This window comes from Prenolepis imparis, unplaced genomic scaffold, assembly GCF_030444845.1.
Source record: "Prenolepis imparis isolate NDT839.2.m4 unplaced genomic scaffold, iyPreImpa1.0 SCAF_12, whole genome shotgun sequence".
Classification (NCBI taxonomy): domain Eukaryota; kingdom Metazoa; phylum Arthropoda; class Insecta; order Hymenoptera; family Formicidae; genus Prenolepis; species Prenolepis imparis.
This window is the reverse complement of record NW_028141170.1, coordinates 2,617,247-3,729,106: the sequence shown is the minus strand read 5'-3', so window position 1 is coordinate 3,729,106 and position 1,111,860 is coordinate 2,617,247. Positions and strand designations below refer to the sequence as shown.

Here is a 1,111,860-nt window from a genome sequence, read left to right as displayed (position 1 = left end):
TAGTTATATAAATATTTAAATGGGACCAATATCGTAAAAATGAAATTACTACATAATGAAGCACGAGTCAAATGCTTAATGAAAATGCATTCAATGTCTTTCAAATAAGTAATTAAAATGATTGAAATAAACTTAAATCTCAGTTATTTAAATTGTATAAATATATAAATGGAACCAATATCATAAAAATTCAATTATTACATAATGAAGCAATAGTCTAATTCTTGATGAAAATGCATTCAATGTATTTCAAATAAGTAATTAGAATGATTAAACTTATCACACATCTAATTTAATTTAATTATATAAATATTTAAATGGGACCACTATCTTAAAAAGGAAATTATTACATAATGAAGCACGAGTCAAATTCTTGATGAAAATGCATTCAATGAATTCAAATAAATAATTTAAATAATTATACTTATCACACATCTAATTTAATTTAATTATATAAATATTTAAAATGGACCAATATCGTAAAAATGAAATTATTACATAATGAAACAATAGTCTAATTCTTGATGAAAATGCATTCAATGTATTTCAAATAAGTAATTAGAATGATTAAACTTATCACACATCTAATTTAATTAAATTATAGAAATATTCAGATGGGACCAATATCGTAAAAAAGAAATTATTACATAATGAAGCAAGAGTCAAATTCTTAATGAAAATGCATTCAATGTCTTTCAAATAAGTAATTAAGATGATTGAAATAATCTTAGATCTCAGTTCATTAAATTATATAAATATTCAGATGGGACCAATATCTCAAATATGAAATTATTACATAATGAAGCAAGAGTCAAATTCTTAATGAAAATGCATTCAATGTCTTTCAATAAGTAATTAGAATGATTAAACTTATCACTCATCTAATTTAATTTAATTATATAAATATTTAAAAGGGACCAATATCGTAAAAAAGAAATTATTACATAAGGAAGCAATAGTTTTATTCCTACTGAAAATGCATTCAATGTCTTTCAAATAAGTAATTAGAATGATTAAATTTATCACTCATCTAATTTAATTTAATTAAATAAATATTTAAATGGGACCACTATCGTAAAAAGGAAATTATTACATAATGAAGCACGAGTCAAATACTTGATGAAAATGCATTCAATAACTTTCAAATAAATAATTTAAATGATTATACTTATCACACATCTAATTTAATTTAATTATATAAATATTTAAATGGGACCAATATCGTAAAAATGAAATTATTACATAATGAAGCACGAGTCAAATTCTTGATGAAAATGCATTCAATGACTTTCAAATAAATAATTAAAATGATTAAATTTATCACACATCTAATTTAATTAAATTATAGAAATATTTAAATGGGACCAATATCGTAAGAATAAAATTATTACATAATGAAGCACGAGTCAAATTCTTGCTGAAAAGGCATTCAATGTCTTTCAAATAAGTATTTAGAATGATTAATCTTATCATACCTCTAATTTAATTTAGTTATATAAATATTTAAATGGGACCAATATCGTAAAAATGAAATTACTACATAATGAAGCACGAGTCAAATGCTTAATGAAAATGCATTCAATGTCTTTCAAATAAGTAATTAAAATGATTGAAATAAACTTGAATCTCAGTTATTTAAATTGTATAAATATATAAATGGAACCAATATCATAAAAATTCAATTATTACATAATGAAGCAATAGTCTAATTCTTGATGAAAATGCATTCAATGTCTTTCAAATTAGTAATTAGAATGATTAAACTTATCACACATCTAATTTAATTTAATTATATAAATATTTAAATGGGACCACTATCTTAAAAAGGAAATTATTACATAATGAAGCACGAGTCAAATTCTTGATGAAAATGCATTCAATGAATTCAAATAAATAATTTAAATAATTATACTTATCACACATCTAATTTAATTTAATTATATAAATATTTAAAATGGACCAATATCGTAAAAATGAAATTATTACATAAGGAAGCAATAGTTTTATTCCTACTGAAAATGCATTCAATGTCTTTCAAATAAGTAATTAGAATTATTAAATTTATCACTCATCTAATTTAATTTAATTAAATAAATATTTAAATGGGACCACTATCGTAAAAAGGAAATTATTACATAATGAAGCACGAGTCAAATACTTGATGAAAATGCATTCAATGACTTTCAAATAAATAATTTAAATGATTATACTTATCACACATCTAATTTAATTTAATTATATAAATATTTAAATGGGACCAATATCGTAAAAATGAAATTATTACATAATGAAGCACGAGTCAAATTCTTGATGAAAATGCATTCAATGACTTTCAAATAAATAATTAAAATGATTAAACTTATCACACATCTAATTTAATTAAATTATAGAAATATTTAAATGGGACCAATATCGTAAGAATAAAATTATTACATAATGAAGCACGAGTCAAATTCTTGCTGAAAAGGCATTCAATGTCTTTCAAATAAGTATTTAGAATGATTAATCTTATCATACCTCTAATTTAATTTAGTTATATAAATATTTAAATGGGACCAATATCGTAAAAATGAAATTACTACATAATGAAGCACGAGTCAAATGCTTAATGAAAATGCATTCAATGTCTTTCAAATAAGTAATTAAAATGATTGAAATAAACTTCAATCTCAGTTATTTAAATTGTATAAATATATAAATGGAACCAATATCATAAAAATTCAATTATTACATAATGAAGCAATAGTCTAATTCTTGATGAAAATGCATTCAATGTATTTCAAATAAGTAATTAGAATGATTAAACTTATCACACATCTAATTTAATTTAATTATATAAATATTTAAATGGGACCACTATCTTAAAAAGGAAATTATTACATAATGAAGCACGAGTCAAATTCTTGATGAAAATGCATTCAATGAATTCAAATAAATAATTTAAATAATTATACTTATCACACATCTAATTTAATTTAATTATATAAATATTTAAAATGGACCAATATCATAAAAATGAAATTATTACATAATGAAACAATAGTCTAATTCTTGATGAAAATGCATTCAATGTATTTCAAATAAGTAATTAGAATGATTAAACTTATCACACATCTAATTTAATTAAATTATAGAAATATTCAGATGGGACCAATATCGTAAAAAAGAAATTATTACATAATGAAGCAAGAGTCAAATTCTTAATGAAAATGCATTCAATGTCTTTCAAATAAGTAATTAAGATGATTGAAATAATCTTAGATCTCAGTTCATTAAATTATATAAATATTCAGATGGGACCAATATCTCAAATATGAAATTATTACATAATGAAGCAAGAGTCAAATTCTTAATGAAAATGCATTCAATGTCTTTCAATAAGTAATTAGAATGATTAAACTTATCACTCATTTAATTTAATTTAATTATATAAATATTTAAATGGGACCAATATCGTAAAAAAGAAATTATTACATAAGGAAGCAATAGTTTTATTCCTACTGAAAATGCATTCAATGTCTTTCAAATAAGTAATTAGAATGATTAAATTTATCACTCATCTAATTTAATTTAATTAAATAAATATTTAAATGGGACCACTATCGTAAAAAGGAAATTATTACATAATGAAGCACGAGTCAAATACTTGATGAAAATGCATTCAATGACTTTTAAATAAATAATTTAAATGATTATACTTATCACACATCTAATTTAATTTAATTATATAAATATTTAAATGGGACCAATATCGTAAAAATGAAATTATTACATAATGAAGCACGAGTCAAATTCTTGATGAAAATGCATTCAATGACTTTCAAATAAATAATTAAAATGATTAAACTTATCACTCATCTAATTTAATTAAATTATAGAAATATTTAAATGGGACCAATATCGTAAGAATAAAATTATTACATAATGAAGCACGAGTCAAATTCTTGCTGAAAAGGCATTCAATGTCTTTCAAATAAGTATTTAGAATGATTAATCTTATCATACCTCTAATTTAATTTAGTTATATAAATATTTAAATGGGACCAATATCGTAAAAATGAAATTACTACATAATGAAGCACGAGTCAAATGCTTAATGAAAATGCATTCAATGTCTTTCAAATAAGTAATTAAAATGATTGAAATAAACTTAAATCTCAGTTATTTAAATTGTATAAATATATGAATGGAACCAATATCATAAAAATTCAATTATTACATAATGAAGCAATAGTCTAATTCTTGATGAAAATGCATTCAATGTATTTCAAATAAGTAATTAGAATGATTAAACTTATCACACATCTAATTTAATTAAATTATATAAATATTCAGATGGGACCACTATCGTAAAAATGAAATTATTATATAATAAAGGAAGAGTCAAATTCTTGATGAAAATGCATTCAATGTCTTTCAAATTAGTAATTAGAATGATTAAACTTATCACACATCTAATTTAATTTAATTATATAAATATTTAAATGGGACCACTATCTTAAAAAGGAAATTATTACATAATGAAGCACGAGTCAAATACTTGATGAAAATGCATTCAATGACTTTCAAATAAATAATTTAAATGATTATACTTATCACACATCTAATTTAATTTAATTATATAAATATTTAAATGGGACCAATATCGTAAAAATGAAATTATTACATAATGAAGCACGAGTCAAATTCTTGATGAAAATGCATTCAATGACTTTCAAATAAATAATTAAAATGATTAAACTTATCACACATCTAATTTAATTAAATTATAGAAATATTTAAATGGGACCAATATCGTAAGAATAAAATTATTACATAATGAAGCACGAGTCAAATTCTTGCTGAAAAGGCATTCAATGTCTTTCAAATAAGTATTTAGAATGATTAATCTTATCATACCTCTAATTTAATTTAGTTATATAAATATTTAAATGGGACCAATATCGTAAAAATGAAATTACTACATAATGAAGCACGAGTCAAATGCTTAATGAAAATGCATTCAATGTCTTTCAAATAAGTAATTCAAATGATTGAAATAAACTTAAATCTCAGTTATTTAAATTGTATAAATATATGAATGGAACCAATATCATAAAAATTCAATTATTACATAATGAAGCAATAGTCTAATTCTTGATGAAAATGCATTCAATGTATTTCAAATAAGTAATTAGAATGATTAAACTTATCACACATCTAATTTAATTAAATTATATAAATATTCAGATGGGACCACTATCGTAAAAATGAAATTATTATATAATAAAGGAAGAGTCAAATTCTTGATGAAAATGCATTCAATGTCTTTCAAATTAGTAATTAGAATGATTAAACTTATCACACATCTAATTTAATTTAATTATATAAATATTTAAATGGGACCACTATCTTAAAAAGGAAATTATTACATAATGAAGCACGAGTCAAATTCTTGATGAAAATGCATTCAATGAATTCAAATAAATAATTTAAATAATTATACTTATCACACATCTAATTTAATTTAATTATATAAATATTTAAAATGGACCAATATCGTAAAAATGAAATTATTACATAATGAAACAATAGTCTAATTCTTGATGAAAATGCATTCAATGTATTTCAAATAAGTAATTAGAATGATTAAACTTATCACACATCTAATTTAATTAAATTATAGAAATATTCAGATGGGACCAATATCGTAAAAAAGAAATTATTACATAATGAAGCAAGAGTCAAATTCTTAATGAAAATGCATTCAATGTCTTTCAAATAAGTAATTAAGATGATTGAAATATTCTTAGATCTCAGTTATTTAAATTATATAAATATTTAAATAGAACCAATATCGTAAAAATAAATTTATTACATAATAAAGCACGAGACAAATTCTAAATGAAAATGCATTCAATGTCTGTCAAATAAGTAATTAAGATGATTGAAATAATCTTAGATCTCAGTTAATTAAATTATATAAATATTCAGATGGGACCAATATCTCAAATATGAAATTATTACATAATGAAGCAAGAGTCAAATTCTTAATGAAAATGCATTCAATGTCTTTCAATAAGTAATTAGAATGATTAAACTTATCACTCATCTAATTTAATATAATTATATAAATATTTAAAAGGGACCAATATCGTAAAAAAGAAATTATTACATAAGGAAGCAATAGTTTTATTCCTACTGAAAATGCATTCAATGTCTTTCAAATAAGTAATTAGAATGATTAAATTTATCACTCATCTAATTTAATTTAATTAAATAAATATTTAAATGGGTCCACTATCGTAAAAAGGAAATTATTACATAATGAAGCACGAGTCAAATACTTGATGAAAATGCATTCAATGACTTTCAAATAAATAATTTAAATGATTATACTTATCACACATCTAATTTAATTTAGTTATATAAATATTTAAATGGGACCAATATCGTAAAAATGAAATTACTACATAATGAAGCACGAGTCAAATGCTTAATGAAAATGCATTCAATGTATTTCAAATTAGTAATTAAAATGATTAAACTTATCACACATCTAATTTAATTAAATTATATAAATATTCAGATGGGACCATTATCGTAAAAATGAAATTATTATATAATAAAGGAAGAGTCAAATTCTTGATGAAAATGCATTCAATGTCTTTCAAATTAGTAATTAGAATGATTAAACTTATCACACATCTAATTTAATTTAATTATATAAATATTTAAATGGGACCACTATCTTAAAAAGGAAATTATTACATAATGAAGCACGAGTCAAATTCTTGATGAAAATGCATTCAATGAATTCAAATAAATAATTTAAATAATTATACTTATCACACATCTAATTTAATTTAATTATATAAATATTTAAAATATCGTAAAAATGAATTTATTACATAATGAAGCAAGAGTCAAATTCTTAATGAAAATGCATTCAATGTCTTTCAAATAAGTAATTAAAATGATTGAAATAATCTTAAATCTCAGTTATTTCAATTGTATAAATATATGAATGGAACCAATATCGTAAAAATGAAATTATTACATAATGAAGCAATAGTCTAATTCTTAATGAAAATGCATTCAATGTATTTCAAATAAGTAATTAGAATGATTAAACTTATCAAACATCTAATTTAATTAAGTTATATAAATATTTAAATGGGACCACTATCGTAAAAATGAAATTATTATATAATAAAAGAAGAGTCAAATTCTTGATGAAAATGCATTCAATGTCTTTCAAATAAGTAATTAAAATGATTGAAATAAACTTAGATCTCAGTTATTTAAATTGTATAAATATATAAATGAAACCAATATCGTAAAGTGAATTTCTTACATAATAAAGCAATAGTCAAATTCTTAATAAAAATGCATTCAATGTCTTTCAAATAAGTAATTAAGATGATTGAAATAATCTTAGATCTCAGTTATTTAAATTATATAAATATTTAAATAGAACCAATATCGTAAGAATAAATTTATTACATAATAAAGCAAGAGTTAAATTCTTAATGAAAATGCATTCAATGTCTTTCAAATATATAATTAAAATGATTAAATTTATCAAACATCTAATTTAATTAAATTATATAAATATTTGAATGGGACCAATATCGTAAAAATGAAATTATTACATAATAAAGGAAAAGTCTAATTTTTAATGAAAATGCATTCAATGTCTTTCAAATAATTAATTAAAATAATTGAGATGATCTTATATCTCAGTTATTTAAAATGTATAATTATATAAATGGAACCAATATCGTAAAAATAAATTTATTACATAATGAAGCACGAGTCAAATTCAAAATGAAAATGCATTCAATGTTTTTCAAATAAGTAATTAAAATGATCTGAACATCTGCTCTTAAAAATGCGATTATATATATATTTGAATAATTTTAATTCATAATTTTTGTTTTATATATAGTTATACAAATATAGTATAATAATTATATATATTGTTATCATTAAGTATACATTAATCTATTTTACTTTGTGTTACATCGAAAAAAAATTTATTATAATTTCTTTGAATATTATTGTTGAATTTAATGTGAATAAATTATCATTATAAAAAAAAATGTACAAAATTTTTTTTAAAATATTTATATCAGATAAAATTAATTTCATAAAAATGTGATAATATGATGTAAATAATATGTTATAATATTTTAAACTCGAATATTTTATGACAGAAATCAGCTGATAACTGTCAAAAAGAATTATGACATTATTTAAAACATATATTATTATTTTAATTTTTATAACATATTATTAGTTTAAAATTTAAATAAATCGTTAATTTGCTAATTAAAATTTAAAATAATAATAGATTATAAAAATTAAAATAGTAATATATGTTGTAAATAATATGTTATAATGCCTTAGCTGCGATTAATATTTTTTGACAGAAATCAGCTGATAGTTTTCAAAAATAACAATCGAATTTTAAGTATTATATTATATTATTTAATACATATTATTATTTTAATTTTTATAACATATTATTATTTTAATATTTAATTAACAAATTTTCGCTTAATTAATATTTTTTGACAGAAATCAGCTGATTAAAGTGTTAATTTGCTTATTAATTTTTTAAATAATATGTTTTAAATAATATGTTATAATATTTTTGACAGTTATCAGCTGATTTCTATCAAAAAATATTATTCAAGAAGAAGGTATTATAACATATTATTTACAACATAATACTATTTTAATTATATTACTATTAAATATATTACTATTTTTACCATATTATTATTTTAAAATTTAATTATCAAATTAATGCTTTAATCTGCTGATTTCTGTGAATAAATATTAATCAAGTTTATACAAACTTTATTTTATTTTTTTTTAAATATTCTTTTTAACAAAAAATCGAAGAATGGCGCGCGCGTAGCGTGCGATTGTGTTGTTCTAGTAACTAGTATATAAAATCGAAGAATGCGCGTAGCGCGCACTTGTTTTTTTCCGGTGTTTAAAAAAAGACGTGTCATAACTTGAAGTTATGATAATTAAATCGCGACATTAAACAATCAAAAAAATTAATCATTGCACCTAATAATTAAAACTTGTTAAAAAAGATGAAGAAAGAAAGAGCGCATTTAAATATATGAGAAAACATGAATAAAATAATTCTCACTTCGATAATAGAAAATATTTAAAAAAGACTATATAAATTATCTTTTTTTTTTTAAATTGAAATATTCATCCTAATTAATTGTGTGTTTATTCATTTTGAGGTAACGGATAGTAACTATCTACAATCTACAGTCTACAATCTACAGTCTAAATCTACATCTCTACAATCAAATATTTATGAAACCGTTACCTCGTAATAAAATAATAGTTTATCACTTACCAATCGATGTTCAACAGCAGAGGAGATAACTGCATCGAAGCTACGTTGATCTGTAACATACAAATAGAATATAAATTATAACAGCGTTTTAAATAATTATTATCTAATTAGTATTTTACACATTAAATTTTAATATCTAATTAGTATTTTACACATTAAATTTTATATTCGACGCGTACAATAATCAGTAGATAGGTATATATAATTGAATAATTTTATAAATTTTGTAAAGATTATTTTTTTAAATATAAAAAACTTATAATATTTAAGAAAATAACAGGTAGACAATTATTTCGACCAAAAACTGGCATCAGTATCTTTATTAATTAAATTAAAACACTACGTTTCGACTATAAATTTTAGTCCTTTTCAAGTGTTGTTAATATAAATCGAATAAAAATCAAGAGAACGAATACAATACATGTCATTATGACATTCTGTCAATTACTGTCTCTCAACAATATTGTACTCGTTCTCTTGATTTTTATTCGATTTATATTAACAACACTTGAAAAGGACTAAAATTTATAGTCGAAACGTAGTGTTTTAATTTAATTAATAAAGATACTGATGCCAGTTTTTGGTCGAAATAATTGTCTACCTGTTATTTTCTTAAATTCTCACTGGCGAATAACAATTACTTAGAATTTATTATAATATTTATATATATAGAGTTATTTCTCTCTAATTTTCCTTTATTTAAATTATTCAATATATAAATAGAATTATATAATATCTATGCGTAAAAAAATACATGATTTATAACAAGTCAAATATTATACATATACATCATATTATATAAATATTATATAAATAATAAACACTCACCACAAAGTTGCTCCGCCGGTGCCTGATGCCTCCTAGTCCTGCTCCTCCTCTCAGGTCAGATTGATCAGGATTGTCCAATAATTCAAGTCAAAGTCTGCTGATTGATGATAACGCGCGATACTTTGAACGACACTCCCGCACTTAAACGCGCGATACTTTGAACGACACTCCCGCACTTGAACGCGCGACACTACCGTCCGATTGTGTCTTATTGTTAGACCGTCGTGTTGCCGATCATATCGCTCAATTTTATGGCGATGTCAAGCACACCATATGTGCTTCATTAGTAATAACTGTCATTTCTTAATAATTACTATTCTATAATATCGATAACACCCCCCTTTAATGAAAATTATAATAAATTAATATTATATATAAAAGGAATTTTGTACGTTCTTTGTTATGAATCCGCGAAAATTCGATCAATTTTAATATATTCGCGGTTTGCAGTTTATTTCCGAATTACACGATAGCGCAATCGATGAATCACAAAAGTAAAAAAAAATAAAATAAAATAACATAATTCGTACTAAAAATTTTAAGATATTATCATGAATTTTTCTGCAAATTTTATATCACTATTACTTTTTCTTTTAGTCCAAAATTATTATATATTCTCAAAATATCCGCAAAATATCTGATATGTTATATATTTTAAAATATAACTTTATTTTAACTAATGTAAACTCAAATGATCAATCAACATAAATGAATGGATTACAAAATATATAATATAAAATCTGTACATTATAATAATAAGTAATTATAATTATTTAATCATTTAAAATTTATAATCACACATACAATTAATATAATTGTTAGTATGTTCTTTTAAAATAAATTAGATTAAATATATTATGTATTACTATATAAAATGTTTCTTTTCCTTTTCTTAAACTGTAATTCTTAAACTGTATTCATAATCTTTATTATACTTTTAATCTTTAATAACCCATTCATTTTAAGGTAACGGAACTATCTACAAAATCTACAGTCTATACACAAGCTACAATCTAGATCTACACATTTCCACACAATCTAATCTCTACAAAACCGTTACCTTTTGTAATAAAATAATTTTTCACTCACCGGTCGATGCACAATAGCGGAGTTAACTGCATTGAAGCTACGTTGATCTGTAACATATAAATAAAATTCAAATTATAGAACTGCTCAAAATAATTAATACTTAAAAAAATTATTATTTTGTATGCATTAAATTTTATATTCGATGCATACAAATAATAAACAGCAATATAATTAAAAAATTTTATAAATTTTTATTTAATAATAATTGAATTAATAATAAATACTTACACAATAGTTGCTCCGCTGGTGCCCGACGTCTCTCCCAGACCTCCTCCTCCTCTCAGATTGTCAAGATCATCAGTCGTCAGTTACGTTGATCTGTAACATACAATTAAAATTCAAATTGTAGTAGCGCCAAAAATAATTAATATTTTAGAAAATTATTATTGTACGCATTGGATTTTATTTTCCATGCCTACAATAGAGAGCAAGTATAAATATAGTTGAATAATTTTATAAATTTTTATTTAATTTATAATTTTTATTTAATTTACAATTATTAAATTTTTATTTAATTTATAATTATTTTTTATTTGATTTATAATAATTTTATTATTTTATTTTATTTTATTTTATAAATTTTTATTTAGTAATTGAACTAAATAAAGTCAATAAATACTCACTCCATGATTGTTCGACTGGTGCCCAATGTCTCCCAGATCTCCTCCTCTCAGATTATCAAGACAGTCAGTTATATTGATCTGTAACATATAAATAAAATTCAAATTGTAGCAGCACACAAAATATATAAATATTCAGATGGGACCAATATCGTAAATATGATTTTATTACATAATGAAGCAAGAGTCAAATTCTGAATGAAAATGCATTCAATGTTATTCAAATAAGTAATTAAAATGATTAACCTTATCACACATCTAATTTAATTAAATTATATAAATATTCAGATGGGACCAATATCGTAAAAATGAAATTATTACATAACGAAGCAAGAGTCAAATTCTTAATGAAAATGCATTCAATGTCTTTCAAATAAGTAATTAAGATGATTGAAATAATCTTAGATCTCAGTTATTTAAATTATATAAATATTTAAATAGAACCAATATCGTAAAAATAAATTTATTACATAATAAAGCACGAGTCAAATTCTAAATGAAAATGCATTCAATGTCTTTCAAATAAGTAATTAAGATGATTGAAATAATCTTAGATCTCAGTTATTTAAATTATATAAATATTTAAATAGAACCAATATCGTAAAAATAAATTTATTACATAATGAAGCAAGAGTCAAATTCTTAATGAAAATGCATTCAATGTCTTTCAAATATATAATTAAAATGATTAAATTTATCAAACATCTAATTTAATTAAATTATATAAATATTCAGATGGGACCAATATCGTAAAAATGAAATTATTACATAAAGAAGCAAGAGTCAAATTCTTAATGAAAATGCATTCAATGTCTTTCAAATAAGTAATTAAGATGATTGAAATAATCATAGATCTCAGTTATTTAAATTATATAAATATTTAAATAGAACTAATATCGTAAAATTAAATTTATTACATAATGAAGCACGAGTCAAATTCGTAATGAAAATGCATTCAACGTCTTTCAAATATATAATTAAAATGATTAAATTTATCAAACATCTAATTTAATTAAATTATATAAATATTCAGATGGGACCAATATCGTAAAAATGAAATTATTACATAATGAAGCAAGAGTCAAATTCTTAATGAAAATGCATTCAAAGTCTTTCAAATAAGTAATTAAGATGATTGAAATAATCTTAGATCTCAGTTATTTAAATTATATAAATATTTAAATAGAACCAATTTCGTAAAAATAAATTTATTACATAATAAAGCACGAGTCAAATTCTAAATGAAAATGCATTCAATGTCTTTTAAATAAGTAATTAAGATGATTGAAATAATCTTAGATCTCAGTTAATTAAATTATATAAATATTCAGATGGGACCAATATAGTAATATGGGACCAATACATCATAATGTGTAGACAATGTACTGAAATTATTATATAATTAAAGAAGAGTCAAATTCTTGATGAAAATGCATTCAATGTCTTTCAAATAAGTAATTAGAATGATTAATCTTATCACACCTCTAATTTAATTTAATTATATAAATATTCAGATGGAACCAATATAGTAAATATGAAATTATTACATAATAAAGCAAGAGTCAAATTCTTAATGAAAACGCATTCAATGTCTTTCAAATAAGTAATTAAAATGATTAAACTTTTCACACATCTCATTTAATTAAATTCCATAGAATCGTTTTCATTAGAGACTTTTTAGAAGTCATTAAAATATTCATGAGATTGTTAATACGAATGCTTATTGAAAATATATATAATGTATAATTTAAATTTCTTTCTGAGCTAATTTAAAAAATAGATTTTTTTTACCAATGTTATATTATTGCGTTTTTTGAAAAAAAAAAAAAAAAAAAAAGAATAACTTTAAGATATTTATGAAATTTTTAATGCGAGTGCTTATCGAAAATATTATAAATTTAAATATATGTATATATGTATAATGTAAATTTATTTCTGAGCTAATCTCAAAAATCAATTTATATCCTAAACAATATTATGTTATTATTATATTAGCGGTTTTTATGTGCTGGCTAATATATATTTCAAATAAATGGCGATGATATAAATTCGATGATAGGTATAATTAGTTAAATAAAATCAATTTACTCACCGGTCGTTGAAACGCGGTTATATTTTCGTTGATTGTTGCGTCGCTTCGGAAAGTCGTTCCTATAAATAATATAATATTATTATTATATGAGCGATTTTCATATGCTAGCTATATATTTCAGGTAAATGACAATGATATAATCAGGTAAATAAAGTCAATTTGCTCACCAGTCGTTGAAACGCTGTCATATTCTCGTTGATTGTTGCGTCGTTTCGGAAATCGTTCGCCGAGATGCATTTCCATCGACCAGGCATTACAGATTTCGATCCCCGATTAAATAATACGATAGAACGATCACCCGTTACTTTGTACGGCATTCTCGACACCGATTGCACACACTACGCACCGGATTGCATAAATAACAACGGATAAATAACGACGATATATAACCATCCGCCACTTTCGATATTCGCGATATGTAGTGAAGTAGTACGCTGTGACGTAGTACATCGTGACGTAATGCAACACTTTATGCGGCGCGAACTTCGCGCGGTTCGCGCGCGACACAATCATCTGAAAACGATAAATTATGTATTGATTAAATATCTCACATACAAAATATAGTTTTCCCAAAGCACAAAAGCTTGAACGCGATGCGATTCGTACAAATAAATGACGCCAAATGATACATACCTCTTAAAAAATAGAATGTTCAATGAGATCGATCGATTCGGAGAAAAAGCGGCTAAGCGGCGTAGCCCGGCGGATGCAGACTGTCGTAGGTTGATTAACCGTGATCGCACGAGTTAATTAATACTTCCTGCTAATTGCCCGTGGCACGATTCAATACTCCCAACATTCGTTTGTACGCGGAATTCATTCTTAACGGGAAAAACACGTGAAAAATGCGGAGCCAATTGAGCACGATACTATGACAAGCGCGAGGACGCGAGGGACGAAGGACGTGACGTAGTAACTACGTAAGTCGACACTCAGCGCGCCGCGCGCCAAATTCAAAAACAATTATAGGCTGTAACTTTTGTACTTGAACCATCGTCTAAATTATTACTGTGTATTTAAATTTATATTATATACGATTCAATATTTCGATTTCGTAATCACTGTGATTGTAATTTCAAGTATGTCATTTATACGTGTGTGTACGGAACCTGACATATATACATATTAATTTCAAATTTCGAAGACTGATTAAAGATTAAACGCGATTGCATGTATTAAGTAATATTTCGATGATCGTCCATCAATATTTCTTGCAAGTATGAATATCGCTTATTCAAGTTTAACATCGCGTAATAAAATAACATAATGTGTTATGCTCGTTAGCAATGAAACAGATTGTACTTATACTTAATATCTAATTTGTAGGCTGGTATTCAGATGGTACCATCATAATACCAGCCTCCACACTTTTTGATACGATATATGTAATATAATTGTGCGCCGTATGAGATTCGCGGCTTAAAAGTCTTAATTTTCAATATTTCAAGACGCAAAAATTATTCTTTTATATATTTTAACAGCACATTGTCTACACATTATGATGGTACCATCAGAATACCAGCCTACAAACTTTTTGATACGATACTTAATATAATTGTGCGCCGTGTGGGGTCCGCGGTTTAAACATTTTAATTTTCAATATTTTAAAACGAGCCAAAAATTAATCTTTTATATATTTCAACAGTACATTATCGGCACATTATGATGGTACCATCAGCATACCAGCGTACAAACTTTTTGATACTAGAATACTACAAAGCGCTATTTATTTCCTTCAACTATACAATATAAGCTGCGGTCGAGAATGTGCTACTAATATGGTACAAAGATAGAATGATGTTTCGAATTATTCGTAGCGCATTCTCGATCCACAGCTTGTACGTTAATTACATATTATACAACAATTATAATATTTATCTTTTCATCTTTTGGTACCATGCAGACACCAGCGTACAAATTTTTTAATACGATAAACATAAAATAAGAATACGTCGCACAGGGTCCGCGTCAAAAAAGTATCAATTTCTAATATTTTAAGACGAGCCAAAAATTCATCGATTATACATTTTAATAGTACATTGATTACAGAATCTTTTCGTACCATGCAGACACCAGCGTACAAATTTTTTAATATGATAAACATAAATTAAGGATGCGTCGCATAGGGTCCGCGTCAAAAAAGTATCAATATCTAATATTTTAAGACGAGCCAAAAATTCATCGATTATACATTTTAATAGTACATTTATTACAGAATCATTTGGTACCAAACAGACACAAGCGTACAAATTTTTTAACTTGATAAACATAAAATAAGGATGCGTCGCACAGGGTCCGCGTCAAAAAAGTATCAATTTCTAATATTTTAAGACGAGCCAAAAATTCATCGATTATACATTTTAATAATACATTGATTACAGAATCTTTTGGTACCATGCAGACACCAGCGTACAAATTTTTTAACTTGATATACATAAAATAATGTTGCGTCGCATAGGGTCAGCGGTAAAAAAGTATCGATTTCTAATATTTTAAGACGAGCCAAAAATTCATCGATTATGCATTTTAATAATACATTGATTACAGAATCATTTGGTACCAAACAGACACCAGCGTACAAATTTTTTAATACGATAAACATAAAATAAGGATGCGTCGCACAGGGTCCGCTTCAAAAAAGTATCAATATCTAATATTTTAAGACGAGCCAAAAATTCATCGATTATACATTTTAATAGTACATTTATTACAGAATCATTTGGTACCAAACAGACACAAGCGTACAAATTTTTTAACTTGATAAACATAAAATAAGGATGCGTCGCACAGGGTCCGCGTCAAAAAAGTATCAATTTCTCATATTTTAAGACGAGCCAAAAATTCATCGATTATACATTTTAATAATACATTGATTACAGAATCTTTTGGTACCATGCAGACACCAGCGTACAAATTTTTTAACTTGATATACATAAAATAATGTTGCGTCGCATAGGGTCAGCGGTAAAAAAGTATCGATTTCTAATATTTTAAGACGAGCCAAAAATTCATCGATTATGCATTTTAATAATACATTGATTACAGAATCATTTGGTACCAAACAGACACCAGCGTACAAATTTTTTAATACGATAAACATAAAATAAGGATGCGTCGCACAGGGTCCGCTTCAAAAAAGTATCAATTTCTAATATTTTAAGACGAGCCAAAAATTCATCGATTATACATTTTAATAATACATTGATTACAGAATCTTTTGGTACCATGCAGACACCAGCGTACAAATTTTTTAACTTGATATACATAAAATAATGTTGCGTCGCATAGGGTCAGCGGTAAAAAGTATTGATTTCCAATATTTTAAGACGAGCCAAAAATTCATCGATTATACATTTTAATAATACATTGATTACAGAATCTTTTGGTACCATGCAGACACCAGCGTACAAATTTTTTAACTTGATATACATAAAATAATGTTGCGTCGCATAGGGTCAGCGGTAAAAAGTATTGATTTCCAATATTTTAAGACGAGCCAAAAATTCATCGATTATACATTTTAATAGTACATTGATTACAGAATCTTTTGGTACCAAGCAGACAACAGCGTACAAACTTTTTCATTTGCTATACATAAATTAAGGTTGCGTCGCATAGGGTCAGCGGTAAAAGAGTATCGATTTCTAATATTTTAAGACGAGCCAAAAATTCATCGATTATACATTTTAATAATACATTGATTACAGAATCTTTTGGTACCATGCAGACACCAGCGTACAAATTTTTTAACTTGATATACATAAAATAATGTTGCGTCGCATAGGGTCAGCGGTAAAAAAGTATCGATTTCTAATATTTTAAGACGAGCCAAAAATTCATCGATTATACATTTTAATAGTACATTGATTACAGAATCTTTTGGTACCAAGCAGACAACAGCGTACAAACTTTTTCATTTGCTATACATAAATTAAGGTTGCGTCGCATAGGGTCAGCGGTAAAAGAGTATCGATTTCTAATATTTTAAGACGAGCCAAAAATTCATCGATTATACATTTTAATAATACATTGATTGCAGAATCTTTTGGTACCATGCAGACACCAGCGTACAAATTTTTTAACTTGATATACATAAAATAATGTTGCGTCGCATAGGGTCAGCGGTAAAAAAGTATCGATTTCTAATATTTTAAGACGAGCCAAAAATTCATCGATTATACATTTTAATAGTACATTGATTACAGAATCTTTTGGTACCAAGCAGACACCAGCGTACAAACATTTTCATTTGCTATACATAAATTAAGGATGCGTCGCATAGGGTCAGCGGCATAAATGTATGGATTTCTAATATTTAAAGACGAGCCAAAAATTCATCGATAATATATTTTAATAGTACATTGATTACAGAATCTTTTGGTACCAAGCAGACAACAGCGTACAAACTTTTTCATTTGCTATACATATATTAAGGATGCGTCCCATAGGGTCAGCGGTAAAAAAGTATCGATTTCCAATATTTTAAGTCGAGCCAAAAATTCATCGATATTACATTTTAATAGTACATTGATTACCGAATCTTTTGGTACCAAGCAGACAACAGCGTACAAACTTTTTCATTTGCTATACATAAATTAAGGTTGCGTCGCATAGGGTCAGCGGTAAAAGAGTATCGATTTCTAATATTTTAAGACGAGCCAAAAATTCATCGATTATACATTTTAATAATACATTGATTACAGAATCTTTTGGTACCATGCAGACACCAGCGTACAAATTTTTTAACTTGATATACATAAAATAATGTTGCGTCGCATAGGGTCAGCGGTAAAAAGTATTGATTTCCAATAATTTAAGACGAGCCAAAAATTCATCGATTATACATTTTAATAGTACATTGATTACAGAATCTTTTGGTACCAAGCAGACAACAGCGTACAAACTTTTTCATTTGCTATACATAAATTAAGGTTGCGTCGCATAGGGTCAGCAGTAAAAGAGTATCGATTTCTAATATTTTAAGACGAGCCAAAAATTCATCGATTATACATTTTAATAATACATTGATTACAGAATCTTTTGGTACCATGCAGACACCAGCGAACAAATTTTTTAACTTGATATACATAAAATAATGTTGCGTCGCATAGGGTCAGCGGTAAAAAAGTATCGATTTCTAATATTTTAAGACGAGCCAAAAATTCATCGATTATGCATTTTAATAATACATTGATTACAGAATCATTTGGTACCAAACAGACACCAGCGTACAAATTTTTTAATACGATAAACATAAAATAAGGATGCGTCGCACAGGGTCCGCTTCAAAAAAGTATCAATTTCTAATATTTTAAGACGAGCCAAAAATTCATCGATTATACATTTTAATAATACATTGATTACAGAATCTTTTGGTACCATGCAGACACCAGCGTACAAATTTTTTAACTTGATATACATAAAATAATGTTGCGTCGCATAGGGTCAGCGGTAAAAAGTATTGATTTCCAATATTTTAAGACGAGCCAAAAATTCATCGATTATACATTTTAATAGTACATTGATTACAGAATCTTTTGGTACCAAGCAGACAACAGCGTACAAACTTTTTCATTTGCTATACATAAATTAAGGTTGCGTCGCATAGGGTCAGCGGTAAAAGAGTATCGATTTCTAATATTTTAAGACGAGCCAAAAATTCATCGATTATACATTTTAATAATACATTGATTGCAGAATCTTTTGGTACCATGCAGACACCAGCGTACAAATTTTTTAACTTGATATACATAAAATAATGTTGCGTCGCATAGGGTCAGCGGTAAAAAAGTATCGATTTCTAATATTTTAAGACGAGCCAAAAATTCATCGATTATACATTTTAATAGTACATTGATTACAGAATCTTTTGGTACCAAGCAGACACCAGCGTACAAACATTTTCATTTGCTATACATAAATTAAGGATGCGTCGCATAGGGTCAGCGGCATAAATGTATGGATTTCTAATATTTAAAGACGAGCCAAAAATTCATCGATAATATATTTTAATAGTACATTGATTACAGAATCTTTTGGTACCAAGCAGACAACAGCGTACAAACTTTTTCATTTGCTATACATATATTAAGGATGCGTCCCATAGGGTCAGCGGTAAAAAAGTATCGATTTCCAATATTTTAAGTCGAGCCAAAAATTCATCGATATTACATTTTAATAGTACATTGATTACCGAATCTTTTGGTACCATGCAGACACCAGCGTACAAACTTTTTCATTTGCTATACATAAATTAAGGATGCGTCGCATAGGGTCAGCGGTAAAAAAGTATCGATTTCTAATATTTTAAGACGAGCCAAAAATTCATCGATTATACATTTTAATAGTACATTGATTACAGAATCTTTTCGTACCAAACAGACACCAGCGTACAAATTTTTTAATACGATAAACATAAAATAAGGATGCGTCGCACAGGGTCCGCTTCAAAAAAGTATCAATTTCTAATATTTTAAGACGAGCCAAAAATTCATCGATTATACATTTTAATAATACATTGATTACAGAATCTTTTGGTACCATGCAGACACCAGCGTACAAATTTTTTAACTTGATATACATAAAATAATGTTGCGTCGCATAGGGTCAGCGGTAAAAAAGTATCGATTTCTAATATTTTAAGACGAGCCAAAAATTCATCGATTATACATTTTAATAGTACATTGATTACAGAATCTTTTGGTACCAAGCAGACAACAGCGTACAAACTTTTTCATTTGCTATACATAAATTAAGGTTGCGTCGCATAGGGTCAGCGGTAAAAGAGTATCGATTTCTAATATTTTAAGACGAGCCAAAAATTCATCGATTATACATTTTAATAATACATTGATTGCAGAATCTTTTGGTACCATGCAGACACCAGCGTACAAATTTTTTAACTTGATATACATAAAATAATGTTGCGTCGCATAGGGTCAGCGGTAAAAAAGTATCGATTTCTAATATTTTAAGACGAGCCAAAAATTCATCGATTATACATTTTAATAGTACATTGATTACAGAATCTTTTGGTACCAAGCAGACACCAGCGTACAAACATTTTCATTTGCTATACATAAATTAAGGATGCGTCGCATAGGGTCAGCGGCATAAATGTATGGATTTCTAATATTTAAAGACGAGCCAAAAATTCATCGATAATATATTTTAATAGTACATTGATTACAGAATCTTTTGGTACCAAGCAGACAACAGCGTACAAACTTTTTCATTTGCTATACATATATTAAGGATGCGTCCCATAGGGTCAGCGGTAAAAAAGTATCGATTTCCAATATTTTAAGTCGAGCCAAAAATTCATCGATATTACATTTTAATAGTACATTGATTACCGAATCTTTTGGTACCATGCAGACACCAGCGTACAAACTTTTTCATTTGCTATACATAAATTAAGGATGCGTCGCATAGGGTCAGCGGTAAAAAAGTATCGATTTCTAATATTTTAAGAAGAGCCAAAAATTCATCGATTATACATTTTAATAGTACATTGATTACAGAATCTTTTCGTACCATGCAGACACCTGCGTACAAATTTTTTAATATGATAAACATAAAATAAGGATGCGTCGCACAGGGTCCGCGTCAAAAAAGTATCGATTTCCAATATTTTAAGACGAGCCAAAATTTCATCGATTATACATTTTAATAGTACATTGATTACAGAATCTTTTGGTACCAAGCAGACAACAGCGTACAAACTTTTTCATTTGCTATACATATATTAATGATGCGTCCCATAGGGTCAGCGGTAAAAAAGTATCGATTTCTAATATTTTAAGAAGAGCCAAAAATTCATCGATTATACATTTTAATAATACATTGATTACAGAATCATTTGGTACCAAACAGACACCAGCGTACAAATTTTTTAACTTGATATACATAAAATAATGTTGCGTCGCATAGAGTCAGCGGTAAAAAGTATTGATTTCCAATATTTTAAGACGAGCCAAAAATTCATCGATTATACATTTTAATAGTACATTGATTACAGAATCTTTTGGTACCAAGCAGACAACAGCGTACAAACTTTTTCATTTGCTATACATATATTAAGGATGCGTCCCATAGGGTCAGCGGTAAAAAAGTATCGATTTCTAATATTTTAAGAAGAGCCAAAAATTCATCGATTATACATTTTAATAGTACATTGATTACAGAATCTTTTCGTACCATGCAGACACCAGCGTACAAATTTTTTAACTTTATAAACATAAAATAAGGATGCGTCGCACATGGTCCGCGTCAAAAAAGTATCGATTTCTAATATTTTAAGAAGAGCCAAAAATTCATCGATTATACATTTTAATAGTACATTCATTACAGAATCTTTTGGTACCAAGCAGACAACAGCATACAAACTTTTTCATTTGCTATACATAAATTAAGGTTGCGTCGCATAGGGTCAGCGGTAAAAAAGTATCGATTTCTAATATTTTAAGACAAGCCAAAAATTCATCGATTATACATTTTAATAATACATTGATTACAGAATCTTTTGGTACCATGCAGACACCAGCGTACAAATTTTTTAACTTGATATACATAAAATAATGTTGCGTCGCATAGGGTCAGCGGTAAAAAAGTATCGATTTCTAATATTTTAAGACGAGCCAAAAATTCATCGATTATACATTTTAATAGTACATTGATTACAGAATCTTTTCGTACCAAACAGACACCAGCGTACAAATTTTTTAACTTGATATACATAAAATAATGTTGCGTCGCATAGGGTCAGCGGTTAAAAAGTATCGATTTCTAATATTTTAAGACGAGCCAAAAATTCATCGATTATGCATTTTAATAATACATTGATTACAGAATCATTTGGTACCAAACAGACACCAGCGTACAAATTTTTTAACTTGATATACTTAAAATAAGATTGCGTCGCATAGGGTCAGCGGTAAAAAGTATCGATTTCCAATATTTTAAGACGAGCCAAAAATTCATCGATTATACATTTTAATAGTACATTGATTACAGAATCTTTTCGTACCATGCTGACACCAGCGTACAAATTTTTTAATATGATAGACATAAATTAAGGATGCGTCGCACAGGGTCCGCGTCAAAAAAGAATCAATATCTAATATTTTAAGACGAGCCAAAAATTCATCGATTATACATTTTAATAGTACATTGATTACAGAATCTTTCGGTACCATGCAGACACCAGCGTACAAATTTTTTAATACGATAAACATAAAATAAGGATGCGTCGCACAGAGTCCGCTTCAAAAAAATATCAATTTCTAATATTTTAAGACGAGCCAAAAATTCATCGATTATACATTTTAATAATACATTGATTACAGAATCTTTTGGTACCATGCAGATACCAGCGTACAAATTTTTTAACTTGATATACATAAAATAATGTTGCGTCGCATAGGGTCAGCGGTAAAAAGTATTGATTTCCAATATTTTAAGACGAGCCAAAAATTCATCGATTATACATTTTAATAGTACATTGATTACAGAATCTTTTGGTACCAAGCAGACAACAGCGTACAAACTTTTTCATTTGCTATACATAAATTAAGGTTGCGTCGCATAGGGTCAGCAGTAAAAGAGTATCGATTTCTAATATTTTAAGACGAGCCAAAAATTGATCGATTATACATTTTAATAATACATTGATTACAGAATCTTTTGGTACCATGCAGACACCAGCGTACAAATTTTTTAACTTGATATACATAAAATAATGTTGCGTCGCATAGGGTCAGCGGTAAAAAAGTATCGATTTCTAATATTTTAAGACGAGCCAAAAATTCATCGATTATACATTTTAATAGTACATTGATTACAGAATCTTTTCGTACCAAACAGACACCAGCGTACAAATTTTTTAACTTGATATACATAAAATAATGTTGCGTCGCATAGGGTCAGCGGTAAAAAAGTATCGATTTCTAATATTTTAAGACGAGCCAAAAATTCATCGATTATGCATTTTAATAATACATTGATTACAGAATCATTTGGTACCAAACAGACACCAGCGTACAAATTTTTTAACTTTATAAACATAAAATAAGGATGCGTCGCACATGGTCCGCGTCAAAAAAGTATCGATTTCTAATATTTTAAGAAGAGCCAAAAATTCATCGATTATACATTTTAATAGTACATTGATTACAGAATCTTTTGGTACCAAGCAGACAACAGCGTACAAATTTTTTAATATGATAGACATAAATTAAGGATGCGTCGCACAGGGTCCGCGTCAAAAAAGAATCAATATCTAATATTTTAAGACGAGCCAAAAATTCATCGATTATACATTTTAATAATACATTGATTACAGAATCTTTTGGTACCATGCTGACACCAGCGTACAAATTTTTTAATATGATAGACATAAATTAAGGATGCGTCGCACAGGGTCCGCGTCAAAAAAGAATCAATATCTAATATTTTAAGACGAGCCAAAAATTCATCGATTATACATTTTAATAGTACATTGATTACAGAATCTTTCGGTACCATGCAGACACCAGCGTACAAATTTTTTAATACGATAAACATAAAATAAGGATGCGTCGCACATGGTCCGCGTCAAAAAAGTATCAATTTCCAATATTTTAAGACGAGCCAAAAATTCTTCGATTATACATTTTATTAGTACATTGATTACATAATCTTTTCGTACCAAACAGACACCAGCGTACAAATTTTTTAAGTTGATATACATAAAATAATGTTGCGTCGCATAGGGTCAGCGGTAAAAAAGTATCGATTTCTAATATTTTAAGACGAGCCAAAAATTCATCGATTATGCATTTTAATAATACATTGATTACAGAATCATTTGGTACCAAACAGACACCAGCGTACAAATTTTTTAACTTGATATACTTAAAATAAGATTGCGTCGCATAGGGTCAGCGGTAAAAAGTATCGATTTCTAATATTTTAAGACGAGCCAAAAATTCATCGATTATACATTTTAATAGTACATTGATTACAGAATCTTTCGGTACCATGCAGACACCAGCGTACAAATTTTTTAATACGATAAACATAAAATAAGGATGAGTCGCACAGGGTCCGCTTCAAAAAAGTATCAATTTCTAATATTTTAAGACGAGCCAAAAATTCATCGATTATACATTTTAATAATACATTGATTACAGAATCTTTTGGTACCAAGCAGACAACAGCGTACAAACTTTTTCATTTGCTATACATATATTAAGGATGCGTCCCATAGGGTCAGCGGTAAAAAGTATCGATTTCTAATATTTTAAGAAGAGCCAAAAATTCATCGATTATACATTTTAATAGTACATTGATTACAGAATCTTTTCGTACCATGCAGACACCAGCGTACAAATTTTTTAACTTTATAAACATAAAATAAGGATGCGTCGCACATGGTCCGCGTCAAAAAAGTATCGATTTCTAATATTTTAAGAAGAGCCAAAAATTCATCGATTATACATTTTAATAGTACATTCATTACAGAATCTTTTGATACCATGCAGACACCAGCGTACAAACATTTTCATTTGCTATACATAAATTAAGGATGCGTCTCATAGGATCAGCGGCATAAATGTATCGATTTCTAATATTTAAAGACGAGCCAAAAATTCATCGATTATACATTTTAATAGTACATTGATTACAGAATCTTTTGGTACCAAGCAGACAACAGCATACAAACTTTTTCATTTGCTATACATAAATTAAGGTTGCGTCGCATAGGGTCAGCGGTAAAAAAGTATCGATTTCTAATATTTTAATACAAGCCAAAAATTCATCGATTATACTTTTTACTAGTACATTGATTACAGAATCTTTTCGTACCAAACAGACACCAGCGTACAAATTTTTTAACTTGATATACATAAAATAATGTTGCGTCGCATAGGGTCAGCGGTAAAAAAGTATCGATTTCTAATATTTTAAGACGAGCCAAAAATTCATCGATTATGCATTTTAATAATACATTGATTACAGAATCATTTGGTACCAAACAGACACCAGCGTACAAATTTTTTAATACGATAAACATAAAATAAGGATGCGTCGCACAGGGTCCGCTTCAAAAAAGTATCAATTTCTAATATTTTAAGACGAGCCAAAAATTCATCGATTATACATTTTAATAATACATTGATTACAGAATCTTTTGGTACCATGCAGACACCAGCGTACAAATTTTTTAACTTGATATACATAAAATAATGTTGCGTCGCATAGGGTCAGCGGTAAAAAGTATTGATTTCCAATATTTTAAGACGAGCCAAAAATTCATCGATTATACATTTTAATAGTACATTGATTACAGAATCTTTTGGTACCAAGCAGACAACAGCGTACAAACTTTTTCATTTGCTATACATAAATTAAGGTTGCGTCGCATAGGGTCAGCGGTAAAAGAGTATCGATTTCTAATATTTTAAGACGAGCCAAAAATTCATCGATTATACATTTTAATAATACATTGATTACAGAATCTTTTGGTACCATGCAGACACCAGCGTACAAATTTTTTAACTTGATATACATAAAATAATGTTGCGTCGCATGGGGTCAGCGGTAAAAAAGTATCGATTTCTAATATTTTAAGACGAGCCAAAAATTCATCGATTATACATTTTAATAGTACATTGATTACAGAATCTTTTGGTACCAAGCAGACACCAGCGTACAAACATTTTCATTTGCTATACATAAATTAAGGATGCGTCGCATAGGGTCAGCGGCATAAATGTATGGATTTCTAATATTTAAAGACGAGCCAAAAATTCATCGATTATATATTTTAATAGTACATTGATTACAGAATCTTTTGGTACCAAGCAGACAACAGCGTACAAACTTTTTCATTTGCTATACATATATTAAGGATGCGTCCCATAGGGTCAGCGGTAAAAAAGTATCGATTTCTAATATTTTAAGAAGAGCCAAAAATTCATCGATTATACATTTTAATAATACATTGATTACAGAATCATTTGGTACCAAACAGACACCAGCGTACAAATTTTTTAACTTGATATACTTAAAATAAGATTGCGTCGCATAGGGTCAGCGGTAAAAAGTATCGATTTCCAATATTTTAAGAGGAGCCAAAAATTCATCGATTATACATTATAATAGTACATTGATTACAGAATCTTTTCGTACCATGCAGACACCAGCGTACAAATTTTTTAATATGATAAACATAAAATAAGGATGCGTAGCACATGGTCCGCGTCAAAAAAGTATCAATTTCTAATATTTTAAGACGAGCCAAAAATTCATCGATTATACATTTTAATAATACATTGATTACAGAATCATTTGGTACCATGCAGACACCAGCGTACAAATTTTTTAACCTGATATTCTTAAAATAATGTTGCGTCGCATAGGGTCAGCGGTAAAAAAGTATCGATTTCTAATATTTTAAGACGAGCCAAAAATTCATCGATTATACATTTTAATAGTATATTGATTACAGAATCTTTTGGTACCAAGCAGACACCAGCGTACAAACATTTTTATTTGCTATACATAAATTAAGGATGCGTCGCATAGGGTCAGCGGTAAAAAAGTATCGATTTCCAATATTTTAAGACGAGCCAAAAATTCTTCGATTATACATTTTATTAGTACATTGATTACATAATCTTTTCGTACCAAACAGACACCAGCGTACAAATTTTTTAAGTTGATATACATAAAATAATGTTGCGTCGCATAGGGTCAGCGGTAAAAAAGTATCGATTTCTAATATTTTAAGACGAGCCAAAAATTCATCGATTATGCATTTTAATAATACATTGATTACAGAATCTTTTGGTACCATGCAGACACCAGCGAACAAATTTTTTAACTTGATATACATAAAATAATGTTGCGTCGCATAGGGTCAGCGGTAAAAAAGTATCGATTTCTAATATTTTAAGACGAGCCAAAAATTCATCGATTATGCATTTTAATAATACATTGATTACAGAATCATTTGGTACCAAACAGACACCAGCGTACAAATTTTTTAATACGATAAACATAAAATAAGGATGCGTCGCACAGGGTCCGCTTCAAAAAAGTATCAATTTCTAATATTTTAAGACGAGCCAAAAATTCATCGATTATACATTTTAATAATACATTGATTACAGAATCTTTTGGTACCATGCAGACACCAGCGTACAAATTTTTTAACTTGATATACATAAAATAATGTTGCGTCGCATAGGGTCAGCGGTAAAAAGTATTAATTTCCAATATTTTAAGACGAGCCAAAAATTCATCGATTATACATTTTAATAGTACATTGATTACAGAATCTTTTGGTACCAAGCAGACAACAGCGTACAAACTTTTTCATTTGCTATACATAAATTAAGGTTGCGTCGCATAGGGTCAGCGGTAAAAGAATATCGATTTCTAATATTTTAAGACGAGCCAAAAATTCATCGATTATACATTTTAATAATACATTGATTGCAGAATCTTTTGGTACCATGCAGACACCAGCGTACAAATTTTTTAACTTGATATACATAAAATAATGTTGCGTCGCATAGGGTCAGCGGTAAAAAAGTATCGATTTCTAATATTTTAAGACGAGCCAAAAATTCATCGATTATACATTTTAATAGTACATTGATTACAGAATCTTTTGGTACCAAGCAGACACCAGCGTACAAACATTTTCATTTGCTATACATAAATTAAGGATGCGTCGCATAGGGTCAGCGGCATAAATGTATGGATTTCTAATATTTAAAGACGAGCCAAAAATTCATCGATAATATATTTTAATAGTACATTGATTACAGAATCTTTTGGTACCAAGCAGACAACAGCGTACAAACTTTTTCATTTGCTATACATATATTAAGGATGCGTCCCATAGGGTCAGCGGTAAAAAAGTATCGATTTCCAATATTTTAAGTCGAGCCAAAAATTCATCGATATTACATTTTAATAGTACATTGATTACCGAATCTTTTGGTACCATGCAGACACCAGCGTACAAACTTTTTCATTTGCTATACATAAATTAAGGATGCGTCGCATAGGGTCAGCGGTAAAAAAGTATCGATTTCTAATATTTTAAGACGAGCCAAAAATTCATCGATTATACATTTTAATAGTACATTGATTACAGAATCTTTTCGTACCAAACAGACACCAGCGTACAAATTTTTTAATACGATAAACATAAAATAAGGATGCGTCGCACAGGGTCCGCTTCAAAAAAGTATCAATTTCTAATATTTTAAGACGAGCCAAAAATTCATCGATTATACATTTTAATAATACATTGATTACAGAATCTTTTGGTACCATGCAGACACCAGCGTACAAATTTTTTAACTTGATATACATAAAATAATGTTGCGTCGCATAGGGTCAGCGGTAAAAAGTATTGATTTCCAATATTTTAAGACGAGCCAAAAATTCATCGATTATACATTTTAATAGTACATTGATTACAGAATCTTTTGGTACCAAGCAGACAACAGCGTACAAACTTTTTCATTTGCTATACATAAATTAAGGTTGCGTCGCATAGGGTCAGCGGTAAAAGAGTATCGATTTCTAATATTTTAAGACGAGCCAAAAATTCATCGATTATACATTTTAATAATACATTGATTGCAGAATCTTTTGGTACCATGCAGACACCAGCGTACAAATTTTTTAACTTGATATAAATAAAATAATGTTGCGTCGCATAGGGTCAGCGGTAAAAAAGTATCGATTTCTAATATTTTAAGACGAGCCAAAAATTCATCGATTATACATTTTAATAGTACATTGATTACAGAATCTTTTGGTACCAAGCAGACACCAGCGTACAAACATTTTCATTTGCTATACATAAATTAAGGATGCGTCGCATAGGGTCAGCGGCATAAATGTATGGATTTCTAATATTTAAAGACGAGCCAAAAATTCATCGATAATATATTTTAATAGTACATTGATTACAGAATCTTTTGGTACCAAGCAGACAACAGCGTACAAACTTTTTCATTTGCTATACATATATTAAGGATGCGTCCCATAGGGTCAGCGGTAAAAAAGTATCGATTTCCAATATTTTAAGTCGAGCCAAAAATTCATCGATATTACATTTTAATAGTACATTGATTACCGAATCTTTTGGTACCATGCAGACACCAGCGTACAAACTTTTTCATTTGCTATACATAAATTAAGGATGCGTCGCATTGGGTCAGCGGTAAAAAAGTATCGATTTCTAATATTTTAAGACGAGCCAAAAATTCATCGATTATACATTTTAATAGTACATTGATTACAGAATCTTTTCGTACCAAACAGACACCAGCGTACAAATTTTTTAATACGATAAACATAAAATAAGGATGCGTCGCACAGGGTCCGCTTCAAAAAAGTATCAATTTCTAATATTTTAAGACGAGCCAAAAATTCATCGATTATACATTTTAATAATACATTGATTACAGAATCTTTTGGTACCATGCAGACACCAGCGTACAAATTTTTTAACTTGATATACATAAAATAATGTTGCGTCGCATGGGGTCAGCGGTAAAAAAGTATCGATTTCTAATATTTTAAGACGAGCCAAAAATTCATCGATTATACATTTTAATAGTACATTGATTACAGAATCTTTTGGTACCAAGCAGACACCAGCGTACAAACATTTTCATTTGCTATACATAAATTAAGGATGCGTCGCATAGGGTCAGCGGCATAAATGTATGGATTTCTAATATTTAAAGACGAGCCAAAAATTCATCGATTATATATTTTAATAGTACATTGATTACAGAATCTTTTGGTACCAAGCAGACAACAGCGTACAAACTTTTTCATTTGCTATACATATATTAAGGATGCGTCCCATAGGGTCAGCGGTAAAAAAGTATCGATTTCTAATATTTTAAGAAGAGCCAAAAATTCATCGATTATACATTTTAATAATACATTGATTACAGAATCATTTGGTACCAAACAGACACCAGCGTACAAATTTTTTAACTTGATATACTTAAAATAAGATTGCGTCGCATAGGGTCAGCGGTAAAAAGTATCGATTTCTAATATTTTAAGACGAGCCAAAAATTCATCGATTATACATTTTAATAGTACATTGATTACAGAATCTTTCGGTACCATGCAGACACCAGCGTACAAATTTTTTAATACGATAAACATAAAATAAGGATGCGTCGCACAGGGTCCGCTTCAAAAAAGTATCAATTTCTAATATTTTAAGACGAGCCAAAAATTCATCGATTATACATTTTAATAATACATTGATTACAGAATCTTTTGGTACCATGCTGACACCAGCGTACAAATTTTTTAACTTGATATACATAAAATAATGTTGCGTCGCATAGAGTCAGCGGTAAAAAGTATTGATTTCCAATATTTTAAGACGAGCCAAAAATTCATCGATTATACATTTTAATAGTACATTGATTACAGAATCTTTTGGTACCAAGCAGACAACAGCGTACAAACTTTTTCATTTGCTATACATATATTAAGGATGCGTCCCATAGGGTCAGCGGTAAAAAGTATCGATTTCTAATATTTTAAGAAGAGCCAAAAATTCATCGATTATACATTTTAATAGTACATTGATTACAGAATCTTTTCGTACCATGCAGACACCAGCGTACAAATTTTTTAACTTTATAAACATAAAATAAGGATGCGTCGCACATGGTCCGCGTCAAAAAAGTATCGATTTCTAATATTTTAAGAAGAGCCAAAAATTCATCGATTATACATTTTAATAGTACATTCATTACAGAATCTTTTGATACCATGCAGACACCAGCGTACAAACATTTTCATTTGCTATACATAAATTAAGGATGCGTCTCATAGGATCAGCGGCATAAATGTATCGATTTCTAATATTTAAAGACGAGCCAAAAATTCATCGATTATACATTTTAATAGTACATTGATTACAGAATCTTTTGGTACCAAGCAGACAACAGCATACAAACTTTTTCATTTGCTATACATAAATTAAGGTTGCGTCGCATAGGGTCAGCGGTAAAAAAGTATCGATTTCTAATATTTTAATACAAGCCAAAAATTCATCGATTATACTTTTTACTAGTACATTGATTACAGAATCTTTTCGTACCAAACAGACACCAGCGTACAAATTTTTTAACTTGATATACATAAAATAATGTTGCGTCGCATAGGGTCAGCGGTTAAAAAGTATCGATTTCTAATATTTTAAGACGAGCCAAAAATTCATCGATTATGCATTTTAATAATACATTGATTACAGAATCATTTGGTACCAAACAGACACCAGCGTACAAATTTTTTAACTTGATATACTTAAAATAAGATTGCGTCGCATAGGGTCAGCGGTAAAAAGTATCGATTTCCAATATTTTAAGACGAGCCAAAAATTCATCGATTATACATTTTAATAGTACATTGATTACAGAATCTTTTCGTACCATGCTGACACCAGCGTACAAATTTTTTAATATGATAGACATAAATTAAGGATGCGTCGCACAGGGTCCGCGTCAAAAAAGAATCAATATCTAATATTTTAAGACGAGCCAAAAATTAATCGATTATACATTTTAATAGTACATTGATTACAGAATCTTTCGGTACCATGCAGACACCAGCGTACAAATTTTTTAATACGATAAACATAAAATAAGGATGCGTCGCACAGAGTCCGCTTCAAAAAAATATCAATTTCTAATATTTTAAGACGAGCCAAAAATTCATCGATTATACATTTTAATAATACATTGATTACAGAATCTTTTGGTACCATGCAGATACCAGCGTACAAATTTTTTAACTTGATATACATAAAATAATGTTGCGTCGCATAGGGTCAGCGGTAAAAAGTATTGATTTCCAATATTTTAAGACGAGCCAAAAATTCATCGATTATACATTTTAATAGTACATTGATTACAGAATCTTTTGGTACCAAGCAGACAACAGCGTACAAACTTTTTCATTTGCTATACATAAATTAAGGTTGCGTCGCATAGAGTCAGCAGTAAAAGAGTATCGATTTCTAATATTTTAAGACGAGCCAAAAATTCATCGATTATACATTTTAATAATACATTGATTACAGAATCTTTTGGTACCATGCAGACACCAGCGTACAAATTTTTTAACTTGATATACATATAATAATGTTGCGTCGCATAGGGTCAGCGGTAAAAAAGTATCGATTTCTAATATTTTGAGACGAGCCAAAAATTCATCGATTATACATTTTAATAGTACATTGATTACAGAATCTTTTAGTACCAAATAGACACCAGCGTACAAATTTTTTAATACGATAAACATAAAATAAGGATGCGTCGCACAGGGTCCGCTTCAAAAAAGTATCAATTTCTAATATTTTAAGACGAGCCAAAAATTCATCGATTATACATTTTAATAATACATTGATTACAGAATCTTTTGGTACCATGCAGACACCAGCGTACAAATTTTTTAACTTGATATACATAAAATAATGTTGCGTCGCATAGGGTCAGCGGTAAAAAGTATTGATTTCCAATATTTTAAGACGAGCCAAAAATTCATCGATTATACATTTTAATAGTACATTGATTACAGAATCTTTTCGTACCAAGCAGACAACAGCGTACAAACTTTTTCATTTGCTATACATAAATTAAGGTTGCGTCGCATAGGGTCAGCGGTAAAAGAGTATCGATTTCTAATATTTTAAGACGAGCCAAAAATTCATCGATTATACATTTTAATAATACATTGATTGCAGAATCTTTTGGTACCATGCAGACACCAGCGTACAAATTTTTTAACTTGATATACATAAAATAATGTTGCGTCGCATAGGGTCAGCGGTAAAAAAGTATCGATTTCTAATATTTTAAGACGAGCCAAAAATTCATCGATTATACATTTTAATAGTACATTGATTACAGAATCTTTTAGTACCAAGCAGACACCAGCGTACAAACATTTTCATTTGCTATACATTAATTAAGGATGCGTCGCATAGGGTCAGCGGCATAAATGTATGGATTTCTAATATTTAAAGACGAGCCAAAAATTCATCGATAATATATTTTAATAGTACATTGATTACAGAATCTTTTGGTACCAAGCAGACAACAGCGTACAAACTTTTTCATTTGCTATACATATATTAAGGATGCGTCCCATAGGGTCAGCGGTAAAAAAGTATCGATTTCCAATATTTTAAGTCGAGCCAAAAATTCATCAATATTACATTTTAATAGTACATTGATTACCGAATCTTTTGGTACCATGCAGACACCAGCGTACAAACTTTTTCATTTGCTATACATAAATTAAGGATGCGTCGCATAGGGTCAGCGGTAAAAAAGTATCGATTTCTAATATTTTAAGAAGAGCCAAAAATTCATCGATTATACATTTTAATAGTACATTGATTACAGAATCTTTTCGTACCATGCAGACACCTGCGTACAAATTTTTTAATATGATAAACATAAAATAAGGATGCGTCGCACAGGGTCCGCGTCAAAAAAGTATCGATTTCCAATATTTTAAGACGAGCCAAAAATTCATCGATTATACATTTTAATAGTACATTGATTACAGAATCTTTTGGTACCAAGCAGACAACAGCGTACAAACTTTTTCATTTGCTATACATATATTAATGATGCGTCCCATAGGGTCAGCGGTAAAAAAGTATCGATTTCTAATATTTTAAGAAGAGCCAAAAATTCATCGATTATACATTTTAATAATACATTGATTACAGAATCATTTGGTACCAAACAGACACCAGCGTACAAATTTTTTAACTTGATATACATAAAATAATGTTGCGTCGCATAGAGTCAGCGGTAAAAAGTATTGATTTCCAATATTTTAAGACGAGCCAAAAATTCATCGATTATACATTTTAATAGTACATTGATTACAGAATCTTTTGGTACCAAGCAGACAACAGCGTACAAACTTTTTCATTTGCTATACATATATTAAGGATGCGTCCCATAGGGTCAGCGGTAAAAAAGTATCGATTTCTAATATTTTAAGAAGAGCCAAAAATTCATCGATTATACATTTTAATAGTACATTGATTACAGAATCTTTTCGTACCATGCAGACACCAGCGTACAAATTTTTTAACTTTATAAACATAAAATAAGGATGCGTCGCACATGGTCCGCGTCAAAAAAGTATCGATTTCTAATATTTTAAGAAGAGCCAAAAATTCATCGATTATACATTTTAATAGTACATTCATTACAGAATCTTTTGATACCATGCAGACACCAGCGTACAAACATTTTCATTTGCTATACATAAATTAAGGATGCGTCTCATAGGATCAGCGGCATAAATGTATCGATTTCTAATATTTAAAGACGAGCCAAAAATTCATCGATTATACATTTTAATAGTACATTGATTACAGAATCTTTTGGTACCAAGCAGACAACAGCATACAAACTTTTTCATTTGCTATACATAAATTAAGGTTGCGTCGCATAGGGTCAGCGGTAAAAAAGTATCGATTTCTAATATTTTAAGACAAGCCAAAAATTCATCGATTATACATTTTAATAATACATTGATTACAGAATCTTTTGGTACCATGCAGACACCAGCGTACAAATTTTTTAACTTGATATACATAAAATAATGTTGCGTCGAATAGGGTCAGCGGTAAAAAAGTATCGATTTCTAATATTTTAAGACGAGCCAAAAATTCATCGATTATACATTTTAATAGTACATTGATTACAGAATCTTTTCGTACCAAACAGACACCAGCGTACAAATTTTTTAACTTGATATACATAAAATAATGTTGCGTCGCATAGGGTCAGCGGTTAAAAAGTATCGATTTCTAATATTTTAAGACGAGCCAAAAATTCATCGATTATGCATTTTAATAATACATTGATTACAGAATCATTTGGTACCAAACAGACACCAGCGTACAAATTTTTTAACTTGATATACTTAAAATAAGATTGCGTCGCATAGGGTCAGCGGTAAAAAGTATCGATTTCCAATATTTTAAGACGAGCCAAAAATTCATCGATTATACATTTTAATAGTACATTGATTACAGAATCTTTTCGTACCATGCTGACACCAGCGTACAAATTTTTTAATATGATAGACATAAATTAAGGATGCGTCGCACAGGGTCCGCGTCAAAAAAGAATCAATATCTAATATTTTAAGACGAGCCAAAAATTCATCGATTATACATTTTAATAGTACATTGATTACAGAATCTTTCGGTACCATGCAGACACCAGCGTACAAATTTTTTAATACGATAAACATAAAATAAGGATGCGTCGCACAGAGTCCGCTTCAAAAAAATATCAATTTCTAATATTTTAAGACGAGCCAAAAATTCATCGATTATATATTTTAATAATACATTGATTACAGAATCTTTTGGTACCATGCAGATACCAGCGTACAAATTTTTTAACTTGATATACATAAAATAATGTTGCGTCGCATAGGGTCAGCGGTAAAAAGTATTGATTTCCAATATTTTAAGACGAGCCAAAAATTCATCGATTATACATTTTAATAGTACATTGATTACAGAATCTTCTGGTACCAAGCAGACAACAGCGTACAAACTTTTTCATTTGCTATACATAAATTAAGGTTGCGTCGCATAGGGTCAGCAGTAAAAGAGTATCGATTTCTAATATTTTAAGACGAGCCAAAAATTCATCGATTATACATTTTAATAATACATTGATTACAGAATCTTTTGGTACCATGCAGACACCAGCGTACAAATTTTTTAACTTGATATACATAAAATAATGTTGCGTCGCATAGGGTCAGCGGTAAAAAAGTATCGATTTCTAATATTTTAAGACGAGCCAAAAATTCATCGATTATACATTTTAATAGTACATTGATTACAGAATCTTTTCGTACCAAACAGACACCAGCGTACAAATTTTTTAACTTGATATACATAAAATAATGTTGCGTCGCATAGGGTCAGCGGTAAAAAAGTATCGATTTCTAATATTTTAAGACGAGCCAAAAATTCATCGATTATGCATTTTAATAATACATTGATTACAGAATCATTTGGTACCAAACAGACACCAGCGTACAAATTTTTTAATACGATAAACATAAAATAAGGATGCGTCGCACAGGGTCCGCTTCAAAAAAGTATCAATTTCTAATATTTTAAGACGAGCCAAAAATTCATCGATTATACATTTTAATAATACATTGATTACAGAATCTTTTGGTACCATGCAGACACCAGCGTACAAATTTTTTAACTTGATATACATAAAATAATGTTGCGTCGCATAGGGTCAGCGGTAAAAAGTATTGATTTCCAATATTTTAAGACGAGCCAAAAATTCATCGATTATACATTTTAATAGTACATTGATTACAGAATCTTTTGGTACCAAGCAGACAACAGCGTACAAACTTTTTCATTTGCTATACATAAATTAAGGTTGCGTCGCATAGGGTCAGCGGTAAAAGAGTATCGATTTCTAATATTTTAAGACGAGCCAAAAATTCATCGATTATACATTTTAATAATACATTGATTACAGAATCTTTTGGTACCATGCAGACACCAGCGTACAAATTTTTTAACTTGATATACATAAAATAATGTTGCGTCGCATGGGGTCAGCGGTAAAAAAGTATCGATTTCTAATATTTTAAGACGAGCCAAAAATTCATCGATTATACATTTTAATAGTACATTGATTACAGAATCTTTTGGTACCAAGCAGACACCAGCGTACAAACATTTTCATTTGCTATACATAAATTAAGGATGCGTCGCATAGGGTCAGCGGCATAAATGTATGGATTTCTAATATTTAAAGACGAGCCAAAAATTCATCGATTATATATTTTAATAGTACATTGATTACAGAATCTTTTGGTACCAAGCAGACAACAGCGTACAAACTTTTTCATTTGCTATACATATATTAAGGATGCGTCCCATAGGGTCAGCGGTAAAAAAGTATCGATTTCTAATATTTTAAGAAGAGCCAAAAATTCATCGATTATACATTTTAATAATACATTGATTACAGAATCATTTGGTACCAAACAGACACCAGCGTACAAATTTTTTAACTTGATATACTTAAAATAAGATTGCGTCGCATAGGGTCAGCGGTAAAAAGTATCGATTTCCAATATTTTAAGAGGAGCCAAAAATTCATCGATTATACATTATAATAGTACATTGATTACAGAATCTTTTCGTACCATGCAGACACCAGCGTACAAATTTTTTAATATGATAAACATAAAATAAGGATGCGTCGCACATGGTCCGCGTCAAAAAAGTATCAATTTCTAATATTTTAAGACGAGCCAAAAATTCATCGATTATACATTTTAATAATACATTGATTACAGAATCATTTGGTACCATGCAGACACCAGCGTACAAATTTTTTAACTTGATATTCTTAAAATAATGTTGCGTCGCATAGGGTCAGCGGTAAAAAAGTATCGATTTCTAATATTTTAAGACGAGCCAAAAATTCATCGATTATACATTTTAATAGTATATTGATTACAGAATCTTTTGGTACCAAGCAGACACCAGCGTACAAACATTTTTATTTGCTATACATAAATTAAGGATGCGTCGCATAGGGTCAGCGGTAAAAAAGTATCGATTTCCAATATTTTAAGACGAGCCAAAAATTCTTCGATTATACATTTTATTAGTACATTGATTACATAATCTTTTCGTACCAAACAGACACCAGCGTACAAATTTTTTAAGTTGATATACATAAAATAATGTTGCGTCGCATAGGGTCAGCGGTAAAAAAGTATCGATTTCTAATATTTTAAGACGAGCCAAAAATTCATCGATTATGCATTTTAATAATACATTGATTACAGAATCATTTGGTACCAAACAGACACCAGCGTACAAATTTTTTAACTTGATATACTTAAAATAAGATTGCGTCGCATAGGGTCAGCGGTAAAAAGTATCGATTTCTAATATTTTAAGACGAGCCAAAAATTCATCGATTATACATTTTAATAGTACATTGATTACAGAATCTTTCGGTACCATGCAGACACCAGCGTACAAATTTTTTAATACGATAAACATAAAATAAGGATGAGTCGCACAGGGTCCGCTTCAAAAAAGTATCAATTTCTAATATTTTAAGACGAGCCAAAAATTCATCGATTATACATTTTAATAATACATTGATTACAGAATCTTTTGGTACCATGCAGACACCAGCGTACAAATTTTTTAACTTGATATACATAAAATAATGTTGCGTCGCATAGGGTCAGCGGTAAAAAGTATTGATTTCCAATATTTTAAGACGAGCCAAAAATTCATCGATTATACATTTTAATAGTACATTGATTACAGAATCTTTTGGTACCAAGCAGACAACAGCGTACAAACTTTTTCATTTGCTATACATAAATTAAGGTTGCGTCGCATAGGGTCAGCAGTAAAAGAGTATCGATTTCTAATATTTTAAGACGAGCCAAAAATTCATCGATTATACATTTTAATAATACATTGATTACAGAATCTTTTGGTACCATGCAGACACCAGCGAACAAATTTTTTAACTTGATATACATAAAATAATGTTGCGTCGCATAGGGTCAGCGGTAAAAAAGTATCGATTTCTAATATTTTAAGACGAGCCAAAAATTCATCGATTATGCATTTTAATAATACATTGATTACAGAATCATTTGGTACCAAACAGACACCAGCGTACAAATTTTTTAATACGATAAACATAAAATAAGGATGCGTCGCACAGGGTCCGCTTCAAAAAAGTATCAATTTCTAATATTTTAAGACGAGCCAAAAATTCATCGATTATACATTTTAATAATACATTGATTACAGAATCTTTTGGTACCATGCAGACACCAGCGTACAAATTTTTTAACTTGATATACATAAAATAATGTTGCGTCGCATAGGGTCAGCGGTAAAAAGTATTGATTTCCAATATTTTAAGACGAGCCAAAAATTCATCGATTATACATTTTAATAGTACATTGATTACAGAATCTTTTGGTACCAAGCAGACAACAGCGTACAAACTTTTTCATTTGCTATACATAAATTAAGGTTGCGTCGCATAGGGTCAGCGGTAAAAGAGTATCGATTTCTAATATTTTAAGACGAGCCAAAAATTCATCGATTATACATTTTAATAATACATTGATTGCAGAATCTTTTGGTACCATGCAGACACCAGCGTACAAATTTTTTAACTTGATATACATAAAATAATGTTGCGTCGCATAGGGTCAGCGGTAAAAAAGTATCGATTTCTAATATTTTAAGACGAGCCAAAAATTCATCGATTATACATTTTAATAGTACATTGATTACAGAATCTTTTGGTACCAAGCAGACACCAGCGTACAAACATTTTCATTTGCTATACATAAATTAAGGATGCGTCGCATAGGGTCAGCGGCATAAATGTATGGATTTCTAATATTTAAAGACGAGCCAAAAATTCATCGATAATATATTTTAATAGTACATTGATTACAGAATCTTTTGGTACCAAGCAGACAACAGCGTACAAACTTTTTCATTTGCTATACATATATTAAGGATGCGTCCCATAGGGTCAGCGGTAAAAAAGTATCGATTTCCAATATTTTAAGTCGAGCCAAAAATTCATCGATATTACATTTTAATAGTACATTGATTACCGAATCTTTTGGTACCATGCAGACACCAGCGTACAAACTTTTTCATTTGCTATACATAAATTAAGGATGCGTCGCATAGGGTCAGCGGTAAAAAAGTATCGATTTCTAATATTTTAAGAAGAGCCAAAAATTCATCGATTATACATTTTAATAGTACATTGATTACAGAATCTTTTCGTACCATGCAGACACCTGCGTACAAATTTTTTAATATGATAAACATAAAATAAGGATGCGTCGCACAGGGTCCGCGTCAAAAAAGTATCGATTTCCAATATTTTAAGACGAGCCAAAAATTCATCGATTATACATTTTAATAGTACATTGATTACAGAATCTTTTGGTACCAAGCAGACAACAGCGTACAAACTTTTTCATTTGCTATACATATATTAATGATGCGTCCCATAGGGTCAGCGGTAAAAAAGTATCGATTTCTAATATTTTAAGAAGAGCCAAAAATTCATCGATTATACATTTTAATAATACATTGATTACAGAATCATTTGGTACCAAACAGACACCAGCGTACAAATTTTTTAACTTGATATACATAAAATAATGTTGCGTCGCATAGAGTCAGCGGTAAAAAGTATTGATTTCCAATATTTTAAGACGAGCCAAAAATTCATCGATTATACATTTTAATAGTACATTGATTACAGAATCTTTTGGTACCAAGCAGACAACAGCGTACAAACTTTTTCATTTGCTATACATATATTAAGGATGCGTCCCATAGGGTCAGCGGTAAAAAAGTATCGATTTCTAATATTTTAAGAAGAGCCAAAAATTCATCGATTATACATTTTAATAGTACATTGATTACAGAATCTTTTCGTACCATGCAGACACCAGCGTACAAATTTTTTAACTTTATAAACATAAAATAAGGATGCGTCGCACATGGTCCGCGTCAAAAAAGTATCGATTTCTAATATTTTAAGAAGAGCCAAAAATTCATCGATTATACATTTTAATAGTACATTCATTACAGAATCTTTTGATACCATGCAGACACCAGCGTACAAACATTTTCATTTGCTATACATAAATTAAGGATGCGTCTCATAGGATCAGCGGCATAAATGTATCGATTTCTAATATTTAAAGACGAGCCAAAAATTCATCGATTATACATTTTAATAGTACATTGATTACAGAATCTTTTGGTACCAAGCAGACAACAGCATACAAACTTTTTCATTTGCTATACATAAATTAAGGTTGCGTCGCATAGGGTCAGCGGTAAAAAAGTATCGATTTCTAATATTTTAAGACAAGCCAAAAATTCATCGATTATACATTTTAATAATACATTCATTACAGAATCTTTTGGTACCATGCAGACACCAGCGTACAAATTTTTTAACTTGATATACATAAAATAATGTTGCGTCGCATAGGGTCAGCGGTAAAAAAGTATCGATTTCTAATATTTTAAGACGAGCCAAAAATTCATCGATTATACATTTTAATAGTACATTGATTACAGAATCTTTTCGTACCAAACAGACACCAGCGTACAAATTTTTTAACTTGATATACATAATATAATGTTGCGTCGCATAGGGTCAGCGGTTAAAAAGTATCGATTTCTAATATTTTAAGACGAGCCAAAAATTCATCGATTATGCATTTTAATAATACATTGATTACAGAATCATTTGGTACCAAACAGACACCAGCGTACAAATTTTTTAACTTGATATACTTAAAATAAGATTGCGTCGCATAGGGTCAGCGGTAAAAAGTATCGATTTCCAATATTTTAAGACGAGCCAAAAATTCATCGATTATACATTTTAATAGTACATTGATTACAGAATCTTTTCGTACCAAACAGACACCAGCGTACAAATTTTTTAACTTGATATACATAATATAATGTTGCGTCGCATAGGGTCAGCGGTTAAAAAGTATCGATTTCTAATATTTTAAGACGAGCCAAAAATTCATCGATTATGCATTTTAATAATCATTGATTACAGAATCATTTGGTACCAAACAGACACCAGAGTACAAATTTTTTAACTTGATATACTTAAAATAATATTGCGTCGCATAGGGTCAGCGGTAAAAAGTATCGATTTCCAATATTTTAAGACGAGCCAAAAATTCATCGATTATACATTTTAATAGTACATTGATTACAGAATCTTTTCGTACCATGCTGACACCAGCGTACAAATTTTTTAATATGATAGACATAAATTAAGGATGCGTCGCACAGGGTCCGCGTCAAAAAAGAATCAATATCTAATATTTTAAGACGAGCCAAAAATTCATCGATTATACATTTTAATAGTACATTGATTACAGAATCTTTCGGTACCATGCAGACACCAGCGTACAAATTTTTTAATACGATAAACATAAAATAAGGATGCGTCGCACAGAGTCCGCTTCAAAAAAATATCAATTTCTAATATTTTAAGACGAGCCAAAAATTCATCGATTATACATTTTAATAATACATTGATTACAGAATCTTTTGGTACCATGCAGATACCAGCGTACAAATTTTTTAACTTGATATACATAAAATAATGTTGCGTCGCATAGGGTCAGCGGTAAAAAGTATTGATTTCCAATATTTTAAGACGAGCCAAAAATTCATCGATTATACATTTTAATAGTACATTGATTACAGAATCTTTTGGTACCAAGCAGACAACAGCGTACAAACTTTTTCATTTGCTATACATAAATTAAGGTTGCGTCGCATAGAGTCAGCAGTAAAAGAGTATCGATTTCTAATATTTTAAGACGAGCCAAAAATTCATCGATTATACATTTTAATAATACATTGATTACAGAATCTTTTGGTACCATGCAGACACCAGCGTACAAATTTTTTAACTTGATATACATAAAATAATGTTGCGTCGCATAGGGTCAGCGGTAAAAAAGTATCGATTTCTAATATTTTAAGACGAGCCAAAAATTCATCGATTATGCATTTTAATAATACATTGATTACAGAATCATTTGGTACCAAACAGACACCAGCGTACAAATTTTTTAATACGATAAACATAAAATAAGGATGCGTCGCACAGGGTCCGCTTCAAAAAAGTATTAATTTCTAATATTTTAAGACGAGCCAAAAATTCATCGATTATACATTTTAATAATACATTGATTACAGAATCTTTTGGTACCATGCAGACACCAGCGTACAAATTTTTTAACTTGATATACATAAAATAATGTTGCGTCGCATAGGGTCAGCGGTAAAAAGTATTGATTTCCAATATTTTAAGACGAGCCAAAAATTCATCGATTATACATTTTAATAGTACATTGATTACAGAATCTTTTGGTACCAAGCAGACAACAGCGTACAAACTTTTTCATTTGCTATACATAAATTAAGGTTGCGTCGCATAGGGTCAGCGGTAAAAGAGTATCGATTTCTAATATTTTAAGACGAGCCAAAAATTCATCGATTATACATTTTAATAATACATTGATTACAGAATCTTTTGGTACCATGCAGACACCAGCGTACAAATTTTTTAACTTGATATACATAAAATAATGTTGCGTCGCATGGGGTCAGCGGTAAAAAAGTATCGATTTCTAATATTTTAAGACGAGCCAAAAATTCATCGATTATACATTTTAATAGTACATTGATTACAGAATCTTTTGGTACCAAGCAGACACCAGCGTACAAACATTTTCATTTGCTATACATAAATTAAGGATGCGTCGCATAGGGTCAGCGGCATAAATGTATGGATTTCTAATATTTAAAGACGAGCCAAAAATTCATCGATTATATATTTTAATAGTACATTGATTACAGAATCTTTTGGTACCAAGCAGACAACAGCGTACAAACTTTTTCATTTGCTATACATATATTAAGGATGCGTCCCATAGGGTCAGCGGTAAAAAAGTATCGATTTCTAATATTTTAAGAAGAGCCAAAAATTCATCGATTATACATTTTAATAATACATTGATTACAGAATCATTTGGTACCAAACAGACACCAGCGTACAAATTTTTTAACTTGATATACTTAAAATAAGATTGCGTCGCATAGGGTCAGCGGTAAAAAGTATCGATTTCTAATATTTTAAGACGAGCCAAAAATTCATCGATTATACATTTTAATAGTACATTGATTACAGAATCTTTCGGTACCATGCAGACACCAGCGTACAAATTTTTTAATACGATAAACATAAAATAAGGATGCGTCGCACAGGGTCCGCTTCAAAAAAGTATCAATTTCTAATATTTTAAGACGAGCCAAAAATTCATCGATTATACATTTTAATAATACATTGATTACAGAATCTTTTGGTACCATGCTGACACCAGCGTACAAATTTTTTAACTTGATATACATAAAATAATGTTGCGTCGCATAGAGTCAGCGGTAAAAAGTATTGATTTCCAATATTTTAAGACGAGCCAAAAATTCATCGATTATACATTTTAATAGTACATTGATTACAGAATCTTTTGGTACCAAGCAGACAACAGCGTACAAACTTTTTCATTTGCTATACATATATTAAGGATGCGTCCCATAGGGTCAGCGGTAAAAAGTATCGATTTCTAATATTTTAAGAAGAGCCAAAAATTCATCGATTATACATTTTAATAGTACATTGATTACAGAATCTTTTCGTACCATGCAGACACCAGCGTACAAATTTTTTAACTTTATAAACATAAAATAAGGATGCGTCGCACATGGTCCGCGTCAAAATAGTATCGATTTCTAATATTTTAAGAAGAGCCAAAAATTCATCGATTATACATTTTAATAGTACATTCATTACAGAATCTTTTGATACCATGCAGACACCAGCGTACAAACATTTTCATTTGCTATACATAAATTAAGGATGCGTCTCATAGGATCAGCGGCATAAATGTATCGATTTCTAATATTTAAAGACGAGCCAAAAATTCATCGATTATACATTTTAATAGTACATTGATTACAGAATCTTTTGGTACCAAGCAGACAACAGCATACAAACTTTTTCATTTGCTATACATAAATTAAGGTTGCGTCGCATAGGGTCAGCGGTAAAAAAGTATCGATTTCTAATATTTTAATACAAGCCAAAAATTCATCGATTATACTTTTTACTAGTACATTGATTACAGAATCTTTTCGTACCAAACAGACACCAGCGTACAAATTTTTTAACTTGATATACATAAAATAATGTTGCGTCGCATAGGGTCAGCGGTAAAAAAGTATCGATTTCTAATATTTTAAGACGAGCCAAAAATTCATCGATTATGCATTTTAATAATACATTGATTACAGAATCATTTGGTACCAAACAGACACCAGCGTACAAATTTTTTAATACGATAAACATAAAATAAGGATGCGTCGCACAGGGTCCGCTTCAAAAAAGTATCAATTTCTAATATTTTAAGACGAGCCAAAAATTCATCGATTATACATTTTAATAATACATTGATTACAGAATCTTTTGGTACCATGCAGACACCAGCGTACAAATTTTTTAACTTGATATACATAAAATAATGTTGCGTCGCATAGGGTCAGCGGTAAAAAGTATTGATTTCCAATATTTTAAGACGAGCCAAAAATTCATCGATTATACATTTTAATAGTACATTGATTACAGAATCTTTTGGTACCAAGCAGACAACAGCGTACAAACTTTTTCATTTGCTATACATAAATTAAGGTTGCGTCGCATAGGGTCAGCGGTAAAAGAGTATCGATTTCTAATATTTTAAGACGAGCCAAAAATTCATCGATTATACATTTTAATAATACATTGATTACAGAATCTTTTGGTACCATGCAGACACCAGCGTACAAATTTTTTAACTTGATATACATAAAATAATGTTGCGTCGCATGGGGTCAGCGGTAAAAAAGTATCGATTTCTAATATTTTAAGACGAGCCAAAAATTCATCGATTATACATTTTAATAGTACATTGATTACAGAATCTTTTGGTACCAAGCAGACACCAGCGTACAAACATTTTCATTTGCTATACATAAATTAAGGATGCGTCGCATAGGGTCAGCGGCATAAATGTATGGATTTCTAATATTTAAAGACGAGCCAAAAATTCATCGATTATATATTTTAATAGTACATTGATTACAGAATCTTTTGGTACCAAGCAGACAACAGCGTACAAACTTTTTCATTTGCTATACATATATTAAGGATGCGTCCCATAGGGTCAGCGGTAAAAAAGTATCGATTTCTAATATTTTAAGAAGAGCCAAAAATTCATCGATTATACATTTTAATAATACATTGATTACAGAATCATTTGGTACCAAACAGACACCAGCGTACAAATTTTTTAACTTGATATACTTAAAATAAGATTGCGTCGCATAGGGTCAGCGGTAAAAAGTATCGATTTCCAATATTTTAAGAGGAGCCAAAAATTCATCGATTATACATTATAATAGTACATTGATTACAGAATCTTTTCGTACCATGCAGACACCAGCGTACAAATTTTTTAATATGATAAACATAAAATAAGGATGCGTCGCACATGGTCCGCGTCAAAAAAGTATCAATTTCTAATATTTTAAGACGAGCCAAAAATTCATCGATTATACATTTTAATAATACATTGATTACAGAATCATTTGGTACCATGCAGACACCAGCGTACAAATTTTTTAACCTGATATTCTTAAAATAATGTTGCGTCGCATAGGGTCAGCGGTAAAAAAGTATCGATTTCTAATATTTTAAGACGAGCCAAAAATTCATCGATTATGCATTTTAATAATACATTGATTACAGAATCTTTTGGTACCATGCAGACACCAGCGAACAAATTTTTTAACTTGATATACATAAAATAATGTTGCGTCGCATAGGGTCAGCGGTAAAAAAGTATCGATTTCTAATATTTTAAGACGAGCCAAAAATTCATCGATTATGCATTTTAATAATACATTGATTACAGAATCATTTGGTACCAAACAGACACCAGCGTACAAATTTTTTAATACGATAAACATAAAATAAGGATGCGTCGCACAGGGTCCGCTTCAAAAAAGTATCAATTTCTAATATTTTAAGACGAGCCAAAAATTCATCGATTATACATTTTAATAATACATTGATTACAGAATCTTTTGGTACCATGCAGACACCAGCGTACAAATTTTTTAACTTGATATACATAAAATAATGTTGCGTCGCATAGGGTCAGCGGTAAAAAGTATTGATTTCCAATATTTTAAGACGAGCCAAAAATTCATCGATTATACATTTTAATAGTACATTGATTACAGAATCTTTTGGTACCAAGCAGACAACAGCGTACAAACTTTTTCATTTGCTATACATAAATTAAGGTTGCGTCGCATAGGGTCAGCGGTAAAAGAATATCGATTTCTAATATTTTAAGACGAGCCAAAAATTCATCGATTATACATTTTAATAATACATTGATTGCAGAATCTTTTGGTACCATGCAGACACCAGCGTACAAATTTTTTAACTTGATATACATAAAATAATGTTGCGTCGCATAGGGTCAGCGGTAAAAAAGTATCGATTTCTAATATTTTAAGACGAGCCAAAAATTCATCGATTATACATTTTAATAGTACATTGATTACAGAATCTTTTGGTACCAAGCAGACACCAGCGTACAAACATTTTCATTTGCTATACATAAATTAAGGATGCGTCGCATAGGGTCAGCGGCATAAATGTATGGATTTCTAATATTTAAAGACGAGCCAAAAATTCATCGATAATATATTTTAATAGTACATTGATTACAGAATCTTTTGGTACCAAGCAGACAACAGCGTACAAACTTTTTCATTTGCTATACATATATTAAGGATGCGTCCCATAGGGTCAGCGGTAAAAAAGTATCGATTTCCAATATTTTAAGTCGAGCCAAAAATTCATCGATATTACATTTTAATAGTACATTGATTACCGAATCTTTTGGTACCATGCAGACACCAGCGTACAAACTTTTTCATTTGCTATACATAAATTAAGGATGCGTCGCATAGGGTCAGCGGTAAAAAAGTATCGATTTCTAATATTTTAAGACGAGCCAAAAATTCATCGATTATACATTTTAATAGTACATTGATTACAGAATCTTTTCGTACCAAACAGACACCAGCGTACAAATTTTTTAATACGATAAACATAAAATAAGGATGCGTCGCACAGGGTCCGCTTCAAAAAAGTATCAATTTCTAATATTTTAAGACGAGCCAAAAATTCATCGATTATACATTTTAATAATACATTGATTACAGAATCTTTTGGTACCATGCAGACACCAGCGTACAAATTTTTTAACTTGATATACATAAAATAATGTTGCGTCGCATAGGGTCAGCGGTAAAAAGTATTGATTTCCAATATTTTAAGACGAGCCAAAAATTCATCGATTATACATTTTAATAGTACATTGATTACAGAATCTTTTGGTACCAAGCAGACAACAGCGTACAAACTTTTTCATTTGCTATACATAAATTAAAGTTGCGTCGCATAGGGTCAGCGGTAAAAGAGTATCGATTTCTAATATTTTAAGACGAGCCAAAAATTCATCGATTATACATTTTAATAATACATTGATTGCAGAATCTTTTGGTACCATGCAGACACCAGCGTACAAATTTTTTAACTTGATATACATAAAATAATGTTGCGTCGCATAGGGTCAGCGGTAAAAAAGTATCGATTTCTAATATTTTAAGACGAGCCAAAAATTCATCGATTATACATTTTAATAGTACATTGATTACAGAATCTTTTGGTACCAAGCAGACACCAGCGTACAAACATTTTCATTTGCTATACATAAATTAAGGATGCGTCGCATAGGGTCAGCGGCATAAATGTATGGATTTCTAATATTTAAAGACGAGCCAAAAATTCATCGATAATATATTTTAATAGTACATTGATTACAGAATCCTTTGGTACCAAGCAGACAACAGCGTACAAACTTTTTCATTTGCTATACATATATTAAGGATGCGTCCCATAGGGTCAGCGGTAAAAAAGTATCGATTTCCAATATTTTAAGTCGAGCCAAAAATTCATCGATATTACATTTTAATAGTACATTGATTACCGAATCTTTTGGTACCATGCAGACACCAGCGTACAAACTTTTTCATTTGCTATACATAAATTAAGGATGCGTCGCATTGGGTCAGCGGTAAAAAAGTATCGATTTCTAATATTTTAAGACGAGCCAAAAATTCATCGATTATACATTTTAATAGTACATTGATTACAGAATCTTTTCGTACCAAACAGACACCAGCGTACAAATTTTTTAATACGATAAACATAAAATAAGGATGCGTCGCACAGGGTCCGCTTCAAAAAAGTATCAATTTCTAATATTTTAAGACGAGCCAAAAATTCATCGATTATACATTTTAATAATACATTGATTACAGAATCTTTTGGTACCATGCAGACACCAGCGTACAAATTTTTTAACTTGATATACATAAAATAATGTTGCGTCGCATAGGGTCAGCGGTAAAAAAGTATCGATTTCTAATATTTTAAGACGAGCCAAAAATTCATCGATTATACATTTTAATAGTACATTGATTACAGAATCTTTTGGTACCAAGCAGACAACAGCGTACAAACTTTTTCATTTGCTATACATAAATTAAGGTTGCGTCGCATAGGGTCAGCGGTAAAAGAGTATCGATTTCTAATATTTTAAGACGAGCCAAAAATTCATCGATTATACATTTTAATAATACATTGATTGCAGAATCTTTTGGTACCATGCAGACACCAGCGTACAAATTTTTTAACTTGATATACATAAAATAATGTTGCGTCGCATAGGGTCAGCGGTAAAAAAGTATCGATTTCTAATATTTTAAGACGAGCCAAAAATTCATCGATTATACATTTTAATAGTACATTGATTACAGAATCTTTTGGTACCAAGCAGACACCAGCGTACAAACATTTTCATTTGCTATACATAAATTAAGGATGCGTCGCATAGGGTCAGCGGCATAAATGTATGGATTTCTAATATTTAAAGACGAGCCAAAAATTCATCGATAATATATTTTAATAGTACATTGATTACAGAATCTTTTGGTACCAAGCAGACAACAGCGTACAAACTTTTTCATTTGCTATACATATATTAAGGATGCGTCCCATAGGGTCAGCGGTAAAAAAGTATCGATTTCCAATATTTTAAGTCGAGCCAAAAATTCATCGATATTACATTTTAATAGTACATTGATTACCGAATCTTTTGGTACCATGCAGACACCAGCGTACAAACTTTTTCATTTGCTATACATAAATTAAGGATGCGTCGCATAGGGTCAGCGGTAAAAAAGTATCGATTTCTAATATTTTAAGAAGAGCCAAAAATTCATCGATTATACATTTTAATAGTACATTGATTACAGAATCTTTTCGTACCATGCAGACACCTGCGTACAAATTTTTTAATATGATAAACATAAAATAAGGATGCGTCGCACAGGGTCCGCGTCAAAAAAGTATCGATTTCCAATATTTTAAGACGAGCCAAAATTTCATCGATTATACATTTTAATAGTACATTGATTACAGAATCTTTTGGTACCAAGCAGACAACAGCGTACAAACTTTTTCATTTGCTATACATATATTAATGATGCGTCCCATAGGGTCAGCGGTAAAAAAGTATCGATTTCTAATATTTTAAGAAGAGCCAAAAATTCATCGATTATACATTTTAATAATACATTGATTACAGAATCATTTGGTACCAAACAGACACCAGCGTACAAATTTTTTAACTTGATATACATAAAATAATGTTGCGTCGCATAGAGTCAGCGGTAAAAAGTATTGATTTCCAATATTTTAAGACGAGCCAAAAATTCATCGATTATACATTTTAATAGTACATTGATTACAGAATCTTTTGGTACCAAGCAGACAACAGCGTACAAACTTTTTCATTTGCTATACATATATTAAGGATGCGTCCCATAGGGTCAGCGGTAAAAAAGTATCGATTTCTAATATTTTAAGAAGAGCCAAAAATTCATCGATTATACATTTTAATAGTACATTGATTACAGAATCTTTTCGTACCATGCAGACACCAGCGTACAAATTTTTTAACTTTATAAACATAAAATAAGGATGCGTCGCACATGGTCCGCGTCAAAAAAGTATCGATTTCTAATATTTTAAGAAGAGCCAAAAATTCATCGATTATACATTTTAATAGTACATTCATTACAGAATCTTTTGGTACCAAGCAGACAACAGCATACAAACTTTTTCATTTGCTATACATAAATTAAGGTTGCGTCGCATAGGGTCAGCGGTAAAAAAGTATCGATTTCTAATATTTTAAGACAAGCCAAAAATTCATCGATTATACATTTTAATAATACATTGATTACAGAATCTTTTGGTACCATGCAGACACCAGCGTACAAATTTTTTAACTTGATATACATAAAATAATGTTGCGTCGCATAGGGTCAGCGGTAAAAAAGTATCGATTTCTAATATTTTAAGACGAGCCAAAAATTCATCGATTATACATTTTAATAGTACATTGATTACAGAATCTTTTCGTACCAAACAGACACCAGCGTACAAATTTTTTAACTTGATATACATAAAATAATGTTGCGTCGCATAGGGTCAGCGGTTAAAAAGTATCGATTTCTAATATTTTAAGACGAGCCAAAAATTCATCGATTATGCATTTTAATAATACATTGATTACAGAATCATTTGGTACCAAACAGACACCAGCGTACAAATTTTTTAACTTGATATACTTAAAATAAGATTGCGTCGCATAGGGTCAGCGGTAAAAAGTATCGATTTCCAATATTTTAAGACGAGCCAAAAATTCATCGATTATACATTTTAATAGTACATTGATTACAGAATCTTTTCGTACCATGCTGACACCAGCGTACAAATTTTTTAATATGATAGACATAAATTAAGGATGCGTCGCACAGGGTCCGCGTCAAAAAAGAATCAATATCTAATATTTTAAGACGAGCCAAAAATTCATCGATTATACATTTTAATAGTACATTGATTACAGAATCTTTCGGTACCATGCAGACACCAGCGTACAAATTTTTTAATACGATAAACATAAAATAAGGATGCGTCGCACAGAGTCCGCTTCAAAAAAATATCAATTTCTAATATTTTAAGACGAGCCAAAAATTCATCGATTATACATTTTAATAATACATTGATTACAGAATCTTTTGGTACCATGCAGATACCAGCGTACAAATTTTTTAACTTGATATACATAAAATAATGTTGCGTCGCATAGGGTCAGCGGTAAAAAGTATTGATTTCCAATATTTTAAGACGAGCCAAAAATTCATCGATTATACATTTTAATAGTACATTGATTACAGAATCTTTTGGTACCAAGCAGACAACAGCGTACAAACTTTTTCATTTGCTATACATAAATTAAGGTTGCGTCGCATAGGGTCAGCAGTAAAAGAGTATCGATTTCTAATATTTTAAGACGAGCCAAAAATTCATCGATTATACATTTTAATAATACATTGATTACAGAATCTTTTGGTACCATGCAGACACCAGCGTACAAATTTTTTAACTTGATATACATAAAATAATGTTGCGTCGCATAGGGTCAGCGGTAAAAAAGTATCGATTTCTAATATTTTAAGACGAGCCAAAAATTCATCGATTATACATTTTAATAGTACATTGATTACAGAATCTTTTCGTACCAAACAGACACCAGCGTACAAATTTTTTAACTTGATATACATAAAATAATGTTGCGTCGCATAGGGTCAGCGGTAAAAAAGTATCGATTTCTAATATTTTAAGACGAGCCAAAAATTCATCGATTATGCATTTTAATAATACATTGATTACAGAATCATTTGGTACCAAACAGACACCAGCGTACAAATTTTTTAACTTTATAAACATAAAATAAGGATGCGTCGCACATGGTCCGCGTCAAAAAAGTATCGATTTCTAATATTTTAAGAAGAGCCAAAAATTCATCGATTATACATTTTAATAGTACATTGATTACAGAATCTTTTGGTACCAAGCAGACAACAGCGTACAAATTTTTTAATATGATAGACATAAATTAAGGATGCGTCGCACAGGGTCCGCGTCAAAAAAGAATCAATATCTAATATTTTAAGACGAGCCAAAAATTCATCGATTATACATTTTAATAATACATTGATTACAGAATCTTTTGGTACCATGCTGACACCAGCGTACAAATTTTTTAATATGATAGACATAAATTAAGGATGCGTCGCACAGGGTCCGCGTCAAAAAAGAATCAATATCTAATATTTTAAGACGAGCCAAAAATTCATCGATTATACATTTTAATAGTACATTGATTACAGAATCTTTCGGTACCATGCAGACACCAGCGTACAAATTTTTTAATACGATAAACATAAAATAAGGATGCGTCGCACATGGTCCGCGTCAAAAAAGTATCAATTTCCAATATTTTAAGACGAGCCAAAAATTCTTCGATTATACATTTTATTAGTACATTGATTACATAATCTTTTCGTACCAAACAGACACCAGCGTACAAATTTTTTAAGTTGATATACATAAAATAATGTTGCGTCGCATAGGGTCAGCGGTAAAAAAGTATCGATTTCTAATATTTTAAGACGAGCCAAAAATTCATCGATTATGCATTTTAATAATACATTGATTACAGAATCATTTGGTACCAAACAGACACCAGCGTACAAATTTTTTAACTTGATATACTTAAAATAAGATTGCGTCGCATAGGGTCAGCGGTAAAAAGTATCGATTTCTAATATTTTAAGACGAGCCAAAAATTCATCGATTATACATTTTAATAGTACATTGATTACAGAATCTTTCGGTACCATGCAGACACCAGCGTACAAATTTTTTAATACGATAAACATAAAATAAGGATGAGTCGCACAGGGTCCGCTTCAAAAAAGTATCAATTTCTAATATTTTAAGACGAGCCAAAAATTCATCGATTATACATTTTAATAATACATTGATTACAGAATCTTTTGGTACCAAGCAGACAACAGCGTACAAACTTTTTCATTTGCTATACATATATTAAGGATGCGTCCCATAGGGTCAGCGGTAAAAAGTATCGATTTCTAATATTTTAAGAAGAGCCAAAAATTCATCGATTATACATTTTAATAGTACATTGATTACAGAATCTTTTCGTACCATGCAGACACCAGCGTACAAATTTTTTAACTTTATAAACATAAAATAAGGATGCGTCGCACATGGTCCGCGTCAAAAAAGTATCGATTTCTAATATTTTAAGAAGAGCCAAAAATTCATCGATTATACATTTTAATAGTACATTCATTACAGAATCTTTTGATACCATGCAGACACCAGCGTACAAACATTTTCATTTGCTATACATAAATTAAGGATGCGTCTCATAGGATCAGCGGCATAAATGTATCGATTTCTAATATTTAAAGACGAGCCAAAAATTCATCGATTATACATTTTAATAGTACATTGATTACAGAATCTTTTGGTACCAAGCAGACAACAGCATACAAACTTTTTCATTTGCTATACATAAATTAAGGTTGCGTCGCATAGGGTCAGCGGTAAAAAAGTATCGATTTCTAATATTTTAATACAAGCCAAAAATTCATCGATTATACTTTTTACTAGTACATTGATTACAGAATCTTTTCGTACCAAACAGACACCAGCGTACAAATTTTTTAACTTGATATACATAAAATAATGTTGCGTCGCATAGGGTCAGCGGTAAAAAAGTATCGATTTCTAATATTTTAAGACGAGCCAAAAATTCATCGATTATGCATTTTAATAATACATTGATTACAGAATCATTTGGTACCAAACAGACACCAGCGTACAAATTTTTTAATACGATAAACATAAAATAAGGATGCGTCGCACAGGGTCCGCTTCAAAAAAGTATCAATTTCTAATATTTTAAGACGAGCCAAAAATTCATCGATTATACATTTTAATAATACATTGATTACAGAATCTTTTGGTACCATGCAGACACCAGCGTACAAATTTTTTAACGTGATATACATAAAATAATGTTGCGTCGCATAGGGTCAGCGGTAAAAAGTATTGATTTCCAATATTTTAAGACGAGCCAAAAATTCATCGATTATACATTTTAATAGTACATTGATTACAGAATCTTTTGGTACCAAGCAGACAACAGCGTACAAACTTTTTCATTTGCTATACATAAATTAAGGTTGCGTCGCATAGGGTCAGCGGTAAAAGAGTATCGATTTCTAATATTTTAAGACGAGCCAAAAATTCATCGATTATACATTTTAATAATACATTGATTACAGAATCTTTTGGTACCATGCAGACACCAGCGTACAAATTTTTTAACTTGATATACATAAAATAATGTTGCGTCGCATGGGGTCAGCGGTAAAAAAGTATCGATTTCTAATATTTTAAGACGAGCCAAAAATTCATCGATTATACATTTTAATAGTACATTGATTACAGAATCTTTTGGTACCAAGCAGACACCAGCGTACAAACATTTTCATTTGCTATACATAAATTAAGGATGCGTCGCATAGGGTCAGCGGCATAAATGTATGGATTTCTAATATTTAAAGACGAGCCAAAAATTCATCGATTATATATTTTAATAGTACATTGATTACAGAATCTTTTGGTACCAAGCAGACAACAGCGTACAAACTTTTTCATTTGCTATACATATATTAAGGATGCGTCCCATAGGGTCAGCGGTAAAAAAGTATCGATTTCTAATATTTTAAGAAGAGCCAAAAATTCATCGATTATACATTTTAATAATACATTGATTACAGAATCATTTGGTACCAAACAGACACCAGCGTACAAATTTTTTAACTTGATATACTTAAAATAAGATTGCGTCGCATAGGGTCAGCGGTAAAAAGTATCGATTTCCAATATTTTAAGAGGAGCCAAAAATTCATCGATTATACATTATAATAGTACATTGATTACAGAATCTTTTCGTACCATGCAGACACCAGCGTACAAATTTTTTAATATGATAAACATAAAATAAGGATGCGTCGCACATGGTCCGCGTCAAAAAAGTATCAATTTCTAATATTTTAAGACGAGCCAAAAATTCATCGATTATACATTTTAATAATACATTGATTACAGAATCATTTGGTACCATGCAGACACCAGCGTACAAATTTTTTAACCTGATATTCTTAAAATAATGTTGCGTCGCATAGGGTCAGCGGTAAAAAAGTATCGATTTCTAATATTTTAAGACGAGCCAAAAATTCATCGATTATACATTTTAATAGTATATTGATTACAGAATCTTTTGGTACCAAGCAGACACCAGCGTACAAACATTTTTATTTGCTATACATAAATTAAGGATGCGTCGCATAGGGTCAGCGGTAAAAAAGTATCGATTTCCAATATTTTAAGACGAGCCAAAAATTCTTCGATTATACATTTTATTAGTACATTGATTACATAATCTTTTCGTACCAAACAGACACCAGCGTACAAATTTTTTAAGTTGATATACATAAAATAATGTTGCGTCGCATAGGGTCAGCGGTAAAAAAGTATCGATTTCTAATATTTTAAGACGAGCCAAAAATTCATCGATTATGCATTTTAATAATACATTGATTACAGAATCTTTTGGTACCATGCAGACACCAGCGAACAAATTTTTTAACTTGATATACATAAAATAATGTTGCGTCGCATAGGGTCAGCGGTAAAAAAGTATCGATTTCTAATATTTTAAGACGAGCCAAAAATTCATCGATTATGCATTTTAATAATACATTGATTACAGAATCATTTGGTACCAAACAGACACCAGCGTACAAATTTTTTAATACGATAAACATAAAATAAGGATGCGTCGCACAGGGTCCGCTTCAAAAAAGTATCAATTTCTAATATTTTAAGACGAGCCAAAAATTCATCGATTATACATTTTAATAATACATTGATTACAGAATCTTTTGGTACCATGCAGACACCAGCGTACAAATTTTTTAACTTGATATACATAAAATAATGTTGCGTCGCATAGGGTCAGCGGTAAAAAGTATTGATTTCCAATATTTTAAGACGAGCCAAAAATTCATCGATTATACATTTTAATAGTACATTGATTACAGAATCTTTTGGTACCAAGCAGACAACAGCGTACAAACTTTTTCATTTGCTATACATAAATTAAGGTTGCGTCGCATAGGGTCAGCGGTAAAAGAGTATCGATTTCTAATATTTTAAGACGAGCCAAAAATTCATCGATTATACATTTTAATAATACATTGATTACAGAATCTTTTGGTACCATGCAGACACCAGCGTACAAATTTTTTAACTTGATATACATAAAATAATGTTGCGTCGCATGGGGTCAGCGGTAAAAAAGTATCGATTTCTAATATTTTAAGACGAGCCAAAAATTCATCGATTATACATTTTAATAGTACATTGATTACAGAATCTTTTGGTACCAAGCAGACACCAGCGTACAAACATTTTCATTTGCTATACATAAATTAAGGATGCGTCGCATAGGGTCAGCGGCATAAATGTATGGATTTCTAATATTTAAAGACGAGCCAAAAATTCATCGATTATATATTTTAATAGTACATTGATTACAGAATCTTTTGGTACCAAGCAGACAACAGCGTACAAACTTTTTCATTTGCTATACATATATTAAGGATGCGTCCCATAGGGTCAGCGGTAAAAAAGTATCGATTTCTAATATTTTAAGAAGAGCCAAAAATTCATCGATTATACATTTTAATAATACATTGATTACAGAATCATTTGGTACCAAACAGACACCAGCGTACAAATTTTTTAACTTGATATACTTAAAATAAGATTGCGTCGCATAGGGTCAGCGGTAAAAAGTATCGATTTCCAATATTTTAAGAGGAGCCAAAAATTCATCGATTATACATTATAATAGTACATTGATTACAGAATCTTTTCGTACCATGCAGACACCAGCGTACAAATTTTTTAATATGATAAACATAAAATAAGGATGCGTCGCACATGGTCCGCGTCAAAAAAGTATCAATTTCTAATATTTTAAGACGAGCCAAAAATTCATCGATTATACATTTTAATAATACATTGATTACAGAATCATTTGGTACCATGCAGACACCAGCGTACAAATTTTTTAACTTGATATTCTTAAAATAATGTTGCGTCGCATAGGGTCAGCGGTAAAAAAGTATCGATTTCTAATATTTTAAGACGAGCCAAAAATTCATCGATTATACATTTTAATAGTATATTGATTACAGAATCTTTTGGTACCAAGCAGACACCAGCGTACAAACATTTTTATTTGCTATACATAAATTAAGGATGCGTCGCATAGGGTCAGCGGTAAAAAAGTATCGATTTCCAATATTTTAAGACGAGCCAAAAATTCTTCGATTATACATTTTATTAGTACATTGATTACATAATCTTTTCGTACCAAACAGACACCAGCGTACAAATTTTTTAAGTTGATATACATAAAATAATGTTGCGTCGCATAGGGTCAGCGGTAAAAAAGTATCGATTTCTAATATTTTAAGACGAGCCAAAAATTCATCGATTATGCATTTTAATAATACATTGATTACAGAATCATTTGGTACCAAACAGACACCAGCGTACAAATTTTTTAACTTGATATACTTAAAATAAGATTGCGTCGCATAGGGTCAGCGGTAAAAAGTATCGATTTCTAATATTTTAAGACGAGCCAAAAATTCATCGATTATACATTTTAATAGTACATTGATTACAGAATCTTTCGGTACCATGCAGACACCAGCGTACAAATTTTTTAATACGATAAACATAAAATAAGGATGAGTCGCACAGGGTCCGCTTCAAAAAAGTATCAATTTCTAATATTTTAAGACGAGCCAAAAATTCATCGATTATACATTTTAATAATACATTGATTACAGAATCTTTTGGTACCATGCAGACACCAGCGTACAAATTTTTTAACTTGATATACATAAAATAATGTTGCGTCGCATAGGGTCAGCGGTAAAAAGTATTGATTTCCAATATTTTAAGACGAGCCAAAAATTCATCGATTATACATTTTAATAGTACATTGATTACAGAATCTTTTGGTACCAAGCAGACAACAGCGTACAAACTTTTTCATTTGCTATACATAAATTAAGGTTGCGTCGCATAGGGTCAGCAGTAAAAGAGTATCGATTTCTAATATTTTAAGACGAGCCAAAAATTCATCGATTATACATTTTAATAATACATTGATTACAGAATCTTTTGGTACCATGCAGACACCAGCGAACAAATTTTTTAACTTGATATACATAAAATAATGTTGCGTCGCATAGGGTCAGCGGTAAAAAAGTATCGATTTCTAATATTTTAAGACGAGCCAAAAATTCATCGATTATGCATTTTAATAATACATTGATTACAGAATCATTTGGTACCAAACAGACACCAGCGTACAAATTTTTTAATACGATAAACATAAAATAAGGATGCGTCGCACAGGGTCCGCTTCAAAAAAGTATCAATTTCTAATATTTTAAGACGAGCCAAAAATTCATCGATTATACATTTTAATAATACATTGATTACAGAATCTTTTGGTACCATGCAGACACCAGCGTACAAATTTTTTAACTTGATATACATAAAATAATGTTGCGTCGCATAGGGTCAGCGGTAAAAAGTATTGATTTCCAATATTTTAAGACGAGCCAAAAATTCATCGATTATACATTTTAATAGTACATTGATTACAGAATCTTTTGGTACCAAGCAGACAACAGCGTACAAACTTTTTCATTTGCTATACATAAATTAAGGTTGCGTCGCATAGGGTCAGCGGTAAAAGAGTATCGATTTCTAATATTTTAAGACGAGCCAAAAATTCATCGATTATACATTTTAATAATACATTGATTGCAGAATCTTTTGGTACCATGCAGACACCAGCGTACAAATTTTTTAACTTGATATACATAAAATAATGTTGCGTCGCATAGGGTCAGCGGTAAAAAAGTATCGATTTCTAATATTTTAAGACGAGCCAAAAATTCATCGATTATACATTTTAATAGTACATTGATTACAGAATCTTTTGGTACCAAGCAGACACCAGCGTACAAACATTTTCATTTGCTATACATAAATTAAGGATGCGTCGCATAGGGTCAGCGGCATAAATGTATGGATTTCTAATATTTAAAGACGAGCCAAAAATTCATCGATTATATATTTTAATAGTACATTGATTACAGAATCTTTTGGTACCAAGCAGACAACAGCGTACAAACTTTTTCATTTGCTATACATATATTAAGGATGCGTCCCATAGGGTCAGCGGTAAAAAAGTATCGATTTCTAATATTTTAAGAAGAGCCAAAAATTCATCGATTATACATTTTAATAATACATTGATTACAGAATCATTTGGTACCAAACAGACACCAGCGTACAAATTTTTTAACTTGATATACTTAAAATAAGATTGCGTCGCATAGGGTCAGCGGTAAAAAGTATCGATTTCCAATATTTTAAGAGGAGCCAAAAATTCATCGATTATACATTATAATAGTACATTGATTACAGAATCTTTTCGTACCATGCAGACACCAGCGTACAAATTTTTTAATATGATAAACATAAAATAAGGATGCGTCGCACATGGTCCGCGTCAAAAAAGTATCAATTTCTAATATTTTAAGACGAGCCAAAAATTCATCGATTATACATTTTAATAATACATTGATTACAGAATCATTTGGTACCATGCAGACACCAGCGTACAAATTTTTTAACTTGATATTCTTAAAATAATGTTGCGTCGCATAGGGTCAGCGGTAAAAAAGTATCGATTTCTAATATTTTAAGACGAGCCAAAAATTCATCGATTATACATTTTAATAGTATATTGATTACAGAATCTTTTGGTACCAAGCAGACACCAGCGTACAAACATTTTTATTTGCTATACATAAATTAAGGATGCGTCGCATAGGGTCAGCGGTAAAAAAGTATCGATTTCCAATATTTTAAGACGAGCCAAAAATTCTTCGATTATACATTTTATTAGTACATTGATTACATAATCTTTTCGTACCAAACAGACACCAGCGTACAAATTTTTTAAGTTGATATACATAAAATAACGTTGCGTCGCATAGGGTCAGCGGTAAAAAAGTATCGATTTCTAATATTTTAAGACGAGCCAAAAATTCATCGATTATGCATTTTAATAATACATTGATTACAGAATCATTTGGTACCAAACAGACACCAGCGTACAAATTTTTTAACTTGATATACTTAAAATAAGATTGCGTCGCATAGGGTCAGCGGTAAAAAGTATCGATTTCTAATATTTTAAGACGAGCCAAAAATTCATCGATTATACATTTTAATAGTACATTGATTACAGAATCTTTCGGTACCATGCAGACACCAGCGTACAAATTTTTTAATACGATAAACATAAAATAAGGATGAGTCGCACAGGGTCCGCTTCAAAAAAGTATCAATTTCTAATATTTTAAGACGAGCCAAAAATTCATCGATTATACATTTTAATAATACATTGATTACAGAATCTTTTGGTACCATGCAGACACCAGCGTACAAATTTTTTAACTTGATATACATAAAATAATGTTGCGTCGCATAGGGTCAGCGGTAAAAAGTATTGATTTCCAATATTTTAAGACGAGCCAAAAATTCATCGATTATACATTTTAATAGTACATTGATTACAGAATCTTTTGGTACCAAGCAGACAACAGCGTACAAACTTTTTCATTTGCTATACATAAATTAAGGTTGCGTCGCATAGGGTCAGCAGTAAAAGAGTATCGATTTCTAATATTTTAAGACGAGCCAAAAATTCATCGATTATACATTTTAATAATACATTGATTACAGAATCTTTTGGTACCATGCAGACACCAGCGAACAAATTTTTTAACTTGATATACATAAAATAATGTTGCGTCGCATAGGGTCAGCGGTAAAAAAGTATCGATTTCTAATATTTTAAGACGAGCCAAAAATTCATCGATTATGCATTTTAATAATACATTGATTACAGAATCATTTGGTACCAAACAGACACCAGCGTACAAATTTTTTAATACGATAAACATAAAATAAGGATGCGTCGCACAGGGTCCGCTTCAAAAAAGTATCAATTTCTAATATTTTAAGACGAGCCAAAAATTCATCGATTATACATTTTAATAATACATTGATTACAGAATCTTTTGGTACCATGCAGACACCAGCGTACAAATTTTTTAACTTGATATACATAAAATAATGTTGCGTCGCATAGGGTCAGCGGTAAAAAGTATTGATTTCCAATATTTTAAGACGAGCCAAAAATTCATCGATTATACATTTTAATAGTACATTGATTACAGAATCTTTTGGTACCAAGCAGACAACAGCGTACAAACTTTTTCATTTGCTATACATAAATTAAGGTTGCGTCGCATAGGGTCAGCGGTAAAAGAGTATCGATTTCTAATATTTTAAGACGAGCCAAAAATTCATCGATTATACATTTTAATAATACATTGATTGCAGAATCTTTTGGTACCATGCAGACACCAGCGTACAAATTTTTTAACTTGATATACATAAAATAATGTTGCGTCGCATAGGGTCAGCGGTAAAAAAGTATCGATTTCTAATATTTTAAGACGAGCCAAAAATTCATCGATTATACATTTTAATAGTACATTGATTACAGAATCTTTTGGTACCAAGCAGACACCAGCGTACAAACATTTTCATTTGCTATACATAAATTAAGGATGCGTCGCATAGGGTCAGCGGCATAAATGTATGGATTTCTAATATTTAAAGACGAGCCAAAAATTCATCGATAATATATTTTAATAGTACATTGATTACAGAATCTTTTGGTACCAAGCAGACAACAGCGTACAAACTTTTTCATTTGCTATACATATATTAAGGATGCGTCCCATAGGGTCAGCGGTAAAAAAGTATCGATTTCCAATATTTTAAGTCGAGCCAAAAATTCATCGATATTACATTTTAATAGTACATTGATTACCGAATCTTTTGGTACCATGCAGACACCAGCGTACAAACTTTTTCATTTGCTATACATAAATTAAGGATGCGTCGCATAGGGTCAGCGGTAAAAAAGTATCGATTTCTAATATTTTAAGAAGAGCCAAAAATTCATCGATTATACATTTTAATAGTACATTGATTACAGAATCTTTTCGTACCATGCAGACACCTGCGTACAAATTTTTTAATATGATAAACATAAAATAAGGATGCGTCGCACAGGGTCCGCGTCAAAAAAGTATCGATTTCCAATATTTTAAGACGAGCCAAAAATTCATCGATTATACATTTTAATAGTACATTGATTACAGAATCTTTTGGTACCAAGCAGACAACAGCGTACAAACTTTTTCATTTGCTATACATATATTAATGATGCGTCCCATAGGGTCAGCGGTAAAAAAGTATCGATTTCTAATATTTTAAGAAGAGCCAAAAATTCATCGATTATACATTTTAATAATACATTGATTACAGAATCATTTGGTACCAAACAGACACCAGCGTACAAATTTTTTAACTTGATATACATAAAATAATGTTGCGTCGCATAGAGTCAGCGGTAAAAAGTATTGATTTCCAATATTTTAAGACGAGCCAAAAATTCATCGATTATACATTTTAATAGTACATTGATTACAGAATCTTTTGGTACCAAGCAGACAACAGCGTACAAACTTTTTCATTTGCTATACATATATTAAGGATGCGTCCCATAGGGTCAGCGGTAAAAAAGTATCGATTTCTAATATTTTAAGAAGAGCCAAAAATTCATCGATTATACATTTTAATAGTACATTGATTACAGAATCTTTTCGTACCATGCAGACACCAGCGTACAAATTTTTTAACTTTATAAACATAAAATAAGGATGCGTCGCACATGGTCCGCGTCAAAAAAGTATCGATTTCTAATATTTTAAGAAGAGCCAAAAATTCATCGATTATACATTTTAATAGTACATTCATTACAGAATCTTTTGATACCATGCAGACACCAGCGTACAAACATTTTCATTTGCTATACATAAATTAAGGATGCGTCTCATAGGATCAGCGGCATAAATGTATCGATTTCTAATATTTAAAGAAGAGCCAAAAATTCATCGATTATACATTTTAATAGTACATTGATTACAGAATCTTTTGGTACCAAGCAGACAACAGCATACAAACTTTTTCATTTGCTATACATAAATTAAGGTTGCGTCGCATAGGGTCAGCGGTAAAAAAGTATCGATTTCTAATATTTTAAGACAAGCCAAAAATTCATCGATTATACATTTTAATAATACATTCATTACAGAATCTTTTGGTACCATGCAGACACCAGCGTACAAATTTTTTAACTTGATATACATAAAATAATGTTGCGTCGCATAGGGTCAGCGGTAAAAAAGTATCGATTTCTAATATTTTAAGACGAGCCAAAAATTCATCGATTATACATTTTAATAGTACATTGATTACAGAATCTTTTCGTACCAAACAGACACCAGCGTACAAATTTTTTAACTTGATATACATAATATAATGTTGCGTCGCATAGGGTCAGCGGTTAAAAAGTATCGATTTCTAATATTTTAAGACGAGCCAAAAATTCATCGATTATGCATTTTAATAATACATTGATTACAGAATCATTTGGTACCAAACAGACACCAGCGTACAAATTTTTTAACTTGATATACTTAAAATAAGATTGCGTCGCATAGGGTCAGCGGTAAAAAGTATCGATTTCCAATATTTTAAGACGAGCCAAAAATTCATCGATTATACATTTTAATAGTACATTGATTACAGAATCTTTTCGTACCATGCTGACACCAGCGTACAAATTTTTTAATATGATAGACATAAATTAAGGATGCGTCGCACAGGGTCCGCGTCAAAAAAGAATCAATATCTAATATTTTAAGACGAGCCAAAAATTCATCGATTATACATTTTAATAGTACATTGATTACAGAATCTTTCGGTACCATGCAGACACCAGCGTACAAATTTTTTAATACGATAAACATAAAATAAGGATGCGTCGCACAGAGTCCGCTTCAAAAAAATATCAATTTCTAATATTTTAAGACGAGCCAAAAATTCATCGATTATACATTTTAATAATACATTGATTACAGAATCTTTTGGTACCATGCAGATACCAGCGTACAAATTTTTTAACTTGATATACATAAAATAATGTTGCGTCGCATAGGGTCAGCGGTAAAAAGTATTGATTTCCAATATTTTAAGACGAGCCAAAAATTCATCGATTATACATTTTAATAGTACATTGATTACAGAATCTTTTGGTACCAAGCAGACAACAGCGTACAAACTTTTTCATTTGCTATACATAAATTAAGGTTGCGTCGCATAGAGTCAGCAGTAAAAGAGTATCGATTTCTAATATTTTAAGACGAGCCAAAAATTCATCGATTATACATTTTAATAATACATTGATTACAGAATCTTTTGGTACCATGCAGACACCAGCGTACAAATTTTTTAACTTGATATACATAATATAATGTTGCGTCGCATAGGGTCAGCGGTAAAAAAGTATCGATTTCTAATATTTTAAGACGAGCCAAAAATTCATCGATTATACATTTTAATAGTACATTGATTACAGAATCTTTTCGTACCAAACAGACACCAGCGTACAAATTTTTTAACTTGATATACATAAAATAATGTTGCGTCGCATAGGGTCAGCGGTAAAAAAGTATCGATTTCTAATATTTTAAGACGAGCCAAAAATTCATCGATTATGCATTTTAATAATACATTGATTACAGAATCATTTGGTACCAAACAGACACCAGCGTACAAATTTTTTAATACGATAAACATAAAATAAGGATGCGTCGCACAGGGTCCGCTTCAAAAAAGTATCAATTTCTAATATTTTAAGACGAGCCAAAAATTCATCGATTATACATTTTAATAATACATTGATTACAGAATCTTTTGGTACCATGCAGACACCAGCGTACAAATTTTTTAACTTGATATACATAAAATAATGTTGCGTCGCATAGGGTCAGCGGTAAAAAGTATTGATTTCCAATATTTTAAGACGAGCCAAAAATTCATCGATTATACATTTTAATAGTACATTGATTACAGAATCTTTTGGTACCAAGCAGACAACAGCGTACAAACTTTTTCATTTGCTATACATAAATTAAGGTTGCGTCGCATAGGGTCAGCGGTAAAAGAGTATCGATTTCTAATATTTTAAGACGAGCCAAAAATTCATCGATTATACATTTTAATAATACATTGATTACAGAATCTTTTGGTACCATGCAGACACCAGCGTACAAATTTTTTAACTTGATATACATAAAATAATGTTGCGTCGCATGGGGTCAGCGGTAAAAAAGTATCGATTTCTAATATTTTAAGACGAGCCAAAAATTCATCGATTATACATTTTAATAGTACATTGATTACAGAATCTTTTGGTACCAAGCAGACACCAGCGTACAAACATTTTCATTTGCTATACATAAATTAAGGATGCGTCGCATAGGGTCAGCGGCATAAATGTATGGATTTCTAATATTTAAAGACGAGCCAAAAATTCATCGATTATATATTTTAATAGTACATTGATTACAGAATCTTTTGGTACCAAGCAGACAACAGCGTACAAACTTTTTCATTTGCTATACATATATTAAGGATGCGTCCCATAGGGTCAGCGGTAAAAAAGTATCGATTTCTAATATTTTAAGAAGAGCCAAAAATTCATCGATTATACATTTTAATAATACATTGATTACAGAATCATTTGGTACCAAACAGACACCAGCGTACAAATTTTTTAACTTGATATACTTAAAATAAGATTGCGTCGCATAGGGTCAGCGGTAAAAAGTATCGATTTCTAATATTTTAAGACGAGCCAAAAATTCATCGATTATACATTTTAATAGTACATTGATTACAGAATCTTTCGGTACCATGCAGACACCAGCGTACAAATTTTTTAATACGATAAACATAAAATAAGGATGCGTCGCACAGGGTCCGCTTCAAAAAAGTATCAATTTCTAATATTTTAAGACGAGCCAAAAATTCATCGATTATACATTTTAATAATACATTGATTACAGAATCTTTTGGTACCATGCTGACACCAGCGTACAAATTTTTTAACTTGATATACATAAAATAATGTTGCGTCGCACAGGGTCCGCGTCAAAAAAGTATCGATTTCCAATATTTTAAGACGAGCCAAAAATTCATCGATTATACATTTTAATAGTACATTGATTACAGAATCTTTTGGTACCAAGCAGACAACAGCGTACAAACTTTTTCATTTGCTATACATATATTAATGATGCGTCCCATAGGGTCAGCGGTAAAAAAGTATCGATTTCTAATATTTTAAGAAGAGCCAAAAATTCATCGATTATACATTTTAATAATACATTGATTACAGAATCATTTGGTACCAAACAGACACCAGCGTACAAATTTTTTAACTTGATATACATAAAATAATGTTGCGTCGCATAGAGTCAGCGGTAAAAAGTATTGATTTCCAATATTTTAAGACGAGCCAAAAATTCATCGATTATACATTTTAATAGTACATTGATTACAGAATCTTTTGGTACCAAGCAGACAACAGCGTACAAACTTTTTCATTTGCTATACATATATTAAGGATGCGTCCCATAGGGTCAGCGGTAAAAAAGTATCGATTTCTAATATTTTAAGAAGAGCCAAAAATTCATCGATTATACATTTTAATAGTACATTGATTACAGAATCTTTTCGTACCATGCAGACACCAGCGTACAAATTTTTTAACTTTATAAACATAAAATAAGGATGCGTCGCACATGGTCCGCGTCAAAAAAGTATCGATTTCTAATATTTTAAGAAGAGCCAAAAATTCATCGATTATACATTTTAATAGTACATTCATTACAGAATCTTTTGATACCATGCAGACACCAGCGTACAAACATTTTCATTTGCTATACATAAATTAAGGATGCGTCTCATAGGATCAGCGGCATAAATGTATCGATTTCTAATATTTAAAGACGAGCCAAAAATTCATCGATTATACATTTTAATAGTACATTGATTACAGAATCTTTTGGTACCAAGCAGACAACAGCAGACAAATTTTTTAACTTGATATACATAAAATAATGTTGCGTCGCATAGGGTCAGCGGTAAAAAAGTATCGATTTCTAATATTTTAAGACGAGCCAAAAATTCATCGATTATACATTTTAATAGTACATTGATTACAGAATCTTTTCGTACCAAACAGACACCAGCGTACAAATTTTTTAACTTGATATACATAATATAATGTTGCGTCGCATAGGGTCAGCGGTTAAAAAGTATCGATTTCTAATATTTTAAGACGAGCCAAAAATTCATCGATTATGCATTTTAATAATCATTGATTACAGAATCATTTGGTACCAAACAGACACCAGAGTACAAATTTTTTAACTTGATATACTTAAAATAATATTGCGTCGCATAGGGTCAGCGGTAAAAAGTATCGATTTCCAATATTTTAAGACGAGCCAAAAATTCATCGATTATACATTTTAATAGTACATTGATTACAGAATCTTTTCGTACCATGCTGACACCAGCGTACAAATTTTTTAATATGATAGACATAAATTAAGGATGCGTCGCACAGGGTCCGCGTCAAAAAAGAATCAATATCTAATATTTTAAGACGAGCCAAAAATTCATCGATTATACATTTTAATAGTACATTGATTACAGAATCTTTCGGTACCATGCAGACACCAGCGTACAAATTTTTTAATACGATAAACATAAAATAAGGATGCGTCGCACAGAGTCCGCTTCAAAAAAATATCAATTTCTAATATTTTAAGACGAGCCAAAAATTCATCGATTATACATTTTAATAATACATTGATTACAGAATCTTTTGGTACCATGCAGATACCAGCGTACAAATTTTTTAACTTGATATACATAAAATAATGTTGCGTCGCATAGGGTCAGCGGTAAAAAGTATTGATTTCCAATATTTTAAGACGAGCCAAAAATTCATCGATTATACATTTTAATAGTACATTGATTACAGAATCTTTTGGTACCAAGCAGACAACAGCGTACAAACTTTTTCATTTGCTATACATAAATTAAGGTTGCGTCGCATAGAGTCAGCAGTAAAAGAGTATCGATTTCTAATATTTTAAGACGAGCCAAAAATTCATCGATTATACATTTTAATAATACATTGATTACAGAATCTTTTGGTACCATGCAGACACCAGCGTACAAATTTTTTAACTTGATATACATAAAATAATGTTGCGTCGCATAGGGTCAGCGGTAAAAAAGTATCGATTTCTAATATTTTAAGACGAGCCAAAAATTCATCGATTATACATTTTAATAGTACATTGATTACAGAATCTTTTCGTACCAAACAGACACCAGCGTACAAATTTTTTAACTTGATATACATAAAATAATGTTGCGTCGCATAGGGTCAGCGGTAAAAAAGTATCGATTTCTAATATTTTAAGACGAGCCAAAAATTCATCGATTATGCATTTTAATAATACATTGATTACAGAATCATTTGGTACCAAACAGACACCAGCGTACAAATTTTTTAATACGATAAACATAAAATAAGGATGCGTCGCACAGGGTCCGCTTCAAAAAAGTATTAATTTCTAATATTTTAAGACGAGCCAAAAATTCATCGATTATACATTTTAATAATACATTGATTACAGAATCTTTTGGTACCATGCAGACACCAGCGTACAAATTTTTTAACTTGATATACATAAAATAATGTTGCGTCGCATAGGGTCAGCGGTAAAAAGTATTGATTTCCAATATTTTAAGACGAGCCAAAAATTCATCGATTATACATTTTAATAGTACATTGATTACAGAATCTTTTGGTACCAAGCAGACAACAGCGTACAAACTTTTTCATTTGCTATACATAAATTAAGGTTGCGTCGCATAGGGTCAGCGGTAAAAGAGTATCGATTTCTAATATTTTAAGACGAGCCAAAAATTCATCGATTATACATTTTAATAATACATTGATTACAGAATCTTTTGGTACCATGCAGACACCAGCGTACAAATTTTTTAACTTGATATACATAAAATAATGTTGCGTCGCATGGGGTCAGCGGTAAAAAAGTATCGATTTCTAATATTTTAAGACGAGCCAAAAATTCATCGATTATACATTTTAATAGTACATTGATTACAGAATCTTTTGGTACCAAGCAGACACCAGCGTACAAACATTTTCATTTGCTATACATAAATTAAGGATGCGTCGCATAGGGTCAGCGGCATAAATGTATGGATTTCTAATATTTAAAGACGAGCCAAAAATTCATCGATTATATATTTTAATAGTACATTGATTACAGAATCTTTTGGTACCAAGCAGACAACAGCGTACAAACTTTTTCATTTGCTATACATATATTAAGGATGCGTCCCATAGGGTCAGCGGTAAAAAAGTATCGATTTCTAATATTTTAAGAAGAGCCAAAAATTCATCGATTATACATTTTAATAATACATTGATTACAGAATCATTTGGTACCAAACAGACACCAGCGTACAAATTTTTTAACTTGATATACTTAAAATAAGATTGCGTCGCATAGGGTCAGCGGTAAAAAGTATCGATTTCTAATATTTTAAGACGAGCCAAAAATTCATCGATTATACATTTTAATAGTACATTGATTACAGAATCTTTCGGTACCATGCAGACACCAGCGTACAAATTTTTTAATACGATAAACATAAAATAAGGATGCGTCGCACAGGGTCCGCTTCAAAAAAGTATCAATTTCTAATATTTTAAGACGAGCCAAAAATTCATCGATTATACATTTTAATAATACATTGATTACAGAATCTTTTGGTACCATGCTGACACCAGCGTACAAATTTTTTAACTTGATATACATAAAATAATGTTGCGTCGCATAGAGTCAGCGGTAAAAAGTATTGATTTCCAATATTTTAAGACGAGCCAAAAATTCATCGATTATACATTTTAATAGTACATTGATTACAGAATCTTTTGGTACCAAGCAGACAACAGCGTACAAACTTTTTCATTTGCTATACATATATTAAGGATGCGTCCCATAGGGTCAGCGGTAAAAAGTATCGATTTCTAATATTTTAAGAAGAGCCAAAAATTCATCGATTATACATTTTAATAGTACATTGATTACAGAATCTTTTCGTACCATGCAGACACCATCGTACAAATTTTTTAACTTTATAAACATAAAATAAGGATGCGTCGCACATGGTCCGCGTCAAAATAGTATCGATTTCTAATATTTAAAGAAGAGCCAAAAATTCATCGATTATACATTTTAATAGTACATTGATTACAGAATCTTTTGGTACCAAGCAGACAACAGCATACAAACTTTTTCATTTGCTATACATAAATTAAGGTTGCGTCGCATAGGGTCAGCGGTAAAAAAGTATCGATTTCTAATATTTTAAGACAAGCCAAAAATTCATCGATTATACATTTTAATAATACATTCATTACAGAATCTTTTGGTACCATGCAGACACCAGCGTACAAATTTTTTAACTTGATATACATAAAATAATGTTGCGTCGCATAGGGTCAGCGGTAAAAAAGTATCGATTTCTAATATTTTAAGACGAGCCAAAAATTCATCGATTATACATTTTAATAGTACATTGATTACAGAATCTTTTCGTACCAAACAGACACCAGCGTACAAATTTTTTAACTTGATATACATAATATAATGTTGCGTCGCATAGGGTCAGCGGTTAAAAAGTATCGATTTCTAATATTTTAAGACGAGCCAAAAATTCATCGATTATGCATTTTAATAATACATTGATTACAGAATCATTTGGTACCAAACAGACACCAGCGTACAAATTTTTTAACTTGATATACTTAAAATAAGATTGCGTCGCATAGGGTCAGCGGTAAAAAGTATCGATTTCCAATATTTTAAGACGAGCCAAAAATTCATCGATTATACATTTTAATAGTACATTGATTACAGAATCTTTTCGTACCATGCTGACACCAGCGTACAAATTTTTTAATATGATAGACATAAATTAAGGATGCGTCGCACAGGGTCCGCGTCAAAAAAGAATCAATATCTAATATTTTAAGACGAGCCAAAAATTCATCGATTATACATTTTAATAGTACATTGATTACAGAATCTTTCGGTACCATGCAGACACCAGCGTACAAATTTTTTAATACGATAAACATAAAATAAGGATGCGTCGCACAGAGTCCGCTTCAAAAAAATATCAATTTCTAATATTTTAAGACGAGCCAAAAATTCATCGATTATACATTTTAATAATACATTGATTACAGAATCTTTTGGTACCATGCAGATACCAGCGTACAAATTTTTTAACTTGATATACATAAAATAATGTTGCGTCGCATAGGGTCAGCGGTAAAAAGTATTGATTTCCAATATTTTAAGACGAGCCAAAAATTCATCGATTATACATTTTAATAGTACATTGATTACAGAATCTTTTGGTACCAAGCAGACAACAGCGTACAAACTTTTTCATTTGCTATACATAAATTAAGGTTGCGTCGCATAGAGTCAGCAGTAAAAGAGTATCGATTTCTAATATTTTAAGACGAGCCAAAAATTCATCGATTATACATTTTAATAATACATTGATTACAGAATCTTTTGGTACCATGCAGACACCAGCGTACAAATTTTTTAACTTGATATACATAATATAATGTTGCGTCGCATAGGGTCAGCGGTAAAAAAGTATCGATTTCTAATATTTTAAGACGAGCCAAAAATTCATCGATTATACATTTTAATAGTACATTGATTACAGAATCTTTTCGTACCAAACAGACACCAGCGTACAAATTTTTTAACTTGATATACATAAAATAATGTTGCGTCGCATAGGGTCAGCGGTAAAAAAGTATCGATTTCTAATATTTTAAGACGAGCCAAAAATTCATCGATTATGCATTTTAATAATACATTGATTACAGAATCATTTGGTACCAAACAGACACCAGCGTACAAATTTTTTAATACGATAAACATAAAATAAGGATGCGTCGCACAGGGTCCGCTTCAAAAAAGTATCAATTTCTAATATTTTAAGACGAGCCAAAAATTCATCGATTATACATTTTAATAATACATTGATTACAGAATCTTTTGGTACCATGCAGACACCAGCGTACAAATTTTTTAACTTGATATACATAAAATAATGTTGCGTCGCATAGGGTCAGCGGTAAAAAGTATTGATTTCCAATATTTTAAGACGAGCCAAAAATTCATCGATTATACATTTTAATAGTACATTGATTACAGAATCTTTTGGTACCAAGCAGACAACAGCGTACAAACTTTTTCATTTGCTATACATAAATTAAGGTTGCGTCGCATAGGGTCAGCGGTAAAAGAGTATCGATTTCTAATATTTTAAGACGAGCCAAAAATTCATCGATTATACATTTTAATAATACATTGATTACAGAATCTTTTGGTACCATGCAGACACCAGCGTACAAATTTTTTAACTTGATATACATAAAATAATGTTGCGTCGCATGGGGTCAGCGGTAAAAAAGTATCGATTTCTAATATTTTAAGACGAGCCAAAAATTCATCGATTATACATTTTAATAGTACATTGATTACAGAATCTTTTGGTACCAAGCAGACACCAGCGTACAAACATTTTCATTTGCTATACATAAATTAAGGATGCGTCGCATAGGGTCAGCGGCATAAATGTATGGATTTCTAATATTTAAAGACGAGCCAAAAATTCATCGATTATATATTTTAATAGTACATTGATTACAGAATCTTTTGGTACCAAGCAGACAACAGCGTACAAACTTTTTCATTTGCTATACATATATTAAGGATGCGTCCCATAGGGTCAGCGGTAAAAAAGTATCGATTTCTAATATTTTAAGAAGAGCCAAAAATTCATCGATTATACATTTTAATAATACATTGAATACAGAATCATTTGGTACCAAACAGACACCAGCGTACAAATTTTTTAACTTGATATACTTAAAATAAGATTGCGTCGCATAGGGTCAGCGGTAAAAAGTATCGATTTCTAATATTTTAAGACGAGCCAAAAATTCATCGATTATACATTTTAATAGTACATTGATTACAGAATCTTTCGGTACCATGCAGACACCAGCGTACAAATTTTTTAATACGATAAACATAAAATAAGGATGCGTCGCACAGGGTCCGCTTCAAAAAAGTATCAATTTCTAATATTTTAAGACGAGCCAAAAATTCATCGATTATACATTTTAATAATACATTGATTACAGAATCTTTTGGTACCATGCTGACACCAGCGTACAAATTTTTTAACTTGATATACATAAAATAATGTTGCGTCGCACAGGGTCCGCGTCAAAAAAGTATCGATTTCCAATATTTTAAGACGAGCCAAAAATTCATCGATTATACATTTTAATAGTACATTGATTACAGAATCTTTTGGTACCAAGCAGACAACAGCGTACAAACTTTTTCATTTGCTATACATATATTAATGATGCGTCCCATAGGGTCAGCGGTAAAAAAGTATCGATTTCTAATATTTTAAGAAGAGCCAAAAATTCATCGATTATACATTTTAATAATACATTGATTACAGAATCATTTGGTACCAAACAGACTCCAGCGTACAAATTTTTTAACTTGATATACATAAAATAATGTTGCGTCGCATAGAGTCAGCGGTAAAAAGTATTGATTTCCAATATTTTAAGACGAGCCAAAAATTCATCGATTATACATTTTAATAGTACATTGATTACAGAATCTTTTGGTACCAAGCAGACAACAGCGTACAAACTTTTTCATTTGCTATACATATATTAAGGATGCGTCCCATAGGGTCAGCGGTAAAAAAGTATCGATTTCTAATATTTTAAGAAGAGCCAAAAATTCATCGATTATACATTTTAATAGTACATTGATTACAGAATCTTTTCGTACCATGCAGACACCAGCGTACAAATTTTTTAACTTTATAAACATAAAATAAGGATGCGTCGCACATGGTCCGCGTCAAAAAAGTATCGATTTCTAATATTTTAAGAAGAGCCAAAAATTCATCGATTATACATTTTAATAGTACATTCATTACAGAATCTTTTGATACCATGCAGACACCAGCGTACAAACATTTTCATTTGCTATACATAAATTAAGGATGCGTCTCATAGGATCAGCGGCATAAATGTATCGATTTCTAATATTTAAAGACGAGCCAAAAATTCATCGATTATACATTTTAATAGTACATTGATTACAGAATCTTTTGGTACCAAGCAGACAACAGCAGACAAATTTTTTAACTTGATATACATAAAATAATGTTGCGTCGCATAGGGTCAGCGGTAAAAAAGTATCGATTTCTAATATTTTAAGACGAGCCAAAAATTCATCGATTATACATTTTAATAGTACATTGATTACAGAATCTTTTCGTACCAAACAGACACCAGCGTACAAATTTTTTAACTTGATATACATAATATAATGTTGCGTCGCATAGGGTCAGCGGTTAAAAAGTATCGATTTCTAATATTTTAAGACGAGCCAAAAATTCATCGATTATGCATTTTAATAATCATTGATTACAGAATCATTTGGTACCAAACAGACACCAGAGTACAAATTTTTTAACTTGATATACTTAAAATAATATTGCGTCGCATAGGGTCAGCGGTAAAAAGTATCGATTTCCAATATTTTAAGACGAGCCAAAAATTCATCGATTATACATTTTAATAGTACATTGATTACAGAATCTTTTCGTACCATGCTGACACCAGCGTACAAATTTTTTAATATGATAGACATAAATTAAGGATGCGTCGCACAGGGTCCGCGTCAAAAAAGAATCAATATCTAATATTTTAAGACGAGCCAAAAATTCATCGATTATACATTTTAATAGTACATTGATTACAGAATCTTTCGGTACCATGCAGACACCAGCGTACAAATTTTTTAATACGATAAACATAAAATAAGGATGCGTCGCACAGAGTCCGCTTCAAAAAAATATCAATTTCTAATATTTTAAGACGAGCCAAAAATTCATCGATTATACATTTTAATAATACATTGATTACAGAATCTTTTGGTACCATGCAGATACCAGCGTACAAATTTTTTAACTTGATATACATAAAATAATGTTGCGTCGCATAGGGTCAGCGGTAAAAAGTATTGATTTCCAATATTTTAAGACGAGCCAAAAATTCATCGATTATACATTTTAATAGTACATTGATTACAGAATCTTTTGGTACCAAGCAGACAACAGCGTACAAACTTTTTCATTTGCTATACATAAATTAAGGTTGCGTCGCATAGAGTCAGCAGTAAAAGAGTATCGATTTCTAATATTTTAAGACGAGCCAAAAATTCATCGATTATACATTTTAATAATACATTGATTACAGAATCTTTTGGTACCATGCAGACACCAGCGTACAAATTTTTTAACTTGATATACATAAAATAATGTTGCGTCGCATAGGGTCAGCGGTAAAAAAGTATCGATTTCTAATATTTTAAGACGAGCCAAAAATTCATCGATTATACATTTTAATAGTACATTGATTACAGAATCTTTTCGTACCAAACAGACACCAGCGTACAAATTTTTTAACTTGATATACATAAAATAATGTTGCGTCGCATAGGGTCAGCGGTAAAAAAGTATCGATTTCTAATATTTTAAGACGAGCCAAAAATTCATCGATTATGCATTTTAATAATACATTGATTACAGAATCATTTGGTACCAAACAGACACCAGCGTACAAATTTTTTAATACGATAAACATAAAATAAGGATGCGTCGCACAGGGTCCGCTTCAAAAAAGTATTAATTTCTAATATTTTAAGACGAGCCAAAAATTCATCGATTATACATTTTAATAATACATTGATTACAGAATCTTTTGGTACCATGCAGACACCAGCGTACAAATTTTTTAACTTGATATACATAAAATAATGTTGCGTCGCATAGGGTCAGCGGTAAAAAGTATTGATTTCCAATATTTTAAGACGAGCCAAAAATTCATCGATTATACATTTTAATAGTACATTGATTACAGAATCTTTTGGTACCAAGCAGACAACAGCGTACAAACTTTTTCATTTGCTATACATAAATTAAGGTTGCGTCGCATAGGGTCAGCGGTAAAAGAGTATCGATTTCTAATATTTTAAGACGAGCCAAAAATTCATCGATTATACATTTTAATAATACATTGATTACAGAATCTTTTGGTACCATGCAGACACCAGCGTACAAATTTTTTAACTTGATATACATAAAATAATGTTGCGTCGCATGGGGTCAGCGGTAAAAAAGTATCGATTTCTAATATTTTAAGACGAGCCAAAAATTCATCGATTATACATTTTAATAGTACATTGATTACAGAATCTTTTGGTACCAAGCAGACACCAGCGTACAAACATTTTCATTTGCTATACATAAATTAAGGATGCGTCGCATAGGGTCAGCGGCATAAATGTATGGATTTCTAATATTTAAAGACGAGCCAAAAATTCATCGATTATATATTTTAATAGTACATTGATTACAGAATCTTTTGGTACCAAGCAGACAACAGCGTACAAACTTTTTCATTTGCTATACATATATTAAGGATGCGTCCCATAGGGTCAGCGGTAAAAAAGTATCGATTTCTAATATTTTAAGAAGAGCCAAAAATTCATCGATTATACATTTTAATAATACATTGATTACAGAATCATTTGGTACCAAACAGACACCAGCGTACAAATTTTTTAACTTGATATACTTAAAATAAGATTGCGTCGCATAGGGTCAGCGGTAAAAAGTATCGATTTCTAATATTTTAAGACGAGCCAAAAATTCATCGATTATACATTTTAATAGTACATTGATTACAGAATCTTTCGGTACCATGCAGACACCAGCGTACAAATTTTTTAATACGATAAACATAAAATAAGGATGCGTCGCACAGGGTCCGCTTCAAAAAAGTATCAATTTCTAATATTTTAAGACGAGCCAAAAATTCATCGATTATACATTTTAATAATACATTGATTACAGAATCTTTTGGTACCATGCTGACACCAGCGTACAAATTTTTTAACTTGATATACATAAAATAATGTTGCGTCGCATAGAGTCAGCGGTAAAAAGTATTGATTTCCAATATTTTAAGACGAGCCAAAAATTCATCGATTATACATTTTAATAGTACATTGATTACAGAATCTTTTGGTACCAAGCAGACAACAGCGTACAAACTTTTTCATTTGCTATACATATATTAAGGATGCGTCCCATAGGGTCAGCGGTAAAAAGTATCGATTTCTAATATTTTAAGAAGAGCCAAAAATTCATCGATTATACATTTTAATAGTACATTGATTACAGAATCTTTTCGTACCATGCAGACACCATCGTACAAATTTTTTAACTTTATAAACATAAAATAAGGATGCGTCGCACATGGTCCGCGTCAAAATAGTATCGATTTCTAATATTTTAAGAAGAGCCAAAAATTCATCGATTATACATTTTAATAGTACATTCATTACAGAATCTTTTGATACCATGCAGACACCAGCGTACAAACATTTTCATTTGCTATACATAAATTAAGGATGCGTCTCATAGGATCAGCGGCATAAATGTATCGATTTCTAATATTTAAAGACGAGCCAAAAATTCATCGATTATACATTTTAATAGTACATTGATTACAGAATCTTTTGGTACCAAGCAGACAACAGCATACAAACTTTTTCATTTGCTATACATAAATTAAGGTTGCGTCGCATAGGGTCAGCGGTAAAAAAGTATCGATTTCTAATATTTTAATACAAGCCAAAAATTCATCGATTATACTTTTTACTAGTACATTGATTACAGAATCTTTTCGTACCAAACAGACACCAGCGTACAAATTTTTTAACTTGATATACATAAAATAATGTTGCGTCGCATAGGGTCAGCGGTTAAAAAGTATCGATTTCTAATATTTTAAGACGAGCCAAAAATTCATCGATTATGCATTTTAATAATACATTGATTACAGAATCATTTGGTACCAAACAGACACCAGCGTACAAATTTTTTAACTTGATATACTTAAAATAAGATTGCGTCGCATAGGGTCAGCGGTAAAAAGTATCGATTTCCAATATTTTAAGACGAGCCAAAAATTCATCGATTATACATTTTAATAGTACATTGATTACAGAATCTTTTCGTACCATGCTGACACCAGCGTACAAATTTTTTAATATGATAGACATAAATTAAGGATGCGTCGCACAGGGTCCGCGTCAAAAAAGAATCAATATCTAATATTTTAAGACGAGCCAAAAATTCATCGATTATACATTTTAATAGTACATTGATTACAGAATCTTTCGGTACCATGCAGACACCAGCTTACAAATTTTTTAACACGATAAACATAAAATAAGGATGCGTCGCACAGGGTCCGCTTCAAAAAAGTATTAATTTCTAATATTTTAAGACGTACTATTAATAAAGTTTCAATTGTTTTTTATTTATTACTGGGAACATTGAACGTTAATATACTAATACAATAGTTTAAAAACATATTATTTTAGAATTATATTATTTAATATATTATATTAATGAAATAGTTATATAATTTGAATATTTTAATTCTTAATCTCTAGATATGTTTTAAGTTTGATTATTTTTTCGTGTAAAATTAAAAAAAAAATTATATTTTATTTTAGTTGTTTATTTGTAAATGCACGTCGATGATCATCAGCTGCCCCTTCGGGGAAGGCCGCCCGGGTGCATTGTACCCATTGCATCCCGGTTTGAAACGGCCCTGATCACACTACACACCCACAGAACACATGGACAGTTAGTGCCGAGATGGCGGCCACGAAGCGCGCCACTTTTTTGCGAGCATAACTAGGTGAGTTTATAGAAGATTTCCAACATGAAAACATAGATAGATACAATGTCACGCAATTGGCTATCATCGATAGAGAATTTTTTAAGTCCCGAAAATTTTTCTACTTGATAGTCAATCACGTGATATTCTATTAAATATGTATGTTTCTCGCTGGACAGCATCGTTTCGCCGATCGATTCGCGAAGTACTGTATGCTGAATGATCATTTAACGAGATTCTAGAGTCATCGCATTTAAAAGAGTCATTTAGAATTAATTTCGATTAATTAAATTTGCTTGATCTCTTTTCATAAGATGGTCGATTGATAATAAGCTTGGCAATTTCGGGCGAAATTTTTCTATAGGATAGTACAGGGCTAACCATACTATAGAGCTCAATGGAATGAACATAGCCACGAGTGGCGCCCTCGAACGGCCACTTCTGCTGTCACAGTCGGCCATATTTAATCGCAGCGGTCGTAGATGGCTACGTAAAAGTCAACAGCCGGTTTCACGGAGGAATAAAATCGCTATCATTGGGCTCATCGGCGATTTTTACGTTTTCTTTTTTTTCGGCACGACTGTCCTCTCCTCTTCGATCTGTCGCGCTTCCTTCAGCTGCCAGCTCTCTTGTCTGTGACGTATCCAACGACTGCCGACTTGCTGCCGAAGATGAGCGCAAACAATATGCAAGCGCTCTCTGCATGCTCTCGATGCTTCTCCAGGCATCCTTTCGAAGATCTCTCACCCGGACAACAATTGTGCAAGGTACAAACAAACCGCAACTTATTTTTCTTCGTGGGCGTTATACGAATTTTTCGCGATTCTTGCAGTCGTTTTTACAATGTACCTTCCACGACAAATGTGTTTTATCGCATCGAGAGGCTAACGAAGAGAATTTTCTGCTGTAACGTCGATCGCGAAAAATCGCTGTGAAATATAATAAATAGAATATTAACAATTCATATTATATATTAGGAGTAAGATATTTTTTCTAGAAGCGTTAATAAATTTTTCGTAACGTAACGAAGATGTAACATAAACATGTTGCTCGCGATGATGTAAATGTTGATTATCATTAGAAAAATATGAAAAATTAAAATTTAAATATTTTCAACTTTTTTCTGTTAATATTTAAGAAAATTTGTTGTTATTTAGGAATGCAGAGGAGCGTTTCCTGTGGTAAAATGTACATATTGCAGATCAGAATTCCAACAAACCATGTAAGTTTAATATTAAAAAAATCACTTGTTAAATGGAATAAATAAAACTGTATAATACTCTAATCTGTTTGACTTTGCAGAAAAGGCAATACAAGCACTATATGTAAAAAGTGCGAGCAAAATGTAAAGTCCTATGGGAAGCCGTCAGCTTGCGAGTACTGCAATACTATAGCTGCATTTATTGGTAGCAAATGCCAACGGTGTACAAACTCGGAGAAACGCTATGGACCACCGGTTACATGCGAACAATGCAAGCAGAAGTGTGCCTTTGATAGACAGGACGAAGATAAAAAGGTAATATAATAACATGTTTGTCGCTCTCAATATTGCTAGAGAAGGAGATGATCTCTAGCTGTGATATGATTATATTAAAAATGAAATTTTGTACTGAGATTTATGTATTATTTTCTTTCTGGTTATTTTTTTCACATTTATTGACACAACTTTTGTTTCTCTAAGGATACAGATAAATACTTGAATTTTATTCTACAGAATGTTTCAGATGTAGATAGCCAACATTAAAAACATATTCTACTCATCATAAAGATAAAAAAAAGACATTTTTTTATTCTTACAAGTAGAATATGCTTTTAAATTTAGCAATTTCTTTCTGAAACACTTTATAAGTGTTAACGCTATGGCTTTATTGTAATTATATAATATATATTCTTTCGAATTTTTTTTGATACTTAAAAAATATTCCTTTCATAATAAATATTTTGTTTATTATAAGAAATTTTTGTATGGAAAAAGTTAATATTTAAAGTTTATACATACATTTCTTTGTTTACTTTATAAATACATACTTTACAATTTGATTTATTATTCTGAATAATCGAAAGTAGCTATATATGCAATTGTACTATAATAATTATATTTTTTCAATTTATACATTGACTTTCTGTCACAGTTTCTTTTCTTTTTTTAGAGAGCGAATAAACATCAAGTGTAATTTCTACAGCTAAGACATCTTTCTCTTTTTCTCTCACTCTATCTTGTTGGTATATGGTAATAAATCTCTACCCTCTCATAATGTTACTAAATCGGTTATGGTGATATTTCGGTTTTTAGGTAGATGGCAAGTTATTATGTTGGCTCTGTACGTTGTCATATAAACGAGCATTAGCAAAAACAAAGCAATCGGATGCAGACAGAAGAGCGCATATGAAATTGGCACAACAGCGGGCTGCAAAACACAAAGAACTAAAGTAAATATCCAAATATGTAATATCATAAAGTAACCTTGTGCTTGGTAGCTTTTAATATTGCATGGACATTACAATTTTTCGAATCCATGCAAGATGTATGTTTGGTAGTAACTTTGTAGATTACGTTAACAAAACTTTTGTTTATATTTCACATTTGTTCTTTTTTCTTTTTTAGATTAAAAAGTCACAATAAAAGACCGCACAGAGTCGATGTGACGAAACTGCCGCCGCAATCTGAGGGTGGAGACACGAATGGTCCTACTCCCGCGAAAGCGGCGCGGATGGCTGGTGTGCACGATCCGCATGATCCAAACAGTTCCGATCATGTTGTGGCGGTTACGCAGCTCAAAGAAAAGATAGCGCATCTCCAAAAGCAAATCAGTATAAAAGACAGCCAGTTATTAGCAAAAGATAGACAAGTGCGTAAAAAGAATTTCCGGAAGTTTACCGGAACAGATAAGAGCGATAAAATAAATAACCGACATTTTGATTGCAGATTACCGAACTCAAGGCGAAAAATTTCACATCCGAAACGGAGATGCGCAATAAAATGAAAGCGTCGGACAAAGAATATGAGGCGAAAATTTCTAATATGCAGCACAAAATATCTAGTTTGCTGAAGGAAGTAGCATCGTTGTCGAAAACGTCCAAGCGAGGTGATCGGGTGGCCGCTACCAAAACAGAAGCTGGGACCAACAGTGGGAGTGGAACAGACAGTCCTGTACCTTGATAAGGTAAGTGTATTTTTGCTAATTTTAACGGCACTGCGCAATGAACATCGAAAACGCAATGGTGACATACAAATTAGCGCATCAGCCGATTATTCTGCCACAGCAGATGTGAAGTCCCGTTTCTTGTATTGTTTTTAGGAAATTGTGATTAACTGTGACAACGTACTATCGATACGAATGTCCATACCCACATAAATCACACATGTGGTACATTACGCATATAGTTAATTATTTCCATTAACAGGACGAAATCGTATTATTTTTCTAATTACTATAGGAGTGTATATTATATTCTCTCACAATATGTGTACCGGTAAAAGGACTTATTCGCATCTCCATCTAGGGGAGATCAATGATGCAAGTGCAAAATTTATATGTAACAATTTAGATAATCTCCTCCCTTTTTATTTTTCTGCAACTGTCAACTTTGCGCGGTTGCAGTTTGCCAACAGTACCAATTTTTATCAAATTAGCAAAAGATTAGAAAAATTTAAATCATAACAAATCAAATATAAATCTTATTTTATGGCACGAAGTTATATAAAAGATTTCGGACTCGTATTGGACAAACTTGAATCGATGGATTTCATGTATGTATGTACATACATACATGTATGTGGATATAATAAGTGACGCGCACGTGCTGATAGCGTTGCTATGGCATTTTATTATTTATAATAATAATGTAAGCAGCGATGAATCAGGATAATGGTGATTGTAGATCAATTTACAATAAAAACTTGGAAACCAATTGCCCTGGTGTTCCACTCCTGTGGTTGCAATCCTTGGTTATCCAAGTCACGTCCATATCCACGTTTTTTCTTCTCGCATGTAATCATTATAATTGAACATAATTTCGTTTTCGTTATTCGATCATTAACAACACAATAAATAATATTAGGTTATAACAACATATGGAGATGTGATAGTGATATAGTGCATATAAATATCCAACAGCCATATATTTATTCTTTATTTTAAGAAACAAATGCTAATTGAGCATTACCTATTCAATAATTGTAATGATAATAAATGCGTAACAATTTCACTGTGTGTGTGTATGTATATGTATAAATATATATACATATATATATATATATATTCGTGTGTGTATATGTATATATAAAACATACATATATACATACATACACAAAGTGTAAGGATAATTAACATTTAATTTATAGTCGCGTTTAAATACGTACGAGCGCGTGCACGCGCACGTGCACGGTACAGTTGGAGCGTTATCGTTTAATTATTACGAGATGATAATAACTAAATATTGCTTGTTTTGTTCTCGAGGCGATTAGTAATCCTCGGTTGTCCGGTTCCTCTCGATATTTCACTACTTTCAACATATGTATTTACATGGTCTTTACTTCCATCTGTCCCTCTACGCGCTTCTTCTCTCTCCCGTCCTTTTTCGCTCTATTAGCTTTCGCGATTCTAAAGCGCCTAAATTTCTCCTCTAGCTCTGTTTTACTTCGTTATTCATTTATAATGCTTTCAAAATGCAGATAGGGCAGGAAATCGAGGCAAAATATACAGAATGACGTTCGGATTATATAAGAAACTTCACTAGGAATCACGATCATCGCCAAAGAAAATTGTTATAACGCGATATTATTACATAATAAGTCTTAAGATGTTTTTTTCTAGGTCACTATTTTTTCTTGTTTATTTTATATTACTCGTGTTTCCCAGTGTCGGTCCTTATTACGTGAAACATGCGCGCTGACTTCTCATATAACACGAATGCTGAAAGTGCATAACGCGCTGATTCTGAGGAGTGCATAGAGCTTGATCACGGTAGGATCTTGAGCATTAGGGGGATCAATCGCTGATGTAGCATATGCTACATTGTATAGAATTCGACATCCCATAAAATGCCCGCGCATATAGTCGTTGCCTGATTTATTAAAGAGGGTATATTAGCAAATTATAAGAGTATAAAGGCCCTGCGGATCTATACGGTATATCGTCTCGCATTTATCTCGCGAATCGAGTTCGCTTAAACTTATGGAATAATTGTCGAGGAGAATTTTTTCATTCGAATGTGTTTGACATTTGTCCGGCGGGCAGAGACAGGTGATGAATAGTATAATAAGTATTCGGGAATGGAGAAATAAAGTTCATCAGTTTCGCAAAAATTTTAAGTGAGCGTCGCGATTTTAGCAGAGAGATTGTGCGTTTTCTTGCTACATCGGCCGAAGATGAAAGATTCAGCTAAGAATAAATTTCTTTGGAATTTCAATTGTTAACATTGAACGCGAGAGGAAAATTTTTGCGAAACTGAAGTCTTGGAGGATCTTGCGAAGGAAGCCAAAATTTAGAATAATTCCCTAACATACTCTGCGCTCCTATATTCTTAAAAATCACTTAAATTCTTTAAATATCACACACACTCACATACACACACATTATCTCTCTCTCTCTCTTTCTCTATTGCTCATTCTCTCGCACAGAATCGTATCGCGAGTACGTGGCTTTTTAGAATCTCACAAACGCTCGATAGCCATGTATATGTCAGTCTGCGATACGCCCTTTAGATCGATATTGTTACGGAACGGCATTTCGAGAATATCAACTTTAAAACTCAACATTTAAAATTTTTGTTTTTTTAAAAAATCTTATTCTGGCTTTTTACGAAGCGTCAGAACAAATCGCCGTTCAGTAAAAAGGATTTGTCACGCATTACACACGGTAAGCTGCGCTCAAAGTTAACTCGTTTGACTCAGCTTAGCATTAATGGAAGTACAAATTTATAAAATATATATATAAAATCAATGACAAAAAAGATAATATAGCACCGTGCCCAAAGAATCGATTATTTATGCGCACAAAAAGATCCCTTGATAAATGATACGTGGGAATTTTTCAATTTTTTCAAATATATACTACACAATATGCCCATCAAGTTTCCAAATTATTATTTTTTTTTATAACAATAGCAGCAGACTGAAAAAATTTTGTTTAATATTTGACATTGTTGCTTTGATGTTTTAGACGATTTATTTTTTAACATGTCGATAAAATATTAATAAACGAAAACTTCTTGGGATTCTTCCTTGGAAATCTTTTTTTTTATCACACCTTTTTGAATGAGACTTTTAAATATTCATCGACAATTTCTTTCTAATGGTCAGATTGTTTCTTAAAAACGAGAACTTGATAGCGATAAACATATTGTGTAAATGTGCGCTAAATCTTTTTGAAATGTTTTGACTAGATTTTCTACCAATTTCACCGATTCTACCAATTAATATTTGATTCTACGAATGATTCCCTCTGGATATTTAAGTTTTAATCAGTTAAAACTATAGGAATATTTTTCATTGAAATGCACACAAAAAAATATATTTTAGACGATCAAAACTATGCAAAAGTTTGCAAAATGTGTTATTTTCTAATTAATGAGCATTTTGTGAAAACTAATTTTAAAAAACTGTAGTAGAAACACATTCGAGCATGAAAATTAATTGGATAGCGATATTAGAAATACGTATCGAGGAATAAATGTTAACAATAATATACAATAGGAGCGATTAAAAAATTGCGGTACATGATTTGATTGTACGATTATCTTTATCGCTTCAGTCTGCAATTAAAGTCTGAAAAGAGAAAAAAAAAAGATCGCGTCATCTTATCCTGATGAGAAAACTCGACGAAATTTCGATAAATATTAATACGACATCATAAATATAAAATCTCGTTTAGAGATTTAAAAATAAAAAAAGCACCTAAAAAAGGAGAGTTACACGCGTTAATCGTGTATAAAAAGTAACATGAGTATATGATAAAAATGAGTATAAAAGAAATTCATATCGATGATCTTAACATTTTGTTTTTTTTATACGCACATCAATAAATCACTCTATTTTTAATAATGCATCGCGGAAAGTTACCGTAAAGCGCAGTCTACCGTCTGCTAACCGGTAATGAACACGCGCACATACGTGCGCGTATACATGCAAGTATATATACTTAATGCATGTGCACACACGGATGTGTATATATACACGTAGATACACACACACACACACGCATGTATGTTTATTATATATACACGGGTATTCATAAATTAGAACTTCTTATATTATCTTTTTTAAATTATTGAATAATTAATAGAGTAATATTAGTATATACAGGTACAGGTCTCGTATAGTTGCAGTCGTGTCGTCTCTGGTTGTTCGTTTTTTTTTTATTACTCTTTGCTTGCGCATTATGCGAACATCTTTATGACGGGTGCCGACAAAATCCGTCATTTTACACACCGACCTAAACACGTCGAAGATTGCGTGACATTTTGTTTTGTAAAAATTATTCGTGCGATATGTGAAACGTGTTTGACTTTCTTCTTTTAAATACATTTAATGCCGTGATGATTATTGCGATTTTTTGATGATATCTCAAATTGATCCACTTTTCTCATACTACTATTACTCAGATTGGAAAGTAATGCATTATAATGCTGTTACCGTTACATTTTTTTTTTTTTTTTTTTTTTTTTTTTTTTTTTTTTTTTTTTTTTAATAATTAATAAACGAATTGATGGCAATACTTTTTTCCATCCATAATGAAAACAGTAGCATTGCTACATTTTTTCTAGAACAAATAATGAGAAAAAGTTTGTGTTTTTATCGTTATTTTATTATTATTTCAGTATTTAATTTGTATTAGAAATAGTAATTGTATTAGAATTTGAAACTCTTATTAAAAAATTTTTTTTGGTCCTTTAACATTAAGACTCGTTACTTTAAAATTTGCTGTTGAAATTATTATACTTTATATCAATAGTAATATCGATATCAAAAGTTATTGTATATTGCTTTTGTCAATTTAAAAAAAAGTCGTTTATATAAAAATATAAAGGAGTATGTTAAAAAACAGCTGATTTTTGCCCCCAAGCCCCGGCATGTAAAATTTACATGGTTTCTTATAGTTTTTTAGCCGTAGAATAACGTTATGACATTCGTTTGCTGTCAAAGTGTGGAAAAAATAGGTAAAAACCTCAAAAATGGGCCATTTATGATCTCTATTCTTCTCTTTAATACAACATAACTTATCAAAAACTGAATACGAGGATGTGTTGTTAAAATCGCTGAATATGAATCTGGCTAATCTGGCATCAGGATTACAAAATTAAAAATGATCCAATATGGCGGCCATTAATTAGCTAAAAAGTAGGGTAAAAAGTGGTCGAAGTAGAGATTATTCTATATATAAAGTCACATAATAATTCTACTTTTTACTATTTTGTATTTGAGATTGTAAATTTAATACTAAATAAATTAAAAATAATTATAAATAATATACATTATATATTTTATTATATATAATAATAAATATATGTATATTAATGAAAATATGTATATATATATTATAAAATATGCATATTTAATTTATTATATATATATAGTATAATATTTATTAATATATATTAATTATATTAATATTATATATTTTATTATATATAATAATAAATATATATTAATGATATATTAATAATATATTATTTATAATTATTATTTATCTTTGAGGTTTTCACCCATTTTACCTACACTTTGAAATAAATATCACCACGTCATTCTATAGCCAAAAAATTATAAGAAATCAGACGAATTTTATTTCTCGACTGCGAAAATTGCCCTATTTCTTAGCTGATTAACGTTATATTGGATCCATATTAGAGCCATCATTTTTAATTTTATAATCATGACGGTAAATTAGCTAGATTCGTATTCAGCAATCTTAACAACACACCCCTGTATTCAGTTTTTTACGAGTTTATGTTGTATTAGAAGAGATAGGGGTCATATATAAATGGCCTATTTTTTAGATTTTTACCTAATTTCCCTACACTTTGACAGCAAACGAATGTCACCACGTTATTCTATGGCTAAAAAACTATAAGAAACCATATAAATTTTACATGCCGACTTAGGGGCAAAAATTAGCTATTTTTTAATATACTCCTTTAAATATTTAATTAAGTTTTATATTAGCATTCCAAAAGTAATAAAAATTATATAATGATTTGTTGATGATTTTTATTGCACGATGATAATGAGTTATTTTATAAGATTGGCAAAAAATAAAAAGTATTTACTTTTTATTAGAAAAAGAAAAAAAAACAGTAATTGTAACGAATTACTTTCCCAATCTTATTGCTGCTGGTAATTAAAAATTTTAGATTTATGCAAAATTAATTAAAAATTAAAAATGCAGCATTAAAGAAAAGTATTAAGAAATAATGATACATATGAATTATTCTAAAAAAAAAAAAAAAAAAAAAAATTGTAATGGATATTTAAAAGATTAGACTGCTTTATAAGATTCTTAGTGGAATCAATTCAACATATTTTAGATGATTAAAGGCTATTTATTAAAGTCGTTTGCGCGATTTTTGCATCATTACCATCTTCGACATGCAATCCTAAGATGCATCGTGGAAAAGTAATCGAGAAAATTTCTCGGAGAAACCCGAGCGACTTTGGTACTCTATTATGCATATGTTTATATACTTTTTCTCATTTCTCTTGGAATGGTAGCATTACGATCTTGTCATACATTGATCAAATTCAATTTTTAAGATTGCTTCTTGCATTGATAATGTTAGTAAAAATTTAGAAAAAAAGAAATGAATATATATGAGGTGTCCAGTAAAATTCGTATTACTTAAATACTTTCGATTTAATTCGCTCTATCTGCACACGAGAGGTAATACGATTATTATCGGACATCCATTTACTAAAAAAGAACTTTATGCACTCTAGGAAAAACTTCGTTTCTAAGAAAAATTCATTTTTTTCTTTTTTTTTAATCTTTTTGAATATCTCGTTTTGATGAAGCAATAACATTTTAAATAATATCTGCTAAAAAATTGTTTTAGACTGGCGATTACATTGATCAATGGATTAAATGATTTTTTTATTATGCAACTAATGATGATTTATATCTCTCTACAGAGATTCTCGTGTATATTGCGATCTATTCTTGTATTTTCTCATTATTTTCAGAAAATGTTGACAAATTTTCTCTTTCTTATTTTTTAATGAAATATAATTGATTTTTAGAGTAAGTGTGTTAAGTAAATAGAATTTTTTCTTTATTTCTGTCAATTTTTTTAAAATTTGAATTTATTAATAATTCAATTAGAAGATTATTGATTCAAAAATGATAAAAAATGAAAAATAATGACTTAAACAAAAATATTAAATTAAATTATTTTCTTGAAATAATTTAATATTGTATGGTGTAAAACCTGAAAAAAGATAATAGCCGATACTTGGAAAGATAAAATTTATTTTTTTTTAAATAATTTAATATTGTTATTTAAAACCATCAAATCTTTAAAAAAGTTATTTTTCACTACGTAATTTAAAACGTATGACTTCGAACAATAATTTCAATTCTTAAATGAAAGTATTAAAAGAAATATATTAAAAAGTTATCTTATCGCTTTAAATCTATCATATTTCATCAAAATTAGAAAGGAGTTTGCGAAAAAGTTTTTTTTATACGATATTACTTACGAGAACTCTTTGCGCTCTTGCTGCCATTCCAGAGAAAAGAAGAGCTCTCTTTTCCATTCCCTGGTCGATCGCGAGTAACTCGCTTACATTTCCACGGTTACATTTTATGCCGGAGCGGCATAAGCGAGAGAAAAGGGTTGATACCCCACCATGCGACTTATGTACATTCGATAATATGCGGCTGGGACGTTTCTATGACGCTCGGTCGCCCCACGGAGTTTTCCAGATTATGGAGAGACGTGGAGTGCGGACCATGCGCTGAGCCATGCCTGTCGTAATTATCGATGTGCTCCAGTTCGCATTCCTTGGGCATATTTCCTACAAAGATAATAAGTCCGTTTAGCTTTATCTTTACACCCTTAGCTATTGCGTTATTCTTTGTTTTTGGATAATTTAATAATTTTGACGAATAATTTTCCGAACACTTTGTATTGACAAATTTGTCGATATCTGTGATAAGAATTGTTCTCATCACAATGAATTCTTTAACAACGTATAACAAGGAAGCTGTATATTGAGAGAATTTTCTCTTAGAATTTACTCTGAAAATCATGGTAATCGTGGGACAATATGGTATAAAAAGAATTTTATGAGAATTTCTCTGATTAATATTTATCACAATAAAAATAATAATATCTATCAGAATAAAACATAAAACATGTTTGATTAATTTTACTATGCAGTTTAGTAGTAAAAATTAATCAAACATTTTTATGTTTTATTCTGATAGATATTATTATTTTTATTGTGATAAATATTAATCAGAGAAATTCTCATAAAATTCTTTTTATACCATATTGTCCCACGATTATCATGATTTTCAGGGCTAAATTCTAAGAGAAAATTATCTCTGTGAGTTAAACTATTATTATATTTAGTTATTTTACTTGGATTGTATCTAATCGAGAGTTTGTACTTACCAACATTCATGTCGGGACCATATTCGTAATACGTCGGTGAACCTACGGCCGCGGCGAGTGCGAGCTCGTCCTCGATGTTGTTCGGTCTGCAGCTTGTTGTCTTCCAATGAGTCCTGAGGCCGCTCGCGCTAATGTACTTTTTGTCGCATCCCTGACAGGTATAGGGGCGTTCGTTCGTGTGCAGCCTCTTGTGCAATTTTAAATGAACAAACTGGGTAAACTTGGCAGGACAAAGATCGCAGGCGTATGGCTTTTGGCCAGAGTGTAGTCTTAGGTGGGTCTTCAGGTTCGAGGTCGAGCTGAATCTCTTCTTGCATATCTCGCATTGATGCGGCTTTTCACCTAAGAACAAACGAATTGACGGTGTACTATTATATTAAGACAAGGGTATAAATACAAGAATACTGGTACGCGTATTAGGCAATTCTTCTCTAAAATAATTCTTTATAATTATTATATGTAATTTTAAGAATTTTTATATATATATAAATTTAAAATTATAATATAAATGAAAAATACTATCAAAAGAAAATATAAAATTTACAAATGCGCGACAAAGAAATTTGAAAAATATATGTATTTTGTTATTTTTTATTATTTTTGATTCGTATTTGATTATTTTGATTCGTTTTCATAAAATCTTTTTAATGTTTCTCTCGGGATATATCTTTACATAAAATAGAAATAATAAACGATAATAATATTTAAGTACAATAATTTAAATAGAGAAAATAAGACTTTTTTATACAAATAAACTAGATACTGAAAAACAAACATCTTATGAAATATATACATTAATATAATTAATGTTAAAAAGATTTAAATATTACACGCGTTCATATATTGCTGCTGTGGATTGATACGCTTACCAGTATGCACGAGATGATGTTTTTGGAGATGTGCGAGCTGCGTGAAACTCTTGGTGCAGACGTTACACTTGAAAGGCCTCTCGCCGGAATGTGTTCTGAGATGCACCTTGAGGTTCGACAGCTGACCGAAGGTTTTGCAGCAGACGTTGCATTCATAGTGCATCTTGCCATCCTTTTTCTTGAGCGGGTAAGGCAGCGATCTGTATCCCCTCGAACCCTGAGAATTGGGGCTGAGTGAGCCGCTCTGGGAACAACCGTGATCGTCCGGCGACAAAGAACTCACCGGCGAATATCTATTTAGGAACGACGAAGAGTTAGGGTGAATAGTGAGACTTGGATGATGGCTCAAGTGGAGATTGTGCGTTCCTGCAATCAATGCTTGGTTACTGTCAATTTGCATAGTCGACGAGGTGGGTAATTGGTGACTGTTGCTGCTGGTGGCCGCCTCCAGCCGTCTGCCATCCGTAGACCTCTCGTAGACGCCGACGTTGCCGCTCGGTGTGGGCGAATAGGCGGTGCAGTTGATGGATAACGGCGCTTCCACGTTATGATGTAGCGAGCCGTTTTGATGTCCATACAAACTGCCGTACGGACCGTAGGACGAGGGCGATTGGATCGGCGAGATCGGCGAGACGCTCTGATTACTACTGTTGCCGCTACTACTACTGCCGGCGGAATTTGGATAGATCGGACTGGCAGATTCAATTTGGCAGTTTCCCGAGCCGGTACCGCCCGAGTTGCCGGAATAAAGAATTGTCGTCGGAGTGGAAACACCGTTCTGACTCGATGACGGCGACGGCGATTTGGTCTTTCGTTTTGGCGGGCAACCGTTTATCGTCGTGGACGTCGAGTGCAGATTACTGGTAGACGTTAGCATCGCGTTAGATGAGAGTACGTTTGTGCTGGAATGAATGTTGCCGGCGTTGCTGGGCGAGTGCAAGCTTCCGGGATGCATCGGCAGGCTACCGTTGTTTCCTCCGGTGCTTGAATGCGGTCCTCCCGTGCTGGAGTGCATGTTGCCGGTGGGACTCTGCATGCTGGGCAACGCACCGCCGTTAGTGGTCGAGTTTACGCACGTGTCCGCTTGCAGGGGCAGATTCGAGCTGGAGTCCGGACTGCAGGGCAGAATGTTTCCGTAACGATGAGATTTTTTGTAAGAATACGCCATTTCGGTGGGGCTGGAGGGTGGCGGCGTCACCGAGTCGACATGAGTCTGATGATGCATCTGATGCTGCTGATGGTGTTGTTGCGAGCCGCTATTATGATGGTGGCTATGACTGTTATTGTTATTGTTATCCGTATTGTTGCGCAGTAGAATATTCTCCAAGATAGAACTGCTAGGTGGGTTGACCAGGTAGGCGGTTCTGCCAGACATGGATAGATTGCCGTTCTTGACCTCCGGTTCGTAGAAAGATTTCGAATTCTTTTCGGATATCTCATCCTCGTTCACAGTTGATAATATCGTACTCTTCTGCAGGATGATGGGCGATACCGGTTTCTGAAGTTCCGGAGTAACTGCTCTATTGGAGCTCAGTTCCTGGTCCTTGTCCTTCGTCGGGCTGTCAGTTATGCTTTTTGTTGTCTGGAAGTTGCCATAGGTCTTGGAGATCTTGATCTTGACTTTCCTGTATTCGTTCTTCGCTGCGGTATTATCTTGCTTCAAAATTTCATTGCCGCATACCGACGACTTACTAAAATCCAGCACATAATTGTTCTCACTATCAGATTCGCTGCTCTCCTCAGGCGGCGTCAGAATCTCGTCGTGGTAGCCGTTTGAATGGTAACCTTCATCTGATCTCACGGAACCATCCGTTGGCGTCATTTGACGCCTTTCATAAATCGATGCGTCTTTCAAGGGCATTACATCGACAGTAGGTGAGATTTCCGTTGGTAGCGCCGATTGTTGTACTTGTTGTCCTAAGAGATTATATTTAACATGTTGAGTGCTATGATAATTAAATTAATTAATCCAACAATTAATTAAAATGCTTGAAATAATATTTGGAAACTTCTGAATAACGTTAATATTATAATAGTGACCCATATTATTATTTTACTAATTTTTTGTTGAATAATATTCGTCGAATATATCGATCAGTAGGAAATATACAAGTAGAGATAATTGCAGTACGCATAATATATAGCTCATATAATATAATCATATATTTTATATGCTCATATTATATATTTCTAATACTGAAAATTTTATTTTAGTATGTCTAGATATCAAGACATACGAAATTCACCCGACATTTAATGTGTTAATAATATAAATATATCAATTATGTTTATATTATATTGATTTATTAATTATTATTTGAAGGAAAATGTACCATTTTGTTTTGAGCTTTGATTCCTAGTTGAAACTCAAAATGAAAATTTATATTTACAGATATTTATTAGAAAGAGAGATTATAATATACATTTTTTATTATATTTTATAGAAACAATTATTTGTGTATATCTATTCTTTTGTTTAAAAGTGGTGGCCACTTTTATTGCAATATTTTTTTCGGTTCTAAATTCAGTATCAGCTGACAGTATAATACACATGCATATATGATTTTGCATAATTTAAACATTTGAAATAGCTTAGTAGTACAATATTTTCTCTTTCCTATATAGTCTTTTTTGTTTAATACAAGAAAGTTTTTCCGTTTTGTTATAAGATGCAGAATAGTGAGAGAGTAGCGCAAAAGGGGAAGTGGTTTGATAAGGAGAATCCGGTAGTAATTAATATGGAAACCCGACTATAAACATATATTAATTCTCAAGATAAACATCTACTTACGTATTCTCTGAAGCATTAACTCGCCAGTGAACGGATAATTGAGCCTTTCCGCGAATTCCCTGCAGTACCAAACCAATAATTCTTGATTTGGTAATATCGGCTTAATTGTGTAAAAATAAATGTTCATCTGAAAGATGAAAGAGTATGACTGCAATGATTGTCAATTTTCTCCTGCTTATAATCTAGACGAAGTTTGAAATATATGCCCCTTCGCGTGAGATATGCACTCCGTAAAATTATTTTACCTTATACTGGCATGCTATTAGGTTTTGCGATTCGGACGAATAGGCGGGATTCACGTAACGCATCCAATTCGATTTTTGAACATCATAACCATCGATGTAGTAGAACAGCTCGTTGTTCTTGTACACCTAGCAATGTTAAAATCTTTTATTATGACGATTAAAATGTATCTTTAAAATGACTCTACGAAAATTTTATTCTATTTTATTATATTATATTTTAGCTGATTTTTTAAATCATAAATATGTAATAATCGTTATTTATAAATGTCTTAATCATAACAATTCAAGACAGCATGTCTAAAATGTCTAAAAAATGTGGAATATCTAAACGTGGAATATCTAGACGTAAAATATTTAAATATCTTTCTTTTAGATATTTTAAGGATATATCGATAATTTTTGTAATTGCTGAAGTCAAACAGCAATTGCTTATAATTATATTATTAGAATTGTGCAGGATATTATTGATGATCAACAATTTTGATTTATATTTGCTCAATAGCCATAATTAAAACCAAAGGTATTTACATTTTGCTTAACCAGGATTGTTGAAAAAGTGTTATCTATTTACCAAATTTTTATAATTACTTTATATTTTTTTATGATAGATTCATATATATTTTTATATTGTGATTATTATAAGAAAATACTGAAAAGGCGCTATTTTAATTTTCGTGTTTCTCATCTCGATTTATATATATTATGTGTTTTGCACAAAGATAATGGAAAAACTAAGTAATTATAACGAATTAATGAACGAATTAAGACATCCATGGTTTCTCATGCTTTAAGGTTCACTGCATCGATTAAAATTAATTTTAATATTTCTTGATTTTTGATAACTTCTCTCTCTTTTTCTTTTTTTTTTTTTAATGTTATATCGCATCTATTTTATGTTGATCAGTATTTCGGAGGAAAGTTACTTGTCATGTAATCATAAATCGAGTTGAATAACAGATGCAAAATTAGTTCTTACCCGCCAGAAGTACTTTCGGTTCGCGTCTGCTGGTACCGAATCCTTCGTATACACCTGACCGACCAAAGGGCCGAAACGTGTCCCTTTAGGGATGTAACTGGTGCTCCATACGCCCAGCACCTGCCACATATATAATTTTCGATTAATTGAATCGATAGAAAGTGGGGGATGATGCATTTAATTGTTTATTTAATTTCTTGATGATTTTCATCTCTTATTTTGAATATTTATATCCAGTATTATGGATTATTTTTGCAATTTCTAATGGACTCGATATAAAGGGTTCAGAGAAATTTTAAAAAATTCTGTTTTTAATTTCTGTTCGAGAAATCCATTTGGTAATAAAACGCTATCAAAACGTACAAATGATGATTGGCAAAAGTGCATTGTTTGTTCCCTTCGATACTCTCATTGTCCATTTTTTACCAACATTGTTAAAATAGCAGAATATAGAATCTATTTTCATTCTGACTCGCGTTAGAGTAGAAATCCGCCTATTGCATAGAAATGTCTGTTCGTCCAAAATTAATTTAACTCTTCGGCGCTTTCAATTCGGCGCGCGTTTCCGATGCTTCTGTTTCTTTTTTGACAAACGGAAGCCCGAATGACGATTAGCCCATGCGATTCTCGTTTTCAATATATTACATCGTTGTGCAATTCAGCTTGAATATTTCCCCTCTTTCGTAGAAAAATTTTAAATTTTGTAATCGGTAAAAAAAAACTTCGAGCGCGAATTTTGCAATATACAATTGCATTCAAGGTTCTCATTTTTCGCATTGAGAAAAGTATAACGATTCGATTTTGTCTCTAAGTCATACCTAAGTCAGACTTCGTAAATTAATTAACTTCGTTACTCGGTTAGGTTTGATTTCATGTCATCATCCAGTCAACTTCTCATGTTCGTATTCTATATCATGATATCTAAAAACCGTCTCCTTGTCATAAACTTGAGTTGTGCATTCATCTTTTTTAATGCACAAATTTTAGATTAAAAATTTTGAACAAAATAAAAGAAAAAATAATTAGTAAAAATTAGTAATAATTAATAAAAATTATATAGTGTTGAAAAGAGCGAGAGATAACTCTGAAATCAAAGTTACGTTATATGGGAGCTGTAATTGAAAACATAGATTGATGGAAAAATATTAATGAAAAAGCTCTAATGGACAAGAGAGAAAGAGAATAAAAAATTTTAATTATTACTAAATTTTTACTAGTAGTAATAGTTGTGAAAGATGCAATATAATAATTTACAATCTATCGTGTTGCTCTCACGTGTATTATATAATATGATATCTGTCCAAATTTTAGAATTTCTGTATCTCGATTAATGTTACTACTTTAGGAGATTGTGATTGTTTTTAAAAGTCATAATTTTTCACCGTTAGCTGAGCTCGCACATGACTTAAAAATTAATAAGTCGACATGACAATTAAATGCTCACAGTTAAACTTATAACTCTCATCGAGGAGTATTGAAATAAGACTTTTTTTATAAGAAAAAACGTACATCGTTGAGAGCTTGAGAAGGCTTGAGGACCAGATTCCGCGGCAAAGATGCTTCCGCACGATTGGTATCGCCCGGCGATGTCGCCACATCCGGTACCAAATATACGGCATGTTGCTCGAATTCTTCCTCCCTCAAGGTCGCATGATCCCACTCGCTGGCCTCCATCCTTCGCTGTAAATTGAACCGAACATTCTTAATTACATTTAATTTAATGTCGGAAAGATTTTGTGGAAATATTATTTTCTAATTTACTAAAATTTTTCAATTTAATATAATATTTTTCTTAATCTATTTTTTTATGATTTAACTGATCCATTTTGCAAAACATAAGAACGCATAAATTCGAATAATACAATTATTATATGAGATGTAATTTTTGCGAAGAGTAATTTTAATTTAATTTTTTTATTAAACTCACTATATATGTATATATATTTTTATCGTGAAATGTTTTTAGTAAGATTTTCATCACTATTGACGCAAAAGCTACAAAATATTTTAATTACAAATTATATTTTTTTATAATTAGATACTTTTAAATATTATTACATATTTTTATATAATTAGACATTCTTTCATAATTTCAACTGATAGAAATTCTTGCGGCAATCTCCCTCGAAAAACTGTACAATGAAACGGCAGATTAGATCTTTTTTTATGTCTTTTTTAAGCAGGTTGTACGTTACGAATTTTGAATCTTTATGATACATTTTGCGAATATTATTAATAATTCTATAATATGTAACATCGCTGTCATATCAGTATTATTTTTTATTCATAGAATTAGGAATTTGCTAACCATTTTTAGGAGGATCGTGAACTGTATGCTTCATTCTTATCTGTTCAGTAGCGCTCGAATGAATAATTGAAGTCTTGTCATTGATGTCTCACTATTTTTTACCCATACGGTTTTTTATAGGTCTACGTTTTTTTATTTTTATCATTGAGCAAACGCTCAGTTAAGCTCAGTCTTGCGAAACTTAACCGCGATCATTGTCGAAGGAATAATTAAAAGCCTCAGCATTGCATTTCTATTTTTTGTTGCACGTATTTCGTATAGCGAACCTTTCGGAAACTTCAGGAAATAATAAATTTGCAATAAGCTCGAATCGGGCTATTCGGAACTGACTAGATTGATATACATGCGTAAATAAATAGCCAATACTTGAAAATAGTCATGGCTTTTCGACGACACTTTTTTGCAATGCTTTTGGCTTAAATGCATTGTTTAAGAATCATGAGAGATAATTTATAATTGATGATCGTATAAACTCGAGATAAATAATTGCATGTATATATACATGAGTAGAGTGATTATTTGGAACATTAATTATTATCAAGATTTTTTTCCACGAATATTAAATAGTCATCCGTACAGAAAATCGTGATCGAATTGAATAAATCGTGATTCGCGATTTGGTTTTCTCGTCGACTCTTCAATTTGCGGTGGTGCAACACTTTAACACCGCGAAAGTGAAACCCGTCCACGCATTGATCGACTGCAGGGGTAAGAGGAAGGGAGAGGAGAGAAGGAAGGGCGCGGGAGCATAAACTCTGAAGTCCTCCCCGCCCGCTACCACTCGTCGGGGGTTTTCGCTACCCGGTGAATTTCGATTTCCATGAAAATCGCACTGTCGTCGTCGTAAACTATTCGCTCGCATATACTTTTGACGCGATTTTCCGGCAAAGAGCATTTTATCGCGTTTGTGAAAACTCGAAAAACGAATTTTTAACAAAACAAATATCACAATTCCGAAAGAGAGAGAGAGAGAGAGAGAGAGAGAGAGAGAGAGAAAATAGTTTTTTTTTTCAAAAATATAATTAGCATAATTTTACACTCTAGAAGCTTCATAATTTTAGGCAAAATTTTCCCTGTCTATCTTCACAATTCTCTATAAATTAATTTTTTTATAAATGCTTGAAAGCTTTCTTGATTTTTATTATTGTGTAATTTTACAAACAATTTCAACTTATTTCTTTTTCCTTGCAATGACTCTTTCAAAATTGATTTATTATGTAAAATTCTTTGTATAGCTTTCTTGAAAAAGCTTTTTTTCTGTTCTCTTCGTTTCAAAGATTATTGAGAACACGGATATTGCGTAACGCAGTTTTCTTGATAGAGAGATATTATCCATGTTTTATGCAACATTTATTTATTTAAATCAATTATAAATTATTTCATTTTTAATTATATATATATTTTATTTTTCAATTTTTAATTATGTACTTACATCGTCTTTCTTCTCTAATTAAAGAATTATTTTTTATAATAAAGTCAACTGAGATTGGCTCAATATAATTATTTTGATTTACTTTTAATTAATATTTCCTCGATATATTGGCTTATTATGTGTTTTAAATGCGAATTATTCTAATAAAGGTCTCATCTAAGTTTTTTATCATGCAATGAGATTTCTAAACAGAAATCCGAAAGATCGTGCACATAACACATTGGTCATCGTACGTATTTTATAGTTCCCTGCATTCGCAAAAATGCAGCCGCTACAGAATCGATTTCTGGCGAAAGGGCATGTACGATTTTCTGGCCGGTTGTGTTACGAATTTTTTATATGTTACATATATAATCACTGTTTTTTTAATGGAAATATTTTATGCTGATTTCTTCTTTTTACTCCATTTAAATTTGAAATGTCTATTTTTTATAAAGTATTTGTTACAATAATACATAAAAAATGTCAGAGAATTAATTTTTTTTACCATTTCAAACTTTAAAATTTAAAAAATATATTTAATAAGAATTATACAGAACTGTTTGTTTATCTCATTGCCATTAGTTTTAGAACAACAAGCATATACTCGCATTTTTCATTATTTTAAAATCTAATATAATAAAGAGGGAAAACCTACTATACTCTTTTTTATCATTTTGGCTTTAAAGCGACACAAAAGAATACACTTTTAATTAGTAGGACAGTAATTTGACAAATGTACATATTAAATTTTGTCTTTGTAACTTTTTTTTCTACTTGATACTAACCGCGTGATATCTCTCGATCCGGATTTACGATATTCACAGCTTCAATTCAGAGCATCGGACGTCGTTAGACAATATCCACGATGGCAAACGTTATTCCTCGAGGTGTAGATAGGCAGCTAGGTTCACCACCCTGAATCACCCCGAGGATATCTCTTCTGTCGCGATCCTTTCACCGTTGCGCGACCGTGCGTGCGCGCTGCAAAAGGCTTTAAACCATTGCCGGGCCGCCCTTTATGTTATTCTGTGGTTCCTCAGAGAGACCGGCATTTCGCCGGTCATATTCAAGACTCGATCCACTTGGCCTCGCGCTGGCGGGCGACGCAGGGCGCCGTTTACCCTCAACATTTATCTTGCCCGATCTGATCGCACTGAGGATCGCACGGAGGGCGAGGGCGAGAAATTACGTCGATAAGGCCGATCGCTGTCCCGACTTTTGCTGACTAGGCGGTCCCTACACGGCCACCTACGCGGCGACGACGCTTATCGATTATCAGGACATCGGGAAATGCGATCGATTCTCAGATTCGGTTGGCCGATCGGTTACCTCGCTCGAATCGCCTTAGCTTGTTTGTCAACAACGCTAATTCACCCCGCCGAACGAATCGGCGATCGGAATCTCCCCCGCGTCTTCCCTTATATTCCACCCTTTTCGATGGGGTCGAATGGGATTGATCCTGGATCGAGACGCACGCGTGTATACACTCGTGATTATTCACAATGCCGATCGCGACATCTCCTCGTGTCACCCCCCTCGAAGCGTCGTCCGACAACGCGCGCACTGTTGCCGGCTTTCGCGAAACAATTGCACTCTTCGGCACCGATCAGCGTTGATTCGTTATTAGGACGCCCGCTTGGCGAACGCCGATTCCTCTTTTCGAAAAATCGCGAGCGTTTTGGCGAAGCCACTCGCGAGAATCCGAAATTCGCGACGACCCTCTTTTCGCGTAGGGGTTGCGCCTCCGCCTTCGCGTACTTCTCCTCGGCGGGATGACACACGCAAGAGAGCGCGTTGTGTGTGGAACTCGGGTAGACCTGACCTAGCCCAACGCGACTCGGCTTGACTCTCCTCTCTCGTCCTCCTCCCCTTGCGTCGGTATTGGTCGGCGGATATACGTCGATCTCCCTTCCGCTTCTGTCAGTACCTTTCTCTCTCCTTCTCTCTCCCGTCTCTCCCTCTTCCTCGCACTCGTTTTCTTTCTCTCTTTCTGACGCACGCGGACGTGGTGGTGCGCCCGCAAAGCTGCCAGACCAGAGCCAGAGGTGGTGCATTTCTCTGCGCTGCGCTTTCGATCGACCCGTTGCCAGAGGTTTCCTCCCCCTCCTCCTCTCTCTCGGTTCTCGCCCTTCCTCGCCAACCCCTCGAATCCTCCCGTTCCTCCCTCTGTGCGTCTCGCTTTATCGTATACCACTTTTGTATCCCCGGTCTATCATTCCCGGTTCATCCCCCGCTCATTCCTTTTCGTTCGCCGCTGCCACCCTCCTCCCCTTCCCCGCTTCTTTTCCTCTCGTGCATTTCCCTCTTGCGTCCTTGTCTTGTCGTTTATCGCGTCTCACCCTCCTCGTCTCTCTCTCCGCGCGTTACCCCTTTCAGCCGCCCGTTTCGACGCGCGTGCAACCAACCCCTTCGGCGCACTACCCCTGTTTTATGCGCCGCTTTCTCCCTTTCTCTTCGCCGTCGCAGTGCTTGTTTGTTCGTTCCTCGTTGTTGTTGATGACGATAGAAGACATGCGCTGATCATTCCCCAAGTTTAATTCCTCGGATAACTTCTTTGCGATTTTAAAGCGCCATCCATACTGAGGAACGTTCTAGCGAAAGTTGGGTGATGTACTTTGAAATTTTAAGTTCGAAAATGTTACTACACATAATATGGAGCTACGTAAATTTTGATAAAATATAATTTAATATATAAAATAAAATTGATTAATCATTCATTTTTATTAATAATAATTTAAACTTTGTAAGGGTTGATTATGTTTTACTGTATATGTGGTACGCATCTCGTATTTTATGGTCAATGTAATAATTGACATTTATATGTCATTTATACATTTTCCATAGTTTTTATATAAATAACGAGAATTGTATATTAACTCGGAAATTATGGTTTGTTTTTAAAAAAATGTCTTTTTATCGCATCTCATTGTCACGTTACATTATTTTTATTTTGCCTTTTTCATGTTTCTTTGCGGTACATCCCTCTATTGCACAGTTCAAACCTTTCTGTGTGCACCATATCTTTTCTTGTCTGCCGCCCTCTCAGAATCCCTTTACAAGAACATGCGTTTAAGCTCTCCGACTACTTCGGGCTTGTACTACTTGCCCCTCCAACTATCTATTCTCATTCACAACTTAGGGAAGGTGCAACGAGATGATGCACAATCACGTAATGCACAAAATCGATGGGGGTAGGGAACTTACTATTATATTTAAAAATACTCTCCCTCTCCCTCTCTCTCTCTTCCTCTCCCTCACACACACAAACATACATGTATATATAAAATTTCAAATTAATTTATTTGTAAGAAAGATAATGATAATCTTCGAATTACATACGTCAGTCATCTTGCGAAAATGAAATACGCGTATTATTTAATTGATAAAGATAGCATTATAGGTCGATAGATCGACTGCAACTCGATTGTTGCATATACTAGATTAGTCAATCGTCTCATGTACGAAATGTCACAATTTAGTAACGAATTATAATAGAGATAGCAATGGTATACATATAATGTTCGCGGCATATAACTCCTCGGTCGGTTTTTTGCGTGTCGACTTCATGATCACCGAGTATGTGGAATCCAACTGGCCCAGACCCTGGCCCAGAGTCACGGCCATTTGAGATCGGTAACCCCGTTCACTCCGTTCACTACATACGAGAACGCGCGCGCGCGCAACGAGTCTTTCGAATCATCGCGAGATTAGTCGACGGGACCGCCGACACATCGCGGCGCGAGAAGGAAGGTCATCGAACCCTCGAAATTCTCGGACCCTAATCCGAAAGACCGGTCTCGATCCTACCGCACAAGGTTACGTGAGCAATCATTGAAGTCTATTCGCGTTTCAAAAAAATTAAGTCGTTAATGAGAAAGCAGACAAATCGAAGTTACTGTGAACTTTTGAGGCCGTAGATACATTGTATTTAGAACTTAAATGTCTCGAAGTTATCTTATATATCGAAGCATTTTTTACACAATACTCAGACGAAAATTTTTCTTTCAATTTCTACTTTAGAAATTTTTATGTTGATTATTAAATTTTTTATAATCCTGTATCATAATAGCGGATCTTCTGATTTGCAAGTTTATCCGATTCGCTTCTGATCGAGATTATAAAAATTAGAAAAATTATGATTTGTTATCTTTTACATTAAGATATTTTTTTAGAAAATTTGAGCTTTTTAGGATCTTATCGAAATCCGCCTGTGATAATAAGATTTTGAATAACATAATATATATTTGTTTTTTATAATGTTATTTGTGTGAATATTACACACACATTTATGCGTTACGAAATAAATTTATATCGAGAAAGAATGGGAGTTTCCAACAATAAGAGCAACAAAATGCATATTTACCGCAAGATGATTTAGCATTACAATTTATTGATTCGCTATAATTCACTTGGCGCTGTTCCCGATATTAATAGAATATTTGGATTGTGATATTGGATTGTGCGAGATTTATTCGTAATTTTATCGAAATCGCGCATACGGTATAGTGTCATTTACGGGCAAGGTTTTCTTTTTTTGCCAATGCTGTTTTGTTCATGCATATTGTCTCCCGACCTTTCATTACAAAATTTATATTTGACTGATCGTTAAATTATGGCGATTAATTATCGCTTACGATTCATTGAGAAAATTAATTAATTCACGGGCGTAGGAAAACGAACCCTCCATAATTCTTCTTTCACATGTGTATGGGGGAAGAAAACCGCTATTGCAAATAAATAAATAAAGAGCTTCGGAACTAGGTGCAAAATTAAAATGTATTGTTCGTATATACCGTTCGTAAATCTGTGTCTTTACGACAAACCGTGTTTTATGCTACGATTATGGCTGGCGAAGCCATGCCATTGACCTCCTCCTCTGCTGTGACGAAATTTCGGCATGTGGGCATACGCGACGGCTGGCTCATGTTGAATTTCACTTTTCGATGGGACAACATATGCGATTCACCTCTCGGTTGCGATTTTCACGATAGCGAGCCAGCCGGCGGCGGTCCTACGCCTAGCGAAAGAAGTTTCCGCGTGAATCGCCGACGACTACTAACCTAGATATGTTCCTCGGGGTCGTCGATCTTTTCCCTCCTCGGCAGGAGAACGCGACTGTGTACCAGATATATTAATTTCCTACGGTACGACCGCTTCTTGCACACGAATCGAACGTCGACGCGCGTTTGCGAACTTTCCGAGTTTGTCTTCTGTAGGCCAATACTCTCTCGGATACGGAAGCTTAACGTTAACCGATGATATGACTTTGTCGCAATCGAAATAAAAATTTGTTACAATCCATTATTATTACGATTTTATATTCTAAACGTTCATTCTTGTAAAAATCGTTTAGATAAAAGGAACTGACAAATTAATACTTCTAATATCAATTTAATGCAATAATTTGTCCTTTGATTGAATTGATATTTGTGTGAAAAAATACTTGCTAGCAAATTTAATTTCTTAATAACTTTTAAATTAAATGTTTGTAGAGGAAACACAAATATTGGCAAATTCATAGTTAGTTTAATAATCTTTGAAATTAAATCATAAAATTTGTTTACAACAAGATTATCGGAATGTTTAGTTAAAAATGTGGTTTTAAAAAAAATACAAAAATGTGATAAATTTAATTTTTCTTGATTTCGAAATTTTTAATTTATTTCGACTCGCGATGAAACAAAAATGTGTTTAATTTCAGAGTTACTCGTGTCAAGTATAATTTATATCTGTATTTTTATTATTTTATTCAAGCATTTGATAGATTTTCGATCGAGAAAGAAATCGGGATGTCGCGCGCGCAAAAAAAACTAGAAAAATTCGTAGCGGCATGTCGCGCGTCACTTGTAAGTTTCTAATCAGACACGTAATAGCGGTCACCACGGATAGAAAACCGAATGTGAACCGGAAACGTCGTTTCCATGGAACCCATTTGGATCGAAGCAAGGTGTTTTGCCTCCCGCGCGCGCCGTTCCGCGCACTTGTAACTGTTACTTTAGAAGTATATAACGGGCCGTCCAGCGTACGTATGTATATACCCGTGTTTATCAAGTGGATTGCGTGTGCGTAAAGATTGCGGCGAATAACGGGGAGAAATTTGTTTGCCGCGCGAGAACCCGAAATCGTGCGTACCATCGTACACACGATTCATTTTGAACGAAACTATATCCCCGATTCGATAATTTGCGCGATATAATTACACTCGTTTGCGTAATGATTGAAAGAATTACGATTAAGTAAACAAGTCTAATTAAGTAGTATACGTGAGATATTTATCTTTTCTATTTATTTCTTTGGACATATTTTTCGGTTTTTCATATACATTATCTCGCATTTTAGAATTATTTTAATTCGATAATTCTATTATTTTTATTAAACGTAGTTAGATCTCGATTTCAAGTTTTGTAGGAGAAAGAAAATTCTGGAAATTCTAAAATATTATATTATCATATATTTTTATTACATATTTTTGCGTGAGGACGCTGTATATAAGGATATAATTTTTAAAAAGTGCATTTAGTAATTTTAGATGATATATTGAAAGAACAAGATATATGTGTGTGTCTGCATATACAAGTCACACGTTAAAAAAACGTAGTTTTTAAGGAATAAAAGATAATAGATATTTAAATTGAAGGATGAGATGATTAAAACTGCGATGCAGAGCGGTTGCACATACGGTTACAAAAAGACATAAATTCCTTCCGTGGCAAGCCAGTGAGGATTTACTTTAATACAAAAGTAACGCGAAGTAACAGCACTTTCTACAAAAAGCTTAAACGCAATATGTCCCGGTTCAAAGCCTTACGGGTCATTGACCTCTCGCGCAGTCGGCGAAGCATCGACCTTCTTACAAACGTCCAGACCTTTCTTAACCGCGGAAGACACAGAACTAATATTTCATGCGCTTGCTTAACTATAGTTGTCTAATTTTGCGAATACTGAACATCGGGTTTTTTTCGTCATATTTATAGATGATACTAGCAATTAGCAGACATTAATTGAAATGTTGGCCAGAGAACAAATGATGCAAATAGGTTTCCCCGTTTTAAGAAACAGAAGGGAAGTTTATGAAACTTGAATAAAATTCGACTTTACATTTATCTAACAAAGAATTCAATTACCATATGTGTCAATCTCTGCTTTTAATTTGACGTTTAAATATTATGTTTGGCGAAGATTTTTTGTAAATGCAAAAGTTGCCTATTTAACTGGCGAAACCAATTTAACATCAAATTTGGCTTTTGTTCGTATACTCTCTGTTTATCGATAACGGTGTTCAAACAGGAAACTCGCTGAAATATTTAGCATCCTGAGCATTGGGTAATTACCGGTTTGTTGCTGCTTCCTGTCGCTTGAAAAGTTTTTTATATGAAAGTGCGATGCTGCTCGTGACACTTGCAATCCCGTCTAAAGAGCCTCGTCTTTAAAATATTATATTTTGCGAAAATAATTGCCATTTTGTACCTTCATAGATTTTACGTAATACGATCTAAAAATATTTTTATGTAAAAGATTCTATATATTAAGCTTCTCTTTTTCTTTCCTTTTTCTCATCTAATTTAGATATTAAATATTTATTTTTCAAGTCATTACTACACTTTTAGATTTTTAATCGTAATTCGGAAACTGATAGTGATTCAACATTTTGATAAGACCTATCGTAAAATGCAAATATAAAAAATGCTAAATATATCCAATTATTAGAGATATTTAAATTTACGGAAATTTCTTTTTAATTTGTGAAACATAAAATAAGAGCTACGGTTTCACAAATTTTAATAGATACAAAGCCTAATAGAGACACATATGTATTAAAGGTTTTAATGCGAAGATGGCGTGTTTCTGGCTGATTGTTCTATATTTTCCCCTTACCAATCATTTGAGGTAGCGAGTGAAACATCCCCGCGCGGCTTCGATTTCAGCGAGTTTCCATTCATCGCGCGTAACATTGAAAATCTCGTTTTCCAGTCGGCCGAGCGCGGCTTTAGAGGCCGTTGTACCCGGCTGGTAGCAAAATGTAAACCGGAAAAGCAACGAGCAAGTGAATTAGCAAAGTGAGTTCGCGATTGCCTCCATCTTCTCTCTCGTCCCTCTCGCTCGTCCAACCTCACTCTCTCCCCACACCCCACACCCCACTCCCTCGAGCAAGCGAGCAAGCGAGCAAGCTTCGTCCTTCTTTCTTCTCGTTCGCCATGGCATCTTCTCCATTCTCTCTTCGCCACGGATCTGAAAGAAGGTCTCTACCGGTCGTTGTCCCACTTAGAGATCTACTTAAACTTGGACCACACCATAGGCATGGTGCACTGAGTAACGAGGTTCCGATACCCCCATAGGGGATCTTTAGCTGCATAGCGTATACGGGGTGTCCTCGAACTATCGGTGCTACTTTCGTCTACACGCGTATTTTTTCGATGCATTTCTTTCTTTAACTCCTGTTTCCTCTCTGTAGGAATATATTGAATTATGACGTTTGAAGCGAGAAATCGTGCGAATCTCTTTGCCTTGTGAAATATATTGAAATCAATTATTTTTTGTGTGTGCTACTACTTGCATTTGATAGCATAAATTTATAAAGTATGACAAAAACTTTTTTTTTTATTTATAACTTCGAAAATTTTATATAATTAATAAACCTTATAAAATCTCTTAATTTTTTTATTATCTTGCATTCTAATAAATATATATATAATTATACATGTGCTCTATATTTCTAATGAAAATAGATCTTGTTACATTTACTCAAAATTTTCATTAATTTACGAACAGAAAAGAAAATCTTCGATATATTTTACCAATCTATCGAACGCGAATGGAGTGATATATACAAAAAAAATTAATTTATTTTAACATATTTCAAGAAAGAAATTCATGATTTCTCGTTTTTAATACTATAATTTGATATGATGTCAGCGAAGGATTAAGAGTTTAATAAAAACGATAAAATACATCTAAATTTCTTTAAATACTAGAAATTATGAGGCCTTATTTTTCAATGAATCAAGGATTTATTTGACAGGGGCTTAAAACATTACCAAAAAATCAACTTGTTATTAAAGATTAAAGAGTTATATAAAGATTATATACCTATATATAATTTTAAATAAAATTAAATAAAATGAAAATCATAATTTTAGATTTTAGAACATATTGTGTGGCCGCTATGTATGGCTACATATTTTTCTCGTAGGAGACAGTATCGCGCGGTGAACTAACTTTAACTCGTGCAAATTTTCGTAATCTGTCATCTGATTTTATCGGACAATGTTTTTTCTCATATGGCCCCGCACTAATTTATTTTGATTAATCTTCTTCAAAACGATTAGATGTAAAAATTACAAATCATAATTACATGCTGCTATTTGTATGTATGCTATAATATTTTAATATTAAAAAAAATAATCATTTGTATTTTACACAATAGCAATAATTAATAGTCTAATTTTGTAATTTTAAAATTTATGATTAAGTGATTAAAACGCGAAACGAAAATCATAATTTAGATATTATATAGTATCTAAATAAACGCTATCAGTTTCAAATCACTTATTGGAGAATCTTAATAAAAAGTGTATTTTAAAGAGTTAAGAGATTCATGATCCTGCAATGGTTAAAACCATTTGCTTTTTATATTTTTTTTTCTCTCTTATTTTTTTACTTATCTATATCTCTCTTTGTATTTATATGTCTCTTATTAATTATTTAAATTATTTTTATATCACTTTCGAAAATCACTATCGATGAAGTAAGATAACATACAAAGAATTGATCTCTTCAAATTGCAATTTTAATTAAAAATTAAAACAGAACTAGAAGATTCATTATGAAGCGCGTAAGAATACAAAATATTTTTTTGCAATGAAAGAGAGAAAGAGAGACTCTCACACACACACTCAACAATTTTCTTTAATTACACTTGGTTTAATGATATCGCTGTAAAAGCTATAATTTGTAATTCAACTCTTCGTTTCTTTGAAGATGATATGAGGTATATATTTAAATGCAAAAAGCCGATGCACGTCGTTATAGAGGATTCGTGTCGATCGAAGAAAATCGGGCGCACAAACGGTACCGCTGTATTTACTCGTAACGACGGCAGATAAAATTATGCAGTGTGCATATGCGTGTGTGTGTTTGTATGTGTATGTGTGTGGTGGGCGCGTGTGTGTATACATATATGTATGTGTGAAAAGATTTTTCAGCGTAAGCGTGTCTCACCGATCCGCCCTTGCCCCTGTCCTGTTTACGGCCATCGAAACCGAAGCGACGGATGTCGCGCGTCACTCGCCTAACTGTACATATACCCGCGTCTTGTGTATATACGAAAAGTACCGTACAGGTACATACAACATCGAGTGCCGCGGCCAAACGGTCGTAAAACGCGTGAATACGTGAGGACGATAGGTATATATGTGGGCTCACTATGCACGCGCGTCTATGCGTGTACAGGTGCGTAAAAGCACCGTTGCACGATGAAGAGAAAAAGAAGAGAGAGAGAGAGAGAAAGAGAGAGAGAGAGAGAGAGAGAGGAGGAAAAAGAGGAAGAGCACACAGCCAAAAGTAAAACCGAATTCGTTTTCGGTAAGGCTTGAGGCAGCCGAATGTGCGCTTATCTGCGGCTTCTTATCACGAGTCTCTTTTTTCAGGGTCTTCCTCATTCGGATGTCTGCGTTTTCTCTTTATGCATATTATATAAGTGCACACGAGATGCGTTCTTTTGCAATTTTACTCCGAATAGCGTACGCATCTTTTTAGCTTCCTCTCTCTGGAGATTGTGCAAATCTTGTATTTATAATTTTAATCTCTTACATTATTATTTTGATCTTTTATTTTCTACGCGTTTCAAATGTGGCACTTTATGAAAGTGCTATCCTAAATTCTTTAAACCTTTATTCCTTATATATATATATATTTATTTATTTATTCCACACAAGTAAATTTAAATATAAGATCATAAATTATTTATTATTTTATATTATTTTTACAGACAAAATTTTATTTGCGAAATATATTTGTATTTAGTTTTTCGCGATAATAGTGCTAATATTTTTTTAATTAATTTAATTATTTTCATCGAACTAATGTCGCTTGTGAATGTAATATAGCCAAATCTACTTGTGCAAATTAAATTGACCCGTTGTGCCATTTATTCTTTTTCATAATTACTTGTTTAAAAAACGGAACTTGTTTTACCATGTGTAATATATCGCGCAGTAATTTTGATAATCGTACGTAATGTACAACTTCTGTATGCTTACGCAAATATGCATACCTTAAGAGGCAACGCAGACATCTACTGGTTCTTATGTAATACAAAGAGAAATGAATCAGGATAGCAGATCAGAGGCTCTCATTGTACAGGGAATATTTAAATATATTTGAGATAGTTTTGGATGATTCGCGTGCGTGTGCACTAATTTCTCGTATCTCGTTTTAAAACTTTTAATATTGGTCACGAGGAGAAAAATTAATTAATACTTTAGACAGCTTTTATAACACATATATAAGCATAAGCACATATCAGTCATTGATATAAAGGTTTGGATTAAAGTGAAACAATCTCAATATACTATATGTATATTAAACAATTTTTATCAAAAACATTTTGATTTGTATGAAAATATTGTTTAATTAAGTATTAATTTATATCTTTAAATTATATTTTTTTTTAAATTTAATTTTTGATAAAACAAGCACAGCTTATATTTAAGCTTATATTGTTTTTTAATATAATTTAAATTTTATTTATTTGTGATTATTTATTTTTGTGCCCTATGGATAAAACAATTTATAGAAAATATATGAAATGAGTTTTCAGTTTTATTTTAAAGGGGTCTTTTTAAACGTTGAATTACTCGCATTGTTTGAATACATTAGGAAAATAGAAAATGTTGTTCACAAAGGGCAACATGCTTGTAATTTATATCTGCATCGCTTTTACTGCATTTTGCTTTCACAAAAGCACAACTCTGGTAAAAGGCAAACATCGTTTGATCAGTGGATGATGAAAATGGAACAAGATGTAGTTCACTGATCTCAATGCAATGTCTTTTTTGAGTACAAATTATAGCCGTATCGTATAATAATAATCAATAATCGTTATTCTACTAAATTTATTTTACTAAATTCCTCGCAGCACTTGTGAATAATCTAAAATTGACCTTAAAATTTTAATTAATTATTATATTTTAAGCATGTAATATTTAGGCATGTAATAGATAACAAAATCTAAAAAACAATTTATTAAAAATTTACAATACATATTGCAAGTCTATTATATATTTTGAATATTATTATTTATTTTAATAATTTATTTTAATAAATATTAATACTAACTATACACATATATTTCTTTTGCCAGTTTAATTTATATACAATTATATATTATAAATATATTAACTTATTTATTTTATGACATCGATAAAATATCGCATTTCTATAATTTTTAAAACGCGAGGGCAATTTTATCTCGCGAAAAGAATCCAAAGACATAACAGCTTAAGGACATGCTCGCATGCTACCTCTCTCCAGCGTCGATTCCTACGAGAGAGCACCGAAACTGATCTCCTTCGGCCGCGAGTACATCGATCCTCGTGGCCGCTGCGCCGTTTCGCAAAAGTACAAGTGGAAACGACGTCGCGTCGGCCGGCCGCGCGGCAGCCTGTGAGTAGTGCGGCTGGACGTCGGGCCGGCCGCCGGGCCGGCCGCTTTCAATGGGGACACGTGATCGTGCGTACTCGCGGTCAGACGGCGGCCGACCAAAGCGCGCTCTCCCTACTTGCGCTGGAGCCGAGTGAGCGAGCGAGCGCACAGTACGGACGACCGCTATATCATTTTCGCTACCGGATTGCTCGCCTCACGGTTCACCGTTCTCGCCGGTTGTTGAACCCGACTCTCTTTGCGCGCTACATAACCTATTTTGTAATAGCACACTTCGTGCCGCGCTAACCGGCACACCAACTCGGCATCCTCATTCCGAAATGGAGGTTCGTACTACTCATCGTGGCATGCTGCCAATTGAACGCGTTGTCTTTTCTTCTTCTCATCTTCCATGGATTGAACAATTTTTTTAATACAAAAAGAGAGAGAGAAAGAGGGAGAGAGGGAGGGAGAGAAAAAGAGTAAGTTACATCATGAAAGAAACAATATATATATAATAAACTTGCAATATATATATATATATATATATATATATATATATAATATTTAATAAATTATATTCGCAAATATATTACAGTCGAATTATATTCGTGAATATATTATAATCGCGAAAATTAACTGTTTGATTAGAATAAAGCTAGTAGGTCGAGTGCATGCACACACACAACACACACATGTGACCGGTATCGATGCATTTCCTCTTTAGTTAAAGTAGAATATTTGACTTTCGCGGTTAGCAAAGTGGCACAAATGCTGGAAATGGAGAAGATCAATTTTTCAGTATTTAATTTATTGATCTGAAAAGTTACGTCATTAAAAATATATTTATTTTAATTTTTATTTGTGTACAGACAAGGTATTCTCTATATGCTGTTAAATTTAGAAATATTTTATAATTATATTCTCTACCATTTTGCTCAAAAAATACGAAATATATTTAAATATTTTTATTTTTAAAAATATCAACTTGAATATCGTAGCAATTCTATAAAATAAATAATTCAAAATTTTTGTCATTATATTTAATGAAAAATGGACTGAAACATACCTTGTATTTTTTTTTTCTATTAAACTTTACAATTATATTTTTTCAATTGTAACATTTTTTATATTGAAAAAAAAAACAGACGCAAGAAATTGTGCGTGGAAACGTTGCGCTATAAATTATATTGAAATAGAATATTAGTAAAAAAATTAAATAATATCGAAGATTTTATATAAAAATGTAAACATTATACATATTTGTAAGCGTATTGCACATATATATTTGAACTTTCTTGGGTTATAAAACGTTCCAGACAACGCTGTGATAACTGATAACCGATGGCACGTGGTCGCAATGGAGAAATTATTGCGACAGATAAGAACGTCGGTTATTCGGGTATTGTGCTCATGGCGTGAGAGAGTGAGGCAGGTCAAGCATTTCTATATTTCGCGTACACTTTTCTCGCTTTCAGGATAGCATTGTCGAATATGCGCGCGATATCACTGTGAGAAAATTGAGGTTATCAAAAAAAATTCACGTTGCGCGGCATTTTTTAGTAACATGAATTATAGGATTTCTTGAATAATAAAATACATCCTCTCGATGTATTTTTGATCGTAAAGATTTGATTATTGAACGCACTGAAAAATATCACGAAACATTTTACTGCGCTGCATAAGTAAAAAAGTCAAAAAAAACTATTTTTTTTAGTCTGTATATAAAGGTCAATCAATTAGTCTAATTTTCCCTCACTCAACAGTGTTAAAATGTTAATAGTAGCTTTCTAGTTATAGATATAATGAGATTATATCGAGAAAGTAAAAGATTGTGGTGCTTTTAAAATATCATTAAATAAATGCCATTATTTTTACTTAAATTCAAATATACTTTACATATACTTCTTTGAAGTTTAAATGCATTAAATAAACTATTTGCAATTGCAAAGATATTTAATGCATTCAAGATTAGAAAATTACATCATGTGAATGATAATGTCCCTTAAAATTTCTTTCTAAGAAAATCTGCTGTTAATTGTTGTCAACTATTAAAATTATCGTATTAGTATTTTCATATACCTTGTATAACGCACTTTCTTAATTGTTGATAAGGTGAGAAATGTCCGTATAATCAATTTCGTTACACTGATAGAGCGATATATCTCGTAATTGTTGCGAAAGAGATTAAATAACGGAGTTTATGCGTTTCCGCATCGAACGGCTCGGAACTTCAATGTCAATGTCAGTCGCCCTTTCACCTTATATAACGAATGAGCGCGTCGGCTCGCTGCCTCGTTGCTCGGGCATATTATCCGCTTAATGCGATTTGTATTTGAATGCACGTGTAGAAAACGGCGAAATAATTCTGTCGTCTGTTTTGTCGCTCGCTGAAGAATCAGGAAATGCGAATATTACATGCTCTTGCGCGTCTAGTTCTTCCTAATCCTGAAATCTTCCCGTGTCTCTGTCTCTCTTGCTTTCTTTTTCTTTTTCTATTTCTCTTCTGCTCTCTGCTGCATCGTGTTTCAGTTGGCAGCTCTGGCTAATTGTCTAGCAGTGCAACATTATACGACAGTTAACCGAAGCAATCTACAATTATCTCCAGTTTTTACCTCAGAAGCTTGAGAGAACTTTTTTTAACCTCTTCCATTTTAACAATTTCGTCGAATCTTTATTATAAATCTGAAAATTGTACTCTTGAGTAAAAAAATATATTTTTTAATTTTTTTAAAATAAATATTTCTTTTCTTAGAATTTTCATACTACAAAATATTTTATTTATTGGAATTAAGAAACTACTTAATATCATAAATAACGATTCTCGAAATAAATCTTCGATAATTGAAAGTGTGTATCAATTAGGATTGTAGATATAGTCCAGATTGAATATTTGAATATTCGCTTGATCAATCTTTTCAATTATTAAATTTCTTACATTTGAATATTCAATTTATCTAAATACTCTAGATTTAAATTTAAAAAATTTCGGATAATATTTGGATATTAAATTATCCAAATATTGACAGCTTTAATATCGATTAAGATTTCTTTAAAGAATTTTTTTTCTTAAAGAATCTTTAAGAATCTTTCAATCTTACTGAAAAATTCAGATAAAGCTGACTATTGAGATGGCGTTGCCTTATTCGTTTGTGAAATTAAAAAAGAATATTCTTTGAAATTGTTTCCCGCGATTAATCTGAGCTTTTTTGAATTGCTAATCGATCAAGATTCACTTCTTTCGTCCACCCGCTTATATTCCATCAGCAACATTTATTGGTACTTGAGAAAATGGAAATTCTAAGAGATATCTTTCTAGGTAAGTGTACCTCTTTCGGTGCATCGTGGCGATAGTAAAATGCGTTTATGGCCGTGGTAATAGTAAAGGATACGTTTGCGGTGCGAGCTACGTATTGAGTGACAAGGTAAATTTAACGCTGCTTGAAAGATGGATGATTAATTTTTCAACATTGACATTGTGAAAAAGTCAGCAGCCAAACGAGAAAAGTAGGTAAATTTGTGCCGCGAAAAATTCTCTTCTTATTTGGCACGAATTCTCACGGATCATTTCTCGCGACATATTTTGCACTAAACGCGTCATCATCTGTCTTGTTTATTCAATTCTCTAATCATATTCATCAGGTATGTCATTATAAACAGAGAAACGAGTTTTTAGCGAATCCGCGACTTGTTCTTGTTCTCGCTCGAGCGTCGTTTGTGTACCTTCTTACAGAATCACTTCCTGCTTCACTGTCTTCTGGTTTTGTGTATCTCTGCCGGTTGTGCAGCGGAATCATGCAGGTATTTCATCTGCTTTATTGCGAGCGTACGTCGACTTTAATTATCGTTGCATTTTAGCGCAGAATTTTCTCTCGCGAAAAGGACGAAATAGTTTTGGAATTACACGTTAGTAAAGTTTGGAAAATTAACTTGTCCCCGTGAAATAAATCGTCCATAATACTTTGGCAAGACGTATGACGAAATTCGTTTTATTTTCGTGTTGACGTATAATGAATAATAGCATTATCACTAAAAACGCGAATAAAACGAATATATATACTATGTTGAATAGCGATCGAAAAAGTATTTTTCTTTCGTTCGGCTTAGGATATAAAGGAATAGGAAGAATGATTATAATGGAAGAATGATTATACAATCCAAAATTTCATAAGAAAAGCACGCGCGCGCGTCTTTTCACCAGTAATTCATTGTTAAATCAAAACGCAATGAATTCTTGTGGCTTTCGCATTACTGAATTTCTCATCCCACGGTAAAGTTGCTAGTAACAATCTATAGTCGTCTCTCATTGTCGCATGCGCTCGTGCACGACCTTGATACATCGATAATGCCAATTTAATTGTGCTCGCGGAATATAGGATATACTTTGAACTTATACTAATTGAAATCTTGACATGTACAAGATTTCGAGCTATCTCTGAAAAATAATCACCGAATAAGATTCTATACACTGAAGTAATAGCATTATACATAATGTTGCAGATGAGAAAGTTCATATATTAAATATTTTTTTCATAATTTTATTTCACGTTCTCTTAAGATGTTCCTTTTTTTCGATTAATCCCGTTGAATTTTCGTCAGATTTATTTCTATAATTTCGTGACTATATTTTACATATCGTGAAAATTTATTTATTAAATTTTTGCGCAGAATTTTTTTTTTATTAAAGCAGACTCGTGCGCGGTTCGTCGCCGCCACTAGGCCAGCTAGCAAGGCTAAAGCGAAGCGAAGTGAAGCGAAGGGAGGGAATCTCACGGCTGACGGCTGGCCGTGACTTTACTCAACTCAGCCGGCGCTCGGGCCGGCGCAACGCGTCAATGTAGAACGGTCATTGACTCCTCGCTTCGCGAGCCTCCTGTATATACGTGAGCGTCCGAACTTTCCTTCCCATTCGCGGACGTTATCCTCTCGTCAAGGAACACCCGGTATATAAATACATGCCGCGCGTCTCGTGATACTTCGATGCTTGATACACGTTTTCATATTCGCAATTCCATTTTCTGTTCATTTGCACATTATTTTTTATCTAATTTGCCCCAAATCCAATACACCAAATAGTTTAGAGTCTCTCCCTTTTTTTTATTTTCATTATCTTTCATAAGGGTTTCATAACATTTCTTTGAAGTAAAATAAAATACATTAAATTGTAATCTTTTTTGAATACTTTGAGATTTCTAAATTTTGTCTACTGAAAATTTTCTGACTTAAATTTTGTTAAATTATATCTTTTTTTGTCATGTGAACGTGATTCTTGTATATTATGGAGTTTTTCAGAATCAATACATTGGTAATTGTTATTATTTATAATTAATATACACATCACAGACGGAAATTTATTATCAAGCGCAAGTGCATCTGCGAAATATACAGTGTTATTTAAATATATTGCTCGCAACAATCTCCGCCCCTTGAGAAACGAAACTATAGTTTTGACCCTTAGAGGCTCTCTCTTTAACCAAAAGTTGACCACTAAGTGCGACCACAAAGCTAATCAATTCCGTTATATACTGAAGGCGAGAAAACTATTACGAGGAATATATTTCAAATGAAATATATATCGTATGGATACATTTGTGCTTACCGGCTCGTATATCCTCGTGAACAAATGTTGATGTTTCAACAAAATTATTTCTTCCGTTGTTCGTCAAATATTTATTTGCTTTACAACTCTGTTATTAAATTGACGTTGTGTGCGGCGAAGCTAATGTAATAAGCTTAAAAAGACTGTCCATAAACAAGCGAGAATTTAATGATACCTTCCCTAACGATAAACACGCGTATAAGTCAGTTCGCTGGCGATCTAAAGTGCGATGCTTCGCACGGACCGCGATGGGAACTTCATCGTTGATGAATTCCGCGAGTCGCGGGATAAGTGAGAGAATGAGAAAACGACGCGCATACAATGACTGCACACGATCACGTTGCAACAACACCCGGATCATTATAATCAAATCAATCGACGCGTGCTTTTATTTATGGAAATGGACTTTCAGAATTCTAATAAAAATTTTCGCTGCGTCACCCTATAAATATTACTATTAATTAATTGAGAAAGCTATTATTAATTAATTAAGCTTTTTATCTTTACTTTGTAATTGTCGCAGCATTTTCGACGCACTCATCAAATTTTTATCTTATGAAAAAAGAAAACAGTTTTAAAATCTTCAAGAATGAAAATAATGAAGTGAAATAAAATATTTAATTTAACATACACATTCGTCAAAGATGTCTGTGCATTTCAAGATTAATTTGCATTGAGGATAAAGATGATAACAGAAAAATCTCAATTATTTTTTGGAAAATAATGCCAGTGGTAATTTTTTTCCTTTATTTGATGAACGATAATTTTTCTCGGATGTACTACATAATTATCGACATAGGACATCGCACTGTCTCGTTTTATTTATTACGAGTTATGTCACATTACATTAGTACGACACAGCTGACACAAATTCAACTTAATTTCCATTGTTCCTTAATTTATCTCGACACATTGATCGTGTGCATTAGGGCCGCGCGGGTTCACCAGTAATCTAGCGGTACCCGGACACAAATGTAACACTTCCGAGTTCAGTGCATAGAGAAACATAGAGAAAGAGGGGAAGAGAAAGGGGGGAAGAGGGAGTGGGTGGCGGGGAGAGAAAGATTGATTGTGAATATTTTTTCATACATTTTATTTTACCGTAATTTCGTAGATTAAAACTTACGACATTTCATAGTCATCCTATAGATAGTATAATCGGGGTTATGGTACCGCGTAATACTTCGGAGAGTCTAGTCTGCACGCTGCAGAAAATGCAGGCCGAGTTTATTGCACTCTGGTCGTCGGGAGAAAATTTGCACTAATTCGGCGTGTCTGTCCGTTAGATCTTATGTTGCAAAAGAGAAAACCTTCTTTCGCGCGAAATAAATATTTCTTTTCTAATATAATAATAATAACAAATATGCAGGATACCTACACTTTTCTCAATTTGCCATTTAATATTATTTTCGCGAATAGAACACGAAAATAATAAAGTTTAAATAAACGTTTGTATAGATCCTTTGTGTGTGCAATATTATGAACAATTAAAATTAAATATAATTTTAATATGACACATGGACATTCTATCTAGCTACACTATCTATTAGCTATTATTCTGAAATATCACTCAGTAATATAATTTAATAAATCTTAAAATACAATTTAAAAACTCTCATAGCGAAGTAAATGTGTGTCTCATCAAAATGCAATAATAGTGTTAAATTAATTATATTTCAGGAATTTAATTTATTTTGTCATCGAGATACGATATAGTACGACAATTATGAGAATTGTATTACGAGAGGTGTATTGTTAAATAATAACGACACACACACACACGATAATATCGCGCCGAACGGGACACCTTGTATATAACGCGGCTGACGGTCATCGTTACGGTAGCGCGTAATACTTTACGGTTCGGCGTGTGTATTATCGCGGAATCGCGCAGGACAAGCGCAATTTTTGCATGGAAAATGGCACTACGGTACTTTCAGCCTCGCTGCTCGTCCGCGGCGGACGACGAATCTAGGCTAGGCCTAAGAACGACACGGTCATCGACCACCCTTGATTTTTTTTTCTAAAGATGGAGAAAGCCGCGCGCTGTGCAGTCCGATTTCCCGTTGATTAGATTATGGCACCGTTGCGAAACGTGGCGCCGGAAGAAAGGTATTCATTATTAAAACTCGCATGAATTAACTGTCCAAAAATAATCGTGAACAGTTGCGAAACACATTTTCTGTGTATACCTAACTGAATCTCGTTTGTGTGATAATCAGGTGCCGCAAAACATTAAATAATATAAATTTATTTAAATTTATATCATGATTAAAAAGTGATAAAGATTGCGTTCTCTCTCTCTCTCTCTCTCTCTCTCTCTCTCTCTCTCTCTCTCTCTCTCTTTTTCTCGGATGTCTTTTTTCATTTCTATTTTTGACGATAAAATAATGTGTGATCGTAAAAGTAATATTAATTGATAATATTATTTTTATTGTTGTTTAATTGATGATCGACAATATGTATATATTAATAATTAAAACATCGGATTAGATCGAGTGACACGACATTGAAAATATTTCCTGGTCTTTGATCGCTTTGCGGACACGCAGGGAAATACGGATCTTTTCGATCAGTGCCCCCCGTACGAAAAGTGCAACGACCGTTCCAATAAATCGACCGTCCCCTTCTGTTCTTTCCTTCCTCTCTCTTTTTCTCTTTCTCTTTCTCTCTCTCTTTTACTCTCTCACTCACTCACTCACAAACCATCATCTCTCCTTCCCTCTGTCCCATCTCCCACCCCAAAATGATTACATATACGCAAGTTCGCAGTGACCGCGGCTACGAACCGCGGTCTGTGGATACCGTTATGTCACATTAGTAGGCACCTGCAAGCGCCATTATCCTCTCCCACAGCGTGCCATTCTCAAAATCGAAAAGCACTTATCCTGTAACACGCGAGGAAACGGTATCGTAACGGCATCGGCATCGGTATCTGAAAATATCCTAGCGTGACCTCAGATGTCAGACGGATCTTGGACAGCGTTACTTTACACATTACGACTTACTTAGTAAAGTACATTGAATCTATAAAAAATATTAAAATCGATACAATTTTGGCGAACTTCAATCTTTGATGCTGAAAATAAATATGCGAAAAAGCTCTTAATTATGTGAATTTTCGTGTTTACATAACCGGTAAATATAGGAATTATTTTTTCTCGAAAAAAATGAATAAACAAATAAATTTATATATAAGAGAAATTGCAAAAATAGATGCAATAACGTAGCAATTTCTTATACGTGTTTAAATCATATACGTATATTTCATATAACGTTTAAATCATATAAGTTTTTTTTAAATATGAAATATTTTATTCTCTTAAATCTTAATATCTTAATTCCAATGGTAAGAAAATGTATTATATTTAATAGTAAAAATTTTGATAAGCGCTCATAACAAGAAATTTGCTTGGCATTTTCAATATATTCAATGTATATTCAATGTGCTAAGTAACGCTTAGTAAGACACGTAAACCGTAAATGTAAAGTACAAAGGACTTATTTTTTTCTCTCAATTTTTTTTTTAATTGTTTGATTTCTTTAAACATTTACGCTTTTTCTTTCTTTATTATAATTTCGCTTCTCTGATTTGTCGTATGATAGGCTTCATTCTATGTAAACGTATTTCAAGGCCAGACTGTTTTTATAAAAATTTATAAAAAAAAGCAAAAGATCGTCATCAACAAGGCCATCAACCGTTATGTCATATTAGGAAATATGTACAACGGTATATTCCGTTGGACCTCTCTTGTTTTTATAAGTCTTGATCTCTAGCTTATACGATTGCGAGTCGGTATATATTAAGTTTAAGTATTGAGCAAATGAAAACAAACATAAATGTTCGAATATTCATATTTATATTCGTTGTTTTTTGTTGTGCATTCGCACCGAATATTCGCATTTGATTTTCTCTGTATACGGTGAATATAAAAATATGACTTATCTTCTTTATAGCTACACTGTTATAATGGTACACTGTTTAAAATAGAAGAAAGATATATATAATTGAAACATTAGAAAAGAAGAAAGATGAAAAGCAGAAATATATTGTAGAATATATAGTTGGAAAGAACCGAATTAATGATTGTAATGATTTTCGCAAGTGCGAGTTTCATTAAAATTGCGAAAAAATGATATTTATAGATTTATATTAAATTACTTAAATTATTTGATGGAAAAGAAGAGGTTGATAACATTTCTAATAACACAACGATAATGTCACGTGTATTTATGCAAGTCAGGTGTCGATTCTGAGGGAACAATGATGGAAAAAAAATGCGTGATATTTACGCACGAATTTTCTTTGATATCTGTTGATTCATTTCATGAACGAATTAATCTGAATGCAAATTGAATGCGCTGTCCAACGTTTTGTTCGCATTAGTTACAGTATACTTCTTTCGAATTTTAACAGCAAAAATTCACATTCGCTTGTATATATACATACATATATATATCCAGCTGTATCCTTGCTCGGCTAATGACTGAGCAGATGTCAAGATACAATGGCGTGTCGTGAACGCCATAAAAATAAAATCATAAAAATCGGTCATTTATTCTTTTAAAAAGAAAAGGAAAACATAATCACCAAATTTTGGCATTTAGATTATATTGACGAAAGATTCCGCTCGAAATTCTGGATGCTATTTATTTTTGACACAATGGATCTTGTGAGTTTTTCAAAGAGTTTTTTAAGAATTTTTTATTTTGTCTTCGAAAAACAAACATATATTAAACGTTAATTACTGCGTAGATATATACATAATTTTAATTATTTACTTATTTTATTGTGTGTAGTAAATCTTGCAATAATCTTTCTTATATTTGTGGAAACTAATTATTGAGATATATATTTGATATAAATATAATTTCAGTGAATTGAAGTTTTGATGCTATAAATACAGAAAAATGAAGTTTATATTTTATACATAAAATAAATGTTCATTCTTTTCCATTTACGTGTTACATCGCAAATAGAACCCGTTAAATAGAATCAATTTTACATTCGATCCAAACAGATGCAATATAATATTCATATAATATAAAAAAATTGTATCGACTATATATATATATATATATATATATATATATATATATATTGCGATACATTCTGCGAGATACATCAGTTATTTTATTTTACGCACGTTATTATTTTTACTATTATTTTTTTCCCATACTTTCGATTTGGTCCTGGTACCGTTAAAGACTCTGAGCTTCTCGAGAAACGAGTGTGAAGAAACACTTTCTGTATTCGAAGAGCATCTCCTGCGTGATGTAACGCATATATCGAAGGGTTCAAAGTACTCGAGACTGCCTCGTATATATTCATTTTCGTTCCGCGCGATTATGCTCGCCGTTTTATACAACTTACTTTGTCGATGCCGTCTTGATGGACCGTTACATAAAATTGCATAATTGTTAGATGCCGTTGCATTGTTTGCTTATTTTATTCGTAATATTTTCCGCTCACTCAATATTCGCGTTATTAATTGCGCGAAATCGCACGGAGAATTAAAAAATAATTAAGCTAATATTTGTTTCATCTAATTATCTGAGCTTTGATTTAAACTTTTGATTTATTTATGACAATCTGGTTATCAAATGGTTTGTCGATAAACATTAATAACAAGCGAGAACAAATTTGCATGCTAATTTGATAATGTGTGAGAGAAATACTTTGGCTAGTTTTTTAACAATTTTAATGATATTTTCGATTGTTTTTCATTATGCCTTTTAAACTAATTTAAATCATTAAATGCATTTATATTTTATAGCTATTTTAATACGAATTTGATATTTATCAAATATTTATGAAATTATCTTAAATTACTTAAGACTGTAAAAATGCTCGAGATATCGAAGAAAGAAATTAAAATTTGATTTAAAAACATCAATTAATTTAACGAATTAAATGAACTTAATTTAATGAATTGTTATGATGTCTCGAGCTTGCTTATACGTTGTGTGATTATAATTAAATTATTTATTATAATCCATTTTAAGAGAGTAACCATTTTTTTGAGAAAATAGTCAGGAAAATTGTCAGAATAATATTGATCAAAAATAGTGGAATCATTGAATAACATATTCTACTGTCATACGTCTCAGAATCTGCCAATTTAAATTCGTCTTTGAGAAGTAAATAGCTTAATTTTGTTATATTCACAACACCCACATACATATTAAATCTACAAGTTTTTCATCATTTAATTCTAAAATCTTCGATTGTTAAGATAGATGTACATGAGCCAAACGAATGCAAATATACGCATTTGAATTCGTTATTTGTTTATTTCCTTTTGCGTTTACATTGAACATTCGCATTTGATTATATTCATTTATTCATTACATGCGATGAACATATAATAATAACTGTCAGATGAGATGTAATTATTATTACAAGTGCAAGTTTTATCATAATTGCTAATTTAACGAAAAAAAAAGAAAACAAGATAGAATACCGATAATGAATGACATTGCTGATAATGCAAAGATGTTATCGCGTGTGTGAATGAAAGAGTAAAACATGCCGATTCAGAACGAACAATGGTGAAAAACAAATGCATGGTATTCTTATCCATATCACGCACGAACTTTCTTTGGCGTACATAGTTCGATTTGCCTCGTGAGCGAATCGATCTTAACACGAATCGAACGCTGACAAATGCTACTGTTTGCATTCGTTACGCCGTACACGTCTCTCGAACTTTAACAGCGGAAAATTGATATTGTATCACTGCACAGACTCACCTTTGCGATATGTCTGCCTGGAAGCCTAGATGGATCCTCTCACGACAAACTGTCAAAGCTCACACTTTGTTAAAGTCACTGACAACGTTTATCTGATAATCCATCGTCGATATGCGCCAATCGATCGTCTTGCCGTGATCAGATCTCGCGCGAAAAATGTTTCTATAAATTCTTTTACACTAAAGTGTCAGTACACGAACTGATTAGGATGATTTCGCAGGATAGTATCACAATATCTTGCTCTCGCGTAGCACTATCCGAAAAAGAAACCCTCTCGACTCGATGTTGCGTTATTGATAAAATGAATTTGTTGCTCCGAGGATTGCTTTCGCACCCTTTCGCGCGTGCCGGCCGGTTACGAGGTGGTCGACCACGAGGTGGTCGAACTGGGAGTGCGACTCTCGTAATCGCGTCAGGACCACTTTCCTCTCTCTCTCTCTCTCTCTCTTTCTCTCTCCCTCTCTCTTGATCCGCGCCAACAGTCGACGAGGACCGTCACACGTCCTTGGCATACGATCGTGTGTACACCGTATAGAGTCGCGTGGTTTCAACTGACAAGCACGAAGCGGTTAAAGTGAGTCTAGGTGTCTCCTTGCCCGTGCTTCTTCGCTCTTACACGTGTGCGTGAACCATGTAGACGGAGCGCGAACGGACGTATACATGTGTAAGAGACCTGACAAGGGGACCGTCGAGGGGACTAAGGAAGGAAGAGGAGGCACAGGCAGAGCCACGCTGATAGCTACGCTGCCGGCTCTCTAGCAAGCTTGTTTTCTCTCTATATGACTCTTGCGCTGAACACCTTTCGTAATCCTTCATTGATTTGTTCATTCGTTGCTTATCGTTCCCTTCCCTTTTCCTCCGTATCGTGTACTTTCTTTCTCCAAGTTTTTTATTAAATTTCTCTTCTTTATGGGGCCCAGTATCGCGCTTTTTTTCGAGTTTGTTCTCCGTGGCGCTGCTGTGGCAGTTTGTTCCGTTCGTACTCGCGGGCATTCCCCATCGACAGAAGCAACGGTATTCTTCCCCACCCCCGTTTTAGCATGCTCGGCATCAAATTCTTCTCTCCCGTGTGTACGCTATCATCCACCTCCTTCATCTCTTCCTGCACCTCTTCCTCCTTCTCCTTCTCCTCGTCACCCTTTCTCCTGATGGACCCCTCTCTCATCCTCCTTATCATTGCGCTCTGTGTCTCTCCGATTGTCGATCCTTCTTCTTTTGCGTTCATCGCCGGTTCGCTCTGTTTCATTCCCCGCTCTGGCTTCTCTTCGGCCACCATGTTGTTTCCCTCTCCTGATGTAAGACCTCGCGTTCCCTTCTCTCTTTTTCCTTGTCTTTTATCTTGTCTTTCCTTTTCTCTCTCTCTTACTTCTTTCTCCCCTCTCTCATTCTATCTTTCCCCTTCTGTTTGCCTCTGTCTCCCACTCTTTCTTTATCCTATTCTCTTTTCCATACGCGTTTTACTCTGTCTCTCCTTGTCATTTTGTTTCCTTTTATCCATCTTCTACTCTGTGCATTCTCTCTTTTCTATCCTTTTCTGTTTTTTTTACTCTTTCTTTCAATGATTATTACAATAAGCAATAATAATTTAAAAACATTTAAATGCTAAGAAGCAAGATATAATCTCCAATATTGAATGAATGAATTTTGTTATAAAAATTTATAATAAAAAAATGAAAAATTACACACACACACACACAAACGTGGAATATAAAATTTTATGAATAAAAGAGAAATATAAAATAATGAAATAAATGATTGTATCCCTATTCTTTTTTACAAATAATAGTCATTTTTTATTTCTTTTTTTTTTTGCAACTTTTCTAATTTATATATTTGTGCATTGAGTGTTATATTAGGATAGGATAAAATATGTCATTTATTTCATATATCTTTTATCTTGTTCTTCTATCTATTTTTTCTATATCTCTTAATTTATTCATTAATTTTTTCTCTTTTTTCTATATCTTTTTCTCGTTTTATCCCCTCCATTCGAGCATTTTTTCTGTCTTCGTTGGAATCTTTTTTCAAGCGTATATATGTGTAGGTTTCTTTTTCCGTCTCTTTTCTTGTGAACGGTGAACGAACATGTCTTTTATGTTCTCTGGTTACTGACCTCCGAAAATACGAGCTAGCTCACGATCATCATCATTATATTCGCATTTTATTTATGAAATCCTATCTTGGCGAATTTACTTCGATGTTGCAATGTTGCTGCAACCTTGATAATCTGCAATCCGATGTCTCTATAATATTACATCGCAATTTGTAAGATTTCAAGGTTGCCGCAATGTGCCTGAAGATTCTGTATGGTCTTCATGATCACGATAGAGCAGCCTGCCATTCATTTTTTGCGACAACACAAAACCATCAACCTTACCGTGTACATACGGATATAGAGATACGGCTATGGCTTTATCGGCATCTCGCAAGCTTCGCGCTCGCGAAATCTCATATCTGGCATTGAAGTCTCCGCAGTCGACACCTACGTAATTCTTCGCGCGGCTAACAAAATCGACTCTATCCGATTTATAAATCTATACGGCTGTTTTTCGCAAGTTACGTAATACGTATGAAGCAGTGAGATCATTGTACTATAACGATACCGGTCGTTTATTTAGCAAATGGCATAAATCTAACATAATGAATTTCAATTAGTATCTGAATAATTGTGAATTGAATTTTTAATAAATAATTTATTATATTACAAAATATAGATTATGGAAGAATTTGGAATAAATTATGGCAATATCAAATTAATAATTGCAACAATATATTAGATATTTCGGATTAGTTTTTTAAAACTATAAATAAAAAGGCACACAAATTAATTGTTATTTATTTATTAGATTTATTATATAATATAAATATTTTTACAAAATAATTTTGTGTGCGTTTTATATATTTAAGAGTATAAATTTTTTTGAAATTGCCTGTATTGTTGCGCTTAAAGAGGTTTAATGTTATAATTTAAGATAATCCGCGGTCATCGAAATTTCGCATCAATCACTATCCGGCGGTACTTTGAATGGCAAGAATGAGATGGATACTTATGGAAGGAGAATGCAATCAGAACAGGAAATCGCGACGGTAACGGAATATCATTGAACGTTATACTCGTGGAAGGAATGTCGTTGCAACGAGGCGTAAGTCTTTGATATTTCTTTGTTTATTCTTCAATTATATAATTTTTTACGTTTGATGATTGAACACTAGATTATATTTTTATTAATATAAACTTGAAGTATGTGAATTTGTTTGAAAAATGAGATTATGCGCGCGATTGAAACATTTTTCTGTATAGTCATGTTGACTGAATGGGATCGAAGGGTGAATTTAATTAAAATTAAAATATTATTGGAGCCTTAGAGCCTTAAGAATGATGATGAATTTTTCTTGGAAAAAAGATTATGGTTATTAATAACTGGATTTCTATGTATAAACCTCATTTAAAACAGAAGAAGAATTGATTAGTTAACTATAACAGATAGTTGACAAGTGAGGCATTATATGTTAACATCATTTTTTAAAGGAAGGATCGATTATTTGATGATTGAAAAATATCGTTTATTTCAATTCAATTTTTTTTCTCAATACAATTTAGATCTATATTTAATCTATAGCGAAATTAAATTTATCCGTTTATAAAACATAAAACCGCGCTTTTCGTTTTTCTGGCGGGGGAGACTTCCTCGCGGAAGAACTACATAAATGGGAACTCAGATACTTATCGTATCCGAATAACGGTGCCGTAAGAAAACTCTCTAACGTCATTATACGGCGTAAGGCGAACTTCTATAACGCAAAAAGAATTAGACGGAATGGGATCCTCGTTTGCCTCGAATGCGAAAACGCTAATAAGTAAGTTCTAAGCAGAAGGTGGAAGCGAGCGATCGCCCGTGTAGTGCCGGGGAGCGGGTAACCGGAACGGAACGGAACGATCGCAAGTGGTTACTGACCTCTAGAGCCGAGCACTCTCTTACGCTTGCACTACTTAGCTAACTTGTCGTTACCGCGTGTGTTGCGTATGGCGCGACGGCCTATCACGATGGTCACGTTGAATCGCCACTTTTCATCTACGCGATCTTACCTTAACCTTGAATCTTACGGCTTCAGGCTTCTTCGCGTGCGTTTCGAACACATTTCGATTAGCAAATTTTGGATGCGTTTGGTATGAATCGAATACCATTGAAATAATCACAGTCTTTTAATCGTTCAAAATAGATTAACCGATGCAATTTATCTAAGTTGAAATTATTCGATGCATCCTTACAAGTCATTTATTTAGTTAATCGCTATTTCGGGAAGAAAGCAGCTTTTGCTAGACACCTTTTTTGCATTTCGATACGCAAAGCGATACCACCTTGTCATAGCGTTCGCGCGTACAAATGAGTTCGGTGTAGCTTCTTCGTTCCCCGTGGAGATCGACTTTCGAATGGAACTCAAATTAAAACCATGTTCGCGGAATCGGGAGAAAAATGACCGATTTCCCTTGTCGATGCTGTTGTGATCGTCCCGTGCTAAGGTAGGCAGGCAGACAGGCAGGCAGGCAGGTAGGTAGGCAGACAGACAAGCCCGCGAGGAGCCGAAGAGGCACAAAGTAAGACATGACCGGCGGAGATGGTCGGCGCGGCGCGCGTCTCGGGTTCGTTAACCCTTTTGAAAATACTCTCCTTGCAACACGTCGTTACGTGCTGCACGCGTCTCGTGCGATTCTCCAGCTCCGGGATGCACTAGTTTACTTCGCGCATCACCGCCATCCGCCGCTCCTCCCTGGTCTTCTTCCTCGTGCGCCACACCGTGGAGGCGGATTCCCTCCCGCGTGATTCCCGCGGCCACGTGTAGGACGCGTGAGATACTTTGATGCGCGTTTCGGCCGGCTCGCACGACTTGGTGCACGTATCATTAGAAATTACCACTTCACCTACATCGAGACATAGAGGAGAGGAATCTCGCTCTCTCGCGAGATTGCGTCTCGCTTTTAGATCGACGCGGAAGAACGATTACGGCCGCGGTCGCGCGCGGCCATCATTCTCGAAGGCGATCTCTCCTCGGAGGCGCTCAGCAATTGAATATTCTTCGAAGGAGAGAATGCCCTTGATGCGACTTGCAAACATGATTTTTTTAAACCCTTTTAGAGATGCAAAAATTTATTACTTCTTGATCAAAAGTTTAAAGTGCAATTCCATGGTATATTGGATATAATTTCAATAATCTCTTAAAACGCGGATCTTTTGTCTAAAAATTCTAAATATTTTTTTCTCTTCGCATAATTGGTACTTGCAATACAGCAAAAATTAAAATTATATTAATTACATATTAAAATTATAAATTTATTAGATATAAAAAATTTTATTAATTAAATATATTAAATATATTACAAATTTAATAATTAAAAAATAATTTTCGATGATAAGCTCCGCGCTTCGATCGATGGCGTAAAGTTTATCTTATCCAAAGAGGATGATTCGAGATCAAGTCTCGCCGTAGCGGAACGCTTAGAGTAGATGCAGCAGCTACCGTTGTCGAAGAGATGACTAGCGCGATCTTGCTCCTTTCGAGATGCTGACTTGCATCATATATTTACAGCGATATCCGTAACGGAGTGATACGAATTGTCGTCTAATCGTTATCTTGATTCAACAAAGACCTTTGAAAATTAAAATTAAAATATTGGCAGAACTGTACCAAAAAAAAATCACAAAAATGTCGTTTCTCTAATTAAAATTACTGAGTTTGATTTTTATTAAGTCTTGAAAACACACATATATATTATTATTAAATATTATTAATAGCCAACTTGTTTTTGAACACTGGACATAGTAATTTCTGGAACGCGCCAATTCCGAAATATCTATGTGTTTAGTTAGTTAAATTAAGATTTTTGTTTAAAGTTACTATTTTAATCATCGATTCGTAGCCACGTCTGAGACGATCTAAAATATATGTCTATAGTTTGTCATAAATATGACGAAATGCAAAAATAATGATATCAACTTGTCATCTTTTATAATAGGAAATAATAAAAGTTTTTTTTTATTATTGAAATGGGGACCAGCAGTTTTTGATATCCAATATTAAATATCTCAACAAAATCAGCTTTAAATAAAAATTCGGGAGGGAGATAAACTGCAATTCAAATAAAAAAATAAAACTACTATTCCGTTAATTTTTGTCTTCAAGGATTTAGAATAAATTATCTCTAGACTTTTATTTACTTTCAATGTTAATTAGCTTCACAAGCGTTGATTAAAGCAAATACATTTTTAGTCTACGTTCTATAATCTATGATAAAAAAATATCCGTATTCTTTTGACATTCCTTATAAAACATTTATATTTGAAATCTGTCTTTCGTGACTAATCCCGTAATCTTATGAGAAGACGATTCTCGCATCTCCAGTGCCACATCCGGAGCATTTATTGTACGATCGGTAGGATATTGACAGTCGAAGGGTCCCGTTCTTCGAAAGCCGATACCGCGGGCCCATCTGCGGTCCTTTCGGAGCTCGGTCTCGAGTTTGTTTGCCCGCGAAGGACAGAACAACGGAAGGTGGGCCCTGAAATTCGAGCGGTACGTTCCTGACGGTCTCAACGTCTGACTAGCCTAGCCGGCAGAGTACAGTTAGTTTTACGGGTGCCCAATCAACGATGGCGGTCGATACATATGAGAGGGAATATCTCAAGGGCTTGAAAGATCGGGAGCCAATGGGGCACCGGGAGATAGCTCGCTATCGGAATGCCATACTGCATGTATGCACCATAAGTAACATCGAACAAATCTTGGTGAACACTCTGATCTGAGGCTTGTTCTCGCTGACTCGCCGAGCGAGGATGAGAGCGGGGCCCGTTCGTTCGCTTCGAGATTGCTCACAAGTGAAGTGGCACACAATGCGTAAGAGTATTTTCAGGGGTCAACGACCGCTCTGCTTCCTCGAGGTTGCCACCGTCCCTTCTTCTCTCTTTTTCTTTCTCCTTGATATTTCTCGCGTCCCCTCTATAACCAATTCGCCGCGTCATCGCGTCATGGGACCCCATCGGCGAATCGTTCTTGTGCGAAAGACAACCATTGGACGATGCGCGAAACCGCCCTTTAAATGTCCATTACTTGGATCTTTTTTTCTCACGAATTTTGCGCATTTCTTCGTTTTTTTTTTTTCGTTCAAGCATTGAACTCTGCGTAAATAAAATATAATGTATAAATAAATGTATTTCTTGTTCTTTTGCTGCAGAACGAGAGTTGAGTTTGAAACATCGAAATACATATTATACTTTCTTTTAATATAGACAAGATATGCAATATTTATTGAAAAGTGTTTTAATATCCGAAAATGTGTAGACTAGTCTACAACAATATTAGAAAATATTTTAATAAAAATATAACATGTGGGGGGGGGGGGATATAAGTGTAGCAGCAGAAGTTGCAGCTCACATTTTGGTAAAATATATTATAATTAATTTAAAACAATATTTTTTTATCTGAAAGTATTTTGGATTATATTCAACAAGTACAAACTAGGGATAATGCTTATTTTAATATAAAGATAGACATTTTTAGACAATACTTCAAGTTTTCAGTTTACATAAATTTACGACAAGTTTCAAGCTTACAAAATTCGAATGAAGAGAATATAATAAGGGAATTTGAAATTACAACATTTTGACAATGACTTAATATATCGCCTGTATATAATCTACGTCGCGGTACAACTTCTTTTCAACTTTCGCAGTTGATTTATGTCGGAACGATTCGTCGGTCCAAGAAAAGGAACGAGAAGATAAAATCAAGATATATCGCGAAAATATTACAGTTAAAAATGACTCTTTTCGCCCTTTTTGGCAATCTCGTTTTATTACATGTCGTTGCCACGCGTGTGCGCAATTTGGTCAAACGGCATTTCGTTTTGCCATTACACGCAAGGTATATAATACGATGCGTAACACATATCTAATTTTTCTTTACTTTTTGGAAAATAAACTTGTAAATCGCTTTAGTTATACTGCCAATTTACATTGCTCCACGTCATGTGCGACCTCGTTCGATAAACTATGCGATTCTCGCGCGAGCTTTTCGTCAAGAATTCAACGAGGTAAAAGTTACGCCTTCGCTGCCTTCGGAAGACTCGATTGTATTTTTTTTCTAATGGATTTTTATGTCCTTGACTTTTATATTTTATGAAATAAGCTTACATATTTTATGAAAAAATGCGTATAAGCAGAATATGGCGAAAATATGACATTTTTTTTCTAAAAAAAATTGATATCGAGCAATTATTCATTTCTATCGTTTTATATGGTGTTTCTCTCACATTTGTGCATCATCAAACGGCATAAATAAGTAGATGATTATATTTTATGTCGTTGACGTGTGTCGTGCGAACGGCAGCGGTAGATCTCAATGTCTGAATCGACGGTACCGATTACGCTTTGAAAAGGAAATTCTCGTAACACATTCGTTTTTATCGCCATCTAGTCTCGGATATGAATCTCGGGTGAGGTGAGGTTTCTGCCGTTTCTGGGCATACCTTTACGGAAAGTCGGCGAAGTATACTGCTCCGTATAGGAGGCATTGACCCCGTTGGTGTTTCGTCGCGAGTCCGCGACGTTAATACGTATTCCGCTACGGACACACATGTGTCGCTCTATACATAGTATAATACATGAGTGAACGTAAGCAAAATTCTAACGGTGTCGCCCTAATGGTCACTAACATATATTACCGTTGACCCGCCTTGCGTAATCGTCCGTTTCGATATTCCGGTTGACGCGAATTTTATCTTTGCGTGGAGGGATACGACAATACACTTTTTTTTTTTATGTAAAACGTCGTGTGTGAGGAAAAACAAATAATTAATATATTTTTAATAAAATATAAATTAATGAAAATAGTATAGGAAAAGGAGTCTGTCGATGAGCTTTGTATGATACAGTTTGTATTAATTTTTTTGCTGCAATCTTTTAGTAGATTGTATGGATCTAGAATCGAGAATGAAACGTTCGAATGTTTTTTTTTCTTTTGCATGAGACGCTTAAAATCGTGAAAATCACTGCTAATTCAGAAGACATTTTCTCCCAGCCTATTAATTAAATGTGAATGCACGAACGCGTTATTGCGGGGTTGCGGACAAAATTAACCCGCGATAGCGTCGATTACGAATTATCCGCCGAAATATCGCAAATGCTTCTGATTTTATCCGATCAAATTTATTATAACACATGGCGAAAATATAATAAAAATTCTGCTGCATACAATATTAGCTTCTGACATGCGCGTACAATTAAATATTTTTTTTTCTTGCAATTATTTGCAGTCGCGTGCAATTTTAATATATATAAAATATTTTCAAAATCTTGCGATTATTATTGTAATCATCGCAATGGCCGAAAGTTCCCCAACTATAAATCACCATCGTCACATGCGTAGTCCGTATCTACGTGACCTAGAACTGCGCGTGTAATGTGTTTTGCAACGGCTCTAAGCCGCGACGGGGTCACACATCCAAGTGAGGAGCCGGGAGTTTGCATTGTCTCTTCAAGAGTTGCTCACAGACTCGGATGAGCACGCTAGATGCACTATAGCGAGAAGTGGCCGGCCACTTTATCGTATGGTGCATTCTCGCCGGCCTTCTACGCTCGTTCGCCACCGCGAGCGGATTTAGTTGGCAACACGAGGAAGACCTAGTTCGAAGGTAGAACGCCGTCGCAACGGCACTAGGTCACGCATCGCAGTTCCTGAACAGCTTGGCCATGCGCGCGCGATGGTGCATGAGCGTGCATGTGCAGCACGCGACACGCATACCCGAGCATCCGCGAGCGATTATTCTCTTCGGCATTTTGTCTATCGTATAGAACCTTCTCGTCCCTCTCTACAGACGTTTCTCATGCCATCGAGGCATATATGTACTTTGATTATTTATTCAAGGCTTCATTGTATGGGTATGCGCTAGAGAATTTTCCTAAAGAAACGATCTAATCCCTTTAGCTCTGAAGAAGGGAGATATAAGATTAATTGCACTCTTTCTCAGAAAAATGTATATTTTCTATTTTTTTTTTTTTCTTGTATTTTCTTTTTCTCTATTATGAGGATTTTTTTCCATTATATCGTAGTTCTGAAAATTTTTATTAATATAATATATTATATTATATAACTCTTGCACGCATCATATGTATATTATTGATTTAACTAAATCTTATTCTATCGTTGCGTATTATTCAAAGTTTCCCATTCACATTTTTCATGAAATTAATTTAGATTTTACTATATCATAAAAAATGGCAATTGGGTCGAGTAAAATTTAATGCGAGAGGGGGGAAACAAAATATATCAAGTTATATATGTATGTATATAGTTAAAATATTACGAAAAAAATAGAATCGATTCTTTGGGCTAAATATAAATAGAACGAAATTAATTGCACATATCAAATTAAGAATAAAGAGAGGATTAGTCGAGATAGTCATTCGAGGCGTCGTTCTCAGTTCAATGATCTTATATATCTTTTAGAATCGACCACACGTATGAGAGATGTCCAAGTCTCTATGTAAGAGGCGTGTCTCGTGACCGAGACGATTGTCAAACGTGTATCTATGATGCATTCTGTGCAGGAAAAAATATCAATTCGATATCTTGCGCAATGGAAAGCAATTTTGCATTCGGATACACTCGCTATACTTATTATGCTGCGATACTTTACGTCTCTCTTGCCATTATATTTTTTTCTGGGCAACAACTGATACACTATTCGAAATGTAGGCGATTATTTCTGCAGGCATTTGATATTTGTGACGCTTTAAAACTTTCTCGTAACATATTAGAGTTTAAATTCACAATTTGATAAATTAGATTATAGATATATACACATTCAATTTACTAAATATATATCTTTATGTAAATGTAATATCTTAACTTTATTTTCAGTTATTGTAATTTTAAAATTTATACGATTTTTTCTTAACAACAATTCTGATTCTCTGCAAGTTTTTAATTTTGAGCATTTGAATATCTTAATGTTAATTAAATCTTTTTTACGATAATATATTAACTCAAAATTTAATTAAAGTATATATAAGATTTTATTGTTTATCTCATTTTTCACATCGTTAATTTTTAAATCACTTACTGATACTGTAAACAAATTAATTTTTATTTACGTTTCAACACAAAATTATCATTTTGTTTCGTTTTCTTTAAAACTCGTAATCCTAATAGAATCTCAAACATTCTTCGAAACATACGTGTTCCAACGGTATCGAAATAATTAGTAAAATATTTTTCACAGCTGAAAGATAAAGATATCGAGAGAGAGATTAACGTTGACAAAGGTAGCCTCCCAGGATCACGACGCGTGTTTCTCGCGCCCTCGTCCGCCCTCGTCCGCCCTCGCGCAGTATGATTTCTATCAAAGCGGCGATAACGATAATAACGGTGTCTGCCGGTCCATTCATGTCGAACGCGTTTCTCATGGCGTTTCCTACTTCGCCTTCCGTTCTCTTCCACCACGAGTGCGAGTAACTCCTCCTGGATACTCGGCAAGGTACCGAGCCGGAGATCACCTTGAGGTCTAACGGTATAACGCGCGCGCCGCGTTTGTTTCCTCCCGATCGCGTTTAGGGTACTTTTCTGCGCTCGGCGTCAACGAAAGTACACGCAATCGGGATGTAACTGTATAGGGATGAGAGTGAATTTCGTCACGACGACGGCGACAACGATGGCGACGAGGCGGAAGTCTTTCAGACTTGCTGCAGCAGCAGCAGCAGCAGCAGCGTTTCGCTTGACTCGTTTCTTATCGCGCTGACCTTTTGTGCCAGAAACTTATCGCCGACGTAGGAGTACGATCACTTTTAAACGGATATAAATTAGTTTTATATTTATTTTTGCGAACTCGAACGGGACTCGAAAAGTTGCCAATTTTAGTTTGAGACCATTAGTTTTTCGCCAATCAAAATGTATTATATATATTTGCAATTAACTAAATTAAAAACTAATAGCTACATAAATAAATCCTATATTTTATATATATATTTTCCATCTAATCTTGTATACTATTTTCGCAAATCTCACGTTATAAAACCGAATGTCTGCACCAAACTGCATCTTAGAAATTAATTTAATTATTTCGTTCGTATCACGTTAATTTGAAGAAAGAGGCAGAGTATGAAGCAGAAACTTAATCGCGTGGCGATTAAAAGTGAAGCTTCTTGACCATGTGTTCACAGGTTGTAGTAGCATAGGTAAATGCGCGCGTCTGCCTTTCTTCGTCTGATCCGTGAAAGGTGGAAGGAAGCAAAGCGTACACTAACGTTGCCATTGGCCTCGTGCAGTATGGTAAGTGTGTTAACAACGTAAGCGGGGTGAACGCCCTCGGTAGACCTAGACCCAAAAAGCGTTCTTGTAGTAAGCCACTGATACTGGGTTAAGACAAAGTCATGTAACGCGATGCATAAGTCGTGCACTCGCAATGCATATACACAACACACGCACACAACACGTACACACGTGCATTTACATTTACTTTCAAATGGTGGGGATATGCTTGAGTATGTGTAAATGGCATCGTTCGAAATAGCATCCTTTCCCAAACAAAGTTTTGTGAGGTGAGACATTCGGCGATAATTTCGACCGTAAGAGCGTCATAAATTTGTCGATAATCTCGACGTTGATTTATAGCATTCTTTCACTCTAGAAATTCTTACACTTACAAGAATTCAGCATTGTTCAAAAACATTCCCTCTTTCGAAAGATGATAATCCCTTGAATCATTTTGATAGGCTTTTGGCAAATATAATTTTTTACATTTTTTTCGAAAATCAAGAAAAATTGTATATTTGCTCAGAGAGTTAAATAAGGATTTTAATTTTAATAAGAGATAATTTAATCTAAAAAATATTAAAATTGGAAAATTAAAGCTGAATAAGATATTATTATATAAGAAAATCTGAAAAATATTTTCTGACAATATTTGTACAACGAGATGCAACGTTTGTACAATACTGAGATTTAAAATAAGAAAAGAGCTTATCTGCAATCCTACAAATATTACCGTAATGGAACAATTTTTAATTCGTTACAATCGAATCCTCAATCATTACCGTTAATTAGCGAAAGTATAATGTGTGATTAAAACAGATTTTTGGTCGGCCGTTACAACGTCCGTGAATCGTTAGTGCTCCAGTTATTACAACACTTTCTTCCAAAGCTCGCTCGAGTTCTTGTCGTCTCTTCGAAAATTTTGTGGTCACGCATATATAAATCTCATTGTAGAGCGTCATGGCAATCTCGGCAGCGATGACGTTTCCTGGAATAACTTTCGAGGAATTGCTAATTTGATTATTATCAGCTTTAGAAAATCGACGATATCAATGAAATCGATAATCACACTTTTCCTAGTCACTAAACTTAGAATCGAAGTTATCGTATGTTTGGAGGAAATTATATAATTTCTTGCGTGCGCGAGAACATACCTATAAAAATTAAATTGTAATTAAATAGTAAGTTATAATTAAATGATGTGTTTAAGAGACAGTTACGCGTTAATAAACGCGTGCTACATTTTTGCGCTTCTGTTTACTTGAACATCTATCGTTAGCAAGCATTGACCTCACTTCTCGTTTCGTGCGTTCGCTGAAGGGAAACACCGGAAATGCCAATTTACATTACACGCGTGTAATTCGCGTACGAACTCGTGAGTAGCAGTGCTCTCTCGAGGGTGAGAAGCTCATAACGCGGGGGAAAAGTAGCTCATCTTCCTCCCTAGAAAAAATAATTGCAATCCTATTTACGCGCGTGTAATTACTCGTTAATATCGAAAGATTATTAATATTTTTACAAATTTGCTTGTATTTTAGTGCAAGAAAAAAAAAATTAAGTAACAAAATTAAAAGAGAAAAAAATTAAAATATCACATTTCTTGAAAAATAAAAAAGGAAATAAGCTACTTTCATTTTTTCTCTTTCTTAATTTTTGTTATTTAATTTTTTTCTTGCATTAAAATACTAGTAAATTATATGATATATATCATACATAAATTCAACACTATCAAAATTTCTCTTTCATTTCCCTTTTTTCGATATTATTTAAATGATCAATGTATGAATAATTTCTTACGTTATAATTTCGCTTCGTCATTAAATATATAATAAATATAGCATTTATTATGTCATATAACATTAAGTTAAGTAATGTTAATTAAATTAAAAAATATATAAATTAAATAATACACTTACATAATAAAATACATATATTATATATCTCATATTAATAACGAAAAGACAAGTAATGCAACACTAAAATTAAAAATTTAAAGAATCTTCTAGCTAAAAGAAAAGTACGAATTTTGAGACGTCCTATATAAAACTTTCTTACAAGCTAGAGTTTCGATTGGTTCTTCTTTGGCATTCGTCGAGGTGACCGAGCACCGCGGGCAAAGCACTTTTCTCCGCGAGGAGAACTCGCTTTTCCGCGCCGTAACGCAGTTTCGTCTTCTCGCGGATCGGGGCCGTTCGCTGTTATACAGTGACGGATTTAGCAAATGTTGGGCCCAAAGTGCAAAAATATAATAAAGCAAGAAAAATGCAATTTTAATCGCTACATGAAAAACTATATAATATTTATCAATACTGTGGAAGCATTGTGCGCAAGGCTTAATTAAGAAAAATTTATCTCTGCTGTACAAAATGTTGTAAAATAATTATAAAATATTTTTGTACGCAGAGAATTCCTTTAGGAGAGGCTAAATATTTTATTTCTCATTTTTATTCAACTTTTTTTCTCGCGGATTTTAATTGAGAAATCCATCAAATCTGTTGTTACAAGATGATTATGTAGGCGTTTGTATATCGCGGCTTGTCAGAGGAAGGTGAACAGCGTGGATGTGTAGTGTCTCCCGGGACCGTCGTCAGTGGATGGTGTAAGTTCATCCTTGATGGAGGTTACTCGGGGGCATCGTCCCACATCTCCTTGGATATGAACTTGCGTCTTCGTTCGACTTGCTGGTCGTCTCCCTTTGGTTTCTCCTTCCTCGTCTCCTTCGTCCTTCTTCCTGCCACCTCCATCTCTGTCGGTTGGCAACACCTTTCTGCCTCCCTCCATCTTAACTCGTCTTTCTCTCCCTTTGCCGTAGCCAGACTCCTCCATTTCATTTCGTCTCGCTCTCTCCCTTGCTTATCCTTTTCATGCTTTTTATTTTTCATAGAAGGCCATTAAATGCCGCGTGTATTTTTTTAATTTTTGGAAGTTTTTATTTTCTGTTTGTTATATACAATTACTCGCAATTGTGATAGTGGAATCTTTGATAAGATATAGTATTGTAATTAATAAGTTGCTTTTTTTGCGTCTTCGTCGTTTGCATCTCTTTCCAGTCTCTCTTTTCTTGAAAGTTTCATCTAAAAAAAAAAGATTTTACAGTAAGAACTATCAAGAAATTTTGAATTAAATTGCTTGTTTCTTCGATAATTTTGTCTGAATCTTAATAAAAGGATGTAGCAAATGTGTGATTGCTTCTAAAAAATTGCGAGAAGTATCTTTAACACAATATCCTTTTGATGGTATTATACCTTTAGTTTGCGCCATTTGCACGAGGGATCCTGGACCCAAGCGTTACATCACTAGGTCTCCCTCTGCTTTTTTTCGGATGGCAATGGATTCCCTCTTGAATTCTCTGCGAGTACTATAGAAAGTCAACGGACAAGGTAACGCGACCCGGATTACACTCTGAGGCATCGGTTCCTTCGCACTTTTCTTCTTCGTCCCGAAGAGACTCCGTCGCGTTCAGCTCAGGGTCAAGGCACTCTCTCGGAGGTAACCAGCGGAGAGACTATCCTCTTCCTCCTCCTTGCCTTTCATGTCCTTCCACGAAGCCGAAAAGAGAAGCCGAGAGTTCCTGCTTTAATCCTTCTCTCGCTTCTCTCTTCCGTCATTCCAACGCCGGTCGAAGACGATGGAAGAGATGTCGGAAAGATCATCTCTTTCAATTTCACGATCGTTTCATCCAAGGACGAAACAGCAAACGGGTTATAAAAATTCTTTAACGAAAGATTTTTCAATTAATAAAGCCAAAAATAGAATATATACGAACAACATTATTCCAGCAAAACTATACGTATTATAGTTTGTGCAATCGAATTTAAAAGAGATTTATAAAGCGTAAGGTAAAAAAATTAAGCGTTATTTACTAAATGTGAATATTTTGAAATATGAATTTTTTTATTATCACTTTCACTATTTTACCGCTGCATTTTTATTGATTATGAATACTTCGGAATTTTTACTTTTCGACATTTACTTTCTGATACAAGCTTTTTATCGAAACAAGCCGTTTTCTTCGTTTTATATTGCTAATATAATCCCTCATGATTTACACAATCGATATGTTCTTCTGTTCGCCTGAATTACGAAACGATATCGATCTCTCTCGAAGGCGTTGAAATAGTCGCCCGCAAACGGGATGCTAATGTCGCTCTCCGCAATGTCAGCGGCCAAGGATTCGAGTTGGCGGACAGGTAAATGGCCCGAGCGTTGAACCGACGAATGACCTCCGACAACAACGGCCCTCATTTTCGATGTCGAAATCATCTCGTACCGATTATAGCTTCGCTACAATGGCGATTTTTTACAATTCGTGAGCCAATGCTTCTTTATTCGGGCCAATCTGTAAAAATTTAAAGTAATACGCTGGTCGATCTAACTATATATGTACGTATATATTGTGGCATCAAAAGCGGGGAAATTTTTAATGGGATGCTTTCGTAAAACTACACTATATGGACAACCATGGAAAGCGATTAAAAATAAAAATAAAATCTTGGAAATAGACTTGCTTGTGCGTCATAGCTTTGCCACATTGACCTCTCGGAGAAAATGAGTGTTTTTTTCTGAAAGAGATCAGTTTTAATTTCTACAATTTAAATAGACGATATAGGCACAATAATAGTATGAGGTTTTTCATATTCAAACTTTTTTAAATCTTTCTATGTTCTCGTTTTTAACATCATAATATATATATATGATTAAATCTATATTAAAATGCTGTTTATTTGGTCTATATTATAAATAATCAAAAAACAAATTTGACTTTTTTCCTATTTCCTATTTTTTACTTTTAATTTATCTCATGACATTGTAATTGCCAATTTATAGCAGTTATTTGTTTTATGTAATATATAAAATTTCATATAATCAAAATTTGTATAACACGTGATACAAACTTCGAAAAGCGAAGTGTATTTTTAATTTGGATAACAGAATATCAATGAGACTCATAATTAACATGTGCGATGTATGGCATGAATGAATAATTAATGAAAATCGATAATATGCTCGAGATATATTGGTTGCATTGATTTGCAGCAAATTTCTGTGGATAATCAAATCAATGAATAATTTGATAATGTTATGAAAGGGCGATATAAAGCACATTTTAAGATCGTCATTAGTTCTCTAACATTTTGATCTCACGAGAAAGAAATTTTACGAAACATGATAGAGATCAGTGAACTAAATAAAAATATTTTTTACATTTTTTGCTTCTGTCAATATTAAATCTTGACGATGAAAAATCATCGTTGGAACATCTTTGTAAAATCATGTACACGTTACATAGATAATTATCAGTGAATAATAAAGAAAAGTCTTTTAAAAAAATGTTATTGCTTCAAACGCACTAACAAAGATTCTTACATATGAAAAGTATTTCAAGTGGCATCGAACGAATTTGAAACATGGCTTTTAGATTTGTGAAAGGAAAAATATATTAAATTAATTTTGTTTTTGCTCCACAAACCTATCAAGTTTCTTGGAAGTCGAACGGATTTGATTTGGGAACGCGAAAACGAACGATTTTTATTTCTATCGTGGAAGTCGGAGGCTCTTACAGCACAAGGCCACGCTAGTCATTGACCCCGGGAGATCGAATACTTAACAATCATTCTTCGGCGTGATTCCGACATCGAATAGGTTTGAGAAAGATAGACGAGGGACACAGGAATTAAACGAAAAAAAGGGGCAATGAAGAAGGGACAGACCCAAGCCAAGACCCTCGGCAGTACAAACTGGCCCGCCGAGGATGTAACGTTATGTCTGTTAGATTCCAAAGAGGGCCGAGAGAGAGGAGTATCATGACCGATGTCCACATAGACACAAACGATTGGGAATCAAGCATTCGAAGCTCTTTCATCCTCTTTGATACAGATATAATTCTTATGGCAGAATTTCTCTATAAAATGAAAAATAAGAGCAAAACATCTTGTTGTCAAATGCTATTATATATTATTTAAACAATAAATATTATAATAAATAAATTAACTCTTTAACCAATAAAAGAAGCAAATAAATTGCATAATTTCTTTTACCAACATTTTCTTTTACTTATTTTTTATTTATTTAATTCGTTGTGCAATTTAATACGCAGTTCGCAACAAATATCCCCTTGCTTCGTCTGCTCGATAATAATTACAATTACGGATGAACGCCTATTAATCTCGCGCTTGCGTGAACGAGTCCCATGGAGCAATTTTCAGGGACAGTGTCGAGCAGAGTGTGCGCGGGACAGAGTCAAGGCGAATGACGTTTGTCGGAGACGAGGAGAAGTGGTGGTGAACGAGCAGCCTCTCCGGAGAGAGAGGCACAGCTCTCGCTCTCCCTCTATACGGGACGCGGTCGAAGACACGAGACACCACCACGGTCGCTCGTTACATAAGTAAGGTAAAGGATCTCCTCTTCTCTGCTCTCCTTCAGCCGATCCACATTCGCGATTATATCACTTTCCATCGACCTCTCTTTACCTCGGCTCTTTAACGCGACGCTCGCTCGCACGTGTATAAGTGCGTGCGATTCTGTGTGCGTGGTGTGCATATAACGTTATTAACAGTATAACAAATATCGTACGGACAGAATTTTTTAATATAGTCATGCATTCGCTAAATTATGACATATACGAGCGACTTTGCATCGAAACGTTTTATTAACAGATTTAAGCGCGATCAAGTTTATAATTTTGAAAAAGAGATAGTTTCTATTATACATATATGTATAGAGACTCTTATCATCTCAGAAATGCTATCGTCAGTATCGCTTTTGTGTGAACGCTGATATTAATTTCTTCTTTTCATATTTTGTATAAAATTGAAGAAAGGGAAATGTTTATAAAAAAGTTTTTTGGGAAAAAAGTGCAGAGATGCATAGAGATGTTCAAACTGTTTATCTCCTACATTTTATTCCAAGTCAGCTTTATTTTAAATTAGAAGAATTCTAATTTTAATAGCCTTTAAAAAATACAAATTATTGATTTTTTTATACAGATTTCTTTGTTGATTGTTCTGATGAATAATAAAGATAAACGTACAAAAGTTTCGTGTGTGTGAAACTTATAAGAAATTTTTCACTGATGGTCTTTGAAAATCTCTGTTGGAGAACGGGGAAATATATATATTTTCTCAATTTTTCACGTGAATCTTAAAATTCTATGGCATTTAAAGACTCTATGACGTAAACGAACCATTGCAAAATAGATTTCGATAAATTGAAACCGACGAAATAAATTGCAATTTGGAGATTGTCCCACCCAATGGATAACTTGCTGTCACGCAGGAGAACGTGAGGCCGAGCGTACATTGACCTATTGTGTGACCTCCGACAACACGACCTTAATGTCAATGATGAACTCGACGCGGATTTACGTATGGTGACCCCGTATGTACATATCCAGTTGTGCATTCCGAAATAAATTCACACTTTTGTTATACGTATCTTTGCGTTTAAAATTAATTTCTTTAATCTTTAAATTGCTGAAATGGAATTAAATATAGGAGAGAAAAAAAATTAATAAAACCGAAAATTCTAAACATTAATTTGATGAGAAGATAATCATGCTTTATTATACATTATTTTCGTATAGGTTTTTTCATTCGTTTTTTCACATTTCTTAAGATAATTTGATTTAATTCAACTTAATAGAAATTTTGAAATTTAATTAATTTCTCTTTCATTTTCTCTTTCTCATTGAATTTTATTGATTTCTTAGTTCTATTTATTTCTTAAATTTAAACTCGAAATTAGTGATTTATGTTAAAAAAGATATGATATTACCTTATAAATTATTATAGTTTGTTTAAGAATAGGTTAAATAAAAAAATATATATAAATTAATTGGAAATATAATTTTCTTTTTTATTAAATATAATTTTTTTTTATTATAAATAATTATTTTTCTTATTATATCAAGGAAATAATATACGAAATACTATAGACATCTAAAGCTGAAATGTAGAACTAAATTTTACATTTGTGGATAAATTATCAGTAGCAAACAGATTTTACACAATTTTTTGCTCGATGGTAACAAAATGTTATTTTTTTTTATCGGATGTTCTTGTTTTAAGTAATTAATTCGATTTAATTAATTTTATATATGAGACGACTTCATATAAACAAATTTTATATATGCAAAGCAATATTTGATCACGTCATAATTCTAAAAGTATAAATTATAACATCTTGTAAATGAATAAAATTTACAACTCTTCTATTAATTTATACGGCTTTTTATGACACTAGAACACTACAAAGCGCGCGCTCCGCGCTTATTTCCTTCAACTATACAATATAAGCTGCGGTCGAGAATGTGCTACTAATATGGAACAAAGATAGAATGATGTTTCGAATTATTCGTAGCGCATTCTCGATCCACAGCTTGTACGTTAATTACATATTATACAACAATTATAATATTTATCTTTTCATCTTTTGGTACCATGCAGACACCAGCGTACAAATTTTTTAAATATGATAAACATAAAATAAGGATGCGTCGACAGGGTCCGCGTCAAAAAAGTATCAATTTCTAATATTTTAAGACGAGCCAAAAATTCATCGATTATACATTTTAATAGTACATTGATTACAAAATCTTTTGGTACCAAGCAGACAACAGCGTACAAACTTTTTCATTTGCTATACATAAATTAAGGATGCGTCGCATAGGGTCAGCGGCATAAATGTATCAATTTCTAATATCTTAAGACGAGCCAAAAATTCATCGATTATACATTTTAATAGTACATTGATTACAGAATCATTTGGTACCAAATAGACACCAGCGTACAAATTTTTTAACTTGATATACATAAAATAATGTTGCGTCGCATAGGGTCAGCGGTAAAAAAGTATCGATTTCTAATATTTTAAGACGAGCCAAAAATTCATCGATTATACATTTTAATAGTACATTGATTACAGAATCATTTGGTACCAAACAGACACCAGCGTACAAATTTTTTAACTTGATATACGTAAAATAAGGTTGCGTCGCATAGGGTCAGCGGTAAAAAAGTATCGATTTCTAATATTTTCAGACGAGCCAAAAATTCATCGATTATACATTTTAATAGTACATTGATTACAGAATCTTTTGGTACCATGCAGACACCAGCGTACAAATTTTTTAATACGATAAACATAAAATAAGGATGCGTCGCACAGGGTCCGCGTCAAAAAAGTATCAAATTCTAATATTTTAAGACGAGCCAAAAATTCATCGATTATACATTTTAATAGTACATTGATTACAGAATCTTATGGTACCATGCAGACATCAGCGTACAAATTTTTTAATACGATAAACATAAAATAAGGATGCGTCGCACAGGGTCCGCGTCAAAAAAGTATCGATTTCTAATATTTTAAGACGAGCCAAAAATTCATCGATTATACATTTTAATAGTACATTGATTACAGAATCTTTTGGTACCATGCAGACACCAGCGTACAAATTTTTTAACTTGATATACGTAAAATAAGGTTGCGTCGCATAGGGTCCGCGTCAAAAAAATATCGATTTCTAATATTTTAAGACGAGCCAAAAATTCATCGATTATACATTTTAATAGTACATTGATTACAGAATCTTTTGGTACCATCCAGACACCAGCGTACACATTTTTTAATACGATAAACATAAAATAATAATGCGTCGCACAGGGTCCGCGTCAAAAAAGTATCGATTTCTAATATTTTAAGACGAGCCAAAAATTCATCGATTATACATTTTAATAGTACATTGATTACAGAATCATTTAGTACCAAACAGACACCAGCGTACAAATTTTTTAACTTGATATACATAAAATAAGGTTGCGTCGCATAGGGTCAGCGACAAAAATGTATCAATTTCTAATATTTTAAGACGAGCCAAAATTTCATCGATTATACATTTTAATAGTACATTGATTACAGAATCATTTGGTACCAAACAGACACCAGCGTACAAATGTTTTAACTTGATATACATAGAATAAGATTGCGTCGCATAGGGTCAACTGTAAAAAAGTATCGATTTCTAATATTTTAAGGCGAGCAAAAAATTCATCGTATATATATTTCAATAGTGTATTGTTTGCAGATTATCTTTGTACCATAAGCATACCAGCGTACTACCTTTTTGGTCTAATATACGTTATATAAATCTGCGCCGTATGGGATTTGCGGCTTAAAAATTTTAATTTTCGATATTTTAAAACGTGCAAAAAATTAATCTTATATACATTTTAACAGTACATTGTCTGCACATTATTACGAGTTATGCGTGACTGCATGCATATATCGCGGTAATATATGTCGAAACTCATTTCTACTGCGCATTTCTGTCAAAAAATATTAATCGAGTTTAAGGAATTATATATTATTTTAATTTTTATAACATATTTTTATTTTAAAATTTAATTGGCAATGTAATGCTTTAATCATCTGATTTTTGTAAAAAAATATTAATGAAGTTTAAACAAACTTTATATAAATACATCATACTTTTTTTAATAAAATCAAGGAATGGCATAACGCGCGCTTGTGTTATTCTAGTCTTTTTCTAAAAAAGACATATTAATTCGATTCTCGCAAATATTGTTGCTTCTTTTCCGCAAAAATATTAATCAAAATTTAAAGTATTATAACATATTATTTAAAACATGTCATTATTTTTTTTAATTTTATTTTGGACTAACTGTCAAACTGCTAACTGCTAACCCTCACGATGACAGCCTCTTCATGCTACAAATATAACACATAAGGCGAATGTCAAAAATATTAATCAAGTTTAAAGTATTATAACATATTATTTAAAACATATTATTATTTTATTTTATTTTATTTTGGACTAACTGTCAAACTGCTAACTGCTAACCCTCGTGATGACAGCCTTTCGATGCTACGAATATAACACAACGCGAATCGACAGAGAGCCAATCAGCATCGCGGAAAAGCGACAACAATGTCAATAACATGCCTTTTTTAGAAAGGGGATTTAAAATCCATACTTTATTGCCGCGGACGCTATATAACGCAGACTTTCATTATGTGTATTAAACAAAAAAATTTGTAGGCTCAAATCTATTAGATATAAAAGTAATCTGTATATAATATATTAATTAAAAAAACACACGATTAATTTTTGGCTCTGTTTATAATATATAAAATCGATACTTTATTGCCGCGGACGCTATATAACGCAGACTTTTATTATGTGTATTAAACGAAAAAATTTGTACGCTGTAATCTGTTTGATATAAAAGTAATCTGTATATAGTATACTATTACAAAAAACAAACGATTAATTTTTGGCTCTGTTTATAATATTTAAAATCAATACTTTATTGCAGCGGACGCTTTATAACGCAGAATTTTCTTATGTGTATTAAACGATAAAATTTGTACGCCGTAATCTGTTTGATACGAAAGTTATCTGTATATAATATACTATTTAAAAAAACACACGATTAATTTTTGGCTCTGTTTATAATATATAAAATCGATACTTTATTGCCGCGGACGCTACATAACGCAGACTTTCATTATGTGTATTAAACAAAAAAATTTGTAGGCTCAAATCTATTAGATGTAAAAGTAATCTGTATATAATATATTATTTAAAAAAACACACGATTAATTTTTGGCTTAGTTTAGAGTATTAAAAATCGATACTTTATTGCCGCTGACCCAATATAGCGCAGATTTATATTATGCGAATTAAACGAAAAAAGTTGTACGCTGTAATCTGTTTGATATAAAAGTAATCTGTATATAGTATACTATTACAAAAAACAAACGATTAATTTTTGGCTCTGTTTATAATATTTAAAATCAATACTTTATTGCAGCGGACGCTTTATAACGCAGAATTTTCTTATGTGTATTAAACGATAAAATTTGTACGCCGTAATCTGTTTGATACGAAAGTTATCTGTATATAATATACTATTTAAAAAAACACACGATTAATTTTTGGCTCTGTTTATAATATATAAAATCGATACTTTATTGCCGCGGACGCTATATAACGCAGACTTTTATTATGTGTATTAAACGAAAAAATTTGTACGCTGTAATCTGTTTGATAGGAAAGTAATCTGTATATAATATACTATTCAAAAAAACACACGATTAATTTTTGGCTCTGTTTATAATATTTAAAATCGATACTTTATTGCCGCGGACGCTATATAACGCAGACGTGCATTATGTGTATTAAACAAAAAAATTTGTAGGCTCAAATCTATTAGATATAAAAGTAATCTGTATATAATATATTATTTAAAAAAACACACGATTAATTTTTGGCTTAGTTTAGAGTATTAAAAATCGATACTTTATTGCCGCGGACCCAATATAGCGCAGACTTATATTATGTGTATTAAACGAAAAAATTTGTACGCTGGAATCTGTTATATATGAAAGTAATCTGTATATAGTATACTATTACAAAAAACAAACGATTAATTTTTGGCTCTGTTTATAATATTTAAAATCAATACTTTATTGCAGCGGACGCTTTATAACGCAGAATTTTCTTATGTGTATTAAACGATAAAATTTGTACGCCGTAATCTGTTTGATACGAAAGTTATCTGTATATAATATACTATTTAAAAAAACACACGATTAATTTTTGGCTCTGTTTATAATATATAAAATCGATACTTTATTGCCGCGGACGCTACATAACGCAGACTTTCATTATGTGTATTAAACAAAAAAATTTGTAGGCTCAAATCTATTAGATGTAAAAGTAATCTGTATATAATATATTATTTAAAAAAACACACGATTAATTTTTGGCTTAGTTTAGAGTATTAAAAATCGATACTTTATTGCCGCTGACCCAATATAGCGCAGATTTATATTATGCGAATTAAACGAAAAAAGTTGTACGCTGTAATCTGTTTGATATAAAAGTAATCTGTATATAGTATACTATTACAAAAAACAAACGATTAATTTTTGGCTCTGTTTATAATATTTAAAATCAATACTTTATTGCAGCGGACGCTTTATAACGCAGAATTTTCTTATGTGTATTAAACGATAAAATTTGTACGCCGTAATCTGTTTGATACGAAAGTTATCTGTATATAATATACTATTTAAAAAAACACACGATTAATTTTTGGCTCTGTTTATAATATATAAAATCGATACTTTATTGCCGCGGACGCTATATAACGCAGACTTTTATTATGTGTATTAAACGAAAAAATTTGTACGCTGTAATCTGTTTGATAGGAAAGTAATCTGTATATAATATACTATTCAAAAAAACACACGATTAATTTTTGGCTCTGTTTATAATATTTAAAATCGATACTTTATTGCCGCGGACGCTATATAACGCAGACGTGCATTATGTGTATTAAACAAAAAAATTTGTAGGCTCAAATCTATTAGATATAAAAGTAATCTGTATATAATATATTATTTAAAAAAACACACGATTAATTTTTGGCTTAGTTTAGAGTATTAAAAATCGATACTTTATTGCCGCGGACCCAATATAGCGCAGACTTATATTATGTGTATTAAACGAAAAAATTTGTACGCTGGAATCTGTTATATATGAAAGTAATCTGTATATAACATATTATTTAAAAAAACACGATTAATTTTTGGCTTAGTTTATAATATTTAAAATCGATACTTTATTGCCGTGGACGCTATATGTATAACGCAGACTTTTATTATGTGTATTAAACGAAAAAATTTGTAGGTTCGAATTTGTTTGGTGTATAAAAGTAATCTGCATACAATGTAGTATTAAAAAAAAACGGACGATAAATTTTTAGCTCAGTTACATATATTAAAAATCGATAGTTTGTAGCCGCAAACCCCACACGGCGCAGACTTATATTATGTATATGATATGAAGGAATTTGCTGGCTCATATTTATTTAATATAAAGAACCAATAATTCATCGCTTGTTTTTTTCGATAGTACATTGTTCGCAGATTATTTTAATACCAATCATATACAAGCGTGCAAATATTTTTATTTAATAGACATAATAAAAGTCTGCGCCTTTAACGCTTTAATTTGCTGATTTATGACAAAAAATGTTAAACAAACTTTATATAAAAATATCATTCTTTTTATATAAAATCTAGGAAATGGCGCGCGCATATCGCGCACTTGTGTTGTTTTAAATTATATATTTTAATATGTTAAACTCGATTAAAATATCTTTGACAGTTATCAGCTGATATCTGTCAAAAAACATTAATTGCAGATAATGCATTATAACATATTATTTACACCATTTTATTATTATTTTAATTTTTATAACATATATTATTACTTTGAAATTTAATTAGCAAATTAACGCTTTAGTAATATTTTATACAGAAATCAGCTGATTAAAGCGTCAATCTGCTAACTACATTTTTTAATTATAATATATATAAGTATATATATGTTATAAAAATTAAAATAATAATATGTTATGCCGAAAAAGTTCGCACGTACGCCGAGATTTCTACCACTACGACCTTGGCCTTGGCGTGCTGCGCGTTTCGTAACTGGCACAAGCCTATTTGTTGTTAGATGCATTTTCGGTTGTTCGTGATCAACGTTTTAATTTTATTAATGACATTTCATTATTTTTGCAGAATGCAATAAAATGGCGAAAACTATGATAAAACGCTCGAATGATACTTGTATTGAGAAAAATTCTAAATTTATTTAAAAAATAATATTTTAATTTTACCCGCTCTTGAACGGGTAATAAAAAAATAATAAATTAGTAATTTACTCTTATTTATATTTCTCTTTTCTATTTTTTAATATATCGAGATATTTATTATATATTAGAACAACACAACTCGCGCTTGCCATTCTTCGGTTTTATGTTTAAAAAAATGGTATATTAAAATAATAATTATAAAGTTTGTTTAAATACGATTAATATTTTCTCACAAGAAATTAGCTGATTAAAGCGTTAATTTGCTAAATAAATTTTAAAATAATAATATACCGCCGAACGCCGAGCCGAGCCGAGCTCCGAGCGCGCACGCCATTCTTACGCTGGACCCCCACCACTACGATTTGGGACTCGGCCATCTTGTCGCACGTGTCACGTGTTGCGCGCCATACTTACGGTGGACCCCCACCACTACGATTTGGGACTCGGCCATCTTGTCGCACGTGTCACGTGTTGCGCGCCATACTTACGGTGGACCCCCACCACTACGATTTGGGACTCGGCCATCTTGTCGCACGTATCACGTGTTGCGCGCCATACTTACGCTGGACCCCCACCACTACGACTCGGCCATCTTGTCGCAACGTGTGACGTGTGCGCGTTGCGCGTCCCGTAACTGGCAGTGCCAGTCCGGCAGTCCGACACTCGACGTCAGTATTGCTGTTGCTAGGTACACTTTCGATTGTTCGCACGCGCGATCGACGTTTGCGCGCTCATCGCCGATCCGTGACAGTACGAGCGTGAATTTAGTGTTTTTAAGTGCTTAATTATCATATAAATCCGATCGCGTCGCGAAATCGTGTACCAACATCGTGGTCGCGATCGCACGAGCGAGTCTATTACATGGGCGAGTTTACTACACGGGCGGATCGAATTATCAGCTGCGACGCTTTCGACGCGAATTTCCCGAGTTTTTCGGCGTTGGCGATCCGCGATTTCTACATCGTTGAATTGTGAAATATAAAACTCTTGGAATATCGACGACTCCTGACCTAACCTAACCTAACCTAAGTGCGTCGCGGGGAAGTCGCCGCATCATCGTCGTTCGATGAGGCCCTCCGATAAGTGGGCCTAGAAAAAAGCGGCGACACGAAAACAGAGCATCGGTTCTATTCGCGCGCGAATAAGCTCTCGCGATTCTCGCGTTTTACCGAAACGCGTCGCGAACGAAAAAAATAACGCGAGTCCAAGTGTTTAGAGTGAGTGCCATAAAGGAACGGTGCGGAGAGAGAGAGAGAGAGAGAGAGAGTGAGAGAGAGAGAGAGAGAGAGGTGGCCCGGGGAGGCATCGTGCAACTGCGGAGCAACGATAGGGTAAATATAATTTATAATTTATTTAACTTTTCATTTTTTATTTGTGAGATTAAGTATCTATTTATCTTCGCGATAATGATTCAAATTTTACATTGTTGTATAATAATGAATATAAAATATCCTGGATTTTATATTTTGAAATACTTAGAATATTTAATAATAATAATAAATATAATAATTTTTAATAATTTAATAATAATAAATATTTGTATATGTATAAAATACAATTTCTACATTGTATTATATTTAAGAGATATGTAGATATAATTATTTATATGTAATGCGTACCTAGATTCTTTCACTATTAAATATTTTAATTTAAATATTTTTTATAATTATTTCTATCTTTCTTTAAAAAATATTTCTTTGCAAATTATGTAGTTTTTTAATATCTTAAAGCAAATAACAAAAGTTAACTATGCGCATAATATAATCATTTTTTGAAACATTGAAATTAATATTTAAATTTTCAAATTAATTTTAATATTTCAAAAAATGATTTAAAATATTATAAATAATTTAAATATTTTAATAATTGTTTTATATAATATTTATACGTTTATATTTTACAGATTAACATTGTCTACAACTCCGCACATCAAATTGGTGAGTATTGAATTATTTAAAAAAATTTTATTATTATTGCGGTTAATATCTATGAATGTTGCCGAGAGTCTCTCTTACTAACTTAGACAAATTTTCAAGCGTATCAAAAGATACAAACATATATTTTTGATGGTGAACAATATATCTTACATTATCTATTCCGAGTGCATTTTCTATGCACAATAGCTTACAAATTAAGCGACTGTCAATTAGCTCACAATTATAATTTGTTATTTTTTATAATCTAAAATTATCTTTAAGTTCTAATACTTAAATATTTAAGAAGTCATTTATTAATAATATAAAAAAAAATCTTTATTTTTATAGTAATATCTTATTTTATCAACTGTAGTAATAAATATGTAGATAATTCCATTAAAAAGTAACTCAATAAGCTTCTTAGAATTATTTTCATGCTATAATTTATTCAAATAATTTATTTAAATAATTTATTCAAATAAATTATGTCATGAATATAATTCTAAGAAGCTTATTGAGTTACTTTTTAATGGAATTATCTACCTACATGTTTATTACTACAGTTGATAAAATAAGATATTACTATAAAAATAACGATTTTTTTTTATATTGTTAATCTCAATCTTAAATATTCAAGTATTAAAAATTAAAAATAATTTTACATTCTTGAGAATTAAAACAAATTTATATCTAAATATCTATTTAAATACATTTTTTTCTAAAATAAAGGCATGTTCAGTCGATTCTCGAAAGTCTCGAAATATTATTGCCTCTTTTCCGCGATGCTGATCAACTATCTCGATACGTGTTATGCATTATATTCATAGTATCAAGAGGCTGTCATCGCTCATCGCGAGGGTTAGCAGTTTAACAGTTAGTCCACAATAAAATTAAATAAAATAATATTAATATGTTTTTAATTTGTTATAATACCTACTTTAAACTTGATTAATATTCTTGACAGTTATCAGCTGATAACTGTCAAAAATTATTAATCGCGGAAAAAGTATATATTATAAGTACATATTATAACATATTATATTATTTACAACATATTATAATTAAAATAATAATATTTTGTAAGTAATATAATGTGTTATAATACTTTATCTGCGATTAATATTTTTGACAAACATCAGCTGATAACTGTCAAAAATATTAATCGAATTTAAAGTATTAAAATATATTTTTTTAAACATATTATTTAATTTAATTTTATTTTATTTAAACTGTCAAACTGCTAACTCTCCCAATGACAGCTTCTCGATGCTAGGAATATAACGCACAACGCGAATCGAGACAGCCAATCAGCCTCGCGGAAAAGAGGCAACAATACTCGCGAGAATCGACTTAACATACCTTTTTTAGAAAGGGATAACTAAATTGGAAAATTGCTTATGTATGAATTGCTCTCTATTAAGTTTAAAATCTAATTTTATATGCGAATAAGAAAAAAGATTAGCTATTTTTATTGTTCTTTCTTCAATTTATTAAGTTAATAAAATTACTCGCGTAAATTAATTTATATTGAATAAATTTATTATTTGATATATGATATAAATGAATTAAAAGTGGATAAAGTTTGTTGATTATGAGCTGAAATGACAATTTCATCATTGTTGCATTTATAACACTGTTAATTTAGAAAATTGTTGATGATATCGTGAATTAGAAAAGATGAAGGGTCACAAAACTCAACATGTAAATAATTACATTTATTTATTTATCAATTTTACAATGTAACAGTGTGTATAGGATACGCTGAATATAGAATAATCTCTTCTTATCGTTTATTAATTAAGGCGATTAGTGTGTAAGTGACTTCGTCGGAACATACATGTATATTATAGCACGTGTGTGACTTATATTGGTCGCGATTAAAAATTCGAACTTTTGCGATTCAAATTTGTCTCGTAGTTCCGCGTTTTATAGACTTGATCGCGCGCAGCGTTACACTTACTTTCATTTGCGTTATATAACAATAGATTTGATATTAAGTATCCTGTAACGAAGTAAATTATTGTAAGACGTTAGTTTCTTTTTTTTTTTTTACTTCTATGGTACTCGATGCGGATAAGGCCACAATTAGTGTTTCCGCGAGTGCGTCCGCCGCACACTCGTACGCGTATGTGTTATGTATGTACGTCGTATGCGTGTACATGTGTATGTGTACGTGTGCGCGTTTTCTACCGTTTTTGCTTCTTTTTTTTATAAAATAATATGCTATTGCGAAAAATTTCGAGTATTGTCTGATGTATGTGTATATGTGTGCTTGTATGTGTGTATGTATGTGTTTTTATGTGTGTGTGGTGTTTTTGCGCGCGCGCGTGTGTGTGTGTGTGTTTTGCGTGTGTATGTGTGTGTGGGTGTGCGCGTGTACGATTTATACAGAACAATGATGAATCTCTACGATATGCGCTTGTTTTTTTTTTTCGATGAAAAGGGGAAAATAGAGAAGAAAAGAAAAGAAAGTCAGAGAAGAGAAGAGAGCTAGAATATTATTGAGCGATAATATAAAATACGTACACTTAATAAATTAACAAATTTTTTTGAAAAGATCTACGCGATTCTTCGAACGCGATTCGTCAAATAATTTTTTTACTCAAATCTTAAAATAGCTAAATTTTTTAAAAAATATTATTTTTAACAGATAATTGATCATTAGGCCATGTTTTCAGAAACTCATTTTTTGAGTTTTGTTCACAAATTAATAATGAGTACACTATAATATTTAGATGTTATTTTTTTTCTATTTGATAGATCTATACTAGTATTGTACAGAAAGGAAAAGAGAGAAAAAGACGTGATCATCAATTAGGTAGATTCGTGTGTGAATGTGTAGTGTGTATGTACGTGTATGTATTAAACCGTTGTGTTTTTCGCACACAAAATGTAAATTACACACACATACACGCACACGCTATATAAGACTCTCTTTTTGTGCGCACATGCGCATATCTCTCTACAATTGTACAAAGCAAAAATGATATTAGTAACATCACGAGAGCACGTATGCGGAACGATTAGGTTTATTTGTCATCCTAATCGTTTATATCGATAATCATTTTATTACAGTAAAGCGATTTGATTTCTCTTCATTCGCGAGCTCGCTGGTTGTGTATTCCTTTTTCTTTTCGATTCTTATTTCTTTCGCTCTTCGATATTTCAACGGGATGATCAAGCAAATCATCTCAAACATAGAAAGACACACCTGTCAGTCTTCTTTCCACAAACACACGTAGAACGAAATAACGAAGACTAATGTCGCTATAACTACGAAGCTAGAAATGATTCTCGTGTTCTCTCGCGCCGTCTTTTTTTCCGATAAATCGGCGCCATTCGTAAAATCACTATGCTGACCAAGACGAGAACTTGGTCAGAGGATTTCTGACTTTTCTAAAGAAAAGAAAAAAAAAAAAAAAAAAAAAAAGCGCGAAAAGTTTCGTCAAAGTACGTCGGTTTGTAATAAAACTTATCGCGACTCTGTTAATATATGCGAGCTTTCTTTTTATTATTCATAATTTTTATTATATTTTTCCGCAATCTTCGTCCTTTGATATGATTTTATAACATTTTTTTATCGTCTGCTGCGTTCGTTTCGAGTCCGAATTGTCAACTAATAAAATCGCGACGACGGTTTTTTCATTATGGCATATAATAGAATCCACTTGATTGTATATGGATTCTACGTTCCGGAAGTCCCGCTCCCCGTTCTTTCTTTCTTTTTGTTTCTTTCCGTCGATCCCGTTGTCATCCTCGTCGTCGTGAAGCCGCGCTTTACATCAATTTCAATTTGGCGCATTCAGGACAGATAATGTCGTCGCCATCGGTAATAAAACCACGTCCGACCAACGAGGTTTTGCAGCCCGCACAGATGAAACAATCATTATGCCAGTGTCTATCCTCGAATGAGATGAAACGAGTGCCGCCGATACCTGAATCAATCATCGAGTAGCGCTTAGATTAAATCAACTCCAAGTTTTAACGTTAATTCATAATGAATAAAAAACGTAATAAAAAAATTTCTAAGAATAAAGATGCATACGTTTACTGAAAAATCGATTATTATCATCGCGAAAGATAACATTAAATCTTTAACTTAAGAAATATTTTTTAATCGGCTCTCAATATTAATAAATAATAAATAAATAAATGTGTTCTGATGTTATAGAAGTCGGCTAATAGAGCCAAGCGCGAAAATTAATTTTTAATTTATCAGAACAGTATCTCTTGGTTTGAGATCACTGAGTTCCATTTGATTAATTATCAATTAACCTCGTACTTACAATGGAAAAATAGGCGAGAAAAATATAGGACCTATATTTTTCTCGCCTATTTTTCCATTGTAAGTACGAGGTTAATTGATAATTAATCAAATGGAACTCAGTGATCTCAAACCAAGAGATACTGTTCTGAAAAATTAAAAATTAATTTTCGCGCTTGGCTCTATTAGCCGACTTCTATAACATCAGAACACATTTATTTATTTATTATTTATTAAATCTTTAATTCTCGCGTAGGGATTTTTAGAGTTTTTTAAATATATAATATATTTTCATATTAAATAGAAATTTTAAATAAAAATTTTATATTAAATAGAATATTTTTATAATAAAATATTAATTATATGTAATATAATAGAATATTTTTTTAAATTAAAATTAGAGGTTGTTAATACGCTGTAAAATAATACATACCGGTAATTGGTTTGGAGCAAGCGGTGCACCTTTTGGCGAAAAGCTCGCCGAAGCATTCGGCACAATAGGGTTTGTCATCGCGCGACGTGAATCGCTGTCCCGCCAGGGAGTTGTTGCAGTTGCTGCAAGTGAAGCAGTCTCTGTGCCACGGCTCGTTCTTATATGTCACGCCGCCGCTAGTGATAATCTGTGTGACAAGAAGAAATTTTTACAGATTTTTCTACAGTTGATCCGTCGAGAGTTGAATCTGCTCAATACAAAATATTTTGAAAAATTAATACAATAGAAATTAAATAACTGACACACAGAATTGAAGAAAAGACAATGTTTGGCATATAAAAGATAAATTAATATGTTATACGAAAATAAATGTATATATATATATAAGCCTCGAAATTAAAAGAAAGAGTCTGTGATATAATGATCGATATATTTATATTGTCAATATTTCTACGTAATCATAAAATATCTATATTTACTTATAACAATTATATCTCATCAATTTATCAGACTGAAATTTAAGGATCTTATAGGGAGATCTCACTTTTAATTCATCTGTTACATTCGCTTTTTGGACGATATATGTAATAAACGAATGCGGGACAAGAATGCAAAGTAATCGTCGATACAGTGAAAGGAGTAACCCACCTTGTTACACTTAACACACCGGGTGGCGAATTTATCCTCATAACATCCGGCACAGTAAATCTCCTGTTCGCGCGGGATGAAACTCTTTGTACCAATCGGATTCTTGCAGACCACGCAGCAGAAACACTTCTCGTGCCATTGTCTGGTCTTATATTCCATCTTCTTAGTACCTGTAAATTGATATAAGAATAATGCATAAATATTGTTTAAAATAACGTATCTCTTTTGTGTAATTAAACAAAATTTAAATTTAATTTATATCGATCGAATTATTTAAAATACAATATAAGACTTTTTATTAATTTTTCTTTTTCAATTTTTTCTATATTCATAAATCCATCTTTTTATTACTAAAATTGTTCCTGCATGTTTGCCGAATTTATCGTGTCTTAATTAGCCACGAGAATACGGTAATCGCTGATTGCATGTCGGAAAGACTCACCATGAAAAATGCAAATTAGAATTTCAATAATTTAATGCAACGGAGGTCGTAGTCCGCATTTTACCGTCTAAACGAATGGTTGCATGCGGCGACTGGCAGGCTGCAAGTTCGCAATCGCGTGTACCGTCATCGTATTTTGCTCAAACGCTCCGCTAATAGCGCAATTCTTCACCGATTTTTTCGTGAATTTGCTATTAAACGCCCTTCGTTAAATTTAAATCGATTCGCGAAATTTCTTCGCCCTTGTCTCGCGCAAATTCCGTGCATTGCGACCCCATTACATTCTCGTATTGACGACTGTTTTTTTCGCAATCTACAATTAGCACACGCAGGCGATCGCATGGGAACAAGAACGATTGGACCAAAATTAATTAATATATTATATTAATAATATTATATTAATAAACTCTTTCGAGATTTGAATTACGCGATTGCTGATCAGCAATTGGAAAACTTTAATTGTTCACATATATAAGATTTTTTTTTTAGAAAGGAAAATACACTAATATGAATATAACCAGATAACTTGGAAGTTTTTATGAAAAAAATATTTTACATAGACCCCAGAAAGATTTAATTTTAATGTTATATATTTTAAGCATATCCTTTGTTGTAGATATAGATATTTAATTAAGAGAATTAATCTCATAGTTTTAAATATATTATATATGATAAATCATTGGGGATGATAAAGTTATCTTTATTGAAACTTTATCTAGAATATCATCCACTGAGATTATTTATCAACAATATCTCAGTATCATAATTCTTTTCATCAAGTCGTTGACTGATATCTAGCGGACATTTTAAAGAGACATCTTTGTTGATTCGGTCTTCGGTGATATGATTCCAATTTAAAAATATATTCCGATGAATCATATAGAAATAAAAGTCTCTCTAGGTGCACACAACGTATGTAAAATTGAAACTAATCACGCGGTGATCTTTTTAAAGTTATTTTGCTTGCTGCAAAATTACCATAATCTAGAGCTGGAAAAGGTCTCGGTTACTTCGTGTTCTCTTTAAGATTAGGAACATTATGCGAAGAACGTGACTTGATGCTGTCTAGCTGATGAGTATTGTCAGCTCGTTATCGTTGTCACGTTCTGGCCTGTGATTTGAGAAATGGGAAGATAATACCCAAAATCAATGACTAGGAAACGCGAACGTATTGTTTGCGCTAATGTCACATGAATTGCGTGCTTCAAAATTAAAATTGTTGCATCAATTTAATATAATAGTGCGAATATAAATATTATATATAAATGCTATTTATAATACATAAAATAATTATGAAATGTGTAAGATGTCCGTCGAAATTTTTTATAGATACTTATAAATAGCAATAAAATCCAATTCACATGACCAATCAATCAATGAATTAAATTTATTCATGCGGACTTAGATTGAGGCACAATAACGTGGGCGATTGCCTTGTCTCTTTTTCGCGTTTCTCATTAGTCATTCTCATTTTCTCACTACGTCCGAGGGACAAGAAGACGAATTAATAACTCTATTTCGAAAGGTGAGCTAAGACCCGGGCAAACGACACACTTAAATGCGACATTAAATATAATAACGTGTCTCTCATGAATCATCAGCTCAATTCTAAATGTTTACAACGTAGGATCACGTCTGTGAACGATGACAGTCTCGTGTGATGATTGAAGAGCTTGTTTTAATTAAAAAATGCTCGAATCTCTTTTTCCTTTCTTTTAAGGGTAGGCACACTGAGAGAATTTTCTCTTACAATTTACCCTGATTAATTTTACTAAATTGCATAGTAAAATTAAACATATTTTATATTTTATTGTGATAGATATTATTATTTTTATTGTGATAAATATTAATCAGAGAAATTCACATAAAATTCTTTCCGTACCATATTGTCCCACGATTACTACGATTTTCGGGGTAAATTCTAAGAGAAAATTCTCTCTGTGCAGAAACATAATGCGTCATGTATCAAAATGAGAGAAGTTTGTCGAAGTTTTAAGTTCTCGAAATATCTGAAGAACACTTACCGTATCGAGAGTCTCATTATTATGTATCGATGAGTACGTAATAAGTGTGATAATCGTCCTCGTCGATAGTAGATGTTGATTAATTGAACAGCGCAAGTGTTTATTCGATACTTACTGGCTCATTAATCATTGCGGATCGATTCGTTAAATTATTCATTCGTCGTCGAACATTCCGACGAGAGATTAAATCGAATTAGTTGCAACTATATTGTTGACTGATATAATTAACCATATGTAGATAGCTGTATAATTGTTCATTGTCATCATATTGTTAAGTAGGTAATTATATCCCTCTTACATTATATCCCTATCGCAATTTGACACTAACGTTATAATTAATCATGATTGATTTAAGATTATAATGTGCAAACCGATAGTATTAACATAAGATCTAACTTGTCATTCATTTGAGACCTAACTTATTATAATTCGTATCACGGTTAATAGCACTTTGCGATTAAATGAAGATTTTACTAAAAACAAAATATGAAATTAAATTAAGATTAAGCATAAAAAATCAGCTGTAAATATCATATGAGTATTATTATTATGAAAGCTTTCGCGTTAAGCTTGAAATATTCTAAACCAATTTAGATAAATAAATTTATCGCATCTATAATATTTAAAATAAATATAAGATGTGTATTCTTTCTGAAAAATTTTTATTTATATAATTTATGATTTTTTCCCCTTTTAAATAAATAAATAAATATTTTTTGAAAAATTTTATTCATGTATACCTGAGATGTTAATATTTGCAGTTATTTTGTTTTAATATATAACGACGCGAAGAACGCGCTAAAGATGGACATTCCGGTGTGTCCACGTATCTTTCGTATATGATACGTTGCCTTGTGGACCACTATGACTCAAGCGAAGATTCGTGACGTCACGTCAGGCAGGCAATACCACCGTATATGTATAAAGCTGATGGTCCAAGGTCGATGTGGTAATCTTACGCACGTCGTGTTAATCCATGAGTTATTCGCGCTACGAACGATGCGCTTATATGTAAAAATGGATATCTGTATAAAATTATACACCTTCATCAAAACTCATCAACATAAAACATTTATATGTAATTTACATATAAAACATTCTTATATACAGGGTGTCCCGAAACTACCGCGAGATATTTTAAAGGCAGATTCTCTGGCCAATTTAAAAACGATTTTTCCTCAGCGAAAATGTCGAGGGAGACCATCATTTTTTGCATGTTCCCAATTTTTGTCATCATGTATCTTTGTAACTAAGCCTTAAATTAAAATTCTATTAAAAGAAACTTTACTTAAAATTAATTGAAGAATGTGGTTTTGTTAATATTATATTTCTAGAGGGCTTAGTTTACGAGAAACCCTTTATTTTTAATCGCTTGTAACTCGAAAATTATTGGTGCCTCGACATTTTCTCTGAGGAAAAATCGTTTTTAAATTGGATAGAGAATCTGCCTTTAAAATATCTCGCGGTAGTTTCGGGACACCCTGTATATATATTATCTTAGCCACGTCATTTTAATCTTTTAGAATATAGAGATAATTTTAAATACAATAATATTTTATAAATACATATTTAAAGACATAACAATTTAAAACAACAATTTAATATAATATTTTAAACTCCTTAATTAACCACACGTTAATCGCACATATAAACCACACATATAAAGTTGCATGTTTTTAATAGAAAAAAAGTTATGAAATTTACTTGAAAAGTGTCTTTTACGCTCTAAATTGATTCTGTTTGTCACAATAATAAAATATTTTTTTCGGCAGTGTTATAAGATCTTTCGATTGCCGGAAATATTCTCAAATGCTACTTAAAAATCATCTGATATTAAGATATTTATTTATATAATATTGCGATTTTTAATAATATAAGGTATACAGAATATCTCTCAAAGTGCCAGTTGTTTCTTTAACCGCATTTTGCCTTTAGCAGTAATCTATTTATGCTTATTCTCTCTGGCTTATTTCTAGTCGGATGAGTAATAAGTGCAATAGAGACACTATCCATTTCCGTGAATATCACCATTAATTATCATAATCTTTCTTTCTGCTCGCCAATCGTTAATGCAATCGTTGAAACGGATTTTATGATTATCATTCAGCAAATTAATAACATGCTCTCATAAACCGACTCTCATACATATGTATACTGTGAGAGGTGGAAGTTGCTTTCCCTACGTCAAGTCTATATATAATTCAATGAGAGGGAGAAGCTACATCGGTCATAAAATTTCTTGACCCAGGCAAATTCTGTTTTACATCAAATGGAAAGTTATAAACTGCTCATCTCATACTTTTAATTTGTTTGCAAGTGATAGTTTAATTTTTTATTTTACTTTTTTAGCGTGTCTTTTAGTAAAAATTAAAATTTGACTAAACTAATAAATTATATATTATATACATATATATATAGAGCAATTTAATATATTAAAATAGAGAAATCAATATAGATTAGCCAATCGGATTCGTTGATTCGATTATTTTTTCCTTTTACATATTTGTCGAAAAGGTGCACAGTGAGATCTTCTCATATATGTATATATATTATATTTTTCTCAATTTGATTGATGGAAAATATATTTTTTAAATATAAAATTAAATGTCAAATTTAATCTTAAATATTTACGTCAAATATTGTTGTATAAATAAAATCTAAATTTTATTTAGAGATTGCGAATTCGCGGAAGAGATCGCAACTCGATAACGATATATTTGTTTGATTCGTTTATATCATCGATATTCAAACGTAAACAACATATATATCGATTTGCCATTACGTCTGATGATATCACTGATATTAATACACTAATATCAGGACTTCAAATAGAGTCATGTTTTCGATAATACGATTTCAATAATCTCGCACGTGTAATTGCATCCATCTTTTTTGACCATTTCAGCAATATAGCATGTACACACAAGATCATTACAAACACAAGTCCATTACAAATAACTGTCTATTTATTTGTCTCAGAATATGCGCAGTAATGCGTATTTAAACTTACAAAACACGTTATTGTAGATTTTTTATCACACTAAAGCGAATTCCAATGTATTTTGTAATGATTTATGTCGAACATTGTATAAGATCGCGCTGACAATATCTGCTTAGATATTTGCACGAACAAAAATTTACACAAATTACATTCACACATCAGAACAAGTGCGTATTAAATTTTTAAAGAAAATGTATCTTTTTGATAACGTCATTGTACAACTTCAGTAGATATTTTTTCAATTTTATGCTAAAGTACTTAATAACAATAATTATAATTAATAATTATAATCAGTATTTGCTAATTATTTTTTCCACATTTTTTTGTAAATTAATCCCAAATTTCTTTTCTTTGTTTAGATTCCGTTAAAAATCTTAATAGAATGTTTGTGTAGTATTTAGTATTTTTAATCACAGCTTTAATACACACACACACGCTATCAGACTCGACGTTTACGATATCGTGAGTCACATTTGCAATAAAATCAATCAGAGATACGCGAACTTGTCACGCAAATCTACTTGTTTATACGTTCGGGATTTTCTTGCACTTCTTTTTAATTGATTCAGAGTTTTTGAATTATAAACAGTTTTTAAAAAGTTCAAAAATTTTATATTTTAATTTAAATAAAGCTTGAAAGGTAAGCAAAGAACAAAAAAATTATGTTTTTTAATTTAATTTGGGCTTTATTTTGAGAAAATTTGAACTAATTTATGATTGTCACAAAGATGTGTTTAAAGTTTCATTTTATAATAAAACTTGAGAGGTGTTTGAATAAATGTTAAAGTATTTTATAAAAATTATATTAAACTTTTTTTTATACAAAATAAAAAAGTATATTTAATATGAAATGTAAACGTATTTCTTAAGTATTATTAAATTGTAAAGAAAAAAAATATTTAAACAATTTTTGAATATTTCTTCATTGAGGAAAAATTGATTTCACTTTTGTAAAGTAATAAGACAAGATATATCAACGTCAGAAACATATTGTAATTTTTTTTAGCTATCAAGATAAGTCATTTTTAATCACATAACTATTTTAGACTTGTCATTAAACAATAGACGTGCACATTCGTAAGAGTACAATGAGATCGCGTTAGTTTTCATACAGAAAAGATAAAATGTAAATTGATTGAATGTCATTATCATGTTTTAGTTTTGATTTAGTAAATGCTGTTATAATTAATATTTAATCGTGTCTTTTTTTCATTTATATACTTATTATTTTCACCTAATGATTATATCTATTTATATCAAATATGTAAAATTTGTCGAGAAAAAACATGATTTAATATATTTAACAAATAAAACTAGCATCATTAATTTTATGCTTATCTGCTAAGCGAATTATCTATGTAAAAACAAAAATAATATTTTATGTAAAAATGATGATAAAATTCTCTTTTCATTCTCATAAAAATCCTATTATGCTTATCGGATTAAATTATTCTCTCTTAACGGTTTCTCGAGATTAATGCGATTTACGGGCTCATTCGTCTTGAAAAATCAAAGTTATTTTTACGGATGATTCTCTCTCTACGGATGATGCCTCTCGTTGATGATATATTATGGAGCGGCTGATTTGAATAACCATATTTACCAATTACATCTTTGTTCGTATCGCGCGTGAGATTAAATTTAGAGAATAAAAATGTGTATAATGCAGTATTTGTGCGTCGCAAAATGACGTGGTTTTCTCGATCTTTGCCTGCTCTTTTGTGCAAATATTTGAATCAGATTTAAATGCAACCATTTTAAATGCAAGCCAGACGCAGACACTCGTGGCGGGGATATTCGCTGGTAATCTTCCACGCGAGCATTATCATTGATGATGATAAAAGGGACAAAACCGATAATTGCAAAACAAATGCATTAGCGTCAGGCTAAAGTAAATGCTACGAGAAAGTCAAGCGTTCATCATCATCGATCGGTTATCGATTCATTCGAGAATTGAAACTTTGCATCGGGTGATCCTCTCTCTCTCATCTCTCTCTCATTTTTTTTCGCTACACACATTACTCAACTGATTTCTGATTTAGCATCAGCTGGTTTTGTTAAGAGAATTTTGACAGAACATATTAGATGAAAAATCTTTAAACAGATCATATCAAATGCATCGTAATTTTAACAGTGTATGTTATCCTGCTTAATTCTCGATGTTTGATCAGTCTCTATTTGATCGCACATATTACCAAATAATTCTTTAAGTCATGTTAAATATTAAATGCAATCCTCGTCAAGTCAAGTAAAAGTTATTAAATTTAATGATTCTATACACGATATATTTTCAAAATGTATATATTTAAAAATATTTTCCATAATACTTGTATATACTTGTGCATTATAATTGTATATGTAGTTTACAACTGCATTATGATAGAATGTGAATCCTGCAGCATGTTTAATAACATAGTATAAAATTCTAATGTAAAACTGCTTTCATTTCGAGCAAAGTTTTCAAGAAAATATTGCAACTATATTAACAATAAAACAAATTAATATGTCGCGTCTTCTTTCTTATATCTGTGTGATCGATATAAGAAATTATATCTCGTGTAAAGAAATCATCTTATAATTCTTTCCCATGATTTTTCGCCGTCATTACAAAGTCCGAGCAAAAGTATGTACACCAAATATGGTCATGATATTTATATCATATTAATTAAAATATTAATTGTCATTAACATTGCGGCATAATTCACATTTGAAATAAACGCGATCGTCGCGATCACCTGGGTCTGCTTTCTTCGGGTCTCCGACCAGGCAATCCTTGGCCAAACAGCATCTGAATTTAGGGTCGCCCTCCATAGGAAACATGCTAAAGATCGCGACATCCTCGTCTTTTTCCTTTGCCCGCCTGATCCTTTCCTCGCCCACCGTTTTCGTCTGCAGGTGCAGCTTGCTCGATAGCCGTTCACTCAACGCGTCGGTGGCCATATTTTCTCTCGCGATTGAATCTCTCTTTCAAAGTGTTTATGCAAACAAACACGCTTGCATTCACCGGCTGTTGCAAAGTTTACACGAAACTCTCAGAAACAGCACTTTCTTTATTCGGTGCTTTGCATCGAACGCGATTGAGTCTGATTTGCAATCATGGTACAATTTTGAGATGAGAATTTGCGCGGGTAAATTATGATTATTTTTTTAATTAAAGTTTTTTTTTGCTCAATTGTTTTATCGAAGATTTATTCGAATTTTCATTTTAATTCTGAATTATAAATTAAATTATTTATTTCGTAGAGTTAGTATGGTCATAGAATCGAATTAACGAAACAGCGAAATGAATCGCGAGGAAAGAAAGGAGAGCCGAATAATCAAACGTGGCGAATCGAGCGTGCGATTGGGTCGAGGTCTTGCGAGCCACTGAAGGCAGACCGCTCTTCGGGTCTCGCTGGAGTCACCGTTGCGAGCAGGCGCAACGTGTGTTACCGTGTGATAACTTGATCGCTATACAATCAACGAGAGAGGCATTCTATATATCACATCCCTGTTTATATTACATATTTTTAATCTGCGGATTATATCTGGATACGTATCTCTAGATGTTAGCTGTGGAGTCACACTAATTTAAAAAAAGTGCGCCTTGTGTAGAGATTTGATTCTGCGATCGATTCATTTTTTCGAAAAAAATTTATTCTTTCGACATCTTTTTAAAAATTACACTAAATGTACAAAATTTTTAATACGATAAAATCTTCATTTACACGCAGATCAATGGAAGAGAAGATAGTAGTAGATTTTAGAGTAATTAAAATTTTCTAACGCATTAATGGCTAATATTATTAACTATAAAACATTTTTTGTTCTCGATTATATCGCAGTCAGTTGCAAATTTTTCAAGGATTTCGCATATTGTCAACTTCGATCATCGATTAAACTATGAATTGGGATTATATTCACTTAATGTGTTACTATATACAGAATTGTGCAGAATCATAATCTCTCAAATTTAACAATGGATTTTTTACCCGATCTTATAAATCTGTTTTTTACTACTCAATTAAGATATTAATGCGATGCTGAAAGTCTTGCAATTATAAAGGATTAAATGTGTGTGAAGAAGCTTTTCGTGAATTAAGCTATATATAATAAGAATAGCAAATAATGATTTAAATTTATTTTAAAAGAAAATACATTTATTTTGTTATACACTGATTTTTATATATAATATTGCCTTACTTTTAATTCTATTAAAATTAGTTTGAGGCAAAAATCATGCGGACAAGAAAGTTATGAAATCTTTAATTCATATTTGTTGGCAATTTTTACTCTTTTATGAATTATGAATTATATTAATAGACAGTTACTCACATTTTAAAAAGTATCCAAAGATTTTTCTTGAAAAGTAATTTTCGTAGTTACACTAAATGATTAACGAATCTTTTTTTTTTTGTTATTTCTTCTGTAATTTTTTTGTAATTGATAATTTGAAAACTTTGTGATCATGTAAGTGTTCTTAATTTTTCAATTTTATTCTTTAATCAGCATCGTAAGAAGAAGCTATGATAGAAACAGAGATAGAGAGCAAAAAAAATCTCGGGCAAATTGCATGTTCGCGATATCACGAATCTGATCCCATTTTACTAGTGATTTCAAAGATTGATATGTAGTTTGCAATATGTCGAGTTCCGGACACGCGCTGGCACCAAATTATTCGCGCCGACGATTCCTCGATCGTCGTTCTAATAACAGCACCTTTTTATCTGCCAACGGTGAAATTGAGATTAGCTTCGACTCCCACCCTATTTGACCTTCCTCAATATGATGTCACGCAAATTATTCCTAACGAGCGGATATGAACGCAAGAGTAGCGCTAGCTGAATCTTGATAATTAATGATTCCTTTTGATCGCGTATTTTATTTCTTTAATAATTTACACAAGTAATAATTTAATGTATATATAATAATAATTTGTATTTAATAATTTAGGTAAAGAAGAATTTATCAGTGAAAAAAAATTATTGTTTGCGATTTATTAATTGATTAATCTTCTCTGCAAAATCTCTTGGTATCAAAAGCATAGCCTTCCGCGTTTCCTAAAAGAACTAAATCTTCTTCCTAAATTCAAGACGAATTTCTCTCACCTCTCTTATATTTCATCTTTAAGTTCACATCTCTTTGAGTGCTTAAATATTCAAATTGCGTCATATATATTTAGAGAAGGAATTTCTCTCATCTTTTATCTTATCAAGATGTGCAAGTTTACATACTCTTTTGAGCGCTTAAATATTGAAATTATGTCATATTAATCTTGAATAGAAATTACATTTACGTTTCTTAATCGTCTTAAAGATAACCAGAGCTCCCGATTCCCTTTTCTAGCAGTTTTTAAGCATCTTGTAATCTTTCGAATGCTACATTATAATATAAACCAACGATTACGCATTCTAAATTAAACAAAATCGCTAAGAATAAAAGAAAGGTAGCTGCAATTTAATTAAGATGTTTATGCAGAATAATTTTACATCGCTAATAAAGAACTGGCGAATTAGACGTAAAAAGATGTGTTCTCAATTTCAAAATGGCTTACAATAATTGGTCTGTGTCTGGAGTCTCACGGAGCCTTGACTCAGTTACCTTAATAAGAAACACCAAATGCAAGATCTATATTGCTTTTCTCTTTCTCGATCGTCCGTGCTCCGTGCCTGACACCATGAATCACTGTCTGGGAACGGATTCGCCAATGATCGATCAAAAACAGGTGTTAATGTGATTGTAGGTGGAAATTACTAGATTAGTTTCCAACTTGACTTTTCATTCTTCATCGTGATTATTATACTCTCCATATCTCTGTCTTACTTTACAAATTATATTATTCTCTCGCGTTTATTTGCATTTTATAATATAATTAATTATTCAGTGATTATTCAGTGAGACAGCTAGATAACCGAAGTATTTATCGTTTGTATGTTTCATTATATAGGTATAATATAAATATATAAATATGCCATTTATATGAAGCGAGCAATGTAATCGATGTGTATGTATATAATATTATATATATCGATTACACTGGTTGCGTATTAGATGGCATATTTATATTTATATTTTTACGTTCACATTTATTTTCGCATTTATTGCTTTTTGGAAGGCATGTTCATCTTATTAGAATTTAATGACGCTATATAAATTTTTTACAATGCAATAAACTGCAAAGATTATTAACGAGTCATAAAATCCGTAACCATTTTCAGATTTCTGGAACACGCGCATTTCAACTTTCTATTTTTCCTATTTTGCTTAAGAAATGAAAAAATGAGAGACAAGAATGATATATGTTTTTATACGTTGCACAAACTGTTATTACAACAGTTATAAATAGTTATAGCATATATTATCCACAGGACTAGAGAATCTTTTTCGCGAATAATTAAATTTTATACGGCAAATACAATTTTCTTCAAGTTTTGTGAAATTTTTATGTCCTTTTTGTTTTTAACAAAATTAAATAGAAATGACATATTTTTATATTTCCATTATTTATATGAATATTATAAACAGCTGTATATAACAAGCAGATGTAATATCCGCGTCGGATATAAATATCCGATAAACATATTCATACTTGGAAAAGCAGGTACAAAGTCTTGTGATATGTTAAGAACTTTCTTTATATTGGAAAATTGGTTACATATATAATGTTAACGAGATTACATACCAGCACGGAAGATCTCGCCGCATCCATCGCAACGGCTGGCGAACTGAGCGTCGTAGCAGTTGCCGCAATAGATCTTGTCCACCTTGCTACCAAACTGTTTGTCCACCAAAGACACTCTGCACCTGTTGCAGAGGAAGCAGGCTTCATGCCAGTGCTTGTCCTTGTACGACAAATCCTGAAAACGACATTTCATCACGTCAATCTTTTTCTTCCAATTTATATTTATTGCCAAATTTTTATTTCACATAATTTCCGTAATTATTAAAAATCAGCTACTATTATTATGCACTGTTTCATCAAATATATTTCGTTTCAAAAAATTGTCTGTTAAAATCGTAGAAAATTTCTTTGCAATTAACGGTGCAGAAAATTATAATCTTTCTCAAGTATGTAAAATCACGCGTATCTCGATAAAATTAATCACTTCAACGGAATTGTTGCGGATGCTGCAATCGCTAAAAATTATTAATCGTGTAAATTACATGATTGCATAATACGCGGTGATGACAGTCGCGAGGAAAATAACGTGTTCTAACTTGCCCATAACTATGGGTCGATTTTTGTGCGCGTAGGAACGAACGAAATTTTTTATTATATTATAATAATAGCGATCGCACGTGCGAGAGAGCGAAAATCGGTGCTTGGAACCGATACACGGATACCCGGCACCTGCATCATCGCTTCTATTTCTAGAAATGAGTAAGTCAACGCCCATGCCTCTCCATCTATTGACACCTGGTCTCGTAATCATTCGACGGCCGCTAATTGCGTCTTTGGACTGTACAACGAAGTAATTTATCGTTCGCGTACGCGTCAAAGCGTATAACTTAGGAAGGACACCATTTTACGAGCGATTCTGAATTTAACCGCGTCCGTTGCAATAAACGTTTTTTTTTTCATATATAATATAAATATAGTTTTTAAATTATTCATTATGCTATTATATTAGACATGACTGAAATTTAATATCAAATTATAAGAAGAAATTATAGGAATTATAAGAAGATCTTGAATGGTTTATATATACTTGGGTCTTACAAAAGTTCAGATTTTTAAAAAAATTAATGTAGACCCGAGTTTCAACAAATTACATATAATATACTTTTCATGTGAAAAATATTTACCTTGGAGTCAATGCCGATGATTTTGCTACATTCTTCGCAGCCATTGGCGAATACACTCTCGTAGCACTTAATGCAGTAAGGATGCTCGTCTCTGAGAACATAACGCTGTCCTGTTAGGGATTCGTCGCACTGCCAGCAACAGAAATGGCCGCTATGCCAGTCCTTGTTCATCGCCTTTGTGTATTCGCCACTGAAAATCAACTGCAATGCGAATACCAAGCGTTTAGAATTTTCGATACACAAGTATTTGTAAAAAAATTAATCTCAGAACATTTACATTGATCGATTGTTCGATTATTTTATAAAAATCTAATTCTCTAATTTTCTAATTCTCTAATTCTCTAATCTAATCACACATAAATCTTATGTTCTTCAAATTTGAGTAGTGTGTGATGCTTTGCACGTATATTTTTATGTGAATCATTCCACCCTGTTTTAATAAAAAGAATACTCAATGTTCGGTAACTTTATTGCTACTAATTCTGATGCTAAAAATATATGCAATGTTGATATCAATAATTGTGCTTATCACAATATTTGTCAAATTTTTATTTTTAATAATTTGCTTTAATATTAGATTTATGTACTAATTATATTTCTCCTAGAAAAAATATAAATTTTAATCATGGGTTAAACACTGTAAATATATTGCAAGTTAGTTTGCTCATAAAAAAATTTGTGAAGTCTAATCGTAAGAATTATGTCTAAATTAAATTTTTTATATACATTTTTAGCAGGGATTTCCACACCTAATTGTGGAAATTTAATACATCGAGAGGAAAAGTCACACACGTTATAATCGCGTCTCAAGACGTTTTTTTTTCACAATTTTAAAGGGAACGACGTAAAAAATCCAAGAGTTCTGGAGATAGCGCGGTAAGGAAATCGCATGCTCCTCTCATCGTGTTTTTCTATCTCGTGTTTTGCTGTCTCGTCGAGAGTCTCTTCGATCGGCTTTCTCGATTGTGCGTGATTATGGCGAAACGGAATCGTTGGTTCGTGCTGGTAATATGTACCTTGGATGAGTGCTGTTGTATGTGCTGGCTGAGTATTTCTGTACAAAGTCATATCTATCGTGACATGCGTATGACTGTACAATCTTGTCTCGATCGCGCAAGTCAAACGAGTGTTCTTTTTTGCTTTCTTAAGGGCACCTATATGTTTTATCGGTCTTCGTAGAACCATTGTAATTTTTGCAAAAAAAAAAAAAAAAACGAGTTATTTCTATTATGAATAAGTACAAGCAATAAAGAATGATTTTTTAAAGACTGATAAAAAAATAATAATATGTATATATAGTATCATTTTATGAAAATCGTCTTTCTTTTATGAAGAGCGTCTTTCATCTATTCGAGTTTTCCTGAAGTAGTTCCTGGGTTTGGCAAAGTACGTACATCGAGATTGTGGTTTGAAGTCACGAAATGTCAGAGGACATCCGGAGAAAATTATTTCCGGCGAGTGATATCGTTTTAGATATGGGTAACGTGATCCTTGCGTGACGAGATCGCGGTGTCTAAAGTTAATCTTTCCTCATTCACGGTTATATTTGGCTGCTCCTAAATCGCTTCGAGTTTGTTACGAGCGAGCAGAGTAAGGAAGAGTGTTCATGAGGTTAAACTGCGTTTCCGGACATAATCCAATCGCGAAAGTAAAACCGCAAAAATATATTGGTTATTTCAATTCCCACGTAATACGAAATTAACTCTAAAGAGCGCAAGAGAGCGAGAGAGAAAAAAGAGAGAACTGACAGTAATTAATTTACATTAAATTAAGTTGATTTAGATCGAATTAAATTAAGCTTGATATAATTTTTATAAGATCATATCTCGATATTTTTTGAAAATACTCTCTACATTTATTCTCATCAAAATTAAAATGCAACGATTAAATTTCGCGTTTTAATATCGAACATTGAAATGATCAAGATTATACCGATTTCAAGTAAAATTATTTCCCAAATAAACATCTGAAAAACATCCAAAAATGCAATAGATAATGCAATATTAGAAATTTTAAAAATATCTTTTGAATATTTTATTTTAAATTAGTTGTACTGACAATCTTCGTTAAATTTGCTTCCCTTAGTCCTTCTTCATTACTGATCCGTTACCTCTTTTTAGACCGTAATCTTACTTATCGGAGAAAAAATTCACTCAATTAAGATCAGCTTCAAGCTTGAAGCGCAACCGCGAGTATTTATATTATTTGGGCTGCTACCACTATATTGTTATCGCGATGTTTTGAAGGATATTCGCTCTCGAGATTCTATTCTTGAAGGATTTGGATGGCGAGCGGATCGATAGTAATGACAACGACGACGACGGACCGCCATTAAGAGGAGCAAGAAAGAAAGAAGAATAAATGATAAAGAGGCTATGCGGGTCTGCCGGATTATATCGTCAGCCAGCACATACTCTTCGATGGCGTGGTGATTGTTCTGCGTGCTGTCGACCTCCGTGATCGTGACCTCCGACGCGTTCTGATCGTTGCTCTCCCGGCGCTTGGTCGTCTTCTTCACTTTGCGCACCTTGCGCTCGGTGGTCGTGTACACTACACTGTCTACGTCCGCCATCTCTGTGTTTGACCCTTTTCCGTCTACTCCGTCACGACGTGCTCTCTCGTCTAAGCGATAAAATCGACTGAGGACTGTCTTGTCTTTTGGCAGCTCTCTCGAAAAGAGGAAACGGATGCAAGAGAGAAAGGAAAGGAAGATAGAGAGAGAGAAAGATGAAAAAAGATTAAGAGAGTCCGCGAGTTTTTCGACGTCGGTTTGGAAAAAGAAATCGGAGCAGCGAGACCACTGGTGCGGGGCTACTACTGCTCGGCGGCTTTCGAGCTTGCGAACTGACTGACTGAAATCTAGGATCGGTCCCGCTCTCCGGGCGTCATCATATCGGATACGCTATTTTCGGCGTCGCGACGACTCCAGAAACGTGCCGCGCGCGCCCGCCGTCTTCCCGTCACCACCCTTCCTCCCCCGTTGTCCTTCCGCACCCTCCTCCCTGTCCTCCGACCGCTCTTTTCCCTCCTTCTCCTTCTCTTGAATTCTCGATGCAGTGTGCCGGGTGCAACTTTTCTACGGTACGCCCGTCTACTCTTTCTCCTCGTCTTTCTTTCACTCTTCCTCGAATTTCTTCATCCCTGCCCTCTTCGTCTCTCTCGCTCAGGATACGATTATATATTTTCATCAGTCGCCGATCTTCTCGATGACATCCCCGCCTCTTCAACATTTCTTTCTCGCGCCGTCTTCCTTGTACGAGTATATGTCTGGAGTATCCTGCAGAGAGCTCCGATTGCGCGCGGGGAAGTGAAACAGAGTCGACATAGTCAGCCGCGAATGCTGGACGAGCTTTGCTTCGCGGCGCGGTTAGAATTTTTCGAGGAGCGGGAAAACTGCAATGCGGGCAGATACTTGGTTAAAGCCAGCTATCCTTTCAGCTTTATTCTCCGTGTTAAATTGTTGATGTCGTCGTCGCCGCCCCCACCGTCGCCATTGCGGGCGACGGTCCCGAAAATATGCGACGAGAATTCATTTTTCATAGACACGACCGAGTCGCATATTTTTATATGTAATCGGCAATTTATTTTTACTGCGAATTATTATCAATCTCAATCGATTTAGTCAGAGACTATATCGTTTTTATTAAAATCAAAGGAAGAGAAGGAGAAATTTTTAACGTTACCTTAATAACGTTTTCAAGATGAGAAAAATATTGTTTTAACAGTATAGGTAATGTATTAAAGTTAAGAGAATTAAATATTGTTTTAACAGTATAGGTAATGCATTAAAGTTACGAGAATTAAATTTGAAAGCTCATAACTTTTTTTTTTAATTGGATTAATCAAATAAATCGCTTTGTTTGTTCAGATATTATTTACATCTTTTTGTATAAAACTTATTAAAGTTAAAGCTCTTGCTTGAATTTAGTATAGGTGTATAAATTTGAAGAGATTCATGAACGTACTATATAAATAGTGTTTACGAGTGACAGCTAGCGATCATAAAACAGCCCGTTTACAATCAGACATGAGAGTGTCACTCTCGTTCGAACTTTTGATGATTTTGCCGTAACACGTTTATGTGACATGTTTTTAGAGTTAGTGTATTCTATCTATTTCTTAATTTTATATCTAGTACCGAAATAAAGTCATCATCCCTTCAACGCGTTAGCCGAGTGTGTCGTTTTGGGAAAAGTATCAGATTGCCGGTCCATACGACGCTACGATAAAAACGGGAATACGCGATCGGCACACACACACACACACACACAGTGACTCAGAATCCCCTGTCGATTTTTTTCTCTTCGGATCTGTCGAAAAAAAGTGTCGCTGCGACGCCTTGATCTCCTGCCAAACAGGTGGTTCCGGGCCGCGTGCGTGGGAGTGCGAAAAAATAGAATTTGAACGAAAAATAGAGAGATAGAGAGAGCAATCGGCGAAGTAATTGGGTCGGAATGTTTCACACATCACCAATATCTCTCCTATCCACCCACGCATGGAGAAAAACTCGCGTGGACATTAAATCCACGTGTAAGCCAGAAGAATGCAAACTGATCGGTGAGAATGTTAAATTCAATTGTGTGTGTGAAAATAATAAGGATATATTATATGTTATATGTGGGTATATCTCTTTATTCATTAATCATTTAAAGCCAAAAGCTATGAATTGAAATTATCTCCCGTAATAAATTCTCTCTTCGCAATCAATAAAATGTAGCATTAAAAAAAATAGGCAGAATTGATTTATCAATCAATCGTGATAAACTTTCAATATTTTGATATTTTGATATTTATATTTAAATGATTATCTATTTTTGGTTCACAACTTTCAAAATTATTATTTAAGATAACAAGTGCAATAAATCAATATAATTTTTTTCATTATAATTCCAATAATAAAAAATTAGTTATACGAGATTATTACTATCATTGTTGCAAGCGACGTTTCACTAAAAAAATAATCGTTTATAAATAGAATACTAAAATATCAAAATGTCACAGAATACATAGAGTACAATTATAAAAGAGGCAACCAGTCGGTAATATAATATTATGGGGCTTGAAGAGAGGGAATTAAAAATATTCGGCGTTTCGTTTGAAAAAGTAGGCGACGTCGCCGATGATTCTCGGCGTCGACAGCGAATTTCGTCGTGTAAATGTCGTGTTGGATGCGCGCGCGCCATGTATACGTATATTATTTACAGACGAGTATGAGATTGATATTTTAGGAAACCCCACGCGTGAAGCACACGGCACCAATAAACGCCACGGCACCGCCGAGAGCTTCGTGCAAATATCAAGTATGCGTTTTGTTGCGGTGTTTGCGTTCTGTACCGATGTAAAATCGATCCCCCCGCATGCTTGAAAAATTATTGATATGAGATGGGTAGCATTAATTATCTTTAATCCCAATTGCTTCTGTGAAAAAAAAGCCTCCTTGGATATAATTATTTTACAAGACATTTCTGTATGACTTTTAATTTCGATAAATGTTTTTATATGTTGTTTATCCGAGAAATATCAACTTAGAAAATGATTTGATATTGTTGAAATAGTTGATTATTTATTTGGCTCTACTTTCAGAAAATTTTGATCACTGACAAGCAGATTTTGTTTAAATATCTTATATTACAAGTAATTTATTGTATTTATGTAATTTGAGATAATTGAGATATTTAGCTTTATATACAATTGTGTGTGTGTTCAATAGTTTATTATTAACAACATTCTCAGTATGTTAGAATTTCATATATTGGAATTTTATAATATATAATGCCAATATACTTGAGTATTAATTTCTCGAAAATGGATAAATATATTTAACGATGGAGAATCGCGTGGGATTCTTTAGTAACGAATGGTTACTTGCGTAGCCAGATATTCGAAATATTTTGGGAACAAGTATTACGAAAGAGATCGGAAGTAACTTGTTTCACGCGACAGTTGAGCTCTGAACGACATTTTTTCCTCACGATAATATGAAAAATAAAGTTAGTAAATTGACTTCCCCGATTTATATCCAATGTGCCTTGTTAAATAACGTTTATTGACACACTGGACCTCACGAAATAAAGAAAACCAACCAACGATCAACGGTGATTATTTTTACTTGCCAAATCTTCAAATATACTAGGTATTAAAAGACTCCATTCGTCATGAAGCCTATTCATGGCTATAAATATACGATTTTCTGTGGACATAGGAAATCGTAAATGTTTTAACTGTAAGCGTAAATCGCCTTCTTTATCCCACTTTTTTAAATTCAACTCGGATAGATTAGGATGAAGAGACCACAATAGCTACACCAGCTGTCATCGATTACAACGTCATAAATGAAAAAATTCAGACAGCTTTTTTATAGCTTGTCATTTTCTAAGGAAATTTTTTGTTTTTATTTTCTATATATATTTGATGAATAAAAAAAAGATTTGTTTTATCATTTTGTCGACTTGATTTCGTCGAGGAAAAATGATTTACCTAAATATATAACTGCGAGCATTATTTATATAAATTTCTCATGCACTTTTATAACAAAACTGATAAAGTTTACACAAGTCAGAGATTTATTTATTATATAGAAGAGAATCTGTGAAGAATCGAGAACTATGAAAAATTTTCAAAATTTTATAATAAACGACGAAAGGAGTAGAATGATAGGCTAAATCGAATAAAATTATAATTACTGGTCACTTGAGTATACTGTATTTTTTAGCAATTGTTAGAAGGCAATCTAATCTCTCGCGCATTGTTCATAATTTCCTTATCTTAATTATGCATGGAAGAGTGTCAATGTAAAGGAAAACGACATTGCAAACAATTCTTACATTTGTGTGTTTGCTGAAGTGCTGTAAATGATTTTCTTGTTATTGTGTTTCAAGATCGACATTCTGTATTGTGTTGTAATAGAAGCTGCAAATTTCATAATTGCACGAGTCCAATTGATTTACTTTTCGAAGATATAATAAACATAATGAAAAACTTTTTAAATTCTTTTTAAAAAATTATCTAAATAATTATTCTTTATAATTATAACATTATAAAAATATTAGAGTTCTTAAATCGGAAAATTTAAATTTCCCATATAATATTATATAGAAATTAATATTTTCTTCTGTAAAATTAATTTATATATATTCGATATATATTCATGGATTATATATAACAAATTAATTACGACTTTTTATATACTCTTCTCTCTCTTTCAAGAGAAAAGTTTATGTATATAATATATATATATAATATCAATGAAGTAATATGTATATATATATATATATATATATATATTTCAATATTATTATAATTAATAAATTATAAACTTTTAAATTATGTACCGACTTATTTCCTTTAATATATATCACTCTGAAAAATGTATGCATCTTATAACATGGAATAAGAATTTGAATTACATTATTTTAAATATCATTAGAATCTTTCAGGATTAGTTTAAACAGTTATAAGAGAATATATAATTGATTTAGTTTACAAACTGGAAAAAGGATTTGTGCAGTTATGAAGCTCATGGCTTCGATTGTCAATTACCCAGAATGCTTTATTCTGATCGGTGTCAGGTGTTGTGTACTGTATAGGTAGCCTTCCGGAACTCACATCCTCCGCGTCCTCAAACTCGTCATCGTCTGCCTCGAACGATGACATTGATCTCGAATCCTCCCTCCTCTTCCCACGCAAGCAACCATTTGATTCTTTCGAGGAATCGAAAATAACGCTCCTGATTCTCTCGTAGTCCTCCTCGCTGGCATCTTCGAAGCTGGACACTTTCAACGTCTTCGTCTTGTCCCTTCGCAATTTCTCCACGAAGGTGACAGCATTGGTCGCCATATAAGCCTGTCTATCCTGATCGTCCGACTTGTCTCTCGAGTTAGATCGAAATCTTTTGCTCTTGAAGGATTTTCTGGCGGAGCCGCCGCGAAAGGATAGGTCTTTTCTGCTTTCGGAGAGCCCGACGACGTTGTTCTCCAATTCTTCCAAGACTTCTTCCTCCGACAGCATGTCCTCCAATGTGGTCTGTACTTCCACTGAAACGCTCTTCTTGCTCTCCGACCTTGACAGCTGTGGACTGTTGGTCGGTGACGTATTCGTCGACATATCCCTCAACAAGTCTCGCGCCGTTTGCACGGATATGTCAGATTTGCGACGTTCGGGATCGCGACTTCTCCTCGATTTCTTCGTGCTCAAATTCTCCGCTGACTTACTGATCTCCGCATTCCTGGACTTCAGTCTAGTGGGTTTTCTCAGAATCGTTGTCGAGGATTTGCCGGACTTGGGTTTCTTCTGGCTGACGAAAGTCTTCTCCTCGACAGCTGGACCGACAGCTGAGTCGGCTTTCGGAAGTTCGTTGAAGAGCTTGGGCATATTCTTGGAAACGTCGGCGCTCTTTGGCCTTTTCGAAGGATCCGGAGACCTCGAAGGGGATTTTCGCGGGATTCTTCGCCTGACCTCCCTCTCCTCGTGATCGGATTCGTCGACCGACGAAGCCGACTGCGAGTCCTTGTACTTCTTAATAACCGGCAGACCGTCGAAGGACCTCATGGTGGGCGCTTCGTTGCCCGAGTCCTGGTCGAAGGATGTGTCCACCTCGCTCGAGGAGACGGACAGTTCTTTTCCATCGTGGGCGAACGGGATCGGCGTCGGTACTCTGACATACTTTTCCGGCTCCGGCGGGACCAATGATTGCGCGACTTGCTGCAAACTTTCTCTGATCTCATCATTGATCTCCTCCAAAGATCTCTTCGTTTCGATATAATCGTCATCGTTATAATCGTGTCGATCGACGTGGACAGGCCACGCTTCGTCGCTCTCTTCAATGAGATAATTCAAATCTGGGCTGAGTCTCGAGTCCGGCTTCGAGCCGAACAAATACTTCGTGCTGCACTCCGAAAGCGTGCTTCGGCCGTCGAAATTTCTGTCCAAAGACCGGAGCTCCCTTCGCACTCTCAGACTGTACTCGTGCAGATTCTCGAGCTTGTGCTTCGCGCTGCGAGGAAACCGCACGTCGGTTGAGTGGCTGAAGCTGCAGAAGGAGTCGTGGATGCTCTGAACGTTGTTTGCCGGCTCATGATATGAGAGGCATGGTGTTGGCGGATTGATACTGATCACTGCGCCATCGGACGCGTGTCGTAGACAGGCCAGGAGTTCTAAAACGCCGACACAGCCGACTAGCACCGATAACAATAAGCCCATCTTCGATCGAGGTAATTAATGATTGAGAATGATTCGAATTATCTTATGAATTCAGCTTGTTCGCACGTGAATTCATCGTCAAGAAATTTTATCGTAAATTGAAAGTGCAAGTAAAGGTTTAAGACATTTTTTTTTTTTTTTTCTTAAGAAATTGTATCGGTTGGCGAGATTATAGTCTTGTTTATATTGTTTATTGGTTATAAATATCTTGGTTATATATATTGATATATCTATTACAGTCTTGTTGCCTAATCCGAATTATTGCCTCGTACTTTCAATTAGCTATAAATAATTACGCTCTGGCAGCATTTCAAATCTAATTCTTCACTTTTCATCAGATCACACATGTCACTAATTTTACTGACTAAAATTCAACATCGGAGAAAATTCTTATATAACAAACTGAATTATTTTCAGAAAAATTTGTTAAGTTGTACGGAAAAGAATTTGCAAAGATCGCGCGATAATTCTTATCACGACGATTCATTAACTTTTTTCTATCTCGATGATAATTTCTGATGAATGATGTCACGTATAGAGAGAAAGAGAAAGAGTCGAGTCAGCAGAAATTATGTGAGCTTTTCAAATTATTCCTATGTCTTTTTTTAATTTATTACGATTTCACTCGAATTTGACTCGAGGAGACGCGTCTTGTCATCAATTTTCTCGAGAACTTTTGTAGAGCTTCTCTCTCGAGAATAGTTACAATTTGAAACGCACAAGATTAGCTCTGTATTCCGCTCGATGCAGAACAACTTGGCAGACGACATGTGAATGCGAAAACCCGATTGCAACACTTGTCTTCTATTTCGTCCATGATTCCCAGGAGTTCTTGCTATCGGTGTCGACGTTTTCCCGAAGGAATGTATGATGTTAGACGAATTCGAAATATGTTCAGTCGCGTTTAAATAATGGAAGATAGAGATTTGCGAGGAATTTTACCTCAGGTAACTCTCTCCTGGATATTTCCTTGCATCTTATCAGGGATCCGTCAGTACTCCGGTACTCTTTTCTGAAAGCATCGTCCGGACGGACCATTCGCACGAGGCAATTTCGTGGCTTTAGCAGCGTGAGCACCAGTCTCTTGTAAGCACGGTAATGATTCTTGGTGTCGGTGACGTCACCGAGGGAAGACAGACGACGATTACGTGATCTTGAGAGGGGGCTGGGCCACCCACGCGTCACTCTATTCCACTACTGAGAGATGTAGTAAACGTTCTCTTCACACGTCAATGCGACATCTCTCTATCTCTCCCTCTCTCTCTCTTTCCTTCCTTCTTTCTATCTCTCTTTCTTTCTCTCCTTTTCGATTTTTGATATAAAAATGATCGAGTGTACGACAGCAATCGGAACGCGAAGATTACGCGTCCAATCACGCGATTATCGGCTTATCCATGCGGCCGGATGGCGGCCAGAGCACTGTTTTATTTTTCGCGGGCAAAAGCGGCTGGCCAGGCTGGTAGCCATCGGCTCGTTATGTCTCGACGTCGCGAGACATCGGTATACGATGCGCGGAACCCGGCTAAAGGCTAAAGTTAGCCCGAATGTCCCTGGACCTGAGTTCCTGTCCTTAATGGATGGATGAACGTGAACGATAATTAACGATGCCGATTCGCAGTCGTCGCACCACGCGGATTGATGAGAGTACCGTCACCGATCATACTGGTGAGCGATCGATCGACCCTCTATCCGGTTCAATAACGTGACTTATTCGCGAGAGAAGCAAGCTCGCCGATGTTTTAATGCGACTCTGCATCAGCTGCGGCTCTGCATTCGTTAAAACGACTCGAATATTTTGACCATGTGATGACGCCGGTGATCTCATGCTCTCTGGCTGCCAGAAGCGTAGAGATCTGATATATTTGAAGAGTAAACAAAATTTTTAAGCTTCGATAATTGCACACTGTAATGGATTAATTGGGCGATTAGCCACGATGCTTGGCTGATTCAGGCGCAATTGCAATGTTTGGTTGTTGTTTCGCTTCACTTTTACTGTGTGTGTATAGTGTTATATATATAAAATCCTACATTTATAATGCTGTACCTTTTAATGTATTATAAACATCAGAGATAGAGGCTTGTTATTGGATCATGAAATATAAGAATTAATTCTATAATGCTCTCAATCAAATGCGTATAGTTATGAATACTAATTCTCTACTATCATTCTCTATTGCAAATAATAATCATTCAAAGTCTTCGATTTTTCCTTTATTTTTATACTGTTGCAAGATATCTTAAGAGTGTGTATACACATTCGAATAAGTAAAATACATCTTGTTTAGAACATACATACATCTACTTCAAAGAATTTTGAATTTATTACGAATCTGAGAAAATGAAGAATATATGTGCGCGCGTGCGAATCCCCAAATAACAGTGGATGCCAAATTTTGCGCGACTGCTCTAACAGGGTCAAGAATATGATTCGCGTTGCAATTCTAAATTAACTCCGCATTCGATTCCCCAAATATTCCGCCTGCTCCACATACATGATGATGATTGCCGGCGCGTCGCGTCGCACGATCAGCAACGGATTGCTTCGAGGAGCTTCTGGCGTCACACTCGATAAATTTTATTTCGGTTACCTCAGTTCGGTTACCTCAGTTTGCGAATCAACGTCAGGATGCGCGATCCCTGATACGCGTATTTTGCGCGCGGTACGTCGGTTTCTGGCGCGCCTCCAACGAGAAGATATCGGAGCATCCGCAGACTTATTAAATCTCGATGATCCATATTTGCGTAATGCGATGCCGAACGAGTGACGGAATTCGAATTTCAATGAAAGCAATGAAATGATGCTTCTCCGGGGCTGACTTTATCGCGTTATGTCACGACGTACAAGTGAGAAAACAAGATAGCGATGTGACAAAAATGATGATACAACGAGCGCGTGTTAAATTGTTGAACACGCGTTATCTCGTTGATGATTGTATTGCACAAGTCCAACACGTGCGGAACATTTTACTCGATAGTTGTATAGTAGATATAGAATTCCTTTCCAAGTATTTGCAAAAATCTTGAAAATTCAACGGAGAGAGAATATACCGTAAACGAAAAAGAAAATCGTAAAATTAAATTTATTTCTCTAATAATGTATTAAGGCTACATTGGTCCCCAGCGCAATATCCATTGAAATTTTTTATATAAATAAAGAAAACTCAATGTATCTTACAACAAATTATTTTAATAAATTTTAATCTGTTTAATAAGATATACATAATATAAGCCTGATAAAAGATTTAAAAAATTGCTTTGCTTGCATCACACTAATAATTTATTGCATGCCAGAGGTTCAATATTGTGCCGACATAAATTAATTGAAAATGAATAAGAGACCTGCATCAGAATTTTTCCAAGATTGACTCACAAGTATGTACTGCAGTTGCATTATTTCCGAATAAGAGCCCAATATGCAATATGTCGAATATGTCGATAATGCAATTGATATTATCTTTGTATAATATTGGTGTACTTGTGCAATTTTAAAGAAATTTTATGATATTAGTGCCAAGTATATTGCATAAAATATATGATTCAATTATTTCTCGGTACAGTCTCGGTATTATCTCTAATTGGTATGAATCCTATCAAGAGTTTTCGAGATAAAGCGTCTGACATTTATTTTTTTTTCATAAATTCAGAAAATTGCAAATGCACACGTTTAATAAAAAAAAATATTAAGAAAAAATTTTGAAAATTACAATGAATAAAGAAGATAAAAAATTATTTGGTAGAAAAATGATATCAATAAATTTTAGTATCTAATAATGGGTCAAATCGAAAGATCGATTATAGATACAGATTACGATCATCTTTAACTCGTTTAATCCTTCTTTTAAAGTTAAATGATTGATTTATTGTTGTCTTATTGAATTTTTTTAGAGACGCTTCATTAAAATTCCATAAAGACACGCGTTGGAATCGCGGGCTAAAGAATCGCGAAATATGCCGTCACGAGTGGGTGAGCATCGAGTGGCTGCGCAATCCACCGGTCCGGACCACTTCCCCGACTGGCGACGAAAATAAACGTATATGTCGACAGCGTATCGGGATGCAAACCAAAATAAATCGATGCTACGTCTTGCAGGGTCTCGCATCGCGAATTTACTCGTCAGATTATTCAATACGTCAAAGTTCCACGTTCAGTGACACACGTTCGTCATTAATCCAAGACCTAAAAGTTTTTCATTCGAATGAGATCTACAATGTAAGAAAGCTCATATACACCCTCATTAATCTCTAAGCAGTTTAAACGTTTAGACAAAAATTAATATTAAATAAAATTAATATTAAATAATTTTTCTCTTACACGCACATAAATGCGAACTCTGTTTTTCTCGTATGTTTTTTCATATATTTAATTTGATGAAAGAATAAATTTAAAAAATAGCATAAGAAAACAAAAATATGAGAAAATATTGAAATAATATTAATTTAACATAAATAACGGTACAATTTTTTAGTGAATGATGAATCGTACATTAAATATATAATATAGGACTACATTTGATTGAAAAGTAAAAATGAGACTGTTTGGGTGGAGGACTTTGACTCTATCTAAAAAAGCTAAGAGCAGACTCGGAGCCTGGCTCTCCCTATATGTTGTTTGTAGATAATGGCTAATCGATGAATTGTAAAAATAATATCATTCCGAGCATCTTGAGAGAGAGAAAGATAAAGAGAGAGAGAGAAAGAGAGAGGCTGATCGGTGTAGTAATTCCGACGTAGAAGGAGCGCGTTCGTGTATCCCATCGACGGCGGAGGCGAAGGGATCGAAATTAGTCGACCTCCTTGTCTGCGCCCGGTTCTTCTGGAGAGAAACGGAACAATGCCAATGCTATTTCGGTCGATGATCGAATGGCGAGGAACAAGCGTGGCCACGGCCGAAGAAAAGCGTGCCACTGAATCTGAAAACTCCCATTCGCCACTCGTTCACTGACTGAATTAGATTAAAGTGCTTTTGCCTAGTCTGCTACGGCACCGAAAATATTCTCTCATGGTCGGAAGAACCCTTGTCTCTTTAATCAACGTTACTTCTACTTGACATCGGGTGTACCGGCATTGAACCGACCATGATCTCGTTTCGCAATTTACATAGTCTTTAATATCTCTCTTTCTCTCTCTCTTTCTACTTCATAATTTCTTTTATTTGTACTAACTTTAACGCACGATTCAAATTACAATATATATTCTCGTTGTTTCATTTATATCACTCATTTTTGTCGACAAGTATTTATTATTATTGTATAATCCATTTATCGTTGTCGGATTGTTTTTGGTTTTTTGCAAAGCAACTTTATCTAAAAAATTTTTTAATTATATTATTTACCGCGCGAAATAAATAAGCTATTTGCAACAAACATACAATTTAGCCTATATGAAATCGTGATTAAAAATCTTAAAATAAACGTGCCAAGTAACTTAAAAAAATTGTGATTAAAAAATATTTCTCGAGAGCTACAGACTATTTGTTTCAGTCAATAGACAGAAGTGTCAGGAATAATTAATGAAGCGGGAGACCTGATCGGTTGAGACGGGACGTAGTTCTGACAACTAGGAAATGGTCAAGTGCAAAGACCTAGCTAGAATGTTTGGCGTTCGAAGCGCGCAACCCTTCGCCATCGCGTGGCGTTCTTTACTAGGGTGTCACTGGCTTTCTAATTGTTTTGTTAGACACTATTCATCTGCAGTTTGTATAATGTTGGCTGTCATTACAATGTAATCGTAGAATATTATTTATATAATTCTATGCAGTCCGTTTATCGTCTATTTAAATATAAAATGTTTATATACATATAAGCAAATAATTTATGCGTTCACTAAACCTTTAAACGTTTATTAATAGCCTTTATCAATAAATTAGTAGATTCAAGAAATAATAAATCACTGTTCGCGATAAATCACTTGAAGTCTTCTTGAAGTACAAATATCTTTGCAAACTCGCAAATTTAAAATGAGAGATGCCGCTTTCAATTTAAGAAATGTAAAAACAATTTACACGGTTTACACTATTATCTTACTTTTAATTATTTTTCGAAAGCGTACTCTATCTATAAGATTGAAAATCACAAAATATATATTTAACATGTATTTATCACTAACGTCTTCAGAAACACCTTCTTTTAAAGCAAATTTAAAAGAATAAATTAAAACTTAATTGTGTCTTAACTAATTTATGATAAATTAGTTACATAAAAAATGCGATATCGTTAAATGGATATTAATAAAATTGTAGTATTACTGTCGTAAGTTCATATATTGATTTCTGCGCAGCGGTTAGACGCTCGCAAAAATGCTGCTCTCGACCGAAATAGACAATGTGCCAGAATTTTACGGCGATGCTATTACGACAGGTTGCGTCATTGTTACGCCATGCTTTTGTATAAATTCCGCTACTTGCTTGTCCGAAGCTCAGAACATTCGTAAAGTCTCGACAGGAAACGTCAACTGTCGAAAAATCGCGTGCCTCTTCGCGTAAAAATCGAATCAGAGCTCTGCTTATACAACTCTGCTTATACATCTACACATTCAATAAATACTCTGTAAATCATATTGATTTCGTATCTCCGCGATCTTTCGGACAGAAGTGTTTATTAGAATAATATTAAATTAATTTTTTCCCAATAATTTATATATTAATTATCGCGCTATATTCCATTATTCAATCATGTTTTCGTTAGACGATCAGGGATAATTTTTAATTCATATTGTCGCAACATTGGAAGCATACTGTGACGTGAATAGTCTTTATGTAAATGATTCTGTATCTCTTTAAGACGCGTCGTAAACGAATGGAAGAGGAAAATATATGTATGTTTTTCTGGGGGATGTGTGTTTGCGTATATTTTATTATCAGACATGCAGACATAAATCGATTAGCAAGTGGGTCATCTCGTCGAATTTTTACCGTCTCTCGCGCGATTTTTACGCGGTGATTTTTCTTTCCGATTGTTCCGTACTTGCGGACATCTCTTGGCAGCTGACCTGTAAACACTTCTTTGCGCGATTATCGCGCAATCGTGTCTACCTACGCGCTGGCGCACTTCACTTACCGAAATTCGAAACCACCTTTCTCGAATGAACGCAGGTCGTGGTCAGTCACGAAGGATTTTGTCTTTCGAGGAAAGACACGGTCACTTTCTTTTTCGTTTTTTTTTTTTTTTTTAATCGATTAAAATTAAAACGAAAAGAGAAGATCGCTCGATTGATCTTTTATGGATCGAAAGTATTAATTCTACTATCGCAATAGGGATATTACGGCGATTTATTCTCGCACTTTCGTCGTCTTTCGTTCCCTTCCTGAAACTCTCTGACTAGCTCTAATAAAAGATCTGAACGGGTCAGTCTCTGGATAGAAGCTCTCATCGTGGTGGGAGCTTCGACAAGAAATCAAAATAGATTACCGACTAGCCGGAGGATTAAAACGCGAGGTTTCCGGTTGGATTAAAACCAATTTGAAAACAACACTTCTTGAGAAAATATTCATATTTCGTGGATGCATCCAAATTCTGCGCTCTCGAAGAGCCAAACAATATATTGAGATTTGATCATCACATCTCAAATCATTCTTATGTAATTCTTCGAGACTACATATTACAGCGAAAATCGTAATTTTTAATATTAAAGTAAAATAGAATTACATCGTAATAATCTAATAAATATTTAGGAAGAAATATCTAAGGACTATATGTTATCAGTACTGTATGATTTTATTTTATAGGGAATTCCAAAATTCTTCATTATAAATTATATATTTTGTAATCAATCTCTATGGAGTCGTCTTTCTTAAATTAAAATATCGAGACGTCAATAATTTTTATATTTTAAATGACAGAAAATCTCTATTTGCAGACTCGAAAATCTTTTGCGTGCATTCGAGCAAACAAAATAATTAAATGTCGATATAGTTGTCTTTCTAAATAAAATGTTGAATTAAAATGCTCCGTTCTCTGCGAATTTTATATTTTTATATGTAACTATCAACTTTTTAAACGTAATATTTTATTTTATGTAAATTATTGTAACCAGCCAATTGACTTGGTAGATCGCAATAAAAAAACTGAGAATCAGAAAATCGAGGCGATCTGCGTTGTAATATAATTTGCATTGCACAATTTCTGAGAGTGACGAACAGCCGACTATGATGTATCTTTGCTATCCTCCTCGATCTCTATTTTGGTTCATCTAAATAAAGCCGAAAGTGGCCCAGTTTCTGCGCAACAAGCGAGACAACAGCGATCTCGCGCAATATTTATTATTCTTTAGATATTTTAAGAAGGAGCTAACATCTTTTTTTTTATGTCTATGCTGCACCATTTCACGTAATATTTCGTAGTATATAATAGTATATAATGTGTCCAAACAAGACCGCAATAAACAAATTATATATATATTATATTTATGTGTTTGTGTGTGTCTGTGTATTAACATATTAGTTAAATAAGAATTTACGTTAAAAAGATTAATTGTTAATGCTGTATTTTCAAATTTATTTTATCATTTAAAAAGGATGTGTCAAGACCAATAATATTATGATCAAATATGGAAATGTCTATGTATGTCATTTATGCAATGTCATTTGTATAAAAAATATGCTAATAAATTTTTTTCAAATAAAAAATCATATTATTTCAAAAAGGAGATATTTTTCACAGCTTTTTTATTTCAATATTTATTAATTTGTTACTTTTTAAATATTCTTTTATATTATCATTCTTGTATAATATTATATAATACGTAGAGATATATTATAAAATTTAATCAAACATATAATATTCTAATCCGCGTTTATTTTGAATACTTTTGTGCAATGTAAAAAAAGATATGCATCTCTGGAGAACCGGTTATACCTTAATAAATCGTGATCATTGAAAACCAAATTGCTGGTACATTGAACACTTACCTTGACAACAACGCTTATATTTGGGTCATCGAGATTTCAAGTTTTCTTAATGTAAAAGCAATGCCATCGGCGTAATAAAATACCTAACGAGATGATGTAGGGTATCTTTACATGAGACATAGCCTCTTACACCATCGCGACAATACCTTAAATGGACAAGACGACTCTTTTAAAACATTCCGGGAATAAATGCATTCAGGTATAAATCGGATTGCGTATAATTCTATGTGTACGCGATATTACAATTTTAAATTACAAAACTAGCAAACATGCTAGTTTGTGATTCTTTCTTTTTGCATTTTAAATCTTTATAGAATATTTTTACTTTTTTTATATAATAATATAGAAGAGAGATCTCGAACTAAAAAAATTTATTTATCGAACTTTATGCAATTATTTTTGCTTTCATAATTATTTCGCGAATATTGGTATCTGTTGCCAATGTAAGAGTTTTGCAGGATATATTGCATATTAAGTAGATACAAACTGTCGCCGGTAAGGCAGACGGTTGCGGATAAACTTACTCCACTGCGGTCTGACGATTACCTGCTTCTACTACTTCGAGACTTTTCTTCATTGACTCCTAACGATAATTTTGTTCTTAGCAGATTTTATCTACTACTTTATAAAAAATAGATTTGTTAAATATAAATACTTGATCTACATCAAGAGAGAGTTTTTGATTTTATATTTTGTTTAAATATATTATATATTCTATAGAATAATTAATACTAAATATAATGTTTTAAAAACTGTTCTCTGCGACTTTCAAGCATGAATTGAAAATTGTCTATTTATGTTTATATAAAATATTATATTAAATTAAGATTTATATGTGAGAAATATATATAATTAATACGTTTTTCTTTTGAATCAAAAAAGAACCAAAATTTTGATATTTTATATCATAAACATTTTTTATAATTTTCTCTTTAATTGACATTCTGGAGTATAATCAAAATAAAAAAATATATACTTGAAATAAACGGGTTATAAGAACCGAACGCGGACCTTTGTGCGTCAAATAGCGAAAAAAATTAATTTTTCCTATCTGACACACAAAGATTCGCGTTCGCTCTTATAGCCTGTTTATTTCAAGTATATAAGTATTTATCAAAGAGCCTTTAAATTCTTAATAAAAAATATATATATATTCTTTCTCAATTTTATTCAATTTTTAAGTGTTAACTCTTGGTATTAAGTCTTTCTTGATATTCAAGTTACACAAATAAAATAATTGAAAAATCATAGCTTGGTCTTACCTTCAATGTATAATATTAAAATTTCACTTTATAATGATAGAATGATAGAATACTTTATATAGATTATTTTTTAACTAATATAGGATTTTTCTTATTACACAATAAAATTACTAGTCAAGATAGTACAAATGTACTACACAAGAGTTCTATACAATAACAAATCCTAAGAAAATTAAATCTCAAGTCAGCTATAGTTATATTATATGTATTATACGTGTATGTGTACTATATGTATTATATGTATATATGTTTAATATACAATGGAAAACGGCTTTATAAATATGGTCACTCACCTCGTCGCATGCGGCACATCTCGGTTTAAGCTGTTCCGCATAATGCCTCTCGCAGAAAAGCGTGTCATCGTGCACGCAATAAGCAAGATCGACCAGAAGTTCTTTGCAATCCGCGCAGCTGAAACACGCCGGATGATAAAGGAGACCCAGTTTGCTGGCTGACACAGCGAGGCTACCGTACTTCAGGGACAATCCGCACACGCCGCACTCCTGAAAAACAAAAGCGAATATTAGAAATCTCGATGCTGTCAATACCCACACATACATACACACACCCACAGATTTATTTTACATCTTGAAATTAATCTCACAATCAGAAGCGTTGTATAATATTGTCAGCTACCTTTAATAATTTGAATCAATTCTTAAAATTGTTGATCTCTGTGTGATAAATTATGAAATTGAATCGAAAGAATATATTGTTTGATAATTGATGAATTTTTAAACTTTTAGTTTATATAAAATATAAAATATTTATAATATTTCTTTGTACTTTTTTCGCTTAAAACTGAAGCTATACGTACGAGATCTCTTTCGAAAACTTCCTGCACGCTACCGATGTCCAGGGCGATCTCGTTTCTGGCAGCCATAAAATCGTCAGCGCTGCTGGCATGTTTGGGGTCCAAGTGTCGACAGTAGGCCCTTGCTAGGTCCTGTTTAGGCAACTGAATCGCCAATTGACGATCTCTGTGTCGTTCGCCAGGTGTGCCGAGTCTCGGTATAGCGATCTCTGGTAGCATCGAGAAATATTCATCTATCTGCGAAAAACATTTTATTAGTCTCTTGTGTATAATAAATTGCAAGTATATTTGCTCCTGAGTGCTGATAACTTTTTTTTTTGTTACTAATATATGCAAACGCAGCAAACAAGTAAATAATTTTTCTTTGGTTAATTAAAAAGTATCAATTTGATTTTTAATTTCTCATATTTTATATTGAATATAAATAAAAAAAAAGAGATCTTAATTTATATAGAATTAATAAATTATTTTATTTTATAAAACGGTAATGATTAATACGGTAGATTGTTTTATAAAATTGATTTTATATAAAATTACATTGAGTATATATTTGCTTTTTGAATCATATATAAAAAAATATTTACTCTATGACATAAACACACAAAAATAATAAAACAAGCAATTTACGAGAAAAATTCGAAAAGATCTGTTCTTTTAAATATATTTACTTGAGATCTTTTTCTCTAATTATATAAAAATAAAACTACAAATTAACGGTTGTAAAATCTTATACGCTATATAATTGTGAAGTTATATAATACACAGAAAGTGACGATTTTTAATCTTTTCCTCCATGACAAATATTATATTTATGATAACGGTATCTGATTATGGTATCTCTTCACAATATCTCTCTCCAAGTATCGGTATTATTGCGATTGTGTTTTTCTCCGACTGTGTTGCATGAGAACTATGATTTCTTTCGTTCGCCCATGAAGAACGTGGTAACAAGCTAATACACGATGCGGTTTCAATATCCCGCACGAGTATCGAAAACATCATAAATGCATCCATCACAGTGCTGATTGGGCGCGAGTGGCCCGGGCTCGTAAAAAGCGCGAGGAGCCCTCGGTAATATAGCACACCGACGTGATAAAGACCAGCTCTAAGTCATAAAGTTTTGCACGTCGGAACTTTTCGAAAAATATTGAAGACTGGCGGCACGCCAGGCAAGATTCTCGCCGGCCGTCAAACGTCTTGCGCATCTATTTTACTGAGCACGGTTTCGCTCCTCCACCTTTCCCCTTCGCCCACAATCACCCGTTATTATCCTATTCGCTTCGCGATATAAACCGCAAATGACTGTTTAGGGGAACCACCCTGCACTTCGTGCACGAACAGCGACAGACGCGTAAAGATTTTTCAAAGATTAGAATGCGATATAGCCATTATTGTATAAGATTAAAAAATTAAAAAATTAAAAAATGAAGATACTTCTGTAAGAGATAAAGACAAAAGATGATTTAATTTGATATAAATAAATTGAATCGAATCGATACCGAACAGCTTTTATTGAATATTTATGAGAATTCTCGTTTGATAGGAACGTATTTTGTATCTTTAATTTTTTTATTGATTAGATACATATAAATAGATAGTATCATAAAATATTTTTCATTTTGTATAATATTACATCTTTAATTTTCTTAATGCATTTATTATACACTATGTCGTTAATATCTAGGTCTTGCAATAAGCAAATGAAATTTAAATTACGTAGGATACAGCAATCTCTTGATATCTCTTCGTACACATAATTTGTATGGAATGCAGTTTAATTAATGTTTTATTTTTATATTATACATATTAATACACATACAAATAAGAAGAAATAGAAAAAAAGATATTTACTTTATGCGATGGAAGTCCAGGAGGTGCCCAAGCGAGGCCTTTTTCTCTAGGATCCACACCGATGGGTCCGCTTGACTCGTCGCCTTTAAGTCCCAAACGTGACCTGACAGATACCCATTCTTCGTGACAGACATCGTGGGCCTCTCGTGGGCACTTGCAGCTGGTGCAGTTCTTTCTGAAAGAAAAATAGGTCCTCAGTATGAATAACAAAACCTTTATATCATTTATGCATCGATAACCGATATAAACTTTTTTTTAATTATAACAAGATTAATTAAGAATTTTATATTAAAGCTTCTCGGTTAAATTTTCTATCTAGGGTTAAGGAAATTCTCTGATAAATATTTGCTGTTGTTCATTAACTCTGGACGCGTGATATATGAGGTATCCAATAAACTTTTATTATCTTTGTACGCGCTTGTGTGTCGATAATCGCATCTAATTATATTGAGGAGTAATAATCTTTTTTTTTTTTGCATTTAGACTTTTCTTTTATTATAAAGATGCAATGTAATTGCTATCAATTCTAAACGTTCATGGCTTTACGACTGTCATTTATTAATTACTATTTTATTCGCGTTATTATGCTAAATATTATTATCGCGTTAATTAATACAGTCAAACAATAAATAAAATATTAATAAAAAGGCGTTGAATAGATCATCGCTATATGTATCAAAACTTGCAAGAATGCAAACAACAGAGACGTACAAAACAAGAAGATAAAAAACTTTGAAAAAAATTATTTCTTTATTTTTCATAAAAATAGAAGTACGAGGAATTTCGTTTGTAGTGTTCGTATCATTTTGCACATTTATACTTTACAATCTCTCATCAGGGACAATTGATAAATCGTAAGATAGAATAGCTATGCAACAAACGGGCGAGATTAACGCGACAGGTAAAATATGACATTTAGTCCACCGTGAAAAGATATTGATATGCACGTGACACATGGGTGCGACAGGAAATTTTTACTCGCGAAAAAAGCGTATGTGGAATCCACCGGATCGATACTAGGACTATCGTATCGAACAGCGATCGTATAATCAAGGGGATGCATTTGCGGCGTACATTTATGGCGGCTCGCTACCGCACCCTTCCGGATGTCGATTCGAAGGCCACCGAGACCCTTAGCATTAATGCGAGGGAGACCTTTTCCCTCGTGGCTATATCTACGTTTTTATATATGTGATTGCCGGATAAGAACTCGAATACATGTATATATATCGCGCGCGCAGTAAGAATTTATTCTTTTCCTTCTTATCCGCATATTTTTACTTTGAAGTCAATTTACGCAAAATTGATTTGCAGACGTCAGTGTCGTAAAATCAACGTTTAGCATTTAATAATAATTTATTCCTCACTTTGGATCTTCAGAATACAAGTTTTTGAAACTTTAATTTTCATCACAACTATATATTTAAAAAATATATATATGTTAACCCTTCTTTAAATATGATATATTTTGATCTGTATACACATTGATATATATTATATAGGTTTGAATTGTATATAAAATTTATATAAATTATTAATATGAGAGTAATAATATTTGTATATATTTTATTTTCTTCTTGATTATTATATTGTATTCTCTGATGTGTAACGAGTTACACGATTTTGCATTTCCTTGTCTCTATACAATATTCTTAATTAAATTTTATCTAAAATTTTATAATCAATATAGCGACATAAAAATAATAACACATAAACATTCAAATAAAGATATCAAAGATGATATATTATTCCTTACTATATTTCTTTTCTTTTTAAGAAGTGTCTCCGAAGGCGTATAATGTCACATAGATAATGTCAGTCGTACAATTATCATATTTACCAACAAACTCGGTCTCGCGAGGAATTCTGTGCTTTAAAGGTCATCGTAAATCTTGGAAGAAATCTTTTATTTATTTTTTTTTCTGATTACTCTCATTACAATCTTACATGCCTTATCGAATGCATTTCGATATTTTACCCGGGAGTGGATGCAAATTAATGTTGGCGCCTCGTTAATTTAACGAACATATATATTACATTCGCATGTGAATTATAATTCGTCCGAATTGACATTGATAATCGTGTGCATTTATCGCCATCGATTTGAGAACGCAACATTCAAAATTTTTTTTATTTTTATCTTTTGCCTAATTATAACAGAAAGGTCAGACACGTTCAATGAATCACGAATATAATTAAAAGATATATATTAAATAGTAAATAGAGAAAACAGATTAGAAATTCATTTAGAATTTTTTAACCATTTGTGTGGAATTTATTAATATATTGTATATGGAGCATCTATACTTTTTTATCACGTAACAACTCTTTTTGAAAGCATCATGAACTTAATAATAAATTTTAATAAATTCAGGTCAAACGTCAATATACATTAATTTTTAATCATAAAAATTCATATAGAATTATTTCTACAAGATTTTCTCAAGATTTCATTATTTGCTCGTGTTAATATATCTTATGTCACATATCTCTCTTTAGTTTATTTTATGATTCAATCGAGACTTAAAAACATCAAATTTAATTTCGGGGTCGTATCAGATACCCGGGGTATCGATATGATAAATTAATTTATAATATTAAGTGGGAAATATGTAACATGTGGAATAGCGCGATAAATTGCACGATAATTTTTTTTTACAAAAGCATAAGGGACGTTAAAAACATGTACGAAAAAAGAAAAGCATGCAAGATTTAATGAATAAAAGAAGTAAAAATAATGCGATACTGTCATCTTATATTAATATGGAGCTGAGCGTAAAGAAGAGGGAGAGAAATATACCTTGTCTTATAAAAGGATTAGGCTTGACAATTATAATTAATACTGTGATGCGCTGGAAAGAAATTATTTCCGAAATATTGATCACAGAAAATCGTATGTAGAGAACTTGCAACAATCTCTTGTGCATTTTATATACAATATAATAAGACAAAAATAATGCTAATAAAAAAAACTGCGTACTTAATAAAATCTGATTCGCGGGCAGACGCGAAAAATCAACTTCATTAACCTACAAACATAGCTCGACATAAATCATTCTGGTGGGTTTGGCTTGGCGTTGCTTTCTCGCCGTTTTCCATCGTAAAGCAATCACTGGGAAACTATTACAGGCCTTCGTCTAATTGACACTAACGGCAACTAATTGCGGTCGCACTGTGTTCACTGGCCGTCCGAACGTTAGCGGCTTCTTAAAAGCTTGATGATTGATAAGACTGTAACATGTTTCGCGCGTAAACAAGTTTGGTCAACGAGTCAATTAAATTAAAGATGACTTGATTAGAATGTGGAGTAACTTGAAAAAGTATTTTTTCTTTCTTTCTAAAAAATATCGACATATAGGAAAATGAGAGAGAATCTTTATTCGTAGAATTTATTTTTAAAAGAAAATTTTCAAATTTAAATTTAAAAATGTACATTTTTAACACACATTTTTAATTCGAAATGCTTTGAATGATTAATACAATAATTACACATATAAGAAGCTTTTAAAGTTTCCCGGTAGTGCGCAACGATTCTCTAAGGATTATTTCAAGCGTAACAGATCTAAAAGCTAATATGCAATAGATAAGATATTGATAAAATATATATGTCTTTTGAACATATATTAGTAACAAGAATTCCCAGATTCATACACAATTGTGCATTCGTAAGTTTTCGCACACTGAATCGATATCGCGTACATCATTAATCGTCATATACACACGTAATTACCTAACAATCAGCTCAAACAACTCGAACTGGTCGAACACCTTGCAATAGAGGTGCAGTACCCGGACGCAGGTCCACTTCATGCCGGGCCACGGAGCCAAACTGAGATCCAGACCGTCTTCGAGAGGACACTTGCCGATCGCCATACTTCGTCGGAGTTCGGCGCCGGTGATGGTCGGATATCGGTTCCTCCGGTCCAGCATCGGATTCCGCCTGCGTGTCTGCGGCGCATCCGCGGGATCGGCGATAAGGCTCCGCTTGATCTCCGCGCCCGATAAAGTGGAGTACCGATCTCGCCGGTCCAGGGACGAGGTCTTCCGGTAAAAGTCCTTCTCCGGGACGGACGGACACCTGGACCGCGTCGCGACGGATTCGTGAAGAGGTGGGCTCATGGGCCGCTTCTTCGGCTCCGGTATACGGACGCGGATGCCCTGGGGCTCGGCGCCCGGTATCGGCACGCAAGACACCCGCACCTCCATCTTCGGGCAGTCCTGGTTGCCGGGCCCTTTCGGGCTCATCCTCGCCGGACTCGACAGCAGGGTCGGCGTCGTGTGACGCCGTTGCAATCGCTCATTCAGGGTGACGACTCGGTGTTCGGCATCATGCTTCCTCCATTTCTCGCTTCGTCGCCTTCGTTCTTGTTATCCTCGTCTTCGAAGATGTACTTATTTATTTTGAAATTCGATTTCTTCGATCTTCTGGTTCGTTGCAATCGATCAATTCACAAACCTCGAAGTAGTGGCAAGAAAGTTTATTCTCTGATGAAGGGTGTGCCTATATACGGTTATTTCTAATTTTAATTAAAGATTGTTAGAGACACCGAGACGCGATTATTAAAACGCTGAGAACGAGTTCATAGCTAAAGAATAGCAGAGTTTATTCTTTAATTTTAAACTTGGCAATATGTTCTATGATTTGTTAATATTTACAATCGTGCTGCTAAATTATGTCTCATATAGAAATGACATTAAAACTCCGAGAGAAATTTTTTCAAAACTGTATATAAATTATGTGTGTATAATATATCACAAGTCGAGTAAGTCGGACACCCTCTTGTCAAACATGTTTCGAGATAATCTAGTTTATCTCGTCACATTAAGCGAGAAGCGCAGACATTATTACGCAAACATCGTGTCGGCGTGGTAGGTATATCGTGCGTGAGCGTGGTTTATAATTTAGGCAAATCGATATTCACGGTTTATTTTATGATCAGCTGCGAGTGGGTGCCGGCTATCTTCGCGAAAATAATTGCAGCCCGAGCGTTCTGCCACGAGATGCACGACGGGTGAGCAAAACTCGCTCGCTCGCGCACGCACGTACATATCGTCGAATTTATTTTCATTGCGGAAATCGCCATACGATTCACAGTCGTCCGGTTATTTATAGTGGGGAAAGATCGTCGGCCCCTCGTCCCGCCCGAACACACAACGAAAAAGGATCTGGGAGAGGAGAGAGAGAGAGAGATCGAATCACCCTCGACATCATCAAAGATGAATATCGTTAGTCGCTCGCGAAGCTGACTACTGGCCAAGTTAATAACTAGCCGTTTATTTGACATATCGAGGGTAGTCTCGTTTGATCAATTTAATCCTTTTGCTCTTTCTTGATCTCTCCCTTCCTGCCTCTCTCTTTCTCTCTCTCGAGCAGTAATGTCAGATCACTTTGAGTAAATCTCAATGGCGTCAGCTCACGAAGCTAATCTTTTAATCGACATGTCCGATCAGCTTGTCGAGGCGGAGTTTGGAGGACATGTCCATGATCTTACGTGGCTTTCCATATATGTATGCGTTAAACGAATAATATGGAAGTGCTGTACGTTGTCCCATCGATAGATTATCCTGATAAATCTGACATTAAAGATAGCGGAATGAAAAAACGTAGTCTGCTTTTCATATTGCTTTGAGATTCGAAAGTAGTGATAAAAATTTTTAGATGTTATGTAATAATAAAATTTCTTGAACCGTTAGAGTAGAAGCGCAATAATTGTTCACTTTTTACAATCTCATATTAAAATAAATTTAATATAATGAAGCTTGATAATTAAAAATTTTTTTTAATCTCTGGAAATAATAGATAATATTATAAAATCAGTAAAAATTACATCTTCTTCAAATTTTTATAACAATATCGATATGTAAAATATTTACACGTTTAAAAAAAATAGATTGAATTAATATTATATATCTTGGAACTTTTAAATATTTATGAAAGATTAATATTTATATTAATTTATATATATACATGTATATGTGAAATATATTATTCTTAAAACTTTTCACAAAAAAAAAAAAATAAGTTCACACGATTAATTGTTAGAGTCCACATGTAATTTACCGGCGTTCACAGAAGTGTAACCAAAAGAATGTGATGCGAATTGAATGTTGACATTTTACGTAATTCACGGAAATGCATTGACTCGAATTGTTATTTTTGCACAATTCTGCACGCACTGAATAAAACATGCCGACTGGCGTCGATGAAAGTTGTTAAAGTGGATTGACGTAAGCAACAGAAAGCGGTAGCTCTACGCGGGGCGCAGCGACTATAAATTAATGGATTATTGTAATCGAGAGTAATAATGATAATAATTTAATAGCGCATGCACGCTTTCCTATCTCGGAAATGGTTTTACCTGGAAAGCAGCTATTTTGCCCGCAGGTGAATCATCGCGGTAGAGAAGATGCCCGTTAGTCAGTTACAGATTTGGTCTGCCAAGAGAGAGCAAGATCTAAAACTAGGATTTCCCTAACACTAGGATTTGGATCTTGACAAATGCATGGAACAATAATCATCATTGTGCTTATCCGCGAAATGTGCGCATGGCTACCGAAACTGATGCATGATCGTCAGAGAAAGAGTCATATCTTTCGCAGATGAAAATTATATTCAATGTGTAAAATATAATATTTAATAACCATGCGTAGAAAAAAAATAAGCTCTGACATAGAGTTGAATGAAATGAATATTTCGAGATGAATAAAACCAAAGGAAATGAAAGAAGCTCTCGCAGCACGATAGGTGTTTGTAAATTATAAAGTCATAGATATAGGTCATAGTAGCGTAAATCGTTTAGTCGATCTACTGACAGGTGTCGCGAAAGAAAGTAGACGTCCGGAAGCTTTCGGCTTAGCACAACATTTTGCCGACAAGCTGACCGGGCATCGAATGCCGCTTGGCTAATAGCTATTAATTAGATAAATGTACGCTATATTAAGCGCTGGTAATAGTCGTCGTCGAAAATAGACGCAATAACGCACGATACAACGCAGCCTCTTGCGCCTCGCACGAAATCTTTTGGGTGCCCTCGTAAATAAAATGCAACGAGGAAAACGTGCAACCCGCGCTGTCTGACCAAATGCGTCTTTCTTCACTCGTGTTATATATGTCACACAAACTGTGACTAATTGTCAGATAAATGCGACTCTATTTTTCAATGTTTTTTTTTATAATGTGCTTCATTATTTAAGTTCTGTAATTATAAAATATCATATAGCATCGCATTTATCCAATTGTCACAATTATTTAAATTGATTTTATTTTTTACTTATCTCTGATATTTCACATGTTTTTATTGAAATATTTTTACATTCAGATATCACCCTTTTTATATACATCTGCGCACTTTTTTAAATTCACAGATGTCACATTATGAATAATGAATACAGAATTTGTTGTGTAGCATTTTATAATAAAAAAATAACGTATTCTATACGTACCAAATAGAGGAGTCAAGAAAACATAAATTTCTTATAGCGCGTTTGTTTAAATTCAATGATTAGACTTTCCATCATTATCGGAATAAATTTTAAATAATTCTGAAATATTTTTATCAATTCAAATTGATTAGCATCAATGCTGCAGTCGTCTCAAGTCATACTAAACAATGCATAACTCAAGTCGATGAGTACACGCACATATTGTCGCAGATGTCTTTCAAGACACATTTGCAGTTGTGTCGTCGAATATATAATGCAGTTTCTGCAATTACATGTTTGTCGACCATCTGTCACTATAAATCACGTAGATAGATATCCCCGCGTAAAATAATGGCTTCAACTGTCACTGTCATTTTCCTCGTAATCGTGAGATGTAATTTTTTTCCGACACTACGAAACCGGGAAAATTGGATCTAGCTCATTATTAGCGTGAAAGAGCGAGAAACGCAACGATATGCGACACGCGCCACGCAAGAGTGCATCCGCAGGAGAAGCGTACTTCAAACTGGCGCCATGCGCTTCGACGACGACGACGATGACGGTAGGTGTGTACCTATAGTATAGTTAATACCGGGTGGCTGTCAGAGAAACGATGTTCTGTCCTCAGCGCAAGCGCGACTCTGCTCTCGAGTCTGTTGCTCGTAGTCGCAAGCTCGGCCAAAGCTCTCATTATGCTCGGCCGAGCTTCAAAGTAGCTTGCGCGCCTCAATCGGGTGTTTCCGAATGACTCGGAACATTTGGCGCAAATGTAACTAATCGTTTGTCCGATGCGACGACACGTCCAGCAGAAGGAAATTTCGCGGAAATGACACGAAACTCGCAACATTTGTTGCATTCTGCATTTTTTTTTTTTTTTTTTTTTTTCGTAATCCAAAAACAATCTACACAGCTCCGATAATTTAAACAATCGGTAAATGTTTAATGTTTAATGCGATAAACAGACCGACAATTAAAAAAAAATATTTTAGTTTGCTTCCTTTTCAACCCTTAAGAAATAATTGATTCTTCAGAAGATATCGATTGCTACTTGTTAAATTAATTTTACTGAAAAAAGTTTAATTATCGTAATTCAAATTAATCTTAGAATTTTACAAACACACTTTGCGAATTCAAATAATTTTTACATGTTCAATCTAACATAAACTATTCAGTCAGATGTTACAAGATTGAATGCACATATTTGCGGATTGTAACTTTATCATTTTCTGCTCACGACGAAAAATTCTAAATCTCGCAGATGAAAAAGCACGGTGGCACGAGCAATTTGTGTTCCAATAAAGATCACGTTGTAAGACCGGCGTTTAGCTCCGATTCCGACCAGTGTCGAGCGTGTAAGTTGCCGTGTAAAATGACACTGTGGCATTTCGCTTCGCTCGTTAAAGAAGACGCGCGTTCGATTTATGCATGCGCCAGACCATAAGGCGAACACTCAGCACTTCTAATGACAAGAAATGTTGTGTTCTTCCTATATGTATAACGCGAGAAAAATCGCTTTCGTCATAACGTTTAGATATTCGAGAATAAATAAGTTCCGGTTACCTTTCTACGTGGTAGGAGATATATTTAATGAAAAGCTCTTTTGCATTGCACGCTCTTCGTATGTAATAAAATATTATATATTGCCTGTCAGCGTTTAACTCCAAATTATGCTCGTGAAACACATTATTCGTAATACTTTTGTAAAAAGACCAAGTGATTCTTTTACGATTCAGAAAACGGTGAAAACGAAAACTGAAAATATGATAGCACATGTCCATCGTTATTTAGGCGATTCTGCGTCAAATCGTCTTATTCATAGTAACTTTAATTATTAAGGTTGTCTCGCTAATTCGCTATAAATCATTTCGCGAGCCTTATAATTGACTATATTTTCTTTATAAATGACAACCGTGTGGCGGACCACGTGTTGAAAAATTTACATCAGAGAATATGTCGAGAGGATGGTTCGAGCATTTAATTCGTTCGGCTTTACGTAAGGAAAACCGTTGATGAGTAACCCGGTGCAATCGCATTAGCCAAGCTCGATGTGGCAGCGTAGTTGCGTAGTTCCGTTACACAAACCCGACATAAGTTTTGACAAGGTTTTGGCAGACTTGGCTCTTCGGCCAACGAAGGCCCTCTCTCTCGCGAGATGGACCGTAAACGTTGCGTCTCCTTTTCGAACTTGCACACCGTTGCGTTGGCCGATGCATGAGATTTACGAGACACGCCACACATACTGCTATAATCCGAGTACCATTAACAATGATTAACAACAACATTAACGACTAAATTATAATAATCAATCTTTGCATCTCGAAAAGGAGCGCAGGCTTATTTTCATTTAAATTTTATTTCAGATTTTCTGAATTTTTCATCTTTATTTGAAATATTGTATTTGTAGTATCGTTTCGCTTTTATTATTTTGATAATATTTTATTGTAGCTTTATCCTACTTTTTTCAGATAAAAAGAATACTAAATATAAAATATGTTAAATATTTTATATAGAAAAATGTATTTGTGTGCGACATTTTTTGATGTCACACATTTTGAGATATCTGCTTTATTATAAAATAATAATTAATTATAATTGAAAAAAATGATTGAAATTTATAGATACTGTATCGAAAATCGTGTGTGTGTATATTAAAGAAGAATGCAACTCTAAAAGTTATGTCAGTTTACTGATAATATATTTCAACATATCTCTTCGTTTTGTTTTTTTAGAAAGTCGAAGAATAAGTCTCAACTCAGAACTCAGTACGACATTTTAAAATTTATTTGTAATGTCTGTGAATTTAAATTATCGGTATAGTATTCGTTCGCTTGATTTATGTCACTTCATTCGCTTGCTTGATTTATGTCACTATAATTTAGTAAGCGCTCGATCCGAGATTGAGCCACCCTGAAAATTTTCTGTTGTTGTTTGTTATCTTTTCGAACGATACCTCGGCAGAGAGAATAATGATCTTCGACAATGTCGAATCGCGATCTACAGAGAGCCGGGTTTGCCGAACGGATCACCTTGGCAATGAATCCGCAACTTATTCTGGTTCACACGAACGCACGAAGATTAATCTTCCGAGAGTTTGACGTCGCGCTGCGTGTGCTGGGTTGAACGACGACCAAGACTTCTCTACTAAGACTTGAAACGCACGGCGCGTGCGACTTTGTTATAGCTGGCCCCCCTTCAAACGGCAACTTAATTAGTAATTAACCACTTTATTTAGTCGCAACTGCGCTGTAACCGCATAATCCTTTGTTATTTTCACCCGTGACACATGGAAATGTATTTATAATTTTATGTTCGGCCTGTTTATTGTATAGTTAAAATTCCAAGAACATATGAAATTTTTAAGATGACTTTAGCATACGCGTATAAAGTTGTAGAATTTACGATAAAAAGGCAACGTACTAATTCTATAAAAATATTAATTATATATTATTTTTCACTTGCTACTTAATTTTTTTTTGCAAGCAAATCATTTTCCAAGAGCAACACATTTTCACCTAAGATTGAATTTTCAAGCTCTCATGATTGCATATGTGTATATTCGATTTTTGTATGAATAACAAGATATTGCATACGCGCGTTGCGCAACTTTAATGACGATTAGGCACATTTATCAATTGCAATGCAATACAAAGTTAAGACCATCTTATAAGACTATCGACTGATCTTGTTATCAATCACGAACACGTTGATCCCGCGGGCATAGCGTATCGTAGCGTCTATCTATGTGAGAGATCGCTGAATTTGTACGCCTTTGAAACATGCTCCTACAATAAAACCATGTCCGCACGACTTGTATTACATAAATATATATGCCCGAAAGGCTTAACGCAAAGAGAAAGATTATTTACGCGCTGGTTTAAGACATTTCGGAGTTTGTCGCGAAAGAAGATTTAATAGATCCATGAAACAGATAATTAACATGTAAATATGTTAATTATGAAACACATAAGAAGTTTCATAAAAGCAACTTTTTGTTTAATTTTTTGTTTTATATTGTTGTATCTACTTATTGTTTTTCTACTCTATTACCGTTCAATTTCTTCAGTTTATTCAACAATAACTATCTCGGCAAATACATCGTTTTCTTGGCAATCTATATTTACATATATGATATTATCTAAATGATAAGTTAGTCAGTGTAATCCAAAACGTTTGCTTCGCGTCCTGATTTTACTCCCAGCATTTATCACCGAGCGAATGAAATCATTCGGAGTAAACTTTGAAGCGTGCCAACTCCATAAGATCAAATATAACATACGATTCAACCGTATTTTTCGTTAATTAAAAATTCACAAATTTGTGGTTTTAGCTCGATTAACATGACGATATTTCGCCTGTCATATCTAAGTACAAACCTTGGAAGTGGTTTTTTGTAATTTAATTTTCTTTAATATAACACATGTGTGAATTTATAATCGCTCGTGCAGGGAAGAAGCTCAGCTTCCGCGCTATCACTGTCGCCGTTTATCGATAAATCACGGCGTGATTATGACCCGTGAAAAGCAAACAGGGGCAGGTTACCGTCTCCCTTGGGTTTTTACTGAGGTACGCCAAGTATAACGAGGATGTTTCGTTAATGACCTCGTTAAATGAAAGGACGGCTGTTGACCTCTATGCGCGCACGATATGTCGTTTCCTTTCACAACGATAACTCATTCCGACAGTCGCCATCGTCGTCAACCGGTCCAAATTGTTAGGGAACGTGGATAATTTGTTGCACGTTTCTCCTCGTATTAATCATATAATTTGCACGAGATCGCAGCATCTAATTTATGTCTACTAATTGTGCATTACCTATATGTTGCATTGCTACACAATTGCAACATAAATTTTTTTAAATAACTTTTATGATCTTTTTTTATAGAGTATAATATTTAATATATAATTAATTATACTTTATATACTTAATTATAATTAATTATATACATGTATGTGTGTGTATATGTGTAAATATTTTATGTATATCAAAAGAAGTTTCGCATTACCCCTATCAATTAATTATAATAAACTTAAAAATTAATAAAATCAGTCTTTTTAGATATTTTTCAAAAATTGAAATTAAAATCTACATGAATCGTCATGCATGTCTCGTAATAAAAAAAAATTTTAATAATATTTTATTGTATAAAAAATATGCACATTTTTCGTATTATTAGTGCACACAAGCTCTCTCTCCCTCTCTCCTATTTGTATTCCAATGCATCTTCATTAGCATGCACCTTTTTTATTTATACGATAGATTAATTCAAGAAGCAAGAGACAAATTATGCACCTTTGCACTCGTGATGCGATATTATGCATCGATAAAAGAAAATAAATTCTTACACGTTGCAATCTCTGTTGCAATCTCTGTCGCTCTGTGGATCCTTGTACGTGTGACGATCAGGTTCCGCGGCGTCTTGTGGCTTGATCGAAGGGATCGGCGATGCCCCTCCGAGAATCAGGGAGGAGGATCTGCGAGGACCGCGTCTTCTCATCGCGAAATTCCGCTCGCGCGACGGAAACCGCGGCGTTTTCTTCTTCATTTCCGTCACTTCTTTCACCGAGAGCCCGTCGTCCCAAACCATTTTTCGAACGATCCTCTATCGTTCCGTCAGGACGCGACTTTAATCCCGGTTGACGAAAACTGGAAATTTGGTACGAAGCGTTTCTTTAAAGAAGCATATTATCGCGTCGATAAAATGATAAGAGAAAACCGTGCGCGTGCGATAATAATGATTTTAAGAAAAGAGAGTGCGACGATGCGTGTCGATGCCCCGACCTTTGATTAGATAAAACTGTGAAACCAAACCAAACGCGGGATTGTCTAAGGCTGCGATATGATTTTACTGAAACACACACGTGACTTGATAAATCAAATTAAGTTAACGCGATTACGAATCGTCTCTACGCTTGTCTGTATCGTTAAATCCGCCAGTTTGCGAGAGACTTTGAAAAGTTTATTAAATCTATAAAATAACTTTGAAATAATATTTTGCCATTTAATCGTTCTCTTTTTTAAAGCATAATTTTCCAAAATCTTTCAATTTTTTATATTAAATTCACACAAACAGGTTTCTCATATAAATTTTAACTAACCTTTTTGCTAAGAAACAGTCTATTCTAAATTTGTCTATAATAATGACTGAAACGATGAAAACTAAATGCTCTTATATACATTACATTATTAATATTCATGCACTTACGTAAAATATCGAGAAAAGAACTTGTGAATTTTTTCGTGCTGATTCATAAAACGCGTATTATTCATACATGCAGCTGTCTCTCCGATATTATCGTATTGATTCGACGCAATCGATGAATCATATTTCTTTCTCAATCATGACTTGCAAAATATAATATTGAAAAATGTCACTTCTATTTATATATTGGCTTGTCAATTATCTTTATTTATATGATTCCGAGAGTTTGCGCACTAATTATTAAAATGTTAAAAATAAAAGATTTGTTTTCTAGAGGAAAATTGCATTACTAATTGCATTCAGAAAGTTTCGGAAATACGCTGCAGTATAATCTCATTTTTTATATTCAATTCTACGTAATGAAAGATTATTTTCCGCGCGTAATAAATTTCTCAAAATATTTTTCTGTTTTCCTATGTCATCTGTCATTATTACACACCATTAAGCAAATTGTATGACGCACATAGCTGATGCCAGACGATTTTTACTATTCCCTCCGTGATGTCACAAATTTCTTAGACAGCGAGAAAATCTGCTTTGTATGCATTTTTTATGCATTTTTAATTAATTGGTGCAACACATCATGCAATGTTTCACGCGTTCCATGACGTATAATATGATGTATCACTGTATCCTTGCAATTTCGCATCATTTAAATGCAATATTTTTTTCAAGCTTCATCACTTTTAATCAAAATTTTTGCATTATAATATATTTTTGTAATTTGCGAACAATTTTATAACGAGAACGTGTGTATAGTATTTTTATCAATATTTTCTTCTCGTATCGCGAGGTTACTTTTAGCAGATTCTTCACTCAATTCCGATCGTGATGTGTGATCTTGACAATCTCTCGACAAGGGTATATCCCCGATTTTAATGTAGAATTTTCCAGAGATCGCGCGAGCTCTACCGATTATGCCAAATCGCCTTCCGTGCCGATTCGCACGCGAGTTTCGACTGACTCGTCGTCTTCTGCGAGGCGAGGCAAGGCGACACGTTCTGCTCGTTGAAGAAGGCACGACGATGACCTTCGGACGTTGGTTTGCATTACAAACCATTGTCCTGGAGAGCGCTCGTTCGCTTTATGTCACCGTCTTCCGTTCTGGTTCTCAATAGCGAAGCAAAATAAGCCGACATTTTCAACGTGCATCTAATGATCGCGTGAATAAGGAGAATAATTTACTTCCTCAAAAACACACGCAAATATCAAATATATATAAAACACGTGAATATAAAAAGATCAAACCTAAGATTGCATGTGAAGCTTTTAGCTGGTGCAATTTGAAAAAATTACCTATGATAAAAACAACAACTCATGTAATTGACATGATTAAAAGAAAGTAAATAACTACGTTCTTCTCTATACGTTAGAGTATAATAAAAAAGATACAAACGCTCGACAGATTCGTTCAACAATATGCAATATGCACGTTTGTCATTTCGATCGTAAATCATTTTTTAGATGATTCGAAGATACCCGTTTGTTCGCAACTGTTTCGCATTACGGCCACATTAGCCTCGTCTGCGTTTATCTTTATAGTTTGTGTGTTTCTTCAGCGTATACGTCGGAATAACCTTCCATGAATTGCAATTTCAAACGGACCCGCTGTGCACCACACTGCATGCACCGATTATAGCATTCGAGTAGTAAAACCAGACGCTTTCTATTAAGCAACTGAAAAGGAAAATCTTATTTCCCTGAGACACGTTAAATTAAACTTTGACAGGTGAAACAGATAGTGCTTAAAAGCATTGACATCGATCTTATCGAGACTTTGAGAGTATCTCAGACCGTAAAAAGAAATCTATGCATCAAGATATTTTGCTGAGAAATTATATTTAATTAATATCCTTGATATATATGTATATCCCACATATGATATTTGAGAAATATTTTTATTTATTTTATTGATTTACTAGATTAAAAATTCGTGTGAGTATATATGTATGTTGTGTGCGTACATGTGTGCAACAGATATATATAATAAATTTATATTCTTTGTTAAATTTAATGAGAAAAAAGACTATATAGATTGTTATATAGTTATATAGATCTTATAACACAAATATTTAAAATATTCATACGTGATAAGATTTGTGAAAATAATGTTACTACATATAAATATTCGCTATTAACATTAAGAAAAGTACCAATATTAATATTTATATAGTAACAGCTATTCTGCGAGACTTCATCCGACGCAGTCGCTTCTGACCTCGATCTTTATTGAGAATGACAATTTCGAATTATTTACGGCTAATCTCTAGTCTTTGCAAACGCATCTCCGAACATTTCCGACGAGTGTAACTGCCAAATAAAGAAGAGAAATATAATGAAAACTACCTGCATTGCGTGACAGCTCGACTCGTCATCATTACCTCTGACGTCTCGATGACGTTATGCACGCTATCGTCGTCTTTATGTGAATTTAATGACGATGAGAAAAGTCTTGACTAATTCACTTAACGAAAATTATGTTTCTTCCAGTAGAAAAATCAATTCTTTTATATATTCTTTATAGCCTCAATTTCTTTCCAAAAAGAGATTATTAATCTAAATTAAGATTAGAGTGACAGAAACAATTGGTTCCTCTCTTTTACATTTTTAGAATGATTTTTCAACAACAATATTTAATTAAAAAATTAAAAATTAAGATTGAAAAAATTAATAAAAATGCGATATATGTACCTGGAAGATATAATTTCTACCATTGATCAAATGATAAATTTTTAAGTGCATCTACCGATTTAAATTTGCGAGTATACGAATTTATGTGGACGACACGTACCTTAAAATATTCACGGAAATTAATTGTAATAATTGAAGACGCGAAATATATTCTCAGCCACGTGGAATGTATGGACGACAACGATCGGGACGCACGTTTCTTTCAGCACTAAATGTGACTGTTGCGACCGGAGTTTCAGTCAGTGGCATCCCAGTATAGTCGATAAGGATTATCACAAAGGAATGACCTCATTATCTCGACGAGAGTGCTGGCGGCAATCTGACAGTGCGATTGCGCTAATCGTAAAGCAAATGTTACAAATAGCCTGCTTAGTGTTATACCTCCCGCGCGAATCTTTATCGTCGCGCCGTCTTCCTGTCTGGCGTCTGATTGCGCTTACATACGCGTTATTTAAACCCGCGAATAAATTAAAGTGCAAATTACATCTCAATTAGATGTTCATTATTTAGATGAAAATATATTACGGCTATTTCTTAGTTAATGTAAAGAGACAAATCATTTCCATTCCTGCCATCTAGAGAGGTATCTTATGAAAACTTTCCAACAATATTTTTATTCACATTGGAGAACGGCGTAAATAAAATATGTTGTCCGTATATAATGTTATTTTTTTTTATATATAAAATACATGATTTAAATTCTGTATATTTCAATATTGATCTCGAATTGATTGAGTTAGATTAGTTTAATCTCTCGATCTATAATATAGGAATTATATCGTTCCAGCCATTTCGTGTTCGAACACACCAAATGCATTTCAAAGTGCTATATATGACGATACAATCTCGCCAGCAGGCTTCCTAGACGGAGAATCCTTAGCGAGACTGCTAACGGACTTATCGTTTTACTACACAGGGGGAACGTTTAGTGCGGACCTTTTCCCGTCTCGGAGTAATAACTTAAGACGATTTATGCAAGGTGGAGAACTCATAGCGTTTCTTAATCTGGTTGTCCGCAGGACTATGGTCGTTTTATCCACTGAATATTGTAGACTATAGAATCAATGTGCCTGGAGCTTATAAATTTTTCACAAAAAAAAACGAAAATTTTTAATTATAAAAAAGGGATCCAATTATATATATGTTTGTCATATTTTTCAATTAAAATCATATTATTTCTGTATTTTTAAAATAACTGGAGAAAAAATGTATGAAAACTATTTTTTTCTTCAAGATGAGTAGCATAATTATAAATGTGTATATATAATATTTATAGACCCATCGTAGAACAGAATAAACAAATTCGTCACATCGAAACGTCATGTTTTACATGAGATAGCATCAAAAGTATTGTCCAGACCTCTATGTTTCGAAATGCAATTTTGGACAATGATGTGCGTTTGTCACAACAAGCACGATGCATTTATTTATCCTCATCGTAAAGACACGCGCTCTATCACGAGTGTGGCGCGATGCCAAAAACCACGTGACTTCGAACGTGATGTATGGCGTACATATGACTGTCACAAAATTATTTTGCGAGTTTTTGCTGTTTTCCAAAAATTAAAGATTTACAATAAAATCAGGAGGAAACGGAGAAGTTTGCTTATATCTTTTTCATTAAGATAAGATAAATATTATTTCTTGAATAAATACGATAAATATTATTTAAATAAATAGTATTGTATATTAAAATCGCGCTACAATTTTTTTAGTATTTATATATATGTAAAACGTTTATCCTTTATGAATTAATTTTTGGTAAACATCGCATTTTTAAGTACAGAACATTTTAATCAAATATCAAATTTATCAAGAAAAGAAATTACAGTACAATTATATTATTGCGACGAATATCTGTTGGTTTTATGCTACTACGTTACAATACAGCTGTAGTATAATGTTATAGCATGTTATACATTTGTGAAAAGACCTTAAAACGACCCGCTGACAGATATACACATAAATCCTTTTGCATCTGAATGCGCGTAATGACACGTGTAGAAATCAAGCGTCCAAGAATAACCGCTACCAAAACGCTTTTCGAATTACCTTCGGGCAATATCCGCGAGATGTATTCCGACGAAAATACATAAGCAGACCTAAATAGTTTCATGCAAACTATCTATATTCAAGAGATGTCAGATCTACCACATCAGATATACCTAATAATAAATACTTTAAATTTGAGAAGAATTTTTTAAATGAAAATTTACTGTAGGCCATTTTATTCTAACATTTTGTTTCTTAACTTTAATTATTTAACAGCTTTCAATTTTTACTTTTGTTGAATTTTACAACGCTAAAATAATAATATAATATTGAAATAGCCTCATTTCTTAAATTTAAACTGAAATATATGTATAAATGATTAGATGATTATTTTGGAACATTTTGTGTATATTTCTCTCTCACAAAGATAAGGAATGAAAAAAGAAATGAGACGAAAAAATCATAACAGATGTATAATTTGTAAAGTGCTTTTTCGGGAAATTTGCATGTCTTCCTTAACAGTAGCATAAAAATTTATAGACTCGAATATTTTTGTTTTTATTTTCGAGTAACACTCACCGCTCGTCGTGGCAAATCTTATCCTCTTGATGCACTTTATTCTCGAAAATATCACTCGCGTATTTCGAATTCTCCCATTTGGCTCCCATCTCGAATGTATCGATCCAGTAGCCTACACGTGCTGATCATATGGAGAAACGCGATGGAAAGCACGAACGAGTTCACCGACCAAGCAGCGATTCACGCAGTCAGCCAATTGATTAAATCAATACACTAGCGATCACTAGCGATCACGGATTAAAGAAGAAGCAGAAACAAGATATCTCTATTCGAAAGCAACTATGCCTTCATTCACGAAAATGACTTAAAGATGTAAAGAGGCGTCACCAAAGATTCGATCCTTTACGTTTCCTCTCATCGACTCTTATTCTGTACTCGAACGCTTGTCGAATGACTTTATCGCCGGACTATTTGTCCCGATAACATGATACAACATACCATCGACCAGTCGATCATAGTCTAAATTTAGCAGTTGCACACGAGCGAGAAAGAGAAGAACGATGATATCAAAGAAGAAAGAGCAATGTAAATACATACGCACACATTCGAAAGAGAAGGCGCGATCGTACGCATTGAAGGAATATTCAAAATCCGAGATGATGATTCGTCGGCAATTCACCGCCATACTTTCGCGCTGTCAATGTCAGCTGATCGAGCTGACAACCAGACTTTCGCGCCGATAATTTATCGATTTGTATGGTAATAACCTTGTTATATCTCGACACGTAAGCGGATCCGTTTACTTAGCCTAGCAATAAAATTCAAATGACGAATTTTGATTGAATTTTAATTATTCTTCATGAATTCTTCCTCAATGATTTGGTTATTCATTGTTATTATGTGAGACATTGTTTAATCAATATTTAGTAGAATTTTTCTATCAAATATATAATTTTTATATATTTTATCCCACGAATTATTATGTACTAATTATTAGTACATGTATTAATCAAAGATACACACACATGCTTTTGCAATATATATGCTATAATTATACATAATTTAATAAATGATAAAGTAGCAATGTATTTTAAAATGAACATGTTTTCAGTCGTAAAATTCGAATATATTGGAGAATTCGAGAGGATTAACATGTAAAATCAACTGCAAGATATGTTATTGTAAAGGAAAATATTTGCGATGAAATGCCGACGTAAAGCAACATGTTTTCTGTCATGGTTCGTGTATGGATTGCGCATTACAAATTTCTGCGGCGACATATGTATGCGCGCGAATGTCTGTCGCGAATGAATGGACACCCACGCGCGCGCGTCTATCTGCCTTTCAATTTATATAATAAAAGAAATTTATCGACGTCTGTCATGAATATTACCTAACATTAGTTATCCGATAATTTCAGATTTATCAAATGCAAATAATCGATGTTGTCATTAAATATTTGCGATACTTTTAATTAAAATAATTTACGAAAAATCATCTAAACTAAATGTACTTCGTTTAAGAAAAATTTGAATAATAAATTAAATAGTATTTAAATTGATAATTTATGTAAAAGAATATATAATGTATGCGCATTTCAATTAAAAATTTTTATTAATCAATTTCACACAAATTCCCAATTATATAGCAACAAAAATTGTCAATTAATTCAGAATTTAATAATTTTTGACAATATTTCGATAGAATTCAGAATATGTAAAATTAGAATGTGCTAAAATAGTGTTACTTGTGTGTCAGAGAAGATTTTAAAGCAGAATATCCCCGAATAAGTCGAAAAAGAGCACGTCAGAGAGATCGTCAGAATATGTTAAGATCAGAATATAGTTGAATAAATCAGGATAATACAAATTGCGATCCGAAGTACGTTTAAGTACTATTCATTTTCAAAGCCAATATGCACATCCTTTTCAATCATGTCACGTCATGATCATCTCGCTGAGCATCACGAAGGTCATATATAAGGTCTTCCGTCATTTTTAATTTTCGCTTTGCCTTTTATAGCGTTATGACATCCGTCAAACTTACGTTTTATTTCAGCGTTTCTGACGCATCTGTCATAAATTATACACGTTCTATACATTATATAAAAAAATGTTTAATAAATTTCAAATAAAGTTAGTCCGATATAAAACTGCAAGTAAAAATGTTTTGAGAAATGTTTTATAACGAATGTTTTACAATATTTTTCTACTCAAGTAAAAAACATGTGGCAAGCTTCTTATAAACTGAGGACGACACATTTTTTTTTTTTTTTTTACAGAGAATTCTAAACTCCATGCTTCATTCACCCACGCATTACATTCCCGTATGATGGCAACGAAACGAGGGGCGACGACGACGTGATTATGCGTATGCACTTGGCCAGGCAACATGCATGTATACACAACGTATTGCATGTCTACGCGCTGGATACCAGCACGATGAAGTGCATAATGCGATACAGTGAAAATGTGCACTTTGTATCGAAGCAAGTAACGGCGAGGCCTCGAAATAATCGTGTGATCGGCGAGTTCAACGTATTCTCCTTGTTACGTGAGTAATACTTAATTTTATAATTGTACACAATTTTTTTACTGAAGATTTGCCATTTAGTTCTCCTATATATTATATTATATTAAATTTGACATTATTAAAATATTATGCACATTACATATAAAATTATATAAAAAAAGAATCTATAGAGAGAGGAAGAGAAAATAAATATTTTGTTTTTTGTGATGTTGGATTTGACGACATGATGTAATACCGATAAATTCTCTGATGTATTTTCTCACAAAATTCATTTTTTATTTTATTTTTTATCCAAGAGTGCGTATTATGCATGCGTATAAGCATTATTATAAATAAATAGTTGCATGACGTAAAAAAATACATTTTTTTGAAAGCAATATTGGATTAGTTTGCTTTTGGAAAACTTATTTAATATTTAATTTTCAAAACGACACCTACATATTTGTAAAATGTTTCAAATAATAAAAGAGTTTAATTTTAATTTTTCCATGTTATTTAATTTTATTACTTTCTATATCATTTTATACGAGGAACATCATCACGATGGACCATCATTGTTTAAAGCAGCATGAAAGCTATTGTCAAAAATTGTCATTATTGTTCCTGAAATCGCGTTCAATGTCTATCCTTCATTCATCGGACATCGTTCAAACGTTTAAGAATTATTCTATTTATTCTACATCTCCAAGTTGCCATTTAGCGAAACTATTTTGAGCATAAGCCGCAATCTAAATTCGATATACGATGCAGTTCCGCCGAAACGGTCGTGAGGAAAATTGTAAATACAATCGCGCGCGGGGATCAAAGATCCGCGCAGCGATTATTTCGGATCGTGATATTAAGAGGCGATCGAGCGAGCAAGCCGAGCTTGCAGAGTAAAGTTAAGTCGATTATGTCTCTATTACGCGACGCGCTGCGCACTCGGTATTCGTGACGAGGCTATTAACGCCGAATATTAGACGCATTAAATGAGCCGGCTCGTCGTGCCATGATCTCCAGAAATAGTTCTCAGAGCGCGCGAGCAATCGGCTGATTATATCGTCAAGCGATTGATAAACGGGATCTCGATGGTCGCGATACGAGGTATTGCGCCATTTTTTCGCCAATCGATAATGTCATCAACGTTAATTGCATCAGGTGTGCGTCATAGTTTGTTCAGATTCGTATGATTTTTGCGACTTTTTAAAAGTGCGTAACCATAAGATTGAATTTATTGGCACACCGTCAATCTTATAAAATTGGTAATAAAAAATATGTTGGATACACAAGTTTAATCATAAATCAAGTGCTCCGAAATTACACGTTATTTTTTATGACTCCTTCGTTTTTGTAGTTAAATATTATGATAACTAAATGTTTCTCCCACATATCTATAATTTAAATTATAAAATTAAAATATAATTTAATTTATAATTTAAAAAAGAATAAGATAGTTTTACCTCTATTTGCATTCACGAAATTTAATGTACGAAAAATATTTTGATATTTTTCTTAAAGAGAAGTCAGTTTAAAAAATTGGTCAGAGTATATATTTTTTGAAAATGTAAATATCGTAAAGTCTAGTTATATCCTACACAGAGTATTTTCGTCCAAATTGTTGAATCGAGTCACGGCAATGTTTATTCCTTATATTATGACATTCTCACAAGTTTTATAGATGCTGTATCTGAATCGGCAGAGTTTCGAGGTTCGAGTATACTCCTTTATGCTACTTTTCTTACGCGCAAAGCAAATATTATTTATTTCGATAAATGCGAGCGGTTAGAACGAGAGAGAGAGAGAGAGAGAGGAATGTTTTCTATACAAACGATTCACACGCATGAATCTTTCGTAGGAAGATGAAAGAACATATTTCTTGCGTGGCGCGAAAATACCGCGCGATCCTTGGAAAGGTTTCTCGCGTTTCGGTTTGTTTGGCAAGTGCTTATGGTTTCATCGTTAAACGACTCAACCCCCTTTCCTGCAGCAGCGGCCAGTAATGTGGTGAACATGATATTTACCAGAAATGTCGCTGCCTACCCTTTCCCTGAAGCTCTCAAATTACACGGGCCAAGAACCGGCCTGCGATATTACAAACGGCCGCGCCCAGATTGCCTGTAAATCCCCGAGGACGGCGCTTTTAATTGCTATTTCATCCTTGAATTAACATTAATATAGCTGCCGCAATATAGTCTTGAAAGCAATTAACATCATGATATTCAATTTTTGTAATTTCTCAATGATTGAGAAAACGACCGAGAATACGTTACATTTTTTATGTCTATATTATTAATTATTACGCAAGCAAAAGAAGAAAGATATCTAAACACACATAGGGTCAATATTCTTAAGCTTTTTCGAGATTCATCCATCGACGTTCCGCGTCGATGTTCTCAAATTAAAACATCTTGCATGATGATGCGTGCGCGGACATAAATCCAAAGTGATCGAATCGAAATAATTTGTTTAATTTTCAACCTGGTATACGTTCGCAGGAGAGCGAAGAGCGACGTCGAATCCAGCCCTTATAAAGCTCGTCCTTGGCATTTTTAATGTGGGAAATATGTGCAGTTAAAGGTCGAATGTGGCCGCGAAACTGCGATTGTCAATAATCGAATTAATATTAATTCTTCTTTCGAATGAAAAATATATAAAAAAATGCATTCATGTTTTTTATGCAAAACTCAATTTTTGTATTTATATATTAAAGCCTTTTCGTTTTTTTATTATTATTAAATTTTTCAATTATTATATCCCCCAAATTGTATAATTATATATACATTTATACGATTTTATTACTATTTATTGGCTATTGCTAATTATTTATGGGCACACTTCTGCCATGTTAACAATTTTCTTTGTTTAATTGCATGTCACTTATGCATCGTAAAGCTAACAATTATTTCGTAGCAAAATAAAATTTTTTACTGAAAAAATTTTACTAAGAAAATTTAACTGAGAAAAAAGAATTAATTTTCCAATCTAATTCGAATCTCGAAGAATATACCTATATGTCGTGTGCATTATATATAACGTTTTCGGAGATATCATTCGACGAAAGTGTGATGTCAGAGTGCGTGGGGGTACATTTTCGTAGGTGAGTCCTGCGGGTCCATTTCGCAAAAGCATTATTTTTTGCTCCACGATACGACAGACCGACACGGCCATGACTAAGGAGTTAAAGTATAAAGGTGATCTCACTGCACACGTCGCGTGGGTGAACGGTATCCGAGACCCACACGCACCACACAGCACACCTGCGCGTGTGACCGCCTCGTAATAATTCCAACGTGTAATTATTTCTTGGACGAGTAGCACAGCCACGTTTCTCAAGAGATATACGCGAAAAATCTACGAAAAATCTGCAGAAAATTGACTCAAAAATGGACGAATTATTTGTGAAAAATTTTCCTGTGTCATATTACAGATCTTTTCTCTCTCCTCCCTTGTCAATTTATTCCCATAATATAATAATAGCTAATTATGAGATATATTTCATTTCTGATTTCATGGTGTGTCACATTTGGAGACGCTATCAGTTTATAAAAGTTATATAGAGTAATTGTCTTATTATTATATTATATAATTTTTGTTTGTAATTCTCTTATTTCGTATTACAACCATATTCAATATACAACAGCTACAGAGTATAACAGCTGAAAGTTGCATTTCTTATGATGCATGCGGGAATATACAAATCAACCTTCACCATACTTAGCCTTAAGTTTCGGCGAAGAGTGCAGGGAAGTATAGTTATTGGTCCAAGACCGAGAATAATCTTTTATCGTGCCTTCGGAAGAGAAGACCAAGTATCGTAAATCAACGTTTAGTGCGTTTAAAAACGCGATAGGTGGCCGGATTTAAGAATAGCACACATGGATCGAGAGTGTGCGAGAGGCGCACATATGCGCGCCGAACGAGAGATGCTCTCTCGCCTTTTAAATCGCGCGGAACGCAAAGAAACGTCCATCTGCATCCTGCTGCTCGTTATGGGCGGATCCCAATATCATCTTGTATACTCGAGAATTGTATATACAATATTGACGAAGGCAAAGTGAATGCAAATCCATTCCTTTCTCAAAATGTGTACGCAATATTTGTAAAAGCATGACAATTTTAAGATTTTGTGCTTTGCTATTATACAACAAACGAAAAAAAATTAATAAAATTTTTTCTTGGTTAGCAACAAGGCTAAACATATAAAAAAATTTTTTAATATTAATTAAAATTAATTTAATCGCTCTGTGAAAACTTTTAAACGATTATTAATGCAACGAGAAACTTTTGTAATGTGATTTTTCTAGAGTTGTTTCGTACTCGAATTTAATGCAATCTATATGCAAGTATACAGAGATGAATTTTAAGATGTATTGCCAATTTTAGAAACAAAAATTAATAAATCAGTTTTGAAAGAACATGTTAAAAAAATTATCATTCAATCCCCCGTCCTCTCTCTTTAATTAATCCGCTTGGATTCGTATAAAAGTTCATTGACATAAAAGCGCATTGAATCTGGACTTTTTCCGGAAAGGAACAGGCATGTGAGCAAATGGATCTTAACGGTACGCGGTTGAGTTAACATAGATAATAGTGGATTCACAGATTGCCTGGCGAGGCGTGTACGGGAACACACATGCAAAAAGACCCAAGCAGAGATGAAAAGAGCTGGAACAGTCTTTTCAAGTAGTTTGATGGATGCGAGATTATTTTTTTCTTTCAGATTTTTAACAGTTCCATTTGTTTTCGTAACATTTATATACGAAACGTTCAGTAAAAAGCTGTTGTACAATCAGCTGGATAGGAATTTCTTGTGAGAACGCAAATCAAAAAATAGAATATATCCTCTGATTGATTGCATAATTTTAAAGAAAAATCATTTTGGATATGATGCTTTATACTGCCATAAGTTTCTAATGATAAAAAAACGTTTTGACATATTCGCAAAAACTGATATGATATGATGAATGCCTATAAATATGTAATATCTTATCACTAAATTCTAAGATTGTATGTAAATAAAAGCATGTTAATAAACAAATTTTAATACACACTTAATTATCAATGTTATATCATTATTTATTAGATATCCTGCAATTCCTTCTTTGTTTTTTAATTATGTCTTTTTTTGTATTTCTATCTAATTTTAATTTTCAAGTCTTATCATTTCTATTATAAAAAAATATTGAATTATATTATAAATGCGTACTCTGAATGTCCTCAATCTTTAAAATGATGAAATTCAGAGAGAGGAGAGAGAAAGAGAGAGATTTTTTCTTAATTACATTTGAAATATATTACATAATATTCTTTAAAGTATATCAATTCAAATAGCAGATAGAACATTGCCACGAATCTGTTAAGTTACATATTTACATGTGTAACTTTTACCGCGTTTGGTAGGATAAGAGTTCACCAAACATATAAGTTGATAGCGACGATTGTGTCGCCAGCTGATCTCACCTGTTGCATTCTATGCGTAAGAAATCCGCATACATTCTCGCACGCGTTGATCTTCCGATCTTTCTCTTTGTTTAAAAATTACAGTTTTCTCTTTATACAATATCAGTAATTAATTTGCGGAAACTTTACGAGATAAAGAAAGAAAGAAAAAGATATATAGAGAATTTGCAATAGAAAAGACAAGTTATCTTTTATGTATTAAATAAATTTTTCATTAATATATTATATGTTTCACGTACACGCACACATACACATATACATATATAATACAAAGAGAAGATTATTATTTCACAAATTAAATTATTATAATTCTTTCTGTATTCTCTATTGTGTGTGACAGGTCAAGTTAAATAAGAGATCTTTGAGATCTTCTAAGAGATAAATTATTTTATTAGAAAAGGAGAAAAAAAAATAATTCTCCAAACGCCAAAAAAAAAAGAAGTAAACGAAAGAGATAAACGACTTGTCAAAATTTGAGATAAAATAAAATAAATCGGAACGCTTAGATTTGAAACGCGCTTTCATCTTTTAGATATCGATAAGATTATATGAAAACTGCATTTCGTGCAATCGCAATTTGTCTCTGATCGAAACAATTTTCTCAATAATAAATAATTATCTCTCTCTCACTCATTAGACGCGAATTATTTTGAATTTCTTTATATTTTTTTTCTTACATTACTCAAAGTAAAAAAATACACGTTCACCTCACATCTCGAATCGTTTAACAATCACTTATGAACCACTATACACAACTTTCTCTTTCGATATATTATAATCGTCAAACTTTAGTATATCGTCCTCGTGTATCGTTCACTCCGAAAAATCATCAAATTTCGATGAAATGACAATTTACTCCGAAATTCGCCTAGACTCGGCGCGAAGCGGCGTCTCTGTTATTCACTCTAATTTCAAATCGAAATCGAAAGAGATATCGCTCATATCGAGAAATATCGTTCACACTCGCGAAGACAGACAACACGGGCGCAGTTTCGAAAAGCGGCCAGCCGGCGGATCCGAAAGCGGACTCGATCGGACGGGAATTTGGAGCAAGCGCGATCGGAACGTCGGCGTCGCGTCTGTGCGGTGGAGGAGGAGGACGAGGACGAGGAGCTATCGCGACAGCGACGACAGGTGCCGAGGAAGCGTGTCGTCGATCCGTGTATACCGAGTATACGAATCCGGAACACGGCCGTATTGCCAACGCGCCCGCCAACCGACCCTGCACTGGACCGCCGCCGCATATATCGCTGTCGGAGCACGTGCGCGCCGAGATCACCGAGAGGAACCGCGGATGCAGGCGAGAGCGAGCCGTGGCCCGCACGAGAGTGACTCACGGTTCGCCGCCGCGTTTCGCGCGGATTACGACACGTACATAAGTACATATACATGCACGTCGAGTAACGTGGTACACGCAGTTTGCGTGAGATGGTATAATTATTATGTAAGTATAGGGACATACCGAGATGCTATAGTTGTGCGAATCCTTTACTCCGAAAATAACGCGAAGATGGTAGCGTAAAAGTTATCGGTTTTAATTCCGCAACATTAAATGTGTATTAGAGAGAATAACAATATCTTATGGAAGAAAATTTTTATATCGAAGTTTTTAAATATATGCTTCTCTCTCATTTTTATAGATTAATCAATCGTTTTAATATGCTTATGAATGTGTAAGCGGCTAAACTGCACCTATTACTGCAATATTTAATTTCGTTACTGCGGTGCTCGTATAGAAAAAAGTATATATTTGTGCAGATTTTTATACCAATAAGCAAAACGTAATACACGCATGCTAATAAACGATTTGGCAACCAATACGCAACGCACTGTGGTTCATAAATGAGGAAAGTCTCTACTCTGATTTCTTATTTCCGGAAAAAAGCATTAACTATCTTTTTTATTAGGTAGTGTAAAATAGTTCCGAGATCGTCGTTCACTGCGATAATCATGAGTATATAAATTTAGGAACATGTTGTAAATAAGCGATGTAAACGCATGTATCACTTTGAGGAATGATTGTTTACGAATTTTCAAAGGAAACACGTCACCATTGCCGGCGGATCGCTGTCAGTTGCGTCCGACAATCGCGCGCAAAGAGTTCGAAATAAACTGAACCGAGAATTTTCGGCTTGGAGTTCCTTTGACGCAACGCTAAAAACAAAAATAGAGATAGATACGCGAAAGATTTGTTTAAAATTTCGCTACGCTTAAAAAAATTGTCAAATAAGGCACGAATGAGAAAATAAAACTGTAGCGTAAAAATCTCCTTCATCCAAGATCAGATTGAAAAAGTTAATGTTCGTGTATCAATTTCAGATCTTTCTTGTATGCGAAGCTATAACAATATCTATCACTGCTATACATCGTGATTTTTTAAGTGTTTCTTGGAAAACATTTCAATAGCAATTTTTAAATAAAATTAAAAAAAAAATATTGTTGAAATAAATATTATTTTATCTAAGAAGAGTCTTCAGAATTTATCGTTTCTAATCATTGACTGCTATGGATATAAATTTAAGTAACACATGTTGTACATCTTACGATATTTTATAAAATATTTATGTTAACTCCTTGTGTACGTATCAACTCCTTTGAAAGCACCTGGTCTTAATAAAGACTTTTCCTATAACGCATAAAATATGCTCGCGCATTAGAACGCATTTTAAGTTATGACGTCTTGACAGAATCGTGAAATTAGCTGCCGCATTTGCGTTTGATCGGGCTTGATACGCCATAAATCTATAAATATCAGCTCATGGTTATATTCGAGAGAAGGCGCTGATTATCGATACTCAAAACTCACCGAACCAGAGTCATATAATAGATCTGTGTGGGAGCTTTATTTCGAATCGGTACAGCGACCGTAAATCAATCAAGTTTTATGTTGCGAACACAGATCACACTAGAGAGGACACTCGTAATTTTACGCATATATAATAAACGACAGTTTAAGATACATGCAAAGAAATTCTGTCTATACATAACTTTATTATTGATACTTATTTACATAAAATCTGTCACTTGTTTTAGGACGCGACAACGATGAATTATTGGCATATCTCTAACGATTTACGAATCCCTGACACATGATAACAGAACAGTAAATGCAGAAAAAAAAGAGTGATGGTAATTGCATGCTTTTGCCTTTTATGTCTTATGTGATGTATTTTAAAACGCGACAGTATATATCATATGACTTTGTATAAAATAAATTTTAAATATAAATAAAGTTTTTTATCAAATAAAATTTTTTATCAAATTAATAAATGAATAGCTCAATTAAAATCTGGATGTAGTAAGTAGTGCGTAATGAAACTGACATTTAACATACATAGAATTCTAATAATGCCAGTAGTACCAATTTTATGTATGTTAAATAGTTTCATTACGTATCACTTATCGTGTTCAAGCTCTTGACCTTTCCTTTTATCTTTTTGATTGATATTATTTGAGTTTTTTTTTTAATTATTTTAATATTTTGAAATTAATAAAAAAGATTCAAAAAAATTAAATTTTGATATCTAAGGAATAAATATACATATATTTTTTTCTTTGTAACTATTTATATTAAGTGTGTCTATCCTATCATTATGTTTACATAATGCAACCTTCGAGATGCACATGGGTTTATTTCACGCCGATTACCGGAGAAAATAATTATGAACGGTTTGTACGAGCCAGCGATTCATGTAACGGTTGCTTACTCTAAGTTAACAACGATCGGCAGTTATATTAATCATTCGATGCCAAAACGCGAGGAAGATAGACGTCTCCAAAAGAGTATGACGCCGCCCGTAAATGTCAACGATTTATTTTTACAGCGCGCGTTTCGTCGTATTACGACTTCGGAGATAATCGCGCTCATGTTTCTCGCTTATATTCGGGGATTGTTGTTTTTTTCACCTCTAACGAGATTAATTTCCAACAAACATTGGAAACGATGTGTCGAGGATACAACGGCAACGATTCGTCATCGATTTTATGTTCTCGGCCGCGTGTATTCGTTCTTTTTCCACTTCGAGTGACATTAATTTCCGTATTAAACAACTCTGATTATAAATTCTTAGAAACTCTCTTTGTCAGATACTCAAGAGAAATGTACTAAAGAAGGTGCTTTATAATTCTTTAGTCGTAAAATAGAATTTAGCATGGATTTATGTCTTGGTGTTAAACATTCAATTGTATTAATCGAACTTGTTCTACTCCCATTCGTGATTTTCCACGAAAAAATAAACATTTTTGTATTAAATTCTAGGCAATAATTTTTCACCGCATTTAAATCATCTTATAAACGATTATTTATTTAATATTTAATATATTTTTATAGATATTTAATTATTTTTCGATATTAATTTAAAGATTTAACAAAAATTAATTTTTTTATTTTTCTCAGATGTCAAATCATTATAGAAATCAGAATTATTATCTTCTTTTTGTTATAATATAAAATAGAAATTATATTTTCAATGTTCACCTTAGGTTAAAATTATGTGAGTGATAAGAAGATATATAATTAATTTTTCGCGAGTCTGTGCAATGTATTTTTCTCAATTATTTTCCAATCACAATTGCCCTGGTGCACGATCCTCATGCTATCTCCTTAGGCGGAATATAACTGTGAATCCATCTCCATGCCATAAATGTATTACACGACGCGATGCGGGCCCGCCTTTCTCCTTGCAGCAAAGAGATGCTGGAAGGCGGCCTCGCCTCCGTCCTCTGAAGCCCCGGACAATTAATTCGCTATTACCGCATTGCTGGACCGTAAGTCACGGAGGGTAATTACCGAGTGGTAATTTCATCGCTGCTGAGTTACGCTACCGGGGTAACGAATACAGTCTTCGAAACCTAACAATTTCAGCATGTGATTCGATAATCCGACTTCACGATCCGATCCATGCCAATTTTCAACTTTATTTCTAGCTCTCTCTCTCTGTCCATTTCTCGCGAATAACAAAATTACATACTTCTACTGAAGGCGTCGCAGAATGCCTTATCGCAGAAGATTTATTTCCGTTTGAAATAATATAATTTTGATGATTGCATATTTTGACGTGAAGTATTAATCTTTCACCGTATTATACTTTCGCGTCTTGACATTTATATCATTAAAAAAGACTCACCTCCAAATGTGTGGTGAAAATCCGGAACATATTTCTCCGCACTCCAAACAAGGTTGCCCTTCTTCTATGTCTGTGATGAGGGCGCCCTGAAAAGTAAGTAAATTTTAGTGTTCATAAATAATAAACTATAAATGAACTTAATAAATAATAATAAAATAATATATTAGTTCAAATAATCCTTTATGGTTTTTTATGTCATGTTTTTTTATCTTTAAATTTAGCTTTCGTCCACACACACACAATTAAGCGTATTAAGAAATAGTTGTTAAACTCATCTAGAATAATTTGAAGAATTATTACTGAATTATTATTTTAACATATATTTTTAATCTACAGAAGGCAGACTATATTGGCTAGATAAAAATAAATATGCGCAAAAATTATCTGAATAATTTCCTTCATAAAATAATAAAAACATCAAAAATGATAATAATGGATATTAAAAATTATATTCAGCATAGATCAAGAAATCTACATGCAGCAATTAATTTTTTAGCATAAACATTAAAACATATTGTGCAAATGCCGATAAACTCCTTAAATCGATACAATTCAACCGATAAAATTAAATAAATTAAATTAATTTAAATTAAATAACATTAAATGGAAGAATATCATTGAAAGAATCTATTTAAAATATGCAAAGAGAAAAAGAAAAAGACATTCTAGGATCGTTTAATTTAGAGCATTACATTATTTTTATTCATCATTTTTTAAATATTAATAACTAAAGCAATCCTATGTTAATATTTAATTGTAAAGGAGAATATCAGGTGTCAAATATTGAGAGATAAAGCGAGATATTAACACTTCAGTAACATTATAATTTGCGAGTTCTTTTTCTTTGTGATGAGGAGAGACAACGAAAAAGTACATCGTCGTTTCGTACATGCCTACATGTTCGCTCGCTGGCACGTGCGAACGGGGACAAGGTCCCGACGAGACGATGAGCCACGTGTAATTGGGAAAAGTTTTTAATTGCGCGAGCCTCTCTTGTTATGTCACGACACATCGCGGTTGTCTTGTTCGTAAACGGACGATGAACCGCTAATGAGCACACGTCGCTAATAATAGCCCGCAATAATAATCGTTTCGTTGATGTGTCGACGAATCTGACACGAAACACACGTTAACTGCAATTTAATAAGCTAATCGAACACGTTTAAAAATAATATTTATACAAAATCTCTTAATATATACATATGTGTGTGCATATGTGTTATATAATCCTCTTTATAGTGTTTAATACAATAGAGCAAAAGAATTCTCTTTCTCTAGTTTCAATTTTATTAAGTTGAGCGTTTTTAGGGTTCTATCATTAATTTATAAAAGGAGAGACCTGAAAAATTGCTTTCACTATGACATAAAGCCATAGATTTTATTAATTTTTTACATCAATTTTAATTGCGTTAAAAAATAATAAAAAGGTTAATTATAAAAGATTTGTAAAAAGATTGTTGAAAAAGAATATCACTATTATAAATAAATATTTCATGCTCAATTATTTATTTGCAAAAAATATTAATTAAACATTTAAGATAGAAAATCTAAAGTCTATAGGAAACAAATTTCTCTGGGGAAGAAATATGTGACTGGCGAGTAATTAAAGAAAGATCGATGTTGATCCGCGAGGCTGTAGATCACTACTATTAAAAGAACCGCCGTATGTCTGGATACTGTTTGCACCAGCCGGGTCTACGAACGATCCCAGTCTCTCGGTCTACAGTCACCGTGTGTCTACGAGCGGAGAGGAGAAAAGGAAGATGGGAAGAAAGCTCGAGGAACGCGTTGGATGCGTTCAAGAACCTTTCGGCCGGCATATATGGTCGGTCCGCCCACATGGGCCCCTCGTTGCCGGCATCATCATCGTCGCCAAACATCGAATAGACGCGCTTTGAAAAATGTGCCGATAGCCGTCAATCTGTCCCTAGATGTCCATATATAGCGATCCCGAATAATGATGCCCGTACGAGCTTTGTTGTCTAATTAACATATTTTCCCCCTGACTCATCTCGCGGTGAAGGGTTTTTTTTCTTCCTCGTGATATCAAGGCGAATCGCATCAAAATATGCAGACGCACGACAATATTAAGACAAAAGAAACACAGTGCTTAATTATTTCAAATCTGTAGGGAGACTTTGATATCAAGTATGTTAGTTTAAAGATTGTTTTATTCAAGTATATTGAAAATGGTGCAAACGACATATAAAGTGTGTTTGAAAATGGCTAAGAACTTTACTATTTCTATTATAATTAATGTGTAATTTTATGTTGAAAATTTCAAAAGTTGTAGCATTTACTTTGTATTTCGCATGATTCTGATTAATTATACTTCTGCGCATTAAAAGACCTGTCACTCAGTCTATGCGTAAAAGTAACTCTTGAAATGATGAAACGATTTGATTACAAGTGTTGCTCAAAAAGACAGATTACTCGTGATTAGAATTAACATACCATACAAATGTCATGAAAAATTATTCTGATCATTTGCGGTCGGAAATGATTGATACTATAAATGCAGAATTGTAGCGAGAATGCAGTTTGGCAATTCTAGTTCGATTTAACACACAGCTGTAGCTTTCGCCTGATCACTATTTTAACGGATTAACGCAGCCGCCGTTAAGACGCCAGCATGTTTGCGTTCCATTTAGAATTTCTTATCGATTGCATTAAGCTTTGTCCTTAATTTAAGAATACATACATATGTATATACATATAGTTAAAATAACTATTATTTTTCCATACACATATATCTTCAATCATATAATAATTAATATCTATAAATTCATAGATTTATTCTTAGAAGATTGATTAGAAGGGGTCGCGAAAAACACTTCCCTCTTAATGACCCGATCATTCAATTATCCCGCGAACAAAGACCGCGTTCTTAACGCGATGACTCGTTTGAGCAGAGATGTTATCCGTAACGACGTGTCCTACGCGCGAATACTGGCCATTCAGCTCGTAGGCGGTTCACTGACATTTGCATGACACGTTAACCAATAGACAAGGCGATTGCGAAAGTCTGTTGAAAACCTGTGCACGCGGCAAACCCGATGACAAATTGATAAGTATTCTCCCCGTCCGCGCGTCATTGGAAAATCGTTCGGTTTGCTTCACGAAACGAAATCGAATTGCATAATCAAATCGATTACCTTCCATTTCTTTAGTCACAGCTCTGCACAACTTAATATATTTTTTCAACTATATTTATAAAATACTTAATTGCTCTTTTATATAGAGAACGTAAAATATTTTCTTATAATAAATAGATTAAGTAGATAAAGCTTCCTCTATGAGAAAACAAAATTCACGAATTTTTTAAGTAAATAAATTATTATTTTGTCCATCATAGATTACAACACAAGAAAGTTCGTACTTTTTAAATCTTAATGTTTTTGATTGCCTTTTTTGCAAATTATAATCTCGATGTTAAATTATTTCTATTTTTGTTAAATTTATTACTGATAAATTATTTGATAATGCAATAGCGTGTAATGCGATAAAACTAATTTTACGAAATTTTACAATTAAAGTCCAAACGAGTCATTACGTCATTGCCATTTAAAGGATTAGCAACGGTGGCGGTTGGGCTACCGGTATTTAGCTTTCACTTAATCGGATTGAACCGCGGTGAAGCGTAATTTGTGCGCTTCGTGGACGTAAATAGGCGTGGATGATAAATGGAGATTATAAATTGCTTGTTCTGGATGAGTCTAAAATGATTACGAAGTTTGTTAAGAAATTTGAACGACGTTCGGGCATCAATAAAGTTGCATTCAATCTATCCTGTTCAATCTCGAAAGAAAATCATTATTTACAAATCGCATAGCACGTGTTTACGATTATAAAACAAATAAAGATTTAAATAATGTTAGAGTACAAAAATAAATCACAAAATCGAATTAATAACGTTTGCACAAGAGCAGATAAAAATAAAGATATGTGAAAATAAAAACAATAAAGTACAGTATATAAATAAAATGCATTTATATGCATTTACAAAACTTATAATTTATACGGCTTCTGAAATAATTTTGCAAAGTAAAATATAACGCGTTGCAAAGGTTGGAGAAAAAAAATGAAGAGATCGATGATTTAGGAGAATTTTAATAAAATTCTGCTATGTATACAATTCGCTGTTGCGTTTATCTTTACGCAAATTACGAAACTTATCATCTCCAATCATAGCCACTTAATTTTAAGGTACCGCGCTCTCTCGACCGTAAAACGGCCATCGCCAGATTCCAGGTAAATTGCAATTTTAGTGCACGAGGTCGTGCAATATTGCGCAAAGTTTCCATGGCTACTCGATCGCTCGTATTCGATCGAGAGGTAACAATGCCGATCCTCGCTCGCCGTGGAAAATCATCGAAAAGCCAAATCAAGCAAATGAAATGCATACGAATCGCAACCAGTTGAACATATATTTTATCGATTAAATGGTATTGCACAAACATTTAAATATTCTCTCCTCGAGAAAATTGATACTAAAATCACTATTACCAGTAAATAACTACCGAGTTTTATTCTTACTTCTGTGACAATTAATTGAAGTATTATATTTGTATTTTTTTTTTAAATGAGATGATTATAATTTTCAATCATTATATATTTTAAAAAATCAAAAGTAAACTTTTTTCTCTTTTTTACTCCAACAATACTTGCACGTTTAAAATCCTGTGTATAATATCCAAGTATTAAATGGTAATTCCTACCATAAATATACTTATTAGCTATTAAGAACTAATAGTAATATATGTAATATTAAATAATTTTCATAATCTACTTATTTAAGATAATAATTAATTATATATCTTAATATTTTTTAAATCTTTCCTATGTTCTCATATCCTAAATGCGAATTCATACGCTAAAAAAAATGTACAAAAATGTATAAATGTATTTCATTAAAATTGATTCTCTAATTCTATTCTCTTTCAAATACTTATGCATCAAAATATATCAATATTTTATTTTTCAGTTATAAATTATAAAGAAGTTAGTAATTATAATTTTATAATTTTGATATTTTTTTCGTTTTATTTGTTTTATTACACTCCTGTCATCCCTTAATCGACCAATCACTGATACTATACAAGATAAAGGCAAAACGAGAATTCTCACAGCGATCACACGCAACATCACAAAATTTATATCTTTACACAAACTTGAAATAAACTCGCTCGAATATGGGATATCAAGAACAGCGGAAAATGGACCAATCACCTTGACTATCACCTCGATTGTTTCTACAACAAAGTTTGAAAGCATGAGAGAGCCAAACTTTCTTTCACGGGAATTATCCTCGACAATAAACGCCGTTTTCGACGTTTTTATCGTTTTCAATTCAACCATTGTCATCTATCTTTCTCTCTTCCTCTCTCTTTCTTATCTCCTCCAACGATTTATGAAAATTGCCTCGCGCCTCTGAACCATAAAGGACCGATCGAACGCAATTGACTCATGAAAGTGCCATACCCCTTCGCGATAATTCCAGATCGTTCTCGAGGGTGTCGCGCTGCCGGCGTCACCGCCATCTCTGCCCGGCAAGATTCCGCCGTCCCTTCGAGTCCTCCGCCAACGATTCTCCTCCTCTTGGTCCTCGTCGCTATCCTCGTCGTTGTCATTGTATCTCCTACGCCTCGCCACGCATATCTCCTGGACGGGACGACGCCGGCGGCGAACTCTCTCACCACCAGGATCCTCCGACGATCGGATCCTGATGATCGTGGCGCCGTTATGGTCGCGAGACGAGGAGACTTGGGAGGATCCGCCGTCGCCGGTCTCGAAACGATCGTCCTCTTCATGATCATCGGATGCCTCGATCGCGCCGGTTCTTGTATTCTGCAGATTCGAAGATCCTCGCTCAGGCGAGACGTCGACGTCCAGTCGTCCTTCCAGAGTGCTCCGCAGCTTACTGTGGTTTTGCAGATATTTGGCGGAAAACATCCGGTTGCTCTCGTGCCAGAATTTCGGGCAAAAGTTTTTTAATTCCTTGCCGTTATCCTCCGGATCGTCCTTCTTTGGTGGCGTCAACGGTTCTGAGTGTCTGTCTGATTTTCTCGCCTCGCGATCTCTGTTTCTCAAGGACGCGCGTCTCTTCGAGGAGGCGTCGCGTTCCTTGAAGGAACTCGTTCGAACGACTGCTTCATCATCTTCTTCCTTGAAAGAATTCGAAGCGCGTAATTCGTCGTCTTGTTGCGTCTTGAAGGATATCTTGCCGAATTCGATGTATCGATCGTTTGCGGTTTTCCTATCAATCATATCGTTCTCGTAATCGTGATAAGATGTTTCTCCAAATTCTTCGTCATAATCCTTGAAAGTGTTCTTCTTCCTCTCTGAGTCACTCTCGCGATCCTTGGAAGAAATCTTGCCAAACTCAACGTTCTTTTCCTTAAATGCGTTCTTCTTCTCAGAATCCTTGCTTGTATTTTTAAACGAATTGTTCCTGTTCAAATCATCATCAAAATTCCTCAGAATAATTTTACTGACACCACTTGTGTGTTCTTTGGAAGAGATTTTTCTTTCCGTACTATCGTGCTGATTTTTTAGAAAAGTTTTGCCAAACTCTTGCACTTTATAGATACCTTTTCTATCTGCATCTATGTTTTTATCTTTGAAGGAATTCTTGTGAGATAAATCTTCTTGATCCTTGCCAAAGTATCTGATGGAAGCGTCGTGTTGTCTATTCAAAATGTGATTTTTGTGTACATCGTTATCTTGATCCTTGAATGATGTTTTTCTAATTAAGCTAGACTCGCCGCAGTCCTTGCTGATCGCCTTCCTGGATTCCGTCCTAAAAGAATTCTTCTTGACTATCGGTTCTTGATCGAATTCCTTTAAAGATTCCTTCTTAACTAGATTCGATTCTCTGGGCGAATTTCGTCTTGGCGAACTTATGTCCAGGTCCCTTCGTGGCTCAAGAAGAACTCGGTCGTATCTCTGTATCCTTACGTCGAAATCCTCCGGCGAACCTTCGTAAGTATAACTTCTCCTCTTCGAACTATCTCTCGATCGAGCCTCCTCGTCTTCTTTCGCTTTCCTACGATAATTTCTTTCGGTATTATAAGTATCGCTTCTTTTTCGGAAAGTGTCATCTCCTCGAGGTTCGCGATCTTCATTCTGTCTCTCGATGCTTCTCGATCTTCGATCGATTGATCGATCGCGTCGACCCGAGTCCACCTCTCGATCGGATTTTCCCTCTAAGTTATATTCGCTTGATCTGCGTTCGTCTTCGCGATCATCTTTCAGCTTCCTATTTTGATCGTTAGATCGATTATCGAGCGAATGATCGATGATCGGCGATCGTAGATCACTCCTATTGCCGCTTTTCGCTCTATCGTACGCTTCCTTGTCAGGACTTATTTCAGATCTCTGCTCTCTTCTGGACCGTAATTTGTTCTCCACTCGCGATTTCAATCGCTCGATCATCGCCTGGATCCTGCGATCCGGCGACTGACTGCCATCAGTGGCTAAACTCTCAATCTCCTTAAGCAGGATATCCCTCTCGTCAACGGGCTGTATGGTGTCATTATTGCTATCGTTGTTTCTGCTAATCTTGCACATCTTCCCTCGATTCCTCGATTCTACGCTTTCCTCCCAGCATTCTTTCCTCCTCGATCTATGAGAACCATTGAGTTCTCGCTCGACGGACTCACCTTTCTGTCGATTCTCCCTTGGCAAAGAGCCTACGTATCCTTCGTCTCCGTACTCCAAACGATCTTGAGTTTTATCCAAGAATTTCGCACTCACGGGTTCGCTTCTAAACTTTCCATTCGTCAGTTGCGTATCCTCGAGATCCGGTCTTCTCGATTTTCTCGTGTCGTCCTTGATGTCCCAAGATCCAAAGTGTTCTCTACTCTTTTTGTACAAGAGGTCGGCGTCTTCCATCTCTTCCTGGTTATATTCCCGTCCGTTCCGCTCTGTCTTGCTGTCATGCTGCTTCGACATACCGAAATGATAACGGTTGCCGCGCCCGCCATTCTTGCACGATCGGTCGGAGTATTCTTCCGGTTCGCTTCGATGAATATGGTCCTTGGCGAACGAGGCAGTCCTTGGCGTGTCCTTTACCGTCGAAGGACCGCGCAGGCGAGACGTCATCTTTGCGAGAAACGAAATTTTGAAGACGATGATTGTCGTATCTCGCCGAAATGTATCGCTCGTGTGTATATATTATATATATGATTTTTAAAGTAGTTTCCGATATCTTGATTGATGTGCAATAATTGGTGTCATCAAGTAGTAGCGGTTAGTATAGCAGTAGTTTTTTGTTGGAAAAAATTTATTTAAAATTTAATTCAATCTTCCCTTCGATGAGAACGATATCGTTACTTCTTCTCGTGATATGATATCTTCAGACTTGAAAGAGGAACGTAGGAGAGCTGAGACACGCACGGTTAAGTGTACGAGCACTAACCTATTATTATTCGCATACATCGAACCAGCTCAACGGCTACCGTCGATCTCGATCGATTCCTGATCCTCCGTCATACGCCGTGCATATGTATTTGTAACTCGCGCGATCAACGTCAGTACACGAGCACTGCTTAAATTTCACTGGGATTTAAAAAAAAAAAATCAACACTGCAAAAGCATTTAGATCGATTGAGAATATAAGATATATTGTATCATATTAAAGTATATTTTTCCACTAATAATCTTACACAGGCAGCTAAGAGTTTTTCTCAATAGAAGAAAAAGCGAGTGTTCTGATGCAATAGTATAGGTTTAAGTTTAGCAATGATACAAAAATGAGTCACTGATCAATTTTTTTTCCTGGTTGATAAAATGATCAAGCTACCTATATCGATTAATCTCATAGATTCTTCGAAGATTTAAAAATCAATCGATTTATCATCCGAATAGAAGCGATTTCTACAGATTTTTGCGGTTTCTCCAATTAATTCGGTATTTTTTTCGAATCACTGTAATCAGAGCGTCACATCAAGATAAACAATCACAACATAGACGATAATTGCAACTGAATGATTGCACATCAACGGAATCTCTGCTGCCTCGTCACGCAAGGGCACAACTTCTGAAGCTCACGATCATCTCGTTTCAGGAACTCTCTCTTATCTTCTTTAACGTTTCGAGAGAGAGAAGATGATCATTGTGGATCCTTATGCCTCGCCGAAACTTGTAAGAGTGCGAGAAGAGCGTCGGTCACCTCTTTTCTCTCGTGGTGGTTCCTTCTCGGCGAGAAGCGAGCCGGCTTCGGGACAGAACGACGACGACGAGCGCACGGAGCAGACGACCCTGAAAGTCGTCTGTGGACTTTCACGAACGCGAGCACTTTGCTGGTCGGAGTCACCACGAGAGTGTGCACCAGAGGAGAGAGAGCGTGTTCCTCCCGCTCTCCCGCCCCTATCCTGCCGGTATCCCCCTCGCTTCCTGCCGTCCGCGAGCTGTCCCCTTCCTCCGCGATGTATCCTCTCCCTCCCCCCCTTCTCTCCCTCTTATTGCGTATCGTCCCACCTTTTCGTCCTCTTTCGTGCCGTCACCGGCTCCTTTGCCTCTTATCCACGGTCCTGCGATCCTCCTTGGGCCCTGGAGGTGAGGCAAGGTATGGCTCTCCATTTTCCCGTTAATCCGATGGACCGCAGATGCTTTGGCCACAAGATATGTCAAGCACGTAAAGCTTGATCTCATTCAAATTTATTTAAAGCTCTAGAGCAGAATTTGCGTTCTTAAAAAATATCTGCTAATTGAGAAAAAACTCGAATCTCCTTGAAAGTTAGTTTAGTTTTTGAGTAATTTAAAATAAATGTAATATGTGACAAATTGCGTGACATAAAGAGTGTGATATTAATTTAGAATTCGCTGCAGGACACTAGGACAAATGGCAAAAAGATATTCTTATCAACATCGTTATGATAACTAGCACGGGAAATAACTGGCGATACATTTTTTGGATGATAGTGACAGAACGAGAACGGAAGCATCGTCTTTCACTTTCGAGGCGTCGGCGCAAAAATTAATGACACACTTCGAATGTGAAAGGAAAGCTAAATTCGAAAAAATGTATTAAAAAAAAGATGTCTGAAATTTTCTCTCTACATACTATGAAATTCTACAAGTTCGAAATTGTCCGGATTATACACTTTATTAAAACTTTCCTTTTAAATTCTCATTTACAGTATTACAGTATTAACTTTTGATATTAAATTCAAAAATTTAACTAAGAAATTCCTAGGAATTACGCCGAAGATTAGCAAATTCCTAGAAATTAATAAATTTCTGGAAATATTGATATGGCCGCAATAATGAATCAAAAACCTTAACGTTCAAGCATGTCATAAAATGACTCTTCTCATGCGCATTGCTTGTGGAGACATAGCTCGCGCATAAAACTCGGAATATTCAGGCGGAGGCGGACATTCGCGGATATTCTTACAAGAACTTCGGGAATGTCGGCGCTAAAGACGCCGCTGTCGGCCATAGTTCGCGGCTTAATGAGACCTTAGCAATCCCTTAATGGGTCTGGTTGAATAAAAAAAAAGACTAATACCCCGCGAAAACGGTACTTAGCGCGTGTTTATGTTCGCGCCGAGAAAAGTCAGGTGACAAAATCACTGACAGGGAGAAAAATCAGGAAGGAGGATAAACTTAGGGAGGAGATGCATTTTGAAACTGTATGATACAGTTTAGCTCGTATATAAAACTGTTTTTCCCTTTTATCTTGTAGAAAGTTACAAGAGATTCGATGAAATTGCATGCTGACACGGATATGGCGATATGCCAGAAATGGAAAGTTGAAGCTACCACCGATTATCGGCAGAGCCGTTTTAAGAACTCTTTGGTCTTCGGTGTATTTCGAATTATATATATATAAATTATGAATATAATATAAATGTGCAAAAGAGCGTGGAATATAATGATATATATTATATAGATCTTCGTAATAAAATAATGTTTCCAACTATGTATGAATAAGAGGTTTATATTTAGTTTATTTTATATTAACATAGTAAAATTTTCAAAACGTCGCAGAAATTAGCATCCAAGAGCAACAAAGAGACATTACTAAGAGAAATTTATTTTTCATAAAAATAAAAAAAAGTTAACATATTCCTGAAATGACAGAAGAGAGGACAAACCGGCTCGTGAATCACCGCCGACTAAATGCTGATCCATGACACGAAAACACGCGATATAAAGAGAGAAAAAAAAGATATTTTCTTTATACAATCGAGCCGTTCGTGCGAGCCTAATCGCTTCTCGACCTGCGGGGCGAGAATTTTACTGCTGCGTGTTTCAACACATGCACGCATGTTGCTCTTTCAACTTCGCTGAATGTCCCATACAAATTTCTTTTCGTGCATTTTGATGCGCAAAAAATAATCTCGTTGTGCATCAAGGAAATAGATAGAATAATAATTAATAAATGCATATACATAGTATATACTATTTATAGCATTTTTATGCATATTAAAATTAATGGGACGCAATCATCCGTGAAATTTCCACGTAAACGGCATGTAATGATTTTTCCATTATACGGAAGACAATGAGAGCCCCATCGGGGCAGCGAAATATCACCGTTCTCTGTTGCAGCGTGGATAATCGCTAAATTAACTGAATCGTTGCTCGCACGTATCAATGATTAGCTATCGCAGAATAATTTATATCGCGCGGCGGGCAGTATTTACGGCGATTAAGAGCTATTGCGGCTTGATGGCTCGCGATCGGATGCATTTCTTCGCTCGGTGTCCGATTTTTCGAGTCCGGTCGACGCGCGAACGCATATTGTATGTTATTAATCACGCGTGTCTCCCAAGCGGGGCTTTCACTCTTGCGTCACAGCGTATAAAGCCAGACAATCGGTCCATGCTTCATATATCACGTCTCCCGTTTCGAGTATCACATCAGATGAGCGCAGCAATAATACGATAATATCTTGATCAATTGCACGAGACTCGCGGCACGAATAATCCATCCAAACAATACGGGCATCCAATAGTTGACGAGAGCCGCCGCGACGATCTGACAATAAAAAAATCTCGGCATGTCATGCTGCAATAATTATCGCGGCTTTCGAGATGATTAATTTCCTGGGGTCGATGTAATTAATTTATTATCGCGCACTTCCATGCAGCATCGCGTGGCGTTTCGCGAGAAATCGAGATGAGCGCTAATAGCCGCGATCGCTCAACTTCCATTCACCCTTTCTTATCCTGCACGTGGATTCGTCGACGATTATGAAGTTTCTTCTTCAATATTCTTAGTTGCAACGCGTTAAAACGAAAAAAATGTTGCATTTGTAGGTTTAGAAATCTCTCGCCTTCGCGATATCTCATTTTTCATTTTTGATTCGTCCTCTCAGGAATATTCCTGTCATTCTGAAACGATCGCTCGCTCCATCGATCGGATGATTGAGAGCGCAATCGAATTCGAGGATTTCTCGTTTGCTGAAGAAAAAAAAAATAATAATCGAACGGAATACCGTTTCCCGTTCTGATTGTGGACATCGCCAAGTATTGGCCTGCAATTTTACGATTGCGACCGCGAGATAGAAGGGACCTGGTTATCCATAACCGGAGAGGACGAACCGTTTCCAGGTAACATGCGCTGGCTGTTCAATGGGTCCCAGCGCCGCGAATGCACAATTAAGTTCCGCTTTGCGCTTCGTTCACCTCTAATTGCCCGATGAATTTCCAGTCGCGCGAATCCAGTCGCGATTCTTTATTAAAGAGAACGAAAAGGAGCGAGAAAGAGAGAAGCGGTGAGATTAAACCGAGAAGGAATAATCGAGTCTGAATGTCGTTTTATAGATGACGTAAATAATAAGCGGTCTCACGAGTCGAGAGAATTTTTATTCGGACGAATTCGTATGCGTGGTAAGATTAATTCCGGCGAGACTCCTACACGAAATCGTAAAATCCTCCGATTGCTCATGTGTAAGCGTCATTAGCAGCCAAATTGAGAAGATATTATCATTATTATTATTATATAGTATATTATTATGTATGATGTATACGTGATTGTTCTTGTTTATTAATATAAAATAATTTTATAGATTGACAAACAAAATATAAACTGAAATGAGAAATTGATAAAAAGTTGTTCGAAAAGATATAAAATTAAATGATTGATATATACAGCATAAAAAAGTAATTATTATTTTAAAAATATAATAATCATATTTTAAAAATATGATCATATTTATCAGTTAATTATATTAAAATATATTTATATACAAAAAAATAATATTTCTTGAAAAATTCTTTCATATACATACATTAAGGATATATATTTCATATTTCGCATATTATATCTTTAAGCACAGGAAGCACAATCATAAAATGTCATTTTAAAGATATATTGCTACCGATATCGATATTACTACACCGGATACTCATAAAAACGTTTTTATCTGTCGAAAAACTGACTATATTTGGGACACAGAAAGTTAATGCAAGCTGAAATCTAGAAAGTAAATGGAAAATAAAAGAAAATGTGTCGTGCAAAGAAACTTCGCAAAGAATGCAATATAAAAATGAATTTAATAGTGGCGTGCCACGGTTATCTGTTCAGATGGTGTAAGACACGTATCAAATAAGAAGCTGCCTAAATCACTTCTCACTTCGTTCCGCGATACGAAGTGACATAGTAAACATGCTGCTGGTGGTACCAAAAGTCATGATTGAAATGAAACAAGAAGGAACATTTTATTCGCACGAACGCTTGAGAAGGATTATTGCTGTTTAGATACTATCTTTGATATCAGAGATTTAAATAGTTTTAATTACACGCTACATATTAGAGATTTATTTTGCACAATTTTTTAAATTAAAAGGTAGAATAAGCATTAATCTCTGTGGAGCACCATTAAAAATTTTATATTAGAGTTTTTTTAACGTTAGAAATTAAAGTAAAGTATTTATATATGTTTTCTTGTGTAATATATGCGAGAAAACAAACTATGTAAGATTAAAAAAACAATTCTCTATTTTGACTAAATAATTTGAAGCCAATAATTTCGTATTTCGATAATCGCAGCCGGCGAGTGCCTTTCTTCGCTTAAAATCGCTTTTCGTAAAAACTTCGGATCCTTCCCTGCGTGTGGGTCGCGACAAGGCCCTCGTCTCAACGCCCCCGCGTTTTTACACGTCGAGCAATACGGTGAACGGGGTCCCTTACTCGCGTATCGATCTTTTCGCCCGAAATGGCAAGACCAAGGTGCACTTTGAATCAGATTGATTAGCACTTTGACTATTCAATGTTAAAAAAACGGCTCTGCCGAGATCCATCGGTTATCAAAAAAACTCGTCAAGTTGGAGAGAGCCACAAAATTAATCTATATATATATATATATATATATATATATATATATATTTATTATTATATATATATATATATATATATTTATTTTTTATACTTAATGATAAAATATTATACATCTTTTAATCATAACGATAAAAAAATTTACCGAGAGTTTCTCTTATAGAGCTAATTGTAAGCCTTTATTTATTAAAAAAATGTTAATGTCACTTTTCCGAAATTGTTGATTCGCCATTTGATTCGCCATTTGCGAAAAAGTAGATAAATTAAAGTAGATAAATAAAAATTATCCGATATAAAGACGCGCATCTTATACTCGAGGCTCTTTAAGCATGTTTCCTTCGAGAAAGCGTATTAAAAAGAGAGCTCGTTCCAAGCAAGTAGATACAGACGTATATAGTTGTCCGTAACGCAAGACAGACGTTGCCCACATATTTCTCAGGATTCAAGGGCGCTATCACATGCGCTGCAACGGTTTTAAAGCATCATTCACATCGGCAAAATCTTCCCAGATAATAATCGCAAAAGTTAATGAACGCGTGTCAATTTCCATTTTGCCTCTAGTTGTGACCAATATTCCCTGACTCTACGATTCTCTCTCCGCATAGATAAAATTGATTATTTTATTTTTCTTATAGAACTGTCACACTCAATCTTTATATTATAGACACGATCGTCGAAGTTTCGAATAAATTTATTTTAAATAAAAATTTTATATACAGGATCACACATTAATTAAATTAAAGAGCGATGATTAAATTAAAAGAGTGTGTTTAGAATGAGCAAATATTTTTAAATTACTTTTATAAAATTTTAAATTAATTTTATGAGACCAGATCTTTTAATTCAAACGTAATAAATTTACAATCAAAAGAAAGAATTTAATAAAATTTCGAAATATTTTGTGGATTGTATGTAATTTATAACAGACTTTTTCGTTGTATTTAAAATTACAATTAATATATTGCACAGATTAAGCATTAGAATTATATTGCAAAGTTTAATTTTCCTTAAAAGCCAAAAGTTGTTTTTTTATAATGTCATCGCTCAATGCGATGTTCACAATATTCATATTTATTTACCACTTGCATTTGGCATACTTGCATTTATCTACATTTATCGCGTAACACCTACGTGTAACACAGAAAAATATCAATAGGAAGGCCGTCTTCTCTCTCTCAAATACGTTATACAAACAAAAAACAGTGTTTCAATATGCAAAGAGTAGCTTAAAGCACAGACAGTATCGGCGAAAGATCTTGCACGTCGTGTTTACCTTGATTTACAAGTCAAACGTTCGACAATATATATTGGCGAAACCGGGACAGATTGTGAATCGTTTTCATTTTTCATTGTATCATCCTGTTATACGCGCTATCATCGCGTATATTATTTATACGAGCAGTCTTGAATCATATCTGACAAATCGTGTCCATTCCGGATGCGCGATTTATTCTAGGTCATGCAATGAAGAAATGCTCTAATTAGATTCATTACGGGCGACCCGTTAAGCATTTAGCGGTGCATGTCACAATTGTTACATGTCCCCGACTCCCGTAACATAGTGATGACTCACTTGTGTTGAATTTCTCGTTCTATTCAGATATTAGTAGCCTTTGCTCGCATAAAAAAACTCCATTTACTGTTATATATATATATATATATATATATATATATATATATATATAATAATATAACACTACGTAATTAGAAAAAGAGAAAGAGAGAGAAAATGTGTGTATACACGTATAACATTTGTATATACTAGATATATACTAGACAACACAATACAAAGTATCGGAATTTAATATTATAAAAGAAGCCAAAAATTCGTCTCTTTTATATTTCGATAATACATATAATATTTTAAGACGAGCCAAAAATTCATATCTTGAAAATTTCGACAATACATTGTTTGCAGAATATTTTGGTACCAAGCAGACACCAGCGTACAAATTTTTTCATATAATATACATAATAAAAGAATGCACCGCACAGGGTCCGCGGCGACATAGGCCCATATTTTGGATCTTCTTTTATCGATAAAAGAAGATCCAGAATATGAGCCATTATGTCGCCATTTAATATTTTAAGAGAAACCAAAAATCCATCGAAATATACGAATGATGAATTTTTGGTTAGCCTTTAAATATTAAATATCGACACTTGGTCGCCGCGGACACTATGCGGCGCATTCTTATATTATGTATATTAAATAAAAGAATTTGTACGCTGGTATCTGCTTGGTACCAAAATTTTCTGCAAACAATGTACTGTCAAAATATACAAGATATGAATTTTTGGCTTGTGTTAAAATATTAAAAATCGACACTATGTCGACGCAGACCTTATGCTGCGCATTCTTTTATTATGTATATTAAATAAAAGAATTTGTACGCTGGTGTCTGCTTGGTACCAAAATATTCTGCAAACAGTGTACTATCGAAATATATAAACAATTAATTTTTGGCTCGTTTTAAAATATTAAAAATCGATACTTTGTTGCCGCGGACCCTATACTGAGCATACATAAATTATGTATATTAAATTAAAAAATGTGTAGGCTCGTATCTGTTTGGTATAAAAATAATCTTTTTACAATATACTATCGAAATATACAAACGATGAATTTTTGGCTTCTCTAAATATAGTAATATACGTAATATAAAAATGCGCCTCATAGTATCCGCGCGGACATAGTGCCAATTTTTAATATTTTAAGACGAGTCAAAAATTCATCTTTTGTATATTTCGATAGTACATTATTTGCAAAATATTTTAGTACCGTGCAGACACCAGCGTACCATTTTTTTTATTAAATATACATAATATAAGAATGCGCCGCATAGGCTCCGCGGCGACATAGTGTCGACTTTTAATATTTTAAGACGAGCCAAAAATTCATCTTTTGTATATTTCGACACTACAGTTTTTGTAGAATTTTGTCGTACCAGATACCAGCGTACAAAAAATAGATTTTGTGTGTGTAATAATTTATTTACTGATGATATAAGCTAATCACCAAAACTTAACAATATATTACGTTGGAATATTTCATAGTCTGCCAAAAGAAAAGAGATGATATTAAATTAATATCTTATAAGAAACTCTCTTATAACTGCAATTCCGGTCGAGCAAAAATATAGTCTTAAACTACCGTTTAACCGGCAACTGCTTTTTATTAGCAGTGCCGTTATGTCGCTTTTTAAGCGAAAAACTTGGCGGCTGTCCGAGAAACATAATGGATGTATCTATTAGAGACATAACGCGCGCAGTCTCGAAAATCATCAAAATGGAATATCTTGGCGCGTGTTCGAGAATTCAGGTTTATCTTTATCCATTATTTATTATTTTTAAAATAAAAAAGATTATTAGTTTTATATCCTTTCCATTAAATTAATGAGCCATGTATCACATAAATTGATTAATAATCATCAATCTTATTTTACTATTTTTTTAAAATTAATTTACTTGAGAAGCATAGAGATAGGTCAAATTAAAATCTTATATTTTATAAGATAATTTATAAGATAATTCATAAAAATATATCACATTAATTAATTTTTTATACGAATATCTATAAATCTATATCACAGATGCGGCTTTAATCTTACGGCGACATCGCAAAGTATTGACGCGAATCTTTGTGTAAAATGTGTAATGCCGACTATTATCCAAAGCCGGCATTACAGTATTCTGCAGACCAAAACATGTAACAATTCAATAATTCCCTAACATTAGTATTTATTTCTAAATACGATATTGAGTTATATAAAAAGATATAGAGAAAAACTATTTTTTGCAAAGAATAATTTATGCGGCAGAATAATTTAATCCTATTATAATTCGTAGAACTAAATATTTAAATTCAAAATTGAATATAAAATCTCGAATAGTATCTGTTCATTGAAAAAAAAGAGATAACAATATATTTTTATATTCTTTCATTTTCATAATCTTTTATTTCAAGTGTCTTATGAATGGCAAACAATTATACCACGTTACCTATAACCTTTTATAAAAGCTGTCCTGTCGTAATAATAGTATTATATTCTCGAATACTCAAACTTGGAAACTAGATCATAATTCCTCTGTAATATCGAAATCCGATGACGACCTCAATCGTGCATAATGTTCGATGTTTGAGCCACATATGTATACGCGGTCCTCAATGAAAATTGATCGCTGCATGCGAGTAATGTCGGCTCATAATAAAAAGTTATTAAACTGATAAGAGAGAAGAACACACACACATACACACATTTCTCAATAATCAATATAAGACAAAATTAAATAATTGGTATTAAAATACATAAAATCAAAATCGATATTAATTAGTATTAAAATATTATATTTGAAAGAGTTCGTGTGTCTTTATTTAATTGAATTTTATAAAATCTTTCAAAGTTTCCTCTTGTGTTGTATTCTCCCTTCTAAAATCAATTAGTTTATATATGTATATATCATCCTTTACTTCTACAAGGGAATACATAAGTGTACCGGAAGTTTCTGATCATCATAATCTTGCGACTTATGACAGCTACAAACCCGAGAAAGGACGAACTCTCCGGTGGCCGACAGCCATCACCAGTGCAAAGATAAACATTGACATTGAGTCGAGACATAATGATGTCACTCTCACGGAAGTGACATCACTCGTCGGCTCCTTGGTCAGACCCACAAATAATTTATAGCTCCGTGCGTCCAGACTGACCTTTATTTCAATCGTATGTGTTCAATGCATGACGACTTTAATGCATACACTTCTAGATTTCGAATAAAAATATGCAATAGGCATATACGCAGTTTCTCTTGATTTATTATTATAATTATTTTCATTTATAAGTAATTTTTTTATATATATAAAAACGATGCTATAAATTTATTTAGTATTATTTTACAGATTTAAATTATTAAAAATAATTTTTTTTGTTTTTTTAAAGCAAATGTTCAATATTCTAGATGCATATACATATAGAAATACATGTGACATAATAAATTAGCTGTAAACTTATCCCTGAAGATATATTATAAATTCAAAAAATTAAAGACAATTAGCGATTTGAAAAGGATGAAATTTCATTCCGTGACAAAATACGCAAAAGCACATGTGATGTCACTCGCGATAAATAAGCCTACAATCGGCGTTATAAATTTGCATGGCGTCATTTTACGGGCCCATCCTTGAACCACGCGACGGAGATTAGAGCTTTCAAAGATAAAAATCTTCTTTCCTCCGCAATGCGATTGCGATTTTTCGATGCGACTTTTCAAGCTACTGACTTTCGAGGGCAGATTCTATCCTAAATGGCAAATCGCCAAGCGCACAACAGCTTCCAGTTTTCTTATATTCTCGATTATATGTTTCCCTTTCTCCCCTCCCCCCCGGCCTGTCGACATATTTTACTGTTTCTCGAGATTTATTCTTAACAATCTGCAATATAACTCATTGCTAATGTAACAAGCTTATTACCTTTTCAACTTGGATTCTTAAAAATCGTATTATCACGAGATAAGAATTTATTAATTCGCCGACACGGCGAATTATTAATGCACTTAAATTAAATATAACGTGTTTACGATCGCGCCTACGTTCTGGTACCAGACGTTTTATTTGTCATGTTGTCCCCTTTTTTATTCTTAATTGACAGTTTAATTTTTCCTCGGTTTGCCTGTGAATTATAAATCGTTTTACGAGAATATGGTTGCGCGCTATTTATGATTCATTAAAAATCGTTCGTCAGATATAAGATAAAATAAACACAGAAAGCAAATTGTAACAGCAAAGAAAGAAACAAGAAAAACGCAATTTCATGGATGATTCGTTTCGATTTCGGGTAAATAGATTCGATTTAGCGATGCTTTGATGTTGGAGAAATCCTTGATTCGACGTGAGAGCAATTTCTATCGATTCCCCCTTCCCTTCTCTCTCTGACTGAAAGATTTTCATCTTTATATATTCATTATAATTAATCAAATTAAAATCCAATGAGACATATATCGTTACACCTTAAGTGGAGTATTGTTATGATTAATTTCATTGTATATCGCAAAATTAATAATAAAAAATTGTTATTTGTTAGTTTTTAATTTATTGGTGCAATCTTATACTTATTCTATATACATCAATTTTTTCATACTTAAAAATATTGTATTATATTAATATCTTTGCTTGCAACTTAGAAAAATAATGTTCTATTATCTAATTTAATTATCGTTAAATTAATTTTATTCTTTTCAACATAATTTTGAAAAATTAGCAAAAAATTGCCTTCGCCCGCCTAAATTGACAAATTGAATAAATATCAACTTCAATAACATGTACAAACAAAACTCGCGAGGACCTTCGATCCTCCGACACTGGCATTCTCGAACGATTGTGTCATGCGTACTGATAGACTCTCGCATTTCGATCCACCCTGTATGCACTGACTGTCAGACTGTCAGATCGTAGCCGCGCGCTACTCGTTACGTGTCAGAATGCGTCCAAAACGATCGTGTTAAATTCGCGGCACGTGATATACGCGATCCAATGAAGGCCAAACAATCGCGCAAAGAGATTATTACGTGTTAGCGCGATATCGTTGTTCCGCTGCAAGTCATGTCATCTGATATTTACACATGTAGAGATGCGAAAATGTAATGCGCTTTTCAGTTATGCACTCAAGTATAATTTGCGGATGATGATCTCTTTCGGAGATTATAATTTTCTGATTAAACAGATCATCCTACGTAGAGGGAGGGTTTATATTTAATAATTCTAATTTTACACTGCATAGGAATCAAATGTCCAATTTTCAGTATTTTATTAATGTTAATATTAAAATAATCTCTTCCAAAGAAAACAATTATTTTTTTGGAATTTCTAGCAAGGTCACAAATAAACAGATATAAAAGGAATACATATAAAAGATTTTTTTATATATATTTTACATATGCTTAATGTCTCAAAATATTGTATATAATCATTTTGCATCGATATAACTTTTAAAATTTTATGATTTCTGAACAAAACTAATTTTTTCTAGGCTAGAAATAAACAAATAAAACTTTTGATAGGTTTTAATTTTCCAGAAAACTTTGAAAATTATCATTTGGATTGACGAAGATGTGTATTGGTCCGCGGATACGCATAAATATTGCGTTCAGTCGACCAATGTTCATGATCGGAATGTCGTGCCACTTGGTTGCTATATTTAGATCCGCGAGTTTTAATTAAGTACGCGACAACTTATGTATACGAGGTGGGCGACACAACGGGGGGTTGAGGAACGATCGATATTCTCGATAGCTAATAATTCTGATGATTTGTGCGGGATATCGAATTAGGATATACTGAAAATTGGACATTTGATTCCTATGCAGTGTAAAATTCGAATTATTAAATATAAACGAGCCCCTCCCTCTACGATGATCTGTTTAACCAGAAAATTTATTGATGTTAATATTAAAATAAACTCGATTATAAAATTAAATACGAATACTCATACATTTTTTATATATTTTATGTGTATATATATATATATATATGTCAGTGGAAATTTATTTACGTTTTTTTATATAAAAATTAAATTAATTAAATATATCCGTTTTTACACATTATTTACATTATGTTATTTTGATTAACTCACAGCATTAATCAAAATTTTATTAAGAGTTATTTTCAAATATATATGTATACTTGTATGTATAGAGTCATCGGGTTAATCAGTACTTTGTGATTATCCTGGCATATTAAACAGATTACATAAAATTACGTACAGTGTAAAGTTAGAAGGCCAACCTCGTTTAATAGAGTTTAACGTCATACTCAAAATCGTTTGACATTGATACTATTATAATGGCATGCGATTCTACAAATTTCGCGATTACGGTTTTCCGTAATAAACATAGTGCATAGTGCAAATAATTCCTAGAAATCCTAATGTCATATTGCCGCATCACTGTTTACCGACTTACTTCTATATAATCTGTCTTTAAAATTTGGTTCCGAATCAACATAATAAATACTCTTTCGAGATGTAAAATTACTTGTAAGAAGAACAACTTTTATATATAAAAATAAATTCAATATTATATTAGATAAAATTTCAGCATATCGTAAATAGACTTGAATTAAAAATAAAATTTCTTTCTTCTTTCACTGATTATCAACACATTTATCTTCCGAAATATTATCTCTCGTTATACATATTGTTACGTATATTGAAAATATTATATATATTTTATTCTTTATTTTTTCTATCCAATTATTGAATATTTTATTTCGTCTCTTTTCTCTTTTTCTCTCTCTACATTTAATTTATTCCCTCGTAATAATAATAATATTTAAAGAACATACATCTTCTACCATAATTATAAAAAATGATATAGAAATCGCGTAGAGTGTGTAAAAATGAGGTATCAAACACGCAAATTCCAGCGTATTAATTAGCCGGGCGTCACGGATTTATTGCAACGGAAACAACGCGCGAGAGGATTAACTTTTAAAGCTACGACACTCGACGAGAAATATATTCAAGGGCGATGAGAGCGGGCAGCCGCTCGAGAGAGGATAGACAGAGTCATAATTCGTAAATTATGCAATAACAGCTAACGTGCTTGCCCACGGGACAATTGATCTTTATTATGTTAAACGACATGACCCTAACACAACCCACAAAATAACGCGGTCATGCTTGTCATAAAATAATTCGTTCCTTTACGATTTGCGAAATCAAATGGCGCAGCAACTGTGTTCCAATAAACTGTGTTATTGTTTTATTTCATGTTATCATCACGATCGGAGATTAAGTTATTTTGCTGTCGTGTCAATTGATACTACTCGTTTAATTTGCACACACATTAAAAAAAAAAATGTGTATAAAAAATGTCTCATACATTATTAATCATATCTCTAAAATTTTAAATTGCATGAAGCGACTATTATTGAATCGATTTTGAAAAATCTTCCTTTTTTTTCAATAACATATACATAATTTTAACAAGTCTTATGTAAAAACGAAATAACCCTTTAAATAATTAAAAATATATATAATAACTTTTTCCTTTTTAAAAATATTTTATCAATTTTCAAAAGCAGCAAGCAGATGCGCTGTTTCTTTACCACGTAACACGTACTTATAAAATAAATTTGTGCTACAATAAAAATATGACTTACCACATATATACGCACAATTGTTCTATTAGCTGCCTCTTTGTAGATAATTTCGACCTACCTGTAACATAAATAGAGAAAAACAAATTAATTTAATGTGGATGCAATTCGTTTGTAATATCTATTAACATCTGTTAATATTAATGTATAATAAATAATATTAACTCACAAATTATGGTTATATATTAAATGCAAAGAGGGAATGTCTGAACCAAGAAATACGAACAGTTTAAAATTCACAACGTCACTATTGACAAAAATCTTTTTAATTCTAATTAAAAGTATCTAACAATGTATATATATGTATAGTTTAACTATATAGTATCTAATTATATAATCTAACAATGATTTAATCCATTTTCTATAATAACATAAAACAGATCTGAGAATACTATGCTATCTGCTTTGAAATCAAATTACTGCGCTTTGTGTTACATGAGAAAGAGAGTTCTCAAAATATCCATGATGAATTCGCGAGAATTTCACGCTGCTTGATCAAGCCGAATTTAAACATGGCGCATTCTCCCATGTCTCAAAACGACATACAGGAAGATAGATAATCAGTCGTTAACATAGCGGCAGTTTCCGGCAAACAGCGCAGCTGTAATTAAACGCGATATGCGAATAATGCACAAAGCTAAGTTAACTTAAACGCGACACGGTGTCGCGTTCTTTTGATTGCTAAGAAGAAAAGCTAGCAATATGAGCTGTATGTGTATCGTCATAAGTCATAACAGGTAATCAAATCGTGCCCCAAATTGTATTGTATATTCCATACGGGCAAAGCGTTTTTAAAATAATTTTTATCGGTATATCTTTTGTGTGTTCTTTAAAAAACTTTTTTTTTAAATAACTAGCAACTAAATATTATCATCAGAAAAATAAGAATTAAAACTGAGATCAGGAAAGAGATCTGTAATTTTCATTTTAGAAGAAAATTTTCTTATTTTACAAAGAAAAAAGAAAAAAGCATGATTGGTTCACGAATTACACGTATTAGAAAAAATATGTTTACGTTTATAATGATGCGATTTACGTGCAAATTTTTTCAGAAGAAACGCAAGTATATTTTACCGTGTGATTGGTTCATTAAGAAGTACAATAGCTGATTAATTCACGAACCGTCAATCTCTATTACGCCGCGAGTGTAAAACATGTTGTTTGAAGCGTCACGTGAATAGCAGCAGATAGGAAGACAAATTCCTTTCTTGCCTCACTGTTCAGCTGAAACAATGTGCGCGTAGGTTAAACTTATCAAGCTGTCTTGGCAATGCTGAGAAAAAGGATCTTCCTCCATAGCGATTGTCTGTGGGATGCGTGCTCCAAGATTTTCAATTTTAAAATCTGTCACTAAACGCGAATCACATCATATTATGCTATTCGTTTGCACACTTTAATGTTTTCATCTAATATTATTTTAAGATGTAATTTTAATGATGAAAATTACATGTATTCATTTATTTAATATCTTTAGAATTTTATTTTTACTTCTTTTAAAATTAATTCTTAACTCTCAGTTCTAAATTAATTCTTAGCTCTGAATTTTCAATATCTCAGCGAGAAATGATTGGTCGAATCGACGTCAATTCGACATCAATTCGATCAAATCGACGTTGATTCGACCACCATTTCTCACTGGGATATCTCTTTAAAAATAAGATATATATATAAATCACTGGTTGATAAATGTTACATATATGACATAATTAAGAAATAGTATTTTTCAGTCTATCACACATATAATTTATCGTCTTGTCTATTAAATGCCACATTTATTGAAGGGCGATCTTCAAGGATACTTTCGGCGGTTATTTCTAATTTCCACCCTAGCTAGAAACCTGATCTTCTCCGGGACAGTTTCTGCACGAAACCATGTCTGCTTTCAGGGCCACAAATAAAATGAAGAGGGATGAGGAGGAAGGGAATAGATTTACGAAGGGTGCAGCCTAGATAAAAGCCGAAGGGTGCGGTTGATTATACCTATGTCCAGGCTACTACGGCAAAGTATAAGCTTACCTTTTTATAGTTGGCACTCCATTCCGAAAGTTCGAACGTATTTAATCTAATAGCTAACGGAATGCACGAGCAAATTTAGAATCCTTATCAGACTATCGCTTTTAGTTTATGAGATATCTCACGAAAATAGTATATTTCTTATCATAAATTCTTAATTAGTTAGACTTTCTTGTTCAAAAAATTTTAGAAATATTATTATTAGCTACAACATGCTAATATTTCGATAATTGATTATTTTTCATATTTTAATTTGCAGTAAATATGAAATGCAATATTATGGAATTTGCAATTTTTTTTGCAAATATAAAATATATTTTGTTTAATTTTTTCTTTTTAATTAAAATAAAATTCTTAAACTGCTCACATGCTCCATAAGAACAATTTGACACGTCTGATATATGATGTCGTAAAAAAGAAGCTCGTTCGTGATAATCTCATGAAGATACGCGACGCGACGTTTTCAAAGCCACTTAGCTTACCGTTACGCGTCTGAGAAACGTTTCACGGTTGTTTGCTTCATTCGGATATTCGTTACAAGTGTCGTTACAATTTCGAAATGATCGCAGTCTTCTGTGCAGAGATTCACATTATTATTTCGGCGAGGAATCCTGCTCTTTTCTTGCATATAATAACTCACGATAAGCTACTGATCTTGTACAAGTTCGATCGAACAAAGTCTAATATGTAATACAATTATCAAATAAAGAATGATTTTTTTGATATTTATAAATGGAGTGTATGTTGTACAAATTCTCATATAAATATCTACAAAATATTTTATAAACTATAAAATAAATAGAATATTTATATAAGAAATTAATATTCTTTATAATATCTCTTTTTTTATTAATAACTGCTTGTACGATGTTTTTGTTTCATGTCAAATACGAAATTCAATGCTGAAATGCGCGAAAGCTAAAACATGTACTTTTTATACCAAACTGTAAGATTTGCCCCATTTGAATCCAGCGTCAACATTTAGATTACTCCATATCGATTTTGCCGTTTCCTATATATTACTGCTATCCGTAGTACGATTGACTGCGTTTAACAGTCGAAATGATAATATTGTTTTTCGTATAAAATATTTTGATGAATTATAACTTCTAGCAATCGTACATTGAGATAACTATTGACGTAATAGTTTTGATATTGGTTTACACACATATAACGATTTACAGTATGTATGTTGCTATGTAAATATATAGTTTTATCAATTAATAAGTAGAGCCGTTAATTATATTATATCTTAATACTTATCAATGTGTACTATAAATTTGATACTTGTAATTTATTAAAAATATGTATTTTAACGTATAATTTATTCGATCGAAATCAATTGCGCAGGTTAGTTAACGAACGACGTATTCTTAGATATTTATTTTTAACGGCGTATTTTTAGATATTTATTATATACATTCTGCAGTATTCTATATTTATTTATCTTTCAATTCAATTTAATTATTTTTAAATTAATTTAATTTAACTTGTAGTCTATTCATTTGTAAATAATAAAATTAAAATTGTGTGAACTTGGTCACACATGTGATTTTTCTATGCCGTAGCTTCTTCTACCGTGAATTTCACGTTATTTGATCGCAAAATAAAAAGCGCATTGTGTGCGATTAACGTTGGGAATGTTACATATTTAAAATGCTACGGGAGTGTCGTATTCTAGTGATTAGTGTGCGCAAGATCATAATTAATCGAGTTTGTGTGAATGAGTGTTGTGAGTGACATGAAGGAGTAGTAAAAGATAAACAAGAGAAGAGTCGGAGACTCAAGAAGATATTATATATCGAATATATCGAACGATATCGATGCAATGAAATAAGCAATTTATATTTTGTTCATTTATTATTATTTTTGTTCATTTATTATTAAAATTAATTACTCGCTTATCTTCATAGTCACAAAGTGTTTAAATACCAAAATCAAAAAGTACTTAATTAATTGTTTTAATATACTTCATTTTTGTATTTTTTCAGGAATAAAAATAATATTAAGAGAGTCAAAAGATTTTTAATATTAATTCTCTGTTAATTAATGGGAAGAATAAATTCAAGGTTCACGTTCAAAGCAGCAAATTAGCATTTATAACATACATTCCAACTTAATTTCTCGTAGTAGAAGTATATAATTAATAAAGTCGCAAACCTCCAAGGAAAAAAAGTTAGATTTATCGCAATAATCAGAATAATCACTGTTTAATCATGGAGTATGAGTCATATCATTTGCGCACTTTGTTCTGTTTACACTTTTTATGCAAATTACGAGTTATGTATGTTTTTTGCTGCCTGTCATTGTGTGATTATATCTCAATATAATCAAAAAGGTCTATGTAGAATTATTATTAAACTACAAGATGCAAAAAATACTGATAAATTTTCTGATTTATTTCTGCAACCGATATAGGAAAGCCGAGATTGTTTGAATTTTCATTATATATTTTACTTCATTTAATTAACAAAGTATAATATATAATGAAAATGTACAATGAAGATACTGTATTTTGATATACTAAGTTTTAAAGATATCATGAAAATTAATTAGAGAAAATTATAAACTGATGCGTTATCGATTTTAGCAAAGTGGTTTCAAAATTGAAATTACATCATCAAAATAAACAGCTCCAGATATTTTCGTACTTAGAAAACTTCTCAAATATATCTTTTCAAATATAAATCAATATATATAATCAATATATATAATCTTTTCAAATATAAATCAATATATTGTATGGGTACAAATGAATTTTTGTGAATGTATAAGTAAAAACACAGTTCGGCTACTTATTAAGTGCATCTTCTCTCTAGAATCTTTTAATATTACACTACTAAATACATTTTAAAATATGAGGTTTTCCAATTTCAATACAATAGATAATTCTTTATTATAATATTTATTTTATAAAATTCATTTATTTTATAAAATCAAGATTGAACCACAAGATTGCCTTAATTACGGTATCATCTTGGCATTAGGCGTCCCTCGGGAATTTCGCATAAGTCCCAAAGATTATAAACTGCCGACAGACGCGATCTCGTCGACTGATCGTGTTTCGCGCGATAAGAGCTCTACTGTCTTGCAAAATAATTTCGTGCATTAAGAGCACGAAAAATTTGAAAAAGTCAATATTTTATATGTGCAATATATATAAAAGCGAAAAGCAATTTGGACGAACCTAAAAAATTCGGAATTCTATGCAAAATCAGGCGTGGTCTTCGCGCAAGGATAAATCTCGTTAGGTGGGACTGTCACTCCCTGTTTCCTGTTTATAGCGTTACGTATATCGCGCAAACTCGCTTTAGGTGCCGATCGTGATCTATCTCGAATGAGAAAATAACACCACGAAATGACGCAGTGTGCAAGAATCGTGGTGTACAAACGTTTTGTGGAAAAAACATATTAATTTATTATCGCAAGTGCCAGTATAAAATTTGCCTATAATAATATACGATAATATACGTAGATAAGTATAGCCATCCAGTAAAAAATATTTTATACCGTTTAAGATGTATGATTACCTTCGACATTTATGTGACAAATGATGCGTAACAATAAATGGCATAAAAAATGAAACGGCACTGCCGCGAAACCGCAAACTCGTGCTATTGATAAGTGACGTCTAACCGCTTTATAAAAATCTGATTTCTGAGCAGATGATGTTCTGTCTTGCGTAACAAACTAATTACCAATTCCTGTATATTTCCCTTAAAGTAAAAAAAAAGAATTTCTTCAACTTATTCACACTTTTTTACATAAATTCCGGGCTATCGTAATATAATGTATGTAAAAAGAACTTATAATCTCATACTTAACATAGAAATGAATATTTTATATGGTGCTCGAATTTAAAAGAATGCAATAACGTGCAGCGTGGGATACTAATTATCCCAGTTTCTCCCTCTTACGATTATGTACATACAATATTATAAGGTCATATCACTGTCAAAATTCGTCTCGCGATTCACGATATGTCATCATTCGCGACCGAGTGCACTCGATTTCTTTTCCAGATACATCACGAAATGCAGCCTCAATAACCGATCGGCTGTTGTACAGATTAGTACACGCGAGTAGAAAACGATGCGATAATATTGAAATTTATTGCATTTAACATCTGTGTTTGAATAATATATTTAAAAAATAGATATTAATTTATATTTCAAAAAATGAAAGAAGTGCAAATGAAAAAATGCATATTCCTTCTTTTCATAAAAATTATAATAAATAGAATAAAATACTAACAAAAGAAAAAAATTCGAACAATTAATATCAAAGTGCGAAAAAATGCAAATAAATATAAATCTGTAATTTTTTTTTAATGTGTAAATTATACTAAAATTTGTTTTATTTATTTTTAAGATGTTACCGATAATCTTGTTTTATTTTAAATATACATATACATAATCCAAATAAATTATTATTTTTTTATGAAGTGTGACGATTTAATAATAAAAATATATTACAAACGAGCTCCATTGCTAAAATTAAAGAAGCAGTGATTATCGCGTCGGTTTTTTTTCATGAGAGAAATATGAGAAAAATGTTGCGCCACGTGCCGGAGTCGCGTGTATCTATGTTGCGAAATATAGACGTCACTTTACAGTAAGCTCGAGTAAACGATAACAATTGTTCTAATTGTAACGGTATGTGCATTGCTTCGACACGAGATATGATTTGCGATATTTCGTGCTTTACTGTAAATAGTATAACTTTCGACGAGACTTACGCAATCATGATGCTCGCAAAAAGATTAAGAAAAAATCCAAGTCGAAAAAGACATTTTCAATAATTAAAGACTCAACATAAAAAAGCTTATAAAAGTCAACTTAATTTATTTTATTTAACACCTCCCACGTATTTCAAAGTTCGTAATAAATAATAATGTATTCGTCAACGTTAATTGTTTTTAACTAAAAAAAGTATTTAGTCTCTTAAGTGTTTAAAATCTGCAATCTCTAATATTTTATTTATTTATTCAATGAAAATGTGAATTTGATTCTCTTTCTATACGCGAGAAAATTATACTTTTAAAATACAATGAAGAGGCGATGATATATCTTTTCCTTCGCATTCTCATTCTTGTTACACGATTCAATTGCAAACCGACTTTATAATCATACATTGTATCGATTAATATAATCCTGGATCCATGTCATTCGTCAACTGTCATTCTATCGTTCGAAAGCAAGAACGGATTTTACGATCCGGATGATCGACGATTGCGGCGCGCTCATTTTTCGACATACGCGTCGCCGGTCGTGAAAGTTCAACATAGTAATACAAAAGTGAAAAAATCGCCAACGCTTTTAAAAAAAGGGCCGTACACAAATGAGTTCTCCGTTACTTTCACTCGGGTCCGAAATAAAGACGAACGATCTTTAACGCAGATTGAATTAGTTAATCGCGTTTTAATAATGCAAAATGGCTATTTAAAAAATAAAAAATAATTATTATATTAATTAATTGTAAGTTAACAGTATTTTTATTTTTTTCAAAAATATTATCAATGCAGCGGAGAGAGAAAATTCGATAATTTATTATTATTATAATTAGATGGATATCCTTAAGTACGTGCAGAAATTTATAAGAGTTAGAAATTGAAAATAGTGCACGCGATTGTATTTTCAAAACTATTAATTACATCTCAAAATATAGAATTTAATGACGTGAACATTGTGCCAATAGAGTGCTTAATAATGTGCTAATATTTTTAAGTATTGAATAAGTACTGACGTTTTCTAAATATACTGACAATGAGAGAGAAAATAATCACATACAAAAACACATTTATAATTATGGTATCGGCCTAAGAAAACTGATGAGGAAAGAGATTATATGTGATACGAAGTTAATTAGAACTAATTTAATATCATGAAATTCTGAGAAAGGAATGATGGAGGACGATTACGAAACAGGACGAATCCGTTGAAACTACTGCGTATTTGTTACCAATTAATTACGGTCGACAGCCTTGACGTGGCAAGAAATATCTTATGGAAATATCGAAATAGTGATACGTCGCGCAAAATTTTAACAAAATAAAAAGTTATAAAAATTTATAGAAAAGAATGTTTAGAATTACATATAGAAGCTAGACTAAAATACAAGTCTAATTGGAATTGATTGTTAGTAATACTTTTTAATATACTTTTGTTCTGTAGAAAGAAAAATAATATTCGATACGTATAATCAATGTATGAGAGTGTATAATATAATGAATCACGACACAGTTTTTACCGAATTATTCGCATCGCAGATAGCGTAGAAACATGTCGATCGAATACAACGAGGCGTCGAAAAATCGCGTGAGGAATGCTAATGAACTGCACGAATCGATGTGCTCTTTCGAAGGAAAAAAAGTCCCTTTCCAATTAGCACAATCCCATAACGGGGAAACTGGATCCCCCCTTATAGGGGTAGAGTAGGCATATATGATCGACATGTGGAACTGGGCTGGCCCGACGATGTCGCTCATGCGGCCATCGCCATCTCTCTAAAGAAGGCCAAAAAATGCCGAGGACAATAAACCTGTCTTGTTTAGCTTCGCTCGTATATATCAGGGATAAAATTCGAAGAACGAAAAGCAAGTTCTGCGATCTGTTGACGCACCATATAAGATGTTTTAGACATAATATTTTGATGCATACACAATAAAAAACTTATCTATAGACATATTATTTCTTATTACATATGCATAAAAATTTTATTACCTTTATTAAAGAATGTCATTTTGATTGATCAAAGTGCTCTTGATATCTGCATGTTGCAAATATGTACATATGATGACGCTATATATTTCCACAAAACACAATAGAAACAATAGAACACAATAGAAAATTCTAGATTAATTATAAAATGATTAAAATCGGTCACGATAAATTTAACGTGAGAAAAAATAGTGAAAGCTCCAAGAAGACAATTATAGCCCCAAAAAAATTTATTGTTTTAAGAAAATTAGCATAATCCTTCCCCGTGAGAATACATCCTCTGTTGCCATCCGGTTAAGATTGAGTACGTTCAGAATTAATAAATTCGCACGTACAATATTAAAATTGATTTATGTGATATATCTTTCTGTCTAACATAAATTTTTAAACAGCCGCGATGACCGCAAAGCGCGAAGAAGTTGTTATTTTACGGCGTCATGTTTTATTGTACAATAAATAATGCGAGCGTACGATTTGATTCGATTAAAATTAATACGCTCCGCTACTCGATGTGCATTCGATGCAGGATACATTTTTTTTATTATAGCGCTTGTTGCACGTTTTATGCGTTGATTAATGTTAAAACTGTGTATCTGCTAGTATAGAGATTTATTGTAAATTTTATCGTGTATTATAAATGCGTATTCAATGCCTCGCAAATATAGTACGCGACTAATACATGAGAAAATGTAATACTTGATATAGAGAGCTTGTGTGATTACATTATTAACATTGACATATTTCAACGTTGCAAACACATAATTCATGTGTTTTATATTACACAAATTCAACAGCATTTTACTCGTACGTATATATGCGTATATGTGTATATCTCTGTACGAATCAAAGAGCAAAATTTAATATAATTTAGTATATAATTTTGATATTGTAAGTTTTTATTTTATATTGATTGTAATTTTACGCTCTTGTTGATTATTTTTCTAGATACTGAATGGATTAAAAAAAATTTTTTTATGTATTTGCCTCTCATATGTAGTAACAAAGTATTTTATGTATAAAGTGTCCCATTTCTGTTAAGCATTCTAAATATTTGTTTTTGAAGAAAAATGTTTTAGAATAAAGTTTTGTAATTAAAAAGAATATTTATAATAAAATCACCTAAATTATAATTGTATCGTAAGAAAATTATTTTCTTCACAATTCTTTGCAAAGATATATCAAATATTTGTATTACTGAACTATCATTCGATTATCATTCCTAATTCAACAGAAAGATGGATCATGTCCAGGATCCAGAAAAAGTTAACGACGTGGCAATTCTGAACGAACCTTTATTCCTATCTCGCCATAGATATCGCGTTATATCAGTGCGTGGTCTCGACGCGCGTTAAGACACTTAATTACACATTATGTTCGACCCACACGCACGCATTCACGAGCAATTTACCGAATGGTAATGCTCTTCACCGCTGACCACCTTGAGGGAGAGACTGAAGGAAAGTGAGTAAACTCGACTCGATTTTGTGGCGAGAAACCGGCGCACACTATTCATTCCACCTGTTTCAGTTTTTCCTTTCCTGCCTGCGACTAGATATTGGCTCGAAATTAATAGAAATGCATATTGTATTCTAACTTATTCTCATACAAAAAGCTAAAGTTATATCGTACTTTTGCGAACAATAAATATACAATATTTTCAAGAATTATATTAAAATATAATGCGATGAAAAATAGTCTTATTATTTATTTTCAATTATTTTGCTAAAATAATTACGTCAAAAATAGTTACGCGATTTATAAAAATAAATAAGTGAAATGCAATTACGAATCATAAATATATAATTATTTTTCCATTTTCATGACTAAACATTATTTTCTTTAACATCGATTTAAGGAAAGTCTATAAATGCGGTTTCTTAATCGCGACGCACAAATAGATGAACATGTAATAAAGAGATAAAAACACTCGACAGTAACGATATGATAATGACATTTTAGCAAACACAAACGATTCAAAACCTCGTAAAGACATCGTCCACGATGAAAATGAGGTTTCGTTTGCCGTACTATACGAAGTTATACATGGCACGCGAGGTCGCGGATATAATCTAAGCGCGGTCGATATTCCGGTGGAAAAGAGCGTCGTGCCATTTTGCTGAATGAGTCAACCGAAATTAGAAATTCTTGCATAATATGCTGTTCGCGTAAGTCTAAAAAACTAAACAGGATATAATCACGCGAACAAAATTTTCTATAATTTATGAATATTTACGTGAAATGACATAAATAAGTAGTAATAAGGTATGAAAAAATGCACGAATGCATGCGAATGTAAGAGACAGCACATTGTTAAAATACAATGTAAGTAGTCTAGACAGAAAGTTATTTGTTAAATAATATATCTAGCTTTGAATAAAAAAGATAAAAAGCAGGCTGTATGTATAAGTTCAGCTATAAATTAAAAAAATATATATATTGTAATATATAGTGTTTATATAAAATTTACCAAATATATTTAAGTGTTATTAAAGAAAGAAGCACATTTGCAATAATTATAATTTTCTGCTATCAAAGAGAGAAAATTGCTCTAAGCAATCTTTCTATCAAATATATTCTTTTTTTGTATCTGTCTCGATGTAAACATAAAATCTCTGAAAATTATTCGCTTTGTATAGAATATATATAAAAATAGAAAAATTTGCATTTATGTTGCAATAACACGCAGTTATTAGAAAGATATCAAGAACTTAGCTACACGAAAAAATGCGTGTGAAAAGGATGTGATGGAGCATTACCTCGATATTTATAATCGACATTGACAATCATATTAATGTTTATACTTGGATAGCGTGAAACAATTCGGTTCAAGGACATTATAGGTACTAGGTTACACAGGCCACGGTCATCACGATCGTCATTGCACACATGTGACATGATTGTACCTTGTACAAACTCAAATCGCATCGATTCGATCCATTAGACACGAGCCTTTAGTGAATAGCATAACGCCAAGAAAAAGTACATTTCGAATTGTTTGATTAAATATGTATACCGATAGTTCTAAGTATTTTTATATTTTTAAAGGTATATATAAACCTTTAATAGGAAGATTTATTTCAATTGCAAAAACATGATTTCGTATCTCAAAGTGAATATATATTTAAATTTCCCATATCTCTCTTTCCCCTTCCTCTCTCTATCTCTCTTTCTCTCTCTTTCTACGAGTTTCTTTCTTTAACATTGTAGTAAATTGCTTCATTCAGTAATTTCTATTTTTAAAATGCATTAGATTCATTAAATTATAATTTCAAAAATGATGTAATTTAAGTAATTTGTGGCAATACTGAAATAAATACGCGGATGTAGAGAGCTAAATATACTCGTACAATTGCGTGCAAACAAAAAGCGCGTCTCGATCAATGAAAGTAATATGCTAAAGCATACAATTAACGAATTAACAAGTTGCAAAAGGCAATGAAATGTTTTAATAGAATGTTATTTACTGTCGGATATATTTTTAGCAGAATTTATTATACAAACTGTAATAAAATATTTTGAAACGGTTTTATTAAAAAATAAACTTGTACTCTACATTGAGCATATCAAATGTTTTAAATACTTGGCTTTTTGATTTAAAAGATCAATGAGATTCGGATAATGTGGAATTTCGTAGACTCCATAAGAGATTTTAAATATTTGGCTTTTTTATTTTAAAAGATCAATGAGATTCGGATAATGTGGGATTTCATAGACTCCATAAGAGATGTCGAGAATAAAGTAAAATACAGCTCACCTTAACATCGAAAGCCTCAACATGAGTCCGTGGTACACCGTTCATTTTCCAATCGATTAATGCTCTCGATTTTCAATTCACAATTTTTTTACGTAGTCCTATTCACAGGCACTTCCTTGTAAAAAGTCTCTTGCGAGCAGGATCGACAACGAGAGAGTACATTTAATGTTACTTTTTACTTCGCGACCGAGAATCTGCGTTCTACGCTATTAATAAGCACTCTATCGATTTTTGTCTCACACATGTCAAAATTTAAAAATTTATTTACATAATTACGCGCGAGTTTACGGAACACCCAAATTTTATATGAACACTTGAATATCCGTGATCGGCAAATGACAATTTGCTCAAATTAATTGAACGAAGTACTAATTTATATTCTAAGTACTATACACGTATTTGCATTAGTATTTAAATTGTTTTATCGTCGTATTAGTAATATTATAAAAGTCAAAATGGCTTTTTGTAGAAAACAATTTACAATTTATTCGGTCGTTTCTTTACGAAAAAATACCGTGCGACATTTAAGCGAGGAATGCGCGTTTCTATCTGCGAGACGCAAGATTTAAAATGCGACATCTCGAAGATGCACGCATGCGCATCGTAATTACGAGCACGTGCTATCCGAGCACGCGCTCGTTCATACCGAAGAAATTGTCCTAGAAACTAGACTAGACTAAAAAAGGCATAAGAAAAATGCGTCTGTGTGTTATTAAAATAAATATTATTAATATATATATATGCCTTATGTAAATATATATAAATATTTTATTGCGTCTTTCTCAAAAAATAAAAAATCTGATTAATTTATATATAATCTCTTTAATATAAAATAGATTTTTTTTATTCTATACAATTTTTAATGTGTGACTTTAATATTTAAATTTAATATTTGTCTGTTTTAATATTTAAAATTTCAACATATATATTCCTTTAAAAATATAATTATATAAATTTAATGCTCAATATAAGAAGAAAGGAATATTTCAAAAAGACTGATTATAACATAATGAATTATACGTATTATGACAACTTGAATAGCGATATTTAAAGCAATTTTTTCACGTAATAATATATTAATATGTTTTATGTTATTTAATAAAAACGTATTATTGGAAGAAATAGAATTTAAATCTATTAATGCGCCACTGTATATCGTGCAACGTTATGGCAAATGTATTAGCCATATTTTTCTGTTAATCTTTTTATGGTATTCTCTCTCATCAATATTTTCTAGAAATATTTTATCTTTATTGTAGAATGGGCTTGTACGCGCAAAGATCTATAGTCTTTAGCTATCTGCAAACCGCGATGTGTCATCGTTGACGTTTCGGACTAATTAAAATTTTGATTAATTAACGTGTCAGTTTTAAATCCAAAAAAATATTTTTATTGTTATGTTCGTATTTTATCTTCATCAATCTACAATCAGTATACATATAAATAAATTATTAATATAACTTTTTTAATAAAATCGAGAATTAACGTAATTCTCGTTATTGTCATTGTAAACAGAATGTGGATAATATGAATAAAAGTAAATATAACAAGAAAAAGAAATGATTGAGTGAACAATCTCTAAAATAAAATTGTCGAAATTTCTTTGAAACGTATGCAAAATATTTTTTAAACACCGTTTAAGCATCAAGATTATATATTCGTGTAAGAAAAACGCGAGATATCACATCCGAAGAAGATAAAGATTCGAAGGTGCGAAATTTTCTGTAGGAAAAAATTAAGGATTCTGAAAGAAAAGATTCTCGGCGTGCGCGCGAAAGATTTTCAGGAAGACGTTCTCTCAGATGCATCGGTTGCTCGAAAACTCGTCGATGTATCCGATGTCTGAGGGGGAGTACAGAACAGGTTTAAGAACGGCCAACCAAACTTCAAATCCGCTCTTCTACGGCCGAGAAACGGAAACGGTGCTTTAAAATCAATTCGACGCTTTTGCAATATCATTTATTTACGAAAACTATATTGCAATTTCGATGAGAGATCGCGCGATATTATGCATAAGAGAAAGATTGATGTTAAATTCTGTGTTGATGCAAATACTAACGAATAGAAGATAATCATTGATTGAATTATACAATATATATATGTTATAATTTATAAATTATATATCATATATTAATATATAATAAAAACGATATAATTTCGACATTTTGATATTATGGAGATAAATTCGATGTTATACAAGATAAGATAAAAAATATATATAGATAAGATAGAGGAAAAATATATCTTATGCCAATATTTGCAGACAAATATAGAGATTACTTTCATATCTCGATAGTATAGAAACATAAACTCACTGAAATTGTACCGGTTTTAATTCCCCGTTTCTGACACGCATACGATCGTAACGCGAATACGATTATCATGCGCGACGACCTGTAACTCTCTTGCGACAACTGTGCATTATGAAAATAATCGTATGAATTTATAGAAGAAACTGTCATCATGAAGAAAGTCTTCATGCAAATTATACTTGTTGAGGGATCTAAATATCTCTAAAGTACCCTAAACACATAGCTCTTTGTCAAGGCATATTTCTTGCAAAAGCAATGATTAGCAAATTATGAAAATAATGAGAGAGAGAGAGAGTGTGTGTGTGTGAATGAATGATAAAAATAATCCGATAATTGACTGAATCTGAAAGTGCTCGTTTCTTGTCAGAAATTTAAATCGATTAATAAACAATCAACAAGCGGACAGCAGTTATCCTCGCGAAACACCTCATTCTCCGTGACAGGATTCACTCACTTTTCCATGGTACCAATTAAAACAAACATCTTGCATATAAAAAAAAAGACAAATCAAATTTCCCCTTCGCCTTAGTCTCCTTTCTCACATTGTCGATCAAAATCGCGATTCACTCCGATGAATAATTCCGATGAGGGGATTCGCGGTATCCTCTCTCGACTGTAAACGTAATAAATGGGGAAAAGGGAGCGAATATCAGGGCGATTTCACCTCCTGCTGGAGGACGACGATCTGGTGCACTCGCGACTGGAGCACGGCTGACATGCACGGCGCCGTGGCACGTGGCACGTCGTCGCATGTCCTGGCTCTTTCTTTCTCTCTATCTCTCTGTCTTTCTCTTTCTCTCTCTCGCTTCGCAGGACCACCGCTCGCTCGCGTGTGGCAGCGGGAAGCGGAAAGCGGGAACGCGTGCAGCGGCACCAGCAGCAGCCGGCGTTCGGGCGCTCCGCGTCGCGACTGCCGGCGTGCGCGGCGCAGCTAAAAAACCATACGATGACCTCATCCACACCGGCTATGCTCTCCTCCTGCCCATGTCACTATGCTACTAGTCATCCTGAAAACGTCGCCCCTCGTCTGCGCCGCGATACCGCTTATCTACTGCGCGGTACGAGAGAGAGAGAGAGAGGGGGGGGGATATGCATATAATAACACGATTTTGGTGATCAAGTTTCCTTGAAAGCTCCAAAAATATTTTTCAGATTAATACAAGCTAAGACTGTTCTCTTAATGAGTTTATGTTATTAAAATGAAGATAATTGTGGTTCAATCAAGATTCTTACATTACAATTACGGTTATATATCAAGAATGCTCCATCAATGTGCGCGCCATTTTCTGCGCACGATCCTCGTTCATTCTTATTACGAGACATATATTACGAGAAAGACATAATTGATATACATAGCTAATTAGAACACATACCTCTGTTCAAAGAACATTGATGAATTCATTACACCTTCGATGTATGTCGCAGAGAGAGAGAGAGAGAGAGAGAGAGAGATGCTGATGTACCGCGAAGATGTTGTCGGTCGGTTGCACGCACACAAACATCGATACTGTTGATACTCCGAAGTAACGATAATCGGCGTATAACGGGGATAAATTTTGCTACACGACGTTCAACACACGTTACGCGACCAACATTCGATACTTTACGACACACTCGCGATCATTTTTCGCACATAAAAGTAAAGTTTTTAACACTCGCGGACACCGGCGACTCCGAGATCCGTCACGACACGAACAGAAATGGCTGCGATTCGAAACCTATCGAAGAGAAGGTGGCGCTGCGAGTGTCGATTCTCGCGAGTATCGATACTCGCGAGAATCGATACTCGCAGCGCGTCATCACCTAACTTTCTTCACACGAGGTTATAATATACTTTTGTCTCTCCTCGCCATTACACGAGGTTAAGAACTGCAATCACATAAACATAAAAAAGATATAATCAATCGTATAAAGATAAAATAATATATAAACCGAGCATCAGTGTCGAGTGGTGTTAAATATAAAAATGGAGCCAGGTACGCAGAGGCTAACATCCTACAGACTGCCACGAGATCTGACACTAGGTGGAAACATTAAGCCTGAAAAGCCTAAGAAGGTGTATATACCAAATGTTAATGTGCAGAGGACCAAGAAAAAAGAGTAGGCATTGTATTAAATAATGGATTATTTTCTATATGACATATTATATAAATGATAAAAATAAATTCATTTTCAGCGAAGTAACACCAGTCAAGGTTGACGCTCCAAGACCAAAGGACAGAGATTGCGGCAGAGGACGAGCAAGAGAAAATAGCAGGCATAGAAAAGGAAACAAGATAATACAAGTACATCCCATATATATTAAATATCTTTCAACAATATTTATCATAAATCATATTGTTTCACATACATATATATTTTAGACAGAGGGATTATTTGCAGCACAACCTGCTGTTAGTAGAAAATTCAGTGGTTCCAGCAGTCGTAGTTCAGGTACTGAAAAATGTCTAGAAAGATCAAAGCCAAATATGAAAATTTTCAATAAAATGGAAGAAGAAGACAAATTCAAGAACATATTAAGGGATGATTTCGACGATGGTACAAATACCAATGACAAGATAGATCCTATTTTACTGCCAAGGGTAGAAAAAGAAGAGTATAGCGATGAAGAAATTGATAAGAAACCAATAATCTTAGAAAATGGTGAAGGTAAGAAAATAATTTTTCCAATAATTTCATCAAATTCTTACATACTTGTCTCTTTCACAGTTCTCAATATAAAAGAAGAAACTTTAAGCGAGCAAAATAAAAAGGAAGTTACCATTCACCAAATAATTGAAAACAAAACTAATCCTTATATATTAATGCAGGTAAGATATATACTGTTACAATTATCGGTATAATATTATTGCTTGATTTAAGAATTGATTAATAGTTTCCAGACTGTTGGCAAGATATGGAATCTAGTAAAGAAGAATCAAAGCCGAAAGGACCAAATGATTCCAATACTTGTAATAAAAATGACACTAAAACAAAAATCGAGCATTGTGGTTTGAATAGCTTAAAAAGTGGTCTATTAGGCAAACTCGAGATTTTAAAGTCGGGTAAAGCAAGATTATGTATTGGCGAAAAGTGTTTTTCTATTGATATTAATATACAGCAAGATTTCCAACAGGTAAATCATGTTTTAATAACTCGTAATTTTCGCGATATACACTATTTTATATCGCAATTCTTTATAAAATTATTATGTTATAGGAGCTTTTAGCTGCAAAAGTTGATACTGTATCATTAACTGGTGATCTTGTCAATCTTGGTCCAGTAAACAGTCAGTTATTTTGCTCACCAGACTTGGGAACTATGTTGGAAAATTCGTAAATCTTCAAATGTAATCTTTAATAAAGTAAACAAGTGTATATAAAAGGAGAATATCAGGCTTGTAGGAAATTTGTGAGAAATATATAATTCCGATTATAATTTGTGTGAGTACTTCTATATTTTCTTTTCCCGTGTACTAAACAATTATGTAAGTTATTAAATAAATTACATTACACATTCTGTAAAGTCGGTATGGCGATTCTGATGTCTAGAAGAAATTAGAGGAGTCACTGTAAAATAGAAATGACTGTATCATTCGGGGGTATATTCTGAGGTTTCTGCAAAGTAGGGTTTTTTTTCATAGTCTTGTGAGTTGTGTGCTGTAACATTATTCGTATACTATTTATTGTATTTTCTAAACATTGCATTAAAGACAACTTTATACAAATAAACACAAATTAATCGCTGTATACAAGCCTTATTTTTTTTAAAACGTGCTTAGGAACTGAAGTCTGAAGAAATGTGTAACTGATACTATCATGTCAGATTCAAAAACAAATCTTTATATTAGTCTAAAAGAGTATCTGTATCGGCATGAGTAAGTACACTTTACTATTACAAGAAAATGATAATCTTTATAAATTTGAATGGAGTGTAAAAACTAGAAAATCTCAATTATATTTTTCCCCAATGTGGTTATGTGAAAACTATTTCACAATCTCTTCGCCAATATTATTTGATCTTGTTCCGAAGGGATTGAGTGTGATTATTTATAATTTATATATATATATATATATAATATATATATATATATATAATACAGAAAGTAATAATCCAATTGTATGTACTGTTATAAAACAGAAGTTATCATATTTGTAATAAAATTAGAATGTTATGCGATACAGAGATATATTCATGATACATCATCAATATTATTCTCAATCACTTCGTTCAATGCTATGTCCTTTTTTCATACTTTTTAGAGCTTTTTCCCGTAGTTTCTTTTCCAGTTCCTCCGTATTACCTTCACTTACATCAGACTCATCTGATTCCGCTACCTTCTTCTTCTTATGCTTTCTATGTTTCTTATGCTTCTTGTGTTTCTTGTGCTTCTTCTCCTTCTTTTTCTTCTTCTCTTCTATTTCACTTTCCTGAAAAATATCAAAATTTAATAATAAAAATGTTTTAAAGAAAACAAATGTGTCAAATTCTCATGAAATCGTTACCTCCGATTCACTGGTGCTGGTTTTTGCCTTTTTCTTACGCTTCTTTTTCACTTTTTCATCGTCTGAGCTATCATCAATTTTCCTTTTCTTTTTCATGTCTTTATCTCCGAGATCGTCGTCTTCTGAACTGGAATCTCGTTTGGATTTCTTTGATTTTGATTTGGATTCATCTTCACTTGTCGAATCTTTTCTGGATTTTCGTGATCTAGATTTTTCTTCGTCTGATGAAGTGTCTCTCTTTTTTTTTATTTTCTTGGGCTCTTCGTCAGAACTCGAATCTTTCTTCGATTTTCGAGATCTTGATTTATCGTCTTCGTTTTTGCCTCTTTTAGATTTCTGTTCTTCTTCCGAGGAAGAATCTCTCCGCGATCTTTTTGATTTTTTCAATTCTTCTTCTATCTCCTTTTTTGAACGCTTTCGTGAATCATTTTCGGCAATTTCGCGTTTTCTACTATCCTTTCTATCTTTGCTGCGATCATCTGTTGAATCTATCGTAAAATATTACAAATTATGTTTATAAATCATATTAACATATTATATATAATTATACATATGTCCTTTACACACCAGTCACATACACAATTGAAAGAAGAAAAAACTTACCAGTTCGATTAGTATCTCTAGTTTTTTTATTTTTATCTGAATGCTTTTTATCATCTTCAGAGTCTGAACTAGATCCAGCTTTGCTTTTATCAGATTTATCTTCATCTGGCGATGCTTTCCTCGATCTCTTCGGTTTCTCTAGCTTCTTCGATTTTCTCTTGCCTGTAAAATACATACCTTAAAAGAAACTGAATACTGATATTTACTACATGTACTACAGTTAATTAAAATGTATATTTTACTTTCGCCATCGCTATCTTCGCTGTCTGTAGAACCATCACGCTTTTCTCTCTTCGTTTTTTTAGTTATTTCTGTAGGTTTCTTGGATGAAGATTCTAACGATTTCTGAGCAGATTTTTTATCTTCTATTGACAATTTCGTTGCTTTCAAAGATTTCTCATCTTTTTTTAGAGGAAAAGCATCTCCAGCGGCAAAATTTGTTTCTCCAATCTTCGGTGATTCGTCCTTGGTATCTTCCCTGAAAATAAAGTACACATAATCAGCATCAATAACAATAGTACATCGAGAATACTATTCATGAAATAAATATTTTGCGACATACTTAATAGTTTGTTTAATTTTAATTGCTGCTGCCACGATGTCTTCGGTCTTCTTAAACGGCGAGGGTGTACGCGACAAGCTCTTTGAAAACTAAAAAAAAAAATGTATTTTAAAAAAGAATTTTTATAAATATATACTTCTATATATGTATTATTTACTTGATAGTTAATGTAGAATTAATTAAACTTACTCTATGTCTGGTAACAGGAAGAGAAGCAGCTTGAAGTTTCTTAGGAGAAACACTGGGTTCCGATTTTTTCACGGCAACTGGTTCTATCTTCTTGATCTCTTTTTCTGGTCGCTTAGATTGTTCCTCCTTCACCGTCTTCTCCTTCTCCTTTTTCTTAGAATCGTCCACGTGTTCGCGTTCTCTTTCCCGCTTCTCCTGAGACGTTTTGCGCTCAATCGATTTCCTGCAGACACAAAGTGTACATATACGTACAATCTATAAAAAGTTATTCAACGAATGATAAACGAATACATCACACTGAGTATCCGCAGATTTTTTATTATTATTATTATTATCATCATCCACCAATCGCAGAGTCCGTAAAAGTATCGTTCAAAGTGGAAATTTCACTCACCTAAGTGACTCGTCCTCATTGCTAGAGGAACTACTCTCGCTACTTTCCGAGCTACTCGATTTAGACCGGCCATTTCGCAATTCTTTTCGCGATCCTGTATCAGGTGGTCTTTTAGTTTTCTCATCCACTTTTCTGTCCCTTGCCTTATCCTTGACCTCCTTTGAACGATCGGGAGATCGCTTTCCGTCTCTCGAACGATCCACCGATGACATCTGATCCTTAGACCTCGATCTACGGTCTTTGGATCTAGATCGACGATCCTTATCCCGTCGTTCTCTCGAGCGGTCCCGCCTACTTGATCTGTCGCGTGAGGAAGATCTATCGTACCTGCTCGATCGATCCCGTCCGTCCGGCGAATGACGTCGGCTACCGCGACGATCGGGTGATCGACGTCTGTCACGTCTCTCCGATGATCGCCTTCGACGATCCAACGACGATCTCCTACGACGTCTATCTTCGGGGCTCGGTGATCTACGACGATATCTTGTCGGACTTCTGCGCGGAGGACTGTTGGAACAATTTTTCATGTATGTAAAAGTATATAAGATTCGTTTATATGTGCGTGTGTGTGTATACTAACCTACGCCTATTAGGTGGTCTGCGCACAGAAGGTGGCCGCATGCCACGACTGCCGCTGTACCGATCCAATCTATCTCTGTCTCTTTCCCTTTCACGCTCTCGCTCCCGTCTTCTGTCGCGATCTCGATCCAATGATCTCCTATAAAATAAAATCGAAACATGTTAAAAAATCAAATGGTTATCAGCGTGCAATTTAATATAATTTCAACATATGTCGAATTTATAAATATATCTCTTAGACACAGCTTTATATACATATAATTTTTGTAAATCTTACCTCCGGTTCCTGTCTCGCGATCTATCGCGTGATCTGTCTCGCGATCTATCTCGTGATCTGTCTCGCGATCTATCCCGTGATCTATTTCTGTCTCTGTCCTTGGACCGAGCTCTGTCTTTACGTGGCGAAGGACTTCTTCTTTTAGGAGCCGATTTTCTCTCCCGACTAGAATCACTATCGCTACCACTGTCGTCCTTGTTAGTTTTCCGGTAAGATCTCTTAGCTTGCACGCCATCCTTTTTCTTTCGTATCTCGAAATCATTCTTATCTTTCGCGTCTTTTTCTTCCTCGGATTCTGAACTGCTGCTCGTAGTACCGACGCGTTTCCTGTTAGAGTCTCCATTGTCTTTTCGTTTATCCGGAGACTTCGAGCGAGATTTAGAAGATTTTGAGTCGCTCGAGTCGGATCTCAATTTCCTCAACTTGCTCCTATCGTCACTCTTGGATCGCGATTTCTTAGATCGCGATCGCGATCGCGATCTCGGCGATTTGGATTTGCTTCGCTTTGACTTGATGCGATCTTGCGAGCGCGACTTGGTTCTTCTGGATTTAGATCGGGATCTCCGAGATCTTGACTTGGAGCGGGATCGTCTCGACTTCGAAGCAGGCGATCGTGATCGATGGGTTTTCGAATCCCGACTAGGTGACTTGGACTTGGATTTTTTTGAACGATTCACCGGCGATTTAGATCCAGATCGTGATTTTCTTGCTGATTTGTCCAGCGATTCTGGCGAAGGCGTGCGATTATTCTTTTTCTTTCCATCAGCAATGCTCATCAATTTGGCTTGCAATCTTGATATTGCTACCGCGGCTTCCCTGCGAATATATAAGATTTCGATTTGTTTTAAGTCAATAATGTATTCCTATTGTATGTAAATACGTGATTTATGTTGCTTACGGCTTGGTTTTAACTGGCATCAAAGGTATGGCGTTTTCCGGTTGCGGCGAGTCTTCTCGTTCGATTTTAACTTCCGGCATATCTTTTCCGTTATCTTTCAGCGAATTTTTACTTGGTGATCTTGAGACAGATCTTCTTTTGCGACTCGATCGATCGCGATCTCTGTGTCGATCCCGCGATCTACTCCTTCTGCTTCTACGTAAAAAAATATAAAATATATAATTATATAATTATATATACTTTCGAAAACTATGTTTTCCTCAATGTACCTGTCTCTATCACGATCTCTGCTTCGATCTCTTCTACGCTCCTTCGATGAGCTGCTATCCTTCTCGTCCTTTTTCACTTTACTCTCCGCGTCATCCTTTTCCTTTTCGCGCTCCTTCTCTTTTTCTTTCTCCGCTAATGATGCTTGAAGCTTCTCTTGTTCTTCCTAATATTTGATATATTACAACATAATGTAAGTCTTCGTTTATTTACAAGATATTGTTTTTTTACAACTAAATATAACTAAACTGAAATTGATGTCATCCATTTTATTACATTCAATTAAACATTTCATTGAATGTCAACAAAAAAATATAGTAATTCAATTGTTTATGTATTTTAGAAAACTTCATAGAATACACGATAAAGATATAATGAATCAACATATTGGAATACTTATAAAAATAGAAGCAGTAAACAAGTTGACTCATCACTATCAAGTATTCTCATGGATTAATTGTGTGTGATAAAAAATGTCAATTTGCTTACTCTTCACAGTTTTTTTTATGTGCCATAATCTTTCAAATTGTGCATAATGTATTATGCATTATGCAAATGTTAAATGTGGTTAACTGTGCTAGTAGTCTTAAATTATACCTATCTAAAAGCAGCGATAATATAGTAAAATTTATCATGTAAATGCATCATACGTGTTTGTTGAATGAAAATCACAATATTAAAATGCAAAATCACGCAATTATTATTAAATGTATATAAATATATTCTTCAAATAGCCACATTTAACAATAATTATACTGCATTTACGAATACAAATCTAAAAATAAAAATTGATAATTACCAAACGCTTTTTAATCTGATCTTTTTTTTGTTGCAAGAAAGCCTCGGGAATGCCCGTAACACTTTCTTGAGCGGAGACCAGAAGGTCCCATAATTCACCCATGAAAGAACGGGCATTCCTGCCGTTCAGGAAACCTGTCAGGTTGATCTGCATTTTTCGGGGGTCGGGAAACTGTAAAATATATAGCATACAAATTTAATTCCTTGTATGCAAGAGCAACAAAAAATAGTGCAAATCTAAACAAAATTTAATTATAAAAAAGATACTGCGTTAAGTTTTAATTGAAATTTGACAAAGAATACTTGTATTTTTATTCTGTTATCTGAACTGCTTTTCCCCCTCGAAAAAGCAGATATTTATTATCTAAGTGTGCCTTACCACCTTGGTGTCGCTGATTACCCTTTGATACCTGTATTAAAAAATTATATGCTGGAGGAAAAAAAAGAATTATGATAGATTAAACGCAAGTAGCACAAAATAGATCGATACCTCATCACTCTTCATTAATCTTAATATTTACACCATTATAGTGTGTGTATGTGTGCACGTGCTGAAACGAGAGGAAAGCATATATCTCGAATATCCGGCGAAAATGTCCGCCTGAAAATCGTAGAGATAATGTCGTATAAAAGGATCACCTTTTCACCAACCTGTGACAGTGACAAAGAGTCAAACGTCATGTGTAGGGATACCACCGGGCGCTGTTTTCGCCTGAATCATGCCGATACGTGACCGACAGTATGTCCGGAAGAATATCGAAGTCCTTTGCGAACTGATGTTTCGAAGTAGTGGTGGGCGCTCGATTTCGCTCTTTGGACTTCGACACCAGCAGTTCCAACGAAGAAACCATAGCTCGCGGTACGAGATGAAGCATCCAAAAGTCCCAAAATGACATGCCAGGAGAAGGCTGACGCCATCGGGAAACTGAAGATCCTTGGGCGAAAGCTGCAAGGCTTTCGAAATCCCGTAGCTCACGATGATAAACTACCTCGGTCGAGGTAGCTGCACGAACCGAAGTGACATCTGCTGCAACAGGCGGTGATGGTCCTGCAGGCGATGCTGATACTGCACGGCAAGACATCGCGCGCAGCTCTGGGAAGGGACGCGAGAAGCAGGAATCAGGAGCGTGACGTGATGAAAGTATCGCTGATGGTCCTGCGACGTTGACGACGTTGTCGATGTGTAGTAGCTGCGGCGATGACGTAGCTGCTGAAGTTGAAGATTTGCGGCAGTTCTAAGGTGACGTTGAGATACCAACTGCCACCACAGCTGACATTAGGGCTGACGGCTGATAGAAAGGCAGCCAATCGGATGTAGAGAGGAGCACATCCGAATGCCATTTGGACAAAAGGGTTGAGCCCCACCAACGGTCTCTACTTATACTAACGGGGAATTCAAACATATATGAAAGATTGACTTTATATAGTTTGATGTGGCAGGATCAGCTACAGATAAATTTTTTTTTTTTTTTTTTTAAATGGATATGCTTGGAAGGAGATATATGGACCGATTAATAACGAGGAATACTGAGGGACGATGAAATTTATGGAAGTCAAATTAAAAAATTTAAAAAAAAACAATGCGGCATGTAAAATAGAAGAGAACATCTGCCTCATTGCTTTGTGTTATCCAAACTCAGCACGTCATGCAAAGTTTGAATAATGAATGCTTGCGATTTGTACGAAAACATCGTGCTGAAATAATGTATATTTAACGGTTTCCTATAATGATGAGGGGAAAAAGCCAAGTGAACGCATTACTGACATTATTGCTTTTTCATAAGCTAAATTGCATTAAAAACTTTACTTGTAATCAATTTTTGCTCGATTAAATGCAATATATCTCTTACCTTCTCCTCGAGCTGATTATTCACAAATTCTATTACAACGTCGTCTTCCATTCCCAGAATCTGCGTAATCTTTGTTGTGATCCATGGTTTAATTACATCAAGTTTTACTTTGCTCATATCCACCTATGACACACGCATTAAAGCCTTATAGTATCTCTCATAATTTTAAATCAGTAACATTTATATACAACCCATATATATACATTTTATTCAAAAGAATTTATTTAGAAAAATTGTATTTGATATATTCATACACTAAAATACTCAATTTGTAAAAATATAAAAAAATTTATAAAAATGAAAATTTTAATAAAGTTCAAGTGTATGTGTATATAATAAACATAAAATATATATATAATAAGATTTGATTTCCCACATAACTGCAAAATTTACTTTTACAAAAATTTGATTCGTATTTTAGATACATAATTGTTAGAAATTTGAAATAACACAATCTATCTGTAATTTACAGCAAATGCACAATAGATATAAACATATTAAAATAGTACATTTCGTTTAAAATATAAAAAACATTAATTACTTTCTGTGTCAATGAATCTCCAAATTTCATTTGCTTAAGAAGCTTCTTCTCCTTGTCACTGAACCTTGTATCCTGCGAAGCAGTTGTTCCCTGAAACATAGACAAAAGAATAAGATTTCATAAAAAAAGATCTTACGATTTAGATTAAAAATTGCAAATAATTAATGTTGTTTGAAAATGTTCAATACTGACAATGAGAATTGATTACTTCTTATCGTTAGCAAAATTATAGATGATAATAATGATCAAATTTTTCATCTAATCTTCAAATTTATAATCTGTTAAAGTAACATTTCTCTCTTCTTAAAATTAAATAAAAAAATTATTTATTTATACTTTTAAAACTACTTTGCAAAGAGTCTATTTTTAGTCATTCGAGTGAAAATTGTTAATGGCCTTGAATTAAAATAATCGAGAAAGTCAATTTCAGATTCATCAGAAGATTATGTCGGAAAATAAGATACAAAATATCAATGCTGTTTCCCTTACTGTGTACATCATCTTGGCAACGTGCAGTAGCAGCCCAAAACTCGGCGAGGAAATGAGCACCTAATCGGTGAGACGCCGATCGACGACTTTCCTTCTCTCTGTAGTAAAGCAAATAAACGAATTAAATTGGAGCAATCGCACTGATTGTTGGCAAAAGTTCGAGCGCAGATTCTACAGAGTACGATACCTGAAAATCATCCACAGACGACAGACGCGAAAACAATCGGAAACGATTCAGTTCACTAATATGGCGACCGTGCCACCGTGCCGTTAGCACGTTAGGTCACAAAAGAAGTTGCGCGCGCAACAGTCATGATGCATGAATATCTAGAGCTCCGACCTTTCACTACATATCGGAGTCAAAGGCTCCGATATATATACTGAAAATCTATAATTCAACGCGTGTATTATAGAATTTCTGTACTCTGTGCTGGCAGTATCGAAACGTAGCCCTAAATAGATCTAAAAATATATCTAAACCAACGACATTTATGACGCTGAGCATATATTGTTAAGTAATTTAGGAATTTGGATCTTTTGCTAATATACAAGACACGTGACGCGAGAAACGACGCGCTAGCCAATCAACTTTTCGCTCTTATGGACAAGCTGTAAATCGATTCGCTCTCGAGACTTGCTTCTTGTCACAAACGCATCCTGTAAGTTTTTAAAATTTCAAAGAACATTACTTTTCAAAATCAGGGAAAATAAATTAGTATGGAATTTATAATATAGAATATTTCAAAAGTGTGTTTATTAAAGAAATACAATTTATATCATATATATTTAGAAATATATAATTTGCAAAGCAGAATTACATGTTTTTTAAAACTTTGTTATCACAGGTAAACTTGAAATAAAACAGATCGTATACTATACATATTTAAAAACAAAAAGATTAATGTACGCAAAAAATATGTAATTTAGATCTTTATAATGTTGCTATTGTTCTGATAACAAAAGCAGCTTTATAACTGAAGAATAGAGATTCTTGCTATCGGGGTTTATACAAGTTTCTGTAATATCAATGTAATATCAGTATACTAGACTATGTGTAATATTTGGTACAAGAAAAATTGCATATTTATCGCACCCATTTACACAGATCAATATTATTCGAAGTCTCCGATACAGCAGAGATTAATATAAAGATCATATATATTATAACACGAAATAGGCTATTTCCTATATGGCTAAATAAATTTCTGGAAACCACCAATCGAGAAGAATACCGCATCATTCTTCATTGATTTTCTGTTATTAGATTATGTTTCCAGCTTGTAATTGTCATCTGTAATTGATATGATTTACAAAACTTCATCATTTTTTCGGTGATTTTCACGTTACTTTTTAACCTAATTCAAAACAAATAAAGTTTTGTTATTAATTTTTAATTAAGTCTCATGCATTTATATACTTACATTGAAAAGTTTAGCTACTTCCTCATTTCCACACTCAAACGCTTTGCCCCATGTGCATTTTTGAGCTCGTTAATCGCTCGCGACACACGTGAATTTTTAAATGACATGGCGAAATAATCATTGGAAGAGCACAAAGCCATTTTGTTGCACATTTTTTCGCTATCCACGTGGTCTCTTAGCATATTTATTATACTTGGCCCATAAATTTCTATCATCGCATCACACTGCGTAAATTTAAATTTTATTTTATTTTTTATTAAACTTCATGTAATTTACTTTTATGTGATTTCTTGAAAAATCATAAAATAATACCTTATCTTGTTTATTCGCAGGTAAATATTTGCACACTTTTTTAACAACTTCTTCAATTTCAGCGTCAACTTTTGGATTACCCAACAATTTGTCAATTTGTGATATAATTGCTCGACATAAGGCACATTCCACTACAGATTCTGTGAAAATAAATTTGATTAAAATATATATTTTCACATATATTGTTTGAGATTGTACAATTAGTATTTCCTTGTTTGAATTATCATACCTTGAATTTGCATCATGTTGACTTTGCAAAGGTCAAGCAAAGTACATGCCTCTTTGGGACTGACATCCTCTGATAAGATACTTATCACAGCATCAGCATATTCATCCACAAATTGATTACACTCCTTGGCAACTGTTTTCGGTAAATGATTGCATACACTGTGTACCGCTTTTTCAATTTCATCTCGCGTCTTTTTATTACCAATCACTTTATCAATATATTGCATTGCAAATTCACAAATTGTACACACTCCGTCGTTTAAAGTATTCTCTGCCTGAATTGTGTGTAATGGATAATTAGGTATCTCGTTGGTTACTGAAATGTTCAAAGAACAAGATATAGCAATTTCTCAGAAATATTTTTGTCACAAATTAACCAATTAAGCAACGAGTTTTTCTACATATCATGTATGTAAATTTTGTAAAAAAAACTTACGTATTTCTGTATCCTTTTGAATAATATAATCATGCTTTGGACCAAGATCTTTAGTCTCGTCACACAATCTCAGATAAGTACATACTTCTGTGGGTGACAAATCTGCGAGCAGCATCTCTACGAGCTCTTTGCTGTATGTCTTTACAAAATCAGTGCATTGGTCAGTCAAGCTATGTGGCAAGTGGTTGCATAATTTATCTAATTCAACTTCAATATTAGCCTGTAATGTATATAAGTTGCATGGAATAAATCAATTGTATATTAAGAATCATAATTATTACAAACACACGATAAGTGGCAAACTAGTACCTCAGTTTTGTTATCTTTGATAACTTCATAAATTTGCCTCACTGCAAGCAGACAGAGCGGACAACTTGGTTTATCCTTTACCTCCGTAAGAGTGAAACTTTTAGGAATTTCTTTCAATTTCTCAAAGAATGCTTCCGATGGGCAAATACGTATCATAGGACACACCTTAAATGATTGAATGTTAAATTATACTTTACAGATTTTGTGCTCAAAAATATAAGAGTATATTTACCTGTGATGGATCAATTTCCTGGACAAGTATGGCCACAACTGCATCTCCATAAATATCCACAAATTCTTGGCATTTACCTTCAATGGAAGGCACCTGTTTACATATTTTTCCGAGGACTTGTTTCACTTCCTCCTTAAATTTTAATATGTTTTCAATTTCTATATAAATTTATGTGTCACATTGCTATTATATAAAAATTAATATTTTAATATTAATTACCTCATTTGCAGGATTTGTAAGAGTATCTTGTATATAATGTAACACATATTCACACAGTGCACATGCTTCCTGTCCATGAATACTTTCCTCTTGCAGCAAAGGCAAAGGCATTAATCTTTCAATTGGTAATTGCATTTCTTCAGCTTCTGATTTTGGATAATCCTTGCCAATAGTGACTTCAATTTCTTTTTGATCTTGTTTATTATTCATTATATTTAATCCTACTTTTATTAGTTTTTTTGGAATTAAAGGCCAAATTGGTCCCTGTTTTGGTGCAAAATACAAAATAAGATATAGCCAGTTCTACTTTATTCTAAAAGATATATTACTAATAAAATTCAAAAACATATTTATATTATATATTATTACTTACTTGTATTGTTTTGCCAGGACTGGGGCAAATACCAGATAATTGACAAACAACATTGCTATTCAGCCCTTTTGTGAGATATTCATAAATCTGAGGGTAGTATTCATTAACTATAGCTTTACACTGGAAAAATTGTATGTTAAAAAAAGTATTATTATATGTACACAAAAATGTAAAAATATAAATCTTTGTTTATTTAAACAACAAACCTCGTCGGCAAAAGATTTCGTTTGCTTGCAAAGACCCAAAAGAACTTGTTTAAATTCTATTTCTGTAGTATTTGCAACTAAAAGATCTTTCAAATGGCCCACAAGTTGCTCACATAGCTTGCATGGAAGATCATCCCCGACTTCTACCATGCCAACACTTGATAGCGGTGTTATCTCTACTTTTGGAACCTAATCATTGCAGGATATATATTTTAACAAACAATTCTTAAGTCACATAAAATATGATTAATATACTTACTGCATCAACAGTGTCTTCATGTTTGTGATAATTATTACTGCATTGTCCTGATAAGTGACATATGTTATCTGCATTGAAATTATTTTGTAAATGATCATAAATGGCATTAAAATGAGTCATAATAATAGCCGAACAGGAATCCGAAAAAGAATCAAATTTGCCGCAAATATTCAAAAATTGCAAAAGCATCGCGTCTCGCGATGTATGATGTAATTTATTTTCCATATACTTTGCTATTGTGTAGCATTTAGTGCATTCATCAGGCTCGAGTTCGTCATTCTTCAATAAAACTGACTTTGTTTCGTCCTTCTAAAAATAACATTCTTTGTCAACGATTATTTTGCCGATCATATTTATGCATGACTAAATAAATAGCAATCTTTAATGATAAGCAATCTTTATCAGCTGTTATTTATAAATATGCAGATAAAATTTAACACATTATTTATCAACTTTATTGGAATAATTAATCAAATGAAACAATCATATAGAAATATTGTTGTTTATGACAGAATAAGTTCCACAGTAATCTAATCTTGTAAATTATGCAAAATACTTCTGAGAGAATGATAGATACAATACACATATGTATGTGTCAATAGGTCATTTGATTAACAATTGAGCTCATTTTGCAGAGGAATTGACTAATCTTTATTCAATAGAGACAGGAAAACAAATTTAAATAATACACAGAATTGAAATTATGCAATTTTTACCTTTGTTGATGTTTGATATTGTGAAAGCAATTTGTCGATGTGAATATTATTGCAGAGTCCTGCGACAGAGCAAACTACAGATGGATTCATTTGAGATGCCAATGTTTCTACAAGTTCAGGAACAAATTGATCCACAATATTGATGCATTCCTTGACAATTGGTTTAATGTGAATTAATTTACAGCTGCCTTCAAAAACATCTTTCAAATCCTGTTGAGTCTGATTACTCTCCAATTGATCCCGTGCCTGTTGCACCATATCTTTGCAAATTCCACATACATTGTCGTTATCATCTGGCACTTCCATTTGTTCCCAATATCGATGAATACAATGTTTAACAGCATTGCATCCTTTAGCTGTCCTATTATTAGAATTAATACAATCAACATATGTCACAATAATATCAAGTACAATACAGTAATACTAATGTGCCAAAAATCCAATTAAAATATTTTTAAGATATTTTTATCTCTTTATCTCTTACAATTAGATATTTATTCAGAAAAATTAAATTTTATATTTTAATGTACATACAATCATTATTATCTACTTCATATATTATAAATATGTAACAAGTGTGCAATACATGTTTTAAAAATGCTTTTTAAATCAATTTTTCACTGTCTATTCTATTTATATAAAATTTCTATTAGATAATATTCAATTATCACTGACACTTACTTCAGATTCTCACACCAATAACTCGGACCCCATGAACATTCATCTGAACCTAAAAGGTGGGAATTATCTTTTGATTCAGCAGTTATGACCACTCCAGCTGTGGATACTGCAAATGAAAAAAATATATTTGTATAATTTTCTGTAATCTTATTTCTGATCTAAATAACATTGAATTTTTGTATTAAGCTGAATCGCTAAAGTCAAATTATGCCAGATTCAAGAAACAGAACAGGCATGATAGTATAATATCATTAGCTGAGTAATCTATAAGAGGAAGCACTAAAAGTCTCTTTTGCGAACTCATTTCTGATACAGTCATTGTATTCATAGAAATCATGAGCGTATAGCTCAAGGAATTTTAAAACAGAATCATCTTACATGAAAATATAATTATCATATAGTTGATAGATACAAAAGGCAATATTATTATGACATTATTATCATGAAACGCACTTACGACACAGAGTGGCGTACTTATCAAAATCTAAATAAACTAAGTTTAAATCAGCTGAGTCATTTTAGTCATCCTAGTAAAGAATGCCTTTGTAATGAGTAATGCAAAACGCAATTACCCGGCGATGCAAAAAGAACAGAGAGCGAGATGAAAAGCGCAAATTCACAAAAGAGAAAGAAAAGCAGTCTGTAGCAGAGAAGGAAAAAAAAAAGAAAATATTCCGATACGCGTATTAAATAAAATTAAATGATACACTCGTGCAGCTAAAACGAAACATCGCAATGTTTACAAAATCAAAGTATAAATATAGAATATGTGTGGGGACTGCCAAACGGAAAACATTTCAAAAGGAAGTGCGCACATCGGAAAAAAACACTGCTGCGAAAAAAGCGATAACACGAGGCATCTTTCGCTGAGAAAAATGCTGTCGCGCAGGACAAAAGAAAAGGCAGAATGAGATATCAGTCTTGCTGTAAGCAAAACTCACCAGCTAGAATCGCGCTGAACGCGATCAGGAACTCCTTCATGCTTCCAATAAGGCTCGACTTTTGACTGCCAGTCGGAAGTCGCTGACACGTACTAACACAAGACGAAACGATGCGCAATTGAATTCCGTGCGTATCGATTGTCCGCGGACAGTCAATGATATATATGTAAAAGCAATCTCATCCGCACGAAAAATGACGCGCTACTCGACTAATCTGAACTGCTCCGATCGCTATAGATGCTGAACACTTAATTATGATGAATCGCATGTAACCACACTCTTCCTCGCGAACGAGAACACACTTTCCGGCGCAGCTCGGCGAGACTCGGCGACACTCGGCGCTCGGCGCTCGGCGGCGCTCGGCGAGACTCGGCGACACTCGGCGCTCGGCGGCGCTCGGCGAGACTCGGCGACACTCGGCGCTCGGCGGCGCTCGGCGACACTCGGCGATACTCGGCAACATTCAGTAGTGTACAACCGCCAATTTATACCGGAACAATAATGGACCAGTTTCTTTCTCCGATTATTTTAATCGATCGATTCAATTTAAGAATTGCTAACTGAAAAACGCACAGACATTCTATTATAAATGTGGGTGAAGATAATGTTTTAAGTTTTGCAGTTGGCAATCCTTAAATTTAATCGGCCGATTAAATTAACCGAAGATGGTGAAACTGGCTCGCGACGATTAATTTAATGTTTTGTTCTCGATGTGCATCGCAACGTATATTTTTAGTGTGAAACTACAATAGATACCATAGATGATATTAGACAAATGTAAAAGCGCAATAATTTGGAAAATAATAATTTCGGTAAGTTACATTTTTTGTTGCTGTAAAGAACTATTTAAAAAAATACAACTACCGTTGCGTTTCTTCATTTGCATTTGCGCGAGGGTAGGTTAGTTTGTAAATAACATGACCGCGATAACGAAATTATTAGTGAATGGATAGTATAAAGTATTTTTCCCTCCATCATCTGTCGAAAACATGTAAAATGACTCGTAATGTTTTGACGCGGAATATACAATCATGATATAACTATAATCTCTTGATATCAAGTTTTCTATCGAGTTTAATCAAACTGATACAAGATCAGCTGATTGAAAAATACGCATCGCTTGATTGATTGTTTACAATGTTTGCACAATAATTCTTATCATCAAAAAAGATAAGAACTATGATACTTTGATATATTCAATATTTATTGTCAACATTTACTTCCGCAAAAAATTCATGTAATATTTTATAACTCTATACATTTTTATTCTAGCTATTAGGACTTACATTTAGACACGAGAAAAATAAGGAATTAAATATAAAAAATTGTAAAAAAAATTAAACCCATATCACACTATATATGTACTGAAATTGAAAATTGAAATATAATCAATCAGCTGATCGACAAAGAAAATTTAGCTTCTTTTGTTCTGATTAGTTTCATTCTAATCTCCAATTTTCAATCTTCAATCTTCTGTGTGCGTAATTTTTCTGGTATATTAATTATTATTAATGCCTTACAATTTCTTATGTTCAACTAATATGTATTTCTTATTTCTCTTATATGTCTCTGAGATTTTATACTGCTTCATACTTAAAAAATCTTTATATTAAGATTCTCAAATACATATAAAAAATGTTTACAGTTATAAATAGAAAATGATTATATCGATAGTTTAATAAATAATGATGACACAGAATATTACATGTTATAATTTAAATAAAGATACATTTCAAGCAGCAAAATTTTTCTTAAAATTAGCCACGTCGAATAATATCATACAAAATAAATATGCATGTATATATCAGATAATTTAGAAATATTATCCTCTTGAAAACACACACGGTACGAATTTACTTTCAACAAGTTTCCGTGGTGTAGTGGTTATCACATCCGCCTAACACGCGGAAGGTCCCCGGTTCGATCCCGGGCGGAAACATTTTTTGGTTATTGTTAATTACATTTGAAATTGAAAAGCAGATATTTTTAAAAACAGTGAAAATAGAGAATCTTACAAAAAAATAATAATTTTTTTTACAGTATTATCCCTTGTATCTGAACGTCGAAAGCATGACATGGCTTAAACCTTGGAATCTTATCACACAAAGAAGTTAAACATGACTCAATCCTACTGTGAGTATTAGTTTGAGTAAATGATAAAATAAAAACAAATGTTCATTGCTTACATTTAAAAAATAGAACACAAAAACTTTTAAGGATAAATAATGAATATTAGTTCAACATGGCATTAATCTCTGTCAATCATTAAACAGATACGACTAAAAAATAAATCACGTACCTACATTTTTACAAATTTCAAATGTAATAATGATGAAATAGAATTTTTGTAAAATATCTTGTACGAATGTATTTCGATTTAAATCTGCAAATCTGTTTTTTTATATTATTTATATTTCTTTTATATCAGCTCATTTCTGTAATCCTGAAATTTTCACATAAAAATAGTATCACTGGCAACAAGAAAATGATACGAATATTTGAGCTCTTATTTGCTTTTGTTAAATTTATCATTATGATATGTTCGTAACTAACCTGTATTAATTTACATAGACTAGAACAATACAAGCGCGCGCCATTCTTCGATTTTTTGTTAAAAAGAATATTTTAAAAAAAATAAAATAAAGTTTGTATAAACTTGATTAATATTTTTTCACAGAAATCAGCTGATTAAAGCATTAATTTGATAATTAAATTTTAAAATAATAATATGGTAAAAATAGTAATATATTTAATAGTAATATAATTAAAATAGTATTATGTTGTAAATAATATTGTTATAATACCTTCTTCTTGATTAATATTTTTTTATAGAAATCAGCTGATAACTGTCAAAAATATAACATATTAGCAAATTAACGCTTTAATCAGCTGATTTCTGTCAAAAAAAATATTAATAAAGCGAAAATACAACCAGTTATTTTTATTTAATAAAATTTGGTGAATAAAAACGATTTTAAGACATGAACGAATAATTTATCCATTTCTAAAATAATTAAAAAATTTATGAAAAAGTAAATTTATTCCTTCCCGCTTAAATAATGTGATATATTATTCGATTTTTTAAATCTCTTTCTTTTCTTGTGGTATTGTTTATGAATATATGAAAATTGCATATATGAAAATCATATACATATATGAATATAAGAAAGTATGAAATAACACATAAATGGTATATTGAATTTAGAGATAAAAACGGATTATTTTTTCGGGCAAGATAATTACTCATTAGAGCCTTTTATTTTATCTTATCTTTCGTGCTAATACATTTAAAGTTGATTTTTTAAATAAATTTATAGTCTATTTATTTATTATAATTAAATGCCGTTTTCATTAAAGTTTTAAAAATCGCACATAAGAATCGATTCCACTTAACGCTACAAATACTTCATTTGTTTAACCAATCAGAATGCAGGAAGTTTTGGCGTCTTTATTCTGATTGGTCGAACATGTTACGCGCGCTTCTGCAGCAACTTCATGTTCCTTTTTCGCGCGGGACCACCATGGCGTAAAGACGCAGAAACTTCGAGCTCCGATAATAATCCATTCAGGTACGCCGACAAAGAGATAATCGAACCAAATTAACGCAATTATTCGCAATAGTATCGTCTTCTGAATAAATTGTGAGATTATTTCGTAATTTTATTGCATATTAGACCGAAATTTCAAGTGACAAAAATCAAGTAATTTTCGGTAAAGATAATCGAGTTATTAGAGCCTCTCAGTGCTTGTACATACATTTAGAGGCGAGTTTACATATAGATTTATATATGTATGAATTATATCGCATTTATTATTATATCTACGTGTTGTTTCTTATTAAAATTTTGCTCGAAAATTCTGCTTAAGAATCGATTGTTATTATAATAATGCATAAGTTATTCGCCGACAAAGAAATAATCGAGCCAAACAGAAAACAGATTATTCGTAATAACATTGTTTATGAGAAAATGTAAAATTATTTAACAATTTATAGCATATTCATTTGTCGATGTTATATCGCGCGCGGCGCAACAATATAATTCACAGTGCTACCGGTAGCGAGTATATATATGTAATAAGATAAGCGTCTCGCATTTGCAAGAGTAACGTGAAGTGTGTGCGCATATCGGAAATAAAATAAATACAGAAAAATCGGACCTTAAAACAAGTTGTTCCAGATTGATAAATCATCCTCGTGAGCATTTTTTCTTTTTATTATTCACGAAACGTAGAAAAGTCTAATTTTCTTAAAAATCGCGATTACACAGCGCGTTGAAACAGCGAACGATATGAGTGCACTCTATCTAAAATTATAAATGCTTCAAAGCATTTAATTGACCAATTAAAAAAAAAAATCCACGTCTTTTTTATTTTGATTAATCAAATATATCAAAACATTGTAATTTTAGTGGAGTGTAATATTTATCACAATGCCTATTGTTTTAATTCATACGATCGCGGTCTAGATGCGATTATTATATATTTATTTATGTAATAATTTTTTTAAGATTTTTAAAACTGGATTTGTATGTTATTATTAGCCTAAGTAATTTATTGATATAATTTAATAAATAAATACATTTTGATTGACATTTTTGATGATATTTTTGGAATTTTGTACTCTGATTTTTATATTATAACTTATATTATATTATTTTCTTATAGATACGTGAGCTAACATTTGGACACTTAATGGCTATCTCTGAAATTCAACGAAATTCATAGAAATTTGACAAGATTTGCAAAAATTCAGCACCGGTGAGCCGGTGAGTAATAAATATTGATATTCTCAAAATCTTTTGTTGCAAAAAACTACAACGGCCTATTTAGTTGGCTATAACTATAAAGTATTTATGTTTTTTGGGAGTTGAGGAGAATAGAAAATACAGTAACTTTGTATTTTTAGGAGACATTTAAAATAATTTATATATGTAACACTTACATTTAAATTAGTAAGAGATTTCAAAATACATCACAATATTTTTTCTCTCTCTCTCGATATATGAATAAATTAATTTTATTAGATATCATATATCATTAATTAATTAATTAATTATTCTTGTTGATTAAATTTATTCTAATTATTCTTGTTTCTTAAGTTCATTAAATCAATATGGATAAAATAAATTATATATTGTCATAATAAATAAGAAACATATACAAAAATTATATTATTTATCAATTTTATATGTATATTTTTATATATATTAAGTGTATAAATATTTGAATAACAAATTCACCAAATATCAATTCGCCAAATTATGTGATTTTTCTTTTAAAATATCTGGTAAATAGATAATTAGCATTGTTGTGCAAATAAGAATATAAAAATTTTTATTTAAAAAAGAAATATAAAATAAATTAATATAAATTAGAAAAATATTTTTGAATATATGGCAATTTTTGAGAAAGCGTTTTATTTAATATTAAATCTAATTTAGCTCTTAACTTCTTTAATGATATCGAACAGAATCTTGCATTATAAATGAGAAGCTCAGTAATTTTTATTTCAGACTAGAACAATCGCGCGCCATTCTTCGATTTTTTGTTAAAAAGAATATTTTTTAAAAAATAAAATAAAGTTTGTATAAACTTGATTAATATTTTTTCACAGAAATCAGTTGATTCTGTCAAAAAATATTAATAAAGCGAAAATTTGCTAATTAAATATTCTAGCTTACATATTTATAATGTGTATGTTATAATGCGAAATAATAAGATTATTCTAATATATGTATGTATTTTATTTGTTACAGGCATTGCGATACACAGTGCGATTCACGCGTCGTGTCGGGAGTGCCGTGTAAAGTTTCGCGTGTCGAGAGTGCCACGTAAAGTGTCGGACAATCGTAATTATTCGTGTTTTCGACGTTTTCGCGAGTGTCGTGAGTGCTACGAGTAGCAATAACGGTCGACCAAGAGAGGAGGAGGAGGCCCGGGGAGGCATCGGGCGACAACGGAGCAACTGTGAGGTATGCAATAGAAAAACATTTTTTCTAAACTACATTGTTTATAAGATATTCTACTCACACATATATGTATATATATAATTGGAATATTTTATTTTCAGATCAATGTGTGCTGTGTACTACAACTCCGCTATTGTACGTATTGGTGAGTAAGAAATTGTTTATTTTATAACATTTCTATAACGGTAATGGGAGTGTATATAATATGTTGAAAATATTAAAATATAATAATATGTTTCAAATAATATGTTATAAGTCTTATCTGCGATTAATATTTTTTACAGAAATCAGCTGATAACTGTCAAAAATGTTTATCAAGTTTAAAGAATTATAACATATTTTATTTAAAACATATTAATTATTATTTTAATTTTTATAACGTATTATTATTTTAAAAATTAATTAGCAAATTAACTCTTTATTCAGCTGATTTCTCTCAAAAAATATTAATAAGGTGTTGATTTGCTAATTAATTTTTAAAATAATATTATGTTATGAAAATTAAAATAATATATGTTTTAAATAAAATGTTATAATTCCTTAAACTCGATTAATATTTTTGACAGTTATCAGCTGATTTCTGTCAAAAAATAATAATCGCGGACAAATAAGTATATATTATAACATATTATAATTATTTACAACATATTATTATAATTAAAATAATAATATTTTGTAAGTAATATAATATGTTATATACTTATTTATATATACTTAATACTTTATCGCGATTAATATTTTGTGACAGAAATCAGCTGATAACTATCAAAAATATTAATAATTAAGTTTAAAGTATTATAACATATTATTTAAAAAACATAATTGAGGCAAAATAAAAATCAATTCTTGAACCTTCGCCGATAACGCAACCTTATTACTTATGAAAATGTATTTTTTATATATTACTATATTTTTATTAGTTATAAAGTTTAGCAACATTTTTCAATGTTTTACTATTTTGTACATTTATCATACATTGATAACAATATTGAGTTTGTTCTCAACTGATTCATTTTCATTACCTGCTGGAACTAGCAGATGAACTTGTTAATTTCATCAATGGCTTATAGAGAGCGACTTTAGTATCATAAATAGATATCTCATATTTAATTATAAGACTACGTTAATGAAGTGTATTTTAGAATGTTTGATTAGAATCTCAATTATATTAAAGAAAAAATTTGATTAAATATATTTTAAAATATTATCAAATTAATATATCTGAAAAATTTTGACGCATAAAATTTTAGTGCTAGCAATATTTGCAAGTATTTTTTTATATAAAGTTTTCATATGCATATTTCTAATATTCTACTCATATATAAATTGTATGCCAAACAGAGATTGAAATCTATTAAAATAATTCTATTAATCTATGAAATCTATTAAAAATGATGCATATCTTTTTCAAAGTAAAAATGTCTTATTACTTTGTTGTATATTGTTTAAAATGACAGGCGAAAGAAATAATTTCAATAAAGAATCAAATATATAAGAGAGATACATACATTCTAAGATATATCTACATATTCTATAACAAAATCTGGAGATATCGCATTACGATATATATCTCTCCGTTTTATCCATCAGTTATATCAATCCTAGGATTTCAAAGAGATTCTCGAAAATATATTTCTCAAGATCATCCTTGAGATCATATTTAGTTATGAGTTCTATGATTGTGCAATTCCCATCTACCATGAATGTTCGTAGACAATATCTGGCAGTGCGAGAACGATAAATCAAGAAACTTAACACGGTTATGTGTTATTAGCATTATTTTGCAAAGTAACGTGCACCACGTGCTTCGGCATCCACGTACTCGTGTGCACAAACTCTCCGCGCACATACGCTCGCACAGCTCTATGTATATCCCCATCATTACGTAAATTTATTCGGAACCCTTCGCGACCGGCGTTGTTGAGATGTTGTCGCGATATACAATGCAATTCGCGGGACACTCGGACGGTGAGAATGTCCCGTTCCGTGTGCTAGGAAAGGGAAACGCGGTCTCTTCGCTTCGAGAAGCACGCTCGTATTTTCCTAACATTATTCCGGAGTTTGAGCTTCGATTCTCTCATGAACGGTACGACGATTTTGCATTTGGCGCGACGCGACGCGTCCGTGTTCAAACAATGTTGTATAATATTCTTCTCGAATGTTTCACCGCGTTTGTTTATCTCACTCTATCTTTCTCAATATCGAATATATTTTTGTTCATATTAAAAGAGTAATTTCAGCTTAATTTAATTTGCAGACAACCTGCTGTAAATATTGAATGTAAAACGATTTTTGGAATATTTAAATCCCCAATTATAAATTAATAAATTGAAAATTTTATACTTTTCAATTATATTTGAAAACAATTAGAAAATCATTTCTTGGACTATTTCTGTGGCATAAATTATGCTAAACGATGAAAAACGAAAATGATATTTTAAACAATGAATATTTTACATAGGATTATTAAAAAGTCTTATTAAATATAAAATTTAAAAAGAAACTGATTTATGAAAAGGGTGCTATTTAAATTTATCGACAAAGTTAGTCGCACGTGGACATTTGCGCCGAGTTTCGCCCAAGAAGAGTATTCCATTTCGCTCTTCGCGATTCATAGATAAACGATTCCATTCCTCTGCCTCCCATCAAGTATGCGAGAGCGTTCGGATTACATTTTGTTCGAGTTGCATACGTATGTATGTAAGCGGGTGTGTTTCTTGGCCCACGCACGTGTACACGACGAGGCCTACGCGTTTTCTTAATACGAGGCGCGTCAGCTGCGTAAAGAGCCGTAAGCTAAATGAATATATATGTACATTTACCGGATAGATGTATGCACACCCCCGCGCACACAGCCTTTGTCCAGGACGATAATTGTCCATACGCGCGCGGACGGCCATCGGCATGATATTGGTGTCGGATTCTGCCACACCTTCGGCTATTGTAAATCAATCGGTGCGCACCGGACCCTTCCCGATCATTCGGCGTGTACGATTCGTGTTCGTGTCTCACGCGTGTGGAATTGCATCTCGTTGCATGCTCTGTTTCACACAGAGAGATTCGCGCGGATATTATACGCACAAATTAAAGGTACCGTAATCTCGAAAGAGTCTGTCATCTGTCTTACGCGGTTACACGTCGTTTTAACGCCAAGTATAAGATGAGCAAGAGATCTGACAGCAATTTTTTTGACAGAATAGAGCAGATATAAATATGCTAAGCGTGACTTACAAAAACAACTCGTATACGTAAATACATGGATGTAAATATTAAACGCGAAGCCCCCGCGCGGTTTCCGGTCCGATATGCAATCCCCGATAGTAATCTCAACGACGAGAATGTCTTCGCGCGGTCCCGAGACGTCCTCGGGGCGATACGCATATGTAATTAATTTTTCATGTTAAGTTTTCTCTCTCTCTCCTTCTCTCTCGCAATATCGCACGCAATTGCGACGATACATGTACACCGGGTGCATCTCTTCTCTCTCGCCGATCTCGTGGAGACTCGTGGCCGTTTCACTTCCCCAGTATCCCTTCCTCCCGCACGGATCCCTGCCTATCGAGAGCGCTCGCGTTCATCGTAGAAACTCGAAATTGGAAAACGGTCGGCCCAGAACCAGCGAAATTAATTGAAGTCTGAGTGGCGAGCGATGAAGGGGCTGAGGCTACAGCGACCGCGTGCAGAAAGAGGAAAACTCGAATGTAGGCTTGACCAGGGGGCAGAAAAGGGGTAGGAGGGGGAGGAGAAAGGGGTAAGAGGAGAAAGAGGGGAAACAGAATATCGGGGAGAAAAAGAACCATCAGTTGGGCAGGAGGGAGAATGGGTTGCGGAGGGAAGGACCGGGGGAATTGGACCGATTGCGGAACTTGGCGCAACTTCGCGCAGGCAGACTGGACGCGATGCACGACCAACCAACCGGGCCTTCCTGATAGCCAATACGAGGTCTCTAGACGAATTTCCTGTACATCCGCGAGCGAGCATACATCCCGGACCAGTCATCCCTTCCTCCCTTTATCTCCCTCTTCCTCCCCCCCCCCGCCATTTATTGCGAGGAATTTAGGTTTCTCTCCGTTGTTTTTCCGCCGACGCGACGCGACCATTTGCAGATTGGTGGCGGATAAGCAATAATCTATATAACGGATGCTGGCATGGCTTCAGTCCGCACGCGAGTCCAAATCGCGGAACATTAACATAGTTTATTATGTTTTCACTTTCCGCTCTGTGTTCTTAATTTAATTTAATTAAGAACAACGCGAGCTAATTAACTTGCGATGATGTATTTGAATTATCGCGTTGTTTCAATCTAATTTTGAATATATATTCCAAGTATATGATATATAATATTATTCATCATAATAAGATCATTAAAACAGAATAATAGATGTTATCATTTTGATTTAAAAACAGAAATAAATTTTTTTCGATAAAAATCGACATTAATAGAAATTCCTAATGTTTTAAATAAATTTATATTTATCACCGTTATCATTTTTACTCTCACAGATGGATATCTTCTTAATTTTTACGAAACATAAATGAAAGATAGCAAAGATTGCAAAGCTGAAACTTAGGGTCGAAAAATCTTCAAATTAATTCTCAAATATTTTTTTTTAACATCAGATTATGTTGTGAGAAACTGTTTGTTTGTATCAATTATAACTCTCAGTTACATCCTGTATAATAGATTCTCTTGGAAAGATAATCTCTGGAAATAGCAAACAAGTAGCAGTTGAACGCTTCGATAGCCGAATGGCAAATACTGATAACCAATTCGCGAAGGATACGACAGGAGGAAGTGGAGAATCGCACGAATGGGGTGTGGGTGAACGATGCGCAGATATGACGTCGCACATCTTCCATTCGCGGAACTGTATTTCCTATAATCTGCGAGCAATCACTTGATAATTGGCTAGCCTGGCCTTACGTATATATACACACGCGCCGATCTATCTGGACATGTCCTCAGATGCTCATTCGTAAAATGGAAATCCGACGAATGAAAGTCACACACATCCACGGGCACGTGATTATCGTCTCGCTTTTTATATACGCGACAAGCTCGCGGATTTTGCAACAAGAAAGTTGCTGATAAAATTTCATTTTTATCTCCGATATTCTTACCAATTCTTAAAAATTTCTAGATACATTGCGAGAGATATACTTAGTGTGTGAAAAATTGCGAGCTTTCTTTTTAGAAATAAAAAAATTCGTTATTGAAAATTTAATAAGTATATATATATTTTTTTTAATAAAAAAGTGTATTTTGCCAATCTTATAGTTATATTGGAATCAATGCTTGTTGCACCATTCGTAAATCAGGGAAATCGGTGGCGAAGGTTGCTCGCGAATGTTGCGCGAACATCGTAGAGGCTTTCTACGCGCGAGGCGGCATTGTGCGCCGAATTTATAGCACTTTCTTCCGTTCCTGATGCCAACAGAAAGCGAATTGCGCGAGTTGCATCATCCGCTGCTGCAATCCACGGCTACGAGCGTTGCTGCACTCACGCATTCGAACGTACAAATGTATCTGCGCGAACGAAATATCGTATGTGAATGCGCGTGTTGGTAAATTTCTGCTCCTGCCACGGACAGAGTTTATTCCAGTAACACAGTTTCGGCTGCTCGCGAGCGAGTCTGTTTGGGTCCATCTCGCTTAAGAATGGGTGGTTCCGCAAAGGATGCAGGAATGCCGCTTTGGCATTGCTTAAATTGCCAGGAGATGGAAGTTCATTGGCGTGGAAATACAAGTCCTTTTGGATACTTTTGGGAATCGGTTACTTAACTTGATTATAAATTGATAGAGAACGCGATACGCAACACACATAATATGTATAAAACACGCCTTGAGAAAAAGATCATTGCAACTCGAAAAAAAAATCGATTTTTGAAAAACATACAGTTTTTTTTAAATTTCTGAGAACACTGTGTTAACAAACAAAATTTGCCTCAATAATATTGTATAGTAGAAACTTTACTAGATAAAAAAATTCTCAATAAGAGTTTATAATGTTAAATTTCTTATTACGAGCAATCTTCTTAAAACTTGTCGAGTAGCAAAATTTTCTTTTTCAAGATACGAAACGCATCATTTCGCGTAGACGATGAAATAAAAATCTCGTCGTGATGCGAGATACGAAAGAAATACACATTCTTTTTTCCTCGCTCCATCTCTGTCAGATTGGCTCGTAACAATTATCGTCGTTGAAAAAAATCATAATAGGCTTAGGCAATTCTGAAGAATATATCACGGGGTAAAATTCTACGCGCACACACGAGCGAACGAATCTCGGGAAAGGGCATCGCTATTAAATTCCTCGGCAACTCGGTGGATTTGTATAACGGGCTGCAAAGCAATTATGCTTTTGTAGCTCTCTAAAGTTGGCCCGGCGCGCGATCATCAGGAGAAGTAGCGGCGCACTCCGACGACTATCGCGCGCAGTGGACATTTTCATTCAGAAGTTGCAACTGCGGTCGTAGCGATAAATAAATTCGTTTACGCAATAGCGCGGCCCCGACGACGCCATTGACGAAAACTGTTTATCGCGGGAGTTATGCGTCGGTTTGTAATACTGATAAAATACGCGTGAAAATTCGCCGGGTCGCAATAACGAATTTTGAAAAGTTTGCTGCTCTAAACAGCTGCTCGTGAGATTTTTCATTTCGCAATTATCTGTATTCGCAAGACGAAGATATAATTTTCGCGGATAAAATTTAACACTAATTAAACTCTCTCGTATTATTATTTCAAATATCGATAAACAGCTGTTTACATGATTTTTCATTTTCGTATAATTGTTCACGTCCTCTGTGAAACGAAATGTTATTTATAGGAATGATATTTTGGAAAATGCATCGTCCCACGTTCGCTGGCACGAACGAAACTTTAGCATATTTTTCAAGAGTGCATACCCATTGTGAGCAGCGAGGCATTTATCTTTTAAGTTACACAGAAGAGAGGCTAGGAATTACAGCCAGCTATCCACTCCTGGCTCCTCTCCGCTTTCCACCTTAATCTTGTTTAACTTTTTATAAGCGCGCCTCGGTGTGGTCTCTGTAACAGCCCGATACTTACAACCACTATTTAATTCTGCTGTTACTTGTCTAAATTCCGTTAGCGTGCGTTTATAGCGGAAAACGTTGGGTCAGCGTGACGAAAATTATCAATTTTTTAACGATCTCAGATCTTTTTCGGATTATATTCATTCCTTCAATTTCTCAAAAGCAGCCGTCCGGCTTAAGAATACATATCGCGATAAAACAAAAATAATAACGTCGCGCGAGTCTGAAATGGTAAAATTGGTTCTCTCATACAGTGGCACTCGCTTAATTCAGCGTCGACCATAATTCACTCGCTATTTACCCACGTAAAGGACCGGAAGAACAAGCTCTTCGCAACAAAGTTTAACGGCACACAGCTGTGTATAAGACCGATTCATATTGAAAAAAAAAAAAAAAAAAAAAAGAATTAAATTATTATTTTTCTCAAAATGTCTCTCTCGAAAAAGAAAAAGAAGAAAAGAAAATAAGAACGATGGATCCGTGAACAGGCTGTCTCGAAAGCTCATCCTGGATCTGGTGGCGATTGTAGATAGGTTGCGTTTTCGTCGACATACGGCGATCCTACACCATTGCCGAGGGGATTGTTGGTTCGTCGAAGGGGGTAGGTTAAGGGTTGGAAGGCGGAAGTGCGGCAAGACGGTGCCGGCAGCGGTGGAAGGTAGCGGACGACGACGACGATGACGACGACGATGTAGGGGCGCGGGTGGGCCGAACGGCCACGAAGAGAGGCAGAGGCAGGCTCGTCGAGGGGTTGAAACGCAGAGAGCGGCCAGGGGAAGGGAAACCGTCGTGCGCGGGGGCGGGGACGGGTGCGAGGAGGACGCGGCGGTGGTCGGGGGAGGCCGGATGGCGGTGAGGTGGGCGCAGGGGAGACTCGGGCGAAAGGGCGAGGGTTGAAACCGGCGGCTGAGGGGGATGAGAAGGCAAGCAAGACCACTACCTACCGCCTCACCTCGCCTCTTTGCTACGCCACGCCTCGCCTCACAATGCACCGGATTAGCGATTGTATTGATCCGCCCTCGCGCTAGTCCCTACAGAACATTTCCTCTCCTTCCCCCTTTCTCCCCATCCCCCGTCACCCCCGTCGTCCTCATCCTCGTCGCCGTCGTCCTCGTCCTCGTCCTCGTCCTTGTCCTCGGCGTCCTGCCTGCGAGAAGGAGCCACATTTTGGACCGCGTGTAGCCGCCCAACCACCCACCCTGCTTGGCCACCCCGTCGCTCGCTGCCTTGTCACGACACCACCGACGCCACGGTTCGTGCGAAAGAGGATACTAAGAAATTGCACTTGCCTTTCTTGATAAATTATGCGGATCTATCGTCGTGCGTTATCGGGACGAAATTCCGTTTATTGACATGTATTGATCCTACGTAGATCATTTCGTTATTTATTTCTATCCGTACGCCTCTTACTTTAAGTCAACTTAATCAGTTAAGAATCACTCTAGATAAATTAATCTATAAACATATTTATTATCATTTTTTCGTTCAATCAATCAATGAGAAACGAAATGTCTTCAAGTAAAATCTAATATCTATATAACGAGCTGCTATTTTTATCATTGTTATTATATCGTAAAAAGTTATATAAAAAGTTTTTACGATATATTATTTTATTTTTTATTTTATTATATTTTTCGGCGACGATAATTTAAATACGATTAGCATTTTTTAATTCGAATTTATAAATTTGCACGGTTTAATTCGCTCGAAAGCTATCATCGTCATATTTTTGCCTCTGTTGGTATATACAAGAGCCACGTTCATCCTATTTTCGGTTCGTTACCCAGTGCCTGACGCAAGGAAAAGTGCAAAGCAAGATGCCATCGTGGAGGCGTGTTGCTGACGCGCGTACGACATGTCAGGAACTTGGAATGATCGTGGGAGTTCCCGGTGCTATGCCGACTGAATTTATCCGTGCGCTCACGTTACTCTCGAAAAAAACCTTCCAGCTGCATCTCCGTCGCTCTCGTCGCGGAATTTTCTACGTGTCGTAGCCGTCTTCTATCTCGCCGTTTCGGACTGCGTCCCGAGACCGGAGAAGGGTCGTAGTAGATGCCGAGTAAAAGCGTATGCAGGGCAAACAGTTGCTGACACTCGCACGGACCGCGCAGTTCGCCGAGTTTACGCAAATCTTTTTTTTCTTCTCGTCCCTCGTGAAAATTACCTCCCGTAAACGTTTCCCGCGCGTTTCTCTTTTCTCATTTCTCTCCTCTCTCGGCGCGCAAGACTTGCCGATTTTCGATCCTCGTGCTGATGCTGATGGGGAAAATTCGGCGTATGTGTGTGTATATATATATATACATATGTATATACACATATATCTGCACGTGCGTTGTACATGTGCGGAAAAATTGAAGAGACAGATAGGGGAAAAGAAAGAGCGCGCTCATATACATGACTGAACGAAAGTATATCGGAATCCCCAAAGATTTCGTCTCGTGTCTCGATTTTACCTATGCCATCCGAGAATATTGACTCTCGGCAAGCGCCGGCTTTTGGTCCACATCGCGTCCCCGATTCATCCACTTCTATCGCGTCGGGCTAACATCGCCACAGGGAGGAAAGCTGTGTGAAAAGCGAGGGGCGCGGAAAGGCGAAGCGGGGGGAAGAGGGGCACTGCTGACATTCGCTCGTCGCGCCCAGAAATCCGAAATTCTCGCAGAAATCCCTTTTTCATAGCACGTAGCGTCAGCGCGACCGTTCTCGAAAAGCCGTCGACGACGACGACGACGAGGACGACGACTACGACAACCAGGCACGGTTGAATCGAGGTCGCGCGTCAGGAGTCATCGCAACAGCGGGTACTTTCGGGCGTACCCATCTATCCTGAGATTTCGCCAATATTCGCGACCAAAAAAGCAGCTTTCCGCTAAACAAATGAGCTAGATCTGAATTTATTAGTTTAATGGTGAAACGGATTCTAGGACATATGTATATTGTAAATTTTTATGTAAAAAAATGAATGAACAAGAGCCAGTTGGATTGTTGGATCGATATTTGCGAGCGATCCGTGCAAAATTTTCCCAAGATAGAACTTTCTATATATAGATCAGTGGAAATCAATAATTTCTATATCGCTCTAATTGCATATATATTTTTTCATACAATAATATGTTAAAATTATAGAAATTACAAGATAGTTAAACAAAACAGGCTTGACAAAAATAGACGTCGCGAAAAAGAAGAGTCAGTAATTAAATTACGAAAGATTTTAGTTATTTTATAAAATTTCGAGAGAAACTATGAAACTATGAAACAGATAGAGACACTATACGGACAATTCTTACAATATTTTTGGGCAACGCCGTGACAATAGTGTGACGAATAGCTGTCAGATCTCGGGACCCCAGGGTATACATCACCCAGTTACTAGAACTGGGTTGAAGTCACAGATAGCGGAAGGTCGGGTGGCCATTTTGCCGTGGAGATACTATGGCAGAACGGTTGCCAATGGGGTTTCAGGGAGAAAACGACGGGGGCGTACGGGCGAAGGCAAGGGGGTCATGAAGTAGCGCGTAGCGAGCGTTAAGCGTTAACGTCCGGCGCGAGGGGTTGTGCATCACACACGAAGAAGGGCTCCTTTGCGCCTTGGCGAGGCAATGCCCTTTCGCTTCGTGGGCAGGAGCCTGCAGCGGAGGGTGTCACATGCCTATAGGTCCTAGCGAAACGGTGGGGAAGTCAAGGGAGAGCTGAACTGTAGGAAGAGGTGGAGGGGTTGATGTGCCTTGACGTAGGATCGGAGATGGAAGAGGAGCGGGGCGCGGGGGGCTGATGGTCGCAGCGCACTTACCATCCTTCCTACGGACGCCATGTCTCCGTGTCTCGTTTAGTCAATGTCGAAAACCGACTTACGTAGCCCTCTCACTCTCCCTCGCTCCATCGCTCTTTCCCGTCCCTCTCGCGTTCTTCTTCTCTACCATCCCTCTCTCCTCGCGCCACAGCTATGTAAGACGGTGCGCTGCTTCTCTGCCCCTTTTATCGGTCTCTCTATTTGCTCTCTTTTTCGCGTCCGCGGCGCGGCGCCGCTACTTTGAACCCCGAAACTTTTTGGTCGTAGACTGCTGATAAGTTGGTCTCGTTTATCATCTTCCGGGCTGTGGTATTAACGAGACGCTACTCGAGCCGCAGAATCCACCGGATTCGAATCGTGAGAGATGTCCCAAACACTTTTTCGCGCGAGAGGAAAACAATTTATGCGATCAGGCATGTATGCACGACAAATCTCAATGTTCGTGAATAAATCTATACTTGTTGCAAACCGATGGACGCGAACGAGTTACTTCTCTACGTCGGCAATTCCTATAAAATCGAAACGATTTATCGAAACCGATTTATCAAACGCGGTGTGTATGCGTTCGCGAGACAAATAATGGAAATAAACTCATACAGATTAAAATATTCTTTATGTGTTTAAAATTCTATCGCAGTTTGTCATAATAAATGAATTTAAATGTATAATATTATGCATACGAGAACTTTGCTCCAAAAAGCTATAAATGTGTTCAAAATAAGATTAATTTTGATTTGTTACTTTAAGATTATTTCACTTGTGTGAAATCAAGATTAAAGTAATTATTGTTTAACAATGTCAGTCTCAGTGACAACAGCGATATACAGAGACGAGGCGTGTATTCGTCAGAATAAAAGCTCTAATATGCAAATGAAAAAAAAAAATATATATATATGGCAGAATCTTTTGCGATACGCCAAGTGGTTGAACGGGCACATCATTAAATCTACCCTTCTCGTGTCAAAGAGGAAAAGTTCGGGAACTATATTTTCTTTCGCCGTTGATTTTGCCCTCCCTCCCCCTCTCTCTCTCGCTCTCTTTAGACTTTCCCAGATAAAATCGCCCGAAATTGGACGAAATATATGTAAAAAAAGACAGACTAGACGTCTACCGAATTTTTACTCTTAATGGAACGGGTCAGGTTCCTTTTATCAATTTATAGTTAACCTCGTCTCGTGACCCATTAATGGCCCGAGGCGAGACAGCACTGTCCCTGGCCATTTCGCCCGCTTTACTGCCGTCTGGATGTAGTTTATGGTCGCAAAGCTAAACTCTGTATTAATTCCATGAAAACACACCTAAAATCCTGCCATAAACTCAACTGCGCCACTGTTAGCTAAATTCTATTCGCTGTTGTATTCTCCTCGTTTGGTGCGCCACGAGAGAACGAGTTCTTAGCGAGGGAGGTAAATGTTGATAACATCAAATTATTTTTTTCTCGTTGCAAATTGTCATTTATGCGAGATAAATTGAAAGAAACTGATTAACGTTTATTTATTCATACTGTTACCGAAAGTAATAATACGGAATGTCTATTTTGATATCCTTGCAAAAATTGTACTTAAATATTGAAGATTGCTATTATTTCCTATAATTGAAAAACTTATAAATTTTTTAATAAAATTAAATGTTTTCAATAAGATTATTTTAGAATAGAATCACAGAGAGAACGCAACAGAGATCAGAATATAATATTTCTTCATTTGTACGCGCGAATATCTTTTACCATATATAAATTCGTCTCTCATCAGTCATACATTTCTTGATAAATTAATTTTTGTATTCAAAAATTTGATTAAGAAGTATGTCGCATTTATTTCAATATTAAATATCTGAATAATTTGAACGAATTTTCATTAATATATTTTATTAATTTTTTTAATTTCATTTATTTTTATTAATTTATATTGAAAAGTTGGCATAAAAATTTATTATATGACTTAAAAATTACTTTTATTATTGAAATATGATTACATCATTTGTATGATTGTATTAAAAGTAACGGAAAACATTACTGTATTTTTCGACGGTCGAGTAAATTTATCAGAATTTGTTAACACACATTTTAGCTGTCCATTGTTATAAAATATGAGTGAGATGTTCTCGGGAAAAGCAATAATTATTTAATTGAGCAATCGAGCATTTTTTTATAGTATTGTCGCGATCCGAATAATATCTCGCGCGCGTTTTATCCACGTGTCATTGACTTCGTCATAAGAGGTATTTAATTACTACCGAAAAGTTCGGAAACGAGCATTCTTATAACGATTCGTCTGAAAGAGTTTGGACAAAGGCTGATAGGCAAAGCAACTCGTCTTCTCCGACCTCATTCACTCTCTCGTCGGGCCTCCCTCTCCGCCCTCTCCGTGGAAGGGGTTAACCGCTCGAACCTCGATAATTCTCAACGTGGACTCGAACAATTTTGCCGAAACGAATTCGTGATCTTGCCGCGCGCGGTGGAGTGCGCAGGGGAGAGAAGAGGGAAAACGAGAGTCGGGGATCGCGAGGGATCGCGGGGGGGAAATGTGTCGGTTGGCGTGGTACCACCGTCGGTGCCGATGGAATTACGTTCTTCCCCACACCTCTTACGAAAGATCGTATATACTCACATCTAGACGCGTACATACATATACACGCGCTTGTAAGCGCGCGTGGACGAGCGCGTTTGTACGCATACACAGTCGCACGTCTGTGTATATCGATGGATATGAATGTGTGTGTGTGTGTGTGTGTGTATGTGTGTGTAATACGTGCTCGCATCCCAGCGGTAGCGGTGGCGTGCGTGCGTGTCAGACAGACGATGAGAAAGAGCTGGTGCATTCGAGGTATCCGTGCGAGCTTGAAGGGACGAGGGTGGGTCGGGTCGAGGGTGGTCGAACGAGGGCGAGGATAGAACGAGCGAAAGGACGGAAGATGGGAGAAAGAGAGGGAGAGGGAGAGAGAACGAGAGAGAATGAGAGAGAGCGAAAACGAGACAGAGAGGGCGGGAGAGAAGGGTGCAGGTTTACGACTTTGGTGTGTGCTAGTCTGGCCGAAGGGGGTGGAAGGTCGTATAAGCGGGTGGGCCACCCCCATGGGAGGGCGAAGGGTGGTCGTCGGGTGGATGGTGGGACTTCGGTAGTGCCGGAAAGGGGGTGGATAGCCTGGGGGCGGCTAGACTTCCGAAACAGTAAAACCACGTCGGTGTGTGCGTCCTCGTAACCACCACCGTCCTACTCCACCGACCTGTCCTCTCATACCCTTACCCGGAGGCCTCTGTCCTTCTCTCCCTATGCTGCATCTCCCGTCGTCTCACTGCTTCTCGCTCTTCTTCTCTCTCCCATTCTCTTTCTCTCTCTCTCTTTCTCCATCGAGCCGCCATCCCTCGCCGTGCCTGCAGCAACCCTATAAACCCTGGTCGTCCGCTGGCGCTAGCTCGTTCACTCGAGCGATGTATCCAGACGTAAGCGAAGGCCGTAATTTCACGAGTGTCTGCGTGAACCGTCCCCTTTCTCGCTCTCTCTCTCCCTCTCCTCTCTTTTTCCGCTTTTCTCTCTTTCGCTCTTTCCCGTCTCTTTCACCCGAGTCTTCTCTATCTTCTTCCTTCGCGCGACTCCGTTCTTGTAAGGTTTCACGAATGTGTATATACATTGTATATACATGCGACACGAAAACATCGCGGCGCGTACGCGTATGCGAAAACGCGTACACTCGGGTCTCATATCGCGCATACACGGAAAGAGATGCGCGCACGCACATGGGAAAATTTGATCTGTCGGGATGTCAGAGAGAGAGAGAGACTACGTGTCCGAAAGATAACTCGAATGACGCTGTACCTGATCAATTGAAAGAGGAATAGAATCCTATGAGCGCGCTTATGTTTGTCCGGATCTATGAGGATCGATATATCCGCGTGCGAGATTCCTTGCAAGAGTTTCGTTGTTATTTTCGACGCGAAAACAAAATGACTCGAGGAGAAGGGATTCGGAGAGTTAAGGAGATTGTCTCGATATGATGTCTCCGTCTTAATTCTATTCAGTGGCTCTATATATTCGCCAGGGAGATCCCCACAAGGGTTAAACTACGTTTACTCATTCAGATAAATATTCATCGGACGAAACTTTGTCGGCGAACGCGGCTCGCGCGGTGTTAGATTATTATCCCGGCTTGATTTTATTTCGCCGGCCGATTCACGCCGTTCCCCGATATATCTCCTCGAATATGTACATATATATATACGTTTTTTATATATCGAACTTATGACGCGCGACGAAGCCTTTACCAACGAAGCGAGGACCCTCAATCTCTTTTTTCGCGGCGGCTTTGCTCTTTTACAGATTTTATGGCACCGTTCATAGGTGAGAGAGCGAGCGGGCGGGTCCGGTAGACCCGCGATATTTCGCATATCAATAGCGGATGGCAGAGCTGCACTCGATTTGAATTTCAAAACCTTAAATAGGAGGCCGTGGCTATAAGATAGAACAGGCGATATACCAGTTTTAATAAAGCCCGGGAGCCGCTCACAGTGTCGGCTGCGTTGATGCAACGGGGAACCTTCTCCAGAGATATATGAACGTAATGTAGCTAACGTAGCGCTTGACAATCAACCATTGCTCTTCAGCCCCTCTTTCTATGACCGCTCACGATTTATATCTCTAGCCCAACTATTTTTCTTCGATTATCGTACGCAGGATTGGACGGAATTTAATCCTTTAAACCACATACTTTCATACATAAAAAATTTCAACGCATTAATTGTCCAAGTCTACCAATTTCTTGGCCAATATTGAATCGTGTAAAGAGAGAGAAAGAAAGAGAGATTATCATTTTTTTTATCGAGGCGCCTATTAGTTTTGCAACATTATACGTATTACAGTTACGTTGGCGAAATCCATTTTTAATTAATGCTCGTAGTAGTTTTATCGTCTTGTCTCATCTCCCCCATTACTTGAATAGCATGAATAGCTAACGTAATTAGCGTGACCTCTTTCGGTCATTTCTGCATCCTCATTCTCTTTCATTCATCAAATCGATCCGCGACATGACGTTAAGCAAGGACGCTTTATCGTCGATCTGACAATTTTAACGAGTTAATCTCCTCCATGAATGGAAATTAATACCTCTTTGATAAATAAAAAAGAAGACGAATATATTATTTCGCTGATTATAATTATAAAAATGACGTGAAATTGCAAATATTATAAATGTCAATTAAATGTACATACGTATAAATTAACGTATTCATATTTTAACAAAAATTTCGAAGACTGAATTACATCGCGGTTGTTAAAATAAAATTCGCTTTTTAAAGTCACGTCAAGCACATTAGTCGGTTAATAAACCGTACAATTAACGTCCTTTCCGGAAATTATAATTTTTAGACCGTTGAACTTTCTTCGTCTAAATTCTTGATTATCGTTGTCGTCATCGCGGCAGCGGCATTGTACATCGTAAAACCGACCTACCCCAACTCAATAATTCATACCTCCTTGCTGTACCCTGTATTTTTCCGACGTCTCGAGGGAACGGCAGAGGTGGACCCGTATACCGGAAGCTTCGTGGCTTCATCCTCCAATCGTTTCGCGTTGTTCTTGATTACCCCTCGATAAAAGTTTTTAATCTGCTTTTCATTATGAAAGATGTAGCAGCGTCCCTCTATCTCTACCCTCCACCGTCAGCTTGGCGTTATCATGCGTCGGTGGCGGATCGTCAGGCATACAAATACGCACACGTATACGCATGCACACGACAGAATGCACGTCTTCGCGCTTGTTGGGGTTTACGGTCCGTATCTTTATGTGCATGTACGTGTTCGAGAGTACGTGGCGCGGCATTAACAGTGCGGAGGGTGAGCGGCGAGGGAGGCTGAGAACGGCGGTGGTGGCGGGTGTTACGGCAGTAAATCCACGTCTGTGTGAGTGAGGAGAAATGGCTATGGATGGGTGTCGATGAGATACGGTTCTGCGAGGGAGCGCGAGGACGTGTGAGAGGGTGAGTGCGTCTAGACCAGGGTGAGACTGCGTCACAACCCTGGCCTCGTATCGCGAGGGGGTTCTGTTTAACGACAGACGATCGAGGGATGGGGATTCACCTGCCGGCGCTTTCTCTCCCCTCCTGCTTTATCATCTCTCTCTCTCCCTTGCTCTCTACTTTCTCTCTCTACCTTTCCTCTCCGCCGTCCACGCTCTTTACGACAGTCGGCGGCGGTGTGTTAACTGCCCTGTTGCCGCCGACATTTCGCTCCCTTTAAACTCGCACCATCAAGGACCAAAGAGCGGGAACAAGAGGGGACACAATGCGTTCCTCTAAACTTCATCGGTTAAGGGTTATCCCGCGCACATCGCGATACGTCGAGATACTACTCAAAACTGTCGTTAAGCATCGATTAAGTAAGCATGGTCGAGGGATGCGTTACGAATGTGCAGTTTTTAAATTAATTTTTTAATCATTATATTTGTTTTAATATTTTGCAAGAATTCTCCTATCAATTATCAAAATAATATGCAATATAAATATTTTTCTTACAAAGTATAATGCAGCATATTATAATTGTGTTATAAATTATAGTTTTGTCTTACGTGCATTTTATGTGTTCATATCTTTTATTTTCAAATGTTTCGGTCGGTGTTTATATATTTTCGCTATTTACTTTAATATTTTTCTCTCAAGTTTCTTTCCGATTTTATAAAAGTGTTTATATCTATGCATATATCTACGTTTACGTTTTAAATATTGATTGTATTCTAAAGAAATTTTTTAGGCATAAATCGACGATTTAAAGTGTCAATTTTTCTAGTCAAAACTAATTTCAACAGAATAAATAATAATACTTTATATTAATAGAGGCCGCGTACGCGAAGATAAATGATGCCGCGGTCGCGAATGAGATTTTACGACGCCGTTCTCGACTCTCGAAATTGACGTCCCTCTACGAGTGTTCCTTATAAACTTACTTTACTCTTCCGTCGTCGTTTTAAATAATTACGCTCTTAATGGGGAAGCTGCGTCTAGACTAGGGAGAGACTGCATCATAAACCTGGCCCCGTATCGCGCGCGGAGGCTCTGCTTAACACACTATCGAGGGGTGGCAGACTCATCCGCCGTCCCGACTACTCTTCCGTCCCTCCGCCCCATTTTCCTCATCCCGTTTTCGCCACCCCTCGCTCTTTGTCCTACTCTTTACGACTACCGGCGCGCGGCATTAACTGCCTTCTTCCCGCCAATATTACGTTCCCTTTAAAGCCATTTCGGGGATGGTGGTCAAGTACTCTCGGATATCGCGTTTCAAGGTTTAACGTAACCTGCATATATCGCATCTTTAAAGCCGTCTAGGGACGACGTTCCGTGATGCACTTAACGGCATTAACTCCGTCAACGTTCGCTGTCGTCCCGTTCAATTACTGATTATCCTGTATATTCGCTAATTTACCTTTGCAATCGCATTAGAAAACTCTTATTTTCGCAGACTCTTCGTAGAGTTTGCCGATTCAAAATCGGATAAATTTTAATTCCGAAACACCGAAATCTGTTATATCCTCTTGCAATTTTACCAACAATTTTTAATAACTCTTAATTATGGCGAATAAGTTTATGTCAATTATATTTCACGTTCAAATACTCGAGAATAATCGTTAATCCTATCGTAACAAACAACAACTTTGTCGCGTAATGTTATAGATTATAGATAAGTAAATATAACATTAATTATTTATATTATTTATTTAATCTTAACGCAGAGTGCGTTTGAACTGATAACAAACCACAGAATTACGATTTGCACCCAACGAGAAAGAGAATCGACAAATGATTAACGATAGATTATCAAGGGATGAGAATTTACTTGGCGATCTCGCAGTCTCTATCTCACATCCATTTCCGTCTCGCTCTTTATTGCAGTCAGCAGGGTGTTAACTGTCTCGTTTCCGGTGATATTCCATACCCTTTAAAGTTATGCCGAGGATGCCGATGGGGGAGTAGGATAGATCGTAACTACACTCCGAAACGGCACACTTGAAAAGTCACATGGATCGTATATCTATTTGTGAACAATTGTCGCCTCACGTAAATATTGCCTACTTATATTAGTTACGCTATGAAATATAGTCTTTGTTTTCTCGCATCTTCGATTTGATAGTAATATCGATCGTTATCATATTTTAATGATACAACAATGTACAATCCCGCATTATCTCTCAACAGACATGATACGATAATAGACGTGAAATTTAATACATTCTAACGATACCGTTCTGAAATAAACGCCGACAGAGACGCTTCGAAAAGGTATTAATATTTTGGTCGATCTTTGAGAGCTTCTATATGATACCCTAACGTGTGCGTTATCCCGTAATTCATGATGGCATTGTAGAAATAGCTATTAAATCGGTCTATGTCGTAAACCAAATCAAGATCAAAAGATAATCCCTTTAATTTAATTTACAATTAATCGATACTAATTATATTTTAATTATGTTTTTTAATTAGAATACTTTATTAATAATTATAATATATTTTAATAATAATTTAATGACGATCTCCACCTTGAGACACATTTCGCATCATCTTGGCGGCGATCTAACTTTTTGGTCGGTCATTGAGCTTTTATTTGACGTGTACGTTATCCCGTCATTCATATGTCATTGTAAAATAATACAATTTAACTATTAGTCGTAGATGTCGTAGATAAGCAATCCCTTTGGTTTAATTTGCAATCCAATTAATTGACAAAAATTATATAATTATTTTATTTCTAATTAGAACATTTTAATAGCAACTGAATGGCCAGTCTCCACCTTGAAACGCATTTCGCATCGTCTTGGCGGTCGGCGATCTAACGCGCGTCTTTGCGCCCGCTCGCCCCGGTGTGCGAGAGCGTGTGAACGAAAGGCAAGACGGTGCAGTGTGATAGTGGGGCAACACGACGGCGGTGGCGGCGGGTGGCGATGTGGTGGCGTTGTTAGAGAGCGGCGTGGGGCAGGTCCGGAGCGTCGGTCGATACCGCCGTCTGTGCGCGCCTCCTTCCACGGACTTCCACTTCTCTTCCGTTACGCCACCTAGGTCCGGGTCCGGCTAGCGTCATCAGAGCCTCCCCAGCCTCCCGATTCCGTATCTTAAACGCAAGACGTAAGATGCCTGGGCGCCCGTCAGACGCGCGCGATGTATCTCTCTTGCTCCGTCCCTTCCTTCCTTTCTCTCAGGCTCCGTTTTCTTGTCTTTCTATCTTCTTCTCTTTTCTTGTCCATCCGGATCATTCTGGATGCCCTTCTCATCGACATCTCTCATCGCGCGAGAGATTCTGTTCTCGCAAAATACGCGAGGATTTTTACACGAATCGTGCACCATAAATACCACTCATCTGCAATTCCGATCAGCGTACAATCGATCGCTATTGATCTCTCTTCGTCGGCTTACGACATACCCGACTGACTATTTTTGTCTCTCCGTTCGTTCGTTTCTTCATCGTATGCTTCATTCGCTGACCGAATGCATCGGTGATTCTTCAAAATATGAGAAGAAAGCTATAAAACTTCAACCTCAAATATTTAGAGACATCTTGTAATTATGCGCGTTTTAAGAAAAAAAGATGTCGATTCGGTTTTTCTCGCCAAATATCCGATATTTTTTTATGCATGTGACGTATGTCATCGTTTATATATTTGTTTGTATTATCTGGGTATCATTTATAGAATTTCTCCAATAAATTCTCGGGTTTCATCGATTTACGCTGGTCCTTTATCTCGTGTGATACGCGCAGTTGGCTCCGATTCCCGACATCGGTATGCTCTGATTCCTTTCAGTTTATGTGTCGCAAAACTTTCGAGGCAATCCGTAAAAATATTATATTATTTCTATATATATATATATATATATATATATATATATATATATATATATTCTACATTTCTCAAATCTTGCTAAAATTTACATTTTTCAAATATTTTTCAAATCGATATCGTAAGATAGTCTTAATTCATTTTAATCAACATTATTAAATGAAAACAAAATAATAGTAATAAATATTATCGTTCTTATTTTTTCACGCATTTCAAATCCTCGATAACTATATCGCAAGTATTTATATTCGTAAAAAAATGATAAAAATGTCTCTATCCAGGTATATAACTCTTAATACTTGCACTATCAAAATTCAATAATGATATCGCGCGTACACAGGTTTCTCTCACTTTGTATCGTGAGATGCGATGTACCAACATTGGAGAAAAACGATTCTGTACTCTTCTCCGACGCACATTCTCTCTTTCACGGAGCGCTTCAATCTTCGCACCATCGATACGACCTCATCTCCTCTCGCGAGAAGCGGATGCGTGAGAGACGATTTATCAGACCGACGCGTCGGCCTCGTCCTTTTTGCGTTTCTTGCACTCCGCCGACAGGCAAGGCAGGTAGATTCCGCGCAGGCATGAGAAACGCACGCAGGATACACGTGTCGAAAGGCTACGAACGCACTTGAGCGGATCGGCCGATCGCGAGAAAAGCGGGACCAATCGATTCCGTCCTGGACTCCTCTCGTCCTGAGCGGCGTCATTCTTTGTCCGCCGTCCTTGAAGTGTATTGACCGATCTAGATGTCTCGCGATCGAGCACAATCTCGATTGTCGTGTTTCCTTTGTGTGTAACAACAGACCGGTCCAACAATAAGTTTTATCAAGGTGTCCCTTTGCTCTCTCGCACGCGCTGTATTACTTTATACTTTGAAAATACTTATCGAAAATGATAAGTTATGCAAGTTTCGAAGATTCCTGCCATTCATTCTTCGGTTATCCCGCGTCATCATGTTCTCACGCCAATCACAGATCCATCAGCGTGCGTCGAACTTCGTAGAGTTTGCAATAATTACTCGCAACGGGGTAAGGCGCGATAAATCCGCTTCCCACTTTGCGGAGCGTGAGGTGAGCTGCTGCGTGCATATAACGCGTAGCTATGCGAGCCGGCTGATGCGTGTAAACCGCGTGCACCGCGGCCGATGCATGCACGCGGATGAAAGAGGAAAGAAGAAATGAGAGAGAGAGAGAGAGAGAGAGAGAGAGAGAGAGAGAGAGAGAGAGAGAGAGAGAGAGAGAGAGAGAGAGAGAGAGATCCGCGGGATAGCGTTTGCGGGGGGTTGATTGTGTGCATGAGTAGATTACGCAATTATCTTATGAACGCGGCGCGCGTACGAGTGCTCGCGTCGTTTCTTCACGTGAGGAAGGATGATAGCTCCTGGCCCACGAACACACGTACACGCCCGTGCATCGCGGCTCACGCGAAAAGAAGTTTTCCTCAAATTGGCGGCATTATTACGCAATTACCCCCCCCCCCCGTCCTACGATCTAATCCCGCGTAACCCCGGCTTTATAAATAGATGTTTTTCAACGGCGCGTATCATATGTACGCACGTTCGCTCCGCAAATTACCTGTTCGTTCGGCTAACACGCCTACAGCACACACTCTCGATGTATTGAAACTAACACCTACCTAGCTTACGCCACGGGGCGATCTCACGTCACTCTTAATTCAGATTTTTGAGTCGAGGGAACGTTCATTCAGCGAAATGTCTCGCGATAATGATCGAGGGGCTACAATTGCACGCAACGTTGTCCCTTAACTTTGGGCAAATCGCGCTTCGCGAAGCGCGTTTTAATGATGGCTAAAAGCAAATGAGCACGTCAAGCCGACATATCCAAACGGTTTTATATCTCCTTTGAGAGTTTCCTCATTATGATCGTTTTTTATACTTGCGGTAACTCTCAGATTCCGATATATTATGAATCGCTTCGTCTTTGCTTATTATATTAATTCGATCGAAGCATTTTAATGGAGACGTAATCTCTATTGCGTCGTATAAATTCTATATTATCTCGAATGCTTAATTATTCGTGAATTTAAGTAGTCGTGGAAAATCAGCTACATTAAAACGGCTTGTTCGGATACTAATTAAAAATCGATGCGGACTTGTTTTTTGATTTCAAGCGAGAATCTCGCTGACAATCGAGAGCAGAGAAGCTAAGTATATCTTTTCACGTTGATCGCCGCTGCTTGTCAAATTGAATAAAACGCTATCGCGCTTCTGACGCGATTAAATAATCATTATTGGATTATCCTCTCTCCATTGTTAGAATCACATCGAACTCTGCTTAAATATGTCAGTGATATCGATCGCTTTAATGAATTTTATTAGTAATCCTCACAGATATATATCTCGACACAATAGAAAAAATTAAACATAGTATGCTATACTCGATTATAACTATCGTGCAACACACATCATAATCATAAACGAAGACGATTAAATGAAGGGATAGTCGCTTCTTCAATCAGCTTATTTCGACGAGACAGATTATTCGAGACAATCTTGTTTCACTCGTGTGTATCTCGAGTGTGTCGCGCGATTGATTCACCCGGAGCGAGTTATTCACCCCTTTCCTACGTTTACGCACTCACACCACATTACGCACGCACCCAGACATATACGCGACACTGAAAGGTGGCGTGCATCGTCGTTCGACCCACCCTCCCTTTTGCCTACACACCGGCACCGTCCACCCTCTCTTCTCCTCGCATTCTAATAGAATTGTCTCCATTATTAATGAGACTGCGCTCGGTTTCAGTGGAGAGCCTCGCTTCCGAGTTACAGTCTTCCGCGAAGGTGTATGTGTCCGTGCGTGCGACCGGACACGCGGCTGCGTCCGAGACGCTCCTTATTTATTCACGCACACGGTAGAGTATACAACTGTTACCGCGATACGACGCGCAGAGGATAGTTTCCTTGCGACAAGAGAGAAACACGTATATATTGTGTGTACTCTCTTTTGTAAATGCAGCACGCGTATGCGATCGTTCAAAAATGACGAAGCGACATTATAATTCGAAAATAATAATGATGAACTTGTCATATCGCGAAACGCGACAGCAAAACTTTTTGCAAAGATACTCGTACAGCTTTTGACGAAGAAATTAATTCTTTTGCCAGCGCAATCATTTCAGAATATAATTATCTACAAAGATGCTCTTTGCAAAATTAATATATCACACAGATTTTTTGTAGCATGTGTTCTTAAATCTTTTAAAGAATATTTTTAACAAATTATATCCTAATATATTCGATTGCATTGATTTCTATATAATATTTATTCAATAATATTTTTACCAGAATAGAATAAATTAAGCTTTCTTTCTTTTTGTCTGTCTGCACTTTTATCGGAGCAAGATAGAAGTCAATATTAAAGTAAACCAACATGATCTCAGTTATTGGTTTCTTTTTAACGAAACAGCCTCACATGTGTATCCCACTGCCTACTGTCAATCCCTCTCCTTCCGTAGTGCTGAGCCTGGCAATTTCGTAACCTCCGCGTGCATCGCATCGACGATGCGGAACGTCGTATTGCACGTAAGCACGCCGTTAACTTAGAAATCGATACACCTGCCGAAAGTCCAGCGGGCTGTAAATCGCGATATATCGACGCGAAAGCTCCCCTTGTTTTCCGCGATTACGTGTCTACGTCGGTGTAAAGATGGGATTAGCATGAACGTATAAATGCAAGCGTGAAAAGGTGGTTAAAAATGAAATGAAATAGCGCTCTGTTTCATCGATGTTTCAAGTCAGTCATTGCAGTTTGATGCATCATTCGATATATAATTGATCTCTGTAAAATTTTCTAATTTTTTGCTTGCCAAAGATTTTTAATCGAAATTTTGAGAATTTAAAAAATTATTTTAGCTACTAAATAGCTAAATAATAAAATACAGATTTCTTATAAAATCTCTCTCTTGTTAAGTACAAGGATTAAGAAAAATTCTGACGGCGTTCATGCTTCCGTAAGTAACAAAGAGTCGGATCGGACGAAAGCGGAGGAATATAAGATAGACAATATAGATTCCTTCACTAGAGACTGTAATTGTCTTTAATATCACGGGCTTTGTCGGACATAATCAAAGATCGACCGACATACCGTAACGCTTTCCTCCCTACCCTTACTTATATTCTTTTACTGTCCCAATTACATCTGCACAAATTGATATATAAGTTGCTCTCAATCCATACTCATCACTATTATATGTGAAACTATCGTAAATTAATTTTTCAAAAGTAGGATTTCTCAATTTCACGAATAATTAAAGAAAATAGTCCTATAAAATAAATGTCCCTTAAAAGATAGTATAAGTTGGATTTAAATGTAAAAGTTGTTCATGAATTGCTGAGGAGATAAAATTCGATCAAAATACATGTATTTTAGTTCTATATATTCAGAAAAGGTCAAACACACATACATATATACATCCGGTTCTTTGTAACACCAGAGGAATCGCATAGAAGCGGAATAGAGCGTGTACCCGGTTGCCGCCGATCCGGAACAATCGAAGCCGAGACGATAATGAGAACGACGGGACCCGGGTTCGTCGACTTCCCTTTTATCCCGAGCTGCGCTCGTCGTAATTTTTTTTCCACCTCCTTCTCTCTTCCCTTCGTCATCCACGTTCCTCACCAAGGAACCTCATCTCTGTCGGTCGGAGATAAAGACGTCCTTTTTCCTAAGGACACGAGAGGAAAGACGCGACGCGGACGAAAAGCTCCTTGTCGTATTTCCCTCCCTGTGTAAAAGACCGGCCCCCGCATACGATCGCATGGATTATACTTGTGTCGGTGAGCACAATGACGTAACGCAGAGAACATTTCGTTCGTTCTTACGACGCTGCTGCAGCGTTGACGAATATAAAGAATAGAGCTTTTCTTCCGATCGAAATTTTCGAGCGTTTTAATTCACGGCGTCGCAGCCGAGAGATTATCGAAGAAAATTCGAAATATTCCATTAGATTGATATTTTTATAATTTTATTGACAGAACAATTTTCAAAATAATTGATAGCATAAAAATTTGTAAAATAAAGTACTGATGTAAAATTATAAAATATATCACTATCATATAAATGATACCCCATATAGCAATATGGTAGTTTCCGATTGAATAGTTGAACATTTTATTTGCTAATACTTTTTTTAAATTTATAAAATAGAATATTATTATTATTATGCATAGAATATTATTATTATTAAATCGATATTTTTCGAATTATTTAAGAATACATTAAGAGTCTTATACACATAAGACCATTTTAGTGAAACAATATTAATAATAATATCAATCCAGCAAGAATATTCATAATCAACTTATGTAAAAATGTTGCGAGAAGAAGTGTTTCCGATAACAATTTCATCATCTAATCCAAACACATTTGCGAAATCGTCATTCGAATATCGTAATAGTACCGGCATGTAACTCTTCCAGAAAATTAAATAATATATAGCTGGACATAGTCAACTTTGCGGATACTGAATTTAAGCTTGCAAATTACTTTCTAAAATATTAAGCAATCTCTCCATGTCTTACATCGTAACCCGCACTTTGCCTGACTTAATATAATCTCGCTACACCTTACGTCATCTCGAAATTCGTGCGCCAACTAGACCACTATGCACACGAGCTCATCGCGTGTGCGTGTACGCATGATGCAGAAAGAGAGAACTACTGGCTTACAAAACCACCGCGCGTCCCGTGAGATTAGACCTAGCCACTTCTATCACGGGGGTCTTTCGCTACCACCGACGAAAGCCGCACCGGTGGAACGAATATAAGCGAGAAGAGGGAGGGACAAAAAAGGACACAGAACGCGTCGTGTCGAGTCCCTCTTGCGGTGTCTCGCCCTTCCTTCGCCGCCCTAGCTAGCGGGCGGCTTTGAGCTTGCGAGCAGCTTTTTGCGAGGGTTCAATCACCTCGCGATTCAGAGCGACGCACGCAGAGGCCTCGCGTCGGACTCACACGCAACCCCGTCGTCTCCGGCGGTTGCCGAAAGCAGCGGTGCCTATAACGTCGTGGCCCGCCGTCATCCCCCGCGCGCCACTAACCACCCCGTCGGCGTGTCCTGCCGTCTCACAATCAGTCGAGGGAGGTTCAACCACCCTCGCCAGCACTTGGCCGCGGCCTGCACGAAAGACGACGAGAGAGCCTCGCGCCTGCATCGACCACGCGAGAAAATTGCATCGTTGCGCTTTAAGCGTTACAAATGGCAAGCGTGGCCAATTGCCCGGTGGTTGCTTTCGCGGAGCTCGCGCGAGGTCGACGGCTAGCAGCAATGTATTCGTTACGTAGCAGATGCGATATACTGTTGCGATCGCGATCAAGAGGCACGATAAGCTGATTGCTAAAAAGATTTTCGAACGTAATAAAGTCGACTAAAGTTATCGGATGGCGAAAGTACAAATGTGTTATAGTCAGTAAAAAAATTGCTCATATATGTATATACGAGGGTAGTCTTATCAACAAATTTTTTCTGACTAATTAAAATGTTTTCTTAAAAATGTCAGTAAATTAATAATATTTTAGTCGTAAAAAACGTCTGGTTCATTTTCATCTTTCTATCTTATTTACAATCTCTAATCATAGTCTTTTATCATTGTTGCAAAAAATGTGTAAATGAATCATAAGATAATTGCAATCCTTGAGAAATATTTGCAATCAGTTTCATCTCGAAATACTTATTACACGTAAATGAGAATGACGAAATCGATATAAAGAGCGGAACGACGAGGTTTCGTAGCAAGGCGAGATATAGAGAAAGGGGACCAGGGGGGGGGGGGAGGTGCGTGGTGCAAATGGAGTGTGCACACGTGCGTCGCGCATCGCATCGCTTTTCATGAGAGGGTGGAAAAGGAGAGCGAAGGACGAGAGTACTACGTGAATCGTGATGGTGAAAAAGAGAGAGAGAGAGAGAGAACACGAGATATATATATATATAGATGGGGAGGAGGGAGAGAAGTAGAACAGGGGGAGAGGAACCGAGAGTAAACAGAATTTGCATGGAAACAGTGTGCCAGTGGGTCGCGTCGAGCTGCGGGTATTTAACGCTGTTCACTTTGCCCCCCTTTCCTCCCCCTCATTGAACCCCTTCCTCATCGCCATCCTCTTGAACCTCTGCCCCTCTGTATCCTCTCCCTCACTCTTTCTTTTCATCTGCTTTCCCCGCTTCAATCTGCCTCTTCGTTCTCCTCTCTTTCCCTCTCTCTTTCTTTTCCATCCCCCTCCCTTTCACTCTCTTTTCAACAGTCTTTTCTCACTTTAATGTAGCCACGAGAAAATTGCTCTTTTTAACCGGTAGCATAATTCTTCCACGGCCGACGTGGTAAACGCATTACGGCGGCGACATTATGCATGTAAACGCGGCATTCACGGGGATGAATGGGCGCGCGCTCGTCCGATTCGCACCGGTTTCCGAGGGGAGGATGCGACGCCACGCGCGCGCGATTTCGAGGGACGTCATGTGATTCTATTTTCGAGATCACACACCCATGGACCGAAAGAATGAAGCTATCGGGTTGGAAGAGAGGGGGGGGGGAAAGAATTTTTCGATATCTCTGTCGCTCGGCGATGATTTAGTTTAGGAAACTACTGCGAAACTTTACGAGAGAATGATCACACTTTCCAAGTGGGATCCTTAACATACGTATAGAGACCTGCCGCGTAAAGTGTCGCGAAATAAGGGAATTAGGCTTCAACGAGGCTAAATGATCCGGCGATATATATATATATATATCGGAACAAGTTTTACGTGTGTCTTAAGAGAATTTACGATCACGGGTGATCGGCGAGACAGTCTGAAATTTCCGAGGCATCGTCATTAAAGACGAAGGATTTTTTTTTCTCATTTCATGGACGAAAACGTATAGCAAGCAGGACGGAAGAGTCTCCGCGACATAACAGACGATTACAACGCCTAATAACCTTGCTACTTGACTGGTATACTACTACTTACTAGGAAAGTGGAAAGTTTCGAGTTTGAAAGCTACTTTGACTAGCGGCAGCTAGTCGGCGAAGGAGCCAGAAACGACGGAGGCGGCGACGCGGGCACGGTGTAACGAAGTTCCTTAACGAGGCTACCCATTTTGTCGACTTAACTTGATCGATAACTGTTCGTCTACAACGTGTTTTTCAGACACGACGGTGGGAACGTCGCGCGAGCTCGGCATTATGCGGATTTCAAATGCGAATTAATCTGCTTACCGTGCGCAGTGAAGGATAAGAGGAGCGCTCGATCGTGTAAATTAATAAAAGGATGAGAGAGAGAGCTTTTTGCGAGAGCATTTTTCTTCTAATTGCACCGTCATTTGAAGCACACAATGATTATTGTAGCACGATTACGACGAGATTGATTACAAAGTATCTTTTTCGCGGATATACTATTATTACATATTTGCACGATTCTTCGTCCTATCATTAACTATCAAAATATTCAACAAAATGATAATAATAGAGTTTGTTTTATAATTGATCAACGTACAGTACCTATTCGTAGTCGAAATGTTTATTTAATAATAAAAGTGACAATATGTAAAATAATCAATCAATAAGAAAATATCGTTATGTTCGCTATAACAATTTAAAAGACGAAAACAACACTCACCGATAAATGCTAAAAAACAAAGTTACTAGTTGAAACTCTATCTAAAGTTTCTCGCGAATCCTTGCTTGCCAACACAACATTGTGCATACGACGAATTCGTGTTTCTCTTTTTTTTATCTCCGTTCAATGCATTCTAGTTAACAGTGCAAATCGTTTAAAAAAAATAATATTTTATAAGTAGTATAAATAAATTTTAAAAAGACCCAGCATCATAAGATTTTTTTTGAAGATTTGTGGATCACTCTTCTACATCAAAATATTGTCGCGATAAATGCATATCTCTCGCGCTTAATTCATTGAAATATTTTCTCCTTCTTTTATCTTTTATTTTTTAATTAAAAAAAAATTTTTTTATTGATTTTTTTTCATTTATTTGTAGTTGAACATTATCAACATTGTTCCTGAATGCTACACAATGACTTAATTAAGCTTAGTTAATACACAATTAATCAATTTCCCTCTGGTTTACACACCTGTTCAGTATACCAGTATACGCTCTTTACTCGAAAGCATAAATAAATCCGAGCGACAAAAATTTAAAAGTCAAAAAGTATCTAGGATGGCGTATCATCACAAGTGCCATCCTCGGATTAACGCATGCAACGTATCTCGAGTTTCTGTCCTACACCCACGATACCCTCCCGATCTCGCCGTATCCCGAAGAGAAGGCGCAGGCGGCGGCGGCAACGTGCGCGACGGCGGCGGACACATCAATAATTACCCATGGCGGCGCGGGGTGGGCAAGACGCGGCGCAGGGCATCGGACGGGCGAGAGGAGAAGAGGGAGGGTGGACGACGGAACAGAGAAAGAGAGAGAGAGAGAGACAGACAGACAGATAGAAAAGGGCATGAGGCTAGAGAGAACGGCGCAGGGAGGCGCGGGAAGTTGGGGTGGAAGAAGTGGAGGGACGGAGAAGGTGGAGAAGGAGGAAAGAGGAGTCTCGGGTCAACCGGGGTCAAGTCGCGCCACCAGACGCAAGCCGCGCTCCCACCCTCCTTCGACCCCTCGCCTCCTCTCATCCAAACGACCCTGCCACATTTCCTCCCTTTCCTCCCATTCACCCCCGTTTCCTCTTCTGCCTCCTCGCTTACCTCCCACGCCACCCTATCCAAACCTCCGCCGCGCTTCTACCTTCGCTTCCTTCTGGCCGCAAGGGCCGCGAGGGGTGGGTGGTAGTTCGTTGGGTGGGTGGTCAACCACCCCCGCGCGACGTTCGGCTCTCATGCACGCACCACAGTCCCCGCGTACAACGACATCTCCGCTGGTGCGCTGTTTGTAAGGGCGGTTTTACGACGGCCTTACGCCGTATATAAATTCGGCCGAGCGATTCGACGGGGGTGTCGGGTCTCTTTCTGCTGTCCGATGAGATTTTCTTCGACGACTGTCGAAGATACACAATGTATATACGTACTTTTATACCGCAAATAATTCTGCCACACTGGCGCAAAAACGAAGGAATGCTAATATTTTTCTTCGACAAATGACAATCTCTACAAAGACTATAAACCGAATGACGTTATCTTTTCGTGTTTTTCTTGAATCTTACGCGTATAACGGAGACTGCAAATTATCTGAAAATTTTAAATCAATCTAATGTAACTTGATTGAGAATAATCTGCTATCAATTTCCGCAGAAAGAGATAAAAAGAATCAAAATATTGAGACCGATTAATTTCAAAAATATTATTTTATTTATATAGATCGATATAGATTATTTTATTTATAGTAGATTTATATGATCCTCCCCCCATAGAAAGCTAGTGAATGAAATAAAGACGAAAAAAGAGAGATGTCAGTTGTTCCCTCCCTCTTGTTCCGCGTTATCTCACAGTATGGCAAAAAAGAAGTGCTCTCGAAATAATTGTGTCAAGCGTTTTCGCTGAATTTTCTCGATGCGAGGATGCTATCGTTTTTCATTTCGTTAGGTAGACGTGGCGAGTCTCCCTCTTCGTTATTCTATCAAAATCCCCGGACGGTTCATCCTCCCTCTCATCCTCCCGGCCAGCGCTCTAGATAGACGATACGTACCGTATATATATACGCGTGCACACAAGGGGATCGGGTTGATCTGTGTGCCAGTCTCGCTCACGCACAACGGATATGCGTCCACCGGGGTTCTCCATTTTGCTCGCGAGGCACGTCGCCCGTAAACGGAATCTTCTCGGAGCTTTCACGAAGCTCTGCGTACGCGGACAGCGCACTATATACCGGGGGCGAGAAATAAAATGCCCCACGTTTCTCGCTTTTTATCGTTCGTCCACTGTGGCCGGCTAAGCGTGTCCAGAATTCCTTCCTAGCAACGTATAAGTCAGTGATACCGTCGAGAATCGGACGATCTTCGCGTCTTCGCGTCTGCTTCCTCGGCGCATCGAAATTTCATCGTCGTGTTTTTCCTCTTTTTTCTCCCCCCCCCTTGTCTTTTCCTCTTTCTTTCGAAAAGCATTAAACGTGAACGTCGTACGTCTATATGTTTTGCAATGTTACAGTTCGCAAGCTCAATTCGCTCATAATTGAATGATTTAAAGAAGTAAAAAAATTAATTTCGACTTTTGTCTTCGAATGATTACAAAGTGAAATTTAAAATGTTAATTTTATATTTAATTTTCTTAAATAAATCTTAAACTCATAATATACACGGATATGTTTCAATTTTCGGAAAGGATTCTGTCAGAAACATATAACTAAGGCGAAAGATTTTTATTCGCATTCAACGATTTGCAAACACAAACAATCTACTTATCCCATCGATATACCCCGGTGGGGTTTCCAGGAGAATCATACACGTCCGGTCAATTACTCTTCGAATCATCAAAGGCTCGAGCGCGCGTAGACTTTGTGGAAGAGAAATGACATAATTACGATAATTGATCCAGAGCACTCGGCCTTTGTCAACCTCCGGCGCGAGGTCGAATTCCGTCGACAAACGTGAATCGCGCACTCTCGCAATCCCGCTTGATCCGCGCAAACCCGCCATCAACCTTTTCCTCCTTCTCCCCTTCGCCTCCTTGGGGACAGCGGGCACGCACGACGTCGAATATCCGTCTGGCCGCCCAACTTTACTACTGCGAGGGGGCCGACTAGAGGGAGAGGGCAGTCGACCGGTGCGCAAGAGGGAGGGAATTTGAGGGACAGACCCGAACCAGAGTTCGTTCACACCGGGCTTGCTCGTCAGACAACGGGCCGGAGAGACGATAATATTCGGGATCGGGGCGTAAAACTTTGCCCCGAGAAAAGAGATAATCGGTCCCTCAGAAATTGCCCGCCGAAGTCGTTGTCGTCGTCGTCGTCGTCGTCATCGTCGGCGTCGTCGGCGTCGCCAACTCCTCGTCGTCACGATTTCACAATTCGTCGGCGACGAGCGAGACGGTCGGACGCGTCCTGCAATAAATCGCCGTCCGTCCCGCGTCTTGCCGATTTGCACGCTAAAGTGCCGTCTACGCTCGTCGTCACTTTTCGCCGACATTATTCTTCGGGGAAAAGAAGAAGGAAAGAAGCAAAAGTAACAGACACGTAAGTCTATCGTAAGAGACGTCCCGAGTATGCTACAGTCTCAATTTTTTCTAACAAATTCTTAGAGCTCTTCCAAGTTCACATTCTCCGCGAAAAAATTCCATATGAGATTCTCATTCCTCCTCCCAGTAATTGAATTTTAATTAATTATTCTGTTAAAATTCATTAACAATTAATAGAAAAAAATACTATTTTATTGTACTGTTTATATTCTCTTAAAAATTTTTTCAAAGCTTTTCTCTCTTTTTCTCTCTCTTCATTAAAAAGTCGTCCCTAATACTTTATGCGGTAGTGACAAGACTTTTTAAGTAAAAAGTATGTCTTTTTATTCCTAATTTTTTGCTTATCTAAAATAATTCTGCCCATACATAGATGGATTGTTTCCTATCATTATTTCCTACCATCACTCTTTGCAAGTCTCTTTTTACGGAAGAAACGTGCTTTACATTACTTATCTTTTTCACTCGAATAACTTGAATATTTGAAGTATATAATTCTTACTTTGCATCGGTATACGTGAATGTGATGGAATATAATTATCGCGACTTTGTACGTGTTCCATAGCCGAAAACGACTGCGTGTACAGAGCAATAACCGACGCGTTCGCGCGTCAACGCCACTTGTCTCTCGAGGGACGCGTTGGGACCCTCGAATTTTCGAGTGCTCCCGTCCGAGGATAAACGCGAGGGTTCTACACCGCATCGGTTCTCGCTCCTTCCCCTCCGTCGCACCGCCCTCGCATCACGCTATTTTCGGTTGTTCCATGCACGTTACAGCGCGCAAATTAAAGCAGAGAAAGTGATTTGGCAGTCGGACGTGCATCGTTGCGTGGCAAGTGCTCGTTCGTCAATCGCCTCTAACGATCGTTCCTTTTTTTATAGACATTTAATAGACTATATTCCTTCATTCAAAAAGATTCCCTTCAAAGCACTCCTTTTAACATATTTAACGATTCGATTTTTACACGAGATTTGAATTTTATTTATTTTATCATTATAATTATTAATCTTTCGATTAAAATTTATCTAAATAAAAATCGCTTTAATTAAACTAGTATATCATCATAAAGCTCTTTAATAATCAATTTTTTCCAGCGCACATTGAAGAAAAGTCAATATATTGTTCTCTAATACCTATAGCTATGAGAATGTCTTTAGAACCCAAGACGCGATAATATAGAGAAAGATGCACTATATCGTTGCGTACATCAAGTCCCAATGTGATAATTGACGTAAGCCGATATCTCTCACAAATAGCGCTTTTACTATTCCCATCTTCCTTCTTTCGCTGATGCAATAAAACTATCGATTCGCTTGATATCCTCTCTTTTCGCGACGAGAGCGCGGGTTACCATCTCGACAGGTGAAAGACGAGATAGAGAGGAAAAAAAACGTAGATAAGAATACGTGGCGAACATCGAAGGGCGAGGAGAGAGCAAGAGTTGAAGGGGAAGGGGGGATGAGAGAGAGACCAGTGGGGTATATCGCCGGTTGGTTTAGAACATGGCATCGGGGATGAAGGTTGAAGGGATGGCGACGGGTCGTTGCCCGAAAACGCGGCACTGTTATTGTTCCTCCCTTCATCCCTCTTTCTCTCTATTGCCCCTAACTCCGACTTCGGAGTTATACACACGCGCATGCATACATACACACCCATGCACGCACGCGTGCACGTGTGGAGGGACCATCGAACGCGTGAACAAGCGCCGGCTGCGGCTACGACGCAGCACACGCATCGCTCGCCTAACGATGCGTGCGAAATATTCGTGTGTGCGTGTGTATGTGTACTTGTAGCTTTACAATAGTGGTGGAGAATGTATGTTTCCCGTATATACGTGCGCGCACTCGCGAGAGTTCCTCGCACAGAGAGAGAATTCCGATGGAAATCATCGTGTTAAATAAATGCGACATTTTCGCACCAACTACCCTTCAAATGTTTTTGTTAATCATTAATCGAGATGATATATATAAAAAGCTACACGCATTATTTAAATTTCCGATTTTTGGAAAAAGGATTGCTAGCTGAGTGTTTTAATTAAATAAATAAAAATAGACTAAAGCAAGATCTAAAATAAAATCTAGAGAACAGGACAGCACTAGGAGGAATAGTTATCGATTTCTCTCCAAGTTTGCGACAAGTTGCGGTAATCAACTCACAGATATACATCCAGTTGCGATACGAGGAATAAATTTGCAATGAATTTACGCGCGGCGTCGAGAAAACGTATTTCGCGAAACTGCGTGTACGCGCGCGATCATCGAATATTCCTGAGCGCATTCGATATGTAAAGAGAGAGAGAGAGAAAGAGAGAGAGAGAGAGTCAGTAACGCGGGAACGGAAATTAAAGAACGAATTCGCCGTGAGAGACGCGACATGAAAAAAGATAGGAGAAAAAAAAAGTAATCCTCGCGCGAGCACGTACACTTGTATTTCCGGAAAACTTGCACACCGAGTCCAATCCGACCGACTCCCACGGAGAGATGGGAATATTTCACGTGCGCGGATGTATAATCGGAATTTCCGCGCCGGGCCGCATAAAATCTGACCGTCGCGATCAATGGTTAACCAGGATCGTCGGCGCGGTGCGTAAAATTCCGTATCTGCATACTAAAATACGCGAGCGTTCGCTCGCTCGCTCGCTCAGCCGATGTTTTCCACTTTTTTCTTTCTTTCTCCTTTTTTTTTTTCCTTTTCGGTCCAATCTGCTGAAGCGCCAGCTTACCGCGCTCTCGCTCTGCCTCTCTTCGTTACTTTCCGTTATTTCGCGTAAAATGCGCCGCTCGTCTTAATCAGATCGCGAAATTAGGTAGCCCTGCTAACCCGCGAATAATATCACGCGCGACATCGCGCACGTGAGAGCTCCTTCGTTACGTTCGCCGATGCAAATGTTATTCGCGGAGGTTTGCCAAAGGTGAGATAAGCGAGGGAAAAGTCTTAAAGTGTCCCTTCCGACCGAAGAAGACAACGTACGGAATACAGAATTAATTAAAAGTCGCGCTCTTTCTTCTATCTACTATATTGACACATAAGTGCAGCAAGACTTCGTCGTCGAAAAATAGATTAAAATTAATTTTCAGAAGAATTAAATTTTACGATGGGGTGTAGATAATATAGAGAGAATTTCTGAAACACTAGCATAACTTTGAGAGTAGACTCCCTAGGAGAGAACAAAGAGGAAAGTTCATATGAATACATGTCCGCAAACACGCTTAGAGTTTACAAAGTATAAAGCTCAACGTGTTGCTTCATTCATTTAATGTTATTAGCATAAACATCAAAAATACAATTTAAGGCAATGTCAATGTTTGCGAAACCCTCTTAAGAGAATGAGGGCACGATGATACGTCATTTTAATCAATAATAAAAAAGTAACGTTACAATTGTATTCGCATTGCGGGTGTCTCCAGATTTTTTCCAGATCTCTCGCGAGAGGAGATGCAGAAGATCGCGAGTTCATCGCGAACAGATATACAAAAAATGTAAAACGAGTGAGAAAAAATGATATACACGCGACTCGTAAGGACATATATAGAGGGGATTCTATGTAAATTCGTCGTGAATGCCACCGGCCGGCATAATTATACGGTGCACAGCCGTTTGAACCGCACGCACTCGTCCAGTGCAACAACGCGGCAAAATACAGATTTTGCATTGTTGGCAAAGTTTACTGCCGGCGCGACGTGTCAATCCATATCGGGTTTTACGAGCGACTGCGTGAATTCCGTCCTGCCTCGACTACGTCTCGTCGAGTTGTCGTCATCGTCATCGTCGTCGTCGTCGTGGTACTCGCAGACCGTCTGCGCCGAGCTGAACCCGGTGCATCGTCGACGATAACAAATGCATTAGACTTTATGACCGCTGGCTCGTTAACCTCCTCCGCGCCACCCTGTCTCGACCACCGTGCCCTCCTTCTGCCCCCCGCGTCACGCCGCTCTAGAAATGTCCAGACTTTGGGCAGACGACTGCACCTGGATCCGATCGTATATACGCGCCCGCCACCGCGGCTTTCTCTCTTTCTAGTATACCGTTTCAACTTGCCGACCAGTCACCCCTCCTTGGGCGGAAACTCGCGGTATGACGAGCTAGATGCGCGCCAGCGTCAGGATGTTCTCTCGGGAGACGAAACTTTACGATGTATTACTTTAGCCGGATTACAAACAAACCCCCCTCTTATCCATCTGCATTTCCGAAAACGCATTTCTGATTATCCTGATATTTCGTGTTATCGATTGTTACTTTCTAATGAACCTTCTATAAAACCTTCTATGAACCTTCTATGAAAAGGTATCCTAGAAAAATTTGCAACAAAAAATTTAAATCTATAAGCTTACAAAGATATTCACGGTAGTTGTCAAACTTATTAGCATTATAGTTAAAATTATAAAGTTATATAAAAAAAATAAAAATATTATAAAAAAGAAAAAAAATCGGTTTAATATACAAATCATTTGTATTTAAAATTCAATTATAATATTGTAGATAAATATAGATTATTGAGAATTTAATTCTATACATATACTACTATAAGAATCTATAATAATCATCACACAATATTGTCTTATATTGTCTCTTTCTCTAATTGCTGTGCAACTGTTTAAATTTTATTGTATGGAAATAGTCAGTGCATTGATCAGTCAATGTTTATATGGTTAATCCTCTTTTATCGGATTCTTTAAAGTCAACAACTTTAAAATATTATGTCTTCAGTCATTCAGTTTTTTATTTATAATTACATGAAGCGATAGTACAATATACAAATCTGCTATTGCATTCGTTCCATTGCATTCGTATGGTATGCTCACATGCTGTTATGAAATGTAGCGCCACAAGCAGGAAGCAAGTGAAAAGCGGCGCGTAATAAATGTGCTTTATAATGAAGCGTAATATATACGTGATGCGAAAAAACATATTATTTCGGTTAAAATATTTTTATGCGGATAACAATACGGATAACTATACAAAGATATCTATCCACCTTCCGTTACCATTTCGTATTGTATGGGCACATTATATACACACGCATTGTACGCACAGTTATAAAATATATATAAGCAAAACGCATGGCGAGAGATAAAACTGCTTTACTCAAGCATGAATAAACGAGTGCTAATAATGTGCATTAAAAATAATTGCGGCGTTATATTTTGTTCGTTTATACTACATATATTTCTTGAAAACCAATAATGTAAATACGATTAAAAAAATAGGAAACATGATTATTAAAAGAATATTCAAAAAAATAATTATAACAAAGTGAGTATATGTTAACAGCTTTTTTGAAACATTTTATTATTTTAGCACATTTAGCACTTTATTACTTTAGCACATTTACGCGTATTATTTTTCAAACATGAAAACTTTAGATTAGCCACATTTGAATAGTCAAGAAAGTAACTCACCAAAAATGAGCTTTTAATAAATTTGCAAAAATATATACTAATTTATTTTCTTGCAAGATTAATATTTTTCTATAATATTTATCTACATATACATATGTATATGCAATAGCGGATTTATATATTGTACTATCATATTTCATATAATTACAAGTAAATGACTTTGAATGACTAAAGACATAATTTCAAAATTGTTGACTTTAAAAAGCCTAATAAAACATGATTAACCGTCGATACATACTTTTCACAAATATAATATAATGATCTACTAACGCCAAATTAGATTATATGATACTATTAAGTGTCAAGATTAAGACAAACAAAATCAAAGATTAGCAAAAAGGTATGCTCCGGTTTGAGTGCAAAAGGAGCAACGAAGATGAACGGTTTCGTCGCGCCCGGAAATTATTCGAGTCGCTCAAAGTAGCGGAAATGCCGCGAAAAACCTCGGCGGGAGATGGGAAGATGGGATGGACATCGACCGATCCCTCAGGAACCCTGTGATTAGGCGGCCGGAAAAATGCGACCGACATTAATAGACCCCCTTTAAGGGGCACGACCCGGGGATAGCCGGCGCGTCTGTTTTTCCTCCGTCTTCCTGACTTCTAACAAATGCCAGGCTACCTCCGTCACGTTCTCTCCGACCCCGGATAGATTATCGTCTCTGTCCCTCCATCGTTCTATCGATCGGCAATGTGAATACAAAATACAATCGAATAGATTTCGAATTTAATTTGCCCCCGATGGTTAATGCTAAAATTTGATAATTTATTATGTAAAATATATCTTCGTTTTTTCTGGAGCCTACACTTGTAATTTCCTATTAGAGCGCGGTTAAAATGTTTAAAGTAACTTTGTCACATATTCCTAATTTATTATTGTATATAGCTAATAATAATTTTATATACACAATTTATTTGTATGTATTTATTAATGTCAATCATTAAAATGCAATTTTAAAAGAAAGAGAGCAGTTTATATCATATATACGTTTTTAATTTTAGTATAATAATAATCAGGTTAGCGCAATTAACTTGAAGTATGGGTGAGAGAGAATCGCATTAAATTAACTTAAATTACATTATGTTAAACTGAATCATACAGAGTTAAGTTAAATCAAATAAAATTAAATTATAATATCGTATATTTGCGCGCGGCAAAAATAATTCAAATATCACTTTCCACTCGATTAAGAAATCCGATATCTCTCCTTGTTGATTCGATGATATCGCATATACATCAGAGAATGTGACATCGATTCTACCGGGAATAAACCTGAAATACAGCCTGCGATTATTAAAATGCTTCTGCCGATAAATCGCGGGACCGGACGCGTTGCAAAGCGTATAGCTTCTATTTCCGAACGTTTTGACCCAAATTTTCATCCTCGTGAATGTATATGAGCTCAAACGAATATCGGGTAACGACGAGAGACCCGTTCTCATCGCGGATACGGTGAGTAATTAAATTTTCTCGGCGCGTATATTAATCCAGTTACATCGCGGCGGACCGACGCGATGTAGACGCGATGTAGTCGCGACGCTCGCGCGAATCATGCGCGAGCATCAAAACGATAACGATCTCTTTCGCCGAATCCTCTCTATTACGGCGATTAGCGATTATATTCGCGACTCCTCGCCGATCGCTCGAATTCTCCTATATACCTCGACTAGAAACTTGTCCGACGCTCTGTCAACGAACTGTATTCGGTTAATGACATTTATCTGTTTAGCGATATCGCGCGATACACTCCGATAAATTTATTTTCAAGTATATATATATATCGTCCAAATTTATAAATTTATGAGATTTCGACTGGCTTAGCATTATGCCGTTGCATCTAATTTTCTTCTCGTAAATTTCTCTACATCTCGATTTCAAATGTATTTATTATCATTTGGTGCATTTTGACCATCTGATTATAAACCTAATAAAGAGGACAATATTTTACTGTTTAAAATAGAAATATTTTATCTATCTCGATTGTATTATTTTTTGAAAGCTTACTTCATTCAAAGTATAGATAAAAATTTAATAAAAATGTGTAAATATTTTAATTTTAAGATATCTCGAGTTATTTAAGATCTCGTGAACTAAATTGACTCAAACATTTCAGAAAGGCCATTTCAGGAAGGACACATATTTTTATCTCAATTATATTATTTTTTTCCATATTTGCGAAAGTGAAACGCAAGATATATATAATATTATTCTATAGACAATCTCCTTACATAATGCTCGTGAATAAAATATGAAAATGAATGGCGTATTCAAGGCGTAATCGTAAGGGGAACGGAAGCACGTTGTCGTCGTCGTCGTCGTCGTCGTCGTTGAGAGAGCGCAAAGATAAGACGTTTGATCGTACGGCGATCAGTTTTGTTTGTTACACGGCATACGTAAGATCTGGCGCAGTTCCGGAGGTGCACGTACGGGAATTAAAGCCGAGCGATATTCCAGGGTTAAGGTTACCCTTGTCTTAACTAACACCGGTTACGATTCCTCACTCGCTCGCTCACTCGGGGTTGCCGACCTCCACCGACTCTGCTCTCTTTCTCTTTCTCTCTCTCTCTCTCTCTTCTTCTCTTTCTCTTTGCTCTCGAGCTAGCCGGGAGAGAGCCGGTTGTTTACAGTCTTCGGGTATATCGCGTACCTCCGCGCACGCAAATTACAGTCAATTAAAGGCCCGCTCGCTATACTGCGGTACCCTCGTGATATCGACCTCGCGAACCGGCAGCATCGTGCCCTCTTCGCAGCGCACGAGATACGGACGACCATGCGTATATACCGGAGAGAGAGAACATTGTGTGTTCGCGCAAAGAGGACAAATAAATTATCGCGATGTACTTTCGAACAACAGAGTTATATAAAGATCGAGACGATAAGAGATTCCGAGACTTATACCGCAACCCTCACCGCGAGGATTGCGATTTGTTTATTAGAATTCGTTCAGTCTCTCAGCGACGAACGCGCGGAAATGACTTTGTCATTCGCATATTTCAGTCGCTTCCCTCCGAGAACTTCCATCGAGACTTTGAGACAAATCTGGATCGTCGAATTAAATTCGCGGGAGAATGTTACATCGAATCTGGAAGAGGCGCGCTTTGTTCATCGGAATCCTCCTGTTCGATCTCGAAAACGAAACGAAACGACGAATGTATCTCGCAGAGAGAGCATATACATTTGCGCGAGGTAACTCACGTCCGCGTACTCCTCTCTCGCATCCACCACGTATATGTAGAGAGGACGTACTATCTACTACGTATATAGAGAGACGTACTTACGTGCGGCGCGTGAGATAAGATAGCACGGTACGGTCGCGCGCGAGCGACGGGGGTGGTAAGGGGAATATAATTGCGGAGGGCAAACGCGCGGAGGGAGAGAAACACGCACACGTGCCTGCCGTGCGCGCGACGAAGAAGGAAGATGCGCGCGGAGAGATGTTCTCGCCGGGTCAGCGCGGGGTCATGCTTGGAATCCAGAGCAAACTATCCCCTCCTTCCTTTTCCCTGCATCCTTTCCCTTCTTCCCCCTCTCTCTCTTTCTTTCTCTCTCGTTCTCGCACCTTCTCGTACGTCTTCGTGTTCTTCCTCTCGCTCAACCCGACCCGCTCGCCTACCTATCTATCTACCTGCCTTTCTTCCCGGTCTCCTCTTTCTCTTCCTGCTCTTTTTGCTCTCCTTTTTTTTTTGGTCGACGCCAAGTAAGAAGCCTATATATACCATCGGACCTTCGTATAACCCTTCGTCTCCTTTTCCTTCGCTCCCTGTAACTTCACCATCCCCCTTGGCGATCCCGCTTCGCCTCATGCAGCAATGAGCTGGACATGGTTCCATCTCCCTCTCTTCCTCGGTATAACTGCTATACATAAAGTTCACGTCTTCCGCGTCATTGCCGCGCGATTTTTCGTCGACATCTATACGAACGACCTGAACCGTAAATCGAACTCAGTAACGGAGAGAATCAGACAATGTAGAGATACTTATAAATCCGTATTGCCAATTTTCCGTGCTCGCTTCTTTAATTGTGAAAGATATTGTTGCTAAAGAGCATTTATCCTTTAATCGTTTTCGAAACTTAAAAAAAAAATACTAGAGAATAGCTGGCGTTGCAGTACTAGATTAATTACATCATCTCATTAAAACTTATTGTCAAGGCAAATCTTTAGCTAGGCAAAAATTAATTTGACAGAATCTAAATTTTTTATACTACTTGCAGTTTACGATACTCGATCGCGTTTAATCATCACTCGCGATGAAACTTAATCGTGGATTCGTGAGGCATGCAAGAATGCATCCTTCGTACCTTACGAGAGAGAAACTTCACTGTTGTGCGATGCGCACGCTCGTTCGATCTGTTGCGCGCGCGCGGATTGTGACCTTTGTAATTTTTAACCAAAGACGATATGTCAAATAAGGGAGATTAATAGCCGGCACGCTAAGAGGCAAAAGTTCGACGCGGTCGCCGTCCTGCCATATGCTCGTTTGGCGCGTATCGAGAAGAGCGAAGCGTGTCGTATAACGCGCTCTCGAAAGGTGCAGCATCAGAGAAACGCATTTACGCGCCATCACTTATACGGCAAATCGTTTCGTCTCGGCAGATACCTCTACTTACGGACACGATCTCTCTCTGCAGCTTCGCTTCGGGGTATCCGCGATAGTCGCTCGTAGTCCCGTCAAAAAGGATGTAGAGAAACAAAAAGAAGACGCATCGCCATATATCAAAAATACATTGTCAAATTTTCAGTAAGTTTTACACATATATATTGAATAAAAAAAAGTGACTCCGGATCAAAAAATATCGAGATACCTAAGTTCATAATAATATTAATTATGCTAATAGAAGATTCGTAATAGAATCACTTTGTAATAGATTTTCCGATTCGATAGAGATTCGGCTAAAATAATTCGCGCCGCAAATAAAGTTTTGTATTCCCTTGTTCTCGCTATTTAAACGAAAAGGCTTACGTATGCATGTGTTTTTTCAGTATATACGCTAGCGGAAATGGCTGGAGAGTTCGATCTTTAAATTGCTGATGAAAGCAAATCTCCCTTTAGTCGTGTTCGATTGGATATTCTCGGGATCAATAATTCTTCCGTGCATAATTTCTGTTGCAATAAATTGGAGTACTCCAAGATTAGAAATGACTGAATGTTGAATAACATGAATAAAATGAGGTCTATGCAAAAATATCCTTCTATTCTTTCCTATTTTAATATCGCTGCATATTAAAAATACATCGGAGCAAAAATTATTAATTTTTTTTTTATTTGCATGAGTGCATTAACAATGACACTTTCTCGATGCTAAATAGAATCGTATAAATAATATCAAATTAGAAAATAATTTTAGAATTAAAAAAATATATTTAAAGAGAGAGAGAGAGACAGAGAGACAGAGAAAGAGAAAGAGAAATAGTACACGAGATATATATAATTAATATAAAACTAATATTTTAGGTATAGAAAGATTATTGGAAAATTGAAGCGAATATTTCTTTATGAAATATTTTAATTAACTGTACTCGTGTTATAAAAACGCAATCGATATTAAAAATATCAAAAGTTCCGTATACATCGATTCGTAACGTAAAACAAAGGATGAAATTTCTCGATCATTTTCGTTCATAATGAGATAATAATCATACCTCGGAGAGCCCGCATTGATCGATCATTTAGGAAGCCGAAAGTTTCCCGGGTTCATTCTATTTGATACAGTACAGAACTCTTATCGAACGATCTCAAATGAATAGAGTCTCGCGGCGATAGGACATAACGATCGCACGCGCGAAGCAATATCCGCCAACCGTTAATTATCGCGACACATTCGCGTAGCGCGCGGCTCTACACGCGTATGAAGTATTTCCATTTCCATGATTGGACCAACGACGACATGAAATCGGCGACAGCCAATGCAACCAGCATCGCGCGCGAGACAGATGTGAGTCCGTCTGTAGAGAGGGGAAAAAAAGAAAAATCAACAGAAAAAAAGGAAAAGAGAGAAAAAGAGAAAGAGAGACAGAAAGATACTAAATGGGGGGTCGCAACGTGTTAGGGACCCGCCGCGTGTCAATTAAGTGGCTCTGACCGGTGAGATACGGAGGCTCCTTTCCATGCGGGATATGCATACGCTCGACACATCGTGTTGACCACACGTATGCGAGCCGCGTGCACTTTCACGCACGCGTCGCAAGAGTATGTAAAGGTGGATATACGGATTCGCGGCCACGGTGTGTTTTGTCATATATGCTGCTATATTCGAGAAAGAAAAGTTGGAAAATTTATGCACTCTATATAAATCACTTCCTTGACTTGTACATTATCGATTTTTATTTCTTAGTTCTAAGAATTTGTTTTTTTGTTATTAGTATTTTTTAATTATATTTTCGTAACGTTATTAGTATTGTCTGTAGAGTTTCCCCCCCCCCCTCTCTCTCTTAATGCACTTGTGAAAGCTTCAATCTAAAAGATTGCCAAAGATCAAGATCTTTTGTTAAGTCTTATAATTCCTGTAAGTAAACAGATTGCTTCTCAATCGGAAAATATTTTTATTCGCAATTCTGTTTAACAATAGATTGGAAACATTGATTGAACGATTGATAACACATGCAAATGATTTTTTTCTTTTCATATTAACATAGAATTAAGAGCACGCACGCATATATATATTTTATTTGTTTGTTGCGATAAAAATACCCAGTAGGGGCAGCGAGATATACGATGAAAAGTACATGCCATGCTTATCTTCTTCTTGCTCCTCTTTGTTTTCTTGCGTCCCATTACGAAAGCACGTCCTCCTCGACGACCGCCTCTCCCTTTCTCACCCTTTCTCTTTCTCTCCTTCCTGACCCGGCACCCTTCCCTTCTCCACGCGTGACATGAGACCTCGTTATGATGATCCCGGCACGAAACGTTCATGGCGGCCCTATCTATCGCGATCGAGAGTCGATCCCTGTTTACCTTCGGTCTCAATGACCGAGCCCGTACGCGCGCATTATCCACCCTCTCCCCGAAGTTATTCGCTATTTTTTCATGTTCCAGCTTTATACGAGCTCGTTGCAGGAACGCTTTCTTCCGTGCGGACAATACTTAACGAATATCGATTTCGGGATTCGCTTCTCCTCATTCTTCGATTCGTCTCTGTATATTTTTCAATGACTCTTCGTATACAAAAAAAAATATTTTCGTTGAAAAAAAATTTATATCTATAAATTATATATGTTTATATAAATCCTTCTACTACAAAATATCTTTCCTTTATATATTTCTTTTACAAAAATGTCAATCCAGAGATAAAACCTTAACATTAACTTAATATTATATAAATGTTAATAAATCGTAATAATCGACAATAAAAATGAAAAAAATTCAAGTTAAGAGCTTTATTATAGAGAAAATATCATTGTATTGATATATTTTTTTGTTACATCAATTTTTGTTCTATTATTTGAAATAAAAAAGCTCATAATATAGAAACAAGAAAATGAATACAGTAGGTAATAATCATAAAATTATTTCGTCGTCCAACGAATGCAATCAAAAGTGTGAGTATAGACTCTCGTTAAGAAATCTTTTTAACAATTGCCGCGATTTGTCGATCGCGTCATGTGTACGTAATAATATGTAAATATGGATGTTTGCGTTATTTAAATGCGTGCGCGCTCGTCGACGCGCCATAACGAGATTAAGATTTACGACGTTACACCGGTACGAACTTATGAAACATCGGTGTGTTCTCGTAATGCGGCAGCCAACTATACGCAAACTTGCTACCTTTGATATTTCATGCCCTGTTATTACGCACGCAAGGTTGCGCACATTGTAGGTAACATGCAAATTCACATACATCCGGGGACCGAAGGAAACGAATAAGCCCCAGCTCGGTAATCGGCATTCCCTATTTAGAGATAAGGTCACGATTTCATTCCGAACTGTTTTCGCCAAGGAGAAAACAGTTCGCGGATAATCGACCGATATATCATTCCTCGTCATCTCACGCGATCGCTTATCTCTCGCGATAAATTGCAACGACTATCTCGGTCGTCTCCGTATGCAAAAGATGCCATAAGCCTCATAAAAATCATATTTCTTAAATCTTTACATTCGATCGTATCTTAATCGAAAGGGGTTAAGTGCAAGTAGTAGGTTTTTTTTCAGTGCGCCTTTTACGTCAACATGTATATGTATATGTATATGCATTATACTTTGTATTATTTCTCTTCGAGCGGTTGCAATTGTCGTATGTCGTATCAATCGCGTTTATTAACAACATTCGCGCGAAACGATATTAACAACTATTTGTCCAAATTGATAAACCATCCCTACGGATTTATTTTTTCCACACAGCGCGTACAGCCGGCAAATATAATGTAATATTCAAATATTTGTTTTCGCCGCGTTTGCTGCCGGTATTACGTACCATTATCCAATTTCGAACTTCCCCGCGGATTTCGCGTAATACCCGTTGTTTTCGTAACCAACAATTTTTAATTCGAACACCGCGATCGTTACAACAATCGTCATACGTCGTGTTAAAAAATCGAGGTCGCGGAGATTTCCAAATTTTCCAATGAATAAGACAAGAATTCACCCCCTCACCCCCTACCCCCGCGCGTATCGTCCCCCGTTCGATTTCTAACTTTTATTAAATTCCCCTATATTAACCATTCGCCGCGGCGATTATATTTGAGCGAAAAAAAGCCCCCGTCTAATTAAGCGCGCTAATGGACCGTTCGTTCCAGGTGGAAGCTTCGGTCGCGTCTCTCTCGTAGCGTCAAAGTGCAAACATTAAATATGCCGTGGAAGATTTTTAAGGACGCGATACGGCGCCGGGCTTACGCTGTTAATGGAAGGATAAGAGGACGAAGCGAGCCGGCGCGGCGGCGCAACCGTAGAGGATACGACAGGGGGAGGGTCGGGGGTGGCGTTGAAGGATGCGAGAGGACACGAGTATGAAAAGGGCGAAAGGGTCGAGGACCGGAAGTGCACGAGTGTAGGGCTGATGCGCGCGCGAGGGAGGGCGGGGGAAGGTATAGGGGGTGAGGGGGTGAATCGGGTGGTGAGGGTTGAAGAGCGGTTTAACGCGTTTCCGCGGTAGAGCGGTTTAACGCGCACATACTGTGTCATAGTGCACATATATAAGCGCGTGTGTGGCTGCGTGTACGGATGCGTGACATCACGCTTGTGGGTGTTAATGCATACGTATGGTATATATACGCGCGCGCGGTGCACGGCATCGTGTGTTACACGGTAAAATCGTTGCAGCCTCTCTATCGTGTTTCAAACTGCGCTCATATTATTTTCAACGAACTGTCGACGATCCGGTTAGAAAAGAGCGAGATTAATCGTTGTATTGTTGATTTATCAGCTTCATAGTCGAGGAGATAATTTTATGACTAGCGTGTATAAATAATTGCAAATTCGGGATACGCGCGGGAAATTTTCATCGCGGCCTCGAAGATCGTCAATTGCGTTGTTAAATTGTGTAATTCACGGCTTTGCGCGCTTTTGTATCGGTATATATCGAAAATCGAAACAAATTATTTATCGCGATATAAATTACGCCCGATGGATTTTCTCACAGTTTCTCTCGTTTTCTCCCCTTGTAATATATTTTAATCCCCTTTCTGCATCAATGTGTTAACAATGTCCGAATCATCTGTGCAACAAGCTTTAATAAAATCGAGAGGAGAGATTCTCTTGTTGCATACTCGTTTGTTACATATGCGAAAGGTGCGCTCGCGCATAGCTGCAAATTTGCCGGCGGGATTAGAGGACCTAATAAGTTCCCGCACGGACAGGAACACGTGTAACCCCCTAACGAAGAAAGCTTTCTTGATTATGCATCCTACGCAGCTTTTCTTAGTTATACAGAGAGGAAGAGAGAGAGAGAGAGAGAGAGAGAGAGAGAGAGAGAGAGAGAGAGAGAGAGAGAGAAAGAGCTTTCTCGATTATACATTGTAACCAACCTTTCTTGGTTATGCAAAAAGCCCGCCTTGATTACGCGTCGTAATCAAGAAACCTCTTCTGATTGTGCCGGTGAACGTGTTTGCGTCTTCCTACGTTGTTCCTCCTACGTTATTTCTCTCGACATGGGGTCTCGACGTTATCTCGCAGATATTTTCCGAAAGTGAAAATATCACCACGTCGCTGTGATAACAATCTCTTAATTGAACTAGAAATCTTCCAATCGCGAGTAAAAGCTTTCATTCGCACAGAGATCTACGTTTGCTTTCGACATGATTTTCAAACACGTATATGAATGACGGAATGAAAAAAATTTATCATTCTACGTCTATCAAGATCACACGTAGGATAGTAGATTGTAGGCTGCATAATGAAATGCTAAATGCCCAGCGCGAGGGTGTGGCAGCAGTAGCGTAAAAAAATGATCGTGTAAAACTTTCGTGACGAATGAGTCTCGCGCGCATGCCGCTATTATCAGCGACACGATTGTAATGAGCTGATTCTCAAACACCGGCGAGGACTAAGAAATCGCTTGGTATGTGTAAGATATGTCCTTGCAACAAAGCTCATACATATTTCTTTTTTTTCTCTCTCTCTTTAGAAACAAGAAAGAAAGAAAAAAGTACTTTGCATGTTTTCTACACTTTACGCGGTATTATAAAAGTATCCCCACCTGTACTTATATATGTACATTATATATTAACAGAGTTCCCACTACAATGCAGGGGACACACTAATCTTCTCGAAAAGTATAACTCTCTCTAAAAAGAAAACTTGCACTCCACAATTTACGTAAATTATTTTTAATATTATATATTAAGTAAACACACGGCTATATGCGGTGCTCGAGAAACTCGATACTGTTCGGTGTTAAAGAGTCAGTTTGGAGTTTATGAAATAAAGCGGTGCACGAAACGGAAGCAATCAATGAGAGGGAGGATGGCGGAGGGGGTGGGGGGCTGCTATTACGTATATATATATAGTAAATGCATAAGAGAAGGAGAAAGATGAAAAGACAGAGACAGAGAGAGAGAGAGAGAGAGAGAGAGAGAGAGAGAGGGGGCTAATGCCAATTTCGTTTAAAACCGCCTGATCTACGAGGCCCGATGCACATGCAGCGAGTGCATATTATCGAGTTGGCCGTTCCGCCCGCCGCCGAGGGAGGTTACGCTGTCCATGAACGAATGCACGATCACGGAGTAGCATAGGCAGGCAACGGCACGAATACGGCCCGGTTCGGGTATAATGTCGAACGCAGGGGCGGATTAGGGCTAGCCTTAGCGCGCGCGATTATCCGTAGCAACGAGCGCGAAGAAACGGCCGAGCTCTCGCGGCCGCGAATGTATACTTAAGCACTCGGCGCTCCGGCGTAACGTTAGAATTAAGTATTTATTCGGCCGTCGGCGGTCGCGCACGCGATATTCGCAGCGACAGACGTTGCTATTCGACGTTAAATGTGCGGTAAACATGAAAGCCGCGGCGCGCGAAACCGGGAAAACGCTCGCTCCCGCGCGAGCGCGATTAGATGGACCGCTTAATTGCGCCGCTTAAGTGCGTCAACTAACGACGAGTTATTCAGAGGAAATGCAACGTTTCAAAGAAAATTAGTTTCTTCCGTAATTGAAAAAAATGACGTTTATACCTATATATGAAAAATAATATGTTTGTAAAATATACGTGAAAAATTGTAATAGCGATGCTTATAAAAAAAGATTGCAAATTGAAATTTAATTATTGATGTGCAATTAATTGTACAATTCGATATATTATTAATTGAAGCTAAAACGCACTGTTGAAGCAATTTTTTCTATTTAAATAGAAAACGCTTCTCATCAAGATGCAAATATAAAGAAATGTACTAAGGTAAAATATCCTGAATATGAATTATCTTGAATTCGTAGCTATTAAAATAGACTATTTTTTTTTACTAATATCAAATGTAAAATAATAACATTAGACTATAAATCAATTGAGACTGTCCATATTTAATTGATCGCGGCGCTTGAATATTCATTCAAACATTCTTGTTACGAAATGCGGATAAGGAACGTAGGTTGCTCTTATTGACCCGCGGTTATCGAGAGAATGGCGTTGGAGAACGATAAGAGCGATAACGCGGGGCGGGGCGGGATAAAAGAGCCACGCACAAACGCTGCGATGGTAATCCACGTGCAAGGAGAACGAGCGAGAGCAAAACGATCATCCGCCCCTGAAGGTGGGCCGGGTTAGTCAGGATTAAGCTTGGCACGATCTATCCGCGGTCATGCGTGTTCGTGACTTGGGTCAGACTGGCCTAGCCTGGGCCAGGTTACGTGGGTCCGGGGTCGTTCTCTCTGCCCCCACTACAACGACATACACAGACATTACGTACATACACTAAGGTATTACCGCCGTATCGTCGGCGTCGCGTTGCCACCGCCAGCATCTCCTCCTATTCCTTCTGCCTTCGATCCTGTGGACCTAAGGAGCAGTCACGGAGCAACCCTTGCCGTGGCGGGCGTTAGAATGCCCAAGGGGGACGGGCGAGACCATGATGCAGCAAGCGGTGGGCGAAGGACGAGGTGGTGGTACGGGAAGCAAGAGAAGGAGGTAAAGGAGACGGTGGGCAAGAGGGCCGACTTGGTTTGGAAAGAGGAGGGCTAGGGAGGAAGCAAAGACTCTCCGCAGGTCGATACCATCGCTAAGAGCCACCAGGTTCAGGTCTCCCGCTGCCTTCATGCACCAAGAAAGGAGACAGAGGGGAGGAGGGTAAGAGCAAGAGATAGCGGAGAGCGAGAGAGACGCAGGGCTTCCCCGTAATTATTCAGCAAGGAGGACCCGCGGGTCAAGTCAGGTTATCTTAGCACTAGGATGCAGGGTTATCTACCCTGTCTTACTCCCGTTCCTCCCTCGGCTGTTTGGTTTGAGAGCAAACGAGACAGAACGAAGGACAGAGAGAACCAAAGTGAGAGAGTGAGAGAGTGAGAGAGTGAGAGAGAGAGAGAGAGAGAGAGAGAGAGAGAGAGATGAGAGAAAGAGACTTTTCTTCGTGTACCGTAAACGTCTCCTACCTCTCCGCTTTCACGTTCGTAGAACGTAAACGTAGATGCATGTAATCACTCGCGATACCGGGTCGCAATATTCACCGCGACGTGCCGAATGATGCGAGAGAGAGAGAGAGACGGTCCCAATTTTCGAAATAAGAAGAAAGCATCGTCGAGAGATTTACGGTACACCGCAGTAATATCGTGCGGCGCAACACGTGGACTCGCGCGCAACACATTACACATTGTGCACGTAACACACGTGGTAATATTTCGATAAGACACAAAGAAATGAGAGATAGGAAAAGAACAATAAAATCGTCGCGTAATAATTTTCAGCTTTCGGCGGGAATGACTCGAAATCGCCGACCGTCTCTTCCGGGGTTTCCTTGCCTCGAAGGCGCAGTATGTCCTATACGGATGCACGCACGTGCGCGCTCCCACGTCTCGGTACGTGCGACGCATCTCTACATCAGCACAGAGAGAGAGAGAGGGTAGATAGAGACTGTCTCGGTTAGCTGCCTCGTACAGCCGCGACAATTGCGAGCTACGCGTCCGCGGACGTGTCCCATTCGCCCGTTCGGCGATTCCCCAGGATCCGAAGAGTATTACGTGGCTTTACGGCGCGAGCGTGAGGGATGCAACGCGGCGATGCCAGCCGGAGAAGGGAAACAGGAGACGCAACGCATATGGCGCGATAGGGCGTAGCGCACGTAGGGTCTCTATGCGGAGACTCCAGCTGCGCCATGCGCGTCGTTTGCCGCAAACGTGACGCTTGCTCGTCATACGACTAGCGGCTTGGGGGCCCCGAGAAGACTCGGCGATGCCTTTTTATGAAGCCTGTCGCTCGAGAGATACAGGGAGAAAGAGAACGAGAGAAAGAGAGAAAGAGAAGTGAAACGTCGCGTCGTCGGTGCTCTCCTCTCTTCATCCTCGGGCGGCAACGTACCCGGAATAATTTTTCCGAGGGTACACCGCACGCTCCGGTACACGTGGGAATCGAATTACCGCTGGCTTTCCGATATCCGGTTAGTCGCGCCTCGAGCGCGATTCGCGAGAGTCCCCCGCTCTCTCCCTCTTCCTCTCGCGTCCGCCTCTTGTTCGACGCGCGAATGAATCTCGGCAAATATTGATTCGACTTGACGCCCGAGACGCCGGAGGCGGTGGTGGTGTACCGGTATCGAAGCATTTAAATCGTCAAGAAATCCCACTGATGGTATTCCATCACCATCGTATACATCGTGAAATTCTCCATGTCTCTGGCGAGAGAGCTAACTCAATAATCCTTGCCTCGATTGCGATTCATTTTTATTTCTCTTCAAATTTATTTTTCATTTAAGTAATTTCAAATAGAATTATACAAAAAATATTCAGCGCGTTTCATTTTTAAAATTTGTAAAAAAAATGGATGTTCAGTATTTATCAAATAAATATACGATTAAATAAGATGCAAAAAACATAAGAGACCAAACCTATCTATAATTTCATATAATTTAGCATAATTTACACGTTAAGGCTCCTGGGTGCTCACCGCGGCCATATTGGATTGTGACGTCAGAGGCGAGAAAGCACACGCTGAAAATTCTTAGATGCCATTTTTTAATGAAAAGATATTTCGATTAAACAGCACTTCAGATGGCTTTAGCACACTCTTAAAAACCCCCGAAAACTATCCTTTTCCCTTTATAATCAATCAACATCTGTAAAATGATCGAAATATCAGACTTTGACATGCGGAATGACTGCGCATGTGTAAAGACCAGACGGACTGGGCTTCATAATATTACATTTTACAGCTGTTGATTGATTATAAAGGGGAAAGGATAGTTTTCGGGGTTTTTTAAGAATGTACTAAAGCCATCTAAAGTGCTGTTTCATCGAAATATTTTTTTATTTCGAAATGGCATCTAAGAAATTTTAGCGTGTGTTTTCTCGCCTCTGACGTCACGATTTCGACATGGTCGGCAAGGAGCCAGGAGCCTTAAGCATCATCGGCAATATCAAAAAAATTTGTTTTATTCCATTGCCGCAAACTCCATTTTCTCTCCGTGGAAACTGACCCCCGAAATGCGATTTTCGACGAGCGCCCAGAATCTTCTCGGTACAGATAATGGCGTTCGGGGTTTTCAGTGAAAATTAAAGAGCAAGAGAAGAAAAGAGGTAGAGAAGGAAGAAAGAAACAGCTTACGAGGCAAGAGAGAAAGAGAGAGAGAGAGAGAGAGAGAGAGAGAGAGAGAGAGAAAGGAACGAAGAAAGAGAGAAAGATGAGGCGAGCGGGGAGATTGCTGGTCTGATTTCACGCTCGGGCTGTTTAGCGATGGACGTAGATACGAGACACCTTCTCGAGCGTGCAGCAACAGCGGGATACCAATCCTCCGGTTCGCCGAGATCGTGACCTTCCATCCAGCGAGAGGGTTTTCGCGAAAAAGTGACGAAGACGGAGCGAGACCGAATCCAAACCTTCGGGGAGTCGACCTTACTACAATTATTCCCACGCATTTGCATCATCGTTGCATCATATACATATATATATATGTTTATATCATCCAATCTCTTTTCGAATTTATTTTTCGATCGTAAAGTATTTTTCACAATCGCGGCTTTTCGCGAATCCGAACATGATTTATTTTGCTCTTCATAGAAGATGGTACCTCGCATCATTTTCAGCGTCAGTTTCGGCTCGTTTGATTATGCGCTCTAATGAGGTCCGCGAGAATCTTTGCGACGATAATCCTTGCTCGCGCACCAGGGTCCCCGTCGATGCGGGGCACGTTTAATCGTGAGGCCGAACGATTCTCGCGGTACACGAGTGGCATAATGTATCTATATATTTCGAGTCGGGATGCTGTAGATAATCCACGCGCGCACTGCCGGCAGAATCAGGCCGGAGAAATTACCAACCGCCCGCGATTTCCCACGCAGCTCGTCCCGGTTAGGGAAGAAGTGTTTTCAGAGAACACGTCGGTTGGAAGAAGGACGAAGGATGAAGGAAGGGGAGAGAGAGGGAGAAAGAAAGAGAGAGAAAATTTCCGATCGAGATTAAAGATCAATCCTATCCCCGCGCAAATGTGTAAAGTGTTTGATGTTCCTATCATCACGATATCAATCGCGCGCGAAATATTCGCAGAATGCTTCACCTTCGATTAGTTTTCTAAGTCGGCTATTTTAATTTTCTTGTATCTCGATCTGCTGAATGCATAATTGAAGTCTCGAATAAATAGAATCAGACGACTGCATTTTTCGACGATGTTTAAAAAATTCCGAAAAAAGATCAGCTTGAGAAATATTTTAAAACTTATGTTAATTTTGTCTTATATTATTATGAGATATTTTTTCTTCTTTAATTATTGTGATAAATATTTTTATTAACAAAAATTAAATTAAGCTCACGATGCATAATATAAGAAAAATCTTTGCAAATTTGCAATATTTGGTTCTTTTTCCTAATATTGTGTGTATCTTGATCGAATTTTTTTATTCTTGTAAAGATAAATTTTAAATTAACTTGCACACTATCCTCTTTTTATATATTTTTATATTTTCTAATTAATTTAGATTTCTCGAAATAAATTTTATGTTATTTCAACACATTTTTCAACTCACAACGAGCCTATGGATTCTAGATTCTCTCTAAGAATGAATCTGCGTGCAACAATTTGACAGACACAAAATATTTATAGCTGCAAATATAATTGATCACTTTTCTCGACATATGTACAATATACCGCAGACATCTAACATATTTGTTCCGATTGCGTCGCAACGTAACGATCGGACCTCCTCCTTTCCTTTCTCCTCCTTCGAAGAGGAAAGCGGCGCGTTTCCGCAACGTTATCCGCGGTGAATGAAATTAATCTCTCTCGCAGACGGCGGGATTGTTGCGGGAATAGGTAACGCTGTGCGTCACTCGTGAGTTATTATCGCGCGAAAGACGCGTCTGTGCATCCTCACATCCGTGAGGAAGACGTCACGGAGCTATAACCACCGTCTGCGACTGACATTGCCCATGGAAACCGCCCGCGAGAACTGTCGGAAGCGCGTTTCGCGGGCGCGGTTAAGGCGATCGTGCTCGCGGTTGCATCCAGGCTGCGGTTAACTATGGCCGATATGTCTACGCGAGTCGCCTCGAAAATCCATAAAAGTCTCATGAATCCATCTTTTCCTACCTAGGCCTTCATGATAACGCGATATAAAAAAATATTTTTTAAACTATAATTTTATTATTTGCAACTAATTTCTGGCATCTTCAATTTTCTAAAGTACCTGAAGTTATTTATTTCGACTCGAATCGCGCGTGATAAGATATATGAAAATTAAAACGAAATGAATGTATGTATACGAGTTTCTCAAGCGTCAGCAGCGTATTCGGTTACCTTTGCACGGATTGGCTTTCTGAGAAGCTCAAAGACTTCCGCGAGTCGTCGTCTTGCAGGTCGCGCAACCATCGGAAGCTGCAAAAGGGCTGGCGAAGACGCGGGGGGTTATACGCGGAACAATGGCCGGAATAATGGAAACTAATGCAATGTCGGGAGCCAGGCCCGCGCGCCATGGTCTTTGCTATTGAAGGAATACCGGTCGTTCCGAGTATCGTCTCATTGTTTGACGGATTCTGCGAAACCGAGGTAGGCGGTGACGGTCCTCGTTCTTGCTGCTCGCGCATTTCGCGGCTCAAATTTCGCAGACGCGTTTGCGCTGCGGGCATCTTTCTTGCCTTCTTGCCTTTATAGCTCGCGACTACCGAGTAACGCAAGAAGCGCATCTGAAAGAGAATCAGCTAGCGAGGCATGTCCGTGTACTAAATGTCGTACTAAATTATCTTTCTGTTAAATGCATTCTATTATACATATTCTTACTCGATATTAAAAAAATATATACGCTAGAAATAATGGAATGTGTTGATAATCATCTTAATGTATTTAAAGTACTATCATCTCGTAGCTCTAGCTTATCAATTCTATCGTTCTTTCGTCGCCGCGCGATTGAAGGATCAGAGATGACGTGTAAAGATAGAAAATATGTATAATAAAAGTATAAATATTAGCACAAGTTCTTTATTGAAAGTAATCGACGTGCGAACAGGTAAGTTTCGACGGTACCTCAACATCGTCGATTTAAACTGTTTACCGCGTAAATCGAGCAACTATTACGCGATCCTCGAGAGTGTTCACGGTCGATCGTCGTAAACCATATACGGAGCGCGGCGATGATCGCGATGCGGCGGCGCGGCCGAGTTAAGAAATAAATCAGAGCAACGGTTTGGCATTAATTGAGCCGCATTGTATAACAGCGCGCCGGTGAAATACGCCGTTCCATCGATTTACGATAGATAAAACATACTTTATGGGGATGTTTCCAGGAGGGCAGGCAAGTTGTTTACAACTCTCGCTCGGCGCTTCACCAAGGATGAAAGAGAAAAGAGGAAGAAAAAGTCGCGCGAACGAAGCGGCAGATCGAGGGAGGGAATCGCAGTAGAGAAAGGGGCCAAAGACGCGGACGTGAAAAATGTCTCGCGTGCGAACGAACGAAAGAGAGGAAGAAAACGTGCGCGAGGGTTTTCTCGCGGTTTCCTTTTTAATTTGCTTCCTTTCATACAAACATGTTTCACATGTATACGTACGTATTTTCTTCAACTTTATATAGTTAAATTATGTATGTAATTGGCAAAGAAAGCACACGCGTACTTTTACGAAAATAGCACGTCTTTTTAATTACAATTTTCTGTGTTTCTATTGTTTATTACATCATAAAAATGTTTATTTTTATACATTTTAAGTAAACGCGATTTAAAAAAAATACACAAACCACAAAAAAAAGATATGGTTTTTAATCTTATCATATTCGCGATGTAAAAAAAGCCTTGCTCGATAGCGTGTGTAACTGAAAGAATCTCGATATTCCTAAAGTTAAGTTCGATTTAACTCCGCGAACTGCCCCACACCGACGTAAATTTCCGTAACTTTATCCGTGCACACTCATACACACATTCGCACTTCAGACATACACATTACAAACAATTGTGACGGTATCGCATATTACGGGTTACACGATAGACGCGCATGAATACAGCTATGGCGATACGTAATGTACATGCATTTAATGATCCATATGCCGCGGGCCCTCTTCCCCTTCTTCGCTTCCTCCGCCACGTTAAAGCTACATATCAAACGGCTAATTAATGCCGCACGTAATTACTACCTATCATAGCGCGAGCAAGAGAATCTTCGATGTGACGGTAATGTAAGTACTTCTTCGATGAAGCAATGAGAGATATCCTTACGCGAAAAAAAAAACCGTTTTTTTGTATATGTTCCTATAACTACTCCACACTATTTTCCAGCTACACAATTGAGTAATGTATATCATGAATTTATGGCAAAATATTGCATGCAAAAATATAAATATTGCAAAATAATCAAGAACGTATTTATATCAATCAGAAAAAAATATATTTTAATTATTTTATATTGTTTTATATTATATTATATTGTTTTGATTATATTATTGATATACTTTATATTAATAAATTGCTTCTTGTACATTTTTCAACAACTTTTTAAAAAAATATGAGTACTCGTTTATATAAGTTATTCACAAATCTCATATATTGAAGGGGCTCTCGAAATTAATCCTCAAAGATCCATATTCCTCACCCCTAAACATGTTGCAGATGTTACTACTACACACTAGATTGTGGAATTTGTTCGCAACCGTTATCGCACCACTACGTCATCTTCGTTTTATTCGCCGAAATTCTTAAGCGTTCTTGAACGGTTTTCCAATAATCTATTTTCGCGTAAATATCTGCGCGACTTTTCTGCTTTGGTTTCTGGGCGACTGCTGGCATTGCGCAGTATACTAGGTAGAAGTAATGCCGGAAACAAAAATCAATGGTCAAATAAAATTGATTATAGAAAAATACCCATTATTTATAATCCATTATTTAAAAGTATCTCTCTTGGTAAACCATCGATTAGGATCAATTATAAAGGTATATTTGGAACGCCTAGTTTATATCCGGATTTCGACATTAAAGATTATTAAAATTTTATCACAACGTATTTCGGAATCGAATAGATTTTACACCGGAAAAATTGTATTCTTGAATTAAGAGGATATGTATCCTATAAAATCCCTTTTAATAGATATTCTTAAGCGTGTCTTTAGAATATCCTCTTAATTAATAATAAATTATAATAAATTATGATAATTAATGATAGTAAGAATTATTATATTATAATAAATGAAAAAATTATAATGTTAATAATAAACGTAATAATGTTAATAATAAATATTTTTTTTTTTTATGTGGACCGTTTGACGGATCATTTGGCGTTATATGATCATATTGTTGCAGCAACGTTATATATAGTGTTGCAATTTACAGTGCAATGCAGTGCAGTATTTGTCACTGAATGGCTTTAATTTATTAGAAGACTGAATGAAGTAAAATTAATAAGTGGCTCGAAAAAGAAAACTTGAGCGACTTAGAGAAGTGTTCGCGAGTAAGTAATTGTAACGTAACATAATTTAATTCGTTCAAGACCTCGTGCTTCATGTTCGATCCATACGAACTATTGCCTATATATACTGTAAAGTAATATACTTTTTTGTCAATGTAAAAATAAACTCGTCTACATTTTTATAAATTAGAAATATCTACTAAACTTTATAGGATTCCTCTCTCTTAGGATAAGATACTTTTGGCGTCTATTTTAAATCAGAGTATTCTAAAAACAAGGAAAATTCTTAAAATGAGAATACAATTTTTTCAATGGCACCCGCTTTAAAGTCTACGAATTAAATGTCCTAATAAAACGCATCCGTGTCGTATTTCTCCCTTTCCTCCCCGTTCTTTCGGTTTCCGCCGTATCCGCTACGACACGCACGTGCGTCTGGTACACGTGCAACGTCGGCAGACGCGGTTTACTGCTCCTGCACCGTCGGGACTCGTTTACGACGCCGTATAGTTTGTACGCTACCGCCGTATCGTTTCGTATACGCCGCCGTCGCGTATCAGTTTAACGCGTTACGTATCCCACCCTCTCGAGCGGCGCGTAAACATTTGCCGTGTCTGGCCGGCGAGGAGCGTGACCTAGACTAAGCGAATAAAGGGTTGGCGCAGGACGATGCGACGTCGCTGATACGCTTTCCCGACCTTATCGGTGGCTCGACGTTATCGGCAATTTGCGTCTCCACTCCTCGTGCACGCGTTATATGACATAATAAACGTAAAAAAAAATTAACATAAAAAGCCAACCTTTAAACTTTAAACGTCGCTTTTCTGCGATTACAGGGCAAGCAGCTTAATGCCTAACAGGCTCTCTGCGATCGACACGCGAGTCGTTTCGCGACCGAATATTCCACGTGGGGTTTTATTCGCGACGAGACTCTAAAAAATTTTTTTACATCTATCCGATACTTTTACTGCAGCGTATAATATATGTTATCTGTAATTCAGCAAATACATTATTATTAAGACTTTTCCTGCGATGAAAAGATTCAGAATTTCGTAAAGATCGTAAAAGTTATCAAATTTTTACTTTATAAAAATCCGACTAATCGGCTAATAGAAATAAACAGACGCGTTAATGAAATACTATTAATATAAGCGATGATTGCGCAAGCAAAGTATATGTATACGGCACACTAACGCGCGTTATCAGTAAGCAGATTTCCGGAGTCCAGCATCTAACGGTGCTTATCTCAGGCGATTAATGCCGACTTTTCCGTGACCTCTCCCGGACGTGACTAATCGAGCGCGAATATCGAGCGAGCGTAAAACATCGCGACGTATATTCGATTAATTATGCATTCCAGCATGCGTGCGCGCGCGAGTTTGCGGAATGGTCAGCGAGTATGTCACTATTCGCTTGTTCTCCCGTACATTTTATTATATGAAGTTGCACAATATGCGCGTGTAGTACAATGTAAATGTGCATACACGCGACCCGCGTAAAGACCAGTAAAAATATTTACGCAAATTGCGCAGTTTCGCGCTTGAAAGCAAGAGAGCAGCAAGAGAGAGAGGGAAAAGGGCAAGAGGAGATCCGTCCCCTATTAACCCATTTTGCATCCTCTATGCCTATCCTTCCATTAACTTTTCCACCCCTTCATCCCCCTCCCCCGAGGGGAAGTAAACCCTCTCCGACCGCTGGACAACTGTTGCTGCTAGTGCATCTATTATTACCGTATTACGATTTGTCGTCGTGCCACGTATGGGCAGTCTTTATGCATGTATGCAGAAGATTCTGTACATGTATGCTCTCTCTGGCGTGTCTTCGGATTCTCCTTTGACGTGTGCATATATACATGTCGGGGTCCGCGGTGTGTACAGGTTAATATTTGTAAATTTTACGTCAACTATACGTCAATTAGCAATCAAACATCCCTAGTATATCAAACCTTACAATATGCGTGTTATAATTTTTCGGTTATATATATATATTAATTGTGAGATCGCATATTTTTCGCAAAGGAGCGAACGTCTGCGCGCGTCGTAGAAGGTGTCATTAAAGATACGCATCTGCGTGCGCGACGGTATACCTTTATTCACCCGCACGAGAGAATGACAAATGCGTGTATATGCACTGTGCACACACCGTGGACGTACCATCGTCGGGTGGCCTTATGCAAGCGATCGAAACGACCGACCGACCAACCACCAGCTAACCAACCAGCCGGCTTTATTATTACGCGGTGGCACCGTGCAATTCGCGCGGGCCGGAGCTTAACGTTCGTAAAGCACGTTAGGCATTATCGCGCGGAACAAGGGGTTCCTTTAATATTTCGATCAGCGCGCCCGCGAGTTATTATCCTCGCAAATCCCACCGCAGGCTGGCCCGCATGAAGACATTACACGAAAGGTACCAACCCGCCGAAACGTCCGAACCCCGTAATTACGGCCGCGAGAGACGAGAATCACGCGTGACACAAATAATTGCTGCCGTGTTAATTCTTATCGCGAAATTTCAACGGCACGTCGTAATTCAATGAATTAGCCTCGTGAAAAAAAGTTATTAATCTTACCAATCACCATCCGTATCAATAGACGACCGTTTTCGTATTTCTTTCTTCTTTTTCATTTACAATTTACACAGTGATTCATTTTTAACTCTTTAATATCTTCTAGAATGTTAATATTTTAAAGAGATGTTCGTGTTATAAATATATAAGTTTTTTACACATATATTGTAAATCTTAATGTAACAATTCTTTGTCCGCTTAATGTTTTTATTTTTATTTAAATATCTCGGTATCTGTCGATGAGTCTTATCGGAGAGTTCGCGAAACAAAATCTAGAAAATGGAGAATAGGAAAATGTAGGAGAGGAGAACAGAATCCATGTCGTCGATACCGCCTCGAGCGATCAATCATCCCTCTCTGAAGCGGTAGCGACAACTAGAGATGCGTCGAAGACGCATTGCTATTTAAGACATAGATTTTTCTGCAACATAAGTTTGGCATCCACTAATAATTCATCGAGGAATTAATTTTAACAGTAAAGACGCCAATCTTAATTATTACTTTCGTGTTTCTTTTATGGTAAAGCCGGTCTCACCCAAACCAGTCCTATCAAAGACACGATCAGTCGACGAAGATTATCTAATTAGACATTCAGAAAAAAACTCTTATTGTCGCCTATGCATTAAATATCATGTATAATATAGATATGAATATTTTTAATTATTATATATAATATATTATAAAATATAAAATAGATAAGAATATTTTTAATTGCACTTGTATACGGTAAATTATGAGTCAGAAGATTTGGAAATTTTTGCACAAACTTTTCCCTGATATCTGATTCTCTACAAAAAAAAAAAAATAATTAATATGTGTCTTTATATTTAAATCTACTTTTTCTTGAACTATCCTTGCTTTCGATCCTCAAGATATCCGTAGGTCACAGCGGCCCGTCGCTTGTATACGAACGTATTAAATCACCCAGTCCGCGGAGAGTTTCGATTCTCTCTACGACGGAACAAGAACATTTCAGCCTCGATTCAGCCACCATTCATCAGCACCGATCAAAAAATGCGTATCGCGCGCACGCGTATAATAGATCGCACCCGCGTGAGCGCTCGTGTTCATGAAAGATCTTTGGGGCGGTTTCTGCGATCATTAATAATGCCGAGACGGCGAGGTGAGCGAGAAAAACGTAAAAGAGAGCTGATGGGATAGAAAAAGGTTTTTATCAACCCACGAGTCGTAACCAGAAACGACTTGGTTACGATGTCGAACTGTCCATAATGCTTGCTACTGATATGCCATGTTAAAAGAAATGCGGTACCGCAAATATCTCGATGTTAACGAGAAAGTATCTCGACACGAGTATGCAAAGTTATACAAAATTCACTTGCTATAAAACTTCAATAAGATCTGTAAAGTCAATCTTAGGATGTATGAGGTTGTAAAAAAATTACGAAAAGTAAAATAAACGGTAAATTTCTTCGTGAAATTAAGTTAGATGCTGCAGAAAGATAAATCAAAGGATTCTGTAGAAGATAAAAGTTGGCAGGACAAAAAGCAATAGCGTGAAAAATAAGAATCTTTAAATTTCGCGGATTTGAAAAATTGTATTTATGTCGCACATTCTTAGAGTTTTTACTGAAGGTTAATGTAAGTGCTTTCTATTTTTATTACTATCCATTATGCAGTGAAAAATATATGCCGCAAATATGAATTAAGGGATTTCTTGACGAGGCACAGCCCATGATGGAGAATTGATTTATTCAATCGCTTTATCGCGTGATCTATGACGGATTTCATGGTGATCGACGCGATATTCGTAAAGTCGACACGATAAACACACATACATACACGGTAGCCATGTGAAAAGGACATTGTTCCACCTACTGTGCGCGAGGAAACTACCGGTTCTCCGTGATTTATGAAGAAGAGAGGGTGCCCGCTGCTCTCTCGTGCAGCAGCACCGCATCTTCAGGGTTCTCCTCCTCTTCAACGTCGTCTTCGTCTTCGTACTCTGTCCTCGTCGCAGTTTCACCGTGAAGTATTCTCCGTATGCAGCGAGTGCTCCAGTTCCCACGCGCGAGGGTTATGCGCTCTCTCTCTTTCTCTCTCTCTCTCTCTCTCTCGCTTTCTGTTTGCTTCTCTGACGAGAGCGTTCGCTCGCCCGCCCGTCCGCCGATGCGAATCATACCGCGCGCTACGCGCGGTTATCTATGCACCGTGCTGCACATGCATCCCGACTACGCACACCGGTACCCCCTGATGCTGCACGCGGTGCATTAACATCGCCGGCTGCAACTCGGAAATCCGGACGTAACACGGGCTCGATGAAGCCCCTCGTCCCGCGCGTTGATCTCGAGGAAAGCTCGACGATGCAAGACGCCGCAGGATCCTTGGATCCTCTCGAAATTAACAATGCGATAGTTATACGAATCGCATTACGCTCGAATGTGACGCGAAGTTGCAATATTAGAGTAGAGAAACTAAAAATATATGTATACAGAGAGAGTCTCCCGGAAAAGCTCGAATATTCTTTTTAGTCATAGTTTCTTTTAGCCGGTTCCGGTCAAATTTCTGTTTAACGAAAATCATTTTGAATCATTTTACAGAAACTATATAAGAATATATTGTATATATGTATATAACATAAATGGCGTAAGATGAAAATATTTTCTATTTCGTTTCGCAAATTTGCCTGCATCACAGCATACGATCATTTCCTCAGCGTCTCAATGCATTTTAATGCTAAGCCGGAACTGAGCTTTTCAAGCTTTGTTCCGTCGAGATGGCGATACAGCCATCGGAAGCATCGTCAAATCACACACCGGTGTACGGAAAAGAACGTAAAAATAAAAGAGAATCCAGGAGTGGCACGTCATCAATATACTACGGCTCACCTGTCCGCTGTGCTTCGCTAAGTACAACGCCCCTTTGTTCGACAAATAGAAAAAAAAGGAGAGGAGGGAAAAGGAGGGTAGTTGTGCCTAAGATGAAAGCACCGAGGCGAGCCTCGCGGCCGGCTGGAGCCCCGCCAAATAATATACCGGCGCCCTATCCACCCCCTTGCATTGCCCGTTCTCCCACCTCCCTCTTCCCTCCCTTTCCATGACGAGACAGCAGCCGCATTACTATCGGCTATACGAACACCGTTGGCTCTCGCCAGGGTACTTTTTATATTTATTACGACGAGGACATGAGAGAGAACACGGAAGAGAGGCAAGATTGCCAACCGACAGAAACGAAGATAGAGAGATGGAAAGAGAGAGAAGCTGCCGTTGTTATGCGGTGCATAGTGCAGTGAGAAGGAAAGAGTCGGATGATTCAACCTATATTTCGGCTTTTGTCATATCGCGAAACGGTAAACTTCTTCATCATCGTCCTATTCGCGAGGAAGGGTACACGGGGCCTTTTCCACCTGTCGCCGTTCCCCAGATTCTCCGCGGGCGATACTTGCACCTCTATTCGTAACTGTCACCGGCGAATATCCGTTGAAAAAACGGCGCAAACATCGAAAGACTTACGACTCGACGTTGAGATTACGACGCCACGATTTTTTTTTATGCTTACGGTTTATGACAGTCGATAGTCGTGAAAGAGATATTATCCATTCAGTATTCAGTCAGTATACTATTTAGCGATATTTGTATATCAGTATTTTAATTATTAAGAAAACATTATGTGTAATAATAAACATGACAAATTATCTAAAATATACAACAAAAAATATTTTCGATTTTCGATTTTCGATTTTAAACAACACATAAGTATTGAGCATATATTCTGCATAATACAGAAGAAATAAGACTACATTTTGACGTTATTTATAGATTCAGTTTTTTAAGATCTATGTACCACAATCAATATTTCTTATGTGAATCTCATAATAAATAATTAATTTTCTTTCCCATATCCTTCTGTAATACATATAGGTACACACGTGTTTAATGTCATATGTGTAATGATAATAATTTTTGTGCATATGAACGGATATAAAATATAATGACAACAATAAACGACAATTAAACAATGCAAAGAGAGAATAAACAACGACGCTAATTATTATTTTAAAAAATTTTAGAACGACGATTGCAGCTTTTTTCGCAATTTTTCGTCTCTTTTTCGCGCTTTTTTTGCCTTCGTGTAACGAAATGTAAAAAGAAAAAAAAAAGAACGAGGAAGAAAGTAGTTCGCGGCGTGCACGAGCCGGCTCTCTCGCGTGTAGCCGAGTTAAACCGACGCGGCGGTGATTGATGACGCTTCGTTGTAACGATCGCCTCTGCACCCGCGAACGTGGCGCCAAGTTAGGTTCCACCGGGAGACACGAATGAGAGAGAAAGAGAGCCAAAGTAAAAAAGGAAAACGAGGAAAAGAGGGAGAGAAGGCGAGGCGAGGCAAGGCGAGCGAGACAGATGGACATTGGAATGGACGGGGCCTCGTTATCCTCGATTTTACAGGAATTAAAGGGCCGATTACGCGCGACCACCCGCCACACCCGCGATTAAAAGACGGGCGCGGATTAAAACCATGCCGCGCTTGGCGAGTTTCGAGTCCGACCGGACGTCCTTCGCCAAACCTATTTCAATTAAGTAGGGATTTTTATCTAATTCAAAATGATTGGCAATTAAACGTTCGATTATGCTAATGATCGATGATTAGCGTACCTTGCTATCTATTCATCTCTTATTATTTGTTTTATATCGCGCCAATGCGAAAAGAGAAAGCGAGTAAAGGAAAATAGAAATGTAATATCGCTTTTTCAATTGGGTAATATAAATTTCCTCATAAACGTCACGCATTATATCGAAATTTTATTACGATATGCATATCGAAATGCAGCCGATTCGATTCTTATCTTCTCCGTAAAATTGTAAGACATTGGAAAAAATAATTATTATCTTTAAATGTCAATTTAAAACGAATGAAAGATGGATCGTATTACGGTTCATTATATATTACATTATAAAGAAAGAAGATTTTATGCGCAACTAAAATCTGCACATCTCTCGCAATTCGTATGACGGTGGTAAATTTATGGCGAAATTGAAAAATTTATCGCGTCGAACGCGCAAAGAGAGGAGAAAGGCCGGGGGGGGGGGGAGGACAAGAATTTCGACGGGCGAGAAATTTATCGCCCATTCCACCGAATTCGCCGTCATTCGGGCTGTTAACTGTCCCGCTGATAATGGAAATGTCTGAAGACAGTCTGGTAGATACCTATATACATATATATATATATATATATATATACATATATAAGGCAAGACAGTGACGGCTTCTCAAGAGAGGACACGACCAGGTCGCCAGTAACTAAAGCCATTAATCGCCCGCCATACTGCCTACTACCTCGTCCAGTCATCCCTCCTTAGCGGTTCCGCCACCCTGAGCATCCACTTGCAGTACCCTCATCCCTCTAACTTCCTCCCCCAATTCTCTCCCATTCCTCCCCCTCCTCCTTCTCGTTCTCGTTCTCAACCACCTTTCCGTGCTCCATTCTCCATCTCGCATTGAGTAGCAGCCACCGTGGGCCTTGAGCTCGTCAAGTCGCCAGCTTGGAAATTGCTTTCCTCATTTATAACCAGGCCACTGTCCGACCCTTGTTCGTCTTGCCCCCTTTCTCCACAATCTTATCCCCTTCCCTCCAATCTCCTCCCCCAATGTTCCTGCTTTCGCCTTTGCTATCTCTCTTCGTTTTCGTATATCGCTCGCTTTCTCGCTATCTCACTCATTCCCTCATCGATCCTGTATAATCTATTGTAGTTCTTCAATACCTTTGCCTACCTCTTGCGAGACGGCCGATTTTTTTATTTGTCTCAAATCTTTGACAGGTAATGGTATGCGCCATAAGGTATTGCGCCACGCTTTGATGGAAGAAAAATTATGAGTCATGACAGATCACGGAAAATAAAGCCGTCTGCTTTAATATAGATACTTTTTTGTATGATTTCTCACAGATATATATTACGTAACTTTCTCTCGTTATTATTATGCGATTTTGCTGATTTAAATCAAGTTTCAAAAGCATGATAAAAGTAATTAGAAAGCGACTTATGCTGAGATTAATTATAGTTTATTATTGTCATGTAATCTGATTCTTACAGAATGACTGTAAAAATTTGATAATTATTTTGAACGAAAAACACAATCAGTATCGAAACGAGAAAAAATCGTTTAAGAATCGAAATATATATGCCTGTAAAATATTCCCAGCCCTTCCGCTTTCATGTGCTCGATCCAAAAATGAATTTAACTTTAGATTACATTCTGTCCGTGTGCAGTCGCGATTATCCAAAGCCTCGTGTCTATCTAATGGACTTAAGTTAACTTAGTAAACAGGATTAAGATTTCAAGCGGGCCTCGATATGATCTTTCCTTAAGAACTCAATTACATCGTACTCCCGGCTAAGGGCCAGACATAAACGGGAGAAAGCTCACATGCAACGCGACACAGGCAACCCGATTATAGAACGTTATGTTAGATGGCGGATTAAACGTGCGCACCGCGCTGCAATCAGCCGCATCAGAATTACAGAAGACCTACGGGCCGATCCCGATAAAAGCGTTCCGCGTCGTCCTCTTTCACTGCATCATTCATTTGCATCTCTCCATTTGCATCGGGGATCGTGAGGCTCGCGAGTAAACATCCGCATCAAAGTCCCACGATCCCTTTCCCTAAATCCTATTGTACCCTTGGAATATCATTTTAGAGCAGTCAGTTGTCGGCGAAGAATATTAGGTCGTCGCGCTTGAAACGTTCGATTTATATATAAAATCTATATGTGTTCCGTGAAATATTTTTATAAAAGCAAAACTCGGGTGCTTAATTTTTTTTCTATAAGAAAAGAATATTGATAAAATTATAAAATAAAATGAATAAATAAATACGATATCACAGAATATCGTGTAATATTTAAATTCTTACTTTTTTACATGTAAATGTAACATATTAATTCTCTCTTTTTAAAATCATTTAATAATCATTGAAAATACCGGAGTAAAACACTCTCGAATTTTAATTTATAAATGTATTATCTGAGCATTGGCGAACCAAGCACCCCAAAACATACGCGGTTACTCAGGTACGAACGAAAGAAGGAACGAGGAAATTCTCGGCATTACATCGCGTTACGTGCCACGGCCTCGAACGGAGAGCGGACCAAAGGCGGATGCTGTCAGAGGAACTTATGGCAGAAAGCACAGAGAGCGAGAAAGGAAGAAGAATCGAGTTGCGAGTTGTGAACAATTATGCGCGCTCTCTTGGTATCCGCAATTACGCGGTAGCAACGTGTAAAAATCGACAACCCCAGCGAGGCACAGTTCTTAAGTCGACTGCAAAGAGGGGACTCCAGAAGGGGACTCATTTGCGAGGCGCGAAAGAAAGATGTTTTGCTCGAGTGGAGTCATTCGTACGGCAGATAAAGCACTATATCGAGCGTACTAAACCGTCATATTATACACATAGTCGACACGAACAGCACTTATATCGATTATCGACTTATATAATAAAACGTATAAAACAAACTATTAAAATATCTTACATAATAATCAATAATGATTATTTTACAAATCGTAAAAAAAGAAAAAATTATATAATCATAATTTTTATAAAATGGTAAACTATCGAATATTTAATTCCCTCCCCCCCCCCTTCTCTCTCTCTCTCTCTCTCTCTCTCTTTGGGAGACGTATCGTGCTTTAATATATAAGACCAAAAAAATTCGAGAGAACGGACGAACGATCGTGCTATCCAGGAGGAAAATGAAGAGCGACAGACGAGCGACAAAGTAGCAAAGGCGAGTCGACGGAATCGTGCGCATCGCCGAGAAAGAAGTCAAATCAGCCCTGGAAAAAGAGAACGACACGGCCGGTATGCCAAGGAAGATACTATCTGCGTTCTCTTCGGAAATTGACGATTCGAGAGACGCAAGTTGCAAAGACAGGAGAAAGAGTAAAGAGAGATGAAGGGAGAAGGGGAAAGAGAAAAATGAGAGAAAGACGGATTGACCGGGTAGTGTCTGTCAAGCGATCAAAGGAAGAGAGAGAGAGAGAGAAAACGGACGAAGCAGAGGTCTGCTATTTATGCCGTTCGGAAATCGAAGGCGCGAACCGAAGCTGTTCCGGTGCGTCATCGATCGAGCGTAGACGAGGAGCCGACGCTTTTTGAATCGAGAGGGGAGGAACGAATCGAACGAACAGCCGCGACGACCGTCGGCTACGAGAGCGCGAAGTCAAGCGAAGGTAGACAAAGGATCGCCGAGTCGCACGGTTAGGCCGGGGAGGGTGAAGATGGGAAAAGGTTGGTAGAGAAGAAGAACGAAGAAGATACTATCGACGCCTCTCGGAAATCGACGTGCCATGGAACTGAAGGCGTGAAGAGGATGAGGACTAGGGATGAGCGAGCTGAAAGAGGAAGACAAATTGACGGAACGAACGGCTAGCTCGAATGGAATAGACGAGGAAGAAGGATGAAGGAAGTTGCTATTTACGCTCTGCAGAAGTCGCCGACTAAGAGGGCTCGTTCTCCCAACGAAGGACAACAGGAGGGAGAGACAGAGAGAAGATGAAGAGAAAAGGATAGAACTAATCGCGTATCATGGGTGAGAGCGAAATCAATCGGAAGGAAAGTGCTATCAATGCTCTGCAGAAAACGATATAAAATAGACGTAAAACGCAGTGAAGCTTAAGTAATCTACAAATAGATCTCGGAGATAAGAGATTATGACAAAACTACCGTGCGTCTCTGAAAAGAAGGAAACATGAAGAGTCATCAAATGCTCTCCAAAAATATCTACGAAAAAAAATTGCTCGATAATCAAGAAATTGTGTGAAAAAAATGATTGTTGAAATTTCGCAGTAGAGATGAGAGAATTGCATATCAGATCATCGAAAAGGAGAAAGTATTACGAGAGTTAAATACTCGACAATTATGTAACCAAACACTCTTTGAGCAGGTAGGATATAAGCAAACACAGTGACAAAAATCGGAGAGGTATAAAGATAGGCTAAGTTACGCATGAGAATTTGAGACTCAGGCACTTGATTAAACGCGGGAACGGCGCGTGATAAACGAGCCAGCGGGGAGGCTGAACGGAGAGATAGAGGGAGAGGAGGAAAGAGAGAAGAGAAAGACACGTCGAGATGGTACCATACTTTGTAAAGAGCAACAGAGTCTGAGTGAAGACTGCTAGAGATAAAGATAAAGAGAAAAGCGTTTGTAGAGAAAAAGGGAGACGGAAGCAACGCTACTATCTACGAGAACGAATACGTATTCCATCGCGCGCCTTCGAGGCATAGATTACAGCTTATGAGAAAGAGCGCGGAAAATGATGAAGAAGAGGAAAGAGAAAGGCGGGACGGGGGAAGAAGGGAGAATGGAGAAAGAGGAAAATGTGCAAAAGATGCGCGCAAAAGAAAGAAAGAAAAAAAACGGAGAGAAAGACTAAACGCGGGGTAATGGCGAAAAAAAAGAGATTCCAGTCCGATAGAACATACTGCGGCCGAGCGTCCCTTCTCTCCTCAACCCCGCTCTCCCGTTATGGCACACACATTCCGGAATGAACCAGATTATTGGCTGAACCCTGACCGTGGAATTACGCATTCGGTAAAAAGTTTTCTCCCGCGAGGTTAGCCGAGAAAATAAGAGAGAGAAAGAGAATGCGTGCCCTGCCAAGGACCTCCGCCTCTGTCCCCTCTCGCACCCTTTGTATGCCTTCTCCCTCCTCCCCCTCCTCTTCTGCCCCCCTTCAGTACATGTGCCTCGTGAAGATTCCTCGTGGATGTACGTGAGCGTCCGTGGATGTGGGTGAGCGTCCTGAGAGCTGAGGTGAAATCCGTAGCCAGGGTTAGGCTGAGGTAGGGAGGATCCGGGTCACAGATCAGCGGGCCCCGCGTGAGGCAGCGTCGAGAACCCACCGCAACGGCGGCAGCGGAGGGGCCCTGGATCTCATCGAGAGCGCGTATCGCGAGCAAAACTCCGCGCTCGGTCTACCCGATTATCTGCTTGCCTTCCTCCTTCATTGGCTCTTCGTACGCGCGCCTTTCTCTCTCACTCTTTCTCTCTTTTAGAGACCATCGAGTTTTTCTATCTTTCTCTTTCGTGATCATCCTGGTCTTTCCCTTCGCGTCGTGCTATCCTATGTGGTTATCGTGCGTGCAAAACTTCCATCTTCTTTCCTTGCTCATGCTTTCTACTACATTCCGCTTTGTCCTCTCTTCTAGTATGCTCCCTCCCCGTCACTTCTTTATCCCTTCTTTCTATTTCCCTCTCGTATCGCAGTTCGTTCTTCTCGCTAGTTTGTTCCTTGTTCTCTCATCGGCGGAGCAATACCACCCTGAGGCCGCGTTCGTTTCCTTCGTTCTTATTCGTCTCCTCCTCCATTGCCTGGTTAGGAGATCCTCCGTCTCTTCGTCTCGGTTTCTAGAGGAAGAAGTGCATCGAACCGAGACGCATCGTGAGCTCACGCACTTCATCTCCTCTCTCTTTCTCTTTCTCTTCTATTTTTCTTCTTCTCCTGCTTCTCTTCCACACATCTTTTGCTGCTTCTTCTTCTTCTTCGTCTTCGTCTTCGTCTTCGTCTTCGTCTTCGTCTTCGTGCTCGTAACCTCGTTACGTAGAATCCTTTTCTTCGTATCCATCCATTCGTCGCATCTTCATAAATGGACGCGCCTCTTTGTCTGGAAGACGTGATGATCTTTCATGCTCTCGTCAACGTTACTCGGGATTACCAAGGGGGATGATGACACCCTTGATTGCCAAGGAAGAGGAGGAGGGAGGAATTTTGAACTTGTTGTTTGCATTTGATTGTCCTCAAATTCTCATCATATATATATTTTTGGTAATTATTATATATATTAAACTATACTATACGAATCAGCTCTCTTTTTCTCTCTCTTCGCTTATGGATCTTTAAAAAATATTTATTTTTCTTTAAAATATTATAAAAGTGACATATTATCTATTTTTCAATCTTAACTTTTCACTTTTGACGATATATAAAAATCTAATCGTTAGATTAAAAATAAAAGTACAGAAAAATTATTAACTAATTATTAATTTTATCTCGAAATTGCGTAACTCCTTTGTGTTTTGCGAATCCTGCGATTGTAAACTGTATCGGATGCATCTAATCGCAATGTCTATTTTCCCACGGATTGTGGCCGGATAGAAGCGGCCGCAAGAGGCGAACACGGCATCACACGAAGATTTTTGATCGTAACGTATAGTATGCATGGCGCGTTAATTGGATTGCTATATTAAAAGATTCGCACAAGTACATACGCATATTAATTCCACGGCGAGCGCGAACGTTCTCCGCCGACTCGACTCCGGTTGGAAATGCGAGCGGACCCCTGACCTTTCGCGAATATACCCGTTACGCCATGCCTTCACTACGCATTGCGCTCTTTTTTATTGCCGATCGGCGAGCGGTAATAACGTAAATTCAATGCCCCGCTGCCGTACGTAGGAGAGACGTATAAGAACCCCTATCTCCTCCCACCTTCTCCCTTGACCGGTGAATACGCTTAAATGACGCGCACGACTAGAACTCGCGGCTCGGATTCCATCGGGACCCTAGCGTGTCGATAACGGGAAATCTTCTAGGAGTTTACCCCAGGAATGCTCATGACATTATCTATTTCAACGGATGAGATATGTAGGATATCTTGCTAATTGTGCTTCATTTTAATGCTGAATGTTCCGGAGATCAATAAATTAATTATTATTCAATGCAAAACGATTTTAGAATGCATTGCATTATTTATCTTCCTACTTTTATATTTTTAGAAAATATTAAATAAGGAAAACAATTATCCTTTCACAGAACAATATATACGTATATATAAATAAATATATATATAGTAATATATTAGAAATATATAATAATTAAATATAGAAAATATAATATATATCATTCAAAGAAATGTCAGCATCGATGGTTATTTCGTGCAATAGATTTAAAAGGAAATAGATACACACACACACTCTCTCTCTCTCTCTTTTGTAAAAAGAAAACAAGTAGAAAAAGGCGAGTCAAAAACAAAGATAAAACAAAAGATGATAATTTTTTAATTATCGAGAATTATCTGTCATTGACGTTGCTCAATATTAAAATACTAGGATTCTTTGAATTTTTTGATTTAAATTTTAATTTAAACTAAATTTGGATTTTAAGAGATTACAATAAAATAAGGAATATTTACTAAATTCTTATTGATATATAAATTCAAGTAATATTTCAATATTTACAATTATATAACTCACGAGAGAAAAAATAATTATATTAATATATTTTATTGTATATAATATATTATTAAATACCTATATCTCTATATTATATTTTATGATATTTTATTGTAATATATAATATGCTAAGTATTTCTATTTTTTTTCAATGAACATTATAGAACGTCCAACAAATATAATTATTGCAATCAAATAATTCGCGATAATATAGTTATGTCACTATCATCGACATGTAATAAGTAAAATCAATGTATAGACTCATCACCAGCCACGAATGCGTAGTTATTACGTCTCACGTACCTATCTATTTTTCTTATCGTCATTCTGCTCCTTTTTGCTCCTTGTTATTCCTTTGAAATGCCGCTTACAAATGTTGAAAGACACGTTGTAATCGCGATTACGCATACTAGTAAGTGCATTGAGACGATCGTCCGTTATTCGCTTCGACACACCCAACACTCGATCATACGCAATTCATTTTTGACTGATAAGAATACACGAGAAATACGGAGCGAGCTTAATTCGTCCTTATACTCATGCTACCATGACGAGACTGACATATTTACGGAAAATTTAGGAAGGTTAAGTAGAGGTGGGGAGAAGGCACGCGTCACCGAATTCTTAATGCGAGCGCGTAAAAAAGTTGCGCACAACATTGGTTTGAAATATAAACAAAGATATGAAAATAAGAGCAAGGATTTCAAGATTTTGATTAATTTTTAAGAATATAAGAAGAGAAAAGAATCACTTTAGTAAAAAGAAATGTGGATGAATTGAAACATGGAACATTTTTTTTTACAAGTTTTCTGATTTACGGAAATATCAATATCGATATCATCTCACACAATGAAATTAAAAGAGAACATTCTTCTACTCTCTTTCTTTCTCTCTTTTCTTAATTTCACAGATGCATCTTCACGTGCTCTAACAATGACAGGCTTTATATCAGCCTAATACAAATAGACGAGAAATATAATAGAAATAATCGAATAGCATCGGGTCCCGTTCCCATTGTCAGAAGACAGAGATACACAGATAAATAATTAAATGCAGTATAGTCGCGTGCGGATTAAGCCAGCTTCCGCAACACCCAACTCGAACCGCATTCTTTGCACTTTTGCTCGCTCGTCTCGCGATCGGCTGAGCGCCGGAACTCTTTGATGCGATATCTTCGCATCTGCAACGTAAAAGGGATAAGGGAACTATTCAGTGTATATCAACGCGATAAGAGCGCCTCGGGTTATTTGATAATGTCGATTGAACGTATGATTATATCTACTTATAAATATCTTATACATATCTGCCTTTAACTTTACATTGTAAAAGTACCCCTTTAAATGCACATTGCTTTTCACTTGTATGATGTAATGATTGTAGATAAAATTTATTTACACGTTATTTATCACTATAATAAATGTTTTATATTTTATTTGCTATTCTATTTTTACATAGAATAGTGGGAGGACGAGCGAGGGGAAGAGAAGTAAAATTTTATGCAAGAGAATTTATCTACTTTTAGAATGTTTTTACTTCTTTATTGAATTTTCCTCACTTCTTTTTAAAACTTATTCTTCTGAATGTTCTAAATATTGTATTTATAATCCGTCGAGACATATAAAGTTATTCTTTCATTACACGTTAACATTAAAATAACTCATTCTCAGCAAAAGTGTATTTCTGACGCATAAATTCAACAGCGATAATATATATATATTTAATTGTAGAAGTAGAATAAAAACTGCAATTTTTCAAATATGTGCTTTTAGTGTATCTACACGCACACGTATACAGAAGAGATTTCTCTCTTTCTCTTTTACGTTATCAAAAAGTTCAATACTTTTAGAGTAAACGTGCCGCTTCTGTTCATGAGAAAGAGAGCATGCTACATACTATGGAAAATCCGGCCAAATCGCGGGAAACACGCACCGTCAATCACAATCCTAAAGCTTTTTCTCCGAGATATTTTTACAACGACAAAGCAACATTTTTGCTACGAGTTTCTAATTCTACAAATAATTAGAAGCGTGCTTTTACAAGCGCCAACATAAGTTTGCTAGCAATATTACAATATATCAATAATCGTCTTTTCGCTTCAATACGTTAGATATTCTTTACTTGATTTTTTTTAGCATATAGACAATTTTTTAAATATCAATCAGATATTTTTATATTATAGGAAATAAAAATAAACACTACAGAAAAGTACTTGTAAGGGACAAAATATTAATATTTCCAATAGTTGAAATTATTTCTCTCTCTCCACAAACCCTCTTAACTTTTTAACATTTTACTAATAATCAAAATTTTTTATTTTTTAATGCAATGAAAATATAAGTTGAAAAAGAGTTCTTATTAAAAATTTATATTTTAGACTTGTTCAATATATTTATTATTGATATCAACAAATTTTTTTACCATTGCATGAGCATAATATGTTGATATCCTTTCATACCAATATATCGATATCAATATTTCATTTAATATAACAACTTCGCGTATACATTGACACCAAATATATCGCAGTATATCGCGGTATCGAGTATACAGAAGTGACACAATGTGCTGAAATCCGCTCGAAACGTTCGTATGCTCGTCGCACGCGGCACGTTATAGTCGGCGGATCGAGACACGAAGAAGTCGATAGTTATAGGCATACGAGATCATCGAGCGCGGGGAATCTCGACACGCCCAGAGTTCACGCTCCAGCCGACGGGGTCATTGAGCAGCCTACTCGACAACAAATCATTGCTAATGATCTACCCGTACTTTTGCAGTTACCGTGCCTTATACCGACCTAAGGCATCCTTCGCTGGACCGCCCTCCACCCTTCCCCATCCCACATACTTGTCATGGGACGAAGCATGACATGTCTATGAAATGTAGGGAAAAAAATGCTCGAACCGATACAATATTAAGAGAAAATGAGAACACGTCACGCTTAATAGAATAACCAGTATATATTCAACAAAGTATAATATAACATTATAACAGTATTTAAAAAAAATATAGACTGTGTAATTTTGTAAATTATCTGTTCAATTGTAAATAACTCTCTACGCGAACGAACTATATATAAATCAATTTTATTTTTCCTTTGTAAAGTCTATTTCAAGTTTGGAGATACACATAACTCAATAGTCAACACATCTAAACTATGGAATAAATCTTGAGAAAAAGAAGATTTAAAATAACAGACAATTGTGTATACTATTAACAGAATTCCTTTTTTATGATGCATATTCTTCTTGAGATAATCTATATCTATTATATTCTATTATATTTCCATCAGCAAAGTTTGCGCGATACTGAAACTATCATCGACAAATCTCGAATCTGTCACTTACTCGTAAATTGTCATTTAAATTACACGCTATAGCGCGGAGGCGAAAAAACCAGGCGACAATTATGAACGGCCGTGAACTAAGAAAAAAATAGTTGTAATTATTATAATTTATAGTTATGCCAACTATATAAGAGTATTACTTATTACTACGTATAAGGTTATTATTGTATAGTAATAATCTATAAAAATAGAAACCATAACTATAATTATTTTACTATGCAATTATAGTGGCAAATGTCACATGCTTTTCTTTCAGTGTGAAGGCAACGAATGAGAATTACGAACTAGCTAGCTACCTACCTACTAACATCTCGCGCAAGAACGAAGGCGGAAACGATGTGGACGACAACGACGACGACGACGACGGATCGCCTCGGTGCGCAAATACGGATCTTCGTACGCGGGCGTCCCTGGGGGTCAACCCGGGTCAAAGAGAACTTCGCGGCAATATATATCGGTGCCGCGATACCCGCGCTCCGGTCCGCTGAGGGACCGTCGTGTTCTTAAGGAAACAGATCACGGGCGTCGATCAGCGTCGAGGGAACGACTCGCCAGCTTATAGACGTGAGGAATAGATCTTTCGTTTTCTGCGAGCGATATAAAATATATATCTTACTTTCAGTACCTAAGTAAGTACTTGGAATAACATGCGTCTAAGAATGTTTGAATGTTTCTTTTGTTTTTATGAATGCTTTTTGCATTATCTAAATATATAGATAATCGGACATTTTATTTTTATATACGATTTTGAGATATATATATATAAAGAAGTGCTTATCGTAACACTGAACAGTGTTACAATATAAGTTATGAAATGTATTACAGAAATTTGGTGCTTGGAAATGAGATCGAGAAATTTGTTATCCTTTACGCGAAAGAAAATATCTTACAACTTTAAAATAAATATACCAATAACATATGTTAAGATCTTTTTCTATGTTCCGATGGATATTTCATAATTTTAGGATTTTTGGTATCGCTTTTCATTTCAGTTTTATGTACAATAGCATTCAGAATCTGATTTATTATTTTTAAGAATTGAGAAATACTATTGTGTACACACAGAAAAAAAGATTAGCTACCATAATTAAATTCTAGGTGTCCCTATATTACACCCATATACCAAATTTAGGGAGACCTGGGAGAACAGAGAATTCACCGTTAAACTATAGCTAAAAAATATTAATTACCACAGCTAAAATTTAGGTATGGTAACTAAATTTCAGGTATAATACAGGGATACTTAAAAAAATATCGCTGTGGTAGTTAATATTTTTTTTCGTGCACATTTTAGCGCGGAAACGCGTTAAGAGATCCACAGAAAGTAATACTGTTTAGCGGTTGTTAATCGAGCATTTCGCATCGCGATCCGGGATATCGGCAGCAGCGGTCGGCCCCGAGGTTACGGCGGGTCACGGCGACGTTCGAGCAATTCCACCTACGCGCCATTCGCTCTCTCGGCGAACGAGAGAGAGGAGGAGAACGGAATCGAAAAATGTCCACAGGCACCGTTAGTCGTGCGCGAGAAGCGTGCCCGCGGTCACGCGTGCGTACGCGCTTACGTGTAAAGCACGTATGTGGGTGCAACGGCGGCCCGAGCGAGTAATGTCCTTTGTGTTGCGTGGCAATAACGTTCTCTTTATTACGTTCGCCAGTTCGCGTTAATAACGATCGTGGTACTCCCGTATAGATAGCCGGGACCGATATACCACTGATCGTGCCCATTTTTGTCGCCGAGCGTAATGTAATCGGGGGGCCAGTTGCAACAGGCGGTTGATTTGTAAATTGGACTCTGAATTATAATGTAGGAATGCATATATAATATTGTATAATATAAAGGGATACGAAATATATGTGCTAAATCGCCGCAATAAAAAATATCCAACAATATCCGTTGGAAAAGAAAGAATGATACAGGATGTAAGTGCATATTTATATTTATATATATATATATGCGCTACGCAATATATTAATATCCGAAGGAGAATAGCGATATCCGCGATAAGCGGATTTACGCGTCGCAGCCTCTCTCGCGGAATTATTTCCCTATCCAAAGCGCGCACGCACGTGCGTTCGCGCTTGGAAAGAGTAGTCGGAACTCTCTCGGGGTGAAGGGCTTTTAGAGAAAGGGGGGACACACAGAGCAGAGAGAAGAGAGGAAAAGAGAGAGAGGGTACAGTGGGGGGACGCAGTGGGCGGTTCGGCGTGCGTGCGTGATCGTGATCAGGATCGTGAGGTAAGATAGCGAGGTCGCCATCATAAGGTTCTCGTGTACTATACGGGGTGATCCAAATCTCACGGTCGGAATCGTTCGGCGAAATCCCGTGCCGGGGAGAGAGAGAGAGAGAACGTGCCGCCGTATTTTTTTTTTTTTCGAGAGAGAGAGCGTACTTTACCGTAGCGCACAGCGTGCCGCGGAATTATCGATCTTCAACGCGACCGACCGCGCGTCGATCCCTCGTGCTCTCGCGGTGCTCGTCGAGAGGATGAATTCAAAATGCCATAGGCACGAACGGTATAACTGGCAATTGGTTATCATCCAATATTCGCTCATTCTCCTAACGATAATGCGATTGCAGACACCCGGCCTGTGACCGGTGATATAACTTTTCATCACCGAGTTTGGAGAACGCAAATGTAATAGCTATGAAAATATTTGAAAGAACTCGGTTTCAAAAAATAATTTAGAATAAATTTTAGATTTTAGTACGATTAAAATTATACCAACTATACTCATTCTTAATTCTCAAAAAGAATTATTTTCATCGCTGATCCTGCGTATACGCATCAAAACAGCTGATCTTTACATGCTACTCTCGATCGTAATAACAGAGGAATTACATAAAATAAGAAAATAAGAAAATTATATTGCTTGAGAATATCCTTGACAATTAAAAAAAATATTAATATAATGTTTTTAATTTATTTCGTATTTAATTTTAAATTAATAATTTACTCGTTTTATAATAATCGAGTAATAATTGTTAAGAAATTATCACTGCTTAAGAACTGATATCGCTAAAACGTTGTTTACGCTCGCTACGTACGTATACGTTTACGTGAATTGGCTAGTGATAAATACAGACTGGGCAAGGAAGGAGAGAGGAGCAGTAAGACAGGACGATACCGATGGTATCCTGCGCGAATCCTGTCAATCAGTCTCCGCGGCGTTTAATAACGTCGGCGGCTCCTTTTACGCGGCCATTCGGCGCCGATTTATAACTCCGAACCGTCACGGCACAACCGTGGAAAGCAGAGAATTGGACGTCGCGTTAACGGATTCCGGTTCTCCTTGGTGCCGCGAGTCGCCACTGAAATGTCTTCGGAGATCATTTCGCGGGGAGTAAAGATCGCGCGGGTGAGGTCGGGATGAAGAGCGGTAGGCAACGAATGGAGAGTAGATGAAGGTAGAAGGAAGATGAGATTAAGAGAGAAGAGAAGAAAAGGAGGAAGAGAAGGAAGAGTAGGAGGTGGAGCTGTGCGCGGTGTAAAGAAGGTAGACGGGAAAGAAGAAGCGGCGGCAGAAGAGACGAAGAAGGTATTGTTAGGAGGGCGGACGAAGGGGCGGGTGGGTTCTGTCACGTTTCGCATTGCACGCACCAGAACTTTGTGCGGAGGTTGAGCCGGGCAAGAGAGAAGAAGCGGATCCTCTCTTCTGCGAGAGAGCTTGCCTTCTGTGAGAGAGGAGCTGATCACAAGCGCGATCTCGCCGTCCCTGGACGCCGCGGAGGATCACGACTTTCGACGTGATCCGTCGTGACGACTATATACCCCACCCGCATTCGCGTTCGCGTTCGTGCCGATATTATTATTATATCCTTCGCGAGCCACGTACAGAGGAACGAACATTCCTGCCGCGTGTATATCTGATATTGCTTGTCCTTTTTACCGCGGCTGTCCGTCCCTTCGTCGATTCGTCGTTTTGAATTTAATCGGTAAAAATAGATGAGATCGGATCAGTTTCGATGCATCCGGGGCACATTCAAAGGATATTTATAGTATTTCCGGAAAAAAACATTGCGAGCGCAGTTTTGATGGAAATAGCTTTACTTCGTCTTAATTATTTTTATAACAATAAAAAAGGCTTTTTACTTTGTCTTTTTTCAGTTTATATAAACAGATTATTTTTGGATCATTTTAGAAGCTTAATGTAAAAACTATTATATTGTCGCATAATAATTTAGCTATAAAAATCTTCATTAAGTTTATTTTATTCTACTCTAATATATAATAATGAGAGAGAAAAGTATTTAATAATATCGATTTGCCTAATGCCGGTCTCTTAAATCGCATCTCATTAATTTCTTGCTTATTATAGAATATGATATTTTACAATTATTTTAAAAAAATTATAACGATATTTTTATAAAACTTATACTTCCTAATTGGTATTACTATAAAGTCTTTTAAATCATATTGATACAACTTGAAAGCTCGTGCCTAACATATTCGTTACCACACGCTGCTAGCTTTTATCATATATAGATTAAAGCTACATTTATTACTGATAAAATATATTAATATTATAATATAAATATGTTATTTACTAATTATTTTATATTGAATATTTTTTAATTTATTAATATGTGATTTAAATTCGATTATTAATATACATAAAAATAAAAAGCGGGCTAATAAGAAAACAAGGCGCATAAATAATTATCTTCAAAAAATATTTATTAGTTAGTTATTAATTAATCATTAATTATTAATCAATAATAAATCTTTTTTGAAGACAATTATTAATCCGTCTTATTTTCTGCGTCAGGCTTTTATTAACCCGTTTTTTATTCATGTACATTTATAATCAAATACAAATTACATATTAATAGAATCAAAAAAAATATTTAACATAAAGTAATTAGTAAATAACATATTCGTGTATATTGTATATCAGAGAATTTTTCGTTTGTTAATATGTTTCTTCATATGTATAAACATGTATTAATAAATAATTTCTTTTCTTCAAATTGCATGTATTTAGAATTAATTGATTTAATTGATTGCCACTTCGAGTTTGTCTTCGTTCACAGAAAAATGTGCATGTCTAGTCGACGTGCCAGTTTTCACACTTGCGAAATCAATCTCGGTCAGCAGATTTTTAATAGCATACGTCATAAAATAAGACGTAATAGAGAGAACGTAGAAAAAAAATGAGGTTTCTCGAAATGTAATTTTTGAAAAACGTGTCAAAGCTTTGCACGCCGTTCTGCCGGAGAGCCTGAAGTTTTAACAAGCTCGGTTCATAGAATCCTCGTATTTCTACTGCGAAACGAAGTGGGGTGGAAAGCGGATTCGTGATCTCGGTAATAATTCATGCCCGCCGCTCGATTTCCAGAAAAATGAAAAAAGATCCCGCCATCCCTTCATCGCCCGCGATTACCAAGGGTGGGTTGGTGACCCCGCGGTTAAACCATCTCTGATTTAGGCACAGAATCGCCACCGATCTCGCACATGTGATTCTTTATTAATTGAGAATTTATTTCTTGATCAATTTTGCTCTTAACAAAAAACTCATTAAATATTTGGGTAAATAAAGAAAGGGTTTTCAGGTCAGTTTTTTCGCGTTTTTTACGTTCAACTTTGTAATTGAGCCTTTAATGTAAATGTTCTAAAAGGGAGCCATATCATATTTTTAAATTCATTAATTTGCATTATTTGCAAGAACCTATGCATTTTTAATTATTAAAAAAATACAAACTATATCCCAACTGTAGATATTGATAAGTAAACCAAGAAAAGAGTGCTGAATTTATGCGACATCTTGTACCTGCTGGATGTAACGAAGCAGAGAAACTGGGGCGAGATAAAGGGGTGGAGTTTACACCCATAATTCACGCTACTCTCTGTTATTCGGTCGCGATCACAAAGTTGTTATTAAGAGGACACCAATAACGTTACCGATACAGCTTTATTACGGAGCTCGCTTAATGGGCTCCGGTAAGTTGAGCTATCGATTTATAGCCCTGATTTATAGGGATTCAGTCATTTGCAAGCGTGCTTTCGCACCGGGGCTCTCGGAGCCGTCAATGCGCGCGCGTGCGAGCGAAACGCCAAGAATTATTCGCGATACTCTCAAAGGCGTGCAAGGGTTAATCAAGCTCAGCCGTTATGAGCCTTCGAGATCGATCGTGGCGGATGAAGACGTGACGCGAAATGATCGACTCGTCTTGGATAATATGAACGTGTACTTACATTTCGCCATTACGCAAGTGCAGATGCGATGTGTGACTATGATGACAGCGAATAGTGACGAAATGCTTCTCTATGGACCGCCTGACGAAATTCACACTCGTCTGTAAACAAAATTTACAAACACATTAGATGTATAAAATTGCATAAATAACTCTGTAAATATTTATATATTTTTTGGAGAGCGGTGTAAAATAATTTTTCTTTAAAAAATATCCTTTCGTTTGATATAAAATAATTTCTGCTCCAACCCCAACGCAAAATAGAACGATTTTCTCGCAGACTTATACCCGATATAATTCTGTCACGAATTCTCTCGCGAATTGTAGATCGCGCAGAACGAGCTATAGGCCGGAACGTTTTTTTGCCCACGAGAGGCAACGACCTTCCGTTAGGAGATCCCTCGACGGCTACGCCATTTCTCGGCATCAGATCGTGAGTCAGCTCTAGTACGGTTCGCGGCTCGATTGCGGCCCGCGCGCAGATCTTCGCTCGATTTTAAATTAGCCGACTTTTAATACGCGTGCTATTGCATGTTCCATGGATAAGCTTCGTGCACGCCTGCCTTCTTTCTCTCTCTTTCTCTCTCCTCGGCCTCGGCGCGCAAAGTGCGCCGATTCATTTACCCCCTTTCTCGCCGCACGTACTATTATACGTGTGCACGTTACACGACAGCGTGTATATAGCGGTGCACCGTAACTCGCGCTCATCTCTTTACACGGCGATATTTAAAGGACTATTTATCGATCGACCGATAATATCGATGCTGCGATACTGTAAATCCTCGGTCGCCAGCGATCAACCTGCATCGGATGCATTATACGTCTTAAAGCATGGAAAAGCTTCCATTAATCTTAAGAATTGTTGAATCTCCTATAACGCAGGGTCTCCGTCATGTTAAGTTTATTTAACATTCATTTCTTTTGCTCAGCCAAAGTATTGAAAATGTTTAGCCTACGATAGTTTATCATTAGCTAGTAGCATTTTCAACATAAACGACAATATTTCTTTGCCCACTGAAATTGTTTGGGAAAAGCGTGATGTTTATATTATTTTGATAATTGCATTATATATTTTATAACATCTATAATTTTATATCGTAATTAAAGCACGATTCTGTCGGAGGAATATCAAGCCAAGGAATGGAACCTGTCGCGATCCGGTCGACTTCCAGAGGATAAAATTAAGGATTAAATTCGTCAACGCGTAGTCTCTGTCCTTTAATTACGCGAAACGAGATAGTCGCCGGCTCATTACGCGACTGATGAGAAACGCAAGAAAATCCCCCGCGATGGATAAAAGAGAAAGGGTATCTATAGAGAGTACAGCAGCACCATACTCTCCGATATTTGCGCGGCGAACGCGAGCACGCGATTACGACGCGACGGCGGGATCTTTCTTGCGATCGAGCGCTCCAAGGCACTCGCCGTCTCGCGGTGCGCTCGCACTTGGCGAAATAATAGCTCGCGGGCAGACTCGGGCTCTCGTGCTGTATTTGATTGTGGCGAACTTGTGGCCGCACAGCTCGCAAAGCACCCGCCGAGGAGCAACACGACGCACGAGCCGCGTTATGTGCAAAAGTTGGCCGCCGATAATAATCTCTCATCGTTGCCGCTTGCTCTTTTCTGCACGGTTCTTTCTACTTCGCGCCTTGGACGAGAGAGATGCGATTCGCATGTGAATTATGTGGCGAGGCGTGTGGAATTAAAAATGCACGCACTAGTTCGCCTCAATTAATCAGAGTAATTTACGCGCGCAAGAGCCTGGAAGCAATTAGGATGATATCGTGTCGTGCGCATCGCACTTTTTTTCTCATTCTCTCCTCCAGCATAACGCTCTCTGAATTTTCGTTAACATAATATATCGCGTTACCGAACATAAATCGTCACTTGCAAATTTCGGCTCTCCATTATGTCGGAAAATTCGTACGGGATATTTAAATCTCTATGGTATGTCAAAAAATTTTATATGTATATACCATGTAAATGACATAAGTGATATGTATGTACAGACAAAAGGAAAACTTTTTTGAAGTATGGAGAAAAAATATCTATGTTTAAAAAATATATACACATACATTTTTTGTCATAATTTCAAATCTTTTTTATTTGCTCTCAATCTGATCGGAAAAATTACGGAATCGCTACCGAATGAGATGTTTTGTCTGTACTAAATAACGATCTCTTGGTGAAAGCAACTAAATTGTACTGGTGCATATATTAGCCACGCAACAAGCTGCATCATGCATCGATATTCACTGATGCATCGAGCTGCACTGCGATAAATGTTGTAGATTTATGCGGCGCGATTAGAAAATCAATTCAAGTCAGCGAAAAAATGAACAACGTAATGCAATTACGGATATAACGTGTAACGCAAAATCTTCATTAGAAATCTTATATTTTATTTACCAAAAATCTAAATCTATTTCTGGATTGAAGATAATTCAGGCAGAATCATTTTTGTAAAATTAGGCATATACAAAAAAAAAGAAAAAATCAAGCAACACACTTTGAGATTTAAAAACGTGATTTTTTTCAACCTTTTATAGAATAAAGAAGAATAAGATTAATTTGCAAATAAGCATTACAAAAAACAAAAAATTAAAATTAAAAAGGAAAATAAAAAATAGAATAAAATGGAAAAAAATCAATAAAATAAGTGTTTTTTTAACTTCTGTTGAAATTCATGTATATAATATCGATTTCAAAAATGTTGAATTTTTACTAACGCGGTTTTCATTTACGACGAATACAAAAAGTACGTATGAATGGCCATACATCTTTTGAAGCCCGGATTTACGCATCCCCGGAGCGATAGGTAACGCACGATCCTTCGTAGCATGTACTACCGTCGACCTATGACACGCACGCTATAAACAATCCTCGAAAGCAGTAAATGGATATGTGCTGTCACGCGGCGCCGAGTTGAAAACTGACCCTGCCCGAGTGTCCCCCTCGCGAAAACGCTTATTGGATGCACGTCATGCTCCTGTGCCAACAGGACCCGCAGGATTGTCGGTTAAATATTTTCCGCTTCATCGAAATAGATTTTCCACAACGTGATGACCAGCGTAAGTCGATCTCCCTGACATTTGTACAAGCGCGTAATATCGCGAGGAAATCTTAGAGTGGTTCGTATCGTTACATCACATTTGCATTACGTATATGACGAAGAAATGGCTAAATCAGAGAGAGAAACGAGAATAAGCGATGATCGAATGAGTCATGAAATGCCTAGAATCTTGCGAATCGTTGAAATTTTCGCAAATCTGGTATGTCGGAATTAAACGCGACATTTTAACGACGTCCAAGTTGCTTGGCGCGGCAACGCCACCGTCTTAAGCAGCATAATTCCGCATTTATCTAGATTTTATTACGGAAATTCGTACTCTCTCTCCGCCGAGTTCCCCCTGTGAAGCGAAAATCATATCTGCCTTGACTTAATAGTTTTAAAAGATAGTCGGTATGCAACTTTAAGAAGACTTCCCTCAATTTAATCCTTGCCTCGTCGAGTTTGTAGACGTCTCCTTACGCTTTCGAGAAGAGCAACCCCGCAAAGTTTCTTTCGAGAAACGGACATGAAAGGCGTAATGCTATGCCACTTTGCGGGATGGTATGTAGCGGTAGCTTCCGCCAGTTGGTTCGTTTATAACTATGTTTCGCAAATTCTTAATTCCAGATAGGCCAGGAATTTGTCCTCGCGAAATCATATTGCCTTTCCTCTGATATTTCATTTATACTAGTTATATTAAAGTCATGCTAACCAAGAACGAAAGTGTTTTTCCACTGTCTAATTGTAAGTATAATTTATTATATTGATTTATATATTATTTTATTTAGAAGTTTAGCAAATTGATTGCGATGAAAATAAAACGATTTCTCAGTAAATATATTATATTTTATCTGATATTCCGTTTATTACTCTCGCTAATAATGCGCGACGATTTAGTAATCATTTTAAATTTACAGCATGCAATTCGATATAATCATTCTCAACTTAAATTTCATTAAACTATTAGCGGAGCATCACTGACCCAATTTATACAAAGTACGAAATTACAGGCATTTTAATGCATCGGTCCTAATTTCGTCCGCTTTCCTCTCTTCGCACTATTCGCTTCCCTCGAAGTTCGCCTTTGAGAAACGGACGCGAGAAGAGAAGCGTAATGCTATGCGACTTCGCGAGATAGTTGGTGCACGTGGGGGCGGGTAGTTGCTTTACGGGAGCGAGTTACAAGCGAGATCTTCGTAAGCTGTAAGATGATACTCTCCCCGTATAGCATGGGCCTGTGAGACGAAGGTCGTATGAGAAGGAGGCAGCCAACACGGTGAAACTTTTGTTATTAAGACTCTCTTAAGAGAAGGAGAGCGAAAGAGAAAGATAGAGGGAGAGTCGAATACTGGGGACGATCGCGTGTATTAGGAAACGAAGTCGCCGAGTTTCGTCGCAACTCAACATCTCTTATGTACCAGGTTAGCCAAGCAGTTAGCGTTTCAGAAACGTGACGCGATAACGTACGCATGATGCAAATGTGCGCTCCGCATCAAGACGAAAATATAGGCGGAGAATAATAATTTGAACCCCATTAATGCGATAACATATTTTTACAAGTTCTTAATTTGGTATTTTTTCAGTGTATATATTGTATATATCACAATAATTTAATTTAAAATATACTTGGAAAAATATAAAGAAATAAAAAAATAATTCTTCAAATTAGTCCAAAGTTTCATGGACGAGGCAAATAGCGACAGCCTATATAAGTACGTACATCATCTCTAGCAACAGAAAAGGCTTCCATTTTTCCTCATTTTCTTATCATTAAAAGGACTGCATTTGTGTACGCACATTATTGTCACAGGTGATTATTACACACAGTCGTATGTTCTCTCAGTGCCACCACAAAACTCGCCATCGCGTCCGCGACGAATCGGCGAGAAAATTACGACGCGCATGGTCGCGGAAATCGGCGAGACCGAAAGGAAATTAATAGTTCGTCCCGGATGCCGCGTACTCCTGCCGTGGGACACGCCGCATACGTTGATGTTACCGTTTCTCGTTGCTCTTCCTCACAGGAGAATCGAACGAATCTCATACGCGACTAGCGTTATATTTTTTCTCATATTCGTATGTCATGTATATTTTTTTAAACTAAAAAAAAAAGAATAATTAAATGGCGATCGATCTGCTTGCATCAGAAATTTAATTTGTAACAATTAAATCTCAGCAAGCTCTCTTCAGCATCAAAGTTCATATTCGCATGTTTTACTTAGCGCTAAATGAACGATGTCATGCGAGAAGTTAACATATCAAGTGAATAATTATACCTAAATTAAGAGAGATTTAAAACAGAGTTTTATATTACGGATGCAATTATATAAATACATTATATGCACGTATCTTTCTCTGTTAATTTATTTTTAGATAAACATAGCCTAATTTTATAATTGCGTAAAAACATTTCTACACGATTTATCGGGCTACGAGTTAATTAAGATTAAAAAACAGTCGCGTTTATTATTATATATAGAACACGAATATTTTACATCAAATTTTCTCCGTCATTTTTATTTTTACATATTTTTGTCGAGTTCCGAAAAAATACTTGGAACAATTTGCTCGAGTGATGTCTAGAGCGGATGCTGAAGAAGATTAGAAGCGCGTTCCCCGACAAAGGTAATTTCAAAATTGAGGAGCCGTCAAAGCCGAATCGCTTCCAAAAACCGGTCGAGAAGCGGAGCGTGTGTATTCGCGCCCGTCGTGCGTTCTCGCGTGCGTGCGTTGCGTGCGTGCGCGACCGATCCGTCCATCCATTCGTTCGTTCGTTCCGTCGTTCGTTCGTTCGTGCGTGCATACGTGCGTGCGTGCATACGTGCGTGCGTGCATGCGTCTGTGCGTGCATGCGTGCGAAGAGGATTCGGTTGGGATGAGTTCCTAGAAATGGCGTGCGGTATCGTCCTGCACCATCCCGTCAGCTGCGTAGGTGATGTAGTAGACACGCACGCGGCGAAGAAGATATACCTACATATCGGAGCTTGCATATATACACAAATACGATTCCATCTCTGCGCATAGACCTAACCGATCCAATGCGAAGCCACGAGAAAGGCCACCAGGTAGGTAGATAGATTTCGCCGTGGTGATGCGAACGACAGGACGGACTCTGGGAACGACTCTCGATGCTGATGGTGGTGGACGAAGAGAAGCTCCGAGGAGGTCGAAGAAGCAGGGAACGAGCGCGGGAGGGGACCGGAGACGAGCATCGAGAAGGAGGAAAGAGGGAGAGGGACACAAGAGGGAAGAGTAGAAGGGCAGCAATCTCGCGGTAATCTAATTTCAGCGTGCGGAGGGTTCTAGGAACGCGGCGTGACATTAGCGAACCACCTTCAGCATCGTCCGTTCTCCTCTCGTTCTCTCTACACGTCTCCCTCTTCATCTTCTCTTTTCCTCTTCCTCTCTCTTTCTCTCTATCTTTCTCGTTTCACCTACCATGCCATCTCCACCACCTCCATCGGCTCTTACGCCAAGGGAAGCTATCTCCTCGTCTGGTTACCGACGCCGAATAAAGCGGTTCGACGTTTACGCCGACTCGGCCTAACGAGTAATCCCACTACTCTCGACCCCCTTCATGCGCATCCCTTACGCTCGATACTCTTCTCCCAGAAACGCCGTACTTTGGTACTGTTGCTACTTGTACTTTGTAATATCGAGATATTTTCTAAAAAGTATCAGGCAGCATCGACATTTGCGATATTTAAAATGTGAAGAGTGTATGAGAGAAATTGAAATATATTGCTACAATTAATTACAAATGATTTAGAATTAAATATAGACGGTAATTGTATGCAACAAATTGAGTTAACACTACAACTTCATTGCTTTAATAAGATACCAATTTTATACACTTTAACATAGTATTAAATTCTATTTCATTTTTCATTTTCATCATTTAACGTGATAAAAAATACAAGATTACATGTGTAAATAATTTTTGTATTCTCTCTCATTAAAATAATTAATCTCTTGAAAATTAAAAAAAAATACAACGATAAACTTAATATTGTGTAATTTCGATTAAATATCCTTATTATTGGCGACGCTGTACGAGATTTTCGTTGCAATTTCCGCGAACGAACGGTCTCATCGGCGATCACTAAGAGAATTGCCAGACAGGTGCACGCATGGACAATTCACGCCAATTCCGGAATCGTCGTGAGGAATGGCGGTACGCGTGGGAGATAAGTCGGACGGCTATGCTACCATTAGAGGCAGTAATAGCCAGTGTAACGTCAACCCGAGCATGTCGATTCCCGGGGTTGCTCTCTAACAAGACGATTTTCGCCGCATGTTTAGCGCTACATACGGCCGTCCGATTCCCATCTCACGTTGTCACTTCGCACTGATATCAAACAGATAAGCTCTTCGTGCAGAATTTTATATTATATAAATTATATATATTATGTATATATATGTTTAATAAAAATAAAATAAATATATTATATAAATATCAGTACGCTTCAACAATCATTTTTGACGCTATAAAATGTGCTCTATAAAATTAAATTAAATAAATTGATAATAATTTTGAAAAAGAGTGATATCAAAAATTAAGGATCCGTATATACAGAGTGTGGAATTGGAAAATAAAATCTTCAATCTTCTTAAAAATTCCGAATATCTTTTCATCAAGTTTGTACTTTCAAAATTCATTTTTTAAACGTGGTTTTTTCAAATGCAGTTTCTATCGGATAATGTACGAGAGAGAGCATAAAAAAATTTCAACATTTAGCAGATTTCTATTGACATATGTTGTATATAATAAATGAAAAATAACAGAATTCATAGAAACTCTTCATCCGTCGCGATAGTTTGATCGATTCTGAATCTAACTTTGGAAAAGAACCGAAAATTTTGTTCGTGCAGCTTTTCGATACGATGCATACCACCGCAAACAAAGCGGATTTTTCACTCACTTTTATCTTCCGTCTACACGATTTTAAAAATCTCTGCGGTTTTCCTCTCTCCTCCTCCCCTCCTCACCAGTCTTTCTATAGTCCCCGAAACGCCAATGTGCGTTCACACGTCTGAAGATCTACGACCGTCTATAAATCTAGATCTAGCGGCCGTTAAGTGACAAGCGTATTACATCCATACATATGGTATCGTGACATTCGAACCCGCGAGAAGGATCCATAAATCGCACGTAGCGGCCGGTCGCCGGCCGCGCGTTCTTCCACAAATCCATAAATCCGAAAATCCATAATTCGTTTTGCACACCGTTATGCGCGCTCTCTATAGAAGGTATGTAAAAAAATTTTCACGACAGCATTTACAGCAATATTTTACGATTGTCTTGACCACGCAGCTGTCATATGCGTGTCCGCGTATTTCCTGCATTTCTCTTCCCCAAGAGTCATCGTTCCTCATTTCATCAGTACACCGGTTCATAGGTATAATTCATCCCCCTTCTCCCTCAAAATGCTTATAAAACTTATTTATAATTTGCAAATTTATATTATAATGTACAATTAAGTGTATCGATCCTGATATGTACGAAATATTTAAGACATTTTTCGTCACTTTTAATATTTTATAATTGATAGAAATTTTTGTAATCTTATTGTACAGACAGACAATTCTTTCTTTCTCTTTCTCTCCTTATTAAACGCGGAACAATAGATGCGCGGATGGAAAATGCGTTCGGGAACGACTGTTTTCCGTAACACTCGCGATCGATGAGAGGAAAGAGAACGCGCGCGCGAAAGAGCATTCGGGCTCGTAAAAGTGATAGGCGATCACGTAAATCATTGCGGCGAGAAGTTAGGTAACGCCGATTATAGGTGGATGCGCTTTGAGACTCCTTATATACACCGTCGAATAGTCGGATATGTGGATATGTGGGCGCTGAAACACGTTTCCTGATCATACACGCTGGTCTCTTATCTCTCTGGCATTGCAAGAACCCCATGGATTCAGCAGTGACTAATATTTAGCGACAAATTATTCTATTCGCTGAAAACAATGAAATAAGACACATTTGTGTTTGATATTAACATGAAAATCACAAAATGTTAATTTATTATATATGACACTTTACTCTTATAAAAGTAAACTTTTTCTATACTCTTTCAAAATTCCAAAACTCCATATAATTAACAGCAAGAATTTTACATAATATTAGTAAGGCTCTCATTGTGAAATACAAATTTAAATTACAACAGGCTAGAAATAGCCAAACGCGGATGATAGTACGTCAGTTTGAAGAAAAATTATTTTTCATTGAAACAGATTAGTTGCACAGGGCACACACACATTTTTCTTAATTCAATAACAAATAATTAAATTAAATCTCAATTCGAGATTTATTTTAAATCCTCTAACCCCTTTAAGGAAATAAAAATCTCAAATTGAAATTTAATTTAATTATTTAGTGTCAGATTAAGAAAAATTTGTGGTTTATGCACAACTAATCAATTTGAATGAAAAATAATTTTCCTTCAAATTGATGGCAATGTTCGCGTCTAAATCTTTTTGGCTCGTAATTTAAATTTGCATTCCGTATATAATGCTTGACATTACAAAAATATCTATTATCTTTTCTTATTAAAAAAAAGTCTATTCATTAATTATATTTCCTTTATGTAAAGATTATAAAATTATTGTCGTGTCTCGTTTTTGAATTCTAATTTCTCAAATGTTCCACGTACAAACTTATTCCGATATTTAATACTTGTTTTCCACAAGGAATTCAATCGATGAATAATAACTTTCATATATGCGTGAAATTATGAAATCGCGATAAACATCATCAACATCGGAGTGATAATTCCGCGTCTCGTGGCTAAAGCGCTTTTGATTTTCAAACTGTAAAGTGTAATGTAGACATAGCTGTGCAATGATGAGCAAGGAAAACAGTGCCAAATATAGCCACTCGTCGCTCTCTCAACTTCATATTATTCCGTCACTGATTAATTAAGGTACCTCGCTTGAACGATCGCTATCACTCGGCAGTAATGCTTATTGATCGATTCTCCGAGTTTCGTATTATTACTCATAATTTCGCGAACGTTGACGCCGATTCGCGCGTTTGCCGATCACTCGGACCGATGGTTTCAATCACCGCATATGTAGCGCAGTCGCTTTTTTGTTAATTAATCACCGCGACTCTCTGTCATCTCTTTCGAGCCGTCGTGCTATTTGGAGAACGGTAATGCTCGTTCAGCGTGACGACCATTTTATTTGCCCCGCTTTTTGTATTACCTCGGATTCCATAAATATTGACGCTTTCACCCTTAACGTTAACTCCCCTCCCACCCTCTCCCTTGTTACTCATACACTGCATTCTCTGGTTACTCTCTCGCTGATTGACAACGCGATCGCGCCACGGATTTATTTTCTCATTGTATATTGTTTAGTTTATCGATTCAATGTAAGATAAATCTTTGTGTTTTTGTTTATATTTTTGTCAATAATCCAATTGTAATTGTACATATTAATATATAATATCAAATTTGATACAATATATATGTATAATAACAATGTATAAAGGTATATATATACATATATATAAGTATGTAAAGAATCCTCTTCGAGTTCAAACAGCAAGACGAGAAAAAGTAATACAAATAAAGCAAATTTTTTAAGTTTAAAAAATGATATTCTTGAATCTTCTCACGTACTTTACTCCGCAAATACTGCGGTTCCCCGCGTCGTTTGGTAAAGCGAACACGCGATAACGATCTCTTGCGTAACCCGCGTAAACGCGTAAATCGCCAATTCTGCGCCGTGTAAAGTACAAGAGGACTCGCGAGTAGTACCCGCGAGGCGAGGAAGTATCGGTATACTACTGCAGAAGAGGAGATCAGGGATGGGGAGGGCGACGAGAGAAAGGGAGAGGACAGAGGCGGCGGCCGCACATCCCTAAGGATTATTAATGCAGAGTTAAGGGGGCTACGCGACTTATCGTTAGAGCCGCGTGTCTCCCGGGTGCCTCTCGACCGTTTCTGCCGGTACCGGAGGTTCACGATTCTCGCGTGACCCGTGAACTCTCGCACGTAACGAGATCTGCGCGTCCCTCCGTACCCCCCGACCACCAACACGACGACGATGCCGGGGCTGCTTGCTTGCATCGTATCGAGGCGGCGGCCCCGCTCGCGGTGCGGCTCGTCGTGTACACCGGCTTGTTCCGTAGAAGCACGCCTCGGCCGCCTCCGGGCCTAATAAATTATCCCTCTTATATATCTCCCTGGACCTCGGCCCGACCATTTCAACTCCCGCGCGCCTTCACGAGAGTACGTGCGAGAGGGACCTCTTCCCCGCCTACTTACTTACTATACACCGGCCTGATCTGGCGCCGATTGAATTGCTGCGACGATACGCCACGCGCGTATTCTCTTTATGTTACCAACTCGTTCCTCTAACACGTGTCATATTACAGCCTCCGGTCATTGATCTCTTAACTCGATGTAAAACATGAATCTCTATGAGCTCCTTTTATTTTATTTATTTATTTATTAAACATTTTTATGTTTAAAAAGAATAAAAAGAAGCTTTAGACTGCGCGCGCGCTCCAGAAATGCTAAAAAAAATATTTCGCACCTCGAACGTGCGCGATAACTCTGGAGGAGAGAATGCTTCGCGATTAGTTAAAACGCGCTCCCGCCCGAGATGCGTCGATCGGATAGCACATCTTGATAGAGAGCTTGATCTACCCACCCCGTTTGCATTAATGTCTACTACCGGCGATTTTCCAGCGTCGAGAGAGTTTCCATTTTTCATACCCGCGCACGGAGTTTTGCGTACACACCTCTCCTTCGCTTAAGTATTTGTCTGGACCAAAAAAGAGAGGGGGGAGGAGGAAAAAAGGGAAGGAACGTTACGCTTTTCGCGAACGCTTTTCTTGCGTTTTCTCCCGAGTGCCTCTTCCCGCGGCTCCGTTTTCCTTTCCGTTTTCGCATATCCGCTTGCGGCTCTGCTCTTTTCTACCTTCAAGAGAGAAGCGCGTTTTCTTTCAAGACTCGCAAATCCCATTCCCTGCAGCCTCCCTCTCTCTCTCTCTCTCTCTCTCCTCTTTTTTCACCGCCCGACGAAACGAATCTCCGTTCCTTGGCTTTTCCATTCTTCATATTTCTTTCTTGCGCCTCCGCTCTCTATCTCGCAATTCCGAAGTCTCTTTCCTCCAGCCTCATCTTTTGTTTATGCATTTGCCTGTCTTGGAACCGAGCCTGCACCGTTTCCTTGGCCAAGCGAAGCGATATATCAACAACGGGATCGTCGTAAAAGATAAATTTTCGAAATCGACCTAGCATGTCAATGGTAGAATCCCGCTAATAATAATAATCGCGTAATACATCATTTTTCAAGAAATAAATAAATATTCATCGATGAACAAGCAAAAAAAGAGCGACGTCACAAGAAATTACAAGTCATCGGAAACAAGAGGCGAGACTTGATTTATTCGCACCTGTGATCGTAACATTCGAACCGGAAGTTCGCGCAGAACCATTCGGTATTCGAGGTTCGTTAACTGTCGAATGAGTAGTTCTAGAAGAAGCGGTTCGACGAAAGTAGCGAGTTTGCTCGAGAGTCCCTTGTTCCTCGAGAGAAACGTTCGAAGCTAGCTGTAAAGGCGCAAAGTTTTCAACCCCCCACGGCTCGCCTCTTCTCCCCTTCTCACTTGACTTTTAATAATCCGGTCGCACGTCCCAGCTCCTGACCCGGAAACATCGAGTCGTTACGCCTACTTCTCTCGCGCGTTAAGAAATTGATGAGCTTTCAAAGTGTCGCGGGGGTTTAAGAATTTTTCGCTGCTTTCATTTTAAGATTAATTATTCTCGACGAGACATTTTCTCTCTAGCAATTGTGGAAGATTTTTGTCCAATGAGATAACAGTAAATTCAATATTAAAGTGTTCAGTACGATACAATTTTTTTGAATAAATGTATGCTCTCCTCGGGAAACCAGTGAAACACGTGTCAAAGCACCATTTTACATAATATATACTTTAGTCATTTTACTAAATATTTTCTTGAATAGATAATGTCGCCAATATTCGTTTATACAATGATCGGATAATGGCGTTTCCGTCCCGAAAAGCCCTTCAATTAAGGGCTCTTCGGCATCGTCTCGGCGTGCCGTGCCGATGCTTGATCCGCGTTCCATCGAATTGATTTCCATTCCCAGGATTTTATCGCCCCGATCTCTCTTTCTCGCTCTCTCTTTCTTGTTTTCATTCTCCCTCCCGTCTTCTCTCTGAATATACGGAACCGCGCACAGTCAAGTATCGAGGAATACGTGTATATAAATGAGACATATATATATATATATATCGACGCCATTGTTCTAAAGTCGTGACAGCGGCGGGTCAGGAACGCGTGTTGTTCGAAGTCATGAAGGTCGGAGGGGATTGCGGGAAGGGCGGAAAGGGTTCTCTCTCGCATTAGCATATCCCCCGTTCTACCTTCACGATCTACCTCTCCTCCTTCTCCCTCCTCCTATCGGCAACTTAATCTTCCTCGATAACGTCCGGCTAACGTAACAGCGAAAATATTTTGACGAGGAAAAGTGGGCCAATAAAAAAAATAATCGCCGCTCATTGTATCATGTATGAATTAATTCGTTTCTCTGCAAGATTAAGTATGACATTTCAAAGGATGCGAATTTAATACGAAGTATTTAATACGACTTTGACGCTTGCTGAAGCGCAAAGTTTCATAAGTTTCGATAGATAAGCAAAATCTTGTTAATGTTCAGTGAGTATTGAATGTTAACAGAAAATTAATAAATTTATCATTAACATATTTAATGTATTGAGAATTAAAGAGTTGTGCAACGCGCGAATGAGTACATTATGTTACAAAATATTTTTTCACATTTCAAACATTAAATAGAAAGAATAAGAATGACATGCATTTGTTAAATAATTTATCAATCAAATATTTCTTGATAATTATAAATCACGTTTTATCCGAATGAGCTTGAGAATATTCTTCTACTTATCGCAATTATTTGATACTTATTTGCTGACTTTGGTCCGAACGCGATTCATATATCGATTTTCCCGTCACGGGGAGAAAATCGCTCGTTATAAAAGATATGATTGATCGATATCACCGCAATTGCATATATCGTTCGTTCGAAGCTGCCATTTTTAAAATGGCGTTTGCGGGCCAGCACATATGGGGTAGTCTCCATATAGCGCATCATGGAACTTAAAAGCGAGGGGAAAGCTTACGACCACGTGGGATCGCTTTACTCCGCCCCTTCCTCTATTAATAATACACGAAAGACTACGCAAATATATACGTACATAAACGAGTTTCTCGGTCGGCCAGCGACTCGAGAGATATCAATCTTTCTCATATTCATATAAATTTACAACTGCTCGCAACAACTACTATTTAACCCGTTTTGGCGTAATATTTCCTTCGTTAATGTACGTTAATGTAATGTTTCTCATATATTAATTAAAATAGCTAATTAATTCAATTATATATCATCGAGACCAAGACGATAGTAAATAAAGTGAGAAAACTTTGAATCACATACGGAGTGCATATAGAATGCGTCAGTTTTCGTAGACGTAGACGATGCGAAATCGCGGCGAAACGCATTATCGAGGAGACGGCACGACGCGACGAAAGAGAAATGAAAATGGAACGTGGCGAAAGCGAATGTGTGTATGTGTATATGTACGTGTGTACGTGCATGTGCACGTATGTATGTACCGAGGACGGGTGCCGAAGGTTCGCGAGGGTTGGAAGCGCAATTTTGCAGCGTAAACCCCTGGCGTCGGGCCAGAGGCGTGTATCACTCCGCATCGGAATTCGTTGTTCCACGCCTGGTTACCAACAAGAGTGTTTTCCGCACTCAGCTTCGTGCGCTTTTATCTCATCCTGCAACCCACTCTATCCCCCCCCCCTTTCTCTTCCCTTCCACCCCATTCTCGGCTATTTACCTGCATAACATTTGCGGAGGACACACGAAAAACGTTAACGCGCCTCTGTGCATTCAAGGTCGTGTCCTAGAAACCTGACACAATCAGAGAAGATTTTGCAAAATTCAATCCTTTCCCGCATTTTCCGCAAAAATAAATTTAGCCAATGTATAAAAATTTGTTCTCGCTAATATAAAAATTGCCATATCAAAATATATTACATAAAAGAAGATAGATATTATTTATTTAAATTTTTATTTAAAGTCGATTATGTGCTTTTACGTGCGAAAAGAAATAATATTACGATTATATATTGTAATCTTTATACATAGTCTTTTGTTGAGATAGATCGCAATATAAATTATATAAAGATATATTTAATGTAATATTTACGAAAAGTTTATGTAAATACACATACATATAAAAGATGTTTGATAGTGAGTTTATAACGTTTTAGAGTTAGAGAGTCATGATTATTTCATCATTCTACAAGAAGGATCTCCTTGATAATAATCACCCATAATCGACGTAAACTGCAGAGCTGATCGTGCGCATTTTCAGCATATATGAGTGACACTAGTGAGTCGTGAAGTGTCCCGCGAGCTGACCGCTATTCGCGTCATCATTGAGTGGTCTTCGCGTTCGTTTTGGAACGAGGTTTACCGCACCTCTCGTGACAGATGAATGATGTAATAATGCCAATATGCCTCGTTTAAAGAAGACAAGCATATTCAAATTTCAGAATATATCTATAATCTGTTCTTGTTAAAAAAATATATTTAAAAGTACACCTCGAAAACATATGTTAAATTAATATCTCGTAAATTTTAAAAGCAAAATGAGATCAGTCTTTTGGACAAGTCTGAGAACTGAAAGTGTAATTTCTAAAAGTGTAATTTCTAAAAGTGTAATAAGATGACTATTAAATATACATATATATTCAAATAACCATGTATTCTGAATCATTTTTAAATACTCGAGACATTTCTGTCACACAGAGCTAGTAAGACATTACGTTATTTCATTCTAAAAATTTACACGATGAGATTAAATTTATTTTCAGATTAAATAAAATATAGTAAATCACAAATCGCTCATGTATGATTAATTAATTGAAAATTTTATTATTTTACGTAAAATGAAGTGTAAATTTTCGCGCAATATTAAAAAGAGGAATTTGATTAATATTAAAATTCGCGTCGCTGAAATTTTCGTTGGCGTAATATATCGGACGAACGAAAGTTACCAAACGAAAATTCGGTGCGCAGTGTGCTAATATTTTTCGATAACTTCTCGCGCGGCAATGCGTGTACCCTACTGCAGCAGTCTCCATTTTCTCCCCCTGGCCATTGCCCGTTTTATCGCGCCCACGTGGCAGCCGCGTAATGTAATAACGGGGTCGACGTAACCTACCTCAATAATATGGCAGCGAAGTCGAGGGAGAAAGAAGGGTGGGTGGTTACGAAACACAGAGAACCGGGAACTGACACGGAGAGCTGTAAGACGATTTTCTCGATTATCTTTTCAGCGAGAGTCGAATTATTGTGCTCGAGTCACGTTTTACCTGTCGCTTAATCTTTTCGCAAAATGTTTGCAACGGATAGAAAATAATCAGTAATTCATTAATGCGTCAATAACGAAAATAGATAGTGAAGCCAAACTTGGCTGTAATATAATTAATTAATAATGAAATATAAGTCTCATCACATCTTCTTAATAATAAATATTGTAAATTTTTATCTCTCTGAGAGAGAGAGAAAGAGAGCAACAAGAAAATAAAAATGGTATAAACAATTATGACATCTACAATTAAAAATTTGTGACTATCATCTGCTAACGTTCTTCTACGTGAAGTGAATATTTTTCGGATGTCATTGGAATGTCTTTAAAGGGTGAAATGGAATTTGCAGATAACGAAAGTATCGTCTCTTCAAGCGAATCGTCCGCGAAATGCGCGATCGGCTGTGATCGCTACTTCGAGTCCTTCTTATGCTTTCCAGCTCTTCTTACTCGCGTCATGTACTAGTCTTCAACTTCCCTTTCTCCACAGCGATTTACATCAACCGCGCGTATAATACGTCGCGCATATAATAATGGAGACCGACATGATCTACCTCAACGGAACACGCGGTACTGAGTTGGATCGAGGGAGGAGGGAGCCAGTCAAAGGGGGTCACCCCATCCACCTCGACGCGAGAGTCGAGGGTCGTAAAACCCCCTATACTCCAACTCAGACTCGTCCCAGCGCCCTACCAGACAGAGACCCTAACCTGCCTCACTGGCTGACGTTGGGCGGGCTAAAGGGGCGACGAAATGTCGCCCCTCGTGCCACAGAAACACACTTTTGTCGCGACCCAACCTCTCGTTCACCCTCCTTCTCCTGCTTCTTCCCTTTCTTCCTTTAGCGTCCCATCAAAATGCTACGTTACTGTTTATTGTTGTGAAAGTTGATATTCATCTGTAGAATCGCGATCTTTACCGTTTTAAATTCCTTATATTTAAATACATATTTACATATATATAATTAAATAAAACATTTATTTCTAGCAATCACTTCCGCCTGAATAACGAGTAAAAATTTATATTCGTAGAGAAGATCCAGATCAATAATTACGATGAAAAAATATATCGAGAATTATTTTCTGCTAATGCCAAAAAAGAATTGAGAATAAACATTATTTTAATGTATTGCATTATTAATATATTTTTAAAATATATTTTTATATTAATATATTATTAGTTTAATATATTATATTAATATAAAAAATCTCGATGTTGTATAACTATTCACATAAAGCTTTTCAAAATAGAATTTTCAATATAGAAACCGATAAGAACGTAAATTAAGAGGGAATGTGAGAATTTATGCTCTCATCCCTTGCTCTAGATGATGTAATTAAAAAAAATCATACAATTTTTTTTTATGGAAAACCGAGCCGCAAATAACTCCATTTACGGTTTAAATACTAAGCGATCGGACCGATGCTGATCCGATCGACCTGATCCGATAGACGCAAACAACCGCGAAAAATCTTTCGCTATAATTCGGGACAATTAATCGAGCGGAGGTTGAACCGACCAGTAGATATTTGATGCCGAGAGGAATTCGTTAACTTTAATTAGACGCGGCAACTCTATGGCGCGCCACAACGTGGTCGATTATCGGACTTATTAAAGATCGTTATCGAGGAATCTGTGACGTACAAATACTTCCGCGAATGCGCCGACGATCAAGCTAGAAGAATATAAATAGGGGGAAGCGCGGAATGGCGGCCAGGGAAAAGCTCGGTTGAAAAAGAAGAAAAAAAAACGTATTCGAGAGAGAGAGAGAGAGAGGCCGTTCTTCGCGCGAACTAATTTATCGGGCTTCGCCTTCGTATTCGCCCCTTCGGCGCTCCGAGACAAAGTTTCCGCTCGACAGGCGGGGAAGGCAGGCAGGAAGGAGGTCACGACAGCGCTTTAACCCTTCCGAAGCCATCCGAGACGATAGCGGGCGTCTTGACCCGTCCTATCTCCACTTTGCCGTGCCCTATCCTCCAACGTAGCGTGACGTAATTCCACTCCGTGAGCCCAAGTTCGACCTACCTACCTAGCCGAGAGAGCGACATATATGTGTGTATATAAGTGCATGTTCACACATATATATACAGAAACACGCACGCGCGCGTATCCAGAGCGGCGTATCCGAGATTCGAGCGCGCAGAGAGAAGATTCGCTCGACCAAAGAGAGAAGAGAGAAGAGAGAAGAGAGAAGAGAGAAGAGAGAAGAGAGAAGAGAGAAGAGAGAAGGGAGAAGGGAGAAGGGACATCGTCGTCGTCGTCATCTTGCTTGGCTGTGTGTTGGCCGCGTAGCTGCAGCTGTCAATACACTTTGCCGAAGGTAGACGCGTTCCGTCGTGTGGTAGTTGCCAACTACCCCCCGCAGAATCCTGCGGCCTGAGCGACTCTCATATCCTTCGGGCCTCTGGGCATTCAGCGTCGTCGTCGTCGTCTTCATCGTCGGCGGGAAAGGGTGCGAGGGAAAGGAGGTTTCTCTCTGGCTGCTCGCTCATCCGGCAACGTCACTAACGACGACGGACATATTGGTATCGTGTCTCCTTAAAGAGAATTTCCTTCGAATGATGTCGCATAAATATGAAGGGACGATCGAATGAAGGAAAGCGCATACTATTCGTAATTTATAAAATTGATGACGTTGATAATATCAAATAGTTGAAAATCATTTCTCAATTCGATAAAATAAAAATTGATTTTTATATCGCACACATAATGCATTGAGAGATAAATTTTATATCATATTATACATTTAATTTTTGAGAGAATTAGCTAAGAATCTTAAAAAAAAACAGTTTTTAAATTCTTTTTGATTGTAAATAAATAATGTATGTAATAAATGCGATAAAAATTTTCATAAATCTCTTGCGACTTGCTTTTAATATTATGTTTTTTTTTTTTGTTGCCTACATCTTTTACTACCCATCCTCGTTATATAGAAAAGAAATCAAGCGGGGATAATCCGCGCTTAAGTATCGGAAATAATTAACGCTTCGAGAGAAAGCACAATCATAAATATGCTTCGCGGCTCATTACAGTATTTTTCACCGAAAGTAGAACAATTCGCCTTTAACGTAATACCTTAATGAAGTTTTAATTACTCGGACGCTTAGAAATTCGCTCGCGTGGCACGATGATCCGGCGATAAATTGATGCATCGACAATGTATCTATCGCGTTAATGGCGCTTGTAATTTTTGTCTTTATTTTTCGGCGAAATCTCCGCGCAGTTAGTAGTAGTAGTAGTTGAACAAGAATTCCGCGGCTGACAAAACTATCGGAAAAGCGGAGGAAGGCAGGGAAAGGCGCCGATAGTTGTTCGTCACTCGTCAATTTAATATCTCACCTGCGTTACGGATATTCGATTCAAACTTTCGTGCACTCCATATACTACATCGTCACTCTTGCGCGCCCCCCTTTCCGTGCATACAACATCGGCGGCAGTTACTCTAGCGCACCTCTCCACCACCTCAAGAAAGTTTCCTCGCTGTTCTGCATAAACATTACGAGCAAAAGTGAAAGTACTCGGCGTCACCGTGGCAAAGTTTCGCCGCGAGGTGGGACAGCACTTGCACCCTCGATATCGTTAGAAATATCCCATTCGCGCGCAGCGGCACGCCGTCGTCCCATTTACCATCCAGCCATTAAGTCAACCCATTACCATATACAACGTTGTACAACCCGTCGCCGTGAACTTCCATTACCATACGTTCTTTCCAATTGATCACCGATTGCCACTAATTAATCGAAAATCAAGCTACACGTTGTAATTGAAATGATGCGCGCGTTCCAGAAAAAAAATTATATATTTATAATATATAATTTGTGTGTATATAGTAAAGTATTATATATACACATATATAAACATACTTTTATTTGTATTTTTATTATTATTATTCAAAAAATTATTTCAAAAAAATAAATACATATACGGGCATTTGTTTTATATAAATATTTAGTCTATACAGACATGCGCACGCACATGTACATATATGTATATACATATATACATAATTTTTTTTTCCTGCAGAAAAATATGAATATAAATACGGCGTTAAACAAAATGCGATAAATCATAACCGGAAAGTGTTCTGGCTCGACTCGCAAGAGTATACGTTTCCAAGTTCGCTTGGAAATTATCCGGCTGGCCCGAGTACTCCGCAGGGAAGATTCAGCGCGTTTTTCACGGGGCTCATCTTCCTAATCTTCCTCAAGAGCCGTCGATACGCCGGGACCATCCGGCGGAAGTTGCAATCCAACATCGACGAACTAAGCACGGGATGTTCGGGCTACGCGATAGGGCGGGGTGGAAAGAGAGGAGGAAAGCGTTTGCAACGGAGCCGACTGCAGTTTTTCCACGGTGAGAAATAGGGTCTTGGGGTGTGTAAACCCGGTTACTTATGGAGGCCATTCCGGTCTGCGGGCTCGCCGGCCTCCGGCTGAGGGGTTTTAAGGACTTAGCTCGACATTAGCGTCCCTGGGGGAGGTGGGCGGCGGGCGGCAAGCAGCAGCGGTGGATGTGGACGTCGACGATGTGGATGTGGATGTGGAAGCGCCAGTTGTCGGAGGAAAAAGGAAGGAAGCCGAAGTTAAACCGACGAGAAGGAGTGAGAGAGAAAGAGAGACAGCAGGAGAGCTGAAGAGAGTTGGAGAAAACGAGAGAGACAGAGATCGAGAGAGACTCGTTCTCTCTGAGGGAGTAAGCTCTGGATAGGGTTGCGAAGGCCGAGAGTAAGGGTGAATGGTTAGCGGCCGGGGGATTCCCGGGGGGCGGGGTGGTGGAGAATCGCGGAAGCGAAGGGTGAGGCAGCGGCAGCGGTAGCATGAGAAGGGGGATGGATGTGCGGCGATTTGGTTTCCAATCATGGGACGACGGGACGCGCCTCTATCGAGCGAGCAGAGGCCCGGCCATCCTACCCCATCCTCTCCTTCGCTTGGAACCATGTCGGTGCTGGTGTGGTGCTGGTGCAAACCAACCCAACCCAACCCACCGGACTCACTCTCCTTCGCCTGCACCTCCGCGTCTCAACCAACTGCCCTTCTCCTCCTGCTCCTTCGCTCTCCACTTCCTCCTTCTCCTTCTCTTTCTCCACCGCCTCATGTTCGTCCTCTTCCTTCTCCACCTCTTACTACTACTACTACTACTACTACTACTACTGCTACTTACTACTACTACTACTACTACTACTACTACTACTACTACTACTACTACTACTACTACTACTACTGCCGCTGCTGCCGTTACTCCTTTGCCACCCTCGACCTGCCACCCACTGCTACCTACCGCCGTCCTTTGCCTCCACCTACTGTTTCTCGTCTTCTTGCCTCTATCCTTTGGCCTCCCAAACCACCCTTTCCCTCCCCCTCCGCGCATCCAACCTTCTCTGAAGCGACGCATACACACGCGTACATCTCATCCTCCTCATTGATGTCGTCCACATTTCCCGCAGCAGTCCCCAACCCAGACCAATCCGCGCAAAATCTTAATGCTTTCTTCGACTATCGGATGTGAAAGCAGAATCTATATTCAATGCCTCGAACGGTTATTACGATCGCAAAACATTCCAATACAGAAATTATCACTTCTAATTTGTAAATTATATAATTTCTCATTCCAATGTAATTTTTATAAAGTCTCAAAGTTAAAGTTTAAAATATAGTTTTAGACGCAATTATAAAAGCGATATAAATATAAATGTAAAAATATTTAATTCTCTTTCAAAATCATTAGTTTTTATTTTTGTATCTCTTATATTTTATATAAATTCCACAAAGTATATTAATAAGAATAAAATAGCCAACTGTTGAATATTAATTTTACAATATACACCAGAAAAATAAATATTAAATTTCAAAATCTTGATTAGTTGTTCAAGTCGCTAGTAGATAAATAATACGAGTTTAGAATAATTGACCAAACTAGCTTGAAAATGATTTATTAACAATTCACGACGTTTCGATCATGTGGTTGTGGTCCCTTTCTCCTTCCGTCGTAAGTAAACACAGATCGGACCTCGGGCATGATTTCGATTGGAAAACATATAATATTTTATATAGCGAGAAATATGTAAGAAAGAGAGAAATAGCAGAGATGTTCTTCATTAAAAAATTCGACAACACGATCAACTCACAAAAGGACACAGAGAGTTTAAATAATATTTATGACAAAATAATAAAGGTCGTTTAGCTATTCTTATCTGATACTTTAACAGAAATTGACGATCGTTCGTCATGACATGTTGCTTGCTTCTTTTTAAACTTTTTAACTTTGTGATTTCTACCATTTTAACGTACATAAATGTGACATTGTGAGATACAATTTAATCAACGTCTATTTGTGAGTTACTGCTTTTCTTCTTATGGATTTGTTCATGATTTTGTATAAATAATTTAATCTAACCATATATATGTAAAATTTCAGTATATTCACTCGAAAAGGACCACAACCACATGGTCGAAACGTCGTGAATTGTTAATAAATCATTTTCAAGCTAGTTTTGGTCAATTATTCTAAACTCGTATTATTAAATTTCAATTTTAATTAATCTCTAAGCGAAAATAAATCAATTTCAACAAAAGTAAAACTATATAATGATATAGTTATTAACATCGATCGTTCGCGAAGCTCGCCTATGTTTGAACAAATTTCCATGGTATACCGGCTAAAAAATATAATTCCGACCGACATCTCTCCACGGTGTCGTTTATTTATAAACGCCGGTGAGCCGGCGTTTCGGATGTGTTTCGCCATCAAAATAACGCGTAGATTCATAGCAGCGGAATGAATGCGACGCTTCCAGCGACAGTTGTGATTAGTACGAGAGCAACGGGAATTTTTCCCATATGCCCTGACGCGGATGCTATCCCGTGCGGATCAACGATTACTATCCTCCGGTGGCACCTTCCAAACTAGTTAGAAGCAAGTTTCCGCGAGGCAAACAGATGCCCGTAAGCATATCGTTCCTAATAACCTAACTCGGTATTTGCCGCAGGTGACAATGCGATTAGAGAACAGGATCATTAAGGAATTAAAATATTCGCTCTAAGATGCTCGACTTCGCATACACGACACATCATCTAGTTAATCCGTTGACAAAAAAAATCGGCGAAATTAAATACAACATTTTGCGCATCAATGTCATCGAGAACGATAGCAATCAGATAAGTGGATTTAAAAGTTGTAACTTTTAGATCTAATTGTAAGTTATTCCTCCTATTGCATTCCTTAATTTAATTATTCAACTAATTATTAAATATTTTTTTAATTAATATAGATAAACTAATTTAATAATTAAAATAAACTGATTAAATAATTAAGAAAGTATAAAGCAGAATGCAATAAAATTTTTAATTAATGTTATTTTATAGCAATATTTATTAACATATCACGATCATTTATCTGTGTGTATAATTTATTTTTTACGTTACTAAATGATATCAAGGAGCAAAGATGTGTAAATTATCCAATACTTTTCCCGCGAATGCTTAAATACATTTCCGCCGCAGTTTACGTCGTTTTTGTTTACGAAATGATGCTTTACAAGCATCTCTCGCGTCTCAGTGGGGCGCTCCTGACCAACCGCTTCCACCAACCTGCTCTTTGCTCCCGCCAGGAATGTTTAATTAACACACTTCGACCCGCTTTTTCTTGGCTTTCATTACTGAAATTTTTCTGCCGGAAACACCGCGGTCCTTCCCACGAGGGACCATCCAACTTCCTTAATCGCGTGCCCGGTAGCGTGCTCTTTAAGCATTATCAGTATGCACAGAGTGCAAAGTTTCGCGGCGGAAGCCGCGGTTGGGAAAAATAAAAAAAAAGCGAAGACGAGTCTCTCCGCCATATTTCCTGCAGAAATTTTCTCAGCCGCCGATAATAATGGTTGAGCTGCTACCGTAACTCACTCAAACGGGCACTCACTTCCACGTGGATTCCACGCGTGTTGAGAACTTAGATCGATCCGCTATGACGAGCGAGTATATAATTGAATACGTACACTTTTATAAAATAAGCGAGCAAAATGCAAACAGAATATATACACGGGATGATTAGCGGCGATAAAATATTGCGAAGGATCGAGGGTGGCCTCCGTGTAATTGATCTAGCTCTTCAGCGGTTCTCAGCGAGTAACTTGGTCGAAAGTTTTATCTTTGCCAACTACGTGCGGAAGAAGATTAATCGCCGCGCAAACTCGCGAGAACTGCATCTGCTATGTTAATCACGGAACTTGCTCGATGAAAAGAAGAACCGCAGCGTCGTGTCATGGACATTACGATCGCAAAGATAACTCTCGATCTTCAATCATTCAGCTAATCAATTGCGCACTAAAAGTTATCTACGAGTTTTCTCTCTCCCTCTTTTTTTTCTACTTAATTAGGGATTAAAAACACTTATATATAATTAATATATGTATTTAATTATATGTATTAATTATGAAAATGTACCTACTTAATTATAAACTAAAAAATAATTTGATATATAGTTTTATATACTATTTTTTTATATAGTTATGCATATATATATGACTATTTTTAGGTAAATATTTTCATAATTAAGTACATATATTAAGTAGATACTATTGTAGAGTAATAAGAGCAAATAAATTTATAAAATATATTAATATTAAAATTTTTAAACGACAGATTAACCTAGCTATAGTTTATACCCAGATAGACTGTTTAATTTTGACATATAAATAGAATTTTATATAATTTATTTTATAAAAATTTCAATATTTAATATATTTGATAAAAAGCCTCGTTTCTTTTTTCACATTTTCTAGATTTGCACTTCTTTTAAAACTGTCGTATAAAGTCAGTTTTACGTGACTTAGATCTATATTATTTTCGCGACGTCCCTCGCTTACGCGTGTTTAGAAAGTTCAAGAGAAAGATCTCTATCGGAGCGGACGCGAAATGCCGAAGGACGCGTCCGGCTTAAAGCGGGAGAGAAGTGCAGTAAAAGACATCTTATTGCAGGGGTGACCTTTCCATTTGATAATTTCCTCCCACGGGAAATATGCGGGAGCTGCTGTGTTACTGCTGCTTCACCAGAATGCTCAACTTTGACGTCTCTCGTGACGTCACATACCGGGCTTATCTACTATTATCATCGGTAATCGACATGCACGTTCGATGGCAGCCAACGATGAGGGCAAGAGGCGGACAGATCGGGAGAGCGCGCGGAGGGATGTTGGGAGGGAGTTGTAAGAGCCAGCTCGTCGTTCTTGTACAAGACGCTCTCCCGGAGTGCGTAGGGGTTGAGCACCCATTTGATGCCCTACATAGCGGAGAGTCTCGGAGGCCAGGGAGTTGGTCGGGGGTGGTCTGGGCAGAGAGACGAGGAAAGTGGCGTGAGGATGGTCGGGCGACGTAGGAGGCGAGTTTCGTGGAAGGAGGTAGACGAGGATCGAGGGCGGAGGTGGTGTGAGCAGAGGGCGGGGATGGAAAGTGGTGTAGGACGTTGGAGCTCTTTGGGGTTCTGAAAATGCAGCGTAATTTGTCTTTGTCTGGCGGGGGCGAGCGCGTAGTAACGGCGAGAAGGGCACACGGGGGAGAGGGTTCGGGAAGGGTGGATGAGGAAGAAGGCGGTGGGCCGCAGTTCTCGGTGGCGAGAAGAGTGCAGCGGGGTGAAGGGGGGCGGCCCATGGAGAGTGATGAGGAGAGGGCTGTGTGCGCGCGGGGGCGAAAGAGAAATAGGAAGAGCGGCTGCGACGCGCGAGACGCGCGGAGGCGTGGGCGAAGATCGAAAGAGAAAGAGGGAGACAGAGACAGATTCCGTGCTTGACCCGCCTGGGATCGATGCGTTCGTCTGCCAGAACGCCGAGACGCCCGCGTCCTTCCTTCCTTCCTTCCTTCTCTCTTCTCTTCTCTGCTCTTCTCTTCCGCCGCCGTCCTATCTTACTCGTTCGGTAGTCTCTCTGTCTCTATCCCTCTCCCTCTCTGTCTTACTGTCCTCTTCTCTGTCTCTCTTTCTCCGTGTCCCTCTTTTCCTGTCCCTCTCTCAGTCGCTCCTTCTCGCGAGTTTCGTCCTCCGTGCTTTCACGTCGTGCTGCTGACGCTGACGCTGGTGCTTCTGGTATAGCTGCTACCGTTGGTGCTGCCACCCACACCCTCCACCTTTTCCCGTTTCACCCTTCGCCCTTCAGCCTCTCCACCCTCTCTACCCTTTTCGAAAAGCAGCGTCGTTGGCCGTCGGCGCAACGCACACGCCGTTAACCGCACTGCACAACGCGTGCAATCCGCCTCATCCACCCACTCCAACCACCTACCGACCGACCGACTCTGCCACCCGCCTTCCACCCGTCGCTCTTCGCTGCTTCGTCCTCCGCCCCACGGTCCTCTCTTGCCACGCTGCCTCTTCGACCCTCTTCCACTGGTTACGACATACCGCATACACGCACGCACGCACGTACACACACACATACACACATACACACATGTCTCTCTCTCTGCACGCACGTATATCTAGCGTACCAAGTAACACGCACGTATCTACTCTTTCCAACGGTCGCCTCGTCGCCTCTCCTCTCTCCCCTCCTCCCTCGTTTCCTGTTCTCTTTTCCTATCTTGCTCCCCTCTACCCTCTTTTGGTCCCTTCACTATTCCTCGTTTCTCTCTTGGCCGCTTCGCTGTGTTCTCTCTTTCTCTCTTACTCTCTGCCCATGCTTTACTCCCTTGCTCACGCAAACCCAGGACCTACGGACCTAGGAACCGCACCCCGAATATCGAGCCGCTCTCTCCGACGTCGCCAAATGCTTTTCGGGAATGCGGCCCAGTCCGATATTCCCCTCGCTGCCTGCCTACCTACCTACCTGCCTGCGGGCTTGCATTTTCGAGAGACATCACGCACACGTCCGACGAACCAAGTGGGAAATCGTAAATTCGCTTCTCGTCGACAGGCATGGTTTCGAAGTCGGGATTAACGCGGTCGTCCTCATTTTTGCAAACGACTAAAGACTAAGCCGAATGTATTCCCGTTTTCTATTTTCTCTTACTTGATTGAGCGAATTTATAAAGATGTTTGCATTTATTACATTTATAAAAATATCTTTTTATTATAGAGATGTAAAACTTTATCATATTCATTATCATTAAAATAGTGAATAAACGTCCACTCAATTATATATCGACAGTATTTAATGCTGAGAGAGATTATAATTTATTAAATTTTCTTTCATTATAGGTAACTATAATTCAAAAAATAGATGACACATGTCATAATTTCAAACTTATATCTTTGGAAATGTTAGATATAGATATAAGTGTTTTCTACACACGCTTAAATAAAGTTACCGGTATGCGCGAGATTTTCCGCTGTCAAATTTTCGCGTGAAACAACGTGGCAGCAAACGCATTATCGTGATTCGAAGCGAAATGTTGCGACGCGCCTGTGGCGAAAAGCATCAAGTTTCGATCGGTCGCGCTAAATTTCGAATGCGCTGAAAGATTTACGCGGAGTTGTCCGCGAGTTGGACAACTGAGAGTTGGAGAGTCAAAAAATGGCAGATATTCCCGTCGTCTGGTGTCGTCAGTTACGTGGTCGCGCGAATTACGTAATCAAATGGCTAATCGAACGCTTCGCGTTCTCGAGCGTCCCGCGGGTGCATACATTGCGATTTCCATCCACCCCGCCAACGAACTCATCCTCATCGCAATCGCGTTACATATTCCAGTCCGTCCGATCCTCCGGCGCTTTCGCGAATCCTGTCATCGATCCGCGGCGTTTTATTCCCACCGATAATTGTATTTCCGTTCATTGCTATCAACGTGAACCGTGGACGCTCGTATACGAGGATATATTTACAATCCGTAGGTATGGGAAGGATAGAACGTATAATGGACATAGGAGAGAGGAAACGCGCGTCTCGGGGTTACTGTTTTTATTATTGCGGGTGACCGACCCCTATTAGAAATCTAGTCTGTATCCATTTAATTTTATATAAAAAATATAAAAAATAGCGAAACGTAACAATATGGCGTGATAAGAGAGCAGAAAACTTACTAATAAATCTTATATTAATTATCTCGAATCATAATATTTAATGTGTTTAACACAAAACTTAACTTTTAGTAATAAATTAATAATATAGTGATTTAAAAAAATTTCAAATTATTGCCCCCGAATAAAAGAGAAGCATCGATAAGAGAACACAAGAAATCGACATATTCGCTACCCTTTACACGACTCTGATCGGGTAAAGTAATCCAACTATTTCGATTCACTTAACGGGTAATATTAAGCCGCGTAACGTATTACACTGGATGTAAATATACAGTAAAGTATCTTTACGACCACCGTCTACGAGTCCGCTCTTATCCAGGCGATAAAATTTACAGCGCCTGGAAGCAGCCTCGCGCACCGTATAGACACGAGAGTCCATGCGCATATGTATGCGTGTATAAAATATCCATGCATATTTCACTTGGCACTCGCAACTTCACTGGCCCGTCTCGTCCACTGTCTGCGCTTCTAACTCTCCCCATGATTTTACATGCGTCGGATGCGACCTACCTTAACGCTTCTCGATATAATTTACCGACTCGCTCGTTTTATACACGAACTTTAACAGACGAATCGTGCATTTCGTCGGACAATCTTCAACGGCTCGGATATAGTGACTTTTCGAGAAATTCAAGCATTATACGTAGCAAGAGAAGAACTAATGTCGAATATTATACAGTCGATAATTTTTAATATCGCAGTTTATTTTTATCTAAGATTATAGAATATCATAAGTAGTGTAAAAAAAATCTTTACTTGTACTACTTAGTTTGTCTTTTTCATAATACATATTAATAATCTTATCTTTCTTTATTTTTAACTTATTACGTATTTGTCACGACTTGCACATACAATTACTTAGCATTATTAGCGTTTTATTTATAACATCCAATTACGTTATAAATAAAATGCCAAAAGTGCTAAGTAAAAAGTATAACAAGCAAATTGCAGACACGTGGAGAAAACAAACTTGCAGTACCTCTATAAGGAAATTGAATTTTCTGCTCTAATATACAAATAAATCGTGTCTCTCAAATTATTCATATTTAATTGTATGTGCTCTTGTGTATACATATATGCGGTCATATATGTACGCATGCGTGAATGAACTTCAACTACCGCAAAGAAATGTTCCACGACGTTTTTATTGCTTCTAATAAAAGAAATTAAAAAATTTACAAAAATGTTTATTTTACTTGCGCATATAATACATATAAATATATTGCAGGCAAAGTTTTAACTCTGTCAAAAATCAAACAATGAAAAATAACGTTTCTCAACAAGAGAAAAAACTTTTCTTTTTTCGCTTAAATAGATCAATTTCTACAATTTCTATTTAATTTTTCAATTTTAAGAGATCAATTTTTTTTTAATTCTTGAAAAATATTTGAAGATTCTTAAACCTTCAAATTCACATTTTGAGAACTTGAGAACAATTTGAATTGTAATTATTTCAAATTTTCAAAGATACCTTAAATTTGAGAATTTATTTTTCAAAAACAACCTAATTTTTTCTCGACGTAAAAACGTAATTAAAAAAAAATTTTTTTTTAAAGAATTGTATAACTGTTCGCGAAACAGATAGGCCCTAAGTTGAAAGCGTGCGATCAACACTATCGGACGTATGAGGACAGGCGAAGAGGACAGGCGAAGAGGACAGGCACGAAAAGCGAAACGGGAGGATGAATGAGGGCAAGGGAGGAAGAGGGCCCACAGGCATCGCGTTATTAGATACCCGATCTCCGGTCGAGCGTGCTCCCAAGCAAACCGCGCTGCCAGCAGAACGAAGCCGGTTAAGTTCCGAGAAGAGGCGCGAGTTCCGGCTACGCAAGTATGTATAAGATATGAATATACAGACCGGGTACCTGCGAATGCAGGCCGGGTCTCAGGTTGGTCCCGCTGACGACTAAAACCGCCGTTCCAAGAGACCCGCGGCATAATGCGCTGCCGGCTGGAATGCACCCGGCTAGATAGATAAAGCAGACGATGATAGTTTACGTATCGCGTGTCGCTACGACACAAATAATACGGACAACTGTGCCAGCTGTTATGTCCATACAAATTGCTAATCCGTACACTGCAGTTTCTCCCCCCGCACATAAATCTGTTTCGCAATTTTTATTCGTCATTTTTATGTTATGAGAAATATATTGCTTTTCGTTAAACGTGACAAATGGACAAATTGCTGAATATTTTTTATATAACATCTAGGTTCGGTAATCGAAATTTACGTTTGTTTATATATAAATATTTAAGAAATGATGAGACTGCATGACAGTTTGGTCTGATTAATGAGAACGGTGTATAGTGCTTAAGCTAGCGTTGCGTACGTAGCCGCTCGCATCTCTCTACGTATGTAAGGGGATGCACAAGAGGCGGAGAAATTCTCGCGACGTAAATGGAGACGAAGAATCCGATCGAAGGAGTGCGTCTCCCTGGCGCCGTTGCGTCTCTGCGTAGTCGAGACGATAGTCTCAGACGTTCTCAACGTGCCATCGCAGAGCGTCCGTTTACTTAAGAGTTCGCTTCCAGAACGGATAGAGGGGAAGCGAATAGATAGAATGGACGGATAGATGGAGAATAAACGCGCAGTCTTACGAAAATGCACTTGTTTTCAGCGACTGCCGGACCCCGGGATAATCGATAGCGTTGTTGTTACAAATGGACGACGAACCCTTCTTCCTGCGAACGCGCCCTGCCTTCAATCCGAATGATCGATAATTTTTTGCAAATGTCAATGATATCTTATTTTTATAAATTCAAAAGCACATCACGGAGTGAAAACGAAAGATTAATATTTTTCGCAAATCGCGATAATATCTCTGAAGAATATTTAACATAAATATTACTCAACATATTCAAAAGATGACGTATAGGCAGTAATTCTGCATCATGTATATGAAATGAAAAATATATACATGTATAAATGTATAAAATGTATAATTTGATTGTGTGTATAATTTTATGGTAATATATTGTATTTAATTAATTAAAAATTGAAACCCCCTATGATTCATACCCTACGTTACGTAACTTTTACGGATTTGAAAACCGCACGATATATAAGGCATCTTAACTTGCAACGTATCTGCCGCTCCGGATCAGGCACCACCGGGACTCGCCGACTGGCGACGTCGACGAGCGGCTACGCTCTGCGCGAGAAGCAGAGTTTTCACGATCGAGATAATATCAAGCATTCGAGTCATGGATTTCCCGAGAGGAAGAGCCGCGTTGCGCGGCTAAAAGGTACGCGCAACGCGATCGGTTCATGGATTCGACGTCTTTTCCCCGGGGAGACAAACGCCGAGGCGAAGAAGCAGCGCACGCGGCTAGAGGAGAGAGATGGACGGGAAGCGACAGATAAAAGGAGAAAAATAAAGAAAGACGAAAAAGTCGGTGGGGAACGATGGAAGAGGATCGAGGAGCGCACGATACACGGACGAGAGAGAAAGAGGAGTAAAGGACACTATTCGGACCAAAGAAGAGAGAAAGAAGACGAGAGAGACAGAGATCGGCAGCGAGAGTCCGAAAGGAATTAGATTTGCTCGACGCTAGCCAAGCGCGACGGACAGAATGCAACGCAATCCGCTGGTAATTCGAAACGCGTTCCTCGGAAACACGGGGAATTATTCCTTTGGCGCTGCTGCTGCTGGTGCTGCTACTATTACTGCCTCGACGATCCTACCTCCGTTACCTCACAGCCCGTTCCTCTCTACCTAGGGAAGATGACCGGACAAATCGCTCGTCCTCGCGTTTCGCTCCGCGTCTCGACGCGTATCGATCCAATCCGAGGTGGATATTCACAACGAATATCCAATGACATGCCAATGAAACAATTAATCAAATGTACCGTAAGTAGCTAGCCCTCACTTTTAATATACGCGAGCGATTTCACGGCTCTATACTCGTTCGACGCACATTTTCGTTGGTTAAATCATTAATTAGAAGTAATTGAATTATATCGTATTTAATTACTCGACATGGACAATTGCCATATGCGATGTCTGTACGCGCGATTGAATATATACACATAATGATTCGTTAAATAATACGGATGATAGAAATAATAATTGTTATTCATGGATATTATTTCTACTTTCATATTATGCTTTTCTTTCAGTAAACAATCCTATCTATATATATTAGATTTTCTGACAACGTTTTGGCAAGACTTTCGGCAAGACCGGGTAGGCGAAACAACTCAAGTCGAGAGATAACCGATTTCCTCGTACAAATTGATCGAACGAACAATGCAATCTGGTTAACCGCCTTGCTCTTCATTTGCGAGTTCTTGCAGGCATTCGCGAAGGATGCGTTGAAGTTTCCTTGTCGCTATACGGCATGTTCGCGTGTAACTCGAGAGATCGAGAGATCTTCGCCAGAAGCGTCGGGGTCAAGTAAGCATAAGTGCTTAGAGTCTAAACAACCGAGCGCTCGTTAATTGTCTGGCGAAATCGATTCTAATTAAGTTCTAGTCTATACGCGACGAACAAATCCGATCGTTGTTGTGTTTCTTAATGCATTTATATGGTAATGATTCAATTTTTACCATCTATCGAAACGATCAAATATTTTATTTACGCTATGTATAAGATAGAATCGCGAATCCTTTACAATCAGTCTTCCTTTCTTGATTTTATAAATCTGACAATGAAAATAGATTTTCATGAATATGCGAGAATTTCGCGAATACACCAAAAGTGGTAAATCGTAAAAGAACTGATAATCGGCGTATAATCATGTTACACCGCATAGTTGCGTAACCGCGATGCTGCGCGAATAAGATCAGCCGGTTCATTAGCTCAAGGGACAATATTATATATACTTCCGACTTTGTCGCCTGTCCCGCAAACTTGAGAAATTCCCTCGAGTGCTAAGCGGAAGACATCGAAAAACAGGTTTCGTGTCTATTGCAGAGAGATCGCGCGAGTCTCTTCTCTTCGCGTTGATTAAGTAATTACCGCAAATTAGATTGAACGCGTGCGCTTGCACGTTACAAGATAATATTAATTAGCATTCAATTAATTACAGTTAATCGATTCGGATCACGCCGCGCCGGTTCCCTCGCGTTTATCTCTGAGCGATACCGATCTCTCTTTCTCTCTCGTGTGACATTTATCTCTCGAATCCTCTTCGTCGGCGATAAAGTCGCTTCTCTTCGCGACTGCTCTTTCCCTCGGTAACGGACTCCCCCAGAATTCCTATATGCCGGGTATACTTATACGCGCGGCGGCATACTAAGCGCTAATGACGGCGTAAATGTTACCGATGTATCGCGCACGATATTCGATCGCTCCGTCGAAACCACCCATAAATTAAGACACGGTAACGGGAGACGGTTTAGCCGTACTGTAACTGGAGATCTTGCGGCGCGCGCGTTACGCGCACATTAAGTCCATCCAAATCAGACGATGGCCAATGACTCGCTTTAATGAGTAGAATAGAATAGATATGTCCGATATTAATAATATCAGGCTCGAAGATCCGCGACCTAATTGATAGAAATAGATTCTGCCAAGTGGACTCGCTACTTTTAAAAGCACCGACTCTGTTTTTCATCGTTATAGTCTCTTCAAGACCCCAATTGCTCTGACCATACAAAGATGGAATTTTGATAGAAGAGAGATAATTCGTATCATCCGTGTTTTTATAGAAATGGCTAAACTCATATATCTTTAGTTTTTAGATAATCTGGTTTCTGCATGTTTTTCTCGGTGTATGTTAAAAATATTCTTTAATGATTTATTAAAATATATTATATAAAATTCTTATATGTATATTTAAAATAAAAAATTAAGAATTTTATATACTATGCGTTAATCTCTGATACATTGTATTATAATTTGTAAAATATTCTAATATGAATTTCTTGTATAAAACAATATAAAACAAATGTGTATAAATATAGAGTATATTAATTTAACTCTCTCATATTCGTTTATACATATATAAAATCACATTTCTCAGTTTTCAACGAATATCGCGCCGCGCAACAAAAGAAGTCGACGCGAGTGAGCACTTTATGTACATCTAATATCATTGTGTAATAGCGCGGTGGGGCAAACCGCCGCAAAGAAACCAACTGAAATTTAACTTCATCACCGGCTTCTGCCATATCCCCCTGTACGTACATACATACGTCAAACCATGGCCGTGGCAGACTAGACGGAATAGTGTGTGGCTGCCACATTTAGTGTATTTTTACACCGTGGCCGCACGCTCTCGTTACGCCACGATGTCCCTTCGACCCTCTCTCTCTCTCTATCTCTCGTTTCCTTTCCTTCGCCGACGCTTCTCTCCCGTTTCCTCCTGTGTGTGTATGTGTATCCCAGGTAATTGGGTGTGAAATGAAATCTAACGAAAACCCTTTTAGGCGTGTGCACAGTCGCTCGACTGTCGGCAGAGTAGCCCAGCAGCCCCATCCTCCGCTCGCACCATCATCCTCCTCTTCCTCTTCCACCCGCTCTCGATACTGCACACCTACGCTTTTCCTCCTGTTCTCCATCCGCTACCAGAAGCGATAAACGTCCTGTGTGTATCACGATCGCAGCCAGGTGAGTGTATCACGTCAGAGGATGTAGAGGAAGCGCCGGCGAGGGGAGAGTGTAAACGCTCAGGAGAGAGAAAGAGAGAGAGGAAGAGGGAGAGAGAGTGCACAGACGGTTCACGATCAAATAGTTTCCATTTTTTGTCAGCACCGACACCCGCCCTTTCTCATCTACCCATGCCGCCACCGCCGCCGTCCGAGCAACAGAATATTACGGGACGATGGTTAAATCCTCTCTCGCGCCCATCTCTCTCCACCTCGTCGTCCCTCGCTCTCCCCCGCCTCCCTCTCTTTGTCCGCACTTCTCTTTCGCTGTCTATTCGCGTAATACGTACCGTTCTTGCTGGTCTCTTGCGCGACGCGACGCGACGCGACGGACGCGGTAAAGTCGGGGGCTACGTGAAACGCATCCCGAAAACATCGCCGGATTAATTCCCGTCCACGACACCCGACCAACGACGCCGGCAAGTTACATCGGGAGAATCGTATATAAGAACGCACCAGCGACTTGACCACCGTTTTCTCGAATGAAACGCAAGACGGAGAAAAACGAAGAGGCGAGAGACAAAAGAATCGCATTTTTCGTTCGCGAAAAATTTATGTTCCTAATTTAATGTTTTAAATCGAGTTTTTCGCATTTTCTTCCAAACTGTTTGAAAAAAAGTAAACAATCTGTATGCTAACACAATGGCGCCGCAAAATTGAAAAATTTTATATTTTATTAAGAACACACGAAATATACTTTATAAGTCAAAGAACTCGGCCAATTATTTTCGGCGAACTAAGGTAAAGCTTTTGGGTTTTTGATCTCCCTGTCGTGTGGGCTAATTGCGAAATGTTCCATGCTGCCAGAGCATTTTCCTCTCCTATTTTCTCTCTGCGAAAAGCGCACCGTGAATTATACCTCCCCGTCTTATATACCTTCGACACCGTTGCCTAAAATAGGTCACACATACACATTTTATACGCGCGCGCAAGAAACGCGTAAAAGTTTATACGACGATGCACCGTTCAATATGTTTCGCCATTTTTGGAAAAATCTTCGATAAGCTTTGTGGCGCAAAATGCACGCCAAAAATTACGCCTGTAAAGAACAAAGAACTCCGCTTCGCACTGGCCATTACTATATTATATAGCATATTGTAAGATCTCTTATGCCTATATATGAAATAAAATCTGAATCTCTCTCTATCAATATCGCAATAATATCAATAAATATCGCACATTAAAATAATTTGCTTTGGAAGTTTCATATACATTTGCAACTGCACGTAATAATTTTAATTATCCCAAAATTATGTATTTAAAAAATGTTATGTGAAACGTTAGGTGTAAAATGCATACTTATTAATATCGACGTAGAATGTATTATTGTAGCATTTATAAATAAAAAGAAAATATGATAAAAAATTAATATATTATATTCTTTTTATTATATACATATAATAAGAAGAAAAGTTCAAGTTTGTTTAGTTTGGTATTTCGAAGCACGGAGAGAAACGCTGTTATGAAGAAGATCAATTCTCAATAAAGTGAACTTTTATCCTGTTAATGTCACATTTATATCGTAAAGAATATTGAAAGACTTCTCGGGGAAGAATGGACAAGAAGCATCGGAGAGCGAGCGCAAGTTTTATGCGTGTCGACCCGCAACGGCTTTTAACGCAATCGTGAACATGTCTCGAGCAGAGATGCGACGACGACCGAGAACGAGAAGTCGAGAACGGACGGGAGAGAGAATGAGACCTCTGGTCAACCCTGGGTTTGCTTTATTGGCTCGTAAACGACGAGAGCCACGTCGGAGCGGAAGTCAGCAGCCTTTCCAGAGTATATGTACAGATACGCTTTTATGCGTATTTGTTTGCGACTCCAATTACGTTCGGGTTTCAGAGACGCGTGTAAGAATGGGCAACGTTGCATAATCACACATCTACCGGGACGGGCAAGTGGGACATGAATCATTGAGAGCGGAGTGCATCGCTCGTCCAGAAGCTAAATCCGCCGTTCAATTTCAGCGCTGCTATATGGACGTGGCTATAAATTTGCATAACCATCGCTGTCGCTTACGTCGTTCGCATTGCTCGAGTGTATGTGCGACTACTGTATATATAGATCGCTTATATTTTCAATCGAGCGATTTAAACATACGCGGATTAAGTGTAACAGATGAATCACGTGTTTATTTGTATACCAATAACAATACGTAATAATAATATTCATGTGAAAAAGTTGGTGTCTGAAATGTTGGATTAAATAGAATTGTGATAAACATATATCATAGGAGCTCACAATAATTATATAATTATTTTGAGCCCCTGTGATTTATCTTTATCACAATTCTATTTAATCCAATATTTTAGGACCAGCTTTTCACAGATATATCACAGCTATAACTGTCAAAGCGTCGAGATAAACGAAAGGATCTTTTGGGGAAGAAAGGGAGAGATGTGAAAAATAAGTTGCCAATCGTCACGCGATGCGCAGTCTCCTTTCTTATCCGACATAAGAACATTCGTGAATCTTTGTCTCAGAGATCGCGCGTTCATGAAATTCCACCGTTTTTGTCAACGTCGAGAGTAGCAGTATCCGTCGTGAATTTCGAGGCCAAATTTCACCATTTTTCGCTAACGTGCGTTGCACGTTCGAATTTATCATGCAAAAAAAAAGTCTGAGTTTGAGTCTCTTTCTCACTTTCTATCCGGTGATGCGTAACGATTTTACGTCGTATTAATCCGTGTAATGATTGTCGAGAACTAGAGATCTGACGGTACTAAATGGCCACGTCTTGGCATGAAATATACATATATTCTAATTTAGAACTATAAGCGTCATTTCAATCAATGTCGATATTGCAATAAATTTTGTATAAAAATTTCAAAGTTACAAATTGGAATATGACAGCATAAAATGCATAGCTTCATCTTCGTGGTCCTGAATTATAATCGTCACGTAGCGAGATCGCAGACTCGCGGTGGATATCTATTCAGAATGAAGCCCCCGGATGAATGGAAAATTTCAGCCAAGACTAGACGGTTCGCCATAACTCGGCGATTCTAGGAGCGCGGAGGATATTCTTTATCACTCTCGTCGCTGTTATCTTACTACCGGTGTCGGTAATAAACTCGAAACCTCCATCAAATATCTCTATCGCTCTCTCCCTCTCTACCTCTAGTCCGTCTTCTTCACTATTCTTCCCTCATCGAGCCGAGTGCTTGCACCTGTGCAGCAGCCTTTTTTCGAGAGCATCGCCGAGCCGGCGTGATTGCGCTCGTCATAACAGCAAAAAATAAAAAAAATGGCTAACAGTAATGAGCTGCGTGAGACGCACAGAAACGGATGATTCGATAATATCCAAATTAAAATACTAGATCTTTCTTGTCTTCTTTTCTTTTTGCCGATAGGTATACGCTCGAGTGCATTATTTCGTTTCAGACGTTCTAACGTATGTTGCTTTATTAAAACTATCTATAAAAAAAACAGCTAAGGCACTACCCATATATTCTATGTATGAAATTTAGATAATTTATTAAATATATACTAGCGATATATTTCACGGATGTCATTTAATCAAAGAGAGAAAGAGAGTGAGAAATGATGTCATTTTCAATAAATAATTAAATTTAAAATTTGAAAAATCTTTATCGTGATTATTTCTATATTATATTTTAAGGATTTACAATAGCGTGTTCAAGAGTTTGTAATATTTTTAATTTTTCAAAGAAGATAGAATTTTCATCAACTTTTTGGTTGATAATGCATAAATTATCGTCATTTCCTTTCTTTTCGCAAAATAATACATTATAAATCTCATACATTTTTATTGCAAATAACAAGTAATAAATTATTTCATCATGAGAGAATATGTTCAAAAAAAATATCAATAAATATTATATATTTATTCCCCCCCCCCCAAACTTCTCAATTGTCGTTATACGTTGCGACTATTTCCGTTCTGCATTTATTAGCAAGCGATAATCAGTCTTGCTCATATACTATGCTAAGCGATAACATCATTTTCGAGAGAGAATTTCAAACAAAAATACCAGGTTTAGTAATTCAATCGGTCGCCCGAATCGACCTGCCGGATATTTATCTCGCTGTCGTTTAGCGCATAACCTCGTTTTCAGTCGTATTAATTGGGTCGGACCGCCGCGTTAATCTTCGCGCGATGATTCGACAATCAGCCCGCGCCGCCGATCGTCATTAAATCCGCCAGCCACCGGTTCGTCGCGCTCAACGACCGATTCAGAAATAGGTCCTTCGCAGTCGGGGATTGGTCGGGCCGGGGCTGCCATTATTGATAGCAGCGTATATAAACAGCTAAACGCGAAATGAACGATAAAATCGATACCTTCAGACATCGCGACAAATAATGAAAACCGAGCCATTGGATGCCAACCGCCAGCCCTGGAGCTTTGAAGCGACGCTGGCCCAGAACGAAAGAATTGCATTAAAGCCCGGCGCTCTTCTCTGTTTAATGCTCGTTACGCTAAAACGCTCAAAGTGCTCTCTCATAAAGTGATGGGAGAATCTGACATTTTGCTCGTTACAGCTCGAACAACGTTACGTTGCGCGACGTTTTCCGAAAACGATACGAGCCAATGCGAGAACGGACCGACCAGACGAAAGAACTCATCGGCGAGTTTTAATCCGATTTCGGAGCTCCATTGCCGTAGTTGTACGTCGTATTTTCAGCGCGTGTGTGTGTATATCGCTTGCTCCATATGTATATCATCGCGATCCAATTGCCGATTCCGAGACGATTCTGTCCGACTTGTCGCGAAAATCGATCTCAATATAGCCAGATATCGACTAATAACGCACTATTCCTCGCACGTGTTTCCGGCCGCTTTAATGTCAACACGTCAGTCTAAAATTCAAAACTATGTATCTATTATGCGTGTATATATATATGTATATATATGTAACGGTGCGTCTTCAGCTGTGCCACCGTTGCTATCGCCGTTTCCGCATTGCGCGCCTATACCGCCTATGGTTATACGCGTTTCTGCACTTGGTAATCGCATCCGTTTCTCCACGTTCCCCGAAAGCTCTCCCTGCGTGCCTTTTGCCGTCTCATTCGCGCTCGCTCTTGGATCGCCATGGAACCGTGAAAGAGAAACGGAAGGTGGCGGAAAAGGTAAGACGCGAGGAAGGAAGAGCGACGACGAAGGAAAAAGCGTCACCGAGGGTAAGTCACCGAGCACCGCGATAGATTCCGTCTTACTTTATGTAGGACAAAGCGAGAGGCGCGCGAAATCAATGAACAGAAATGTCGTTTCGAGAGTTCATTGGAAACAGCTATGTATAATTCAATTATCTCTCTTTCTGGTGTTCTCTCTGTCTTTTCGATCTTCCTTCTCGCGATAGCTAAAATTACTTAGACAGAAAATCTTAATTGTTTTCAGAGAACTCTACGATTCTTCTGAAAAGAATCGCTATTTGCACACTGAAAAACTTGACATTCTTGTTGCTATAGGTAAGAATGTTGTTATATTCAACGTCAAAAATTCATATATTTGTCTTATAAAGTGAAAAAAATAGAATGATACAATAGTTTAGAATAATTAATTTTCTATTATATTTCTGTCGAATAACTCGCTATTTTTACTTTTGTCAAAATAGGGAAATAAAGGAAGAATCATTACTGTTACATACTCTTGCATTACAGACGAGGAGAGCGAGTGAAAAGAAATATGCAATCGAATTTATCTGTCCTATAAACAACATAAAATATGGCGCTTATTATAGTACACAAGAGAGGTCAACTAAAGTTAGTCGAGTAATGCCTAACAGTCGCCAATTATCCGACGCGCGATGGAATATTCTCTCTTACAATAGACTTGCTGCAAGCAAACGAATAAGACGGTGTCCATGGCGACGTTTACCTTCGAATCAGCAGATGGACTCGATGTTCGTCCCTATGTAACGCTCCTATAATAGCGGAATGTTGTCTCAAGCGAGAGGTAACATTTCAATTACGCAATTCCCCATCGTTAACGATTGCAAAGCGAAACGCGGCATGGAAACGCACGAAGCGGCATCGGTTTGTCGTGTTTGAGAGAGAGAGAGAGTAGGAGTTGAGAAAAGCGCGACGCTGCGTTCAAGGATCGCGCGAAGGGAATTTATAACGAATTGGCGCATTCGTAATAAATTTTCCCCAAGAATCTTCTTTCGGTGACGATGCTGTCAATGCCAATCGACACTGAGAGGCGTGCGAGAAGGCGAATCCGATCGGCAACAGTCTGTTTCTCGCACACCTGTGCTCCTGGGTTACGGATAATGGCTGGTTGTCCGACCCTACGGACAAGACCGGTAGCCTCTCTCTTTCCCTCTCCCTCTCTCACCCATCTCCACGTGCACGCCCATCTCGCCCATCGCCCATCTCGCAAAGCTACTCCCCAGCGAGATACACAACGTGTACACACACGTGGCGTCGCGTCGCAAGACGCGGGAGGTTAGTGGCTCGGGATCGCTCTCGCACTCGCTTATGTATGCTCGCAGCATCTGTTGGTACAAGACGGACGTTTCCCGCATCGCGTTACGACGCTACGCCGAGTATTTAGGCTATAGCGATCCTAAAGTGGTGGTCTCTCGATGACCAATGCTATGTGTGAGAATTTACGTTTCTTTAATTGCACTTCTCTCCCTCCCGTATAATATTGATCCGCCGCGAATAATTAGTCGCAATTTCGTGATTAGCTATTATTCGTAATTAGCTTATAATTAAATAACTTTGATTATGTTCTTTCATCTATTTATATTTTTAAAGAACTTTCCTGACTGTTGTATATAAAAATTTTAAAAACTATATGTTCTAAAAAATTTGCTCCGCGCGCGTTTTTACATATATTTTAAACTATTTTTTTAAAGAATTCCACGTAAAAAATATTGATTAAAATTTATTATCAAAAAAAATGTAAGAAACGCTGTATCCAATTAAAATGTATTTGACATAAATGTGGTTTTATTTTTAATTTTATAAAAGTAAATCCACGAGCTGTATAACCACATATTGAAGACGATAAATATTTTCTGCAGTGGTTGCAAAGACATGCGAGATATATGTCGACAATTTTTATTATTTTTATGAAAATGCGAATGTACCGCTGTAATCATCATTACTCCGTAGAACATTTCTCTTATCATCATCCCTGAAGGATCGATCATAAGTCTTACGACTTTGATTATTTTTGACGCGCATGGAATTTCTAATAAAAAGAAAGGCAAAAATCAATTTACCAATGATGCATTCCTAAATTAAACTTTTTTTTGAAACATTTTTAACCATATTTCTAAAAAAAAATGAAAACATTTCGTACTGTCGAAAAATTGATGAAAAGTTTTATATAACACAATTTTCATTCTTTTAAACATGCATTTAAACCAGTTTGGATAGACGCTCTCCAATTATCGTGTAATAAAGTATTACGCAAACCAGAATGGAAAAGAGAGATAACTTTGCTTTATAACGTAATTTGTACTTATTGAAAGATAAATTTTGTATTTTGTGTAGCCGTATTATGTACTTCGCAATGAAAGCAACAGCAATTTATTTACATGACACGTTCAATGTGTTCCTATTTTAACGATCAACGATGAGATGATACGGAAGAAAAGTTTCACTTTCGAACTCAATTAATTCACTCATTTCCAATAATTATTATTTGATGATACGTTAGCGCAAACATTATTGGAAAATGACTGAACGACATCATAAAGTACTCTCAATCGCCGGACGCTCACACGCAACTCTGTTAACTAGTTCAGAGTGCTTTTCTCAGAACATATCGATTCATGGATGTAGGGTCAACATTTATCCGCACTACGGATACTCTTATTAAGAAATTATCGATCATTGCGCTGTTAGATTCTTGAGGCCACGTTCTTGAGAATTTTTTCGCAAGATTAATTCGACTTATTTTTTTATTAATTTCATTACATTGATAAATGTAATGAAATTAATGCAAGAAGAAAAGAAGAATAATAAAGTTTTTATTAAATACAGTAAATGTTTTCCTTTGTAAAAAAATTAATATTTCTTTTATTATACTTAAAAAATTTTTAAATAATGATTTTGCGCACCAATATCTATTTTTTAATACTTCAAAAAATTTGCTTCAAATTCCAGCAGAGAAAAAATCTTATCGAGAAACAGCAAAATTACTATAATATTCTATATAATACTCGAGATTGAGTTTTGAGATATGATCTCTAAAAATGTAAAAGTTTAATAAATTGTAAATCCAATTAAATGTATGTATATTCTCTTATTTTAGCATGTGACATATTTAAGCTGTATTTAAAAAATTCAATCGCTTAACGTTAATTTCGCGATAAATGATATTCTTATACGGTTAAGAAAATGATTTCTGCGATATAAAAATTTAAAAGGGAAGAAAAAAAGGAGAACGAGAACAGGCATATGACCGGTCGAAGTTTTGTGGCATTCGTGATACAATTCCGCACAACTTTGTGACCCAACTTTTATTCCCAACGAAGTTCACCTTCGTTTCGCCGTTTACTAGAAGGAAACAGAGAGGATCGAGGAAGGAGAGAGGAAGAATATATCTTGAAAAATGCGCAACAGAGATCTCGTGTCTTTGTCTCTCAGGTTTAAATACAAAACTAGTCTCTTTTAACTTGGGATAAAATTATCGGTATAATTATTCTTATCTCGTTATACAAGATGTATAACGAAACAGAAGTGACAAAGTTACTTTTGAATATAAAGGGTTCTCGGAGAAATTAGAGAGTTGACTTCTCTTAAGATATATATTTCACGAGACTTTATCTTACTCACATCTTCAATTTTCTATATAGAATATATTGTATTAATTAAGTATTAAATTCGTTAAATTAAAATTCACGAAAGATTAAATAAATAATCGTATTTTATTATCTATTTACGTCTCAGCAAAGTTTTGACTCATTTACACCAGATCTCATTTCAATATCCTAAACCAATCGAAATTAATAATATTTTCCTCTCTTAATCATTAACAATTTTGCTTACAAAAGTATATATGTGCGACGCATAAAAAACATTTTGCAACTTTAACCAGCAACCTCTTATCTTTGACGAAGTTTATCCGGCGAGATTCGCATTGCATAATCGCGGGGGAGAAGGAGAGGCACCCGATGGAGGAGGTGAGATAGGGACCCATGGCAGAAGGAACCCGGTATTTCTGAAATCGCTGTGCCTATGTAATGAACGTATAGCGCGCGTATGCGCGGCGTGCCGTGGCGCGAAGTTAATACACAGGTGCATTCTTCTTCTTTTCTCTCTCTATTTCTCTTTCTCTCTTTCTATCTATCTACTCTCTGCGCGTCCCTTCTCCGTCTCTCGCCATGCACCGCTCTCTCGCTTCTTCTTGCCTCACAATAAGGAAGCAGTGGCGCGGGTCGACCTTCAAAGATTGCCGGTGCTGGGCAGTGCATGATAATTATCATCGTGCGCGCGCGCACGCGGGCACGAGCGCGACCAGCGCGCACGTTGATCCTCGCTGCACGCCGTTGCATCGCGCAATAGGCCTGTCCTTTTCCGTGTGCGCAAGGAGTACGATGCAATGCGGATTTATAAACCAAAAATTCTCACGCACTCCTACTTGCGAACTTTCGCGAAGAAACTAACTGCAATTTGTTAGTGTCCTAACTTGTGTCAATTTCATGGTAAATAATATAATTTCTTTTTTATATAAATATACTTTTTCTGAGATGTTCATTTTGTTTTATTCTTCTTAAAAACTTGCCAATATTTACTCGATGTATAACCTGAATGGGATTCTTCCTATTTGATTCGTATGCTAAATAAAATTTAGCTTCATTGGTACTAATTTCTCAAGTGTCCCCATCAATTTATTCCCAAATGATTTCGACTACGATTAAAGCACAAAATTATTTGGAGAATTATAGAGTTTACAAATATATTTTATTTTTATTCTTTGGTCTATCTAAATAAGTAACGCGCGTGATACATTTTACAAAAAGTTTGTGTGTGTGTTGTATCAAGAATTCGCGCCAAGAACACGGCGTTGCACCGGTTGCAAAGACGGTTACGGTTCGCAACGCATATACGTTCTCACATGTGAACGCACGCGTGCGTCGAACCGCTCTCTCGCCGTTCCTATTATCGCACTGCACAGACGCGATCCGAATCGAAGATCCGCCGAAACATCCGTTAGATTGGATCCGCGCGATCTCGGAACGATATTCTGACTGGCACGCTCATTTGTATTAATCGCGCCCGATTTATCTTGCCCCCGACGCGACCTCCGATATTCGCTTTAAATAAATATAACTTTCAACTGTCGGTAAGTTTCGAATAGCGAAGCGGACGAATGGAAATTCTCCGAAATGTGTCATTTATAACATGTTTTATATGGAAAAAAAAAAATTGTAATGCAACCGTACACAGTTGAAAAATTTGTGTTAAATTTAACAAATATCACATGTCCCAAACAGTCCACAGAAATTTTTGTGTTAATTTAACATAATACGGATATGTTAAATGATGACACGAATATTGTGTTAATATTTTAACATAAAATAAATGCAAACTTCGAGTAAACTTGAAATAAATTTTGTGTTAAATTAACATAATTTTAATGTGAAAATTAACTTAAAAAAATTGTTGATTTTACATTTTATCATCCCCACTTATATTATAAAGTAAAATTAACATTTTTTTTCTATAAATTTTAACAGATAAATCTTGTCACTAATAATATCGAACATATTTATTGTGTAAAATTAAAAGTAAATACACATTGTGTTATTTTTACACTTTTTTTCAGTTATTTTAATAATTTAACATTTGAGTTCAATTAACACAACAGCAATATGTTAATTTAACACAAAAATTTTAACGGGGACCGTTTCTAACAAGAAAACACAAATTTTCCAACTGTGTATACTAATTAAAGGAAATATAAAAGTGTCAGACATAAAGTCGAATAAAGTGAAAAGAATCTGCTCCCTTTAGCGCAGTAAAATAGAATAGAATAAAATAGATATCAGTATTTTATGAATTTATATTGCGCGATGTAAATCTATATCGCGATAGATAAACGGGATGCAAGGTTTGCTCGATGATGCAAGATTTGTGTCGATATTAGTAAAGGCAGATGATCAAATATTACAGGCAGTGCGCGGTTGAGCACAAGGGGTCGAGGAATCTCCGGGAATCTCAAACACAGAAGCGGCAGAGTCGACCGTTGCAATTTCGTCCGGGATTTACTGGCGGGTGCATATTACTTTTCGCGGAGAAAATTCCAGAGTCTAACGCCCCGCTCCTGACGTGCATACCATAATGATCGCCTCGGTTTTTGCTCGAACGTAGGATCTAAGCCGGTGTCGATGGTATACGACACCGCACGGAATTTTCTCGGCTCCTTCGCGCAGCAACTCTTTACCAACCGTTAAATCGTTTATAACCTTCGTACCTTGTAAATGAAGGCTGCGCGTCTTAACCGACTCTCTCCCTTGTCCGCATCTCTTTACTCTAGGTTAAATGACGGGCGGCCGAAAAGGAAACAAAAGGAAACGATATTCCGCACGATCTACATCTAGTAAAGGATTCGCAAAATCGCAGAAATTACGCTTGCTGCGAGAAATATTTGCATTGCGTTTAAAATCGTCCCGTCTTGTATACAGATTAGCTAGCGACTGCATATTCTGCATTACGATACTAATGAGTCCTACTGACATAAAAAAGGAGTTTTGCAGAAAATAAAATAAAAGACAAAGCTCATAATCGAAAATATATGATAATTGAAAAATTCGCGAACGGCATTTTACGTATAAATGAACGAGAATCTGATTTCTTTTTTGGCAATTAAATACAAGGTCTATATAAGACTAATTTGCTCGATATGCTGAAGTAATGTTTGACGAGTATGTATTAAATGTTGTTTCCCATATCCCATGTATGATAATCAATTTGCAGGCAAGTTTACGGTTTATGGTTTCATCTTTCTATCTTCCGGTCGTGACAGCGGAAGTCAATCTGGATCTATCGCGTGAAGTTAGCAGAAGGTGGCTGCGGACCTCGGTTGCTAAGTCCGAGGAATTACGGTCTTCCTGTACTTCGCGAGCGATCCGTATCTACTTCACCCATCTCATAATTTCCAGGGAGGCTAATTGCTCACGCACTGCAAAATGCGCGGATACGTGGGAGGAAGTTAGTTCGAAGCATCGGCTTGAAATTAATTTTTCAAGATGGTGGATCGCACACGCACACATATATACATTTTGCATCACGTCCGCGATGCGCATAATTATGAAAAGGGGCAGCTGCGCAACACACTTGTCCCGACAAAAAAATTATACGTCTACTCGATAATTGTCGAAAAGATCTCTAATTACTTTCGGTTGGCGTACAGCGGCGTTTGATCCATTTAATTATGCGAGTTTGCGCATATATTTTTTTATTATTCATCTTGCGATGAATCCCGCAACGAAAATCGCTCGCCTTGTTACACTTCGCGCGCGTCAGTGTATGTATATTCCACTTTATCCGCTGAAAATACTTAATCTTGTCAACGCCAATCACTGTATCTTTTTGTTAATAATTTTTTAGCGCGAGTTGTTGCTCCAGATTCTCCAGCTAAATTTACTACTATTACTACCACTACTACTACTATTATTATTAGTATATATTGCTAGTATTATCAACAAACACACACACACGAACATATCCGTCCGGGCAAGATGCATTGCGCGCATCTGCGAAACTACCGACGGACAGATATTGGCATTTGAGAATCCGTTACGAGAGAGCCGCGTGCGGAGGGCAAGGAAGGAGGGAAATAATTATTCCATGACCGAGTGCGCGTATCGAACGCGAGCCGAGGTCGCCAAGCGGTTATCAGGCCACAGGTCCAATCAATTACAATGTTGTGCAAAATGTAGCCTACCTGCGGATGGCGACGGGCCGGCACATCAGCGCAACTCTATCGGAAATCAATGAAATTCGCCAAAAACTACTGCTTTATTGATATCGAGTGGTTTAAATAGCATCGCCGTCGCCTCTTCATCGTCGGCACGTTCAATATCATTCGAGAGAAACGCAAGTTTCACTTCGAGTGCGTCAACTCTTATTGTTAGCGAAATAAAATGATATGCTATCTGAATACCGCGCGAAATACACTTCGATAAAACAAATTGATCAACAGTTAAATAAAAATGAAATATAAAATATAAATATATTAAACGTAATATTTTTATTAAAGAGTATATAAAATATCAAAGAATATGTCAAATATATCTCTTTAATATTCCAAACTATTCGTCAACATTTTTATTAATTGAAACGTCTAAGAATATTTATATATATATATATATATACATATATGTCAAGCGTAAAGGCAATTGGGGGATTTCTATTCGCAAAAATAAATCGAAATAAACGTAAATGGAAAAAGCCGAATATTGGACAAATATCAACGGCGCATACATACATAGGTGAAAGAGAATCGTCTCCTATCAACACCAACACTCGATCTCAAGCGCGCGCGACACGATATTACATTTTTTTGTTTTCCCTCGCAAGTCGCCTAGCGTCTTTGTTCTCGGATTTTCAGCCAAATGATAACCGAGGGAAAAGGACGAGTTCTGGCCGGCACGGCGTACGCTTCGGCGAGCTTCTTCCTCGTCGTGTATGCTCATTGAACGACGCTCGCGCAACGAAATTCAGCAGAAAACCGTGCAGCGGTCCGCGCGAATCCCCATTTTTTGCCACAGAGACCGAAAGAGCGAGGGAGAGAAAGAGGAAAAAAGAGAGAAGGCGCACACCACACACTCTGACCGCTGAAAATAATCTAAAATAAGTCGCCGGTATATCGATCGGCGGTAGCCAGAAGGAAGGAGAAGTCAGCCACGCGGTAGCGTGTGTTTTGCAGCGCACGCTAACCACGCGCTATAAGCGTTGGATGTGCACGTTGATGTTCACCGCCGCCCACCCTCTCGATGGTAGAACCCAACCCTCCGCTCACCCTTCTGCACTTTTCTCCTTGTCCCTTCGCACCCTCTCGACAAACCTTATAGCTTTCTTCTCTCTCTCTGTCTATCTTTCTCTCTTTCTTTCTTCTCTACCACCGTTTCGCTTTTGTATTTCGTTTATCAGGCTTAACATGCGACTTTTACCTAGCTCTTTACATATAGCCGTTCGTATATATATGTAGGTATATGTACGTTGCGAATAAGGATTATGACGAAAATAAATAGCTAGTAATCATACGAAATAAGGCTCGCGTCACAATGACGATGTAGCTTTAATTAGCAACTTAATAATGCGATAGAATCACGCGTACAGAAAGAAAGAACGTAGAGGATACGTATATAGGACCAAAGATAAATATAGAATCAAAATTAGCATATTTCCATCAATGCTTTTCAAGACTTTCAAATCAAAATATATTACAATATAGCTAATTGATATTTCTACTTTAATGTTGAAAGAAATAATCCGAAATTAAATTTTTTTATAAACAAATTTTGAAAAGTAGAGAAAATACAAGTTTTCAAAGGCAAATTTAATAAACAACAAATTTAAGGATCTATGAAAACTATAGAAATTTTATTTCTAATCATATCACAGAACGATATTATTTCAGATTGAGTTCGAATTTATTATCCCTTCTCGGAGTACATTTTGTTCAGTGCGTGTGAATGAAAAACGACCCCCCTTGCCGTGTATAAGTATAAAAGACGGAGTTCGCGTCCGGTATTTTCTGTTACCGCGTAATCTGTTTCAATGAATTTGGCGTTAAAGAATGCACGGGTGATTGTTTCGTCAAAACATGCGCACCGGGGGGAGGCTTTGTGCCGTTAAAAGCGAGTATCCGCTTTTACCTCATAATCGTTACGCTCTCTCTCTCTTTTTCCCTCACCCTCTCTTCCGTCATCATCCGCCCATCGAAACGCCCGCGAGCATCGAAACGGGTAATCGTACTATTTCGTGGAGAGCACGGTCGGTCAAAGTACGTAATTCGGTTACCCGCCACCGACCCAGGGCCAGCACACCGGAGAACGGGTGTGCATTAAAAATTAACGAACTGTAAAGCGACGTACCGCCGAGTTTCAGAGAGCGTGAGCGACGCGCGCAGAAGGGGAAAGAAAAAGAAAAGAAGAATATCGTAACGCGCAATTCGATGGAAAATCTATTAGCCTCATCGCGGCGCAACACAATTATTTGACCCAAAAATATAAACCGATGATCAACCCATACTCTCTCACAGTTGCGATCGTATAAAGGTCTCCCTTGTGGGCGCATCGCGTCTTGACACGTTTTCTTCCGCTCTTTCATTTCGACCGACAATATACTTCTGAGGATTGCGTGCGAACGAGATCAGCCGCATGTAAATTTGATGATATGGCGCATGAAAAACGAGCGCCCAGCTCGACGCTTCATGCACGAAGAGTGACAAATACGCCAGTCACCATCTGTCTTAGCCTGATAGAATTAACGCCGGGGCGCACCTCTGGGAAATCTAGCCTGGGAAAACCGGGAAGGGGGAGGGTGCCGCCGCCTAACGCGGACGTAAATTACGCGGTTCCTTAAAAGACACGGCATAAATCACGCTAACGGGGCATCAATTCCGGGCGTGGGCGCGAGCGCGGAAAAAGTCATCGCGCAGAACGAACTATACGTTACAATTAAACCGTAGAGAGAATCCCGAGGTAGTCCCCGGCAATTAATAATCCGGCCGGACACTTAATCACCATTTACCATGACAAATGTGCGGTGAAATGCATCCGTGCGCGGCCTTTCCGCGGGATGCAAGCGCAAGCGCGTATCGTAAGACGACGGATAAGGACCTTAGGATTTGCGATTCAATCTATATGTATACTAAAAAAAAATCGATATTCTATATAGTTTCATAAGGAATAATGGACTGCAATATTACATAAAAAGTTCTTTCCGCTTTCGCGTATGTTCAGGAATGGCAGGGTTATCCTTGACGAATTCAAAGGGTAACACGTGCTACCCCTCACTCTGTGATTTCGTCGAACGAGCTCGAGGACGACCTTACGCGTCACCTCGACGCGCACGTGCGAGCTTCATGTACGTGTGTACGTGTGTATGTGTGTGATTATGTACGTGCGTGTGTGCCCTATGTACCAAGAGAGCGTAAGAGAGGTACGAGTGGTTAGAGGCGAGGGGAAAAGCGTAGAGGGCGGATCGATATTAAAATAGTGACCGAATTCCGGCATGTGCCGCAACCTACCCTAACGCCCTCGGCTCGCCCTTAAACTACCCGCTCTCCTCCCGCATCCTATCCATCCCTTCCCCCCTTTATCCCCGCGACGCTCCACGAAACCGCGTTCCCATTTTACGCCCCTTTCCGGACTCTTCTCCGAGACGTGTGCGCGTTCCGCGTTATAGGTATTCCGGAAAACTTTACCTCCCAGCGGGCGAGAAGGAAAACACCGTCGTAAAACGTCGGTCGAAATTTCCAGTCATGGTGCAAAAGCTCGCCGTGAAGGATAATACCGAAGAAGCCGGCGTAAGCGAATACGTGTGGCGTAAAAACACATGGCGGACCTTCATGAGAACCTTCGGCGAGCGTATATCTTGATGTACGATGTACGCGAAGCGGAAAATCTTTTCGGCGAGAGAGTATGGGCCTTGGACCTCGAGACTCTAAAATTTTCGTCGTCTCTGTACATTTCATCGAATTTTTTACGTTTTGCCAACATGGTAACGACGATAGCCGACCGTTTTCGTTTCTGTCGCGTGTGAATATTTGAACTTGTAAAACTTATCGTTCGTGTTTGAACGATCATTCTATGTATACATGCACATATAAATGCTATATAAAATCTTATTTTTAGAAAAAAAAAATTGTGTTATTATTAAAAATTGATTATAAATTTCAAACATAATTATTTCATTTATTTGAGAAATATTAAATTTTGCATTGCTAAGACGTTACTTTGCGAACGAGGGTGACCTGTCGATGCGTAAAGATACGATGATGAGTTGCGCAATATTTTGAGACAGGGTCATATGCCTATAGGCCTACATCTATCTATCATACGCAAGAGCGCACGAAACGCGAGAAGCGAGAAAACGCCAAGCCGAGAGATAAGTATTGGCTTCTTGCCGGCGTATTTCCCACGTCATTAGTATATCGCCGGTATGAACTTTCGAGCGGATCGACGGGAGAACGTGATTGCCGCTGGTAGAAGCAGAGCCGCGTGTTGCCGCATTCCGCGGACGCATCCGCAGTCTCTCGAATTCCATAATTCTGTGTCACGATACTCTGCGAAAATCGCCGTTGCGGCGCCATTGCAATTTTGCGCACGCATGATCCTTCGATGATCCGCCACGCGATTAAAGTCATCATTTTGTCAGCTGGTAAGCGGCTGAGAAAATTTGAAACTTTACTTTGCATAGAGAACTCTAATTGACTTCTAATTGAATAACAAGCGACAATATAAAAAAAAACAATCATATCGAATCGATATCAATTTTTATTATTTGTAATTTCGTCGTCGAAAAATTCAGCGGTATCTTCGCCCTTAAGACAAGCGTATATATTCGATATGCACAGTGAAATTCGCATTTATATCGCGTCGCAATGGACTGTGCGTTCGATGAAACTGCGCACATTACGTTCGGGAATGGCATCTCTTCCCTTTAAAAAAGGGCAGAAGAGAGGAAACGAGATATCGCGCGAATCGATCGAAGCCGCGGACACGACTGTTTGATAACGACGACGGCCGCGCGACGTGCTTTCCCGACTATAGAAAGGTCTCTAGCAGGTCTCTTCTGGGTGTGCGTTAAAGAGCCCGTTTAACCTTTTACAAGGTGTAAGCGGGTCGCATGCCGCGAGTTCCCACGCGGCGGATCTTCCGCTCTGTTGAGGACTATGCATGTACAGCGCTCTGAGAGAGCGCGAAATGTGACGTAACACCGTCGTCGCCTGTGCAAAGCACTATCGAGCAAAACAAATCGCCATATTATATCTCATTGTTATTTGCTAAACGTGCCATATAATTGGCAACTGTTTCTCTCTCTCTCTCTCTCTCTTTCTCTTCTTTTCGGCGACAGAACTTGAATATATGACGTCAATAATAAATAGCTCCATTGTCATTAAATTTTCATTGATTTTATAATTCTTACAATTTTCATCGATGAAAAATAATTGTCCCGATCTATATTCTACTTCCAATTCTCATTAATGTTAATGTAATATCTATCTTTCTTTTGATCATTAAAAATAGCAGACGTTATAAAAAATCAACGCGTGATTTGGTAATTCAAGTCGAAATTTTGCTTTTATTTTCAATCTCTATTTTTTCATGTTTATGGAGGATTTTGATAGATTTTATTTACATAAGAATTCTATTGAGAAATAAAACTAATATGGATGTGTTAAATTAAACATGAAGATCGAAAGTAGGAGAAAATTTTGACTCGAAATGCACAATTTCGTTATCGATCAATATCTTTACGCATTTTGTAGACACGTACAACGATCGTTTCAGACATAAGAACGCGTAGGTTTGCTTTTACAGTCGCAATTTGCATTATACCATTGCCATTTGTTCGCAAGACGCAGCGGTTAAACTCCGGTCCAAAAGGTTAAAGGCCGCTTCTGCACGTTATGCTAACATAAAGAGAAGCCCGCGATTAGGAGTTAAAATACTGATCTATAAAAATTATTTTTCGAATACAAATGGAAATGGATACGCTATTGTGCAAGGACTGATGCGAGAATATAAAATTATCAGCCATCTATATACTTCAATTATTTATACATATATTGTCGTCTATATACAGCACTATAATCAACCTTTATTATTTTGCATAATTTTGCTAGTACCTCGAAAGTGACAGGAAATTTAGTCTTTTCCATAATTTTTGCCGTAATATAAAATCTGTAAGTTTTAATGAGTAAAAAAAATTATTTTTAATTAATTTTTTTAATTGATATATAAATAAAAATTTAGATTTAGAGTGAATGAAAGAGAGAAGAGATAAAGTTCTGGATTTAAAATTTTTCACTAAAAAAAACATTCATCAAATTAATTGTCAAATTTTTTTGAAAACACAGATTGGAAAGATGTTAATGCATCTGTCTATCCATAGTATTAAATGCATCGATAATAGAATAAGATATCTATAACGTGAAAGGTTCTTTATGAATACAGGGTTTAATTATCGGCTATACGGCCCAATTATTTATCCCTCATGAATTTTGATCAAAAGCTATTATAGTATTGTGCGTTGCAATCGAAATTAAACGCGCCATGCATGATTAACACGCCCGCATGTGCATCGAGTATAACGAGAGTGTAATTTTGAAAAACCCGCTCATACTTTTTTCCACAATGGCGCGCCAATTTAGCATATTTTCTTGACTCGGTTCCAACGTAGTGCGTCGTTTTTAGAATGATAATCGCGTTGGCGATCAATCAACTTTGTTCGCGATAGAAAGAAGAACGCAAATAAAACAACTTCCGACGAAGTGGAATAAAGCGAATAGAGAATAAAAGAGATGGATAAAGTGCAACGAAGAGGCGTATTTGCGCTTTCGAGACGTGGGGGATGACTATGAGCCAGCCGCATTTTTTGATCATAATCTTTTGTAATTTTCTAGAATGATGTGTAACATTTAATCTGATGACAAATATGTGTGATTACGAAAATGTCCTAGGATGCAAATATGAGAAAATTGAGTTAATCATATACTTTTGTTTCATCCCACATACAAAATTTTCGCAAAATACTTGATCAAAAAAGATTTCCGAGATTAAATTTCGCTCCCATTTTAAATCTCTATTTTTTCATATTTATTCTGGAAAATTTTGATTTTTATTTATTTAGAAATTGTATTTTGGACTCGTATTTTCTCAAATAGGCAGTAAAGAAACAGTTCCTCACTTAAAAAAAGCTTTCAACAAAAAATTAAATATAGTTTCAAAATACAAGATGATCTGACTATAATGTATGAAAATAGTTGTTAGATTGAACATTGAGATCTCAAAAGTAAAAGAAAAATTTAGACTCGAGGACTAACGGTGAAAAAGTTAAAAAATGTTTCAATAAAGCAAATATATATCTTATTATTTCAAAACAAAATGTGCCATTTTTTCTATCTCGGTAATCATTCAAGCATAAATAAGAATATAGAATGTTTTAAAGATCTCGCATTATTATTTGTATAAATATATGATGATATAAGAGAAAAAAATAAACACATTGCTACGAGTAGAGGCGCGCTTTTACGTACGCATTTTAAATTTGCGTTAAATGCATGTTACTCGAACAGGGGATGCGCGAAAAGTCGGCGCTATGAAAGGAAGAGGAGGAGAGAAAGAGAGAATCTCGCCGACGGGAAGAAAGCGCGAGGAACTAAAGATAAGTCATCCCGTTGTATATACAGAGAGGCCGGCTGACGGCCGGCTTCGGCTTGTCGAACGGGTTGTAACTTGCCGCCCTGTTACTCACGCGCTCGCGCGAAATTAATCAACGGTAAAGTAGAGGCTTTAAACGCGCCGCGTATATATCTGCACGTGCCCTCCCCTCGCCGTTTATTCGTTTCCTCTCGACATGAAAGTTATGAGAGTAATAGAGAGATGACCATTCTCGAGAAAAAGTACATATTCGTGTACAGTAAAATGTGTCATTGCAACATACATGAGAAACAATGTTTTCCTCTCTTCAATATCGTATGTATAATTTTTGCATTTAATTAATTTTTAAAAAAATTAAAGAATTACATGTAAATATCTTTCGGACAATGGAATCAAAATTTAATTCATTAAAACTCATCCGAGAATTTAATTAATGATTCGATACTTGCTTACAAATAGCGTGTTAAGATCATAAGTATGTCTTACACATTTCTCGCGTATACTATATGTCTATTAGACAGGCTGACTACCATTGCGGTTGACTGACAAGTAGTAAGGTCGGATTGTTACTCATGCATTCGCACGAAATTAATCAGAGGCAAAGTAGGCGTGCATTCAGCTAAAAGGTTTAAACTCGATCTTCTCTTCTCTCGTGTCGCTCTTTTTGTAGTTCTACACTACTTGATCTTTGACTTTGCAGACTCGAGTCTGGGAAATCTAAATTAGATGGTACCGCTAGATTAGCCTTACTTATTTCTGTTATATCATGCAATACCAATAATATATGTGGGTAGCAGTATCATGATGTGTGTAATTGCACATCGATTTTCTCTTTATTTTATTATTCTTTAAAAGAAAGCGCTTATATTTACATTTTTTTAACTACTATATTCAAAATTATTATTTAATAATAATAGAATAAAAAATATATATGTATATATAATATAAAATTGCTTTTCTATCTTAAAAGTTTCTAAAAAAATTATTTATTGAAAAATCTTAATGAAAATATTTTGTAAAAGCCATGTTAAAAATATATATTTTTTTTATTAATTGTAAGATTTATCAAAAAAAAAATTTTTTTTTAGAAACTTAAGAAAGCAAGCACTCTCATAATACGATGCAATGTTATATAGGTATATGTGTATCCCATCTTTTTACGCCACTTTCTCTCACCTCTCGTTCTTCTCAACCACGCCACTCACATCTATCTCCCGCTTTGAATTAATCAAGGACAAGAGGCATACTTAGCGTCGCAAATAGATACATCGCCGTAGCGATTGCTCTCATTTTCCTTTCTGAGCTTTCCCTCCCCTTCTCTCTTTCTCTCTCTCTCTCTCTCTCTCTCAAGCAATAGTAGTAACGATCTTTCAACAGCTGTCGCACGTAAAGCTTCCATCGAAGAAGTCTATAAGAACGAGAGTGCCGCGTGCATAAAACTGTTCGCCCATTCGAGATTAACATCAAACGCCGCTTGTAAAACTTGCGGTGAGCTTTTTGCAATTGGCTTGTAAAGATCTAACATTTCGTAATCACGCGTTACATATTCAACGCAAAATTAACTTTAATGAGTAATTTTTTGTTATCGAGAATCCTTCTAGCTAACCAGATAAAGTCGGCAATTTCCAATCTGAAGATCGACAGATATATCTCTGCGTCAATGTTAATTACTGTCATTTTCGCAGCGTCATTTTATCCCTCCTCCTTCCCTGCCTTCCTGCTTCTCGTAAAATCGTTTCGAATTAAATAACAGCCGCTCCGTGTCCGGCGATTATCGTCTTGAAAGAAAGGGATTTGCTTTCCTTCCACCGGTGAGTTAGTTAATATCGGTTAATGTAATTTTGTGTATGAAACAACGCGCGGATGCGAGTTAGCGGTCCGATAATGTTAGCTGTATATAAACAGCGGCAATTTCAAACATTTCAGAGGCATAGTATAATGTAAAATATTGATTACTGTATGTTTTACTTCGTCTGTAAATTCTTTGAGCTATAGACCTTTCATATTGTATAGTTAAAAAAAATGCATAAAGATATTAATAATTTTAAAATTGTTTGAATTAATCCAATAATTAATCTGACAAAATATTTTCCCCCAGTTATACAATGCAAATATTAATAAACTGATAAAATTGATCGCTTGAGTACGACGCATTTGCGATACAGCTCCCACTTATGGACACTGTGAGTTACGATCACCTAATGCGGTTAAACGTATCATTATAATGTTACGCTACCTCGTTAAGAGTGCGCGTAATTTCTGCGAAATACGGGGCGTCGCGACTCTTTTTCTCCCTCTTTTTCTCCCTCTTGATGAGATCCCATTACGAGACGTATTATCGCAAAAATAGCTCTAATCGCGGATAGTAGGCGCGCTGTATCGGCGGACGCGCGCGATATTTTATACGCTTTAAAGAGCCGGCGAGATACGTGAGGCCCGCTTTATCCGTGCCGTACCGTGTAATAGCCTCGGACTTCCTGTTCGTGTAAAGAGCGACGTACACCCGCGCGCGAGCGCACCACTATATATATACATATATATATACGCGGTCGCTGCTCGCCGTGGATAAAAGTGAATCGATAATGATACGCGGCCGACAAAAATGCCGCCACACTCCGGCATTGCCGCTCTTTCTCTCTCTCTCTCGGCAATCGTTCCCCCCTCCTCGTGGGAATGCACGCGGGCCACGTCGAACGTTCTGCCTGATAACCGTGTTACAATTTAACACCGGTAGAGCCGGTGTCAGTTTCGTCGGTGCATAATGGCCCCCGGTGTGTAGATCGCGCGGGGTGGTAACGCCGTGGTCCCGAATCGAATTCGACATGGTTGTACAAAGCAACGGCACCATAGGTATGAGGGTAGCGAGAAGGGTATCCCCTAAAAACGTTTTGCGCTCTCTCTCTCTCTATCTATCTCTTTCTCCCTCCTAAATATCGTAATTTACTTCATTTATAATTTACTTAATTTAATCTCTTTATCGATATTATGCCCTGAGAATGCATGCTTTAAAATTACCCGACTTTACGTTTGAAGATCCAATGTGTCTCGTACAATTTCTCATTTTTTGTATTAATATATCTGAAAAATGTTACGTTTTGCGGAAGAGTCCCCAAAGTTCTCTAAATTCATCGTTGTTTATTGTTGATAAAAGAAAAACTCGCTCATGCCTCTACTGGACGCGCGGACGGTTCATCCGGTTCACGATCATCAAGAACGGAGCGTGTAAATTCTCTTTTACATACGCGCTCGCGCATACGCAAGAAGAAACGCAGCAACCGCGATCTTGCAACAAATCTATTTTCACGGCGCGCAAAAACAGAAGACACGCCGTGCCGGATAATGAACTAATCTAGCGAGCTTCGCCGTGGACACGGCGGAGGCTGGTCGGCTGAGAAAAAGGGAGGGGGCAGAGGAAGAAGGACGAGAGGGACGCGGAGGACTTTTGTGCCGCGGCTTAATAACATGAGTTTTTCCCGGCCGGGAGTAAACGCTTCGCGAGAGAACGAAAGATCGTGAGAGCGAGAGCATATTCCATCATCGTCGGTGATCCCGCGATCGTTCGACAATTGAAGGGTCGCGCGGAGAAAAATCGCGGGTTAAATCTGTAAATTTTACATCTGTTTTAAAGATTAGTGACTTTTCCCGATCGATGAAACATTTAGTTCGACAGTTTCATATTTTTACTGGAATTTAAACTAGTTGTTTTTTATTTTCCTTTTCTTTTTATATTAAGAGATATATAAAGTGTCGATAAGGTTTAATCGTAAACTTTGATATACAAGATTTCCCGAGATTTTAGATTTGCTCTCGATGAAAAGGAAACTTTCTTTTTTATTTTTACAAGGTTGTATTTATGCAAAATAATTTTTATAAAAATTATATGTATTCTTTCTCTCTATATCTTTTAATTATCGAAATCGAAAAATATTTAATTTATATAGAATAATTATGCATTTTCTTGATAAAGTTAATCGCGTCTTTAGGTAAGCATATTATTAGCATATTTTTTCTCTTTCGAAATATATAGAGAGAATTTTCTCTTAGTAAGATAAAAATAATAATATCTATTACAATAAAATATAAAATATGTTTAATTTTACCATGCAGTATGCAGTTTAGTAAAATATATTAATGAAACATGTTTTATATTTTATTGTGACAGATATTATTATTTTGATTGTGATAAATATTAATCAGAGAAATTCTCATAAAATTCTTTCCATACCATATTGTCTTACGATTACCATGATTTTGAGGGTAAATTCTAAGAGAAAATTCTCTCAGTGTATGGAAATAGAATATTCTTTTGCTAAAAGTGATCAACTGCTCTTCACAAGTAATGTGCCGATGTAAATCTCCTTGCGACCTTTAAATCTATATATTCATCGAGTGTACGGCGGCGTTCATAGAGATATATATATATATATATACATATATAAACGAGTGGATCAACATTTCTATTTGCGCTTCCAAAGCGCGATGTCGCCATTAAATGTATAATAGAAAGCGCTTCGCCGCCGTCGCTGTGTGCGCCAAGTAATTAGAGGTATTTCGTTGACTAATTCTCGGATATCACGACCGTGTATAGCACCGGAGAAATATATAATCTGTATGTTGCTTCTACGCTCACCCCACGCCGCGTAGAATAAGTTTAATAACCACGCCGTGGCTTCACAGTCACCAGAGCACTGTCCGTCTGTCGGACTGTCATTATCCCGGCGGCAGACTAACTTTCGCGCTTGCCATAAGAGTTCTCCTCTCTGTCTCTCTTTCTCTCACTCTTTCTCGATTTTCGAGATAATGACGGTCGCGAGGGTGGCCGAGATGCGGTATAATGCGTGACTGCTGCGTGGCACCGCGCTCGGAATTGCGCGACTCGGAATTGCAGAGAGTTACGCACGGAAAAATCTGTCGAGACAAATCTAGATCCGCGACCGATTGGACGCAATCTGCGACGAGCGCGATTTTAGATTACGTGCCATAATTTGCGAGTCGCGTGAAATAATCTTCGAGTTTGCATCCGCGTTAAACGACATTTGTACGATAAATGAAATTTGTAATTTTTATAACAGTAATTAAACCATTGCAACTTTGTGTACCTTGGGAAGATTTGCATTGTATACATAGGGTAAAACTTTTCAACTTTGCTATATACAAATTAATGCCGCGGCATTATCTACGTTATAGGGATCTAAAAGTACCTTTGAAAATGAACACAAGGTGACGATTGTCTTGATCTCAATATTATAAAATCTCTATAATTCCTCTATCTCCGTGCATCTGGCCTCGACGACGAGCGCGGTTGATCGAACGCATATATGCCCGGGTGTATTAATGTACGTTCACATATAGTCACGATATGCGAGGGAAAGAAACACACGGCGTACTTGCTTACCAACTATTCAAGTATTGATACTTTGCGGCAGATACTCTGTATCGTATTGACATTGGTACTTAGCTGAGCTATATACATAGTAAGGAATAAAAATATCGATATATGAATAAAACAAGTCAATTCCATAGTATATTTCAAGTAAATAGCATATTTTTCTATTTTTATGATATATATTTAATTTTTTAAATTACTATTAGCTTGAATTTATTTCAGAATTTTTTAATACTTTGCAAAATAGATTTTTTATCGATTCTCACAAACAATATCCATATTGCGAAATATCAATGATGAATAAAAGTGCCGATTAAATTGAAGTAAGTATTTCTAATACGCAGCAGGAATGATCAAGGCGAGGAAAATCGTATGATTTCCGAATGAATTTCGCCCTTAATTTAAGCACGTCGTTAAATAACGTTGCAATTAGCCACGATGCAGAAACGCGGCGCAAGAGCCATGTGCGTGTGAGGGATATACGCGAATGATAACGTTTTATAGAACGCGCCGGCTGAAAGTAAGTTTGCGCGTAAGAAGAGCGCCCGTCGTAAAATCTCTCGCGATTCTCTCGAGCGGACCTGTCCTAAGAGAAGAGCACGTAGCCGGTGCGTGTATTTCTGGACGACGTGTGCATTACACCTAAGCTCACGGTACGTGTTTACACGACGATGGTGTACGGGTTCCTCGGCAACCGCGGCGGGCTTTGGTACCCGCATGACTCCGATCCCACGTAAATCAAGTCCTCGTGAGCGAACGCTTTTCCCGCGCGCGCTATCGTTATAATACCGCCTTTCTCAACGTTATTTAAAAATAAATTGTTCTTATCATTATTATTATATCTATTATTTATTACACGGATTTGCGTGCGATCGTTCGCGTTTCAGAATATTATCCAAATATTTTGATCTTCCCGATGATCAATAATAAAATGGAAAAATGACGGATACATTACATAAATATATATCTGTGTTGTAAATTATTTTCGTTATCTTCGTATATATAAAATAAATAATGAGACGCTTCACACATACCCCTATAATCGCTATAGAGAAATATTATAAATTAAATAATTTCTCACTCACCAAAGACGTGCAATAGCAGAGTTGTACATTGATCTGAAAACAAAAAATATTCAAATTATGTTTATACATGTGTGTGTGTATATATATATATATAAATTTTTATTTTTTTTTTTTATTTTAACTTTTTATTTTATTTTGCATACCTCACAGTTGCCCCGCTGTTGCCCGATGCCTCCCCGGGCCTCCTCCTCCTCTCTTGGTCCTTTGTAGCACTCGCGACACTCGCGACACTCGCGAAACTTTACACGGCACTCCCGACGCGACGCGTGAGACACACGCGTATTTCGCGTACATTGCACTTGCAATGAGAAAAAAAACGATGCGAAAACTATTATCGCGCGAAGCAACAATTCGTTCGGCACTCGAGAATCTCGCAGTCTGTAATGCTGCCTGTAACAAATAAAATACAGACATATATTAGAGCAATCTTATTATACATATAACATCGGCAACTTCAGTCTAAAAGCACGCGCAATACTATACACACATGACTTAATATTAATAACTAATTAAAACTCGAAGAAGATTCGTTCGAAAAGATATATTTAGAATAAGTATAATTCTCGAAAAATCTGGCGTTTTACCTCGATATCTAATATATAAAGATCCGGTTGTCTTTATTTCAGCTAAATTAATATTTTTTTGCTTTTAAAAGGCAGAAGTCTTCTTAGAAGTTATGTAGAACTATGTATAAATCTTTTTAATCCTGATAATTACTGATAAAGAAAATGCCGTGAGACACTGTGTAAAGTTGGCGTTTCAGTTTGTACTAAGGCATTTTCGTTGCTTTAATGACCAAAATTATTTGTTCAAACTATTAAGAACTCTAGAACTATTGAAAAAAAAGCCAAACCTCTTAATTATTTATGAGTTTCCACGAAATGAAACGTCAGCTTCACACACACAAATTTTCGAGATTCGAGATGTCTCACAAAAAAGAGAGAGCGAGCTATTCTGCTCTGCAAGGAAGTCATTAGTTTCTTAAATATAAAACCGTGGCCCATAAGGTAAGTTGCGTCAATTTGTACCCTTCTCGAGACGCATGAAATCCGTCGGTTTATCTCAGAATAATCGTAGAGTTCGATGACATCGCGTGATTACTTCACGGTCACCTGTTTTAATGACTACTGTTGCTCGGCCGTGCTATATCGCGGCTCCTATGAATGCAGTCGGTATTCTCCTATAGAACTTGTTTACAATCTTGCGAAAAATAAAATAATAATAAGAGATAAAATACTATGTTAATTGATGAAATCGTAAAAAAATAATTATTATTACATCGAGAAATTAGATATTATTATACAAGCAAAACATTTTTATAAAATGTCGAACATTGTATTATTTTTATGTATAATACCTTTCACATTTTTAAGAGTATACTATATAAGTTATAGATTTCTTCAAAGTTGATAAAATACAGTAAAAAAAAAAAAAAAAAATTATTGGCTTTTGTATATCAAAAATATATTATTAAAAAACTAAAAAATATTATCGCACGTATTTGCTACTAATTCTAGATATCATTATGATATTTTTGATAGTGCTACTACATTATATGCACGCCTATTCCCGAGATAATTAAAGTCATCTATCTATCTGTCTCTATAGCATTTTTACATTGTCGTCAGAAAATTGAACGCCAGATTAAATCCAACGCTAATGACTTCGTCGACTGAGCAAGCGAGCGATCGATCGATCTCCGCGCGAGAAACGCAAATCGGATCAAACTTAATTGACCGCTTAGCTAGACTAGGTCTTCACCGTATAATATCTTCCGCCAATACGATGCGATGGTCCACGAAATTTCGATGCCGCCCAAGTCGTTTCGTCTCGCGCGCGAGAATCCGAGAGCACTTTGCTGCGTTTCGCGTTGCGCAACAAGCGTGAGCGCAAAGCTTGCGCAACGTTCTAATTGCGTGCCGCGGGCAAGAGGAATATAGGAATCATGACATAATTAATACCTCACGCCGCACCGCGCCGTGTATGTGTGTATATATGCGCGAGTTTACGTTATACGCCGCCGCTTCAGTTATGACAAATCACGCGCGCGTGTATTTTATTTTCATCGCGGATTCTAAATAAATCGCGCGAAACCGCTCCTCAGCGAGGAAGGATCAAACGATCACGATCCTGCTGCAGCTTTATATTATAAGAGTAGACCTGGCGTGTGTGAGGGATTTCTGACGTTAACTTCGACTTGGAGTTCCGCGATTTCGTGCGTGCGTGCGTGAGCCCATTCGCAGTCACGCACATTACTAAAGGTGGGCGGGAGAGCGAAAGGTAGCGGAGATTCTATCTCTGCCCGAAGTGGCCTCGCCATTAATGCCGCCAGACTCAGAAAGCCTCGTATCCACAACAGAGTCTCAATTATGTGTCTGAATATCCTAATATTTTTTTATACGATTTGTGAAGCTATCCATATGTGTAAAATGTAATATTTTAAGATTCAGAATCGCTAATTTTATTCTTTTCAAATAAAACATTTTTCGTACATTATTACATAATTGGAATTTATATTATTATTGTATAAATAGCAATTTTTATACAAGTTGTACACGTACTAAAAAAATCTGAAACTTTTACAGCACTATCTTTTTATTTTATTTTATAATAATATCAGAGATCAGTCAAAAATATTGGAAAAAGATGTAAACGAAATTATTTTGTGTATAGTGCAACAATCAGTTTCTTCACAGTGTTAAAAATTATTTAATATATAGCAAGGTCAAAAATATTAAATTTTACATTTTAAACTCAAAATTATGTACTACTTTTAATGAATTAATAGGTTTTCAATAACAACATCGACTTGCAAGTTACAAAAAAAAAAAATAAATAAATAAAAAATGATTTTTCAGGTAAGATGTTATCTAATTGTAAGATAGATTATGGTATATATTTGACCCTTCTTTTTGATAATTTAACTGCATCGAAGGCGACGTGCACAACAATATAATATAGATCTAACCGATGATAGCCAACGGCTAGTAGCGTCCACCGAGATATTCGAAAATTGTACGATTAAACCTCTGAAAGTGCCTGCAGGCAAGACTCAAAATACCACGGCGGACGTTATATTCCGCGAATGCGCATTCCTTCTGCTTCTGCAGCTGCTTCTCTCACGATGCTCCTGTGGAAAACTCCGGGGCACAATTGCGGAATTCGCGTCTCTCCCCCCCCCCTCTCCTCCCGTATGTCTACCGAAAATGGGATTAAATGCTAATCGCAGTTACAGCTGTAACAATGGCCCAGTCAGCTATTCCGCGCTGTCTTGCCATTGTTTCGCAGTATGTGTAAACGTGCGAAACGCAACCAACAAGCTCGTGCTATCTATGTACATATATACTTTTGCCATGTAAAAACGGATGAGCGTGCACGATCGATTTCCGCTCTAAAAATCGTTCTCAAAATTTCCTCACACTCGACAAAGATACTACACGACTGACTGAAAAAGTACATCAACAATATCTGTTTTTATTAGAGCTGCTGCTTTTTTTACAATAATGCGGAATAAAATCTCTCTCGCGAACAAAAAATATCGAAATCCCAGTCACACATTTTTTCACATCACACATGAATAATTTAAAATTTTATTCAAATCATCATCCTACTCGTTGCTGCTCGCTCGCGCTTTCGACAAAATATCGTTAAAAAAAAAACGTGTCAAGAAAATATAGGTAGAAAAAGAGAACTTGTCATTATCTTATAATAAAATGCACATGCAAGGCACATTATTGTCATATATGAATGTAATCGATAGCCGTCCAGGGCTATGATAATATGTCAAGTGTACGCGTATTATGAGCGATAAAAAAAAGCGCGGTTAAGCAGCGAGAGAGGTCTAATGACGCTCATCGTCCTTCGCGAAAATTGTCGAAATTTAGCGTGACGATACTCGTCGCAGAGACGAAATTGTGCCGATCGTACAATATCACGACGCACTTTAACGGGTTTAATTCGAGGTACGATATCGTCGCGGCTTACGCCTCGTGCATCGTGTATGCGTGATGTGTGTACATGTGTGCGCTTTCGAGCTCTCAATGTGCGTGTGTGTGTATATATGTGCGAGCGCGCATGCAACCACGTAAGGCCTTCTTGTTCCGTGACGAGCTACGTCGACGATGTCGCGTTTCCGACAAGCACGAGCAACATGCGTGCCTACGCAAGATTAGCGGAATAAGCCTGCACACACCACGGTAATGTCGTAATGCTCGGGCTTCGACGACGGTCCGAAGACTTTCCGAAGAAACGCGCGGACTTTATTTTAGCTGGAAGCTAATTATTATCTTTGGCCGCAGGCGGAACAAAAAAAAAAGAATAAAAAAGTTGTCTGACAACACAACGATATAGGAATAAAACCGTCGAGAAAGGAAAATTTAATAGTTATTTTAACATGTAACTTGATAATGATTATTTAAGGTTAAAACTAGAAACCAAATTAACGGAATAATTGCTATACAACATAGTTTATAAAAGATATTTCGACTTGCTTGGGTTTACTCGGAAATATTTAATTTTATTTTACTGTGAAGAGAATGAACAATTTATCTAAAATCTATAATATAAATGGACAGAATTATATAAAAATAAACTTTAACTAAAAAAAATATTTAGAATAACTGTATAGCTAGATGTATATAAATACGTCGATAAACAAAAATTTTGTATTTCGAATTTTTTATTTATTTTTAACAACTCTGCTTGATAAATTAATCATTTTTCATAACACATTGTTAAAAAACTTTATTATTATTAAAATTTTATTAATTTATTATTATTAAAAACTTCTCGATTATTTTACTATGTCTCGTTAAACTATTCGATAATCAAAAGAAAAAAAAATACGTATGTCAAGTCGAAAAATTTCTATGTTCCGACACCAGCTTCACACACACACACACACACACACACACACACACACACACACACACACACACACACACACACACACACACACACACACACGCACACACACACACGTATTAATTAAGTAATATAATTTTTTCGAAATGGGGAAAAAGCGACTTAATATGGGACCAGAGAGCAAAGATTAGAAATCATAGATCAGAGAACATGGGCCAGAAAAAAATTATGTTATTAAATTATAAATTAAAATATGAATTAAAAAATAAAATAAGACGCCAACTTCGCACACGAATTAAGTAAATAATATAATTTTTGTCAAAATCTGAAGAGCCAGTTTAATATAGGACGAGAGACGAAAGATTAGAAATCATAAATCAGAGATCACAGAACAGAGATGATAGATAGATGTACTCACCAAAAATCGATGAAGAAAAAGAAGATGAAAAAAACGCTGTCCTTTGTCTCGTACTCCATAGTAATCCATTACCTCTCGATGCTTCTCGATGTTCCTCCATTTTCTTCGATGCATTCAATCACTCGCGAATAATCATTCAGTCACACAGAATGTGCATATCTGTAAACGAATCATTCAATAGACGTGATCAACAACGAAATGCGATCGATCTGTCGATGTCGAAAAGTCTATTTGATTAACGTATCATCGCTCGTACTTATTCGACACTCCCGACACACGATTGCATTCGCGAATAAACAATGTGTCATAAATAAAGTCTCGACGAACAGCGTTTTGACGGAACGTGATCTATATTGTCGTTATTTCACTCGCGGTCGCGACTTTTCACTTTTCATGGCGTACTGACCGTTGACCGTTACAGACTGTTACCAGTTTCGAAACGCGCAACACGCCACGTTACGTCATGCCACGTCACGTAATGGAGGGGATGCGCAAGCGCCGGCGCTTATGCTTTCGTCGAACGTTCCCCCCGGTTATAGACTTACATACTGATATATTGAAAAAATAATCGATGAATACGCTCGTAGACTTATTCGGCACTCCCGACCTTAGAATATATATATCAATAGAAAGGGAATTGCCTAATATTTTCCTGGAATGAGCCTGAGCCTGTTGCGCGTGTCGAGTTTCGAGTTTCGACACGCGCAACACGTCGACGCTACGTCACGCCACGTCACGTAATGGAGGGGATGCACAAGCGCCGTCTTGGCGTGCTGCGCGTCTCGAACGTGGTATCAAATTTCACGTCTCGTCCCGTCGTATTATATTATATTTCGTATTATATTTCGTATTATATTTCGCAGCTCGCTTAATGCCGAACGTTTCCCCGATTATAAACTCACGTAGATAGCGATTCTCCATTAAATTACAGCTGCACAAGGGCATTTTCATTGCGCCTCTTTTCTTAACATACTCCCGCCGACTTGTTGCTATATTCCGACTGAAATAGATTTGCACGAGAAGATTAGCATACGTCACAAACACGGCGAACAAAATGCGCGTGAAATCATTTACGTTAATTAACTTATTGACGATGATACCTCGATGCTTCCCCATGCTCCTTTCGTTTCGGATGCTGACACTTGTAACGCTCGACGACGAATAAGGCCAATATTACATTTGTCGTACGACAAACTTTTCAAGCTCATTGATTGGCTACGAAATAGAGACTTCAGAAGTTGCAGCCAATCAGTGCGCTTGAAAAGTTTGTCGTACGTCGTACGACAAATGTAATATTAGCCTAAATGTTACATTAACGTAAAATGAGAATGTTAACGTCATTTAATATTTATATTAAAATATTCTTAGTATTTATATAATACATATTTATATTAAAGTTACATTTACATTACAATATACATTTTTTCAAACTTGAGATTGGTAACACTTGACGTTTCTCGTATGTTTTGCATAGTTAATGTTGCGAACTTGAGGTTGGTATCACTTGACGATTATCGCACGCTTAAATGTATGCATAGATAATTTTGCAAACTTGAGGTTGGTACCATTTGATGTTTCTCGCGCGTTTAATATGTTGCAACCGTTGTTCTTGCGTGTCTCATGAAAAGACTATTGTTAACGATAATGGTAAGAAATTTTTCGACGTATGTCAAGTCGAAAAATTTATGTTTCGATAAATAAAAATTTTTTAACAGTTTCGATAATCAGGCTTGGAGCATTAATAGTTATTGATAGAATAAGTAAAATCGTGGAAACCGCATGGCTCTATTTATTATATTTTCCGAGATATCGATTTTTTTTCACTTTTTCCCGACGTAAAAGTGGGAAAAAGTGAAAAAAATCGATATCTCGGAAACTATAATAAATAGAACCATGCGGTTTCCACGTTTTTTCTAGTTCTATCAATAACTATTAATGCTCCAAGCCTGATTATCAGAACTGTTAAAAAATTTTTATTCAGCGGGACATAGACAAATTTCTGGCCCGACGTAAAAGTGGGAAAAAGTGGGAAAAAAAACAACCAACTTCATACATCCCAAATACATTAGGGGACAGAGAAATATATTTTAAAACCCGAGTTTTAAAAAATATAAATTATGCAAAATATCTGACGTATAAAAGCCTTACGGCACTAAAGGACAAATACTTGGTCTAAAAAAATAATTTTCAATTAAAATATTTCTAACTATATATATTTGAAATTTATTATTTCATATTGAAGACGCGTGGAAAAGAGAGATTGAAAAATCTCTTATTAGTAGCTCAGGACTAACAAATTTAAATCTGCGCTGTGCTTCTTTGTAGATGCAAACAAGCGAACATTAAAGTGATTGGAACGAGACACAACTACGTGTGTTATTCCTCTTACAATAATCGCACGTACGCGATGTGCGCGCGTTAAGTGCGTCTTCGCGAACGCAGACTTTTCGCTGAAACATTGCATAATTTTTGCCGTTGCGTAAGAGGCACCGAGAAACACCGGCTGTTACGCAATCATTAACGTTCGTCTCTCCTGAAAAGCACCTTTGCTCGTCGTCATCGTCGCGGATAAATCGCGTACAGCGCGCGTATTATGATCTTTATATACATTCCGGCTTTTTTAAATTCCGCTCTGTATCTACATATACGCGACATCGATAGCGACATTATCGCGGCTTGCGGATACCGGGCGCGATAACTGAATCTGTCACGCGTGCGCGCACGCGAATGTAAATATATCGTAAATATGCAAATGTATTTATGCATGCGTATCCGCCATGCAAATACACTTAATGCCTTTTGTTCGCGCGTCGATGTAATTTAAGCTTTAAAAGCGCATTAATTTCACTGTTTCTTTCTCGCGTCTTTTTCGAAACGAAATGCATGTTGTTGATTTTGCTAAAGTTAAATATTCGCTAATTTTTATCATCTGTAAGAATGACGCGCGTCAAAGATATATACGTGAAGAATATATCTTAAGGATATAGAGTGATCAGAGTTAAATTAATTGTAAATGTAATTAGAGAGATTAATAATCTAGTTAGAATGTTAATAAAGTAGTAAAGTTAATGCGCTCGACGATATAATTACAAAGTCATTAATACTCATCAATAATGAATAACAGAAATCAAAATTAATAGTCGGACATAATTATAAATAATTATGCATCAGATTATGCATCAGATTATAAATCATTGATCGAAAGATAATTAGATTTTTTTATATCATTGTTTTCATAAATTAGAAATAAATTGTGCGTGTGTGACAATTATAAATTTAATAATAATTAATAATAATAAATTTTATAATTAATAATAAATTTTACTCACCAACCGATGCGTTTATTGCACATCTCGCTCCTGTCTGCATCTGATTACCGAGAGAGATCCCTTCCACTTCCGGTTCCGGTTGCTTCCTTTGCAAGGAGAGACAAACGATGAGACAATCTATTGCACAATTTTCCACACTAATACATTTCTCATTAATTTACTAATACAGTAATTCACTCGCGTTCCGAAATTTGTCATATGTAATGACACGACAGATTATATCGACACCGGTTATATGAACATCGAAGGATTCGTTATAATCGTAACTACGCGAAACCGTTAATGTACTGACAATGAAACGATTTCCCGTGATTAGAATCGGAACTCCCGATACTCTCGTTTTCGCACAGAATATACTTGTGACGAACATAAAGACACGAGAAACACGGAAAAAGTAATTCAAGCTCGCACACATAATATAAACGTAACGGTTACGGAAAAATTAGGTTAGAAACAGATGCAAAAAGAACGAAGAAATCATGTCGTTTACAAATATCGACGCATGCATCAATATACGTACTCGGATAATAAAATTCTCCGCTTGTTGTTCGATTCGACAGTCTCGAAACTTGTATGCACACGAAATTCACTTTCGAAGAAAAAAAAAACGCGAGAAATGCCGAGCGCGCATATAACTCGTCTTCATACTCGCGTCTATGTGAAGGGACTGAGACGATGGATGAGGAGAGGGAGGGGGGGGGGGGCATCGTCAACGGCTCGCGAGAAGCGCACAAAAAACTTTGAAACATAAACAGAGATAAAAAAGCGAGGCTCGAGCAACGATTTTATAAAATTCGATCCTTTTTCACGGCAATACGAACGAGAATTATTGTCGAGTGTAGAAAATATGAAAATACAATAAATATTAAATTTGAACCGCGACGCCATTTAGAGCACTAACTACCTGTCAGGTGCGCCACCACGACAGCACGAAATTATTATTGTATTTGGCGGAAAATTATTTCGACTTATAAATATTAATTAGAAAACGTTAATCTATCATGGTATAATGCATCGAAACTATATATATAAGTTGTCCCCAGAACTATTCCGAATACTCGATTACACGTGAAATTAATTTTCAACGGTACAAAGATATGACAAAATTATATCGTTTACGAATATGGAAAGATGTTTTAATCACGTTCACAGATTAAGAGACGCACCTAGATAATCACCCGTAGTTCAAGTCGACACTCCCGATATACGTACACACACGGAATTCACTTTAGACGAAAAAAAAACTCGAGAAACATGGAGCGAAAATATAATTCGTCTTCATACGCGCGTTTATGCGAAGGGACTGAGACGATTACGGAAAATTTAGGCTAGGTATCGAGTTTCGAGAGGTGAGGAGAGGGAACAAGACGCGTCCCGAACGGCTCGGTGAAGCGTACAAAAAACTTCGAAACATAAACAGAGATAAGAAAGGGAGACACGTGCGATGCTTCGATTCTTTTTCACGGCAAAACGAATGAGTATTATTTAGTGTAGAAAGTATGAGAATACGATAAATTATGTTAAACACGACGCCGTCGCAGAGCACGAACTACACCACAGGGGTGCCAACTTCATAGCGCGAAATAATTATTGCATTTGGCGTAAAATTATTTTAATACTTATAAATATGTATATTAAAAACGTGAATACCTCTATGATATAACCAATGCATCGAAACTATAAACTGCCCCTTGTATTATTTCGAATCGTTAGCACGTAAATTCATTTTCGACGAGTAAAAAGATACGAAAAAATTAAGTCGTTTACGAATATCGCAAGATGCTTTAATAACGTTCACAAGTTAATAGACGCATCTAAATAATCGCCCGTTATTCGATTCGACACTTCCGGTACTCGTACACACGGAATTCACTTTCCAATAAAAAAAAATGCGAGAAACTCGGAGCGCGAATATAATTCGTCTTCGTACGCGCGTTTATGCGAAGGGACTGAGACGATTACGGAAAATTTAGGCTAGGTATCGAGTTTCAAGAGGTGAGGAGAGGGGGCAAGACGCGTCGCGAACGGCTCGGTGAAGCGCACAAAAAACTTCCAGACATAAACAGAGATAAGAAAGTGAGACACGTGCGATGCTTTAATTCTTTTTCAGGGCAAAACGAATAAGAATTATTGTCGATTGTAGAAAGTATGAGAATACGATAAATTATATTAAACGCGACGCCGTAGAGCACTTAACTACACCACAGGGATGCCAACGTCGTAGCGCGAAATAATTATTGTATCTTGCGGAAAATTAATTTAGCACTTGTAAATATATGAAAAAACGTTAATTTGCGATTGTATAATCAATGCATCGTAATTATAAGCTGCCCCTAAAATTATTTCGAATATTCGTTAGCACGTAAATTCATTTTCGACGAATAAAACGATACGAAAAAATCAAGTCGTTCACGAATATCGCAAGATGCTTTAATAACGTTCACAAGTTAGTAGACGCATCTAGATAATCGCCCGTTATTCGATTCGACACTTCCGGTACTCGTACACACGGAATTCATTTTAGACGAATAAAAAACCCGAGAAACATGGAGCGAAAATATAATTCGTCTTCATACGCGCGTTTATGTGAAAGGACTGAGACGAGAGACGATTACGGAAAATTTAGGCTAGGTTACGAGAGGTGGGGAGAGGGGGGTGGACGCGTTGCGACCGGCTCGGTGAAGCGCACAAAAAACTTCCAGACATAAACAGAGATAGGAATGCGAGGCTCGAGCGATGCTTTCGAAAATCTCAATCCTTTTTCACAGCAAAACGAATGAGAATTATTGTCGAGCTTAGAATATATGAGAATACAATAAATTTATTTTGTAACGCGATGCCATTTAGAGCACTATTTACCTCTCAGATGTGCCACCATGACAGCCTGAAATTATTGTATTTGGTGAGATATTATTTCGGCACCTATAAATATATTCAAAAATGTATTAATCGATTATTGTATAGTTGTTGCATCAAAACTACAAGTTACCCGATTTTAAATACTCTGCAAAATTCACTTTTTTATGGATAAAATGACGCGAGAAGTACGAACAAATTATGTCACTTATGAATATCTAAAAAAATGCGTTAATTATTATGCACGGATGAATAAACGTACCTGTCAAACAATTGTTCGTCATTGGTCTTTGGATCCTCGACATTAATTTATAATGCATTTCATCTTCGATAGATAAAAAGAGAAACTTGGAAAGATCGTAATTCGTCCTTTGTTCTAATGTTAATGTGAGAAGATCGACATGATAACGGAAATTTTAGACTGATTGAATATAGATATAGATGTACATAGAGAGGAAACGTATAGTCGAGGTTTCATCCAGGAAAAGATGCGAGCGCCTCACTTCTAAGAAAAGTCGAACGAAATAATCGCTCCTCGACATCGATTCCAATATAATCGAGATTAACTCTTTCGATATATATTTATATTTACAAATGAAACATATTTGTCATCATTTAATAATAATTTATCATATATCGCCGTGTGTCTCTTCACCTGTCGAAAAGTAATTTTATATGTTAATGAGTATTAAAAATATTGATTCGAGTGGTAGCTTATAATTTCGATATATCGATTATAGATAAATATTTTTTAATATATTTATAAGTGTCGAAATAATTTCGCGCTGTCGTGTTGGCAGCCCTGAAGTGTAAGTAGTGGACTAAATAACGTCGCGTCATTTTTAAATTTATCGTGTTCTCATACTTTCTGCGCTAGACAATAATTTTCATTCGTTTTGCCGTGAAAAAGAATTAAAGCATCGCACGTGTCTCGCTTTCTTATCTCTATTTATATCTCGAAGTTTTTTGTACGCTTCACCGAGCCGGTCGCGACGCGTCCACCCCCCTCTCCAAACCTCTCGAAACCTAGCCTAAATTTTCCGTAATCGTCTCAGTCCCTTCGCATAAACGCGCGTATGAAGACGAAATTATATTCGTGCTCCGAGTTTCTCGCACTTTTTTTATTGGAAAGTGAATTCCGTGTGTACGAGTACCGGAAGTGTCGAATCAAATAACGGGCGATTATCTAGATGCGTCTATTAATTTGTGGACGTTATTAAAGCATCTTGGGATATTCGTAAACGACTTGATTTTTTCGTATCGTTTTATTCGTCGAAAATGAATTTACGTGCTAACGAATATTCGAAATAATTCAAAGGGCAACTTGTAGTTTCGATGCATTGGTTATATCATCGTATAGGTATTAACGTTTTTAATATACATATTTACAAGTGTTAAAATAATTTTACGCCAAATGCAATAATTATTTCGCGCTACGACGTTGGCATCCCTGTGGTGTCGTTAGTGCTCTACGGCGTCGCGTTTAATATAATTTATCGTATTCTCATACTTTCTACACTCGACAATAATTCTCATTCGTTTTGCCGTGGAAAAGAATCAAAGCATCGCACGTGTCTCACTTTCTTATCTCTATTTATAACTCGAAGTTTTTTGTACGCTTCACCGAGTCGGTTACAACGCGTCCACCCCCTCTCCTCACCTCTCGTAACTCGAAACCTAGCCTAAATTTTCCGTAATCGTCTCAGTCCCTTCGCATAAACGCGCGTACGAAGACGAATTATATTCGCGCTCCGAGTTTCTCGCATATTTTTTTATTCGAAAGTGAATTCCGTATGTACGAGTACCGGAAGTGTCGAATCGAATAACGGGCGATTATCTAGATGCGTCTATTAACTTGTGAACGTGATTAAAACATCTTAATTGCGATATTCGTAAACGACTTAATTTTTTCATATCTTTTTACATGTCGAAAATGATTTTACGTGCTAACGAGTATTCGAAATAATTTAAAAGGCAGCTTATAATGTCGATGCATTTATTATACCATCGCAAATTAACGTTTTTTCATATATTTACAAGTGTTAAAATAATTTTCCGCCAAATGCAATAATTATTTCGCGCAATGAAGTTGGCACCCCTGTGGTGTAGTTAGTGCTCTACGGCGTCGCGTTTAATATAATTTATCGTATTCTCATACTTTCTACACTCGACAATAATTCTCATTCGTTTTGCCGTGAAAAAGAATCAAAGCATCATACTTGTCTCGCTTTCTTATCTTTATTTATGTTTCAAAGTTTTTTGTACGCTTCACCGAGCCGGTCGCGACGCGTCTTGCCCCCCTCCCCACCTCTCGAAACTCGATACCTAGCCTAAATTTTCCGTAATCGTCTCACAGTCCCTTCGTATAAACGCGCGTACGAAGACGAATTATATTCGCGCTCCGAGTTTCTCGCATTTTTTTTTATTCGAAAGTGAATTCCGTGTGTACGAGTACCGGAAGTGTCGAATCGAATAACGGGCGATTATCTAGATGCGTCTATTAACTTGTGAACGTGATTAAAACATCTTAATTGCGATATTCGTAAACGACTTAATTTTCTCATATCTTTTTACCCGTCGAAAATGATTTTACGTGCTAACGAGTATTCGAAATAATTCAAAAGGCAGCTTATAATGTCGATGCATTTATTATACCATCGTAAATTAACGTTTTTTAATATATTTACAAGTGTTAAAATAATTCCCGCCAAATGCAATAATTATTTCGCGCAATGAAGTTGGCACCCCTGTGGTGTAGTTCGTGCTCTGCGACGACGTCGCGTTTAATATAATTTATCGTATTCTCATACTTTCTACACTCGACAATAATTCTCATTCGTTTTGCCGTGGAAAAGAATCAAAGCATCGCACGTGTCTCACTTTCTTATCTCTGTTTATGTCTGGAAGTTTTTTGTGCGCTTCACCGAGCGGTTGCGACGCGTCCACCCCCTCTCTCCCCACCTCTCGAAACTCGATACCTAGCCTAAATTTTCCGTAATCGTCTCACAGTCCCTTCGTATGAACGCGTATATGAAGACGAATTATATTCGCGCTTCTTATTTCTCGTGTCTTGTTATTTGTCGAAAGTGAATTCCGCATACGTACGAGTTTCGGGAGTGTCAAATCGAATAACGGCCGATTATCTAAAAGTGCGTCTATTAACCTGTGAATGTGACTAGAGTCTTTCGATATTTGTATATACGACAATATTTTTTCGTGTTTCTTTAACTGTCGAGAATGAATTTAAATGCTAACGAATATTCGAAATAATTCGAGAGACGTTTTATAGAGTTTCGATGCATTGATTATATCATAATAGATCGACGCCTTTTAATGCATTTATATGTGCCGAAATAATTTTCCGCCAAATACAATAATAATTTTGCGCTTTTATGATGGCGCACCTGTAGTGTTATTAGTAGTACGCTCTGAATGCGTCGCGTATATTATCATTTATTCTCACACATTGTGCGCTCAACAAAGATTCACATTTTACGATTGTTTTGTCATGAATAATCGGTCGAGATTTTAATAAAAGTACTCTTCGTTTTCTTACGTTCCGAAGAATTGGTTATGTTTACGCGCTCGCATTGTGATATTCGGTGATGCATTCCCCTTCCTTAACCCTACTTAACCTGCCTAAATTCATCGTAATCGTATCAGTCTCTACGGTAGCGTGAGTATGAAGACGAATTATATGTTTGCTCTGTATTTCTCGCGACTTCTTTTCCATTCGAAAGTGAGTTTCATGTATGCATGTATCGGAAGTATCGGAAGTATCGGGAGTATCGGGAGTATCGGGAGTGTCGGGAGTATCGGGAGTGTCGGGAGTGTTGGAAATGTCTAATCGAATAACGAACTTGTGTGATTTCATAAACTGCACTGATATAATAAAAACTTGCGTAATTACTGAAGGAATTGCTGAACCGGAGCGGCCAAAGGGGAGCAGAATGATGACGAGAAATAAAGAGTGACGTTTGCGACACATCCAGTAGTAAGTCAATTTATTTATTCTATTTATATGATTGTCTATTTATTGATGGTGCGTGCGTATTATTTTGAGGATTATTTGGTTACAATAATTACATTTGCCAGATGTTTCGTAATATTCATTACAAAATGCGTTACGTTGAGTACTCTCTCACATTTTAAAATCCTTCGATGAATAAAATATGAATGCTGAAATTTCTCAATAGAAATGTGTAATAGAAAATCGCTATTTCAGTCTTTGGAATCGAAATGGCTGAAATTAAAATTTAAATCGAAAAAAATGTGTGCGATTCCGGTGTTCGATGATAGATAATTTATAATCTGACAATTACTATTTTTTCCATCCCCCGTTCGCTTTCTAATCCATCTCGCTGTCTGTTTTCTTTTTACGAAAAATAGAAAGGAAAAGAGAGAGAGAGAGAGAGAGAGAGAGAGAGAGAGAGAGAGAGAGAGAGAGAGAGAGAGAGAGAGAGAGAGAGAGAGAGAGAGAGAGAGAGAGAGAGAGAGAGAGAGGGAGTTGCATTACTATTTTGTTCTTTATATTCCTTCTTTATTTATTTCGTCTTTCTTTTTCCCTGTTCGCGGCGCCGCGGCGCCGACGAATCGTCGAATAAATTTTTTATCGCCCTCGTCGGACGAGAGAGTCGGCTCTCTAACCCTTTGTATCCCCCTCGCTTCCTCCTCGTCCGCGCTTGCCTCCGCGGGGTCATTTTCGAACGCGTTAAACGCTCCCGTGGGATAGTTCGTATTACGTTCGACGCATCGAGATTCGTCGATTCACCTCTTGGTGGTCGCTTTTCGACGTGTAACTGGCATTTACATCGCCGCGAGCGTCGCGGGGGTAACTACTTCTCATTCTCATTTTTGCGTCGGGAGTAAATGCGCGGCCCTTTACACTTTTCTCATATCTGCGTAGCGAAAACTCGCGTTTTATTCGTGGTTGAAAAGCTGATCGCGCGAGGAGATATTGAAATACACCGAATGCAAATTAATGATTTTCAGATCAATTACTCAATCCTCATTTAATAATCCAATAAATGTCAAGATCGCAAAATAATTTTTCAGCGAGAAAATCGTGGGTCGCTCTTTATCTCTGCGTGTATGTTTACTTAATAATCCACGGATACTTGAATATCGATGCTCTCAGATAATCAGCGAACTCGTGCATCAACAATTTCCCTAATTTCGTCTTAGGCCGAGATTCGCACGGTCTTCGGGCGCGATAATCTCTGGAAATTGGCGAGATGCATGCCGGCATTTCCCCACGGAAAAATCGAGCTTGCCGAGCCATGCACATACAATGTGTACACTGTAGTTACGCATCGTTTTCTTCCGTCCATAAACTTCTTTTTCGATCATCAACCTTATTTTTACAATTTATAATCATGTCTCTATTCAATTATTACAATTAATTTATAAACGACTATTTTAATTTATATAAATCTTTGCAAAAGTTTTTTTGACATTAGCAATATAATTAAAATTTTTAGATCTGAAAGCAAAGTTTTTCAGGCCCGTAATAAAAAAATATTTTCCTTTATATATTATTATATTTTTTTATTACAATATTATGTACTAGCTTTTATAAGATATCTCTTTTTGGTAATAAAAAGATTATTAAAGACAATTAAAGCTGCGATATTGAAGCAAACGTCATCTTTTAAATTAACTTTATTGACTTTGCGGAACGTGCGTAATTCTTGGGACACCTTGTATACACATGACGTACAAGGAATACAGTGTGTACGTACACTAGAGACCTGCCGAAGTCGTTCTGCAGGCAGATATTTACAGAGGCGAGCAAATAGTTCCCGATCTCCCCATGCTTTTCTCGTGACTACTGTTTTCAGTTCGTGGTCGACTTCGATCGACCTTTGATCGATCGTGAATGCACGTTTAATCGAGCGTGCACAGAGTCACGCGAGAATGCACGCTTCCCCCCTTTCCCCTCCTCTCTCTCTCTACTTATCTGCGAGAATTTTTTATTGTCTTTGAGAGACACTTTTATTTATTCTTTTAGAAAAAAAGTATACATATACGTATACATACACACACACATTTATTTATATGTATACGTACACGCATATACGATGCATTACGAGAGCAAGCGCATATAGTAAGATACATATACCTATATATAACATCTATGATCACGAATTTAGAAATCAGTTTTTTATTAAATTGTGGCATGAATTATTTTAAAAAGCGTCATGCAGTTAAAATATTTCTTTATTTAAAATTCTCGAACACAGTTAAAATTTGACATAGTTTTAAAACTGTTCTGCTAAAATTATCTTTATAATATTATAATATGCGTTAAACTTATTCCAAGAATTATTTCAGTTATATATGCAGTCGAATAAATTAAAAGATATAATTAATTGGTTTCTCTCTCTTTCATGTGATGTCATATATTTATGTTATGTATAAAAAAATTCAGACGCATCTTGTATAACATTATAATTTAATGTTGCACGATATATATATATATATATATATATATATATATATATATATATATATATATTCCAAGCTTAGAGATTCTCGTGCTTGAAGAGTTTGCTCCCGAATTGCCTAAGGCGAAGCAATCAGACGCGTTTAAGGACAATCTGCAGATCTGCAGAGTTAGAGGCGATCGCTAGGTAGGCGGCAGGTCTGTCTGTCTGTCTGTCTGTTCCGACTTAAAGACGGCGAGACTTTTGAGTTGCGTTTGAATAGCTATTGCGTGCGTGCGTGTGATGCTGTGCAGCGTGCAACATCCTGCGTTCTCGCAGAAAATGTATGCATTTGTACATCTCGTCCGTTTCGCGGCGCACAAGCTATTTATACAGAGATAAAAACATTTCTTTCCGCTTTGTTTCGCTGAAACATCATACGCGAATTAACTTTTTTGCAAATGCGCGACCTTGGAACTTGAAATTAACATATTGTATACAAAAGGTATTTTTGTTAATTTATTATTAGCTCTTGTGTGTGTTTTAATAAAACTTTGAAATTTTCTGCAATTTAACCAAAAGGGCAAAAAAGATCATATATTATTATATGAATCTTTCGAAATAATACAGTTTTTAAAAAACTTGTACTCTTCAAAATTGCATGAAAAATATTCTATAGTGATATATTAGACAGATTACTCTGCAATATGTATAAATTATGTTTTCAAGTCAAAAACAAAGTTTATTTAATAACAATAAATGTTTGCCTTTTAAAAATTTACTTCACATTTGATATATATAATTCTTTTCATTTTATCATGAGCATTAAAGCTTGAAGAAAAAAACAGAGTTCTCAAGAGGGAATAAAAATATATGTATAATCCATTTTCTCAGAAATTATGTTTTTTTTTTTTTTTTCAAGTCAAAAACCCGTTTCTACTCGTCATCGTGAATTAATTGGTACCTCGATGTTATTGCCAAATTACCCAAGACACTTTATATTCTTGATTACATTGTAGATGTAACTGCTTTTTTCTTTTTGACTCATATTATTTGTGTTGGAATCTTGATAATAGAATCAATGGAATCCTTTCGTCAGGACTCGTTCTCTTTTCGCAAACTCGTGCGTTCCGACAAACGCACGCGATCCGCGTGTTTTTGAAAAATTATCGCTCTCGGAATGGGCCCGACAGGACGAACTGCCGGTTTGCGGTCCGTTTCGCATAACGGCGATAAACATCATCGTAAAAGGATCTGCGTGGCGTCCGCGCGTAAATGCGGAAAAAACCGCCAGAATGACGCGACGTCGATTCCCCGACGCGGGAAATGACTTCCGGTCGAGGACAGAAGAGAGACTATCTTCTGTTTTTGCGAATTCGCGACGATCTGACGAGTTCAATTGAGTGAATTTAGAAAACATTTTTCAAACGTCAATTGATAAAATAGACATCGCAAACTATTAAGATTCTACTTAAAATACTAGTTACAGAAAAGGTACAGAGATTCTATGTATAATAAAATTGCTTAATAAGGAATTATTATTTAATAATTTAATGTTTTAATTATATACCAGGTGTCCCATTTTAAAGGACCCACTCAAATATCTCATTGTCAGAAACATTGCGTTAAATCGAAAAATGTTTCCTACAAAAGTTGTAGGGTTTCGAGGGGGACATAACATAGTAATATTCATTTGACCTTGGGCGGCGTCTCCAAGGTTAGTGAAGGTTAACCTTAAGTGAAAGTGAGAATGAATTTTGAAGAAAATAAAAAAATGCTTCAGATAAAAGTTGTTCAAATTAATTAGTAGAAAAAGATGTTATAATAAAAAATATGGGTTTCCATTTAAAAAATTTATTCTCACCTTCACTTGACCATGGAGACGCCGCCCAAGGTCATATGAATATTACTATGTTATGTTCCCCTCGAAACCCTACAACTTTTGTAGGAAACATTTTTTGATTTAACGCAGTGTTTCTGAGATATTTGAGTGGGTCCTTTAAAATGGGACACCCGGTATATTTTTATATATATATAAATATTTTATAAAAAAATTTTATATAAAAATGTATTACATATTATATATAAAATATAATATAAAAGATATATATAAAATTATATGAAATTATATAAAAATTAATAATACATTCTTTCACGTCAAATCAAATATTACTCAATAAATGCATTTCTTGTAGTCAAACTTCTACATTAATTTCAGACAAAGGACGGCAGATTTGAAATGATTCTAAATCTCTTGACAGAATGTGCTACTTTCTTACATGAATAATACGTTTCGAGAGATGAAATTACGATTGCTAATGTCGTTAGACGTGACCTTAATTGGTTGTTGTCACTTGATAGAACTCGAGGGATTCGTATATCTCCGATGGACCTTACAATTTAACACGTCAAAATTAACCATTTTATATACTAAAACAGCAACAACAGAATCTCTCTTGTGTCCTCTTTTTCTATCCCTTTTATCCGTGATTCCAGCCACGGGCAAAGATTCCGTCTCCCTGACGAGTCTGTAGCCTTTTCTCCGCGCGCGGTACGTAAGATGATGATAATTATTAACCGGACAAAAAGACTACACGGCGGTCGGGCATCCTGCGTATAGGTCAACATAACGTTATTTTTACGTTCTAAAACGCAGTAAAAACTGGATAGTCTTTGGCGAAACCGCCTATAGCCCCCGCCGTTTTTCCATTATTTCTTCTCATCTTGTTCTCTCACGCTTCCTCTGAAATATCTTCACCTGATTTCCGCTCGTCACACGCGTAATATCATCTTGCATAAAATAGATGAATTAAAAAGAATGGATTATGTTTGCTCTTCCCGATAGAAACCTTTTTTTTAATACTGATATATTATCTTGCAGTTATTTTATGCAGTTGATACAATGATAGGATATCAGCTTGGGGATAGCGATATTAATATTTTATCATTAAAGAAAAGATGTGACAGAGAGAGAAAGAGAGAGAAAGCTCTTTTTCAATAGAAACTTTACGTTTTATATATTATTTTTTGTTAATTACCTCCTTCAAATTGTCATTTATTTTAATATCTGAAATTTTTTAGAAAATTCTATATAATGCAACGAAATTAACATACAAACAAATAAAATGTTATGCACATATAAATGTGCACTGAGATATTAAGATATTCAGAAAGGAAGAAAAATTAATAATATTTTAGAAAATATTAGTCAAATTATTCAATATACTAAATTGCATAGATATTATAAGATAGTGATTTATGAATACTAATTCTAGAAATTAAAAATTTTTAATTTTGATTGAAACCTTTTAATAATACATTCCATCTTTATTTTTATAAATAATATATACTTGGAAAATTATCAAATTTTACCAAAGGATATTGTAAATTATGACAATCAAATGAGATGGTAAAATCGGTTCGAATTCCCTATTAATAGGTTAATTATGATAGAATGGCGCGATCATTGTCAGCAAATTTTCGTGCTTGCCATCTCAATGAGACTATAAAAAATGTATTTGTGCCGCTCTCGCGAAACTAGGACTCCGTCGTGCGTCAAATTATTCAAGGTGCTCCGCATGAGGACCGACAGTGGAGAAACTATTTTCATACTCCAATAGCTGCGTAATTGTATCCGTTCAAGTGTGCGATTCGGTGTCGGTTCAAGAACTGACTTGATTTAAAATTAGGAATAACAATGGATATCGATGCTTATCGGATACTTATACTTCGCTTTTGATACTAAATATTTTCGACATTAGTCAAAGTATCAGCACAAGAATTCAATATCGGCTTAAAACAATTGCCAATTAATTATTATGCAAGCATTTTAATTAATGATTATTAAATATTGTAAAAGTTCTTTCATTATCATAAATATTGATGTTGATAATGTCAAGTATACTCTCTTGATAATCGAAAAGAATGTTTCTGGTGGTTCTTTTGCATTTTCCATGGAGGATTGAAATTGTGTGATTGATTTTCCATTTTCTAATTAAGTTTTTATGAATTATGCTAACAAAATCGATGGATTGTTAGAGAATAAATTAAATAGAAAATTTTTATGCGATTTGTGCGACTTTACGTCATTGATCATTATCCGTGCTGATTGATTTCGTACCGTGCTTCGTGAGGAAGATTCGAATCGGTTTACGACGAATCGGTTAGTTGCTTGGAAAATGGGCCGATTCACTTGAAGGTTACCGAATCGCGAGCGCCTGTGACGAATCGATTGCGAAAAAGCCGACCGGACCGGTTTCGCGGTTCCGCAAAGTTAAGAAAATTGCGAGACAGATCGGCTACACACAATGAAATGTCTCGCAGATGGTACGAATCCAGAACTCGAAATTTGATTGTAAACGATGGAAACACGTTCTGTTGTGTAAAAAATATGTCCCAAAAATTATTCAAATATATATACGTTTTTTATTTGCATTTATGTGACCAATTAATTTTTAATTTTATATTTAATCGAGCTTCTGGGACCAGTTAAAAATAATTTTTAGGCAGTTTCAGTAGTCGAATAATTTTTGTTTACAAAGATGACGCTATATAAATCCGTTGCGAATCGTGATGAACAACTTGGTCCACAAATGGATGCGCGATCGCGTAAATCGCGTAAATCGCGAACGAGAGAGAGAATGTAATTGTCTGGAGCTAGGATAAAGACGTCGTCGCCAATGCACGATACGAGAAAACGACGACCACCCATGGTCGAGCAAATCTTGCGTAACGATTCCGATCTGTCTTCGGTCTTTCTCGAAGGATAATCGAAAGCGCAATCCGTCGTTACTGCGCCATGGAAGTCCGTCGAAATATAGATTTATCACTACACAGTATTTCGTTTCCAATAAGAAAGACTACCAAAGACAATATTCACTGACATTTTAATATATTTGGGGAAAATATTATTTTAAAGTAGATAAATTTATAAGAACACATTTTTTCGGAGATATTTTTTTCTCGCTTTCTTATATAATATATACTTACTAATACACACTATTACTGTGTTTAGTGATAGTTGAGAACTATTGAAATTTATATTTAAACGTGTCACAAAAATCGTTGTTGCCAATTAAAAAAATTATTATAATTGTAAACATAAAATTAAATTAATTATATCCATTACATTTTTTCAATTGACACGATGTTTATCGAAACAAGGACATTTGCTGATTTTATGTCTGTGGAAGCAATTTTATTTTCTTCAATGTACAATGAATCATAGATCGCTAAACGGTCTAAAGATAAAGCGAGCGGGACATAAATTCACTCGATTTGTCGACGTAAGTATCGCCCGTCACCATCAACGAGACATTTCATATGACACGGCAACGCGTGTTAGATAATCGTACGTATGGACGGCTTTGCACTACATAGTTGATCACGTACAGTCAGTCCGTGCCGGTTCAATGGCGCACAGCGAGACCATTTTTACCATTTTCGATCGTTTCCCTTTTATTTGTCAAGGATTCGTGTTGTTCAAGTACAAACGTAACTGTACGATCGGAAACTTTTTATACTTATTACACATTAACTACAATAACCGGTTTGAAAAAATATTTCTATTATAAATGAAGAACGCGCATTGAAAAGTGTATGACGAAAGAGAGATACTTGAACAAGAAAAATAAACTTGAAAAACAATTATACTACGAATATATTGTATCAACATAGAAATTAGCGCATCTCTTTGTGTAATTCACAATTTAAATTAAAAAACAAAATTTATTTCCTTTACTTTTACTTTCGGAACTTTAATTTTAATCCAATAAGCATTATACGTGAAGATTAGCGAGACAACAATCATCCGAGAGATTAACAAGGAAATAAAAGGAATAAACGAAATATAATAAATGACATGCATTTATGCGGAAAAGATTCGCACGCTGTCGACGAAGAAAAACGATGCGTCTCTTTCTCTCTCTCCTTTTTTTTCACCCGCTCAAAACTACCTGCGAGCTTGCGGCAGCTCGGGTATTTAACGGCGCGTTAAAAAAGTAATGCGGAAATATAATGGGAAACACAAAGGAAAGAAAGTTTCCGCGCTCGCTCGCTCGGGCTTCCAACAGCAGCGTGCCACAGTTTTACTCCCCCGCTATTTGGTTTGGATAAAGAGCTACCTGTTTGTTTACGTTTCGCTTTCAGCCGTTTGTACTCTCTCTCGACAGTGCACCACGATGCAGCGAATGTGTATGTGTGCGCACGTGTTCGGTACATATATGTCCCTCTCTCTCCCTCTCCCTCTCTTTCTCTCTCCCACCCCAGATCTTGCTGTCTCTATCTCTCTTTCGGTCGCAGCAACATAGTTGTATTGTAAGCGATAAGCAACCGCATATGCATACAATCACCGCGAGCGAGCGGATCCGTTTCGCAGACACTCGACGCGGTCTCGCATCGTAATCACTGCACAAAAAAAAACATCAAAAAACCAAGTTATCGGGAAAGCTTTATTATTCTTGATGAAACTAGCGTAAAAAAAGGAATGAATGAGTACGCTCTTTATTCTAGAAAAACTAAAACCCGTTATATTGCGCACGAGTTGTATGGCGATTAAAGTGGGACACAAATGCGATCGTAGATATTAAATTATCTTTATCATCTACGTACCCTATTGAATAAATCATTTCTTATTACAGAAAAATTACGATTTTTCAATTTATGGAGTAATGTAATTTTTCAACAATCGTATACATAAATGCTAGTTCGTATACGCTTGTGATTTTATATTTACAGAATAATTGTCTTACGCGCGCGACACATAAGAACAGATTTTAATATTCAATATAATGCCATTTTATATCGAGACGAATATTTATACAAAGATATATTAAACGCATAGTGAGAATGAGCAAACTTCATTGATCAAATCTAAAGAAAATCTAACAAAAGGAAAACTCTACGTGCGTTTTCAATGAATGAGATAATAAAACGTGAAACTGGATGAAAAAAAAAACGCAAATTATCGAATCGCATGACGTTATCCAAAGAATAGAACAAGTTACAAGAATTAACGGGTGAAACGTATATGTGTATGTATCTGTGTGTCGTTAAAGAGAATCGTAACTGTGTGGAGATCTATGGGAAATATGGGAATACGGGATGAATAGTTTGGCTTCGTTTATCATCGGGGGGCATACAGTGTCATTTCACTGCAATGTAACGCAGAATCTTGACACGTGTCGTGATGGGGAGCATCGTTAGGAAATGTGGCGACAAAGTCAAATGTCGTCGTATGATGACAGTTAAAAATACATGTGTGCACGTATTTTTTTAATCGATACAAAGATTTTTAATGTCTTTAATTGCTAATTCTAGCTGCACAATGATTAGTATAATAATAAATATAAAATAATAAAAGATGATAATTATTATTTTTTTTTTTTTCGCGAGAATGGATTTTATATATTTGAGATTTAGAGCGTAATTTGTGTCGATTACAGAAAATTCATTGCAGACTTTATTGCCACGTTTCTGGAAGACGATAGCGTTCATTAAATCATTTATAATTAACACGGGAAATTCTGATGAAGTAAAGACAGTTTTTTATAGTTACTTTCTTTTTGCAACCGTGAATATTTAAAAACGTCTCACGCTTCGCGAGAAACGGAAGAGTCGAGAAGACGGATGCGTGTCAGGCGAGTTTTGCTCTATCGAATCGATTTCGCGCGCTTCGGCACATAACATGTAGATACGTTAAAACAGGCTAACGAGTAGAGAATATTCTATCGTGTTGTTAGAATTCTAAAGGGAGTCATTTCAGTCGCGAAGACGAAAATGTAGCCTAATTAGATGAATAATGTAGCCTAATTAGATGAATAATGAAAAATCTTTCGCTGCTATTGTGACAGCGTAACTTTCGATTTTTATTTGATCCGATTTTTTTTTATAAAAAATATCTCGAAATACGAAAAAAGGGTAAAAGTTGGACGCTGGGCCTGAATCACCACGCCTGTAGGAGACTGACAAGAATTATTAGTAGGTGAAGGTAGCCAGTAGCTGAGCCGAGGATCAATACTAGGCAGACGTTCGTGCGATGTGGTGGAGTGCACTTCTACACGACTCTAGGCTAGGCTAGAGCTAGGAAAGGTTGGGACGAAGGGAGGTTGGGTAAGGTTGGATCGTGGGACGTCTACGTAGACTTCGGTCCCCATAAACCAAGCGCCGGCTGACTTGACGGTATCGCCATGGACGTTTTAGCTAGGAAGAAAAAAAAAAAAAGAGAAATACGTTCGCCGCGCCAAGAGACGCATTCGATTTCAATTTTTATGAAAGAAACCATTCGCTTTAAATTTAGTTTTCGATTACGTAATATAAGCGTGTTATAATTTTTACAAATGCAATCGAACATTTACATGTTCGATATATTTGCACGTGATTCCAAAGTGTACGCGTGTATAAAAGACAAATTAAATTTCCTAAAATTGGAATAAAATATGATAATCATTTGAAGTTTTTTTTTCGCATTTCTTTATATTTATAAATTCTTAAACTTTAAATTTTTTTTATTCTAAATTGCTCGTTCTTTTTCCTAAATGAAAATTTGTATGGGAAATTGCGCGAGTACTGTTTTAAAAGAATATCTAGAATCTACTCCGAACTCAATTTTCAAGGTATAAACATATATTTAATTCCTGCATTTATCATAAAGTATTCTTATGTAACGACCGGCGTAACTGCATCGAGAGAACGATTTTTTTGCGCTTGTCGCGACCGAAACTAATGCGATCTTGCCATTGCGAATTAGCAGCGGAAGGCCGTGCGTTCACGATGTATTTTGTAATCAGTAAACGGACATACGCAGCAGCAAGATAGCAAAAATAATCCTCGCAAAGCGGAAGCGGAGCAAGAAGTTGCGAAAACTAGTTAAACCGCTTCAAGGTCGGGACCGTGAAACTCGTTCAATTCGCGGTGCAATTCCGTGCACACATCTTTTGCTCGAATACGTCATGCCGCGTGTTAAATAATAACGCGGTAAGAACTATCAAAATTTTACATCCTACATCTTTTTCAACTTTTCAAGATATCCAATATCGAAGTAATATTATGGATAATACGCAGTTTTTAACAACGTTAAAAACTCCAGAATTATCTTTTAGCAAAAAAATTTACAAGATTCTGATATCTTCAATGAAAATTTGAAAAGATTAAAAATACAAACGAAAGTTATTATATAGTAAAAATAAACATTTATCGAAATCTCGTCTTAATGCAAGCTGCGTAATTTGAAAGCGGGGAGGAATTCTAGAAACATTCGGGCGTGGGCGCATTAATGTAGTACTTGATGAAAATCGAGTATCCCTATAGTTTTATCGTAATTTGAAATTCGTGGAACCACCAACGTATCAAATTGAGGAAGCGGATATGCGTGGGTGCAAAATCATTTAAATGTTTAAGGAGAAATTCCATTTTGTGATAGTAGCTAATTTTTGAATAATACATCTTAATAAAACGAGTTCAAAATTAGCGAAATCACATGTTATTAAAAACTGCTATATATTTTTTTTAACATAAAATTAGATTATTCTAATAATTAGACAATTTATAAAAATTTTGTCTTTACCCGTTAATTAGAACATCCGAAAAACTGTCAACGTAGGCTCGCAAACTTAATCGGAGAACGTCGTCAATAAAAAAACGTCATTTTACAGGGGAGATGCTTTTTATTTTTATTTATCAAACATTTGAGGCTAGAAATTCTAAACGTTTGATGCGTTACGCGCATTCTCTAGTAAATTAAACAAAAATAAAAATAAAAGAAAATCACAAATCTTGTCTCAAACGTTCTCGGGAAGTCTTGGCAATGTAATCGTCAAAGTTGCGTAAGCGCAAACGAGATTCACATAGGGGCGTGAATATACGTCGGAGGGTGCGAATGTCGCGTCGGTTGCGTATACAGACAAATGAGCGCACACATACACATACGTATATGCGCGAATGTGCGCGCGCTCGTTCCTCCCGTTCGCGCAAATGCTGATGATCATTCACGCCACTGACCTACTCTGCTCCTCGAGCTTCGCCCTCCGATGCCACGACGTAGCGGTTAGGAAAGCGGCAAAGAGACAGAAAGAGAGAGAGAAAGAAAGAGAGAGGGCGAAAACGCATCGTACGGATAAAAGGGGAGCGAGATGAGTTGCAGAGATGAACGTGGGTAAAGAAAGGAGAGAGAGTCTGGTCGGTGGGTCTGGGCCTGCGTAACGACGCGTACACGTCGACGATGCAAGTGCGCGACGACGGTCGAGGGCTTCGTGCAAGTCGCGGGATTGCGCGGGAGGGTGGAAGGAGGATAAGGGCAACCGAGGGATAACGGGAGGCAGAGATGGTAGAGGGCACGAAAGGAGGAGGCGAGAGTTGCAAGGGGTGCAAGTCGGCTGTAGTAGTTGAAGAGGTCGAACGATGAGGACGGCGAGGGGTTGGGAGGGGACGAGACGAAAGTCGACCGAGGGGCGGCAGGGAATACGGAAGGCTACGATTGATCCGTGGTCACCCCCCTCATCCTTCTCTCTATCCTACTCTCTCCATTCACCTTCTCTCCTTCTTGCTCCGGGTGTCCGTTCCGCGCCCTTTCGTCCTCGGCGCTCTCGCGCCTTCTCTTCCTCCTCGCTCTACGTCGCCACGACCTCACGAATTCATTGTGCGCTTCCGGCTCTCGTCCTTTTTCTCTCAGGCGGCCATTAGCTGTCCGTTCGGGTCGCCTCTTATTAGCATAGTTGCAAATTCTATGCCACGACGTCCGGACAGCGGCGGCGGCCTCCTGTTAACGCTTGATTGGAGGCCAACGCGACGTTTTACGCCGTTTTACACACACAGACATACACATACATACACGCGCGCGTTGCTTGGAAACTGGATGCAGACGAAGAAACATCGAGCATAGATATCCATTTTCGGTAGCGCCGTTACTGTATGAAATTTGCGACTCCGAGTTTAATGCTTTTAATTATTTCGCACGCGCAATGAGAGATCTTCTCTAATCGGTTTGCAACGGTAAAGTCTCCTGCGCGACTCACAATTAATTATCCATGTCGGTACGACGTTTTAGCGATAACAGTTTGAACGATAAAGCACGCATGGAAAATTTCTATTTCCGGCCACTTTATGATAAATGCAAATTTTGTACATAATTAATTGCGTCCTATCTTTTACGCTACTTCGTTAATAGTTTTTTTCCTTTCCAAGCAAGTTTACAAAAGGCACTTTAATTTTTCCTTTGCACATATAAAAAAACGTGTCTTCTATACATACATTTCGAGCTATATTTTATAATATACTAGAACAACACAAGCGCGTGCTACGCGCGCACCATTCTTCGTTTTTTGACAGTTATCAGCTGATTTCTGTCAAAAAATATTAATAAAGTGAAAATTAGCTAATTGTATATTTTAGCTTACATATTTATATTTATATTGTGTATGTTATAATGCGAAATAATAAGATTATTCTAATATATGTATGTATTTTATTTGTTCCAGGTAGCATTGCGATTTACGCGTCGCGTCGAGAGTGTCGTGTAAAGTTTCGCGTGCCGGGAGTGCCGTACAAAGTGTCGGACAATCGTAATTATTCGTGTAATTTTCGCGAGTGTCGTGAGTGCTACGAAGGAGCAATGACGACCAAGAGAGGAGGTGGAGGTCCGGGGAGGCATCGGGTGACAACGGAGCAACTGTAAGGTATGCAAAATAAAAACATTTTTTCTAAACTGCATTGTTTATAAGATATTCGACACACATGTATATACATAATTTGAATATTTTGTTTTCAGATCAACGTGCTGTGTACTCCAACTCCGCTACGTATCGGTGAGTCAGAAATTGTTTATTTTGTAACATTTTTATAGCGGTAATGGAGTTTTGCAATATGTTGGTGTATATAATATGTTGAAAATATTAAAATTGTAACATATTTCAAATATGTTATAATATCTTATCCGCGGTTAATATTTTTTGACAAAAATCAGCTGATAATTGTCAAAGATATTAATCGAATTTAAAATATTATAACATTCCTTTCTAAAAAAAGGCATGTTAAGTCCATTCTCGCAAGTATTGTTACCTCTTTTCCGCGATGCTGATTGACTGTCTCGATTCGCATTGTGCGTTATATTCGTAGCATCGAGAGACTGTTATCGCGAGGGTTAGTATATAGTTTAACAGTTTGTTCAAAATAAAATAAAATAAAATAATATGTTTTAAATAATATGTTATAAAACTTTATCCGCGATTAATATTTTTTGACAGAAATCAGCTGATAACTGTCAAAAATATTAATCGACTTTAAAATATTATAACATATTTTATTTTATTTTATTTTGAGAGCAAACTGTCAAACTGCTAACCCTTGAGATGAGAGCCTCTCGATGCTATGAATATAACGCACAACGCGAATCGAGACAGTCAATCAGCATCGCGGAAAAGAGGCAACAATACTTGCGAGAATCGACTTAACTTCTTTAGAATAGAAAGGATATAAAACTCGCCAAGATCACAGCAGTACGATCGTTTCATCGCGAGAGATATTAATAATCATCACAGTAAAGGCGTAAAACAATGCGTATTCTCGAGTTTGACCGCGCAATTAATATTCCGTTCGGTATTGCTGATTGATGATAGCGCGTTTATCTGGCGACGAGCGGCGACAAGACCAGATTATTCGTCGCATTAAAAAGCATTTTCGACGCTCGCGCGCATTCATTCGGGTGTTACATTCCGATAAATGGAACTTAAACAATCGGTCCGTAGAAATTGATGTTAGCGACAAAATATATATATACATAAATATATATGTATATGGATTTGCGTGTGTATATACGTGCGCATAGCCTCCCTCGTTCACCGTAAACAGAATTATACAATACCGAATGCGCTACCATTAATTAGCGTGACTTCGTGTCGACGAGATGGTTGCGCATGCGCGTGCTTTTATTTTAGCGTTTCCCAACAAAATGTTTTCGCACCTCCAAAAACAAATTGCGGACTTTTAATTGAGATCCATGATTCGGCTTGCTCGAAAAACACTTTCCTCTTTCCCCTTCGCCCTTATCCACTGGATTTTCATCGTTTGTATTTTCGGCGTAATATTGTCTGATAAATCAGCAAGAGTGCGATTTGATGTCAATATTTAAAATCTTTCTCATCCTGTTTAGTCGATCTCGAATATGTCAAAAAATACTTTTATGAGTACATACTGATTTTTTTCTTCTCTTAATTTGTCTACAAGTCTATGCAATATTTAATTTGCTCAACATATTGCTTTCTTTCTCTTCTGTACAGTACAAATTAAATATGTTGAAGAAAAATTTGTACAGTAATATAAAACATAAAAGAATATCGTTTATATATTATTGGCATAATTGTATTGTGTTCAGTAATGTTAATGCGATTAACTTTACGCTATTTTCGAAGATCGTACGGCACTTTGAGAATGGAAAAATGTGGCAGAGATGGTAGATCATAATGAGTTTGCCCCACCGATGCGTATTACTGAGAAAAGAAAAAGGATTTCTATATACGGCGAGATGTATTACTTATGTATGTAGCGTGTCGAGCTCTGATTACACGGCTTGTAAAGCGGAAAAGTTCCTGCTGTTTCTTGAAATCCAGTATCGATCGAGCGCATCGAAACGCTACCACGCGACGAAAAAACTTGGACACGACCGGCTCGGGCAAAACCATCTCGACTGTATACTTTGTAACGTAATGAAAGATGCGAACACGCAGGAATAATCGGTTACATCGACAAAGTTGCATTCCATGAAGCGGCTATTATTCACAGTGTAATGAATATCGTTACGCAATGCGTCTATTATTGTTGAGTATTATAGATAATTTATGATGATTGAACAACGAGGAAAATGATGTATCTTTGTTGTGCTAGTACAGAACAATTCGATATTTTTATAAATATTTTGTGAGAGGCTTTTATATTTATACAAAATTATACATATCTGAGAAATGTTTTAGAAATATTGACAAACATGATATTTTTTCGATCGTTTAGCTTAGATAACTAGATTGAATTATATTTCAAAGTAAATCGAAATATATAATGCTTTGCCACATTAATAAATTAATTAAGTTTTTTTATAGCGAAGAATAAATTACGTAAAAAGAAAGAGAGAAAAAGACGGAGACACTAGTTAATAAAACTGTTATTTATCGGTATATAAATTCTTCACTCCGATTGCAATAAATTTTTTAAAATAAAAACAACATGTAAAGAGAGGACGAAAAATACCACAAACCATTAAAAAAATTAAATATTTTTAATTTTCAGATAAATACATTTCGTCCAGCACGAAATATTTGTTTAAGTATGCACTGCATTTATTTGATTGAACATGTACTTGATTCGTTGTAGTTCTCGTTAAACTTTTATATTGTCAAATTACACAGTGATATGAGCGATTATTCAAGTCGCAATCTAATTTGCTTCGACGATAAATTGAATTTTGTTCAATAATATATATCGTCAATTTTATTATGATACAAAGAGATATATATAAATTATATTATAAAAATATCACAAGGTGCTCATTACACAATCTTTTCGGCAGGTTATCTGAGGTCTCAGATTAATGTTCTATTTTTTAATTCTCATAACAACAGAATGATTACTCCCTCCGCGCTCTTAAAAGTTGTTTGTTTGATTACTCAATAAAAACAAACACATGTAACACGTAATATACGTGTCAATACCTATTTAATGGATATATTCTATCCGTTTTCTTCAACGATTTTATATATAGCCCCTTTAATAATATATATTCAAGAAAGTATTCTTGAGTCGCGTGCTTTCTCATTTACAATTTCTTTGGCTTTCATCATTTACATTTTCATAGATTCCTATTTAATAAAAAAATAGAAGTTTTTTTCACAATTTTTTTTTTTTTTACATTTTTGATATTTCGATATTTGCTAAAATTCGTGATTGTTTACATTAAAAAAATTTTTTTCGCGCAATATGTATATTGAAACAATTATTACTTTTTAAAATTATTTTTTTAGTTTATAAAGAAAAAAAAAAAGAATTTCTAACATATTTTTCAGGAATTATTAACGATATTAAAGATTTATCAGGGTAATTAAGCATATATAAAATTATTACTTTTGTATATATGTATATAGGAACTTAAAGGTTATAAGCACACCCTTATTATCGTGCGTTCAGGCAGCAGTATATTAAGCGAGACATTTATTCGGATCCAAAAAAGAGAACAATCTTTACAAATACCGTTTCGTATCAGTACACACTCATACATGTGAATCCCAATTTTATCGCCCCAATATGGTCACAATATCAATTCAGAGCATTATAAATAGGTTACTGGGATATTCCTGAGATCGACGAACTTATTAAAGTGCATGATCGATGCGATTCGCCGCGAATTGTACGCAGTCGCTAATCCAAAGATTTCCTCTTTTTTTTTTTTTAAGTAAAGATCCACAAATAATTAAATATATAATTATATTGTCTTGATTATATATGCATTTATATAAGCAAATTCAAAATTCACAGTGGGAAGTACTTTTTAGCAATTTTTTTTCTTTATAGATGTAGCTAATGTTAAAATATATAGCGTTGCGATAAATAAATAATGGAAAATGTGAAATTAAAGAACTTTATAAATCTTCGATTTATAAATTGTTTTTTGAGATTTTTTCCAAGTTTTTCTCGTGCTTGAGATTTGTAACTTTCAATGGGTTCGGTTAATGAAGCAACAACGAAGATTTCTTTGCGAGAGACGGACGCACGCGTAAATACGACGCGCGGCGTAAACGAAGCGATACGTAACGTTTTTATGAAAACGACGAGATAAGGAATTTCCGCATTGCGACAAGTTGCAAGACTAAAATCGCGATCATAAAAAGCAAAATTGCGAAATTCGGCTCGAGGGTTCGCGACAAAACATTTTCCACGAGCATTTTTAGATCTGTATTCACTCCGTGCATATTTAATAATACAGTTGCAATATACATATGTATACTTATCTCATATGTTCGCGATATTTATATATAAGCAAACAAAATTTCAAATTGATTACATATCTAATTGAGCAAATCGCAATGTTTACACACATTTCAGTCTCTTGTAATGATTTCTCTTATTAAATTCTTCTATTTTTTTCCCAATATGCATAATGATATCGTTTGGTTATCATTTTGCTATTAATTCTAGTTCTTTCTTTCTATACAATTCACGCTGCAGAAGATAATAATGATTATGAAGATTTGATATTGAAGATTTTTAATTTTTAATTAAGCTCCAGATAATAAATGCAAGGTGTGAGAATACAAGTCTAGATCGCGACCCAACAATTGCGTTCTGCAATCGCGCGTCACCGTAACGAGAAGATCTGTCTGAGATGCGCTATCTCAGGGTTACCTAACAGAGCACGCGCGCGCGCGAGGATGCACTTTCGGGCGACGTCACGAGCGTCCGATATGCTGGTCTTGCAGCTCGCACAGTTGTGCGAAGTAAAAATAAAACGGCGGACTCTATACTCTATAGCAATTCTCTACGTTCACGCAACACACGCGCGCCATGCGTTACCTAAGAACGCGTAGACGCGCAATTCAGCGTAACCGCATGGTTATAAAAAAATGATGCAAGAAAAAACAACGGACGCGTGGTCACGTTGGATCGATGCATATATATGTACGCGATGACGGACCATAATCGCGTTTGACACGCAGGACCACAGATGTCCGAAAGCAGGCGCAACCGCTAACTTTCTGATGTATATGATTCTCTAAAGTGTCGTCTTGTTTTTTTTTGCTCTCCAAAAGATCGATCTTTCAAAGGAATCAAAAGTATAGTTTGATTAATAATAAATTTTGTTATTAGCAATTTTAATTATTTTCTTTTTCTTTTACTTCGAATTAATAAGATATAATTTAAACCATATATTTGTGAGTGTCGATAAATATTATTTCTGTAAAAGTTTATTAGCGCTATTTTTATTTTCTAAATTTATAAAAACCTTGATATTATTGAAAATATTTTATTTAGTCTCGTCAATGCATTTTATACTTATTTTTTTTCAAATTATTGGGGTTGAGCTATTTTGCGAAATAATACGCGGCAAATATACGTGAAAAATATACGAAAACGAAATTATGAAAGGTATTAACAATTTCAGTATGAAATTATTAATTACGAGTTGCACATAAGTCGGAAAACATCGACGGACTCTGCTTTTCTCAACTAGATTACGCATCCTATATCTGTACATCAATAGTAAATCATCGATTTACGAGTATAATTTATGAGCGACGATCGTTCGATAAAAATCACAGAGTTTCTTCGTAAATATGCTCACCAGCACGCGCCAATGTATCAGTGCTCTTTAGCTATTTTTGATAGATATTTTAATCCGTAAAAATTTCGTTAAAATTTTACGTAGCATATTTGTCGTGAAAACTGCATTCATCATTTAAATTTATAAGCTAACCATCAGCCATATCTGAAATGTCTTTCTAAAATAAATTTACGAATAGTATAAATTATTATTAAATATAATATATACGCTTTCTTCTTATTATTAAATAAAAATTAAAAAAGATAGATGAAATAATAAATATAAAAATATATACAAATATTTTTTGTTAGTTGTCTTTCGAATTAACTAGTGCGAGATGAAAATGCATCAAATGCAGGTTGAAAAACACTGGTCCGATCACACACGCATTGCTTATTATGTCTCTCTGTCTCCCTCTCTCTTTCTCACGCGGATGTAAACGAGGATCGGACGCAATTTGCGTTACCTAAGAATCTATATAAAAGCAGAGTGCATCACCGCGAGACTTGCGCGCGATAGACGAATACATGTATATACATTCCTTCGCGAAGTTTAATAAAACTTAGACAAGCGCATGTACATGTATAGCTGCAAGAATAAGATACGAAGAATAAGAAATATATAGTGTTAGTAACACACAACACTCACACAATACAAGAAGTAATTATTTATTTTTTATATGGAAATAATAATATCATCGAGAAATACATAGAATAAATGTGAGGAGTCTTCTGCGACATATGTAGAATCTTAGGTATTTTTGTTAAACATCGACGTTTATATAAAAGCTGCATTATGCAGTGACAAAACCCAAGTTTTATTAAGAGAAAAAGCAAAAATTTTATAAAATAACGTAAACTTGTTTACGTTATTGATAAAACTATGCCTGTAAAACCATAGTTTTCTCATTTACTCACATATACGCGTAAAATACAATACGCAAGTAATATATGCGTGCATGGAGATTGCAAATAAAAATATCAGTTATACGATATTGGGTTTCTTAAATGACGATATGTCTAGGAATTATAAACATCAATAAGATCATTATAGAACCGTAGAAATCTCTTGCAAAAAATTTAAAAGCATTTAATTTATTCTTAAAAAAATATAATAGTCAATTAGAAATTATTGGCTACGTTGATAGTTTAAAATACAAGATTTATCGTGTACTTTTTTTATCGTGTATTTGTATTTCATCCTGTCTATTTCATAAAGTCTCGCACCGATTTCATCATAAAGTTCTCTCGATCGACATCGAACTTATGAAGGAGTCGATCCGTCATCGTCAGACAGGCGAAGGAACATGCAGCTATGTTCCACACTCCACGTCGAAAATAATAATTAGCTTCCACGCGCGCAGCGTAACACTCAATGCGTGAGATACTTTTACGCGTCTTCCCCCTCCTTTTCATTCCATTTCTCTCTCGCAGTACCTATCTACCCTTCCCTCTCCCTCCGCCCCCTCTCTCTCTCTGGCAAACATGCATTTTTTTTTGGTCCAACGACGTCTATGCCGCGCTACGAATCGCGAGATTCGCGAGGGAAACGTGCGCGACGTTGTATCGATACGTGTGTGTGTATATCGGTGGCGCGCGAATGTGTGCGCGCACGCGCACACCGCGTTGCAGCTGCGAGTGTGTGGGAAATCGCGCGCGTGCGTGTGTACGCGGCGGTGCGCGCGTGAGCGTTTCACACCTGACTATGTACTACGCGAGTCGCGCGAGCGACTGTACGAACTGTCGTGAGATGATCGCGAAAGGAGCGCGTGGAGGAGCGCGGGCTACGCCGAAAATCGCTTCGACGAACGCGCGGATTTATCGCGCGGCGCTCACGGCGTTCGACCGCGCAGAATCGATTTATTTTGTCCGTACAGTCTGCGCGGCGAACACGGTAGGTTAGTTGACCGCGGGGCCGAGCGAGCGCTGAGCTGACAGTAGGCCGGCGACGTCACAGTGGGCCGGTTCGAGCCTTCCTTCATTTGATTCAGGCAGGCTCCTCTATTCGTTTTACATGTAGCAAGGTAAATATTCAGACGCGGTGTTTTTTTCACGTTTTACGTTTTCACGAAAGAACGTGGGCCCAGTGCGCGAATAATTATTTTTATCGTTATGGCCGCGTCGGTGTCGTCTTCGCTGTTATCGTTGTCATCGTCGTCATCGTCGTCGTCGTCGTCGTCGACGACGACGTCCTCGCGGGGGCGGACAATCGTCCCGACGGTTTTTGTGACGCGTGACGATTTCATCGTGACGAATGTTTGATTTTGCCATTTGATTAAGAGAGAAAGAAAGAAAGAGAGCGGGAGAGAAAATGTATTTATTTACATCGGAGAGGGTGCGAGCACAACAATTTTCTCCTTTCGTCTACGTTACTTGACGTGTTGTTTGTTAACCACCGCTGTCACTGACATTCCGTTGCCACCAATCGCTGTCATCGCCGCCTGTCATTTATCTAATGAGTTTGTGGTCAGGTATAGATGGACAGATAGAAAAGAAAAAAAAGAGAGGATAAAAGAAACACGAAAAAAGTGAGAGAGAGAGAACGATAGCGAGCGAAGGGATCACGGAGAGAACGAGAAAAACCGTGACCTCGCGTCACGCGAAAACCGCATCGCGAGAGAGAGACACGCGCCAAGTTTCGCGCTAAGCGCACTCTCGGAGTTTCTCGGATGATGTTTCAATTCGTGCGATTCGCGGGTTCGATGTCGATCTGTCAATCCGGTGCATCCGCGCGCGTCGTTCGATGTAGCTGTCACAGAGTGATGAGGTAACGAAGGATTTTCCTGTGTATCTCCCTCGCACGTCTCTTCGGAACACCGGTTTCCGATCGGAAGAACGACGGAGAGACACGTGAAAACACGCGCACACTTTGACAGCTCACATTGACGGGCGGCGCGTGCACGTCACGTTCAAGAGCGCGGCTCGCGTTTTCGGCCAAGCGCGAAACTTATAAATCAGACACACTCGTGCGACCTTGCACGGCCCCGAAAAGTCTTGGCAGCCAGCCGCTTTCGAATCTCGCGGCCGATCTCGTGCGTTCGTGACGTGGACGCGCGTTCGAAATAGTTTGCTTTTCCTCCTCGCGGCAGCGGAAAATCCTGGCCAGAAACAGAGAGAAAAGAGCGGGAGAGAGAGAGAGAGAGAGAGAGAGAGAGAGAGAGAGAGAGAGAGAGAGAAAGAAAAAGCGATCTCGTACGCTCTTGGCACCGTGGCCATCGCGCGTGCCGCGACGCGACGCGACTCGACGCGCCGCGACGTGCCGCGACACACGTGACAGTGAACAGTGCAACGCGTACCGCGCGAGCGACGCACCTGGGGCCGTCGCGCGAGCAGACGTCGAGGAACAGCGAACGTCGTCTCGCGCGCGACGTCCGTCGTCGCGACGCACGTCTTGAATCGCCGATGTTTCTTAAAAGCGCGAAGACAAAGTCTCTCTCTCTCTCTCGAAACAGGAAGAGAGAACACGCGGCATATTTATCGGCGTTCGATATATTGATCCAACGTGGATTTGCGACAAAAAGAAAAAAAAAGAAAAAAAGAACACTAAAAAAACATAGGAGGATGTCACGCGAGAAAGGTGCGATAAAAAGCGCGCGCGTGAATATGCAAGAAAGAGCGCATGTTGCGAGAGTGCGTGAGCCACGGGCGGACGAAAATACCTCACGTGCGTCGAGAAATTGATGAGAAAGAGGGAGGAAAACGTGTAGGGGGAGGTAAGCGGAAGGTCGAGTTTTCGAGCACGATGAGGGAGAGTCGAGGAGATGATGCGGTGAGGAGCGTCGTGTGCGAGTAAAAGTAAAGTATGACGGTTCCGAGGAAATCTGGAGCGATCGAACGGCCCGCTCCTACGAGAGCGGCGCCGAGGAGGCTTTAGCTATCCGAGAGCATCGAGGTATTCTTTCGCGGATTTCACTTCAGCAGCAGCAGAAACGGCAGGCGTAGTGACGTAGTTTCGAGGTGGGCTCATTCCAAATTCGTGCCAATTTGATTGAAAACAATAATAATTAATTGGATGATGTTATGCGAAAATGAGTTAAGAAAATCGGCATCTCTTTTTCTTTCTTTTTCCTCTTTTAAAATTTATCATTTTTCATATGAACAAACTTATTAAAATATTTACGTTTAACGATGTCTCTTGATCGACAATATATTACGAAAAAAGTGAGAGTATTGTCATGAATCAAGGGATAACTGGCAAGATTTAGGAAAATAGACTATATATACATAGCTGGCTCTCGAAAGCACTTTGCAGTTCAAAGTTAATTTATTTAAGACCTGTGATGTGTGATTAATTTGTTTTCGCTTAACACGGTTAAAGTAGAAATGAGAATTTTGAACGGATGTTGGCACGAGAGAAATTTTTTTCTAAGCGTTATTTGTTCTTTACGCATTTTTTTTATAAATCCGTCTCATTTGACAATGTGTGCAAACTCTTTTTGTCTGTTATTCAAGTTTCTTGACTGACAATGATCCAATAATAGGTTCTAAGCGCGCTCGCTTCTGCGTGGAATTTTCTTCCGTGCCAACATCCACTTTTGCCCTTGGCGGCTCTCTCTGACTCTGCCCTATCGCTTTAATTAGTCGAATTCGCCTTAAAGGGGCTTTAACAACCATTGTTAAATCCGATCGTACACGTTGAAGTAAAGTGCAAGTGGTAACGGTGGCACGCGCTCTGTGATCAAATCCCGATTTCCGCAACTGGTCTCAGCGTACTTCACAATTCGAATCTCTTTCGATTAGAATCAGTTTCTATTTTAAACTATATAATTCTATTAACTCCGATATTTCGTATGGATTCGTTCAAATAATTTTTCACATCAAAACATACGCATCCATCATAATATCAAAATAACGAATTGTGCATGCTTGTAGTGAAAATGGAATGCAAATTTAATCTGTAAATTATAGCACAAAAAAATTTCTCGTCAAAAGTATACATTTGATAATTATTGCATAGATCTTTTTTATAATTGATGAAATAGTTATGAGATGATTTTGTTATAACTAATATAATCATATTTAAAAGAAATTGGAACAAAAATGTTATCGATTGTCGAAATGAAACTATTTTATTCTCTAATATAATTATAGAGAACCAGTTGGAACAGTTTTGACTATCTATGATACGCTTGATATCTTTCTGGAAAATTTTTATTTTATTTTTTATCAAATTATCAGAGTTTGCGTTGTCTTTCCCGGACATTTTTTCGCGCATTTAAACCCGAGATAGTTAATCCGTTCCGTGTTACACAACACCCCAATCATTTCCCACTTTCCTTTTATTTTTACATTTTATTACGCCCCGCGATCCTCACGCGTGTAACGATGACGATAATAGCATTTCCGCGATCGACTCTTGCCTTGACAGAGACAGACCGCGTGACGTATCGCCCGCGGCGCGAGAGGACGAGAATACCGAAGACGACGAGGAGCTCCGTCCTCGTTTCTCGCGCCGCGCAGTCTGTCTTCGTCTGAGAACTGCATCCGATATTCGGAGCGCGCGTGTTGTCACGTTGTACGTACGTCAAAGAGACGTCGGATTTTACAGAAACTTCAATAAGAAGCCGTTGCAATACCGTACTTCGAATACGGTAAACGCTAAAGTCTTACACTCATCGCAAATACGAGTTATTGTAATAATTTTCATCTTAGTTAGAGACTCGCATTATTATTCACTGAAATTTGACGCAACGTTAAATTTACATATTCCATTTACATATTCCGTAAACGCGGATTGATTGCAAACAGTCATACACAATACAAGAGACAAGAATACCGCAACGGAATCATTATCAGAATTGATTTTCGATTATCACTCAAGAAAGAACAAAAAATGTAAAGATAAATATAATAAATAATCAATAAGTTTTAACAATAACGCAGAGATCAATTCGAAGTAAAATAAATGTAAATTATATTAAAAAATAACATTAATGCTTATCGCGGGCGCGACTCTTTCGGCAATACGGTCCTGCGCTGCGAGTAGCATAGATTGACGTTTCGCGAAGGTCGCGTGTTCCAGCTCTCCCTCTCTCCCTCTCTCCCTCTCTCTCTCGCTCTCTCACGCACACACATACAAACACCGCCCGCGTCTTTTTCTACTTTGTTCTCCGTCTGCTTTCCGCGCAACGCGTATGTACGCACACACCGTACACACGTTCCGACATTTAACGATCGTTACGCGTTCAATTGTTCACCGTCGCCGTCGTCGACAAGAGGCCACGCACGACTTTCCGAACGAGAGAGCCGGGATCCGACGCGACGCGACGATATTTTCCGCGGCGCGTTATCGGCGAACATGACATTGAGGATCGCCCCCGAGAGAGAGAGAATTGCAACGTAACGCACCGCGGTGTGAGCCGCCGCTATCGTAGATACCGCGACATCGCGATGCGCCGCGCCGCACCGCGCCGCGGCGTCGATCAGCTGGCGTCGCTCCGTCTCTCTGTCTCGCTCTGTCTTTTTCTCTGTCTCTGCCTCTGCCTCTCTCTCTCTCTCTCTCTCTCTCTTTCTTTCTCTTTTCCTCTTTGCACGACGTGCACGCATGTCTATACGCCGTATCGTATACGTAAAATGCACTGTTAATAGGATGTGCAGACGCGCGTTAGACATTTGTTTGCCGCGTAGATATATTGGATGTTCCTTGGAAATTCGTTGAGAGATCTGCACCTGAGAGGCAACTCAATGTAAGTTGAGAAAGTCACATTTTCAGAATATAAATCTGGAAAATACGCATAAAAATGCGAACTCTCAAAATAAATTAAATAAATGAGTATGTTTACAGATAAAATTAGCTAGATCGAAATTTGTGCATAAAATAATAGTTATTTAATGTATGTTCAAAGAGTTTTTATCTGGAAAATATAAATTGTTTAGTTAAATTATTTATTCTGTATTTGTATTGTAAAAATTCTCTCAGATAATCGCGCCTCTGACAAACTTATTTTCCTCACTATACGATAGATAAATACATAATTAAAACGACGTATTAAAACCAAATAAAATTAAATTTTACATCATATTGCTTCGCAGGTGCAGAAATAGGGATGTTATATATTGTTAAAATATTTTACAAGGTATTATTTTTTACTTATCGCTTTCACGAAAGTTACAATGATCGAAAAAATAATTATTATGATTATTTTTTAATTAAATATATTTATTTCCATCGTTCTCTTTTTTTTATATGTATAAACTTCTAATATCATATTTCTAGAAAGAAGATTACAACAATTAGTATGTGTTTAAAGCGGTAGTTAAAACGGTGTTATTTCAAGGTATAATTATTTTCATCTCTTCCTCTTTCTTTTCTGTTTCCATCGCGAATTAGACGAAATTTAAAAAATCGCCCGGTTCAAGCATCAAGGCAGCGTAAAAACAGCCTCATCTGACTGTGGCAAAAGAGAGAGACCACGGTATTTTGTACATTTTCTGCACTGATTAACGCATTCTCGCGCCATGAGGTCGTTAACATTGATAAATCAAAAGAAAGCGATGCGTCCGAGATACTTGCTCTGTCGAAGCATCGATCGAACCATTTTTATTACACCGCGGTAAAATAGATGTACGAAGATATACGGGAATGTCCTATAAAATTATTTTATTAAAAGGAATGATTTCAGAGAATAAGTGATGTGTTCCATGAATATTTAGGTTAAAAGTAGCTCAAGCAATTGTTCGCGATATGAAAATGAAAGAATGAAAAATGAATAGAATATACTCTAAATGTCAACAAGATAATTGACAAATTTGTTTGTTTTTTTTTTATATTTTAGCATATAATTCTCTTAGATATATTTTATCGTCAATTTTTATGGATTTAATATTGAATAAATATTGTATATTCTCTTTATCTCTTATTTCATTCGCAAACGTCTTTGCGAATCAAAGAAAAATCAATGCGTCCCGATGATTTTATCGACGGATTAATTCAGCCGTTTTAAGCAAGAATAAACTACTAGATCCATAACTTGCTAACTTTGCTTTTATATATAGGTCACGTTTTAAATTTAATCTTTTATATTTAATCTTTATATTCATTTTTATATTTAATCTTTATATTAATTATATTCAAGCTATTTTTTTCTACGAACACGAATTCGTATTTAGTTATTTAGTTATTTATATGAGACAGAAACATTATTTAATAGCGAAAAAAGTATTCGAAATTTTTTCTCAGAAATACATATTATCGTTTCTAAGTATTTCTCTTTTCTCAAAGAGCTAAAATGGATTTTATAAATATTAAAAAGCACTCTGGCGATTTTTTTCTTTAAATTTTCATTTATTTATACGCGTACATATCAAAAATAAAAAATGGCGAGTGATAAACACGAGCCGCTCCGTATATCAGAAACTCGTCACGCATCTATATAAAAAAAAATTGCGTAACAGCTATCTATTTCATTGTCATATCGAGCGGGACGACTTAAATCGGTTTCCACTGGTTCACGATCTTTTGATTGGCGGCATTCTACAGAGTGATTTTCGATGGGCACCGCCGATGGGCGGTTTTGCCAACAATTCCGACGTACATACCGTGTATACCTATGTATGTATATATACATATCGTGATCATTTTTAAAACGTGACGGAGACAGACGGGCGAGGCACTCTCGGGCAAAGAGATAGAGGCGTAATGATTGCAATATTCCGCCAGTAATTGCTGCAGTCGGCCGCACTATTGAAACATCATTCGCGCGCGCAAGTCGTAGATTTGTTTTTCCCTCTCTCATCTCTCTCCGCGCGTGTCGCGTCGTCATGCCGAAATGTCATTCTCTCGCGGGGGATTCGTTTTCTCTTTCCCCGACCGCCCCGATCTCTCTATCCGATATGCAATGGCGCGATCATCCCTATCCCTACCTATGACTACCGCTATATTCTCCATGCCATTCATCGCGGTTCGAAATCGATACGTGCCATTAAATGCTGGCGATGCATTTAAAACGGCGGATCGGAGTCGGGCGGGGGACATGTGCTTCATTAGATCCCGGATCCTCGTTAACGCCACGTTTTAATCGGCAACTACTTTCGACTTGCCGCGAAAATGTAAGGAACAGCGAAAGTGACATATAAGTCAGGTGTGCTAACGTGAAACACATGAGATAATTATAGCCTCTGGTATACATATCTCGATGTCGCTTAAAACTTTTATCTAACTGTAGTTTAACTAATTCTTTATCGTGGCCGGCGCTATTAAAAATATAAAATATCGATATTTTTTTTTGCACAGCCTCGATACTTGTAACGCGATGGAACTTTCACGACTCGTATGAAAAAAAAGGTGGATTTCAAACATCCTTGCATTTTTTTGCGACGTAAATATCTTTAAATATCGTTTGTCGATGTCCTCCTATTTCACGATTGTAATGACAGTACTTTGTCTCGACACAGCGAGACCCTATACGCGCTGTCGTTCTTTTTACGCGAAGAGAGAGAGAGAGAGAGAGAGAAAGAGACCGATAAGAGGGAGTGAGCGAGCGTGTCGCGCGCGTGAAAGGAAGCCCTCGGCAAAAAGCTCACCGCGGGGTATTAGTCATTGGTAACCGACCGGAGCTTTTTCGCCGCTCGTCGTGCCGTGCGATTCCTGCAGTCGTGACCGTCGCTTCGGCTGATTTATGGCGAGCCATCGTTATTTTCGCCTAGCCTAGCCCGGCTAGGAGACTAATCTAGCCTCGCGCTTCTTCTGAACGTGCCTCTCCCTCGGTGCTCTTTCTTTCATCTTCCAAGTTCTTTCTTCCGCGATCTCTTTCGTGTTCTCGTGCTATTTTTCTCTCTCTTTTGTTTTTCCTTTCTCTTTCTCTCTTTATATGTATATCTTCGCGTGTCTGTGTTTCTTCTTCCCTCTTTCTCCTCTAAATTTTCTACCTGCTCCTATTCGATTCGCGTTTAAATGTGAGAGGGAGAAAGACCGATCATTATTACCAGTTAACGACGGTTAAGTATTACTACCAGACACCTCTTATCCCCCGTCGGAACCTCGTAACCGAGTGAAACTTGGGTGAAAAATACTCGGCGGGAGTGGAATGCCTCCTCGTCGCCGGAAGTCCGGCCGTTACGCGTCAATTTCGCCGAGTAATTAAGTCGAACATTCAGATAATATCATTATCTTTGATAGATCGCACATAACTACTCTACTTTGCTCGCTGCAGCCTTAAACTCATTGATTCTTGCCGATAGATCGGCGAATCTACAAATCTTTTTGTTTACAAATAGTTACACAGATTCTTATACCTACACGAATCTTTACATCATATATTTTTATATATATATTTCTATTGATCTCTAAATATTTCTAAATTTTTAAATACTTTTTAGACTTACAATTTCTTTAATCAGCGAATTTCTAATATTTTGTACGTTTTTATATAAAACAGTAAATTTAAAATTTGCAAATTTGCAATTTAGAGAATATTTCTCATACTAAAATCGATCGCGTTACAAAAATCCTGTGTAAACAGAAGTCTCGGTTCACTATCAACCATATACAGGTCGATCGCGGCATAATAGCAATATAATTCTCTCTTCATTATATTATATTGCCTATGTTGAGCCATTCGATTATTCCTCGCCATTAATTTAACAAAATTTGCGTTACACCGCGCAGAAACAAAGCGTAAATTATTACCACGATCAAAATTACCGCGCCGTCATTGCGGTCTGGTTCGTTACGAGCGAACGATTTGCTCATTCTAAAATTCATCATTTAATTATAATGCGTTACAACCGCTGTCACTCCAACGATAATCCCGGCTCGCCGAATCGGATTCTGGATTTCGTGTCGATCGCGCCAATTCGCATCGATCCATGTCACAACCGACTTGTAAATTTCGAGACATGTAATATATAAAGTATTAGATACCTCTCTAGTCGCAAATCCTATGTGACTCCAGTCGCCTTTTCCACAACGAGAACTTTGCTGGAAATTTGCATGTTAGAAAAGTTTTAATCTTTAATTTGTAATATCTTGACAACTAAACTTAACTTTGAGTTTTTATTTTTCTATTTTAAACATAATCCATTTTAAAATTGACTAATTTCAAATTAATTGCGAGAAAAAAATTTATTTATGCTTCCTCAAAATTTAAAGTTAGAAACTATTGGAAGCTATTAATTTTCAATGTTGAAAAATATTTTGCCAACTATCCACGCTTTTGTAGCAAAAGCAAAATTTTTCTTAGCATAGTTCTCTAGTAATTATAGTTGAAATTGTAGAAAAGGAAACACATGTATATCCGATGGTTGCAAGACACCTCGTATATCACTTTATTGCATATATACTATTACTCTACCGCATCTTTTTGCCTTCGTTTTCCCTCTCAAATGGATACACTGACGTCCTTTTTCTCACAGGCGACAGTCGATAAACTGTTTGGAATGTCGTCGAAGTTGTAATGAAGCACCCATAAAGTTACGACTGCGTTGCCGGCGCAAAACTCCGACAAACTTTCGAATATCGCTATCCAGATAAAAGTTTAAAGAGCTTTTGAGCAGTATACGCGCTCGCTCGCATGCGTTTAATGCGGCGACAAAAACGTGAATAATCCGATGCATATTCTCTCTTTAACGAATTCGATATTTTCTCAGCGAACAATTTGAGGAAAAGTACATGCAAATACTTTATATCAAAAATTTGTTCGAAATTTCAAAAGTGTAATTGATAAAATTCTTCAATTATAAGATCAATTAACTTTTACTTTAGCAAAAATTTAATTAGACGTTTTGACACATAACATCGAATTCTATTTTATGGTTTGCAAATTTTTTGCAATATTAATTTGCATTAATTTCTTTTAGTTTTACTTTTTTCAAATTATTAATTTCTACTTTTATATATAGTTTATATACATATGTATAGACTTATATATTATATATAGACTTTTTTAAGAAAAGCGTAAAAGTCTCCATTTAGATTTACACTGAATAAAGCATAGCTCCATCAATTATTATTTTCCCTTCAATTTAACTAATCACATTTACATAAATTCTACAAATTTATAAGTAACACTAAAAACACAAGTGGAAGCTAGAAAAAATTAAATAAATTTAATGTTTTAATTCTTCTTATAATAAATAATGACATTACACTGATAATTATTTCAATAGATTTGGCATTATTCTGTATATTGTTAACGAAAATACTTGTCACATAATCTTTTAATTTGTGAGATATTCCTGATTTCATTTTCCTAAAAAAAACGTCGGAATAGGGGGGGGGGGGGGCAAAAATAGCCTTAATTACGTACTGTTATTTTCTGTTGTTAAACCAATAAGCAATTACTTCGCTCGCTATTACTGTAAGATTCAGATGGGGATATATTTCTTCTGTTTAACCCTGTACTTTCGTTATCTTTACGATTTCGACCACGATATATCGTCATTAGCCTTCACGCATCTTCTCACAATACGCATACGCTCATTAATTAACGTAAGCCTTACGTTTCTTCCAAATAAATTTGCCCACAACTTTTAATTAACTCGAACGAAATTCGGCCAAAATAAATTTACTATCTTCCTCGACTCCAATAATCTCGGAATGTATGACAATCGCTCGGTAGTTATATGTCCTGCGTGTTTATAACATAAGCGCGTGTAAAAGTCGACCCATGGAAACAGGATGTCGGGAAATAGGGTACTGGATCCGGTATAACGCGATCGTGAAATCTCCCACGCAGTCGCTTTATTTTAAAATAATCGATTATAAATAACGAGCTGCCATTTTCATAATGTCAGTGTTTCTTTAATATCACTGAAATGCCACACATCAAAATTTAAATGCGTTGGTATATTATCTCTCCCGAAAAAAAATTGCTATTAAAATATTACTTTATGAAATCTTTCTCAAGTTTCCCTACAAACGCGTTATTGATTTATGCAATTTACTTTTCATGGAATGCGCTTCTTTATTATTACTCGATTATAGAAGGTTTTTCAAGAGGTGCGTTTTATTGCGTATATCGAGTCGTAGCGGCTTACGCTTTAAATGACATTGCTATAGATAAAAAAAATTCTTATCAAGCTCTTTAATATGGCGTGCATTATATATAATCGTAGCTGTTTTTCTCTTCGACGTGAATTCGTAAAGATTGTCGATATTTTCCGAGACTGTTTTCTAGCAGCAGTTGATCGCGATAACTCATACTTGCTTTCTAATAATCGATTTAGCTATTACTATTTTGATACTTATTGTTAGATAGAGATTTGTGGAATCGATATTTATGTAAACATATAGAAATTATTAAACTTTTTTCTCACTTTATTTTTCTCCAAATAAAACAATTTTTCGGATAATAAATTAATAGGACAATATTCTTAACGAATGTAAAATACATATAGAAACGCCCAAAAGTATGGCTCTCTACAGATGTAATAATTATTTCGGATTTCATTGACATAAAGAAGAAAAAAAAAAAATAACGAGAAACAAAATTTTCAACTTTGCATTATCTCTGCATTCCTAAGAAGAATTTCTTAACAAGTTTTACAATATATACGGATTTAAGTTTTTTCCCGATTAAGTGCTCCGACATTGAGGTACATTATGGTATATAACAATCTGTAAAAACGTGCGCGTCGTTGCATATCGCCAAGAGAAGCGTCGCTGGTATTGTACTCTTAATGACTTCGCAGAATTAAAAAAAGAAGGAAAAAAAAGAAAATAATCCTCTCACGCCTCTGCGAGCGCGATGCGCGCGTGTTTCACCCGGCATGTGCATATTCGTGCTGTTTGCGGAAAATCTGCGCGTGTCGATCGTGACGCGCATCTGCGAGTCGCGCGTGCGTGCGGCCGCGGTGATACGGAACGCGCGATTTCGTAAGACGCACTTGACGTAAACCAGGGACGGATCTAAAGAGTTTTCAACGTGGCGCGCGACAACACACAGTTTCATTTCCGACGCGAAATCAACTTTATCCGCTTCGCGCGAGACGATATGTACTTTTATTCCCTTGAAAAGAGAGGATAGAGAGAAACGCAATATCTTATTCAAACATTTCAACTAAATCGTCAAAAAGACATGACCGTATTTTTCAGCTTCTCTTTTTACATCTCTCTCTTTGATACATATATTTATGTATATTATAAATACTTGTTGCTTACATATACATCTGTAACTCGATTTGTATTATGTAATGTTTTATTGATTCTTTCCTGATTAATTTTCTTATATAGACACAAAAATATTTATCAGCTATATTTAAAATTTATAAAAAAAGTCTCTCTTTAATGTATATTCGAAATATATAAAAGCTATGTGAATTTAAACGAATAATAATGTTTCGTTATTTAATTATACTAGGAATTATACTAGGAAGTTGTCAAAATTCTATTCAAAATCTCTTAATTAGTTGCGATGCGAAAATTATTCGTGCTTTCATATTTTTATTCGAAAGAAATTATTTTCTTCTTTCACAAGAAACATTGTGTCACATGGACATATATGTTTATTACAAGAAACACGTCACAAAGACATAACGCGCAACAGAAGAACGTGCCAAATGGGAGAAGAAAATTCGAATCGCTCATTCTTCCTAATCAGAGGGTTAAACCGACCGATATCGCCGAACGTGGCCGTCCCACGCTCTCTCGCATACACACACACACGTACGCAAACGCGTATCAATTAACACGCGCCACGGATCGTGCGTGCGACGTGTGCAATCGCGGATAGCGAAACGGCTATGCTAAGTATGCAACAAATACGCGCGTCACCCACGCGTACTCACACACGCGCGCGCGCTAACGCACAGCCGCGAACTTTTTCCGCACCGCACCGGTAGCACCGGCTAATTTTACCGCGCGAATCGCGCATGCAAGTGGAACGCCGTAATCCCGCAATTTATGCGATGATTTATGCGCCGAAATGGACCTCCCATCGATCGACTTCTCTTATCGTGCTTTCTCTCGCGACTTTTTCCAAAGTTTTATCTCATACAGTGACAGCAACTCTTGCATAGATTTTAAGAAATAAATCTTTCAAATTTTTTCTAAATTTGAACAAAGTTAAGGATATGAATTTAGAATTAGCTTGAGTAATTTCGAGAATATCAAGTGCAGAAAAAAATGTGCTGGAAAATGTAACTCTTTCTTTTTTCATGAAATGCACTATTTCTATATATATATATAAAATGAATATATGATAATAATTATAATATTATATTTATATGCGCGTATATTAGAGATACTATATATGCGTAAATATAATTTAAACCTGACAGTTTAACATGACGTCAACATTTTGATTGTAAACAAGAATTTAAGCCAAGATAGCCAACAAAGAGATATATCTCACGATGAGGTACATTGTGCCAAGATTACGATTGAGAAAAATCGCGCGGAGAAACTGTTCTATTATATTTTTACCATTATTAATTTTAAATATTACCGTAGATTAACAACTGATTAATTACAATACAAAATTTATTCCGATAAATTGCTTTTACATCATCAAAGATATAATCGTTCAATAAATATAAACAATCCCAAATTTCACGAGATATATTTGCCTTGATATTCTTGCATTGTTACATTTCTATCTTTATTGAAAAATAAATATCGATCCCATCTTCTCGTTCGTTCACAGTTGGTTAAATCTTAACTTTACGCGATAAAGACGAAACGGTTCTTATAATTCCATTGTCGACGATTTACTACTTCTAAGGCAGTTTGCATGGATTTGCGCGGGACATTATGCGAAGAGTAACTCGAATGAAACACTGGCGAAAACTTCGCGAGTCGCAAACCGCGCGTGCATATCGTACATAAACGGATTGACCCAAAGAAAACCTCTGAAATGACATAAATAACGGCTTGTGGCCGTATCGACTTATGTAATAATGCACCGCCGTCGTTGCCGCTATAAATCGTCACAGAAAAATCACGCAGTAAAATTAAGTACACGCACAGTGAGAAGGGGAAACGATCGCATCCGTAATACGTCTTACAAACTTGGAAATAGCGAAAAGGAAAAAAAACATTTTTTAATATTCGTAGCCTGTCTATGTGACGGTAGTTATTGTAGTGAATTTTTTTTTACTATTAAGAAATTCATAAATAAAAAGGAATGCAGAGATATAGACACATTCTGTGTATTTCTCTAATATATAACTTGCTACTCTTCTTTTTAAAAACAAATCTTCGTAAAATATATTTATTTTAGATGTTTCCAATATATACTAGTGTTATTACACTTTTTATTTTTAAAACATTTAACGAGTCTTTAAGAAACGTCTATTTAAAAGACAGAGAATTCTCTTAAGAAAATATTCACGCGATACAAACGTCGACATCGGTGACGATACGGTTGCCACTGGCAGGCTGCCGAACTCCTGTGAAATCTGAGAAAGAAACATCATCCAACATCTTCGTTTTTATCGATTTTATATCAGTAAATAGAAATTATAGATACAGATTATCAGACAGGAAATTCTTTTCGGACAAGCCGCCGATTCGCAATCGTTCGCGGAAAAAAATCACGCTTTGATTCATATCTTTCAATCACTTTTGAGATCACAAGAATGATTTCTTAGATATGTACTGCAATAAAGAAAATTGCTATAGTGTCAATAGATTAGTAGAGCATGAGATTTCATAAAGTGACTACTGATACCAAATCGGATTAAAAAAGAGATTATATTTCGACATTGAATTAGAGTCGCTAATGGGAACTAATAGAATAGAAAATAATATAATAGGGAGAATTATAATGTATATATAAAGATAAATAGAGATGCTGAGAGATGCGAACGTAACAATTTAAATGAGTGCAAACAGTTGACAATGTACTCGGTATTGTGTGCCGATGTGTATATACGGCTTCGTCGTTCACTCCGCGAGCATTCATAGATATGTACACCCACTTTGGGTTCTTAACTTTCGCTATTAAGCGATTTCGCTGAAACCGGTACTTGTGAGTAAAGTTTGTAAAGCGCGGCGAGAGAAGAGAGAGAGAGAAACAAACTGCACCAAACTGCAGTGTTTATTGCGCGAAAAAGAGCGGCAAACCACAGCGTTTCTTCCTCGGATTAATCGGCCGATTTCTGTGCATTCGCGAATGATAAACTTGCACATACGCGCGCGCGGATAACGCATGTGTGGTTCGTTTTTCCTTTTTATATATTTAATACGGCAATATATCCAACGATCGATGCGACGTGCTCTATACTCGGCATTTACGTGCTTGAAAGCAGCTATATTGGATGCGTGACGCGTGATTGTTACAGGAAAGTGTTAACTGAAGTTCTAGGCTCAACGAAAAATTATTTAACATTGTCCGTTTGTATTGTTTTTTGTGTGTTTTTAATTATGTATCTCTTGAATATTTTATTACACGAACAAATAATATATATATTTTATATCTCATACATTTAACACCTATTTTATCATGTTATTGTTATATATTTTTACTCTATTACAAAATAATATATATATGTGTATATATATAAATTATTATTATGTTACATGTATTCGAATACTTAATTTTTTTATGCATGTCTCTATAATTATTGTTACAAATTTATAAATTACACATTAATTATCGACTTGCAAATTGTAAGCACGGAGTGTGTTATTTCAAAAATTCGTCATAAATAAATTTACACTCGAGATCGTACGCGAAATACGCGAGTATAGAAAGCGTTAAATTCATACAAACATATTATACAATCGATATTCTATGACAAGGCTATTGTTACATCTTTAATGAAAATAACTTGACGCGTGTTGGCCAATATAGTTTACCTCTTAACGGACCTAGCGCTTCCGGCGAAAAAAAAAAAGTTTCGAAGATTCCGGTAACAACCGACGTTATAGCCGTAAAACGATGAAATCAATGCGTAACATGCCGTGCCGACGCTATATTTAACCGGCGAGAGTACAGGTAATTCCTATAACCTTCCTGGCACAATTGACAGGTGCAATTTATCTGAAGCTTGAATGCGCGCTACGCGTGCGAGCCTCTCTGTTTTAAAACGCTTGAAAACTGATAATTCGCGCTTCGACATTGCTTTTCTCGAATTCGCGATCGTAGTATACCATCGCATAGACTGCAACGTAATTGGCCGAGCGATATAAAGCGGTGTCAAAGGAGATATCAGCTTGAGCTCCCAGTTGTCGATTTTTCACTATTGAAAGTATTCAATCTTTCCATCGTTACGATAAATAAATCTCTTTGATTTTACGTGTATTTTAATCTCGAAATAAAAATCCTGAAAAGAAAAAATCTTTTTGCGGAATTTCCCAAATTCCCGGCCGATAAAATTTCGTTATTTAACTCATTCACAAAAGATTCAGCGTTTCGCGTGTCATCCTTTTTTTTCCCAGTCGTTTAAAAACGACGAGCGAAAAACTATCAATCGATCTCGATAAGATTTTAATGAAGGAGAAAAATATTGTTCGTGAAATTTTCGGTAAAATGAACAGAGCCACACAGAGTTTCGGACACCGTATATATGAGGCAGGTTCCGTCATGCATCACCGTAATATCGCGGGGGCCAAGCGAATCACGCGAATATCGTGCAGCAGTAACATACACGCCATCGCGCATACAGCCGCGGATATATCACGCGAATGCACGTTTACGCGAATAACGCTTTGGCATAATTATATGTGTGCGTGTCGGGCTCCGGCACATGTCCGCGACACGTGCGTGCGCGCCGTTTCACGCATTAGGCAGCGGCAATAAATACAGTCGAATGGAGTCGGGAAAAGGAATAATAAAAGATAAGCCTGTATGTATCGTCAGCTGATATCGGCCGCGCATCTCCGGATGCGTTCGGATACGTCGGCGACGCGTCACAAAAGTATTCGTCGCAAAAGTGCGTCGGTGTAACGCGCGCTTGCTGGCGGAATCGATACGGCTGCAAAATAAACACACTCTTTGGATAATAAATTGCAGTTACGCGTCAAAGAATCGCATCGCTCCCGTCGCTCGCACCTTCCACCGAATGGTTTCGTAATAGATACGTTCGACACGATTATAATCATTTTTCGCTGACAAGAATATTGAGAATCATGAATGGTTCTTAAATGGATTATTTTAATGAAAGCTTGACTATGGCATTAGCAAGATGTCAAATAAAAGTCCAAAAGCTACAAGATTATAATATTGCTCATTTTTTAATTTTGTCAAGGAAGAAATTGTTTCACTTTTCTACGAGATACCGCTCTTCAAATGCGTGTTTCTCGAATTCGCTAATGGATATGTTATATAACAACCGTGAAGAATTCGTGATACCTGGGCCACGTGACGCGGTACATTCTTAGGAGAACGTTACTCGGCGCGAGTGTCGGAGGGTACAGGTCTTTCTTATACAGCAGGGTTGCGGGGTGCAGTTCAGACATGGGAAGTGAGCATTACTGCCTGAGGTGGAACAATCATCAGAGCAACTTGCTGGGTGTGTTCAGTCAACTACTGGAGTCGGAATCGCTGGTGGACGTGACACTGGCGTGCACGGAGGGACCGTCGATACGCGCACACAAGGTAGTCCTCTCCGCGTGCTCCAGCTACTTCCAGGCCCTGTTCCTCGACCATCCGAACCGTCACCCCATCGTCATCCTAAAGGACGTACGTTTCGCCGAGCTACGTACCCTCGTCGACTTCATGTACAAGGGCGAGGTAAACGTCGAGTACTGCCAGCTATCGGCCCTCCTCAAGACAGCGGAGAGCCTCAAGGTTAAGGGTCTAGCGGACATGACGAATATCAACGCAGCGGTAGCATCTAGGGAAGAGCAACAGCAGCAGCAACAGCAACCACAACAGCAACAACAACAACAACACACAAGCACATCTGACACGTCGCGGGAACATCATCGAGAACGAGAACGAGAACGAGATCGAGATCGAGATCGAGATCGAGAGAGCATAAAAGAGACGAGCGGAAAGGACAGGGAGCGAGAATCGAACGTCACCGCCGGAGCGTCGGCTGGTACTAAGGAATGCGAGCAACAGCAACAATCGAGCAACATTGCTCAGAACACCCCGAGCGAGCCCGCGGAGGCGGTGGACATGACGGATTGTTCACCGTCGCCGGCGGTGCCCGGTAGCCCGTGTCCGGGACCGCTGGCCCTCGACCGGCCCAGGAGGGACTCGGAGGACGCGGCCAGCCTCGAGGAGACAAGGGCAGGCTCCCTTAGCCCGATCTCGGTGCACAGTGGACCATCCGACATGAGTCTCAGCAACAACACTGGCGGCGGCACGCCCGGTGGCGTGCTGCCGTTGAATCTGCCGCAGAACCGACTTCCGTCCCCGCACAGTACCGAACCCCTCGCCGGTCCGTCAGGCTTACCCCCGGTCCAGCAAGTTCCGTTGGTGAGTAGCGATAACATCATTCTTGTACAGGAAACTCGAGCCTGCTTCCGGGCAAGCGGAATCCGGAGACTACTGCGCAGCTGATATATAGTAATATTTACTTCTCTTGATATCTCCCAAGGGGGATAAGAAATGAATTTTTAAAAAGTACAGAATCTTTTTTATATGTATTAGTCTAAAATTTTACGCTTAAAAATTTTAATATAGCTGCCAATTTATGAATTCTGCTTGCCCGGTAATAGGCTACTTAGAATTAGATAAGGATTGATACAAACTACGAAGTAAGCTTCGAGTATAGATAAAATGCCAATCTATGTATTAGATGGACGTATAATTAAATCTATATTTTAAATTTGCAAAAAAATTGACGTCGGAGATTTTGAGATACATTCCTAGAAAGATGATATGTTATTATAGAGTTTGAAATTCGATAATGATTTTTAATGTCGATTTTTTCCCGTATATATAAAATTTCAATTTTCTAACGTAAAAAATAGCGTTATATTACGAATGTTCTTTTCGTGCTTTCGCAAACTTCGTCAACAATTTGATCTCTGCGAGAGACATTCTTGTGCGTGATCGATTCAGCTTGAAACATCGATAACTATTCGCAATTATTATGTAAAAAAAAAAAAAAAAAAATCGACAATAATTCTACGCTCTCTGTCGCTGCATGATATCGCGCACTTATTTATTACTTGAATATAAACCCGATGCGCTCTCTCTTTTGTTGCAGTCCCTGAAAAAAGAGATGGACTGGGAAAGGTCGACCGAGGAGCGTAGCGCGAGCAGCGAGATATCCGCAGACTACAGACTCCCGCCAGATCCGGTGAGTTTTCCCTTTTTCCGGCGAGTCGTCTATATATATATATATACATATATATTTCCAATTTATTATTAACTACTTTTTATTCTCGTATCCTCTCTTTGCTCTGCATTTCTATACATATATATATATACCTATATATACATATATTATTGATAACCGTTATCGTCTCGCTCATCCGCAAACGTCGCCAGGAGTGGCACGTTGCGGATGAGACGACGATGTACTGCTGCGCCAAGTCCCTCCAAGTTGCAACTGCAATTACGCATCGCGATGCAGTATGTATCGTGTGTATTACGTCATTATTATTATTATTATAATAATTAGATCACGGCAGATCGTTCGTTACGTGCTACCCGGTGAGAATGGAGTTTATGACGTACCGCGTCGATACGTACTTGATAAACGTACTTCGCTTCACCCTCCGAAAGACCGATGATAATCGCATACGCATGACACGCGCGCACGCACGCGCGTACGTGTGTGTGCGCCGAATTCACTTTGCATGTGGGTCTCTTGCATGTGCCCAAGTGCTTTGCTGTTTGCTGCTCTCCCCCGCTAATTTGATAGAATTGTCGCGTCATTAACGAAATTGCCGCCCGTGTCTGGAGGATCGATGATCTCGCAGGATTCTCGCTCGTTCCATTGAGCTTGATACTAGTATCAGCTGTAATAAATTAGGCTTCCACCTACAGTAGCCAACCCTGATATGATCGAGTTCTTTTGTGACACGCGAGACACGTTTTCATATTCTTTACCAGTAACGTTGATGCTCTTGTCAACTGTCATTGACAAAATATTAGTGAAGTGTTCTTAATCTTTCGTTCGCTAAATTACGAAATGTACGGCCATGACTTTTCGCGGAGTATAATGTAAATATCGTTTTTAATTATGAAAGGAGAGAGAGAGAGAACGAGAGAGAGAGAGAGAGAAAGAAAGGAAGAAGAATAGTGAAGATTAGTTTTATCGCGGCGAAGATTTTGACAGATAAAGATTTGAAGACTTTGCAAAAAGACTGTGTATACTCGTGAAAAATGATGTTGAACTTTATTGAGTTTTCTTTATAAAAGGCTGAAGAATTTATATAGTTAGTTTACCGGAGTTTACATTTTTTTGAGATGCAATACAAACGCGAAGACGATTCTTCACGTTCGTGTCTTAATTGTTAATATTACTCAAAAGGTCTTCTTTTCTAGAAACTTATTTGTGATAATTGTAGCCTTCTTCGATATATCGACTTTGTATTCGTGTGTCATATTCGACGCTAATTTTCCTTCGAGAAGCCATTTTCATCGAGACGTAATAAATGCAAAGAAACGTGCATGCCCATCTATTGTGGCAAATACATATATTGTCTTTTTTTCCAAACTATTTTACTGTTTTACACTCCTTATGCATAACTTTTCTCTTGTCTTTTCTCTGCCTTTTTCTCTCGACGTGCAGACACATACACACTTTGTGTGTGTGTCTGTCTCTCTCTCTCTCTCTCTCTCTTTCTTTTTCTCTCTTTTTCTTCTTTTCTTTCTCTTCTTTTCTTTCTTTTTCTCTCTCTCTCTCCTCTCTCTCTCTTTCATTCCTATTTATTCATTTTCCAGTTTTTATTTATTTTACTTTATCCATCTATTCTGATTTCTAAATGTAACTACAGAGGTGCGAACGTTATTAGATCAAAGTAGATTATTTCTCATTTGTCAATTTTATTACTATTCAATTTGGATAATTTGCCAGGGTGATATTCGAAAGAGGCATAAAATACAGCGATGCAAAAAAATTAATTTAAAACTATTTAACAATTAAGAATATATTAAAAGTCTCTAATTAATTAAATTGATGCTTTTATGTTTATTTAGTTATACATATATTTCGCACTTCTGTATTACTTCCTTTTCTATCCCTCTTGCGCAGCATTCTTCTTGTTACGCGTGCAGCTCGCGATCCAAGTGTGTAAAGCTGATCGTAAAAAGATGGATCCCTTTCGTCCGTGAATTCAATCTCCACGTGCTTTGAGGGAACCGAAAAAAAAGAGTGCGCTCAAAATCTACCACTTGAGAAAGACGAAAAAAATTGACAAGCGAAAGAGATTACAAAAAGCCAAACAAATCCTTTCCCGTCCTGCCAGCCTGTCTTGCTAGCTCACTGTCAAGAAGTTGACCTTCGTTTTTGGCCATGGTTGTTTTTTACTACATTTATATATATATACATAAATATATATACATATATATACACATACGTTATGTATACATCGCATATCGTTTATACACACTGTGGTATAAATATTTATATATATTTACACATATATTTGTTTGCAAAATATATACATATATATAAATATATATATGTATATATATATTGGCAAATATTATTGACATATTCATTATACCATTTGTTACTTTGTAATATCTGTATTTCGATTTGTCGTTTTGGTTGAGTGCAATGCCTTTTGCTACGGCGAATAAATTTTGCGGCGCGGCTGCGAGTACAATAAAAGGGAAGAGAGACGAGAGGGTCGGGTTGAGAACGAGGCTGTGGGGATTGTTGTGGGCCCGTATACATATATATCTATATATATACAAGATGTCTCTCCCGAAAACTATCGCCGCTTGTTTTATTTATGGATTTCTTGACCAATTTAAAGTCAATCTTTTCTTAAAATAAATCTGGTGATATATTTTCTCTTATTTTTTGGCATTATTAGTACTTAAATATCACCGATATAAAATATCTTAATGTATATCAGCTTCACGGTAAGATTTCGCTAACAAGTCTGTTTGAAATTATCTAGCGAATTAGAGTTTACGTTACTTCTGAATTTACTTGGCTGACATTTCTCTTCATTTCTGTTTATAAATCAGCAGCTATATTAAAATTATTTATTCATCTACACACTTATGATTACCACATTTTTAATTCATCTTTTCAAATTGGTCAAAAAAATTCATAAGTGAGAAAAATTCAAAAGGCGGTAGAAGCTCGGGAACACATATCTGTATACATATATACATCGTAACACACTCAAATAGTTTGTTCATATACATGTGCCTGGGGTGCGCGACGCGCCAAACAAAAATGAGCGTCAACTTCTTGTGAATACCGTCTTGTGTGCTGCCGAGAAGCGTCAACTTCTCGCCACGCCGGAGACACTTTCTCCTCCGAACGAATGAAACTTGTGAATTAGACACGAAAGAAAACTAAAAAATAAATAGATAGATAGATAGATAAATAGATAGATATATAAATAGAGAATGAGAGAGAGAGAGAGAAAACCTTGTTTAGTCGTAACACGTGCTTATAGTAGTGTCGAGAGAACGAGCTTGCCTGTCCTTTTTTTATTTTTATTTTTACCGAAAACTTAGATGCATTAGAAAGAATTAGTCATAATAGAGAAAGAGAGAGAGAGAGGGAGGGAAGAAGAGGAAGGAAGGAAGGAAGGAAGGAAGGAAGGAAGAGAAAGCGAAAGAGAGAAGGGAGCACAACGCGAGGCGGAAAGACATGTTATCTTTTTCTTATCCGTTCAAAGTAGCCACAGCGCTCATGCATTTTAGAAATAATAATGCGCTGCGGTATATATATATATACATACATATATCTATATAATATGCATATATACATATATGTAATATATGTGTGCATCTGTGTATATTCTGCGGGTAGTATCGGGGCGAACGATTTGTTACGCGTTATTGCAGTATGTAGCATAATTAGTATTAAAATATATGCCGTTAGGATACTTACGGGACTAGGTCAAAGAGAGATAAAGAAAAGAGAGAAAAAATATAGAGCAGAGTCAACTCAAAATAGATTAAAAGATAAAGAGAGAAAGAGAGAGAGAGAGAGAGAAAGAGAGAGAGAGAGATTGAGAAAGAGAAAGAGAAAGAGAAAGAGAGGAGAGAGAAAGAGTCGGAGACAAGTCTTTCCCGCGGGGGTACAGAGCGCCGGAGGGAAGACAAGAAGTTGATGTTCTTGTTTGTTTGGTTGCAGGAGTTGATGGGTGTGGATGAGCGGGTGTTTGCGTGCATGTACTGCGGTGCCTCGTTCCTCCACCAGAGCAAGCTGACGCGGCACATCCTCTCGCACAGCCTCGAGTCGCTCAAGTACCGCGAGCAGGCGGCCCACCTGCAGCTGCAGGCACAGCTGGGCCTCGAGCCCGGCATGCACCTGCCGCCTGAGGCCCACTATCCCACCGCGGGTACGATCGAGCCGATGGACTTTGAACTCGCGGCCCACTCGGACCCGACCTCCGGCGTCGTCCTCTGCAAGTTTTGCGGCAAGTCCTTCCCGGACGTCGGCTCGCTGATCGCCCACCTACCGGCGCACACCGGCGATCGGCCGTTCAAGTGCGAGTTCTGCGGCAAGGCGTTCAAGCTGCGCCACCACATGAAGGACCACTGTCGTGTGCACACCGGCGAGCGGCCGTTCCGGTGTACGCTGTGCGGCAAGACCTTTTCGAGGTCGACGATACTCAAGGCCCACGAAAAGACACATTATCCGAAATATGTGCGCAAGTTCCTGTCCCCGAGTCCCGTGGATCCCTCCGAGGAAGAGGCCCCGCCGCCGCCACCGCCGCATCATTGAGTTCGCCTTAGTCTCAGCAGCAAAGAAAGCCGCCGTCACGCCGATGACGACGACGACGACGACGATCATCGTACGGGACACCCTGTTGACGGACGACACCTACGCATCGTCGTCGTCGCCGATCGCGCCAAGGCATCCACGACAACGACGACGGTGTCGTTCCCGCTTCCGGTACCGCCGCTGCCGCCGCCGCCGCAACGCGTCCCTCCGACCTCACGACCTCTGCACGTTTCGTCCCGCTCCCGCCCGACACGTTTCCCGATTCTTTCCCGACACCACTCATCTCCTCTCGTCCACCTGATCGCGCGTGTCATGACGCATTGCACCCACCGCGGGCCGCGCGACGCGCGACTCCCCGCGTCGTCGTCACCCGGTCCCGATCGGCCCCCCAACAATCGAGCGACGGGGCAAGAAGCTGGCGGTGTTTCTAGTTAGTCCTGTGATTTTGGTTAGGATGGTTGGTAAACGCGTGTTCAGGGGGAGGGACACGTTAATAACGAGCTCCCTCGTTTAATCAGTGCTTTAAGACGAAACGTTTAGCTTATTATATACATATAAATATATAAATATATATATATAGATATATATATTATAAATTATACGTATATATATATCGATAAATTATTGAAGGTATATATATACATATATATATATTTACACACAAATACATACACATACATATACACATATACACACACACATGAGCGAGATGAGGTTCGTTAAAAAAAAAAAAAAAGAAAAGAAAGAGGGGGAAACGGACAAAGCGACAAGAATAAACGAGGAGTGGACGAGGAGAGGGAAAGGAGGGAATTTGAGCCGCCACGGTTGGTGCTTTTAAGAGATTTTGATAAAATGCTGTGAATATTATATTGATTACGATTAACTATAAACTATTGTAATAATGTACTAACGTTGTACGATGTACGATGCGACTGTTGTTGATACGATTGAGAATATTTTATACAGTTGACGGGGGGGTTGGAAATGTTGAAAACGCGCTTGGGAAGGAGAAGAAAGGGGGGAAAGGAAAGAAAGGTAAGCAGGAAACGTCCACTTAGCGAAATTCTACGCGGTGCAATTCGATTCGGTGTGGACACGCAGTTTATAAATTTATAATAGGAAAAAAATTCAGAGGGGCAGCGGGGGAAAGAAAGAGAGAGAATTTGTTACGAGTGCGCTGGCATTAGTGGCTTCTTCGATTGACTTTCGTTTCTCTTTTTTATTTATTTTTTTTTTTTTTCAAGCCGACCGATCATCTACCTTCGCGCTCTCGTCGTCGCGAGTCGATGATCATCATGGACGCAATTTTGACGCACGAACGACCCGCATCGCGCCGAAAATATAGATCAATTTCGTCTCTCGTGCATCGAAAAGTGCGAAATGCACTGCAGAGAGATTCGAAAAAAGATCGAGCACGTGATTCCCGCGAACACCGCGAAGCTTCTCAGATATGTTTTCCGATGCAACTTTTTCCACAGAGTTGCAACGAATACGCGATGGCCATTGAAGACAGTGCAATACCTGACTACGCGATTCACACCATTCTACGTTACTATTTTTATTCATATAATATATATATATATATATATGTATAGTCTAATTTTTATTTAACAATTTCTTTTCAAGTAAGATAGTTAGATAGTTTAATAGCGGTGAGACTCGGTTTCCGTGTGATACCGTCTTTTATTCCATACTCGCGAATTCATCTTTATTTATTTATAGTCCTCGAGAGACACTCGGACGTGCGTGCTCTTGGAGAAAATACGGTATAAATAGGTTCCCACGTGGATTTCATTTCCACAGTTCACCGCTCAATAGTGAACAGCACATCGACCATTAATCCCAGATTAATGCCTCGAAGTTAAATATGAATGAATCAAACGCGGCGTCGTATATCCGCAACAAAGATCTGTTTGACAGGATGTTTGAGATAATAGATGTGTTTTCCGTACATTCCTGATGCACAGCATCAAAATATTATCTTTGTTTTTTCGTATTTTTTTTTCTAAATTTTATGAGAAATATCTTGATAAAATCAAGACAAAATTAATCATTAATTTACAGGAATCCCTTACTTTAATCATTTATAACTTAAAATAATAAATATAGCACAATAATAGAATAACATAACAAAAGCTTTCCCCAAAGGAAGAATTATTTGGATTTTTATCCAATTTAAATCTCGTCTCGCACGTCTGTTAAAATACATCCTGCGTATTTTCCGCGTGATATATACACTGACGACCCTAACGTTCGAGTGATACGAGAACCAGTATTCGAGTATACATACTTTTGTTTTCCTATTAGGTAAAGTAAGGTAATTAACGCGTACGCAAATGTGAGCCTGTGCGAGCACAGACTCGCGGCTTTTTTGTTCCGAAAATTATCAGAGACGATCATCGTCGACAGTCGGCCGGTCCAATTCCTCAAAGGCGAAGGTACAAATGTATAAACCCCCAACACTTGATTTCCTCGCGGGAGTTAATTTAATTCGATGCGACACGCGAAAAAACAGGCGCGCGTCTTCGCGGATCCTCGAAAGCGATAAACATATACTATCGCGCAGGTCGCAGGCGATTACACGCGAATGCAGCGAAACGAGCTCTTTTCCCGTCTCTTCCTTTTAAGCGATTCGATGAGCGCATTGTATATTTAGCAGCCACTTTCCGTCGTCCTCCTCGCAAGGGCCTCCCCCTCCCGCCGAGCGAGCCGAGTCGCTCGAAGTCGATCGATCTCTGAAATATTCATCGCATTTCGTGCGCGGAGGCCTGCAAAACGGCACCGAGAAGGAAGGAATCGCCTCGCGGAGAATAGGGAGGTATCGCCGATACGAGCTAATTTCGATCCGAACTCGCGCCGCGAATAGATATAATCTCTTAAAAGTTGACCCTAGAATACTGAATTGTGTCGAACTCATGATTTTTAAACATTGTTTTTGAAATAAATTTTGCACTAGAGAACGGGTTGTTTTCATAATAATAAATTTTAATAATTAAATTTAAGAAATTATAAATTTTTATAATATAATTAATTTTAATAGCGTTAAACTCTTCAATCGTAGTATTCCAGGATATACGAGAGAATTGGAACTTACAATTAGAGCACGTATATCTTCTTAATTTAATATATTTTGATGACGTTTTATTTGGTATTCTAGAGTTAGCAGAGTGATTTTATTTAGAGCTGTGATGATTATACGAATTGTTCTTACTCGAATTTTTGTGTTCTTTTCAGTCGATTCGTGAGTATCATACTTATTTTCTCTTTTTCAAAGAAAGTCGACGCGTCTACGTCTCGGTCGGATAATCGTCACTCCTGTGCGACTTCTGTGATATTTCACGAACGTATGCCGACCACTTTATTAACACGCAATGCACTTGTCACGTATCGTCATTACATTCCATCGGTTATCTTAGTTTTTAATCGGCGGCGATATAAAATGCTCCGTCTTTCGCGACGTTCGATTCGAGAACGCGGATTCTTCTCAACGTGTGTGATTTTAATTATGATCTCTCGGGCGGCGTTAAACTTAATGCAACACATTCGGTCTCGGCCTTCGATTCCGAGTTATTAGAAAATTATTCGCTTTTAGAAAAATATGCGCACTTTTACTTTTGGAGATCTGCGCGCGCTTGGTTTACTTAATTAAATCCTTTAAACGCACAGCACACGATACTTCCTTGAGAGACGTAGATGCGCGAATTGAAGATATTTGAGATAAAACGGAGAATATCGAAAATCGTCTCCGAAAAAGAAATTTTATTCTATTGTATAAAATGATATAAATCTTTGACTTTTGATTTGAAATCGAACAGAAGCGTGATTTATTTTACACCCGTGTGAAAAAAGAAAAAGATGTCCAAAGTATTGCGCGTATCAATCCATTCACGACAGGACAGAAGGACGAGAAATTTCGTCCTACACCACCATATACGTTCTACCGCCCCGATTCCGCTTCGCGTAGATTTAATTAGAATATTCGCTCGACAAATCGGTATTCCTCTGAAAATGGGATTTTAATTAATATTTACGCGTGACGATGCCGTTAATGACTGGCGACCGTGAGAGGGTACATTGAAATGAGAGTTCCGCCGCGATTCTGAAACGCGAGTCTGATTAGAGAGTTGGCGTTTGGCAAATGGATCATAAAGTTTCCAAATACCATATCAAAAATGTTGTCAGCAGGTTATAAATTCTGGAATACGATTAATTAAATTCGCGCGGCGTTACACAGCGTCCGTCCATCCGTCCGCGCGGTATTAAAATGATATCGCAAATTAAATTCGACTCTCTCTCTTGTCCATTAAATTCTATACTCGAAGCTCAAACATAATACCTATTTCTATCGCCGCGCGCAATTCTTCAGATTTAGATTTTCTATCATCATTATTCTGCGTTCGCGTATCTATTTATTAGCTTATTCAATTAATCATTTATTTCAGGTAATAACATACATGTAAATTGAATCTGAAGAGAGACAGAACGGAAAATTTTTACCTACAACTATTGAGCGATAAAGAACGGCGAGTAAAATCGAAATTATTCGCCGAATCGATAAATTCTTGCATTACGCGTAAATAAGAAAAAATGTGAAAATTATTTATTTAGCAAAAATAAAAAAAAATTGCACGCGCGGCAGAGATTAAAGACCAAATCGATATTTCGTACTTACGAGCATCTATCTGCGTTGTTTTCCCTTAAAACGATTGCTTTTGTCCCCGAACGCGCTCATTTACGTCCTTCTCTTTTTCCTTTCTACTCGCGCTTATCTTGATACTCTCGTCGACAATAATATCGTGTAAAATATTAGTTTTGCGACAATATACCGTCGCCGATTTGCATATGATCGCGGCGGAGATATTGCAGAAAGAAAAAAAAAAGGAAAAGATGAGAGGAAAAACTAGTATATGAATCACAGCTGCTTGAAATTCATATCGCAGTTCGGTCGCAACTCTTCGCGAGTTTATATACGCGTTAATTTTCCGCGTAATCGCGCGAAGCTACGCACTTTTTATCGGTTCCGATCGTGGTAAACAGCCGTGGGGTTTTTTCCGCCAAGACTTATCGTCGACGACGCGTTCTTTTCGCGTCGCGTCTGTGTTATCCGCTCTCGAGTCGGTCGAATCGATCGACAAGGAAAACGCTGATGCCAATCGGAGGATTCCGCGCCGGGTATAACCTTGTAATCGTAAAAATATAATGAACGCGGAGAACACTGCATAATGTGCGTCGGATACCGCCCTGCGTTATCGCATCATTTACGAACACGTATATATACACGTGTGTGTATATATATACGTGTGCGCGCGCGCACATTTTATGACAGATAAATCATAAATTGGGCAGTGACGCTCAAACGATTCTCGCGGTCTTGTTTCCGCCCCCTTGTCCAAAGTTAATAATAAGTTTTAAAGAGAAATAAATAAATTTAAGAAACAGAGAGAGGGGTAAAAATCTCAAAACGCTCTTTTCGTCTCGCGCGAGATAACAAAAAAAAATCATTAGACACACGCGTGCGTGACTCCGCATTCGCGAAGCGAAGAGGAACGATGGAGGACGACCTACTTCGCGATCTAGTAACAGCATTTCGGCGTCGGACATGATTTCGTTCTTCGTGTCGGATAAAATCGGGCTGTCATCTCGCCTCGCCTTACCTCGCCTTGTCTGTTTTCATCACGTTATAAAGCCAACTCCGCGAGGTTTTTCTTCGACGATATCCAGTAGTTTGGCCGCCGTCGATTTTTTTACGGGATGTCCCGTTTACGCAACGATACGTCGTTGCTACGCGTCGCGGAAGTGCATGTATATAGTTGCAATTATTCACGCCGCGAACACAGAACGCAAGATACAGATGGGCGATCTCGCCGTTAAGTGCAATCGAGAGGAGAATTAATGAGCGGCACGACGCGATGTGCATCGCTGGCGTAAGGTACAATCAGCAAAGTTCCAATTATCTTAGGTTTTAAGTTATCCAATGGCTCGTGTACGCGCAAGATGGAAAAAAAGAGAAAAAGAGAGAGAGAAAGAGAGAGAGAGAAAGGGAGAAGGAGAGCGAGATTTGACATTTAGCCTCCTAGCTACATGTCTTTTATTTTAAAGGGAATCTTCTTTTCCACTCTGTAAAATTCGTTCTGGGTCTCACGAATATTTTGTGTGCGATAGATGTGGATGTGCACTAGTGAATGATCTTTTCTCATCTCTAGGTAAAATAATTGTATATAAGTATCATTCTTTTTTTTTCGAAATTAAAAGACAATGACGTGTGATTATATGACGAAATCATGTTTTTATTTAGCAAAGAATTGAAATTGTGTATTTCTTTAACGATCGTCACTGGTGCATCTGTCGCGTATCGACTTAATTATTTGCAAGGACAAAAGAAGTTCTTGTAGCTTGTTTTTAATTAACAATAAGTCGAACGCTTCGTACATTTTGTTTAACACCTATCATCCTTCTCGCTCGCTCCTCTGCCTCCTTCCTTCATTGCGATTCCTTTTCGATCTCATCTCCTCGCCGTGGATCCTCGCGAGAAACTGCACGTGTCTCGTATATTATTGTACGTCGGACTGTATTATACATAGGGAGAATTTGTATGTATATTTTCCACAAGTATTCGTTGTGTACACACATACACACACCTTTAGGCTTTCGTTCCATTTAAGAGCGACTTTAGCCAAAAATACTGAAGGGATCGTTTAAGATCGTACGAAGCTCCTGTGTCGCCTGTTTTAGGGATTGCTTTTAATTTATTTTTACTTATTTATTACCATCGATGAACCGGAAATTAGAGGACAATTAGAGATAATTCTTGGATTCAATTTTTGAAGATTCTAAAAAAAATGCACCCTATTCGACCCCGTTGTCGTCAAGGGCCCCTAGCTTAGTTTCATAGTAGCTTTTGCGTGTAAGTTTCTGTTCTCTAAAGTTCCTAAAAAACCCGTTCTATCTATTAATTCAATTGTACATAGCCTAGATATAGTTTGTACTTATATTAGATAAACGTGAAAACGTAATATCGTAATAATGACGATATGTTGTTGTGTAGAGCGAAACTACGGCGAGAACAATTTGGTCAAGAAAACCTGATGCAGGCCAGTCTTGAGCGTAATATTTCTTGAAGTAATCCGTGGAGCTCGATCGATTGCGTTTCCGCCGATATACCCACTTCCGTCCGCGTGCGTTGTGAGATTTTTCGTTGATATATATAGAGCGTAATTCTCTCTTAAGTTTTCGCGCTAATCCCGCGCGTCAGTATGTTTGGCGAAAAGTCTGCTGGATAGAATCGCGGACGTACGAACGTAACAGGACGGAGCGTATATATAATAATCTAATGTGTTACGTGTTCGGTCTATGAAAAACATCGCTCCAAATCTCTCATCGAATCACAAGCATGTTAACTCATTTTTAATATATCATCGATTTTATTTAAAAATATTTTACATAATATAATATAAATTTTCATTGTATATATTTATACATGTATATATACACACACAATGTGTATGTATATATATTTATATAGTCATATTACATTATGAAAATTTATAATATATGTATATATTATGTAAAATATTTTTATAATTAAATCAAACCGGTGATATACATGTGTACAACGTGCTATATATATAAAGAACAGTTACAAAATAAACATGAAGATTTTTAGTTATTATGATCAGATCATTATTATATAAAGTTGTAATAAAAGGGTCGCGAGAAAGAGAATAATGCAAGTATACAAAGTGCGAACGGATGTCACACTTTACAATTTCAAACTCGCGCGCAACGCACTGATTAAGTATATAATATATATATACATATATGTATATACATATATATGTGTGCATATATATATACATACATACATACATATACTCTATTCTGTTACACTCTTGTGTCTCTAGCGTGTATCTTGAGTAGAGCGACGCGATGCGACATAGAGAAGCGTCTGTAAATACAAAGCGCGATTTATTCTCTTGCCAGGTGTCATGATGCAATACATACACACATATCGAGTAGTAGACTAATTCCTCTAGTAAGAGTTCCTGTGCAGGGAAGGCAGCTTACCGACAAGTGGACTTTCTCGCCCTCTCTTTCGGCGTTAGCAGACAAAATAGGCACATCGATGTGCAAATTTCGTGACACAATGAATTCATTTCCATATCGTAGTCATTTTTTTTTTCGATCATTCTTCGCGCCTGTCTCTTTCTTGCTACTCGTATCTGGAGTGTTAAGCTGAGAATAGAGGCAAGAGATCGAAATAAGATCGTTAATATGTGAAGAAAAAAATTGTCAGATGCATTATCGCTCGAAAATCTTATATGGCAAAGCTCAAAAATCATTTAAGAAGGAGAAAAGCATAAGTTTATCGTACAATTTAATTTAATAGTGTACAAGAAAATTGATCAATTTTAGTGCACTGCCGGGAATATGTCTCATATGACAGATAAGAATGAATAATTTTTATCTTAGAATTTACGCAGACGTGTAGTGTCTTATATTAATTCTAATTATATATACATGAATCTCAAAATTATTTTAAAATGTATGTGTCGTAATTTAGAAAAACGTGGATATTTTCATTTCTAAGTTTATTTAAATGAAATGCATGTGTACGATATATTATACAATAGGCTTTAATGGAATTTTAATTGAGAACAACTTGGTGAAATTCTTCAAAAGTATATTCAAAGCAAAATCCTCAATATAATCCTTATTTATTATATATGCATTTCGACATTAAAAGCATAATATTGCTTACGCATAATATTTACTTGCATCGATAGCATAACGTATTTATAGAGAATGGCGAGATCGTTCCTCGTTGCATAACGTTGGACGAAGCGATAGTGTTCTAAATACGATTAGCAATAAAAGATAGAGGACGCACGAGCAATAATCGAGTGTGAAGATTCCAGCAGCTAACGCACGAATGTAGACGTAATAAAATGCTCTATGTTTCTATTTTAGAAGCCGAGTTGAGAGTTTTCGATCAATTTTCCCGCGCGAGAGAGATGTATTCCTTTTGTCTTTTCTCTCATTTAGTAGAAAAAAAAAAAAAACACACATGTTGACAGTATTAAAAGAGTTACAAAGAGATAAGTAATCCTGTCGAGGTTGTTCCGAGCATATATATACAATATTTTATCCGTCGTTAATTTTATATAATATATACACATATGTATATATAAATATCTCCGTTTACGGACACGACATACCTATATGCAATTGGCAAAGCACTTGACAAAAAGTATATAAGATATTAGGGTAATTATCGTTCCGATTGAATGTAATATGCGGGTGAATGTGAGTGCGTGCACGTGTATGAATGCGTGCGTGGATTTTTCGCGCAGATGTTTTGCGCGAGAGTACGAATGGCGAAAAGAGCGCGTGTAAGGAAACAACCGGGAGCAAACAAAAAAAAAAAATAATGTCAGATGTACAATAATTATTTAGATACATATTACGCCAAGCCGTGTGTCGCTGTATTGTTTCCGGACTAAAGTTCCTTAGGGGCACGCGAATTTGCTCCGAATTCGAACGCCGCCCCGATGTGTGATGACGGTGCTTTGTTTCTCTTTTAATTGTACTATTAATTTTTATCACACCATCTCTCCTTACGCAGTATACTTAAGTTACGTTAGGGTTTATTTTGTTATTCTAACATACATACATTATATTATATAAATATTATTATTAATTATTAATATTATTATCGAGACTATTCGGTATATACTATTACGTTTACTTAAGCATATATTATTAAAATATATGGATACCTATTTTCAAATACAAATTTCCGTTCGCAATATTTTTTATTTTCTTTTCCTCGTACGCATAACCGAAAACCCTTTAAACCATCGATACCCTGTGTCCTTTTTTTTATGTTTGTGCGTAATCTTTTCCAGTCTTGATGAATATTCAGTATTACTCTATCTCTCTCTCTCTCTCTCTTTCTTCTCCCTCAATCACCGCTAATTATATTACGATGTATAGTCGTTATGTTTATAAGTTCCTCTGCACATATCTATAGTATACTCTACTTTTCAATAGCTTCGAGAAACGGTTTCGATTGAGCATCTCTGCTACGCATCGGCGATTATTAATTCCAGCTCGAATGCGGCTCATGCCAGGAAATTCATACATCGCGGGCATAATATTACGCACGTAACACCCATCGGCGAATTAAATATTTTTCACGTTGGTCGTAAAATTTGGCACAATATCGAAACGTTGCGAGAAACACCCCAAAACTTAGGCATGCAAGTTTCTCGACGCGCGTTATCGAGTTCCTATATATTGCGGAAATAAATATATTTATTTATTTATAATTTATTTATAATTTATTTATAATTATATATATATAATTTCTTATAATGTGTCCATGATCATATTGACGAGCGACGAACTGTCGCGCAGGTAACTGTACGATCATCCAGTTGATAGAGAATCACACACATAGAAAGAATGCAATGGACGAAAAAATTTATTCGAAACGGAAATTCGATCGCATTTGACTATCATTATAAAACGAAAAAAGAAAAAAACGATATCGATAAGGCCGCCGGCGCACTCGATCGGTTGTAATATAAGTAGACATTAACAATTAACGAGTTAAAAATGGGGAGAGAAAGCACACACAATAAAAATGGCATAAGTATATACCTATGTATAGTATTTTATCGCAAGGCATAGGCGAAACAGTATGTGTAGACTTATACGATTTACACGTAGGCGAGATAGCCTTACTATACACACGCATATTATTGGCAGGCACGTCAGCGCAAACGTACGTGTGCGTGCGTACGTGTTCTATTTTCTGTAGGACAGCGCGTAAGCCGGTGGGTCTCCAATACGCATTACATTTTACGTTCGATTATTCCAAATCGAAAAAAAATATATGGTATGAAAATCCAACATAATCTTTTCTATAGAATTGTTTTCGACAAATCTGCGAATTATATTATTATTGCTATTCGTCTCTCAATTTCATTTGCGTTCTCGCAAATGCAGATCCGAGATTGAGTTGCAGAAGGTATATCTTCTGAAGAGCATTGGAGACGACGACTGACCCAAGCGAATTCACCTATGTGCAAAAAAAAAAAAAAAAGAAAAAGGTTCGTGCTGTCCCTTCGCGACAGCTATGTGCACGTGCGCTCGTGAAGGCGTATCACGGCGTGATGGATTAATAAAACAGTGCGCGTGAACGAAAACATTCGCATATCAATTTCTACTTCATATCAAGGTGCATCAACGACGGTGAACCATCCACCAAACCACTTGATCGTAGGCTATTGTAATACGCGTAATTTCGCGCGCGAGAAAAATCCGCGGATCCGACGACGCGGCGGCTCTCCAAAATTAAATTCATTCGTTTTCTCTCGCGCAGTTCAGAGTTTCCGGATTGCACAAAGGGGAAAGAAATGCAAAGGAAAAAAAAAAAAGAACAAAGGGAGACGCCGCGACTTGGACCTCGCGGAGAAACGCGGAGCGCGATGCAGCGCTCTTTATTCGTTGAATACTCAGGAATAGACGTTAACGCATTCGCCGATTCGCAGATTCGCGATTTCGAACTGATATTTTTTATTCGGCCTTTTCGGTCGCGCGCACCCTCCTCCTCTCCCGAGAAGGGGAGAAGGGAGGGGGAGTCGTAAAAAAAATCGTTTAACAGTAAACGATCTCCCATCACCGCGTGTTTTTTAGACAGACATATATAAAGATGCGTTAATCACTCTTGTACATATAGAAGAAGTTGCGTGTCCAGTATAGAGGCGCTCATACTCGTTGATGCCTTCCTTTATATGTTTCGAACGACTGTATTGTTACGCGAATGCACTCACACGGCGACGACAAGCGGGCAGTCTGCACGAACCTGAAAACCAGGTCAGGGGATGAGAGCTTATGCTTAACGCGTAAAATTGAAATTATCGATTAATCTCGCTAGCCGGATGTTCGAGTATCCAATGCGAAAGGCAAACGCGGCCGCCCGAAGCTCTTTATCGGTTATATCGATGAAACACTGTAATAAATTTGTACATCTAAGTGAAAATTTACAAACTATTTCCCCGGCGAGAGTCGCCGCTTTAATTTCGCTCAATGTTTATCCGTTTAATTATGTCGATCTGATTATCGAGTAACTTCCCGATTAAAAATCTTCGCTAATTGCGATCAAATTTTCATAAAAATTATACGAATACATACTTGAGGATATTAACTGGCAAAAAGTGAATATGCAGGGGAAAAAAATCGTAGATCTCAAAACGCTTCGAGATACAGAATTAGGAATTTATTAAGAAAGAATATTGAAAAAGACGCCCTCTCAACCTTTGACCCGAGCCGATAATTATTGCTGTTAAAAAATGGGGAGAGAAGTGCGCGAGACAGAACAATAGTAATAAATATTTAAGGTTAATATAATTGAAAGAGCGGAGATGGATAAGGGATGCAAATAGCTTGTTGCAGTAGTTGCTCATGGAAGAGAAGATCGAGTGATCGAACGACAAGATAATGCAGTTTAGCGCGATCGAGATAAAAAAATTGGCACATTTTAATTCTAGATCTAATATATAAACGCGCTCGATATATATTTTAGATTCTAATTACTAGGAGACTGACTGAATTGGGGGAAAAAGGGGGTCAACACACGGGTACTTCTTACATGTTGCCGGTGTCGCGCAAGAAAGACTGTCGCGATTTATATCTGCACGATCTACTCTATTGGTGTTTCGGGATCGCAAATTTAAATTTTATTAGAATACAAAAAAATTCACTGTTAATTAGTGAGAAGTTGTTATTTAATGCTTTTTATGAAATTCGATCCGATCGAGTAATAATTGTAAATCCGATAATATATTTGATCTCTCGCGAATATACAGAGGGATGAGAGAGAAAGAGGAGAGAGAAAAAATGTTATACGCGAGTTTCGAAATTTCGGAGAAAAAAAAAATGATATTCCAACAACGAGATTTGTAGAGGGAGCGTGCAGATGAGGGTATCGTTATTCTCGGACTGATATAATTTTAAGCTTCTAAGCCTCTCTCACAAATTTCCAAGGTTACACGCTTGATCGCACAAAAGGCATATACATATACTATATATACCGCGGATCGTCCGGTGCTTCACGCGTTCCCTCGTTCTTATAGGATCCTTACTCTCTAATTAATATCGCGATTTTAATTACCTTAAGCAAATTCGAAACTGTTGCGCACTTTTGTCGGAGAAGCGTGAAACGATAATGCGATCGCGAGCGGCTAATTTTTCGACCATATATTCGCGCTCTCTTCGCTCAACATCTTCTCTTCTATAAATCGCCGCGCCGTGAGCGAGTAAGGAGAAAGAGAAAAAAAGGAACGTAGGTGAATATATACAATGAAAAATGAATATATCAGTTTACACACACACACACACAGGAGAAACTTACTACGCAATGAATCTGATAGCAATAAAATGTAAAAAGATGAGGCAAAGAGGAGAAGGAGAGGAGAGGCAATCACGCGGAGACGTCGAAACGTATGTAATCTCGATGCTATGTATATCGTTTTCAACTAATATCTATTCGTTTCCGCGTCTCCGCCGCGCGATCACTCTCTCTCTTTACACTATACATATATAAATAAATAAATAAATAAATGAATGAATAAATGAATACATATATATATATATGGAAAAAATATATATTATATATATATGTCGAGAGATATTTATACTAGTATTTTAATAGTTTAGTACATAATATACACAATATATAAATACATATATATATATTATAAAAAAGTAAAAGGGCGAATATGTAATATATAATAATGATACAAAGATCAGAGCGAGAGTGAGTGAGAGAAAGTGAAATAGACTAAAACACTCCGCAAACACTTTGTAAATATATAAAACACACATATAGAAAAAATATTATATATTCTACGATATATTATACACACATACACAAACATACATATATATATACATATATATATGTATGTATATATATATATATATATTGAATATGACTAGTGATACAAATATATAGAGTTATTGTATACACCAGCATATAGAGACAAATATGTGAATAGGAATTAATCTAAACTGAAATTAACTATAGGCAATGAATATTTAGAGATTAAGAGACAAAGTTTATTATGTAAAGATGCATAGGCATTATTACTACGGGGACACCTAATCATAATTATTGACATTATGATAAAAATTAGGCAGAAAAAAGAACCTAGAGCGCGATGAGAACATGTTGATAAAGTTTCTTAGGTAGGACTACATATATTATATATATACATATACATATGTATATATATGTATATGTATATATATACTTTATTGTTTGTACATTGGGCACGAGTGCTCTCTTATTTTACTGTGATCCATGTTTTGTACAATTTTCGAAGGTCGCATCGCATATCCATGAGCTAGCATTAGGCAAGCATTGCTTTTTCGCCATTTTTATCCCTCGACTCGTCGTTCTGGGTAAAACAATCGCGTTTTCGACAAAAAAATTCACCTACATATAGAATCCTCGCAAACATTACTCACATTGGAATAACGCGGAACGCGTACTAAAATTTACATTCACACAAGCAGCGAAACTGCAAATATTTGATTACCGTTCATCGAGATTTAGATTCAAGTTGATCAATTTTTTGCTAAATCATTAATTTTGCTTGACAACCACAGCTCTGCGATAACTGACATCAAAATCAAGATTACTTTTATCCGGTTAAAAAAATTTGACAAATTCGACAAAAGACAAATTGTTCTTCCGGTCGTGATGAGCGGTACAGAATCACCTTGCAAACGTGAGAAACGACGAAAGACGTCATTTGGACAATTTTTGATTCATTTATTTCGTTGTAATTTTCCTGTCAAAAATAGAACTGCGTCGTGATAAATTTAAATAACGTCAGTTTCATATTCTTCCACATCCAAATTTGTGATTGTATTTTTCTTTCCCAAGACGCGAAAGCTCAATGAAAGGATGTAATCGATCCTCGCGGACTGACTGAACTCGAAAAACACATTTGAAAGATGCATTCATATCAATGTAATATTTATAAAAGAGCAACAAACATGTGTGCGGACAAAAAAATGACAACGAAAATATTAGGTTGGTACAAAAAGTTTATCGTATTTGTCGAATAAACTAAAAAATAAAATTTGATACACAGTTTTGAAATATAATCTTTATTGATAAATAAAAATAAATTTTTTTATTGTTTAATTATCGGGATATTTTTTGTTTAAATACACAAAAACAGTTCTCTGTGTTCTCTATTTTAAAAAATTGAAACTTTCAACTTTATTTAAAAAAGGATCTTATAAAAAAAAAATAATAATCCCTTTTTCATTCTGACCTAATATCTTCGTATATTCCACTTTTTCTTCTCTTCAAATTATAAAATAAAAGTGTGAAATGATGATCTGTGATCGAAGCATTCGTGGATCGGCTTGCGAAATGTGTGATAGAACAATCATTGAAAATATAAAGAATCGCCGAACAGATTCGTGAGCATCGCGAAATCACGTTAGACGAAAACTTGTCGGGGTGCGAAATGCATCTCTTAATCGCGACGAGGATGCGTAGGGGAGAGAGAAGCGCGGTAAAAGAGTGAATAGGAGATAGGGGTAGTTTTTGCAGCTTACAGTATACGTCTGCACACACGCACGTACGCACATACTCTCGAGAACAGTGGAGAGTAAAAGAAAAGAAAAAAGGCAAAAAAAGAGGATGTAACGGGGGTGGAAAGAGGGTTGCCTCTGGGGCATTACCAACGGTTACAGCAGTTCGATCTCTCGCGACTCGGCCGAGCGTACACGCACCCCGGCGACGTGGTGGACAGAGAAAATCGGTATATAAATTCGGAGACACGTGTGTCCCGAGAGCGTGAGAGAAGGGTAGCTAAGGAGAGAGAGAGAGAGAGAGAGAGGGTGAGAACAAAAATGGGTAAACGAGAGAGGGAAGGAAACATAGGTCAGGGGTTGTTTTCACCTGGCGCCGCCCCAAGTCACGCCTACCTGCGCGATTCTGAACGTAGGGTAGCTAGGTACGCCTACGCGTGCGATACCAACACGCGACACATATACACGCGTGCTCTGTATCTACATCGTTTCCAATGTATACAGATGCGTGTGTATGTATGTATGTGTCGCCGATCGCGCAGATGTGCGAGCTCTCGGTCTGACTGAGCACGCCAAGCCTACGCCTACTACTTCCGCATACACAAGGACGGTACACGATCGACTACTACTATACCGAGCCGTGTCTGACTCCTATCGCGAGCGCCGACTGTCACTACTAGCCCAGTTCGAGGCATCGCGAGGGGTGCGCGTTTCGCGAGTTTGCGGATCGGGTCACCCGGTGACACGTTCCCGCGTTGCTGCTACGTGTTACAAGCGGTACGATTCCGATTTTCGGATGGCTGATGGCGAGCACGCGATTAAAAAAAAATCTATGCCGCTAGGAAGTAATTGCTAGGACCGGTCCTTGTACGGGATGACGCGAACTGCGATGATTATATTTTGATGGACAGAAGACGTACGCTTTCTATTGAACATTGAAACGATTTCATGTTAACGCGATATGCTGAGAATCAATCTTTCAATCGGAAGAATTAATAACCGGTTAGGATTTGTTGTATTAAATTGTATGTGTAGATATATTGTTATTTTTGCGAATAGATGATATGAAACTTATAGAAGAGAAATTTTATATAAAAGCGTTTAATTGTTCATATGATAAAATTTTCCAATTACATCTTGACTAGAGTTATGGATATGGATTGGATACGGATTAAAAAAAGTTTATCGTTCTTTTCAAATACCAGATTATAAGATTATAAGATTAATGTACGATTAATGATTCTATCGGTATCTCGAATATAATATTGATTGCACGGTGATCACAAAATGATTTAAATTAACGAAAAAGAAATAATCTCTCAAACATCTCGAATATTTGCTGATAAAACGAGACAAGAGAGAATAAAAGTTGACTTATCGTATTAAAAAATTGTTACGCTCAACATCATTACAAGTACTTTAAGCATCAGCAATATTGTTGACCATATTATAATCTCGTAATGGACGATTTAAACTGCTGAAGAGAAAAAGGAGTTGAACCTTGAAAACATTGTTTTTCATAACAGTTTATTACGTTGAAAAAAATATTACGACGCGTTTTTAACGCTACTGTTAATACTTTTGACATATAATTGTTAATACTATATCGAATTGAATATAAATGCAGAATTATATCGATTGGTTTTTAAATCCATCTTGCGACTGTATATATTTTTTTCTTCTTTTTTTCACGAAGCTCGCAATTTTTCTTTCGTAATGCAAAGAACAGACACGGCTCCGCTCGCGTCGACGTCGACGTCGACGTCGTCGTCGTCGGGTTCACATCCGCGCGCACGTGTGTCCCACATCTACGGGATAGAGACAGAGACACGCGCGTGTATGCACAACGCGGGGGGATGAGATGCAGAGTGATGTACATATACCTATACCGCGACTCGTGAAGCACGCGGATCCCCCTCGCACCCCTTTTCCGCCCCCTCGCGCGTCCGCGCGACGGGCCGCGGGTACGTGCCTGCTTGTCGCTCCGTTATTAATGGGATCTCTTCCGCGGGAATTCCGCCAATAAGGTCGACGCGCAGGATCACGGCCTCTCTCTTTCTCTCTGTCGCTACCCCCGCGTTCTTCCCTTCCCATCCGCACCCCCGACATCTCGACGCTCAGTCTTGTCGAGCCGCTCTTTCTCCCTCTCTGGCCGAGCTGTTCAAAGTATACCGCGTACATGTAAAAAAAACGTAGAAAAAAATTGTACGCCCGACACGTCATATCTTACGGGGCGTGCAGCTCGCCGACGCGCTCGATAACCGCGTTTGATGAATACCGATTTATCGCATCTCGTGTGTGCGTACAACGTACGTGCGTGTTGCCACTATCGGTGTGCGTGCGGCTGCTATCTTGCCTGCAACGCGTGGTATTTTTCATCTCGCACGTCCGCGTGCGAAAGTGTTCGCAAAACAATTTGATATCTCGGAGTTAAGCGAAGGACGTGCGATCTTGTAGCAGAAAAGATTGAAATCAGAATGGGACGATAAAAAAATATACGAAAAATGCTAAATCCTCACAACATAAAAGTAATCTTTCACATGCTAAGTACATAAAGTATGGAAATATATAATATTTAGCGCGTTGAAAAATATATGAATTTAAAATAAAAAGAAAAATAGAAATAATATATTAAAAATATGATTTTAGAGAAGCGCACACGAAGCTTTTGCATAGACTTTCCGATGTCGACAAAATACCTGTGCTAAAGGATATCTGTATAATGAAGGCTAAGAGTACTGAGAATTATCAGCATTGTCGAACGTCGATCATATTGTGCATCCGTTGCATATTTCGCGCCCAAGACACATACGTTTCTGTCATTGTCCTGCGAAGCAATATTGTATAACCGCGATACTTAGTAATCGTTCGAGATCCACGAATGCACATTTCCATCATTTCCGCGTCCGTTTTTTCCGCGAGCGCATTTTAACAGTTTACGAAAAAAATGCATGTCCAAAAGGGAAAAGAGCTTAGTCCTTTAATCTCTTCAGAGATATATTGACACATATGTGTATATTTAGTTTTAATGTATGAAATTCTTTCACGCGTAGAGTGTACCTTGATAGTTAATCTCAACGCACAATAGTCACATATGTGTGCATACATAATTTTTTTCTCAGAGATTTCAAAATATTTTTCAATTTTTTCTGTTTTGTTTAATAATTATAAATATATTTTGAATAAATATAATTGTGAAAAAAAAAAGATAAAACAATTTTTCCAATTTCAATAAACCGTCCCTGAAGAGATTGAATTATTACTTTATTAAATTAATAAATTTTTTACATTCTCATATCGTAATTTGCAACATGAATACGTATGTCACTTACAATGTGAATACGTATTTTTTTTTCTGGTATTACAAACTAAATATCATGACATTTTTCGAAACGCTGACGAAAATAAATGTCCGTCCGTCGAGGCTCGATTGCAGCACACACGATCGAGTTTTATAAATATTCCTTTTCTGAATTCTCCGGTAATCAACTGATGAAACAGAGAATAAAGTAGAGCACAAAAGAAAAAAAGAAAGAAAGAGAGGGAGAGCGCGTAATATACTCGTACACGGAGGTAAAAAAAAACACACACACACGCGGAGACAACGCAGTGTTCAATATTTTCAGAGTCACCCTGTAGATCGAAATCTCGCATATAGTACTAACAGATTGTATAACACTCTTAACTAAGCTTTCCGTATAACGATACGAGAGACATACGAATTGTTATGTTTTCTACAGTAACGTTTGTACTACCGACTTACAACAATATTTGTATAATATAACGATACAAGAGAGAAACGTACCTATACAACATAGGTGTTATACCCAGATGCAATAACTTTTTTAAAACGGTGTTACCGGAATATTTTTCATACTTGTAACGACTCGTTGCGGCGTCCGCGTCGTCCGTCCGTGTAACGACGCGACGCGACCACCGGTACCGCGGCAACCACTACTCATTTCGTTTCTTGTGCCAACCAGATCTTAGATTTTGCTTTTCCAGGATTTCAAATAACGTGCTGTTAAAGCGTAACAACACAGTGTAATCCGATTTTTAAGGAACCGACATGCCCACATGCCATTCCACCTTAGCACATCTCGACACCAAGCACCCACGCCCATTCGCTTGATTATCGAATATTGAATGAAGGGGGAAAAGAAAAGTGTATGTATGTGTGTGTATGTGAGAGATAGAAAAAGAGAGGAATTTGAAAGACACAGGGGAAAATGTGTGCAGTGTACGCTCACATAGTTTGTCAATAAAAAAAAAAGAAAAGAAAAGAAAAGCGAACACGTTGTTCTTCAAACGAACGAGAGAGAAAGAGACGGAATCTGGACATTGGAGAGAAAATGTTTGTTTGCGACCGGGACTCTTGAAACTATCTCGCGGCGTTAGTAATTCGATTATCGGACTTTGCGAGAGCAAGGATACAGGAGGAGAGAGAGAGAAAGCTATAAACGAAACGCAAACGCCAATGGTGCCGTTACGATTTCCCCGCGATGCATTCGGTCAGGATGCACCGGGATGCACCGAGAAGCATCGCGGGAAACTTAAGAGCAATATAACTCGCGTTTTTTTCTTACACAGCTCAAGATAAAAATAGAGAACTCAAAAATTTCGATACTTATATACGTAATTTTGACAGCGTCATTAATAATTCCTACTTATATACGTTTGGATGTCATATATTTAAGTGAAAATCCAAAAATCTCTTCAATTTTTTCACAAAGACGACGCGATCAGACGTTAATGCCTCGACCGTTTGTTTCGAGATTCTCTTGGTCGCATTCTAGAGATTACGAAATTTTTATAGCGACGAATTATGATTCAAGTAAAGGATCTCGGAGCTTGAAAAGAGAAAAAGCGAGTTGGAAACGATACTTTCGAAATAATAGCGCGATTGTTATAAAACGGAAATCATATGACGTGCTGTTCGTTAAGTATGCAGTAAATCACGCGATTATTTGTAACATTATTCTGGATTAAATTGGCTAATTTTTTTACTTCAATATAAACGTAGATTTTACTCATGATTGTACGTATTACTTCGAAATCATTTCAATCATATATATATATATATATATATATTCGGAAATATAATAAAAAATGGAATAATAAACGCGCAATTTCAGCAAATTGCAAATTAAATAATTTTTTTCCATCACATTAATTAAAAATGTTGAATTACTTTTAGATGCAAAAAAAGCAAAGTTCAATTTTTTTCTTTTCCAGCGAAAAGAGTATTCTTATTAAAAAATCTCAAATATGATTCTCTTTAATTATCTGTCGTGCCGAAATATCTTCATTTGGCTGCGCTTTTCGCTTCTCTACTTTTCAAACACCTTGTATGTGTATGATATCGCGTGATACTGGGAACTCCCGAGTGCGACCTTGCTGATCTTAGATATTATGGGCTGCGATAGGACACGTATGTGAGTTATCGAAGCACGATCTTCGCTGCGGTGGAATAAAAAAAGAAACCACCGACCGACAGACCAGCTAACCGATGGGTCTCACATTTTTGGATATCCTAATTTATTTCCACGAGCCGTTCGCGATATCGCAGCGATTGATGTCTTAACTTGCTACATAATTGAAGACGATCGAATCAGAGTCTATTCATATCGCGAATCTTTTAGAAAACAATCTTACACTCGTTGCCGTATCATTTAAGTTGTTACATTTGGATATAAATAAAGGATTTAGAATCAGAATATCATCATATAAATGCATAATTTATATAAGATTCACTATAGTTAGATCTTCATACAACTTTGATGGAAATTTGTATTAATTATCTTCTCTATATTAATTATCTTCTCCCTTTTTTGACAATTAAGAAAGTAAACTACAATGTTATTTTAAAACTTGAAGTATTTGTTTTGACATATTTATCTCCGACATCAATTAAGTATACATATGATATAGAAATAGAATATAATCTCGTGCGTTTGTCATCGCGAACGACTCGTGGAAATAAAGGAGAAATTTATTGTCAAAAATCATCACGTCCCCGAGTTCATTGTAATCGAGCGTATCGCTAACATATTCAACTCGCGATGCACAAGCGTTCACTTAGAGCAGCGAGACGTGTAAGATGGATGTGACTGATTGTAAAAATTACAACTGTACTGAATAATCCGACAATGAGAGCATATCCGTCCATCCGATACGTTTCGATCTGTGCTGCGTTTCAGATCGTTGCTGGGTGTCGTCTAGTTTAAAGTGTTTTTAATCCGGGATTTTTTAATATCGAATGAAAAATTGAGTGAACCAAAGCTCTGAGATCGCAACCGTATGATTCGATTGTGTGCGAATGCGTCCTGAATTTATGAGCTGACTGATGAGAGTCTCGATTTAATACAGAGAACGTTTATATATTATAACATACATACACGCGCGCGAACGTTTGTGTGTACACGTATACATTTCAGCTGTATCGAGAATCGGAAGACATTTCGACAAAATCGGCAAAAATTCGATATCTCGCGGAGAAGTTTGACGAAGGAAAAGATCCACACCTCTTGTCCGTAAAACTCCATCAACATCGATAACGCGTTCTGAACATTCCGGAAATCATTGCGGAATAGCCACAACTGATTTGGCTTGGCGTATTTAAAAAAAAAAGAAAAAAAGAATAAAAAAGTATAAAAACTGGTTTGTTTCGGTTCTTAGACGAACGAATGCATATCATAGTTGTAAATTAACAATTTGTGAAATAAAAGCTGCAAACTGTTTGTGTTAACAATACGTCACGTGCGTACAACGTGTACCATATATGTATATCCTTACGCCTATCTTTATATATACGTACCGGCAATTCCCGCCCGTGTATCCAATCTCGCGTGAAACCCAGAGCGACATTATGCCGTAGGGATTGTTTATCGCTATCACAAGCTGCGTCCGTGCGCTACAAAGGGTAAGTGCATAGTTCATAATCTTCTATTCGAGCGTGAAACAATTCCCGAGATACCTGCCGCCAGGTATCGAGCTGCATTCGACGAGACGAATGGCGAGACGTTTACGAAAACAATCTTTTTCAATAAAATTTGGTTGAAATTATATGAATAACTCAGGATCTGTCGGATCATTGAGCATATTTTATTTGGATAATTAATTCACAGACTTGGTCTCTTACCTTATTGCGATTATTCATCTTAATTGGGGGAGGGAATTAATGAAAGCGCGCTTATGAATGGTCGCGACATTGAAATCCGAAGATTCTAAACACTTGACGTATCCCTGGAGCGTCAGGCTGACAAGCTGTCGTCGCACGGTAGAACTTAATTTGTCTCCCTTGTTTCAGGTCTCGCTCGCCCTCGGTCTGGAAGCGGGCGGATGGGGTGCTTTGGTGGAGCGGACGAGCGGCAGCGGCGGCGGTGGCGGCACCACCATCCTCGGCGGCTTCACCGGTCTGGCTGGGCTGGCGCGTCGCTGCGGCGTCTGCCTGGCGACGTTCCCGTCGCCGTGGCTGCTGGAGCGTCACGCGTTGCTGCAGCACGCCGGCCAGACCAGCGACGACAAGCCGTTCACGTGCGAGCAGTGCGGCCAGCGTTACCGCTACCGGTCCGCCTACGTCAAGCACCGGGAGCAGAATCATCGCGCGCGACTACCGGCCGACAAGCTCTTCACCTGCGACGTATGCGGCATGCAGTTCAGGTATCTAAAGTCCTTTAAGAAGCACCGTCTCAATCACGCGCTCGAGCGGTTGCAGCGCGCCCCCGAACCGCAAAGCACCTCTGTCGCGGTCGTCTCGGCGTCGGCCGAGCGTAGCGACCAGGTCTCGAGCACCGGTGAACCGAGCCAGGTGGAGACCGGTAGCGACACCACGAATCCAGGCGACGTCGAGGAGATGCGCGGCGTGTTCTCCGAAAGCGTTCGCGGGGATGAGACCAGCGTCTCGGAGACCGCGAGCGTTCACGAGAATCCCGGCGACGCGGTCGAGGTGCAGCTGACGGAGACCACCGCGGCTCCCGGGACCGGTGGCTGCGGTAGCGGCGGTGGTCGCGACGCTGGTGGTACCAGCAGCGAGATCGGCGACATCGACGATAACAACGTCGATGACGATCGGTCGCACGAGCCCGAGGCGATCATCAGCCTCGCGCGTACCGGGACTCGCGAGGCCGATCGGCGCGAGCGTCGCTTCGCCTGTCCCTTCTGCGGCAAATGCGTCAGGTCCAAGGAGAATCTGAAGTTACACGTGCGCAAGCATACCGGCGAACGGCCGTTCGTCTGCCTGTTCTGCGGACGTGCCTTCGGCGGCAAGAGCGATCTCACGAGGCACCTGCGCATCCATACCGGCGAACGGCCGTATCACTGCGAGATGTGCGGCAAGTGCTTCGCCCGGGCCGACTATCTCTCCAAGCACCTCACCACGCATATCCATCAGCGCTAACGCGATCGCAGCTCGGCTTACTAGCTAACATCGGTGTCCTCGAAGCCGAGCAGCGAGCAACAACGTCCTTCTTTCTCTCCGGCGCGCGACACCATCGCCGGCCGACTCTCGAGGGTTGATATCGCGAAATGTTACGCGGAAATATATGAAATATTAAAACGTAGGAGGGATTAAACGACACTTGCAAGGTGTATCGAGCGGATAATGAGTATATATCTAGTCAATTTACGCGCTCAACTGTGTAACTTTTCTCTATGGTACTTGAAAAGATGGAAATGTCTCTCGTGTCGTTTACTTCTCTCCGACGAAAGCTCCGGTGTTGGAAGCTACCGCAAAATGGTAGCGGCAATAACCTTTGGTGCTGTTCAACCCAGAGGGACGCTTCTCAAGTGCCGCCTTCTCTTCGGAGCTTCGATAACGCACATTAAAATTCAAATCGTCGAGTATTTGATTATTCACCATTGTGAGATTATCCCTCGAGTCTCGGTCCGCGATCAGTCACAAACGGCGCTCCATATTCGCGGCAAAATCGAACGAAAATCGTTTCGCGAACAAAATACGGAGCATCGGATAAAATTACTAAAGGACTCCTACTAAAGAGGAAATAGAGGTATTAAATGAGAGAAGGAGAAAAAGAAACACGGTCCATCCATCTCAACCACTGGCCGAACAAGACGCGTCAATTACGGAGAGAATAGAACAAAAATATGTAAAGCAACGCGATTAAGCCGCGATCTCTCATCGCTGACGATGACTTGTGGAATACGACAGTGAGACTAATTTGTGATAGGGAATAACCAAAAGAGGAGAAGAAAAAAAAAAGAAAAAACCAAAGAACGCAACGACGCGGCGGGCGAAAGCCGACGGTCAATGGCTTCCTTTTGTTGTCTTCTTCGTCTTCGTGCTTTCCATCGACAAAGTGATATATTTGTAATGTAATAGCTTAACCTCGATATACTCGGTGTGTACTCGATATGTAATATAATTCGCGATGATAATGCCGCGTGTGCGATAACGATAATTTCTCTCTACGCGAGCTTCGTGCAAACGCGAACACGTCGGTGGATTTTTTTCCTCTTTACACGGATGATATTTTCAATTCAGTATAATATCGAGAGATTCAATAATAATAAATTAATAATAAATTCAATTTTTTCGAGATTAATTTCGAAGGAATCGCGAGAAAATAAGATATTAAATTACATTTTTTATTTAAAATTCTCTAAATTAAATTTCTTAAATTAAATATTCCTAGCTCTCTCTCTTTTTCTTCAAGATTAATTTTCTCAAGTTGTTGGAAGAGCGGGTTAAAACCTCCAGAACTCTCTTCAACTCTCGAGGAACCCTTTCACCGCGAAAAATACACTTTTGACAATTGGCGTATACGCGTGCACGGCATGTTCGTGTCTATGGAAACCGAGACAAGTTATTAAAGTCCCGCAATACCTACTCCAGACATCTTTGATTATGTTGTCAGAAGCAAGATGAGGCACGCAAACGACTTTTCGTAATCAACTTTTTCAAAGCTGGGAAGTTTCTGGCCTATTTTATTAATCTACTTTTTTTTTGTCGCGAGCAAACATAAGAAAGAGGAATAAAATTCAATCGAATTATATCGCGGCTAAAGGATTAAAGTATCGATATGCAATGTCGGAAGATGTAAAAATTTCTTCAGTTTTCGATTATTGTTTTTTATTGTTTTTCCCCCCAAAAAATATTATTTATTTAAATTAACAAAACACACACACATAGATATATAATATCATATACTCATCATTGATTTCGAGGAAATGAATAGAATATCTTTCTGAAATTCTACTAAATTAAAATATAGAATTTTCTTTTGCATTGTATGTAATCTAAATAAAAATGGGATACTGTTTCTTTTGAGATTCTTCCATAAAGAATTAAATTATTCGTTGAACACATACAACGACACAGCTATGGCGTTCATCATCCGTGTAAAACGACATGTTCGACGTTGGCACCGATCGGGAGGGTAAAAACCTCCCGGAAAGCGTTGCCGGTGCCTTTGAATTCTCGAATGAACGAATGAATAATACTTTCCTTGATGATGCGGATAGCAATAATATATAATATCTATATATCTTTCGTTTCTCCCGCGTCAGAAGACACCAGCGCGATTTAGGTTTGTCGTCGGGAGCCGCGAAGTAGCGTCTTGTTGCACGGTCTATATTCGGTCCTTCCAAAAGTCCTCTCCACTTACAGTCGCTATCCACTCTCCTAGATATTGGATATATGTGTATATATGCGATATATACCTATACATACATATACAATAACGACACGCTGTCCAGTTATGCGCGAGCGCAGAACGAGAGTGGCCGGCTCATTCTCTCGGGATCGGTCTCGTAAGTAGCTTTAACTTCCGACCACTTCATAAACCAAGTCCGATCTCATTGCGAGAGGGATAGGAAGAGAGAGAGAAGCGATGAAAGACGTTTCTTGGAGAAACTTGAGCAAAACTCGAAGGATCATTTACGAGGCCGGATCCCTTTACTTGGTCAGAACACTTACTTAGCCCTTAAGTGATATACCTATAGTGTACTTGCTACTCTGTGTACTCTCGCGCACTCTCGAAAGTACGCGAAACGAAGTTGAATAACGAAGGTGCTATCTAACGAATAGGGTTGATCGCTAGATGCCGGCCGGCCGGTACCTCGAGAGACGACGAAACGTGAAGACGAAACACGGCGAGGAAAAAAAAAAAAGAGTAAAAAAAGCTCTACATTGCCAGCTAATATCTACCGTGCCAAAAGAAGGAACTGTTTAGCCAAGAAAGAGAGAAATAGAGAGTAAGGAAGAATGAAAGAGAGAGGAGAACCTATTCCGTCGGGCGAAAATTCAATTTCCCTCCAAGACCGGCCCGGTGCTGCGATAGGCCAATTTAGTCCGTAATTACCGTATTATTATACCGTCTCTTAATAAGGATGTAATTTAACGATTAAATAATATGTCGATACTCTCGTCCGTGGTCGGTGGTGCGACTATCGCGTCGAGATTTTATTAAGAGAAACGTGTCCAACGAATGTCAACGAGAAACTTGCGGCGAGACACAACTCGCTCGCATTCGCACCGTTTTAATTTCCCACCTTCTTGGTCGATTCACCATATATATGTATATACAATACATACTTGTCCGCCCTAATAAGCCGGACATATATATATGTGGTCCTCGCATATTCGAGCTCGAGGAGCGTGGATTAGAAGATTAAAGAAAACAGTTCCATGACGCCTGACGCCCCGATCGTTAGTCCAATTGCCCGATGTCCGCCCACTAGCGTCCCATTTCTACTGTCCATGTCGGATTTGCCGTAGGGTAACCGAAGGAATCGCCTCGTCGGAGATTTTTTCACCTTAAAATCGAATTATCGAAAGATTTTTCGAAACAACTAAATATAATTGTATATCGATATTATTACATTAATTTAATTTTGAAATCAATTATAATTTTCTCAAAGATTAATACTAACCGTGCGTACGATTGATAGATGTGTTTCAGAAATCTATTAATATAATAATTTGACTTTAATAATATTAAAAATTTGTAGAAAAATTTATCACAGCACAGGAGAAGGCTAAGTATTATTGGAATATTTTTTTAACATTAACATTTTATTGATGTATATTATGTATCATTTTACTTTTTAATATACTATAGGGTGAAGTTTGATTCTCAATTCTCCGAGATTCAGATTTTAAGATCCATGAGTCTTCGCGATTTTTGAGTCCTCTGATTCTTGGACTTTGCGATCTTCAGAGTCTTACAATTAGTTGCTTTCGCGATTTCATCACGTTAAGAATTTGTGATTTTATCGCAAAGAATCGCGTAATTTTCATTTCACTTATACGACTTGAATCGCGACAGACTATGGTAGGACGATAGCGACAGTGCCAAACGATTATTCTGTACCAAAGTAGAGTATAGCAGGGCGAGAAAGCACAGCTGTATCCTGAAACGCAGGATGCAATTTCGGAAATGTTTGCCGCTTTCCGAATTCGGTTGTCCATTCGTAGCGGAAGATGGGAACGAATGAAAGTACGTCCCGAATTAAACCCACCACCAACCGGACGTAGTGTTGTTTGCGTTCGAGCGTAATAACGCTAAATAGTAATAGTACGCGGACAATTTAATCTCGTTTACAACGGAACGTTTACAACGGAATGCGTTGTTACTCCTAGTTACCGTATTAATTGTATTTTGTAGACGATAGTACGACTCTCTTCGGATCGGCTAACCGCCGCTTTGTTGAATTAACTGACGCAGAAGAGAGAAAGAGGCGCGTATTCTCGAGACAGTCGATACAAAACCGTCGCGATTCTTCCCTATCTTTCTTGATAAACATCGGGAACGAGGAACGTATATTCTTTTAAGATAACACGATCGCGTAAATACAAAGATACCTTAAAGTAACGATTATACAATGTGATATTTTAGTAATGTGTGCCAGTCATTTGTAATACAGATTAATTGTAATATTGTAGAGAGAGACTATATATTATTAGAGACTGCTAGTCACTTTTTTTTCACAATTAATTGAAATCCGGGACTTGAGCCGTAATTGTGTGATAAAGCCGATTAAATTTTTTTTTATCGTGTACATGCATCATAAATGCGAACGCGGAAGAGTATTTTCTACAATACGCGATTTATAATTTGAATTCTGTATGTAATAAAATCGAAACCGCAACGTTTCGTTATCATCAAATATTTTAGCCATTCGCGAGATGCATAGCTATATTTATTTTCAACTGCGAAATCGCTTTGAGATAGTTTAATGTGCCACAATAATGTTCTGTATTATACCAATGTCATTTGTCACGGGATATATTGATTATTTAATCCATCACGTTGCAAATTATTCAATCAATTTTATCTAAAATTTTCAGTAATGTCATACATGGCATATTATTATTGATAGTATACAAAAAAAATCAATGAAAACATTGATAGAATTAACATCGCGAAAATCTCTCAGCATACAAAATATAATAATTTTTTAATTTTAATTAATTTTTAAATTCTCAAATAATTAAAAGGATTAAAAACGATGTTTATAAATATCGACAGTTTTCGATTTATACAAAATTACGTCGCTTTGCCGCTATCTTTTATTAGTTCTATCGACAAATGTCATAAACACATGACAGAACGTTGTCGAGGTAGAATCGGAGCTAGAAGAGTCGATAGAGAACAACACGGCGAGGCTCGGACAAATCGACACGGTCGGAAGATATACGTATGTATAATATATACATCGCGGATATATCGAGTCTCTCGTGTGGACTCGTTTTACAGTCTCGCTCGAACTTACATCGAATTCCGGGAATCAATTAATCGCGACGCGCGCGGCGTGTGCGCGGACTCTCCGCATCGCACGTTAGCTCGCGTGATAGCCAGTCGTCTTTCAATCGAACTCCAGTAAAACGTGTAGCAGGCTACCTACCTACCGAATATGTGTGGCGGGATAATATATTTATCGCCGCGCCCCCCAGGCATCGTGCGAGACGATCGCGGATAGTTTTTGACTCGCATCGCTACGGCTCGTACTTTCAGACTGGCGGTATCAGCACCGCGATATCAGGGCGTACGAAAATGTCTACATGCATGGCTTCGAATTCCGGGTTAATCCTGGAAATACCAACCCTTTTCTCGTCCATTACAACAACAAAAGTAAAAAAAGAATTACTTTATACGCGTTACACATGTATCGAGTATTCCAGATTCATCAGATATGTCTTCATTACAGAGATTTTTTGGAGAATCAAAATTATTTTGAACATTTTAGGCCACTATGATTATATTTTATATGAGTGTACATTTATATCTTTTCTCTTCTTTCTCTCTGTTAAAAAAAAATATTTATATATAAATTGTATAATTATATCTCTTGGGGAGGACACAATAATTTCATAATTTTAATCCATATAAAAAAGAATTTTAAAATTCTTAAAATATATATTACGATTGGTATTTCAAGGATAAACCAACATCTCGCATATTTTACAGAGTACCAGAGTGATAGTAATGCCAATTACGGTATCGCAATTGCAACGTGATGCACGCGGAAGTTTCAAATCTTGCGGCTCGATCACGTATTACAATTCTCTGATTCAGACTTCAATGCATTTCTAAAATCTGTGGGATAAATTAGATTACCACAATTTCATTATTATACGCAGGCTGGCAAGCTTCTGTTTTCCGCGATTATCCTTTACACTCATCGATCGTATAAATCGAGGATTGCACTTTGCAGCTGCCAATATATCTCGTTCGATATAGAACTTTGAAGTGCAGGGGGAATGAATTCAGGGATATAATCTTCTACTTCAACTATAATTTTTTCAACATGAAAAAAATTGTATCTTGTATGCCTATTGTTATGAATGAGATATCACATTTTCGGATTTGTATATCGTCAATATTTCAATTAATTTAATTGAAATCGTTTTCACACTCACGATTCTTTCAAGCAAACCTCTTAAAAACTTAATCTTGAGAAACATGGGGAAGATTTAAAGATCTAAATTAATAAGTTTGAATTTTTGAAAAAGTTAGTCGCGAATCACCGAATTTTTCAAAAATCGTCGAAAACGTCGGGGGGTCGGACAATCGAACGCTCGATATATCACACACAAGCGATATTTTGTATAATTTAATTAAGGAATAATACTTATATATATATATACATATATATTTACAAACGTATTTATATACACACAGGCACCGCGATCCATTAAAATCCGTCTCTTTTATGGCCTATATATATAGATAATGTCAAAGAAAGCGTGTGTCGAGCATTTGAGGTTCAACCTGACGCGACGTTAAAAGGTCCTTATAAAAGCAGCCTTGAAAAAAATTTCTCAAAAAATAATATGCAATATCGTCTATCTATTGACTCGCACGATTTTCTTTTAGTTCGTGTTTAGTTAGTTTGGAGATGTGCTTGGTTTTAATCGCGTCGACTTTCCCCCGAAAATGATGGACTAACTTAAATGGTTCAGGCGTTATGGAATATATTGGGCATTTTAAACCACGTTTAAAGTTATATAGCTACAACACCAAGTAATATATATAAATATATACAAATATGTATATATACGCACATATATATTTGTATATATGCAGATTCTATATGAAATATATATATAGATAAATTAATACATAAATATATATATATATGACGCGATAATATTATATATATATATATGAAAATATATTTAATGAATGTTCCTATATTTATACTATAAGTACATAATAAGTGTATTATATTGATATTCGATGGCGATTTCAGGTTTTTACCAAAACTTAATGTCTGTTTAGATAGTAGCTATTATGGGATACTAGCTTAATATGTTGGAAGAACGAGAAAAAAAAGAGGCCATGAGGAGGGAGAGGGAAAGAGAGAATGGAAAAGAGATTGTTTGTAGCGAGGCGACAAATTTCAGAATCCTTAGAAAGAGATGAAGCGTTAAAAGGAAAGAAGACACATTATAGGACACGTATATTAAACGGGTTTTTGCGTGTGTCGATGGTGAGGCGAGGGTCTTCCTATACTGACTGAACGATCAGATGTGATATACGCATAAGGATTAATTATTTACTCTAATCGTATATATATATATATGTAATTAATATTATATTAATATGGTTACGATATACAAACATTATATCTATATATTGTATATATATAGGTAGATAGGAACATATACAATGTTTTTAATGGTTTATCTATATGTTCCGAGGATATATGCTAAGTGTATTTAGATAGGAAGCTGTAAGAAGGTCTCTCGCCGTTAATGTTTGATCGATAGAGACCTCCGGTTAGGGAGTGATCCAATTCACGCCAGAAAATCCTTCATTGCGTATTTTCGCGTAAACGTCACAAGAGAGCGTCTCTCTCTCTTGCCAGTTCGGAAGATATCGATGTCCCGATTGTCCTAACGAAATGAATGATTCACGTGTTTTGCAGCGAGAAAACGACCTCGCGATACCGTCTTTAAATGCGTTCATCTCGCGTGAATCATTAAAGAGACATCGACAAGTAGGAGAAATATCCGATACCTTAAAGTTAAAATGCCTGTATTGGTTATTATTTTATACCGCAATATTTTCGCCGATAATTTCCACAATTTTGAAATTATTACAATTTCCTCGAGAGAGATTCAACAAATTTAAAACCTTATAATATATATGTGCTCCTTTATAATCTCTTATTCTTTAAAACTTTTTCTCAGGGAAAATTTTAGCAGACCCCTTATATTACGTAGTTATTTAATACAAAGAGTCAAAATATTTTTTTGACAGAAATTATATAAATTTTAAATATATATAACTAGATGAAAAACAAACAAATTTCATTTTTCTCAGTCAATTCTAACTGTACTTTGCTCAAAACGAAAAGTCTTATATATGAGATTATTTAAAACTTTATCGAGACATTTCAGAAAATCCGATTTCTCGGAGATATTCGGAATTCGACTTGTAAGTAGAAAAAAATTTCAAACGTCGTAAAAAAGGTGCGAAATTAGGCAATGCAGGCTCTTCTCTCGCGAATCCACGGCTAGCTCGTAGAATGCAGAAAAAGGGAAGGGGGAAATTTTCGGGAGTGTTTCGATTTTCACGCGTTCCGTGCAATAACAGTTTGCTCAATCCTCGGCGTCCGTCGGTCCGTCCGTACGGAATGACTAGGTAGGTTATAGAAAAAAAAAAAATATAAAAAAAGAAAAAACAGAAAAAGAAGAGAAGACGAAAGCGTTAACATTAACACGTGTGTTAGGGCGCAAAGCGATAGTAGACAGTAGTATAGCTCGACTCGTTATAATAGTCAGACATTTTCGAACCTAATTAGCCGAACGGACTTTATCTCCTTTTTCGAAACTTCCTTCGAGTCTTTCTCGGTGTCTTCGGTGTCTATTCTAAAGAGATTTAAAGCGAAAAAAAATACATAAAAAAAAATAAAAAGGAAAAAGTTAAACGTCTAGAGCCTCGATCTGTGTAATAGCGAGCCTAAAAAACTTGGAACCTTTCTTTCATCGACGTGATTGCAAAGAGGAAGATTAAAAGTAAAAGTAGGTATTCCAATACTATATTCAACGTGATTGCACTTGGAAACAAAAATTTTCAGCAAACTTAGTCGCAAATATATTAAATTTACAATATCTACCCTGTAGCGCGATTTGCTGTTTCAGCAGTAATAAATGGCAAAAAATCACTGTTATTTTCTCTTCAAATATGTATCAATTCATTTAACAAAATGTCAATCAGGTAATTAGAAAGGCTCTTAGAATAATAACATATATACATTTTTATGCATATTAAGTTTTTCACATATTTTCTTACTCTCACTGTATTATCGAGAAAATTATAATTTATAATATTGTTTTACTTGTATTTTTTTATCTTATATAAAAGTTAAGTTGAAAATATAAAATTTATATTTTCCAAAAAATTGCTAATATGCAGAAATATATCGTGTCATTATTTCATCTTCGTCTTCGTAAGTGACGTGAATTTTGAGACAATCTTATCTGAATTTTGCCCGTTTGTCGAGTAACTTTGCTGAAATAATTACGTACAATCCGCCCCAGATATTCCCCGAGAAATCGGCGATAAAGGAAAGGTTCCGTGAGATATATATATATAATGGAGGATTCCGCGTTTAACTTTAATAACGAAAGTCGATTTTGCAATCACTTTGCCGTCGCGCAGAAAACTAATAAGTCTTGGCCGTACTATCATAATTGTTTGTCGTACCTACCTACCGTTAGATAATTAATTGTAATTTAATAATTAGTATATAATTAACGATAACCATTATACAAAGCGGCGTCGCGAACGCGCGACTCGTCCAAAGAAACGAGTTCGCGTCGCCGCGCGTGGATGTTAGAAATATTTTTCAACTTGTACTAAATGTGATAAACCGATGAATTGACAATGAGCAATCTGACTGTAATATATATATATGAATATTATATATTACGTATATACATATATATATACATACATACACACAAATATTCTATATATATAATATTTATGAGCGCGCGACACACATGCACACACACACACACACACAAATATTATATATATATTATATACATAAATGTCTGTCGTACAAGCCGTAATTAGAATTTACTGTAGCTAGTACGTACATGTTAGCTTATTAACCGAACACATTCGTGTAAATGGCAGACGGCGGAATGATGCGCGTTTACGCGGTCGAGATAAGAGAAAGAAAGATAGAGAGAGAGAGAAGAGATACAGAGAATACGATACAGCAAGGGGAATCAAGAGTAATATTGCCGTCTCGAAATCTGTCCACGAATTTCCCCATTGACGCTGGGCGCTGTCGCGCATAAGCGAAGAACACGAATCCGCAAGACCCTACGGCTCTTCGGCTAACTAATTAATTAATTAAGAGAACTTGGAGAGCAACGCGTGAAAACAATGTCTCGCGCGAATCTTTGGTACACGCGCGTATATAACAGAATTTATAATCGTGTCTCGATTTAAACGAGCGAGTCCGTAATGACGATAAAATTGAAAGTGAGGAAAAAGAAGATGAATTATTTCGGAGAAAAAAAAAACTTGTTACGCTATATAGATCTTACAAAAAAAAAATTAATTTCGTTATTATAATGTCATCATTTTATAACGTAAGAAAATTATAAGAAACTGTTATGATATTTTATTATCGATTCTTCCAAGTATAGCCACTGAGGGATATCTATAAGATATCTCATAAAATAAAATAATTCTCAGAAGAGTTTTATAATTATAAGGTAAATAATGAATAAGAAAATACGAAATTCTCTTTCTTTTGTAAATCTCTCTTGTTTCAAGCCATTTGCGCGTATGCTGAAAACGAAAATGGGCATCAAGTCGATATCGGCTACGGGATGATATCGTCTTAGGCATCCATTATAAAATCGATCGTATGATATTGCCTGCAATTGCGACGCGCATAAATCGCGTAGCCGCTTTCTCGAAAAGTGCGTTCGATATATATATTACGTGTATTATATAAACGGCCGTTGGTACAAAAAAAAAGCGTGAATCTCCCATCTGAATCCGATCCCCATCGATCGCGAGCGCCGATCCGTGATCGACGATCGATCGACCAAGTTAAACAGACGACGATTATGAGACGACGAATTAATTGTAGTGTTTTACGAGCCATTTAGCGCGGCGCCCCACGTCATTGGCACGCTTTAAATAACGGGGGATATAAAAAAGTATTGTGTGAAAAAAAAAATAAGCACACCACTATTACCGGTATATATATTATATACATTGTAACCAATTGTTGTCTACGATATAATGTTATTTTTCTAATTCATATTCGATTGTTATTGTTGAGAGCGAGCGTTGTAAGAGAATGAATGGGGATGAATGACAGAGAGAGAACAAGAAACGATGGGAGAAGTATGTGAGGTGTAGACAAGAAGAACGAAAAAAAAAGATAGAGAAACGAAAGATTCTGGAATAAGAGAGGAGAGGAAGGTACTGAAAGATTGGGGACGAAATGAGAGCGAAAGATGCGTGGAAGATGAAAAAAAAAAAAAAAAAAAGCACATCGAATACTTAAGCGCGAATAATGTGTATTCGACCAGGATAGAATCTCTTGTGCTTTCCACATTTCCATTTGCTTCCCTTTTGAAACACATTATCATACGTCATCACATACAACGAGTTCTATGTCTTTCCCAAGCGTTGGCAGCTCGAGTCTTATACGGATAAAATCGTATTTACGATATACAATTATAAATTAATATTCATTATCAACGATCGATCGAAGTCGAGGAGTGTCAAACGTGCCAAAAAAATTTTTTTTGACAAAATTATATATTATATATAAAAGAATATTCTACATTTTGATTCGTGATTTGTGATTCTTAGTGCATAAAATTTGCAACACATGTTTCTCCAATTATCGCCGTCAATTAAACTCACGTTTCTAGTCTAAAAAAAAAAATAAGGAACAAAATCTGTTAACATCTCAAGACCGATAATTTCTCGAAAAGAGCTTCTCGGAAGAGCTGCAAGATATATATATATTGCGACGCGATTAAAAAATTCTTCAACTTGGCACTTTGAAACTTTGCGACTTGAACTTTAGTGATAGTATATTTATAATGTAAATGTTTTCGTGCGAGGCCGTCGAATCGAACTTCCGTCGTCCCAGTTTCATATTCGTCCCGTGCGCGCAGTTTATATATCGTGTGTCCCCCTTTTTAATTCTCTCTCTCGCCTTTAATTTTCCGCGAAAATCGCGCGACGCGGCGGGACGAAAGTGCAAGTAGTAGCGGTGCACGTTTAGCGCGACGAAGCCGCGACGACGGTGCGCCGGTCGTCTGTGATATACATACAAAAGTCGCGAGCGCACAAGTATTGTATTTTTTGTAAGGCTCATGTACGCCACACGCAGATTGTGATAAGCGAGTTCGCGGCGTCGTCTCAAAGATATATGGACGACGGAGACCGGCGTACCACATCGCATTCGATCGATTTGGCGGGCCTTCTCCTTTTTATTTCCCTTCATTTCCCTCTCTGCAAAGAGCGAACAAGAGAAACTTCGTTATCGTTTTTTTTTTAACTACACACGAAGAGAGAAGACGCGTTCTTCTCAAACTCTTTTAAACTCTAGAGAAATTTGAACTGATTATTATTACCCCTTCTTGTCTCATATCGAAAAACTTAAAAGCTCCTTAAAATGCCATTGAGAACTTGAAGTACATACTTTAGATCGCTTTGGGATATGTTGTTGCTTTTTTTAATAAATATTGGAAAATATAATTTTATATAGTGTACTAAAGAGATTAGATTGATAAATGTGCACAAAGCGGCACATACTTTTTATATAGGGAAGCACAGAGTTGTGAAACGATTTTATTTCATTTTATGAGAACAAAATAATAATCGTACCGTGTTCAGACAGTACGAAAGAGACGAATGCTGCCTTGTATTCTCATTTGTACGTTAAAACAGTCAGGAATATACTTGTCAATAGACTATTGCTCGCACTATATATTGTCTCGATTAATTATTGTTATCTAATCGAAACGAATCATCGCCGAGTCTCGAAAAAAGAGATACATTAATTAACATATTAATGAATAATTAATTCGAGCTTTTATCATTTTTTGCTCAAAACGCTTATTTTTTCCAAAAAAACTTATTGAATTGCTCAAACACTAGATTCAATAGCTCTTAAAAAAAAATGAAAAAACACAAGAACCAATATTAGATTATGTATAAAATTATTTATGATAAATCACACCTAATTAAATAATTACCTAAAAATTTCTTAATTGTGTATTCATATATATTACAAGACGCTTATTTTTTTCAAAACACTTATTCAATTGCTCAATATGTTTATTATTTTTCCAAAACACTGATTCAATTGCTCAAACACCGATTCAACAGTTCTTTAAAAAAAAATTGAGAGAAACACAGGAACCAACATCAGATTATATATATAATAATTTGTAAAGACTCTTTTGCAAGAATCCTACAAAAAAATCGCGAGTCTCCACATGAGTTTCGTGTTCGCCAATCATTAATCGTGTAATCTAACCATCGACCTGCCTTATATAAACTGCAAGTTTTATTCCGGCTGTATACAAACGTGAATTTTCTACGACATTAAATGCGCGCAATCATGCCGGATATTCGGATAAAAAAAAAGTTTTTTTTTTCTAATAAATAACGCGCGCTTGAAACGAAATCGTGTCAGATTGGCACTCGTAGACGCCCTCGATTCTATGTAAAAATTTTACAAATTCGAAAACACACTGCAAAAATGTTCGACGCAAACCGGACGATCGCAATAACTATCGCTGTCGACGCGAACGATCGTTATAAATTCGTAACTTCCGCCGGATACATATAAAAGCTCGATTTACATTCGATATATATTCGTATATAGAAAAAAAAAGAAGAAAGAAATACAAAATAATGTCCGCGCGTTTTGACTCGGCGAATGATTCAATTCGCGAAACATAATTAATTCTACAAATCTCAACGGGACTACGTTAGTTGTGTAATTACGCGCATCGCGTTTTTGTGATACTTTCTGATAATCTGCGAAAAGGTGCGAGCGTCTGTGTGCATGTAGTACATTGTTGTTGAAAATTCGGCGTCAACTACCACGATGCCGAAAGATTCATAAATCGTGTAATAAAGTGTTGTGAGACTGTAAGGTAATTATGATAACGATGATGATAATGATGATGATGATGATGATGATGGAACGTCTGGCGCGGTGATAATCGTTATTGCTATCTTGTAACGTTTAATGTATATCAGTGTCGTGAAAAAAAAATAAGAAAAAAAAATGAGCGGCTGAAGCTCCTCGGTGTTGTGGGTATGCATACTCGTTCCTAGCAACTCGTATGAACAATTACTCTATTCGATACTACTCATAACAATTGCATTGATCTACTTTACTCTACGTACACTTTAAAGATAAATAAATACATTCTGTCCAATCTCACATTTACGCCTATGTCGATGTCTTTGTTCTTTCCCCATCAACATATCTTCCGTTAATTATCCTTATCAGTACGTGGGATTTCAGGAGATAGGTAAATAGATAATTTCTCACACGAGAGAATTATCAATCACTCGTGGTTAATTAATGCCTCAAGAATGATTATATATATATCTGTTCATACGCCTCTTCAACAATTTTTTTTGTTTCAGATCGAGAAAGCGGAAAGTTTGCGTATAAAAGAAGCAACTATACCATTTTATTATTCTGTCAACGATGTTACATGATTTATTCCTCAATATCTTCACAATTATTTTTTTTATATTTAATATTTAGATATATAGTATATTTTCAGTATATAAACTTTCAGATATATATTTTCGTACTTTATTCTTCCAGCGCAAAATGCGCTCAATACGTCACGATTATCGAGTATATATCTTCATCTATAATTGGCGTACAGAAAAATATATACGCCTATATCTATATATCTATCCATTTATATCAGTAAATAGAAAATCAACGCGCGCGCGAATTGAGGAACTTATTCTAGCGTTGCAATCGTATCATCTGTTCTGTTAATCGATATGCATAAGGATTACATTTTTCTCTTACTAGTAAAAGCTGTTCACTAATCTAGGAGATTATTATATCCTTTAATACACCTATTTTCGTAAATATAAAGATATATATTTTAAATGTTATTAATATTTATATCTATTCATTTAACGCGTCGCGTGGCGCGTTATTCGTCATTTATTGTTCTAAACTGGCAGATCGAGAGAGAGAGCGTATACAATATATTTTGCAATATACATAAATGTGGTTCAGTATACGATGCTCTTTTGGCTTCTGAAAATGGGATGGATGCAATCGATATCGGTGACTAAGCGTGAAATATGACTAGCTTGAAACGGCGATTTTCATGGATCCGCGCGACGCGTTACAATTATTATGACGATTAATTGCTGTACACGGCATTTTGCTTTGCGCCCTGCAATTTGTTTCGCACAACAATAGTCTCGGATTGCGATATCAGAGTATCTGGCAGTAATTGTGCCCGGTTGAATATATAATAATGTGTACGTTCACTTATATTTGGGCCACGTAACGAAATGCAAAGGATAGAAGACTTTAAATTCCTAACAATTATCATCGACTTTTATATCGATAATAATAATTTCTCGTTTCGATGTTTCGATAAAGGGATCTTCTTTAAATACCGATAGAAAAATACGTTTTTATTATTATTTCTTTTTATCATACTATATCTGGAATGAAAAATTGCTATAAAACGCAACGTTTTATTTTATCCATTGTGACGAATTTTGCATGATTCGCGCGAAATAGAAACGTCGACTATAATTCTTTATTATTATTATATATAATTTTATAAGCAATAACTACTTTATCTTAACATTGTTTGAATTTCTAATTGCCTTGTCTATATTGTAAGACAAAGTAAAAATATTCTTGTGCAGTTTTCATTAATTTTACTCGAGAAAAGTTGTACCGGAACTATAGGAATAACATTTCACATACATTTATCACATGATATTATTTCGATTTTATAGATGAAAATTTAATATAGAATTATGAGAGATTTCAACTCCTTATTCAATTATAGCATATTATTTATAATAGCATTTCCATATATATATATCTGTTGCATTTAGTAAAGTCTTTATACAGTCATTATATATATATATATATATATATATATATATATATATATATATAAAATGACTGTAAAGACTTTACTAAATGCAACAGACTCAAAAAAATTCGAAAAGAAAACGTAACAACGAAAATTGTTAAGCTACAAATAAAGCTTAAATGTCATAGGTTGTGTCATGTTGTTGCAATATATATTGCATGACATATGGATCCTTAATACATAAATACTTTTTATAAAGAAATTTCTTAAGCGTTTATATAAAAATAATTGCATACCTTGATTTTTATCATTCTATCTACAATCGAACTTTTAGCTCCTCCATTCTCTGCTTTATTCTTTTCCGCATCTCTTTGTATCTAAAATATTGAATTTATGTAATATAGCACTTTTATGTAGTTACTCTCACACATGCAAATTGCTAATTACAATGTACTCACTTCTCTTTCAAAATAAGAATCTGACGTTCCTCTTCGTAATGATAACGTTGCAGTATACCGTGGCATTCCGCTACAGATAAGTTAAGAAATTGCGCAACGTCGGAACTGATCTCAGGCGTGGATAACTTGTCAACCAGAAAGAGTCGTGCAACGTTCTCGTGCGGACCCAAGACTACCCTGACTTCTAAAGGATATTCATCGTCCCTCAATCTTCTTTGCTCTAGGGATAACAATACAAACCGCGCATAGTGAAAAAAAATTATAATCGCGTGTGTAAATCGATTTTAATTTTCCAGAAAATCATGCAGCTCTCTTACCACCATTGTCGCGCACTACGAATAACGCAAAGTTATCGGACTTGGCGTCAACTTTGTACTTGTCCAGCATAAGATTGATGACTTCTTGGGTGTTCACTAGACTCGTCACCCAAACGGACATTTGCGAACCGTGAGGTGGCGTGAAGAAACTGGTCTCTCGATTATAAAAGTGGCCGTTAATTGAACAACGACGTCGTAATCGATTACGCGATTGACGCCTGCCGCCCGGACGTCGTCTGATCGCGGTGGAGCCCTGCTTACGGCGCAAAACGACACCGTCCAGCTGTAACCAGAATAAATTGATGCACATATATAAAAGAAAAAGAGAGAGAGAAGACTAATAGAATTAAATATAGCGTTGCGATACCTCTAATCCGCTGTCCGTAGACATAGTCATATTGTCGTCCTCTCTGAACTGTAAGGAATTCACCGAATCCGTGTCGCTATCCGTTCTGTGTCTCTGTAGGCAGTCGGGACCGGACAACGATCGATTCAAACCCTTTTCAATCCAGCTGTCATCGGTGCTGATCGATCTATTGCTAGCATTCTTCTCCAAGTTGTCAAAGTACTCTACTCTTCGAAGCGTACCGTTTCGATTAGAAGCTCCTAAATTACAGACAGGTGTGTCTGTACTAGATGAACTACCTATGCTATGCGTTGGCGTGCTATTTACGCTGCTATCATCCCGACTAGTAGTTTGATGATTAGGACTGCTCGTTTCCGAGTTCTCGCGAGAGTCTGACCGATCGAGACTCGACTGAGACGAGAGCGGTGGCGTATCCACGCTGGACTGCGAGCTTATCGAAGGGAGATTCTCAGGCATCGTCTGATACAATTTATTGCCATCCTCGACTTTTCGTTCAACCTGCAATCTCGACGTTTACACTTGTGTTTGAAAATCTAAACAATGGACATTAAAAGAACAAACCTGTAAAAGCTCATCTAACTCATCCCATTCCATGTTCTTGACATCCAGCTTCATCGGCAGAGTGAGACTCTTTAAATGATCAGGAGACGTTGGAACAGACTTTGCATTATTCTCTGTATTACTATCTGATGTACTCTTAGACTCTAGCTCATCTACATCTTTATCTTCGTCTTCAATATCCTATTGCAATTAAAGACAACAAATAGATTATGTCATTATATGTATCATGTGTAACTCTGAAATAGGAATAACAAATTAGAAATAACAAACCTCAGAAACGCTATGTCTGCATGAATTTCTATTTCTTGCAGTAACTACTGTGCGTTGATCATCATCTTCCTTCAAATGAATCACGCCACGAACTCCCCAATAAATCCTTAATGCACCTTCTAATATCAATCTTCCATTGACCTATTTTTAATCATTATACATATTTATACAGAATTTCAGAGTTTTATATCAATAAGATTATAATGCAAATAATTTAAGAAATCTTTTTACCTCGCGGCTTCGAATTCCTCCACTTTTGCCTTCATAATACTGGTTAAAAACTTTTAGCTTAGATTCTAAGTGTGACCTAAAACAAATATATATCTTTAGAAAATTATTTGAATAATTACCTAAATAAATAAATAAATAAAATAAATATTAATTTTTTTTCAAAAGAGAGAGAAAAACTGTTATATCTTTACATATGCTTGCATAAAATAAGAATTGATTCAAAATATAATTCTTTAAAAATCTGTCTAGATTTACTATATTAATATAGCAACAAATCATACAAAATTATACAGTGAATTAGTTTCTCAATGCGAATAATCAAGTTATTTTCCATTATATTATTTATACAAAATCTCTAAACTCTATATTTACCTTGGTAATGATGGTCGACTTTCTTTCTTTCCAAAACTCGTATGTGATTCCACTCTCGTGCCATGACCAAATAACTGAGGTCCAAAAAGTGCTCCATAACAAGGAACATGGCAATAAGGTACACCTTTGTGCTAATTAACATAATACATCATACATTATAGTTATAATATACGATCTATATACATATAAAACTGTATGTATTAATTTATAATTCATAAAATAATTGATTTGCTTGCATTACCTCTGCGTGTTGCCCAGGATTTAATCGCTTTCCACATTCCTCACATCGTAAACATTCTGGATGCCAATCATATCCCAGAGACTGTTTACGTTCAGCTAAAATTTAATCCATACATATATTTAAACCATATCCAAACCTAAATTATTTCTCAGACATACAATGAACAGTACTTTTATACAAAAACGACACAAATATTAATAATCAAAATAATGCAACAGTTGACCGATTCTTTTATAAATGTACATTCTTCATTCGATATTAGCTATTATTATGAAGTGGACCGAAACTGCTTATATATCTACATATATAGATGTTTTTTGAAGATACAATATAGCGAAATAAATCGACGACTTCGCTAAACTGATAATAGCGTGATACTTGTCAAAATGAACAGATCGCCATCAACGAATGTAAATTGCGAAAACTCACCAAAATAAACGGGTTTTCCGCATTTGTGACACTTCCACATGATGATAGATACACGATACACCGAAGATATAACGACGGGTGTGTTTTCGTCAAAAGCCTCGGACAGTTTCAAAGCATTTTGTTTATATTAGCGGAGCATTCCGTTCTCATCGAAAATGACATGCGGGTTAATTACAGATGTTACTAGCATAGTAACTTTGTTGTAGAAGACTTGAGGAAGGGAGGTTCCATGTCGCCATTTTCTATTATTTGCATACATTACGCCATCTAGATTTACTCTTGCTTTTAAAATTTTGTACAATAATTTCATAAATTCACACTTGATAAAATGTATTTATTAGAAAGATATTGAAATATATGTATATATATATATATATATATATATATATATATATATGTATATTGTCCAAACATTTAAAATATTTTTACATAATTAAGAAGATTCTATATGCGCTTTTCTAACGCATATTACAAACTATTTTGAAATATTTTCAAAAAAGGAAATATTAAAGTTAACTGTCTTGAAAATTAATACAGATTTACAAATAATTACAAGCTCTACACTTTCTCTTTTAGATACGAAAAAAAAATATCAGGATTAGAAATAGTTCGCCAATATTTTTATTTCTTATTATTAAGTCTATTAAGGTATTCCCTTCTATACACAATATGATATATAATTAAAAACATTACATACAACAATATTTTTTTTTCATCTGTTTGCATATTGCCTTTCCATAGCCTCCAAACGTTCCTTTTCTACGTTAATATTGAAATGGTGAATAAAGTTATCCATTTCCTCATGTGCTTTTTTACTCTCAGGTGGGTAATGTTCTTTCTTAGCCTTTACCACCCATTCATCATAATAAGCTGGCTGATTGACATAGTAAAATATTCCAACAGGGAACGATATGTACAAACCCATCTTAGCTATCTCTAACATCCAACCCATCTTTCAAGTGTATCTATGATTGAAAAAAACAATATATATTATTATTACAACTACTTGCTTTAATTTTTAATCAATCACATCTGTTTTGTAGGTTAAAATTATTTGTTGTATATGATCAAATTTAGTAATATGATCAATATGACCAATAATTATTCGCATTTATTTAACTCAATTGTAACATTTTTTATTTGGACTTTTTCTTAATTATATATATAAAACAGAATGACAAGATGTTTCAACATCAGTCAATCTGCCAGCATTTTTGTGATTTTTTTCCTTTTTATATATTGACGTTTATATATATATATATATATATATATATATATATATATATATATATATATAAAATTGTAGAAAATTAATATAAAGGTTGATTGAAACCGGAAAGCTCTTTTCCTGTTTATTTACATTCAGCAGACATAAATATATTACTTGCAATAAAAAAATCGAAAATATGACAGCAATAATGTAGAGAAATATAATCTATATAAATAATTTTGCAAAAATTATAACAAATGTACCTTAAACAGATGTTAAAGAAAGAAAATTACAACATTAAAAGAATCCTCTTGACAGACTTTAGGTTAATTTCTGATATATCCTCCAGTCTCCAGCTTGTGTACATATGTAATATATGAAGACTTGGTTTTCTCACAAACTACATAAACTATATAGTAAAGATATTATACTATACATTTGTGGAGCCCCAGGGACTCGATTCTTGAATTCATTCGCAAGAGAAACGTATACGCAAATTCGGCTCTTACAGAAAAGTTGCAAGTTGATTGGTTATCGCATGGCTTTTAGCCAATCAACTTGCAACTTTTCTGTAAGAACCGAATTTGCGCATACGTTTCTCTTGCGAATGAATTCAAGAATCAAGCCCCTGGTATTCTTACGTCCATGGCTAAGAATAATTCAAATAGAAGATACGCGAAATGATAGAGCTCCACAAGCTCTAGTTACTTTTGTCCTGATTGGCTAATCACTAATTCCACTGAACCAATAGATTTTCAGACATTACATATCGCGGATCGGAGCACCAATAAAAAATTATCACGCTAAAATGAACATCAGGCACAGAATGAAGAGAGAGATATCTTCACTTGAATAATACTTGGTTCTATGCGCAACGCGCAACACGGGACGAGAGAGAGAGAGAGAGAGAGAGCGCGTGTCGATGTCGATGTGCGCGGTGCGTTCGACTTTTAACCTTCAAGTGGCGCCGCATCACGCGGTCGGAATTCGGCGCGCGGAGTGGGGGGCTGTGGTGGGGGGTGAGAGTGGGGGGGACGCGCGCGCCGGTGCGCCGCGCGGAGTGGGGGGCTGTGGTGGGGGGTGAGAGTGGGGGGACGCGCAACCCCCCCACTCTCACCCCCCACCACAGCCCCCCACTCCGCGCGCCGAATTCCGACCGCGTGACACGGCGCCACTTGAAGATTAAAAGTCGAACGCACCGCGCACATCGACACGCGCTCCAATATTATATATTATATATTCTATGGTTGCGCGATTTGAAATTGGCAACACTGTTCATGCTATAAACTATAAACTTTGTGACCATGGACGTAAGAATACCTGGACGGAACGCAATACTGCGGGGGTGAAGCACAAAGGGTGAAGGGAATGAAATGTCTATTGACACGGATATGAGGCATCTAAGATGGCGGCGGCGGATAATTTCACGGAATGTTATCGTTGTGAATGTGTATAAATGTCTCAACACAGATGTCTATACAAATCTGTGTGTCTCGATTAACGTCGTGCGACGTGAAAATAGACGCTAAATCTGAGGCATCTAAAATGGACGCAACCGTAGACCTCTCACCCCTCAGGAACTACTCCCCGCGTCTAAAAGGGTACTTTACGTTCCGTCCAGGTATTCTTACGTCCATGCTCGACGCTCATTTTTAGCGGCAAAAGACGTCACGTGACCAAAATTGACGAATTGGTATCTTTATTTTTGGTCACGTGACATCTTTTGACGCTAAAAATGAGCGTCGAGCGTCAGCATGAAAAGGCACCTTTATTTTACTTGATATTTCTCGAGAGGGGGCGCGTAACGATTTTAAGCTATGCGGACGTCCATCTGTAATTTACGTTTTTCATGGTAATCCGTAGATGCCAATTGTAAAATGGCGACGTTGTTGGCAGAAAATTCGAATATAACCGCGAAATGTAAGTTTAAAAAGCGGGAGGTTATTTTTCTCGAATTTTAGTTATCGAGCTTCCTTGCATTTCCATTCAATCCTCGTCTCTTCTGCGATGACGCGAAATAAACCTCCAGCGCGAACGCGATAAAAAAAAAGCACGAGTGCGAAATTCACAAACGTATGTATATAATTAATAAATAGGAAATAATTGCTAAAACATCGCGATAACGATGGTTTCGTTCCGTTTCAGGTTTACTGAAGGAGCGAAGGGGCAAAGCTAAATCTTGCGAAATCTGTCCAAGTCGAATTGGAGACAAGCAAAATTATAGACCGTTGGTAGCAGTGCACTACAAATGTTTGCCATTTATTGCTCACTGTCTTGAGACGCAATAGACGCCTTCGAAACATCCGTCTCGAGCTGCGATCAACGAGTATTTCGATGCGGTTTTCTCGTAATTACCGAGTACTTCGAAGCGATTATGGAAGCACTATTGCCGTCTGAGATAGCTCGATTGGTTCTTGGTAAGATCTCACTCTCGTTAATTAAAATTGAGACTCGTAACCTTTTTTCCGCGGGAACGCCATAATCTTTTTTCTACAAGGCTTTGTGACAAAGCTTTGCGACCTCTTTGTCGATAATGTATACATATACGTGTATCGCACGATAATTCACACAACTATTTCATATATACTGTATAAAAAATATTTTGTTATAATTGATAACTTTTTATACTTATTTCTACAACAAAGCATTTTTTACTCTAGTATAACGTTGCTATACTTTAAGCATAAATTATATAATTATATAAATAAAGCTGTCTTTCAATAGTGAGTCAGTAAATATATTTCTTTAGATTTATATTTGTTTCAGTTAATATTTTCTTATAAATGTTTCTTATCTAGGTTTTGAGTAGAAAAAGATGTAAACAAAATATAGAAAATACAAAATTAATGGAAACTTCTTGTCGTCTATATGTCTTATAGATATTTTTATACATTTGATTCTTATATCGTTCTATTAGTGCACTTGATTAGTACCATTAGATTCAATTCAGTTAAAAATTAATTTGTCATATTTTCTGTTTCTAGGTTATTTGGAAGATCAAAAATGTACTGAAGCAGCCAAGATGTTTTTAGAAACGTCACCACATTTACAAGAATGTCGTACAGTACTTTCTTGTGGAAGAAGATTTAGCACTAGAGTTAATGGTTTAACATTTGTGGATGTTGTTGAAAAGTTTTCTGCCATTAACACCATGAGTAAGTCTCTGTTAATTATTTATCTTAATTTATATTAAAATAGCAATTACATAAATAGATTTAACAAAATTTAAATTATACAGATATTATGTAGATATATTATGGATTGATTTTATCTAAATATATGCTATTTGTTACAGTTCAAGAGCGCTTGAATAAAGTCACAGATTGCGAGCAGTTGAAGCATTGTGGAGATCTGATAGAGCAGCTCAAGTTTCTTGTGGAAGAGACACGTGGCCAACGATTTGTTGTAAATATAAATGTACCTTCACAGGTAACTTATTATTATCTTGAGTCTATCAATATCTGTTTATATTCTAGATATAGAAGAACCTTTAAAATAAATAAGATACTTATTTGACATAATAGACTCAATCTTAATTATTTTTGTTCTACTAACTAGAAAAATTATATAGAGAAATTGTCATTGTACATATAATTTGTAATCGAACATATATTAAGAGAGACACTTAAATTTATATAAAATAATGCTTTCTTCAATAGAGTAACACACAAACATCAAATGGTTTACCTATTACTGCAAGCCATATGCGTAAAAGGCATAATAGCGAAAGGCATAGTAACGAACGGATTAAACGCATTCTTAAATCCCAGTTAAATTCAGTACAACAATCTGACATAATGAGCCCACGTATGTTTATCTTTTTTATTTATTTATAATGCTTATGCTAACATAAAACATTGATTACAATATCTTGATCCAGCAGCAAGTTGCCACAATATTGACACAATTCCGTTGGAGAGTTTGCCTGGGAATGATCTATTAAAGCAGGCAGAATGCAATAGTATTCGTACAATCGAGAAAAGGGATGATAATATTACACAGGAATCTCAACGTCAAGATAAAAATACTAGTGTAAATAATATTCCCATGTGTAATAGAAACAATAGTATTCGTCTAAGTTCAGGTACTTGTAATAATAACAAACTGGTATGTAAATCGATAGATGAAGCTAATATTTATTTGTTTTCTTTCTTATAAGACGATGTCTCAAGTATACGAAGTTGCGAAATGATTGACATTGATGATAAGAAAAAGGAAGAAAGTACCACAATTAATATGGCACCTAAACAATATACTACAGCCACAAGTACAGAAGAATTGTTGAGTTTCTCTAGTACAGAGGTCCAAACTATTCCTTACGAGATGTCAGAGTCCGAATCTAATGATGGGCCTATTGAGAATCTCAGTGTAAGTCTCTAAATGATATTCAATTTTTATTGTTTTATATGTTTATGCTTTTTATTCACACGTGAATGCCGCAAAATAAAAATGTATTTTCCAAATCAGGCACTTATATAAAGATATAAGGCGCGTTATATTATTAAATGTATATTCCACTCATGTATATTCCAGATATTAACAAAAGAACTCTTGAATCGTACAGAATTACAAGAATGTATTGCGGAGAATATCAACAAAGCAATCATTCCTACAGATTTATCTTTGAGGGATGAGATCTTGAATGAATCGATAGTTGGCGAGGGAAACACTTCTATATATTCCGAGCTAGATCATGCTATTAAATCGATTGTTGAAGCAACAGAAGCCGATCCTGTGTTTGAAAAATTTCTCGACGAATACATTGGACCGTACGGATCGAAACAGAATGAGACTGATACATGTCCAGAGGATGATGGCGAAGGAGAGCCAAGTCCAAGGCCTCTTAATGAGTATGCATATCTATTTTATTCTCGTCTTAATCTATCATTACAAATCATAAATACTCATGACATATTTCAACATTTTCAGAGTGCAAGAGAAACAAATGGAAGTAGCTTTGGACAATGTTAGTTCACCAGAGCAAATAATAGTAGACACTAGAATATCTGCAGAAACCGATATGGTAGATGTGCCTTTGAAACACAGACTTCGCAGTTCTTCTAGACAGCAATATAACAGAATTGAGGATGAAGTCGACAAAGTAAAAGATCAAGAGAAGGAACAGAGTGCTTTGGAGGATCAAAATGCAGCCGCAGTGTTGAGTATTATGAATATTATTAATAACACATCTGATGATGATAAAAAGATTGTTGATGCGAAAGAACCGATGGTCACGAATGATAATAATGGACAGAAGACGCAAATTGTATCTACGATAAATAAAAACGACGCAGTTCTAAAGCATCCTCCAACATCAACAGATGTTCAAAAGACAAACAATGTTACATTATCGAACAATAATGTACAACCTAAAATTAAAAAGTCCACAGTAAAACGATCAAGATCAACAATAAAACATAAACATGATCAAACAACGATCAGCGGTAATCAGTTCATAACGGAACGCGAGATTATGACGATGCCGACATTGATAGTATGCTCGAAAGACGAAGTGGATAATCTTTTGATAAATCGCTCGTCGACCATTAAATCGACTTCAACCTCACGGTTTCTTCCGATCGCTCCGAAAGATTCAAACAAAATTGAGAAATCCGAAACTCTATACTTGAAGACAGTAAATGTAGAGCAGCAAGTACCAATCAAAACGCTACCGACCGTGATGGAAAAACCAGATAAACCCGCAAATCAAGCGGAATTATTACGATCGGCTAGAAAAAACAGCAAAGTGAAGAAACGATTGAAAACGATACATGAAGCTGACGCTGCTAAACAACAGATATTAGATCATCCGGTAGAACCGGCACAAACTGGTAAGATTGTTGGTGGTGAATCGATAACGCTTTATGGCAACGAAACCAACGCGAAAACATCATTGGACGCCGCTAATCTATCTACGATCAATCTAGAGGAAAATATCAGCCTGTCGGAGAGTGGACTCTCTCCGTATTTGAAATTCAATTGTAGCAAAGCGAACCAGAGTCACAATCTTTCGGATATCGATATAGCACCCATGATGGAAGACATGAGGAACATGAAGACAGCGAGTAATAGAACCAACGTCGAACAACACTTGCCTAAAAGCACCGATATTATTACCAAACGAACGCCAAAGTCTCTGTTACAAAGTAGATCTAAGAATCATAGATTAAGCTTGTCCACCCCGCGCAAACGAAACGGTCACGTAAGAGCGCTTGATTTTAGTACACCTGCGAAAACGATAGGTTCCGATAGGAAGGCAAACGGAGACAGAAATGTTCAGCTTTCGTCTGCGTCGGCAAAGCGTTTGAAATCCGTTTGCAGAACTTCGTTATTTAGATCGCCGTCGCTCTCCAATACTCCTACTCAGAAGCAGAAGAGTCCGATAAAGGTCTGTCAGTCTTCTTACAGGATTCCCATAGCCACCAGAAGTCCCGCGCCCAAGCTCATGGGCGGTTGGGATAAGTGTAACGGTGTTGGTGTCATCATAGGCGAAGTATCTCCGCACGGAAGCACCAGCGCGTCCTGCTCGTCCTTTGAGGATAGGACAACCGTTCAGCACAAGCCGTCTAAAGCGCTAGTAGCGGAAAGTTGGGATGCCGATTTACGTAAAAGTGTACAATTGAAGGACGAGACTGAGATTAAAAAGACCGCGAAGAAGAAACGAGATTCCATCAATAAGAAGGATAATGCGATACGTAAAAGGACCAAGTTTAAATCACGATCGCCGAAGAGCAAAAACAAGAAGAAGACCCGCAGTAAACCGGAAGTAAACGAAAAGTCTAATTGCGACCCCAGAGATATCGATGAACCGGAAGAAGAGGAAAATTTTCTTCGAGAAAACGTGAAAATTGCAGTAACAGAGGCACGAAATAACGAGAAAGAAAATACAGCGAGAGTTACTATCAGCGCCGCAGATTCCGTTACGAATAAGCCCGACAAAATTTCTCGATCGGCAGATATTCAGGACACATTGATAAAAGTGGATTCTAGTACAACAGCGTCCAACAGCGATACGACAACTGAGAAGAAACCGGTGAAAAAATACGCACAATTGAAGACGATAACAACTAATTTAAGAAAGTCCGATAATGAAAATGAAAGGAACGCTCAAAACATTTCGCAGGTATCCGAAATGTCGAGAATTTTATCCGCGGACAGTACGCAGCATATCCTACAGATCCCGCTTGACATGATCAGCCTGGAGACGCCGAGAAAATTCGACAATATATCCGGTCCTCCGCCGACACCGAGAGTGCTAAGTCCCAGTAGCAATGTCATCACGCCGTTCATCAAGATCAGCGAGGACTCTACCAAAATACGTAGCAGTTTTATCACCACACCAGAATTCCCAATAACTCCAAGGGGGATAGCTATAACTCCGAAAGAGGAGACGACCAGGGATCTCATAAAGAGGGGAGAGTACAATTCTCCGTACTACAAACCCACTTCGGAGCAAACTGAGCAAGATTCCGATCTGTTAAAATCTAAAAGTATACAAGAGTCACCCATTCTATCTTCGTCGCACATAACGTTACATTCGACGCACAATAGTCTGACTTCCGGTAATACTTATCAGACGTGTACTACTACCTCTAAACTGGAGATAACGCAATTCGAAGTGATCAAAGAAAATTTGCCGAGAGAGGAAGCTATCAAGGAACTGAAAATCGCATCCAAGGATCTAGCGAGCATGAGTGAATATCGCGAAACAATAATCGATAATTATGTCGCGGATTCTCACATTGATTCCGTGGGGAATCACAGTTCGTCTTCTAATACTTCATCATCATCGTCCTCGTCGTCCTCGTCGTCGTCGTCCTCATCTTCGTCATCTACGTCCACTACGGATACATCGGCAACGTGTTCGCTAAACGAAAAATGCGAGAAAGCGCCAAATATAATGAGTCTGGACACAAGTAGTAATTCAGCAGCGGAGAAGGACATCGTATTGAAAGATGCGAATCATGATGTAATCATGGCGAATCTACCAAGCGATGCGACGTGTAAAAGATCGGATGATGCCTTATTCGAGGAGGAGTCCTCGCCGAAGAAAGTGTTCGCGATCGCGAAAACTGACGATCAGATAGAGGCTACGTTGAAGGAGACCCCAGCTAAGGACGAGACCCTCTTAAACGAGGCCGATATTTCGGAGACGCCCAGCAGCTCGAAATGCGGAATAGAGTCTCTCACTAACTTGTCGACAAAGATATCGGCGATTATGACGGAAGACGAGAAACAATCGAGGTCCAACAATCTCAAGTCAAAGAGTAGTAATAAAATTAAAATTTTAAACAAATCGAAACTAAAGCCAAAGATAACGAATATACAATATCTTCAGCCAGGCTCATCTGTCATTGAGAAACCGGATAAATACCGATTCGAACATGAACAAAACGTGTCTGTAAATGCCAAGCTTATGAATAGGCAGCAACTGGAAGAAAAACGACAACGTATGATCGCAAAGATTAAAGATAATCCAAAATTGAATCTTAATAAAGCGAAGCATAAGCGCATTTTGATCTCTGTAAATGGTTTAAAGAAGAGTACTCAATTTGGTAGAGGACAACGAGGTACAAGACCAACAGTAAAATATTCTCATAAAAAGTGCGAAAATGTTAGTAAGAATTCCAAACCTCCGGATGATCTACAGAAAAATTCGATAATAAATACGAATTGCATGCCGAAGAATCTCGTAAATAAATGCTGCGATAATGAAGAAGAGATGAAGGACCACCGAGTTGCTGTATCGAAAAATACAAATCCTACTGTAACGAATATTAATTACGAGAATAATAGTAACGAACTATTATTCAATAATGACACGACGATACAATCGCACAGAAATAATATCTGTGACTCGACGTTATTAGAAAATTGTAATAAAAAAGAACCCGTACATAAAAATTTGTCCTCGAAAGATCAAGAGTATACGAAGGAAGAATCAGATGCGGAGGTAAAAAGCTGCGATATTAAGGATAATATTATTAAAGAAGAAGAGATATTCAAAGACAATAATAACATGCATGCAAAAATGTCGGAGAAAGAAGAAAATCCTAACGAGAAACATATCACTGTACGAGAAATTCCGGATAAAGTAAAACCGGAAATATCTGATCAAACGGAAGATAAGGTGAAATTGCCGAGACAATCTTCAAATCATGTTGACAAGTCCGAAAGTAACAAGATATTAAGATACAAAGTGGATCAAGTGAAACGTGATTTATTTAGCGACGAGGAGAATGATCATAGAACGTCTTTGGTCACAAGCGCGAAAAATAACAAAACTAAGAAGATCGCTGAAGCTCCAAACCCTGTTGAAGTTTCGAATAAGAGAGCAAATGCCGAGAATCCTAAACAGGAATTATCGACCGTTCTTCAATGTCTGCAATTAGTGCCGGCATGCAAGAATGAACACAATGATGAAGACCAAACTGAAAGGCAGCACGAAGAATTGAATGAATCTGAAAACCGAGCTAATAATGAATCACAGGCAGCCGATACTAATAATTATAAAGCCGAGTATCACTTTGTTTATGACGACAGTATGCCGGTGAGAAAAAGAAGAAGAAGATACAGCAGCCACGAGTTACAGATCGAGATCAATTACGCCGATCTTTCGGATCCGAATCCCGTTGAATGTATTAAAATACTGAAAGTCACAGAGTTTGAGGAAATATTTAATCTATCGCCGAAATCTAGGAAAGGAAGGCCAGTGAATAAGAAATTATCCGACAAGAATGTAAAAGATTGCAAGTCAATCAAGGACGAGCGTCTAACTTTAAAAAATAGTACCACAAAACCTTTGGCTACATCATCCCCTGTGGAGGAGTTATCGAGAAGTAAAGTGAAGAAAGTAATTATTAAGACTGTCGTACCAAATAAAAATGATAATGATGCGCAGTCTGATTCAAAGAAAAAACAGCAAAAGCATCAGGAAAAAGGTAAGATTGCAAAAATATTGTTATACTAGAAATAAGATAAATGTAATTCTTCGTTAGAGAAATTAATATTAAATAAATATTTTACTATTTTTTCAGATATTGCCAAAGGCCGAAAAAGAAAACTGTCAGAAACAAGAGAAACGAAACAGGTATATATTAATTTGTACAAATATTTATGTCAAACTATTGTATAATACAATCGCATAGATTAAAACAAAAAAATTTTTTTTTCTTAAGATTGAGAAGAAGCCATGCACAACTGATCCGCAAATATTACTTAATCATTTGGACGATGTTCATCTGAATGAACTTCTATGTGCAGTTCATGGACCTGAATAAATGCTCTCTTTTAGTATACTTTGAAACTGATCAGTGATTCGTTCTTTTGAGGTAAGAAGGGAATATATTCGGCAGTAGTTGACTGATGGCGTGGACGTCTTGACTCGATTCGATCGCCAAAATTACTACATTGAGTCGATAAAAAACTATATATGCAACAAAAGAAAAAAGTACATAAAACTCAAGATAATATTTTGATAAAGTACAATATTTTCTAATTCAAGATTATTTGAATGTTCTTTCTTGTCCTTTGTGATAAATCTCACGCGATCGATCCAATGTAGTATATTTCGACGATCAGTGTTAATAAGTTCACACCATTAGGTGACCGCTTCTATGTTCCCTCCTTTTCCTTGAAGGAAACAAATTAGTGTCCGTAAGTGTATAATATGTATATTACGAGAAATGTAAATATTGTCCTCTTTATGTAATACTATTGCTAATTATTTTCTATTTTTATACATCTGTACATAATAGAGTATTTTATTACACTGACAGTTACTATTAGATTTAATATTTTTATAATCTTTTAATTTTAACATAATGTTTTTGTACATGATTATATGAAGACAAGTATTATAGTATTAATAATTAATCACACATTTGTTTCTGTAATCAATTAAAGATTTGCACGTGCGATAAATATTTTCTTTTTTAATACCAAGTTTTTTAATTTGCATTATAAATAAATATTTTAATTTTTTTAATTTTAAAGTACATAGATTTGAATTATATTATTAATAAGTGCAAAAATGTAAATATATAATGCACAATACAAATGCATTGTATAATATCATATATATATATATATATATATAGATATATATTATATAGAGAGAAATTATTATAGATAATAAAAAATATATATATAATAAAACACTCTATGACACGCTCAAGACAGCTTGATATTTAGATTATATTTCTAATTGGCAATATTGATTGAATTTTATTTTATTTATTTTATGTACTAGTTATGACACTATAAAACTTACTATGGTAGTAATTTATACTATTTCTATTTATGTGTATGTATACACAAACACATACACAATATTAATAATTAAAGAAAAGAAAGAGCGAGCGGTTTTTGATATCTAGCAGAAATATAATTCTGTGTACATACACATATTTCTATTGTAAAAAGTACATCGTATTATATAAAATTGAAAAATTTTTATATCAAAATGTTATAAAAATTAAATATTATAATTTCAGAAAGTTTATGGAACTTTTCAGATGATATGTTACTAAATAAATCTTTACATCTTGGCATTTCTTTCATAGATGCATATAAAAGAATATAAGAGAGAGAGAATATAAAATCTGAATATAAAGGAAAATATTTTATTTCTTACAAACCAGCAATAAATGTTTTTTTAAACACAGATACATTTTTAACTAGTGTATTACATTTTATGTAGTTTCATTTTATAATCTATGTGTAATTTAACTTAAAAGAATGTACAATAATTATTTACCTTTTTGAAAATTCTAACACATCTTGGATAGAAAAATCATGAATATAAAAGAAACACTTTACACATAAATAAGAAACAGAATTCTACTTTGATTTTGCCACTTTATCTACCTCTTCCACGACAGACATAAATTTGCGCCATTGTTGCAAATTTAAGCATATTCCTATAAAAAAAATCAAGATAGAAATTGGATATTTTAATATTTTAATTTTTTAAATTGATAACAAAACTATCAGTATGATTTTATTAAGTTTGTAAAGAAACTTTATATTACCTTTTTTGCCAGGTTTCAAATCGCCTTCTTTGTCATAATACATTTCTCGGATATCTACGTAATATTTGCCTTTAAAATCCCTCACTGTCACTTGTCGATTGTTGCCCAAATCCCAGGCAGTATTTTCCTCCTCCTTTTTCGGCTTTTTCGGTGCTGGTTTCTCCTCTTCGGCCTTTTGTTTCCTTTTACTTGACTTTACTTCCTGCAAAAAGAAAGATAAAATATAAGCACGAAACAAGAATTACAACATTTTTATTAAGTGATATTTTTGAAAATAATGTACCTCCTCGCTGCTGTCATCGGTATCAGACAGGTATTCCCTTGATTTTGGCATCTTCGACTCAAAAGATGTAACAGCACCTTAAAAAAAAATTCAAATTTATTGTATTATCAAGGTCATTAATTTAAATACACTTTGAAAAATAGATTCTAAAAACACCGATTTTCATCCTCGACGTATTTTACATTGTTACTTAATTGGATGTTTCACAATAAATAATTTGCTCAAAAAAATAAAGAAATTTAATATTTTTATAAGAAATAAGAATGCTTCATATACATTTATGATACAGAGATATATAACCTAAACTTTGCCATTGCGTTTTCTCAAGACGAATTAATCAATACTTTTAAAAGATCCACATGTTATGATTACAAAGAAGTGCAATTAAATACTTCGTTATCGCATATATTAAATTATAAGTAATGTTATAAAATCAGAGATATATAATTTGATAAATAATATACCAGCTTTTTCAGGCAAAGTCCGCAAAGTTCAGAGGGTCCAGAGTCCAGATCTTTTTTTTTGTGTCAACGAGAAACGGGAAACGGGAAAATAAATGTCGCGCATGCGCAGTTCGATCGCGTTAGCAGACGCTGCTTTAGGGCCACCGCACAAGCTTTTCCGTAACGCGTTACGTTATGTTAAGTACTGACTTGAAACTTAAATTCGTACGTAATCTTAAACTTTAGTCAACGCACAAAGAAAAATCGTAACGTAATTACGGTCACGTTTTTCTTTGTGCGTTGACTAAAGTTTAAGATTACGTATGAATTTAAATTTTAAGGCCCGATTGCACCAACGTCAATTTGGTTTTAAGCGAGACTTAAATATATGTTTGTCTTTATTTATTTAGAAAAAAAGATAAAGATAGATAGATATTTAAGTCTCACTTAAAGCTAAAATAATGTTGGTGCAATCGGGCCTTAGTCACATAACGTAACGCGTTATGGAAAAGCTTGTGCGGTGGCCCTTAGGGTACAAAAGTACAATATCATACGATAAAATATTTATACCAATTTGTATTTAAATTTATTATAAAATCCAAATTTTATAATTATTATTTACTGTAATTATTAATTATAATTAATAATTTATTTATTTTAAAATTATTTAAATTAATTTAAATTTTTACTCCAACTTTTTCAAAATTAAAATCCAATTGAGTTATCATGCCTTACTAATTGTAGTCTTGATGCTGACAAAATATAAAGATTTATCGGAAAAAGATATCTCTTTATTATAATTATAGTCCTTACTTCTCTCTCGGAGATTACACAAGAATTCGAGTGCAAAAATACAATAAGAAAATAAAAAATATTTTACCTTTCTATATAAAACGAAGCGTAAGAATCTCGATCTTCTTGATCTGCAAATTTTTAATCTACAAATCCAATACACTTTTATTGTTTCTATTAATAACTTAAAAATTATCATTTGCAACATTTCTGCGAGCATTAGTACATATTTTTGAATGTGTATCTTATAATTAGCTTCGCACAATTGTATTAATGCGCAATTAATGCGTATTAATGCGCACAATTGTATTAATGCATGTATTTTTTGGGACAATAGTCGGTATATTATCTGCTTTTATGACAAATGATCATTTAATTCTAGTGCAATGCATCCTGTATAGTGATACAAGACACACTGTAAATTAACATGATAAGATTACACATATACACACATTTATTCGCTCTCTTCTTTAGAACGTTCTCTATCCGAGCGTCTGGATTTCTTCTTACGTCGGCTCGGACTTCGTGATCTAGATTTGTGTCTACGAGATCGCGATCGCGATCGATGCCGATGCCTGAAAATCGATATATATTAACATATTAATATAATATTAATATAACAATATAAATTAGATATTAATATAAGATATTAGATAATAAGATATTAGATATTAATATAATAATATAAATATATATAATATATATATAATATTAGAATTATAGAGAAAAAAAAGAGTTTTACCGATCTTTATGACGATACTGGGATCTGGACCTATCACGCTCTCGATCCTCATCTCGTGTCATCGAGTCTCTGTCTCTATCACGATCTCTCATCATAGAATCTTTCTCTCTGTCGCGATCACGATCTCTATCCTTGTCCCTGTCTCTGCCCATAGAATCCAGTTCTCGATCTCTATCCCTATCCCTGTCTCGTTCCCGATCTCTGCCGTCCCGTTGATCGCGCTGTTGTAATAAGGGTGGAATGGATGTTGGTGGAACCATGGTAGGTATTGTCTTAGGTCCCATGTCTTTGTCGTCCTCACCTTCGGTCATCGGGATTGCCAGATTTGTCGGCTGCCATGTCTAAAAAGAGGTAAAAAAGTGAGCTATATTTTTAAATAATTTTTCATACAATTTACATAACGCTACTCTCTTACCGGATCATTACCCCACTGATTGTCCTGCGTAGGCTCATAGCTCTGATAATATGGATCAGCTTCTGGCATGTAAAACGGCGCTGGTTCTCCAGTGTATCCTGGCGGAGGCATATCGAACGGTGGTGGCATTCCTGCTCCAGGAGGTGGTACAGTCATGTCGGGAAAACCTGGCTTTCTAGAGTACTCCCTCCTATCGGCGGTCATGACTTGTATGACATTTCCTTTCGGCGGAGATTTATCCAGATTTCTTCGGGAAGCTAAACCAGAACTTCCGATTACATCTATAGTCCCTGCCATCTTTCGTCCTGGCGGTGGACCTGCCCTCTTAGGGCCCATAATACCAGAGTATTTACTGTTATCGTTGGTTATCGCCACTTGAGGTACCCTTATGCTGCCAGGATTACCACCGCCACCTCCCGCATTTAAGATCAATCCCACTCCTGATTCGCTTCGCATTCGTTTCTGACGTTCACAATACGCTCTCCAAGTCTCCTCGTTGAAACCATAGTTGAAATAATCCGTGATATCCGCGCCAGGTTGTCTCCAAGGTTTATCCTCCAATTGATCCAAATTATATTCGTGAGCTGGTATTCCATTGATAACTCCAATAGTTTCAAATTCATCTATACTGAACTTTCCTGGCTGTTTGCTCAATTTATCTGGTACACCAGATGCATTGGTCAGAAGTCCTCCTCTCTTGATATTTAAGCTGCCATATGCTGGGGTCGATTTAATATCCCCAATCACAACATGTACATCATCATCAGAGTCGGAGTCGCTGGCTGCTTCACCATCCTCTTGACTAGAAGCTTCTCTAGTCCCATTTTTACTTGCATCGCCATTATTCTCTTCCTGTACATTGTTCAATGAAGAGGATTCTTCGATATCACCAACAGGAGAACCAACATCCTCTTGCATCTGTAGAAATAAAATGTATGTAAGTATTTTAAGAACACATTATCAAAGTGTATACAAAAGATAGTTTATCAATCAATTTATTGTGTAACTGTGATCTTTCTTTTATTTATATATCTATATAATTCTTTAATTGTTTACTGCACTAAATGTTAGGGTTATATTACTTCGTTGAAGTGTGTAGATTATAAAAAAAAGAGAATGTATAGAAAATATTGTAGATCTTCAAGATTAAAATAAACAGAACTATAAAATAAATATAAAATATCTTTCTAAAGTGTTAAACATCTTCTTCAAGTGTTTTACGAGAAAAATTAAATTATAACGAAGAATTGAGAGAGGTTATGTCACGCGTACCTCGGGCGGCGTTTCATTAGTTCCCTCGATTTTATGATCCTCTTCAGTTTGAGATTTCTCTTGAATTTTAATCGAATCATTTTGCTGACTGTCCGATTGTATATTAGCGTACTCCTTCCCATCGGCGGAATCTCCGTACAACCACTGATCCTCGTTTTCGTCCGCCATTTTTCATTTTTTTTGTATTTGACAAGCATGTCGCACTGTCGCACGCCTTTTTGAACACGGAGCGTATAATCATGATAGCGAATCGTCTACCGTACATATTTATTCTTCCTAGAAAAGCAAGAAGCTGATTGGCTACCGCGTTTCATTTCGCAGAAAGTCCTAGGGAGGAGAAAATCCTGGAATTGGCAACACTGATTAAATGGCAGCCGAAGGAGAGACACTTTCTCTCGATTATACATATCAATGGTTTTGACGGTTTCGATTGACGGACCGATCTCAAATTAGTCAATTTAAAATGACGTCTGTCAAGTGAAGAGAAATCGAATCTTTCTCTTTCTTTTATATATTTATATTGCATTTACAGCGATATTAATACTTTCCACAGAAGCTATCATGGTAAAGAAATTGTAGTAATCTTTCTCGCGAGACAAAATCGGTCCACGATCTGACGGAGGCTGCATCTTGACGTTTTGTCTCCTTGCGCTAAACTCGTCATGTATAAAAAGTGAAAAAAATTGATAAAAAATGTGAGTAAAATATACATGAAATGTATCTCAAATTTTCAGGACGATGATGCAGCTGCGTTGCAGAATCTGGAACAACTCATGACGGAATTTTTCTCTCCGGAAACGACCAACGAAAGAAAACGTACGATCGAACGTAGTTTTCAAGAATTCGCTGCACAAATTGACTCCTGGAAACCGTGTCTGCATTTCTTGTCCTCTACAAGCAATCATTATGTCAGCATGTTTGCCCTGTCCACTCTGGAGGTAACTGTGTAATATCATTTTGTATATAACAGTGTGACTTTCTGCGATCTTTAATCTGTGAATTATTTTTATAGACAACTATAGGAAGACGATGGCCCATTCTCCCATGGGAGGATAGGGCTCTTACAAGATCTACTTTGTATACATTATCATTAGAAAGAGATGTAGCGCCTTTCGTAAGGAATAAAGTAGTGAAATTGGTAGTGGATATAGCGAGACACGACTGGCCACATTTCTATCCCGATTTTTACTCCAACATTTTACAGGTTTATATGAACACAATATTTTTTTCTTCCTTTTCACATGAATGATTTGCAGTTCATGGATTTGGCTGTGTAATATTGTCTAATTTTTATCATAGCTATTAGGTCACAAACATACAAGATTGTTGGGACTTGTATATTTGAGAACAGCGTCAGAGGAATTAGCCACGCCGAGGGAACATTTGCCGATGCACAGAAAAAGTGAGCTGTTCAGATTATTGAGTTCACAAGTGCCTCTGACTTTGGATACACTTACAGGTATAATTGATATTGTTGGAATCTAGAATGTATGTTACAGCATTGTGCATTAATAATTTTATCTTTTTTTTTTGTTATGCTAGTTCTTTTAAAAGAAACCACAAAATTACAAAGTCGTTCTGGAACTGTTACACCACCTCCATCACCTACCAGTGGACAAAGTATCGCACCTGCGCGTACAGTATTAGATGTCGAGGGATTGGCAACCGGCACCAGTGAAGTTTGCACAGCCACCCTTGAAGTTTTAGCACATCTGTTTAGTTGGATAGATCTATCAAGCAATATCTCTACTAATTTATTGGATGCTATTTTTTCTTGTGCTAAATATTACGATGCAATGGTAAGAATTTCAAGATTGCATCTAGGATATGTATTAGCAGGAAGAAAATAATAAATTTGGCCATGTTTTGATAGAATGGCAAACAAATAGAAATGGCTGTTCAAGCTTTGACAACGATTAATGAGCTTTTATATAGACCACTCTGCTCGCCTGATGCAACCGACACATTGTTATTGGAAATATTTCAAAATGGTGTTGGTTTATTTCAATTAATGGAACGTCTAGATTCTATAGAAGAGAGGTATGTGCGCTTAAGAAGAATTTGTGATATTTTCAAGATGATATTTGCAAGATAAAATATATGTTCTTTCAGTTACATGGAGAAAATGACAGAGTTTTTACAATTGTTTGTAATAAATCATCTGAAGAGAATGGAAGCAAGCTTAAAATTTCCAGTAAATACGTTATTAGAAGTACTGTGCCATCACACATTCCAGCAAGCTTCTACCGTGAATAGCTATTTGCGTTGTTTAGACGTTTGGATTATACTTTTGGAAAGTACACAGTCGCGATATTCTGCCGTTGCATTAGCTCTCGCCGAACGGATCTTGCAAAAAATGAGTTTTAAATTTAATGCTCGAGTATTAAGGGATCTCGATACGGAAAGTTTGGATGAGAATGTAAGTGTAAACCTTTATATATATATAAAATTTAAATCGGAGATAATATTAAGTGTTTCATTAAATCTTACAATTTTTATTTTTGCAGGAAGAAACAGAATGGCAGCATTTTCTGAGGTGCAATGTAGAATGTTTAGCAAAAATCGCCGACATCTCTCCTGTCCCAGTATTTACACTATTGGTAATTTATAATGTACTGTGTTGTAATATAAATTATAATGTGCTATATATATATATATATATATATACACTGGCTGATCCGGGAAGGGGGGTGGGGTTACCCCCCCCCCCCCCATTATCGACGTCAAGATCCGCTAGTGTGAATATGTATATATATGATTATGTATACATATGAATATCATATCTATATATATCTATATATATCTATGCTGTAATATAATTCAGAAGGTGCTGTAATATATCTTATGAGTACTTTTATATATGATAATATTATTAATATTATTAATATTGAATATATTTTTTAGTATCGTTCATGGAGAGAAGGATTAATTATTTTCGGAGAATTAGGCGCTGCCATTGCCAATGGCCAAGTTATTTTATTAAATGATACAGAAGCATCAAATGTACATGCGCATTTGAGAGATCTTGCATCGACTACACAAGCTTTGACCAGGCTATATTCTCTTTTCATTGGTAAACTATTGGAAATATTGCGAATTAATTTTATTAATTTCTATTTTGTGCGAATATTACAATTATTTATATCGATAGGAGATCAAACAAATGTTGATCAAGCTTTAGCTGAGGAAGTTGTATCGCAAACTCTAGACGCATGTATATTCGCGAGAGATAATCAATTATATAAAGCGGCACTTCAACCAGCCGCCATCGTAATAGATCTTGTAGAAGTGTAAGTTTTTAGCTACATTTTACATGTTTTTTTAAGTACAAGAACGATTGACAATATTATATTATAATCATATGTAGGCACTTATACCTTTATTTGCGCTATTAGACATTCACAGCTTTTGGCTTCTCTTCAAGCGTGGTGTCATTGGATAGTCAGAAAGCCGGAAAAGACAAAGGAAACGCTCTGTCAGCGTTGCATCGATTCGTGTATTTGGGCAACAACGTATACTGCGTCCTGTGATCATTCACCTCCTATAAATCTTGTCCATTCCGCTGTTCATCTTTTTCAAAGTATTACCGCCATTTTAAAACCAATCCTGTGGGACCAACCGATTTTTAGGAATTTAATTTCCACGGGCACATATCCGTACTTGAAGCCAGATACAATCAAAGTTCTGCGAAGGGCACTGATAAACGGAATTATATTACCACCCGGTGATGCAGCAATAAGGCAAAGATTATTGGGTGAGTTGTTAGATTATAAAATCAATAATTATCTATGTAAAACCTCTACTAGAGTTTTTTTATGAAAAAATATATTTAAATAAATATATCTTATCTAGGTACTATGATATTAGCCTTGTCTACACCTCTGGGTATGCAAGGACAACCAATGCCTTTAGAATCGACAATTTCGATTACGGTAATACCATTGACTCAATTATTAGAAGATTGCGCGTCTTCGTCTACGACTATAAAAAAAATGTTACACTCGTGTTTGGAATCGATTATAAATAGGACATTGGAGTTATTAACTTATGTTATAAGATGTCAGATTATATGTGAAGTGTTACTTGGCTTTCTACACTCGACATTTTCAGTATTACAACAACAATTAGGTCCCGAATTTATGCAAAATGCTGTTCAAGGCATGCTGCAACTTTACACCAGGTTTGTATAAGATATTATAGAGGTAGAAATATTTAATCAAGTTGTAAGCAGATTATATCAGAAGTAATATTTAAAAATACTTTTATTTTCTTTATATATATATTTTAATAAATAATCTATTTTTATTTATTAAAATTTTTCCCAACAATTTTTAGAATTAAAGTCAAGCTTTCTTATCATTTTTCCGTAAACAATAGAGGAAAAACTTATATTTATTATTATATCAATTATATATACATATATTTTTTATGTAGAAAAAATTATATCTTAGAGAGTTAAAGTGTTTTAACAGAACATTAATTTCATTTACAGGGAAAACATTTCTGCCGGTCCTGCATTGGATCAGTTGTTGGAAATTTTGATACTCGTCGTATCAGCACCCAGCAATGCATTTAAAGCATTTGTCCCTTCTGTAACGAGTCTGTGTTTAGGTCAGGTATGGCCTGCTGTTGGAAACAACTTAAGTGCTCATCCAGATACAACATTAGTTTTATTGAAACTCTTCCATAGGTAATATTAGTAGCATATATTTTTATTCCTATTTTATTCCCATTTTAGAAGACTACAAAATTATTAATTTTCAGTATTCTTATGCATCGGTGGCAATATTTCTATAATACGTCGATATTGCGTACTCTTGGGCATCCTGATGAAGACGAACCTGTCGAGCATAAAGAGGAATTAGTGGCAATTTTAGAGACATTTGGTCAAGCTCTACTTCAGTCGGACGTCAATATATTCCGACAGAGTTTGCAGAGCCTCGAGCAGTTAAATATCAGGTGGCGACTTTATCAACGAGTTATATTCAAGGTTCATCTTCTCGAGAGATTTTTGATGGCATTGTTCACAGTTTTATTTCAACAGTAAGTATTATATTATAATATAATATAGTATAATAAGTATTATAGTATAGTTAGTTAGTATAGTATTATCTATTAATATAAATATTTCTTATTATTTATATATTTATACTTAGAAAATCTATATTTATAGTGTATTTTAATTGATAATATTTTTTAATTTTTATAGATCTCACAATTTGCTAGCGGATGAAATAGCTGTTGCTATTCATAGTTTAGCATCTGTCAACATAGGATGGTTCTTTGGTCATTTTTTGCCAACGTTCTTGGCAACTTGCGAAAACGTAGACGATATGCAGAGAGCCACATTATTGGGAAACTTTGATAAATCCATAGTGTGTTTAATCTTTAGCATTTTTTAAAATATAAAAGTACAAATGTAATATGCGCGATAAGAATAAGAAGTCATTTAAAACAAATTGTTCTTTTTTAGGATCAACCAACTCTGACAAGATCAGTTCTTCAGCTTATTTCGGACTTAAGATGTTACCAATTGTGCAGACCGGGCTGAAACGCAAATTAGGATGAAATTTATGATTTGAAATTATTCAAGAATTTTACAGTGGCATTCAAAATGACATGAAAGCATTTTTACTAAATCTCTTCTGTGTGCGAGTGCCTCTCAGAGATACAGATACGAAAGACATTAACCGTAATGGAACCAAAAAAGACAAAAGATCTTTTATAAACATTTACTGTTCTGTATATATCACTGCCATACCATCCTTTTGTGATGTTGTAAATGCCATTATATTGCAAGTAAAACATGCCTTTTTATATGTCTATAATTACTTATATTTTTCAGATTTATGTCTTTTATAGAGGTTTTTTTATAGAGGTATATAGGTCTAATATACATATCGACAAAAATTGCAGCGAAAAATAATACTATTTATTACAAATTGTGAGTAAATTGTTAAAAATATGCCATTCATTAGATATATTGATTATTACATTCATATATTGTGAAATGGTCACGTGGTCCATTGTATGACAGTCAGGTAAAGTTAGGATTCTAGCATTTATTACAAGAACTGCAACCAACTTGTAGGTTTGATCTTATCTAGGCGTCTTATCTATCTGTGTGCAAAAATAGCATTCAATTGACCAATCAAAACAAAGGAATTCTTTTATCCTGATTGATCAACGTCACTTTACGGGTGAATTTCCGAACTCATTCTAAGGTTACATTACATTTGACGTGTACGAGTTTGTTAGGACTCCAATATGACACAAATTGTCAAATGATCATCCGTCAAATGTCAAAATTATATCAAGTGTAAATTCGTGAATCACATAATACGATTTATTATAATGGCAGCGATTGATAAAGTTAAAATTATCGTCGTGGGCGATTCAGGTAAATATAAGAAAAATTTATATTATTATTTAGACTTTTAGACTATACTACTTTTTTTTTTTTACAGAATATCGATATTTGTACAATACTTTATTTGAATAAAATGAAACAAACTAATGCCCTAATTATTATAATAAAATTCTCTTGTTATTGATATCGTATAATAACACTATTAAATATTAAAATTATTTATAATATTCAAGTTTTGGTTATATATAACCGATTTATATCATATTGCACTATAAACATTAGTTATCATTGATATCATTTTTGTAAAAGAATATATGATTTCACTAATGAGAGATGTTTGCATTATTGCAGGTGTCGGTAAAACATCATTGACGCATTTAATATGCCAACAGCAACCCATTGGCAATCCTTCCTGGACTGTGGGTTGTTCAGTGGAAGTAAAGCTGCACGAATATAAAGAAGGGACACCCAATCAGAGAAGATACTTTATCGAGCTATGGGACATTGGTGGTAGTCAAAATCACAAAAATACAAGATCTGTATTTTATAATCCCACAAATGGTACATATATATTTTACAGCAATTAAATACAATGTTACATCTAATTTGGACATGTAATTGTGACAAAATGTGACAGTGATTGCAAATATATGTCGTTCACAACTAGGCATAATATTAGTCCACGATTTAACAAATCGTAAATCACAGCAGAATCTTCAGAAATGGCTGGAGGAAGTTTTAAGTAAAGATGGGACTTCGTCAAAGTCCAAGTTTGAGGATTTTGATCCAGAGAAATTTGTGGGCTCAACACAGGTGATAAAAACTTTCCAAATTATGATATTATATAATTTACTCTGTGTGTATTTATGGTAAATATATAGATGATATTTATTTTCAGATTCCAATTCTAGTTATTGGTACAAAGTTTGACCTAATCTCAGAATCCAATTTCATAAAATCCAATGTACACAGACGATCTGCAACCATTGCAGAAGAATGTGGTGCCGATGAAATATTTTTGGTAAATATATTATTTGATAAATTCACACGAACATGCTTGACTTATTTATTTTAACAGGACTGTCGCCAGATAAGGTCTTTAGCAGCAGGCTCCAGTTCATCTGTGAAGCTCAGCAGATTCTTTGATAAAGTTATTGAAAGACGTTACTATTCCTCCAGAGAAGCCACCAGTCCTGACAAGCGAAGGCCGCCACTCTACACTTCCTCGTATCCAAAGTTTTATCATAATGACTAAAATATGCTAAGAATATAGTGTCTCAAGGAAAATATTATTTCATGTTACACAGAATAATCGATTCTTGTAACATGAAAAAATTGTAGGATTGCCTGGATTAAGTATTGCAAGGCTGTTGATCTCGCACTTCTTATCCACATTCCTAATCTTCCTATGGAAGCATTTTACCAGATGTGCTCAAAGATGACTGTGAACAGCATAGATAAAAATATATTAAGCTCGTAATATTTTTTATCTATATTGTAAAAATATTATATTATAATCATTTTATAATGTAACAATAAATTAATATAATCTGTTTAATATATGAAATTAATGATTGGTATTAGATTAATTACTTTGTGTTAACAATATCCAAGAAAATTATTTCTTTGAAAAATATGTATGCTATCCCCTCTCTCTCTTAAATTTATATCACGAGTCTATATAAATTATTTTTAATAAATAATAAATAAAATATTCGTGAGAGAATTGAGATTAAAATAATTGAGAAAATAAAAATTCGCGCTTAGCTGTCAATGAATTAGCAAGATTATGATTAGAGCTTATCTAGTTATTTTGTGGTAACTTTTTGAAGTTGTATGTTGCGCGCGGTGAGCGAATCTTTCAAAAAGCAGGTCCCCACCGAGCAGATGAGATAGAGATGCGTATGTTTGAATGACAGACAGGTGCGACGAGAAAAGCAGGTCTTTTCGTCTGTATATATACCTTGTGAATCAAAACGAAATCTTGTCACACGATCCTTGTCGTAAAATCGAGACGTACCTTTCTTCACGTGTGTGAGTTTAATTTGGAGCATGCATTTTGCCATTTTTTTTTACATATGTTTAATGTCAAGGTTATCATTATCGCACCTGTATATCATTAATGGCATGTTGGATATGATTGATTATATGTTAATTTTTTTAATCTAGTGTTCTAATTCGATTTTTGCGATTAAACGATCAATATTAGATCATAAATGTGATAGATGAGTCATAGTTTTAATAGAGATGGGCTTTTGCTTTTCAGGTAATATATTCTGCAGTCATGACTCACTATCTTGTAAAGAAGTGTATTAGCATGAATTATCTCTCCCACATGCTGACTCGCATTCAACCAGTATTTTGTATCCAAAGATGTGGCTATGCTCACAATATAGACATAAACTTGAATGATGAACCAGTCAGTATTTTAAAGCAAAAAATAGTGAGAGGAGAGTTGATGAACGATGCGCATCAGATGAAAGTAGCCCAGATTTTGCAGAGAATTTACCAGGAGGTACACGATTACAAACCACAACAATTAAATTTGTTGGAAAAATGGTTTGGTGGCAGCAAGAAAGACGTGCCAAAAGGATTGTATATTCATGGAGCAGTAGGTGGAGGTAAAACAATGTTGATGGATCTATTTTACAATTGCTGCCAGGTATCTTTCAGAGAGGTTGCTGTCTCATACAAATATTGCACATGAGAAGCTAGATAACATGTTTTAATCATTTGATAATAATATATGTTTTTTCCATATAAAGTATATACTTTAATATACTTTAATATAAAGTATAGACATGTAAAATAATGAAAGGAAATAATATAATAAATATACATAAATAACAGATGTCAAAACAAAATATCACCAGAACTTTTAAAACGAAAATAAATAAAGAAATAAAAAAAGATTATAATATACAATATATAATAAACAACTAATAATTAGAATCATAAATGAAAAATAATGGCTTTCCATGTGCATTATAGAACAAAAGGAATATTTTGTAGTTTTAATATATATAATGTATTTCTAAATAAAAACATTTTATTCCAGATTGAGAATAAGAAAAGAGTTCATTTTCACTCTTTCATGTTGGATGTACATAGTAAAGTGCATAAAGTGAAAAAGATGATTGTACGAGATACCACTAGTACCAAACTGCAACCTTTCGATCCGATACCTCCTGTTGCATCCAGTATCGCCGAAGAGACTTGGCTATTATGCTTCGATGAATTTCAGGTTGATATTCACATATCATTTTGGAAAAAAGAAGCACTATCCGTGAAATGCATCAATAAAAACAATTATATTACAGGTGACGGACATCGCGGATGCTATGATATTGAAACGGCTATTTACGGAGCTTTTTGATAATGGTATTATAGTAGTCGCGACTAGTAATAGATCGCCCGATGATTTGTACAAGAACGGACTACAGCGAGGAAACTTCGCACCGTTTATAAAAGTGCTAAAGGATCATTGCTATGTATGTAACTTGGATTCTGGAATAGATTACAGATTGAGATCAGGGACTGGAAACAAGAAAATATACTTCATGTATGTGAAAATCGATAAATTGTCATTATATAATAATCATCTATATCATCTATATCGTCGCTGTTTAACGAGCCGTGTAAATTATAAGAAAAGGCAAGGACGCGACAAACGACGTGGACAAAGTTTTCAAATATTTATGCTCTATGGAGAATGATGTGATACGACCACGAACGATTTCTATAAGAGGACGCAACGTCAGTTTCCGAAAAACCTGCGGGCAGGTGCTGGATTCCACGTTTGAAGAATTATGTGACAGAGTAAGAATGGATGTCTTCTGCTCAAGCCAATAATAATGAAATACTAATGAAATGTATTGCAAAAATTGATAAAAATTATATAACACGGTTATTATCTCTGCACAGCCTCTCGGAGCAAGCGATTATTTGGAATTGAGTCAAGTGTTTCATACAATCATAATAAGGGATGTACCTCAATTGAATCTACGACTTAAGTCTCAAGCCAGACGATTTATTACTCTTATCGATACGCTGTACGATAATAGGGTAAAGCACATTTTTATGTATAAATTACAATATCTAATATTCTAATATTTGACTTAATCTGACAGTTTACATTTAATCTATCTAATTAATATTGGAGAAGATAAAGGACAAATCAGTGTTTTAATAGATTAATACAAAATTAATGGAAATTTATAATAACTCATAGGTACGGGTAGTTATGTCGGCAGCTGTGCCACATACGCAACTATTTTTACCAGAAAATGAGTCCCAATATACTGACGAGAAAAGAATGCTGATGGATGACTTGAAGATTTCACATGGCTCGGTAAATATTCTAATTCAACGAAAACAGCGAATTTTTATTAGATTTGCTAATTATGTTAATTTCACATACAGGAAGATCACAAAGCAAATATCTTTACTGGCGAAGAAGAACTCTTTGCATTTGACCGCACTGTATCACGTTTAGCTGAGATGCAGACTTCGCAGTATTGGGAACAGTGGGAACATCATAGATAATGATAATTTTAACTAGTGCAAGTAGATTTATATAGTTCTATATAAATTTATACTTACAGCACACATATATTAACAATAAAATTTTGAGGAGATAATTTCACAAATAAAATTACATAAGCTTTTGTCAAATGTGTGCAATTTCCTTAGAGTGTAATTTTCACACTTTGTCAGTATTTTATTTTATGGAAAATAAAGGTAAATTATTTTTTGTAAAGAAAAAGTTTTCGAAATCTAATATTAAATTATTTATATAGTTATTTATGAATATTAAAATCTTAGTTTTAACACTAAAATACAAGTGTATGTTTCTGTATCTATGTATGTACATATATGTAAAGCATGATGCAAGTAAACTACTTGCATCATGATATAAAGTATCAATTACATGAAATTTTACAATTGGCTCATGTGTTAATTATTAATTACTCACTTCTTTGTAATATCGATAGCATATCTCGAGAAGACTACCGATGTTATATAGCTTTTGTAGTTTAAACAAATTTTCTATCACAACACATATATATTTAGACATCACAATCAGTCATATCAGAATTTAATTATATATATATATACGGACCCACTCACTTGATAGCGTACACAACGAAAGAAAAAAATTATATTTTTATATATGTATATATATTTTTTTTTAGATAATTTCGAATATTATTTCCTGGAATAAAAATACAAGATAAAATTTTTCTTTGAAATTCAACAGATATAACAAGATATTAATTAAATTAAAAAGTTTTATATATACTGTTTTGAGGCCCCATTATCTCTAACCCTAAATATAACACGTGATAGCCAAGTGACAAGTTGTTTTGTATACTTTACTGCAAATGGCTTCATCTTGTTCTTATAATTCTTATCATCTCATATAATTATATAATACATAGCTGTTTTATTAATTTGAAAAATAAGTTCTGGCAGGAAATAGATTGTTTTTTATGTTGGTTTACGAATTTGTGTTTAATTTTAAGTAAACAGACAGTGTTAAGTAAACACAGGGCAAACAGAGGTGACAAGTATAAAATCACACAGCTTACAGTAATTGCTTTGCACACTTAATCTCTGATATATCTTGAATTTTTCTTTTGAAATTATGGATAACCCTCCAATACTTCCTGAAGTGATCAAATCAATTAAACGTAAGTAACGCAATAATTTTAACACTACATTATATTATCTCAATACATATCTTTTTATGTATAAAATTAGATATATATAATTGTATATGTATATAGGTATATATATATATATATATATATATATATATATATATATATATTATATACATATATTTTATTTATTATATTTATATTTACACACTCTTTTAGCTTGGCTAAAATTCTTGGATGTGAACATTAATGAGCCAGCAATAAACAAATGTGTGCGACAGATACGTTACTTAGCTACCACATTAAGTGGTGACAATAAGATAGCTTGGTTATTAAAAGTGATAAGCTTCATCGATTTGACCGCTTTGGGTGGTGATGATACAAGTACCAACATGGAGAGTTTGTGTAACAAGGTATGTAAGGAATGTGAAATTATTTTTTAATATAAATAATTGATAACAATTAATATTGCAGGCTACAACAATTGTAGAGCAGCTTACAACACTGGCATGGAATAAACCACTTCATCCAGCGGGCATTTGCGTTTATCCTTCCAGAATAAAGGATGTAGTAGCTTCTTTAAAGAAAGCAAAAAATTCAAGTCTAATTAAGATTGTTAGCGGTAAGAAAATTAATTTTTTTTTGAGAGATATAAATGTAACAATATTGTCTAATTGTAATTTTTATACAAGTGGCTGGTGGGTTTCCTTCTGGACAATATCCTTTAGAGACTCGGTTGCAAGAAGTGCGTTGTGCCATAGAATATGGAGCACAGGAAATAGATGTTGTGATCGACCGATCATTAGTCTTGAATCATGAATGGATAGAACTGTACAATGAGCTGGTAGCTATTCGTAATGTTTGTAACGAGAAAGAAAAAGTATGTTTGAAAGTTATACTATCAACAGGAGAACTATGTAGCTTGAAAAATATCTACAAAACGTCTATGATAGCTATGTTTGCTGGCGCTAATTTTATCAAGACATCTACGGGAAAAGAGGAAGTTAATGCAACTTTGCCTGTGGGTATTGTCATGTGTAGAGCGATAAAGGATTATGAAAGATTTACCTCTACAAAGGTAATGCAATTTGAATGCAATTTCTTTTAGGAAGCTCATAGTTCTATAACACATCTTTTGTTTATAGGTTGGCTTTAAACCTGCTGGAGGTATACAAACCGTGCAAGATGCTCTCGAATGGATGGTTTTAATCAAGGAAGAATTAGGACAAGATTGGTTGACAAACAGCCGTTTCAGAATTGGTGCATCCAAATTGCTGGATAATATTATCAAAGAAATTAATCAAAGCTGCAACATAAATGTGATACCAAATAGTACAGGAGATTCTAAAAATGAAAGTAATGTACTAAAAACTGAAAAAAAGACTAAGTCTAAAAAAGAGAAATGAATAATGAATAATAACAAATGAATAAAAAGTTTTTATGTTATTTTTATACACGATGAAATAATTCTTGGAATATTTGTGTTAATCTGTGTTTTAATAAATTTAAATTGGTTTCATCTCAAACTATTGTAAGAACTGATCTATATAACAATAACAACAATAACGGTAATAAAAGCAAAATAATAAACTAATTGTTTATTTAGTACCTTTTGTCAACAGTATGGCAGAATTAATTAGTTTTGTTACTTTTGTTCTTTTCGTTTAATCATAATTTCTCTTGCTTAGATACATTATAGTTGATCCAATTATTTCTTAGTCCATGTATCTGAAAATGAGATAATTTATTGTTTTAATTAACTTGAGAGATTGTAAAATGAAATTTAATCAGTATTGTGTATGTTAAAAATACTTTCAACAAAAAATGCAAGAAAATTTATGTAGAAAATTATCTACAAAAACCACGGATCTTATATATATCTTATGAGTTTAACATTTATTATACATATAAATAATAAAAATAAGTTTTTTAGTTTTTTGAAAAACAATTATGTTTAATACGAATATATAAAAGGTAATTAAAACAGATTCAAAAATAGCAAGATAAAACGTTACATATCAGAACAATTGATATCGCGACGCCCATGTGTCTAAATATATCATCAGTAAATAGATTCCGCATAATCAACATACTTATTGTTAGTACACCGTTGCGGACACAAGTACAAGAATCTGTCTCAAATGTCTCTTTATAATCATCTAAAATTTATTCATTTATTTGTTTCTTTGTTTTAATAAACGATCATAATAATAGTCAATGTAGTAAAGTCAAAGTGCAAAATGCGACTTGCACATCACAAAGCGCTTAGATTTAAAAAAAATTAACTATTTGCTTGAATGTCTCATAAGTTTATACATATTATAAAAAAAGTATTTTATAATAAGACTTACATCTAATTGTATATAATGCAGTTATAATTTAATTCTGCAGAAAAAGTAAGACGAAGAGATACAAAATAATTCTCTAGCTCATCCTAAAGTTTCATCATAACGTTTCATAATCATAATTATGAATGATGAATGCATTCATCATTTAAAAGTCTCGAAAAAATCAATAATCGAGAAGGACATTTGAATAATGTAGAACTTTGTTGAACAATGTAAAACTTTTCTCTCTCCACGACATTATTGTCGGTTTAGGATTCAACTTGCGATTTTGCCTCTGCTGGGGGGACGAAGGCGGGGATTCGCAACCGGAAATTGAGGCTCAAATCCAATATAGATCGATCAATAAATAGATCCCGAGCCGGCGCGAGAATCGCGTCACAGAGTCGCCTGCTCTGTAGTATTTACAGCTTACAAGCTCGTCGCATCTTGCCTCCTGGCAAAGCCTATCGTGACACCGTTTCGGTCGCATTTACGCCGGGCAACGGCCGGGTACTCCGGGCCCCGGTTGTGTCCGTTTCTTCCGTCGTCAGGGCTTTATTCCGCTTTAGTCGTCGCTCGGCTCGTCGATTCTAGTAGCTGTTTTCGCGGATTCCAGCCGCAAGCCACGTAGCAGCGGATGCAGTGAGTCCTCCGCATCCTCTCTGCGCCACGCGCAGCAGATTAATCAACCGCCACCCCGCCGACTCGCTTGGGAAATTTATACCCTCGCTAAGCTTGGCTCGGCAAGTAATACACGATACTACCACCTCCCTTGTCCTATACTGGTGTATCTCGTCACTTCCGGGTATATAACGCAGATTCGTGGGCCTGTGAGATGCTGTCGAAAATAGAGCGAAAGGGAGAAATCCCGGTTCACCCCCTATCTTCTCTCTCCCATCTTACACAAGCAAACTTCTCCTAAATTTGCAAAAAATATAATTGATTAAAAAATGAATTTGTTATATGTGTAAGTTAAATGTCTATTACAAATATATGTGGCAAAGAAATCGCGTTTTATACTCGATAAGCATGAGACTGTCTAATTTCGATTTTACTTTAAAGAGATGTTCTCTTCTCTAATTTATTTTATAAATAAAGAAAGTTAATTAAAAAATGCAGATATATTATATATTCGCAATTTTTTAGCTTTACTTATTTCATATTTCAATAGTATTATCGTTAAAATAAAAAATATAAATAACGCTAATTACTTGATGACAATGTGTTCGATTCATTATACTTTGCTTGTTTATTTGTCGACTTGAAAATTGTATTTATGAGTAATTATTTTTAGATATAAATTATCTTGGCATTTAGTCGCATAACGAATCGTTGACCTGTCTTTCTAAATTACGCATGTTTTCATCGAAATGATATATGTGTTTATGTTCCTTTTGTAAACAACATTATTTGCATTTCATTCGTAACATCATTCGTAAACAACATGAAAATAGCATTAGGAATTATAAAAATCCTGTATTCGACATTCGTGTTGTCGTATTATGTTGCCAAAATCTTGTTCCGGATCTTACGTAATTATACCTAACAAAGTTTAAAATATTTAAATATTGCGTCGATTAAGAATATCTACAATAAATAAAAAGAATAAGAAGAGACAAACAATGCAAAATAAAATAAATAATTAGCAATTAGTTTGTTTAATTATATAAAAAAAAGGTGATAGATTTTCAAGAATGATTCATGACGGGCTGATATAATTAATCCTAATTACAAATAGGTATAAACTTGAATTAAAAATATTTATTTAAACGTAATAAAAGTTTTCTAAATTAATATTGCACATATATTATATTAGTACTGGTTAATTTTATTAATATAATTTCTGGATTTGGTAAGAAGAAAAAATCTTGTTTATATACGAAAGTAATAAACGATTAGTATAAATATAAATTTTTCAAGCAATTGCAAAATATTATGAAGTGTAACTTTACATAATTTCAGATGTAGAACGTCATGGCAATTAGCATAAAATTCACAAAATTTAACAACACACCATGGGGCTTTCGACTAACAGGTGGCAGCGATTTTCCGCAGCCACTTACTGTTATCAGAGTGAGTTCTTACAATTAGTTAGCAGAATGAGTTTCTCTTATTGTTTGATAATGATATCGTTAAGATTTTCCAAAAAAAGTAGAATATAAAAAAATATATAAATAATCTACAGATCACGGAGGGCAGTCTGGCCGAATGTATGGGTTTAAAGGTTGGCGATGTCATAGTAAGATTAAATGATCAGCCGATTAGCAATTTAACTCATGGACAAGCACACGAGGCACTTGTGCAAGCTGGCAACAACTTTGTTCTAGCTGTACAAAGGTAAGTCTGTTGCGAGGGTCAATTATAAACTAATCAAGACGGATTTAAAGATTTACTTTTTAAGCTGCAAATCTTTTTTTTGGAAGAGTCGTAACTGATAAAATACTGTAACTCATAAAAGAAAAATTGAGACATATATATTTCTAGTTTGTTGAATTATATTAAATTTTTTTAAAATAAATGATATTTTCTCAACAATTAAATAAATAATATTATAAACTTTGTGTCTTTTTCACAAACAATTTTATATTTGTGTTTAAAATTATTAAGCAAAAAAATATCATGTAGCATTATTTTATATTACTCAGTTTCTTAATATAAGTTTATATATAATTAGAGATGTACTGCGTATATAATTAATATCCAGAAAATAGAAAATGGAGATAAATGACGCTCGTGTCGGTTGCATCGCAGCCAAAGTGAATAAACGAGTACGTAAATATGCGCAATAGCTAAAAGTCGACCATGTCTCTTCGCATAAATTAAGCTCTTGTCCTATTTGGTCCCGGGAGAAATCATTATTCAATATTAGTCTTTCCGAATTTATTGACACTGAAATTGCGTTACGTTGGAGCTATAAATAATAAATGCTTTCTATATTAAATCTTTATATAGAATTGTTGTAATAAAAGATGCAATTATCTATTTTTTCTTGCTGTTGCAAAATATCATATCTAGTGCTAAAGTATCTTAAAATAAAATATAATAAAATAGAGAGAAAAAAATAAAATATTTATAAATATATTATAGAAAACATAAACTTTTGGAACTCATATAATAAAATGATTCGTTATGCGAATAATAACTCTATGTTATGTTGAAAAGCAACTATTAACGTGACTATTCCATTACTCATGTTCATTATAACTGAAGAAACTGATCGCAAAGGTACGGAAGAACTGTCGAGACAAATTTTTTCGACCATCTTATATCTTTATATCAAGATCAAGTTTAATTTTGGAACGTCTATAATCAAATTTAATGAGTCTTCAAGGATCTTGCAGTGCGTCAGGCGGTCGCCGCACGTCATTCATCATCAACATACTCTTCGATAATAATTTCGGCTACGGCAAGAATATCCCGGAGCGCGTATGAGCTATGTGCCAATGTATTGCGACACCTATAAATAGGTGACCCAGAATGAGAGATCTGTTTATCATTGGTCGACGATTTTATTGCTGGTCCCTGTCGCGCCCCGTTTTCTTGCCGTTTGTCGCATTCGCGGGATTCGCTGCATAGAGAGTAGAGAGCGAGAGGGTAAAACTTACCAGACACTCACATCGGAATCTTTGCCTTCGGTGCATTCGGTGCATATTCGCGTCCGCGAGCCGGTCGCTCGACCGGCGCATCCACCACGAGCGGGAGAAAGTCTATTTTCTTGGTTGCTGTGTTTGTTGTTTGCGCAGAGAGGAAGAGGCACGAAAGGCAGTCGAGGCGATATCGGAAGAGAACATCGTCCCATATAAGATCGCCGTGAGTATATATCCGTGAGATGAAAGGTAAACAGCATCCCTGACTCTTAACTGGCGATGAGGTATCTACGTGAATTCCCTTTCTCAACGATCCGCTCTTATTTTCTTTTTGAAACATTCGGCTCTGCTTCGTTGATTTCTAAAAACAGAGATTATTTTTCTATTCCCTGGAATACATTTTAAAAAATATTAGGGAGAGAAAAGATGATTATTTATGTCACCAAGTAAGATATTTAAAATATTTAAAAACTTGATTTAAAATTCTTAGAATATGTGTGGGACTTATTATAGACTCAAGTATACTAATTTGAATGCAAATGCTTGTAACAAGAATAAGTAGTTCTTATAAGTTCCTTATAATTCAAATAATTTCAGAAAATTAAGAATTTTTTTTACCGGAAATTAATCTCATTCTTTCGTCAGGGAAAATCTTTGATCTTTACTTGACATTTAGAGAGCTATGGTTTACTAGAGAAAGTGCGAGATGATGACGTCGAGTTTGCTTATTAGCTTGCAGACTTACCGCCGGTCTTCCCAGAACAGATCTTAAAGGAGGAGACAGTGATCGAGCAGTACGAGGAAGAGAAGCCCGTCGTCGAACCGTTGTCCGCCGAAGAAGAGGTCAGGCAAGAAGAGGAAAAGCTCGCGGAGGAGAAACCAGTGGACGCCAACAGCGAAATCGTGCCCAACAAAAATCTCACGGATGACGAGATCGCACAGCTGATTCTCGAAGAGGAAGAGCTCTTGTCCGATAAAGGATTATTGGGGTATATTTTCACGATTGTCGAGTTGATCGATCCATTCTGCGCATATTATTAAAGATTATTAATATCCATCCCCTTGTCTCATCCTTTTCATTTATAAAAAACAATGTTATAAAAATATTAATGTTAATAATAATATTAATTAATTGAAATAGGTTTTAAAATAAGAAAATGTGAGTTTTTTTACGATAATAATTTCCATTTTTTTTCCATGTTTTTGACAGAGTGAACTTTAAAAAGCTACGGCCGCGCGCCTCGATTTTGAAAGATTCGAAGGTCTTGGAGGAACTGCAGAACATTGCAATAGCCGAGCCCGAACGGATACTGGAGTTGAAGCGCACTTCCACTTTCTTGCAGAAACCACAGCGACCGGTACCAAAATCTAAGGACGAGCAGAAGGAGGTCGACTACGAGAGCTACAAGGTCGTGATCAAGAAACAGGATAAAAAGACGGTGATCGCGCGTCTTGTAGAAAAGGGTTTGCTTCCACCAGGATCAGAGGCGAGCATCGCCGGGACACCGGAACCACCGGAACCGTCCGAGGTAAAGATGCATGAAATGGAGAACCAGCTCGAGGAAGATCGTCCCCTCGTCGTGTTTGACCCGAATTCCTCGTGTTCGATTTCCCCCTTCGATACCACCGATAATCCACTGTCGTCCTCGCGTTCTCCACAACTTGATTCGAACGAAACTCATCCTTCCGAGGATCAGCTAGGATGTCCCGCGATATATAATTGCGAGTCAAAGCTGTTGAACGACAAGCCAAGTCATTATCGAAGATACAGTTCCGCCGAAGCCAGAAGAAGATCGTCCTTCAAGGGTTATTATCTAGAGAACATTCTCTGCGATTATGCTGACTCTTGCGTTTCCCGTGATCGACAGATCGACGATCAGTTCGAGCTTCCAAAGATGAAATCTGGAAGCTTTTACTTTAAAAAATGCTGGTTGGGAAGCAGGCTTGGTTTCGCATCAAGCGGGACCACTTTCAGAAGAAGGACGAGCAGATGCCCGCGAGCGCATTACGCAGAGAGGATTCTTCTACGAAACGTCAGCGTTATCGCTCAACACTTTCGTTCGAAGCCGAAGACAACTCGCGTCGTTGCTTCTAGGATGAAACGTATCAGAATGAAGGGAAGATACTTGGCGACGTATCTGAAGCGCGAGAGCACTCGTCTGGTATCCTTGATGACGACGTTGTTCCAGTTTTTGTTGCAGAGATCAAGTGTCTCCGAGTCATCGAATATGTCAGAGATTCGCAAGCGACGTTTGAGTTTCAAAGGTCGCTATCTTAATCACGTTCTCCAGAAAAATGTCACTCCTGTTCTTCAACGCGTCAAGGAGACTTATCCGGGCATAATCGAAGAGAAGAAAGATGAGCCAAAATCTACAAGGACAAAGAGAATGAAACGCACAATGAGAGGTCGATATTTTGAGCGTTTCGTCCGCAGAAATCTGGAAATTCTCGAACTGTTCACGGAATACATTTGTATCAAGATCTCCGAATGGCTCGAGGAAGGTTCTTCGTGCATATCGCAAAAGGAATTTCCTGACGTCATTTCAAACTATATTGCTGATGATTCAGTTTTAGATGAGCAAAAAATTGATGTAGATGTCCGCGGTATAAAAATCTCCGGATGGCATGAAGACGGTCCGTTATGTTCATTACAAGAAGAATTTGCCGTTATCGTTAATACTTCCGATAATCTGGATTCGAACAAGGAGGAAACCGATGAAAGCAATGTTCCCGAGTGCAACGACAATCCGATTTTGTCTGAAGAAGTCGACGAGTGCTCCGTCTTATCTGAAATCCCAGAGAAAGAGGACACTCTTTCGAAATTTTTGCAGTCGACTGAGAATTATATTTCTACTGAGGTCTTCCATCGCGGCAGTAGAAGACTTTCGAAATCGCGTAAATCCATAGATATCATCCCCGAGCAAGATGATACATTCTCGAAATTGTTGCAGTCTGCTGAGAATTACGTTTCCACCGAGGTTTTTCATCGCGGTAGCCGAAGACTCTCAAGATCATCTCTTAAGGACGCGGAACAGGAACCGGGTGCTCTGTCGAATCTCCTCCAATCAACCGGAGATTACGTTTCCACCGAGGTTTTTCATCGCGGTAACCGAAGACTTTCAAGATCATCTCTTAAGGACGCGGAACAGGAACCGGATGCTCTGTCGAATCTCCTCCAATCAACCGGAGATTACGTCTCCACCGAGGTTTTTCATCGCGGTAGCCGAAGACTCTCAAGATCATCTCTTAAGGACGCGGAACAGGAACCGGGTGCTCTGTCAAATCTCCTCCAATCAACCGGAGATTACGTTTCCACCGAGGTTTTTCATCGCGGTAACCGAAGACTCTCAAGATCATCTCTTAAGGACGCGGAACAGGAACCGGGTGCTCTGTCGAATCTCCTCCAATCAACCGGAGATTACGTTTCCACCGAGGTTTTTCATCGCGGTAACCGAAGACTCTCAAGATCATCTCTTAAGGACGCGGAACAGGAACCGGGTGCTCTGTCGAATCTCCTCCAATCAACCGGAGATTACGTTTCCACCGAGGTTTTTCATCGCGGTAGCCGAAGACTCTCAAGATCATCTCTTAAGGACACGGAACAGGAACCGGGTGTTCTGTCGAATCTCCTCCAATCAACCGGAGATTACGTTTCCAGCGAGGTGTTCCATCGCCGTAGCAGGAGATTGTCAAAGTCGTCCAGAAGGGAATCGGTTTCTCTCATGACTCCCGAATCGAAAAGCATGTACTTCAATCTGCCTTGGTTCTCGCTCAGACTCAGCAATAAAAGCCGCGGGGATTACGAGGAGAAGATCGATTCCGAAATCGAACTAGACAATCGAAGGTTGTCATTCGTGCCAACGATCCTCTATCAAAGTATCACGAATCGTATCGGTGTTGATTTCACGAAGCTGGCGGCTTACGCCTTTGTGCCTTGCACCTCGATCATCCTTCTGTACATGTATAAATAATCATCTTTATCTTATGATGTTTGTATTCTGTTTCGATACGGTTGATATAATAGCAAATGATTGTAATCGATCCAAAGTTCCAAATTAAGTATCGAGAATGAGGCAAACTTATTAATTTAGATCATTGCAATTACGCGCATGTCTATCCTCTATGCTCTATGTTTGTATTTACAATTAAATTTAAACAGATATCATTGTTCCTAGAATGATTCTAACTGTTTTACTAGGTGTATACTTGTTTTAGAAATTCTCTTACTAGATTATCGTGAATAATATATGTTGATTCATATAAAAATATTTCGTAAATGCGCTCGAATTTTATTATAATTATAGTATGTTCTTGTTTTTCTTCTCTCTTCATTCACTAGAATGTGTGTTATTAAACTGATTTTATTATATAGAATAAATAACCGGAATGCAAAGATATTTTATGTGAAAATCGATCCAAATTGTGTATGAACAAAGATATAATTGATTTTTTCCCCTTATTTATGTGAAATAATTTCTACGTAATTAAACTGTGAAAATCTGTCGTTTGTATTTAAACCTTTTTATATATCGATATATCAATAGCTCATTTTCTATAATTATAATGTGAGTAATAATAAGAAGAAATTGAAATTTTATATTTATTATATATGCATTATTACTATCGTTATTTATTTTTTATTGTTATTCCAATTATTTAAAATTATTTAAATTTTTATCACTTAATTGATTATAAAACGTAATTAAATCACATATTATAATTCAATTCGATACTTTATAAGAGATATTCAATTTGATTATTTATAGAAAGGTAAGTAAGTATATATTCAATATCAATTTTTTAAACAGCTTCTTCTGATATTTTTTGCATTAAAAGTTTATCATAATTCTTAAATATTCTGCAACTTCATCGACGAAAAAATTTGTTAGTTGAAGCTATTTATTTTAGGAAATTAATAATTAATAATTATTTAATAGTTTCTAACATTGTCCAAGCAAAAAAATGATTAATTTTCCCAAACTATTTTTTTGTCTTTTAAACGTAATATAAATGTGTAACATGCATGTTATTTTTTACAAGCTAAAAATTATTGGTATGTTATAACAAGCGAAACTTTTGATAAAAATTTTGCTTTGCAATGAATCATTCCTAGAAAAATCTATAAGATATCTAATAATCTTCTGAAAAAAATTCGAATTGTTTGGTGCATCCTTACAATTTTAATCCTTTTTTATTTAGACAATAACACCAGCGGCAACACTCACATGTAGACCGGAGCAAGAAGAAAGCCCTGAATCACGTTCCGCGTCGAAGGCAGAAGAAGAAGAAAAAAGCGACGAAACCGACGAATTCAAGACGCAGGAGAGATCCGAATCTCGGAAGGAGGAAAATCATCATCGTTCTGAGTCTCGCGCAGCCGGATCCAGCCAGGACGAGACAACAGTACTCGAGGAAGATTCTAGCGTCTCGACGACGGATCGAGCGGCGATGAAAGCCGACAGTGAGAAAATCAAGGAACTAGTGTCCACGGAGTTCAATCTCGAGCAGCAGCTAGAGAACGTGCAGCGACAATTGCTCGCTTTGAAACAGCTACCGAGCGAGATTGAGAATCACCTGAGGATCGTATCCGAGCAACTGTACAAGATCATGGAGCTGAGCGGTGTGCAGAGGTCTTTCGGCACCGGAAGCGGCGGCCATCGCGGGTCACCAGGTGACCGAGATTCGTAGTTATGGTCGAAAGCCAAAGCCCAACTATCGATGATCTCTTAGTATATTTTCGAATTTCGTCGTGATTTCAATTTTGAACGGGTGCCAATTTGCGCTCGTTAATATTAAATTGGAAAAATGTGAAAAAAATTGCTAAACAATATAGTTTATAAGTTGGATCACTAGATTTTTTTAAAATTTTATATTTAGATTTAAGATTCTTTTTCGAATAGCACGCTAATTATGATTCGTTGTCATTCAGAAGAGAATATCGTACAGCGAAAGGACGAAGAGAAGTTGAAGGAACAGGAAGAGGACACTGATGAAGAGGATGAAGAGTTTACGGAAACTTACGATTACATCGAGGAGATCGCATGCTTGGAGCGAAAGACGTCATCGAGGTCAACGCCACAAGTGATCGAGCCCAGTGATGACGAGGGAGAAATGGAGGAAGAGGAAGCAGAGATGAAGGAACTAGACGGTACGATTTCCGTGAAGAGCGCAAACGAGGAAGGAAATAGAGTAAAGAAGTTCATCGTTTCTTACGAGACTAAGCTTCTGAAATCACCCAGTCCGGCACCATCATACGGTAAGCATCGACATTATTTTGAATCTATTAATCACGAATTTATTTGTTTTACAAAAGAAAATAATGGATTATAATATTATATGAATTCGATCTGATAATATTGTGTGGATGTAAAATTTTCTCTTTATAATATTAAAATATATTATTATTTTTGAGTATGTTTTTATTAAATAGAAGAGACAGTGATTTAAAATATAATAATGCTACTATATAGGAAGTTTCGAACCAGACCCTAAACTATCGGCAAAAGATCAAGTTATACAGGAACTGCAGGTATCTCGATAGATGGAATGAACAGTATTGTGTTTTACCTAGAAAATGATTATTGTTTCATTCTTCCTCCCTTTCCATTATTCAAAAATTACATACTGTTTAAATGTTAACAGATGAAATTAATTTTCTGTCAAAATCCTTAATTATATAAATTAATTACATGCACAATGAATCAAATCATAAATATATTTTTTTTGTAATTAATATTCAAATTTATTTGCGAATCCAATGTTTCTACCTCGTTATTTCAATCCTATCTTATTGATATGAACAAAAATTTTACATCTATCCGTGAACTCCGTAAATTTGATGCAATTGATGCATGATGAGCGTTCGAATTTAAATAGAAAGTCAATAACTCTTCACGTTTTATTTTTCAGCAAAGAGTGCACAATCAAGGCAAAAAATATTCGCAAGACCTCTGGCCCCAGGCTAAGCAGCTCGAACTTACGCAAGGTCGTAGATGGAGATGCCCGAATGACTTTTTCAATGACGAGATGATTGCTGAGGTATTGTCTTGTCAGGCGGAAGTCATTCGCGGTAGAACGATGGGGTAAGAATAGAATATATAACGATTATAATAAAAAGAGAATACATTTCAAAGCAAATTAATTATAAATTCAATGTGTAAAAATCCTGTAAAGAGCTTTAAAATTATTATAATTCTGATTTTTCAAAGATTTTCTAATCTTTGATGAATATTAATCGATTATTACAGAGTGAACTTTAAGAAGTACGAAAAAACAAATTTACCAAACTACGACTACCTGATGAGTTCGAGCGTCTATAAGATGATTCATAAAATGGAACGAGAACCGAAAAAGGGCATCCCCGTGAGACCTGCTAAAGTCAATGCAGCTGAAGACATAATAGAGAGAGTTGTAAGCTTCTCTTTGTAATCTTTCACGATTGTCAATACAAATCGTTTAGAGAAAATGATGGTGATGATAATTAATTGTGAATCGACAAGTAAAAAATTTACTTTTAAATAGTTTTATATACATTATAAAACAATTTTATTAAAAATATTTTAGATTAAAATGTTTTTAATAAAATTGTTTTATAATGTATATTATATATTACCAATTAATTATCATCATCCTTATACAATTGTATTATATTATATTAATATTATTATATTATATAATATAATATACAATTGTATAAGAATGATGATAATTAATATATTATATTCTCATAAATAAAAAATAAACGTCATTTTTTTAACTTGAAACTTAGCTAACTTTAAACTTAAAGTTAAAATTAAACAAATAACATAATTTATTTAAATATATATTTTTTAATAAAATAAAAATAAAAAAAATGATTAGATTAAAAATTAAATTGAAAATTTGTAATTTAATCAAGTTATCATCGTCATGCTTTAACTTTATTATTATATGCTTTAGAATAAAAAGCATTTCTCTTAACGATGTTTTTTTTTCAGAAATCGCCAGCATTGAGCGTTGCAGATGAGAGAAGCACTCGAAGCATCAGTCACTAATGCAACAGCGATCATAGATGACTATAATATCATAGTTTATAGGCAAAAAATTTATGTACTTAAAAAATGTACTACAAATTGAACTCTGATATATCTGAGCAATTCAAGAAAATTGCTCAAAATTATTAAGAACACAATTATCTGATTGAGCTGAAAAATGTTATCGTACGATTATCGAGATACAACATAATTATAATAATTCTAAGCATGTGTACATATCTCTATGTATAATCATATTTAAATCGTCCCGAGAAAAATTTTTCTCAATAATATATTACATGTATTAACAAAAGAAAACCCACATCCGTAATTCTTCTTTGTATAAATTTACATGTGGAATAATTAATACATTATATATAAACTGCATAAAAATTTTACATTTGAGGAGTATAGAAAATATCTAATTGTTTCGCGTATTTTTATATGCAATTACTTGATTAACTGCATTTAAAAATGTGCACTTTGCTATAATTGTGTAAACTGTAAAATAGAAAAAAAAATGTATGTCAGAACACAATAATTAGGCATTGTGCTCCTCAAAATGTACTTTATTATTATATCTTTTACCAATATATCCTGCTAAATTTATCGATATAAATCTCTCTAAGATATTCATAAGCCAAGTGCAATTATAGACAGATGCGTAATTTTTAGATGTCTAATTAATAATTGGTTAGAGTAATGCATAATAATTAGTTGCATAGTTTTAGAGGAAAGTGATTTAGAAAGTAAATATGTAAAAGTAGTTCACATTTTACTATATATTGGCATTTGCATTCATCTCTGTTCGGGATCGTAAGAATATTTGTTATTAGTGGATTTTTAATTTATCTGGCATATTATCTTTCATTAACATCAGATACTAATAATGTCGGTTTGACTTTTTTTTTGAAATAGCAATAGTGTTTTTGGGACAATCGTGTACGTATATGTATGCGTGCTATCATTCCCCTCAATGACGTTTAACCGGAGGAGACTCTCTAAATACGCGATGATTGAAATTGACCTAGAAAGAAAGGTTTCTGAGTAAACGACCGCGATTATATACCATTCGCTCGGAAATCCGCACAGCTGGTTCCGCCGATGATGAGTCGCGGGGATATACTTTCTCCTTTCCAGGGTTTCCCGAGGAGACCCCTTGTATCCGCGTCTCGCATATGCGTACGACGGACTGAGTCACGTCTGCCTTCTTGGCCGATGAACCTCTTTTTCGTCTTCACCATCTCCCTCTCTCTCTCTTTCTTTCTCTCCTCTCTATCTCGTTCTCTCACTCTTGCTCGTTTAGGGTCCACGATCGTGACGTCGGCTTCGAGCAATTTATGTAAAGCATTCTAGGCATGATTCACGAACTAGTTCGCGCCCTCGTGACCGCCACCGGCGCAGAATGCAACCGCCGAGCTCGGGTACAGCGTCGAAAACACTGGTGCATCCATCGAAATGTTCCTTCCGCGAATTTTATTTCGTATATCCGTTATATATAATTAATATTAATTTAAAAAAACGAAGTTACGATTAATTGTAACATAATTGCAAAATTGGAGCGAACCCTTTGTCAGATATTAAAAATAATCTAAAGTTATCTGGAGAGATAAGTATCTTAATTTTTTTTAATTAAAATGTGAGTTTTGCATAGTTAAAGATTTTTGACGAAGAGCTTGATAATTTTCCTACATGCTTCCCCATGCGAAGGAATTCTCGTAATATTTTTACATTTACACGTGCGCAGGAAGATCAAAGAGACAAGATTCTTCTCTCTGACATAATTCACGCGTGTCTTCGCCGCTGTAATGCACGTCAATTTCGGTAAATTCATGTCTGATTGCTGAGAGACTTAATGGCTAAGGTACACGACAATGCAATAGAATTTATTTAATAAATTTTCATTCACGATCTCTTATGCGCGACGATGATTAAACTTACACTGCTATCATAAGAAAATTTTCAATTCAGGGAGAAAAGATATGATCGTGTTTCTTTAAGAGATTCAATAAGAAATTCAATTCATCTCTTTATGCGCTAACATTTTAATATACACGACAACGAAATTAACATTGAAAATTGCCTTCTTTTTGAGAGTCATAAATGATAAAAAAAGCATATCAATAAAAAAAAAAAAATAACTAAGAAAAAAATAATTAAAAAAAATAATTTTTGCTATATTTACATTTATAAAATTCTTAAATATCGTTAATTTATAATTAATGTGATATATTAAATCTTTATACGTAAGATAAAATAAAATTCTTTGTGACAGAAAAAACTTTTCCTTAAAATAATTAATAATTTATTATAATTGTATTCATAACACATGTAATCATATCTTTATTAATAAAAAAAAAATCTGACTAGATTTAGAAACACTAGATAAACCTAAACTGAAAGGAAAAGGGAGACATAATTAGAAGCGGAGAGGAACAGAAGAGATGTAAACGTGCACGCGCTATTCTGTCATGGTCACCGAGATGGCAACTCGACATTCCCGACATTTCGCCCCGTCCTTTTTCCACCCCGACGTTATATTGTATATATTTTATTGCTCTTCTACCATCCGTCTCTTAACTCCCACCGCCACGGTATAAGAGCACCTTGCACGATGCACCGGATGTTCATGGACATGCTCGATGATATAGGTCCTTGAGAGGACACGATAATTTCGTTCGGGAATTTAATTAATTAAGAGCACGCTCGATTTAATCCTTCATTTTGCTTCCCTTAATCTTTTGGTCTGTATTCATAGCGCTATAATTATTCGATCGATTCTATTACATTCAGTCGTGAATTTATTCCTTCATCTTTATTTCAAATTATTTTCACTTTGTAGTTTTATGACAAAGGCAGTTCAAAGAGTTCCAACTGTTAGTTTAGAATGGAAAAATTTCGAAAATAGTATTCATTGCAAAGAGGGATGACCGGTGTTTGTTTGTTCCTTTTCTACAAGACATCTGTTTTGCTATTATACCTGAAGTCAGGTTCTGACATATCCCATCAGGCATTAAATTATTCGAAAAATTCGAATAATTTAAATATTGACCTGAAACTCCAGAGAGAAAAAGATAGAGAAAGAGAGAGATTTAAAATGAACATATTCGTGTAACTTAATACACTTTTAATGAAACGTCACATTTATTTCGTCATATGTTGCTATTTGAAGAGATCCTGTTAGAGCAGAATAAATTTGTCTCTTTTCCTTTCTATGTCCCCGCCACCTGTCTCCTACCACAGCTTCTTCCTCCTTCTTGTCTCCCTCCTGCTGTGTATGTTCCTTCCCTTTCCTTCCACACTCTCGTACTCCTCCTCTTCGTCCCGAATCGCGTGGCGAGGAGGCTCTGCTGCCCGACTGACCGTCCTCGGCGCCTCTTATACCTTTACTCCGGTCTGCGCGTTCTTGAGGAACGTACGTGTCCGTTCCACGTTCCATTCGAGAGAGCGCGATTCATACCCCTCTTTTAAAGAGTTACTTACGTATTATACGTAAATAGCCAGCAAACAGACTTAGTCGTCGGTGGTGCACCTCGAAAATAGCCAAGTCGAGTTAAGAGCTCGTTCATCAATAATCATCGTAGTTTTCTGAGATCGTTCTCGGTTCATTTGTTAAAACGTTTTATTTGCTCCGATTTGATACGCTCGATAGTTCAGGCAGACAGTGATATGGCACAGCTGATCAGCGTCAAGCTATCTAGGTTCGATGGATCCCCCTGGGGTTTTCGTCTGCAAGGCGGCAAGGATTTTGGCACGCCGCTTGTTGTGCAGAAGGTGAGTCCATCTCAAATCTATTTGGTTCTCTATCCGGTTTCTGTATCCGGATCTTTCATTTAATGACAGTTGTTTTCAAGAACTTCATTAAATTTAATATATTCCTCGTATTAAATATTAGAGCTACAGAATTTGCAAATTGTTAATTGAATATAAAACTTTTTCATCGTTCTCTCTTTCTCGCGTTTAACATTATTATACCTACATAATATTATATTAATATAAAATAAAAAAATTAGTTTCCATATATAATCTATAATATTAGATAATATTAAATAATATTACGCGATGCACAGAAATGATAGATAAAAAAACGCATTTTACATTTTATAAATGTAAACTCTACTAAGAAATATAATTTCTATTCCATTTATGGTTTGATTTACGTTCTATTTTTTCATGCATTGTTTATCATACAGCATTTCTTAAGTTAATAATAAATATTGGAAGACTATGTTTCTTTCTCTCTTTCTCTGCCTTTCTCACTCGGTTTTCGGATTACGAAGGTATATTTTTAAAGGCCCGAATCTAAAGTTGACTGAGGCAGAAGTAGTAGAAGTAGCCATAGTAAAAATATTTCTTGTCATATTTATATATAGCGATGTTTTATATAGCTATTTTCATTTACGGTCCCTTGTCGTTCGCTTCCACAAAACTTTTCGATAGCAAAACAGTTCGACAGAGAAAATTACTTTGATATCACGCCCTAAAATGCCGAATATATGATTGAATATAAAATTAAGAGAAACTATACAACGCTTGTATGTACTCTCTTCTATATAATGTAGACTTGTTTGCATCTTTCCTTCAATCATAAGATCTCAATTGTCACAACTCGAGTAGAATAGAATTTTCATTGAGCACAAGGATCAATCAATTTTCCTATTTGGCAATTGAAATCATCGATCCAAATGTTTCGCGTTTGCGAATAACAGCGTTTTTATTATGCCATAATTTCTTTTCTCTTGAGATGTTGGCATTGTTATCAATTTTTATTATAATTTAAAAAAATATTTCATTGTATTTTTATACATAATCCAGGTCGAATTATAGTATTATGATTGATAAATAATTATTATTTCTAAAACTTTATATTGTTCCAATTTTTATTGCAAATTTAAATAGTCGATATAAATTTGTCCACGTTGTATAAATAAAAATTCTCGAATCTTCGGTACGCGGAAGCGGATAACGATAATGAACTCCGAGAGCAAGAGCGAGACGAAAGTGAAAAGCAAACGGCATCTCGTGCGATTCGTCCTCGGAAATGAAATCTATATCAAAGACTGAAGTTGACACTCGACAGGTAGACATGTGTTGATGCTCCGTAACGCGAGCCTCTCGTTCGCGATTTAAATATGCAATTTAAAATACCGGAATTAATAGCTATGGAGATTAGAACGTAACAATCGCTTCTTATTTTACGCGACAAAATATATATTAGATTCAAATAACTGTGCTATTAAAAAAAATATAATTAAAAATCAATTAAAAATATCAAAATAAAAACATAATTAAATATTTTAAAAAATTTTTATCAACACAAAATTCAGATACAAAACATTTATCTAAAATTTTCAGAACTTTCTGGAACTTTAAATGTATTTGCTCAGAAAAAAATTAATTCCATAATTAATGAATAATCCCTTGTTAAAATATGCTAATTATTTTTTTAATGAATGTGTGTTACAAATTTTCCTTCATCTATACAAAATATTTAATTTAAATATTAAAATTACTAAATTAGTTTAATAAAATGAATAAGAAGGGTGGGTAAATCCGATTCGAGAAAATTCGGCGCGAGCTTTTCCCTTTCCCTTTTGCTTTTCGCGGCCGTGAGACGCGATTGAGTGTGTTTTGATATTACGATCTAGAAAAAGCGTTATGTAACGTGACGGCGAACGCTAAATTATTTCACGCGCATCGACAGAAATCGTTGCCAAGTACGTGCGAAACGTCGAGCTCGCCTTCGCCACCACCGCCCTGACGTGTTTTGGCGATGCTCGACGCTGTAACACGAGAAGCTTTTGGCGAACGTGTAGAGACGCGGGGCGTTCCGTGATTTTTTTCTGTATCTTTTTTTTTCAGGAGATTATGTAGCGTTATACTGCCATAAGCGCTATTATTAAGACGCGTTGTCAGCGAGTGCCAATGTCGAGCGACGACAATCATCGCAGATTTTGCAGTTCGCGCGCAACTGTCAGAAATTTGACGTTTGTTGTGCATTGACGTAGTTCAATAATTTTTTTGAATGTTTGTTGATAGGAATATTTTTCGCATTGTTTCGTCTATACCAGTCGTATTTCGCGCGAGAGCTCGAATTATTGTATTTTATTTCGATCTTCAAAGATAATTTTCCAATTAATGTTTCAGATCATAATTATTATACAATATGTAGTATATATTTTGTAATAATTATAATTATACAAAGAGATCACTTTTCTCACTATTGTACAGACGATAATTTTTATATATGTTTGATTTGTCATGTTGTTGAAAGAGGAACACATAAAGAGTTTTTACGTTTTTCGTAAAATTATTCCAACAAAAAATCGTTGTAATTTGAGTCTCTCAAGGGCGGCAAGTTCCTCGGGTTTCCTCGGATTCTTGCTACATGCTTAGGTCGTTTCGCGGATCTTCGCGAATCGTTTTGGCAAAAGATACGTCGAGTTATCGCGGTATCGCAATTGGGTTCAAGTATATATTCCGAAGTGCAAAGTAGAAATCGGATCGGGGATCGCCTCTCGGCGAAAACCCGCATGCAAAACGTCTTTGACACACCACTGAACTCATATTTCTCTCCTTTCTGAGAAAACCAAGGGTGGCCGGCCGTATTTGCGGCCTCGTAAAATAAACGTACCACGTGGTGTGTGCTACGAAAAGAAGGCCAAGTTCGAAGCGCCGATTGCACAGATAAAACCGTTCAACGCAGTCGCGATTAAGTCACAGCCTTTTAATTCTGCGGATTTTTAATTTTAATAAATTATGCGTTTTCTAGCAGAAGTTTGTACATTTTGCAGAACGTTTGAAACGTGTGCAAAATGTTCGCATACTGCCGTCGAAATTTCTCTGATTTATATAATTTTTCTTCGACAATGAACATTTGTATGATAAAAATGAAAATATTTTTGTTTTTAATTTAATTTTACTAATTTTATCTGAATACCTCGCTAGCCGAAAAAATGTATAGTGTCAATTGCAATAAATAAAAAAATGGCAATTTTTTTCGATATTTTCGTGAAATAAAAACTGAGATGCAGCCATGGATTAAATAAATTATTCTATTTGAAATTAAATACACTATGCGACTTCTAAATTCGATAAATTCTCAGATTATTGATGTTTGTGTAATAGCTTTGTTTTAAAGATTCGTTTTAAGAAAAATTCGCCCACGAGATTAGCTGATAGCGAGGAAGAGAAGAAGAGAGAATGGCGCATGTCGCTGGCAATTCGAGGCAAATTATTTGGGCGTTCTATTTCTAGAAGGTGCCTTTGCGAAACCCGCGCGCGCCAGATCGAACCTCGCTCGCGACGAAGACAGCAGGCGCCGATCTCGACGACGACGACAACGGCAACGACATCGATGTCGTCTTCATGACGCCGACGTTTTTCTGAGACAGATAAATAATGCGGCCGCGCGAGTATCCGGTCACGATCCGGCACCGAAACGTAATCAAACGATTTCTGTCCAACGAGCAGAAAAATATTTGAACGCGCATTTTTAGAAGCTGTGGAAAAAGAACGTTAACGCGTGTTTAACAGAGTTTATATCGTTAAATACAGCGCATGCGAGTCTTTTCGTCGATCATCGCGATGATAAATATTTCTACCAACAGATCGCCCAAACTCGCGTAAAATCGACAAAATATTTTTCTCTTCTCTTACTTATGAGATAAAAACATATATGATAAACAAAAATAAATTTCCGATTTTACAGTAATCTCAAATATAAAGAATTGCACATAATTCATCAATTGTCCTCTTGCATATCTGTTACATGATATGCATAATATATATCTCGAGTAAACATTAAAAATTATGATGTAACAAAATTCTAATATAATAAATACTAAAAAATCGATATTTAGAGAGATTTAAAAACTCTAGTTTAATTTAAATTAATTTTAATTTCATTTAACGGTTCATTATTTATATATCAATAAACTGCCTAAAATTCATTTAGATTATGTTCCATATAACATTATATTCCCAATTTTTTCATCACGTTTATCTAATCGCATTAAATTTTAATGCCGTGGTCACGTTTCAAAGATCAAGATCACGCCATGGCAAATTTTTTAATCATAATTAATTTTTTTCTTGCGTTCTATCTACATGCACTTCCCGCGATTCCAAGGCAAGTGCATCGAAGCGTAGGCGTTCGCGTTAAGCGATAATACTCGCTGGAAAACGCGTTATCCCGACGTGAAAGAACTCGGATAGAATTGCGAGTATCGTTATCCGATTAGAATATCACACCGATGATAAGAATTTTTTTCAGGCACGAGAGAAAACTGTCACAGGTGAAAGAAAGATATGACGAGAAAAATATTTCAAAGGAATTTTTCGATAGTCATTAAAACGTAATTCACGCACGTGGCGTTGCCCTAATAATGGCGTATCGTTCTGCTAATTAAACTGAAAACTTCCTCAGGCGTTATGCGCGTAACGGAATTTTAACGAGGCCGCGAAAGAAAACAGTTCGGCTAGCGATAGCGTTGCTTGATCATATTATTTCACGTTCATCCAATAAATAAAAAAAATATCAGTATTTTATTATGTTTGACACGAAATAATTGTTAGAATGATAAAATAAATTCCAATTAATATAATGGAATAGTAATATATAATTAAAAAGAAACATGCACGTAAGTTTCGCGAACTGAAAAAATACCGAGAAAATTATAACTGAAGTTACATATAAACAACTAACATAAGAGTTTTTATACGTAACTTCTTATCTAAATTCTTTAGATAAAATTCACTTTTGACTGATTGAAGAATCTATAAATAAAACGATCACTCCCTGATCAAGGTGAATATACGATATAATAACGATGATTGGTGTTCTGCCAAAGACGTGGGTGATTTACGCTTCATCGTATGAAAAGAAGACAGCGCGTAACAATGTGTCATCTTCATCTATAGCGCAACAAAATAGTTTACGGAATCCTGTTACACAGGAATTGCTATTTGTTATGAGAACGATTGTTTTCTGTAACGTTATATTCAACTATGGTGAAAATGCGCAATTACTTTTGTTGTTTGTAACTTGTAATCAGCATGCATGCCTGCGTCGAAAAGTCAATTGCTTTTCTATAATATCTTTTCTAATTTAATATTTGATTATCGTTAATTGTGATGTATAGAAATAAATTTATTTTATAGTTTTTCCTTTCGTGTGAACGGTTTTTGTTACAATAAAGTCAAATTATTAAAAAAATGGAAGAAAAATTAGAAGACATATATATATACAATTATTTAATAAAACATGTAAAATTATTAAACTTATTCAGGTATTTAGGTATTATTATTTATTTAGGTATTACTATATTTAGGTATTATTAGATTAATTAATTATATAAATTAATTAATATATTCTTTAAAAATACACGTGGATTAAACTGTAAATTCTGTGAATGTATTTTATATTCAAAGTCTCATTTGACGATATATTATTATATGGTTAATATTAATAGCTATTACAAAATTAATTGTTAAGTAAATTCACTCAACTGTAAAATCACTCAACAATTAATTTTGTAATAGCTATTAATATTAACCACATAATAATATCGTCAAATGAGACTTTACATATAAGATACATTCACATCGAATACGTCTCAAATCTAATCGGGCGATTTATCAGACAGGAAGTGTGATTCGGTTTTTATCAAAAAGATAAATATTTGGCCTTTTATCGATTATCTAAAATTATCCCTTCGGGAGACCATGGCTGCTTTAGTAATTGAGAATTCTGTTTATGCGTACGCACATCGTGTGCACGGCTGCATTTGCGTCGTTGCACACGATGCAACCGGGAAATTGCAGCGCGATTTGTTTGCGGACCGTGAGAAGCGAGGGTGAATCGAATTTCGCACACACAAGATGTTCACGGCTGCCATGGTGCACCAAATAGACTGCACGTCCTAATTCGGACGACGTCGAAGAGAGGAGACGAACATCCAATCTGGATTTCCGCGAAGTGCATTCACACGGGGTTTGTCGCGTTTAAATGAGGACGAAAACCGAGAAAATCGTCGGCCAACGATCTCAGAAAGACAAATATTTGCGTATCAATTTGCTTTTTCTTGCTGACGTTTTGAAAAGCATAATTTTGCAGCAATTTTCGACGATCCTAGTTAAATAATACTAATTGTGAAGCATAAAAACCATATTTTCTATATAAGCCAAGAGATTATAAATTAATGTATATATGTAAATGTTTCAGAATTATTGTAGTCAAAAAATAATTCATATACATAAGTATTAATCTTAATTTTGTACTTCATATATACCTATATTATATATAACATATAAAAAATAGAATAATTAAGTATTCATATTGTATAATTAAATTTAATTGCTATTAGATAGTTAAACTGATCAGTTGTAGTATAAATTATATTGTATTAATTTTTTTTATGAATTATAATTCTACATATAGAATCATATGTATTTAAAGTTCTCAAGAGAGGTAAATAGAAAGCAACGAGCAAGCTATGTTATTTTGGCAAGAGCTATGCACATTTTCGAGTAATGAGTTCAAATTCCTATAAGATGAATATTGAGTTGAGATTTTTGGCTGCAATGCAAACTAGAGAAAAATGATATTCGGAAGAACGGATTAAAAAAAAAAAAAAAAAAAAAACACAGAAAGAGACAAGCAGGGAAGAAACTGATTTGAGAGATATGAGTTATGTGAGTCTTTTGGCTCAACTTTTTTGGGAAGCATTGCAAAAGGACAATATTGCGCACGGTACAACAATACTCGAAATGTGAAACACAAATGTTAGCAAACATATAATTAAGTATACTCTAAAAATAAATATAGTAAATTTTTTAAATATATGTATATTGCAGCTATGACATATGAAGTTATATCTTAAATTCGAATAAACGTCTATTTATTATACGGATTTTTTTATTTAGCACATGATGATCGCTGATTCCTTTCGCGACCTCGAAAATGCAAAATTACAAATAGCTAAACAATCGCTCAAAAATTGTATTAATTTGCATCAAAAGTCAAAATTTGTGACATTCTTGAAAGATTAATACGTGGATATGCAGCTTTGATATCACTTATCGCGGAATACGTGATTTCACACGAAATTGATACTTTATAATACGGATACTACGGATAATACGGATACTTTATAAAAGACCGAGACACGCGTGTAACGAACGATGGCGAAAGGATCAAGGAGAAAAAAAGTCACGGCGAGAAGCCGCGATGAGAAATAAAAGCGATATTTTTATATTCACGAGAGTAAGCTCGGTGGCGCGTCCGCCACCGGGTCTCAGCCTCTATTAATATCCACGGACCGGGCTTCCTCTTAAGCGTTCGTAGCGAACTCCCTTTGCACGAACAGCCCGAGATGTGCAATCGGCCGCGAGAAAAAATTAGGTTTTCTCGAAAAAAAATTTGTCAATTGTACTTTGGAAGGAAAATTGTTGTCACAATAGATATTCCTTATAAAACGCAAATATAACTGTAAACATGTGTAAAATTGTAACGATATATTTAAGAAAAATAAACAGCAATTATTATAGAAATTTTGAGAGATAATTAAATGAAACTTAAGAAATAAATAAAAAAGAGTTTGAAAAAATTGATAAAATAAATACTAAATTAATTTATTGTAAATTAAATTGAATAAGATAATTAAAAAATTATTTTAATTTTTGATAGAAACTATGTTAGAAGCAACAAATTCGCTATAAGTGAAATTATATCTCGACGATGGAGCCGAAAATTTTAGTGCAACGTCGTCGCAAATGTCGATTCGATTTCGAGAATGAGAATAAGATAGTGGGAGGCCGTCGTGGGAAATTTGCCAAAAGTCGACGCAGAAATGAGTCTTCTCCCGTTTGTTTGTCGTGGCTACCACCACGTGAATCCATTCGTAACGTGACATCCTGACATCTCCGTATCACGGCGGTTGTGTCACGATTACGATGGCGAATAGTCGAACTGTATGCGGTGATCTATATATTCGCGAATTCACATCATAGGGAAGCAAAATGCAAGTTGGAATTAAGCATATTTTTGTCATGCTTATAAACATTCATTTGATTTTGCCAATATTGCCGTAAGAATATGAACTTTTAAGATTAACTTTTTTAGATTCTTATAAATATCTAATATAATATTAAACTAATGTAAAATACTTCAAGTTTAATTAAAGGAATAATGAGCAGAAAAATTCAGATTTAAATTCAACGATGTAAAACTCAGGATGAAATCATCTTGCTATTTATGCTGAATTCGCACTTGAATATATGCTAAATGCGCGTGATAAGCGCATTACCATTCGTCATTTTTTACGGTCAGTTTTTTATATGGACTCATCACGATGTGCTGCTATTTTTTTTCTGCTGTTATCAAAATTCATTCATCAAGAATGATTCATTCGGGTATCGGTACGTGCCTTCGCCTCCACATATTCTTTCTTTCGAGGTCTTAGCAGCGCGTATACAAATATTAGCTTAAATGTATCCAAAGGAAATTTCAACATCCTGATGAATCAGAACAGTGACTGAAAGTCTTTTCAGTATTTTCCCCCTTATCGTCGTCGAGTAATTTACAACACTCGCACCGTGTTTGCGAAAACCGATTGTTCTTTGCCTCGCAAAATAGCTGGAAGCGTCCGTTTAGTTTACGGCGGAGATATAGATTTTTAAAAATTGTTCTTCGATTATTTCCAAGCGCTTTTATCTTCAAAAAGAAATCCGAAAATTTGCAATTATTAATAAATAAAAATAGCAGAACTTTTTCTTGATTAAATCAGGAAGAAAATTAGATGGAAAAAATTAAATAAAAATAATCTAATTTAATATTAATTTCCTCCTAATCTCTCAAGTGTCATTTTATACTGGAATGCATTTTGGCAGTGTGGTCCTTTGTGATTCTTTCAACCGTCTTCCGGTATGCGTGTCATCGTACCGACTCATATGAATCTCCGAGAATCGATCCCACTTTCACGCACTCGTTGACCTCCGTTTTCTCGGTTTCGTTTCCTGGCACTCGATATACTGTGCAAGATCACGACGATTCCGGGATCGTTCTCAAAAATACTGAATACTTTCTATATCGATATGCCATCGTATTCGAGAATAAACTTCAAATAAAAATGAAAATTTTAAAAAACATTTATAGTAATATATATTTATTTTAAATACCTCTAAAAGGAGAGGATAAATATAATAGATATTAATAATTTCAATTAAAAATCGAATGACTCCACGCTGATGTCATCGATATTCAGTGCTCTGCGGATGGAATTTTACGATATATGTATGCCTTCGTCCACGTATTCCTATTGTTATTATACGTAGTTGCAGTAATAGAAACGAGGCAGTTTGTTTAAAGAGATAAGAACTGGTTGACTGTGCGCCGATAATTTTGGTCTGACGTTACTGTCTATTTCTCCTACTAACAAGAACGACGAAGGCATTTAGCCTGGTTTCGCTTCAATATTTATTTCGTCATCGCCACATCGATGTATCCGACCTCGAAGTTGAATAACTCAAACACAATAACGAAATGCGTTAAAAATTACTCATTACGCGCGTTTTAAAAATTAATTATATTTTTTATAATATAAAAATAATAATAATATATTTAAAAAATAATTTCCGCAATTATATAATTCTGAAATATCTCCACGACTTAATTGCGTCTTTTAGTTTTGTCTTTAATCTCTCATTTTGACTAAATTATACGTGTGCATTTTTTAGCATAATTAAAATATTGAACAAATTTATTACATGAATATTTATATCATTTTCACCATAGTTATTGTATCAATGTATCAATCTTGCATTACGAGGAATCAAAATTTTGCAAAATAATTTAAAGTAAAGCCAAGAAAAAATTAAAATATAATAACAGTTAAACATTTCTTAATACATTCAGTTTATATATGTTAAAATTAAACTTGTCCGAAGTCTTAAAATCTTTAAAATAATAGCGACTCAGAAGTGAATTACTATAGTAATCAAGCGTTCTCTCGACTCATCGACAAAGCTACAAAGGAAATTACCGCGCGCAGAAAAATGCGAAACGCGTCTCTCGTTTCTGTGCGTTTTGCCGATGTAAAATGCAACTGGTTCGCACGAATGCGTTCTCCAGCGGCGCGGCATTTTTGAGGGGTATTGCACGTATGAATGAGCCTTAAGAATCCTCGTCCTAAGTTTAAGTGAGACAGAGAGAAAAAGGGGGAAAGAGAGAGATAGAGAAAAACGAACAGATGCATTCCAACATGGAAGGTGGGATGGATTCGTCTCTGATAACCCGCCCATTGGAATGCGTACCTCGTACACCTTGGTGTATTCTCTCTCTCGGTTTCACTGCACACGGAGTGCATACCTACACACACGCATGCATAGGCGCGAACACGTATACGTTGCGCATATTCGGCAGTTATTTTTAGAATAATTCTGACAGGCGGACATGTGGCAGCATTTCGGATGCAATAACTGCCATCCGGGGATTTATACGTCACGCAAATCGCGAGATAGGATTTGCTCAAGTTTATAGCATCGCTTATAGCACTTTGATCTAATTGTTCATTTACTTAATTGCCACGTGGTATTTTGATATCAAAATAGAATAGATGCAGAATACGCTACGCGTATAAAGCGCACGCGACAACAAATCGAAAACAAATTTAATTCGCTGTATCTCTCGCACCTGCGTCTATTGTAAATTAGAGTTGAGATTAAAGACATGCTGTAATTTATTTTCTCTCAAAGAATAAATTTCTATTTCAATAAGTAAGCACATTCCAGAGCGATTAAATGTCGATTAAATAGAGCGATCAAAATTCTAGGTAGATGGTCGAATTTCAAATAAAATTTCCTAAGGATTCCTTTTAATTTGCCAAAAGTGTTTAAATGAAGAAAGCAAGGAGTGGCGAATAATTTTCCTTCGATGACCTATGTACCGCGATAATGGTTATCGCATCTTCAGAACTATATGCATTTGTTCGCGCATTCGTTAACCGGCTTTTGCATTGACGCTGCAATTATTCGCTGAATGAAAGCGATTGTAGTGGCGGATGACGGACGTGTCGCGTGCATCGGAACGAACCTGATATACCTTGATGCACTCTACCTTTCGGCCGTTGCTTGTGACCCGAGTGTACATAACGATTGTAACGTGTTCGGGGATCTATTTTTAGACCGGTCCATGATTATTTTTAGAAGCGGCCTGCCCACCGGCATCTTAACCCTGACTTACGTTCATGTCCCTACGTTTTCATGAATCGGGACGATAGGGACATCGCGAAGAAAGGTGGACCATTAAAAGGTGCGTCAAAAAATGTGCAACGTGCGAAACATGCGAGATGTTTTCTATATGGCCTCTGGCCATCTATACGTAAATTTTTTACATTTGATTCATTAGTAATATATATATATATATAATTTGTAAAAAAATAAGACAATACAAAGATAATTTTTAAATTATTCGCAGACTTTTTAACAATATAAACTTGTTTCATCTTACGTTGCTTTACTTCAATTAGATACTTGTCATATGATAAGAAATTCAATGACGTTTGAAAAATACGCATTGACTGAATAGCACAATCATAAATTCAACCGTGAAGATTACTCCAAAGTTTGTGCTCTAGACTGTTGGAGTTTATCGGAATCGAAGACGAAGCTGAACAGTAAACTAGGTATTACACTCAGGACGATGACGCAAGCTTGCGAGCTTCTATTTGCGGCGTAACTACACGCGCAGATCAAACTGCTCTCAAGCTCACGTTTCAATTTCGTGCTGATTGTGTGACATTTCGCGCGAATGGTTGTTGAAAAGAGCGAAAATTAGGAGATTAAATTGTTGAAAAATCTGCGAATAATATAGCAAAAAATTAGTTTTTTGTTTTAATTTTTAGATATTATTATTAATGAATCATAATTTATAATAATCACACAATATAATAAGTATATTTCAATAGTAAAACGATTAAATTTAAAAATTCAGCAGATTTTCAGATAAAGAGAATCTACAAAAGTCACTTATAATAGAGGATTAGTGGGGATTCGAAAAAGTAATAGACACCATTTTCAACCATAGCACTTAGAGACCAATATATTCTTGAAAGCGACATTTTTATGGTTGTAGGCTCTTCCATTTTTTCTCTCCACCCAAAACTAAGTGAGAGCAGAAAGAAAAGAGAACAGAAACTTTCTTAATAACTTTCGAAACTCGCGCGATGAAGATTAAAGCAATGGTTTTTATATGCAACATTAAAATCATGACATCTATAGAAAAAAGATACAAAATGCAATTTTTCAATATTATCTATAAATTTATAAAATGCTATAATAATATTTTAATTGCTATTAATCATTTTCTCCCTTTCTTTCCTATCACAAAAAAATTTAAAAAGAATACAATTCTTTCTCTCTTTGTTTTTATTTCTCTCTCATATATTCTTGATCTTAATCTAATTTTTAAGAAAGCACGGAATTGCATAATCCCTTCCGTAATTAACAGCACATTTTTATAGCTACACAATTGCTCTTTCAACCATTAAACTGTTCCTCAAAGTAATGACTCTAGGATATACTCGAATAAGTATAATAATGAAAAATTATCAACATAATTTTTTTCGTTTGTAAAAATCATAAAAATAATCGTTACATTTTCGATTAATGGAATGCAAATTATATCATGTTATATTTTCAACTGCTAAAATGACCCACTTTTCGGAAAGAAGACGAACAAAATAATATCTATTCTGTCTAGATATTTTATGGTGAGACGGCTGTCGCGCGACTCGTAATAAAAATAACGGCGATATATTACGAGATGTATTTATAGAGAAAGAGAGAGAAAGAGAAAGAGGTCCTGGCCCTCTTGCTTGAATATGTGTGTGTGTGTTCGCAGATAAGTTAAAGCTCATTAATTATTTTCTCTGCCAAAATGTCAAAGAAATTACGGCTGACTCAATAAGTCGCTCACAGAGTATTTTGCCCCGTTATTCCATTATTGTATTTGTTACTCATCAGATGATAACGAAATAGTGCGTTTGTTTTACCCAATAATTAATTTTTTGCAATAATTTGTTGCATTTAATGTCAAAATAATTGTTTGCGAAAGCAATGAAAGTATAACGATGCATTTTAATTTTGTTAATATCAGAGAATTAAATCTGATTGCCTCTTTTTATCTTGAATCATTTTCATATTTTTAAAATTTGTATTTTATTTTTTTAATTACAGACAATAATTCAAACTTTAGGTTTATCTTCAATTATCCTATACATGAAATATTAAAATTATATTACTCTCGTGCAAAGAAATCAAATTAAATAAAGTTGAAATTAAATAATTACAGGAGTTTCTTTTTTTCCTATATATTTAAATCAGTATAATATTTAGTTAGCTCTTGATTAATTCTTCGTTAATTTTATTCCCTTGAATTATATTACATTGATACGACACACAGAAGCCTTTGTTAATCCGGCCTTCATCATCATCATCATCGTCGCAATCGAGCTCGTAATTAGCATGTTCGATAAGAAGAACGCCAGCGAGATCGCTCGCAAGAAGGAGCGTTTGATTTTTTAAAATTTGAATACTTCTGTTTCTCTTTAACATTTTTTACCACCCTCTTTTCGTCTCTTCACATTGCCAACAACGAGTCTCTAACGTGAATGGATGCACAGTGTCCGACATTCGAGGCGTAATGACGCGCGTGCACTTAAATATAGTGGCTCTGGAGTCTGGATATAAGGGAGAAGAAGAGAGATCCGATCTCCGACGGCATGTCTCATAAAAATAGACCCGAGATTCGAGACGAGAGTTTCAAACATCGCCGCTAATCAATCCTTTAATTTTGCTATAATCTGATTATAGTACATTTATACTATATATAGATTATAGTAGATTTGATTAATTTAAAAACAATTAAAAACCGCTTCTTTTCATAAAGCGTATAGAAATGCGTTAATTTTAGAGAAAATATAAAACGATAAATTTTTGAATCTTATGAGTCCTTAATTCAGTTCATTCAATCTATGAGTAATATAAAATCCGCGAACATAAACTTATCTGCAAATTTCTGCAATATTCGAAAAAATGACTTACTAATTGTTCGTATGATATGATTGTTCGTGTAAGATTTGAATCAAATAAATTTCACCAAATGCATTTTATCAAATTACAACGATATACAAATGCCGAATTTACTTTCTTACGTGGGTGTATTATATTTAAATAGGCAAAAGGATTTAAAAAAAAACAAATATATTCGAATCTAAGCATTAAATTAATAATTATCACCCTAAATAGTGGAATAAAATAATAATTTATATTTGTAATATCGAGACGTTCACGAATTGTTAATTATATAAGTTAATCAATCGCATAAATTGATAATTTCTAATTGCAGTAACTGTAAGAAATGATCGCGTTTGGCATCTTCTAGTACCTGTTACGATCATATTTCGAGACAGCTCGGACTGCTATTTTTCAGCTCGAATTGCGCCGCACGAATAACAACAAGGTGACCGAGTGTAAACAATAACGCTATATGAAGGCCAAATACACATTATAATATTTATTGTCGGCATGAAATTAACGCGTTTAATGCAAAGTAAGTTTATGCAAAAGAAATTCTATTTCTTGTATTTCAAATTTATTATTAATTAGTAATTGACGACTTTCGATTTATTTGATCATTTATTTCTGTAATTTATATTACGTGCTCTCACTCCGAAGATGATTAGTGAGTAAAATTGATGAAAAGTTCAAAGCGCAATGTAAAATATATTCGAATCTAAGCATATTTAAAAAAATAATTATTACTTATAATATGTTTCGATAATCGTTGTCTCAGTACGATTGCAACAAATATCACGAGATGCCAAATATGATTATTTTTTAACTTTAAGTCAATTAGAAATTATCAGTTCGTGCGAATAATTAATTTTTACGATTGACGATTCGTAAGAGTTTTGATAGTTGCAAGGTACATCAAAGTATTCCTTGCAATATATTCATTTGAAGTAAGAATCGAAGTGTCAGAAAATAAACTGATTTACTCTTTTTTAAAAATAAGAGAAAATGCAAAATTGAACAAATCGGGGATTCTTTAAGTAAATTATTTTTAATTGCAAAATAAAAATAAACTTAATAATTGAAGATGTCCATGATTTCAACCAAGTCTCTTTTTAACCTAATTTAATTAAAAATTTTAATTACATGCTGCTGCTCTATCTAAATTTTACTGTCAATTATACTTATATTATATATTAAAATAATATATAATAATATTAGTGAATCTTAATAATATTAATATTGGTGAAATTATAATTATAATGTATGATTGCAGAATCAAATTGTATAATTATTTAGTGTATTAATTAATTTGTCTCGACATAAATCTAAGTCAGTTTGCTTTTATTGCAGGTTAATAGTGGTTCCCCTGCGGAAGCTGCTGGTCTTAAAGCTGGCGATGCGGTTATTAAAGTCAACACCACTGATACGTATAATTTAAGGCATAAAGACGCGCAGGATGTCATAGTCAAGGCCGGAAATAATTTCGAACTGACTGTTCAAAGGTGAGGCGATAAGCATAATAAAGTTTGCGATAAACGAATGATTCAATATGTAAAAATATTGCTACGTCGAAGGTTACCTCAAGCAGCAACAGTCTCGACTTTATCGTTTAATCAATTGTCAGCAAAAATATTATCGTGCGGCCATTACTGACCGATTATTGTAAAGATAGTCATTAATGACATGTACTTACCACATAAAATTTCTATTTGTAGAAAATTTCTATTCTTTTCGGCAAATTTATTTGCTTTTTCAATTTTTAGATAACTTTATATTATTTTCGCGATATTAAAATATATTATTAATTATATAAATATATTTATCAAAAGACTGCTTTAATAATATAAAACTGCAACAAGTGTATAATTGGAAGCCCACCAACGTCTCCTAACGAACGATATAAATTATTATTATAGAGGTGGCAGTACCTGGAAACCGCATGTGACGCCCGCAACCGCAAACCTGCCGTCTCCGATACATACTGCCCCCGCGGCTAATATTGCGCCAGTCACGAAGACCTCTTTGGCAGCGAAGAAACAGGACGGACCCCACATCGGTGGCGGACACAACTTTAGCCCCAAGCCATTCGTTAGTATCGACCGTTAATCCGCGTCTGTTCCCGCCGCACCAATTCTGCAACAAAAACATGAGAGGCGGTTAGTTATTTATTTCTCTACACTATGTAGGACATAATAATTTTCAGCTGAACGGCACCGGCGACGGTCCAATTAAATCCATCGTGAACAAACAGTACAACAGCCCCGTAGCAATCTACAGCGAAGAAACCATCGCGGAGACACTATCGGCTCAAGCGGAAGTTCTTGCCGGAGGTGTCCTTGGGTAAAATTGCGATATCAGATATAACGAAGAGAAAGATAGTGGGACTAAAATTGTTTCACTTTAAAATCATTTTCAAATCAGAATTACACAATCAAAAACGTAAGAAAATTAATAATCGATGCTGCAAATATTAATGCCAAAAGAATTTATAAAGGAAATCTGTAGAATTTAATTCGAGAATAACTTTTATGTTACCTATATATTTAATTAGTTAGTCCCGCCAACTATTAAATTTGTCAATTGGATATAAAAATAAATGATTTATGACGCAAATATATTGCAGGGTAAATTTCAAGAAGAACGAGAAAAACTACAATGCCGAGAACAGCGAAGTTTTCAAAATGGTCCAGGAAGCCGACAAAGAACCAAAGACCCCGGAACCTGGTTAGTATCATTCATTTTACTTCGATGATATATGACGTATCAGTTTTTTAAGAAGTTGAAGATTAAGAATTATTAGTGCATATTAATTGATATATAATTGTTCTTACTATACATAGCATAGCTAAACACACAAGTTATACTCTGAAGATCACTGAAGAGCGTACATTGCATACAACTCATGATTGTTTATATATTTTTAATGTTAATTGTAAAAATTATTAGTCTGATGATATTTAAAAATGATGTTTAAAAATTCTTAAAAACATTGATAATTCTAAAATCTCGCAGTGTATATCAAATTTTTCTCTCGACTAGAGATTATTGCAGATAAAATAGTTCGTTATTTATTATTACGACCATATATTATTGCAGTTTTTTTTTATTTTTATTTTATGCCAATTATAATCTGCGTATAAAACAATTATGTGAAAAATTGACCAAATAAATTGCAGATTTTTAAAATTTAGCATAAGAGAATCAAATGCGGTAATTATCTGCTATTAAAGCAGCGATAATCTATTCTATTCAAAATCTATCTAAATCTATTAAAAATTGCGTTCTTCGGCGATCGATCGGCTGGACCAGAATCGGCTCTAGCCGACCCATTGCATGCCCATACGATAACTTGTTTGCGAAATAGCGGAGCCAAATATCGTGAGCGGCGTGATAACGCCGTCCTCGCCCGCCCTGACAGGACTGAGGCCAGTCCAGGCACCGGAAACGAAGCCGCAACCGTCGACGCCGCAGACAAGCTTACCACCAGGACAGAACATTTGCGCTGAGTGCGAGAGGCTCATCGTGTAAGTTTACATGATCCGGGACGCGTTTCTTTTATTTTCAGAAAATATATATCAGCGAGAGGAAGGTAGTAGTGCCGGTGGTCTCCATTGCGTTCCACGACGATAACCACTTCCGACTTCCGGATGTATCAAATGTTTTGCGGATTTCTACTTCTCAGATTAGGGTTTACGTTATCTACGATTTGTAATACTAATACTGGTTCGTTTAATTTATATATTTTCACAGTATTATTGTTAAATTTTTCCAAATGCCTTTTAATCTGAGAATTCAGGAACTCTCGCACGCGATAAATTGGCGAACGCGATTGCCGAAGGGCTTCACCGAGTGATCGCTTCCGATCCGACATTTTCCCGGCTACTGCCTAGTTGTCATGGCGTTTTTTCTCTACTTCCATGTCGTAGTTTCTTCAAGGACAGAATTTTACTCCTCCGTGAGCCACGCGGTTGGCGGAAGGGCCACTTCACCGAGATCACCCACGCCTCTGTTTCATGCTATGGGCGGGGGTGGTGGTGCAACTGACGATAGCAGGCACCTCGTATCGCCGGATGAATCGAGGAATCAGACATCGCAACAGCAAAAGCAGGAATCTTCCGCCGGCTCGGGGTCATCGACGCCGGGCGGTGTCGTTTGTAGCAACTGCGACCGATTGATCGTGTAACTATTTACGAGCAAGACTCTTGCCACCCTTGTGTGCACGAGACGGCCGCGGCGGGTTTTTCATTTTGACGTCTTCGAGGTGTTTTCATTCTTATATTGAAAACGATACGATATGATTATAATTTTGAGAAACTATTAAATCTCGCAATGCGAGATTTTAGCCATCGATATAAACATTCAAAGATGAATAATATTAATCAGAGAAACTCTTCAAATTATAAAATTTTTAAGATACAGAGCTAATCTTAATCAGAAATCTACAGAATTATATAATTACAATATTATTTTATCGAGTTGTTAATAAAATTATCAATAATGATTATAAATATTTCAACTAACTAAATATTATATTAATAAAAATTTAAATTAAGATTAATGAGATATATACATATATTGGTTCGATTGACATATTTTTTTTAATTAGTCTCCTTAGAATATCAATAATATATGCATAGATTATAATTTGTAATTTAATAAAAAAATGAAAGAATGTGACAAATAATAGTTAAATGCTGTCGTTGAAATAGAGAAACTCTTCAAATTATAAAATTTTTAAGATACAGAGCTAATCTTAATCAGAAATCTACAGAAATATATAATTATTATTTTACCGAGTTAATAAAATTATCAATAATGACGATTATAAATTTCAACTAACTAAATATTATATTAATAAAAATTTAAATTAAGATTAATGAGATATATATATTGGTTCAATTAACATATTTTTTTAAATTAGTCTCTTTATAATATCAACAATATATGCATAGATTATATAATTTGTAATTTAATATAAAAAAATGAAAGAATGTGACAAATAATAGTTAAATGCTGTCGTTGAAATATAATCTAATTTAGCTCTTATTTACCAATGGTTTATCATTAATTGATTTATATTATATTTAAAAGCTTTTTCGTTAATATATATTTATAATTTAATACATATAAGTCGTAATCGTTCTCAGTTAGAATTATACACCTCGTGTCAAAAATTTCCAAAAACGGTGCCGTTTGAATTGCTCGATTATCGTACGCTATGGTATCATCTGAAAGACTCCACGCTTCTAAGAAAAGTATGCACTGTTTCTTCTAATTTTAATATAATCGAAATTAGATAAAACTATTCGTAAAAATTCAAAGAGAGTTTATTAATATCTTTAATTAATTATTATCTTTAAAAATAGATAAATACACACATATATACACACACATACACATGTATGTATACATATATACATATATATGTATATATACATATATAAAACTCCAAAATATATGAAATAGTAAATTAACTAAAAAATAAAATAAATTATAAAAATTACATGAAAAAGTGCACATTTTTCCTTTGATGGATTCGGAGCACGTCTTTCTCTGCCGTTTCTTTTCGTCAACATCGCTTCTTTAAAAAAAGCGAATATGTCAATCGTTGTGCATTTTTGTCGCTGTTGTGTCAGGACAAATTTCGATCATTTGTGATCATTCAAGCTTACAGCTTACAATCTACTGGAAGTCGTATCTGGGCGAGACAAAAATTTCTCATTTGCTCGCAGCTTGAATGCAGCCCTATCTAAATGTCTTTTCACTCTCTGCATTCTTAATGGCACCTTTCCAACGCATTTACAGCACACTGAATGATTATAGCAACATAGAAATGCTTTCGATGTTGTGAACATTTTTGTGGATTTTTATTTTTGTCGTATTTTTATATACAAAGTGAAATCTTTTTGTTATATTTTTTTGATTATTTTGCATTCGGATAGTAAAAAGCGTAATTTTTTTACTCGAAAATTTGCAGACAATATTTTACAATCTCTCGACGAGAGGATATCTAAAACTATATACTTATATTTTACCAATTTTTTGGATATATATAAAAATTATATTTAAAAAAATGTTTTCCTAAAAAATACAATTTCTTCATTACTACGAAAAAATATACTATAAATATTATATTATTACAACATTTTACACTATACGTCAAAATATTTACATCTTTTAGAATTAATTTAGATTAGTTATTTTTATCAATATTATTTTAAAACTATTCACTGCTACAGAGATCAATTTTAAACATATTCTTTGTAGCTTTACTCGTTTCATCGTTCTCATCCGTCGAACATAAATTTCATGGAGATCATAATACAGATAGTTATTTTCGGCCTCCTTCGTCGAGGTATCGAATTTCCTCTATCTTTCTCTCGTTTTAAACTCGAGTGAATAGTAATAAAATATCAAACTCGTGGCACATCCGATGCGCCATTACCTCGCCCTTTATTGTTGTTATATTAAAGAAGATAAATTACTGTAATGAGATGGAAAAAAAACGGATTGCATTATTAATTTGCTATTTTTTTTAGAGGTGTCTTCGTCAGGATCAAGGATAAAAACCTACACGTGGAATGTTTCAAGTGCTCGACTTGCGGCACATCCTTGAAGAATGTCGGTTATTACAATATCAATAATAAATTGTACTGTGACATTCACGCGAAACTCGTCGCTAGGCAAAATGCAGCAGCTGGTCTCGTACCCCTCACTATTCCTCCACCGTAAGTATTACAATGTAATATAATTATCTTACGTGTTACATATTTCGAAAAAAGATATAATTTTATTAAGATTTTTAATTTACTGAGAAATAAAAATAAAATGATAGATTCTTATAGAAAAGAAATAATATACAAGTAAAATAAAAAAAGAAATTTAAATGTATAAGCAAAAAGATAAACTTTGATAATTAAATTTAAAAAATAAATAATAAGATGTCCTTTGCATTTTCGACAGAGGTGGCAAAGCACCAGCTAGCACTATTAGCGCGGCATTGGCAAATGCACCTTTATCGCCGCCTCTTAGCAATCACGGATCGTCGCCTCAGCCATTCTCCGTAAGTTGCTTCATCATAATTTGATTCTCTTTACGAGGCATGATCACGGGCGAATTTTTTCGCGCACGCATTTTCTTGCCTGTTTTGGTATGGCTTATAAAGCGAGTATTTTGCATTAAGCGTGTGGCTTTGCTACACTCGAATGTGATTTTATGGCGCTTTTTATGACCGCGAGTCGAGCAAAGGTTAAAATTTCTCGCGCATTAACATTGTTTTCTCAAATCATTCTGAGGAAGTAATGGACATATAATGCAAAATTTTTATTTTCTTAAAAGACTTTAAATTCGTAAAAAGTTAATAATCCGTCATAATAATCATTCTGCTCAAAAGTTCAATTATTTATTTATTATTAAAGTTAATTATTAAATCTGTGAAAACTATTCTATAAAATTATTTTTATGATTAATCAAAGGATATGCTAGAATATTTAATATGTCAAAAATATCTTAACGCGCGTGATATATTTCAAACATTAAAATCGTATTTTTACAAAATCGATAAAAATATCTGGTCATTAACTATATTTGACATTTTAATAAAATATCAATTCGTTATATATTTGTAAAGATTGATCATTAAATTTAGAATAATCGCGTATATATCGCAATTGATCTAATTTCGACGACACATGCTTTTAAGAATTTAACAAGTGTGGTTTTTGCTTGGCACTAATCGCTTTTCTAGGTGTGCAATCGTACGAGCCCCGATTCTGGATCTCCGTGTACCTGGCGATCGACCTCGAATATGAACGGATGCGTCAGGAACGGCGAATGCAACGGCGAATCAAAAACGTTTACAAGCACGATCACCATCCAAACAGGTGGCACAGAGGTTGGCAACGTGCTCAAAAATTCGATTTCTGTATTTGCTCATGCTAAGTACCTCTAACATCCTTTCATCATAACTACCTTACATAAGACTACATCCTGTAGAAATCAACGAAGTAAAAACTGACTGATATAATAATATATAGAGTAAAAATTCTCATGTTAGAAATTTTGTTTAAAAGTTTCAATATTCTGTCAATTTTATGTAATATCATTTATTATAGTATAAAATTAAGAAATAATAATTGTGATTCTCTCAATTTTTAGCGTAGCGAGAACGTATCGATTTATTTTTTAAATATATTATCGATATATTAACGATCATACAGAAATTATTTACTGAATCAGATGTTAGTTACGAAACCGATTAATTAGTCATCGACGCGTCATTTCACCGGAATATCCTTGCGAACATTAGCTTCCTCGGCAACTACTCTAGTTCTAGTTCGACCATCCAGTTATATTAATCTTTATCTTGCGACTGGTTATTTCGATCTAATTAGTCTGTCGTAATCGGCAGCATTCCTAATGAGGTTTCTTTTCTCTCTTTTTACCCTCTCTCCTATTCATTTTTAATTGTTCGCCCCACGTGACATCGATGTATTGTTTTATCGCATTGCAGCCTACCACCCGCCTTGGCACCTCGCCCGTTGATCCACCCAGCTTACGATCAGTTCAGGTAAAGTCCTAGTACGATTCGTAACGCTCTCGTCAATCTCCCCGATCGCCCTTCAAGATCGTCAGTATTTCGCGACGATTCCGCAAAAATCGAAATGCTGTGCGAAACGTTGTTGCCTTGATGTAATGTCGCGAAATTAATTTGACAATGAGTTTTTGTCATTGAGAATTGAATTAAGATAAACTTTAAAGTGATGCCTTGTTTGTGCGATTAGAAATTGTTAATCTTGAAGCTTTTTCACATCCCGATCACAGTGTACCCTCTTCTCCCTTATTGTCGTAAAAGCATGAAAAGTTACAATTTGAAATTGCTAAATTATTCTTCTTTTATTACGCATGTTGCGCATGCGTATAGAGAATACTTTAATTTATATTTCAATCTAAATTCATAAATTGATATTTGAAAATGAAATTTTATATTACTTTAGATTATATACTTTAATTTTATATATATTTTATTTTTGTAGAAAAATAATTTTTTTCTAAATCTAATATATGTACGCATGCTTTTTTATAGTTTTATGATTCTAAAATAAAGTTTTTAAAGGGATAACTATCATTATATTATCAACATTTTTTTTCAGAAACGTCATGCGTTGATAATCAAAATGTATGCAGTTGCTTACAAGTAATTTTTTAACAGAAATAAAATACTTTTTAGGGCAGAAGGAAAGTACGAAGTTTCTTTACGCGCGATATGGGTCACTGATTAACTTATCGCACTTTTGCATTAGTATTAGGCGGTATCAAGGTACCGAAATCTCGCACATTATTCGGTACTGAAAAACTTTTGCAATCTATTATATGGATTAATTATGGATAATTATATATGGATATAATTTCTACTTCTCCTATTAGACAAGTGTTATTTTATTTTATTTATTTGATATAAATAAGATAATTGATTTATCCTATATAGATTTATCTAAAATAAAAGAAGATAATAATTTTTTTCTTATTTAATAAATGATTAAAATATCTCTTTGAAACTGTTACGCAAAGAAAACATTTCATTTCTCGTATAAAAAATTGCATTAAATGTATATTACAATGCATGTAATTAAGAGAATGTTTGTGAATTTATAGGCACCAACGAGCAACAATCTCATTGGTCCTAAACCCTTCGGTGGATCGAGCGGTTTTTCATCAAATCTGTCCCCGACTCCAACATCAAATATCGGTACTTTGCCACGTCCTCAGAGCCAGACTGTGACAGGTAAAAGTCAATTCTACTATTAATATACAAAGATTCGGTAATAAATTTTAAAAAATTAGTGCAAAGGCACGAGAGTGAAGGAAAATTTACCGCATAAAATTGATGTTGGGTAACATCAAATCACACAAAATCCATGCGTAAATCTATTTCTAATTCAGATTACATAACATCACGTGCAAAAGTATTTATTACAATTACAAAGACAGGAATTATAAACGAATGTGATGAAGTATTCAAGGTATTTAAATATGTATTAAAATCCCAAATTTTTGCGATAAGTCGAAATATTCGAATCGCGAACAACAATGAGTAGAGAAAAGATAGCCTTCCTCTATCGTCTTCTTCCTTAATTTCTTTTTTTATTTGAGAAATTTGCGTCGTTCTCATTTCGAAAAATTCGAAGGAGTGATCTTGTAATCGGTCCAAGTTAATCACGATTTCATCTCGTGCGTCCTTGGCCTAACTCTGCCTTCGATTCTTGCAAATAGGTCGATACTCTACCCTGCCAAAGCCAAAAAGTTCGCCTTTCAGAGGTACGACGAATAGATTAGAGCCGCCGGTTGACCGAGTTTCGAGCTTTGGCTGATACGCCTCCCTTGGCTTACATCCTCACATTTTATATCACTCTTTCACCTTGCACGCAGCTCGTATATCGATCGATCGATCAATCGTTGGTTCTTGGTGGTTCGTATAATATCTCTTTAAGTAGAAAGAATAGGAGATTCTCTCCCAAATTCAATCATCGGATAATTTTTCGGCTCCTTATCGTTCGTCGTTATCTCGACGACGACGGCGAACTCTGAGAGCTATGACAGTTTGTAGCGACCTTCCGATATGCACTTTGATTCCCTTTTCACATTTTATAAATTTTCGCGATGCACTCAGAAAATTGTTTTAGATAATTATATCTTAATTATTTTAGATTCATAACATGAGAGAAAAATTTAAATTAAAAATTGTTTAAAATTAATAATTTAATATTTAATCATAATATTTATACACAGGCATGATAAGAAAATGATAAAAGTTCTCTATTGTAATTTTTCTCGACTTTTAATTATTTGTGTATATTATTTATGTATATGATTCTTTTTTTTTAAATTTTTTTATATTATAAAAAAAAAAATTTATATTATTAATCTTATCGACAGAATTTTTATTTTATTATTATATTTGAGAAAATGTTAGGCTCGTCAGCAACTTTTTCGGATAATAATCAATCGTCATGTTCCTTCGTCAGGTTTCGTCGCGCGTTATCATACCTCTCTTTCCGTGCATAATCTTTCTTTTATCTTTTTTCAGCCGGTCCGTCTTTCAACCCGAAACCCAGACCCTTCTCCCTTACATTCGCATGAATCAATAGCTCTCGATGCCGTCGTCGTCGTCGTCATGCTGGCAACCGAAACGCAAACACGATCCAGATGATAAAAGTGCCAGGCTTTAAAAATTGATTTCGCTGCTCATGATTTTTCTTTCGAATCTTATAGAAAATTTTTAATACTTTTCAATAATTAAGAAATGAAGAAGAGAAGAATTTTCTTTAGCCATTTAATATATATTAGTTTATCATCGTAATATTACAATGCTAATGAAATATGCTCTTTTATGCTCGGAATTATTTCGTTTATTTCTTCCGAGATACGAAAAAGAAAATTGTGAGTCAGCACATACACTTAATGATACTTTTAAAATTGCGCTTGATGACAATTCATATTGTCATCAATCCAGAATATTGAATGAATAAATGCAGATGCGAAATAAAGTACACGGTTTTTTCGTTGAACGAATGCACGTTTTTGATATTTTTATTGTGCCATCGTTTCTTCAATATTCAGTTACGCGAATTGATATATCTAATAGCGTTTTTCTTCTTCGCTTCACATCGATGCTCTCAAAATGCATTCGAAAAGTATCGATGTTAATACGCATTATCTTCGCAGAATATTTTTACTACTTATACGATCGAAAAAATCGATGCTTAACATTCGCAGGCTCGCAGCTTTCACGCTGCTCTATTTTCGAGTGTCAAGTGACTATTAAGAATGCACAGTTACTGATTTAGACACTAACATAATTAAAGATCTTCAAAAATTGAATTTTTATAATATCTTATAGTATCGCTTCTTGTTTTTAATTTAGCATCGGGCTGTGCTCGTGGTTTCATTCCACCGAAAATAGCCAGACTAAAATGAAATTTTTTTCAGACACGTAAACATGTAATAAAACATGTATAGTAAATATATTTTTTAAATTATATATGTATATATATAAAATATTAAAACATTTGTTTATATCTATATATATATATAAACAAGTATTTTTAATAATGTATTATTGAGTGTTATTATCTGAGAATTATTTGGCGAGTTTTTAAATCGCGTTTGTATATTTAAAATACACATTTTCACGGATTTGGCAGAAAAGTCGAAGAGACCACGGGCGCGCACGATTTATCGTGCTTTTTACTTACGGCAGATTTCTCTGTTTTTTTTTTTGTTTTGTTTGTTCTATCTAACGTGTCACGACGAATCTAATCCATTACTCATCCTCACAAACGCATGCATCCATACATTTTTCGTGTCGTGTACATCTGTTTTTACTCTCCTGCGTTTTCGAACCCTCTCTGTCGTCCCTCGCATATTTCTCCCTATTTATCACTTCAGAAATTCCCAGTGAAATTTACGAAAGGTCCTGCTATTACGAGATCGCGGAGAGTACGAGAGACCAGTTTTCTCGTCCTGGCTCTGCAAAATCCCGTCGAAATCTTATTTGGCCACCCCCAAAACCTATCGAAGATATCACGTATCCTACTGCCAGTCCCCTCTATATCAATCCAAATTCTGTCCTCGACAAAAAGTGCCATCAGGCGATTAAAGAGAAACGTGCCAGCATTGAAGCTTGTGAGCGAGCTTTGAACTATAGAACGGAAAGACATCGAAATACAATCGATCGAGAGATCGAAAGAACGTCGATAGAACACAGTCATCGACACGAGATTGATGCAATGGACCGAGTTAGTTGTCCCGGACAACCGATGTACCAACGCGTCGAGCTGGTGGATATCAACAGCAGAACCTCTCGAGCAGATGCGACGACGTCGAGGCCAAGCTCGACCGACAGCGTCCGAAGATCGTTGACGCCTACCAGAATCGTCCAACCGATTCCTAAACCATGGACTGCGACCGTCAGCGGTGGCGGTACCAATCTCTACGAACAGAGTTACGCGATACAGCGGGAACAACCTGCGGGACAGGTCTGCAGTAAGAAGTTTATGCAACGGGAGATCTGTCGAGAACGTATATCGGGCGGCAAGGAACATCGGGAAGAACAGCGAGCATATAAAACGGAAATCTGTCGACAAACAATCTGTTCGAAACCACCCTTACCGATATCTAAACAGGAACCAGCGGAGGTGGTCAAGGAAGTCGATACCGAGATTATTGATCTGAGGGGCGATGAGACGGATGATGCGGAAATCTCGAAGGGAATTCAGGGCGCACACAACCTCATCACCGAGACAGCTGAAGAGACCGTGAACGGTATGCATGTGAAACAGTCGGCGACTTTCGAAAAAACCATGGAAAGAGTGTCCTCACCGGAGAGATCTAACACGCCGATGATTGAGAAAATGGAAGACGCGACAGAATCTCAATGCATCGCGAAAAGAACCGAGACACATATTAATCGAAAAGTAGAGAACACGACGGAAGAACGAACAATTGAAGAATCCGCTGAGACTGTTACATCAGTCATCGATGCTCAACAGATGTTGGAGAAAGCCAAACAGGAGGAAGAGGAAAGAAAAAAAGAAGAGGAAGAAGAGGAAAAGAAAAGGCGCGAAGAAGAAGAGCGAAGACGTCAAGAGGAAGAAGAGAGAAAGAAGCGAGAAGAAGAGGAAAAGGTCAAGAAGCATGTGACCTTCAACGAAGAAGATGAAGAAGTTGAACAAGTGGGAGAACAACCGCTGGGCAGGACTGTCGTACGAGAGGCACGAATTACGGAATCGGACGGATCTACTCCGGGACGTTGCAAGATCACGAAGGAAACCTATGAAGAGATCACCGAGGAGGTGCTGGTCCATGAACGCGTGAGAAGAAAAAAAGCCGTAGAGGACGAGCGCAGAAAGAATTTGCGAGAACAAGTGGAGGTTCATCAGAGTCTTCGAGATCAACAGGCGCCGGAGAGACGGAATGTTGTTGCGAGGTATAGCCAGCAGCCTCAGGAGACCATGGAGACGTGCAAGAAAAGAGTGCAGTTCCTAAAGGAGACGGATACGGGACCAAAACCTTTGCCGGACTCGTCCGTGAAAAATTCCACGCCGAAGGAATGGAAATCCGAGATGGTGAACGCTTTGACAACCGCGCCTGATCGATCTTACACATCGTTAAATCCCACTTCTAGCGTAAAAGAACTTTATACCGAGGAAATTATTTATCTGAACCGTAAATGTCGGCCTAAGCCACCCAAAGAAGAGATTCGACCAATTTCGCCCTTCCAGCAAGCATTGACAATAGCGCCCGAACGATCTTATACTCCTTTGAGTCGCGAAATTGGACCGGAAGATCAGCAAATCGCCGGTAGATCGCAGACTCCGAGTCTTCAAGTTCAAAATGGTAATTGCCCGCCGTTGAATATTCTGTATGGTAAAGAGGACATAACGAAAGAATTTTATTTTGCGCGAGAACAATGTGTCAAAAAGAAAGTTAAAGAGTCCGGACCACGACCTTTGCCTACACCGCCGCCCGATCATCGTCTGAGAGATTCTTCAGCATCACCTGCCACGAGATCTCGACCGGAAACGCCAAAATCGATTACGGCTGGTCTGAAGAAACCGGATGCTATACCGGTTTATCAGAGAAATCTAGTAGCAATGAAGAAGGAACCGGTGGAAGGTCAACCATACGTTCCTAGCAGAACACCTACTCCGACGCCTGCTAGATCTAAATCACCTGCTCAAGGATCGTCCGAGCCGCCGGCTTGTTACGTGAAAACTGAAGCCCCGAAGGTCCGAGAGGATCCACCACCGTCGAAACGTGGCGGATCGGTTCATTTTCCGTCGCGCAAGACTATCTCTTATCACGTGGAGGAGGATACCGACAGCGGACACAAAAAGGAAGAATATTCCGCATCAAGAACTGTCAATTACGACGAGAAGGATACAAGCAGTCTTGATGCGGGTCCGACGGACGCACTCTACGCTCAGTTCCAGGAAACAAGATGCATGACTAGCGAAGAAACTAACGAGCAACAGAACACCCACGTGAAGAGAGCGCTTCAAGTAGTCGAGGATTATGAGAAATGCGAGCGAAAGGATGTATTGCCACCGGCATCGCCGCCGCAGAATACGAAACCAAGCATCTGCGCCATCAGCAAAGTGAGTCACACGAAGCCTACCTTGGTGTGCCCTATGATATCGCAAACCAGTTCTGTGTCAAACAGACAGCCGACATATAGCAGTTCGACGGAAGTGCGTCACGTGCAATACGAGACTCCTTCGAAATCTTGTTCGGAGACCGGGGTGACCGTTCTACCTTGCAAAGCGCATTCGGATCGTGGTACTAAGGCCGGCGTCGTCGTGGTACCCTGCGAGGATTCCCAGACCGCCTGTTCTAAATCCGGAATCTACGTGACGTCTACGAACGACCGGTCGGGCGTGTGCGTGTCGCCTTGTTTCGGTATGCGTCCTGGTACCTGCGGTCAACCTTCGGGCACCTGCGGTCGCGAATCAAGCTGCGACTACAACATCTCCGGTTGTCCTGATACGGATATCTGCGTTACTCCTTGCGCAGGCGGTTCCGTCTGCGTGGCACCTTGCAAGAAGCCTGGTCCGAATCAGTCGAGGACGAATCTCCCCTTCCCTCAAATTCCGCTTCCTTACGACGAAACTCCCCCGCCAGCTCCTCAACATTCAACCCCGAACTACAAACCTCGCACTAACCTGAGTGGACAACTTGCGCGACTGACCACCAAGAACGGCCAACAAAACGTGCCGACGATACAGCTTTACAAGCCGATCGAGCCCCAAACGCAAAATCAGCTTCCTCAGACTCCGAACTACAACGAGAGTACTTACTGCCACGCTCAAAGCTACCGCGAGATCCACTGCGAATCCGGCAATCATTGTCAAAATAACCGAAACCACTGCCGAGACCAGATCCGTTGTGATCCTCTTAGTAAGACCCAGAATTTAGTAGACCCACCAAATTTGTCGTCCCATCCGAATATAGGTACCGGAGTCGGCGGCCTCGGCGGCGCGAGCTCCAAGAGCGGATCGTTTGCCGGTAGCAGCGCGCCTAAACGCGGATGTGGCATTCTGAATCAGGCTGTCGGAGCAGGATCGCGTATACCACTGTGCGCTCACTGCAGTTCATACGTCAGGTACTCGGGACTATGATTGTCCAGATCGATAATTATGATGCCTGCTGTTTTCATTGTTGTTTTTCGTATCTGTTTTGCTTCCAATATTTTTTTCCTTCATTCATATTTATTTTCGCATTGATATGCGTCTGTGTGTACGTGTATGTTCTCCCCTGTTTTTTAGGTGCTGTGTTTATTGTTGCTGAAGAGTCTTTTCGTTTTAAATTGTTCGAAAAATTTATTTCAAATAAAATGCCCATATATTTTTAGCACTGCCGCTAATGCGTTTAAATATGTTTTTCAGATTATGTTTTATATTTCTAAGTGCTGAATTATATCTAACCACTTTGAGTGATTAAAAGACGCGATAAATATATTGTAACTATAAAAAATTTGTTATGTTAAATGCGATGTTCTCTCGAAACTTTTTCTTGTTTAATTTTATAAAGCAAAACTTCAGATTTTCAGAATATCAAGCTAATTTATATTATATATTGTAAACTCTGTGCTATGATTTAAATTCATCAATAATTACGAAATCATTTCAATAATCTATATACTGATATTAATTAATATGATTTATGTTTAAATATATAAGCTTACGCAAAACTTTTTTGTCGTATTTAAATAAACGCTTGAAAATTTATATTTTTGCTTATCCGAGTGATACATGAGAGTTTATTGTTTGTACTATATATTATCCAACTGCAACCTAAATAACAATTGATTTCCATTGCACGTTGTTGACAGCTAACGAAGAAAATACTAATCACAAGTCGAGTAATCACAATGGCTTCACCCTAAAGCCAGTGTGCTGTAAAGGCGACAAAGAGTGCATAAGGTTCGTATAAAAAGTCTGCTTTACGCGCAAATGTCCATTAACACTGATATTTTCAAAATACAATATAACCCTTATTCAGCTTTATTATTATTGTAAAATATTGACATTATAAAATATCAGCTTATTATGCTTTGCTCATAGCTAAGAAACGACACCTAATATTGTCTCATGATAATTATAAAATTAATTTAAATTAATATAATAAAATTTTATATTAATTTTATATCAATTACTGCATTAATTATAATATCACAGAGGGCCCTTCATCACCGCTTTGGGCCAAATCTGGTGCCCCGATCACTTTGTCTGCGTCAACGCTCAATGCCGTCGTCCTCTTCAGGACATCGGTTTTGTCGAGGAAAAAGGACAACTCTACTGCGAATACTGCTTTGAAAGATTTATCGCGCCTTCGTGTAACAAATGCAACAACAAAATCAGGGGCGTAAGTATATCGCAATTTATTTAATGACGCGCGGTTGTCAAGTGATGATAATTCGATTAATGATTTCTTTTAATATTTTCAGGATTGTTTGAACGCAATTGGAAAGCACTTCCACCCTGAATGTTTCAATTGTGCCTATTGTGGCAAGCTTTTTGGCAACAGTCCATTCTTCCTGGAAGAAGGATTGCCCTACTGCGAAGCTGGTTAATATTTTTAATTATCAATCATAATCTCATATACTTAATAATAATTAATCTTAAAAGAGATAATTATCCATTGATATAAATTAATTATACATCTCTCTCATTATAAGTAGTATTATATTTTGAAATTTTATCAAATATGTACGTCGTCATTATATAAATTCAATACGTTTTTTTCCATTTTTTTTGTAATTTTTATTTATTTTACTATTTAATTAAATATCAAAATTAAGAATGCTAACAGAGAATTAATTAATAATCTCTTCTTTAATACAGATTGGAATGAGCTGTTTACCACGAAATGCTTCGCATGTGGATTTCCAGTCGAGGCTGGCGATCGTTGGGTGGAGGCCCTAAATAACAACTATCACAGCCAGTGCTTCAACTGCACAGTACGTAATAATTTACAAGAAACTTCATCTGTCAAGATTTGTATTATTTTTTATTTTACTCTATTTCAATTTTCAAAATTTTGTCTACTTTCTAATGTATCAAGAAACAGTTTTAAAAAGCAATATGTAGCTTTTTACGGTTTGTATTAAATGTATATCTCTTTATTAACTTATCAGATGTGCAAGAAGAATCTTGAGGGTCAAAGCTTTTATGCGAAAGGCGGTCGCCCGTTCTGCAAAAATCACGCGCGTTAAGATCATATGCTCTCGACCATCGCAAATGATCGATGGGATGATGAGAGGAGAAGAACGGGAAGAGCAAAATAATGAAGAGGAGAATCTAACGAAAATAAGAAACGTACAGTGTTAATGCACGAATTACATTATCGTGATTACTTTCTTTTTTTGTGTCTTGATCGAAATCATTTCACTAACCCTTTGTCAAATCCGCGAGGAATCTTTCATATAGCTACAAAAATAATCAGGATCAATTAGGGTGATTTTGACAAAAAATATCTTTATCATTGTGAGCCTGATAACAAATTATAATATTATAGAAGTAATAGTTATTTATATAGAATTAGATATATCATATAAAACGATATTTATATTATTCAGGAAGATAAACGCAATAAAAACAAAATCTTTAAAAAAGTGACGAATATATTATTAATATGAAATAATATATATATATATTATTTTTTTTTCCAAAGTGTCACCAATCACCCTGATTAATTCTACACAATGCACATTTTCACGAGATACTAGTAATGCCTCGCGTCGTCCGGCTACGAGAGAGTTATTAAATATTTATTATCTATAGCTTAATTAGGAATGCGACGCAGGAGGACCAACAATTATTTCAATCCTAAAGAGATCAACGGAGACACAATCTCCGTTTTCAATTTATGAAGTTTATTAATTTATTATTATTTTTTTAATTTATAAGCACATAATACGACACAACATACATACATACAAGTTATACAACACACATTCAAACGGTATATAGTTTCTTTTACTCAAATATTCCTTGAAAGACATTCGTCATTATATAACTCTATAGACATCGCAGCTTGCGCTAAAAATTCATTCGTGCTTTGTAAAGGTAAACGATCTTGTGTCTATAAAAACGTGTCTGATTTTCATTTACAATTTTATTTAAAACCATTGTATTTAATATATCAAACGTCGCGATGTCAACATCGGTCGCGAGCAAGCGGCGTAATTAATTATGTTTGATTACATATCCTTGCACTTTGCGGTTCCCATTTAATAACAGAAGATCTAATCACGATCCTCGCAGAGCTAGTGAAATACCTCGTAAAATCGTTCGGTAGGAAACACTGGAACGATACTACACATAACGGATACACCGCGAGTAAAGTCGTCGTTTGCTGATCATGGATCACGCAAAGGTCACCCGAGCAATTAGTATTACGTGAGCTATCGCATAATTTTGTACTTCCAAGGTGCATCGAGATGCAGCGAACGTTAGCAAATGTCTCGGGTGGCATTCCATTTCTCAATGATCTACGACGACGGTGCTCCGTGACAAGAGAAAGAGAGAGAGAACACGATCAAGAGAGAATAGATGAATGATTCACGAAGAAGATTGAAAGGAAGGTATGAATGATGAATAAATGCGTATAAAGAGAGAAATCACACAGTTTTTGATTAATTAAAATTGTGAACGATTACAAACGTATTAGATTTGTATTGAGAGATAGGTAACTTCGATGATTAACGATAATAATCAAAATAAGTTCAAGCAATTTCACTTCGCTGATGCATTCGCGTTTGCTATTTCTTTGAGAGATTTAATCCTTTTACTATTGTGAAGTTTATTATCGCTATTTTCAGAACAATCATCATTAAACATAAATTATATTTCAAATTTATTTTAATAAGCAATCAAGCATGTTTATTATTATTAAATATATATAATTATAAATAATAACTATTAATATAAAATATTATTTCTTTGATAAAGTAAAAGGATTACTCTTTAATCATACTCCAAAAATATTATTAATGAAAATGTCATAATAACAATGTGGATCATTAAAACCTCCCTCGACAAATTAAAAAAAAATATGCTCGAAGATATGCTCTCTCTAGTCAAATGTTTAAAATTTTGTTCTTAAAATCATTACAAATATTATTTGAATTAATAGCGATAAATTGTTCTTAATTCATAGACGAAAAAAAATGTACATGAAAAAAATAACAAGTAATATGTATATTAATTTATGAGAATCACAGCCCGGCATATTGTGCATGTAGATTGTTAACGAGTAACCGAAGATACTTAATAGCTTTACTAAATCGACGACGAGCAGATATATATTCTCAGTGCATGCAAACTTTACCATAAGTCATCCGCCGTACCCTGGAATCGGCCGATTAAATCTAAGACTGATAACAGGTTCAACATGCATTCGGGCTTTCATTTAATCAGACGATCGATCAGTTGAAAAAACGAAAGGCTGAAATTCGCACGGTAGGAACGACCTGCCTTAGCTCTTTAAACTCTTAGCTATTGTGATTTGTGACATCAATTCTTCATAAGGAAAAAAATTCTTTAAAATTATTATTAAAACTCTTAAATTTAAATTTACGTCTACAAATTTTTGAAAACTTATATTTTCAGTTGATTTATTTTCAATATAATTTACTTATGTTTCAACTTTATATTCTTCAAATTCTGAAATCTTTGGGAGAAAAAAAGATGTTTCTTAATATTTCTAAAAATATCTAAGATTTTTTTAGACTTTCAAGATTTTAGACGTATACAACATACATCTAAGTTTACGATTTCTTTGTGGAGACAACGATAATTAAATGTCTAATTTAATCCTGCAATCAATTATTTATTATCTGTAATCAGCGAAGAAAACATTTTACGCTTTGACGAGCTTTTTCTCAGGGTATGAAAATGCGTGAGAACGATATGTTGTTAATCTTCGCGCCGTTTTACGAAATTAGGGACTCAAACGAAATGATTGCCGTATTAATTATGTTACTTCTAAACGAAGTTACCGATTTATTTGTGCCATCTGCGCGAGCTTCTGTTATTGTGTAGTCGTAGTTTCTGTGAATGAGAATGAGCAAGAAAGAGAGAAAAAGAGAGAAAGAACATTGCGCGAGAGATTTCGACAGAACTCGTCTACTTGTGGTAATATATAGTATAATCCTATAATAATTATATAGTGCGCATAAATGTGTTTTAAGCTGTGTTCGCGGCAATTCTGCAAAAAAATAAAAAAGAAAGTATATTGTGCGGAGGGACTTGATTTTCCTGTACTTTTAATTCGCGAATAATTTTCAACGACTATTGCCGAATACTGACAACGGCATGGACCATGAAATTTCAACGTTCTAATACTCGGCCAACTATTAGCTGAGCATTGTACAAGCCTCTGTATGCGCGTTATGTGTTGCTTATAAAATAAAATAAAGTATATTTACTCAAAACTTACTCTCTATCTTTCCTATCCTGTCAACATGAAGTATTTAAAGAAATCGACCAGCATAATTATCTTAAAGTTTCATAATAAATATGAAATATGAAATATGTTATACATTTTTGTACATTATAAAACTTCGTTATTAAATGTAATGAGTGTAACTCGATCTAACAATTAAATTAAAATTTAGGAGATGTTTTATGCAATATATCAAGAGCTTGTTTTAAAAAATAATTTTAATCTACCAAACTCGTAATAATATGCGGACAAATATAATTGTTATTCAGTTTTGAGTTATTTTACGAAATCTCCGAGGCTCATCGAAATTATGTGAAAAGAGTTTCCAAGGTTCTCTTATCAGTCAAAAACGAGTTTTATGGGAGATTCGCGTGTTACACTGAGGTGTATAATAAAAATCCAGTAAAGTAGTTCATGATAAAACGTACAAAAATGTCGTACGATTATTTACGAGTGTTATTTACAACTTGACATTAGATACTTCAATGAATAGAAGAATCGATTGTATTCTGAATTTTATTTTGAGACAAATAAGGCCACGAAACTACCATATACATTCCATCGGGCGTTATTTTTATTTATCGAAAGAGATCAATGCACAATCGGAATATCGATGTTCAATATAAACGACTAGACTAATTTTTGAGTATTTAACAGAAGCAGCCACTTTCTGCAAAACGTCTTATCGATTTGTCATTAGTATTGCCTTGCGGTACCTGGCTGCTTCTGAAGAAGATAGATATGAAAAAAAATTCTGCCTCTTCAGACATCTAACAATATTTTATAAATAAAATTAACATAAGACGTTTACGAGTTAGATCAAAACCAAAATCTTATTAAAAAAATGTTAAAAGATAAAGATTTTTTTTTCAGAAAGCGATTTCCTTTTCTAAAAAAGATATGTAAAATCGATACTCGCATATATCGAAGTTTATTATTGTCGCTTTTCCGCGATGCTCATTAGCTATCAAGATTCGCGTTGTGCGTTATATTCGTAGCATCGAGAGGCTATCATCGCGAGGGTTAGCAATTTGACAGTTTGTTCAAAATAAAATAAAATAAAATAATAATATTAATTTTAAATAATATGTTATAATATACCTTATCCGCGATTAATATTTTTTGACAGAAATCAGCTGATAACTATCAAAAATATTAATCGAGTTTAAAGTATTATAACATATTATTTAAAACATATTATTTTATTTAATTTTATTTTGAACAAATTGTTAAACTATTAACCCTCGCGATGACAGCCTGTCGATGCTACAAATATAACGCCAATCGAAACAGTCAATCAGCATCGCGGAAAAGATGCAACAATACTTGCGAGAGAGAGAGAGAATCGACTTACAATTAACATGCCTTTTTTAGAACAAATGAATAACTTTATATAGTAATATTGAAAACAAATATTGATATTTTTTTATTCATGCTGAGATCTCTTTAAACTGCCACAACGAGATATTTAACCTTGAGCTCAATGTCAGTGAACCGTAATAATATAGATTACGGTTTATTTATCGTTTTGTGGTTAACAGCCGCAGATTGTTAGCGAAAGTTTCACTGCTGCTTTCTAAACAGCTGTTCTGTTGCTGGTAGAAAATGATCGAGACAATTGCTATACTACTGTTTAATAAATGACTACGTTATCTCTACAATCATATGCAACCTCTGTGTTTTATGAAAATTCATAAGCCATTCTACGCAACTACGTAAATAGTACTCTACTTAATATTTTTCTCACTCACCGATATCTGCAACAGCAGAGTTGTAGTACACAGCACACATTGATCTAAAAACAAAATATTCAAATTATGTATATACATATATGTGTGTCGAATATCTCTTAAACAATGTAGTTAGAAAAAATGTTTTTATATTGCATACCTCACAGTTGCCCCGCTGTCGCCTGATGCCTCCCCGGGCCTCCTCCTCCTCTCTTGGTCCTCCGTAGCACTCACGACACTCGCGAAAACGCCGAAAACACGAATAATTACGATTGTCCGATACTTTACACGGCACTCCCGACACGCGAAACTTTACATGGCACTCCCGACACGACGCGTGAATCGCACTGTGTATCGCAATGCTACCTGTAACAAATAAAATACATACATATATTAGAATAATCTTATTATTTCGCATTATAACACAATATAAATATGTAAGCTAGAATATTTAATTAGGAAATTTTCGCTTTATTAATATTTTTTGACAGAAATCAGCTGATTAAAGCGTTAATTTGCTAATTAATTTTTAGAATAATAATATGTTAAAAAATTAAAATAGTAATATGTTTTAAATAATATGTTATAATACTTTATTTTTTATTGATATTTTTTAACAGAAATCAGCTGATAACTGTCAAAAATATTAATCAAGTTTAAAGTATTATATAACATATTTTATTTAAAACATATTTTATTTAAATAAACTTTATATGCTCGTGTGTTGTTGTCTTTTACAAAAACAAGATTTTATATAACAGCAGAAAATAATCATCTGTAAAAAAATGGTATCTAATCTTAAGAAAAAATATTTCAAATTTTACATTCGTAAATAAAAATTTCATTTAAAATTTAATTTGAAATTACTTCACTTTATTGTATGATCTTAAAATTATATACAAATCCTTACAATTTACAGAAAATTAATTATTCTCATAGTATTACATTTGTCATCAAAAACTATAGCTATCTATAGCTTTCTTTCTCTTTCTCTCTCTCTTTCTTTGCTCATCTACTTCGATTCTAAATATAATATTGAATATTCTAGTGTGTCCTATTACTCCTTTGCACGGATCCTCGCGACAAAAAGGTATATACGGCGAGGAATTTAATTTATATAAAGCGAGACATTTGACATTTGACATCAAGTTGTTGTGACGTCGGTATTACGTTCGCCCTTTCTTGCGTCGATTTTTCTATTTCCTGATATATGTATTATACGTTTTATAGTCTTCTCTTCTTTACGTATTTAATCTGTAGTTTAACTTCGAACATTCGTTAATTGTCAGAATTTTAACTGATTATTAAGCATGCCGCATATCGTTTCGCGGTGATAAAAATGTTTCCACGAAATCAAAATAATCAGACATCCTAATTAGACATAATTGCTGAAGCTTAAACATTTTTCAAGAACGCTAATTATTCTTGTATCTATCTATCGTCGCGTGACATCTGACGAATGCCTTCTCTCTCATTCGGAGTCTCCTTAAATATCAATTATAATTATCCCCCATTAAAAGTGCTTCACATTGGTCTTTAAAAGCATACAGTTGCTAGAGAAAGATTCAATGTCACGCTCGAATTTGAAACTACTGTTAGAAGTTGATATATAATATGACAATGGTGGATTAATAATTTTTATAGATATTTTTAATTAATTAGAAATGTTAATCATAATCATTTTACGCATTATTTAATTTTGAAAAGTTGACAAATATTTTTTTTTTAATTATTTAATTTCTTGAAATTTTAATTGTAATATACTATTATGTTATTTTGATATTTTATTGTAATATGTTCACTTTATTCTAAATTTTCGAGTTATAAATCGAAACCAATTTTAAGAAATGGATATAAGAGAAAAAAAATAATACTAATATAATATAATTGCATTGTATTATTCTGATATCAGTGTATTATGTTTCAAATTGAGGTCTAAAGTCTCATTAGCTGCCATTTCTGGCTAGAGAAAACAATAATGCGCGTCGCGTGCTTCTAATAACCTTCCATAAATTCGTATTATCTAAAGTCTCTCGGGGATCTTTTCACAATAAACTACTTCTGACCGCCTACTATCCGGCACTCTCTTCCGGCGTCCTTGCCGACCTTTGCGGCAATCGCGGCGGAAAGCACATAAAAGCTGCAAGCGACTCACAGGTAACCTGCGCACTTGCGAACCAGTCGAAAGCGATTGCGTAGATCAGAACGTGGTTGTGCATCAGTGAGAGTCGAAATCCCGCCTTGTCCACACACGTTATCTTAACGAGAAACGTCGCGGACAAAAAGCTTCGATATATCGAAATCACAAATGGCTCTCGACTTGTCGAATCGAAATGGCAGCACAATTATCAGTGAAATTATTATCTTTACCGATTACTACTGCGTAAGTTCTTGATAAGAGTTTATAAATAAGATTATAATTTATACGCATATAAGATATTTTTTAATTTATGAGATTTTTATTCCAAATATATAATTTTTGTTGTTATTTCTTTATCTCTCATAAATATATATATATATATATATTTTAATAAATAATATATTTTTAACATTTAAAATTAATTTCTATAAATTTGTAATTAATGTAATATAATATATTTATTTGCAGATAACTTTCTAAGGATTAAATATTATCGATAGATGTACATTATTTGCAAAGGTAAGTTTGTATATCTCCTACTTTCTATGCTAATATCGAGAACCAAAATAAAGAATGCAATACACGTGGCATCGTTCGTGACTTACGCGTACTTTATGTGTTTCAAAATGTAACAAACTTGTCCCTGATATTGAGTTCTACTTGCACAACGCGCATTAACATGCAAACATCACTAACGTATCAAGAGATATATGTATAATGCAATGTGCTTTATTATTCATATCAATTAATTATCTCACGTTTGATTCTTTAACTAATTTAATTCATCACTTATGTCAAGTACTAAAGACGAATCTACAACTCGTTATTGCTATCTTTATCTAGAAAATTTAAATTATCTGCAGACACATAAAATATCTATACATTAAGAATTTAAAGGCTCCTTTTATATTAAATATAAATTAAGTATTACATAGGCTATAGGAGCACGTACGCGGATTTCGGTGCGTTGATTCCAACGAAAATTAAGTTTTCGTTGGAATCAACCCACCGAAATCCGCGTACGTGCTCCTATAGCCTATGTAATACTTAATAAAATATCTATGTTTATCTATTTCGCGCCGCTTAGTAAAATTATATTTATTAAACTTTAAATAAGGATAGTTATTTGCTTTCATTGATATTTATAGTTTTTCATAATTTACAGTGAAAAAGATCTGAAATTATATTCTTTCATTTTTCGAAAAAATTCAATTTTGATTTATTAATAAAAAGCTTAATTATCATGAGACAATAGAAAGTTGAGAAAATCTTGTAACTAACTTATCATTGCGCTTCCTAATATAAAGATATATATCTATATTAATTATTTAATTAATTTAATCTTTTCTAGACCACATGTCGTTAATACATTTCTATGAATGTATTATGTATAATGTAACATTGATGTAACATGTATTATGTGTAATGTAACATTGATATAAGCCAGCCAGAAAGAGATTTGTCGTATTTATTATATACATTAAAAAATATGGTGCTTCGGCATGGCAGTAAAATGCATGGAAGGACCTTTTGTGTTCAGATTAAATGAAAACGGTACCGGACCGCATCTACTTGTGCAGGTACAGTTAATTGCATTTTCCACAATTCTCTACAGAATTCTACAAATGATCGTTGATAAGATTTTCGATAAAACACAAACGAAATCATAGACCAAGTACTCGGATCTACACGTAGAATCTCTACACGTCATTCGTTAGTTTTTGCACGAGCGTTAAAATTTGCATGAGCGTTGGCGCGCGATGCATCGCGAACAATCGATTCGATTCGACGCGAAAGGTCGTCAACTCCGACGGAAAACGTATGTAGTACACACGATACGTAAACGCGGAGGTAGGTGCCTCCTAATTCAGCTTTTATATCCCTTGGAATTCCTTCGCGATACGATTACAAACTTAGACCTTAGTGCCCTTGAACCAAATACTTTTCAAGGTACACGATACATATATGCATACCTGCAACGCGTCTCTGCGTGCATGTGCCGTTTTTAGACGCGACGATTAGATAATTGCGACATGCAACGATAAAAAAAGCAGAAATCGGAAGATTTGGTTGAATTTTGCAGAAATCTTCGGCATAAGGTTTCTCATTTTCGTGCTATTTAATTGTATTTTATATCAGCGCGTTATAATATTTTTTTACTCTTCATTAAGCTTCAAAAAGCTATTATTATATAAACAATATCGCAAATTTTTAATTCTCAATACTAAATTTGTAATTAAATCAAATTTAAGAAAAGATTTATTTAAGAAGAAAATTTAAAATCCAATTCAAACAAATAATAAGACTTTGTAAATTAATTGTAATTAAATATTTAATCGTTTATGCAAAAACTATGTTTTCTCTTTATTTTAAATAAATTCTAAATTCATAAAAAATGGATCAGGGAATACATTCTATATAAACAATATAAGTTATAATCAGAAAAAAATCCTAAAATTTCAAGAAAATTTTCATTTTTAATCATTAACTCCATAATAATACTTTATTTCAAATATTATAATATTATATTCAAGTCCGAAAATAAGACGATTCAAAAAGATTAAATGCTCGCTTCGCGATAATTAAGAGCTATTCAGGAGTTTGTAGGTTTTCATCTGCAAGTGATCAAAAAGCTTACTACGAATATTAAACGTCACATAAGTACGCAGTGCTATACGAAATTACCTCGCTCAACGAACTTGGTTTAAAATTAGGCCAATTGCTCGTTTGCCTTGGACGGTTAATAGCGGTCGAGCAAAATAGAGCAAAAAAAATTGGGTTATCCGTGAAAGGACATAACTTAAAAAATGGAAGATTGCCAGTGACAGCAGTCTCTCGTATAATTCGCGAGTCATTCGGAGTTTGCATAAATGTGTTTAAAATAAGCGTTCGTTCAAAGCTCAGAAAATAGCTCAATCGTTTCGTACAACGTACGATTAATCAAAATTAAATAATAGTATATCTTGTGTCAAATACTATAGAATTTCAAATTCCATTGCATGTTGCAAGAAAATCAAAATAAGTACCGCATCTAAGAAATTATATTTCAAATCTGAAGACAAATTAAATTAATACGTTAAATAAACAAATCTAATTTAAAATGTATACATGAAACTGGTCATTCTCGAATTATTTAACTATATCACTAATCTCTCTTCTCCCAATTAATCTTCGCATAAATAAAGAATTTTCAAACTATTCTAAAGCCATATTTTTTTTTACAAAAATATATTGGTATATATAATCTTATAAATACAAAATATTTAAAACAATTTAATTTTAATTCGAGAATAAGCTCTTCAATTAAAGTGGTGCATGTATAGTCGTCTTTGATGATTTAATTGTAATCACAGACCTTGGTTCATTTTTAATACTGAGAGCAGTCATTCCTAATGTTCTAATAACACGACAATAAATCAAGGGCGGTCGTCACTATTTTCGTACCTCACTCTACTTAAAAGGTTTCGCGGAACTTCGAAATGCGTGGTTTAATATCTGGAATTAATGAATTTACTTTCGCGCGGTTGCGGAACTGTAAGTGGTTCCGCCTATCAATTTAGTCAATTGTAGAAACCAATGCAACATGTATATCTATATATAGAATATAAATTAAATAGATATCGATTATGGTATTTAGGTTGTAACTGATATATATAAGCGCATATTTCGCGAGACACTAAAATAAGTTGAATGCATTTAGAATTTATTTATAAGAATATTTATATCCAAGAATCGATTGTGTGTGCATCGATAAAACTGCTATTTTTATCCAATATAGTCTATATGAGTAGCTTACTTTAAAAAAATAGCATGCTTCAATTTAAAAAAAAATGTGAAACGTGTAAACTAACACATATAAATGTATAAACATGTAACATATAAACGTATAACATATCGATGATTGCAAGACTGACAAAATTGCGCTTATTGCAAATTTCAAAAGAATAACAGCTGCATTCTACCATAGCATTCTTTTACATCGTAGAAGCGTATTTTATATTTTACTGTTGCAAATAATGTAGATAAGATTCACTTCCAATCTGGCAACGAAAAAATATGAGCTCGAGCACGCGTATCGACATCCGACAGATTATAAATAATATCTGGCTCTTGGAATAACCGTCAAGCCAATATCACCCTTTTGCTCTATTCGCGAATTTTCTTCTACAGGTTTGCACGGAACGGGGATGGCGGGAGTATGCCGGCGAAAATAATGTATTCAAAGATCGATGGAATTTATGGTGGCGGTCCGGTGGTTTCCCCACGTCGCATTATAGGCCATTACTTCCCTGGCAGGTAATAGTGCAATATCTCTATCCCCATTTTAAAATCTTCATCCAAAATATTAACAATAAACACGTATTTCGCGTAAAATTGCAAAAAAGTAGCAAAAAAAAAATTTCTTTCAAATTTCTTGCAACTCTTTATTATACACTGAGAGAATTTTTTCTTAGAATTTACCCTCAAAATCATGGTAATCGTGGGACAATATGGTATGGAAAAAATTTTGAGAATTTCTCTGATTAATATTTATCACAATAAAATATAAAACATGTTTAATTAATTTTACTAAACTGCATAGTAAAATTAATCAAACATATTTTATTGCAATAGATATTATTATTTATATCATGATAAATATTAATCAGAGAAATTCTTATAAAATTTTCATATTGTTACCATGATTTTCAGGGTAAATTGTAAGAGAAAATTCTTTCTGTGTAACAAATAAATTTTTTGAGTAAATAAAAATAGAATTCAAAAATCTATAAAATGTCAACTATTCGTTCCAACTGTCTTTTAATTATATATTGAGTTTAGATAATTTAGAACAGTTAGAACTTTAGTTAAATTATTTTTCGAGCAGTTTGTCAATCGGATTCCAAAAGGAAATTCCATCTGCCGAAAGGATAAACTGATCCGTCACTTGAAATGTATGAAAAAAGTCCACGGTTCAATTTATGACTTCAGGTATTATGAATGATATACTTTCATTGTTTATTTGTGATTTTTCTATTATATTTAAAATATAATTATCTCTTTCTAATGATATTATTTTGTCGCATTAGTCCCACAGGATATAACTTGCCTTCCGAATACACGAAATTAGCCGAAGAATGTAGTCGTTATGAGAAAGATTACAAAGTTTGGATCTGTAAACCAGTTGGGCAAAGTCAAGGAAAAGGAATTTTTTTGTTTCGTGTAAAGCTTCTCTTTAAAAATGTATCAGTGCAAATCAAAATACAAATTGCATAAATTAAATACAAATATATCTTTCCAGAAATTAAGCGATCTCTCATACGACAATGCCGCAGTTGCGCAAAGATATATCGAGAATCCTCTGCTAATCGGCGGATACAAATTCGATCTTCGTCTATATGTATGCGTGACGTCGTATCGTCCATTAACGATTTATTTATATAAAGAAGGTTTGGCCCGTTTCGCTACTGAAAAATTTTCTTTGGAACGATTGGACGATCCATTTCGACATCTTACAAATTTTTCCCTAAACAAATTGGGACCAGGCTATTCAGAGAAGAAGGAACGCATCGGTGCTGGTATTTGATGCTAATTTTATTCATATTAGACATATTTTATATAAATCGCAATTAACTAGCACGCTACACATGTATAAGACATTATACATATTGTGTATACATATATTCAGAGTATCTAAAAATATAATTATATTTAAAAAAATTTTTTTGTTTGATAATTTTATAATTTATTTTTGAAATGTATTTATATATTATTTATATATTATTTGATTGTGTTTTATTTGTAATAAGAAAATAATATTATTTAATTTATTCGCGAAGCATTAACTTTTTTCTGTGTTAGATAATTAATTTTAATAATTAAAAAAATTTCAATAAAAATTTTATTACTTTTATAATATATATATATATATATATATATATATATATATATATATATAATTAATATCAAATAAAAAACGTTTTAAAATATAATTCACATTTTTAGATACTCATATATACAATATGTATAATGTCTTACATGTCTTAATTTTATTTTTCATTAATGCTTTGATCTATAATTATGTAAAAGTTAAAAAAAAAAGTTGAATTAGTATATAACTTTTTCATCCTTACATAGGATGCAAATGGACGTTTAGACAATTAAGAAGGTATTTCGAGCAATCAGGACATTTCGATTGGATTCTATGGCAAAGAATCTCTTGTTTAGTGACTTTAACAATTCTAAGTCAAGCGGCAGGTATTCCTAAATCCTCGAATTGTTTCGAATTTTTTGGTTTTGATGTGTTAATCGATGAAAATTTAAAACCATGGCTCTTAGAGGTAAATATAAATAGAAACAATTCAATAAATTTAATGAATAATTAAATCCAGACATCGCAATATAAAGCAGAATTTATGCAACAAATTAAATTACAGGTGAACTTAAGTCCGGCTTTGAGTAATGACTGTGAAGTCGATTCGGAAGTGAAAAAACCCCTATTGCATGATCTATTTGATTTATTGGGTCTTCCAGTGTGTAATACCGGACTCTCCTTGTTCACAATCTGGTCCTCCTCTGATCACGTCGAAGAGGACGAGAGAGAAATGTCTTCCAAATTTTGCCGTTCCACAAAAAAAAAGTCAAAACTCGGACGAGAAACCGCTGCTTTTCTAAACTTTTCTCCGGATACCCGAGCCACAGTAATAATAATAAAATTACAAAAATAATATTTTTAATTTAATAAACGAGAGACATGAAAAAGATTAGTTTTAAAAAATATTAAAATAAAAATTAATGATATTATCAAAAAGATTCATGTTTGCAAGCGTATTGTTGATTCGAAAAAAATGTACTGCTTAATCTTAATTTTTTCTCAGTTAAGACAATCAACGCCGGAAATTTGTTCAACTGCCTGGTCTCATTACAACCCGCTATTAATGGACAAATATATACGTCGAGGATATAAAGGAAATATGATCGAGAATTACGCTTCCAAAACGATTTGGGATAACGGTAGAGATTGGAGGGTTTCCTGCGTAAAAGAAGGTGGATGGATTCGTATTTGTCCATTTACTCGGATAAAACATATTGAAGATACGAAAAATGCGAAACCGTCACCAAGAACTGTTGAGAACGAGATCAAGAATATGGTTGTTTCTATACAAAAGTAATTTTACTTTATTGAAATCTTTACTTTAAAAATCGAAATCTTTATTATTTTATTTTATATGAGTTATCAAACGTGTCGTATTTCAGATTTAACTTTTTTCGATAAATTAAAAATTTTGTCATACACGGAGAGAATTTTCTCTTAGAATTTACCCTGAAATCATTGTAATCATGGGACAATATGATATGGAAAGAATTTTATGAGAATTTCTCTGATTAATATTTATCACAATAAAAATAATATCTATCACAATAAAATATAAAACATGTTTGATTAATTTTACTAAACTGCATGGTAAAATTACTCAAACATGTTTTATATTTTAACGTGTAGATATTATTATGTTTATTGTGATAAATATTGATCAGAGAAATTTTCATAAAATTCTTTCCATACTATATTGTCCCACGATTACCATAATTTTCAGGGTAAATTCTAAGAGAAAATTCTCTCTGTGTATAAAATACAGTGTTAACAATGCAAAATATTATTCTCTATGTGTCTAAGTGCAAAAAATATGTGCAACAATCAATATATATTTTATCCCATAGGTACTTAAAAGCCGCAAAAGAAGTGCAACAAAGAAACGAAAAACTCACAGATGAGCAATGCAATGCTCTTCTGCAAAATGCGCTTGAATTAAATACAGAAGTTTGGCTGCCAGAAAAGTAAAAACCTAGAAGTCTGCATTTTTTGCTCACGCCCACTATTTTCACATCTATTTACTGTGTGTCTACGCTTGTTAATTATAGCATTATTTTAAAAAATATTTTGTACAACTATGTACAATTTAGATTATAATGAACGCGCATCTTTATTCCATCGATCTTTATATATATTATACATTGCATTTAATATATTTCAAAATAATTAATTGCGGAATGTTGTGCAACAAACAACCGGACATTTAGTACTTACATTTAGCATTAAATGTAGCTATTTCATGCTCAACTCACAAATAAAATTATTTTATTACAACATATTATTGTTTTGTAATTTAATAATAATGAGAATGTATTATACTCCACACCAAAAAATTTTAGTTTTAATCTAGCTTTAAATTAATAGAATTATTCATATTTTTATAATTATTAGCTATTAGATATATCACATAAAATTTAAACTTTATTATGATATCAAATTATTATAATTATTTCAATGTTATTATATAGTTATATAATACTTTTCATATAATAATATTTCTATTATTTAAATTTCTGTTATATAAATTTCTATTATATTATTATATATAATCAAATTTATTTTATATATATATACAAATTTATAATTATTATTACAGATAGCCACATTTAGTGCCAAATGCAATATGCACACATATATATATATACGGCCTTCAGCCGACAATAACAAATCAAATTACTCACCAAATCTCGTAGCATTTCGCCATGTAATAACCTCTCTTTCAATCTCCAATTTTCGGCTCTTTTCCCGCTTCATCGTAGAACACATTTATGGATAAAATTCCTGAAAATACGAATAAATTATTGTTACTATCACGCAATCGATCATATCTAAATGTAAGATTTCATGTGATCATTAATCAACAATAGATAATTAAACAAATTTACTCACCGAAATTCACAGTGCTATTTCGTATTGCATGTATGATTCCTTGCAACTAGTTGTCCGTGCGATCACTCGTGTGGCCCCCGAATTTCGGCGGACTTTTCTCGCTTTGCGCCACACGAATTTCCTCTCAAAATACGCGATAATATATGCTCGCGGATGCAAACGAATACGATACGACGATAATATGTAACTTTATTTGCCATTCTCGACGTAAATTAACCCGCCCATCCGATATTTGATGATTAAAATCTGCGAAAAATCTTCCGCGACTTAGCACCGACTCCGCAGCCGCCGCGACGCCGAGAGAAATGACCGCCGATGCGCATGCGTCATGCGCCCGCAGCGCCCGCGCTGCTCACACTTCACACTGCTCGCGCTACAAAAATAATGCATGAATATTTTAAAATATATAATATGTATGTGTCGAGAGAGATAAATATTAAATTAAATTAAATTATTAAATTAAATTAAATTTTGCTATATATTATACATATATATATTATATATATAATATATTATATATATATATATATATATATAATTATATATAATTATATATAGAATATATTATATGAATAGAACATTGATAGAATATATTAAAATATATATATATATATATATTATATGCATCTTTTTATATAAATACAGTAAATTTCTAAATAAAAAATTAATTATTAGTTTTAATTATTATAACAGATGTGTAATATATGTACAAAGTTATTTAGAACGCACAATAAAATTTCAAGAGATGAAATGAGAATCATATGTATTATATAAAACTATCGTATAGTTAGATTAGTACATACTAATCGTATGTATTCATGAAACTTGGACACTGTTACTGTATTATACGATTGTATTAATCTTATAATACAGTAACATTGTCCAAGTTTCATGAAATATTAGTATAATAAAAAAAAATGTACAAAATCTTTTTTGAAAGTGACAAATTAATAAAATTTACATATAAATTGAATGTTTTAGTATGTTACGAGTTGTATGTGCTTCATATATACATAGATTATATATATGTAAATATATTAGAGTATATTCGTGGAGAACATATATATTATGTCTATTCGTTCGTGTTTATTAAAACATTCTTAACTATATTTTTATTAATTTAATATTGTATATAATGTATTTTATTTTTAAACGTTGTTTTTAACTTTCTACATATATTACACTTACAGATGCTAAACTATCATAGTTTTAAATTTTAATGCACAGAAATCTAAATGTGTGTTCATTGCGTTCGATATAGCTTTGTAATTAATTGTATCTAATTTTATTCTAGCCTCCTTCTCTATATGCTAACAAAAAAATGAAAAAAATAAAAATACTTTCGATAACATTGCATTATCATTTAACAATTTAACAATTTTTAATAATAAAGATAATATGATTACAAAGTTTGTCGAAGTAGGAAAATGGATTAATATTGTATGACGGATTAATAATTTGTGAAAAATGACAAAGTATTACTAAAAATTACCAAGCCATACTCGGTTTATTGGATATTTTCTTGAAAATTTACAGATATTAGTTTACGCCTTTCGCCGCTAATCTCTTGTCACGTTCTTCGGCGATTGACAGCTTCACACCTTTGTCTCTTGGTAAACTCACATAAGCTTTCGTGCCTTTGCCAATGATGAAAACATTGTTCAATCTGGATAAAATTACATTGCATATTGAAAACAATTACTACTATTGTTAAAAATAAACTACGTTGTTTATAACATGTGTTGTTTCCTTCTTGGGTAATACGGAAAATCTATAACGATAATCAGTGACCATTATGAAGGAATTTATTCTTGGCCATATTTTGACTATAACACGTAATATACACGTATCATAGCTTCGATATGGCCCAAATTATAAAGCTAATCCTTTGAAAAATAAATAAAACCTGAAGTATTTGTTAAAACGTAATGTAATTAATGATATCATAAAGCAAGTTTTTTTTAAAAATAAAATCTGTACTGTAGCAAGAGAGATTATATAACTCCAGCATCAATATACTTATAATTGGAAATAGATTAAAATACTTAATAGACATTAAAATTTATAAAAGTAAAATACATTTCATGTACCTTGTGGCAAAGGTATGTCCTTGCGCATCTTTTATGTGGCAAATGTCGAAAGAGCCAGGATGACGTTCACGACTGACGACAGTACCAACACGACCCAAATTTCTTCCACCAGTAATCATGCACAGGTTACCTGATAAACAAAAGAGAATTGTGTTCAATATATATATATATATATATATATATTTTAATATATGTGTACTTGTGTGTGTGTATATATATATATATATATATATATATATATATATATATATGTATTTCTATTAACATAATATTTAATTATTATATATTGTCATTCTTTTATAATAATTAGTTAATTTATTTATCATTTTAACATTAGAGAAAATTAGAACAGAAAGAGGAATAATTACCAGAATCAAATCTGATGGAATCCAAAATCTTGCTAGTAGCAATATCAAGATGAATAGTGTCATTGACTTTTATGACAGGGTCAGGATATCGGATTGTTCTACCATCATGTGTTACCAGAAATGGTATCCCTTTGGGACCAGTCTGAACACGCTTTACCTTGCACAATTTGTACTGTAAAACACAATGTTATATGTAAATGTAGAATATAATACTTTATTTAATACAAATAGTTGCATATGATATTAAACAATTACCTTGGCTTCTTCAGCAGTAATACGATGAGTAGTGAAACGTCCCTTGACGTCATAGATCAAACGGAAAAATTCACCTGTCTTCTCGATTGTAATGACATCTGTAATATTTAAATTATGATACAATTAATGAGTTTATATTCATATCAATGTACAAGTTAAATATTTTTGTGCATATTCCTGGGTGATACAGAATATGTGCAATATGTGCAACATCTGTGACCAAAGTGAAAAACTTATCTTACTATTGGTCACCTCTTGACTATGACACTTTTGCAATTATATCATAGTTTCAATATGACCCATTTACATTTCTTTTATACAAAATAATGTAAAAAATAATAAAAGCACATACCCATAAAACCAGCAGGATAGTTGGGGTCGGTGCGAATCTTTCCATCAACCTTAATCAAGCGTTGCATGACGATCTTAGTAACTTCGCAATTAGTCAAGGCATACTTCAATCTATTACGAAGGAAGATAACCAAAGGGAGTGATTCCCTAAGTTTGTGTGGACCGGTGGATGGCCGGGGGGCATATACACCCCCAAGTTTGTCCAACATCCATGCTTTAGGTGCATTGAGACGCTTGAGATGCTTCTTTGGACCACGAGCCTAAAAGAAAAATTCCATAACAATGATAAGATTAGTATGTAAATTTTTCCATAAAAAAATATAGATTTCTAAAAACTAAATAATATAGATTTGATAAATCAAAATATTTTACATTTTAACATCTTGCAATCAAGAAAAATTAATATTAGCACATAATTTTCTTTTATAACTTTTTTATATGTTTGAACCAATAATTTTGTAATTATAATAACTTATAATTATAGTTTTTCTAAAATTTTGTTATTTTAACTAAAAAACTTTTACTGAAGAGAATCGTTTCATAAATTTACACGGAACATAAATATTTAAAACAGTTATTGCATTTGATATTGCATTGCTGATAGTGCAATGCACTAATATAAAGTTTTTAATATTATTCATGCAATGAGTATAAAATAATTAAAAGCGTAGGTAGGTTATGTACAAATTTAAGTTAAATAACATTTCATTCCCAGTTGAATAAATTAATTTTAACGCGAGCAAAACTATAGTTTTTTCGAAAAATCAATGAAAAAATATTAAAAAACAATAATGCAATGAAAAGCATCAGAAGAGATGAAGAATTTATCAAAAAGCGGAGCGACATAGCGCGTCGAAATATAACTATTATTTTCCTAATAAGACGGATATAACAATTCATAAACGTCTCATCGATCATACGAAAATGTGCACAACGATTTTCTCTCGTGCATCGAAAGGATTCACGTCGCATACGCGTGATGAAGATAGATTTCACGACCTACAACAATCTTACCATCTTGGACTCCTAAACGGAAAAGGCACGAGGACCCACGTCGCGCACTCGCGTTAGGAAATAGATCGCGACGCCATTGAAATCGAAGACGACCCGAAACTACGTCGTGCGATAGAGAACGGAAACCGAGCATCATGGAGGTAAGAAATAACAGGAGGGAGGATATACCTCCCTTGCTTGGCAAGCAGACGTAAGGGGGGAACACTAAGCGCCATTTGATGTTGTTACCCCCCCTACTTAAAAGGCTTTACGCTGGGTCCACAATAGGTGATTTAAGCCCTAAGCCTTAAGAAATTGACCAATCACAGTCGAGTTTTCTCCTCATATTTGATTGCGATTGATCAATTTCTTAAGGCTTAGGGTGCCGTCACATGGGACGTAACTTGCGTAAGCGTAACCAGCGGATCGCCAATCACCGAGTTATTCCGATAGAGCTCGATGAAGGGCTCTATCGGAATAACTCGGTGATTGGCGATCCGCTGGTTACGCTTACGCAAGTTACGCCCCATGTGACGGCACCCTTAGGGCTTAAATCACCTATTGTGGACCCAGCGTTAAGCCTAGTCTACAATAGAGTCGTAAGGTCGTAAACGTAAGAAATTGACCAATCACAGTCGATTATTCTCCTCGAATTTAACTGTGATTGGTCAATTTTTTACGTTTACGACCTTACGACTCTATTGTAGACTAGGCCTTACGCTGGGTCCACAATAGCTGATTTAAGCCCTAAGCCTTAAGAAATTGATCAATCGCAGTCAAGTATGAGGAGAAAACTCGACTGTGATTGGTCAATTTCTTAAGGCTTAGGACTTAAATCACCTATTGTGGACCCAGCGTAAGGCCTAGTCTACAATAGAGTCGTAAGGTCGTAAACGTAAGAAATTGACCAATCACAGTCGATTATTCTCCTCGAATTCAACTGTGATTGGTCAATTTCTTACGTTTACGACCTTACGACTCTATTGTAGACTAGGCTTTAGGGTGCCGTCACATGGGGCGTAACTTGCGTAAGCGTAACCAGCGGATCGCCAATCACCGAGTTATTCCGATAGAGCCCTTCGTCGAGCTCTATCGGAATAACTCGGTGATTGGCGATCCGCTGGTTACGCTTACGCAAGTTACGCCCCATGTGACGGCACCCTTACACTCCCTCCTGTTATTTCTTACCACCATGCCGAGCATAAATCGAAACCTCGCAAAGTCACTAGAAATGCGAGCGCCTGATTGGCTGTCGCTCCTGATTGGCTGTCGCTTCTGATTGGCTGTCGCTCCTGATTGGCTATCGCGCGATTCTCTGTACACGAGCCTTTAACGGTTTCGGCGGTTGCAACGGCAGGACGCATTTCGGCACGAGCAAATTTAATTTTCGTTATTCTTTAATGTAAGTTGCATTAAATATTATAATAGACAGCCGTACAGCCGATTTTCTCGTGCATATACGTCGAACGTTGCTCCAGCGAAGCGTTCGAGATGAAGTTCGAAGTAAAAAAGGTATAATTTATTAACCTTCTATTTTAACGAAATTTCAACAAAAAAATTATCAGAAGTATCAAAGGAAAATGGGCATAAAAACAGGGATTCAACGGTTATATCTTGTCGATCGACAAAATTTATACTATTAATACGATAATATATATATATTAAAAATATATCATGATATAATACAATAATTATATATTAAAATAGGAAATTTTTTTCAAGGTGGGAAGACGGAAAAGATTCAACGGCGCGATTAAATTGCAGAAATAAAATTCGCGACATACAAAAGAATAAACATTCGCATGAAAAAAAAAAAAAAAAAGAAGAGAGAAACAGGCAGAATGATCGGTCGAGAGTTTTCCGGCGGGGTCGATAAAAAAGCCGGACGGCCGGCCACTCTCTCTCTCGCGAGTCTCGCGGCTGAAAAGGGTCGATCCCCTTTAATTGCGCGAAACAACATGGCGGAACGGGCTCCCGTGCCGGTACGACTCCGTCTCTCGCTTTGATTTGCGATACGGTATTCGGAGGTGCGGAAACGCGTGCGGAACGTACGCGGGTACGCAACAAGTCGCGTATACGTGTGCGCTTTGAATACGGTGCGTAGTTCTCTTCTCTGCTACCCGTCCAAGGTATATATATACACGGCAAAGTAAGGATTTTCGCGCGTATTATTACGGCCGACTTTGGCGTTCTCGCGGAGCAACGTTCACGTCGTTCCTCGTCGTCGTCCGCGATCGTCTCCTCGCCGTTGTCTTGATATCGATCAGCATTCGTGTCGGCGGCGATGTGCCGCCGCGGATGATGGAGCTAAAGCTGACGCGCGACATCTTCGTCGTCGGCCAGATCGCCTCGTCCCCGTGACATGCTCGCTGCTTGAGGAAAGAGGCTGCGTATCACCTGTCTCGCCAAGGACCAACGACGACGTTTATTCGTGTCCGATCACTCCGATCGTCCGGCAACTCTCCGGTGACGAGGTAAGTGTCGACGCGGCAAATATTATTATTATACGACGTGTGTTGATGGAAAGTATATTGTATAACTGCGATCTCTCTCTCAGATAAATTCCTTGTACAATTGCTTCTACTCCGACACATCTTTTCTACTCTTCTTTATATTTTATATATATATATATATATATATATATATTATTAAATATAATATATATATTATTATATTATAACATTATTATAATATATATATATTAATATATATATAACATTATTATATATATATTATTAAATATAATATATATATATATATATATATATATATAATAGGAGAAAAATATTTAAATAAATACGCAAAGCTACATTATACACACATATGGATTAGCATTGCAATGTTTTTTTTTTAGCTACCGTTAAAGATAGCGTTGAGAAATGATTGTGCGTAATTGAATATGCACAAGGTTGCAAGTGTACGATACTTTTCATCGGTGCCGTTAATTTATACATTTCAATTGCGATTTATGTACTTGCTTATCTGAAATGAGAAAGAAAATGTTACAAAGAATGTTTCAAAGGCCTTTTAATCATTTCTGTGGTCAATTTCGAGATGATTTTTCTTTAACAATGATGTCGAGAAAAATTGGTTTATTTTATCATACAAATTTTGAATATAATATGATATATCTTTAATCTAAAAATATATAACTATGCTTTAAATTATCTTTCTCTTCCCTTCTCTTATTGCTTGAATGTTAATATTACAATATATATTATTTTAAAATTATTTTTAAACTGTCTACACAATTGTTTTATAATATATATTTTTTAATATTATTTTATAATATTTTATAATTATTGTATATTTTTTAAAATATTATTTTATAATATTGTTTTATAATATATATTTTTTGGTTTACTATATATATATATATTAAAATAGAGTTAAATATATATACACACATAATAAAAGAGAAACCATCTGGCAATCGCGGTAATAAATGAGAGAGATAATTGTATTTAAAAAAAATAAACAGAACAATATATTTATATTATACAGAAATATATATTTTTTGGTTTACTATATATATATATATATATAGTATGGTTTACTATATATATATATATATATATATTAAAATAGAGTTAAGTATATATACACACATAATAAAAGAGAAACCATCTGGCAATCGCGGTAATAAATGAGAGAGATAATTGTATTAAAAAAAATAAACAGAACAAATCTTTCGATGCATTCTTCTAATGCATTTGCATCTTACGAAACCAATATAAAAACGATGTTATATATTAAATTTTAAATGGCAATGAATTTTAAATATTATCTCGATACGAGCCACCATATATCGATCGAACTTGTATATGCACGGCATGTCAAAGACGCGACATAGGCAATGTAATTGCATATTGCCTATGCAACCGGGAAATTCCGCACCGCGTGCGCTTTTCCGGAGATATCTCTCGTCGCGAGCGTGGTTCGCTCTCCGGGAGATGTGAAATCGATCCGGATTACATCTTCGACCTGGATGCAATTCGTGTGCCTCTGTAGAAGTCCGCGGCATTCCTTTCACTTGGCTGACACTGCGCGCCAACGATTGACAATCCGCGTGCGACAATGAGGCGTGCAAATTATTACATATACGCGACTTTTCTCCGATCCCTTTCTCGCTATGTACACAGAGAGAATTTTCTCTTAGAATTTACCCTGAAAATCATGACAATCGTGGGACAATATGGTATATGGAAAGAATTTTATGATAATTTCTTTGATTAATATTTGTCACAATAAAAATAATAACATCTATTACAATAAGATATAAAATATGTTTGATTAATTTTACTATGCAGTTTAGTAAAATTAATCAAACATGTTTTATATTTTATTGTGAAAAAGATATTATTTTTATTATGATAAATATTAATCTAAGAAATTCTCATAAAATTCTTTCCATATCATATTGTCCCACGATTACAATGATTTTCAGGGTAAATTCTAAGAGAACATTATTCTCTCAGTGTTCTATGTATATATGCTCTCTACTTATATATATGTATATCTCTCCGCACAAGAAAAAACTTTTATCTCGACTTTCCAGGCATTGATCCTTTGATTAATAATATTATTTTATAATACAATATATTTTTTTGTTTACTATTAAATTAATATACACATAATAAAAGAGAAACCATCTGGCGATCGCGGTATATAATAAATCAGAGAGATAATTGTATTAAAAAAAATAAACACAGAAAAAATCTGAGAATGTATCGAATTCAATGGAACTTTAACAATATGTAGAGATTTGCTTTCTGCAAATGTTTATATTTGGATGGCAACAATATTTTTATATCGTGCAAATATAATATCTGTAATATTAAAATATATAACAGATCGAACGATTTCTATATGAATGTTGATTCATGTTTGGAGAATCATTTTATAATAATAATTTACGAACAATTTTGCGTGATTTTGAATGTCGAGGAAATGAAATGAAATATGATTGTAACTATAAACATAAATTTCCGCAAATGTATTATATTATATAACATGTAATGATTCTATAATTTTATTCAATCAACGAAAATTTGAGAAATAAGGGACGATTATATTATATATTATCTCATATAAAATTTGTTATCATATTGCAGTTTTCACACTTTTCTAACAACAGTTAGTATAGCTATATTACTTATACATCGAGAGAATGTTCTCTTAGAATTTACCCTGAAAAAATCATGGTAATCGTGGGATAATATGGTATGGAAAGAATTTTATGAGAATTTTTCTGATTAATATCTAATTTATCACAATAAAAACAATAATATCAATCACAATAAAATATGTTTGATTAATTTTACTAAACTGCATAGTAAAATATTAATCAAACATATTTTATATTCTATTGTAATAGATATTATTATTTTTATTGTGATAAATATTAATCAGAGAAATTCTCATAAAATTCTTTCCATATCATATTGTCCCACGATTACTGTGATTTTCAGGATAAGAGAAAATTCTCTCTGTGTAGCTTATATTAGCTTATATTATAAGGGAAAAGTAATAGCATATTTGAAAGAGATCGCCCGGCAAATATTAATGTTGATTAATCTCACGTTTGAGTCGCATTCCTCATTAATTTGCATCGCGAAGCGTCATATACATTTAATCGATACATGCACGTAGTACGAAAAGCTCGCTATCCAAGTGACGGCATATGCATGTATATATGCATGCACTCGCTAGTTACGTGCATATGCGCAACGCTGCATACGGGGTCATTGTCCGCACGTGTTCTATTCCCATCACTAATACATTCGCTGACAACGAACGGCAAAACGTGCTTGAGGGTGAAACGAAATTTTTCGCGAATTTGTAAGAGATAAGATAGGAGATTTGCAAAAAATCGCTCGAAATTTAAATATGCTCGCGTGTCATATTTTATTTTATTCATATTATTTTATTTTATTTGATTATTAATCCTGAAATCACATTACTTTTAAGAAAACGCGAGAAAACGCGTAAAATTAATTTTAAAAGAATATTCGTTGTCACGTCTTTTGCAAGTTATGAAATTCTGCGTTTCGGTGAAGTTATGATAAATATTATTTATTTTCTATATAATAAAGTATATTTTGATATAAATATTTTCATACATATAATATAATACTCATACACAATATACTCGTACATAATATTGTAGTTAAAAAAAGTACGTACAACTTGTTTTATTTATTTATTAGGTCCAATTAAATTTCAACACATTGCATATGTCAAATTATTTTCATTCAACAATTACTCGATAATAATTTTTTATTAATAGTTTTTTTATTATTGATAAATAATTATTTATAAATAGTAAATTTTTTTTTAGTTTGAGCGAGGAATTATTTAAATAGGAGGGACATTTTGATCAAATGTGTTCGATATCTAGATAATTAATTATATACATATAATAATAAATCACCGATCAGTTAATTAGTGAAATCGATAATTTTAATATGTAAATAAGTTGATTCGTCAAAATTAAAAATAAAGGCAAGAGTATAAAAAAAACGATAAAAAAGTCTGGGAAATATTACGTAACGCGTTGCTGCGTAGATTCCCAGAATGACGAGAGGAATGAAGTCACTATTCCATTCATGGGATTCGTTGGCTTTAATGGGGTCTCGAGGACGAACAGGGAGGGCCGGATCCCTTCCTGCAGAAAAGGATTTGAAGTTGAAGGTCACGCATCCCCTCGTGAAAATTACGCAGTTTGAACGCAATCGATGCCACGCGTTGCACAAAGGTTTAGGCTCAAAAAATTTATATTTTAATTCCGTAAAACGCCATGCAGTTATTCATAGCGAATGACAAAGCAAAATTTTAGTGAGCTCTATCTTCAATTTAAAATACGTTAAATTTTAATATCATTTTAGTTTAAACATTAATTGATAAAAAAAATTTGAAAATCATCAAGAAAATTTATAAAAAGATATCAATTTAAATTTTGACAAAAAAACAATTCAATCAGAAAAACACAGTTCTTTTAAGCCTCTTTATCTATATGCATTTATACAAATTTAACCGTCATAATGTGAGGAAGTTGTGAACTGTTTAAATGAATAAATAATTGTATTTGTCAGCTAATTAAATCATACGTCTCTCGAGTAAGCGGAATGTTATATGATCAGGTGATCAAGCTAGTGGATTAATTCCCCGATGCACGATTTAATCTTTGATTTAATCTTCGTCTTGTTAAATGTAATTAAATTTAATTAAATTTAATTTAATCATGCATAATTTTAATTAAAGAGATGTAAAAGTAAATGTAGAAAATCTAAAAATGCCGAAACAAGAATCTTAAAATCTATTTTCTTGAGATTTTTGTAAAAGTAATATTTTATTTATCAAAAAGAGAAAGGGGGAGAAAATTCTTCTTCCATTAAAACATAATGTTTAATTTCTTACTCCATACATATTTATACAAAGTAATCGCGTATGTATGCATGTAAATATTTCAAACGTAAAAAAATACGAGATATTATCAAAAATATGCTTAAAATATGCTTTAAAACGTAAATATATTAATTATTCATAGGAATAATTAGAGACAGAAAAGAACGATAAATAAAAGAAAAAAAAACCGTTGATCATAGAAACGCGAAATACTATAATTTCAGACATTTACGTCAACTGTGTGCGTCTCTCCGAAATTGTAATGACGGTTAGACTCGACGCGCATTTCAACCCCTAGTCAGTGCATCCGTAGGAGAAGGGAGGGAGGGTTAAGATAGACGCCGCGTCTCGATCGTTTGTGCGTCCGAGGTATCTCGTCGCGGAGATGGTGCGCAATAACCATCATTCCATTGCCCATCTATCCCCCCGCGCGTGCCCTTTTCGTCCACTCGGCAATGAGCAGGGGATGCTTACATTATGCATTTCCATCGGACGGACTCGTGTCGCTGTTTACCCACATACGCGCGCTGTATAATCGTCAACAAACCCTCGGGCGACCCTCCGCGACCAGCCGCCGTTTCCTCCCTTCCCCTTTCTCGGTTCTCGTCCTCAATCCCTCCTAGACTCGCTTAGATCCTCGATCCCTCTCTTGCTCTCCCCCTTCGTCTGCCCTCCTCCAGCTCGCGATTCACGTGACCGGGACAGTCTATTGATTCCTCGAGGGTAGTGCATGCGCCCTCGTGCACGCGATCTCTGCTGTCAAGGGGGTTTGTATACGATGGAGGGGATAAGTTTGGAGGAAGTTTCCATGGAGGGGATGCTGGTGACGGGGAAAACGAGACGAGAGAGAGAACATATACGATACCGAAAAAAAGACAGAGAAAATGAGAGAAAGAGACAGAAGAGGAAGGGGGAGGAAAGACAGAGATAGCGATGGAAATTGCACGTCGTTTTTTCCAGTAGATTTTTTTGTATATTTTTATGGTGATGGTACACATTTTTGCATGATAGAATGAAATGGATAATTGTCGGGATTAAAACGAGAATTGAGAGTGTAAAAAAAAACTAATAAGTGACACTGCAGTTTAACTATATATATATATATATATATATATATATATATATATATATATATATATTGTAAGCAGTTTTAGCTAAAGCATCACAAATATTATTTTATTGTTTTGTCATTTTATAGAAGAAAGTTGATTATTCATTTACTAACTAATTGGAGTATTAATGGCGAAACTAAATCATCATTAGAATCTCAAAAATTTCTTTCGTCAAATATAACATCTAATAGCAAAAAACAGTCAACAATTGAATGATAGTATTTCACCGATTTTTTGTATTAATATCTATGCTTAATTATTATCAGTATCCAAAAATTATATTTATTGGTTAAATTATTATTTTAAATATAGAAATTCCCAACTCTTGTAATTAACAAGCTATTTTCTGAATCTGTTTTGAAAGAGTTTCTTCGACGTAAATATTAAAAGCTTTCAAACTTATATATATCTATCAATGCATTATTCGTATTGCTATCATTTCTTTGATTTCACGAAGCTTGATTAATTTATGTCCCATTAACTTTAAAGCTTTTTAATCTCGATTTTGGTTACCAAAATTCTGGACCAATTTCCATCCCACACACTCTCTCTTTCCCTCTCGAAAGTTTTCCGACGTTTGTAAAAAGGGTTAATACGAGTGCGTTAAAAAAGGGTCCATCCGGTGATCGATTACGAATTTGTAGAATCCAGAAAATTCGGTCGGACTCGTTTAGGATCCTACGCGAAATTCGAGAGTTCCCTCAATTCCCGTTGTCAGCCGGGGGAGGCGGCGTGTTCGAGCGCTAGTGAGGCGGTCAGGGGTTGCGAAGCGGAGGGTCGCGAGGAGAAGGGTTGCGAAGAGGAGGGCGATGATGAAGGACGACGGACGGAAAGAGAGGGCTTACCGAGAATCGCGGCGGAGATTCAGTCTCACTTGTGTAGCGTCTGTGTCGCGATCAGCCTCTTCTTCTTCCGGTCACTCGTCATGATTTCCCTCGTCTCATACATTATCAGGTATGATTGACATTGACATAACTCACGCGTTGACATCTGCCGCGAGTGCATCTCCGTCGAAACGCATCCTCGAGATTCGACACTTTCTCTGCGAATTATTTTAGACCGTTTATTGCACCATCGCTCGTTTAAAATTAATTGTGCGTAGAGGGTCCCATCAGGAAAGATCGATATTTCGATAGGTAATCGGCCGTGTCTTGCAAATGAGCAAAAATTTCTGTGAATGATTTTGCGATTAAATGTTGCGGAATTTTTAGAAATTTCTAAATTTAAGGAATTGTTTCTGTAACTATATACATTATATATATATATATATATATATATATATATATATATATAAATAGTGAATTTTAAAACTGTAACTAGTAAACGGTGTTACATTTATTTATTTATTTTTTTTTTTTTTATCATTTACAGTGCTTACGAATTTTCAAATCTATTGCTGCCAAATTATTTGGAAAATATTGTTACCCCCTAAAATATTTTCCTCTGGGGATACCCTATATTCGCCGAAATGACACATTCTATCATCGAATTTGTTAATTTTTATCTTTTTGAAATATCTAAATATTCCAAAATTAATCTGCAAAATTCTTCAAATAAACCAGACGCTTCATTCTAGGGCTATACTCTCAGTGTTTCTAGAACGCAATTTCTGTTTACTACGCCGATCGAACGTCGCGCAGCGTTTTGTGAAATTGTCAGCATCAGTTAGCTTTAATCACAATTAATGATTTTTTTTTCACTGTCGATTGTGAATCATTTAGCATTAGTTTGCAATTTTAGCGTTAGTTTACATAAATGTAATTTCGGCGAAAATTAACCCATCATTACGATACAAATTTGATATCGATAACTGCGCAAAACGTCGAAATTGATGTTAAATGCAGAAAAGCTACTGTGATTGCGCAAACTATGCAGATTTAAAATTGGATCAATGACATTTAGCATATTTTTGTACTATTTTTACAATATTATGAATAGAACTCTTTCCATAATTTATAAATAAACTGTAAAGTTATAGCATACATGTGTACATACGCATATAGAAAGTTATAATCTATAAAAAAAATTTTTTATTTAAAAAACTTTTTTTTTTATAGAAATAAAATCAACTATCTATATTGAAAATTATATATATATATATATATATATATATATATAAAAATCTAATTATATATATATATATATATATATATATATATATATATATATATAATTCAAATAAATCCTCTAGATACATTTTTTTCTATGAAAGTATTCATAATTAGATCTTGATAGTTGATGAATTATCAAATGATATCATCTTTGTAAACCGAAAATAAACCAATCTGCACATTAGTAATCCTCGAGTTCGCGAGATTGTAGAATGCAGAAGAAACTTTTTCTGCACATTGTTATCATGTTGCGTAAAACGAGCCGAATAAAACGCGCGTGCGGATATAGTCGCGGATCGTTATTTCGCACTTGTCGATGCATCAAAATTATGTTTTATAGTTTTATAGCTACAAGTAACCTCGATATAACGTCCATTAACCCCGAGTCGCATAAGAGCTACAGGATATCATTTAGAGAGATAGATATCAAATAGTATACTTTATATAACGTGAAAGAGAGCACAAACAAAACTCTGATCTTTCGTCTGACATTAATTTTTACGAACAAAAAAATTGCATTAAAAAAACTTGTAAATGAGCGACAACGGACACGTTGTCGACATTTTGTCGGAATTCGATTTCTTTCCGATGGTTACATAAAAACGTGCGGTTGTTGCTAAGCGCAACGCGCTCTCCTACACCCTGTACATCGAGGCGCAGGTGCAAGGGTCGAGGCACAATGAACTATAAAAACGAGATATGAGGATATAAGATATAAAAAAAGCGCAGAGAAAAAATAGAAATATAAAATATATATTATATATAGAAATGAAAGTTTAAATAGAAATAAAACGAGAGACAAAAGATACCATACTTAATATACGAGATATTCAGAATATTAAATTGCAACGTGTCTCTATTTAGTCTATAATTAGCAAAGTCTACTTAAAAGATTTCTTTCATTTTCCATATTTAACAAGGTTCACTTTACATTTTATGTCTGATATTTGCAAAATGTGCTTGAAATATTTATTACTTGCCAAGTCTTTTTTTAAGTTTTTTTTTTCCATTTTTTATAACGTGCAAGATTCGTCTCGTAAAATAGCTCTTGATAAATCATTCCAACTCTTTATAATATGCTATACACAAAACACGATATAGATGAGAGTTGTCCTTCTCTAATATTTTATTTCTTACTTTTTGCCTTTTACATTATTTTGGTATTTTCCGTAAAGAAATAAACGCGAGGTAGATTATATTTATACTACTGCCTTTCGAATCACAAATGCGTGGGCCATGTCTAGAATTGCATCGCGAGTTTCGTGAACAGATATTTCGTTTGATCGGTACATCATTAGACGGGAGATCGGCAGGTTCTTCCGCTATATGAAATTAAACGCTCATTTCATTTACTCTCACGGGAAATATCGATCGCAGACATTGCACGAGCACTGCACCGAGTTGCACGCATCACAATATCTTACAAGCGAGCAAATCGATTGACTGCGAGCGAATCTTTCCATTGCACTATAAATTTAAGTGCATTAGGTCAGTATTCTCGAGCAGGTCTCAAGAATGAACGTTTCGATTATTTATCGACGATATTTGTTTAAAAAATATGAAAATACAGAGGATTACTCTTTTTCGATTAATTTTAATTTTTATTTAAAAGATGAATGAAAGTTATTTTGAAAATCAGGGGTATTCTCAGATTTCAACGTCTTAAAGTAAAGTTAGCTAAAAGTTTAAATTTAATTTTCTTAAAATTTTTTACTTAAAATTTTTTACTTAAAATTAATTGCGAGTCAACCTTCACGTTCTTTTTATATTTACTGAGTTACTTTCTGCGGTTCTTTGACTGTGCAACTTGATTATTTGCGGAGATGTAGTTATTCATTTTCGCTGCGTCTGTGAATTAGGAGACTTATTTGTCTTGTTTTGATTGTCGAAGATATTCGATTTTTAATGTAAGTGTGGAAACAAACAATCGCGTTTTGTTAGCTCTGCACTATTATAGAGTGTAATATTGCTGCACACATTAAATGAAAAAGTATACATATTCGTACACATTCTATGGATTTCCGCATGGACAATGCAGTTTGATGAATACGTTAAGAGTGATGTAACCCTTTTCGTGTTTTCGTATCTTTCTTGCAATTTGTGAATACTGTGTATGTTATATGCCAATTAATTATGTAAGATTCGCAGATTGGGGGATATCAATGTTTTTTGTTTAAAACATTGATCTTGAGGATTATTCAAATGGGCCATTAAATGATCTAATAATGCTAATAATTCTGAATCCATCCGCGTAATACACGAATATTATATCTCGTTTTGTGTGTAACACGATTCAAAGCGCCAAGCGGTTTAGAAAAGTCTTTTATGAAAAAATCAAGCGGATTATGCGAATTTCCTTTCTACTTGACTGAGCGCTGTAAAATTTGTCGCATCATTTCATCAGCATCGCAGAAAAAGAAATGAGAGATAATGTCATAATATGAGTAATATATTTCGAGAATCATGTAAATTAGTTTTTTTTGAAAATTTTGACAAAAGAGGAGAAATTTTAGATTCCTTTGAAGCAGTTATGAATGATTTAATTTAAAAATGCAATAATTCAAAGTTTCGAGAAAAGTTCGTTCTGATTTAAGAACTTTTCAGACTTAATTTTTCTTTTAAATGTTTAATATCATATATATGTGTTATATACGCGCTATATTTTAATAAAATCATCATTAATTATATATAATAATAATAATTTAATTTTTTATACTTTTTATAAATGATATAACTTAAATTAATAGTGTATTTTAATAGAATTAGAAAAAATATTAGATATAAACGTTTCTTTCGTAATATATTTTATTTATATGTATTAAGTTGCAATTTTGCGAATTAAATATGTGTCGCGTAAAACTCATTGTACCTATTCAGTGAAATGTACACAGAAATAAGCAGTGTCTTAAAGAGTGCACACAGTTGTTACCAGACTGCATGCAATGACAAGTGTTGCAAATAGACGAATGATGGATATTAATTAACGGGATTAAATTTGAGAATGAGCATTAATTAATTCATAAGCTGTCGCATGTGTCGCAAAGCCTGATAGCCACGATTAATTATACACTCTTCTGTCGTATAATACATTAACGTCAACTCATCGCCGTGTAATATCTCTATAAAATCGATATGCTCACAATTCTCACTTTGGAAGTATTAATAAATAAAAAATATAAATTTTAAAGCTTTTTATGATATATAAATGCATTTATAATTATTTAAAAAACTTTTTAATATTAAATTTATTAAAGCACAGTAATAGACTTATAATAATCTCTCCGGACACGTTGCGTTGTAGCCAAATATTTACAATAGAAATCGATGAGACGCGTTTTTCGAATTTGTTTTCGATTGCGATAATATTTTTTAAATGCAGTCGCACTTCGCGAAAAATGGACAGATTAAATGGAATGTTAAATGAATCAATGATTATAATTAAATAGAACCGTATTACGTATCCGGTTTAGGATTAGATGCGCGATTTTATGGCTTCTCGTCGCATACGAAGAATTGTATAATTCTTACAATATGTAGCATTTTACTAATTTAAGATTAAATAATAATTTGTAAGACACAAAATAGTTAAAAAAAAATATATATACAAGTTTATTTTTTCATGTGAAATAATCTTTTCTATAGAAATAGATATCGACTTGTATCATACTTGAGAAAAAGATTATTCAATGAAATATTGCATTTTATAAATTAAATTTTTGTTGTAAAAAATCTGTAATTATTTATGCTTGTTTACAAAATGATGGCTTATTATATATAATGTAATGCAAATAATGTATGCATAATGTAATTATGCATATGCTATATATTGCGCGCGCAAAAAGCACGGAAGCTTTATATAGACAAATGATTTTAAATATATATCACGTCACGAACTATTATTATAGCACGTACACGTAAATGCGTGGATATCAAGCTAACACACGCACAAAAATCAAATCAAAATCAGGTTTAATGCTTTCTACGGGTTATAAAATTAAAAGATATTGTACTTTATTTTTTGTGTGCTCGAATTAAATAAATAAATAAATTATATAATACGAAAATTGTGCGAAAAATATCTCGAATTGAATCTAAAAGGAGTATTTAGATACTTGCTTCACATCAGCTCTTGAAGTATCTTTCCTCAGCGGTTAATGTCGAATCCCTAAGAATCTATTTTGTGTTTTCAGAGTGCAGTAAGGGCCCGTGCAGGAGCTACGTACATCATGTCAGGGCCAGGGGCGGAGTGGTGACCTAGACCTCATCCCTCGGCTCCGACCCTCGATGCTTACGCTACGGCTGGTGTCGACTCACTTCCTGAAGCAGCCATAGGCAGTGCCCTTCGCCTTAGAGAAAGGGCTCCGTGCGATGTGCCGTGATAGGGACATGAACCCAGAACTACTAGTCGCGTCGCACGATCTCCGCTCAACGGCGTTATCGTCGCCGTCGCCATCGTCGTAAAAATAAAATTAAAAAGAAAAAAAAACAGACAACACGGTCGTTCGAAATTTTCACGCGTACGCAAGAAGGACTTTTTCGACGGCCCTTCTATCTCTCTCTCTCTCTCTCTCTCTCTCTCTCTCTCTCTGCTGCGAGAATCTTTCTCGCCCTGGCGCACGTACTCACATACGCATACACACCACACGCATCCCCACGAATCGTTCCTTGCCCTTCAACTACATAGACGAACAAGTACGATTCCTCTCTTTTATGATCTCGAGGTAGATTAAAATCCCGACAGACGAAGTAGACGAATCTTTTAAACGAGCAAGTGTGTATATATATACAGTATCGCGTTCGGTACTCGCGGTTACTCACGGTATATAAATCCGTGATCCGGCTCGCGCAATCGGCCGGATCGAAAGAACACGATCAGAAGAGACGACTTCACTAATATATACGACGAATCAAGAAAAAGGACGAAGCAAAGGAGGAAGGGAGGGGCAGGACGAGGCAGCTGCCACGCTGAACTCGGTATACATCAACCTGTGGAGAGCCGCGAGAGAGTGTATTGTGAGTGTTTCTCTTTAAAGATTTTTTTATAATAACATGCATGTCTCCGGCGTGCCTGATAAAAGCGATATGAATTACAAACACGATTATTAATAAATTATTATTAATAACTTTAATTTACTTATTATATAAATCAATATATAAAAAACACAAGAAAATGCGGTTTTAGTTGACTTGCAATTAGACATATACATTTGTATAGTCTTATTGATTTTATTATTTTTTTGTTATTTAACTTATTTACTTTTTTTAAACAAAAATATCTTACATTTATTTAAAATATGACACAAAGTACTATTATTAAATTTTTGAATATTTCCTTTTATTAAGCACTCTGAAGTTATTCAATATATTGTATTTGCAATGATAAAATTATGATCGTGTTTAATTAACAGATAACACAATATAATTTCTTGTTATTAGTTAATTATATTATCTAACGGCATAATTTATTAAATATAAATAAATGTTCCCGATAATCTCGATTCAAGCGTAGATTATCTCACGATTTTAATTTTATCAAAAAATTCTGTATAAAAGCATTATTATCCGTTAATGGGAAATATCCAAAACTTGGCGATTTAAAGAACGAAACAGTTTAATTTGTGTACTGCACAGTAATTTTCCAATTTTCATCGTAAATTCGGCATGTCGGCGATTAATGCATTAAAGTCGCATATTTATATTAAGCGCACTTAAGAATCTTGCACCTGGCCCCTCGATTATGTAACTACAAAATTTTGGCACAATTTTGGTACATGAATAATCTCGTTGGCGTGAAATTTTCCTGTCCGCTGCGATCGCAGTCGTGAACGAGCACATCATCGGTAATCATTAACCGTCTCATAATAGTTCCTTGAAATTGCGTATCTTTCTCTCTCGCAAGAATGGGTGACAAGGTAAATTGATCGACCGTATATCGGTTATCGGTGCAATGGTCGGCGAGTTATTTTTGATAACGCTTTGTGTCGCTTAAGTGAAATTTACGTCGCAAAATAATTGCATTTATTGTACCTGTGTTTAAAAGAATCGATAGAGTCGTTAATTATCTGTTCATTTGCGATGAACAATTTCTTCGCGAATTTTAATAAATAAAATAAAACTCAAAGAAATTGTATTAAAATATAATAATATCGCTTCGCAATAATGTGGAATAATTAAATAAAACGGAGGCTACATCAAAGCTATTTTTTCACAAAGTTTCAAGATATTATTTCTGAGGAATATACTAAAACTTTGCACACACGCGCGATTAATATACATTTTCCATGTTAGCGGCGCAAAAGTTTGCCGACGCGTCTCTTATTTTTAACATAATAAAAGATATTGACGAAGCGAGGACGACGACATTTCACGGTTCATCGATCTATTCGAACCAAGCTTTTCCTATGTTATGAAATGCGAGTTTCTCATTGTGCGTCGCTCATCGATCGTACGCTTGCGAAAATATTGAAATTACCTTACGATTGTTCTGTCAATGCTGGTACACTGACATGCTATTCTCCACCATAATCGTGCAAATGACACGACAGTTACCTCGCGTGATACCAATATGAAGCATCATCCAATTCTTTATCGAAGGAAACTGGTAAATCTTTCTTCATTTTTTTGTCTTATATTTCTATATTTGAAAAGATATATATATCTATTTATTAAATTATATTTAAATATACTTATATATTTTTTTTTAATTAATATTTATTATTTATTTATGTTTTCACTTCTTCAGTATACCGCAAAATAGTTTTCTAAAAAAATTATGTCGCTTGATTCGTTTCTAAAATTTTTTAAACTTCTCATTTGTTCTATAAAATTGATGTTTTTTTTCTATTATAAAAAATTTTATTTCTTTTTCTTTAATATAAGAAAGTTTAGCGTTTCTATTATTTTTATCAGTATTTTTTTTTATTTAACCGCGATATAAACCACGAGCGGAGTTTTTACTCGGAGGCAAGAATGATTATAAAGTGAATGACGAACTTTTGAATGGTTGTCGTCTTTGCACGTTAGCGTATATCCTCTGCGACTTAAAACAAGTGTACTCGTCGCTTTTGTCAGTGCGGCAGTGGGTCGCAGTGCAGACAAAGTGGGATGAGACGTCCTCAGCAAGAACATCTCCATCATCATCATCATCACCACCACCATCACCACCATCATCATGGATCCTCAACAAGCCCCACGCGCTCTCGTCAAGCACACGATAAGGTAATCTTCCTTTGACACTTTTGCAATTCCACGCAAAATATCTCAATTTTATATGTTTTAATATTAATTATTTTTATTTCGATTTGTGTCTAGAAAACATTGAATTTATATTGTTTTACACGTACACGCACACATACTATATATTTTTTAATAAATAATAAATTAATAATATATATAATTTTTCATTCGATAATAATCTCCTCGACTTTTTAGTCTCATGCTTATATATTAATCAATTTATGTATAAACGATAAGAAGAACTACTCAAGTTTCTATCTATAATAATTATTGCTTATCTTAATAGATAGAAACAATAGCGTACAGTAGTTGCCGTTCCACATTCTATATAAATACGGTTATAGAAACTTTCTGGTTCTTCTACGTCGAGTGAGAATGCAAAATCTATATCTACTCGTTACTCCACTTTGTCGATGCACTACCTTTCCAGTTGTTAAATCCAGACTGATCGTCAATTACGCTTTCTCGTTCTCATCACTCCACTAATTATTTATACAACCCATATATAAATGTCATGCGAATATCGGAAATATCAATTATCGCTCTATACTCGAAATAAATCATGCAGCCCTTAAATAAATAGATAAAGAGTGATAATAAATATACAAAGAATGAAATATTACAAAGGATATATTGAAAATATTTTAAGAAAAATTTTTTTACAAGAAATAATAAGCAAAATTTATCATAAAATTTTTACACTCTTAAAACATTGTACATATATCTTCTACAATTTGTCCTATAATTTATTTTTGCTATATAGAAGTATTTTTTCTCTACGAAATTTTAGATTCTCAATAATATTTTTTATACTTCAAATATATAATTATACTTTACAATTATTTAAAATTTTTTAGAGCGTTGCTTCTACATTTGTGCGATTTTAATGATCAAAAACATCGTTTTTGCATTTTATTTACATAGCATTCGTTTAATTATAAGAGATAATAGTTTTAGAGTTGAAATATTTTTGTTTCGATTATGTATATACTTGAAAACCCGCTAGGCCCAGGCGGCCTAACGAATCCCACCTCTCCCGTTTCAGGATGAGTCTCGTCTCGCACGCGTGAAGCGCGTCCTGGCTGGCTCGCTGCTCGGCCGCGGCGCCGGATCCAGCAGGATCTTCGGCACCCGGCTGGAGCTGGTCGAGTCGTACCTCGACACGGGCGTACCGTACGTGGTGCATCGGCTATGCAGCTACATCGAGGTGCACGGCTTCCAGAGCGCGGCGATTTTCCGCCTGTCGGGCGGCAGTCCCCGACTGGCAGAACGGCTGAGAGCTGCCTTCGAACGACGGGGCGACGCCGATCTGGAAGCAGCTGGGTGTCCGCCAACCGCTGCGACTCTTCTACGTCAGTATCTGAAGGAGCTGCCGCAGCCAGTCGTGCCGTCTACCCTCGTCGGCAGACTGCTCAACGTACACGCTCGTAAGCACCGTAATCCTATTTCTTTTTCGTGATAAGGCCTTTGGAGATCAGATGATTATGGAGACAAGATGCCTATGTACCGTCTTGGATATATTTTATGCGATTTTAATTATTATTTGAAGGAAAACAATTTTTAGAGCACAATTCTGAACGTGCGTCTCATTCTTGACGTTTCTAATAAATTCTGTAAAAATGTTTTGTGATGCAGAGAGTTACTCGAACGATCACGACTCGTGGATCGCCTCGACGAAGGAGTTGTTGTCGACTCTACCGTCCTCGCATTATCATCTGCTCGGCTATCTGACGATCTACCTTAGCCGCTACGAGGCTCGACACGGACGCAGCGCCGGTGTTTGTGGCGTTTTCGCGCCAGTCATTCTACCGCACGTGCCACCGGCGACCACTCTGCTGCGGGACATTCTTGCCGAGGCGCTGGTGCTATTCCCCGACTGGTGAGTGATATTTAATGATTCTCTTAGCATGATGACATGAGCCAATTCGCAAAAACACGTAAGGAAGTCGCGCGAGAAGCTTGCGTAAACTCGTCGGCAGCAAATCATGTCTATTTGTCTGGCTTATTTCGATCGACGGATTCGCTTTTCCTATTTTTAGACCCATTAGATCACGTTCAGTGTGTTATGGAAACAAGAAACGATAGTTGTCGGACCATAAAAGAAAAACAAATTATAAACTTATTAGGTAATAAAATAGTAAATAATAAAATTCTTATTTTTTATAAAGTTTTAATAAAAATAAAATAAATTTTAAATTATTATTTTAATATTTTTTTAAATTCATATCTTTTCTAAGAAATATTATTTTTTAATTGAACTTATTTTTAATTGAAAACTATTGAGATATGTGGAAAAAACGACTACACAAAAAAAATGATATGGTAAATACTGACTTGCATTAAATATGTAATTAATTTTGTATATCTTAATTTGGTCTCCACTGCGAGAAATTAAATCAAATATTGTTAATTTGCTGCTTTAATTCCGAATTTATTACTTTTCTTAATTAGCTGAAAATTGATTTAAAAATAGTGATGTTAATTTAACACACATTAGAATTTATTTCTGAATAACATACTTGTAGCCAATCATAAACAATAAATAAATACATAAAATGAGTAATTGCTAATTAATTGTTCAAGAAGGTTGCAAATAGATTTAAACAATATTATATATTTTTATGCATCAACACTGACTATTATAATTATATAGCAGTAAAGTGATCAAAAGTCATAAATTAATCATGTCGTTTTGATATCATATTGTTTCGCAAATCTAACTTTTATCGAAATAAAATAAGATTAAAAAGTAATCGAAAACTCTCTAACGAGCAATTATTTATGTCTAAACGTAATCCATGATTGACTAACTTTAAATTTTTATAAAAGTCAAAATAATATAAAGTAGGTCATTACCGCAAAGATTTTACAGAAAATTAATTTTACAAATAACAAATAAATTAAAAAACTTACAAATTATTTATCCCCTAATTGCTCCACCATCGTTTGACTGTTTTTTCCTTCTCTCTTGTTTGATTTTTCCTGTTTTTTCGTGGAATTCATACTCGAAAATACGGTTAATTACACATGATTGCGCGCACACTAATCGCCAGATTACAAACGCCGAGTTTATAGTACGCAGTTTGTTAAATATTAAAATAGAATCGATCATTAATGACTATAATTATTAAATGCTTCGCAATAATGTCCAAGTTAATCCGTTTTGTATCTTATTTTATATCCATTATATTAATGAAAAATTTGAAAATAATGTTATTTTATCCCAATACTACACGAAACAATGACTAATTGAGACGCAATAAGTTAATAATATGGGTTGGCAATATCTTTAATTATTTATGATCGCGTTTGGCATCTTTCATTACTTGCCGCGATCATTAATCGCTATTTATCAAATTAAATATTTAGAGCAATTTATACGTTTCACAAGGGGAAATCCAAACGATAAAAGATAGGAGAGAGAATTATAAATTATCGTTTTATTATAGGCAGTAATTGTTTCTTTAACGGCATTGTTGTATTTCAACATAATTCTCGTATCACGTTTTGAATTTTTCACCGATTTAAATGTAATGTACGCACATTACTTTCATATTGAGATCAATAATACATATGGAATAATAATATATAAACCGTAAAATTGAGTGATTCACAAGTAATGAAAAGACGTGATATATATTAATAATTTAATTTTAATTAATTAAAAGGCAAGAAACCGAATATTATGTGTATTTATGTATATTTATTTTATAATACATTAAATTATATTTCGTGGCAACAACGAATATACATACTTATGCATGTATGTATTAAATGTTATTAAGTTCAACTTTCGCATACCGCGCTATTGTTTATATACGTATGTATGTCGTACAGACGATCGAATTGTTGTCATTCGCGCGGCGACACTCTAGTGAGAAAGTATAGCAGCGCGAAGCGCTCCGTGTGTTGTCATATTATTTTCCGAAATGCGATTACGTAACAAGGAGATTTAAACGCGATTGAACAATTAGAGAGATTGTTAATCCGCGTAATAACTTTCGCGATTATCGCGTTTCAAGTAGCCATTAATTCGCATAATATTGTAACAATATCGCGCAGTATCAGAATAAAATTGCCGAATTAGTTAAAAATTTTTCAGTTATCAAACAAAACATTGAATTGAACATTATTATTATTTTGCAGCGCGTTTAATAATTAGAAAGTCTGTTATTAAAATATTTATTTTAATATTTACCAAATCGCGTATTATAAATTAAGCGCTTGCATTTTAAGTATTATTATGGGCGCGATCGTAATTAACTATGTTTTCGCGAGTGAGTATTTTGTAAGTGCCACGAAGGTGCAGCAAAGGACAAATAAGATAAAGCTCGGGAAGCTCGGGAAGACATCGACTAATGATGGAGCAACGAAGTGCGTCATTTATACTTTTGTTAATTTATTATTTGTTATTTGTTAAATTAATTGCTTGCTAAACTTTTACTTGATAGCTCGCATAATTTTAAGATATATAAGAGCTGATTAATCAGGGATTACATTTAGATTTATTGTAACATTTTCGATTATTTCTTAAATTTATTTCGCGAACATTAAATTTTCGGGGAGCTATGATATTTTCATAGCAATTCTGAGAAATAATTTGATATATGTCAAACTGATATTGTCGATTTTTCACTTTTGATTACTTTTATTCTCTTATATTATTCTCTTATTTTTTTATATTTTTTAAGCAATTAATTTAATGTTATTTGTAAATAGTGGTGTTAAATTAGCATTCTCATTTTTAATATAAATTTTTTATTAATTGATGGTATACTAATTAAGCATCAATAAATTTGAAATTAGAGTAACAAATTAATAATAAATAAACTTTTAATTATACATCTAAATTTGATTTGGCTCCAAGGTTTTGTGGATATTCTTGAAATCGTGAAAAAACATTATTGATGTGAAATCACGATAAATTACGGCTTAACTATGCTCACATGCCTAACTATTCACGCATCATTAGATAACATGCTGCTCATTATCCTTCAGTTAGTTGTTCGCGGTTTTTGCAAATACAGGTTTTTGCAATGAAATTTATCAACATAAAAATCTCACATAAGTTTTTGTCTGTTCGGTAAAAGGCGGAAGGACTATTATAATCGAAGGATTAAAGCGCCTTAATTTTAGAATATAAAAATAAATCAATCTTACCAGAGAATTTTTCATATTAGATATCAGTTTGCATTTACTTGCAAAAAATAAATATTTAAGTCCTAAATAATTTTGAAATAAAAATACTTAAATATTTATTGCTTATATAATTTTATTTAATCTTGTAATTATTTTGATTTAAAACAAAAATTTACGTACGTTTCGAATCTGAATAATTCTAACACTTTAAATTTGAATAAAACGGTAATCTAAAATTGAAAATAAATTTGATATCGTTGCATAAATACAGAGAATTGTTTTAAATCTTCGTTATTTTTTCAACAAGATTTGTCGTCAACAATTTACGGTTAACATTCCCCTAAGCCGAATAAACCTCGGCCAAAGTGCCGGACTTTGTTAATTAATCTGGAAATCCGATCCAGTCGCCCTGCTGTACATTAACCGCATTGTGAATTACAAGAGTAACGTATTTGAATGCACTCGACCACCAACTACACTGCGAAATAAATTATAAAGCACGCTTTGCAGAAAATGCTCTGCAACTGCGTCGAGCTTATATGTCTAACTGAACAGTTGTTCGCGTTTCAATTTTCTCGCACCGTCTCATCTCGTAATATCATTTGCATTTCCAACAATTATTCGACCACAACCGACAGATCTATATTATCTTAATAAACTGTTTCTCGTCGAAATCACAAACGAAGCAAATTTTCCGCGAATGTCTGTCCCTCGACAATCAACCGTCTAATTGGACTTTTCTACTTACATTCAAGAAAATCTCTTCTTCGATGGAAGAGAATCGACCTTGCTTATTATTTCTTAACCCGGGGCAATCTCTTTGCCCGTTTTTTTTTTCCCCTCGATTGCGTTTCGAGTACCGCTTGGACGAGTCTCGATGAAGGGATCTCTAATGCACTTGCAATTTCATCTTTGCTGCATTCTCAGTAGCATTTCGAGCGGGCTAAAAGTGGGAAAAAACAATTTTGTCATCAAATCTAATGTCGAATATTTTTTTATATATTTCATATTATAAAATTCCATTTTATCAACACATTTTTTTCTTATAAAAGAGTTATATAAAGGAGTTCTTCGTTAAAAAATAATTATGATAAATTAAATTGATGGTATAAATTGGTAATTGAATAAATAAATTAAATAAACGTTATCGCGTTCTGCTTCGTACGTATACTTGGATCGATAGATTCGGTAAATTTCTGTGCACGTACAGCGTATGCGAGAGAACTAGTCATTTCCCGGATTCGCGTGCATATATGAAGGATTTTTCTCCTGGTTCCACGTACAAGCGGGTACGATTTCATCGCGCGTAAAAGCTTCCAAATCACGCAAAAAGGATATTAAACCGCATCGATGATCGATTCGGATCACGTGGAACGCGATACGAATGCAGACATCCGAATACAAACGAATATCGCCAAGTCTTTCGCGTTCGAAATTATTTACATACCTACATATACGATTTCAATGCCAGTATTTAGTTTTCTTTTTTTAGCTACAAGTGGTTAATGACATATTGAAAATCGAATTGTAAACGACTATAATAATGAAATAAATAATGCGTAATAATATAAATATATTTATAAATATAATAATAATAATGAATAATAAATACGCGTTCTTTCTCTTAATATTCATTTTAATTGTCTGTGTTAAAACAACGACAAGTTAATGATATTCAAATTTATTCTCATTTCAGTCAAATTTCCCGCGAATTTTGTTCGAATTTCACACACGAATTATTTCGGCGAAAACTAAACGAACGCTGCTTCGGACCGAGTTATTTTCGCGTGCGTGCGAATTAGCTTTTAACCGGAAAAGTCACAGACGAAATTTGTAAATTGCCGGCGTCAGATTGCAGGCGTAGGCGGAAACTGCGAGAATATTCGCGACCTTCTCTACGATTAATTTCGTTGGTTACGCCGTACCATTGAGGCAATGAAATACTCAGACACTAATAAAAATCGCGGTCCTTGGCCTTGTCGCGAAATTGCTTGTCATTGACGCGTATACTTGAATGCACGCTTGATGCACTTCCTTTTTCTCTCTCTCTCTCTTTCTCTTTTTTATCCAATTGCATTTTGCGATGAGAATGTAGCCTTTCTTATTTGCATTAATTTAAACGTATCTGTACGTGTTTCTTTATAATTTATGCTTCACTGCATTTTCGTAAAAAAAACTTTTTACTCTTAACTTTCGTGGTAATGAGACAATTTAGATATCTTTCGAAGGCTGACAAAAAATTAGGAGATAAATTGATATACATAATGATCAGTTCTTAATAAAAATATATACTTTCTTATCGTGTTATGTAATATTGATTATCGACTCTGTATGTGTGTGTATCATGCTCTATAAATTATTTTTAATTATATTAAGAAATTTATCGAGAATATTTGAGTACTCTCAAAATTATTATTTGAAATTTGAATAGCGTGAAAATTTTACATGTTAAGATATTTATGGGAGAGTCAAATAAATTAATATTATATAAAAAAATTGTTATAAGAAAATAAAATTATAAAATAAATTATAAAATTTAAATTTTGACATAGGACGAGAGATATACGTGATGCGCAAAGTCAATTTAATTCTCGAAATGCATTAGGTATTAAGTGATTAGGAAGTCGTGAGCCTTTGAGAAAAATTGGAACAATCCACCTTCTTGAGAGTTGTTAAGCCGGGGAATTTCTCTCTCCCTTAATCTTACGCGCGTAATGAATTATTAATGCGTGTCTCCTGTCTGATATATATATATACATATAATAGCCGTTATATTTTTCTCGCTATATATCGATTGCGGCTTTCTGCGTATCTAACTAAAAATAAAATCAAGAGCGACGTAAAATTATTCATTGCTGGATATTAATATGCTTCTACGCAAAAAAGTTTTTAAAATAACAGAACCGTGCGATGTAAATTTTTGATTCAGAGGAAAAAATATCTTCTGTTCTTAATATTTTATCTCATTATATTTGATTGATTAGGACATTTTCGTCTTATAAAAAATTAACTTTACTAAACACAATTAAGAATTTAAATTTAAATTACATCAGATAAAGATTTAAGTAAATTGATTAAAAGATTTTCTAATTTTATATTGGATGATTGCAAAAGTTCGTGCCCGATTTGCATAGATGGTGGTAATAACTTCAAATCGGGCACGAACTTTTGCAATCATCCAATATATAAAATTACTATTATTAGATATATATTTCTTACATAATATAATCGTTGCTCAGTATCATGTATTGTTTTTGTCAACTTTTTATAAAAGAGATGATAGAGATGATTTTTATTAAGGAAATAACTTGCAGAATTAATAGTAATATTTAACTTTTTGCATTTCACACATACATACAAGCGGTGCATTAAAAATCCCCCATCATAGTTAGATGAGACTGCGGAAGCGAGCGATTAATCTTAGCTCGTAAAATATCTAAGCGTATCGTGCTGGAAAAAAAAGATCGCCGCTTTACTCACATGAACGGCACGTGACGGTTAAAGCGTGATGCGATAATCGTTTTTAAGGGAGGACGGTGCTCTTTTTCCTGGAAAAACCAGCATCCACAAAAGATTGATCGCTCTTGCCGAGATCACCGCGGTCACGCGAGATTGGCGAACTATATACCGCGTTTATGCAAGATACAATAGCGGTGTAGAATAATAAAATGAAGGTACGCGTACCTCTTTTGCAAGTTCAGGACTATATGTGTGTATTTTTTTATAAAACTATATGTATATGAGTATGTTTTATATTTAAAAATTTCAAAAAGGCCTTGATAAGATTCTGCGATCGTTAGCTTTATTAATGATTCAAGAATTTATTCAAGTGATTATAATTAAACAAATTTTTATTGGTGTAAATTATCATTGAAACTTTATATTATAACATTTATTAATCACAATTATTATTTAGGGTTCTAAATTATTTGAATACTTTTTTATGATAATATATGAGCATATTGAAGATGATTGAAGTAAAGAGAGAAATTTTAGAAGCATAATGGAAATTTGCAAAGTTATATGTATGTATCATATAGGTAGAGGAGAGCAATGAATTTTGAATTTATTATTGAATTTTATTATACAAATTAAATCTGGTAATACATGACAGAAATAGAAATTAACGTTAATTATTTTGTTTTCTGCGGCCAAGTGTGAAAATCCGCTAGGAAATTAATTCACTTGTAAAAAATTTTGTCACACGCATCGCATAAATTACGCTACATTAAATCGACTAAACACTGAGTGAAAAAAATTGTAAGAACTTAACATAATACACTTATATTAAAATTGATATCAATCATATAATAAAATCAAAAGATATAATAAAGTTTAACATTTTTTTATACGTACTTACACATTATTTTCCTACATTTTTATTATGATATATAGTAATAGAAATTTTTTTTTTTGCTTTATTAAAATTTACTCTTTGCTTCAATCATTTTCAAATATGCTCGTACGTGACTATAAAAAAACATTCGAATAATTTATACCCTAAATAATAAATGCAGAGAAAAATATGTTAATAATATCCAAGTTAAATTAATATTTAACTCGCGTTCGAGTTTCGACTTAACTCAATCATCAATGGTCAATAATAGAACTGCTCTATATATATATAAACAATAGTTGTTTGCGACGTGCTACATCTTATACTAAAGATAGCACTGATAAAGTAAATATTGATAAATAAGTAAATTGCTGAGGAAAGAGAGATAAGAGATTGCGCTGTGCGTTCTCAATCGATCAAGACTCGTTTTAGGGTATTGGCTTAAGGTAATCGACGTTATGCACGGTCATGTGTTTTCATAGATCTTGCGTCATCGCCGCCGACACTGAGACGAGCAGCGTCCGTGAATATTGCATCGTATGCATGAATATTTCACGCTGTCTCCGCTGTCTGCGTTTGGTCTGCGTCCAAAAATCTCTTTGACTTTTTCGAAAACGGTAGATACGTTATATAAAACTTCAATTAAGTAGTTGGCGCGAAATCCGCGGATATAATGCAAAATAATATTATATGTGAAAAATCGATTTAGAAATGTCGCAATTACATTTTATCGCGATTTTAACTGTATTACATTCCATGAAGCTCAATTTTATGATGCAAGAAAAAATTTAAAAATTTAGAATGTATTTTGCTTACTCAAAAAAATGTTAAGCAACATGTATGTATATATGTGCAGTAATATCGAATAACTTTCAGCAGTTTCACGGCTACACAAAATTTAATTAACACTTTATAAAGCTGAGAGAAGTTTAACATATTACATTTATTTTAAAAAGAAAATCCTTGTAGTTAACATGTGCCAGTAATATGAAGAAATTTTACGATTTCCATCAAAAACTCCAATTACTGTTTTAAAGTAAACGATGGAAGCACACGTACAGCTACAAACCGGTTAAAACAGGTTCCTTCAATGAGACTCTGATAAAAGATTTCACCCGGTTTGGAGTTTCTTCTAGAGATTTACGGACTAGTATATGCAAACACAATCGAGCTGCTGGATATCTCGTGAATATTCATAATGCAATGGGTTCTTCTCTGTGTGTTCGCTTTATCTATCTCAGTCGATCGCTTTGAACGAGCCAAGCCGAGACCAAAACCATTCTCCCAATCGCATCTAATCGATAACGCAATACGCATTGATTATATAGCCGATGCAATATGAATACATTGTTCGTATCTCGATCGGCAGCGAGACGACGAGACAATCGAATTTCTCGGCGATGTAAACTAAGCGCTGTTAATAATCTCGAGCTGTAAAAGAAATAAGAATATAATAAGCCTTTCGCGCGCGAATAAAAATTTCCGCTACGTCAACATATTTTAACGACATATTGCGACAGTCGCAAATTTTTGTTCAATTTTTTAAACGAGACAAGTAAATATTGCGAACGCGACTTTAAACGAAAAAAATTTTCATTAGCATCTAAATAAGTTTTTTGTTGTAAAATCTAAAGGGCTATTAATAATTTGCGATAATTCTTGCATCGATCACGCGTACAGTTTCATGTTAGCTGCGTATCAATTAAAAGTCTGCAAAAATTTCTAGAATTTATGTGACACGGGATGATAAATGTGTTGATTTGTAAGAGAAATTGCGCGTTCGTCGGTTCGTAACGTCGTACGTAGCGCATTAATTAGGCAGGGTTCGATTAATAAGTTCATGTCTGCTATTCTGAAATGACGACAAATCACATGCGCACATACGTTGATGTATAAGTAGGTGCGATGCAAGTTGCATCATTGAACATTTCGATCACACGTGTTAGCTCATGACGGAAGGCATGCAATTACATTCCGTTCACGTGTTGCTCAAATGACCTTTTCTTACCATTATTGTCCCTGGCACGCTGCTGAAAAATTAAGCCAAAAATACAGGCAACTTCTTCAATCTCAGTTTGGCAAGTAGTATAAAAGAAAACGCGTATATCATAGAGAAGAAGCTTTGACAGATTTATGTCTCGGATTATATAACATATTCTTTTTTTTTTTTTAATACGCGTACTTATATGAAATTAGCATTATAATGATACAAAGATATTATTATACGTAAAGAATATAGCAAGTGTATTTTTGTTTTTTTATGCAGATGTAAAGCATGTAGGAAAAATAAATATAGCATAAGTATATTTCTGAGTTAATCTCATATTTATCGCGTTTTTTTTAAATTAATTCGAAGCATAAATAGATGCGTGATGAAATAATATACAAGAAAATATGTACGCATATTATATATCTTGAGAGAAATCAATATGCAATTCTGCAAACCGCTGCATAAAATAATCGCCAAAGGATTATTAAGGAAATAGATTTGTTGCACTCATAAATCATTCTCAAAACAGATATTACAGATCTTTATTATCTTTAATTTTCAATTTTCCTATACGTGATAATTTTTAGTCTGTCTAAAAATTTCTTGCAATGAAATATAGAGCGCGAATTAAATTTTCATCCCGATGGCGCAGTGCAGTCTAGATAAGGAATAGGATGAATAATCACAACGAATCAGTCTTTTCATTATTACACGATAAGATAAAAAGAAAATTTATACGCAGAATGATTCGAACGGATCGTGGGACGATTTACCGCGATGGGGAGGGTAAAAATTCGACAAAAAATTTTTTTTACGCACTCAATACGCCCGATCGTTTTTTTTTAGCTTTTACAATCGGAGTTGGCTTTGCGTTCGACGCGTGAACAAAAGGCAGCAATAAAAAATCGTTAGTGCAGCGCCTCACGGCCGAAATGATCTTGTTCGCGGGATTCGCGGCGCGTTTTATTACAATACCTGCGAGCGTGTGATCGAAATATGACGCACTCCGATTTCTCTCTCAGATTCGATCGCTAACAATGACGTGATACACGATACATGGGAGTCGGGTAGTGTCGTCGATTAATTGGAAGCCGCGAATCGATTACGTGTATCATCAATCTGACAATGAGAGAGAAAGAGAGGAGGGAGGGAGAGAGAGAGAGAAAGGGCGAATGTAACGAGCTCATCGATGACACGCGATATTATGAATTTTCCGCGTATTGCTCGCAATAATCATCAGCTAATTAAAGCAGATGTAACGAACGACGCTTGTGTGAATGTTCCAAAATCATGCGTAATATTTCACACGCACATGGTGATGAGACATATTTTCGTTATTATGCGAAACTATGTAATTGCACAATAAAGTTTAAATTAAAATTATATACCTAATAATAAGTAAGATTTAAATTATTTCGCTATTCTTTTAACTGTTTCTAATATCTCTTCGCTAAACTCTATTTTATAAAGATATTATTGTGGTATAATAAAATACAAATTTTATTAAAAAATTATAATTTATGCTTTTCGAATGATCGCGGTTACTGGAAAAACGATCAGGTCCGGTGGATGTTGCAGGACGAAAATAAATATTGGCATAAAAATCCCAACATTGTATCGGCTCGCAGTATAAAGGCTATTATTATTGACAACAGTGTTGATAGCAGAGTTATTTATAACGGAGTCGTAACCTCATAAAACGAACATCGTGCGACTTTTAAAAATATTTTCCTTTTCGATCGCGGTTAGAATTGCTTTTGTTCGCGGCAACAAATTTCTTTGTTGCACGATTACGCGCGTCAAGAGAATTACCGGTGAGATTTAGTTTTAATAAAGCTTACAAAGTTAAATGTAATATGCAGTTAACAACACATCGCGAAAGGGATGATATTAATGACAAATAGCTGTTGGAAGCTTTTGCACGCGAGAAAGATTTACGATTCATCTGATATAACGAAGTGATATCAGATCTAATCTAATTGTGTACCTGGAATTTAAATAGCTTAAAATAGCGTTTATCGATCTTATGTGATAACAAGAAATATGCACAAGCGTATTAGTAATAAGAGAAATAAATTTAAAAGAAAACTATTTTTCTTTTTTACTTAAAATTTATTTTTAAGATTCTTCGAAATTTTAAAATAAAAAAGTAAAAGAAAACAAACCGTAAAATATTTTTAATATACGAAACATATTGTGGGAGGAGGAGTTTTTTCTCCGAAGAATGAAAATTTGAACGGTCGCAAGCTGGGGTCCATTTGTCGATATGACCGCGATACTCTAAGATTACCTTGGTGAAGAGAGAACTGCGCAGTTTTCTTCGGTTCGATGTATGAGAGGAGTCGACAGGAATCTCTCTCTCTCTTTCTCGCACAACTCTGTGAATATGATCCTGGCAGCTGACCAGGATTTCATTTTAAGCATCGACGGTCTCCGGTCACATTCCATAGCGTATTTCCGCAGCTCCTTCACAAAGACACGCGGTGTCTTCCTATTGCGCGCCATCGTGATGAAAGAAATTTTTTTTATCCTTTTTATTTTGTCACTTAAAAATAATTCTTTTGGCGCGAAAAAGGCGATTTTCTGCAAGAGCATTCGAGTACTCGCAATCGCGAAAAGACAAATTGATTTGGAAATATAATCGTAAACGAAAAGTTAATATTTTAATTTAATTTAACTTCTTTTAATATTAGGAATAACTGTAGACGACCCAACTGGCTTAATTGATTTTTATTAATTCGATGTCAATACTTAGTTCGTTCTTCACCATCTCTACGAAGCGTTAGTTGACACATCATATGTATTTAGAGAAGTTTAACTTGTTGAAATTTTATTAAATGTTACGTAAGACTTGATAAGGACCTGAACCAAAGGTCGAAACGTAGTCTGTATTTTTATATGACATCGAATTAATAAAAATCAATTAAGCCAGTTGGGTCGTCTACAGTTATTCCTAATTTTATTCTTCACTGGCGATACAAAAATACTTGCTATATTCTTTTAATATGTGTGTCCATTAATTTGTAAATTTATAGAACTTACAATTAGTACTTTGGATAGATTATTCTAAACAAGTCATTGTTATTTTCAAAGGAGAAGACAATGATCTTTTCTTGCAAATTGCTATTAATACTTGGATAAAAGTATCATAACGGCGCATTGTGTTTTTGACGTAAGCGCAAATCTATCAAACCCATGGTCGCCGTGAACTAGACGATCGTGTATAAACTCCGATAGAAATAACTGCTACGGTCCGGAAATAGAGCCGAGTTTGCAGGGGCGAGACCCTGATTCCGTGTTGACACGAGTCGATAAGACGTCGACTGATACGAAGGAAAATAAAGCGAGAGACACGCAGGCGGGGAGTCTGTCAGGGAACCTTCACCTGTAACTGCTCCTTTCCGGTTTTGACGAGCTGAAAACAAGCGTGTGTTACCTTGTTGTTAACATGACATTTTACGCATATCTCGTCTTTTGTCGCAGTACTCGAAATATCTGATTCTCACCGAATATAGTGTAAATAATAAGACGCACACGAAATGTGTTGACAGTAAAATTTTCACGCGGCGCTTCGCACATTTCTTAATTTTTTTATTTCGACTGCTTAAAAGAAATTATTTTTACAAAGATCTATAAAAAGGGATGTTTTTTTTTTATTACGACATTAATATCTGACATCTATCTCTGTATTTCGTTTTATACAGTTATATATGTTATATATACTTTATATTACTTCTCGTATCTATATTTAATATTTTTTATTTAATTCTCTCTTTCTTGACAGTATTCAAAATTTTTTTATATAACTAATTTTTTTTATTTTTAAATCTTTTGAAGATACGTATTCTTGAAACTCGTGATGTAATATTTAATATGGAAATAACATGTTTCTTTGATATTATATGCTAAATAAAAAAGATTTATCACATATTTAAAAGAGAATAAAATACAGAAGAGATCAAAGATTTTTTAAGATTGTACAAAAGAAATAATTTCAAAGGCTTCTTGTCAGAGTGTCGTGTTCATTGTTTGATGAATGTAAGATGAATACATAACTATAGAGAGGAGAAAAAAGCGAGACAAAATATTATAGAGAAAGAGAGAGAGCGCACACATTGTACAACCGGTTCACCGATCCATGATGATAAAGAATATAATAAATAATCTATACCGCTGATAAGACAACATCTTTAGGAACGCGAATGTTTTTATTGCGCGATTACTAATCGCAAAATTATCGCGCGGAATATATTACTGCTACGATATTAATTACATCATTTACGTGATATGTCTCTGCAACTTATCTGACAGAACGATAACGACTTTATCTTGTGATTGTCATTATATATATTGTCTATATATAAAATCAGCTTCTAAGTGATATTAAGATTTTCGAGAAGTAAACTGCAGTGCTAAAATAGATCACTAATCTCTCTAATAATAGTAATCGCATGAATACTCTCATCGTTGTTATTCTATGAATTTTTACGAGGTTTAGCAGCTATTACATTGGCGATAATTGCCGTGACAAAATTTTCAACAAAGTCTTCAAGTAAAAGACGATAATAGACAGGTGGTTGTATAAGTGAGTTAATAATAGATGATTCAACAGAGTTTTTTCTGCAAAATTTACATTTTGACGTAAACGTGTATTTTGGTCTAAAGATGGGATTTAAAATTTTCGAATTTTTTCTTGACTGATAATGTTTAGAAATATCTTACAATTTTATAATAACTACATACATATATTTACACATTAGGTTCTATATAATTATATATTTTAATATTTCTATCTTTTATAAATTATGTGCGTTTTGTACATATAATTATATACTATATAATATAATGTTATATTATACGCGCACATGCACACATATACATACATAATATTACTTACATTATTGCATTATATATATTTGTTATACTCATAATTTTTAAGAGATTTTGACGGTATATTTTAGACTAATAAATCGGGGGGTATAATTATCGGGGGGTAATCTTACGCAGAAACTTAAGATCTTTTTTTATTGTTTTTGATACCACTCAAAACAAATTTTTTTGTATGGTATCCCTTATCAAATTCCTGTCATCCTATCCTTAGTTCAAGATTACTTCACAGGCGGAATGAATATCTAATCTTTGTATTGTAGCCTGAAAATTATACAATAAACTGTTACTTTATAACAAATTTCAAAATAATATCACTTTCGATTCCACGATATTATTTACATATATTAAAATCATTTGAAATAGAGACATAAATTATTGATCAGAAATTTTCTAGACACTAATTTTTATTAATCTTTATTATTATCTCGACCCATTGAAATTTTTCATTCGAGATATGCGATTAAGCTCATTCAGTTTGATCTCATTCGAGTCTATTTCCGTGAAAGGTTCGCGAGAAAGGAGCCAGAAAATACGGCGAAACATTATTAATTATCTCCGATTATATCGAGCGTTATATCGACAAACAATTAAGGAGATAGGCTACCGATCGTCCCCTTTTCTCTCACGTTCGTAATATTTTTTAGATGTTATGTGTTATTTCTTTCGTTTTTACGGACGAATGAGTCACAATGGACCTACGCGCGTGTACATACATTCCCTCGACCTTGAATGTGCGCCTACACCCTAAACTGGATGATGAGGTGTTCCCTGAAAAAGTAAAAAAAAAGCTCTCACGCCTTCACTTAATCCAATCATAAAAAAAAAATTCCGATTCAATCGTCGCAAGTATACAAAATATCCCGAACTTATCAAATATTGCTTTAATATTATCAGAAAATAGATTGAAAAAATAATGATATCGATATTCGTTGCAGAAGTATACATTCATCGATAAAAATCGAAATTAATTTAAATCTTGAAAATATAAGTTAATACTGAGCGATTTTTGTTTCTCATTTAATTTCATAATTGAATTTTAATTTCTAATTTAATATATTTTGATTTTCCATTGTGAAAAAATATTTGATGCTAGAGAATTGAATTTTGCGACAAATATCAAAACTAACTAACGAGTAACTTTGATGACTTTTGAATATTCTGAAAAATAACATTTTTCGAAAGATGATACTTTACATTAAGTATTCAGTGAATAAATCTCTTTTAACGTTATAACGTGTTTTTAGCGTAGTTTAATCACAGCATTTATAATTATTATAGCCGGTAATGTATTAATGTTCATCGCGTATTACATTTCATCAATCATCTCTGCCAAGATGCCCATTTAATCTTCACAATTAAATTTGATGTCGTTGCTAATTAAGGATGATTTCCCATTCATTCCCGCTAAATATTTACTCTAAGTCTATTGTTCTTTTAATATTTTTTATTTATTAATTTGTTGATAGTATTATTAGTATTATGTGTATGTGTGTGTAATATGTATTTTATGTGTGTGTATAATTAAATAATTTAGCAATAAGGTTTTAAGTAAAGTTTAGAAAAGAAATCAAACGTAAATTATAATTAATGATCGAGGTTAAAAACTCGATAATCGTGAGATTTTTTCCTTTAGAGAAACAGTTTTTTTTCTGTAGAAAACAGAAAACGACAAGTCAGTGTATATGATTGTGCATCTTTGTCTGTCGGTTATTCTCTTTCGTCTTAGGCAGAAATCCAAGAATGACGTAACGTTTCTTAATAGATTTCGTCGAACTTTAACAACCTGGTACGAGTGGCCAGAAGAAACATCTGTTTAGAAAAAACTGGTTTTGATGCGAGACACGCGTTTGGCAACAAAGTAGTTTAACTGCTTTTCCGACTCTATAGAGGCTGAAAAATCGACAAAGCACAAATCAGGCATAGAATTTATGTATTTCGGTTTTGACGTTGTGCTACAATAACTGTAATCACACATACAAGAATAGTATATTTATTCGTGACAAGCGGTATAACATTGGCTGCGTTCAGCAGAAAAAGCAGCTTTGCAACTGTTGTAAAATTCGTGAATCTGATTGGTGTATTCTCTTCATCTTAGCTGAACCTAAGAGAATACACCAATCAGATTCACGAATTTTACAACAGTTGCAAAGCTGCTTTTTCTGCTGAACGCGGCCAATGATTTCTAAAGAAAAAGTTTTTACATTTTTAGGAGAAATATGTATAATTTTAATTACTATTATAAAGAAAAAAATTAATTATTACTCTAAAGAAAAATATATAATCTTATATATTCTTTTAAATTATATATTTATGAAATTATATAATTTACTATGCTCTATATATAGTTTTTTAAATATTATAATATTAATATATTATACATGTATAAAAAATTAAACTTTATAGAATTCAGTTTTTGAATTTTCTCGAAAAACTAAGGCTATTGGATTTGAGAAAAACAATTATTCGCAAATTTCCGCGCGGAAGTTGAGCATAAATCGAATATGTTAACCATCTTGTAACGCGTTCTTAAACTCCGGAATTTTGATTGTAATTTTTTATCGCCGATAATAACTGTGTTGCACAATGAAGTGGAAATTCCCCAGTCGTTTCGTTCGTGATCGTGATTCGAGATATAGAGAGAAGTCGAGAGACTACGGGGTGAGATCAGAACATAAGTACCATTGGGATCTGCTGCACTCGTTCCATTTCCTTTGAAAATGTCAGGAATTAACTTATTACAGGGTTCGAAGTATGCGATCGTAAATCACGCAATCAAAACACAGATTTCTTTTCTATTCGTTGAAGTATGCTGATTTTTCAAACGCGCCCCCTGTAAAAATAATTCATATTTGATATGCACACATGATGACGCGCCTTTTGAAGTTTCGCTGCAACAAATACGGCATGTTTCTTCTTTTTCATCGACGGCGTTTCCTTTTCATTAGCCGCAAATTTACGATTATTTCTTGTGTCCTTGCAGGCGATACAAAAATCATTAAATTCTTTCAACTTTCGTCTTGCAATTAGCGTATTATCGCTTTCATATATAAATAAGAGGACACTGTTCTTGCAGCATATTTCTTGCAGCAAAACAGAGCATTTATTTTATTAACATTGTGCATAATTTTGTATGTTAAATATATGAAGGACAATGTAAACTGTTTTATTATACAGATAGAGTTTAAAACAAACAAAAATTATTAAATCAACGTTTTTATTATATATTATATAACAAATAATTTTTTTTAATTACAATCTATCTAAAAAATATCAATCTCATTCATATCTGATCTCAGCCGAAGGATTAATTAGTTTAATTACTCTCAACGTAGCTAGAATTAATTTTATAGTTTAAGGAGATTTTCTTATAGAACGAAGAAAGCTCCATGAAAAAAAAAAGTGCAATTTAATTACGAATACACAGCTCGTTCACATTCAATCGTCGTTGTAGATTTTACGATGTACACTGAGCGCTCTAAACTCTAAATGTACGCCGACGACAACCGAAAATAGAGCCGTTGACGTCAAAGACACCGAGTGCGCCCGCGATCGCGAAACATACAGACATAATGATCGCATTCGGCACGACGAGCACTAATACGGTTACGAATTATGCGCAAACCGTGTACATGTCGCATAAACGTACTAAAATGAGCGCTGCATCGTTAAGTTGAATCGTCCTTCCGGCAACTCTTGCGACATATCGATCGCAAATTAATCTTGTACGTCTTTGAGACATAACAAAAGATAGTATATTCATAATAAGCATGTTTATTATTGTAATGGAGAAAAAACAAGCTCTGCAAAAGTTAATAAGTAAAATGAAATAATAATTCGATGAGAATTTTTCTCTATATAAAATCTTGACATTTAAAATATTCAATTTGCCGGAAAAGTGTTTATGTGTGTGTGTGTGTGTGTATGTCGTGTTAATCGGATGAAGGAGATTGCACGCGCGAGGTATTTTATCTATTTAATTTGCAAGGGCAATAAATTAGTTTTTTATAGTCTTTAATCATTGTTTAAACGATTTATCAACATTTGTGATTAACACATCTTAGATCAAAATAAATATTTAGAATCATAAAATCATTGAATAATGTTAACATACGATTGTAAAAATTGGGATTCTTAGGAAATACAATTATTATTTAATTTCTAATTAAATTAACTTCTTGATATGTCACAATTTGTGTCATAATTTCTTGTTTGATAGATTTTTAATAATTTCAATTTCTTAAGAATTTTTTTTCAACATTTTACGCTATTATTATAATCGCGTTATTATAAATTTTTATCGCGGAAAGTAAGAGAAGATTATTTGGAAATTAATTTTCTAGTCATAAAATGAATTATTCGTATAACTTTTGTTAAATCGGAGCACTCTTAAATTTTTTTTCACACTTTATCATCGTAATTGGTATCTCTGAAAATTTCTAAAGATATTGCCAGGTGGTATAACAAATGTTTGGTTGTGTAATTATTTTGTCGTAAACTGATAATTATACACAATCGAATATACATACTTATTCACATCGCAGATGATTGACGCAAACGAGCTTTTGCTCTCCTTTTGAACTATCAGACTCGCAACGACGAGCTTGCGTACCTGCATCGCTCTTTTCTTCGTTCGAGTGTTTCTTCAAATGACGTAATTTTGCAACATAATTTCACAGAAGGAAATAATCCAGTCGCTTCGCGACATGCGATCTATTTTTCATTCCCCTTTGATAAAACACAAGCGCATTATATCTGAATTGAGAATTCTTGATTGATTGACTGTGGATAAATAATAGCTAGTACATTGTTACGAATGATTGATTGACGTGAAATAGTCTGATTTATAATTCTCTTGTGCAATACGGAATCAATATCCTAATTTTTACCTGTCAAATAAATCTCTTTTCATTTAAACGATATCAGTTTAAGTAGAGATAATTTATTTAAAGGAGCTATATATACAAATCTTTCGTGCACATTTTACAGGAAAATAACATGATGATATACTTAATATTTTATGTCTTAATAAATATTATTTATCCACTAGCAATGACAATAATTCCAATAATATAATTTAATGTTATTTGTAAAATTGATTTTACAATTTTTTGGTCATACCAATACAAAGAGTTGATAATTATTTTTTTTAAAGAATATATTCGATATTTTGGGAAAATTAAAAAAATGCATTTACGTCAACACCCAAGCTTCGAGCTTCTCGAGTGCAGTATATCGAAGGTGGTGCATTGAGATTCTCGAGACTTACTTTCGTTCAGCCATAAAGCTTACGGCAACCGGGGACGAGCTTCGAAAACCGGTTTTGATACATTTGTGTTTCTCTCGATGCATACACATCGCACGCGTATAGATATAAACTACTACAACTCGGTCCGTCAACTGGCCATAAAAAGAAGAAGGACATCGGTTTTCTTCGCGATTTACAATCCATTGTCAAAATTCATTACGATTGCATCTCGCAACCGAAAAAATCCCGTGCACGATTCTGCAACATGATTTCCGAAAAGAGCGCCGCATATTTTTTCGCGCAATTTCTATCAGACTTATCACCGTTTTCTTCGGTCAGCTCGACTCGAAAATCGTTAGTGATAAAACCGAACCTATAATCTTCGCGACAAACAATTTTTTATATCGCGACAAACAATTTTTTATATTTATATTTTATATTTATTTTCTTATACTTCATAAATAATAAATCCATAAAATTTTAATTCCAAAGAAAAAAGAAGAAAAAAACTATGATGTATGCATATAACACGCAATATATGTTACACAATATGAATGCCATGCTGATGTAATATTTATTCATCTTTTATTTCCGGAGCTGATTGGTCCAATTAATCTAAGATTGGTCCCGAATTCATTTCCGATTGAGAGAGTGTTGTAACACAGAGAAAGGATCCGCGTGCACGGAACGCATCTGTCACGTGCACGCACAGGGCGACGGCGCGCACACGCGCGGGTTATAGACGCGGGATATAGACGAGGATTCGAGCGACGAAGCGGCGCAGTCGGTTCTCCGCCAGCATCGCGTGTACACACATTACACGAGAGAAAGAGCGAGAGGTAGACATCGACAGCGTGTCCGTGAACGTGAAAGCTAAACGCGAAAATCGTCCCTGACGTATAGCTCTTTTCTTCTCTTCGGGGGGATAAGGAGCAGCTGCTCTGAAAAACGTAAACAGTATAAAAATCTGCGTGACGTGAGGATTTTCTGATCTGTTTTTAATCGATCGCGCTCGTGGTGATTAGGAAGATCGTCAATTAAGGAACCGGCGAAGTTTATTCGCGGTTACGAGAACACTAACTCTGGTTGACCGAATTTTCTCTGTCCGGCTTTGTTGCGGGTAAGATTGTATTTCGAATAATTGGATTTAAAAGCTTCAATCTATCGTTAGTTATTGCGAGTTTGATCGATTTGATCACGTATCGACCCATGAATGTTAATTTGCTTAAAAATTAAAATGACGGAAGTCTTAATAAATATTCGTGTGCATAAGTATTTTTATATGTTATACATTAGAATTCAAAATTGGCTTAAAATTATTTAAGTTTTAAATCGAAATCGAAGTCGATCCTAAAATTGGAGCTTCCATGACATTTTGTACATTTTGGAGCAATGCTTTCTAGTTCACGATTCTTTCTGGGATTTCAGGATTAATTTGATAATAATATAATTTATTACGTTTGTTACCAGTAAGGGTTTAAAAAACGACGAAAGATTTTATCCTTGAATTTTTAAAAGAAAGCAGTTTTGAACATAACATTCATAGCTCGACACTCGCAGCTGCAACATCTATACAATCAATATTATTGCAATGTCATTAGCTATCGTTGATGACGGACAATCTGCATTCTACAAAGTGTTGTCTATTTTTTATCTAATTTTTTATTATGCACAAGTAAATAATTTTCTATGGTTATTATTAAATAAATGTTGTAAGAATAGAAATCTAGAGCAAAAAAGCTACCTCGTCTTAAATAATAATTACGCCCGTATGGAAATAAAATATAAAATATTCTATTTGCATTTAATATAAATTTTCCAATACTATCAATCTTGATAGAGAAACAGAGTTCCTTTCAATTCAAAGAAAACTTACTTCGGGTCGTCATGTTTATACATCAAAACTTCAATTAAGTTCTGTGTCATTGTACTATTGATGCTTCAATTAAGTCATCTAGTTGTAAGCATTCGAAAGTTAGTGTCAATTGGCGAGTTAGTTGGGCTATAGGCAAATCACTTTGTATTGACAGCTGCGGACGTCATCGGCGGAATGTCAGTGACTAAATAATCGCGCAGCGATATCGATCGGCGTGTAAAGACGATGCTTTACCGTCTCTTTCTGTGTTACTATGCAGTTGCTGTCGACAAGCGGAAAAAGGCACGAGAGCCGCTATTCTCTATAAGAGAGTGCGTTCCTCCAAGGGAAAGCGCCGAAGTAAAGATATAGGGGCATTACATCGTCAATCAAGGCGCACATCGTTCATCGTCCTTCTTCCTGATCGTACATACTCACGATCGGATTATCATCATCATCACCATCATCATCATTGCTCGTGCTCGCATCTCTGTCTATCCGGTCTGTCTTTTCACCTGTGTATAGTCCCACGTGCGGGCGAACATAAATGTTTCATCGAATCGCCGAGAGACTCGTCTTCGTTGTGCTCTGTCGTTGGAAAAGAAAGCTGGTGCTCGCGATTATATGAGCGCAACGCGCGACAGCGGGGGACCCGCTGAGTATCCGTGAGTTGCACATTTAGCATAATTTTGCGCAGCGATGTTGGCTCGTTCGCGATCCGCTCCGATTTATCTTACGCGATCGAGAATCAATCGGAAGCAAAGCGATCGCGAGCCGCGAGGGATTTGAAATCGTTATTATTTCGGTGTGTTCTCTCTCAATTCTCGATATATTACGAATGCAGAGAAGTTATGCATCTATTGCGCGCTTTCATCGTTAGAAATGAACGTAGTATATTGAGATTACTCCGGCTTGAAATCTTTTGAATAAAAGAGACTTTCTAACAGCCTTTATCGCGAGTTTCTCTATCAAGATCAAGAAGTGGAAATATACTCTATAAAAAAGTAATAGATTTGAATTATGTAAAATCTGTCTTTGAATCAATGAACATTATTCATTCCTATTACAATAAATGTTGAAAGATACCAATTTTATGCTACATTTAAAGCAGAAGTAAGAAAATTGGTTTTATAATATTTTACGAATGCTATAGTTTCAAGTCACAACGTTCTTTACAAAGTATCTAATTCTAGGATATTCGTATTGATAACTACTTGCAAAAAGCATGCGATTAACTTATCACGCATTAAATGAACGGCATAATAGTATTTAATTGTAAGTAAAATAAAAATTGCAGAAAATTTTAATAGCTTTAATAGCATTCAAAGGATAAATTATCGTAGCATCTAGTAATGATAAAAATAAAAAGAAAAATAAATACACACATCCCATTAAAAATAGTAACTATATTTTATGACGAAATCTCAATAATTTTTACACTTTGTGCGTGAATTGATACATTTCATAAAATTTTTAATATCTAATATTTATCTCTAATATTATCTCTAATTTTAATATAGCATAAGAATGATTTGAATTTTGAAATTCTTAATATTATTTCATAACTTGATTTTATTTTATTATTTTTTATGTAAGAATAGTTTCCATGATATTTTTATGTCATGATCGTATATATCAGATTTTAGATTAAATTATTAATAATTTAAACTGCAAGATAATTAAAATTCTAAAAATATTTCCCGAGGACCAATATAGTTCTGTGAAATAAATAGTTCTATTTTCTACGAGATCACAATGTCAAGTAAAGGAAATTAGTTATTTCTTGTTCGCATCACGATGCGTTAAAGTGCAATTGATCGCGCGATGCATCATCTCGTCACGCGGTACCGTAAATCCGCGGTAATTCGTGAAAAAGTCTCATTAAAAGTCAAGTCTCGTTAGAATGTGCGGAGAGTAGCTTCCACGTCTCCCCTAATCGAAATTTATTAACCATGATGCAAGTATAAGCGCCACTCGGAATTGTATCGGATTGGATGACGTTCGCGCTTATTATGCACCTTAATGTCGCTTACGCCGAGAAATTCTTATGTAAGAGATAGACGGCAGTAATCGCATTAACGCGATAAATGATCGATTATTTTTAGAAGCCGTGTTACGGACAAGTTTGCAAACAATGTGCGTGCGTGTGTGTGTGTGTGTGTGTGTGTGTGTTTGATGTTTGCAATCTTTTCTGGATAATATATTATAATTCGATGCTTATAATAGCTTTACTTTAATGCAATAATAAATGTGCGAAAAATTTAATGTCTTTTTAAAATATAATACAATGTTATATTAGCAAAAGAATCGTAAATATTTCGAAATTTTAATATCTCTATAGTTATGCAACGAATTTACATACTACTATTTTCATTTTTCACTTAATTTTTCAATACTTTTTTACAAATAAACGATTTTTATTTTAATACGCGCATTAATTTGGAGATTGCGCGGATTTGTTCTCTTTCGAGGTAAACTAGTCGTATGGAAATTATTTCAGAAGATACATTGGTTCATAGTAAACACTGTCACGAGCCCCCGTTTATGTTAATTGACATTAATCTGCGCGGAACAAAGTTGACAGACGCACAAGTCGCTCTAGTCGCCCGCTGGCGAATTAATCGAATTATCTCGTGCGAGTCTGCCCGGCAATTTATTAGATCTATTCACATGACAATGCATCATCATCATCATCCTCGTGTCACCTCGATTGCCCCTCAATGCACTTCGCGAGCGACGTGCTCCGCTTTGTCACGTACTTTCGTTCATGCTCTCGTGATCGGAAGAGTACCGCATGCAAATCGTGACGCGATCTACTGATCGATCATCAATCGTGTATTTATTTCGAAGGAAAATAAAGAACTCGTTTTTTGCCGCGATCGCGAAAGGATCGAGATACTTATTGTTAGCGAAATAAAGAGAGTTGTCATCAGGATTTTTTGCGCGGATGCTGTCACCGAGAAGAATACGACTTATAATTGGCCTAAATTATTACAACGACTTATAATTGGTCTAAATTATTTTTGATATTCTGTAGAGAGAGTAAGAAGAGAAAGAGAGAAAAATATGTATATCTATTATATATTAATACACTAATTATTTAAATAATATCAATTTCTCGATCGCAATGATGCAACTGCATAAAGTTTATACATATGTGTGCTCGCAAGTTATCAGTATTCGTGTAAGATTGCTATCGCTTTCCACTGACATTATCTATTCGTATTTGCATAAATGTCCAAGCTAACGACGGCGTTTGCGAGTATCGACCAAATTAAGTGTGCCTCATTAAAGATTAATAATCCAGCAATTAACGACCTGTTACCGGCGAGGACGACGATGTAATTGGCTCGCCTCGCATTGATATTTCTGCGATTAACTTTCCGCACGGTCCGCAGTCACAGAAAGCTCGATGCAATGGCCAGCGGTGTAACAGCATCGTCGGAATTTTCCAAAGGTTCGAAAGATCTCGCGTATAAATAGCATACATATACATACACAAAGTGTACACACGTTATATATATTTATAGAGTCTAATGGAAAAAGCGAGGCGCAATGAATCTCGTCTCGGCGTTTCTAATTGAGGAAATTAAGTCTGATTGATGTTTGATCAAGATTTTCTATTCCCGTTGAATCATTGTAGCTTCATAATAGATTTTATCTCGACATTTACATATTATTATTAATATTTCTTTAATACTTCTAAGCATATTACATAAATGTTGTCTATTGAGAAGACAATTACATTTATGGATTCTAAAAATCTTTCAATTATTATAGTAATTAATTAAATATTATTTTTTTACATTATCTGTTTTCTATTGTACTGTTTTTTCTACTTTTCATAATGTCGTAAATTAATACAAATATTTGTAAATATATGAAAGATTTATTATTTTTGTAATTTTTTTTAACATTATTTTTGAAAATTTTTAGAAAAATTAATTGAGAATAAATTAATAAATGATGGAATTGAATAAATTAATTTTTTAAAGCTATTAAATCATTAATGTAAAAATGAAAGAAATTTTTAAAGAATTACGTAAAATTTTATAAAATAATTAAATTTTGTTTTGTGTTTCCATCGAGATCATACGAGCGTTTCATTACCGAAAGGACCGACGAAGATTGAAGCATACACCATTGCGTCACGTCTTTATTTCCGCAAGTTTCGTTTCTACGCGAAGTGAAGCGCTATCACGCGGTCTGATGACTCATGATGAAAGTATTTACGTCTCGCGATTTATTTATGCGCCACTACTCGTGACATAAGATCAAATCAGGCGTCGAGGACAACCTGAATTAGCCAGGGCAGGGGAAAAAATCCTTTATAACAAAATTGAAGTACTATCGTGTAATAAAGCCCAACATTTTTATCGTTGATTGCCATTTATATAATGAAAGAAAATGATTGCAAACTAAGGCGAACAAATTTAATTTTGCACGTAAGGAAGAAAGAATAATGCATGGCAGGATTAGATTCACGAGATATGAACTTAAATCCTGACTATACCTCCAAGTTAATAATGTGATTTTCCTGACAACGATAATACTTTTTGCGCGCATAGAAACCTTTATAGAACATGAGAGGCTTTTGCCTCTGGGAAAAGAATTTCTGAATTAAAGTGCAATAAAGCAAGCATATTCTCTATAGTTTCCTATCACAGAGAATAAATATATATACATAAAAAGGAAGAAGAAAATTAATTGCGTTAAAGCAAATATATTTTATATATGTATATGTTTTTCACACAATTAATATCAGAGACGAAATGTTTTTTTTTTTTTTTTTAATTTTAAATATAGAATTAATTACAAGGAGAATAAATATCATAAAGGTTTTCAAATCACGCGACTTGTATTCACCTAATTAGAACCATTTAATAACTCTGTGTCACACATATTTTATAGAGCGAGAAATAAATATTTCATGACTCTTATTGGCGACATTATGATTTAATAGCTTACAATTAGTCGCGCGCGTCCCTTTTCCTATATCGAAAAGGTTATTTCTAAGGAAACTACCCTTCGCACACTCGAAACTGTAATTAGGCGCATTGCGCGATACGTTATTACAGCGATAATATCGTAAGAGCAAATCCAACATTTTTTTTACGCACGCGAATAAACTATTTATAATCCGGTTGAAACCGATTGAAGTTCATAAATTTCAGAGTGATAAGAAAACGCGCGATAATAGCTCGTCTCCATTGAAGCTCGATAGTTGAGCCGTTTCGCAATTACTATGTTCATTCTTGTTCGAATGCAAAACAAACGCGCTCCACCTGTCGCATCATCTTAATTACCATACGTGCCTCGCATTATTCTCTGTGTTTTGTTGATGATCATCTTGTTACGACGCATTTTTCGAGTTTTGTACGTCTTCTTACGATAGACGTGATAAGTTGCTTCATCCGGTTAACGGAAGGCATCTCTGAAGGAAAAACAGAAAAGTGTTATGCAGTATCTTAGTCATGGTGGAAAAGTCACAGCGCATACTGATAATCGCAAACAAATTTGATTCGTTATGTCATCTTAATCGCCATGAAAAATTGAATTCGCGAATCTTTTCCGCATTCGTGATGTTATTGCATGTTAATCGCTCAACGTCTTGCTCGTAATTCCGCATTCGTATCCGCGAATTGAGCCGCAATTGTCGATTAAATTTGAAGGTTGACACGTCAAGACCGTCCGTCGTTTCTACGATTTGACCTAATTTCTTTCTTTTTTCTTTTCTGTCTCTGTATGGCTTTAGTATCCGCGAGAATACGGTGAACGGCGTGATAGCTGCCGGCGATTGCAAGATCTGCAAGGATACGAAGGACGAGTCGAAGGACTCCGAAGGCGCGTCTCTGCTTTGCGCGCTGAAACCGCGTAAACGTAAGGAACGTCGCGAATCCTGCTGCCAAGAACGAAAGCTGATAAGGTATTATTGAATTTAACAATTACATAATATGTTTTGAACTCATCGAAGTGTTAATTACGTTTTAATAAATCAAAAATGTCTGGAATCAAATTATTATTTATCGATAAAATAAATTGCATGTTTGAATATTACTGCATGACATGTATATGTATAATTTTGTTATTAAAATATTTAATTTTGCAATTTAAATTACGTTAATTTTCTAAAATATATTAACTTATTACCTATTTATTAATTATGTAAAAGTATTATTATAATATTGCTGCATACAGCAAAAGGTTATCGATAAAATCTATATTCCAAGTTTCACGTAGTTTTGGTTTTTCTCATTCGTTGCATTAGTATGAACAATAAATATTAATAAATATAAATTCTTTTCTTATAATATTTGATTTGTAAAAATGCGGGAAATATAGAGAATATCTGCTTGCTATATATATTTTTGCACGACCTAATTAATTATTTTATAGATTTTTTATTAATATTGGATACGATGTATCTAGAATGACGACTATGTTTTTTAGGAGCAATAGTGAGGAACGTGTTCTTGACAGCCCCACCGACGTCGCAGATACGATTAGACGTGTGAGTAGCCACGAAGATTTCAACAGCCAGGAACATTTGCATATTTTATCGCAGCTCGGTCAAGACATGGGTCACGGCGTGGTGAGTATAATCACAACAATAATCTTCAAAATATTACGCAGTTACGCAGCGAGACACAAGATGTTTACATTTTTAACTTATTATATTTATATATATTTAATTTATATAATTCCAGAAACATTTTTCTACAGTATAGTCTTTATTTATCATTTATTAACGAACACATACACACATCTTTATAATGAGATTATATAAAACTTGCAAAGATTTTTAAAACATTGTTTGTTCAATTTAAATATTAAAACGGAATATCTCTGGTTATTTTACGTGAATAATTTAGTATCTTAAAAGTTAAATTATTAATTAATTGAAATACAAATTCGATTGCTAATCGATTCGTTTGTGCACAGAGGTGCGGTGGATTACCGCTTCACGAGAGGACCAACGTTTCGCCTGGCTCGAAAAAATCATTATCAGTACCGTCACCGTGTGAGGTAGTAGTGGCGACCGAAAAATATGATTGCGACGCCGAGAAACTGAGAAGCAGTGAACGCTTTAGCAGAAGTATCACCCCGAGAGGCAGAAGACAAGCGCGTAGGAGAAGAGTGCACAGAGTCCCGGATACGGACCAGAGTTCCAGCAAGGTAGGCACAGCAAATTTTTTCACGAGAGATGTTGATATTAGCTTTACGAGTTATTTATAATATATATAATATTTATTTGCTTAAATATCGACGGTGATTTTAATGATAAAATTAATTTCAATGCGAATAAATTCCAGTAAACATGAATTTTTATTTTTTGTTAGGAAAACGAAGAGGAATCTGAAAATATGTATATCTCCAATGTGTCACCAAGCCCTAATAGCCATAATGGTTCGCCAGCTCAAAGTTTTTTAGAGATGTTGAGCAGCGGACCTAGCAGGTCACCCTCACCAGCTCGTCCACCTACCGTCGATCACGAGGATGTAAATAAACCCAGTTTGACTAATTGGGGCTTTCAGCATTTGGAAGGAAACGTAAGTATAAGAATATTAATTAAAAAATTAAAAATACATTATTATATTAAAAATAATAATTATATTAAAAAATTATTTATACAGAATTATACATATATAAAACAGTTACATATAATTTCAATTAAAATATTTAAAATAATGAATGCACACAGAAAATTAATGATAGATATTAATTAAAAGATCAACAACTTTTATGTGATAAATAATTATTTAGATCTTTTTTTATATATATTAACATTAAATACAGTGCCGTAACTAGCTTTCTATATGCCCTGGGCAAGGTTTTATTTTTGAGTCCCTTAATTTTTGGGGGGGAAAAATAATAATAAAACAAAAATGATATAACAATTGTTTATAAATAATTTTTACGTACACAAGAAATAAGATAAGAAATTTAAAATTTGCAAATATTATATTTGAATAATTTTTTGTTCAGTTTTATTTCAAGGCCCCCTCTTTGTTCTGGGCCCTGGGCCTGTTGCATCTGCCTAATTACGGCACTGTATGTGTCTATTGGATTTTTGTAGGAAGAAGCCGCAGATGCTCGAGTGGAAGCCATGCTTTCGCCAAGGAACTCGCTGTTGCTACCTAGGAGATTTTACTCCGAGGAGGAGATGCAACCCAGCACGCCTAATCCATCGGATATGGGACTCAAAAACTTAGCGAAGCACATTAATGGCCTGAAAAAGAAGATTAAGAAGTACGAGGACGAGTTTGAAGAGAATTTTGGCTATCGGCCGAGTCATTCTGACAAAATGAGTAATCGCGACATCAAGCGGCTGTGCACGGAGCTAAATAAGTTACGAAAGGAACACAAATTATTGAAGGAAGATCCGATAAGCGCGCTCCTGGCCAATGCCAACAATCGACTGAACAACGGTAGTCCAATAAACAACAACAATGGCCATGAGAAATCACGGGTGACGTCGATGGAGGAGATGGTGAAAGAAGCAGAAAAGAAACTCAGTGAGAAACGAATTAAGTACAATCGATCTGACAACATGGAGGAGCTCAGCTACGAGCAATTGCTGGACGAAAAGACGGCCGTACAAAAAGCGTTACTTCATATCGAGAACACTTTCGGTAGGCCGGTCTCTAAGGAAGACAGAGCGGTTGTGCGACCGCTGTACGACCGTTATAGAACCTTGAAGAGACTTCTCATCAGAGCAGGCCCGGTAAGAATGGTTAATTATTATTAATTAAATATGATCAAAACTAGTTTCAGAGGAAAATCTTAAACGATACGTTTCATACATGTTGTGTAGAGCAAAAATAAGGACAGCGTTTCGGAACTGGCTACGATTTTGGAGCATGAAACGATGGATTTTACATCGTCAAGTCTACCTGGAAATCCTGCGGAAACTGATAGGAGAGCCAGCGAGCCTGACATGTCTCATCGAGGCATTTTGGATTGTATCGATCCCACGGATCAATTACCAACCGATAGCGATAGTCAACATAGTAGCAGTGAAGGCAGTCGCGGCGCCGGTGAAAGTTTACACGCTCTTCCTCAGTAAGTTTTTAGATTAAGATAAAATTTCTCAAATTGCTAGTTTTAAAATGTTTTATATATTTTTATATTTTACTTTTGTATTATTTCGAATTTTTTATTTCTTTTTTCCTCAATTTATTCTGTTTATTTTTGAAGAGCATTCTAAAATAGAAGTTTTTTTCTTAAATAAAAATTATGACTATATACGACGAAGTATATCGATATTTATTGACGCTCTTTATCGAATATCTTTTTTCTCTTTTAAGGGAGGAATTACTAATGCAGCAACAAGCTACTCGAGAGGAAAAAAAACGGCTTCGCAGAGCGTTAAAAGAATTAGAAGCACAATTCGAAGCCCGAGCCGGCCGTCGTATGCAACGCGAGGATCGCGGACCACAAGTCACCATCGTGTACGAATCCTACAAGCAAGCAAAGGCGAAACTTAGACTGATCGACGCTCTTATAGCTAAGAAGGCTTGACGCAGTATCTAATTTACGAGTAACGAAGATCTGACTTAAAACAATGCTGTTGAAATCTTTGAAGAGGCTTTAAGTGTTTGTAACAAGACACAATTGTCACATCACGAATGCAATACAACTCATCGTCGTCTGCAATTTTTGCATCATGAAGTCATAATTAAAAGGGCCTGAAAAAGCAGTTCGACCGAGCGTCCTCTGAAGTGGAAAACGGTAATGTAATAAGAATGTATTGTCCAGAATCAAAAGTATTTTATTGATAATATTTGCAAATATAGGATTTGCTTCACTTTCTAGTAAGTTCATGCGTACTGATACTGAATCTTTTCTTGATTGTAGATACTATTATAACACTCAAAAAATAATATTAAATATTTTCAACATTAATATATAACATGTTTTATTTGCAACACTATTGTTTTAATCAACATAATCGATATGTTGAAAATACGCATGAACGGACAAGTTATAGTGCGTGATAGTACGTTTACAGAATGGTATTGAGATAGCACATTTGAGCTCTTTAAACATTAATGATTCTACAGAACATAAAATTATTACAATACATCGTAATGATGTAACGACGCGATGAAATAATTGCAAATCTTGTTTATTGGTACACTTATCGTATTTAATATTTGTTTATTTATGATGGGAAATTTTTACTTAATTGTCCTCCATTTATTTATCCTACATGCAGGATTAGGATACACTGTTTCGCACTAACAAGAAACTGGATGATTGTTTTGGAATATATTTACAGATTATAATTTTTAATTGATTTGTTTATAAATATAAAGCACATTTATATTTTTTATATATATCTTGTTGGATCTGTAAACTTTGTTTGTATTTAAAATGTCAAGTTTTACAGATGAATACGAGAACAGATATTAATGATTGAGATTAAAAATGGATTTATCAATTTAAATCATTAATGCAAATCTAGAAATCAAGATTTTTTCAACGTAGAAGAGAAAACTTGTATCACAACTTACAGAGAATACATCAAGTAACGTTTTTATATTTCACAGTTAAATATATAATTTTATATGCTTAATATTTACATTTGTTTGCAGAAATAGAGTTTATTTGATATTATTTTATCATGTTTTTGCTATTCGTGAAGGTGTGTGTATATATATATATATATATATATATATATATAAATCCAGTTGATATCGATATAATGAATAGTCTCACAATGATACGTGTTGTCGATCGATAAGACTTAAAAGAAAAATGATAGAAGAGAGAGAGCAAATATTCTCATATAATGACTAATGTTTATAGTGAACCCGATATTTATTTTATCATCTTGAAATAATCGCTGAAGTCTAACGCTGAGAGAGTAAAGAACGAATCCGTGGGGTTACTCGTAATGTAAGTACCTTGTAAGAGATATCACATGTTGTAATATTGTAGAGTATTATAAAATGTTACGATCTTAATAACGTATTAAAAAAAGAAAAGAATATTCACTAAAAGAAGCTCGTTGATTTTTGCGTTTATATTTTTGTACAAGTACGATTTTAAGGCCGTTCGCAATGTATACACACAGCCGACTAGGGACTACCGCAAAAAACGCCTTAAAATTCCACTTGGATCGATTTTTTCACACAGAGTCTCGAGGGTGCTAATAATCTAATGGCTTGAGTTTTACAGCGTGCTGATAATATACAAAAGAAATGCTTTGCGAGTCTCACACTAAGTTTTGTAATCGCGAACCGAAGAATTTCTTGTTTTTTATATCACAGCAGTGAAATCAAATACCATCTTGAAACCGGAAATTTCAATATATAATCGAGACGCAAAAACTCACTTTTAAAGTTTTATGAGATGGTAACAATCTTCTTTCTTTTAATAACGATAACTTTTATAAAAAAAAATACTTAAAAAATAATTAACGTTAAAATGTTTCTTTTTTAATACGATAACTAATTTTTTAAAGAATGTAATATGATTGCCTCAACAAATATTAAATTTTGCACACTCATTATGTATTGTTATTTCTACATCGAATTCTTCAATATCGGACAGTACACAAAAATTGACGAACAGCTCCGCTTTTCGCACTGATTACGCAGGTGAAATTAATATTTTTAGAAATAAAGAAAAAATGATATATCGGCGCTGACAAAATCAATCGCGAACATGTAAATGCCAAAACGCGTATCTGTTCTAATTAAAAAAAGAGTAACAAAAAAGGAAAAGAGAAAAAATGAAACAATTGTTTAGACCAAAGCATTTTTTAGTCTGTGATATAATGAGAGATATATTTGCGTTAAGATGAGAAAGTGTGTATGTGGAGTACTCGGTTCTATTTCTTTTTCCTTGTTTTCTTTGTGAAAGCAATTTTTCAAAAGATCGAGATAAAAAGGAACATGATTTTTCCGCGTCTCCTCCGCAGGAGATGATTGAAGTTGACGATCACTTTAAAAGATCTTACAGCGATGACGATAATTTAAATAAAGCATCGTCCTTTTTTCCGAAAGAACGGTTGGAGGTAGGATAATTATAGTGAAGGAAAAAAAAAACAGGAAACGGATTTATTTTAAGACGCATTTCAATGATTAAAAAGATATTACAATAAAGTAAATATTTCAATTATAATATTAAATAAATTAGTTAGAACATATTGCTTTGTTAATCGATCCTTAAAATTAGTTAATTAATCTGTCAGCTGAGATTATTTAATTATTTCTTTCTCATTCCATATATGCAGAAATAAAAATAGATGACATTGAAAATACTTTACTGTCATAAGATCTGTTTCTCGCTTTTTTCGCAATTATCGTCCTCCAGCCGTACTGCCAAAAGGACTATTGTTTCACAAGAGAAAATTAATTTTATATTCGAGATGCCACAGGAATGTTTTTATTTCCCGCGGGCGTATATTTAAGCGCGCTCTTCTATAGTAAGAAAGAGAGAGAAAAATTAACATTATCGTAGATCTAAGATAACATTTTATATTAACGTTAATTAAGATACATTTTGTAGCGCATAGTGTATACTTTACGCATAAGAACAGATCGCGTGATTCTGTGTAGATGCTTTGAAAGAGAGAAAGAGAGAGAGAGAGAGAGAAAGAAAAGCAGAGGAATATTTGAAAATAGAGACAGAATGCAAGAAAAGGAGCAAGAAAATTTTATTTAGCTGAAAAACAGAATCGGATAGATTATGAATCGTTAAATTAGTACTTAAAGAAAAGAGAGGGACGATATATACATATAAATATTTCACGCGGATCACATAATCTCCGACGAACATATCTAGAGAGATTAGAATCTTGTGATGGGGGAGCAAGAACAAGATAAATTAATAATGTAACAATCGATTTCTCTCGGATATATCGTCGTACATAGCTGCAACTGACAATTTTGCATTCGACCGTGAGAATTACGACGATAAAGAATCTGTCTCTAGCAGGGGGATTCTTAAAAAAAGAAATAATCATCTTCGCCGTTTATACAAAAATGTTGATTATATATTTACATATATATATATATACATGTAACATATATATATATGTAACATATATATATATGTAACATATATATATATATATATATGTAAATATATATAAAATATATGTATAGAGATACACACACAGACAAAAGAAAGTTGCGCATACATAAATTACATACAATCGTACATGCATACAAATAAATATTACACATTATTATGGGATAGCACGCAGAATAAAATGGAATATGATCTGCTAGAAATGTTCGTTTATTGCAAAAGACAAGGAAACACCTTAAAAAAATCCCTCCTTAGAAAACTGCGCGAAGAATAGCTGTTACAATCTTTTAGTAGCATCTTTTTTTTCATATATTATCTAAGGGAAGAAGAAATCAATTAATAGCCTCGCCTTTTTATCGAAATTTTCTACTGAATCTACTATATGTGTGAACGATTCGAGAAGAATAATAGTTTTGATTAAAAATTTTGATTTTTTACCATGTAGCCTTACGATATGAGTTGCATTTGCTTATAAAAAGTTTGTATCTGCCGTAATAATGCAGTCAGTTGCATAGAAGTGGGCGGCTCTCGTGTTGCATTAAATTTTCTTCGACCAAAAATCTGCGTCGGATTCATCGAATAAGACTTTCCAGGTAAAATCGATACGGGAAAAGGATTTTTATGGGATCCCTTGGTTGACTCGGTCGTAATGCAAACGAGACTGTTCTTCTCGTGCAACATTTTCATTTGCTGCTTTAGTGTCATTACCTGTTTTCGTGATATATCATTAATGTAAAAAATGTGTGAAATGCATTAAATACTTATGTTTAGCTTTCACTTCTTTGTAAAGGCCGATAACGGCGTTGATTTCTTCTTCTTTGATATTAAGTTCCTTTTCCATAGCGGATAACTCTTTCGCTAAAGATTTATCATTGGACTTTTCCACCTCTGATTGCAATTTCTCATATTTTCTATAAATTAAGAGTACAACTAAATACGTTTGTAAAAATGCGGAATCTTAAATTTAATAATGCTAATTCTCACGTGTTTATTTCTTCAAATTGATCGTGAAGATTAATTAAAATATCACGTATTTCCTTGGGATTGTGTGCGCCAGTAATTGTACGTGTTTTATAATCACCGATATCAATCTGCAACATCAATATGTCATATAATATGTTTAGACAAACTGCTAAAATGTGATTTACCTCCTTATTTAATGATATTTTTGAAACTCCTTGCTGATTTCTCACATTTATTGGCGTGTTGTTTTTATTTATGAGAGTAGGAGACTGCTGTTTAATCTTATGATCATTGGAATCAATTTTTTCTTTATTAAATTGTTTAGTGACATTGTTATCTTTTTCAGGAATCATTTTTATTCTGCCAGATACATTTGACGTACGAGCATTTTCCACATATTGTAAATCAAATGCAGATAAATTTTTATCTCGCTTGATATTTGAGCTATCGTTATTATTGAATATTCCAGGCAGATGCGAATTTATGTTGAGAGCCGTATTTTCGGAGTGACCATTCATCTGTTCCAGAAGAATCGACATCGGCTGCATTCCTCTACTGACTTTACGAATTAATAACGGAGTGATATCGTTTGCAACCGGCTGTCTCGTTTTCATTACACTCAATACCTGTGTTTTTTTTTTTTACAGAAGACCATTTAAACATCCACTACTTTCATAAATTTCGATAAACTCACTTGTTGAATGTTCAATCCGAGATTATGACTGGGTGTCACCGAAGTTCCTACTACGAACGGTATGTTTCGGAAGTTAAATCTGTTGAAGTACGATCTGTTCGAGCGCTTTAATCTCGACGCCAAAGTCGGCATTTCATAGTTAGGAGTGAACATCGGATCGTTGCATCTGTTAAAAGCATTATGTTCACATTGATGCGTTTTGTACTGCGCCGATGGATAGAAATCCTTGGAATGCTTTTCCGATATGTCATGTTCTTGAACCCTCTCAGGAATTACTCTGCAAAAAAAAAATTTGCACGATGAAAAAATATTAAGTTTTATATTTACTCTAATGTCGAAAAATAATGACGTATTTAATATAATAATGATATTATTATTACAGCTGTAAATTACCCCGAATCGCATTGATAATTTAATGACTGAGGACACTGATGCTGCTCATTCTCCTTATTATCAAATTGATATTCATGATTAACACGTTCAGAATAAGATGTTTCTTGGATCTTTTGATTAGCAGTTTCAGTAGGATGTCTTTTTACACATTTTGTTTGTTTATCAAATTTAGAATGCTTACTAGATATTCCAGAATTGCTACTCTTCAATGTAGTATTATGAAAAATTTCCACGACGTCGTTGGATTTTTTTAGATTCTTTGGAGGATTTGACAGTTGATGAATAACGCCATGGCCTGCGATAAAATATTTTTTATACAACAGATTTGACGTATAATATTTATTATATTCTTAATACTAATAATTATAGAACACAATGTACGAAAAAAAATTATATATATGCAAGAATTTGATTCTAATACCTTTATGTCTCTTCTTTGCTTCTTTTCTACCGATGATTCTTGTATCTTTAGTGGTAGTTGTACTCTTGGAAGCGGAACTACGTAATCTTCCTTTCCTCTTTCGCACTTTAGGTAACATATTGCCCACTGTATTATAAATAGAATTTGATTCGCTTTTCTCCATTCTTGAGGCACGTTTACTTTTCTCCGCTCGTCTAACTTTCGCGGTATCCGGAATATTCAAATTCAATTTCGCATCTCTAATATCTCTTTTTGCAGAATTCGGTGGAATTACTTCTCGGCGGAAATAATTCTCCTCATCCGCTTTCGATGTCAGTTCTTCGACAGAATTTTCTACGCTCAGCATCAATTGCAAATGTTCCCGCATATATTCCGGAAAGGACAGCGGATTTTCGTATTCTCCACTCGCCTATTCATATTTCGAGAATTTTTAGGTATAATAATTTTATTTACAGTAACAAAAATATATAATTACATAATTATTGTATATTTCTGTGATGATTTATAATACACGCATAATCATGTATATATGTGTATGCCTACTTTCAGGGTTTCACTCTGGACTGGTGTCGTCGTATGAAGCTTCTTATTTAATTGAGTCTTCGGCATAATCATCGTAAATAATCCATTTTGCTTTCGTTGCTTCAAACTTTCGAATTCTTCGATAGCATCATCGTCATTGTCGACGATTCTTCTAGGTGACAATTGGGCAGATTTCGAACTTAAACGTAAGGTATCTACAAGAATATATATAAATATGTTGATTAGTTTTGATGAAAAAAAATATTTTACAAAAATTTTCAGTCTTGTGTGCAATATGTTGTAAATTTTTTGGAGATTATAATTAAAATTTTTTATTGGTAGTCATGATTTCGCTATTACAAAATCATTATGTCCGATTAAAAATTGTAAGCTTGAGTTTTTAGCTAATTTTATTGATTCTAGCGAAGCATTAGATTTTTTTCTTGCCTTTCATTTCCGTTTTGACTTTTTGACAAACTCCCATCACATAATTTAATTCAGACTTTAATGTAAAACATTTTGTCTCCGCTTCATCCAATTCTTGCCCCATTTCTAAATAAAGGAGAGGCAATAATCAATTAAAATATAAACATTATATATACAACATTATATAAAATATATTTCAATAACATATAACAATATTAACATTAAAATATTTTTAATGTTATTAAAATGTTTTCGGAAATCGAATATGTTGACGACTGAAAAATCCAATATAACGTTATACTATATAAAATAATATAAATAAGGAAAATTCGATTTATATAAACGCGATAATACTTTTCAACGTGACATTTGGTCTGCTTTCCGATTCGTCTAATTTACAAGTCTTTGAAGATGATTCTGTGAAAGCAAAAATAATATTGGAGAGATAGAAAAAATAACATTCTAGAATTTTTGAAAGTGTTTTTAATTACCAAAAATTCCGCTTTTGCTATTATGAATATTCATGTTGGCTATGTCAGATTCTTTAAGTTCCATAATTTCTTGTTTACATGATGCAGCGAAATTTAATGTGTTATTCTGAATTTAAGTTTAAGTACACTATATATGTACAAATAAAAAATAATTTATTCTTCTAAACAAAACATACATATAGACGTACAAAAATTCGAAAAATAATTCATAGGTTACAATTAACAAGTTGGACGATTACATCATTCTCTTGTTACAGCCATACATATCTTTCTTTGTTTTGAAAAATTACACAGACAAATTCAACATTCATAATCCATAATACGACAATACGAAGCGCTTTGAAATTTCCCGCAATGACGTCATCCAATGATCGGTATATAGATTCCTATTTTATCGAATGTAAATTATCTCGTTAGTTCCTGTTTTTGTCGCCAGGTTGCGCCTCGGATTCGCTTCTCTACGGAAGCTCACGTATATTTTAGGAGCGCTCGCGAACCGCAGTAGCGAGTTGCAAATGGTGGATAGTGTGTGATCGTCGTTGCGTTAACATCAGGTAAGCCGTTTGGTTATCACCTGGACGTTGTCAGGACGCCCTATCGCGACATATCTCGAGCCGTTAATCTCCCGTAAACGAGGCGCCGCGTCCGATCGTCGCCGATCAGCTGTTTATTCCCCACGACATCGCGATCGCGGTTGTATCTAGGTTATTATTACGCTCGATTACGTAAAATACGACCGTGCAAAATCAACAAGCGACGAATATTGTCAACCGGATTTTGCGCGGTATGTCGCGAGCCCCCCCGCAGCATACGTTCCCTTATCTCGAGAGAGAAAGAAAACGCAAAACGCGATAAAGTCCGGCGTGCGTTAATCGCTATTTGTGCGCGTGGAAGCACGCGCGCGCGCGCGCGCGAGCTTCCATGCCTCGTGACGAGATCGAATTCTAACTTTCAAGAAATCGACGAAAGAGATTCGCCGTTCGAGACTGCGTCAAGACGGCGTAAACATTTGACAATTGTCACCACTTCCGTCGTCCGAGTGTCATATTGCTTCGTTAACGCCTTGTTAACGATTCATTAGCGAGTCGTTAGCGGTTTTCTCTCTACCGGCAGGTTCGAGCACGTGAGTCAAATAACGTTGCGTTTCACGTGCGATTTGAATATACAATATGTACATACAACATACATACATACAGATAAGTCTGGTTGGTCATTTTAATTGTACACTTTTTTCTGCGATTCATTTTGTGTTTACAAATACTCGGCAATTTGCAGAATCTGTAATTAATTTCGCACATTTGCATTTTCCTGCACTTTTCTTTGTTTTTTTCTTTCTGCGAAAATCGGGTATATTTTTAGCGGCTAAAAAATTTGAAAATGCAACGAATATACCTCACACATATTTTTAAAAAAATTATAATTTTAAAGTGTGAAAAATGTGTGGCTAAAGAATCGACTTTTTTTTATCTTCCAAATTCCAAAATTGCACATGCACACACACACACACACCACACACACACACACATGCTGCGTTCGGGAACTACGTTAGTGAGAGAGTGTCATTCTATCTTTATTACTTATGAAAAAGTAAACAGGCAGAGCACGCTAAGAGTGCTATAAGAACATAGCTCCCGAATGCAGTCGTACATACATACATACATTTATGATTTAGAATATATACATATAAAGTACATTTTAATTACAGAAAGTGCAGAGAGGTATCAAATTTTTTTTTTAATCATTGCATTATAGTTCTGAGTATTCTCTTTTTTTTTTACATTATCTTATTTCGCGGAAAGTGTATCGTTATTATACAGCTGATAAAGAAACGGACGTAGAATAATTGCGGCTCGTTGTGTAATCTAAAAACTCGCCGATATATATACATATCATAGCCGCCTGGCCTGTCATCCCGGCGTGTGACATTCAAGTGACGGCGTGGCCGCGTTCTCGGCATAGGTACATACGTACCTCGCTCAACTTCGCGGTATTTGACGTAGCGAGCCAGATCTTCTTCTCCCACCCACCTCCGTACGATCTCGCGGAGATTTCCTACGAAGGAGACTGGGAAGTCGGCAATTTTTCCCGGTAACGTCACACGTGCATGAACGAGGCCGAGCGATCGAAACGTTTCGGAAATTGTCTCATTATATCAGTGTATATCAGTGAGATTAAGAGTATGTTTGTGTTACTTCGTTAATTGTCTACTTCTCTGCACATTGGATATATTTTAAAAATTGTAGAATTAATCAAGGTAAACGTGACACCCTGCAGCTCTCTTTCTTTTGCGATAGTGCAATCGAGCGATTTTTGCAATCGCTGAGGAAAAAGAGTGATATAATTAAATAATTGTTATTGTTCAAAATTATCGCTTAATTTTGATGTAAATAAAAGCGTGGTAGAATTTTATTTGATTTCTCTTATTATTTGTCTAATGTTGTTTAAAATGAGATCCTATAAAATCTCTATAGAAAATCTTAAAAAAATTAAAACACCAGAATAATCCTCTATAAATTGTCTGTGAGTCATCGTTTAATGATGTCATTGCATCATTAAACAAAACTGATTAATAATTGAAAATCTGAAAACTATTAATATGTAAATATTCCAGTGTCACAATTATCTTGATTAATGCTGTTGTTAAAATATTGTTATCAAGTTTTGGTATGTTTTATTGTTTTGAACTGTCATATAACTGCCTATAAATATTCGGTACAGTTATTGCAATTTCAGTTTGGTTATCTGTTCAGTTTAACATAAAATATAGGTAGTATAATTTTTCTCTAAAAGAAATACTACTCTTTTTGCTGAAAGATTAGAGCAATGTTTCAAAGAGTTTTATCGTCTTAGAAATTATATGAAATGTATATGTTTCTGGCATGACATCTGTCAAAGCTTATCAGGACCTATTCCATTGGCTCGTGATAATATAAAACTTCGATCGCTTTATCTTATTCATTATATTTTTTTAGCCTTTGTACTTTTTATTGCGTGCGAAATATTCAGATAGTATTTTACGAATCGCCAAGTACATCGATTATTGTGAAAATCTTTTAATATAATATATAATTTTTTTTATATTTACATAAAAATACATAGAACACACATCTAATTCTCAATAAGAGATTTAGATTGTTTGCAACTTTCTGTGTCTGATGTTTATTGCATATTTTTTTTCTAGCATCACGTTACGCAATCTGGTAACTAGCCAGTTTTTAAAAATAGAACTCTCTCTCTAACGTCTCAATATTTATGATATAGGTATTAAAACGCAGTAAGATATAAAAAAATTTTTTTGCCGGTATGAACAAATAAATATATTAATATCAGTTGTTGCGTATATCGATAATATAATTGTAGCTCCTTCGCAAATAATTTTAGACGGCGATATTTTACTCTTATGCGGAAAATGTACAATAATTACGCGTCATTTTTATTTCATACGTGTATATTGATCGATTTTATTCTATATTTCTTTCAAATTTGACATTACATTTTATGCTGCAATTATGGTCTCTATATAAAACAAGGTACATTATTGATTCTGTAAACATAGCTATTATAAAATGACTGACAATGAGTTTTTATTTAGTTTATGCATAAATACACACACACATATATGTATGTGCAAGTATGTAACATATGAGTACCTAGATATATACATTGTTTACACAATTGCAAAATGTGTCATATCCATAATTAATAATCAATATGACATGCACAAAGTTTAAAACTTAAATGATGCAACGAGGACATTGATAAGAAAACAAACAATATAACAGATAAAGCCAGATAAATCAGATTCTGATTGTGCTTGCAAGATGGGCTTAACATACATCAGCATTACACTTATCTCAAGTTTGTACTCTCTAGTCTGTATCTCATGATTGGCTAAAGAACTCGAAATGTTTAATCTAAATGGAGGCGTGGTTTCAGCCAATAAACAACTGTTTAATCACATTTTAGGCATTTAAATGACGATATCAAATATTGAATACACCTTATCTGCGACTAAATTTACGCAGTTTCATTAGCTTATCTACATCTCTTCCTTATGTCAAGTGAATGAAACCTTGTTTCACTCATGTTTTATATATATTTTTTTTTTTCAGGCAAAAATGTACAAGGCGAGGACGGTACTTAATACGCTGGCCCCCTTGGCGCCGCGTATATGCGGACCCAAAAGATACGCGTTCTGGGTCGTCCGCAGTCATCCTTTGACCATGACCAGTCGGATGATCTTCACCGAGTCCGCGCGCAACTATAATAGTCGTGCGGCAACGGAACCCTTCTTAAACGGCAGTTCGAGCTCTTACGTGGAGGAGATGTACAATGCGTGGCTGCAGGATCCGCACAGCGTGCACATAGTAAATAAATTCGAATACGATTTTTCAGGAGACACGATTTAATAATGGTACATGTAGCAACCTCTCTCCCTGTACTAATAACTCAAAAAGGGCGATTTTTTAGTTATATCATTGTTGCAGCAAATGAGCGATATATTGCACAGATTTTTGTGTGAAAAGACTTTTCTTAAATTTATTTTATCTTTGTTTATTCCTAGTCATGGGATTCCTTCTTTCGAAACAGCACCGCTGGAGCTGCACCAGGACTCGCGTATCAGGCACCGCCATCCCTTGCTCCAAGTTACAATCAAATACCGCTCGGAGCTTTGTTGCCCCTGGGTGGCGGGACGCAACTTGGCCAGGCGCCCGTCAACGAAAAAATTATTGACGATCATCTAGCGGTGCAAGCTATTATTCGTTCTTATCAGGTATGTCGAAATTTTGTTTGCTTCCAGTAATTAAATTCAATGTGTTCCTCTCTTGCAAACAAATTATATTAAATACGATACATCCTATTTGTCCTGTGCAGTTCTGTGCTAGATGTGTCAGTGAGATGATAGTTTTTAATCATTGTCAATTCTATTACTTTGTTTGCAAAAGAAATGACACTTTCAGTCACCTATAATTCACTTGTGTAACAAAGTGAATTATAAATTGATGCATTAAATGTGTATAAAAAGTATTTTCATAATAGTTTTGTCATATGGAGATGGCAACAATATTGATTTATTTGGTTTGTTAATATATTTCCTGCTCCTATCTTAATGTAAAAATATTATAATATTCTTAACGTTCTTAACATTTGAGTCTTAACAAGATTAATAAATTAAAAGGGAGCCTGAAAGTCTGCTTTTAAATTATAATAAATTTAAAAATATAGTTTTTTAATATGATAAAGAATTTTTTTATAAATTCAACTCTGTCATTCTTTTAAACGAAACCTATAATATGATGGTTATTACATCAGTTTTTGTAATTTATTCATTCAGAAATGACTATGGCATGCATTAATACATTTTACATACATCAATATATTTGTATGCATGTGAAATACATTGAAAGAAATTTTTTGTTCTTGATGTCTCAGTTTCATTTATGTAAATTAAAATATGTAATTTATAAAGAGACAAGATATAGGTATAAACTTTATATTTATATATAAAGTTAATATATCTAGTAAAATATATAAATATTTATATATATTTTATACATATACAGTCCAAATGAATATTAATATGAACCTGGGACATGAGATATTATGTATTACAGTTGATGCTTATTGTTAGGGGCTATCATGTGTGTTTCCAAATTTTTGAATATTTGTGTTTGCCTCATATGCTATATCAATACATAATTATATGATAAATGCACAAATAAGAGATATAATGAGAACATATTCAGCATAATAGCCTCATTTTGTACAATTAATATAATTGTTTTCCAATCTCAAGCATGTCTTGCATCTCCACATTTTTTCCCAACAAGAATGAGATCTTTTAAATTATGATCTTGATTTATATCATCTTTTCTGGATAGATTTATATTAGAGATTATATTTTTATCGAGGAAGAAGCAGTAGCACACTATTTCTAATTGGTTAATTAAAATAATAATTATTTGATAAGAGTTACAACAATTGATCGTAATTTCTTTTACCGTGCCTTTTATATTGAAAATATAAAGAATTAGCATCCATTCCTGCAAATATTGTCACAACACATATAATTTTTGGTATACAATATGCTACAAATATTTGCTGTAAAACATGCTGTAAATATATACATATACATCTATGTACATCTGTCAATTCAGCTGTATCTAGCTGTTATATTGCTTCTTTTTTCTCTCATTGTAACTATGTGTAGTGCAGTTGTAAAAGTAGATACACAGTTATATAAATGTGAGGTTTTTTCGGGATTATTCGGCGTGTAGGCCCGAGGTCACTTAGTTGCCGATCTGGACCCACTGGGTATTATGCAAACAGACCTGATACACACGCATTATGCAGCTCGCAAGGGGTCACCAGAACAAGTGCTGCGACAGTACATGCTTGGTAAGGCTTTTCTTCGAGCATTTTTCACAGGCTTTTATTTTTTTATATATATAAATATGTTTTTTTTTCTCCCCATAAACGTGCCACAAAGCTATATGAATATCGCGCATTATACTAATTTAGACTATTGTGTTGTATAAATTCATATACAGATTATTGTGTTTTCTGCAATTTTATTCGTCGAGACATCTTTTCTTAATTTTTACATTCGATATTATCATTTCATTTGATCATTCTTACATCTCGACACATTTTATTTTTATTTTGCGAAAAGAGAGAAAATATTTCTACTTTCATTCTTATTTGTCTAAAATCCTTAATTCTATAAATAATAATTGTTCTATAAATAAAAATCTTATTTATGACATAATGTGCAACTTTAGATGGCACAATTTTAAAGCGCAACAACGCATAGAACGCATTTGAAAATTCCATTACAGTGAAATCAAGTCAAGTAAGAAATAGCAATTTATTATTTTTATACATTTTTTTAATAATACATTCCTAAATTTTTGTTACTTTTCAAACTTTTTACTGTTAAAAATATTTTACAATTATATCATTTTTAACGAGGTAACTGGGAAAGAGTTATGTAAAAGTAAGAATAATGTAAAACTGTTAGGTATTGTGCAAAAGGGAGATGTTTAATGACGCATTTACATATATATACACTGATACTGAAAATGTTTGAATAAGCATTACATTCATTTTGAGAATCATAGAAACGCCCCATCTCTTCATAATAATTAATAATTGAATTCAGCTTTCGCGATTTGATTATTCGTGCATATATAGGCGTAAAACTGTTGAATTTATTGATATATTATAGTTCAACATTATGCATTTATTGCATATCTAACAGAGAGTAAAAATTGATAAATAATGTACATTGTGTGCGCGTATGCGAGTGTAAAGTATCAGAGGTAAGAATTAAGAAATTTCTGTGGACTTTGTGCATGTATGATTTATATATGTTATTATATGTATTGCTTTTGAACACTTTTGTATACATTTAACGTCCAGCATGCCTGTGTCTTTCCAAAATTTATATACTAACGTACTGTTATTTTTCCTTACGCGAAACGCATTAAATAAGGGATAAGGGAATTTTTGTGAGCAGCACTTTCATTATTCCTTTATCTTATAAAATAATATCGCAAAGTAATAGGGAAGCTAAAAGGAGCAGATAACACATTCACAAAATGAAAATAGAATTGAAATATTTTATAGCTCGATATCTCAATATGCATTTCGAATGTTAATTACTGTGACATGATGTTTTTTATTAGAAAGCATAACGACAGCTTGTGTGCATTAAACATCCGTGTTTTGTCTTTGTTTGCGATGTATTTAAGAATATTTTATTTATTTAAGAATATTTTTCGAGGAAAATGGAACATCAAACACAGTAATTTATATCTTAAGGCTCCTGGCTCCTTGTCGACCATGTCGAAATCGTGACGTCAGAGGCGAGAAAACACACGCTAAAATTTCTTAGATGCCATTTCGAAATAAAAATATATTTCGATGAAACAGCACTTCAGATGGCTTTAGTACACTCTTAAAAAACCCCGAAAACTATCCTTTCCCCTTTATAATCAATCAACAGCTGTAAAATGTAATATTATGAAGCCCAGTCCGTCTGGTCTTTGCACATGCGCAGTCATTCCGCATGTCAAAGTCTGATATCTCGATCATTTTACAGCTGTTGATTGATTATAAAGGGAAAAGGATAGTTTTTGGGGTTTTTAAGAGTGTGCTAAAGCCATCTGAAGTGCTGTTTAATGGAAATATCTTTTCATTAAAAAATGGCAATTTTCAGCGTGTGCTTTCTCGCTTCTGACGTCACAATCCAATATGGCCGCGGTGAGTACCCAGGAGCCTTAATTAAATATATTAGATCACGCAAAATCAAAAGTGAACTATTTAGTTCGCATGAATGTGACATTAAATTGACAGATTCGTGGCCATCATATCGCTAAATTGGATCCACTCGGCATCAACAGCGCTGATCTTGATGATAGGCATCCGCAAGAATTACTCTATACCCATTATTCATTCGGTAAGCCTAAATGAACGTAAATAGAAAAGAGTAAAATGTAAAAAAAAAAAAAAAAAAAATTCTCGAACGAAAACGCATCTCTTGACGCATTCGAAGGCTACTAATCAATTTGATTAGCACGATATAACTCAATTATAACTTTTTATCACATCTTCAAACATATAATTCCGACTATTATTTATTCTATTTACAGACTACATAAAAACAATGCGTAACTTCTTTTCTTATGTTTAATTTAAATGTAAACAAAAGTGAACATTTTCTCTTTCAAATAGCTCACACAGAATGTCTTTAAAGCTTCGCTCTGTTATTAATTCACTTTATTCAGTTTCTCGATTAATTTTTTCGATTTGTAATTCAGCTATTTCAGTATACCTTATTATTGTAGCACTTTCTTAAATAATTTTATTAATTTTTTATTCTCACATCCTGTGAATAACTATTATCTTAATCGTATCAATATTAATAGAGATATCAATGTGAAAGATAAAATGTGCAACACGTTTAATTATTAACATAATTAGAAAGATTCTTGATTCAGGACTAATTTATTCTTCGATTTATTGTTTTACCGAGCAAATGAAGAAAGATTCTTTGATGATCAGTGTTCTGTACGATTGTTGAGTTTGAGTGTAATGTCCACAGGGAAGGTACCACGTACTACTTTCTCGCAGGAACTACAATATCGGATAGCTGTCCTAATGCAAAGTATGTAATAATCGTTGTTTTAATCAAGGAAATTGCCTGAAGTAAAGCTGTCTTACTCGCGCTAGCATATTATTGGGCGGTACTGGTGGTTTCAGCTTTTCTCTGGAATTAAAAAGTTTTCTACCAAAAGTATCTGTAAAGGTTGGGTTCTTCTATCTATACTATGTAAAATTGTTTGCACGCAAAAGGTAACTCTCGAACGTTTCCTGTAAAGGAATTGGAGGAGGGACATATTTCTATGTTAATATTTCGATACATTTGATATCCTTTTTTTTTTATATAAAACTTAGCTATAAAAATTAATTTTGTTCCTCTTTTACTTCCTTGTTTTGCTGCCAAATTGCGTATATTATCTCTGACAATATTCTAACATATGTATCTTTTCCTTCTGTATATTTTGTGTATCTCTCTTGTTGTATTTTATATTTTATGTTCTTTCTTTATACAGTATATTTCACATTACGTCTTTCTATTTTAAACATTTTAGATGGTTGTTGTTTAAATTACTGATGCTTTATTTGAGCTTATAATTTTTCGTTTTTAACAGAATTTTATTTTTCCTTCAAGTTTGGTATTTGTTTGCATTGTCACGCGTATTGTGATATATTGTGGTGAACACAGTACACTTACATTATCTCTGAAAAATATAATGCATGTTTACGTTAGCAAATACTTCACATTGTGTGAATATCAGATTTATATTGTTGTTGAAAGAAAGAAATGACATATGTGCGATGTATATTAAATATAACTTAAATAGAATAAAGTAAAATCTTAGTATTTAAAAGACACATTTTCAGTATCAGTTTTAAACAAAACAAATAGGAAAAAAACATCTAACACTTTCCAACAGTTTCCTATACATACAATTTTACATTTTACATTTATTCATATTTATACGATCTATTTTATAGTTAAGTATGCGCGAAATAAATGCTGCAGTTACCAACATTGTTAAAAGCGTTATAGCTTGCTCAAATGTGCATAAATATCTAACAATGAGTATTATATTTATGTATGCGTGTGTGAACTGCAACATTTTTTTAAACATACGTATCGATTGTGAATGCTTCGGAGTACTTGTAAAATACGCGTGTTTTTTCACATGCTTGAAATAGAGGAGTCAGACATGGATCGCGTTTTCAAATTGCCGTCGACCACGTTTATCGGTGGCAAGGAGAAATCGTTGCCGCTACGCGAGATCCTGAAGCGGCTCGAGGGCGCTTACTGCGGTCACATCGGCGTGGAGTTCATGTTCATCAACTCTTTGGAACAGTGCAACTGGATCAGGCAGAAGATGGAGACACCCGGAGTCATGGAAGTGACGAACGATGAGAAAAGGCTCATTTTAGCAAGATTGACACGCGCAACTGGGTAATAACAGCGGTGTCAATCGAGTAGTGTCAAAATTCCAAATATCATGCCAATTCTGTTAAAAGTCACAAATTAAAAAAAAAGGCTATGCATCTGTTTTTATTTTTATTTTGTCTTTTTTTCATATTTTATCTATTTAAATATAATTTAATATAATTTATACATATATACTTTAAAAGATATTTAAAAGATATTTCTCAAGATACATTTTGTGTAAATATGTGAGCATGGAATTCAGGTTTTTAATTTTTTATCTCTCTAATTATCATTTAAGAAATGTGTCTAGTAAGCGTCTCCTAATCTGAATCGCAGATTCGAAGCGTTTTTGGCGCGCAAATGGTCCTCGGAGAAGAGATTCGGCCTGGAGGGTTGTGAAATTTTGATTCCAGCTATGAAACAAGTGATCGACAAGTCCACGGAATTGGGAGTCGAATCGATTGTCATGGGTATGCCTCATCGTGGTCGTCTCAATGTTCTCGCTAATGTCTGTCGCAAGCCTTTGAGCCAGATATTCACGCAATTTGCTGCTCTGGAAGCCGCTGATGATGTAAGCATTTAAAACGAGATGATGTTTTTCTTAGCTGCGTAGTAGAAAGTGTAGTTTTTGAGACTTTTAGTAACGGTGAAATAATTTTCAGGGTTCTGGTGATGTGAAATATCACTTGGGTACCTACATCGAGCGTCTGAATCGCGTAACAAATAAGAACATTCGTCTCGCCGTGGTTGCGAATCCATCGCACTTGGAGGCTGTAGACCCGGTGGTTCAAGGCAAAACGCGCGCCGAGCAATTCTATCGTGGCGATGGCGAAGGGAAAAAGGTAAGTAGTTATTACATAAACCAAATTTCTACATATAATAAGGATTTTTATAAAATTAAATTGTTACATAATTAGATATTTATAAGTATCTAAATTTAAAAAAGCAGTTCTAAAATCTTATAAGATTTAAATTAATCAAATTACTGTTAAAATAAAAATCTAATTAAAATATTAACTGGATATCTAATAATATGATGCAATTTTAATGGATAACAAATTCACTTTGCTATAATAATATTTCATGTATGTTCCAGGTTATGTCCATTCTTCTTCACGGAGATGCAGCGTTCTGCGGTCAGGGCATTGTCTTCGAAACAATGCATCTATCCGACCTGCCTGATTACACCACTCACGGTACTATTCACATTGTTGTGAATAATCAAATTGGATTCACCACGGATCCACGACATTCGCGATCATCGCCGTATTGTACTGGTTGGTATTCACAAGTCTTATTTTAATGACATCACAAACTAACATAAGCAAGCTTATACATTATTTTATGTTATTAGATGTAGCCCGAGTGGTGAACGCGCCCATCTTCCACGTGAACTCTGACGATCCCGAGGCCGTGATGCATGTGTGCAAGGTAGCGGCGGAATGGAGAGCCACCTTCCACAAGGATGTTGTGATCGATTTGGTCTCCTATAGGCGTAACGGTCACAACGAGATCGACGAGCCGATGTTTACGCAGCCTCTGATGTACCGCAAGATCAAGAATACTCCGCCAGCCCTCGACAGATACGCCAATTCGCTCATCACCGATGGTGTCGTCACCCCCGAAGAAGTTAAGGTACGAAGGTCGTATACGCATAAAATTATACTTTATATGACTGCTCTTACGCTAAAAATTTATACCCATTGTAGGATGTTAAAGCTAAATACGAAAAGATCTGCGAAGAAGCGTATAACAACGCCAGGCAGGAGACCCACATCAAGTACAAGGATTGGTTGGACTCGCCATGGTCCGGTTTCTTCGAAGGAAAGGATCCATTGAAGGCATCGCCCACTGGTATCAAAGAAGACACACTCGTACACATTGGCAAAAAATTCTCGTCGCCACCGCCGAATGCCGCTGAGTTTGTCATTCACAAGGGTAAGCATAGTTACGTTAGAAAATATTAAATAACATAATTACAGATATTGAAAGAAAGAGATTAAAGATAAAATATATTTAAAATTATATAATACATAGACATCTATAGAAATATGTGTAAGAAAAAAATTATATATTAAATATAATAAAAAATATGTTAATTTTTAATACGTTTTACAGGTATCGAGCGTATTTTAAAGGCTCGCATGGAAATGATCGAGGCTAGAACTGTCGATTGGGCTCTCGGCGAAGCTATGGCTTTCGGATCTCTCCTTAAAGAAGGTATTCACGTCCGTTTGTCAGGCCAGGATGTGGAGAGAGGCACATTCTCGCACAGGCATAACGTGCTACATCATCAGAAAGTCGACAAGGCAACTTACAGGCCTCTCTGCTATCTATATCCCGATCAGGCACCTTACACAGTGTGCAACAGCTCTTTATCCGAATTTGGCGTGCTTGGTAAGACCAGAGACTATTATTTGACACAATTACTATTGCTATATAATTTTTACTCATATTAAAGTAGCTTTATTGTAATTATAGGATTCGAGTTAGGCTATTCTATGACAAATCCTAACGCATTGGTATGCTGGGAAGCTCAATTCGGAGATTTCAATAATACGGCGCAATGTATAATCGATCAGTTCATCAGCAGCGGTCAAGCCAAGTGGGTTAGGCAATCCGGGTTGGTCATGTTACAACCTCACGGTCTCGAAGGAATGGTAAATCCATGAAATCAAGCTTGTGAATAAACTTGGATTGTTTTTACTATTTGTCAATTTTAAGTTCGCTTTTTATCTTTTTGCCATAGGGCCCCGAGCACTCCAGTGCTCGTCTGGAGCGTTTCCTTCAGATGTCCGCCGATGATCCGGATTACTTCCCGCCTGAAAGCGAAGAGTTCGCCGTGCGTCAACTGCACGATAGCAACTGGATCGTTGCCAATTGCAGTACACCGGCCAATTATTTCCATATCTTGAGACGACAGATCGCGCTGCCGTTTAGGAAGCCGTTGATCTTAATGACACCAAAATCACTGCTCCGTCATCCGGAAGCCAAGTCTAACTTTGATTTGATGTTAGAAGACACGCATTTCCTCAGAGTGATACCGGAGGAGGGTACGGCAGCTCAGAATCCCAACAACGTCAAGAAGCTGCTGTTCTGCTCTGGAAAGGTTTATTACGATCTGAAGAAAGCTCGCGCTGAACGGAATTTGGACGACAAGATTGCAATTGCCAGAATGGAACAGGTCAGACATTATATTTTAAATAAGTTCAAAAAATTAAATATGTCTTTATAATTATAATTATAAAAATTACAATAGATGATCTGAAGATATTTTATTCGATTTATTTTAATTCTATAGATTTCGCCCTTCCCGTACGATCTCGTCAAGAAAGAAGCTGCAAAGTATCCCAATGCAGAATTATTGTGGTCTCAGGAAGAACATAAGAATCAAGGCGGGTGGACTTACGTGCAGCCGAGATTCCACACGGCGCTCAATGGCACCCGAAGCGTAATGTAAGTATCGAAATAATAAAGTCGACTTAATATAACTCCAACTGAGAAATGTAAAAGTAAGTTGTATGTATGTGTGTGTATACACTTATATGTTCACTGTGTTGCATTTCTTTTTCTTTTTTTTTATTTCTTTTTTCCTGTTTCACACGGCCCACATTTTTTATTTTGTCACGGTAATACAAGATATATTAACGCGACGTGTCAAAATTTTATATTACAAATTTCAAATTTTATTTCATTATTTATATTCCAAGTATCACGTGTACATGTGTTTTTTTTTATCGCAATAAGTTGTCACAAGTTATACAGGCAGATTTCTGCTTTTCTCGTTTCTATCTATTTCACGTAAATAAAATGAAGAATCTGGGTGGGCCGTGTGTTGCAGTGGTGCATCAGAAAGTGAGAGTGAACGAGGATGGTTAGCTGATTTGTTTTCGTCACCCAAACCGAAAAAAACCACGATTGTGTCAGAACAGTCAACGGAACCTACTGAACCAAAGCAGAGAACAGTGAGGTAACGTCTGCGAAACAATGAAAAATTATAATTGTTTTCATATATAATTATGATTATGAATTATAGTTTTTATGTTGAATGTAAATCATTTATCCTGAAGAAAAAAATATTGCTATTTTAATCACAATGATAATGTTGTAATCACAATGATACGAAATTATTTTATAATATTTTATCTCTCATAAAAATATTACGTTTATATTAAAAACATTAAAATAATTAAACAATAATTAATATATAAATATTAATGACGCAATTGTGCATAATTAATTGTAGTTATATTTAAATAAATTTCTCAAAGATCAGAAGTAACACTTTCAGTAGGGATCGTTGACTTATTACTATTGTTAGTAGCTATAAATCGGTTTTTAAAAATATCCACTGTATCTGAAAATATTAATGTTTTAGCTATGCTGGACGTCCTACGTCGTCATCACCCGCAACGGGCAGTAAAGTGCAACATCTCAAGGAACTCAAGCAACTACTTGACGACTCTCTTACTTTTTAATGATCCTTTTTTAGCGTTATATGTAGAAAACTGAAGATTTATTTATTTTTCTCATATCTTAATGTATGTATTACTTTGTGTCCTGCTCGTCATACAACATACAACAGAGATACCGTAGTCGTTTAAACAACTTCTTCATAATGGCGTCTCTTACGTTTAAGTTTGCATGCGCACGAATGTATCGCGTTTGTTCGTCTAAAAAATCTGCTTTTTTCGTCATCAATTACACAACACATGGGTAGTATAAACTTAACTAAGTATGGTAGCCTCCAGTTACTACTATTCGATTTAATTGATCGTTCAGGTTTTTTTTTCTTATTTTTAGAGATTCTTTTAGCTATTTATACTACTGATTTATAATGAGCAACTTTTATCTGTATATGCATTTCTTTCTTACTTTTATTTAAAAGTTAAAGTTTGCACATTTTTTTCTTAATAAACAATTCGATTGCGCATCTAAATTTGGACGATATGCTTGATGCGCGCGATTGAAAAAAGAAAAAAAACAGTAAAACTTTTAATATCTCATCGTTAATCAATTTACAGATATAGATATATATATGTAAAAATAGCTTTTGTCTATATATACATATAATGCCTCTTTTGTGTATATGTATGTACATATATATGGATAAAAGAGAAATACTCGCTAGCTAGTCGATTGATCTTATGTGAACTGTGAACGTGAAACATTCGTGCGCCAGTCATCCTCTGTACTTCATTTTATTTGTACTTTATTTTGAATTAATCTCTTGTGTGAAATCGATAAGTTATAACAGAAACAAGTATTATTAATTTATACAATGTTACGCAGCGCGTACATTTTAATGAATAGCAATGATTCTGAAGCATACTTTCGAGAGAACTGTCCATGGTAAATGGCTATGAGAAAACACATGGCAATTTTTTTTTTCTTTTAGTAATTTATGCCATGAGGTGGTTGCCAATTACTTTAACTTTTTTATCCTTACTGTATTCTTATAAAAGGTTAAATAATTGGCGGTTTTGCAGTGCGTTTTCGACGCAGACGTATGACGTAGCACTATTATTTGAGTTATATATATCTCGCGATTTCGGTTGCACTAACGCAATATTAAATTGAAAAATGCTTCAATTTTCAATGTTGTGTAAGCTTAAAAAAAATGTGTCGATCGAAATCCTAGTGCTACCCCATGGACAGTATCAATGAATGTTTCAGTTCAGTAAAAGGTTGAAAGTAGAAGACAAATTAGTAATACTTAATAGCATCTTTAGGGGTTAATTTTTAATAATAATAATTTAGCCGGGCATCTGTGGCTTGTATGGGTCGCTGTGCGTAGTGTGCAAAGATGTGCATATGCACGGTATATTTATATTCTTCTATCTGTACTCTATTTAAAGATGAGACACGCGAAGATATTTTGAGAAGTATCGTTACATAGCTTATTGATTGGAAGAAAATATTGTGTATGTATCGCGTAATATTTGTTTTATATGCGCGGGGATGAATCAGTCTTATTTTGCTTGATGCATATGAAACGATATTTATGTGACAACTCACGATCTAGCACGACATTATTATTTAGACGGCCCAATGAAAGCTGCAGTATCTATCGTTATACTTGTTCCTACTCGTTGTATCATCGTGTGCGTTTATAACGATTAGTACGAGAGTACACGTGGGTGAATGTTAAACAGAAACAGATCCCCCCCCCCCAAGTATCTGACACTTTAAAATTTGGTTTGGCGAAAACACTGCTGATATTGCTCACGATATTGTAGCATCTTATTGCTGATTGAATTAAATTGTCTCACATATTTAATGCGTATATTACCCCTCATAATACTTACTAATTTTCACGTACACGTAATATTACGTTAAAAATAATTAGAAGGAAATTTATAACTGTTTCTCTTTTATTGCATGCTTTTTTGTGATATGTGAAGTTGATATGTTATGTACGATATATTTGATTTATTTAAATTTGTCATCTATATATTTAATTATACATGAAATTAATTAGAAGTTTTTGAATTTGGAAAAAAGATCTGATTTTGACTTAAATTTCAACGAAAATCTGGGGGAAAGTAAGTAAAATAAGACAAAATATATTTTGTGAAAATTAATTTTTCATTGTGCATAACGTTAAAAGTATAATACAGTGTGTAAATAGATCGTCAAAAAATAGATACATCAAGATGCGGAGAGAAGAGAATAAGCTATCTTAGTGCAGGCTAGCAAAAAAATATTAATCTCGAGTAAAATATATAAGATTGCAAGCCCCGAGTACCAACGACGCGTTTTAAAGTAACTATATTTAATTACTACGCTTAAAAATACATGGCATTGTTTTATCCTGTCAAGCAATGAATGTCGAGTGCAATTCGTTAATTAGCGTAAACTCTATATATGCACTTAATATAATCTCGCTTCTCTAAAAAATATAATCCATTAATCTCAGTTAAAAGAGATTCTGTTCAACATTCGTTCTCATGCGTAATTCGTTTATTGCGTAGTACAATAAATAAAATATGGATTTATTTAACATAAATAAATGATAATAAATTTATAGCGTCAGTTCGGCTTTTAATAATCGGTCTGTCCCAGCACACTGTACATGATCCTTTTGAAACTATTACTTTGATGGATCTTCTCGCCTTCGTCGTCGAGCACGTTTATCTGAAAATTGAATTCACTCTATATTGCCGAACTGTAAATGTATGTTATAAATGATCTAAGTTTAATTTATGCTATATGGACAAGACAATTTTATATCTCGTGAGATGACATGCACGATTATAGCAACTTAACGTGCCTTACACAAGAAAAAAAAAGAAAACACCCGATAGTTATAGCATATAGTGAAACAGCATCTGTCCTATGAATTATTTCTCTATGCGAAAGCACTTTATGCAAAAGTAATAGAAAACGCACGTACAAGTTTCTGCAAAAATTTAATAGTCGTTGGTGAAATCCTTAACAAAAGGGAGAGGGAAGGGACGTCTATATCCACCCTTAATAAAACAGAGGCCGAAAATTAGATTAATTACATCTCCGATCGCGTGACGATTAAATGACAGATCCGCATTGAAGTTAATATATGTATGTGATGATAATATTAATATGAAATAATCGAACAATTATGAGGTCTTTCTTTTCTAAATTTATAGAAGAAGATGCGTGTATCGGATCTATCATGATCTCCCAATGGTGAAATGCAGCGGTCGATTATTACTAGGAGATGGTTTGGCACGATGCTTCGGTAGACGAAAAAGAAAGAAGCACAAGAGAAGTAACACCTCGTGCCAAGTTACTTATATAATCCAGTGCCGTTTCATCGTCCGGCTGTGTTCGGTAACGTTATAGAATATACGTGGTCAATAAATGTTTTTTGGAGGCAAATGATAATGATGAACGCGTGAATAATTAAACATTGTGTGATTAAGTTATTTTAAATGGCATGTTTAAAAAAAAATTTCAATGGTATTTTATAATGTGTTTTATGAATATAATAATGATAGAGAATCAAAGAGAACATATATATATATATATATATATATATATATATAGTCTCTGCAGCATTTGATAAATATTCTTGCATAGAATCCATGCGATATATAACATGCGAATGAGAAATGCGTTGCTAAAATGCGTATTTCAGCCTGACAAATTTTCTTTAAAATTGTGTGTCTTAAATTAATCAGAAATCGAAACGAAAAAAACGCGAGTACTCACGTATGCAGGACTTTTCGGTGGAGTATGGTATATCTGTACAACAAATGTCGTATCGCAATTTAACGCAATTCTTATGCCTTACAACACGTTTAAATATATTTAAATGTCGGAAAAATAAGAATTTATAAAATAAGACATTGATGTCGAAGAGAAAGAAAATCAATTTTAAATTAGGCGTATGATTTTGATCACTTAAAAATGTAAAAAAAAAAAGAATGTACCTTGTTCGATTTTTGCGGCGTGAAGACACCGGTGCGAGCCGGTTGCCTGACCTCCTGCACTTGGTCCCCGAGTTCCTCCTCTTGCAGGGCCTTGTACGCCTCGCTCTTACTCGGGTCGTACTTCATCGGCTTCTTCAGGCTGCACGTATCGCATGTGTACACAGGAACGATTTTTAATTTCGCTTTCGTTTTTTCTCTCGCTCGTGCGACTTTTATCTTTCTCTCTATCTGGATCGGTTAGCAGCGGCCAGGGTTACGATTTGCCAATTATGCGTCCACGTATTTTTTTTTTTTTTTTTGCTTTAATTTGTTCGAGAACGACTTTCAGACGCGTTCTCCAGCCGAGTTCAATCGAGAGAAAGCGGTAATTCCTCATCGTGCAAATTCCATCTGCATATCCGATCAGGAAGAACGCGTTCGTCGGACATTTTGAAAATTACGCTTTTTGAGAAAAAAATATCGTAGAAAAATAGAAAGATTAAAAAGAGATGGTATTTTCTTGTCAAGATTCAATAAAATCGAAGAAAAAAGTTGCAGATTTCTGAAAAGCTTATATTTTCTGATACTTGATTCTCTAATACATGATTAGAGTAAAAAATTAAATTATATATTAAAAAAAAAAGTGATATAAAAATTTTCAGACTATTAATTCTCCGGCTACAATATTCAAAAAGATATTTAAAAAATATGTTCTCAAAAGCGTAATTTCCGAAAGTCGTCTCGAGCTATTCGTGCACGGTATCTACGATGCAAGCATACGAACACTCATCGAAGTTAGTAGATATTCTCACGTGTTTTTTTCAACTATTGTATTGATTATTGATTATTTACTACTCTACCACATGCAAGAGTTTATTCACTATCGCTAAAGAAAAAAGCTTTTTGCGCGGATTCGCGAAAGCAGCGCGAAATTCTCAATTTCGCCAAACGCGCCTATAACTTTCATCACTATACAATATGAACGGCAAGCTAATTTGAATTAACAATCGCACATTTTTTCAAAAAATTGGAACTCAGTAGTCACGTTCACTATATCGAATTCAATCAGCAATAAAATTAATTAAATTAATTATACATATAATCAAACAAAACATTGATATTATCTATACAAAATATTTGTGTGTACTTTTGGAAATAAACGATCAAATAATTTAATTTTAAAACAAACCAGTTTACGAGATACCATAAATTTAACGAATACCTAATTTTCTAACAATTTTGCACTTTAATTATTTTTCAAATTCATTAACAATTTTTCTCATTGTAACGCTTTATGGTAAATTTCTTTAACAATTGAGAAATAATTTATTTAATAATCTGTGTATATATTGTATATGATTGAATATACTTTGGTAAAATAAAGGAACGTGCCCAATGAATCATGTGAAAATCGGAAAACTCTGCCGTCGTAGATCCGACGTGTGAGAAGCATCGGAAAACGTCTCGAACGTCTTTTACGACAATTTTTAATTTGGCTTATTAAATTGCGGCCAGACGTTCTTCGAGGAGGCGGCCTTGGCCTGCTCTTTCAAGATTTTCGCTTGCTCCTGTATTTCCTGTTTCTGTTTCAGGAAGGAAAAGTCTATGAAAATGCTGGAAAACAAACAAACCGCTACGTAAGTAATCAATCATCAAGAGAATCCGAGAGCCGTATAGGAAAAAGAAAGAAGCCAGAATGTCCTTTCTCTTTTGAACGATGGAAGATCGATGATTGCGCAATCTCGAACGAAGTAAGTCCAATTTAATTCTTCAATTGATAATCTTTTCCGAATTAGCCTTCGTGAAAATATCCAAAAAAGATCATTTTTTTCTCATGCATTTCATAAATCTCTAAAACCTCAGAAAATTATATCTGAAACTGATTAATGTTTCGTAAACAATATATTTAATTACATAGCTATATAAAAATTAATAAATAAAAATTATGGATAAAAATTTATATAATACATAAAATTATATATTCTTTTACTATTTAAAAATTTCTAAATCAGTCTCTGGTTTTGAAGATATTATCAAGAATAAATTTATATCAATTTTTTTTTTAATTTATCTTTTACGACGTCATGAATCGTGTGAATTAATAATTTGTTAAGTAAGATGAAAAATCGAATTTTTTATCATTTTTATTATATGACAACTATCTGTGAAAGTGTGTGAGTGGCATTCAGCGGAAAAGCCAATCTTTTATTAATTGTTTATTAATTTTATCCTGTGATTGCTGCAAGCTTTACTGCGTATTAGCGATTCGTTAAATATATATATAATTCGTTTTAAGTAATTAAAAAATGCTAGTTAGGAGAGCTTAGTGCAATCAGAAGTAGTGATTGTCTACTTACGGTACGACAGATGCTTGGCACTTGATGGTGTCTGCGATGTTTTGTTCCGAATAGAGACCAATCGGCGAGTTGAATTGCTTATGGACAATCTAAAAGAGCGACATTTCACGTTTACGATAGTTGTACAATATAATTCGCCGTATTATCGCACAAAACTCAAAATAATTGTGGCTTGAGATCAAAACGACCGAGTTATTACTTTGTAAGCAGAAGCATAAATGAGATTTATTTCAATCTTCTTCTTTTATTTCAATATTTATTTTTAAAACACAATTAAAATTAAAAAAATAGTACATATATGTATTATATTTTATTTATAGTACTTTTATTTTTATTTTGAAATTTTTGTGCAACATAAGCGCAGAGTATATTAATAACGCATTATTATGCAAAATGTCCACTGAAAGTGTACTATTATTACAATTTGTCATCTAGTTGTGTCACTTGTGACTGCGATATTACATTATGACAATTTTAGTGCTGCAAAAAATAACTGTATATTTAGTATGTTGGCACAATAAATGTTTAGCTATTGCCAAGTTTCCGTTTTATGTCGGAAATTCGCGATACTAAAAAACTTTGATTCACAGATTTAATTTATAAAATTCTGTTACTACAAAAAATGATGTGTCATAATGTAATTAATCGGCACCCATAATCATTTCATTATGTTCAAGTATTTTTAGATCGGTTCAATCAAAATTACATTTTGAACCACACATTAGTAACAACCAATAATCAAACAATACTAAGTAAAAAGTAAATGTTATTCAAGATATAGATTTACTTTAATAATTAAATTTATTATTAAAAACTGTTTATTACGTATTACATTAAATTAAATTAAGTTTAATTTAACCATTGAAATTAAAAAATTCTGTTACTTTATTTAAGTAAGTTACTTTAGTGACTTAATCGACTTAAACAGGAGATAGTGCAAGCTATATCGATTTGCAATAGAATCGATACGTCAGTATTATTTCGGATTATAAATAATTACAGACGAAAGAGTTCAGGATATCCTGTATTAATTAATCCTGTAATAATCGCATTAATATATCATTATTATTAGTTATTAGTTATAGCAGAAAAAAATCGTAAGATCAGAATTCTCGTAAAACGAAACTTCCGCAAAACTCAAATTTCTTGCGGATATATCGGATATCCAAAGAGCGTAAGCGTCGTTTCTCAAAGCGGAAGCGGCTTACGAAAAAAAAAAAAGCAAAACGGAAGTGTGTGATCCAAACCTTTGGAACTTCATTCGGTCCCAAGACACGCTGAAGTACCGTTTCCGCCACCTGCTCAGACGACGTTTAATGAGAGATACAAGAGATACAATTTAAAAGGACCGATTACACACTGATCCCGATTCGACAAAAACGCGTCTCTAAAAAATGAACTTATTTCCGTATTATGTCGCCGAAATCGAAAGATATAACGGAGGATGACCCTCCACGGTGGATCATTACCTTTTGCTTCATAGCGACTTCAGGGTGAGCCGCATCGTAATGATGGGGCGCCGCCCTGATCATCGGATTCGGATGATGTCGCAGATAGCTTTCACCGAGAGAGGCATCCTTCTTGACCTTAGCACCTGGCAAGACCAAAGGAGTCGTACGGTAGGGCTAGAAGACAGATCATAATTTTGTCGATGCAATATTTCGTTATTTTACTACATTATTTTAGAGAGTTTAGTATTATTAATACATAAAATCTCTCACTGTGTATGATTGCTTACAATGGATATTATTAACATTGACCAATTAACATTGTGAAAGTATACCGGTAATTATGTGAGTAATGGGGTAGTTTAATGGCATAAATTATATATAAGACAATATATCCTGTCGAAGCGATGCCAATTAGCTAACGAGATCTAAAATAAACCGCAATAGAGGCCATGGCGATTAAGATGGCTTGTTATAATCTCTGGTGCTTCTTATGTCGCTATAATTCCGAGCAACGACGAGAATAAATCGATGATGATGATATCGCATCCTAAATTAATTGATCCCGTTTCGTGACATTAATTTATTGAGGCAAGGTATGACTTAAAGAATGATGAGTTACAACAGAGACATCGCGATTTTATATTTTTAAGATATACATTTGAAAAATATTTTAAAATAATTTGCAGTCAAATAATATGTCATCGATTGGAGACTTTTTTGACAGATCAAAGATTCTTTTCAAATTTTCTTTTTTATTAAATTTCATCGCAAACTAATAATTAAATAATTAACGCGTTTCACTATAACGATAATATTCCGTTTTCGTAATTGCGAATAATTCCCAGCTAGCGTTAATACATTGATCGATATTTTTGGCGCGATACCGTGAACCGGAAGTGATATCATCAGAAGATGACCGATCGCATCTAAAGAAGCAAAAATTTCGCCTAGCTGGCACACACAATGAGAAAATTACATAAAGCATTCTTGTACCACGAGCGAACTTAGCTTGGCAAGTTACGGATCATTACATCACATACCGTCGTTTTTGCATGACATTATGAAATTACGTGATTCGGTATCATATGCATCGTCGATTCGTCATGCGAATGTTGTCTGTTTACAAATTTGAATTGCTGAAAACATCCGTGAAAACAAACGCAAAACGGAATCTCCTAATCTTCCATCGTGTAAATCTCACGGGTTTTCGCCAAATCGCGAATCGAAAAAATAAAGTATAGCTGCGACTTTTAGAGAGTTGTAAAAAAATTGTTCGTGAAATTTGCTCGCGAACAAACAAGCTGTCATTTTATTTCCCGTTTCTACAAAAATAGTCATTTTTGAAGGGCAGCGGGGATTTACGGGCAATTAATTGACCGTGTCGACGCGTTGTTGGCTTCAGAATTATTGCGCGTCAAGTTTGCGAAATATAATAGATAAATACCGTTCAATCTAAGTGACTTGTCAGTACAATTTGTCAGTAAAATTGATTAACCCTTTTCGATAACGTTTTCTTTTTGCACCCCTTCTCGAAATCTTAGAATACGATTATAGAAATATAATTATCGCATTACCAGCTGAAAATGACAGTTCAATAATAAATTGAATAAATTGAATCGAGGCCTATTAAATTAAATAAAAAATACATTTCTAAAATACATATAAATAAATGCAAAATGTTTATATGGTTCGTAAGGAGTTTGACCTCTCATCTTATGCCTACTGCCACTATTCGATGTTGATGCTGCAATGCTGCATATTTTACAATTTTAGAACCGCGGTCGCGGTCGTGACAAGTTCGCGCGCGAGTTTTGCGTTTCACGTTCACGGCGTGAAATCGCGCGATTACGATGATTATAAATGGGTCAGGAACGTCATTATATGTTGGAGGGTGAGCCGTTAGTGACTCTCCCGAAATAGATGAAGGCCCCGGCTAGCAAAAATAACGCGAACACCCTGAATCGCGTTACACGAGAGAATCACTCTTTCTCTTTTTCTCTCTCTCCCTCGCATATTTCTCTTAATTCGCGATTTTTTAACCAGGAAACGTTTCTCCTCCGGGAATAAACGGATGAGAAATGTCCCTCATTAAAGCGTCGAAGGTTACTGAAAAGGGAGCAATTAAAGATGCCTAAAGGGCATCTTACTTCCATTTTGTCTCGATGATGTATGCCTCGATGTATTGTATTTCAAACTGCATATTATAAATATATAAAAATATTTAGAATAGATCTTGAGGAGACTGATTCGCTCAAAGAATATTAGTTAACGTATAAAAAAATTGTATTATCCCATCCCGTAAAGTTGAAGAACGAAAGGAAAAAAATATCATATTTTTTCTCCTTTTTCTTTTAATATAAAGAGAATTGGAATAATAAAATATCTTTTAAACGATAATTAATATTTCTGAATCAAATTGAATCTTCTTCCAAAAATAATAGAATAATCATTAATTGAGTTTAGTTTTGATTGATTTATCTCGTTGATTTTTACAAAATTCTTGTTTATCTTAAGATTCTTTTTTTGTATAGAATTTTTGTGTGCGTCGCGCACGTTCGTGCTTCGTTTTGTAAAAGGTCTCCCACGAACTATATTCAGACGGAGCAAAACAGCTGTTTCGCAGAGTGTTTATTGCTTGGCGGCTGCGAGATGAAACTTGAACTCTTTGGAAATCGATTGGAGCAGGTTGGCAAGGGACACATTAACGAACAGACATTTCAGCTTCATTAACTGCACGCATAAAACAAAAAATTCTAATTAAGTTGAGAAATTACGTGATTAATAAATTCCGATTTATTCAATTTTTGACGCGAAGATTAAATTTATATTAAAATCGCCAATCACTTTCTAATTAAAAAAAATATTGTCACATTAAGGATAAACGAATTGATTGAAAAATATCATATTTAGACATTTATATTTAGACGTATCATAATTAGACATAGTTTAATATTTTGCAAAAATATTATATATATTTTAGATTCTTGTGTTTCTCAATTTTTTAAATGTTTTATATGCTTTCGAAAGAAATAATAAAGTGATAAAACCTTTCAGTTGTAATACATGATATACGTCTTGCATGAGTTTTATCGCTGCTTACTCATACATCCAAAAATAATCGTGTAATCCTCGCTGGAGTGTTGTTCAGTAAACAAAATTTCAAAAGTTATCCAATTTTAAAAGTATCTAATTTTAACATTTTCGCTGATCAATCGTTAATAAGCTTAAGCATCACCTTCAGGACGTCGCTCTTTCCTCCTAATTAATTTTTTGCCATCTAGATTTTTTTCGGATAAAAGGTGCGTTTGAAAAACACGAGATGTGGGTGTGTCTTTGTACATATGACGGCCTTTCGTGCTTGCGAGTAACCCAGATCCCGTTCACGAAAATAGAACGCGATACCGATGAACGGCATCTGCGATCTGTGCCTACGTGTGTTTTATTGCATCGCGCGTTATTAATGCACATCGCGCAATTTACTTTAGCGTTCGCGCAATTTCGTCCTTTCATCTCGATTACGTTTCTTTCAACCGATCCGACTCTTTTTCGATATATTTTCCCAAGATATAGGAAATTAATTAAGTTTTCTTCGAGAAATTGTTCGGTAGACACAATTATGCCTGTCATATACCGTGTCAAGGTTGAACGATGCGAAATCTAGATCGTCTGGTCATCTTATTATTTGCTTTCGGTATTTGATAATCGATGTATGACGTCGGTGAAGTTGAGCTTGCGTCTTTATCGAGTTTTATTTTAGGGGTGACACGGTGAGACATAAGCGATTTTGTGCGTTTTTATATTCTGTCGCGAGCGCAAACCCACGCATAAATGCCATTCAAATGGAAAACAATGAATTTTGTAAGATCTCGTGACTCAGAAATAATAACTTTTATTTGAATAAGAAGAAATTTTTAAAAAAAGATACAAAATTAATCTAATAAAAGGAAAATAAAAAAGAATAATTAGTAAGTAATAAAAAAATTATTGCAATTATATGTATAAAATTTTACAAATAAAATTATATATAATTTATATTTTTTATATTATATTATAAAATGTTATATTATTAATTAAATAATCAAATAAGTCATTTTATAAATTACAGCTTTATCTATAAATTGAATCCTGAGTCTTGACACACATTACGTAAATACATATATTTCACTCTAAAATATACATTCTGTCGGGGAAAATTTTTCTGTGCAAAGATGAAAAAGTTATATTCTTCGGATATCGAAATGATACTTTTGCGATGACAATTTAATACTCATCACTCGCACGCGACAAAATCCGCGAGCACATTTTGGCCGCGTTCTCGAGGAAGATCCACGTTCAAGGGCAAGGGAGATTCGCCTCGCGATTACACGGTCGCCTACGTGCGCGTTTTCGCTATAATTTTACCGTCTCTAAAGAGAGATCTCTTTCTAATAAACCGACGAAATTTTTCTCTTGCCTCTTTCGTACCCAATAAACGGCCGCCTCTTCCTCCTTCGGATGATGCTCGATGTTGTAACGATAGACGGTCGTGTAAGCGGGCATCTTCTCGTCCCGTCGAGAGGCTTCCCGCGGGAACTTACTTGCAATTCCCACCCTTCTTCCTCGAAACTCTTGTCACCCTTTCTCGCGCGGCAACCCCTTTCGCGGCTCTCGTAATATCGCTCGCGTCGTCCCTCGTTCGCGACTCTCGCGGGATTATTCGCGCTTAAGCACTACTGGCTCGACGAGAGCGCGGGCGGCACTAACTCTGGCCTTTTCCACGCGACTCTTCTCTCTCTAGCTCTTTCCCGGAGACCTCTCTCGAATACACTCGCTTTCGTTTCCACATACTTAACTCTTTGACACTGGAAGGGTGTCTTTCAACTGTCATTAGTTGGATACTTTTCGGAAATTTCAGATTTGATGGCAATTATAATCGAATTGTCTGATTGAGAAACCAGATAAATCACCGAAATCGCGAACGAAATCTTCTCTTCCTCTTTTATAAACAAAAATAAATTTATAAATAACATTACGTAAAGAGTGTATTACATATAAAAAGAGAGAATTACAAAATATTTTTTTTATATAAATATTTCTAAAAATTTAAGTCAATTTTATTTATTCAGTTTTACTTATCATAGTTTATAGCTTCTAAGGTTTCCTATACAAATTGATTATTGCTACAAGATGATCGCGTAAAATGTTTTTATTGGCAACGAAATTTCACGATGAGATTAACAAGAGAGTCGTTTCAATTGCCAAGATTTACTGGTAAATCTTTCTCTTCCTTTTGTCATGAATTCATACAAATAATACGTACAAAATATTTCGAACATACTGCATTCTTTCTCGCGATCGAACATTTTCGACATTCAACAGTCGTGACATTAAAAAAAAAAAGACGAAAAAATGTTCTTAAATTTTAAAAAATTTTATTAAAAAAATATCTTTAGAAAATAACAGATTGTCTTCTTTCTAGGTTTATGTCATCTTGGAAAAGGAAAAAAATTCAAGTTATTTTCAATTTAAATGTTATTAACGTGTATTGTGTTTTTTGTCTGATGTGTTGCGAAAGAGGAAGAGATTTTATTAATTTGATCACATTTAGGATCAAATCCGTAACTGAGCGAATATAGGAGGCGAGAGTATAGAAGACGACGTCCTGAATCCGCGGGATGTATATCGGATCGGGGCAGGCAGAGGCGGGTTTCGATGCAAAAGCGATATTTATAGCGTGTGGCAACCGGCTCTACCGACGTACTTTCCGGCATCGTGGGGCGGGCCAACAAAAATATATTCACACTTCGGACTTCCCACGAATAAAGGCCCCTTCGTGCCTCCGTTTCGCGCTAGCTAGTGGCGATGCACGGTGCATCCTGTTGCCGCTGTCGTTGCAGCTGGCGAATAGTGCAATACGCGATCGCGATTAATGACGTCGCCTAATAAACACGAAGATGAGGACGACTTTCCTTTCCGAAGTCTCGTCGGTATCGTTTTCGCAAAACAAGCGAGAAATACTCCGTCAAACGACATCTACACTCAAAATTGTCGCATTGCAAATCGTTGCCATCGCCGTTAAAATCGCTAATAAAAATTCGTCTGCGGACTTGTCTGTCTTTATAAATTATTCGATCAATTAGTCATGATACGTCAAAACTTGGTAATGTTATTTATCTTATTGAGAATCTTTGATTTTAGAAAAATTAAGGATAGAAACTCTATAATATAATATACTTTAATACGATTATTAATTGAAAAAATTATTTAATTTTATAATTTTGTGTTTCCACATAATTATATATTTATTACGATTTTATTTCCTATATTATCTTGTAAATAGATTTCTTTATATTAAATTTTTATACGCTCCATTACGCGATAGCTTACTGCAATAATCAGGCCAGAAGCCTTCGTTGGCTTAAATAAACTGTTTCGGAACAAGCGAGAGGAACGAGTTAAACGCGACAAATGTCCTGTCACACTATACCATTAGTATGATCTAACGATGAGTTATTGGGTTTCAAAGTGAAGAAGGGATTATTTCGAAACCGATTCAAGCTTGCCAGACACTTTGATGCAGACTTAAGAAATCGGAATAAACGTTGTTCTTATTTATAATAATATATGCCTCTAAATCATGCCTACATCAAACAGCTCAGTTGTATATTCACATTTTATGATATACACACACACATTGCAATATATATTTTTTTTTTACATATCCGAATTATTATTTTAAAATTATTTTATTACTTTAATAAATATATATATTTTTAGATACGTAGAGTATAAGAATGGTTTTGTTATATTGATTTATGCAATTATTCACAAGTTCTGGCCATTCTTTCATAGACGCGCGAAGCATTGAAAATAAATAGAAAAAAAGACTTTAACGATAGAGACAAGAGTTATGACGGGACAGTCTCTATATTTAGTATCTACTTTTAGTGCTCGCTTGCATAATTTCGCATGAAACTGTCAGTCAAAGCAGAATACTGGCGCCTGCTGGTATATAATGCAATAATGCATATTGCAATGCATTTTTTACGTATATCACGGAATATCTGTTTAGATCGATTGTCTAAGGTCTAAGGAACAATTGGCCTGAGACATGTGAATATCATCTTTCGACATCAACGCCGCGTTTCTGCTCGTCCAAACTATTTCAATCGGATATAAGAAAAATAAATATCGCGATCGGATCTTGATTTATACGCGGGAAAACAAAGCCGATTGTTTCTTCGCGCGGATCAATGAACTTTCTAGCGAGTTTGCATTGTCGACATATGTTCAGAAATTTAATTTCAACCAACGATGAAACGTATTTCCGTTCGATATAATTGTTCCTATGGAACATTATCGATCTGTCGTGACAGATAGATTTAGACAAATACATCAATGAATAACAGAAAATTAATAGTTCTTTAATATAATCAAGATTTCGTTTAAGATGAAGAAAGTGTTTTCATCATTTTAAAAATTTAACGAAATTATATTCCATTTTTATCTTATTTTATACAAGTAATTATTTGTAAAATTAAATTGAGAATTCCGATTTAAAGTTAATTATTCTCATTTCTATATATGTGATTTATAATCATTTTTATACACATTTTCATTTAAAGGAGAAAATCTTTTTCATTATTTCAATAAGAATAATTTCGTATATTCGCATAAATATTCGTATAAAAAATGTATGTTTGAAATACCTGCGACAAATGAACTCTCTCTTCGCGGATCTCATCACGATGATTATGTGGCAAAACGATCGTGCTACGAAGACCGTATTCGGGGCTCGGTGTCGGTATGTATTCCTCAACTGAAGGCGGCGGAATCGGGCTCTTCGGTAATTCTTGAGGATACTCCTTCTGCTGTTTGTACCTACGTAAAAGATTACGAACGATATTAATAACGTACGATAAATAATGCATTCGTGTTGCAAAATACAGAGAGCTGTGCAATTTTTGACGATTCCTTCAACTAAAAAAAATGAATAAATATATTTCGATAAAAAAATGCAATTAAATATATAATTCTGATAAAATATAAAAGAAATAAATTTGTAAAATTTATAATATAAAGTAAGATTAAAATATACAGACCGCGATTTTTTGAAACAAAAAAAATAGAGATAGTACAGCGTAAAGATGAGAATTCTAGAGTAGAATATATGTATATACATATATGATATATACACATATATAAAATTTATGTTATATGTAAAACAAAATTAAAATTGTATGCGGGAAAATAAATTTTTTATTTCATATTTGATAAAAACTAGTGTTTTAAAAACATTAGATATTCAAGAAAAGATTAAAGGCGATCGTTGGTGTAAGAGTGAAGTAGTATAGGTCAATGTGATAGCGGCCGAAAATGTCAATTGTGCTTTGCGCGAAGAAGAAAACTAATTAATCGAGAAAGCGAATTATAATTAGCGGCGGCGTTACGTAGTGGCGAATGCGATATTGTGCAGTAGCAACAACGAATATCATTACAATGGCATTATCAATCAAGAAACGCGTAATAATAGAAATAATATTGCATTCTGACAGACTAGTGACCGCAGCCCCGTCGCCAAAGCTCGACTTGAAAACTGTGGATGGTGACATAGTAGTGTCGGTAGTAATACGTGATGATGTCGTGGCTCTCGACGACTCAGACCTTTCGACGACTAGCTTTATGGTTTCGGAGTTTTGGAGAAGGTTCTGTGCGTCTACATGCCTCATGTCGCGCGTGTCATAATCGTCGATCTTCTTGATCACATCACCCCTCTGGAGCGCTTCGTTCTCCGACTGCAAACAGAAATATCGATTCGATATTGTTAGCAACAACAATTATATTATTATACTATCATAATTTGCAAAAATCATTAATGTTATTAACAGAAAACAACCAGATATGATCTTAAGCACCGAAAATGCGTGACAAGAACTAAAATCTTAAACATTTACTTTTTAAAAATTGCAGGATATTCTCTGAATGGTTTAATACAATGGCATGTCGAATATTTTAAAGAAAAAATTATTCACATTATATTTTTATTGTTTCGTTCGCTGAGATAAATTCGATGATAGATGCATTCTTAAAAGGAAAAATTAATATCCATCAGGAAACTTAATAAATAGTAAAGCTAAATATAAGGAAAAGATTGAATATATTATTAAAAATAAGACAAATTACGAGAGGAAAAATTAATATTTTATAATAAATAATATCTCAAATGAATTGGTTACTCGTGCAAAATAAAAATGAAATAAATAAAAGATAAAAGAGAATTAAATAAAAGCTGGTGAATTAGGAGGTTCTATATCTTTCATTTATGTAATATTACGTACTTATGCCCAAAATATACAAAAAGACTCTTTGCTTCATTAGATCATGTTTTCGCGCGAGCAAATGGTACACATCGTGTATCAATGTCAACGGGCGCTAGATCGAACCGTTGATTTGAAAATTTCTTGGCAACCCTCTCGCCTACTACTTCTCTCTATTTCAAATGTTCATGGTATTGTGTTACGTTCTTCACTCATTGTTTCGTGATTTGCAAATGCCAGCGCGAAATCGAAGCCAAGTAAGTAGACGCCGAAATCGAGACACGAAACCTTATTAATGGGAGACGACTCGTTTTTTTTCCTGTCGAATAAAAATTATTATCCGGAAATGGATAAACCCTTCCCTTCGGCATGTTATCAAACTTTTCACATAATTAAATGACGTAAAAAAATATCTAATATATATTTTTTTTTATTAACGCATGTTGTTTTGGATTCGCTGATCAGTGATACTCTATATTGTAATTCGGCAAACTTGGTTTAGGATATGTAAAACGCGTTAAGAATAGTTTTTCAACATTGCAAGTAAATCATAAACATTAAATTATATAATTTTCATATATTTATTGACTGTCATTAATATATTAATCAAATATCAATTATCAAATGTCAACAACAATAATATCGATAGAATATAATTCATTTTTGCTAAAATAGTTGAAAAATGTATTATTTTTTATTGTTTTCTTCAAATTTATCTTTCTTTTTTATTACCATTTGTTGTCGTTTCTTTCAAAGATCACAATCATTCTTTTATGTCTTGGAGCCAGAATAAAGTCCGATATTGGAGTACATTTGAAAAACGAATGCATTTCGTCAACTTGCTATTCTGTCAATTTCATCTGAAAATTAATGGAAGACAAGAAGGAATCGGAATTAAATCGAGAAGAAGAAGAAGACTCACGCGGGTGACAATGATCGGTGTGTCCAAATCGGCGCCTCCAGCGATTCTTATGCCCCAAGGCCTGCCTGTGCTGGATCTCTTGAGCTTCACGATCACCGTGTGCCTTCTCGTCATGCTCTAAACTCGGTCCAGTTAATCCACCACCACCAATAACAACAACAAACAACTACCACGACAACAAGCACCTAATCAATCAATCAATCAATCACGAGATGCACTACGTGAGCAGAATGAAGAGAGACTCTCACAAGAGAGAAGAAGGATTTTCACAGAAGAAGAAAATAAGATGTCGCGCGAAAACGGCGCGAGCGATAGGTCTCCCGGATCGTGGTCGCTCTCTGCTACACTACTGAGATAGTAGCTGCAGCTGTAGCACTTGCCGACTATATGCCGACTTTGACAGAGCCCTGAGCCACGAGAGAGGAAAAGATAGATAAAGAGAGAGAGAGAGAGAGAAAGAACCTTAGTTGCCTAACTCTAAAACAGAGACTATCGCAGATTTAGTCTCTCTCTCTCTTTCCTTCTGTCTCTTCGCTATTCTGGCCCCATTTCGAGTTGGCATACTGCGCCGATGTATTGTTCTGGTGATCCGACTTGCACTCATTTCTTTGGCGTCCGTCGTGTGCGTGCGTGCATGCGTGCGAGCGTAAATACATTATAGATCCCGAGACTTTTGGGAGAGAGATGCAATCTTTGCATCCGCGAAGGACATCGCGAAAGAATCTTTGAAGATATAGATGAGAGAGCATCTGAAGAACTAATGAAGAAGTTCCCATTTTTCTATCGCATTTCTATTTTCCTGTTTTCTGGAAATGTCAATCTCTTACAATTTTTGAAGTAAAAAGTATAAAAGTAAAAAGACGTAAATTAACAAGAGATAAATCTTTCAATCGTAAAATTTATTTCTTGTTAATTTATACGTGATTTCATACAGAGATTAATTTGCTCGGATCATATGCAATTTTCCTAGGAGAAGCGGTTTGTAAACACATGCCAGCTTGTTGAACTTAAAAAAGAAAACTATAGAACAAAAAAATATAGCTTTAATTCTGCAATGATACGCAACATCGTATACGGTATTGTATCATATTTAATCCGATAATTTGCGGAAATTGAAAGATGATATAATATAAAATAGAATTTATACGCAAATAAAATAATAAATAGTAAACATCAGGGAGAGACAAGATAAAAATTTCCTGATGAATAAAATTCATACGTCACAATAGTGTAACTTTACATCTTAACGATACAAAACACATTTTAAATATATATGTTTCATAAACGATCTGTAAATAGGACAGACATATATAAAACATATAACAAACATATAAAACAGTATATGAAAAGTTTATGAGAAAAAAAGAAAGAAGGAATTAAAGTACAAAAGTTATATTTCATCATACCAAATTCCGATAGATTCTTTGACACATTTTATGCTCATTATCTACATATTTATTAATTTTCAATATTAAACAATAAGAAAATCTAAAAAGAAAGAAAGTCTAAAACTCTATTTAAAATTAATAAAAGATTAGATAATTTATTTATATCTTTAAAAGATTCAATTTGCTGAGGTCACTTGATTTTCAATACTAAAATTTCTCCGATTGCTATCATCAAAATTATTTAATTAAACATGTAATAAATTATTAAATAATTGTATTACCCAATTAAATGTAGCTTTAATTTCTCACAAAGCAAAAATTTAAATCCATCGAAGAAAATTTGTCAGAATTAATAAAGATGAAAGATCTGAAAAACAGTATAATCGAACTGTAATTTACAAGAAAATTAAGAGGCGACAAGGAATTCACAAGAGAATTAAGGAACGACTTCTTTCAAATCGTACTCACATAGGTCTCGTAAAAGTGGCCTATGGAGAACTTAAGAGCCATCCTCGATTCGTTAAAATCTGTTTATCCTATCCTGTCCTATCGCTTTTCCCTCGCTTATTCCTGCTGAGACACTCGCGCTTCTCTTCCGCCGTACGACGTTCACGGACGGCGAGAAACTTCTCCCCTGTGCAGATCGATGTAATTAATTTGGCTGTGATTAACTAGATCCGGAGATGGGAGAAAGAAAGAATGAGAGATGAAAAGAGAAGAGAACACGCCTATACGCGTTATACGACTTAAATTAGCAACCTATAGTGCGAAAGGTTAGTTAATCACGGTCTTCGTTCTAGTGACTCACTTTATCTTAATTTATACGATCATTAGAATTATGTGCGACATTGGCAATTAGCGACAATTCATTATGAATCACCGGTTAATTATATGCTACGAGATGTAAAAAAAACCCTGAGAATAATTCCGTATCCTGTGAATTCATGGCAATTACTGATATCAGAAATATACATATTTATTATATTATTATAAAATATAATATATAGATATAAAAAAAGTTTAAAGTTTAAAATATAATGCAGATAAAAAATAATAACGTATACAAAAATAGTGACACATCTATTCTAGAAAAATATCTAAAAAAGATTGTTGTAATTGTGAATAGCTCGAGTTCGAATAATATATATATGATTGTCATGGTAATATTGCATGAATAATTCGACATTGCTATTGAAATGCAACAGCATTTGCTGCTAATTGCTTATCTTGACAGAGAGCGTATCAGTTTTTAGTTTCACAAATATAGATGTTACCTCGCCATTGATGAGGATTATATGTCATAAATTATTATAAAATCCAGATCGACGCAGACTGTAAATTTCTTTGTGTTACAGGTATTCCTGAGTGATTGCACGGCTGATGACCAATCGTCGTATTTCATTGGTACCCCCGCCGACGTCATAAAGCTTCGCGTCTCGCAATAATCTTCCCGTCACATAATCATTGATGTATCCATTACCGCCTGTGAAACGATTAAAAAAATAGAAAGATAGATAAATATATTAGATATTAATACAAAATTCTTGTCTCATGGCTTATACTATTTTCTTGCGTTCGATAAATAATTTACCAAGTATCTGCATGGCATTCATTGCTGCTTTCACGGCATTCTCGGTACAAAATAACAACACCGCGGCGCAATCCTTACGATTCGTGTGACCAGCATCGCAAGATCTCGCGACGGAATACAAGTAATTCCTGCTCGCGGTTAAAGTCATGTACATGTCCGCAATCTTTGCCTGAAGCGTGATTAGAGGGCGTCAGATAATATTAATAATAATTTCCAAAGGTAAAACGTGTGATCTTACCTGTATCATTTGAAATTGCGCGAGATATTGGTCGAATTGCTTTCGCGTATGAGCGTATTCAAAAGCGATGTCGCAAGAAGCTTGTAGAAGTCTAAAAGTTGCGTTCTTATTGCACATCTTCTGATAAACACTTGTTTACGATCGAAATAAAAAGTGTAAACATTTATCGATCGATATTCTCAAAACGAAAATAATCTTTAAGAATAAAAATTCTTAAGATCTATCATATCCTTTTGTGAAACACGCATACGTATACAATTATATACAATTTGCATATTAAATATTAAGAAAATATAATTCTTATTTTGACCGATTATAAAAAATGCATTCAATAACCATTTCAAAGTCTGCTTTAATAAAATATAAAGCATATAATAAAGCATATAAATACTCATGAAGAAAAAACGAAAAGTAGATTTTCAAATAAAATTGTGCATTATATCTTTCAATATTTTTTAAGTACTTACCCTACAGGTCCAGCGGCCAATACTAATCGTTCCAAATCCAATCCGCTAAGCAGAACATAAACGCCCTTATTAACTTCTCCTAGAACGTTGGCAGCTGTAATTTTAACAACGATAACATAATTATATATATATATATATATATATATCGTATAACATTAAAATATTATATATAATATAGTATATATAGTATATAAAATAATATTATATACTATATTCGCATCTCTCGCTCGGATATCTACTCACCCGGAATTTTACAATCCTCGAAAATTAATTCGCAAGTGTTGGAACCGCGCATTCCTAGCTTGTCCAACTTTTGCGCCGTGCTAAATCCTTCTGTAGCACTCTCGACGATGAAGGCGGTGATACCGTGTTGCGACTTGTCCGCGTTCGGGTCGGTTTTCGCGTAGACGACCAAAGTATCCGCGTCCGGGCCATTGGTAATCCAAAATTTATTGCCGTTCAGTATGTAATAATCGTTCTTCTTTTCAGCTCGTAATTTCATGGAGATCACATCGGATCCGGATCCCGGTTCCGACATCGCCAGCGCGCCTATGTGTTCACCGCTGCACAGCTGAAGAATTTCACGCAATTATTAATAATAATAATATAAATATATCACAAATGATATAAATATATCAATGATATATTTATATTATTTATTGATTATTATATTATTGATGCGTGAGCGAATTCGCTAAATCGATGCGAATTTGTAAGTTTACAGATAAAGATGTTTGTATACTTTTTGATCCACGTGAAAGCGTTTCATTTGTAGTAATTTTTATAAAATTTTTCTATTAAATATAATTATATTTTTTGTGAAATTTATTTATATTACTAAGATATTTATATATCAAAGTATTTTTTTATGATATTATACATCAGATGATGCATATATACACGCTGTATATCGAAACGAGTTTTACCTTGGGCAAGTATTTGTGCTTTTGCTCCTCCGTGCCATTTCTGTGGATTTGATTAACGCAGAGATTCGAATGTGCACCATAACTGAGAGCAATAGCACCCGACGCTCTGCTCAATTCCTCGAGGATAATTATGTGATCGAGATAGGTGCCGCCTGTACCGCCATATTCCGGCTTCGCCGTGATTCCCAGCAGGCCCAATTTTCCCAATTCTCTCCAGAATGTCTATATTTGTATCATTTTTATATCAAAATTATTATTTTGAGCGATTCGATTTTATACAAAAAATTAATTAATTTAATTTGCGCGTGTTGCAATTTGCGATTTAGATTTTCTTAATTTTAGATGTTTTAAATTTCTTATACAAGAGTTACTTACTCTCAATTCATCGAAATTATTTTTCTTGTCAATCTCGGCAGCTTTAGGCGCCAGCTTCTTCTGCGCGAAATTGAAAACGAGCGAGCGAAGCTGGAAAAAGAATGACGATTATTAAATTAATTTAACAATACAGAAAATTTGAAGTACAGTTTAAGAGAAAGGAAGGATAAGATATGAATGTTAATTTATTATCATAAAGTTATTAAATTAATAAAAAAATGGTATACCTCAATAAATAATAGATATTACACCCTAAGCGAATATAATTTATATACAAAAGAATATTGAAACAAATTTCGTTGATCTTCTCTAATTATAAAATAAAAAAAAACACCTATCACCGATGAGAGAACGCCTGCTTACAAGCAACACAGATTGCGTGGTACCACTATGTATATGTTGTATACATAGATGCGACGCTATTATATTCGCTTCGAAGCGCAAGATATGTTCTTAATCCTGGGGCTCGATTCTTGAATTCATTCGCAAGAGAAACGTATGCACAAATTCGGCTTACAGAAAAGTTGCAAGTTAATTGGCTAAAAGCCATGCGATAGCCAATCAACTTGCAACTTTTCTGTAAGAGCCGAATTTGCGTATACGTTTCACTCGCGAGTGAATTCAAGAATCGAGTCCCAGATTGATTCACCAATCATTTCGAAACGAAAGTGTCAAACGGAATGCATCCTAATTCGGAACGCACGTTGAATTCGTGGTGCATTCCGTTTGATGTTATTTTCGCTTCGAAGCGGAACAGAAGATGACTTTCAAATTATCTAATTATGATAACGTCGACGTGATTGCAAAAGCACAGTAATCAATATATGCTGATATATGATATTTTTTATATGCACATGCATTTTATATAGATACAAATTCGAATATAAATTAAGCGATGGCATGCGCGATATGAATAATTTAAATGACACAGCAGATGAAAGACTACATGCACTGACGAGGTACCTCGTCAGTGCTACATGATATAAAGCAGATCTGTCTCTAACCTCTCTCTGTTCGTTATTTAATCCGAAGATATTCTCGTCGATCTTGCAATAGTTTGACGCATAATTCACATTCACAATTTTATTAGCGTGATTCGCGAGACCAAAATTCGCATGTCGCAAACCGGTAAAACGACGCACCGAAATCATTTTCTCTTCTTCGATCAATTTAGGAATATTTCGAATCGATGATAATCTACTTTTATGTTATATGTATGTCTTTTAAGCTGGGAACACAATGCTAAGCGATAGCGATAGGAATAGCGATAACGATAGAAAAATATCTATTCTCTGTTCTTATTGGTGTATATATATATATATATATATATATATATACAAACTTATTGAAATGTAAATTCAAAAACTAACGTTGAATTGCAACGATCTTATGAGATTATTGTATCGATCTCTGTTTTGTTATAATAATCTTATATTTATTATCTCGTGTAATAAAAAACAAGCAAAAGGTGTTATAACCTCTTTAAACATATTTCTCCTAACCTGACTTGATCTGCACCAAACGAACCATGTGACTACTTTGCAGGCTCGTGCTTAAATGAAAGGCGCCTAGAGGTTAGAGGGCACTTTTAAGTCTATATAGATTTTTATTTTTTCTCGTACTAGCAATTAAGCACGTATATTAATATTACATATATATAATAATAAAATTTATTAATCTTTTGATACACTATATTCATTTTCCATGTGATTTAATACTATATATCTCGATATAATATGTGTGTATGTATATATATATATATATATATTACATACATCACTCTCTTAAGGTGCCTTTTCATGCTGACGCTCGACGCTCATTTTTAGCGGCAAAAGACGTCACGTGACCAAAATTGACGAATTGGTATCTTTATTTTTGGTCACGTGACGTCTTTTGACGCTAAAAATGAGCGTCGAGCGTCAGCATGAAAAGGCACCTTTAAGGATCGCTGATTCTCTATGCTTACGAAATTTCGGCTTGTGTGCACTAGCTGTTTACACTTTCTTCTCTTTCTTTCTAACATTTAAATATATATCTGTTTAATTTTCAGTATACACTACAAAGTGTAGAAAGTTCAAAAAGGCATGAGCCTCCAATACTGGTTGTGCGTTCTTAGTGTGAAGATTTCTAGAAGAAAGAGAAGAAAACACCGCTGTGTATAACCACGTGTTTAACACGTTGTGATATATTGGATTGGAAAAGAAAGTGATCGAAAAGTATTGATTTTTAACATTACGAGACTTTTATAACTGATAAAAATGGAACAAACAAATGAAATAAAAGTAAGTACAGAGTATAGTATTTTTTATTGGCGATTGTTTTTGAAATTCACTCAATGCATTGCAAAATAAAAGTTGAATCTATTTAAATCAAAATTTCAATTTACTTAAAATAATTATTTTTTAAATTTATTTTCACATGTTGCTGAATTATAAATAAATTTTAATTAATGAATTATATATTTATATTATAGAACAAAGCAAAGCTAGTGGAAGCTTTTCTGAAAGGCAAAGGTTTGGTGAAACAGCATATAGATTCTTATAATTATTTCATTAATAAAGAGATAAAAAATATTGTCAAGGCAAATGAAAAAGTTTTGTCCGATGAGGATCCACATTTTTATGTAAAGTAAGAACATTTGTTATATTTTTATAGAAAAATGCAATTGTCGAATTATTAATTTAACATTATTCTTTTTTTACTTTTCAGATATTTAAATATAACAGTAGGTTCGCCTGATATTGAGGATAATATACAAGTCCCCAACTCAATTCCAAGGCCAATTATACCACACGAATGTCGTTTGAGAGATCTAAATTATTCTGCGCCAATTAAAGTAGATATCGAACATATAAGAAGTAATCAACGAATAAGAACAAACATGGTAATTGGAAGGTAAGAACAAAAACTAAAGAATAAAAAAACACGTGATAATATAAAATGTTATATGATCATAAACTCTTACAGGATGCCAGTAATGTTGCGCAGTTCAAATTGTGTATTAATTAATAAATCTCAATATGAGTTGGCTAAACTAAATGAATGTCCATATGATACTGGTGGTTATTTTATTATAAATGGTCAGGAGAAAGTTATATTAATACAGGAACAAATGGTCAGAAACAGAATTATTGTAGAAGAAGATGGCAAAGAGATTATTGCATCGTGCAATAGTTTTACGCATGAGAAAAAGACTAAGACAAGTGTCGTGGGGAAAGGTGGCAGATATTATATAAGAAACAATATGTTCCAAGACGACATACTGATTACTGTAATTTTCAAAGCTATGGGAATAGTAAGCGATGTAGATATCTTACAGATGGTTGGAGAAAAAGGAAAATATTTGAACAAATTTATAGCCAGTGTAGAGGATTGCCAAGAATTGGGTGTCTTTTCGGAGAAACAAGCATTAAAATACCTCTATAATAAACGCAGACAGATGAGATTTCATGTTGCAAAGTCTAATAAAATTACTGATGAGATGAAAGATTTGTTAGCGGCAAATGTATTGTCTCATGTGCCTGTCATAGATTTCAACTTCAGAACAAAAGCTTTACATCTCGCCTTGATGATAAGAAGAGTTATTGATGCGCAAAGTGATCGCAAACTGATTGACGACAAGGATTATTATGGTAATAAACGCTTGGAGCTAGCCGGTTCCCTTCTAGCTCTGATGTTTGAGGATTTATTCAAAAGATTTAATTCGGAACTCAAGCAAATTGCCGATAAGAATATTCCCAAGATAAAAGCGGCACCATTTGATATAACAAAATATATAAGAAAGGATATGATTACCAATGGACTAGCTTTTGCTATATCCTCAGGCAATTGGACAATCAAGAGATTTAGGATGGAAAGGCATGGTGTCACGCAAGTGTTGTCACGATTATCGTATATTTCAGCGCTTGGCATGATGACACGAGTTCATTCACAGTTTGAAAAGACTAGGAAAATCTCTGGTCCACGATCGTTGCATGGTTCACAATGGGGAATGTTGTGTCCAAACGACACACCAGAAGGTGAATCGTGCGGCTTAGTGAAGAACTTAGCATTGATGGCTCATATTACCACGGAAATGCCAGAGAAACCGTTTGTAAGATTGATGCGTAATCTCGGCGTGCAAATTATTTATACTTGTGTCGGAGGAGAGCTAATCAAAAAAGGTATATACGTGGTTTTCGTCAATGGTAATATGGCAGGCATCATCAAAGAATCTATGGTGCCAAGGTTGGTGCACCAGTTCAGATGGTTACGCAGAACAGGACACATAGATTGTTTCGTGTCAATATCTGTGCAACGTCGGCATAAGTGCGTTCAAGTCAGTTGTGATGGTGGTCGATTGTGCAGGCCTCTTATCATTGTCAAGAACGGGAAACCGCTTATTGAACAAAAACACATGAAGTATCTTGAGATCAATCTCTGGACCTTCAATGATTTTGTTCGTGCTGGTAATAAATAATTGAAAATAAATATAATATATATTTAATTTTTATTTTATGTATTATTCAATTAATTGTAATTTATTATTTATTGTGTTATTTAGGATTGATCGAGTATTTAGACGTAAACGAAGAAAATGACAGTTTAATCGCGTGCAAGGAGTCCGAAATTATTCCTCAAACAACACATTTAGAAATCGCAGAGTTTACAATTTTGGGAGTATGCGCAGGCTTAATACCATATCCGAATCATAATCAAAGTCCAAGAAATACTTATCAATGTGCTATGGGTAAACAAGCTATGGGAGTCATAGGATACAATCAACGTAATCGCATCGACACAGTGATGTATAATCTGGTATATCCGCAAAGGCCCATAGTGAAAACGCGACAGATAGAGTTAATCAATTTCGATAAATTGCCAGCTGGTGAAAATGCTATCGTAGCTGTGATGTCATTTAGCGGATATGATATTGAGGATGCACTCATTTTGAATAAAGCTTCTGTCGATAGAGGATACGGAAGGTGTATGGTATACCGGAACTCGAAATGTATACTAAAAAACTATCCTAATCAATCGAACGATGTAATTTTGGGACCAGAGATATACGAACATACTAGTACATCTGTACCGAAACATGATATTCTTGAGAATGATGGGATTGTAGCGACTGGTGAAAAGGTGGAAAATAAGAACGTATGTGTCTCTTGTATTTGAATGACACTGTAAGTGATTTGTTTGTTTGTTTCTACTACGATTAATCTTATACCATGTTATAGGTGATGATAAATAAATTTCTGGTGATACGCAGTGGAAATATCGGCCCGTCGAGGTCTGACAATTTTCAACCAGAAACGAAACGCGGCACGCAAATTTTTTACAAAGGTTCCGTCCCGGCTTATGTAGAGAAAGTCATGGTGTCTAGTAATGCTGAAAATGCCTTCTTAGTAAAACTGTTATTGAGACAAACTCGGAGACCCGAGATTGGTGATAAATTTAGTAGTCGTCATGGGCAGAAGGGTGTTGTAGGTAAAGTTATTTTGTTATACATATTTTCGTATTAAATATATCATGCGTTGTGAGAGAGATATAATATATTATATAATATAATTTTAATATATATTATAATTTCTGATAATATATTATTTTTTCAGGCTTAATTGTGGATCAAGAAGATATGCCATTTAATGATCATGGTATGTGTCCTGATGTGATTATGAATCCACATGGTTTCCCATCTAGAATGACAGTTGGGAAACTGATAGAGGTATTAGCTGGCAAAGCAGGCGTTGTGAATGGGAAATTACACGATGCAACAGGTACATTTTATAAAAAGATAATATGATAGAGCTGTATGTGATATAATAAATTAATTTAATTTAATATTTAATGTGATCTCTATTAATCTTTACTTGCAGCATTCGAGGGTGCTAAAGTAGAGGATCTCTGTGAAGAATTAGCTACACATGGTTATAATTACCTGGGTAAAGATTTATTCTATAGCGGCATGACTGGGCAGCCAATAACAGGATATCTCTTTTCTGGAACAGTAAGTTTTTCTTTTTAAAATAAATAAATTAGTGTACTTTAATTCAGTTATTTTAGATAGAAAAAAGTTACTCCAAAAATAATATAGCTTACAATTTTAAAACTTACACACACATATTATTGGAAAATATATAATATAATGCATGTATTTTATAATAATTCTATTCTTTACTATTTTAACTAAGATGGTAATGTTTTTATATAGTTGCATTAAAGTTTCTAAAATATTTTTCACTTTCCAATAAAAATATTGGATTAGATAATTAACTCCAATTAATTGATAATAAGAATTTTTGAATAATATCTTTTTTAAAATACAAATTCAATCGTAATTATAGGTTTATTACCAAAAATTGAAGCATATGGTGCAAGACAAAATACATGCTCGTGCCAGGGGTCCAAAAGTAATTCTAACTCGTCAACCTACAGAAGGACGTTCCAAAGACGGTGGTTTACGTCTGGGTGAAATGGAACGCGATTGCTTGATCGGTTATGGAGCCAGCATGTTGTTAATAGAGAGGCTCATGTTATCGAGCGACGCATTTGACGTCGACATTTGTAATAAATGTGGTCTGATGGGATACAACGGTTGGTGTCAAAGGTGTAGTTCCAGTTCCTCCATTTCTACAGTCACGATGCCTTATGCTTGTAAATTATTGTTCCAAGAATTACAATGCATGAACATATTACCTCGTTTGACATTGAAAGATTATTGTGACTGATTATTTGCTATCGTAGTACATTCAAGCAACTTTAAGACTCAATTTATCTCATTGTCAGTGCACAGATATCGAATTTTCAAAATTGAATCAATTTAATACATAAAAACTTGTGTCTGTTATATGATTTGTATGTATTTATTTTAATAAATTACATGCTTTCTCTTTGGAAGACATTATTTTTTGGTCTTTGGAGTTTCATTTTATATTATATTCATACATATATATATATACTATATAATAAAATCTTTATATTAAAAATTATATATTAATTAAATTATATATTAAAAATCTTTATATTATTATAAATGCAATATCTTTCGCGATATTATCATTATTGTTATAAGTGTCACAATTTAACAAATGTTCAGTAACTTAAATATCATATTTTACAGTATATAAACAATATATATGTACAATATTTTGCTCATGATATATATTTTTCTCTGACAACTCGAATAAACATTTAAGCTTTCCTTATAATGTGCGTTATAAGGATTTTGCAAACAGAGAAATTTCTGGATTTTCAATATTTTTCTTACTTTGTATAAGTTGTAATTCGATTTTTCTAGCACTTTGATCTTCAGTGTTTGCATATACTGTAAATAATTATTTGTATAACAACAATACTGAGATATACACTATTGTATAAATTATCATATATATCATTTACCTTTAGAATATTCATAAGTATTAAGTAATACGCTGTATAAAGAATTTATAGTTTTCTCCATGGTGGTCTTCATATTATTTTGCAAATATAAGTGAGCAAGAAATAATGCAGCAAAGAGATCTCCAGAACCCGTAAAAGTGGCTGGTATTTTAGGAATGTCTATTTTCAATAATATATTATCTAAGAAGAAAAAAAGTTCATTAATGTAATGTAGTTTTATAATCATCTGTGAGCTTAAGTGTTATCTTATAGTGCAATAATACCTTTTTCAGTGCTGACTATTGCTGTCAATTTATTGTTAAGCTCAGTTGATGATACAGCTACAGTTTTTGGTCCAATTTGATGCAATTTTTTAATTGCATTTTGCAATTCAGTAATACTGGTAATTTTTTCATCTGTCAGTAATCTGAGAAAGCAAAGATATGATTATGAAAAAAATATAGTATAAAAATATAAAAATTATAATTTCTAAGAACTTTTAACGATGTATCATATTGTGATAGAAATTAATGAGATAGCAACATAGTGTATTAATATCATATGTACTCTAATTCAAACTGATTTGGAGTCAGCACATCCGCTAATGGAACTGTCTCCTTCTTGTAAATTTCCTTCAGTGCTTCCGGGACATACATCTTCCCATTATCACCCATAACAGGATCACAAACGTATATAAGATTCGGATTTTTACTTTTCAATGTTGTGACCAATAATGCTACTCTTTTTAAGAAAGAAGCTGAACCAATGTATCCAGTCAGTAAATGCGTATAATTATCCAAGTTATTTTGTGCTAAACCATCAACTAGGTTGTCTAAAATAATTATGACTGAGAAATTTTATTGTTCTTTCTAAATATAATGTTATCTTTCTTTGATCTTACCTAGATCTTTATCATTAAGTATCTGGCCTTTGAATGCTTTATAACCAGTATGATTGGATAATTGTACAGAGTTAATTGCGTCAACTTCAAAGCCTAATAGCTAATAAAAAATTTATTTCTCAATTTATTTATATTTCATCAAAGCATGAAAAATCGATTTTTATTGCATAAAAAAAAAAATCAAAGTGTCATGCAAAGATCAAGATAAGGGCGTATCTTTCTCATTTTTTTTACAATATTTACCTGTAACGGGAAAGTTGCACTTTTGTTGCCGACATATCCTGACACAACGTGACTCTGGATCGAAAGTATACGTGGTGTTTTTGCGGAACACATAATTTTTGATCAGCTGATATATATAATTTTTCAATGAACTCCGATACACTTGTCGATTATTTAAGATCCTGACGCTTACATAACTCGCTGTTATCAGCTGTTACCACAGTGTAGTAATCTGCTGATAGTGGCCCCTAAGCATTTTAAAATCCAAGAAATAAAAGTAGTTACAATTTTTTAATATTTTTTTATACTTTCTTTTTCTTTTCTTTTTCTATTAAAAAAAAAAGTCTATATTCATTTTATTTGTGAGAATATATAAATAAAGAGAGATTGCAGTTTAAAGAAATGTCATACAAATCTAATTAAAAATTATACACACACAGATAATATAACAAAAAAATTTTCTAGCTAAAAATATTGCATTGCTTAATTTTTTTAATTTTGTGATTATTCGCAATCTATTATATTTCTCTTAATTTATTTTAAGTAATTAATAAATTATATCATAATTAATTCATTTTGTTTATCTTACAGGATTTTAGGATATTTTTAAATTGTATTACATATTTTCAAAATAAATAAAAATATTTTGCTAAAATTGACGATGCATGTATTGGAAAATTTTTACTTTGAGCTGCATCAAATATCTCTTCGATATTCGGCTCTAATCTTTTTCATGTCTATGGTCGATGGTCGAGGTCGAATACAATTTCACGAATGAGAACATTTATGGGAAAAAAATATAATTTCTGTCCCGGCATGTGAATGTGGTCATCCCTCACAAGATTTAAATCATACGTTCTTTCACTGTCCAAAATTTTCAGATCATTCCGGAAATCTCATCTCTTCTATTAAACGTATTTTACCTGGAGTCGACTTGGACATTCATAACCTGGTTTTCTCCAATAATCTGAAAATATATAAATCCTTATATAACTTTACTCAACAGACAGCAATAATCATTTAAAAACAGACCTGATAGGGTCTTTCAACGTTTATTGGCGTATAGGCAAATTCCCTAGGAAGCCTAACCAGCCATAGAGAGAAGAAGAAGAAGAAGAAGAGGTCGAATACATGGTGATCACCTAACCTAAATATGCACCTGCTGCACCGGAGGTAGTTAACAATAATCCTCGACTTTGGAGGTAATATTATTTTTTTATGCAAAATGTGTGCTTGTAACATGAGTTAAGACTGTTTCGCCCACGAATTAATAAGAAAAAACTGATATACGAAATATTTTTTTTTGAAATTCTCTAATTGACAATTATATAAACAATAATTTTGCAGAATAATGACAATGCTGCAGTTTAGTGCGACGCTCTGTACCGCGACTGCAAGACTCACCCCTCGTTCGTCCTGGCGTTTTACTGCACTCATAGCTAATAACTCCAGCACAGCAGTGACCAGCGAACACTCTGCTGCTTCTGCGAAGGTAAAGACACAACGATCATTTACATTATACGTGTGCTTTAATTCAATTTTACGTAACTCAATTTAATTTTACTGACAGAAAAACTTGTCAATTTGTTTCTGTTTAGGAAGACGATGCTACTAAATTTACAGAAATACAGAATATCTCACAGAAAGAAGAGAAGCAGCAGTCTAAAAAAACAGGAATCCGGACAAAGTTTTGTTCATCGGAAAAGAGATGGTTCAGTGAAAGTGATGCGATATTTTCCAAACAATTTCAAGCTACTAAGTCTATAAATGATTTGCTAGATCTGGCGATGCTGCAAAATTTGTCTATAAATAATGCATTAAAGCTTATCTCAAGTATAACTAATCAGATAAACAGTGGAAAATCGCAAATAGCAAATATTGAAGTTGATGAAAGATTTATTCATCTCAGAAAGATAGTTAAACATGGGAATGAGATAAGAACATCAAATAATGATCTCTCAAAGTACTCTGACTTATCTACACCTGCAATGATTGAGGTAAATGCAATATTTATATTAGTATTAAATATATATACTTTAATATATTCTTTTTATAAAGGTGATAACAGCATTGAGAGAAGAAGGAAAGAGACATACACCGCTATTAAGGATGCTATCATACAATATCGTCAAGTATAACATAACATTAAACATGAAACAAAGTGCAGCTTTGTTATATAGTATGGCCATATTAAATTTTCCAGATAAGGTATACATATATTTATCTATTATATCAATGTATAACAAAAATATACTAATTTTTCGTTATGTATGGTATAATAGATCTTGTTGGAAAAAATTACATTTGACTTATTGAAATGTATACCAAAAAGTACCGATGTTGGTACAAATAGATTCATAATAACATCATTGGGATTTCTCCGTTACAAAAATGAGGAAATACTCGATGCATTCTGTAACACATTCTTCAAGGAATCAATCAATTATACATTTTTTGATTATTCGTCGATACTGCAAACATTTGCAGCTCTGCAGTATAAATCAGAGTGCACAAGCTCGTTTATCAAGGTATATGAAAAAATTTCATGGTGTTTTCACTCATATATTTTCTTTATAGCTGTAAGAAGAGCTATAATATATTTTTTTCGATATAGATATGCATTTATATTATTTTTATGATCAGAATTTCGTGGAACAATCGGATCCATTTCACACATCTGCGGCGGAATGGTTGGATATTGTTTGGTCCTTAGCGGTTTTAGATTCAATACGGCCGCGACATATAGAATTCGTACTAGAGCCTATATTTCTAGAAAGGTTAATCGGTTTGTATCTATTATTGAATCACATAATTAATTTATTATTATTTGAATATATTAATATTTGTTATTATGGCTTTTGTACAGGCTCTTCCAAACTAAACATTTCAAAGAAATTAAAATTATTAAATATTAATGCCATTGCACAGTTTGTGCTGAAAGATTATAAAGGTAAATATTTGGAAATGTATGTATTGATATACTTTTAACAATTCCATAAATTATCATCCATTCTAAATTACAGGACCCCTTTTGGATAAAGATTCAGAAGTTTTTAATGTACCTTTAATTAGAGCAAAAGAAAAAAAACTGTATGTAGATGCATTATCGGAAACACTAACAAAGCTATTGCCATCCCAGTCTTATTTCAAAACTGATCTTAATACGAACATGGGTTTTTTACTAGGTAAATTTTTTAATGCAATAGTAAACAGAATTTATAATAAATTGATACATTATCTTGTTAATTTTGTTACTAAAATAACTTAAAAAAAAGTTATGTTTTTTATTATTTTTAGATGCAGAATATCGTATAAACGATCAACATAAGTTTATAAAGGTGGAAGATTGGAATGAACAATCTAAGAATGTAAAAAGGTATGTCACAATTGCTAATAAAAAGTTAATTATTAATTTCGTTTTAAACATGATTTATAAATAATAAAAAATATAAATAACAGAACAATAACAATTATATTTAATAGTTTAACAATAGTTTTAAAGTATAATTCTTTTTTAAAGGCATAGAAATAAATTATTAATAATTTTAATTATATTGACACAATTATGAATTCAACAATAACGAATATAAACTATTTTAGGATAGCAATAATGGTGCACGATTACCACGATTATTGTCGAGGACAGAAAGATCTCGTAGGATCGACGTATTTATACACTCAATTATTAAAGGCCAGAGGTTACGACCTTATAACAATTTCCTATGAAAATTTCAGTATACAAGACAAAATTGACAAACGGATTAATTACTTGAAGCAATGTATGAGTAATGTACAGGAAATGAAATCTATTTAGTGAGGTATTGGTCTTAGTCCAATAAAATCTAAATAAATATAAAAAAATGTACATATTATCACCTTTATAATTTCATGTTTCACAATTTAATGTTTTCTAAAATTAGAATTTTGATATTAAATGTCATTTTCTATTGTTGCTCTATTACATTTTATCTCGAATATCATAATGCTGCATTGAAAGAAACATTCAAAATCAAAAAACATTGTGTAAATATTTTTTAAATATCTATAATTTCTTTATGTTATATTTACACATTTATTAAATATTTTATTTCGATATTTATTACGTTATTACAATAAACTACCTTTATTTTTCATTTTTTGTGTGCATTCAACTTTATTGTGGCGGCTGCCAAGGTTCAATTTTTGGTCTCGTAGTGCTGTAGGGCATATAAGCTTTGTTGGTGCCACTCAAATTTGGTTCATGATCTAACATCCATTTGTATTTCGGTCGAGATGGATCTTTATGTGGTGGTAAATCTGATTTGTAATGTAACCAACCAAACCATTCTGCTGGGACTTGCGAGCCATCATAATTTAATCCAACCTTATCAGCATATCTTACCCATCTATTACGACCTATAAAAAATATCCAATAAACATAAAATATATGAAATTGCGATATTTCATCTTATATATGCAAGAATTTACAATCTCATAAAATGACTTAATATCATGCATTATTCTGCGTAAATAAAGATTCATTGTGCGATATGATTAAACCAGAATGTGTCTACAATAACTCACCTACAAAATATGAGTTATTCTCATAATATCGATTTCCATATTTATCTTCCCCGATTAAAGTGCCAATCTTGAGATCATCCGTCCTGTTTACACAAATCAATTTGAAGTAATCACACTTAATTGCTAAAAATATTAAATTTATCATGCATTTCTCAATGTAGCAAAAAAATATTTTATATAGTAAAATATATTCTCTATAATATAATAAAAAATTTGTTTTTCTATAAATGAAAATTAGGAGATACAGCGTTAAAACTTAAATAAGTTATAATCAGAATTATATGCAAAGTAGATTATACAATATCATGTGTAATCCAATGTAGTCAACACACATTGTGAAATGTTTATTGTATTGCTGAAATAATATAACATGTAACTATGTAATAATAACCTGAATAATGTTTTTGCGGAACCTAAAATTCCACCGTTTGCGCGAATAATGCGAAAAAATGTGGCAACTTTATCTAATCCTAATAATTTTGCCATATTTACTTCTGCGACTGAACTGAAGTCGGTAAAATGTCAATTCAACAGTGTTGCCAATATTTAGGCAACCTTGATTCCTATCGAAATCTAGGAACTTATGTATAATTTTTAAGGTGCCTTTTCATGCTGACGCTCGACGCTCATTTTTAGCGTCAAAAGACGTCACGTGACCAAAAATAAAGATACCAATTCGTCAATTTTGGTCACGTGACGTCTTTTGACGCTAAAAATGAGCGTCGAGCGTCAGCATGAAAAAGCACCTTTACAATTTACTTATACGATATCTATCTATATTAACACACAATCCGTGGTTTAAAGAGCATAGCATGGCTTGTAGCAGATATTTTGGGTGCCAGATAGGTTATTTCTATCGTGCTTTTCGTCCAAAAATTTGTTCTTGTATAACAAATTACAACATGTATCGCAATATTTGTCGTAATAGAAAATTTTATTATTCGATGCCGTGAATATAATCTCGAATGGCCATTTAAATTATCGGATTTAATAAAAATTCTTCAACTGTAACTATGAATAAATTGTCGTCGATTATTAAAGAAAATGTGCGATTGCAATTTAGGCGTCTAAACACTGCTGTTACAAAAGAAAGACAAACGCCAGCTGAATATTGTTTGCAATTAGTTAGGTATTTGTTTTATGCTAAACTTTGTTGTATACATAATAACAAAAATTATACAACCACATTTGTGTGGATATATTTAAATACTAATATTTTAATAAGTAATAGAATATTTGGTTGATTTTAAAAATATCTAATTTTTTTAAAAATAGAGTATATATATATATATTTTTTTTTATATGAATCTCTTGTATCTTTTATATTTCTTTCTCTCTGAAATAAAACAATTTCTTGCAAATCATCAAAGTAATTACACTTGAAATGTGCAGAATCTAATTTGCAGTTGTGTTTATGCATATTTGATCTTTTTAGGAAAAATGATTATGAGAACTTCCTGTGTACATTGTTACTTCCGCATAGTATCAAATCGGCGGCATTTGCTATACGAGCGTTTAATGTCGAAGTGGCTCAAGTGGAGGATCAAGTGAACGACAATAAGATAGGAGCTATGCGATTGCAATTCTGGACAGACGCCTTGAACAATATTTATAACGATCAACCACCCAGGAGTCCTGTATCTCTGGAATTACACAAGGTAGATGACTGAAAATTAACATTCGAATATATTCCCGAGATTATACTAGAGATCGAAGCAGTGAATTTTTTTTTAGAGACTCGCATCTCTTGCAGATCCTCCAGCGACACAAGCTCTCTAAGCGTTATTTCAAGCGCTTGATCGAGGCTCGCTTAAATAAATTAAGTAATTCGATATTCGTGGACTTGGAATCGCTCGAGAGGTATTGCGATTATACCGCATCGTCGATATATTATTTGCTGCTGGAGGCAAATGGTACGGCAAACATCAACGCTGATCATGCGGCCAGTCATTTCGGCAAAGCGTACGGTTTAGTCACCTCGATAAGGTCCGTACCGTATAATGCTCGAAAACGAGTTCTTGTACTGCCGCAGGATGTTCTATTGAGGAACAGCGTCTCCTCGGAATCCATCTTCCAGAGACAGTCAAACGCCGGACTTCGAGACGCGGTGTTTGAAGTCGCGTCCTGCGCTAAACAACATTTAAAAGTGGTACCTATCATTATTCGATAAATATAAGTAATGAATAAAATCGCGTAGAAAAAAAATTTAACTAAGTATCGATCTTTCTATTTTTTAAAAATCTTTTAGCTTTATGCATGTAAAAGAAGAAGAGTCGTTTTTTTGACGTGTACAAAAACTTTTCTGTTTTAGGCAACGTCACTTAAAAAGACAATGGGAAAAGATTTCAACGCAATATTTTTGCCAGCAGTTTGCGTGGAAAATTATTTAGAGGAATTACGAAAAGTAGACTTTGATGTTTTCGATCCGGTATTGCAGAGAAGAAATGGTTTTCTCCCGTTACAATTACTTTGGAGAAAGATTAGTAATTAAAGATTGAGATACGTTTTAATATGTTTTATTCATTTATTACCTTCATTATATCAAAAATAGTTGTTTTAAAAAAGTTTTGAATTATAGGAAAGACAATGAAAAAAAGAAGATGAAGAGATTTTAAACATATGACGAACTCTGCATCCAGATTAGCCAATTTTTTGTCCAAATTTTTTTTTTTTAAATTAATTTGTATAAATATAATTTTTATGCATATCGAACTAGCAATTTATATTCGCAAAAATAGTGCAGATTAAAATTGTATAGAGATAATTAAATAAGATAAGAATAAATATTTCAAACGTGCTGATTTTTCGGTGTAAATCGTGACGTCTGTTGCTCCTCTATACTTGATATACTCCACGTTTGATGAATTTGCGTCGGTTTACGTTCGATACATTTTTTGAGTTGGTCGAATTCATGAATCATCATCTACCGGTCGATTAAATTTCGTAGAGAAGTAACATTCAAAGCGATTTGGATTTTGATAATTTGATAATAAATTTGATTTATTCGCACTGCGACAGTCGACAGTCGCAGCATAACAGAAAACAATAGAATACTTCAGTTAACTGCTACAGGTAATCATTCCTCACCTTTGTGCATTGTTATGAAATTTCCGTTTAGTTTGTGTTTATATTTAATTCGTATCTTTCTAACTTGTCTTGTCTGTTTCTCATGCGTTATTTTTGCAAAATTTCGATAAATATTTCCGTTTGAACAATGAATATTTTATTATCTGAAGGTTATAAAGTTCTAAAGTTCCTTTTTGATGGAATAATTTTTTTTTTTCAATAATCATTAGCCTTTTTAATTTATAAAAGAGCTAATCTATATTAAGTAAAAAAAATTATTCCATCAAAAAGGAACTTTGAAACTTTATAATTTTAGAACAGAAACTGAAATCTTTTATTTTTGCAGATCAAAATGTCTACCACATCACAGAAGCATAGAAACTTTGTGGCAGAGCCAATGGGAGAGAAACCTGTGACTGAGCTCGCTGGTGTTGGAGAAGTCTTAGGGAAGAGATTAGAAGCTGCAGGTTTTGATAAAGTAATATTTGTATTACTTATATAATATCTAATTATTAATATTTTGTATGAAGATACTTGTTTCAATTTATATATACAACAATCTATTTAAAACTGCATAAAAATATAAAATTATTTTTATCTCTACTTGCATATAGATTGAAACTAAATTGAGAGTTCATGACAATAATTACTAAATTTTACAAGTTTTTTTATTAGATATGAGCTAATAATTAAATTCTTTGTATAGGCATATGTAGTACTAGGACAATACTTGGTGCTAAAGAAGAATAAGGAATTATTTCAAGAGTGGATGAAGGATGCATGCTCAGCAAACGCAAAACAGTCAACAGATTGTTATCAGTGTTTAACTGACTGGTGCGAAGAATTTTTGTAAAGTAATTATGACATAAATTTGACAAGAATGTATGTGTTTTTTAAAGAACAGATAATTAAGTACAGTTTTATAATACTAACTAAATAAGATTTACATTTGACTGGAATGTATATTCTTTTACGAGCGGAGTATTTCAATATTATTTACAGTTTTATAACATTAATAAAATGTAAAATTTGCATTTTGTTGGTTATAAAACTGTTAAACTAAATATTCTGTTTTCGAAGAATATACATTTTAGTCAAATTTGCCAATTATATCTATTTTAATTATAAACATAAAGAAAAATTGTTGCACTTTAATTAGTACAAAAACTACACTGTGCAGTCTTAGATATAAGAACATTAATAAGCCTAAATATAATTATATGAATATGGAAAAAAATAAAAGCAAACTTTATTTTCTCTAACTAAAGCATTATTGTGTTTATGTCCATGAGAAATAAATATCAACTATTTTTATATAAAATGTTTAAAATATATTTTATATATTTAAAAATAAAAAGATTATATATAGTTTAATGTATGATATTTTAATGTATATTTTTTATTTATTTTTAATTTAAAATTTTATTCTGTTATATATATTTAATATTGATTTATCTCAATAATATAATTGTATTATATTGTTCATATTGATGATATGAGTATGATTTAAGAATTTAATAACACCCTCTAATGTATACTATTAAAAAATTGAGCTTCCTAAAAACGTTAATAATTTGCTGAAACTAACTATATAGACGTGAGTAGTATTTAACCAATCAGAAGAAAGAAATCTTTGCTTCTTTTGTCGTGATTGGTCAATCAAAAGCTATTTCAGTCTATAGTATCTCTACGCGTGTCAATGTACGCGGCGCGTTCGACGTTCAACCTTCAAGTGTCGCGCGGCGTCGGAATTCGGTGCGCGGAGTGGGGGAGAGTGGTGGGGGTGAAGTGGTGGGGGGCGCACTGGCGCGCGCGCATCCCCCCACCACTCTCCCCCACTCCGCGCAACGAATTCCGACGCCGCGCGACGCGCGACACTTGAAGGACGAACGTCGAACACGCTAGAGATACTATAAGAGAGATGAGACAGTGCGGTAACGATTTCTGATTGGCTCCGTCGCTTGGGGTATAACCGGAAGTGCGAGAGAGAAAGATATATATAACTAACAAAAAAAGCCTAGGCGACCCTAAGTGAAAGTAGTGTTAACATTTGTGCAAATTATAAGGTAATTATACATAAGTAAATAAAAACGACAAGAAATAAGTAATAAACAATTGTATATAAAAATAACATTCAAAAATTAATGAGAAATAAACGAAATTGTTCACATATTTTTTATAAATATTGCAATTTATTATTCTAGAATTTGCACATTTTTCTACGAGTCTAAATACAATGCTTAAATTATATTTATAATAATACATAATGTAAATATATAATAATATATAGACAATATATAATTTCTTAATAGTCAATTTATATTACCTAACCTTACATGGGAAAAGTAATGAAATATATATGTTTGTAAGTCTTTTTTTTAAATATATTGTGTTTTAATATTCATTATTCACATTTTTTTATGAAAAAATATCAATAACTTCGAATTAAAATTCTTGCATTTATTCAACAATCAAAATAAAGCGCCATCGAAAACGTCATATCCGATATCCGGTTTTACTCCACGACGACACCTTGTCTCATCTCTCTTATAGTATCTCTAATCCAAACCAATAGTTTGTCTACCTTAGTACTTTTCTCAGTCTATGCCGTATTGTATTTTTGTGTAGTTTCTCATGTTTCATGTCAAGTGCACTAATAAATTGTTTACAAGGGTTATAGATTTGATAATCAGAGATTCATATATACGTATAGAGAGAACGTATATGACATTAATTATTAAATCGTGAAGATTTTAATTTTAGAATTTAATTCAATTTAATTTCAATAATGAGGATCGCTGTAGAAGGTTGTGCTCACGGCGAATTAGATATTATTTACGAGACTATCCAGGAGATTGAAAAGATAGATGGAAGAAAAATAGATTTGCTCATTTGCTGCGGCGATTTTCAAGCTACCAGAAATTTAAGCGACTTAGAATGTATGGCAGTATCAGATAAATATAAAGATATATGTACATTTTACAAGTGAGGAGTATTGTTATCTCAGCAAAGACTTGTTGAAATTGTTTAATATAATTTACACAATTTATGTTTAATATAACTTATACATTTAATCTTATTTTATATAGATATTATTCGGGTGAGAAAAAAGCTCCAGTATTAACCATTTTTATCGGAGGCAATCACGAAGCGTCAAATTATCTTCAGGAACTGCCATATGGAGGATGGGTCGCACCTAACATTTATTATCTTGGATATGCAGGTGTAGTGCAAGTGGCTGGAGTAAGAATTGCAGGACTTTCAGGTATCTATAAGAGCCATCATTGGATGCAGGGACGTTATGAAAAACCTCCATATACTGATAACACTATACGGAGCATATATCATATTAGGAATTTGGAAGTCTTTAGGTTAAAACAGGTAAATATTTATTATGATGCAGAAAAAGATTGATAGAGAATTATATAAATAATTATATAATTTTAGATTATATAAAATAAGGAATATCTCTCCAACAGGATATATATATTTTATTTCTATTATTTTTTTCAGCTTTCTGGCAAAATTGATATTTTTCTATCGCATGATTGGCCAGCGGGAGTAACAAAATATGGAGATGAAGACGCGTTGTTAAAACGAAAACCTTTCTTTAAGTAAGAAACTTCTATTTTGTCAAAACTTTATGAATGTTGGCACAAAATTATGTCGAAATAATAGATCAATTTTAACGTATTATATATTAAGAGATCAAATATTCAATCATATTAATTTTTGTTTTAGAGATGATGTAGAAAGCAATACACTTGGTAGTCCTCCAGGTATGGAATTGTTGGAACGTCTTTATCCGTCTTACTGGTTCTCGGCACATTTGCATTGTAAATTCGCGGCGCTCATTCCCGAGAAGGAAGGAGCACGAGTAACGAAATTCCTAGCGCTGGACAAGTGTCTACCAAAACGAAAATTCCTTCAAGTACTAGAGGTACATTCGCAGGAGGACGATCCGATAAAATTGGACTACGATCTCGAATGGTTAACGATACTATACTTAACGAATCACTTATTGAGCGTCAAGAACAGTATCCACTACATGCCCGGTCAGTATGGCGTTGGCAGATGGATGTACACGCCCACTACGAAAGAGAAACAAACTGTATATGAGAAATTTAAATCTAATTTACAAATTCCTTGCAACTTCACTCAAACTGTCAAACCATACGATCCGTACGACACATTCGTTCAAGTCGAACAGCCACGATTACTGATAAACGATCAGACTACTCAATTCTGCCAGATGCTGGGCATCGACGATCCGTCCACCTTGCTGCAGATTATTACGAGTACTACTTCAACTCCAAAGGATAATAAGTCGAATAAAACGTCGATGGAGACGTCCCGCGAGTGTATGTCAGAATCCATGGAGATCTCATTTGAGAAGGAGAGCATGCTTTGCTCTACCTTCCAGGAAGATTCGGCGAATAAATATTTTGTCGATAGCTTACCGAATCTATCTTCAAAGAGCGACAACGACGATGAATCTCATAATTCTGATTACACAGACACGAGTAAAAGCACCTTGGCTGATGATAGTGTTAATAATTCGACTACGTTTGTAGATTCCGCTTCGATAAAAGACGGTAAGTAGTTGTTGATTAAACGCTCGAGAGAATAAAGAACGTTGAAAGAGAATACTTTCGAGATGTTAAATGTTAAATTATGTATTACAGGTAATGGACAGTGTGTGCAAACCGAGTCAAACTGCAAGAAATTTAAACGTCGGAATTATTCTATATACTCTAATACATTCTAACTGTGATAGTGTTCTTTTTTAATTAGATATTTGTGTCAATATATTTGACACTAATGTTTCCATCATTGTATGACTGAATTCTCTTCTGTATTATATTTCCAATTAGCATGTAAATAAGAAAGACTTTTTTAATAAAGAAAGAGGAAAAAGGAGATTATATCATACTAACAAAAATTTTTGTAAATCTATTCAATTTTATCACTTTTGTCAAAATTCTACTTATTATAGTGTCACGAGATATTAAATTACAAATACTGTGCATGTATATTTTCTTTCCTATATTAAATTTATCATTCGTATTTAAAAACTTTTATATTAACTTATATATAATTTACATATGTTTATTATATCTGATCAATTTTTCTTTTATAATTTTATACAATCTGTCCAAGTTCATGATATATAATTTCTGCTTATTTTTTTTTATTCTTTCAGATTTTGTGTGTCTACTTTTTGATTAAAAAGTATATTCAGTAAAATCTAAAGTAAATAAAAAATTTAATAAAAGAAAGACAAAGATAATCGCGTTTTCAAACACATTCAAGAGATAAAACGATTGTTTGATATCGATCGAATATCACCCATCCCTACTCCTACCCGAGCACAAATCCTCGATTTTTAGTACGCACGCCTGTATATGTCCGCGCAATACCTGCCGATTTGTTTACTTTTGATTGTTTTTGATTTATTTGATTATGCATAATTCGGGTAACACAAGTATCCTCCACTGATCGAGATGTTATCCGTGTACGAATATACACAATTAGTGCCATTGTTTACTGACCGCTTTGATCATTATAAGTAATTGACAGCCAGAATGTCATCACGACGTTTGTAAATATGGTGGCAAATAAATGTGACAAAGTGCCAATTATTCTTCCCAATTATTGACTATCTTGAACGCAATAATGGACAAATTGACTATCATTTCGGGGATACTGTTTCTGCTGGCAGATATCTCTGCCATAATCAGCATTGCCATGCCAGATTGGATCATCACCGATGTCGGCGGTAATTGCAATCTGTGATTTTTGTTTTTAATTTCAAACGAGCAAAGCTTTTTCTTTATTTATCATGAGAGATATTTCTCACATTATTTTTACATTTATTTTTACAATTAAAGTGTTATATGTTATTAGAGAAACTGTACATTGTCGTATAATTTTTATTCCTTTTTCTAACAGGTGATACACGACTAGGTCTCATGTGGTCATGCATGACCTTGTACAACAGACCACAGGTCTGTTACAAGTCAGATCTGCAATCGGAATGGTTGATGGCACTGGTCTGCATATTTGTAGGATGCATTTTAATAACAGCAACCATAATATTACTGGTCATTTCACATTGGGATCGTAGTGTCATTCCTTACGCACGTTGGGTAGGATTTGGCGCAAGTACGTGTCAGAGAAGTATATAATATTTAGTATAATAAAATATATGCATAAATGATACATTTGTATGAATGTGATATATTAAGTTGTAAAATAAGTTATATACTTTATAATACAATTATGATATATATATGTACATATATATATCATATTTTAAACAAAAACGATGCAACTAAAATTACATTATGTATAATTGACAATTAAATTCCCCAGTGGTGCTATTTTGTCATGCGGCAGTTATATTTCCCATGGGATTCCACATTGACGAAATTGGTGGGCAACCATATCAATTGCCTAATTCACATCAAGTTGGAATCGCATATATTTTATTTGTCCTAGCATTATGGATCACAGTAATTTCTGAACTTTTCGCTGGCAAAGTTTGTCTGCCACATTTTTAGCATTGTTCCGTAGTACAAGTATTTGTTAATTACATTCTGTTGACATTTACACTTGTATTATTTGTATATACTACTTATACTTATAATATTGTCTTGTATATTAATGATATATAGAATTTATCTTGTAAGGAACAATGTTATACTTTAAAAGGATTAAAATTTTGCTACAATTTTTATGCCAAATAGATTTAAATACAGTAGACATCAATTGCAGATATTAAGGATTTCTTTATATCATTTTATAAATCTATAAAATTATATAATGCTAAAATCTGTTAAATATTATTATGTATCGCATTTATATCTCCCTAAACTTAGATTTTTAATGCTAAAACTAGAAATTAATGCATGAAAACTTTATAAACAATATATATATATGTATATATATTGAAATTTTACATTGTCTAAAATTTTTTCTAGTGATTAGTAACATAAGATTTTAGATAAAAGGAAATTTAAAGGAAACTTAAAGATAATATATCTTAATTATATAACTAAATTTTTTATATAACATGTACAATTTTATTTTTTATTATAAACTTCAAATATTTATTTACAAAACCCAAAATAAATGAGAGTTATGTTTAATGCATAGGTTACAATTAGATTCAAAACTTAGAATATATCTTATTCTTATCTAATATTATACAAACATATATACTAGATATAGTAAATGTATACATTACGAAGTTTAATATAAGGGAACTAAAACTTATATAATTATGATTTATTTTAAATGTTATTTAACACAAAAGATTTGCATCGCAAATAAATGGCATTTTATTCGCATAGAAAGCAAACAATCGGATTATAGTTACAAACTATAATATACCGCACATAATATTAAAACATAATAGATAAACAAGCTTTGTTGAACACCTCAGTTTTAAGAATTAATATGTGATATAGTGAATATCACATACTTAAGAAAGATTAAATATACAAAATGTTTAATAGTCTTACATATAATCTTCCTGATAAGTCTTTCATTTTTGTTTCGCCAGTTTTTTTTTAATTATTGAGATGATTTAAGTGACTTAATGAGCAAGGAATCTATAGAAAGATCTAGTCAAATAAGATACATGCATATGACTTGTGTTATACATGATTTGAAAATATAAAAATAGTAATGTGTATATCGAAAAATGACTGGCAAGTTGGAATTGATTTTTGCTGTACAGGAGGATCATATAAAAAAATAATCTACATGTAACGATTTGCATCTCTCTCTCTCTCTCTCTCTCTCTCTCTCTCTATATATTTTATACACACATTGTCATAAAATTCAAAAATCTCTCGTACTTTTGGTTTCCTCTAAGAAATTGGAAACCAGTAACATTTACAGTTATCTTATTTCAGAAAAAAGAATATATATATATATATTTATATATATATATATATTTATATATATACACAAGACACTCTTCTAGTATCTCACAAACTGCAACGTATAAAGCATTTAGTATATATATAACGCTCTTTATATAGATCCACTAAAAAAATGTGAACCTAGATTGGAACACTCGACGAATCTTGACTTCGCCTGTCTATATTTATCGCATGATTTTAGGGAAACTATATATGTATAGAACTTGTAACAACAATCGTAATAGGAATATATTTCATGGAAGTACTATAAGAGTTCAATGTATGTCTACTCTTTCCATGCTATTACGGATAATATAAAAACTTTCTGTATTTTTTTTTGTAGATTTCTATTTAAATACAAATATCAACAAGAACTTTGAAGTTATAAAAACAGATTTATGTCATTCCATTTCAAAAAATTTGCACGGTAATTCTAAGCAAAATATTATATTCCATTCCAAATGGAATATAGTTTCGCTTATACAAATTCTCGCACTAAATTTCTTAATGGGTTTTAGTATTATTCGGTTGGTTACCGATAGTGTCACATCTTCGATAGTAAAGTAGGTAAGGTACTCGAGGTGATGTGGGCCTCAACACATTACTCTCTGGAACGCTTTTCACTGCACTATCATCATATCTCACCCAAGATCCATATCCTATGTGAAAGGCATCTGTGAAGTAATGACCTTTGGTAGCTTCTTTTCCATCATGATACGTAACTGCGAATAATTTGTACTGTTTTTGCTTCGGCCCTAGTTTCTTCACAGTATTTGGTGATAAAAATTCTGTAAAAGAATTTTCATATCAAGTTTGTCTCATTGATCATTGGAGATTACTCAATAAAGTAGGATAAATTAGATTTATATTTGATATACTTACTGCCATCAATTTTTAGATCTACAGGAAATTCCATACTCTTCAGTATTTTTGAGCATCCATTGGAATATTTGTCAAATTTATAAACGAACCATTTTAAATGTAATATAAGAATGACAGGCAATTCTTCCAAGGTAACTTGTTTCCATGCTTCTATCTGTTGTCTTGTTTTACTACATGTCATTCCTTCCACTTGATCTTTCCCAACGAGAATTTCAAGAGCATTTTTTACGGACTCGGCTTTCTATAATAAATTATACCATATCAAGATATTGCATATAATCTTATATAGTATAAGTCGATTCAGTGAAAATTCTTAATGTACTAACTTGCACATCAAGTTGCAGTGTGAAGAAGGGTTGCACGTTATCTGTCGGTTGTTCTCCTGCTCTCGATACCCTGGATCGCAATTGTCCCCGAAATATATCTGACAATGGCGTTCTTCCAAACTCAGTACACCGTGTGACAGCACCTTTATTTTTTGGTCCCATTACCTACATTCACATAAGAATGAATATATGTTCCATTATATATACGTGTGTATATATTAGGAGCAATATTTAGATATATCTACTTTATTGAGCATCTTACCTGCCACTCTTCTTCATAGTGACCAGGGCCGACATTATTCTCCGCGTTAGTAATTGCATTTTGATCATTACTGACCAATTTCATCAACTAGAACAAATTATAATTATTACATACAAATTATGAATATTTATAATAGTTCATATTTTTTTAACGAATGGAATATATATAAAATTATACTTCTAGCATCTCGTCGTTGATGCCATTTAGAAGACATGATAGGAACTCTTCCGCATCTTCCTGCCGTCCTTCCACAGAAAAGGCACCAGCAGCAGAGGTGTGCTTTAACATTGTATATACATATGATGGCTCAAAAGCAACACCGCTATGTATATCTATGACTGTATCTTCTCCTCGCTTGTTATGAACTCTATCTTTTCTGGGCATGCGAGCGGCTTCTGTCAAAGGTGTAAACTCGCGAACAAACTTGACCCTTTTTAACAAGATAAATTAATTTTCTTATAATATATTTATTATTACTACACATATATAATATCGTTTTTGTGAAATTTGCAATAATAGAAATATTAAAAGAATATTGAAATTATAAGAAGTTATTAGAGTATTGAAATAATTACTTACATGTTATCGATCAAGGGTGTAGCAGAATTCTTGCCCCTATTTTCAGGAAGTGGCAAAGCTTTGAGTAGATTATAAAATGGTGGACAGGCTAGTAAAGCTTGCAAGATACTGTTGATATAACAATAGTTGCTGCGATTGGTTAATCCTCTTGGTAATAAGCTCACAGTCTGTTTGTCCATTTGATAACTGGACAAAAACTCTGAAAAAGAACATTAATTTGCATTAACATATATTTGTATAAAAATTTTATCATTCAAAACATTGTGTGCACTTTTGTACTTACCACCTGTCCTATATGAATTTGGATCATCATAACAATTCTGTAATACACCATTCTGCAAAATCTTGTAATCGTTTTCTGTTTTTGGTGAGCTGGATGAATCGTTTTGTTCCTTTGGCGTGGAATTAAGATTCGTTGATTCCTTTTGAGTTGGTATTTCTGGTGGGTCATTCTGATTAATTATATGTATCGTCGGTTTACAAGATGCAAGTGTTTGTGTTTCGGTGCTATCTTTTTTCAAAAGGCTCGCGTAAGATCTAAGATATGTAGTCGCAGATGGTGTAGCAGATACAGACGCGGGCGATGGAGCTTTTGGCATGACTGACGAATCATTTGATGTGGTTGAGGAGCCATTTGGTATTTTATGTTCGACAGTATTATCTTGGGCATCCTTCAGCACAACATTCTCCTCAGTATGCATTTCATTTTTGTCTGCCTTGGCAGGGACAGATTTAGGCGAAGTTTTCGTAACAATCGTTGTAATATTTGATGCAGTTTCATTCTTAAACATCTCACCATTTTGATTCATTTCAACGCCATTGTTAGTATTTATGCTTGATACGTCGATTTTCTCTGTACCATTGCAATTTTCAGTCCATACTATATTGTGTTGTATCTTTGAGTCTTTCTCACTGCTAACTATGGTTTTTTTATTGGCAGTGTTTTCGTCAAAATTCTTGACAGATTCCAATGTAGAATTATTTACAATGGTGGTAATGGCATTAGTTTGCAAAGAATCGTAGTTGTCCTGGTTTACTTGATGACTTACTGATTTATCGATGTATGTATTTTGTACATGTTTATCATGTACTTTGACAATTGGTTGTTTTGCGGTTTCTTGGTTTGATTGCTCCAATGGCACAGGTTGTGATTGTCGCACGCATCTGTCCATCTGCGGCGGATTCGGAGAATAAGTCGGTTGAGCATGCGAATTAGATGAAATTGGTTGTGCATTCGGAAGTGGATGAGGTATCGATGAATACATCGGTGGTGCGTAATAGATTTGTCCGGCAGCTACCTGATGCTGTTGCGTAGAAACGGAATGATCGGAGTAAATGTACATGATTGGATGTATTTGTGGGTGAAATTGCGCCTGATCGCCCATGTATCCTGATTGCACTTCATTAGTGGAATTAATTGCTCGATTATAGTTGTCTCTTCTCATACCTCTGCCCCGATTGTTGCGGCGTCCGTTCTCTCTACCATAATTCACGTCTTGAATCTCGGCACCGAGATTGTATCCAGGATGATATGTCAGTCCTGACATGAATGGCATATGGCCATTTGTAGAAACATTGTACATTGATGCTTGCCAGTCATTACACAATGACATCATCTGTTGCGAGTAAGTCTGTGTTGGTGGCATGGCTATAAATGAGACATTTGTAAGGATTATTATATTATATTTTACAAAGTCTTCCAAATACACTAATATAGGACATATATATAGGACATTTGTGTAAATGACTATGTGTATATACATATAAATATATATATTTTTAATATTTAGTACTATATTATTATAAAAAAAGATCATATATAGAAAAAACAGAACAAAAGTATTGATAAAATAATTTCATTCAGAAAGTTTTCTTATATTTTTTTTTTTCATGGAAAAAAGATCAGAAAATAAGTAATTCAAGAGATGTAACATATTTACCATTATACCAATGTTGGTGGTGAAGTGCTGGAACTTCTGTCATTGTAACAGAATTAACATTATTATTATTATTTTCTGTAGCATCCCATGGTAGTTTTAAGGTATCAGTAGTGTCAGATCTGAGGATTGTTAATATTTCATGTTTATCTTTGTCAGTTAAATCATGTAAATCTAAAAATTGAAGATCCATCTGGAAAAAAAAATAAGAATTATGTGTGGAGATATAATACATATATATGTATATATATATATATATATACTGGGAAATATATATATATATAATATATAATAAATATATATTATATCTTCACTATAAATATTATTAGATTATTTTTAAATATCTTATAAAAAAATCATTTCTGTTATTATTTTATTTTTGTTTCTACAATTGTATAAATTAATCATGTATTCTTTTCACTTCAATATATTCATTTGATATTACAATGAAGAAGTATGCTTATTATAATATAAAATAAAGCGTAAGAATTAAAATAAAAAAGAATATATACCGAGAGTTTCAAAGAAGATACATTAATACACACATCGTATAAAACATTAAAATATATATTTGAAAATAAGATAAATAAAATATCTTAAAATATCATAATTACATAACAAACACATTATATTTAACAGATAATGTAGTTTTGCAATTGAACAATTTTCTATTAAGAAAAATTCTTTTTAATACAATTTTCAATAAACTGGATTAAAACAGATGCTATTTTTTCCCAGTACTCTAATTTAATAAACTAATATAAAATATGTTATAAAATATAAACGTTAGGTCGCCTTAACTTAGAAATTAAACCTGGGATTAGCTTTAAAATTGATCGCGTTAAACGACCCACGAGGAAGCGTTTCAAGCAAGATTCGTGGAAGTTTGTTTATAGCCAGGGAAAGTGCGAGTTCGTGCCTCGAAAGATATCTCAAAGAAATACGAGAAAAGATGGAGAAATTAAGGGGAAATGCTCGCCGAATTCGGCTCGGGCGACGCGGCGAACCTAACCTTGATAGCACACCTGATCATTCTAGAAGCATGCATTTTTGTGCCTCAACGCGTTCGCGGATCGGGGAGAGCTTACCTCGCTTCGAGTGACCATTCTCACGTCCACAATCGGTACAAAACATTAAAAATAGCACGGACCGTGGGGCCTGGGGGGTGATCCGGTGATCGGCACAATCACGGGCTCGTCGATGCGTGCTTGGCGATATTTTCACCGTTTTCCCGATGGCGGTGTGAACTCGATCGCGCGAATATAACGACTGTACGGAACTAACTAAATTACAGCATCGAGAACGTGTCTCGTCGTGGATATTAAAAAAAAAAAAAAAAAACCGTTTCAGCCGATTACGAGGTGCGAACGATCATGCTCTCCGGCATTCGCACGCTGATCGCATGCAGTGAACAGCAGTGAAAACGATCGAGGTACTTGCGCTACGATGCACGATGCTGCTACCGTTACTGTGATGGCGCGACTTGCATCCTAGGAGAGCCCATTCGCATGGCGTACACGTGGAAACGTGCAGATTCATTTCAATAGCTTCTCGACCAATCAGCTTGCCGCTTTCCAAATACTAGTAGATGATTGGCTGCAACGTTCCATCTTATGGCCGTATCAGATTACGAATTAGGATTGGGACTAGATTGAAATTTCACCAATCAGAGCAGAGTTCACTAAACTTGAGATTAGTTTTCTTTATTCTGATTCGTTATATTTCAATCCAATCTCAATCCTAATCCGTAGTCTGATACGGGCGTTCGATTAAAGGAGTGCCTTCGGAATTATCTTATCTTAGGTTAGGACTTATCTTAGGACAAAAGGTAGCTTAATTAATAAAAATTTGTCTCTCTTTTTAATAAAGCTTTGTATTTATTGAACAATTAAATAATAGGTAATTATATATGCTTTTATATATTCTTGTTATTATTAGATCCAGAAATTCGATTATTAATATGAAAAGTAGAATGACTATAATATTTTTTTATATCTTTTACAAAACTTTTCATCTTTAGATATTTCAAAAAATATCAAATATACAGGGTGTCCCCGAACTCGCGGATCAACTCTCGTGGGTAGATTCCTGGGATCATTTGGAGACGATTTTTCCTCAGCGAAAATGTCGAGGCACCAATAATTTTCGAGTTATAAGCGATTGAAAATAAAGGGTTTTTCACAAACTGTGTTTCACCTCGACATTTTCGCTGAGGAAAAATCGTCTCCAAATGATCCCAGGAATCTACCCACGAGAGTTGATCCGCGAGTTCGGGGACACCCTGTATATAATGTAACAATTTCATGGATGCGTATTATCGAATAAAAAATAAAATATATATATATCGTGCTGTCTCTCTTATTTCGAGTAGGAAGAGAAATAATAAAATATACGCCGCGTTGTTATATTCGAGAAGAAGCTAGCCGAGATATATATTCGCTTTTCTTTCAGAAGAACGGATTCCGCCTACAACGATAAAAGAGATGAGAGAATGAAAGGGGAGAGGAAGAGGAATTGTGTATGCATTTTCAGTAACTTTCTCTCTTATTCGGATATAAATAAGCAGCTCCATCACATATATATATATGTAGTTTCGCGAGCCCCGTTTCTAATCTTACAGCGCATGCATTATGTATTATGGCTGACCCATGTATTGTCCGTTTGATCGTATCGAGGCGATGAAAAGTGTTTTTCTTACATAACATAGTAGGATGTGTAGGAGTCATTACATTACGAGCACAGTTTATATTAAAAAAGGAGGGTCGCTTCCCTTTGACAACGCGGATCGAGGCGGCTCTTTTTTGCTTTATCTTGTTAAATTTTCGTAAATAAACAGATAGTAAAGTAAAGTAATAATGCAAATAATAATGCAAATATTGAATATACAGCATATATGACAAGTTTCAAATTTTGAGATATACAAAAAGGAGTTAAAAATTTTAAGATGTGCAATTTATTTCGAATATTAATATATTATATAGCAAACTTTTTTTATACAGTCTTTTTTAAATTTTATTTAGAACCAATTTTTTTCTCAAGCTTTTATTGCTATACGTCAATCGATCATATCTATATCGTATTATTTTGTTTTTATTTTTATTTATAAATGTTCAACAAGCTGAGGATAGATAGTATTATCATTCGAATAGATCGCATTTACTCTTCGAGTAAACTGCACTTACCTTCTGCTGACGTTAAAGTTTTTCTCAGTTGATCGTTAGGTGGCGTTACGTCTCGGATAGTTTCGCGCGCGAAAGGGAAGACATGACACTTTTCTCGGCTTCTCTCCGGTACAAAGCACTTCCCGGGTCTTCCGAATCAGCGACGTTTAAACCGCGGATGTGTGGGAAATACCGCCTGTTGCGTTCATTCACGCGGAATTGCAAAAACTAAATTCAGCGGAACCGCATGCCTGCGGCAATTTCTACGTATAATGCCATTGGTATAATTTCGTATCATAGAGGAGAAAGAACTTCTGATTATCGATTTATTGTATAAGGTATAAGATCCTTATTCACTTCAATTTATCTATTTACTGATTTTAATAACGAAATTATTTATTGTTTTTACCTTATTATTATCATTTGTGATACATTATATTAGGTTATATATTTCCAATTAAAAGCACACACTATCAGAAGATTGTTATTTATAATGAAATTATTTGCTATTATTTATAAAATTTATTGCATATATTTGATGCATTTTATTTGAATTATAGCTGATAATATGTATTTTTATTTTTAGATGATGAACACAGTCGAAAATTCTACGTTGAATGTTTCCTTCCCCTCTCCTTTTAAATGGCAATCAGGCTTACAATTTGCAGTGATATCGTAGATATGTTACGGTATCTTACGTACGATATGATATTTTACGTAAGTTGATAACTACTTTAAATGAAAGTATAAATGCTCTCTATTGTATAGAATAAAAATATCTTTTATTTAACAAAAAAATAATATAAAATATTCTGTTTTTTAAGGTAAAAACTTTCTATTAACAAAAGAAGGAAGCAAAAAATGCATGACGTTAAATGCATATCTGATTGAATGTTAAAGAATGATTTACTATGTTGAATGTTACCTTTCCCTGTAAATGGCAACAATCTGCAATATATATGATATCTTAGGTAAGTTGATAACTACTTTAAATGAAAGTATAAATGCTCTCTATTGTATAGAATAAAAATATATCTTTTATTTAACAAAAAAATAATATAAAATATTCCGTGTTTTTTAAGGTAAAAACTTTCTATTAACAAAAGAAGGAAGCAAAAAATGCATGATGTTAAATGCATATAAACTTCTGATTGAATGTTAAGAGTGATCTACTATGTTGAGTGTTTCCTTCCCCTCTCCCTGTAAATGGCAACAATCTGCAATATATGATATCTTAGGTAAGTTGATAGCTACTTTAAATAAAAACATAAATGCTCTGTATATATAGAATAAAATATAGAATAAAAATATTAACAAAAAATAATATAAAATATTCTGTTTTTTTAGGTAAAAACTTTTCTATCAAGAAAAGAAGGAAGCAAAAAATGTACACCATTGAATGATCATATAAAGATTGGATATTAAAGAGTGATCTACAGTTTAATCTACAATCGCAGGTGGGTTAATTATGACAAGTATTATAGTTATAACACAAAAATTATATTCACACTGTGATATATATATGAGGTCAATCGAGAAATTGTGTTAAATAATAATTTCAAATCCGACGTGTCTCGTGCTCGTTAAATCTCGAATTGTTAATATCGCGGACGAACTGTTACGTGTCCCTTTTGTCGGCAGTTTGACTTGCGTCATTTACCGCAGCAACCGATAAGCATCCCGCGTGTTGTGCGACTCGGTTCGCATGTCTCGTTACCTGCGTTTTACCCCTATGTCCTACATGCAAACGCTTTTATACGTCATTTATGGTACTTATAATGGTGAGCGTATACACGGTCACTTTACCTGCCGGACGCTGTGTAAAGCGAATAAAAAATAACAATTTTTTAATTGCCAGATCTCGTATCGTGGCCTTGCGGCACGCATTAAGAATCGTAATTGACACAAGTAGCTTCGCAAAGATCTCATTGTGACACTCTTTTTCCGCATTTCTCGATAATCGCACATACAGTGTGATAGTGTAATCATTTTAATTCCATAAAATTTTTACTTTGCAGTTACGTTGCTCTTATAAAAATTATATTTGTCTTTTGAGTAAAATATTGCTGCTAACTTAATTGTGATAATTTCAATTTATATTTGCATATATATACACAGTGTCATTATTCATTATTTAATTTATACACTAAAAAATATATTTACATACATATATATATATATACAGTACAATACAATATACACATATTTAAAAACATTTTTTAAAATTATATAACAGTACGATAACAGTATATTCATTTAATTTATATATTAATTTAATTAATTTATATATTATGTATATATTAATTTATACTTTTATTCAATTTGAATACTAAAAAATATATTTACACACACACACAAAATATATATATATTTACACATATATATAAAATTTATAATTTTTATTTTAGTTAAGTTGCTCTTATTAAAATTATATTCGTTTTTTTGAGTAAAATATTGCTGCTAACTTAATTGTGATAATTTCAATTTATATTTGCATATATACACAGTGTCAGTATTCATTATTTAATTTATACACTAAAAATATATTTACATATATATTTAATATATACAGTACAATACAATATATACATATATATATTTTAAAAAATTTTAATTATATAACAGTACAGTAACAGTATATCCATATATAATGCAAAACTTCATATGTGCAAGAAACAATTATATATATATTAACATTTATATCATCTAATTATAAATATTATTTGATACATATGTATGAAGAACTGATTTAGATTGCTTTTTTATTCAAATTTTTGCCAATTTTTTGTGTTTTAATCAATCGATACTATCGATTAATATTGATATTATCAATTTATCTATATTTCATTATTTCATACATATACATATACATATACAATGTTGATTGAATGTATTAAGATGAATCTTTATTCAATTTTCTCTTTTTGGTTAATACATACTAAAAACATCGACAATTGATTTGTTTGTTTTCGCACTGGTGAACTAGTGCACAGGTAAGTTAGAGTGAAACAAAATATATCTGTCACACTTAAACTTATTGCAGTGTGCACCAGTGCAGCAAAAATGAACAAACCAAATAATGTCATTAATGCAAGAGAAGAGATACATAGAGGGCGCGCGCACATTTGATAGGTTAGAGAGTAATTACTATAGATTTTACTGTTGTTATGTTTAACAGATTGTATCGACATGAAGTTGTCGCGCATAGTGAAGAAGGCCGAGAAGAAAGAACGTTACATCGGTGTCGCGTATTAAGTCCGTGCCGCGTTTAAATATACGTCGCGTACAAGTCCGCGTCGCAGTTCATCGTCGAGCGACAAATAAATATGATAATAAGCACTCGGCGAACTTCAAATGCCGCGCATCTTGGCTTTTGCGTGCCACATCGAAAGAAGAAAGTTTAAGCGGACCTTTCCGGCTACATCGAAGCAGCATCATGACGGGAAAGAAGCATATAGATGGGCTACACAGAGCAGATGCCGGGGCAGACGTATATATATATAGGGGTAAGTACCTTCTTAAATAATATAAAATTCAGAGGAAGTTGATAAGCCGGGGGTGCGCGTTCGAACTTTTCACTCGGCGCCTTCCATTTCTTATTATAATGAATGCATATCGGCTTAGCCGTGGCTAAGAAGGCGTGGCCGAAGAAGGACGACTGTGAGAACTCTTTTTTTGGCGCTTGCGAGCCAGATATTCCCGCGTTAAAAAAAATGACCAAGAATTCGCGCATTTATTTCAGATTCAGCAGAGTTCTTGTTTTGAAACAACAAGCGTGCGCATCTTTTTGCGAAATTATTATAAAGAATGAACAAATTCAATATTTGTTATTATGATTAACAATTATATTATGTACACTGAGAGAATTTTCTCTTAGAATTTATCTTGAAAATCATGGTAATCGTGGGACAATATGGTATGGAAAGAATTTTATGAGAATTTCTCTAATTAATATTTATCATAATAAAAATAATAATGTCTATCACAATAAAACATATAAAACATGTTTGATTAATTTTACTAAACTGCATAGTAAAATTAATCAAATATATTTTATATTTTATTGTAATAGATATTATTATTTTCATTGTGATAAATATTAATTAAAGAAATTCTTATATAAAATTCTTTCCATATTTGCCCACGATTACCATGATTTTCAGGATAAATTCTAAGAGAAAATTCTCTCTGTGTATAACAAGGAGAGGTGTGCTATATCTATGGAAAATTAATTAATATATATTTCCCGCACCAATACTTAAATTGCAGTATTCTCAACTATTTAATTTAAATAGCAGAATTAACAATTTTAAAAACATACCGCTGTACAATTTTTTTGAATTTTTATATCACAGTTGAAAAATTTGTGTTAAATTTAACAAATATCACATGTACCAAACGGTCCACAGAAATTTTTGTGTTAATTTAACATAATATGGATATGTTAAATGGTGACACGAATATTGTGTTAATATTTTAACACAAAATAAATGCAAACTTCAAGTAAACTTAAAATAAATTTTGTGTAAAATTAACATAGTTTTAATGTAAAAATTAACTAAAAAAAATGTTAATTTTACATTTTATCATCCCCACTTATATTATAAAATAAAATCAACATTTCTTTTCTGTAAATTTTAACAGATAAATCTTGTCACTAATAATACGGAACATATTTATTGTTTAAAATTAAAAATAGATGCACATTGTGTTATTTTTACACTTTTTAATTGTTTTAATAATTTAACATTTGAGTTTAATACAACAGCAATATGTTAAATTAATATATGAATGTGTTAAATTTTAACACAAAAATTTTAACGGGGACCGTTTTTAGCAAGAGAACACAAATTTTTCAACTGTGCATGATTAATAAAATTTAGACATTTTTGACGAAATAAGAAATGTTTAATATGTATCGATTGCGAAACATTGATGGGAAAATTTTGTCGGTCAATCTCGGCGTGTTGGTTTCACATAAATTTCACATTTGGCGACCAATTCTCTCTTTTTTTTGTTTGTTTTTTTTCATCTGGTGGAAGTTACAGGAGAGGGCTGGTCTTCAACAAGTTTAATTCGAAATGTCAGTGCCAGATTGCGTTCGTCGAACCACATGTTGCCAACTGACTTCTCGCAAAGCCGCGCACACCCACGCGTAACATACCGTCGAATATTCCCGCTACTATTATTACTATCCGCGGCTACCGCGCTACTCGAAAAGGGGATTGTTCGTTTTTATCCGTGTGCTGCGGTCTCGATATTTAGAATTCTAGATATGAAGAATTCAAACAAAAATATTGCAGATATCACGTTGCGTCGAAATGATGAGGCATCCAATATCGGAACCGCGCAAAATTTGCAGTCGGTCTTCTTAGTCTTCGGTAAAAATATGACTAAATTCTTTTGCATATGAAATAGAGTCACATATAAAAAAATTATATAATATAAAACTATAACATATAACATGTAATATATTTGTACACTGAGAGAGTTTTCTCTTAGAATTCACCCTGAAAATCATGGTAATCGTAGGACAATATGGTATGGAAAGAATTTTAGGAGAATTTCTCTGATTAATATTTATCATAATAAAAAATAATATCTATCACAATAAAATATAAAATGTTTGATTAATTTTACTATACAGTTTAATAAAATTAATCAAACATATTTTATATTTTATTGTGATAGATATTATTTTTTATTGTGATAAATATTAATCAGAAAAATTCTCATAAAATTCTTTCCATACCATATTCCATATTGTCCCACGATTACCATGATTTTCAGGGTAAATTCTAAGAGAAAATTCTATCTGTGCATAATATATAATTGTTATAATACATATAATCATTTTTCCTTAGAGAGATTGTTCTTTTTTCTGAAAAAAAATTTTAAATTAGTATATTTATTCATTTATATACTTTTTAAAAAATTGTACATTGGTTTACTCTTGAAATTCTCGTAGCAAAGGTTTGAAGAAAATAAAATTTAAATTATATAATTTACTTTTAAAGCCAATTTGACATGGATTTCAATTTGTATAAAGAATTTGTATATATTTCTGTATTTAAAAAGTGCTTGTTGCGAAAATGCGCGTTAAAGTTACGTGAATTCGTTTAGTGGAGTAAGAAGGAGAGAGAAAGAGAGAAAAAAGCCAAAGTAGGAAATTATGAACGTAAAGTTTCACGCGCGGACGTAAAGCCTAACCACATCGCTTTATTAACGGGGGAAGGAGAAAATAAAAGCTGAGGAGACAAATGGCCTTTGGTATCATTAAATCATCCCGAAAAACTTAGTAATTTAATAAGCAATTTCATGTAAATTTTGAGGTCGTTACGGTAATGGCTTGCTGGCCAAGATTTTTGGGTATTTTAAAATCCACGCAATACTGATAAATATCGCGATATACACGATTTTATTATTAAAAATACAGGATGTTAATTTAATGATAATAAATCGTCAATTTTTATTTTTTAGATGAATACTCGTATTATATATATATATATATAGAGAGAAAAAAATATTCTTATTTAACTTGAGTGATTTCTGATAAAAAATGTTGTTTCTCACGTTTATATATTTTTTAAAAAATAATAAGAAATATCTCTATTTTATAAAACAAACATTTTATATTCTACTTATATGGTTCGTGACATTATCTGCTTCTTATACGCTATTTTTCGTGACCAACGGCGTTTCTCGAGATGATGACGAAAATGGGGGAGCTTAAGGACGTCTCATGGAGCGATATGAAGCCTCGTTGATTCCACGTTTTATCCCGAGAAATCGTCGATCGATCATCTGTCGCTCTTCCCTAAAGACGCGTCTTTGGTGTACACGCGTGCACGTGCAGTGGATATATTACGCATTGATCCACACGTGTATTGTGTGAATCGCCGTTGACGCGTTTCGTTTACACGATCGGAATATCTTAAAGCGCGCTTCGACTGAAGGAGCGATATATTGTCACATTTCGCCATTAAAACGAGATCTTTCGATTGATCGCGATTTTATTAAAATATCACATCAGCTGTTACGCATGTCAGCTATAATTTATTTAAATTTCTACAATTAAAAAAAATATATATTTAAATTATATTTCGATTTATTAAAATATTCTAGAACAGGAGGGGAATATGGTATCTGAGAATATTTTAAGCATATTTATCAAATATTTAAGTTGTATTAAAGATATGGAATCAGATCGTATTTGAAGCGTATAGCGGTGGAGATAACAGCTTAAGGTGTTAACGCACATTTTCGCGGGATTTATCTCGAAATCGTCAGCGTCTTTCTTCGCGGAGGAAGGTCCGTAGATATTTATTCGTCTCACGGCATCGGCTGCGGCTCGCGATGTCGTCGCGGTGCTTTCAAAAGCTCAGAAAGCGTTGATACGTTCGGGACTACGGTATTATATGCACCTCATGTTATGTATACGGTATACTCGTTCGCGCGCAAAAGAGGGAAAGAAAGAGACGTATATCCACCGTATACGTATGCATATATGTATACGGGGAGGACAGAGAGCGCGCGGCTCTTTGCGCAACCCCGAAAGCAATATATCGATGTTTAGCAACCAATAAACGGATCACTCAAAGAGGGCTTTTACCGTAAAGCGCTGGGTGCTTCGTCGACGTTCCCGTTCCTTCCTGCATCGCGCACAAACACACACACACACACACACACACACACACTGTATACACGCGTCCGTTTGTATGTGTGTGCCCCCGTCAATATATACGTATATACGTTTAACGGTGCTAGCCCAAGTACGGCGCTTTTATGGCGCAAAGTAAACGCATTTATAGAGCCATTCGCCAGTAGCAGCGCGTCGCGTCGACGTAACCTCGCGGCTGACCATTTAACGTCGCTTTTATGATAATGTTATCAATAATCAGATTCTCTCTTTCTCTTCTCTTTTCGTACATTTCGCCTTTCTCCGTCTCTCCCTTTCTCTCGCTTACGCTTATCGCTTATTCACAGCCCGCGTTTATCGTTCACCTGTATCGCGCGCTGAGAGTACTGCTCGGAGAGATCTTTGACATTAATTGGACACGCCGCGGATCGCATCGTAAAGGTGGATCACTCTGTAGAAAAATGCACCTGATGCGAGAATCGTTTAATCAACTAATATCTCGAGAGAGACGAATACATTGGAATGATACGGGGGATACGTTGATGACTTAAAAATCGCGATAATAAAATTGTTATTTTTACTCCGTAAAAGATAAGCGAATTAAAAAAAAAATGATAGGACTTCTGTAGAAATATATCGAAAATGTTTGTAGTCAAGAAACTTGCTCGCAGGAACAACTTCTATTCGATTCAATTTAATCAATCTACTTTTTCCAAAGTATTCTGCTCATTTTGAAATGATTATGTAACATGATTTTGAAATGCATTTGTTCTCGCTAGCAATTTGATTAAAAATATTTCTATTGTGACGTTTTCGATTCTAATGCGCGCTTTCAATCATGCACAGAGAGAATTTTCTCTTACAAATTACCCTGAAGATCATGATAATCGTGGAACAATATGGTATGGAAAGAATTTTATGAGAATTTCTCTGATTAATATTTATCACAAGAAAAATATTAATATCTATCACAATAAAATATAAAATATGTTTGATTAATTTTACTATACAGTTTAGTAAAATTAATCAAACATGTTTTTACATTATGTTTTTATATTTTATTGTGATAGATATTATTGTTTTTATTGTGATAAATATTAATCAGAGAAATTCTCATAAAATTCTTTCCATACCATATTCCATATTGTATCGCGATTACCATGATTTTCAGGGTAAATTCTTAGGGAAATTTCTCTCAGTGATGCAATTTATCAAAGAGAGTTCTATTCTTTTTTTTTTGCATTTATCGATAAATGTGGCTAGTTAAAGAAATCGAGGAAAATATTAAAGAGCGCTAAAAGAGTAGGTGCTCTTAAAGATGCTCTTATATTGTCGTTGACATCGTGATGTCACTCGCAGTGTCTTCATAATTCTTTTCACGAGTGGAGAAACAGTTGCGGCGGCTGGCGGAAAGTGCCTTGAAGTGGAAGTCGCGATTTTGGTCTCATCTTTCGTCTTTTATATCTTCGCGTTCAACTTCTTATCCTTAGACGACCACATAATTTTGTCTCTTTTATATATATATTTTTTTTTATTATGTAGAAAATTGCTTGCTGATCTTATCAAAAAAGATACTCAGTATTTTGATATAGCCTCTTCGACAATTCAACGTTTATTTTATCATTTGATATATTACAATTATCATATTTCTTATTTTATATATTATTAAATATTATTAGTATTTTCACAATAGTTTTATTAGTACACTCTGAGAGAATTTTCTCTTAGAATTCACTCTAAAAATCATGGTAATCGTAGGACAATATAGTATGCAAAGAATTTTATGAGAATTTCTCTGATTAATATTTATCATAATAAAAATAATAATATCTATTACAATAAAATATAAAATATGTTTGATTAATTTTACTATGCAGTTTACTAAAATTAATCGAACATGTTTTATATTTTATTGTAATATATATATTATTATTTTTATTGTGATAAATATTAATCAGAGAAATTCTCATAAAATTCTTTCCATACCATATTGTCCCACGATTGTCATGATTTTCAGGTAAATTCTAAGAGAAAATTCTCTCTGTGTATTATTAGTATTTCTCTTTTAAAAAGAGAAATCTCACATGCACTTATTGCCAATGCGCAGCATCCGCGCCAAAAATATTTTATTATTTATTAGAAAAGATATGATTTTTCTTGGATTTACGCGACAGTATTTTTACAAACTTACACAAGCATTTTTCTACGCAAAAGAAGTTAATAAAAACTTGCAGATTCTATTCGCATCGCGTTGTCGTCAAAATGGGAGTTACACGAGTCGCGTATGTCTTCTCTCCCCCGTAATACCTCACCACTATTGTCAGCCCTACGTAAACTCCCTCGGAATCCCAGAAAGCGGAGAAAAAGCTGGACTATTGTGGTGCGAATCGGAGATGTTTCCCGGAGAGATACTTCCGAGGAAGGAGGACGAATCGGATGGGGAGCGGCGAGCGAGATCGTTCGAGGGGGGTTAAAGTAGAGGGTGGAATATACGAAATAGCTGGACATCCACCGTCAGCGACGACGGTGAACTCCGGTGACCGGTGGGCAGTGGCCTTGACGTATGTACGTGTGCATGGGATGGAAAAGTCGGGGTCTCGGATACATCGAGGACGCCTTGCGCGCGCGCGCGCGTGTATGTCGTACCCAGGACACCCCGGGTTTCGGGGGGGTGGCGAGGGGTTAGGGGAGACAGAATCCTTGAAAAGCCGAGACCAGAACGCCATTGGCCGTCGACGGAGCCCTGCATCCCCCTGTTAGACCAATCCTGCCGCGAGCTGATAACGGTGGCGGTTCTTCTCTCCGCCTTCCGTCTCCTCAAGACGCTAGGATTTCGCGCACTATATCAAAGAGGCGTATGTATGTATATGTATATATATATATATATACACACATATATATATATTATATATATATACATAGCCATCGGCGAGTATATCGCGTCTACATTCCGCCGTTGCTCTCCTTCACAAAGATCGACCATCTTCTTTTTCCCGGGGCCGAGAAAATTTCCCGGCTCGCGCTCCGGCTCGTTCCCTCCCGGTCAATGTTGGAGATCATCCGTTTTCCGTCGTTCGTTTTTGATATCGGCCACCGACAGCTCGGAATTATTCGCGTCGCGCCCGGTAACTCGAAAATTCGGCTGGACGAATTTATTCTAGGGCGAGAAGAGAAAGAGAAAGAGAGAGAGGAGAGGAACAAGAGAGAGAAATAGAAAGAGATCTAAGATGAAATATATTTGTGCGGGATATTGCAGCTTTTCGATGTCCTTTGGTTGCCACTCTGACATAGCGAGAATGCGTGCTTGATGCGTTGCTTAGCATATTTCTGGGAAAAGTTTGGATTAGCATATATTTGGGAAAACCAAAGTAGGAAAAAATCATAAAATCTGTGTTACAAAGAAAAGTTGGTGCAAAGTATAAAATTGTTATCTTTTCTTTCAATCATATATTTTGATTCATAACTCGTCAAAGAATTTATAGTTGCGAAAAAAATGTCATATATGTATATAGAATTTTCGCGAAATATTCTTATTACATGTTAAATATTATTTTATCTAAAATATCTTATCTAAAACATTACTAAAAAATTATTTCTCTTATATCCTATTTTCTATTTTAAAGTATTTTTAATTTCTAAATAAAATTTAGAGAAACAAAACTCAAAGAAGAAAAGAAATTAAAAGAATTTTCTTAGAATATGAGATTTGAAGTCAATTCTATAAATTATAAAATATTCTCCTTTATTTCTAAACATAAATAGTTAAAAATATAAAATAATTTTTATAATTATAAATATAATATTTTTAATTATAAATTTTTTGAATTATAAGTTTTATGAATAGCGGATAAAATTTTCTTGATAAGAGCAATATGAAAAGAAATCTTGCTCGAAGCAAAGATTTCTATCTTGTCAAACGTACAAGGCAACGCAGGTGCAGATCTTAATGCGGTCTTAATTTTTTCGCCTGTGCGCAAATAATAGGGAGGAGCCCTATGAAGAGAGGGTCATTTTACGGAAGTGCACGGTTACTTCTCTTGATAGCGTAAACAAAATATAATAACGATATTTCATCTAATCTTTTCTATCTATTTCTCTATAAATATTCCGCTATTCTTTCGCATTAGTCGTGATTTTTCACAAAAATTATTCGTATTATCGTCTCATTCGAATCTAAAAAAGGAGCATTATCTATATTTGAAAAGAAATTATATTACTTGGATTATTTCAGGATGATATTAATAGGATTTCTATAAAAATATTTTATCATCTCTTGAAACTTTAATTACAGATTTTATTTTACACTTCATGACTTGAGTAAAATAGAAAACTAGAAACGAAGCTCAGTTGCATCGCGCAAATTTACATTTTCGCGTATATAGATTCTGTTTTCCGGAACGGACGATGGCGGCTCTTTTCACTCGTGGTTCGTGTGTAAGGTACATCGTAAGTGGCTTAATGGGGCTGCGTTCGTCTGACAAGATAGAGGGTGACGATAAGGGTTCCTCCTCATCGGGGGCTTCCTAAGGAATAAGGAGGAGGGTGCGTGACCGTACGGAACGCCGCGTGACGCGTGTAATAACCGTAGCCGCGGCCTCTCCGCACGCAGCCTGCACACGGGGACTAAGTGTATACTTACTCGCGTATATACTTACATGCTGCCCCAGGTTGCACGGCAGGTGCCGCCGAGGATTCTAAAACGATCACATCGGCGAAAGGGGAGCCGACCAGGCACGTAGCTACCGCGAAATAAATGACAAGCAAGAATAAACGGAGCAATGTATTTTAAATGATTTTCCCTTCATATAGAAAGAGACGAGAGAATACGTAAAAGAGTAAAAAATCCTTAAAACACTAATTTTATTTCCATATATATTTATCCAATTGTTCGTATTAGATGTATTATTATAGTACAGAGTTGTAATAAAGCATATTTATTTTTAAAAAATTTTGAAAGCTGAAATTTCGCATGTAACATTATTTGCGATGTATATTATATTAATATTTATACACAGAGAGAATTTTCTCTTAGAATTTTTCCCTGAAAATCATGGTAATCGTGGAACAATATGGTATGGAAAGAATTTTATGAGAATTTCTCTGATTAATATTTATCACAATAAAAATAATAATATCTATTACAATAAAATATAAAATATGTTTGATTAATTTTACTATGCAGTTTAGTAAAATTAATCAAACATGTTTTATATTTTATTGTGATAGATATTAATCAGAGAAATTCTTATAAAATTCTTTCCATACCATATTGTTCCACGATTATCATGATTTTCAGGGTAAATTCTAAGAGAAAATCCTCTCAGTGTACTTATACACTATATAAAATACACCAGTATTTTTATTCGTTGCTAATAATAATATATAAGAAATTATATAGGGAATCTGAAGTTTTTGAAATTAACAAGAATAAAATGGAATTTATTCTAAAGTCTAAAAAAATGCTAACTATACGTCGCTGTAGAAACGAGAAAGAAAGGGGAGGTTCTTTGATGCCGGTCATCGTTGCCGACTGGCGTTAATATTACCTTTTTATCCTCTTCTTGATTAATGTTCCGAAGCTGACTTGTTTTTGGCGGCATTTTTCATCAGCGCGCGGAAGTACGCAGTCCAATTAATTTGATTGGCAGATTAGCGAGTCCGCCGTGGTTATCGCTTAAGGATCATGGATTTTTTGTTGAAAGATAAAAGCTCTCAGTGAGTTGGAACATTTATTTCTTGCTCGAGCGCGAAGCGCGAGATATTTCGCTAAACTCGATCGTGGAACAGAAGTTGCGCGAAGAATAAATTCGTTTCTCGAAGTTAAGAATATTCTTCCCAAGTTAAGAATATTTGCAGTTCCCTCCTGATTATCGTCTTTTCGGCTTCCCTCCGTTTCATCCCTTTTCCGTTATCTCTCCTGAAACAGAAATTTAAACGATCGCGTTTAAATATAGTTAAATACGAAGCATTCTATGAAAATTTCGAAAAAGCTCCGTTCGTAAGATAACTCTATTGCATTTTTATGAAATACATAATATATATATATATATATATATATATATATATATTTGAATAGCAAATGTTTGCTTAAGTTATTTGATATTAGAGGAAAGGAAAAATGGAAAAATATCAATAGTTTCGTTATTTTCTAAGAAATTGTATCATGGTACACATTTTAGAATTTTCTTATATCTTAAATTTTTAATTTAACCCATATGTTCTTAGCTACTTTTTTACTTTCAAGCAAAGCTTTGCGATTTCGAGAACGGAAGCGGAATGCGCGAGTCACGGTAGGACGACAGCAGCAGCAGCAGCAACGATAACGTATTGTTGTCGCGTTCGGTTCCGCGTAAATCGGCATGGATATTTTACGGCAGCGCGAGCAGATTACAGGCTCAATTAGCATGAGGACTACATAATTAATAACTTGATTAATGCGCCGAAGCGGAACGTCTGTCCATTCGTGCCCGTTCAGGTTTAGCCTGCCGCGAACCGCCGAGTCGTGGATATATCTCGCGTTTGCGTCAGCAGTCGATTGCGTCGTAATCGATTGCCGCGTCGTATAATATCGCTGGCGATCGCTTATGCTTACCGCATCGCATCGGCACGGCTCGCTTACATTTATGTGTGTTTAGGCCTGTCGCCGCGGGGCAAAACTAATTAACGCGACATTTCATATTCCGGAATGGGAAGTTGAACCAACTGGCGCACCGGCTAGCCATTAATTCCGGTCAATTGTCAGGTGTCCTATCGAGAATCTGGCAATATTGAATGGCACAATCGGTCATAGATATCTATCTATCCATCGTACATCGAACGTTTCAAATTCTCGAAATGACGAGATTGCGAGAGATGGATCGGCGACAAACGCGCATTTTTCCAGAGATTTCAGAATCTATAGTTTTGACAATTCAATTTAATTATCTCATTTTAGCAAATAAAAAATTTTAAACAAATATATATAAAAGAATACGTAGTACAGAACTTCTGATGTAATCTCATCTGAATAATCTCATCTGAATATTAATCATCCCCTGTTGGAATCTCGTAATTTCATTTTTATAAGATCGAATCGAACATCACCGTCGTGTCTTTAAGCTCTTTTCCAAACATTGTTTTTTCCTAATGTACTCGCGGCGAATTAGAAAAACGAGCTACTTCCGTATACAGGTAGTCGGTGGTGTATATCGAACATTTATCAGCGACAAAGACGGGGAGGCTGATTTCGAAAGACAAGCGCGATTGAGTTACGTTGATTTTATTCCGCATTATTCCACCCGGGCATCGCTCCTTAGCCGAATCAGTTTTATTTTCCGGATTGCCGATATATACGTACGTCGAACGGCAGCTCGTTGGCTGGCTGACTGGTTGGTTGGTTGGTTGGTTGGTTGGTTGGTTGGTTGGTTGACTGGCTGGCTGGTTGGTTGGTTGGTTGGTTGGTTGGTTGGTTGGTTGGTTGGCTTGCTGGCTTGCTGGCACGCCGGGATTAACGTCATTGCGGTTTTTAAGCAGGCAATTTCCTAATTCGGTGCCCGGGGATCCCTGATTTATCGCGCTTTTGCCAGTTATTCCGTACTGCCGGTGATTTACGACGGAGTTCCGTTCCCGCCCCGCTACTTCTTCGCCACGTCTCTTCTTCCTCTTCCGCTTCTTCTGCTGCTGCGACCGACAACCGACGGCGGCGTGTCCTCTTCTTCTCGCTCGTCGTTCGTGTACTCGACCGAGTTTAGAGGGTGCATCTCGACAGAGTTGTAGTTTGATTCAAAAATTTTTTTTTTTCCATGGAAAAGTTATACATAAGAGCGTGGATTTTTAATTTGAAGGGGATGGGGAATTGAGATGGCAAGAAAGTCGATTTAGGGAGGATTTTGTTCCCAAAGTTGTAATTTTGTATAATAATATAATGATTCGTAGTTCTCTTGTAATATCCTGAATAATTATTATAATTTATTACAATTTCTCTTAAATTCATTTATTTTATGATATGTAATAAATAGGGTATATGTGCATAAATAGAAAATAATTTTTGATACTCTATACGTAACACTTCAATTTTCAATTAATCTTTAAATTTTTTCTCTCTTTCTCTCCCTCTCTTACTTGCAGGAAATACACTGAATTTATTTATTTTTATGAGATTAGATTCGAGAGATTCGCGAGTCCAAGTTCAGGTTTTTAATTGTGAATAACATTAATTAATTACTACAATATTAAAAATTCCTCTCTTTCCACTCGTTTATTAATAGAAGCATTTATATGTAAAAAACGTGAATTTTTTTCCGTACGCGGTGCATCGCGTTTACGTGTTAGGACAAACAACATTACCGTTACTCGGGAGCTAATTGGATAAGTAATTGGAGGTAGAGAATTACGAGAAGGCGCCACGTCGTCCGTACACGATCGTGCGAAATTTCTGATAAATCATAGGAAGAGTAACGTTTCGGAAGAATGCAATTTATCTAGCGATTAGACGATGCAACGTGTAACAACCTAGCGATAAGAATGCAATCCACCGTCGTTGCACAACAATCAGTTATATTGCGTGGCTGCTCTCCTCAAACCTCTGTCTCGGTCCCTTCTCGCGCATCCATTTTTAATCAGAGAGGTTCAGAAGGTTGCCAGAGAGAAAGAGAGACTCACCGACGCGATATAGCCTCCGCGGGGTTTTTGCCCCCTTCGTCGTCCGCGAATACGACGTTCAACGAGTTCAATGTACGACGTGTGCGTTTACCGAACGCGCGCGGACTTTCCAGTGCGTGTCTACGCGCTCGTCCGCACGTGGAATCTTGAAGCGAATCGTATGGGAAGTCTTCTCCTTTCGAGAGGGGAATTATAAACGGCGGATCTTGTAAGAGAGTGCACGCCCGCTCGATAATTAGTCGTAATCAGTGTTTAATCGCCGTCCGCCGCGTCGAAGCGCGGCGCAATCAATGCTTTCTCATCAAAACGCCGTGTGTAGTCTCCTTACATCGCATCGCCGATATGTAACACGCGAGACTAACGCAATTATGCCTATTTTTGCCGCCTGTTTTTTTTTATAGAAAAAATATATGTATAGACCACATGATGCTGGAGTCGTCGATCTTTAATTTTTTTAAATGAGATATAATCGATAGTATTGTATGTGTGAAGCTGGCGTCTGATTTCGTGGAAATTCATAAATAATTAAGAATTCTGACTTTATTCTCAATAGTTCTAGAGTTCTTGATAGTTTAAAACAAATAGTTCTGGCCATTAAAACATGAGACGCCAACTTCACGCAGTGTCTTACTTTATCCTACGGCATTTTCCTTATCAGTAATTACATATTTATATCATGTATGTTATAATGCAAAAAATAATAGAATTGCTCTAATATACATATGTATTTTATTTGTTACAGGTAGCATCGCTGATCAGCTGCGCGCGCGAGTTGACTGCGAGATGCTCGAGTGTCGAACGGACGTTGATTCGTGCGATTATAGTCTTCGTATCGTTTTTTCTCATTGCAAGTGCAATACGCGAAATACGCGTGTGTCTCACGCGTCGCGTCGGGAATGCCGTGTAAAGTTTCGCGTATCGGGGTCGGGAGTGCCGTGTAAAGTTTCGCGTATCGGGGTCGGGAGTGCCGTGTAAAGTGCCGGGCGATCGTAATTATTTGCGTTTTCGCGAGTGCTACGAAGGACCATGAGAGGAGGAGGAGGCCCAGGGAGGCATCGGGCGACATCGGGGCAACCGTGAGGTATGCAAAATAAAAATAAAAAAAATACACACATACACACATATATATGTATATACATAATTCGAATATTTTGTTTTCAGATCTTGCTGTGTACTACAACTCTGCTGTTGGACATATCGGTGAGTGAGAAATTGTTCATTATTTTATAACATTTCTATAGCGGTGTATGAAGCGCTTATTTCGTGAAAACATAAATAATTAAGAGTTCTGACTTTATTTTTAATAGTTCTCTTAGAACTATTTTTCTTATCAGTAATTATTAGGATTAAAAAAATTTATAGAACTCTTAATTATTTATGAGTTTCCATGAAATGAGACGTCAGCTTCACATACACGATAGTATTTTGCCAGTAGTAATAAAAAATGGTGCGCTTTAGTTAAAAATGGGGTAAAATAACACGCATTGTGCGAGTCAGTAGGATTCGAAGTCACCGCGCGCGATTTTTGTGACTTCGCGGCTGTCTTTTTCGAGTAAACATCCCGAACTCCCAATGTATGGACCGATGCCTGTAAACTGTGTTTCACACGCCTCAGATATTTCACGTCGCTCTCTTCGTCGGCGAAAGATACATATATTTTTTCGCGACTCGGTAAAATCGACGGGACTCGACCCGTTCATCGTTCCTTTGTTATCGTTGAGAGAACGTCGAAACTGTTGTTTCTCTGCGTGCAAAAACAGGGAGAGATGCGGGAGATGGAGGCGATTCACGGTGGACTGATCATCGCGCGAAAACAAGAGCGGTTTGTTTTCGCGGCAGGCAAACTTGATCGGTTTGCGTGCCGCGGAATACCGTGTGCGAGTTAAAAAAAAAAAGAGAAAACACGTCTGAAAAAAATAGTCCATCCGGCGACTTTATATGCAATGAAAAATGCAACCAATGTTAACGAACATTGAAAAGGAGATTACCGAGCTCTGTTAAAAATATGTAAGCTTAACAAATTCGTTCATTTAATTCATACTTTTATTCATATTTCTATTTAATTACGAATTTTATCGTGTTTCTATATATGTCTCTTTCTCTCTGTTTGATTTTAAAAAGTATGTTGTTTATTTAACAATTAATAATGGTTTAATATGGTATTTGTTTAAAAGGAATATATATTTTCATGGCATATATATACATATCATAATAGAATAGAGCGAGAATAGAGTAATTTCTCGAATGTTTCCTAACAAAATAGATAGTCGCATGTATTTACACAAATCAGACAAGCTCGCGCTCATTAGGATACTCTCGGGAGGCCACCCTCTTTCTATGGGTTCTCCCACGTTGACGTTACTAAATGTATTTGTGCGCGTTATAGAGGAGGGTGGAGCAAAACGCAAGAGCTGGTATAGAAGGGCTCGGTAGAAGAGGTTAGAGGGAGAGAGAGAGAGAGAGAGAGCCCTCGATCGTTTCGAGGTTAACGAGGAGGGCCGTGATTCGGAGGGATGGGATGATCAGAGGGTGGATGTAGCTAGCGGGATGCTGTAGTCGTGGATAATGGCGGAGACGACCAAGTCAACGATAATGGCAGCCCCAGGGACATCGTCCGGATCGGTCTCTGCGAGGAAACACTCGTTAGCGACCTCCTAACTGTCCCGAATCATCGCGGTAGCGCTTATGAATTCCGTCAGGAAGTCCCATATCATCTTTGCCGACCGTTCTGGTCCTTTCACGACTAATTATATATATCCTCGCGTTAATTGACTGCTCGTTGGATAGCTTTATTTATGAGTTCTGTAGTCGGTCATGCGTAGAGAAAATTAGAGACGACACTTACTATAGAGTAAAAATTAAATATATCATATATCGTTTATAGATACACATTCAAAAGAGATATGATGATGAAAATTAAAATATAAATCACAAAATATTTTTTTCTTAAAAAAAGATCAATATATATTTTATTTGTTTATGTTATTTCTTTAAATTAATTTAACATATATTCATTAAATTGTTAAGGGTTTGCCGTATATTGAACGATCGTAAATGCCGCAAAGTTACAATAATGAATATTGAATTTCTGAAAAATTATATTCTCACAATTATACCGGAGTATCTGTTAAAGAATCCCTTCATTTAACATAAGCATAATATATTCCCATCACGTGACTTTCGATTAATTGCATTCGTAAGTGATATTTCCGTCTCGTGGCACGCATTTTTGAGAAATGCGTAAATGTCAGAGCGACAGAAAATGAAGTATATAACATCGAGATGTAACTATTTCTTCGTTTCCCCTTTCTCTGCTCGTTGCCATATCGCGCACGGCTGCACCTTTATCTATATACCTACCGATCGACGTTATCGCCGTCGCCATTAGTTACTCCACGCATTATAACAATTTTATAGAGAACCCTCGCGGGTGTGCAAACCACCTCGGTGGCGGCCTTGCGTGTCGGAAGACGATAGTCGTCACAGTGACTGTTATATCAAACGGGGTCGAGATTGCGATAACGACTGGAACATACGTCGGATACACGGTTTACATATACGTACAGTACGTACATAGCGCCGTACTTAGCGTGAACGTATCTTTCCATTACGCAGACTCGGAGACACATTACCGTTTCTTTATGTACTCGTTCCCTTTTTTTTTCCCTTCAAAGTTGTTGATTATATTTACTGCTGCAATGCCGTTGAAATCCTGGCCAATATTACGCAACTTTTATTATATTTTTCTTCGCTTTGCAGAATCTTTTTATAACACTTATAATTTTGAAATCATTGATGTCGAATTTTAATAATTTAAAAATGATATATTAAATGAAATATAATTTCAAGTAAAATTTTATACATTATACATATGTTTGTGGATTGATTCCTGCAATAAGGGAAAGTCTATTAAAGTTTCTTTGTTTTCTAATTTTTTAGAAGACATCTATTTTATTTTCACAATGAAATCTTAAATTGAAAGCGCGAAAAGAGAGCGAATTCTTTAAATTATAAATTTTATCCATAGGAGAAATATTTCCTGTCAGGAAAATTTGTACAGTCTAGCCCTCGTAATATTAAATGCGGAAATTACATATTTTTCGAAGGGATATCGGCTTGATTTGCCTACGAGGCGCGATACGGCTGTCAACGTACGTGTTGCAGGCTTTCCATCATCAGCAGCAATATGCAACAATTTTGATCGTCCGTACGTACCGTGTACATATAAGATCTGCGTAAACGGCCCTAAACTTTCCACACACGCGTGATTCTACAACGTCGACACGAAAGCTTCGAGGAAGTCCTGATTTCGTGTACACCTGTGCGTGGTTCGAGCTAATCTCAGTCCAACGCTAGCCACTTGGCGTTTCCTACTTCGTGCATACTCGTGTAGATTGGCCTTTTATTCCCTTCCTAGAGATGGACTCGATCCGAACGTTTAGCCCCGGATTCGATCAATTATAATATAACTACTGAGTATTTAATTTAGCAATTAATTAAAAAAAATTTAAAGTTTCATTACATTTTTTTTAAAAAGTAGACCGCAAGAAAAAATAAAAAATAATAAGTGTTACATATGGTGCTGCAATTAACTGCAATTAAATATGTACATGTTTTTTACGTTAATATTTACTTATGAGAAAAAATTAAATAATAATTATTATTGTTATATTTTATATGTCGTAGTTTGGTTAGTAAATGCACAGAGATTTTCGATTCTCGAGCTTGAAAATCGCACGCGAAAAGGTTCGCGCCATTCCTAGCCTTAGTAGCAGCGTCCACCCCCTATTCTCTCCCTCCCTTTCTCGCACAAGACCACCGTTCTAAATGATTAATTACCAATCTCCATCGCGCGGAGGGATCCCACGTACATATATACGTACGAAGAAGGGTTGTCGGGCGGCCTTAAAGTAAGCTCATTTCTAAAACGGATATTCCGTGTTCCGCGTGCCACGGAACGGTATTCGGTGCCCCCGACGTCGCGCTGCCACTTTGCCGCTCGCTGCCTCTATCGCGCACAGGGGGTTGCGTAAGTGCAGCTATGAGGGATAACGGGGTGAGGGGTCGTCGCTTGCAGGCCCGGGTTGTTTCAGCTCGCGTGGCTCTACGGTTGGCGCAGCGCCGTTTCGCAGGAGAGAGATCGCGAGATACCGTCGCTGGCCGGCGTAAATGAAATGTGGTACGTGCCAGAAAAAAAAGTTTGTACTTTGTTCCCCCTTTCCCTCCCTCCCTTTCTCTCCTCCCCGCTGATTGATGGGGCGCAAAGTTTCCGTGCGCGCTGGGAAAGAGAGACGCATCGTTCCCTTGCGGAGAGCGAGGAAATTCGCGAAAGCGGAATCTTAATAACAATCTCATAATTTATTATATATTAAGTATATTAAATATGATGGAAAAAGATATATTCTTATTAAGAAAAAAAACGACAAATAGAAACTTGGGGATATTAAATATAGTATATGTATGTTGCAAATATAGTCTCTTTTTCTTCTTCGTATGTTATATTAATTATTATATTAATCTTCTCTTTCGTATATTATATTAAACAAAATTAAAAAAAAGCTAAAAAGCCTTTTGTTAAGTCGGACAACTGGATGTACCTGTTAGATAAAAATATTCATTCGCACATCGCGATAATCACGGCGAGTATAAGAACGAAGGATTTTTTTTAAGGCGGCGCCGATAAAAATATGTTAATCGACGACGATAAAACGCAGCGGCATCCCTTTCGGGTAATGACGCGATACAATATGCGCCATCACGACTACGTGAAATAATCCCGATAAAACGAGCCGTGAAATCTCCTAACCGAGACAAATCCGGGCAGATTACGGAAATCGCGAATAACTTCATCGGAGGTGGTCCATCCGATAATCAGATCCATCCGCGGCGCCGGCGACGCGAGAGGAGACTCCGTGAGAAAAAGAAAGAGGATATATAGAAACGAGAAAAAGAGAGATCGCGTACCGGGCTTTCGGAATCCTCTCGAGAGAGGGTGACGATTCTCTCTTTCCTCGATACCTCGTGCCGGCTCGTTCTCTCTCTTCTGACGTTCGTCCGGCTGCGTCTCTGTGTGCACGTTTTCGTGCGATACGCCGTGTTATCGTTTGCATTGCAAATGTGCAACCCACTCCGCCCACAGTCAGACACACCGGAGAACGACGCCAGCGTGCAACGTTTTACGGTGAAATCGGCCGCGTGTGCGAGTTCGATGCTATATCGAGGTTCTTCGCGTCTCGGATGAATCACCACAGGAGACAACCCTAACGACGCGACTCGCGGAGAATGGATGGATTTACGCCGAGCGTTGCTTTTTCGAAACGTCTTAGCTTTTGCTTCGATATTAATGAGATACGTTCAAGATTAATTCTCGAACGTAGCGAAGGAATCGCGAGAGGACTCTGCAAAAATATTTTACATATCTTTTTACGCAGTATCATTCTCTTGCGCGACTTAAGTTCTTTAGAGTGAGTTTTTAAATTAAAAGAAATTTTTTAATATGTTTATTTTTTGTATTATAATTTTGTATATATTTTACATATTTAAAATTAAAATATTAACTCTCAGAGATTGTTAGATGTATCATATTAATACACCATTTAGGATATTGGATTTTTAATAAGTGGCGCTTAAAGATACGTCAATGTAGTGCATATATAATGCAGTAATTAAATCACGTAAATAACGAAATGTTGTAATTAAAGATTAAATGCGAGATAAAAATTTTATCATCTTGCTTTTATCGTTAGCATTGCGTTCTTTGGATAGAGGGATTATGGCCTAGAATTTTTCTGTAGCATAGAAAAGGCCGAGTCACCCTGTCGCGCACTGGTCACGCTAGTCGATCGCAATGGAGAGAGCACAATGGGTGAGGCCCGTAAAGAATCGTTGCAATCTATCATATTATACATCACACTTTTCTATACGTCGCACACAGTCTTCTCATAAAAGCGTCCGGCGAACTATCTGGGGTATACGTTTCTATCTATCTACATTCAAGAGATAGGAAGCAAAAACTATCTGGAACAGTACTTTCGTCGTTTCATTTTATACTACTTTGCGGAAAAAAATTTATGCTTTGTATATATATATATACGTGATACCGTGATGCTTTTACGTTAAATATTTACATATTAACAAACACACAAGTTAAATATTTTCGAATATTTATATTATTGATTTAAGATAATTTTCTTTTTTTCATCAAGACGAAAAGCGATCGATTCATCATGTAGGCATCGTCGATGATTGATGAAAGGAAAGAAGGGCTGATATTAGAGGCCTCAAGGACGAGAGACGATCGGTCGATTCTTCGTTAGAAATTCCGCGCAATCATATTCGAGCAAATAATTCGTTAGGGCCTCCTCGAGACTCGTTCGTTAGGATAATTAAAATAAATTCAAATGACTTTCTTGTCTTCTGTCTTTGGCATCGCCGCCTCGTCTTTCTCCCTTGTATCTATGAAACGGCCCGAGCTCCTTAAATCCGTTGATTAGCGCAAAAATCTGCTTACAAATTAAGCGCGGAGGCGCTCTAGAACTCTCCCCGAAGAAGGAAGTCGCTGGATAGTCGTTCTTTTTCCGTCACGAGGAAGGGCAACCGGTAGAGAGAAGAAGACGAAGTGGAAAGAGAAACGGAAGGGAGGCTGGGCGCGAGAGAGGGTGAGAGCGCTTTTAATATCTTAAGTAAACCCGGCTCAGGATAAAGGAGGAAAAAATAAGTTGCGCCAGACGAGAGTCGTGAACGGGAAAGGAGACTTTGAGGGGGTTACGCGAAAACACGGTCGACGAATTAAAATACTAGCGAATAGGGAGAAGAGATTGCGGGAACGCGGAGATTATCTAGAATTCGAATATTGCAATCGGAAGTGAAAAATTAAATTTTTCGCAATGAAAGAAATTATCTCTTTTTTCCAATATTTATGTGATATTTAACAAAAATATTAAGTATTTAATATTAGGCGTCAGTAAATGCTATCTCTGATGATAAGACATAATTTTTACTCCGTGTCGACTCTCTGTATTCAAGTATAAGGAGAAATTAATGAAAACTAAATTAAAACTAAAGTTATACCTAAACTTGTTCAAAAGTACACGGTCATTTGTAGAAGAGGAAAGAGATTATCTGCATGCGGTATACACTAACGTGTTACAAAGCGTGAATTCGCGACAGAAACAACCGACTTTCGTTTCTCTCCTTTGTCGCGTACTTTCGGCGACATCCGTTAAAGGTTTCTCGCGTCGCGTCTGCGAGAAAAAAAAAGGAGCGCTTGGAGGGCATGAAGAAGCGGTCGGTTCCCGCTCCCTTGAAAGACCGAAGAGGAAAGAAAGAGCGTTGGTTTCCTTAATGAGAAGTACAGAGTAAAGCTTTCTTTGCGTCTCCTTTTGCCAAACCGCCTCTCGCCCATCCTAACCCCTCTCCCCCTTCATCAGTCTCTCGCCACCCTCTCTGGGTCGCATCCGCGGAGTGGAGTTGAATCGGATTCGCGGCTTCGAAAGGCCTGGACCGTGTAGACTTTTTTTTCCGGGCGACGAGCAGCCGCGCTGAAATGCTTCTTGTGTAAGTAAAAATCTAAAGTGACTACCGAGATCTAAGTTTTAATTAGTTTATCTTGGCCGCGTGGCCATTGAATATTTATGAACCATCGCGGTCGCTCGCTGGCGCGGAGAAAGAGAGGGAGAGAGAGATAAAGTGAATGGCTAGGGAGGGTGAACGAAGGAGATGGTAAAGGGATCCTTTGGCCACGTTACTAGGGGGAGAGGGGGGCTTGGAGGGACCAGAGGATGTCGCCGTCGAGGGGACGAAGAATGAGATTTCGGCGAGCGTGGAAAGGAACCGGCTGCGGTTGCTGTCATCCCGCGCGAGATTACGATTTTCGCTCTCGACTTCGTCAAAGATGCGCCATTCCGGCAGACGTAATTGCCTCCAGAGCATCAAAGTCCGTGCGATTCACACGACGCGACGTAGGGAGTCTCGATTATTAACAATTGTAGAGTTCGATATGAGTAGGCGTAAATTTTATATAAAATTTTGTTTAGAACGATCAATATCTGATTTAAAAATAGAAACAAAAATTATTTTTATTTTTTAATATATTTTCTTAAATAATCATGTTTGAATAATAATTATATACAATGTTAAAAAATCTGTGAAACGTATAAATAATAAAATAAAAATAACTTATCTTTTTAATAAGCACGTCTATTACGTCTGCTGGAGTGAATAAAAAAAATAACTTGAAGAGGCTCAAAAAATCTCAAAGATAAATTTGACTACAGATTGATTCATCCCTATTCTATCATCGCGTATAATTCTCGAATTAATGGCGATAATTGAGTACGATGAAGCGAACCGGGAATGATGGTGAAGAAAGTCATAGAAAATAAAAAAAAAAGGCAAACAAGGGCGGGATGGGCGATGGTCAGGGCGGAACTCTACCTCCGCGAAATTCCAGAGAGATTTTCGGAGGAGGAAGAATCTATAAGCCCATAAATCTACGAGCAGACGGACCAAAGGGAGAAAGAGAAAATCTCCTCGAGAGAAAGAAGGCGGGCGCGGGATCGGTTGCACGAATTTATGGCGGTCTCCGTAAAAAACAGAAGCAGAACGCCGTGGAATTTTTATTTCCAGCCGTTGCCAGGACATTCCAGGAAACCGTCAGATTAGCAATATCCTACTGATCTTAAGTTCGGGAAATAGATGGTCGATTGATATATTAACGTCAATTGATAAATGTACTGTATAATTTTATGAAGAAACGATGAAGTGCACAACTATGGAGAGATAAAATTATAAGGAGATATATTGAAATAAGTATATATTCTATAAAACAATTTTGGAAACATTTATACATGCGATATATTAAATTACAGCTGAAAATACATATAATCTAACTTTAATCTTATTCTATTTAAAAATTATAGATATAGTAGATACAGAAAATACTAACATTTTATTACTTATATGCAATCTTGAATTATAAAAAACAAAAAAAAATTGTAATGTATTTTTTTTAAATTGAACGTTTGATAAAAAAATTATACGACGCGTGCAGGTCGTTTGCGATGCCTATAGGGCGACTATGATGGGGAATTATGTGCAAGAAAAATCCGTTCGATTAAATCCTCTGTCGAGCCCCATTTGCGGGTGTCATCGTACTTTCGCGAATATTCGCGACACGTTTATTCACACAGCAGCGCACACGCGCTTAACGCGACTAGAGATGCGCGTTACAGATTGTCGATTCATATTTACATTTTAATAACTCGTCTCTTCCACTTTCTCGTCGTCCCTCTACGTGTTACGCGTATGTTGAGCGAAGCCGCTCGTTTTCTTACTTTTCTTTCATCCGACGCTCGTAATTATTTCAATTCCCTGATAAAATTATGTCGAATGTAATATCTTTTCTACCATCGTTATTAATATTAATATTCTATATATGCTATTAATATATATTAATACTATTAAATATAATGATTTTTTCTATATATATTTCTATATATATATATTTATTTCTTTGATTTCGAATTTTCATTTTCTGATTTGCAAACCTTATCCCTAATATTTACTTTATATGAAAATGGAATAGTTTGACTTGCTTCTTCGCGATACAAGGGATGCAAGAGAGCTTGCTCTATTTTTTTTAAAATTTTTATCAGCCGATATCGTCACGTTATTCATTTTTCTCTTTCCCTCTTTCTCTCTTTCTATCTCTACCTATCTATCTACCTATCTGTCTGTCTGTCTCGCGGTGCTATTTTTTATGACTATCTGCTTCAGCTCCGCGAGAGCCGGTCTCGAAACGGTAAAACGCACAGCGGGCCTACGAACGGCGACGGCGGGGAAAGCATTTAAATTTAAAAGGATCTAAGTTCGGAGTTTTAAGCGGACCAAAGAAAAAGTTCGCCGTCTACGTCGCGCCCCACGTCCCGCGTCTGTCGGGTATATTTGCATGAGAAAAGTGCTCTACGATTCTTTCGATTACACACTCGCGACGCGCCGTGTGCCCGTCGAGTTAGCTCGCATTCTAGAAAACTCTTTGAGAGGGTCCTCGGGTAACGATGAACTTTTCAGATAGATGTGACACCGTACACGTGTTCCATTCACACCAGAATGGCCGCGCAGTTCACTTCGACGAAGTGCCTCTTACGCGCGACGTATTCGATCCCTCTTTTCGCTTTTCTTTTCAAATTTCCTTCCTCCTCCTTTGACTGTGCGGCTGGTTTTAACATTTTTCCGATGTGACGGTTGAGTCTTTCTGAAATAATTCGTCGCGCGACGAATCATTTAATATTCACAACACGCGCGCGAAGAGACTTTAACTCACGACCACTAATTAATAATTAGACGAGTTGAGGCATACTTTTTATCAACCTTAGATATAATCACGGATTATTAATTACGCCTTAATAATTCTTTTAATTTTAAGTGGAAATTATATGTATAGAAAAAATGTAAAGAGGAAAAAAAATATCGTATAATTATTTAATTTATTATTAAATTCTTTCTCTCTTTCCTTGATTTTTATAAAATTTTATGTATACATACAAGTAAAACAATTTTTTTTAACGCAATGCGCGCAGATTAGCGGAGATTGATAGTTTATATAACGAATGTATTTGTTGTATATTTATATTACTTAGAAAAATTAATTTTCTCCGCAATATCTCGCTTCTATTCTCTCCTCAAGCACGACGATCGGCTATTCCCAATGGAGGTTGATATTGGCGGTTGATTATCAATTTTCTACCAATTTGGTTCCACTTGTAGCGGCGCCGGCTTTTGTCCCGCTAATCACCCCTTGGCTCCCGCTTTCACCCCCCGCTGGGTACATCCGATCCGCTTTGCATATTACGACACGATATATCTCCACCATTGTACCCGAGTTGACGAGTCTCGTCCAAACGTCACGTTTCTTCTCTCCCTCTCTAACGATTAATTTTTTTTAAATCTACAATGGGGATAATGATTTTAGAAACAATTTTGTAATGATGACTGCATTGTATTGAAGAATTTTTCAAATAAAAAATGAAGTAAAATGATTGAATTGATATTAGATTGAATCGATACAAGAATATTTGAGAATCGATACAAGAATATTTGAATCGATACAAGAATATTTGAGAATCATCTGAAAGTATAAAACCAATAATATTAGATTCGAATGTCTACGTTATCACTTATCGTTCCTTGTTATCTATCTTGATATCAAATAATCTGAAACTTGTTCATTTCATAGACTTTATTGCAATGGCGCAATTGTTTATGGAATAAAATAACAAACCGCGAAAATATATTTTAAATATTTTCCGTCGATACATTTATAAACAGATATGGAACATGCTGCGACGATGGGTTTAGATACATTACCATTACGCGATGCTTCCTTTCGAGACGAAGAACGTGGCTACAGTTTTTCGCGAATTAAACGGACGGGAGAGCGCGCGCTCGACAAAACAACAGAGGGATCAAACGTGGACGCTTATGGGATCAGCGATCTGAAAACGTTGTGTTGTTTCAGGTGAGCCAGCTCTCACGCGCCACACCCTGTTTTCCGCATTGAAACCCCATCCCCCGTACCTGCACACACCCCCGTGTCCAGTCAGCCGCGTTCCCTCACTACCGACCGATTGGAAATTTGAAATCGTTCTCTCTAGTGCAAAACAATTTTTCTAGAAAAAAAAAGTATCGAATAAAAAAAAAAATGCGCCGCGGCTGGGATGTAGCCTCGATGTGCGGTTCGGCGCGAGAACAACCGCCATCGGTGAATATATATTTTTACTCGAAATACCGCCGGAAGACTTTCGTCGAAGATATTATATTATTCTGACGCTCATCTCTCTCTTTGCGGAAGGGTAACTTTACGGACCCTCGGCAAAAGAGAGAGGAGCTTTTAGGATCAGTTAATGACTGAAAAAGTAATTCCTTAAACTTTATTCCAGAGTATATCCAGCAAGATATATTTGCTGCTTATTATTTTCTTAAACGATTCTAAAACCATGTTTAAACCGTGCTGTAAAGTCAGCTGTTATGATACAGCGAAATATCTTAACTTTCAACACTTGCAGTTCGCATAATTCATATACACACACTCTCTCTCTCTCTCTCTCTCGCTATTATATTACGGGAGTGTTCTAATTATGGACGGTCCGCGTAAACGAAAATATGAACCATTTTAGATATGAAAACAATTTGAATTTAAAATCGCGCAGAGATTTAGCGGGCGGCGGGATAAGGACTCTTTGTTTCCGCGTGCTTAATAAAAATGTCGGCGAGATGATGATACGGCGGAGAGTATATCTAGCATCGCCACTCCTGCTTTAAATTCCGCGGGACTGTCGGCAATAAATGGTGTTGTATCACTGTTTTTCCGGCGCATTAAAAGCGGCGTTTACTATTAGCGGCGTTTTTCGCGGACTTGAGCGACGCGAAAATTCGTTCCATATTTCCGTAACATCGATATCATTTTGACGATGAAAAAGAGATATTAAAAATTAATCAGTCGCCAAAAATATTGTATTTCGCGTCCAGCAGCAGCGCAAAACATGAATTTTGTATGCTTCTTTTGACTCGCAAATTTATCTACGTCGATAATGTCGATAATTCATCATGCGCGTTGTAATTCGGCACAATAAATTCCGGTCGCTGCTTTACGCACGCGATATAATTTATATTCCGGAATTTTATTAAAATCGCCGGAGAGGGAGAGAGAAAAAGCGACCCGCCCGCTTATTAAACATCGGGACGTTAAATGGACGCCGTGGCACGTATCAAATCCGCGCTCGAAGGAGGAGAAGTGACGATATTTAACAATACACCCCGTGCGAATACGCCACGGAACCGGGACATGATCGTTTTGTGACACCGATGACCAATCGGCGCGAGAGGGAGGCGAACGCGCCGGTAATGGGAAAGCCATGCACACCATGCCATGCCGGCCCGATTCGCGCCACCCGCATAAAATTAACCGGCTCGCTCGCTCGCTCGCTCGTTCGTTTTAATTAACGAAACACACCGAGAGCGGGCATCGGCCACGGCACACGTCGATCTTCTCGACGCCGTTGCAAATGCGATCGCTCGGCCGTGCGCTCGGCCCCGGGAATTTGTAATGTCAATCATTTTTGTATGTGTATCTCGCGATCCGCGCATTTTACCGGCGATATGCGACATAAATCGAGAGCGATTACCAAAACGTTCGCGTTTGTAATATGCGTTATGATGTAACCTCTTTACTCAGTTTTTTTTTATAATTAACAGATACTTCCGTAAGATAAAAGATTATTTTACGGACAAATCCATTGGATCATTAAGAAAGTATTATAAAAACCGCCAATGAATTTTAAGAGTATATACATTTCTTAATTATCTAGCTTTTCACGATTAAATTTCTATTTTTATACTCGACCTTCGCGAAAATAATTGAGGATGCTCACAATCGTCGCGTTATTAATTTTAGTCATATTAGCATGAGGAATTTTCTTCACTTAAGATCGCAAAGGACTATGTAAGATCGGAATACGGCACGATGATGTCTCTATCCTTGATGAAGCGGTGTGTTACGTGTGTGAACGATGCAACACGTGTGCATGTAGATGCACGCGTTCGCGTTAGGGCACACGAGACGCCCTACGAGGTATGCAACATGCTCACAGGGTCACACGAGGTCAGCCAGTCACGGAGTTAATTAGACGCTGCGCTTCGGCAGCCGCTCACGTGGCACGAGACTCAGATATCAATCGTTCCTCTTACGCTCCTGGATGGACCAGAAAGCGCCCGGTTTTCTAGAAAAAAAAAAGGCAAAAATAAAACTACCTCTTCTTCGCTCTTCTCTCTTCTCTCTTCCACATTTCTCGTACTCTCGCTATCGCAACTCGACATATATCTGCGAAGAACGAAATCTTTGACCGAGAACAGGCCACCTAATTTTCCATATGACGCTTAATATTTTACATTCATACGGCGAATAATCTTTTCTAAAATAATATTTTTTATAACTAAAAGTTAATACACATGTGTATAATTGATTCATAAAAATGGACTTAAATCGAAATTTTAATATAAATCTTCTATAAATTAACAGCCAATATTATAACGCGTCTGACATTTTATTTTTCAATTTGTCTTATTTTCAAAATTTTTTGTCATTGTATAATTGTTGATTACACGTAGAGAGATCGTAAAACTTTTTGCGGCAAAAGCAGTGAATGCATTTTTTAGTAACTTCGCCCTGTTCTACTTTGCACCTTGATTATTCTGGCTAATTCGATGTTTGTCGTATGGCGGGAGATAGTAAAACGAAAATCACCTTTCTTCTTCTTTTTGTTTATCAACAAACCAGAGATCTTCTCTCTTTCTCGGATTCTTTTAACGCGCACGGCCACGAGCTGACTAACACACATTTATATGAACTGATTACATCGTTTTCTCAGCCTCGTTTAATCCGAAGATTCTTAATCGAAATCTTGAAACTCCGTCGTTTGTTCCGCCCTTAAACTTAATGCAACCGTTCGTTGATGTTCCAGAAAGAAAAGATTACGAAATCTAAGATTATCAAAGTTTGTACATTTATTCTAATTGACTTTGAAAATTTTAATTTATATTATATAATTAACTTTACTAGATTATATAATTAATTCAACTGAATATTTTTTAAACTTTTATAATGTCACAATAAATGATATGAATAATATATATCTTTAAATTATACATAAAATATACAATGAGATACATATGTAAAATATAATGTTAATAAAAATAAAAAAGATCTCTTAGACTGTATATAATATAAGAACTAAAAGATCTTAGCTACGCTATTTTTTGCCATTTGTCATCGAGAATTTTTCTTGGGATAAATATTTCGTCGTCGGGGAGGATACTTCATTAAGGCGAACGATAACGAGACGATGGTAGGATTCGAAGATCGTCGAAGCTCCTTCGTCGCGCGGATTTATTTCGGTGTTAAGAGTTTCGTTTATTTACCTCCGCTGCTATTCTGAACGTGCGAAAGTTACTATTACTCGCGATTCGTCGTGGCGCAAAGAGATAGCGATAGAGAGATTCGTCGGCGATCGTTTACGCGACGACGGGTTAAAGAGAGAGATAGAGAGAAGTAGAGAGCGAATCCTGACGGAGGGGTTGCGGATCCGCCGCCACCCCTACCGGGTCGTTGGAGATGGAAGCAATAGAGATCAACTAGTATGCAAATCGCATGTAAATATCGCTCACTCTCCCGGTACCGAAGCAAGCGAAGCCTCTCGCTCTATATCCCGCGCTCTCGATACGTCTTTTTCTCTCGTTTCTACTGCACTTGTCCGTTTCTACATCCCGACACCCTCTGTTTCTCTTTCTCTCTCTTGCCTCCGATAGTGGAGCATCGAAGAGAAGAAATCAAAGCCGGGACAAAGTAAGCACGAACGAAATCGTGACGGAATTCTTCCTCATTCCTCGTGCATTCGTTTTCAACCCCTCGTCGAAGTCGAGTGCCGCCAAGTTCTCTATACTATTCAGTTTTTCGACTCGTCCCGATATACCGGTGAATTTACGAGACACCGTATATTGCTGACGTTTAATATGTCGGCAAGAAAAAAAAGATATATGTTCTTGTGTGTTGGGAGCGTGTGTTTTCAGCATTTAAATTGGTGTTTTTCGAATCTTTTTTTTATTTGTATTTCAAATCTTAAATTTTCAATAATAATCGAAGATATCACGATAATAATAAAAAAAATTATCGAGTTTGCAAGTTGATTTTTATAATTAATTTTTCTTAAAATGAAGTATTTTAAGAAAGTAAGTTGAGAAAATTCTGACATAGAGTTTCTTCACAAAATTTCTTGCATTTTAACACAATTTTTCACGGGATAGCCCTTGCAGTTTTCAATCGTAAATGTGATATAAAGCTCTTTTCGACCAAGTATGACATTATTTCTCCGACTGTAATATCGAGTAATTATGCCGTTGTTAATAGAATTTGTTTTGCTAAAATAAAAAAAGAAAAAAAAACTCAGGCGTATCGTTTGAATTAATTTACAGATTATTCTCGAATTAAAAATATTATATTTTAATTTTTTTATTTCTTGTGATATATATATACAGGTACACTTTATATAGATTTAAGTCATATTGTTAAAAAAATATTTTGGATAATATTTTATATAAATATAATTTAAAATATTTTTCCATTTTTTTTAAGAACACTTTGGATTTAGAAGTTGCAAGAGTATCTCTACATTTCAGCACTTAAACGATGAATCGCCTAGCATTTTACAAACACAGGGGTGTTAGACGTATTCTCCGATCGTATTAAAGGGCTGTAAGCTTCCGAGAAGGGTTACGTGCCGATTACGTGCGCAATTTGCATATTGAACGCGTCGCGAGGCAGAACGGCGTGCTAATTTCCTCGGCTGGTCTGAGAAAAAAAAAATCGAGGATACTCGGTAAGCTTCTCTAGCACGGGTCTTAGCGCGCGCCAGTGTTAGTCGCGGAATTATATGATGACTTCTGTCTTATTTGGGGCGGCATCGCACACTCGTAGTGTGAGAGACCAGACTGCAAGGGATGGGACAAGTAAGACCTCTCTAACTCCAGGTATTTTCATCCTATATTCCTCGACCTCCGCAGGATTACTTCGAGAGACCCCGAGAACTTCTCCCTTTCTTACCTTTCTCCAGCCTCTCAGCTCTCATGCTTCTATCGACGCCATTCCCTCTCGCATTCTTCGAATTTACCATTCTTAAAATTTTCGATAAATCGATATTTTCGTCGAGACATCTCGGAACATTAATGTATAATTGATATCTATTTTCCTTTAATTTGCTCGTTAAAAATATGCTTGGAATGAAAGAATAAATAGTAACCTTTGCAATGTTTATTTTTTTTACTATTATTTTATATTTGAAACTTAATTTCAATATTCATTTCTTGTTATCTGAAAACCATGATTGTCTCATCTAAGATATGCTTATATTCGAATTTTCTTTCTTAATCTTTTTCTATTTTTAATCAATTGTATTTAGATATATTTTTATATCGTGTATTTTTCTTCAGAGGATTTTTTATACTAAATTATATTTTTATAATAATTTTCTTACTTTTCGTCATTATTACAATATCAGTTTGAAGAAGAACGCGGTAAATTTACGTGCATAAATTATTAGCAGTTAAGAGACACTTCGAGTCCAACTCGTGACGACGACGCGAGTGGTCCAACAATGAGTACAGATGTTCCCGAAAGAGAGAATGCCGAGATTTCGGAATAACGGAGCGATAGTTACAAGTACGGATTCGGCAAGGAGGCCGCATTTTCTATGCAAAAGAGTTGAAAACGCGGGTTGGTGGAAACTGTGCGGTTGACGGGGGGAGGAGGGGAAGAGGGTATGTAGCGGTTGCAGCCGACGGCACGTTTTAATAATGCCTTCTCTCCGACAGGGTGGAGCGAGGAAGAAGTTTAACGAAGATTGTGCCAGATACTTTTAATTGCTATTCCTCTCTCCGCTGCCGTCGTCGTCGTTGGGCGACGCCGGAAAATGAAGGGAGAGTCGGAGGACTGCAAACCACCCCCATCCCTTCCTCCCCCACTTTCCAGCTTTTTTATCCCGTGGACCCTCGTGATTTTATCGTCCTTGTATCCTCTCGACTCCCGTCCGCCGAAGAGGTTTGTTATTTCAGCGGCGGATAGGCGACAAAGGAATTAATCGGGTCGTCTCGTTCTCCCCCTTCCTCTTTTTCCGTCTCTTCCTCCTTCTCCTCCCTCCTTTTAGAGCCTCGCGGGCCCTCGCTCTCAAGTGCCGTCAATTAAATTGAAACGTTAAAAACCAGATAAATTGAAACGGCAAGAATCTACCAGCCTCTCGCGATTTTCTAGCTAATATAATGTTCTAATAACATTCTATCGTAAATTATTATTAATTAATCCCTTGTTGATGATGAATAAATCGTAAAATTGGAAAAATAAAAGATTAATAGTAAGATATATTATTTTTTTTTATTTATTTTACAAAGAAATTATGATATATATTATTTGTTGATTTGTAATGCAATACAGATACGCCAAAGAGCTTCTATATTGCGATTGTATGTACATCGCAACTAAAAAAAAATCTGCGGTCTCTCGCAGCCACTTCGCGTATTATGATTTCACTATGTGCGGTACCGTGCGGAGCGACTTCAGTACGCACAATAAAGCGAAGGCTCACGGGCGGATATAATGCGAAGTCTAAAAATCAAAACACATTAATCTCGGGCACGTGGCGCGGGTCGCACGCTGGTAACAAAACAGCGTGTACCCCGCCTCGCGTGGCCCTGCATTGACGTATTCGTCGCTTCGGGGGACGACAGTCACGATGACGCCTAAATTGTTCGACTATTTATACTATTTATCATTTACTACTCTTTAAATAGAATGTATAGCGTGTTACGTAATACACGTCGAGTTTGTTTGGAAAATATTGGTCGGCACAAGATATAAAATAATATAAATTTCTGGGAAAAACCTGCTTCTTTAAAATGATATTTTAGTTGATTGAAAAAAATTTAGAGATTGAATTTTCACACACGAAAATCTTGATTGTTCCACGCAGCAAAATGTTTATCGCGCCGGATATACATATAGATTTCGAGCAATTGCGACGAATCGGACTAATCTGTCAACGCGATGATCATGAATCCTGGAAACTGATGGACAGGATCAATAGATCTTCCATAGCTCGAGAATCGGGATGTGTTCACGGTGCGGCGCGATTCTCTCCCTTGTACCACGTGGACCTTTATGAGCCACCCTATTCTGTCCCCATACAGCTCTCTTACTCCGATCGACAATGTCAAAGGGAGGTATTTAGCAATGGAGGGTCAATTTATCGGGGTGTGATTTTCTGTAGCCGAGCGGTCTGTTCGTTTGTGTGAGCATTAAAAAGAACGGAAACATCGAAATATATTAGAAATATTGAATTTTTTTCTGATAACGAAGATATTTCTATAATAATATAATAATATAAAAAGAGACACGATGAAAAAATCTGGAAATTTTATTATAATGATATTTAGTACACAGTTGTCCTAAAAGGTTTACAATGATATTATCTAAAAATTATTTAATAAAACTGTTTATAACTTAAATAAAATACCTTTTTTTATATCTTAATTACACACTCATTAATCATTAAGAAGACGCATTGAAAAATAATTTCTTTACATTTTATACATACAGCTAAAAAAATCCAACACTCCTGTTTCTTAGAATTCATTATATCTTTAATTAATTATTTTGGTATATCTAAACACAAGGTTTATTGACAAGTTGATATCTTTATAATGACTTGCGCGCAAGTCAATTTCTAGATAAGGATAATATTGCGTGATAATGTTGCTAGTGTCGCGAATTTTTTTCCTCGTACGCACGTACACGTAGAAGATGCATGTGCGACGCGCTTATCTAATTCAATTTGGCAATATCATGCCCATTGAGAGAATAAATGATTACCGCGAAGATATATGAAGTTATCTGGTCCCGCGGGACGCGTAAATTGCCATTACCCGCTGTTCCCCATTGGAAGAAAGAAAGAGAGAGAGAGAGAACGCCCGCGGCTTTTTAGGGCCCCACCCCGCTTCGGTGATCTTAATTATTAATCGCACTCGTTCATCAAGCCAATCGGCAACGGTTCGCCCGTCGGTTATATCTCAAATATATCGCGTATCGCTGAGTACGTGGAATACTGTACTGAGGGTAATCGGAGAAATTCATCTATTTCCGCGATCGTTTCTTCGTCGGTGATTTATGACGGAAACTAATGGACGAAACTGGAGAAAAGAGATGTGTATTTAAGGAAATACTCCAAGTTGTGCAATATGGATGATGATGATACGCGAGAGATAAAAGATAAGAAAGATGTATTAAAGTTGCATTAGAAACTGCTTTGGATCTTCTTATTTTGACAATAAATAAAATCTAATTAAATGATACAATATTTTGTTGGTAATCAATTTGGATTAAACTGTAAAAGAGCTTAATGGATAATTTCTTAGATTATTTTTACAACTTTGAGATTATATGAGATTTAGAATTATATTTGAATTAATGCATAAAAACTAAATGTATGTAAAAAAATATTACAATTTTATTTTTTGATTTTTTGATCACGCATAGTTTTTCAACAAAACTAATTATTTAAATATTGACAGAAGTAGTTATTTGGAGAGTTACATTATAATTTTAATATATCTCTATGTGTAAATACAGTTGCTATAGATATAAACAGATATTGCAAAGTAATGATTTATCGAAACTGTCAAATACGCGATTTTCGGCAAATCCGTGCATCGCTCGGCGATCACGAGGAGGATGACGATCAGAACTAAGTTTCGTGGAGGTTTACGATGAGGGTGGAACAAAGAGGGATGGGAGTTAACTGTGGCAGGCTTTTTGGAGGGGTGCTGATGGAAAATCGTGACGGTAAGAGGGGGCGCAAACAATGCGTCGAAGATTTAGCGTGACACCGATGGTGTAAAACCAGTTTGTGCATTCGCCGAATCGCCAAACGATTCGTAAAGAAAAATCATTGATGCGATTGCTCGTCATTATTCAGCGCGATCGGTAGAGCCAACACTTTTGGATAATTTTTATTCTTGTTTCAACTTTTATTTTTTTCAATCGAGCAATTAAAAATATAATAGAAACTTGTTTTATATGTTCTTTTATTGTATTAAATTTTTTCGCTCTACACTCGCTCACTAAATAATAAATTTATTTTCGTTTAAATGAGAGATTTTCATTATAAATAAATGCGCTTATTTCGGAGGCAGAACAAAAATAAATGATCTTTACATTACCAGAAAATTAGCCAAACGTTTTTCACAATTCTTGACAGCCAGAGAAAAAACGGGCTGTAGTATCATCGATCAATTTTTTACTTATTTCGGGCGCGACACCCCGATTCACAAATCTCCTCCGCTAAGTACGGGGTTCCAGACGAGGAATCGAGGGGGTTATAGCCCCCCTTCGCTGTCCCGATCATGCGTGAAAAACAGAGGGGTCTATTGTAAGCTCGTCCTGTGGCTAATGCGACTGTCGTCGTCCTGCTGAAACCGGGTGCAGGCACAGGACCTCGTTCTGGCGAACATTAGCCAACGGTCGTTTACCTCGAAAATCCTTCTAGGATGCGTACGTTGGGTTCCGCCTCGTTACAAGCGAAATTTTTTCAGCTGTACTTTCGCACGAAAGTCGAGAACTACTCTTACGATTGCGAGTCACGCGCTTGAAAAGTTGTCTCGTGTTAAATTGTAGTTGGAATTTTTGGAAATTGTACGAAGATAGAGAAAAGATAGCGGTTCACTATTGGTGTTACGTGCATTGACTTTGAAACGCGAAGAAAATAATATTTGAATTGCTCTATGTGAAATTTAATTAATTGTAAAAGGTAACAAAATTAGTCGACCTCAAATAAATATATTTCTTGCTAGTTTGGTCGACTAATTTTGTTACCTTTTATTTTTTCTTCGACTAGCGACTCAAAAGTATTTTAATTATTATTTTTTGTGCTCCTGGACCTAATTATGGAGCCCACACACATCGAAGGTTTTTTCCAAACAGTTTGACAACAATACTACGATTCTTTTGAAATCATAGATCAATTATGATGATTGATTTGTGAGCTTTATATTCTATACGAAATTTACTGTCACTTGATAATGACCACAACCACATGGTCGAAACGTCGTGATTTTCAAATAAATATATTTCTTGCTAGTTTGGTCGACTAATTTTGTTACCTTTTATTTTTTCTTCGACTAGCGACTCAAAAGTATTTTAATTAATTAATTGTATGATAAATTGTTTTCCTTGATTCTCTTCTCTGTTTAAGGTGAATGACGTTTAATTAATTTTTTTTAACAGAGTATCAAATTCGAAATATTGCCAAATATTTTAAATAAAGACGATAATAAATTTAAGATTATCATCTTCGAAAAAATAGATATTTATTCTCTTTTTCTCCGTTTGAGTTACTATCTCCATATTATTTGCATATTGAATCATAAATAGATTCCTTGCTGCAAAAAACGCAAACCACACCTTATTTCTGGTTCATATCTGGTTCATATCTGACTTATATATTCGATGCGGGCGCGGAGAAGGGAATAATATTCGGCGTAGAGGGAGTCGGTTGTTCTTTTAACGCGGCTTTAGAGGGGGTCCTTTATGCTGACACAAATATCGCTTATGCCGACGTCGCGCCGCTGTTTTGGTAACCCATCGAGCATTGTGCCTTCCAAGGCCGTGTGTACCAAACACCGAGTTCTGTGTACCCAGCAAACACGGCCGTCACGTGGCACCCCGAGCCCTTCCGCAGCGCGGCACCGAATCCGCGGGCTCCCCTTTAGGGATTTACGCAACTGCACCGTTACATTCCCCGCGTTTCGGTGTCGGTAGCCAGTCCAAGTCTCTTCCCGCCGGATACCGAGAGCTTCATTCACGGCGAGAAGCTGTGTATCTCCCTGTCCTGGACCTCTCGCAGGGCGCGGCGGGTAGCGGCAAACACACGTGCGTCGTGCTCTTTGCGTCAGCTTTGTTTGCGCGAGTCGCTCGTCCGAGCGAGTAATGATCGGATGGGATTGGATGGAATTGATTGAAAAGGCTTTTGCTACGTAAAATTGTAAAATTTTTCTTTTTTTATCTCTCTCCATATAAATGGCATATATATTGAAATGAATGGATTGGTTTACGATATAAACATATTTGAAGATAACATATTCTTATAAATACATACATGTAATATAACTAAAAGAACTTTAAAATATTTTTAAAAACATATGATCAATTAACTCTAAAATTCTCATAATATTATAATATAATATCTTTTGTAACTTATTTTAATTAAGAAAGTATTTTGCAGTGCTCATTTTTGGAGCACATTTATACTTATTTTATATTATATATATTGAATACAAAATTTGTTGCAATACGTACAATAATAATTTGTTGAAATTATTTATTTTGAACTTTGCTATAATAGATCTTATATTTGTATGTTACAGATCTGCCTAGTCTGTTTATACGTCAACTTCGCTGTTGCATCGACCGGTGAGTGACAAATTTTTATTTTATGGTAAAAAACGCCAAGTATATATAAGTATATATAAGTTTTAATATGTAGCTTATATATATTAATATTATGTCGGTTTTAATATATCTTTTAATATGTGTCTTAAATTTTTATTTGTTACATACAAGTATGGATACTTTTTATGTACTTGGTTGTTTTTACCTTTTTTTTTTAAAAAGGTTTTTTATATATGTGTCTTGTATATTATTTGTGAACTGCGCATATATCTTGAAAATCAACGCAATTTAACTTTATATTTAATCTATCAAAATACAGTTTTTTGCTCAAAACGACAAATGCAAATTTATTTAGTAAGGCACAATTTAAACTTTTACACATACGCTATATATCTCTACGATTTCTAGTAATAATGATCTTTGCACAATATATACGATAAAATATAGCTGCTCGATTCACGTAATTAAAATTAAATTGCGTCCAATAAAGATGAAATTAAAGTGGCTTACATCACGAAATAAAAACTACGGCGATAACGAGGGATTTGCGCCCGTTCCCCTCGCACGATAGTGATTTAAATGGGTGGGATTACAAGGTTAATGTAACAAAATTTTTATGCTAATACATCGCGACTTTTATGACTGCACCGAGAGATAAACACATAGGCAGAGAGTTCGCTTCCCTCTTCGCGGATCTCTCTCGAAAGGGAGTTTGAAGTAGAGAAGACGCGGAACCTCACTGGAAAGTGATAAATAACGTCGTCGTGCGGCAAAATCGTCCGTGACGGAGGGTTTTCGAAAAGGGCACACGCCATTACCTCCGACGTGTCTGCGGAGCGACAAGCTCGACTACTTCGACTACCAAGAGCGGCGACGTCAATGATGGTGGCTCGTCATAGTGAATATTCCACTCGTATGGAAAATGATCGAGGCAGAGGGTTCTAGATGAGATCGGACGAGGAAAGGGGACTCGGAGGGGTGGGAGGGAGGATAGGAGACATAGGTCATCCGAGAGAAAGAAGAACGGAGAAAAGAACGTGAAGAATGGTAGGGGGGAAACGTTTACCCTTCGACCGAAAATGAAAATTGTATTGTTGGACGCCCTTATAAGAGGGCAGAGAGCCCGGCATTATATCCGCGTTAGCGAGCGTCATGCCTGCGATACGAAGACCGCGGTCAACTCTCTCTCTTTCTCGATAGCCATCAATGCGCGTCATCAATAATCGCTCGTCTGACAGCTCGGCCGATTCCAGCCAGCGGGAGTCTTTCGAGGATTTCGATTCACCCGGATCATCCGGTAAACATCGCATGCTGGGAATGGTTACTCGCCGATTCGTAATCAAGCGCGGACGATCTTTGCGGCGATTAATTAACGCGGATACTCTAATCGCTTCTATTTATATACTTACTCTTTACGCGTGATACGTTTATTTTCTCTATACTTTTTTTTATCTAATCGTAAGATACACTCGTATCTTAAATAATTCTTAAATGTTTTAAACATTGTATCTGTTCTTTGAGAAGTAGAAATAATAAGAGAACCGGAGAGTAATTCAAGAGCATAAGATAGGATATCAGGCGAGAAATGGTCGGAATAAAGTATTATGATATTCGTATTCAACGAGCATGTGCTAGAAACGTATTCGTCGGTCAAGTAAGTAGTTTTGCTGGAAAAATAAACGCGGGATATATCGAAAAAAGAAAAACAGATTTAATTCCGCGAGCAGGAGCCAACTTGTCCGCCTTCGACGATTCCCTCAGGCGAATTTGTCCCTCTTTGCCGAAAAGTTTGGCGATTTATTCTCTACTTTCTCGCAAGCAGCATGGATATATCTTTTTGTATCAATATGCTGAATGTTTATGGAGAAGCTTCCAGATTTCTACTTGAAGTGCTATAAAACACGCAATGCATCCACGTTAGATATTATTTGAACGAAATTTCCGCCTGTATTTTTCGAAGTATAAATTATATCGTTAGTTAGTTGATTAGTCTTTACGTGACCAATATTTTATAATCGCTAAAACTTTGTAAAACATTTTTTTCACATTTATTATCTCGGTGCATATCTTGAGTCAGTCGAAGAGAGGGATAATCGTTTTTCGAATAACGGCAATATCGGAAAATATCGGTGAATTTTGAAGAAATACACCTGACGCGCTTCTCCGTTAATGCCGAGATCTCCACACGTGCTGAAGGATATTAAGTCGAAAGGGGCGGGATATGAGGTGTAACAAAATCGCGCGGGGAAGCGGCAGAAAGAGAGGGTGGTATCGAAGAAGAGGATGCATGTTCCGTCTCGCGTACACGACATCGATCTTCATCCATCAGCCGCTCCTTCGTTTTTTCTTTTTTTTTTCCCCCCATTAGACGAGGAGGATTCTACTCCTGCGGTTTTCTCGCAGCAAGAACGCCAGATGTACCGTCACCGATCGCGGTTGCCGATCGCGCGCGCGAAAGAGAAGTTTTCGTGTCGGCGTAACATTGCGATTCGTCATCGCGATAGCGTCAAGTCGAACGTGGAAAATGTCTTCACGCGTGATCGCCTTCACTCGTCACTCGGATTCACTCGGTTCCCTCCTGGTTTCGTGATCGGCGAACGATTCGATTTCGCTTGACAGCGTGCAAACGATAAATCGCCGAAACAACGATTTATGATTGGATTGGTGTCTCAATTCGCACTTTCGTTGGAAATTAAATTTGTAAAAAAGCATCTCTGCTACGATGTAAATTATCGCGCAAAATTTACACGCTATTTCTCGGGTAATTAGTCGTTCCGAAAGAATATCACTTAATGAAAACGAGTGTGCTAAGCTAAGCGCGATGCGCTTGAATCGTTCGGCCATATCTGTCGTATCGTCTCGCGATCTCATTAATTTTCGGCAGCAATAAAAGCGGGAACGCGCCGCGTCGGTCCGCAAATACACGCGTGAGACGGGCACGCCCAGGACACGCGTCCTGCTCCGAGAGAAACGACCACGTAGCGTAAGATAGAGAATGGGAGAGACGAACGACACGGGCTGCGTCAGATAAAGAATCGGGAATAAATGCTTTTTGCCATTGCTCCTCTTGTTTGCCTTCGGTATTTTGCCCGGGAGGGGTGGGCGTGCGTTTGTAAGGGCGAGAGACCGTGTCGATTGATGACGATGCTGATCGCAGTCGAAGAAGAGAGAAAGAGAGAACACACGGGAGTCACTCGGTACCATTGTAAGCGGCACGTGCCGTCGCGATATAAAACGAGAGCGGCCGTCGGCCGTAACGTAGTCGACGGTGTTTAGTATCGAAAGAGAGAGAGAAGCGAGAGTATATTGGCAGCCGTCGTCGTTACAATGGCTTCTCTCCGTGCGAGATATACGAACGGAATTAATTAATTGATACCGGCATCGTGATCCGGCATCGAGCAAGGGTTACGTAAGCACCGTGGAAAAAGCATGCCCACGTATCGATGTTGACGTCTCGAGGGAGAGTTGGCTCCGTCGGCTTGCAAAATGTTCAGCGCGACACGTCTCTCACGCGTCGTTGATTTTCGATTGGTGATTTAAACAAACGAATGCAATTGATGATCCAAGTGGCTCGTTATCGCGATAGGAGAAAGCTCGATAATAATGTAAAAATGAAAGAAAATTTGAATTTATTCTCTATGCACGACACTAGTGAAAACTATCAGTCGTAGTATTTTTTCTAATAAGAAAAGAAAATTATATATAACTTTTTTAGAAACAAAATATATTTTATATATATATATATATTTTTTTTTTTGAGCGTATAATATTAGCGATCCTGTTGCCTTCCGTAAAGAGAACACTCGATCGCGAAAAACCGAGTTTCCTTCGGAGAACGTAAAGGCAAAGCTAATCAGGAGCGAGTCCGCTTCTCGTCGCCGGCGAAAAACTCGTTACGCATTCAGCGCGGCATCGAGATTATCATATCCCCTGGATCCTTTGACGAGAGGACACTCGATCCTCGACGCGAAAGACAGGAAAAATATAAAACTTGAGGAGTCGTCTCCGGAACGTGCCCCAGTACGGCGTGGCCCAGAGATGACTACCAGGGAACGTCGCGCGCGACTTCCAGCCTAGGATGACGGCAAAAAGCTCGTGCAATGAATAAAAATCTTTTGAAGTATCGCTAGGTGCAAATTAACGCATAATCGTCAAACGTAATGAGACGCCGGTCGTCGGCGTCGCGCGAAGCCGGCCGCCGGAACGTTTCTCGACCCATCATCCATCCTGACGAGCCTTCCGCCCCGGGAAACTTTGATTATTTTTATAATGACTTTGGTCCGCGTCGGCGGATACCTTTGCCACCCTATATTGCGCGCACACCGTCGTTCAAATCCTCCCTTTTCTCCGAGCGCGCTTCTTCGTCTCTCGACGACGTGAGCACGATTCTCGATTTCATATTTTTGTATTAACCAATTACGTTATATAACTAAATGTATGAGATATTTAATTGGAATTTTAATTAATTCTTTAAGTTAATTATTACGGCTAAAGTTAATTATTATTAGCAATCTTAAGATTGCAAAAATATCAAATCACACGCGTTTAGTTAAATGTAACGCGAGCTCCCGGTTTCTCGTTCCAGTAAGTAGTTCTCGCCCTTTTATAAAGGGTATTTTCCAAAAGCGTTAGACGCGTCGCGTAAAAACGCAATAGATTGGAAACCGCATTTGGTTAGACGTCGATCACCCTCGTTCTGCTTCTCTCTCTCTCTCTTTTTTACCCTCGCTTTCTCGCATTATCGTGTTCCCGGTATTGCACTCGGGCTATTAACTAATGCCAGCACCCCTGTTGAACGCAACGCCATACGTGCACCAGTCAGCGAGCCGACCGACCGACCATCCAACCATCCAGTCGGTCAGACAGGGTGGCGCAGAACCACGCTGGTAGGACATGCTTGCTGCGACGGGACAGTTTAAGCCCTGATATATCGCCCGCCGACACTCCCAACTTCTGTCGCCGTTTCTGTAGCGCTTTTTTGTCGCGGTGAGGCACGGGCTGACCATATGTCCACGGAAACCGAGATCCCCATCGGGCGCGCGTTCCACGCGGATTCTCGCCCCCGTGTACAGAGGATAGTTGTTGCACGTTGTATCGATGACGTCCTGAACGAGCACGTTGCACGAGAACGAACCCTCGTCGCGATATCGCTTTGTAATTTATTTCTTTGAATTTCCGAGAGTTTCTTAATGATTACAAGAAATATATTGTTAATTTCTTAATGACTAACTTTCTTCAGCATTAATTTTACACGTCTATAGAATAGCTAGTTTTCTTTAACTGTGTTTAACAATTTATTACGGATATAGTAATCGAGCATAGAAATGTATGTGCCGAAGGGGTGTTAAAAAGTATTCTTATTTGCTCCCTTGGCGAGATCGAATCTCCTTTGAACTCCGTTGAAACAACGTTTACACGCTCGAACGATCTCTCGCTCCTTCACGCTTTTGGATTTTCGGGTACGTAGGCGCTTTTAAACGGGCTTAGATAAGCCATAGGCTCGAGAACCCTACTTCGCACGTAACAAATGATGCCACATGTTCGAATCTTGACTCCCTTTCCTCTCTCGTCGATACATCCGACGGACCCGCGGGGCACTCGACTCGATGCCCGGGGACGTATGGGGTCCTCGCCTCTCGTAATTTGTACGGTGATGCTCACCGAGACAGAGAGAAAGAGAGAAAAGGATAAAATATATAACAGACGGAGAGAGACAGCGACAATTTGCACGGGGCTAACTGCCGCACTGGGACCATTCTCAACGATCGCGAATCGAATTCTTCCTACTTAGCTGTTAATGGTACCTTATGTCAGCATTGACGAGATTCCGACGAAATACGAAGGATATTAATATATTACTTAACACGTATCTCATCAGGATATTAATAACTCGAATCTATCGATTCGCATTGTTTGTTTGATTGAAACAAATTATATAATATTTATGTCACGAATTTAAAAATAATATACATAAAAAGCAGTTTCATATTTTAACGTCAATATTTGAATATTGAGAAAATTAATTCTTTATTAAAATATTGAAAAATGAATTAATTATATGAATTATAATTTGTGAGCATATTATTAAAATATTTGCTAATTTATCATTTCATTGAGATATTATTGTGTTTTGATTAAAAAGATACTATTATTAAGATATTTGCTATACTCTCGAATATTAGTTTTATTAGAAAATTTATCTGGCAAGCAGATTCTCGGACGTTTTCTATGGTCACATATATATTATTCGAGAAAAGGAAAACAAATCACATAACGCGCGATATTGCGAACAACACTTGTCCGAGGAGAAACCGGTGAACGAGATAGCGTAACTGATGTCGACGGACGGAGGCCATTGAGTCAGACAAACGTACGAATCCCTTCCAATCTTATTCCTGCTCCTTTCATCCTATTGTCGTCGGTCAGCTCAAGTGCCACCGGCTCGCAGGTGAAGATCCGTCATCGCGAGCCGTTTAAAAAGACTAACCGATTGCCGGCCGTTTATCAAACATTTACGAATACGCGACAGAGAGAGCGGTTGGGTGACCCGAGGTGTCGCCGTACCTTTTCTGTATTGTTCCTGTTTGTCTCTTCCGCTTTCAACCCGCGCCGCTTATTGTTACTAATTCTGACATATGTGCGTGTGGCTCACAAAAGCGCCGATCGCATTCACGAACGCGTTGCTTCGTAATTTTTTCCGAGAGTTCCGCGCGCGGAGGAACCCGCGAAAGATGTGAGCATGAAAATCTCAAGAAATTGTCTTGATATGATGAATATATTGACTGTGGGTGGTCTAATATAATTCTCCGTCGGAGATAATCAATAATTTTTAGATTTGTCAACGAATTTTAATTGTCGATATAAAATCTTCGAAAAAATGTGCCTCTGACATTTTCTACATGGACGAGAATTCACAGGTTTTGATCGATTAATCTCTAAAAGGGAAATTATACTTATTTATATATGTTAATTTTTATAGTTATTTATTGGTGATCATAAATGTTGATTGATATTGCATTCAGCCGTAAAATCGTTATCCGATCTGGGAAGATACGTCGTTCGAGTTCCACGAAAAATAATCAGTGAACGGATGTTGGCAATTTTTTGGCGGCTCAACTTGAATATATTTCGGCGTGTACTTTGTCATGCTTTTATTGTATTCTTGATTAGCCATCGCATTTTCTTTGATCAATTTACAGCGATATATCTATTGAATATATAATTAAAAAGACGAAATTTATCTTTATAATACAACACGATAAAAAAAGATGCTAATTTAATATATGCATATTTTGCGTATGATTTATAATATTAATATATATATATATATATATAATTTAATATTATAATATATATATATGAAATTTAACACTATAATTGATTGCAAGGTTGTATCGTATCGCGATTTCTGTTGCGAATTGCGACATAACGGATGAGCAAACGACAAATAAACAATTCCATTACATTTATCAGATAATGAAAGGACAACGATAAAACTGCAATAGCGTGTAAGCGCGAGGAAAATCTAGAGTAGTCGACGGCGAGAGAAGGACAGTCCCTTGTAGGATAAAGAAAGACCCACCGTGTATCGTACTCGTTCTCTCCCCTTGTCATTAATACCAGGCGACTGTTACATATGGATGAGAAAGCTGGGTTAGGCCAGGACAGTACGCGGAACGAGACGAAAACGAAACGGGATATATAGGGAAGCGAACTCATCGACTAAAAGCATCCGCGCGGCCGAAGTCGTTTCGGTTTATTCTCGAATCTACGCCGTCATGGAAACTCCTGACTCGTGAAGAGCAAAGGGAGGAGGGTGCCACTCGTCACGAAGACGAGATGGACGGAGATAAAGCGAGTGCTCTTGACGTTTACCTTCGGTTTAAATTATCCCCGCGATCCTGCGCAACCGAGAGGAGGAAAGGAAGTTTTGTCATTCGCCGATTTCTCTTAGCCTCTCTTGGAGTCGCTTGATTTTCTCGACAAAAGAAAATCGAGAGAAGTTGAAGTAGACTCTTGTATCTTTAGCTTGAATTTTTGCAAAGGATAATTACAATTTATTATTAGTACGATTGTACGATACATCCGTTTCAACGACATGCACCTCGGTAATTTCTTTACAAGAAACAAATATATTTGCATGGCGCAGTGTCTTCAACTCTATAAAGATATTGTACGAGATTTAGTCAAATAAAATTGTTATATATTTTTACGCGCGAAAATTAGTAATCTAAATTATATATCGATTATCGATTTCCCGCTAGCAGATTTGTCGACGTTGATCAGTCACAACCACTTCGTTCGCTCCGGAAGGGTTTAACATTGCGATAACTTAAAACGAGAACGAAGTACGCGCCCTAGAATTCATCCGAACCCGCAACCTCCGTTTCTCTCCGCGAGAACGATAAATCTGTGCGCACGCCGTATATCTTGGTGTCCGGTTCAAGGGGGAGTAAACGTAATATAGGTAATGTTCTGGCCAGCTACTTAACAAATTGCTACAAATTGCGGCGGGCGTTTAACCGTCCGGCCAAATCTGTGGCTTCCTATATTCCTCCGGTTCTTGTCCCCCACCCTCTCCTGTCTCATTTCTCCGTTCGCACACGCCGGCGTTAGCTTCAGCTTTCGTCGGCCGAACCAACGATACGGTGGTGACCACATGGTGCTCCCATATGTCCACACCACCACGATGGTACTCACCCTAATATCGTCCGCTGTCCGTCTGCGGGGTGCAGTAGCGACGTCTGGAAGATGGAATCGGGAGAGAGAGAGAGAGAGAGAGAGAACGAGAGGCTGGAGGAAGAGGCTTACGAGAGATATCGGCGAAGGGCGTTCATCTCCCTTTCGAGAACGAGGAGCAACACGATGATCCCGTTGGAGAAATGTTTGTTTGCGGGTTCGCCGATCTCGTTAAGTCACGGCGGATTGGCAGCTACGGCAAATTCGTGCCGGTTCATTGATGCTGAGAGCTCACCGCGGGTGTGGTCCGCCGCATTCCGGTCTGGCGAAATGAATGGGCGATTTAGTAAATGACTATTATTGTATTAGTTTAGCGTAAACGAAAGGAGACTATTTCCTGAAGTAACGGTAGATTAGATCCCGATGTATATACAGCTCAGCAGAAAGAAATGAAATTGCAACAATCTTGGAAGAACCAAGCACAATATATAATTATATAATTAAATGTGAAGTGTTAGTTAACTTTGAAATTAACTATCGAAATTATAACTCGCGAATGAACTGAAATTCTAGAAAAACTATAATCATCCAAGGCGCTACGAGTTTCTGCTTTTAACATTACGCTCTTTTTAACATTACTAGCTGTAATAACGTAGCTTACATTGCACGTTAAATATCGTGGTGGTAATCATCTTAGCAAATTACCGCGCGTGTTCATCATCATTGACGTCGAACGCAAAACATATTTTCCAGAGATGCCCTCGCGGAATGGGTGGCTCGTTCTTTTCAGAAGACGTTACCGCCAGAACGGCACCCGAGCCGGATATATTCCGGCGAACGCATCATTAATCGTCGCTCGACAGCGCGAGGCGCTCTAATGACGCTTTAAAGGCGATACCCCCGAGCCAATCAGCGGCAATTGCGTGCCGGCCACGGATCGGCCGGGTTAATTTCACGGGTATTTAACGCGGTTTCGCTTAACAATGATTCAATCAAGTCGGATTTATTTTGCCCGGGATTCGGCGCTTGTCGGCGGCACGAGGCACTCATTAAAGCTTTCCACTGTGTGGAGAGAGAAACGCCTCCAAGCCTTTTATCGAGAGCGCGTTAATTTGACACTACCGCGCTTTTGTACGCACGATTCTATCGATTTTATGTAGTGCTCGTGTCACTTGCACAATAACAAAAATATCGCGTGAGTAATTTTATTTTCTTACAGGCAAATTAATTACGAATTAATCGAGTCTAAATTAAAATTTTGAGATCGCATATCGCGGAACGATTCGCAATATTTTTTTTCTTTACACATTTGTCATAATTTTGCAATAATTTTTAATTTTTCAAAAGTGCAAATGAATGCTTGGTATAATAAAATAGCGGAGGTTATTATTATTTCTATTGTTAATAAAATTTTCGTTAGTTTTTCTTTAGTTTCTCTATTTTTTCGAGATATTTATCATTAGAATAAATTTGTTTCTCGCGGGAGAGATTCTTTATTGTTCTATAACTGAATTGAACACACACATTCTAGATTATACATATTCTTGATTTATTTAAATCGCTCGAGATGCGATGCGAGGACGTTCACGTCATCCATGTGGGCGCATCGGACTGGACCGCAAATTTTGGGCGTACGTCGTCGTCGCACCATCAAGAAAAGGGATGGTGCGCGGCACGGAAGGGAGGATAGGAGATCGGTTCGGCAATTCAGAGCCCGTGCGAAATGTTGTCAGGCAATTTTCTTGGCCAGTGCCTCCGAATGCCGCAGATTTCCATCTAGGTCCGTCCTCAGTGCCGACGCGTACCGGTGTGTATTGGCGGTGGGTAAATACACCCTTTTCCATCCCCCTGAAAGCGGACGCTCGTCGTCCTTCTCTCTCCGCCTGGTCCATCATCCGTGTATCTCCCCGCGTAGCCCCTTGGCGTCTCCTCGCCGCGCCAACCACAACTGTGATTATAATTCGCAGCTCTGACAGAGCCACCCGCTCTCTCTCTCTCTTCGTCCTCTACTGCCCACCTTCCCTTCCGGCCCCCTTCTCGTATCCCACGATCCACCCCATTCACGGCGCTGGACCGGGGTTCGGACGTTGTGTAAAGGATTATGCACGCGGATTTAACTGATGAATCACATTGTCGTCTTGATTCGCGGTGGCGTTAATTTTCGATGCCGCGCCGCAATGCGCGTCGACAACCGTTCTTGCTCTCAAACAATCCACGCGTGAACATGCTCGGATATAAAGAGCGCGCTTTATGCATTCGTCGCATGAGTATTACTCGTTTGTGATAGAAAGTCGAGAAAGTTTTGAACACAATATTTATAGTTACCCGATTAAAATTAGAAAATGTATTAAGCGGTATCTGAATTTTATTATTTTTAATGCAGAACATCAAAAATTGATTGAAACGTAGGAATTATACTAATGTACTTCCTTAATTAATTTTTTTATTAATATATACGTATATGTCATATATATTACAAAATATAATTATCATTGAATTTTCATTCGCTCATTGAAGTAGACAATGTTTTGTCATCAACGCGAGGTCGTTTATTATCTCATTCGAAAAAACGTTTGAAAAATGATTAATATCAATAATAAATCAGCCACTACGTCGCACAATCCACGACAAATCAGCGGTATCAATTAGTCAAACGACTGCTGACGCGTTTACAGAAAACTCGTCTCACTTAATGCGCCGTAATAAGTATCCCGTGATTGCTGGATGTTGATTTGTCGCCTACGACAGCGATCATTCATCGCGGACGTTTCTTCGGGAGAGACGAGGCGGTTTCCATCGCGCTGGCTCGGATTTCGAGATTTTCCCCTCCGCAATAGTGTACAAAGCCATACCATCGACAGCCATCGGACAAACTGTTTCCATTCGTTCGGAAACGTTTCTAATCTGCCAACACAGCGGATCAATGAGCGCCGGGCCGAATTAACCGCTTCCCGTTTCGACAGACCGCGATACAGCGGGGCTTATTAATTTTGCCAATAACGCCGCGCGGAGGGTGCCTTCTCTCTCGGCACAGATGGTGTATCACGAGTCAATATACTTTTCCGCCACGAAACCCTCGCTCTGCGGGAACACGTGACGGGTTCTGAATTTTCGTTACGACCGCTAATCATATCTTTGACCTGTGCTTGTCGCATATGCTTATTCGCTTGATGACGAAAAGGATGCTGAAAAGAAATGAGCTAAAATAATATATGACAAAAAATATTATAAGAATATTTTATGGGCTATTTATATACGGGTTGAAGTATATAATATAACAGATTATCTTTTGTAATAAAATTTTAGAATTCTTGTGAGAAGGATTAATCGTGATTTTTAATTTTAATGATTTAATGATTTATTGGAGACGCCAGCATTGGTACCAAAATTATTTCTATTCTTATTCTATATTTTATTATATAAAGATATCTGTTACACACAATTTGATTATTATTAGTTCTGCTACTGTCTTTTGCCACGTGTAATTAATTGACACGTAATGTTCTATCATCATCATTTTATGCTATATTTCGCGGAATGTATTGCGAGACGGCATCTCTCTCTCGTAAAACAATATTATTCCATGCCCGACGTTCATTCTTCTCAAGGGTTACCGGGATCGTTGCAAATCTATATTTCACTTAAATACGGTGGACCGTCCGCTCACGTACTTATACGACATGCGATGTACCCGAACTCGTCCAAGTAAACGACGACGACGACGACGACGACGACGACGACGACGACGACGATGAGCAGAAGGAGGAGAAAGAAAAAAAAGAAGATGACACAAAGAAGAAGAAGAAGAAGACGATGAAAGGGAATACTGGAGAACTGGAGGGAGGAGAGTCACGAAGGTGGGAGAGAAAACCGATGCTCCTGCCAGAGTCAGGACACGATCGTGGACCATGGACCCATGGAGAGAGGAGAATAAAGTAACCTCTCCGTACGCGCGCATGTATGTGCCTCTATATACGAAGCGAAAGAGAAAGAGGAGGATATAAAGAGGTACCGCGTGTAAGTGAGAGAGGAAACGAAGAGAGAGTTGCGGCGGCGGCGAAGGTAAAGGGAAACGGTGGAGGAAGATGAAAAAGAGACAGAGATAACGAAGCTGCGCGACAGGGCGAGACAGAGATGAGAGATGAGAAAAGAGGAGAGAGAGTGGGAGAGGGAGAGAGAGAGAGAGAGAGAGAGGACAACTCCCTCTTCCTCGGGTTGTGAACTCCGAACGCCGGCGATATCTCGACCAATCAAATCACGCCGCGGGCTCCGCCTTTTATCATTATTTTACTTGTTTTCCCTTTACTTCACCCTCATTGGATGACATTCCCCGGGCCATATCACGGGACAAAAAAAAGGTACCCGCTCCCAGAAGAGGACTCCATGCTTCCTCTCGGCATCTGGTGTCCTCCGGTACCCTCCTGGTACCTCTACCTTGGTCCAGCAAACGCCTCCTCCAAGGGGAATTTCTCTCTCGTCGCATTGCTTGCGGGGGACTCGCTCGCTGTCTGTCCTTTGCACGGGCAAAGCTTAACTGTGGGACTTGTACGCGATACTATGAAACTCCGACGGCGTAATGGTTTGACTTTGTGCCCTCGAAACCTGAGCCAAAAGCGAGTTCATAAATTATTATGCTGAGCGACTCACCTTTGACTTTGATAAGTTTAAGAGGTCACAGTAGTAGTTGCGTTTGTGTAATAAAATACATGAAAAATCCCGATCTTGACAAATCAGAGAGAGAACGAAAGAGAGAAAAAAACATCTCTATATTAATTTAAAAAAAAAAAATACGAAGAAATATTTTTCAATGCATCAAGATGTTGAAGATAATTATTTGTCATTATTTTTTAAATTACTTTTTTACTGTTTTAGTATATTTATTTAGTTATTTATATCTCTAGATTTTTATATAATAATACAATACTCCTTATGTAATAAAACACATCTATTTTCTCTTCGATTAAATCAATGATTTGTAATCATGGGATTCTCTCTTTCTTGGAGAAAGCTAGCGATTACTCCGAATAATGGAGGACTTGGCTGAAAAATCGGTTTGATTCGTGAGCTCGTGAGCGATCGTGATGAGAGAATCGACAATGAGAATCGCGACTATCGCGGTAGCCGCGGGTGAGTTCGTATCGATTCGTCCAGTGCGTCAGGGATGTGATTGACGAGATTCTCTCGTCAAGGATTACGCGGTTCGTTGGTCGAGACTGACGGTTTTGGGACATGAATACGTAGACAAATATATATATATAGGTACAACTCGAGCTATACATATATTTGCCAACTCACGAAATCTCAAAATCGTCCCGAGCGGGCCACACATCTGCAACTTTTGTTAGGACGAAATATTATAGAATATCGATAAATCGGAGCAAATAACTTTGAATTCGCTCGATAGTTTCGTTAAATTTGCTGATGATAGTATTAAAGCACGAAATCGATGTCATCGGCATTTATTCTTTATTTATCGATTTTGTAATTTAAATCTTATCTATATCTTATTGAAAATGTAATACTGTAAAAATTATTTCAATTATCTAGCCTGAAATAATTTTTCGTTCTCGTTGAAGAAACTATAATGAAAAAATTAATTTTTCTAGATAAAACATTAAATAATTTGAACTTTTGTATTAAGTGAATAATAATGGGAACAGTATGAAAAGAAGGGCTTGTTATTATAGTTCGGGTCCAGAGATTCGTACTACTGATGACACGATAATTTATCACACATTGTAGTACGGGTTATCACGCATATATAGGTACTTGTTTATATTGCGAAATCAGATATATATCACGCTGGATTATCACATTTATTCGTCAATCAATGTCGCTAATGGCTGCTAATATTGCAATTAATAATACTTGATAACATATGCATCTTTTTTCTTTCTGTTAAAATTGTACTATCTTTTTTATCCATATTTTTTTATTAAAAATTATAATATTGTTTATGTAATTTTTTATTCTAAAATATTGTGAAAGTTTAGCAAAATTTCTCTGAATTATAATTATCGTTTTATATCGATAATTTTGTATAACATTGAAATAATCAGCTAGAATTCTGGAGACGCGAACGAAATAATTTAGTTTAAGATATCTTTCGTTTCAACGCACAATTTATATATTATATCTATTGGCGATAGCGCATTGTCGAGGCGAGCGATGCATTCCGACAGGAATTTCGAAATTTTTCCGGCAGACACTTCGATCGGTGTGTTTCCCGTGGCAGGCGGATAGCGATTTGTTCGAAAAGCAATATAGCGGGTTATCACCGTTGTGGAGGAGTACGAGGCGACGAAGGAGGCGGATGAGCGCGCGGGACGAGCATGGGGACCCCCGAAAGGGGGAAGGCACGAGGGGTGCCCTTTTCCTGAAATTTGCATGAGGTATTAAAGCGCGGTGGCTGCGTTCACCAGCGGAGCTCCTGTTTGCCGACACCGAGTGCGGAGGATCAAAGGCCCTCTGCCAGGCTTACGTCTCTCTTCCCTTCGGGAATGAGTGATGGCGAGGCAGAGAGAGAGAGAGAGAGAGAGAGAGAGAGAGAGAGAGAGAGAGAGAGAGAGAGAGAGAGAGAGAGAGAGAGAGAGAGAGAGAGAAAAAGTAGGCAAAGAGAGAGAGAGAGATGAGAATCAAGAGACAGTCCGAAATAGAGCAAAGGGATTCGCTGTCGGCTTTTGACGTCTCTCTAGGCAAGAGAGAATTCGAATCTCATACGACAGCCAACTTTAGATCTTGAATATCGCGGCCTTTGTCGTTAAATCGTCGATCGTACGCCTGATTTCCTTCCCCATCGCGAGATTTCAGCTATGTTACAACTGTGTCGTCGGAGATTCGAAGAGATGCATCACCAACTTCGCCATTCATGTTTGCCTTCGTCGGAGACAATTTCATTCTTTCCGTGAAATTTTCTCATTCATTAACAATTGGATTTTAGAGCGAAGCTATTAAATGCGTTTCAGTAAATCCGGGAAAACGATATTTTCGTACTTTTTGTTTGGGATTTATAAATAATAAAGATAGATAAAATCGGTCTTGTTAGAATAATAAACTTTGCTTTTTTATTGCTCGATATTATATAGTATTAATTTTTGTTTATTAAAATATGCTGAATATCGTGAGATTATTTTTTATTTAGGTCATAAGTGTTCCAAAAGTAATGGTTCAAAAGTTGTTCAAAATGTTCAAAAAGTAACTTTAGAGATAAAAGGTTCCCCTATAAATTCTCTGCTTTTAATTACATCTCAGCGATTTCACGCGCGATAATATTAGTGGCGAATAGAAAAAAGCGGATATAATTAACTCGTTAGCGAATTAATTGAGTCTTCTGATTCGTGTTCCGTTATTAATTCGCGGCATGAGGAAAAAAAATATGAGCGCCGACAACGAATCCTTGGACGGTGGGCAAATGATATTCCGAGAATGTTAACGTGTGTAATCGCATCGTGTCCCGTAAAACGTTAGCTATACTAGTGATATATGCCGACGAGCGCACGCATCGCATAAGTAAGGAAGGCCTTGGGCCGATTCGATGACTATAACGGATGAACTAGACCCACGAAGAAGCCTATACTCGCTTCTTCTATTCTCCAAAATAGAAATTTCGGCGATCAGACGTTAACGTAATTAATCTTCTTAAAGAAGAATTTGTCAAAGATTATTTTTCAGAATTAAAGATTATCTTCAGAATAGAAAGATTATCTTTCTTAGTATATAAAGCAAAAAACGATGCAGTTTAATTTTCTGAAACCTCAAGTATTAGCATAATGTAAAATTTATATAGGATCTTTATTTTACTTTTAGTAATCTACAGAAACGTTTCATCTTATATAATATTACATAATATATAATATATAATATTTTAATATATATATATATATATATATAATTTAAATATAATTTTTTGTAACAGAGATAATACTTCTGCTAAAGAAATGGTTTGTGAAATCTACAAACGCTGTTAGTAAAATTGACATTTTTGCAACAATTATTAATTTTGACTAATGGTTCAATTTTAATATATAATACATTAAACCATTAGTTAAAATTAATGATTGTTGCAAAAATGTCAATTTTATTAATTGTGTTTGTAGATTTCACAAAAGATTTCTTTAGCAGGAGTATTAAACCATTAGTTAAAATTAATGATTGTTACAAAAATGTCAATTTTATATTAATTGCGATTGTAGATTTCACAAAAGATTTCTTTAGCAGGAGTATTAAACCATTAGTTAAAATTAATGATTGTTGCAAAAATGTCAATTTTATTAATTGCGTTTGTAGATTTCACAAGATATTTCTTTAGCAGGAGTATCACATTTGTTGGAAAAAATTATTATTAATATATAAATTGAATTTCTTTGCATCAAATTCATATCCCCTGGAAATAATTAATTGTCTGTTAGAATTTGCGGACGTAGATGAAGTTAGCGTCTCCTTCTTCCGGCATGCCCGGCGGAATGATTCACGAGGCGTAGGATCGCGGCGGCGCGGCAGCGTTCCTCGCGACAGCCGGGCGGGTGCCAAACCGCATTTTAGGCGAGCTATCCGCGGAATGCCTTAGCTTCCAGCCCAGCTGGGCAGGGGTAAGGGTATATAAGGGATATCATTCCGTCGTTTCGTCCTGTCGGCCGGCAGGCAGGCATTTCTGGCTAGCTGGACATGTTCCGCGCGCGGGAAGGGGAATGCAAAAAGGTCGCGGCCCGCGCGGGCCGGGCCGCCGCGTTTTACAAATTATTCAATTAGCCCCGCGAATTAAGGTATGCATATTCATCGCTCTCTGATACGCGTATGCGCGCTTCCTGCGAAACACACACGCGCACACATTTATTATACCCGTGGTGGTGGTGCGGGCGGTCTCGGACTCCACCCCGGACGACCGGCCGCCGCCGTCGACGTCACAGCGCATAAACAATTCGGACTCGTGCATCCGCGCGTTAGACGCTCTAACGAACTCGCAGCTGCATCCGAAATGCATCCGTTTTACCAGCGATGCGCGTGAAGGGATGGAGGAGGGTACGGACCGGCCGCCCGCGGTATATTTCTCCGTGTGTCCGCGATGCAGTTGCGCGTTGGAATATACATATATAGGTATATATGTGTGATCGCTCTGTATCACGCTGATCTCCATGCAACTCGGTTCGTTTTTCGAGCTGGCTTGTTCGCGAAAGAGACTGGGAAGAGGGATTGAGAAAAGATTTATACGGTATATATAGCGTTATTTTTTTCTCCTTTTTCCGGGGGATCCTCCCTGGATGAATCTTCCTTCCTTGCTGCTGTTCATGTCGTTAAATCGATATCATCTTCCTCGATATGTTCACAAGGACCGCTATTTAGCATTGAATTTTTGAAAAATATGGATAAAGTATAATTTTGTGGTCATTGTGATGTTTCTTCAGTAAGAAAAAAGTTTCAATTGTGCAATAACAATTTTTAGTCTTCCAAAAATTCAGTATTTTTTATTTTATATAATGATATAAATTGATAATAATTTTTCTATTTGTTTATTTTTTTAATCAAAAGAAAACTTAAGCCTACTATAATGGTGTAAATTGATAATAATTTTGTATATTTTTATTTTTAATAATAAAGGGAAAGATATGTAACTATACATATTCTCTTTTCTCTCGAGCACATATGGTATATATGACTTTCAATTCAATTGCTCGCATGTCAAATCTGCTTTATGCGATTCAATATGTCACTGTTTCAATCTGCGCGCAGTTCGTCTCTCAGGCGTGTAACGGAATCGCGTTCTGCGTATTAATGTCGCACGCGTCGCTCCGTCGCGTGATAACCGAGCGAAACGTAAAGACAGAAAATTAATTGGCGCCGGTAGGCGCGCGCGGACCCGATATGCGGTATATATCTCTTGTATTATTATTTCTTCCGGTAGATAAAACCGCACCACAGGCACCGGGAGGGTGTGTATCGCTGCGACGGCGCGCGGCGCAGCGAAATAAAATATCGTTATACGTAAAATAGGCGCGCGCGTGCGGGGCGGAGTCACGGGTCGGGGGTTGCGTTTAAAACAACGCTCGAGAAATGCACATTTTAATCGTATCACTAATAGCCCGACGTTTATAAGCCTCGGTGTGTCTCATGAATACGCATGTTCCTCCCGGTGACAACGGTACAAAATTAATGAACGCCAGAATACTCCGCACCTCGGCGAACCTCCCGGACGTTCCGCTGGCGGACTTTTTCCGCCCGCGAACGGGACCGCCCTGTACATTCCGCCGCTGCCCTTTTCCAAATCATTTTCCCTCGAGACTCTTTTTTTTCTTTTCTTCTTCTCTCTCTTGTATTAAGCGTTTCCGCTACGCCTCGATGTTTCGTGATGAATCGCCGCGAAATCTGTCCGCAAACATTTCTTTCGTCGCTGTTTAATAAATGGCCGATAAATCAACCGAATATGTAAATAAACAAAAGATTTATACACCATTTTATTTACGCTGATAAGTCGTTAGACCTTGACATGCACGGGACTTTGTCAATATCACGTTGCTAGGTTTGTATACACAAATCATTGCAAAGAGATGTATTAGCACTTGACTCTATAATTTATTATAGTATCATGTATATTTTGTATATTCATGCGAAAGAATTGTGTAAAAATTTATGACTTGAGTATATAAAAGAGAATCATCAGTTATTTAATTATGCAGAGATTAGAATTTCTAACTGGTGTGTTAAATCGTGTAGATTCATTTTGGCAAATAATAAGAAAGCGGCGTGCATATGAAGGCAAATCAAATGCATATTTATGCTCTCGTTAACTCGATGATTCCGATGAATGATGCGCGTATAAACGCGTGTATAAGAGAAAAGGAGCTGTATATCGTCGCGTCGTCGAAGTAAGTATACAACAAGGATCGCGTTTGTCGGAATAGAAATTTACATTATACAACTTGCAGGCGCGGATTATGCGCGCACCGAGCGTGTCTACGTAAATACGTCGGATATAATAATTCTGATAATTGATACCTGCGTAAATGTTTCGCATGTAATTAACGGCTTAACGGCGGTATAGTTAATAAGCGTTCGAATGGCGAAAATTTATAGAGCGTGCGTAGGTACATAAGTTTTGTTTCAACGTTAAGAAATTATCTGCATACGCTAATTAATCGCGCGCGTGATTAGTAGACGCCCATAAACTGCTAATGCTAATACTCTTACCTTATCGGTGCCTCTCTCTCTCTTATTCACGCGGTAGACGTCGATTAAGTCGCTTTAAAATTCGTGAGATCGAGAGTGTAAATCAGATTTTAAATTACCCCAGGGAGTTCTCGATTAATTTCATTCAACAATTTTGACATTAACATATCGAGTCACTCAAATTTATCAGCCTCCTAATGATACTCCGTTTCGGATGTGTTACGAATTCATTTACGGAATGGATTAAGTCATTATTTCTGGTTATGCTAACGCGCGAGATCTTTTTTCGACCATTTTCATCGGTAAATTAGTATTCGGTGTAAAACTTGCCTACAACGTTTTTTAATTAGATACGGATCTCTTCCTTTCTTTTAAGATTACACTATACGTTGCAAGTAAGCGATTAGATTATAAAATCATGCTCTCTCTCTTTTCTGTTTTATGCAACTTGCGGAATTAAATGAGATGACAAATAAACGACTGATCTCAAATAGAGAAACAAAAGTTTCCTCGCGTCTTCCCGCAATACGTAACTCGTATCTTTCGTGCTTGTTTAATATTAGGCGCGTAAGTACATAAAATAGTTACATAAAATAGGAAATATCGGTAGGGCTTACTGCCGGATTATGCCGATGGCAACGGCTTTATTGCGCGACACTCTTCGGAAGAAAAGAAAAAAATACAGGAAGACCAGAGGCCTCGAGGTCGGCAGATGTCCAGGATGTCGCTATTATAAGTGCCTACGCACATCGCGCGGAAACGATTCCCCATTATGTATAAATACGATACATATATACGAACTTCGATGTCGCCAAAAATGCGGATGCCATCCGTAAGAAGCAGCTGGGAAACGAAAACCCGCGTGGATTATCTTGACGAGCCTGTTTCGCTGGAGATCTATACTATTATATGGAATCTCATCGATTATTAACGAGCATATATGTATATATACGAAAAAATACTTATCACAAGTTTCTGGTATAATGAAAATTTAATTTGGATATCTGGAAGTGTTAAATAAATAATAAAATAGCGAGTGATAATTTCATTCAAACAAATATCGAGATTGTTAGATAGAATTTAGCGAGAGCAATATTTTATTTGTATCCGAAAGCAAAAACACTTTGATACAAATATATATCATGTTATTTTCTCGTGAAAATAATTCAACGTCCAGTTACGTGAGTCGTCACAAGTAGTTAGCGAGTGCGCGATGCTAAGCGCAAAAGTTAACGATCTCTATGGATCGTTGGCGGGTAACTTTTTTTTTTCCGCGGAAGAAAGAAAAGCGCGGTCGAAAGGGCTGTGGAGAGAACAAGACTAAAGGCTAGGCGAGGTATTTCCAGCAAGAAGCACCGCGATTAGAGCGATTACGGACTGCGGCATGCGTGTGGAACGGTTCCATATATCTAGCCAAGCCTTGCGCAACCTGCGCCCGGTCTCGGTCTCAATTAACGCAATTACTCGCTCCCTCGTCTAATTACCTATCAAACGGAATTATTATTGCGCGCGAGCGCCGGTGGTCGTCTCTAATGAACGTTATTAATTGCTTTTTGATTTTTCAAACAAGTTCAAACACGTCGCATATATGTATTATCAACAAATTACTCCCACGTTACGCGCCTTTCTGTTCTCAAGACATCGCCATCGAATTACTTTTTATCCTTTTTTGGGTATGTGCATATAAGAAAAAATACTTGGGAAAATTTTTGACAAGATTCTAGTATAATGAAAATTTAATTTGGATAGCTATAAATGTTATAAATATTAGTAAATAATAGAATAACAAGTGATAATTTCATCAAAATGGAGATATTGTGCGTTTAAATGTTCCTCCAAGCACGAAATCGTGAAAAATAATTGTTAAAAAAATAATTAACATTGTGCTCGAAAGAAGCGACGATAATTTGATCACTGAGAATGAAAAACACGTTGCTTTGAGATATCCGAGCAGCAGGTGATATCGAGCTGAAGAGCCGTAAAATTCCGAAAGCGAGACGAGAGTGACGCTGGCCAAATAACAGTCGGGGTGTCCCGTCACGGACGGCTTTTAAGGCACACGGCCGTTTCCCCCTAATTTCTTATCTGCCGGGGCCAATTTGATAGATCGGCGATAGAGAAGTAGCCTTCTATAAAACGAGAGAGGCAACCTGCGAGCCACGGCGGACAGGTGCACCGTGTCAGGATGCATATCCAGCCGGGAGAAATCAAGAGAAAGAAAGAGAGAAAAATACCGACGCACCTGACCGACGCGGTTGTGTCTCTATCATCAGCCTGCGCGCGATTTTCCTCGCGTAAAAGCGCGAGATACTTTCACAAATCACGAGATAATTACGGCTCTGCATGATGCACGCGCGTTATTGCGCATCACGTACCTACATATATATACCCGCATGAAATCGAAATTCCGACGGTTATTAGACTACACGCAGAAAACACAAGACAATTAATTGAACTATTAATTATGTCGTTGTTGCCGCAATTATCCTTATCCTTTCACTATCGTTAGCACATGGCAGAATTATCGATATCACGAATTTACGATAACGAGTGTCTCTCCCCAGGTGTGCATTCCTGATTAATTTTATATGATTTTAATTAAGTGGCTATTAGAATGTCAACATGCGATACATATTGTGTGTGATATAATAAATTTTATACTGTAAGAATCTTAAGCGACATATGAATATTGATTTTATCATTTTTCTTGTAAATTTAATTCTCTTCCAATCACTTTTTTTTTCATCGGCGAAGCTCGTTAATATTTTTGCGTTTTATTTATCATTATTAAAAAATAATTTAATCTTAACAGTAAAAATATTCCTAGAAAAATTACATTCTTTTTACAGCAATCTTCTGTATAAAAATTTATGGTTATTGTCGTCGATTAGTTATTAATTTCGAAGAGCATATTTTCGGCGTTTCGTATACATATACTTTTGATATTTGGGTTGAATCACCGCGATGCAAGAAACTTGCTCGCTCTCTGTTAATACGTGCAGCACGGCACACGGTTTTTGAGCGAGCGTGACTTCCACGTTCCCACGAGACGTAGACTCCGACTTTTGTCCCATGATCGGGCAAAGCGAACGAGCTAGCGAGCATCCTCCGACGAGTCCCGGACGTTCGCGCACGCACTCATGACGGACGGACGGACGACGGGCACGTACACCAGAAACGTACACGTGTATGGTACAGTCCGAACCGCGAATAAGTCCTCTTCTTTACGAGAGAACGATAGCGCAAAAGCTTTAGAAAAATTAGGAAGAAAGAAAGACATAGATCTAATTTATACTCTGAATCTCTATGTTTTCGTACCTTTATTTTTTTATTAAAATATACGTGTAATAGAATAATAAATTTGATTATAGAGGGAAGCTAAAAAAAATCATTGATATAATTATAAGTATCACTGTGATCTACCTCGGATAAAACGATTTAAGCAGCAAAGGCTCCGGAATATCCTTGCTCCAATTCTGCAAAAATTGAACCCGCAAAAGATCGCGAAGTTGCTTTGCGGCAGGTAATATTTTCGACCAGGTGCTTATCTAAATATTTCCGTGATTTAAAGCGCGATTGAGGTCTCATGCGGCCACACGCGAGACACGATAGTCCCGGGACTATTTGTGAGAGCGACTGTATATGCACACACGTGATAATACACACGCGAGCGTATAAAAGATTCAGCTTTACGTATGGCGGTACGTGATACCAGGGTTCTACGTGGGTGCTGGACGTTTTACGGCTTTCGGTGGTCTCGGCGAGGAGCGAGGAGTTTCGCGATGTCTCTTTTACGAGACGGACCCCGGATGAGTTTGATTCCACGATGAGTATCTTATCTCGCGCGGCGACCCGAGTTTTATGAAACTTTCGTCTGGTGCGTTTCCGCGACGCGGTTACGGACTCGCTTGAGAAATTGGCGCAAGGGAGACGTAATTAAGACGCTCTTTTGCGCTAATATTATATTAAATACCCAACATTATTTGTTATCTCAATGGGAAAAGCGTGAAAGAAATACGAGAATGCTTTCTATTTTTTCTCGCGATTATAAATCATTCTTGTATGAGGCCAATTAAAGGAGGCGCGGCTCTTAGATTTTAGCAGTGCGTAACCGGAACGCTACGCACGTAACGTATGCGCCGTTAAATTAGAAGAAATCGAGAGATATAATTATTAGCACACGGAAGGATAGCCGATATAATCGTAAGAGAGTCTCTCAACTGATACAAGATACAAGATGGAAAGGATGTTATTTTAGGTCTACGGTGTATGTGTTACGATGTGTATCGATTTCCATTATATGTATGTTTGCCGTGATTGCGACCAGAAACGCAACATTGATAAATTATTCAGAAATTCAGCTTATCCACATATATTTAATTAATATATTCAATTAATAAGGCCAATCTCACGATTGTTGTCATCGCGTTCTTATTTTGTTAATTAATTAAAGTTTGTACAGAATATATGAGATGTCATCCCCCGCTTTCTCTCATGTGGATAAATCCGTGCAAGTTGAGAGAAAATAGGCAATTAAATCGAAACATTGTATAATTAAATCTTGAGCAATATATCTCTATATATAAGCGATAATTTTAGCCTTTTTATGATGTTTTTTTATCAATGCGGGTTCTTCGAATAGACAATTTCGATTTGTGCCAAATCTTAAAGGCGTTAAATTGAACCCGCGGCTGCGGGTATTTCGTTTATCTGCGCAACAAAAAAAAAACTTCAGATATCTTATTGATTTTTCTTTTTTTTTTATATACGGGGGATGGACGCGTAACGCCGCAGTCTGACCGCAAGCTCGTTACGCCTGTCGGAAGTATATATAAATCAACCGCAAAGTTATTCCGCCGTGCTGTCGAGAAACTCCCCGTAGGGCGCCTCGCTGGAAACTGCTACCACCTTCTCGTCCAGGATATCATTTGCGCAGATACATAAGTCTTTATTACGTCCTTTACGTTTCGCATGGTTGTACCATAAACGATTTATAATAAAAATCGTATAAATGACAGTAACATGGAAATAACGTGGCAGTTTATCATTAATTTCGATATAAAAATAAAATACAATCATTCTTTTCGGTTCATTTTGTATCCGTCGGACTCGAGTTTTCCGAGATGTCTTCTTTTATTTCAAAAATTTTATTTCGTTAAAAAATGAATGATGCTACATTATTTTCTTTAATGAGAATCCATATGATTTATCGCTCTGCCACGTCATGGAATTTTGCAGTAATTGTATTTTACGGTCACTTTTAAGGGCACATATATATTGAAGTTTTAACTGTATTTTCCTTCGATTATCTCTCGCCCAGGCCGTGTACTGCACGCACGTACACGGGCGTATTATATAGGGAGATATGAGCGGGCAATAGCGGTGCCCTCATAACACCCTGAGAATTTAATTGTAAGGTTGCCGCGCGCGAACAGGTTGCGTTTTCTCGATAACAAAGACGTAAGTAATGATAACGTGGTAATGATCCCTCCCCTCTCTTCAGTACTCCGCTGGTACAGTTATCCGTAACGGGGAAAACGATTTCCTAGCTAATAAAATCACAAGAGAGATAAAAGACCGCCGTGTGTGTATGCGGTTGTAATAAGCCCGGCCTACTCGTAATACGTAATTACCGATCCGTCGAGATATCTGATAATCGTTATGGTATAATTGGCGCACTGGTAGCAATAACATTTCTCCGATAATTTTCCGTCGTCGTCTTCTCACGGAGAAACCGCTCGAGGAGTATCCGGAGTTTTAATTTTCCTTTGACAGGATTAACTTTTTTTTCTTCACCGATGGATCATGCATATTCTGCTAATTTTTTACGATCTATCATGAAAAGTAAATATATAATATACATAGTATAGGTGTGTGTGTGAAGCTGGCGTCTGATTTCTGAAAACTCATAAATAATTAAGAGTTCTAGCTTTATTTTCAATAATTCTAGAGTTCTTGATAGTTTAAACAAATAATTCTGGCCATTAAAGCATACTGAGACGCCAGCTTCACTTTGTCCTATGGCATTTTCCTTATCAGTAATTACTTACATATTTATATCATGTAGGTTATAATGCAAAAAATAATAAAATTGCTCTAATATACATATGTATTTTATTTGTTACAGGTAGCATCGCTGATCAGCTGCGCGCGCGAGTTGACTGCGAGATGCTCGAGTGTCGAACGGACGTTGATTCGTGCGATTATAGTCTTCGTATCGTTTTTTCTCATTGCAAGTGCAATACGCGAAATACGCGTGTGTCTCACGCGTCGCGTCGGGAGTGCCGTATAAAGTTTCGCGTATCGGGATCGGGAGTGCCGTGTAAAGTGTCGGGCGATCGTAATTATTTGCGTTTTCGCGAGTGCTACGAAGGACCATGAGAGGAGGAGGAGGCCCAGGGAGGCATCGGGCGACATCGGGGCAACTGTGAGGTATGCAGAATAAAAATAAAAAAATACACACACACACACACATGTATATGTATATACATAATTTGAATATTTTGTTTTCAGATCTTGCTGTGTATTACAACTCTGCACATATCGGTGAGTGAGAAATTGTTCATTATTTTGTAACATTTCTATATAGCGGTGTATGAAGCGCTCATTTCGTGAAAACATAAATAATTAAGAGTTCTGACTTTACTTTTAATAGTTCTAGAGTTCTTGATAATTTAAACAAATAGTTCTGGCCAGTCTTTTTTCGAAAATGTCTTTGAACAAACTGAGACGCTAACTTCACGCAGCGTCTGATTTTGTCTTACGGCATTTTCCTTATCAGTAATTATCAAGATTAAAAAATTTATAGTTTAAACTATCAAGAACTCTAGAGCTATTGAAGATAAAGCCAGAGCTTTTAATTATTTATGAGTTTTTACGAAATGAGACGCTAGCTTTACATACACATAATATAGTAAGATTAGGTGTGTATTATTGCGAGCACGTGAAAGGGCGAAAACTTAGAAAAGTCGAGTTTCGAGTAAACCCGGAATCGTAGGATAATCCGAGATGATCGCCTAATAGCTTTAGGAAAGAATCGACTGGGGACGACTACTTTAAATTACCATAAGCCCCAACTCTCCCCGGTTAACGAGCGGAAGAGACGAGACCCCAAAAGTGTTGCAATACTAGCCATCGCGAAGTAAGGGGAATGACGAAGATCAAGCGATGATTTTTGTACTATATTTTTTTATATCATATCTTCAATTTAATATCAGCATTTTTTTGCTGCATTTAAATCATGATACATATAAAGAATCAAGAAAATATTTTGATATGTATACGGGTTTTTAAATAGATTTTTATGAACTCTCGTATGCATTTTTAATAAAAATATTTAAAAATATGTCAGAGTCTAGAGGAAAGAAAGAAGGTTCCCTTTTTTTCTTGATATTTCTTTTATATATCTTCGTCAGTCTCTCGTCACGTTTCACGAAACAACTTTAGGTCCATCGTTAGAAGATGCTTAACAAGATAGTAGATGCTCAGACACAGGATGCTCTACTCCTTGACTATCAATGACTCAGTTATGCAGATATATACATAGTATTTATATACATTAAGTTTTTTATGCTAAATAATTATCATGTCATTATGACATTAAACCACTTTAAAAGACGAGTATTAAAAATATACGCGGATCTGAATTGTTTAGCTGTAATAAAACATGTCTCAATATTATTCTTCTTATTTATATGATTGAAAAGTACTGCGAAATTAAATCTCGTTAGCGTCGATGCGTTTAATATTGAGAAAATATTAAGAGTTAAATTAACATAGAAAACAAAACGCAGGCGACATTGCGTAGACGGAGACGACGTTTTGCGGCGGGTAGCAATCTCGAGAAGGACTGTAAAACAGTGAATGAAAAGACCAACTCGAAGATTTGTAGTGCCACCGGTTTTCGTCTCGCAGTCCTCTTCATGGCTGACGTATATGTTATTCGGAGAAGTGTCTTCCTCTCGCGAGGGGGCAAAAGGGGGGGGGGAAGGACAGAAGAGTACACTCGTAGAATACCTAACGACTTCGGGAACTTTGGGGCTGGCGAGGGGAATTCGGGGGTCAGGCCCCGGTGTAGAGAGAGGTCCCAAAAGTCGCGGCACGTCGACGAGGGCGAAAAGAGAAGCCGAGAGGGGCCCGCTCGAGCGAACCGTCGCGCGCACGGCGTTTTTTGCGTTTAACCTCCTCTCGTCTCGCCTTTTATTTGGGCCAGACGGGAATTCGGCTAAATGCATTGATTAAACTGCTGACATCGTTTGGACGGCCCGGTGGCCACCGCGTCTTCGCGGGCTCCCTTTTTGCCCCGCTCTCGTCGTCCGTTCTCCCTTTCATTTTTGTCCCGCCACTTTGGACCTCGAATCGTAACTCGTAACTTCACGACGCGTTTAGCGAGGTGAGCATTATATACGTCTACGAATGCTTCGGAATGAATTCGATCAAGGCGATGGAATTGCGTTGCGTTGATATAGTTGCATACTTGCCGGCGATTAACTTACGAGCAATTTCATCATTCATATATAGGAGACAAGTGCCGATAATATATATATATATATAATAAGAGAAAAGATAGAGGTATAATCTAAATGCAAATATTCAATTAATTATAAATTACGGACCGTAAAACTAAGTGACATCTACGTAAAAAAAATCTCTGTTTCCCGATACTCTGGCTTGTCGTTATGTTCGATTAGCATTTACGTACTATATTATGTTATCGATATTATCTTAATATACATACGAATTAATATCTGGTGTGTCGTTAATATTCCTGTAATACGACATAAATAAAACGGCTTGTTAAAATATGAACAGAACGCGAGTAATACACGGTTCGAGATTAAATTCACAGATAGTTTTGTCGCGTATTTCATCTTGCGATGCTAGAGTGATCGACTAATTCTAGAATAGCAGTAATTACAGAGTCAATCGGGCATAATAAATCATTCGCGGAGAATCGCATTAGCTAGATGCTGAGTAATGGGTATACATATGTCTTTGCTTGCAAATACATTTGAAACAAAAATTCAGCCAAAAATTGAACGACGAGTTTAGGCGCAAATTTTTTTTCTATGAAAAGAATCTTTTATAATCAGAGTTATTGATCAAATACGAAAAATACCGCAGAATCGCGACGATATGTATAGCAGAAATGAATACAGCCTTTTCACAGATTGTTCGGCGGACGAAGTAAGTTTGGCATGCATCGCTCGCTCCTTCGAGCAGCAAAGAGCCATCTATGGAATTACCCCGATGATTAATGGTACGGCTGGCTCGAGGCACCCTTCTACCTTGTTTTCCAACCCTACCCCCTTTGCTTCCCTGCTCTTCTCTGCATACTCCTCTCTCTCTCTCCGTCCTTTTCCTGAATGTCCGACCGCCTACGTCTGTTGCGGCCTCCGCCGACGTGCTACCAGCCACTGGCCCACCTTGGGCCCAACGGCTTCGGATCTCGCCGTGCACGAGCCGGCCGACGGACTGTTCGGTTACCGTGTAAAAAAGTGTACAATGTTAAACCCGCGCGTTGCCCGTGCCGACCGTATCTCATCTGTCCGTCTGTCTGTCCGTTCCTCTCTTCATTCTGCCTTCCCGATTTAATCTAGATTAAATATTTAGATTACTCTCTGTTACCGCAACCGTGAACTTCATTAAGATCTCGCTTGGCTCATCATTTTTGTATATTTAATTGGTGTGCGTTGCTGCTCGCGGATATTTAGCGCTATTTTACAAATTGCTTACAAGGAGGTAGTTTCTGCTCGTTTAAATTTTCAATAATTTAGCGTGCGAACAAAAATACACGATGCATATCCTTACTTCTATTTTTTATAATTTTCACATTTACAGTTATTTTTATTGCCATGGCCGTCATGTGTGTGAAATTAATTGTTTTTTTTTATAATACATTTGCGCCCTATTTCGCTTCTATCGATTTGACAGTTTTACATGCGATTTCACAGATGTTCAATTCGAGAATCGATTTTCAATCAATGTTTAATAGAACACACGAGGAATTTTGTTTTCGCGAAAATTGTTTTAGCCGAAAGATGAAATTATTGATGGCGCGAAGTTACTCGCCTTTTACGAAGTCGTAGCTGCTCGTAGCTGCTCGTCGCGAGCTAGAAAGAGAGAAATGCAGGAGGAAATCGTAGATACAAGTATAAAGAGACAGAAAAGAGAGAGTATACAGCGATATGACCTAGGGCAAAGTAGAGCGACGTCGAGGAGGAATCGGCGGATAAGATAGAGAGAGCGATATAAAGAAGGCGAATTCGGGATCGCATGTCGGGGAACAGTAAGACCTCCCAAACAACCCCGACGGAGGCATCTTCCCTGGGAATAGCAGTGATTCCGGGGAAATGTGCAATATCTTCCGTGATCGGGTATTATTACGTCGTGATTACGGGTTTTGATCTAGGCTAGAAGCGTCCACAGAGACCTTCCCCTTTCTTTCCTCCTATCCCGTTCTCCCCGCCAGCACTTGGTGCACACCGTCTCGCTGCCGATGTTCGCTGGCGATACAGCGTCGATGATGCGGCTATATAGGAACGAGCTGCTGAGGTAACGGTGAGAGGGAGGCCAAGGAGACGACGGATTGTCCTCGGCGACCGGTCGCCATCGTCGCCGTCACGTCGTCATGCGATTCGTGACGACCGCCACCGCGAATCGCCGTGGGAAGCTACGTAGCTTCCATTCCATAGTTCTCTCTCTCATCTTTTCTCTCATTGCCTCTTCTTCTTCATTGCAAGCGCGCACTCCGTGTCTTCCTCCCGATTACGGGCGACCGGGTAATGAACGATCTATGCCGCAATGCCGTTGCCTCTGCTGCTCTTTCCTCCTCCTCCTTCCGTCGTAAAAACGGCCGATCCGCTGCTCACGAGATCCGATCGAATCTAACTGTTTAGGATTGATGAGGGAGGCACGATCGAGACACACTTCAACTAGCGTCGCTTCATAATTGGAGTATGAACCGCACGTATTCCTCCCTGCTTCTCGAGACATTTTTTTAAAACTTTATAGAGTCATTGTCGATCTCGATTTTCTCCTGCAGCAGATGTAGAACTTTCGAATGAAGGTATAAGAAGTTATAAGAAAGGTATAAGAAATTGAATCCAAGATAAAAAAATTGTTTTTCTTTCATTATACGCTGCAGATAATATTGTTAAATTTCAAGTATACCGTGTTTCATACATCTATTTTTTTTTATTTGATCGAGATTAGAAAATATCAATTATAACACAAGGACGACTGCTATCACCGCGAGAAGTCGATATCCGCGAGTTTTTAATCGCGGCTTTTAATCGCGACGGCAGGAAGTGCATCCGTGGAAGAGGCGTATACAACGTAGAGAGCATTATAGTATATACCTAGGTATAGCTACAGCCGTTTTAGAGGTCCGTCGAGAGGTTTAATGACAAGCAGCACGCGATCACGCGTCGCATGTAGGTTCGCACTTTGGGACCCGAGATTGCCGAGGGAGACATTATAAAACCATGAGACAAAGGGTGGAACGAAGTTAAGTAGACGGTGCAGTTTGAGAGGAGCGGGGTGAGAAAGAGAAAGAGAGAATGAGGAAAGGGTGAGCCGCGGGGAGAAGTATACATCGGCCCGCATTGCGGAACGATGCGCAACAGCTGCACCTGACACGTCATTTGCGTGGAACGTGTATCAGCACCGACGACGGCTAATTATTATTCCACGTGCGCGAATGCATGCGCGTTCGTTCGTTCGTTCCTTCGTTTGTAAGTCGTTTTTCCCGGACGAGAGTCGCTCGTCCTCTCGTTACGACGTTACTCGCTCGTGACGGATATTTTTTTTTATATAGAAACTAGTACAGTAAACTTAATGAGAAATGGATTATATTCAGATTAAGATATTGCCACGTGTTTATAAATGCATGTTTTGAAATTCAAGATTAATTCAATGAATTTTCAATGAATCAATTAATTCAATCATAATTTTTTATCGCAAACCAATTATTCATCGTTGTGCATATACAATTGTAAATTGTTTTTGATAAATTTTTCCAGGTCTTTATCAAAAGATTTAAAAAATTACACATAACTTGTACATACGTTCAAACAAATGTTTCGCCTTTTTCTCTTTTCTTTTCAAATACATGCCTTATTGTTAGTCATTATTCGCATTGCTGCGCAGCATTAAATCCACATTGCATATCGCGATGCACTTCACAATGTTAAGTTATATCACGCATTACGCACTCCCTCATATTTACCTTCCATGTTTCGTAAAAATGCACGCTGCTGCAATAAATGTCACTTTTCCTTCCGTAACTATACTTCTGACGAGAAAGCTCAACGCGACAGGCGGCCATAAATATAAATGAATCTTGGCATTCTTATTCATCGTGTCATTTTCAGATTGATTAATTATATAATAACACTGTTTCGTCAAAGCGAGATTTGCGCGATGCAATATTTCATATATGATGACATAATTGTCCGAAGCGTCGTATTTTCAACAATACTTCCCTCTTAAGTCTTTTAATCAGCTTCATCGTCAGCATTGTTTTCGGAAAAAAAATGTTCGGAATTCACCGTCGAGGTGTAGGGATAGTAGTAATATAGTTATTTCGAATTTCTGTCGGCCAATCTGTTAATATTGCGCCTATTGTGTCCGCGTCCATCAAGGGACATCGAATCACCCCTAGGCATGAAATTAAACCGTCACCTACCTACGCGATCACGGTATTCGAGGTCTTCGGATGAAATTGTCCGTCTAATTTTATCACGACGGGCTTTAAAATGATGGAAGGTCTCTCCGGGATAAGCCCGGGCACGTGGGGCCAAAGGGGAGCCCCGTGGTTGGGCTTTAATAAAGAAGCTCGACGCGGCTGGTTCGCGACGGGAACTGTTGCCTGCATGGCGCGCGTCAACCGTACGAGGAAATACGTAAATCCTCGAAATCCTCCCGGGACGGCAAAACGAGTTTCAGGGACGATATTTGACTCGATAACTGGCATTTTACTTTTGCGCGGTTACGCGGATTACGACAGTTGGAAAATTAACGCTGTTAACGTGAAAAAATTGATTTGCATTGGGGAAAATTCTATTTCAATAGGAAATCATTAACTTCTTCCATTTATGAAGAAGAGAAAGATCTTTATTTATTTAAAATAATAAATCGAAAAGGTTTTGATATATGTATATATATTTAAATTTCTCTATACTTATTTTAATAAGAAGTATAGAAAAAGTTAAAAATAATATTTTATTGCACCTAATATATGTGCCTGGCTAGTCCTTTTCACATCTGAGTTTGTATTTTTATTCGTTTGATAAAATTATTACACAAGAATAAGCAGATTTTTAACGGGAAAAGTTGAGAAAATAGAATTGAAAATATTTGCTTATTCGTACTTAAGGATTGTAAGTATACATTTAAATATGAATCGTTGTCCTTGAAGAGAATAATTTGGAATTTAGATAGAAATGTTGTGCTTTTATATTTGTCTTGGTTTTAGTTTACGACATAACTACTTACGTCAATGATAATAGACTTTTATGTAACAAAGTACTATTTTTAAATATCAAACGTTCAATTTTAAATGCTAAACTTCGATAACGAGCGAATTTTAATGTTCTGTCTTTGAAGCACTTTGAGAAGATAACCGTAAAATATCGCTTCCATTTTATTCTTCGACAAGTATCGTATTTTAATTTAACGTTGTTCAACGCATCGCATTATAGTGCAATCCACGTGCGTAAACTGGTATCAGAGATATTCAAATTCACGCAGTCAGCAGTCATTTGGAAAACCACGTTATTGGAAAAAATTCTCAATACAAATTTTCAGAACGCAATAAAAAATTATATATAATTAAAAATTGAGTTATTACACGGAGAGATATTTCTCTTAGAATTTACCCTGAAAATCATGGTAGTCATGGGACAATATGATATGGAAAGAATTTTATAAGAATTTCTCTGATTAATATTTCTCACAATAAAAATAGTAATAGCTATCACAATAAAATATAAAACATGTTTGATTGATTTTACTAAACTGCAGGGTAAAATTACTCAAACATGTTTTATATTTTAACGTGTAGATATTATTATGTTTATTGTGATAATTATTAATCAGAGAAATTTTCAAAAAATTCTTTCCATACCATATTGTCCCACGATTACCATGATTTTCAGGGTAAATTCTAAGAGAAAATTCTCTCTGTGTACAATTAAAAAAACAAATATATTAATATATTTTTAAAGTTTAATAGAGCAGATTTAAATAAATCATGGTTTTTCAAACAATTTCATAACTTTTCAACATCTCTAATATTTGTTATTGAAATGAATCGCCACTATGTCTTTCGGAACATAGTTACATTCTTATTGCGCGAAGAAGATCTTATAATCTAGCTTACGATTTCTACAGATTCGTGGGCTTTATTGGCGAGCACGTTCTCGAGTAACCCGCGGAAGTCATTTGCCAGGCACACGATAGGTAATTAGCGCGCGAAACGCCGATCCGTCGAGATAGCGTGCGGCCTTCCTCTTACGCAAGAATCCGCGTCGTGCACGCAAAAAATTATCGACCATCCACCTTTATCTGTCAGCTGTATCGCGACCGATCAGCGGCGTTGTTGCGTTTACGCAGATAGATAGATAGGCAGTGTAATACAACGATTTGGAGTCGATTATATAAAAATGTCGCATGCAGTGCGATTGCGTTTTCCACAGAACATTGTGCTACGATGTCCAGGATGTCGCCGGTCAGCGTATTTTATCTATAAAATATCAATATCGATCTTTTTGTTAATTAATCAGCTTTTGGCTCAAACAAGTAATCCTTGCTAATGCATTTTTTTTTCCTTTTTTTTGCGCGAGGCACATCTCGTTTTCTATATAAAAGATATATTTTTAAACGTATGGTTATGATTATATATCTTTGTACATATTTTCATGAAATTTTATATATTTCCGCTATATCTATTTTAATGCGTGTATATATGACCGAAATTTATAAATTCCGAAAAGCATAATCGCCCCAAATCCTAGAGAACGAATTTGGATATTACGAGAATTGTGCAACAACAGAGAGAGAGAGAACGTCTGTAGGCATTGTCGGAAACGATTATTATCCGTGCTCGTAAGCGTAATTTCCGCTTTAACATTGCACGCGCTGCTTTTAAGGTTTAACGGTCATTATCCTTGCAATGCGGATTTTATCAAACATGCAAATTGGATCATAAACGGCTCTGCGTTGAAAGCGGAGCTCGCAGCAAAATTGCGGCATAGAATCTATATCGAAATATTGGTTTTCTACTTGTAAAATATATATATGCGCGAGGGATCGCACCAAGATGTCTATATGTTTCGTCAACTACTGTTTTTTAAATTGACGAAGAAAATATACAGATGCGAATATTATTTGAAGAATTAATCCAAATTAACTGACAAAAATATAGATAAAGAATTCTACTTATGTAGGTAAAAAATGCGATACATGGAATGACAAAAAGGATTTTTAATACCCTAGGTGTCGCATTAATGACATTTGAATTACAATGCAAAATTATCATTCTAATCCCGCGTCAAAGTGGAAATTGTAAAACGTGTAGTGTGGTTATAGCAATGAAAGGTCAGAACGATGCTGTAAACTGTAAAACGTGTAAAACCTGTATATAAAGAACCGCGTGATATACGTGGCGAATAAAAACATAAATTGTCGCGAGCGAGGGTAAAACGTTGTTTCGCCCGTTATGACTATAATTTGTCCGGAATTGCAATTGTAACGGTAAAGCCTCGACTTTAAGCCGACGTCGATTGCAATCCACGCTCGCGCAATCCGCGATCGACGGGGCACGCGAAGCACGCGTCTCGTAACTTTCATCTCTCGGTACCCGGGCGAAAAAAAAAGAGCCGGGCGGGCGGGCGGGCGGGAAAGACACGAATGGCGCTAATAAAGCAGTCGGATAATCCGCAAGCGGATCGGTGTGTTTCGGGCGAAACGGCCCCATGGGTGGATAGCAACGGCTGAGCGCCCCATGACTCTGCGCGACGTGATTAAAACTGGCGTTGAATCGACGGTGCCGGAGCCACGGGGGGCTGATTGTCTGGGGGGCGAGAAGACACCCGCCTCGTGGTGCTTAGGCTAATTTATCGAGATGTCGTCATGCCGTAGAATCTTTATTCGCGGCGCGTTTTCGCTTCCGCGAAGGCTTAACGAATTCTCTGTTCGCGACTTCTAAATTTCGCGTCTGTTTTTATACAGAAATGCGCAAGATAAAAAGTATATACCTATATAGTTTTGTAAGTAAAAAAAAAATACTTATTTCACCTCTAAAAATATTTTGTCCCTCTCCTCTTTTACTATTTTAGCTTACGCGTTTATAAAAAAGATTTACTATCTCCTTAGTTCACGTCTAGCAGAGTGGGTTTTAAAATCTGATATACGTCGGACTTCCGCAGTTGCTCAATGCATGTCTTTTCTGAAGGAGCCTAACAAGCGATAAAAAAAACTGTACGGTAAAATGTACGACTCATTTTTTCTGACGATAGTATGCCAAGGTACGCTCTACTTCGGTGTTGTCATCATGTTGCGTAGATCATGATAAAGATAACGGGATGATGGAAAAGGTTTCCACATCCGGGGAACTTATTTGTCTCGAACGTTGTCGAAGACAACGATGCGATAGGTTGATTCGAACAGGTCGTCGATAAATGGCTATTCTTATTTTAATACTGTATATCAGTTAAGAGTTAAGCGATAACTACTTATCTAGTGCCGTTTCGAAATTGATAATTTTTACATTTTCTTTGTATGAGTATTTCATAATATTCAAGCTCCTGAGAAATGAACAGTGAACGGTTGACATTTATATGGCACGTTAGATTTCTTATAATATCTGCTTGCATATTTTTTAATTAATCTAGTTTAATATAGATTTCAAAAAAATAATTCATTATAATTAATCTTCTTGTTAAACGCTCCTTCCATGCATATGTTTCCTAACAATTACTATGTTTGCAAAAAATAACATTTAATTTACTCGCGAAAGTTCTTTTCACGTATGAGCGTAGAGAAAAATTTATACTCGAAAAATGAATTATTTAAAGAACTATTACATCGAGAGGCTATAAAAGTTGCGTAGACATATATGGAGCGCGTAATCGCGAGAAGCGATCAGCCGCGTGACAGAAGAGATTCTGCATAAAATCTAAATTGAATAATATCGCAATGCATATATGAAAAAAAATACCGCACCGCGAGGAATAATTATCCGCTCAACAATATAACACATTTCGCAGTACTTAAGGAAAACTTAACGATTCGCGAAATCGTCGAGCGACTCGCGCTATCGGAAGGTAATTTTTTCCCTTCGTCCCAAGGTGGACTCGTGCGACTCACACGTTGCGTCATATTTTTTATCGCACTCGCATATATATATATATATATATATATATATATATATATATATAGCGCGGCCGCGTTGTTATCGCAAATATTGCCTACTCAACCGCGACCTATATGCATTCGCAATTTTTCCGTCTCGCGATTCGACGCGGTCGGGGGTGGTTGGAAAAAAATCCAGATGCGCGGCGCGATTGGTGGTGAAACGATATACGCACTGGGGGAAAAAAAAAAAAACGAGAGCGCACTTGTTATACGCAGTGAATACGACATTTGTCGACGAGGCAGATTTGATTCACGGACCTCCGCGTTATCGCGAATATTACTTTCCTCCCACATTTTTCGTTATGAGTACTAATTGCGAGCAACGCGGCCGGAGGCTTAGGCGAAGGATTTACGGTCCGGTATATCGCGGCACTACCGCCTTTCCTTTCATCTAAACAATCGCGTATTTATTCTCTCTTCCGACGTATACCTGCTGTTTCCGGCCTGGAAAATTATGTCGCGCGATAGCGCCCTAAGAAAATCCGTACCGACGTCGTAATTTCTGTTCTCTCTCTCGAGAGAGAGAGATTCCTCGTCCGAGATTACATTTTTTCGTTCAAGTTTAGACTCGACTTAGGTCGACTGAAATTTTCTGAGCAGTCGACGCTGGAATGAGATAGCAATTAGCGCTCTCTCTCATACGAAGGCGTATACAAAATATAAAAAAATATTTATTATATATATTTTACTATAATACCTAAAATGTCTTATATTTTATTATCATAGTCTATCATTAAAATTTATATACGGTCTCATTAATTTCTAGAATATAAGAAAGCGTCAGGCGTACAATGACACATGTCACAATCGGACTCTAATTAGATTCTCTCGTCTCTTCTCTTCGATTCTCTCGTCTCTTCTCTTCCCACGTTGATTTCTCCGGCGTGCCTGAGCTCGCTGCGTTCTCTCAAAAACCACCGCCATCGCGTGTGGGTGGCAATGACACGTAATAATAACGCTCCGGCAACGCATCGCGTGCGACAGCGAATCGCGTCCCGGGGCCCCCTCGCGCGCGAGTGGCCCCCTCCGCGTTTCTCCTTGACAAGCGGGTGTTTAATTGGCGTTGAAACCAACGGTGTGACGGGAACACACCGTGTGTGCCGGTGGCGTCGCCCGAATGCCCGAATGCCTGAATCCTGGCCCCGGCTATACATATACGCAGGCGGATCCGCCATCGCTGGTGCGTTACCACGGCGAAACCTGGTAATTACCCGCGGCACGCAACTTTGTGTGTATGTACGTGTATACGGTGTACACATCGATGGGTGTACGACCACGTAGTGCGCTGCTCCCTCCGGTCTCTTCGCTCTCTTCTTGTTGTTGTTGGTTGTTGTTGTTCGCGATGGCGGGTACGTACCCGCGGCGATTTCCGTTCGCGTTTGTTCACCATGGCGAGCGACTTTCTCAGCGTTACGTACTCGTAAGGTGTCGTGGCGCTATGTGGAATTCGTGCGAGAGGCATAACGCAGGATATATACATTGCATTGATTTATATCGATTAGTTCCGGAGTCGGAAAAAGAATTGAAGAATTGGAAAAACCGCGAGAAAAATCACACACTTTAATGGATTACCTTTTGAGATGCTAAAATAATAGTTGAAAATAATTGGATTCTCTTCTTTAAATTATACCGATTGAGATTGAGACTGACGTATGTGAAAGAGTTCAATTAGCTTTATTAATTTAATTAATAGAAATGAATGTATATATGGTTCTCTTAAGCGTGCAATAGGATAAGTACAAAGTAGTTATTTCGAGTATTTACGAAGCGTTTTGTTAAGATTTCTATCGACGTTAATTATATTTTATGTTTATGTCGGAGTTTTGTTTTCAGAAATTAGGAACACAACCGTATCGAATGCACACGTAGCATGTAATTATTGTCTGAATCACGCGGAATTATATACGCGATGATAAAAATATATATTATTATTTTCATTTACGTAATGTTATTTCAATTCCCACGCGTCACCGCGGCGGAAATTAAAATTCTATCGCATCGGAATCGGTAAACATCACCGCCGGTTATCATTCGATACCGACATACACAGCGGCCGACAATAATAATTATCGAGATCACGGGAGATAGCGAGGAATATAAGGATAGAAGCCGGGAGTAATTATGAGAGATACGTCTATTGATTTAAGTCTTCCTAACGTTCGAATTCTCTTCTTCTTCTCTCTTTTCCTCGGAACGTGCCAATTAGTTCGAAAGAATCCGTGTGGGAAAAGAATGGCAGAGTTGATTTTCGATTACACGGCGAATTATCTCGCCGTAACATCTCGCGTAAGCTTTAACGAAGAGGCGAATTCGCAGCATGGCGAGATAGGTGTATAGGTAGATACATCTTCGGGGATAACGTTCGCCATTGCTCGCGTCGTACGACAGGAAACGCGATAATTACTCGCCGCTTCTGTATTCGCACTGACGTGCAATTATGAGCGTACATACACACAAACACGTACATAAAATACACACGCATATATATATATACGCGCGTGAGATTGAACGACAGGCGATAAGTGCTATCACCGAACGATCGGCTCTTCTTCGAAGAACAGGGCGCGACAATGTCAAAGAGAAAAATTAATTTCTTTTTTTCAGCCCGTTGAACGAGCGCTATTCCGCGGCGCAAAGGCCATTAGATAATCCACCATTTTGAAATGGCGCGATAGGAAACCCGATAATGACCGACGGTGTGTGTGCACGCTCGATGGAGCACCTATGTACGTCGTTGGTGACCATGCTGGCATCTGCCACGCGCGTTATTTCAATATTACACACCACTGGCAACAAAATAAATCGCGAACGGCGAGGTAATTTTGTATAATTCTGCATAATAATCATCGATCGCGTCGACGAATTTACTACAAATTAATTCCACGTTTATTTGGTGGGCTGAAAAGAAAAAAAAAAAAAATTAATCAATCGCGCTCGTTGTTCGTTTCTCATCCCCGTCGAAAAACCCATCGTCGAGAAGCATCGGCGCGAAATTTTATCGATCGTCAAAACACGATAATATTATGCCGCATAATAAACGTAAACAACAATTAACCCGTCGTATCGCGAGCGCGGCCCAATTAATTAATCATCGTCGACTGTCTAAATGCCGCGAATTCAAATCGCCACGTAATTGGTCGTAAATCCTTACACCGTTCCTTCTCTATTCAAGTGGCCTAGAATAGTCAGTCTCTCGTCTCTTTACACATTATTTAGCACACAAATTTTTAACCACGTGAAGAGTCGCGTCTCATTACGTTATTTTATCGCTATACGAAAATATACGCATCCGTTATTGCCAGACTCTAAGTTATATATTAATATTATAAATCCTAAGTAATTCTGGGCAAATAAGAACCGGTGCCGGATGGAAGGTGCTTGATAAACATTTCTAATAGTGAAATTTTCTTCTTTATTTTAAACGTTTCGGTCCTAGGAATTGGACCATCTTCAGTACAAAACGCAGTTGACAAAGACGATGTATTGTCAGTATTGAGACAAGCTTATCATGCTTGTCGACGTATTGCTAACGACAGGTCGTTAGATGGTCTAATTCCTAGGACCGAAACGTTTAAAATAAAGAAGAAAATTTCACTATTAGAAATGTTTATCAAGCACCTAACGACAGGTCGTTAGCAATACGTCGACAAGCATGATAAGCTTGTCTCAATACTGACAATACATCGTCTTTGTCAACTGCGTTTTGTACTGAAGATGGTCCAATTCCTAGGACCGAAACGTTTAAAATAAAGAAGAAAATTTCACTATTAGAAATGTTTATCAAGCACCTTCCATCCGGCACCGGTTCTTATTTGCCCAGAATTACTTAGGATTTATAATATTTTATTGAGAACCTTATATTATCTTATTTAAATTTTGATTATATATTAATACAAGCGAGTTATATTTATCCGAGGCTTTAATTTAGCGAATGCTAATCGTGTGACTCGTGGATTCTAGTGAGTTGGAATAACGCGTGTCACAATTTGTGAAATTTCTCGCTAATTATTCGACAGCCTGGCCAATTATCATAAATCTTATTGACACCTGTTCGGACGCGTTCACGCGGTAATGCAAACCGAAGCAAGGAAAAGGATTACTTTCGTCGGTGCAAAAACGATCGCATTGTATTCTAATGACCATCTGGAGTATTTCGAAGGAGATACAGTTAATTGTGCTATGTATACGAGATTTATCATATCATGGGAAATGTGGTTATTATAATAGATGAGGATTTGAGAAATTGTGTCTCAAAAGACAAGTATAAGAAATATTCTTTTGAGTCAATATTTTTCGAGCGTATTTTTTCAATTCTCCCATATAAATATTTTATTATAACATCGGCTATAAGACATGTACTTAACATAAAAGAAATTAAAATAGAAATCTTTATGTCTGCTCGTTTATATGCATATTTTTCGTACCAAATTTAATGGTAATGTGGCTTTACGATTTGATAGCGAGTATATTTGGAGAAATCTTTAGTCGATGTTTGATTTAATTATCTTTATATGACAAAGCGGTCGATTACATTTTCTTTGCCGTCGGTGACTGAACGTGGCGATTTTTTGCGAATTCGTCGAATTATTTATTTAGCATCAACGTGCACAAACAGATGGTAAATTTATGGAAAAAAGATGCTTATATATAGGTCTCCATGAGATTATATACAGCTCTGTTCATGATATTCGATCTGATTTGCACCGCATGTTTGTACACACGAGAGCTCACTGTCAATATAGACACATAAATTAATATCTATGTCTATAACATCTGCATCTTTCGTAATTACGAAATCTTCTGAAAATAGCGCGATATATTATGAGATAATTGAAGAAAAATTAATATTAAGAAATTTGATAAAATACAATTCTTGCAAGCTTACAGTAAAGTTGTATTTGTTTTAAAATTAATAACATTTATAATTTAGATATAGATTCATATTCATCCTCCTTTAAATATATATGCATATCGACATGATTTAATAATTTAATTGACTTTTTGATGTAATTCATGATTTTATGAATGTCTTTGCAACGATAGGATTACGAAAGAATGAGTTTTATCGATATTTATAATAAAGATTGAAACGTTGATTATATAGTTAGCAGCGATTTTAAACATTTTCGGCGATGCAGCGATTGGGGATCGTGGTCTTTTCATTAATGTATCGCTTGCATTCTATTTGGCAATCATACATCGTGTCTATTATTGCACCATAAATTATAATTAGCGCAACGTCAACGCAATGCATTTAACTAATAAATTCATTGCCCATTGTGCGCAAATTAATGTATGATAATTTAGTAGGTTTTGCTAGAATTAGATCAATCACGAAGGGGAGAGATGATGTTTGAACGGAATGATAGATTGAAAAAGCGAACGAGAGCTATGCTCCTATCGGAATTGCTAAATCCCTTATGACTATTAACACGAATGTAGATATAAGAGTATCACGTATTCTGATCTATTAATTATTATTCGTATTATAAACTCCGTATCGCTTCATGATTAACAGATATTTATATTTATGAATAATTGCGAATATCAGCATATTGTATATATAACTATATTATCATATAATCGTATATATAACTATTATAAGAGCTCTTCCCCGAAAATATAAGTCACAATTCGCTTATTCGTCTAAATTTCATTTAAATCACAAAAAATTTCGCCACAGCTTCACAATAATGAATATTAAAAGAATCATTTTTTTCACGAATATTTTTCGTTTTTACATTATTGATTTTGTACAGCTGACAATGAGTTACAAATTTCTCACGCGATGTAATTTTCCTTTTATTTCCATTTCTGTATTCTGTCGTTACAAAGTCGTGCAATTCAGAGTTAAAAAGCAGAGTTTTACAGCAGAAATGAAATTTCGCAAATTAGCGAGAGGCGATAATAATTCGTCACGGTTTACCGGCAACTATACAGTCGAAATCTCGCGCGATATAGAGGTCTTTGGGGTCTATTAATTACCTTTACTTACAGGGTCGTTGCAGTTGCCGAATAAGAGGCAGAGCGGTGGGAGGTTATCGGCATGGGGGTAAAAGGCACTTAGAGTAAGAGTGTATAAAGCAGGCGCACCCTCTGCTGCAGGCGAGCGACAGACGGGTGGCCCCTCTCTCTCCGTCGGGTAGAGTGGGGAATATTTAAAAAGTAATATCAATTACATTTGCATATTCGCCACCCACCCATGACCCGCCACCGTTCGCTCTGTGTCCACCCTCCGCCGTCCTCCGCTAAATCCCTCAGCCTATCCTTTATAACATAGGGGCTGTCTGTTTTGCCTACATCGTATATAGATCGATCGAGGAGGCCTAAACTTGAGAAACGTCCGATAAACAATTATACGGTGTGTTAAGAAAACAAAATATCGGAGCGTCAGCTAAAAGCATATCTTTATCTATTTGTTTTTCTTATCTAGAAATATGATGAAATATTGTGAAAAATAAAATTTGTAGGCTAAACAAATATTATTAATCTCTCTAGTTTTTTTTCACGTCCACGGTATTCCTGGCATTATTATGTTTGCAGTCACTAAATGATGAGTTTGTTTTCTTACGGTGCAATGATAACAAGAATAGTTTCTCTATTTTGATAAGAAACAAGCATCGACGTGTGTAGTCCCATCGAATCTGTCGTTATCAAAGTCGATTCTCTTCATGACACAAACGGCTCGTGGCGAATCTTCTTCGTCGCGGCCGTCATCTCGAGATTCTCGCAAGGAACGTCATATTTTTATGGAAACGAGGAATATTAAAGTGGGCGGCGAACGCGTCGTCCCCCGTTTACTCGGCATGGTTTCGCAAACTCGCTCTAAGAGAGCGAGGAAAGAGGAAGCAACGAGGGGAGGAAGGGAACGGTATCGGGTGCTCACGGTTGTATCGGTGTAAATCTTTGTTTGCAGGAATTTACGTAAGGGCAGAGCGAGTCCCGGCAACGAGGCGCCGCAATACGATAATGCGATAACGTTTCCCCTCTCGCTCCCCCCCTGTCCCTACCCAACCCTTGCTTTCGGCTTCTACAACCTTCCCTGCCCCCTTTTCAGCAGGGATTTCGCCATTGTGCTTGGTGCCGATTGTTACTTCGCGCGCGGGCGTTAACATAACAATACGCAAATGCGCGGTCGCACTCCTCGGTTTTCTTATTCCTCCGCGCGCGTTCGCTCTTCTTTCTCCCTCTGTCTTTTTTTGCTCTTTCTCTTACAGTCTTTTCTTATGTATTTTTTTTTTTTTTTTTTTTTTTACTTGCCGCAGCTCTTTCGCATTGCGACAAAATTTCGTGTCGACGTGATTCATCGACTTTGAACGGATTTTCGTCGAGAATAACATGTAATCAAAAGGGCCGTCTTACTTTTCGTAATTTTATTCGCGAGATTAATATTTCGCGTGCATAATGAAAAGACGGATTTTTTTTTCATAAGATCGCGAGTCGAAAAAAAAGTCCATGCGTGTACATAATTGACTTTACACTATACTTGTTTTGTTTCAAAGGCGAAAAAAGATGTAGCGAAAAAGAATAGAGTTTATATGATTCTAATGTTGTTGCTCGATGCGAAATTGAAATTCATAAGAACAGATTTTCATAGCTGACGAGATCAAAGTTTCCGACGTATGGAAAATATCTGCACGCACTTCGATCGCAAGGACAAACGAATGAGAGACTGCGATGACGAATCGCGAATAGATCTGGCTCGAAACGTAGTTATATCGTTGCCGCAGACTACCATGATTATTTTCATTACGGTATATACGCGCAGCCGATCGCTATCTACTACGGCTTCCCACTGTATGGCGAGCCTTAGATTTCATGTTTTTTTCTTAATGATTTGAACAATTAGCCACGCTGAGTGCCCTGACTTCTCGTTCTAGTTCGCTGCCTTGTCTCCTCCCTCTTCCTTTTGCTAGTCCGGAATTCGCCATGAGTCCTCCTCGTCGAGGACGAGGGAAAAAAAAAATAATGGCGTCGGCTGATTTGTTATCGCGCCGAAGACGTGCGCGCGTTATTATTTGCCGTGCGAATAATTAGAGATCCCAACTGTTCGCACGCGGGAAACGTAAAATGTGCGCCGATGGAGATCGATGACACTATATATACTATGCTACCAATGATATTATGCGAATAATTAGCGGGACTTCGCGATACGTCGCGTCGGTGCGCGAACAGCTGATTGCTGTCAGTGGAAGGATGACGCGACCGAAGCGGAATTCGCGGAATCACGATTATCGAATCACATTTCTTCTTTTAGACCCCGGGCTAATCTAATTATCATTCATCTGACATTCTCACGCTGCTTTCTCGATACGAGAGGAATAATTAGCGGTGCTACAACGGCCGATTGCAAACAGCCGGCCCGAATGATGCTCGGACCCGATGCCTGCAGGCTCAGGTGGCTCCGCTCTCTCGGAGTTTCCATTGTACAGCGTACAAGGGTGCATACATTACTTCTGTCGGGCCTCCCCATATATACCGTTCTTTCGCGGCACCCACACTGCGAGTCGCGGCAGGTGTTGTTGTTTGCCGTACACCCCGCGGTACCGGCCGAGTTCTCTCGTTCGCGCTCGCGCTATTCTTGAATTTATCGCCCGTGAAAACTCGTTTTCCGCGTGCAACGTGACGCCGATTACCGTCGGGGACGTAATCGAGGGCCTCGCGAACGTGTCCCGTCGACCAATAGCCGGTAGAGTTCATAGTGTGTTGACGTATGCGACGATATTTTAAAGCCATCGCACGATAAATTGCGAAGAGTAAATTTAAAAATTGATATATAATAAACATTTATCTTACTTTTAAATTTAGATGATTTTTGGACCTAAAAAAAATTTCGTCTAAAAATTTTTCAAAGTACACTTAAATCTTAAATAATGTGTGCTCCAGTAATAAACAAGATTTGTCTAGAGTTTGGTTATTATTATAATTTGAGGATTTTTATATATTCTCATAGAATATTAAATTGATCTAAGTCTAAAGTTTCTATTATTTTTTATTTTCTCCTCTTCTTCGTTACATTAATTTTGTTGGCTTTCGAGCGAGAGATGATGAAGTGAAAACGGACGGACTGATCAGACGCCGATTCGAGCGCGACTAACGAATGCGCCGACGGCTGTCGTTGAAACTTTTGAGATAGCGATAAAACGCGGAGATATCTCACGGACGGTACCGCCATGGGAACAATTTGCAGGGTTCGTGTATATCGCCGTGTTACGAACTCGCTTTATTTAGATTTGATTTCAGTAAAAACCTCCGTCGCGTACGTGACGGCACGTACGTATCGCGTCGCCGGGTCCGCCTCCTTCGTTTGCTTTCGCTTTACGATAGGACGATTTTGCGGCTATCATTTTGCAACGGGTGCCATCGAGTATAGAGGCACCTTGAAATATCGCGTACGACGCGAGAAAATGATGATAATCATCTTCGATCGAAGGCGCGATTGGATGAAGGGGGGCATATTTGGAATTTGTTGCAGGACAAGATTTCTATAATTTTCAAATAAAATTGATCTCAGCAACGCGGTTTAATAACAGTTTTATAGCGAACATCAATCTTTATTTGTCAAATCTAAATTTAATGTCATATCACAATATGATGCAATATATAAAATTAAATTGATAGCTGTACATAATCTAATATTGCAAAAGGAGTACTTATATTTTTAAATTGTTTTCATTGAATCAAGACGATAAATATAATGAAAATAATAATTTATCAACACTCGCAACGCACACAGTGTTTTCTTTACGCTTTTTTTACAATGCGTTACGAAGCCTTGTAAATGATTGCACGCGAGATGATTAAGAAATCTTCATACCTCAGGGAAATTTGCCAGCAATGGCATTCGCAATGAAGAAAGCATAAAGCAAACGCACGCGATAAAGTCTTTAAAGCCAAGCCATTGCAATATGACCGTAAAGTCTGTTTATGTTCATGGAAAGTAATCGATGATGAAAAAGCGATTCAAACTGCGAATAATATTCACTAAAAGAAAAGTCCGCATTTCCCAGATAAATATGAGAAAAGAATAAATCGCGTCCAGATAATATACCATCATGTTCGAAGATCTAACGCCACGATCAGCGAATGTCGCATTATGTACCGCGTTTATTATCACAGAGATACGTTGTTAAATACGAAAACGAGGAACGGCGAGAACGAGGGGAGCAAAGGGAGAATGAGGAGGAAAAGACGAGAGAAGAAACGAATAGAGAAAAAGACAAGTCAAGCCTAATATGGCCGCCGCGTTCTTTCTGTATTCCAGTCGTAGACTGGAGAAGCGAGTAAGCCGAGCGAGCGGGAGCGACTCCAAAGCCGAACTTATTCAATGCCGGTCATCTCTCGGAATGCGCTGGTACGCGTTATGTATCTTCGTAGTTTGTATTCCCGTATCGCGCTCGATGGATGGGAAGACCTTCGGCGAGCGCGAGTCCTCAAAGAGGAGAGGACACGGGGTCGCGCGCGCGGCGCGGTTCGACTCGGCTCGACTCGACTCGCCGCTCATCTTCGAAACGCGCGTGCGAGAGATGCTGTTTTCATCTAGCCAGCCATGTGCGGCCATTTTGGGTTTCTCAAGGCGCCACCTAGCACATGCACGATTCGTTTCCCGTCACCTGATCCGGAGGACGTCGGAGGAAGGTCGTCGTCACCTTGGCGGTCGCGGTCGTGGATCGACGGCGACGCGGTGACACTTCTCTTATAACGAAAATTTTTCTAATTTAAACTCTCCTGCACCCTAGTCGAAACGTACCTCTTTATCGTTACCACGATATAGCCCGATAGGACGTCGCTGATAAGAGAAACGGCGAACGTCGACCTCCCCGTTTGTTCAATCCTCATGGGTAACCTCGTGTAGCACGTGGTCGCGATGCTAGAGCACGTGACCACCTAGATTAACCCTGTCACTTGCGAGGTGAGGATAGGCACTTTGAAAATTCACTGAGAGACTGATACTCCGAAAAACACGTCTCATGGAGAGCACGAGTGCAAAGGCGCCGACGACGACGACGCCGTCATCGTCGACGATGACGACGTCGTCGTCGGATTTGCCGGCTGCGAGACGAACCACGACGGGGTTCCTAGCAGACAGGGAGAGGAATACGAACTAAGGGTTCTATATCCATCCGACGAGCGACGAGGAGCCGGGCCGAGTCGAGCATAGCATAGGGAGCAGAGCAAGGAACACTGGCACCACTCCTGGTAGGGGTAGCCGACGTCCGTCCCGAGTCTTTCCTCATCTGCAAGTCGTATAACCGAGCTAATTATCAAGTTAATATGGCCATTCTGTATGGAACCCCGCGAGAGAGTGGGTGGAAGCGAGATGCTAGCAAGGGGTGGCGCACGGCGTGCGAGCGAGACGGTCGGAGGTACATTGATATTATAAGTTGCTTCAATCGCTGTATTCATTTGTAAACTAACCAGGCTAAATGTATTCACCACCGCGAGCCGGCGCGCCGATAGGCGGAGCCACGGGTACGACGGCGCCCTTCCTTCCTTCCTTCCTTCCTTCCTTCCTTTCATCCATCTACCTTCCTACCCTTACGCCATCGGCGTCGCCGACTATTTTCTCTCGCCGACGTCCTTCTGGTCGTCCTCGATAACCTCGTTCTTCGCGATGGTCACCATCGTTAGTCGCGGACTGAGCAAATCTTATGGTCACCATTGCGTCAAAGATTTTAACATTCGGCAACAATTTCAGCGATTGTTTCATCGGAGAACAATGGCATAATATTTTTGTATTTTATTGCTTATATATTGTGAACTTTGTTGCAAAATTTAAGTATCATAAAAGATTAGCTTTAGTTTATTGTTTTGACTTAAAATATCTAAATTTTTACTCTCGTGCTGAAGACTCTGGTTAAATAATTATTGTAGCAAATATGACATGTAGGAGGGTGTAAATTTCTTTTTCCTCTTTCTGGAGTTTCTCGCGATTGTAGTCTGCGAGATAAGCCGGTATATCGTAACGAAGTCAAAGGACGTTCCCCGGTGCTCCTACGACATCTGCTTCTCCCGACACGGCTATCCTGAATCTGGCGACCGCTCCGGCGAAAGCGGAGGCGTACACACTCTGTCATTACGTTTCATGTATTCAGATTTTTTCCTGCGAGAGCGGAGCTAGCGCGGGCGCCGGCGTGTATTATTATTCCGGAGCAACTTTCCGCCCACCTCTTTCGCTTCCCTACCTTTCCTCTTTCTCGACGGCGCGGAATATCGCTATGGTTCGGGCGCTCCTACAACGACGACGACGACAACTACGACGACGTCGTCGTCTTACGGTTCGTCTCGAGAACGAAGACCGCGGAAATATGAATGCATAAATGCATAAGTGCTCCCACTACTGTCGTCGCGGCCACCACCATCTGGTCCTCCCGCCTACTTCATTCACGTCGTGATTCCGAATTTCTTTCTTCGAAGACACTTTTTGCCCTTTGACCTGCGCTCGTCGGAATTTCTCCCCGCTGAATTTCGAGCTCTTGCGCTAGAATGGATTCGTCGACGTAGAAAAATATTGGATGTCGTTTTATCTCGCGATATGAAACATAGAACGTGCTACGGATAGAAAAAAAAAGAAGAAAATTTACATATATCTCTATTTTTATTCAAAGTCGCTCTAAATCTGTAATCACACGCGAGTCTGTACACAAGTACTTTAACGTTTCTTTTCTCAATAGAAATAATATTATTATGATAAATACCGAGCAATTCATGTTCTCTTCAAAGTATACAGTACGCTTGCATGCTCTCAGATTGTATTTTGGTTGGACGGAGGATACGAGCCTCCCTCTTCGAACGAAAAGAGAAGACGCACCGGTGGTGCCACGAGATTAAAAGACAAATTAGCATAATGTGTGCCTGCGCGCCCCAAGCCGTCCTGCGAAGAATTACGGGGATAGTATGCTCGAGTACTCTCCTAGTATCTCTGCATGCACTGCGACTCTCATAATAATGAATCAAAATCTTTTTTTTATAAACTGCATATACTTTCTTTATTCATCCGAAATTATCGAGCGGACATTTACAAATATATTTACATCATGTACTTGAAATTTAAATGAGAAATATGTGCTAAAATACTTGCTTATATCGAATTGAATTTATTTAAACGTTCTTTACAGGAAAGTTTGTTACCTTTTTTTTAGTCGAAATTCATTAATCTGTTTTTTTTATTAATTTTAAGAGTTTAGTGATTTTGATTACGCGGCGATAGAAAACGGCCCTCGACTCCAATACTTTAAACGTGCGAAGCGTAACGCGTCGCTATCACAGCAACGCTGGCGAGTTTTTAATCAGGCGTCGTGCTCGTCTCTGTCTGGTCGGCAACCAAAAAGGACCGTCGACCGTCGGTCGACGTAGCGAGAGAACGGGCAACAGATAGGGGAGGGGAACGAGCAGGGGATGTTGGCGGCGATGCAAATAGCGCGTTTAATAAAGTGTCGCGCGGCTGCCATTTGAATATTGTAGCATATTCACTTTTCTCATCGAGTCTGCGCGAGGATGAGGAGACGGAAAGTTGACATAGAGATGACGAAGAGAGAAGCGACAGAAAGAGAGAGGGGCGGGGTAGAGGGCGGAAAGCTAAGCAAGGTGGCAAAGAGAAAAGCGTAAGAAAAAGCGGGGAAAGTTGACGGAGAAGATCCGCGACTGGGAGGGCGAAGAGGAGAGATCACTGTGATGTCTCTCGGTTTATATATACACACATACACACGTAAATGTGTGAACGCGTATACATAGTTACAGATAAACGTGTACAGCGACGGTCGAGCGAGAGGAGAACGGCGAATCGCACCTTCTTCGCTTCATGCATGATTCAGCCGCAGTATCTCATTTCATCTGTGCCGCCTCCTCCGCTGCTAAACTATATCTCCTAATGGTAATGCTATTCCGCGGCACATATCTCTTTATATTACGTGGGCTGCTTGGCTGACTGGTTGGTTCACGGTTTCTTGGCTTGGATATATCCCGACAAAAGTGCTTCTACCATAGCCACCAACCCTCCCTCAGATCTCAGAGCGCCTTTCTCCCGCGCGCTTACCACCTTCGGAAAGATCTACCCTTCTAGGTGCGAGCGGTACCCCCGCGGTGTGTACGCGCGTGTATACGTGTGTTTGCACAACGCGTCAGTGTGCGGCCGGGCGAGCGCGTTCGTCGTGGGCGCTCTTGAGCGCGGAGCACTGGGGAAGAAATAAAGAAAGAAATTGTTAGTTCTCGCTGTTTTAAATTACCATTTATTACTACACATAAACCCGACCTGGGCCGGGAAGTCCTACCAGCGGCCATCTTGTCCCACCCTCGTGAGGGGTTGAGGCAGTGAGGGGGATCGCGGGAGAAGACGAAGGCAGGCTCGAGAACACAGTCTATATCATCGTCTTTTGCTCTCCATCCCCGCATCCCCGTTTTCTCCACCCCAGCGTCTTCTCTTTTTGATACAGACTGGTCCTCTCTCCTTCTCTCTCTCTCCTCTTACGAGGTTCGTATATCTCTGTACCGCGCGTAGGGTTGAAACCCTCAGTAATGATCATTACCTCCGGCATAGTGACAAGTGAGCCCGGGGAACCGGCACTACGACTGCAGGAAATGGCCACAGATAACGCTGTCATGGCCATTTTTATATTATGACGAATGGATCATCTTTCTTCCGTTAACTTGGCCGCGCTAGGGCGCCAAGACTGCAAAGGGGAACGCGGTTGATAGATTTCGCGCAACTGTTTCACGCTCTTCCAGCAAGTACTTTTTCTTCCTCGGTGTGCGCGCATTAGTTATTGCGGAGTCAAACTTTAAACTTTTTCGATACTTTTCCAAATTTACATTTTAAGGAAAATCAAAATTAATTCTGCAGACAATGTGCATATTTTTGATAAAGATCATCAAGAATGTATTATCGTATATTTTTATGTTTAATATAAAAAAGAGAGTCTTTTATATAACATGGTGAGAAGCAGTTAAGCACCATCTATTAAGAAATCATACTTGATAAAGCATAACAAGAAATTAAAAAAGAAATAAAAAATTCAAGATAAATTTATAGAATTATGTTTCGATAAAGACTTTAGCACATTCTTGTAAGACTGTCACACATCTAATATCGTTTTTTTTTTCCTGTTATAAACCGTACGATCTTTCCCGTAGCGTTTTCTCCATTTTTTCTGCCTTTCTTCGTCACAAGCGGCGATCATAAAGATCTCGACAAAAAAAAGAAGAAAAAAGAAAATATCCGACTCGATAATGTTTCGTTCAGATCTCATGGCGCCCCCCGCTGGCGCGATGGCCTTTTTTCAGCCCCCTCGTCACGCGGCAATAACGGCACCGGGCAGTCTTTCATATCGTATCGGGCCAGCTCGTCTATGTGGAAATGCGATCACTTAGAACCGGCCTCGAAGTATAATTCGCCTACGTCTACGTAGATCGGCGTGCCGGTCGGTTGCGTCCGTGTGCGAGAGCCCGAACAGATCGTATATTTTTTATTATTGGTCGATGGAGCCGGTCTCCCCGGGGGGAGGGAGGGGGAGGGGGACAGAATGGCGGCGGGTAGGAGGTTTCGATAGCTGACCACTCGACTGGATGTTGATGCTTCCTTCCCTTCTCCGTTCAAGCTCCTCGTGTCCTTCTCTCGTGCTCTCGTTTCCTTCACCATGTTGCAAAAGGAAGCCTTTCGAGTTGACATGAACATGTGTGTGTATGTGTGTGTAATGGTCATGTATATTTTTCGTTCGGTGTTCTCGCGCGTGTGTGTTTGCGCGAGTGCTCCATTCCATATATATGCGGCACGATGGACCGCGTATCTCTTAGGTCGAGGTCGTTTTATTGAGTGTGGACGGCGGAGAAGCGATTCTCATGTTTTTACATCGAGGCAATTTTTCCATCTCGCCCCGTTGCCTTCAAGAACACGGACTTTCGACGTTCCGGGACTGCCGGCCGTCTGGCTATTTCTGCCCATCTCCCCTTTCGCTGTTCTCTCGTCTCTCTCGTCTCTCTATTTCTCTCGGATCAGTCGGCCTCATCAACCGATATCATTCGTCCTGTACGCGACACGAAATTCGAAGGGACGTCTTAAGCCGATGTCTACGTTTAGATTGCTATCGCAAGTTTGTGAGTGGTTGATGGACGCGAATAGAGAACGGATGTTGCAAAATATTTAATTCATATGAATTCAGGATGGGACTTTGAACAAGTTGAAAATAATTTTAATATTGTACAAATTTCTTAAAGTATATACTTAAGAAAATAAATTTAAAATTTAATGTATTTTTTTTTTCAAGTATTATATTATCGCGATTATTGTGATTTTAATCATTGAGTGTGATAATAATAAATATAGTCGAAAATTAAAAAGATAACAGAATGCAGTTGGAATGTGTGTGTGTGTGGATTATGACAAAAATATAATCAACTATGACAAAGATATAAAATATGAATAATTTCGCGCTGTGGTGATAAGCCTACTCCCCCAGCGATATCTTTCGAGCACAACCGTCCGTTTTTCCAAAATCTAATCATTCCGAAAGAGAGTCCCGCCAACTTTGGAGGATGAGACGGGCTGCTCATTTAATTCAATCGTCGAAGCGTGCACCGGCGGACTATCCGTTATTAACTTTAGCCGCGTAACCACGTAGTATGTAAGAGCCATCGCGGACGTGGTTATTCTAGGGTAACGTTTCTGCAAGAGGGGTTGGTGGTTCACGGAACTCTCTCTACCGAGAGAGAGTATCCTCCTCGAAGAGGATCGGAGTATCGAAGGTAGTCTGGAGGATTCCTTCGAGAAGGCTCCTTCTCCTCGAGGTAAGCCGCCGGTTGGCTCGCCTCCGCTTTCGGGGGACTGTTCGCCGACGAAGCCCGGGGATTGGTCTAGGACGATGGCTGTCCGTGCTGTCTCTCTCTCTTTCTCTCTCTCTCTTTCTATCCCTATTCCCCGTCGTACCTCTCCTCTCGGTAGCTTGATTATACGTTGACCTAAGAAAATCAACCACCCACTACTACCGGCACAGTAGCGCCAGCCGCACGTCCTCGGCCTTCGTCCTTCCCCGGCGATGGTGGCCGGGGGTCCCGCCATCCTTTCGACCATCCAGCCGAGAGGAGAGAAGCTCCGAGGCGCGTCGAACAAGCGAACCAGGTGCCCCGATCCTAACCTTCCTCTTCCATCGACGGGGCTGCACCGCCACGACCAGGAAGAAGAGGGAGAGGAAGCGAGCGAGGGGTAACTCATCGCTTATGGATACTGATGACTCGCGCAATGAACTCAGACCGCGCGCTAAGGGTGGTACCGCTCTGCGGTAAACCCGCCGTTCTTCCCTTCTCTTGTCTTCGGCATCCACATCCCTCTCTCATCCGCATCCCTCTTCTTCTTCGCCGTCGTCGTCGTCGTTCGCTCTCCTTTTTCTACCATCGTAGTTATATTTCTCTTCGTGTCCCTCTCTACTCTTCGCCCGCCTTTCTACTCTCCAACCTGCGATCTTTCAATAACATTTTCCCTTTTTCTCGGGCCAGTTGGGGGAAGATAGCGGAAATTGTGTACCCGTCTTATGTATAGAACATGCGGGAGCTTCATTGCAGCTCGGTGGTCTTGTACGTATTCCGTGGTCCCACGGTAAAAGCGATTGAGTTAATGCGTTTCAAGTGACAAATGGATTCATTCGTATTCTCCGAAATAACATTTAAATGCAGATCGTTGATGTCGCTGAGTTTAACGGTAAATTTAGGAAGTGTTTTCCATATCATTTAAAAACTATAAATTATTTTATATAGGAAATTATATTTCTATCTTTTACTTCGTTTTTTTTTTTTTTTTTTTTTTTTAAATATTATCTTAGCCTCTAAATCTTGCTTAAGAAATAGAACGGAGAATATAATCCACTTTGTATATTCATATACGCTTATACGGCTGACATGACTAACATACTTTTACCTTCAAAGTACCTTTGCTTAAACGCCTTGACGCGGCCTCACGTGCGCATTAAACGAGCGCGATATGCGCGGAATATCGCCGGGCTAACGAGGCGTTACAAAGTGAATAGAGTAAGAAACTCCGTCGCGACGTCGTCGTCGCTTTTTTCCACGTACCTACGGCTTTCGTACTTTTCTCTGCACTTTTCGCACACGCGCGGCCATTCGTTTCTATTACCTCGCGTTAAGGGAGCCCGGCCGGCCGGTCGGTCGGGTTGGTTGGTTGGTCTCGGCGCCCCAAGGTTAGATTTATTTTCACTCCACTCGGATATTTTTTTATGGTCCCGCACGCGCGGGAGATAGACGCTCTGGTAGTCCTAGAGGGAAGGATCTCGCACGCGTCCGATCCGCAACGGACGAAAGTCTCTTTCGGACACATCATACGCCGGACGTGTATGTATTTTCTCGTACGCGCGTGTATGCGTGGCCGAGCGGACGGGATCGGCCGTATAATAAACCCATAAACACCCCCGTTGTGCGTTGAGAAAAAGAACCGCGGGGCGGTAAGCAGGGGCGAAAGACACAGACGAGAAAGTCCACCCCTCCCGGAGTAATACATAAAATGCCGTGCACACGCTCCCCGAACGTTAGCGCGCTGATACACGCGGCGATACACATCGATCGTGGAAGTTTCTGGAATAATTTTCAGGAGCGCTAGGCTCATTATCTCGGTAATTTCTCTCGCTTCGCAAAGTGTCCATTGTATCATTTTTCACGAGAAAAATTGAGCGATCCTTGTTTTCTTATTATATTTATCTTACCCCACTTTAAAAGATACAAAGCAAAATACAACAAAACTTTAATTGGAGACAAACTGATTGATCCACAAAAGTCATTACCTCTGATGCAGTCATCTTTTTGCAAATAAAAATTTTTGTGCTTTTATAGAAGTAGTTACGCACAAATTCTGAAATTATAATTCTATGGGTTTAGGCGATAAAACATCCCTGATAAGGGGGATCCGATCAAGTGTGTCGTACATCGGTAATGTCGATGAAGACGACCTTGCGAGCGCGCGATGCGTGCATACGTGGTATGCAACACCGTGAGACTTCCTCCGGTGAAAGAGAGACGCGGGAAGGTGAGGAAAAGACAAAAGAAAAAGTCGCAGGTGCGGGAGCGTAAAACGGGGAAGCGGAGGGAAGACAGAGGGAGGGAGAGAATTCCTAAGCACCCGGAGCGCAATGCTTACCCGCGGTAACGTTTAAACGTTGCCATAAGTAAGTAGCGAGACCTTACCGCGCATCAAGGAAACAAACAGCTGGCGCGCGCAATATGAATTAAACATGCTGATTAATAATTAACAAGTTGCCGGCTCTTTGCACGCGTATACCGGTATAGACGGTGGGTGTTCTCTTTCTGTCCTTCTTGCGATTTCGTTCGCTGCATGTGAGCGTCATGCTCGATTTAAATTTACGTACGACATTTTTCAGATGAGATAATTACTTTCGAGATATTAAACATAGGAAATCATGGGTGAGAGCGCGGGTTATTAATAAGCGCAACTTGACAATAATTATCTCTCTCGCTTTTATTTAGCATTTTTTTGCGATAGACATATTTTTTGGGGGGGATAACATTCCTTTTAGTCTGCACGTTATTATTCGGTTAGTGAACAACGTCAGGCTTTTGGAATTTTACTGCGACTTAATTTAAGGTCGTTGATTAAATTTGCCGAATAAAATTGGCGCTCGCTTTCGCCTTTGATACCCGGTTTCACTTTGCGTGTTACCTTGTGCTAAGAAACGAAGTCTAAGTTTGAAGTAACGAAAACTGGATTTAAAGTTCCGCGAATTAACGACGCGAAAGAGATGCGGTCGTATTTATATCTCGTCGAGGAGGATTCTGTGGCAATGGTACCTACCGCTTTGCAGAAATCCGATCAATTCTGTCTGTAAAACGGGGGGAAAGAGTCGAAGAAGAAGAGGAGGAAGCCGACGAGACGATCCGTCGATTTGCTCGCTCGCTCGCGCGTTTGCTTCTTCATGTTTATTAATGTCCCGTACGCCCGTCTATCGATTCGCCGTTTCACTCTCGTTCCTCTCTCGCGAGATAATGATACTGACCTACGCCAGCTGTCGCGTAACCGTGGATTTAAATGACTTAACAACACCGCGGAGAAACACCGCCAGCCATCCGGACAGCGCGCTCTTGACACATTGACTGCATACATTACTGTAAACGTCGACGCGATCGAAGGGAAGAGATTGAAAGGCGGGTGAACTGACTGGATTCAGGCAGAAACACGTGATACTGTCGAAGGGCTCGGAGAGTTAAGCTCAATTCGGATGAAAAGAAATTTACGCAAAAAATTGAACAAAGAAACCTGCTCGCGCTTCCAAATTTTTTACTGTACATAACTTTATACGTTAAAGGAGAGTTTATTTCTGAAATTAAACAATGAATAAAATAAAAAATTTCTTTATCTTTATATTCGGGCTTATGTAACTCAATCGTTTAAAATTGTTTATACTTTTACACTTTTATCGGGATATTGTACGTCAAACTATTCGTAGAATCTGTCCCAGAAATATCGTGCGGAAAGATCTGAAACCTTGCGTATCTCTTTGTTGGCGACGGTTCTGACCTGAACCGGAAAGATTTGCGATAAAACTTCCGGCAACCCCTCTCGCAGACTCATTAATATCTTGTATTGAGACGAGAAACCGCATAATTGTCGCTCACACCCTGAACAGTTTTAACATTGTACGACGACGAGTAGGGTGACGAGTCCAGGAAGTATGCTCATAATTGCTTGAAAAGAGGGAGGAAGGGAGGAGGGGTGGAGCGGAGAGAGACAGGAGGCGGATGGAGAAGCGAGGCAACGAACGACACGAGAGCCGCAACGCCGTTGTTGTATGGATTAATTAGCGATAAGGCTTCTAATGAGCGGCAGGTGAGCGAATCAGCGGGCGAACGATTAAGTAAGCCGCGTTTCGTATCACGGTAGTTCAGTCTGTTTGATGCGTGAGTTATGATGGTGTACATAATACGACGAGGAATAAGGATCTGATCTTCAAGCTTCGACACATTTTTCTCTCCTTACGCGGATAATAAGTTTATTTTATTCATTTCTATATAATATTGAAATCTCTTTCGACTCTCTTGTGGCATATACTCTTTTACGACGTCTAATTATAAAATTGGCCATTACAACGCAAAATTAATTAATGATTGTTATATCATGAGTATTTAAAGTAGAGAAGTACATTGATAATATAGATATTCTCGTTCCGGTTCAGATGTGTATTTAAACATGATGAAAAATCATTTCTATTGGGTCAAGTTTCTCTCGACCGTAATAATATTCACATGCTGATGCTCTCTTCTCGTTTACATGAAATTACGTGCTAATAATCAGGCAAGACGACGTTCTCTCGATTGTCGCGACGGGTCGGGTTCGTTGTCATATATCCTGACGAAATTATGCAGTTACTTTGGTGCAACGTGACATTACGAGAGAGACGACAGGCAAAAAAAAAAAAAATAAATAATGGCTGACGTCCCGCGCGACGGTGCCAGAACGGATGACGGTGTACGCGCTTATGGCGAACGGCGGTCGTTGAGGAGAGAGACACCTTAAGAGGTCCGGGGAGTCACGTCCTGTGAATTGTGGGCCACGTGACAGAGGCGTGATCGAGGTGCGACGCGATGGAACAATGCCATCGGAGCTCTTCGAGGAGGAATGCCGGTATGCCGCGCCCATCTTTTCACGAGTTGTCTCGCTGCGACGACAAACGTCGTTTGACAATCGGCCCGATCGCGACACTCGGCCGCGGACTCGCGGTGTCTTAAATCGATCGATAGACTGACTTGGAGTCATTCGCAAAGTTTTACCGTTTCCCGCATCCTTGACGAAGCCGGCGCTTAACGGGACCAAAAACTTCCACGCGTTGAACTTCCAGCGTTCGCGACGGATTCGAGACTTATCGTCGCTCTTGTCGTCGTTATTTGCGTTTTGCACAAACACCACTGGCGATCAATAAAAAAAACAGAAAGACTCTGACTTTATCATATGAATGATAAAAAATGCTAATAAGAGCCAAACGCGAGTAAAAGAGTCCTAAATAATTTTAGATATTGGTTTAAAATTATTAATTTTAAACCAATAACTAATACTTAAAATTATTTAGGAGTCTTTTATTCTTGCGATTAACTTTTATTAGTATTTTTATCACTATACTATTGGCAAGAATCGCGTTTTATGAAGAGCGAAAAATATAGATATATATAATAAACGATAAATCTATTATTACGATATATTAAAACGAGAAGCAAAGATTAATTTTGACTTTTTATTTTCTTAATATAATCTATAATTAAATTAAAAGAAATTTTTTTTAGAAATATTATGATGTGAGGTTACTCTCGCGCCAATTGGATATTATTAGTACAATAAAATCGATATGTAAACCGCAGACCATGTACCTTTACGGCGTCATTGGCCTCTAACGGGATTGAGAATTTCCACGGGAAGTCTGATAGTTGGCCGTACTCAAAATGCTCAATTTACACCGCGGAGGCGTAAATAGACTTTTATAACTGGTACCCATTTGCCATGCCGCGTTCTCGTAGCCTTTTCTTAATGAAGCTGTTAATAACCGGCACTCGATTCCCACGAAACGAGAGCTGTCTTCCACTAGAATCTGCGTTCGCCCTTGCACGATTTCATTCCCGAATCTTCTTACATTTAATTAAATGTAAAATAAGAACCGCAATCATCTCTCTTCGCATTAACACATGTACGTATTTTTATATTAAAACTTGAAATAATATAAATAAATAGATATCTGTTATTAGTTATTAACTCTATATTTATTATCTGTTTTTTTTTTAATATCTCACTATATTTCATCTTAAATACAAAAGGCGTGAGAAAATATATAACTGAAAGGAACAGAGTTATTCTTCACTCTTTTTCTCGCGCGTCGTAATCGAAAATTACTGCGGTGCGCCAAATTCACCGTCCGCCAAAGCGATCCGCTAATGCCTCTTTCTTAATGAAGCCATCCATCCTCGACGTGCAGGTAGCCCGGCGTACAGCTGTCGATCGATGGTCCGTTTTCCACGGCCATAATGGACCGTGGCCGACCACGACGGGCCGTAAAGCGAACGTAAGGCCGCTGGTAAAGTAAGTAGGTACCATCGTGCGTGTCACGCGCGTTATAAGAATGCGATAAGACGCGTGACACGCCATCGCGTCCCGCTTGCAGACAATACAAAATCCGTCGTCGGCGTTCCGTTCCATTCTGAGAGACATCGCCGCGCCATTGTGTCGGCCTGATGCTCGATGATACCATACTTGAAGAAGAGCCTCGGGCCGGTCTGTCTTGTGACCTTATTCCACTAAAATATATGCGACATGCATGTCAAATGAGCGTCTATCGCATCGCGTTCTTTTCGTTCGAGTTACTTGACGTTCCAATTTTTAACGAATCGACAATATATCGCCAATTCTAATTCATAATAATTATAGATTCTGATTTAAACGTCTTCATCTAGCTGACTCATTTTTATTAATCATAGGCACGAGCTCGTATAGCATCAATTATTCTTCATGGTTATAGTGACCATTGTGTAGTAACCAGTGTGTGATATCGCTATAACAGATAAAGTACGAGTTTATGACTGAGATTATAAACCGAACATGATATTCTCAAGAGAACAATCACACACGTCCTACAACTAGAGACGTGTTAATCATTTTTCTTTTTCAAGAATGACTAACTGCCGCAGATGTTTTCGAGGATGATCTTTTTAAGCCGGAAACGAATTTAAGACTGGTTTCGTCATAGCTATATTTCTTATTCATCCCGTATCAAAGATACAAAGATCCCTTCTTCTCATATATCGAAACAACCGATGACGTCTCGTCAGGCATCGGGATAATAAAGATTATCTCGATGGTCGAGGGTGTAAGAATGGGTGTTACCTCGTTACACGGTACCCCGTTGTACCTACTTTACACAGTCGCTCGCACGTTCCCTCATATAAACTCATACAAACACACACATACGAGCATATATACGGTCTTATTATCGCACCGGTGCAATTAAAGAAGGAAGCCTAGAAATTAGCGGGTGGCGGACGTAGGTAAGTATAGAGTCCGTTGCGGTATGAGCCAGTGGCACCAACCACGAGAACCAAGGGGCTCGTTGAATCTACGAGGAAAGAGAGAGAAAGAAGCGAGATTGCGGGAGAGAGAGCGAGAGAGAAAGGAGAGAGAGAGAGAAAGAGAGGGAGAGCGAAGCTCCTGAATATGCATGGGCCAAACGGAACGGGACGAGGACGAGATAAGGGCCGACTTATTTTTCCTGCCTTTCATTTTGTACCATCCTTATTTTATTTTGGCGCTAACTGCTACCGCTACCCGCTACGCCACCGGAGATGGCCCTGTTTCTTCCTCCTCTCCTCTCTCCCCTTTCCTGGTCCCGTATAGGCAAAGCAGTCTTGCAACTTGAAATTCTCTCATCGTTACTCGATATCGCGTACTTCTTTATCTAAAGATTCGAAGGCGGTCGCCGCAATGGTGCGATGAATTTTTTGACACTTAATTGTTCGTTATTCGCGCGCACACCGAAAAAAAGCTTAATTATTGTAATTTATCTATATTATTAATCACGATAGCTGTAAAAGCGATACAAATAAAAAAATAAATTTTGAAAAACTTTCTGAAGCATATTTTTGTAAAAACTCTATTAATGGTCTTGAAATGTGAATAATGAATTACCAAACATATTGGAACAAATAAAGAAAGATATATGAGATGAGCATTTATGAATGGGAACCATTTCCTAATTATAGAAATAGACGATAAAAGCGTGTAAAAATATATTGGAATGTATAAAATTATTTCTCAATGGGACGATTAAATCCGCGGAATTCCACAACTCGTTAAAAGAGATTGCTTTCTCGTGACTTTATGGGTGTTTCCCTGAAACACCAGCAGCATTCTGAACAATTATTCCCGGTGAGTTTCAGGGGCGGGCTAGAACACTAATGGGACATTAAATAAAAATATTCATTGGTGGCCGAAACACTCGGGTATCCCACGGTTTACTGTTTTATGGAGCTTAATTGTCGGAGAAACAGGGCGTTACGTCGAGATATTTATTTTATAACTCATTTATTAAAGGGCGATGTGTGTGTGTATGTGTGTGAGCTTCTTTGGCTCTTCTTGTCTCGAAAATTCAACTATCCTGTTAATATCAGTTTTAACTTGTTAAATGTTATATTAAGGAATTGAATATAATTTTAATTATAAAAAAATCGAATTGTGTATATTAAAGTAAGGATGTTATAAGACGTACAGATTTAGTTTCGTCGATTAAGTGTCCCTCGACAAACGCATAGTATTCGATAACCTATTGAATTATGCAATATTTTTACACACCACAATACGCCAAGGAATTTATTGACCTTGTTTCGATATCTGCTGCGTCGCGTCAACTTTCGACTTATGTAAAAACTAACGTGTACACGGAATAGTCGCAGCAATAGAGCCGCGTGCTTCGAAAGGTCAAGCAGGTTAACGGAAGAGGCTCCTACGAACGGATGTTCTCGAAAATCGTTCGAATTAGTATGCATATACTTGCCGTATCGCGCCTTACGGACTGTCCTTAATGCGTGTTGCGTTCTAACTTATCTCTTCCTCTTTTCCTTTTTTAGAGGAAAAAAAAGACAGAATCAGGAACGGAGACCAGGTACGATCGTTTGTTGACATTTCGCACCCGGCCATCCGGTATGTAGGGTCCCGAAAAATCGTTAAAGTCATTCGACATTCCTGTACGGACAGACTGATTTGCGATTACAATTACGAATGTATATTGTATTCCGACCTACCCTCTCACTTACGCCTAACTACATCGTAATTGACATATGATAGGGGTCGAATAATCGATTGGACGTGTCTGACGTATAACTGAATAATCGGCACCAAATGATTTTCGCATCGCGTGGATGATTTCAGGCAACTCGCAGCATTATTTACATAGAGAGAGACTTTTGCATAATACATTCGAAGATGCGGGAAATCGCAATTGCAAGATGCGAGCGGTCGAATAAATTCTCGAATTATACTCGGTTTGCAACAACAAATGCGATCGTATACCTGCGTCATCATACCGGTCCACCTGCTCGTTGACTTACGGCATTCGATAATCCCTCGAGAGGATGGTCGGTATAATGCACGCTTCGGATGTCAGATAATGTTAGATTATTGTTGGAGTTCTCGTTGTGTTCGCGCGACTATAGCGGGTGCAGTAGTCGAATGCACAATTGCGAATGCACATGCTCTTCTCGACCGCTCTCACCTGCTTCGATGATTTAATGCAATAGTGCTGCAAATAGATTATTTGGTGATGTTCATTTTAAAGTTAAATAAAATTTAACGCACAATTTATATATTATATTTTCTTAGAGAAAAAAATATACGTAATATATGTAATAATAATTCGTTTTTGCATATGATGTGTCGTTTTTGTGACATTGACGGAAAAAATTCCTCTTGAGAAAAAGAAAAAAAAGAGAAAGAATTCGCATATTATATCATAGAAACTTTGTTTTATCGTAATAATAGATATACTTATATCATGTTGATTACATTGTATGTAAATGAAAATAATTAAATATGAAGGCAATTGAATGACAGTAATAAGTCTACAAAACTGTTAAGTATTATTGACGTAAGTTACGTTAATAAAAGAAATGTCTACGTTTTATTAATGACATGATTCTTTGATAAATGATAGCTATGTTATAGCCATCAGGAGCGATTATTGATAACACTTGCCCCTGTGTTTAATCTTCATAAATTACTTGAATGATGGTGGTAATTACAGTACTATTAGACGCAAAATAAAATAAAAATTAATTAATTGTCATTAATGAAATATTATAGCAAGTTTTTTTTCTCATTCAAAGTCAGATTCTTCAAAAAATTTAAAACTTTTGAACTTAAAAATTTAAAAATAACACAATATACTACAGTTCTAATTTTAAATGACAGATGGTCTAATAACAGTCCGGCGATCAGTAATTACCAAGGTAATTATATTGCGTAAATGGGTTTCCATCGCGCCAAATTATCTTCCAGATCATCTTGGCGAGTGACTACAGTTTGTTGAGGAACGAACGCGAAGTGCTCGCGCGTTGCGTAAGCTTCGGGATAGGGTGGAGAGGAGAGGCGGTAGAATATCAGCACACATACACACGGGCGAAGGGAGGGAAAGGGGGAAGGCTAGCAAGCAACCCTTCGAGCGGGGCCGGTGCGGCAGGAAGGAAACGCGAAATAAATATAGCGCGAGCGGCGAGCTTGGGAGCGACGTGGGCGAGGGGGAGAGGGTCCGCGCCGGGGACTGGAACTGGACGGCAGTCCGGTCAGAAAGATACATATTTTTAAATATTTTAGTCACGGTCCGCAATCGCCTCGTCACGCAGCCTTGCCACCTACTGCCTGCTATACCCATTACGTACCTACTACTTACCAGGTACGTGCCTGGGCATCGCCGCGGGTACGCCGCGCGTTTCTGGCTTCCTCGTAACCCGTTGCGATTCTCTCTCTTTCTCTCTTTTTCCCTCCCTTTGTGACTATCCGGTGTGTAGGTAGGTAACTATGGCGGACACAACACGCGAGTGTTCTCTATGTTCGCCGGCCGAGCGTGTGCGTGCGTTCCGCGTGTATACCGCCGTATCGCGCGACTCCACGTTCACGCGAGAGCTTTTACTGGTCGAAACGCTTCGGCTGCGCCGGGAAATGTAACTCGTCGCAACCGTCTCTACCGCTGCCTGTCGCAATGTCGTCCTCGATGGCCGACGTTGAAGATGGAGAACGGGCGTTACTGCTCTTCCCTGTTGCCTTTCCAGATTTTTATAGATATTAGTTGCTTTTTTTTAAGATCGAGCTTGAGGCGAATAACTAATTACAGAGGAATCGATTGAAAATGTTTCTTATCACTCTCATTTAATGATTTATTTTTTTTAATTGAAGGTTCTTGTTACGAAATAAAATCAATATTTCTTATTTGTAATTTGATAGATAAAAAAAACATTATTTGCTGGAAATATTGGATATAGAATAATTTCTCAATATTTTTAGATTTTATATATATTCATAAATAAAATATTTCGGGCTGTTTATACATATAATAGAAAAAAAAAACTAAAGCTTGTGCTATCGCGAAATTGATGTCTTCATGCTGAGTGTTTTTATCTCGGTCTTAAATAATCTTATTATAATAATGTGCAACAATTATTGTGGACAGCGGTCTCATGCATTATTTATCATTGCGCATACATATTGCATACTCTTTTATCTATGTATTACTTTTCAATTATCGTGACAAGACAATGCTGTGTGTTGTTTTTAGCTCAATATCTCGAACGATATTTTAGCGAACGTTATTTAAAGCGTGTGTTTGTTTTTGGAACAATCCGCTTTTGTGTACCGTACATGCTGCATTCCGTATTCGTTTTTAAAACACCGGATGTCCTCGAGTCGTCATCTTCACCGGACATTGTGCCCGTAAGGCATGGTAACGCGATTCTTTTGTCTCGCCGCCTTTGTGCTATTCTTGTGCTTTTCTCGCAGCTTTCTTTTTTATCTAGATATAACATTGAAACATTTTACTTTGTTAATACAAATAAATATGACATTAAGATTTACATCGTTTTATAAATCGATTCCGAATACGATTCAATACACTACGAGAAAGAGCGTTAACGATGATAAATTAAATGTCGCGAGACAAATATAAATATCGACGCCTTTGCCAGACCTTTTGTTAGATTGCGTATTAATTCCAATTTGCGAAATCGAACAAAGTAATTCCGCGCGGAACCGTTAACGCAACCCGGAGACAGTTCCGAGATCTCGACGAGCTTAGCGAGGATCAGCGCAAAAGATCAAGCGAGGACGGAGGAAAAGGTTTTCACGGGTGGAAAGTGAAAATCCCCGCTAAGGTGGAAGCGGATTCGTCCTTAAGTACGCGGGATCTCGCGCGGATTCGAGAAGCACGGCGACTAGAAAGAGCGGTGGCCTGACACGAATTTAACGAGTAGACGCGTCATTAAGGGGGTGTTGGATATACGGGGCCGTAAGCCGAACGGGGGGAGGGGGCGGAAAGGGGCGAGAGGGGTGCGGGAGGGATGCGGGAGCAAGCTGCGGTGGAAATGAAGGCGCACCGTGCCTGGAAAAATGCGCGAGCCTCCGTCTCCCCGCATACATTTCCATACATCAACCTATCTAGCTACAGTTGGTGCGAGCGCGAGCGAAGGAGGAGAGTCTGTGGATAAGGGGACCAACGGAATAAATCCAACTAATTAGACGAGAAAAACCGCGGATTAATTACCCGTCGCCTTTGCCTCTTCCTACCGGCCCGTCTCTTCGCCATCCTTCTCCCGAGACTCTCTTGCACCCTTCCGGTTGGCCGAGCGCGGTAAACAATTTTTCATTCCGCGCTTCGTCCTCATCCCTATATAGTCTCGCACGTCGATTATTGCGATCGTTGTACAAAGTTTTAGATGATACGAGGAATTATCTAATCAATCGTAAATGTAAACTCTTTGTAATTTTCTTAAAGATTTTAAAATTTAAAGCAAACACTATTTTTTCGATTTTATCCAATCTTTGACAATCAGTTTTGTTTAAGGATCTCTCCCCTCGTGTATATCTTTTGCAAAATGCTGATCTGCCGAATAAAAGGCTCGCGTTGCGCTCTCTCGCAAGGCAAATACCGGAACGAAAGCAAAAGTAGGAGGATGACAGAGGTGCGAGGCTTACCGGGGAGTCTTTATAGCGCGTCTACAGTTGTATACGCACGTACACAGACGTACACACATATACACACTCTCGTGCAAACAGCTATGGAAGCTTTCTCGCGGCGCGGAGTGTTTGCGAGCCGTTCGAAAGCTCTCGGCTTCGAGCGAGTCCGTAGCTAGGGGATGGTGGTGGAAACGGAAGGATAGAAGGCTGAAATGCAGATTTCGCGCGACTCTCGAGCCTCGAAAGCACCTCAACCTCCTCTGCTCGCACTCTCACGCCTTTTGCCTCTCCCGCCCCCTCGCCCTTGCCACCCTTACTACTACGGTTCACCTTTTCCCTATCCTCGATCTTTGGCATCCAGCGTTTCTCATCTTCTCGGCACTTCGTGTCTTCGTACCTCTTACCGCGGTCCTGCCACTCGTCTTCTGTATGCCCGACCCTCCGATTTACTTAGCGCTTAGACTCACTTTAGGGCTTCTATACTATCGCCGAAAGAGATATCCGTCAGTGACCGACTGCTTGGACTACTTCACTGAATGCGCTTGACGTTTCAATACCGTTTCGATCACTGGTAATAATAGGCATTATATTATCTGATATTTCTCGCTAAAGCTACTTAATATAAATTAATGCAATTAATACATAATTGATTTTTTATATATTTTTTATATATATTTTATATATATATTAATTTTTTATATAGTGTCTCCTATTTTTAAATATTATATGCATATATATGTATATTTTTATAGTACATTTCGATATAATTAAAATTTTATCATACGTTTCGACTTCATAAATTTTACGAAGGAGAAGTTAAAATACGAGTACCTTTTCACTCTCGCGAGATTGTCTTAGGCGACATAAATTCACCCCGAGATTTCTGTCAAACTATGCCGGAGGACAGAGCCTGGCGCATCCCGCGCGTTCTCCCGGATATATCTGAGTCTAATAATTCATTTTATGGAAATAACACCGACCGGGAAAGCCCAGTCAGAGAACACGGCGCGATCGGTGCCGAGACCGGAGGTGAAGTGAAGGGGGAGAGGGGAAGAGACAGCATATTTTCCCCGAAATTTAACGTGGCCGATTTCGAGCCAATAAATCAAACTGACCGGTCCCGGGGATAGATCTCCATATCGAAATTCCTTAGCATATAGAGTGCAAGCTTGCGTAACCCCTCGGACTTGGTCCGTCGGAGTTACTTTGGATCGAGGGGGACGTTAGTCGCCCCGTCTGCTTCCTCAGCAAGTCGCTGTATCCTTCACGACTCGCGGAGATGATGGTCCACCGAAGTCTCGCTCGCTATTTTATGAGGCGGGTTCCTCTCTGTATGGAGATGGCTGGCACCGGCGACGGCGACTGGTTGACTGAATAAAAATTACGGAATATGTTGCATATAAAGTAAGTGAAAAACAGACCGAGATGATGAATTACTGCGGGAACAAGAGGGGGTGGCGAAGATAACGCCCAGCGCCATCGATCACGGGCCATGGCCAGCAATGACGCGACCTCTTTTCTCCTCACCTCTGACTGCCGCATCTCCTCTACGTGTCGCGCGAACGAGATTATCGTCTACTTCCTCCTCACCGGATCTCTCACCCGATACACAGAGGCTCTATCAATTTCTTACTTCCTCCCAGAAGCTAACACGCCGCGGGCTCAAATGACGCGCGGTTAAACAAAGAGCTCCTGCGCCTCGGCGTTATTAATGGAAGCGCCTTTGGCATCGTCTCGCTTCGTCCTCGTAATTTGTATTTTCAAAACAGCAAGAAAGAAATTAATTTTAAGATTAATAAGCTTTTAATATCTTTTCATCTTTAAATACAACGATATCTGTAATATAATGATAATTCTCCGACAATAATATATGTTTGTACAAAACTCGCGTAAAATATAAATTGATGACAGATGTTATTAATAAATGTATTTTTATACGAACTCGCCTAAGTGTTGCGATAGATCAATTAAGAGTCTATAAAGTTCCACGTATTCACCTTAATTTCTATCGCGATGTCCGAGCATGTGCACGAGCCGGGTGTCCCGGTCGCATCAGATAGGTCAGTCTTTCGTTTCGGCCTTTTTCCGGTGATAGGGCGTCCGGCGATGCTCGACGACGGTGACGGCGTGACGGTTACAGTCACGGTCCTTCTCTCCTCTTTCTCTCTTCCCGTGTCACCCTCGGTGAACCACCCCGTCGCGGCGTGCAAGAGCATCTGACGCGCTGTCCCAGCAGGCCTCCGGGCCTCTTTAGATCGTATCACGGAGGTCACGGTGCTTATACGCCGGCCGCTAACATATTTTTAAGTAGCGACGATAGCGTCTACCGGACACGGCCAGTGCGCGCACCGATACGATATAGCCCAACAACCACGGCCACGACGACGACGACCGGTAGGGTATATAATACGCAAGAGTAGGAACATGAGCGTGGATACGCGTTTATCATGCGAGAGAGATAGAACCGGAGATAGAGAGAGAAACCGTATGAACGAGCGCGTGGGTACTTGTTACTTACGCCTGCGTTCCAGGAGAGAATGGCACCTGTCGCGCAAGGTGCTACCAAACTTCTTTCTTCTTCGTTACGATGATCCGCCAGGGGAAAAGAATAATTATATGCCGGCGATATCGAGAAAAATTGTTCTCGGCCACCCTGAAGAATCCATCTAATTGAAAAAAAGAACTTCGATCGAAGGAAAAGCGCCACATTTTTTTTAAATTATGAAAAATCTAATGACAATAATTTTTCCCACATCATTTGTCAATCGAGTTTAGATAAGATCAGCTGCCATAGATATCGCAATACTTTAGGCTTGAAGTATTCCATCGTCAAAGATTCTTTTAGAGTAAAATCGGTGTTGAAAAAAAATTAAGAATGCGATTCTTAACGAGATTCGATATCAGATTTTTGGTTTCGTCGATGTTGAAATGTTTACACGTGAATAAGAAAAGGTGGATGTCGGCTCTCGTGCGGCTGCGTGCGCGTGAAAGTGTAAGTTTGGCCTACGCGGGCCCAGTGCAGGTGAACGTTTGCCGCATACCCGCGCGCGGAGCAGGTGGACCAACGATCTTCGGGGCCAGCACGAACCGACACGGCTGACCTCGGACATTGGAGCGGCAATCGGTGAGATCCAGACGAGACTTCTTGCAGCTGCACTTTACATTGTCGCGTGTGCGCGCGGCTCTATACAAAGGGCCAACGCGGGATGATTAACAGTCGAATCTTGTAAAAGAATCAATTATTCCTCAACGTTAGGTGTTGAATATTTCGAAAAAAATATCAATATTGTATTATAATCTCACATTGAATGTCGTAAAAATTGAACCTTTCAAATATAATGAAAATTTATGCAACTATATCTCGATGCACAAACAGATTCATTACTTATATAGCTGAATATTTCAATGTTCTTCTTAACACAAACTCAACAGCATCTAGTACGAGTCTTTGCGTTCGTGATTTAAAAAAACATTATTTGCTCTCAGCGTCTCAATTCATTATCGAACGACGTCGCGGTGGATGCCGGATAAACTCGCGGTGGAAAGCTCACACGTTCGGCCGTGTTATCGCAAGGTCGAGACCTAGAATACGACCTCAGGATAAGGTCCTGCGAGCTTTTCCCAGATCCCTGCATTACCACGTGGGTATCCGCACCCCACGCGAAAAGAGAGAGGGTGAAGGGGATTGCGGGGGAGGGTTCGGGATCGGGGATGCGAACCCCCGGGTGGCAAGTAGATTCCTGCAACGGGTGAGCTTGCGCGATCAGAGTTTCCACCTCGCTCGGGCTTTCGCGCGGTAAAGCGCGGCGCTTCGCGTCTCTCTGCGACTTCCGGCAGCTGGCCTCTCTACAGGCTTTTCCCGGAACTACAGTTCCGGTGGGAACCGCAGGCGTTCGTATCGCGACGTGTCGCAAGGGCGATCTCCTCTTTATCGGCGTCCTCGGGAGCGCTTCTTCTCGAGACACCCTTCGTTTTTTCCTTTTTTTTTCTCGCGGCACAGGTAGACGAGAACCTAAGATGGGCAGAGAGGGGTGGTAAGGGAGGAGACGAAGGAGTCGTCGACCGGGCGTCGTCATAAGGAGATATCGCGCGAGATACACGGACGCGCTGTCACGGCTGGCGCACTGCGCGGTCTAACGTGTGCCGCTGTCATACCAATTAATCGCCGGGAGATTCTTATCGCCATGGGATGTTTTCAGTCACTTGAGCTCTCTTTCTCTCCCTGTCTCCTCGGTTTGTCTCTCTTTCTCCCCGCCTCCCGAGATCGCTCTGTCGCGCCGCGTGTATACGCACGCCTTCCGGTCTTAATTTATGAAAATCGCGCGCGACGCGTAACGCACCGGCCTTAGAAACTATGGGCTCTTTGAGAAAAAACTATGGCGGATCGGCGCGGCGGAAGTTCTTTCAAAAGCTCTCTTGCGCGCAGCAAGTTTGCCGCTCGATAGCTCGCGGATCGATTTGATGTCATAACCACGTCCGCCGCCGTGACGTGATGGCTTCGCTAAGCGGTATACTGAGAGAGTGGCTTCGGTAAGAAATATTGCTTTCGTATTTAGCGGAGTTTTGCGACGAGAACTTTATTACTCCGTTTAGCCCCGATGAGGAAAATTATGCAACGGAAAGACGAAAGAATTAAATGGAAGAATGATAATTCTAAATCCTTCCCGAAGATAAAATAATTATACCCTCTATTTCTTCTTGCTGATAAATGATCTTTTTGGTAAAATTCACAAGCTATGGAAATAATTTTAGAATTCGCTGATTTAACGCGAAACTTCGCTGAGTGACTGAAAAGTTAAGTTTGCAAAATGGAAATTAGCTGTTTGCAAAATGAGGTCAATTGTACAGTATAAATGTTACTATTCTAAAAGTTGGAGCTATAATTCAATGCTCTTTTCCTCTCTAGACAAGTAGCTTGAAAATTTTCCTCGCGGGGAAGGTCTCGAAGAGAGAGGAGAGAGACCGCGCGGCTACGCAGGAGGCGCCTCTCTTTTATTTCGGCTGACACGATGATATCGTCCGATCCATGGGAAGCATCGTTTTGTATTCCGCGTAAGTACCGAGACTCGACCTCGCAGGTGTGTGAATGAAATTCAAGGCGGGTCGTCGGTCAGCCCGGCTAGGATCTCGCGCTTGTCCTTGTCCCGTTCTTGCATGTCGTCTCGACGAGGACGTGGATCGACGTGAACGAGAATGATGCGAGCGCACGCGCGTGTACGGGATGCGAGAGAACGTGGGAAGATCGCGCGAGAAAAATCGGTCGATTCGCGACGGTAGGATTCGTACCATGACACCTCGACATCAGGCGATTATCAAGTTCCGCGACACAAAGCCGTTCTCACGTGTTTTCTTCTGGATACTCTCTTCGGGATATACTGATCCTCGTATATCTTTGACGAAATTTATTACGATCATCACAATTAGCCATCTACAATCGATTCTGTCCGTTCTTTCGCGCTAATTACAGGATTTCGGGAAGTCTTCACAGATAGGGCTGATAGTGTTGAGATATTATGACAGAGGTAAACTAAAGTTGAACGCACGAGAAAAAAAAGCGCACGGTGAGAGATACGTAGTTTTGGTTCGCGCAAACAGCGAGCCGATGGAGGAGAAGGAGAGAGAAGAGAGAGCGTGTAACCGGAGGGAAACAGAAATAGGAGGCGCGCGGCGGGATGGGCGAAAAGAGGAGCGAGAGGGAGAGCACCGCGAACAAGAGGAAGCAGCGAGTGATTGATTTTTGTCGTGGCTTTGCCCGACGCTATCCGCTATATCCGCGATTGTGCAGACCCGCAGGGGATATTCCCGGCGACGACGGCGGGCGCCGCGACGCCATCCACCGATTGGCGGTTGCCATCCCCCAGGGGCGGCGCTAATCACCAGACCGTGCAGCAGCGTGAGTCTGTACTGCACTCGCCTCGAAAGCACTCTACCGTGCATCGGTGCCTCCGATGTATATACCTATATACATATACCCAGCCATATATGTATATGCATGGCACATATATATATGTATAAGAGCAACTGCACCGAACACGCGCGTACGCATTTCACATACGTATGTGTCGCACACTCGTGCACGCATACATACATGCACATGCGCGAAAACGAAAGTGTGCGAGCAGGATCCCCTCTCGCGTCAGAGCTCGCGAGAGAGCACATCGCGGAGTCGGGAACAGGATGTAAAGCGACGACTATGACGACGGGAAATGGAGTCGCGCGGCGATCGCTTTGTTCCCGAGCTGGAACGAGAGGGAAAGAATTCTACTACCGGCGGATAGTCGGTTGGGGATATAGAGTCCCGTGTATCGCGAGAGATTCGCTCAATCTCCGGTTCGATCGGGTTGGCGAACCGATAAGGCAAGCGATCGGTGACATCGAGAGCGTCGAGACACTATATAACATTAGGTCTAGCGTTAAATCTCTCTAGCCGGTTGGACCGAGCGCGCAATCTCGTGCAAAGTTCAACGTCGTCGTGGTATGCGCGAAGCGGCTTCAAAGACGGCCGATAAGATGCGAGATAAGACGGATGCGCGACTCTGAGAAACGTCGGAATCTAACGTCTAATCGCTCCGCGAACGTGGGAGCCGCGTGCGTTAAATAGAGGACGTATTATGAAGTCTCTTGGTGGCTCCGAGGGAAGACGTGACGCGTGAAAACCTAGTTATTGGCCACTTTACGAGTTTCTAATTAAGATAATCATTCTATTCAATATCTTGAGTTTTATATCTTGAGATAATCATTTCTTTTTTCTATTTTCTAGCGATAACGCACATTACCTGTCTCTCTAAAAGAAGGCTGAGATTTAGTCGAGGAATAAATTTTTAAAAATCGATATAAGTCGAAAATCTCATTTGCGTACCGAACGAATTAACGAAGGTCGATCCGATCGCTTTCGCGTAATTGAGACTCGCACGAGAACCGTCACGCTTTGAATCGTTTAGCTCTTTTTGGCGAATATTATCCTTTTCTCTTTTTTTAATATTTTTCCATCAATTCTACAAAAAAGATGTTGTATAATAAATATTACATTTGTGCAAAGTTATAACGCATATATTTCATGACGCAGCATGATGCTCCAACTTTGGTATTTATTAGTATGCAAATTAGTACTCCAGATTAAACAGCTCCATACAAATATCCACCTCTCTCTTTCTCTCTCTCTCTCTCTCTCTCTTCCTCCCGGTATTCTAGGATAAAACCATTGCGTGTGTGTTCAATACCGATTCGCGTCATGGTGAAAATGAGCAAAAATCATCGTAGCGTGAGTTTGACGCGCCACAGCCGTCTCTCGGACGACACGGCGAGAAAGCAGGAGCGTCGGTCGCTCGATTTTGCGGTTTTCAGTCGGACGACGACGACGATCAAAACCACCGGCGTTGATTTACGAGGGTATGTCGTGGCGCGTCGCGCGGCGAAGAGAAACCTGGCGCGGATCGTAGCTGGGGAATGGGGTTTAAGCGATCGCGCTGGTGGCAGCCAAGGCAGGCAGCAACGATACACACCGTTCGGCGGCAATGTAGTTGATAAAGGCCGATAAATCGCGAGTAAAACGGAGTGATAATATCGCGCGACGGTGGGACGGGTGGGATCGTTGCCGTTGGAGGTGGAAGAGAACTTGGAGGAGAAGACGACAATGGTAGTGGCCGTGTAGGAGGCAAGGTGGCAAGGATGAAGAGGGTCGAGGGGGAACAACGTTTCTGCCTCGACGACGGCGGCCAGAGGGTGCGGCGGGCACAAAAGGGAAGGTGGTCGAGTTCCCCGAGGTGGGGAAGTCGCGGACTCAAAGTGGGGGAGTAAAGTAGGGGGATGAGAAGAGGAGAACCAGTAGAGAGGGGTACGTCTCTCGTTGTCGCTTAGGCGAGACGAAAGAGAGAAGCCGCCGCTGCGAGGACAACGTAGGAGGGACCAATGGACATGCGCGGGTGTACCGCGACACCACGGCGACCTTCTGGCCACCTCCAGAAACAAAATGGCTACCTTGCCTTCTGACATCACCGAGAGATGGCGATAGAACCATGTTCATCAGCTTTTGGTCAGGTTTAATTCGGAGTTTGTTTTGATAGATACTAGAAAAATTGTTTTTTCAATGTAATAGGTAGGCCAGGCACACACTGTAGGGAGAATGTCGAATCTCGGGTTATTATGCAACGGGATCATCGTCGGGAATGATCCACGTCGCACCTATGAATGTGGCGAGGAGACCTTTCAGGTATATAGTCAGCGATTTCTTATCTTCAACAACGTGTTCGCGAAATGAACGTACACGATTATGCAACCCCTGGCTGACTATCAGTAGTTACTAGACAGGGTTATCAGGTTACAGCATGACTCCTACGGTGTATGAATTAATATTAGATGCCGCGAAGAGCGCGTTTATACATGTAATCGATGCTCCTCTGCGGAATTATATCGAGCGAAACGCCGGGGAGGCGTTATCGGAACTACCGATCGTGTGTTTGATTTACAAGATGCTCGAGAAACCGTGCGCTCGCGCGCGGGCTCGTGTGTGCATTTCACACATGCGCATTCTCGCGTGTAACACAGCGGTAGATAGTTATTCGATACACGGCGTTAATTTGTCGAAAGCATTCGCGTCAGCGGCGCGAGAGTGAATATCATTTGAATGCATTAAGCATTCCTGCGTATATACGCGCTCTCGCGTAGTTAAGTAGCGCGCGCGTGCACGCGTGCACGCGGCCGAGATCGCGCTCGCGTTCTTCGGAATCGAAAGCCATATATTTCAGACGCTGCGTCTCTTCCGTGTCTGATTCGAAAGATAATCGAGTCACGCTTAACACGCTTCACTTTACATGCCGGCATTTATGCGCGCAGTTACAACATAATTATGGCCGATGATCGTAGCGATAAAACTGATCTGCAGCGCGAACGAATTCCAATGTCAAATTTATTCCAGCGAAAAGGGTGTATATAATTATTTAGCAAATTGTTCATTTAACATCGAGACTTAATTTATAACCGATACCCGGATTTGTCATATACATACCTGCAAGAGAAGAAAACACGGGAGAGGAGATTCTTCTCATACAATGACATATTTCTCCTGGAACAAAAGGAAAATAGATTTAATGATAGTTTTATAATAAAAAAAAAAAAAAAAAAAAGAAATTGACAAAGTATTTTGTAACATTAGCATCTCATTCAAATCCAGTTTCTCGATGATTAAAAATTCAGTCAAGAACCGCCGATACATCAGTATAAAAATAGCGATCTAAATTCAGTGAAATAAACATTCCCCGAGGTACAGTGAACCCCGCGGTTTCTCTTCCACGGAATAAAAATGTCAGCGCACGTCTGCGGGCAATGGTAGCGTTAGGTCGAGGAAGAAACGCAGGGAGTATCTTCTCACTCCCCCATGCTCGTGGTTACAAGGAATCGTCTCGCAGAAATTTTCGCAAGACGGGCCTGTCGGAGACATTGATTGGCGAGCGACGAAGCGCGCGGTCGGTCCGAGCATCGGTCGCTTCAGCGTCGACTGAATGTTTTTAGGATGGTAGATAGGAACCCTCATGCATATTCAACGGCACTCTCAACTCCTCCGTCACAGGAGGGAAAGAACCACCCCGCGCGCCCGGCACACCCCTTCGGCTCCCTATACCTCGATAGAGAGAAAGGAGACGGGATAGAGATGGAGCGACGACTGTTCGGATGTATAGACGGATGAGTAAGAGAGAGAGGGAAAGAAAGAGAGAGAGGGTGACACAGAAAAAGCGAGAGAGGAAGAGAGAGAGAGAGAGAGAAAGATAGGGAACTGACTGGGAGAGGAAAGGAGTCTGTAGGGGTGCTCACGATTTCCTTCATATTCTACGTCGGCTTTTGTCGACGGTCGAAGATAACCAAGCGGCGGCGACGTCTACCAACGATCCCGGATGACGATCGCGCGCGCACGAGATTATCCCAACTTTCCGGGAAATTCTGGGGAATGACAGGTGAATCGTACTGTACTGTTCCGGACGACTTCCGTCGTCGCCGACGTTCCGCTCTTCGACCATTGCTTACGCTTTTCGTCGTCGTTATTAAGTTCGTGCGAATTTAGATCAGCTTTAACAGAGAGACCAGGAAATTGCGATGGTTTACTCGAAATATCGAGGATTTTTCGTGGTCATTTTTTTTCGCGAGGAATCGTGCAGATTCTTAATGCGTCCAGTATCCAGATAAAACGCAAGGTTTATGTCGACGCAGCTAAATTTTGTGAGTTTCGATCAGGCATGTGAAGCGCTCGTACGTTACCGTTGTCGAGGAAGACGTCCAGATCGGAGAACTAGGGTGACCTCGTATATCCGCGGGGTGGCTCGTGGCGGATCGCGTGGTTGCGATAGCGCGCCTTGACCTCGCATTGAGTCCGATCTTCCGATAAGATACAACGGCGAGGAGACGAAGCCGCGGTGCTAAAGCCCAGTGTTCTTTGTGTGTCACCGTTGATGCCCGAACTCGCGATTGTCACGCAATTTCAACCGACGATTGATAGACCTTAGCTCTGCGTCCGGTTTCGAGTAAAAATCGCACGAGTCGAGAAATATAAAAATTAACGAAAATTTGCATTTACATGCAGCTTTCTATCGATCAGTATAAAAATACAAAATTATTTTAGTATTACCCTTGTAGATCAAAAATTAATTGCAAATTACATTTGTAAGAATTTTCTGTAATTATATAAAAAAATGATTTATAAATAGAGTAAAATAATTTTTATGTATAATCTCGTTTGTTCCAAATGATTTATTCTCGCTACGGAGAGACGTTCAGAGTGAAAAGTCGGGGTCATCTGTGAGACGTCTGGCTAAGGTAAGGGCAAAACTACTTTTGGATTATCCGATAGTTTTTCACTTGCGGGAAGATTTAACGTTTCGCGTGGAAACCATCAAAAGCCAGATGTATATAAATGCGGCTATATATAAATACGACTATTCGGCGAAAGAGAGAAAAGGGCAGGGGGGAAGAAGGGAGAGAGAGAGAGAGAGAGAGAGAGAGAGATGATCCATCAGTCGTTTTGGAAAACCACGGAGAAAGTTCGACGCACGTTGTAGGGACCAGCTTACGGGGGAAGGAAGTGTTCGGTACGATGGCGATAAATTTCGAACGGAGGATTTCGCGGTTGAGAACTGCGGAAGCGTCGGCTATAGTCGGCGGAGGCTGAGTCCGTAGCTTCTCCGGGGATTGATATCCCTCGTCTTCCCCTTTGATATCACCCTCGCGAGCTGGCGGGCGAGTTTTCCCCCGCGCTCATCTCCGCCGTCGCCCTTGTTCATTCCGGTCGACACCCCCTTTGTGCGGGAAAGACAGATCGAACCACCCTGTTTACACTGCGACGCGATGATTTGCCAAATTAATTAGTCTTCCCTTGTCGCTTTCTCTCTCTCTCTCTCTCTCTCTCTCTCTCTCTCTCTCTCTCTCTCTCTCTCTCTCTGTTCTCTCTTTCTCCTTCTCCTTTCGCCAGTCCTCTGCGTTCTCCTGTGGACCAGGAGGCTGCACGTCTTTGCCTGTGCGTTGAATAGCCTCGGCGTGTAAAAACCGCGAATAATCTTCGCCGCATAGAACCCGGCTTTCATTAACGGCGAGAAGGATGGGCTGCACGGTAATTTCTAACGAGGCTGCGAGCGGGTTCTCGCCGCGAGCCGCGCTGCAAAAACCTTTCTTCTGCGTCTCGTGGTGGTGGTAGGCGTGACACCGAAACGGGATCGTTACCACAAAAATGGAGTGACCCAATAAAAGAAGCGGAGACGCGCAAGACGAAGAGAATTTGCATTACGAATAGTTGCAAAGTTTCTTTCTAACTCATCCGTTCCTCGTCATGATTAAAAATATCCGGCGCGGTCATTAATTCTACGACGAATAGTAATGTACTTTTTTTTTAATCCGAATTTTCCGAGGTGATATTTCGAATGTGAGTCATTTGCGCGATTATAAATTCCGCAACATCCGCATATAACGTTGTATTGACGGAGATATTTTAACGAAGGGTCGCATCGCGGATGATGCGGACGATAAGCATTTTCGAGATCCCCTTTGTTGAGAGGCTATAGCGCGGAACGTGGTGCAGGATAGAAGTCTCTCGCTCGTAAAACGTCGAAGAGTTTCTTTTTCGCGGTATCTCGTCGCTCCGGGCGTCGAGAGTAGGGGCGGTGCCGGTGAAATGAAATTAAACGGGTCCCTTTTTCGTCGTCGGAGCATCTCGTTCGCGGTAAAAACGAGTGTGGACATCCGGCACTAACCCCCATGGCGACGTGGTGGTAATGTTGCTGAAGTGACGAACGAAGAGCAGTCAAAGTTCCTTGTTAATGCTCGGCGTAATTTCAGTATACGAGGCTCTATCCGGTATATATTATTGTTGCTCGTTATTTTTATTATCGATGATATTAATTTTTTCTTTTACGATAAATGACATTTCGGGATAACACGATCGTACAGACAGTCGCTCGCTTTTTCCAGACATCTTCGTGTTCTCTCATTAACATATTTTACGGTCGCGCGAAATACAACCCCGTTGTCGACGATATTTCACCAAACGCGGTATACCGCATACCAACAATGTTTATCCGGAAGAACCGAACGAAACAAAGATTCCTCTCGGTATCTGGGATTTCGCTCGGGGTCATTATTTATCGTCAGCCCCGAGGAGGGACAACTGCGACGGCGCGATCAAGATACGGTAAATGCACGTAGACAAACCGAGAATGGAATATATACGCGAGGAATCGCGGAAGGAAGAGGACGGTGCGAGTAATCAGACGGATAGATCGTCTTGTTTTCGCGTTTTCCTCGAAAACGAAACCTATCCTCCTTCTCGTTTTCACGTTCGCCTTCTTCTTCTTCTTCTTCTTCTTCCTCTTCTTGGTCTTTAAGCGAACGACAATCGATACCTGGCGAGGCCAGGCGGTGGTGAAGCAGGCGAGAAAGAGAACCGCGCGCGGCAACGGGGCGAGAAAGCGAGAGGGCGGAAAGACGGAAGAGGGGTGGCAGGGTGGCGCCTCATATTTTGCTCATTAGCGTCAGCATCGTCGTCAGCGTCGGGACGCCCTCACTTCGCGCGCGCGGCACAGCTAAGGGTGGAGAGGGACCATCCATCATCTTGTCCTCCGTTTCGCTCACGTCCCACTCCCCTACTTCTCTCCTCCTCTTACTCTTCGCTCTTCGGTCGTTTCCGATCTCTCGCAGTCGACTCTCTCGCGTTCGCCCTATCCTTGAAAACGCTCGCTATACGTTGAACGGCGCCGATTCTTGTTGAAACGAATGGGAAAATATATCGCTTCGACGAGTAAACAGTTGGTCAAAAATTTTTACGCCATTTTGACGATAGAAACAGGAAATATTATATTTTATTTTAATTAATATATTAAATTCTGTGTTAATTACTAGTAATAGTAATTCTAAAAATTTCAAGCAACTTCGAGAAATTAAGAGAATTTGCTGAGTAAACCATTTACACACATACCAGAACGGGTTTTTCGCCAAAGTGGAACACGAGTTCAGCGTTCGTTTATTTTCCAAAGGAATCGTTACTTTCTCGCGTTTTCACGATGAGACGGATCGTTGCCTATGTTTGCGAGGTGATTATGGGAATATTCGCGGGCGTTTCGCGAATCGGCGCGAAACAACAAGCGTTCGATTCCCTCGATCGATCGGCGATTGATGCTGCGAAATCGCCGCGTACATATTGATGGTCCTGGCTGGTGCGGTGCTTCTGCTATGCGGCGGTTTCTTCTCACGAAGTCGCACTATGGGCGACGCGCGGTTGCGGTTACCAGCAGCTACCTACTTTCGCATGAAATCCGTTTTTAGCGACAGATCGTAAAGCGATTTATGTATACGACCGGCTGTAACGCCGATAGTAAACGGTAAACGCACGCGGTGGCAACTCGGCTGAATCCCCGAGCCTGCGAACTCGCGGTTAGTTGCCGCGTAAAGGACTTTATTACCCGTACCACCTCGCGTGCCACCTAGTTACGCTTCAATAGAAAAATCATAAACAGCCCTTTTTATACACGAACCCGCCCATCCTCCACGTACGTCCTCGACCGCCACCCTATATTTAGGTAAACGCCGCGCGCCGGTGTTCCTCGCCCCTCGAACGACCCGTCATTTTCTTTTCGTATCGCCGATTATCGGCAATTAAAGTGTTTTTGCAAAGACGCGAGATTAAGATATCAGGATATAAACTGTACATTTGTGAGAGAGACGAGAGTATTTTATTATTCACATAATGTAGTCGTAGCGTACAATCAGATTAATGTGGAATATAAATTGTTAATTAGGGGCATGTCCTTGGCACGTGCCTTTTTCATGGTATATGATCGCTAATGCAAATATCGGTTATTTAACGCGTAAAGAGATTACGATAAAAATATGAGCGCCCATTTGACGTTTAAGAATTTTAATTTAAATCTTTATAGAGAAAACCGTGTTTCGCGGTTACAGCCCGCAACAATTTTATTTACGACTGAAGGCCAACATACAACATACTCTCTCAAAATATCTCTTTCGCTGTATTACAAATTATCATTCAATTTTATAAATTATATTTTAATAATTAATTTATCAATTATTTTTATAAATTCTAATAAATTATAAATACGTAAAAAATGACTATACATAATTAATAAATCGCAAAATAACACGGTGCTCAAGATTCTTGTAATCAACGCTCTTGGACAGTGTTTGAATGTGCGTCTTTGCGGATTAATTGATGTAATTGATGGCGTTTGATTGACTAGTAATTACTGACGATTGCAGATGTTCGGCAAACGAAACGCGTACATCGTCGGATGTATATAATGCATTTACATCGCGTATCGATAGGCGTAAGTATACGTACAGCGATCGTCTTATCGCACCTTTGCAGCTCGCCAGCTTCGTCATAAATGCAGTTGGCAGTCAATGCCGTAGCCCACGCGCGACGCGATTCGCGTGGGATAATGCATCTCGTAAAACAGGTTGTTGCGTAAGGAAAATCCTAAGCATTCGCGCGGGCTGACAAGCGAAACGACACTTATAAGTAAATGACATTGCGCGTATTTTCAGATTTGAGGTAGATTAAACTCTTTGCTATACGCGACGCATCGCATCACGGTGTATCAAGCATTCACCTTGGAATTACAATGCGCGATATCGCTCTTAATCATAAATCCATCCGCCAATCGTTTATCTATTATTACAAAGAACTGTCAAAGAGTCGATAAATTAAATGCGACATTAAAAAATTATTCTTATTTAAATATTATATAATATTTCTTATTATATATTAGAAAATTATCTCCAACTTTTATCGACACACAAACACACTGGAATTTGGATTTTCATGGTAAAGAACGTTCGATTTCGCTTTTTGCCAGAAGGCGGATCGAAGTCTTCGAATCGATTGTGTCGCTCGTACGTACGTAAAACGACGTACATACACACACGTAAAGACGACCGTGTGGCTGTGCATGCGTAACGGAGCGTGTCTTGCGATCGAAGTAGGCGGTCGCGTCGCTCCATCCGGTGTTCCCGACTTTCGGTGCGCCGAGTAGCAGCTTTTTATACCTCTCCGCCTTTACCTGTCCCCATCTCACGTCCGTCGCTCGTCGAGTGGCCCGGAGGACAAAACATGGACCTGAATGTAAAGTCCGAAAAACTGTCGCGGTGGACAAGCTGATTTTGTTGAAACAGAAACGGCGGCGGTCGACTGATGTTTTTATAACGGCAAAATCGGACCGAGGGAAGGGAGGGGCATCGAGTTTCTTGCATACAATGGCATAAAATCGTGTCTTTTTCTGCCCAACGAACGACCGATTTAAGATATATTTACCAAACTAAACGCTACTTCCATTCTCGCGATATAAATTAGCATAAATAAAATCAATTTATGTAGAGAAAAATTAATGACGGATCATTATCTCTGGGTTCAGGTTGAAACAGCTGGACAGTTAATTCCAGAGACATGTGAACGTGTGAGTTTTTATAATGTTATAATAAAATTAAAAACACCCGGCATCACTTTGCCAGATCCCTGAGGATCCCGGATTCCGCGAGGGAAATCGGCGCGATATCTATGCTCTCGCGATGAATATACTCCGAGTTCTAGCGCGTTGCGTTCCGATCATCGAGTCGTCCGTGTCGATTATATGCGTGCGAGATTTGGCGAAGACGTGGAACGAGACAAAAAAAATCGGCAAAACGACGGGACGGCGAAAGGCGGCGACAGACGAAGGGGTGCGCTGCGAGAAAGGGAGGCTGCTGGGAGATCTCTCTCTTTCTCTTTCTCTCTCTTGTGTAGTGTGCCCATCAGGGCGCGGAGAACGAGCAGTGACAGAACGAGATGGAGTGACTAAGGGGAGGAGGGGATGGCAAATGTGTTGGAATGGGACATACACCCCTTCGTCCTCTCCCCCGCGTTACGCGGAAGAGGGGGCGTACAGACACGGTGCCCATGGAAACGCGCAGGCGCCTTTCGCCAAAGACCCTCGGCCCTTCGACGAATTCCCGTCTCTCTTTCTCTTTCTCTCTCACTCTCTATCACGCACCCTTACTTTCCCTCGTTCTACCTGTCTCTCTTCCTTCCGCCCTCTCGCTTACTATCTATCTGCCCGTCTATCTGTCTTCGTCTTCATCGTTTCTCATCCGACTCCCTCCCTTCCTCCCTCCCCTTCATGGCCGCCTACTCTCCGTAATACGCACTAAACACCCCATAGGCCGCGTGTAGGCTTTACGGGGGGTGCACGCGCGTGTTTACCCTTCGGGCGCAATACCGCCCAGGCGTTTCGGCGCCGATAACGCCTTGGACCTTGCCTTGAAGAGAAGAAACAACGCCATGACGTCGATCGGGATAACGCTCGACCTGCGATCGGGCGCTTGCCCGTCCGAATGTCCGAAAGTTATCGATGCATCTCGCATCTCGCCAGTTGCATGTATTCACGGACTCCGTTCAGGAAAGCGTTCAACGTCGATCTAGAGCGTGATGATATAACACGCGCGTGAAACACTAAATGCAGTATCACACTGATTTCGAATAAAATGCATTTTCGTTTTTTCGATTTAGTTATTTCATACTGTGTATTAATCAATTGAAACATTTGTTTGGATAATTGAACATTTAATTAAATAGATATTATAAAGGTATAACTTTTACTTCTTTGATAAGTTGTCGAAAGTTGCTCGGGCATACGAGCATTAATTAATTGGCCAATCTCTTGATCTGCCGAAGAAATTAATCGTACACGCGACGCGCAAGTTTTTTCGTTACTGTTCGAGAAAACAGTTACTGTTTTAAACACAATACTAATCAATTTGTTATTGATCTTTTTTACTTGCCTGTCGATTTAGTGAAAAAGAAAAAAAAAAATAATAGAAAATTGCTCGAATCCAGAAATCAATATTAGACTATAGATATAGAAAAATGTGTCTGATGTCTATTGCTATGTACGAATAGAATTGATCTGCAACGCGGAAATCTGAATTCGTCGAAATTATAAAAAGCAAGTAAAGTCTTGCCGCAGACGATCGCCGATCGAGAGATATCGAAAGGTGAACGCCTCGTGGAGAAACTCGTGGCTCGAGCGAGCGTGTGTGCGAGCGTTTGACGGGCGTTTACAGGCAGCGAATGCGTACGAAGCGTGCGTGAACAATGCCGAAGAATCTAGGTGCCACGGGGCACCGTAGCACGTAAGCGAGATAGACCCATAAAAATGCTAATTCCTATCGACCGACCGGGCGCGCGACGGGCCGGGAGGCTGCCGCCATCGCCACCGCTCACTTGCATGCCATTAGCCCACAGACCTCGACAAACGTAACTCGGTGTTACATCGACGATGTGTCTGTTTCTCTCTCTCTATCTATTCTTCTACTTATCTCTCTCTTTTGTCCTCATCATTTTTGCTCCTCTTGATTTTATCCCGCCAATTGAAATCGATAGATCCGCGCGTCTCTCGAAATATTATTGTAAGGTGTATCGTTGACACAAAATCGCCAAATTTTTTTGGGTCGCGGAAAGGGAGGAGAAGGGGATGAAAGCCGACGACAAGCACGACAATGACAGAAGCGAGACTAATCTCCGTTACGAGCGTCGTGGATCGGATCCATCAATCTAGATTATAATTAATTGATAGCGGGAGCCGTTCCTCCCTCCCCCCTGTGGTGGGTGGCGGCCACATCGGCCGTATTCCTATACGCCAAAGCCTGGCAGTGTATTGCACACCGGGTATTAGGGGGTGCACAGGGGTGACTGTCGGTCTGTCTGTTGTCGACTCTTTATCGCGCCCTCGGTGAGTCGTCTTATGCATCTTTCATGAGGCAACCATCCAAGGGGTCCACGCCATTCGCTCCGTAGTAGTACGTAACCCGTACTTTCTCTATCTCCATCTTTCTCTCATCCTCCTCCATCCAATTCCTCTTCTTCTACATCGTACGTAGATATTGCGGAAAATGCGCGGGGCAGCGGGAGCGGGGTGGTGTAGGAGCGATAGTGTGCGTTTTACACATGAGATCGTTGACGCGTATTTACAGAGGCGTACACCAGCGCATACCAGAACCGGTAGACATTACTATAAAACCCGCGTTTGCGCCAACCCTTTCGTTCCTCGATTTCGTTCGTTCGTTCGTCGTCGTCGTCATCGTCGTCTATCGAGATCACGTCGCGTCGGCTCGTTCTCGCAGTCGCGGAGAGAACTTCGCTTTCCCTTTGCTTCCCTCCCTTGACCCCTCGCGACCTTCCGCCAGAAGTTTTCGGATTCCTGAATGCAAACGCGCGTACCGCGACCGAATTCGAATCACGTTACTCACAAAGTCATTGATAGGTCGTTTGAAAGAGGAAGATCGTGTTTTACGGGTTTGTCATTTTACGGGTTTCTCATCCCCTCCCCTCCACAAATATTCGCCATTCGTTCGCGAAGGAGGCTAAGGAAGAGCAGCGCGATCGTTCGTCCGATTCAAGCACCTCATTCATGAGTTTTGCAGAATAGCATCGAGATCGCTCTTTCTCCTCCATCGTTTTCGACGACCCGCTATGAAATTAACCGTCTCGCATAGAGATCCGTTGCAAGATTCATCGGGAAATGCTAGATGGTGGAACGGAAGCGAATACTTTGCTAGGCGTGCTGCATCAAGCAAATTGCTGTCATCACCTGATATTACCTGCAGTCTCTATCGAGGTACTGCCGAGGGAAATGTGTAATTATCTTATTACAGATGTACAATCAATGTTGTCTGCATTGCGTTAATGCGTCCGCTTTTTCTGCGAAAAGTATTCTCTTACTTAAAATTGATTAAATTGATTACCATGAATCGCCATGTCTTATATTATTATAGTATTGATAATTTAAATCAATTATTTATTTCTCGATTATTTATTCCTCACTCGTGTGTTAGAAGGAGATAGAAAGGAATTATACATTATTATAGCATCTCCATAAATTATGTGACATTCTTTCATCTACGTACTTTGCGCATTTCTCATTTTCGAGGGCCATGCACAAACGTAATAACGCGAGCGCCATATTTTTTCGAATTCGCGTAATTTCTCGATTCACGCAACCAAACACTTCGCTTGCGGCAGAGAGACGACTCGTCTTTTTCCGTCAGCTCGCGTTGACGTCGGCGACCATTATAAAAAATGAACACGACGATGGCATGGGACGGACAAACGGATGGATGCAGGTCTGCGCAACGAGAAAGATGGAGGCGGGGGTGGCAAGAAGGGTAGGAAGGAAGAAAGGGAGAGGACGAAAACGGCAGAGGGATGAAACGGGAGAGAGAGAACGAGCAAAAACATATCCGAGAATACGACCGTGCGGATGAGTTACCGCCTGGCAGATTCCACCGCAGCCGTTGCTACCCCCGGAGGATGACGGTACGCGAGCAGGACGGGAGCGGGTTGGGGACGAAGGGGGAGGGGGATGGCGGCTGGAGAGAGAGGAGAAGGAGGATATGGCGGAGGAAAGGACGACGGACGTAGCGCATTACGCAAACGTATCACGCTATGTGGTCCAACGAAAACAAACAGAGCCCGAGGCTCCGACCCCTTACACCCCTTACACCCCTTACACCACGCGAGCCACCATCCTCTTACTTCGTCGCCCGTTGCATAAGTAAATAGACGGCTGCGGTCGTTGTTCGCCAGGTCGTTGCTGCTCTCGTTCTCCCCCTCTCATCTTTTCTCCACCTCGCTTTTCCAGCCGACGCGGTTTCTTGAAACGAGAGCCCACCGATCCTTCGCCTCGTCGATTCGTTTCACTTTTGCGTGAAAAACGTTTATAGAAAGATATGACTCCTAGTCTGTTCAATCAAAGGGATATTATATATCTGTCGTAGGTGATTATTTATATTCGCGATTAGAAAGACTGTTTTGAAAAATTAAATCCATTGCATAGGGATATGAATTATTTAGACGCGCTGGCATGTCTGAAAATAGACTTTACACGCAGACGTCCGATAACAAAATTTTTGCAGTGCAGAATAAAATGATAGATAGTCTTTGCGAAGAAATGGAAAGAAACGAGCGACAAGTAGAACGAGAGAAAGGTAGAGGCGAAGCTACGGAGTTTTCTGGTTTTAGGCGTCGGTGGTGGTTGTTGGGCTGGGTTCGGTCGCAACTCTCAAAGAGGAAGAGAGAAAGTGCGAGCAAAACGGTGAAAAAGAGGCCGCGCGACGAAAAGAGAGGGAACAAGAGAACGCGACGTATAGGGGTGGACGATGACGGTGGGGGGAGGAGGGGACAGTAAAGTAGAGAATGGTCGCGAGTGAGGAACGAAAGGGCCGACAAGAAGGGAGTAACGTAGAGAAAGAGAGAGGGAGAGTCGAAAGGGGCAGAGGAGGATCGGGAGGGGTAGACGGCGAGCTCTCGCGCGGGAGAAAGCGATCGATGTTCACCCCCTAACCCTCCGGGCCTCCCTCCCGCGACGTTGTGCAACCCCCGCTCGAGCGGTGGCGGCCGTCATGGCGGCGCATGCAAATCAGCATGGCGCCGAGACGCCCTCCCGCGACCCTCTCCGGCGCGTTCGCCCTGTATACGTACGTACGTACACACGGGGGGACGCGTGTGCACGGGCGTGTGTGCGTACTTAGCGCGAATGTATGCTCACCACCGGCGAAACCAAAGCATCGACCGAGCGACCGACAGACCGACAGGCAAGCAGACGCGCAGGGACACGGGGTAGGTATTCCGGGGTATGTTTCTCCTCCTGTGTTTCGGCATACCTATCCACAAGTTATCGGCACGCACGATTCCCGATTAGCACGCGAGCGCGATTTCGGAAAAAGATCTCAATGTCGGAAGTTCTCTCTCGCGTCCGATAAGGACGATCGATTCGAAAGGCTGCGAAGGGTGGAAAGGAGGAAGGGAAAGGTGCCACAGTGTTCCGATAAAGTGAACCGATAGGTGGTCTAATCGACCACTTCACTTTACGATTGCATCGATGAAATTCGTTCTCATTTGTCAAGGCAAATTTTGATGAAGTCACGCGAAGTTGATTTTATGGCGTTGCGATATTACGAGATAAATCTTTTTAAATTGTGCGACGGGGAAATACATATAAGATGTGTGTGTCTCACAATTTAAGTGTATGTTGTACATTCAACATTATAATTTCCTGAAATTATTCTATATATTTTTTAAATGTCTGATAGATTTATTTGTTCATACATGTAGAAATTTTAGCATCAGCATTAGAATATAATTTATTGTATTTAATATGCAATTGAATTAAAAATTACATTTGAGTTAATTACACATTAGAATAAGCCTTTGAGAATTATTACTGTCAACATTCTTATATTAAGTCCAATAGCTTCAAAAAATAAAATAATTGTATACGATAATGTTAAAATGCTTGACTTGTACTACTTAATTTTCTTGTATTACTACTAAAAAATTCTCTCACTTTTAATTTTTTTTTACTATTTTAAAGGTAAATGCTATAATACTTTTATCCAATATTTTCATAATGTTGATATTAATGTGAGAAATTAAAGACAGAAGGATCAATGTGCCTCGTGCTAAATAAACATGACGAAATATAAACGATAAATTAGAGAATGAGAGCGATTTCGAAATAATCGGAGGAATCGATCGATAATCCCGTGGAAGATCCTCGTGGATCTTCGATCGTGCATTAAGTGTCCATGAGACAACCGAGTGCGTTGGTTGGTACGAAGGGGAGCGATAGAACGTGAGCACGAGCGAGCGAGACAATGGGCACCGCCGGCGCATTTGAATACGCGCGAATAAATGCATAATAATTAGGTCAGTTTTGCTAGTCAGCTGATTCCGTGCCGCTAACGTGCAGGAGGGCCGAGGTTAGGCGTCAACGTCGCGCGGGTCTTACTTTCGTTGAGCTGTAACTATTCGTCGCGTAGTTTCCACGACGCAACGCGACGCGCATGTGGGATTAACCCCCGCATCGTCGAAAATGGCGTCTAAGGGACTCTATGCGATAATGTTTTCGGTGGTGCAATCTTGACGTTATTGAAAGACATCTAGGGTGTCGATCGAAATTCTCATTGAAATTCTCATTTCAAAATGGAAAATTAAAAATTTCGAGATTATTAATAAATTTATATCAAAAAAATTTTTTTACAAAGTTAAAAAAATTTTTTTACAAAGTTAAAAAAATTTTTTTAATTTAATTTTAATAAAAAAATTTATTTCTCTGATAAAAATTTTAAATTTTTTTTAATACATGGATATTTTTTAAATATTTTTGTTTACAGTGCCTTATCGCACTTGCAATATTTGAGAGGAGAATTATATATCATTATACGAAATTTATTTATTATGCACTTGTGACGCTGGAGGCCGCCGTAGCTTCTTTTTATATTTAAACATTGGCGTGCAATTTTATCGTGAGGCTTATAGCGATACGTGATAGTAGTAAAGCACAAGCGGACGCTCGATTTTCCTGTCGAAGTCATTATCGCGGGAGAAAAAAGGGTCGAAAAGCGAATATATTTTCGTACACGGGTTATTAGTACGTGGAACATGTCGACATCGAAAAACGAAAAAACACGACGATCTCGGGGGTGGAGGAGAGAACATTGAGCACGGAAGTGGAAACGTGTTGCGACGAGAGGGTGGCCGATTGGTAACGTAAAATGTCGGCTGCGAGGATTGACGACTACGGCGGATAGATTTTTGTTTCGATTTAATTAACGTCAGGTAAACGGCTGCCTCCTGTCATTTTGTCTCCCCCGTTTGTTTGTCCCGCAATTGGAACCTTTCGTGTTCCACGTGAGTGTATGTACGTACAAGCTCTCGGCTCGAGCAAGTCGTGGACTATTACGGTATTATATTTACGACGCGATCACGCTTACGCGACGTGAATGTTAATTGGATAAATGTGGTCGGACAAGACAGGGATGTCCATCGCGAACAATGAAAATTCCTTTTCGTACTCCGAAGAATATAATTCTAAATTTTTTTAAATACTCCCTGGCGTTCTTCGATTTTTTTATGTTAAATTTTTTTTGTAATTCGATTCTCGCTCAGAAATATTTGACAGAAGTAAATAATATTTCGCAATATACCGTTTATATAGTATGGCTCTTCGTCTTCAGAGTGCTTTAGGCATCTTTAATAAAAATTTTTAAATATTATACAAAATTTTTACTTGAAATTTCTCTTTTTTAATCATAAGATGGCTAATTAATTTTTTCGACAATTTCAATAATACTGCGACGTTTCATTCGCGATTTCTTGGATCGCTATCTCAAGCGGTAGGGTCTCTACGATCGGGGGCCTCCTCGAGTCGGACACCTCGTAGAGAGGCAGCGACAGTACACAGAGTGCGCGGCGAAGGAAAGCGGAATAGCAGATGCAGAAAACAGAGTTTGAGTTGAATTTGAGTCGCAGCTCGTCAGGCAGGGCACGTAGCCGCGGCTTGCGCAGCCCGCATAGCAAACGCCTCGGCAGTCTAGAACCGACAGTCTGTAGCCTCGGGTGGTTTTATGCAGACACTGACCTTCGTCCCGTCCCTCCTCCCCGCCGCCCTCGTCGCCCCCGCTGGCGCGCATCGCGCGCGGCGCGGCTTTGCCACCGACGTAACGGGGAAAGTTTCAAATTCGGGTGCAAGGCCACCGGAAACCGGGTTCACCCTCTGCTGCGTTAGAGGCGGAAAGATCCGCGTCATTGTTGCGCGGCTCTTTCACTCTCTCTTCTTCTCTCTTTTTCCTCTCTTTTTCTCTTTTTCTCTCTCATTTTTCTCTCTTGCAGCAGACATGCATCGCATCCGGTTTACACTATGTGCTCAATGTTAAACGCCGCCAATCGCTGCTTATCATATTTAAAAATCGAAAATTGACGCGTGACAGGGATGTTTTGATGACGAGATCTTCTGCATCTATGCACATAATGCTTGCTACCAAGGATTGCTGTCATGCATCGTTGCATAACACAATCATTGAATGCTCTTCGGAGCACATATTAGAAGAATCATGAATTACACAATTATTCGATAATTAAATTCTAGAAGACTTAAAATAAAATGTAAATAGGCAACATAATCATCTATTACAGTTAATTAACATACTTGAAGATTAACAGAAATATAATCTAAAACTTAATAGTTTCTTTTAGCAATAAGTGCTACCGTTACATTTTCGTTTCTATTAGAGTGATCATGATAAATTCACGACGCGATGTGTAGCAAAGATTCGAATCGATCCGTATTCCGGAGTGATGTTCGTTAGCCGTGCAGTAAGACTTACGAGCCTGCCGGGAGCGATTACGGCGATGGTCGACGGTACCGCGGTGAGCCGTCGCTAATCGAATCCATTCGACCCGACCGACGTCTCGGTCATCGCCATGTGATCGCGACAGTAAATGATTTCGATCCACTCCCTTGCGTGCCGCCCGAGATAAAAAGAGGATGGCGCCGACATAAATATAGCGTAGCGAAACGTAACTTTACTCGATCAAAATGTTTTTTTAATGACGAAATCAGAGGCGAATAATAGTTAAAATTACCATATAATTTGTAAGTATATATATGATTATGATAATTAAGATATAATAAAGGAGATCATTTTTACTTTAACATTATCTTCATATGTCGTATTAATACATTTTCACTAAAAAGAAATTGAATCTCAGGAATTCACGTTGATTATATTTCGAAACATGGATATGTGTCGAGCGAGGTGCGACGGTATTGACAATCGGGAAGAGGGAAAGGGGGGCACGAGAGAGTAGTAAGACAGACAGAAGGGGGTCGGGAGCCGGTACTGTGTGTCTTAAGGCCGCGGTAGTGGACACCGCACAAAGCATTAGCACACAATCGAAGCAACGGAATCGAATGCGAATGCGGACGTCGGTGGTGCTCAGCCGGGAGGTCGGAGGTCAGACCGCCAACTTGGTCCCCATTGTGTCGGCGGTCGTTCTCAGGTCCTTCCGACCGTCTCGCCTCCCTTACCCATGTACGCCATCGGGCGCGGAGTCCGCGCCCATTGTTCCGCGGCTTCCACGCTTACGAATCAGTTTAGCGCGCAATACTATACTCTCGGTCAGCTGTGTATTTATTATTATTTCATGCCGGTCTCGCGTAAGCAGGCAGGAGAGCGTATGCGCGGTCGTATCCTGATCGGACGTAGGTATTTCTCTTTGTGCTCACGCGCCGCGTTATATGTCTTATCGTAATTTCTGTTTAATGTGTACGGAATTATTAGAGAAATTCACATATTTCTTGGGTACCTTCAAACAGTATTATTTTTTCTTCTTTTTTTACTATTTTATAGACATGCTTTTACGTCCTTCTTTCTCTATTATAGGGAATAATGTATAATTGAATATTTTTTGTCGGAGTTTATAAAAAAAAGTTAACTCTCTCATGTCCTTTTCACAACGACCGATTCAATCTTCTTCTCTGACAAAGCCAATGATGCATCGACCTTGTCGACTCCACTCGTCGCTCGGCTAAAGGCCCATGGGACCAAACGAAATCCAAGACAAGAAGCGAAATACCGCGAAACGATCGTTTTGTCTCTTTGCTTTCGATCGTTTGCTGATCGATAGGACCCGGATCGGGGCGGAGCGATGATTCGAACGGTCGATTCATGAGATCCGAGGACGAGCAAAAACGAACCGGGCCAGACCGCGACGTTTTCTTATCAGGCTGGAGTATTTCGAGTGACGTCGACGAGGACCGAAGCTCGTCCAATGATTTGACGGATTTAATCCTGTTTAGCGTTCAACTTCGTTGTCTGCTGATATCGCGTGAGGGATCGATCCACGAGCGAGGGGCGATTTACGGTGGGTGTCGACCACCCTCGAATCCGGCAAGTTTTTACGCGGCATTAATTAGACCCGCTATAAAGTATAAACATTGCGCGCGTACACCAAGTTCGTTCCCGCTCGAATCAACCGCCCTGCTCGCGAATCGAGAGCCGAAGCCGAAATAAACTGCGTCTCGATCGTGTGTCTCGATCATTTGGAGCAAAAAACTCGTTGTCTCCGACGCGACCAGGCTGTATCGATCCCGGACTCGGGAACAGCCGTCGATCGACGGCGGATCGCGCACGTTTTTACCCTTGATGGCTTCCAGGAAGGTTGCATGTTGCGCTGCACTGCAATATGATCCAAACGATGCTCCAATTTTCGCGACTCTCACCTCTGACTTTTAACGCTCGCCACTTTACCTCTGATCTTTAATCCTTTATGATACGATTTCTTTTCACGATAAGTAACTGTCAGGATAAATTTAAATCGCGTGCACTTATACTGCAAAGTGATAACTGCGTACAAATCACGAAAACAGCGTTAAAATTGTGAGAATATTTAGAAATATAATTTTAATCGTATTTTTTAAACATTTTTATGGCTGTCGTAAAATATATAATATATATATAATATAATATATATTAGATAAATCTGTAAAATATGCTGTTATTGAATTGTTTCTTGCGTGTATTAATGATAAAAATTGCGTTATCTTTCGCGATTGACATTCGATGACCGAGAGAACGTTCGATCCTTTGAGATCTCATAAACGCGAGGACAATCTTCGAGAGAGCGCGTCACCGCTTGTCGGCTGTCTAAACACACTTTAAAGATTTGAAAACGTAATGGCACCGGGCTTTGACCAGATTTGCATGTCACGGCCGCGCATCATATATCTGGATTTAGCGTCGGCTTCCCGTCTCTCCTCCCTGCTTTGGCGCGACGCGACGCGTCGGGGCTGGAGGACGCGTAGGGGTGCCTTCGGGATCATCGGAGAACGTCGGCGTGTACAGCAAAGACAGAGAGAAAACCGGAGAGAGCTCAAACGAAAGACACGGGAAGCAAAAGAAAAAGAACGGGGGGGGGAGGAATACGTGTCAACGGGATACGCGGGGAACATTAACACCGCCGGATTATCCAATGAACCGGAATGTGATTTACGGATCTTTCAGCGAGTTGGAGGGCTGGCATGAAATCGCGCGCCGACAGAGCAATCGTATATAACATGTCGCGCCATGTTGCATTTCGAGACTGATCTTTCTGGGCAAATATATACTACATATTTTTATATTTAGCTTTATTATCATATAATTGCATTTAGCGGATAAAAATTATTATCTACCGTTTACCTGACGGTATCTTTCTAATTATTCTCAAGCTATATCGAGATCTTAATGTATCTATTATCAGCAGCATGATAAGAATTATTTCGTTCATCTCGCGCTCGCGTGATCTTCTCGCAACAAAATTCGTGCATGCATGCGTGCATGCGTGTGTATAGATGCGTGCGCAGGTAAGCGCAGTACGCACGCGTCCACGTGCATAATGGGGATATATAATACACGCGTGTGGAAGACAATGGGTGCATTGTGCAGGTAGATAACGCATATATATACATGTACATAGGGGTGAGAGGGAGCGGCGAGAGAGGAGGAGATAGGCGGAGAAGGACGTATAGGGCGAGCGTCGTTTGGGCATATTGACAGACTAATGATCGCGTGGAACAAAGGCCAGACCGTCACGTGGTCACGTGGTCGTGTGATGGACCGTTTCCGGCGCGGCGGCGCGCCACGGCGAAGGCCCGCGCGACTGCATTCAACCCCGGCGGGACTGGGCGAAGCGGCTGCGCGCGGTCGGCAGACGACACGCATCAATCAGCGGGAAACGGAACGACCAGGTGTACCTGCCCCCGGTGTTATTCGGCTCTTCGCGTCGTTGATTCCGCGCGCGCCGCCGACATATCAAAAAAATTCCGCCGCGAGGTTCTCGCTCACCGGGAAAAGTGATTTCTCTAATTTATTTTCCATCGTTTATGTGTCCATTTGAGTATTTTTTTCCATCGTCGCGAATATAGTTTGTTATTAAATCATTGAAACTTTGCGAGAGATATATTTAATATACATGTGCATTAAAGGGGTATGTAATGTGTGAAATACTTGTACGAATAAGATTCATTAAACAAGGAATTTAGCAATATTGGTTTTATTGCTTTATTAATTAACTATGTGTGGTACCATTAAAAAAATATCAGGATGCCGATGCGTCCGTGTTTTAAATTAGCGATCCGGACGAGAATCTTAATGACGCGTTAAGTGACATTTAAATTTGCTTGCGTGCGGCCGCGGGGGGTGTCGCGGTGGTAAGCTGACGAACCCCTTTCAGCCGGCTTCGCAGAGAGGGTAGCATTCCCGAAGCTATTTTTGATCCTTCGACAGGGAAAGGGTTGCGCGCGCCAGTTAGGGTGGACCCTTTTAAATGCATAAATAATGAGAAGCCTATTACCGGAATGTCCAGCGATATATTGGACCTGAAGTTACGCGTGCAAGCGGGGTGGCAGAACGGCTTTTAATTTTTTCTCCGCGGACCTATAGAGAAAGCGAGGTAGGATGTGAGTTAATTAATACGAATTACACCGACTCGACGTCGTCCTAGCTCGGTGAAGATTTTCACTCCCACGTTTTGCTTGTCTCGATCGGGTCACGCGATGGCATTCCACGTTAACTTTCATTCGATGCAAGTGTAAAAGTAGCTGACGCGGCACTCGTAAAAGTCGCTGCTTGTTAACACACGTCATACAGAGAGAACGAGAAAGAGCAAGCTTTTATTTTTAAATCGACTTTATAATATAATCTGGATCACAAATTTTTCAAAATTATTCTTTCTACCGTTTCAAATATGTCGCGAATCTCTATTACGACAAGATTGAAAAATTTGTATTCAGTTTGGACTCTCGTCAGCTGTGCCGAGTAACGAGTAATTTCTCCGTGTTCGGTGGAGCGATCAGGTGGCATTTGGCGGTTTGCTGGCTCGTTTAGGCAGATACAGAGAGACGCGGTCGGTTGTCGGGAACCTCATTGCGGCGACGAACACGGCGTTGTGGCTCCCTCGAGCTCGCTGGTCCCTCTTCCCTCCGTTCCCTCCCGCTCCATCAACGTATCTCCCTCGACTCGTCTCTCTCTCTCGTTCTCTATCCTGCTTGTGTTTCATGTTCTCTCTTTCTCTCTCTCTCTCTCTCTTTCTCTCTCTTCTATATACATATATCTACGAAGAGTGAGAGACAGCACGCAGAGAGGGCGAAGAGGTTTCAGAGGATATAGGTGGTACAGAGATAGCGCGCAGAGGGACGCGCGCGGACGAGGGAGAGTGGAAGCCGCTAATGAGGCCGTGTGTAATTAGGGAGCTCTCGCGGCCTAATGAAGCGCTTACCTATCTACCTTAGCTAGCAACCCTCTTCGGTCCCTTCGTACCTCCTACACACGCCGATATACACTGACGAATACCTAACCGAGGTCACGACGAACATCGGCGCCGGGCCACAACGTCACGGTTCTTCTTCTTCTTTCTCGCTGTGAAACGAGCGTGGAAGAAGAAGAAGAAAACGATGACGACGAGATCAACGACGACGACGACGATCGTTACTCCTTCGCTTCTCACTATCTTCGAAGTGATACTCACGCTTTGCGGTCGATTCGGGAATGTCAGGACGAAGCGAGGACGAAAGATACGCTAAAGTCATTGCGGGATGCTGGAGAGTAGATACGCTCGCATTTTCGACGACCATTATAGGATTAAACGGCCAGGAATGTAGAACTCTCTCTCTGGGAGAGTTTTCGCCTCGCGTAGGATGAATTTTAATTGATATGAGTAGGCTTGTTAATTGAGCTTCGTACTCTGCGTGCGAAGATTAAAGGCAGTATAATTTTATTTTATTCTATTTTCTACATTGTAAATTTAAATAAATGTTAAACTGTTAAATATTATTACTCTTTGCATCTTCACAATTGAACAAGATATTTAATATCGCGAGCAGCTCTTTAAAGATTGAATGTTCCGGCAAGACAGATGTCAAAACAAATCTTCTCAAATTGTCGAGTAGTTTTATCCTATAGGAAGGATGCGTCCCTGAGCGTTCATGGGGGGCTAAACGCGGGCCCCTTATCTCTCAATTCACTCATCGGGAGCGAGCGAGATTCATTCTTTTCTCGTCTTTTCGCTCTTCTCATCCTCTTTCTCTCGCGCTTGCTTCATCTTCTATAGTCGTTCGATATAAGACCGGGGGGCCCCAGAACGAGCAAGGAGGAGCACGACACACACAGGGCTGGGGAAGACACGGCTACCGGAATCACGACTTAGCCTTCTCCACTCTTCGCAGATCGGCCCGTTATCTCTCTCGCTATTTGCATATTAAACTAACTCACAACGCGCGGCATATTTCAAGCAACCGCGTTTGTGTTGGCTACACAGACAAAGAGAGAGAGAGAGAGAGAGAGAGACTGAGCGCGGAGAATGAACCGATCTTCCCAAAGGGAGAAAGTGGAAAAGATTGAATGTTGTCGACCGCGCGAATCTACCGTCGTCTTTTTTCGCCATTGCCCCGGACCGTTCCTTTTTCACGGCTTGGCTTGTTTTCAATATGCATTGATAAACCTGTCCGCGCTCGGCGCGGCTCTTGGATCGGCGACGCGTCGCGGTTCTTGATTGCCGACCGGATTACTCGTACCTCCGGGCCACTCATGGATCATCGGTTCCTTCGGGGTGATCGCGGATAAATTGCTCCGCTCCTGCAATCTTCTTAGCATCCGGGCGATCGTCTATCGCAGATACATTCAATCGAGGTGAAAAGAAACCGACTTGCCGAGATTGCAGACGGGCCTTGAGAAATCGCAGAATCTGACTTTGAGTTAACGTTTGAGTTAACCAGGTTCCGGTTTAATCGATATGCGCGCGAGCCAACGCTCCCTGATCGTGAATCAGCGAGAATCACGTTCCTCGACGTTAAAAGTTATGTGGTTCTAGCAATATCAATAATTAGATCGATAATTAATTTTTTAATGATGTCCAACGATTCGATCGATATCGAGACAGATCCGCAAATTTTATTCTATCAAATTTGATTTTATCAAATGTCTTGTTTATGAAATAAGATAAAATCTAAATATTTTCTTAAAACTTTTTTTTTGAAATTTTTGTCAGTGATATAAATATCTCTAATAAACGGGTTTTTTTCGTCACCGAATATTACTTAAGGGTTCGGCGACTGTTGATGTTCTCGATTTCGGGCGTCCGCAAATTGGGTACCATCTTCGAAGGAGTGACAAGGACGGGCAGAGTCTGATCCGCGGCGAGACCGATAACCGATATGCAGATACGACCCGGAGTGCCATTATCCTAAGTTACGGACCGACGCGTACATTTATATAGAAACTTGGCGGCTTCGACCCCATTGATACTCGCGCGTTCTTGCGCTCCAGACTCTTTTTCGCGAGTAAGTGGTCGCATTTAGTCCCTCCACCCTCCCTCGTTCGATCCCCTTCGTGGTATATTCGGCTTGGAACCCGCGTCGACTCTTCCTCAAGGGGCTCTTCCTTTGGAAACGGACCGCGATCCTGTGCGGAAAACTGCCTCGCCACGTCGTTGACGCATTATGCATTCCTGTAAACGGATCTCGGCCGTTTATTGAATGTTTACTACATGGCACGCAAATGCGGCTTCGGTTATTTACGGCGTGCCAGGAAGTAATGGTGCCCCATGCATCAACCGCCCCCGACGCTCGCTTCATCAGGGCAGGGGGATGAGATCGCGGGATACGTAACGTCCGTATCTTTCGCGGGAGGGTTGGCGCTGAGTTTCTCGATTGCGCGACATCGCGAAGGGAAGGCGATAGCAATGATGCAATGCGCATTCTACCATTGCATTTGTGTATCGCTTGTTATAAATCGATACGACCCATGTGAGACATACTTATTATCACGTAGGGGTGCGAGAATCTCGCTATATATACCTATATATATTCATTTATTTATATATATAATATATAATATATAAATGTAATAGTTATAATTGTATTTTAATATGAAATTACGTCTGCTATATATATATATATATATATATATATATATATATATATATTTTCGCGAGAGAAGATGAGAAGCTCTGCCGTTGTCTAATCCCTTACATTTTCTGAACTTGATATTCCGCTCTGACGAGCGCAGAATGTGCGTAGCGTTACGTATCTTACGTACCTTCACTTATCTTCAACCAACGATCCGTCTCGCCGCCCGACGTGGCGCCGCGCGCTCATTGCTTCTTCTCCGTAACGCTTAAGTGTCTTCGTTCGCTGGGCTGTACGGCTGTATGTGTGTATTAGTACCTGCAGGGTACTTTGGGCAGGTACTTTGGGCGAATCGACTCCGTCGATTCGGAGAAAGGGGAAACGGGTGGTGGAACGGCTACACCGCGCCACGACAACATCTTAATTCGCGATAAAGGGTATTAGGACTGGAAGTGGACACCCGGGTAGAGAGAGCGACGTCGCCGCCGCCGGCTCTGGAACTGGAACTCAAGTCTGGATGGGTGCGGGACACGCAGGTCTCCTCTCGTTCCGTGTATCCACGGACCGCGACAAGATTAGTATCGCTATTCGGTTACACGCGAAAGAGACACCCGGCTACCGTGCGCTTCTCTCCTCAATTATTGCCATCACGAAGAGGCTACCTGGGATCGAGCGATCGAGTTCGAGGCAACGACGCGGTGGTTTGCGTACAGAGCGATTTAACAGCTCCCCGGACTCACTAATGTATTACGAAATCGCCTATCGGCGAGACTCGCGGCGAGGAGAACTCGTTTCTCTCGAGTAGCGAGAAAATACGGGTATACTAGCTATCCGGCGAACTAGACGTAATCGCCTTAATGACAAAGTATAACGAATCTTATTAGTAGTCCGCCATCGTAAAGATGCGTATCATCGCTTCAGATATATAGAACACACACACATACACACGTATACTCTGTCTTTCTCTCCTTCTCTCCCTCTTTAACATATTTTATTGCAATCTCTGATAAGACGATTAAATTATAGCTATGCAATTATTTGTTGTTAAAAATTATATTGATTAGTTTTTTCGACATTTTCAAACGTTGAATGTGTACGCGTCACAATGCAATCTAAATAATCGTTTATCTTATCTGCGGATAGACAACTTGTAATCAAAAACATATGTAGATAATTATAAGTTTCCAAATATATTTTTTTATTTAATAAATGATCGCTTTCTTATTTTTTGTATATGAGAGTAAGCTAATTATTCGTTTCAAGCTATATTTATCTTTGCATAAAAAATTAATAGATGCAGTTGTTATTATACTTGCAAAGAAATCATCTAATTTTGATACAGTATACATTCTAAATTCATGATATACAGGATTTGTAGCTCATTTCTCCTTAGAGAGCTCTTCTAGTTTGGCAGGCACATTTTCTATCGTTTTACACGATATACAAACTGACAAGTAATGTTCTTGAACAATGTTATTTTGCAAGATATATCAAGCTTATCTTACATTAATTTAAATATAGATTCGTTCCCCAAGTTTAATAGTCTCTATTAATACGAACGTCGAGGCGATTGTTGTATTTGATGGACATACATAGAAGGTGCATAAATCGTCTCGAATTGTATAATACGTGCTCGTGGCGATGAACTCGGCGAGACGGCGCGTCGATGGCAAAGGTAGACAGATGCGAGTTGACAGGTACACATGCACACATAAGTATATAGTATATAATATAATGCTATGTGCGGAGTGGATCGAGAGAGCGAGAGGAGAAAGCAACGGGGTGGCAGAAGGGTGAAAAGCGGGAAAAGAGCGAGAGAGAGAAATATATATATATATATATACATATATATATAGAAAGAGAGAGGGAGAGGGAGAGAGAATGTGCCTATTAATGACGCACATGCGTTAACACCGGGGCACGCGCGATTACAATATTATTTATTATTTATGCTAAGTTATGCGAAGCCAGTCCATGGATACCATAGGTTGGCCAGCGGCCACGGTCTGCCGTACGTCTGTCGGTACCGTCATCGCCCGGCGTATTTATATCAATTACGTGTCGTTCCCGCGGCTCGGATTATTATGTAAATGGCTGTTCTGTCGCGTCGCGGATGTCAGCGATCGCGTTTGCGCACCTAGACGTCGTCGAACGTGTTGTAAGCAAGCGCTCGTCGACGCTCTGCGTTCGTCATGTCCGATTTTGTCCAGGTATTGATTGGGGGATCGCGAAGATAATTCGCATCTGATTGCATAAATCTGAAACGCATTGGTACATCGCAATATAGTCGGGATTAGTTTGCTTCATTTCGGCACGTATAATTGTTGTCGGAGGGACAAGCGAGGTGGAAATTTCAGCGAGTGAGTTAAATGTATGTTTAGCATGTGACGGATTTTACCCAAGTATAGAGATATCGTATCGCGGGATAATTGTTTGTTCGAGTTTGGCATTGTAATTATTGAAAGATTAGCGCGCCGAGGAAATTCGGCGAGAGTGGGAAATTCGCAAATACGTCATCGCGTTTAGGCGTTTAATGCGAGGACGGGGGTAGGTAGGAATTTGTTGCCGCGCGATGGAAATCACTCGGCGTAACTTCGCTTCATAAATACTGCAATACTGCTAATATCGTTGCAAACTGTTACATATGTATTCGGATGTAATCTCGATTCCGCGCGCGGGCTAAAAACACCCCGGCGAGTGTAAATATTTATGCGGCCCGCCGTTAAACACTTCGTTCGCGGCGGGACAAGCACGCAGCGCTTTTTTTTTCTTTATCGGAAAAAAGATATCTCGCATCGGTGTACTGATAACAAGACATTAAAAAAAGGAAGAAAAAATATGCATGTGTTTTTCCTTCGTACTATATCTCAGGAAGAAATATATGGTATACTTTATTTTCAGTATCTAGCGGTAGATTATTAATAATAACAATAATATGCGGCGGCAGATGTCAAGATAAACATGAAAATGACAAATAAAAATGACGATGAGGCTGATAATAATAATTGAGTAAAACACAACACGACATTATGTACATAGAAACTATAGAAACGTGTAACGAGAATATGCATATAAGAATATGCATAAAAATATAAAACGCAAGCGTCGTTGGTTACGTTTGGAGTCGATCCGCGTATCGATCTTCTGCGAAAGGAAAGTTTGAAACGCGTGATCGGGAATGAGGCGCGAGCGCAGATATGAAGTTTCGGAAGCCTATCGGTTGAACGACAAAGCGTAACGGCGGACGGCTCTCTCGGCTCCCGCGGCGCTTTTCGGTTTTGATAAAACGCCTAAACATCAATCGGTTTCGAAAACTGCTCCATAATTCGAGTTTAGCGCACGGCCGGGGAAAGTTTCGTCCGCGTCCGGCGCGATGCGGGCCCTCGGGGACGTCGGGGCAATAGATGACCGGTGCGGTTCGGTGCGGAGGTCGAGAGCGCGGGGATAAAGGGAGAGGATGGGGCGCGAAGGGTGAATGTGGGAGGAGGGTGATGCATCCGCTGAATATGTATGAGGCTCGCGACACCCCGTAGCACACCGAGAGACGACCCGAACCACCACTATCTGTGGGTGATAGTGGGTATGCTGTATGTCTCGCAGGGGTCTGCGGGCGAACTGTGTGGCGGAGAGCGTTGGAGGCGAGAGATGGCGGGGGCTATGTCGGTGCTCCGGGGACGGAGGGGAAAGGGAGAGGATGGCGGGCCCAGGATGGGTGGCGGTGCTGTGGCTGCGAGAGCTTATATCGCAAGAACCAACCCCAATGGAAACTCAAGCCTCGGAGGAGCCTCACCCATCATGCACACTCCCGTGCTTACCGGTCGCCCGTGCTCTCGATCTCTTCTCGTCTCTCTCTTCATGTTCACTCTCTCTCACCTCGTCTCTATCTCGCTCTTTCTCGGTTTTACTTCATCTCCTTCATAGCCTCTTCGTCTCCCGGATTCCCACCCGCTCCCATAACCCAACGGTTCCATCGCCTCCTACACTCTATCCTGGATAGCACTCAGCTCCAGAGAAACCGTCGCGCTATCTTGGGAGACAAAGTTACGTCGTAATTCCTTCGTGAACAGATGCCGATGCGGTGCTAAGACGACATTCTCACTCTCCTCCACTTCCTCCTCTCTGTGACTATTCACACCCGACAAACGCCGGATTTTGATTACTTCGAGCACCCTGAGCTATGAGAGTACGCAAAGAGATATATTGGATAAAAAATTAATCGCGTTAAATAAGTCTTATCTTGAACGAAAAGTTGCTTAGTATTTCAACGTACTCTTTACTGTAAAGAACTGTGACGATCTACGACGGGAATTATTTTGCGTGCAATCGCAAAAGATAAAATGTCATTCGACGAGGGGTTGATCCGGCGATGAGAGTGGTATAATATATATGATCCACTAAATAGGGACGGCTGTGCGTGAGCGACGAATCCCACAAGACAGCATGAGATATTGCCGGATTAGGACGCATTATAGTTTTAAGCTCGTACCGTTAAAAGCCGCCGGTTCTCATATTCCACGGATAATTCATTTGATGTAAGCTCGTTTAGAAAGTTATCGCGCGTATACGCATTTAAAAAGTTAACGATGCGAAATCGGATGGTCCGTTAACTTACGATACGCTACAAATGCGTGGACTATATTAAACGATGGTTAAACAAAGAGCTTGTCTCTCACTATCAAAAAATTGCATTTTTTAAAGATCTATGTCTTATTGATAAAAAATAAAATTTTTTTGCTTATAAAAATACCATAATAAAATGTACCACAATAATTCGACGCGGCAGAACTTTAACAAGGTATCCAGGCGAATTGGAAACGTGTTTCTTACAATGGTACCCCGAGGGTAAGATGTACAGTCATAACCCTTTTATTTCGCGCGAACTCGTGCGCGACAGCACGGCTCGTTGAGCGCCACTGTTTTTCCGAGGGTTGGTATCGTCGTTGCCGGGCGTGAGGAAGGGTTGATCTAGGCAGAAATGTGCCTAACTCTCTTTCTCTCTCTCTCTCGCATTGTGTTCGAGCGGGTAAAGTTGTAGCGTGAAGGGTGAGAGCGACAAAGATGTTGCGGGATTGAAACGAGACGGAGTTCGCGCAACCGTGGCGATAATAAACCAGACCGGCCGCGCAATAAAATATATCCGAAGCAGAGACGACGACTCGTTTAGGCAAAGAGAGGGAGCGCTTCATTACCGAGTCGAAGTTCATCGCTAACCCCTTAGACCCGCGCTATGCCGACTCCGAGGGCGGCGTTTGCCGAAAAATCCTCGGATAATTAACCGTTCTCGCGGGGATCTCGGTATGCGAGCGTTCAATGAGCTCGGAATGCCGAACAACTTCTTTATTCGCGAGAAGGCTTGAGGGGACCTCTTTGTCGGTACAATTTCCGCGATCTGTACTAATTATCGCCGAATAAAATTTATCCTGGACAGATCAAACTTGTAAAAATGACAAGTATAAAATGTATAAAACGCATGTATTTTACATTTACTGTTGTCATTTTTTATGGAGTTTTTTCGAGTGTGTGAAGTTGGAACCCCTATGTTATGCTATCATAGTTCTGTTAAGAGTTCTGAGTTATTTAGAACCGCATAGGAAGAGTTTTTGATAATTTTTAGAAATAGTTCCGGTCATTACGATAACGAATATCAGTTTCAAAAAATAGGGGTGCCAACTTCACATTTTTTTACACATCGAATTCCAATAGTTTTGAGCAGAATTTTAAGGTTCTTGTAAATAGTTATATAGTTCCTGATTATTTTTTGAAAGAGTTCTGCAATTTTTAGATAAAAAAACGTATCTTTTCGATATTGAAAGTATGTTTTTTTATCTCTATAAAAATTGCAAAACTCTTTCAAAAAATAATCAGGAACTATGTAACTATTAAACAATTTAAATTTACTCACCTCACGGTTGCTCCTTTGTTGCCCCCCGATGCCTCCACGGACCTCCTCCTCGTAGAAGTTTCGAAACACTTGCACTCGCGTTACATTTTTCGTTCGCGACGCGCGGCGACGCCCGGGTTTTAGCTATCACAATCTTCGACGCGTTTTGGTAAAACACGAGACTCGCGAGAGCTTATTCCCGCGCGAATAAAACCGAAGCTCCATTTTCGCGTCGCCGCTTTTTCCAAGACCCACTTTTCGCAGGGGCTTATCGAAGATGATCAAGAGAGCGACTTCGCCGCGACGCACTCAAGTCGCCGAAGGACGCAAGCGAGATGAATATTGAGCGAGATTCACGGCCGACGAGATCAAACTCGCGCGTGCGATCGCGATTACGATATTGGTACGTGCAACGCGATCGGATTTATACGATAATTAACCGTCAAAGACGCTAATTAATACACTCGTCCTTTCGCGGACCGCCAAAAAGCGCGCGACCATTGATCACGAAAAACCGAAGAAAAGCAGTGGAGGTGGAGCTAGACTAGACTGGCACTGGCACTGCCAGGTTCGGAACGCGCAACGACCAACGACACGTCGCGACAAGTCGTAGTGGTGGGGCATTGTAGGGGTCGCGACGCAACGTACGTGCGAGGTTGAGCGAATCACGTCGCGACTACATGCCCTTACCAGGCGTAGTGATGGGGGTATATGTAGTCGCGATGTGATTCGCCGAGCTCCCACGTCGCAACCTCTACATACCCCCACCACTACGACGTGGCGCGCGTGTCGCTGCGCGTTCCGAAACTGGCAGTGCCAGTCTAGCTCCACCTCCAGTGCTCTTCTTCGATTCTTCGTGATCAACGATCCGCGAAAGGACAAGTGTATTAATTAGCGTTTTTGGTGGTTAATTATCGTATAAATCCGATCGCGTCGCACGTACCAATATCGTAATCGCGATCACACGCGCGAGATTGATCTCGTCGGCCGTGAATCTCGCTCAATATTCGTCTCGCTTGCGTCCTTCGGCGACTTCAGTACGTCGCGGCCAATTCGCCATCTTCGTTCGATATGTGCTGCTATATTCTCGTGGTATTTTCCATCGTTCGTAATCAACGGTCGCGCGCTTCTTGCCGGTCCGCGAAAGGATGAGTGTATTAATTAGCGTCTTTGGTGGTTAATTATCGTATAAATCCGATCGCGTCGCGCGTACCGACATCGTAATCGCGATCGCACGCGTGAAATTGATCTCGTCGATCGTGAATCTCGCTCAATGTTCGTCTCGCTGCATCCTTCGGCGACTTGAGTGCGTCGCGGCCAAGTCGCTCTCTTGATCATCTTCGTTCGATAAGCCCCTGCGAAAAGTGGGTCTTGGAAAAAGCGGCGACGCGAAAATGGAGCTTCGGTTTTATTCGCGCGGGAATAAGCTCTCGCGAGTCTCGCGTTTTACCAAAACGCGTCGAAGATTGTGATAGCTAAAACCCGGGCGTCGCCGCGCGTCGCGAACGAAAAAAAATAACGCGAGTGCAAGTGTTTCGAAACTTGTACGAGAAGGAGGCCCGGGGAGGCATCGGGCAACAAAGGAGCAACCGTGAGGTGAGTAAATTTAAATTGTTTAATAGTTACATAGTTCCTGATTATTTTTTGAAAGAGTTTTGCAATTTTTATAGAGATAAAAAAAAATACTTTCAATATCGAAGATACGTTTTTTATTTAAAAATTGCAGAACTCTTTAAAAAAATAATCAGGAAGTATATAACTATTTAAAAGAACCTTAAAACTCTGCTCAAAACTATTGGAACTCGATGTGTAAAAAAATGTGAAGTTGGCACCCCTATTTTTTGAAACTGATTTTCGTTATCGTAATGACCGGAACTATTTCTAAAAATTATCAAGAACTCTTCCTATGGTTCTAAATAACTCAGAACTCTTAACAGAACTATGATAGCATAACATAGGGGTGCCAACTTCACACACCCAGTTTTTTCATCATTACTTATAATTATTAAACCAACATTATTAAATTGTTATCAAAATTAGTGCGGCGATAATAATTATGTAAATGAAAAAAAAGTAATTTATAATATTTTAAGGCACGCGAATTATAAATGTGAATAAGATTAAATTTAAAAAAAATGGAAAGTGGAATAAATTTTAATTCAGAAACGAAGGCGCTAGCCAACAATAAATCACCTTGCAAGTGGCGAAGCGGTAATTCACGTTGAAAAGAGTAAAAACGGGGAAAAGGTTGAGAGAGAGAGAGGAGAAGATTTCGTTTGAACGACAAACATCTCGGCACACAAAACGATCGCGGCAACAAAAATCCACTTGGAAAGCGCACGGAGTACGAGAAGAAAAATATAACGACTCGCGGAAGGAGGAATAACGCGCGAGTTTACTACGTTCTAAAAGTCCCATAAACCGCCGTACGTCAAACTTTTCAATTTTATGTCTCAGCATTTCGTTCCTTCCTCGTTTCGCCACTTAGGGGTACCGTCGTCGTCCGAGATGATCTTTTTCGCCGCGAGAAAGAAACGAGGGATGAACGATCTTATAAAACGACGAGGACTAGGGATTGATACGCAAAACAAGGATTTGCTAAATTATTACTCCTGCTTTATTTAGTTAATAGAAAGATTCTCGCGCCACGTCAAAGTGAGAGAGAAATCCCAGTTGGTTGTTTAACGCGACCTAACCGAACACCCGCGTGTGCCGTTAGTATATATAGTGTGTCCCCGTTAGATGCTATCGATGCTTTCAAAGAAACACGATTAAACCGTCCTGGAAATTGGACGCCCGTTCGCGTTCACACGTTCCGTTATTGAACGCTACGTTATCCCGGTATACGAAGTGCCAATGACGATCATGGTCACCAGACGCGCCGATGACATCTCCGGAGCGTTGCGTCACAACGCGAAAGATAAGGATCTAAATAGAGATCACAGCGCGATCCTTTGAGCATATAATTTCGTTTCCGATGCGGGGACAGCTGTCACACGATCGGATGTTTGGACGCGAGAAAGGAGACGGGGTGATCGTCAACGCGGATGATGACGTTCCCGCACTTTGATCGTAGATTATGTTACTTATGTCGACGGACACAGGGGTGTCGAGGCGAGAAAAAAAAAGTTCGTTAAGTTTCAGCGAAATCGCATCGCGATATCCCCGCTGCGCTGCAGCATTTGAAGCATTTGATCGTCGAAACTAAAAGAGAAAGAAATTTTTTTAATGTTTAACGCCCTTTTATATTATTGCAATCAATCGACTATCGTAAAAATATATCGATGCAGGTTTATATTAAAACAGCATGTCACTACGATTTCCTCAATTTTGTACGGTTCTATAGTATAAAGCTCACGCAGTTACAGTAAGTACCTGCCGAGCGAAGTGAATGAGAGCCGAGTGGCCTGAAGCATTTAATGTGCTTAAGCAAATGGGGCACCCACTACGCACCACCTTCGGTATAACGAAGCGTTGCGATGGGACAGCGATACGAAAAGGGGGAAGGGGGGTTTCTAGGATGAGAGGCGGCAAAGGGGCAGAAGGCCGTGTGATGTATTTGTAAAAAGGTGTCGGGTTGGAACTAAGGAGACCCGCTCCAGCGGATGCCCCGAGGGAGCATAACCGGCAGCGGCGGCGGCAGGGAAGTAACAGATAAAAGAGAATCGTATAAAATGGGGTGCGCCACGCGGGAGAGAACGGGGGGTGAAAGGAAGGAGGAGGGGGAGCCAACGTGCGCGAGAAACGGGAGGTGCCCGTCGATGCCCGTGGGGCACCCCGAAGGTGCGGAAACCCGGGGGACGAGCGCCAACGCCATTTTGCAGCTCTCGAGGTTGCGATCAGGCGACGAAAAGAGCGAGAGACGGGGAGGCGGAAGGGGGAGGAGGAGACGAGAGAGCGAGAGGGTCTTGGTCTGATCTGTCAAATTTCATTTCACGCTTCTGAGAGCGGGCGCGACCAGCTCGATGGAGCCAGATACAGATCTGCCAACACCTACTAGCGGTCCCTCGACCTAATCCGCCATTGTCGTAAAGTCCGCTTAATCGAGATATCACACTTTTAAAAGAGAAAGTTGCTGAGCAAGATTACATTGACAATGTAATCCATATGTAAAAAAAAAATTAAAACGATGACTCTTAAATCTTAAAATTAAAGCATGTCTATTACTCGAGATACTAAAAATGCGCGATATGCTAACTTAATTTCCAAATTACGTATCTTCATGAATTATTATCTTTCGGCGAGGGAATTGTGAAATGCACAAGAGAGATCCGTCCGCGATACAGATAAAACGACCGCGTGTGTAAATACCCGTCCGAAATATTAAACAGAGGCAAAAGCGCGGAGCGCACGAGGATAGTTCCAGGTTGAGTCGAGCCTGCCTATCGATCGTCGAGGACCTTGATGCGTCGTATCGTTCTGGCGTTCGTACGGTCGGTCGGTCGGTCGGTCTCATGCTGGAAGCTTTGTCACTCGAAGCACGTACTCGGGGCAAAGACCGACGCCGCAAGCTCTCCTCTCCGCGTCTCCGTTCTTCTCTCTCTCTCTCTCTCTCTCTCTCTCTCTCTCTCTCTCTCTCTCTCTCTCTCTCTCTCTCTCTCTCTCTCTCTTCCTCTTTCTCTATGTCTCTCTTTCTCTCTCTGTCTTTCTCCTGTCCGGTTGCTTGCTCTCGGTCGCTCCTCTTATCACCCGACCTTTCTACAACGCGCCATTGTGTTCCGCCACGGCGGAACCCTGTATATTCCTTGACGCTATGGATTTTCCGAAAGCGTTTCGCTGCTCCGCGAGCCTCGCCCCTTTCCCAGCGTACCTCCGCCAAACTTTTCACGATAAGCCGAACTTTCCTTCCACAAAAATAACGTCGAAAGTATCACCGACCGAAGCACGCTAGTAAACTACGAATTTCTGGGTCGAGACGAATAAAAGATGAAATCCAGTATATATATTTTATAACACTATTTTGTACGTGAGCCTTGATCGACTGTCGTCGAGAACAATGGAAATTCCTTGTTCCTTAAGTGACATCATTGTCACTCTGTACAAGAACGGAGACGCGAGAACCAAAACGAGCGAGCCGACGAACGGACGGACGATTCGATTCGGTTTATATACGGATGGAGAGAAGGAGAAGCCGATCGCATGAGTCAGACAATGCTGAATCCGCGGGATGCTAAACAATGTCTGCCGGCCTAAGCGACCAAAATCGACAATGGAACAGAGTGTCGAGGATGGATGCCGTTCTGTTACTAACGGCATTCATCTACCGTGTGTACGTGTGTCTTTAACAATGCTAAACTTTTTCGCTGTATTCGACCGCTGTTCTTGTAAAACAACGAACTTACGATTGAAGATCACGCTTTAAAATACATAGAGTATTTAATTTTTTATAATCTTCTATTTTAAAATGCAATAAAATTTAATATAAATATAACATATAATGTACAAAAAATCCTGCAATATATATCGCGATGTAATATTTTTTTATTACAAGAGGAAGAAGATGACGTAGCGTTTAATGCAAATATCGGTGATATATGTACATTTCGCGTCGCTTTGGAAATTTCTCACGCTGTTTTCCTCGTATGTAGAATTCATTGTCGATAACCGTGGCGTGCCGGCAGGAAATAATAAAGCGATATCCGGAATGGAGGAAATATTACCGGCATATTAGCGAGACCCCGCGGGTGGTCGATGATGGAGGAGAACGTGGAACGAGACAAGAGAGAAAGAACGGTGCCTATATAACCGTACTGCCATACGTCGCTACACGGGTTGGTGATACGGGAGCCTAACTGGAGGTCCCTGTTGGGCAATAACGCCCTCCTTCGTAACATAGTGGCACAATAATGTAGGTTTCTTTATGCGAATACAGGGCAAATAGATCACATTGCTGACTAATAAGCCCGTTGGTGTGACCGCGCTCTCTTTTTCCGTCCTTCTCTTTCTTTTTTTCCCTTTCTTTTTTTCTCCCTTTCTTTTCTCATCGGAGCGATAGTTCCCCGCTTTTTCCCGTTTTCTTCCAAAATTCCTGCCGTCTATCAATTGTGTTAGGCATAGGCGTCTCCGGGGGTGTCCACCATTGTAATGGTAATATACCCGGCAATCGATCTGCCTCATTATGTCACCAAACCCTCGAAAAACCTCGCACAGTCACACGACACCCGCTGAACTTCGTACGCCCTGTTTTTATGGGAAAAACGCGGAATGGATGCGATGACCATTCGACGAGTGTTGAAGGTCATTTTAACATCTTTAAAATGATTTATTGATTTAACTTTTTATATTTGTAATTATTTTAATCGTTTCGATGGGACTTTTAAAATGCGCACAGCATTTCGAAATTTTATGATCCGTCAATTATTATAAAAAATAATGACGATAAATCAATACTTTGTTTTTTTTTTAGAACGAAACGTTATATTTAATAATTGTGAATTTTTTCCGCGATCTCAAGCGATAACATCTGCGATACGGACGATAACATCTTGGGCGGGTCATTGGCATCGGTTAAAGATGAGTCGGGAAATTACAGGATCGCCGGCCTATATTAAACTGCAGACTACCGTAATACTTTGAAACTCCGACCATCTCGATTACCCGTCTAATTATCTGCCGAGTCACGATAGGGCGACCCTATCCTAAAGATGGAATTGCCGTTCCCATCGTCCTCCGAGTCAGCGATGCCGAGCTACTATTCGAGGATCATTGTTACGTCGTTACTACCCTTTAGTACGGTCCTCCGACCAATTTCGGTCCAGGACGATGGGCGCGATTTCCGCCTGGTTGTCACGGTTGACCGGGAACAGATTTGCGAGCAAACCGTGCTATCGCAGCCTGTCGATATTAATGGACGCGCATCGGATGATGTATATCCTCGGTGCACTTTTGATTCTCTCTGCGCCTCTGTGTGAACGCGACAAGTTAAACGCTTTGTAAGATATAGGTCGTCGGAAACGCCGCAGCAAAAGCCAATGCGGTAAGTCGATAACATCCGGCCGGGAGAAGGAGACTGCTCGATATTTGCGCCGCACGTCCGATGACAGTTAGTTAATATGCATAGTTAATTTCGTTTGTCTTCGAAGGTAGTCGTGCGAAAATACGCGCTAGTTTAGGTGCGAGCGTGAGTTAGGTGCAGTAGGCGGCGTAGCTAAGCTAGGTGGGCTGCAATCAATACTGTTTCGGCATTACGGCGGAAACACTCTCTCCGAAACAGCCTACGTTTCGCCTCGCGCGCGCTCACGGAGAAGGCGTGCGAGGAAGGAAGCCGGGAGAGGAAGGGCAACAAGAGGAGAGAGAGAGACAAATAGATACGGAGGGGGTGAGTGGAGCGGAGGGACACGATGTTTGTCAAAGAGAGATACGGGGAGATGGAGGTTCCGAGGGACGAAGAAGGAGGCCGAGAGGGACAGGAGGGCGAGGGGAGGGAGACCCCGACCACGTTTCGTGGTCCGCATACTGATAGGTCCAGTCGTATATATACGGAGAGAGCGAGCGCGGGCAAAGCCCAAAACACAGAGCTCTCTCCGCTGTCTTTGGTAAACCCGGGCTGTGGAAAATACCGGCAACGTTGCCGTCGTCACACCCCTTCCCATAAACGCGTTAGGAAAGGGGGTGGATGGGGGGCTGGGAGGGGGAGAGGGACAGAAGGGGCTCTTCTACGAAATTCGAAAATCGAAGCACGCCGGATACGATGGAACGGAATCATTTGCGTTCGCGGGAACGATTTTTTTAAATTGGCTACTCTCCGCGAATTTCCCGACCGTTTAAGCGCAAATAGCCTAGCAATGCGCGGACTTCTTATATTATCGCCGACGTTGAACGTTGGAAGTAAACGTCCTCCGGGAACGTCGTTCTGCTCGTGCGCGCCCAGGAAATTGAACCCGCGTTTTCGTGCCCTCCGCTCCTCCCCCGCGCGCTCCGTTCGCAGTAACTTCCCATTAACGGTACGTGAAAATATTCGTACGCCGTTTTAGGTGGATGCACGCTCGTTCGTACGCGACGATGCACATTAAGAGTCGTCGGTGGACGGTTGATGGGTCGTTTCGACGACATGCTGACCGCGCGACATTATTTGTTTTAACGTATCGCGTGTCGCGAAAGGCAGCCAGACGCATACATCGCAAGTAGATGGTTGACGGGGCGCCGACTTTCATCGTGTTCGGAATTTTTTGGACGATTACTTTTTTCGAAGTGCCCTTCTGGATGTTTAAAGAGAGAGAGAGAGAGAGAGAGAGAGAGAGAGAGAGAGAGAGAGGGCTGAGGGGAAGGAGAAATAGGTGCCAGTTGATATAAACGGGCGCAGGTAGCCTGGAGCTATAGGGTCGAAAGAGGTGGAGGAGGGTCAGAGTCCCTCACTCGCGAGCGCATAGTTCGTACAGCCGGTAAGTGGGTACCCACTTCTGGATTGGCTCCCCTCGTTCCACTCGTTGGATCATCGTCGTTCGCCGAAAATTCGATCATTATGATTGCTTATGATGTAAATGATGCCCCGCGGCAGCAATTGTTTCCACCAGAGCGAGCCCGTGGGGCTGCGGGTCCCGACACTATCGTCCTAAAGAGCCGGACAAGGCCACGGGACGTCAAGGAGTGTACCATTGGCATGGCGACGAATCGGGCAATACAATTGAATCGAATATTCGTGCAGGTGCGACGAAATCCTCGCCCCGACTCGCGACATTAATTTGGTAGCATTTCGATTCATAATTATTAAGTGCGCAAAAAAATTACGTGACAATTTAGAGATCTTATCTGATAACTTTCAAACTTCACAGACATCGAAGTTTTTTCTAAATATATTTCTCTTAGAATCAATATATGTATCTTGATTGCCAAAAGGAGCCAAATACTTTCTTTCCTCGCGGTGGTAGATCCACTCGTGCACGACTTTCGAAGAGACTAGAGACAGCCCCCTTAGGAGGGTCGAATCCCCGGCTAATTTGCCCTCGGCTTCTTTACGACCGTAATTTTAAATTCCGGCGAAAAAAAATAAAGCGAACTATATTTAGGTGTTCTTTTTAAATAGGCCGGGGGAGATGGTTCCACATCGGCTCCGAGGACCGAGTCGAACCGATCCAATCTCGCGTTCTCCTGTGCCCGCGAATCCACGTACGAAATATACACGTGAAACGTCTCTTCTCTCTACACGCGAGTAACGTCTGTGCGTGTAATGGGGGGGGATCTACCGCCCCGCCGCCGCCTATTATAGTAATTTCACGGTACGATGTCTATTCCCGCGCGCTCTCCGGAGCAGCAGGACTAATTTCATTAGGGATAAAGATCATCATTATTTTGCGACCATCCCGAAAATTGCCGGCGTGCCTCTCCTTTCCGCGATTCGATTTTAGAGAACGCGAACGTTCCAAAGCTTTCGGTTCTCCAGCCATCTGCGATTATTGCCGGTAAAAGTGACATCGAGATAAGTGTATTTCTCTTTACATAAAAAAATGTAATATTCTTAAAGAGAAGTGATTTAAATTTTTTACGCTAGTAAGAAAATCGACATCCACTTAAACGTTAACAATATTCGTCCAGGGAGGACGTCACGTTCGCGAGATTCGCGTCGATCGCCAAGAAACGATCTCACATCCGGTTGAACTGTCGTCGTACGCGTTTGCGTGATAAATCGACGGCCGATCGACGGCGTCACGTAACTCACGTACATGAGAGAGCAAGCTTGGCAACCAGGTTTTTCTCCGACTCGTAGTCCGGCGTTCGGCGCCCGCTGATTGATCCAAGGAATCCTTCGCGAAAGGCGAGCGCGAGCGAAGCGAGGAACACGAGACGATGATAATATTCTCGTGGAAACGAGGGATAGTGAACACGGGACGACGGGAAAGTAGGCGCGTCGCCTGTCGACGTGACATTCTAACTGATTTTTATCTTCTCTCTCTCTTTTTCTTTCGCAACAGGAAATGCCGGAAAAATTTCACGTGTTTGCGCGACGACGCATCGACGATAATTGCGGATTTATTAAGCCACATCGCGTCGATTTCTAAATAAACTGAGCTATATTCTTCGATCGACCGTAATACCGCAACTTCTTGCTTTGCTAATCGATCCGGTATCGTTATTTCGGAGCTCGGATTCGTGCACAACATTACGATGACGATATTATTATTGTAATAATGATTTTCAGAATTACACATAATGATGCTTAATCATTTACATGCATATTTATTATTTTTTAAATTCGATGTGTAGTACATGTACAAAATATATTAAGCGAAAAATATTCAACGAAATTGTCGAATATATTATAATTAAAATCCACATATTATTGATAATAATTATATATTATTAAAATTACTCATTAATAAAACATTTTCTTATAATCTCCACATAGTTTTTTTTTAGTTTTTTTTTTTTTACCGAACGGTAACTTCCGGATTGTGACAATTTCTGGCGTAAGATATATGTTCTAATCAGGGCGAGATAAATCTCTTGAAAGATCTCGATAACACTTATGGAAAGATCTGGGAAAACCGGCAATTGCGCAATATCGTGCGGCGATCCGCATTCCTCGGCGAGAAGTCGACGAGGCGACATGTAACGTGACGTGTAAACGTGTAACGAGGCAAACGTTAAAGCGCATACGTCAAGGAGAGACAGACAAGTTACCACGATCAGTGATCCGTTATTACTTATTACCTATCACTACAGTGGCAGCTACTGTCTGGCGGCTACGACTAATTGTTGCCGTCTAATTGACAAAGTTCTCAGGCTCCGCGATCCTGCGCAATCCTACCGCGATCGAGTCGTTCATTCTCGCTCTTTTTATTTCACCGGCGAGGAAAAAAAAACGCACGAGTTCCCGCTTCGTTATCGGGATTTTGCTCTGGGGGTTGTATCCAGAAACTGTGAGCTTAAATCGGCGATCGCGGAGAAAGGGTCGACGAGCGAAACGAACGAGACCTCGTTAGATTTATCGAGGTTCCTTACGATTATCTGCCGTTAAACGTTTTATCATTCTCCCGGACATGCTTGATAGGGAAAGGAAGGTTCCTTGGCGCGCGGCAAGTATCGATTTAAGAAGCCCTAACGACAAGGGTTGCGATTTGTCTTCGGCGTAAACTAATCTGGCGTTTGTAAGCGGAATAATTGTTGTAATTCGATGAAAACCAAGGTTATACACACGTGTATTGTGATATTAAAAATAGAGTAGTGACTCATACCTCAATCACTTTTATGTAAATAGTCTCCATTGATACGATCTTCTATGATGAATAAAAAAAAATTGTGTTAATTGAAATTGGAGTTGATGCGACGAATACGACTATATTAAAGTGTTGTGTCGCGCATGGCATTCAATTTTCGCGTGTACCAACACTTTGGAGAGTCCATGCACGAATACAACCATAGAGAAAGTGGGGTGTCGCAGCCACGCATTCTGGCGCGCGGGTCACGGGGTAATTAACCTAGCTCAACGATATCGTTGATTCGTTTGCATCGCGTGACAGACTCTCGCGGCGACTCATTACGTGATTATTAGTTATTTCCTCGCCGATTTTTTACAAAACGCGGTTCCGCAATTAGCGATCGTGCGCCTACAGGGGTGTAAATAATTGGTGCATAACAAATGTATTCCTATTAAAGAAGAATGCGAAATTATCCGTTGATATTTCGAGAATTCCTTCTGAAATCGTTTGCTCTTTTTCAATCTCGAAAAGTGTGATTTATATTCTTCCGAGATCACACATAATCTTACTGATAAAAAAATAATGACACCACATCATAATTATTGCGAACAGAAATCATTAGCGTATGTTTTTATCGAATTATAAAGTGATTCATGCTGAAATGTAATTAACATGTTATAAATATACAATTGATACTTCAATTAGATAATAATTGAATTTCAATAAGATGATAATTGGATAAATTGTAGTTTGCTTAAAGATGTTCATGAAAATGACCATAGAAATGTCAATTATATAATAACTAGAATAACACAAGCGCGCGCGTAGCGCGCGTCATTCTTCGGTTTTGTTAAAAAAAATAATATAAAGTTTGTTTAAACTCGATTAATATTTTTTCACAGAAATTAGCTGATTAAAGCGTTAATTTGCTAATTAAATTTTAAAATAATAATATGTTAAAAAATTAAAATAGTAATATGTTGTAAATAATATATTATATCTTATTCTCGATTAATATTTTTTGACAGAAATCAGCTGATAACTGTCAAAAATATTAATCGAGTTAAAAATATTATAACATATTATTTAAAACATATTATATTATTTTAATTTTTATAACATTATTTTAAAAATTAATTAGCAAATTAACGCTTTAATCAGCTGATTTCTGTCAAAAAATATTAAAAAAGCGAAAATTTGATAATTAAATTTTAAAATAATATGTTATAAAAATAAAAAGTAATATGTTATAATATCTTATTTTTCATTAATATTTTTTGTGAGGTATGCAATATAAAAACATTTTTTCTAAACTATATTATTTATGAGATATTCGACATATGTATATACATAATTTGAATATTTTGTTTTCAGATCAATGTGTGCTGTGTACAACTCCGCTATTGCACCTATCGGTGAGTGAGAAATTATTTATTTTTTTCCCTTCTGTGTTATTTCTTTCTTTCTTCATTCATTTATTCGAAAGAAAATCTTAAATTGAGAAAAAATGCGGTCGAGAGAGATCACGATTCTCTCGCCGCTCGGTTGTCATCTGTAAGATTGTAATACATGTGAATGGTGCGAAGTAAATATGGAATAAATTAATCGATGCCCGATCGATTGGTCTGACTTATCGATTTATGACTGAATCTTGATATCGCGTATATTTAAGAGTTGATTGGGAAAGGGCGGATGAGATATATGGCTATATGGTTATATGATAGGGAAAATGATGTGCCATGAACCACCCGATTTTAAATAATATGTTATAATATCTTATCCGCGATTAATATTTTTTGACAAAAATCAGCTGATAATTATCAAAAATATTAATCGAATTTAAAATATTATAACATCCCTTTCTAAAAAAGTTAAGTCAATTCTCGCAAGTATTGTTGGATCTTTTCCGCGATGCTGATGATTGTCTGTTTCGATTCGCATTGTGCGTTATATTCGTAGCATCGAGAGGCTGTCATCGCGAGGGTTAGTAGTTTAACAGTTTGTTCAAAATAAAATAAAATAAAATAATATGTTTGAAATAATATGTTATAATACTTTATCCGCGATTAATATTTTTTGACAGAAATCAGCTGATAACTGTCAAAAATATTAATCGAGTTTAAAGTATTATAACATATTATTTAAAACTAATATTATTATTTTATTTAATTTTATTTTGAACAAACTGTTAAACTATTAACCCTCGCGATGACAGTCTCTCGATGGTACGAATATAACGCACAACGCGAATCTTGACAGCCAATGAGCATCGTGAAAAAGCGACAACAATAAACTTCGATATATGCGAGTATCGACTTTACATATCTTTTTTTAGAAAAGGATATACTCTTTGCTTTTGTATTTTAAATGAATTCTAAACGCATTATAAATACATCAGAAAAAAAACTGATGTTTAATATTCTTCGATATAATTCAAGAATTCGAAATATGTATAAGATACAAAGATTAATTTTTAAGAGACTCAAATAATTATGTTGAACCGTTTATAAATCTTGCTATGTAAATATCGGTCAGTTATGTCAGATCTCTTAAGTTTGTACTACCCCTATCTCTTCCAAGGGTACTGTTCAAGGCTCGTCGTATCTGCCCTCAAACGATTTCGACACGAAGACAAGACCCTGTAGGTAGGTAGGTAAACGCGCACGCATTGCGGACGACAGCTGTCAAATAAATGTTAAAAAAAGCGCTAGCCGAGCGAAATTTCGAGTGGGACGTGAGCGAAGAAGGGTGCGTGCCCACCCCTAGTGAAATACCCTTAGCCCGCGGGGCAAAAGGCTCTGCACAATTTTTCCAGAGTTCGCTCTCCCTGCAACCGAGCGGTCGATAAGTCACCGCTACGCTAACTCCGTGATCTTCGGCCTTGTCTCGAAAGCCATTTGACGAATTTTCTCTACGTTACTGAAAAAATTAAATTATATTTCATGCTAATCTTATAGTCACTGAACCTATTCATTAAATCGACATATAATATCTCAATAAATCTTTATAATATCTTCTTTCATGATTTTTTTTTCTGTGTTATATACTTTTGTAAATTATTGGAAAAATAATATTTTTATGTATTAAAAAATTTAATTTGGAGATCAAAGTGTAAATATATATATACATAGTATGAGATATATAATATTATTCATTCTATTTGTGTTGTATAGATATATAATAGTCGATTGATTTCAATCAGATCGTGCCCGACTTGCAAATTTGACGCGTGCCCAAAAATTTTCGAAATAAAAATGTCAGAACGCTTCGTTACTTTAAGGCGCGGGATGCGCTTTGCCTTTCTGAATTTAACGAAGTAACGAAAGCTTAAAGTCCCTCGACGGTCTAGAGCCTCGTGGCGTTAGACGTTGAGGAAGGGTGACGACGCGGCGCTGAGGGGCAAATTTTCGAGGGTGGTTTCGCGCGTCAATGGTTTATTAAGAAGCACTTGTTTAAAGGCAGCCCCTTTCAGATCCGACAGCCAATTCGACCACGACGTTTGTGTCACTCGGATATAAATGGATGGAACGGGCGGGGGTGGCTGACTGACTGGCTGGCTACGAGCGGACGGGGAACGGTCGAATTTACCCCACGGCAATCCGTTGTGTCGCCGTAATTGAAGTTATTGCAATATTGTGTCCTGTCAGGCCCGCTGTCCTCGCTCTATCCTTCTATTTCTCTTCGTCTCGCGCGGCCTGTTTTTCCACCTTTATTTTGTCTTGAACGTGGTGTCAAGTTTGCGGAATCGCGAATAACGTCGGCGTAATTTTTCTGTCGTTTTTTAAATGCAGCCATAAACATAAGCTGTAATAACTGGCTTTAGTGGAATACTTTTGAAACTTTGATGGCATGTTTCAAAGAATTGAATAACTTTTAAAGAATTCGATAAATGTCTTTCACATTATCATAGAATCTTCCGCAGCTACCGATTATCACGATCCTCGATTTCATCAATCATTATAATTTTGTTACAATTTCTTTTTTCAATCCATTTTGTCAAAGCAATATGAAAATATTATATATCGCGATATCGTCGAGAATCATAATATAGGAGAAAGGTCTTTTCCGAGAGTGTTTTCAACAGGAATGCCCAAGGCAAAGTTAACTTTATCCTCGCTTAATCGCCTTTTCGATAGGTACGAGCCGATCCCTTTGTTCAGACAATATCTCCGCACGTTGCCCCCGCTAATGTATGCACCGTGCCTTCATTTCTCCCTCCAAGTCCTCGCGATGACTCCGGCACTCCTAACCCCATAGCCACCACTACCCCATACGGGAAGCTGCGAGGGGGTCAAAAGGGGGAGACCTCGTACTCGTTCGCCTTTATTGAATTTTGGGTTTCAAGTTGGAGGAGAGAAGTACCGCGATAGAGGAAACGAGAGATGCGTGCACGCGTGAGGAGAGACGGAGAGAGCGACAACGGGCTCTGGGAGATAGCCTGTGGGGTGCGGAGCCAGAATTAATTCACATCCCGCTGCATTGCTTTTTACGATATAACTGCGGTTTGTTAGTCGTTATTCACGGTACGAATTCAATTTCATGTCCAGCTCGTAGAACAGAAATAGAAGCGGCAGACAGGCTTACGAGATTCTGCTCGTTCCGCGAGATACTCGCGTTCAACACATTTGACAATAAACGTCAATGAAAAGAGCTAAGAGTTGAAAAAATAAAAATAATAAGAAAAATTATATTAAAAAATTAGTTGTGACATTTTTGGAGTAAGTACAAGAATTATTTTTGTACACAAGTTTTGCGACACTTCTATCGAAACATTATCAAAATCTAAATGTCAAGTTCTAAATTTTTACAGAGGTCTCTTACTCGAGTTTCAATTTTATTTTTTAAGTTGTATAATTTTTTCTGGCATGTCTTTTTTTGATGAAATAGACCGATTGTTCAGGAAAAAGCGAGCGAGGCTTCTCGCAATCGTAAGACTCGTGCTAAGCCAACACGTGGTCGCCCGCCACGTGGGAACCGCGAGTGAAAAATCGAGCGTCGGCGAGGGTGTTACACATTTCGCGTTTCGTTAAATTGCTCGTTGGAACGGGCGAACGTCGGCGAATACTTTTCGACCGGTTACGAATGGCGCGATAAAACACGCCGACTAACGCGAGATACGACCAATTAGCTCGTGTGCCAAGTATACGATTTAAAGTGAGTCGGTGGCCTCGAAGGCATTGCCAAACGACGATTTAAGTCGACATCTTGCGGCAAAGAAGAGGACGCGCCGCGTATTGTCTCTGTCGTGGAATATGATTTACGATATCATCAATCTATTCTGTATTAAAGAATTGTTTCTTAATTCTATTTTTTATTGTTCTCTATAAGATTATTTATAGATCTGTAGGATTTAACTTTTAAGTTTTCTTATAATTTCTGCATAAATAATATTCTCTTTAATAGATAATATGAAGCAATAATATAAATAGCAGTGTTTTATATCCTCAGACAATTATCTTTTTGCAATAGTTTTATTTTATAGAAATTATTGCAGAAAGATTAATATCACACATATAATATCACGTATGTATATACTCACCTTACGTGATCATCATCAATGTTGAAACAATGTTCTCTTCCTCTTCACCCTGACTGTCCTCTTTCATCTCCTAGGAATCGTTCACCACTTCCTCTTTTTTTTACATCTCTCCCAATTATGGTTGACATCCCCACTGCCTGTCGGAGGAACCCCTGCGGTCAGGAGAGGAAGGGGCAGCGATTACCACGTGATCGGAACCGCACGAAACACGCAACGATATGCTATCACACACGCGATGCGTCCAATCACTTTCTTTCGTTGCGGTCGACCATTTTCGCGATGTCCTTTTCGCTAAATCTCTTCTTTTTTTTGTTGCTTCTCTCCTCCGGAGAATGGCGAATGACGAACACGTGTAGCAGATTTTCCTCGCTCTTCGCGACTTCCTCTTTCTCTCTTTTTACGTCTATATCTCTTCTCTATGTATATCTCGTCTCCCTCTCTCTTCTCGCTTCCGGTTCTTTTTTTATTTTTCACCCCCCTTCCCCTCTCCCGCTGCTCTCGCGGCTGCTGTCGAGATGCCTGCTTTGCCAGCGACTACTATCTGCCGCGTCGACCGCGGGACTTTGGTATACTGGGAGTATGGTAAGTAGATACACCCCTGCCACCGCCACCCCTCCCCCCTGTCCCCTTGGAGAACCATGCGTTTCCCCCGCTGCCTCTCGCCGGGCCCTGCCGCCCCCGCTCGCCCGCCGCCGCAGTCGCTACCGCGTTGTCCTCTCACCACTCCCCTTATCCGGCGAACCGTGCTTTGCCGCCCCTCTCGTGCCGCCTCTACGCTTTTGCTCGCGAGGCCCCAGGGATGTATCAATATGTCGGTTTATTGGAATTTCGCTTTTTTTATGGGCCTACTAGGCAAACCTCGATACCTCGAAACGACAGCCGACATTGCATCTTCAACGATTGGGTCGACATATCTTTGAAGGGGATGTGGAAGATGATATCGTGTCAATGATATCGATACATGAGAGAGCTTCGAATCTGAAACTAGTTCCGTGTTTTGACAAATGTCAAATTATATCTCAACTCTCTAATGACTTTAGCCTTCAATTTACGATTCATAGGCATCTGTAATATACGATCTTTGCGTGGTATTTATAGTATGCATTCTTGTCGTTTCTATACTTTGACAATATTCAGAAGAAAGAGAAATGAATGGACCGCATGTTCGTGTCGCGCGCATAAGTTTGTAAGTAGAAACAGCCGGATTGGATATGGCAAGAGAAGGTGCACGGCCCTGGAAGATCGCCACCACTACCGCAGACTGGCAAACGTATAAAAGACAGCGTTTGCATGCTAACATATCTATTATAATGGCGACGTTCGGGCCTCTTTCTTGCGCACGCCGGCACACACGCTCTCTCTTTTCTCTCGTCGTCCCCTCTCGTCTGCATCTCCACGGTGCATTCCGTCTCACTTCGCCGCGCGCATAAATTACCGCTTTCAAATGCAAAAGTATGAATGAGATAAAGTTTCCCCGACGATCGTCTTTCCTCCCACCAGCGCGGTTGTGTGCTCCTTGCTCTCTCCTCCTTTCTCTCTCCCCTTACATCTCTATTCTATATTATCTATCTCGGAAAGCTGATTATGTACGACTAGATAGGCAATCGATTCTGTAACGAAAACTTTATTTTATATTCCTGCCTCTCATATAATATCTTTCCATCTTTTCTAAAATAATTTTTTTCAGATAAGCCTTAAAATGAGATACACTTCTCGCGGTCTTGAACTATAAAAAGATTGAGAATTCTCACTCATAGATGAGATAATAAAACGCAGTTGTAAAATTCGATTGTTATTTTCAAATGTCGTTAAAGATCCATAAGGAAGTAGTAACAGCGACGAGGAATAATACGGATAATGTGTTCGTTAAAATCTCTTCTAATACTAAGTATGAAAAATTGAGAGAATACATAAATCTAGAAAAATTTTAAATCCTGATTGCATGACAATAAAGTGCTCGAAGCCAAAATATTTTATAAGTTTTGAGATACAATAACAAGTAAGAGATCTATGCAAGTGAATAAAATCAGACGTACATTGTCCTAATAGATATGCGGGCAGCGTTCCATAATCTAAGTCTCCCTCTCCTGATATCCATTTATGGAATAATAACAATAATTTCGGAGCCAAGCGAGGTTCCGCTAATGTCACGTTAGATAGTTACAGTCATCCGGTCCCGGTAATAAAAGGGTTGATGTGCGCGCGTCATCCCTTGTGTGCGCGGAGACTAATCCCTTGGACGAAAATTCCTCATAAGCTTAACGCAGATCGATGTCACGTGGAACGCGGTTTTTCGCCAAATCAGTCGCCGTTTGTTCCGAACAATCGAGAGTCAAGTAAAAAACGAAATGAATTTTCCAACTTCGCCAGCTGATATATTATCATCGGCTTAATTGATGTCCGTTTATGCGGGAAAGCAGTTACGGGCGGTAAAAGATAACGCTTCTGTCAACGAACGCCGGTCCGTTTATGTTAATCAGCCGCGTGACGTCACACTAGCAACCCCAACGACGCGCAATATGAACCCCTAACTTCGTCGCAAGCAACAAAACGCGCACGCGGAGCGTATCACGGTCCCGCCGTAACGCAATCCCCCTCTTTCCTCTCCCCCTGCCCCTGTCCCCCCGTTTTCCTGCGCTCTCTCTTCCTATCCTCCTGTACACCCTTTGTCGACGTTAACCCAAAGTGAATGGTCCTACACACCGCCCGTTGCAGCGATGGGTTTTAACTTCGGGGTGACTTACTCCGAACGTTATCTATTTTGACAGCGCGGTACGCCCGCGGTCTGTCATAGGGTCGACGTGGGGGGGGGGGGGCGACGCGGTAATTGTGTTTTAACTACGCTCCATATCGTCGCGATAGCTGTCGTCCATTCGTTCCAAAGCGTCGCAAAATATTCTTTGACGCGGGGTTGGTTGCGCCATCCCCGGCAAATAACGAGCGCGAAAAAAAAATGTGTCCTCCCTCTGTCCGAAACAAAATTTTTATACTCTATGATTAATTCACTATGTAAAAAAATAATATAGAACGATAGATTATCAATTTTATTTCATTACCGACATACCGCGTATCGTTTTTGCGCCAGGATGCTCTTAATTTGTAAATTAATGATAAACAACAATGTAAACGTTAGCCGCCATTCGCCAGGCGATTTCGTAAAACTCTACGCCGCGTATATACGTTCTATATAGAAAAACGCATGGGCGGACCCAATACAATATGGCATTCAATTTCCAGACGGATTCGCTGTCTGGCAACGCAAACAACCGCTATTGGGTTTCATTTAATGAACCAAGCCGGAGCCTTCGGAAGCATTTTTGCGCTGTGGGCTCGGCTTAAATTGGATACCTACCCCCTCTCCTTTTCTCTTTCATCCGCTGTCTATCTTTGCTTATTTTATATCTGCTTCCTGCGATTTACGCCTCGATGATTCGACTTGATACAGGAAGCTGCAATGTTTCCTCGACGATCAGAATGTGTTTGCAGAATTGGATTACGAATTAAAAAATTACCAAGCACAATATAAGCGCGGAGAAAATTTTACTTCCGACTTAATATAAGAGGTCTGTTCTCTTAGGAAAAAAACCCTTCTGTTTTCTTGTCGAATAATGTCAGTCAACTTTCGACATATTGTGTTTTTGTCACGAACATGCCAGGTCGGACACGTCGAGGAAACTCGGGGCCTCGTTAAAAATATTACGGCTTACAGGGCAATCCTCTTAAAAGTGCTGCGCGACGTAGAAGTGTGGTCAGAGGGGGGACCGGTATCGGCGCCGTATCGTTCCACCGCGCAAGTGTCCGGTAAAGGTAAGCGGATCCCACGATAATCCGGATTACGTATTTGCCCGGTTCTCTGCCTCCTGCCATCTCGATCTCACGCCAGTCGGAGAGCCAAAGACGTATTTGCCTCGTGGCAACGCACCGTCCGCTGTCCGTAATCTGTTTAACGCTTTACGAATGGCAGCCGGTTGTTTTGCGAAGCCACGAAAACACGGGTAGCGAGAAGCCCATATATCATTATCGATGTGTAACCGCGGCTGCGAAACGTTCGTTCCCGAGGAAAACGCGATTCCTCCTTCGTCAATTACGAGATTCTCTCGAACGTGCACGGTTTACGGTTACTCGAAAGAGTGTATCTTCTCGATGAGCGATTTATTTCCAGGCACTTCGATGGAATCGTCGTAATATTTCCACGGAAAAATGACATTTCAAAGAGATTAACTTGGAAGTTGCATTTATAATATTTTATAATTGTCAGCATTGTGTATTATTGCATAGAGAGGGAGAGAGATCATATGAGAAAAAATAATAATATAATTTATCTAAAATCGAGAAAAAATTCAATTGAGAACGTAGAATATTTCAGTGCTTAGGTTTACAAATATTCTACGAGTTTACTCGTACTCTAATGATGCAATGGCGCATATTGACGCAAGATTATTATATAAAGAGAAAATCGTAATTTTTATTCAAATTCTAGACTTACACATATCTCTTTTTTCACGGACCCGCGCGAGGTCTCGACATCGATCGGTTGCGATCTTTAAACAGCGCCATTAACGATTGCGTGCACAGGCTGAGGGGGTCGCGATCAAATGAATATGATGAAAGAGTGGCGGCATTAGGCGAACGTGCCGTGCATACTGATTTGCGGCTGATTGATTGGACCCCTTTCCACTCTACAATGCCGCGCCACCGCGGCTCGACCCCCGCCCCCTCGGTTCCACCCCATGAGTTGAGCCGACATCGTTGATAATATCAAGCGCCCGACTGGTGTTCGCGAACATCGATGACGAATAGAAATTAATAATTTCTGCAACAACTTGACGAGAGAGAAGACGGCTTTAAAAAGAAATTTGCCATAAAAATCTTTTCATACTCGATCGTTTAATATTCATGCACTAACGTTTCTCAGATGTGCTTGCATAAATATACCGATAAAGCAAAGCACATTAATATAGAGATACGTCTTCATCAAAGTAAAACCAAGATCTCAGAACTCTAATGTCCAAGGAAGTAATCAACAAGCGACCATCTCGCGGTAACGCTTTATTATCGATGAATCGTTCGCGGTGGTTAAAATCGGAATCGTTCGCGGTGCCCCGAGGCCGACTCGGACTCCTCGTATACATATATGCGTGGACTAGCAATTTTCAAAATTAATCAAATGAGATTTGAAAAAAGAGAAGTCGAGTGGAATATTATAAAAAAGAAGAGATTGGAGAGGAAGGCACGATTATATGCGAGTTAATTTCTCGACCTCGACCTGTCACGCGGAAGTCGGATCTGATAAAAGAACGCGCGCAAAGCGCATTTCGCCAGTGACGACGACGACGATGACGGCTGGCTGGCTGGTTGGCTTGGTGATGGTTTGTGGTTATCTTCATTGTCCCGTGGTCGGGTTGCGCGAACTGTTGGGCTGTAACGTAATTGTTTTTGACGCGGTAATTTTACAGTGTCGTGCGTACACACACGCGTCGGCCGCGCGCGGCCATATCGGTCGCATCCGCGGCGCGAAGTGTCGTGATAACTGCCCGTGCTCTTTTCTCGCCTCTCTTCCCTCTCGCCCTCTCGAATGGCGCGAGTTCTTTTGCTTTTCGGACGTCATGCCGCGGTGCACGACAGCCCTTTCCCTCTCCCTTCCCCCTTCGCGCTCGGGAGCCATCTGCCAAGTCGCACGTCCTTTCCATCACGTCGACCAGGAACACCTCGAGGTGTTCCAGCCAACGTCTTGTCTTGACGTTTTCTCTCGGCGATCATCCCCCCGAGAGTCATCTCCGCAGCTCGATGGGAGAGTCACCGAGACTTTCGAGATTGCCAAACGCGAAATTTGCCTCGTTCCCGGGTTTAATCGTTCCTGGAAAATCGCCACGTCGTTCCTAAATGTAATCATGAGAGCTCTGTATGTATATATTAGAAGTCGCGAAACTTGTTTTATCGTTGTTTCACGTTGCAAGGAATTTTTTAATTTATGGATCGAGCGATATTTCTTTCTAAAAATTGAAATAAAAATACACAAAATATTTTTATATTGAATTTTGTTACACAACACATTTTACTGCTCATGAAAGGTATAGATACTCTATATGAATTGTAAAATATTTAGAGTTGCGCGATATAGCTTAATCACGCGACAATTTTAATCGCTCAAACGTTCGCTTATTGTGAGTTTTGCCATTCACTCTTCAGTCGAAAAGATTTATTTAGTCCGATAATAATCGATGTGTGTCGCGTTGACAACGTCGTCGTCGCAAAGTATGCGATCTCTTCGAAAACACGTTACTCTCACACGAAGAAGAGGCAGAAGCAACAGCAACATATCGGCAGAGGAAGAAGAGGAACGAAGAGAAGAAGATAAGAACATTGCAGGGGATATAGAGAGGGAGAGACGAGATGAGAGAGGCGTAGTAGTACACGTTGCGGGAGAAGCTGCACCGCCCGAAGGAAAGAAAGCGGTTCGAGTACTCTCCGTCTCCGTCCATCCTAAACTCTCCGCGTCATTTTCCCTTTCTCTCTCTCCTGCCATACCTATATCACGCACACACACGCACACGTGGTACATCAGTACAGCGTGGTCATCATCCTCGCGATTCGGTACGTAGCGATTCGCGCGGACGACGAAGAGCGCGAAGAACGAAGGCAGCTCGCCTTAAGAGCCCCTTCGAACGTGGGACGGGACCCTCCCGGCTCATCCCCGGCTTCGGAAGACCCGGGGAGAATCGCGCGGCCCGTCGTAGTAGCCGGGAGCTACCAGCGGAGAGCCCGAGAAACCGGCGCGATCGGGACGACCAGAGAGCCTTCCTTCCTTCGAATCGGAGGTGGTTTCAGGACCGGCCGCATACCAAGGAGAATATCTCGCGTGGCTGCGGGGCACGTTCCCTCTGAACGAACGAATCAACCAACAACCGGGCGTCATCCGTGATTACTACTTTTATCGGAGCGCTACCTCTCGCGTCCCCGCGCTTTTCGTTATTAACTATCGAGAGAGAGCGGCGATTCCGCTTACATTTATTAACCGTCCAGCTGTCGCGTTCTTCTATTTGCCTTCGCCGAACGTATCGTTCGAGTATAGACACCTGGAATGAGTAGGATGATTGATAAACTCGATGATCGAGCCATTGGATAATCATCTGGCTCCGGTACGAGATAGATTCAGGAATTTAAAGGTATCATTCAGGTAATTTTTTCATTTTTTTCCGTTGAGAAACAACCGCTAGCTCGAGTACTTTATCCATCAAAACCAGATATATCGAGCAACGCTTCAAGTTTGGATGCGATACACGCACGTGCGTATACTCTCGATAGAGGCGGCGAACGGTGGCAGCGTCGGGGAGTCAGCATCAGCGCGGACCCCGCGGGCAACGTATTATAAGATGGAGCCTACGAAGCAGGCGTGCCGTGGCGTGCGGCTGTTCGTGTTCCGCGACGATCTCGCGCGTATGCGTTCTCGTACGTAACGTATGTAGTATACCCTGGCGTGTATATACTGGCGTCGCGGTAGCCGCCTCGGAGAGATGGGATTGCGCGATAGACCGCGTGTCGAAAATAGAAATATAATCTGATAGGCTCATTGTGCCCCGAGCTATACTCGCTACACTGCTATCTGCCAGCGCACTACCGACGAACCGCATCAGCTATCTCCACACACCAGTTCGTTGTCTCTACCTCTGTCTTTTTCTCCTTTTCCCGCGCACGACCTCTTTGCCTTTAATCTTTTCTTTCATTGACAGGCTCTTTTCTTTCGTTCAACCTCGCATTATCATTCGTTACGCTCTTGTTGTCCGTCTAAACGTCTCTTTTTCTTCGTAGCCCACAATGCAGCTTATAGGCTGCCGTTACAACCGATGGAATCTGTCGTAAAAAAAATGATGCCATTGGACGGCCAGCAATTTTTCGAGAGAAAACGACGTGAAAGTGAAAAATGATCGGCAGGGCGATTTTACAAGGACTGAAATATTCGGGGGAAAGTCTCAATTTGCGGGCCGGGGGTGGGAGAGGGTGGAAGAAGAAAAAAATCACTACGATATAGACCTTTCCCGTGCGGTTTGGCCGTAAACCACGACGTAGTGGGAGCGTGACCAATGGCATCGTGATCGTAAAGAAATTAGAGGGGTAGTAATGGTTTCCGGGTACGGTGCCTTCCGGTCCGCATACATCTTCTCCGCGGCCGGTCCGCGGATACGCGCTCGCTTATATCGGGTTAGCTCGCTGACCCTTCGCGGTAACGACGGCGGAAGAGCAGCATTTGTCTACGTCCCAGGGACCGTTTTCTTTCGACCGATCGATCGTGACGTATCGCGAGAGGGATCGCCGACGCCGAAGGTTGACGTCGATCAGCTGATTCGGTCAGCGGAGCGAGCGAGTCGATCGACAGGTCTTACTCGGAAGGCTAATTAATTAAAGTTGGAAATTAATTAATCCGACTCTCTTCCTCTCTTTCTCGGCAGCGCCGAGTTCCATATCTCGACGGAAGTCGATTTTATCGCGGCCTCTTATAAAGCCCACGTCGCAGGGCTGCGTGTCTTGTCGCAATTAAAGTGTCACGTCGGATAAAGAGATGCAAGTATGTCGGCTAATTACTTGCGTTTTCTTCGGGTAATTGACAGTCGGATAATAACGAATATTAAGGAGCGCGCGTGTGTTTCGACATGCGTGCGAACAGATATATATGTAATTTAACCCCTTTGCTTCGATTCGCGTGGAGAGATCGACCGACACTTTATCCGCGCTGTACGTTTATTCTCGGTAGCTTAATCGACTCGGCAGCGACGTGACAAGTGTGATCGTTGGAATTTTCGTTTTCATATCCCGCGGAGTAGCGCCGTTCGCCACTCGCCCGGAAACGCACGTGTGAAACGCACAAACAGAAATGCAATCAACGGCTCGACTGCATCAAGTGCGCGCGAACGCGGCCCCATGCGTATCAATATGTTTTGTTGCGTGTCGCCGACATGTGCATTGTCGAGGGAACAACCTCGTGCATCAACATACTCCGCCATTCGTTGAAACGATTGCCTTTCAATCGGCTCTTGATTCCTTACCCTGCATCGTCGCGCACCGCGGGAATAATGAATTAACTACGTAACTGGCTTATTTATACGTTCGTTAAAGATGCGCAAAAAAAAAAAAAAACAACATACTTTTTGTTCATCGTTCGCGAGGGAAAAAATTTTTTTTAATAATAAAGAGACTTTATATTTAATAAAAGATAAGTTAATATAATATTAATTCAATTTTGAGATTTTATAATTAATATATTCAAGAGAGGATGATATGATATTCCACTTTCTTTTACACAATCGCATAATTTTTTCGTACTTCCTTGCACGATGGCAATTAATACTTCTGGTGGTGCTTGAGGACTTATCCCTGAAAGATTCTAAAGATCTGTGTCATTTCATTTTTTTACAATCGCGTAATTGGCAAGGAAATATGTGCTTGGGCGCTTATACAGTATACGACCGGAAACGGAAATGATCAGAGCGAGGCAGAGAGAAAAAGAGAGATAGAGTGAAAGAGAGAGAGAGAGAGAGAGAGAGAGAGAGAGAGAGAGAGAGAGAGAGAGAGAGAGAGAGAGAGAGAGAGAGAGAGAGAGAGAGAGAGAGAGAGAGAGAGAGAGAGAGAGAGAGAGAGAGAGAGAGAGAGAGAGAGAGAGAGAGAGAGAGAGAGAGAGAGAGAGAGAGAGAGAGAGAGAGAGAGAGAGAGAGAGAGAGAGAGAGAGAGAGAGAGAGAGAGAGAGAGAGAGAGAGAGAGAGAGAGAGAGAGAGAGAGAGAGAGAGAGAGAGAGAGAGAGAGAGAGAGAAAATAGTGAAGGTAGTGCGTTTCCTCCCTCTCTCCACGGCCCGTTGCCGCAGAACGGTTCGTTGTTCGTTCGTTCGTTGTTGTGGATGCGCGATTGCGAGCGGAACGCGAGCGAAATGGAACGGGAGCTTCCCGGCCGGCCGACCAACCGACCGGCCAGCCCGTGTGCGCACTGATTGATCAACATTGTTGCCGAATTAGACTCCAGCGAGATGGGCATATTGATTGGCAATCAGTGTCGCCCGGCCACAACGAAGCCTGTCCGTCCGTCCGGGAAACGGTTTGCTAACGCAAACACCGTCGCACCTGGATCACCACACTGACGTTTTTTTTTTTTTTTTTTCCTCCCCCCCCGCAAAAATACTGTCGCCGACGTTCCACCAACATGTTTGACGTCAACATCCACCACTTTTGCCGTGTCGCGCTCTTCGCGGGATTGATTCTGCGCAGACGTATATATGCCGCTAAAAATTGCGCGATATTAAACGATCGAAATCAGTTCATTTAGCCGTTCGTCAATTCACATTAACGACGGCGTCAATCGTTAATTAATTAACTCGTCGAAGTGTTTATTTTAAAAATCTAGACATTTATATGCTAAATATATGAGAATAAAGATTATTTATTCAAGTATTAGATGCAATTTTAATATTTTTTAACAATGACAATAATTAAAGTCTTGTATGTGTCCTTCATTAATTGAGAATTATGAAAAATCTTTCGCGTCTCGCATTTAGAACGTGGAATCTGTCAACAGTGATCTGTCAATGCTCCCAAGATCACCATGTATGCATTTTGCTGCAAAATACATTTTGCGCGGGGAAAATCATCGCCAACGAAGGGTGGCGAAAAAAAGAGTCGAGCGAAGCGAAATGACGGTAGCTCAGCATCGATCGATGATGACGATCCCCGCGACTGACAGGCCGGAAAACCAACGTCGGCGTCGGACAATCAGCGCGTGTACGTACCAGAAAATGATCGGAGCCGCGAGTCAAACGCGGGCGTTCCCCATATCCATTTGGTCGATCGTGGATGCACCTGGGCGAGAAACAACGTGCGAATGCCTCGTGACCTACGAGCGTAACGCGGAATGCCACTTTCGAAGTCGAGACTGCTTTCGCGCGTGCTGCTTTTTACGATCTCTCTGGAGCACAAAAGCTCCTTCGCACCGCGAAGTAGTCCGGAAGATGTAATAGTAGCTTTTTAGGAACATATTCTAAAATGTTATAATATTTAATCACGTTTATCTACATATAAAACTTGACAATTCTTAAATTGTAAAAGAATGTAAAAGAGTTAAATTGTAGAAATATGTGATGCATCTAAAAAATATAAGTATTTATAAGTGTCTAGAAATAATTGAGATTTTGCAATATTCTTTATAATTATTATAGAATGATAGTCGAATCGAAGAGTAAACAATATCTACGTCAACACAATGGTGTTGATATTTTTGATATTTGCCTATTGTACCTAAGCAAGAGAAAGCTACTAGCGATCGCTGCTACTAGTGGTTCGTGATATTAGAAACCTCGACGGTGGCGCGTTTATGAGTCGCGCATGACCACCGACAATGCCTAGCGGAAAGTCATTTGGCGTGCAACGCGCGTATCTTTTCTTGTGCGTGGAGGAAAGCGTTAGCCGCGAGTCTCCGAGTATGTACTACAACTGTATAGATCACGCACGCCGCAAAAATCGTCACACGGTTTCCGAACACTCGTCTAACGAACACGGCTCGACAATATAACTTCTATATGAGAGAAACTTCTCTTACGACCGCATCGCTCCGCAATCTTTGTGCCACAAAAAATAAATATATCGCAAAGTGCTGCGTTGTTTAGATTATATCGCATATACGCATAAAATGCATGTAAATTCTACACTTTTATTCGCGTTTCATATTTTCTTTTATAAATATTGTAATAATAAAAAATACAGTGTCCATATATATTTTTAATTTTATCTTTCATTGCGCACAAAAAAAATATTTCTTCGTAATACGTATATTACAGTAGATAACTATTAGATTTGCCCTCCGCATCAACCTTCGCTTTATTTCTTAAAAACTCAATCGGCAGCCCATCTTTGCCAGCTCACCACGTGAATTGTATTCCACACTAATACCAGTCAACCTCCACCTTTCAGAGGACATCTCGGAGGTGGGCGTAGGTCTGGGTAGATTAAGATCGAACGATCCTGCGGTCGATCCCGCGAAAGGACCTACGCACGAGCGACTCTCGCGGTTCGCCCTACCGATACCTTTCGATAAGCCTTCCTCTCAGCTAGATAAGCCTTTGGATTCGACCCCTGAGGTTGATCACCGATAGCCCGCGGCCCTAACATACTCCGGGACAACTAGCTAGCACCCAATTCCAAATCCTCTGGCACCCTCTCTGGACGAAACTGTCTGCTGCCGACGGCGAAAGGGCCGATTTGGAGAGAACGCGTCTTTATTCCCTTTTCCTCACTCCTTTTTATGGCCTGTTAAATGAACTTCCCGTACTCTTTTATATCGGCCAGGTTGACTTGTCGACTTGCACTCTCTTTTTCTTTCCTTTTGCCAAAGCCGATTTACGAGCGGCTCGTGGATTTCGCTTTGAGTAGGAGGAAATTCGTGAATCGAGCATCGAGCTCGTGCGGAATTTTTGTTACGATCGCGTTAAGCAATCTTACCGGTGATTCTAATTGTAAGATAATCCACAAAAGTGGATATGTATTTCGAAAACAAATTTGAGACATTTAAATAATCCAAGATTTTTTTCTACAGAAAAATATAAAAATTTAGAATATATAATGTATGCGTAATTTGTGCTTATATCACTGAGATGCAAAAAAATTCAAATCATAAATGCAACAAATATGACTTATAAAATTAAATTTGTGTCAGCATTTTTCTTCGCAAGAAACAGAAACGTGCGGAGAAAAAATCTCCCGTTCTTTCTGAGAGCAATTAACGCTCGTAGTAATTGTAAAGTATTATGTAAGCGAATCCACTTAGAGAAATATCGCGCAGTATCTTATGTCTGAGTAAGTTTTATAAAAATATGGAAATACGAGGTACCACGTATATAATACCACGTATTATATTTTGTAGTATGAATATCTTGGGGAAAGAGAGAGAAAGAGAGAGAGAGAGAGAGAGATCCCATTTAACGAGAGATGCCCTTAATTCGCATTAATTCGCTTTTTACTGTACACGAGTTGCATGACAAATATTCCGCTAATAAGCTACAAAGCGAGCGCACGCGAGAACGTAGTCCCGTCTATAAAGGGTGTTTTCGCGACGAACGAGCTTTTCCCAGGACAGTCTGAAACAAGCGAACGAGAGTCGGTAATTAGTCGAGGTCGAAACCACTTCCTAAAGAAGCGATACTTCTTCTCGAGAACGTTCGGTAGAGAGACCGCGCGTCGAGGAGGCACCGTCCGACATAGACAGGCAATTAAAGCGACTCACGCTTAGACTCGCGTTTCGCGAACTTTCGGTAGGTGCGGGGCGAGGTCTAACGACGCTCGGAATGCAGTTTCGTAGCAGGAGCGAAGTGGCAGGGGAGAGAAGAACGAGTCGGATGGAAGAGGAGCGAAATGGATGGAGAACGATAGCGAGACAGAGAAGAAGAGGAAGAAGAAGAAGAAGAGGAGATCTGGACCATAAGGGGGAAGCGAGCGGGCTGCACGGTAGCAGTTTCCCAAAGCATAGCCATTAATAACCACCGAGATTATACGCTGTTGAAGCTGATGCTAAGGCCCGACGTCGGTCGCTGCTGACCGCAACGTCGCTGCGAAAGACGTTGAAAACGAAGGTAGCGGAGGAAGAAAAAGGCAGAGACGTGCGCGGATGCAACAGAGTCTCTTCCATTTAATATCGCTTATTCGTTCGAGCTAAACGGCCGACCGACCATTCGCTAATTTCTTCGGAATGCCATTTACTAAGTCGCGAAGATGAGATACGCGGCGAACTTGATATCTTCCTGTCATCGTTACGCTTTTATTGCCACGCGAGAAATAATCGAGAAATAAAATGTTTTCAAAAAAGTATGTAAAGTTTTTTTCATCGATCGAAAGTGATGGAAAAATTAATTGAATAGCTCGTGACTTCCCGGCCGTTTTCAGTATCGGCGAGGCAACGAAAGCGAAAGTGTTTCGTCTCTGCGACACGAGAACGTTGTCGAGAAACACATCGCTGCTCTCCGTTGAAACGTAACATATGCAGCATGTATGTAAGTGGAGGACGATCCCCCGCAGCGGGTGTAACACCGGGTGAACGTAGAACTTGGCCGGATTGCATACCGCGGCAGTCCATCCCGTCTGTCCAACGTTTCTACGTTCGAAGCTGGTGGCGGCTATTTGGACAGCCTGTCGACCGCGCAGACGGTCGCTGAAACACACCGGGGCAACAAACAGTACAATACAATATTACAATCCGAGCAACAGCAACATCCCACCGACGCAGGTACCAGCGCAGTGACAGCGCAACATATCAACCGCGATATGTTGTGTTCTCTCTCTTGGTTGTGGCCTCCGGTATATGTGTGTCCGCGTCTCCGCTCTTCTCTTTTCCTCCGCTCTATCTCGTTCCTACTTTTATATATACCGGGCATCTCTCTTTCCACGGGACGCAACCTCCCTCTCACCCCTCTCGCACATGTTTCTCCTCGCCGCCCCCTCGCCGTTCTCCATCTCTTCGCCGTTCGATCGCGTTCCGTCTCGGTTCCACCTCGCCGAGCGACTATATCTGATTGGCTGGATCATTAATCACTGGTGACCGTGCGGCAGCCCTGTCCCGTCCTGCAACTAAACTCGTGGAATCGAACTCACCGGGGTGTACGTGCTGCCGTTTTTCTCTTTGCGATACCTTTTTTCCCTTCTCTCCATCCCCGCGTCCCCCTTCGTCGCCTCCTGTTATTCTCCCCTCGAAGTCTTGTCCGACTGCGAAAAATCCCGCAGTCACGACTTTGGAAAAGAAGAAAGTTCGATGCGCCTTATTGGATACATCGTGATTGAAATCGGGCCCGAAATTCCCGATTTCTATCGCGTTTCCTCTAGAATCTAGAAACACTTTGGTTAAAGCATCCAAAAATTTTCGACAAAGAACGTTAGCCGAGTCGTTTATCTAATTCTCAAATTTTTCTTAATCCTAGCAACATATATTATAGTTCCAAAGATCCTTGCGACAATGACAATTTAATTCGATGCGACGTATCTGTTTATAATGATTCAACAGTCGCATGTCATATTGACGATCAATGAGGCACGGCAAAATTACTTTATTATTTGATACTCACTGGTTGGTTGCGAGCCGTGCGATACTTTGTCTCTATCTCCATCTCTCTCCATGAGTTAGCGTTGGCTTTAATCCAGGCAGACTGCGAGCGGGAAGCGCTTAATAAAGCATCGAGTTATGATTGGCCGATAACTAACTCGATTAATCTATCGGATAATTAATTTATTCAAGATCCCGCGAATCGATAAGCGTTCGGAAGAGGGGCCGATGATCGACTTGCAAAACTTGGCCGCTATTCGCCCATCGCCACCCCCATCCGCCCGTTTTGTTACGAAACTTACGATGTCGTTATGGCATCCACCTTTATCGGTTCGATTACGTTGCATACTTTGTATTACGAGCGTTTCTCACCTTCGCTCTTTAAATAACTCTCTCTCGTTATTGCGTTATCCCTCGGCTTCAATCGCGTCGCAAACACATTTCTAATATTATTTATTTTATTCAATCTCATCTCTTAAATAATTACACAAATTTCGACACATCAAATGCTTGAAATGCATCCACGAGAGATTAAAAAGAAATATATATATTTGTATATATATTTGAATATTTTTATTTAATATTTATTAGAACTTATAACTATATAATATTATTTAATATTTTTAATATTATGATTTAATTTTTATTAGAACTTTGAATTTTGTATTTGCGAGCGACAAAAAAGGGTGACAAACTTTCGACGCGATAAATAGACAAAGTGCACACAAGAGATTAAAGGTATTCGAACATTTTAATTCAACAAAATTTTTCCATTAGAGTTTCCTCGTTTTCTGTTTGCGTGCGACAAAAAGCGCATTCTCAAGAGAAATTCTCTTGGCGACAGTTTTTCGTCTAGCAGACGGTCAATCAATGTGATTCAGTTTGTCCAGTTAGGGAGACCGAACTGTACGACATTCGGAAGAGAGACGCGACGGTAGGTAGGTAGGTAGGGTCTTAGGATAAGGAGCTCGAAAAAAACGTGTTGGTCGCCTGTTACGACAAATTGAGACCTGCCACCGTGACAAACCCAACGTATCCTCGAGTGACCTCGGTTCGCGGGTCCATCGCCGACCCCGACCCGATCTATCGAGACGCTATGACCCCCGGAATCTCCTGGGGACACCTCTAATAGCCGGATTATCTCTCCTCTTGTGTTTCTTCCGTTATCCTTCTCTCCCGCCTCCAATAAGGATAACGAGCCCGACTAGCTACCCTTCCGGGGCTTCGTTGCCCTCGCTCGCCTTCTTTCCTCCGAGCAGGTGGACATGTTTTGAACGTGCTGGAGTTTTTCTCTTTTTCGAAGAAGATATAATTTGCTACAAGAGAGTTTATATTGAAAATTAAAACACACACAAGTCCTATATTATAGAAACGAAAGAATATTTTTGACATTAGCGCACGAAGTGGAGATTAGATCTTGTTTGAGATGCAACGTCGTCGGGGCAGCAAAATATCGACGGGGCAGCTTTTTCACTCCTAGACACGCGGCGTATAGCGTCGGGTTATTCAACGTCCGCGCGATGGATGAAAGTTATTGATTTATCGATTGGTTCGTCAAGCGATTAGGAGGGTCTGTTGATTAATAGTCGACGTATGCCACAAGATAAACTGACGTACTGGCGTTCATCGACTTCTTGTTTTTCCTCTCCTTCTTCTCACTCGGCCGCCCTGCGACCGCCTGTGTTCTCTCCCTTCCACCCTGCATTCGAATAACTCGCGTCATGTAAGTTATTTGTACGAGAGTCGAACCTTTAACGATCGTGTCTCGCGAGACGATCGATGTTTTTGCTATTCGCGCGCTCGTATAAAATCTCTCTCCGCTCATCTCTCTCACGCGGAACATATTACATTTAAAAATTATTTTCAAACGCAGATCTTCTTAGCTGTCACTCGCGGTGATTGAAATAAAAATCTATCATCCGTAGAAAAAGATATTTACTTTCTAATGCTAAGATTATTTATAGAAATCTCAAAGATTTCACTGTTCAACTTGAAAATGCTTGCAATCGTAGATGATGTAATACATATTGAGCAGGGTAATAATTTATACGAAATAATCTAATTTTTTTAGACATTATAATCTGGCGAATTTAATCAAAAGCATCAGCATTATCGAAATTTCTCTAGCTCATGATGCGCGAACCGCTAAATCGCTCATCACGATTGACTTCCCGAAGTCGTTTCTTTAAAGGAACGCGCACAAGGTGGTCGACGCTCGCCACGTACATCGTTCCGTACCGTAATATCATTCCCGTCAAGTTTTAACGCGTTAAAGCGTGGAAGGAGTTACCATCCGGAGCCATCTCGAGTGGCTCATTTGCTGTCGTTGCTGTCGTTTGCTGCCGACGGCGAGGCCACCGGTGGCTCGAAATCCATTAACGTTTGCTGCGCGCTCCGGAGGCCGACCAATAAATTTTATTAATACATTCGTGGCAGGGCAATAACGACAGGCGGCATTGTGCGCGAACGGACTCGCCGAGGAGGGAAGGAGAAAGAGAGAGAGAGAGAGAGCTCGACGTCTCTCTCAGACTGTAAAGTCCGCAAGTAGCGATAATGGTAGCGTTTTGCGGCGACCGGTAAACCGCTCCGCCTTCCGGGATCCTGGTGGCCAGCGGGTACACGATGCTGGAACACGACTAACGCATTTGCAGTACCGAAGTGACAGCAGCGGCAACTGCCACAGACACACATATCGGTACTTTGTACCTTGCGAAGAAAGTCCGGCTCGCGGGAGAGACTTTTATTCTCGCGGTTGGTTATAATTGAGTTACGTCGCGCCTCTACTTTTGTTTAAGCCGAGCTTAAGGGCTGATTATCGCTAACGTCGCTTTAGAGCTAACTTTGAACTTATTTTTTATCATTATCTTTATAGTATATGGGTGAAGTTACAATCTAAAAAAAAAACGTAAATCTAATCTATCACGTAAAAAGGCGATGCAACGTCTATTAAATTGGACAAGTCGCCACTGTTTTAAATCTGTTTGATCAGTCCCGTGACGTGCTTCCGGTAGAGCGTTAATTCGCGCTGTAATGCGAATGTTCCTAAAGTCCATTTGGAAAATACGATATATTGGTTAAATCACAGGTCCGCGATATATAATCGCCGGCCATATATATTCTTCTAGAAATAACGAACAGAGCGCGCGGCCCCCGATAATCTCCGTATAACGAGATACCATTTAAATATCAAATTTGGGCCCGTCCGCACAGCCACGTCTATACCGGCGAGATCCCGAGGGAACCATGATCGGTTTCCAATCTGGCGGACGCCTTATTACAGACTGGGCCGGTCAGGCTTGTGGACGCCATACGGTTGCACGTGTCTACGTTACGAGGAAAGAGAAGAAGAACCTTACCGGGTATATATCCACCGACCAACCAACGGCAGCCGGCGGGCTTCTGGTCGTCGTGTACCGCAAGAAGAGTAGTCTTGAGACGCGAGACGAGTTACGAAGGGGGGCCGCGGCGGCGACGAGGGGGAGAGGCAGGGGGGATACCGGAGGCCGGGGTCCCGCGCGTATGATATTAAACACTATAATTATTATTTAAATTCCAGTAGGATGGCTCCCGGTGTTGCGGCTCCCTTCTCTTCGCGTCTTTCTCTCCCCGTTGTTCCCATCGTGCCTTCCCCTCTTTCCCTCGCTCCGTTTCTTTTCGTCGCGACTCCGTCCTCCCTCTCACGCCTGCTGTTCCTCTTCCACCCCCTCGCCATTCTTCCTCCTGTCCTCTTCCTCCCGGTCTTCTTCCTCTCATCTCGTCGTATGGCCGCGCAGCCACGCGCTTTTTGCTCTCGTATACCGGTCGCTTCTCTCGTCGACCGATCGTTTTGCTTTTTCCAAGTCGCTTTGCTCCTGCTACGCCCGCGCGTAGGCGCGACTCACCCGCTCGAGGATCGAGACCGAGACGAGAGAAAGAACGGTCGCAACCGTAGACCCGATCTTATAACCATTGCCACCATGAGATGGTTTATTGCCGGGACCTGACCCCATGTAATCACTATAAACTATACCTTCTTTTCTCTCTCCCCCTCCCTCCCCCCTCTCTCACTCTCGGGAAGGGCCCTTTCTTCATACTACGTGATCGTATTAGATGCCATTACGCGCAACGCGGGAGGCCCGCCCTCTTCCTTTTCCTCCTGTACTACAACCCCTATTTTTTTCGTCTATATCTTACGTCCTCTTTATTCGCTTTTCCTTGTTGGTTTAAGTAATTTTTGCGATATATCAAAGTTTCTTATTCTATATGCTCGTGATTATTTTCATGATTCAAAATAAAAATTATTTTTTAGTTTGTAAATAAATTCTTGTCTCAATATTCTTTCCGGTCTAGGATCAAGTAATTTTCATCTCGGAAAATAGTCGAACGATTAATGAATATATTCGAGAGCACGGGGAGGGTCTATAGAGCTCTTCTCTCAAGCTCGATGCCTGCGACTTCGCGATGCAAATAGTCTTTCTCCTCTCATGACCGAAGAAAAACAATGCACCGGATTCAATACCGGTAGCGAGTCTGGACTGAGATCGTGCGTTGTGGGTGGGCCTCTCTCAACCGAGAGAGGAACGATAGCAGTAACCGCGGCATCGAGAAGAGCTGCAGGGGCAGCATCGCTCCTCGGTTTCACGGTCTCGTGGAGCTGGCGGCTTCACGTTGGCTCTTATGGGAACGCGATAGCCTCGATAAAGACGCACGCACACCAAAATCTATCGGTTACGCATTTTTTTTTCAGATCCACGCCCGTCCGAACTCGTCTTCTCTCTCTCCGTTTTCAGGACGGACGTCGGTTTATCTCGATACGTTTATCGCGAATTTTCGAATCCCCCCCCGCAGTACGATATGTGATTTGATGCTCCGATACGGTAGGAATCACGTTCATATTAAGTATTACCGATGTGAGAGGAGCTTTACGGGGGTAGCGTAGTAGCTGAAACGATTTCACCGCGGTGGAGACCTCCGCGCAACGGGCTTGTTATTATTTGTACTATTGTTGGCTCGTGACTTGCAATCCGTGCTTTAACCCACGAGCCAGCCGTTCGCCTGGCTCGACTCTCTTCGGGCCCGCCCACAAGAAAACAAACATCGATGTATCGCCGACCGCGTCTCCGTCACGCCGTTTCCTTCCTGGCGTCGATGATGGTGGCGAGCCGTCGAGTTCCTACGCACGACTATACCGCATTTTATCAAGTACACGTAGTACACATCGAATAAATAAATTACGTATGTGATTATAGATTAAAATGTATTTCAAATATGGCTGTAGCGGCTTTCGCGGTCGTCGACTCGACACGCGCGGTTTGCCAAAGAGACGAGTATCGGCGATTTGATAAGGATCTTAGAGGACTAAAATGTTAAATTCAACGATTTCGGCGGACGTGCACGGCAATGATTTACTCTCACTTCTCGGCTGGCACACATTCGTAACGACGATAGAGATTAACGTGACGGTACCATTACCAACTTTGTCGTATTCAATGGGTCATTCGCGAGAGGAAAACCGAGGAGATTCCGCCGTGCGAGATTACCCGACAACCGTTTTCGTCCGTTCGATCAGATCGTGAGAAAGCGCGTTAGCCGAGCTGATGAGATACAGGAACGGAGGACGGATAAATCGAATGGAAAAGTCCTGCGCGCGACAGATCTTCGATCGATCTGCCCGTATGCTCGATCGCTCGATCGTAGAGGTATCTCGATCGGCGAAATGCCTAGGTCTCTCGCTCGGCCGTTCGTTGGTCGCCCTAATGGTGGGATCGGTAAGGAGCGATTAAATCGCAGATTCCTTATCTCGCCTTACGGTTTCCACCCTGCTCCCTGGGCGGGAAGAGCCCCGAGGCATGTACGAAGACGCGCCGCGCTTCCTCTCCCCCTCGACCCTCGCACCCCGTCGACGTTTTTCGAGCCGGGTATACGTGCCTCGGTGCAGAGGCGCGTCATTATACTCACGTCACTCAAAAGCTCTTCTTCTTCTTCTGCCCTGCCGGGGTCCGAAGTTATGAGAAACACGAGCCGCGAGGTAACCGCCACTGCCGCCGCCGCCGTCGTCTCGGTCTCGGCTTTTCTTCTTCGTTTTCTTCCTCTTCTTCTTTTTCCTTCTTCCACCTTCCCCTCCAATCCTCGCTGTCTCTTTCTCTCATCGTCAGCTCGCCCATTCCCGCTCTTCGAACAATCATTTATAACCGCGCATGATAATTCGTGCAACGTGTCCCCGAACAAAAACCGCGATCGATAGAGGTGCCAGATAAGCCAGAAGAGACGCTCCCGTAGTTCCGCTCCGTAGTCGATCGTACCTATGTTCAATGAATCATGGCGACACGGCGTCTTCTCCGTCGAGTGATTGGAATAAAGTCTTATCTCAGTTTCTTTTCCGACGAGATCGATCTCGATATTTGCCTCGGCCCGCCCACGTCTGTATATGATCGTTATATCTTCATTGTTGCCGATCATATCGTAAGATTCTTGATATTGAAAAATATTTTTTTTTAACTTTTTTCCTCTAGAAATAAATTTCTAATATTTCTTTAAATGTCTCTATATAAGTCAATATACAAGTAACTGATAATTTGAATTGATCTCGATAGATTTGCGAGATGGAGGGCATTTGTGTGCTCATCTGACGCGCGTTTGAAATTCGTAGAAAGGTATCTCTTTCTCTTCTCGATTAAGACAAACCGGTGTGACGATGTGTGACTAATAATAAGGTACAGAAGGAAAGTCTCGGGCTGGTGCAACGCGTAGGCGAATCGAGAGTGTAGGACCCACGTTGTGGCCTCGCCCTTTCCTCTCTCGGCACCATCTAACGCCATTCTTTCAACTCGCGCTTCCCCCGCTTCGTCTGGCCGCGTGTGTACCCACTAACCCATAATTAGAGGCTTTCGCAAATTATATGCGCGAACGTGTGTCCCCTTGGTAAAATATCGGCTTAATAATAACAGTTGGAGAGCATGGCAATTATCAGAACCCCCGAGGAGCGACAAGAGAGTCTCCGGAGTTCTTTTGTCTCCCCCTCTTCCTTCTCTGTGCGGAATTTCTTGTGTCGCACCAGATGTGTTGTCTCTCGTACAAGCACGAAGCGAGTGCATTGTTGTATTAAATTTAAAAAAATTCGGGGATAGATTTTGAGCTAGTCGTTTGCTTTATATTTCGCGACATAAATTAAATCATACTTCGCAAAAGTAAAAATTAAATAAAATTATTTACATATTTAATAAATTCGCAAGTGCGAATTGATAATTCACGCGTAACGTAATTCGTGCTTCGAGCTCGGATCTTTTCTGATATCGGATGCAAGAAGAGTCATGTCTGGGTGGAAAGGAAGTCTCTTAGCAGCCTGTCTGTGATGTTTTGCCAGTTATAATTATACAGGCTCGTTTTTCGCGTGGACGATCAGTGCGTTCTTACGGTACGCGCCGCGGGTTCTTAAGGGCAGCCATAATGCGCGACCGGGTACAGCGGCTTTTTATTGGCTAATTGGTAATTAAGCCGGGTTAAACAGCGGGCAGCCAACGCTTTCTTGCTCGCCTCGAGTCGTTCTGCGACTCGCTAATTTAATTTGCGGTTTCGTCGCGTTCGTCCGCCCATACGTGAGGAACCGAACGGTGATGAGGTTGCTCGTTTGCTTTGCCACCGGTCGTCGTTCCTAATCCTCCCGACAAGCGATCGTAAAGTCCGCCGAAGAATACTTAAATTTGAAATTGTGTATCGCGCGGATCTTCGTTTAAGAGCGTTATAATAGAGAGTTTCACGGCTTCAAAGACACTAAATGACATTTAACTGTAATATATTTGACGAAGCTGAAATTATAACATAAAGCTAAAAAATAAGAAAGAGTCCTCAGAGTTTTTGTCGATAGTATCACTTTGTCTACTTCTATTGTTACGCTCCACAAAGATACAAGACACACGCCTTGACCGTTTAGAGATTAGAACTCTGCAAGCCACGGAGATTTCGTAACTTCACTCGACTCATATTCGAGAGCTGTCGTTCGCAAGAATCGAGAGACGTGTGTATACATCGGTATTCTCGCGCAAGGAGGAGAGAGGAAGGAGAAGGGGGGCATCCCGAGGGCACGAAAAACACGTCCGGTACCGATTTGTCGACGAGATTAGACAATTTGTAAACACGCCGTGCCGGGTGTACCGCGGTTGACCTGTCTCTCTGCCTCTCTTTCTCTCTCTATACATCTCGCTCTGTGTCTCCCCCTCCCTCCTTTCTTTCTCCAGACCATGAAGAAACCCGTCAGCGTCGTAATTCGAATGCATTCACCCTCCTTGATCCATTCACTCTTTCCATTCATGTCGGCCTTTCCCTCGTACGCACCGGCCGCGAACACGATGACGCCGTGGATTCGTGAGAGATTGTGATTATGAGAAGGAGGTGGAGGCGCACGGACAAGAAGACGGAGGAGACAAGCTGCGGTGGACGACGACGGGTCGTCTCGGAGGTCAGGTCGAGCCGGTCGCGAGCAACGAATGTGTAGGACGCATCGTCGCACGTTTCGCTCTTATCGATACTGATGAGCGACGAGGTCGTCGTTGTAGTCGGGGCGGAGGGCCAGGGAAAAACACAGAGATGGGCTCAGACACGGTTCCTTCATTCAAGGATGCGCCTCGCCACACCTCCGTCGCGAAGAAGTCTGCCCGGTGAAGAAAATAAACCGGATGTGCTGGCGTCTCTCTGAGGTATCTCCTCTGGCTCTCTTTCTTTTTTTCTCTCTCTCTCGTGATGTGACTTTCACCAGCATAATCTATTTGATATGCTTTCGTCGAATTTAACGAACGAATATTATATTTTAGCAGAAAATAATTATTAATAATGCCGGCCTGCAATTTTGTTTTTTTTTAATTATTAAAATCACGGTCATATCGATAGAAAGAAAAAGAAAGAAACGACGAATAGAAAGGTGTATTCTGTTTCTTCATCGCGTTGAATTAAACGAAACTTCTCTACGAGAAAATATGACTCGTCTCCTTTTTCGTTTCTCCGTCTGACTTCGTCGTCCCTCTCCTCCCCTCTGCGGTATCTCGAGATGCGCTTACGAGCGAGATGTACTTATGTGTTAGGGCGGTGACTTCAGACTTGCCTAACCTCACGTGGACACATCGGCTCTCCTCGCGCCCACGCGCAGAAAAAGCCACAGGACCTCCTTTGTGTTCCCTCCTCTCTTTGTAGTTAAACAATGAAACGCACGGGGGGAAAAAGGGGAGAACTCTAATAACTTGGGTTCCGTGGCACAGGTATAAGCAGGTAGTGTCGGCACATGTTGCGCGGTACCATGTGTAGATCGCGATACCTCGACCGTAGAAGACAAATTATAATGAATGACGATGGCGACGAAACAATTCGCGATGTACTTTACAAGGATTAAAGAAACAATTATTAAAAAACAAAATTATTTCTCTACATTCGAGCGCGTCCGACGATGAGCGAAGAAAATATGTGATAGCTATCTAGCTAGGAAAAAGAAAAATGAATCATTTGCAGCGATCGAGATGTCACGATCGAGACGTCCGTCCGAATTCGACTTTGCGCATAACGGATGTCTCGCTCCGGGTTATCAATGGTCGCCGATGACGAGCGAGATCCATTTCGTATTCCAATAAGAGCGGCGGGACGGTGCTCCTTATAATTCGGCGGATCTAATGGTGTCGGAAGATGAGAGCGAGAGCGCAATCTTGGCGCGGACAAAAGGGAAGAACGGGAAGAGCAGCAAGGGACAAGAGTTCCTCGGCTGGCGCGAGATCGGACTCGTGACCCGGCCCTTTTCGTTCCTGGCACATTGATTCTATGGAGTGACGGATGGTTTGGGGTCGAAGGAGGTCACGGTGGCGCCTCTTGGTTCCCCCCCTGCCTCCGTCTCGCCCTCATCCTCCGACCGGCCCTCGGTGTTTAGTTTAGGTTCATTCCGTCTCGTATACTTTGCCTTTTTCGTCGGTATACATATATCCTGCCTAGGCTTCGGTTTGTATCTCCCGTTCCAGAGGGAAACGCAAATAACTCGAGATCATGGTAGTACTGGTAGTCGGCTGCGGGTTTCAAGTGTTATTATAGTGATCGCGCAATAATCGTATAATTCGTACGAGAAAATTCAAGCACCGGACTAACGGGAGATTCTCTCCGCTTCGATTCGTTTTCAAGCACTCTTAGCCTTAAGCTCTCTGTAATGGAAACGTAATTGATATAATATTAAACAAAGTACATATTTATATGTACGCGAATATATTCGACTCGGCGATAGTCTTGTAATATACAGAGAGGAGCGGTGATTTTTCTCTTTTTTAGCGATATTCTTCCAAGGTATATATCATAGCGTGTTTGTAATCGTAACATAAGCGCGATCCGGAACACGATGCCGTAATAGAACAACAGCGGGAAGGGATCCGAAAGACGACGCATGAGAAGCAGGGGCGGCATGCACGAGTGCCGCTCCCGATGGAAAAATTAAATAGAATCATTTTACTGAACTGTGTTCCGATCCTTGTATTGTACGGATATTATGACTGTGAAGTCGAGAGACTCAGTTTAGAGGGTGGGGGATGAAATGGATGAGCGGAATGGAATGGAAAATATAGCTATCTTGCTGTACTCTTCGCGAAAAAGGCTACTTGCTTTCGGGATAAAAGAGAGGAGAGAGAGAAAGAGCTTTATGCGCTTAAGCATCCTCGCTGAGATTTGTCACAGCTAGTTTGTCCTAGCTGAATTACCGTCTCTCGTGAATTTCGATAAGAAAAACCGAGACTTTCGTCGCTCGTAACTTTCTTTTACATCCCCTGACGATGTAATTGCAGTGCGACTGTATTACAATATGACAGATCAAGTATCAATACATTACGGGAATATTATTTTATTGGAAGATTTCGATTGTAATAAGTATCATCGAGCGGAAGTGAGTCTCGATAGATTCGTCGGGAAACTCTTGGCGCATATTATGTAATTTTTTGCGATTTACGTCGGCCGACATTTCCTTAAACGCATCTGACCTCTATACACGTTTCGAGTAACGTATACCGTTTGGCTGTATAAATTTTACGACGACGTTTTCCTGGTTTCGAAGTAGGCAAGCCGCGCGAGCGGGCGCTTGACAGTCGGTGGTCAAAAACCCACATTGATGGCGACGACGAGATTCATGGCCGTCAAACGAACCGATAGCTCGTAGGCAGGCCGTAAAACTGCGCTAAAACGGGAATGATGCGTCGTGGTTTGCAACTTCTATTTCGAGACGCGACCCCGGAAACGAACCAAGTGGCAAAAGGCGAGGCTTCTCGTTCGCTTCCTTGTTTTTTCTCTTTCTCTCTCTCTCCCTCTTTGTCTCTTTCTCTCTCTTTCTTTCTCGAAAACCGTTACGACGCACTATTGCATTGTGTCGGATGGTATTATTACGGTATTATTTTGACCTGTCGCGTCTTTGAAAGAATCGCGAGTCTTCTTAGTCTTTTTTTCTTTTTCTTTTTCTTTCTTTTTTTCTTTCTTTTTTTTTTAACTTTCTTTAATCTTTTTCTTTTTAGTTGTCAAGACAAAAGTGGAGTCACTTTAAAATATTCTTTATCCTAATCCTTTAAACAATGTATTTATCCAAAATTCCAACGAGAAAGACCGTCGAGGCTCAATAGCTTCGAGCTTATTTGTTGATGAAAGGACTAATATCGCAAAAAAAAAAAGAAAAAAAAAAGCGATCCTGGATCGTGAATAAATAAACCGGGCATATGAAATAGCGCGTATCGATCGGAAAATCAGTTTCGCTAAAACAACACGTGCGTGTCCGCGAGCTTAATTCTAAATCGTATCTGTGTCTAATAAATTTCCTCGCCGGGATGATCTCGTATATGCTAGAATGTATATCCCGCGGCGGCTGCTATCTGACAATGTGTTTTCATATGTGAAAGACACGAATCCGTGGAAGGAGACGTTACGCGGCGACGGACGGGTAGTTGCTAGAGAGGATCTGCTCCTTTTCTTTTCTCTCCCGCGCGATAAAGCGTCCGTGGAAGGAACGAAGGAACGACAGTTCTACATATTGGCTGGTATCTCCGGCCATTTATCTCCGAATTCATTACTGCCTAGTTGATGCAGCGCGACCGTGCATCGTGTGTATATATATATACGCTAACGGAAAAAGGACCCCGGACGAATGAATCCCTTGGTTAGGTTCGCTCGATGGTCTCTCGCCCCTCCTTGTGGAACGCGCTTTCTTTTCTCGAGGAATCCACTTTGTATTAGGAGCTGACAAGCTGTCGAAACAAATGTACCCTCCGAAGTCGTTTTTCCTTTTGTCCTCGGCAGTATTGACGTAATTAATAGATCGTTTTTTGTACCCTAAAATATTTAAGTCCAATTGTCTTGCAAATTATAAGTTTTACTCACCATATTATTAAGAATGATTGAGAAATAAAAACTTGTCGTATTCGATCCTCTTTAAAGAGTCGATGCACAAACAGGAATATCAATTATCTCGAAAGAAATAAGAATAGAATGACTGTTAAAGATTGTATCGTGATAATGCCCGTTGCAATTATTGATGCATTCCGTTGATATCGTTCGCTGGCGATTGCGATTCGGATTCTAGAACGTGATTGTTATTAAGAGCTACATTACTCCGGTGGCTTTAATCTCTTCGCTGCGCCCGAGGAAGATCGCCTCGTTTAAATACTCTGTCGCGACTCTCTCTCGTCGCGAGCGATTTATCATTCCGGCCGCGCTAGTCGCACCTCTCAACCAAGGTCTCTCCTTTGGATTCCCGCTCTTGCCCTCTCTTTCTCTCTCTTGCCGCCTCCCTATTCTCTCGACTGAAATTCGGACGACCTTGAGTTCGTGACATGATTTTGCAAACCTGCTCACGCTCGTTCAAAAATTCTCCGCTAGCCTCAACTTCGCGAAAAGAGTGCGCAGTACTCTTTCGACTTTGTGCAGAAGTGATTTATAACTTTTGCGATAAAATTTCTCTCGATTCGAGAAGGACGCATCATGAAATCGCACGGAACCGCAACAGTATTATATATCGTCGCATATTTATTTAAAGCTCGTGAGACGGTCGATTTACTTGGCACGTTTCGACGTTTATTTATCTCGGGGGCGATTACGCGAAATATATATGTGAGCGAGGGGTGGGAGGAGGGTTATACGAAACACTTATTACCGCGGAAACATATGTAAATGTCCCTTCCCCGAGACACACATATGTCGGATGTCTCGGATCCTCTTTCTTCACTTCATTGTTTCGCGGGCGCAACTTTTTTCCACTTACAATCGCCATCGTTCCATGCTCCTCTCCTTCTCCCCGCCTCCCCCTTCATTCTCTGCCGTTCGCATTCGCCGTTTCTCTTCACCGGCCGCGCAGCATCGGCATTGGGTATACGGTACATACGGGGGTCGTTATGTTTTATGGCTAATTGTTTTATTATCTTTGACATATTTCCAGTTTACGGCCGCGGCTCGGCATTTTGCTTCATGGCTGTCTATTGTGCGTGATGAACGTCGCTTTATATGCCACCCTGGATACTCCGGTCTACGTCCGGCTCGTGTTTTATCCGCGAGACATTCGTCGTGTCGAATACGCGATAAGCGACACTTGTACACAAGCGACAAAAAAGAAAAGATACCTGACATTTCCTTTGCGATATGAAAAATTGCGATTAATCTCTTTTCTTCCATTTCATTTTCTCATTAAAACTTTATTTTTATTGCTCGAGTTAACCCGATCAAAATTTCGAACGCAATTAATATCGTTTGTTAAAGACATGAAAAATCCTGTTATTTTCGCGCAAAAATAACTCGGGAAGAAAATGCGTGTATGCGCTGAATTTCCTGAATCAACGGGATCGAGGGCATCTTTGCCACATGTCACTCTCTCATTCCGTCAGGCCCGTCTCGCATTCCTATGCCGGAAGGACATCTATCACACCCTCGACACTCGCAATTGAGCGTGTTGCATCGGCGAAGAAGTTTGACCAACGACGAGTAAAGATAGACAGACGGAAAGACGTGCGCTTTAAGAAGGCGAGAAGGGCGAAAAGGATGAATCCACGACGAACAAAGATACGTACGCGTTGGAAATTCTTTTTCGTTTAGGTATGCCAATATATCGGCTTCCATCGTCACCCTCCGACCACCTCCGGTATACGTGACTCTTCGTAAGAATGCACCCATCGTCCCATCCGATCGGCCAAGCTGCTGGGGTTAAAATAAATAATGTCCGCGTTCCGTCAAAATCGAGTCGATACGTGAATTCCCCTCTAAACTCACTCCGACACTTGCCTATTCCTGATCCTGCGAATGCTATACTCGATATCAGCAAGAGTTCTCGACTCTAATAAATCTTGAGTCGTAAGTAAAATATAATTAACTGCTTTCGTATAAAAAATGTGTTCAAACCTTAATTTTATGTCGAATCTGATATTCAAATAAAAATTAATTCACTGTGTATTTAAGATTGAGAAAAAAATGTGTTTCTTTTTTTCTCAATCAAAAGGAAATGTTGAGAGATAAATTTTTTTGTCGGTATCATGTAGTCGTAACGTGTATCATGTAGTCGAGTCGATTCGCAGAGTCATCTCTTAAAACGGAAAAAAACCGGGCGTTTTTTCGCAGGATAACTTTGAACCGGAAAAGCTCGCGGCAGATCTGCTGCCGAAGGATATCCCGGGAAGGTCGAGGTGTTCCACGGACCCGTTGAGTCTCGGCTCATATAAATCAATGTCTCTCCGTGGCACACCGCGCATATAACACCGTAATGTCGTCCAAAGGCCTCGATATATTCGCAGGAGGGTCGCGCCCACGGACTTCGGGGTCATTCCGGCATACATCACTGACGTTGTCAACTCAATTCTCCTTCTCGCGTATTTAACCTTCTTCTTCGCGTATACTCAACTTTCATCTGATTCTTATACATCGCAATCAAATGAATTTACAAGTCAATTTGCTCTCGAGTTGACAGCAACACAGCTGATTCTTTTTCAATACTTTCAACTGTAAACGGATGACAGCTGTTATTCTTAAGGAAATATTCATTCCAAAACGAAAATGAGGTCTACGAGGCTGAATAAAAGTATCGATTGTTATATAGAAATATATGTTATAGAAAATTTTTGATACGTAATCGGAGATTGCTCTTTCGACCATGATTTTTTTTAAATGCAAGCTGGAAGCATCGAATCGCGTAGTTTTGACGGCTTCCGAGTCGGGATCGTTGCGGCGTGTCGTGGGCCGATGGATTTCAGAATGATTCGTGAGCGGGCGTACGACGAGGGTGGAACAAAGCGAGGGTGTTGAACACAACTGATGTTCACTTATTGGCGGCATGTCTGCCGGCATGGTGCAGTTATCCATGGACCGCAGACGCGCGCCGGTGGATTCTACTTCCCTCTTTCTGCCTATGCGTACGCGTGCACGCGTGCGTGTATATATATACGTGCGTCGACGCTAGTCGTGAAACGCGGGTGCGTTTACGTGTGTGTGCGCGTAGAGAGGCCGGAGGGTCGTGAAACAGGTGGCGCCGAAACCACGGCCTGTGGGCTGTAGCTGTCAAATATTGCGGTTGCTTTAAAAATCGATCGAATCCCTCGCGCCGTTACTTCCCTTCTTCTTGACGAACAAGGCGCGGTGTGCTTATCCTACCTCCCGCAAGAAGAATTCGCCGGAAACGACGAACCTAACCGGGAAAAACTTCCATCACGCGGAAAGAAAAAAGATATTTTCTCTCAATGATTTAATTTTTCGAAAAAGAGAATTTATTTGTCGAATGAAAGTAGAGATAGGATGTAATAAAATTAATAATAAATTGTGATTGATGATCTGAAATTTTTTTATATCGCTCTTGATTATAACATTTACTTCGGAAAGATGATTTTATAATAAGCGGAGAATAAAAATTGCGAAATCGAGCACTGGAGGAAGCACTGACCATTTACGGCGCGATTTATCGAAATTTAATTTCTCAAATAGTTTATCTCGGTGCACCTCCAAGATATAATAGTTGTTTCCTTGAAAAAAATAGGATAACCTTGGATCCGTAGTACCCTTCGGACATTCATTAGACAATTTAAGACACGTTATATCCCAATTCGCCGGTCCATTATCCGAAACTACATCGGCTTCTTGGAAGAAACGCTCCTTCTAAACCTATTGAATAATATAACGACCTGCAACCCTATCCTCGCATAATAAAGATTCGCCCAGAGCATCGCTGCGCTTTTGCCTTGTTTTAGCCGAATGACGAAATTCATCACAGCCACGAAAGGACGATCGAGCTTCCTTTAATCGCGTATCCGTCAGGAATGCTTTCCCTCCTTCGTCCGCTCCGCACATTAGACAATTTTTCTTCGTTGTATACGTATGAAATAACTGTTACAGTAAAAACGTCAGCTCGTATTCACATTTTATATTTAGCATAAAACATTAATATAATTTTATATCTCCGTAAACAGTTAATAATAATAAAATCTAATATCTTTACTCGCGCAATTTATTTATGTATGCAAACTAATAAACAGCATTATGTGCAATTATCTCACTCTCGTTGATGTAATTATCCTTTTATAGACGACGTATTCGAAGCAGGACATATCGCGATCGTTTCCGAGAGTCCTTAAAGCAATTTGGGTAATCTTGAGAGACACTGGTGGCATTGCGCCCGCGGGGCACAGTGGGCCCCCGATTTAGTTGGCTCAGGGGGTTGTTGCTTCGGTCGAGGTGGAGCCACGCACCATTTCGCTCTCGCTCCTTTTTCTCCTCTTTGGGGTTCCCTTCTTCTTTTTTCCCGTATACTCTCTTCCTCCCTTTTCCGCCCGCAGACCGCCAGACACGTAATAACACGTTACGCGGCTGCCAGGTACCGCGGGGCCCAAAAACGTCGAAACCGAAAACACAGCAACACACGCCCGGGCTAAACAGCACTCTATGAGGGGCCGTGCTTGAAACACAGGGACACCGACACCTAATAACCCATAATCTAGCAGGATCCCATAACTGGGCCTAACTAAATGCTATTTCGTATGTGCGTACGCGCGCCGTGCATGCCGCGGTGCATCGAGGGGCTCTCGTCGACTATGCAAGGAGTTTCTGCAACTTCGTCATTCAATTAATTCCATATATTTAATTATAGGTGATTCTAACATATCCGACCGATACGCATTTAGCTTGCGAAACGCAATATTATCTGGTCGAGCTTTTTCTAGGGTGAAAATTGATTATTTCAATAATACTATGAGGTGATAAATAAATAAAAATCAATTTATCAATTTATTGTAAGATTACTCTTCGAAAAAGGCTACAATGAAAAAGATGTGTAAGTTATATAGAAATAATTAGCTATGCAAAGAGAGTACATATGTGTGTGTGTGTGTGTGTTTATAAAATATCAATATAAACATGATAATCTCTATGTATGAAAGTGAAAGGAACTGTATAATGGGGTAGTTGCGCTAATGCGTATCGCTCTCTACACAAACTTCCTTCTTTCTTTTATTAATTTTGTCACGGAAACATGTTGGCCAAGTAGCGTGGCGATGCAATCCTTCACTTTGAAAAGATTGACAGCGGCACGAGATAAGGGGCTCCGATAATAACGAGCGGTAAGTAGGACAGGTGTCCGCGCGATAAAGCCCACACGACATCTGAGAGTTATGCGCCGGCACGCACGCGTTTCCGCAAAATAAAAGGGGCATCAGAGAGGAGCGAGAGGAAAAGAAGGTATATACGCATGCTATACACACACACACACACACACAGACACACATAAATATATATGATCCTTTGTCATCCGGAAGACAATCGGGCGCGCCATGATAAATGATAAACATTAGAACTAGAGGGGTTTTCTCTCTGCGTCGAATCGATCCCTCGCGCGCTCTGCGAACTCTTCCCCGAGGAAATCGCGCAATCTCGCGCAAGGGTATCTCGAAACGATAAGAGTTCGATTCTCGTTCGAGTAAATAGTCAAAAAGATCTCTCCGCGCTCGCCGCGCTTTCCGATCGGATTACTTATTCCGTTCGATATACAGTCTCGAGACGTGGAATAGCGATTTTTAGACAAGCAACGTTTCGAGAACAATGATATTTCGAAACGGCAAAAAGTTTCAAAATTTATGTAAATTTTTTCTCCAAGTTTAGTTGAATCAATACACGACAGAATCAAAATTTTATGATTAATAATAAAAATTTTATGATGAATTTTATGTATCAATAAACTATATATGCATTCGTTTATGTTTTGCTAGCTTTTTACGATTTATGCGCTTTTTTTCGCAAGATTATTTCCATATCATTGTTGCATTACAATGTCCTAGATCACTAGCTATGCGTTAAGAACGCGGCATCACCTTCGTTCGAGAGTCCCGGGGCTCGCGTGCTCGTACTTGGAATAAAAAATGGAGAACGATGAAAAACCACAAGCGCCCTTCAGCCGCCTTAATTCCTTCGTTTAACCGGCGTTCCCCGAGGGAATCTCATATACAACTGCGCGTATTTTTTTTCATATATTTTTTATGCGCTGGAGAGGGAAGAAATATGCAGCGTAGCATTCAACGTAATGCCAGTTTTTGCACTCTTTCGTAGCTTATGATCTTCGAATAAGGATTCATTTATCGAATATTTTGGAAAGTATAGCATTTTGGGGTTCGGGACGTAGATAAAAAAAAGGAAAAAAATAAGGATTTTTCCCACTGTTTTAGTTACAAGCTCGAGGTTCAAACTAGACGCGAAGAAAGCATAACATTGACGCTATCGATCAATCTTTTTTCTCGTGTACGCGACGAGAAACGCCGCGACTCGGCAATTTAAAAGACCGAAAAGCGCGGGATCCATAGGCGAAATTATGCAAAATGAGTGAAGATAAAAATACACAATGGATAGGGCGCACGCGATATTACGTATTACACAATGAAATCTTATTTATGGACGTGACGGTGGACCCACTACTCCGGGGCGGATGCGCGAGTGCCTTTAATATTTTACCTCATCGGTGAAATAAGAATTCATATCCGCATGCGGTCCCTTTGTGTGACCGATATTCTCCTCCCTCTATCCCTCTTTCTCCTTCTCTCTGACCGAGTTTCTGGCGAGCTTTCTGGAAAACTGCTCCAGCATTTCCGTAATGACGTCGTCGGACTTTCGTGCATCCGACGCCAAATTGACGCTTTCTTACGACCGTAGACCCCATAAAGAATTTAGACCGAAACATGCGATTCTGTGACGGCCGGCGGCGATCGTCGTTCTTCCAGGAATGCGCCGCAAGGTTCTTTAATTAATCCCCCAAAAAGGGATGATTATCAGTCGAGTATATATATATATCGCAATGAAACGGTTTCACGTCGAGCGTCATTTTTTTTTGCATGAAAAATATTTCGTGCTATAAACTTTTCGCCTGGCAATTTATATTGAAAAATTTGCGATGTGAAATTAAATAATGTATTATATTTTTTTACGTTGCATTAATCTATACGATATTTTTTTCTTTTTAATACGAAACTCTTTCGAGCCCAGGGAGAGTCAGATCATTTAATCTCCCCATAGAAAAAATCGCCGCTTCTCCCTTCAACGCATGAGCGTAACTGCAGTCGTTGCTACGGTCTATACTTTTAGCCGTCTTTTTGTAACGATGTGGCAGCCTAAGCGACCGGCTGCATTGTGCAAACACGTAGCGGCAATTATTTTTATTTATTACACAATTTGACCATAACCACTAACTTTCCTCGTCCTTTTCAGCCTTCACCGCCTGCCTTCTATTTTGCTATGGGCGGTTACCAACTGTCGTGGTGGTACCTGTCACTAAACTCACAGATGTTTTGGTCGGATAAAATCAATGCCGACACAAGAATCATTGATCCGCGATCCTTTTAGACAAATTCGCTATATATCTATTCGCTATATATTCGTTTGTTAAGAGAATATATTTTGTTTATATAAATACGTAAAGAGAGAGAAAGAGAGTGCGATAAAATTTCCAAACTTTCTTATTTATACATATAACTAGTATTATTCGATAAAGTAGTTGCATTGCATTATATTTCGTTATTTACATTGATATTATCAAACCGAAAAGATATTTTTGAAACAGATTTTCTGATGATCTTGTGTTAGAAATTTCACTGTTTTTTTTTTTTTTTTCTTTGGAGGAATCGGCACAAAAACAATTCTTTGATTTAAGTAGTCCGGAATAAGGTCAGGTTAAATGGTCAACCGTGGCATCAAATAAATAGCATCGGAAATTCTAACCCTTAACCCAGGCGACAGCCATGAACTTTTAACCGCGCAATGCCATCGAAGATTCCGCATGCATTGTTTGTCCGCGCGTAAATTATTCTATGCCGCCGATTTTTCCGTGAGCCGACTTCCGTTGTCGGGGTCATTCGACAGGAAACCGCTATCCGAGAACCAATGATTCTTCATTATGTTAATCGTGCCTAAAGTGGAATTTTACAAGGGTCATATATATTTCGTTATATTTATTTCCTTGTATTCGATAATTTGCAAGTTGTTTAGTTTTTTAAATCTTCATGAATAAGCAGTTTACAGAGATTAAACTCGTTAAGATCAGTCTTATTTAAATAAAAAAGATTGTAGCCTAGAAAAATATATTTATTTCATAAATCAAATTATTTCTTATAAAAATTAAAATAGTCTTATAAAAAAAATCTTAGAAAAAAATTAAAATGCTTATTTTTCTAAATTTTGTTTAATTCTTATTTTATGATAATTTTTTTCATTTTGTTTAATTCATATTTTATGATAATTTTTATAGCAATATTTAGAGTATTATAGATGAGAATTGCTTTATTTTTTCTACTGTTAATAAATTGAACTATTTTTATCGTGCTAAATTTATAAGATTTTTAAAAAGCAAAAGTATTAGAATAGTAAAGATGATAGAGAAAATATTAAAGTGAATGAATAGCTTGGTGTAACTTTAACTCGCGTGTCTCGAATCGAGATAATTGTTATAAACTAAGATAATCGTTGTGGATTTGTATTAATCACGCGAATAACTAGATTGCATGCAAAATGTTATGATTGTTATATTTTTAAAAATAAGATAAATTTCCATTCCGTCTCTCACGCAGGAAACTGATCTTAAAGTTACCGTTATCAAATGTAGAATAATTTAATATCGTTCACACACACATATACAAACACATGAATTTCTCAACAAAAGTAGCGTGACACCATTGTACCAGGAAACACTTTATACTGACGTGTTCTATTAATTTCTCAGATAAATAAATCATGATAAATAGACCACTGATTAGCGAGCATAAAATATATACGTATATATATATACATACATATTTCATTCTCTAGAATAAAAACTCAAAATTACATAAACATTGAGTAACACGATGATGTGAATTTTGGAGATTAACCATTTTGACGCAAATTAATCACCATTAGAATATATCCGCAAAAAAAGTGTTGTCAATTTAATTCACGCGACTTCAAGTTAGTCATCAACTTCTCTTTTTTTATTCTTCTTTTCCCATGGTTTAATAAACCTAGTGACTTTGCTGCATGCGGCATTAACCCAAGACGTGACCGTCCGCCCATTTGTTCCTGGGTTTCGTCTACCTTTCCTTATCCATTTCGCTTATTCGCTTATGAAGAATTTCTGATAACCGCGTTATCAGAAATTCTTAAGAAAAATTCACGTTCCAAATCACGCGGGTTCGTGATTAATAACGCAGTTTGAGTCATTCGTTTGTTTGTAGAACACATGCGCGTCTTGAATAAATTAACTATTTCAACTCTTTTCACACGTACAACACGTACACGTGCAAACTAATTTCATCGACTAAGTGCTTGTATCTGCAATGTCAAAGCTGAGGCCAAGCAGCAGCTTGCGCTGCCAAAGAGCCTTAATTATAAAGGAGAAGAGTGACCTCGTTAACAAAACGACTTAGGCCAACTCCATGAATTTTCTATCCTTTCGGACATGGCGAAGAACGAGACCGAGCGAGATGGCAATCCGCTTTCGAATTAGGACGGTTCCGTCGTCTGTGTGCGCTCGATGTTTCACAAGGATACGCCTTGTTAATCCCACGGTATATTCGCCCTAGCGGAATATCGTAATTATATTAGCACGGACGCGTCGAAATTTTCTCGCGAAATTCCGCGCGGAAGAGTATAGTCGCAGCCTCGATTCTCCGCTTTTTCCCTGTACCCGGTCGCGCTAATTTGCCGCCTCCCTCCCCCCTTCGTCAACCCTCCCCTAGCGCTATTTTCATAAGCGAGAAGAGTGTGTGCAAAAATAAAATTTTTCGATATATCTATTTATTCTGTATATTTACCTCTCTATCTATTTTCAAACTCCAAAATATCTGCAAAAATATACATATTTTTTCGGGAAATAAAGTCAATCGGATAAATTGTTCTATATAAATTGAAAAATGTTAATTTACATTATACAGATCTATATTATCGCATTACCATTAAATTATTCAATCACATCATTTGTTATTACGTTACGCTTGTATAATGGTCGCGTGAGCGATACTTTTGCGGCAAATGATCGTGTTCCTGCGAATCCAGGAACCGTGCATCGCCCGAAACAATTTCGCCTCTACACATATAATGGTATAAATAACAGGATACCGGGTTATTGTACCTCGCATCCTTCCGATCGAATATAATTATCCTGATACCACAGTTGAGTAACTCCGCGACCGGGGAGAATCCCAACTCTAGCGATCCATCGGCACGTCGCGTCGGCAACAAATTCACATTCTCTTTCTCTCTCTCTCTTTCTCCCTTTCTCTCTTTTCTTTCGCGTCTCTCGCTATTTCGAAACGGGTGTTTCGGGATTTGCCACAGGCTGCTGCGCGGAGAGGACCGATGAAGGAGAAAGGAAAGAAGGAAGGAGGAAAGAGAAAAATAAGAAAAGCAGAAGGACAACGGCGATGGAGAAGAGCGCTCGCGTGTCTACGCGCTCGCACTCGTGTGCGTGTGTGTAAAAGAAGACGAGAGAAAGAGAGAGTATTGATCCCACCCTCTCTTCCAGACGTAGGAACCCCTAACTGGCCTAACTTCACTCCCCCTTCGTTCCACCCGCCGGTTGTTGTGTGCTGCATACCAATTTGCTTGATTTTTTTTTCCCTTTCATTCCTCCTCGCTCTCTCTGCCTGTTTCCTTCTGCCTTTTCCCCTCCCTCCTCCCTGCGCCCTTTTCTTTCCACCCACCTATCTCCTATGGCTAGCCCATCCGCCCTTTCTTCGTATTTTTTTTTCTTTTTATTTCAACCGATACGCCACTTCCTGTCTATCTCTTTCAACGAAACATCTGTGAAAGCCGTATAATTTTCTTTAGTTCAATTTTTCTTGCTGTAGATTTTCGGATCGCCTGTAGTATATCGAAAATCATACTCATCGCGATTACATCGCGGTTTCAATGAGTTTCGATTGCGTAATAGTTATGTAGAGTGCTGCTAAAGCAAGAAAGAGGGAGCTTAAAGTTTACCGCCGCAGTTCGGTCTCTCTGGAGACGATTATAGGAGCTCTGCAGGCGAAATTTTAGCGAACGCAAACGAAATCGTAGTAGCCCGACGCTAAAGTAGTAGGTTGTAAACGCCGGTCGTGAATATACGACATTACAAACGATCGTTCGTAATGGACAACAGTTTGCGCCGCAATAACATACATTTGCGAACAATCGGTGAATGGAGACGGTGTGTCCAACAATCGCAAAACCGTCCACCTAGTTACACGAGCCTCGTACAATTTCGATGGAGAAAGAAAGAAAGAAAGAGAGAGAAAAAAAGAAATGCGGTGCTATCGGTCGTGGTGAATCGGACGTTTGAGAAGATTGCAAGTATAAGAAGAACTACACCGAGTAAAGGGACAAGCAACGGGATGGTGGAGGGGGAGGGTATAAGATGGGTAGCAAAATGGGCGGGTAAGGAGCGGGTTTGAACCCCGAGATAAACCTGGCCTCGTCTGGAATCTTCTATTAGCAATTACAGTTGTAATTGTTTCCTGCAATATGCATGGAAATAGTGGAATTATTTAAAAACCACCCCTACCTTCTCTGCACCGCCACCCGAGTGGCTGGGCAGAGCCGATGGTGGTAGCTGCTATCGGGTGGACCGGTGATATCCACTCGTTCGCTCTCTCTCTCTCTCTTTCTTTTTTACTCTTCTACCATTTCTTCTATCTCTCTTCCTTATCTTTTGACAGAAGAGAATCTTGCCTTCTTTCTCCCTTTTTTCACCTTCGGTATGCCTTATATATTAACGCCCTTCGATTCCTTTTTCCTCGTGGCGAATCGTCTCACGGCGCCTCGGAGAAAACCTCGAATCCGAATCCCCGATACGGTTAATGGTTAATGGACTGGAAACAATTTATCCGTTTAGGTCGCACCCGCGCGCTACCGGCCCCACCGAAAGCGGTTTCTCTCTTTTCGCGCGCGCGAAACTGAGTGTGTACTACTTGTTGTCGTGCGAGAGAGCGCTATTTGATGTGAGCGGAATTTTGGGTCATCGTTATCGACTCATGCTCAAAAGTTTCCATAACGTCACAGCCAAGATATCGAGAAAAGATAAATATCTTTTAGAAGATATCTTCGCTCTTTTATCAGCAATTATAATGAAATATAATATACATATAATGAAAAATGTTTGAATATAATAATGACACACATACGAAGTTTTACCTTTAATCACGCTTCTAATTTTCATATCATTTATAACGATGATTAACAACTTTGTTAATCAGTGAAAAAAAACTTGGCTTTATTTCATATATTCTATCTTGTCCGAAATTCGACTAGAGAATAACGCACGGTTAGAGGAGCTGGCGATGGCCATAAAATAGCGCGGACAATTGCTCGCTAAATTCCCGACAAGCGCGGCGAAAGAGTCTCGCGACAATAAAATCCTGCTCCGAGTCCTGCCTCGATTCGCGGCAGCTTCGGTGCAACTATACGGCAGAGAGAACAATGGGAGATTCGAGCACAAGTTTCCACCGTGCGTGGCCACGATGGCATCTGCGCGGCACTGTGGGTTTCGCACGAGAGAAGACACCGGTGAGAGATCGCGAGGAAGAGAGCGAAAGCACGGCGTGCCCCTTTGCCAAAATCGGTTATCGGCGCATGGATAAATGTTCGCGCGGGTTACGTTACGGAGTAAGGCGTTGTCGGAGAGAGAGAAGAGGGAGGGAGGGAAGAGATGCATCTCTCGCGACGCGATGCGAGGCAAAGAGTCTCTCCCACCGGTTGCTGCCGTCCACCTTCGGAGTTTCTTCGCGTAGCACGGTGGCCGGTGCATTATCATAACCGCATTCTCGTGCCTCGACAAGACCAACCCTTTTCACTTACACAGCCGCGGAGTAGGTATCTGCGATGCCGCCGCGTTGGTACCAACCATCCCGATATTTCTTTATTTCTTCCGCCACGCTTAGCCGGCTTTACTCCCGTCCCGCTTCTATCTCTTTGCTCTCTTCTCGCGCGTAAATCGCGAACCTAATAAAATCTCGGTGATTCGCGAGGCAATCAGACAATTCTCGCTTCTTAGAAGATTGAGGGATATGATATATGGAGTGTCCGATAATAATATAGCATCCCTTGTGTGCGAGTAGAGCGGGTTTAACTGAGTGGGAGTCTGCTACCGTTTTGCGATCTTCGCGATATAATTAATAAGAAATTAATTAAACACGCGCTTATATTTGCGAGGATTGACCGATCTTTTTTAATTAATTTCTTATTAATTATTGCGAAGATCGCGAAACGATAGAGGATTTTCCTATTCGATTTTTAACCCCTCTATTTGCATACGATGGGTGGGACGATTATTACCGGATATCCTGTATAATAATGATGCCGTGAGAAAATACAAAATCAACTGCCATGGACAATAACGTTCGTATGTTAATATTGTTAGTGTTTAATTAAGGAGATAAATATACGATGCCTCTATATACTTTAACTTAATAAAATATATTGCTAACACTCGAATTGCACAAGAATAGAAATTTTTATAAATTGAAAATATTTTTGGAGCAAATGTCAATTGTTTGTGCGAGATTCTAATATCTCTTTTTATTTACAAAAACGCAACTGTGAGCTCGCTATGGTCAGTGGACTACTACGAGATAGTTATGAAGAGGCGTGGGCGGGAAGCCGCTTTCTCGCGGTGCATCGTACCGTTTAGATGCTCTCAATATTGCACCACGGAATGCTGCACACGCGGATGAGGCAGCTGACATCTGCCAGCCGGTCGAACGCACGCGTTATATTCGACACGATAAATTGCAAAACGTGCCGCGTCGATTATGCTTAAGGCGATGTCCCCGGAAGAGTATTTATAATGTGCAAACGAAGGTTGCGCGCGGATGCGCGTTCGTGACTACCGGTCGTTTTAATAAATTATGAGAGCGATATAGCTGAGAATTTATTTGTCCTCGACGGATCGGGAAAGCCTAAAAATATAATAAGTGGATGTTGGAATCTCCCTGCAAAAATTACGAAGATTGTAAATTTTACACCATTTTAGAGACCTGTTACATATAAAATTAGAAACTTCGAAATACTGTTTTACAATTAACCAGCAAGACTTTTAGCTAGACACGACATTAGTTAGATGTACTTATTTTATTCTACAAGCGTTCAGATCGACTTTAGAGATCAACGTCTGCTTCGGCAAAGAAGTGGTTCAGAATTAAAGGGACAGGGAATAAGAATTAAAGACACGAGAAATGGGAGGATTAATTATAGGAAATGTGATTATCTTGCGCAGAGCTACAAAGCCTCTTCGCCAGAGGACATAAAGCAAATTCCCGAGCGTCCAGAGCGCGGCCGCAAAGTGCAATGTTAAGCCCACGATTGTACATACAATGTATCGCGACAGGGACGAAGGAATCGTGCGTGTAAACCCGACGTGCACATCGTGTCACCATTCCAGCCGAGTGAAATCAACGTTTTTCCCAGCGCCCCGAAGAAACCGGCACTAGATCGCGAGCGCGTAGAAACAGGGCTCGAGGAGGAGAGAAAGAGAGATAGATAGTGTGGAGGAGGTGGATCAAAGAGGTAAAAGAAAACGGCGACAAGAGTCCAGGGACTGCGAGAGAGGGACGGAGGGGCAGAGTCTAACCGAGCAGCGCTCGATTTTAGGTCAGATCGTGCCGCGAAAACTAATCGCCGCACACTTTGCGGCAGATTCGTCGCTATGGCGATTATCGTGGATGTTCGATCGCTAGCTGATCGTGCGATCGATCGAATTGGATTTTTTTCGCGGATCGCACAAAAGCTTCGTACACGAGTTTCCCTGACTTTTCGCAGAAAAACATATAATTATATTGTACAATAATATAATTTAAAATTCCTATTATATACATTATATTATGTCCATTTATTATTTTCTTACAAAATTCGTTTTATGTACTATTGTTAAAATTCTTTTCCATGTCAATTCATATTTTTCATATCTAATTAATATTTTATTTATTGATACAAAAAATTGATATAGCAGTAATTAATATATAATTATAATTTCGATTCGTTTTTATGTAGGTACTCTTATTAAAATAATTCTTTCCATGTCAACTCATATTTTTCACAACTGATTAATATGATACTTATGGGTTGAAAAAATCGATATAGCAGTAATTAATATAATTTCGATTCAGGGCGTATACTTATGGTTTACATCGTTTGCGCTTACGGCGTCCCTTACTATTCTCCTCGAGCCAATCAGCCTCCTCCGCGTACGTACTTTTAGTATTCTAGTTGGTTCGCCGTTCTCGTCGTTGCCCCGTTAATCACTGTTATCGATTATCCGCGGGAGCAGATCCACCCGAGTGCCATTTCGTCCCGGCGACGTGATTCCTGACCACCTCCTGCCTATACCCTCGTCGCGCAACGAGAAGTCATTGCTATACGGAATTTTTACCGATTCGCCCAGAGCTGAAATCCGCTCGCGGCGTAACCTGAATCGTTTATAATCGTTTTGATTCCAGTATAAGCTGCAAGTACAACCGAGTATATCAACGATACTGCCTATTATACCCGTTTGCTAGGCCAATCGATCGCTTACGCAATCGAGGCGACCGGTATTATAAGCAGTGAAGGACACGAACGACTAACACGTGCGACCAGTTGAAAGTCTGTCTGATGAATGCTCGAAAAATCTCAGTCACCTTTTACAAGCGTGTGAAATTCATTCATGAACAGAAATAACTGCACTCAGAGAAGTAATAATATCATTTAAGAAACTCTCGATTGAAGGGGATACTTATTATCGTCTTCTATTAATATTAAAAGTTGCATATTTTAAGACTCTTTAGAACTAGATAAAAGAATTTGTAGATTTATTGTAGAAATTAAAATGAATGATCAAAGATGAAATAATGTAAAGAGATATACAGTAATGACAATGAAACTATATTTGAACGAACACGTTGCGCATTCGTGCCGATCGCTACTCGCTGTTGAATACCGGTTCTCTAGCAACGTCTAACGACAATCGCATCTATCAAGAGACATCGTGATAATTCCACCTTACCTCAGCCCGCAGCGATTCGTAGATCGTAACGTCAGATCTCGATAGGTCATCCCGCGGGCATTTGATTATCACGAGTGCGCGGAATCGGACGACGACACGCGGAGGCTGATAATGACGATCACTGATCGATGTCACTGTCGTCACGTTTTCCGCGTCGCGATATATTGTCGAGGAAAAAAAAAAACTCGCGTTCTCTCTCATGTAGGTGCGGTCGGAATCCGCGGAAAATTCCCATGCAGGCGTGGAAAATTCTCAGTTACCGATCAGCCGCGTATTCGCAGGTGCAAATGTCCGCTTGAAAAAAAGGAAAAATCCTGAGCTCACGTTCTTGCGTGACGGGACTAGAAAATCCCGAATAGCGACTGGACGCGAGAAATAGTCGCTAGAAGAGACAAGGACGACGATTCAACTGAATTTTCTCTCTAAGAAAGGTATCGACTTGAAATTGGTTCGAAAATCTCTGCGCGCATTTTTGTTTCAGAATTCTCTTACAATCGTTGCACTTTTTAAATATCGAATCGATCGAGAAATTATCGCGTGATCTTGTTTCGCGAAAAAAATATGTGATTTATTATTTTGTTTTTTCACATTTTTTGTGTCATATATATTTTCCTCTACGCGACGTAAGTTAATTACACACAATTTATTTCATGAAAGATAATCGATCGATCGAGTGTGTCTGTATTTTTTTTTATAATCGTGTCGCTGCGCGAACAAATAGCATCGTGTAATATTACATGCTCGTTGATAAGTGGGAGAAACAGGAACGCTTATATATGTCCCACAATAAAATAGTAAATGTCAAGAGCGCTAAATCTAGTTAAACTTTTCGCGATTAAGGCCACATAACAGGTTACAGGCGGAATATTAAGTTTTGGTAAACGCGTCGCGCAAAAAATTGAATGGATTATGGATAAGTGATTTGACATTTTCTGAGAATAGAGAACCAGAAATTAACGCCGTCGTTGTTTTGACGCGCCCATAATTATCTGTAATTGTACGTTACTATTTTTACCGGGAATGTTAAATTTCAAACCGTTTCTCTAGTTGATTTCGATGACGAGACGATTATATATGAAACGACAATTATAGGATACGATCTACGCTTGCGTTTTTCTCGACGGTAGCAATAACAATTACTTATATCATTAGCAGTTAGCTCTGCTGCACATATTTTTAGAATAAACATTTATCAGCCGCATTAAAATAATTGCGATGATATTGTTTTCAAAAATCGAAGACTTAATAAACAAAAAGTGTATTTGTTAAACCAGCGTTTTGATGGATAACTAAAACACACAGTCTTTAATTACATATTAAATATGACATGTTGTGACAATAAATTCCAAACAAGATTTGTTAGTTCTGCTCTGGGGTAATTCTATTATTTTTTTTATAGTATAAAAAGTAGTGTATTTATATTTTATGAAGTCTCAAAAGAATTCGAAATGTTGTTTTATATCTCAATTTCAATAATCACAAGTCTATATGCTTGAGATTGTGGAATGTCAATCGACCAATTAAAAAAAAAGTATGCTTGTGCAATGGGAATAAGCCACGCCAAGAATATATAAATCTCAATAATTGTCAAGCATTGAGGTTACCACTTGCTAATATATATTTCGTAATTATTGAAATCGTTGACGGCATCGATATGTGACGTCAAAGTCGCGAAATTTAATGAACGTTATGCCTCGTGAACGTTTACCGCGTGTGCCACATTCGATCGAAAAATCGGACTACAATCGTGATTGATCCAATTATCTTCGATCGAAACGACGTGCGTCGAATTTTTGCGCTCGACGAAAATTTGCGATACGATCGCGTACGAATGAAGAGTAAACTTTCAACCCTCGAAGAAAAGCACAGTTTAACGAGCCTCTGTATATAAAAAGATATCTTTGGAAAAGAATTTCCGTGATTTTCTAATAGAAATAATTTTTAAACATAAATATACGATGTGCAATGTGCATATATATTATATAATTATAGGATGCTATAAAATCGAAGAAACTTATCAACGTGCATCGCAGAAAAACTCAAACGCATAACGCTATCGTAATCGTAATTTTGATTCTGTGATTTTTCTGTCGAAAAGAAGGACTCGGCTTTGAGAAATTCAGCTATCTCGGCTATATAGAGGCGAAGGAACGAACAAACTCAAAACACGAACGGAACACGCGTTTCCAGAGGGAATTTGTATCTGCGGAAATCAGCAGAAGTTAGGATCCAGGCGAGTAGTTTCGCGGTCGAAAAAGTCCTCGCGGGGGCAAAAGAGAGGGAGATTGAGTGGTTCGAGGTGGTATTCTTTCGGTCGTAGTCTTCTCGATATATGTATAAAATCCGACCGGGGCAGAAATCGGAGAACGAAGGGTAGAGACAGGGACGAGGTCGTAGGACGACGAGGAGAATTCGCGGAGCGTTCGGTACGACGACGGTGTGTGACGGGACGTCATAAAGTCCCATTTGTGCCGATAAAAACAAACGGCACGGAATACGTACGTCGATATAAAGAAAAGAAGAAAAAAAAAAGATAATAAAAGGTCAACGCGCGTGCGCGATGGAACGGGATGGAAAACATCGGCGGGGGGATCCAGCCACGATCGAACCGATCGTTTTGATGGTCCCGGCTTCTCACTAAATTCGCAATATACGATCCCGGGAAACCAAAACGAACCAGCTTTCACGACATCGCGGAGAGGTACCTTCCCTCGGTAACGATACGATCGAAACTCAGACGAACGCGCGTCGTCCGAGGAAACGAGGTAGATATTGTCGAGGCATTCGTTTTAAAGGAGCCGAGAGACGCGCTGCTGATATAGTATGTATACATGTGTGTACAGATGTCTATGTGTATGCACGATTGTCAAAATAAGTCCGCGACGATCGGTCCCCGACGACTTTGAGAAATTCAGCCGTCTTTTCGTTGCGATTCTCTCTCTTTTTCTTCCTCCTCTCTCTCTCTCTCTTTCTCGTACTTCCTGACAAATCCGTTGCCCTATGCGCGAATCGATCTTCAAGATTGGATGAGCTCCTCCGATAGTCGTGAAGATCGATTTGCTGTAAATCTTTGCGACGTTTGTCGGTGCATCTCTAATGCACCGAACGATGCTGCGATTCGAAAGGAAAATCAACTCTCCATTATAAGATACGAAAACTCACTTTTTATTCGCAAATGTCAGATCTCCATGATCAAATCTAAGGATTCAAAATAATAAGCTCTGATAAAATTTTTGGTTACTATGTTCAAAATTAATTATTTCGTTTATAACAAGACACGAAATTATTGGAGATAAATTATAGATTTGCATATATAAAATGTTAATTATTCAGATATACGATCGTGCTCCATTCAATATACACGAGCATGCATTCTTGGTATATCCGCACGTGTGTATTAGCATCGCGACATTTTCGACAAGTTCGGGATACCCGATTAGTATGTCATTCAATATTGGACATCGTAGCCTTTCGCGCGGTCTCGAGAGGTTGCCGATCTCTTCGGGGCTATGGAATACGCGATCATCGCGAATGGCAACGTCCGCGTGCGAACCGATGTTCACTTAGCGCGAGAATTTATGTGACGATGAACAAACCGGAAATCATGGATCGAAAGTCCCGGCGCGCGGCTCTTTCGACAGATTCGCAATCTTCTTTCAGCGCGCTCGTGCAAAGGTTAAATAAAAAAAGCGAGCCTATTCTCGCAAGGCTCGCAAGAGCTTGCCTCGAGGTTACCGGCGTTATTTACAACTGGGCGAGCATGTTCACCGAAATCGGGAATAAATTATTTATCGCGCAGCTGCTCGTCGCCGCGACTTTGTCATAAACGCCCATAGAAACGAGCAGCCGGCACGGGCCGTAATGTCAGCTGTATTTTAACACTAACAGAGCCAAACCGGTTATTTTGACGTTTAAAAGAAAAAGTCCTTTAATGCACTAAAGACTCGCTTTCGATATTCCGTCTTTCGCAGCTAGATGATAGAGGAAAGAAATTAGTTACACCAAGCGCAAAGTAACTTTTTATGTCTCTGCTCTTAGCTTCTTTTTTTAATCTATGCTAATCTACGAAAAAACTACGAAATGTATGTATTAAGAATCGATCTTGTCTCGTGTGCAGAACATCGACAGAAATACGGAATCGCGCATTCTTCGAGATCTAAAAGCGCGCGGAGTAAGTTCGCAAAAGGCGCTCGAGTAATTGTAGAATCTGCCGGATGCAACTTGTCTGCGAGAGGACAAGTGACGGACGCCGGTCTTGGGTCTTGGTCCACGATTGCCCTCGCGATCGAGGGCCAATCTCAAGCACGCATGCGCTGTTCGTGCTCGAGAGACGTTCGATCTCTCGTCTTTCGCTCGACGATGTCCTCTCATCGTCATCGTCGACGTCGTCGTCGTTTCCTACTTCGGATCTCTCGATCTCCAGGCGGATCTCCTCTCGCTCACATATATATATACATATAGCGCGCGATTCTCCGCTCTTTGCTCCGTTCCATCGCTTCTTATATACCTTTATACCTTCCTCGGTAGTCCTACGACGCTGTCAACCGGCGCGAGCGATAATGCCCCGATGTGAGATAAGGGCGAAACCTTAAGAGACTCGCGGACGAAGTCCTCGGAAAGACATGTAGCAGGAGTTACGTATATTGTACGTAAGCGACCAGATCGAAGATCTACTTCTTGGGATACTACCGTCCTCCTCTTGTGTACGGACACTTATTTCTGCGATATAATGCCATGAGATACCGTTTACGGGGCCCGAAAATGCAGAAGGTAGATCGCAAAGCGTGCGCAAACAAGTACAATACTGTATATCTCTCGCGTTACTGTATCTCTCGCTTATTAGGGAAACCATACGACGCGATAATGTGTTCTCAGAGAACTCGAAGTCGGTCACATTTATTCGATAGAAAGTTATTAATTTGTAGACATTTACCAAAAATTGAAAAGTTTTTTTTACAATTTTTTATACATTAAAATAATCTCTTTATGCAAAAATTTTAGCCTTATTACACTTATAATGTAAAAACTGCTATTTATTATGGTTATAAAAAAGGAAAATTTATATTTATTATACGTGAAATATTTCTGAAGTCGATATTTTTTTTATCAAAAAATTTTATTTTCTGTGAATCTCTACAAATTAATGGCCAGCAATATATATATATATCGATAGTATACATGTGAGCCTGTCGTTCCACTTACAAATTTAGTCAACAACTGGCTATCAATCGACGATAAAATACGTTGGATATACGGCAAGATCGCGCGCCGATCGTCTTTTTTACTTCGTTAACGTCAAAGTTATTAGGCGTTCTCTTTTCGAAAGTTGCTATACTCGTGCAACGAGGTAGGCAAGAGACATTCCGAAGGCAGAGAGCACACGTCGCAAGGTAGTTCCATTCGGGACGAAGGCCTGGGATTTTTTTTTTTTTTTTTTTTTTTTTTCGGTCGATGAGAGAAGAAGTAGGCGCTTAGAGTGGTACGTAGAGGTATATACGCGCGCACTTTCTCTAGGCCGTGCCTCTCTCGAAAAGCCGATACTCGGGCCGCCGAACTCAGAAAGCGGCAAGGTGGGCCCTGGTGACAAGGCCCCTTCGATGTCACCAAACTCGTTCCACCGTTCAAAGACTGTACGATCTGCCCAGCCCACTTTACGACTCGCCTTCGCCTCGTGTCGCGACTATCCTAATACAAGGTAACGATCTCTGATTTCTGGGACATTCTAAAACTCCTTACGTAACGTTCGCCGATAGAATGCGAATTTTATTCGTCGTTTATGCAATCGTTAAGCCATTCGCGCCCGGCCTTCCCGTGGATCTCTCATTAAAATACGCGACGCGTTTACTACCCTCTTCTAGATGGTTTCCTATCAAGTTATGTAAACCGGCTTGATAACGCGAGGTAATATCTGTATTATATTGTATAAACCGAATGTGAACGAGCTTGAAACGAGCTTGCCTCGCTTACGAATTTGTAAACAATATTACACGCAGCTAATCATGCTAATATTTGTTATTCCGTAATCTCGCGCGATGATGCCTCAGTTTGCGCCAGCGTCACGTGCATTTTACGAACGTGCGATGCGTATTATTTTTTGATGATGTCATTGTCACGATTTATATTCGTCTCAAGGGGCGCAGTCACTCCGCGCTAAACTGTCAATTGTAATCGACAGTAATGGAGCATTTACGTAAGACCGGTTAGTTCAGTAGATAAACACACTCGACGGAGATTCCGTATGTTAATGGCGTTTACGAGATACATTTGCGCGATCCTCAGCTTCTTTGATCCCATTTATATTTAATGCGCAAGTGGTAACGCAATATGATTCTCGAGATAATTAGTGCATCCACGAATGTGCGATGCATAAACGCAACACCTTCCTTCTCTCATCCATCCGGCTCCTTTATGGACACGAAAGCGCGCGAGCGCTTCCTTTTAATCGCGTATACATAATTAATTGCAGTGCTCTCGGTCTATCATCTGTCTCTCTTTCTTCCCACTCTCGTCATCGAGTATTTAATGCGATTACTGAAACGTGTCAATCAGTCTTTGCAATATTTTTTTTTCTCTGTCTATAAAATACAACAAATACATATATATTTAATATATACATATATTTGTTTTATTAATTTATAATGTACAAAAGTTATAAATATGGAACACACACCTTTTTATATGGGTTTTAAAATTTTTGTTCAAAATAACGCAGCGCGATAAAAAAGAAGCGTTTTGTTCGCTAATCGACACAGTGCACTAATTATTGCTACATCATTTCCGGTGGCAATTCTTTCTGCCGACGTCACACAGCCTTTCACGATTTATATGTTCTAGAAAAGTAGTGGAGATCCGGAAGGATATTTGTCGTATCTTGTGAAACTCGCGATCCTCCAGATGGCGGACGTCTTCCCCGTAGAAAGGAGCGAGATAGCGCGGGTTTTTAACGTCCTTTTTACGACCCTTTAAAATACCATCGTCGCGGTAGCTCTACCGGGCTCTCTTAATTATTTTACGAGAATTCCGACGACAATGCTCAGTGGCAAAAACAAGCGGTAACACCTTGTCTACCGCTTGGCTTGCAAGCCATAGAGATTACGAGCAAACGCGTACGGTATAACGGAGTCAAAACTTCGACGATACCCTCTCCAAAACTGTCAACCAGCGATAATCAACGCCAGCAAGCGACGCGTATCCCGGAGAGAGCATCTCTGTAGTTTGATAAAATTATTTTTATACGCATTTTTACATAGTAACGCCATTAAAACGATCGATGCATCGATGTCTGCGCGAAATAACAGCGACGAAATAACGTTTGTTTATTTTTACATTTTTTTATCGCGGTTTTATCGAAGTTAGCACGAACGTGTCGCACTAAATTTTATTAGTTATTCCCGTTGATTGATAACGACCCGAGACTGATTAAATGGAAGAAGCGACCGTAATGTCGCTAATCACGGATGCAAACTTTGCCGAAAGTTGCCGACGATTTTACGACATAAACCGTCCATATCCGTGTCACGCGAAAGAATGACGAGGAGATTCGCGCATGAATAATGCATTGACCCGCACGACATCGGGAAAGAAACATCATCGGGCACGCGAGGTCATCGTACCTCAGGAAATTAATAATTTTCGACTTTCGTCTGGACCGGTCGAAGTACGCGCAATTAATCACGCCGATGTTTGCAATAGATTCTCGCGACGAAACGCGATTTTTCGCCCCTTGTCAAAGAAAATCGAAAATATTTGTTTTAATTTATGCGAACGCTCGAATTTTATGGCTGCGTTATTTACCATTGGCGCGACTGATTTATCGAAGAAAGAAAAAAGTCGTCGCGTCTGGAGTCGCGTCCGGCTAATTTTTAATCGACCGCGACTTTTACGCGTCTCTTCTGTCCGTGTCGACGCGGAATTTCAAAATCTCTAGATCCCCGGAGGGCCTGTTTAACTCCAGTATGACTAATAATAAAATATCCAAGTGTAGGGCCAACAATATTCTACAGTACAATTACATTTTTATGGTAATCCTTGTATCTATCGAAATTTTGATCGGATCTCTATCTAATCTTCAAACCAATCGCATTTTTTAAATAATATTTTTATAATATTTTATGTTTTATAATTTTTGATATTAATACTTTAAAATATTCAAATAATTTTCATTTTGTACAATATACGCGTTTCTCGTGTACATTTTCTCTCATAATAATTTTGGATGATTTTTCGTTTATTCCCCCTTCGTTTTCGTTACATTTAACACACAATCTTAACTTGAATTGAATATTTAACAAGTTTGATTGAGAATTTCAACATGGAAATTTACGGAATCTGGAGCGAAACTGGGGAGAATTAGAAAACTCACGCTAATTCCCAAAATTAGGTTCTTATCTTCGACGGGTCCGCGAATAAAGACGGGGAATCGATGCGGCCGCGCCACGTAGAAGAGAAACAAATAGGACTTCGGCCCAATTAGGGATTTATTTATGCGCCAGTGGGCATGTTAAACGGGTGAAAATATGAAGGCAAAAAAAGGAGAGGAAAGCCGCGGGAACGTGTCCACCCAATTCAGAGCTGGCCGATCGTAGATACACGTCGCGCTTATAAAGATCGTAGCAGGGCCTCGTTAACGAACTGCCAGGGCAGTTAAGCATAAATTGCAGCTTTGAGCCGTCTCTCTCGTGGCGTGTTCCCGGACATTGTGCGTGCAGTCTCGCTTTCTCGCCTTAAATCCGCAACCGACCATCTTGGTCGTCTTGCAATTTCGACGCTACAAAACGATCGTTTCTCCCGTATGTGTGACGCCGCCACCGAAATGAAGCGATTTGGTTATTAACGCGCGTGCCTCTCGATCAAGGAACGATCGGATCCTCTAAAAAGAACGCGCTCGTTCGTAGAAGTGAAAGTTTTAAACCGTCGTTTCTGTTTCAACCCGAATATTTGTTAATGAGAAAATTAAAAGCCGCATTTATGTTGTTATATTTTTACTTCAATATTTTTTCGAATAATTCTATAATTCACCTTATATACAAGACGATACTCTCCACTTACAAAGCAATGGTTCTCGGATTCCACGACCTACTTACGGACCCAATTTTCGCTTTGTGAAAAAGCGGAGGAACCGTCGTAGCGTGACTGACAGGGACCTCTCGTCCTCTCGCGCGTGAAGAATGGCAAGAGGAAGACTAGAAGGAGGGAAAGGAGAGTGAGATGCGGACGGACAATGTCGCCTCGTTTATCAGAACGGCATTGTGGGGGCCATCGTTGCCCTTCTCGACACACCCTTTGTTAGTTATATCCAGACTGCGAGAGCCCCGGGACTGCTCAATCCTTTCTTTCATTCACTCTCCGAGAGACTCTTTTCATTTTTCTTCTCTCGCTCTTACATCGCCACGTAACAAGAAAGTCCCCCTGGCCGAGAGACGAGGAAAGGGGAAAGGGAGACACCGTGTGTCCCCGTTCGCGCTCTCCGCGGTTATCTCTTTAAAAAGCAATTGTACTCGAAAAAATGGTTCTCCGCTATCTGGAAAACGGATCGCCCGACTTGAAGGTGGAAGGTTGAGTCATGCCTATACAAGTACGAGTGTCGGCAGAGGCCGATCTATCTTAGATATAATACTCTTTTTTTTTTTTTTTATAAGAATCAGTATTTTTCAATAGTTCTCCAATATCAAGCTTATATTTATGCATATAACCAATTAACTTTTCAAAAATAATTTATATAAAAAATTTCAAAGCAAATTTTCATTACATTTTATATTTATCTACAATATTTTCCTTTTTCCTTTTCTTGTAATAATAATTGTAGAAATAGATTATAGATTCATATATTGAATAATTGTTATGACAATAAATAATACAGAATATTTTGCCGTTGCATCAGTACATTATATACATTCATTACTCCGTCATCAAAATTAAAAAAATATTTTAGTACTCACCGATGCATGCAACGCGGCGAAGTTGTAGTACACACACGTTGATCTGTAAAATACAAATGAATCCAAATTATAAAAGTAATGTTCAAAATAATGAATATTTTAAAAAGTAATTATCACGCCCAATTAAATTTTTTATTAACGTAATTATTACATGCAATTAATTTTTTATTTGCACGCCTTTTAAATAGATAATTAATAAAAAAAATGTATACCTTTTAAATAAGAAATTTTCAAATTTAAATTTTTTTAAATATGTTAAATGAAAATCTTATTTTTATACAAATAATCTGTATAATTATTATAAATATTTTATCAAACATTTTAAGAATAAAATCTGAATTATTTTATTGCGTTAAACAATGATATACTTCAAATAAATTACTATCGCGAGGATAAGCGAGTAAATATTTTTTAAAATAAATCAAATTCTAAATTAAGCACTTACCACACGGTTGCTCCGTCTTTGCTCGATGCCTCCCCGGGCCTCCTCCTCCTCTCTTGTTTGTTGTCCTTTGTTGTTCCTCCATGGCACTCACACTCACTCGCGAAAACATAGTTAATTACAAACACGCGTGCACTAATCGATAGAATACGATGATCGCGCGACACTTTGCACGGCACTCCCGACGCGTTAATTGCATGCAACGCGCACTTTATTATATTTTCGGAAGACCAATTCGAAAACTATATGATCCGCTCAACATTATATAATTAATAACGACTGTATTGAATAATTAAAAATTTAAACGCAATATCTAAATGTAAAACGATAACGGTGATTTTGCTCCAATATTGTATGATACGATGTGAGTCGAGTTTATTATTAAGATGCGTAGATTATCTGAAAACATACAATAAAATTCGATATATGTATATTTCATATATAAAAACTGTATAAAATAATATAATATATAATAACGCGATATTATTATACAAATGATATTATATATCAAGACTTTTCATTATTTAAATTATTCAATGTACTTGTTACTTCGTATTCTCGATTCGAGATAAATATGAGCGAATTTTATACATATTTAAATCGAAAAGTTAATTATATATTAATTATATATTTTTTAAGTGAAGAGTTCAAATAGAAATGCCATATATGTATAGTCAAATTCAAATATTAAATAAATAATTATCATTAAAAATTCAGAATGAAACAATAACTTGTAATTATAATTCTCTATCGATATATTTACAAATGAGAATTAATTGATCACTTTGATTTGATAATCTTTAATTGTACTAATTTTAAGGAACGATCGCATTTTCCTTCCTCCCTTTATCTCTCTCGGCATTTCTTAGTACATCACAATCGTAGTTAGAGAGATATCGAACAACGACACACGAGCGATTCGGATTGCTACTTTCCTACTCGAGGCTCACCGCGCGAATAACAACAAGGTCGCGATGAGTCTCGCGAACAATAACGCGCTACGTCATTGTACGTCATATAATAAAATATATATAACATATATTACATATTTCTATTTGTTATTGTTGTATGCTTTGCTTTGGAATGCGCTACTGTTTACATATTCGTGCAAGACTCACTTGTAGCGATGTCACCTTGTCAATCGCGCAATGCATCTCGAGCAAGAAGATAGCGATCCGCGTCGTTGTCATTTCAATATTTTCTAAGTACAATTGCGACAAATGCTATTAGGAGATTCCAAGAGCGTGTGTGATCGTTTCTTACAATTAGTACAATTAGAGATTATCAACTCGTATAATTGATAAATTTCCATTTGTAAACGAGGATTTAATTTGTTGTTGCTATAAAACATTTACCGCAAAATTCGTAGGAAATAAATTCATAAGAAATATTCTATTCTTTTATATTAATTACTGATTGATGCTATTATATTGATGTATTAATACTTTTCGTTATTTGATTTTGCTATTGTACGCTCTTACTCCGAAAACGGCAAATGACGTTTAAGTCGGTGATTAATGTAAAACTTCACTTTCGCGTCAATCAGTCATATGAATTGATAATTATAATTGCTAATTGTATAATAATTAAAGAAAATAATCGCGCTTCGAAGTGTAATGCGACGAAACGAAGTAACGAAGTAACGATTATAAATTATATTGTGATATTTTTGGATGACTAATTATTTTTTTTTAATATGCTTGGATTCAAATATATTTCCTATTTTGGGTTTTCAATTCTTCATTTAGCTGTAAATTGCTAATCACTTACGCGTAGTAATATATACGAATCGCAAAAGCGATGTGATTAAAATAACGAACAGTCAGCATCGCGCACATCAACATCAATTAATTAATAATTAATATAATATTGAAAGAATAGAATATTGCACACAAATCTATTTTGTAGCACGTCATGTTCATTTCGTCGTGGTAACAAATTGATTGTCATGCGGTATTCGACCTTCGCTTTTCGCGGCGTATAGAACGCTGTTGTTGACATTCCTTGGCCTTGTCATTTGCGTCGCGAGACTCGAGAAGGCAGTAACGCGAGCCTCTTCGTATATCGTAGAATTATTCAAAATGCAAAATTATTTCTTTACAATTAACAATTGTCACGCGATTCAACAATTCTTATGATTAATGACTCATAAATGTATTGATAGGGGATTACAGATATTAATATATTTTACTCCGATATTTACATTCATAATTATTTCTTTAAATGCTTAGATTTGAATATATCTTGCATCGTGTTTTAAACTTTTCATCAATTTAAATATAATTTGCTCATAATTATCATATCGAGAGTACGGAATAATGTGCATATCATCGAATAATTTAAGTAAGAAAAATCTGATATTTACATATCACATTGTAATCTGTTAAAATGCGTATTTCGTGAGATTTATTTGATCCAAGTACAAATTGTGTAAATAATCGGCAAATTAATTAGATTTTTAAATATATTGTACATTCGGGGAGATATTTTTATTTTAGATTTTTTAACTTATATATTTATTTATTTATATATAATACATTATTATTACAACGCGTGCGAGATAATAGAATTGTTTTAAAGTGTCATTTATTAAAAAACAGAAGTAACATTTCCGCGACATGTATTATATAAATTTGTAGGCAATTATAGGCAGCCGTCATTTTTGCGCTTTTCTTTCATCACATATAAATACGCATTTCATAATCGGGAGTTCAAAATATGCAAATTAACCGTGTTTTTATGATTGAATATATTGTGTGCTATAAAGATGAACAAGAGAGGAGAAGGAAACTCGAGGAGGACACCAGCGGAGCAACACCGTGCGGGATAAAGCAATTTATAATCTATTAGTTTATTTATTATTTGTAAAATTAATTATTTTTGCGAGCTAAAATTTATATTCTTAAAATACATTTATAAAATATACTAAATGTTATTCTGGGAGATTTAAGAAATTGTTAAATGTCAGTTCATGAAGTTTTTTTAACTTATATATTTTATATATTTTATGTATTTTGTGATGTAGAAACTGAATCTGTTAAAAAAAAATAAATATCGCTCTCACTTGATTTTTTATATGATTGTATTTGAAATAATTATATATAATATATTGCTATATAAAAAGAGAGATAATTTATACTTCATAAACAATACAATGACGAATCTTTACTTGAAAAAAAGTAATTGCTATACTAAGCATTTACTCGTTTAACAATGCTGGGAGTCGTGCAGTCACTTTCGACGCGATATATCTTGCATCAGCGTATAAATACAATAATTATTCGATATTTGTATCGACACTCTCGACTCTATATGTTTATTTGATAGCGATATTTATTCTCGACAGTTTAACTTTTTGCTGAGTTTATTAATACTTACTTTAATGACTCGGAATTATGAGATTCTACGGAGTTAATTGTCGGAACTGTCGCACATTTGCACTATCGACGCGATATACCATATACATATTTACACATGCATAATATAATACGACAGTTGAATACTTTTCTCGACGCTTTTCATATACACACTACTTGCAGATATAATTGACACATATTTATTCTCAATAACTGAAAAATCATAATTCGATATGTACTGAGACAAGAGTGATTCTTATATGATCGTAATATCGTTATATAATTATGATTACAACAATCGCAATAATTACTACAGCAATCAATAAATACCTTTTCCTTTCAATACTCACAATGCAAACTCAATTGATTACGTTCTTCAAACACTGCGATGCGCGATATATCTGCACAAACGTCTCGGACACCATTAATGCGCTCGATATGATCTAACCTTCCTGATCGCGTTTCGCGCGCGCAACTTCACGACGCGACGCGACGGTCCGATTCCGAAATCGCGCGCGCGCGACGCGCCACTTCAGTTCCGCGTTCCACTTTGTGACGTCAGTCCGATTCCGATAGTCCGAGCATGCGAATTAAATGTCTGTCGCAAAGTGTATTATTATGTATGTCGCGATGTATGTATATCGTTTTAACATGACGTTCAATGAAAATTAGTGCTAGTTTGTGTTTTATGACAATCATATTTGATTCGCGCGATTCAGGTTCGGCATCTAACTACAGTGGTATAACAGAATCGGAACTAGAGAAGTTTAGTCATAGACTTTCGTAGAAGGACGGTTAGTAAGATTGCAGAATAAGAATGACAAAAAAGAATCGAAAAGAAACAAGTATCTGACTCTATTGTTCTCTTTTAATAATGATGTCCTTTTGCCTCTCTCTAAGCGTACAGTTTATATGAATGTGGATTTAATAGGATATATCGTGGGTAAAATCTCGGAATCGCATCAGTGCCGTAATGGAATCGAGAGGTTAGTTATGTTATATGTATATCGTGCGCGATTATTTGGTGAAACTTGTGATGTAAATATAATCGCGTATTGCAAGTGTCGAAAGAACGGAATCAGTTGATTACTATAATTAATATCATAATCATAGTCAATAATTATATTACGATATTACGATCATAAGAATTATTCTTGTTTTATTACATTCGAATTGCGAATTTTTAAGTAATATTCTCTGCAAGTATACGTATATCGGGAGTGCCGCGAAAAAGACGTATTATCGTACAATATTATGCATTAGTACAGTATATATATAGTATCAGTAGTGCGAACGTGTGACATTTCCGACAATTAATTCCACGAGATCGTAGCTCCAGGCATCATTAAAGTAAGTATTAATAAAATTAACAATCGAGACAAAAATAATAATTTCTTCAACAGGATTTTATTTCTACGAAATATATAAAATTTGTAATTTTCAAAAAATTAATATATTTACAATAAATATTTAAAATAAAATATATTTACAATATTTAATACGTGCATATATAATGTCTTTTGATATTGTTTAAGATTTCCAATTATTTAATAATTTATATAAAAATTAGACTTTTATTTATCATAATTATATTTTATATGAAAAAATTTGAATGTGCAAAAAAATTTTGTATTTAAAAAAAAATAACATTTGTTTAAATTGCGCAATTTTAATTGCACTCAATTATTTTTTAAAACATTAATTATTTTAAATGCTATATTTTTATTTTACAGATCAACGTGTACTACAATTCCGCTGCACATCGTACCGGTGAGTGAATTATTATAAACATATATAAAAATGTTTACTTACATTTATAATTACACAACAGATTACATGAAAAATGTTTTTACTGTTAATATCGCACACAAACGAATTACATAATGATTATAAAAAATGGTATAATGACTCACTTTGATACGATTCTCATTATATGAATGATATTTTCTTTACGTTCTGTATTATTTGAAAAAAGCGAATCTTGCTCGCAAATTGCTCGTACAAAAGAGCGAGAGGTACGATCGCGTAAATTCGACAGAATATAGAAAGGTTGAAGCGCGATTTAGTATCTGTGCACAGGAACATCTTGTACGCGCGTAGCCGTGCGATATTTACGCGAGGCGTTACATAATTTAACGACTGGTACACGTCGCATACATTAAAGGCCCTGTGCGGAGTAGCTATAATTTCATCGCAAGGCGGTTATATCTCAAGCGCGACGAAATGTTCAAAATAGTGGTACAGCCGATTGCTTTTAAGGAGGAACACCTCTTGGTACTAGTCGGTCGATTCCTTCCCGCGTTTTCCCCTCTTCCCCGCGAAGCAGGTACAATTTATTTCCTCCTTTTTCCTCTGAGAAAGGTTCTTATTTCTCCTCGCGTTTCCCTTCTCGCGTCTCGTGTCTCCTTCGAAGAAGTAACGATTAACCGGCACGACGAGTTATTCGTTGTAATTAGGGAAAATGTTAATTAATTATAGCTACACGGAGTGTTGTTTAATTTGTAATTGGCGATGATTTAACAGAAATTTATGTATATATTCCGGAGCATAATTCTCACTATAATATCTTAATGGAAACAGCTTAATTTTCCTAATAAGGACAAAGAAAGGGCTTGTGTATAATTCTTAAGCTTTTATATTGATTTATTTCAAATCAATAATAAATATAATATTTAAGTATACACAGTCATAAATAAATCTCGCGAGACACAATTAATTTACAGACAGGCAATTGCTTGAGAGAATAATTTCATCGAAGTTCGCGTCCAGCGGACTCTAAACTGAGATCTTTATTCGTATTATAACGTAATAATTTAGATTCGTATACATAAGCACTCAACTCGTAAAGTGTTTTTTTTTTTTTAAGTATAATTCGGTTTTAATGATTTCGAGACGTGGATAGACCCGATTCCGGATTTTGAATGATGCGCAGACGAGGAAATTAGCCGCATCGGATGCCAATTATTTTTCAACCTCTGTGTTATAAAACGAAAAATTTTGTCGTAGAATTATGTCTGATATCCGGTAATAAAAATATTACACAATCGTATCGATAATTATATTGTACATACTATTTGTATATAAAGAACTATCATAAACTTATCATAACGTGAAATTATCAATCTAATGATTAATATAATTATTTTTTTATATTTACACATTTCAAAATTTTATACATTTTAATAGGTAACGTGGATTATAAAATACGTAATATAAATTATTATTGTCTCCAAAAAAATGTCGTATATATGTATATAATTTTGGATAAAAATAATTATCTCTGAACTATATCGATTAAAAATAACAGTTTGTGTAATATTGTATACTGAATCAAAGACAAGGACTCGATTGATAAGAGAAGTAAATTGCTATTTTTGTAAGTAAAAAAAAAAAAAAAACGCGGAAGACAGGATAATAATTTTAATTTAGAAATCTTATGTAGTATTGTGTGCAAGAGAACAATACCTGTCGTCTTCGACCTATAGTCATTTCCATTGTCAGATCGCAACATATGGTCGATGGCTTTTTCATAGGTATTTTGTTAGAAAAAAAACTCAAAAAGGTTTTAGTGCTCATCTGATGTCACTCGTAGCCATTAAACTTTTCAGGAAAAAATGCGAGAAAAAGGCGTAAGTTCTTCTATTTATGTTGTTTTCTTGGCTATGACGTGACAGGTTTTTGCTGTGGTGTATCCATAAAGATTTTTTCTGAATGCTTTTCACAATTTAATAACGCAATATTTTTTTATTGCTACAGAGAGAATTAACTCGAAATTTTTTAGACGATATCAGCATTTACGCTACTACGATTATAATAAACACGATTCAAAGAAATAAGATTAGATTTATGTTTTGAACTTGTATAGAGCATATAGAATATAGCAGAAATCGAGAGAATTATATATTTATCACATACATTTACGATCAATTTTATTTTTAAAAAGTCTAATCATTCTGGAGTAATTATGATAGAACTCTATAAGCAAATTTTTTTTCCCCTCTAATTTGTAGATAGCAATCGTTTCAATCGTCTAACAGTCTAACAAAATAATCCTATGACGATAGCAGATTTTAATTGCGCGATCCATTTTGCTCCGCTTAGAGCAAAAAATCTACTTATCAAGTTCTTTCATAATTACTCCAGAATGATTAGACTTTATAAAATTGATCGTAAGTAGATATGATAAATATGATAAATATTCTTTCGATTTCTGCTATATTCTATATGTTCTATACAAATTCAAAACATAAATCTAATCTTATTTCTTTGAATCGTGTTTATTGTAATCGTAGCAGCATGAATATTGATTTATTCTTATATTGACGTCTTATCATCATCGGCTGTTTAAAAAGAGAGAGAGAGAGAGAGAGAGAGAGAGAGAGAGAGAGAGAGAGGGGAAAGGTGAGATATATTGTTACTCGGATTAAAGCGACTATGTTAATGGATATAACGGCGTGCTGCGTAGCAACACATTGTCAGCAGCCTCGTCAGCAACGGCACCCGATGACAGGAGCGGACTTCGGCGAGCGCTTGCGCGCATAATTCTTTGTAAACGAGTGACGCGATGTAAACGATTAGTCCGGGACCACCCGCTGGTCCCGTGTAAATACGGCCGAAACGACTAGCACACACAGGACACAGGTCGACCAGCCGAACAGATCGCAGGCTGCAGGACAATGGTCGTCGCGCGTTTCGTTTACAATCCGCGCGGGCGGGATAAACTTTCGGGGGGATGTATGTACCCGCAATAAATCGGATAATGCGCAGGAAGCGGCGACGAATTTTTTTTGACACCGGAGCGCGAAGCGGCGGCAAACGATTGTAAACGGAAAACAAACTGCAAAATCCAAAAGTCGCCGGAATTGCGGCTGTTTTTTGCGTCTCGTAACTCGAACTAGGGAAGGGGAGGAGTCTCTATATTTGCGTTCGCGCAGCCGGTTGGCAAAATTCTGTGCTGCCCAACATCGGAAGCGAAATTCAATCATGGCTCTTTTATCAATCTGCGTGGTTTGCGTCGCGTCGGATTAAGCGATCCCGCTGTTTTCCTACACTATTTATTTTTTTTCGTCGCTTCTGCTTTATGCAGACGAAAGATTACGTGTACAAGGCGGTATGTTATACTACGATGTTTCACGTGATAAAAGATTGAGAGATCTAAATTTGACAATTAACACAAAGAGTTTGACAATTAATTTGCCAAAGAGAATAGTATGATATCTTAATGGCATTCTCTTTTTATTTCTTCAAATAACTAGACGAATTTAGATGAAGGAAGCGTCTCATGAACCGGCAAAAGCTTAAACGATAATTGTTCAGGCCGGCTGAGCGGTTAACGTGAAACTTGAGGACCACTCAGCCATTAGCCTTCTCGTCTTCTTCGTCTATTCTTCTTCAATTCAGAGTAGTATATCCCACCCGGATAAAGGAGGAAAAGGAGGCGAAAGCGTAGGAAACACTAGGGATGGATAATGCGGTTGTCCGCTGTTAGACTCGCAACTCTGATTGCGGATCTGCCAGGACGAGCAGAAGTTTCAGTGGTGAAGGGGGAAGGTAGGGGCAGAGAGCTTTTATTAGTTTTAAACACGCGTTAAATAAAACTAGGCTAAGCCATGGTCCGGAGATCAGCAGCGCGCGTGGTTTACGAACGTAAACGTTTCGTAAAGGAGCGCGGGTGCTTATCGAAGGGTCTAGAGCGACCCTTCCTCCGATCGTCCCTTTCGCGCGGGTGGAAGATTTGGTCCGAGAACGTAAGGTTCCCCGAGAGCATTCGAAATCGGGGAAAGTCCGCGGTAAATTGCGGTAAATTGAGCCGCGCCGTTGATCCTAGAAATAATCTCCCGGGCGATGTTCCGGGGAAGATCGGGAAGAAGAAGAAGAAGAAGACGACGACGACGACGACTCCGTCGCACTCTAGAGTCGTTCGTCTCTCGCTCCACTTTAACGAAGCGAATCGTTACCTTCTTCCGAGCCGACCCCGAATTGCGAATTAGCGCGAGGCGGAACCATTTTTACGAACCGGGTTATATCGACCGGTCAATAAAGCGCCGCTGGGAATTTCCAACGAACGTTAATGCCGCCATTCGAACGACTACGACTGTTGCGAGTTGCGGGGGAGGTGATGCGGGCGACGCCGTGTTTTCTTTTTTCCCTCGACCTCGTCTCTCTCTCCTTGAGCGGAAGAGGAGGAATTCTTTTTCTGTCAGGAAGAGAGTGAACGCTCTCGTTCTCATGCCCGTCGGATCGATCCCCGTCTTTAATTAGACGGCTTCCTCGCCGCCGCCGTGTCGGTCCCCAAGAGAGCGGAAAGAATCACGAGGCGAGACCGTTCTCCATCTCGCGGAAGTCCTCCTCTCACAATCAGCGCGCGGATTACACTTTTAATTCATTTTTTTTTTTTTTTTTTTTTTAACTAACTCGACCGTGTCCTGTCTTACGGGATCAGGGAACGACGATCCATCTCGGGAGAGGAGCGGCGGAGTGCCTGCGAAGAAAGTGAAACGAGGGGTGAAAGAGCCTCGTAACTTCCGAACAAGCGAAATTGTTCCGCATTACTTTGGGGCGTTCTCGTCAAAATAAAAATGAATATCCGTCATCCCTGGCGGGACTTATGTTAATTGTTCGAGAATAAAAACTTTTTCGCACAACAACGAAATACAATTAGTGTGGCCGTTTCAATGATTTTACAATAAGGAGTCATGGCAATTAACGAGTTATTATCAAGTTCTTGATTTAAAAGAAGTCTTTCTTTTATATTACAGTGTTATATTTATTTTCGCGCTATCGATTATCGCATTTGATCGTATATTCGTTTTGTTCGTGATATCGCTAGCAAGTATCGATAGCTATTCGTTTCAGTGCAAATCCATTGCGAGACTAAACCCGGTATCAGTTCCAGTAAATTCTGAATAGCAAATGTGAGAACGCACGAGCCGTTTCATCGATATCGTAACGCAATAACGCATGTACATATTTAATATCGCATTAACGGCGTTCGCTGTATAATTAACCCTGTTTCTTACTCTCGCGCACGCAAAAAGTTCAACCGGGAAGAATTCGCGGATTGCGCGCCAAGGAAATTACCTCTGATTACGAAACATTATCGAGAAAACCGTACGGTGTATAATACCTACCTCTCACCCTTAGTCAACCGTTATTGCTTATCAGTTCGCGCACCCCCCTCTGGTACAAACGTTTTCGCCCTTCGTCCGAAATGGCAGGAATTGTGTCGCTCGCTCTCTTTTGCTCGCTCGCTCGCTTTTACATTCCCCCGTCGAATGAGTGGCCATAAACGTAAACCGTGTTCTTTTAAGTGGGGCGCGTTTAAAAAGATCGCCTAGGCACGTATGATCGCTTGGGTTTCGAGGGAATCGTTCTCCGTTTTCCCTCGTCCCAGGGCTTTCCTCGTCTCGCGCTCGCTTCGGGCCGAAGGGAAAGAAGCGAGAGAGAAGGGGGTGGTTTAGACGAAAGCGTAGGGTAGGCCTCGCGCGCGGATAGTAATATTCTTGAACCCCCAAGAGAAGGCTTACTGCAATAACCCCCGCGGCTCAGACTCAAAACCCGCCGTTCACTCTATGTATCTCTCTTACCCGCCCCCCGCTCTTCCCCGCCGATTCCCGCCCTTCATTTCCAACCCTCCTGCGGGATTCTACATCACCGGTTGCCGTTCCACCTCTCTCTTACACGCTCCTGACTCGCTATAAATCTCACGTACCTCTAAATCGGACAAGGCGCGGTGCGCGGGAGGCCTCGCCGAGGAATACGGAAAGAGTGTGCCTCGGGTGCTCGTGGTGGCTTTTCTCCGATGACGCGATTCGACGAAAGGTAGAAAGCCGCGGGGTGGATTGCGATTCTGTATCGTCGAGAGAAGCTGCCGCTTCCGCAAAGATTTGCACAAATAGAATCTGGAAGGCAATTCCAGGGTACCGCCGCGTGGTTTCTTATTCTACGGTTTCTTCGCCGATTCGTGGATCAGCGATTGTTCGCGCGAGTCGATCCATAATTGCGTTTTTTTTTTCTTGCCAAGTTTCTACAGTTGTAATAAATTCTCTTTCTCGCGCGCGACTTGTGTAATAATATCTTAATTCTTCGAAATAAAAAAAAATCTCAAGCAACGATGATGTTTACACACCATTAACGTATGGCCGTATGAAAATTTTTGCTCTGCAAGATATTTCAGGCGCGGACATAACCCCGGGGCTAGTCCTCTCTTCTCGCGACGCCTCCTCTTCTTCGGAATTAGTAGGAGCTGATCGAGGGGTGGAAAAAAATTGGCGGCAATAAAAATAAATTACATGCATCGTAACGCTCGACAGTACCGCCGGGAGAGAGCTCGCAGGCATCCATCCTACTTGCATACTTCGGGTCCTGATTAAAATTGGGGTGCGGTAGGCAAGGAGCGATCGGTTAGCCCTGGGCCTCGCGCGTTGCTTCGGGAAACCGAATCTTCCCGTTTCTTTTTTTTTCGTCTCGCTTGTTCTTTTCCGTTACAGTTTTTTTTTTCTTTACCGTCGCGCCACTGCATCGTTCATCGTAATGCGTACGGAGAGGTGCAGGTTCGCAGGTATCAATTATCAAAATTCAACCTACGACGAAGATTCTCACGTCACATAAAATGTCTGATAATAACGATCGAGCGAACACGCAAACGATGCGATGCGTCGCGAATGCGAAAACCATCGGAGACCTGGCAATCACGAAAATTCACGAATTACTCGCGTTAATCAATCGCCGCAATGATTGGACCAATTTATTAGCGTGATATAACGAAGCGGTTTCGCCTTTCCGATATATTTAATATTCACACATCAAAATTATTTCGATGGATTCTTTTTGTAAAAAAAAAAAATTAATAATTAGCATTTTTAATTGCTTGTTTGCCCTGATGCAAACAGTTTTTGCACAAATTATTTTAAAAAGTAGGACAGAATGTTTCGATTATTGTTACTGTCTGGTAGCGCTCTTGCATAAAGAGACTTGCAATAAAATTCTAGACCGCATCGACAGACAGAGAAAGGGAGAAACGGATCCTGGAGAGACGGAGAGAGAAACGAGAGAGAAACGTTGATCGCGGTCTCGTAGGCGTAGGCGTAAGAAACTCGCCTCTCTCGAAGTAAACGTAAGAGAATATCGCTATGTGGATATCGGCGAGGCGCGTTGCGCGATGCAGGCACTGTTTTCGCATTTATTTAAAGCGCAAGGACACCTAGTCGCCGTCGCGAGTCCTGACTTTGCCGAGTGCCGATCGCAAAGTGCCAAGATGTGTCCTCGTCTACGTAATCGCGTCGCGCGAGCACGGCTACGTAAGGCGAGACGTAAAAAAAAGAAAAAAAGAAAAAAAAAGAGCCGCGCACGGAAACAACAAAGTATACGCACGCGTCGTGCGCTCATTACGCACTTATCGCAATAAATCGTCGATCGTAATTACCCCTCTATCACGGAACTATTAATGATTAAAGATCAATCGATTGTAATCGCGTTAATTGCTTATTATTGATGAAGGCGGCCACCGCCGCAACGGCATTTCACTCGATCAACATCGGTCGAGGAGGCACTCGTCATCGACTGATGACTGACGACGATCCCTCGTTACTTTCCGCGCTGACGTCATTCGTCGGGAGAGAAACGACGAGAGGTGAATCGTCGGAAAGTCAAGGTGACACGTGCACACGCTTGTGTCTTTGCGTAATAAAATTCGGCCGCGGGAACTTTATTGGAAAGCAGGTTTTGTGAATTCGCGCGCGAAAGAGAGAGAGAGAGAGAGATGCCTCTTATCTAAATACCACATCTAAACAAGCGAAACTTACGTAGATATGCAAATACTGGAGTTCTCGTGTAACATGATTATGACTTTATACTTGGGCCGACTTAATGCAAAGAGCGGAAATTGTGCTCGATTTTTTTGTTTTGTCGATATTATTTACTGAAAAATTAAAAGCGAGCGATTACACAATTATCACGCGTATCTCGCGTCATTCCGAAGAAGAAGAAGAAAAAATTTTGTTTATTATTTTCTTCGTCCGCACTTTTGCTTTATCTCAACGCGAATCTCTGGATCTTAACTATCGTCGGAAGAATCGGGCTTAAGAAATCAGATCTGCGCGCGAAGAGGGTGAAATCGTGAGTAGGAGGCGAGATACTGGCGGGATTCTGAGGGGATTACCCCGGGCTCGGGATTATTCCCGGCGAGAGAAGCTAAATGTCACCGACTGGACGGGAACAGCTGTGCGACCGAAGGCGAAGGTTCGCGATGGCCAATAACTTCCGGGGGAATGATACCGTGGTGTCAAGGTGGTAACCCACGGATTACGAAGCATCGTCGGACGCGATCGCGACATGCGTTTGGGCGAAACGCGTGGGAGTTTTAACTTGAACGTGTAGATGAGACCGCGCGTCTCTCTCTCTCTCTCTCTCGATGAAACCCGTTTTGCGTTAACCCGGAGCTCTCGTATCCTTCGTTTACCGCGATCCTCGTCAGCCGTACTTGTCTGTTCCCGGCATAAAAACACTCCTCTACGATGTTGAATAGACAGGCAGAGATAAGCGACCAGTAATCGACCTTCCATTTCGCTAGCACTTCCTGTTTTCCAGCGCGACGCGTTATAATTGACAGAGACTAAAAAATTGGTTTGAAGAAATGGAAAAATGACAATTTATCGCTTTATTAAGCAGCATCGTGTTAACTTTCTGTGAATGAGAATCTGTGTAATCTATATTAAATTTAAAAAAAAAAAAAGCGAATAACATGTCCCGCATAGATTATGAAGTAATTCGACGTTTGGACTAATGAGACTATTCTGTCGTGGATTAAAGCGAGAGATTAGCGTTTCACCGGCTTTACGCAAACCGGTTTTATTGCTTATCATTAGCCAGTATCCGTGATTCTGGAATATTGGATTCCTCCGCGATCACGTTTCAAACTGAATCCCTTTGCACTGTTGCTCTCGCGCGAAGGAGTACATATGTACGTATCGAGAAGCACAAGACACGTGATATAATTTATAAAACGCATTGAATAAAAAATTGCTAAAAAAATTAAAGATCATTATAGAGTGTTGATCGCGCGCGGTGGTGACGTGAAAATTTCCAGCAAACTTGCAGCCTACTCGAATATCAGGGCCAACCAAAAAATGTCAGACTAACAACGTTGCCTGCGGATAGGATAGGGAAACGGCGGAGAAGTTAGAAGAGAGTATCGAAGGAGAGGTAGAGCTATTCACCGAGGCAGTTATCGCGGACGAGGCAGGCCCGTCGAAAAGGCATGGTAAACGGTTTTATTAATGGTGCGTCCGCGACATAAACACTTTACGTAAGGATATTATCGTTCGATAAATCGGGTACCTCTACAACGCGCGCATCGTTCTCTTCTATCTCGTTCTATCTGGCAGGTCGAACCTGATCGTCGATCATTACGCGTCGTGCGTGCGAGGTAAAAGCGACGCGATGTCCGTCTACGTTTATACATATCCAGCAGCATCGTCTTCGTCTGTATATATAGAATCGACTCGCACCTTGTTTTTTTTTTTTTTTTTTTCCTTGGACCGACTGCATTCCTGATAGCGTTCGTTCTTCGCGAGCGTCTTCGGTAGCGATCAAGCAGAACGAAGTAAGGAGAGGGACAAACTGCCGCCAAATGATTTAGTTCAACGGTAAAAGGCAGGAACATGGGATAAGACCGAAATTTGAGATACCAAGATAAAATCTTGATTTGAGAAAAAAAAGATATACATAGGAGGGGAAATAGATAGGAGATACCGTAAGAGAAAATATTTTATAAGATAGATAACACGTTTGAATAATTCGAAAGAGATATTCGGCGTTTGTAAGTAAAACAAGTTGTTGACCTTGCTCTTTAGGAGCACTATGTATTCTACTTGTTCGCGGCCTCGAGGACACGCTCGGAGCGATAAGCCGCGTCTTTAATTTCTAAATCCGCTGGCCGATCGCCCGGCGATCCGGATCGGAAGATGTGTAATTTCGAGCGTCTCTCCCTCTCTCCATCTTTCTCTCTTCTTCATTAACGACCTGGAGGAATTCGTATCCATTGCGCCAGCCAGTAAGATAGCCATGCCAATCATAAATATCGCGTAGTATCTTTTAAACGAGTTTGCCGTGCCCGAGCGTATATACGAAATTGTAATCGAATTTATTACAAGGCTAGCGTAATTAATTGAGTCGACGCGTAACAGTAATACCGATAAACCGGAACACATAATAGCGGGAAACGAAAGAACGACACCTGGACGAGAAAGGGATCACTCTCTCTCGATCCTGAAAGAGAGTATATCATTCGGACGCGATCGTAATATTCCAAGGAGAGGCGTATCTCCTTACTTAATGCAATGCATTATGCCATATATACACGCGTAAATGCGTGCGTGCGTGGCCGCATCAGCCGGTGTCATTATCGCGTTGCAGCTTCGCCAAAGTGCATTCAAATGCGAGCAGCGCAGACGGCGAACGCCTTCGATGTCGTGTCGGGGACACGATGTCGTAGGCGAAATCGATTCCTTCTCGCGAGACGGGGGGGGAAGATGAAATCGTTCCCGATCCCGGGACGCACGCTTGTCCCGGGTGAGACGGTGCGTGCTCGCGGCGCATTCTCGTTATAATTGCACATCGCGCGGCCTGAAACGCGATCTGGATCGCGTGACCGTTACGGCGCGACGCTAACGACGATGATGGTGTTATGCCAGTAGCCGGGGCGTCATTAGTGGGGACGATTAATACGACGAACAGGGTCCCCGACGACCGTCTACGTGACGCAAGGAATCCACTGATTAATAACTCACACTGACAGCCAGCGGTATAAGAATTCCGCGTCGCGGTTTCGACGAGTACTTGTTGTCGTTCGACGGTTTCTATATTTTTATCGTCTGGCGTGTCTCTCTCGACGATCCGTGTATGTGTAAGTTGATAAATCAAACGAGTAGGATGTTCCGTAATAACAGCGAAACGGTTAGCGGCATATTTTCCCACCATCTTGAATAATATCGTCCAAGAGAAAATTAATTGATTGAAAGCGCATTAACTGTTACGAAAGAAAATCATTACTGGGCAAAATTATATATTAAATTATATATTAAAAAATTTTTAATAAGATCGACATGCATTATCGATTACGACATCGATTACTGCTCGTAGATCGATGGATTCTTTGGAAAAATCGCGACGGTAAAATCTGAATAAAGTAAGAAGACGAGATGAAATGGAAAACTACATGTTCGATAAATCGTCGATAGGCGGAGACGCGTTGTTTAAAAGTATGAACGGCGGGGAAATAAGAGTCTTTTGTCGGCCACGCGGCGAAAGTTTGGTAACCGGGAGATGTTCGTGTCGGCAGTTAGTGATGCGAAAGCCACAGCACCAGCGGCATTCGTCCGGAAGCGTTCCACTTTCCACGCGGGGGGGGGGGGGAGGGATCCTCACGCTTTCGTCTCACGTGGCATCCTCGTGGCGCTTTTCAACGGCAACGTGGAAACGGCGCGTGCTCGGGATGCGCACCTTCGCGGCCTGATTAGCAACCCAGACCGAGCGAAGGCCAATGGCACCCTGCCTGCCTGCCTGCCTGGTCTTCCGCGAGGAGCGTAAGGGGTAGCGTGCCGTGCAAAAGAGACAGAGAGGGACCAGAGCAAGGGAGCGAGACGGCAAGATAGAAAGAGAGAACAGCCGGGAAGGGGGTTGGTCTGATGGTAGAATGGTGGAAGCGCCACCGACACGGTGGTACTCTGGCTGCCGGTGGTGGTGGTGGTACGCGGTGCGCGACATAAATATGTATGTATCATCCGCTGCGACCTGCCCCACTACCCCACTAGGTCAGACTCATGCTTCATCACAATGAGCACCTTGCCTTGCTGCTCGTCCTGCTCCTTTCCGCCTCCCGTCCCATTCAAGTGGATGGCTCGAAACCCTTTCGATCTTCGGCGGAGCCGAAAGTCTGTTGAAAGAATCATTCCTTCGATGAACAGTCGCTATATGCAGTCCATAATATCGAATATCATGATTATTTAACGTTTCAACGGGTAAATAGAATTTAACATCGTGGAAGTCGGTACTCGCGGTTCACCCCTTCTTCAAGATCCTTATGGTTTTTCTCAAAGAATTAAAGCGTCGCTCGTGAATATATGTCAATCAATGGCCGAATTGATACGTATCGCTCGAAAGTTTTCATTCTCACACTATGAGGCCGGTTCAGCTGATTTCGATCACTGACGTTACACACAGTCAGCCGGTGACGTGGACGTTCTCTGACGTCACAACCGACGCTTTTCCATCTCTCTTGTGTACATGCACGGGGGTTGCGCAAGGTCTGGGTGGTAAGGAGAGGGGCGCCGCGGGAGGCAAATGCTGCGGAGGACGGGGTACCAAGGGGGGCCAACAGCCCGAGCAGATAGGGGGAGGGAGTAGCTCTTACATATTTATGCCGCGTTCTACACGCAACACCCATCTCGGGGGTGATAGAAACTAACCCCCTCTGCGCTTGCCATACCGGCTGGTTCGAAGTAGCTAGGTATGCCGACCTTGTGCGCGTTTTCATGAGGGTTGTCAGTAGAGTCCTGGGGATGCTAATCAATCATGGCTGATCACTGCGCTCGAAAACCGAAACAACGTTGTCACTGTTTTGCGCAGTAACGATGACTCGATGATCGCAGCAAAACGTGCTCGAGAGGTAGCTCGAAGGCGACGAGGCAGGAAAATAATCACGTATGATAAGTGTGCGACTATGTCGGAAATATTTCGTGGGAGTCATTGACGTGCAACACACTGTCAACTATGACGCTAATGAGACTGCTTGATGAATAATTTTGACTCATTAGACTGGATGATTAAAATAAAAAAATATGAAAAAATAAAATTACAAAAAATCTCGTAAATATAAACGGATCATTGACCTGCACAAATTTAAACAAATATTTAAAATATAAAAATATACTCACATTTTTATCACATAATTTATCATATATGTATATTATTCTTTATTATTCATTAGTTATATATTATCATAAGATGAAAAGTGTTTTCTCGTACTTTTTAATCACAACCGACTTTTGCTCAATTATTATATATCTTGCGATTCATAATAATATATAAAGTTTACGCGTATCATTCGTTAAACTCGCTGAACGAGTTGCCTTTGTCAATAAAAGGCATCGATATCCGTTTAATGTGCATATCATCACCAAGCCAGCCTTCCTTCAATTACGATCTTCCAAACTAGATAATCTTCGATTTTGCGGAATCAGATGAAATTCTTCGGAGATCAGCTGATCGTCCGGACGGTCACCGTCTGGTCCAGCGGACGACACGTTATCTCAACGATAAGAAAATACTATATACACACGATGCGACACGGCGGACAACGTTAATCATTATCCGCGATTCGCGGTCACGTGGCGCGCATCACGAACACGAGTTTGCGTTTTACACGCACTAACGGTCGCGAGAGATGCTGTGCAAGCCGTCACCGCGGTAACGTTGGCCGGTCTTAAGGTGACGGACAGCCTGCTTCGTCATTTGCATACTTGATAAACCGACGGATGGTGTACGCGCATTTTCATCGACGATCGCGAGGACGAGCGGCGATTGTTGGACCGGTATGGTGTATCTGTACAAGAAACAATTATTGCTTCCTGCGAGCGATCTCTCGGTTAACGGTGGACAAATGCATCATCGATGCGGTTTACGAGGATACTTTCATTTCCGTTCATCGCGAGGTTTTGCGTCACGAGAATTATCGCATTCCGCAATCAACGAGCAGCTAGATCGATAGATTTTATATGACGAAAAATATCTCCCGATCTTTTCAGCTTTAATTAAAATAAAATACATTTATTTGTTTTTAGTATTTCGAAATGAAATATATACAGCTAAAGATATACGCTTTCGTATTTAGCAAAGTGCCTAATTTATTGTGCGCTAATAATATAAATGGCTTTATGTACAACTCGCGCGTGTGAGTTACGCGCAACTTACTTTTATGGATATCGACGAAGGATCAGACTCACGTAGTGACGAAAGTGAAGGAGACGGAGATACTTCGGAGCTTCAAGTCGGAGGGAAGTCGAGGTAGACACGCGTGTCGTCACGGCTTACCCAGGATGCGCGTGTCTTCCCTTAACAGCCTGTTCGTCTTGATAGAAATCGTTCGGGAAAAAAACACGTAGCGTCGGTTACATAAAAGTGCGGGCGCTTACTTCCGCCGGGGAGTGCCTGAGATTGTAAGGATCTAGCCGAAGATATGAATCACGGATAAAAAAAGTCGTTCCCTCGATTACGGACAAACGCGTTCAGAGAGTTGAAATTTTTAGACGTTTTTTTAAAAAAATGCGTATGCATATTTAAAATATTATCTAGAAATAATTTAGCTTTATTTTTTCTTTAAACTATTGGGCTACTAATAATATCGCATAAGTTTCTACTCAGTTAACACATTTCGAAAAGATTATTAGATATTTCCAGAAATTTCAAGATCACTCGCCTTCTCTTGCATATTATTATATATGTAAGAAATTCAGGTTGTGATATTAACTTATACATATAAACGGATACGACCTTCTAACGTTAATTATAGTATTTTCTGACAAGCGATTAGACGCGCGATTATAACTAACGCGTATTTATCACTTCAAGGAAATCGGGGAAACAATTTCCTGGTCAAGTTTTATAATCTTTCTCTTTTAATCTCACGTATCATAATAAGTAACATAATCTTTACTATTTTAACTCTATAATTTTTTTTTAAATTGTATTAATTAAATTTTTTTATATATGTAATATACCATCTTGTCATTTATTGATAAAATATTATAACTTTATCACGCACCTTCTTTTTTTTTGTATCATTTATCATCACCGATACATTGAAAGTGCATCAGAAGTAATATACATGTCAGCAGTAGTTATATAATACATTAATTCAAAATTAATTAGACCGATGATGGATGACGAATCGATGATTTAACTTATCCTGGTTGTAATCGAGATGCAGTGTCATAATTGCATTATCGCGGGAAATTAGCGTAGTGTCGTGTGCCTTCGAGGAAAACTACTGCATATTATACGAGTAGTATCCAGATCGTCCGAGAGGTAATTGCCCGCCTTTATGTAACTATTGATGATCCTCGTCGCCTTCCTGATGTCATTATGCGAGCTCGTTAAACGCGATCACGCGTTCCGGTGCTTAAAAATATAAACAGCAGAATTAGTGCGCTTCTTCGTCGCGAAAACGCTACTATAAGATACATATTATCGGCTCTTCTTTGTAGAAGTATGATAATTAACTCAATTTTATTGCTAATACCTAAACTTATGAACTACCACAGCGTAATTTTTATAGTAGGTATTTTTTTTAGTTAGATGTATATTTTATAATTTCTTTTTGTCACAAGATTGATTATATATCATTATATATAAATCATCGTAACAATCTATCTTAGCTGCTTGAGTTCGCAAACATTTGAAACACTATTTGTGCGTTTTCGGATTCAGTCGAATATTAAAGATCGCGTGTAAAATTCAGAAAATATTTAGCACGGAATGGATACACGGATTTGATGAATCTCATTTTTCAAAATGTTGTTGAAAAATTTTTAAATCTCTAAAAATATCCTGTAAGTCATATTGGAAGGAAAAATGAATTTTGCGATTCAACAAAGCTACATTGGCGCAACTAACAATAATACGTATACTTGGCCGAACGAAAAGGACGCCTCTATCTAACAATAAGATTCATCACGCGGGGGTTCCAGGAGCGTATCCAGGCACAGGAAGCGAAAAGAGAGAGAGACGAGGCGAGGAAGTCGGGCGTGCAGAACCGAGTACCGGGCAAAGCGCTCGGCTGCAATTTTTCTCGCTACATACGTGACGGGAGTAGAAACGAGATGAGAAAGGACTTCAGGTAGGGAGAAAAGGGCGGTGGAAAGCGAGGGAAAAAAGCCGGTCGCGAATTTCCGTCCATCGCGGAGGACGATCGTGCCTGATGGCGGAACGCCGGATTACTCGCGAGGGATTTTCCAACTTTCGAAATCCTTATGTCGTTTCCTCTTCCTAAAAGGGCTGTATTCGAAAGTATGATAGTAACGCGATTCCCTACGAAAAGAACTGACAACAGTCTCCTCAGTTTTTTTCCCTTTTTTTTTTTTTAACTAGAACAACATAAGCGCGCGTCATTCTTCGGTTTTATATTAAAAAAATGATATTCTTAAATAAATAATATAAAGTATATTTAAACTCGATTAATATTTTTTCACAGAAACTAACTGATTAAAACGTTAATTTGCTAATTAAATTAAAAATAATAATGTTAAAAAGTTAAAATAGTAATATGTTGTAATACCTTATTCTTGATTAATATTTTTTGACAGAAATCAGCTGATGACTGTCAAAAATATTAATCGTGTTTAAAGTATTATAACATATTATTTAAAACATTATTTTAATTTTTATAACATATTATTTTAAAAATTAATTAGCAATATAACGCTTTAATCAGCTAATTTCTATCAAAAAATATTAATAAAGCGAAAATTTGCTAATTAAATATTCTAGCTTACATATTTATATTTATATAGTGTATGTTATAATTTGCTAATTAAATTTTAAAATAATAATATGGTAAAAGTTATAAAATAATAATATGTTGTAAATAATATGTTATATAATACCTTATTCTCGATTAATATTTTCTCTTTCTAAAGCTATATTTTTTCGAACGAATCTCCTTCAAGTTTTAATTAATTATTAATATTAAGTCATGTATATAGTATCGCGCGCGCGCTATTAGAGTGAAGTTGCCGATGTTTGTAGCCTCGGCCATTACCAAAACGCCGCGAGTATCAGGCAGTTCGAGCTGCGTCCCGCTGTGATTAATTAGTAAGCATAATCGTTAGAAACGATTTCTAACCTTTGTATTGTAATATTTATCAATCGCATATCATAATTTCAACGTTAATATGTAGTCGTAATTGTTCGAAACGCATATTTCGCGAAAAATTCGATGCAAAATTTCTTGCCAACATAACCCAACTTAATCTGTTTTCGCGCGCGCGAATGTGTTGCGATCCGTGGATATATCTATTGTTAATTCTAGCTTACATATTTATATTATGTATGTTATAATGCGAAATAATAAGATTATTCTAATATATGTATGTATTTTATTTGTTACAGGTAGCATTGCGATACCAGTGCGATTCACGCGTCGTGTCGGGAGTGCCGTGTAAAGTTTAGCTCGTCGGGAGTGCCGTGTAAAGTATCGGGCGATCGTAATTATTCGTGTTTTCGCGAATGTCGTGAGTGCTACGAAGGAGCAATGACGGTCAACCAAGAGAGGAGGAGGAGGCCCGGGGAGGTATCGGGCGACAGCGGAGCAACTGCGAGGTATGCAATATAAAAACATTTTCTCTAAACTACATTGTTTATGAGATATTCAACACACGCATATGCATAATTGAATATTTTGTTTTCAGATCAATGTGTGCTGTATACTACAACTCTGCTATTGTACGTGTCGGTGAGTGAGAAATTATTTATGTTATAACATTTCTGTAGCAGTAATAGAGATGTATATAATATGTTTAAAATATTAAAATAATGTTTTAAATAATATGTTATAATATCTTATCCGCGATTAATATTTTTTGACAAAAATCAGCTGATAATTGTCAAAAATATTAATCGAATTAAAAATATTATAACATCTCTTTCTAAAAGAGGCATGTTAAGTCGATTCTCGCAAATATTGTTGCATCTTTTTCGCGATGCTGATTGACTGTTTCGATTTGCATTGTGCGTTATATTCGTAGCATCGAGAGGTTGTCATCGAGAGGATTAGTAGTTTAACAGTTTGTTCAATATAAAATAAAATAAAATAATAAGTTTGAAATAATGTTATAATACTTTATCCGCGATTAATATTTTTTGACAGAAATCAGCTGATAACTGTCAAAAATATTAATCGAGTTTAAAGTATTTTATAACATTATTTAAAATATTATTATTTTATTTAATTTTATTTTGAACAAACTGTTAAACTACTAACCCTCGCGATGACAGTCTCGCTGCTACGAATATAACGCACAACGCGAATCTTGACAGCCAATAAGCATCGCGGAAAAGCGACAACAATAAACTTCGATATATGCAAGTATCATACTTGCATACGACTTTACATATCCTTTTTAGAAAAGGAAAGGATAAGCGATACTATATTTTTATCTGTGCAAAAGTATTTTTTCTTGCTATATTTATGCTCCTCGATACATTTTAATGTAAATATATGCGTGACGTTGTTTTTCTTAGAATGTTCTTAGAATCATTTTTCATTCGCGTCATATCTAGATATATGAATATTTAAGTGTGTCGATATTGCAATTAAAATGCAATGTTGCGATTAAGAGAGCTATTGCTCAGTCGAGAAATATCGATCAGATTTCTTAAATCTCAAACAGACGGATGCAATCTCTAACAGACGAAATCTCTGTATATATCGGGGTATATCTCGCCCGAAGAGAAGCGTCGAGAGTAAATCAGACACTATCGGAATCCACATTAGATCACTAAGCCTGATTCGCATTGACACGTATCGTGCCTCTGGGGCGGAAAATATGATTGCTTCGTCTCCGTTGTCTAGATGGGTAAGCATCGAGGAGAGCGAGGGCGAATTAATGCCACCCTCGGGGATCCACGTGGCTTTCCCACCTTCGCCGTATTCGTCCCGCTTTAGCCCCGTGTTTGCACGAACAGTTTTATGCCCTTATACTTTTAAGACCTCGCTCACCTTTTACGAAGATTAGTCGGCGTTTGTCCGAAATAGGTCCGTCCGAATTATTGCTTATTCGCCTGACACTAATTGCGCTTGATAAGAGTCGCGTTTTATTTGCATTAAAAATACGAAACTGCATATACAATATATCTTTTTAAATAGAAAAATACTCTTAATAAATAAAACATTTATCTTTTACATATAATTGAAATCAACATCTAATTGATTTCTGCGTCATAGCATTTAACCAGATTTAATTTAATTAATAATTGGATTAAATCCAATCACAGAAATGCAAAGATCCATCTCGATTCTATATTAATTGAAAATAGCTTTTAAGCTACAACGTACGCAGCATTATTCGAATATTTTTAGGTACATAAATCAATGTCCTTGACTATCGTTGAATTGATACAAGCGATCCATCGATGTTCTTCAAGATAGGTACTTGGGGACGCTTCCGGCTAATCGGCTGGCAAAACAAAGTCGATCCCCGACAGGAGCGCGATTTATATAAAGTTCGGCGCCGCGCAACAACAAGCAGGGAGTTATCGGGATCGATAAAAAGTCTCGCAATAAGCTATCGATACGACCGTGCCGTTTTATTGTGTCACGTGCGAAGGCATAGATACAAACTTTCCTCCCTCCTTCTCCTTCCATATATATATATATATATATATATATATATATATATCAGTCGCGTCGGAGGGGAGACGTCGATATCCCTCGATCAATCATTAATAAGACCTGAAACCCCAAACACATAAGGCATAGCTCGCCATTCTACATCGCGCGTTCTTTTTTTCTATATATCGTACTTGGACGGTGTACCATTGCACCCCTCAATGTTACCTCCTCTAACGCCCCAAAGAGAGAGAAATTGTATCGACAACCGTCCGATTCGCGAATTAATGGAATTTTATATTTTTCTTTTGCCGCCTGTGCCCGATTCCTTGTCCCCGTTTCCGCGCTCGGTCACGTTTTCGATTCGACTCGCTTCGTTCGCGAATAGCGATTCTCGGCCGAGCGATTTATAGCGTCGAGCATCGACACGATTTTGAACTTATCGGCGGACGCGAGAGTCCCGCGCGATTTCTTCTCTCCTCTCTTCTCGACATCCGAGTAACTTCCTCGAGCGAAGTCGAAGCGTCCCTTCGCACGGAAATACGCACCTACCTACCTTTTTGCGAAAGAAATTATCGATTAAAGTTCTATCATTATTATAGTTATTATTAGACATTCTAATTATATCTTAATGTTACTCTTGGAATAGGATATTAATTTTTTAATTAGTTTGAAATTATTCGCTATTGCTTTGGGATAATTCGATTTTACGGCAGTTTAATCGAACATTTTAATTATCACACTTGTCGCACTGTAATAACAACGCGTTCGGGCGACCCTAACCGAATCGGGGGTGGCAAAGCCATTTTTCCACCATGGCTAACCCGTGCGATCAGAAACGACTTTGAAAATGTCAACGCCGCTCTGGTTTTCCCATTTTTGCACAACTCGTACGCATCCCTGTCGAGCATCCCTCTGGCTCCACCAAAATCCCTAGAGGGACTTGTACGAGCAGGGGTTGGTATACGGCGGGGAAACGAGCAGATATCGAGTTGCGGTTTAAAACTCTCTTCTACACATGGTTTTTTTTCTCTCTTTCTGCCTCTCCCCGTTTCTCGATTCGTTGATGACGATCCCGTGAGGAACGCAGGCTGATCAGCAAAAAAGCGCAGCCCTTGGCTTTACTTGCACTCGAGAGAGCCACCCTGGAGCCGCTGTCTTTACAGTCGATGCTTACTCTCTCGCGAAATGAAGGAAAGAGAGATTTCTGACATTAGTCATGGACTTGATAATCTAAATCGTCTCATATTTTTTTCGACTATTGTTATTTTTATTTTATAAATATTTGGTTATTTATTCTACAATCTTTTGCATGTCACAGAAAAATGTCTCGCTACAATTAGCCTTTCCGTTTTACATTACATGCAACGAAAAATTACACGACGCTTATAATATCTCTTCTCGAATTTCGAGAAGGTAATAAGACGTATGGGCGTATGAGGAAGATAATATACAAGCGGAACTGTATACGCGATAGGCGCGACTATAAACTCCCGGTAAGGAAGACAAACGCGCGTTCGATGCCGCACGGTCGAATATTGCATCATTGATGCGCTCTATTCCCCAAACGGTGCTACATCCGGCGCTAAGGTCGTGGTTTATCTGGCCATAACTGTGAAATATCTATGCCGGCGATGTGCCGCACCGCACCGCGTCGTGTCTGATTGGCGCGAACCATTTCTCCTCGGTAAATCTTTCCTCCCTCCTCCTCCGATCGCCTTGTCTTCTGTACTCTATTCAAAACGACCTGACGCTACGAATACCTCTCCTCACGGTTTTTCTTAGAGGCCATCGTAAAGAGATTATTGCTGTACACTTGATGACCTGCCGCGTAAACGATGATTCGTTGCTTACTCGTAGCTTGTAAAAATTAGAAGAATTTACTGCGATTAGCGATAGTTCAGTCTACATTATTAGAAGATATAGGGCACTTTCTATATTATTTTGTTACGTTTTTATTTTTTTTTTACAATTTTTTTATCTAGATTATTTTAAAATACCGCGAACGCATCATATATTTATCTCACTCGTGGTCCCCGAAATTCTTGTTTTCTTTTATGTTTGTCGAGTATCTCGACCCAATTACGCGAGTTTCTTCGAGGGTCGACGTCCACGAAAGGGCGCGTTCGCGCGCACTAAATCCGATCAATCGGGATCGATACAGAGGCCCCAGGCCCAACGGCGCGATTTCTTCGCTTCGTCCGTTCAGGTCCGGTCCTGTCCGGTCCATCGGAAAGGAATGAAAGAGAGGAGCGAGATATCGCGGCGGCCCTATAAGGCCCAGACGGCGGCTATAAGGCCCTTGGGCAGTAACAATGCGGCCTGGACATGGCTCTTCGCGGTGTCTCGTAAATATAAATGATGCCGCGACGCAGTTATAGCCGTGCTACCGTGTGCGTGCAGACCTACATCTCTCTCTCTCTCTCTCTCGTATGTACACGGATGCAAGAACATAAAACGCACAATGCGTAGATGAGAGCTTCTCTTCTTTCTCGGCCGTCTTATTTCCTGCTTATGTCGCCGCCGACACGCGGTTGGATCATCCGGCCACGATAGGTTTTCTTTTCAAGCGTGCAATAACGGATACGCGCTGCCTACGATGTCGCGAGTCGCGAATAACGCGGTTTACACGAAGCCACTTGGAGGATTAATGAAATTCTTGACGACTTCCTACTCTTTCCACAGAATTTTCCTATTGTGTTTCACCGCGACTTCTCGCAAATATTAGGAACTATTATAAGGAGGAAGAAAATACATAAACGGAGAAAAGATTTCTATCTATAGAAAACAATCATAATCATTTGTCCATGGTGCAAATGTCATAGAAATGTCAAATCGAAAGGGGCAGGTTACGTTCATCGTAAAGAAAGCTCTTAGCACAGAGGGATTCGCTGATCGTGCTCCGCTTCTTCTGCGTGGAAGTTCCGGTGCGAAGGAGGTGGTCAAAAGAAAAGGGACCATCGGAAGGAAGGAAGGCGAAGGGGGAAAATCAAGAAGGTGAAGAGAAGAACGTTAGGAGGAGAGGGGGAAAGTTAAAAGTGGTGGTAGGAAGAACGAGAGAGTGTGAAAGGTGCTGGAGGGCGAAGAAGAAGAATCGACGACGACGAAGGGCGAAGGGAAAAGGGGGCGGGGACGGTCCATTAGGCGGTATCGGGACCATCGCACGGTAGCACCGACGCTCTCTGCATCTCAATGCCCTCGTCCCTATGGCCGCGCGAGAGACGAGAGACGAGAGGGCCGAATGGAGCCGATTTCGGGCCTCATATACGCGCCTTCGCAGCCACCTCGCATCCTACCTCGGAGATATCGATGAACGTCGGCGTAGGACGGCGGTGGCGAACGGGAGGGCCGGTCCTGCGATGCACCAAGACCGGTAGCCCGCGGCGGATATTTTCGCCTAATCGGCCGCACCGCCGCACCGTCGCGATATAACCATGCTTTAACCGGTCTACTGCGGCTCAAAAAAGTATCCGCGACGGCTATAGTGGATTGGCGAGTTGAAGAAACCTTGAAGAAGCGCGACAACATCCGATATATACAGAGGCTCTCTGAGACCATTAAAATTCTTATTATAATATCTAGGCTATTGAAAAATTAACGCATACGGCTTTTGCGACTTGACAAATTATGCAACTAATTTTTTTCTTTACTCTCGCTTTTAATCTCGTTGATCTTCCCAATAATGGGAAGCAATTTTGTGTGAATCAGATTACGGCAAAATTGAACACGGGGAATTGCTCTTTTACGAAAGATGTAATTAGATTATAAATGATTAATTTAATTCTTTCTCTCTGCGGCTTGAAAATGTGTACGGTGAATTTCTGTCCTAACGCGATTATTCCCTTCTAAACACCCGAACGGCCGGCTAATGAGATACGGTTCATCGTAATCGTTATATATACGCGTTCGCCGTACTTTTCGTCGCTTTTTCCTCTCCTCGAATGATGGACGGCTCGACGAGACCGCCTTCAACTCGGGAGTAAATCTACGACGTGGTATGCCCGATCGGAATCTCTGGAACCTTGCTTGGAGTCTCTCTATCTCGAAGGAATAAACAAATCCGAATCAAGTGAGAGACGGTCTCTACGAAAAGCATGTATGGCGCAATGTATATATATAATATATATCGGCTTATCAGACGCAAGTTGTAACGAGTATACGATGTTAATGAACGCTCGATCGACATTTCGAAAAGAAGTTTCTAAAGAACACTTCGCACCAGACTGAAAGCAAGGGAAACAAGTTGATATATCATAAAGTTAACCGGCAATCTCAATCTCTTCTCTTCTCTTCTCTCTCTCTCTCTCTCTCTCTCTCTCTCGTCACATAATAAACTTGGACATCGACATTTCCATAAACGGAAGATGTAGCGATGCGAAAGCGCCGTTCGCACGAAGTTTATGGCAGTTACACTTCTCTTTCACAGATTCGAGCATTTTTTTATACATTATTATATTAATGGGCTTTCTACCTCTGATTTATTCATCAAATTCGAGATTTTTTTTCAAAAATTTTTTTGAATGCGTGTGCTAGAACCACACCTCTGAATTGCAATGATGCCAATGCCAACGGGTTTAAAAAACCTCTACACGTGGATGACATGAAAGTGCCGATTAAATATCAGTCCAAGTTGCGCGAAGGAAGTTTTTTTTTATATGCATCGTCAATAGCAATCAACATCGTAACAGGACATATAACGGACTAGAGATCGTATGCGAAATTCTCGAAAAACCAGCCGCACGAACATAAATCTGTATCTTGAAGCAATTAAAGTCTAGGATGACCGTCTGTTATGTTCCACAGCGACTCGTGCAGATCTCCCCTTTACACTTTCAACTTTTTTACATAAATTTAATATGAGAAGATACACAGTAATATGAAGAAACATCAAATATATTATTGACTCGCAAAATTTGACGTTTTATTTCTTGGGTTACAATACAGTCCAATATAAAACAAATACATACTGCATATTCAGAACTTTTATACGTTAACCATCACCAAGTCGTATTATTCTAGAAGGAAAAAAAAAAACAAAATCGCACATTACACGGTTTTTAATTTTTTGTGTATGTACACATTCGCGCAAATCCGACGAATTTAAAGACGAAGACTATGGCGACTTCAGCTTTCGTAATAGATCGAGCTGGGCATCTTCTTCAATGTCGCGACGACACATCGGCGAAATCCTCCTTAAGGATTCTTGGCAAACACGAAACAGCTACCGGTGTTCGTTCCCTCTCTTACTCTCCATCCTTGCACGTGTCTTTTCTTTGCTCCGACTGAAGGACACCAGCCGCAGGCGCACAGAAGACGGTGAGGTAAGCCGAACCGATCGCGACTCGACGACGAGGACGACGATGACTGCGACGACTTGGACGACTGCGAGCGACCACGACTAGATTTTCCTGTCAATAAATCAAGCCGGTCCGCGGGCCGGCCTCGGCATTTCTGCCACCGTCGCCGCCGCCGACGACTTCGTCTTCTTCGTCATCATCGTCGTCGCTGCCGCTGCTGTTACCATGCGCTGTTTCCTTATTCATTCCGTCGTGTTGAGTAAAATGTCGTCGCGGAAATATTGTGTGTCAACGTGTCCCTCCTATAATGGTTTTCAGCGTTTGATAGTTGGGAAAAGCGGTTTACGTATACACTTGCTCTATTCTATACATCGATTCTGTTTGCTTATTAGCTTAAAAAGCTCGTAGGGCGTGTAATTGGAGCTAAATCGATTCGAATTGCAAGAAATTTAATTTTTTAAGAGAGAGAGAGCTGCATCCCCATTCGAATCTTTATATCCTTTGTAATTTAACTTGTCGCATCAACGAACATTCGATAATCTCGCGATATTCGATTCATTAAATGCGCGTAGGACAGAGTTGGCCCTGGATACGCGATCCACGCGCGGCAAAAGTTAAATAAATCCTCTGCAGCGGCGAGTCCGCACATGCGGAGCACATCTTGGAGAAATTCTGGGGGAGAAATAATCGATGGCTACTTCGGCGACGATCGGTCCGGCAATCAGGACGAATGTACAGGGAGATAAAGTGAAATGGCGTTGCCGTTTAATTGGAGTTTCTGACGCGTTTCTGGCATTAAGTATGATGTTGCGTTGAGTTCAATTAAAATGGAAATCGGGGATGGCCGTTGCCTCGCCACGTCTCTTTCTCTCTCTTTCTGTGTCTCTCCCTGTCCTTCTTCTCCCCTGTATTCACCCCTCGTTTTCGTCGTACTCTTCGTCCTTCTTCCTTATACCGAATTCAACCCACACACAATCATATATGTATGTATATACACACATACACATATGAAGTGCATCTCTTGTGTTTTCGCTCGCTCTATGTACCATCCTTCGATTCTTCCTCCTCCTTTCCATCTCGTCTTGTTTCTTCTTCCCTCCTGTTTGTTCCTCTCACGAGCACGCGGGCTACCATACGTGTGTTCCGATCTGAAAATAGTTCGGTTGGTCCCGGGTAGAGGAGTCCCTAATGAACTTGAGATTAGAAGTCAGCCCCGGACTCGAGAGCGGTAGATACTGGGCGCAATTAACACTGAAATATCATCGGTGTGGGGGCCGTTAGGGACGATGGTACACGATGTGTCTCAGGTGGGGTTTCGTTACCCGTCGCTGCTGCAGGGAGAGGAGAATCGGATTCTCAGACAAGGGGGCAAAGGACTGGCCAACTTTATGTACTCTTAAATTAGCCGATCGTTGCGAGTCGATTCGAGCCTCGAATTTCCACCGCGGAAGTAATACATTTATAGAGAGAGAGAGAGAGAGAGAGAGAGAGAGAGAGACCGCCCTATATAAAATCACCCAATTTCCTTTCAACGGTAAAAATAATCGAGAGTGGATCCGAAAGAATAGCAACAGTTTTGTTATATATAGCAAAGCATCGATAATGTCATACTTTTTTTTGCCACATCACAAATCAATTTCATATAACTTAAATTTGTAATTTTTATTTTTAATGATATACAACTTATCTAAAGTTCTATTGATTGTGTGTGGGTGAATGGAGTAACATAAATGGCGCAATTATTTTTTAGCGGAAGATGAGGATTAAAGCAAGAGAGTGAAAAGCGCTAGAATGTGCGTCACGTGTTTTTCTCTCTTTACCGTTTGCAATAATTACAAGATAATTGCTCGGCGAAACGAGCGCCCCGGGCGCGCGTCATCTCTGCGCGACGCGCAGCTGCAGGATTTATTTATCTTTATTTTTTCCTTCTTCCTTTTCTTTCTTTTTTTTTTTTTTTTTTTTTTTTGAATCAGTGGCTACTTTGTGAGCGGCTGACATGCGAGAGAATAAAACCGGCGTGGCGGTTCCACGGAGAGAATTCATCGCTCTTATCGCGATTTGTACTTAACGCCGGAACACCTCGCGCGCGATGCACGTATAATTACCATACTCGCCGTAAATACGAGATCCCCGAGTGTGTATACGAGGGGAAGGAATGACGTATCGATACTCTTTTCTCATTACAGTAAATCAACGATTTAACGACTCGCGATAATTCTCGCGGTCACGGATATACGAAATAGCAAATCGGCGATCGTTAAATCGGACGGTGGTGCCTGGTCCAACCGAGACCTGGCCCGATTTAAGACCGCATCTGCCGTTTGCACCTTCCACCGCGCCGTGCTCTCGGCTGATCGGTGCTCGGTAGAGACTTAATAAGACATCGTGACTCGGCGCAATGTCAGCCTCTAAGTGATCGGTTAATTGTACATTAAACCGTACATAATAGAATTATCGGTGAGAGGAGAGAAAGAGAAACAGAGAAAGAGAGAGTTCAGGCCTCAACTCGTGCTCCGGAGATCGGAGAATGGCCCCCCTTCGTGTAAAATCGGATTCACTATCTTATCCCCGTGTCGAACTGAAATTGATGCCCCGATAGATACTTTCTACTTCTTTCATAAGATATACATGCATTATGACATCAACGTATCCGACAAGTAAATGTGAATTCAAACAGGATAAAAATTAATAAAGCATCTAAACATTTTTTATTTTAATATTTTCTTGCTAGAGAGAAATACAAAAATTTTACAATATATTATATAAACTATATAAAATTCACTCAATGTGAAAATTCCAAATATAACTACAAAAAAAAACGTAATTTATGAAAATAAATTAATTTAATTTTTTAAATGTATATAATTTTATGCGATTTATAATACGTATAACGTATATTTTCTATTTTATTATCTATATTAGTTTGCCATCAGGATCTCTCAGTATGTAATCCTCAGAACTTTTTCGACAGATTTAGATTAAATTTATTCCGCGGAAACGATCGATTTTCCAATGATTAGTTTATCCTGGATGTAGATTTTCTATCGATCTAATTGGCGCGCTTGGCATATTATAGGTGTAAGTACAAAGTCCTGTAATACCGCGAGACTCGTGAGCAGGCAGTATTAATCTTGCATTCCTACAGTCGTAGTGCCTTCAACTGGGAAGACTTGATGCACGGTAACTTTAACGCAATCAGTCACGGCGCGTTACGATGATTTCATTCGCGTCTGGCGCTATTAATTATCGCTGCTAGCAACCCGCGAAGTACCTACAAACATGGGCCCGACGTGTCAAAATAATTAATACAAGTTACATACGAAGAAACTCGGGTAGTCGACGAAGTGCCCGACGACGACGACGACGACGACGATACTATTTCAGCAAAACGGGTACGACTGGTTCTGCATAACGCATTTCTGCCACTGATATTTATGATCTATGATAAACATGAGCCGTCAAAACTAAATGAATAATAAAAAAATTATATATTACTTCATGATATATTGTAATGTAAAATTATATAACGCATAATTTATAACTGCAAGAATAAAAATAAGGAGAAACGAAATTTCTTATCCATCAAATTAAAAATTAAAATTATTATAGGTGTAAAACAATACGTATACAGAAACGTGAAGGAACAAAAAATGCAAATGTATTTTTGCGGCAAAATACAAAGAAATTTAGGGCCAGAGATGCATCCCAGGCCTACAGTCTTCTTTTTCGCCTCCATCGAGACTCGACTTGTCGCGCAAAGAATTTACGATCGCGGCTGAGCTTTCTCAAATTAATTAGGAGTTAGTTAATGACCGACCTAACCGCATACCACGCCTATCTTATCGGACTTACTTAAGCTCGCGAGAATTCTAGCGATTACACACACGTCAAATGTTCCCTCTATGCGCGGGTTAATTGGCATCATCCCCAATGCAGCCTGTGCCTCGCAAAAATGGCCAATCACGCGGCGGATGGACAGATCGCACGATCGTGGTACCTACACGCCGTGTTCGGGAGCACGCGCTTCTTCGTGTTTATTAACCGCGGGTTAATCTGCCGTTTAGAGGCCCCGCGGTCGCGCGCTCGCATTATAAAGCAAAATGATCCTACGATAGAGATACATTAACCGTCGTTAATTAAGACATTATCAAGTCATAATGATCTCGCGGGGGCCTCGGGCAACTTTAATGAATGAATGAAACACGCCTCATAAATAATTGATCCGCCGATTAAACCAACTCTGACCAGCGGCCGTGTCCGGCCATGGTTAGACGATCGCGCATGTATTTTGCGAAATGAGAGTCTGACAGTACGCGTCCTGTCACGCTCCCGAGAAACAGAGTATTGTCAACAGATCGACAAGAGATCCCGCCCGCCCAGGCGAATCTCCTCGACGATCGCACATCGGCCTCTTCTTCCGCGTTTTCTTCTTCGCTCGCTCGCTCGCTCACGAACCGTAAGTAGAACGTGGACGATACCGCTCGGACTCGCTTATTATTTTCGCGGGTGCAACGGTGCGCTAATTGCACGAGGAAATAACAAATAGGTGAGCCCGTGATTTGGGCTGCGAACGAGGGGTCTAGTCGGCCTGACCTGAAAAGGAAGAAAGCATGAGGCCGCCGTCCGAGCGGAAACCGCAACTGACCCGCGAAATTCAGGTCCCTGGAAATCGCGAGCCGCATCGTCGTTTCTCCTCCCTCCGCGCGATCTAACATCTCTCGTACAGAAAATTGAAACTTTGTTTCGCGTTGTGTCTCGCATGCGATCTTACACGAGTGCGAGCGAATCCTGAAAAACGTCCAGCTCGTACAAGTCGAGGTCGCGGTTGTTTCGTGTCCGTTGACACTTGCCCTTCGCCGGAACGGCGCGAAATTGCGCGCTTTGCTCCAACAAAAGTCGCTTAATCCAGAAGAGCTGACGTCAAATCAGCAGCGCTATGTACGTACCTGTCGGTCGAGGTTCGCAGTTACGTCTAGATATACCGGAAAATCCGGTATGCGAGAGTATCTCCGGCATGCCCTTCCCGTTTCGCGCGAAATGCCCCTTTCCTGGTTATCTCCTTTCCTCGGTTTCGACCGGAGCGCTGAAAGCCCCGACCTAAAAATAAACCAGTTTGACGACGCGTAACGTACGTACGCCGACGTTACGTATAGGAATCGCGCCGGAGATGTACCGTGTTTCGTTGGTATAACGCGGGCCCCGACCGCGTAATAATAGCCTACTAAATATTATTAAGTAGCGAAACCCGCAGACTCTCGTAAAGGAGGCGACGACACGCGTAACATTCGATTTCGTCCTGCGAATTATCGTACTTTAACTTATCGTCACTTTTTTTTTTTTATTAACGGTACGTCCCCCGATGAATAATTATCTAATCGTCATTATTATCTTATTACAATGTGGAAAAAAGAGACATCTGCAATTCAAACAATTCTGCATTAACATTTGCCGTGTAATGTTAATTAATGCCAAATTCAATTATGTTAAACAGATTTCATATACGTAAAGATATATATCAAAGTCTCGAGAAAAAATGTGTTGCAGCCAATGATTCTCTTAAACTACAAATCATTTTTGCAGGTTCAAAGCCACTTTTGCTTTACCTACAATCACAAATGATGTAGCGCGTAAAGTGCACTTATTCTTACTATAGATTTCTCCGTTCTTCAAGTCGAACGGTTTAGTTAATCAAGTCACGTACAATCGTGCATTATGATGTGCAAGAGATGAGATGATTTATATCTCCGTTATAAGAAAATTACGACGGGGAGGGACATAAATTAAGACCGAAATTTATAAATATATTTTTTATCGGATAATTGTTTCCGTGTCCTTCGTGTATTTACACCTCGACGTAAAAAGACTGGCTAAAAAAATCCCCGTCATCGATTCTTTCCGTCGCTCGATCTTTTCCTCTGCCTCCACCTCAAGGTGCAACGCGACACACACGTGCCTGGTCTTACGAAACGATTACCATACGATCTGCATATCTCGCCGATGACTACTTTTCGCGACTCATAAATAGATGCATCGTGGCCAACGAGAGGAATTGCCGAAAGATTATTTTATATTAATAATGTTCTCTCTCTTTCACACACGTGCACAAAATATATTTTATGAACTTTAATGAAATTATGATCACTGACAAATCTGGAAAATTCGCGCCACTAAATTTCTCTTGTAATGTCCCACTTTATTAATAGATGCAGATCGCATTTATCGCGGCTGATGTGACAATGCTTTACGATATGATTTCAGATGGTAATTATATAATAAATTGAATTGTTGGCATTTATAAAACGCTCTATTGCGCGATAATTGATATTTCTTTAAACGCTTATTCTTTTAAAGATATCAATTATATTTAAATACTCGAACCTTGAGATTCGTAGATAGATATCGCTATAATAATAATACTAATAATAACGTCGACACATGACTTTACGGATATCTGCGGTTAAATGTTGCTGCACGCATGTTCGTCGCGCATGGCAATGTTTCTCAACCTTTTCCTGCGTATGCCAAGGCCAAATCGTTGACATAATATGAAAGTGAGCATAGTCGTGTGCCTATCGTATTCATCATAACGGGTACTTGGAAAATTGACAAAAATAGCAAATTACCTCATCGATTCAAAAACCCAAAAGAGAGCCAAAAGTAGTTTTATTCTCTGAAAGTTTGATTAATTTTATTAAAACAAAATTACATCATCTCATTTTTCTTTCTTTCTATTTTTTTTTAAATAAAAATAATAAAGACAATGATAAATTCATAACGTATAAAAAAATTATAATTATATTTATTCTTTGAAATTCATTCTTCGAATCTCTCTCAGAAGAATTTTGGATAAAAAAAAAGCTAAAAATTAATTTTTGTTAATATCCAGTGTCCAACTTTGTCAGTGATTTTGCTTGAAAACTTCTGCAATTTTCCTCGATGTTTACGCGATATCTATCGGCGATGTTTACACGCGCCGAGCACGCGGGTTGCTCGCAGAAACTGCACGAGGCTACCGAGATATGAGAAGAAGTGAGCGGTTAGATCGTCGTCGTCGACGGTGACGGCAGCGTGTGTATGTGTACATACATGCTAGGATACGTGAATTACACACAGGTGGACCGCATATAAATGCGTATGCGTGTGCGTTTTACGGATTGCGGCGCACCCAACGCTTACTTTGTCACCGCGTTCGTTCGCGGCGCCGGTTCTAATCGAGAAAGAACAGAGTTATGTCTTTGTTCTCGACTCGGCTGCAATCCGCACGTCGTTCGCTTGAAAGACGCATTAGTTTGGTCCATTTTGCGCAAACTAATTCACTGAAAGAGAGAGAAAGAGAGAAAGATACTGCGACGTGTCATCGCAGCCGATACGCTCGGATCGCTTAGAAAGACGACCAGGACCATAGTTAGACTGCGAGACATTTTTCTCCTCGAAGAATCCTCTCGTGTCTCTGACTCATCTCGTCGTTATTCTCTTGTTTACACCGAGGCGAGTGCCTGCGATTTCCGAGGCGGCGAGAATCAGTATTTGAATAGTAAATTGCGGATAGCATCTAAGTAGATTCAATCGAGATATTTATGACACACGAGGGTAAACATCATTAGAATACCTTATGGAACTTATTAATCTAATTTTAATATGAATACGATAATTATCATAAAGTTGTTAAACCTCAATGACCGCTTATATTTAACAATTATTATGAAAACATTGAAAAACGGTGACCATGAATTTTTTTAAAGAAATATATATCACGGTGTCACATTATTCGCAATATATCGCGATATATCCTAATTGATTCTAAATGTTTTAGCTGATCGTTCGCGATTATTCTGATTATTTATACATGACTTTTTTTCATTGTAGCAGGAAATGGAGATTTATTTCGTAGCTCTGGGTAATCTTAAGTGATCGGTCACGAGATAACGTTACGCGAGTTTTGGATATTTAAAGACAACCGGCTAATAATTTCTACCACCGTTACACGCTCCTAGAGAGAATTAAGCAAGCAGAGATTCTCACTATCCTCCGTCTCTGTCATTGATCCAATCAGGGTCAACAAGATCGGTTTTCGTGTGAAATTTACAGCCTCCGGTAAAATTCCGCTAATTTAACGCTCCCGTTGGTCGAAAAGTTAGCTCATTCCGACGATCGCCGGGAAACGGGGAATCTGAATGGGGTCTTCTCCGGAGAAGAACCCGTGAAGAATCCCAATCATAGGAAGGAATTAAAACAGCTCTTCGGAGCTGTGGAACTCGTCGTCTGGAACTCCACTTTCGCGAGCTATCTTCGCTTCCAAATTTAAATGGCGCTCGATGATGATGGAATTTCCTCGCCGTCGCGAAATTTTGTCATATCGCGAAAGATTGGAGATATTCCATTAGAGCAATCTTGAGAAATACGAATCGAGAAAACAACGACGATTACTCCTCTTCTTCTTCTTCTTCTTCTATCGGACAAATGACTTATTCGACGCTGGCAGCCGGACTATCCGGTCGCGCAGGCGATGCAATAAAGTCAAGCGAGCCGGTTGTGTCGCGCGGCATCGTCGGGCGTTTCTCGTATGATGACCGTTTTACCGCGGTTGAAATGAGCCACGAGCACTATTCAAGGATGGCCGCCATCTGAGCGAGAGCCTGCCTCGTTTCGTGTCGCAACTTCCATCCGACTGCGTCATCGGTGCGCACGTCGAACTTCAAGAAGCCCTCGTGCTCAGGGCCAGGTTGCAGCTACATAGTCCAGTCGGCGATTAATTAATCATCTTTCTTCGTCTATGTCGGATGTAATTGTAATCAGGGAAGAATCGATCATTCGTGTTAATTAACTCCGCTAATTAGCTAATTTCGCAATTAATGAACTTTGCCATTGCACGCTTATATACCTAAATGAAGGAAAGGTGCGACGGGGATTTAAATATAAACGCGTATACGATATATTTATCTAAGAGACAGCATCTGCGCGAGGAGTTATAGCTTCGGGATCGGACATCGCCGCGCAGGCAAAATGACGCGATCTCTCGCGAACCGGCGGTTTTCTGGCCGCGCTATAAAAGCCGGTGATAAGCAATAAAAACGGCTGCCGCGGGACGGACGGATATATACGCAGCGTTTTAAACGACGCAAGTTTTGCCACGGTGTAAACGGGCACTCAAGGATGTCTACCGCGCGGTGCAAGCTGTAGCGCGGCCGTTACGTGTCGCAATGTTCATCGAACGACGTCATCGGTGTCCACGAGAGACCTTAACGAGCGTCCACTCGGACGCACTCGCGAAACGATTGTCACATCGGTCAAAATCTCATGGAACATATCATATATTCGGTGTCGACTGAATATTCGAATTTCAGGGTGATTAAACAATGCGTCTGCATTTTGTAGGATTTCAAAATTATTATTTATTTCTGCAAAAATAAGCCGATTCTTTAAAACTCTAAAAATTTTTATGGACTTTTATTTGCGTGTGAGATTTAATTATAGCTATTCAAAATATTAAGGATTAAATTATTCTGATAATTTTGACGAAAGTTCTTGCTAAAGATAACTCCGACTCTCCTCGAAGGACTTTTAGTCGCGTCGAACCGATTCGGTCCGTGTCGGGATGGTGATTTTGAGATTTTGAGATTTTGAGAAACGCGAAGAAGAGGACACGGCACAGATCGAACTTACGAAACGTTGATGAGGAAACATGCCAGGGACGCAGGAGCGAAGGGAAAGACTCGGTCTTCGGATTCCGCGAGAGACTGGAGGGAACGAATGCCTGGAAGGCCGACGACATTTCGAACTGTCGTTACATCATCGACAGAACCAGATCGCCGTAGATACTCGAGAAAATTATTAGGCGAATCGATCCTACATCATTCTAGCCATGCAATTTCGTAAAGTCTTCTTTAGCCTCTTTTTTTTAATGTCCCTCTTGCGTCCTGAATTTCACATGGTCTTAAATCTCCTGGTGCAGAAGCCTAAATCAACCCTAGCGATTATTTTTAAAATAAAATAAAAATAGCTGTTAATTGGAATTTATTCAAAAAATATAATTATAATATTATATACTGGAACGACATGAAAGTTAAATCTGTTAACTCGGCGTTCGTTCTATTTCAACATCGTTTCTTTTTTTTTTTTACAAAGTTAATCACATGACAGATATCAAAAGAACACTGCGTATCCCTAACGCTCGCGCATAATACATGTTTAATACGCTAGTGAGCCAAGCGGACAGAGACAGAGTGATGTAGAGGAGGTTGGAAGGGATAGATAGAGAGGCCTTATGCGTTTCTACGCGTCTCATGAATGTCTCGTGCCCTCGCCGAGCCATTCATTAGAGACTCGGCTGGCGAGAGCAAAGAGCGAGAGCGTGCCCATTACGAATGCATTGGATAATAACGCGGTGTGGCACACACGAGTCGTAAGAGGATCTTGAAGACATTGGGCTAATCGCAACCACCTCGACGAGAGTCGCGCGCGGATATGATGATGCTGCTGCTGCTGCAGCTTCCTGAATGCCCGCTATGTAACAATATTTCATCGATGTAAATCAAGGGAGAGATTCACTTTTATAATATTACATACATTAGGTGGAAGAGCAGAAGCAATTTTTTCGGATGAAGTAGAAGAAATTCTCAATCTGATCATAGAAATTCTTTAGAATTTTGTAAAGAAAAAATATCTACGTAATAAGAACGTCTTTACGTCATTCTAATGAATAATGAATGATTTGTGTTAAACACTTCCATAGGCTTATTTTGCAATTCTATCGAACTATTCTTCTTATCTGCTCGCTTCCTATATTAGTATTAAAAATATTAGCTTTATGCTACGTGTGTGTGTGTAATGCCTCGCGATTTTTCAATCAACATTTTTCTCTATCGTTCGTCGCGATTCCATTTCGGAGCACACATCGGGATGAAAGTGTCGCTCTCTATCTGGAGCGGCGTTAAAATCCGCGCCCTATCGCGAAACGATCTCGGAGAGATTGGACTGCACGAAAATCCATTGTGAAACGACAACGACGACGTCCGAAAAGGAAGAAGGGAGTCGAAGAAGGAGAGAGAGATAGAGATACCGAAGCGACTTACTCGATGTCCATTGGACTCCGAGATAGTACCTGTCGATCGTACGTGGAAACCGTCGCCTCGGGGACGGACAACCTACTTGTATGCAGAATTGCGTCGTACATTGTGTTTGTTTTATTAATGCGGCCCGACCTTGCGGCTTTCGTGCGGCAAGCAACCGCCGCACATAAATACCTCCGGCACCCTTCCGATCGGACAAGTTCATTTAGAGACCGGGGCCGCAAATATACCGTTCATATATCGTACTGAAAATTTCACGCCAAATGTCGACCGCGAGAGATCATTTCTATCAATATCATTTCTCCCCCACCTCTCTTCTCTCGAATAGAAATTAAAATTCACTCTTTCTTTTTATTCTACTTCTATATAATTAATTCAATATAAGTCACGAGTAGACGAAGAGAACAAAAATGAAATCTATACACGCATCACTTTTCGCATATAATCATTTCAGTAGAAAATCTAAGGTTCTAGATTTTATTTCCAAAATAAAAAAAATATGTCAATAAAACTATCCGTACAATAAATTAAAAATTTTTTTTTTTTGTATAGTGATAAAAATATTATACATCAGCTGTTTTATTCAATTTCTCTTATATGAATGCTAGGCCGTGCAACGACGTCAGAAAGGTTCCAAAAGATAGCGGAACAAGTGGTCTCTACGACCAGTTTCATCACAGAGCCGCTCCCAACTCTTAAAGTCTCCGACCAAAAGGTCGATCACAATGCCACGTCTTGGCTTCCGTTTATACCGAACGAATAATCACGATGACTTATATCCGAAATTCATTTCGCCGATATTATCATTATACCCGAGAAAGGAAAAGAGAAACCAATTCCCTGCGTAGGCGGTAGAGTATTCTTTGCGTCTATTTAAAAGAGACGCGCTTTATAAAATGCAAACTGGACACGCAGGCTAACATATGTTGTAATTTTCTCAGTCAACGTACGGATCAGGGATTAACAAGATCGCGGGGCTTAACGAGATAATGCAGATGGACGGCCGATGTACGCAAATGTATCGCGCAATTATCGTATCGTTCTACGACTGTCCACCGTCCGATCAATCGGATTACCATCTTTTCCCGCTAAAAAGTGACTCTAATCTCTCGACGGGCTAACGCTAGTGCGAGCTGGTTGCTAAAGAAGGGATCTAATCGGCACTGGTATCGGAATCCGACGCGGTGGAGAGCGAAACCCTTATATAGACAGCCGTCCTTGAGCTCCACTTTGAGTGCGTCGTGTTAGACGAACCGCTTTAGGTACGTTTAAGCTCCCGTTATCTCGATCGAGCCTCGATCGTCCGGCTACTGCCTACTCTCATCCATTCGAGCCTTGAGATCGACGATAATTCACTCGCATTCGCCTCAAATCGTCGCAATGATTCCGTCACGTCGGATAAAGTTGCGAAATCACACCTTTAACGAATGTCGCTGTCAAGCAAGTTTTATTTTAGCAGAATCAGGAATTGATTCTTATTATCAAAACATTCATTATATTCCTTTAATATATGTATAATATTATCTAGCAATTATTCTAGTCTAGTAATCGTTCTTTATAAAAACAGTTTCAACTAGTACCCATGCCTATACTATGCGTTCTTTTTCAACATCTTGCATGACGAGTCTCATAGGAAATTTCCAGACGCGCAAAATATCTTGTTATCGATTCGCGAAAAACTAGTCGATCGAGAGAACTTCGAAACGATTAAGTAAATCGCAAAAGGAAAGGAGCCACTTGTATATAGTGGAAAAAAAAAGAAAAGGGCGACTACACACGCGGATATGTTATGACGTACGTTATCTATTTTGCTAGGTGTAGAACCGGTATAATCTCGGTGAGCTGACTTTTCGATGCCGATAAATACAGAAAATGATGGCTTACATCAATTATATTATCCCGTTTTCATTGTCGGAGATTTTTTTATCGCATCTCTAATAGTTCATAATATCGATATATGTGTGTGTGTGTGTATATATATATATATATATATATATATATATATATATATATATATAGAAATGGTCTAGACCTGCGATCCTGCTCGCCTTCGTCGTCGAAGAATTACGCAATAAGTAGAAGTCGTTTGGTTGGCTCTGACCGCTCGTGGAACATTTCCACACCAGGGAGCTTGGCAAACCTGCGAATAGATGCAATATTATACTTGTGTAGAGGCGCTAATTCTTTTTTCCATATAGATATACATATATTTCTCGAGTTTAAAAGCTTTTTCCACACTAACAATAAGCGTAACGCGAAAGCTTTTATTATAAAAAATGATTTCCAATTTTATATGATCGCTATACATGTGAAGAGGAGAGATGACGGATGGGCCGAGGAACCATTATATATTATATATACCGCATCCGAGAGCACATCGATTGCATCTGCCTCGAGGCTTAGCAAGTCAATTAAACGAAAACGCAAAAAGAAATTGCGCCGCTCGAGAGACGCGAATTCCTCGACGACGACGACGACGACGGCACTCGACGTGTTCGGCGAATTTCCGATTACGAGACGCGGGAGGAATGTAAAGGATAAAATCGGCGATTCGACGCAAGTAGAACCGAGATTCTCTCCTACACGACCTTTCATCCATGTTAATAACGATTATCGCGACTCGCTTGAATTTAGAAACAGGCCGTTCACCATCCTAAACCGTGGCCATAAATTGAACTTTCGCCGGGACCGACCTCGTTCGAACCCCGTTCGAGCAAGACGTGCCTCTTCGTCGTTCGTTCCCAGGACGACGACGAGCAGAGGCGTTAAGGCAGCGCAACACGCGTGTCTCGAGGCACCTAGAGAGAGACTCTCGTCGGCGTTCCTTTGTTTTTAGCGAGGCGGATGACATTTCGAGCGTTCCGCGATCTCTCTAAGTTCAGTCTCGGATGCAGGCGTTGAAATTTCACAAATGTCCTAGCGGGTAGTATTAATTGCCCGTTGGGACGCGAAGCGTTTGCGTATAAAAAAAATATATATTTTTTTATATATGTATGCACAATATATTGTAATATTCTACAAAAAGAAGCCACACGAGGTTGTCCAAAGTTTTGAAATTTATCGAGAGATAATTCACCGAAATGTCGGAACTCTCTCTCGAAAGCGTCATGGATAGAAATGGATTTAAATCGATGTACAAATTGCGGAAAAACATTACGACACGCGCGCAAAAAGAAAAAAACGACTGATGAATCGTCACGCGATCATTTTCTTAATAAATAGAGATTCATATATATATGAAAGAGTTAATTCTCTATCATCAATCGATTGCCACGTCATCGTAATGATGTATCGGCCATGTCTAATCGTCTCTCCGCGTACGAGCGTGATTCTCGGGAGGAACTACGACAATCTTTTTCTTCCTCACCTTTATCAGTGACAGTTGACAGCGCGTCGTGACCGATGTGAACTTGAGGCAAGGACGTGCGAATCGCGGCTAACGAGACGCAACGCTCACGCATTGCGGTTTCGCAACGCGTAACCTCTAAGGTGGAATGCGTTTAACGCTCGACGCCTACGGGACGCCTCTATGGTGCGCTCACGCGGCACGAAAAACCTTGAAGAAGAACATTGCAACACGATCCTTTGAATCTTGGCTGACTGCCAAGTTTTAAACGCCGCATACGTACGCATGTATGTATGCATGCACGTTTCTCTCTCTCTCTCTCTCTCTCAATACATGCATTTCAAACAATCTGTCCGTAAAATATATATATATATATATATATATATATATAAGAAAAATCCTTTTCTCCGTTCTCTTCTCTGTTACATTACACGCATAATATAATGCCGATATCGTCGAAAACACGCTTACGCAATTTTTATCTGCGTCGATACTGGTTTGCAAAAGTGTCATCCGGTTGTTTCTTCATCCGAACTAGAAGACTCAGACGATGAAAATTTTTCAAATACACAATCAACATTCTTAATCGAACATTATTCAATTGGAGAACCGGCTTTCTTCAATTTAGAGCGCTGCGAAATTTTGCCGTCCGCAAAACCGCACGCGAGGCAGCAAAAAATTTCAGATTTCTGTATCTTCGATCCCGATCGAGGGACGATCCCCATTGATCTTCGGTGCCGAAGAACGCATCCACCCTCGCGCGGACGGACGAAAGCCGATGGAATTGTGGAAAGAGATAGCCTCGCGCTCTGAGAATCTCGATAAAGGGTGGATGGCGGATATAATAGATGACGGGACGGCGGTCTCTCTCTCTAAGCATCGAAACATCGACGGGTCCTCCGGCGCGGGCTCCTGCCTTATCCGAAGGTATCAGACCTAGTTAAGCGGCCGGTGGAGCACTAGATCAACGACAACTTTCGGCTTTTTGGCTTTCATGTGTCCGATTGGGGGCCCCCATCGGGTGCTTATAAGAGAGACCGCGGTCAGGGGACCGCCGAGGGGCCCAACAAATAGAAGATGCACACGCGCCCTTCGTCTCACCACGTAACCTACCTACCTCTCTCTCTCTCTCTCTCTCTCTCTCTCTCCTTTATTCTCTCCCTCTTCCTCTTAGTCCTTTTGCTCGGCACGTCTATTTCCTTCTTTCCCTCGAGCCACGACTCAGACCAGAGATGAGAAAATCGAGCAAAGGCGGTTGCTGGGCCCCCATTGGAACCATCCTGGCCGGGGGACGGGTGAGAGGGAGGCAAACGGCACCGACCGCCTCTTCTCTTCCAGTCAGCGAAATAAAACGGCGCGGAAGGAATTTGGCGGAGGGCTGTAAATATTATAAAGTGACGCTACGCAGAATGTGCGGGAGCTACTCAAAGGAGCTCGCCACAAGAGGAAGGGGAGCGGGCCCTCGGAGGACAATGCGAGCGAGTGAGCGAGCATGGGTCCTTCAAATGAGCAGGAAACGTGAATTACGTTCGAAAGGGTGACTCGCGCCATCGTTCGCGATCGGGAGTCCTTGGAACACCCTCGTGTCATCCACCTTCCTTCGTTCTTCCTTGTTTCACGGTTTTGTCATTTCACTCACAATCATCGCATTTGCATTCTCAGAGGAAAATATAAATTTTATAAATTCTATATTTGCACTGCACAAATTAATACTCTCTCTCATAACATTGTTATTTTTGCAGAAAAAAATGCAATAGAATTAAAACTTTATTTACATAATTTTTCAATAGAAAATTTCTATTATCTTCTTATCCATCAGATAAACACGAAAGATTTACGTTTATCATTTCGCATCCGAAAAGTCATTAAATATTTAATTTTTCTGCGATCAAAGTCTCATTCGCGACGAAATAATTAACAAAAATAACGATTAATAATAAAAAAACGTTACGGTGAAGTCACGATGAGAAACATAAGACAGATCTAACATTTCTCGAATAGTATATAGAAATCGCACGACTTATCTCGGGCGAGAGAAGAAGGAGAGCTTTCGTGACACCGAAGTTGATGCACGCGTGCTGCTGCTGCCTCATGGATATGGCAGACCGACCATAACTTATTCACGCGTATAGCTATGGTACCTGACACGTAACAGTGTTCCGAGGTCGAGGGCCTCTCTCTCTCTCTTTCTCTCTCTCCTGTACAGGCTGAGTGTGGAAACGCGTCATCGTGGATTTGTTCAGAACAGAAAGTTACGGGATGTTAGCGCTAAAGTCGAAACTCGCAAGCCGGTCAAACGAGGCGGTGTCCCATAGTGTACTATGTTGAACGTGAACTTCTCTTTTTTTACATCCTATAATTTGCAGATTATAAGAATACGCGCGTTAAATAGAAAATATTATATAATATATATAATTAGATATTTTAGAAATATACGATGTAACATATGCAATTAGCATAGAAAATAAAAATATCATATATCTAATTAACTTGAATTAAGTTTACAAAAATATATATTAAGCATATTATAATTTAAATATATTGTATTTTCTGTTTTGCATTTTAAAATGCATTTTGAATTTGTTGTATAAAAGACGTTTTTCGGATAAATATTTCGTTTAACATCCGCTATATACATGGGGCTCGAAAAACGCTAGTCTCGCCACTGCCTAAGAAGATGCGTTCGAAGAGAAATTGGTGAAGGGTAAAAGTGGGGCCCACTGGCCCGCCCGAGACCCCCGGGGCACGTTTAGCTCGTAGCTCACTTGGAGAGCCCCGAAGAAGTAGGCATCGGATCGTCGGATGAAGGGGATGAGCGCGACGTGTGCAGTCGGAAAAAAGGCGAATTGAACGAGCCGCGATGTTCGACGATATTTCACGCGATGTACCGAAAGTATTCCCTTGCTTATTAATCGCTTCGACGAGAAAAGTGCGTATTAGCTGAGGCTAAAAAGCGACTCGATACGATACGATACGATACGATTCAATATGATTCACTCGACGTTGTGTCGACTGCAATTATAGCGCAATTAAGTGCGTTGCATAATGACGACGCGCCAACTTCTTGTCCGTCGAACGTTGCAAGATATACATCGATATACAATCACATACTCGTCGTGTACAATCATTGATTTTCTATGAAATAATCTTGCCGATCCCGACACATTTCTCGTACAATTTAAATGAGATATTTTATTATGTGCATAGGTTTATACAATGCTTTTTCTCTCCACAGCGCAGTGGGTTGCAAAAATAATGCAAAACTGGTTATGAGGAAATAAATACCATCAATAGTTGCAATCTTTGATGAATTATATTTAATTGTATCGATGGCATATATAAACTTCTAGTAAGCATCGGAATCTTTTTATCTGGAAAAGAGTAATATATAAGATATAAATATACAAAGCAGAATTTCCAAATCATTATGTAAGAAGGAGAAGCCACTCGCGAGCTGCGCCAAGTAGCTTTGCAAGTCCGCAAATTGCAAGATATAAAATGTTGCTCATTCGCGAACTACTTGGAAGCGCGATGATCTCTCGAGTCGCAGATTCGTATCTGGCGATGATGAACACGAGCCGCGACCGCAAATATCGTCCTTATTTCAAATTGTTTCCGTGCTTTCCAACGGCGCGCCGGCCGCTAACTATCTTCGCGCGCAGGTGCGCTTTTAACATGCGTGCGTCGTCTCGCTTTCCCGCGTAACGCAAGAGGTATTGCGGCGCGACGCGCACGGTAGGCAGGAACGCAACCGGAGAAACGATCAGCCCCGGCGTGCAAACCGCAAAACCGCAACGGCCGTAAACGCAAGCACGCGACCGCCACTGCCACGTGGAAATCTCGCCTGAGGCCGCTCGCGCGAGCGGCAATTCGCTTTGTATTCGCCTCTCCGAGAATCCTCGGGATGTGCGATCTTCACGAGAATAGCGCTGTTCTATTAAACATATGCAAATTGCGCGTAAAAATAGGGGGATAAATGATTTTTTTTTTTAACTATCTATCGAAGGAGATTCGAAGGAGAGAGGATAGGCATCAGGAGGTCCCTTCACTCTCGAGAGACTCTCGGGATTTAAAGGCTAGTCTTCTAGGAGATCCGTGTGGCGCGCACAAGGATATATTTTCGATCCTCCTTTTTTTTGTGTGGTCGGGATACACCGGGGAAAGAAGTCGAGAATGAAAGATACGAAGGAGGGGAGAGAGAAAGAACGAAGTCTCTCCCAGAGGCGCAGGGGAGATGGGATGAGCAACGATGGAAGGATGAGGAGAGAGGATAGGAGAGGGAAGACAGGTGATGCTGGGCTCGGGGCACACATGTAGCAAGAGAGACGGAGATGAAAAACAAAAGAGAGAGAAAGAGAGATAGGACACAGACGCACGTTTTACGCATCCTACGTCGCGCTCTCACATACACACATACAGACACACACATGATTTGAGCACACACAGATACAGAGGCATTTTAACACACGGCATTCCTGTTGTCGGGCCCCGGGATGGTTTCAGCTGCGGCAACGTGGCTGGTATTAAGCCCGCTTCACAAGACCCTGGTGCCTGGACGAGTCAGTCCTGCGGCGCGATATTGTCTCGCGGGAGGGAATTCGATCCATCGCGACATTTGTATCGGTTTACACGGGTAACGGAATATTCGGTAAGCGATCGCCAGTTTTCTCGCTCCGTAGCGACCGTATTTTGACGTCCGAACCATCGCTTCTCTTTTCGGAGCACTTCTCGCGTGGTCCCGCACGTGACGTGCAACGAATGCTCTCTCTTCGCTTATATATTTCAGGTGCAGTGTCCAGACGAATTCTAGAACTGCTCCGAATTGTTTAAAAAAAGAGACTATTCCAATTGATTGACCGGACTCGTCTTTCTCATCTTTTCTCGCACATTTGAGACCAATTTGACATTATTCCTTTGTACGATCAATAACATCTCGACGATTTTAATTGAGAGCGATTAGACGATCAATGCGAAATCTAATACTTCGGCATCTTGAATCGGAGCATTGTGCAGAGTCTCGTCTATAGTGCAGAGTCTGTATAGCATCGGCAAACACAATACCTGTGCATTTACATGTGCATACAAACAGCACGCAGGGAATTATACTTACGGGAATGTGCGTTGTGTCTGGTACAACGGGAGAGACCGCGGAGGAGACAGAGGAGAACCGAAAGAGACCTACGTACAGATGCTGACAAATGTCAAATAATATTATATACATATATTCGCATCCTCGACGAGAAAATCTTATTTCTCACACTATATAATTATCAAATCTGTATTAATTATACATATAATTTTACTACTCGTGGGTGGTCTATATCGACGTGCCACTTTCATGTAAAGCTCTAGAATAAAGTATTTCGATAAAATGGAGTGTGCCAATTCTCGCTGAGAAAAAAAATAAAGTTTAGCTTGCAAGCAAGAAAATGGCATTTATTGATCAAGATATCGATTCAGCGAGATCGCTATCTCTCCCGCTGATCCAGCCGCGCGATCATCGTCCAATCGGCGGAGCTTCGCGGGCCGCCGAGACATCGCGTGAATAATGAAGATTACACGCGCTGAGGGACGCGCCTACCTCCCATATCAAAGTCATTAAACGATACTTTTCCTCTCCGTCGCTCCCGTTTTCGCCGCAACAGCTGGAGCCGCGAATATATATATGTGTGTGTCTGTATTGTTCACAGATACCAAGCGCGAGATCAATTACTCTATCGCTATTGAATAATAACACAATGTGAAACCGCTCGACCACGCTCGCGTGTGCACATGCATACGTTTTACTTGCACACATCTCGCTCCCTCCTCTCATCTCTCTTATTGCATCTTCTCTCACTTATCTTCCTCTCTCGCCTCTTTCTCCGTCTTTCGTTTTCTCTCTCGGCCTGCTTGCTTGCTTGCTTTGCGTTGCGACGCGCCGCGTATAAAGTTGCCGTCGTGCGTTCGTCCCTGTTCATTCATAGGGATCCGGTGAATGGCGGGATCGAGAGGAACGTACAGCATAAGCGTACAGTACGCTAACGCATACAGTCCTTCCTCGCGTCATTGATTTCCGATTTTTTCCCCCGATCTCTCGATCGGACGTTAATTTAAAAAGTCAACGTCATGCACTTGCATTCGTATTAATTTTAAGTGACACATAAATGAGCCAGAAACGTTTACCGTTCGACAGAAAGACAAGCACGCATTACAGATTTTCCGCACCATCGATCCTCGGCCTCGAAACTTGTCCATTCCCTTTCTCGATATCGAAGATAATAGCGTAGGACGATTCCGTAATTGCTTATCGGAAAAGCGAATGGGGAAACGCCTGTTCGCCGTCATCTCGATCGTTATTCTAAAACCGATTCGTGGATATATACGTGAGCTTTATTATTTCCGCGTATCTCAGCCTCCGAGCGTGACTCACGACCCGCGTACGTGAAGGTGTTTTGAGAAAAGGATGGAGAGAGAAACGTCGCGCGATTGCGTACGAGGCATTTAAAGTTAAACGTGCAGTTTAACTCACCTGCGCGCCTTCAAGGATATTTTTACTGCCGCCGCTCCGCGAAAATTGCCGTGATTCGAGCGTGCCGCTAATAGTCGGTCGATCGCCTATACTGACCGTTATGACAACTTACACCTTTCATTAATAAGTATGAATGGAATGAACGATAATTTTCTATTTTTTTTTCTTCTAATTTACTCGATACCTGTTCTCAGTCGCGTCTACAATAGCTCAATGAATACATAAGAGAACGTATCATAGATTAATACGAATAATATAGGTCGAGCTCTTACGTGCAAATCGAGATAAGAGCATAATTACTCTGATGATATTATTTTTCTAAATTAGGAAGGATGCGGTCGGAAAATAATCGCGGTTAAGAAAGACGGGAACCGTCTCGGGAGATAGGATCATCCTTGCAGGATAGTCCGTCGCGAGAATTGTCGAAGGGAAAAGCCGGAGAGAAGCGTGACGCAAGCTGCTCGGTTTTTTTTCTTTTTTTTTCTGGGATTTTCCTTCTGTCTTGACTTATTTTTTTTTCTTCGCGCGCGACCTCCTTGTAAGTAGGTGCACGTATCGCTGTAACGCTGCTTGTTACGCAGTGCCTTTTTTGCTCGACATCGAGCGAATCCGCCACAGGATACTCGACAGACCTGTGTCTTCGCTGACGTCATCGCCAACAAGGCCGTTTTGTGTGCAAAAAGTGAATCGGCTGCGATCGAACAACGGAGGTGTTTGGCTATTCGATTATTCGCGTCAATTTTTTTCTTCTCTTTCACATGATTATATAAATCTCGCGTTAAAGACGATAAAATTTAGACGACCGCTAGTAAGATGACAGCGAAACGTTTTATATTTAAATAATGAATAGAATATTGAGTTAAACAAATATACATGCATATATATGTAGAATCGGATGTTCATCGTTGAGTTAACTGAACAGTCGCACCTGCCATTGCGACAGGAGCATCGCCTGAAAGCGCACACTTTTTAATTATCGTGTAAGTGATCTTATTAACATTACGTAAACACTGTTCTATTTGTAATCGACTATAATTACCACGCTTGTCTTCATTGTTGGCGCTCTCATTTTCTTGTCTCGGGGGGCTCCCGGGGAGTCCCAATCGAAACTCGCTCCAACGGCAATTACGGGGCGAATCGGGTTAGACTCTCTCGTCGGGCCGAATCGTTTCGTGAGACGAAATTTTAATGACATGTAATTACCCGCGGCGAAATATCATCATTTTGGGGAACTAATGCCCCCGGTTAACCGCGACGGGACCCGCTTTTTGTTCGAGCGGATCTCGTCGTTAATCGTCCTCTATCGTCGCGTGATCGGGCACGCGCCTCGCCACCGTGAAGAAGAACCGTGCCTCTCTAAACTAAAGGCCAAGATCGACATTGTTCTTCGTTCCTTCCTGGCGCAAGCTTGTATCCGTATTGTATATATGCGCGTTTGTGTGTCGGTGTGTATGTTAAAAAGAGAGAGAAAGCGATCTCTCTAATGAACCGGTCGGGGCCGCGGGTCAAACGCGGCTTTATAATCCCCTTAAAATCTAGAGTCAGAGTATGCGTGTGCCTCTACTCCGGCGCCGGGCTAACGGGTAGCGAAAACCCGTCTGACCTTTCCAAAAGTCGACCAGCGCAACGCTCGATGACTTCTCGATAACTCCGAGACCAACACGCGAGATTGTAAGCAATCTTGTTCGTTTTTTAATGTATGATTTTTATATAATTTTAAATTTATGTTAATAATTTGTACATCAAGTATCGAGAAAACTCAATAATTCTCTCACTCAGCAGCTCCCTTTTTCTAAAAAAATTATACAGTCTCTTAATATACATATGTGTTTTTACAGTGTTACTAGATTATTAGTAACGTTATTGATTCGTAAAAATCTTAGGGCAGTCGGTAAGAAAAAAATCACGATAGGGACCACTTCTAAGGCCCATGTAAGACCCTTTTTGAGCGATTCTCCCCTTATGTTACCGACGGGGAGGTAAAAGAATCCGCAGGGATGCGACCGTCTTTCATCGTCGCGCTACATTTTTTTACCCCCTCGTACACCGGGGTTACCGATCTCACGAAATAGTTTAAGGGCCCATCGCGAATACGAGTGGCAAGATGTCGCCATAGACACGGCGATATTCAACGACTGATAGTGGGTCAAGGACTTAGATCTTGGACGATGAAAATTCCCAGTTCACCCTTGTACGTTCCTTCATCGTCGTCGTCGTCCATCGGCGTAGGGTGGTCGAGAGTCCCTTCTCTATCTCGGACGCAACCGCGAGTCTGACCCAGTCTCGTTTTCAGGCCTCGACATGAGCCGCCGTCGCCTTCGCTGACCTCGCTCTTGCCGCGAGTAGGAGAGCGCCATAATAAAATCCGCCGTAAGACAGTGGGACCTTTCCTCTTCTCCTTAGATTACCCAGATAACTTTAGCGTGGTCGTGGCTGACCGCCCGTCATTCATCAACCCCCACGATGAAGCCGCGACGCGAAGATCGCCCCCCTTCTCCCCCTTCGCCTTTGTCGTTCCAAAGCACGCTTCGTCTCTCTGCCCTCTGCCTTCCTCTCATTCTCTTCCTTTCTCCCTCGGTTTTCACTCGAGACCGCGATATCTCTCTCGAGATTCATGACTACTTTTAGCCTCGATGCACACGCACGTACGCCGCCGCAGATAACGGAGCGACCGAGATAATTCTTCTTCTGCGGGGTACCGGCATGAATGAAACCGCCCGCCTTTCTCCTCCCGGGCACCGACATACCGAGTAACCCCCTTCGTGTACCTTGGTGCGTGTGGGACAAGGTGGACAAGGATCGATAAGGGCTGGATAGACACGCGGGATGATCTTTCGCGATTAGTCGAGGACTCTTGAAGCTCCAGCTGCGACTTGCAATTTGTTAACACGCGCTTTGTACATTGAGTACGAGATTGGGTAATATAACAGATTGTCATTGAAGATTGATCTTGAAACTTGTCATTCTGAACTTTGAAAAATTAATATTTAACTTGTGACAGTCAACTACACTTTGTTAAAAGCAAAAAAAATTATACTTTCTCCTGGTTATATAATGTATTTGAAGAGATTGCGAGTTTTATACAGGTCCATAAATTCATATATTTATATTTATATATTTTCTTATATTTCCTGATTCCGGACGGAGCGTTAAATCTATAATTTTATTATCGTTCTTTTAGGTCGCATTTAGGTATAACTTTCTGTTTGTGACAAGCAGGAAGTTTCGATCGTTTTATTACAAATTTAACGCGAGTGAAAAATTGCACGAACCTGTTTCGTCTTCCTCATAAATATACCGAAAGGTGATATCGCCTGCGAAGCGTCCGAGTCCCCTCCGTGACCTCCAAGATGAATTTCCGGACATTCGGATTACCGTAAGTTTTACAGGCGGCGGAGAAAGAGAAGAAAGCTAGAGGAGAGATACCGCGACAGCGCTGCTGGCCAATTACCTCCAATATTGTGACGCGGATTAGCGTCACGGCGCTCCGGGATTTGCATCGTGTTTGCATAATTTTGGTTGCATCTTGCGCCTCGTAATCTCTCGGTCAGTGACGGTGACGTCACTGAAATCACCTGACCGCGCGTAAAATGCGCAGAGTCACATCCGCTCGTGCGAAAGAGAGAGAGAGAGAGAGAGAGAGAGAGAGTACACGCGCTTTCATTTATATTCATTATACACGTGGCTATCCATCTGATCCACTCTCGGCAAGAGGTTCTCGAGTAGTGCAGCTATTGCGATTTGCATAAATTCTATTGAATATAAAATATCGATGCATAGAATATAGCGATATTATAGAATAGTGATATCGGTGTCATGATTACATCGCCGAATTTATAGAAAGAAAGATACATACATACATACATATATATAATTCAAGTTGTAATTGATATTAAAAGAATAAAATCGACCAACATATATCGTCAGTTCTGTTTCAATTTTTAGCCTGCTCTTTCATAAAGATTCGTAAAATCATGGCGAGTAGACTCGAGTAGGGTAGGGTCGAGTCGAGTCCGACCAGACGACCGAGCCGAGCATCTCCGCGAAGGGCCCGAAAGCGCGCGGGCCCCGTGTAGGACCCGGTGCGGCCCACGCGCTCCTTCTCGCCAGTTTTCTTGGTGCCCCAACGAGTGCCGTCGCTGTCGGCTCGGCTCGCACAACTGGTTTTTTAAACGCAGCCAACGACGATGCCTATACACCGCTCCTATCCGTCTCGTTCCCTCCGCGGCTTGTCCGCCTCGCCTGTTCCTGCTCTCTCCGTGTCTCCTCTCGTTTCTTTTTTACTGTTCTTTATAATCGCCAGTCGCCAGTACTCCGGGGACCGGGTCCCGAAAGCTCGGCTCTCTCTCTTTCTCCTTCTCTTTCTCTCTCGCTCTTGTCTCTCTCTGCTCGCCTCTAGCCGCGAGCATTCCCGAGCGCTATTTCGGCTTGGCCAACGTGCACGTTAGCGCCAAAATCCTGCTAAACCCGATCCCGACGTAGTTTCAGACTGGTTTCCGACTGACTCCTTGAAAATCGATGTGGGAGAAGGACGCACGATTACGCGTGATGTCGCACGGCACGAGCCTCTTGCATTTTTTATATTTTGTCGCGATTCTCGTAGCTCCAAGTTCACGGCGATAAGCCGTAAACGAGGATAAACGCGGATCTCATGCGACGTACGATATACGGGATGAGCAACGAGCAGCGTTAAACGCGCTGATCACGTCGTGCGACAACAATTCCACTCGGTGTCGCCAATTTTACGAGGACAACGTGTCGCGCCGCGCATGCAGTTTAAGAAGGAAGATATGATCTAAAATCGCAAAAAAAAAAAATCGAACACTCGCTTCTCCGGCTTTCGAAACGCGGAGTTAAAATGAAGGACGAGCGAGAGAATAGTGTCCATAGAAATTAATCCAGAATAAGAATACATCATATTCCAGACTTCTTTTTAACGTCGCGGTTTCTTTCTCACATGTGCAAAAACGGTATCTTTGGTGATGTCGACCTTGATCGGGCCTGCGAAACACGTAGCCGCTAATCCGCACTTCGGAGACTATCGGCGATCCTCTCATCCGCGCCTACACACGGATCGGATCGTCTAGGTAACGTCGAAATTCCTGGTATTTTGAACTGAGGTGGACCGTGAAGCGCAGCATCGCCCGCTAAAATAGACGAGCGGGCTCTGTCCGGTCACAAGCAAACAAATAACGAATACTTGGAAGTTGGAACGAATTGTGCGGGGCCGAGTATCTCGCGCGTTGGAGAACCTCAGCCTCTCATCTCTCCCTCTTTGTTTCTCGTTCTCTCTATCGACCTGTCTCTACACCTCCACACATGGTCTCTCTCGTCTCTCTCCCTTTCTCTTCTTGTATCTATCCTGGCCTCACTTTGCTCCTACACTCTACAAATATGTCTCTCTACTCTCGCCTCCACGTGGAAGGCTGCGAGATGTGTACAATACACGAGAGCGTTTTAAAACTATGCGCGAATATAAGCCGGCACTCTCGCAGGAATGTCGAGGTGGAGCAGCAGCGTGAGCGATGACTGACATCACTCGAAGAGCACGCATTCTTATTGTATTATTTTTTTAAAGAAGTTTGTAGAGATGTTTCTAGTCGCGTCTCGTCAACATTTTTTTCTCGAAAAAAAAGAAAAGAGATGGATTCTTTTTGACATACTTAATAAGATTATTCGATCGTTTTTTTTTCAAGCTTGAGAGGTTTATCTCGATTCGATATAAATATATCTCAAGATCACTGCAGGAACTGAACGGCTGAAAACGTTATGTATTTACGTGAAAATGCGAAGAGGAAAATCGTTTCGTCGCGACGCTATTACAGCGATAATACTTTACGCGAATCCTTGGCATTATCGTTCGCATATAATTGTCGTTAATGCGACGGTTTAATCGCGCAATCTTGTATTTATCTCGAAAGGCATCGGTTTTGATCACTTCCTACGTGCACACTTGTTGAAAAATGGGGTTACACACGCGTAGTCTGTGTCGCACAGAGCTGCGGATCGAGGCCATAAATCAAAGTGATAAAAGCCGTTTCCCAAGACGAAATTTTTTGCTACATCGGTAATATCCTGTTTTGCTTTCCAAGTGTGCTCTATCCGCAAATGCGTGGCGGGATAATGTTAACACTTGCACAAACAGGTGACATTCTTGTTTCTAGTTTTTTTTTTCTTGCGACGTTATCTCGTATATATCTGCTATCTCGTGCCTTTACGTCCGGTTGTAACAAGCAGCAATCGCCTTGCTTCAGCGAATTCCGTTGATTCCAGAGAATATCTAAAAATAATTTAACCCAATAACATTTACGTTATAGTCATTGCTGATTAATGATTAAGATTTAAAAAAAAACGGAAAGCAATGTGATATATATTCGACGCAATATTTTGCGATGTTACCTAAGCAACGGTACGTTTAAAAATTATTGATCATCATACATTGAAAAAATTGTATGCTCCTCAATTTCTATTTTAATGGGATGTGACAAGGTAGATTGTAAAAAATAAAAGAGCTAAACATTTCTCGTTATTAAATTTTACGGCGCGTAGAAATATCAAGAATCAAATTCGCCTCGCGAATAAAAAAAAACAGGTATATATTGCATGACGTCTCAATCGCAGACGGGTGACAGTTTCGATTCGTCGTGCATCAAAAGGTCAGCGCGATGCGGTCGTATCGCCGCGCCTCGGCAGCGAGAAATGCATAACAATAAAAACATCAAACGGCGAGCGGACGAGGGCAAAAAAGAAGGAGGAAATTTAGCGTCCACACCCACGTCTAAAAAAGAGACAGAGAAAGATAGAGCGACCGGCAAATGAAATTAATCGCGCGACACGCGCCCCTTTTGCCAGCGGTGTACCAGCACCGGTACAACACGCGTGGATACGCAAAGCGTGCCTGCTGTAGAGACAGTGGCTGCGGCTGGTGGTTAACCTTCGCAGGTCCCAGCTTGCGTTGGCTCCACACGAGAGAGAAACAGAGAGAGAGAGAGAGAGAAAAAGACAGAGAAAAAGAGAGAAGACAGATCGAGACGGCGAGAAAACGGCGGGAAAGAGCGCGAGCGGGAGAGAACGTACGGTAGAGAGTCGAGGGGGAATTAGTGGTCTATTCAATTATTGTAATTTACTTCTCAAACACAAACACACAGCGCCTCCGCGTCTCCGGATTCCGCCTTTTCCCCCGTCCGCGATGGGGTGGAGGGTTGGGAGAGAAGTGCGCGCACGCATCTGCGACGACGGTGTGTATCGAGAGATGAGAGAATTCGTGAACCGGCACCGACTCTGTGCTCTGAAACCGTTCTGTGGCCGGCAACCCCACGTTTCATCTCCCGTGTTTGCACGCGACGACGAAACGAACGAATACCCGATGAATAGCCCTCGTTTAACGCCACCGGAAACCGAGGCTAATAAGTTTAGGTTGCTGGAAGACAATGTGTCGCTTGCCACGTCTGACTGCCTTTTCATCATGTACGTGGTCTGATCGTCCGTTGGCCGAGAAAGAGAGAGAGAGAGAGAGAGAGAGAGAGAGAGAGGGGGGGAGATTTCTGGAATACTTGTGGCTTGCACGGGAGAATCTCGCAGGAGAGCCCGCATTCAAGCTCCTTCTAAGCGCGGCTGATTAAAAACGCACGCACGTCAAGTCGCGGTCCGTTGAAACGTGCACATTTTAGATAGCAGCGTTTCAAAAGCCGGCACCTTGAAACCTGCACATTTATTATTTCTGTCTGAAGACTCTCGCGAACGCTCGCAGATATTATTTCCAGTGAAATATTTAATGAAATATCTTAACCAAAGAAAATATACTAATTTCTCACAATATGTAATAAACTATGGTAATATTCCGTATCGCGCGCGATCGTACGATGATGGTACGAGAATTTTCACTAGCTAAATGCCGTGACAAATAAAAAAAAAACCGTTGGCGCCTTCGAGGCGAGTAACGAGAGGTATAGGGTCGGGACTGTTAACGTCGTCGGGTCGCGGCATTCTTTCGATCGAAGAATGATCGATATGCATACGTTTACCTTCGCGCTGCAAAGAGGTAGCCGGGGGACGGTAGTTTTTCGACGCGCGACCCTCGTTTGAATAACAGTAGCAGGAAATTTCCCTAAACGGTTCCGGCCTGCCGCAACTGCGGGTTGTGCTATATATGTACGCTGCCGGGCTCGAGTTGCGTCGAGGCGCATAATAAAAGAAACACATTAACTCGAGCCGCGGCTATTGGTTGACTGACGCTCTCCTCCGCCGTGTCCTGACATAAGCATCGTCGCGTTTCCTCTCGGGTCGCGCAGGAAACGCAGGGTGCAGCCGGGGCTACCTGCTCTACCTGCTACATCAGCGTCGGGGCACCGCCCTCCAGGGGGTTAGACTCGCAATTCGAGCGAGGGGTGTGGGCATCTGGTCTACGCGCTATCGGGGATATAAGAATGATCGGATGTCTTCGTCTCCTGTAAAGATTCGAGTGTCTTCTATTCAGACGAGCGTTGTCTGATCTACGGATATTTCGTTTAAGCAGGTACCACGAACACAGAGGAGCTCCACCTTTAAGGAGAAGAAAGTCGTTGAAATAGTGGCACAATTTCTCCGTGAAAAAATCGACGGGGAACGAGAAGCGTCATATGATCGTCGTATCTTTTGTAAACTCGGTGCAATTGTCAAATCGCGTCAACGTGAGTTTGCGTCAGAATAAAAATACTTTTTTTAATTCTTAAAGAGATAGAGACAGGGAGATTTTATGTTTTAACTGTTCGAGTACTATATTATTTTGAAAAAGCAATAATTTTTTTTTCAAACTTTGATGACACAAAATTAATGGAATTCCAAGACACTTCGTAATCAATAGAAATTGTGAGTAAACGCGCGGGAAAGAGAGCCACGCGAACATCTCGCAGAGACTGACAAGATGAGATGCGCTCTAAACATAAACGTACACACACTCACGCCCTTTCGCGAACAATTTATTAGATAGTCCCGGATAACTGCCAATGCTAATAACACTCATCGCTCGAGGAAGGTGGAATGCGATAAGAGAGAACGACGGAATCTCCAACGATTTCCGGGTTTTCGTATCACACGTCGGCCGAAGCGCTTAAAAGTACACACTCGGTCCTCTCTAGCTAGCAGCACGAGGACGACGATCCTCCCACGCGTGGGATCGTTCGTAGCTCCTCGTGAGAGCTACGGAAAGAGATTCCCGGTTCTTTCTGGCTACAGAGAGACAGAGAAGAAATCGTCGAAGCCGTAGTCATCATTGTCTTCGTCGTCTTTGTAGCTGCTTTACGACGACGAGTCTAATCCTGCTGGGAATCGAGCGCTCTCCTGAGGTTGGCCTGTAAAACGAAACGCCATCGTATCCCACTATTCGCGTGGATACTTGCGTTTCACCGCCGACGTTCGATACCTTGAGCGCATTCCATGTTTTCTACGTTATTGCCGTGGCACCGTATAGCGGTCTTTGGGCTGGCGACAGTTAATAAGTTATCCATCCGATCGAGATAAGATACCGGTAAGTGTTACGTTCGGACGATAGTTCGAACGGTAGGTTGCCACCACCCCGAGTTCCAATGGTAGGCTTGTTGTTTGTGAGCTGGTAGCCGGGTTCCTCCGTGTGTTATAAATAGAAATCAATCGCACTTTTCGAAATGTAAATAAATGCGCGTTTTTCTAATGCGTAATACGAAAATATATTTCTCATAGCTAAGGATTATATAAACGGAGAAGATTATTAAAATTTTAAGTACCTATATAAAATAGCTCTATCCTTGGAAGAGTCTGTGCGCGAGCACGACAATCGGTTTCATCGAAAACGAAGGACGACGTTCATCCGGTACCAACGCGGTCGCGTAAAGTTAAAAAATTACAAGTCGTAGAAGAAACTGGCTTAAACTGGCGCGCCTTTTATTCTGACATTTATTTATTGCGACGTATTCCTCGATATCCTCCACGACAGCTTCCTCCACGTGGTGCAATCTTAATGGGACGAGAAGTGACTTTGGGCGAGAGGAAAAGAGAGAAGGAGAAAGGTCATTGTGTCAAGGGCGAAAGGGCCTATGGCATGCCGAAAGAGAGAGTGGGTCATCGGTTTCCCACATTTCTCGAGAAAGCCTCTTGAACAGCACCTGCCGACCTTTTCCCCCTCCCCTCACCCATTTTTCCCGAATCTGTCGAAAAATCTGTCGGAGGCCAAGGACCGAAGTGCAGTCGCAAGGTGCATTTCTGACGTCGTCGGGGATGCGTGCGCCAGGGGATCTACAATTCCTTCGTCCTGCGGCCGTCCATTCAGGCCGTGCATGCGCGCGTGCGAGCGCGAGCGGCGGTAACAGGTTCAACGTGGATTAGCATAATCGTCATAAAGCATGCAGTCTCGATGAATTATTTATTTGTCGGAACGGCCGAGTATATGAGAAGGATGGAGAGTAAAAAAAAACAGGAGGCAGAAGGAAGAACTCGAGTCGGTGAAGGAGAAGAAGAAGAAGAAACACGTACCAGAGAGCATTATAAAGGCTGTTAAGTGCCTTCGTCCTTTTCCAGCTGGATACTGGGTCCACTCCGCGAAAGGTAGGAGAGAGAAGAGAGAGGGAGAAAGTAAAAGAGATGAGGATGAAGCAAGAAGGCAGAGAGAAAGGGTGGGGGTAGCTCCTCTCTCTTCCTCGTTTCATCGAGACGCGAGCCGGCTCCGACATTTGCATATTACGCTGGGCTTTATTAGGTGGCCAATCCTCGCGATGTGTCGCATTAATTCCCGATTCCGCAACAAGGGGGATGACCTTAACCCACCGTAGGACCAGACGTATCTGATTATCGGGCCGAAGGAAAACATTGGCACGTGGTGATTCCTACTTCTCTAATAGCGCGGCTGGAGAACGGCTGATCATTTTAAAATGTGCATAAAAATGAATATCCATGCGTGTGAAAATCAGATTCAAAATTATTCGAGGAAATGCGAGAACCTCATAGTTTTAATCTTATAATGTTAATATTTTATTCTTATTATCACTGAACCGGATCTGAAAACCGTTTCGATATTCGCAGAATTCAACTGTCACGATGACGTTGCATTTAAATGCACAATTTGCATCCGTCAGCTGATCGGGAGAATCCGTTGAAAGATTAGAAGCCAATAACGAATCGCGCAACGGTTTTCTGTGGGAGAGCACTCGGGACGATGGATCGAACCCTTTAAACGGATCGGCGTAAGATCGGCAAACATCACGCAGATTTCAAGATGCGCATCAAACCTTCCCTCCCCCCGCGGACTATTCTGATAGGCAAAGCAGCAGCCACGGATACCGTGAGAATTTTCGGCAGCGGTCTTTGCTGGTGGCACACCGTGACGCTTTCATTATAAATCTCCGATGATCGGAAGGCCGTGGAAAGAGTGGAGGGAAAGGGGGGTAGAAGAGAGGATAGAGAAGGTTACGAGTCGGATGTTTGAATAGGAAGAGCCCAGGTAATATGCCCATTTGAATATACCTGGTCTGGCGTGGCACTGGCCCGGTCGTTGCATAATTTAAAATTCAAGGGTGACTGCCAGAAGGTGGTAAAAGGGTGAGCGAGAGGGCGAGTTGCTAAGGGGGTAGAAGCGGCGGTGTTAGGCTAGCGCCCCGTGCGCGCGCGCGGGGTTCAACCCTTCTTCTCGTCCTCCGATCTGGAACAATAAACACCGTGGAGAAGAAGGGTGACCCCTCGGTTAGGTTCCGCGCGCGGGATATATCCTTCCTCTCTCAGGTACCTCTCAGGCCGCGATTTTGCATAGATCTCCATATGTTATGTATCCTCCTCTTCTCTCTTCCCTGTTTTCTTTTTTTCTTTACGTTTAAAGGTCCAGGTATAAAGATCCGCGAGAGCACGGTGTCATCCCTATGGGAAAGTGTATGCAAACCATTGTGACCCCCGCCGTCCGTTCTCGCCCGTGTAGGAAAAGGAAGTGGAGGGAGGGGGGAAGGGGGGAAGTAGGAAGATCACACCCCTGAAATAGATGGTTCCAACGCGGTATCGCCGAACCGTGAGGAAACGTCGAAACCCTTTACCCTCTCACTTGCCACATGGTGCATCTTCGCTCTTTCTCTCTCCGTTCAACCTTCTCGTGGCTTTCCTTTCTTCGTCCTTCCTACCTTTTCGCTTCCTTCCTTCTCTCCCTCCAGAAGACAATTGTGCATACGTAAAAAGCATTCGTCCGTCTACACGCCGCAGAATATATTCTCATACCAGCCTTAGCACCGCGCGCGTTTCAGGACCAACGTGACAGAACGAGAGAGGCGAAACGAGACTAGAGCGAGACAGAGAAAGCAGGAGAGCATTAGAGTCCTTTTGTTAGGCAAAAGAAGTAACCGCCGTGCGTACGCCGATGTGTCAAGAGAGCTTTTCCCTCAACCGTTTTTTCTTCGCTTCCATGTCATTCGCTCGTCATCAGTTGCGCGTCTTCTCGAGTTTTAACGGATACGTTACGGTTTTGTTTGACATAGAATTCGTTGTGTGATTTATGTCCTCCTGCAATAGGTATATTTCGGAGAGTAATAGATTTAAAATATATACGTAGATATAAAACGAGTGACTGTTATCTGTCAGTGAAAATCAAGAATCATCAGTGATTGCAACAGCTATTGTATATTATGTAATAAATTATAGAATTTACGATTTGTTCGAAAGCAATACAGATTCGCTTAAAATATTTTATTTCTTCGAAAACAAACGCAATTTCGCTACACGAGTCAGCTTTGTTGCATTTGATTATTATCAATCTTAGAAATTTTGGAAAATCTTTTTTTAATATGCATGAAAGTTATTCAATATCCTATGTATTAAATAAACGAACTCGGTTCCTTCTTCGATGAATAAGTATCGACGTTTGTCTCACGGCAAGCCGGAAGCTCGATCGGGAATGTCATTCCACCTGAATAGCGGCGGAAAAGTGAAACGTGACAGGAAGTGCGCGGAGTCAACAACGCGTCGGATACAAATGCGTCTGGTCACCGGCATCATTTAGCAGGTGTAGCCCGCGCCGACGTCCTTTGCACCTGATGAAATTAAAATAAACGCAGTCATCTCATTTTCATTCTCATTAGTATACGACGAACAAGTGGGCTAACGGCTTCCTACGAGCGCCGGAGACTCGGGCCCAGACTTCTCCTCTCGCTTCTCTCACTCTTTCTCTCTTTGTCTGTCTTTTCCTCTTCGTTTCATTCACGGGGTAAGGGAATCCCGCATAACATTAAAACCTTTAAGAGCGACCGGGCGAAACGCCCCCTCTCCCTCTCTCGTGTCGCTTCGTGATTTTCTTCGGGGTCTTCGACATACTTTCCTCGCACGCGAGTTAGACGAGACTACGAGCGCCAATTGGCGTACGAGGGTTTTGTTCAGATGCCGACAAAAAACATTGCGTGCTCCAAAAAATCTCTACCCCTCTCTCTCTCTCTCTTCCTCCGCGTTGTTCCTTTCCCCTTGCGGCCTTCGAGCATACTCTCTCGTCCATGCCGAACCTCTCACGGTCGCGTGCCACCTAACCACCTATGAAACAGCCCGTGCCGAGCAAAGCTATGCTAATATATGCCGCGTATGCATCGTTGGTGTGTGCATATGCACGTGCGGTGCATTCCCGCGCGAGAGACTCGAAGGGGAAGCTGACTTTTTTTCAGTTTTCGGTGAACGTTTCACTCTCATCTTGAACGTGCGGCGCGGCTGACAATTTCCGCATCAATGATAGTTGGTTGTCTGTAGGCGAGAGAGAGAGAGAGAGAGAGAGAATGCGATTGATTCAAGATATTCTGCGTAGAGATTGATAATCATAAATGATTGATGAACGCATTTCTTAACCGCTCTGGAGTAAATCTAGGAAATCGATTCGGCTTGCACTTGTCTCGAGGAATATTGTATTAAAATGATATGAAAATGATAAAGCGGTTAATGGTGGCGCGGTAAGGTGAAGGATTAATACGTGGCGGCTCTATGGTCGGCGCGGCTACTACCAGATCGGTGAATGTGTAATGCTAATGCGAACTGACCGCTGAATATGAAAGCCTGTTATACACTGTTATTCAAGGAGCTGTTAACTTCATTAAGCGTGACAAAACGGGACGCTCCGCTCGCTTTTATAGAAGAATGCAACTTGACATCTTACTGAACTTGCAAAACCGCATGAGCGAAATGCTTATCTACGGTATTAAGAAAATTATGATAATAAAATGCGCGTGAAAGCGGTGTTATAGAATCGTGCCCTCCGCTCGTTTAGACTCGTTAATTAAAATTCGCACCCCGTTTGATATAAAGCAGATGGATACAGGAAACTCTCCGACGCAGACGTTTCGTAACACTTACACGTGTATTACATTTGTGGAATTGGAAACGTAACCAGTTTCCAGAATCGATTCGGCAAGACTTATAATCACCGTCGTTGTTAAAATCAAACCGAGATCAACGAAATCCGCGAAATTCGGAGCAACTCCCGATTGTTGAACATGTCACTCATCGCATAAAATATATGCGTACAGAACCATATCGATAAACATCTTTCACGTGTCATTTTGCACCTTGCATCTCGAGATGGCGCGTATATTATGCATCACTTCACCTCAATCTTCCTTCCACGTGTATAATTTTCTGCGAAACGTCTCGGCGTCTCTGAACAGGAAGCCGCATTTTCGAAACTTTCGACGTCGAATATATCGCCGTAAAAAAATCCTGGGCATATCTGCAATAAATTTGTGCGAAATCAGCCTCGCCAACGGTTCTCATATCGCCTTATCCGCGACCCGTTATGTCCGCCAAAACCAGACTCGCGGATACTTGCGAGTGGGCGCGCCTCTTCTACAAATCAATGTATATGTATGTCTGTGTGCGCGTGTCTCGGCAAAGTCGGGTCAACTAGGCACAACTCACATGTGTGGGTCAGACGATGTGGATCACCCTGCTCCTTCCTCCTCCGCCGGGAGGATGCTGGTCTACTTCGGGTACCGAAAAGCAGAGAGGATCCTACCGTGATGTGTGATGGAAGATGTAGATCTTCTCTTAGCATATTCTCGTAAGCTCGTTTTATTTTAAGGATACGTTAAAAGCTAGCGGCGATTGAGCGAGGTGACGCGAAATAGCGAGAGCAAATATTTGAGATGGGACTAAATGCAAACTAAATACGGTGTAAAATAATGCAGATGCAGTTTATGAGCTGACGCATAAATAAACACATGCACTTTGGTAACTTATAGGCTGCGAACAATGGAAATTACAACGGCAACGTAATAATGAAAAACATAAAACGTAATTGTGCAATCGTTGACAATTTTATGTGTGTGCACGAGCCTATTATTGTATAACGTCATCGCGCGTTATACGTTCGAACAATATTCGGCCACGTACGCTTATATATACATTTCGTTCGCAGCACGAATGCAGCATTCGATATGGCGAAATTTTAATTGAAACGCAATAGCAGTTTTAATAAGCGCCAGGATGTCGCGCGGATGTTTTGCACGCGGTTGTAAAGACACCTGTTATTAAAAAATTAAATCGATGGAATCGTTGCATTTCGTTTCGTCGTCCTCCAGAGCAACAGAGTATTACCGCGTCCATATTTACAAAGTTATTTCCGGTGCACTCGAAGTAGCTAGCGTTGAATAAATCAAATATACGTACGAAGATTTTCTCAATCTCGATGCTTTATTATCGATAAGTGAATCACAAGTATTACATATGTAATATGTTAATATATACTTTAATAATGCATATATGTGGACATTAATAAAACTCTGAATGGACTTACGGTTAAAAAATGCAAAGTGCTCGTATACGCAACGTCGTTATATTTGTTCCGTGCACACATCTAACTCAGCGTAAGAATAAAAGTAACGGGAAGGTTTAATCTTCCGATTGAATCTAATTAAATTATCGGGGGATAACTGGTTTTTGTTACACACGTTCTTGCGAATGGAGACACGAATCGTCGTCGGTTACCTATCGCTGGGTAATCGATGAAATTAATTGGAAACGGGCGACTTTAATAAACACCAGTGTACGGTGCTACAAGCTAGTGTATATACAGTTATCTCGCGTAACGAGAACCAGGTATGTATACGAGGAAAGAAAGATCTCTGATAATATCCATATCGGAAATTTAATGAAAGCGAAATATACGGCTTGCGCAAAAAACCGCGTCGTAATCAAAACATCCGGCTTTTATTAAGCCCCCTCGACAAGAATCATAATAGAACCATTTAGTCTTATAAGCTGATGGCACTTGGTTATTATTTTTACAATTAATACAAAAATTTATAAAGCAAAAAAAAAATAAGTGTTTTACGATATAATTTATTTATCAGTTATCAGTTTATGTTGAACTCTCCTTTGGTGTTTACTGTTAAATGATGACTGAATTTCAATCTAAGCATGGTCATCTGTGTGCTATCACCATTAAGTCACAGATTATTATTAATAATATAACAGTTTGTCTTTATAATTGAAATATTTAATGTATCTTAATTATCAATATCAGCCTGAAGAGGACCCAATTTAGGGTCGAAACGTAGCTGCAAGAATAAATCTTATCATCTTTAGCTAATTCGGTCATTTAAAGATTATTAACCTTGTTTATAATTTATTTATTTCAACATATATAAACTTATTAACTTAGTGAGTCTTTGTATTATTATTTTGATACTTTTTAGCTCATTATCTAATTTGCTAAAGTATAGAGTATTTCGAGAGACATAATCTGCGTCTCAATCAGTCATCGCTCTCCTTCGTCCATTTCTCGATATCCTCGATCAGTCGGTTTTCACGCGGTGACAGAACGACGTTTGGGCATCATCGTTCTCGTACCTGACGGAGCGTAAAACGTGCTTACTTAGATAACGAGAGTGGAAAGGACATTCCGGTAGTCCGCTGTACCAATATGCGCGTAAGATCGGATTTTCTGGTGAGTAGAACGAGTTGCGTGGAATACGCTTAATAACGGCTCTCGACCGGTTTTAACGTCGACAACGCGAAGAACTTCGCTTCAAGGATTTTAATTAGTGCGATCGATATTGATAATCATGTGAGATTTTATAAAAAACTAGCGCGCGATGTATTTCGTAAGTCTGTCGAGTTATATATTGGCAGTTTGAGTGACTTACGTTGAAAGGAAAAGTAGAAATATGAGACGTTTATTAAATATATTTAACGTTAATAGGCCTTGAGATAAAAATGTAAACATTCATATTTATAGGTAGAGAAAGATAGAGAAAAGATAGGCCTTCGTATATCATTTTGTAATTTATTATTTTCGTGATAAAAGTCGAAAAACGAACTCGTGTATAAATCTTTTTCCTCGCGATCGTTGGACGGAATAAAGAAATGCATGAATGTCGACTGAAATGGGGTTAATGTTCACGCGACATTCTTCGTAGACCAACCTGGTGTATGCATTGCATTATCCGGTGTCGATGCAAGACGCTCGAGAGAGATGGTAATTATTCCCGCTAATAGCATATCGCGAAACAAATAGAGTCCTAGTACCTCTCAAGGGGCAGCGATAATAAAATCCGATGCGAGATCTTGGTTTCTTTCTCGAGATCTCTGCGAGAAGCAAATGACAAAATTGCGCAATGGTAAGGAGCCAATAATACGTCGCCTGCTCCCGATGTTTGCGCAGATATTTAGAGTACGGTCCCGGGAGTACCGCGAACGCGTGAGGTTTGGAGAAAAAATTAAATAAGATTAACACTTAACAAATTAAACAAATTCCGCCATCGCGTACAGACGACCCGGCGGTGTGGACGAGCAAATATTGCGTCGATAAACATTCCCGCCTCTGAAAAGATCCGCTTGTCTCCTCTCTCTCTCTGCTCGTCTTCAACCTCGTCCACCTTCGTTCGCCTCTTCCCTTCGCGTTTTCCTTACGCATCAACCCGTGGATTTACACATTTGACGTAGCCTGTTAAGGAAAGACGGACAATCGTAGCCTTATTTCGAGACGTGCAACCGGATGATCAAGTGGATCGATAGCGACATATATATTTTCATCGTGCTGGATACAGATTTAATCGAGATATCTGTTTTTTTCGAATAAATTACAGGAAAATCATATCGCATTAACATTCCTCAATGACGTCGATTGATTACCCACTTATAAAACGATTCGTACAAATATCATGTATACGTATTCACTCATAGTTCGTCAAAAAACATTCATCACATATCACACCTAGTCGATTAACCGATTGGCTTCAACTTGGTCAAAACAAATCTTGCACAACCGTAATTATTCGAGTACTATGCTTCAGTTATCAGTAGTGTATTCGAGCCTATCTGTATCCCGAGGAAAGCTGATGTCAACGGAGTGCTCAGGATAGACGGCGACAAAAGAAAGAAGAACGATTCGGTCTGCGAAAGCGCATGTTGCTCGGCAGACGACCGATTTCTCGAAAGTCTAGGAAGTCTGACACGGTCGCATATACACACACATACATACACACATACATACACAGAAATATACGTGAACGTTTGTGCGCGCGCGCGCACGCGAGAATGTCGCCTAGACGCGCCGGTCGTGCGTGCACGCACGAGAAGCGAGAACCTTGTAGAAGACCGGACTCGACGTGACTCGGTCTCTAAAAATAGCCGGTTAGAATACTGCGAAAAATCACTGTTTTTACGATAATTACCGTCACTTAGTGCCGCAGCGCCTTTCATCCACTCTTAGGTCCTGTCCACGTGTACCTGACGCACTCGACGCGTCGCCGATCAGCTGTGCGCGGGATGCGAACAACAGTTGAGCGTCTCGCGCGTTTTCAATCTTCACGATGATACTTGTGGGATAAAGTCGGGAAACGTGTCTAACGCGCTTTCGAGATTATCGATTAACGCGACAGTGCGAGTTACGGTGGAATGATTATTGAATTAAAATGTGTTCGCTGATTAAAAATCATCTTACTTGTTGATTACATTATTTCTCGATTTTATTTCTCAGGGTTATTTATAAATCTTTGATATTTACGGTTTAAAGTTCACCAACTAGGAATATGTGTCATGTAGTTTGCGACTACTTTTCAGATAATTTAATGTATAATAAGCGTGACACGAAAATAACACACTTGTTGCAACAAACACGAGATTTATCGGGGGAATACCTTTCTCTGGAAAACCTAGACGTTTATCGGGGCATGGTCAACGAATCAAGGATACTAGCCTTTTATACAGACCGCGTTTCAGATAGTAACTTACTCGACATTCGACAAAGAACAAAGAATTTACAAATAATGAGGGCGCCTCTAGATAATACTCGATAAAAAATATATTCGGGAGAGACGTAAAGATTCCTCGAGTGAAACATTTCATGTAACATCTTTACTATGTATGACGGAATCCCATACGAGAGATTCCTCCGGTACCACTACGTGTGTGGGCACATGTAGCTCGGATCACAAAGGTCGCGCAATATAGCAGTATTCGGCCACCGCTTCTGTAGACCCTGCTAGTCGTTTCTTGCGGGCCCCCGCGAGAAACGCTCGTACACGGTCCGCTCTCGTAGGGCCCCTTCCAATCTCGCAAATCTTCTCTCCGCGTCTTCTCCTCCTCCCTCGCTACCTGCTCGCTCCTCGTCCTTCCATCGCGGCCGTTCAAATAAGTCAACCGGATTTTATTCTTGTCTCTCGGATATTCTTTATAGCGTCGGGCCCAGGGTCTCACCGCGTCCTCTTCTTTCGCCCCCTTCTTTTACCCCCTTTCCTCCCGCGTCTACGTACGCGCGCGCCATACGTTATAAACGCAGGTAACAGTATGTATGCGCAAAGTACAAGGAGCAGAGGTCTACAAGTGAGGCCCCATGTTCGGGGCCTTACTTATTGGACAGTTTACACGTTGCGTCTTTTCAAGCACCGCGCGGAGACATATTAACGCCGAATGCTAATAAAACAATCTTGTTTTTCTTTCAAAGATGACGCACATTTCACCGACAAATTAAATAATTATCTTTTCTATATTTTAATGTTTTGGATTCACAGGTAGAAAAATGTAGAATTCGTTGGACGCTTTAAGATAGTCGATATATCAACGACAGTATAATCGAAAAGGGTATATTCGGCGCTTTATACATCCGTCAATATTTTATCAAAGCCGAAGCTTTCCTCGTATGTCACTATACTCATATATCGAGATTAAAATCACGAACGACGACTGAAATATAGACCCTACAAGATAGGAAGGATACGTTTGCGATACGCGCGGATGTATCGACCTCGGGGGCCTTACGAGCCCGTGGTTAAGGGGCCGGCATAAGTCTCCGGGAATAACGGCTAATAATATGCGCGCGAAGTTTATTTCGCCGGTGGATTCATACGTCACGGCTTTATTGTACGTCCGTTCTCCGTGCTTCTCCGGAGAGAGAGGGGAGGTCCCCGTGAGACGGCGTTTGCATGAAAATACGCCGGGTGATTGAGTACTTTAGAAAATTTAAGCGCTATAGATTACACCCCGCGAGGGAAACAATATGTCCGCGGCTCGTTTTCGATCTCTCTTTCTCTCTCTTTCTCTCGTGCACGAGCAGCCGTTACGGCTGCAATATTCTTATACGGATAGAAGACTCCCGGTGGCTTCTTCCGTCGAAGAATCGAACGAACGACATCGATATTTGCATACGTAATTATATAGACACTTTTTATCGCGAGCGCTCGTGTCATTTGGTAGCCGAATAACTTTTAATCTATTTTAATCCTCTTATCAAATGAAAAATCTGTAATGTTTACGAATTGCATGTATGTTCCATAAATAATTATTAACAATAATGTAATATAATTATAACAAGGAGGAGAAGAGAATAGAAATAATTTTATTATTTTTTTAATTAACGATAATAGAGAATTTTTATTTAATTCACAATTCTATCTCTGTGTTCTCCAATAACTGTATAATTTATTCCACGATATCATTAGCAATTGAGGGGCAATAATAAATTATTAAGCAAGGATTTTCTCATCATTGATAAAGGATTTATCTGGACCAATCGGGGTCCTTTGGAAGGAAGCTGCGAATGAACCGAGAAGGTATATATATCTATATCAGGGGAAGAGAAAGAAACGCGAACACACGGCGATGTGTCCTCCCCGCGGCGAGATCCGGTCGGACAGATGATTATCGGATATATAGGAAATTGAAAGGGTGTCTAAGGAGGTGTCTAGTGGTGTGCGTTTACTCCGCGGGGGCGGTTTTCTCGACGGGGTGGCTCTCGACTTATGGGATCTTAAGGGCGTCCGGACGCGGACACCCACACGGAAAGATGGTGCTCGCCGATAGCCGTTGCCCGCCACGGATAATAGGTTTCCTGTACGTCCCGCAGAAGTCACCTCTCTCTGCCCCTTGGACTGTTTTAGTCTATCCTCTCGCTGACCGAACAAGGAGGAACCTAACGCCTTGCTATCTTCTCGCCGTTCTCTCCTCTTCGCGCCCAGCTTCTCTTTCCTCTCTCTCTCTCTCTTTCTTCCGATCAGGAGCATATTTCCTTGCGTCTCTAGATCACTATCCGCCAAATCACTATCAATCATCCGGGTGATCCGGACACCGAATGCTCGGACCAATCGCTTCTAAGCCGTCTTCTCTTCGCTCGCGATAAATAAATCGACCGATCGGTTTTAACGAGCCATCCTACGTACAAAATGGTTCGCTGAGAGAATGAACGGAAGTGCATATGAATATTGGACGCGCGGCAGAAAGTCCGGAGACTATCAGAGAAACGTATAGCTCGAAAGATTTATTTTCGTTATATAAAAAAGAGTCGAGAGAATAAATCTTTATATATATCTCAATTTAATGTATAAAAAACATATTAAAAATCAAAAACGATTTTTTTTAGTTAAATCTATCGCGCAAGGAATTTTACCGTAAAAGTTTGAGGACTTCTGTAACGCCCTGCGCTTGGATCATCGATCTTGCTTCCTAATGACCAACGATGGTCGGGACAATAAGTGACAAGATGCGCCTCATTCCCGAAGGCGGACAGCCGCGAGTCAAACGAGCGCGAGCTCGTCAAATCGCAATTATACGGACGATTTAAAAGAGATTCTTCATGGCGATGATGGAGTGTCAGGCGCAGATCGCGTTCCAGACCGGACTTGTCTTTTCTTTTTTGCGACATATGTAACGCCGCTTAATTAACGGTTTATCGATTAGCGACGTGATACATAAGTGCTGCTCCGACGAGCGCGCAACATGCGAAAATTACACGTTACGTATTCACGCGAAATCCCGGTAGGATGTTTTTCTCATCTATAACGTTGCTCCGTAACGCGAGAATGTGGAAATCATAACACAGCGAGCCGTGTTATAATTTCGCGTTAAAACCTCTATCATCGAACTCAATCTTTTATATCTGTAAACAAGTTTCTATCGCTTGTCGGACATTATTGCGAAATATCTCTATAGTGGATAGATTTATTAAGAATTTTATGCTTGACACGTTAAATGTATATTTCATATATAAAGAAACAAATATTTTTTACATTAAATATTAAAAAATTTCGAAACATTTTTTATATGATAAGAGATACGACGAATGATTTTATTGCAACAAATATAAGTGCAAAGAATTTTATTAAACTTATATTTAAAGAACGCGAAAAGCTGTCATTATCAGCTGATCCCGCACATCTCGATAAGCGACCGCGCAAATAGCACAACTTTTACATTTAAATGCAAGACTGACATTGGTTACTAGATGCTAAATCGAACAGAATGTGTGCGAACATTTTTCGCAAATAAACTTATTAGTGCGTGAAAGTATCTCCCGAATAATTTATCGATCCCACGGTTGAGAAAGAAAAAAAAAAGTGAAAAATTGACTCTTTATCGAGACTGATAATTTCCGGCATGTCGAATGGACAGGTAACACATAAAAGTGTATAGGACAAATTAGTCGATTGAATCGGACAGTTTCACATATATATCGTCATAAACATCTGCCTGGAAGACGCTAACCCACTTTTGAAACTTGATTCGAGATATCTAAAAATTGATTTATCGTGAAACCTGCGAAAACGCATTAACGTAAAAAAAGGATTGTATACGATTGTTAATGCGAGAGATTATTTTTATGGGCCTTTCTCTTCATCTTTCTTTATTCTCTCTCCAGCTAATTTTTTTTATCGTTATCAACTATCGAGCGAGGTTTATAATTCAACGCGAATTTAGCGTTCAATGTGTATGTAATTACATTAACACCTGCGATAATTTGCCTTACCGTATACGCTGTAAAATCAATACGCATCGCACTCCCATAAAAAATCGCGTCATGTCTAAGAAGCAAATAAAACGCGAGTCTTCTTCCCGAGTATATCTTACGACAGTTACCGGCAACTCTTCCAACACTTTATCCAGAGATAAAGATAATCGCTGTGATAAAGGGCGCAAGAATCATTCCGAACCGGCCACGGGGAGGGAAGGAACGAGTGTCGAATCGAATATTCCGATGGGGGCCATCGACGATTATATATCGTCGAGTTTACTCGCGAGCCGCACGAAACGTCGACGTGCATCGGAGCCGGTAACCCACTTCAGCATCTGGAATCGGATCCGGGAGATATCCAAAACCCGATATATCCGGGGGCCCCGGAGGGAAAGGGAGGGAGGGAAAGGTGTCGTTGCTGGTAGGAAGCGAAAAAGGACGCGGCGAAGGTAGAAAGATATCCCGAGGAAACGGCGCGCGCTGTCGGAATGCGCATAAACTCGCGATTTTAACCACCGTGTTGCATCGCGACGCGACGGGGGCACCGGATCGAGCCCCCTCGCCTACTCTCTTTCGCGCGACGAGGCAATTCGCAACCCTTATTCCGGCCTTCGAGGAACGCGACGCGGAGCTTGAGGCATCTGGAGGCCTGGTGCCCTCGCCCGTTCCCCCTACGGGGACCCTGATCGACCGTACCCTCTTCTGCCGATGAATAAAAGACGCCCTGGAACGTGGTTGCGAGAAAAGTACAAGCTGTGTATATTAAAGCCGCGTTGTAGACTCGTAGACCACGTGGACGTCCGCGAAACTGTGCCAACCGCTTAATTTACGGCAGGAACGGGCGCGTCTCTCCGAACGGAATTTCACGACTTATGGAATTTCGCAGAATTCGTTTCACGCATAGATTTAACTCGGGACTTGACGAACGGCAACGATGAAGTCAGGTAAAACGGTATGCGTTATTGAGGACAGAGTGGGAACACATATATATTTTAAGAATATCTTTCTTTCTTTTTTTTAAATAGTTTTATACTTTATATTAACTGTGCGCGAAAAAGAATTGAGTAATATCGTTCAATCCGAATCAACCCGATAATATTGCTCTTTTCAACTTGAACAAAGTATCATGCTCGAGAAATGCAGTTATCTCGTGAGATCAGTTCAAACAGATTTTTCAATAGCTCTCCTATCGATTCTATCTCGACGCGCCCGTTTTACACAGAAACATCCGGAGAGGATCCATCCTCGAGATTCTCTGCGAATCGAATCATACACGCAGATCCGAATCAATGACACCGCGAAAAAAAAAAAGGCAAATCTTCCCCCCTTCCTCCTCCTTTCCGGCAGCTGCTAAAGGAAAAGAAAAAGAAGTTCTCGAGTTCCACGTAAAAACGAGTTTCACAGAGAGTTGTGTCCGGTTTGGCAACGCCGATGGTCCATTCACCGTTAACCCTATAGGTTTGCGGGTTGGGGAGCTCGAAGATCACACCGGAATCTAGCGAAGCTAGAGAAGAATAAGGAGGAGAAGGAGGAGGGAAAGGGGGACAAAACTTGTTATTCCCTAAAACCGAAGTCTCCGGTCGAACGCGCGATGATACTTGTATATATTCTACTTTCGCCCCCCCCCCCCCTCGCTCTCTTCCTCTCTTTTTTTTTCTTTTTTTTCTATATATCTATCTCTCTCGTCTATCTCGCTGCGTCTCCTCGTTCGATACTAGGCTGAGCGTATCGTCGCGTTCGGTTACCAAACTGGACATAAATTAATCCCGTCAAATGTCCTCATTCGTTACTCGGTCTCGGGATCCCCCCTCGGTCCGTTCCTCTCGGGCGCCGCTAAGCAAGGTTAATCTTAACTTATAGGTATGAGGCTTGCGTAAACCTGTGCCCGACCGACCGACTACCTGCCCGATCATCTGCCGGAATCAGACATCCCGACACCTTTCCCGAAATTTTGTGTTGCCCCTCAATCTAGCAAAGTGGCACGAATCTCTGAAGTGTCGAGCAATAACCGATAACCGCGACAAATGGTCCCGCCGTCAATACGTCGAGATAAGCAAATTAATTCCCGGCGTACGAACTACTTTCATGAAATATTCGGTGGATCATGTATCTCGATTTTTTACTTGAAATTTCGCTGGCTATTTTTGATAAGCTAGACTACTTGGCTCACAAACGGTTGTAAGGCTAAAAAATTATTTTAGAAATAAAATTTAAATATTTTATATTATTATATACACATATATATGATACTCACATATACATACATAATTTCTAAAAATAATAGCTTCTGAAAAATGTAATTTTTTAAATTTCTAATTAATTATATGTATATAAATAATTAATATAATTATATGATATATGATACGCAATAATTATTTAATATATGATCTATTTTTGTAAAGAATCGAATTTTATAATTAAGCATTGTCGTATCTGTTGATCGATCGAGAAAAGTATCAAGGTTTTAGCATAACACAAGCCCGTCGCGAAAGTGATGCAACAACGAGATGCAGTATACCCAAAGTACAACTAGGGATGTCGAATTACCGGTTTTACGGGAGTCACCTTATCAGGCATTCAATCACCGATCGCAGTCTGTCGATCGTTCGATCGCGCTCGTAAACGATCCCGTCTCCGGGAATGGCCACCACGAACATTTGTAAAAGGCGAACATGTTGAGAAGTAGTATCAATGCTAATGGCAAAAAGAGACGAATTTCCGCAAATAGACATCGGCGAATAAACGCCATTATTCCAGAAACAAACATGAGACAACAAGACTCGTCGCTTGCATACAACAAGTTCATTATCAACTGATCGCATATATGTATTTTAGACGAAATAAATTTGAATGAAAATCATATAGGTATAGATGTTTAAAAAAAAAACGTAGCAACCCTCAGAAAAACAGTTTGGAGAGACACATAATTTGTGGCACGACGATCCCCGCAAAAGGACGAGCATTAACTACACCCTGAGCTATTGTTGCGTTTCATTTCGGGCCGCCGTGGGCATCCACACCCCCCCGTCGAACATACGTAGGGAACACGCATCCCCATACCATCTCAAAGTTATCGCGCTGGCTATAAAACAATACTGCTCCGTTACAACGAGAAAGAGAACATATTGCCGTTATTGTTGAATTAAGCTGCATCACGAGAGGAAGGGTAAATCTCGCTGTGTAAATATGATTTTTCCCAGTCACACCCGACTCATCCGCTGTACGATCGAAAAATCTCTTAGTTAAATTTTTTAAATATAATCCAACAATTTTTTTTACTTTTTTCCTATCTCGAACATATATACGATCAACTGTAATGCTCAACCGTTAACGAATCTAACGATCATCATTTAAGCTCAGCACCGCCTCCACGAAACGGAAAGGTGGAATTCTATCTCAACATTTTCATGCGTATTTTTCGCCGTGCGCGATAGAAAGGGGAAAAAAAAAGAAAAAAAGAGAGTAAAATATCGAGTGCCTTTGGTACCTCTGGCACTTTCATCCCTTCTGATCGTGCGGCGCCGGTGGATTCAACCTATTCCAGAATCTCCCCGAGGTTCTGGTACGACGGGGTGTCTCGCGATTTATGCAAAATGGTACGTAGCTCCCTCGGGAGCTTCTCAGCCCGGTCGACCCTCTATCTAACACGTGCGCAACCGTGGCGTGCCGGGGGCCCCCTCGGTGCCACCACCCCCCGTTTTCTTTCTCCGTGGCTTGCGCTCGTCGGAAGGTCGATCTCGGGGCAGAAGGGGCCCTCCGTACCTTACGAACGCGTTTTCTATGTATTCCTCGAGCGAAGGAACGAGCGATCGCGCCGCTCGACCCAGATGTTTCGAAATTCTTTCATCCTTCGAAATTCCTGTGGCGAATCGGATAACGCGGTGGCATGCGAAACGACTGCCTAGATTATCTGGTCCAATTTCGCGAATATGGCTTAAATCTCGAAGCGTTATTTTGCGCGAATTGACTCTTTCTTGCAATTTTATATATATAATATATAAAAATTTCTAATTTCTCGGAGGAGAGATTATTTCGATCGGCGCAGAGAGTTTGCATCTATTCTCAAAATTAATTAACGCTTATATTTGATGTCGTGGAAAAATATCAAAGCATTTGGAAAAGAGAAACAATTATGTAATTACGTACAATGCAATTTAAGGCATGCGTTTCTTTGAATCTGGACTGATGCGTAGCACGCGTCCGCAGAAGCTTTCATTTTCGTCGAAGGGTGCCGGAATAAATAGGCACTTACAAGCCGGATGATCGAGGGACCGTGGATCATTTAATTTAATTACCTCGCGGGGGTTAATAGAAGAGATAAAGGTGGCTGCACTCGTGCTGGATATTATACACCGTGGCCGAGTGTCGCTCTACAGAACCCTCCAAAAATAAATCCTGCCTTTCTGACAAATGCGGGCAGCGTTTCGATCCCCTCCTCCCCTTCTCTCACCACCGTCGTCATTAAAAACTTTCACGTTATTTCACTCCGAGTAAAACATTGGAGCGGTGCGATGCAGATATGAGAATGGTCTTTTCATATATTTTGAATTCTTATTAAAACGAGAGTTTTGCGGAGTGAATAATACACAAATTCTACGAGTTTTTCAGTTATTATGTTGGACGCCGTTTCTTACGCACTTGATCGCGAAAAAATCGATTTTATCTTGCGAGAATGTTTTCGCAAAAATAAAACGCGCGTAAGTTATTCGTAAACTCTGATGTATTATATATGAAAGTTATAAGGAAGAAAATAATAGAGATTCTTTCTGAATATATATATATATATAAGAATGTGCTAGAATATAATAATCTGCGTCAGGCTGTGTGACTTTCGTTCCAGAAGTCAGCGGCGATTTAATTTCATAAACCGCAACTGTTGCCTCTATTTAGTTCAAAAGGGAGCGCGACTAATAGTTATGATCCCAACGTCAGACTCTTAATCGAGTTTTTCCCTTTCCCCCTGGCTGAAATTGACGGTCCACGGTCGAGTTTCGATAATGTTCGACGCGTCTCCACGTTACTCGTCGCAGCATTATATTTCATATTACTTAAAGAATTATATGTATAAAGAAGGAAGCTTAGACACACCCTTTAATAAGCCGCTCCTCTAATTCTTCGACTAGTTCTTGCGACACTCAACGCTTTGAAAGCCCGCTCGATTAATTTAGACGTCATCTTTAATCCAAAACCCGGCCTCTCTACCCATACTCGGCATGTTCATTTTAGTTTCTCCTTGGATAATTTCAACGGACGGTCGTATTAACGATATCCCGATGATACGTCGGGACGAAGGGAGGAGGGAGAAAAGAGATAGTTTGACGGGAGAGGAAGAGCGAGGAGAAGAGGACGGTTCGATGTGCCGCGTGGATGTCTCCAGCATTGTATGCAGATGAAGAAGGCAGGGCGACAATGACTCGGGACGACGTCGGGGCCCGTTCGTCTTGAACCGAAAGAAACCCATCCGCCACGAAAGGGGTGTCGCGGGGTCCAGCGGAGGACACGAGAGAGGGAGAGAGGGCTTGCTTTGGCTCGTGCTTAGCATCGGCGTGCTCTCCTTCGGTACCTCCTTCCAGACACGCTTATGTACTACGCATCCATACATTAACATGTCATCATCGTGTAGAAACCGAGCTGATCGAGGTGAACCTTCTCCTTCTCTCCTTTCCCTTCCCTTCCCTCTCCCAAGCTGCTTCGTTCAAGACTCAAAGTTAAACGTGCCGTCGTCATCAGACGCAGGACGTGACGCCCTCCTGTGAAGACTTGCCTCTCGAAAGTCTCCTCTCCGCGCGAGGATTCAGCCGGTCGGCCTCTTCTTCGTGGGCGTTTCGTTTGCTTGCACTGAATATCGCGAGCAATTCGTCACGCAAATTCGTGCCGGGCCATTTTATAGACGGAATAATTACTTTAGAAACCTGTCTGTATGCGTGCGTGCCTATACACGTATGTGTGCGTGTCGACGCTGTTCTTTTTGCGGCGACCGGTCGATTTGTCTGCGGCGATTCCATCCTAAATTTTCATAAGCGCGAATAGTATTCAGAGTCTAAAATTATATACATCTCTATTAAAAATAATTATTATACCATCACTGATTTACGACTATGAATTTTTACGTTATAAATATATAATTTATTTTCTTTTCAGACACGACGGGGAAATAAAGGACGCACGAGAAAACGAAGGACCGTTGAGTGGCAAGTTTTTTTTTTTCAACGGGATGAAACGGGTAGCGGAATCAAACCTTGGAAAATCGTTTACGAGAGAATTTCGGAATCGCGAAGGGAGTTCGGGCCATTCGAGCCGGTCGATATGACTCCGGGGGTTGTTTGGCAGATACACGTACACACAGGTATACGTACCCGACGGCCCTCGCAGCGGAAAAGAGGTATATAGACGGGGTGGTGTCGGTAGTGGTGATGGTAACGGCGGCGGCGGCGACGGTGACGGGGGTGGTGGTGCAGGAAGGGCTGGATTGGTAAACCGGTCACGTAATGCACGGCGATGAATGGACCCGCCGAGTCGAGCCCAAAGCCGGGAATTGGCTACTGGGCATACCATCTACCCCACTGCGTTAGCTTTAGCCACGGCAACGTAAAATTACACAAAGAGGTGCTCAAACCTGAGCTATCTCGCGTATAACGCGAATAGAGGCGGGTCGCCGCGACGGATCACCGCGAAAATTTCGGACGCAATGTGTGTTTCAATGGGAAACGATCGTCGTTCCGTGTAATCCGACGTAATTGATCGGGGGATTCTACAATGCGCTATGAATCGTACGGAAATTACATTTATATTATAATATTGACTGAAACTACTGAAATGACCGAGCTGTTTCATGTAATATAAAATTATAGCTTTATCATTGTAGAAGCGAGATAGATTTAAGTTTGTCGTGTAATTATTATCTGTAAATCTTTGTAGAAAGGTATGTAATTTAATAAATAATTAATATAATAAAAAGAAAGTGTATATTTTTTTTAGAAATACCATCTGTGAATACTGAATCACTGGTATTGTTGTGCATGCTAGAAGCATCTGCCTCATTACGTCAGCTTTAACCTCTTCTCGTTAAACGCAGAATTATATAGTGACGCCCGTCTATTTCGTGGCAGTTTACGCATAAATGTGCATAATGAAGATACGCAGTAAAATATTCTTGTAATACTTTCTTAAAAACCTCGGTATCAAATTAATTCTTTTGTGTTCCCTTTGAGACAAATTACGTCTGCGCAGCATCAAGATGCAGTGAATGCGTCGCGTATAATCGCGCAAAGTCAGGAGTTTGATGTTACGTAGCACGATTACGAACCCGACTACGTCAGCTCCAGTCGGCTCGCTTAAAACCATAAAAAGGGTGCTCAAACCGGATAACCCCTGCTCTAGAGCGAAACGCTGTGCGAGATATCTGCGCGCGAGCTATAATAGCTCATCACGATTATGACATATTTTTCTCATATCTTTCAGCTTATTTCATACAAGAAACTACTCTTTAACATTAAATTATACAGGTTTAATAAAAGATTTTACTTACCGATATCGGCGCGCCGCTGATCCCATGAATGACGAGTTTGACAAGCTTTCGCAAGGACGACATTATTCATAATCAGGATTCCATTTGCGGAACTCTCTCGGGTCTGGCTCCTCGTTGTCATCATCATAGAGATCGTTCTCTCCCAGCTCGGACATGATGTCGTATGGAAACCGAGGCGCGTACCCCTGCGCGCGTACTCCTGGACCCCCTTATGCAATCTAAAGCAAGCCTCTGATCTGCCATAAAGTCATTTCATAACCCATCCCGAGGGTTAAGTACCCCTCGAGTCCCAAATCCCGAGTTAAGCACGAACCCACCGAGAGCTTCAAACTTTCACGACACGACATCTCCAACCTCTTTCCTTCCTCGTTCCGCTTCTTGCCTTCCACGGCGTTATCTTTCGACAATTAAAGCTACAAGGATGATACTCGCTGAAAAGTTACGCGAGAAGCGGTCGATTATTTCTGCGACGATACCCTAATAAGCTCTCTTGAGCTTATCTTGCAATAAATAAATATATATTTGAATTTTATTTCAATATATTATTCATTATTCATCACATATTATTAATACATTACGAAATTTTTTAATCTTTTTCAGAAAATATGATTAAAGGTTTAATAAAAGTTTAGATGATATAGTTCGATTTTTTTAAATATTAAGCTCTATATATAAAAATCTGTTATTATTACAATATATAAAAAATATGATGACAAAAATATTTCTTCGAGAAATCCTTCGTTTGTAGGTAACGATGTATTAATTTTTATAATTCGACGGATAGTGCAATTGAGATTTTCATACCTACGATTAATTTCGATGCTGACGTCCAACATTATTACGCAAACTCGAGGAGCTAAATAAAATTGTGCATAAATTATATACCGTCTCGTAACGCGTTCGCGACGCAACGAGTTTCCTGGGTAGCACGAAGCGAAGAGAAAAAAAAACACGGTGACACTTGCGACTCGGAATTAAAAAGTAAGAGCTTGTTATAAATCAAACGTCTTGTCAGCGGGTGTGGCGGCCAGTCTTTAAGCTGCTGCTGAGAAAAAGAACGGGGGGGGGGCGGTCGGGGGGTGCAGAGGCGAAAACCCTTTCGTTAATTGCGCATCGCAGATGCCGGGCCGTTGCAGGCGCTCTTTACGAGCCACTCTTTCCCTCGGTACAAACACAGACGCGGGGTGAACGAGAGACTGTGCGGAGAGAAAAGCCGAGCTTCTTTGTGTTCTCGGAGAAAAGTTCCTCGCGCCGTAAGCTCCGAAAGTGTCTTTAAAAGCGATTACGACCGTGCCTCGTAATCGTAACACGATCCGTTTACCGCGAGTAGAAGAAGAACAGGAATTAGAACGCGTTCGACAAATTCCGTGGGACGTAGTAAAGTCCGTCGCCAAATTCCAAACGACTTTGGAAGACTGTAATTAAACGACGAGCCTTGCGTGCTCGAACGAGATTTCGACTCGGCGGTGATAGTCTTGTCACGACTTGAATATTTTTCCTACCTACTATTCGTGGGTTTCGTTGATTCTCCAATTAACCGAGATTTTATCCGATAATCGACGCGTACGGTTTCGTTTAATCATAACTTATTTTTATTTCGGAATGTTTCGAATTTTGTTTTCGGAAGAAGGAACGACACAATGGCAAATATACATAAAATAATGTATTTATTATAATACCCCACTTCGCTACAGCGATTAACATTGATTTAACACAACTTATACCGTAATTCTATGTAATTATGTATTTCCACACTGAGACACGATGCCTGGCTGCGACTGGATTTTTCTGGAGAACGATTGCTTGCAGGAGGACGATGCGAGACACAACTCTGTAAGCTAAAACACAAAGGCAATTCTTATATTCTCATTGGTGATTCTCGAAATGTCTCCGACGCACGATTACTCTCGCATCCCTTCGCGTAAATACGGAATCGTTAATATTTCGTTTGCGAACGTCGGTGATGCTTTAACTCATTACTGTCCCGCGGCACGATCCCGCCAAGTGGACACTCAAATAAAGTTAAATAAAAGCGCGCGAGATCGAGCAGTTAGTCGGAGCCTGAGATGTCGTCTTTGGGGAGTCTACGAGAGAGAACCAGGGGATATCTAAAGCAAGATCTCTTCTTCGCGGAGAGGAGACTGCTGGACGACGGCGAACGGAGAGAGAGAGAGAGAGAGAGAGAGAGAGAGAGAGAGAGAGAGAGAGAGAGAGAGAGAGAGAGAGAGAGGAGCTGGAGGAACCCTGGAGAAACGTTATTAATTGGCTACACGATAAAACAGTGTTAGTCCCCATTCGCTGTCCTTCGGCCGGACCCCCCCTGGTTTCCTCTTAACATATGGGGCCACGCGACTTCTTCGCGCACGTGTGCGCGCGTATACGTTCATACGTGTATCGCGAAGTTGGAGGTCCGATGAGAATTACGAGGAAAAAGAAATTCTGAAGGCGCCGTGCAAGCCCGGGCGAACAACCCGTTTCGAGTGAAATTCTTCGCGTCGCGAAAAACACGGGATCTCTAGTGTCTCGAGAAAAAAAATATTGTTCGCGCGTTGGAAATTGTGTCTACGTACATTTACAACTTCATTAAACAATTAAACGATTGAATATAATTCTTTTCTTTAAAATTTATTCCTTATCGAAACTACAAAGATCTCTGCTAATATATTGAAATATTAAAATATTATTTCTAATTATTTTATCAGACAAAAGCTAATCGTGTATATCTGTATATTCGCAGTTTACGTGCACATACATTAATATTATTAAATCACTAACTATAAAAATCAGCTGGCACGAGTCTGACATAAAAAATATAGTCCAAATACGATCAGTATTACAAAGATAAACGCTTCCGTACTGTTTCGAGATAGCGACAATAGAAGAATAAGAATTATATAGCCGAGAATAAAGTTTACTGTCCCTTTTTCACTCGCTCGTTTCCCTCGTTTTTATTCCTCTTCGTCAAAACACAATCGTTCACGGTTGATGTCTCGGTCGTGTCGTTTGCCAAAAAGATTTCATTTACGTACAATTTATTCTTAAAAAAAAACAAAAAATATATATAGATATATCAAATGAAAACTAGTAAATAAGAAAATTAAAATTTAATTCTACTAATTTACGAATCTAGTGTTAATTTAAGTAGTATGATGCGTCCCAGCATTAATTGAATCTGCTATGTTTTTTATTCTACTATACTTTATGTGTTAGTTAATTAAAAATTTTTTTTCGCATAATATATAACGTTACAAATTTCATATCTGCTTACAATCATCTCTATTCTCTTTAAGGAGCGACTCTAATCAAGTCCAAAGAAAATCTCTCAGTAAAGGAAGGAACGAGAGCAAGTGCTCTGTAAACTCTTATCTCTCTTATCAAGGTTTCGATATTATATATCGTCAACATGTACCTTCCATATCGCGTGCAAGCGTTTCGGACTCGCCGACGATTTCTCGTCCCATCTATCAAAGCCATTTTCCTTTTATTAACGTGCTATTAATTAAGGAACGCGTCGCAGAAACGAGTGACGCGAGACGCGCAACATATAAATATATATACACGGTTTAGTTCAATTTTAACACGGAAAATATACGGATAGCACGCGAGAAAGAGGAGCCAGGGGAATATTCGAGATCCGCCGTTCTCTTATCTGCTTGTATCTTTCAGCCCCTTATAGTCTCTTTCTCTATCTGTCATCCTCATTGATTTTTTTCTTGTTCCTTACTTATACAACTTTCTCCCTCTTTCCGTTTCTCCATCGTCTCAGCTTGCTCTTCCTTTTACAATGACTTTTAGTTCCTTTGCTTCACTCGTTACACCCGGTGTCGATGGGGTACATATATCGCGTGTGTTTGGTACCCCTATCGTTTCTCTACCTCTCCTTTTCTATTTCTTTCTCTCTCTCTCTCTCTCTCTCTCTCTCTCTTCCTTTTCCTTTTTCCTTCTTTTATATCGATGCCAGCATCCGTTCGCTGTTGTTGTTGCTGTTGTTGTCCCTCCCAAGGATGAGGGAGTGCGCACGAGGGCTATAGGCCATAAGGGCTAACAAGGCGATTACTCATACCTTCCATAAGAAGAAGTTACAAGCGGCTTCGAAGGTTTATTGCGGCAAATGGCGAAATTTGTACCTTGCTAACGATTTGGCCGTCTTTTTTTGCTCCTGTCACCCCCTCCTCTCTCGCTCTTTTTTTCATTCGTCCTCTGTCCATACTCCCTATGCATCCCTCGAAATGCGCGACTCTCGTGATTTAGCGTTCGATACATGTAATTATGCGTCGAACATCGACGTATTCTAAAAACGAGTGATACCTATCGATCGCAGAGAAACCGCGAACCGTATTTTATCGTTATCGACGTTTCTGAAACCCGCCAACGAAATCCGAAACGCGACCTATCGAATATTTGTACAACGTATATCAATCAGCTGTCGGGACATTTCTAGTTCTAAAAGAACCCGATATATCATAATCCTTTTTAAGCTTGGAAATTTGAAAATCTTAAACTTCAAATGGCAAAATCAGGTGTAAAAAATGGATAAATTAAATTTTTAAATTCCTCTATACTTTGTAAATAAATATTTTATTTTTGTATAAAATAAATATAAAATAAATAATTTTGTTGCACCTAATATCTGTGCTTTTACTAGCCATTTTTACACCTGATTTTGTATTTATATATCAGAGCCTTTTCGATCTGTCATTTTCAATGACAAGGTAGGATTTGCCCAGGAATAAAAATAGGTATCTTACCTCAAATCCGACGATATTTGTCGAGTCCGTTCGAGTGTCCTGACTGCGCGCGATCGACAGACGACGCATCCCGGACGTCCGAAAAGCCTTGACGACCGATCCTTCACGGCTGGATGCTGGTTCGGAGGCCCCGACTTAGTTTTCGGCGGCTCTCTCTGGCGGTCGGGGGGTCCATCGTCGAGTTCGGTGGATCCGAAAATGGGTCCGGGGGATGATCGGCAATCCGAGGGCAGGAAACTGCAATTTCGCAAAGTAGGGCCTTAGGTTGGGGATCCGTCTTTATTTCGAGGTCAAATTCGCGGCTCGCTTATGTCGAGGAAGGGAGAAAGAAGCTCTTTCTCCCTTTCTCCCTATCTCTCGATCTTGTTCTTTTCCCCGCTTCTCTTCATATGTTCTCTGGTCGGCCTACGGCAGCTCGAGCTCCGGCAAGCTCTAATTAGATTTTAAGTGAGAAATTGAGCCTGCCGGCAATTTTAAGGAAGCCGAACACACCGCCCTGATTAATATCATTATGCGCGTTCGCTTGTTACACCGTAGGGTCCATGGAGATGGAATCCGCGGATATACAGGTAGGTCCAAAACCCCTCTGTATATAATTCAGCACAATTTACTATTCAATAAAATCAACTTGAAATCTTCATTGAAGAAAATACAGTCGCTGTTACATTATTTCTTTCGAAAGTTATCATTTTTCTATAAATCTATATTATATTTATTCTGTGTATTGCGATAAATTGAATTTATATTTGATTGTATAAAGAGAAAGAGAGAGAAATATATATAATAAATACGATATTAAAAATTCATATTTCGATTGTTGAGAAATCTTAATGAATCGTTTGCCATGTTTGTCGTAAATGAATGAAACAAATGTCATTCTTGGAGCGTGCTATATCAAAATATGCAGCGGCTCTTACGCGATGGTCAAGATAGCCGTGTGTTCGAAGGACGAGAGACGGAAGAGAAGCAGCAACGAAGAAAGACCCGCCGAACCACTGGGGAGAGGAAGGAATATATGCCATTACAAACACTTATTTTCGGACGATCGCGCGCGATGGTGCCACGGAAGGAGAACAACTTGCAATTATCATTGTTACACGGGATGCATCGCCTGCATCGAACGGTCATTTTTTTTTGCTTTTTCACCGCGAGCTTACTCTCTTTCTCTGCCCATAGGCGATGCTAATTTTTGCGTTTTGAGAAAACGAGGCCCATTGTTCGCGATCGCCTCGCTCGCCCGACACGCGAATCGTGCATATCGATACGTAAATTTCACGCGCGTGCGTTAAAAAATTTAAATAATTAACGTGAAGAAAAAATCAGAAAGTTATGAATCAAACTCTCTGAATTTACTGCGACTATATTATTATTAGTGAAAGATTACTAAATAAAATCTATATGTTCTTTATAATAAATCTCGAATATATAAATGGCGATAGTTTATTCCTTCTTTCTTCACGCTTGCAAAAATCGCGGACGCAAACGTGGGAAGGATCGAGAGAGAATCTATCGCCAAAACGACACGTACAAATGTGATGTTAAATATGCATAACTGGCGCTATTGCTACACGTTTGCTTTAATGACAGCCGGCCGACTGGATATTACAAAAAGGCTGTAACAAATTATATATTATCTAATCACTTAAGTAGCACGTAATCATTAGGATTATATTAATTATATTATTATCAAGTATAATCGTACGGACGGATGGATTAGAAATTGGCCTGAGAAAGTCGTTGTTGTTTTTTTTAATGGAACAGTGAGTTCATATTATTAGCGCGATTCAGCGGTGGAATATTTTTACATAAATCTTCATCTTCAACGTAATCGACGTGTGCGGTTGTATAGCGGCCCTGTTACTGTTGAATGTCGATGACGCTGTCGTTAACGCTGGACGATCCAAATCATTAGTCTCGGCAAAGTGCCGTCATTAGCACAGCATTAAATGGTTATTAAGGCGTGCACGCCGGAAAAATGTGATCTCGCGGACGAATAAATTAGACGGGGAAAAAAGCCGACGCGTTTACTATTAATCACCAGACGTCGTTAGCGTTGCGCATCGTTTCATATCGATTTCTGATTCAGTGCTTTCGTGCGTTTGTTCGTCATATTGTGATAGTTTAACGACGTATCATGGCCGGTTTTGTGATTGGATTGGAGTGTCATATAAATAAAAATGAATGTACATATCATTTGTTATTTCACACTAATTAAGTCTTGAAGTTTGACAGGCTTCATTGAAATTCACATAATCTGAGAAACCGCGTGTAAAATATTATTCCAATATAAATCATATTAACACGCCGTATTACAAACTCTCGTCAGAAGAGAATTTCAAAGTAATTCTTAAAATTCTTAAGACGAGTATTACGAATTCTCGAAACCTCGACATTTCGAACGCACCGACTTAATGACGGGTCGCGAACAGCGTTATACATCATCGAAGCGATTTTTCCAAATGACAGCCACCGGCGATTACGTAAATGCCATTACGGAAGCAACGTGCGTGCCTCCGGTTTATTTCGTAAAAGAGAAGCATAATGAATGGTGGCGCGGTCGGATAGACTTTACCCTTCGAACGGCGACGATCATAGGCGCTATTCATCAGCTGCGCTCTTTTACCACCGGCGTGACGTGCCGTGGCTAATGGGACCTTTAAAAGCGCCGGACAGCGACGATAATCCCGACGTTCCACTTCACGGCCGCCCTTCCACGCGCACGATTTCCCGAAATCTCGTAAGAGCGTCTCACGCGTGTATCACCTGTCGCGCACGCAAGCGCAAAAAAATGTTAGCATGCAGGTAGCATAATTCCACCGATGGCGCTCGGTGAAGTTTGACCTACGTGTTCATCTTTTTTTCTTTTTTAGAAACATGCGCCGAGCTCTTCTGAATAACTTTTGCAGACCATCAGCGCGAATATAATGAAATGTTAATGTAGCTCCTTCTCGTTTTTATCTATACCTTTTTTTTTTTAATCTTTTGACAAAGTTGCTGAAACTTAAATTTTATCGAATTTTATTATATATTAACATGTCAATTTATGATTTCTCTCCGTCATTTTCTGTACTTTGATTCTAAGTACGAGATCTCGTGCAGATTACGAGGTTTCATAATAAAGTTGTTAACGCAGCGCGAGCTGGGTTATAGCCCCTCAAACTTAATGCGAATAAATCAGCAGTTATAAAATATTACACGTATGAAGGATTTATTACGTAGAAATAATTATATAATTTAACACGTTCAATGGCGCATAAATTTTGCGTGACTTGCCGCGTGGTCGCGCGAGAAAGAATTAGTTATGCATAATTCTCTTATATTCTTGCCGGTCAGCGCTAATTCACGTGGTGTTAAACGCGTTAATTAATCCGGTAATATTAATACTTAAGGGAGTAAACAAGCGAGAGGGTTTGAATTTTATCTGTTGCGCAGTTAAATAATAATAAATAAACGACTATGTGATATATAGAGAAATGGACGTCTTGTGTATCAAGTAGTTCGTTCCTCGAACGCAGCTAAAAAATGAGCCAGGAGGTACCCACTTAGCTGGCTTAATTAATGACCGAATCCATCATCGGGACGTTCCCACAATAAAGCAGAAGAGCTTCTGCCACCCTATGAGCAAAGCCTGCGCGCAACTCTTTTTTTCTCGACTACCGCCTCTTTTCACGCATATTGCCAAGTAGACAAAACCGCGATGCAACTGGCTGCTGGCCAGTCCACCTTTCCAGAACGAAGGCCTCCGCCATCCTCGCCTATAACGGTCGCACAGAACCGTTTCAGGAGGCTGAACTCGATTTCTAAACTGGATTTTGACAACACCTTGAAGAAACATCTCGAAACGAGGGTAAAAAAGCGCGACCCCCTTTAACTGACGGCGAAATCGCGACGTCATTTTCTTCCGGTGAGAAACCCATGAGAGATATCGATCCATGACATTGGCCGAGCCATTAACTAATAATCGGGCAAAATCAGAAGAGATCGGAGCACGGTTCCCCGGTAAATTCATAATTGCACCTTTGACCGATTAAAAAAATCTAGAATTAACAGGATCCGCATATAGGGACGAGATGAAAGTCGGATGTATCAGTGTCGCGAGACCGTCGCCTTCGGTATCAAGTCATCAGAGCAGCAGAAGCGCGTGCAGAAGGCGGCCGATGATAAATGATACGTTGAAATCTAGCTGTGGTAGCACGGCTGAAACCGCGCGCTGGAACGACGATGCGGCGTGAAACTTCCTCCTCGGACGAGAATGGAGGAGGAGAAGGGGAAAAGAAAAAAAGTCGAGAGAAGAGAGAGAGTCTGGGACGAGCGACGAGAGCTCATCCCGCGCTGCTCTGCGTCGTATAGTGACCGGTAACCGGTGCTGACCGGTCAGCATCGGAGAGAATCCCAGAGAGCGAGAGCCAGTCTTGCAGAGTCCCGAAGGCTAGAACTCCTAGGGAATCCAAGCAAAACCGGTCCAGTCGGATCCGGAGCACCCGCTGGTCAGTCCAGGCTGCTCACTACTATCCTCTACCTGATCTTCCTTCTTCTCGTTTCTCTCGCTCTCTCTTTTTCTTGCCTTCTCCGAACGACCACCCTGTTACCTCGAACACTCGACCGCGTCTCTTCACCGCCTGTAAAAGCATTGTGGACAAGGCGGAGAAGAACCTGAACACGACTGCCCCATCGACTGTCGAAAATCGATAGTTCGTGCAATTATTCGCACGACGCGCCGAAGGGAATCTCGCCATAGTTTCCGTCGTCGTCTTGTCATCGCTTCTATTTCGCGATCGGAAGAACGAGGCAGATTCTCCTCTTGCTGTCGTGTAAAGCGATATTCTTACGTAATAGAAAAACATTCAAGGAGGCAAAAAGAGAAAGAGAGAGAGAGAGAGAGAATCTTTGTAGTCTGCGAGATTTTAAAATTCCAACCATATGACGGATGCGACTCGAACTAACTCTTCCTTTCACTCCGTCGTTGTCGCTGGCACGATATATTTTTCGCTCGCTCGCGATGTCTATATATGGAAATGTTTTCCATCGCGCAAATATCCACGTTAACTTTGATCCTTTTTATATCGGATACATGCCATGTATCCTCGATATAATTGCGTTATGCTCTCCTTCTAGAAATCAATAAAATAACTCATGACCTTCGATGAGACTTGAAGACTCCCGACTTTGTAAAATTCCACCGCACCATATCTCCCGTCAATACATCAGCATAATCGATCCAATAGTGTCCGGTAGCGGATAGTCCGCTATTTATCGACATCGAAGTTTCTTGTAAGATATGCAATATGCGAGATAACGTCCCGAGATAGTATCTAGTATCTCGGTCTTTAGAAAAAAGAAGCCGAGCATCATGGAAGCCGAGGACATGATTACGATGGCACGTCGACGTCGTCATCCGCTCACGCCCGTGACGAATCACCCCTTGAACTATGCGGAGAACGCGACAGCTCCGTTTTATCTCGCTCTCTTTCTCACCCAAGGCTCTGCCGAGGAGCCGACAAAAGGGCCACCGGTGTGTAAGGACGAGCCGCGTGACCCCTCGAGGGCATCGTCATGATCGATTCTACGATCGATCTGTCACCATTAGATTCCAAAGTGGAAGAGTCTCGTACGCTGCGAAACTCTCAGAAAGAGAGAGAAAAAAAGAGAGATGGCAGCTTTCTGCGCAATTTTGTCGCACAAATAGCGACACGGTTGTCGATACTTTAATTATTTATTTAGAATGTTCCAGTTAGACCGGATCTCTTCGTAACGATTCCGCATACGCAGAGACGTAAAGGCAGCGACGAGAGTATCGCGAACATGATATGGAATATTGCAGCAGGCCACGCGCGCAATTCTAAAGCTCGGGAAAGGTGCGTAGGTAGTTGACTATTTGCGTGCTCGATACATTCCTGGCGAAGACTGTACGATATTAACTCAAGTTCGCGTAAATTAGAAGCGAACGATGATACGGGCGAGAAATACGTGGGCTCTCCATATCTAGGAAACTTCCTCGCGCGACCGAGCTCTCGTAAAAAACAGCCGAGAGAGAGAGAAAAATGATCGCAGAACCGAGTAAAGCGAAAATCGGAATCGCTTAACGAAGGATAATAAAGACATCGATGGGTAACGATAAAGTGCGAAACGAAGCGATGAGCTGTTATCGCAAAGTTATCCGCACCGGATCCGCGTCTCTCTCGTCTCTGTACTCTCTTTTTAATCTTTAATCAGCTGATCGCGATCGTTGTATTTCACTTTCGCGGACTCGCGTCCAGAAACCTTACACCAGATTGTTGTTTTTCCGCGTACGAGCAGTTTTGCGATAAAATAAAATGTTAGAGCGCATAAACTCTCTCTCTCTCTCTGATCTTCATCGAAACGGTTGTTATATGTATAGTTTACAGTAATGATTTTTCTGTCAGATATCGCGCGTTGTTATTATCACGAATAAACACGTGTAATATGCGATCCTAGTTAGAATTTTTGATTGTATAAATCTTTCTGCATTCCTTTCGGAAATCTCGGAAACAATTTCTTTGTAGCACAAGTCAGTTTGAAATCCCCTTTACTTTACTCGTACCGTGACATGATTTATGTTCCATGACTGAATTGCAAGGACAGGTTGGTGAAAACTGTCGAAAAAGCACGTACTCCTTTAGAAAGTACGAAAACACGAAACACTTGGTACCTGGTCGAACTACCGTTCGAAGAAACGAAGGAAGGGCGGAACACCGGAAGCCGCGGAGGCAGGGGACCAACGTCCTGAGCTCTCTCTTCTAGACAATTCGGATCCCAAACGATAGACACCTCGCTGGCACGCTCGAGTTCTCGCAGCGCAGCATCCGAAAAGAATCGTGCCGAACCGGCATACTCGTAGGATTACGCGTCCCCTTCGTCTCCCCCCCGCTGCCCCTGGTTCCCCTTCACCACGACTCGTCTCACCTCGTCTCATCGGGTCGAGCTTCTTTCCTCTCCTTCGACCTCGACCACGACCACGCCATCGGCACGTACGTGAAAACTTTTACACAAACGTTCGTCGACGTGGCGAGAGATACCCCTTGCTCCTCGATGGAAGCTCGAACTTCTCTCTCTCTCTCTCTCTTTCTCTCTCGGAGCACGATGAGGCCCGGCGAAGGCCCCGGGCCGAGAGCGGTCGCTCCCTTTGAACTTTCCTCAAGTTTTGCCGGGTTCGCTAACCAGAGGTTCTCAGAGACAGCTCTACGAGGAGCTGTCAGTGAAGCCGAGAGTGGCCAGCAGCTCTTTAACGCGCTATTGTAATATCCATTATTATTTAAATTCGCCTTGTTTGGCCCTCATATTTTGTTCGAAGCCATAGAGTTCATCGGTGGCGATGTGTATCGCAAAGAATGATCTTTAAACATAACGGAAAGAAGCACAACCAAAGTAAATCTTAAAGAAAACACTTGTAAGGGAAACATCTCTATTATAATTTAAAAAAATTATAAAGAAAAAATTTGTAAGGAAGACGCTTGTATTATATTTAGGGAAAAAATTAGAAGTTATTTTGTTGAAAAGAATAATCCTTCACGAGCCGAATTTTTGTTTTGTATTCTCGATATCTTAACGAGAGGCATAATTAAGCGGCGAAAGGTAGGAAGCGACTATCGATGGATACTGGTGAGTATAGCAGCCACTGACACGGTAATTACCGCTATTACATCCTACCGAACATCGTATTTAACGGATAAACGCCATTCGCCTACTAATCGCGCGAGAAGCCCATTGATCGATCACATTCGATGCATCTCGTGTTACGTCGCTTCTATGTAGTCTTTTTTTCAATACTTTATGCAATTACACTTCCCACGGATTTCTCGTAATGGTCGCTCGTGCCCGCGACTCTCGTTTACGGTTATTGTTACGGTTACGTAGTCGATATTAAAATCAATATTCAAGAGATTTAGATCTATCGGCGATTTTATAAAGTTTTTAATCGAAACTATGATTGTGCCAAGACAATTGTTTGACTAAAAGTCTATATTTATGACACAAAACAATATATATACTTGATTTATATCAAATGTATGCTTACTGTAGAATTATTTCTTAATTTTCTCTCTAATAAACTATTTTTTTGTCGACAAAAGCGATATGATTGCCCAGCGTTTTCTTTATTCCTATATCTCTCATGAAGGGATCCTGATCGGTAAATGCACCGAATGCGTTTACCTTCCATGTAATCCTGTAAGAGCCCCTTAGTACGCTCCGCAGACTCCATTGTCACGCAATCTTAACTTCTACGGATTATAAACTGTTTTTATATTTGGCATTAGTGTTTTGCTCGCTACTTTGTCTCCTTCTCTCGCGTAAACTCGTGACCCCTGCTGCGCGAGCGAGGCCTTGGTTTTTGTTCCATAAATCCGATGAAACGCCAGTTGCAACGTCGCCGATGAAGACGTCGACGGGGAAAGGAATTTTCCCGTGCTCTCGACAATTAAAGTATTTCGTTCGAGTTTTAAACTAGAGGTGTACGAGAAAATAAATTCTCACGAAGTATGAAAAAAAAAAAAATTGAATTCGTCGATATTATATCGCTTGATGATTTCGACACTAGCGTAAATCTCAATCTCACAAAACGATCGGGTGTTTTATTATATTATAAATAATCTTTTATAATTTTAATAACTAATAATATTTCAAAGTGTTTGCGAGCAATAACAGCTATCGTTTGAGCAGTATTTCGCAAACGGCTGGCTCTCGCGTGCCGAGACGCATGTTATGAACGGCCATAAGAATTTTTTTGGCAATAAATATTCTTCGGTGCGAGCTTTATCACGACATGTACCAGCAAAAAGGATAGAAAAAAAAACAAGAATATCGCGAGCGCATACATCCCTTTTGCCTTGGACCCGCGCGATGCATGGATAAAGCTGGATCCATAATTCCTCTTTCTCTTTTCCCTCTTGCACGTACCATCCGTAATTAATGAACACCATGTAGAATAGGGAGAATTATTGCACGCTTTACGGGCGCGGGTTCTTCTTTTGTGGAAAGACCGAGATTGAAATCGTGCCCATGGATACAAGCAAATTTATGCTCGTTCTCGTAATACGGAAAAAGGAATGAATCATCGAAGCCATCACGTGATCGGCTACCGCGAATATAATCGAACGACGCGTTTTTTTCGATACCGAAATTGACTATCGCGAAATTATATATCGTTGTTTGAGCAAAAAATGAGCCTAAGATTAGAGCCATGTATCAGTTGAGATATTACAATTAAAATACGATATTTCTGAAACTATTCGACTAAATGATTTATTACGATGCAACGATTTAGAGGAGATAAATATTTCTTTTCCTATTTCATGTTACACATCACTTGAGAGTATGACATGTTGTATAAATTTAATTTTTATTGTTACAGGATTCCTGAAGTCCTCATCGAACAATGGCGCAGAGACAATTAGTGTATTCGACGTTTCAATTAAAACATCGTTTTGCGGTCGTTCATGGTCGTATTAAGAAAAAGCGGCACCTTTTGAGCCAGGCGACCTGGACGGTTTTCCGTCCGTCACGAGACAGCCTGGACAGCTGCGTCATGGACCCCCGTAAACGACTACGGTCCCCATCATAGCTGCGCGCAGCGTGGATGAAACTACGGCGATGTGTGCCATCGAGAGAGCGCGCGGACAAAAACTATGGATCGCGCACAATGGCCACATTGTGACGGGTGTATCCACAAAAGGTGTCGATCGAAGCGAGAACAGCGTGGCATCGTGCCAAAAATCGGCTCAGAAAGCTGGCGAAACGCGCGTGCTCCATCATTTCACGTCGGGGAGAGGCGTAGCAAGGGGACACCCGGTAGCCGCCGATGACATATACACCGGCTCTCCTCTCTCCTTAACAGTAACATTTATATAACAGATACGTTTTTTTCTATCAATTAAGGAGACGTAAAGAAAAAAAACTCAGCCGGTTTTCGTTTTTTAATTGAGGTTGCGTAATCGAAATTAATAGGATTGTTCGTTTCTGGTATCACACAACAGTGATAAAATAGCAATAGCGAGTCAAGATAGCCGGAAAGAAAGATTGATGGTTAAATAATAAGAAACGACAAAAAACGCGCAAATTAGTTGTGATCTCGGGCTCTTTCTGAAAATTATATTAGAGATCAACGATGAGGATATATTAAGCGTTTTATCGCGTGAACCTGAATTAATTTCTATTTAATCATATGCCGGTAGAATGCGTTCTATTCGTGGACTTAGCTCGACGCGCATATTCAGAGGGACGTGGGGAAAAATAATTTGCGGAAATAAGCATGAAACATGCTGGCGCCTAATCAGGAAAGTCTAGTATGTTTATAGAAGGAAATGTCGCGCTTACGTTCTTGCAATTACATTTCACGGAATATATTTCCGAGAGCTCACACATAATTCGAAACTATAATAACAACGAGACGAAACTGCCTTATAGTTTAGCTTTATGTTTGTATTTTGCGAGCCTATGTAAATATTATAAAAGTATAAATCAAATTAATATATATTATAAAAATATGGTTTTTTTTTTTTTTTTTTTTCTCGTAAATATTATATTACTTAATCATATTACTAATATAATGGGAAATATTATACTTTCTACAGATTAATCAAAGATCTCCCGTGTTATTGCAATCATTTATTATTAGATGAAGATCAAATTAATTATGCATATTATAAAATAAAATTAACAAGTCATGCATTTTTTACGCAACGCAAATTACGAAACAACAGCGAGAAGCAGCCTCGATAACATAAAACGCGAAGCAACGATCGGCGCGGAAAATCACCGGCGCGAAACTACCGCGCGAGACCGCAGTCAATTAATCTAAGGACGCGATTCCTCCGCTTGCAACTTTATCGCCGGTGTTGTGACTCACGACGATCTTCGTCGCACGCTATTGCACGAGTCACGAATCCGCAATGAGTCTGAGTATACGATCCTTGGTCACGGAAGATCGCCCGGGAAACCGCGAGAGATCTCAAGAAAGGTATCCCAAGCCTTTGCTTGTGCACGAGAATGTCAATAATGCTACTGCGAGCGATCGTCGATCATGAGACTGCAACTCTGCATAGGCAGACAATAGTGTCAGTGAAAGGACCACAAAAAAAATTTTTTTTTAGAAATGTACAAGTGCTAAAAATATAGTAAATAAATCTTATAAATTTAATATAATAAAAAATGCAATAAAAAATAAATTGAATAAAGATATAATAAATAAATCTGTATTGTATCTGAGAAAGATTCTTGATAGTGAATTTTCGAGGAATGTTGTATTTGGAAAAAGTGTCGATGGCGCCGTGAATCGACGCGCGAACCCCACACATTCTCTGCCTCCCCCTATTTATAACGCAAACAAAGGTGACAAAGAGCCGACACCCGGGGGGAGATGCACTCCCTTTCTCTCCGTGTTTTGCGCTAGTCGAGATAGAGCTTCTCTCACCTACTATATATACCGTTACAGCCGCTAATGCCACCGGACAACAATGCGATCGCACGCGTCCGACCGCTAATTCCTCACGTTTTCTCTCTCGCCCCTCCTATTCCGATACATCAACTTCCAGTCGCCCTACACTTCGCGCAAGATCTGACTGTACCGCCGTCCGAATCCCGAATTGGATTTCAGGAAAAGCCGCTGTGAGGTTTTTTTCCGGCGAATCTCTCCATCTGCTCGACACGCTTCCGCCTCGGGTTTCGCAAGACTAGGATATGTAAAAAATACGGAGGGAAAATTTTTCACAAACATCTGTGATATTACAAATGTTTGCAAAATTCATTTAACTTTGTCGTGAATTATAATCAACTTACTTCGAAGATAGTTTTCTCCTAATTCATAGAGTTCACATTCTCCTCGTGAATAATGTTAATCGTATGTTTATATTTTGAAACAAATGATTTTTATACATCGTCGAGAAATAATAATCATTGATGTAAAATAAAGTGCGAAAGCAGCGGAAAGTAGACGTCCAGAAAGTTACGGAACATCCATTGAAGGCCGATGCGCTTACAAGAGCTCCTATCGATGTGATGGAAATGCAAATCCTACGGCAAATTCTCTCGAGGATAGATGCGAGAGAGCAAGGAAAAGGAAAAGAGAGAGAAAGGGAGAGAGAAAAGAAGAGGTTGGCAAGTGTAAGAAATTGTGTTCCGACGAAAGAAACTTGAGCACTCCCGGTAGTTTTCCTGTAACGCAAGGTCGACCATTTCTCGTTATACACAGACAGACTTGTATAAAAGATGGTAAGATATTTTTTTAAAAAGTAGAGCGAGATGCATATGTTATACTACAATACACGCATCTTGAGAGAAAGCGTTATAGACAAAAAGGTATGCACCTACATTCGATACTTCAATCCTTATAGCTTCCTAATCATCTCGTGCGTTTTTAATAATTTTCATTTACAACTTAATATTGTATATTAAGTTGTAAATGAAAATAAAAAGTAGCCTCGTTAAATTGTGAGTTGGCGATAATCGTGCCAATCGTTCTCGTAAAAAGGAACGAAGATCGAAAAGGGGTTGCGTGGAGAAAAGGAGAACTATCACCTTTTTTTCGCAGGTAAATATTTCGTCGCTATCGCGCTTTAGACACGATTTAATGGACGGCCATTAAATTTGTCAGCAGGTTCCGCGCCCGGAATTGGTGCTCGATCTTTCTCCTCCTTCTCTCTTCCCTTTAGGATAGATAGGGGCGAAGGGGGCTGTCGGACACCTCCCGCGCAACGAGTCGGGGCCCACCACCCGGTACATTTGGTAGCCCGGCCGGGTGTATGCCGATAGTGTACCTGCATCCGAGTGTCTCTCTCTCTATCTCTATCTCTCCCCCGGTTGGAAATTTGCATGGCATTTACATCCGATTGCGGCGCAACGCAGACTGAAAGCGACGATCGTGGTCGCGGCGGGACCCGGGGATGGAAAAAAAGGACGAGGGGGTTGTGACCAGTCTCCCCTTTCCCTGTCCTCCCCTCGCCCTTCACTTGGACGAAGGGTCAGGGACGCGTAGATGCACTTACGTCGGAATTAGACATTATTTTGCCACTTAACTCCGACGCGTGCACCGGCTACGTTTCAGCGACTCCTTCCGTCCAACGAGCTGTGTTTCGCGCCCGGCCTATAAGTGCTGTTTACGAGACAGACAAGTTAAAAAGGGACCGAGGGGAGCCGTGTCTCTCTCGTTGCTCGGCTAGGAAAAGAATCGTTTGCTCGGTAAACGATCCCGATTTCTCTATCCCGACGGATGTTTATGCATGAGTCGTTGGGCGATGGCGTACTGTAAAATATATATTTTCCTTATCTTGAAAGAGAATAAAAAAGAGACTCGTGTGCATAGCACGTGTACGAAGTTAATGTAAACCTTCTGTCTACTTTATGAATTAATTCTTTTTATTGCGATTTCGTAAAGAGCAACATATAAAATGTCCTTTTTAGGATGCATCGTGCATTGACATTGAGACGGAGCTAATTGATGGCACGTGGCTAGAAAAAAAAATATAAATATGTATAATATATTTATTATTCATAAGAAGAAGATATTTACATAAGATTAAATATAAAAAAAAACATCGCCGTCGCGTTGTCTGATGCAGAACCACTGGGTTTGTGGGCGCAATTGACAGGTGCTGACAGGTAGCCGTAATTTTCTGCCACGAGAGATTCCACGAGATCTCTCACCGTCGTAACGATATCGATAAATTCATTAAGCGCTTACACGTGTCCGCAACTTTCGCAATTTTTTTGCGCATACACGTTACAAGGTCTGCAGGATGTTCCTTACGCATGATAAAGATTATTCATTTCTTTTGAATCTGTGCAGTCACGCGATGACGCTAGAGCTCATTTCGGATTGAATTCAACGCGACCTCCAAATTCCGTTCCAACTGAATTCCATCGGAAGAATAATTTCGTAAAAGTTTCAAGAGAATACTTTTAAGAGATTGGAAATAATTATACATATTGAAAAGATTTTGATGGTAAAAAAATTATGCGATATTGAATGATGGAAAAATTCGCAGGTTTGCATTTATACATTTTTAGAAGAAGGATATCTGTCTGTTAGATGTTACTGATGTGCATTTCTAAGATTAAGTACGATGCAACACATTTACGCGCACACACACACGGAAGCACTCTCCGGGATATCCGAATGAGCACTCAAGGTAAAAAAAAATCGCGGGGTCAGGGTCATAGGTGCAGTTACGTCGGAATTGGACATTATTTTCAGCGAGTACCATAGCCACTTAACTTAGGCGTGCGCGCGCGTGTGCACGTATATGCGTGTCATAGGTCCTATTATCGCGGCCACTTGGTGCCGGAATGACGATACTAGTCTGCCTGCTACTGAAGTTCGTACTATGAGAAAGAGAAAGAGAACACAATAGAATATGGCTCGATCTATTTTCAAGCCTCTCTTCCAGCTAATACTTTATAACGCTGCTTTATTTGTTTTTAATTTTTCGCGAAAAACAAGTTTTTTTTCAATAGAATGTTATTTAATACAATTTTATAATATAATTTATGAAAAATATTTAATCGACTTACAATCTTCTCGTTGCAATGAATAAAACTCGCAAGCGATAACAAGGTGGCGAAAAGTTTTGCAAACGAACGTTCGAGGTCGGATCATCATGCATGACGCGGATCTTTGCGAAATCAGTCCGATCGCAGATGGAATCCGAGATATTGTATAATATATTGACAGACCGTGTCGTAGTAAAATATTTTTCCACTTCGTATATACATCCTTTCTCGTCTCCTCCTCTCTCCTTTCCCGAAGAAATATAGCCACGAGCAACAGGACGGTTATAAAGCGTGTGGCTGACGCATCAAATGTAATAACATAAAGGCAAATCCGCTATATAAGAGACCGTGCATGTTTGCGGACAATCTTGCACTTGCAACGCGCGACTGCGCCGCACAAGCTACGATATAAAGTCATCGAACACGAGGAGCTATCAAAATACCAACAGTTTTGCGAGGAAAAAAAATTGGGACCTAGTTACGGTTATCGGGATCGGCGAGATAAGGGGCTGGGTCCGGCATCTGCGAGTCGCAGTCAGAGTGAAAGGGGAACGCGGCGGTACATGTATATAAAGTCGATTGGAGCATCGATAAAATTGAGAATGCACGCAGTCTGCCGCTTTTAATGAATGAACGTCTCGTGAATATAGTAACGACGGGGGGGAATAAGGGGATGAAGAGGGGTACACGAAGAACGGCGAGAAACGAGGGGGGAAGGGCACACACACACACACACACACACACATGGTGAAGTTTAACACTGTGTAATGTCGGGACATAGTCGGAACGGATAGCGGTAGCGGTGGCGGCGGCGGCGACGCGGAGAGATCTACATAATGTTTATTATGCTAACCTAGGCCAACGCGCTTGCATCAACAAGTGTTATATTATCATTCAAATAAAATGTTTTAATCTGCATACGTTTTATCGCCCTCCCGCGGGCATGCGGAATGCAACGCCGGCACGAGACACGCGTTCACGGCAAACGCACACGCCCGTCGTTTAAATGTCCTACGTGCGAGCGAAATTCCTTCCGGGGCGGTTCTCCTCCGATGGCGATCTCTTGGAGCGGACCTTTCTTGGAAAGATTGATGAAAATTCTGTGTTCTCTCTCTTCACATACATATATAAGTATCTCTTTAACGAATAAGCTTCTCCGCAATAACTTTTTCGCGATAAAGTCATACACGCGATTTGCATGTGTGAAGGTCTCTTTTTTCGTTTTCCTTCAACTTTATATTGCATTACGTAAACGTCCCTTGTATTTTTGCAAGTTTTCCTCATTCGACATATTAAAAATACATAAATCAAGATGATCGCTCTCGGGAGGCACGAAATGGGGCGAATCCGCTCCCGAAGACCATAGAGGAGAGAGTTCTTCGAGTTGTACGATATTGTATTCAGAATTGGTCACTCGGAGACACTTTATCATCGCCCCCGACGGCGAGCGGGACCTCCCGAAGGCAAAAACTTTACAGCAGATTTTCGATTAGAGACGGAAAGAGAGGTCCGGCGGGGATTTACGAAAAGTTTCCTAGCAATAGAGCTTTAATCTGAATGCGCTTTATCGGTCCCGCGGGTCGCGTCGTATACAGGAAGGCACGCGAAAGTTCTACGTTCCGGCACGCGAGTGCGTGCACGTGTCACCGTACATGAGTACCTGCTATTAAAGGAACCTTGCTTGATGTGTGTGCCACGAAATGTGGAAAAAAGCCGGCCTGCGGCCTGGTGGTTTCGTCCGCAATTTCAAGCGTGACGACACGAATCCGTGTGACACAATTTAATTAATGATTCGCATGCTCGGTGACAACTGTACGCGCAAGAGTGATTCAAGAGAGAGCGGGAGAGAAAAAAAAAGCAAAAGGGGTACAAAAGATACGCACACGCGATCAATCACGCAACAACCCGTGTCTCGCAATATTGATAAAAGAAAAGGGTACGACACGATATAATATATATGGATATAAATAATAATTTGCAAATTTTTCGCAAGCCGTTCTTTCTAATATTTTTTTTTTTTTATTCCTGTTGTATTCATGTGAATGAAATTTTCAAAAACAAGCTCGCACACCAAACATATTCCAAACATACCGTCGAAGAAGACCACGCTACGATTATCCATGTTTACATTTCGATCGTATATGTATATGCACGAGATATATCGAACCGCGAGATCTTTGCTTATAAATTCTCGGATGCGGTATAGAGAGATTATCTCTGCGATCGCTCTGGTATCGCAGCAACGAGAGCTCGTATATCCGAAGCAGACAGACTCTCGCCTCCTCTCTATCTCACTTGCGGCTGATCCGGTAATCATCCTATTTATGTGTCGCTATCTCTCTGTATTTCCGTCTCTTCGCCGGGTTAGATTCGTCCCGCTCCCTCTGGACCATTCGCGCTCGACGATCAGGGTGGATCTTTCCGTGCCACCTGTGTGTCTTCATTATTCAGCAATGCAAATAGATTGCTGGAGAGCGCATTACCATAATTAGATTCAATATTTGTAGCTTGTCACGCCGTTAACTATAATTCATCATAGCGACCGCGCGTCTATCGCGCCGATTTGTCAGCCCCCGATCTCATTCCGCAGGTGAAAAATGCATGATTGATACGTAGAAGCAGGGCTGCGGTGAAATTAGCGCGATCATCTTCCTGCGAAACCCAACACCTCTTCGACGTAACTAAATGGTCCCTATATTTAAAATATGCGGATGCTGTCATGACTGCGTGAATACGTGATACGAATGGATTTCGAATGTCATAAAAACGTGACGTGCGAATTAATTTTTCGAATCTCAAAAAGCCATCTGCAAGATGTATTAATTAATTACGGATGTATTACGATTCATTGTCAATATCATCTAATTAAATGCAACTAGAAATGTCGAAAGAAAAAGATGTTACATTCAGGAGACACATATTTCATTACATTTAATGAATTTATTTAAAACCCTGATGCACGACTATTTTTCAAGCAAGAGATTTTAATTTTAAGAAATTCAACAAAAATATCGAAGTACCTATATCTTTCGAATTATGCGAAATGAGTGAGAAATAAACTTAATGAAGTTCCTATATCTGTTGTGCAGTTTCTTAAGAGATCCTAAACCATTCCTAAACCATCTACTATAAATCCGTAAGCGTAACATTATTTTTCGTCATAAATAACGATACTACTCTTATAAATAACTCTGTAGAAATGTTATTTGCGAGAAACAAAACTTAACACGATGACATATCTGCGTTTCGATCTTGCGGAAAACCGCTCTGAAGTAATAATTTTTCTGCACAAATGTGGATTCTTGAGCGAAAAGCAAGGATGACGACGAGCTACGCCAAGTTAAACGATAAGCCAACACAAACATAGAATGACTGCAGTTAATAAATTTACCGAGTACAATAATAAAGGCTTCTTTTCTTCAACGTTGTCTAATTTGCATGAGCAGGAAACACAGACAAAGTATCGTATAAGAAGAATTGATAGATCTGTCGCGTCATGCGCGATTGTTCGCGCTGGAGTTTGTCGCTCGTCTGACTCCATAACTTCTAACTCTCGCGACACTACGTGTCAATCTGCGTCGCGATTTATCATAAAAGCTTCTTTATTATTTTTACACGTACACCACACATCCCGGTAATTCTGGCTGTCTCGCGTGGCTGACGAATATGGGTCGCGTTTATGTCACGGCGTGTCAACTTGTCATTATATTGTACGTTTCGCGTACGGAGTGCATTTCGCGAAGTCGAGACGCATTTGTAATGCATGACGCTCACCAGCACGATACTTTATTCCGAAGCAAATAAAAAAAAAAGAAAGATTTTGTCAACGCATGCAAACGCGTCTGACTGAAGGCAGTCGGTTGCAAGTTGGTCGGGAAAAATTATTCTCGCGAATAAAAAAAATGTACAAAGATAATTTTTATCTGAAGATATTTTTATGGAAAAGATATTTTATGTAATGAATATTTTTTTTTTAGATTTGACGAAAATAAATTTCTGCACTGTCAACTCTGAATTTCACGTGGTCTTTTCCGACAAATGTTTTCGGGTTAGTCAGTAGATCGTGGTGGACGTTTGCCCTCAATTAACTTTATAAGTGAGTAAGGAGGCGTACGCCCGATCGTCCGTCAGTTCGTCCGTATCTCGATTGCATGGGATGTCCATTCTACAAGTGCCAAATCTCACTACCGGGTGTTGGGCACTTTTATTGACGTGTAATGAAGCCACAAAAGAGCGGAGGAACTTGCAAAATGCACGCACCGAGATTATTTAAACGGAATGGCTATTCCGTTTGCATCACGTACTTGCATAAGGCATATTCTAGTAGGTGTTATATCTCTTTCCCAGCTGGTATTGAAATGCATTATTACATAATATAAAATATATAAATATTTAAATATATGTATATAAATACAAATTATAAAATATTAAAATATATATAAAAATTAATTCATACAAAATTAATTGTCATGAATTTCTAAATCACTCTTTAAAATTTTTTTTCTTTCAATGATACATCTATATCATAAAACTCTCGAGAAAAGTTAAAAATTATTTCTAAATTAAATATCTTCGCTACGAGGCGAGATAAAATTTCCCAATATGACATGGACATGGTTAGAAATATTTCTTAGCGAGATAATATTTCCAATCGAGTTGCGCACACATTGCGAGAAGGTCATCTCCTACGCTTTTACGGTCCGGCCAAGCGCCGGATCCGTCGTTTTCGCAACCGCGAGCGCGTTTCCGCGGGCAGTGCATAAGTCAAGCGAATGTCAGCGGATACTGACGGGATCTCGGCTACCTAAAAAAGCACGGTACTCTCTCGGGAGAGAAACGCGCGTTCAATCTTTATCCGTATATGCAGACAAACACACCGCATGCGTCTATATATATATATATATATATATATATATATATATATGTGTGTGCAAAATGAGAAAAAAAATAAGAAAAAAAAAATCGCGACGCGTACACATATGGATAAGCCGAGTCCGCCCACGCGAGCGTGTACCGTACAAGAGGCGTATACGGACCGCGTTCGTATGACGTGCGTTACACACACGTTACGCGTGTATATACGCACGTATGTAACGCGACACGTGGACGTACAGGTGTACGTTTCACGAGCGCATGCGTAGGCTCATTTACTTAGCCAATGCCATACCTGAGTTATTTATCTGTCTTTTACCCGGCAGCGCCAGGCCGAGAATGCCTCTATATATACGAGCCAACACTCCTAGAGTGCCGTACGCGCGTGGGTCCCAAGTTGTTCAAGGCCTACCTGGTTGTGTTGCTGTCGGACACGAGCGACGAGAGATCGGTTCTCTCTTTCCTTTCTTACGCCACGTCTCCGTGTCTCTCGATCTCTACGGTTTGTGTCTCCGTCATTTCGATCTTTCTCTCCCCGTTTCTTTTTCTTCCCTTCTCTCCTCTTTTCTCGTTTCTCTATATGTATGTATTCCTCTCTCGCGATCCCTTTCGTCGAGGCCACTGCGCAATTTCGCGAGAGAAAAAAAAGGGCAGAAAATATCGGCGAGAAAAAAAAATGACCAGAGAGAAACGAACAAGGTTGCCGTAAGGACGAGGTATCTCCGAGGAATCTCCCTGCGAAGTGGATCCGGTACTTAACATCGACGAGTTCGCGCGACTTGATGGTCTCGAGTGGGACCAAGAACGAGCGTTAGACGATGACATCGATATGCGCCGACGTATTTTCGATCATGTCGAGTGGAGGATGGTGTTGGGTTTGCGAAATTGACCTACGTTTGCAGGAGAGAGATTCGAAAACAACGAAGCGTTATGCAGCATGAGATTCTGAGCTTAGATTTGTTTACAGGTTCTCACCTGTTTGCTTATGGAACCAATCGATCACTTCTTCTTTATTTTCATTTATTTTAGAAGTAATATATGAGTGGAAATGTGAGGAAAAAATCCTTGTGACTGTCTAAAATTATTGTATTTTGTCGATTTTACCGTAAAGCAATATCCCTTAAAAAAGTCACGAAAGAAAAGCCAGGTAAATCACGGCGAAAGAAAGAAACGGGGATTCGTTTCGGAGATACGTAAACGATAGATGAAGTCTCGAGTATGCGGCTTGTGTTCGCTCTCCGTAGCCGGATTGTTGAGTGACGTCAGCGTCACCGGAAATGGAATGTAGGTAGCGGTGCTTATTAAGCTTCAGAGCGCGAGAGAGGGAGCAATAGAAAGAGAGAGAGAAAGATGCAGGCAAAAAGAGAATGAGAGGGAAAGAGCACGACAGGCAGGGGGAGAGAAAGAGGTCTAGAGTGAAAAACCGGGGAGAGGGAAGGGGATTGCGTTCAATTGTTTCCTCCGCACACGCGTGCCGCGTATGCACGTACGTAGGTATGTACGTACCTACGTCCGCTCGTATATAGAAGACGACGAGAAACGACGCGACGCCGTGCCGTGCCGAGCCGAAGATCCTAGTGTGGGCATCGGCTATTAAATCAATGCGCTGGTGTCAGGATCTGTTCACGCCTCGCTAATACGCCCGTGGAATGTCAACGAGACGACTACCTTGAGAGAAGGCTGTTGTTGCACTATGGGAGAGACCTCACCAAGTCGCAGAAGGGGTAAAATATATTTCTTCACACGAGTCCTTCGACGAGAGAAGATTTTAAGATGTATACGCGTTGAATAGAAATGTTGAAATAATTCGACAAAAATATTTGGAGAACAATTGGAGCACGATAGTTTATAAAATTAAGCTTCATGGATATCGACATTCTTTGTACTGCTAATTTTCAACTCTCTATGATTAAATTTAGCTAATAAAATTATTTCAAAGCTGGTTTGACCCCAATAAATTGGGCATGTTAGCATGTGCAGTAAAATATATATATCCTATTTTTAATTGCTTTATCTTTTACGATATAAATATAGGGAAAAAATAATCACACGTTTGAACTATTTTCTCGATCTCTTAAGTTGTTTGTGAACGAGGAATGAATGAGGAAGAAATTTGCGAAACCGCACTCGGGGAAAATCGCTTATTTAACCGATACTTAGATAGAACGCGCCTTGCGGTTTGGCCACGTATTATTCTCACATTTCCATTTCCTCATCGCGTCATCTAAACATATATATATATGCGCGAGCAAGAACTACCGCGTCTACACGTTCGTTACGCTCCGTATCCCTCAAGAGAAGCCAGGCATTAAGGGAGCGGCGAAATGTTCGTCAATAACTAATTAACAGAAGTAACGACAATTTGCGAGGCTCGAGCGACATGCTCGACAGGTTCGAACGAGAGGTTCTACGCGCGTGCATATCCCATAATTAAAGCCGGCGTTATCTTGTCGCGCGTACACGTTATCTTCCATTTCGTTTCTCATCGTTACACAAAATTACGCAGTTCTCCTCTTATGAAAAGTCCAAGTAATTAAAAAAATTTTAAATATATATATGTAATTTAAATAAATTTTTTTAAATATATAAAAAATATATTATAAAAATATTTAAATACATACATATATATAAAATATATATATAAAAATATAAAAAAATATTTGAAAAATATAAAAATATATATAATGGAAATTAACTTGTTTCTAAGAAAGTATTGGCTATTCTGCTTGAAACAGCCTGTACGAACGGCAGCGAAATGTCGAGGTCTGCTTGCACTTGTACAAATACACGCGCGGAATGCCGATGAACAAAGATCGACGGTAGCAATCCAAGATGAAGATCCAGTAAAATCGCCCGCGCGAGAGGTGTCGCTAGGTATAATTATAGTATTCCAGATAAGGTCGGAGTAACATGTAGCACCGACTTCGAATGGCTACCGGTCTCTTGTCCGTGCGGCCACCTTTATCAATCGGCTATTAAATCAATGCAGTGCCGGCCGATCGTATAGCAACGGCGTACACGCCTCACTAATGCGCGATTCCGAGGAATGTCGGGAGGGCAATCGGGATTGGCGCCGTGATAACGAGATCTCTCGAGAGAACCGGAATCTGTCCATATGGCGACTCCATTGAATTACTACCCTCTCGCGCCTCCTAATCTTTTAGCATTCAAATGGGAATCGGACTGAAGAGAGTTTCCGAACTCACGCTTCCTTCTTACAAAAAGGGCTGTTTTGCTCTCCACTAGAATCTTTTTTAAAAACTCTGAATACGCTCTATTCTCTATACGAATTACGTATTTGTATTTAATTTTATAATAATCACAATTTTTTTAAGAAAGTTACACTAGTAAAATGAGGTACGAAGTTGCTGCGATGTATTTTTAAAAAAATCGTAAAGGACGCTTTTGAATGAAATATTGAAAAAAAGTCAGTGTTAAAATTTTAGAAAATTTAAGGAGACCGATGTTCGCGCAAAATTGATCGTCGAAGAAAACGGCGCAGATCCTGAAGAACGAAACGTCGCGACACAAATTGCAGCGTGCACGCGCGAGTCCACGCAGACGTCGCGTTACGCCTATAAAAATAATTTCGGTAGGTGTGAACGAAATCGCCGAGGGAAGGGATTGAGAATACGAAGGGAGGATGAGGAAAGGACTGCGGGAAAAGGAAACTAACGAAACACGAGTCCCAGAGCGCATGCCCGCGATGAATCGGAGGGGTTGATAGGGAGTCGAATAGCGCCTGCGCCGGCTCTTCATCCCTCCGTTTCCTCCCTTCTCTATGGACCAACTCGCCTCTCTCTTATCAGCCGCCCTACTCTCCGCTATCATCCCCTCTCGTCCGTTTTCTCTCTCCCTGTCACTCCCTCCCCTTCCGTCATCGTTTTTCCCATCGTCTCTCGTCTTTCTCCTCCATCCCTCGTTAGCGCGTTTCCCTTTCTCTTCCCTCGACTTTCCCTCTCTTCCTCCTCGAAACACTCGGATTTTATCCCTCCCTCGCTCTCTCTCCCTCATCGAGCGTCTCTGTTTCTCCGTCTTCACTTTCCTTCCTTCTTTCTCTCGCTTGTCGGTCAGTTTCATCCCCCTTTCGATACGCCGCTCATTGTTCGCGCGTGTCACGCATCGCCGAGGTGAAACCATCCGACGATTTCCTGGCTGGCACCTGGTTTCGCGCGCTGCTTTTTTCTTCTCTGTCTCTCTTTCTCTTGTCTGCTTTCCACGCCGAAGCCGTTGTTACCGATGACCGGTCGGAGGGCACATACGATCGGTGGATCGTAACGAGACGACGGAAGGGGAGAACGACTTCCGAAGTGACCGATGTCACTGTCAATGGCGGAAGAGCGGGGCTAACGAGGGTGTGACAGGTGTAGCGTCAAATTAGTACATTTGTGATCCCAAACCGGGGGCGAGTAGCGCCGCTGGGGATGAAATCGGTAGAAGAGGGAGAGACTTGTGGCCTTATAATAACGATGTTTAAAGGCTGTTGCGTTTTTGCGAACGTTATTTAAGATAGGATTTAAACGGTTTCGCGCGAAGATAATGTTATCGTCAATCTGATGCATTACGTAGTATCAATCGTCAGATTCTAACGCTTGATAAATTATACGATTAACACTGGTAATAGAATAATAAATATTATAGACTCTCTTTTTAATCTTATATAACGTACTTTGTGTCATTATTTGATAATGTTAATTTATCAACGTTGCGATGTTTATTTCAGAGTTACACGAAACAAGTATGGTATATCAAGATGAATGGCGGCATCATAATATCTTGCGAGATAATTAATAAACAGGTATAATTTCTTAATAATTTCAAGATGAATAAATTGCAGATATAAATAGATTTTAGCATATTTAAAAAAATGATTTCCTCTGCTCGGAGAGAAACATCTGGAGCCCGCGCGTGTTTAACAGCTTAATCACGGAATGCTCTTCGCCGAAAACGCAATGATGCAGTGAGAAAAGTGCTTACATTCCGCGGCGTATCTTGCTTTCTCGAGCCTTCGCGTGTGATGAATCTTAATCGGATGCACATTTCCACACATAATTAAAGCCGATTCGCACATTAACATAATAATCTGCCTCGCGTGGATACGCCCGGATGGCGCGCCGGGCACTTAAACCCGTTGCACACCGGGGAACCGTTCTTTCGTCAGCGCCGGAGGAACCGGAAGCACGTGTCAGCCACCTGATCGTCACCTCCGTTGAGCGTTGGGCGACCGGCGTGCATCGGCATACAAAAACAGGGTTATTCGTATCACCGCATCGATCTTTAATAACACGCTCTTTAATCTAGAACAGATTTCTCTTCATCGGATACCTCTGATATCTCTTATTTCTATCAATGAATACTTTCTCGACTGCTCATTTTAATTCAAGTCTATTAAGCACTCTATTTTATGGGAGAATAATATTTTATTATATATTTTTAGCCCCCTATAAAGCCTAGCAATCTAATTTAGAAAACATTGATACTTTGACATTCTTGCTGCGAAAAAATAGATTGCAATTTCATCGAAAAGAAAATTTGCTGTTCTAGATGGATGATGATCGGTCCAGATGACTTCTTACAGAGTCTCGAAACGAGTAACGACAGCTACGAGGTGATGCCGGATCTACCGCGGCTATCGATGACCACGATTATTATTATCGATTATCATTACATCCCCCGTCTTTTACTCTCTCGACGGAGATTATACCGGAGCACGTTTTGCGCGCTTCCGAAGTGAGTAGATCGTAACGCGATACTTTCGTCGTGACGCCCATTCGCGTCTCGATTGGCCAAGATCGCCGCACCAGTCAGGAAGCCGCGATCTTCGCCACCGGCATGCCGGGATTTGCATATTAATGTCTCGGCGATTTTTTTACGTCATCTTCTCGTGTGTATTATTGTCGCCGGGTTTCCGCAAACGTTGTACGAAATTAATTTCGGAAATTATAAAAATCGCGTTTACCGACGATCTCTATAAAAATTTAATGGACGCTTAACAACTCCTGTAAAATAAAAAAAAACCCGAAGAAGCGATCGTTAAAATTAAATTGAGATTGAAAGAGTATCGTTGATTCCTCTATTACGCTGTACTATCGAAAAGTCAAGTATTTGATTCTTGATTTAATCATTATTTTGAATGAAATTGCTTGCGATTCTCGGACCGAAGGATGAAGCGGCTTGAATAATGCATCGGAAGGTTAATTTGTGCACGGGGAAGCCGCAGCAGGAAGCGAACGCAGGCAATGAAATCGACGGGTTGTTTCCCGGCCACGCGATCATATCCTTTCGCCTTTAACGGCCGTAAAAATAAGCGCGACATAAACCGCGAACACAATGCGTGTAAAAACCGACTGTAAAAATGCAAGAGACGCGGGAGGAGGGGCTGGAGTGTGTGTCCCTTTTTCGCTGCCGCGAAAAACGCCGGCAGAGAAATATTATTCCCTCGAATAGATTCGGCGGGTTGTAAAAGAGGAGCGAGACGCCACGGACTTTACCCGGTCGAGATTTACGAGACAAACGAAACGCGTTCGGAATATAACGGTCAGTCGTATCCTGGGCGTCGTTTGGCGTGGCTCGAGAGGTGGTTAAAGTGCTTTAAGCCCGTTACACAATTGGGACATCGAGTTCGGAGCTGGAAGAAACGAGCTGTTACGTGGTCGTCCTATCGATACGATAAAGACGACGCCCTTTTATCGAGCACCTCTTGCACCTGCTAATCTTACGGCGGCGAGATCGCCGAATGACAGATCGCACGGATTGGAGCAAAAACGATAAATATATCGAAAGAAAAATGTTGAAAATCGTAAAATTAATACAATCAAAAAATTTATATCGATTGTTTATTAGAAGGTAATTTACTCCAAATTTTGCATCTGCTAATCTTAAGGCAACGAAAACGCTGAGTGACGGGTCAATGATCAAATTGGAGCAAAGCAAAAAAATAAAATATATATCGGAAGAAAAATTTTGAAAATTGCAATATGAGAAATTAATAAAATCAAAAGATTTATATCGATCGTTTATTAGAAAGTAATCTAATCCAAATTTTAATCCAAAAATCTTCAAAATCTTGCTTTTAATATTCTATATATTACTTCTCGAATTAAGAATTCAATTATTACAAAATCAACTCGGCACATTAACTTATTTAAGAGAGAAAATAATGCATTCCATAATTTAATATACGATCAAATCAACTATGCAAACCGTTTAATTATTTGTAAATAGATGAATTGGAATACGTAGAGTATATGTAGAGATTCTTCACATAATATTTTCACATAACATTGTGATATATATATTTTTGCCGCATAAAATAGAATCCTCCTCCACTCCCACGTGGAAAAACTGGACCAAACGTGCCATAGTTCCAATTAATTCACGGGCATGTAGAATAGTTATGTAGAAATAGCGTGGACAAACCATCAAAATCGGGCGACAATCTAAATATTTCACGGCCCAAATTTAACATGACGCGACAACCAATAATTTCAACGAAAAGCATCAGATCATTCAGGTGATATAATGAACATCGACATACTGGTTGCGATAGCAGAAATCTTGTTACGCCAAATCGAAAATGATTTCAGCTACGATAATAATTTACTACGTGCTCTTCTCGATTAGTTTCATCGGACTCTCAAAATTGTCCTCCAGTGTAATATCGGACAGTAAAGTGCAACGAAGAAATCAGAATAAAATCAAGTCGATCAAAAAACTACACCGTGAATATAGGAAAAATATTTTTAAGCAGCGTTTCAAACAAAAATAATTAAAAAATCGATATTTTCCACGCAAATCCTTAATTACCGAGGAAACATTATCTTTAAAAAAATTGTTTTTCCTTCTATCTTTAAACCTGAATTATGTTGTAGATCCTTCTAGATATGTAAACATGTTTGTTTTATCCTTTCGTCTAAAAAAATTATCATTTTTTGTAATGCAAATTTTTCACATGGTTTACGTCGCGATTCTGGTTTATAAAGCAATCTATTTACGTAACGCTTACGAGGTAAAAAGAAAAATGCCCAGAAAGAAATAAGCGATATAATAAATATATGAGATTCCGATTCCGGAATCATCCAATCAGACATTAAAATTTTAAATAGTTTAATATTGAACAACGGGAGAGAGCGACCAGATTATTAATAGTAATTAATAATTAAAAATGCGAATCTACATAAAAAAATTATAGTTCTTAAAAAAAGAAGATATGCGTTAATTACTATCGGATAATGTCGATGTTAGAGCCTTTTTTTATTTCGAATTACGTCATTCGACTCGGGCAGTAAAATCCCGATGGGAGGAGACGACTTGCTTCTTGCTTCTTCAAGGTAAAACGTGCCACGATATTCGATTTCGCGATAAGCAACAACGACACGAGCCTTTGATGCGTAACCGTAGGCGTAGCGAGGAACACCTTCGGAATCAGTATGATGCGCTCGATGATGAGCAAACAGTAGGCTATCTCTGGGAGCTCACGAACGTTAGAGCAATGTTTTCCAACCTTCTTTGCGTAATGGACTAAATGATGAAAACAAGTTGTGAAACATAAAGAATGCGCTTCAAAAATAGACGTATATATTAAATCTTTAATACATGTTATAATAAAAAAAATATATAAAAAAGAATTGTATTAATTATTCGAAATAGTTATTAAAATCTCGTACGCCGATCAGCCTTCTAAATATATGCACGTGTTGAATCACATGTGACCCTAATTGATTATTAACGTAATATAAATTCAATAATTCCAATTTTCCGACGTTATCAAGTTTTTATCGATTGTTTTTACGATAATTGAACAATACTTTTATTCAAACATGACATGATATAGAGACATATATATAAATATAATGAGATATACTCGTTCCCCAGAATATCACAAACGACGCTTAATCAATTTCGCTATCTCAGGCGTGTTTCTTTCTGCGACACGCGATTATTCCGCTTGTCACTTGGCCGTCACGGCAATTTCATCATATCGTGTGATAATTACACACGATGCGGTGTACGAGATGGAATAATCGAGAGATCGGGCGAGGTTCTCTTCTCTCGCGCCGTCGATCGACAAGCAGAGAACCGTACTTCGGTTCGTGGAAACGCGAGAGACAATCGCGAGGAAAAGGTTCCGGAGAGACGAAGAGTTATTATAAGGTTCGATCGATTGTACGAGCGAATACACTTTTTTTCTTTCGCCGTTTTCTCGTGTCGCTCACGTTACTTATTAAGCTCTTAATTAATGCAATGAAAGACTTCAATATCACGCCACGGTTAAGTCGCGCGAATGAACTTTTGCTGTAATTATTCATGGATACATCGTGGATGGAAATGAGACGCGAGAGCAAAAGTGTTCGCCCACAATCATTCGACGAAAGGAGATAAATCCCGAGAAAAAATTAGTTACCTCTACGAAATACTGAACAGCTGATTGATCAATGACGCGTCAACATTCATTTCCGTGAAATTCGAATGGATTCCTTTAGTAGAGTCCTTTAATTTGGAATGCCTACTGAATGTACGACCTTATCTCGTGCAGAATCTTATCATAACGAGAAACATAAATTGTTAGCAATGACCAAGACTGATTAGAAATTTTCGCATTTATTGGATCAACACATACACACACGCATACATACAAATATACATGCGGATTATAATAGAGCAAGTAATTTACGGTAGATCTGTAGGACAAGATTATTTTCATGATATTGATGTAGATAGAATATCAAAAAGGTATAGAGAGAGATGAGAATTTTCCAATTACGGATGATGATGATGGTCCGATAAATAAAACAAAATGCCAAGTGTGTATTGTATTACTTTCATGTCGTTTATTAATCAAAATTCAGTAGTAATTTAGCTTTCGTCAAATTCTAACAAAACGTGTGCTCACTCGCCATCACTCGCCAAATTTTTATTTTTACGCGTTAATAATAATTAAAATTTAATTATATTAATAATATACAGCATTAGATGAGCGGGAGGAAAGAATTGTTTACAAATGCGTATTTAACGCGATTTCGTGTATACATATGCGTATCACTAAGTTATCTTTACATGTCTCTTTCTCTCTCTTTCTCTCGTGTGCACATCGCTCGCAATTTGCAGCATCCGCATGAGTTAATATTTAAAAAAAACGACCATCAAGAGATCGGGGATTAAAATCTATCGAAATCGGTGTAATTTTTACATTTTGACATCTCCCAGATGTATAAGAATATAATTTACAAATAAAAAAAGTAATATTTAAATATAAAATACAAAATATATAAATTATAGAATCTTCTCAGAGAGAGAAATATGTTTCAAATCTAAAATAAAAATTTAACACAAAACATAAAATATAGAAGATGGTATTTTATATTAAAATATTCCCGTGTCAACTTTATTTGAAATATTATTCAAATATTTTAACAAAGAGATATAACAAAAAAATTGTACTTATCGAAATTATACCGATTTCATTCTCTGATCGCGAGATCGAATCGAAGAGCGCGATTGTTTCGCGAAATAATTAAGTACCATTGACTTCGTAAGAAGGGAAAGAAAAGAGAAACGCCTGTCTCGGAGAACGATTCAATTAGCAATTGTCCAATTTCGCGTTCGCGCGTGTCGATCCGCCCGGAAAAGGATTTCCTTAATTTCCTTAACGAACAACTGCGCTCCTCGACCTTCATGCGCCCGAAACACATTGTTCGCCACGATTCGCAACAATCGACATCGGTTTTTCGCCAGTCGCACGCGCGCACCTGTCGCATTTCTGTCGCTCGCTTTTCACACCTTTTTTGTCATCTTTTTTTACATTTTTTTACAAAAAAAAGCGTCGAATTTTGCACAAACATCTCATTCATCGTTTCCCAATTTCGCATCGATTTCTCTCTCTTTCTCTCCCTCTCGTGTTTCGGCGCTCTAAAAATGAACAGTCCGATTGTTCAGCCAATAAAATCATCCAGCGCGATCGATCATCGTTAGTTTCGATCCCGATGACGCCCATTTTTTTTTTTTGCGCACGCGAAGCTAAATTATAAACGGCCGATCATGCATCTCGATGCCGATAAGTAAAATCGTTTGTCGATATAATAAAATCACTTGGCCGTGTACCCGTTTTTCCTTTTCCCTCTCTCTCTCTCTCTCTCTCTCTCTCTCTCTCTCTCTCTCTCTCTCTCTCTCTCTCTCTCTCTCTCTCTCTCCCCCCCTTTCATTCAAATTATCATCTAACAATAAGCGATAAAAATCGTAAGAAAGTATTGTCAGGTTTTATGGGGAAAAATTATATTGTGTTCTCTCGTTTCGTTTCTCACAACAAATTTAACCGCGATGGCAAATGATTTTGTTGCCTCAGCTCTCACATTAAGGTGGATACAAACTTGTTGCGTGTCCTCGTATCGTATAATCATTATATAAATTATTATTGATAATTAAGATTATATAATATTATATATAATATTATATTCAATATATATATAAATATTAATATTAATATAATAAAATATTAATATTCATATTTTTTTACTCAATGATGATACGATACTTCTTTTTTAATATTCTTATTGTTAGAAAAAAAATCTTATGAGAAGTAGTGTGCAATAACAAATGGTGATCAAAATTAAACATACATATCACATACAAGTCTTTGTTAACATATCTCCTACGCGACTTGTTAATGTGACGCGATTATTATCATTATAATACATAATTAATTGACTAATGTGAAAGATTTGTAGCCAATGCGCTTCTTGAAAGAAGATTTTTCTAACAATATTTATTTCGCTAACAACTTTTTATGCGGTAATAAAAAAGATCACATCATAAAATCAACGTGCAAGGGCAATCTCCGCAACGCGGAATTTATAATTCACGAGCGTCAATTGAATTATGCGGAACAGCGTATATAAAAAAAAATATATACACATGTATATGCAAATGGCGCAAGTGAAAATCTTTTGAATCACTTTAATAATGAGCGTCGCGCGTCAATTCGCATATCATTCATATATACACGATTTTTGCGTTTTAGAAATCAATTTACAAGCATTTTTAAATTCAACATCGCGGCAATGTGTGTATTCACTTATACGATCACAATTATCGAGATTGTACTTGCCATTGAAATTAAAAACAGTTTTACAATTAAAATCATCGACACATTTCGCTGATAATTATTTTTCCAACATTGCGGTTTGACACATTGCGGTCAACAACAGAATGTATGAAAACTTTATTAACGAAATCTTGGTCGATGCTTTCAATGTGATCTCTTAGAAAAAGTGAAACTTCTCGTAAGCGATCACTATTTCTCGGCAAATCTGATTTCCTCGCGAGGCGCGAAATTAAACTCAACGAAGTCGAAGATATATTCGACATATATCGTGCTATAGAAGATATGTGAAAAGAACTCGGTGATAAGCATCAGCGGCCAATTGAGCAAATAATCACAGAAGCTATGACTGATAATAACATACGTAACTTCGCGGATGTCATTATCGTATGTAATATACGTATGTAAAGCCGCTATTTTGAGCAGAAAAAAATAACGCGTCACACTAATAATAAGTACAAGATCAGCTTTCTTGATAAAAAAAGAATTTCTATTAATATTGAATTTGCAAATATTTATGCATGACACGCTTAAGCAAATTTCCGAGATTTGACGCGAGTTTTTAATCTTTTCGAGTACGCGAGTCTGAGCGTTCGCGAAACTGCTATGAAATTCTCGCCACGTGTTAGATTTATTCGAATTTTCTTCGTACACGAAAACAGATATTTATACTCTCTGAATCATATATCATAAGTAGAAAGTCAAAAGATATCCAGTCAACGAGCCAAACCGCATAATACTATTTATTTCTGAAACACCCTGCAGCTGGTGGGTTCCAAATCGACTATCAATTTACGAAATATAAACGTTTCTGTACCATCATTATTAAGAGAGAATAATCACGTATGTGAATAAAAAGAGGACGTTGAAAGAAAGGCACGGTAAAATACACGAAGACTGACGAGAAGGACATTAGCGCGAGCTTAACGACGTCGGACGATGTAATGTCTGAAATTTCTTGAAGCGAACCTGCGGGAAAATGGAAACGTTTCTATTACACATCCTCGCCGGCATCAGTAAATGGACCTAACAAGCATTTCACTCGTCCTCGACGACGGCGCGGCGATTACGTCAAAGAAGGACAACTGTATTCCAATGAACGAGGAGGCTAACGAGCGTCGCTAATGCAGGAAGGACTCAATGGCTCTATCTTCGCACGAGGATGGACGGTCTAATATCGAATCTCGTAAAATTCCAAAGCCTCGTCCCGGTAAGCAAATATACCTCCGCCGTGAGCGAACCACCGTGTGATAGTCATAGATAAGACCTAAATGCTCGGGCGATAGCACACGAGGAGCGAATACGCGTTAACTGATTTGTAGAAGACGTTAATTCATGATGTGCAAGGGAAAACAATCGATCGTAAGCTGAAGAAGTTAAACTTTCAAGATCGTGATAAAGTTAGAACACAAATTATCCAGACAAATAAACGTAGGTGTGATTTACGAAATTGGAGAGATTCGGAGGAATTTTTTTACAACATTCTCCATACTTGTGTTAATCAATTCTATGAAAATATTCATATTAGTAAAAGACAACGTGCATTTTTTTATAAATAATAGCGAAACCAAAGACTAGATTCATAGGCATTTTTTAGATATTTGAAATCTAATATATCACGTGTTGCGCAACGACTGAATATTCTTAAATAGGACCCGACAGGGCCAAAAGGTTGGGCCGGGCTCAGGACACTGTGCCATTATCGAAACGTCGAGGAATTACGGAATTGGACGGCCCGCGATGCGTTAAGCGCATTATAACGATCAAGAATTACGATGATTAGTCGAGAGAGCGGTCTGGTCCCCGGTGCGGAGGTAGGCCTTGGCGAGGTGCTTTACGGTGGGCCCTCCTTATTAAAGTCCCCACGACGCGCGCTCCCATGGAACGATCGCCGCGCGTCCCCATAAAAATATCTCTCTCTTCCCAAATTGGATCGTGAATTACAAGCCGCGTTTGCGCCCCTAAACGACTCTTTTAACCCGCCAAGTAGATACCGTTATTAACGCGTTTACCGGGCAGTTTATATACACCTAGTGTATCGTTACGCAATCTCAACTGCCAGACGCAAGTACGACACCGCGGAAGCGTATAAATTATTCGTCGGTATTTCGGTAAATATCGCGCAATGTCAACGCGGTGTTTCGGGCATTAATATTATAGATGATGACGGATTTGTTGAATTACCAACGACGGGTTCGTTGAACTACCTTATTCAAATAAGAACCCGCCTGTCAAGAGTGTGCTTTTTACGATGACCCAAGTGGTAATGAGTCGCCAATATTATTATCATCTTTCTGTTACTCTAAGCATTGTATTCTAATTACAACAACCGAGGAATATATATCAAATGAAAATATAAATCGTGCAATTAATAACCACTCTCTAAGCTAATATAATATTCTAATATTATATCATATTATATAATATTCTAATATTATACCATGTGTCGGAAAATGTTGTGCAAGTAAAATTAAAAAAAAAAGCGTGAAAAAATTGTATGACAGTTTTCGAGACTCACAAGATTTTGGAAAATATTTTTTTCGCTACATCAATGTCAAATTTCGCAAAAAAAAAACTGGCAAATCGAAATAACCGCGAGGAACAACAACTATGTCAGATATAGCAGCATCAATAACGATGACGCCAGGCAAATGAATTCGCGCGATACGCTGCGTAACGAGTCTACCGATGAATAAAAAGAAAAGGAGATGACGCCGCGTTTGCGTAGGCACATTGTTGGTACATCGGCGCGACTAAACCAAGTACCACACAACGATCGAAGTGGAAAATAAATCGCCGGAGAGAGAGCGAAGGTGCGCGTCGGCGCTATGAAGTTTGCGACCACCTACGCGTTTCATACGACGCCGAGAAAAAATCGCAAAAAAAGGCGGAGAGTCGATCGAGAGAGTTCGATAGATAAAAAAAAAGGCTGAACAAAGCGACACTGAGAGAAGGTGATCGAGGGGACATTCGAAGGGGATCTTCCGACGTTACTTATATGCGTATTCAGAACACAATCTCGAGATCATCGATAATTGTTAAGGCGCGAGAATTATGCAGCAAATATTATAGAGATTGGAAAACATTGATATGCTTGATTAGTCAACGATTGATTGATTTGAAAGAGAGAGGGAGGGAGAGATAGAGAGAAAGAGAGAGAGCGAGCCGCACAAAAAAACGCGGGGATACTCAGGATGGGGATGCACGAGACACGTGACCACCTCCGCGCCGAACGGCTTTAAAACAACATCGAAAAAAGGCGGAAAGTGAAACCTTGACGAAGCGCGAGAGCAAAAACAGAAAAACAAACGATCGATCGATCTCGTCCCGATTTTGTACGCGCGTGGCTCCTCGAGACGTAATTTAAATTTCATAGAGCGCCTACGGTCATGTTTGTTTTTCGTAAAAAGAAACTTGCAACTATTTACGGAATAAAATGTCGCTGAGAATTTTAACTCGATTAAGCAGATACTCCTGTGTCAACAGTAAATATCTCGCGAAGAAAAAAATATTTTGCGATTGTCTAGAATATTGATTGTATGGATATAACTCCTTTAATAATAACAATATACGATGATGGATGAAACGTGCAATTTCTGGTCGTTATTCGAAATTATCACATGAAACATGTAAATGAAATTTCTCGTCTATATTCTTATTATTATACATTTTCCGATCGCTTAACATTTAAAGACTACAGCGCGAACTTAATTTTAATACCGACGGCAAGAGTGACAGCTTCGTCATCTTTATTTCATATCACGCGTGAATTAATTATGCGCATTTCGAGATTCGCAGACGCAACGGAGAAAAGAAATTGTGTGCGAGATGATGATTCGTATATAGAGAAACGATCGACAGACAAACCAAAGAAGATTATAGGTGGAAGCGCAGCTGGTTTATACAAGAACAATCTAAAATTTCGTATACCATTTATGCGAGAAAAATACTCTCTTTTCTCTCGCAGCACTTTAAATATTATATTCCGCGACTTTCATCACCTTACGTTCGAAATTTAAAATACATTGCATAGGATCTAACAACAGAGAGAATAAATATGAGCGAGAGATTGTACTATTCTTTATAATACAAACACTACACGATAATCTGATCGGGCAATTAATAACACACTTCCACGTAAATCACATAGTTTATCATCGTTTATAATACTACTACACACTTCGTGACGTAAAATACAGTATACGATACTGCGCGCGAATCGCGTGCGTCAACTTTGCATCTGCCTAAACCCATTAAAAAAAAAAAAAAAAAACAATCCAGACAGAAGAGAAGACGAGTGAAACGAGAAGCGGAGAGGCAAGGGGAAACAGATTGAGAGAGCGAGAGAGGAAGAGAGTCCTTCGATACTCGATGCCCGGCAGCGATGGAAGACGACGAGATAATTCTCGGCACCGCGCTCGACTCCCGGGCGTTACAGGTATCGATAATATTGACAATGACAATAATAATTATTAAATTATAATTAATCGCAATAATAAGAGACAATAATAATAATAATAATAAGTGACAATAATAATGGGGTGGCGAATATTATAATAGCAATAATAATAAGATCACCGCGTGATTAAACGCCGAATTTGCCACATTTTATACAACATTTTCTCGAGACCAGACAATGAACGTCACAATAATATAATAATAATAATATGATAATATATATAATAATATAATAGAATAATGTGTGTAATAATAAACATAATAATAATACAATAAGAACATAGTTAAAATCTTGCAATCTATACATAGACTTTCAAATGTATCGTCACACGTTCCGCGCGTTTTCATATACATATATATCCTTTTTCTAGATTTATATATAATAATATATCATTATCTATATATATATAATATATATATAGATTTCTTTCGTGTGTGTGTATATACACATATAGATTTATGTATACTTACTCTTTATACAGAAGGGGTTTTTCGCGCGAGGGGGGATCTGTCTTGCCATCTCGCTAGGATTTCGCACGCGCTTTTCCGACACGTGTTTCCCTCTTCGATGTATGTGCGTGGACATTCCTGTCCCTTTTATTATATATAAACTGTCCCTCTTTTTTTCTACTTCGTCGCGCCGCATATTCTTTGTCTCTCACTCTCTCCCTGCCTTCTCTCATTATCTTTTTTCTTCCTCCGTCTATTCCAGCTTCTGCGTCTGTTTTTCTCGCTCGCCGACGACGATGACGACGACGACGACGATGACGATGACGACGACGACTCATGTTCTCTCTCTCCCTCTCTCACTTAACTTACTAGCTTTATCTAGTACATTATTTACAGTCCATATTTATACTTATGTTACATCATCCGCCGAGTTTGCTCCGAGCAAATCCCGCGCGAACACAACACTTCGCCCCCTAACGTTCTCTTCTTGTCGCCCGTTCGTCCGTCCCGTAAAATTGTCCCGCGAATTTTCAGACTCCCTTCGCGGACGATAAGCGGGAAAATCGCACGCGCACGGAAAAGACACCCTCGCGACGCGATGTTTCGTGTCCGATACTCGATATCCCCGCTTTTGTTCGCGGGCGAGAGAAAGAGATAAAAACGCATCTCCGTTTCTTTTTAGCCGCACCCTCGCCCAAGTCCGCATCCGCGCACCCTGTTATTAAAACCATCCTTCTTCGGGTTCCCGTCGGAGACCGTCGAGTCTCGAACGTCGAAATTCACTTCCGCTCACCAATGATGACGAAAGAACAACAATAACAATAGCAAACAGGCAACAAAGTCCGCGGTCCAGCTCGGACTCCGCGAGACAGACGAACGGGCCCCGACCTGACCGCACGAACGAGGAACGTCATCACTACGGCTGTACCCCTCGAGAGAACGACACTGAATCTCTTCCTAGGTCGCGTCGCGGAAGAAACACGATGAGAAGTTATCACTTATCACCGGAACATCGCCGATGAAGGAAATCGATAACGACGACGACGACGACGACGACGACGATCGGAAGTATCCTGAAGAGCTCGGAAGGATGTTCGCCGATAGCCGCGACGTGTCCTCTCTTATCCCGTTTTTTTTTCCTCATTCCGTTTTATCCAGAGCTTTCATCTTCTCTTTGGACCAGGGGCGGCGGTCAAGGTCAACAAAAGATCGCCGACCGAACGCGTCAGCTCCTCAGCCTCCCCGGTAGACCGGTCTCGGCCTCGTTGAACCCCGTTGAATCTCGTTGAACAAGCCACCATTTCGTATCCTCGTTTCGGTAACGAGCGCTGCCGTCCGGCAGGTAGAAAGGGCGCCGTGAATCCGTCAGCTACGAAGTCGTGTAACTGCCGGTGCGCGCCTGAAGGTAGTGATGATAGAACGGTGGCAAGGTCGTCGTTTCTGCCGTCGACGACACATTTATCGAGTTCTGCGAGGTTACCGCGAGGCCCAACGGGGGAGGCCCCGGCGAACGCTAGTGAGCCGCAAGAGAGTGAGCCGTAAGAGCCTGAGGGCTGAGCATCGGTGGACTGTGGCTGTGGCCCATGGGCGAGCCGTGTAGGTGATCCTGCGGATGATAACCCTGATGAAGACCGCCCTGGCCCTGGTGGCCCGGCGGCATGCCTTCCATCATACCCTCGCCGAGCGTATTAGGCGGCGTCATCCTCTTCTCCTTCTGTCGTCGATTACAGAACCACACCCTGACGACTTCCTTCTCGAGTTGCAGCGAGTCCGCTAGCGAGGTGATCTCTTGAGCCGAGGGTTTAGGCTGCTTGTGAAAGTGTTGCTCGAGCGCGCCCTTCACCGATACCTCTATCGATGTTCTCTTCTTCCGCTTCCTACCTTGGGCGGCGATCTTGTCGATGCTCGTCGGCGAGCCGGTCGTCGAGTCTGCTTCCTCGAGCCACTTTTGCAGCAACGGCTTCAACTTACACATGTTTTTGAAGCTCAACTGTAGAGCTTCGAACCTACATATTGTCGTCTGCGAAAAGACGTTGCCGTAGAGTGTACCGAGTGCAAGACCGACGTCCGCCTGGGTAAAGCCGAGCTTGATGCGTCGCTGTTTGAACTGCTTGGCGAAGGCCTCGAGATCGTCCGACGTCGGCGTATCTTCCTCGCCGGCGCTATGATCCCTGTCGAGAGGATGGCCCGCGTGCAGCGGATGCCCCGACGGTGGACTGTGATTGTGTGCGTCCCTTAAGTGATGAGGTAATCCGGTCTGATGATTGTGCAGCTGATGCGGATGCTGGTGCGGATGCTGATGCAGCATGCCGTTCATCGCCGCGTGGTACTGTTGCAGGGTAGTGGGCGAGGCCGCACCACCGCTAGGGTTGTAATGCGCCGACGGAACGACCGGTGCATGCCAAGAGTGCGGCGAGGCCATACCCGGAGACTGATGCGTGCCTCGATGGTGCATGCCTTGGTCCGTCGCGTTTGCCGCGACTGCCGTCAATGGTTTCACGTCGATACTCGCATTAGCCTGATGAGGATGATGATGCGGATGATGGGTAGTATGGTGCATGCCCATCGAAGCCGCCCAGGGATCACTGCCAGGCGGTAGGCTCACCCAGGGATTCGCCGACGAGAGACTCGCCGACGAGAGGCTCGCCGCCGGATGCGAGAGTCCGTTCGGCGACGGCGAGGACGACACCTGATGGTGATGGTGATGGTGGTGATGATGTTGCGGCGCCGGCATGTACTTCATCTCCCCGGCGTCGGCGGCGCTGCGGGGCGAACCCGAGGAGTAGCCACCTACGGCGATGTTCATTCCGATCGTTGTTGAACCACCATCCAGGTCGGTAGACACTGCGCTACTAATCGGCATGTACGTGGTAGCGGCCATCTACTTTCCGCTCGTCGAGAGGCTTCGCGAAACCCTCTCGGTGTAGTTCCACGCCGTGGAACGCCCACGTTTCTCGCGCGCACCCCTTTCGCAGAAAGAATCCTTCGAACGTTGATTTCCGTCGATAGATAAAAGAATGAAGACTTTTATATTTCGATAAAAAAAAATCTCCACGAAAATATCGATTGTCGAGGTAGAGTCTCCTCGCAAGATCTTAGATTCGAGCGTTGTCAGTTGTATGCCTAATAGTCACCTTACGATGAAGCAGTTTTTTTTTTTAATCACTCTTCACTCGTGGCACAATCCACAGTTCGCGATGATACACTAAATACCAGACGAAGCTGGTCATCGCTCTCGACGAACCTTCGTCCATAGTTTCTCAAGATTGTCATGCACGCGATGATGCAGAAACATCGAATCCGCGACGAAAAAGGCGTCGGTGTATCGTCTTCTTTGTCGTCTCCAACGGGGTGGATCCCCGCGGAAGGAAAGCGTGGATCGGAGCACCGCCTTGTCGCAGCACTCCGGTTTTCCTCCTTTCTTCTTGTGGCACGAGAATCACAAGCGGGAGATCGATTTCTGGTTCCGACTCTTTGAGACGAGTCGGAAAGTCACTCGCGACCAAGGATATCGATTTAGCCGAGATCACATATCCCTGGTGGGAATTCGAACTTGTCGAATAATCACTATCTCTTGAAAACGACGACGACAACGACGACGACGACGACGACGACGACGACGACGACGACGACGACGACGACGACGACGACGACGACGACGACGACGTCTACGGCGATGCGAGGATTACTCCACACTGATGTTGTGTCCGTGGCCCCGATGTGGTAAACGCGAACCGATGATGACGATGCACGTCGCGACTGCACTCGGGGGTTGCCACCGCGAACCGACGACCGAGCAACGAGCGAGCGACCGACCGGCTCGGCGTAAAGGGACGTACGACGGTAATCGCGGAACGGAAGAGACTCAACTCGACGGGAGTAGAGTAAGTATATGATGTCGTGCGTGTGTGTTCCTTCTGGCGGTGGATGTCCCTCTCTTTACGTGAGTGTACGTATGCGTATACATACGGTATACGTGTATGCGTGAGTGTGGGTGAGAGAATACGGGGAGAGAGAGAATGTGTATATATGTGAAAGAGAGAGAGAGCGAGAGAGTGTATGTGAATGTGTATGTGTATGTGTGTGTGTATGGCGGCGGAGGAGAGACGGGTTAGAAAGATCTCGCTCGGGCTTTCATGCGTTATGCATGTCGTAGCTGAGAGCGACTGACTGCCTCGCCTCGCAGCTCGCCCGAGGTTCCCGAGGCTCCCGGAGCCGCTTGTGGTGGAAGTACGTCATGCGCGCTACCGTCACGTTCATCCCTTCCAAACTTGTATACGCTGTTTCTGATTGGTCGACCTCGCAAGGTGGCCGTCGATGTACGTCAGCATCAGGCGGAACCTGAATAAGACCTGCCTACGAAGGCAGGCAAGGCACCCCAGGCACCAGTCCTTCTCGACCCCCTCTTGTTGTCACTCGACTACGCTCTCGCCTGGCTAACGATGCTCGTTCGCTGATGCCGTCGACGTTGCTGCTGCCTGCTGCCGCGCTGCGCCGCACCTCACCGCATCCGCATCCGCACCGCACCGCACCGCACCGCACCGCACCGCACCGCACCGCACCGCATCGTATCGGACCGCGCCGCATCGCGCCGCAACCGCGCCGTTCCGTTACTCTCGCGGCGATTCGGAGAAGCGTGACTCGAGCTGTCGACTCCACGCGACAGAACTCTGTTTCACGTCCGTCCTGTCATGACCTAGACTCCTCGCGACTTCTTCTCGGATGTGCACACAGTTCATCTTCTCTACGTTTACGTTCCATCGAACGTTGTGTCGTTTTTTTTTTTTTTTTTTTTTTTTCAAATTTTTCACCGATCACGGTGAACATTGTCGTGATCTCCCGATGAAACGCGCACGCATGCAACAGGTACTAATTTCTACGGATAATTGTATGCATAGTGAGGCACATCGCTATGGCTCGGATATTCCTGTCCTCGTAATGAAGTATATCTTTGTGAGAATATCCGGTGGGGGTTACACGAGACTCATAATGCGGGAATCGCGCGTGGAAGGCATCATTAATTAAAGTAACGATAATATATAGAAAATATAACTCTTTACCTAGATACAATTAATAGTCACAGGATCTTTATCTTTTTTCCATCTTCGAATTTAGAACAACCGTCTGAATACGCGATTTTACTCCGCTGCGTCGCGATTGTTCCGCGAGAACCACGATGGCATACTCGTCACGTACGCGAGCGAAAGATCAATTTTTCAAGCACCGTCGCGGTACAATCCTGCTCGTCGACAGTTTCATTTCCTTTTCGCGTAGCTCGCGGTGCAACAGGTGTACGGGTAATCGTTGGTCTCGACTCGTCCGCTGATTACGCGCGCCTTCGTTATCGATATTCCGCACCTCGTACCATAGCGAGAAGCAAGGAAGGATAAGCCAAAAAGTTTAATCCCAGTCCGAAACCTCGATTTATGAACGGCAAAATTCTCCTCTTCCCAAAAAAATGATGATAGTTACATTGAAAATAGAGAAAGTCATATGACGAATGGACTATATATAAAACAGATGCACAGATTTATATAAACTTTAAATATTTCAGTATTTTCGGAACATACTATTATTTGCGATATCCGCGAAATTGATGAATTTTTCAAATTCACAGATATAGAATTTTCAGCACACATCATACTGATTCGAGATGATTAATTAACCACCCTTCCTCCTGCGAGGGAGTAGTATCAAGACCCAAACGCAAAAAGCGAGTGAATGAGCGAAAGCGAATAAGTGTATTGAAAAGAGAAAAGGAGTGAGGAAGAGAGGGATGAACGCGCGAGTGAGCGAGGTTTAGTACATTTAAATGAGAGCCACAGGTAGCAGCATTATGCAGTACGTGCCAGCCACCCCTCAGAAGGGGTGAGTTAGATCATCGTGTGCCGCGGGATCCTCTTGTGTCGTAGTCTGTTTCAACTACCCGACTAGCTTTGCGCGCCTTCGCACCTGTGGCCACGCTCGCTCGCGTTATTGTTGCCGCTAACTTCCTTCTTTTCTTTTTTTTTTTTTTTTTTTTCTTTTATTGCTCACGCGTGCGAGGAAGCGCGGCTAATTATCGCTTATACGAGACGTACGCGAATTCCTCGAGCGTTACGATAAAAATGGTTAAAAAAAGGAAACGATAACTTATATCTCTTCCTTTCTCATCTTGTGATTCGGGTTATATTAAGAAGATTAAAAGAGAATTAATATATTTACTAGAAATTAACGTAATAAAAATAAGCATTATAAATTGACGAATGTTCGAATTCATTTAAAGAGATTTAAAATATATATGTGTATATCTATAATAGAAAATATATATTCATATAATATATTCATATATAAATTCAGCGCACACTAAAAGTTTCGAAAAAATTCCTACAAGGCAAACAATTATCTACAAAGTGCAACAGTTGGCCATTTGACGTTTCTAAATCGACACGGTGAAACTGAAGCTCTCTTAACACATTCAGAGAAACCATGGCGCTTCGGCCGACGACGATGTCGTCGCGGAAAATCGTCGATATTTCACTTCGACAACTTTTATTGCGTCTTTCTTATCGCCATCACGACATGCGGTGATCGCAAAGCTCAGTCGCGATGAGAGAGAAATTATGCATTCCGCGTGTACGCGGGTGTACGTTGCCCGCGAACGGTCTCCGGAATTTCACTCGTCACGTCCCCTTTCTCCATTCCATTGCTGCAAGTATGTATACGCGAAGCTTATTCAAGTTTCTTGGACCTTAGAATACGAAATACTCGAGATCCCGATAATATATACTGTATTATTAAATTAAATAACATTAAAATGATGCTGTAAAATTATTTGTACGATTTTATATATTATTTACGTACAAGTTCCGCGCGCATCGTATTAACAACTCCGCTGATCGGCGAGACGTAACGAAAGGCCGGCTATTCATCTTTTCTATCCCTTTTCCCGCTTTTTACCTTCCGCTGTCCGTCAACTTTTCGCGGCTACGCCGCAA

At 37.2% G+C, this 1,111,860-nt stretch overlaps 36 protein-coding genes, 5 long non-coding RNA genes and 2 other non-coding genes across 95 annotated transcripts; 22 read left to right on the top strand and 21 right to left on the bottom strand.

Moving 5' to 3' along the window:
- Positions 1-81,426: 81,426 nt before the first annotated feature.
- On the top strand, positions 81,427-129,347 carry LOC145943628 (protein FAM76A). Of its 2 annotated transcripts, none has more exons than XM_083051289.1 (7): positions 81,427-81,822; positions 82,213-82,277; positions 82,358-82,571; positions 83,349-83,485; positions 83,661-83,904; positions 83,982-84,219; positions 129,235-129,347. In XM_083051289.1, the coding sequence occupies exons 1-6, from the start codon at positions 81,727-81,729 to the stop codon at positions 84,213-84,215; spliced, it is 990 nt and encodes a 329-aa protein (XP_082907415.1). In that variant the 5' UTR covers positions 81,427-81,726; the 3' UTR covers positions 84,216-84,219; positions 129,235-129,347. The 2 variants fall into 2 exon arrangements, with proteins under 2 accessions (XP_082907415.1, XP_082907414.1); XM_083051288.1 differs by lacking the exon at positions 129,235-129,347 and adding an exon at positions 84,355-84,967 and having other exon boundaries at positions 81,429-81,822.
- Blimp-1 (PR domain zinc finger protein 1) lies at positions 91,483-127,375 on the bottom strand. Of its 2 annotated transcripts, none has more exons than XM_083051512.1 (8): positions 126,263-127,375; positions 99,059-99,229; positions 97,550-97,669; positions 96,574-96,699; positions 96,329-96,455; positions 93,538-95,454; positions 92,669-93,010; positions 91,483-92,066 (listed from the first exon to the last, which is right to left on the bottom strand). In XM_083051512.1, the coding sequence occupies exons 2-8, from the start codon at positions 99,221-99,223 to the stop codon at positions 91,906-91,908; spliced, it is 2,958 nt and encodes a 985-aa protein (XP_082907638.1). In that variant the 5' UTR covers positions 99,224-99,229; positions 126,263-127,375; the 3' UTR covers positions 91,483-91,905. The 2 variants fall into 2 exon arrangements, with proteins under 2 accessions (XP_082907638.1, XP_082907639.1); XM_083051513.1 differs by lacking the exon at positions 126,263-127,375 and adding an exon at positions 102,057-103,455.
- A 24,108-nt stretch (positions 129,348-153,455) lies between the features above and the next one.
- LOC145943640 (uncharacterized) lies at positions 153,456-217,415 on the top strand. Its single transcript, XR_014426552.1, has 3 exons — positions 153,456-154,583; positions 155,156-155,189; positions 216,901-217,415. It is a non-coding gene; the product is annotated as an uncharacterized LOC145943640 (long non-coding RNA).
- Lmpt (four and a half LIM domains protein limpet) lies at positions 157,490-266,795 on the bottom strand. Of its 12 annotated transcripts, XM_083051308.1 has the most exons (11): positions 266,412-266,795; positions 263,646-263,851; positions 227,717-227,802; positions 195,796-195,970; positions 193,948-194,181; positions 193,424-193,633; positions 173,766-173,966; positions 172,642-172,816; positions 160,514-160,683; positions 159,866-160,052; positions 157,490-159,103 (listed from the first exon to the last, which is right to left on the bottom strand). In XM_083051308.1, exons 2-11 carry the CDS (start codon positions 263,688-263,690, stop codon positions 158,946-158,948), a joined length of 1,641 nt encoding a protein of 546 aa, XP_082907434.1. In that variant the 5' UTR covers positions 263,691-263,851; positions 266,412-266,795; the 3' UTR covers positions 157,490-158,945. The 12 variants fall into 12 exon arrangements, with proteins under 12 accessions (XP_082907434.1, XP_082907428.1, XP_082907432.1 ...); XM_083051302.1 differs by lacking the exons at positions 263,646-263,851; positions 266,412-266,795 and adding an exon at positions 233,198-235,874; XM_083051306.1 differs by lacking the exons at positions 227,717-227,802; positions 263,646-263,851; positions 266,412-266,795 and adding exons at positions 208,561-208,861; positions 209,857-210,356.
- A 963-nt stretch (positions 266,796-267,758) lies between these two features.
- On the top strand, positions 267,759-269,374 carry Rpiiic53 (RNA polymerase III subunit C53). The gene is made up of 6 exons (XM_083051319.1): positions 267,759-268,057; positions 268,134-268,242; positions 268,321-268,606; positions 268,667-268,767; positions 268,833-269,072; positions 269,156-269,374. The coding sequence occupies exons 1-6, from the start codon at positions 267,924-267,926 to the stop codon at positions 269,273-269,275; spliced, it is 990 nt and encodes a 329-aa protein (XP_082907445.1). The 5' UTR covers positions 267,759-267,923; the 3' UTR covers positions 269,276-269,374.
- On the bottom strand, positions 269,375-278,203 carry Srrm1 (Serine-arginine repetitive matrix 1). Of its 4 annotated transcripts, none has more exons than XM_083051315.1 (16): positions 278,076-278,203; positions 277,889-277,986; positions 277,400-277,489; positions 276,859-276,981; positions 275,010-275,180; positions 274,213-274,376; positions 273,944-274,138; positions 273,046-273,861; positions 272,770-272,907; positions 272,190-272,696; positions 271,796-272,018; positions 271,607-271,695; positions 271,287-271,522; positions 271,045-271,206; positions 270,442-270,929; positions 269,375-270,366 (listed from the first exon to the last, which is right to left on the bottom strand). In XM_083051315.1, the coding sequence occupies exons 2-16, from the start codon at positions 277,898-277,900 to the stop codon at positions 270,154-270,156; spliced, it is 3,627 nt and encodes a 1,208-aa protein (XP_082907441.1). In that variant the 5' UTR covers positions 277,901-277,986; positions 278,076-278,203; the 3' UTR covers positions 269,375-270,153. The 4 variants fall into 4 exon arrangements, with proteins under 4 accessions (XP_082907441.1, XP_082907444.1, XP_082907442.1 ...); XM_083051318.1 differs by having other exon boundaries at positions 272,517-272,696; XM_083051316.1 differs by lacking the exons at positions 276,859-276,981; positions 277,400-277,489; positions 277,889-277,986; positions 278,076-278,203 and adding an exon at positions 275,648-275,829.
- A 417-nt stretch (positions 278,204-278,620) lies between these two features.
- On the bottom strand, positions 278,621-284,540 carry Sap-r (prosaposin). Of its 2 annotated transcripts, none has more exons than XM_083051001.1 (14): positions 284,222-284,540; positions 283,281-283,386; positions 282,600-282,960; positions 281,884-282,192; positions 281,625-281,813; positions 281,419-281,538; positions 281,046-281,309; positions 280,827-280,958; positions 280,595-280,759; positions 280,286-280,505; positions 279,851-280,165; positions 279,622-279,761; positions 279,310-279,533; positions 278,621-279,179 (listed from the first exon to the last, which is right to left on the bottom strand). In XM_083051001.1, exons 1-13 carry the CDS (start codon positions 284,259-284,261, stop codon positions 279,324-279,326), a joined length of 2,571 nt encoding a protein of 856 aa, XP_082907127.1. In that variant the 5' UTR covers positions 284,262-284,540; the 3' UTR covers positions 278,621-279,179; positions 279,310-279,323. The 2 variants fall into 2 exon arrangements, with proteins under 2 accessions (XP_082907127.1, XP_082907126.1); XM_083051000.1 differs by having other exon boundaries at positions 278,621-279,243; positions 284,222-284,539.
- A 66-nt stretch (positions 284,541-284,606) lies between these two features.
- On the top strand, positions 284,607-534,891 carry Mamo (zinc finger protein 628-like). 6 transcript variants are annotated; one of them, XM_083051007.1, is made up of 13 exons: positions 284,611-285,033; positions 286,262-286,354; positions 288,887-288,987; positions 289,978-290,193; positions 290,292-290,335; positions 367,174-367,481; positions 450,368-450,446; positions 464,349-464,546; positions 464,639-464,675; positions 489,485-490,478; positions 491,215-491,307; positions 518,804-519,156; positions 534,624-534,891. In XM_083051007.1, exons 10-13 carry the CDS (start codon positions 489,510-489,512, stop codon positions 534,649-534,651), a joined length of 1,443 nt encoding a protein of 480 aa, XP_082907133.1. In that variant the 5' UTR covers positions 284,611-285,033; positions 286,262-286,354; positions 288,887-288,987; positions 289,978-290,193; positions 290,292-290,335; positions 367,174-367,481; positions 450,368-450,446; positions 464,349-464,546; positions 464,639-464,675; positions 489,485-489,509; the 3' UTR covers positions 534,652-534,891. The 6 variants fall into 6 exon arrangements, with proteins under 6 accessions (XP_082907128.1, XP_082907133.1, XP_082907132.1 ...); XM_083051002.1 differs by lacking the exon at positions 534,624-534,891 and having other exon boundaries at positions 284,607-285,033; positions 518,804-534,414; XM_083051006.1 differs by lacking the exons at positions 284,611-285,033; positions 286,262-286,354; positions 288,887-288,987; ... (3 more) ...; positions 518,804-519,156; positions 534,624-534,891 and adding an exon at positions 495,283-518,247.
- Positions 286,088-286,160, top strand: Trnav-aac (transfer RNA valine (anticodon AAC)). The gene has a single exon. It is a non-coding gene; the product is annotated as a tRNA-Val (tRNA).
- LOC145943944 (uncharacterized) lies at positions 326,664-446,149 on the bottom strand. The gene is made up of 9 exons (XM_083051864.1): positions 445,247-446,149; positions 443,597-443,682; positions 440,268-440,426; positions 435,130-435,376; positions 434,987-435,019; positions 373,113-373,213; positions 329,555-329,651; positions 329,457-329,467; positions 326,664-326,787 (listed from the first exon to the last, which is right to left on the bottom strand). Exons 3-9 carry the CDS (start codon positions 440,324-440,326, stop codon positions 326,664-326,666), a joined length of 672 nt encoding a protein of 223 aa, XP_082907990.1. The 5' UTR covers positions 440,327-440,426; positions 443,597-443,682; positions 445,247-446,149.
- A 1,271-nt stretch (positions 534,892-536,162) lies between the features above and the next one.
- Positions 536,163-539,556, bottom strand: Rassf (Ras association family member). Of its 2 annotated transcripts, XM_083051670.1 has the most exons (11): positions 539,315-539,556; positions 538,886-538,980; positions 538,645-538,775; positions 538,273-538,348; positions 538,042-538,182; positions 537,772-537,951; positions 537,489-537,708; positions 537,211-537,413; positions 536,844-537,126; positions 536,527-536,746; positions 536,163-536,445 (listed from the first exon to the last, which is right to left on the bottom strand). In XM_083051670.1, the coding sequence occupies exons 1-11, from the start codon at positions 539,352-539,354 to the stop codon at positions 536,385-536,387; spliced, it is 1,650 nt and encodes a 549-aa protein (XP_082907796.1). In that variant the 5' UTR covers positions 539,355-539,556; the 3' UTR covers positions 536,163-536,384. The 2 variants fall into 2 exon arrangements, with proteins under 2 accessions (XP_082907796.1, XP_082907795.1); XM_083051669.1 differs by having other exon boundaries at positions 537,211-537,708.
- A 341-nt stretch (positions 539,557-539,897) lies between these two features.
- Positions 539,898-541,005, bottom strand: LOC145943716 (protein PET100 homolog, mitochondrial-like). Its single transcript, XM_083051483.1, has 2 exons — positions 540,788-541,005; positions 539,898-540,279 (listed from the first exon to the last, which is right to left on the bottom strand). Exon 2 carries the CDS (start codon positions 540,264-540,266, stop codon positions 540,027-540,029), a length of 240 nt encoding a protein of 79 aa, XP_082907609.1. The 5' UTR covers positions 540,267-540,279; positions 540,788-541,005; the 3' UTR covers positions 539,898-540,026.
- A 1,413-nt stretch (positions 541,006-542,418) lies between these two features.
- On the top strand, positions 542,419-551,536 carry LOC145943473 (uncharacterized). Its single transcript, XM_083050999.1, has 11 exons — positions 542,419-542,597; positions 542,670-542,941; positions 543,509-543,679; positions 543,820-543,953; positions 544,184-544,331; positions 544,405-544,608; positions 544,684-544,892; positions 545,058-545,374; positions 545,454-550,465; positions 550,562-550,614; positions 550,703-551,536. Exons 2-11 carry the CDS (start codon positions 542,899-542,901, stop codon positions 550,802-550,804), a joined length of 6,393 nt encoding a protein of 2,130 aa, XP_082907125.1. The 5' UTR covers positions 542,419-542,597; positions 542,670-542,898; the 3' UTR covers positions 550,805-551,536.
- A 598-nt stretch (positions 551,537-552,134) lies between these two features.
- On the bottom strand, positions 552,135-553,425 carry Ssb-c31a (single stranded-binding protein c31A). Its single transcript, XM_083051132.1, has 4 exons — positions 553,304-553,425; positions 552,840-552,916; positions 552,557-552,758; positions 552,135-552,445 (listed from the first exon to the last, which is right to left on the bottom strand). Exons 2-4 carry the CDS (start codon positions 552,888-552,890, stop codon positions 552,366-552,368), a joined length of 333 nt encoding a protein of 110 aa, XP_082907258.1. The 5' UTR covers positions 552,891-552,916; positions 553,304-553,425; the 3' UTR covers positions 552,135-552,365.
- Positions 553,426-554,070: 645 nt separating this feature from the next.
- On the bottom strand, positions 554,071-556,709 carry Fip1 (Factor interacting with poly(A) polymerase 1). The gene is made up of 4 exons (XM_083051671.1): positions 556,504-556,709; positions 555,232-556,149; positions 554,817-555,157; positions 554,071-554,649 (listed from the first exon to the last, which is right to left on the bottom strand). Exons 1-4 carry the CDS (start codon positions 556,669-556,671, stop codon positions 554,529-554,531), a joined length of 1,548 nt encoding a protein of 515 aa, XP_082907797.1. The 5' UTR covers positions 556,672-556,709; the 3' UTR covers positions 554,071-554,528.
- Positions 556,710-556,889: 180 nt separating this feature from the next.
- On the top strand, positions 556,890-562,724 carry Ebo (exportin ellipsoid body open). Of its 2 annotated transcripts, XM_083052323.1 has the most exons (17): positions 556,890-557,067; positions 557,238-557,441; positions 557,516-557,707; positions 557,803-557,962; positions 558,046-558,302; positions 558,377-558,543; positions 558,616-558,922; positions 559,011-559,103; positions 559,408-559,576; positions 559,655-559,793; positions 559,899-560,257; positions 560,356-560,683; positions 560,996-561,193; positions 561,268-561,546; positions 561,713-561,878; positions 561,977-562,447; positions 562,595-562,724. In XM_083052323.1, exons 1-16 carry the CDS (start codon positions 557,065-557,067, stop codon positions 562,052-562,054), a joined length of 3,099 nt encoding a protein of 1,032 aa, XP_082908449.1. In that variant the 5' UTR covers positions 556,890-557,064; the 3' UTR covers positions 562,055-562,447; positions 562,595-562,724. The 2 variants fall into 2 exon arrangements, with proteins under 2 accessions (XP_082908449.1, XP_082908448.1); XM_083052322.1 differs by lacking the exon at positions 556,890-557,067 and having other exon boundaries at positions 557,075-557,441.
- A 1-nt stretch (position 562,725) lies between these two features.
- LOC145944165 (rab-like protein 3) lies at positions 562,726-564,444 on the top strand. Its single transcript, XM_083052329.1, has 5 exons — positions 562,726-562,903; positions 563,225-563,434; positions 563,541-563,686; positions 563,772-563,894; positions 563,952-564,444. Exons 1-5 carry the CDS (start codon positions 562,858-562,860, stop codon positions 564,126-564,128), a joined length of 702 nt encoding a protein of 233 aa, XP_082908455.1. The 5' UTR covers positions 562,726-562,857; the 3' UTR covers positions 564,129-564,444.
- On the bottom strand, positions 563,951-568,095 carry LOC145944166 (uncharacterized). The gene is made up of 2 exons (XR_014426628.1): positions 567,849-568,095; positions 563,951-564,315 (listed from the first exon to the last, which is right to left on the bottom strand). It is a non-coding gene; the product is annotated as an uncharacterized LOC145944166 (long non-coding RNA).
- On the top strand, positions 564,745-567,702 carry LOC145944163 (putative ATPase N2B). 3 transcript variants are annotated; one of them, XM_083052327.1, is made up of 8 exons: positions 564,745-564,907; positions 565,119-565,535; positions 565,932-566,117; positions 566,194-566,435; positions 566,524-566,692; positions 566,798-566,938; positions 567,105-567,224; positions 567,296-567,702. In XM_083052327.1, the coding sequence occupies exons 2-8, from the start codon at positions 565,158-565,160 to the stop codon at positions 567,416-567,418; spliced, it is 1,359 nt and encodes a 452-aa protein (XP_082908453.1). In that variant the 5' UTR covers positions 564,745-564,907; positions 565,119-565,157; the 3' UTR covers positions 567,419-567,702. The 3 variants fall into 3 exon arrangements, with proteins under 3 accessions (XP_082908453.1, XP_082908451.1, XP_082908450.1); XM_083052325.1 differs by having other exon boundaries at positions 565,140-565,535; positions 567,296-567,701; XM_083052324.1 differs by lacking the exon at positions 564,745-564,907 and adding an exon at positions 564,981-564,998 and having other exon boundaries at positions 565,140-565,535.
- Positions 568,096-568,300: 205 nt separating the features above from the next.
- Positions 568,301-570,102, top strand: Dera (deoxyribose-phosphate aldolase). The gene is made up of 5 exons (XM_083052328.1): positions 568,301-568,566; positions 568,756-568,949; positions 569,011-569,158; positions 569,229-569,614; positions 569,682-570,102. Exons 1-5 carry the CDS (start codon positions 568,521-568,523, stop codon positions 569,940-569,942), a joined length of 1,035 nt encoding a protein of 344 aa, XP_082908454.1. The 5' UTR covers positions 568,301-568,520; the 3' UTR covers positions 569,943-570,102.
- A 1,216-nt stretch (positions 570,103-571,318) lies between these two features.
- Positions 571,319-582,720, top strand: LOC145943943 (uncharacterized). Its single transcript, XM_083051863.1, has 12 exons — positions 571,319-571,606; positions 572,826-572,936; positions 573,049-573,200; positions 574,607-574,673; positions 575,183-575,439; positions 575,661-578,418; positions 579,650-580,121; positions 580,380-580,706; positions 580,921-580,979; positions 581,360-581,532; positions 581,698-581,860; positions 582,427-582,720. Exons 2-12 carry the CDS (start codon positions 572,838-572,840, stop codon positions 582,481-582,483), a joined length of 4,584 nt encoding a protein of 1,527 aa, XP_082907989.1. The 5' UTR covers positions 571,319-571,606; positions 572,826-572,837; the 3' UTR covers positions 582,484-582,720.
- Positions 582,721-585,803: 3,083 nt separating this feature from the next.
- LOC145944077 (PDZ and LIM domain protein 5) lies at positions 585,804-622,033 on the top strand. Of its 6 annotated transcripts, none has more exons than XM_083052093.1 (17): positions 585,815-586,236; positions 601,888-602,039; positions 602,454-602,625; positions 602,741-602,877; positions 603,161-603,261; positions 604,464-604,716; positions 607,077-607,265; positions 607,501-607,600; positions 608,285-608,431; positions 609,050-609,106; positions 610,192-610,321; positions 610,810-610,854; positions 616,549-616,699; positions 617,775-617,961; positions 618,044-618,164; positions 618,441-618,556; positions 618,734-622,033. In XM_083052093.1, exons 1-17 carry the CDS (start codon positions 586,132-586,134, stop codon positions 618,809-618,811), a joined length of 2,241 nt encoding a protein of 746 aa, XP_082908219.1. In that variant the 5' UTR covers positions 585,815-586,131; the 3' UTR covers positions 618,812-622,033. The 6 variants fall into 6 exon arrangements, with proteins under 6 accessions (XP_082908224.1, XP_082908219.1, XP_082908220.1 ...); XM_083052095.1 differs by lacking the exon at positions 604,464-604,716 and adding an exon at positions 603,902-604,061 and having other exon boundaries at positions 585,816-586,236; XM_083052098.1 differs by lacking the exon at positions 610,810-610,854 and having other exon boundaries at positions 585,804-586,236; positions 612,985-616,699.
- On the bottom strand, positions 602,531-635,023 carry LOC145944078 (uncharacterized). Its single transcript, XM_083052099.1, has 5 exons — positions 634,658-635,023; positions 634,450-634,549; positions 623,935-624,140; positions 623,796-623,839; positions 602,531-602,670 (listed from the first exon to the last, which is right to left on the bottom strand). Exons 2-5 carry the CDS (start codon positions 634,532-634,534, stop codon positions 602,640-602,642), a joined length of 366 nt encoding a protein of 121 aa, XP_082908225.1. The 5' UTR covers positions 634,535-634,549; positions 634,658-635,023; the 3' UTR covers positions 602,531-602,639.
- LOC145943554 (putative tubulin polyglutamylase TTLL2) lies at positions 625,739-633,963 on the top strand. Of its 2 annotated transcripts, XM_083051144.1 has the most exons (10): positions 625,739-626,157; positions 626,383-626,433; positions 630,085-630,210; positions 630,782-630,885; positions 630,984-631,116; positions 631,196-631,472; positions 632,032-632,234; positions 632,331-632,594; positions 632,772-633,061; positions 633,616-633,963. In XM_083051144.1, exons 4-10 carry the CDS (start codon positions 630,851-630,853, stop codon positions 633,734-633,736), a joined length of 1,323 nt encoding a protein of 440 aa, XP_082907270.1. In that variant the 5' UTR covers positions 625,739-626,157; positions 626,383-626,433; positions 630,085-630,210; positions 630,782-630,850; the 3' UTR covers positions 633,737-633,963. The 2 variants fall into 2 exon arrangements, with proteins under 2 accessions (XP_082907270.1, XP_082907269.1); XM_083051143.1 differs by lacking the exons at positions 625,739-626,157; positions 626,383-626,433 and adding an exon at positions 627,309-627,494.
- A 1,112-nt stretch (positions 635,024-636,135) lies between the features above and the next one.
- Rps4 (ribosomal protein S4) lies at positions 636,136-638,861 on the bottom strand. The gene is made up of 6 exons (XM_083051549.1): positions 638,736-638,861; positions 637,723-637,981; positions 637,371-637,468; positions 637,116-637,287; positions 636,748-636,877; positions 636,136-636,323 (listed from the first exon to the last, which is right to left on the bottom strand). The coding sequence occupies exons 1-6, from the start codon at positions 638,736-638,738 to the stop codon at positions 636,197-636,199; spliced, it is 789 nt and encodes a 262-aa protein (XP_082907675.1). The 5' UTR covers positions 638,739-638,861; the 3' UTR covers positions 636,136-636,196.
- On the bottom strand, positions 636,398-636,529 carry LOC145944246 (small nucleolar RNA SNORA16B/SNORA16A family). Its single transcript, XR_014426641.1, has one exon. It is a non-coding gene; the product is annotated as a small nucleolar RNA SNORA16B/SNORA16A family (small nucleolar RNA).
- Positions 638,862-640,087: 1,226 nt separating the features above from the next.
- On the top strand, positions 640,088-695,948 carry LOC145943719 (protein FAM13A). Of its 5 annotated transcripts, XR_014426565.1 has the most exons (15): positions 640,088-640,226; positions 640,437-641,188; positions 653,535-654,357; positions 655,890-655,945; positions 656,416-656,562; positions 657,626-658,007; positions 658,216-658,459; positions 685,791-685,961; positions 686,486-686,627; positions 686,978-687,211; positions 687,376-687,585; positions 688,113-688,760; positions 688,851-689,098; positions 689,344-689,767; positions 695,809-695,948. XR_014426565.1 is itself a non-coding variant. In XM_083051497.1 (14 exons), the coding sequence occupies exons 4-14, from the start codon at positions 655,910-655,912 to the stop codon at positions 689,555-689,557; spliced, it is 2,676 nt and encodes an 891-aa protein (XP_082907623.1). In that variant the 5' UTR covers positions 640,088-640,226; positions 640,437-641,188; positions 653,535-654,357; positions 655,890-655,909; the 3' UTR covers positions 689,558-693,290. The 5 variants fall into 5 exon arrangements, 4 of the variants coding, with proteins under 4 accessions (XP_082907623.1, XP_082907627.1, XP_082907624.1 ...); XM_083051497.1 differs by lacking the exon at positions 695,809-695,948 and having other exon boundaries at positions 689,344-693,290; XM_083051501.1 differs by lacking the exons at positions 655,890-655,945; positions 695,809-695,948 and having other exon boundaries at positions 640,089-640,226; positions 689,344-693,289.
- Positions 693,324-697,053, bottom strand: LOC145943942 (uncharacterized). The gene is made up of 12 exons (XM_083051862.1): positions 696,990-697,053; positions 696,853-696,915; positions 696,520-696,624; positions 696,094-696,287; positions 695,551-695,959; positions 695,130-695,424; positions 694,737-695,013; positions 694,228-694,668; positions 694,064-694,170; positions 693,858-693,990; positions 693,518-693,787; positions 693,324-693,395 (listed from the first exon to the last, which is right to left on the bottom strand). Exons 1-11 carry the CDS (start codon positions 697,051-697,053, stop codon positions 693,527-693,529), a joined length of 2,349 nt encoding a protein of 782 aa, XP_082907988.1. The 3' UTR covers positions 693,324-693,395; positions 693,518-693,526.
- A 389-nt stretch (positions 697,054-697,442) lies between these two features.
- Nc73ef (oxoglutarate dehydrogenase Nc73EF) lies at positions 697,443-713,783 on the top strand. Of its 12 annotated transcripts, none has more exons than XM_083051485.1 (17): positions 697,443-697,543; positions 701,102-701,356; positions 701,554-701,763; positions 705,348-705,450; positions 706,096-706,158; positions 707,277-707,532; positions 707,845-708,079; positions 708,171-708,350; positions 708,605-708,785; positions 708,863-709,143; positions 709,218-709,446; positions 709,627-709,905; positions 709,990-710,168; positions 710,258-710,692; positions 710,810-710,964; positions 711,350-711,478; positions 711,887-713,783. In XM_083051485.1, exons 2-17 carry the CDS (start codon positions 701,108-701,110, stop codon positions 711,984-711,986), a joined length of 3,264 nt encoding a protein of 1,087 aa, XP_082907611.1. In that variant the 5' UTR covers positions 697,443-697,543; positions 701,102-701,107; the 3' UTR covers positions 711,987-713,783. The 12 variants fall into 12 exon arrangements, with proteins under 12 accessions (XP_082907611.1, XP_082907617.1, XP_082907618.1 ...); XM_083051489.1 differs by lacking the exon at positions 697,443-697,543 and adding an exon at positions 697,965-698,112; XM_083051488.1 differs by lacking the exon at positions 697,443-697,543 and adding an exon at positions 698,902-699,077.
- A 294-nt stretch (positions 713,784-714,077) lies between these two features.
- Zasp66 (PDZ_signaling and DUF4749 domain-containing protein Zasp66) lies at positions 714,078-727,757 on the bottom strand. 2 transcript variants are annotated; one of them, XM_083051506.1, is made up of 7 exons: positions 727,398-727,757; positions 719,728-719,883; positions 719,506-719,556; positions 718,259-718,347; positions 715,923-716,061; positions 715,702-715,734; positions 714,078-714,645 (listed from the first exon to the last, which is right to left on the bottom strand). In XM_083051506.1, exons 1-7 carry the CDS (start codon positions 727,617-727,619, stop codon positions 714,553-714,555), a joined length of 783 nt encoding a protein of 260 aa, XP_082907632.1. In that variant the 5' UTR covers positions 727,620-727,757; the 3' UTR covers positions 714,078-714,552. The 2 variants fall into 2 exon arrangements, with proteins under 2 accessions (XP_082907632.1, XP_082907633.1); XM_083051507.1 differs by lacking the exon at positions 727,398-727,757 and adding an exon at positions 724,174-724,468.
- Positions 727,758-728,412: 655 nt separating this feature from the next.
- Positions 728,413-736,417, bottom strand: LOC145943720 (isovaleryl-CoA dehydrogenase, mitochondrial). Of its 4 annotated transcripts, none has more exons than XM_083051505.1 (11): positions 736,391-736,417; positions 734,913-735,002; positions 734,538-734,759; positions 733,855-734,182; positions 733,612-733,705; positions 733,145-733,235; positions 732,907-733,075; positions 732,590-732,798; positions 731,784-731,949; positions 731,597-731,682; positions 728,413-728,483 (listed from the first exon to the last, which is right to left on the bottom strand). In XM_083051505.1, exons 1-8 carry the CDS (start codon positions 736,400-736,402, stop codon positions 732,665-732,667), a joined length of 1,140 nt encoding a protein of 379 aa, XP_082907631.1. In that variant the 5' UTR covers positions 736,403-736,417; the 3' UTR covers positions 728,413-728,483; positions 731,597-731,682; positions 731,784-731,949; positions 732,590-732,664. The 4 variants fall into 4 exon arrangements, with proteins under 4 accessions (XP_082907631.1, XP_082907629.1, XP_082907628.1 ...); XM_083051503.1 differs by lacking the exon at positions 736,391-736,417 and adding an exon at positions 735,917-736,186 and having other exon boundaries at positions 731,784-731,986; XM_083051502.1 differs by lacking the exon at positions 736,391-736,417 and adding an exon at positions 735,917-736,186.
- Positions 736,418-736,859: 442 nt separating this feature from the next.
- Positions 736,860-741,751, top strand: Rpiii128 (RNA polymerase III subunit RpIII128). Its single transcript, XM_083051082.1, has 9 exons — positions 736,860-737,194; positions 737,386-737,540; positions 737,622-737,807; positions 737,880-739,360; positions 739,456-740,048; positions 740,132-740,381; positions 740,507-740,671; positions 740,771-740,901; positions 741,239-741,751. Exons 1-9 carry the CDS (start codon positions 737,171-737,173, stop codon positions 741,620-741,622), a joined length of 3,369 nt encoding a protein of 1,122 aa, XP_082907208.1. The 5' UTR covers positions 736,860-737,170; the 3' UTR covers positions 741,623-741,751.
- Positions 741,752-741,938: 187 nt separating this feature from the next.
- Positions 741,939-743,705, bottom strand: Pdxk (pyridoxal kinase). Of its 2 annotated transcripts, none has more exons than XM_083051084.1 (6): positions 743,416-743,705; positions 743,173-743,272; positions 742,839-743,118; positions 742,556-742,698; positions 742,293-742,472; positions 741,939-742,218 (listed from the first exon to the last, which is right to left on the bottom strand). In XM_083051084.1, the coding sequence occupies exons 1-6, from the start codon at positions 743,506-743,508 to the stop codon at positions 742,109-742,111; spliced, it is 906 nt and encodes a 301-aa protein (XP_082907210.1). In that variant the 5' UTR covers positions 743,509-743,705; the 3' UTR covers positions 741,939-742,108. The 2 variants fall into 2 exon arrangements, with proteins under 2 accessions (XP_082907210.1, XP_082907211.1); XM_083051085.1 differs by having other exon boundaries at positions 741,941-742,218; positions 742,839-743,103; positions 743,416-743,698.
- A 419-nt stretch (positions 743,706-744,124) lies between these two features.
- Positions 744,125-747,267, top strand: LOC145943516 (FAST kinase domain-containing protein 4). The gene is made up of 10 exons (XM_083051083.1): positions 744,125-744,596; positions 744,742-744,886; positions 744,993-745,391; positions 745,453-745,602; positions 745,677-745,922; positions 746,038-746,179; positions 746,261-746,344; positions 746,418-746,579; positions 746,692-746,770; positions 746,995-747,267. The coding sequence occupies exons 2-10, from the start codon at positions 744,746-744,748 to the stop codon at positions 747,206-747,208; spliced, it is 1,617 nt and encodes a 538-aa protein (XP_082907209.1). The 5' UTR covers positions 744,125-744,596; positions 744,742-744,745; the 3' UTR covers positions 747,209-747,267.
- A 155-nt stretch (positions 747,268-747,422) lies between these two features.
- On the bottom strand, positions 747,423-748,484 carry Nd-b17.2 (NADH dehydrogenase (ubiquinone) B17.2 subunit). The gene is made up of 3 exons (XM_083051086.1): positions 748,349-748,484; positions 747,958-748,040; positions 747,423-747,789 (listed from the first exon to the last, which is right to left on the bottom strand). The coding sequence occupies exons 1-3, from the start codon at positions 748,441-748,443 to the stop codon at positions 747,548-747,550; spliced, it is 420 nt and encodes a 139-aa protein (XP_082907212.1). The 5' UTR covers positions 748,444-748,484; the 3' UTR covers positions 747,423-747,547.
- A 276-nt stretch (positions 748,485-748,760) lies between these two features.
- Positions 748,761-750,467, top strand: Sicily (NADH dehydrogenase (ubiquinone) complex I, assembly factor 6 homolog sicily). The gene is made up of 4 exons (XM_083051666.1): positions 748,761-749,086; positions 749,393-749,615; positions 749,711-750,106; positions 750,269-750,467. Exons 1-4 carry the CDS (start codon positions 748,971-748,973, stop codon positions 750,446-750,448), a joined length of 915 nt encoding a protein of 304 aa, XP_082907792.1. The 5' UTR covers positions 748,761-748,970; the 3' UTR covers positions 750,449-750,467.
- A 908-nt stretch (positions 750,468-751,375) lies between these two features.
- On the top strand, positions 751,376-752,220 carry Baf (barrier to autointegration factor). Its single transcript, XM_083051668.1, has 2 exons — positions 751,376-751,501; positions 751,730-752,220. Exons 1-2 carry the CDS (start codon positions 751,376-751,378, stop codon positions 751,874-751,876), a joined length of 273 nt encoding a protein of 90 aa, XP_082907794.1. The 3' UTR covers positions 751,877-752,220.
- A 1,221-nt stretch (positions 752,221-753,441) lies between these two features.
- Positions 753,442-758,381, top strand: LOC145943941 (uncharacterized). Its single transcript, XM_083051861.1, has 8 exons — positions 753,442-754,008; positions 754,113-754,404; positions 754,537-754,637; positions 754,765-755,618; positions 755,709-755,788; positions 756,655-756,802; positions 756,976-757,188; positions 757,399-758,381. Exons 1-8 carry the CDS (start codon positions 753,812-753,814, stop codon positions 757,584-757,586), a joined length of 2,073 nt encoding a protein of 690 aa, XP_082907987.1. The 5' UTR covers positions 753,442-753,811; the 3' UTR covers positions 757,587-758,381.
- Positions 758,382-758,446: 65 nt separating this feature from the next.
- Positions 758,447-764,408, bottom strand: Usp10 (ubiquitin specific protease 10). Its single transcript, XM_083052399.1, has 9 exons — positions 764,029-764,408; positions 762,944-763,133; positions 761,287-762,651; positions 761,004-761,202; positions 760,602-760,854; positions 760,425-760,511; positions 760,163-760,327; positions 759,837-760,077; positions 758,447-759,742 (listed from the first exon to the last, which is right to left on the bottom strand). The coding sequence occupies exons 1-9, from the start codon at positions 764,044-764,046 to the stop codon at positions 759,459-759,461; spliced, it is 2,802 nt and encodes a 933-aa protein (XP_082908525.1). The 5' UTR covers positions 764,047-764,408; the 3' UTR covers positions 758,447-759,458.
- Positions 764,409-764,750: 342 nt separating this feature from the next.
- LOC145944235 (uncharacterized) lies at positions 764,751-766,780 on the top strand. Its single transcript, XR_014426639.1, has 4 exons — positions 764,751-764,839; positions 765,392-765,458; positions 766,151-766,439; positions 766,688-766,780. It is a non-coding gene; the product is annotated as an uncharacterized LOC145944235 (long non-coding RNA).
- Positions 766,781-767,444: 664 nt separating this feature from the next.
- On the top strand, positions 767,445-832,572 carry LOC145944201 (uncharacterized). Its single transcript, XR_014426636.1, has 6 exons — positions 767,445-767,558; positions 769,280-769,607; positions 783,123-783,461; positions 783,542-783,580; positions 806,399-806,444; positions 832,390-832,572. It is a non-coding gene; the product is annotated as an uncharacterized LOC145944201 (long non-coding RNA).
- A 138,133-nt stretch (positions 832,573-970,705) lies between these two features.
- LOC145944234 (uncharacterized) lies at positions 970,706-971,799 on the bottom strand. Its single transcript, XR_014426638.1, has 2 exons — positions 971,706-971,799; positions 970,706-971,130 (listed from the first exon to the last, which is right to left on the bottom strand). It is a non-coding gene; the product is annotated as an uncharacterized LOC145944234 (long non-coding RNA).
- Positions 971,800-1,065,406: 93,607 nt separating this feature from the next.
- Positions 1,065,407-1,109,088, bottom strand: Vvl (ventral veins lacking). The gene is made up of 3 exons (XM_083051621.1): positions 1,104,905-1,109,088; positions 1,068,505-1,068,741; positions 1,065,407-1,065,594 (listed from the first exon to the last, which is right to left on the bottom strand). Exon 1 carries the CDS (start codon positions 1,107,762-1,107,764, stop codon positions 1,106,397-1,106,399), a length of 1,368 nt encoding a protein of 455 aa, XP_082907747.1. The 5' UTR covers positions 1,107,765-1,109,088; the 3' UTR covers positions 1,065,407-1,065,594; positions 1,068,505-1,068,741; positions 1,104,905-1,106,396.
- Positions 1,109,089-1,111,860: the final 2,772 nt, after the last annotated feature.

Bases quoted from the DNA above. Each gene is read 5' to 3' on its own strand.
- Fip1 (XM_083051671.1), bottom strand. From the start codon at position 556,671: ATGGCGGACGAAAACGAGGATCAGTGGTTGTACGGAGATTCCGCCGAT. The intron at 556,150-556,503 runs GTACGCGTGACA...TTATTTCTACAG, and splicing joins CTAATGAAACGCCGCCCGAG to ATGCAAGAGGATGTTGGTTC. The intron at 554,650-554,816 runs GTAAAACTCTTT...ATCGATTTTCAG, and splicing joins CAGTATCGTCATAAAGATCG to GCATCGGCATCGATCGCGAT.
- Vvl (XM_083051621.1), bottom strand. From the start codon at position 1,107,764: ATGGCCGCTACCACGTACATGCCGATTAGTAGCGCAGTGTCTACCGAC.
- Ebo (XM_083052322.1), top strand. From the start codon at position 557,214: ATGAAATGTATCTCAAATTTTCAGGACGATGATGCAGCTGCGTTGCAG. The intron at 560,684-560,995 runs GTTTGTATAAGA...TTTCATTTACAG, and splicing joins ATGCTGCAACTTTACACCAG to GGAAAACATTTCTGCCGGTC. The intron at 561,547-561,712 runs GTAAGTATTATA...TAATTTTTATAG, and splicing joins TTCACAGTTTTATTTCAACA to ATCTCACAATTTGCTAGCGG.
- Rassf (XM_083051669.1), bottom strand. From the start codon at position 539,354: ATGTGGAAGTGTCACAAATGCGGAAAACCCGTTTATTTTG. The intron at 538,349-538,644 runs GTAAATATAGAG...TATTTGTTTTAG, and splicing joins AGTCGACCATCATTACCAAG to GTCACACTTAGAATCTAAGC. The intron at 538,183-538,272 runs GTAAAAAGATTT...GATTAAAAATAG, and splicing joins GAGGAATTCGAAGCCGCGAG to GTCAATGGAAGATTGATATT.
- Ssb-c31a (XM_083051132.1), bottom strand. From the start codon at position 552,890: ATGCCAAAATCAAGGGAATACCTGTCTGATACCGATGACAGCAGCGAG. The intron at 552,759-552,839 runs GTACATTATTTT...TTCTTTTTGCAG, and splicing joins CCGATGACAGCAGCGAGGAG to GAAGTAAAGTCAAGTAAAAG. The intron at 552,446-552,556 runs GTAATATAAAGT...TTTTTTTTATAG, and splicing joins TTTGAAACCTGGCAAAAAAG to GAATATGCTTAAATTTGCAA.
- Rpiii128 (XM_083051082.1), top strand. From the start codon at position 737,171: ATGGAACAAACAAATGAAATAAAA. The intron at 737,541-737,621 runs GTAAGAACATTT...TTTACTTTTCAG, and splicing joins GATCCACATTTTTATGTAAA to ATATTTAAATATAACAGTAG. The intron at 740,382-740,506 runs GTAAAGTTATTT...TTATTTTTTCAG, and splicing joins TGGGCAGAAGGGTGTTGTAG to GCTTAATTGTGGATCAAGAA.
- Lmpt (XM_083051302.1), bottom strand. From the start codon at position 235,819: ATGACGTCTCGCCTGCGCGGTCCTTCGACGGTAAAGGACACGCCAAGG. The intron at 195,971-227,716 runs GTGAGTCTTTTT...TTTTTCTTTCAG, and splicing joins TTTTCACCACACATTTGGAG to AAAGAACTGCACCAGCTGCA. The intron at 193,634-193,947 runs GTACGTATAGCT...TTTGTTTTTCAG, and splicing joins AAGTTTTCGAAAGAGATCTC to GAGTGCGGCGTGTGCGGATT.
- LOC145943941 (XM_083051861.1), top strand. From the start codon at position 753,812: ATGAGGATCGCTGTAGAAGGTTGTGCTCACGGCGAATTAGATATTATT. The intron at 754,638-754,764 runs GTAAGAAACTTC...TTTTTGTTTTAG, and splicing joins AAACGAAAACCTTTCTTTAA to AGATGATGTAGAAAGCAATA. The intron at 756,803-756,975 runs GTAATTGCAATC...TTTTTCTAACAG, and splicing joins GATCATCACCGATGTCGGCG to GTGATACACGACTAGGTCTC.
- LOC145943516 (XM_083051083.1), top strand. From the start codon at position 744,746: ATGACAATGCTGCAGTTTAGTGCGACGCTCTGTACCGCGACTGCAAGA. The intron at 745,603-745,676 runs GTATACATATAT...ATGGTATAATAG, and splicing joins TATTAAATTTTCCAGATAAG to ATCTTGTTGGAAAAAATTAC. The intron at 746,580-746,691 runs GTAAATTTTTTA...TATTATTTTTAG, and splicing joins GAACATGGGTTTTTTACTAG to ATGCAGAATATCGTATAAAC.
- LOC145943944 (XM_083051864.1), bottom strand. From the start codon at position 440,326: ATGGAGTACGAGACAAAGGACAGCGTTTTTTTCATCTTCTTTTTCTTC. The intron at 435,377-440,267 runs GTGAGTACATCT...TATTTGTTACAG, and splicing joins TTTTTCTTCATCGATTTTTG to GCAGCATTACAGACTGCGAG. The intron at 435,020-435,129 runs GTATGCAAAATA...TTTTGTTTTCAG, and splicing joins AACAGCGGGGCAACTGTGAG to ATCAATGTACAACTCTGCTA.
- LOC145944077 (XM_083052098.1), top strand. From the start codon at position 586,132: ATGGCACAGCTGATCAGCGTCAAGCTATCTAGGTTCGATGGATCCCCC. The intron at 602,626-602,740 runs GTTAGTATCGAC...AATAATTTTCAG, and splicing joins ACTTTAGCCCCAAGCCATTC to CTGAACGGCACCGGCGACGG. The intron at 607,266-607,500 runs GTAAGTATTACA...CATTTTCGACAG, and splicing joins CCCCTCACTATTCCTCCACC to AGGTGGCAAAGCACCAGCTA.
- Mamo (XM_083051002.1), top strand. From the start codon at position 489,510: ATGGGAAGTGAGCATTACTGCCTGAGGTGGAACAATCATCAGAGCAAC. The intron at 490,479-491,214 runs GTGAGTAGCGAT...CTTTTGTTGCAG, and splicing joins CGGTCCAGCAAGTTCCGTTG to TCCCTGAAAAAAGAGATGGA. The intron at 491,308-518,803 runs GTGAGTTTTCCC...CCCTTGTTTCAG, and splicing joins ACAGACTCCCGCCAGATCCG to GTCTCGCTCGCCCTCGGTCT.
- LOC145943716 (XM_083051483.1), bottom strand. From the start codon at position 540,266: ATGGGTTGGATGTTAGAGATAGCTAAGATGGGTTTGTACATATCGTTC.
- LOC145943943 (XM_083051863.1), top strand. From the start codon at position 572,838: ATGGCAATTAGCATAAAATTCACAAAATTTAACAACACACCATGGGGC. The intron at 572,937-573,048 runs GTGAGTTCTTAC...AATAATCTACAG, and splicing joins AGCCACTTACTGTTATCAGA to ATCACGGAGGGCAGTCTGGC. The intron at 573,201-574,606 runs GTAAGTCTGTTG...TTGTTTGCGCAG, and splicing joins TTTGTTCTAGCTGTACAAAG to AGAGGAAGAGGCACGAAAGG.
- Nd-b17.2 (XM_083051086.1), bottom strand. From the start codon at position 748,443: ATGGCAAAATTATTAGGATTAGATAAAGTTGCCACATTTTTTCGCATT. The intron at 748,041-748,348 runs GTTATTATTACA...TTGTGTAAACAG, and splicing joins TCCGCAAAAACATTATTCAG to GACGGATGATCTCAAGATTG. The intron at 747,790-747,957 runs GTGAGTTATTGT...TATTTTTTATAG, and splicing joins GAATAACTCATATTTTGTAG to GTCGTAATAGATGGGTAAGA.
- Sap-r (XM_083051001.1), bottom strand. From the start codon at position 284,261: ATGAAGGAGTTCCTGATCGCGTTCAGCGCGATTCTAGCTG. The intron at 281,539-281,624 runs GTTTGTTGTTTA...CAATTTTTCCAG, and splicing joins CGAAATCTTTTGCCGACGAG to TGTAAAGCTATAGTTAATGA. The intron at 280,506-280,594 runs GTACTAGTTTGC...TATACATTACAG, and splicing joins TCAAAGATAACAAAACTGAG to GCTAATATTGAAGTTGAATT.
- Pdxk (XM_083051084.1), bottom strand. From the start codon at position 743,508: ATGTGTTCCGCAAAAACACCACGTATACTTTCGATCCAGAGTCACGTT. The intron at 743,119-743,172 runs GTAAGATCAAAG...AAAATTTCTCAG, and splicing joins ACTTAATGATAAAGATCTAG to TCATAATTATTTTAGACAAC. The intron at 742,219-742,292 runs GTAAATGATATA...AATTATTTACAG, and splicing joins TACTTATGAATATTCTAAAG to TATATGCAAACACTGAAGAT.
- LOC145943554 (XM_083051143.1), top strand. From the start codon at position 627,417: ATGGCAGTAAAATGCATGGAAGGACCTTTTGTGTTCAGATTAAATGAA. The intron at 630,211-630,781 runs GTAATAGTGCAA...TTTTTCGAGCAG, and splicing joins GGCCATTACTTCCCTGGCAG to TTTGTCAATCGGATTCCAAA. The intron at 633,062-633,615 runs GTAATTTTACTT...TTTATCCCATAG, and splicing joins ATGGTTGTTTCTATACAAAA to GTACTTAAAAGCCGCAAAAG.
- Zasp66 (XM_083051506.1), bottom strand. From the start codon at position 727,619: ATGCATTATTTATCGTACGTTATTAATATCGTTCGTAATCTTTTACGT. The intron at 719,884-727,397 runs GTATTTCAAACA...TCTGTCTTCTAG, and splicing joins AGAGAGTTCATTTGTCGCAG to CCCTACCGTACGACTCCTTT. The intron at 714,646-715,701 runs GTGAGTACTCGC...TTCAATTTTCAG, and splicing joins CACCGAAAAGTCCTGCATAC to ATAAACGTGCTCGACGACGA.
- Dera (XM_083052328.1), top strand. From the start codon at position 568,521: ATGGATAACCCTCCAATACTTCCTGAAGTGATCAAATCAATTAAAC. The intron at 568,567-568,755 runs GTAAGTAACGCA...ACACTCTTTTAG, and splicing joins AGTGATCAAATCAATTAAAC to CTTGGCTAAAATTCTTGGAT. The intron at 569,615-569,681 runs GTAATGCAATTT...TTTTGTTTATAG, and splicing joins AAAGATTTACCTCTACAAAG to GTTGGCTTTAAACCTGCTGG.
- Rpiiic53 (XM_083051319.1), top strand. From the start codon at position 267,924: ATGGAGCCAGGTACGCAGAGGCTAACATCCTACAGACTGCCACGAGAT. The intron at 268,607-268,666 runs GTAAGAAAATAA...TCTCTTTCACAG, and splicing joins AATCTTAGAAAATGGTGAAG to TTCTCAATATAAAAGAAGAA. The intron at 268,768-268,832 runs GTAAGATATATA...ATTGATTAATAG, and splicing joins ATCCTTATATATTAATGCAG to TTTCCAGACTGTTGGCAAGA.
- Srrm1 (XM_083051315.1), bottom strand. The intron at 274,139-274,212 runs GTACATTGAGGA...TTTTTTACGTAG, and splicing joins AGAGATCGTGATAGAGACAG to AAGCAGAAGGAGTAGATCGC. The intron at 273,862-273,943 runs GTAAGCAACATA...ATATATTCGCAG, and splicing joins ATGCCAGTTAAAACCAAGCC to GGAAGCCGCGGTAGCAATAT.
- LOC145943719 (XM_083051497.1), top strand. From the start codon at position 655,910: ATGAAGCATCATCCAATTCTTTATCGAAGGAAACTG. The intron at 658,460-685,790 runs GTGAGTGATATT...GTATGGCTTTAG, and splicing joins CTGGTGCTATTCCCCGACTG to TATCCGCGAGAATACGGTGA. The intron at 689,099-689,343 runs GTAAGTTTTTAG...TTCTCTTTTAAG, and splicing joins AGTTTACACGCTCTTCCTCA to GGAGGAATTACTAATGCAGC.
- LOC145944078 (XM_083052099.1), bottom strand. From the start codon at position 634,534: ATGTGTTCTACGATGAAGCGGGAAAAGAGCCGAAAATTGGAGATTGAA. The intron at 624,141-634,449 runs GTGAGTAATTTG...TATTTGTTACAG, and splicing joins GCGAAATGCTACGAGATTTG to GTAGCATTGCGATACACAGT. The intron at 623,840-623,934 runs GTATGCAATATA...TTTTGTTTTTAG, and splicing joins GACAGCGGGGCAACTGTGAG to ATCAATGTGTGCTGTGTACT.
- LOC145943720 (XM_083051503.1), bottom strand. From the start codon at position 736,063: ATGATTTCGGTGCGTCGTTTTACCGGTTTGCGACATGCGAATTTTGGT. The intron at 734,760-734,912 runs GTAAGTAACTCT...ATACAAATATAG, and splicing joins ATAATTTCGATGAATTGAGA to ACATTCTGGAGAGAATTGGG. The intron at 732,799-732,906 runs GTAAATTATTTA...ATCGTTTCACAG, and splicing joins GAATGCCATGCAGATACTTG to GCGGTAATGGATACATCAAT.
- LOC145943473 (XM_083050999.1), top strand. From the start codon at position 542,899: ATGGAAGCACTATTGCCGTCTGAGATAGCTCGATTGGTTCTTG. The intron at 544,893-545,057 runs GTAAGTCTCTAA...TGTATATTCCAG, and splicing joins GGCCTATTGAGAATCTCAGT to ATATTAACAAAAGAACTCTT. The intron at 550,466-550,561 runs GTAAGATTGCAA...CTATTTTTTCAG, and splicing joins GCAAAAGCATCAGGAAAAAG to ATATTGCCAAAGGCCGAAAA.
- Sicily (XM_083051666.1), top strand. From the start codon at position 748,971: ATGAATAAATTGTCGTCGATTATTAAAGAAAATGTGCGATTGCAATTT. The intron at 749,616-749,710 runs GTAGATGACTGA...CATCTCTTGCAG, and splicing joins TATCTCTGGAATTACACAAG to ATCCTCCAGCGACACAAGCT. The intron at 750,107-750,268 runs GTACCTATCATT...TTTCTGTTTTAG, and splicing joins CTAAACAACATTTAAAAGTG to GCAACGTCACTTAAAAAGAC.
- Blimp-1 (XM_083051512.1), bottom strand. From the start codon at position 99,223: ATGGAGGCCAGCGAGTGGGATCATGCGACCTTGAGGGAGGAAGAATTC. The intron at 97,670-99,058 runs GTACGTTTTTTC...TATATGTGGCAG, and splicing joins CTTCTCAAGCTCTCAACGAT to GTGCTGGGCGTATGGAGCAC. The intron at 95,455-96,328 runs GTAAGTAGATGT...ATAATCTCTTAG, and splicing joins GTTAATGCTTCAGAGAATAC to GACAACAAGTACAACAATCG.
- LOC145944163 (XM_083052324.1), top strand. The intron at 565,536-565,931 runs GTATCTTTCAGA...ATTTTATTCCAG, and splicing joins TATTTTACAATTGCTGCCAG to ATTGAGAATAAGAAAAGAGT. The intron at 566,693-566,797 runs GTAAGAATGGAT...ATCTCTGCACAG, and splicing joins TTGAAGAATTATGTGACAGA to CCTCTCGGAGCAAGCGATTA.
- LOC145944165 (XM_083052329.1), top strand. From the start codon at position 562,858: ATGGCAGCGATTGATAAAGTTAAAATTATCGTCGTGGGCGATTCAG. The intron at 562,904-563,224 runs GTAAATATAAGA...GCATTATTGCAG, and splicing joins TATCGTCGTGGGCGATTCAG to GTGTCGGTAAAACATCATTG. The intron at 563,687-563,771 runs GTGATAAAAACT...ATTTATTTTCAG, and splicing joins AATTTGTGGGCTCAACACAG to ATTCCAATTCTAGTTATTGG.
- Rps4 (XM_083051549.1), bottom strand. The intron at 636,878-637,115 runs GTAATTATTCCT...TTTGTTTATCAG, and splicing joins TTCCATCAGATTTGATTCTG to GTAACCTGTGCATGATTACT. The intron at 636,324-636,747 runs GTACATGAAATG...AATTTTATCCAG, and splicing joins GGACATACCTTTGCCACAAG to ATTGAACAATGTTTTCATCA.
- LOC145943942 (XM_083051862.1), bottom strand. From the start codon at position 697,053: ATGGAACTTAAAGAATCTGACATAGCCAACATGAATATTCATAATAGC. The intron at 695,014-695,129 runs GTAATTTACAGC...TTTTTTTTGCAG, and splicing joins AATTATCAATGCGATTCGGG to AGTAATTCCTGAGAGGGTTC. The intron at 694,669-694,736 runs GTGAGTTTATCG...AAAAAAACACAG, and splicing joins TCGGATTGAACATTCAACAA to GTATTGAGTGTAATGAAAAC.
- LOC145943628 (XM_083051289.1), top strand. From the start codon at position 81,727: ATGAGCGCAAACAATATGCAAGCGCTCTCTGCATGCTCTCGATGCTTC. The intron at 82,278-82,357 runs GTAAGTTTAATA...TTGACTTTGCAG, and splicing joins TCAGAATTCCAACAAACCAT to AAAAGGCAATACAAGCACTA. The intron at 83,905-83,981 runs GTGCGTAAAAAG...TTTTGATTGCAG, and splicing joins TATTAGCAAAAGATAGACAA to ATTACCGAACTCAAGGCGAA.
- Baf (XM_083051668.1), top strand. From the start codon at position 751,376: ATGTCTACCACATCACAGAAGCATAGAAACTTTGTGGCAGAGCCAATG. The intron at 751,502-751,729 runs GTAATATTTGTA...TTCTTTGTATAG, and splicing joins AAGCTGCAGGTTTTGATAAA to GCATATGTAGTACTAGGACA.
- Nc73ef (XM_083051485.1), top strand. From the start codon at position 701,108: ATGTACAAGGCGAGGACGGTACTTAATACGCTGGCCCCCTTGGCGCCG. The intron at 705,451-706,095 runs GTAAGCCTAAAT...TAATGTCCACAG, and splicing joins CTATACCCATTATTCATTCG to GGAAGGTACCACGTACTACT. The intron at 709,906-709,989 runs GTAAGACCAGAG...TTGTAATTATAG, and splicing joins ATCCGAATTTGGCGTGCTTG to GATTCGAGTTAGGCTATTCT.
- Usp10 (XM_083052399.1), bottom strand. The intron at 760,328-760,424 runs GTAAGATGCTCA...ATGTGAATGTAG, and splicing joins ACTATGAAGAAGAGTGGCAG to GTAATGGGACCAAAAAATAA. The intron at 760,078-760,162 runs GTTAGTACATTA...AATTTATTATAG, and splicing joins CACTGCAACTTGATGTGCAA to AAAGCCGAGTCCGTAAAAAA.